The following is a 1,145,006-nucleotide window of genomic DNA, read 5'->3' as shown; positions in this document are numbered from 1 at the left end:
GCCTTCTGATGATTGTGGTATTCGGTTAAATACACAACCACCACACGGGTATAAAAAATGAACCAAACTATTCACTCTCTTCACAATCAGGAAGAGACCGGTACTCTTTAGCTGCGTTATTGTAATGCCATCAAGATGAAAATCAGTGCGTTTCTACTCTCACCTGGTGTTGATCACCATAAAAGTCTCCATTTTCAATTGTAGTTTATATACTACAATTATCATAGAAATAGACAACAGACTGCTAAGAAAGCTCCCAAAATATAAGAAAATCTCCCTAAATCTATCAAGTTGAATTAATGTTTCACCTACGAAATTACCAAACATGATGACCTGATTTTGAAAATTTAACAGTTCTTAATTGAGCTCACGCCCATGAATGACATCCAGTCCTAGTGGGCAAAATACGTCTCAGGTGGTGACATTCAGTAGGAAACAATACTAATTTGTTTCATCCATTCAACCCTATTGACTCTTGCCGATTGAGTACCTTCCTTCAAAGTTGTATTCATTCTTAAAAGGAGTTTCTGGCAGATGTATGCTTCTGTTATTCTCTCTGCTCAATATTTCATTACAACAGATTGAGGTTCCTGTAGATTTGAAGAAAGCTATTGACATGCTTATACCCACTGCTCACAAACTGTAAGCAAATATCACCCATGCATGTAAGAGATAACATTTTTGAGGAGGCTGTTAATCAACAGTTGATCAAATTTATAGAAGACTCTGAGAATCTAGATCCACCCCGTTCTGGTTTTAGACTGGCTCATGGAACAGAATGAGTACTTGTGGGTGGTGATGAATGATCCTAACACACAACGGGATGAGGCTGATCTTAGTGGACCTCTCAGCAGCTTCATATACGATTGACTATACAGTGATGGCCATGATGCTACAGAAAGCTTAATATTTATGTTACTTCTGAGACATCAGTATGGTGCAATACATGCTGACAATATATTTTTCTTTTATGTTCTGCTTCCTCTCCATCGGCACAGCCTGTGATGACAGGAGCCTGCGAGTTATTCCAAGAGTGTATAGATATGAGTTGCTTTGCATTGAGTAGGTTTGCGCCTTCATTATTTGTCTGATTTGCTCATTTGTGGGTGTGGTCTTTGGTTTGGATTGTCTTCACGTGGCCACTTCTTTGCAAAATCCCTTAAAACTCCAATTTTTCCGATGTGATTTTTCTTGCTGGCAAACTCACTGGAAACTCCCACTTTTTCATTCACGGTATACATTTTAGATAAAAGAAAATGTGCAGTCTTTGCAGAGAGTTACAACGTTGTTAGGAAATCCGTGATGTTTGTTTCCTTGTGAATGAAGATATTCTTTCAGTATGTACAGGCTACACATATGCATTGCAACAGCCTCTCCAGGCATCTTTATTTTTTTGTGTGAATCGGGTCGAATGTTGATCATCATTAGTAAATAGCAATATTCTGACAAAGTTCTAAAACATTGGTCCGCTCTGTGGGAGCACGTACAGTAAATGCTATAACACTTTGAGGTTATGAAGTAATGAGTGGATAAGCAAAAAAATTTTTATTTACTTAATTGAAAGAGTGACTCGTGTGTTTGTTTTAGTGATACACGTTTATCTGAATGTCGAAACCGCAGGCAAAAACCTCCCTTTTTGATCTAAACACATTGAGGGGGTGAGTGGTGTCCATTAGATAGTAGTAACCCTTAGCCGAAGCAGGAGAGATCTATAAATGTATATATGGGTAGTTAGAACATTGGAATATTGGGAGGTTCTTTGAAGGCATTGGGGTGGCTGAGGGCCAATCATAATTAGTACAGAACGTGTTCCCCTGCATTTCAGTGTTTTTACCCTGCTTAATTCAGAACAATATACCATCAGTTGGCGGAATGTTCTAATACCATTATACCTGTTTTGCCTGGGTCTATACTGTTTGTTAAAGGCCTTCTCCCTCGTTATAGGCCCTCCTCTGCGGCTCGCGAGGGCCTTTATCGGCTGCTAGAGCCCTTAGCAACAGACTATAATGCCACGGTAGCAACAAAGAATGGCATCACAGCAGTTGAGAGCAGAAGCCCTGTTGTCAAATGCATGTTTGATTATCTCGAGGAAAATGGCAGTTGGCTCCAGAAGATTCCCACTACTGTTAAAAAGGCGCCATTTTTACGTCTGTGGCTATTAACACGTTTTTCAAAACCACAAGCGTTTCCAATCAGTTGTGTAATGTCACGAACGTGTGTCGCTCGGCACAAGCAGTCAAGTCAATTAAGGTAGTTATATAGCGACAGAAAGCGAAAAAGACAGGTAAGCGCAACCGATCCAGGTATACGAGCACATTTTGCCCGACTGACGAACACTTAATTCCTATTCATGAGCACATTTGCAACATTGTAAAGTTTTAGATTTTGCAGTTTGTGAAGACATTCTTTACCATCTGTGCTTTTTGAAGACGCGCACGTGCTGGCATTTTGTTATACAAATAATCTTACATCTTGGCACAACTACTTACTCAAGGATCTGGCAGCTTTGTTAGTGTGTGAATCATTCAAGCGTGCTAGGAATTCAACACACTGGCAATAAATACTCGTGAAGGTACCAGCAGCAGAGATCGACTGGTGCTAAAGACAGACTGTACGGTATGAATTTTTTTCGAGCTGGGATGGGGAGGCATATGTATTCAGTGCCATGTCCTCATCACGAAGATATTCTAGCAGATGGAGGCTTTAACTGCACTGGGAGCCTCTGCATTTTGAGTTAATCCGCATTTCCAGTGCTATAAATGGAAACATCTCTCCCGTCGGCAATGTTTAAAATTGTTGTTACTAGGAAATAGGGCAGTATGGAAACATCTTTCGTGTCAACTGTGTTAAGAATCCTTTCTAGTAAATAGGGCAGTAAGTTGACTATTAAAACCTAAAACACCACCCACGTTAAAAATAAATAGTTTGTATTGCAAAAGCAGTTGCAGGTCTTGGACTTCTTTATTAATAGGGAGACGTACTGAAAAAGGTGTGTACATCGTTGTCTGCTTGTGACATATGATATAAGCAATAAGTACCATATTGCACAGACAAGTGGAAAAGTAAAATATTGAAGGCTTAAGGTCTATATCACACAGCCTCCCTGCTTAACCCAATCAACAATAGATATGATAGTCCAGGTTGATGCCATTTAAACTGCTAGAGCATCTCAACTAATGGCCTAGTGGTGAAAGTGACAAGGACATACCCAGTGCTTTAAATGAAAAAATAGAAGTGCAGGTACTCTGTAATAGAGTACCTGCTTGTTTCTGAGAAGTGCCTGTACTCTCCAATTAAAAGTATTACGTTTTTTCTGAGATATGCCGGTACTCTCCCTCTCAAAATAAAAAAGTGCCGGTACTCAGTACCGGAGAGTACCGGCCCATTTAAAGCACTGGACATACCTTATTCTATATTAGGACGTGAGACCCTCGCCCACTTGGGTGGCATGCTTCATCATAGGCTGCTCCTCATCCTGACATGTATGTGTTTCCTCATGGTGGACCCAGGGGCGTAGCTTGTTCAGTAAGATTGAGGGAGTGTGAGCTCCAGAATTCCCAACAAAAACAACAAGCAGGGTACATGAGAGAGACTAAAAGGGCAGTGGAAAGGGAGACGAATGTGGATTGGCAGGGGTAGTAAGAGGGAGAAAACACAATATTTTGTCAAATAACCAACATTGTTGAAGACTTTCAAAGCAGAAAGGGAGAGAGTGTGTGCATTTTTGTCTGTTTATGTAAAAAGTCCTGGAGACACCCCACCATATGTGACTGAAAGCACCTGTACACAACTATTTGCCAGAAAATACATTTATTAGTGGGGTGTAACACCCCAAACAGCCCCTACCCCCATGGAGCTGAGCCCCTCGGCGGGCTCCTGATTGGGAGTGCTTACAGGCAGAGACTTAGAAATCTGTTGATATCATGACCTATACTTGTTTCCCCAAGCTGAAGGAGAAGGAGAGTCCGCAACAGAATTTATCGCAATGATTTAGTGGTAGACCTTGGATTATTTATTCACATCTCCCTATGGTAAGATTAAAAAACCTATGTCAGAAAGCCCATGCCAGCATATTTCAGATGGTGGAAATTCAAGAGGACTTAGGTCCCAATTTAAAGTCGGGCAGGATTTATTTTCTCATCCTGTTGGCTCAGTCACATACACCTCACCTCTGTGGCTTGGTTGAAATTGCTTTTACCAGCTAGGGTACTGCAAACAAATTGCACCACTAAAGTGAGCGTTATATTTTCTAGAACCTCCTTTGGCAGTGGCCCTGACATTTCTCCCAACACATAGAGGATGCTTGGGTTCATTTATGTAACAAACTGCCATTGTTCGTATGAAGTCCATAAGGTAATAGCCTGATTAATTACCAGTAATTTTAATCACAGTTCTTACCTCATTTGGTTAAGCTCACAACATGCAGACAAGCAAACCATATGGTCACCAAAAATCTCACATATTTTCTAGTTTTTTTTTAGATCAATGGGACTCATCTTCAAACGCTCCTAGTGACTTGGTTACTAAACAGTCGGTCAACAATTTTTACAGTGAGAGACAATAATCCAAGGACTATTTGAAGGGCATTGTGGGTACAAAAAATCCTAGATTCCAGGGTGAATATTTTTCACAAATGTCTGCGTTTAGTAGGTTTTCCTGGGTGGTGGCTGAGACAAGGTCCAAAATCCACAGCTGCCTGCATTACAAAAAAAAGAGTTGGGTTTGAGTAGAAAAATGTAATCTATCTACACACAAGTGGGGAACTGTTTTTATCAGAACAAGTGTGGCTTGTGGATCCCAGCAGATTCCGGAACTTTCTCCCACAGAAGTGTGAGGAAAATGCGTGTTTTATGCCAATGTGAGGTTTAAATAGCATTGTGGGTAAGAAAGGTTAGGGGGATCCATGGAAACCAGACCATTGTGCACTCCTCTGTGTGTCTGGGCCCGAATATCGCAGCTACCCTTTTGCCAAAACAGGTAATTTTTTTACTCAAAATGTTTATGTCACCATGTTGTGTTTTGGGGCCTTTCATGTCGTGGTCACTATGCTGACCACACAAATGGGGGTAGTGTTTTTATCTGGGGACGTGTGGGAACACAGAAAGATTTTACATTTCTTATTATGAATACAGTTTCTCTCCATAATGGACTTCCAGATGTAAGCCAGTGAGCTAGAAAGATCATATTTTACAAATTGCACACAAGTCACAATATTATGGACAAGCCCAAATTCAGAGGTGTGCAAATACCCACTCTTCCTAAACTCTGTATTTTGTGCACATTTAAAAAATGCAAAGGTTTCCTTCATACTCCATTTTCATTCAGTCGGTTTTACCATATGAACTGCTGTATGAAAAATCATTACATGCTCAGTTGTCTGCTATGGGTAGCAAATTTATTTGAACAAACACTATTAATACCAGTGACTAGAAGAGTCTGATGTACATAACGGTATGGTATGTTTGTAAATCTGGTCTTCAGCTAAAAAATTACAGATGAAAATTTTGAGACCAATTGCTATTTTTCTACTCATTTCATTTGTTTCATTTCAACAGTTTCTTTTGAAAGAGTGAGAAATCAACACAAATGACCCCTTACTGACTTTAGAATTTTGCTAAGTTCCCTCCAGTAGAATCCACAAACCATGGGCACCTTTAGAATCTTCTAGATGTGGGGAACAGAGGACGCAAATTTAACAGGGGTACCTCTTGTGGAAATTATGAAATGCTTAAGCCCAAGATGCCTCAAACACTCAAAAAGGGCTTACTAACAGGGTGAAATGCCCTAGCAGTCAAGTATTTAAAGTAATTACCCTTCCACTAAATGATTTAAATAGATGGCCAGGGCAAGGCAACAAGAACTGCACCTATCACTGTCCCCTTTTATCATGACACAGCAAAGAAATCTAGAAGACAACATGAGAAAGGTGTACGAGTATGAGGGAACAGCCACCACAAACCCTCTGTCAAGGAGTCAATCCCTGATCCTGAACTGAGTACTTACTAGTATTTATTTACCATTACACTGTATTACCTCTTACATAGAGGTCTAATGAAGCATGTCTCTGCTTAAGTTATGCTGCTTTAGTTTTTCCATATTAAGCTTTTAGTGGCATACCAAAAAAGAAATATCAGCAAATTAAATGATATGCAAGTCCAGCATAAATCCATAGTAAGACTCAAATGCTGTTAGCAATATATGTACCAATACCAAATATTATTAAATATCAGAAAGGAAGAAAAGGGTAGGAGTGAGAAAATAAGCTATAGACGAAGAGAACAGAAGAAAAAGTAAAAAGGATGGGAGGGAAAAGAAGGGAGGGAAGATGACACTACAAAGCAGGACAGAGGGCAGCGAGTTATAGGGTTTTAAAAGTTCTCTCTCCATTTGTGCACGTCACTACATAGTTCTCTCTCCACTTCCCTACATATGCAGAGTACTCTGTGTAGTTCTGCTGACACATCTCAGTGTCGGCATTTCTCCACTAAAATGATCTACCATTGTAAAATATCTGTTTATGTTTTGGACGAATGTAGCATTTACAATTTACAGCAATCTACAGTTATACTACGAGCCCTTAATAAATTCCACATTATTGTTTAACAAGTAAGAGATTATACAACTGAGCACATTTTTTGTCCAATAGAGATGCTCGCTTTGTATTTAGTAATTGACCTAGTTCACTGATACTCAAAGCACGGCCTGGGGGGTGCATGCGGCCCTTGTGATCTTTACATGTGGCCCCCTGGTCAACAGCAACATTGGGCTGCTGTTTACTCCACTCGTCAATAACAGGAAAAAGGTGCTAAATAAATAAGAACATTTTGTTAGAAAGATTAAATGGTGCCTTTGGTCAGGAGATCGCTCCCCCACGTCCGCAGCACCACCTAGCTGTGCCCGTGTCCTTGACCCCCACCCACGTGGCTGTTCGCGTGTTCGAGGCCCTCCTCCACCCGCAGGCATCCGCCTGCGCCTCATCCCTGGTGTCTAGTGGGCTTGGTAAGCGTCGCTAGACTTGTGCATTTTGCCGTTCGTTATTGTGACTTGTTTTTCTGTGCCTTCATTTATTGTGCCATTTTCATCCGTTTTCCTTTTGTGCCTTTTTCCTGTTTTTTCTGCCTGCTTTTGCCCCTTGTGTGCTCCCCTTGCCGGCTCTCTCTGAGCCGCTTCCCCGCCGCTGCCTCCCTGCGACCGCGCCAGAGGCAAGCCCGTCTGCGCCCGTCCGCACCTGAACCTCCCCCAGCACCACCCCCCCTGGTCCGCGTGACCCCCACACCTCCAGACCCCGCTACACGGCCGACCAGCTCAACGCCCTCAATCCCGGCCACATCACAGCATGCTTCCAGTCCTCACCGAGGAACACCAACGGACCCTTCTCCTGCCGCGCCTGCAAATTCACCTGCGACAGAACAAGGAAACATACAAAGACCGGAACAAACCACCTCCACTGCATACTCCTCAACACCCGCTCTGCACGCAAGCACGCCATCGAGCTCTGGGACTTGCTCGACTCCTGCGCCCCAGTCATAGCCTTCCTGACCGAAACCTGGTGGAACGACTCCTCGGCGCCCGACATCGCAAAAGCCATCCCGGACGGCTACAAGATTATCCGAAGGGATCGCACCAACGGAATCTGAGGGGGAATAGCCATCGCCCACAAATCCACCCTCAAAGTCTACACCCACACGGACGACACCCTCAAGACCGCCGAACACCTACACTTCCGTATCCACACCGACCCCAACACCACTCTCAGAGGAACACTCATCTACAGACCACCCGGACCACGAGCACCATTCAGCTAATCCATCGCCGACCTCACCAGCACCCACGCACTCACCTCAACTGACTACATCCTCCTTGGGGACCTAAATTTCCACCTGGAGAACGACACCAACTCCACAACTCTGATCGCCAACGTCACCAACCACGGCCTCAGACAACTCGTCAACACACCCACCCACATCGCCGGCCACACGCTTGATCCCATCTTCTGCTCAAGCGCCCACGTCACCTTCAACCATACCACTGAACTCCACTGGACCGACCACCACTGCATCCACTTCACTTACAAGAAACATACCGAGCACCACCGCACCCAACAACCACACCGCCGATGCTGGAGCAAAGTTACCGAAGACCAGCTTACCAACACCCTCGCCCAGAACCCACCCTCTGACCCCCACTGACCCAGACACCGCCGCCCACAACCTCACACTGTGGAACAACGATTGCGCCAACAACCTCGCGCCACTCAAGAAACCCACTGACAACCAAGCCAGAAGAAAAGCCACCCGGTTCACCGACGAGCTCCAAAACTCCAAGCACGACTGCCGGAAACAAAAAAAGGAATGACTCCTCGAATGCACACCTGACAGCCTCACAGCCCACAAGGACGCCACCCGCAGGCATCACCAACTCATCAGAACAGCCAAATGATCCCACTTCAAAGACCGCCTGGACAACAACGCACACGACAGCAAAGAGCTCTTCAGCATCGTGAAAGAACTCTCCAACCCCAGCGCCAACGTCAACGACTTCCCACTATCCCAAGAACTGTCCACCTTTTTTCACCGGAAGATCACCGACATCCACGACAGCTTCAACGCCACACCCATGCCAGACCCCACCCCCGAAAGCTCCACCTGTGCAAACCGCCTGACCTCCTGGACCAACGTCAACGACACAGAGACATGCAAGATCATGAACTCCATCCACTCAGCATCCCCGTCAGACCCCTGTCCCCACCACGTATACAACAAAGCTGACTCTACCATCGCCCCCCAACTATGAATGATCATCAACATCTCCTTCGAAACAGCGACATTCCCGGAAAGTTGGAAGCACGCCGAAATCCGCGCCCTCCTCAAGAAGCCCAAAGCAGACCCCAACGACCTCAAGAACTTCCGACCGATCTCCCTACTCCCCTTCCCAGCGAAGGTCATTAAAAAAATCGTCAACACACAACTAACCAGCCACCTCCAAGACAACAACATCCTGGACCCCTCCCAGTCCGGCTTCAGACAACACCACAGCACTGAGACCGCCCTTCTCGCCGCCACAGACGACATCAGGCGCCAAATGGACAACAGCGAAACATCAGCCCTCATCCTCCTGGACCTATCTGCCGCCTTCGACACAGTCTGCAACCGCACCCTGAAAACACGCCTCCACGAAATCGGATTTCAAGGAAAAGCCCTCGACTGGATCATCTCATTCCTCTCCAACAGAACCCAGAGAGTCCGCCTCCCCCCCTTCCACTCCAAAGCCACCGACATCATCTGCAGCGTTCCCCAAGGCTCATCCCTCAGCCCGACGCTGTTCAACATCTACATCTACACATCTACATGGCCCCCCTCGCACAAGTGGCCGGACAACAAAACCTCAACATTCTCTCCTACGCCGACGACACCCAGCTCACCCTCTCCCTCACCAAGGACCCGCGCACCGCCAAAACTAACCTCCACGAGGGAATGAAATCCATCACTGAATGGATGAGAAGCAGCCGTCTGAAACTGAATTCGGACAAGACGGAGGTCCTCATCCTCAGACCCACCCCCTCCGCCTGGAACGACTCCTGGTGGCCTACCTCACTAGGAACCCCACCGACACCAACCGACCACGTACGCAACCTGAGCTTCATCCTCGACTCCTCCCTCACCATGTCTAAACAGGTCAACCCAGTTTCCTCATCCTACTACAACACACTCCGCATGCTCCATAGGATCTACAAGTGGATCCCAACAGAAACAAGAAGAACGGTGACACAGGCCCTCGTCAGCAGCAGGCTAGACTACGGCAACGCACTCTACACAGGCATCCCAGCAAAAGACCTACGATGCCTCCAACGCATCCAAAACCCCTCCGCCCGGCTGATCCTCGACGTACCCCGCCGCAGCCACATCTCCCACCACCTGAGAAACGTTCACTGGCTCCCCATGGACAAGAGGATCACTTTCAAGCTTCTTACCCACGCTCAAAAAGCACTCCACGACACCGGACCAGCCTACCTGAACAACAGACTCAGCTTCTACACCCCACCTGTCAGCTCCGCAAACCTCGCCCTCGCCGTCATTCCCCACATCCAACGAAAGACCTCTGGCTGCAGATCCTTCTCATACCTCACTGCCAAGACCTGGAACACCCTCCCTACCAACCTGCGACAGACCAAAGACCTACTCACCTTCAGAAGACTCCTCAAGTCTTAGCTCTTTGATCAGTAACAGCAGCCCCCTCCCCCCCCCCCACCCCAGCGCCTTGAAACCCTCACGGGTACGTAGAGCGCTTTATAAATTCAATGATTGATTGATTGATTGTTAATGAAAGAAACTAGGGTTTTCTGCATCACTTAACTTTAAGAACACCTTAATTTTAAAGACATCTTGTAGCGAAAGTGTAAAAAGATGACAAAGCCTCCTCAAAATTCAAATAGTGTAGTTAAATAACACGCAGAACTTTTTCATCTTAGTACATCAGATTATATCAGTGCATTGACAAGTATTATTTGAAAAGTGTTAGTTTTGAAACATGAATTTAGAAGCATTAATTCAACTTCCCCATCCCACAACAATGCCAATAGGGAACTAACGAGTTAAGGCAGTTGTTATGTGCACTCTTTGAGTGGCCTGAGCTCCTATTATACTAAACAACTGTATAGTTTATTAAATCAAATGCAGAAGAAGGTTTTGTACAATGCACATCCTGAAGTCGTGTATTTTGTGGTCCTCTTATATGTGATAATGAAGAAAAAAGAGGGAAAGTGAAATAAAACAATTGCCTAGGTTTACACAATTTGGTAAAGTGGGTAAGCTGGTTTTCTGGATTCACATTGTTCAATTGGATCATGCATAGTCTCATAAATATCTTATAGCAATTCAGCCACACTCCTCCCAACACCCACCTTACCCCCTAATCCCCCATTCCCCTCTGCCCGACCACCACCCCACTGGCAACAATGCAGCCCTCAGTCACATCACAGACCAAACTTTTTGTCCCTTCGGACGATGTTTGCGAGTAAACCATGACCTAGTTCGTATTTGAACGACCGAGAACATTTCAGTTTTCGTTTTGTAGGCCAACGGTGCCCCTGTGTGGACGGTCGTGTGTCTTTCAATTGAAAATAAGCTATAAAATTCTAGCCTACATGCCCTGATGATCTACTATTACTCCTCAAACAATATTTAAGTAGAATGTCTACTTAAAGTAGGAAATCTGAAATGTAACCTGTACAGATAGTTATGGCTGATAATGCCTGAGGTACGCAATAATATTATTATTATACATCACAGTTGTATCCCAATCAGAATACATTATTAGGGGACATTGTCAGACCCCTTACATGAAGTGCCAAATTCATGCCACCAAACCTTAAATGTAAACGGTTAATGACACCAGCCTCACCCAATTGTAGAGTTGTTGCACCATAGCAAGCACCGTGAAGGGTTTTGGTAGATAACAGCAACTTCCTGTCAAGAACTGGCTTGCCCATGGTAGGATTGACCTATGGCAGTAGTTCCTAACCTTTTGACTTCTGTAGAGCCCCACGTTATCATTACCGGATCCTAGGGACCCCCACTGAATCATTATTGGAATCAGGGTACGACCCCCTCCCCCACTGAGTCATTACGTAAAGCTGGGGGCCTAATAGGTTCATAGTATTTAATTTTGTTAAGCAGTTGCGGACCCCCCGAGGAGGTTTTGTGGCGCCTCAGCAGCCCCCAGATCACAGGTTGGGAACCACTGACCTAGGGAGAGCCGGACACTGCCAAGATGGTTTCTTGATCTTTATGGGTGAAACAAGTTGTCTCATGGATTGTTTGAATGTTTAGGCATAGTAAGAGGAAACAGTGAGGGCACTGTTGACCTTTAATAGGGTTATCTTGGCACATAAAAAGATGCCTCACCAAATGTTCTGAGTTACTTATTTTAATTTCAAGAATTTACTTCAGTTTTATTACTGCAGTGAAAATGGTCTGAATGTCAATGAATTAAGCAAAAATACATTTTATTTTCCGTTTTATCTAAAATACAAAAAACGTAAGTTCCATGCATGTTCTTCAGCAAATTTCACAAAGGGCCATTTAATTATGTAACTATAAACCTGCAAAACCTAAAAAAAAATACAGTAGGCTGTGTATGACTATAAGTATTTATTTACCTGTGTTTAGTATTGTACGGTCATTTATACTCTTAAAAAATGCTCGTGTTTCAATGTCAAGCGATACAAAGTTAAGCTTGCTCTAGGGCAGTGGTCTCCAAACTTTTTAATTCCGTGCCCCCTCAGTTGAAAAATAAAAATCATTGGGCCCCCCCTCAGAATTGTTCACAAATTTTTATAAAGATGACAATGTTTAAATATGTCTAGACGTATTTAAACATTGCAGTTAAGAACTGTTACCTTTTTTAAAATACAATAACATGTTTCTGCGTAAAACAAAACACTGTTATCTGTGTAATGCTTATTTGGCCAGAGCCTGGCGCCCCACTTGGGATCACTTGAGGCCCCCCTAGGGGGGCCCGCCCCCGAGTTTGAAGACCCTTGCTCTAGGGCGACAATATCAAGAGTGTCAAAATGATTCTCCTCTGGAATTTCTATTTTGCCCATGGAGAAAAATAATGAAAGTAAAGTGCGCTAATGCACGGACATATTGCTTTTTGAACGGGACCATAAATATTTCATGAATCCTAATTTAAAAAGAGAATGTAAGAAAAATGCTTTGATCTAGTTTTTGCAACCTACACTTCCATTGCGTGATCCTTGGTCAACAGAAGACCTGTGGATTCACGGCCGCAGGAAATGTATTGATTAGTTACTTGTAATCTTAATTACACCAGGTCCTTGCATTTTGGTCAGCTTTTAACAATTGAGTTAGCAGGCAACAGAGTTGCTTCCCTGAAAGAAAATGCTCCCTTCCTTTTTTAAGCCCCACCTTCCTGGAGGTAACTTGCTATCTAACCCCTCATGACAACCTGTAATACCAAGTAGACAGGTATGTGCAAATCCAGGGACTGTGGGATTTGAGAACTGGAATGAGGACGTCCAGGCTCAATGTAATGAAGATTATTGGTTACTAGTTGCAACTTTACCATCTTTTTACTGGTTATTGATTCGAACTTTACCATCTTATCTGCCTTCCTCGCCCCAGTCTTCGCGATGGAGGATTTTCCAAGCTAATGGAATAAATAACTCATATTAGACAACTGATAATCATTTGCAACTCTGCAAATTGTATTGACAAGAAAAATATTGTGAATTGCATTGAAAACAGAACCACCAAATTCAACAGCTCGATGCCTTCCAAAAATTGATCTAAGATGATGTACACATTTATTTTGGCCAGCCCAAATTGCCGCACTAGAAATGCTGTGCAAAGAAACTATTTGAACTACGCTCACGAAGTAGAAACCACAAGATCACCAGGAATAGGAACCGCTTCCATTAACTGTGCTTTTGTAATAGCCCTCAAGTTCAACTGCAGAAAGTAATTGTAGACGGTTTTTTCTCCTCTTTGTAACAGACCCAATTTCACAAAAAGTATGTCAGTTTTACAAAAAAAGCGTCCCTTCAAAATAGATGTTTATTGTTCTATAGACATCCAAAAAATGTAATAAAGACTCTTTCTCAGAAACCAAATCGGAATAAAGAATTAGAAGTACAGCTCTTTTTGACGAATGGAAATAGAAATAACTGTGGAGCAAAAACAAAATGATTGGTATAAAGATAGTTTTGTCCGGGAAAAAGTAAATAAGGCTTTTGACTTTCGAGCTACCAGTTGTCCCATCCTGCTTCATGGGGTAATCTCAAGGAATTGATTAAAAAAAGAAGCTCCAACGATTAAGTTGGTAAAATGTGCAACACTAAAGCAAGAAACCAAGTGGGAATGATAGAGTGAATTACATGTTCGTGGTTGGAAAAACTATGCAGGAGTATGGTTGCTAAAGTCACAATAGTAGATTTGATACTTAAGATCTAAAAGCTTGAATGCATGTCTTCTTCACCCTAAATTTAAACACATATAGGTCTAGCAACAAAAAAAAAAATCACCTATAAAATCGAGAGTGAAAAAAGTATCACAATCCACATGATGCAAACCATTTGGAGCAGAACTGGAAGACAAATATTGCCAGTGCCTTTCATAAGATTTCAACGTTGATGGTTCGTTAACTTTCTGCACCTCTGTGGCAACCTCCTTTGAACGGCCTAGTTGGTGCAAGCCACAAGAACCCCCACCCTACTCATCCCCCAAACAACTAGATGAAATGTATGGAAGGTCCCTAGTGAATTAGTCAGTGAGCAAAGAGAAGGGTTTCCTGAAAGCTGCCAGTGAGGTTCCACTTCCACGGCCAGAAGAAGCAGAAACCAAACTGTCCTGGGCCAAATTAGGGCCATTGGATTTAGATCTCTCTCTCTCTCGTTCACCCCTCTCTCACTCTCTCTCCTTCGCTATCTCTCTTTCACTTGCGCTCTCTGAAGCTCAATTAGAGCTCGCACGAACATCGCAATTGGAGGGAAATAAATAGCAGAACTTGATGCCATGGGGTAGAAAGAACATCCAACCCCCAAGTCTGAGGTGATGGGGCTACTGAACCAAACAGAAAGAGGAGAATGCTTTCTGGATCTTGAGAAGCAAATAGATCCATTGACAGAGTTCTCAACCTCTTGCAAATCTGAAGACAAATCTTTGATGAAGATAAGTAGACAGACATTGGAACTGGTGAAATGAGTAGGTCGGCAGGCCCATTCTCTTTCCCCCCGAAATTGAATTGCTGACAAAGACAGGCGATTAACCTCAACCCATCTGAAAATGTCCTTTGCCTCAGATTTAGTGAATGTAACCTTGTTCCTATTGATGATTTCAATACGCCCTAGCTACCTAGTTATCTCTACGAACTAGGAGCAGAAACTTCCCCAGTGTCTCTTCCTCATCCCGCTGAACTGGCAGCTATTGTTAATAGGAGTGCTCTTTGTGGGCATTGGGACAATACCTTCTGTAGGTTACTTTCGTTCAACTACAAAGCTAGAGATTTTCAGAGAGATATTGTTACTATGAGGTGAACATTGTAATTCAGTAAAACAGTGCTTCCAAGAGCCAGATTAAAGGTTACCAGGAATTCAAGGGAGCCGAGTAAATGGTTCTACAAAAATCGTGAATAATATTAGATTCTAAAGTCTCAACCAGTCTCTTACATGTGCTGTTCTCATCTTCAATAACAATTATTCAAAGAATATATATTCAACATTGCCTTTTCTGAGATGAAAATGCCTTTTCTAAGTTGGTCTGAAAACGTGCTCTGATAAATATCAAAGCCAGTATAGGATGGATCTGAGACCTCTTTATGTTGTGTAAAAAGCCGAGATCCTAAAGAATTCTCCAAAACAGACTAGTATCTTCCAGAGCCTTTTAAAAAGAAGAATCAACAATCAGACAATATTCTAAATGTGGATAGACTCTGACCAACTTAGATTGCAAGGAAGGATCCAAAGAGCCTGGATTTTGTAAAGAACAACACCAGATGTTAAACCACATGTAGGTACCCAAAGTTGATAAGGCACATTTTTCTATGTAAATCTCAGGATCTTTTATGATTTTAACATATTGGTACATGGAAGTATACATCTTTCATATGCAGTGATATCCAAAATTACCCTTGATAAATTCAAGGTCATATAGATTACAAAGTTGTCATCTTGAAAGGGCGATTTGCAGTATATTTATTCTGGGTCTTCAGAACATGTTCCTAGATAAGACACCATCTTTAGGGCCTTCTTCTATCATCCCTCATTGCATTGCATCTCTCCTTACCTGGGCACTAAGCAATGGGATGTGTTGAAGACGTCTTGTGGTGGTCAGTCTTTGAACTCCAGAGAATCACATCATTCTACTACCTGAAGGACCATCTGTCTGACACTGTCCTTTTCCAGTTATTTAAAAGGTGGGAAATTGTGCCTCCTACTGGCACTAATGGGTTAGCTGAAGACCAGGATTTGTTAATGAAGAAGGTCTTCAGTCCATGGACCTATCCCTAAAATGATCGCCATGCTTGCTAAAAATGTTTTTGACCACTGCCAAAAAAAGTATTAAGATTATGGAGCAACGTCAATTTGAAGCCTAATGAAATAACATCTAAGTGTCTTTCTTTTCTATGAATTTAGCAGATGTTCAAATTGATGCTCAAATAGTAGAGCACATATAACAGAAAGGCTAAGTGATGCACACTGAGCTACATCTAACTGCCAGGAATATAACCATACGTGAGGATCTCATGAAATAGCTGCTCCTGATGCAGCTGCTGCAGCAGATATTTTAGTGAATTTCATACCCGATAAAAAAATACTTGCTATACCATCTGAGCCAAAATCATCTCCTTTCTGCATAATGTCGAAAATACTATAAAAATCTTTGAACAATGATTATTTATGTGGTATGAGCTCAAGCGCCTATGCGAAGTTAGACGCTGGATAGTCCCCTTTTAATGACATTTCATTGTTTGATATAATCAGTTGGCGTTGAATCTTCGAATGCTAAGGCTGACTGTGAGGAATCTCTAACCAACAGAGTCCCCCAAAGTCACATCTGTAACTTCATTTTCAAGTGTATTCAAATATTTCTGTGCTAAGAATATAGATAAGTCGGTCTTGCAATCTAGCTCCACTCTTTTTCAAAATATTCTCCACTGCTGTATATACTGGCATAGAATATTTTTATAGTGAACAAAATCTTCCAAAAATCGTCTAGCTGACTCGACTATCTGGAAACCCCAGATTTGCTCTTAAATGGTTAAGAAAGGTTTCTGTGTAACAGCGCCCTGTTCACATCCACCTCGTTCCCCTCCTTTTCTTATCTGGGTCAGAAACAGCTTGCACAGCATCATTTTTAAATGCATTTATCACACACCATGAATTTTAGGTTGCAACTCCCCAGGAGACAAAAATATAGATTAGAAAACTCCTGCTGCTCTTGAGGATTCTCTGCGTGTTTACACTTACGGCATTTCCCCTACACCTCCATGTCTGGAACCCTTGAAGACCCCACAAGCAGAGAGAAGCTAAATAAATACTACTCCCTAATTCTGGCTACACCCATTGCCATGACAACAAAATGACATCTCGAAGGGGGTATGGCTAGTACTACATTCTTTATCTCACAAACTAGAAGGATGAGACGTGTGGTAGTCCTCCTTAAAACCGGCATAGGAGAACTCTGGTAAGATTCACACGATTCCCTTGCGATAGCTCAGGCGAAGACTTGTTACAACGTAGAACTAGACATAATGAGGCGCCATTCCACCACAGTTCCACATAGTGGAGTATGCTACCTGCATCGCCCATTGTTGGCTAGAGCTCGACATCGAGGGGAAACTCCAAAACATGCCACTTTCAACTACAAACATTTAACTTTAATACTCTACCTGATGTTGTAGCATAGGAGAGCGGTTGTAGCCATGGCCCTGAAGAAGACAGACATAAACCAGGATGTAACGAGAAGTTAGATGGGAAACTAAAACCAGGGGATGGGGATTAAAAATAATAGAGTAGAGCAAAACATTTGGGGGAAGCAAGTTTGTAGCCTATGTCTGAATGAGGACTCTCGCTCAATTGATAGGACAGGGGCAATTAATTCCTTCATTTAAAGTGCTTTTTGCTTCTTCGTCTGGCAAAAAAATCCATAACAATCTGGATAGTTAAGTTGCTGGTAGATTCTTCTTACATTTACTTTTTTAGAAGCGCAGAATTGAGTTGTACTTTAAGTCTCTCAGCAACAGAGCTGAGGAGAGAAACTAAGGCTGTAGTGTCCCCATCTGTAACTTAACAATGGTCTCCTTTAGAGCTGTGAAACAAGCTTTACAGGGACAGAGGATGCAGTGTCCCTATCAAAAACTAGATGACTAGAGACTCTTTTATAACTGTGAAAATAGCCTTTAATGGACCCAGAAGGCTCAGTTTCTAGACTGCAGGATTCATAATTTTAAAACAAGGAGAGATGGGCCTGAGCAGGACGTGTTCCGTTGCAGGGTACAGTACCATTGTTAACCAGCTTCAGTTCAAAACAAGCAGCGGTACCCTCCAAACTGTTTTTAGTGCAAGAACTACTGTGCTGTTACTTCTCTAATTCCTGCCACTGGCGTCCCAGAAACATTTTTTGAAGTTTGATTTATATTACCGTTGTAGTATTGTCAGGTAATGTCTTCATTTTAGAAGAAGAATGAAAGGCTCAAAGAGTTTACCTTGTACTTCAGGTAACACTATCAGTGCAACAGCTTTATTTTTCAATGATTTATAAATTATGCAATATCATGTGTCTTGTGGGTACTCTAACTGGTGTCACAGATGCTTTGAAAGACTGGAAGATCTAGAGAACACACGAGTAAAGGCGAAAGAACCACTGCAGAATATTTGCATACCCATAATCCTTTGGACATCACTAGATTTTTTCAACTCTTTCAAATCTGTAGCGCAGCACTTTGTGTGTCACAGCAGAACAAATTAACCCACATAATTCTTTGCAAGATGAAACCATAAGTGAGACCACTCACCCTAATGTTGGACTCAAATCGACATCCAGGTTCTATTAAAGCTTGAGGTGTTTTATTGGTTTGTGACAAGTGTCAGGTTTCTAAATACCCTTAAAATGTGGAATTCACGTTCTTTAAAATGTAAACCAATTGAAGAAAAAATGCTGTGTTATCAAGTTGTAGGCATTACTCAGTACAGATCTAGACTGTTGTGTCCCTCATCTGACAGATTTATGTTGCACTGAAAGGGAAGGTTGGTGGGTGTGCAGCTTGGAGGGAATGCTGTTTAAAACTTAAACGTGGTCCTAGGTAGGGAGCTTTGCTCTTCTTTTGTGTCCAGTATTTCCATTGTATTCATTAATTTTTTTTCATTCAGTTACTATACACATAAATACTGTTTGACTTATGTCAGTACATGTTAGAAGTGGGGTCTTTGGTTGGCAGCCAGGTTACCCCCTGTCCAAGCAAAGACCCTATTTCTAACATTGGTGGCAGCGGTGGGATAGCTGAGGGTGATTCTCTTTTACCCTGACTAGAGTGAGGGTCCTTGCTTGGACAGGGGGTAACCTGACTGCCAACCAAAGACCCAATTTCTAACAGTACAAATGAGCAACACTTATGTGTAGTTTACCAGTGCCCAGCAGAGGTCCAGAATAAATGTGACTAACGTTTTGTTTGAGGTTCAAGCACCATTTCCTAATACATCAACCAATATATTTACATCATGGCCATGTTAAGTTGTGTGAGTTAATGTAGAAAAGGCCATATTATAGCAATAGTAAGTAAAAGTGCACGTTTAAGGATGCCTTTTGTCTATTGCAAAATAAACCACAGTCATGATAGGCCTTTGGTGGGTAGTCTTCATATTGTGCAGGTCATGGAAATTCTTCACATGCAAAGTTTAGGTCAAGCTTGTTAGACCAGACTACAGCATCCCTTTCCCAGCGGCATCATGTTGAGACACAGATCTTTGTTGTTTCTCAGAATATTAAATCCATTAACCCCTTCACTCCCAGGCATTTTCCCCTCATGTGCCGAGCCTTTTTTTTTGGCTATTTGTGGCAGTTCGCACTTAGGCCCTCATAACTTTTTGTCCACATAAGCGATCCACCCCAAATTTGCATCCTTTTTTTCCAACATCCTAGGGATTTTAGGGGTACCTGGAGTTTGTGGGTTCCCCTGGAGGAAACCCAAGAAATTAGCCAAAATACAGCAAACATTTTGTTTTGTTTTTTTTATTAATGGGAAAAAAGGGCTGTTGAAGAAGGCTTGTGGTTTTTTCCCTGATGGGATGACTTGTGGGGCTCTCACCAGGTTCTGTTACCTAGAATCCATTGCAAACCTCAAAATTTGGCCCAAAAACATTTTCCTCACATTTCGGTGACAAAGTTCTGGAATCTGAGAGGAGCCACAAAGTTCCCTCCACCCAGCGTATCCCCAAGTCTCCCAATAAAAATGGTACCTCACTTGTGTGGGTAGGCCTACTGCCCGCGAAAGGAAATGCCCCTATATGGTCACATCAAAATGATCAAATACTAAACTACTTGTTTTTGCTGGGGGTGGAGACCTGCGTTTTTGGTCCAGGGCTCAGCAGGCATATAGGGAAACCTACCAAACCCAAACATTTCTGAAAACTAGACACCTGAGGGAATCCATGGAGGTGTGACTTGCATGGGTCCCCCAATGTTTTCTTACCCAGAATCTTCAGCAAACCTCAAATGTAGCTTAACAAAATCACATTTTTCCAACATTTCTGTGTGGGATCTCGGCACCGGGACCAATTTCCTACCACCCAAGGTGGGCAGATATGGCCAACAGTAATGTGCCCTCACGGGGAGCGACCCTTGCCAAAGAGGCTGCCCCCCAAACAAAACACACACATACACACACACACCAATCCCTGGTGCCTAAGGGGTTTCTGCCCCCCGGGGGCAGATTGGCATAATAGAATTAGGCCGATCTGCTCCCAAGAGGAGCAGAAGTGGCCTAAAATAAATTTTGCCCCCCTAGGCGAGCGACCCTTACGTGAAATTGTTGCCAAAAAAAAAATAATCACCGGGACCTATTGCTTTCTGCCCCCAAGGGGGTCAAAAATGGCCTAAAATAAATTTGCCCCCAGGGTAACGACCCTTGCCTATGGGGTCGCTCCCCTTGCGTGAAATTGATGCAAAAAAAAATCCCTGGTGTCTAGTGGTTTCTGCCTCCCTTGGGGGCTGATTGGCATAATAAAAATAGGCTGATCTTCCTCCAAGGGGGCAGAAATGGCCTAAAGACAATTTGCCCCCCAGGGCAACGACCCTTGCCTAAGGGGTCGCACCTCTCATCTGAAAAACAGACAAAAAAAAAAGATCCCTGGCGCCTAGAGGTTTCTGCCCCCGGGGGCAAATCAGCCTAATAACAATAGGCTGATCTGCCCCCATGGTGGCAGAAAAAGCCTTGAAAATAATTGCCCCTGGGGAGCGACCCTTGCCCAAGGGGTCGCTCCCCTTATGCCACTTTTACAATGAAAAATTATCCCTGGTGTCTAGTGGGCAGTTCAGCAGCCAGATCGCTTCACAATCTGGCTGCTGAAATGCTCTGAGAGACTTCAAAGGGAAGGAAATTCCTTTCCTTCCTTTTGAAGCCTCTCAGGCCCTCATCACATGATCGGAAGAGAAATTCAAATGCACTTCTCTTCCGATCGCGCTGGAAACTCAGCTTCCAGCGTGATGGGAGGCGGCCTCTGATGAGGTCAGTGCGCAATCGTGCGCTGATGTCATCAGACACCACTGGTGGAGTTTTGAGGGGGGGTTTGGACGTCCGCGGCACAGAACCAGTTAAATTACTTGCAGTATACATTGGCTATGGACCGTGTGAGTATATAAAAATCGGTGAAGTAGGAAACTGTGCTTTCTGAGGAGTACTGAATGACACTCCCCAGAGATGGAGGAACACAGGATGGTGCAGTTTAAGCCTTGGTAGAAGGCATGCCATATTGTGTAAGTTTGTTCCAAGTGAATGAAAGGTATTGTATGAAATGATTTGTGAACCAACATTGCTACATGTGTTGAAGAACATACCTATTTTAATAAATTACGGACACAGATGTTAGCGGCCCCCAAGTAATGCTGAGGAGAGTCTGCGGGCAGTCAGTCTTGAATGGATTCCGAGCACAGCTGTTTGAGAGGGGGATCATTCAGTGTACATCTCTTGAGCTGGAGGGCTGGAGCCTCCATAGGAGTAGAGTGACGGCTGGGAGCAAAAAGAAAGAATTCCAGAAGTATAGCTGGTTCCTGATTTCACAAGAGGGAGCTCTTATCCTAAGCCCTCCCAGAAACCTGGAGCCATCCCTACAATGGCTGCCATGCTTTCTAAATATGTGTAACCACCCAACCCTGTGCCACACACGGCCCTCGGCCAACCCCCTATAACCACCCAACCCTGTGGCACACATGGCTTTTGGCCGCATGCAGCAGGGGTAGGCCATTGGCCCCTATAAGTACACAACCTCGTGCCATGCACAGCCTTTGGCCGTGCGTGGCTTGGGTTGGCCACAGGGCCTGGCCTGGGGTTGGGTGGTTGTAGAGGTTGGCCTCAACACAAACATTTTGCTGGGAAAAAGACTTCAATGTTCCATCCTGAGGAATGTTTAGAATTCAGAACACTAGTAAATAAACAGACACATCACCATGAGATAGGAGGATCTGAACCCTTAACCAACTAAGTGTTAGTCCAAGAGCTTTACCAGTAGGCCACAAGTGACTCTACTGTATTGTGCATCAAAACATAGCTATAACATTTGAACTAACCATCTTGCTAGTGTGACACTTTGAAGTCATTGTATATAGAGACAATTGCGATACCACTCTATCGCTTCCATCCCATTATGGGATGGAAGAGAGAGCGAGCGAGAAAGTGAGACATTGAGAGCGAGAGAGAGACAGACATTTAGATGAAGAATTTGACAGGGAGAAATTGAGATAGAGAGTGTTTCTAGACTTTGATGAATGATATACTTACAGTGAGATATTGTAGGACAAATTGAAAAGTAATATGTATTTGTGAAGAAAAAAAGAGTCTGATCACATTTCGGGATATATCTTAAATATTTGAATTTCAAAAGTAATTAAAGCAGCAGTGTGACTACTAACAAGCCTAGACTGGAACCCTTAACCTTCAGGGTGAGGGCCAGAGACCTTCACTTCTAGGCCACAGGTTACTCTTTACAATGCAGTTTCCAGACATATATATGACATTCAACCCATATAACTTGATAGTAAAAAGATACAAATGTTCAATCACTAGGAATGCTTAACAGTCAAAACATGAGTAAACAAAAAGACACACTGCCATGAGATAGCAGCTCCCTGCTTGATGGAGCAATATTTTCATTTTGTTTCCCTGCACGCATATTTGTGTGCAGGGAAAGAGATGAAAACTCTACTTTCAGCAAGCTGGAGCTGTTTGACAGCTCCCGCTTACTGAAAGTGGAGTTAAGTTTGCTTTTGCTTTCCTATCAAGCAAAAGCAAACAGCTCCCTCTGAGGGTGGGCACCTTGGGATGTAACAGGAGCCAGCCCTCAGGGTGGTATTCCCCAGGGCTATGCACGGCTTCACGAGGGGGGGCACGTGCCCCCCATCCTTCTATTTCACCCTGGGGAGGTGGTGGCCCTGAGGGGTGTGGGGGTCTGCGAAGGACCCCCTGCTTTAATTTCATCTAAGCCCTAAGGAAGTGGTGGTCTCTGAAATGAACCAAAAGATGAATACTCAGCAACAATGATAAATGAATATATAAATATACAGTGGATGTTAAAATGTAAGCAATGAAAGAACATTATTCTGCACGGAGCAATATGAAATTAGTACATCTAATCAATGCGTGTTTCAGAAAACGTTAAAAAGATCTTGTGACTTTAAGGCCACAGGATATAAGGGTGGCTTAGTTTCACCACGTGGTTGTTTTTTAAAATCTGACCAATGAAGCACCTATGATTAAGGCTTACAGGGAAGCCGAAACGCATCAGGAGAGAACGCTTGATTCTAGGAGAGAACACTTGACTTTGATGCTGGAAATTGATGAATAAAGTGCCTCTTAATGCTACAAATTTGGCTAAACAGCGCACCACTTATATTGGAGTATGTTCGGTGTATATATATATATATATATATATATAGATATATATACATTCACTTAAGAAACCAAAAGAAACCAAAGGTTACAGGCACATTATAGTTAGGCTCAGATTTTAACCTTGCCAAACCATAGAAATTCACCAGTTCTAGTTAGTTACCTTAAGTAACTTTAACTCGTCCCCTAAGGTAACTATAACTCATGGGCAGTTTTCTCGTCAGAAATATTACTGGAAACATTACATTGATACTATCAATGACGTTATGAAAGATGGCTTGACTGCCGTTGGCAGTGCATGGTGAGGGCACGAGTTATAGTTACCTTTAAAAAAAAATGTAACCCCTTTATGGGCTTTCTGGGACCGCGAGGGAGCCTTCAAGGGCTCCCGTGATCCCTTTTTATTTTATTTATTGAGATATATATATATATATATATATATATATATGTACACACAGGTCTTATTTTTTTATCTAAAAATAATTGTAATTAAAAGCCCTTATGGGCTATCTGGCACTGCGAGGGAGCCCTCAAGGGCTCCCCCATGGTACCAACATATTACTTTATTATTATTATTTTTTAATAAATGCCCTTTACGGACTACCTGGTACTGAGGGGGTAGCCTTAAGGCTTCCCCCGCAGTGCCATTGCTTCAGCGGTTCCCTGCTTGCTGAAGCAATTCATGTCTGAGCTGCAGCCAAGCTACAGCAAACAGCTATGTCCCGGGGGTGGGAAGCCCACGACATAGCAGGAGCGGGCCCTGGAGGGTGGCAGTTCCCAGGGCCATCAGAGGGTCCTCAAGCATACAAAAGAATAAGCCCCAGGGAGGTGGCAGTCCCTGGGGCATTGGGAGGGAGTCGTGAGGCCCCTCGCTTTTTTACAAAACAAGCTCCAGGGACTGTGAGAGACCGTGCTTAATTTTTTATTTTTGTATTTTACAAGCAGAGTCACTGATCCACCGCATCTTAGCTCGTAACATTTTTAAAAAAATGCTTTTTAGCCCGGGTGGGAGGGTGTCCTTTTGGCACCCCATCACCAGAGCTAAAGGGTCAGGGTGTTTGTACCCTGACCCCTTTAGTTTTTTTTTAAACTTTTTTTTGGGGGGGACTCTGCTTAAGCCAAGTACCAAGATGGCTGCCAACACTTCAACGATTTCTGTTTAAGTGTTGTCAACTAATTAGATCTCTCCATGAGATCGAGTGGGGTCATGAATCCTTCGCATCCCTAGCTTTACTAATTTATTTTCCCCTTAACTTCTCAAAAACTACTGAACGGAATTACACCAAAACAAAAAAAACACTCTTTCTGGTCCAGGACCTACCTTCCTGCCAAATTTTGTGTAATTCCGTGTAGTAGTTTTTGAGCTATTGCTGTTCAAAATCTCTATGAAAAAATGAATGTGGAAAACGTTCTTTTGGGACACTCCTTTTTTTCTTGTCCCACCCTGGACGGATCACCCCGAAACTTTCCAAGCAGCAGCTGATAGGACTGGCAACTTTTTTTTTTAGAAAGTTTTCTGAAGATGCGTCAAGTGGCATCAAAGATACAGACAAGTAAAAAAATGCTTTTTATATAGAAACTAGGTACTAAATTTAACTACCTAGTGGCAACCGGGGCACTAGGTAATATATATATATATATATATATATATATATATATATGTAAAAAATAGAACCTACTGTGGATAGCCAGTAGGGAATATAGTTAAGAGCAACTTTTCCCATAGATGAAGCTTTTTTTGTTTTGATAATAACTTTGGTGCCATTTGACGAATATTCAAGAACTTTTCAAAAGTAGTGTACTAGATACTTTAGCTGCTATTTGGAAATTGTCATGGTGATTCATCAAGCGGGGGCCAAGAAAAAGGGGGTGCCAAAAATGCTCCTTATCCCCATGTAATGTCTATGGGCATTTTGCAGCTTTTATACACAACTACCGCTCGAATCGCTGAATGGAATTACACCAAATTTTGCAGGAAGGTAGATCTTGGTGTAGAATTAGCCCTTTTTGTCATTTTGTGTAAATCTGTTCAGTAGTTTAAGAGTTGTTAAATAAAGAAAAATATAGATATCTAGTCACACACATCCTTGGCAGATCTAGCTGCAGGGGATTAGCGGATCAGGCGGAAAAGCAAGCTCTGATTGGCTGGCCGCAACCTAAAAGGAAAGTTGCAGTTGCCATTTTGTTTTTTGGTCAGTCCAGGTGGGAAAAATAAAAGTAAAATATAACGTCCGGGGTCAAGTTTCCTGACCAATAGGACACATGGAGGGGCCTTTAAGGGACCCTTAATGTGTAAAAAAAAATCCCCAACTTTTTATTTTTTTTTAACTAAACCATGGATCCACCACGGGGCTCAGTGTGACGCCCAATGTAAATCCGTCATAGCTCTGCAGACCAAAACCCAAGGAAAAATAAAATACACCCACTGATACATCAAACCCCCAGTGTGCACATCCAAAGGCCGTGTGCAAAGGTAGTTGTATTAACGTACAGTAATTATATAATACTTTCTTAAAAATTCACTGAAAAAAAACACAGGTTCCATGAACGTTATAATTAGGATGATGTTTTACCCATACAAAACCACAGAAATTTAGCAGTTATAGTTATACTTACAGGTATAATTCATGCCACAAAGTAACTTTAGGCCACAAGTTTTAGTTTCTTAACATTAAGTATAACTATAAGTATAATTGTAACTGCTGAATTTCTGTGGTTTTGTGTGGGTAAAACATAATCCTAATTATAACGTCCATGCAACCTGTGTTTTTTTTCAGTGAATTTTTAACAAAGTAATATGTGTACCTGTGATGGATGGATGGGTGTGGGTGAATGTGGAAGCTAGCCCATACAGAGTGGCTGGTGGAAACACTGGAATGTGTCCAGCAGGAAACGACATCCCTCTCAAACTTTATTAAAAAAACAGACAAATCCACCCTGTATAGAATAAACAACACAATAAAACACCAGTGAGTCTCCATCTCATCAGCACAGTCTGCAGGAGAGTACAGGATCACTGAACAGGTGCAGCTGGGAGCACCTGGGAATCACGGCTCGCATTCGTAATTTAACCAGATGACTCTGGGCATGAACAAGGTTTGGATGGAGTTTGGATCCTTCGACAGCATGTCAGATGAGTTACACTTCACACATGTGCAGTTGGTCAGTCTTGCCTACTCTCATGGTGTTGGAGTTGGTGTCAACTGTTTAGAGGTGCATCAGGAGCTTTGATGGAGTCTGTTGCAGAGGTTTTTTTGGAGGTGCCCTGGTTCCATGGACCTGAAACCAGCAGAGACTTGGATGACAGTGCAATATTTGGATGTCTTTCTCTGAGGCCTCTGTGCCTCATAGTACTTGTCGGTATAGCAGCTTTAGACTCATCTCTCATACCAGGATTCCCTCGCACAGGAATTTCCTTGAGGCCCTTTTTGCTGGGTTGCCATGGGACCATGTGGGCTGTGTGGGGCCTCCCTTAAGCCATGCGAAGGGGTCACTTCAGAACCCCCAACAGGGCTAAGGTAAAGTCGCTTGTGCAACCACAAAGGGTGGGTGTCTCATGGTCTGTTGCTCTTGCCAGCATGACTCGGATGCACGTGGAGCCTAACAGATGGTCTCTGGATGATTGGTCTCCCATCGCACTAGGAATGCTTAGTCGGTCCCCTGGTGTTGATGTTTCGTAGGCATAAAGTTCCAATCTGGTGGTAAGATGCTCCTTAGGTGATTTTGGTGAAGTATGTGATGATGATTTTCTGACTATTTGACAACTTGTGCTATAGGTGGGGAGGTCTTGCTTGGAGTGAAGATGACAGGAGAGACTTTGTAGCCAGGTGCGGTTCTTTGGTATGTGCAGTCGCTAGTAGGGATGCCATTTATCTCAAGCAGCCGGTGATAGGTGGCTGGGCGATTGCATTGTGAAGTGTGGGGCAGATACACGGTTCGCATGTGCAGATGGCTTACATTCAGTACTCCCGCTGGGCTGTCTCCAGTAACATCACTGGTGGATGCACTCTCTGGTGAGGGTACGAGTCCTCAATCATGAACACATTTCTTCACTCCTCTTGAGCACCTGTGGTTGTCTTGATCTTCCATGTGACAGGTCTGTCACACCTTTCTCTCCTCTTCTCTTTTGCGATGTGGCATCATGCCATGCCCTTTCCACTTCTTCTTCTTCATGATGTGGCATCTCTCCACGCTCTTTTCTCTTCTGATCAGGTCTCTCCTTGTGATGTGGCATCCTGCCATGTGTCACATGTTCACTGCACATGGACTTCTTGCTGGTCGCATCCTGTTCTTAGTACTGTGTACCTTCCTATTCAGGCATGTGGGAGCCTCTGCCTTGTCTCGCCGGAGGCCTGCCTTGACACACTGGTGGCATCATCAGGCTGTTCTATGCTGTAGGGTCCCGTCACAAACTGCTCACATTCACAGCAATCTTCCGGGCCATGGTGCGGTGCGGCAAGCAGCCGCTAGATGTCGTAGCAGCCACTCATTTTCATGTTGAGGCAGCTTACCAGTATTGAGACAGCCATTGGACCGTGGATCCCTGTACCCTGGTGGATTCACAGCACTCACTTCTCTCTGCGCGTAAAATTGTTGTCTTCCTTATATATGGGGTTTGCTCTACTATGCAAGGGCTCAACGGAGTTCTAGCCTGTCACACCCAGTTCTTGCTGGGTATCCTGCAACTATTAGCTCTTCAGAATGGCTGGAGGCAACAGCTGGGTACTACAACAGCCACTTCACTGGGGCCATGGCAGTCTTACTGACGCTGCGGGCTGTACTCTTCTGGGAGGTGCTGCAGAGACAGGTGCAGAAGGGATGGCACTTAGAGCAGGTGCAGCCACTGGCCGGCATGGTCCTGCTCTTCTCACCTGCAGGCGGGACAGGGTTGCATGTGCTAGTCCCTCTGCCTTGCTTCAGGGTGGCAGGGCTGCTGCAGGGAGAAGCGATTCCTATCTCTTCTGCGGAGGCGGCAGACAGCCACTAGGGGTGTGCAGAGCTCTGTGTGCCTATATTGGACTTCTCTTTCACTGTCACCAAAGCTTGGCTCTAATTTTCTCTTTGCGGGACAGGCCAGTGCTCATAGCCCCTTGAGTTTTTTTCCTAGGAGCCTCTTCTTGAGCGATGTACACTAAGAGCATTCACCGGTCAGGGGTGCAGTGTGGCAAGTGACCTGTAGGTGGCGCTGCAATTACTCATTTGCTGCATTGGAAGTCCCACTGGGGCTCACCGGGTTTCTCCTCTCACCTGCGGGCGGGACGCTGTATCTATCAGCTTTCCTCTGGTGCACACAGAGGCACGCCCCTCTTCACCGGCCACGGCAGTCTTTTACTGTCTGTGGACCCTCACAGTCCTGACGATACCTGTGCGGGCTATGTGCAGCTGGGGGCTTGTACTTGTGGCACAGTGCACATTTAAACGGGACTTCTTTCATACGGTTCACTTACATGTCTCCCCTAGGGTCAGGATAGGCCAAAGTCTGAGGATGGCAGTGGCCACTGATAGTGAGTTAGGTTTATATTTCATTACATCCACCCAGCCGTGGCTCTCGAGAAGCAGTGGGGGGTGGGGGTTGGGAGTGGGGGACGGGAATTAGATTAAATTAAAAACAATACAAATATATTTTGTAAAACACTTAACTTACCGCCGCGCGCCGCTCTCCTCATGCAGGCAGGCACAGGCTCCCCTGCCTGCCCTGCGCCAATCCTGACACTGCTTAGAGCAGCATTAGGATTGACTGGGAGCTCTCAGGTAGACTGGGAGCCTGTGTTTGGCCGACCCTCTGGAGGAGTGCTGAACACTCTCCCTTGTTGCTCATTGCCCCACCCCTTTCCCTAAAAAATACGATAATAAACACAGTTTATTATCGTTTTTTGGGGAAAAGGTTTGTAGCTGCAGCTGCTGGCATGGGGGTGAGCTCCTGCTTCCACCCCCGATCTCCTTAACTCTTCGCAGTCCTGCGGTCGCAGACAAACCATACATCACCACATTAGCAAAATAGATTTAAAGTAAGAAAAGCGCCAGTCAGACCCTTGACACTGCGGTGGATTTGCCAACTGTGTGTGCCAACATTTGGGTAACATGTCAGAGGAAAATTACAAAAAAAGAAAATAGTTAAAACTGAATTTTCTTGTTAATTTACAATTAAGGTAAGATAGATCTAGTTTTTGCATTGAGAAACTCTGACTCTGACGTATCCTTTTCAACTAATCATTCTAAAAGCTGAAATCATAAGAGGCATTTTTATACTTCTGCTGTTTGTCTGCCATCTAGTGGTGCAAAAATGTTTTAGCAGTGAACTTGCTGTTGCTGTCATAGGAGCACTAAAATGCCTAGGAACCAGTAAATGGACATCTTGTTGCTAAATGATATTTCAAAGGGACGTAATTGAAAGGGGCGGTAATTGACACAGCATCTAATGACAATAAACCACTCATCTACTTTCCGTTTGCTAAATTCTGGTTGCAAGGTGAAGGGAAAAACGGTGAAATAAATCGACATTTACAGCGAGTTATTTTGCATCTTTTCCGCCCGATATCTGCTTACAGTGGTAGTGCCTTATGGCAATTTTATTGAGGCTGCGGAGCACTAGTACAATGTTCACGAATACATTCTAAATGGTGGCTAGAGGCTTATTTCGAACGCCTTACTAACAGCTTCAATTATAGTTTGGATACTTCTCTGGTAATGGAAGTTCCGCAATGCTGTGGCGGCATGGTGGAAGTTCCGAGGCTTAAGTGATTCCTGGACCTGCACAGAAAGGGTCCATCTTCATTATTCACATAACTGATGTCCTTCAAAATATCCTTTGAGCTGGAAAAGAAGTACCCTTGCCCGAGTTTGCTAAGTGTTATGCCCAATTACCCCAGAGAAAACTCTGCTAAATACAGCTCCCGATTTTTCCCTGTGCAAGTGTAGTGTATTTAGCATGGTGGCCGGTGTGAATTATGGCATGCATTATGTGTTGTACACCATAAGTGGCGAATTACGGGACTTTTCTGGGTTCTATGTGCACTGCCACAACGAAGAACCAAAGGCAGCTCTTACAAAATGTTCAAAACCAGCCTAGCTCCCATTCTCTCCTTATGCGATTGCTCTCTTTCCATCCATTCTTTCTCTAGCCTTCTGTACTCTTTGTCTCCCCAGCACCCCATCCTCCCCCCCAACACACACACTCATTAAGCCTTCCTGTGCCTGTTGCAATTAACCTCAGGGAGCTAGGGAAAGAGACAGATTTACTGGGAGCTACCCATGCCTTTCAAAATTGACCTTCAAAGTACTCCAGCCCACTGGGGAAATGTCCGGTGGAATAAAAGGCCTGACAAAGCCTGTATATTTGCTGAAGCACAACTAACTGTTAACTGTGTCAATTTCAGGGAATTTCTATGGTTTGTTTTGTGAAGTACTGCAGTCACCTGCCATGTACCCAGGCTAAGTTTAACACAGGCTTTTGCCATGCATTTGGCGCCCTCATCCCATGGACAGACAACCCTTGCTATGAGCCGTGGACAGCGGGGGATGGCTGTAAGCTCCGTGCCCAAGCCCCATTGGTAGACAACCTCTGCTACACAAGGACTTCGGCTCTACACAGTGGGTTTTGCCAACAGAGCCTGATGATTCGACCCTACCCTTTAACTTTGCTCCGTCAAATCTGCATGCTGTGTTGATAACTGTGGCAAGGGCGTTTTTTTATCGGCAACCTCTTCCTGGGCACCCGAAGATCTGTTTAAGGAAGTTTGGGGAGCCCCTGAAGTAAGTTCAGTTTTTAGCCTCAGCAACAGTCGAGTTTTGCTGAGAGTGGCCCTTTCCCTTGTCGAAGTTTACAGCCCCAGTGTTTTTCGTATTTGGATGTGAAAACCTCAGTGAAGAAACTTGTCTTGAAATTGTCTTATAGACTGCAACTTGTGGGATGTTTCTAAGTTTTGGGCACAAGAAGATTTAGAGTTCAGTACACAGTGCTCCAATTGTTCTTCTACACAAATTCTGGCTTGAGCAATTAGTTTTTCCTTGTTGCGAATGGTGTGTAAATTAGAAATAAGCCCAGTAATTAATTGGTGGCTGGTGTAATGTGAGCTGTTTTTGTGAGGTGGAGGTAGAGTCTAGCCACTTGGTGTTGCAATCTCGGTAACTTCAAGATATTTTCTTTGTGACGTCGGCAGAAATAAATGTTACGGTAGCCGAGCACTGTGCCACGGTCACCTCAATACCATGAGATAAGTGAAAAAGCGTAATTAACCTACATAGCAACATGAAGGAGAAGTTTGAATTATTGAGGGCAAACGTTAGTTTCTCTACAAACCACACTATGTGATTCCTTATTACAAATAGAAGTCAGCGTAGCTCATAGATCCTTGGACCACATGAACGGCAGGCTAACAGTTAGGGGAGTTATGGCTTTGAAGAGCTTGGTGTTGCTGCAGTTCAGGTACGGAAAGTTCTCTTTGATAAAAAAAACAACAACACAAATTTCAAGCAAGCAGAGAATATTATGTTGTCGACTGATCCCTGTGATTATTCAGCTATTCAGCTGTGTATGGGTTGTATTCAATAAGCATGTATTTGAAGCTGTAAGTGGTATTGGTATATAACTGGTGCCAGTGGTCCCATCTAAATAGTGAAAAGTAGGGTCAAAGATAAGAATCCATTTCTGATTTGCTGACTGCAATTTGATAAGAATGACTGGAGCCATGTTTCCTGTCAATCAACTAGGATTAATATTTTTATAGCTAGCATCATGCCATGCTCAGTTTTTCATATCCCCATATAAGGGATTTGTTGAGTCTAGATTCTGGAAGAAATGCAGTAACAAATGATCATACTCACTTACCAATTAAAAAGCAGTACTCTATTATGCCTGGACTAGCAGCACAGGCACACCAACAGCAAACACATGTTTGCCCAGAGGTTTTGTCAAGGTTCCTTTACTTTTAGGTAGGACAATTTATTCAAAGGATTTTTCACAGTTCTCTAAAGTCAACTCATTAGGAGTAAATTCAGCAATCTGAGCTAATCCCATTTTTTATAAAGAAGGCAAACATACTACATAATAAACATAAGAACAGGAGTTTTACAAAATCCAAAGTACATGAATTCACAAAAAATATACTAGTAATAATGATCCTTACACTCAGTTTGGGATCATTGTGTTCAGACAATTTTTTTTGGGCCTGTTTTAGAACTAGGCGGAGGGGTTACTCTGTCACAACAGCGAGGGATATCCTGTCCGCCAATAATCTAAATCCCATAGAATATAACAGGGTTTAGATTTCGGTGGAAGGTATATCCTTCACCGATGTGACGGAGTAACCCGTCTGTGAAGTTCTAAATTGGGCCCTTAGAATTTAGCTGATTGTCCACCGTATAACGACCCTCATAGGCTATAAGGGAGTGACCCCCTCCGCCAAACTCTAAATCAGTCCCTTTGTGTTTAACCAAGTGAAAGCATGCACCAACCACCGTAAGGTGATAAAAAAACACAAATTACCAGTGTTACAAAATTAAGGTTGGCGATATATACTGTGCAAAATCACAAATCGGATATGAACGTTAGCTGGAATTATTTTTATCGACCAAAAAGATAATTGCTGATGATTTTTAATGTGCTATAATTGTATTGTCTTAAGATAACATTACATTTTACATTTGAAGAACCTGGTTGTCATGTAAAGACTGAGTACACAAAATAAAAATATTTAAATGAGATTACAGCTATTGATTAGAAATGAGCTTATATTATCACAATTCCGAAGTTGTAATACATTTTGTTTTATTATAATTTGGAAATAACAAGTATTTTCCCCTAGCCAAGTTCTCCAGCAATTAGGACATGTATATACTTTGTCAGCAATGAATTTGCACCCAGACATAAAAACCAAAATTATAGTGTTTGTTGTGAAAGGCTCAGAGGAATCTTTCGAGAAGGCGGGGGGAGGAGGGGTAGACTTAAATATATAACCACTTCATTCAAAACAGGCATTTGTAATGCAGTGAGTCTCACATTTACTTGAGCTAGACCTATAAGCTTTGTCTATCAATCAATCAATTAATCACGGATTTGAAAAGCATGGCTACTCACCCGTGAGGGTCTCAAGGCGCTGGGGGAGATGGGGATGCTGAGGATCAGTCGAAGTGCCAGGTCTGGAGGTACTTCCTCAACTGTGTCAGGGTGGGGGATTTCCTGAGGTGGATGGGGAGGATGTTCCAGACTTTGGCGGCGATGTGGGAGAAGGATCTTCCTCCGGCTGTGGTTTTCCAGATGCGGGGGATGTTGACGAGGGCCTGGTCGGCGGAGCGGAGTTGTCTGGTGGGAGTGCAGAAGGGGAGTCTGTGGTCGAGGTAGGCTGGTCCGGCGTCGTGTAGGGCCTTGTAGGCATGTTTCAGGAGCTTGAAGGTGATTCTCTTGTCGATAGGCAGCCAGTGTAGGTCTCTTAGAAGGGCGGAGGTGTGGCTGTGTCGTGGGGCGTTCTTGCTGCAGTGGGCGGAGGCGTTCTGGATGTGTTGTAGTCTTTTCTGGGTCTTGGCGGTGGTTCCGGCGTAGAGTGCATTGCCGTAGTCGAGGAGGCTGCTGACAAGGGCCTGAGTGACTGTCCTTCTGGCTTCAGTGGGGATCCACTTGTACATTTTTCGAAGCATTCACTGGGTGTGGAAGCAACCAGAAGAGACTGCATTCACCTGTCGGTCCATTGAGAGTGATGAGTCTAAGATGACGCCGAGGTTGCAGGCGTGGTCGGTGGGGGAGGGGGGGTTTCTGAGGGCAGTGGGCCACCAGGACTTGTTCCAGGCAGAGGGTGTGGAGCCGCGGATTAGGACTTCTGTTTTGTCCGAGTTCAGTTTGAGGCAACTATCTTTCATCCAGGGGGTGACTGCTTTCATTCCTTCGTGGAAATTGTTCTTGGAGGTGGTCGGGGTTGTTGGTGAGGGAGACTATAAGTTGGGTGTTGTCGGCATAGGAGACGATGTTGAGTGCGTGGTTTCTGATGATGGCGGCCAGTGGGGTCATGTAGAGGTTGAAGAGGGTGGGACTCAGCGAGGATCCTTGGGGGACACCGCAGCTGATCTTGGTGGCTTCTGAGAGAAAGGGGGGAGTCGTACCTTTTCTGTTCAGCCGGTGGTGAGCGAGGAGAGCCTTTGCAGTGCTGAGTCTTGGATACCGACGTCATGGAGACAGGTGCGTAGCGTGTCTTGTGAGACGGTGTCGAAGGTGGCAGAAAGATCCAGAAGAATGAGGGTGACTGTTATGTCTTACCTTGCAATAAGCTGACAGAGTCCTTGGTGTTCCACTAAGAACTCTGCCAATTGTAAGGTTCTTTGGCATGTGATGGGAACTCTGCCAGCTAAGGTTCTGTGTCAGTTGGTGGAGATCTGGGGGACTTGTGGCCTGTTTCGGTTGGTGGTTCCTTATTAAACTTCTTCCCATCAAACTTGTATGTGTAGCTGTCTTTATAACACTGGCAACTAGTTGCCTGGGAGGAGACAGGCAGTACCACCAACCTCTCCTTGGACCCACGGAGGATTCAGCACTCTTACCGTTTTATTCACGAGACTCCGTCGAGTGTCTTCTTGGAGCCGGCTGCCGAGCGGTGATTTCTGCAGGCCAATCTTCCTCTCCTTTGCACTCTACGATATGCGACAACGCTGCCGTAAGTCCTACTGTTTAGGGCTGATTGATTTGCCCCATGCAGCTTGTTGTGTTTTGTTTCGGCATGTGGAGCAGTATTACCGGCCAGTGGATCTTGCCGGTGAAGTGGTTCTGACGACACTCGGGTGTTTGGCACAACACCCGAGCGGATTTGGTCAAGGTGCTTTGTTGCTTAAATATAGGCGCACGTGCATGCAAGTCACCCGAGGTTGTACGGTGTTCTATTTCTTCGACAGACGCGCGTGAGTGCAGCGCGTCTATAAGCAACTAGACTGCATCGTCTGGCGGCCATCTTGGGAGTACATTGGATTCACCGGTTTGAAGGATTTGATTGTACTTCCTCCACGGATTTTCTTTTCTTTATTCATTTCCACTATGGCAACTACCACAATGTCATGCATTTTTGTCGGATAAAGGTGACCCAATCTTGCGATGGAAAAATGTATTTGATTCATATTTGATAGCCATTGGGGGTGAAAAGTTTTCCCCTGCAAGAAAACAAGGTGTACTTTTACATAATTTGGGAGTGGAAGGCAGGAACATCTATGACAGTTTGGAGACCTTGCCTATTGGTGGAGCGGAAGGTGAACTAAGAGATGTCTATGAAATGTCAGTCAGGATGTTGGCAGAACATTTTGAATCCAAACTTAATGTAGCTCTAGAAAGGCATACGTTTTTTGCAAGAGTTCAAGGGAAGGCAGAAAGTGTAGGTAATTTTGTTGCTTCCCTGCGAACGTTAGCATGCACTTGTGATTTTGGTGACATCACTGATTCTCTAATCAGAGATCAACTTGTATGCTGTACCAACAGCAGGCGTGTCCAAGAAAAATTATTAACAAAAAATCCTGATTTGAAGGAAGCAATTGCTATAGTGGAGGGAATAGAGAGTACTAGTAACTGGATTAAAGAGATGAATGTTCCTGAAACACACTGTACCTCTGAAACTGACATTATAAACGTGACCCATGAACGGGATGAAGTGTTGAAAGTGAGCTTTGACAGTAAATCATCTGCCTCTGCAAGAGAAAGAGGGAAGGAAAACAGAGACACTGGGGCACAGTGTTACCATTGTGGTAACCCAGGACATACTGCTAATAGTCCAAACTGTTATGCTAAAAACTCTGTATGTAGGAGGTGTGGAAAAAGGGGTCATTATGCCAGGGTTTGCAAGGGCAACAAGCAATGGAGTGTTGATTCTGTTACAGAGAGTGTAAACAAAATGGTGTTCTGTGTGAGGTCAGATGATAACCACGTTGTGGGCAATGTTGAGGCTGTGGATGAGGGACCGATCATTATGCCTGAGTGTGCAGTTAAATTAGACAACAAGGTTGTCAAGGTGTTAGCGGATTTGGGGTCTCCTTACACCATGATGGGCGATAAAAACTGGGAAATGATATTTGGTGATCAGTATGGTCATTTAGTAGAGCCTGACATTAACCCAGTGAGTTATGGGGGGACTAAACTTGATGTAGTGGGCTATAAGGTCATGAAGATTAAATTTTGAGACAGGACAACTGTAGGCAAGGTTTATGTGGCGAAGCGAGGGGATAATCTTTTGGCTTGGCGCCATCAGCGGGACATGGGTATCAAATTGGATCCCAACTCCACATGTCAGGCCATGGTTGTGAGCAATCGAGATGCAAATCTGGATATTCTTGAGGAATTTCCCACAGTTTTTAGTGATGAACTGGGGTGTTTGAATGACTTTGAGCACACAATTATTCTCAAGAGCAATGCTATTCCTTCTGTACACAAAGTAAGAAAAGTTCCTAGACTAATGTTGAAACTGTCAGGTGTTAGCCGCGGCGCCTACCTTGCCGATCGGGATAATGTAGTCCTTTTGGACTACATATCCCATGACGCCTAGAGGGGAAGAGGTCGCTTAAAATCAAGCACATACAGGAAGTATCGTGCGTTATTCGTTTCCTAGAACCCCGTCGGATGGACAACGAGGGCTCTTGTTGACGGCTTTTCCGAGGTTGAGTTGTTTGCTTATGAGGTATAATTCCTCATCTGGTTTTCCTCGGAGCCTGGGACCTTCCCGATATCAGCGGGAGTTTCGAGTTATTTCCCTGGGGAACCTGACACGAAGGAGAGGTGGTAAGCAGTGAGACGATTTGGTGCCGGAATCCCTCGCCTTTCTTTTTCCCATTATTACAGTTCAACAAGGACACTGGTAACTTCTGAAGCACGGCTGTCCTTTATTTGAGTTACCAATAAAGCATGAACGATTATCTTTAGAGCCAGAGAACATTATATATATGGCTACGACAGAAGGTTAATGTTTATTTTTGCGGGAATTGAACTGCCGGGACGATTTTTTTCTTTTCAATACGTAATGAAGTAACACAGGGTTATTCCTACAAATTGCGTGACTATGACATGGGGCTCAGTGTATTAACTGAGTCATAGAAAGGACTACGAGATAGGTTCTTATCGTCATTAATTTTATTCCCTTTCTTTTCGTTTCTGTTTCCTCATTATTTCGTGACTATCTTGTATAAGAGTGGGTGTTGAGCAACCCATAAGAGATCATCGGTGTTAGTTGTTGGCTTGTGGCGTCCATCTATGATTCAGATGGAGCACAGACAGGCGTTGGACTAGTTCTGCCCTCATGAGTTATGGGCAGGTACGGTCGTTGGTACTTTAGCGAGACATTGCGAGAGTAGACAGGCAATGTGATATTAACACTGTGTATTCCTCTCTTTACAGATATCCCGTCCCTGCTGTTCCTTCCCCTTCCTTCCCTCACCTGATTACTCCAATGCACCGTGGTTTATATAGGTGACTTGGTGGTGTCAGGAGGTGGACCTTTATTTGCATCGCACCGAGTCTGAGGAGCATCTACAGCGTGACAGAAACCCCTTCGAAAAGAACTCAATGTACTACTGGATTTGAAGGTAATTGAAGAAATTGAATCTTCTGAGTGGTTGGCTCCAATTGTTTTGGCACCCAAGGAGGGTGGAAAACAAATTTGTATGTGTGTAGACCTTAGAGACCTCAACAGACATATATGGGTGGATCGCCAACCCTTATCAAATATTTCAGAAGAGCGATCTGGGTTAGGAGGTTCAAGATTTTTTAGCGTTTTAGATCTATCGTCAGCTTACCACCAGGTTGTTCTTCATCCTGATTCCAGGCATCTAATTTCTTTTGTGATGCCGTTGGGAGCGTATCAGTTTTTAAGAATGCCGTCTGAGCTAGCCTCAGCAGCCGCTTGTTTCCAACACATAATGAAGAGGGTTTTGGGAGGAATTTCTGGTTTTTTTATTTTTCCAGGATGATATCTTGGCACATGGGAAGACGTTGATTGATCATGACAGGATTTTAAGGGAAGTGTTGAATAAATTGGCTTCATCAGGGTTGACTGTGAAGAAGGAAAAGTGCAAATTGCAGGTTACTGCTGTGACCTATTTAGGCCATACTATTTCAGGTGAAGGTATTAAACCCAAATTAGATCTGGTTGATTCCATTATCCAGGCACCTGAACCAAGAGACAAAGGCGGTGTCAGATCTTTTTCAGGCCTGGCTGAGTATTACTCAAAATTTATTGCTAATTTTTCAAGCATGGTTCAACCCCTGAGATCTTTCTTAAAAAAAGGAACTGAATTCAATTGGACGAGTGAGTGTAGGTCTGCTTTCGTCTTTACTAAGGACAGTATTGGCAAAATGCCCACTTTGGGACATTTCAATGTATTTGCTAGGACCATATTGTATACGGATGCTGTTTTGACCCAGAAGGTGAAGGGTGAAGAGAAGGTAATTGCTTTTGCTTCCCGTTCTCTTAAGGGTGCAGAACAGAACTATTCTGTTATTGAAAGGGAGGCCCTTGCGTGCTCTTGGGCAATCAGGCATTTCAAGTTTTACTTGTGGGGTTTATCTTTTGTAGTGAGAACAGATCATAGGCCCCTCATTCAGATTTTTTCTTTGAGGAAAAGTGAAGAATTAATGCCCAGAATGAAAAGGTGGGTAGAAGGTTTGATGGAATATAATTTCCAGGTGGAATATGTACCTGGTACGAGAAATAGTGTAGCAGATTTCTTATCACGTCCTTCTATTGATTGTGAGGATGAAGGGGAAGATATTGTTAATGTGATCAGTTGGGTGAAAGAGTTGGCCATTTCTGAGGAGGAGTGGAGGTGCGCGAAAAAGCAGGATGTTGATAGGAAGATACTTGTGGAATTTATTGTAAAGGGGTGGCTGGATTTTAAAGATGTCCCTGATTCTTTGAAGGGGTTCTGGAATGTGCGAGATGGACTTTGTTGTAGCAAGGATGAGTCATTCAGAGGAACCAAGACTATTCCCCCAATAGGTGTGAGGGAAAAGACAGTCAATGTGGCTCACAAAGGCCACATGGGCAGGAATTTAACCAAGTCAAGGTTGAGAGAGGTGTGCTGATGGCCGGGCCTAGATCGTGATGTGAAGGCTGTGGTGAAGGACTGTGTGTCCTGTGCGTGCAGTGATAAGTGCAAATCTGTGATTAAGGCTCCAATTTCCCCTGCCGAGGTACCAGAATAACCTTGGATGAAGTTGGGGCTTGATTTTATGGGCCCGTTTCACTTGTTACCTGCCAATGAACATTATTTCATACTTCTAGTTGATTATGCCTCAAAATGGGTAGTGACAAAATGTGTGGGCTCACTGGACACCAAGACTGTAATTGAATTTCTTAAAGAGGAGTTTTCTCGTCAGGGTATACCTAGTCATTTGGTGACTGACAATGGAGTGCAGTTGACATCTCAAGAGATGCTGGACTTTCTGAAGTCGTCAGCTGTGGTGCATTTGAGAACGGCCATGTACTTGCCCCAGGCTAATGGTCTTGCTGAAAGAATGAATAGGATGGTGACATTTTGTGTTCAGGCGGCTGTTGAAACTAGGACACCATTGTCTGACCTGCTTAGAGAGATGTGGTGGGCACATCGCAATACTCCTAATGCTGTCACTGCAATTTCCCCTTTTGAGTATATGAGAGGCAGGGTTGGTTGTACCAAAATGAATCCAGCATGGATGAGAGGGATGTTGTTGCAGTCGGAGCAATTGAGTGAGAAGCTGAACAAGGGGTATGAACTTAAAAGAACTTATCAGCAAAAATTTAAATCTAGGTATGATTCCAAACATAGGGGGTTATTACAACTTTGGAGGAGGTGTTAATCCGGCCCAAAAGTGACTGTAAAGTGACGGATATACCACCAGCCGTATTACGAGTCCATTATATCCTATGGAACTCGTAATACGGCTGGTGGTATATCCGTCACATTTGGGACGAATTAACACCTCCTCCAAAGTTGTAATAACCCCCATAGTGTCTCTGAAGTTGAATGGGTTGTGGTTGATATGGTGTTGGTGAAGAAACCTGGATTTGGGAGGAAAGGGAGATCAGGATTCATGGGCCCTTTCCGCATCAAAGAAGTGAGAAGGAATGTGGTGGTTTTTGACAATAATGATGCATGGAGCATGTCCCGGATTGTAAAATGGAAGAATCCAGTTGGCAGTCTGGATTCACCTCATTTGCCTAATTGACTCAATGGGGCAATGCATCACTCTGACATTCCGACTTCTGATGGATCTAATGTGTCGATGCATCGGTCCGACAAGTTGTCTGACAAGTCCAAGGTTTCAACTAGGTAGGAGAGAAAATCTAGCGCTCGTTGTAAACCACGATGGTTGAAGGACTATGGCCCTCATTACAACCCTTGCGGTCGCTGTTAAAGCAGTGGTAATACCGCCAACAGGCCGGTGGAAAAAAAATGGAATCATGACCATGGCGGAAACCGCCAACATAGACAGCCACTTTAACACTTTCTCCGCGGTAGAAACAAACACTGCGGCGGTAACCGCCAACAGACAGGTGGAACACAAGGTTCTGCCCACTGTATTACAACACGCCTATCCACCACCTTTTCCGGGGCGGTACCAACAACATCAAAAGCACGGCGGAAACAGGACTTGGAACGGAAACCACTCACCTTTCGACACTAAACAAAAAACCAGGACGCCATGGAGCCTGAACTACATGTCCTGCCCATGCTGGTCTACCTCCTCTTGTATCAGGAGCGGCTAAGACGCCGGCGACGACCACGGTGAGTACTGCACCCAGCACACAGGGGAGGGGGAGAGGGAAAAGAGAGTGACACACATAGACGCAAGAGGCAACACCCCCACCCCCCACCCTCACCTACAACACCATACACACAAATACATGCAGCAACATTACATATACACCCCGTCACCCCCTGGAAGAATGCAAGGACAAAATGAACTGATTGTAACAAGTGTAATCATTGAAAAATCAGATAGGCCAAATTCAAATATCAGTATATACAAATATGTACACCAACTACACAAGTCCGGATATGAATGAAATCATTGTCAGTGTCCCAAAATGCATGGGCGAAGCCCGCACAAGATACCTGACTCGAAACGGAGAGAACACTGCAGGGGCATCAGATGGAAAATAAACAGGCACCTCAGGGGGGGGGGGGGCACCTCAGCCGGATGAACGGACAACGCCACTGCTCCACGAGGGGGCTCCATGCCCACTGATTGATCCTGGGGAGTGCAAAGCCACAGTTTCTCAAGTCTCTCCAGTGGGTGGTTTGCCCACTGCTTTATCCTGGGGAGTGCAAAGCCACAGTCTCTCAAGTCTCTCCAGTAGGTGGTTTGCCCACTGCTTTATCCTGGAGAGTGCAAAGCCACAGTCTCTCAAGTGGATAACAGTCTCCACTGGTTCTGGAGGGGGCTTTGTGGCCAGAGTGCTTCATCCTTCCAAGGACTGAGGTAGTGGATGGGAATCTCCACTGGTTCTGGAGGGAGCTTTGTGCCCAGAGTGCTTCATCCTGCCAAGGACTGAGGTAGTGGATGTGAATCTCCACTGGTTCTGGCGGGGGCTTTGTGCCCAGAGTGCTTCATCCTACCAAGGACTGAGGTAGTGGATGTGAATCTCCACTGGTTCTGGAGGGGGCTTGGTGCCAAGAGTGCTTCATCCTGCCAAGGACTGAGCTGGTGGATGTGAATCTCCACTGGTTCTGGAGGGGGCTTGGTGCCCAGAGTGCTTCACATGCATTGTGGCAGGTCTCATTCCCTCACCTGGGAGTGTGTGCCACGAGATAGCCTGGGAACAGGTAGCATGATACTCCATGGAGGCAGAGACACACTCCACCCTGCTGCTACTTCACCTGGCACCTGCTGGTACAAACAGTGCTGGGAGTCATGCCTCATGTACGCTGGGCAGGGTCCAGGACGTCTCCTGCAGCCTCGGACGGCTGGCCACTGGGGATAATGTCAGCGCTTCGATGCCCACGGGTTGGAATGCGCTTTATAAATACGCAATACATACATACATACATACATACATACATAATTGCCATGTCAGCTGTGGTGGCACTGTCTGAGCACGTCGCGGGGCTGGTGGCGGTGGTTGTGGTGGTGTCTGTGGCAGAGGTTCTGGCGGTGGTGCATGTGTCTGCACCTGTTGAGGGACACAGCAAGACATCTCCTGCAGCCTCGGACAGCTGCCCACTGGGAATGATGCTGGGGGCTGTTGCTGAGGCAGCAGACGTGCAGGTGGCGGTGCTGGTGGCGGTGCTGGTGGCGGTGCAGGTGGCGGTGTCCACCGCCGTACTGGTTGATGTTGTGGTTGACAGAAGGGGTGACTCTGGTCCCTCAGCCGGAGCCTCCGTGCCCTGTCCTGACCTGCTCTTCAGCTTGTGTCCCTTCCCCACCTTTGATGTCGCTGCTGGTGCCTTGCCACTGTCCCCTTTTGGCGTGGAAGAGCCCTTGCTTGCTGGTAGGTGCGGCTTCTCCCTCAGGCATGTGGGCACATTCTTCACCTTGGCAGGTGGCAGAATGGCCTGTTCCTTGGCCTCACTAGGTGGCACACTGGCAGCCCTGATGGGTGGCGCCCGCAATGTGACCGGACTTGCTGAGACCACTGTGCTGGAGGATTTGGTGGCTGAGGTGCTGGGATGGGACCTGGACAGCCTGGCCCTAGGGGAAGGACAGAGGGGGGGAGGTGTAGGGAAGACGTCAAAGTTTGTGAGGAAGAGTTTCTTAGACACACTGGGACGGGAAGATGAAGGGGGTTTGGGAGTGGAGGAAGAGGTAGTGGTTGTAGGAGGTGAACGTTTGCTGAATTTAGGTGAAGGTGCATGGGCTGGAGGCTGTTGTGAGGTGGATGGCTTTTGGGTGGGTGTTTACCTGCATTTGTGTAGTTTGGGAGAAGGGCTCACAGACACACTGGGAGAGGACACAGGAGATGTGTGAATGGTAGTGGGGGTGGTGATTGCACATGAGCAGTGTGTGGTGATGGGCGTGCTGGTGATGGAGGTAGTGGATGAAGTTGTAGTGCATGCAGGTGTGATTGGAGACGAGACAGGGAGGGAGGAGGAGAACGTGGAGGAAGGGGACACAGTGGAGGCAGTGGATGTTGGTGTGTCTGCATGGGGATGGTGCTTGTGTGAATGCTGGTGGGATGTTTGAGGCTTATGTTTGCCATGTCCACTCTTGTGTGTTGATGAGTGTGCATGCTGGTCTGATGGTGTGCTGGGGATAGGCTGAGGTACAGGGGATTGGATCTGGGTGGAGGAAGTTGGAGGGGGGAGGCTGGACACAGGGACAATGGCTGCCATCAGTGCTGAGGCCAGAGCCTGAAATGCTCTCTGTTGGGCTGCCTGGCCAGAATGAATGCCCTCCAGGTATGAATTTGTTTGCTGCAAATGCCTCTCAACACCCTGGATGGCATTCAAAATGGTAGATTGCCCAACAGTGAGGGATCTCAGGAGGTCAATAGCCTCCTCACTGAGGGCAGCAGGGCTGACTGGGGCAGGAGCTGAGGTGCCTGGGGTGAAGGAGATGCCCACTCTCCTGGGTGAGCGGGCACAGGAAACTCGATGAGGGGCTGCTGGGAGGGCGGTGCTGGTGGGGGGGTGGTGGCTGTACCTGTTGATGCAGCAAGAACAGAGGTGCCCGCCACCACAAGGCAGCTCCCATCAGAGTAGGAGTCGCTGGTGTCTGCTCCTTTCCCCGTCGTGGAACTCCCCTCGCCCTCCGTCCCACTGGTGCCTTCGGACTCCGTTACTTCACCTACCAGGGCCATGTGGGATGCAGCTCCCTCCTGCTCCGGTGCCACTGCTCCTCCGCCAGATGATGCTAATGCACACAAGGACAGGGTGACAAAACAAAAAGTGGGGGAAAGACTGAAGAGACACATGGAGGGTTATTACAACTTTGGAGGAGGTGTTAATCTGTCCCAAAAGTGACAGTAAAGTGACGGATATACCACCAGCCGTATTACGAGTTCCATAGGATATAATGGACTCGTAATACGGCTGGTGGTATATCCGTCACTTTACCGTCACTTTTGGGACGGATTAACACCTCCTCCAAAGTTGTAATAACCCCCATGGTCAGTGCATGCAACACCACTACCGTTGGCGGACACAACACACAGGGAGCAGCCCTATGCACTAAGCCATGCACTGACAGGGCAGGGGAAAAGCACATGCCCATAGGGGACTCTTTCGAGAACCATATTATGCACAACTGGAAGCCATTGGAGCCTGACTAGGTGTAGGGGGCAAATACCACCTTTGGGGTTGGACAGGGAATGAGGCTGCAAATCAACGGATCTACCTTTGCGCGTCTGCCCTGGCCTGGGGGAACCCACAGCCCACCTCCCCCACCCAGACACCTCGTAATGCGCACAGAGCCAGCTGAATGAGAGTGTACTCACCCCTTGTGGCTGCTGTGATGCCCTCAAGCACCCATCCAACTCCAAATATGCCACCGGCAGGATCTGGTACATCAGGGGGGTCATGGTGCAATGGGCACCCCTTCCGCATTGGGAGGCCATCCCCAGCTGGGCCTCCGCCGTCTTTTTGGTCCAGAGGCGCATGTCCTCCCATCTTTTCTGGCAGTGGGTGCTCCATCTATGGTAGACCCCCAGGGTCCACACTGCCTTGGTGATGGCACGCCAAATCCCCTTCTTCTGGTGGGCGCTGACCTAGAGGAAAAGTGAAGTTATAATGGATGTTACTCTCCCATACAGTTCTTCTCACACATTGGCCACAAACCTCCCACCCTGGCCCAGACATACATACACACACCAACCTCACATGCTGGCCTGTCCCCCGCCCGTCTCTTCCATCCACGACACTCCATATGATCATGTGCCATCCACCATGCACACAGTTTACTCACCTGTTTGTCTGGAGGACCGTACAGTTGCGTGTACTGGGGGAGGACCCCATCCACCAGTTTCTCCAACTCCTCCGCAGTGAAGGCAGGGGCCCTTTCCCCAGACACTGTAGCCATTGTCGCTTCCAGACACAGGTCACAGCAGCACTTGCAGTGTAGGTCCTCTCCTATTGAAGGTCAGGTATCAAGTGAGGGAACTGATAGAAAATGGCGGTCACGTCCACAGCGGTGCGTACCTTCACCGCCGGTGTACATCGTCATTGGCTCCTGGAACCCATAGGGCCCAATGATAACCAATGCTGAATTGCGCCGCGGTCTTCGACCGCCTACCGCGACGGTGTACAACGCCAGCGCAGTTACCACATTTCCCCTTGTCCCACCTTACAGGTCAGGCAGCTGCCATTTCAGGGGACCACATGGCAGACCAAATAACTCCATCACACCTATTTAGGACATGAATACGGACAGACAAAGGCACACAAAGAATAGTTCACTATTCGCACATCCGCTGGGGCAGGTGATGAGATGGCGACATCCTCCGGTGTACAGACCCCTGGTGGACCTGTCGACAATGGAAGACAGACACATAATTATCACATACAGACTTGATCGTGCAACAATCCAGGAACTGTGTGCCCAGTTGGAGCCTGACCTGATGTCAGCTAGCCGCCATCCCACAAGAAAACCCCCTCAAGTGCAGGTCCTGTCAGTACTCCATTTCCTGGCCAGTGGGTCTTTTAAAACAACAGTAGCCATGGCATCAGGGATGTCCCAGCCAATGTTCTCTAACGTGTTGTCCAGAGTGTTACCTGCCCTGCTGAAACACATGCGCAGCTACATCGTTTTCCCTCAGGTGGAGGATTTGCCCACTGTGAAAGGTGACTTTTATGCCCTGGGACATATCCCCAACATAATTGGTGCCATTGATGGTACACATGTGGCATTTGTCCCCCCCCCGCAGGAATGAACAGGTGTACAGAAACCGGAAAAGCTACCATTCTATGAATGTGCAGATGGTGTGTTTGGCAGACCAGTACATCTCCCATGTGAATGCCAAGTATCCTGGCTCAGTGCATGATGCCTACAGTTTGAGGAATAGCAGCATCCCTTATGTGATGGGGCAACTCCAGAGGCACCGTGTGTGGCTAATAGGTGAGCCTAAAGTCCCCACACAGTTTCATTTGCTGTCTGGGTATGGGAGATTTCCTAATGTTTGGAGGATGTCTAACAGTTGTCCCTCGATATTTGCAGGTGACTCTGGTTACCCCAACCTGTCATGGCTACTGACCCCAGTGAGGAATCCCAGGACAAGGGCAGAGGAATGCTACAATGAGGCACATGGGCAAACTAGGAGGATAATAGAGCGCACCTTCGGCCTCCTGAAGGCCAGATTCCGGTGCCTCCATCTGACAGGTCGATCCCTATACTACTCACCGAAGAAGGTGTGCCAGATCATTGTGGCCTGCTGTATGTTGCACAACCTGGCTTTGCGACGCCAGGTGCCTTTTCTGCAGGAGGATGGGCCTGATGGTGGTCTTGTGGCACTTGTGGAGCCTGTGGACAGTGAAGAAGAGGATGCAGAAGAAGAAGATGTAGACAATCGAAACAACATCATCATGCAATGCTTCCAGTTTGACACAGGTAAGAGGATGGAACTGCTTCCCACATCTCATACTATTGTAGGACCTAGCATAAATCTGCCTCTTTACTTCTGTGTATAGACCCTGACTTGTCACTTTGGCTTTCCATTTCACAGATCTGGGTCCCAATTTGTGCCCTCTGCTATGTTTACTGCTGGCCTACAGCTGTGTAACATTGGTATGTGAACAAGTACATTGACATTGCTATATTTCAGAGATGTTGCAATTACACATTTGTGAAAGCACAGACTGACTCCAGATTGTTTTATGATTCAAGGGTGTTTATTTCTGTGCTAATAAGTGGAGGGGGGTGTGCAATGGGCTGGGATGATGGTGGAGTAATGTCCATGGCAGAGTCTAGTCTCTTGGTCTCACAGGTGCATTGTCCAATGGAGCATAGGAAGGGGAGCAATGGCAGTTTAAGGTGGACAGGGTGACAGAAGGGTGACATTCAGGAGGGTCTTATTTCCTGGCAGGGGTCTTGGCAATGTTCTCTGTCTTGTTCCTGGATCTCAGGGACCGTTTGCAGGGTGGTTCTCCTTCTGCAGGGGGAAGGGTGCTGGTGGCCTGTTGGTCCTGTGGCGGTGTCTCCTGTCCACTAGCGCCGGCAGAGGTGGAGGGCTGTTCATCGTCCAGGCTAGTGTCAGGGGCCCGTTTGTGTGCCACTGTGTCCCTCATGGTGTTGACAAGGTCTGCCAGCACCCCTGCAATGGTGACCAGGGTGGTGTTAATGGACTTCCAGTCCTCCCTGATCCCCAGGTAGTGTTCCTCCTGCAGCCGCTGGGTCTCCTGAAACTTGGCCAGTACTGTGCCCATGGTCTCCTGGGAATGGTGGTATGCTCCCATGATGTTGGAGAGTGCCTCTTGGAGTGTTGGTTCCCTGGGCCTGTCCTCCCTCTGTCGCACAGCAGTCCTCTCAGCTTCCCTGTTATCCTGTCCCTCTGTCAACTGTGTGCCCATTGCCACTGACCCCAGGTCCCTGATTTTCTTAGGTTGGTGGGTTTGCCTGGTTTCCCTGTAGTGGTGGACACACTGCTGATTGACGTGTCCTGGGGACAGAGGGATGGGCCCGCTGGGTGGGTGCTGTGCTGGTGTTTCCTGAGGGGGAAGGGTCTGTGGTGGCTTGTGACAGTGGCAGGGTAACCGACTGTCCAGAGGTACCTGATGGGCCGGGCTGGTCATCTTGATCCAGGCGTGCAGAGCTGCTGTCATCACTGTGGGCCTCTTCTGTGGGGGGACTGGATATGTCTGGCACCTCCTGTCCGGTGACGTTGGGTATGGGTCCTGTTGGGGTGTAAATGCATAGTTTTAGTATCTGTGTGTGCCATCTTGTGCATTGGGTGAGGTACCCTCTACACCTGTGCTTGCATCATTGTGTTTGCCCTTTTGTGATAGTTGGTTTGGGGTCTGTGTGGGTATCTGTACTAGACATGCTTTGGTGACTGTGGTCCATGCATAGGTGTTGCATGCAGGGCCTTGGTATTTAGATGTGTGGGTTGTGATAGTGGGGTATCTGTGAGGTGTTGGGGTGATGGGTGTGAGGGTAGGGTTAGAAGTTTGTGATGGCATGCAGGTAGGGTAGGGGATACAGTAGTAAAGATTTGACTTACCAGAGTCCAGTCCTCCTGCTACTCCTGCCAGGCCCTCAGGATGCAGTATTGCCAAGACTTGCTCCTCCCATGTTGTTAGTTGTTGGGGAGGAGGTGGGGGTCCACCGCCATTCCTCTGTACAGCAATCTGGTGTCTTGATACCACGGAATGCACCTTCCCCCGTAGGTCGTTCCACCTCTTCCTGATGTCATCCCGTGTTCTTTGATGCTGTCCCACTGCGTTGACCCTGTCGACCATTCTCCGCCATAGCTCCATCTTCCTTGCAATGGAGGTGTGCTGCACCTGTGATCCAAATAGCTGTGGCTCTAACCGGATGATTACCTCCACCATGACCCTGAGCTCCTCCTCTGAAAACCTGGGGTGTCTTTGAGGTGCCATGATGTGGTGTAGGTGATGTGTGAGGTGCTGTCTGTTGTGATGTGTGGGGGGATGTGTTGGTGTGTGTTGTTTGAGGTGCATGGATGTTGTATGGGTGATGGTGTTGTGTGTCTGTGGATGCTGGTGTTGTGTTTGCTAATCTCTCTCTCTGGGCTTCTTCCATATTTCTTTGTTGTAAGGGTTTGTGGGTAATGTGGGTGTGTGTTTTATAGTGCTGTGGGTGTGTGGTGTGTGTGTATGTGTATCAGGTGTGTGTGTATTTTGAATTGTCCAATGTGGTTGTGTTTTGTTAACGTGTGTGTATTTTGAGCGCGGCGGTGTGTACCACCAATTGATTACCGTGGTTGAAAGACCGCCGCGTTGATTCATGGGTCGTGATAATGTGGGCGTATTCTTGTTAGCGTGACGGTGTAGGTTTTGGTATCGCCAGTTTATCACTGACCTTTGGTGTGGCAGACTTGTGAGGGTGTCTGTATTGTGGCGGATTCTGAGATGTGGGTCGTAATACCTGTAGCGGAATTCCGCCGCCGCAACGGTATGGTGGCGGTCTTCAGCACGGCGGAAAGCTGGATTTACCACTAGCGTTGTAATGAGGGCCAATGTGTCTTGAGCTTTGCCATGTCTTCGGTAATACCTAGTTTGAAATTTTAGTATTTTCTTTTCTTGTCTTCTTTTGTTTTGTTCTAAGTTCTTTTTGGTGTAATAGAGTTGGTAAGGGAGATGTGTTATGTCTTACCTTGCAATAAGCTGACAGAGTCCTTGGTGTTCCACTAAGAACTCTGCCAATTGTAAGGTTCTTTGGAAAGTGATGGGAACTCTGCCAGCTAAGGTTCTGTGTCAGTTGGTGGAGATCTGGGGGACTTGTGGCCTGTTTTGGTTGGTGGTTCCTTATTAAACTTCTTCCCATCAAGCTTGTATGTGTAGCTGTCATTATAACAGACGGTCTCGCCTCAGTCGAGGAGGGTGCAGATGTCGTCTGTGGCGAGGAGGAGGGCGGTCTCAGTGCTATGGTGGCTTCTGCATCCTGACTGAGAGGAGTCCAGAATGTTGTTGGCTTCCAGGAAGGTGGTGTGCAATCTTTGTGGATGATCTTGTAACCGTCTGGGATGGCAATGGTGATGTCTGCAGCCGAGGAGCGGTTAAGCATGTTTCTGTGAGGAAGCCGACATCCAGGGATGCGATGTCGATGAGGTTCGATGGCGTGCCTGTAGATGGAGCGAGTATTGATCAGGATACATCTAAGGCTGTGTTCTGCTTTTTGGGTCCTCGGGGTGGGCTTGAGTGATGGAGGTTGGTGAGTTTGCAGTGGCGACAGGTGAAAGGTCCCTTGGTGTTTCTTGGAGATGCCTGCTTACAGTAGTTTTCGTGTAATGGGTTGAGTGCAATGAGCGCTGCTGGTGTGTAGCATTGGTGGGTGAGAGGTCCAGGGGTCCTGGTGCTGGTCGCGGTCGGGTCACGGACGGGCGCAGACAGGCTTGCATGAGGCACGCCAGTGGCACGGCTGCACAGTGGCCACCATTAAGTTGGAAGGTGGGAGGAGAGGACAGCTGGGAGGCGGGAGCGGTGCGAAAAGGGGGCGGGCCGCGGGGCAGCAGCGGCAGGGGGAATGCAAGAGAGGAGGGGCGGGCTGCAGGGGCAGCAGCGGGGGGAGAATGCAAGAGAGGAGAGGGCGAGAGAATGAGAAGAGTGAGGAGAAAAACGAGGAAAATAGAGGGAAGCGCAGAAAGCGAAAAGGCACAGAGACAGCACACTAAAAGAAAAAGAAGGAGAAAAGGGAAAGAGGCAAAGAAAGAGGAAAGCACCGAAGTGAAAGGCACAAAAACAGCACACTAAAGAAAAAAGAGGAGAAAAGAGAAAAGTGGTAGAGGGCAGCCCAGCAGAAGAGCAGAGCTCTCCCACTAGACACCAGGGATGAGGCGCAGGCATAACCTTTGTAAATTCCTAACTGGACTTTTCTTGCCACATAAATTGAAAATGAAAAGTAAGACAATTGACATAAGCGAGCCGACTCAAAGAGCCATGGCCGCCATGAGCATGAGCACGAAGGAGAGACACAAAAAGAAAAAGAAGTTCCCTCACAATCAAAAATACTGGCAATCATGCAATTATCTTTGTAACAGGGGCAGTCTGCAAGGCGGTATCAAAACCGCCCCAAGGAGGGACAAATTTAATGCATTTACCAATGATGATGAAGGATTTTTGAAAGGCAAGCTCACGAACGAGTGAATGTGATGAGCGTGTGGTGGGCGTGGTTAAAAGCCCACAATACTTACAACAGGTCAAAGTGCTTGCGCAATCGCCCTCAAAACTTAAAACTGCATTTCTTCAGAACCGCAGAATACAGATGAATTATCCGTGGGGCATTGCTGAGCAGGTCAATTGAGGAGTTTGTAGTTGTAAACTTCTGGTTTTCAATGCCATCTTGATTTCCTTTTTTAACAACTTTATTTAAAGTTTTAGTTCCACAACACGCGAGACAGAAAACAGAAAATAAGTCCAACCGCAATATGATCGTTTTTATCTTAAGTTGACTTTGAGCCACTATCATCTCTAACCTATAGGATGGAGTTTGGCAGAGAGATACGTGCTCCAGAAAACACCATTTAGCAGTATGAATGAATGCCATGAGGAAGGCAACTATCAAGACCTTTAACAGGGCCACATTAAGCTGGGCAAGGAAATCATCAGTTAAGTGTGTCATGTGGACGGTCCCTCCCCAGCCACAATAATCAGTTATGGAGGTGGGTGCCAGTGCATAACAGATAATTGTCAAAAGGAGGGAGCCCAGACCACTTCGTATTAGGTCAGTCAGTGTTGTATAGTCTCTGGTGGTTTCTCCATGGTAAATGGCCAGCCTTCAGCTCACTAAGGGGCATATTTACAAGGAACTGGCGCATCGGCTCCGATGGAGCAGTTTCCTTGGGTCGCCCTGTGCCCCCCCTAACGACACCATGGCACATGTTAGCACAGTAGCGGCACATTTTTTTATGCTATTGTGCCGCTTTGCTGGATTAGCGCCAAACATTTTGATGCCAGTCCAGCAAAGTTTGGCCAGGCCCATAGGAAATAGCAAATTTCACTGCGCTATATTTTGGGCCTCTCTGCTGGAGACTGCCCCCCCTTGCATACATTATACCTGGCGCAGGTATAATATGGTGCAAGGGTTTACAAAGTGGTGCAAAGCATGCATTGCACCACTTTGTGAATATGGCACAGGGTGAGGGCCTGTTTAGCGCCGTCATAGCATAAAGAGAAATGATGCTACAGTGGCGCTAAGGGGCGCAAAGGGAGATTTACAAGGAACTGGCACATCGCGGCACTGCGCCAGTTCTGAAACGCAGGGATGCAACGTATTTACAGAAATACAGCACACCCCTGTGTTTCCCCTAGCGCTGACACTAAATTTAGCTGCCATCCCCAACACAGGCATCCTTGCACCAGAGTGCAAGGGTGCCTGCATTGAAGGGAATGATTGTTTCATGTGCAGGAAGGTGTCCCTTCCTGCATATAAACAATCTACAATGGTGATTTGACACTTCTATGTGTGCTGCAGAATGCAGCACACATAGAAGTAGCAAATCGTCATTATTGAATGATTGTTTATGTGCAGGAATGTGTCCCTTCCTGCACAGAAAAAAACAATCATTCATGGCATTTCGCTTTTTCTATGTGTGCTGCCGAATGCCCACCAATATTTATCTGAAACCCTTCAATGCTGACCCTATGCAAACGTGTTACTAGGGATAAAATAGGCTCCTGCTCCATTGGGCCTTTCATGCACACTAACCTGTATTGCTGTGCCAAGGTTGTCTGGGGTTGGGGGAACGATCTTGATATGACCAGCCTCCCCCATCAGACACACCCAGCAACCAAAAGCTGTTGGTGTGGGTATCAGGAAGGGGGAAGGAAGGATATGGTGGTACCAGCAGTTCTTGATTGTGAAGCACACTTTTGGGATTCCCAGAATTAGGTTGGTTTACTCTGCCTATGTCTCCCCCAGTAGACGCTTTCATCAGTTCCCTAGACAACAATGTAACAATTAAACATCATACTTTACAATATAAATAGAAATTTCAGTTCTTATGGAGTTTTTTGTAATTCCCAGTTGATTTCGCACTCACGTCATTAACTATCCGACGGGGTTAAAAAGAAACTGTTCAGTGCTAAGGCTCAATAGCTTATTTCTTCACTAGATCAAGTTCCTTCCTAAATTATTAACCAGGTAGCTGATTGGCAGAAAAGAGAGAGTGACACCAAATAAACTACTTTGTTTGCGCAATTATGTTTTTGCGAAGCAGCTGGGTTTGTTGTTGCTTTTTAAACTGGAGCTCGACAACCGACTTCAAACGAACAATTGTTCCGGAAGGGTTTGTTTCTTTGCCTTCTCGAAGAGAAGTCCTTTCAGACTTTGTCCTCTGAAACTCTTGGAATGTTTTAGAATACTGTTCATGTTTTTTGTATAGTAAAAACAAATGTGGCTAACCGTTCTTTGCTTTGATGCAGGTTCTGACTACCTGATGGGTTGACAGGATTTTCAGGAAGTGGATTCCAGAAGCATGCATGATGCAAGGGTGGCTGCGATGCAGGCAGGATTGTTTTTGTGAGGGAAGAGCACAAAAACAATCCTTAGAGGCGTTTTCCTCTTTCTAAATATGCTGCTGAATGCAGCACACTTAGAAAGAGGAAACAAGGAGGAGAAATAAAGATAGTTCTCCTAGATGTCCTCCCCCCCCACACCGGAAGACATAACCTTTTGACACATTCTCAGGTTTATCAATTTTTCTATATCTGAGTGCCCAAAAAACATGGTTGAATGCAGGGGGACACCGAAACGTCACCCATGAAACGCCTTCCTAGCGCATAGTAATGCAAGGCAGCGACTTGTTAAAATTAAATATTGTTATTAGGCATTAGCCATGTGGAGTGCACTGATTTCTTAGCATGGGAGGGCTATGAGTTGACAAGTTACAATCGTATAAGTATATATTTCAGAAAAAAGATCAGTGTATAGTTAGCAATTTCAGTAATGAAACTATGTTACAGATGAAATCATGTTTCAAGTACATTTTCCAAAAGTTTCTATAAACAAAGTTGCTAGAAGACGGGGTTGACTGGTTGCTATGTTGCATGTATTAACTTTAAATCACTGGTGCGACAAAGATGTCAGCTTGTGGGGGCAATCATAATTTATCAATTAAGGAGCTAAGAATCCAGGCTTATTCAAGATAGAGGAATATGCATTTGTTATGACTAGTTGTTACTGCCATGTGACTTTGTTACTTTTAATTCAACAATAGTGTGCCCGTATCCAAATTTCTTACAAAGTATCCACGTATAATCAATCCATTAAGTAGGATGTGGATAGCACAACAGTGTGTTACCGGGCAGTACACATGCTGGTGGCTATGTTAGGTGTATTTTATGATAATATATCTTTTAACAAGAATACACACTTTAATACATCTAGTTGTTATCATGGACTTGTCACTTTATTCTTTTCATTTTAACAATAGCCTAACCACATCTAAAGTCTTGATGCACAGTCAAAAATCAAAGTAGGGCATGAATAACGTTGAACTGCTGGGCAATACGGATGTCAGTGACCATCTGAAGTGTTTTTGTGAGAATATATTGGTTAGCGATTACGTGCAATTGCAACAGAATTATGTTTTATTCCTAAAATATTGGTTAACTGAACAATGTGTTGTTGACAGTGCTGCAATATAGATACAGGATCATTTAGTTCTTATTATGTGTTTTTAATCTATTAGAAATAAGTTGGCATACCTTTGTTATTTGCAGCCTTGAGAAAGTCTATATTGGGATGAAATGCGTCAGCTGTCAAAAACTGGTTGTGATGGGTGATTTTACCCTTATATATTTTCGATAACAACAATAAAGATTGAAAACTGCACAGAAATCAAGACTCTCTAAAATACTTACACTCATGGGCTCATTGTCTACCTGAAAAGAAATTTAATGTTATGAGATTGCTTAGTGTACACACATTTGTTTGAAGTTATAGTAATCCTAAATGCCACAACACAGCTATTAGAGTGCCTGGGGAAATAAGATCAAATCAATCCCCACCCCTCCCTTTGGTAGCCAACACCATCTTCAAAACCAGCTGCATCTTTGAAAGAGTCATCACAACCAGCACCACTGCTTACCTTTCTGGCAAGCTCACCGTCTCCGGAGGTTCTCGGCACACCAGCAGCCAGGACATCATCAGAATGCACACTAAGAAGTGTAAATAAATGAAAAACAAGGAAGGAGACCTTTTTCATCTATGCACATAAGTTCTGGAACAACATCCCTGTATCTATCAGTTCTGCCAAAAAGATGCTCCAATTTAGAAGAGTTGAAGACTCACTTCTTTAGAGAACACTACACCACAATGCATTAACTGTTCCTAACACTGATTTCTCTCTCATCAGGCATTGACTTGCTGCTAGGTTTTTGACAATCAAAGTGCTCTGCTGCTTTGTGGACAAGTTTTCACTATAGCAATACTATATACATACATAAAGACATAGTACTTATATTATCACTATTTTGGACCACAATATTGCCTTTATCAGTATTTGGTACTCTACATCATAAATATGTAAATTTGATATTTTTGATGTCAGTATTTTGACATAAATATTTTTCTACCACAATATTTTTATGGTAGATATTTTCATGTACATCCATTTGCATTTGGACTAAACCATCTAGAATGTGGTGAGGTCACCTAGAATGAGTAGGCTGTAGTGCACTGGAAGGTGCCCGGGAGCATTTGGAGAAAACAGCCTTACAGCGCAGCCAATCCACTGATAGTAGCTCTATGAGCAAATAAACAAACTGTGATGGGAAAAACAGAAGAATGTGTGTTGATTTTTCTAACCTCATTAAAAAAATTGGCTTTACAGACAATCATCACTGAACATCTCCAATGAGTTGGTAACCTCTGGGGAAGCATAGGTCTTCAGCGTGGTTATTCTATTGTCTATGTATCATCAGATGTTGCAGGATGTGTTCAAGCCATTGAAATAATTTCTAAAACCTCTGCAGTGTATTTCTTGGACTGGATGCTTTTTGGATTAACGTCTGGCGAAACATATTTCCTGATGGGTCAGAAAGAGAATGTTGGAGGGTTTTAAAGAAATTGGAGAATAGTGGTCTTGTGGTAAGAAGAGAGAAATTTCAGCTTTTGGTTGGCACAGTGTTATACTTAAGGTATGTTGAAGGGATCAGTCATAAATTAGATCTTGTTGAATCAATAGGTAAAGCACTGGTTCATGAGGATAAAGATCAAATATGCTAATTTGTGGGACTAGATAAATTTGAAGATCTTTGGGAATTCCGCAAGAATTTGTTAAATTCTGTTATAGTCCTGAAATAGAAATCTGAGAGGTATCTTTTCACTCTAAAATGTCAGAAAGCTTCTGTCACATTCATAGAGGAGATGGATGAATGTCTGCATTGGGCCATTTTGACACTATTAAGAAAATTGTAAGGACAGTAGATGCTAGTCTGCAAGAATTTGGTGCAGTGCTATCCCAGATCAAAAACTGGGGGTGAGAGGGTGGTGGTGTTTGCCTGTCATTCTCTCAAAGGGGCTTAAGGCAACTACTCCATACCTGAGAGGGAGGCACTGGCCTGTACATGAACTACTCATCAATTCAAATTTATTTTTTCTGTAGGGTTTACCATTTCGGGTGAGAAGTTGCAATTGCCTGCTTATCAATGTGTTTTCTTGAAAATAAAGAAACAGAGCCACACTTGAGAACAGCAGGTAGATAGGAGCAATGACAGAGCTGAATTGTACTATGGATTATCTTGCAAGGTCAATGAACAAGACTTCTGGTTCTGTTTCCCGATTGCCCATAGCTGGTAATAGTTTTGTCAATGAATTGAGGCCAGTTTTGTGAGTTTGTGAATGAGCTGTGGCAAAAGCAGAGAAGAGTGAGGCAGTGAGGGGAGACAGTATATTAAACTAGGTGAAGCAGTTAACAGTTGATGGGTGGCCTAATGCAGTAGTTTTACTGATGCAGAGCTTCGAGAGATAAACTTTGTGCTCTGTAAGCAGAGTTGTGTGGGAAAGACAGGTGATTGTTATCTGTAAGTATAAGAGAAAAAGTGGTTTATTTGGCTCAGGAGGGTCATCCTGGAAGGACACTGACCACCAAGCACATTTGAGAAGTATATTGGTGGCTCAAAATTAATCAGATGGTGGAAGGTGTAAAAAGAGTGCCTTCTCTATGCACAAAATGACAAAAGTAAGGTGGTTAGACAAACTCCGTTGCCAATGGAAGTTCCAGACCAGTGGTCTGTGTTAGGGATAGATATTGTGGGCCCATATACTCTCTTTAGAGAGGTTTGCCAGTTTGCTAAAGGGCTATACTATGAGATGAGTAGTTGTGTGGGATCTCTGTCATCACCAACACTGTTGTAGAGTTTATGAGAGGCAATTGCCCAGCTGCGTAACTGGTGTTCCTCCTTTGATTACAATGAAGGGGTTGTCGTGCACCAAGGAAAGTACATTCTGGTCGAATTTTGTTTGAAGGAAAAAAGTGACAGAAAACGAACATCAGAAGTTTTGGTGTTGATTTGCTAAGAGTGACAAAATTAAGCAAGTTAATTTGTGAGTGAGTGATGAAGATTTGGGAGAAAGGGTGGCACATGTTCCCTTGGGTTTTCCACAATTATTAATATCACAAGGAATGTTATGGTGGTGATGAGCACAGGATACATGAGGAGCATATCCATATTACTCAAATCCAGTCTTGGGAATGGTCCGAATGAAGAGATTATTTCACAGGAGCAAAACTGGAAGATCTTAGCTGTATGGCGTTTGTAACCAAGCGCAGTCAGAACGGTCCTACTTGGATTATGTGGAATCTTAACATTTCTTCATTTGATGTCACTTTGGACTTACAAAGCAAAGGTGCACTATGTTTTGTGTGTAATGTGCATCTGGTTTATTTATTCTTACTGGTCTCTATTTTATTCTTATGGGCTCTAAATCTCCCTTGCCTTTCTACTTTAAAAAAAAATACTTTTCTTATTACATCCACTAATGGCATGTATGTTTTGTTGAATATATGTTCTACATTGATTAATATGTGAGGGATATGTTATGGTTTGCACCTTGAGCAGAGCATCTAGAAAATGAGGATGTCACTGAGACCTCATTGGGAGTATACTGCCCAGAACTTTAGTAGTTGTTCACACACGCTTTTGTGGATGCCCTGAGAGCTGCCCATCTAACAATGATGAGGATACAGCGGGGAGGCCATTCATTTTACTTCTGTGCTTCTGACAGTGCTTGTGTGAAGAGTTGAGGCGGAGGAGAAGTCTTTGCACCCTCTGCGCACGGTGACTGACCTACAGAGGATAACTGGCATGCTCCCCCTCTGAGACCTTGCCACTGGAGAGTGTGAAACACACCCAGGGGGAGGTGGCGCAGGGGAACAACAGGACCCCCCTTTTTTTTTATTGAAACCTACTGAGCAGGAGAAGAGCTGGGGAGGGTCTTTAGCAGGAGAGATAGCTGCCGTGGCAGAGACTCATATAGTGGCCCCCACCCTGCCTCCAGCCTGCGCTGATGGCACGCCTGTAGCCATTAGAACCCCAAAGGTTCCACACGGAGAGAGTCCCATTGATTAAGTGGGGCCTATGCGGATGCCCAGAAAACCGAGACGGTGATACTTGCCCCCTGATGAGCATCCATGCCTGTCCAGAGCATCGCAGGGCTACCGGAGTCCACCCCCAGACCTGCTCCATACTGCTGGTAGAGAGCTGGTAGAGAGCTGTGTAACTGCAGGAACGTGGAGGGACACATGTGGAGGACTCCAGACGATGGCTTCCACTTGGAGCACACTGATGCCTAATTGCCTCCCAGATCCACTGTGGGAGAGTCCCCTGAAGTGGATGACCAGCATGCTGGAGCGGACCTGACATACACACAGACCAGCTAGCGAAGACAATTTCTAAGGTCATGGGCCCCAGCTCTGAGACAAAGGGTAAGGCAACCCACAAGCGTGAATTGGACACTGGAGGATCAACCAGACCTGATGATCCATCAAACAGCCTGCCGCTGTCCCAGGGGGAGTATCTGGGAGGACCCACTCTAGAGGACACTCTGCAGGCAATAACAGCCTTCGGTGCGGAGGAGTAGAGGGAACAGAGGAGGGTGGTAGAAGTGGTAGCAACCATGAGCAGAAGACGTCCTGACTTTCCAGCCTCACAGGTAGAGAGTAGAGGCTCAGGACTTAGACTCAGACAGTTGCCCTGTCTCCACAGTGGCCTCGAATAACGAACTGCCAGCGGTCACCCTCCATGATGACCTCTTCTGAGACTGAGGGTTGTAAACTGTAAGACTATTGCTGACTGACAAGGAGGGTTGTGAGTCCCCTGGCATAGTTTCTAAAAAAGATACCTAATTGATGATTGCACATTTGGGGACTAGATGATATCCCTCTGCAGTGCTGGATGGGGGGAGTCAGGGAGGCCCAGTTGATTGGTCATTACCCCCAATAGCTAGCTCTTTCAGTGGGTACCTCCATGAAGGATTGTTACATGGTTATATGTTTGGATGGGTAGTGTTTGGCTGCTTGTCCTGGGGAGGGGGAATTTGGATGTTACAGTTGGTTGTTTAAGGGACATTTTATGCTGAGTGCCCCACACAGTTTTAGTATTCTCTATCGTAGGGAAAGATTCCTAGATCAAAGCCATTCCTGAGAGTGCTCCAGGGTAGCCACCTCTAGGTGTAATGTGAAGGCGACCGCTGAGTCCTAAAAAAATCTAACTTGGAACATTAGGGGGATGCCTGCAATGGCCTAGAGACACAAGTTTTTTTCATTTTTTAACAGGTGGGGTGTGCAAATTGTGCTTCTGCAGGAGGTGCACCTGGTGGGCAAGAAGGTGGTTGCTTTGCAGCGCCGATGGAGAGGCCAAGCCTATTACACAATCTTCTCAGCCTACACCAGAGGGGTGCTGCTATGGATTTGCCCCAGAGTCCCCTTTCAACATACTGGGTGCTTCATATACCCGGATAGCCACTTCATGGTGGTCACTGGGTGTTTCGATTGTAGCCATATTACCATCGGACTGAATATGAATCACACAGTGTTCCTTGCAGATCTCTCCCAGACATTGGCCCACCTATATGGTGGGCTCTATTATAATAGGAGGGGATTACAATTGTGTAGTCAACCCAGATCTTGATCACTCATACCGTACACTTCCAGACTCTCCCACTGTTAGGGTGGCCGGGGCACTTCTCTGCGTGACTGGGGTGGTGGGGGATCCTGGACTCGTGGCATCTTCACCACCCAAGGGAACAGGATTACTCATTCTTTTCTGCTCTGTACCAACTGTATGTCACTTGGACGCAGTGCTCTGTTCACCAGATGTTCACAAGTGAATCCACACCACAGAATATTTATCACATACTATATCTGACCACAATTCCCTCTTGGTGGGTCTTGAGTGGGGGAGAAGGCGCCTCCTTGTACCCTCCTGGCGCCTGTGCCCAGAAACATTGGAGGACCTGATCTTCCAGGATGCCATAGGGATGGCTCTCTGACAATATCTTGAAGAGAACACTGGAACCACTGCATCACCTCAGCTAGAATGGTTTGCACTTAAGGTGGTCCTTAGGGGCCAGTGTATCTCGGAATCAGTGGGAGTCTTTAGGACTCTCCTATAGGAGGTATTGTCCTCTGAGGCAACACTGCACGCCTGGGAACAGCACCAACCTGGACACCCAGAATTGTGTGCTGAACTGCTAGCTGCCAAAGAAATAGTGGCCACGAATGTAGTGCGATTGTGTGGCTTTGATTATTGAACTACATGGTGTTTGTGCACGCAGAAAGAGACTGCACCAGAACCTTCCTGCCATGGCTGGCAGATCTGGCCAAACGAGGTTCAGTGTTTGTAGAACTAGATGACAACAGGGGATCCAGAGCGCATGGCCAGGAAGATATTAATCGTCTACTCTGTTAGTATTCACTACCCTCTACCGCAGTGGATTGAAAGATGCTGGAGTGGATATTGAAACTTTCCTGGCTCCTCTGACTCTTCCTACGCTTTCTCCCGATGAGGCTACTCTGCTGGGTGGGGACATCACACTGCAGGAGATCTGAGCTGCTATTAAAACTATGTCTCAGAACGAGGCTCATGGCATGGATGGCCTGCCGGTCGAGTTCTGTTCTACCTATTTGGATACCTTGGCCCCTACCTTGGTAGACCTTTTCAAAGTAGCCAAGGACACTGGATGGCTCCCACAGTCAACACAAGAAGCACTCATTGTGCCCCTACGTAAACCAGGGAAAGCAGCACACAACAAGAAGTCCTATCGACCACTGTTGATGCTGAACACTGTCTATAAAATCTTAGGCAGGATCCTGGCAACTCGCCTCCGTCTCCATATGCCCACTCTAATACAGAATGAGACCAAGCAGGTGTCATCCTAGGCTGAAATACAGCACTCAATATTCCAAGGTTTTTTCGATTCTGAGAGCCACTACATATGATAAGGCAGAGGCGGATGGTAGACATAGAAAAGGCTTTTATATGGGGTGATGATGCACTTGGGTCTTGGGCATGATTTTGTAGCTTGGACCTGATTACTGTATACCAACCTCTCCGCCAGAGTTGCTATATAATAGAACAAGGCACGAGACGGGGTTGCCCGCTGTCCCTCCCCCCCCCATTATTGACCCTGGCCATGGAGCTGCTGGCTTGCTGTGCTAGAACGGGAATTATCTAGCAGGGCATAGCAACAGGTGATCAGGTCCACTATATCATACTCTATGCAGACAACTTATTGCTCTTCCTGCAGCACGCGGGATTGGTGCTGGCGAAGGCTCGAGAGCACTTGGAGCAGTTTGGTTCTTTGTCGGGTGTGCAAGTTAATTGACCGAAATCCTGTTTGTTCCTGAGCATCCTCTTAGGGCTCTACCAGAGGGCCCGATGTCACTGCAGTGGGAACCTAGATATCTTCCATAGTTGGGGGTTTGTGTTTACCACAGCCCTACTGATATCTTGGAGGGTAATAAGGGAAATGCCATGTGAGCCCTCTGGACCAGTGTCAATTTCTGTCATACTCTGCCGCTATCTGTAGCAGGGAGAGCAGTGTTACTGAAAATGTCACCCTCCCTCGCCTCTTGTATCTCTTTGGGGCGCTCTCGATCTGGATCCCCAATTCCTTTTTCTGGGACATAGATGAAATCATTATGGAATTCCTTTGGGGCTCAGGCCATAGAACAGTGGCACTGGCAGCACTCGGCGGGCGATGACTGAGGGTGGCCTGGCTGTACCTGACTATGAGGGTTACTACTCAGTAGTGTATCTGCAATGGCTAATGCAGTGGGTGGCCTGTTGACTCACTGGGGAAGAATGAAATCCCAGCACATACCACACTAACGCACACTGGCTAGAGTACTCCTCCAGCTACCAGCCCTCAGAGCAGATGATGCCGTGGAACTCCAGGTCTTGCGCTGTTGATAGAATAGGTGCCTGCAGAAGACATGAATACCATATTCCCCATACATCCCAATGACATTTTTGTTAGTGCTCCCACATGAGGGTGACTGGCAGGGACTGATAGAGTGTGTAGCAGCGGAGCCATCAACGATGGGCACACTCTTCAAAGCCGATGTGTTCCTCCTGTTTGAAAAATTCTGTCTGCAATTTGATGTACCTCAGGGTCATTTTCTTCTAAATAGGGCAGTAAGGGATGTAATTTTCAGACATTGGAGGGCAGGCGTGAAGGAGCTGCCACACATGGCGTGCTGTCAGTATCTAGTTACCTCAGCTGTATTCTTTAAAGAAATCACCTGCTTATATAGACTGCTGCGAGGAGACATGATGCTCCCTTTGACTTCACTGAGAGCCAGATAGGAGGAAATCCTGGGTATTGATCTTCCTGACAGGGATTGGGAAAAATTCCTTGAACACGCCCCCAAGGCCACAAGGAATGCTAGGTTCCAACAAATTAACTTTTATGCATTGCACAGGGCGTATCTTGCACCAGGCAGGATCAACAGATACTTTACGCAGACTGATGCAAAAAGCCCCCATTGCAGTGAGGAAGGGGCCAAATTTCTCCATGTGTTCTGGCACTGTCCGGATCTGACTAGCTAATGGGAGGGCCTAGTGGGGACACTGGTGGAGGTGACTCAGAGAGGGTTCACATGCAACCCAGCCCACTGCCTCCTGAGTTGGTTCCCATAGACGGCAAAGACTAAGGTCACAAGCAAATTTCAAGATCTGGCCTTTGTCTTAGCCAAACGAGAGACAGCCAGGAACTGGAAGGTCCCTAGGGGGCCCCAATTGGACACATGGAGGAGAGAGATGATTAAGTGGGCTGGATATGAGAGTGAGGTGAGACTATGGAAGACGAAGAGGGGTCAAGGCGCCCTTGAGGCAGCCCTGGCGTGGGAGGCCTTGGTGAACGGACTGCAACACCCAGACCCCCGTCCCCTGAAGAGCCATAATTCAGCCCCCTTGCTTTCTCTGACACGTTTTCAGGGTAGCCTCCACGCTGGGTGACATATAGTGACACTCCTGGATACGGCATGACCCATTCACCTGCACACTCCAAATACAGCAGTTAGACTTCCCTTTTTTAAGTGATCTTTCTCTCTCTCCAACGCGTGAGGGCACGCTCGGGGCATGCACCAGGGGTGAGGGAGAGACTCGGGTGGGCACAATTACTCTTCACAGGAAGGTGGAGAGGATGGTCATGTTGGGGGCGGGGCACATCGAACACTACTAGCTAAGAATCTCTTGTTATTCTTGAGCATGATGAGCGGAGACCTATTGCCTTATGATTGGAAGCTAATACACAACGTGATGGCGATGACTTGTAATAGAACTATACAATGTAGTAATGGAGTAATGGATGTGCCCTGTGGGGTTGTTGTTTCACTGTTGCAAATTCCAATAATATCTGTTTAAAATCAAACTACACACATGTACACACGCAACAAACACTTTAAAAAAAAAAAATTTGCAGGGCCTGCAGCAGTGATATCGGGTGGCAGAGGGGAGCTTCTGAGTCAGCCAAGGAGGGGAGGTAGCAGACCCTTACTCATCACAGAGTGGGATGGTGTCCGTGAGATTTGGTGACCCCACCACACTCTGTGACGAGGCGTCACTGATGAACAATTGGCCCAGGGCAGTTCAGGACTTAAAACTGAAGCATCCAAGCCCATGTCTATCTGTGATGCGCCCCCCTCGGGACAGTGGACCTTGAGACACTTTGCTGAGCAGAGGAGGTCATAATCACATGGCTGTGAAATCCTCAGTCCGGAAAAAGTCCAGCTCAGGCAGCCAGGTGCCTGTTGCATTTAATGCATGTACAAAGCCTGGTTGGCTGACCTGAACATAATGATTGTCAGGCTCAAGTTTGTTCAGCCTGACAGACACTCTTCATGTGTGCAAAAAGGTGGGTGGAGGGGGGGCGGAGGAGGGGTGGGCCCCTCCACACTTATAGACGGGCTGCATCTGCTACCTGATGTAATGTAACGCAAGGCAGCACTATGCACTGCCGTGCATAATAATTTTTTTCCACAAAGCCATGCAAATAGGGATTTGCACAGCTGTGTAAATTCCAAAACAGGTTTTGCTTCTGGACTGTGCCAAAAAGTGATAAATCCTGATGCAAAATCTAAGTAAATCTGGGCCAAGTTGTGTGCCTATATCCAGAAGTTTCGTACATGCTTCATATGACACTTCATATAATTCATATCGTAAAGACAGCAGAGCTGAAATGTGGTATTGGGTTAGCTTTATCATGGGATTTGGATGAACACCATTGGTACATAGACCATGGAAGACCCAAACTCTGTCTATGAGGGAGAATCGCAGTAGTGAAGAGATGGATTGTGCAGATGAGAGAAATATAATAGATTTCTTTGCAATGAAAGAAAAACTTGCCCAGCCTTTACATATACCCAGTTCATTCAGTGATCAAGGAGAATCAAAGCAGAGCAACGATTATTCAGTGCACAATGATGATCTTTGTGGAAATGATTTAAACTAACATCCTCCTGGGGAATAATTCAGTCCACATCGTTCAGCTGCCATGATGCTTTCTTGAATACTGGAGCGAATGATCTCTGTCTTTATTTCATTTAAATTGTAGCGCCCAATGATGGGCAGGAAGCAGGAGAGCATTACGGTGATGATGGCCATCATGAAGCCCCAGCCCAGCTTGCATTGGCCACTGTTGTACGCCCAGGTAGAGCCGCATGCCTCCATTGCGAACGGTGAGTCCAAGCTGAAGGGGAATATCAGGAGCCCTAGGACTGTGACAACCACTGATAAACACAAGACCAAAAACAATGAGTCAGCAATGTTTTGCAAGGTATACACACCAAATTCTCTAATAAAACTGGTAATTTTGAAATAATCAATTACAATTTTAAAAGAACAACAGATTTAGGCACTCGGAATTAAGGTATTGATTTCTGCTTTAGATATGACTACTTTAAATATTCATAACTTTTGGCAGGCTATTCTTAGACGCTAATCCTGCTGATTAGATTTCAGTTCTTAAGCTGAACTTGGCAGCAGCATCGTCTACGTTAGTGTAGTCTGTTTGTTGTGAAAGAGTGATCTCTTTCTGGGTAAGTACCATTGTCACATTTGAGAAGATTTTCTCCTTGCTCAAGAATCTTGAAACTGTCTTATGCTGGCAAAAGCCCTTGTTTATGAAGCTGAGTTGAATGTGTATATTTTCTAACTTCTTTGTTCTGCTTCTGATGCTGCACTACGCCTCTGAGGATCTGTTACTGCAGCGACTCCGTTGGATGTCGGTCAGGTTCTTAGGCCTCCACAAACCTGGTGCTCCACAAAATGGCTGGTCAGCAGCAGGGCCTTTTGCAGTGTCCCAAGAGGTGTGTTTGTTTCTCCCTGTCACTATTATGAGACATTTCTCATCTTAAAACGTGCCCCGTGGAGGAAATAGCCATTTGGAATGGAGAATAAGGTGCTACAGCTCAAATCCACAGAGGATAGGCAGAGGTGTCCTGGTACACATAGCTGCACCTCAACTCTCAGTTGTGCTAAGCGGAAGGAAATTCAAATGGATGAACTACATATCATTAGTGGTAGAGCGGAGACTTCGTCAACGATTTCTAAGGTTTTTGTGTAGGACACAGAAGGAATGTAAAGCCCAAGGCTTTTGGACCTGCCTAACTTCCGATTCATGCAAAAACAAATAATTTTGCACAAATGTAATTTAAGAGTCGGTTTGTATTTATTTTCAGAGGGATAGTCTGTGGGAGCATCTTACCAATTTTACCAGGGCCTGTCAAAAGCTGTCACTATTTGAATCGGTATGGTTCCTGGGATGACAAAGAACACTCAATACAACTTTTTCATAATAAATGGGAACTAGGGGAATTCGTTTTGGATTTACTCTACAAAAGCATAGCGCAAGAGGGAGACTGGGTACCTGCCTCAGATTAGCAAAGTGTATTGTTGACATTTCTGACGTTTTACAGTGATCCCTACATAAATGTAGCAGTGGTCTTTCAGCGGAGGCTTGCTTGAATGTGTAGAGGTGGTAGTATCAATATCCCACTATCAATTCAATCAACTTCTCCAAATAGTTGCAGAATTTCTCACTGGTTAAAGAAATGACCCTCTGAAGAGTCAGAAAGAAACTCCTGAGATCTAGCTGGTATTCCTGACAGCCAGTCTCATAGGGATAAGGGAATCTACCAGGCATGGCTGAGAGACGGGAGCAGAGGGTACAACTGCAAGAGAAAGTCTGCAGGGGTAACTCAACTTTAGTGATCTGTGAGGAGGGAACTGTCTAGGAGAGTGGGCTGGCTGGAGAAAAGTTGCAGAAGCCAGCCCAAGTGCTGGTGTGGGTCTCCATGAGTCCCCTCCTTAGTGTCTGGCATGCTACGCCAAAGATCTCAAGCTTGACTGCTGCTTGTGGTCACCTTGACTATGGGCGCATGACAGGAATGGACTTGCAAGTTGGAATGTTCCATCCTGAATCCCTCTGTGAACCTTTCATGCTGTACCAGTGAAGAAAATTATCACCTCTTCTTGCGGTCTTCGCTGAGCTGTGCCCCCAAGAACTTTGACAGGTGCTTGCATCAGCCATATCTATGTCCCGACTGGGACCCTAATGAATTTGCCTTTATTTTAGGTGGTCTCTCATCACCATTTGGGGGTTTGGGAATTGTGATTCAGCCATTTCCCGCGGTGTACTTGAAGAAGGAGTGAATATCAAGAACGTCCATCTGCCTGCTCTGGTGCAGTAGCACATGGGCACAACTAATATTGCATGAGAAGAGGAACAGAACATGTAAGAGAGCATGTAGGACTGAATCTGAGAGTTTAACTAGCCAGGAAAAGCACCAAGTGCCATGTGCACCGTACAAAAAGCAGATCTGTTGACTGATTAGTAACCTCTAGTGGAACTGGGACTGGGAATCAACAGAGGCCTGCTGAGGAAAATTAATAAAAAAATGTGCCACCTCCATTATGCACAATCTGAAGGTGACAGATAAGATATTTATCCTTATTGACAGATTAGATTTAAAAAGTCCAAACAACCAAATGGGGAAACTGAATTATATATAAAATTACAAGCTAATAAGCAATGGGAAGATTACCTGCCTCAGTGTTTTAGATGTTATTCGCCATCCTGTATGTACATTCTTAGAAACACCATACGCTACATACAAACTAGTATGTGTTTTGCATATGATCAGGGCATTTACACTATTGCTTACCCCCAAAGATTGACACAAAGAGGTAACCCATCTGGCTCTATGTTTTGAGAAAGCTGGACAAAAAACACAGAAAATGCTCATCCGAGCCCTCTGAGCAGCACCAGGCAGGACACACCTTGGACTTAGTGGCAGAGGGTGACAAGGCTAATGGAAGGAAGGGATCACTGACAGAATACAAGAAACAAAAATATTGTGTGGCCATAATATGTCAAAAATATCGAGGACCAAAATATTGAGAAGGTGAGGGCAAATAGGTAAATATAGATTTACAATTCTTAACTCCACATCTATGTACCTAAAATATATAAATATATGCATAGAGAGAGAAAGAGAGAGAGAGAGAGTGAGTGAGTTATGTAGTAAAACCTTGCTTGCCTATAGATACTTACCTTCACAATATCTGTGTCCTCAATATTCTTAACACAATATTTTGGTCCACAATATTTCTGTTTCCAATATTATGTCTAAATACTGTAAGGATGCCATATCTGAACGTCAAATACAGAGATCTTGAGAACAAAGGTTTAATGTAATCCAGAAATTCCTCAAGCTTGAATCCACACACTAGAAGCAAAAATGTGAAGGGACTGGCTACCCAGAGAAACAGAGGATTCTCTTTTTTCCATTAATTTTCTTCAGTGCCTATCCTTCACAGTGGTGGCTGAGGCTAGCAAACAGATGAAGGATTCTACCAGATATCACTCAGTTCTAGGTCTATCAAGGATGTTTCAACATAGTTCAACCAAACAATCCTAAAAGCATAGGGTTCACTAATGATATCACTAAGCACTTCATCTCTTCAGTCCACCATCTACGAAGCAGATACATGTATTTAGGTAAACCAAGCAAGACTGCATACCGATAATGCAAATTGTATGAGATACCTCCCCGGTTCACCAACCTATTCCATTTAACTAATTTTCCCTAACCTCTTCAAAAGGGAGTAACAAGTACCAGAGATCTTGTCGACATGAGTGCAGAAGGTAAGATCAGCAATGATAGTAACACAGACTTTTTGGCCATAATAGCAATAGCTGGGAGAGGACTAGGGGCCGTATTTATACTCTGGTTGCGCCGAATTTGCGTCGTTTTTTTCGACGCAAATTCGACGCTAAACTAACGCCAACTAACGCCATATTTATACTATGGCGTTAGACGCTTCGGGCGCCAAAGTGCCCGGAGTGTGCGTCATTTTTTAGCGTGAACCCCTTCCTTGCGTTAATGATATGCAAGGGAGGCGTTCCCGTCTTAAAAAATGACTCCCAGGCCTTTACGTGGTATTTATACTCCCGGGCAAAAATGACGCCCGGGAGTGGGCGTGGCCAAAAACGGCGCATTTGCGCCGCTTTTTAACGCCTGGGTCAGGCATGGCGTTAAGGGACAAGTGGGCTCAAAATGAGCCCAGAGTGCCCTCCCCTGCCCCCAGGGACCCCCCCTGCCACCCTTGCCCACCCCAGGAGGACACCCAAGGACGGAGGGACCCATCCCATGGACATTAAGGTAAGTTCAGGTAAGTATATATTTTTTTTTTTTTGTGGCATAGGGGGGCCTGATTTGTGCCCCCCTACATGCCACTATGCCCAATGACCATGCCCAGGGGACAGAAGTCCCCTGGGCATGGCCATTGGGCAAGGGGGCATGACTCCTATCTTTACAATGATAGGAGTCATGTTGATGGGGGATGGGTGTCGTTAAAAAATGGCGCAAGTCGGGTTAAGACGATTTTTTCGACGCAACCTGACTTGCCCCATTTTAAGACGCCCATACGCCATTTTCCCCCTACGCCGGCGCTGTCTGGTGTACGTGGTTTTTTTCCACGCACACCAGGCAGCGCCGGTCTGGTAGCGCCGGCTAACGCCATTCAATAAATACGGCGCCCGCATGGCGCTTCAGAATGGCGTTAGACGGCGCTAAATTTTTTGACGCTAAACTGCGTTAGCGCAGTTTTGCGTCAAAAAGTATAAATATGGCCCTAGGAGCCAGTGACTACCAAAGGGATGTTCATGTCTAAGGATGATTCCCTAGAACTATCACCTCTCTTTTAACAGCATTCAACATCAAAAGCTTATTGGTCATCAAAGTGTGACTGAAGCAAGGCACCCCTGAAGTTGGTAATCAAACGTGTGACTGAAGCAAGACATTCCTGAAGTTTAAGTGGGAAGTCAGTGTTACTACCACTTAGTTGTGTCAGGAATTTAATTGAACATCAAGGGCATAGTTAAAAAAATCAAAGTAAAAAAACAAATTAAAACAACTAAAGGGGTTAAATAAATGTTAGAGAGGGGTGTGGCCAAGATGCCGGCGCGCTAGGACATGCCTGTCCGAGCTCTGCCGCTCTGGCCTCCGTTGGGAGAGGAGCGGCTGGCCCCAAAAAGCGATCGAGGCCGCGGAGCGGCGTGGACGGCGGCCTGGGCCTTGAGGCGGGCCTTCCTCCGGCGGCTTCCTGGACCCGGCGACGGAGGGGCCGAGGGCCTTGAGGACTCGTTTTTGGGCCCCGCGAGCAGCGGGACCGCAGTGGGGGCTTCGGCCCCAGGACCTACGAGCTCTTTAGACGCGGAGGGCACCCCTGCAGGCATGATCGGGTCGGGGGCTAGAGACCGGCACCCCCCACCCTAGCGTGCATCTGTGGGACGGAGGAGAGGCCCGGGGTACCGGGCAAAAACATGGGAGGCCGTCGCTTTGCCCCAAAATTGCTATACTCACCCACTAGGAGCACAAGTAAGTGCGGGCTCCTGCATAAGGTGACAGGGGCTATAAAAGCGAAGCTTCGCAAGAGGTGGCCACCAAGTGCTGGGTCCAGGCGGAATATCTTACACAGTGACACCTTGCGTGCTCCCTTCCTTCTTGCATTCGGCCCTCATTTTAGGACATGATTATTAAATGTACAAGCTTGAATGTCCGTGGGCTCAATAACCCTACCAAGAGGCTAGCCATCCTGTCCGCCTTAGAGAGATCAGGGAGTCACATATGCCTGCTGCAGGAGACACACCTAATCCCAAAAGATACTTATCGTATGCACTCTAAGTGGTTACCCAGGCAGTTCTGGTCCTCGGCATCATCAAAGCATGCAGGGGTGGCGATACTACTAGCGCGCTCATTTCCTGGGGAAGTGGTATCAAAACTGCATGAGTTGCAAGGGAGGCTTCTGGCTATGCGAATGAGGCTGTTTTTTTTTTCCTTCACTGTTGCTTCCCTATACGCGCCTAATTCCCAGCAGGAAATCTTCCTAAAACAGGCTTTGACCCCGTTGTTGCAATCCCCTGATGCTGCCATTCTGGTGGGGGGCGATTTTAACCAGGTGATGGATGGTGATCTGGATCGTTCAGGTCACCGGTATGGGCAGACAGGGTCTATGACGGTGGCTGGTCGTCAGTGGTTGAGTGAGTGCGGCTTGGAGGATGTGTGGAGGAGGGCGCACCCCATGTTACGAAACTATTCCTTTTTCTCGGCAGCGACCAAGACATATGCAAACTGAACCTTTTCCTGGCCTTGCAGGAGTTTCTTCCCCAGGTCAGGGAGTCAGTGATTGAGCCTCATGCCCTGTCGGATCACGCCCCGGTTTCAGTTGAGGTTCACATGAATATGGAGCGCGTGGGCGCATCGGCGTGGCGATTTAGGGACTCAATGCTTCAGAATGGGGCAACAATAGAGGCGATTCGTAGGGCAATAATAGATTACCTTAGCCTTAATGACGATGGGACTACTTGCATGGCGACGCTGTGGGAGGCACTGAAAGCTGTATTGAGGTGTGAGGTGATGTCGCTGTCCTCTAGGGATAATAAAGCAAGGAGACTACTCAGAGAGGATTTAGAACAGCGAGTGAGGGGTTTGGAGCGTTCACATAAGCACACCGGTGCACCGAGAGTATGGCGAGAGCTTGAGAAAGTAAGGAAGCAGTTGAGGAGGTTGGACTGGGACAGGGCAGAGTACGCTGTAGTTCGCCTTAAGCATAAGTACTATATAGGAAGTAACAAATGTGGGAAGCTACTGGCACATCGGTTGCGAGCGCAGTGTGTGGTGTCAATGATAAAAATGGTTTGCTCTCCCTCGGGGGCGGAAGTGCGCACGAGCTACCAAATTGCGGAGGCTTTTGCGGAGTTCTATCGGGAACTCTATTGGGCTGAGGAGTCCCGTAATTCAACTCCGGAGGCCTTTCTAGAGGGTATAGCAATTACTTCCTTGACCGAGGGGAAGGCGACTTCGTTAGATCAACCTATAACGGCGGAAGAGGTCATATCAGCAATTGCGCGCTTGCAGGCCGGGAAGTCACCTGGTCCCGATGGTTTCTCCGCACTTTTTTATAAGACCTTCTGTATGGAACTGGTACCCGTTTTGGTGCGACTCTTTAATTCCTTTCGACATACGGGAGCACTTACGTCTAGCATGTTGGATGCCACTATCGTGGTTATTCTGAAGCCGGGGAAGGACCCCGAGGAATGCGCCTCATACAGGCCGATCTCCCTCTTGAATATTGATGCCAAACTGTTCACTGGCATACTGGCACACCGCCTCAATTATTACATGCCAGGCCTTGTGGATCCTGACCAAGCGGGATTTATACCGCATAGGCAGTGTAGTGACAATACTAAGCGATTGCTTCATCTATTGGATAAAACTGATCGCTCTCACAGGGAAGCGCTCTTCCTTTCTATCGACACCGAAAAAGCGTTCGATAGGGTTCATTGGCCATACCTGTTCAAGGTGCTAGAGCGCTTTGGGCTGGGCCTGGGTTTTATGGCATGGATCCGCTGTATCTATCAAGCGCCTCGGGTGGCGGTCCGAGTTAATGGGACGCTCTCGTTCCCATTCTCAGTTCAAAGAGGGACCCGGCAGGGGTGCCCACTTTTGCCCCTCTTGTTCGCGCTTCATATGGAGCCCATGGCGCAGCGGCTTCGGGATGACCCTCGGATCACGGGCGTGAAGTTTGGGGGAGATAAGCATATCATAATCATTATACACGGATGACGTGATTCTTACTTTGGCGGAACCTGCGACCTCACTGCCTGCACTAATGTGTGTACTAGAGGAATTTGGACGGGTCTCAGGATTCCGAATAAATATGCTAAAGTCGCAGGCCATGAGCAGGTTTATCAGTGCCGAGCATGAAAGAGATTTGAAGGCCCGATTCCACTTTATATGGTCTTCCTCAAAGCTTCCATACTTGGGTGTTGAGTTAGGGCCCACGGTCGCACGTACGGCGACATTGAATTACATGAAATTGATCCGGGAGGTGCAGCGAGACTTAGAGACCTGGGGGAGACTTAACTGTCTTGGTTGGGTAGGGTGGCGGCAGTGAAGATGACCATCCTACCACGCGTACTGTATGTGTTTTAGGCACTTCCGGTAGAACCCCCGCCACGAACAATAGCAGCCCTTCAAACAGCGGTTCTAAGATTTATCTGGGAGGAAAAAGCAACGCGGCTACCACGACGGGTGATGTATCGCCCTAAGCAGGAGGGAGGATTGGCGGTCCCCTGCCTTCTACGATACTTTCAGGCAGCACAATTGCGTTTCCTATTAGAATGGAATCGCCCGTCTTCCGAGAAACATTGGTGCTTCATGGATCAGGCGGTGGTTGGCTCACATATATGGAAGGAGCCGTGGCTTAGGAGTCGTCACAGAGCGCGGGGGTTGTATGTATCCACGGTCACGGAAGTGTCGATGAGGGTGTGGGACCGGGTGGCCAGCAGAATGGGCTTGACGACTTTCCCGTCCCCAATTACCCCTCTTGGTGCGAACCCTGATTTAGGTCCGGGCCTTCAATCGGAGGCACTGCGTTGGTGGCATGAAGGGGGCTGTAAAAGGGTAGGATATCTTTTTGATGAGCAGGGAGTGATCCCCTTTGACCAGATGAGGGAGACGTATGGCTTAACTGAGGCTGACAGGATGATATATTATCAAATACGACACTGGGCCCTGCTACCAGCTAACAGAGCATTAATAGACAGGCCGTTAACACCGTTTGAAAAATGGATTCTAATGAAAAAGGACGATAAGCGGGTGATCTCGGAGCTTTATGCTCTCCTGCGGGGGAGGCCTGTCCGCCTAAGACTAAGGGTCAGCTTAGGTGGGAGAGGGAACTGGAGAGAGAGCTGTCTGATGAGGAGTGGGAGAGCATCTTTTACAGGACACACCACACAGCTTACAATGCAGCAGGTACAGAGACAGCCTATGAACTGGCCTCCTGTTGGTACTACACCCCAGCAAGGATTCATGCTTGGGATCCTGCTAGGTCGAGCCTTTGTTGGATGGGGGTGGAGGGTCGATTGTCCATCTACTATGGCATTGCCCTAAGCTTCATCGGTACTGGGAGAATATAATAGACATTATTGACACGGCGTTTGATACTCAGATCCCCAGATTTCCTGCGTACACTTTGCTCGGCCTGCCCAACCCGCTCACTTTCCCCCTGAGATCATTGAAAGGACGGCAGATGGCCTTGGCTTTAAATGCGGCACCACAGCTGCTATTAACCGTGTGGGGGACTGACCAGATCCCGACAGTAACATCATGGCTTCATAAGCTTTGGTTTATTCTCACTATGGAAAAGCTCACTTTGACTTCACAGCAGCGTAGTAGGGACTTTAAGGAACTTTGGCACCCATTCTTACAAATACTGTCTGTGGAGTTCACAGAATTGACATGTCCGGCCTATTTGAGGGTTCTGGAATTGAATTGAGTGAATGGGAGCGAGTGTGCAGTAGAGATGTATACATAGGGCAAAGATTACGGTGGAATGAGGCCTGGAATTGCTTGATTGTTGTACGGTGTGCCAGCTGCGGGGAAACAAAGTTGAAGTTGTATTCAGGTTTTCTATCACTGCGCATGGAGCACGCTGTATATCAACGCAATTGTATTATTCTGATGCTTTGCATATGTGATGTTTTATAATTGAAAATACCAATAAACAGATTTGATCCATAAATAAATGTTAGAGAGCTCCACGTACTCCACAATACTTTTTAATTACTGTGATGTAAAGTCCAATATTTGTATTTAAAAAGAAATAGTACTTTGATTCCCACACAGCTAAGCATAAAATGACAAATGTACACAATGAAATCAAGAACTCTGTAGCACCACCAGGTTTAGTGATATGTGTCATTTTAAACTAATTTTAAGGTAAGGTTTTCTTTTTGGTTTTTACGGTTTATCAGTTGTTTAGAATATATATTAGTTGTTCAGGCAATTGTTATTCAGGCACAATTGTTGTTTAGACAGTAGTTGTTCAGTACTTAGTTGTAGAGACTTTTTAGTTGTTTAGCAGTAGTGATTTAGGCTATAGTTGTTTAGGAACACAAAAGGATGATGGACGGAGTACTGACAATGCAAACACTCACCCCCAGTCACAGATCTGGGTTGAATCCATCGTTCTTTTGCTCACTATGCCACCCCAGTTTGGACCCGGCCATATGCAAATCAGTCTTGACCCTGTTCCTCATGGGAACAGTCCAGCCCGTACTGCCATGCCAGGTCCTCCCTGGACCAGAAACAAGCATCCTGGGACCGGTTTCAGGGTATCACCTTTCTTCAGCCAGGCTAGCTTGATTCCAGTGGCACAGTGAGCAAGGGACCCACGTCTGGGCATACCCTTCCCACTTGGGGCAACTTTAGCAACACAAAAGGATGATGGACGGAGTACTGACAATCCAAACACTCACCCCAGTCACAGATCTGGGTTTAATCCATCGTTCTTTTGCTCACTGTGCCACCCCAGTTTGGACCCAGCCATATGCAAATCAGTCTTGACCCTGTTCCTCATGGGAACAGTCCAGCCCGAGCTGCTAGGCCAGGTCCTCCCTGGACCGGAAACAAGCATCCTTGGACCGGTTTCAGGGTATCACCCTTCTTCAGCCAGGCTAGCTTGATTCCAGTGGCACAGTGAGCAAGGGACCCACGTCTGGGCATACCCTTCCCACTTGGGGCAACTTTAGCAACACAAAAGGATGATGGACGGAGTACTGACAATGCAAACACTCACCCCCAGTCACAGATCTGGGTTTAATCCATCGTTCTTTTGCTCACTATGCCACCCCAGTTTGGACACAGCCATATGCAAATCAGTCTTGACCCTGTTCCTCATGGGAACAGTCCAGCCCGAGCTGCCAGGCCAGGTCCTCCATGGACCGGAAACAAGCATCCTGGGACCGATTTCAGGGTATCACCCTTCTTCAGCCAGGCTAGCTTGATTCCAGTGGCACAGTGAGCAAGGGACCCACGTCTGGGCATACCCTTCCCACTTGGGGCAACTTTAGCAACACAAAAGGATGATGGACGGAGTACTGACAATGCAAACACTCACCCCCAGTCACAGATCTGGGTTTAATCCATCGTTGTTTTGCTCACTATGGCACCCCAGTTTGGACCCAGCCATATGCAAATCAGTCTTGACCCTGTTCCTCATGGGAACAGTCCACCCCGAACTGCCAGGTCGGGTCCTCCCTGGACTGGAAACAAGCATCCTGGGACCGGTTTCATGGTATCACCCTTCTTCAGCCAGGCTAGCTTGATTCTAGTGGCACAGTGAGCAAGGGACCCACGTCTGGGCATACCCTTCCCACTTGGGGCAACTTTAGCAACACAAAAGGATGATGGACGGAATACTGACAATTAAAACACTCACACCCAGTCACAGATCTGGGTTTAATCCATTGTTCTTTTGCTCACTATGCCACCCCAGTTTGGACCCAGCCATATGCAAATCAGTCTTGACCCTGTTCCTCATGGGAACAGTCCAGCCCGAACTGCCAGGCCAGGTCCTCCCTGGACCGGAAACAAGCATCCTGGGACCGGTTTCAGGGTATCCCCTTTCTTCAGACAGGCTAGCTTGATTCCAGTGGCACAGTGAGCAAGGGACCCATGTCTGGGCATACCCTTCCCACTTGGGGCAACTTTAGCAACACAAAAGGATGATGGACGGAGTACTGACAATGCAAACGCTCACCCCCAGTCACTGATCTGGGTTTAATCCATCGTTCTTTGCTCACTATGCCACCCCAGTTTGGACCCAGCCATATGCAAATCAGTCTTGACACTGTTCCTAATGGGAACAGTCCAGCCCGAGCTGCTAGGCCAGGTCCTCCCTGGACCGGAAACAAGCATCCTGGGACCGGTTCCGGGGTATCACCCTTCTTCAGCCAGGCTAGCTTGATTCCAGTGGCACAGTGAGCAAGGGACCCACGTCTGGGCATACCCTTCCCACTTGGGGCAACTTTAGCAACACAAAAGGATGATGGACGGAGTACTGACAATGTAAACACTCACCCCCAGTCACAGATCTGGGTTTAATCCATCGTTGTTTTGCTCACTATGGCACCCCAGTTTGGACCCAGCCATATGCAAATCAGTCTTGACCCTGTTCCTCATTTGAACAGTCCACCCCGAACTGCCAGGTCGGGTCCTCCCTGGACTGGAAACAAGCATCCTGGGACCGGTTTCATGGTATCACCCTTCTTCAGCCAGGCTTGCTCGATTCCAGTGGCACAGTGAGCAAGGGACCCAACAGTCGTTTAGGACCTAGTTGTTCTGTCACATATTCCAAATGACATCACTGATGACATTGTCCAAGCTTCATTTGTACACATTGCTCTATAAACGGGTAGAGCATTAGCGCAATGAAATTAAGTGCACAATTGCTCAGAATAACATTAAGCATCATTATTGCTATCATACAATCAGCCCCCATAGGTAAAGAAAGATTGTGTTATGTGCAACATTTACCCTATACCACACACTTTATGGGTAACCTATCTTGCTTACAGTGTTCAATTTGTATACAACCGTTCAGAGAAAAACAAATTTCTCCAGATACTGAAGGCCTATTACATAACTAATGCCGTACTATAAGTTGGACCCTAAAGAACGCCTTAGAAATGAGTAGTTACCTGGGGAATCAGTAATCCAGGTTCCAATTGTTTCAAGTATTTCACCCTTATGCTCCACCTGCTTTCAGCAAGCAGAATCTCTGAGAGTGCTAATGGGTTATAAGGAGTTTGTAGGGTTTAGGAAATGGTAGCATTAAGGAGTAGTAAAGATTTTCAGGGTTTAAGGATGGGTAGCGTTAAGAGGTAGTAAAGGGTATTTAGGGTTCAATGGAGGGTAGCACTAAAGGGCAGTAAGAGTTTTTAAGATACAGGGAAGGCTAGTGTTAAACAGTAGTAAAATGCTTTTAGGGCAATAGGATGTGTAGCTTTAATGATTACTACGTTTTTTAAGATTATAGGAAAGGTTATTGTTAATAGGAAGTAGGACGTTTTAGGGTTCTGCCAAGGATAGTGTTGTGGTGTAGTATGGAGTTTGTAGGATTCAGGAAAGGGTGGCATTAAGACGTTAGGGTTCAAGGAAGAGAACATAAAGATCAATATAGTACATAAATTAATTAGTTTAATATATAAACGCATATTTGAAGTAAATGAAATATAATAGTATTATAATTTTTAAAAGTTAAATACTAAATTAAAAAGAATTATTGAATCACCTTTTGGAATTTAAATATTTAAAGCTAGAAATAATACTTACCTGTGAATTCAAGCCAATACATCTTTAAACTAGAAACTCAAAAACACCAGTCTCTGCAGGTGTGCCATGTTAAGGTAAATTATAATAGCGAGGCTGCGATTTTGAATTAGGCAAAGTAATTGGCCCAGGTATCCTCTCTAGGGAATTCTGGGAGTCAAAGGAAACTCAGGAAATGGAGACACTGAAGGCATCTCTCAGCAGGAGCCGCCCCCCCTCCCCAGTGCAGGAGATTGTACTGGTATGCTAGTCACTGTGAGATAAGTTAAGGGAGGGAGCACGTTGGCCTGCCGGCTTTTCCAGGGCCTGACTCGAACCAGAAAAGCTGTGTGTCCCACCTGCCTGAGACTATGTGGGGATGCTTACCAGGCAAGACGCTAGAAAGGCAACACAGTTGCACCTTCTCTTGTTAAGTCTTCCAGAAGTAAAGGCAATTACTTTCTATGGCCACTCTGTTACTTAAAACTTTTGAATATCATGTGAAAGCAGGAGGTATCGCCCTATGGAGCCATATAATACACAAATAAGCAAAGCTGCATGAAAATCCTCTAGCAGGCCATAGATTCCAAGATAGACAAAAGTAGTGCAACCTGGTGCTCACAAACCATGGATCGGAGTAGAGCGGGCCATGACTCAGCTGGAGCAGGATTCCAGGAGATGTAGTGACGGCCATTCCCTTAAGAATATCAGAGTCCTCAGTAAAGGAAAAATGGTGCTGAAAATAACCAGGAGGGAAAAACCTGCCACCACAGTTATGGAGCGTTGCTGGCACATGGTCCCGGTGATTTTAGCTCAAAATATATAGGGGAAAACAGGAAGTAAAAGAAAAAGCAAGTGACATACAGGAATTTAATCAGCCATAATGGATTAGAAAAAGGATGGTAAAAACATTGCTGTGGAAGCCATGAAGGTTCTGGCAAAACAAATTATGTCATTTCCTGTTCCTGAAAGATGGAGAACTGGGAAATAAGCCATCCTGTGCTGAGGTCTGGATCAGTAGTTGTGTCAGAAATGGTGTTAGAAAGAGTGGATTGTGGTCCTCACTGTTACCAAGTCCAAGGAACTCCTGTGGACCCTGCCAAGGGTGCAGCAGCATAATATGACTGAAGTGGAGCATTTGACAGTCCTGTTTCCTGTATCTTTCACACTGGAGACATTTCTTGCTGAACATGGCATACTTATCCCTGGACATGTGGGAAGGCACATGTTTCCATTCTATGCTGAGTAACTTCTTAGGTGGTAGTGTTTGCACATTCTTTCCTGCTGTGCTGTAATTCTTCTATGGTAGTAGTGTTGACACACTTTTCCCCCCTGCTCTGGCTGTTTTCTTTGGTAGTAAAGTTGGTGCAATCTTCCCTGAAACGATTGGACCTAATGGTGTCTTATCTGTAAGTTAAAGCACATTTCTCACCATCAACACCCTCTCGAAGGGAGCAATCTCCCACATAATCAATCCAACCATCATTTTCAGACCATATAGACATTTTTCAGGAAAAGACCTGCATTGCGTTGAATTGATGAATGTGCCTATGATGTATGTTCTTGGCAAGTTGTGAGTGCATCTCATAATCTGATACACCTTCCTTCTCTGGTGGAAGTGAGACATGTAGACCTGTATTTTAAAAGATCTTTAGATAGGTGACGGTTGAATATCTAATCATTTACAAGAACCTTTTGCTCTGTAATTTTGTACATTGCATTTGACATATTTCCTTCTAGGTCAATGTTGTTGCACTAATTTGTGTTACATATTTAATTCCTGGCACACATCTTGAATACCCCTCTCCCAGCCATAAGGGAAACGGGGTTATGGCCCTTAGGGAACTAATTTGTCTAATATAGCAGGCTAATACCTGTTGTTAAAAAAGTTAAAATAGTCTACTTGTTATAGGGGAATCGTCATTATGGAACTGACCATGTTGGGAAGGTACTGCCTGCCACAACGATTTGTTATATTCTATTAATTATATTAGGAAAAACATTGCATGCACTATGTACAACTTTACAACACATTGATTATTAAATTGCTATGATCTACCCCATCCACAACTGAAATTGGGCTTTGGCTGCCTGCGATGTGACAAGCATTTTAATTGGTGTATCTGAAATATTTGTTTTTTTGCCACTGAGCCCTTACCTGTTTTTTTTCTCCAAACTCTTTGTCCTGTAAGCCTTCAGGCATTCCAGTGATTCCTGATATGTCCAGGGTCGTAAGTACTTTCTCCAGCCAGGGTTTTAAATGCATTAACATGGGGTGTTGCTGAGGCCTCCCATGCCATTATGTCCCTTATCCACCTCTTCAGGAGATTATAGCGATTTTTAGTTCCTCCACATCTTGTGCATATGGCCTATTTGGACACAGCATTCACTTGCTCTGTGACTGTATGACTTCTTTTGAACGGCAAGTTTTTGGTGGCGTTCTGAGCATCAGGTGGCCCAACATATAGTTGTGGTGCTTAAAGACACCATGTTCCAGTGACTGGGGTCAGTATATTTATATTTTGGCAGTCTGGTGGGTTCAATACTGCTGATATGTCGTCTTTATTGCAACAAGAGATGGATGGTGTGGATGAATGGATGTGGATCCTGTTACTAGAGTTTGAATAGAGATCCGGGACACAAAATGCCCACTTCCTTCCTTCAGCTGACTTATATTCCTCTAATAACTATGTTTGCTGATTGTTGGCTCTTAATCTGCTTTCACAGGCCAAATGTTGTCCCTTCTGAGACATATATGATGGTTGCTAATGCACTGGGGGCTTTATGGCACTAGAAGTGGGCAATTACTGTTTTTTGCGCAATATTTATTGCCTGTAGTCAATATCATACCTTGAAGAAGTTGCTCATGCAATTTTTCCAGAGTGCGATATTTACTGCATGCTCGGGCATATTTAAGAAAAGTGACGCCGCACACAGTGCGGCGCCACTTTTCTTGTGCCCCTTGGCGCTCCCCTAACGCCACCATGTGTACGCTGTATTTCCATTACGGCACACCATGACAGTTGTTAGGGGACTAGCATCAGAATATTTTATGCTAGTCCGGAGCTTTGCAGGATTAACGCCAAAAATGTTGATGCTAATCCTGCAAAGCTCATTGAGGCCCATTGTAATCAATGGTGTGCCGAGAGCAGGTGATAAAAGTGCTGAAAAAATGATGCAAAGAAATCTGTTAGATTTCTTTGCACCATTTTTTTTGCCCCCCAATGGGGGAACGCCCCCTTTGCATACATTATGCCTGGCGCAGGCATAATGGAACACATCAGGTTACAAAGTGGCGCAATGCATGCATTGCGCCACTTTGTAAAAGTGGCACGTGGATTTGGCCTTGTTGGGCCACAGTAGCGTAAAAAAATGTTGTTAATGTGGCACAAAAAGGCGCTAGAGGCTCTTAAATATGCCCCTCTGTCCTTTACTGCACCTTTTATATACCGATTTCGCACAGCGCAGGATGCTAAATGGCATCAGTATTTATTAAGTCTGTTATTTCTTGCTGTTTTACCAGGGCCTAAATGCATCCCTACTTCTACCCAATAAAGAATTTAAATGCAAGGAGGAGTGTAATTTACTTTTGTCCTGCTACTAGAAATGCAACCTCACCAGTAATTATGGAAACACAGCAGAAGTAAAAATTAGAAATAAGTTGCAAGTTAGTCATACTTAGTCATAATGGAGCCAAACATTACTTTTACAACCACAGTATTGATGACGCAGAACACTTCCCCCAAACAAATCTGTAACATTCTGGCACTACCAGTAAAACCCCAAAAGTGGATGTGACTTTTGATGGCGTAATGAGGTACATTGTTTATTGAGAAAATTAAGAAACAGCAAGAACATCTCCTCTTCCCCTGCTGCTAATAATCCACGCCTACATTCCTGCACCTCATGCTTGAGCAATAGGATTGATAAACCAGGCAATGTATTACTAAAGGAGAAATTGTTTCATTTTAAGGAAGCCACTCAGTAGAAGTTAGCTAAATTGTTTGCTCCATTATTAAATTAATGAACCCCACTCATTATACAGATGTCCTTTGTCACTCCATTCCGAGTGATGAGGGCTTCAATTAATTAATACTCTATCACCTATTTTAGCAACTGTTCTTTCCAGACAGGGTGTTGGTCAGATATTTTAAAGCACTCCTGGGTAATCCTCTTCTAAAACGTCTCCCCTCAATCCCACCACTGCACAATTTCTTACATGCCCCTTCTACAGAACACTCTAGAGGAGATAACCACATGCCAACATCAGTCAAAACTCTGATTCAGATAACCACAGGCCAACATCAGTCAAAACTCTGATTCAGATAATACTCTTGCAAAATGGCAACTAAGTTTCAGATACAAGCGTGCTCTGCAACTTGGACATTCTAAAAGAAGAATCTGCATCTGTGTTGATTATATTTATATATATATATATATATATATATATATATATATATATATATATACATTTTCATATATATAAATAAATAAATACCCAACCTACTGACTTTTCCCATAGATGAATCATTTTTTGTTTTGTTAATAACTTTGGTGCTAATTAACGAATTTTCACACAATTTTTGTCAAGCAGGGCCAAGAAAAAGGTTGGGGGGGGGCAAAACACTTTTTCCACAATGCTACAGACCAAACCGATGAATGTAATTACACCAAATTAGCAGGAAGATAGATCTTGGTGCGCAGATCCTGCTTTTTGTGATTTGGTGCAAACTTATTCAGTAGTTTTGGAGTTATTAACGAAATAAAAAATTGCATATCTAGGGATGTGGATTCTTCGTATGCCTGCTGGTTCCTGTGGGGGTCTGCAAGTACCCACAGACCCAAAGCCCAATGGGAAAGAAAAAGAATTATCCACTCAAACATCATATCCCAGAGGCCATGCGCATCATGAGGTTGGGTGCATGTGGGGGGATTGTATTATCGGCTGATATTTATATATTACTTTACGTTAAAAAACAATAGAAATTCACTAAAAATTACAAAGGTTACAGGGACGTAATAGTTAGGTTCATGTTTTACTCACACAAAACTATATAAATTCAGCAGTTACACTTATAGTTATACTTATCTGAAGAAATTATGGGCCTCATTACGACTTTGGCTGACTTTTAGCAAGACCGCTGAGGTGGCAGCCGCCAAAAGACCGCCATGTTGGCTGCAATCCGACCGCCATATTAAGAGTCACACTGTGAAATCCTCCCATCATATTACAATCCACAAATCACGACAGCGGTTCTTCCATGGAGAAAAACCATTGGTGGTGCAAACCGCAGCAGTCTCAACTCACTTCTGTCAGAACACCACACCATATTGGATAGTTTGAATACCCTACACCTGATACACATCCACACACCTGACACACCTACTCACTTCACTATATACCACACACCTACACAACCCACAATCCTTTGCAACCAAAACGCCACACACAGCCACAGACAACTAACATCCCAGAGAGTTAAAATTAGCAGGAATAGACTCCCATTTACACTTCACTACGTACACATCACACACCTGCACAACATACAACACACATATTAGTACCACACACACTCCACAATACCCATCACTCACTCACATCACAGCACCTACACCTCACCATTTACCTCTGCACCCTTTTACTTTGAACACAACCACACTGTCTACACAACTGCTACCATGTCCCCACAAAAACACCTACATTTCACTGACGAGGAGTTGTGGGTCATGGTGGATGAAATTGTCAGGGTAGAGCCATACCTGTTCAGGGCACAGGTACAACAAACATCTATTGCCAGGAAAAGGGAGTTGTGAAGCAAAGGATAGTCGACAGAGTTAATTCTGTAGGCAGTTATCCACGCACAAGGGGGAGGTCATCTGGAAGAGGTGGAACGACTTCAGAGGGAAGATCAACTCCATGGCATTCAGGCACCAGCTCGAGGTACTGAAGACTGTCAGTGGGCCCTCACCTCCTCCCCCCAACTTTCACATCTTGGGAGGAGAAGGCCTTGGACATCCTGCATCCTAAGGGCCTGACAGGAATACCTGGGGGAGTGGAGTCTGGTAAGTACCAACAACATTCATGTCACACAATTGTCTTGTCCTGCATGCTCCCTCACCACCTATACCCACCATAAAGTACATTCCATCCACTATAACTCTCTCCTAAGCACCTAATACCCCTCCCTGGCATGCCACTTGTCCACTAAACACATCTAGTCCACATCCCTGGAAATGGCACGTGAAGCACTGGCTAGTCATAGCACTACAAATATTACTTGTCATGCATGTCAAATCAATATCCAGTCTAACCCATCTTGATTGTGCTAGTGTGGAACAGTTCATGGCAATGACAGCAATGCAGTGGCTCACTCACACTAACAGCCCAAGACAAAACACAGTTATAGCTGAGTGCCCATATATAATGGCCACAGATCAAAGATCCCAAGGTACAAACATACTCACCTGGTTTGGAATGTCAGACGGCTGAGTGGATGCACATGCAGTACATCCAGATACATATGTCAATGTCCATTGTAAAGTCATATACTGTGCTCCAACAAGGACACAAATGTGCATTCAACAGCTCTTATTTGTGCCAGCTATCATGCCAGACAGTTCACTAGGTAACAGAGGTGAACAGCCATGTCAATTATCTGACAATATTAGATGCCATCAGCAGTACAATCACTACCAGCATAAACATGGTGTAGGGAATAGAAGTTACAGAGTTTCATGTTGTATCCAAGTTACATAGTGTATCAGCTGTCAATGACATTGATGGGGATCATGCCAAGGCACTGTCTGCAACTCACACAACTGCTTCAATACCCCATTGTAACCTGAACTCAGTGTTCCACTCCCTCCACAGGTGACCTTCCCATTGTCACCATGGAGAGGATACCAGAGACTGCCACTACCCCTCTGGATGTTGGGCCCCAGTGAGGACAACACCCCTGGATGTCTGGACACTGACAAAGAACCTGGCCCATCTCGGTCACCTGGTCAGTCAACAACTGTCAGCCTCACCCAGCCTACATCCACTCCTCCTAGCCCTGTTGCATCAACATCACAGGCAACCATTCACCCCCTAACCTGTGTCCCAAGGAATGTGTCATCCATTGTGTGCCCCACAATACAGGTACCTGAGACTCACCTTGCCACCCCTGACAATGATGGACCTGCCACCACTGGGAGTGGGCACACTGTGCCGGGGCACAGGCACGTGGGGGCCGAGTGTGTGGGAGGGATGCAGTGGGCCATAGGATGGGGTCTCAAAGGGACAGTACTGACCAGGAAACCATCTCCAGAGCCCCCCCCACAAATGTGGGCGTCCACCCAGACATCCAACAGGAGCAGATGCCAAGACCAAACCCACTGCCAGGAAGTAAACCTCTCCTGAACTGTTCCCCTTGTGTGCCACAGATACACCCTGTTGACTGTTCTGTAACCAATCTCCATTTTTCTATGGTACAAGTACACAGGACCTGTGTTCCCAAATGGTGTAGCAGCTACCCTGATGATGTCATCCATCATTAGTAAACCTATCACCATTTCATTTTTTGTGTGAGTTTAATGTTCATAGTCATATATGTGTTTTGTTTCTCCACAATAAATCACACTTAAACACAGGTCCTGTGTATGTCTCATTTATCAACCATGTACAAATTGTATGCATGCCAACTCTAGTCTAATCATGTCCCTCTGTATTGTACACCCATTGTTATGGACCCCATACGTGGACTCCACCAGCAGGAAACTCATTACAATAGGATTCTAACTGGGCAGATACCAAATAGGTTGTAAAATGCAACTACACACAATCAGTGAAAGATATACTAACAGCAAAAGAGCATGACTGAGAGTAGCATCAGGGTATCTGCTAAGGTGTAACACAATGCTAAACTACACAATACAGAAGTTAAGGTCATGCCACTCTACCAACAAGGCAGGTGGCACACAAACTGGTACTTTGTATCACCTGGCAAAGCCTTATCACATACCCATACCATAGCTTCCAAATATACATATCCCATGATACAGACAGAGCTTAGTACTGCTCTACCCATACCTGTAAACTTTCACTTACATTGGCCACATACCTGTATGCTTGTCACTCGCCTATGTCAGTCCACAGTGACATGCACATTGGTCAGCAAAGTAGGAACACACTGACAGCTAGATTCAAAGTAGAATACATAAAACTGTTAGCATTGTGCAGGGAGATGCTCTGGTCCCACATTTACACATGAGGCAGAAACATATTCAGACACATATGATAGCATTAGACAACATCATGTACCCTACTGGTGACCTTGACGGGAAAACACTTTTCCTCCCCAGTGTCCTGAGAGTCTAACAATGTCAGTCACACTCCACATAATCAAGACTCATAGTACCTGGTATCAGTCATGTCCACCTTTCATGTCTGTTTGCAATTCCCATCTGCTTCTGACACCTCTGTAATTTGACAAGGTTGATCAGCCAAACAGGATCTAGGGATATCTGTGTTTGTAAGAGAAGAGGGATGGGACATAGCAAAATACATTCCTCAGTTCAGGGAAGTCATGTCCAGAAGGGTAACGTTGCATCTGCTATTACAATACATGAAAATGAAGATCACTCTGTTCTGTACACAATACAATTTACAGTTTGCAAGCACAACTCACCCATAGGCATTGGAGCTCTCTACAACCCCACAGATGATGAAGGAGGTGACATGCTACCCATCTACTTAAGGTTGCAAATTTTAACCACAACATTACGTCTACTTCACATACCTTTTAGTCAGTTGAAATACTGATTGATGAGATCTGCCCCAGAGTCTCCTGCTTCATCTTCCTCTCATAATTTGGCAAATCTGCATTACCACCCAATCTTCATCACTTGGCACATCTTCATTACCACCAACAGGTTCTGCTGGCTCCCTCTCATCTGGTATAAATGGTATGTGTTGTCTCAGGGCAAGATTGTGGAACATACAGGAGGCAACTATTATTGGACATACCTTGTTGGGTGAGTAGAGGAGGGCTCTTCCTGATCTGTCCAAGCACCTAAATCTTGCTTTCAGGAGCCTAAAAGGCCTCTCAAGGACACGTCTTGTCCTGCCCTGGACCTCATTGTAGAGGGCTTCCCCTGGAATGGTTGGGCACCTCACTGGTGTCAACAACCAAGGAGGGTTTGGATAGCCAGAGTCACCTGTGAACAAATTGGTAGAACAGCTCACACACATATGTGGGACATGCTACAATGTGATGGCAGGAGACATACATTGCCAAAACACAATTCAGTTGTAACTTACCAACCATCCAGGCCCTCTCTGTGTGGAGTTGTGTCATCAGCAGTGGGACATTAATGTTCCGCACAATGAAGGAATCATGGGCTGATCCAGGATACTTGGCACTGACTTGTGAAATATACTGGTCTGCTAGACACACCACCTGAACGTTGATTGAGTGGTAGTTTTTCCTGTTCCTATACACCTGTTCATTGGCACTGGGGTGAAGCAAAGCTACATGGGTGCCATCTATGGCTCCAACCACATGTGGAATGTGTCCCATAGCACAAAACCCTGACTTCACATAGGCCAAATCTGCATGTTGTGGAAACCTGATGTAGCTGCACAGGTGTTTTAACAATGCACACAGTACATCACTCAAAACCAGACTGAACATGGGCTGAGACATTCCTGCCATTAGGGTATTCTGAAAGGACCCAGTGGGCAGGAAGTGTAGCACTGATGAGACTTGAATGATGGGAGGTATGCCATAGTGATTAAGCATTGGCAGGCATCCGATCTGGCTCCAATTGCTCCCAATGATCCATGATAGTAAGACGATTCAGCCAATGGGTCTGGATGCAATGTCTCTCCTCCATGGTGTGCAGGTCTACTAGTGGACGGCACACCAGTGGTTGTTGTCCTCTACTCAAGGCAGGAAAACTATGTGAAGAAATGTCAAAATAGTATGTGACATGAGGCATGCAACCATCTTGTAAAGTCAGATACACAACTAACAGATATCTGCTGTTGAGGTCGGTTACAAACCCAGATATCTACATTACAGCACGTAGGTGTAAACTGATGACACCCTCATTGGGGCACATTACCCCACTTAACTACTGAAGTACACATACAGATTAATCAGTTACTGTACATGGTTGTCGCTCCAACCGATTTGACATGTCTTACCCATATTGTTGTACCTTATCTATGTTTCTAGAAACCATGGGAACATCTGAGTAGGTGTACATTGCTAAAACAATGTCCCCCTGTCACACAGCATTTATTGCACAGATGCACATATTGACAACTAAACAAAAAGGCAGTACTTACAGCTGTACTGCATGATATGGAGCATAGTGAATGACACAGATGATAAAACTCTTCCATATGTGTAATGTACTTAAAATGCCAGCCGCCTTACCTACTGTACTGAACAAAAGGAAGTGACCTAAGTCTGCTGGTGGAAGTTGACATGGTGGTAGGCGGTCACAAACATGGTGCAAATTGCCATTGGAAGATATTGCTGCCTTTGGCGGACTTGGCCAATGACGATGTCTGCCGGCGGTGGCGGTCCTGTATGTGGCGGACGTGACTGCCGTCTTATTCAAGATTGCTCACCTGACTCCTGACACTGCTGCCAGCAAGACCTCCACTACCTGATCTGCTGTGAACTGCCTCTGGGAGCTATCATGCCATGTCCTGCAGTTGATAGGTCCTGCAGCCTTCACCCCTGAGGAACTGAAGAAGCTTGTGAAGGAGGTCCTACCCCTTTATGAACAGCTATATGGTGCACCAGAGGAGCAGGTGAGTCCAGTGCAATACCAATGTGTGATAGGTGTGGTGAATGATGGTGTATCTGAATTTTTATGTAGTGAAGGTGTTGATGCATGCAGAAGATAATCTGTAAATGAGTGTGAATTGAGATGATGGGAATATTTGCCTACTTGCTGTCACTGATGTGTACTGTCCACTCCTATTGGTATGGTGCATGTGGACATGAGTTTTTCCTTATGTTTGTGTCATCCATGCAGGTCAACACCCATCAGAAGAAGGGAATTAGCGTGCCATTTCCAAGCATGTGGGGACCCTAAGGGTCCACAGCTGGCGGAGCACCCACTGTAGGAAGCAGTGGGAGGACTTGAGACTCTGGGCCAGGAAGACCACAGAGGCCCAGCTGAGGATGTCCTCCCAAAGAGGGTGGGGTGCCCGTCAGACCTTGACCCCCCAAATGGCCTGCATTTTGGCGGTGGCCTAACCTGATGTGGATGGGCATTTGAGGACAGCACAGCAGCCACTAGTGGGTATCTACTGACAGAACCCATGTACTTTCCTCTGACAGTTTAGTGTATGATGTCTAAGTATTGCAGCTGTGACAGATGTGGCCATTGTATTGTGCATGGGGACATGTTAATCAGCTCTGTCTACCAGATAGTATGACTGCATGTGGATTTGCACAAGTGACTGAGTCATATGTGTGACTCTACTCAGCCGTCAATATTTGTAACCTGCTCTGTCACCCTTCCCACCTAGTGTGGTGAGTTGTATAGCTCTTTGGTCTCTGACCACTCCTATTCCACTGGCTCTGCTCTATGTGCAACATTGGGTCTGACAGATGAGCAATAGGGCCAAGTAATCCTGTGTCCTGAAATAGCTGCACACTTCATGTGAGGCTGTCATCCAAATCAGGCTTTTGGCCAGCTTACTACATTCACTATGAGGTCTGAGGAGGTGTCCACATTGTCATGTTAGATTCATATATTAGGAAATGTGAAGTTTGATACAGGTGGACATCCTACAATGAGCAACTAATGGTTACAATTAGACATTGAAATTTCATGGTATTATATTGACATGTGTACAAATACCTTTTATCCTAATGTATTTGGTGTAGAGAAGGTAAGTGGCTAGGCACTGAACCCTTAGCCTCTGTGAATTGTCCATGCTACATAGGCCAATAATATACCTATATGAGTGCAAAGTATGCTATTTGCTGCCTCCATCATGTCTCAATTGATACTTCATGTCTGATTTGATATTGTAGTCTCTTTTTTCCCAGACTTACCTTTGCTAATCTTAGGCTGTTTGGATAGTTTTGGTTATGGCTCTGTTTACTTCTGCCTAACGTAATGGTGCAGCAGGTGTTCCATTTCACATACACCTGTTGGTGTTGTGGGATATGTTGTCATTCAATTACCTTGACTCTATGTGTATGTGTCATTAATGGGTACATTAATAATCAGTTGTGTAAGTATTAGTTCTGGAATTAGGTAGTGGGAAGCACATGTCTGGACAGTTGTTAGTGATGTGGGTGTTCATATGTTGTCATGTAGAGGTTTCTATTCAGCATGCATGATGGAATGGTATGAGCCCTTCATGCACATTGTTTAGTGTCCATTGTTTTGTTTGTGTAACTATGTTCCCTGTGGTTGTCTGTGGATGTATTCTGTGTGCTAGGTAGGTCCCTATTGCAGTATATAGAATTTTCGTCTATGTGACAATGTATCAGATTAGTGGCTCAGAAACTCCTAATGAATCTTTTCCTAGTATTTAGTTAGGTGTTCCAATGACATGCTATGTCATTTTGTGATAGACACTGTATGGGAATGCCACATGTAGTGTATTCATCTGAAGTTTTTGCCATTGTGTATGTTGTGTACAGAATGATCAGTTAGGCATGTGATTGGAAAGCAACATGCTGTGTTGTATGTGAAGTGAGATGAGTTTACTTTCATGGAACATGAGTTTTGGTGATGGACTGGGCAGGTGTGAAGTAGGAGTAGGCATGATATTGTGTTATCACTCAAATGTTTTTCTTAGACTGATTTGATGATGGACAATGATGATCTGTATGGGGATAGAATTTTGATGTAGCTAATCCATCTTGTGCATCATGCTTCTGAGTTACAGCGGATTTGATGGGATGTTGAAGTAGTGGCCAGATGGTTAGCTTATGTGTGGGTGAGACTGTTGTCATATGGGAAAGTTAGACGTATCTTGTTGTCACATGATGTAGATTCAGAATGGTTTCCAACTGGGGCTTTATTAGCAAGAGATGTTTTTTAACTGTAGTACATGTTGTAATGTATGTATGTGTGAAGATTGTGATGACCCTCTCTCTCTCTCTCTCTTTCTGTGCATCAGCATCAGCAGGCGAAGGAGATGAGGCACAGCCGAGTGGGGAAGCTGCCGGCCACGGGATCCAGAGTGCTGAGACCACCGAGACACTCAGTGGCCCGGAGGGTGAGGGGAGTGCCACGGGGAGACAGGATCCACATCTTCATCATCGGAATCCTCCTCCAATGGACACTCCCTGACAGTAGCGGGCCCATCTGGGATCACCCCAGCACCATCTCTGTCCGCCACCCCCCTTACTGCCACTGCCCTCCCTGTAGCTACTCCCCACCAAGTTGGCCGTGCCTGCTCACCCAAGAGGGTGGGCATCTCCTTTGCTGCAGGCACCTCTTACCCTGCCCCTGTCACCCCTGCTGTCCTCAGTGAGGAGGCTATTGACCTCATGAGGCCAATCTCTGTGGGTCAGTCGACCATCGTGAATGCCATCCAGGGACTGGCAACTCAAGTGCAACAGAGTAATGCGTTCTTGGAGGGCATTCACAGTGCACAGGCTGGCCTACAGAGATCATTTCAGGCTCTGGCCTCAACATTGATGGCAGCCAGTCACCCTTTGTCTTCTGTCCCCCCTCCATCTTCTTCTTCCCAATCCCAAATCCCTCTTCCCCGACCCAGCTAAAGCACACAGACAGGCAAGCATGCATCCACGTCAACATCCAAGGGTAGCTCAGACAAACACAAGCACCACAAGACACACCACTGACATGCACATAAGCAACATACACCTGCACACACATCAATATTCACTACCTGCCCTGACACCCCCACCACCCCCAGCATCAGAGGCACACCTGCAGACACCACACCAACATTCACAGATCCAGCCACTACACCTATCTTACCCATAGACAGCACCACAGCAGACCCTCAGTCATCCACCCCAATCACCAGATCCGCAGACATCACAACCACTGACACTCCTACATGTAGCACATCCACCATACCTGCAGTCACCACCCCAAAAGCCAGTCACCCACCCACCATGGCATCCCCCAGCATCTCCACTCCCCTCAGTTCCGTACACATAAACGCCCTCACTCACCCACCCAACAGACAGCCACCACCCACAGGCATACCTCCCACACACACACACGCACCCACGACAACCACATCGACACATCAGACAAGCACTCCCTCACCTTCCACTCCCAAATCCCCTTCTGATGACCGTCCACGTGTGTCTAAAAAAGTGTTCCTTTCATATTTTGCCCTTTTCCCTTTCTTTTCCCCCGTGAGACCCCTAAATGCTCCGTTCCCTCCCCAGGCCTGTCCCTTCCACCTCCAAGGCCTCCCTACTCCCCCTGCAAGTACCCATGTCCTTCCCCTGCCAAGAAGTCTACCCCTGTCAAGAGAACCCAACACTCCCCAAAGCCTAGACGTAAACCCCCCTCCCAAACCCAGTCCCAAAGGACCCCAACCCAAGCCTAAGCCCAAACACCCATCCCTGCCCCCCCAATCCCTGAGGTGCCTGCCTGCCCCCTTGATGCCCCTATCTGTAGAGGTTACAGGAGTCAAGTTCCGAGCACCAAGATGTCCATCATGTGCATGTTGCACGATTTATATTTGGACTGGCCTATGGCCTTGAACATTTTAATATTTATTCTTATTGCTAATACATTATTGGACTAACCAGTTGTTGGTTTTGACATTACAGATTTGTCCTGGATTTCTTTTCTTGGGGCATTTTTTAAAATGGCTGACATTGTTTGTGTGTGACTATTTGTGTTTAAGTGGTGCTTGTGCTGCCTGTTTTGTCTGGGCAGCATGTGAGGTTGTGTGCAGTGCATTTGTCCCCCAGTGATGGGTGTGTGTTGTGTGATGGCCATGTGTATGTTGGGGACATGTTGTTGTCATGATATTGAGTGGTGTTTGTGTTGACATGTGTTTGTTGCAGTGTTGTGTGCCTTTGTGTGGTTTGACTGTGTTCGTGTGTGGTAAATGATATGTCAGATCCGCTGTGATGTATATTTGCTAGGTATATTGAATGCTGCGTTGTATGGCTGTGTGATAGTGTGTGTTCATTCCCTGTTGGTGGTACGTTGTGTTGTGTATGTGATTTGTCAAAGTCTATTGTAGGTGCTTGCCAATGATTTGATTGTTTTGCAGTTGTGGTGTTGTAGTGTCATTTGGTGGTGTTGTGTGTTGTTGTGTGTGACTGTGCCAGTGCTCTGTTTCTGGGAGTAGGTATGTGTTTTTGACGTGTGTATGATGGCCGTAGTGTGTGTACTGTGCGGGTGTGTATGTGGCTGTCTATGAGTGTACATTTCTGTGTCAGGTTACGTGTGTGTGTGTCGCCCTCGCTACCTGTTCCCAATTGGTATATTGTGTGTGTGTACGCACTTTGACAATTTACAACAGTGACAAGTAATTATGTTTACTCACGGTTGCTATTGTCGTCTTTGGCGTTGATTCCAGTCTCTCTGGGCGAGCAGGAGCAGCAGGAAGACGTGTAGTTCTGGTTCCAATGGCGGCTCTGGGCGAGTATGGCTTCTTTCCATGCAGTTGGTTTCCATGGTGGTGCGACCGCGGCAAAAACCTTGGCGCTGTGCAATTTCGTAATCCGTTCGGTGGAAACATGGTCTCTCCCGGCCTGCATGTGGCTACCATCGTCCATGGCGGCTGGACCGCACTGGCCGTGCCGGCGGTGCTTTGGCTGTGTTCTATTGGGAAAGCCGACATGGTCATAATATGGCAGTCTTCACCGCCAGCCTGTTGTCGGTGCGACCGCTAACATGGCAGTCCTGGGACCACCAAACTCGTAATGAGGCCCAATAGCTCATGCTGGAAGTAAATTTAGGTTATGAGTTCCAGTTTCTTCAGATAAGTATAACATAACTGCTGAATTTCTATGGGTTTTTTGGTGGTAAAATGTGAACCTAACTGTAACATCCCTGTAACCTTTGGACCTTTGTTTTTTTATATATATATATATATATCTACCAAAGACATCAGAGCACTTTACCTGAAAACCAGATTACATTACACACAGTCAGATCTTTTTTGTGAGCACAAGGAGATTAAGGGCCTGATTTAGAACTCGGTGGATGGGTTACTCCTGTGCTCTGGCGATAGATATCATGTCCACCAGAATCAAAATCCTATTATCTTCTATGGGATTTAGATTTCGGCAGACGGGATATTTGTCACCCTTGTGACGGAGTAATCTGTCTGCCAAGTTTTAAATCAGGCCCTAAGTGATTTTCCCAGAATCAACAGTATGCTGTGCCTTTGTAGGAGCTCAAACCTGCTTCCCCAGTTCCACAGTTGGCAACTCTAGCTCTTAGGCCACATCTCCCTAAATATGCTGTAGTCTTTGCAAATTTTTAGACAGGAGGCGTAAAAAGACAGCCTTGCAGTAATCAGTGCTCCTTTGATAAAAGGCATCATAGTACGGTGATCTTGTGGAAAATGCTCAAAAAGGTAATGTTCTGCAGGGCAGGCAGAGACAGAAAATAAAACTATTGGAAACATACATAGTATTGGCCCCATAAGAAAGCTCCACATCAGTCACTACTTGTACTTGTATGAACCCATAGGTCATGACCAGAATCTATTTTCCCAGCAAATGGGATAGTTTTGGGTGAGCAGGATATTTGTTTTAGATGGATTTATCCTGAGCCAGTTTGCACTCATGTGCCACTGGCTGCCCCCAGTACGTGGGCTAATATCTCAGCCTTTGCAATTTCCCCTTCTTGCTGTTTTTCAAGTGAATTTGAGTATTGTTTGGATGGAAGAAAAATGAAAAACCATCCCATGCAGCAGGCAAGGCAACCTACGAAAATGTAATTTGAACAGCAGTGTGTGAGATGGATGAAACTTGAGGCACACCTCAAGGCACTGATCTTGGGCTGGACATAAAACGCCCTAACTGTACTACATCCGAACCATGCCTAAGAGTCAGGATCCCATACACTTCTGAACAGTGCCCTCAATGTGACGTGGGAAGACATCATGGAAGGATCTGGTGGTCAACAGTGTTGAATGCAGCCAGCAGACATGATAACATCAGGGCACTAACATCATTGCATGCACAATTATCCTTAATTTATCAGACACCAAGATCTCTGGAATGGTCATTAGCTCCAGACTGAATCCGGGCATCAAGCTCAAGACTGGATTCCACAAGACTCTAAATCATCCTCAAGGACGTCATAGACCTTGGTAAGAGCAAGAAAAATGATCTGTTTGATTGCTGTTGGGGTAGTAAAATGCAGCAATTATCAGGGTTCAATGGGTCCCTTAGGGCTGTGTGCCTGGGTGCCACTGCACCAGCTGCACCAGTGGTAGGGACACCTCTAAACGCCACTATGAGTGAGCACACCTTAGCAGCGGTCCTGGAACAAGGAACTGTTTAGAATTTTCTGCATTTTAAGAATTATTGCTTATCATGTTTTAGCCTAAAAGCTGCCCTCCACTGAGAAATTGATCTAATGCACACTGGAAAGGAGCATTATAGTGCTCCCTACCACTTATTCAGTGTACATTTTCCATCATATAAGATTAGATGAACAGAAACTGGTTCCAGTGCCATGAGCCAAACAGAGCTGTTCCTTATTGGCTCAGCAATAAAAATCTAAGAACTAAGCCCCAGATTTACTAAGCCTTTATGTTGTCTTTGCGTTGTGAAAGGCTATGCAAGGACAACAAAAAGGCCTCAGTAATATTTACAAAGTCACGCAAGGGACGATTTACATCGCCTTGTGTGGCTTTGTAAAGAAATGTAGCACATGGGCTACATTACATTTCAAGCTAGGAGGTTTTCTGTGGGTGGAGCATGGGTGTTCCCACAGATCCTCCATGGACTTTGGCCCATTCCCAGATTTACTAAAGCTAGTAAACCTGGGAATGGGTCAAAATGCTACGCCTTTCCCACTGTGGTGTAACAAGGAAAATATCTTTATTTTACCTTGTTATTACCTCTTCCCACTTTCCACTGTGCACCACACATAGAAAGAGGAAAATGTTCTAAGGATTGTTTTTGTGCAGAAACGTGTCAAGCACTCCTGCCTGTAATGGAGGCACCCTTGAACTACGGTGCGAGTGTGCCTGCATTGACACTAGGCTGCTTAGAATGTGCCAGTGCAAGAAGAGAGCAGAAATGCTCCATATCTTTGTAAGAAATACAGCACAACAACTTTGCTTGCTGCCTTGGGTTACGACATGCACCTCTTGTGCACTGGTTTTCGAATTGTGAGGCAAAATTACCGTTTTCCGTTTGGGTGCTCCCTTTTTCCTAGCAACAGAGTCTTTTGGTGCAGTTATTTTCAATCACTGACCCTGCATGCATAGCAAATGGTATGCACCTTAACAATTTGCTATGCTGTCTTAATGCTATCATTTGAGCTTCTATCCAGATCACCTTCTTACCTTCAACCATGAAAGAACTGCTTCCTTGATCATTGTAACAAGCACAGAATTATATACTGCAGTTTAATAGTATTCAGTTATTGAAAAGAAAGTACAATTACCTGCTGCAGTTTGTGCATATCTTGCTGGTGTACAAACTCTTCTCTGGCAGAGACCCTCTGGTATAAATGTCCAGGACAAAATAAGGACGGCTCCAAATATCAGTAGCAACCACCCTCCAAAAAGAAGAACAGCTGAAATCTGAAACAAGAAACATATGAATGCATCAATCAATGTTGCAAATGTTTCTGCGTATTTACTTCGTGTGCAGCAAAACAGACTCCTGGGACTTCACAAGCTCAGTCTCCTCTGTATCACATCACGGTAGTGAAAAGGGATACAACCTAGCAATCCCTTAGGAAAAAAACAAAAGTGATGATGGTATTCAAGCTGAGTATAATATCTGCTTTATGATTCACTGGCTGTCACTCTTCTTCTGAGTCCTCTTTCAAACATGCGATGCTATGATGTTCTAAGACCTTTAAAAGGCTGGGTGAAACATGATACCAGGCTTTTATGAGACGAAGCCTACCAGATTTACTGAAGACATCTAGGGGACATTCAGAATGCTTCCCTGGGAATGCATCCCGCCCATTTCTTACCATTGGCTTTGTGTATTTACTGGCTTTATGTTGTTTTAGGCTGTCCAGGTTGAGTTAGTCCATCCCGTAGCACAGCCTGTTTGCTAGGGCTCCTTGTATTATTCCACGAGTACTAGCTTCCTGTAAACAGGGTTTCAAATTTTGCCATTACCTTGTCACATTTGCTGTGCATTCAAAGACAGGCAGAGGTGTGAGAAGAAAGGCTATAGGATATTATTTTTTCTAGCACACAATAGATTAAATGTCTGTTAATGAACTGTGCAGAATTAACAAAGCACAAATGAAGCAGATTTTTTTGTAATACTGAAGTGTGGCTGAAACAAATATTTTAATACAATCAAAACAAATCAATACACTTGGTGATACTATTTTCACCCATTATCATTTGTGTGTTGTATAGTTGTATCAGAAAAATGGAACGTCTGTGTAAACGTAAAGGCCATTTCGATTGAAAATGGGTTGTCTGTAATGGTAGTGTGCTATTACTCCATGCATACTTCACTAAGCACAACTCTACTCTATGACACTCTTCTCTCCTATACACAAGTCCAATTTACAAGACTCCACAACAGACTATAACACTCAACTCCACTCTACGATACTCTATGCCACTCTACACCGCTCCACGCCTTTCAACTCAATGACACTGTACTCTGCTCCACTCCACTCTCCTGTACACCACTCTATCTCACTTCTCTCTGCACCACTCCACTCTGCTCTACAATACTCTATTCCATTTCACTATACGCCACCCCACTCTGCGAAACTGTATACCACTCCACTCTATGACACTCTATGCCACTCCACTGTACAACACTCCACTCCACAACACAACACTCCACTGACACTCTGTCACATTACTCCACTCTATGAGACTTTACTCCACTCTATGCTACGCCACTCCACTCTACTCCACTCTATGTCACTCTATTCCACTCTGTGCCACAACACTCTACACCCATCCAATCTAAGCCCCTCCACTGTACGACACAACACTCCATATCACTTCACTCACCGACCCTCCACTCTTTGACCTACCCTACTCCACTCTATGATGCTCTACTCTAAGACACTCCACTCTACAACACACTACTCTACTCTATGCAGTCTCCTCTAAGACACTCTTCTCTACTCCACTCTACTGTAAGACACTCAACTCTAGGGTACTTCATGATACGCTAAGCCACTCTATTCTTCTACACTACATGCCAATGTACTGTATTACAATCTATGACACTTTATGCCACTTTACTCCACTCTACGCCACTCCATTCAAAGGCACTCCACTCCGCTCTGACACTTTACTCCACTCTACAACACTTTACTCCACTCTACAACATTTTACTCCACTCCATGCTACAGCACTCAATGCCCCTCCATGACACTCTACTCTAGGCAAGACTTATTGGCTTTGCCAATGCTTGTTACATCTCATCTACTTCACTCTACTCTAAGACACTCAACTCTAGGACACTCCACTATACTCTAAGCCACTCTACTCTATGGCACTATATGACAATCTATGCCCCTCCAATCTATGACACAGTATGCCACTTCACTCCATGCTAGGACACTCCTGACACTTTACTCCACTCTCCACCACTTCACTCAATGCCACTTCACGCCACTCCACTCCACTCTATGACACTTTACTCCACTCTATGGCACTTTACTCTACTCTACAAAACTTTACACTACTCCACGCTAAGAAACTCTATGCCCCTCTATGACACTCCACTCTACAACACTGTACTCACTCTGTGCCAGGACACTCTATGCCTGTCAATTCCACTCTACACCCCTCCACTCTATGCTCCTCCAATCTATGCCCCTCCAATCTTTGCCCCTCCACTTTACACCACTCCACACAGCTCTACTCTGACACCCCGCTCTAATCCACTGCACTCCACCCTAATCTACTGCACTCCACTCTAATCCACAACACTCCACTCCGTGCCACTCTACTCTGTGCTCCTCTGCTCTACGTCATTTTGAGTGACTCTAAAACACTCTACTACACTCAATTATGTGCCACTCTACTCTACACCACTCTACTCCAGTCTACTACACTCTTCACCACTGCACTCTATGCCACTCCAATCGCCACTCTCCTCTACACCACAAACATTTAGCCATGCTGAACGGCAGCCACTGTGGTGTACAAAGTGGCTAAAATACATCAATAGCTTTTCAATAGGGGAGACCTATTGGCTTTGACAGTGCTTGTTAAAGCTCATCTAAGGACACCTTTAGCTGAGTGCGAGACCTTGTGCCATCACACACACACACAGGCGCTTACATACATACAAGGGTGCTTTTGGATAGCTCTGGAAGCCTTGGCTACTGTGATTCCGCTGGTTTTAAGCACTGGCTTACAGGATTGTCCATTATCCTCAGCATCAGCCCATGGCATTTTGTGAATACAAACTACTTAGGAAGTACTTTACATCTGCAATACACTTTTTATTTTTAGGGGGAAGCTGTGTGGGAGATGTGTTGATTATTCTGTTATTAGTGATAGTGCTCTCTATTCCAGGACATGTATATTTTCCATACCTATAATTGAAGGAAAAAAAAAACTACAAATCACTTCAAGGGCTCACGGAGACCGAGTTTCCTCTCCTTGGTTCTTCATAATAAATCCATCTGAATCAGGTGTATGATCTAATGAGTGCACAAAGACTACAACATGCAGCATCTACCTGGTTGTCCCACAAATGTCCAGGACAGAAAACGTGCTTCTCCATGATGCGGGTGATTTTGGTAATCAGACTGTAGAAGTTGGTTCAGGTGACAACTACTTTGGCAACCATCTATCAGATAATAAAGGAAACTGACTATTATGATCCCATTCTGATCCTATCAAAGCTGCCATTTTTGGGGTTAGAGATGTCACACTGTTGTTTTGCCCCTTAAAGACAGAAGCAGCTCACAGGGAGAAAATACACTGTAGTGTATTAAATATTTTCAATTTATGTACAGAGATCAAGCTTACCCATGCTGCTGTGCTACTTATCATGGGAAAGCATTATCTTGATAGGCAGATGCAGATATTTTCATTTTCTGCTAATCATAGAAGTAGTTCACCTCTGCCACTTTTGTGGGTATCATTGGAGTAGGCATGTCCGCTGCATTGTAAACAGGAGTGTACCCCTATCCCTAGAGTGCCTGACTATGTGAAACTGGTCTCCTGACTTTTATTGTGGCACTGGTGTCACACTAACCTGGCATATATGCAGAGGCCTAGGACTGCTCTTAACAATGTAAGGTCAAGAACCTGTACTGTGGGGCTGGAGGGGCACAACAATCATGCCCTCATAGTAGGAGGTAGACTATTATTCATGTCCCAGGTGTATCACATAAAGCGATTGTGGCAGCGTATTGTGTTTTGTGAATTCGTAGTATGATCAGACCTTTTCTTCCATGTCAGTGGGAGCACAGTATACTGATCCCTCTTGTGTAAAGTTCCACTAGTAAGTGAAACTTAGAAACTTTTTATGGCATTCTGCATATATGTTGACGGTGTTTGTGTGTATGTATCACGAGTGGTAGTAGGAATGTGTGTGTGTGTGAGTCTGAGTTCTGGGATGAGTGGGATCCATTTTGGATGCCTGTGATTCAGCATGTCACAAGATGAAGGATGAAGACAGCTTTGCTCAGACAGTGGAAGTGGATTGCTTGCATTCCTGTGCCTGGAAATTGGAGATCCAGACACAGTAATGAGGAGGATGAAGGCAGAGCAACCTTAAGATATTAAATGAGGACCTTGTTAGCAAAGGGCTGCTGATACGTTCTTTCTGAACTCTGCCATTAGGTAAATGGTAGGGGTGAGGGGTGAAACTCTAGTTCCTTGTAAAAGGTAAGGCGATTTCTATGTGGGGCCTGTCCTTTTGATGCTTCGTAGCCAGGTGCAGTGAATTCACACTTCATTGTGTCATCGTTTTAAATGGAGTCCCTTATTGGTCGGGCTATGCACCCAGTTCAAGTAGGGGCTACCACTCTAGTCAGGGTAAGTAGATACCCTCTGGTAGCTTGGCACAGAGTAGTCAGGCTTCTCGCAAGAGGCCATGTGTAAAGTATTGGTGAAAAACACACACAATGCAAACACCACAAGAAGACTCCACAAGGGGTTCAGGAAAATGGACAATAGTTGTATGAACAATTTGACACCAAAATGGCAAAAATTCAATCAGTAGCACTCGAGTTATGCATTTTAAAGAATAAAAGAGTTCTAGTGCTTAGAAACAAATAGTGTGTTAGGGGTTACTTGAGGTCATGCTAGACCGTGACAAATTCAAGATTTCGGGCCACCCATGATGGAGCTCAGGCCTGCTACAGGTCCAATGCAGGGTCCGCTGAGCAAAGTACCTTAATCTTAGTTACAGTCACAAGATACATTGATTATCCTCATACAATCACAAATTGCATTGGTCTGAAGGCATAGTGTCTGTGCTGCGATAAATCAGTTCTGAAGCCGATGCACAGGGCTTCTCCACACAGTGAAGGGATGCATTGATCTTCCTTCAAGAGTGGCGGGTATACAGTGGTTCTGATAGAAAGCCAATGCGATGCTTCCAAAAGCTGATGCACTGGGTTTTTCCATGCAGTGAAGGGATATGCCCATCTTCCTTCAGCACTGGCGATGATGCCGTGGCACCGATTCAGCGACAATGAAATAGCAAAACACTAGTTCCAGATGTGATGCGCCAGCTCTACTCCCACAACAGGGTTGATGCGTCGGTTGCCGCTTCCAGCAGACAGGAGATGCGTCAATTTTGCTGGTATAAATAACTGGGTCCACTTCCAGAGAACCAAGCACAGGAGCAGGGGTAGAGACTTTGAAATCCCTGAGTGTCTAGCAACAGGAGGCAAGCCAACAAGCCTTTGGGGACCACTTGGGGAGCAAGGTAGAGTCCAGCTCTCCCTCAGCAGGGCAACACAGTAGAAAAAGAAGTTCTTCCAGGTCAGCAGTCCAGAAGAGTGACAGTCCTTGATGAAGCACAGCAGTTCTTCTGACAGAGTCCAGTTGTAGGTCCGGAAGTGTGATTTGGTAGGGTCAAAGACCTAGGCCCATATTTATACTTTTTTAGCGCTGCATTTGCATCATTTTTTGATGCAAAAGCGATGCAAACTTACAAAATACAATTGTATTTTGTAAGTTTGCGTCGCTTTTGCGTCAAAAAGTGGTGCAAATGCTGCGCTAAAAAAGTAGAAATATGGGCCCTAGTATGTATACTCAAATGTGCCTTTGAAGTGGGTAAGACTTCAAAGAATGGTCTTTGAAGTGCACAATTATCCTTTGGTCCTTAGCCCTGGCTCCAGACTATCTGTAAGGGGTAATCAGCCCTTTGTCTGGGACAGGCACTGCCTATTCAGGTGTAAGTGTCATCCCCTCCTACCCTTCCTACCCAGGAAGAGCCATCAGAATTTAGATGAATACAGATGAGCACTCGGACACACCCAACCTTCCTGTGTTTGTGGCTATCTAAAGGGAATGCACAAAGGCTAGCTGTCACCAACCCCAGACATTTATTGGAGACAGGCTGCAGGCACACAGAGCTGTGAGAGTAGAGAAGTGCCCACTTATGAAATAGTAATGTTAAATCCAACTTTACCAGTAAAGAAGATTTATCATTTCCCTTCCAAAGATATGAAACATGACACAGTTACTCCTTTCTCATCAGGAATTGAAACTTAAAAGTATATCAAGAATTTCCTGTTGTTGACCTAAGAGAGGAGTAGGTCTCACAGTAGTGAAAAATGACTTTGGGAGTTTTTCACTACCAGGACATGTAAAACATAAATGTCCATGTCCTTTCTTTTAGTTACATAGCATCCTGTCCTTTGGGCTACCTAGAGCCTACCTTAGGTGTGAGTTATATGTAATAAAAGGGGAGTTTCAAGTGTGTCAAGAAGTTTTAAATGCCGAGTCGAAGTGGCAGTCAAACTGCACACAGGATCTGCAGTGGCAGGGCTCAGATATGTTTAAAGGGCTACTTCAGAGGGTGGCACAATCAGGCTGCTGGCCCACTAGTAGCATTTAGTTTACAGGCCCTGGATATATAGTATACCACTTTACAAGGGACTTACAAGTAAATTAAATATGCCAATTGTGTATACACCAAAGTTACCATGTTTAGGGGAAACTGGTCAGAAGTGGTAAAGTGCTCAGAGTCCTAAGGCCAATAAAATGAATCAGCAAACGTATGAGACAAGCAGGCACAAATGTTCAGGGGAAGACCACCCTGAGGATGACATGTCTAACAGCCATGTTTTGTGTAGCCAACCTCATAGCTACCGGCTGTGGGAACCATCACTTTGCACAAAGGGCGTGTCTGGAAAGAAGCCTGAAAATGGGCATTCAAAAGCAACTAAACCAAACTGGTTCTGAAACCTTAGACATATGTGGCTGAAACATGTGTGTAAAGTGGAGTCCAAACCTCCCCTCTTTGTACCACTTTCAAGTTCTTCATGACTAAGAAAGGCAGCGTTCTGCAGAGTAGCCAAACAACTGTTGTGTGATTATTGCTGCTATCTGCTGTCTCCCAGAGTTAAGGTAACATCATGTGAAGTCCTCACTTTCTGCTGGAGGAGCTGGGGCTTTGTCTAGTGCTTAGAACCCTGCATGTATGCTAAGAGAGAGGAGAGTGCCTCATCCTGTGAGAAAAATGACTGCAAACACCCAGTGAAAGCAAAGTTCTTAAAGATAAAAGTCAGGAGCAATGTATGTCAGGATTAGGCCTCCTTGTCTCTCTATGCAGTTTCTCTTGTGAAATGTGCTAAAACATTACGAGCACATGTGCACTGTCAGCCAGCAGCCACTGTGGGTCAACAAACTTGCTGGAGAAGAGGAGTTGCGTTTCTGCTAAAGTGGAGCCAGATCTGCCTAGGAGTTGCGATTGCTAAAGACACGACTGATGAATCAGCCCGGAGGCTGCAGCTGACTTGTCTGGGCCCAGGTTTGCACTTAGGGCAGCAACTGCTGAAGATGTTGTGCTGCTAGGCTTAAGACGTTGGGCAGCTATGCAAGACCTGCTGTGCTGATGTCGTCCATTGATTCTTAGTCTGACAGTAATTCGCCACTGTGTTCACACAGTGAATAGCAGAAGAGCGGAGAAGTGGGCTGAAACTTGTCTTGAGTTATTACCTTGGGTGAGGACTATTAGACTGAATTGGTCATCTTCCTGCCTCCATCAGGAGCATACCCAGACTGAACCATTAGAATTGTCAGAGCAAGGAAAGAGTATTGAAGGAGTGTGTAACGCTTCCTGGAGAGTATAATCCTGTTCTTGCTATTTCAGTTGGTCTCTGCTGTGTGATTAAAGTACTTTCTTTTGACATAAAAGATTGGGCGGCAGGACATTCAGTTATTGTGTCTCTTGGTTGAACATCACTGTTGAGATGGATCTCCACGCCTCCTCCCTAAGGAGCCTGTAAATGATGGCAAGAGCTCCACTGTTTGGCAGCACAATAGAAAAAGATCTATCCCTGTAGGGAACTGTGGGAACTATCATTACCTTGCTAAATTCCTTAATACCTCAACGTACTCCTTTGCCAGTTTCCTATGTACATTGGTACTCTCATCGCCTTACAACTAGGAAGCTCTGGGCCGAAGCATCACCAGCACCAGGAGTAAGACAATCCAAACCCACTGACTGATACACACTCCAGTTCTCTCCAATTCCAGGCAACTGTCTCCCATCTGCATGATCAGGAAGCTGGCTGCTGCAGGAGGAGTGGATGAGAAGGAGTGGTGGGTGAGAGTGGAGGTGGAGGTGGAGGATGGAGCCTCAGAGGACAGATATCTACATTGGGCCAGGCTTTGCACCTGGCCATTAACATCCAGCTACTGGTGGAGAGTAGGGGCTGTGAGGAAGGTAGCTCCGGTGCAGCTTGGGGTGGCTAGTAATTGTAAACAGAGAGTCAACGAGTCATGGACCTGCAACCAACCTGTGCTGTAAACTATCTGCCTTTCAGGCAGGGAACATCTGTGCTACAGAAAGAGAACAAACTGAAAAGACCAATCGAATCAACACAGAGAGAACATGCTCACCACAAAAGGCATCACAACCTGCTCCAATCTACCACAGTACCCCACACAAAAACATGCGCGGGAAACAGTTCCACCAACCACCAACTATAAAGCGAGCAGACCGAGACTGCCTTCAGCTTCAAAGACACAAAAGCTGGGAGGTAAAATCTGCCCCAGAGGTAAAAGGGCTAATAAAGGAGTTAGGGTAGGCTGCTAGAGCAAGGCACTTTGTCAGTCTGCACTAAGCACTTTTTTTTCACGATTCTAATAATGCCCTGAAAAGGACATTAAGGCCCATATTTATACTTTTTGACGCAAAACTGCGCAGTGCAGTTTTGCGTCAAAAATATTACCGCCGGCTAACGCCATTTTGGTGCTCCGTGCGGGCGTCAGATTTATACTTTGACGCACGGTGGCGCAAACAACAGGTGGGAGTCATTATTTTTGACGCACACCGCGGCGTCAAGTCGTAAAGGAAAACGACGTTAACGCGGTGGAAATGACTGTGGGTCGATTTACGACACCGCAAACCGGATATGCGCCGTTTTTTTTGACGCAATAGTGTAAAAAAAAACTGCGAACACAGCCATTTCACCAGAGGAGAGCCAAAATGGATCCCAGGTGCCACTACAGACCCCAGGAAGATGACAGCAGACCAGGAACCAGCCAGGAGGAGCCACACAAGAACCAGGACACTTTTAAGAAGAAAAGAAAGTGTTGCTTCAGTGCAGAGGAGCAGGAAATCCTGGTTAAAGAGGTGACGGAACACCAGCACCAACTGTTTGTCACATCAAAGTTGCCAATCAGTAGGAGAGAGGCTATATGGCAACAAATTGTCGACAAGATTAACAGTGTGGCTGAAGTACGCAGAACAGTCATCGAGTGCAAGAAACGCTGGCATGACTGCAAACGCAGGACCAAGGAAAAGATGGCCAGGAACAGGAAGGCAGCACTGCAGACTGGAGGGGGGAGTCCAGCACACCAGGAGGCCCTGGACCACATGGAGGAGATGGTCGCAGCCGTCATCCCCGAGAAGATCGTCACAGGGATTCAAGGACAGGACAGCGCAGACTACCACGAGACAACGCACATGGAGGGTAAGTCGCATGGGGAATTATAATGCAATAATGTCAACTGTGAGCATGGGGGGGCATACCGACCACTAAATGCATGGAAGTCATCTAATACATGGAGTGGCATGGGTAAAGGGGCACGGCATGGGAGTATGGCCCGTTCTGAGAAGACCTGGGGCACACCATTACACAACACCAACAACAGTCCCATGGAGGCATGCTGTCATGCCAAAGATGGAGCAAAGGGAAAGGCACGACAGGAGGGAAGGCCGCTACGTCAAACTTACATCCTGGCACTCGTCAGCCAACATACCTCCTACATTAACTAGGGCCCTATTAGCAATCCTCTAGCCAAACCGACAACTGCAATGTAACTGTGACAACAGTTGCCACTACCACCTCTGATCTGTGTGCAGCTCAAGTAGCCAATGGCAGTAACCTCCCCATGGAACATACACATCTAAATTAGGGGGTGAGGATGACATCTGCAACAATCCCCTGAAACAAGACAAAGGCCCCAGTATACTCAAAGTATACTCAAATGTCAATGCCCATAGTTGTCACAAACATCAGCCAAAGTAAACAACAATAGGAGCGACACAGCACTAAGAACACACCCATGCTGCATATGTCAGGGTCCATCCTGTGCCTGGGTAACAAGGCAACATCCCAAATGTCATACTGCTCAGACAACAGCATTGAGGAGGGGACGCATGTAACTGGTCACTGAAATACACCTGCACAGTCAGAGGACGAAATAGGACACTGATACGACTATCAGGGCAATCCAATGTAACACACATTACCCAACATCAGCAGGACCCATTAACAATGTCAACATCCATATCAGATCATAACATTGCCATGCATAGGATATGCAACATGTCAATTACATTTAAGTCGATGTGAACGATCAGGGATTGGGGCAGGTCCAGATTGTTAAGTGTGCTGTCAGGGCCATCAGAACACCCACAGCCAGTGAAAGGTCTCACCATGAGAATGGATATACACGGAGGGTCGAGTAGGAAAAGAAGGTGGCAATTCTCTATTTGGCATAAACCAACACCTAGAGGCGATGAGGCTGACAGGTCTGATAACTCAATAACTTACATGTGACACACAGGTGGGCCATAGGCCTGAAACAATGCCCATCTGAAGGACTGCAGATATTAATACAAAACAAGATCACAAAGTGAATTCATCAAAAGGCAGGCACGTCACGTCAAAATTATCACAACACAGACACACTAATTGTACCCTGTTTCATTGCAGAGGAAGATGGATCTCCTGCCTATATGCCTGTCCCAGATTTCCCTGATGACATGGATGACGAGCCGATAAACATTCCCCAGGAGACTATACAAAAGGTCCTTGAAACCCTCCAGACCCCACCTTCAGTCACAAGGAGGAGCACAGAACAAGCAGCTATCGCAGAGGAACCACCCACCACCCCAATTGTAAGACCTGCCAGCTCCAATAAAGCTGAGGACTCAGACGACACTGGCACCAGCTTTGAGAGAACTGTAGTTGGTGTACAGCGGGAGGTGGCCAAGGAGGTGCGGGTGGGGATACAAAATATGGCAGCCAGCCTTGAGGGGATGCGTTCGTGCATGATGTCATCTGCAGATCAGGCAGCAGCTATGCAAGCCCTAACATCTATCTTGCAGGAACTGCTGAAATCCCAGAAGGAAATCAACACAGCTGTAATACAGTTGACCCAACACCTACAACAGCAATCCTGTCAACGCGTGCACGAATGCAACATTGAACCCCTCAGGGCCGACCTGGCTGCCTACCATCGTGATGTGGCTGCTATTCTCAAGAACCAGCAGGCCCTCCGTGCAGCAGTACTGCCCTTAAGACCTTCACAGGGAGCAGAGACTGGAATGTCTGACTCCACGTCTTCTAACACTGAGGTGTGTGTTGCCCCTTCACAACCAACAACAACAAGGACAAAGCAGGCAACACACACATCAGAAGAAGAAGACATGGAACAGATTACATTCGCACGGAAAAGTACCCGGAAGCACTAGTCCCTGCCACATGGCCAACTATTACCACAGTCCTGCGTTTTGAAACATGACAGTCTTACAACAACTGTACTCAAGCACTGTTCTGCTAACCCCTGTATATCTTGTCACCCAGCCCAGTGATTGTCTCTCTCCTACTCATTGGCTAAGTCTGTCCCTCTGCACTGTCTGAAACAGCAACCCCAGCATTACAAACGCATTTTGGTAAACCCTTGTGTTGGATCACACTCGAAGATATCACTATAATGGACTCACAATCATGGACAATGTACATATAGCACTACAACACTTTTCAATAAATAGCACTTACACAACAAATCTGTCTCTGGGTAATGTGACATATCAACTGTGCAGTAGATAACTGAAATGTGCCTACTGTCTGCTATTGGCCTTCAAAGGAGATATGTACATGATATATGTAATTAAGAGTGTGTGTGTATGTGACCATTGTATGTTAGGCATCACATAAGCTCTGGGATGTTCCGTGTCCTATTCAGTATCTCAGCAATGCTCCATGAAGCAACACTCTTATTCTGATAAGTAGAGATGAAGGTGTGTAAAAAGGAATAGCCAGACCATGATATGGTGATTAAAATAAATGTTTATTTAAATTAGTTAACTAAAGTGGTGAAGGTGATCATATTCAGAAGAAATTATTTACAATCTGTTGCCGCCTGCGTATACCAGCAGCTGTGTTCTGTAGTTCCCCCTCCTGTTGCAGGCCAGCATCCTCCTCTTCCTCCTCTTCAGGCATGTGTGGCTCTGGTTCCAGGAGGGGAATGTTTCTTCTGATGCAAATGTTGTGCAATATTGCACATGTGAGGATGATCCTACAGACCATCTCGGGGGAATATAGGAGGCTACCACCAGTGATGTCGAGGCAGCGGAACCTTGACTTGAGGATGCCGAAGGTCCGCTCGACAATGCTGCGTGTCCTCCTATGGGCCTCGTTGTATGCACGCTCTGCAGCTGTACTCGGGTTGCCAAATGGTGTCATAATCCATGGCTGGATGCCATACCCCTCATCAGCTGCAAGAGAAAATGAATGGGATCCTATTGATGTAGATGGCACTATTGAAAAGACCTTTCATGGCAGTAGTTGTCTTGTGTTGTCTGTGACTCTTTTGTGTACTAATGTGACATCCTATGCTTGTAGGCTATACCATCTGCATTGTTTTGTTTCCTTGGCTAAACACGTGTTTGTCTGCTAACCGTTTGTCAGCAGTATGTTTTGGGATTTGCAGTACAGTGTGCCATCCCTAGCATTGTGACATGTGATACAGGTGTCCGTGTGTCTTCACTGGGGGTGAGATGATAGTTCCATGCACAGTTAAAATTGAAAGTGTTGTTAACACGTTCATATCAAAGTACCTTGGACATCCCATACCTTTAGACTTAGGCAATGTATTAATGTAAAGGTCATTGGGACACTTACAATTTGCAAGGTGACATTTCGGCAACCACACTCATTGACGTCTTCACATTAGGCTGTACAGTAAATTCCAATGTGTGACAGGTTCAATGGTGACTTAAGAAACATGGCTAGCGATGTTACGACCTCAGTGTGTTCCTGTTCACATGTTGCTGTTGTGGTTGTGTGTCCTAGAGGGTTGCTGTGCAGTGTGTATATATATGTAGGTTTTTGTACTTACCAACATGTAGTCTATTGCCATACCGTCCATCCTGGAAGTGTTCATTGATGGTGCAGTGACGGAAGATGTATGAGTCATGTACACTCCCAGGATATTTAGCCACGATGTTGGTGATCAATCCCCGGTGATCGACAATGGCCTGCACGTTGATGGAATGTGTGTGCTTCCTGTTGCGGTAGAGGTGTTCAGTTGCAGCAGGTGGCACAAGGCGTACATATGTGCAGTCGATTGCACCAAGGACATGTGGGAAGCCACTGATTGCGTAGAACCCCTGTTTAGTTTCCTGCTGCTTCTGCAGTGTGTTAGGGAAGCAGATGTGGCGGGGTGTCAGTCGAATGATGGCGTCCAGTACTTTGGGCAAAAAGGCGGAGAATGATGGTTGTGATATTCCACCAACCAGGGCACCAGTTATTTGAAAAGAGCCACTTGCCAGCATATGAAGTACGGCAAGCAGCTTTGTTTCTGTTGGGATGGTGCGGGGTGTCACCAAAGTGGGGGCCAACTGCTGTTCAATGTTTCGCAGCAGCTGCTGAATGGCCTTCCAGTTCAACTGGTACCTCTGTATGATGTCGTGTTCCCTGAGGCCCTGAAGGGTTGTTCTTGGGCGGAATATCCTCTCCTGCCTTCTGTGCTGCCTTTGGGGTCCCTGCTGGTGTTGTTGTAGCTGCTGTTGTTGCTGCTGGGCTCTGCGTCTGCGTGCACGCTAGATTAGTATCACCTCCATGTCTCCCTGTTGCTGCTCTGCTGCTCTGCTGTTTGTTCTGTGTGTTCTGATTAAATACAGGTGTGTTTGCCCCATTTTAACGCCTGCCCTGACCCAGGCGTTACTTTTTTACGCAAATCGGGCTTTGCGTCATTTTCTGGCTCCGCCTCCCGGCCGTGCCTCATTTTTGCCCGAAAGCATAAATACGACGCACGGCCGTTTAAGCCATTTTTTTGACGGGAACGCCTATCTTGCATATAATTAACGCAAGGCGGGTTACCGCATCCAAAAAATGACGCACACAGCGGAATTTAGTCGTCTGCGGGCTCGGGTGTCAAAGTTTAAATACGGGGCAACGTTTGCGCTGATTGTGCGTCAAAATGTTTGACGCACAATCGGCGCAGACGGAGTATAAATATGCCCCTACTTTATCCTAATATAGAAGACCAACCCAACAAAAAACAAAATAATATCCTAAATCAGTAATCAGGCTATAAGGTGACTAACACAGCTTAAATCATATTCTATTGTAGGTTACTTGCCCAAGGCCACCTAGTTCGCCAACAAAGGAAGACTAAAAAACAATGAAATCTAGAACGATCTAAAATTGAAAAACGACCACAAAAAACAAATGATGGAGCTCCACGGAAGCAGGAGCTATAAATCAATTCTACTACAGCAGAAATCACAAAAGCGATATAAGAGAAAAGGAGGCATTGTGACTCAAGGTAGCTTGGCATCGTTATGTGAAATGCAGCTACAAAGTCAAACATAAATAAACGCAATCCAGTTTTACCTTAATTCCAAAACTATTGAATAACCAGCAAACCAAATTAAAACACTAACGGAGAAAGCAAAACAAAATAGAACAACCAAGAAATCCATAAACAAAGCTTATAAAGATGACACGTCTACAAACCAGAGAGCTAATGCCTTCCTCTCACTTCTAACAATTGTTTAAAAGGTATAATGTGATCCAATCCAGGATAGAAAATCTAAAAAGAACAGCTTTCCGACTGCGTCCCCAAAGGCCTCTGTTCTTTCTCTTTTCATAACTGGGAAGGATTATGGTGTCAACAAAATAAGCAGAAGTATAATACATGATTTCAATACAAAGAATGAAATGCATGAATAACAAATATTTACTTAGCCACTATGACATTCCTGATGAGGAGTTACTAGCATCCACTGATAACAAGCGGCTAAATTCCGGCCTCTTTCATGCGGCACAACTCAGCAGGGTAGTGAGCCCTTATAAATCCAATATTACAAGTCGGCTGAAAATGCGTCATCTTCTCTGCATTAAGCACCACAACATACTGATACGTATTAAGCACCAGCGTATTTATTAAGAAAAAACCTTATGCGTTTCGGAACTGTCACTCTTTGATCACAGGTTGTTACAAGTACACGATTCCATTGCTTATTTAAAGACCACCACCATATTTTTTCAACTCTAGTTACAAAACAAACAAAGGACGAACAGAACACTACTTTTCCAGGAAACATTTCATCCATCTTTGATTGTACTTGTTATTTCTTCGAATATATTGTACTACATATTATATATTATACTCTATTTCCATCCACAAAAAATATGATTCCCCTTATAAAAATATCCACATAATAGAATAATCCAAAATAATTAGAAAAATAATTTAAAAAATACATTTTTCAAACTAATAATATAAATTTGACTTACTTCTACAATATCACACCCTCATACATAAATCTTAAACCTGCATTTAGCATATCTCTTATCGGCATGCACTGCAAATCCACAAAATAATAATGACATTTACATAACACTATTAAAAGAAAAACTTAATTATACATCACAGTTAAGGTCTTCTCCTGTTCTCCTTCTGACCTTGATATAATAGCTCTTTTGCATCAGTTGTATCTAAATATTTCAACAAAAACAAAAATATAAACATCGTTGTTATATACATGCACCTACTTGAAACAACTTCCCTATTATCAAAGAACGATATTATTGTATGTCAATATATACACCATATGTATTCTCCTGTGTATCCTTTACACTACACACAGTATGGCAGCTGAAATCATCCTAAATGTACCAATAATTCCTCATCAAGGTTGAAGTCTTCAGGGGACATTGTTCTGTATTTAATTATATATTTAGACTCCAATCTTCGTAATTCTTGTTCTCTAATTCCTCCCCTTATATTTAGAGGAACTTTATCAAAATTAACAAAATTGCAGAAGGCTACTATTTTTTCCATGACATTGTGCAAAGTGTCTAGTTATGGGATATGTTTTATCCTCCTTGGATATAGCCCTCATCTGTTCTAATATTAGTTTCTTCGCTTTTTGGATGGTACTCCCAATGTAACATTTAGCACATGGGCATCGTAATGCATAAATGCAAAATTCAATATTACAATTAAGATGTTTCTTTATCACAAAAGGTTGAGTAGATTGGGATAATCGTATTTGTTTACAATTTTTACTACCTTTACATGCCTTACAGGAGCCACAGATAAAAAAGCCCTGTATCGATAACTGTTTCTGACTCCTAATGGATTAAAAAAGACTGGAGCATAATTTGTCTTTAAGAGATGCACATCTTCTAAAGGTAATCTGAGGTCTTTCCCCAATTACCTTTACCAACTTTTCATCCAACTTTAATATATCCCAATATTTATTCAAGATACACCTTACTTTTCTAGCTTGGTCATTATAGGTTGTAATAAACCTGATAGGTTGAATACCTTGCACACTGTCCTTCAGCTTTGGAACTAATAGTTTGTTACGATCCATCAACATCACTTTCCTCAGCGTATTATCAATAAGGTTCCTAGGATAACCTCTCTCTTGGAACCTTATACTGATTGCCTCTGCTTCATGATAACAATCTTCATTATCAGTGCAATTCCTTCTAGCTCCCAATAATTCTCCATAGACAAATGTATCTTGGATCAAATAATGATTTTTTGAAAAAATTACAAAATTGTATGATAAAAAAATCATTACAAAAAATGAATATTTATACTTAAAATGTGATTTTCCTAAACTCCCACTACTTAATCTACTTTCAAAACTACACAAGGACCCAACAAACCCACCGGGTAGACCAACTGTTTAATTTAGAGGAAGTCTATTAGAGAATACATCTAAATATGTAGATTTTTTTCTTCGCCCGTTTGTTGAAGCCTTACCTTCTTATATTAGGGACACTGGTGATTTTTTTAGATGGATTGAAGGTATTGTCTGGAATGAACAATTCCTGATGCTCAGTTTAGATGTCAAATGTTTATACACCTGCATCCCGCATGAACTGGGTATCACAGAAATTAGAAATTTTTTAAGAGCAAGATCCATCTCCTTTTTACAACATACTGACATGTTAGTGCACATGATTAGAATATTTTTAATGAATAATTTTTTCATCTTTAATAACCAGATCTATCGTCAAACCCAAGGGACAGCGATGGGAACATGCTTTGCTCCTAGTTATGCAGGCCTTTTTTTAGGTTGGTGGGAGGAACAGGTAGTGTATAATATGGATTTATTTGAAGAGCATGCACTTTTGTGGACCCGATACATAGATGATATTTTTTCTATTTAGAACGGCAGTGAAAAAGAGGCATTGAATTTTGTAAAATCCTTGAATGAAAACCAGTTAAATTTTAAATTCACAGTTCATATACACCGTTCCAAAACAGAATTTTTGGATTTCAAGTTGCAGGTTAGAAATATGAGATTAACAAGCTGCTTGCATCGCAAAAAGACAGCAGGAAATAGTTTACTCCATGCCAATAGTTGTCATCCAAAGAATCTCATATGGAGTATTCCATATGGAGAATTATTGAGAGCTAGAATGAATTGCACTGATAATGAAGATTTTTATCATGAAGCACAGGTAATGAGTATAAGGTTCCAAGAGAGAGGTTATCCTAGGAACCTTATTGATAATAAGTTGGGAAAAGTGATGACGATGGAGCGTGACACACTATTAGTTCCAAAGGTGAAGGACAGTGTGGAAGGTATTCAACCTATCAGGTTTATTACAACCTATAATGACCAAGCTAGAGAAGTAAGGTGTATATTGAATAAATATTGGGATAAATTAAAGTTGGATGAAAAGTTGGTAAAGGTAATTGGGGAAAGACCTCAGATTACCTTTAGAAGATGTGCATCTCTTTAAGACAAATTATGCTCCAGTCTTTTTGAATCCATTAAGAGTCAGAAACAGTTATCAATACAGGGCTTTTTTATCTGTGGCTCTTGTAAGGCATGTAAAGGTAGTAAAAATTGTAAACAAATATGATTATCCCAATCTACTCAACCTTTTGTGATAAAGAAACATCTTAATTGTAATATTGAATTTTGCGTTTATGCATTACGATGCCCATGTGCTAAATGTTACATTGGTAGTACCATCCATAAAGCAAAGAAACGAATATTAGAACAAATGAGGGCTATATACAAGGAGGATAACAGAAATCCCATAGCCAGACACTTTGCACAATGTCATGGAACAAATAGTAGCCTTCTGCAATTTTGTGTACTTGATAATGTTCCTCTAAATATAAGGGGAGGAATTAGAGAACAAGAATTACGAAGATTGGAGTTTAAATATATAATTAAATACAGAACAATGTCCCCTGAAGGCTTTAACCTTGATTAGGAATTATCGGTACATTTAGGATGATTTTAGCTGTCATACTGCGTATAGTGTAAAGGATACACAGGAGAATACATATTGTGTATGTATAAATATACAATAATATCGTTTTTTGATAATAGGGAAGTTGTTTCAAGTTGGTGCATGTATATAACAACATTGTTTGTATTTTTGTTTTTGTTGAAATATTTAGATACAACTGATGCAAAAGAGATATTATATCAAGGCCAGAAGGAGAACAGGAGACCTTAACTGTGATGTATAATTAACTTTTTCTTTTAATAGTGTTATATAAATTTCATTAATATTTTGTGGATTTGCAGTGCAAGAGATATGCTAAATGGAGGTTTAAGATTTATTTATGAGGGTGTGATATTGTAGAATTAAGTCAAATTTATATTGGTAGCTTGATAAATGTATTTTATTAATTATTTTTCTAATTATTTTTGATTATTCTGTTATGTTTATATTTTTATAAGGGGAAACATATTTTTTTGTGGATGGAAATAGAGTAGAAAATACAATATATAGTACAATATATTAGAAGAAATAGCAAGTACATTCAAAGATGGCTTACATTTTTTCTAGAAAAGTAGTGTTCTGTTAGTCCTTTGTTTATTTTGTAACTAGATTTGAAAAAATATGGCGGTGGTCTTTAAATAAGCAATGGAATCAGGTACTTGTAACAACCTGTGATCAAGGAGCGCCAGCTCCGAAACGCATAAGGTTTTTTCTTAAAAAATACGCTGGTGCTTAATACGTCTCAGTATGTTGTGGTGCAGAGAAGATGTCGCGTTTTCAGCCGACGTGTGTTATTGGAGTTACTAGCATCTCTAACAATGACTCAACTACTAGACATTTGGGAGACAAATGCCTCATAATCACTGTTTTGTTAACCCATTTATGTTGATTTTTTTGGGACTCACCACACTTTACCACTGCTAACCAGTGCTAAAGTGTTTATGCTCTCTCCTTTAAATATGGTGAAATTGGCTTGCACCCAATTGGCACATTTAATTTACTTGTAAGTCACTAGTAATGTGGTACGACATGTACCCAGGGACTGTAAATTAAATTCTACTAGTGAGCCTTCAGAACTTATTGAGGCATCCATGTATGTACCCCTTTAAACATCTCAGGTTTTCCATTGTAGCCTGTGGGTGCAGTTTTAAACTGCCATTTTGACCTGGCAAATTAAACCATTTGCCTTCCCTTTTAAAATGTATAGTTCACCACCAGGGTAAGCCCTAAACAACCCATAGGGCAGGGTCCAGTGTATTTAAAAATAAAAAGTTGGATATGTACTTTTAACTTTTACATGTCCTGGTAGTGAAAGCCCAAAATGTATTTGTCACTACTGCAAATCCTACCTCTCCCATAGGATAACATGGGGTCACCTTATTATCTTCCCTTGTCTTATCTTATGCAGATTTTTAGAGCGCCTGGCTTCTGTGAGGCTTCCCCGTGCTGTTACCTTATTGTAGCTAATAAGTGATAACTTTCAATTGGGAGCAGATAGGAATGTCAAGTTTAGCTTCTAAGTAATTGTAATTTAAAACCTTAATTAATGGTAATGTTGGATTTTGAGTCACAGTTCTGAAAATTACATTTTTAGAAAGTTGGTATTTTCTTGAACCAAATATTTGGAGGCTGTAGCCTGTATCCTGGTACACATGACTAGGTTTAGCCGGCAGTTGGTCTCAAAGTATTGCTCTCAGACAGTGAAACGAAGAGGCAATGGCAGGGGGACAGGGGCGTTGGCAGGATGGTCCACATATTACTTGATGGGAGGCAGAGCTGTCATCTACCACACTTGTACATCACAAAGCCTCTGCCTCAGTACACTTACAAAGGGTTTCCCACTAGTCTTTTGTGCCCCCAGGCACGCTAGGGCCAGGGCAAACTTCCCCTGTTTCAAAGCTGGCACTAAGTATACATATTGGACCCTGATATCCAACTCGTTAGTACATTCCTGGACCTGTGGAAGACTCAAAAGGACTGCTGTGCTGCTCTGCTGCAAGAAGGACTGCTACTCTATTGCCCTGCTGCCTGATTTAAAAGCACGGTACCTGCATCCCGAATCGAGGACCACCAGGGTAAATTCAATGACTAGTTGGCTGGCCTCCTGATCAGAGCCTCAGGGACAGAAAAAGCTCCAACCATCTTGAATCTAGCACCTGGCCTCTGTCTGTTGTGAGCCTTGCCCCCATTTGGTGCCACCCAGTCCTGGACTCTTGGAAGGAGGCCAGTAGGTGTTGTGCCAGCCCAGTTGTGGGCCAAGCACAACCAATGCGGCACAACACATTGCCGTGCAGTCTTGCATTGGAATTGCCTCTAGATGGCACATCCTTGACACAGGACCTCACAGCTCCTCAGAATTGCTGCTGCGTGATGTATCCTCAACACAAGACCTCACATTGCAGCCCCACAGCTCCTCAGAACTGCTGCTGCGTGACGTATCCTTGACAAAGGACCTCACATAGCCCCGAATCACCACTGCACATGCATCCTTGACAAAGGACATCGCAACACTCCACAACCAGGATTTAAGGTAGTTTGTTCAGCAGGCCTAACGCAGTCCCTATATCCAGCCCGCGCTCAGTCGTGGTCGACCTGAGCTTGTGTCTTTCTACCGGTTTGGCTTGACCACATAGTCACAGTTGGCGCTTTGTGCTTTTAAACACTACTTTTACCTAAATCATTAAAATTGTATATCTCCATTTCTAATGATTGGATTTTTGTCATTTTGGTCTCAAATAATTTATTACATTTTACTCTAAGTTTCTGTATATTGGCATGGGATTTTTCTTGTGTTGTGTTTTCACTTTATTACTTTTTATGTGCTGCAGAAATACTTTACACATTGCCTCTAAGCTAAGCCTGACTGCTTTTGTGCCAAGCTACCAGAGGGCCAGACCCAGGTTAATTTGGGGTTGCTTGTGACTTCACCCTGACAGGAATTGCAGTTGCTGCTTGAGTAAGATTTCACCTCAATCAACCCTGAGCCCAATGTCCTACAATCATTCAAACTCTGACCATGACAGAGGTCTTCAATTTTGCAGACTTGATGAAAAGGCAAATTGGTACCAGATGACTGCAGCAGTGAAAGGAATAATAACATCTATGTAAAACCCGTTATTAATGCAAGAAAGACAGGTAAACCTATTGGATAAAATGCGTAATGGAAAAGCTGCAACTGACAGCAAAATGAATAAATTATGGTAAAATGGACCCAAGACAAGGTCAATCAAAGGAAAGGATCATGGACTTGTGCTCCCTTTCTCAACAGCCTGCCAATTATACCATTTTTTCAAAACTGTTGTTAGAAGAGCTAAAAAAAAATGATATCAAAATACTACTACAGGGGAACCAGATTTTGCAAACAAAATCAGTTCAAACCATGGAGATCATTATACCAGCAGACATCCACACATAGTGCTCTAGACAGCAAGACCTAGTTGATCAATTAATAGCAGCAAAGTGCAGACTTTCTTTCACCAACATACCAAAAGATAATGAACACAAAATCTTTCAGAACACAGATGCAAGTCCTACAGTAATTCAGACATTGGCATCTACTGATGTGGAAAACCCTGATGACTAAACAAATTTCATAAAATTTACTTCAGAAAAAAAACAAAAAAAACTGCAGAAGCCCAACAAAAGTTTAAGCACTTAAGCACAGAAGAAAGGTCGCAATGGCAATAAAGCACTCCATGCCCCTAACTTTTTTTTCTAAAAGCAATACATAAATTGCAAACCTGTGGATATAGTGGCCAAGGTTTTACCTTTCTAAACAAAAGGTTACACCTTCCAAAAGGCATGCTGTCTTTACCAACAAAATTACAGCAGGTCCAAAGCCTACAAGAACCACCCAGACACTCCGCGGTGCTTATTCATTTAGTTTATCCATTTAGCTGGCCCCGAAGACCAGGTTCTAGAGACACTGAGGCAGATTTATCATTCTTTCAAGCAGTATGATACAGCAAACCACCTTGCTGCTCTGCATAAAAGGGCAATTATGCTCTGTTATTACCATTATACGGTGCGTTCCTGTCCTTTTCTAGCACTGGTGCACTTTTGGCTGCCTAGCGCCAATGCAGACACTCTTGTGGCAAGTTGCAAGGATGCCTGCATTGTAGGTTTATTGCAGGAAGGGCCATCCTATTGCCCAAAAACAATCCTGAGAGGCATTTTCATTAATGTATCATCCCCAGATCTCCCGGACCCTGGGTGTGTTCAAGAAACAAATGTACAAAATATAGCCTTTCCTGTCCCTCCGTGAAACTCCTGGAACTACCCCACCGCCGCCTTTCCAGACACAGGGTCTTGGCCAGTAAACACTGAGGAAAACTGTAGCACAGTAATCAGGAAGCAGGTGACTTGAGCATTTGATATTCCCGTTCATCATCTATTATTATTAGGCATAGAGTTACCCAATAACCTCTCGTCCATCCTCAACAGTGTTACGAAGTGGTCGCTGCCACAAGGCAGGGTTTTATAAAACACTAAGGGCCTCATTATGACTTTGGTGGTCTTAAAAGTGGACTGCCAAAGCCATGGGGAGGACTCCACTGTCATACCGGTGGCACCCCCGCCCCCAAGTGGTTTACAATGTTCCTGCTGGTTAGCCAGGCTGGCCGGTGGGGACAGTGCTACGATATTAATGGAGCCAAGGCAAATATTGTAGCACTCCAGCACCATCAAAATGCAAAGTAGACAGCGCGCGTTCCGATGGTGCTGGGCAGGGAAGCCCCCACAATGTGGCTCCCAGCACACCCTTTCTGCCACTCTTTCCATGGTGGGGGCCCTGCCATGAAATGGCTGGCAGAAAGCTGAGTTGTAATCAGCCAGGCAGCGCTGAGTTTAGCTCCTCTCTGACTGAGTACAACTCAGACCACAGTCACCACGTTGGGTACCATGTTCCTGATGGGGATGGCAGTCTTTAGGGCGGTCTACCTGCCAGGGTGATAATGAGGCGTTCGGACCACCATAGTTGCGGCAGTCCAACCAGTGCCACAAGGACTGCCAGCCTCGCAATCAGGCCCTTTGACAAATAAACAAACAATGACAACACATTGGGAGTTATGACATGTTCTTTCTCGTATAAGATTGTGTGCATGACTTTACTGCTGTGGTTTTAAATTTCTATTTCTATAAACTCATAATGTGGTGAGATGCAAGCCAATTTTTCCCCAAAAAGATTATTAATGTAGTTTTGAAGATTTTCATAGATTTAATATACTTTACATACCTGCCAAGCAACATCTGGAATGTCATCCAATCGTCTGTACACTGTGCATGTCTGGTTACAGGGAAACTTGGTTGGTCCATTACAATGGATAAAAATCCCAAACGATACAGTTTTGTTGATGAACCATGCAGCTGATGTCAGACTTAGTGCAGAAACGCAAGCTAGGCCAAGAGATAGAATTAGCCAAACTAGGCCCATAAACGACACCATTCGGAGTCCAAGATTCTAGATTCCTAAAACAAAGGAAATGAAAAAGCACTGATAATAAAAAGAAATGATATGAAAGTCCAGAAATAACATACCTACCAACAGAAATCTAAGAAAGAGAATGTCTCTTTTAAATACTTTTCCAGCCACATTTCTCACATGGCTCCAGGAAGGGAAAACACCAGTGTTATTTTACATAATATGGCTATACGGAGTGCTCTTTTGAACTAATTCAAGGTCATTTGGTTAAGGATGAGTTTTGTGGCTTTAAATTCACAGGATTAACAAAAGTCCATTGCATTCTACAGACACAGATGCCTGAGGTGATGTATAATAATGTTGTTATAATACTGTTAAAATGTACTTTCCATGGCTCATCTAACAAAGATATTGGTCTGTAGTTACTCGGTAACATTTGGTTGCCTATTTAAAATATCAAAGCAATTATTGGTGTCTGAGATGGGGGGAACCAAACCCACTCAAAGGGTCTGATTAAAGATTAGAAGCAACAAGCCAAAGTGTAAGTCATGTGCAAATACTCCATATCTAGACTCGCCCTTACTTCTGACACTCCCTTGCTCTCACCTCTTCTCAGTTATGGATATTGGACCCTTTCAAGCAAGTGGACTATAGGTTTGTGCCTCAATTAGGAGCTTTAAGATGGAAGACCTGCCAGCCTATGGAAGAATCTTGAGTGAAACTTCAAGGAAAAAGCAACCCTGGCAAAAATACTCAAATCAGCATTGCACCCTACCACTTCTCGATCTGTTTCTCTCTTTCGATCCATCCATCTCTTCGTCCCTCCTATTTCTCTTCTCCCACTTCCCTCTCTTTCTTTCCACCTCCCTCCAATCCTTTCATTCTCACCAAAGACCCCTTGTGTCTTCTACAATAAATGGCAGGAACTGCTGAAAATGCAGAGACACCTGCAGCAGTTATGACCTTAACAGATTCAGCCAACAAAATGTTCCTGCCCCTCCGGTGAAATGCCTGATGGAATAAAGGGTCAGACTGGCCCCGCTGGCTGTTAGCCATGTCCTCTCAGAGCCTGAGAGGACCTGTGATAGACATCGGTTACGACCACACCAAGAATAAATTCAACTCCAATCAGCAGTTTAGGAGTCATCTACCTCTACAAGACAACACTGATGACTACGGGAAAAGCAATTAAGGGCCAGATGTAGCAAAGGTTTTTCCTCATTCTGTGTCTATGGGAAAAAGTGTTTGTACATATGGCCCTAAGTTCTTCCATCAAAGGTGATCTTGTTTCCTCAGGTGAGCTTGTGCGTACTTTCCTCTTGCTGCCAGAGGTCTTGTGGTATCCTTAACTTCATTCCTTGGTCTGGGTTTTATGGGGTACCTGAAGGAGGGCACTCCAATTCTGTGGCCATTGGAATGTTGATTCTAGCTCAAGCAGTTCTGGAACTATCGCCATTTCAACCTCTGTTGCTAGCCCAGGACTTGGATTGTCTCAAGCCTGGTCCTTGATTACATTGTGCCCAATGGTTGATGCCACTGTCTGTTTCAGCATGCAGGACCCAAAACTTTTGTGCTATTTCTATGAGTAACGAGGTGTTACCTGCATCTTGACAAACTAATAACCCTTACAATTTGCCTAGTCATACCAGACAAACAGTGAGGTGTGCCCCAGCCAGTGGACACTGAGCAAGTCAGTCACCAAACACTTTGCAGACACCCCTGAGAGACAATGCTTTGTTTGCTAGGATCAGGTGGACTCTTCCTTCTGTGAGCAAGGGTCAGTGTGCACCCAAAGGAGCTGGTAAGGGTTTGTTGGTTGTGCATCGAAAGTTGCTTTATATTCCTCAACCTTTACCTGTAATTCAGGCAGTGAAAAGCGTGACAGGCTGTCCATGGGGTCCCCTACACTGCCCATGCCAAGTGCATGGGCAGTGAGGGGGTCCCCATGGGGCTCCAAGCACCCCGTGTCAGCCAGCCTTTGCATAGCGGTGGAACCGCCATGCAAAAGCCGGTGGAGAGGGGACTCACAATCCCCAGGGTAGCCCTGCCCTGGCAGATTAAGGCTGCCGGCACTGCCAGGCTGTTGATCGGCGGCAACCTGGTGGTGCCGAGGGTTGGACCGTGGGGGCTTTGCCACAGCCATAATGTGGAGGCTGCACCGCTGCTTTGGCAATGGTGCGACCGCCACCACGAATCTGACGGTCCCATGACTGCCTGACTCGTAATAAGGGCCTGAATGAGATAACTGCAAATGTATAACAATCTAACAAGTTAGCTTGTTGAACATACACTCTAACAAGTTAGCTTGTTGAACATACACTCACTACATTTTCTCCTTATTTGGATTCACATCAGCTTACCATGATTGTTCTGATTGGCTAACTGAAAATCAGTCCATTTTGTCGCTGACAAGATCAATGAAATGAAGCGTAAGTAATTTACATATTTATTGACTCCATCAATTTATGAATTGTTCGTTTCCTACATCAAACCAGTTGTGCTTTTCTGAGTTAGTTACCTATTAAGTGACTCCCTCTAATGACTGAATTTATCAGGACATTTTACCCAATCATTAGCTTTGGCATTTTTCACAATCACCATTATGTCCTATAATGTTAATGCTTCATGCTAGTATGCCAATTTAATTATTCTCATATTTACAATTATTCTGAGATACTTAGAATATATTTGAAATATTTCACATGAAAAACACCGACCTCTATGATTGCTATGATTGACTTTTTATGGCATTCTAGAAAGCGTGTTTTTAAATGACTGGCTATGAAAGACACTATGATGATGGACAATACTCTTTGTAGTTGTGGAATGTAGATTGGTCAGATGCTATTTATTATGATAAAATTGTTTAGTATTTTGTTAAAAATCCCAGGAGTGATTGTAATGGAAGATTATGACTGCTTGCTTTACAAAATACTTCTGTTCTGAATGGAAGAAGTGAATGGCTCATAAGAAGAGCATAAAGAAAACAGCAGCAACATTGAGAATCGTGGTTGATCTTTAATTGGGAGGCCAATTTTTCAAGAACACCCTTTGACTGTATCTTTACCTTTTGACCCTCCACTGTTTTTTGGATAGATTAGCAATGTACAATACCACATACATACATTCACAGATCACATTCACAACAGGGTGTCAACATCCGTGAATGTCCCGCTTTGTTTAGTACACCTGGTGTTTTTGGCATTTTTTAAGCATGTGGTCCTTCTTTGCTCCTTAACTACATCTTTGAGTGATTGTTTGTTTTTAATCCTAGAGTGTTTATCACATAGTGATATTTCTTTACTTCTTCAATATATGTTGTATATTTCTCAAATTATTCCTCTTTTATATAAGTATTCAGAACTAGTTATTTCATTGTGCAGCAGTATAAGTTGCCTATTCATTTTGCTGTTGGTTCTTTTTGTTGGTGCCTTCGGCTAGTCCATTAAATACCACAAGAGCTTGTTGTACTACCTTATAATAGCTAATGATGTAATTGAGAGGTAAAACAAAAAAAGACAGCCCAAGAGGGCACTGCATATCTGTTGTTTAGATGTTCAGCATGAATAGACAGCACCTTAGTAGACCAATCATTTTCTGGGTGAATTGGCTCAAAATCATGCACATTAAATATAAAAAATTACATAGCCAACTCGACATACTCACGAAAATCATCACTCTCAGGATGCAAAAGTGTGTGAAGCTTAAACTCACCAACACAGAATTATTATTTGCCAAGACAAGAAGCAACAACTATTTCAACCCTGGCTCAATGACATGGATCTGAATGGATTCATACCTCAACTTTCAGTCAACAGGAAGTCACTTAGATTCACCTTAAACACAAACCTCACCATCAAGGAATATAGGGGGTTATTCTAACTTTGGAGGAGTGTTAATCCGTCCCAAAAGTGAGGGTAAAGTGACGGATATACCACCAGCCGTATTACGAGTTCCATAGGATATAATGGACTCGTAATACGGCTGGTGGTAAATCCGTCACTTTTCCGTCACTTTTGGGACGGATTAACACCTCCTCCAAAGTTAGAATAACCCCCATAGTGCCAAGAAAAGAAATACCAGCTCTCTACCAAAGAAAGTAAAACCATTCCTCCGAGGAAACAATTTCAGAAGTGCTGTTCAGTGTCTTGCACTCTTGAAACTTCATGGTGCCAATGCTCCATGCCTGCCCAGACTTCACACTGCCCCCTTTCCCAAGGTCATCCTACATGGTACAGTATTTCTGATCCAAGGCAGGAAGAAATATGCCCACATCACCCCTCATCCTGATGGAACTCTACTGGCTTCCCTTTGTGGCTCACACCATCTTGTAAACCAGCTGCATCATGTACAAAGCCATCATGACCAGTACTCCCACACATCTGGTTGATAAGTTCATGTGCCTGCCAAAATTAATATGAGGGAATTGGGGAAAGTGACAGAGGGATCAGGAGAGGCCTTGGGGTTTGAAGACAGACCTCCACATGGCTTCAGCCCACTGAGGAAAAGCCCGGTGGAATGAAAGGCCTGTTCAGCACCTGTCTCACAATCCTGCTCCAACTTAGGAAAGAAGGAAGATGGACCTCTTTAAAGAACACTACATCATGATTCAGTAACAGCATACATCTGCTTCTAGAGCCCACCTACTGCTTCAATTTCTTATTGACAGTATCTTTGCATTTGACACTGTGCGACACTTCGATGCTTTTTAGCTAGGTCCACTCTATAAAAATACCACAAACAAAAATAAATACATACCTCACATCTATGAAACCATGAAAATACATTTATGTAAATTAAATGCATTTATTATACTCTTCAAACAAGATCGTAATTCATGATTAAAGGGTGGAAATGTAATGATAATGTTGATTGAGCAAGAATATATTTGTTAGTTCATCTGCTCAACAGCCTAAATTTCCTATGCATCACGTAAATCCATTCTCAAAAAGGAAAAGCAGAAGGGACATTATAATAATATTACACAGTTGATGCTATCACTCATCTAGTGAGTCTTTGACTTGACCATCATTCTGGAATTGAAAGCACCAGATATTATTATAAACTCATTCGGAAAATTGAGTTGAGCATAATCTAATTGAGATTCAAGCAGCACAACATAATTACTTGCATGTCCACCTCAGGCAGAAATATACACTGATAATCAAAGGTTCACTGTTTTTACAATCATAATGAGATAAAGAAAACAAGACATTAGGGATCTTGTTAGTTTTTAACTTTAACTTACCATCATTATACTGACATTTTGGGAGACTCCGATAAGCAGTCCAGCACTTGATTGTTCAAAAGTGGGTGGATACATCCTAATCTGATAGAGCAAGGAAAGGTAACTGCCAGGCCTCTTAAAGTATTAGCATGTGGATTGTCACCAGAAAAGGCACCAAATCAAAATTCTTTCAATACTCTGTCAATATCAGCTAGAGTCATGACTCTACAGGGATATTTCTAGACCTAATACTAGGAAACGTGTTTTGAATGTGTGGCTGCAGATGCGGTAGTACCCAAAGGTGTTTGTTATTATAAAGGTCCTTCATGCCTTACTCTTCCCTAAAAACAGATGCAAGTACATCGTCCCCATAACAATCCATCAATACTCTTTTGGAGAAAGATTTGTCACAATGTAGTGACCATCAAACCGCAGTCGAGTAGAGGGTCCAGCACATGCTCTTGACAAACTACCTTTCGGTTTGGATTGAAATCCAAATACCTTGTTGAATATGGATATCTTCCAGCTATGACTGGAACAGGAAACACTGCAACATGAAACCATTCTGCAAAGTTCAGTGTAAGGCCAATGGCCTTAGATTAAAAAACATATCTTGGCCTTTTCTTTATACTGCTTTGATCAGATGCAACAAACATGAATACTGTCCACTGACCACTCCTGTAGCCCCACAATACTTCTATTAAGACTGACTATGCATTTTCTCCAACTATGAGAAAGCTTTCTCATCTGACACTAATAAACATCACGTAGGCTTCTGTACTGATTGAGCCTCTAATATATTTGTACGTCGCATATAATTAACACAGCCATTTACAGGACCTGGTCTATTTACCTGAGGCCATTAGGAGCCACTTTTTCCTGAAAAGTAACTGGGCCTGCCGCCTCAGTATTATGAGCCTTCACTTTACACATACTACAGCCTGATCCTAAGAATACATTTAGTGATACATACTTTTAAATCATTTTTAGTTCAACGTTTGCAGCATACACATTTTATAAGGCACGGTGTGTTTCAACGTGAGTTCCTCATATCTTGTTCTCTATACCCTTAAGTTCATCTTGGGTAATCAAGTGTTCTGCTTTTGGGGAAAGCCTAAAGACAGGGAAAGTTGCCGTAAGCCAGTATTATGACTAGAACTTGACTAGATGCAATAGCAGCATTACTATTATGCACACAGATACTTCATCAAAGTTTGAGAATTTTTTTTATCAAGTTTTATAGTTAATTCAATACAATTCCGTGGACATCTGTTGCAATTAGTAAGTGTACAAAGTTAAACCGATCATTTAATTTCAATGGTGGGAAAAACTGATTATCTATTGACCACTTTGATTATACTGTTCGAGCTTCTCACATCCTGCTCACGGTATTGTGGGACAAGCCCAAATAGAGTTCTCTGATGTATTAGCCAAACGTTTTGCAGTGAAGTGAGGGTGTCAGTACCCAACTGATAGATGAATACTTTGTAGGGTTCATATAGACAGCTGCATCAAATTTTTTGACTAGTGGATCCATGTTATTTTCAGCTAAATCAATAATTACACAATTGGATACAACCTCCACATTTGTATCCAAAAAGCTATACAGTATGGCATACCTACAGCAAACACCTAGGAAAGATGACCTCAAAAGTCCCTACTCCCCTCCGGTGTTTCTTACGCGGAGCTGCTATACTCCATCCCAATGCCTCGGCAACTTGTTATCGCAACTATACAGGTTTGTGCTCCCTATACTAGGCCACGTGCCACGGCACAAAGGGAACATGATCTTAACATGTCCCTGTCTGATGACGTCTGGAAATACTGCTGTGCACGTATGCGTGCCTTTCCCCTAATTATTGGCTGCGATTGATACATTTCAAGTTTATTAATCGATTATATTATACTCTGCAGAGGCTCTGTCGCATTGGTTTGCAATCAGACTCAGGTTGTCCTAGGTGCGAGGTGACTGATGCAGACTTTTTGCACTCTGCTTGGAGCTGCAGAATGATTCAGGCCTTATAGCAAGAGGTGTTTAATTTGACTGACCAGATGGTTGGCCCTGTGCTCCCACGCACCCCCCTGCTTGCACTTCTAGGATATGTCAAGGACATACAGCCTAATTTTAGAAAGTTGGTGGGAATGCTACTTATTTTGGCGAATCAGAGATTTGCCATGTGTGGGAACCTGATTGTAGCCCGCGTAGGGCCGATTGGCTGAAAAATGTGGCGTATTACGAGGAACAACTAAATCTTTACTAGGACTTATTGCTGATGAATTCCCGACCCAGTGACATATGGGCCCCTTTTTAGGCATTTATTTGTGTACAGACAGCACCACTCAGGACGTAGTTGGAGCTGAGCTCTGGCACAGTGCTGGAACCAGTTGGATTGTTGATTAGTCCACACCTGGAGGTTGCCCATGACACATACTGTAAAGTTCTAGTTGGTGATTACTGGAGTGCTTGCTTAACCCCCTCCTTTACTCTGTTTAACTGTTCTTCACTTTCAGGAAGATTACCACCATTGCCTAAGTCATAAACTGTGATGTGTTACTTGGTCGGAATATTGTCTCTGCTAAGACGTCCTATTTCTTGTGCATTTTGGTGACGGTCGATACAGCATGAATGATTAGACACTTGTGGACAGTGACCTTCTTCTTGTTCTTGTTGCTTGTTGTAACCTATATGAGAAACTCAATAAAAAATATATATATAAGAAAATCTTACCTCAAATGTCCTGTCTGTAAATGCTCCAATTTCGGGATTTAGGGCCATATGTACAAACACATTTTCCCATAAGGACAGAATGGGTAAAACCCTTTGCTACATCTGGCCCTAAGAAACTTGCAAACCAAAAAGTCTCAGTCAAAGATATTTTGGGCTGCTGGTCCCATCAATCAACAGCCATCTGCCATTATCTGACATACCAACAACAGACTTTGGGGGTCATTACGACCCAGGCGGTCAGAGACCGCCAGGGGTAATGTGGCGTCTGTACCGCCAACAGGCTGGCGGTACGGAGACCCATATTACGACCGCGGCGGTAGCGCCGCGGTCGCACCGCCGAGGCCGGCGGTTTCCCACCGTTTTAGCCCCGGCAGTGATAATCCGCCAGGGCAGCGCTGCAAGCAGCGCTGCCCTGGGGATTATGACCCCCCTACCGCCAGCCTGTTTCTGGCGGTTTGCACCGCCAGGAAGAGGCTGGTGGTAAGGGGTGTCCTGGGGCCCCCTAACAGGGCCCCGGGCAGCTTTCACTGTCTGCATAGCAGACAGTGAAAAGCGCGACGGGTGCTACTGCACCCGTCGCATGCCGCAACACCGCCGGCTCCATTAGGAGCCGGCTCCTATGTTGCGGCCTCATCCCCACTGGGCCGGCGGGCATAAACTTGGTTTGCGCCCACCGGCCCAGCGGGGATGTTGTAATGGGGTCCGCGGGAGTGCGGCCGCATTGGCGGCGGGCACGCGGTTACCGCTTGGCGGGCGGCAGTAGCCGCCCGCCAAGCTTGTAATGACCCCCTTTATGCTTTTCACTTATGCCACAGTCTTGCCGCTCATGTTCCCTGTCCGCTCCACAGATCCTTTTTATAATAGCATATATGTATGTGTTACTCCTTCCCTCCTATTACTAACTCAGCAGGTACCAATGTCCAATTAAATTCACCTTATTAATCTCAGCTCAGCTTTCTTTCCTCTAATCCATTAACTCACTTGCCTGAACATTGTACCTTGGCTAAATAGGTATTAGCATTCACATCTGGGCACTCACAGTACTGATATGGCATTTACATGGTTGCAAGGATTAGTCTAGACAGTTTTCCAGCCCATAGTAATCTGGACATTGGGAGATTATGGAGTACATATGGTAACCTTGCTCACTGGCATGGTAATTTCAAAGCAATTAAATCATGTAATCTATCCATTAAAATAATTATTGACCTGCTTCATTTGGGATTCATGATTCGCTGTTTATTTAACAGCATGTTTTTAGTGTGTAATATTTAAACTTTTGTTTATGAATGGTATGTTTTAATCATTCTATTTTTTCCAACAAAACAAATTAAAATATTTGTACTGGTATCCTTGGCCAGAACATTAATCTGCGTAGACTGACTCCTGATACCTTTCGTTTTTAGGTCTTAGCTTTAGTTGTCCATTGGCAAACGTACTGTTTCTAATACATACAGTTAGAGTGGCCTTTCTGTCTGTCTTTTGCTTATTATTGAATGAATCTGTTTTCTCGGTCAGTTGTCTGCTCTTGATTCAATGGCTTTCCTCCCTATTCTTGTGCTTGCCCTGCTAAGGAACGTTTTAAGAGCACAAGGTTGTGAATGCATGAATTGTATCCTTCAAGGCATAAGTGGGAGGACTATTTGCAATATTTTCCTCCAAAACACTTTAAAAGGCAGGAGAAAGAAAGGTTTTTAGATATGGCTTTTGAAACAGCTCTATCTCTCCTGCTAGACTATTGTTTTTCCAAAATATTCGTACATAATATACTTACAGAGAGGAACGTTTGGTATCAGGTTTCATCCATTGATCTTTTAAATTGACATTCACAAGGGTGTATGCATGGTGCTAGCAGCCTGTTTTTGCACCAGCAGAAGAGAGCAGCAGCCAGCCATCTTTAGTAAATATGGCACTGCGATGCTTTCTCACTGTTGCGCAACGCAGAGCAGCAACTTTGGCTGCTTTGCTGCATTGCACATAAGTTTAGTAAATCTTCCCGCAGTGAGTATTAATCAAGAGCCAGCATGCACAAATGGAGGACCAGTAGTGTTAAATGAAAGTTGATTGCCCAGCCCTGGTCCGCATCAATGGGACATATTGGCTATGAAAGCTGCTGCCTAGGTATAAGGCACACATGATGCTCCCCGGATGCCTCCTACGTCATCCGTATGTCACCAGGAAGAGTGGCTCTATAAATGGAGAGCTGACAGCATTTCTGTGCTGGTAATTTCTGCTGTTTCTGGGCTTGGCTGGTAACGCACAATGCACAGCACTTTTCCACAAAAACGCTGAAACTGAGGGGATGGTTTGCTTATTGGTAAAGGCTCATATAGACTGGATCCAGACCAACTGTGTTTTTAGGTGAGTGTTTTGGTGTAAATAAGGCAACTCCCGCTCGAGGGAAAGCCACAACTTACATTTTCTTGTCACAAAATCTGGAGCAAATTTACTACTTTTTTACGCAGAAGCAGAAGTTGCTGGCCAGCGTAGGATGAAAGTTAGAGAGCAGGACAGCACTATATCTACGAAGAAATGGCACTGATTTTTTCTTCCCAAGTGCTGGCACACTTTCTGATTGCATTGAGCCACGCACAGTCATTTCTATCATAGTGCGAGGTGTCTAAGTCTACAATGGGTCTTGTACTGGAATACTGTGTATGCAAAATGATAGGCGGAGGCTAAAATAAAAGCTTTCAACACTTTGGATTTGTGCTGTAAAGTACAGCACTTATGCAAAGTTGGAAAAGTATGAAGAAAATAAAAAGTTTCTCCTTCCTTGTGCCTGCCACAAAGAGGTGTACATTTTGGCATATAGCTCTGTCTTCAAATATTAGTAGAATGGGCTTTGTGTCAAAAACCATGGTGGTTGGTTGCATGGGAATGCCCATTTTCCAACAATGGGGCGCCTGTTGACACTCAGCAGTGCAAAGCACTCATTTGCATTACTTCAGGGATACTCTCCAGCACAAAATAAACTGTTGCCATGGAAAGTAAATCGCAAATAAAGACTTGGTGCTGGTTTGCATCACGTTTGATGGCTGTACCAGCTCAACATTTTAATAAATAGGGCTTCCAATGTCGAGATGCTCACAACTTTGCTTTTTCCTGCCCTCCCGCGATACAATTCTTCAAAGGTTAAAGATGTGATGGATTCAATATATGACACAGAAAGCTGTTTAATGAATTTTAAAAAGCTTTGATCGCACAGTATGAAGCAAAATCAGAAATGGCCCTCTTAATTATTTATTAAAGGGCCGGGAAACACACACATGTGTATTGTACTATGGTTGAAATGTCAATTCCACAGGAAAAGTAACTACATTTTAGAATGCTTAGAAATTTCCCAAAATGTGTTGTGCAACTTTGGTGCAGATTTAATGGGGAGGAAAGGCACATTTGTATTGGAAAGTATGCTTTTCTCAGTAAAATCACATTGGGATTTCTCTCAGAAAATAAATACTCAAAAACTGCCAAATGAAATTAATTCATAAACTCAACTATTCAGTTGGGAGAACTGTGTGATGCCTTGTTGCTATAAATATAGAGTATAAGTCATGTGGGTGCTGGGTACCCCCCAAAATGTTAGACACCCTCAAATTCATGACAATCAGAATGCCCACTTTTCCTGGATCAGAGACAGTGTTAAACTTCAATTTCATGAGACAATGTGTCCTCACATAACAGCGCCTCCTAATGTATCAAACCACAAATGAAACAATTAGTTAAGTAAATCAATAACTGAGTTCTAGATCACGGAAATAGTTAAAGGGTTTTATTACAATATTAAAATGTAAAGTGGTACAGAATAAAAATATAAATGTATGCAAAATCAAAAATTATTCTAAACTCCAAGTGGGCAGCAAAATTAAGAAAGAAATGGACAGCATCTCTAATAGAATAAGGGAAGTCTGCTGGTTCACCCCCAAATACAAGGGTTTTTATACATTATTTTCACATAGGAAATGAACAGAACTAAAGAATCGGTGTGGCATGAGCAAATGTATAATTTCTTCAACAAATCAGAGCAAGGTAAAATTAAACTTCATATTGCCCTAACACCTAAAAGTATCCTACTATATAAATAGTTATTCTGCCTCAAATATGCTAATATCATTCGGAGATGTTAGAACAAACTAGATACATGAACAACAGTATGTTATATGAATGAATAGGGCACAATGATTTGGCAAAAAGACCTTGAAGAAACAGTTGTTTCCTAACTCAGCAGTGGAAGATCATCGAAGTCAGCAGGAACAACGACAATGGGAAAAAACAAAGAATAATAATCTGACTGATGACATGCTGCAGAAAAAAACAACAGCGAGATGTGCAGGTGAAAGACATGAGTTTCAAAGGTGACTTCTGTTTTCGACAAGTTGGTGTTTATACCTAAATTGAGGCCTAGTTAACAAGGATAAGAAAAACACATTTTTACACATCATGGAATATTTGTTTGAAATGAAACAGTACTATAATAAGGCATACATGTGTAATCAAGTGTGAAAATACATTCTGCTCGTTATTATTGATGAACTACAATATAAACGCATAAAACATTTTAACAATCTAATCACATATTTTGGTTTTTCTGCCAACCCTATCTCATATTGGTTCAGTGTGCCACTTAACCTGGGAATCCAGGACAAGCACCTTTTGGACTGGGTCACAGCTCTGGTCCCCTAAGAAATTCTAAATCATTATCCTAAAACAAAATTCCAAGGAAAGGTGACATAACCCAGAATTCGACCTGCTGCCCATGAAATGTACCCATTTTAATGTGGCCCATTGGTTATTCTGCTACAAGCATTGCTATGCTGTCTTTAAATCTTGCTCTTGTGCCATCATTTTATGTGAACACATTAAAATAGCAGCCATGTGGATTGCAGTAAATATATCTGAATCTAGTAAATAAATGGCATTCAAAAGTTAGCTAAATATTTCTAAAGCATTACATTAATGAAAAAGTATCACCTTATATTAAATATGACTAGCTATTGCTTTAAATGCCTTCCTCAATGTATAACCTCCAAGATTCTAACTGTGATTTAGGCTCCTCGTAAACCCACTTAGTTGCTTCTTTTGCCCAATTGAATAAACGTCCCATCAACGGTAATTAAAAATGATCTCAGGTAGCATATCCTCATACATGTGTAAACTAAGCTCGAAGAAATGTCAGAATTATTTTTATTTACAAACAAGTGAGGTGCTCCATCTTCAGAAGAAGATTGAACAAGAACCCCTCCCAATACCTTTCTCAATAACGTTTGCTCAGCTCCTTTATGTAATGTCTCTACTTTACTATACACTATAGCCTGGTTTCAAATTCACAGCACAATCCTTTGGGCACGTTGGTGATGACTGTCCTTTCAGCTAAACAACTTAGTAAATGCTATCCCACTCACAACTTGACTGCGTGTGAAGTATTTCCATTTACTCCAGACTCCACACACACACTCGTCCATTTTCGAAATACTCTTGATGACAAAACACTTCTATGAGCTCCAAATGAATCAAAGCATCCAGCTTAGAAAGTCACTGTTTTTGTGGTGGTGGGCCAGCTTTATGGTCGAATGGGGCTGCTGTTGTAAGCATCTTTATATAATGTGTAGGATGGAGTACTCGACAGCACTGTACAGGTGTCGGTAGGTTGCACTGGGCACAAAAATGTAGCACAAGATGGAGGTCTAACACAGTATGGAAGGAGCTGCATCATTTTACATTGGGTGTGTTGTGGCAGGTGGTGCAGTTCTAATGTGAAAATTAATTAACTGCCATCTGACCTATGACAGCTGTTGCACACATGCCTGTGCCAAGTTACCTACTCTCCAGCTACATCATTCTGCTAGTCAAATGAGCACTAAATGTACTTTCAATTAATGTCCATTGCCAAATTCCCCTTGAAATGGCAGCAGTGGCTAATTGGCGGGATAGGGTGCTCATGACTTTCGTGTGGGAGTCCCATAGACATGGGAAACATACTGGAAAAGCGTGTTTTCTGTAAATGTGGGCCATTTCTTTACCACCTAATTTGCGAATGGCAAGGCCATTTTCATGTTGGTGCCTGGGCCTATTTTCTGTCCCAGTCTGACCTTGGATTTCAACTCTGCCACATCAATCCCTCTCTCCAATTCAGGTTATTTTAAAAAGGCATTGGGTGTTGTGGGATTTTCTTCAAAATGTGTACGACTGAGTGTATCTGTTGATCCAGAATTCCACAGAGCAAATAAATGTTTCTTTATTTACCCAATTGCAAATGAATATCCAGAAATAAATGACTCCACTTTCCTATAGGCTGCATTGCTGGGACAATGGGCTACCTGGTCTTATCATAGCTGGCAGTAAATCTGATGCTGCTGAATTCTCTATAACTGGAGTTCTGATAATCAATGTCACATGAATGTTTATGGCCCTTTTATCTCCTGGAACAGGATTTACAATTGACGTTAATGTTCCTAGGTAATGTATGAGACCTTGAACTTGAGGATTGTTTAATAAAATACTATCTTCATGTTTGAACTACCTCCAAGCTGCATGTCGTGGGGGAATATTTTCCTGTTACCCTTACACCTGCCCTTCCTCTTCCCACCCCAATAGAATTGGTGGACCCATGTGATTCAGTTGATTGTATACTGCCATGTAGAGGTTGTTCTTGAACATATTTTCATGACTGATTTTCCCACTCTAGCCTATTACTTTTGTTATGCAGTGAATTAATTCTTTGCTGTCACACTTCCCACAACTATGGGGAAGAAATACCAATCTGTCATGCTATCAATAGAGAAAATTGAGTCAATTTTCGTAGTAATATGTTCCTTTGGCAGCATCTCGTGTATTTTTTACATTCATTACAGTGGTAACAGAGGTGGCATTGAACTAGAGCATCCCAAAACATGGATTTGGTAGTAGCCATGAGGCTAAAATAATATTTTCAGAATTGAGTTGTGTATTTCATGCTGCACCAGCAATCAGTAGGACAGGAAATGAGTACGAAGGCAAACAATTCAGTTCCAGAAGAGATTAGACTCCTTCTGCTGCCTAAAACTACTGTACCTCACCTTCCCATCCTAACTCAAGTAAATATCCAGTGGGAGCAATGTGGTGGGAAAAACAGATATGTTTTATCTCACGAACCCACTCACTAAAACCCACTCGAGACCTTTTGCCTCTCCTCTGCATCCTTGCAAATAAATCAGATCACAAATACTTTTTTTACTGGATAACATTTATAAATTTCAGATTATATTATTTAAAGGAGGCTTCATTATTTTAGATTATCATCAAAATTATATTTATAACAATAGCTATATTTATATAGATAATATACAATGGGTCACCGTGAAATTTCGTCCAGAGTTAGTATAGAGGGCATCTGGTGACATCATAAAAGATAAGGAAGAAGCCAAATAATTTGTAAATGTCTCCAAATTTATCCGGATGTGTCAAAAGTATAGATAAGTATTTAATGAAACTGACAAATTGAAATTATGTCATGAAAATCGAGTTTATTTTTTCCAAATTGGAAAGCTTGTACTTGATTGGAAAGGTATTTCATAAACTGACAATGACGTTTGAGTACAAAGTTGGGGATTTTACTCTGTAAGCTTAAAGTCTCTCCTGTTCGAACCCTTAATCTACGGGTATTTGCTGCATGAGCCTATAAAAGTTATCTCCTGAAGATATGCAGTTAATATTTTACTTCCTGTACCCTCCACGAAGTTTGCAATAAGACAGAGAAGCTAATTTGAAGTGGCAGGATGGAAAAATTAAAACTAGATTCTGAATGAATAAAAGGTCAATTTGAAATTGCTTTTTTAACTGCATATCTCACTTGTGTCGTTATAGAAATGTTTATGATAAAGTGTGCTTGTAAATGCAGTATACAGGCACCCTTCTCTCAAACTTTTCTTGGCCAGGTGAACCTCTAACACTCCAGGAAAGGGCCATACTTATCACTGTACTGAGATATCTTATGAGTGATATTTCAGAGTTTAAGACTTGCTTAACAGGATTGGTGAATATTACAGCACCAACTAGGGAGTTGGGAAAGATTCTCTGTGAAAAGATCTCACAAGTGAGCAGCGAGGCGACCAGGACGACTATTGCCCTCCTAAAGGAAATACCCTCTGGCCCAAATGCTCTTCGACTTGAAAGAGCAGGTATGCCCATAAGGGAGCGTCATTGACAATTTAAATATTGCTACTTGCCACTGCAAACAAGGCTATTCTGATTGGCTGTTGTCCCTCTTGCTTCTGATTTCTTACCTGTCTAGTTACAAAACACTATGGCACTTTCTTTAAGTTCATCTTCAGTTCGTGCAGATTAGTTTGAACCAGTGCTTACTTTGAGCCAGTGGTTTCTGGTCCGGGGCACTGGCACTTATTTTTGAGGGCTGGCACTTATTTTTCTGCATCAGGCATTTACTGCGAGAAAAAGACACAGATGGGAAAGATGAAGAAAGAGAAAAAGCGTCAAAAAAGGAGAAAGCAGAAAGCTGCTAGCGTGAGCTGAAAGGGCAGGGAGTGGCTGTAAATGTATTAAAGACGCCCAAAATGGCTTTAGGATTACGCTGCCTCAGTACTCTGTGCTCGCACATTTAAATGCAGCAGCCATGTGTTTCAAAGGAGATATCTGGGCACCAGCACGGGCAACAGCACGTTTTTAATTACAAATTAAGCACTGGTTTGAACCCAGCCTAACATACCATTTCGAATAGACCAAGACTCTTTCTTTAGAGGTGTTCACTCATTAGAAACTACAGGAGAGGCCAAGAACCCACTAGTTGAATATAAAATGATTCGACTGATCTTGATAAGGAATACAGAAATAAATGAAACATGAATCCAGCTAGGCATGCTTCAAGTTCAGTATTATGAAATAGTTTTATAAATTTGAGCTAAATCTCGTGGATGAGCAGACTCAACAGCTGGAAAATGAATTTTATGCCTAGACTGTTATATGTTTTCCAAAAACTCTCCCACTTGCCTCTCCCCTTACGTAAGCACATCCAGGCGAAAATGCTGGCTTTTGTACTGGGTGGTATGTCACAGAGAGTGGTGGGCACAATACTGAGCAAGTCGGTTTCAGATAGTGGCTTGGGGTTCCCTGATGTTTCGGCTTATGTTCTGGAAGCACAACTCCACCCCTCCTTGGGCTAGAATCATGACCCTGATAAGAATCCTTGGATCCGGGTGGAGCAGGCCTTTCCGCTTTTCCTTTCATGGGGCTATTGTGGTTACCAATCTCTTTATTAGCACAATCCCCACCTCTTGTTACCTTTGACATTGTTCCTTTTGTCCTAATGGAAAAGATACGCCACCCTAGGACATCCCTGACATACCTCTTTTGCCTGACCCCTCTGGCACACAATTCCAACTTCATCCCGGGTGCGACCTATCCTAGTTCCTTTGGCTGAAATCAGGGGTGCTCCCCCACTCTGGGAGATTTCTTTGACGAAAGTGAGTTATGGTGGAGATGACCTGACCATCAGATTTGCCCTTACTGACCGATATGGTTTCAACCTGACTTGGGAACTTCACTGGGCAGGCAGACCCCACGCACGCTTGGCATAACATGCTGCAAAGGCATCTCGGCATCTTGTGGCTCTATCAATATCTTTTACAGTCAACCCCACAAACCCCATTCCCAGAAACATGTCTATGGCCTGATTACAACTTTGACAGAGGGTGTTAATCCGTCCCAAATGTGACAGATATTCCGCCCACCGTATAACGAGTTCCATAGGATATAATGGACTCGTAATACAGCAGGCGGTATATCCGTCACATTTGGGACGGATTAACACCCTCTGCCAAAGTTGTAATCAGGCCCTATGTGTTTCAGTGGGAAGGAGAATTAGCCACAGAAATCTCTGATGACACTAGGGTCAGGCCATTTGGCAGAGAGCTGCTTGCTCGTCGATCTGTATCCATTATAAAGAAAATTCCTACAAAACACTAACTCGTTAGTATCTAACACCTGTTCACTTGGCCAAGATGTTTGGGGGTTCTGATTTATGCTGGAAGGGATGCGGTGAGAGGGGAACCTTTTTACATACATGGTGGTCATGTCCCGTGATTCAGCCTTTTTGGGTGATGACACAGAACACAGTGTGGCCCATCACTAATGCCTATCTTCCACTCGAACACCAAAAGTTTTTGTTGGCCAATCCATGGGCTGATAGAATTTTCCCTTTGAGGACTCCCCAGGAACGGCTTATTTCCTAATTACTCCTAGCAGCACAACTCTGTGTGGCGCAATTTTGGAAATAGCAACCCCTTCTATAAACATGTGGTGGGGGAAGGTTTTGTCTTTTTATACCCTGGTAAAACTGACTGCTCTCTTCCATGACATGATGGACAAATTCGATGATACTTGGCTCCCTTTCCCCACTTATGTCAAGCGATTGCAGAGTGCAGGAGGTCCCCGTATGTCAATGTCGGAAACACTGCGCGCCTCTGACTTCCATATCATGTCTTCCTCTGAACGGGATGATGGTTCTGTCACTATGTGAGGACTTGGGGTGGTGGTTGTCTTAGCTAATGATTTTTCTTGTATAGAGGTGTATGCGATATGTTCTCCCCTCCTGTGAGTCTGATCTATTATCTCTAGCGACTCTGTACCATGTGTCATGTTTATTTGTTTTCATCTGAAAACGCAAAATAAAAGTGTTTAAAAAAAAGTCAGGCTAAGCTTTTCAAACTTTTTAAGCGAGCTTTTCACACAATGCTTGCTGACCCGTGGTGACATTTTTGACAACCATGTTTTATACTAGGTGATGTTTAGATCAGTTGGAGCATAGGGGACCAAAGCACAGAATCCTTGGAATTCCATTGATTCCAAACAGATATGAGTGACCTTGTTTTGATGTTGAGTAGACTGATTCTTTCGAGATTTTACCTCTGCATAACATTTTAGTCAAACATATATGTTCCTGGAACAGAGGGCTTAAACCCTTGGGCCCGTATTTAAACTTTTTTTGCGCCGCATTTGCGGCGCAAACTTGCAATATACCATTGTATTTTGTAGGTTTGCGCCGTTTTGCGTCAAAAAGCGGCACAAATGCGGCGCTAAAAAAAAGTATAAATACGGGCCATTGTATTTTGTAGGTTTGCGCCGTTTTGCGTCAAAAAGCGGCGCAAATGCGGCGCTAAAAAAAGTATAAATACGGGCCTGACTTTTCCTACTTATTTTTTTACTCGTAGTTTTCTCTTTGATTGTACACTGCCACCTCAAAATTTCTACACGAGTGCCTTTTCATTGTTTTCGGTTTATTAATTCGGTTTAATTCTGTATATTATGCCCTATATGTAAAGCACTACAGATTTACATTGACATGTTGTGGTAAAAAGTTGACTATCCATCAAAAGTAATACAGTGTACAATACGTTTCAAGGTTCAATAAATTTTCTGCCACAAAATATTTCAATTCACCATAAATCCTACAGAGCGGCGAAGCAATACAGTAAATCACATTTCCATGCATGAACAGTTTCTCCTACGTTCTACTTACAACATTAAAGCATTTCCGAAACATACAATGATAAGGTCATGCTTTGCTGATCTTTACTTGTAATGTCTAAGTAAATGCTTCCAATTTCATGAACTTCCACGCAATTTTGTGAACAAATATACATTTCTGAGATGAACTCTGTTGCACATACAACGCTATAGATTTCTGTAACTTACCTGGGAGTGAAATTTACCTGCAGCCTCTTCACCTCATTGCCTTTTGCCTTCCTGCACCAACTCTGAATTTGTGGGATCCCAAAGGAGTCATACCCTGCGCCGACTACTTTCCAGAAGCCCCTTTGCTGCGAGGGGATTACTCTGCGAGAGTGTATAACACCTGCGTGTGATTCAGATTTTATCCTTGAATACCTTTGCTTCGCATTAAATCAACATGCCTTCTGTTTGCTCTGGTGACTCGTGAGTGCTGAAAGTCCTTCAAGAGGTACTGTTGTTCTTTATCAAGGACTCCGTTGTATTTGCATGAAATATGCAAATTGGAAATGTGAAGAAATTACCTCTGAGGAATTGGTTGTGTCTGCTGGGTGCCTTAACGCCCCAGAACAAATTGTCTAGGCACTAAACAGAAGCAGCCTCTGCAATTGAAGGTTGGGAGCAGGACATTCACTTAGAATGCTTTCTGGGCAGGCTACAGCTACCCAAATAGGCCCGCTCAGGAAAGATTGTGTGACTTATTTTCGATGTACATGTTCTCACCTTCACACTGCCCCACCACTCTTTCTGTAGTTCCACTTCCACGTGAGCCAAAGAGAATACACTCACCAGACCAGTGTGTGTTGGCTTCTCCCCTTGATTTGCTGAAAGGGGAATGTATGCCCTAATGCTGCTGAATGTTTTTAAAAAATAAACAAGCGAAAAGGTTCATTTATTTCTTTTATTTTTCATCTGTATTGCGGTGAAGCAAGGGGAGAGCAGCAAGCATATCGATTCACTAGAGTGGTGAAGGCGTTGGATGGAGTTTGCGTGGCATGCTACATTCTCTCTTGCATGCGGGGAATTCGAGTTTTAAGAGGGCCTAGCACCTCCTAGCGCCACATTAGTGTCATTTTTTTACGCTAATGTGGCCCAACAAGGCCAAAACCACTGCACCAGATTTACAAAGTGGCGCAATGCATGCATTGTGCCACTTTGTAACCCCTTGTGCCACATTATGCCTGCACCAGGCATAATGTATGCAAGGGGGGAGTTCCCTCGTTAGGGGGGCACTTCTTAAAATATCCTCTGATATGTTCCAAAGTATCTGGATCCATGATTTGATCACCAACCTACAATTAATATACTTCTTCTAAGTGAAGACCTAGTTGATGAAAGCCTCCAACTCTGCACTCAAACACTTTATTTAGAGCTTGGCGGATGGTGTTACTCCATCACACATGTTACGGATATCCCGTCCACCATATTGCAATTCAATAATATCCTATGGAAAACATAATACAGCAGATGGGATTTCTGTCATGTTTGTGATGGAGTAACCCATCCGCCAAACTCTAAATCAGGCCCTCTGTCCTGAAATACTGAAGCAACAACATGCAGACAAGCCTCAAAAGTTGGCATTCCTCAAACAGAAGACCTATATCAATCAATCAGCATACCAAGTAATTCTGTGCATCTCCAACACTGAAATTCAAACATACACATTTAGCAAGAAATTAGTTGGCCTTAACTGTATAAATGGTCAACCAACAGGCTTTGTTAATTGAAATATTTGTAGATATACTGTGGATTGGTTGTTTAATCCTACATTCTCTATTCCTTAACTGTATAAATGGTCAACCACATTTTATTGATTGTTCTGGGTAACAACAAAAATAGCAAGTACGACTTATATTATCCATAAACATTGCATCTGGGATGTAGCACCTCTTCCCTATTACATACCATCTTCCATCACCGTGCATCTTCCCTCTCATATCATAACAAGCACATTACTTATTCCTAAATATATGCATTTCAGTATCTAGATTTCAACCTTGTTGTGGGTAGGTGTCCAATACAATTCCTCGGTAATCATATCATTCAATCCAGATTTTGCGTGTTTTTGATGGCATACCCTAGCTATATAGACTGATTTGTATATAATCATAAAAAAATCAAGACCCCTCTTACAGCGCTCCAAGGAGTGGGGGGTTAACATTCTTCCAGCACTGAGCAATATCCCTCTTGGCAACCAAAAGACCAATCCAAAACAAGGCAATTTTGGAACAGTTGCTATCTAAATTAATAGTGATATTTAGTAGGGTCATCTTGGGGTCCCTGGAAAGCGGCCAGCCCAGGACTTCTCCAAGTGTCAATGTAGCAACTTCATCATAACTCCAGACTATATGAAGAAAGTCCACTTTGTGCTACTGGAATATAAGGCAGTGTGGGCAGACCACAGCCCCATTTTCCACAGACTCGGTCAAATGAGGTATGTACAGTGGAGGTAGTTTAGTTGGATGATTCTAAGGTTTGATAATAACAGCAATTTTCGGAGGGAAGCGCGTGTCTCCCTCCAGACCTCCTCTGACAGCAAACCCTGATCCCTTTCCCACCCACTCACAGAAGTGCAATAAAGAATCAGAGGAATTGTTTACCAATGTTTTATACATTTGTGAAATAGTATGTGTCTGCAGCTCTTCTGTCAGAATTTTTACCTCTAAAAGGCTAAAGTCAGCAACATTCTTGAGGCCCTTAATGTAAAGCTCCAGGACATGGCACAACTGTAAATCTTTGAAAAGTTGGGAGTGATGTACTTCAAATTCTTCTTATGGTGCTGTGAAGGACTTTATCACTGTCCGACCATGACATCTCCCTGACTTGACATCCCTATGGTGTCCTAATGTTGGAAATCCTGAGGTTATGTCACCTATCGAAGTCAATATCTCACCATAAAGGTGCTTTTTTAGTAAGTTTAAATTTCCATCTAAGGGTTCTGTTTGTGTTACGCAACGTCCGAAGCACAACTCTATTAGCAGGAGGGAGGGAAGAAGGGAAGTCCCCTCACAGAGGAGGTGTGGCCCATTTCTCTTATGCTTACGCTGGGTCTCCAGTGTCACACCACTCATTATTATCTCCAGATGTGCAATTCTAAAATACGTCGTGAAACCGGGTGCTGCAATGCCCTCATAGTAAATGGATTTAAAACCGTTCTGGAGACTAATGCGCTGTCTTTTATGGTCCCAAAGGAATCCTTCAAGTATCAAGTTATTTTTTATGAACATGGAATGAGGGCTTGTATAGGGGTAATTTTGTAATTGGTATAATATGCTGGGCAGAGCCACCACCTTAAAAATTGCTGATTACCCCAATAACGACAGAGGGAGGATGTCCAAGAACCTTATCTCATTGATCAGCCTGCCAGTTTGTGACTGAATAATTCTCGTCCACGCTTCTTGGGGGTTCGGTGACACATGCATGTCCAAATATTTGAAAGCTTTTGTTACTACCTGTTACTCCCTTGCCAATCCCAGGTCCTGAGGATTTTTTTCCAACCAGGAACACTAAGGAGTTTGCCCAGTTAGCATAATGCTCCGAGAACCTACATTACACTTGTAGGATCTGCAGTATCTTTGGATCTGACACTGCCATGTCCCCCAGGAACACCAATCAGTCATTGGCAGTGTTAGCCACTGCCAGAGCCCATTTCAATAACTAACTTGGGCATCGATCCTAATGCTCTGACAAGTATCTTTAGATCTATATAGAGTAGTTGTACATAAGTTCTTACGACCAAAACTAAGCCTTTGTAGGAGTTCAATCTGGTAAGTCGCCCCTACGGAGTCAAAAGCTTTTTTGGAATCTACAAGTAAAATTGCCCCAGATCCTTTCACCTGGTCTGCCAGACCCAGCGCATTATGGACTTTTCTGATATTGTGACAGGTGGCCTGTTTAGGCGTAAACCAGACTGGTCATCTTTTACTAAGGATTTAATGATCTTAAGGACTCAGTTATGTACTGCATCTTGTCCTTCTGATTCCAGGCGGTCTCTAGTAAACCTTTCATACTACCGTGTCTACAGTTTAAAGCATGAATGCAATATATTTAATACTTGCATACACAGTTACTACTGGAAACTGGATTCTTAAGTTATTTGAGAGAGAGACTCAAGTCTTGATATGAGCTGTGAACGAGCTCCCTAAGGGCCAAAGAATCTGACCTCTAAACAGTACCCTGGCTGAACCCTATGTAACATGGCAAAAGCATCAATGTTTTCTGCAGAGAAATTGCATATGGCTTATGTGAAATTTTTTAATAAAACAACAATACAAGTAAAAGGTAAAGAACTTAAAATTTCCTGTCCACGCTATTTGAAAAGATGCTAAATGTAATGACTAAAAGGACACAGAAATTAAGAAATCTAAATAAGGGGATCATATATTATAGCAAAAACACAAATAGTTCCACTAAAACAATAGGAAACCAAAATTTCATTTGAGCTAGTATGAAGCAACAAGCTGTTTCTCCTTTTTGGGTTGTATTGGCACAATGCATTGGCCCTCCAAAGAGGAATATTACAAAATTTCAAAAAATGGAATAGCTTTGCTTTCTTCATAGGAAGTCTTTCAATGTGCACGACTGGTCCTGAGGTGCAGTCCGCAGCTTCCAGTTGCAGCGGTTTCCTAGATATACAGTTTAGGTCCACAGTAAAATGTATAATTCTAAATAATCATCTGGATTTCTCAGCAGCAGCAACGGCTATCTCTGCCTAAAGAGCCTTCTGCGTCATCCAACCACAAGATTGAAGATTAACAAGGGCAAACAGGAAACATGTGCCATCGTAACTGCTTTACTGGCTTTGCTCACAAAGGGCAGCAGCTTCCTCTGCCACTAGGGCCATCCACACTCACCATTCAAAGAAGAGATGTTTCACAAGAATAAACAGGCTTCAATGGCAAAATGTGAGCCCCTATATTTTTCTTGAGTATAAGCCAGATCCAGTTTTTCCATTCAGGCAAAAGACTATCTCACAGCCCCCTGCAACTTGAAAATCAAAATGTGGATTCTTTGTTCCATTGAGCATAGCTCTCCTTGCCTGTTAACTCCACCAAGGCTGGCACTGTCATTCCCGAGGAAATATATACCCCTAAGAACTCATGGGTTAAAGGTCTCATGTAGGCTTTAGCCCTGAATGTGAGTATGTAGCCTTTAAGCTGAAAGGGTGTTCCTGAAGGTATTCACCAGTCACTGTGACCTAGAAGGCCTGCAGACTAGTCTTTCCTCCCATTGTGGCTGATGTGTGGGCATTCTTTGTAGTAGGACCATCTGGCTGATCTCCACATATGCAGCAAAGTCAAAAACACTAGGGACCTCATTATGACATTGGCGGTAAATCCCACTTACCACCATGCTGACTGCCGCCAACATACCGTGGCGGCGGCAGATATCCGTTCACCATATCATGACACACACACACCAATCCGTCACTATTCAGACACAATTCCGCCACACCAAAGGTCAGTGATAAACTGGCGGTATCAAAACTCACACCATTATGCCAACAGAACAACGCCCATCACATTATGACCCACGAATCACCACGGCGGACATTCAACGGCGGTAAACCATTGGCGGTACATACCTACGCGCTCAAATTACACACACACATACAAAACAACAGCACGTTGAACAATTCAAACTACACACACCTGACACCCATACACATGCCACACACACCCACTCACACCACTATAAAACACACACCCACATTACCCACAACCCTTTACCATTACAAACAATTGCCACCAGTGAGAGACAGCAAGACCACAGACACAACCAGAGCCACACACCACTCACACCTATACAGCACTCCCGCACCCCACATGCACACACCCCAACACTTTACCCTACACACCCTCACCTACATACCTCACACAACACCCCCGATTCTCAGAGGAGGAGCTAAGGGTCATGGTGGAGGAAATCATCAGGGTAAAGCCACAGCTATTTGGAGCACATGTGCAATAGATATCGATAGCTAGGAAGATGTAGCTACGGTGGAGGATTGTGGACAGGGTCAACGCCGTGGGACAGCATCCAAGAACAAGGGATGATATCAGGAAGAGGTGGAATGACCCAAGGGGGAAGGTGCATTCCATTGCAGTAAGACACCAACTTGCTGTACAGAGGACTGGCTGTGGCCCCCACCTCCTCACCCACAACTAACAACATGGGAGGAGCAAAACTTGGCAATCATGCATTTTGAGGGCCTGGCCGGAGAAGGAGGAGGACTGGACTCTGGTAAGTCACCTCTATACTACTATCACCCCCCCTACCTGCCTGCCATCACATACCCCCACCCTCACTCCCATCACTCCACCACCTCCCACACACCCCACCATCACATCCCACTCATTCCAATGCCAAGCCCTGCATGCACTACCAATGCATCAACATCACTCACAGCCCTGCATGGACACCTATCACCAAAGCATGCACACTAGAGAGACTCAGCTAGCCCTCCATATACCAACTTACACAAGTGAAGGCTGCCAGGGCAAATACAACCAAATAGGGCAACCCACCAATGCACAATATGACACACACAGAAACAATAACATATCATTTACATCCTGCAGGTATCCCAGCCAATGTCAGCGGAGAGGAGGTGCCAGCAATATCAAGTCCCCCAACTGAAGAGGCCCACAGTGATGACAGCAACTCTGGTCGCCTGCATCTGGATGACCAACCAGGCCCATCAGGGACCTCTGGACAGTCAGTTACCCAAGCCCAGTCACAGAGCACCACAGAGCCTCCCCAACCTGGAAACACCACCACAGCACCCACCCAGCGTACCCGTACCTATGTCCCCAGGACACATCAATCCGCAGTGTGTCCAACACTACACGGACCCCAGGGCACACCTCATACCCAAAACAATCAGTGGCAACGGGCACACGGTTCAGGGGACAGAGGCACAGGACAACAGGGACACTGGGAGGACAGCCGTGCACCAGGGGGAGGACAGGCCCAGGGAACTGACTCTCCAGGAGGCACTCACCGAGATCCTGGGAGCCTACCAACATTCCCAGGCCACGATGGGCCAGATCCTGGACAATGTGCAGGAGAACAGGCGGCTGCAGGAGGGACAGTACCAGGGGATCAGGGAGGTCTTGCAGGCCATCAACACCACCCTGGTCTCCATAGCAGGGTTGCTGGCAGACATAGCCAACATTATGAGGGAGGCAGTCTCACACAAGCGGGCCCCTGCCACTAGCCAGACATCTGAACTGCCTTCCACCTCCGCTGCCGCTAGTGGACAGGAGGCCCCGCCACACGACTCACGCCTGTGGCCTCACCAGCACCCTTCCCCCTGCAGAAGGAGAACCACCACGCAAATGTTCCCTGCGATCCAGGTAGAAGCCAGAGACTATTGCCAAGACCCCACCAGGAAATGAGACTCTCCTGATTGTCGCCCATGTGTCCCACCCTGTCACCCTGTCCATTGCTCACCTTCCTATGTCCCCTTGGACAATGCATCTTTGCTATAAATAGACTGGAACAATTCCCCAGACTTTCCTCCAACATCACCCCATCCCAATGCACTTGCCCCTCTTCTTCTTAGCACTTCAATGAACACCCTTTGAAAAAATACAAGTATGAAGTATGTCACATTTTTCAAGTATGTATATGTTTAACCAGGTACAAACATTGTAATTCAACTGTACAGTAAACGTGCACATAGGAAAGACTGCAGTGATCACACCAGGAGCTATAGTGGGGCACCAACATCTGTAAAGTGAATTGCTAAAGGGTACAGTAAGTTGGCATAGAAGTGGGAAATAACAGCATGCCAGTCACAAAGAATTTCAAAATAATGACAACGAAATGTGAAGTAACACTGTCTTACCTGTGTGTCATTGGAAGTATTGTCATATCGCTGCTGTTCTGTTGTCCTCATCCTCATCCTCTTCCTCACTGTCACAGGGTACTCTGCTGCCACACGGGCACCTCCAGCCTCCTCCTCCTGCAGAAAAGGCACAAGGTGTCTCAGGGCAAGGTTGTGCAACATGCAGCATGCCACTATTATCTGGCAGACCTTCTTTGGTGAGTAGAACAGGGATCCACCAAAACCTGGCCATCAGGAGGCCAATGGTTCTTTCTAATATCCTTCTGGTTCGCCCATGTGCCTCAATGTAACGTTCTTCTGCCCTTGTCCTGGCATTCCTCACAGGGGTCATTAGCCATGATAGGTTGGGGTAACCAGAGTCACCTGCAAATATCGAGGGACAACATTTAGCCACACACTATCCCATATGGCCCACACCATACCCATACACCAACATATATTGGGTGGAGACCAGGGCACACCTATTAGCCACACCCTGTGCCTCTGTAGTTGGCCCATCACATTTGGGATGCTGCTATTCCTCAGGATAAAGGCATCATGCACCGACCCAGGATACTTAGCATTGACATGGGAGATGTACTGATCCGCCAAGCACACCTCTGTACATTCATTGAGTTAAAACTCTTACGATTTCTGTACACCTGTTCATTTTGACGGGGGGACAAATGCAATATGTTGTCCATCATTTGCCCCAATTATGTTGGTGATATGTCCCATTGCATAGAAGCCAGCCTTCACTGTGGCCATATCCTCCACCTGGGGGAAAACAATGTAGCTGCACATGTGTTTAATCAGGGCAGACAACACTCTGATCAGAACTATTGAGAACATTGGCTGTGACATTCCTGCTGCCAAGCCCACTGACACTTGCAAAGAACCAGTTGCCAGGAAATGGAGCACTGATAGAACTTGCACAAGGCGGGGGATCCCAGTCGAGTGACGGATAGCAGATATCAGGTCAGGCTCCAATTGGGCACACAGCTCAGTGATTGTGGCCCTGTCAAGTCAATAGGTGAGGATGATGTGCCTGTCCTCCATTGTTGCCAAGTCCACCATGGGTCTGTACATGGGGGTATGTCTCCATCTCCTATTCATCTGCAGCAGTAGCAATCCAAGGGACAAAAGAGTGAGGAGCCGTGACAAACTGAACAATGGGGCTATAACAGTACATTGCATGCTGTCAATTTGTAATGAGTCAGTGAGATTTGTTCTGTATGTCCAAATTTTAACAGTGACTCAGTTATTATCCAGGGCCTGCCCCCCCACTGAAATGGCATCTGCCAGTCCTGTGTGGAGGGACAGGTGAAAGTGAGGTAATTCTGCTGACGTTGTGCGCCGTTGCTGGAGGCGGTCGGGAACCGCCGTGCAACTCCTCATTGGTTAACATTGGGCCCTATAGGGTACAGTGGCCAATGGTGAGGTACGCCGGCGGTGACGGTATGCACAGCCGCGGACGTGACCGGCATTTTCCATCTGATCACTCACTTGCTACCTGACCTTCAACATGAGAGGACCTACACTGCATGTGCTGCTGTGACCTGCGTCTGGAACCTACCATGGCGCGTATGACTGGGGAAAGGGTCCCTGCCTTCACCTCAGCGGAGTTGGAGAGACTGGTGGATGAGGTCCTCCCCCAGTACGGACTGCTGTATGGGCCTCCAGACCAACAGGTGAGTACACTGTGGGCACAATGCATGTGGCATGAATGCATGGAGTGGTGTATGTGAAGGCCTCATGTACGGGTGTGGGTGGATGTCCTCTGGGCGGTGTATTGGTTGTGTGCTGGGCCATGTGTGTGTAAATGGTGATGTGAAGGGGAATGGTGGGCCATAAGTGTAACAGGCAGGACTGTCTGACTGATACTATTTTCCTATGTGTATTTCCTCTTCAGGCAGCGTCCATCAAAAGAAGGGTATATGGCGTGCCATCGCCAAGGACGTGCGGACCCGGGGGGTCTACGGCAGGCAGAGCACCCACTGTCAAAAACAGTGGGAGGACCTGAGACGCTGGGCACGGAAGACGGCAGAGGCCCAGCTAGGGATGGCCTCCCAACGAGGAAGGGGTGCCCGTCGAACCCTGACCCCCTGATGGCCCGCATGCTGGCGGTGGCCTATCCTGAGCTGGATGGGAGCATGAGGGCACCACAGCAGCCACAAGTGGGTGAGTTCAGTTCCCATCATTACAACTTATGCATGATAGGGTGGTATCCAGGTGGGGGATGTGTGTCAGTGGGTGCCCCTAGGCCAGGCCTGACATTGCAGAGTGGGTCCCCTGGTGGCAAGGGTCCTGAAGGGAGAATCCTGCTACCTAGCTTGTAGGCATCCACAAATGGTCAGGGCTGCGTGGGTCCCAGGTGTGCTGCATTTGGTGGTGTGTGCCCCTCCCATGCCTTGGTGGTTAGCAATATAACTAGAAGTGCAATGCATAACGCGTAGGGCTGTTCCCTGTGTGTGAGAGTGGTGTGTACGCCAATGGTGGTGTTGGTGCAGCCATTGACCAAGTGTATCATTTGTTTCTTCCCCCCCTTTTTGTTTTGTCACCCTGTCCTTATGTGCATTAGCATCATCTGGCGGAGGAGCAGAGGCACCAGTGACAGAGGGAGCTGCATCCCACAGGACCCTGGAGGCAGAGTCCACCGACTGTGAGGGCACCAGTGGGACGGAGGGCGAGGGGAGCACCATGACAGAGACTGGAGGGGACAGTTCAGACACAGATACCTCCTTCCATGGAAGCTCTCTGGTGGTGGTGGACACCTCTGTGAACCCCCCCAGCTACAGGTACAGCCGCCACCCCCGTACCAGCACCACCCTCCCAGCAACCCCTCAGCGAGTCACCTGTGCCCGCTCACCCAGGAGAGTGGGCATCTCCTTCACCCAGGCACCTCAGGCCCTGCCCCTGTGAGCCCTGCTGCCCTGAGTGAGGAGGCTATTGACATCCTGAGATCCATCTCTGTAGGGCAGTCAACCATTGTGAATGCCATCCAGGGGCTGGCAACCCAGATACAACAGACAAATGCATTTGGGCATTCACACTGGCTTGACGGCCCAACAGAAATCGATCCAGGCTCTGGCCTCCTCTCTGATGGCAGCCAGTGTCCCTGTTTCCACCCTCCCCCCTCCAACTTCCTCTTCCCAATCCCATTCTTCTCAACCCCAACCTATCCCAAACACACAGAAAGACGAGCATGCACACAAGACAACACACAAGAGTGGCACAGGCAAACACAAGCACCACACATCATCCCACAGGCACTCGCACAAACACCATCCAGATGAAGACATGCCAACATCCACAATTTCCACTGTCTCCCTGTCCTCCTCCTCCTCCACCTCCCTCCCAGTTCAGTCTACACTCACACCTGCATGCACTACATCCTCATCCACTACCAGCATCACCACTAACCTAGCAGAACACACACCTCACTTGCAGACATCTCTACAACAGCCATGCACACATCCCCTGTGTCCTCTCCCACTGTGTGCGTCCCCCCTCCTAAAGTACACAAATGCAAGCACTCAGATACCCAACAGCCATCCACCTCAAAACAGCATCCAGCCCATGCACCTGCAGCAAAAATCAGCAGACACCTCCTACAACTACTCCCTCTTCCTCCACTCCCAAATCTTCTCCCTCTTCACGCACCAATGTCTTTAAAAAGCTCTTCCTATCCACCATTGACCTCCTCCCTATCCCTCCCCCCATCTTTCACGTCTGGCCAGGGTGGCAAAAACCCAGGCAAGCACCTCAGTCACCAAGTCCACGGGCCCAGTAGTAACCACACCCACTCATGGTGGGAAATGATCCAGGGCACATGTCCTGAGGGTGAAGGAGCCTGCACCAGGCAGCCTCAAGGAAAAGGTGCCTGCCCCAGCTGCTGCCTGGGAGAGCAAAGAGCCTGCCCCAGCTGCTGCCAGGAAGGGCATGGAGCCAGCCCCAGCTGCTGCAGGAAGGGCAAGGAGCCAGCACCAGCTGCTGGCAGGAAGAGCAAGAAGCCAGCACCAGCTGCTGCCAGGAAGGGCAAGGAGCCTTCCCCAGCTGCTGCCCAGAAGAGCAAGGAGCCACACCAGCAGACAGGAAGGACAAGGGGTCTGGGGCAGGGACTCTGATGGAGCCCCCACCACCAACCATGGTTGTACAGCTATCCGAGGCTGCAGGGGATGGGCTGGAGCCTACCCCCTCCAGCAGCAGCACCACCACCAGTGGGCAGCTGTCCGAGGTTGCAGGGGATGGGCTGGAGCCTCCCCCCACCAGCAGCAGCACCACCACCACCATTGAGCAGCCATCACTGCCGGCAGACAGTATGTAGTCCTGCCTCCATGGGCTGCTGTGCGGCCTGCCCCCTGCAAATCCAATGGGTGTGACACCCACCTGAGAGACTGTGACCTTGCACTCCCCAGGATCAAGAGCACAGTGCACAATGCCCCCTCCAGAACCACTGGGTAATACACCCACCAACTCCAGCCTCCCCAGGATCAAGAGCACAGGGCATGAGGCCCCCTCCAGAACCAGTGGGCAAGTCACCCACTTGAGAGACTGTGGCCTTGCACTCCCCAGGACAGATCAATGGGCATGTTGCCCCCTCCAGAGCATGTGGGCAAGTCACCCACTCAAGAGACTGTGGCCCTGTACTCCCCAGGACCAAACACAGGGCATGTTGCCCCCTCCAGAGCATGTAGGCAAGTCTCCAACTTGAGAGACTGTGGCCTTGCACTCCCAAGGACCAAGCACAGGGATGTTGCCCCCTCCAGAGCATGTGGACAAGTCACCCACTTGAGAGACTGTGCCTTGCACTCCCCAGGACACCAAGCACAGGGCATGTTGCCCCCTCCAGAACCAGTGGTCTTGTTCCATCTCCCGGCAGTGGTGCCCCCTGTCTCCCTGAGGTGCCTGCCTATTTTCCAAATTATGCCCCTGCAGTGTTCTCTCTGTGTTGATGCAGGTGACAAGTGGGGCCTTGGACTTTGGCCTGTGGCCCTTTGGCCCACGCACACTGAGGACTGGGTATTGTCTCTTGAACTGTACAATTCTATATATCTGTTACATTGCATATTTCTTATTCATACTGTGTTGATCTTATGACACTCACTTTAGTAAATTCCTCTTGTCCTTGCATTATTCATCCGAGGTATGGGGAAAATATGTTTTATTACTGCAGCTGATTGTGTGTATGGTGTTGGGGGGGGGTTGTTGTGCATGTGTGTGTCACTCTCTTTTGCCTCCTTCCTCCCCTGTGTGCTAGGCGGCTGAACTCACCGTCGTCATCCTCTGCGTCGTTGGAGTTCGTGGTGGAGCAGCACGTAGAAGAGCATGGGGAAGACAAGCAGCTCGGGCTCCATAGCGGCGTGGTTGTTCCCTGTGTCTCCAAATGGTGAGTCCTTTCCCTTCTGAGCTCATTTTTCACCAGGCTTTTGATGTCGTTGGTACCACCCCGGAAAAGGTGGTGGATTGGCATGTCTACCGCCGTGGTGGCTGGTGTTTCCACCCTGGCAGTCGGTGTGGTAAAGTTGTAACGCCACGCTCTGACGCGGCGTCTCTTTCTGTCCTCGCGGGTGGAACGCGCTACTGATATTCGCGCCCGTCTCTATCCATGTTGTTTCCATCTTGTCTTCGTCGTGTTTTTGTCCCAGCATGCTCTGGTTTTCTTTTATACTACTTCCTTATACTACTTCCTTTTTCCTATACTGGTCTATGGGCTTTTCCCAATCCAAGATGGTGTTACTTCCCTTTCCTGTGATGTCATTCCCTTTTTCTCAGTATATAAGTCAGTCAGTCTTGTTCCTCCTTGCGTTGCAAACACTTCCTTCTGGTTGTGCTGTTCGCTCCTGTTCTTTGTTCCTGCTTTTTTGCCTTGGGAGATTTTTGCCTGTTCCTTGTTCCTGCTTTTGCCTTGGGAGATTTTTGCCTGTTCTTTGTTCCTGCTTTTGCCTTGGGAGATTTTTACCTGTTCCTTTTTTCCTGCCTTTTTCCCTGGATACTGCCTATTTTTGTTTCCTGTTGTCAAGTCCTGTTTTTTCTTGTTTTCTTTCAGGAGTTCCTGTTAGAGGTTTTTTCCCCAGTGTTGGTTTTTTTTCCCTCTGGGACTCCTTCTGGAGGGTACGGTCTGCTTTGGCGTAGCCTGTCAAGCGGCACCGTGGCTACTAGAAGGGGTCACCCTTATCTGGGAGTATCCAGGACCTGTAGAAGACTTGGTGTATTCGCCAATCCGAAATCCAGAGGTGAGAAGTCCAGCGCAGTACGTGACAGATTGCAACGCCAAAAGATTCTGCGTTGCGACAGCACCATGGAAGATCCACAGGGAGAGGTGTCAGAAAATACTCAAGCCATGTTACAGACTGTCTAACAACAAGCCCAAGAGTTACAACAGTTACGGGCAGAGAACACTGCGCTACGACAGGTCTTGTCTTCCCAATCAATGGACATACCACCCGTATTTGCTACTATTCCTCGATATTCCGGAGATCCTTTAAAGATGAAGGAATTTTTGGACGCCCTGATGGTTTTCTTTGCTTTTCGTCCACTCCAGTTTTCTTCGGATAAGGCTAAGGTGGGCTACTTGATCAGTGCCTTGTCTGGTCCAGCGCTTGCTTGGACGACTCCTCTGGTTTCTGCAGATGACCCAGTCCTGGCTAACTATTCCGCTTTCCTGACTGTTTTCAAACAAATGTTTGAGAGACCTGGGTTAGAAGCAGCAGCTGAAGAAGCCTTATGTGACATTCAGCAGGGTAATCAGGATGTACTGCAGTATATAACCCGCTTCAAACAGCTGGCAGCTGAAACCTCCTGGGTAGAACGCACCTTCGTAACCCTTTACCGCCGAGGCCTGCGTGAAGAAATTAAAGATGAGCTTGTACACTCTTCTCCAGCTTGTTCTTTGAAAGAATTAATGGATCAATCTATGAACATCGAGTATAGACTTCGAGAGCGCGAGATGGAAAGACGTAGAACTAGAGCTCCATACCAGTCCGGTACATTCCGTGCTAGCAGTCGGCGAACGGAAGATAGTCCATCTGAAGCCTCTCCACCTCCCCATGAAGAGCCCATGCAGATAGATCTGGTTCGTGGGCCATTGACGGAGTCAGAAAGGGAGGAACAACGACAAAGGGGACTTTGCCTATACTGTGGTAAGGCTGGCCACCAGATCTGTAGTTGTCCGGTACGTCCCTCAAGGCCTGCGGGAAGTACCATCAATATGTTCCTCCATAGAAAGCATGTCCACCCTGTTTATCCTCTTGGTCAAGTTACAAAGTTCACAAGATCAAGAAGAACATCTTCTGGTTCTCCTTGACTGTGGAGCCAGTGGACTCTATCTGGATGAGACCTGGGCTACGAGTAAAGGAATTCCCCGCATTCCTAAAGAAACTCCTGAGCAGGTTCACACAGTGGATGGCTCTCCGTTAACCTCAGGACCTGTGGTGGCCTCAACTCCTACTCTTTGTTTGACATTTGGGGGGCATCAAGAACACGTTGCCTTTGATCTCATAGCCTCACCAAATCACATCATGATTTTGGGAATTCCCTGGTTAGCTCGAAACAACCCCTATATCAATTGGGAAACACGAACTATATCCCTAACGTCTTCATTTTGCCAACAGAATTTTTATTCTACTACTTCTTATTGGACTCCAAAAAGGTCCTGTCAGTCAACTAAGGATAACACTAACTCTATCACTAGTATCCAGGGGGTTCTAGATTGTTATCAGGAATATATCAGGATTTTTCAGAAACCTAATAATCCTATTTTGCCACCTCATCGCAGTTATGACTGTGCTATTCCTTTGATTCCTGATGAAGTCGTCCCCTTCGGTCGAATGTATTCTCTGACAGACCAAGAAAAGAAGGTGCTAAGGGAATATTTAGACGACAACTTACACAATGGTTTGATTGCTCGTTCCACATCCCCCGCTGGGGCTCCTCTCTTCTTCGTCCCAAAGAAGACTAAGGATCTGCGTCCTTGTGTGGACTTTTGTGAACTCAACAGAATAACAATTAAGGATTGATATCCACTGCCTTTAATCAGAGATATATTGGATGCCATTCAAGGAGCCAAGATATTTACTAAATTAGACTTACGGGGTGCCTATCATCTCCTTCGGATGAAGGAAGGAGATGAATGGAAGACTGCGTTCCGTACCCCTTTTGGGCACTATGAGTATCGTGTTATGCCCTTTGGACTGACCAATGCCCCTTCTGTTTTTCAACGATTTATGGATTCAGTGTTCTCTGATGTACTCAATCAATATGTAGTCATTTATTTGGATGATATCTTGATATATTCCCGTGATCCTGAGCACCATGTAGATCATGTCCTGCAAGTCCTGGAAAGACTCAAGAAGAACCAATTGTTTTGTAAACCTGAGAAGTGTGAGTTCCATAAATCTGAAGTAAGGTATCTCGGGTTTTGTATTAATCAACACGGAATATCCATGGATCCTGACAAGGTCAGTGCCATATTAGATTGGCCTTCTCCAACGTCCATTAAAGAAACACAATGTTTTCTTGGTTTATCAAACTTTTATCGTCAGTTTATTCATAACTTTGCCCACCTACAAAGTTTCATAACACAAACAATTAAGAAAGAGAACCTGAAGAAGGGTTTCATTTGGACCAAGGAGGCCGAACGCTTGTTTCAAGAATTAAAGACAGCCTTTACCCAAGCACCCGTGTTGCGTCATCCTGACAATACCAAGAAATTTATCGTCGAGACTGATGCCTCAGACAGAGCTATTGGAGCAGTTCTGCTGCAGAAGCAAGACAATGATGGATTGGAACATCCTATATTTTATCTGTCTCATATTCTATAAGAGGCTGAACGAAATTATTCTGTACTGGAACGTGAACTACTCGCTCCAAAGTAGCTTGTAAGGAATGGAGGCATTTCCTGATGGGTTCCAGAGAGCCTTTTGAAGCTAGGACTGATCACCGTAATCTCCATTGTCTTCGGAGCTTTCAGTGTCGCAACAGTCGTCAGGCTCGATGGGCTTTCTTCTTTAGCCAGTACGATTTCGTGATCACGTACATACCTGGTTCCCAGAATTTAGTGGCAGATGCCTTATCCCGCAGATATCCTGACATAGCCCAGAACTCCTCTCCACATCTTATTGAGGCTAGCAGGATCATCGGAGCTACTCAGTCTTTTCAAGAACGCATTCAATCTGAGTACCAGTTTCTGTCTGCTTCAGAATGGGATAAAGTGACTCATTTTTTGCAGAAGAAGGACAATTACTTCTATCATCAACATGCTCTTTTCCTACCTACCAAGAAAGTGCAGACAGAAGCCTGAAAATGTGCCATGATTCTCCTATAGCCGGTCATCGGGTATCAGGAAGACCCAGGAGCTGCTTCAGCAATCTTTTTGGTGGCCTTCGCTAAAGACAGACACTGAAACCTATGTGTCAGCATGCCCAGTCTGTGCCCAGACTAAGACACCCCGAACTAAGGTGGCAGGTTTATTAAGACCTTTACCGGTTCCTACCGCTACTTGGTGTACTCTATCCACGGATTTCATATGCTCTCTACCTACCTCCTCTGGTAACCAAGTAATCATGGTGACCGTAGATTCATTCACCAAGATGGCCCATTTTTCAGCCTTGAAAAACTACCAACGGCCCCAGAAATTAGTTGCATTTTTCTACGGGATATTTTTCGCCTCCAAGGTCTTCCTCAAGAGGTCATTTCGGACAGAGGGCCTCAATATGTATCACGTTTCTGGAGAGCCTTCTGTGCCTTCTTTAACATTGAGATTTCTTTATCCTCGAGTTTCCATTCACAAACGAATGGGCAAACTGAACGAGTGAATCAAGAACTTCAGCAGTATTTGAGATGTTACTGTAATGCCACACAAAGCAATTGGTCGGAATATCTTGCTCTTGCCGAGTTCTCCTATAGCAACACAATACATAGTGCGACCAAGACCACACCCTTTTATTGTACTTATGGATTTCATCCGAGGACTTTCACTGCTGTTTCTCGAACATCCTCTTCTGTGCCTGCAGTCACTTCTTTTTCACAACAGATCTGTCGAATCCAGGGCCTACTTCACACAACTCTCCTAGCTTCGAAACAAGCTATGAATCGAAAGGCGGATCGTTATCGGCAAGCCGCACCTTTGTATCAAGTGGGCCACAAGGTATGGCTTTCTTCCAGATTTCTACCATCCCAGTTTTCCACCAATAAGTTCAAACCACGTTTTTATGGACCCTTTCGAATTTCGCACATCCTGAATCCTGTAGTTGTGCGTCTCCGCTTACCTCATACCTGGAGGGTTCATCCTGTTTTCCATGTGTCCCAGTTAAAACCCTTTGTTCCTGATCCTTACCATTGTCAGTTCCAACGTCCACCTCCTCTGTCTATCAACGGACAGCGTGAGTATGAAGTCCAGGAGATCTGTGATTCCAGAATTTTTTGACGCAAGCTACAGTTTTTGGTCCATTGGAAAGGATACCCCCTAAGTGACTGTTCTTGGGAGGATGCTTCCTCCGTCCATGCTCCCCATTTGATTCGCCTTTTTTTTGACAATCATCCTGACAAACCTGGTGCCTCGGGGAGGGGACCTACTGTAACGCCGTGCTCTGACGCAGCGTCTCTTTCTGTCCTCGCGGGTGGAACGCGCTACCGATATTCGGAACGCCGTTCCCCACGTTTTTTGACTATGCTTTCTGGGAAGCATATATTTTGCTTCCGGACGCGCTACACTTACTTGTAGCCTTTTTTCTTCTTTTGTTGTTGGTGGTGGGTTTTTTGTTGGTCCTTTGCCTGTCTCTATCCATGTTGTGTCCATCTTGTCTTCTTCGTGTTTTTGTCCCAGCATGCTCTGTTTTTCTTTTATACTACTTCCTTTTTCCTATACTGGTCTATGGGCTTTTCCCAATCCAAGATGGTGTTACTTCCCTTTCCTGTGATGTCACTTCCCTTTTTCTCATTTTATAAGTCAGTCAGTCTTGTTCCTCCTTGCGTTGCAAACACTTCCTCCTGGTTGTGCTGTTCGCTCCTGTTCTTTGTTCCTGCTTTTTTGCCTTGGGAGATTTTTGCCTGTTCCTTGTTTCTGCTTTTGCCTTGGGAGATTTTTGCCTGTTCTTTGTTCCTGCTTTTGCCTTGGGAGATTTTTACCTGTTCCTTTTTTCCTGCCTTTTACCCTGGATACTGCCTATTTTTGTTTCCTGTTGTCAAGTCCTGTTTTTTCTTGTTTTCCTTCAGGAGTTCCTGTTAGAGGTTTTTTCCACAGTGTTGGGGTTTTTTCCCTCTGGGACTCCTTCTGGAGGGTACGGTCTGCTTTGGCGTAGCCTGTCAAGCGGCACCATGGCTACTAGAAGGGGTCGCCCTTATCTGGGAGTATCTAGGACCTGTAGAAGACTTGGTGTATTCGCCAATCCGAAATCCAGAGGTGACAAGTCCAGCGCAGTACGTGACAAAAGTGGCTGTCTATCTGAGTTCCCCCCACCAGCGTCATAATTTAGCAGTAATTACTGTCAGCCAGTTGGCGGTATTACTGCCACTTTTACACCAACTGCCAGGGTTGTAATGAGGGCCTAGATGTCCAGAGTAAAGAAATTAGGAAAACATATCAAAAGTTGGAATTCCATACATATGCCTCAAGGCATAGGCCATATGGAAGACACTCAACTATTTGGGTTTCTGCATCTCCCAAGTGACAGAACATTGACAGTCTATGGATCCACTAGTTGTCGCTAGCACAACCAATAAACCTATCCACTGTGAACACTATCTTCTATCTAATAACACTACGTATAAATATGAACATTAATTAGGTAGGTTGTTTTGCAAACCTGACTCCCTATTTTGTGAACCTACTTATTGGTACAAGTGGTGATTCAGCCAATCAGAATGAAATTACAAAAAGTCAGTGCACAATCTGCAACAGTTTTTTCTAATCCAATCTTAGTACATTTGACCCTAGTGTTTAATATCATAGAGGTAGAGTCTCAATTTCATCCTGGACTCCATAAGGCAGTTCAGATGGAACACCAGCGGTGTAACATCTGCATGGATGCAAACTTACTGGTCACAGGTTCAAATGTTAGAGTTTCAGCTTAGCCTGTCATGTTTTTGAGGGTGATAAGCGTTGTACCAAATTAAGTAGTAATAGACATCCCTTATCTGTAAATGGCCTAGACATACTCCATGGGGTGAGCTACAAATACAACTTTTGTGATATTATACTGCACCCTGAAATTGACAGCCTTTAGATCTGTACCACTGTCTATATAGGGCACTATTAAAAAGTCCAATTTCTTTTCAAGTATTACACATGACCAAACATGCAAAAGCTTTTCTGAATAACAATCCCGGCCTATACAATGTGTCTGGTACAGCTGAGATTTGGCTGTTACCACTGACGTCACAATGTTGATCTACATGTGACCATATTGACATTATAACGTCTGAATTTGTAACAAGCTAATTGTAAAGTGGTGTACTAAAAGTTTATATTAATGTGACTTCACTGTAGTGTAGTGATGAAATGTGTGTGGTATAACCATATTAATTTAAATGCACCCACTGATTATGATTTTATACTAATCCTAATATTAACAGAGTGTTTACCCTTGAAACGATAATAAATGTAATAATTTGATCGGCTCCACATCCGTCATCAGCATCACCCACACCGGAAATTACGTTGCGGGCCACCCCGGCGCACTGGCATGAGTTCTTTTCTTTCTGTGCCAGCCAGCGCTAATCTGAAAAAAGCTACCCCTCAATCACTTTTTGACTGACCTTTTTTTTACTTTTTATCGAAGATTTTTTGAGTTTTCAACTCCTGGTGTGTCAAGGATGTCATTGAGGAAGGCCAGGTTTAAGCCCTGTGGTTCCTGTCATCGGGCACTGTCTGTGACGGATCCGCACCTTGTGTATTTTTGGTGCCTGGAGCGAGACATGGACACAAAGTCATGCTCCGAGTGTCAGGCCATGCATCCGAAGGCCTTGAGGGAGTGGTCCCTAAAGCTGAGAGCGGCCCAATGCTCAACTCCACGCAAGTTGAGGTCCCGGTTGAGAGGAAGGTCCTGGGAGGAGTCACAGAGTCCTCTATCGTCGTCGTCCCACTCCAAGTCCTTGGGATGATCAGGTAATTCTAGACACAAGAAGAAAAGCAAGAAGTAGAAGATATTGACTTCTCCAAGTCAGTTGGCTGATGAGACGAGGAAGAGTTGAGGCTCTAGGCCTCATTTTGAGGAACCTACACCTGGGCCGACTCTGCCTCTCCCTGGGTTTCCAGGAGCCGAAGTAACGCCTGCCCAACTCCAAGAGTTTTACAAGGCTATGCGCCTTATATTTGGGCAGGGTGACACCGTTGGAGAACTTTCAGGCACTGCGGAGATGGAAGGGGCCCTTCAGGTTCTGCACCAGCAACTTTGGCCGCTGTGCCACAGGGAACCCATGGATCCAGTCCTGGATTCCGCCCAGCATCGGTCATACCACCCGAACTTCCCTGATGCTAACGCTTCCGGTGCCACCCACCCGCACCCACATGCGGCACCATCCCCATTCTCATTGCTGACTCTGGACAGAGGCAGATGGGTGTCATACAACGCCGACTCTGACGTCAGCAGGAGCCTTGCCTCCAATGTCGGATCCTGAGCCCCTTTGTTATGGGCTAGGTTAAGGTGAGGAATGGGAGGGGTTACTGGACCCTTTAGAATGCCAGCTCCAAGACCCTATGGACTGGCGTACAGACTTGGATGAGGCAAGCGGACTGCATACTTCTCCAGATACTGGCATGCTTTCTCCTCCGATCATGGCTACGGAAGAGGGAGTTTCTTATTCAATGGTGGTGAGAAAAGCAGCTAAGGTCTTGGACCTTGAAATGCCTTTTGTGGCACTCAGGACTTATTTCCTGACAGAGGTGCTTCAGCCTGGGGTTTCCTCCTCAGAACCCATGCTCCCCTTTAATGAAGCCCTTATGGATGTCCAACTGGGTATCTGGTCCAAACCCAGCACAGGGACTCCTGTTAACAGGACAATTGCCCACCACCATCATCCAGCTCCAGGGGACCCAAGCTTTCTGATGCAACACCCCACCCCTGAGAGCTTGGTCATCCAAGCCTCCACTTCCCAGGGCGCATTCCCTTCTGCACTCCCAGATAGGGAATCCAAAAGGTTGGATGCACTTTCGAAGAAGATTTTTTTCTTCCACCAGCCTAGCATTGTGGTCAATGAAAACCTCATGCATTTTGGGCCATTATTCCCACACGCTGTGGGATACGGTTGAGCAAGTGCTGCTACAGGCCCCGGAGGAGGCCCAGGCTGTACTCTCTCAGGCAGTTGCTGATGGGAGAGAAACAGCAAAGTTTACCACCCATTGTGGACTGGACACAACCGATTTACTAGGCAGAGTGGTTTCATCGACAGTGGCCCTGAGGTGCCACGCCTGGTGGAGAATGTCTGCCTTTTCAGGGGGGTCCAGGCTGCTTTGATGGAGATGCCCTATGATGGTACCTGTCTCTTTGGAGAAAAGGCAGACTCGGCACTTGAGCGCTTCAAGAATTCTCATGCTACAGCCAGGTCCTTGGGCCTTGTAGTGGCTCCTCGTCCCCCTCAGTCTGCCTTTCATGGTTACGGAAGGGGCCTCCGACTGCATCCATTCCCGGCCAGCCACCGTATAGTGCATGCTGCCCAGCCTCTGCATGGTTGAGGGCATGGGATCCACCAACCTTGTATATCAGGAAGCCAGTGGTCTGGCCAGTCCACCCCACCGGCAGCAGCCTCTAAGCCTTACTAGTCTGACTCCCCATGAATGGACAGTCGGATGCAGGATTTGCCATCACCTGCTCTGCTGGCAATCCATAACATCAGACAGTTGGGTTTTGCAGATAGTCCAAAGGGGCTACTCCCTCCCCTTTGAGACTACCCATCCATCTATGCCATCATCATATGATCGGATGACAGAGGATCACTTGTCCCTTCTCTGCGAGGAAGTTACGGCTCTCTTGGCCAAGGGAGCCATAGAGAGGGTTCCTGTGCCAGATGAAGGTTGTGGTTGCTATTCCTGCTACTTTCTGGTGCCCAAAAAGGACAACGGCCTCCTCCCTCTCCTAGACCTTCAATCACTCAATCTCTTCCTCAAGAACGAGAAGTTCAAAATACTCACTCTCTGTCACGTTTTATTTGCCCTGGACCCAAGAGACTGGATGGTAGCGTTGGACTTACAGGACGCCTATTTTCATATTCCCTTCCTGCCTGCCCACAGACATTTCTTATGGTTCACGGTAGGCCACGAGCACTTTCGGTTCACTGTGCTCTCCTTTGGCCTTACCAGCACCCCTTGGGAGTTCACCAAGATGATGGCCAAAGCTCATCTGCACAGATCAGGGGTTTCAATCTTCCCCTATCTTGACCACTGGCTGTTGAAGGCGGTCTCGTCACAGGCTTTTGTCTCCCACTTCCAGACTACGGCACACTTCCTGCATTCACTGGAGTTCACTATAAATGTGCTGAAGTCAGACCTGGCTCTCTCTCAGATGTTACTTTTCATCAAAGCTGTTCTGAACACAATGCAGTTTCAGGCTCATCCTCCCGAGCGGCGAGCCCAGGATATTCAGGCTATGATACCGATTTCTCAGCCTCTATCCTGGATTTCACTGAGAATGACTCTGAGGCTGCTGGGCACATGGCCTCCTGTATCCTGCTAATGAAACATGCCAGATGGCATATGCGAGCTCCACAGTGGGACCTGAAGTTCCAGTGGGACCAGCACCAGGGGAATCTCTCTGACAAAGTCCAGATCTCAGAGGAAACTGCGCAAGATCTGCAGTGGTTGTTAAGGAAACGTAACTGGGTCAGAAGCAGGTCCCTCTCCTTTCCCCAACCAGATCTGACAGTAGTGACAGACGTGTCACTCCTAGGATGGGGCAGCCATCTGGACGCGGTGGAGATCAAAGGCATTTGGTCTCTGGTGGAGTCCAGACTCCACATCAACCTGTTAGAGCTCTGTGCGATCCGGCTAGCATTTCTTCTGTTTGTCAAGGGAAAGATGGTGCAGGTGTTCATGGACAATACCACTAAAATGTGGTACTGCAACAAGCAGGGTGGGGTGCGGTTGTGGACCCTTTTTCAAGAGGCTCTGCGCATCTGGACGTGGCTGGAGCAGCAGGGCATATCCCTCGTGGTTCAACATCTGGCGGGCTCTCTCAACACCAGAGCAGACAAACTCAGAGGAAAATGTCTACCGGATCACGAATGGCGTCTCCATCAGGAGGTGGCACAAGGTCTATTTCAGCAGTGGGGAGAGCCCTGCTTAGATCTGTTTGCCTCCGCAGATAATACGCATTGTCAGAAGTTATGCTCAATGGAGTTTCCAAGATGGCAATTGCTTGGTTGCGCTTTTTGTCTAGAGTGTAACTAAGGCTTCCTGTATGCCTTTCCGCCCATACCACTTCTGCCCAGAGTTCTCAAGAAGATCAAGAATGACTTGGCCCAAGTAATCCTTGTGGCTCTGAACTGGGCACGGAGAGTCTGGTATCCCGAGCTGTTGAGCATGTTCATCAATCCTCCAGTCAGAGTGCCCTTTCGGTAGAATCTTTTGTTGCAGCAGCAGGGGAGGGTTCTGCACCCGAACCTCTCTGACCTCTATCAAAACTGTATACGCCTGTCATTGGAAGACATTTGTGGCATGGTTCACAGACAAATTTGTTGGACCCCTTTCTGCCTCTCTCTCTGAGGTCCTGTTGTTTATCCTTTCTCTGGTCCACCAGGGCTCTGCTATGGGCACACTCAAAGTTTATTTGCCTACTATTTCTGCATTTTTTGGCTGATCAACCTTTTTTTTGCTTTAAGTCTTTTATTGTACATAGGTTCCTTACAGGTCTTACACATATGTTTCCTCCATTCCCGTTCATTATGCGCCAATGGAATTTGAATTTGTTTTTGACATTTTTGATGTGCGCTCCTTTTGAGCCTCTCCACAATTGTCCTCTCAGGCTTCTCACTTTGGAAACAGCCTTACTTGTGGCTATTACATTTGCCAGCAGGGTGGGTGAGCTGCAGGCAGTGTCATCTAAGCTGCCTTACTATTCCATCTATCCTGACAAAATGGTGCTTCGCACTAGGGCTTCTGTTCTACAAAAAGTGGTTACGCCCTTTCATGTAGGCCAATCCATCACCTTGCCTACCTTTTACGCAGCCCCACATCCCTCTGAGGAAGTGGAGAGACTCCACCACCTGGACCCAAAAAGAGCGTTGGTGTTCTATCTTGATCGTACAAGAGTGCCGGGTAGATGATCTTCTCGTTGGAGTTTATGTGGATGCAAATAAAGGTTGGGCAGTGCAGAAGCAGACGATCCCCAGATGAGTTGTACTCTGCATTAAGGTCTGCTATGGACTGGCCAAAAAATCAACCCCCTGAGGGCTTGCGTGCTCATCCTACTCAAGCTACAGCTGTGACCACTGCATTAGGGCATGCAGTTCCAGTTTTTGATGTCTGTCAGGCAGCAACGTGGGCATCCTCGCACACGTTTACCAAACACTACTACCAGGACAGTAAGATCTGTAGGGTTGGGTACTTTGTCCGTTTTGTTCTGCAGGACTTTCTAGTATGATCGTGGGTCGCAGACCCACCTCCGGGGATGGTATTGCTTGGGTATCTATTCAAAGGTAAGTAATTTGCAATTAGAAGTCTCTAACACATGAACAGGTTACTTACCTTCGGTAACGCCTTATCTAGTAGAGACATTTTCTTGTTGCAGATTCCGTGCCGACCCACCCATCCACCCAGCTCAGCGAACTGATTTCTAGTGACCAGGACTCCCCTTAAGGAAATTCGTTTTGATGCACCAGTAGTCAGTGTTCTTCATGGCTGTGCACCTCTGGCGTGGAAAGTCATGAAAAGAAACTGGCATCAGAGCATCGGGGTGGCACCTATACAGGACCTGCAACATCATATCTGGCACAGACGATGCTGATGATGGATGCGGAGCCAATCAATGCGACCTAACGGTGCTCAGGAGTGCAGCTCAGAAAGTTCTCTGGATCCAGTCTGACGCCTGGGGTAAATTAAAAGGTAAGGAATCTGCAACTAGAATATGTCTGTACCACATAAGGAATTATCGAAGGTAAGTAACAAATTCTTTGGAAATGGATGTACTATTGTTTTACTCACAGACAGTCTGATAAATTAGCCTTGAGGACAGTACACGGAGGGACTGAGAATGTGAAGACAAACCCTGTTCATATTGTTACAAAGTTGTACTGGACACCAAGACCGGATATCTTCCCAGGACAATATTGGGAAATCTTGACCTTTTTGCAGATGTGTGTTGTATGATGCAAGAGGATTGGACAATTCATTCTTCCACTCCATAGGTGTTACCAACGGACAAATCATTGTTCACTTTGAACTTTAGTTAATCGATTTTAGTTAGCTGGAGAGAGGAGATTCTCTTGGACTTTGCACACAATTTCCCAAATGCTAGCTGAGAGAACATGGTGGCATATTTAGAAGAAACTGGCGCATCATAGGTGATGCGCCACTTTTCTTGTGTCCCCCTACCAGCTCCTAAAGACACCATGGTTGCACCATATTTACAATACGGCACACCATGGCGGACATTAGCATAATAGCGTCAAACTTTTTTATGCTATTGTGGTGCCTGCCTACACTAGCATCAAAAATGTTGACACTAGTGCAGCAAAGCACAGGGAGGCCCATTGAACATAACGGGTGCATAATTGTAATACCTGCTCTGAGCTGGCATTAAAAATGATGCAAAAAATGGCGCAGTGAAATTTTCTAAATTTCACTGCACCATTTTTTCAGGCCTCCCAGCATCGGAACACCCCCCTTGCATATATTATGCCTGGCGCAGGCATAGCATGGCGCAAAGGGTTACAAAGTGGCACAATGCAAGCGACGGTGCTACTTTGTAAATATGGTGCACCGAAAATGCCTACCTAATGCCACATTAGCTAAAAAAAATGACGGTAATGTGGTCCAAGGGGTTTGTAAGTATGCCCCTTAGACTTTTTCTTTGACCCATGAGAAGGCTCTTGACCGAGCCTCTGTATTTCTGAAACGGGCGCATGATATGGAGTTTAAAAGCAGTGGTTATTTGCACATCCCTTAATTTGTGGGTACTTATACTAGCATGTGAATTAGAGGGCATTTCTCAAAATGACTTCTTTCTTACACACTGTCTTACATTTGGATGGCACAAATGCAGAGAAAGACAATTGGAAGGAACACTTGTTCTGCTATTCTGCATTACCCCAAGTCTCCCGATAAATATGGTACCTCACTTGTCTGGGTAGTATATTGCCCGCGACAGGAACCCCCCAAAAATGCAATGTGGACACATCACATTTTTCCACTGATAACGGATGTGTTTTTGCAAAGTGCCTAGCTGTGGATTTTGGGCTCTAGCTCAGTCGGCACCTAAGGAAACCTAGCAAACCTTTACATTTTTTAAACCTAGTCCAGGATGGGGTAACTTCTGGGGCTCCCACCAGCTTCTGTCACCCAAAATCTTTTGCAAACCTCAAAATTTGTCAAAAAAACACATTTTCCTCACATTTCAGTGATGCAAAGTTCTCCAATCTAAAGAGAGCCACAAACCTCCTTCCACCCAGCTTTCCCCAAGTCTCCTGATAAAAATGGTACCTCACTTGTGTGGGTATGCCAAGTGGCCTTGACAGGAAATGCCCCAAGATCCAACAGGTTCACATCACATTTTTCCACTGAAATCTGACAAATCTTTTCCAAAGTGCCTAGCTGTGGATTTTGGGCTCTAAGTCAGCCGGCACCCAAGGAACTGTGCCAACCTGTATATTTTTGAAAACTAGACACATAGTGGTATCTGGATGGGGTGACTTGTGTGGCTCTCACCAAATTTTCCTACCCAGAATCCCTTGCAAACCTCAAAATAAGTCTAAGAAACACATTTTCCTCACATTTGTGTAATGAAAAAGGCCTCGAATCTGTGGGGAGCAACAAACTTCCTTCCACCCAGCACTTCCCGAAGTCTCCAGATAAAAATGATACCTCACTTGTGTGGGTTGGCCTAGTGCCCGCGACAGGACCCACCTTAAAACGCAATGTGGGCACATCACATTGTTCAACAGAAAACTGATTCATTTTTTGTAATGTGCCCTAGCTGTGGATTGTGGCCTCTAGCTCAGCCGGCACCAAAGCTGACCTAGCCAACCTGTACATTTTTTAAAACTAGACACGTAGGAGTATCCATGGTGTGATGACTTGCATGGCTCTCCACACATTTTTTTACCCAGAATGCCTTGCAAACCTCAAACGGTGAGAAGAAAATACACATTTTCCTCACATTTCCATCATATAAGTTCTGGAAACTGTTGGGAGCCACAAACGTCCTCCTATCTGGCATTTCCCCGGGTCTCCCGATAAAAATGGTACCTCACTTGTTTGGGTAGAGCTAGTGCACGTGACAGGAAGAGGCTCAAAACACAACATGTATGCAGCACATTTTTCCACCGAAAGCTGACCCTTTTTTTCTGATGTGGGGAGCTCTAGATTTTGTACCTTAACTCAGCCATCACCTAGGTAAACCTAGCCAATCTGTACATTTTTTTAAAACTAGACATCTAGGGGAATCCAGGACGGTATGACTTCCATGGATCCATTAGGTTTTCTTACCCTCAATGCCCTGCAAACCTCAAACTTTTCCTGAAATCACCCATTTTCCTTACATTTCTGTGATGGAAACTTCTGGAATCTTAAGGAATCCACAAAATTCCTACCACCGAGCATTGCCCCACCTGTGCCAATAAAAATGCTGCCCTACCAGTGTGGCTGAGCCTAGTGCCACAACAGGAACCAAACTAAGGCCAATGGGAGCGCTTGTGTGGAGACACCTATTGACCTTGGTTGGATCTGTTTCTGTCGCTGGCACTAGGTCCAGTCACACAAGTGGGGCAGAGTTTTTATCGGCACAGGTGGGGCAATGCTGGGTGGTAGGAATTTTGTGGATTCCTCCAGATTCCAGATGATTTCATCACAGAAATGTAGGGGAAAATTTGTGACTTCAGGCAGAGTTGGAGTTTAGTTTTGCAGGGCATTGTTGGTCATAAAATGGTGTGGGGTGCATTTGAAGCACACCCCTCTTGACTTCCCAGATGTCTTATTTTCAGAAGTGACTGGGCCTGGTCAGTTTATCCAGGTAGCAGCCTACCGAAGCCCAAAAACAGCAGCCGCTCACCATTGCAACTGGGACAATATTGAGAGTTAGCCAAGCTCTGCTGACCCATATGTGAAATCAACACCCAAATGAGTTAAGTCTCCTTTTCCTTGACATTGGGATAAGATGCTTTAGTCAGTGGGGAGGCAGAAAGACTGTGCCATTTTGGAGGGTTGGGACATTGCCCATGCCCATTCTAGGCAGCCCCCACCCCTAATCGTACCTGGTGCCTAATAGGCTTTCTGCCCCCCGGGGGCAGATCAGGAGCTTTTGCCCCCATCTGTCCCACAAGGGGGGCAGAAAGAATGTGTACTTTTTTTTTAGGGTGGGGGCATTACTGGGTAGCCCCCACCCCGGAGTCCTAGTGGGTTGGGGGGGCAGAAGGACTGTACCCATGTTTTTGGGGTGGGACATTGATGAGGACAGCATGGCCCACCCCCATACTAACTACATAAAAAATCCCTGTTCCCCTAGTGGCCTTTCTGTCCCCCAGGGGGCAGAAAGACTGTGATCATATTTTGGGGGGAGTGAGCATTGATAGCACCAGCATGGCCCGCCCCTACTATTACACTAACTAAATAAAAAGTCCCTGGTCTCCTAGTGGGCTTTCTGCCCCGCCCCCGGGGGGCAGATTGGTAGCTATTGCCACCATCTGCCCCCTAGGGGGGGGGCAGAAAGACTGAATTGTGCCCTAATTATAATAGAGGAGCAAAGCCCTTGCCCAAGGGTCTGCTCCACCTACATGGGATCTAATGGGTGGATCCCTGCTTGGGGATCGCCCTCCTTGGCCAAGCCCCAAGCATGGATCCACTTTGGAAAAGTACCTTTGGAAAGGCAAGAGTCTCCCCTTCTCAACGATACCTTTCCCATCTGGATCGGTGCTCAGGGGTTGAGAGCCCCACGGGCACCAGTGCAGAGAAAGTGAAAAGAGCTGATGGATTAATTTCTCGTTCGTTTTCAGGGAAATGACATCAGTGCGCTGCACGCTGTCATTTCCCTGAAAACAAAGAAACAGCACTAAGAGGCAGGGAAGCTTTCTCCCACCTCCTGAGACTGTTTCATTTTAGAGGAAATCCCTCTGATACCCACACCAAAGGGATTTCCAGTGCGGCATATGTCGGACAGCCAGGAGCCGTATGACGCACATGAGCATGGCAGCATTGGAAGGCTCCCAGCTGTCCTACGCACCGAACGTGTTAAAGTTGATTAGATTGCATTTCTTTCAGAGGTTCGGATACTCAGAGGTGTTACTGTAGCTCTACAGTCTGTTTTTGAAAATTGTTTACAATAACCTGAGTATTAATTTGTAACTAAACCCTTAAACTTTACTTCCGCTTTGAGTTTTCATTGTGGTCATACTATAAATTAAATGTTGATTTATGTAATGCTTAATTGCTCTTACTCCCCTGCTAGGACCATCTTGTCAATGCACCTTTTTAGGTCGAGCGTAAGTGATCAACCTTGTGTATACTTTTAGTATACTCCTGATGGTTTAAAGTGATTTCATTTGTTGGTTGCAGTGTCCTTTATAAATTCCTGCTCACTAGTGGTCAGTGCTGCCTTCTTCTCCCTACTTCTTCTGTTTCAGAGCAGTGACCAACTACTGTATTGTTCCACTTTGGCATTTCTTTGGTGCTCCCTTTTCACCGTGGGTGTTTTAGGCTGGTAGCTGCCTGCGTTTTATTGCAGCATTCCGTTCCTCCCACCTACTCTGATTCCACTGACATTTGTCATGGTTTTATTCCAGTGCCATTCTCAACTCTTGCTACTAAAATAAGCTTATTTTACAAAAGAAACACCTGTTTAGCTCACTGCCCATGAAAGCCACAATATGCCCTTTCTGTTATAATGTAGCTAAACCTAGAAGCATTGATGTGAAACTTGCTTGGCCTGGCATCTGGAGTCTCTCCTCCAGGGCCCCTCCCTGTCAGCACTCAGGACATTGGGCACAGGGCATTGCTTATGGCCTTTATTCTGGTCATAAATCTTCTCATTCTGCTTTGTATTGTTAACTTCCTTAGAGCTTTGTTGAAATATGAGGCAAGAATGCTTGCAAGACTTTATTCTTTTAAAATAAAAACAAAATACTTTTCCAGCCATATTTTCCATCGTCTTTCCTCAAGGGCTTGTGATTTCTGTCAGTAGCCGCCAGTGAACACCAATATATGTAAGGAAAAGACAAAATTATGAGACAGGGTTGACCAAATTATATGGCAAGAAAAGTCCAATTATGCATTTTCAATGCCAATGGCTCTAACTCAAGAAAATGCGAGACCTATTGCATTGCAAATGCTTGTTTTCCTTCTGGCGGTGGTAGATTCAGCTATTGGGTCGATAGGTCTTCTCTGTATATTGATTTAACTGTAATGTGTTGCTAGCCACGCTGATGATTCATTGCCCTCTGCAGGCAGTGAACTAAATAAGTTCATCACAAGGTCGAAGGTTCACCAGCGACTCCATAAAATCAGGGAGGCAAAGGAGCTGGATCTGGACAACAGGAGGGTAATAAATAAAATGTATTGCTTGTTAAAAGTCAGCCTGTCTGATTTTGTCACTAATCACGGTTGGCTGCTTGCGAGGAGTTGAAACCTCCAGGTTTTCCCCGTTTGCATTCTGTAGCCTGTAGTGGTGTACCATTTTTTTTAAATACAAGTGCCAAGGTGCAAATAAAGAACCCGTGTAGGTCGAGCTACACCCATACGCTGCATACTCGGACAATTAGAAGTCCGCGTTTTCTTTGCGGGCGTGTCTGTTCAATAAACACACTTTTCACATTATGTAGACGCTCAGCGCCATCTTGGGGTGATTTTTTCCCCTTGTATAAATATCATTTTCAACCTCAAAACCAGCGGACAAGTATAAACAATACACACTCAATATTTCACATGTGAAATTGTTTAATCTGACGGTCTCTCTTCTTTGCTACCTGTTTAAAACTGTACGCCAATACGTAATATTATGAAATGTAAATCCTTTCCAATTTAAAATAAGTATCCATGTCGCATTCTGAAGCAACAACGTTATATTCAGATTGGTGTTTCAATTCAATGGGGTTAGTAGTCCTTCCAGTGTCTGTTTTTTCTTTGTTGTGTGGCGCAGCAGTTTCGCTTGTGGTATTATTCCGTCGGACTCCAAGTAACAGAATGCACGGTAACAAGAGAGCTCATGCTCACAGCTGACCTGGGACAGCCAGAGATCACTCAGTCTTTAAAGAGCGCCTCAAAATCTGCATGTGGACTCACCTTTGGCCAAGGCCCCGCCCCTGACACACCTCCGGGGTTGCTCTTACTCCTCCCCCTGCAGGTGCATGTTGTGTGCTGGGTCCAGCACGCAGAATGCTCCCACAAGAATGAAGCCAGGAAGGGGTTGGTGCCGCTTATGACGGAAGCAGCAGCTGGACAGGGTAAGTGACCACAAACTTGAAATGTTTACCATCGCTCCACGCCAGCAGGGAGACTGTTGTGGGACATGTTGGGAGTCGCTTGTTAAAATGTTTTGGTTCTGTTTAACTTGAATTCGGGCTGCGTGGATAGTTGAGTTCGTCGGAGTGCCGTGAACCACCGGCTCCTGTCCGTCGTTTTGTTTTGCTGGTCCTGCCTGTGGCTTTCCTGGCACTGACTGAAATGCAAATGAGGGAGCTGGCCTGCTGCCTGCCTGTCATGGTTTCCATAGAGAACTGGTCACTGGAAACGGCCTTTTCTTGCACACTTTCTAAAGAGACTTGTTTTTTTGTGGCATTCTTTCTTAGCGCCGTTTGTTTGAAGCACGCTATCACTTAGCGTGTACATGCTCGTGATTAAAGTGTACTTGTGCCGCCCCCGCCCCGTTCCCCTTTTGTTGCCCTTTACTCTCCCGCCATGAAAACTTTTCGCTGACATTGTTTTACGTATTTAATGATTATAAAATATTACGTGTTGCAGAAAATACTTTACGTTTTGTATTACATTTTACGCTCTGATTTAGATGTGAATGGACATGGTGCGCAATTTGACAAGTGAACTAAAATGTTTCTTTTTTTGTTGTTGCTGGTTCTGCCCTGTGCCGCCCCGATCTTTCAATTTCAGGCCGTCTCTTTGAAGTGATTGTGCAGTGATCCCTAGAGGGTCAGGGGGATAAGAAAAACTACCGTCACAGGCTTGTAGCCCTTCCCCGTGTATGTATTGCGTGCTAGGACAAAGACCTTCGGCTGCCAATAGCAGACCCTGGGGCTTTGCGTTACTTCCTGTAGCGCACATTTCACATCTCATTGGCCACGTTTGGTGAAAGGCTTCACTTCGTTCTTTTCAGGTGTGTGTATGTTAATGTTGCTGGTTTTCCGGCAGCCTCGTAATTTTAGACCCATTATTGCCTTACAGAATATTTTTTCATACAGCGCTTTACCTCACACACATGCTATTTCTAAGCACTAGAAATAAGATGTTAATGCTATTACCCTGTCTAGGGCTGTTTCTCAACCTGGGAAGGGTGGAAGGCTTGAGGCTGCCTTGTCAGACTTCAAACTCTTGACCCTCAGAGGACCCTTTGTGAAAAAGAAGAACGTTCAGCCACAGCGCCATCTTTCCAGCTTCACACAGAGCTGTCAAGTTTTCTCCAAATATGGGGTGTCACTGGGTTAAACGCCCACAAATGTAGGCTTTTACCCGCTGAGGCCTTCATTTCAGTATGGTTTGCAGAGGGGCTACTCTACTCCCCTCATGTAGGGGGTAGGCAGTATGTGTAACGTCATGTCAGAATCACTGTGGTTTGCAACCTCACCCGTCCCACACACAGATTAACAGGAACGGCAGTAACACCTGTTCTATGGACAAGGGACAGGTATTCGTACTTGCACAGAAAACTTTCCCCGGAGCCGAGACTCTGCCCTAGTGACCCTGCCCCAACACAAACTTGAAATAGTACAGTACCACAATTGCTGTCATCAAGCAGACTTGGATATGAAATGGAACAACGCACTTTTTTTTTTCTTTCCTTTTTTTTCTTAGAAGGAACACCTAATCGTTTTTGTAACTTCTCTTCCCAACCAGACAAGAGCACACGTGATTGCATTTTCAGCATTAGTTTCTATTACAAACCATGCATTAGCGAGTCCTATGCATTCCTTCTTGAGCATGCTTTTTCAGCTTCATGTGTGTTGTGTATTCAATAAATATTATTATTTTGCACACAACAAATAATACTACTTCTAGGTACCAAAAATTTATGACATCTAAAATATAGTGAGATTTGCCAAGGATGGCACATTTAGGTCAAATGAAGACACGCTGATAGCCACTAAGCTAAAACTTTGCTTCTCATTTTCCTTACTTTGATTAAACTTGCCAAGGGGGTATAGGATGAAGAAAGTGTACGTGATAGTAGAAGTGGCCAGTCGATATGGGGAATCCATTTGCAAAGGACTCCCTGGAGAAAATGTCTTTATCTAGTAACAAATGTTATTAATTGATAGAGACAAAATTGCCACCCTGTGAACCACCTAGAGTACCTTATGCCAGTCCAGAGGGTTTGTAGCACTGCACAAATATCACCCTCATTATCTCTTGAATAGTTGACAGGCATGTTTTCAGTGACGTTAAGTTGTACTGTGTGAGCTGGGTCCTCAAGTTCAAACAATTTTGAGTTCCACTTTTTAGGTCGAGCGTGCAAGCGCTCTGGCATGTTATCTATCTGTGGGCTTTAACCACGCCCAAAGCACGCCCATCACTATCACTCTTGTGTGTGATTGCCATTCAAAAATCCTTTGTTATCGTTGGTAAATGCTTTACGTTTATCCCTCCTTGGGGCAGATTTGTTAACGCCTTGGCCATCGACCCTGTTACATGGATAATTGCACGTTTGTTGATACATTTGGCTGCGCGCGCACTTCTTTTTCCTTTTGTGTCTCGCTTTTGCACTCATGGCGGCCATCGTGCTTTGAATCAGCTTGCTTATGTCAACTGTTTCACTTTTCATTTTCAATTTCTGTGGCAAGAATAGTCCAGTTAGGAAATTTACAACGCTAATAGCTCTAACACGAGCAAACGTGAGACCCTTTGAATTGCAAATGCTTGTTTTAGTTTTGTTATTACTCAAACAGGCAACGCCTGAGCTCAGTAGCCAAATAAACATTTTCTGCAAAAATACTACCAGTTGCATCCTGGCAACAAAAAAACATATATTATAATAGCTCAACTTTTACACCCCATACTTCTCTACCAGCAATTCCCAAACTCATAAGTGCTCCTCCTGTTGGACCTGGAGCTGGATATAAAACCCTCTCAACAACCAGGAAGGTGCTGGGAAGGTTTCGCTAAGGAGCTACCATATTTCCAAAAATACAAGCGCAACAGCGTTAGATCACATAGTGAGACTGGGAATAGCAATAGGTATTTGATAATGCCTGGACTGTTGGAAATTACACCCTGTGTCTAGGAAGCACAAACACACTGAAACCTTTGGATAGGAGGTGCTTTGGGGAACGTGTCATTCTGTGTACACTCAGAATATTGTCTTGGCATTCATGACATGTTTATTAGGGCGTGTGGCAGATAGGAATGGTTCATTGCTATGTACATTCATGATGGTGTCTGGGCATCTCTGATAATGTGTTTATTACGCTATGTGCATTTCTGGTAATACTGATGACCTGACTACTGCATGTATTGCAGAATAGTAATAACTTATATGTCCACCTGACAACTGCTAGCTTTATCTGAATACTAGTAACCTATGTGAGGTTCTGAAAACTGCTTGTGTAGCAGCGTATTACTGAAACATGTTGTGTTTGGTCTAATGATGTTTTATGTAATACAGTTCATTTTTATATAACTTGTTGTGTTTTTCTTTTTGGTGTATTTCTTGTCTCACATGTGTTGTGCAAATGTTTTAGACATTGCCCCTGGGGTAAGCCTAACTGCTCGTGCCAATTTACCAAGGGGGTGAGCAGGGGGTTATCTTGGATGTGTAACTCCGTCACCCTGAGTAGAGTAGTGAGTTCTGCCTGGCTTAGGAATATACCCTAGCCACCCAGAAACCCCATTTCTAACATTGGTGATCAGCTGTGAGGATAGGACTTGCACTTGCACAATAGTATTGTGACTCATTATTGCACTACAATCTGCCCTTATACCATTACATGTTTTATTTTTCCTGATTTTCTAATTTTAGTTGTTGCTGTGTCAGCTCTTGCATCTGGGACTCTTGTTGATTTACACTTGTGTTTTGTTGCACTCACCTGGCCACAAAGAAGTCAACCTTTAGTCTTGAAGGACTGGCCAATTACACATTGGAAGAGTTAAAGTGCTTTAGCAGGAAAATAGGGTTAGTGGTGAGTAAGGAAGCCACACAGCTTGGCATCTGAGCGTGAGGGGACAATAGCAAGATTGAACCAGGGAGGTGGTGGTCCTGAGGAGGACCCCGAGATTTGTGAGGACTCTGAGTGGGAGGATTCACAATTTACATCCCAGCGGATCAGTGACCCCAGAAGAGCTTGAACCAGAGGGAGAACATGACTGGGCAGGGACACCAGTAGAGTGATAGAACCCCTTAGACAGGGAATCCCTTGCTGGGTCCTGTCCTAGGAGCAGTGTCACCTCTTTCCCTGTCGCCTGAGGAGCTCAGAGATAGGCAGGAAGAGAGGGACCTGAAGTTGCAGCTAGTGCGGCTGAGGTAGAGAAGGCCTTAGTCCAGGAAAGGATGAGAGGGGCTGAAAGGGCCTTTGCCAAGGAAATACTCACCCTTGAGTGCAGTCTGACCAGTCTGGAGTCACCAGCACTGCAGATGGAGTCCAGTGGTGGGACCAATTGTAAATGTAGTGTCAGGGACGATGCCCACAGACTTGTTGCATGGGCTACAAAAGGGGGAAGACATACATCGGAGGCTGAGGGAGTATGAAGAGGCTCTGGTAATGATCAGGATTCCTGAAAAGGATTGGGGGACTGGCCTGGGGAACTATATTCCTGAGGACGGGAGGGATGCCCTACTGGCCCTGGAAGGGATTGACAGGCAGTTGTATTCCACTCATGAAGGAGGCACTGATACACCTGTTGGAGTGTAAGTTCTCTGACCCCAGGGAACTTGCAAATGAGGCAGACCTAGGTTGGGGAACCAGGTCCAGGGAATCCCCCTTGACCTGGAAGTAGAGACAGACGTCACCAGTGTCCCTACAGTGTTGTCTTCTAGGGATACCACTCCTGGTGGAGGGTATGGGACTCTAGAGGGAAGGATTTGAGGGAGAACTCTCACCTAACCCCAGTGCAGCTCAAGGGTGCAGACCCTGGGTTGGGAGACCAGTTACAGGGTAGCTCCCCTGGGCTGGTAGGAGAGCTGCGCAGGATGACTGACACCAGCACCTTGCCAGTTGTAGATTTGGGGGTACCACTCCCAAAAGGAGGGTACGGAACCCCAGAAGGAGGGGCACAGGGAGGAAAATATCACCCCTGGCTCCTGTCCAGTCTGAGTGCAGACCTTAGACTGGGAGACCAGTGGCATGGTAGAACCCCATACCTGGTGGGGAGTGGAGAGAGGATGCTTTGCACCTGGGGCTACCGCTCCCCACTCATTTCAGAGGCCCCTGGATGGCCTGGGGTCTGCCTCTGGCCACAGACAACTAGGGAGTCCCCCTGGGTTAGCTTAGATTGTCTGGGAAGCATAGACCGAGTGATCAAACTGGGTTCAGATTGGCGTAGAACTGGGACTTGCAGTTGAGGGCTAGGGCCCATGTTCTGTCACCCCATGCAGGAAATCCCACCAAGGTATTAATTGGTCTCATCTGGCTTTAGGCCGGTGGGTGGCTGGCTTTTTTGGCGGGGTGAACGGGGCAGGGGGGTGTTGTGTTGGACTTGGCTGTTTTCACAGGGCCATCCCCAAACTTTTTGCCTTCCACTCTTTCTCTTGACATTAGGACTCCCGGCACTTTACCACTGCTGATCAGTGCTAAAGTGCATGTGCTCTCCCTTCTAAACGTGGTATGATTGGCTTACACCTAATTGTCACAATTAATTTACCTGTAAGTCCCTTGTACAGTGGTATCCCTATACCCTGGGACTGTAAATTAAATGCTACTAGTAGGCCTGCAGCTCAGCTTGCGCCACCCACAGAAGTAGCTTTTCAAACCTGTTTCAGGCCTGCCACTGCAGAACATGCGTGCGCAGTGTACTGCCCCAGGGACCTGGCATCTAAATTCATTTGATAGTCCTGGAGCTCCCCTTTTACTACATTTAAGTCACCCCTATGGTAGGCCCTAGCTAGCCCTATAGGCAGGGTGCTTTGTATGTAAAAGGTAGGACAAATGTCTTTATGTTCTACATGTCCTAGTAGTGGCAAACAGCCTATTAGGTTTCTCTCTACTGTGAGTGCTGCCTCTCTCTCTCATAGGACTGCATTGGAAATATCCTAACCTATGTCTAAGTGGTATTGTCTGATCTATTGGGGTGGTGTAGGGATGGTTGGAATGGTAGTGGGAAATGTTGCTTACTGATGTAGGTGGATTCTTTATTACCATTATTGAAATACCACTTTTAGAAAGTAAGCCTTTCTCTGTGCGTACGACTGGTGTTTTGCATCTTGTTTGGGGGCAGAGTAATAGCTGGGCTTTGTGCATACTTTTCATATAGCCTGTACAGAGGGAGGGTGGAGGTGTCACAAGAGTGCATCTGCATATTTAATGGTCTTCCTTTGGCTAGGAGAGGTAGAGGAGGGGCACACCTGTGTTCGTAAAGGCTGTGCCCTGGCCTAACACAAAGGGCTTGTTTACCCCCTTCTGATGTCTGGAGCCAGTGCTGGAGGAAAAATGGGACATTCCTGGAACCGGTTCGTGCTGGTTAGACCCCGCTTTTCCCCCTTTGTGGAAGCTGCTCAAAATGAGTATCAGAACACTTTTGGAACTGGGACAGAACCTCTGTCAGAAGGACTACTGGACACCTTGAATGACTGATCTGGACTGCCCTTCTGTTTGTTTCCCTGGTGTCTGCTGGGTAGCCCAAAGGACTCATAAGGATCACTTTTCTGCTTGTTGCCCTACTGCTAGTGCTCCCTGACTCTGCTGGACTGCCAGAAGGAACAGCCACTCCACCCCTCCCGTTGCCTGTGTGTGCTGGCCTGCCTGCTACAATTGTGCCCCCAAGCACTCTCCTGGGATGGGCAGCCCCAGAACGGGCCATAGGCCTTTGAGTCTAGCCTGGCAGCCGGCTTAACAGCACATGAAGAGTGCTCTGTGCACATTGGGATAACAATAGGTATTTGGTGATGCCTGTAATACTGGAGATTTCATCCTCCTACGAAGTGCAAGCACGCTGAGACCTTTGTATAAGAGGTGCTTTGCGGAACGTGTCGGTCTGTGTGCATTCAGAATGTTATTTTGGCCTTTATGACAACGTGTTTATTAGGACGCTTACCAAATGGGAATGGTTTATTGCTATGTACAATCATAATGGTGTCTGGGCATCTCTAATAATGTGTATATTACACCATGTGCATTTCTGGTAGTACTGATGAACTAACTACTGCTTGTGTTGCTGAATAGTAGTAAGCTATATGTCTACCTGACTACTGCTGGCTATAGCAGAGTACTAGTAACCTATGTGATCTTCTGACAACTACTTGTGTATGATACATGTCATGTTTGGTCTAATGATGTTTTATGCAATACAGTTTATTTTTATATAACTTCGTGATGTGTTTCCTTTGTGGTGTACTTCTTGTGTTGGGTGTGTTGTGCAAACGCTTTACGCATTGTCTCTCGGATAGGCATGACTGTTCGTGCCAAGCTACCAAGGGGGTGAGCAGGTGTTCCCATGCCACTGGATTCAAGCTAGCCTGGCTGATGAGGGGTGAATCCCCGAAACCGGTCCCAGGATGCTTGTTTCCGGTCCAGTGAGGACCTGGCTTGGCAGTTCGGTCTGGACTGTTCCCATGAGGAACAGGGTCAAGACTGATTTGCATATGGCTGGGTCCAAACTGGGGTGGCATGGTGAGCAAAAGAACGATGGATTAAACCCAGATCTATGACTGGGGGTGAGTGTTTGACAATGTTCAGCATTCCGTCCATCACTTGTTGTTTTTGCGGTGAGCAGGTGTTACCATGGGTGTGTAACTCCCTCGCCTTGACTAGCTTGGTGGGTTCTGCCTTGCTTAGGTATATACCCTGGCCAGCCAGAAACCACATTTCTAGCACCTCCCAGTGAAGGGACTAAAACAGTAGCAAAATATGCCACAGACAACAGTCTCTATGGTGAATGTTTTTAAGGTAGGAGTTTTACTTAGTCTTTATTGTTTATAGAATGTCTCGCCCTGTTTGACTCGTGGGTATTTGAGTTGGCTGGCTGAAAGATTTATGTGGCAATAAATATTCCCACATTCAGATAAAAAAAATTTTTTTTTATATTGCATGCTTATTTTGGGATAGCTTGCTTGAAAAGGCTGTTTTATCGCATTGCAACTAACAATGGGCACACATTAAAATTCAAATGTGTATTTTACGTACACCTTTAATAAATTGATAGAAAAATGAAGAGTGGTCAGGGCCAGAGAGCTTAGTAGTTGTGCAGCAATTACAGCATAGCTATGGATTAATGCATCTGCCACTTAATTTGCAGATTACACAAAACTGTTATTCCTATCTGAAATGGAAAAAGTAATACTGTCAGAGAATACATTGCATACTTTGCTTTTCCATGCTGCATAATCCCGACAGTCCAAGAAGTGTTAACGCTCTGCAGAGTGGTTTGCTGAGTTTCTACACTATTGTGTTCTATGCAATAAAAACACTCAAACATTTGATATAAAAGCATAAATAACTACCCACAGTATGTATTTGACTCTTTACAGTTATCAGAGTGGAATAGAATTCTTCCAGCACTGTGGAATCCTTTGACATTACTGAAGATACCACAAGTATCGGTGTGATACATAGCAACATTTCTGTGGCATCCTCTCAATGCAAACGTTGTGTCAGGTTGTATTGCTGATACAATTGTTTCCTCGTTATCACTGTTTTCCCCGACATCTTTGGGCAAACACAAATTATCTCCATGATTATAACCCCTAGAATATTTGTTGATGCTATTGGAACTTACCCACTGGCAGTAGCAGAGGCTGAGAAACTCGTTCTGGAGTTTTACCTACATCTTTTTGCTTAATTCACTTGCAAAGAAATGTGGATTGGCGTGCTTTGTTGTAAGCCATCATTGAAGAGAACTACACAGTGGCTGCATATAAGGCTATGAGAACCATATTCTGATTGTCGGATGAAGCATTATTGAAATACAAAATGTAGCTGAAAGGACAACAAGCTTTTATTTTTTTGGAAGTTTGTGTGTTCTTTGTAAGCAACATATTCTGAAGTATATTAAGCAAATCCTCTGGAGGTGTGGAGTGTGGTAGGGCGACAGTGGTTGCCGGAGAGTTAGGTCAGCGAAGTGAGTGGAAGCCAAAATGTTAATGTAAATGTCTTTTATTTCCTGTTAATTCAGGGGATTGCCTGGCCCATCTACAAAAGCATAGATAGGAATTTCTTGGCTGTGTCTGTGCCACAGCCATGTCAGTCCTTGGTTTATTGGAGCTGGTCACTTGAATGGCTTTGTCTCTTTTACAGAAAGAATCAAAACACAGTGGGTTATTGAACTTGGATCTTTCTGAGAAGGCTTAAAGTTATTTCATCTTTTGATTTACCACGATCTCCCATAAAGATAAGGAGTGCTGCCAGTTCAGAATGCACTTATTACTTCGTGAACCAATCAAAAAGAAAGATGGAATCGAGCAAGTGCTTCAGGAGTGTGTATTCCACCATGGTTCCCTGGTGTGAAAAGTTGATGTGCTAAGGGATTTTCTCGCAGCCAGAAATTGGTACTCAACCCACTCTATTGGCCCCAACAAACCCCCACCTGGATTTGATCACTTGCCGTTCTCTCCCTTCCTTGCTGTTGTGGTTTTTCAGTGGTGTTTTTGATCCAATGGACTTTGTCCCCTAGTGCAAGTATTCTTGCGACTTGCAAGTTCCTCTGCTCTCTGATCTGCTGGGTCCCACCTGTCGTCCCTCCTTACCTTTCAATTAGGTTGCTGTAAACCATCTTGTCACGTGCTATGAGTGTGCCCTGCAGCAGCAAGCTTGTCCTCATGTTGAGGTAATCGGAAAATGATATTGGATGACAATACACCCTGTCATCACAGGAGTAACTGGAGTGGGAGCAAGGGTAATTCTCTGAAAGCCAGCTAGTTGTGTCTAGATCTGTCAGAGGTCTTCTAGGGCCTGATAGGGGTGCTTGTTGATAAACTGATGGTCTCCTAGGGCAGATAGGGCATGTCTGACGGGCTTGTGGGCTCATGTGGCACACTGGAGGAAGCTGAGGGCAAGCCTGTGGTCTCTGTAGGTTGATTGGAAGAGTTTAAGAACAAACTATGAGTTTCTGAGAGTAAGATAAATTCTATGGGCATTTTGGAATGGTCTGTGGGGAACAGCAAGCATCTTGTAGAGCACACATGGGATTGTTTAAATTCCAGATGTCTGAAGGCAGGTTGCGGGACAGCTGAGTGTGGATAAACACCACACAGCAGTGCTATGGGGGCAGGCTGACAACCTCCTCAGAGCCTTGGGGTACTGGCAGTGGGTCTCTGGGAGTGCTCTGGGGTTTCTTAAGGGAGATTGAGGGCATTTAGTAGCTGACCGATGACCGCGAAGGCCTGACAGGAATTTCTTAAGGAAGATCTAGAGTCTCTGAGAGACATCTAGCAGGATCCAACAACCATCTCAGGGTGTTTGTAAATGAACCAAATACTCTAAGCCTGGGCTTATGCTGTCAATAAATGTGTTATGAAAGGACAAATGTTGCTTAAAATACATCTTTGAGCGAGGTTCATCGGAAACCTAGACACGCTTAGTTTCACTTATAACCCCCCTGTGGCTGTGGAAGTCCTGCTGCCTTGGAATTTGAACTGTTGCTTGTCTTGAGGTATGTTGGTGATTTTTCCATCAAGCCCAAAAATCCTTAGTTTGCTTGAGAATATGTAATTTCGTTTTAAATATAGAGCTATTCAATGAGGTCACAAGTCATGCATCTATTAAATAGTTTTGCATTTTTAGTGTGCAATTTATCCCGATAAACTGATGGAATTGAAACTGAGCTACAGAATCCTGCTGTTTTAGTATGCAATGCCAATTACTTATTTTAAATCTGTATATTTACTATTTATCTAAAGACTCCAAAACGAACCGTAAGGCCCATTTGAGAGACACCCATCTCATTCAAGCGAACCCTATATTGTTATGTAGCTCGCCCCTGCCTATGCTGTATTCTGGTATGCTGTCATAAAATTCTTTAGACCACATGGTAGATTGTATTTTTATCCAATTAACCAAATACAGTTAGAAATGCATGAACCTCTACCAGTTGTCCATTGTCGCCTAAACCGGCAGCATGATAGGACTGACTGTGCCGAGTAGCCAAATGTTGACAATGTTTCTGTTTTGGGACATCTTAAATTTATCAATTATTCATCACTATTTGATACTGAGACAAACTGAAATCAGTCTTCCGTGAACGAAAGAAACACAAAGCAGTAAATTAATGAAAAGCTTTTACAAAATGGTAGAAATATAAATCGTCAATGTTGAACCCTCACTAAAATATATTATTTTGAAGCACTTACAGAAAGTTGAATGGTTGACATCTAGTTATGTTGACGCTGTTTATTTCCAACAACATATGTGAGTACCCGACCGACACAACGATAGTGTAATGGCGCAGATGGAATTTACTTTTTTTTTTTTCTCTCCAGAAGTTAGAACAGAATATGGCTGATTAAGTTAGTTATGTGCACGAGTCGTGCCTTAAATCGGAAAAGTTGCAGGACTCCAAGCAGCTAATTGGCCCCGGGGCGTAACGCAGGACCCTGCAGCTTCCGCGACGCAGGCGGGGCCCAACTATTCCCCGGAGCCCCCATGATCAAAAGGCCAATAAATATCAGTGACATATGGGAGAGTCGGGGCCACCTCTTCACGTTCTGTTGGGGGCTCAATGATTTTCTAATACGCCATTGCTTAGGTCTGCACGTGGAGTAGTCTGGCGCTACCTAAATAGGCGGCTGCCTAGAATCCCATCCGCTTGGAATGTCGGATGGCTCATAGAGGCATCAGTGTTACCTTTGTCACGGGAAGCGGTTGCAAAATGTTTACTCTGTCGTGGTGCCAGATATTCGTAAATCGTTGCGGGGGGTGGGCGATCACGGTTGTTATTTCACAGGGTGATCAGAGATCATGTCTGGGAGGGGTGTGATTTTTGTAGAACTGAGAAACGACGACAAAGCCATAGTCCGTTGTTTAACTCCCAGGGCTCAATTTTCGTAGACAAACCCGTGTCACGGTATATAATACCCTGCCTAAAAATACCCACTCCTATTTAGAACCATAATAATGGAGCAGGGCACAACTTTCAAAGAACATTTGCAGAAAAACAGGTTTTTCAAGTGAACCGGTTTGAAATGAGCCTGCCCTCCATGAAAGGGACATACGATATGGAAAACAGGGTGGTATGTCAGTGGCTCGTCACACACCCCGTTTGGTTTTTCAGCTCTATATTTTATGAAACAAAATAACTTCGTCTTGCAGTTCGTACTCTCATGGTAGCAAAGCATTAACAGGTCGGGGATGGGACTGCATCCGCGTAAAATATATTTATTCATGAAGAGGATGTTAACTAGGTACTAACTCAGTAATAATACGGGCCACTTTTTCACCCATTCTAATCGTTTCTTATCCCATAGACTCTTACTTAATGTACCTGTTGTAGTATTGTCAGATGGGTTCCCGATCAGCGCCCAATGGGTTAAATACACACAAATCAACTTTTGTTCATAATGTAAATGACAGTGGAGACATCTTTTATATGTACTATGTATGTTGTGTTTTCAGGTATTAACATATTTGAGGGTGGATTGTTGTGACATAATGAAAAAATACATACAGCTAGGTGACTCGTGGTTGTTAAAGGTCACCAGACTCTTTGTAGTTTTGGACAGTGCACCATGTTTTCAATTTTATATTTTTATATTGTCTAGTTTTCTTGAAAAAGCTTCAGTCAGCTGCAGTTCCGAGAAAGAAATCGGGAAACCTCTAAAAGGCACCCTTCGACACATGCCTCTTGTGAGGTAATGCAGTCCAACAACAAAAAGTGGCACAGAAAGCCACAGAGGGGTCAAAGCCCGTTAGTATGGCAGACTCCTAATTTGACTGTTTTACATGACATGGGTAATCATGGGGGACAAATAAAGTTCTCTGGAGACTATTGCTCATGATGCAGGCTGGTTCTGTTGTGGTACATTTCTTGGTACCACAATCAGTACATACTGTCCTTTTTAGGTCGAAGCCTACCAGACAGCACAGACTTCTTGGGGACATTATGAAATCTTCCACAGGAATGCATTCTGCCTATTGCTTGCCATTGGCTTTATGGTTTATAACTCACATTTGCTTGCTTTGTATTTGCTGGCTTTATTTGTTTTAGGCTGTCCAGCTTGAGATCGTCTCTCCTGTGGCGGATAACTTATTTACTGTTTTCTTCCACAAGTGCTCACTTTCTGTAAACAGGGTTTTAAGTCTTATTGTTATCTTGTCACATTTGCTGTGCATTCAAAGACAAAGGCCAAATGTTGGGCTCTGTCTTCAGAAGGAGCTTGGCGACTTTTCGTACTCAGACGAGGATTTATGTTACAATTCTGCTGGTTAATGATGTGACAGGAAAGGCCATAGCATGTTATTTTGTTTTCTAGCACACAACAAAATTTAAATGTCTGTAAATAAACTGCAAATATTTCAGAATTAGGAAAGCACAAATGCACTTTTTTTGTAATTCTTAAGTGTGAAGGAACCAAATATTTTAAAGCAATCAAAACGAATCAATACGTTTCCACACATGATCCTTTGTGCATTGTATAGTTTTATCAGTAAAACTGAAATGTAATGGTCATTCCAATTGAAAGTATGTTGTCTGTAGTGGCAGTGCTCTACCATACCATGTATATTTCCCTCTGCATAACTCCCCTCCTACGACACCCTATACCACTGCACTCTATGCCCACATCTTCTACACCACAAACTTTAAGCCATGCTGAATAGCAGCCACACTGGTGTAAAACATGGATAAAACACGTTGTGAAAGCCAGTAGCTCTTGACTAGGCAAGACTAATTGGCTTTGCTGGCGCTTCTTGTGCCTAGTGTTTTCCAATACTTTTTGATCTCACCAAAATTATACTTATATCTATAAATGTGTATGTGTATGTATATATATATATATATATATATATATATATATATATTTTTTTTCACTCAAAGCAAAGATTATAGTTACGTGAATTTGTCAGTAATAAAATTAACATTTTGAACTTAAAAACAAAAAACATCAAAATTCACTAGTTATAGTTAGTAGAGCTTACTGTAACTTGTACCCCTACCATGCATGTCTTCGGACCTCACATATAACATCAGTCATGACATGCTCTGACCTCATATATGACATAATTGATGGCATCTCAAATTACCTCATTGACAACATCATCCAAGCTTCTTTTGTACACATTGCTTTATAAATAGGTATACCATTAGAGCTATGAAATTAAGTTCAAATTCGCTCAGAAGAATAGAGGCTCAGGGTTGGGGGCTGTGTGACTAAGTCACAGAGTCCTGTATTGGCTGCCAACAACATTATTCTCATGTTGCTGGCAGCCAGTCAGAGCGCTCGCATGAGCCTGACTTCTGCGGAAGCAAGATGGCCCAAAGGAAATAAAGCTCACTGGCTTGATTAGAACACCCTATTTTTAAATTGGTGCTCCCAAGAGATTCTAGTGAGCCCAATCTTCCGGACACACAATTATTTTTGACCCTTAATTTCTCAAAAACTACTGAACAGAGTTACATGAAATCACAAAAAGCACAATCTGTGGGCCAAGATCCATCTTCCTGCGGAAACTGGTGTAATTCTGTTCAGCATTTTTTGCTGCTGTAGCCCATCTTAAGCCTGAGAAAAATGCATGAGGATTTTGCATTTTGGGACCCCCCACCCTTTTTTCTCTGGCCCCACTTGACTGATCACACTGAAACATTCCAGGAAGGAGCTGAGGTGCAAGACCTTTTTTGGGATAGTTTTAAGATTCATCAAATGGGGCCAACGTTGTTAGCAAACCAAAAAAAATGCTCTTTCTATGCAAAAGCAGGCCTAAATATAACTACCTATGGGTAACTGCCACTAGGTTATATATGATTCTGTCATCCATGTATAAACGCCAGTCTTTAATTTCTTTATGATACATGGGGCTGTGCAATCCGTGTATAAATGCACATTTCTAATTTCTTTATACTGTACACCTAGTGAAGCACTCAGTTGCTGATTTTAGAGAAAATACATCAGAATTCAACTGTAATATGTTATTGCAATAGAGTTCTGATGTTGCAGTGCCTGCCACCAAAGTGTGCAGTCGAGGTAAAAGGCAGGTCAGGTCAAAGAGTAGCTGTTTGAAGCACCGAAAATGAAATGTTGTTTTTCTTTCTTATGTTCTACTTTTTTCTAGCTTACAGTGGTTAGCAGAAAAAATGAATATTTTTTGCGTTCCTTTTTTAATTACAGAAAAGTTAGAATCTTTCTACATGTTTCCACACATACTGAGTTACTGCATTTTTTTTTTAAAACTGAATTATACTGAACTGTTTCTAATATCTGTTTACAACAAATATCTATCAGGTTTGCAAACATGCTCTCTTTCTGGAAGACCTACACTCCAAAGTTTTAATTTGTTTGTGGGAAAGGTGATGGTGTGACCATGTATTAATATGTGGGATAAAGTAACTCCTGCCATACATGATGAGGATATTGCAAGTCACTGAGGACTTCTATAACCTTATCAAGTAAGGCCATCAGCCTTGTTTCTCTATATGGTTATGAAACTCCTCTGTGACTTGCAACAACCTTCTAATGTGTGACAAGAGGTACGTTATCTCTTAAGAAATTGTGACTTCTGAGGCACCCAGTCGGCGCTTATAAAGAAAAGAAGTCAGAACTCGACTATTATAAGTTATTGCAGTTGAGTTCATAATGCCTGCTTCTAGAGCCGGTAGCTGAATTGAAAGACCGGTCACGGAGCATAATTGAAGCAGCTGTTTAAAGCAACTAAAACAGAATGTTGCTTTTCTTTTTGATGCTCTATTTTAATAGCTTAGAATGTCAAGCAGAAGAATTATTTTATATTTTTGCACTCCTTCAAGGGAAAAACTTGAATCTTTCTGCATGTTTTTACATAATCTGAGCTACTGCAGTGTGTGTGTGCGGTGTGTTTTTTTTATTTTTTATTTTTTTTTATATAAACGAACTCTCATTGAACCGTTCCTAATATTTGTTTACAACAAATATATAACCAGATTTAGGTGTTTTTAATTTTGCACTAAATGTTTTAATTTTTATTATTCATGTTTGCACGCAAGCCCACTCTTTGATATGGAAAAGCTGCGCACCAACATTTTAAGTGGTTTGTGGGAAAGGTGATGGTATGATTATGGATTATATGGCATAAAATACCCCCTGGCATACATGATGAGGATATTGCAAGTCCCTTCGTAGTTCAATAACTTTATAAAAGAACTCCTCAGTGAGTTGCAGTATCCTAATTATGTACAGCAGGGGATACTTTATCCCTTATTTAATATACAGTATACTCTTAGAGCAGGGGTTTCCAACCTACTGAGTAATAAGAGCAACCGTTGACATCACTCCAATTTGCAGACGATATAGTCCTCATGAATCTAACCCCTTTAGCAGGTCAATACTTGCTGAACACACTCGCTGTCTACTGCGGAACAAATCGGATGGCAGTTCATTTAGATATAACTAAAATAGTCATCTTTGGAAATGGCCTTAAAAAGAAGGGAAAATGGTATCTGGGAGGCAATCCAGTATAAAAAAGTTCCAGCTACAAATATCTTGGGATCTGGCACCAAGAGTGTCTCTCTCTCCCAGGCTCCGTGTAAATACCGTAAAGCCTCACCTTCCTTCACTCATTGCCTCCTTTCAGCAGCTGCATAGGACATTCCCCATGCCAACTTGGAAACCAATCCTGGCAGGAATTAAAGCAAAACTGATCCCAATTCTTTCCTACAGAAAAGTAGCCTCACCGGGAAAGCCGAGACTATTTCTGAACAATGCCCAGAGCAGTGTCTTTTGCCTCATATTCCACCTCCCACAGAATACTTCACCTGCACAAATTTGCTTAGAATTCATGCTAGAAGAACAAGGTCTACTACAGCAAAGCGCAGGTCTCAAGTACCTTGCATTCTTTAAGAATGGCCCCCTCGAATTACTAAAAGCACTAACTTGGAAAGAGATTCAGGATAGCAGTCAAACGAACTGTTGGGCCCACACGAGAAGTGAGGCCTTAGAAGCGCTGGACTCGCAACATCTTTGAGACGTACACTTGTCCCATAATACTTTTAAACTCGCAATCAACAGACAAAGCTATTATCGTGGGTGCAGCGTAAGGAACGCTTTCAAAATGCATAAACACTCATGGCAATGCATCAACAAATCGCCAACTCCACAGAGCTATCTTTTTGGAACTATCAAAGGTTATTACAAATTATTAAGGACAATTACTGAAGAGACCTCCTGCCTCTGGGGTACTTTTGTATATTTTATTTATTTTGACTTGTAACATTGTTTTTATCATTTAAAGGTTTTCATTAATTGCATCATGATTAATAAAAAACAGATGTTCGTTAATAAAAACAACTTATGTTCAATGTAAATCATCTGTTATTAGTGTTGTAATAATAACCACATCAGTTAAGATGACATTAGGGGCCACCGTTTGCAAGATTGCCACAATGATCATCTCAGTGTCTCATTGGCAGCAGATATGTAAAAATGGGTTGTCAATTTGGAATGCATCTACATGAGTAATATGTTTTGGAACTAGAGAGATGAAAATACACACAGTTCCATCCCAAATACACTTTTCTACTTTGGTATACTTTTATTAATTCAACCAAGCGAAGGCTTCTAATTTAATAGGCTGGACTTAGCACATGAGAACTACTTACAGTTAACTGGAGAGCTAGACATTGCAGAAGCCTGTTTTTAAAGTTTTTCTTCAGCTTTCTTCATCTATTAGTTTTTTGTAGTATTATTCACATTTTTTCTTCTATCTACCACAGCATACAGGATGGGAAATGGGTCAGTCCACTTCCGCCATCGGCTAACTCCACTGTGGGGGATGGCATTCCGTTGTTGAACTTTTTCTAAATCTGTTTTCTGTGTTTTATACAGTGAGTAAACATTGTATTATAATATCCTGAAAAAGTGTATGATTTGTTTTTTTCACAGTGCTATTTGTATGATATCAGCAAATGGATAGCATTATTATAATTTCCCTATACACACATGATCACGTTACCCTTTCTCTGCTGTCATGTTTTTAGTGGGACTGGTAAAATAGCCGTGACCGATTTTTCGATACAACTGTACTTGACTTTTGAACGACAAGCTTTCCATAACCTCCATAATAACCGATGATGCTCATTGTGCCCACTCTTCTTCGTTTCCTTCGGCCTGCCTGTGATCCGTCACACTTGGCGGTACCCCACATATGTTCCCCATCTGGCGTTACCCTAAGGGATTAGAGAGGGTAACACGGATTGTTACAGATATTTAAAAGCCACTAACAATTTGCTCAATCTTCCCATCATTTGGTGTGTCCTGGCACCCTTGCTTCCCTCCCTTTTCAGTACTACGTTTTCACTTTTGGCCCATTTACATTCATCTAGTTTCTAGTACTCCAACACTGTCACCTCTTTCGCCCTTCAGTCCATAGTAATGCCTCCTTTAACTGAGGTAAAAGCCAAGTCCACAAAACCATTACTAGCTCTTTTTCCCCTGTGTTTGTGTGAAGAATCCCCAAAGGCATACCTCTGGTTAATAGGAAACACCCACATTTAACATGATGTTCAATGTTTCTATCGCCTTCCTCCAAAATTCACTAGTGCCTCACAGTCCATACTAAATGTATGAAATTGGCACTTTTATGTTCACACCTTTGACACTTATGAGTGTCTACACCCGGCATTAACCTCTGTCAACTGGGTGTTCAGTAAGTGCTATAGATGCAATTAAATTAGTTTTTTTGTTTTACTTGCATTCTGGGAAACACGCTCAGTATATTCCAAAGTCGTGCCCCACTCCTTGTTGGGAAGTTCTCTATTAATGTTGTTTTCCCATTTCTGCTTGCTTTGTGGGTTTGTTTGAATCAGTGGTTTGTAGAACCTTGAGATTAACCTGCTGCTGTTCCCTATGGTATAATTGATCTGTAGCAATTTGTGTGTTTGAGTTCCACTCTCCTCTCTGCCCCCCACGGGCATCTTTCAAAACGCCCTTTAGATGGACATATGTTAGAAACTGTGAGGGCCGGGGGGCAACATTGGCACTGCCCCAGTCTCCTTTATAGTTAGCAGTGTCCCCTCTGTACAACAGTCCTCTACTGTCAGTAAGCCATGCTCATCCTACCTTCATAGATGGTCCATATGTGCTGTGGTCCACATCTGTATCAATCCATGCAGTGGAATAATAGGGGCATAGAGTGGCTTAGGTTTGGTTCTATATACTAATCTATGTAAGCATTCTACCACTACTCATTAATTTAGGCAATTGTGAGTGGGCGGTCTTTCATTTTAGTAAAAGGATGAGGAGGTCTCTGCTGTAATTAGAACTTGCCACTGAAGTATTGTGCTGGAGGCTTAACTCGTATAACTACTGAGACAGCCACTGTATCTGGGCAGCTAAATAGTCAGATTCATGCTATGGGAGTCTTCAAGATAGGGCAAATATGACTGTCACCCTGCTCCCTGTATGAAATCCTGTAATATTGATTCTAAATCTTCGAACCAATGGGGATTAATCTACATTGGCAAATTGTTGAAGTAACATGAAAGCCGAAGGAGCATTATCATTCTGGATATCGATGTCCTGCCTGTTACAGATATCAGCACGGTCCTCCAGAATTCAGTGTTGCCTTTCAGAGTTGTTAGTGTTGCACCTCAATTGCTGTCCATTAAGTCAGCATCTATGTGGTATATACTCACTCCCAGGTATATAAAGGTTATAATTGGCTATGCTATACACCAGTTTTCCAATTCAGCTGGTTCCGTCTTTGCTTCTGAATCCCCTGGTATGTCTTCTCCCAATTAGCGCAGAAGCCCGAGAACGACCCAAATTCTTCCACTAGGCATAGTGTCGTTCTGAGATCTATACACCCATCCTCAAAGAAAATCCATGTTTTATCGGTGTACAACAAGATGTAGTGTATCCCATCCCTCGGCAGTGTGCCACTGTCTCAAAGTTGAACTCTAATTATCTGCAAAGGGGTCCACTGCCGGCGCAAACAACATTGGAGAGAATGGGCATGACCGTTCTCACTCTCGCTGTTGGCTTCATATACAATAATAGGATCCATTTTATTCAATGGTCACCCATATTCATACTATTTTGAAAGCTTCTCACTCAACTAATGGATCTTGGGCAGTACCTTGATTTTCTTAAAAATAATTGCTAATGACCTGGCACATCCCTTCCCTAAAAAAGTTTTCTCTAACATTATTTCTTGTATCCTCCAGGTGGGTATTTCGAGGCAAAGCAGTCTCCACTTAATGTGCAGTAGCAGTGGATTATTGTCTGAAATTGTTCATCCTAAGTACTCGGAGTATATTTGCTGTGAGACTTCCATCCCTGGATACTGTAAAGCTGTTGAGGCAAACATGCAGAGCATGCGCTACAGAAAAAACTAAGTTCTTTCTGTCCGTAGGTGGCCCTGCTGCCATTTATCAGTGATATGGCACTCTTGTAGCCACTTAGTATATGATTGTGCTTTTTTATTAGTTGGTGCGCATACCAGTTGTGGTAGTGAGTGATCTAATATTACATCAAGTACACAGTTGGTATCTTCCCCCAAATAGTGTTAGTGTGTTAGACCTCATTGCCAGCTTTTGTGACTGATGTGAAGAACCCTACCTGATCTACACTGGGTGCATATATATAATGTACTGTTATGTCTCCTTCATCATGCTTCATCATGCTTGCCTTAGACTAAAGCATATCTACTTTACTTGTCTGTCTCCATATAGATGCCCCCCCCTGGCATAGGAAAAGAACCGTGGCATACACTTGCCTTCTAGACCTACATTTTAATTTACCAACCTCTCTGCTTACCACATGGGTCTCCTCTAAAATGCCATCCAAATACTTCTTCTCCACAAATAAGCTTGCACTTTGTACCTATTAATAGCTAACCCAATTCCTTTGACATTCCACTTGAGCACTGCATACCTATTGGGTTGAGTCATGTCTTGTTTCACATGAAGCTCACTGTGTCTTTGAAATGCCAGGGAGGGAGCTTTGTCAGACCATCCAAAGTGAGTGGGCTACTGCTGCCTGTATCACAATGGAGGCGTCATTTCAAACTTGAACCACAGTTTGCAGCTTGTAAAAATAATACCATTTACCAACTCCCTGTCCCCAGGGCCTGTGCCAAACAGATACTCACCCAAATAAACAAAAAAACGTAGAATTTGTAGTATTTCACTTCTCTTCATCTCTTAGGATGAAGAGTTGGGATTTGAGCACAGGTCCGTCTTTCTCATGTGTCCCAACTCCTGGCCAGTCTGCCCTTGTTACAGTGTCTCATAATTGTGACATTAGCCTACATTTGTCCATCCACTGAGGCATATTTGAGAGAGTCATCTCTTACCTCCAGTTATTCACCTCTTGCCCCCCACCTACCCTATGCCTTACATGCCTATGTTCTGCTGACTCGTCGGCCTTTAGTGTTCTTACTATGAATGGTGTTGGAACAAATTGATAACCAACAATCTTTAGAAATCTTCCATTCTGAGAGTTACCACAGAAAGGCCATTTTCCTGTTGTGCCAGTAAGTCTAGATCAGAATCCCCTTCAAAGGCTCCTGGTGTTATGTCCTATCCATCCAAAATGTTACTGTGGTCTCTAAGAGCCATAGCTGTGGCCAGCGCAGTCACTCTGGCTTCTTGGGCCTATGCCTTCGTAGGAGTTTTCTCTCATTTACAACATGGTATGCATTTCCTTTTTTGTATAATGTCAGTCTGTTGCTGTTCATCACCTCTGCCTGTCTTGTTAGTGTCTAGGCCAGTGGTCTTCAAAATTCAATTTTTTTTAATACCAGGCCTTCCTACCCCCCCCCCCCCCCCCCTTTGTGGGAACAAAATCATTTTGCACCCCCCCCCCCCCCCCTGCATTTTGTACAATTATTCTATTAAATTGGCAGTGTTTAAATATATCTGGTCTTATTTAAACTTTGCAGTTCTGTTCTGTTACTGTTTTAAAAATGCAATCAAATACATGATTGCCGAACACTTTTCTGGTCAGGCAGGCCTTACTAACATGTAAACGTATCCACAGTGTGATTAGTAGAAGTGGGGGGGTAGGTTGGGGGTTTCCAAGAATATTTAAAGTCCCTTCCCTTTTGACACATTGTCGCTGCTAGGGTATAAATGACAAAACATGTTAGTGATGGCCCATAACAGAACATCTTAATGCTGCTCATTTTTTTTCAGTCTAAAACAAAGCACGGTTATCAGAGCCAGAACAATGCGCCCCTCCCTAGAATCACTTGGTGGTGGGGTGGGGGACAGAGGTGGGCACTCCCTTTGTACGAAGATCCATCGTCTAAGCAGTCCCAAGCTTCTGCAGCCTTTGTGGAAAATATGGATTTGCCATCTAACACAATCTTAAGTTCTGGTGGAATAATAACAAATTGTGTTTCAGATTCCCCAAGGACTTTCTTCACTTCACTTCAATAACAAGCATTTACAATGCAACGAGTCTCACGTTTGCTCATGTTAGAGCTGATCGTGTTGTAAACTCCTATCCCGACTTTTCACCTATCGGGCAAAAGTGCATTTATGTACATAACCCGAAAAAGTGAAATCAAGTATGTAAAGCGCTCGACTTCTGCCAAGCGAGATCGGGCTCGTAAATTAGAGAAAAAAAAAAAGTCCACGAGCCCGATGGAAAACAGCGAGCCTCACATTTTTTCTGTACTAGGTCGCTGCGCTGGAGGAGGGCTAGCCACCGGAAAAGGCATGACATATGCGTGCCTTCGACTAATGAAAGCAAGCAGATTTTATTAGGGAAGCCCACGAACCAATAAAAAACACTGACGTGAAGTTGACAGGGCTCCGAGCCCTTTTCTAAATACAAAGGAGTCTTGCTGCGAAACGCATGCGCGAGCGCATGCAACGCAGGCTCGACCCTAAAAAAGGCAGCCTTGTGCTGTACAGCCATCAAGTAGTCTGAGAAAATAGCTACCTTATGATTCCCAATTATGAAGTTACCAGCTGCTCTTACCTTTGGTGGAACTATGTCTCAGTCTTTGTAATGAAGGAGTATTGACACTGCTGGTCGAAGGGGTACAACTTGGTCAGTATTTGTAGAGCCACCTCTCTATTGTTTTGTTATTTTATAACCTTTTCTACTAACTTATTTTAATATTCACGGAGAAGGCCCAGAGCATATTGCATAGCCTCTACCTTCGTTTCCAGGGCCTCATGGGAGGCGATGATAGGCTTTCATATCATGTCCAGCTTATCTGTGTCGCTACCCTGCAAATACTTCCCTGACTCCTCCACCAAACCCAACCCGCTTCCGGCTATGGGCATGTATTTGTTCATCATAATAACATCTTTAGATGTTTGGTTGCAACCCCCAGTGCCCATTTTGGTGTGATAGTGCTGTCTTCTATGTTGGTTCTGTGTATATTCAGGGGACTTTCTTATGTCATCCCTTGTTTTTTACATGTAGGGGGAAGGTTAAGGGAGAAGGTTATGCTCCTGTGGTCACTGCATGCACCGTTTCGGGATCGTTGGTGGTATCTCCTAAGAAGTGCCTCTCCAGATTGCCATGTCTGAACACTACTTTCACTTGGATCAGCGTCACATGCAACCTTTATAATTTGGGACCAATGAAAGCAAAGTTCAATTTTTACCTATAGTTTTGAATCCCTCCCTCTTCTTCAAGTGTACCCTCTTCCATGTACAGTTTGAGATCTTGGGGAGGATCATGTGTTTCTATTCAGTGCAGGCCTCATAGCTCATCTGTCAGTGATATGCATGTACCTGTCTGTGCACTCCCAGGTAGTAATGCTTCTTGGGGGTGGGCGCGCGGGGGGTGTCTCGCTTTCACTTGTTCTAAGGGCATGGTCCAATGCTTGGTGGTTAATTCCATGCCGAAGCAGTTATCCGATTTGGGTTTGCTCCGAGTTCGAGATAAACCATCCCCCTCCTACAATGCTGCATACAATATAAAGATCGTCAATGGCCTAGCCTGTGTTAGTAAGCACTGCAGACCCTTATGTAGTGGTGTTTTAGCTGGACCGGACTCCCATATTTCCCCAGTTGCCACCTCAATTAAAGTGTTCATAAAATTCTTGTAGTCCCTGGAAGGATATGAGGGTACCGTCACTTACAGATCACCCATTTGGGTGAGCCCAGTGTTTCTCCATGGAGTGGAATCGTGAACCTTCAGTAGATTGTTCATAAGAGCCACACTCCATAGAGGCAGGTGTGGTGCATAAGGGGTCGGTGCATGTCTGGGTTGAATATACTGAGTCCAAATGAGCATTGCCATTCATGTGAGTTTGCCAAGGGGCTTGGGCAGTTTTCCCGGTGAGAGAAGCTGCTCAATGCATCCTTGTCCCTTACATCTGCTCGGAACAGGTCACCCTCAGTTGTCCTATTCCTGCAAGCAAGCTCATTGTCCATTGCAATTGGGCCGCTGCAGGTCGCTCCTCGAGCATGGGCACTGGAGTGTAGAGATCTCAACCCACTTTCGAGTGGGTCACCAAACAAGTTCAGCTTCCAGGCTCCTTAAGTTGTTGACAAAGGATCTAGTGGGTATTACTGGCTAAGCTGCAAAAAGTATGAGAGCGTTTGAAGAACCAACATTTTAGCCACTGATGCTCTGCCTGTAGATGAGAGGGGTAGTTGTGTCCAAAAGTGCATGGATTGGCGCATTGAGATTAAGGCTTTGCCGTAATTGCCATTCAGTAAATCCACATCTGTATGGTTAATATTTATACCAAGATAACAAAAGGTCTCAAAGAATCAGGGGAGCCTTTCTTCCTTTGGTACCATTTTGGTGTTCCGGTTCAATCTTGCGTAATGGAAAGATACAATTTACCCCAATTCATCTTGAGACTGGCTATTTCCCCCAAACTAGTCAAGTAGGTCATATAGGGCTGGCAGTGTGGTCATATGGACTCGCAGATAGACAAATACATTGTCTGCATATGGCGATATTGTATGCCAGTCTGGTCTTATCCTAATGCCCCAGTCAGGACCCCTGATGCGCAGTATGGCTGCTAGAGGCTTCATGGCTAAGGCCAAGAGCACTGGCAATAGGGAGCACCCTTGGCGGGTCCCTCACCGGATGGGGGAAGAATGTGAGAGGTGATAGCCAGTGCGGACCCTGGCTTGTGATGGTAATGGTGGGGGTGGGGTGATATACAAGAGCATAACCCAACCTAAGAAATTATGACCTGTAGTAGGTAGGACCATCTCAGCATATCAAGTGTTTTCTCGAAATCGAGGGAGACTGCTACCAGGAGGTCAGCTCATCTGGACATCGCCTCTATTATGTTGCACAGGTGTCGGATGTTACAGTGCATCGCTCTCTGGGGCACAAACCCACATTGGTCCGAGTGAACAAGTGAGCCAAGTATTGGGGGGAGTCTGTTTGCGAGGACCTTACTAAAAATTTTGTAGTCAATGTTTAGCATTGACAGTGGCCAGTAGGAGCTCACTTGAAGAGGAACTCTACCCGGTTTCGGGAGCACCACTATGACAGAAAGCACGGCAAAACACCTTGGTGATGTGCTTTTTAATAAACCTCTAGTAGGTGAGGAGCAATGGTAGCTTTAAAGGTGGCATCGTACTCTACGGACAACCCATCCGTACCTGGGATCTTGCTGCAAGCCATCTGACATATTTCAAGTTTGATCTCCTCTATTTGGAGAGGTTGTTCCAGGTCCAACAGGTGCTATGGTGTAAGTTGGGGGAGTGTCACGGCTTGCAGGTAATCCCGCATTGGTGACAAGGAGGGCTCTTGCGGGGAAGAGTACAATTGCTCATAATAACAAGCGAACACTTCATTATTGTCTGCCCGAGTATTTCTCATATAGCCTGCACTGTCATGTATTGCACCCACCAAGATCTTGAGGTTTTCTGTTTGCTATAAGCATGCCAGTGCATGCCCAGGTTTGTCGCCATCTGCATGTTGGTGGGCTAGAAAGGACTTATAGTCCAGATACCAGAGTCGCTTCATCTCCTTCCATTATTGGCGCCGCAGGTTCGTCCGACGAGGGCACACCTCAGGAGTTGACACTGCCTTTAGTTCCATGGTTCATATATGTGTCTTACACTACGTGAAAGAGAATTTGACTCCCCACGTCATGGCACTGCAGTGTCTTATAACTACTTTCCTGCCATCCCATTCCACCCCATAGGGCTCCACTGATCCCATATTTTCACCTAAATATGTGGAGATGTGTCTCTCTATAAGCTGTCTTGGAGGGCCTTCGTACGAAGCTGCCAGGTTGGGATGCGGGCCTCTTGTCCTTCCACACCCCAATTTCAATGTGACTTTGAGCAGGTTATGATCTAATGGGGTTTTGCCCAAATACTCAGAGCCGTGAATAAGGGGCCAGAAATCTGTGGTGCAAAAGAGAGAATCTAATAGTGTATGAACTTGATGTCCCAGTGCATAATAGGCGTATTTCCTCTCCTCAGGGTTCCCTTGGTGCCAGACATTATGTAAATTAGACGACCTGGACCATAGCTGAAAGTGGTTAGTTGCAGGTAACATATAGGGGTATAAATTAGGCATTCTACCCAGTATAACCGTTCGCAATACCTTTATGGTGTTATTTTTTTAATCATATCGAGGATACCACCTTAATAAAAAAAGATACTTGTTGTGGTTGATCCTAAGACATTTTTTAATTTTATCTGGACCAGCGTTCCTTGTCCAGTCAGTTAATATCTAAGAACTCCTTCAAGATGGCCCCACCTGAGGTTGAGTTGGCCCTGGTAGTATCATCTTACCAGGGTGGGACGAGGTGGTCGATGATGAAGCATATCAGATTAAGTGAGTGAGCTCACCTTGTCCAAATCAGGTTAGTTTATTAGTAGTACCATGAACTACGTGTGTTGATGATATGAAGTGAGGCCGGTGTGGCACTCCATTAAGCCTTTCTCCCTCTGTGTGTAAGATATTCAGATCTTGTGACATCACCAGTAGCATGTAATAAGAAAACCACTTACTTGCCTAACTTTAAGCTATTCGTTATTTTTGTGACAAACCAGTGTGTCTGCCATATCCAGCAGCCAGTTTGAAATGCAGATGCAAGAGCAAAATTACAACCATTGTTCAAACGGTGAACTGTTTTCTTGGCATTATGTCATTAACTGAAAATAACCAATTATGGCAACACTTTTTTTGCACAGTTCTACTTGGTTACTCGCCAACAAGCTAGAAAGTGCTTGGAGCATGGTCCAGTGATAACTAGAGAATACATTCTCACACTCCATTCCGGCTCTGTTCCTTCTGCTAGCCTGGACCCTGGAGCTAGAACGGATTATCACGCCCTCAGGCTGTCCTGGTTCCACATGACTTTATAAGAGTGCTTTGGGGAAGAGGGGAAGAGGCACAGACCACTGATACGAGGATTGTGTGAAAAAGTGTACACTGCCCACTTACCTTTCCTGGACCACCCATCCAGTATCCTCTTTGAGTTCCCCTGCTGATGAGGCATAACCGCACCACAGTTTCCCAATGAATGCAACTGGCCTGCCCTTTTTCAATCAATGCCAATATAAATTGCACTACGTCCTCCACCATAGCCCACACATCTGTCCTCCATTGCGCCCCCCTTGCCAAGAATTCAGCCCAGGCCTGTGAATATGCAGCTCTTTTTGACATTGCTAAAGAACCCTCTACCAGCTGAAGCATCCTCTATATCCTTGAGGCATTCTGGCTCTGACTCTGCCCACCAGAGTGGCCAGTCCATCAACTTTTTCCTACTATGAACGAGACAAAGCATCCACAATGTCATTGTTCACACCTGGCACGTGCCTTGCTCTGAATACAACGTCAGGTTGTAGGCATTTCCACACAAAGACCCTTAACTTCAGTAGATATGCATCCCTCTCTGACTGTCCGTTAACAACCTGTACCACTGACATATTGTCTATCCTAAACAGGACCTTCTTATGTACTAACTGTTCTCCCCATAGTGTCACTGCTACTAGCAAGGGAAAGAATTCCAAGAATGCTATGCTCAGTCTGCCATGGTTCCATGACTGTGTCCACCCCTCCGCACACCAGTGGCCCTGCCGGTTTATGCCAAATCCCCAGCCCCCTGAAGCATCTGAAAATATCTGTGCATCCCAATCTATTTCTGGCAATGATGCTAGGAGAATCCCGTTAACAGTGGAGGAAAACCTGCCACATCACTAAAAGCAATAACAGTAATAGGAAAAAAAAAAATACAAGTTCACTTCAAATGAGGTCAAGAAAAGTATTTAAACACAATACATCTCTGTTTAGGTCTCATTTATAATCACTTGGTTTGTATTTTAATTTAGTGGTTTTTATCTTTTTTTGCACACAAATAAAAAAAATAATAATAATAATAATTCTTGAAAAATTAGACCAGTCAAATATCGTATAGTATTTACATAGAAGTGAGCGAGCCAACAAGATAACGTGGAGAGTTGAACCAGGGGTCTGGCTTGGCTCTAATAGCCCATGCACGAGCCGGGCACATAAAACATTTAGGCCCTCATTACAACTTTGACGGGCGGCGGAGGCCGCCCGCCAAAGTTGCGCCGCAGGAATACCGCACCGCGGTCTGAAGACCGCGGCCGGCATTCCAAGTTTTCCCCTGGGCTGGCGGGCGGCCGCCGAAAGGCCGCCCGCCAGCCCAGGGGAAAACGACCTTCCCACCATGAAGCCGGCTCGTAATCGAGCCGGCGGAGTGGGAAGGTGCGACGGGTGCTACTGCACCCGTCGCGTATTTCACTGTCTGCTATGCAGACAGTGAAATACAAGCGGGCCCTCTTACGGGGGCCCCCGCGACTCCCCCTCCCGCCATCCGGTTCCCGGCGGGAGAACCGCCAGGAACTGGATGGCGGGAGGGGGAGTCGGAATCCCCAAGCCGGCGCAGCAAGCTGCGCCGGCTTGGAGGATTCCTTGGGGGCAGCGGGAAACCGGCGGGAGACCGCCGGTTTCCCTTCTCTGACCGCGGCTAAGCCGCCACGGTCAGAATGCCCCGCGGGGCACCGCCGGCCTGTCGGCGGTGCCACCGCGTCCCGCGGCCCTGGCGGTTACAAACCGCCAGGGTCGTAATGAGGGCCTTAGTATGTAAGTCATATACAATTATTATGATAAATTGTCTTTTTTTTAACTTGCAGAACTCTTTCACCCTAGGCCATGATAGGTTATTGTATTTAGAGGCTTTTATTAAAATTCATAGTAATAGTTTTAGACATAAAATTAGAAACATCCAATCCCCATGGTGATAGTACCATTGGTGAAGAAAGAGGCAAATCATTTGTCACCTGTACTGAATATTTGGGCTAGATTCTTACTATACATTGAGCTGTATTATAGTCTATTTAATCAAACACAAGATTTGGTTTTTATAGCACACTTCTTGACATCATAACTTTAAAGATGTACTCATATGGGATGATAATGAAGGAAAAGGAGGCTTCATGAAATGACTATCTTACCGAGATCACAAAGTTTCGTAAGGCTGAGAAGCCGGGATTGATCCCAGGTTTTCAGGTTTATCATTGTGTAATTCAGCCATCAATCGATCTCTTTATCTATACTTTTTAGATCAAAGGTCAGTGCTCTGCCTTTAATTCTTATTGCATGAGGTTTGAGCATGTGTGCTAGTGCAGGAAGAAGACATATGAAAGCTTGTCTTTTTTTTTGTTTTTTTTTTTTTGGGGGTGGAGTTCCTATGGGCCAAAGGCATCTTAAGCTGAGCCAGATCCAGGCATCTGGCCTGAAATTACTGTGGTTTGCCCACCTCTGCAATTACATACTTATAAAAATCATTTTTCATCTAAGCTTTAGGTTAACACACTCCGAGCGATGCTTCTTCTTTTGTAGCTGAATGGGCTAATGCGAAGGAATGCCATATACGGAAAACACGTAGGGACAGTAAACTGGCAGACAACCTACAGCCCTGGGCAGCGATGCTCACTGACCTGTTGGATCCTCCGGATGCCTGACCTCCCTGAGCTACAACATGGAAGGGGTGGGAGATTTCTGAGGGACTGTTAAAGGGAGTTTGGGAGTCACCTAGCGGTAGCGGTAGAGGTAGAGCTAGAATGCAGCACCTATAACTTATCCCGCAGACACGCTATATACAGGGAGTGCAGAATTATTAGGCAAGTTGTATTTTTGAGGATTAATTTTATTATTGAACAACAACCATGTTCTCAATGAACCCAAAAAACTCATTAATATCAAAGTTGAATATTTTTGGAAGTAGTTTTTAGTTTGTTTTTAGTTTTAGCTATGTTAGGGGGATATCTGTGTGTGCAGGTTACTATTACTGTGCATAATTATTAGGCAACTTAACAAAAAAAATATATATACCCATTTCAATTATTTATTATTACCAGTGAAACCAATATAACATCTCAACATTCACAAATATACATTTCTGACATTCAAAAACAAAACAAAAACAAATCAGTGACCAATATAGCCACCTTTCTTTGCAAGGACACTCAAAAGCCTGCCATCCTTGGATTCTGTCAGTGTTTTGATCTGTTCACCATCAACATTGCGTGCAGCAGCAACCACAGCCTCCCAGACACTGTTCAGAGAGGTGTACTGTTTTCCCTCCTTGTAAATCTCACATTTGATGATGGACCACAGGTTCTCAATGGGGTTCAGATCAGGTGAACAAGGAGGCCATGTCATTAGATTTCCTTCTTTTATATCCTTTCTTGCCAGCCACGCTGTGGAGTACTTGGACGCGTGTGATGGAGCATTGTCCTGCATGAAAATCATGTTTTTCTTGAAGGATGCAGACTTCTTCCTGTACCACTGCTTGAAGAAGGTGTCTTCCAGGAACTGGCAGTAGGACTGGGAGTTGAGCTTGACTCCATCCTCAACCCGAAAAGGCCCCACAAGCTCATCTTTGATGATACCAGCCCAAACCAGTACTCCACCTCCACCTTGCTGGCATCTGAGTCGGACTGGAGCTCTCTGCCCTTTACCAATCCAGCCACGGGCCCATCCATCTGGCCCATCAAGACTCACTCTCATTTCATCAGTCCATAAAACCTTAGAAAAATCAGTCTTGAGATATTTATTGGCCCAGTCTTGACGTTTCAGCTTGTGTGTCTTGTTCAGTGGTGGTCGTCTTTCAGCCTTTCTTACCTTGGCCATGTCTCTGAGTATTGCACACCTTGTGCTTTTGGGCACTCCAGTGATGTTGCAGCTCTGAAATATGGCCAAACTGGTGGCAAGTGGCATCGTGGCAGCTGCACGCTTGACTTTTCTCAGTTCATGGGCAGTTATTTTGCGCCTTGGTTTTTCCACACGCTTCTTGCGACCCTGTTGACTATTTTGAATGAAACGCTTGATTGTTCGATGATCACGCTTCAGAAGCTTTGCAATTTTAAGAGTGCTGCATCCCTCTGCAAGATATCTCACTATTTTTGACTTTTCTGAGCCTGTCAAGTCCTTCTTTTGACCCATTTTGCCAAAGGAAAGGAAGTTGCCTAATAATTATACACACCTGATATAGGGTGTTGATGTCATTAGACCACACCCCTTCTCATTACAGAGATGCACATCACCTAATATGCTTAATTGGTAGTAGGCTTTCGAGCCTATACAGCTTGGAGTAAGACAACATGCATAAAGAGGATGATGTGGTCAAAATACTCATTTGCCTAATAATTCTGCACTCCCTGTATATATTCTACTTAATATTGGAAGATGCCAGAAGGCACGAGAATGGGATACTGAGGGAGGGAGATTTCTAGTTGGTATTGTCATCCGGCATGATGTCCAAATAATGTCAGGTTGATATGTCATTATTGTATCTGGATATTGTACAAATGCCAATAGAAACTGTTAGAAATGGGGTTTCTGGTTGGATAGAGTATGCACCTAAGCCAGGCAGAATCCACCCACTCTAGTCAGGGCAAGGGAGTTACACGTCCAAGATAACCCCTGCTCACCCCCTCGGTAGCTTGGCATGAGCAGCCAGGCCTAACCCGGAGGCAATGTGTAAAGCGTTTGCACAACACACGTGACGCACAATGTACACCACAAAGTAAACACAACACTGAGCTATGTAAAAATAAACTGTATTGCACAAAACATAATTAGACCAACATTAAACGTAAGTAATACCCTGCTACCTTAGCAGTTGTCAGAACGTTACACAAGTTACTAATACTCTGCAAGAATACGCAGTTGTCACATTAGAACACGTAAGTACTCAGGATTCTGTAACATAAGCAGTAGTCCGGAATTACAGTAAGAATTCTATGCACTTGTCATGAATACCTCGTAAATACCGATAAAAGGAACATTAGAGAACATATCACAAGTCATAAAATTACATATCAACATGTCATGTCCATAAAAGGAACATTAGCACATGTATGCAATGGCAGGAAAATGAGGTAAAACTTATAAATTACCCTAGGTCCATACTTGGCTCACTGAGCCACTATATCCCTAAAAAGTTCCTGGTTTCCTGATGAAGAGGCACTCACATTGCCTATAAGAGCATGTGGGGGCCCCCGGTGCTCCTGCGCGCACAACAGGGGCCACGCAGTGCTCCTGGAGGAGAGGGGCGGTCGGCACCCTCTCCTTGTAGAATACTGCCACCTCCGGGGGTCCGCAATTTTGATTGGGGGGCCTGCCTCGGCCTCCTTACACCCTGTCCTTGGGGTGAGGGCCAGACGAGGCCCAACAATAATTTTTGGGGCAAGGGGTAAGGGACCTCCGTCAAGGTCTCCCTTCCAAGTTTTTCAACAATGCACGTTTCTTTTTAGAAAAGAGAAAAAGGAGTGTTTTGCTCCGAATGCAGAGGCTGGGAACTCCCTTTCCGCCCACGGGCCGTGCAATGCTGGAGGCAACCGCCCTCGTCACCGGTGCGGCTGCCTGTGGGAAGCAGGGCGAGGCCGCACCTCTTCCCCATGTGCTGGGCTCCTCTCCGGAGCCGATCCTGTGCCTCCCGAGTTGCGGTGGTGATCCCCCTTTACAACAGGGGAGCGGGCGTGTACCCTGGGGGCACTGCTCAAGTTGCCGGTTCCCCGGGGGCACTGAGAGGAGCGCGGCGCCTCCTCTCTATCTTCTGGAGTGCGCTGGGGATCAGAGCACAGCGCGCTCCGACGCGCTTGACTAATTAAAGAGGCCCGGCCTGCGGCGGTGATTTTTCTTGGCAAAACGAGGTGAGCTCTAAAAAGCGTTATACTTCGGCCCAGTTGCGGCGATGATTTTCTTCTGGCAGAAAAGCACGCTTTTAAAAAAAGTACTTTTATCGGCACCAAAGAGCACTCCCAATGCACTACTCAGCCGAGGCAGCACTCCTCGTGCTGAAGAGAGTTTTCAGAGTTCAGGGGCCACAGCACCCTACCTCTGGAGACAACAGGTGAAGAAGGAGGGTGCTGGGCTGGAGAACCCAGCAGCAGGTCAGCACAACAAGTGGGTGCAAGCAGTGCCAGTTCCTCCTGGTGACCAGGCAGGTCACAGGCCAGCTCAGCAGCAGCAGTCCAAGGTGGTCCTGGTGAGTCATTTCAACAGTTTCCTGTCTAGCCCCAGGTAAGGTTCCTGGAGTTCCCAGAAGGTCCAAAGTGATGTCAAATGATGTCTAAATTGTGGGGGAAATTCCCCTGTGCTTATACTAGGTTTTCAGTGTGTTTTACAATGGGGAGGAGAGGGGGTTCCAACCAGTTACAACTGGTTCTGGGAGTGCCCTTTCTCTCCTCCAGCACAGGCTCCAAACATCAGTGGGGGGTAAACAACCCTATTGTGCAAGGCCAGGGCACAGCCTTTACAAATGCCGGTGTGCCCCGCCTCTCCCTTCTCCCAGCCCAGGAAGGCTTTACAATATGTAGATGTACTTCTGTGACCCCTCCACCCTCCCTGTGTACAGGCTGTCTGAAAAGTATGGACAAAGCCCCAACTGTCACTCTGCCCAGACGTGGATTGGAGGCAAGCTGCAAAACACCAAAGTCATAAGCACAGATAAATGCGCACTTTCTAGAAGTGGCATTTCTGTGATAGTAATAAAACATACACCAACACCAGTAAGCAGCATTTCTCATCACTATCACAACCATACCAAACATGCCTACGCTACCCCTCATAAATCAGACAATACCCCTTACACATAAGGCAGGGCATTTCCAATGCAATCCTATGAGAAGGCAGCACTCACAGCAGTGAGACACCAAGTTAGGCTGTTTGTCACTACCAGGACAGGCCACGCAACCTGGCACATGCCCTGCCGTCTACATACATGGCACCCTGCCCATAGGGCTAGCTAGCGCGTGCCTTAGGGGTGACTTACATGTAGTAAAAGGGGAGTTCTGGGCCTGGCAAGTAAATTTAGATGCCAGGTCCCTGTGGCAGGAAACTGCGCACACAGGCTCTGCGCTAGCAGGCCTGAGACAGGTTTGAAAGGCTACTTCAGTGGGTGGCTCAAGCAGCGCTGCAGGCCCACGAGTAGCATTTCATTTGCAGGCCATGGGTATAGGGATACCACTTTACGAGGGACTTATAGGTAAAATAAATATGCCAATTAGGTATAAGCCAATCATACCAATTTTGTAAGGGAGAGCACATGCACTTTAGCACTGGTTAGCAGTGAAAAAGTGCTGAGAGTCAAAACTTCAGCCAACAAAGGTCAGAAAAATAAGGAGGCAAAAAATCTGGGGAATGACCCTGTAAAAGGGCCAGGTCCAAAAAAAAAAAACCTATAAAAAAGAGTAACAAGAGGTGAACAAAAATGGGTCAACTACACAATATGGAACTGAAATAATAGGGCCGCTTCAGGCTCAACGTGTGCAGCTCGCTAAGTCCCACACCGAAAGCTGAGCATGAACTCTACAGAGGAAACAAGGTAGCTGAGAGCACATAGGGAGCCTATTAACAGACACCTTAACAATGGAAGTACTAAAAACAAATGGACAGTTTAAAGAGTGCACAGCTCTGCTACATTATGAGATTGCTTTCTAAGAGTGACCAAAGAGTGTCCCAGACGCTGGAAGTCCTCCGGGATTATCTAGCAAGCAGAGAAAGAGTGTGCAGCGTAAGACAGTAGGCATAGGTGAACGAGGTGGTATGAGTATAAATGCGAGTCACCCACATTGGTGTCCGCTATTGGCAACCGAGGGAACCTTATATGATACATCTGTGATAAAGGCGAACCTGCCAGCCTGTAACATGTACCAATGCTCACACTAAGGTTACCGTGCATCTATGCAAACACATTTTCTTCAAACAACATGTTTTACTAAGCACTATCCTGTTTCAATAACTTGGATCTGAAAAGCAAGAAAACATATTATGAACAATGATAAAGTATAAGTATGACATTCTAGCCGTGCAAATTTTCTTCTTGGGCGACAAGGTTACCCTGCAACAACTGAGGCCAAGAAAACTTGGATAAAAGCCGGTAGCCATTGACTTCAGCCGTAGACATGAAGCACCAGTGCAGGCAATAGGCATAGCTGAACGAGGTGGTATGAGTGTAAATGTGAGCTGCCTCACTAGTGTCAACTATTGGCAACACAGACACACCCCAGGGGATTGGAGACTGCTTTGTGTGAGGACAGGCACAGCCCTATTCAGGTACATGTGTCAGCTCCTCCCGCCACTCTAGCTCAGGAAGTCACACCAGCCTGGAGATGGGCCATCTGGAAATGTAGGCCACACCTCGGTTCCCTTTGTGTGACTGTCTATAGTGAATATGCAAACAGCCCAACTGTCATCCTGACACAGATATGTATTCAACAGACGGGTAGAGGCACAGAATGGTTAACCAAGAAAATGTCCACTGTCTAAAGGAGGCATTTTCAAATTTCCAATTCAAAAACAAACTTGGCCAAAATATGTATTCTTAAATTGTGAGTTTAGAGACCCCAAACTCCAGATCTGTATTTACTCCCAATGGAAATTACACTAAAAATATATTTAAAGGCAAATCCCCATGTTACCCTGTGGGACAGTTAGGTTTTGCAATAGTTCAAACCTAATTTAGAAGTATTACACTATGAGGAAAGGTAAAACACGCCAGTACATCTCCTATCTTTTAAAATGCACTGCACCCTGCCCATGGGGCTGCTTTTGGCCTACTTTAGGGGTGCCCACATGTAGTAAATGGGAGGGTTTGGGCCTGACCAGTGGGTGCACTTGCCAGGTCGACATAGAAGTGTAAAACCGCACACATGGGCACTGCAATGGCAGATCTGAGACATGTTTGCAGGGCTACTCGCATGGGTGGCGCAATTAGTGCTGCAGGCCCACTAATAGCAGTATATTTACAGGGCCTGGGCACACCTGGTGTGCTATTCTAGGAACTTACTAGTAAATCAAATATGCCAATCATGGATAAACCAATCACTAATACATTTTAGACAGAGAGCGTATGCACTTTGGCACTTGTTAGCAGTGGTAAAGGGCCCGGAGACCTATAGCTAACCAAAACAAGTGAGAAAAAATAGACGGAAGAAGGCAAAAAGTTTGGGGATAACCATGCAAAAAGGACCAGGTCCAACAGAAACCATGTCAGGAGATATAAACTGTACCCCCTTGTCTGTTATGATTTCACCTGGGATACCTTCTGTTTTGAACACCTTCTCAAGACAGTTAATTACGTTTTTTGTTGTAGGTTCTCTAACAGGTTCAGCCTTCACTCATCTGAGACCTGATCAACTAGAACAATTAAATATTTCATATTATTAGGCAAAATATATGACCCCAAAAGAAATCCATCCCCACACAATCTCAAGGCGTACTCTGACCTGTACTAGTGACTCAACTGTACCTTCATTCACAAGAACCTTATTACTCAATCTACATTTTACCCAATTCTTCGCAAAATGACCAATTTTCCCATCCATCTTCGCCCACCGAAAATCGACTTACCTTCTTTTTCTGTCAATGTAGACCCTAAGTGTTCAGAATGTGCAGTTCAATTATCTCCCTTGCGAAAACACTGAGGAGGTACCAAGTTGTCACTGCGCACCGGTTTGTCTCTTTTTCAGTCACATAATATTTTCATTCTGGTTGTCTTAACATTCTGGATGCAAAACCAACTGTACTCTCACACCTGCCATCTTACTGAGGCAGAATTGCTTCCAAGCCATACTGTCATGCACTTCCTATCTTCGGCAATGTGGGCGATGGGGACCCTCTGCCTTTAAGGACGTGTTGCCGCTGATGAGTATTACTTATTAGTTCATTCAAATGTAGCTGGACAGATTATAGTAGAATAATGCACACGTTTCACAGCACATACAGCTCTATGCCACCCAACACACTTTGTGCACTAAAGATTCCCTGGCTGTGGTGGCCTCCTACCTACAGGCAAGGTCACAAGATAAGATAGTCACAAGATAAGGCATTACAAGGAAGTGAAAATCCCCCCCAACCCAAAAGAATTACCACATTTAAGGTTTGGCACTATAGTCTGCCTATTCAGAGAGCAGCAGCCAGAACACCACGGGTTTTCGTCATTCCTCGTCAAACCAGTCCTGCTGTTGCCGGCACACATTACTTGTTAAACTGTGCTGCTACTTGGCATGGGAGAAGCGGTGTTGGTTTCTTCTGGAGTGGGGAATTGGGAATATATTAAAACAATGAGCCTCTATTGCTATGGATCAACATTTTACCATCTATGCACTTCGATGGAAGCACGTCTTGGGCAGACGTACACAGGTGCTGGTCAGTCGAACGCTAAGGCATCATAAAGAGGCTTATCAACGAAGAGGGTGGGGCAAGCCCTTCTAGGTATACTCCTTTTGTCCAATTCTTTTTTTTTATTGCATGAACTATGGCAGAAAGCTTATGGTGCTCTGTCTCCAGCCAGACATACAAATTCCAAATATGCTAATTGTGGTACACTTACACTGTCTTTCAACAAGGTTTGCACTGACACAAAGTGAAGCAGGGCCTAAATCGGGTCATAAAAGGTGGTAAATTATATAAATTGTGCAAAGCACTATACGTGTCTATTCCTCTTTTGCATCACAGTTTTTCTCCAGTTCATCTACTGCGCGCCCCCTCTTAGTTATTTGTATTTTTATGACATGTAGCTGAAGCCATGATAGGGATAGAGGCTTAATATTAGTATAACTGAGCCAAAGACCCATATTTAACTGATATACTTACCATAGAGTACTTAATTGCTGTCATGTATGGCTTGATTCTATTTACCAGTTGTCACTGTAGGTCACCAAAGCAGAGGAATTGTGGTCAGAGGTGGTGAAGTGAAGGCACAGGCCACGCTTCTCGTCAGTAGACTACAAAGAACAGTCAAGGCAATCTCGCTATGGTCCCTAGAAGGTGATGTAGTAGCCCTATTACCAGCCATAATGTTATTAACTGGGGAGCCGCAAGTGCTGTCTTAACAGTGAGAAAACTTTCATGAACCCTTAAAATTCTTCAACAGCACAGTTTTGTGTGTGTGTGTGTGTGTGTGTGTATATATATATATATCCACCGTACAATGGAGGTAACTAGCTGTATTGCTGCTATTAAAGCGATGAACTTGAAGTATTAAAAAAAAAGTTCTCATTAGAGACCATAAAGCGTCCATCAGTTCCTGAAAAACATGAAGGATGGAACAGTGGGGGATGCACCAGGGGGGCGTATGCAGCTGAGCGAGAGTAATGGCTGGTACTGCTTTAATGCAGCATTGGTGTAAGAGTTTTAAAGAAGTCCTACCACAACTTGGCATCAGTTCTCACACAATGCCGAGGATGATGTAAGCATATATTTAAACATGAATACGAAACAAACCTAAAACCTAACTCGTACTTGCAAGTAAGCTATATGTTGCAGTTCTAAATACAGCAGAGGCTATTATATGGAAACAATGAACGTTTAGTTGAAGCCGTCAAACGTGCAGAATTGTTTATTCTATGCATCTCCCTTTAGATGCAGATTTATTTCCCAAGTAGGCTGAAGTTGTCGAAGTTTTACAGTTAAAACATTGCCAGTGCCATATTAATCCCAGGAGGTTAAATGCCCCTATCGTCTGTTTCGGGTGGTCAGATGTGTAGTGTTGCCTCCTCGTTCTGCGTCCTGCAGATCAGAATAGAGGATAATGTGGTAATTACACGTTTCCCTTCGTCCTGAGCGGCAAAACCCAAAATATTTTGGTTTTCCCTTGTACAAACGTCTCAGGATTGGTTCTATGTGTGAACTGCGTGAACCGCTTGTAATCTACATGTAATCCTGATATGAGCCTGTATCAGGATTACTTCCTCAATTGTAATCGGGGACAATATATTTTTGAATGTTTGAGAAGAAGTGCTAGTAGAACCCCCCATTAAAAACATTAGGGTGCACTTTGAAATACAGTCAGCGTTTAGCGTTTTGTACATTACTTAGAAGTGCTGGTACAGAATCTCCCATATATTGCAATGCAGCCCTGCCAGGATGCACTTTGGTGCCCTGTTTTAGCTGCTCACGAGTTGCGATTCTAAACCAATAAAATACTTACGCTTTTGTCAACACGTGCCAGCACTCCGGACACATCTGCAGTATTACAAAGCTATAAAGTCAAGATAAGTGGCTACCTTTGTGCTGGTTAGTGAACCCGATGACATTAATGCCCTGTGATGTTTTGCAGCCATTAATGTTGCCCCAGCAACCTGCCTGGAATCACTTATTTTAGAACACCCCAGTGCTTAATTTGTGGTTGTTCTTTCCGGTGCTGAGCACCGGCACTTATTTTTGAGGGCCGGGACTTACTCGTATGCCTCAACCATTTGCTGCGAACAAAAGACACACATGGGAAAGACGGATGAAGGGGAAAAACGAAAAAGCGTCACAAAAGGAGACAGTAAAAAGCTGCAAGAGTGAGCTGAGGGGGCAGAGAGTGGTTGTAAATGGATTAAAGAGGCCCGAGATGGCTTCAGGAATTACGCCGCCTTAGTATCCCATGTTCACACATTTAATTACAGCAGCCGCATGTTTAAGAGGAGGGATTTGGGCACCAGCACCTCTGTATTTACAAATTAAGCTCTGGAACACCCTTATCCATAAACTGCTGGTCAGAACCCAAGCACAGGCGTTTCAGGAGACTGAACTAGCTAGTGCTGGCTTCGACTGAGCCACACACTGATTTAGAGGCTGCTATTGAAGAATATTCGACACTGGATCCCGCCCACCTGTTGGAACTTTGCACCCCCCCCCCCCCCACCCATTTTGTTACCATCTTTTTTGCCCTTTATTCATACTCCGCGCCCTGAAGTAAACACACGTTACACACACCACATTGCTTTACAAAACTGTCAAACAAATAATCAAAACACCTATGAAATACATAGTCCACATATTTCATTCGGTATTTTCTCAGCGCGTCTGGTAGAGCTGGTTTGTTTTCTGCTAATGAAACCTGTTTCTGCAGCTTTGATCATTAGTCTACATGAGTCATTAAAAGTGTGACGATAATACCTGACTGACTCAGACAAGTAGAATCTCCGAGGGTGTTTCCTAGACAAACCTCTTCTGGTCAAAAGTTCAAGCTTTATCAACAAAGTGAAGAAACATGCAACTCTGAGGCAGACGTGGATTCTAACTCTCTCTGCAAATGTACTACTCTACACCCATACTCGCCAATTCCTTCCTGTGATGATCGCCCATGGCTCTGGCCCCTTCTGTTGCTTTCTGTCTTGTAGGCCCAAAGCCTTAGACCCCTGCCCGGGAGCTCCCTCAGCTGTAGGACACCAGACACTTGAAGTGGGTTGCTGTGCGATGCCCCCGAGCGGCGCAGACACCTTTATTTATTCCCTCGGTCTGTGCCCAGCCCTCGGGATGTGCGCTGGTTACATTGTGTTGTAGTGGCTCGCTGCACCTTCCAACCCCGGAATCCCATAACTGTAGCAATAAACACCCGCTCAACCATTTATTACTACAGTGCAAAGGTGAAATTCCAGTTTGTTACCACAGCATAGCAACATTAAGATGAGAAAGAACACTTTTTGTCCAAGTGAGCGGAAGGTACAACTAATTTACAGATTTGAGCAACTCTCCCAATATTTTTTTGTTTTATCTTACTGCACCAAATTAACGACTTGCCTCTTGTCTTTGGTTAAATACCTTCTTCTTCTTTTTTTTTTTTTTTTTTTTTTTTTTTTTTTAGTCATGGCATAAATCATGTATGAACATGTACAATTTATAATATCCTGTTTTTTTACTATAGTTGAGGGAGGGGCATCCTGAGCCCCTAGAACCTTCACCTCTCATTTTCTTGGCCTTTCCACACACTCAAAAAGGGTAATAAATAGCTTATGACACTATGCACATATCCATTTTTTAATATTTATTCACTAAAAAAACACACACACATGGCAAGGTGGTGTTTTAAATGGTGTATTAAGCATGGTGGGTGATGTGAGTTATTGCATACATTGAATCTTTTAAACACTGAATTTGAAGGGATTTCTAAGTTTCCATTCACCGAACTATAGCTAACCATCAACTATGGTTTTTCAGTAAATTTCTTCTTTTTTGATGTACTTCACATGCCCTGTACTCATTCTGTCTAGTGTATGGCTTTTGACCATGTGCAGAAGGGGTTTTCTACTAGTTATGGTCTTTTGATCTCATCCTGTGTCCAACCTGATGCAGGCAGCCATCCCCTGCTGCACACGCCCTTTGGTTGCAGAGATTTGCTGCATGGCCTGGCGCTCCGCAAGAATTGCAGCACCTACCTGTGCATCCAGGCCTTTTCTCCTTCATAGCTTTTTTGTGTATACATTGACATTTTTATGAAAGTCATGATTTTATGACATAACGATGCCTTTTTAACAGAAAAATGACAGTTGTGTGATCGCAATTTTAGTTAGCAAAATCACGTTTTTTCAGTGTGTGTGTGTGTGTGTGTGTGTGTGTGGTGTGTTTTTTTTTTTTTTTTTTTTTTGTTTGTTTTTTTTGGAGTCCCCATTTGCCAGGCAACTAAGTGGCCTCTGCACTCTACTTGACAAACACAATTTTGCACAAAATCACGATTTTCAATATGGTAGAAAAGCATTAAAAACACTTTAATCAACAAAATCGTATTTTTCAAAAAATTAAAATGATTGGCCGAAATTGTGATTTTATGCTAAGATATGCGAAGTGTTAACTCCTTCCAGCCAGCTTGGCAACTTTTCAAAGCAGTAATATCTCAAAAACTACTGAATTTACATTAAACGACAAAAAGCAAGCTTTCTGGGCAAAATACTTCTTTAATGCCAAGTTTTGAGAAAAATCTATTCAGAGGTTTTTTCTGTAGCTGTGAACAAAGATTCCTATGGGAGCCAAAATGGGCAAACTTGTCTTTTTTGCCCTCTCCCCTTATCCCCCCCGTATGAAAATGCATGGAGTTTAACATTCCCGATCCAAGTTGTCTATTCTAAGCAAATGCCAGAGTTCGTCATATCTGTCCAGCGAGTCCAATGTTATAGACCAATCAGTGAAGGCTTTTTCCAGTGGATGTGCAACTGAACCATACCTCCACAAGGGCTACTTCCAATGTGTAACATATATTTATTCCCACTGGAAAAGTCTTAAGATAAGGTAGATACCATACCATCTTTATAACCTCACATACACTTACAGTACCACAGACACATGCCTTAATCTAAAATGTAATGACTAATCTTTATAAATGAATGAATGACGCTTGGCCATGGATGAATGCTCCTACATAAGCATACTGTGTCCAAGCCATAATCATCCGCTGCCACATAAGGGGTAATTAAAGTGTAGGATGACATGTCATCGGCATGAGAAGAAACCTATGTATTATCTTGTTACTATCAGACTCCTATAAATAAACAGCATTGTGCACCATGCATAAAAATCATATTGTGGAATTGCTAATTACATTCATCACTATATCAACTTAATAACGGAATCCTTGGAGGTGTCATTCACTGAAGAAATGTGATTGCGACATTTCACACCTGAGTTTAGTTAACTGTTGCATTTCTTGTCTTTAGTCTATATTGTTTAATAGGCACTATTTAACCTCTTGTTAACTTTAACTATTTTTTTCAGTGATTTTCATTGGGTTTTGTGATTTTAAACTAGATACCCTACCTTTAATGGATTTTGGATTAAACAAGGCTCAATGCTTCTTTCTAGGAATGAGCCTTCCTGTCCCTGTGCTTTAATAAACATTAATGGCCCACGCCTTCATTGGCAGACTGGACTGTTTTGATTGGAGTAGGACTTGGTATGATTTCCTTGTGCTGGCTTCATCTGCATTGGCGTAGTAGGCACAAAAATGATAACCGGGAATGTGTCCATGGTATTTACCTGTGGTTGAGGTTAATTCAGGCATTCTACCCATCCCTTTTTTTTCTAATTGAAGTGCAGTTACTACAACGTCGTCCTATATTTAGGTAGGAGTGACACCCTTACATATTGAGTATCATTGCCTTAAGGTCCTGATCTATTGTGACTTCTGTTACTCCTGAAAAGTGGCATCCCACACTAAGCCAGATTTCCTTGATCAGCAGGCATTCCCATCTTATGTGTAAAAAGATACCCTTATCCACAAAACCCATAAGGCATAAATCCGACTGGGTGAAGCCAAAAGATTTGATGTCCATACTATAAAATGTTTTACATTATACTTATGATAGGGTGAGGTTCCATTGACATATTGAGAAACTCAAATACAGTTTAATTGCAAACTTTCATTAGCCATAGGAAGATGATGAACATGTATTTGAAACAATCAGATTATAGGAAAGCTGAGGCCAAATTAACCACTGTTTAATGTTAAAGGCGAGAATCTGTATTTAACTAGTAAAAAAGCAACAGAATACCATTGTGCTGAAGTATACAAAAATGTGCTGACTGGACTCCTTGAATTAATCTCAGCCACTGGTAATTAATTGGGCTGCATCCCTCACCATCATTATTTTGTACACAGTGCCACCTTAGTTTAGACCCAACCATATGAAAATCAGTCCATAGGGACCAGTCTGCTGCAGTTTCCTTCAGTGAGGTCAGTCAAGTATGAACTGTTGGACCAGGTCCTCCCTGAACGCGAACACAAGCAACCCAGACTGGTTTCACCATAGTTGGTGCTCATCAGCCTTGATTCCAGTGACAGTGTGCACGAGAGCCACGTCCCATTGCAGTGCTCATAAAAAGAAGTGATTGTTAGCAGATTCGCTTGTGACATTATTGCCATTGGGGATAATCATTTTATGCATTTGCAGAAACATCCAGAATGACCTCAGTCTGATATCCGTATTGCAAGAATCCCTTCAGAGTGGTTCATCCTTTCTAGAGCAGTATTTGATGTCATATTGACCAAGAAAAATCTACAATAAGTAATCTATTATCTATCAATTTTTGTGTAAAATAAAGGAACACAGGGTTAGTTTTGTGTTAGTGAAAGTGACATCTTACACATTTTGATCTCTGATGAAATCACAGGGAAGACTCCTTGTCCCACACTTGGCCCCTCAGTAGCTTCTGATGGCTAGTGTGCATCTGCTGTAAGGGCTTGGAATGGAAATTACAGAAAGTGATAGGTCTGTTAAAACTATGCTTCTTTCTTTTCCTTCACCTACCTCACGAGTCTGGCGTTCAGTGATTTCTAGAGCAATTAAAGTGTTACTAAACGATTAGGTGGGGTGTCAGCCTATTAACGTCTGTGCCTCTTCCTTTATTAGATTCTGCTCATACACTTTCTCTGTAAGGCAGGATACTCTCCCCCACCTGATTTAGAAATAAAGTTGATTATGGTTTTCTGATATGCTGTGCCCAGGAGGAGACTGATGAATCTTTGACTGAATTATTGGCTCATCCATTCTATGGAAGGGATCAGGAACAGATTGGAAATACAAGAAATTCCTGCACTCTGGAATTGGACTTGGTAGAGGCTGTGTACTAGTTATGGTCGATGTCATCTTGTGTTTATTAATATTAAAGAAGTTAAATTTGGATTGTAGTTAAATGAATTGATCATGATGCTGTATTTATCATTTATCATATTTATATTTTGCGCAGCAACTAAAGGGTTACATCAGGGGTCTCCAACCAGTCGGTCAAGCGCTACTGGTAGCACACTGATACCCTTTGAGTAACTTACGGTCCGACATCTCCTTTTAGCCCTATTTTAGTTCATCCTAATTCTTTTGCTTAATTAAAGATCTCTTTCCAGTGCTTTCCTGCCTTCACCCAAACCAACTGCCCAGATTGACTGAACTGACTGGCTGAGGCAAGGAGGGCTGAAGCGAGTGATGTCATTGACAAAAGCCGTATTAGAGTGCCAACCGGAAACCACAATGCCTGCCTTCTGCAGCTTGGCACAAAACTTCCATCCTGCATGACCTGTGTGGCTGGAGCACCACGGAGGTGGAGCGGCAGCTTTGACACTGAAGTCTCATAAGTCCCAAGACTATGATTTGCATACCATGCAGGTGATGCAGTGCTCGGCACAAGAGCACAACCAATGTAAGCCTAGCAACGCTATGGCTTCTAACATTTGAGAGGTATTTCATTTTAAAATAAGAATTTGTAATGCAATGTGTCTTGCATTTGCTCCAGTTAGATCTATTAGTGTTGTAAATTCATAACTAGACTTTTCCTGCCACTTAAATTGAAAATGAAAAGTAAAACAGTTGACCTAAGCGAGCCGATTCAGAGCATCACCACCGCCATGAGCATGAGTGCAAAGGAGACACACAAAAGGAAAAAAGTTTGCTCGCAGTCAGCCGTATCGGCAAAAGTGCAAATTATCCATGGAACAGGGTCGATGGCTAAGGCGGTAACAAAACTGTCCCAAGGAGGGACAAACGTAAAGGATTTACCAATGATAACAAAGGATTTTTGAAAGGCAAGCCCAGGAACAAGTGATAGTGATGGACGTGTGGTGGACGTGGTTAAAAGCCCACAGATGGATTACAACAGGCCAGAGCGCTTGCACGCTCAACCTAAAAAAGATCCATGTGAAATTTCAAATAGGTGAAGAGTTATATTTATGAAAAAAAGTGAAACACTGCTTTACTTTATTCATTGTGACTACTAGGACCTAGTCACAATGATTATGAAAGCAGCATGAATGGGCCCTTAGATTGCTGTCTTGCTTAAGTCTTTAGTCCTCGACAATTATTGAGTTGCCTTTGTTTTATTACATTCAGAATGAACCCCCCAGTTCGACCCCACAGTTTGGTTGTACCAGCTGTATGGGCATATCAAGCATTGAACAGCCTGACATTTATTTGTTTATTCAACTTTTTTCGCAGTGGCAGTGTTAACTGATTTAAGCTTATTTCCGTTGTATGTGTTAATTATTGCCCTTTAACTAGAGAGAGAGAGGAGTGAGCTTGAAAACCAGATGTGGCCTTACGTTCAGAGCTGCTGAATTTGAAACTGGGGAATTGCCAGGTTTCAGTTTCAATGTTGGCCCAAATCTTGTGATTTTCATGCCTTAAAAAATATGAATGCTACCTTGTCTAATGTAACTGGTACTCATGTAGAGCATCTCAATACCTTCGGGTGGAGGTCATGTTATTAAAAAAAAAAAAGTTTCAAATGCTTCAGTTTTAAAATCACTTTAAGATACAGAGATGGAAACTTTTTTATTTACTATCTTCAAAGTCTACTTGAAGCTCCTTTCTTCACTATACATGTTCCAGACTGGATTCCCCTTCTTACTAGTTTAGAGACTGAGCTTGTCTGAAGCTCCTCTGCTGGACACCCGTGAACCTCAGAATTCATCATTTGAAGAGACTTTATACGCAAACTCTGTACTTTCTTTGAGGAGCATGTGCACATTCTTGTTTTCTCTTTGGGCATTTGCATGGTGCACAGCTCACTTCGAAGGTTCTTCTTTCAGGCTTACTGTGACTGCAGTATGTCCCAGAACAAGAAATGGTGCCATAGTTAGGTCTTTCAGAAACATTCCCAAATGCCTCTGAAGAGTCCTACTAAGCCTGGTGATATTTTCAGAGGGATGCATTGTAATGAACTGTACATATATGTAAATTAAGCTTAAAGTCAATGAAGCCGACTATGCGGGTTCTCTGGGAGCAATGCGTAATTTGCTCGGCCATTCGTAGCTCACGATAATTTTCACCGACCAGAAGTTGCTCTCAATACAGAAAAGGTTGGAGACCCCTGGGTTACATAAACAATTGTTTAATAAAGAAGAAAATTAAAAGCTGATCCATCACGTCTTCCTACTTCCACAAACGGACAGGGTTGCTGTGAGATGCAAAGCCTTCTGTTACACAATGTTACTCCCAATCACTATCCTAGTAATGATGACTTTTCAAACTGTGCCATCAGTCACCTGGATTTTAGAATGATGGAGAAGACCTAGCTCTTTTCTACATAACCTTACTGGAGACAACAGACTAGTATCTCTCTGCGACTCCCACCAGAAAGATACGAACTACTGAAATGTTTGTAGAGCTAACATTTGCATTAAAAAAAACTAGCATTTGCAATGCAATGGGTTTCACGTTTGCATGAGTTATAACTATTAGCGTTGTAAGCTCCTAACTTTACTTTTCTTGCCACATAAACTGAAAATGAAAAGTAAAACAGTTAAACATAAGCAAGCCAATGGCCGCCATGAGCGTGAAGCAGGCACACAAAGAGAAACAGAAGTTTGCTTGCAGTGAAAAATATTGGCAAGAGTGCAATTATCCATGTAACAGGGTCGATGTAATGCAAAGGGCTCGACTACTGCCCAGCGAGATCGCGCTGCCTACGAAATAAAGGAAAAAGTAGTCCAGAAACCATACGGAAAACATGGAGCCTTGTATGTGTTTAGAAGTTGGCTGGTACGCTAGAGACTGGCTGAATGCCAGAAAAGGCATGACATATCGATGCAAAACTAAACACAAATCGCAAAAAAGAGATTGGCTTCCTGTGCTGGAGCGTGTCCTAAATACAATCCTCCAACCGTGCAATTGTGAATCTTTATTGTGCAATTTACATTTTGCATGACCTTGTCATGTGAGAGATTGTTAGACCTGACAGACTTAGGGTGGTCACCCCTAACTTTTTTGCCTGCCTCCTTCCACTTTTTGGACTCTATTTTTGCTGGTATTTAGACTCTGCTCACTTTACCACTGCTAATCAGTGCTAAAGTGCATATGCTCTCTCCCTTTAAACATAGTAACATTGGATCATACCCAATTGGACTATTTAATTTACTTATAAGTCCCTAGTAGTGTGAACTATATGTACCCTGGGCCTGTAGATTAAATGCTACTAGTGGGCCTGCAGCACTGATTGTGCCACCCACTTAAGTAGCCCCTTAACCTTGTCTCAGGCCTGCCATTGCAATGCCTGGGTGTGCAGTTTCACTGCCAATTCGTCTTGGCATTTAAAAGTACTTGACAAGCCTAAAACTCCCCCTTTTCTACATATAAGACACTCCTAAGATATGCCCTAGGTAACCCATAGGGCAGGGTGCTGTGTAGGCAAAAGGCAGGGCATGTACCTATGTAGTTTACATGTACTGGTGGTGTAAAACTCCTTAATTCGTTTTTACACTACTGTGAGGCCTGCTCCCCTCATAGGCTAACATTATGACTGCCCTCATACATTGTTTGAGTGGTAGCTGCTGATCTGAAAGGAGTAGGAAGGTCATATTTAGTATGGCCAGAATGGTGATATAAAATCCAGCTGAATGGTGAAGTTGGATTTAATATTACTATTTTAAGAAATGCCACTTTTAGAAAGTGAGCATTTCTCTGCACTTAAATCTTTCTGTGCCTTACAATCCACGTCTGGCTGGGTTTAGTTGACAGCTCCTTGTGCATTCATTCAGACACACCCCAAACACAGGATACTCAGCCTCACTTGCATACATCTGCATTTTGAATGGGTCTTCCTGGGCTGGGAGGGTGGAGGTCCTGCTCTCACACAAAGGACTGCCACACCCTCTACTGGGGCCCTGGCAGGCAGGATTGAACTGAAAGGGGACCTGGTGCACTTCTAGCCACTCTTTGAAGTCTCCCCCACTTCAAAGGCACATTTGGGTATATAAACAGGGACTCTGCCCCTTCCAACTCAGACACTTCCTGGATAAAAAACTTGTAACCAGAACCTGCATCCTGCCAAGAACAACTGCCTAGCTGCCCAAAGGACTCATCTGACTGCTTTCGGTGAAGGACTGCTGCCTTGCTGTTGCCCTGCTGCTCTCTGGCTGGGGTGAGGAAGTGCTCTCCAAGGGCTTAAATAGAGCTTGACTGCTGGTCCCTGAAGTCTCGGGACCAAAAAGACTTCATCTCTTCAAGAAGGACTCCTTGTGTGGCAAAATTTGACGCACAGTCTGCACCGCAGTAAAAAGTTCACCACACGCCGAACCAGAATTATGCAGCCTGACTTTGCAATGAGAAGATCGACGCAGCGCCAGGTAGTGACCGGAAATTTGAAGCACAGCACACTGGATTGATGCATAGTCGAGCTGGAACGATGCAGCCCTACTTCCAGTGAGGAATCGACGCAGCACATGACGTGTGGTAGAAAATTCAACACAACGCCCACCGGATCAGTGCAGCTCCTGTGACTTCATCCTGCCAGCACAGGAAATCCACACACCAACCCCAGGGTGTCTGAAAACCCCGCAACCCGAAGAGGATCCACGACCGAGTGCCAGAAATTTACGCACAGCCGTCCCTGCGTGGAAACTAAATGACGCATCGCCGTGTGTGGCCCGAGAAATCAACGCACACTCCTTTGTTTCCACGCTTCTCTTCCTCTGCGGCCCTTTGTGGGGATTTTTCACACAAACCAGGTACTTTGTCCTTGAAAGAGACTTTGTTTGCTTTTAAAAGACTTAAGACACTTTATATCACTTTTCAGTGATATCTCTACATTTACTTAATGCATCTTTGATCGTTTTGACCTGCATTTATCCAGATAAATATTATATATTTTTCTAAACACTGTGTGTTGTATTTCTGTGGTGCTGTATTATTATTGTATGATTTATTGCACAAATACTTTACACTTTGCCTTCTAAGTTAAGCCTGACTGCTCAGTGCCAAGCTACCAGAGGGTGGGCACAGGATAATTTGGATTGTGTGTGACTTACCCTGACTAGAGAGAGAGGGTACTTGCTTGGACAAGGTGGTAACCTGACTGCCAACCAAAGACCCCATTTCTAACAGAGATCAATTGTCTTGCTAGCACGTTAGTCGAAATGTGCACTAAAACTAATTAAATGCAATAATGATTCTCCTAACTCCTAGGAGTATATCTGTCGGGTTGAATGAAGATATATATCCTAACAAATTACTAGAGTCCTAGAAATAAGCAACACTTTATAGAGTTCCTGTGTTAATATTTTTGTGCATTTTATAGTTTTGTGAATTATTAACAACATGCAGAGCATTGATTAACTTTTGAATTCAAAATGCCCATTCTGACATGGTGCTATTACATTAAAAAAAGATTTACTAGGTCTTGTTAGTGTTTTTCTGGCTTAGATTAAGCAGTCCTCAATTAGGCCTTGAAGCCACCTGGTTCAAAATGGATGTCTACTCCTACTTGAGTCACTGTTCACTATTTTACAGTTAAGCAGAGATATGTTATTTATTTCCATTGATGTTCTTGTTGTTCTCGAGTCAAACTTGTCAACAGGGATATTGTACTGTAGCCTTTTCAAGGTCCTTACGCTAGTTTACTCTACTGCTTTTATTCACAATCGTTTGCTGCTGTTCTTGTAAGTAGTTTGCCCTGTCGTCTCCAGATTACATTGGCACAGAGTGGGCAGGAACAATATTAAAGGTGGATATTGCTTGGATGGTAAGGCAGTGTGGTGTTTTATAGTATTGTGTTCCGATCTGCTGAGACTATACTTCTTCTGCTTGCACCATGATTTTGCAGAATCCATTAATTTCCTATGCAAGAAAACTGTATATAAACTGCAGATTTTGGGGAGTGAGCAAGAATATTTTCCGATGCTACCAGTTTTCTTATAGATCTTGCTGCTCACTTGGGTTTAGAATTTTTCTGATTTGCATGTTGTTCCATATTGTCCTATTTACTGAGAGTCTTCTTGCCATTGATTAGTTGTTCATCCTCCCCATACAATTTCTATACTGCATGGGAACATGGCAAGTAGTCAAGTAGATCAAAAACAGCATGAAAACTACTCTCCGTGTGTTATGGCAATGCTACTACTAAAGAGAGGAATCCCATTAACTTGAATACCTTAATTAGCATCCTCACTTTGAAATGGCACATAACTTCCAGAATTTGCACGAGAGCAATTACTACTAATTGCATTACGCTGAATAGAAACGTCCAGCTATATCTATTGTTTGACCAAGTCACTAATAATGGGTTCTCTTGGAGTGGCTTGCTACACGTGTGCTATTGGCGCTCTATGATGCCATACTATGTTTGGAATTTGAGAGCCGCATGCGTCTCTTTTTAAATCACTGAATGTGTAAACATGTAACAAGAATGGCATCAAAGGTCTGAGACTAAAGTAGATTGAAAATGTGAGAAAACAAACCACTTGATCCAGTATAATACCCTTATAACCCCATACAAACTCCAATAATGAAGCTTATACAGATGTAAGTGATGGCTCAGTGATGTTAGGCTGTCACATCACCTGTGTGTGAGCAGCCAGTCACAAGTTTGAACTCTAGCAGATCAGGCTTAGTTTTCATCCACCGTCAGATAGCTCTAGTTTGGTGATAGTAACACCTGCTGTTTACAGTGTTGTGAAATGGCACAACTGAAGTTGCTAGCACTATATTAAAAAACAAGGTACCACGTGGCGGAACGTCTTTGTCTAATGAGGCATAGGAATGGAGCATATCTAGTAACCTCACTATTGTGATATGGTGTTCAGTGACTGTCATTTGTTATGTTTTGCTGCCCGTGACGTTGATATACAAATGCCAACCTTGCAAAACTGTGATTAGGATACTTTTTCACAGGATTGTGAACCAATGGTTAATTATTCATTGTTAAAGCCAAAAAAGAATGCAGATGCCAACAGTGTAGTATCTTAATTTAAGGTTCCTTGCTACACCTTCTCAAATCTCTTGGAGGGATGAACAAATCTTGCTTTTTCGGAGGGCATTTGGGATTTTCTTCTGCTTCTTCTGCAGCCTCGTCGAAAGAAATACACTCGAAGAGGAAGCGGTGATTACCACAGTCAACAACAAATATTTGTTTTGGCCAACTTACTGGATACAGAAGGCACCAATAAAAACAACTTGTGATTGGAAGGGAGAAACTAAATAAAGTGAGAGCAAAGCATTGCCTGGATTGCTTTTCAATGATGTTTAATTCTAAAGTAAACACGGCACTTGTTTGCACATGTTTCATACATGGTGCACATGGAAACGTGCTGTCCTTAGGCTTTTACATTTATTTTAAAGTTAGCCTATTACCTTGCATAGAAAAGTGCACATGACCTCCGAGGGAAACTTCAGTTCAAAGTCGGGCAGGCAGAAAAGATTTGTCAGAGCATGTTCTAAGAAACCCTAACCCACTTTGACCAGCAAATTCCTTTAGATTGATTTGTGAACATGGATAGTAATTGTTCCAACCAAAACCAGTCTTTACGTTGGCCGCAGGGCAGGCTGGGAGCCTGTCCCTGCAGCCTGCGACTGCGCGAGAGAAGAGGCGCGGCCCCCTCCACACGCCGCCCTGCCCCTTCTGCACTCCTTGACCCGCTACTGCTCCTGTATTGTCAAAAACCTATTCGGTTTCGTCTATTGAAAACCTATTGTGGGCAATACCAATACTTAGTGTGTATTGCGCCAGCCCACTGGGTATCATTGGTTGGATTTTGTGTCAGTCTTATTTCTTTGCTTCTTATTCAGTGGTGTTTCTTTCTCCTCTGGTTTTTGTCCTGCCCATGAATCCTAGATTCATTGCTGTCAGTTTCACTGTATGGTTTGTGTCCTTCCACTGCTCACATTCAGTAAACTACTGTTATCTTTTTCTTTCAGCACTCTTTGGATGAGCATGTGTTTTTTTTTCCTCTCTCCCTTGTGTGCTGCTTCCCCTCCTCAAATACCAACTCCCTTCCTTTTGCGCACTTTGTTGTTTTCTCCCACCCTCACCATCTTGCCTGTCGCTTCCCATACAGTTCCTAATTTGTAAAAAATCAACTATCCGTGCTCAAGATATTTCTCAGAAGGCCACTGCAGCTTTCACCACCCCACCTGCTGCGCTGCCAGATGCCAATATCAACGATGGCATGGCCTTTCTTAAGGGATTTCCCTAAAACTGTTTGCTTTTTCCTCTCGACTTTTTGCTGACTCTCTTTGCATGACCTTAGAACTCTGGGCACTTTCCCACTGTACTGCAGTAGGAAAGTGCACGTGCTCTTCCTACACATGCCAGGAAGGGGCGCTTACGTGATTGGATCAGGTGCTGCCCCCAATAAAAAGGTACACCACATACCCGGGGTGGGTACAGCCTTGGCTACTAGCAGAACATTGCCCTAAGTGTGCCACCCACTAGAATAACCTGTCAAGAATGTATCTGGCCTGGCCATGCAGGCCTGTGGAGGCACAGTTGCGCTGGTGCTCAGGTTGGCACTTCTAACTCTGTAGCCAAACCTGCATGATCCCTCCGCTAACCCGGGAGCATCCCCTGAAGGGCGGAGCAGGTGGTGGGAGGAAGGCTGGGCAGGTACACATACGTGTCCAATGCCCCGGTAGTAAAAATCCCCATGTGGGTTTTTCCTTCCTGGTGGATCATAAGTACAGTGTGAAAGTGCATGTTCGCCTCCCTACATATGTAGGAAGTGGCGCTCGCCAGTGTGTGTGCACGCATGTCCAGTGGTGCTCCAACCATGTGTCCAGCCTGCCAATGCCAGATTGTGTGTGCGCTTGCACCCATGGTATTCTTAAACATGTATCCAGCCTGTCTTGGAAGGCCTGTGTGTGTGTGCACTTGCACCTGCAGCGTTCTTAAACATGTGTCTAGCCTGCCAATACATGGTTGTACGCATGCAAGGGCACGTATGCCCAGGGAGTGAAGAATACCCTTGTGTGTTTTCACTACAGATGAGAGTTGTTCTGCCCATAGGTTAACATGGGGGAAGTTTATAGTTACTCCTAGCTGCAATAGTGGGGTGCAGTAGAGCAGCCTCTTAATGTTTACTATCATAGGATTCGACCTGACAAACACCTTCCCAAGTTGAAGGTGGTTTTGTCAATAAAAACGTAGAAATGCCCCCTTCTAGAGAGTGGCCATTTCTATACTCTAAAACATTTTGGGGGTCATTCCGACCATGGCGGTCCAAGACCGCCAGGGCCGGGGACCACGGAAGCACCGCCAACAGGCTGGCGGTGCTTCCCAGCCCATTCTGACCGCGGCGGTAAAGCCGCGGTCAGAAAAGGGAATCCGGCGGTTTCCCGCCGTATTTCCCCTGCATGGTCTGAATCTCCATGGCGGCGCTGCAAGCAGCGCCGCCATGGAGATTCCGACCCCCTTCCCGCCATCCTGTTTCTGGCGGTTTTTACCGCCAGGAACAGGATGGCGGGAACGGGTGTCGTGGGGCCCCTGGGGGCCCCTGCACTGCCCATGCCACTGGCATGGGCAGTGCAGGGGCCCCCTAACAGGGCCCCACCATGATTTTCACTGTCTGCTTAGCAGACAGTGAAAATCGCGACGGGTGCAACTGCACCCGTCGCACACCTGCAACTCCGCCGGCTCCATTCGGAGCCGGCTTCATTGTTGCAGGGTCTTTCCTGCTGGGCCGGCGGGTGCTCTTTTGGCGGTCGCCCGCCGGCCCAGCGGAAAAGCCAGAATGGCCTCCGCGGTCTTCTGACCGCGGAGCGGCCATTTGGCGGTTCCCGCCGCCCGCCAGGGTCAGAATGACCCTCACTGTGTCTTTTAAATGCGATTTTAGTCCACACTGGGCGTTGAGGGAGCACATCTGTGCATTCCCCAGTGACAGATATAAACCTTGGGCGCACAACTGGAACAACAGACTTCAGCCATTTGAGGGCCTGGCTGGATAGATTAGGAGGAGAGGTTTTGACACTTGACCTCTCGGGCCAGATCATGGCCCCACTAAAGACTAAGATCTGCATTCCACAGCCCCGTGGCAGACAAGACTGAAATTTAGGGGAGACACCTGTGGTTCAAAGGGGAGCTCACTCAACCTCCCCGAGCTTCAGAGGCACACTACAGTATAAATTCTGGTGCCACGCTGTAGCAAACTAGAGATACGCTCATGGGGATGCAGGACTGGAGATACTGGGCTATGTGTGCGCAGTGCCAGAGGACTCTGTTCTGGTTCACCGGTTGCGGGACCCAGCGTGGCTGCTTCGTCGATCGTGCCACGTTTCCCTCATGCGACACGCCGACTGCATGCTCATTGCATGTGGTGTCCGATTTACAGGCTGTGACCCTCCGGCGTGGGGGCATATCCATAGCAGTGCTGCGTTCTACCTCCTGTAGCATCGCTGAACTTGCACTTCTGTGTCTGACCGGAATTGTCTGCTGTGACTCAAGTCATCGTGTACCACATGTTGTACCTCATTCCAAGGAGGTACGGAATTAGTAGCTTCTCATGTGTGATTGGAATTGTCTGCTTTTGTGTGTGCAGAAGGCACCCTAAGAGGAAGAGAGTGTGCGTTTGAGGGTCAGAAACATTCAAAAGGCACAGGAAAGAAACAGTGCATGAGGATCTGAAGCTAGCTACGTTTAGTGAGGCGGGGATATGACGCGAGAGCGTGATAGATGGGTATGGCATTGATAAATGCAATATGTTTTGCCTTTGTGATTAATAATAAGCTGTTTTTTGTTGTAAATTGCAGCTTGATGAGAAGTTGTGCAATTGAAGCAAAAACGCTTAAAAAAGCATTGGCAAAGCCAGTTGGTCCTGCCTATGCAAGATTTATTGGATTTGCTAATGTTTTTTAGCGATGTTGCAAATGTCTGAAAGTAATTTTATAAAGCTGTATGACACAGCCAGCATTGTCCGCATTATAGGACTTATTTTCAGTTATGCTGCACTGCAGCTAGAGCTGCTTTATTAAATGGCTAACAAAACATTGACTACGCTGATGTGTCTTGGATCGGTGAAACCTATTGGCTTTGCCAATGCTTGTATGGGATGTCATATGGTAAGTATTTATACAGTGTTTACAATGGCTGAAATGTTAATGTTAGAATGGAGAATGCCCTTGCCAAGGTGTTAGTGTGTCCAGATTCCGAAGCATTTTAGGACCATACAAAAACTGTGAAAATGTGCAAAATAAATGCACTGAATGTGAAATGAGATGTAGATAAACAGCAAACTCCAAGAGGTGTTACAGCTTCTATTACAATATTTCAGGCTATGTATTACTTTGGGTGCAATAGTTACAAAAGAAGCAAAAACGTGCTTCTAACTGCTTGCTAGTAGTACAATATAACAATAATCTGTGTTCAATTTGTTTTATAGAGCATTTGGCCCCTGTGGCACTGCACCTGCTGCACCCTTCAAATCATGGCCCTGGTACCGGCAAGGTAACGGTGCTTATGACTGCTTCTTTAGTAGCAACATATAGCAATAATCATTGTTCAGTGGCTTTCGTGGAGCAATTGACACCCTGTGCCACTGCACCTGCTGCACTATTCATATCTTGGCCCTATGTCTGACTGTACCTCCTCTGAGAAGAACGAGACCTGATGAGCTTTAATATTTATTTATGTATATATTAAAAAAAAAATCTGTGGCACTCAAACAAAAATTAAGGTATAAGAGCTTGAGACTGCAGAATAAGATACATTAAGGTTTATCTGTAACAACAGCAGCGGATGCAAGGGGAGGGGGGGCAGTCAGAACATGACCCATAGACTGAGATAGGGGCCGTGTTGAGGGTGGTTTGTGAGGAGTGGCGGTGAAGTGACCCAGACGCGATTGCTAAACCAAAGTACAGAAAATGGAAGAGGGGGTCAGGACAGAGGAAATGGCGTAATGGCCAGAACTGCCGACTTTTGAGCTGGGGTTGCAGGTTCCAAACTCTGTATGGTAAAGGTATGGCCTTTTGGAACAAAATGCAGTGCAAGGCTGTTCGTCAAACAAAGTCCATAACGCTACCACTAATCATTTCGGTATGCCAAATAAAACAACAAACAAAAGCAGTGCAGGGCTGTTAGTCAGACGGAGTACCAAACACAACCAGTAAAGAAGCAGACAACTAACCTACGAAAAAAATAGTGCATGAAAACAACAGATAAGAACGACAGTGGAACAATACAAGTAGTTGGTCCCTGCTCCAGGGGAGGAAACAAATGAGCTCATTGCGAGACTAAAAATATATATTACCCAATGTACCTGAAAAGTGGGGAAAGCACACTGCTTATGTAAGGTACAGGATTTGTGGGTGATTCATAAACTTTAATTATTACAAGAAAGCCTTGCACGGATGGTTGTGTTCTTAAAAAATAGCTCTCTACCAGTTGAAGTTGTAAAAAGGGGCTTGTGATATCGAAATGCTGGTCCAGTGTAAACTTTGTTTTGGAATACATTGAACTGTACAGTAATACTTAACATTAGAGTTGGAAACAGTTTATTTTTGCCTAAAAGTGAAGATGAAATATGCTTTGTATTCTGGAAATGAAAGCTTTTTTTATTTAGAGCTATACTTGTAGACTAAATCCAACTTCAAATCTATGAACCAGGAAGGAGCGTAGTCCTATGTTAAATGACGTTTTCTGGATATACAAAGTGGCTGCTGAACCATGTAATAAGATAGATGTAAATAGTACGTTAATGTATAGAGTTTTACACCTTGTGATTAAACAAGGTAATTGGCATTAGAGTAATCTGAAAGTAGATGCAGTCACGCAGTTGGACGTACAGCAAGAAACAAAAGAATTAAAGATTATTTTGATGACCAGCAAGCGTCATTTTTCAATATTTATTCTAGCACGAGTTTGTGTTCTGGCACACTCTGTTTTTATCCATTTTAGTTTTCCTTTGCAGTAGCTCAAAAACATAAAATAATGCCTGTTGTAACCATGCAGAATTATCTTTCCCCCTTCGTCTCTCGGATGTGGAGACTTTGGAATCAAACAGTTTTTTTGTTGGGTACAGGGGAGTTTTTCTAGGGGTGCGGGCTGTGTCACCTCCCAGAAAGCCCAAAGAACTGCATTCTCTAGCAGCTTAGTTGCGAACACCTCGTCCACCTCCCCCAAAGCAAAATTAAAAGCTAGTGATTAACATACATTAACACCTTCCAGGGGGCTCGTTAGGAGTTATTGCCAAGAAACAATTCAAGGTCAGCAAATAGATGCACCATGACTCATGTTATTTACACAATATTCGACTCATAAACTGTGTCGCTAGTCAGGATAGAAGTGAAAGATAACCTTATGATGTTCTTTGTACTGGCACATCAGTGCCTGGTGTAAGTCAGAGATGTGGTACATTGCCAGACCTTTGTGCTGCATACTAATAATAAAGGACAGACCACCTGACATAAGGTATAGCCATATAAGATACCACAGAGAGGCATTTCTCTTTTATAAGTGCGCACCTGTGACGTCTGTGGGCCATCCCTGCATCTACAGCCAATTTCTGGCATTTGATGAACATCCCTTGGATGTGGTGACCATCTGTTTCATATCCTGGATCTTCATTAAATCCGCTGATCATTAGCTTCAAAATATTACAAACAAATCTGGTGGGCACCCGTGGAATTTTGTAGGCATCATTGGCTTCTAATAGCCACCTTGAAATCTGGTGGCCAGCTCAAGAATCTAGTGTGTGACTTTGGCATGTGGATGTATCATAACATCTTTTTTCATATGGGAAGCATAACCCCCACAATATCTGAGGCCTACATTATACTTATTAGACCTGACAGCCGTATGGTGGTCACCTTCAACTTTTTGCCTACCTCTCTCCACTTTTTGACACTGTTTTTGCTGGTTTTAGGACTCTGTACACTTTACCACTGCTATGTCCCAGTGCTAAAGTGCATATGCTTTCTCCCTTAAAACATTAATTTACTTATAAGTCCCTAGTAAAAGTTCACTATGTGCCCAGGCCCTGTAGATTAAATGCTACTAGTGGGCCTGCAGCATTGATTGTTCCACCCACATAAGTAGCCCCTAACTATACCTCAGGCTAGCCGTTGCAAGGCCTGTGTGTGCGGTTTCACTGCCAATTCGTCTTGGCAATTAAAAGTACTTGCCAAGCCTTACAATGCCCTTTTTCTACATACACGTCACCCCTAAGGTTAGCCTTCGGTAACCAATAGGGCAAGGTGCTATGTAGGGAAAAGGCAGGACATGTACCTGTGTAGTTTATATGTCCTGGTTGTGTAAAATTTAGTTTTATACTGCTGAGGCCTGCTGCTCCTTTCTTAGGCTAACATTAGGGCTACCCTCATTTACTGTTGAGTGGTAGATTCTGATCTGAAAGGAGTAACAAGGTCCTATTTAGTATGGCCAGAATGGTAATACAAAAGCCTGCTGACTGGTGAAGTTGGATTTAATATTACTATTTTAGAAATTCCACTTTTAGAAAAGTGAGCATTTCTCTGCGCTTAAATCCTTCTGTGCCTTACAATCCACGTCTGTCTGGGTCACTTGACAGCTCCCTTGTGCATTTCATTCATACAACCCCAAACTTCGGATGCTCAGTCACACCTGAACACATCTGCATACTGAATGAGTCTTCCTGGGCTGGGAGAGTGGCGGGCCTAACACTTACATGTCAAAGGGCAGTGGCCTGCCCTCACACAATGGACTGCCAAACCCCCTACTGGGACCCTGGCAAACAGGATGGAATTGAAAGTGGACCTTGTGCACTTTTAAGCCACTCTTTTGAAGTCTCTCCCACTTCAAAGGCACATTTGGGTATTTAAACAGGGCCTCTGACCCTACCAACTAAGACACTTTTGGACAAAATACCGCTGGGGAAGAAACTCTGAACCAGAATCTGCAACCTGCCAAGAGAAACTGCCTGGCTGCGCTAAGGACTCACCTGACTGCTTTGCTGAGAAGGACTGCTGCCTTGCTGTTGCTCTGGTGCCTTGCTGCCCTCTGGCTCTGCTAAGAAGTGCTCTCCAAGGGCTTGGATTGAGCTTACCTCCTGTTTTCTGAAGTCTCAGGGCCAAAAAAGACTTAATCTCTGCAAAGAACTCCTTGTGTGGCAAGAAATTGAAGCACAGCCTGCCGGAATCGGCGCACGGCATGCATTGTGGTGAGAAAATCACTGCACACCGAAATGACGCAGCCCGGCTACCTGAGTGGAGATCGATGCAGTGCCAGCGTTGCGACCGGAACTTCGAAACACGGCTCACTGGATCGACTCGTAGTGTAGTCAGAAAGATGCAGCCCAACTTCCGGTGAGAAGAGTCGACGAAGTGCCTGCCGTGCAACAAATTTCCCCGCATCACCCACTGGATCGAAGCAACTCCTGGTACTTCGTTCTGCACACCCAGGATTTCTCTGCATCGTCCCCAGGGCATCCAAATACCCCGCAACCTGAAGAAGATACAAGTCTGCATACCAGAAATCAACACAAAGCCCTTGTGTGAAAAAGCATTAACGCATCGTCTGTGTGCGCCTGGAGAAACTGATGCACACCTCCCCGTTTTCCACGCATCTTCTCCTCTGCGGTCCCTTGCAGATAACTTAGACACAAATCAGGTACTTTGTGCTTGCAAGAGAAACGTATTGCTTTTAAGAACTTAAGACTCCTTTCATCATTTTCTAAAGTGATATTTCAACGTGTACTTATCAAATCTTGAACGTTTTGACCTTATTTTATCCAAATAAATATTTCATATTTTTCTAAACACTGTGTGGTGTACTTTTGTGGTGTTTATACTGTTATTGCATGATGTATTGCACAAATACTTTACACATTGTCTTCTAAGTTAAGCCTGACTGCTCAGTGCCAAGCTACCAGAGGGTGGGCACAGGATAATTTGGTTTGTGTGTGACTTACCCTGACTAGAGTCAGGGTCCTTGCTTGGACAGGGGGTAACCTGACTGCCAACCAAAGACCCCATTTCTAACCATACTCATTCACAAAACGGGTAAATCATAAGACGATACAGATCAATTACATTGCTTGCAAACAATTTATCTATTCTGCTATCTAATAGACTCGTACCCCACCGCCCATATCATATTTATCCGGCTCAGTCAGGGTTCATTCTGTGCTGCCAAGCAGCTGATCATGTCAGACTGAGTGCTACACCTTATACAGAAGACTACATACAGGAAAATTCTGATGCGATACTGTCCCTCAGCGCAGAAAAGGTGTTTGATCGACTCAGCTGGCAGTTTTGGCAGCAAGTGGTAGAGGCGGTGGGAACAGGTCCAAGTAGGTTGTCTTGGATTGAAGCCAATTACCAGTGCCCTAAAGGCAAGATTGTGGTCAGTGGCTTTAAAGCAGACTGTACTTCTACATAGGGGCATGCATAGAAAGATGCCCACTATCGCCCCTTCTTTTTGTACATGTGGTTGAGCCCTTGGCCATCTACATTTGCCAACATTGAGGGAATGTCCATTGGTGGTGACCAAAACAAAATGCACCTATTTGCTGATGACATTCTATTGACGTTATTGAAGCCTATAACCTCTATTCACAAAGCTCTACAAATTGATTTATACAGCTGTTGTTTGACCTCAAGTTTAACCTTGGCAAATCACAACTAGTAGGTGCTGACCTTCAACACTCCGAGAAGGACCAAATTTCTAGGGTATAACCGTTCCAATGGGCCATGTAGAAAATGAAATATCTGGGTATTTATATCACTTGTATAATATGCACACTCTTCCAGGAGAATTACTCTAGACTCTTCCACAGCCTTACCCAGCACTTACATGGGTGGTTTAACCACTACATTTCACCTGGGCAAAGTGGCAGTGATCAAATTGAACATCTTAACTAAACTTTTGTATGTTTTTCACATTCAGCCATTCAAAATCCCAGAAAAAAATACCTGAAAAGTTTCCTGATGACTGGTGACATTTTCATTTTGACAGGTACTAGTGTCAAGGAAAGTACTGAATGTGAAAAAAAAGTCGGGTGGACTCTGTCTGCCGGATCTAAAAAAAAGAACAAAAAATGTTTTCACGCAGCCCAACTTACAATACTGTTTCAGTTTGAGAGAGTGAAAGACTCTGAATCCACATAGTAGGACGGTTATGGACCAAGCCCCATCGGCTGTCCAAGGATGCCGAAACATGCAAGGCCCACAGTAGGCTATGCTTTGGAGTTAATGCAACCTACTTTTGGAAATCTGGGATGTGGTCACAAAGAGGTAGACTATATACCCCTTTTTGGTAACCCAGACTTTACCTCTGGGTGGAAGAGTCGAGAATTTAAGAGATGGTCAGCAGGGGCCTGTAGAATGCTCGAAGATTTTTGGGGGTGTGGTGATTAAATCTTTTATCTGAGTAAAAAATAATTTTAAGATTTCAAGTGCAGGAGGGGGGATTGCCTTAAATACTTTCAACTAAGGCATTGAACTGTGCACTCAAGAAACCGAGGCAGTATCCTCACTCATTGGGTAAAGTTATTTACCAAATATGCTTCCCAGAAAGGGCTGATAACAAATATTTGCCCTGTCTGGTAGATGAGAGTGCGAACGTTAGCTCCCCTTATATGAAACAGTGGCAATGACTGTTAAAAGTTGAGCTTACCTCTGGTCAATGGAAGATTTTCTAGGAGGACATATCTCCATTATGCGTCGAAAAGAGAAACTCTTTGTATAAACATATGCTGTTATGGCATATTGCCTCCTCGAAATTGAAGAGGTTTATGCAGATGCTTCTAGCCTGGTATGGAGAAATTGTGGAATGGAAGGAAATGTGGTAAACATGTTGTGGGCTTGCCCCCGGTGGTGCTTTGGGAAGAGGTCTTGAGTAATATAAAAGGGGTATTGAGGTACCCGATCCGTGAAGACCCCGCCATTATCAAGCTGGGCTTTTGCCTTTTGAGTGAAAAGCTTTATCGCTAACTGATTGGAGGATAGCTATGAACATGCTACTTGCCAAACAGTTCCTGCTCCTTGGGGGGAAGACAACAGACAATACTGTCAGCGCACGACTGGGATAGTAAATTATGAACACTCCTGGCGATTTAGAAATTAACCTGGTACTTGAACAATTTGAGTATGAAGTACAACACACTGTGCATCCACTGGAGACTATTCGATGGCTGGTGGATTATTGTTATGATACCTATAATACTGCGTTCCTTGAAACTAACGCAATAAGGTTGCCTGGGCAAGCTCAGCTGAGAGCCCGTACCTACCACTTGTAGATTCTTCTTTGCTCTATAAGTACAAGACATTTCATTCTAATGTTTGTGCTTTGACTGCTGCTCATACCCTCTTTAGAAGGTAGGGGATAATGGGGGTGGGGTGTTGCTCGAGAGCTTTTGAAATGGGGTAATTTTCAAAAATAATACCGAAAATTCAATAAGATCCAGTTGGGAGAAAAAGTTTAGCTCTTTGGAGGCTCCGAGCTTCTTTACTAACCCTGTGTAATTCGCGACTGCAGTTTATGGCCGCCCACTTTGAAAGTTCATGAACTGCCATTTACATTGTTCACAACATTGTATAGCCTTGTGGAATGTATATTGAACCAGAACTATTTCTGGTTGTTCATCAAGGGTGTTCATGCAAAATGTTTGCAAATTATTTTGCAATCGCCTATAAAGTTGGGTGTACAATATGAATGCATGATTATTTACTATTGCATGGTTTGTTCAAACGTATATTATGCCAGTTAGGTGAAATCCAGTAGTTAATATCTTTGGAGAAACTTTGTGAAGATTGTAGTCTGTAAAATCCAATTTGTGATCTGCAACGCAGCATTAAAAGACTACTAAATACCCTAAGTTATTGTGTGCCTTTTAAATCGGAGCTTAAATGTCAGTAAAAACAAGGTAAAAATATCCAAGAACACATTAACATGTGACATAGCTGATTTTCGTATTTACTTTATTTCACTTTGTTTAGTATTTACCTGATGTGCAGAAAGTATTTTTATGTTTTTTTCACATTGGACTTCGACATAGTTTGTCTTCCAAACTGTCTCTTGTGTGTCACTTTCTGTCTGTTTTTCATAGTCCTAAAATAATCCCACATCCGTAATATTGCATGCTATAATTCACGTTTCCTTAAAATATATCTGTCCATAATTTAGTTTGCGAGTTCGGTAAGTGGGTAGGAACTCTTAAGCAACCGTCTACAAATTCTGGAATCCCTATTCTTGCCATTTCAGATTGGACATGCTACTACTGAATCAGAATAAGTCAACTATTTTTGAGTTCTACGTCATCCCAGTGACTTGGAACTTTTAGAACCTTAAATTTACAGAATACTTAAGTTAAATAAAAATGAACACCACAAAAGAACAGTGGGGGCAAAATAAAAGAAATATATCCTGAATGTACCAAAATAACAAAAGTTCAGCCACAGAAGAAAACCCCAGGGCTGTTTCAGTATTAGCCTCTTGTGTGAAGATCCCTTTAGTTTACCTAAACCAAAGACCAGTAGTCAACTTCTTCTGTGCTATACAATGGAATTGGATAGGATGGTCTGCTGGAGAATCTGGAAAGAGGGAAGACATTTCAGCAATATACATAATCAAACATTTGTTTGCCTCTCCTCTAACCTAAGGTGTGCTACCCTAAGAATTGTATATAGATGTTCCCTAAGTGTGTTTGAAGCTATGATAGATAGAGACCGTGCAAAGAAGGCAGTTCTGTCGTTATTCTGAGCATTTCCCTGTAGGTTCGTGGTTTCCCTCCTTGTCTGGCATTTGTGAATAAAGGCTGATTTATACATGATCTCACACCAGCTGAGAAAAGCCTGGCTTGTAAAGAGCAATGGCACTCTGGCTTGACTGGTTTCAACTACTTTTGGCTCAGTCAATTTTTGCTTTCCCTTAATCATCTCTTCCATTTAGTAAGAGAAGAGGCTTGTTAGAACGTTTTGATGAAGCTGAATCGCCAGATTTAGTCAGAGAATACTGATTACAAAACCTAGCTTTTGCTTAGATAGTCTTTTACTCAATCATCTTTTTATTTTGCAGTATTGTCACATATGGGATGTTCCAGTTCCAGCACAAAGAAAGATCATTTTATTGCGAATCCAAGCATGCAGGTGCCAGTGGGTCCCCCGCATGGAATGAGAAAGTGTGCAAATCCCTTGAGCATCAGTGGCATGTTCAGTTGAAAACTAGCTCCCTCGTTGGCAGTGTAAATATTCTTCTGGCCAAGTTCTTCATAGGACTGGGAGAAGAAAGTGGCACAGCTGATTCAGTAGGCAATGAAGGTGCGCATGGAGCTGGGGCCCATTGAAAACTATTTTCAGCCAAACTTGTATTTTGTGTACTTATGCCATGGATCCAAGAATAATTACCAAATTTATCCTCAAACAGAAAAAAAGCCAGATACTTCTGTTTTGCTGCTGTTTTTTTTCTGGAACCAATACTACCATCGTGTGTATCAGACTATTGTGAATGATCTTGTGCTTTCTCTGTCTCCAAGTATGTGTCCATTTCTTTTTTTCAAATACCATCCTTCGCATGGTTTCCACTCAAACCGTGCTTTGTCTGCTTCGTTTCTCTCTCATACTTTAACTTCAGTGTGTTTGCACATCTTTCCATGTAAAATCTGCACAACTAACCACGCTAACTATAATCTGCTTGCGCTCTATTCTCATCATACTACGTTTTACTCTGACTTTGTAGACTTTCATGCTGGCATCTGAAGCATAATAAAGGAACCTAATCGTTCATCTCCCATTAAGTCAAAAGACCTGCACATATTGCAGAGTAGAATGATAGATTAGTAGTTTCTCGAGCAGCACTTCCAACTAACTTCTTGCAGTGTAAATTGTGTGCTTTCTTTTAAATATATTTTTTTTAATTTTCTCTTGTTTATTCTTTTTCGTTCTATTGTTTGATTCAATTTACCTTAATTATTGACACACATTAATTGCACCAATTTGCTGGCAAATGTTCTCCAGAAAATCCGCCCCTCAAAGCACATACATTTGAAACATGTAAATATTTTTGTAGTTTGTCATTATGACCACAGGTCTCTTTTGTGGAAACCCCAACTGTTAATGCTTCGTCGAATTTACCTTTGTATGGAATACACAAATATGACCTGCACAATGCAGACTGCATGATAGTGATTTGCACAATATTGCACAAGTAAGAATACACAGGGAATTGTAGATTTAATGCTCTAAAATAAATATCTTCATACCTTGAAGATATTGTGTAAGCCGTTATCTCGCAGTAGATAATTTTGCAAACCGATTTGTAAAAGTCGATACTATGGTGCCTTTGTTAGGCCTATCAATGTCAATAGCAGTTTTCCACCAAGGCCATCTTTGGCCACTCTTTTTTTTTTTTGTTTGTTTTATGGACCCTCACTAGCACAGAACCAAGTGCTGAATTGGTAGTACTTGGCTCTGTTACTCAAGACCCATTATATGTCAGACCCTGTGACATCAGGAATAAAAGGTTACAAAACCCACTGTTGGGCCAATAAACTCCTTCTTTCCCCGTGGCCCTCTGAAAGAGGTTTTGACAATGATGCTGAAGAGGAAGAGGAAGAGGAAGAGGTGAGGTATTCGATGTGCAGGTGTATGATTTCAGAAAGGTAAAAGGAAATAAGTGTTTAACAGATTGAGAGTCATGCAGTGGAAAGTGGTGTGAGGTGGAGACCACAAGTGCAAGAGACACTCTTAACGTCACTGCCTGCTCCACAACCCTTAGCACATATGCCAACCTTCCCGATTCAGGTGGGGGACCACCGATTTCAAGGCTAGTCCCCATCCTCCTGATTCCTTCATGTAAAAACCTAATTCATCTGCGGGCTTCAGATGACAGGGCCTGGTCTTTTGTAATGTGGAGTATGCACCAGTTGCAATGCACGGGGTGGGAATAAACATTCAATTAATAAAAATAAAAAAATTCCCCTCGATAGCTCAATCAACAAATCAATCAGTATTTGGAAAGTACGGTTACTCACCGGCGAGTGTCTCAAGGAGCTAGGGTTGGGGGGGTTCTCATCTGAAGAGCCACCGCTTGAAGTTCTTCCTGAAGATGGTGAGCGACTGGCTTTGTCTGAGGTGCAAGGGGAGGTTGTTCCAGCTCTTCACTGCAGTGTAGCTAAAAGATCATCCTCTGGTGGGGGTTTTGTAGATGCGAGGGACGGTGGCCAGAGCCATCTGGGTGGAGCAGAGAGATCTGGCGGGGTGTGGAAGGAGACACAGTGGTTCAGCTAGTCTGGTCCTGCATTCTGCATGACCTTGTACGTGTAGGTGAGAAGCTTGAAGGTGATTCGCTTCTCGACCGGTAGCCAGTGGAGGGTCCTCAGGTGTTGGGAGATGTGTTTTCGGTGAGGGAGGCCCAGAATGGGTCTGGTGGTGGCACTCTGGATGAGTTGAAGTTTTTTGATGTTCCTAGTTGAGGTGCCGGCATAGAGGGTGTTGCCATAGTCAAGCTTTTTCGTAACTAAGGCGTGGGTGACTATCCTGTGGCAGTCTGCTGAGATCCATCTGAAGAGTTTCTGGAGTTTTCAGAGTATGTGCCAGCAGCAGCAGGAGGAGAAGGAGGAGACAGAGTTTACCTGGTGGGTCATGGATAGGGAGGAGTTGAGGATGATTCCTAAGTTGTGGGCATGCTTAGTCGGTGAAGGGGGGAGTGCTGATGGATGTGGGCCATCAGGAGTCGCCCCAAGCTGAGGTGGCATTTCTGAAGATGATGAGCTCCATCTTGTCAGAGTTTAGCTTGAGGCAGCTTTCTCTCATCCAGGTGGCAACTGCTTCCATTCCTGCGTGAAAGATCCTTTTGCCCGTGTCCGGGTCTTTGGTGAGGGAAATTAGTTGTTTCATCAGCATATTACATGATGTTCATACTGTGGCTTCTGACGATGGCAGCAAGAGGGGCCGTGTATACGTTGAACAGTGTGGGACTCAGTGAGGATCCTTGGGGGACTCCGCAGTTGAGCTGCTGCTGACACCACACACCGCTCCTCTCCTGCAGGTACAGGCTCACAGCCTGCGCTGCGGCCAATCCTGATGCTGCTCAGAGCAGCATCAGGATTGGCTGGGAGCACCCAATCAGGGCGCTCCCAGGCAGACTGGGAGCCTGTGCATGCTCTTTCCAGCTCGGCAACACAGTGCCGGGCTGGAAAGAGCCTGCTGCGCCAATGTGTTTGGCCAGGCCAAGATGGACGGCGAAACATGCATGCACACTGAGAGGGGGAGTGCTGTGATGTGCCCCTCACTGCTCGTCACCCCATATGGCCCTGCCATTTTACAAATAAATGATAATAAACACAGTTTATTATTCTTTTCTTGTAAAGGTTTTTCAGCTGGTGGGGAGGGGGGGGTGACGCTCCTCCGCCCTAATAAAGGAGCCGCCCCTGGTATGCGCTGCCAGTAACCTGCACACTGCAGGCTAGTGCACAGCACATGAATCACTCTTTCTCTCTCTGCCTGCCGTAGCGCTTTCTCCGTGCTCCTAACAAGTAAGGGAAAAAAAAAATGTACATTTGTGTATCTAATATCCGATACTGCAGATTTGCTAATCTCATACATAAACAGTACCCTGATTCAGGCACCAATAGAAGTCAATAGGGGAAATACCTTCTCCCAGTTCTTTTTTTTTTTTCTTTCCAGAAATCTCCCACTTTTCTCTTAAATGTTGCCATGTATTCCTTAGTAATGTTTAATTCGTAATCTCCTATTTTCAGAATGAAAACATTTTAAATTCTAATTATTTGCAACAAAATTATTGATTTTGTTCATTTATCTGATCCAGCGAACAAGCGTTGGCAAAGTCAATAGTTCAGGTTTATTTTATGCGTTGCTTGTTTTGTGATCTGTCTGAATGCAAAAAAGGCACCATAATACTGTTCAGTTGGCACCCTGTGAGAAACAGTGTTGTAGCCACATTTTTTAAGCTAGGCCCTTAATTATATATTCCATTACTAATAGAAAGGACTCTGTTATACCGTTTTGTTCCTGCCCCTTGTAGAGACGACCCCTTCCCCGCCACCTTACATCTCACTTACAGAAGTCACGGTGCACCTCCTGCTACCATTTGTATTGCTGGAAAAAACATCCACACCCCCACTGTAAAAAGTGTGCGTGCTCCATGGCCCCCACAAAATAAATAAATACAAGAATGGATAAGTAAAGCCGGACTTATTAGCTTCGCTGTTCCGCTTACAAAACATAATATTAACCTTTTAAGACTGCGTCTTAGTACTAGAGCCAACACCTAGTGTCATCACTTAAATCGTGCTCCATGCCAAAGTATTTCCGACTACGAGTTGTCATGGCAACGCATTTTGTTTTCAAGTGCGACGATCCAAGAAATCATCCCTGTTTGGGGATGCCACAATACGTCAGACGCACATTCATAGTCCTGCGCTTGTGTAATCTCCAAGGCCTGTCACGTCGAACGGACGCATGCGCGCATCGGTTTCATGGTTAACGCCGGCCATCTTAAACAACTATGAGGTACTTAGTGTGGTTTATTGGTGGGTTTCTTTCTGTCACCACAAATGCGAGTGATTGTCACAGCGTTGCGGGACAGTCTGGTAAATTCACCGATTACTAACAACCTACCCGCTGTGCCTATTGGTAATTGCCTTTACATAGAGATTACAGTTCCGGTGAAAGTTTTTACTTTCCCGTCGAGGGCGTTTACAGTTTGTTTATGTGGAAACAGGTGTTATTGTTCTAAACATGTAATGAAAATACTATAACTGAGTCTATTAACAATGTAGGTATTTTTCATACTTTAATTTTAGTTTCCTAACTCAGCTTTTCTTTTGTTGGTTTACACTTAAAAGATGCACCTATAAATCCTTGCGATAAATCTGCTTTGCGGTTCGTTTGACTAAGATTTGAATACGTTCCGTGGTTGGCATTTATCGCTTTCACTTGACGTGATATATGGGCTGTTTTGTTACAGGGGGGTTGTTAAACATGAATGCACAAAAGAATCACACTGTTGTAAAAGGTGCAAGACTTTGCCCTTAGTATTGTACCTGCCCTAGCCGATAGGATTTTTTAGATCGCACTTTTGCAGCCTCTCTCCAGTGTTTCTGCCGTAGTTCTCGATGGTGGGTTTTTGTTACGTTTTCCTGTTTTTTATTATAATTCTGGTGTTCGAAATACTGTAAATAAAAGAAAGAGGTCTTAAACTTAAAATGTTAATATATTTAATTTTAATTTGAAAATCTTTATGTATCGAGTGTTTTACTAGTGTCGAAAGAAGAACGATTTTAAACGTGTGTATATCATTCTATTAACTTTTGAGAAAGTAATCATTGAATTTAGTTTTTTTTTTTTTTTGCGGGTTTCCCGTTCCAGACTGTCAATTTAGGGATCCATTGTTATGTAAAGGTTCAAACCCGCCACACTGCTACTTTGAATCCTTTGCATCCTTTAGCTATGTCGGCTAGGCCATTAGCTCATTAAATTTGAGATCTGTTAAAACGTTACAGTTTAGAATCCATCGGATTCTTCTATTTTGTGGAGTTTGTTGCAAGAGGTGTTGTTGAATTGTGTATAGTAGCATCTTTTGTATCACAACAGCTGAAACTTCAGTGGTAAAGTATTATTTTGGTCATCACAGTTATTTAGCACATCTGCTCATATCTCTTATGCATATGCTATTTATTTTTGTGGGAAAAAGGAAATACATTTGTGGAGGCATTTTCACCGTTATGGCTGATGTAGCCTAGCTCAGCTCTTGCGGGTTCATTAGCCACGAGTGTACAATCAAAAACCTACCACATGGGACTTGCCAATGCATTATTTTACATGTGAATTGCGTCTTTTGGTATATCAGTTATGCAGCTGCAACCTCAGCAGTGCTTGCAAAAACGTTAAATCATGATCAGTCATTCATAAAAGGAGTATTCATTTTGTTCCAGCATCTAACATGTTAGTATTAACTTAGTCTTTCATACGTTTTTAGTGGATCACTGATCTCTAAAGTCAACTAATGGTGTGTTAAGATAGGCTCTCCTGTTTCTAATAATAAACAGGTGTTACCATAATGATAAGAGTGTATGTAGCAATGCTACTTTGAAGTTTAAACCATGAGGAAATTTTCAAAACTAGAAATTGTTTTTACTCTGTTTTCTAACATCAGTCTTAATTAAAGTTGTATTGACAAGATCAGTGTGCCCCTCCTGGATGAAAATTTGCAAGACAATTGTACACCACCTAACCTTGTTGGGCAGAAGTGACATTGTTTGTGGTCACTAGACGTATACTCCACTGTGCTAATTCTCTTTCCCTTGTTATCTGTTAATCGAAAAATCAGGCAGCCAGGTTGGCTACAGGGGTCTCCTAAATCCAATCATACCTACTCTGTGTTTTAAAAAAAAAAAAAAACACATTCACTAGTTCTTGGTTTCAGTTGGCTATCTTGAAGACTATCATCCTCAGTGTATTATTTGGAAAATCACCTGGATGGACTGCCACTTTTCCCTTCACCACCTTCAATAAGAGACTAGAGTCGTGGGCACAGTATGAAACAGTTCAGAGTTTTCTCGTGCTAATGAAAGGCAAGGGTAGGTGATCTCACCTAGCCCATGCAATGTTTTCCTCTCCATGTCATCCAGTATTTTAGCTTTTAGAACGACCAGGGTGTTGACGTCTGCCATTCAGTGAGGTCGGTGCTTATATGCTGCGTAAAATGCAATTGGTCATGAGACAGGGACAGTAAGTGTAAAATAAGAATAAAGAGTCTAATATAAGTAGAATATAGGCCACTCCTCTGGGCCATTTTTGTATGTGGGATATATGACGAAAGCACAGTATTTTTAGGTCAAGCATAGCAGCATGCCAGCGCTGCTTTTCTGACGTGTTGGTATGTATCTGGGCTTTTAACAACACCCATCTTACGCCCTTCACTAACACTTGTTGGTGGGCTTGCCCTTCAAAAATCCTTTGACATTGGTAAATGGTTTACGTTTGTCCCTCCTTGGCCAAGACAGTAACAAAACCTCCCCCATTGCCCCTGTTACGTGGATAATTGCCGATGCTTTAAATGGGCTGGTACTGTTGGGTACAGAGTACCAGCAATTTTTTATTTGGAAAGGGAGAGTACCTGCACTTTCTTGAGAAAAACGTAATACTTTCAATTGGAGAGTACTGGCACTTTGCAGAAATAAGCAGGTACTCTGGTACAAAATACCTGCTCTTCTGTTTTTCCATTTCAAGCACTGACATTTGCCAATAAGTTTGACTGCAAGCGAACTTATTTTTCCTTTTCTGTTCTCTCTTCACGCTGATGCTCATGGCGGCCGTGGCACTATGAATCAGGTCTCTTATGTGAAACTGTTTTAATTTTAATTTCCAGTTTATGTGGCAAGAAAAGTCTGGTTAGGAGTTTACAACGCTAATAGCTCTAACTTGAGCAAACACGAAACCCTTTGCATTGCAAATGCTTGTTCCCCTTGCAGCCAAATATGCCTCATGAATCCTTTGGGGTCATCGGCTGCTGAACTTTCCTGCCTACGGTATCTAATTTGTAATTCGACCTATATTAATTTCTCATCCTTATATGAGCCATTGAGAGGAAAGGTGAAAGCTTTTTCATTCTGTCAAAAACTTCCAAATCTCAAAACCGGTTGTATTTAATTGTTTAACAGTTACACTTTAGGAAGACCTGGGTAGTTTAGTGATAAGTTGCACCTTTGCCTGAAAGCAGATTATTATTTTTAAAAAACAACAGAGGGACCATCTGTCCTACCACATCTTTTAGAGCATTAAAATAATTTATTTAAGGAAAGTAGATTTTCTTGGATTTTCCTGGAACAGTCAAACACAAAGAAATATAGATCCCTTGTTACTTTTTCTGGGAACTGCTCTTATCCAGACATAGTATTATTATATCCAAGACGTACTCTTACATGTTTCTTTGTGTGTGATGATTTTTTGTGTTTTGCAAGATAGTGGATTAGTAAACTGGAAGTGGATATGCTGCTGTGTAATCATGACCCATCTAGCAGGGCATTTGTCATCTTGGATTTTTGAGGTGATAGATGTGATTTCCACAATAAGAAAAGCGGGGACATCATGCTGTAGGGTATTTCTTTTACACTGAAGACTAATAGGGATGACATGAGTGTAAGGTGGGCTAAACAGACTGAATACTAGCTACAAGACACAGCTGTATGTAATGATGTTGCCAAGGCACAAACAACATTACTGCAAACAACAGCCAGACCTACAGATATGTGGGCCCCAGTGCGTCATACATTAATATTAAGCTCAACACTACAGTATGAAGACCTAATAACTTTCATAATACCGCACAGGCAAGGTACTAGAACCCCTGCAATTGCGGACTGACAACTGTGAAACCAAAAGTACATGATAAATGAGCGGTGTTAAAAATGGACATCTGAAGGAAATGACAACTGATGATTGATGGTTTGTGGTGCTAAATTGTATTACCTTGTGTCTGCTAGTCCTAGAGATCTTTTTTGCCTGGTTGCAGTAGAGATACCGACAGTTTGTAGCTAGAACTTTCCAGAGGCTTTTATGGCCAATATTTAGCAGTCCAGCTCACATTAAGATGGTGTAGGAGGCTGGCCTGGGTTGTAGTGGGTACCAGAGGTACTTACACCTTGTGCCAGGTCCAGTTATCCCTTATTAGTGTAGAAGAGGTGTTTCTAGCAGCTTAGACTGATAGAAGGTAGCTATGGCAAAGCAGCTTAGGCTGAACTAGGAGACATGTAAAGCTCCTACTATACCACTGGTGTCATGTGCACAATATCCTAAGAAAACACAATACAGACTTACTAAAAATAAAGGTACGGGGCGTGGCCAAGATGGCGGCGTGAGCGAACGCGTTGGTCCGAGCTACACCGCCCGAGCCCTGAAGTGCTTTGCGGCCATGGCAATAGCTGCCCTGTGGAGTCCCGCCGTAACACCTGGTGCGGTGGGGCATTGGGGGCCCGATAGAGCCGGATCGGCAACGTATGTGGAGCCAGGCGCCCTTGCTTGGAGCCTGCTGTTGGCGGGAGCGGTCGGCCGCGGTTTGTGCCGCGTGGCGGCCCTCGGGCCTGGTGGACGGCTGGCTGGTCGCGGTGGCGCCTTGGAGAGGGCTGCGCCTTCGCGGTAAGGCGGGGCCCGAGATGAGGGCCCAATGTTGAACCGGGTGCTGAGGCCATAGGGACGACTACGCCTGCCATGCTTGGCCCTTTGGAGAGGAGCCCCAGTGAGGACGACGAGTGGAAGGGAGCGCTCTGGGGTCGCCTGGCGCTAATACGGAGGACCCTGTGGTTGCGCAGTGGATCTGGGCCACCGATCAGTGGTGCAGGTGGCCCGTGGTGGCCTTCCTTGAAGCGGAGGTGAGCGATATCGCGGAGGAGGCTCCTGGTCTGCCCGGCAGTGGAAGGCTGGTAGCTGCTGGTGGGTGTGCCCGGGAGACGCAGCCTACGGTGACGATGCGACGAGGTCCCATTGAACTACTTGAACACCTGCAGTGAGAGAGCAGAGGGGATGGCGGCCTCCAAGCCGAAGCGAGACCGGACGGTAAGAGATATGCTGACCGGGGGGCGCGCCAGGCTCTGGGAGGGGCCCCTGAGGACCTGCCGACCCCGAGGTCTCCGGAGGCCCAGCGAGAGATGGCAGAGGACGAAGCTGCCCCAGTCACTAAGGGCTTTCTTACCTCCTTGTTCGAATCGCTCCAGAGTGATTTACAGGAACTCCGCAAAGACATCTCCCAAGAGGTGAAGGAGTTGCGGGTTGAGCTTACATCCCTGGGCGAGCATATGGCACAGATTGAGGACGGTGAAATTGCCCGCAGCGAGGAGGTGGCGGATCTGCAACAGGAGGTTATACGCTTGCGGGAGCAGCAGAATCTCCTTCAGATGACGGTGGAAGACCCGGAGAACTGGTCGCACAGGCATAACATTCGCATTAGAGGAGTGCCGATCGGAGTTGAGAAGGAGGAAATTGGAGACTTTGTAGTGGCGCTGTTCCGCTCGGTCCTTGATCTAGAGGAGTCTCGGGAGATTATCCTGGATAGAGTTCATCGAGTGGGCTGCTCTGGCGGTGTTGGGGATCGCCCGCCGGATATCTTGGCATGCGTCCACAATTTTGGGCTGAAAGAAAGCATACTGCAAAATGCACGCAATCTTCCACAGGTCCAGTTTAGGGGACATCACCTCCAGCTATATCAGGACCTTTCGGTTCGGACTTTGCAAAGGCGGCGCAAGTTTAAATCGATCACAGAGCATCTGCGTGCGCATGCTGTTTCCTACTCATGGGGACACCCGTTCCGCTGGGAGGATCAGCTTCACCAGGTGAAGTCTATAACTGAGGCAAACCGGATCTTGGGATTGAAGGAGGATATCCAGGATCCGGGTTTGAAGCTGGGGCCTAGCGGGCAGAGATCGTCCACGGTGGCGGAGGAAGGAGAGAAGAGGGAAACAGCAGCGCCCTACTGCGCTAGAGCAGTTCTCGGAGCACCAATCGGCTGTGAGCAGTGTGGCAGCTGTGACAAGTGCCTAAATGAGGAGTGGCGGAGAGTCGCTGGTCGGCTGGGACTCGCTTGTCGTGGTCCTGCGGCCCCTAGAGTGGGGCCTGGGCGCCGGAGCCGGTGGACTTGGTGGACGTACTTGTGTGGTTCTACTGCCCTGTTGGGACTTTTACCTCTTAGGGATGTGTGTGAGAGGACCTTACTGTTATGAGCACCTGTTGTGCATTATGGTTACATGTTGGAATGCTTCCCTCCGAGTCTGGTCTCTAGAGGCCATGCCGGTTTGACCATGTGAGGTGGAGAGACTGGGATGCTGTTCTGGATCCTGGTCCCTCCGCGGATCTGGAGAAATCTGGGAGTCATATCTGTTTATTACAAGAGACACACTTGTTGCATAAAGACACATTTCGCATGCGTTCAGGATGGTTTCCTAGGCAATTTTGGTCTTCAGCAGCTACGAAGCATGCGGGGGTGGCAATAACGCTTTCGAGGACCTTTACTGGGAAGATAGTGGGGAAGATTCACAAAGTGCAAGGCAGGTTTCTGGCTATTAGAATAAAACTAGGGGCTTTCTCCTTCACTGTTGCTTCCCTTTATGCTCCGAATTCCCAGCAGGAAGCCTTCCTGAGGCAGGCGGTTTCCCCAATACTTAGCTCACCAGATAGTGCCATGTTGGTAGGAGGAGATTTTGATTTAGTGATGGATAATGAGCTTGACCGCTCGGGTCAACGCTTCGGGCAGGCGGGGGCATTGTCGGAGGTGGGGCGTCAGTGGCTGGTTGAATGTGGGTTGGAGGATGTGTGGAGAAAGTTGCACCCCATGCTCTGGGATTACTCCTTTTTCTCGGCGGTAACCAAGACTTATGCACGCCTGGATTTATTTTCTGCCCTCGCAGGAATTCATGTCCCGGGTCAAGGAGGCCACGATTGAGCCCAGGGCCTTGACTGATCATGCTCCTATTACTGTAGAGGTTGCCGTGGGGGTGGGCCGGGTGGGTACTCCGAGCTGGCGCTTTAGGGATTCTTTGCTTCAGTCGGTGGTGAAGTCGCTCCGGTGCGCGATCACGGACTACCTTAGCTTTAACGACGATGGCAATACCCCTTTGGAGACGGTGTGGGAGGCTCTGAAGGCGGTAGTGCAGGGCGAGGTGATGGCACTGTCCGCGAGAGATAATAAAGCAAGGAGGGAGGTGAGGGAGGAGCTGGAGCAGAGGGTTGCTTTGCTGGAGCGTTCCCATAAACCTACTGGCGCGCCTAGAATCTGGTGGGAATTAGAGAAGGTGAGGCAACAGCTGAAACGACTAGACTGGGATAGAGCAGAGTATGCGGTTCTGCGACTTAAGCATAAATTCTATGTTGGGAGCAATAAGTGTGGAAAGATCTTGGCGCACCGGTTGCGAGGGCAGTGCCGGCGATAAAATTTATACGTACCCCTTCTGGAACCGAAGCGTGTGCGAGTGATCAGATTGCAGAGGCATTTGCGGAGTTCTACCGGGGGTTGTACACGGCCGATGAGCGGGACGACTCGGCCCTGGATTCATTTTTAGAGGGCATAGCAATCACGCCTCTAGGCGAGAGGGAGGCGTCCTTGCTGGACCAACCGATCAGGTCGGAAGAGGTTATATCGGCAATTTCTCGACTAAAGGTTGGGAAGTCTCCGGGCCCTGATGGGTTTACGGCTCTATTCTATAAGACTGTGTGGAGCTCGCCCCGCTTTGGTGCGGCTTTTCAATTCCTTTCGGACGTCGGGAGTCCTGACGCCTAGTATGCTGGACGCTACCATTACAGTTATTCATAAGCCGGGTAAGGACCCGGAGGAGTGTGCTTCATATAGGCCGATCTCGCTCCTGAATATAGATGCCAAGCTGTTCACTGGCATTCTTGCTTACCGCTTCAGTCTTTATATGCCGGGTCTTATTGATCCGGATCAATCGGGTTTTATACCCAACCGACAATGTAGCGAAAACACAAAACGACTCCTGCACTTGTCCGATCCCGTAGGGAGGCGCTCTTCCTCTCTGTTGATGCTGAAAAAGCATTCAGTAGGGTTCATTGGCCATATCTTTTTAGGGTACTGGAGCGATTAGGACTGGGCCCCGGATTTAGTTCTTGGGTCCGATGCGCCTATCAGTCTCCCAGGGCGGCGGTTTGAGTTAATGGTGTGCTTTCCCTGCCGTTCCTGGTTAGGCGTGGAACTAGACAGGGATGCCCCCTTTCGCCCCTCTTGTTTGCGCTATATATGGAACCCCTCGCACAGAGGCTGTGGCATAGCCCCTCTGTTACCGGTGTGAAATTTGGCAGAGACCATCATCTCATCACCCTGTATGCAGATGATGTTATATTTACCCTTGCGGAGCCCGCGAGTTCGGACAGGTCTCGGGATTTGGGGGTCAACATGCAAAAGTCTCAGGTTCTTAGCTTGTCGATAAGCCCGGATCATGAGGCAGACTTGAGAGCTAGATACCCCTTTCTTTGGTCATCCTCGCGCCTCTCCTATCTAGGGGTTGAGCTAGCGACCCCTATTAAAACAATGGCAGGGTTGAATTATACAAAATTAGTCCGTGAAGTACAGCGGGACTCAGTCGTGGGGAAGACATAAGCTGTCTTGGCTGGGCAGGGTAGCGGCGGTCAAGATGACAATCCTGCTGCGTATACTCTGTGTTTCAAGCACTTCCGCTGACCCCACGTCCGCGTAAGATAGCCACTCTTCAGTCAGCGATTCTGAGATTTGTATGGGAGGGTCGGCCGGCGCGTCTCCCGCAACAGGTTTTATATCTCTCTAAGAGTGAGGGAGGGCTGGCGATCCCATGTATTCTGTGATATTTTCAGGCGGCGCAGCTGCGTTTTGTTTTAGAGTGGAATCGTCCACTTACTGAGAAACATTGGTGCTTTATGGATCAGGCGGTGGCGGGCTCTCCTATATGGAAGGAGCCTTGGCTTCGACGTCGACATAGGGCAGGTGGACTTTATTCTTCTCCAATCACAGGAGCAACGTTACGCATATGGGACACGGTGGCCTGCCGACTGGGTCTGACGTCCTTCCCGTCTCCGATGACCCCCATAGGCGTGAATCCTGACTTCGAGCCCGGGCTCCGTCTGGAAAGTCTGAGACGCTGGTACGAGGTGGGTTGCAAGAGGGTGGGAAGGCCTCTTTGATGAACAAGGGGTGTTGTCTTTTGATCAGATGAGGGAGGCGTACAGCTTGTCAGAGGCGGATAGGCTGATGTACTACCAGGTACGGCACTGGGCTTTGCTGCCGGCTAACAGGGACTTAATGGATAGGCCTCTTACGTCATTCGAGAAATAGCTGTTGCTAAAGAAAGATGATAAGAGTCATTTCAGAACTTTATCGGCTCCTGCATGGGGAGAAGCGCCCTCCTAAGTCTAGGGGACAGTTGAGATGGGAGAGGGAGTTGGAGAGGGAATTTTCGGATGAGGAGTGGGACAGTATATTTTACAGAATACATCACACAGCCTATAATGCAGCAGGGACGGAGACATCTTATAAGGTGGCGTCCTACTGGTATTACACTCTGGCGCGAATACACGCATGGGTCCCTGTTAAATCTGGCCTTTGCTGGAGGGGGTGTGGGAATTCGGGCATGCTTGTGCATCTACTCTGGCATTGTCCCAAGCCCCATCGTTATTGGGAGAGCATTTTAGATGAGGTTGACAAAGCATTCCATACTGAGATCCCCAGATTCCCGTCGTGCATCTTGCTAGGGCTGCCCAATCCCCTTAATTTTCCCCTGAGATCGTTAAGGGGGAGACAGATGGCCCTGGCACTTAACGTAGCGGTGCAGATCATTCTAGCAGTGTGGGGTACAGATAGGGTTCCGATGCGTACCGTGTGGCTTCAGAAGCTTTGGTTTATTCTCGCCATGGAGAAACTCACCCTGGCCGCTCAGCAGCGGATGGGAGAATTGGGGGTTTTATGGAAGCCATTCCTCCGGATCCTCTGTCGAATTTACTGAGCTGACATGTCCGGCTTATTTGAGGATTTTGAGGTTGACCTGAACCTTGATCAGCGTGTTGTGTGGAGTGATATTCGGGGTGGCGGAGGCTGGGCGGGGGAGAGGTAGAGGAGTGGAGAGACAGACGGTTGATATGATCTCGGGAGGGGGAACATTGTTGGTATGTGTTTACTTTTATGTTCGCTTGGTTTCTTCTATACGGGACACGCAGTTTGAAAGACTATTGAGCGTTTCCCACCTGGTCATTGGATCGAAAAGAAGAGGTTATTGGTGTGGTTCCTTGTAGCAAGGTTTAGAGATTGACTAGAGGGGCATATGTCTGTAGATCTGGAGCTGTTTTGCGGGATACATATTTTCTGCTGTACTGCGATGTGCTGTGTATTGTATAGTGTATATTGTATGTTTATATGTTCAAAACAATAAACAGATTTGATCCATAAAAATAAAGGTACTTTATTTTTATGACAATATGCCAAAAGTATCTCAGTGAGTACCCTCAGTATGAGGATAAGTTATATACACAAGATATATGTACACAAACCAAAATTAGGTAAGTAATAGCAAGAAAAGTAATGCGAACAGTGTAGAATTACAATAGATTGCAGTAGGAGCACATAGGTATAGGGGCAACACAAACCATATACTCCAAAAGTGGAATGTGAACCACGAATGGACCCCAAACCTATGTGAGCTTGTAGAGGGTCGCTGGGACTGTAAGAAAACAGTGAGGGTTAGAAAAATAGCCCACCCCAACACCCTGAAAGGTAGGTGTAAAGTGCACCTACTACCCCCAGAGAGCACAGAAGTCGTGATGGGGGATTCTGTAGAAAGAACAAACACCAGCAATGCAACAACAGTGGATTTCTGGACCTGAGTACCTGTAAGACAAGGGGACCAAGTCCAATAGTCGTGACCGTTTCGAGGGTGGGAAGGAGCCCAGGAAATGCCAGCTGAGGGTGGAAGGAAGCTGCCACCGGTTGGAAGAAGCTTGGAGTTCTGCAAGAAAGAAGAGGACTAGAAACTTCTCCTTTAGAGGATGGATGTCCCACGTCGCGATGAAGCTTGAAGAGGTGTTCCCACGCAGAAAGACCGCAAACAAGCCTTGCTAGCTGCAAGGGTCGCAGTAGAGGTTTTTGGGTGTTGCTGTGGCCCAGGAGGGACCAGGATGTCGCCACTTGGAGGAGGAGACAGAGAGGGCGCCCAGCAACTCAGGCAGCCCTCACAGAAGCAGGCAGCACCCGCAAAAGTACCTGAACAGGCACTTGGAAGGAAAGTGAACCGGAGTCCACGCAAAGTCACAAAAGGGAGTCCCACGACGCCGGAGAAAAACTCAGAAGGTTGTGCACTGCAGGATAGAGTGTCGGGGACCCAGGCTTGGCTGTGCAAGAAGGAAAACCTGGAAGAGTGCACAGGAGCTGGAGCAGCTGCAAATCATGCGGTACCCAGCAATGCAGTCTAGCATGGGGAGGCAAGGACTTACCTTCACCAAACTTGGACTGAAGAGTCACTGGACTGTGGGAGTCACTTGGACAGAGTTGCTGGGTTCCAGGGACCACGCTCGTCAGGATGAGAGGGGACTCAGAGGACCATTGATAGTCTTTTGATGCCTGCGTTAGCAGGGGGAAGATTCCATCGACCCACTGGAGATTTCTTTGGAGCTTCTGGTGCATGGTGAAGGCAGGCTACCCCCAGAGCATGCACCACCTAGAAACAGTCGAGAAAGCCGGCAGGATTAGGCGCTACAATGTTGCTGGTAGTCGTCTTGCTACTTTGTTGCGGTTTTGCAGGCGTCCTGACCAGTCAGCGGTCGATCCTTTGGTAGAAGGTGAAGAGGGAGATGCAGAGGAACTCTGGTGAGCTCTTGCATTCGTTATCTAAAGAATTCCCCAAAGCAAAGACCCTAAGTCGCCAGAAAAGGAGGTTTGGCTACCAACAAAGGAGGATTGGCTACAAAGACAGGTAAGAGCCTATCAGAAGGAGTCTCTGACGTCACCTGCTGGCACTGGCCACTCAGAGCATTCCAGTGTGCCCCCAGCACCTCTAAATCCAAGATGGCAGAGGTCTGGGACACACTGGAGGAGCTCTGGGCACCTCCCCTGGGAGGTGCAGGACAGAGGAGTGGTCACTCCCCTTTCCTTTGTCCAGTTTCGCGCCAGAGCAGGGCTGGGGGATCCCTGAACCGGTGTAGACTGGCTTATGCAGAGATGGGCACCATCTGTGCCCATCAAAGCATTTCCAGAGGCTGGGGGAGGCTACTCCTCCCCAGCCTTCACACCTATTTCCAAAGGGAGAGGGTGTAACACCCTCTCTCAGAGGGAATCCTTTGTTCTGCCTTCCTGGGCCAGGGCTGCCTGGACCCCAGGATGGCAGAAACCTGTCTGAGGGGTTGGCAGCAGCTACAGTGGAGACCCCGGAAAGGCAGTTTGGCAGTACCCGGGTACTATGCTAGAGACCCGGGGGATCATGGAATTGTCCCCCCAATGCCAGAATGGCATTGGGGGGACAATTCCATGATCTTAGACATGTTACATGGCCATGTTTGGGGTTACCATTGTGACGCTATACATAGGTAGTGACCTATGTATAGTGCACATGTGTAATGGTGTCCCCGCACTCACAAAAGTCTGGGGAATTTGCCCTGAACGATGTGGGGGCACCTTGGCTAGTGCCAGGGTGCCCACACACTAAGTAACTTTGCACCCAACATTCACCAGGTGCAGGTTAGACATATAGGTGACTTATAAGTTACTTAAGTGCAGTGGTAAATGGCTGTGAAATAACGTGGACGTTATTTCACTCAGGCTGCACTGGCAGGCCTGTGTAAGAATTGTCAGAGCTCCCTATGGGTGGCAAAAGAAATGCTGCAGCCCATAGGGATCTCCTGGAACCCCAATACCCTCGGTACCTCAGTACCATATACTAGGGAATTATATGGGTATACCAGTATGCCAATGTGAATTGGTAAATTTAGTCACTAGCCTGTTAGTGACAAATTTGGAAAGCAGAGAGAGCATAACCACTGAGGTTCTGGTTAGCAGAGCCTCAGTGAGACAGTTAGGCATCACACAGGGAACACATACAGGGCACATACTTATGAGCACTGGGGCCCTGCATGGCAGGGTCCCAGTGACACATAGACTAAAACAACATATATACAGTGAAATATGGGGGTAACATGCCAGGCAAGATGGTACTTTCCTACAGATGGTCTGTACTCTCTTCTCAAATGTCAGTGGGAGGATAGGGTTGTTTTAAAGAGGAAAATGCTGGTTTGAATGGCTTATCATATTCTCCTTTATTTGCTATTCTGTGCCATACCTGGTTGTTGTTCATTACAGTGACCACCTTGGCAGCCTATTTAGAGCAGTTGTTCATAGTCCTCAATCAATCTGGTCTTTTTTGACTACCTGGTGGAGGAATTGCTGGGAGGGTCTGTATCAGTATACAGAAAAGTGTGCTTGTGCAAAGTAATACTATACCTCTAGATCTCGTACCATAAAGCTGTTCTGAATGGCTAAGGCATAACTGCATATTCTTGCCAATCGCACAGCCTCTGCAAATTTTAGTATTGGCGGCCTTAACTTGGAGAAGAACGTCTTCTGCACATTTAGTGATATATTGGTGCTTTAGTAGTACAGTCATTTTAACAGGAGCGGTTCCTCCTGCTGTGGAGAGAGGAAGTTTAATCCATCTATCCACCTGCATCCTTGTCTGTTCAAATCCCTTTTAATTGTTTTCTACTACTGCCGTGTCAAGGCTTAGGCTTATTTTGTCTTTGAGATACTTTACAGAATCTGCACAACATCTCATTGGTTATTCATGATCTAATTGCCTGGTTTCTGTTATAATCGAAAAGAGTTCTGATTTTTCACAATTGATATTTACACCTGCATGGTGTCTATTTTCAATAATAATTACTGGCAGTACAGGACAAAAGTTAGTCTCTGACTGCTTGACAAAGAGTCCTCCTGTCTTCAGTAGCTTGCCATGAGTCTTGTCTTATCCGGCCTTTACTCTTCCTTGGTTTGGTCCCCAGGGTTGTTCCACTACTCTTCACATATATTGAAGAGTCTTATCCCCATTTCTTGTTGACTGCATCTACAGCTAGCTCAGACTAATCATCCACATCTGCCAGGAGCTGGAACCTGTGTTTGATTTATAACACAAAAACCTTGTTCGTCTTTTGGTCCTATAATTTTGACGCATCAAAGTGCTGTAATCCTGATGTTTTGTGTTATGTTTTTTCTGAGCTTTATTTTCACAAGACTAGTCACTGTTGTCATCTGCACCCCTCCTCTCACCAGTGTCTTGCAGGGAGTGACTCTAGCTGCCACTTATCAGATGATCAATCTGAGTTCCTTCTCTGCAATTGGGTGAGAACAAGGTTAGTCTGTGATTATCACCATGGGCAGAGTCCCTCCTCTGACCAGATCCTTTGTGGCACAAAATTCCAGCAGTGTTTGTCCATTGTTTCACAACCTTCCTTTCCTAAAGCTCTCATGGTTTGTGTTGTCATTTCCTACTCAAGGTTTCCATTGCAGTCTTCAGGTCGTGATTCAACACGGCTTCAAGCTCAGGTTGTATCTGTTGGTAGCATGTCTGACTGTTTCCTCTGCATCGTTTGTTGGAACATAACACCGAATAAAGGTGGTATTGATGGTACTGCCTTTTACTCTGGCTGTCATCAGTCAGCTATTGACTGACTCTAAAGGGACACGAAAATGCCTAATTGAGTTGAAATCAAAAGATGATAGCTGCTCCCTCATAATGTGGGTCATTGTCCCTTGCAGAGTGCAGCACTGTTTCTCATGTGGTAGTTGTTATTCTGCCATATCCAGTCCACCTACTGTTGCTAACTCCCCAGGATGCGAAGGATGTAGTCCCTCACCTCAAATGCTACTTGGTTCAGCTTTGCTGTATTATACATAGTCTGTACATTCCAGAATCAGATTGTGGTCTTGCACTAGAACTTCTGTAATCCAGTCAGTACTTTCCTTGCAGTCTGGACTACTGTTAATTATGCATGTTTCGTACAGAGACTTAAGCAGTTCCTTGTGTCCAGGAAGTTGTGTGGTCCTTGTGTAACAAATGTGTGTTTTTAAATGAGACAAGATTGTTAGTCTTGTGCCCCAAACCCAACCTGGAGGACCAGTGTATCGTGCTTTGTTTAGTTTCTTCCCTTTCACTGGTCCAGCTTGGGTGGCCCTACCAGTAGACTAAGCTCCCACCAGCAAAGATTTCCGGGTCACTGAGACACGAACGCCCCTGAGCCACCTCAAGGTGGCAGTCCTCCAAAGAAGGACTATCTTGAAGATGCTTCATAAGGGTTTGCAAGCTGCTGGATGACACATACCTCTTTAACATTTTGAGTCCTCAGAGTGGGTGAAGTTGTATTGTTTTGTGGGTGACCACACAACAATCAATTCAGATGAAACTTTGAGGAAGGTTTTCAGGGCAAGTGATCCCATTCAAGTCAACAGGAGACATTTCGTGGAGAGGTATGTCAACATGCATTCTTTGTTTAGCATACAAGGGTCTTGATCCTCCCCAGCATGGTTTTGTTTAATTCTAATAGCGAGTACACTATTTAAGAGCATCCAGGCTGAAAGGCCTTTTCTTCCTGGCCAGCCAAAAATAGTTTTCTGTAGCGGGAGTGGCCATTTAAATCGTAGCTCACAATGAATTTCCACCACATTGATTTAAAGCTGCTTGCCTCACCCTGTTACAGTGTCATCATCATTTACCGTCAGTGAGATTATACAATACAGCAGGGTAGGACACGTTAGAGTGACTAATTAACCAGTCTGGTTTGTTTGTTTTGCTGATATTTCCTGAAAAGAAGATAGGAGGTGGACCACGTTATGAATATTAAACACGAAAAAAAACTTTTCAGAACCAGTGAGATTCCTTCAGCCAGCTTTTTTTTGGATATTGTTTTTTCAGCATTCGTATTGCTAAATAAAGAAGGGTGTGTTTTTGTTTTTGTACACAAATGTAATATACTTGAGATCTGTAAAAAAAAAAAAAAAAATCAGGTTGCTGCATTTACACACAAGTTATCCTTGATATACGTTTGTATCCTCTCAAACATATGTTCATATGTTTGCATCAGGAAGTAGTTATTTTGGGGAAGACCTGATATTATACGTGTTACCGCTGGGCCCATTCCTGCGGTCCACCCTCGACATCTGTTAACCAATTAGCAACATTCCAGTAGACGGTACTGAGAGAGATGTAATTCGGGGGTGCCGGTAAAAGATTGACGCTTATCTCCTGTCCTCGCTATTCGTGTTAACAGAAACACAATTGCTCATTACTACATTCATACCATCGAGAAATAGTCATGTGCATGCCCATACTTACTTAAGCACACATACACACAAGTGACATGAATCACGGCAAAAAAACAGAGGACAAATAAAATCTAATCACATCATCTGATCTATCTATATATTATGATACAGTGTCAAACGTCCTTCGGATTACCCCCTCTCTCTTCTTAAGTGTGGCCTGACAGTACAGCTATCTGTATAACCTGTTGTTACTAGTTCTTTGAAATACACATAGAGTGGTCTGTGGCTGCACTCTATCACCTCATGCTATTAGCTATTTTATGTATCGTTTGGCCTCTTATACTGTGCTTGCATTAGTACACGAGGGGCTATTTTACACTTCATAAAATGCTTTGAATCGTCGCTCAATAAATTCTTTGTATCGTCCATGCATTGAATGCAGAAAAACAGCATTTTTTTACTGAATCATACTTTTTAATGTATTATGACTCGTGTGTGAGTAACCCATTGTGTACACAAGCACACACACACCTGTCTGCACAGTCCTGCCGATTAATACATAACAAGCATGAAAGTCCGAAGTTCTAGTTACAGGCATGCACCAATGCATTTTTCCATGCATTATCACATTAAAGCCAGACATATTGGCTTTGTCTTTTTTTTTTTTTTTTTACTCAGACCTACATCCCTTGCCCATCAATTTCCTCACTAGGTTATTGCTCACTCAACTAAGACTTAGCTTGACCCTCAGATAAACGCTTCTGACTAATGTGTGGCATGCTTGTTCCAACATTCCAGTGTTCCACCTCAGAGCTCCTGCTCCATGGTTACCAGCTGCTGCAGGTAATTAACAGATTGTTGGGAGTTTGTCCTTTTTGATAACCCTTTTGCCACTTTGAGGCAAATTCCGAGTTTGTTTTCTTACAGTTGGGGTAATAGCAAATAGTATGAAACAGAATGAAGGCCTTTATTTTATTTTATTTTTATTTGTGTCAGACATGAAGGTGGTTTGGTGCGACAACTTTTACTGTCCTATTTATATGGACACATCATGAAAATAATTGATGGCAGAGTATAAAGGCAGTACTCAGCATGTATTAAAATAAGTGCCAGGGCCCCCATCGGGAGGACATTGCAGGTTGAACCAGCCATTACCTCTACCAGCGACAGTACCTACACAACTACTAACCACAGCACTCCTGCAAGTGTGACAGTTCAGCCTTTTCCAGGCCCCCGCAGCGATAAGAATGGCTTGGGCGGCAGGTATTCACATTTTTTTTAATGTATATTGAATTAATAAACAACATTTCTGTTCATGCCCAAATTGCACAGACCGCGCCACCATGTGGCAGACTGTCATAAGTGCCGATGTTACTGTGAATCACAATTAAGTGCAGGTGCCAAGCACCTGAAACTACCAGCTCGAAATAAGCGCTGGTTAAAGGAATACAAGTGAAGGTACAAAAGTGCAGCGACCGATGAAGAAGGGCAACCCAGTAACACACAGTAACCCCTAGTGAGCTTTGGTACTCATATAAACTAAGGTAAATTGCATCAAAGGAGGTCCTAAAAAAAAGCCTAAAGTAAATTAGTAAGTATTTATGCCTCTCAATAGTCTTGGTCACTGCCAGTTTCATTTTGCGATTCCATGATCGTGTATTTTCATCAAGGCTGATTTGTTGTAGCAGAAGCGTCAGATACATTCAGGATATTTTCTGTCATTTATTCACACGTACACAAGTAACCATTGCCATTCCTTGTTTCGCTCAATAGGATTTTTTTCTGTTTCAAACCTTATGAGGGGACCTACACAGGAGACCGAAGCTTCAATACATACTCCACTATTTACACACACAACCACCATCACTGGAACATATACATCGCAAGAATGCGTTCTTCAGGAATGTTCCATGGTTTGAGAGTGGAGATATCACACCTGTCTCGGTTAATTACCATGTTGAATTGTATGCAACTACTATATGGGATAGATGTGTTTTGAGCTATTCTACGAGCCCCTTGAGACTTACTTGTATCTTGTGCATCTAGTGTTTAAAAACAGATTAATTGCTTGTAGTATCACTTTTAGTAGCCTGTTACTTGTTTGCTCCCTTTTTATGTTCTGCAAAGTTTATTTGATTAATTCTCTTTAAGGTTTGTTCAGTACGTCCAAGGTTACTAAGACACATAAATACTTGCAAATTTACTATAGTTTTTTGTAAGAGATATCCTTGTAAGCTATTTACCTTGGTTTAGAAGAGTGCAGCAGCAACAAAGGCTGAAAGAAATAAACCCTCATTTTGACTCCAACAACTCCAGATTGATCAAGAACTACTTTGCCTCAGTATGCTGCATGACTGAGAATTGAGCGAAATGACAGCGATATGAGCTCCGATTCTGGTTGCCTGAAGTTCACCCATTTTTCATAGGCAGAGTCCCTGACCCTTGGACTCAGAACAGTCATCACTTTTTTTAAAGATTACTAAACCTTTAATCACAAAAAGTCCTAAAGATATGACAAGAATAAGAATGCGCATGTAGTTTACTTATAGTTTAACTTATGTCTGATGTATCAGATGCTGCGTCTTATTTGTGTTGTAGCTGCATGAAGATAGACCTGAATGTCTCGCTTTTGTGTTTTGCCATAACAAGACTCTTAGTGGCTGAAAGAACACTATATGTGTAAGTCAATTTTCCACCCCAGATTGCTTTAAGAGTGGTGTGCGATCACGAAACAGGATCCTTTGTGTAATAATTTCTATGGTATTTGGTCAACTTGCATCTAAAATCAGGCTATATAAGGTATTTCTTCTAAAACTCTGTTTGCTGTACATTGACCAACTATTGTGTGACTTGGTGATCCTAGATGGGCATCATCTCGAGGACTTTCTAATAGTTAAAAGTCGCATGGGCATCACATTTGGTAAGACATTGTAAAACATAGTTACAATGTTAACCAGTATTTTGCAATTTCTTGAACTAATAAGATACATTATCAGTGAGCACAATATATGTTGTCATTGTATTTTCGTGTCACTTTAAGGTATTTTGTTCATTCTGCTGTGAGTGTCGTACATTATCTGAATTAGTTGAGTATAAAATTATGTGGTTGTGGAGAACGTGACATTTTTTAGCTGAGAATGAATATAGCTACTTTTAGAGAAGCAGGTTTAGTAGGCATTGCTATCACCATAGTAGAACCACTTGTATCAAATTGGTGACCAATTACTGGTGTACCTCGGTGGGACCATGCATATGCTGCCTGAGTGAGCATCCGCCTTATGTAGCATGGGATTACTTGCTTGCAGTGTAATTGGAGAGCTTATTGGGGTTCAGTCAGTCAAATATCTTTATTCAGTCTATTTTAGACCATAAAAGTGCATCATAAAACAGTATTACAATTGACACTCATTAAGAATAATAAAACTTAGGTTATAAAATGTAGATTACCTTAAAATACTAAAAAGACAATACAGACAGGGTTGTGCAAAATTAACGTAAATTATTTCACTTTTTCCCTTAAACCAATTATACCGATATCAAGGTGGAGGAGGACCCCTATCAATATATACCAGGTATCTTAAAAAAGAATCCCATATATTTTAACACCCTCAACTCTATTTAAACATATCCTATAAATTACATTATGCATTTAACTAGACAATAATACAACATATATAGCATAATGCCGCACCTTCTTTGTAATATAATTAATTTGCCTAAAAAGCGACATACCTAACTTTAAACTTTATATACTGTCTTCTTGCCCGTAAGTCCTACATAAGTCCAGCTAAGGCATCTCTTGTTGCAACTAGAAAACGGCCTAGCACACAAGTTGCATTCAAAGAGCTCATATCTGTTAATAATGTCAGCGCTTGGTCCCGATTATTACTATATTCCTTATATTTACGCACTTCTAACAACCATAAGCAATCCACTAAGATATGTTGAGCGCTACCCTTTTGTTGTAGTCCACATGTACATAAACCATGGTCATCTCTAAATACCATTTACTTTAGGGTCCATATAACCAAGGTTTAACCCAATTCTAAATTTTAACTCTGCGTGTCTTAATTTCCAATTGGGTAATGCCTCTATATAAGCAACATTTTCGACCTTCCTACACCATATGCTGGGTGGAAGTTTTCTTTTCCAAGTACTGTAAATCTAATTCTCTTGCACTGTTATTTGTCATATCACGCAGCATATCCCTCGGCATTGGTTCCCCACTCCATTGGTTAACACTAAAATCTAGAAGGGTACAAATCTTTCCTAGCCATCCTCTCACTTGTGCTGCCCAATTTAGCTCTCTCGTCTTTATTTCTGTTTTACACAGTTTTGCAAACTTGGGAATTCCCTCATCTGTCAGATTCAGCAGAATTTCAACGTTGCTTGCAACCTTGATAACTCCATGCCGTCATTTGGCACTCTACCCTTATGGCTTGTATCATACTTGAGGGTGGTAAGGATAACAAACGTTTTACACATTTGCTTTCTTCAGTTTCCCAGCTTAGCTTCCCAGAAAGTGCTAAGACTTCTACTCCATATTGGAATTGGGGGTGTACCTTTGCAGTAAACGCCGAAATTACTGGTCTGATGGCCGGCCCACCGTATTTTCTACTAAACTGTTTTAATCCCCACACTGATGTTAGGTCTCTTGCTTTTAGAGCTTCTATGTGATCATTCCATCTTAAATTTGAATCAAACCACATACCTAAAAATTTGTATTTTTTAACTTTTTCCTCCCAGGAACCAAGAGAACTCTCTTCTTTTCCCTAATACCATTACTTTTGTTTTTTCCATATTTACTATAAGTTTTTCCTATTGCAGTAGGACTCAAAGGCATCTAGTTTTCTTTGTGACCCCATCTATGTCTTATCGACTATCTCTAAGTCATCTGCGTATAGAAGACAAGCAATGTGAACCCCATCCATTTTTTGGCTCAGGCCTTTAATAGCCTTTAGTAAACCTGGTAGATCGGAGAGAAATATAGCAAAAAGTAATCGGGCCAATACACAACCTTAGTGTAAACCATTCCTTATTGGTATCTTCTTTGAGAGTGAACCATTAGTATCTAAAATTACTTGAGCCCAATTTTGTGTATGCAGGCCCTGGAGGAGGAAGAGCAGATTCAAGTCCATCCCCAGCTGCTTTAACATATTCCATAACAAATTTCGATCCTCTAGGTCAAATGCCGCACGGAAATCGACAAGACAGCAGAAAAGACTCCCTCCATTTCAAATGACTTTTTTGCTAATGACCAGAGACTATAGCAATGGTTAATTGTCGAGTGCCTTTCTTTAAGACCGCCCTGCTCAATTGGAATCAGGTCGTTTAACTCTGCCCAGGATTTTATTTGATCCAACAACATCTTTGAGAATACTTTTCTGCCAACGTCCAATAAACTAATTAGGCGATAATTTTTTGGTTGAGTTGGATCATCTTTTTTATATATCGGCCTAATTATAGCGTTATTCCAATTCTCGGGAAAACTACCTGTGCCAAAGATTTTTTTGCTAAGTAGCATAAAAGAGATCAGTCCACCAGTCTACATTACTTTTTATTAATGTCACTGGAAGGTTATCTGGGCTCTCTGCTTTATTAGTTAAAGCCCTGCTATCGTATCTTTGATCTTTTGCAGAGCGAAAGTTGATCCTACACACCTATCCACCTTTATTTTTCTGCATTCTCCTTCCATATCCTTACCTCCATATATGTTGCCTATGTGTTTGCTCCAGTCGCCTTCACCGACGAAACACCGCATATTTCCTTTAGCTTTTTCCTCCTTTACCAACTGCCAAAACCCCCTTATATTTCGTTTACTTATAACCTCTACCATTGCCTCACAATTCTTGTTTACATACTCCTGTTTCCGCAGTCTTAAGATTATTTGATAGTCTTGCTTTTCGAAGCAGAGCTTTGGTCTACCTCGAGGGTGTGTTTTTTTCTTAAATTCCCTTTCCAATCTCCACACCGTCAGCTTTTTGCTCCTACACGCTTGATCGTACCAAATGTTTTTATTTGACTTGTTTGCTTATCCCCTCATCTTGCGCTCCAAGGCTGTTTTTTTATTTTACTTTCAGGCAGCCTACTATTAACTCTATTGTTCTATCATATCCCCTGAAAATATTGTTTGGGTCTTCCTCTATCCTTAGATCTCTATAGTTTAATAAAAATTAATTAAGAGTTTTTAGGCTACTTTTGTCACGTAGGCTCTCATTATTCTATTGAGACTACTGGATTTTGAGCAGCAAGATCGTCCACAGTGTGGGAGACTGAGGGGGTCATTCCAAGTCTGGCGGGCGGCGGAGGCCGCCCGCCAGACTTCCCCCCCTCCGAAATACCGCTACCGGTATTCTAAGTTTTTCCCTGGGCTGGCGGGCGGTCGCCAAAAGACCGCCCGCCAGCCCAGGGAAAAACTCCCTTCCCACGAGGATGCCGGCTCGTAATCGAGCCGGCGGAGTGGGAAGGTGCGACGGGTGCTGTTGCACCGGTCGCGTATTTCACTGTCTGCCAAGCAGACAGTGAAATACTTGTAGGGGCCCTCTTACGGGGGCCCCTGCAGTGCCCATGCCAGTGGCATGGGCACTGCAGGGGCCCCTAGGGGCCCGCGACCCCCGCCTACCGCCATCCGGTTCCCGGCGGGCGGACCGCCGGGAACTGGATGGCGGTAGGGGGGGTCGGAATCCCCTCGGCGGCGCAGCTAGCTGCGCCGCCTTGGAGGATTCCAAAGGGCGGCGGTACACTGGCGGGAGACCGCCAGTGTTGCCAGTCCGACCGCGGCTTTACCGCCGCGGTCGGAATGCCCTTGGGAGCACCGCCGGCCTGTCGGCGGTGCTCCCGCGGTCCTCCAACCCGGCGGTCATTGACCGCCAGGGTTGGAATGACCCCCTGAGTCTGACCCACTGTGGGTGACACCTGTCGTTCTAAATCTGGGTTTTGCTTCGGCTAACTAGCAGTGACTCATCTCTGCCTGAAGATAGGGATGATTGGAAAGCCGAACGCATGACATATTAGGCTTCTCAGGGAAGTCGTGGTCACTCAGGCCACATCCGGTTCTCTCATTCACAATACTGTCTCATATACAAATGATAGACAGAAGCAGTATATGTTTCAATAATAGGTTTAATAAAACGACTGCATCTTAAATAGCAAAGCGTGAGCTGCAATAACCAGAACGACAAAACATGACAATATTAAAATGGTGACTAGAAGAGTGAAGCATAAGAATAACACTATCATATTGTCAATAGGATTGATGGACTATTTCCTATCTAAATCATAATCTGAGCACAGCATGTTAAACTCTAATTCTGCCTTTCAGGTTCCCCCGTGAGGACATTAACCCTCATACCTGAGCAAAGGCTTGTAATCTGCATTAGCATCTGTAGCGGTCGTGGTTCCCTGGCTGGAATCTCCCTCTTAACGTGTAATGGGACTAGGAAGTGTTTTTATAATAACACAGCTGATGTTCTAAGAAAATGTCCCTACCTAAGGATGTGTGTTTTCTACGAATGTTGGAGACTAAACTTCTACCACGTTCACTGGCAATGTACCAAACTGTAGCCTTGAATAAAGCACAGAGTGAACAAGAATGTGTTGTTCGAGAACACATTGCTGAACTAAGCAAAATCAGTTAGATAGATGAAAATAAAACAAGACCGTAAAACTGGTTATTGTAAAAATAACAATGCGAAGCCGAATAAAATATATCTAGGTTAAAGTGCACAGCGGCCTAATGTGTCAAACTAATGTGCATGGATCTATTTCTAAAATGGCTACACAACACTTTCAGTAATACGGGTCATTATCCTACGTGGGTACTCTACCTGTAGTGTCAGCACTTTTTCTTTTTTTAATTAAGCATTAATTTCTGAACCAATTATTAATTGTAGGGACCAGTGATCACTGCCCTCGAACTGCACAATCCTAAGATGTTGCACCTCTCTAAAGTGGCAGGTGTTAATAAAGGCATAATCAATGGGGCATATTTGATTGCCTATTCGAAAGGTTTGCTTTGCCGGACAATCTGCCTTAAGGTGACCATTAATGCAAAATAAACCTAAAGATCCTAAGGTTCTTACTAGGCACTTATCACATGCAGTACAGACTGTGCTGGGGAAAATGCTTTTTGGGATCTGTGCTGATGTCAACAATTCCTTATACAGTTTATCACTACTAGTGGGATCAAGTTTATGGTTAAAATCCCCCAATATTAATCTAGGGAGTTCTGCTTTACTGTTACACATCACAGGGATGTGGAATTCCTATCGCCCGACACATCTTGTTTGGGGTCAAGGGCAACAAGTTTTTATGTTTACTTTGTCCTTGGGACAAGTAGGCCCAACCCTCTGCAGCACAAACCCTTTGGCTGCCTGTTTACAAAGAGTGGAACTCTCTGCAGTTGAGGTAATGTGTTTCCAAAAGATAATGCTGTTCGAACTTGTATTTATGGTTCATTATTTGAAAGTCTTCATTATTAGGGTGAGTGCTGTAAATAAATGTTTTAAGGTCACACTTCACTACTGACGTTGGTTCCAGTAAAAAAAAAAAAAGTGTATACACATATTTGAAAAGTTTAGGCTATGAGGCTAAATATAATGCTCCCAGAATGCTCTCTGATTAGATGCAAATGAAGTGTCATTTAGTAAAATGTGTTGATGCATGCTAGTATTTCCCAAAAATATTTCTAATGGAAAATCAGTGTAACCATTTTCAACACGATTATGGGAAGCATAAAAATAAACAAACACTGACAAAGCCAACTGATCAGACTTATTTTTATAAGTCTTTTAGTTTCATCAATGCGTGTCTTGTTTTGACATGGCTTTTGTAACACTTTATTGTTGTGGGAGCTACCAGGCCCTCAACATTGTAACAAACACTGGCAAAAACCACCCAAAAAGTTTTTGAACTCTAAAAGCACACGTTGCCACCAGTGGCATAACAAAGGCCCCGCAGCCGCCCTCCAGGGGGCCCCTTCAGCACAGCACCTGCCCTGAGTGAGTCTGGAGAGGGGTCTCCTCCATGTTCTTTGCAAAGGGGCACACTCCAGTTTCGTTACGTCACTGATTGCCACTGTAGTTCCTGACACTGAACAAAACTACTTTGTGTGCCAATATGCTCCTTGTGGAAGAGCAGAATGCGATCACTCACAGTAAAGCCAGCCGAAAGAGAGAGAAATAGAAGTTTAATAAAAACAAAATGTCTTTGTTAACACCAGACCTAATTAGGGACCAAGACCCACATGTAGGTAGCTTTTTGCATGTCGCAAACAGCGACTTTTGCTGTTTGCGATGTGCAAAAAGCACATTGAGATGCACAAACCCAGTTTTGCGATTCGGTAACCTGGTTACCGAATCGCAAAACGGGTTTGCGACTCGCAATCGGGTGTTCCCTTCCTAGTTGCGACTCGCAGTGCAATGTAGGATTGTTTTGTGACCACGAACGAGGGCGCAAACCAATCGCAGTTTGCACCCATTTCAAATGGGTGCTAACACTTTCGCAAAAGGGAAGGGGTCCCCATGGGACCCCTTCCCCATTGTGAATGTCACTGTAAAAAAAAATTCAGAGCAGGCAGTGGTCCTGTGGACCACTGCCTGCTCTGAAAAAATGAAACTAAAACGTTTCATTTTTCGTTTTTGTAATGCATCTTGTTTTCCTTTAAGGAAAACGGGCTGCATTACAAAAAAAATAAAAAACTGCTTTATTGAAAAGCAGTCACAGACATGGTGGTCTGCTGTCTCCAGCAGGCCACCATCCCTGTGAGGGCCGCCATTCGCAAGGGGGGGGTCGCAAATTGCGACCCACCTCATGATTATTCATGAGGTGGGCATTTGCGAAGCCCTTGCGAATCATAGATGGTGTCAGGGACACCATCCTACATTCGGATTTGCGAAATTGCAAGTCGCTCTGACTCGCAATTTGCGGGTCGCAAATCTGAACCTACCTACATGTGGCCACAAAAGTGCACCCATGGTATATGTCGTACCCCTATAAAATATTTGTGAACTGTATTTTAGCATGGGTAAATACGATGTGTAGATTTGCTCATGTGAAAATCTATTGAGCATTTGCAAGTTCATTTTCCCTCCAGCCACTTTCTTCCCGACCCTGGAAGAAGTTCTAATTCTGCCATTGTCAGGAGTAAATGTCCAACCTTTCTTATTATGGGAAAATATTAGAGAGAAGCTGGTGAAAATCTTTAACACATGCAGGTTAGTAGGTTTGCAGACTCAAAGGCATTCCAGCCCTGGAACTATTGCTTACTGCATACTCCAGCCCCAGTATGCAGATCTGCAGAAAGGTGGCAAAATAAGGAAATTGCTACAGTAGGGATTGAAACTGCAAGTATTCAAGTCCTACTATGGTAGTAGCTCTGGCATAATCAGAGAGGCTATTATCAGAGCTCTTCCATAATGAGATTGCTGCCATAATTTGTCGCCACACTACATGGCACCAAAGGGACAAGTAGATCTTTTTACAGGACAAGTAGATTTGAGAAGCAACTTGTCCCCTGGACAAGTAGATATTTTAATAAATTCCACACCCCTGACATCACTTCCAGATCTTCCTCCAATAGCCCCTGTTGGACATCATAATCTAGTGTTATCCCTGGCTGAATATATACATTGATTATCAGACGTTGCATAAACGCGCCGATGGTGTTGTATAGGTCAATGCGTCCCGCCAGAATCCAGATACATTTTATTTTACTTCTATAAATCTATTGGCTATTCTAGTTGAGGCCAGGGTAATTAGGCCCCCTGAGGGGCGGCCTTGGCTCTGGCGGGTAACTCCCTTGAAGTCTCATATAACCATCTACTGGTTCGGGTTCTTTGCCACGGCCACGTTTCTTGGAGGCATACTAGATCATAATTTTCCAGCCTTCCCTTAAATTAACCCAACTTTTATGCTGTACTCTAGCATACAGCTAGAACACGAGCATAAAGGCCCTTGTTACATTAAAGAGAAATCAGACTGGAGATAGGTAAAAATGGTAGAAGAGAATTCTGTATGCCCCCTCTGTATGGGAATAATCCAGACACGTTGATTTGACCTTTGCTTCTTCTGAATAAACTTACTTTGATAGAAGCCATCTTGTAACAAGCATTGGCATAGCCAATAGGTCTCGCCTTTGTGATAAATTACTGTCAATTCCCCCTAACATTCACCAACCCCTTACCACCGTAATAAGAACAAATGGAAGCTTGAGGCTAATCAGCAGTGTTAGAACTATTGTGCAGATGCAAATCAATTTATAAGCCATAATTAAGCAAATGATTGGGCTCTTAAGCACCTTCACTTTCTGGCAGGCATGTTAAACGAACTCCAGGGGCATATCAGTAATTCGCCCCAGATTGCAAAATGTAGTTATGTGAGATCTAGGATTAGCTTCAGATTCAGTGGTTAGTTACCTGTTTAACTGTGTTGTATTTGATCCTTTGCACAATGCTACTCAAAACAACCATTATTAAAGGCTGCCAGGAAGCTTATCTTGTTGACTCTAATAAGGGATAATGTGTAACCCAAAACTCATTTTATCGACCCTGGCCGGTTGAAAAACTGAACTTGCCCTGAAAGATTCAAATCTTTTTCAAGCAGATTACATAAAATAATCACATATAGGCTCACAGCAGTGGCACTAAAAACCCACCAAGCTACCTCAGCACCACAAACATCACATGTTCTAAACGCCACTTTTTTTTTGCACCAGATTCCTATCTCGCTGGTTTCAGTACCCTCTTTTCATCTCTTCGTTGATGTGAAGAAATACAAATAAACGCATGTTTTTTAAGAATTCTTACACCACTCCAGAAAAACATTTATTTGGAAACTGGCGGGGGTAACATCCTGAGTTCCAATGCTGGGAAACATCACAACTTAGTATTTACCCTCGTCAACAACATAACAAAGCCCCCGTTTGTGAGGAGAAATAAGGAAGAAGATCAGACAGTTCTGAGTAAAATGCTGCCCAGCCGCAAAGTGCTTCAGCGCCTTGCGAAGCATAGTAAGCACTATACAAATGTTCATAGCATACAATGAAAGCTTGTCCCTTTCACTCTGGAATACTTCACACCCATACCTACACTCCAGAGGCCGCCCACAGGCACGTCATAGACCTGCTGTTCAAATCACATCTCACTGCATCAGTCCGTGCTGATAACCGTAGTCTACGGATGAAGCCCTACTGCATTGCAAGACACATTTAATGCAATTTTATGGGAGGGAAGGCAATTTGTTGCATTAGATTTCACATTAATCCTTTGCCTGCATTTTAAAGGCCACTTTGTAGTGCATGAAGTTGTGTTGAAGCAAAAATAACACAGGCGAAATGAAACACAAGCTCCTGCCAATGTTGGAAGAATTTTCTTAATTGGAAAACTTATTCAGAGGAATCCTACTTAAATATAAAAAATACATATGTCTTCGTCAAAGGATACCTGCAAGAGCGTCACACAGAGTGCAACACAACTGAGAAAGATATATACATGCACATTGTTGTATAACAACTATATTGCATGAAAAGCTACTTCGTGGCAATTAACAGCTGGCACAGCATTTGTAATTTTCAATTTCACACTATATTAATAAACTAAAAAGTGTAGCACTAGGATGTGGCTGAAAAGCTGGATTGACGCTATATAAAAACTCCAACTTCAATAATAACAAGGAAAGGGCACAAGTTGATGGGGAGAGAAGCAGACATCAGGGCAGGTAGAACAGGGACACAGTGGGAGATGAAACAGGAACTGGGGATGGAAGTAGTAGGGGGAGTGAAGGCAGCTTCACAGAGATGGTGATGGATAGGAAACAAAGCTTTTTCAACACGCTTCACAAACACGCTCATGTTAGGAGGTAACAAAACCAAAAATACAAAGGAGATTCAGATGCCTTTAGACTGTCACGAGGAACTAGGAACAATGGCAACCCCCCAATAAAAAAAAGCCTATTGATTTGGAGGGAGAATGTAGTGTAACACCCAGAGCTGCTGACTTTGGAACTGGGGTACCGGTTTCGATTATCTGTATCAGCTCTCCCCTGCCTACACAAAAAAATAGTGCACCACAAGAAACATAAATGCTGAGAAGAGGACAATGACGTGATAGGGCCAGGCCTCATGGGAGGGAACAAAGCATCACAAGGAAGGAACAAATAAAACAGATTCACCAAAGAAAAGACCAAATTTACGAAGGGCATCCAAAAGAACGAATGGAAGCAATGGGTGTGTTTCAAGCCCACAGAGTAGTTACAGCATGTCTCAAAGAGTCCACGGATGTGCTGCCTAACAAGACCTAAAATTAATTTTGAGGCTTTGGCTTATTGATATTGTATCCTGTGCATCATTGAGTGTTCTAGCTACTGAATTCAGTGATCCACCTTTACTGAATTCAGTGATCCACCTGATAGCTGGTACTGATAGATCTTCAAAGCCCTGCTCATGAAATGATTGGCACAATCCTCTTCAAACAGGGCAGTGATGACTTCCCTGCTGAAGTATCCAGCCTTTAGCCCTGAGGGTATTGTGTTTTTTGCTCTTGTCTGCTTGTTGTTAAACTTCTGGAGAAGGTTGTTGCCAGCCACCTTCTGAAACATTTCTGTAGTAATTAGTTATATAACCATTGACAGACAAGTTTCTACTTTTGGCCTGAAATGAATGTTTTGTTGCTCTTTATTGTGGAGGCCCTGCTCGATTCGATAGATAGGACCCAGTGGCTCTTTAAGTCTTACTCCGTCTGTCTGTGGTCTTTGATATGGTGATCTGCCAGAATGTTTGCAGTGGGACTGGTATGATGGCTGTTCTTTTTTGCAAACGCTGATTTTGTGTTAATGTTTTGGCTTGGCCTAGAAATCAGTAAAGCCAATGTCTTGTCTTTTAAGGCAACCCCAATCCCACCAGTAAAGTTTGTTGCAGCAGTTGCTCCATTAGACCGGACTTCAGCTTTCCTGAACAGCGTTGACTTGTCCACCGTCCCAATGTTATGTGAGAAGACAAAAGAAGACCTAGCAACCTAGGTCTTCTATGCTCTTGCGCGACTGCCTTTATCAGCTGTTGCTCTAAAACAATAATTGCTGGCTGACATTTATAACTTGAGGTTAGCTAGGCACATGGAAATCCTTATTTATTTATTTATTTATTGGATTTATGTAGCGCACAGCTACCCGGAGGTTTCCCGGCGCCAAGACAAAGGCAGGATCAAGAGATCAACTTGGGCGATTACTGGTTAAAAAACCTTGTCTTAAGCTCCTTACGAAATCTAATGAACACCCTTTCATGCCGTAAGTAAGAAGGAAGAGAATTCCAAAGAGAGGGAGCTTGGAAGGCAAAAGAACGTCCCCCCATTTTGACACGTCTGATTCTGGGCACCTGGAATTTGTGTTGATTGGAGGATCTAAGTGACCGAGAAGGCCGATAGTGTTGAACCAAGATTTTAAGATAGTTGGCAGCTAGGCCCATATTAATTCTATGCATATAGCATAGGGCTTTGAACTTGGTGCGATTCTCAATTCTCAGCCAATGTAGTTCACGAAGTGCACCAGAAGTAGGAGCAATTCTGGGAAGTTGGCAAAGAAGCCTGGCCGCAGAGTTCTGAACAATTTGAAGTTTGTGTAGTACTTCTTTATTCGCACCCAAATAAAGCACGTTTCCGTAGTCCAGTCTAGAAATAACCAGCGCTTGGACCACGGTTTTTTGAGCAGCCACAGGAAGCATCCAGAGAATTTTACGAAGCCACTTCAGGATGGCAAAGCAGGTCGAAGCTACTTTGGTCACCTGTTGTTTCATAGTCAACTGGTCATCAATAATGATGCCCAGGTTACGTGCAGAAAGAGAGGGGATTGGGGGGACACCCATCTCAGAGGGCCAATGTTGGGGGCCCCAGAGTGATTTTTTGTTTCCAAAAATGAGGAGTTCTGTCTTTCCTCCATTAAGTTTGAGTTTATTAAAATGCATCCAGTTGGCTATCTTAGACCATCCTATTTGCAAAGAGGGAGAGTTGGAGGTTTCTTTGGGGGAGAGTGAAAAAATAAGTTGAGTGTCATCGGCATAAGAATAGATAGTTAGGCCAGCTTGTTCTGCTATGCTCGCCAAAGGACTGACATATATATTGAAAAGTAGTGGACTAAGAATGGAGCCCTGAGGGACTCCATAAGGGGATGCGTGAATCAGGGAGGAAGCTGTGTGAGAGAGAACCTGAAAAGTCCTATTGGATAAAAAGCTGGACAACCACGAGAGGGCTTTGCCGCCAATGCCCTTGATGTTAAGAGTTTTTAGGAGAGAGGAGTGAGATACAGTATCAAAAGCTGCGCTTAAGTCCAGTAGGATAAGAGCTACTGTTTCTCCTTTATCAATTTGTTGGCGGATATTTTCAGTCACACCCAGTAAAGTCACCTCAGTTGAATAGCCGGCATGAAAACCAGATTGAGAAGGATGGAGGATGTTGCTGGTTTCTACAAACTGGGTCAATTGAAAATTAATGTGTTTTTCCAAAATTTTGGAAAAGAAAGGAAGAAGAGAAATTGGGCGAAAGCTAGAGAAAATTTCAGGATCAGAGTTAATTTTCTTTAATAAAGGAAGGACCATTGCGTACTTCCACCAAGCAGGAACATAAGCTTCCGTAAGTGACATGTTAAGGAACTGCATGATGGAGAGAAATATGGAGGGGTCTAGCTTTTGAAATACCGTAATGGGGATAGGGTCTTGCGGGGAACCAGACTTAATACTTGTGAGGATATTAAAGAAAGAGGCAGTATCCATGGGGAGCCATTCATTAAGTAGGTTAGTATTATTAGCTTGGGTCGTTTCTTGAGTAATAGGAGAAGGTAAAAGGTGGATGGATTGGGGTTTAATACTGGTGCTGGGATTATTAGAGTAGTTGTGGAATTCGGAATAAATTTTGTCAATTTTATCCACAAAGAAATTTGCCAGATCATTGCATTTTTTTAAAATCGAGATCAGGGGGCTTAGATAAGCGGGAGTCACCAGAGAGTTCCTTTTCTACTTCAAACAGCACTTTGGGGCAATTCTGAGATTGTAAAATAATCTCAGTGGCATATTCGGCACGCGTGGTGTTACACAGTCGGTGATAGTTAAGAAGGGCTAGTTTGTAAGTAGATTTCCTGTCAGGATCATAGTTTTTTCGCCATTTCCTTTCCAAGTTCTTGCATTTAGTTTTTTCTGTTTTAAGTATTTCTGAGAACCAGGGGGCGGGGGGATGCTGGTAGCCCTGTTTATTCTTTTTATTTGATAGAGGAAGACATTCATCAATGGCAGAGGTAAGCCAATCAAGGATAACCCCGTCATCTCTTATACTCGTAATCGATGGTAGGGTTTTTTTCAGCGTTAAGTTCAGAGTATTAATATCTAAATTTGTCCAGTTTCTAGAAGTACTGGATTTGGCGAGGGATACGGAGGGAGTAGGACCCCGTGTTTGTACAATCATAAATTCCACCAAAAAATGATCCGACCATGGAATAGGAGTGGCTTGTTTACATGAAATGGTAGCAAGATTGGAAAAAATAGGGTCTAATAAATATCCTGCCTTATGCGTGGGGCCTGAATTATGTAGAAGAACATTTAATGCCGCTAAATTAGCTAGAAGGGTAGCGCTCGTAGTGCAAGATGTATCATTAAAATGTAAGTTCAGGTCACCTAAGATCAAGAAGTTGGTGGTTTCTAATAGAAGAGGAGCAATCCGGTCAGGAAGGGTCGATGCCCAAAGACCCGCGGGGCCAGGAGGACGGTACATAAGGGCCCCGGAAAGAGTAAAATTAGGTGATAATTGAAGTTTGAAAAACCCGGCTTCACAATTTTTAAAATCCAGGTCTACCCATTTACATGTATAGTCAGTTTTAAAAATTAAAGCTAAACCCCCGCCAGTTCGATCAGTACGATTTCTTCCATGATAGGTATAGTTGGGAGGAAGCGCATACGCCATATCGGGTCCGGAACTCTCATTAAGCCACGTTTCAGTTAGAAAGAGGGCATCAGGTTGTAGCTCCATAAGAATATTCAGAATATCGCCCTTATGTTTAGGTAGTGAGCGGCAATTAAGACTAAAAAAAAGTGAAGGAAGTGAGAGATACGTTAGTCTTATTGGTCAAAGAAGAAGTTCGGCTAGACTCATAACAAATGGAGCTCCAATGAAGGGGTGGAGGGAGGGTAAAGCTACAGCAAGAGCAGCTGTATGGGGCTGTATCAGGAATAAGGAGTGAGCAGAAAGGGTTAGGAACAGGTCGTAGGGTCAGAAGATTATTACGAGTGTAGGCAACAGAATTTTGGGCAGGGGTTTTGGCCCCAGGCCCCGGATGGCCACGGACGGGCGCAGACGGGCTTGCCTTAGGCGCGCCTTTGGCGCGCCCGCTGCGCGTCGCGGGAGGCATCTGGATTTAAGCTGAATCTTCAGCTGTGGAGCTACTGATTGGTGGGCGACCCGGAAGTGGTAAATCACTTCCTGTTGCACTAATCGTCCCTCCACACAATCCAAACAATTGGCGGTGGATCGGGGACACAGTGCAGATAAGGGCAACGACTGAGAGACTAATAATAAGCTCACCAAAAGTACGTAAAAATAATGCAGAACAAAGTAAGATTTTAATTTTAAAAAGGCACGGCGCGAGAAATACGTAGGTAAAAGAAACCGGAGCCCTTTACCAGGCGCTCCTTAACAACAAGTGCAGGTGCAGTTTTAAAAAAAAAAAAAAAAAAAAAAAAGGTAACATTCAATTCAGGAATTAAAAGCAGCGAAAGACAGAGCCCTTTGCCAGGCACTTGTCAATTACCAAAAGCTAGGAGAGCTGCCACTCGTCAAGCGCGTCCGCTAAGACAATAGCATTGATATAACAGTGTGCCTGCTAGTCCTCCATGCAATTGGATGCTGAAATGTTGCCACAGGTGAAGTATGTATCAAAAACAAGTCTGCGAAGCAAAAACGGAGGGATCCCTTTACACACCTTTTCCATACCTACACATTCTTGGCAAAACATTCCGTAGTTGTTTTTCACAGTTTTACCAGTAGGCTTGGCTGTGGATTCTGTCTTTGAGGTTGTGCACTTGAATTAGAAAATGGCTGATTTAACCCCAGAAAAGAAGCTAGAAACTTTTGTAGGGTCTGCTTGGAACTTTTTACAACATATTGTTCTTTTGGGTGGTTTTCCCACAAAGATCACTTCTAACCAAAGAAAGCACTTTGTCTACAAATTCTGAATTAGCCTTTTGTAGGAGTCTTTGTGTAATGATAGCATTTTCTGATTCCTGTAATCCATAGCTAGGCATACTAAGCATAAGAACCAAGAGTTAAAAAAATACTTGCACTATTTTGTAACAAAATAAGACAACTGGGTATGTCAACTGTGTATAGCAGAATTCTGCTGCAGTGATGCGCTTCACAGTGCTGCCGGGCTATTTCATTTTTTGTATTCAAAAGTACTACTCCGTGTCTTCCTAACATGGTGGCCAAAAGTGCAGCATGTCCCACAATAGAGTGTCTGGAGGAAATACATAGGCCACGTAGCATAGCTACAGAAAGCAAAGGAGCAATTTAAGACCTAACCAGCTTGATAAAGACAATATCTGTGCCTGTCTGGAAACTGTTTCTCAAGCCGATACTCCTCTTGCAGATCACCCATTGGGAATCATCCAGAAGAAGTGGTATGTTGGTTATATAGATGGAGCCCTGCCAAAATGGCTTCCCCCATCCCACTGGACTCCAAACTCACAGTAACTGCGACTTGAAGTTTCATGACTCCAGTGCGGAGCAGTAGTGGTAGAGAAAACATTAATCCTGTGCACCATGAGCCTCCCACTCTCTGATTGAGGGGCTTAACACTGGAGCTGCTGAGTGCTCCACCAGGTTAAAATTTTGAATTCAGAGTTACGCTAAAGCTTGAGTTTTGACACCAAAATCTCCAAGACGCACAAATTAAAATAATTTAGTCAACACAGCCCTTTCCATTGTGATCATTGTACAGACTCTTCCAGCTTCAAGGTTCTGTGGTTGGACTTTTTTGGAGATTGAAATCCTCCAGTGGGTAAGGCTGGAGGTTGTGGCCTGGCATGGGTCCGCAAAGTCAAATACGTTTTAAAAAGCTTTTTATTTATTTGCACTTTTGAATACACAGGTACATTGAAACAAGGAGAGAAGGGCACAAAAAAAGAAGAAAAAAAAAAAACATAGAAAGAGGGGGCCACACATCGCAGCAAATGCTTGTTTGGTTACAGTTAGAAATATGATACTGTCTGAATATTAGACTGTGAAGTTTTGCAACATATACATTTACAATGAGTCCTGAAGCGAGAGGTGGATAATGTAGGCTAATGGGAAATAGGTCTGAGGGAGGCATGGGGTGATCACAGGAGCAGACTGCCCGGTCCCATGCCCTATGTTATCAATCCAGTATAGTGTCTCTGAGCTCCCCTGGAACAGCAGCCCCCACCCCTTGAATTTAGTGATCGGCATCAGCTATGCTGTTAGCATTAGGCGAGGTTGAGTCCCTGCTGCCTACAAAGGATATAACGGGTTCCCATTTGTCTCCGGGACGGGCTCTTGGAGGCATTAGTTCCCAAACAGCGGAGAGTTGTTCCTGGCAGTACGCTACGTCGCACAGTCATGCCTTAGTGGAAGGGATGGGTTTCCTACCCCAGAATATGGCCACCATTCATTTATCTAATAAAAGTTACATGGCGGTAAGGCGCCGGCTGTCATCGGGCACCTCCTTCACATAATCCAAAAGGCGCACCAGCGGAGCCAAGGGAGACGAGTGGCCGCTGATGGCATGAATAGTTTCATAGACCTCTTCCCAAAAGGACATGATCTGCAGGCAATACCATGCAGGATGGATAAAGGAAGCCTGCGCATGATTGCAGCACACACAATGTGCGTCTAGGGCCAGTGCAGTTTTAAACAACTGTAGGGGGTGGCGGTAGAGACAGTGGAGGTATTTAAAATGGATAGGGTGAAGCCTATAATTGGGCGAGAGAAGCTCTAATTGTCTGCAGCAGTAAATCCATTGTCCGTGAGGGCGGGGGAAAGGTCCTCATCCCAATGTGCTCGTACTAGAGGGGTAATGATTGGTGTAGAGGTCTGTGTGGTGCTATAGAGAGGAGCAATGGGGTTATCAGCCAGGGGATGGATGTGGCATAAAGCACTGACAGTTCTGCCCTCCTCCTCAGCGTAAAGTCAAATACTTGACTTAATTGAAGCTTTGTTTTCTGTGGCAAAAATTCTGAGTGGGACAGCCAAGATATCTTGTTAGTCTAGGTTGTGCCTTTTTCTGATAGCCTCAGCAGCTTGTCATAGCTTCAGTACCTTGTCTTTCAAAGTCAGAAAATTCACCACCTTGTCAGAAGTTGCAGAAATTCTTCCTCGATTTTTTTTTTATTTATTTTAAAAAAAAAAATTTCGATGCCCAACTCTTCCTAGATATTCAAGGGCTCTTCTTCTGGTAGACACAGCCATCAGACCTAAAAGGGTGACAAACTTCTCAAAACCAGCTTCCTTAATTGACACAGTCAAATATGCAAACCCACTGGGCTTGCAGATACTTTCTTCCAGGGTGTCCTCTTGCGCAGGATCTAACCGTCTGGGACAGCTGGACAGCTCCCCATACAGGCTCTTTATTCTGCAGGCAGTCCGTAATGTTGTTTTCATATATAACAAGTCAGCTGTGGAGGGAGGAGCCCAGCAAAACCAGTTTAATTGGGCTGCCATGGCTTGAACAAAGATTAACATCTTTTTCTAAAAACCTTTAGTGACATTCGTACTAGACGTTACTGTTCACCTTGTGTCTTATCATAGAAATTAAATAAGCCATTTGTTTTGATGGTACACAAATGTCAGACATTGGGTTGTTGGTTGAACGGGGCTAACTGCTGTTCAAGCAACAGCCACAATTCCTGTCATGGTGAACCACAAAGTTTGAAACCTTGGCACAAAACCAGTCAGGGTCAACTTAGAGGCAATGTATAAAGTATTTATGCATTACAGAAACTACAATAAAGTGGAAACAAAACACAAGAGAAATCCCACACCAATGTAGAAAAAATAAGTACATTTTAATAAATTATTTCACACCAAAACAATTAAAATCCAACTGGAACCGGATTTATGAATTTTTAATGTTTGACGCATTGGTTCCAAACCTGTGGTCTGGGGACCCCTAGGGGTCAGTGAAGCCTACTCAGGGGACCGTGATTGCTTCGAAAATTAACTAATATTAACAGATTAATAAAGTGTATATACATAAAGTGGCTAAATGTGCAATTTAAAAAGGTAAAACCTACTGTAAATTTCAAGGAATTTGAAATTGAAGGCTAAAAATTAAATTAGTATCCTCAAATTGATTTGTTGGAGAGTGCAAGTGCATCAGATAGAATATAGTATAAATGATGTGTAACTCCAATTGAATTTAGAAAAGCTCCAACCTTCCTATTAATTTTTTTTTATTTTGTTTGCAAATTAAATAAAATGCGTTATTTGTGTATATATTTGATGGAATGCTTGTTTCTGTATTTTTTGTGTATTGTTTTGAGATTCAAATCTTCAACAATGTTTAGACAAGGAGCCCTAGTTTCAGTAATGACTCAGTGGGGGAACCCTGGATTCAAATAATGATTCACTGGGGGGGATCCCCAGGTTTCAGTAATGATAAAATGGGGTTCCACAGAAGTCAAAAGAGTTGGAAACCACTGGTTTAAGGTGCAAACTAGCACCTAAAAGATCAAAGTGCCAATTACAGACATTTAGTCGCTTGAGGCAGGGTCGCAGTAGAAAAACATGGCTGACTGCGAAGGAGCGCAAGTTGAATACAAGAAGTGGATTGGGCCCGGTCGGCGCTTACCTTCGGTTTCTGAAGATTTATTTATTTATTTTCTTTTTTTTTAACTTGAACATCTCCAGCGGGTTCTTCTTCTGGTTCTCTGAGCAGATTTTAGCTATACATTTTCTAAGTTTCAAGCTTTGACTTTTGGCTGTCTGAGTGCCTTTAGCACCAAGGACTGGACTGGAGGAGCACTACTGAGGGTAGTGGGTGGCTAGGTCTAAGGCTGGGTCCATGTAGGGGTTCAAGATGGTGGGAACCTGTTATGTCCTTGTGACTCTTATCAGGAGGTCAGCTAATTAGCTGTTAGGGTCACTCCTGTAGTCCTGGGTTCAAGTGAAGAAACTGGGCTCAAGCAGCAGGGCAGGCCTAAGAGAGTTCAAGGCAGCCCCCAGGCAGCAAAACAGTCCTTCCAGATGCAGCAAAGCAGTCTTGTAGAGTACACATAAGGCCACATCAACAGGGGGTCCTGTGAGAGTCCTTCTGCAGGTCCAGAAAGTGAAGTGAAGAGTAGGGCTAAGAGTCCTATTTTTATACCTGGTACCTTCATTAAGTAAGAGAAGGTTCTGGAGAATTCCCTTTGAAATGCTTGACGTTTCCTGTCTTGACTTCAAGCTAGCTGCTTGAATAATGCAGGGATGGCAAGTCCTTTCAGTGAAGGCAGAGCTTAGCATATTTAGTTTCAAGTGGGACTATATCCATCTCCACCTCCCCACCCCCTGTTTTGCTTTACTGCTGCCCATGCCAAAAGTACACACAATGAAAGGAGTCCGAAAGAATCTCTGGAATGCATTTCTTAGTCTAAAGTAGACATTTATTATATCACTTCGCAAGGCTTGTGAAGAAAGGTCAGTATAATGGAAAGTGTACTTTCAAAATGTGCAGCGATAAAGTGAGAACATGTACAAATCTTCAGTCTATGAACAGCAAATATATACATGCAAAGATACAAATACCTATATTAATATATATATTCGTACACAATGCAAAGCAAATAATTGGTAAAAATTCATCACTGTAGGGCCTATCTGGTGCTTCACCTTTCTCCAGGCCAGCAAGTCGTGGACCCTGGTTCGACTGCAAAGAGAAAGAGATCTACCCTCACGGGAAATATATCAGGCATTCGATGCCTCAATCCTGATTGAGGTCTCTGAATCCCCCACTGTCGACCTGGGTCTCTTATATACCTTAAACAAGCCAGGAAGGAGATTTCTAGAAACTCCCTCCTGCTCCATGTAAAGTACTCAAAAATGCTGGCTACTTTAAGTCAGATGTGAAAGAAACGTGTTATAACTGGCCAGTTTTCCAAGGTGTCTCTCCCAAAACTAAACCGTTCCCTGCTGTACCATAAACATCACTCTAGAACATCCTTATCTTGCTGACGGACTCCTCCACGTTACAGGGAGTGCAGAATTATTAGGCAAGTTGTATTTTTGAGGATTAATTTTATTATTGAACAACAACCATGTTCTCAATGAACCCAAAAAACTCATTAATATCAAAGCTGAATATTTTTGGAAGTAGTTTTTAGTTTGTTTTTAGTTTTAGCTATGTTAGGGGGATATCTGTGTGTGCAGGTGACTATTACTGTGCATAATTATTAGGCAACTTAACAAAAAAAAATATATACCCATTTCAATTATTTATTATTACCAGTGAAACCAATATAACATCTCAACATTCACAAATATACATTTCTGACATTCAAAAACAAAACAAAAACAAATCAGTGACAAATATAGCCACCTTTCTTTGCAAGGACACTCAAAAGCCTGCCATCCATGGATTCTGTCAGTGTTTTGATCTGTTCACCATCAACATTGCGTGCAGCAGCAACCACAGCCTCCCAGACACTGTTCAGAGAGGTGTACTGTTTTCCCTCCTTGTAAATCTCACATTTGATGATGGACCACAGGTTCTCAATGGGGTTCAGATCAGGTGAACAAGGAGGCCATGTCATTAGATTTCCTTCTTTTATACCCTTTCTTGCCAGCCACGCTGTGGAGTACTTGGACGCGTGTGATGGAGCATTGTCCTGCATGAAAATCATGTTTTTCTTGAAGGATGCAGACTTCTTCCTGTACCACTGCTTGAAGAAGGTGTCTTCCAGGAACTGGCAGTAGGACTGGGAGTTGAGCTTGACTCCATCCTCAACCCGAAAAGGCCCCACAAGCTCATCTTTGATGATACCAGCCCAAACCAGTACTCCACCTCCACCTTGCTGGCGTCTGAGTCGGACTGGAGCTCTCTGCCCTTTACCAATCCAGCCACGGGCCCATCCATCTGGCCCATCAAGACTCACTCTCATTTCATCAGTCCATAAAACCTTAGAAAAATCAGTCTTGAGATATTTCTTGGCCCAGTCTTGACGTTTCAGCTTGTGTGTCTTGTTCAGTGGTGGTCGTCTTTCAGCCTTTCTTAGCTTGGCCATGTCTCTGAGTATTGCACACCTTGTGCTTTTGGGCACTCCAGTGATGTTGCAGCTCTGAAATATGGCCAAACTGGTGGCAAGTGGCATTGTGGCAGCTGCACGCTTGACTTTTCTCAGTTCATGGGCAGTTATTTTGCGCCTTGGTTTTTCCACACGCTTCTTGCGACCCTGTTGACTATTTTGAATGAAACGCTTGATTGTTCGATGATCACGCTTCAGAAGCTTTGCAATTTTAAGAGTGCTGCATCCCTCTGCAAGATATCTCACTATTTTTGACTTTTCTGAGCCTGTCAAGTCCTTCTTTTGACCCATTTTGCCAAAGGAAAGGAAGTTGCCTAATAATTATGCACACCTGTTATAGGGTGTTGATGTCATTAGACCACACCCCTTCTCATTACAGAGATGCACATCACCTAATATGCTTAATTGGTAGTAGGCTTTCGAGCCTGTACAGCTTGGAGTAAGACAACATGCATAAAGAGGATGATGTGGTCAAAATACTCATTTGCCTATTAATTCTGCACTCCCTGTATGTCCTAGCCCTTTGGTGCGAAAGAACACGTAGACACGCAGAATAGAAAACATGTTGCATAACATGTTTTGTATGGAAAAATACTGGCACCTTTAACGTTGCGGTGAAACTAAGGCTAAGCTGAATAAGAAATGGAGTCTAACTTGTGACCGCTAATGTGATGGTGGACCGTTAAGCCAAGTGCAAAATAGTGCGACATGGAGTCAGTGGTCAAAACCCAAATATAACTACACCCCCCAAATACGGCGTGTTGATGGCCCATCCAGGCACACATAATCCCTGCTATTTTATGGCTGCCTGGGAGGAACAAACAAAGTCCAACTATACCCAGTCATGTGACCCAGGAACAGGGTGCAGGCACCCAATATTTAGAGCAGGAAAATGCAACTTTCTAAAAGTGGTATTTTCAAAATTGTAACCTAAAATCAACTTTAACACTCAATTACAATTTCTCACATACCAAACATGAAATGCTTACCTGTTCCCGATCAAAAGTCAGCATTTATTAAATGTAATAAGGCAACCCAATGTTATCCTGTGGGAGAGGTAGGTCTCACAGTAGTGAAAAATAAATTTAGGAGTTTTTTAATGCCAGGACATATAGAACTTAAAAGTACATCTCCAGCCTTTTAATTACAGCGCACTTCCCCTTTGTGCTACCTAGGGTGTACCTCAGGGGTGACTTATATGCATTAAAAGTGGAGTTTAAGACTTGGAGAGAGGGTTATATTGCCAAGTCGAATTGGCAGTTTACTGCATTCAGGCTGCAGTGGGAGGTCTAGGGCACATTTTAAGGGGCTACTTAAGTGGGTGGGGCAAGAAGAGAGCTGCAGGCCCACTGGTAGCATTTAATTTACTGGCCCTGGGAATATGGCATACCACTCTACAAGGGGCATATAATTAAATGAAATATGCCCATAAGGTGTAAGCTCCATTTTACCATGTTTAAAGGAGAGACCAGAAGCATGTGAGCACTGATTAGCGTTTGTAAAGTACACAGAGTCCTAAGGCCTACAAAAGCAAATAAAGCAAAAGTGGAGAGTAAAGACAAAACGTCTGGATGTGACCCTGCAGAGAAGGCCAAATCCAACAGTAAATGTCTAAGCAACATCGTTAAACAGTTCATTGATATGAGAAAGTGAGAACATTTCAGCCAACGATAATTAGTCTGAAATATGAATGGTTGTTTTATTAAATACTTTATACTATCATGATACTGGATTGCGTTTCATTTAAAAACCAAAAATGTCATAATTAAATTATTCCAGCAGTATTTGTGTTCACTGGCAAAATATTGTTATGCTTAATTATTAGAGTGGGTGGTCATTGTTTAACACTGTAGCAATTTTATCAGTGATTTTCTTTATTAGATACAATTCATGTATGTGTTTATTATGAAATGGAGGTTAACAATTTGTCTAGTTGATTTAAATAGTGTACCAAAAGTTATTGTTTTTTGTGTAGAAGTGGTGATTTTGAAAGCCGTCAGTATGTTATGTTATAGTATCTCTAAGTTGCAGTGTTAACCTGAAATCATATCTATATTTCTGTTTGGTGACACAGCGCATGTTTGATTTGTTGGCAGGACGCAGGATGGCTGATCATGGAAGAGAGATGAAAAGTGAGTGTGTTGCAGTGCTTCAGCACTAGGTGTAAAAAGGAGCAGCCTTCCAGATGACTGCAATAGAAATAGGTTAATAGTTTAAGAGTAAAACTTTGTTGCCGGGAATATATGGGAAAAGATGTTCCTCTATGAAAAATGTTCCGACTCTGTTCAAGGAACGGTGACAGATGCAGAAATCCTAGAAAAGGATCTGCTCACTGATGGGTAAACAGTGGATGGAACTAACATGATGCCAAATAGGCGAAAAAGTGGAGAGACATAGAATGATGAGCAGAAAAGTGTTCTGGACAAGTTGTAAACAAACTAGGAGATGATCAGGTAGACCAAGATATAAGCGTAACAGTGGTCAAGGCGAGAAAGAATCATAGCCATTTTGAGGGAAATAATGGACATAGTTGTGAAAGATCTTAAGAATGAAAAAGCAAGCAAAAGTGATTTTGTTAATATACATTTTAAAAGGAAGACCCAGGTCTGAAATGGTGCCCAGTTTATAAACAAAGATACAGGGTAGAGTCCAGCTTGGAAGGCCACCAGGAGAGATTCTAAATATTGTGTGAAATTATCCGTTCAGTCTTGCCACATTGAGTTTCAAGGAGGTTTTATTCGTGCAGCTGTGTAGGGAATCGTACGGTCACAGAACTTAGCTTGGCCAGCATGTTGTCGTTGGTGTTATTTGGGTGTCATATGCATAGGCTATAAAGGAAATGGAGAATTTTTAGAGGGAGCACATATAGATTAAAGAGGGTAAGACTTAGCCCAGAGCCCTGAGGGTCTCTGCAAGACACTTGACAGAAGGATCGGAAAAGGATGTGGTCAACTGCTTGCTGACCGTCATTGACTAATTTAGAGAACGTAGGGAAGTAGGGACGCAGTGGAGGGGGAGCTCACCAATAGCTTGGTTTGTCGCTTGCTTGTTCATTGCAACTTACTGTGGCTTACTGCGGCTCACCGTGGCTTGAGCAACCCATCCCGACTCCCTCAACTGCCTAGACTCCCCTTCTTGGTGGCTGGGGGTAAGGGCCGCCCACCGCTGCTGTCGCTGTTCAATGACTTTTCCGACCTGCCTGATATCCTCCTGCACCCTCTTTGCCTCACCTTGTCTAGTGCCTGGCTCCTGAGCATCGAGCAGACAGGCGGGTGGGTAGCTTAAGCCTGAGGTTGAGATTGAGGCTGAGGCTCAGGCTCGAGGGGACTGAGGTATGAGGGAGCAGAGAAAGGAGGTGGAGTGGAACTAGCAGGAATCCAGCAGAATCTAGTAGGATCAGGAGGATAAATGCAGTAATTTGTGGAAGTGGTGAGTGCATGTAAAGGGCACAAGGGGGTACATTGAGACATGCTTAGTCTGTCTACCCTGGTTGGACTTGCAGGGCGGCTTGCAGGAGTTGGCATCCTCAGTAATCTAGCATCATAGGTAATTTGCTAAGCACCCCCCAAAGCGCACTTTAAGACTATTTTACCCTAAATTTTAAAATCTGACATATAAACTGCTTGCTCGTGCCCCTCACATCCCGTTTAAAAAGGGGTCAACCAGGTAGGAGAGGCGGCGCTGCAAAGTTCCAGAAGAGTCTCAGAAGAGGTGGTTAATCAAGCACCTGCGCTTTATACTTGGCACTGCATTGAGGCGGTGCAGGAGAATCTCCGGTGTGTCTCAGAAGAGGTGGCAAATCAAGCATCTGTGCTCTTTTCTGCACCTTACTTGGCACTGAATAGAGCTAATGAACAGTAAGGTTGCAGCTGAGGTGGCTTCAGTAGCATACAGGTCGCCGGTAAGCAAGTTGAGCTCGTACCACGGAAGCATCCAAGCTAGGTTCTGGTGTAGCTTGTGATAGGGTGAAGCTTAGCCCCCCACCGCCTTACAGTTTCTCACCTCCCTGCTTGAGGAAACCTGCTTCCCTTGCCAGCAGAAAGGGGAGTTCTCAATTGTGAAATATAATCTAAAAATTGAACGGGTGTATGTAGTAGCCTCCAATAACTCAGTAGCAGCATTCTAGTAGAGCTCAAAAGAAAGAATATGAGATCTGGCAAAACTCGGCAGCCAATACTAAACAAAACATGTAAGAAGTCCGCCTTGAAGCAATCGACCTGTAGACAGTAATCGAATAAGAACAAATAACATCATCCGGATGGAGTCCCCCCTTCATCAAGGACTGCCTCACTGAAACCGGTAAAGCCATTGCTCCCCTTTTTGAAAGATCCAATGGCTGTAATATATGCAATCTCAGACAACGCTTCAGCCATTCCCAGTCCCATTATTCCACTTACGAGTAACGTCACAGCGGAAGTAAGCGGTATAATTTGTACATATCAAATACCACAGTCAACTTCGAAACTTAGAAATTCCCCAGCATCTAAACTAGACGTCACACTACACAATCTTGGCATTTCTGGCTTGATAAAAACATTAGAAATGGTAGCACAAGGTCATCGGTCATTCTCAACAGCAAATGAAGACACTCATATTTTGTCTTCAACCCATGGTACTGCTCAGGATCCTACAGCGGCCTGTCACTTGCCAGCTACTCCAGTTAAGTATGGCTCGCATATTGATGAATCATGGTCTTTGTAGGAGGCTGGCCTGGCTTATAGTGGGTACCTTTATGATGGTACTTACACCTTGTGCCAGGTCCAGTTATCCCTTATTAGTAGATTAGTAGTGTTCTAGCAGCTTAGGCTGATAGAGGTAGCTACAGCAGAGCAGCTTAGGCTGAACTAGGAGACATGCAAAGCTCCTACTATACCACTTATAGAACTATATCATAAGAATCACAATACACAGATTTACTGAAAATAAAGGTACTTTATTTTAGTGACAATGTGCCAAAAATATCTCCGAGGATATACTCCCTTAGGAGATAAGTAAAATACACAAAATATACACACAAACCAAAATCAGGTAAGTAAACAGTTAGAAAAGTAGTGCAAACACTGTAGAACAGAGGTCTCCAAACTTTTTAATGCCACGCCACCCCAGTTGAAAAATAAAAATCACTGGGCCCCCCTTCAGAATGTTTCACAAATATTTTATAAAGATGGCAATGTTTAAATATGTCTAGATGTATTTAAACATTGCAGGTAAGTACTGTTGCCATTTTAAAAATGCAATGACATGTTTCTGCTTAAAACAAAACACTGTTATCTGTGAAATGCTTCTTTTGGCCAGAGCCTGGCACCCCTCCTCCCCCCAGGGATCACTTGAGGACCACTTAGGGGGGCTCGCCCGCCCAGTTTGAAGACCCCTGCTGTAGAATACAATAGGATGCAATAGGCCTAGGGGCAACACAAACCATATACTCCAAAAGAGGAATGCGAACCATGAATGGACCCCAGGCCTAGTGTAGTGTGTAGAGGGTTGCTGGGAGTGTAAGAAAACACTAAGGGTGTCCAAGATACCCCACCCAAAGACCCTTAAAAGTACCCAGAAACACACTATAGTTGTGATAGGAGATTCTGCAAAGACAACAACTGACTGCAAAGCACTGAAGACTGATTCCTGGACCAGAGGACCTGTAAAGGAAAGGCACCAAGACCAAGAGTCACAAAAGTGTCCAGGAGGGGCAGGAGCCCACTAAACCCCGGATGAAGGTGCAAAAGGGCTGCCTCCGGGTGGAAGAAGCTGAAGATTCTGCAACAACGGAAGATGGCAGGAACTTCTCCTTTGCATTGAAGATGTCCCACGGCGTGCTGGAGGATGCAAAGTTGCTTCCACGCAGAAAGACCACAAACAAGCCTTGCTAGCTGCAAAGGTCGCGATTGAAGAAAATGGGTGCTGCCCGGGCCCAGGAAGGACCAGGAGGTCAACCCTTGGAGAAGGAGACAGAGGTCCACAGAGGAATCGACGCCGTGCCTGCTGTTCGGGAGAAATTCCCATTCATCGCTGGAATCGACGCAGCGCTTGTGACTTCGACGCAAGCCCAGGATTTTCCACGCATCGACCCCGGGGCGTCCGAAAACCCCGCAACCCAAAGAGGATCTGAGTCCACGCGCCAAAAATCGACGCACGGCTTCCCCACGTGGAAAATATCGACGCAAGTTCGTGTGCGACGGGGTGAAACCAACACACACACCTATCTGTTTTCCATGCATCTCCTCCTCTGCGGCCCTTTGCGAGGATTTTTCAACGCAAACCAGGTACTTTGCCCTGCAAGAGACACTTGTTGTTTCTAGAAAACTTTAAGACACTTTATATTGCTTTTGCAGTAAAATTACAATTCTAAAGACATTGTATATTACTTTTCCAGTAATATTTCAACGTATACTTATTGCATTCTAATCGTTTTTGACCTACAATTATTCTGATAAAGATTCTATATTTTTACAAACACTGTGTGGGTATGATTTATTGCACAGATACTTTACACATTGCCTTCTAAGTTAAGCCTGATTGCCCAGTGCCAAGCTACCAGAGGGTGGGCACAGGATAATTTGGATTGTGTGTGACTTACCCTGATGAGAGTGAGGGTCCTTGCTTGGACAGGGGGTAACCAGACTACCAACCAAAGACCCCATTTCTAACAGCCCAGTCTCAAACCATCTGCCCGGAATTACATGGAACAAATATAAACAAACACAGGTTTGGTGATCAAGACAATGTGGCAATCAACTTGTCTCTGCTGAAAAGAAGGGCAACATCCTTCCCCAAGGTTATCCATGATACATCCATTTTGCATAATGAAACCACTTTTAGACCACAGCCGGGACAACAACCGTTACAGACCCAGACCTCTCCTCCAGTCTCTTGGCTGGAGTAAAAATATTTAGTTACAACTAAACAACTTAGGCACCTCTTTTGGACATGCCCTCCAACCAACAAGTTAAAATAAGAGCAACCATCGCAAAACCACTGGTTTCTGACCTTACACCAGGTCGAAGGCCCCAATCCATCAACGTGGATGTTTCAAGAGCTAATATTGTGAAACAAGAATATGGCCTCTTCTAAACACCCTGCTAATAGTGAACACAGGAACTCACGTTCGTTCAGTTGTGGGAAGGCCAGCCATAGCGCCAAAACACAAGATTCAACTTGTGCAAAGCCTATCCTTCCCAGTTAAATCAAAGTCCCTGAGTCCAAGCTGCAGGTAAAACCTGTAGGGGATTAAATATAGATGCCCCCTGCCCTAGCTCTTCTTCATGTTCTAAAATATTAAGAAAGTCTCTGGCTCAAAACACAATGTTGCGGCAATCGGCGTCTTCCAGTCATGAGGTATTCTATCTTCAATTACGCCTCCAGCAACACTATCCCTCACAGGGGAACCACAACATTCTCCAGAGAGGGAATATAGTGAGGCTCCTAAAAGAAATTCCGGAGTTTATCACCTTGTCTTCAACGGAATTAATCGTCAGTGTGTTTCAGCCAGCTAAGGATAACAATCAACCAAAAGCTACTCTAACAACTTGAGAATTGGCAGAAATAGTAGACCATATCTTGTCTTTTTCGCCACGCTTAGAGACCTGGGGGATAACTATAAACAGATTAGAGTCGGTTAGATATCCATTTCCACTCCTAAGCTCTAATGCTTCTTTGGTAGTGGATACACAGCTCATAACGGGGCACATTAGGCCCCTCCCCTACACATCCAGGTCCAATTCAAACATTTTCTGCTGACTCCGGATGGGAGTGGCTTCCACAGCCCCTGAACGTTCCACATTTAGCATGAGTAACACCTTTATTAAAGGCAAGTCCAGATCAGAAATGCTTAAGGCTTCTATCCTGGAACATAGCAGGTGCTCAGTCACTGTTGGAAAATGGCCTCCCACCTGAAGCTTGGGACCACATGTACATAATTGCTCTACAGGAAACCTGGTCACAACAGGAACTTCCGCTGTCGGGCTTTACGTCCAATTAAACAAATGCAGTGAAATTCAAGCAGCATGGCAGGACAAACGGGGGTCTAGCAGTTTATTGCTCACTAAATTTAAAAATGGATATAGAAGACCTTCCAGAAGAAGACTCCGACTTCTGAGTGGTAAAACTAAGCAACTGGACTACAAATGATAGACCACCGTTGTTGCTGGTCAATTCATACATCCATCCTGTTTTTTCCGTTAAGCGGGCTGCAATAAAAAGGTTACTGGCAATTGTCTTGAATTATTGTCACTCATCCAGACTGGGATATTTTCTTGACTGGAGATTTCAGTTCACATTTAATCAAGGCCTAAGAGGATGATGAAATACTAAGGGTTGATAACTCCTGCTGGAACGTGCCGATATAGGTGTCATTGAATATAAAACGTTGCGACCAGCGGGGAGTGCAACTGGTGACTTTGTTGGAATATCTCAAATTACGGGTCCTAAATGGGAGATTCTCCACCAAGCTATACTTATCATGTCCCTAAATCACAGTCTATTTTAGATTATACTCTAGTTACATTACATTTGATCCCTCTGTTACGGCAATTTAAAATAAAATGTAGCACATCCAGTGACCACTACTATCAAATACTCACCCTAAGGTCCTTTCTACCTGTTCACCCCAAACTCCGGTACAGATGGGCTCGATAGAGTCAACAAGCTTGAAGAGATTACGCTGGTCATCTGACACAATAGCAGCTTTCTCCAGCATCAGCAGCTCAGCAGATAAAGATAGTCTAAAAAATCACGGTTATATACTAGATGCCTGGGAAGACTTTGGAAGGAAAATACTTGACCAGCATTCCCCCCTTACCCTACCACGGCCCACTTGACGAGCCACCCAAACTACTCTGTCTTTAAAAATCAAGCTACCTTCTTAAAAAACCTCAAAGGAAGTTGGCACGACATCTAAAGGCGCGACCAGGCAATCCGCACCTCAGAGAACACCTGAAGAACACAAAAAAAAGAGTACAAAAGGCAAACACAGAAGGACCAAGCTGAAGGCAAAAGTTCCTTTAGGTTAAAACTATTACATGCCACAAAAGAAGAAAAAAAACACGAAAAAGTCTGGAAGATCATTAATCATTTAAATACCTGAGGGAACTTTGTTGATAACTCAAACATCACTGAAAATGACTGGATGAGCTAACAAGACAACTTTCTCAATACAATGCCAACCCTGTGAAATTAGCCCCTCAATACTGTCATGGATACTAGGGGATATAATTTCCCAGTGAAAGATGGAGAGACAGTCAATTTTACTCTATCCACTGACAGAACATATAGAACACTCCTTAAGGCCCGCCGGGAAGGGACCTCTGGGCCTAATGGCCTTACACAAACTATCTTCAGGGAAGAAGCTGTTTTCTGGGCAGGAGAACTGGCCTCCTTATACCTGGAAGCAAGCCTAGGAGGAACAATCCCAGAGAACTGATGAGGTTCTATAATTAATCCAGTCTTTAAGGGAGGTAACAGACAATCCGGCTGATTACAGGTTAATTTCCCTTATTGATGTTGAGGCAACAAATTACGCCTCCCTGTTCCTCGCTAATGCATGGTCAGAAAAATTCAATATTATTCCACTCAATCAAACGAGTTTCAGAAAAGGGATGGGGCACCACAGCGAGCATTCTAATAACTTCCTTTCTTGTAGAACAGAGCAGATGGTGGCATAGATAGTTACATCTCAGCTTTATTGATTTAAAGGCCGCCTTTAACCGAGTGAACAGACAGCTGCTTTGGAGCAAACTAAAGCAATGGATCCTTCCGGCTCACCTCTTGAACTCAATAATCTCTTTCTTTATACTGTGACACATGGGTACAACTAAAGATCTGAGATGGTTTGAGGCATTCGAGGAAAATCTTCACAACCCTTGGTTTTGAAACAAGGCTGTGTGCTTGCCCCGCACCTGTTTAATGTGTTCATGGCAGACCTGACCCCAGCTTTGGACACTGGAAATGTTCACCCTCCCCGGTTGGGAGGGATCTTGTTGACACATCTGCTATATGCAGATGATCTGGTATTGTTTAGCTGTACCAAGGTCAGTCTACAAAGATCATTAAATATTCTGGCCAACTACGTTCAATCCAGCCAGCAGGAAATTAATGTGTCAACATCCAAAATAATGTGAGTAGGATGCAGGCAAATATCCAGACGAAGGATGGCTTTAAACAACGTTTTGTTGGAAGCAGTGCCATACTACAAATACTTAGGAGTGATTCTAGATGCACAAGGCACCCTTAGCCAACAGAGGAAATACATTGCACAAAGAGGTTTGGCATTTACCTATGCTTTTTCTCTCCTGGCTAAACTGCTAAAGCGCCCATCATTCTGTCCACTGTTAACTGTCATTTCCTCCAGATTGCTTACTACACTAACTTACGCTGGAGTGGCTATGCATGCCCTGGAAGAGCCCCTGATAGATAAAATCCAGCTCAATGTATTGAGGCAAATTTTCAAATTACCAAAGTCCGCCTCACCAGCGTAGCTTCGCCTAGAATTTGGGCTAGTACAGCAAGATCTGGCAGCAAAAGCAGAGGCGGCAAAAACATGGTACAAAATTAGCCACTCAGCCGATAAATTAAATGGTGCTCTTTGGCGGGCTATGAACAATGACCAGCAGTCAGCTCATAATAAGTATTTACAGTCATTTGTTAGTCAACTATGGCTCCAAGACCTGTGGGAGGCATCACCGATATACAAATAACTTAGAAGAGGTGCCAACAAGGCCAGTAAATTACTCTTGTTCACTCAAGCTAAAGCCAAATTTAGTGCTCGCTCACATGTGTGGATGATCATAAGACTCTATGCCAAACTAGAACCAGCGGGTTATCTTTCTATGCCTTGTGCTCCACAAACGAAACATCAGTTAATGACAATGCGACTAGGAAACCTGCCAACCCAAGCTAATGCTCCATCATAGAGGATGTTAGACCTGACAGCCTTAGGGTGGTCACCCCTAACATTTTGCCTGCCTTCCTCCACTTTTGGACACTGTTTTTGCTGGTTTTTGGACTCTGCACAATTTACCACTGCTACCCAGTGCTAAAGTGCATATGCTCTCTCCCTTCATACATGGTAACATTGGTTCACACCCAGTTGGCTTATTTAATCTACTTATAAGTCCCCAGTAAAGTGCACTACATGGGCCAAGGCCTGTACATTAAATGCTACTAGTGGGCCTTCAGCACTAATTGTGCCACCCACATAAGTAGCCCCTTAACCATGCCTCAGGCCTGCCATTGCAAGGCCTGTGTGTGCAGTTTCACCGCACTTGACTTGGCATTTGAAAGTACTTGCCAAGCCTTAAACTCCCCTTATAAGTCACCCTCTAAGGTATGCCCTAGGCAACCCATAGGGCAGGGTGCTGTGTAGACAAAAGGCAGGACCTGTACCTGTGTAGTTTACATGTCCTGGTAGTATAGAACTCCTAAATTCTTTTTTACGCTGCTGTGAGGCCTGCTCCCTTCATAGGCTAACATTGGGGCTGCCCTTATTGTAGGAAGTTGGCTCTATATGTACTATTTCAAAGTGAGAAATAGCATGCACAGAGTCCAAGGGTTCCCCTTAGAGGTAAGATAGTGGCAAAAAGAGAATTCTAATGCTCTATTTTGTGGTAGTGTGGTCGAGCACTAGACTTATCAGAGGGTAGTGTTAGGCATTTGTTGTACACATACAGGCAATAAATGAGGAACACACACTCAAAGACAATTCCAGGCCAATAGGTTTTTATATAGAAAAATATATTTTCTTTGTTTATTTTAAGAACCACAGGTTCAAGATTTACAAACAATACTTTAAATGGAAGGTACTTCACTTAGGAACTTTAGGAACTTTGAATTAGCAAAATAGCATATATACAGTTTTCACACAAATGGCAAATAGCTATTTTAAAACTAGATAGTGCAATTTTCAACAGTTCCTGGGGGAGGTAAGTGTTTGTTAGATTTGCAGGTAAGTAAACCACCTACAGGGTTAAAAGTTGGGTCCAAGGTGGCCCACCGTTGGGTGTTCAGGGCAACCCCAAAGTTACCACACCAGCATCTCAGGGCCGGTCAGGTGCAGAGGTCAAAGTGGTGCCCAAAACGCATAGGCTTCAATGGAGAAGGGGGTGCCCCGGTTCCAGTCTGACAGCAGGTAAGTACCCGCGTCTTCGGAGGGCTTTTGTAGGGCACCGGGGGGGACACAAGTCAGCACAAAAAGTACACCCTCAGCGGCACGGGGGCAGCCAGGTGCAGTGTGCAAACAGGCGTCTGGTTCGCAATAGGTTTCAATGGGAGACCAAGGGGTCTCTTCAGCGATGCAGGGAAGGGGGGGGGGGGGGCTCCTCGGGGTAGCCACCACCTGGGTAAGGGAGAGGGCCACCTGGGGGTCGCTCCTGCACTGGAGGTCGGATCCTTCAGGTCCTGGGGGCTGCGGGTGCAGTGTCTTCACCAGGCGTCGGGTCTTTGAAGCAGGCAGTCGCAGTCGGGGGAGCCTCGGGATTCCCTCTGCAGGCATCGCTGTGGGGGTTCAGGGGGGTCAACTCTGGCTACTCACGGTCTCATAGTCGCCGGGGAGTCCTCCCTGTGGTGTTTGTTCTCCACAAGTCGAGCCGGGGGCGTCGGGTGCAAAGTCTCACGCTTCCGGCGGGAAACGAGTGTTGTTTCAAAGTTGCTTCTTTGTTGCAAAGTTGCAGTCTTTGTGGAACAGAGCTGCTGTCCTCGGGAGTTCTTGGTCCTTCTAGATGCAGGGTAGTCCTCTGAGGCTTCAGAGGTCTCTGGACCCTGTGGAACGCGTCGCTGGAGCAGTGTCTTTAGAAGTGGGGAGACAGGCCGGTAGAGCTGGGGCCAAAGCAGATGGTGTCTCCGTCTTCTCTGCAGGTTTTTCAGCTCAGCAGTCCTTCTTCTTCTTAGGTTGCAGGAATCTATCTTGCTTGGTTCTGGGGGTCCCTAAATACTCCATTTAGGGGTGTGTTTAGGTCTGGGGGGTTAGTAGCCAATGGCTACTAGCCCTGAGGGTGGCTACACCCTCTTTGTGCCTCCTCCCTGAGGGGAGGGGGGCACATTCCTATCCCTATTGGGGGAATCCTCCATCTGCAAGATGGAGGATTTCTAAAAGTCAGTCATCTCAGCTCAGGACACCTTAGGGGCTGTCCTGACTGGCCAGTGACTCCTCCTTGTTTTTCTCATTATCTCCTCCGGCCTTGCCGCCAAAAGTGGGGCCGTGGCCGGAGGGGGCGGGCAACTCCACTAGCTGGAGTGCCCTGGGGTGCTGTAATAAAGGGGATGAGCCTTTGAGGCTCACCGCCAGGTGTTACAGTTCCTGCAGGGGGAGGTGAGACGCACCTCCACCCAGTACAGGTTTGTTACTAGCCACAGAGTGACAAAGGCACTCTCCCCATGTGGCCAGCAACATGTCTGGTGTGTGGCAGGCTGCTAAAACTAGTCAGCCCACACTGGTAGTCGGTTAAGTTTTCAGGGAGCACCTCTAAGGTGCCCTCTGGGGTGTATGTTACAATAAAATGTACACTGGCATCAGTGTGCATTTATTGTGCTGAGAAGTTTGATACCAAACTTCACAGTTTTCAGTGTAGCTATTATGGTGCTGTGGAGTTCGTGCATGACAGACTCCCAGACCATATACTCTTATGGCTACCCTGCACTTAAAATGTCTAAGGTTTTGCTTAGACACTGTAGGGGCATAGTGCTCATGCACATATGCCCTCACCTATGGTATAGTGCACCCTGCCTTAGGGCTGTAAGGCCTGCTAGAGGGGTGACTTATCTATACCTGTAGACAGTGTGAGGTTGGCATGGCACCCTGAGGGGAGTGCCATGTCGACTTAGTCTTTTTATCCCCACTAGTACACACAAGCTGGCCCTTGGTACCAGTTACAAGGGAGTTACCTGGATGCCAGGGTGTGCCAATTGTGGAAACAAAAGTACAGGTTAGGGAAAGAACACTGGTGCTAGGGCCTGATTAGCAGGCCTCAGCACACTTTCAAATCATAACTTGGCATCAGCAAAGGCAAAAAGTCAGGGGGTAAGCATGCCAAGGAGGCATTTCCTTACACTCATACATTGTTTGAGTGGTAGCTGCTGATCTGAAAGGAATAGGAAGGTCATATTTAGTATGCCCAGAATGGTGATACAAAATCCTGCTGATTGTTGAAGTAGTATTTAATATTACTATTTTAGAAATGCCACTTTTAGAAAGTGAGCATTTCTCTGCACTTAAATCCTTCTGTGCCTTACAATCCAAGTCTGTCTGGGTTTAGTTGACAGTTCCCTTGTGCATGCACTCAAACACACCAAACACAGGATACTCAGCCTCATTTGCATACATCTGCATTTTGAATGGGTCTTCCTGGGCTGGGAGGGTGGAGGGCCTGACACTTGCATGTCAAAGGACAGTAGCCTGCCCTCACACAACGGACTGCCACACCCCCTACTGGGACCCTGGCAGACAGGGTTGAACTGAAAGGTGACCCTGTGCACTTCTAAGCCACTCTTTGAAGTCTCCCCCACTTCAAAGGCACATTTGGGTATTTAAACAGGGCCCCTGCCCCTACCAACTCGGACACTTCCTGGAGAAGAGAACCTGCATCTTGCCAAGAAGACCTGCCTGTCTGCTCACCTGTCTGCGTTCTGTGAAGGACTGCTGCCTTGCTGTTGCCCTGCTGTCTTGGTGTTCTCTGGCTGTGGTGAAGAAGTGCTCTTCAAGGGCTTGGATAGAGCTTGCCTCCTGTTCCCTGAAGTCTCAGGACCAAAAAGAATTCATCTCTACAAGAAGGACTTCTTTAGCGGCGAAATTCGACGCACAGCCTGCCAGAAACAACGCACAGCCTGCACCGTGGTGAAAATTTCACTGCATGCCGAACCAGAATGACGCAGCCAGACTTCGCAACAAGATTGACGCAGCATCAGCGTAGCGCCCGGAAATTCGACACACGGCTTCACTGGATCGACACACAGCCGAGCTGGAACAACGCAGCCCGACTTCCAGAGAGTAATCGACGCAGCGCCTGCCGTGCAGTAGAAAATTCGATGCAGAGCCCACCGGATCGACGCAGCTCCTGTGACGTTGCCCTGCCAGCGCCGGAAATCCATGCATCGTCCCCAGGGCATCTGAAAACCCCGCAACCTGAAGAGGATCAACGACTGAGCACCTGAAATCGACGCACAGCCGTTCCTGCGTGAAAACTAAACAACGCATTGCCGTGTGCGGCCCAAGAAATCGAAGCACACTCCTTTGTTTTCACACTTCTCCTCCTCTGTGGTTTTTTGCGGAGATTTTTCACATGAACCAGGTACTTTGTGCTTGAAAGAGACTTTGTTTGCTTTTAAAAGACTTAAGACACTTTATATCACTTTTCAGTGATATCTCAACATATACTAATTGTATTTTAATCGTTTTGACCTGCATTTAGCCAGATAAATATTATATATTTTTCTAAACACTGTGTGGTGTATTTTTGTGGTGCTCTATGGTTGTATTGTATGGTTTATTGCACAAATACTTTACACATTGCCTTCTATGTTAAGCCTGACTGCTCAGTGCCAAGCTACCAGAGGGTGTGCACAGGATAATTTGGATTGTGTGTGACTTACCCTGACTAGAGTGAGGGTCCTTGCTTGGACAGGGGTTAAACTGACTGCCAACCAAAGACTTCATTTCTAACATTGGTGCTCAGCGGTGAGAATAGGACTTAAATTTGTGCAGTGACATACAGTAGCTAAGTATTCACTACCTACCCACAGTTGAAGGTCAACTTGATTTTTTTTCCTTTTTCTGCAATTTCGTTTTCCTGCCTGAGTTTTAACTAAATCCTCACTCAACATGTCTCTGGTGGGGTCTCAAGCAGGAGCTGAAGATTTTGACCTAGCCAAGCTGGAGACATATACCGTCAAACAGCTGAAGGGGTCCTGCAAGGAGATGGGTGTACCCACTCAGGGCGCCTCCAGAAAGGAAGAATTTCAAAAGGCGCGGAGGGCCTCGGCAGAAGCCCATTCAGAGGAGGATGTTGACATAGAGGGTCCAGAGGATGGCCCTTCAGAGGATTTCCTACCAATAGTGGGGGAAGTTACCATTGTAATTGTGTCCCCTTCCAAACCATGGAGCAGGGTCTTTAGCCATGGCCTGACCGCAGAGGAAAGGAGGGAGGAGAGAGAATTCCAATTGCAAATGGCAAAGTTAAACCTGGAGGCAGAGGAAAGGAAAGCTCAAAGTGGCAGAGGAGAGCTGAGGCTGCAGCTGAGAGAGCCTTCTTTGGCTCATGGAGCTGGATCTTTAGGCGAAGCAGTCGGAGTCCAGCAGTAATGGTGGCAGCATACATGCAGGACCTGCTGGAGAAAAGAAGGTTTGTATACCCAAAAATGTGGTGCTCAGTTTTGTGGTGGGAGGTGGCATTTTATAAATGGCTAGCTGCTTATGGAGTTGCACTAAGGGCTCATGGGGTTCCTGAAGAGCAGTGGGGTACAGCTATGTGGGGATATGTGCCAGCAATTAGGAGGGACACACTCCTCACATTGGACCCAAAGGATCAAAACACATCCTCACTCATGAAAGCCATTTTACTTGCCAAGTTTGGGCTGACCCCCTGAGAAATATCGTCCGAGGTTCAGGGACAGCACCAAACAGCCCACACAAACATGGGTAGATTTATTTGACGTTTCCAGTAAGGCACTGAATGGATGGATGCAGGGCTGCAAAGTAGATGATTACACAGGATTGTATAATTTGATTCTGAGAGAGCATTTGCTCAGTATTTGTTTTACAGAGTTGCGTCAGCACCTAGTAGACAGTAAGCTGACTGATCCCAGGAAGCTTGCTGATGAGGCGGACCTCTGGACTAGCACCAGAGTGTCCAGAAAGGTTTCTGGGGGGGGACACCCACAAAGGGAGGGGGGGGGACACCCACAAAGGGAGTCAGGATTCCCATCAGAAGAAAGATGGAGGAGAAAAGCTTAAAAACAAGAAGTTCTCAAAAGGTCCCCAAAACAGTTCTCAAGGGAATAGTGGTAACCAGTCCCGGTCTGATTCCAAAAGGAAAGGGTTAATTGATCATAAGACAGGGAGGTTTCTACCCCAATGCGCAGAGTACAATAAGTATGGGCACTCTGAGGGTGACTCAAAGTGTCCCAAGAGGGCACAGCCCGCCAAAGGAGGGCAGACACCTGGGTTAGCTAGTGTATCACTCGGGAAGGAGGTGGTCCTAGATAGTTTTGGGGAGCAGATAGAGGTAACCCTAGTGTCCCTGGGGAATGCAGAGATGGTGTGAAAAGCCCCCATGCCTGCCAGTACTTCCAAGTATAGGCAGTGAGTCACCATCAATGGGCAAAGGGTGGAGGCTCTGCGTGACACAGGAGCCAGCATGACCACTGTCAGGGGTCAGCTGGTGTCAGCCGTGCAGGTCCTCCCAAATACATTCCACCAAGTCATAGTCGCTGACAATCGTGAGAGCCACCTACCGGTACTTCTGGTTCCCTTTGAGTGTGTGGGGGGGAGGGGGTCTCAGGTACTCTAAAAGTTGCTGTGAGTCCTGCCATGCCTGTAGATTGTCTGTTAGGCTATGGCCTTTAGCACAGTACCTTGAAGGAGGTAGAGCTAAGGTCTCTCTTGGAGATGTTGGGATTGCTTGAATGGGTCTGTATGACCACTCGGTCCATGGGTGCCCGAGAGGGGAGTCGGGGGCATCTGGAGCCTGGAACAATGGCCCAGACAGCTGCCAAGAGGTGCGGGAAACCGGTCCCAGAAGTTCACGTGGTGGTTGATAGGGTTCCCGAGGAGGAGGCCCCTAAGCCAACTGGGGAAGACATTGTCGCCCTAGGTGACCTACCTGAGCTTGCTGGCTGGCAAGTTGAGGGTGGGCCCACTAGGGAGGAATTCTGCAAGGCACAGAAAGAGTGTCCCACTCTTGAGGCAACAGGGCTCAGCCCAGGCAGCAGGTGAAGCCTTTGGCGATCACCATATATATTGGGAGAATTATCTCCTTTACAGTGAGCCTAAGGTTCCTGCCATTGGGGCAACGCGTGCGCTGGTGGTCCCCCAGTATTAACGGACTTCCCTACTGGGTCTGGCTCACAACATTCCCCTGGCAGGACATTTGGGGCAAGACCAGACCTTTGCCGGGCTTGTCACCCACTTCCATTGGCCTCGAATGAGGACAAACTCAGATGCGTTCTGTAGGTCCTGTCCTATATGCCAGGCTAGTGGAAAAACAGGGAAAAAGCTAAAAGCCACCGTGACCCCACTCCCTGTCGTTGGCACCCCCTTTGAAAGGGTGGGCATCGACGTTGTTGGTCCATTGGACCCCAAAACTGCCCTAGGCAACAGGTTCATCCTGGTTTTGGTGGGCCATGCCACCAGTTACCCAGAGGCAATCCCTCTGAGGACCGTTACTGTACCGGTGGTGACCAGAACTCTAATGGGGATATTTACCCGTGTGGGATTCCCAAAGGAGATTGTGTCTGACAGAGGCACTAACTTCATGTCTGCATACATGAAGTCCATGTGGGATGCATGTGGTGTAACCTACAAGTTCACCACACCATATCACCCCCAATCTATTGGTCTTGTGGAGAGATTCAACAAGACCTTGAAAGGCATGATCACAAGCCTCCCTGAGGCCGTGAGACGTAAGTGGCACGTCCTCTTACCATGCTTTCTCAGTGCTTACAGAGAAGTACCCCAGAAGGGGGTGGGGTTCAGTCCCTTTGTGCTTCTCTATGGGTCCCCAGTCAAGGGACCCTTAAGCATTGTCAAGTAGGGGTGGGAGAAAGCTCCCAAGGCACCCCCTCAGGATGTGGTCAGCTACATGCTGGCCCTCTGCAACCAGATGCACCGCTTCTGGAAAACAGCCAAAAGTAACCTAGAGGCCAGTCAAGAGGTAATGAAACGCTGGTCTGATCAGAAGGCCACCCTGGTGGAGTTTTAACCTGGAGACAAAGTGTGGGTAATGGAGCCAGTGGAGCCTAGAGCTCTCCAGGACCGCTGGTCTGGCCCATTTGAAGTGAAGGAGCGGAAAGGGAAGGCCCCGTACCTAGTGGACCTCCAATCCCCTAGTAACCCCCTAAGGGTGCTCCATGTCAATCGACTGAAGACTCACTTTGAGAGGACGGAGGTCAACATGCTTCTGGTGACAGATGAGGGTGTGGAGGAAGAGAGTGAACCTCTCCCTGACCTCCTCTCTGCCAAGGAAGGTGATGGGTCAGTGGAGGGTGTCATTCTTTCTGACTCCCTGACCCTAGACCAGAGAGGGGACTGCTACCAGTGACTGGAACAGTACTCCTCCCTGTTTTCCCTCACCCCTGGACTCGCACACCTGTGTGTCCATGATATTGACAAGGGAGACAGTCCAACCCGGTCAAGACCATAATTTACAGGTTGTCAGATAAGGTGAAGGCCAGCATCAAGGAAGAAGTGTCCAAGATGCTGGCTCTAGGGGTTATTGAGAAATCTAGTAGTCCCTGGGCCAGCCCTGTGGTGCTGGTACGCAAGGCTGCTGCACCCGGTGCCAAGCCAGAACTCTAGTTCTGCGTGGACTACCGGGGTCTCACCCCATCCCCGAGCTCATGAGCTCGTAGACAGACTAGGTGCTGCCGAATTCCTCAGTACTTTTGATCTCGCATCAGGGTACTGGCAGAGCGCCTTGACTAAGGGGGCTAAAGAGAGATCTGCATTTTCCACACCTGAAGGCCATTACTAATTCCGGGTGATGCCCTTTGGGTTGACAAATGCCCCCGCTACCTTTCAGCGGTTGGTCAACGGGGTCCTAGCTGGTAAGGATGCCTTCTGCGCAGCCTACCTGGACGACATTGCCGTCTACAGTGACAGCTGGGAGGAACACCTGCTCCAACTCAGAGGTGCTTCAGGCCCTGCAACAGGCAGGCCTGACCATCAAGGCCAGTAAGGGCCAGATTGGGCAGGGTTCCGTGGTGTACTTGGGACACCTAGTAGGTGGTGGCAAGGTGCAGCCCCTCCAGGCCAAGATTGAAACTATCAAGGCCTGGCAACCACCTAGAACACAAACCGAGGTGAGGGCCTTCTTGGGCCTCCCTGGTTATTACCGCAGATTTGGCAAGGGCTATGGAACCATGGTGACACCCTTGACAGAACTTACATTCAAAAAGCAACCTAGGTTGGTGAATTGGACAGAGGCTTGTCAGAAAGCCTTTGACCCCCTGAAGGAAGCCATGTGCACGGACCCCGTGCTCCAGGCTCCTGACTACTCCAAGGAATTTATCTTGCAGACAGACACTTCAGAGCATGGCATAGGGGTGGTCCTAGCACAGCTAAATGAGGAGGGCCTAGACCAACCAGTAGTCTTTATTAGCAGAAGACTATTACCACAGGATCAGAGTTGGAGTGCTATTGAAAGAGAAGCATTTGCTGTGGTCTGGGGACTGAAGAAGCTGAGACCATACCTGTTTGGGACTCACTTCCGGGTTCAGACAGACCACAGGCCCATCAGATGGCTCATGCAGATGAGGGGGGAAAATCCTAAACTCTTGAGGTGGTCCATTTCCCTACAGGGGATGGACTTTATGGTGGAGCATCGCCTGGGGATTGACCACGCCAACGTTGATGGTCTCTCCAGATATTTCCTCCTTAGCGATGAGAGCTTCCAGGAGGTTGGGTAGCCCTCCCCATTTTCAGCTGAGGGGGGACACGTGTTAGACCTGACAGCCTTAGGGTGGTCACCCTTAACGTTTTGCCTTCCTCCCACCATTTTTTGGAGACTGTTTTTGCTGGTTTTTGGACTCTAACACAGGGTAGCAGTGGTAAAGTGCGCAAAGTGCATATGCTCTCTCCCTTCAAACATGGTAACATTGGTTCTCACCCACTTGGCATATTTAACTTACTTATAAGTCCCTAGCGAAGTGCACTACATGGGCCTGTACATTAAATGCTACTAGTGGGCCTGCAGCACTGATTGTGCCACCCACATAAGTAGCCCCTTAACCATGCCTCAGGCATGCCATTGCAAGGCTTGTGTGTGCAGTTTCACTGCCACTTAGACTTGGCATTTGAAAGTACTTGCAGAGCCTTAAACTCCCCTTTTTCTACATATGTCACCCATATGGTATGCCATAGGTAACCCATAGGGCAGAGTGCTGTGTAGACAAAAGGCAGGACCTGTACTTGTGTAGTTTACATGTCCTGGTAGTGTAGAGCTCCTAAATTCATTTTTACACGGCTGTGAGGCCTGCTCCCTTCATAGGCTAACATTGGGGCTGACCTCATACATTGTTTGAGTGGTAGCCCTGATCTGAAAGGAGTAGGATGGTCATACTTAGTATGGCACGAATGGTGACACAAATCCTGCTGATTGTTGAAGTTTTATTTAATATTACTATTTTAGAAATGCCACTTTTAGAAAGTGAGCATTTCTGATGGATACAACTACCTGTGGATTCCTCACCTAATGAATACTCCCATGGCACCAGCATTCGACGGAAATCTTCTTACTAGTCTCTGCACGTCGACGAGGACGTCACTCTAGCCCACGCGACGCCGTCTGACATCATACAGGCAATAAGAGGTCCTCGACGACGTGCCGACGTCAGTTCCCTTTTTTCCGTGCATTCGAAACGGTCATCTTCGAGGGAGCAACTGTTACTTTTGTGGTTACAGTGTATTTATGCTGCGTAGTCTTTCGCTGTGGTAATAATGTCGCAGAGAAGAACGAGTTACTTACCTTCGGTAACGACTTTTCTGGTGGATACATTAGCTACCTGTGGATTCCTCACCTAATGAATACTCCCATTGCGCCAGCATTCGACGGAAATCTTCTTACTAGTCTCTGCACGTCGACGAGGACGTCACTCTAGCCCACGCGACGCCGTCTGACGTCATACAGGCAATAAGAGGTCCTCGACGACGTGCCGACGTCAGTACCAATCATTTTTTACGTGCATGAGAACAACCAGGCAATGCAATGAAAGAGCAAGGCAACATCCCATTACATTGTAAAAATACACAACATTGCATGAATAACTGTAAATCTTTTATATATATATATATATATATATATAACTCTCTCTTTTTAAAATATATATATACACATCAAGTATATACACAAAGATATATACATATATACATATATATAAATATAATATATACAACATCTATTGCACCTTCAAAGACCAAGAGGAGCGTACTCAAGGATTACTTGGTAAGACCAGAAAGGCAACGGGGAGGCGGGTGGGACTGTGAGGAATCCACAGGTAGCTAATGTATCCACCAGAAAAGTCGTTACCGAAGGTAAGTAACTCGTTCTTCTGATGGATACAACTACCTGTGGATTCCTCACCTAATGAATAGAGTCCCAAAGCAGTACCACGCCCGGCGGTGGGTGCCTAAATGGTCAAACCAAGAAATTCTGCAGCACTGACCGTGCAAAATGGCCGTCCCTTCTAACCTCGGAATCCAAACAGTAATGTTTTGCAAAAGTGTGAAGGGACGACCAAGTTGCGGCCTTGCAGATGTCGACCACAGGAACACCTCTGGCCAAGGCCGAAGTGGCCGACTTAGCTCTGGTGGAATGAGCTCTAATGCCCTCAGGAGGATCCTTCTTTGCCAAAGAGTAACAGATTTTAATGCAAAGAACAACCCACCTGGATAGTGTTCTCTTGTGGACTGCCTTTCCTCTCCTCTTGCCCACGTATCCAATAAACAGCTGATCCTCCAGCCTGAAATCCTTTGTTCTATCAATAAAGAAGCTCAACGCCCTCTTTGGGTCTAGACGGTGCAGTCTTTCTTCCTCTTTGGAAGGATGAGGCGGAGGATAGAACGTGGACAAAGTAATTGCCTGAGCCAAATGGAAAGGTGAAACAACCTTCGGGAGGAAAGCCGCCTTGGTCCTCAACACCACCTTATCCCCATAAAAAGTTGTATAAGGGGGCTTTACTGATAAGGCCTGCAACTCACTCACTCTCCTTGCTGATGTTATAGCTATCAGGAAGACTGTTTTTAAAACCAAATACCTTAAGGGGCAAGAATGCATAGGTTCAAAAGGGGACCCCATAAGGAAAGTCAGGACCAAGGACAAATCCCATTGCGGCATAACGAATGGCTTTGGAGGATATTTATTTAGAAGACCTTTCAAGAATCTGATAACAATAGGGGATTTAAATAAAGATGGTTGGTCTGGAAGACATATGAAGGCTGACAAGGCCGATAAATAACCCTTAATGGTAGCCACTGCACAACCTTTCTGCGCTAGAGACAGAGCAAAAGACAAAACGTCCGATAGATGAGCATGCAAAGGATCAATCTGCCTCTCTCCACACCACGCAACAAATTTAGACCATCTATTAGCGTAGATAGATTTAGTGGAGTGTCGCCTGGCCGCTAATATAACATCCACTACTTCAGGCGGGAGAGAAAAGGAACTCAGGTTGCCCCGTTCAATCTCCAGGCATGTAGGTGCAGACTCTGGAGGTTGGGGTGTAGAACCGCCCCTGCGACTGCGAGAGGAGGTCTGCCCTGAAAGGGAGACGGAGCGGAGGGCACATTGAGAGTTGGAGAAGGTCGGAGTACCATACCCTCCTTGGCCAATCCGGAGCTATTAGGATGACTAGAGCCCGGTCCTGGCGAATCTTCCTCAATACTCGAGGAATCAAGGGTATGGGAGGAAACGCGTAAAGCAACTGGCCGCACCAGGTTATTTGAAACACGTCCCCCAACGCTCCCTGCATCGGATACTGGAGGCTGCAGAATAACGGACAATGCGCGTTCTCTCGAGTGGCAAACAGATCTACCCGAGGAAACCCCCACCTCTGGAAGATTAAACTGACTTGATCTGGATGGAGATGCCACTCGTGGTCTGCCGAGAATTGGCGACTGAGACTGTCCGCACGCACGTTCAAGACTCCGGCCAGATGGTTTGCTATCAAGCAAATCTGATGGTCCTTTGCCCAGGACCATAGTCGAAGAGCTTCTCTGCAGAGAAGGTACGACCCCACTCCTCCCTGCTTGTTTATGTACCACATCGTGGTAGTATTGTCCGTTAGGACCTGTACCGACTGACCAGGAAGGGAGGAAGGCATTGAGAGCCAGACGTACAGTCCGTAACTCTAACAGATTGATGTGAAACATCTGTTCCTCTGGAGACCAAAGACCTTTGATCTCCAGATCCCCCAGATGAGCTCCCCACCCTAGAGCGGAAGCATCAGTTATGACTGTGGCCACTGATGGCGACTGCTGGAACGGCTTTCCTTGTGAAAGATTGTTGCTTGCAATCCACCACTTCAAATCCACAGCAGCATCTCTGGAGATCTTGACAGTACTCTCTAGATCCCCTTTGTGTTGAGACCACTGCCTTCGGAGGCACCACTGAAGAGCCCTCATGTGCCAGCGAGCATGCGTGACCAACAGAATGCAGGAGGCAAACAGACCGAGCAGACGAAGGACCTTGAGGACTGGAACTACCGCTCCATTTCGAAACATTGGAACCAAATCCTGAATATCTTGAATCCGCTGAGGCGGAGGAAAGGCCCGACCCTATGTTGTATCCAGTACTGCCCCTATGAACAGGAGGCGCTGAGAGGGCTCTAGGTGAGATTTGGGCTCGTTCACCGAAAAACCCAGGTCGAACAACAACTGGGTTGTTGACTGCAGATGATGCGACACAAGGTCCGGGGACTTGGCTTTGATCAACCAATCGTCCAAGTAAGGGAATACTGCTATCCCCTTCCTTCTGAGTTCTGCCGCAACCACCGACATCACCTTCGTGAAGACTCGAGGTGCTGAAGTAAGACCAAACGGAAGGACCGCAAACTGAAGTGCTGCGATCCCACCACAAACCGGAGATACTTCCTGTGTGACTTGAGTATCGGGATATGAAAGTAAGCATCCTGCAAGTCGACAGACACAATCCAGTCTTCCTTGTTCAACGCCAAAAGCACCTGTGCTAGGGTCAGCATCTTGAACTTTTCCTGCTTGAGGAACCAATTCAAGATCCTCAGGTCCAGGATTGGTCTCAAACGACCATCCTTCTTGGGAATCAGGAAATACCTTGAGTAACATCCTCGACCCCTTTCCTGCTCTGGGACCAACTCCACCGCGCCCTTTGAAAGGAGGGCTTGTACCTCCTGTTCTAGCAACAGGAGGTGTTCTTCTGAACAATAAGAAGGGCGGGGCGGGATGAGGGGCGGGAACTCCCGAAAGGGAAGGGTGTAGCCTTTTCCCACAATACTGAGAACCCAAGTGTCCGTTGTAACAGTCTTCCATTTGGTGAGAAAATGCTGTAATCTTCCCCCTACAGGAGAGGAGTGAGTGGGAAATGGTGGAAGCTTAAGGCTGCTTCCCCTGTTGCACCCCGCCAGAGGATGAGGATGAGGAAGAGGCAGAGTGCTGCTGAGAGGCTCCTCTGGTGCGGACCCGACCTCTCCCTCTAAAAGATCTATAGGGATGGGAAGAGGCAGGTTGCTGATATCTTCCCCGAAAGGAAGAGGAGGAAGAGCCACGCCCAAATCCACGAAACCTCCTGAAAAATCTGGAAGAGGCCGTGGAAGAAGGAGCTTGGAGCCCTAACGACTTAGCCGTGGCCCTGCTCTCCTTAAAACGTTCCAAGGCCGAATCAGCCTTGGCTCCAAACAGTTTGTCCCCATCAAACGGGAGATCCAACAATGTGGACTGTACATCCGCAGAAAAGCCCGAGTTACGGAGCCAGGCCTGCCTCCTTGCCACCACAGTTGTGCCCATTGCTCTGGCTACCGAGTCGGTCGTATCCAGTCCCGTCTGGATAATCTGGGTCGCAGCAGCCTGGGCATTTGAAACAACATCCAAAAGACCCTGGGGAAGCTCTGTAAATGATGACGAAATGTCATCCATCAGAGCATGAATATACCTCCCCAGGATACAGGTTGCGTTGGTGGCCTTCAACGCCAGACTGCAGGACGAAAAAATCTTCTTGGACTGCGCCGCTAGTTTCTTTGAATCTCTGTCCCCAGGCACCGTCGGGAAAGAACCAGGCGCTGACTTGGATGAACAGGAGGCCTGCACCACCAAGCTCTCCGGCGTAGGGTGCCTAGACAGAAAACCAGGGTCAGTCGGAGCCGCCCGATACCTCCTGGCCACGGCTCTGTGAACTGCTGGGGAAGATGCCGGCCTCTTCCACACCTCTAACACCGGATCCAGCAGAGCGTCATTAAATGGCAAAAGAGGCTCCGCCGCAGCTGAGGCCGAATGTAGCACCTCTGTTAGAAGGTTTTGTTTAGCCTCCACCACCGGCAAAGGCAGGTCCAAAAAACTAGCTGCCTTCCGTACCTCTGCGTGAAAGGAAGCAGCCTCCTCAGTATATTCTCCCGGGGACGAAAGATCCCACTCAGGGGAAGTGTCCAGCCCACTGGCCGACTCCAGACCACGCAGGCCATCACCCGAGTCCTCTAGCTCTCCTTCCTCCAGGGCTCGTTGGTACTCCTGCTCCTCTAATACACGGAGAGCACGTCTCCTCGAATGAAGCCGTTGTTCAATACGCGGAGTCGACAATGCCTCCGCCGAAGTCGAAGATCGGCGCCGATCTTCAGAAGCCACCGACGCCGCGTCCGGCGCCCCAGGTAACTTTGGCGCCGACAAAAGAGCAGTCGAAGCAGATGGACCCACCGGAGTCACAGGCCGAAATCCCGACGTCGACGGGATGGAAATCCCCGGGGCCAATCCCTCTGAAGCCACCGGAGCGGCCACCGGCGCCGACACTGGCGCCGAGCCCACGTTCCCAAAAGGGAGAAAGGGCATAAAGGGTGCCGGCCGAAGAGGCGCAGGATCACCCAATGAAAAGGCCAAAGGCCCAGCCGGAGCACCCCCTGGAGCCATCTGTTGGAAGATGGCATACATCGCATTCAAGAATGCTGAACTATCGGCTCCAGGGGTGGGAAAAGCCGGATACTGGGGTGCCTGTCTCGGAGGCGACGCCGGCCTCGACGTCTGCAACGCTGGAGAAAACACCTGAGGCTCCAATACCTCAATCACCGACGCCGGTCCAGGTGAAGTTGGAGACGCCGGAGAGGGCAACGGCGTCGAAGGATGCGGCGTAACCGTGGGACTGATCTCCCATGTCCTTCGGCGCCGATCCGAAGACCTGGAACGAGTCTCCTTCGAATGACGCCGAGATTCTCTACGGCGCCGGGAGTCTCGATGACGCCGATGTCTTGGTGAAGAAGACTTCTTGTGATGCTTCTCCTTCGATTTCGCCATAAACAGCTTCGCCTCACGTTCCTTGAGGGCCTTTGGATTCATGTGCTGGCATGAATCACAAGTCGAGACGTCGTGGTCGGAGCTCAAACACCAAAGGCAATCGGAATGAGGATCCGTCACCGACATCTTGCCTCCACACTCACGACAAGGCTTGTGTCTGGACAAAGCTATACTCCTCTGAAGAGCTCTAATGAGAGCGAAACACGTGTCGGGGGTTGCTTTACTCATTCCAGGTTGGCTTGGATGGTATTTGACCAGTCCAAAGCTGTAATACTGTGCCTGGAGTGGTAAATGGCTTTTGTCATTTTACAGCTCGGCAAGGATGACACTATGTCAATCCTATGCTTAAAGATTTTGCTGTACAAATGGCAAAAGACTTTGTCACTATCTAGCTCGGCGAGGATAGCACTGTGCTAATCCTATGCTTAAAGACTTTGCTAGATAAGCAGACATTTGAGGTGAGCAAATCTAGAGTGTCGCTGGTGTTGCAGGGTGCTCCTTACTAGAGCAGCTCTCCACCTAAAATTGGGAACTTCCCAGAGTTCTCTTTGTTTTTTGCATATATGTATATATGTATATATCTTTGTGTATATACTTGATGTGTATATATATATTTTAAAAAGAGAGAGTTATATATATATATATATATATATATAAAAGATTTACAGTTATTCATGCAATGTTGTGTATTTTTACAATGTAATGGGATGTTGCCTTGCTCTTTCATTGCATTGCCTGGTTGTTCTCATGCACGTAAAAAATGATTGGTACTGACGTCGTCACGTCGTCGAGGACCTCTTATTGCCTGTATGACGTCAGACGGCATCGCGTGGGCTAGAGTGACGTCCTCGTCGACGTGCAGAGACTAGTAAGAAGATTTCCGTCGAATGCTGGCGCCATGGGAGTATTCATTAGGTGAGGAATCCACAGGTAGCTAATGTATCCACCAGAAAAGTTGTTACCGAAGGTAAGTAACTCGTTCTTCTCTGCACTTAAATCCTTCTGTGCCTTACAATCCATGTCTGGCTGCGTTTAGTTTACAGCTCCCTTGTGCATTCAATCAGACACACTCCAAACACAGGATACTCAGCCTCACTTGCATCCGCATTTTTAATGGGTCTGCCTGGGCTGGGAGGGTGGAGGGCATGACACTTGCATGTCAAAGGACAGTAGCCTGCCCTCACACTAAGGACTGCAACACCCCCTACTGGGACCCTGGCAGGCAGGGTTGAACTGAAAGGGGACCTTGTGCACTTCTAAGCCACTCTTTGAAGTCTCCCCCACTTCAGGCACATTTGGGTATTTAAACAGGGCCTCTGCCCCTACCAAGTCAGACACTTCCTGGGGAAGAGAACCAGAACCAGAACCTGCATCCTGCATCCTGCCAAGAAGACCTGCTTGGCTGCTCAAAGGACTCACCTGTCTGCTTTCTGTGAGGGACTGCTGCCTTGCTGCCTTGCTGCCTTGCTGCTCTCTGGCTGTGGTGAAGAAGTGTTCTCCAAGGACTTGGATAGAGCTTGCCTCCTGTTCCCTGAAATCTCAGGACCAAAAAGACTTAATCTCTACAAGAAGGACTTCTTGAGTGGCGAAATTCGATACACAGCCTGCCAGAAACAACGCACAGCCTGCACTGCGGTGAAAATTTCACTGCAGGCCAAACCGGAACGACACAGACGGACTTCACAATATTGGCTATGTTTCTAAAACTGGTGTGGTGTCTTGTAGTGTTTTCACTGTGTGTTATGTGCATATGCTTGACTGCTCGTGCCAGGCTACCAGCGGGGTGAGCATGGGTTAACTGAGCTGGGTATCTCCCTTATTCTGACTAGAGTGAGGGTCCCTACTTGTACACGGTACACACTGACTGCCAACTAGAGACTCCATTTCTAACAGAGGGCATCCCTTACTTCCATAAGTCACTGTCCTTGCCATGTATGTCTTTTCCATCATTCCACTCTCTTATCGTGAGAGACTCAGAGACACCACAATATCTAGCCACATCATGTTTAACCACTAACAGGTCTAAGTTATGAATTAGGAGCTTTGCCCTTGGGAGATCAATGTCAGTGGGTATACCTTGGGTTTAGTGGAATATCCACTGCTAGGATATGCAGGAGTTCCCTGAGGGCCTAGTATGCCTGAATGATGCTGCAGCTCCACAGTGTGTGAAGGAAGTCTCACCTGGCATCCCTACATTGCAGGCATTCCAGTGTTGCTGCTCTCTCCATCCTATGCAGTCTGGCTAGGTCATATTATACTCGGTGGAGCACCTTAAATTGTACCAAATGTAGCCTGGACTTAATTTCTACTGCCCGGGGATGCATTAGGGTGGCCACTCAGTGAGTATCATCCATTTCCTCAGTTCACACTACCACCCCCCCTTCCTTCAACCCCTCTCCACCGCCCCCTTCAGTGCACCCACGTTATCAGGGAAAATTTTATTAATGGTTTTATTAGTGTAGTGCTTTAGTGGTAAGTTTGTCCATGAGTAGCCATCCCTCAAGCGGGCGTACTCTGCTATATCCTCCTATTTCAAACCCTTTGCTAGCCAGGTGTGTCGCATTTGGTATACTTCAAAAATTGATTAGGGTGAAGACCATACTCTCTCTGCAGTGTATCAGAAGACATCAGGGCCCTGTTCTCCAAAACATCTTCCACTTTTGAAACGCTCAAAAGATCCCAAGGATCGAAGCCTCCTTCATTATACCCCCTTCCAGTAGGGGCATTTCCCTGGTGACATGCAAGTCTCAACCTAGCAACTTCAACACCTTTCGCCAAATCTCTAGTGTAGGAAGCTGACACTGTATATACTATATCAAAATTAGATATAGTGTGCACAGCATCCAGGTGTTCCCCAGAGGCTTAACAGAGGCTAAAGTAGATAATACTAATGCTCTCTTTTGTGGTAGTGTGGTTGAGCAGTTAGGCTTATCCGAGGGTAGTCCAAAGCTTTAGTTGTACACACAGAGGCAATAAAGTGAAGCACACACACACTGCCAAACTTCAGGCCAATGGTTTATATATAGTAAAATATGTTTTGTTACTTTATTCCTAGAACCACAAGATTCAAGTAGCAGGTAAATACATTTGCAAGTAAGTATCCAACATATGTATCAATACCACCTTGTTTCAATTTGGCAAGTTATACAGTTTTTGAATAAATAGCAATAATCTGTTTGAAAAGTTGAAAGTGCAATTTTCAGAAACAATTTTGGGGGGAAGAAAAGTTAGTATGGTTTTGAGGTAAGTACAAGACTTACAGTTCCAGTCTCCCGGGTTAGGCTGTCCACAGGTTGAGGTTCTAGTTAACCCCAAACACCCACCACCAGCAACATGGGGCCGGCCGGGTGCAGAGGTCAAAGTTGAGGTCGGTTTAACATGGGCTCCTATGGAGACTGGGGGTGCTCGAAATCAGGCCTGCTTGCAGGTAAGTACCCGCGTCTTCAGAGGGCAGACCTGGGGAGTTTAGAGGCCCACCAGGGGTGGAGGGGGAGCCACAGGTCAGCACCAAACACACACACCCTCAGTGGCGCGGGGGTGGCCGAGTGCAGGGTGAAAACACAGTCTCTGGCTCCCAATGCTTTCCTACAGCGGGGGATCCCGGAAGCCACAAAGATGCTGCAGGTGAAGTCCAGGAGGTTGGTTCCAGGAAACCAAAGGCTGGACAAGGAGAAGGGCCGCCTGCTGGACGTTGCTGCACCGAAGGTCAGATTCCCCAAGGCCAGGGGGGCTGCGGGTGCAGGGGTACCTTTTGACGTTTGGAATCTTCATCCGGTTCTGTCATGGTCAGGGGGGCCTCCGGAATAAGGCTGCAGGCGTTGTCGTGGTGGACAGGAGGGGTCAGCCCAGGGTGGGCACTTGCTCAGAATCACTTGGGGACCAGCTCTAGTTGGTTCGGCCACCTGGAAACGGGCTCTGGGCGTCTGGTGCAGAGTGGATAGGACTCGCAGATCCAGGGAGACTCTTGAGTTCTTGGATTGAATTTCTTCTTGGACAGGTTCACTGTCCACAGGAGTTCTTGGTCCTCTGGAGTGCAGCCAGTCCTCTGGAGGCTTTTCAGAGGTCGCTGGTCCTGCAGGATGAGTCACCTTCTTTTTGAAGGACTTTTGAAGCTGGAGACATGCCAGTAGGGCTAGGGGCAACGTTAGTTTGCATCTTCAGTTCTCTCTGCAGGGGGGCAGCTTAGCAGTCCTTCTTCTTTTCTTTTTTTCTTCTTGTGAGGTCACCAGGAATTTGACTAATGTCAGGGGAGCCCTTAAATCCTGGATTTATTGGTGTTACAGAGGGCAGTAGCCAATGGCTACTGTCCCTTCTTTTTGCAGGACTTTTGAAGCTGGAGACAGGCCGGTACGGCTAGGGGCCAAGTCAGTTTGTGTCTTTAGTCTTCTCTGCTGGGGGTCAGCTTAGCAGTCTTTCTTTTCTTCTTTCTTCTTGTGAGGTTGCCGGGAATCTGACAACCAGTATCAGGAGAGCCCTTAAATCCTAGATTTAGGGGTGTTACAGAGGTCAGTAGCCAATGGCTACTGTCTTGAGGTTGGCTGCACCCTTTCTGTGTCCACTTCCTTAGGGGAGGGGGGACAGAGACCTAACCCCATTGGTCCCTTCCTCCGAACTAATATGGAGGGGGTCACCACGGTCTGGTGGTCCTAGCTGAGGTGGTCACTCCTCCTTGTTTTTCCTAACTTTCCAGTCGGACTTGCTGCCAAAGGTTGGGACTTTGTCCTGGGGGTGGGCATCTTCACTAGCTGGAGTGCCCTGGGGCCCTGTAACGAGAGGCCTGAGCCTTTGAAGCCCACCACCAACCACCAGGTGTCACAGTTCCTGCAGGGGGAAGTGTGAAGCACCTCCACCCAGTGCAGGCTTTGTTTCTGGTCACAGAAAGCACAAAGGCTGCCACCTTGTGTGGTCAGAAACTTGTCTAGAAGTGGCAGGCTGGCATGGACCGGTCAGTCCTGCACTAGCAGTTTGGCCAACATGCAGGGGGCATCCCTAATATGTCCTCGGGCCATTTTTCAATAAATCCAACGCTGGCATCAGTGTGGGTTTTTTGTGCTGAGAAGTTTGATACCAAACTTCCCAGTATTCCGTGAAGCCAATATGGAGCTGTGGAGTTTGTAATGACAAACTCCTAGCCCATATACTCAATATGGCCACACTGCACTTACAATATCTAAGAGCACACTTAGACACACTGTAGGGGCATATAGCTCTTGTTGCTATGACCTCAACTGTGGTATACTGCACCCTGCCTTAGGGCTGTAAGGCCTGCTAGAGTGGTGACTTACCTATGCCACAGACAGTGGTTTGTGGGCATGGCACCCTGGGAGGGGTGCCATGTCGACTTTGTCTTTGTCTCCCCACCAGCACACACAAGCTGCAATGGCAGTGTGCATGTGCTTGGTGAGGGGTCGCCCAAGATGACCTAATACATGATGCAGCCCTTGGGGACCTTCCCTGGCCATAGGGCCCTTGGTACGCTGGGTACTTTTTACAAGGGACTTAACTGTGTGCCAGGGATGTGCCAATTGTGGGAACAATGAAACCTCTTTTGGGAAAGAACACTGGTGATGGGGCCTGGTTAGCAGGATCACAGCACACTCTGTCAAGTTGGCATCAATATCAGGCAAAACGTGTGTGGGGGGTGTAAACATGCCAGCAAGGGCACTTTCCAACACCTAGCGATACTTGCTTTGCTGGCAGCAGCCCACTCCATCCAGTGCCCTATATATGTCTACCAAATGACACGGCACACACAGGAATCCTTGTGTTTTAAATTTATTCTTACAGCAGAAACGAGTAACCCAAACACCACCAACGCATTTCAACGGTGGTGTGTGTGTGTGTGTGTGTGTGTGTGTATATATATATATATATATATATATATATATATATATATATATATATATATATGTTGGACCTGGCTTTTTGACAGGGTCATCTCCAAACTTTTTGCCTCCTTCCTCCTATTTTTTCTGAACTGTTGTTGTTGGCTGTTGAACTCTGGGCACTTTACCACTGCTAACCAGTGCTAAAGTGCATATGCTCTCTGTGTAAATTGTACTATTGATTTGTTTATCCATGATTGGCTATTTAATTTACTTGTAAATCCCTGGTAGAGTGCACTACATGTGCCTAGGGCCAGTAGATTAAATGCTACTCGTGGGTCTGCAGCGCTGGTTGTGCCACCCATTTCAGTAGCCCCTTAACCTTGTCTCAGGCCTGCCATTGCAAGGCCTGTGTGTGCAGTTTCACTGCCACTTCGACTTGGCATTTAAAAGTACTTGCCAAGCCTAGAACTCCCCTTTTTCTACATATACGCCACCCCTAATGTGTGCCCTAGGTAACCCCTAGAGCAGGATGCTGTGTGGGTAAAAGGCAGGACATGTACCTGTGTAGTTTACATGTCCTGGTAGTGTAAAACTCCTAAATTCGTTTTTACAGTACTGTGAGGCCTGCTCCCTTCATAGGCTAACATTGGGGCTGCCACTTATACATTGTTGAAGTGGCAGCTGCTGATCTGAAAGGAGCAGGAAGGTCATATTTAGTATGGCCAGAATGGTAATACAAAATCCTGCTGACTGGTGAAGTCGGATTTAATATTACTATTCTAGAAATGCCACTTTTAGAAAGTGAGCATTTCTTTGCACTTAAATCTTTCTGTGCCTTTCAATCCACGTCTGGCTAGGTTTAGTTGACAGCTCCTTGTGCATTCACTCAGACACACCCCAAGCACAGGGTACTCCGCCTCACTTGCATACATCTGCATTTTGAATGGGTCTTCCTGGGCTGGGAGGGTGGAGGGCCTGCCTTCACACAAAGGACTGACACACCCCCTATTGGGACCCTGGCAGACAGGATTGAACTGAAAGGGGACCTGGTGCATTTCTTAGCCACTCTTTGAAGTCACCCCCACTTCAAAGGCACAATTTAGTATAAAACAGGGCCTCTGCCCTACCTCATCAGACACTTGCTGGAGAAGAAACCTGAACCAGAAACTACATCCCGCCAAGAAGAACTACCTGGCTGCTCAAAGGACTCCCCTGTCTGCTTTCTACAAAGGACTGCTGCCTTGCTGTTGGCCTGCTGCCTTGAGGAATTCTTGTCTGGCTTTAAAAGTGCTCTCCAAGGGCTTGGATAGAGCTTGCCTCCTGTTCCCTGAAGTCTCAGGACCAAAAAGACTTCTCTTTTTCATTTGGACTCTTCGTGCGCCGAATATTTCGACGCACAGCTTGCTCCGCGGTGAGAAAATCGCAGCACGCTGATGCTACTCGACGCAACGCCTACGGGGCGACCAGAATTTCGACGCACGGCCTCGCATGGACAACGCCACCCGACTTCCAGAGGGGAAATCACTGCGACGCCTGCCATGAGAAAGAAAATTCCACGCACAGCCTCCCGGAACGACACGCAGCAGGAAAACAAGCAGAAGAATCCACGCACAGACCCTGGGACATCTGGTAATCCCGCGATCCATAGATGAAGGCGGTCCGTGTGCCGGAAATCGACGCACGTCTTCCCCGAGTGAAAAATAATGACGCAAGTCCGTGTGTGAAGGGACGCAACCGACGCACACACCATTTTTCCACGCATCTCCTCTTCTGCGGCCCTCTGCAGAGATTTTCCACTCTAAAGCAGGTACTTTGTGTTCGAAAGAGACTTTGTTTACTTTTTAAAGACCTAAGACACTTCATATAACTTTTTAGTGATATCTTTACAAATTCATATTGCATCTTTGATCGTTTTGACCTGCAAATAAATATTATATATTTTTCTAAACACTCTGCGGTGTATTTTTATGGTGCTCTATTGTGTTATTGTATGATTTATTGCACAAACGCTTTACACATTGCCTTCTAAGTTAAGCCTGACTGCTCGTGCCAAGCTCCCAGAAGGAGGACACAGGATAATGTGGATTGTGTGTGACTTACCCTGACTAGAGTGAGGGTTCTTGCTTGGACAGAGGGTAACCTGACTGCCAACCAAAAACCCCATTTCTAACAATATATATATATATATAATATATCCTTTCAAGCATATATGTCGGGTGGTTTTGTGCCGTATAAAGTCAGCCCAGTAGTAGGCATAAATATCTTGCAGTGATATTTCCCATTTGTTGGAGTTATGCTGGAACGTTGGTAACACCACCCTGTTATGGTCCCCATCCCAGAGGGTCAACTGTACTTCTCTGTCTATTTTAATAAATACCCTCTCTGGGAACATGTAATACGTATTTGGCAGACAGTAAAACATTTTGGAAAGTGTAGCAGCTTCCTGAAATGCTCTAAAGACCCTCCCAAGGTTAGCTGCCAGACAGAGGTCTCTATCTATTGTGATTTGAATGCCTAGATAATTAAAGCTCACTACTTCCACACTCAAGCTGTCCAGGAGAGACATGTTATACAGGCGTCAATAGGGGGCATATAATAATTACTTACCCAAGTTTATTTTGTAGCCAAAGTAGCCACCAAACCGGTATATACCCTCAGATGTCACCGATAGTGTACCTTGTGGTTCTGTGACATAGAGAAGGATGTCATCGGCATAGAGGGATATCTTTTTCCTCATGGTGGGTCAAATCTGAAATGCGGAAACCCCTAATATCTAATTGGGCACAGATCAAGCACGCCAAGGTTACCAGCATGAGTGCAAAGAGTAGGAGGAATAACAGACAACCCTTGTGTGTCCCTTTTGCGATTGGAAATAGATCAGAGAGGACCCCATTTACACACACAGCAGCCATTGTAGCCATTGTATTTGAACTTTGCCAGCGTTTGTTGCAATTAAGGCCAGTGGACTGTCGAAGGCTTTCTCAGAATCCAGAGAGAGAAAGAGGTGTGGCACCAGTCTGTCAGGGTTTTCTGCCAACCAGTTATGGATCCATCTTAGGTTGAGCTGGGTGGATCTACCAGGCATGAAGTCTGAGTGGTCCCTGTGAATCAGCGTTATGACCTTAGTCAGTTTAGCTGCCAGAACCGTGGCCAATGCCTTCGCCTCTACAGTAAGAATTGAAATTGGGTGATACAACTCGCACAGAGTCTTTGGTTTACCCTCCTTGTGAATTACTGTAATGGTTGCACACTGAAGATCTGATGGCAGCTCCCTCTCATTCCTCTCCTCTGAGACCATGGAAAGGAGTTGTGGCTCCAAGATGCCTGCATATGTTTTAAAGAATTCCACAGGGAGACAATTTGGCCTGGGCTTTTTTCCGTGTTTAAATTTGAAGACTGCTGCCAAAACCTCCATGAGAGCCACATCCCTCTCGAGGTCCAGGCAGTCCTCACGGGTTAGAGTTAGGGTGGTAATTGGGTCAAGAAACTCTTGGATTTGCTTGACGTCCAACAGGGAACGCAGTGCATAAAACTGCTTATAGTAGCTGGCAAAATCTTCTGATGTTTGGATGTTAGTCAAACCTGTTTTACCTGCATTTCTTTCAGTAGACTCAATCCAATGCGCCTTTGTCTCCTTCCTACTTAAACGTGCCAGGAGTTTACCCGCCTTATCTCCAACATCATATAAATAATGCTGGGTTGTCAGTTGTGACCTCCAATTCTCTCCTGGGGCAATTTCCTGTATTTCAGTTTTAGAGCTGCTAATATTCCAATCTTATGCAGGATTGTAGTATCTTGGTGGGGCACCTCAAGTGTACAAGTACTGGCCTCTAGTTTCCCAATACTTTCTGTTTCCCTTTTTTTTTTTTTTTTTAACATGCAATTATATGATGCGCGCAGTCTTGTGTGACTCCTTTATACGAATCCCAGATCGTTTGAGCCGATTCTGCTGTGCCCACATTGTCTGCAAAATAAAGTTCAGTGTCAATTTATATTTCCTTTCCAACATCCATGTCTCTCAGGTCCCAGGCATTTAGCTTCCATCTCAGGGAACCTGTTGGTTTGGTCCGCCCTGTGGTTACCCAAAGTGGGGAATGGTCTGATAGGTTTTTCCCTAGGTATTCTGTCCTCGTTACCTCACCGACATCTCCTGCTGTGGCAAAGATATAGTCAAGCCGGGGGAAAAAAACTCATAGACCCTGGAAAAGTACGAATATCCTTCCTCATGCAGATAGTTTTGCCACCTTAGGTCGGTCAGTCTCATCACGGTGGCAAAACTTGCCAGTGGGCTATCACGGACTGGCTGCCATTTGTCCTGAGCAGTAGATAGTCTGAAGTAGGACATCGTCAAAGTCCCACCTAGTATATGTATTGAGGAAATGGATTCAGGGAGAATGGCTGCTACTTTGTCTACTGCGGGGGCTTGTAGTTGTGGGGGTGCATATACACTCACTTTAGTGATAGCAGTCCTTCCGCATATGCTCTGAATCCCAGCGTACGTGCATGAGGATCTATCCACTTGTGGGTAACTTGAAAAGGTGGGGGTCTTGCGTATTATGCTAACTACCTCTCTAAAGTCCGCTGTGAAGCCACAAGGGCCAAGGTGGTATTGTCCCCATTACCCAGATAGGAGCATTGGGACCCCTTCAGATGTTTCTTGTAGCAGCACCACATCAGGGCGGAGTCTGCGGATGTATTGGGTCACTGAACCTCTCTATCTTGGTACCTAACCCATTTACATTCCAGTACATAACTGAAAAATGTGTGTCTCCGGAGGTCTTCCCTGTGTCATAGTTACATTTGCATCTATTTCCTGGTCTATGCCAGCTCCATTCTTCTGGGTGTTGTGGGGGGGAGGGGCGTATGCATATAAATGTTTCAATGTGCTGTCCATCCGTTAACCCCCCAGGGCTGCCCTTTCCAGCAAGGCCTTATTGTCCAGGGACCCCTGCACCTCCACGACTCACCAGAGCGCTTGGGTTATGTCTTTGTGCGGGCCCAGGCTGCCTCTCACTGTTATGGGGCTGTTTATGTATCTCCAGGGACTGATAGGGCCATTTTCAGCTTCACCCAGGTCAGCACTCTGACCGGCGTCGCAACTAGCTGGGCGCTGCTTCCCCACGCCATTCCACCTCTGGGATCAACCTGCAGTGCGTCGCGTCAGGACAGAAAAATCCCCTGGGTCCCAGCTGGTAGCAGTTACCTTACGAGCGGTCCGGCGTCCAGGGAGTCCAGGCACGACAATGCCAGGCATACGGTGTGCAGGCCGCGCTGCCTTCGGCTCAGCGCCGTCCCGATGCCTGCCATTTTAGGGAGCCCAGCGTAGCCTCCTTTGCAGTGCAACTCCTAATGTTAGTTGTTTTCCCCTGCAGTTGGCGATTCATTTCTCCCCTGGCGTGTTGCTCTACCGGTGCCAGGCATCGTCACAGAAAGTATATGGCTGGATGGTTCCTTGGGGCGCAGGATTAATGCAGGATTCTCTGGGCTAAGTAGGCGCTCCGTGAAACAGTCTGACTCGCTATCTTGTTGGCCATGCCCCCAGAGCCTAGATTTTTATTGCAAACATTTGGCATTGAAAATCATGCCAGCTTCCTCACAGTTTCTCCTGCAAGGTTCTGACAAACTGCACTACATTCTCTTGTATTTTGGTGGGAAGTCATCAATCACACACCATTACTATTTTAGTTTCCTTGTGTTAGAAACGCATCTGTCTGTCATTTAAGTCTAACCACTCATGTAACTACTGACTGACTGACTTGTGCTTACTTGCAATTACTGCTTTAATGTTCTTTCTGGCTTGGCTCACTTTAGAGCTCCTTGAATTGATTGTAAGTGATTAAAACATATGTGGCACTACTAGCAAGAGGTGCACACAAATTTGGCTTTACAGCTCCTCTTTTGTACCCTATTCGTTAATAATTGCTCATATGGTCTTACTGTAACACACATCACTCCTTCTGTAAGCAGTCGCCTCACGTTCTTTAAAGATAACCTGTCCTATTACATTCATAGGATTGTCTTATTTTACAGGATCTCGTCATTTTGATGAACCCAGAGATACTATATGCTCTGTAAAGGATGAATATCCTTCTTAGTCTTCTCTTCTGCCAACTCTCATTCAGGTTGTGTTTTAAGAAACAATTCATGTTACCTCGAATAACCCCCTGGTCAAACTATGCTCCAAAAACACTCAAAATATAGTTCTTGAAATTCCTTTCCAAGTTCACATGAAAACATAACATTTAGACATTCCACAGAGTTGTGTTTCCTCACACTACTTAAAGTAAGGATTAGTAGCAGCATTTGATGGGTAGGGGGCACTGAGCTGCTGCAACCTGAGCCCCCTGACAAGTTGGGCATCTAATAGAAATAGTGCACCAGGGAGTACTTAGTCAATTGCTTACATTCAAAGTGTTTAGAAATAACTGTGACAATAGATCCTCAACCATAAGGATAACTCCCCAGGTCCATAATGTTTTGGTTATACTTGTGCCCCAGCAACAATAACCTAACCAAACATCAGACAGGCAAGCGTGAGTTGAATGCACTGCTGTTGCCAGTGAGTATTAGACATAGTGGGCCAGGAGACGTCAGTACTAATGTTGTGGGGGAGGTGGGGAAGGGGGCGTTGGAAAGGGGTTTCATCTGTCCGCATTCCTATTCCACAATGAGGCTCTTATAGTGCATGGTTTTAATTTCCTACTTATGCTAAGCTTCTTCACTCTTCTTCGGTCCAGCCATCATGCTAGCCACTGCTGGGTAATAATATTAAAATTGTGTTACACTCTACCTTCTGCAACTGGCAAACTGAGTTTGCACATGGCAACACTCCTCCTGCTCCCACTCTATATCAAATCCACAAGTCATGTCTTTAATGTACTGAACATACTTCCAGGTGGGACTAGCATCAGATTTCCAAAACAACGTAGCAAGCAGGGAAGCATTGCAGTCTTAGACAGTGTGATGTGACCTGTCATGTAAAGCAGAAGTTTCTTCGAATGGCCACACAGCCCCTCAGTTCAGCATTCACTTTCAACAGATCAGTCTCGTAAATGTCTGTATCAGTGAACTGAGAATGATTTACCTGCATTTTCTGTTGTTTACAACAGCTTGAACAGGCTTTATGTACGATTTGTGGATGATTTAACGTTTGAATTCGTTTTCCTAATAGATTGTGGTGATGGGTCTTAGACATAGCCCATTTGCAAAACTAGAGCCAGTGTGTTGACCCTTTTTTTTTTTTTTTTTTATAATTAAATTTGTATTCACTTTCACTGTCTTATACAACAAGTGACAAGCATTAGACTGGCAATGGTAAATATTGCAACATTTTGGCACAAGCTATTTACAATACTGCTCAGTCTAGGCCATTGTGATGGAGCCATTCTCCCAGGCCCTTTTGTGTTTTCTTGAACACTTTTGGGATTCGTAGATTGCCCCTTCAGATGAAGCACAGCAATTCATTGCAACCCGCCAGCTCACCAGCATTTGAGGTTGGGGGGAGGTGGACGCCAGCATCTAGCAATTTAGCACTGTCCCAATGCCCTGGAGTGTGTGGCCTCCTTTAAGTCCACAATACCTAGTAGGGCTGTTTTTGGGAAGAGTTCAATATCCTCCCCCAGCATTGTTGATGTCTGCAAACACTCTTTTCCACTGGCTCATAATAATGGAGATTCCCATGTGATATGATAGGAGTGGGCCCTGTGCCTTTTAACAGAGACTGCATAAAAGGGTGCAGACAATTTTTGACCCACCACAAATGCAGGGATGTAAGGTAGGTCATGTGCATAAAGATAAGTTGGAGTCTGAATGGTATCTCCAGTACTTTCGGGGAAGTGCAAGCATTCCTCCAATCCTGTTCATTGAGGGAACGCACCCACTGCTCCCATATATCTTTCATGTCATTCAGGAAATTGGGGGAGTTACTAACTAGAGATTTGTCTATCTGGGAGATTCCCCCTTACCTGTGAGGGCCATAAGAACTTGTGCCTCGAGGGGCTGTACTCTGGTTTGGATTGCAGTAGTATGTACCGGGCTGGAGGCCGTGTTTTATTGGTAGAGTTGGGATTTGCTCTGAATCCTTAAAAGACTGGTAGTGTGGTTTAACTATGTGTATGCCCATTGAGGGGTCGGGGGAGAAGGTTTCAAAGGTGAGCTTCCAGTCCCAGCCTGCCTATTTGAGAGCTGAACACCATGATCCGAGAACCACTGTGGTTTTGTCTGCCGTTGTCCGGGAGAGTTGGCCTCCATTGACAATGTGAAGTATTTGATCCTGCCCCATTTTGGCCACTTCTAGGCGAAATGTTGGATCCTGCCATCCACCACTCAGCCAGTCATTTACCGTCAGGAGGTGTGATGATGCTCAGTAGTTTAAGTGGATGGCTGTCATGATCATTCCCCCTCATATGTGGACTGTACACAAGTGCCAAATGCCACTTGGGGCGGCTTGTCCTGACAGAGGAAGGAGCAGATTTGAGCTGTTATCTGAAACCAGGCCTGGGGAACTGGTTAGGGGAAGTTGTAGAGTGTGTACAGAGTGTGTGGGAGCATAACCATTTTAAATATTACCAGCCTGCCAAGTATGCTCAGTGAAATATTGGACCATTTCAAGAGGCGCACCAACAGTTTGGGTTCAATGGGGGTCAAGTTCACGCCCCATGCGAGGTTTGTTTCTGGGGCGATATGGGTGTCCAAGTATTGGAAGCTGCCCCTACCAGTCCACTATACTCAAATTGCCTTTTAGGGGCACCAGGAGAGACTTAATCCAATTAACTTGTAACTCAAAAGCCATTTGATATAGGGAGAGCATCTGGAGCCAAGAGTGACTTCTGCGACAGAAACAGGAGGACTTTTTCCAGACCCCCTCATGGGCATTTCATCTGACCAATGTTGCCAGCAGCTCTATAATTTGGGCAAATAACAGGGGGTCCCTGTCTGGTACCCTGCTTAATCAGGTAGGGATCCGAGAGGGTGCAGTTGACACGAACTTGGGCCCTTTGGTTTGAGTTATAGTATTTTGACAGTGGAATTGAACCGCGACCCAAAGCTAAGAGGCTGGAGGACAGCTTCCATTAAGGGCTAGTAGACATAATAGTGACAGCAGGGCCCAAGTTGTTTGACAGGTAGGCTAAATCCACCTGAACCCTGCACAGGGTGCTGAGCACAGCATGAAACCTCATTGGTCGTGGTGGACCAGATGAAACAACAAAGGGAGAAGTTTATTGCCCTATGCCTTGATAAACTTTGAATTCCTAATTAATGAGGGTTATCAGCTGGTGGAATCTGCCCCGGTCAGCAGGGTGACCAGGGTTGTACAACACAGCAGTGGTGGTCAGATTTAGGCTCGGAGGGAATCAACCTTTATCAGTTGCATCCCATTACATGTCTAGGAGTGGAGGCAGGAGAAATGAGTCAGTGGTAGCATTCCACTGGGTAGCTGTCCAGTTGTGGTGTTTTCCCTGTATTCATTTCCTGGAGGGCCTGCCAAAACTCAACATTGTGTAGTGGTTGCTGGAGTACCAGTCTGTCACATGATCTCGGGCATGAGTGGGGCAAATCTGCAGTAAGCAGCTGAGTGATTTCTCTGTATGACCTAGGTCGGCCAGCATAGAGCTCACGGTAGTACACTGCGAATGTTGCAGATATAAAGACAGTCTTTGTGGAATTCTTTTTGTGAGCATTAATCACCCAGGTAACCATGTAGGGTGAAGTATCTTTCACCTCTAGCGGGTACAAAGTTTACTCGATTTGTCACCCCTTTCATAGACAATCCTGGTTGAGGCCATCCAACACTTGTGTGGACTCGTCTAGAGTTGGTTGCCGGAGAGATGTCCTGGCAGCAACTAAGCAATGTTATGCCTGCTCTGATGGCCGTTTCGGATTATGGTGTTCTAGCTGATTCACTTCTTTCCCTAGCTCTGCAATCTACTAGCTCACCTCCCGTTCCTTACCCCTCAGGCAGGCCCTCGCTATGCCTCTGATAGTAGTCTGCCCGGTGACATTTACGGTGCAAGGGGAGGAGACAGAAATTGTTTGATTTCCTGTGTGCGGTATTTCGTAAAGGGTGTGTTCATGAGGTGCCATGCGGTAAGGCACCAGATGAGGAGAGTGGCACCCTGCCAGGAGCCAAAATGTAGGTTCATAGGAGAGTGATCAGAGATACCACAGGGCAGAATGCGGGACCCAGTTGTGTGAGGCAGATCCAGTGCTGGGAGGAATATAAGATTGATCCGCAATAAAGTTTTATGAGCAGCTGGTGTATGTGTGTATGACCGTTCATGCTAGTTCCACTCCCTCCAGGCATTGCAGAGCCCCTTGACCTCCATCCAGTCCCACAGATGCCCCTGAGGTCTGCTCCCAGAATCTTGGGTTCCTGTGGAGTTTTTTAGTGGGTCCACTACTGCATTGAAGTGATCCCTGGGGGTAGTCCAAGTATCAAGTACTGGAGGGTAGACTGAGTATCCATACTCAAGAGTGGTAGGACACATACACTCAGGAAAGAGATAGGGCGCCCTTCCAATGCTCTCCCCAGCACTCTGTATATTTCTTTGGGATCATAGGATAAAATGGAGACTCTATACAGGAATGTTTTTTTATAAGAGGATTGCTGATCCCTCCCCTGAGGCCCTTCGGTATCCCAAGTGAAATACTCTTATTGTACCCATATTGGGCCAGGACATGGCAACCGTTTCCCAGTAGGTGGGTGTCTTACAGTAGCAGAGTCGCTGGGGAGTGCCCTCTGATGAACTTCAGGTCTGCTCTCTGCTTAATACAGTTGTTAAGGCCATTGACCTTCCAGGTCACAACTGTAAACTACTTTATTTGGAGGGGGAACGTAGGCCTGTCTGGGTGGGGTTCCAGCTACCCCTGTTCACCCATAGTGTATTGGAGTGATACTGCGTGGTGCTCTAGTCTTCGGGGACTGGTCTGAGTATGCCTTTTGCAAACAAAATAGAAACATAACAATAAGTGGGCTGATATGGATAATGCCCCTACCTCAACTCTCCTATATTTCACCTCCCCCACCCACACAGAGCCATCTGTCACCTCATAAACACAAAACTAGGAGAATTGTCTTAAACCAGTCTCCTCATACAGATACGGGGTAAGGTTCTCCACAAATGATACATTACTGCTAACAGATAATTGCTGGAGTCAACAGTCTAGTCCCTTCAGTCCCACAGAGTTGTCTGAATCATAAAGGCTGGGGACCGTGAGCCCCTCCCTCCACCGGCAGCACCACCCTTGCCCGCAGTAATGTTTGCTCTAATTTGGTGTCTTCCGAGTCCAAAGAGTGCTGCATCTGGGGTGAGGAGGCTTTACTTGCCTCTGGCCTCTGTGATATCAGGTTAGGGGCTGCATGTTCATTCGAGGCACACCAGGGGATCGTCTGATTGCTTAAAAGGTGCCTCTCTTCAGTCGCCCATGCCGTCTCTGAACTGTCACAAAAAATGGGATTTAGAGGCATGGCTCACTTTGAGCATTGCAGGGTATTGCGAGCATGTATTGCAGTTTCAGAGCATGGAGCTTCTGTTTAACCTTATCAAAGGATTTGCTTTGTTACTGTATTTGGTGTGTGTAGTCAGGGGAAAGTTATATGCTGAAACTGAGAGACATGGTCCCCCCATTTGTCATGCCTCTTGCATAATCATGTCCCAGTCTTTCTAGCTAAGGGTTTCCGCTATGAGGGGCTGTGGCGGAGCCCTGGGAAGGGGTCCTCTAGGTTAGGGACCGGTGGGCCCACTCAGTAATGAATAAGTACCAACGATCCATGGGTATCCAAGGCACAATACACTACTCCAGGTAAATCTTCCGCTCGGTCCCCTCTGAGCCTTCAGGATACCCCATAAAGCGCATGTTTGCATGTTTTGACATCTTCTACTCTGGTCTCTAGTGTCCTTGATATGTTAGGGAGGTGAGACATCGTAGTTGTGAGTTCCATTACTTTGTCCATCAGTTCTGGAACGTGGCCTTCTGCATCAGTGAGCTGCTCAGGCATCACTTACAAGTCCTTACAAAGCAGACACACCTCAACTCCGACCTCTCCAATTTTCGTTTCCAGGGCCACTCAGGAGGTGTAAATGGCTTGTAGGATGGTGGTGGTGTTGCCTGCTTCTGGGCCTTGAGCCATGTACCAAGACTGCCCAGAGGCCCTACTCATTTCCACCATTGAGGCACTGAATTTGTCAATTTTACTCTGCATGTGCGGTGCCCCTGGCTTATCCTGCGCTATCTCTAGAGGCTCCAAGGTTCAGCACACATCTTTAGCGTTGGCTAGTCCACCAGAATTATAGAGGGTCTGCCTTGCCCAATGTCAGGATGGCCACTGCCTTTGCGAATGATTGGCATGCATGGCTGTATCTAGTCTCTAGGTGTAACCAAATGTAGATACACACTCAAAAGGTATGTATTAAGTAATTTAAATGTTACAGACGTCCGTATCTAGGAAAACACAAGTCTTTATTACATTTAAGAGGCACAGTTGATGTGTGCAGTTACTTCTGAGCAGTATATTTTTGGCGGCAAGTATTCCAGGTTAAGATTTAGTTATCGATTTTGTTGTTTTTATAGGTTACATAATAATTTTTTTAATACAGTTCACAAACACTAGAGTATGGTCTCTTCGGGCCAAGATATTTGCCCTAGAGGTTTGTCTACCCGTTAGTCTATGTGCTGCACAAAGAAGTTGCCTGAATCTTTGAGAACTTCAGGGGTCTGAAATGTATTTAGAAATAATGCCATTCATATTCTAAGGGTCTGGTGTTTGGATGGAAACATTGTTTCCAGCCGAGCAATTTTATGGTATGTTTTTTTTTTTCCTGTAGTATGTCTTCAGCTATACAGTATGAAGGTTGAGGAACATTTGCAGACTCAGGACCTCTTAGACTGTCAGTTCACTTTAGTGGCTTCCCACTTGGCCTTGAGTGGCTCATTTCTCCAGGCTACCGTTGAGGGTTCTTCAAGAAAAGTGACCCATACCTGTGGAGAGTTCATCAGTGTCTTTGGTACTGCATTTTTAGTACTTTATGCTTCTTCACTTGATACTATAATTGTTCCCTTACAGTTAATTTGCATGACCAACCATTGTCCGTATCGTGGCAGTCATTATCTGTTTCCATTGTAAATATGCAAGTAAGTGAAATATCAATTAAAAGGCCATAAGTGAGAAAAACATGTTGTACAAACTGGGCTTTTGGATAGTCTAGAAATAACTCGCACCCCTTATTAAAAAATGTTGTCAATCATTGGGAAAGAAATGCATGTATTCACATCTTTATTAAATGTAATGCTACTTTGCATGCTTTCTATCTCTATGTAGCAATGATAGTTTTTTTCTTCTTCAGAAAATCAGTAAGGCATCACCTGCATGTAGTCCTCTGAAAAAATGTTATCTAACTGAATGTCTTAGTTTAATAAAATTAATCTCTGATTTATTATTCTTTGATTTTCTATATTTAAAAAAAACCATCCAGTTGTCGTGTACAATGAAGAATTAAAGACACAATAGGTATATCTAGAGTGGCGCATTTTATGTGCCAATTATGAACAAACTAAGGGCCAGATTTTGAGTTTGGTGGACAGGTACTCCGTCAGTTATAGCCTAACGCTCTTTGAATAAAGCGGGTAGGATAGCTGTCACATTTGTATCGAAGTACCTGTCCATAAACTCTAAATCTAGCCCATAGTTTCTTTGAAAAGGCAGTGGTCCTGAGTATTGAATTTGATAGCTTTCAAGCCTGATTAGAGTTGAATATTTTGTGCATGTCATATTGACTTTGTGCATGATGCTATTTTTATCAAATAAAATCTATCAACTTTTATTTAACAGGCAGTATCATGCAGACCATCCTGCAGTGCAAGTATCTTGGAGCCCTTCTATTGCTTGCTTTGAAACATTACAGCCTTAAGAATGAAGAGTAATTTACTAAATTCAGCTTGCCAGTCATTGGTCTTTAAAAAGGCACTCAAGACTAGGGTAAGTTGTGTTGAAGTGCTTGTTTTCGGAGTGTGATGTTTTCCATAGTTCAGTTTATTTTACTTCTCCCTAAAAATATGTATACGATTCTGATTTCTATCTATTTTTGAAAAACGGAAGAGGAAGGAATTTAATTATTGTCTGCTGTGAGATCGTGGAAGAAATTGACATCACTGGTAACATGCATAATTGACTCCTCATTCCCTGCAAAGGAATTGCTTAGGGCTGTCAAAGTTTGCTCTAGTACAAGAAAACTATAATGTCTAAAATTTCACCATTTATATTGTTCCTTGCCATTTGACAAACTCATGCTTGCTAAATTAGAAATATTCTCACATTGATCTCATATCTCTTGGAGCTCTTGGTGAATCCCTGGATTGGAAGGTCTTCTCTTACTGTTAACATTATCTAAGTGTATTGTTTCCATTTTCCTCCTCCTCACACACTCAGGTCTGTATCTTGTTTTCATTTAATATTTACAGGGAACTAATCTGAGACAGTAAAAATACGAAACATAACAATGACACTATTAGTTAGTGCTAGTTTGATTTTTACATTTACAAGTAGCAATCCATCTATTCTTAATAGGGGTTACGGGGAACCTTTCAACTAGTAGGTAGCTTAAGTTGGTGAAAATATCAAGAGAAAACATAACAAAAACCCGATATTTTCAGCTACATTCATTATACAAAGTGTGAAGCACAGTACTTAAGGGGAAGGCAGACTACCCTTGTAAAGCATTTCAATTTCAGAACACATTCTTTATGTAGACTTTGACTACTTCCAGTTTTTAGAAGTTGCTTCAAGGGTTGGTTTTCGTTAAATTGTGTTATTTCCACTAAATGTGTTTGGAAATCACTGGGAAATGTACCCTTTAGTTTGGTATTAATGTTTTGAGAGGAAGTCAACGCATGTTGATCAAACTAGCTGTGAAGGGGGTCACACCTTCTGACACCAGTCACCAATGGTAATACTGCACAATAGATACCTTTTATGTGCTGCTATCATTGCCTTTGTTAATCCTGTAGGGACTGCGTTGCCCTCATCTCGGTGTGATAAATACAAAGAATGAACTGCTTGGTAAGAATATTTTGGCTGTATATTTTGTTTTCTTGATAAATGTAGTTGGTACAATGCGTTTCTCGAGGGCTTAGCAGGATGCAATTGTAAATTTGCATCACCATTTATGGTTAATCCTGAGGATTTTGCAGAGGAAACAAACCAGGTGTATGAGAGCTTCTTAGTAATATTAAAAGATCAACATTGAGTGTGTTTTCTGTGTTTGGTTACAGTGGCAGGCTTTCTGTTTTGGCTGGGTTTAGTTTCAATGAGACTCCTGACTTGCAAACTGTTTCTTAGGAACAAACTTAAATTGTGAATGTCATTGAGGAAGACTACCTGAAGGTCAGTTTGCGTGGGTGAATGTTTATGTTGCAGGGATATGTTTGTAAACATCCCAGTGTCACCATATACAGGCGATGGTTCTAGTTTGAAAGCACATGACCTAATATGGTGGTACGCCATAAGACAGTGTTCCATTTGAGTACTTTTTCCGTTAGACTGATGCTGATCAAGAATGTGTGCAGTATAGTGTCAGTCATGTCAAGTGTGGCTAATAGATCCAGTGTTGGTCCAAACTATTCAGTGCCTCTTCTTAGACCATGTGCACACATGTAATATGCCTAAGGGACACTGTCTGAGAATGGAGAAACCATGGGTAGCTATGTCAACACACCATAAAGTTCCACTTTGAATATATTTAACACTTAAGATCATTCAGACGCCCTCCTGTTTTAAATCATTTTGCTTGGGGTTCACTGGTGATAAATGGTTAGCCCTGCCCACTTGCATCTACTCCATGCCTTGATAGAACTACATTAAGAGCCTTAACAATAAATTATATATTCCTTGTTTGTTGAGTTTAGTTGTTAATGAACCAACTCTTAAGTGTTGTATAGAACATATCGTGCTTAAAGTTTGGGTTCAGAAACATGCGTTTTATGACCACAGCAATACTGTAAAAAACATTTTCATCATCCATCCTGGAATTGGTTTCTAAATTAGGGGAGGTAATGTCTTATCTTCAACTCAGGCTGTCAAAACTTCCAACAGATGCTTGGCCAACATCTTGCCTTAAGTTTCCAATATAGCAATAAATCTGTAATTGGTGGGCTGTGAATTACTTTTTTTTATTAGGAAATTATTTGGAGCTAGCTGCCATACTACAGTGGTGGGAATGTTCCAAAGGCTGCTATTTGTTTAACAAGAATCAGACTTTAAAATAGCTATAGAGACACAATTGTGGATTTGGACCTCAGAAAAACGTACAACCATTATGATTGACTGATCTTGTAAACTAAATTTAATTTTCATTGATTTATATGAAGGTGTCCTCAGCAGGCATTGTGCCATAACATAAAGTTAGATGTCAGTGTGTTTTATAAGTACTCCACTTCCCACAAACGTTTTGTAAAATTAACTGAGATGGAAAAGTTAACCCCCCCTTTCAGGCATGGTAAAGTAGCATTTGAAGTAATCTGCTGTCTCACCTGTGGCACTTGCCAAGTATTTTAAAATGCACCATGTATCAAAACGTTTCCTTAATTCTTATTGGAAACTCCCAATTCCCTTTCCATCCGCCCCACCACCATCAAAAGGTCTTTAAATCATATCTAATTCTGACCAATGTCTCCCGCCCACTATGCATGGAAATGCTCCATTTATCATAACATGTCCTAGTGTGTCATTGTGAAAGAGATTCCAACTGCCTCCGTTTTCAGAAAATAGGTGTAAAACCTTATGAGGCATGTTCATAAAGTGCAAATTTTTCTACAGAACTTTAAAATGAATCATTGAAGTATATCTTACCAACGTTTGACATGCTCCTGGTTGAAAATCAGTTGAAAAACTTCTACCATGGGAATACCTGCAACCCTGCCCTTCCTCCACCCTCCTGACCCACTAAGGATGTTTAGTCTATAACATAAGTATCTCCCTCAAATTAGTTTTGTCAACTTTGTAGGGGTCCTTTTGGGTTGCCCTTTGGTGCCCTGTTATGGCATGGGAGAGGATTAAAAACATATTCTCTCAATTCCATCTATGATTAACTCATCCAGTCTGGGTTTAGTAGATGCATTCTAGCAGTTGTTGTATTACTTGATTAAAAGCTGTTAAAAAGGTGCATAAGTAGCATTGCATAGTGGATAAAGATAAATTGGACCTCTGTGCTTTAAAATGGACAACTAGAGATGCTGGGGGCTCTATATTTTCATTGTTTTAACCCAGGTTCCTTTATGACAGTTGTTCTTCCAATGTTAAAAACATAATTTGATTTCACTATGGAACCTGTTGAAAGAAACCAGCTGTTGTGATAGAATAGCATCCACAGTGATACTTCTTCAGGTGCGATATTTTGCATTGTATTATATATTTTATCGCATTCATATGAATATTGTGGCTCAGAGCACTTCCCAGTGTGGGTTACATCATAAGATAAATAAACTTCCTTTCCTTGTTTTCTTTCTTGGCAAACTTATCTATGCATTTGCACAACAGATCATAATAAGACATCAGCAGACCACAGTAGTGCAGAAACTAGAAACAATTCATATATTTGCATTTAATAAGTTTTAAAAGTCAAAGTCCTGCCGTGATGTGATTGAAAGCAAACTTTTAAGCATATATGTATTTTACATGCAGATGCAAGCTATGTTGCTTAATGCAATATTATGCGTGAGAGTGGTCAACAAAACATTTTTTTAAATTAATGTACAAAACACTTAGCTACAATTTCTTTCACTCATACTTGTTCAGTAGTGTTAGAAATGGGGTCTCTAGTTGGCAGATGGTTTGCACCTTGTCCAAGTCGGGACCCTCAGTCTAGTCAGGATAAGGGAGATACCCAGCTCAGATAACCCCCTGCTCACCCCCTTGGTAGCTTGGTACTGGCAGTCAGGCTTATCTCAGAATCAATGTGTAAAACATTTGCACATAACACACAGTAATACAGTGAAAACACTACAAAACAACACCACACCGGTTTTAGAATAATAGCCAATATTTATCTTTGTAAAAGAAGATCAAAACGAGAAGAATCCAACATACAGTAATAAAGATATGAATTTTGCAAGAATGGACTAAGAGATATAGTTTCTTGAAGTCGATAGCTCTGTCTGAGGCTATTATGGCATCGTGAACAACAAATTGAACAGGCCAGGCTGGCCGCGGCGTCGTAGGCTTAGCGACGGTGTCGGGAAGACCCACAAAGAGTACCTTGGAAATATAGGGTGTTGTGATTCTCACGATGAGATCTGGAGTGTGATGTCGCAGACGTCTGTTCCTGAGGTCAGTGCGGGGGTTGTTGGGCCCTTGAAGTCACACCTGTTGCAAAGTGAATTCCGGGCTGATGAGGAAATTGGGAGCACTGGCATGGATGGCGTCAGGGCTGCAGTGCAAATGCGACATGCAGTGCCCACAGGCCACAGTGTAGGCAGCGGCTCGGTGATGACACCCTGCGGTGTTGGTGAGACCAGGTCTGCTGTGTGAAGTTTGGCGGTATGATGTGTGGTGTCTCGAGGTCACAGTGCAGGCAGAGTTGCTGAAGTGCTGTCGCCAGTAGGCCCAAGTACGATGCGGGTGGGCTCTGTGTGGCATCCATGGGTCCTGGTGCAGACCGGAGCGTCTGTTGATGATGCTGGAGTTTATGGCATTGATGGACCGGGGCTGCGGTGTGGGACATTACGGTGCTCCGTGTACCTCACGAGTTGTGTCCACAGACCACGGTGCAGGCAGCTGCATCAGTGTCAGTGTGGAGCTTCTTTGGAATGCCAAGGCTGTGGTGTGAGCATGGCGATGGGGAGTGTGGGCCCACAGGTCAGGGTACAAACAACAGCTCGGTGACGGTATCAGGTGGCAGTGTCTGTGAGACCAGGGTTGCGGTGCGATGTGAGGCCTGGCTCCGTGTGACTTAACCAGGTCATGGTGCAGTCAGTAGCGTCATTGACGACGTTGCTTGGGTTTTCTTTTGTTGCAGCACAAAACACACAGTTCCCAGTGCTGTAGGCAGATGAAGCCGAAGTCTTTGATATCCCTGAGACTTCCAACAGGAGGCAAGCTCTGCTTCAAGCCATTGGAGAAACTTCACAAGCAGGATACACAGCAAAGTTCAGTCTTTGTCCCCATTAAGGCAGAAGCCGCAACTGCAGACCAGCCCAGCAAAGCACACACAGCCAAGGGGCAGTATTCCTCCTCCAACTCTTCAGCTGTTCTCCTTGGCAGAGGTTCCTCTTGATCCAGAAGTGTTCTAAAAGTCTGGGGTTTTGGGTCCACTACGTATACCCCTTTCTGCCTTTGAAGTAGGCAAACTTCAAAGGAAAATCTCTGGGGTTCACAAGATCCTGCCTTGCCCAGGCCTGAATACACACACACACCATGGGATCGGAGACTGCATTGTGTGAGGACAGGAATAGCTCTTTCAGGTGTAACTGTCAGCTCCTCCCTCCCCAATCTAGGCCAGGAGAATGCAGGCTACACCCCAGCTCCCTTTGTGTCACTTTTTAGAGGGAATTCACAGCAGCCCAACTGTCGGTCTAACCCAGACGTGGAACACACAAGCAGGCAGAGGCACAGAATGCTTTAGGAAAGAAAAAGCACACTTTCTAAAAGTGGCATTTTTTTTACTGACAATCTAAACACCAACTTAACCAAAATGTGTATTTTTAAATTGTGAGTTCAGAGACCCCAAACTCCATATCTCCATTCACTCCCAATGGGAAGCTGCACTTAAGATAATTAAAGGCAGTCCCCATGTTAACCTTTAAGAGAGAGAGGCCTTGCAACAGTGAAAACCGAATTTGGCAGTATTTCACTGTCGGGACTTGTAAAACACATCAGTACATGTCCCACCTTTAACATACATTGCACCCTGCCCAGGGGTTCTACCTAGGGCCTACCTTGGGGTGACTTTCATGTAGTAAAAAGGAGGGTTTGGACCTGGCAAGCGGGTACACTTGCCAGGTTGTTTTGGCAGTGCAAGACTGCACTCACAGACACTGCAGTGATAGGTCTGAGACATGTTTACAGGACTACTTATGTGGGGGTAACAATCGGTGCTACAGGCCCACTAGTAGCATTTGATTTCCAGGCTCTGGGCTTTAATAGGGACTTAGCAGTAAGTCAAATATGCTAATTATGGGTAAACCAATCACCAATACACCTTACATCTGGAGCACTTGCACTTTAGCACTGATCTGCAGCGGATAAAGTGCACAGAGACAATAAACCAGCAAAAATAAATCAGAAAAAATAGGAGGAAGAATGCAAATAGTGTGGGGATAACTCTGCAAAAAGTGCCATTTCCTACAAGTAGTAATGCTTGACACTGTAGTCCACATGCTTTTTCTGTGAGCAATATTTTCACTTATGTTTATTTACAGTACTAATTGTATTATTAGTGACTAAGTACAACTGCAGGATGGTTGCCAAAATGACATACATCAAGAAGTAGCTTGGACATTCAGTCATTCTGTTTTTTTCCCCTCAATATTTACTATTTTACAGGAGGGTGTGGAGGCTGAAGTTTTAAATTATCTTATTCATAGGTCTGTCTGAGACAGAGCTTCTTCCTTTCCATAATGTACTGCTATATACTATTTCTTCACTTTCCCGTTGTTTTTTTTTCACTGTGTCTGTTGCATGAGTGTACTTATGGCTTCCTACATCACATCAGCGCCCTTGTGCTTGCCTGCTTCCATTTTCATTTCTTCTTGTTTGCTCTTCCACATGACTGTCATCCATAGCATTCCATCACGCTGCAACAGCCACCTCCATTTCACCAGTCTCTCTATAGAACACCTACCCCTACAGAGTTGAAGAATGTCTCTGCTAGGAATCATTGTGCTGTGTCTGAATTACATATGAATGGATGAATACCTAGTAAAGTTAAGACAGTCTTTTTTTTGTGCATGCCCTCTATACAGGTTTCGGATTTGAAGTGTAGTTCATTCCTCTTAATTTTAATTTCATCATGAATTTACCTTAGTTGTGTTACTAGTATTTGTTGTGTAAAATAGTGCATAGAGAACTGCAAAACATTGAGATTGTAAACTAAAAGTATTTTTCTGTTGTGGACCTTTACAGAGGATTAACAATACTTGTGTATACTTGAATTATCTTGCACAGTGAGTGCTCTGAAGCTTTTTGCAATAAAAACTGTTTCTGTTTGCATTGAGTAACGTAACGTCTCAGGTATCACCCACGCTTTAAAAAAAGCTTAGTTATTAATTTTACTTGATTTTACATAACCACAGTCTCTCATTTATTTTGAATGTATATTTTTCCAGGTCGAATGTTGGCCTACTGGATTTCTGAAGGATGATTAAGTATGATGATGGCTACAAAGTTAGAAATCCAGTCTGGTCATATGACCATCGCAAATCTAGCTGAAAGAGATCACCTTGCAAATGAAGGAGAATCATTAAGAACCTGCTTAAGTCCTCTGTCAGATTCAAGTAATGAGGCAAGTGACTTGTCAAGTTCACCAAATTCGGTGATTGTAAGAGAAAACCGTACATTTGGGAAGAATTTTACATCATCGAAGTCTGCATCTGAAATAAAACCAATACTTTCACCAAAACCATTTTGTAAGAAGGAGCCTTCTGAATTTGCTGGAGTTAAAAAACCAATTGTAACTTCAAAACTGTATCCCCTGCTGAAATCATGGCGGCCTGCGAAGCCTGCAGAACAGAAACAAGCCAATGATGAATTGCAGGGATCTGACCGCACTATTGGAAAGGATACCACCTTGGAAGATGAGGGCAAAAACACATATGGGCTATCTACCACAAAACATTCATCTTATTTCATGGCAGAACCAAATAAGAATCTTACTGGAATTTCCCGTTCCAAATCATTACATCTGACTCAAGAACTTAAAGATGAACGAAAAGCCACATATCCTTTGCACAAAAAACAATGGCAACCACACCATGCATTTGAGGACGTTTCAAAGCATTTACTGAGTTCTGAAAATGAGAGCTCTCTTCAGAAGGATTTTACTAGCTTTTTAAATGCAGGACAATATAGCTCAGAAGGTCTGGTGATTAATAAAGTTGCGTTTTCCTCAGATGAAAAATCAAAAGGTTTTTCAAAACATTTTGCCACTGAAATAGAGCCATCTTCTCGAGTCACGCCAATACGTCGACAAAGACCAGTATCTTTAAATCAAAAACTGAATAAGGTACAACACAAAGGTGCAGAAACTTGTGAGGGTAGCTCAGCTAAAGTATTAATTCAAAAGTCCAGACCTTCATCCATTGACACATCTTCAAAATGGGAAAGTATGTCTGTGGGGCAGTTGGTTTCTGTATCAAATGAAAGCAAAGAAAATGAAACATCTTTGAACGCTTCCGAAACATGCGTATTTGATAATGAAAATGAAATTTTGCCTAAAAAGGAAGATGGAGGACACAGTTCTGTCAAAGATTCTGTACAGGTTGAATTTTATAAACCTGATTCCCCCACTGAGGATCAGGGTGACAATATTCAATCATCTGAGCAAAGCTTTGACATGAATAACATCTCACCTTTAATGAACACTATTCATAAATTCAAGGTGTGCAACATAACTGACACCAATATTAAAAACAATAATGAAACAGATACGCCATTTTTATATCGAACCTCTGACAAAACTAAGATTATTAAAAGCAACAAACAAGAAGGGGTATTGGTGGATCAAAGAGAAAATGGTCCTTTAATGCTTACTACACAATCCACTGAAAGCTTGAAGAAAGAAGAAAATCTCACTCCAGGTGGCACAATCAAAAATCGCATCAGTCAGCTTTATTCGGTTAGTGGCACGTCTCCAGCTTTCCCAGAAGTACAAAACGAGAAAGAAAAAGGTAACATAAGCATTCAACAGCGAATTCAAGAGTTAACTGCAGAAAATGCAGTTCAGAAACCTGGGAGTACACGGCGTTCATTTCAGTCACGACCGCTTTCTGCAGATTTGACTAAACTGTAAGTACCGAAGGAGGACTGTTTTGCAGTTTTGGTTTTAATTCGTAGGTGCTAACTTGCTTACTATTCTTTGAGAACGGACTTCATTAATCAATAGGTCAATCGTAGGTAATACAGCTGAATATCTAAGTAATGAGAATTTTAATGAAATCTGTGTGTTCTTAGGATAGCAAAGGAATCAATCTTTGTATTTGTAGCTTCAGATTAGGACTCTACCGCACTGCCAGTAGAAGCCGAAGGATTAGCACCTATTGTAGAAAGTTAGCTGGAGAGGCTAGTATGCTCAGGTGTTGGTTGGATTTCCCCATTGATGCAGCATACAGTCGTATTCACAGCCTGCAAGTAGAGTTTCATTTGCAAGAGGACTGGCCCCGTGCAAACTAGTTGCATGCAATACAAATGAAGCTGACCCCTACCTTTGTCAGATGTGTAATCTATTTCAGGCATACAAATCTAGTAGAGTCAGAACAAACATCGTTCAAAACAAGACTAACTTTTCTTGGTGTTCCCATTGGGTGTTGTGAATGAGGCAGTACATCGGCGTCATGTATTGGGTCTTGTGGACAGTGCCACCATCTGTTGAGGACCTCTGAGAATTCTCCTTCTTGCAGGAGTAGGGATAGTGGAAGTTTATTCTGTTAAGTAGAGTGACCTCCATCACTGCAGTGGAGTGTTGGCATAACGCACTCTGCCTGATGAAAACATGAGCTCAAGGGTACATTTTGCTACGTGGGCAGAAAAATGGTTCTTTGTGCGTAATATCCCGCTACGCCTTGCAGAACTGCCACACATAAGTGTGCGTCACTCATCTTTCTTTGACACAGAGGAAAAGAAAGAAACGGAGTAAAGAAGGGGGAAGAGTGGCAGAGAGAGAACGCAGGGATGGAAACAAACTCATAAGAGTGAGAAATAAATAAAATTTAGGGTGGAGGAAGAAAGCAGCATCAAGTGCAATCAAGACTAGACAGCTTTGCTACTCTGCATCAGTGTTTTGCAGCAGGGCGGCAGGCTCCTAAGAAAAAATATGTGCCTTTGTGCTTTTGTTTTCAGATTGAGCCCTGCTGCGTTACTGAGCATGATTGAACTGGGCCATATGTTCAGCAATCCACAGTGCTAAAATAATTTCTTTTTAAAAAATTGACAAAGGTTTTGAATTTTTTTAAATAAATGTTTACATTTAATATTCTTAAATTTGGAAATGTTTTCTCTTTTTTTCTGGCGTTATATATGTTGTAAATTCCAATGTTTGAGCTGCATTGAAGCGTTTCTGAGGACATTGTTGAAAGGAATAGTTTTTAAGATTTGCATTGGTGTCCTACTGTATTTGTAATGTGCAGTTCGGTTTGTGACCATAGATATCCGTACCCCTGCACCAGCTTGCTGCTAAGGTCCTTATGTGAACCATGTGTAGGGATTTCGCTGGAAAGATAATTCATTGTATCTTACTTGATTTGATTACGGTAGTCGCACACAACTGTTAGATTTATTTATAGACTAATTAACTGCTTATTTTTTAAATCCTCACAATTAATGCACTTGTTTATTTTGCATCAGTTTTATTGTGTAATATAATTATTTTCCTAATTTCTCTTAAATGAGAATAGTTTTCATAAAACATGTTTCTGATGGATACAACTACCTGTGGATTCCTCACTCATTGAATTTTCCCCCTGCGTCAGCTTTCGACGGACATTTTCTTCCTAGCTTCTGCACATCGACGAGGACGTCACAATTGCACACGCGACGCCATCTGACGTCATACAGGCAGTAAGAGGTCTTCGCCGACGTCGGTTCCCTTTTTTCCGTGCCTTCTAACGATGGTTATTCTTTGAGGGAGCTACTGTGTCTACTCTGCGTAGTTACAGTTACTGTTGCTGTTTCTTTCTTTGAAAAGAAAGCATGTCTCAACGAAAGTCGGGTTTTAAACCCTGCACCATCTGTTTTTGAGGTTCCTCAACGTCAGGAGTTCTCACCGGCTTCTCAGATGCCGGGGCCAGCGCCGATGTCACCTCGAGCCCAGGCTCCGCAGTATCCGGCTTTCCCGGCCCCAGGAGCTGACAGTTCCGCATTTTTAAATGCGATGTTTGCCATTTTTCAGCAAATGGCTCCAGTTGGTGGACCGGCTGGTCCTTCGGGGCCATTGGCCTTCAATATGGGTGCTCCAGCTCCTTTACGACCGGCACCTTTCATGCCCTTCCTTCCAATGGGAGGTGCTGGCTCGGCGCCGGTTCCTTTGGTGTCGACTTCACAGCCTGTGACGCCGATTAGATCTGCTGGTCCGGCGCTGGAGAGTTCTCCTGTTCATCCTTTGCCTCATACGGCGCCGAAGAAGTCCACGGCGCTGATGGATCCGGCGTCAGACGGATCCGAGGATCGCGTCCGGCATCGACGTCGGCTGACGCCCTGTCGACACCAAGAATTGAAGCCAGGCTACATTCAAGAAGGCTTGCTCTTCGCCTCCTTGAGGAGCAGGAGTATCAGAAGCAGGCCCTGGAGGAAAGGGAGATTGAAGAACCTCTGGGAGATCTCCAGGGTTTGGATACGGCAAGTGGCTTGGACACCTCTCCGGAATGGGACTTAACATCTCCTGGAGAATATACAGAGGAGGCTGCTTCATTCCACTCTGTAATAAGGAAAGCAGCTGACTTTTTGGACCTTCCCTTGCCGGTGTCTGAATCTATACCCAATATATTGACTGAGGTGTTACATCCTGCTTCAACGGTTGCGGAGCCACTTCTGCCATTTAATGAGGCTCTGTTAGAGCCAATTTTAGAGATCTGGAAGAAGCCGGTGTCATCTTCGGCTGTTAATAGATCAGTGGCACGCAGGTATCGTGTAGCTCCTGCGGATCCAGGCTTTTTGTCTAGGCACCCGACCCCAGAGAGCCTGGTGGTTCAGGCTTCATGTTCATCTCGGACTGCCCCAGGCTCTTTTCCGGGGGTGCCTTCGGACAGAGACTCAAAGTAAATGGACCAATATTCCAAGAAAGCTTTCTCATCATGCAGTATGGCTCTCAAGTCTACTAATGCCACATGCATTTTGGGCAGATACATCTACACCCTAATGGAAGAGATAAAGTCGTCCCATACGGAGGTGCCGCAGGAGGTGTTGAGTCTGGTTTCAGATGCTCAAGCTGCGGCAACCCAAGTAATCCAGTCGGTTCAGTCGGGTTTGGACACTACTGATTCTGTGGCCAGGGCTATGGGCACTGCTGTTGCTACGAGGAGACAGGCCTGGCTTCGTTCCTCTGGATTTTCATCTGACGTCCAGTCAGCCCTGCTGGATCTTCCCTTTGATGGGGATAAACTTTTTGGATCCAAGGCGTACTCTGCCCTTGAGAGATTTAAGGAGAGTAGGGCCACGGCGAAGTCATTAGGCTTGCAGGCCTCCTCTTCTGCTTCTTCAAGACTGTTCAGAAGATTTAGGGGGTTTGGTTGTGGCTCATCCTTCTCCTTTTAGGGCAGATTTCAACAGCAACCTGCCACTGCTCTCCCCTATAGATCATACAGTGGGAGGGGTAGGGTCCGAACCAGAGGAGCTGCCCAGCAGCACTCTGCCTCTTCCTCTGGAGGGGTGCAGCATGGGAAGCAGCCTTAGTCTTCCACCAATTCCTTCACATACCACTCCTGTAGGGGGGAGGTTATTAAACTTTCTCCACAAGTGGGAGGATATAACATCAGACTCCTGGGTCACCAGCATTGTGCTGAACGGCTATGCCCTTCCCTTTCGAGAGTTTCCTCTCCCCATCCCGCCCCGCCCATCCTACTGTTCAGAAGAGCATCTCCTGTTACTAGACAGGAGGTTCTAGTCCTCCTTTCAAAGGGTGCAGTGGAGTTGGTTCCAGAGCAGGAGAGGGGTCAGGGTTGTTACTCAAGATACTTCCTGATCCCCAAGAAGGATGGTTGGTTGAGGCCAATCCTGGACCTGAGGATTTTGAATTGGTTCCTCAAACAGGAAAAGTTCAAGATGCTGACCTTGGCTCAGGTGCTTTTGGCGTTGAACGAAGGAGATTGGATGGTATCTGTCGACTTGCAGGATGCTTACTTTCATATCCCGATACTTAAGTCGCACTGGAAGTATCTCCAGTTTGTGGTGGGATCGCAGCACTATCAGTTTGCGGTCCTTCCATTTGGTCTTACTTCAGCACCTCGAGTCTTCACAAAGGTGATGGCGGTGGTTGCAGCAGAGCTCAGAAGGAAGGGGATAGCAATATTTCCTTACCTGGGCGATTGGTTGATCAAAGCCAAGTCTCCGGAGCTTGTGCTACGTCACCTGCAGTCGACAACCCAGTTGTTGTTCGACCTGGGTTTTTCGGTGAACGTGCCCAAATCTCACCTGGAGCCCTCTCCGCGCCTCCTGTTCATAGTGGCAGTCGTGGATACAACATTGAATCGCGCCTTTCCTCCGCCTCAGCGTATTCAGGACATTCAGGCGTTGGTTCCAATGTTTCAAAGTGGAGCGGTCATTCCAGTCCTCAAGGTCCTACGTCTGCTCGGTCTGTTTGCTTCTTGCATTCTGTTGGTCACTCACGCTCGCTGGCACATGAGGGCTCTTCAGTGGTGCCTCAGAAAGCAGTGGTCTCAGCACAAAGGAGATCTCTAGGGATCGGTAAAGATCTCCAGGGACGCTGCAGTGGATCTAAGATGGTGGGTTGGTGGGACGGCAATCTTTCCCAAGGAAGGCCGTTCTCACAGCCTCCGACGGTGACCACAGTAATAACGGATGCTTCCACTCTAGGGTGGGGAGCTCATCTGGGAGACCTGGAGACCTGGAGGTCAAAGGTCATTGGTCTCCAGTGGAACAGATGTTTCATATAAATCTGTTAGAGTTGCGGGCAATACGTCTGGCTCTCAAGGCCTTCCTCCCTTCCCTTCGCGGTCAGTCGGTTCAGGTCCTGATGGACAATACTACCGCGATGTGGTATATAAACAAACAGGGAGGAGTAGGGTCGTACCTTCTCTGCAGAGAAGCTCCGCGACTATGGTCCTGGGCAAGGGACCATCTGATTTGCTTGGTAGCAAACCATCTGGCCGGAGTCGTGAACGTGCGTGCGGACAGACTCAGTCGGCACTTCTCGACAATCACGAGTGGCGTCTTCATCCAGATCTAGTCCGGCAAATCTTCCAGATGTGGGGAATCCCTCGGGTAGATCTTTTTGCCACTCGGGAGAACACGCACTGCCCGTTGTTCTGCAGCCTCCAGTATCCGGTGCAAGGAACGTTGGGGGACGCGTTTCAGATGTCCTGGTGCAACCAGTTGCTCTACGCGTTTCCCCCCCATACCTTTGATTCCTCAGGTTCTGAGGAAAATTTGCCAAGATCGAGCCCAAGTCATATTAATAGCTCCGGATTGGCCAAGGAGGGTATGGTATTCAGATCTTCTCCAACTCTCTCTGTGCCCCCCGCTCCATCTCCCTCACAGGGCAGACCTCCTCTCGCAATCGCAGAGCAGGTTTTACACCCCCACCTCCAGAGCCTGCACCTTCATGCCTGGAGATTGAACGGGGCAACCTGAGTTCCTTTTCTCTCCCACCTGAGGTAGCGGATGTTATTTTATCGGCCAGGTGACACTCCACTAAATCTATCTACGCTAGCAGGTGGGCTAAATTTGTGGGTTGGTGTGGAGAGAGGCAAATTGATCCCTTACGTGCCCACTTATCAGATGCCTTGTCTTTTGCGTTGTCCCTGGCACAGAGGGGTTGTGCAGTGGCTACAATCAAGGGCTATTTGTCGGCTCTGTCAGCCTTTCTGTGTCTTCCAGACCAACCTTATTTAAATCTCCTTTAGTATTAAGATTTTTAAAAGGCCTCATTAATAAGTTTCCTCCCACTCCTTTCATTATGCCTCAGTGGGATTAAAATGTAGTCTTAACGTTTCTTATCGGCTCACCGTTTGAGCCAATGCATTCTTGCCCCATAAGGTTATTTGTTTTGAAGACTGTTTTCCTTGTTGCAATTACTTCAGCTAGTGAGTGAGTGAGCTGCAGGCTCTTTCTGTTAAACCCCCGTATACATCCTTCTATGTAGACAAGTTGGTGTTGAGGACCAAGGCTGCTTTCTTGCCGAAGGTTGTTTGACCCTTCCATTTGGGTCAGACTCTCCTCTTTTTATCCTCCGCCTCATCCTTCGAAAGAGGAAGAAAGGTTGCATCGTTTAGACCCGAGAAGAGCGCTAAGCTTCTTCGTGGACAGAACAAAAGAGTTTAGATTGGAGAATCAACTCTTCATCGGGTACGTGGGAAAGAGGAGAGGAAGGACAGTCCACAAGAGAACACTCTCCAGGTGGGTCATTTTTTGCATTAAGCTGTGTTATTCTCTGGCAAAGAAAAAAAACCCTGATGGAATAAGAGCTCATTCCACCAGAGCGAAGTCGACTTCTTCGGCCTCGGCTAGGGGTGTTTCTGTGGTTGACATCTGCAAAGCCACAACTTGGTCATCCCTCCACACTTTTGCAAAGCATTACTGCTTGGATTCGGAGGTTAGGAGGGATGGCCATTTTGCACGGTCGGTGCTGCAGGATTTCTTGGTTTGACCATTCAGGCACCCTCCACTGAGTGCTGTACTGCTTTGGGACTCTATTCAATGAGTGAGGAATCCAGAAGTAGTTGCATCCATCAGAAGAACGAGTTACTTACCTTCGGTAGCGCCTTTTCTGGTGGATACACTAGCTACCTGTGGATTCCTCAAGGTCCCTCCCGCCTCCCCGTTGCCTGTCTGGTCTTACCAAATTATCCTTGGGTGAGCTCCTCTTGGTAGTTTATGGCTTTCATATATAGTGTATATATTTATGTATATAATTTTGCGTATTGACATTTTTGAGCTGATGTTTTTATCTATTTGTTATATTATTGTTGTATAAATATTTGTTTCAATTGCCTATTCGTCTCAGAGGCACGTAACAAATGTTGGTAATGACGTTGGCACGTCGGCGAGGACCTCTTATTGCCTGTATGACGTCGGACGCCGTCGCGTGGGCAATTGTGACGTCCTGAGACGTGCAGAAGCTAGGAAGAAAATTTCCGTCAAAAGCTGGCGTAGGGGGAAAATTCAGTGAGGGAGGAATCCACAAATAGCTAGTGTATCCACCAGAAAAGGCGCTACCGAAGGTAAGTAACTCGTTCATCCTGCATAGGTTATGCAGCAGACACTAATTTGATTCTAAAATTAGATGGGAACCCAGAGTTCGCTCATCATAACTTTTTCTCCTGCCTTTTTGAAGTTTCAGCATTGGTAAGCAACAATTGTCTGAAGCTTAATGTAGTCAAAATGAAGGTAGTAGTTATGCAAGCTCCTCCAAAATCTGCTCTGCTGCCTTGTCTCCAGAATTTCAGGGCCGTTGTCCTTATCCCTCTACTTGAGAAAAACATCCTAAGAATTTATTTCAATAACAAACTTTCTTTCAACTCCAGTTTGCTAAGGTGTTACCCACCTGCTTCTTTCATCTAAAACATCATTCAGTTGATTGTCTACACTTTATGTTCTAAACTCAGGGTCTCCTGTAGTTGCTATCCATTCCTTATAATAGGTTCTGAATGCTGAAGCAAGGCTTCTGCTTAATCTTTGCTGTCCGACCCCCATATCTAGGCATTTAAAATTTTGACACTGGTTTTGAATCTACAAATATGCTAAGTTTAATAAATTGTGTATATGTTTCAAAGTGGGGAACAGTAATGGTCCCTGGCTGTTAAACATTTGTTTACTTGCTACATCCCTACTTGTCCCATTGAATCTGCTTAGGCCTCTTTGCTATGCATACTCAAAATTAAAGAATTTACCATGCAACTGGTTTTTTGTGTGTAACTAAAGTATACAAAAAAGTGATGGATATAATACTTGAATTAATCACGGCCACTGGTAATTACTCGGGCTGCATCCCAGTCCATCGTCACTTTGGACACCAGTGCAACTAGTTGCAGACCAGTCTGGACCCAGTCATATTCAAATCAATCTTGACCCTACTCAAGTTGGAACAGTCCAGCCCGATCTGGCTAGCCAGGTTCTCACAGAATGGGTATGCAGGCAACCGAGGACTGGTTTCTCCTTAGTTATGAACTCATCAGCCAGATATAGCTGGGTTCCAGTAAAACCGATGGCATGGGACCCACATGGCATGGTTTGCTAAATAATGATGGATTATGGTGTGACCCGAGTAATTACCAGTATGCATTTTTCTAAATTGTTGTTTCCAATAATACAGAAGCTGTCCCAACCTCACATCCATTGTTGTAATATGTGGCTAAGGATTGTGCACATCTTCATCTTTAAACACCACATTTGGATCTACTTTACATCATAATCCTTGTGAAGCAAATGTGCCCGACTATTTTCAGGAAACTAAGCAACTATGCTAGTGGACCATGTAATTTTCTATGTATTATGTGCCCAGTGCTGCTTTCTGAAACTTCCACCTTTTTAAAAGGGGAAATTCCTGTGTAAAGTATTTCTCATATTTATTCTGGTAACAGACAATTACCACAAATGTTGTAACCACAGCTCAATTTCTAATCCTTAATACCCTGCCTAACCCCTAAGCCCACAGTGGTACATTCTGACCACAAAACAGCATTTCCTCCAGTTAAAGGCTTTCATGTAGTGAAGACACAGCTCTATATTTCCATCTTTTCTGTATTGATACGAAACAACAATGTTGCTTAATTTAATTGTTGTCCTATTGCTTGCCATTGAATTATGCACTTGATTGTTTAGTGGTTACATCAGTTAGGGAAAACAGTGTAGCTCAAAAAATGTGTATTGGGCATTGTGAATAGGTGATTAGCTTTATCAGCTACCCTATGATTTCCATTTGCGTCTCCTTGCAATATAATGCTGCAAAAATATTTTCTAAATGTATTTTGTTTTTATGCTTAATTATTGTTAGTTTTAGAGGATATGTGCTTACATACAGAAGTAGATACATTACTTTCATGTTTGTTGTTAAATTCAGTTGATTTGTTTGTTACCATTTTATCTGAGGGTGTATGATCTACAGACAACTATTTCAAATCCTCCTTTAACTAGTTATGACAACAGTGCCATCTCAAAGTTATAGTAACATTACTGAGTTTAACCTCTCATTCTGTTGTTGCACTAAAACTATATTTCCATTATTAACAGTAAAAGAGGAACTGCAACAACCAACATCTCTTTTTTCATCATCTATCAAGTTCCTTCTCGATTTAGAAAACTGATTCTATGGGAAATCCACCCCACACCAGCAGACTTACCACTTGTTACTAAGGATGATGTTCACTAACCCATTTTCTTACATATCTGTATTTCCCAATAACATATGTTGTAACAACAAATTTGTAAAGCAATCCTGCATTTCGGTACATTCTTGTAAATTAAGTTCCTTGTTTTTTGCTATGTTGTTCTCCTTTTCAGCAATACATTTTAGATTAACCATTAAGACTTTATTATGAAATCAGTGCTTACTACTCCCTTTACTCCCAAATTCTTAAAACCACCAGGTGGCGGTCTGAGAATCATAAGGCCAGATGACACATTAGCAATCCCTCCGCAAGGACTTTGATGAAAGTAGAAAATTAAATCAATTTGTGAATACCTCTGATGCTTCTGGAAATATAAAAAAAATAGTATTCCCTTGCTTGTTTGTGTTACTTCCAGCAAGGAAATAAACTGTCACTAAGCAAGTGCAATACCCAGAGTAGCAACTTGACAAGTGAGTAACTGATTAGGAAGTGTATTGAATCAATAAAAAACTCAGTAGAAATCAGTGTTGGGTTCCAGCATTTGGAGAATTGCCTTCATTAATCAATCCAAGTGATTTGAAGTCTGTCACTTTGCCTCATAGCAGTGGGCCATCAGGGGTCACTCAGTTGAGCAGGCTGACCTGCCACAGCCTTGACTCCTATCTGGTTTACCTTTTTTCCCTGCCACCCTTCAGCAGACCCGCTGTAGCCTACCATGAGTCATGACCTGACCAGGTTCCTGTCTTTTTCACCTTTCTATTAGCCATCAGTAGATCTCTTCCAGGACAGTGTAGGTTGTCTGTGCCATGGAAGACCACCAGTCTGACACAAGCAAGGTCAGTCTTCCCATCTACCATGCAGATTTTGAGATTATTTTATGAAGACAAGAGCATTAATGGTAAGTCAATAGACATGCTCTTACAGATATGACACTGACTGCTGGCCAGTCACCCACTACATTATGATGGGCCTTGGCCTAACTTTACTCAGCTTTTTTTTAAATATAAACCAGGTTAAACAACAATGGGTTACCAGGTTGGCAGTGTTGGAAGCCTGAGGCAGAAACGGCTTCTCCTGCCTTTCAGTACACTTTCATTTTCTTTTTATGTTTAAGAATATGGAGAATCGTGAAGTGAAGAGAATAAAAGGTCCAGTGATTCAAAAACAGATAAGGAGCAGCTAAAGCTCATCACCTCGATGTCCAAGTATTTTTATAAACAAACTATAAACAATTTTACAATATACAACAAACTACTTGGTCGGAACAAAACCGTGCTCCAAATTAAGATTTCCTTTAGGGTGAGAGAAGGGTTTGAAATGGCCGATGGGCGTTATGATCCTGGTCTAAAACCAAACCATGCATTTTAATCGACCATAAAGCCTGCCCCTAATTTATACTCATTAAGCACGATACTACTTAAGGTTCTCATTTCCCATGTCGTTTTTCTTGGTTGATCATTTACCAATCTGTTTGAAGGCAATACGTCTCTGAACTAACTGAGGAAATGTACATGTCTTAATACTCAACACCAACGAGTTATCTACAACTTGAACCCCAAGGCTAGTAGGAAAAAAAAACAGTCACAATTATTCAGGGGATTGAATAATAGTGACCTCCATGATTCTAATAAAATATTTTGTGACTTAAGATTCCTTGAATCCTATGAGAGATGGCACATCCCTTAGTAGTCCTTCACCTTAAAATTCCACAGACCAGTTCTTCAGTTTCTACTATGCTGGCATAACCTGTGATTTTCAATAGGAAGGGTAGCTAAATACATAACTAATGAACCTTTACATTGATACAACAATATTGACAATCCCTCTAATTCTAATTACAAAGAGAGAGGAGAGAAATAAAAAACATATATAGCTTTTGAAGACTGTGTGTTGGAGTTGAAGGCGGAAGTTCACAGCGCAGACTAGGAGGAGCTTTTCACTGGGTGGAAAAACTGACTTTCGACTAACTGGAGTACTATTGCGAATTTAGCAGTGTTTGCATCTGGCAGTTTTGGTTATTCCTTTAAATTTGTAATTCATCTTTTTTTTTTTTTTTTTTAAACAAAATGTTGTCGTTAAATGATGCGCACACTTAATACCAGCACAGTAATGGTGTTCTTTACTGTAGGTTTTTAAAATCAGGACCGGCCACTGAAATAAAGTCTGAGAAATCACTAGAAAAAGACGGTGAAAATTTTGAAGCAGCCCAACCAGACAAAGGTCACAAAGATGTAGAAAATCAAAAGGTAAATTGTTGTTGACCTTTTTTTTTTTTTTAATATCACATTTAATATTATCGATCCTTATTGATGATTATATGACATGGTATTTTTTTTAAAGTCACGTATGGCACTGCAGTTGTATTGATCATTACTATACAACTTATGGTATTTAAAAAAAAAAAAAAACACGTATGACACTCCTAATGTAAAATGTTCTGTGGTATAAACAAATTAATGTTTCAACATTTCTAAGTTTTCATAAACTCTAATTCAAAATAGTCAGAATTCATGAAAGAAACCTCCCCTGATTATGTGATTTCATATGGAATTTGAGAAAGTATTTTGTGAGAAAGTATTTCGACCCTGCAGGGATTCGATGTTGATATGAAATTAAGGCTTATTGCAGGTGAGGTCTTCGCTTTTGCATTTGAGTCAACTTAGTTATTGCATGTCATCAGTGCTGTTTTACTGTATGCAACAATTGCTTCTGAAGCATGGAATAGTGCCCTGTCGCAGCTTTCAGCATGGGCTTGTTCTCATGATAGTTTGTAGAATCTGTGACATAACGACAGGCCATGCATCTGTGATTCGACACAGGAACATGGGCAGTGATATATTACAGAACTACAGACTGTGTGGCCTGCATGTGGGGAAGAATAGAGCTATTGTAGGATTTATAGGACTCTGGACAAAGACAAAATACCATGCAGTCTGGAATTGGAGGACTGCCCAAAGACCTAGTATGACATAACTAAAGGACAAGCTGTCTTTGAGGAGGACACAGGAACATCATAAAGACTTATAGGACTCTTGTCAAAGATATACTATAACATATCTGTAAACTATGAACTATTTGAGGAGAGGGAATAGATCCAACATAAGTACTTAAAGGATATTACTTGACACAGTTTGTGAGTGTCAGGATTTAGAACACAGTGCTCCTGTATAAAATGTGTATGTAATTGGCTTTCCATAATTTACATATTTGATTTGATTTAGAAAACTGGCTAAAGACACATTTATGGGCCCCAGCATGAAACATTTAGAACGGATACGTGTCAGCCATGACATGACATTTCTGATGTGGGGCCAATTTCAACTTTGTGTTAATTATGTATTTTACATAGATACAAAATACTGTACATCTTTTTCAGCTAGTGTTGTTTGTTTATTTGTAAAAGCATGCACCTCAGAACATAATTGCTTCTTGGCATTACAGAAACAGAGAGGCATTTTAGCATTGATGTGCTGAAGCTCTGTGTAGTTGCATTAGTTCACCTTTCTGTTTGTTAGTAAGCATAAAAATACATTCACTATTTTGACTCTGTTGCAAGTTGTTCAGTGAGATTAATGTTCTATAACAGTGGAGGTTGCAGTAGTGACCTCTGTATTGCCGGTCTCCTGTTTCCACCTTTGAGCGGGACATTTTAATTTGCTTTGAGTTGCGATATATATCATACAGTCTCCTCAGTGCTTAATTTGTTTAATAAAAAAATAAATTTTAAAAAAAGCACCAGAGCTCAAAATATTTCTTAGGCAGGCACTGCCTCCTCCTACTTACAATGAAGCCATTGCTGTTGTGGCACTAGCCACAGTCTTTAGTGTCAAGTGCTGTGAGTCCAGAAGGATGGTTAAGCCGAACAGACCTACAGGTGCTGGTGGCGGCATACACAGGTTTTAATACTAAAGAGGAGGGACTGTAATTGCTGAGCATTTTGCTGTAGAAGAGGTTTTACTTGTACCTTCTCCTCTGTCACTTCCACCCCTCTATGCAACTGGTATCTGCAAATCAAACACATCAATCATTCTGTGCTGTAAGAAAGCTGTATATTAATGACTTTGGAAAATATGGAAGGTAAAACCAGACAACCAGACCAAGAATGTAGCATCGCACATAGATGATCCACATCCATTTTTGATGCATTTTAATGGAAACTGTTGCATCTAAAAACTTTCCTCCAATGTCAAATGGTTTTTAATGTATACCTCTTAGTAGTTGGAATGTGCAGATATAGTGAAGGTAGGCAGAAAGTAGCAGAGGAGAACTGAACTGTTCAGAATGTGAATAGTACCTGTGTAGGGTGTGCAGACCTTACTGGTGCATGCTATATGCACTCTTAGCTAGGTGTCTTCCTGAGTAAGCCACTTTACTGTTTCACTACAGGAGTCAGTAGGAACTGGGCTTTTCCATCTGACTGCTACTGGTGTGCCCCCTCTTTGGTGATGGGCATGTGGGATAGATAAAGTTGGGTGTTGCTTAGGCGTGCTTGTGGCACGCCTCTTGCTGCTTGAACTTGGCACATGGCATTCACACTCTGGACTGGGGGCCTGATTTAGCGTTTGACATATGGAGTTACTTTGTCACAAACGTGACGGATAGCCCATCTGCCGTATTATGATCCTATAATAGCCTGTGGAGATCATAATACAGGGGACGGGATATCAGTCACATTTGTGACGGAGTAACCGGTCTGCTAAACTCTAAATCAGCTCCTAAGTCTGGGCTTTAGGAAGCCTGCGGGTGGTCAAGAATTTATGAAAGCTCTGCAACTCTACTCAGCTGGTTAGGGGGACCACATGGGTAAAGTTGAAAGTTTTCATGCTCAGACTGTACAAGCTGAAACTGGCGCTTTCATAGCTGAATTCATCATCTATAAATGGGAGGCAGCGCTTGTATCAGTTAAGTCATGCCATAGTAAGACCTGCTGCATTGTAAAGTTACATCTTGATACTATGCTGAGGTACTGCCAAAAAAACATTTACAATGATTAAAAGTGGCTTGCCTCCCTTGCAACTCATAAAGTCGTTGTTCTCAATATTAAGGGCCAGTGCTGAGTTCGGACAAGCATGGATTCAAATTAAATAATGATTTTACAGCCACTCCCAGCCATGTCCTCGATTTCCTGTATTCCTTTTGTTGTCTCCCCTCTTACAAACTAACCCCACTATGCACAGTTAATCAGTCAAAAAAGCTTATTTCAATAAGGCACAATTCTGCATGTCAAGGTCCTGGGTCACCAAGTAATATCCCTATTCCTTGGTTTTATTCTGTTCTTGTATCACGCTTGGGACTGGTCCTCAATTAAAGATTTTTTAGTAGTTCTGAACTGCCTTTTGTTCTTCCTGTGCTTTATTTCATTTCTGCTTCCAGCTTGCAGAGTCTTTCTCCAACTATTTTTATAGTCCAGCTTTCTGGGACTCCGGTGTGTTACATTTGTGCAGATCCTGTGGTGGTTTACTTTCTTTTCTGTCCTTATTCCTTGATTTTTGCTGTAGCCAGAATTCCAATGTCACTTGTCCTAACTGAACATGGGTTCAGTGAGTCTGTGGGTTGTCTGAGCTAGACCAAATGTTACTTTCCATTGTGACAGGAGCCAGGCTAGAATATAAACCCAGCTGCCAATCAATGGGATAAAAAGGCTATTGGTGCTAAGTGGCTGGTATGCTTGACAGCCAACTGCAAAGTAGGATGACTACTCTACCATCCAAGATCCAGCCTTGGTCTTTTACCATTCGCACTAAGGGATGCATCTAGTTGTAGTGCCCCACCTGTTAGTTTGTCCACCAGCCTTTCTGTGGCACTACATAAGGAAAATACTCTGGTGGCTTGTCCTTAGCAGTTTTAATCTGATTTATCCAAGGGTTTCTATGTAGCATCCTTTCTCATAAAGAATGCCCTTGCTTGGGTAATTGTTAAATATTAATTCAAGAGGTGTGTTTACATGCAAAAGATAAATTAAATTTTTACACATTTTAAACTAATCTTTAAGGAGTGGCAAACAATGCAGGAAGCACCTATGGGATTTCTGACCCTGAGGCTGGGCTCCCAAGGCTGGGGGCAGGGTCCCAGCCGACCCTTGCTCCCCTAGGGTGCTACAGTGGGTCAGTGACTCAGTATTAAAACTGTTGGAGAAGCTGTATGCAGAAGTTCTTGAACTGGGTGTGTATCCATCTGAATGTAAAGAAACAATAATTGTTCCTGTTAGACTTTTCATCCTTGGCATGGTCTCCCCTAACTTTTTGCCTCTGTTTCCCAGGTTGTTGATGTGTGCTGGACTCTGTTTTTTGCGTTTTTTGTTACTCTGGGCACTTTACCACTGCTATCCAGTGCCAAAGTGCAAGTGCTCCTGTATAAAATGTGTATGTAATTGACTTTCCATGACTGGCATATTTGATTTACTGGTAAGTCCCTAGTACAGTGCACTAGAGGTGCCCAGGGCCTGTAAATCAAATGCTACTGTGGGCCTGCAGCACTGGTTGTGCCACCCACATTAGTAACCCTGTAAACATGGCTCAGACCTGCCGCTGCAGTGTCTGTGCAGTCTTAAACTGCCAATTTGACTTGGCAAGTGTACCTACTTGCCAGGCCTAAAACTTCCTTTTTCTTACATGTAAGATACCCCTAAGGTAGGCCCTAGGTAGCCCCATGGGCTGGGTGCAATGTATGGTTAAGGTAAGACGTATAGTAATGTGTTTTATATGTCCTGACAGTGAAATACTGCTAAATTTGTTTTTCAGTGTTGCAAGGCCTATCTCCCTCATAGGTTAACATGGGGGATACCTTTAAATATGATTAAAGTGTTGATTCCCTTTGGGAGCAGATAGACATGTGGAGTTTGGGGTCTCAGAGCTCACAATTTAAAAATACATCTTTTAGTAAAGTTGATTTTAAGATTGTGTGTTTGAAAATGCCACTTTTAGAAAGTGAGCATTTTCTTGCTTAAACCATTCTGTGACTCTGCCTGTTTGTGGATTCCCTGTCTCGGTCAGTTTGACAGTTGGGCTGTTTGCGCCTCTCTCTAGATAGTGACACAAAGGGAGCTGGAGTGTAGCCTGCATATCCTGATGAGCCATCTGTGCTAGGAGGGAGGGGATGAGTGATCACTCGCACCTAAAAGGGCTGTGTCTGCCCTTATACAATGCAGTCTCCAACCCCCTGGTGTGTATCTGGGGCCTGGCCTGGGCAAGGCAGGATTTCACAAACAAGAGAGACTTTCCTTTGAAGTACGCCTACTTCAAAGGCCAAAATGGGTATAACAAGGGCAACCAAAGTCACAGACTTTAGATCACTTCTGGACGTTGAGAGGAACCTCTCCCTGGAGAAAAGCTGAGAAGTGCTGCCCTGCCTGAGACTGTGCTTTGTGGAGCTATCGTGCAGTTGCGGCTTCTGCCTGTGCCAGGGGACAAAGACTGGGCTTTGTGTGCCTTCCTGCTTGTGAAGAAATCTCCAAGGGCTTGTTCTGAGCTTGGCTCCTGTTGCTGAAGTCTCAGGGCCTTCAAAGACTTCTCCTGCCAGCACCTGGACTCTCCACTGAGACTCTTGCCCTGCCAATTGTTGCCCTAACCAGTTCCTGGGGCCTTGACAGGTGAAGCTGGCAGACCAAGCCTGAAAATCCGCACACAGACCGCCGTGCGGAGAAGATATCGACACACCTTCCGAGACGCGGCTGAAAAACGACGCACCACCGACATCGTGGCTGGGAAATCAACGCATGTAGTTGGAAGAACGACGCGCAACACCCGCTGACGGAGGCTGATAACGTCGCAACCCACATAGCGCAGTTTTGCTGATATCGTGTGGCACGATTTTCAACACAAACCTTGCTGAGCGTGGAAAAACAACGCAATGCCTGCCCAGACCGAGTGCTGCCTGGATCAATGCATCGCTCCCCTGCAGGGAGGAAAAATGACGCACGCCAACCAGAGAAGGAGAAACGACGCACGTTCTCGCTTGTGGGTGAGAAATTGACGTGCCGCTTACCTTTTTCGACGCACACTCGCCCATGCGTGTTATTTTGACGCTAGCCAGGTACTTTTCAACGCTAAGTGTTTTTTTACTGTTTACTAAATGATTTAAGACTCTTTTGCTTTTAAAATTAATAACTTGACCTGTGTATGTTGGATTTTTGTCATTCTGGTCTTGTTTTGTTTGGATAAATATTTTCTAATATTCTAAACCTGTGCTGTGTCATTTTGTAGTGTTTTCACGGAGTTACTGTGTGTGTTGGTACAAATACTTTACACCTAGACTCTGAAGTTAAGCCTGCTTGATTGTGCCAAACTACCAAGGGTGTGAGCGAGGTCAACTGAGGGTGATTCTCCTTTACCCTGACTAGAGTGAGAGTCCTTGCTTGGACGGGAGTAACCTGACTGGCAACCAAAGACCCCATTTCTAACAGGTCCCATAAAAAAAATCGGGGGTGACACAGAAGACCTTAAGAATCTGCGCCCAATCATTCTTTTACCCACACTAGCAAAACTTTTAGAGAAACACTTAAATCAAGAGCTTACTTCGTACTTGACAGATCGACTGCCTAGACAGATCCCAGCACGGGTTGCGGGAACATCATAGTACGGAAACTGCCCTGCTGGCAACTACTGACTCAATCAGAAAACAAGTGGAGGCAGTTGGGGGTGCGATCCTAATCCTGCTGGATCTCTTGGCTGCATCTTGCCCCTTAGATTAACTGAGCGTCTCTCCCAGGTTGGCCTGGGAGGACCAGCCTTAAATATACTTACATCTTTCTTCCAGGATAAATCACCATTAGTAAAATGTGGTGATTATAGTTAGGCTTCATTTCAGCTCCCCTGTGGAGTTCCATAAGGATCCTCTCCAAGCCTAACTTTGTTTAATTTGCATGTCGCACTTTTGGCAGACCTGGTGCGCTCTTTTCGATTTCAGGTGTCCTCCTAAGGAGATGACACACAAATTATATATATTTTTTTTTCAAGTCACGACACGGGACATAGCTAAACAATTTCAGTCATGTATAATAGAAGTAAAAAAACTGGATACTGAAACTGTCTTAAGATGAATGGGGACAAAACCGAGGTCATTATCTTTGGGGCCAATTCATCTATTTGGGATTCAAACTGGTGGCCTGAGTCATGTGGGACATTATCAGTCCCTTTTGCCGCAGTTAAAAATCTTGGAATTGTCTGCGACTCTGCCTTAACCTTCGATACCCAGGTTAATAAAATCACCAATTCATGCATTTGGATTATTAAGATGCTTAAGAAGATGCTTAAGAAGATCCTCTCTTTCATACCTCGGGACCTTAGAGTAACGGTAGTTCTAGCCTTGATTGGATCGAGGCTGGACTACTGTACTGCTCTGTATCTTAACATCAATCAAGCATCACTAAATAAGTTACAACTTATTCAGAATCAAAGAGGGCGTCTGGTACTGGGTTTAGACATATCTGCATCTGCCAAAGAGAGTTTGAATGTACTCAGTTGGCTACCAATTAGGAAGCGCATTACTTTCAAAACATTGTGCTTGGCTCATAAGGCCCTTTATTTACATGGGCCTTACTCACCTCTTCCATCTATTAAGTGGTACCTGCCTGGGTGGACCCTCAGATCAGCCGATCTTAGGTTAGCTTACTCTCCTAGGTCTAAGAAAGTGAAATGGGGGGGGACAGAGCTTTCTCAGCAGCTGCTGCCAAACTATGGAATTCCCACCCCTTTAAAATTAGGAATACTCTCTTTTGCCTTTTCGCAAACAAGTCAAAATTTGGCTATTCCAGTCTTAAAAACTTTCCAGAAGCTATGACTGACTAAGAAACTGATGCTGCTATCGGCAGGATCTCTATAAGGAACACATACTGTTTTGTTGGTTATTAACTGCCCTACAACATATTAGCCAATGCTGATCTGACTGCAAATCAACCTATGGACAGGAATAAAGAATGCCAGTATGAGGGTTGTAAGTTTAGCTACATTTCTCATTTCACAGTAGAAGTCTCCTCACTACCTTCCTCAGGAAGGGACCCAATGCAAGTCAAGAGTGCTTGAAATAAAAAAATAATAGCTATCTCTGAACAAGAATGACCTAAGACTTGTCTGGGAATTTTGTTTGATAATGTCTGAAGTTTCTGGAAACCTCGACCACTCTGTCATTGTAGGTAGGAACCAAGGGCCAGATGTAGGTAGGAAAAAAATTGTGAGACTATGCGAATTGCTATTTCCGACTCTCAAAACGAAATTCCAGAAAGAATTGCTATTCCAAATAGCGAGTTGCAGAGGAGTCGCACCGCATTTTGTGACCTCGTTTTGAGCGACCTTGCATCTATGCTGATGACACATTAATGATGCATTCATATATTTCCAGGTTGATACCAACAGAGTCCCACAATTGATAGTTACTCACTTAATCTGCCAACTTTCACAACTCAAAATAAACTGGGGCAAGTCTTGCCTCTTTCCCTTGGTCAGACTAACTGAGGAGTGAACTCTGGAACTAGCCCTCACTACACTCCCATCAAAAGTAAGTGTTATAAAATATTTGGGAGTTAACATTTACCATACAGAGAACAATTTCCTTGAGGTTGGCCTGGAAAAGGTTATCTCATCTACCCAGCAAACATTTCATTTTTGGTATCTGCTTCTTTTGTCACCTTTGGGCAGAGTGGCAATTTCAAAGTTGTTGATCTTGCCTGGGTTATTGTATTTTTCTGTGACCCTACCAATAATTTGAAATAAATCTTTCTTTCAGAAACTGTAGACACTATTGTCATCCTTGATATGGGAAACTGGCATACCTAGTTGTGTTGACTGAATTATATGCCCCTCAGGGGGTGAGGGTGAGGGGTACCTAACTATGTACTCTGTTATGCTGTAGCACAATTGCAACGGTCGATGAGATGTCTGGGAGTTGGGAATAAGTCTGAGTGAGAGAACATGATGGCAGATTCAGGGGGACATCATCTATTGGATTGGCTTTTGGACTTTCTGTTGCCCAGAAAGCCAAACAGTATGCTCTTGATAGTGGCTAAATGGCGCTGGAGATTATACATGCACAAATGACTGTTCGCTACGCACATGAATTAGCCATATGGTCGCTACCTAAATTTATAAAACTGAGGTCCCTATATTTCTTTTGGTCATAGGCGGGATTGGAAATGTGGGGAGATTTGGCAGGTGACGGTCAACTGTGGTCTTTTAAGAACTTGACTGAAACGTGCGGTCTGGATCTGTGGCAGTTCTTACACACCGTTAACTATCCTGATGCTCCAGTTGTGGACAACAGTATGTAATATGCCTACTTCTGTGCCAGTTTGGACAGTAATGGTGACTCTTCAACAGAAAAGCACTAAGATGTAATAAAATGGTCATATGCAGAAATAGCTGCAAGATCAAGTACCAGATATGGTGCCTCCAGTGGGAGAGACACACTTAACTAGAGCCCAAATTAGATGAATGCCCCACATGAAATGGGAACCAAGAATGTACTAAACAAGTTTGTCGCTACAGTTTGGAACAGTGTGTGTGTGTTGGGGGGCATAGACAATCTAGTGCAGGGGCCTCCAACCTTTTATGTAATAGGAGCTACTTATACTCATTAAAAATCATCCGAAGCTACCAATAATATTTGAGTTGTAATGTTGACCACATCAATCATAATTACATTAGTGGCCACTATATGCAAGATTACCAGCAGTGGTCATCTTGGTGCATCATGGATAATACATACCAGCAATAGCTGCGATGCCCCAGACACAAAAACAATATTCGTGATACATTTCCCTGGGGCTGCATGATTTATCTCTTAAATATCAGCTTTAAATCATTTTTTAAAATTTTAACAATTTTTCCCAACATCAACTAAAGAGTTCTGAAAATACACACATTTTTATCTCACAGGCACACTTTTCAGTTTTAAATACACACACATGCAGATGCTTTTAATTTAGTATCCTAGACTCCACACATGAGAGCTATTTTCAGGCAGCTGAAGCACTACTAATAGCTCACAAGCTACTCGTTAGAGAAGCCTAATCTAGTGGTTTAGATGTTAACCCAAGGGTCAAAATCCCATGAGACACAATGGTTATTAGTTTGTGACTCATGGTGGAATAGTCGCTGGCAGTTTGCTCTTTCATACACCAGAGTACAAGGTGACTTGTGCAAAGCTACTGGTCAAAGTTAAGTTTGGTTTCAACAGTTTGGAGGAAAGTCCTCCCTTTTGCCCTGGTCACCCTCAAATGTTTTAGATTGATAATAGTGGTAGCTGACTCTTGGCTGTGCCCTGGGTGCTGTTGACCAGTCCCAGGGCCAGTGCTCTGTGTAAAATGGATTTTGGAAATTAGGCTTATTATAATTGGCTGTATCAACCTACCTATAAGTCCATAGTATATGGTAGTGCATGTAGGTTAAGGGACCCCAGTATAGGTACAGAGGTGTTTGGGGGGGGGGGGGTATCCCGGTGACAGGAACACAAGTTCCGGTCATAGGGATACCTTTCTGCCAGCATTTTCGTGGCATGGAGACCGCCAGGAAAATGCTGGTGGTGTCCTGAGTCGAAATAACCTTGGCGGTTATTTGACTCCCACCGGGCTAAAGGTGGGAAACTCCAGCCCGGCTGGACGGGTGGAGAAGCGGCGGTTTGGCAGTGGCCAAACCGCCACGGTCATAATATGGCCGTCTTCTCTGCTGGTCCTGCAGCGGTGAGACCTCCACCGCAGGACCGCCAGGGTAGTAATCAGGGCATAAGTCCAAAGATAAAACTTTGACTGAGGCCTCCTGCTACTGTAGCCGAGCAGGGCACCGTCGCGGTCATCCTCAGATTTTTACTTTGACCCGGTCGAGTGCGACCAGATGTCCAGATTGGCGCTTTAAATTTTTATGCACTAAAAAACCTTTAACCTAAAAAATTTATATCTCCAGTTCCCTTTATTGGATTTTTGTCGTTTTAGTCTCCTTTTAAAGATAACAAATATAATCTATTTGTATAAATTGGTGTTAGATTTTTATTGTTTTGTGTTTTACTTATTTGTTGTTTTGTGATTTTTAAATGCTTTACACACCTGTCACCTAAGTTAAGCCTAACTGCTCATTGCCAAGCTACCAAGGGTTGAGCTGGGATTAATTTGAGACCTGACTGGAACTAGTGGGGGTTATTGACCTATTGCTAATTGTAGGTACTTACCTGCCCTTACCAATAATCCACTTTCCAACACAGTTAAAATGTTTCATGTTTATTCTAATGGACCCTTACGGTACCGTTAAGTATTGATCTAAAGAAATTTAGTCTGTATGCCGGAGTGAACACACATACGTATATGAGCCTAATAATTGTTGTAAAACAATGTTTTTCTGCATCTAAAAAAAATGCCAATGCTGTTTTTAGAAACACATGGAAATCTGTTACTTGTCAAGCAAAGTCCCACGGGTGGTTCTTGATACTTCACTAACTTCCAGTCACATAACACAAGCCAAATCGTTTGTTTTAACAAGCCTTACGAGACATTTAGAAACATTAGCATTCATTATTTTTGTTAAGCCTGCTATTTCAGTAATGCTGGGGATTTCTTGGTTATGAATACATAAGCGTATTATTGACCGGGTAGAGACAGCCTTCCTTTATCTCTGAGATATTTGCTTGCCTGCTAAATCATTGATACCAGCCTCTGCTGTGGCATACTGATTCAGTGATGCCCACTCCCCTACAGTGAATTTTGAAGGATACATTTTTCTTCAGATTCTCCACCCTATGAATATCCTGCAAGGGACCAGACTTGCCTCCAGGTTGTGCCGTACGACTTCAGCCAGCAGTCCACCCTCCGGGTGTGCAACCATTGTAATACAGTTTGCAACTTTGGGCACGCTGTCATTAGTCCCTGTTTTACTGTTCTTCCTCTGTACTGATTCAGAGCTCCTTAATGCTTCATCAATGACATTCCTTAGCATTTGGATAATGTCTAGATGCCATAGATTTAAATCCATGTCTGACCCACATGAAAATTCCATGTGATGTTCTGTCTCTGAACACAGAGCTGAGGCTAGTGAGTGCTGCAAATTGATGCACTGAAAACAACTCTCCCATTGAAAAAGATTAAACCATTGTTCCTGGCTGTATTGGATAACCCTGAAGAGGTTGTGACTGTCTGGCTAGTGATGTTGGATTTGTTCAGGAATGCCCCTGTATCCTGTGGACCACTCCCCAATGGTGAGCCTAATTCTGCTGCTTGCAGACTTTGGAGGTTCTGACCCGACACTTCCCACCTCTGCTTTTGCAAGGGGCACAGCCTCATTGCACATCTTCTTCAGTTACGTCCGTTTAATGATTTTCTTCTGGAACTTATCTCGGCTGCTCAGGAATATCCCTTCTTAGGCTCAGTAGTCACCAGACAAATAGCCAGATGGCATAAACTTACAATGGATGACCCACAATTTATTTTGTCATGTCATCCAGCAGAAAGTCTTGTGATCCTAGCTTCTTCCTCAAAACTGAACAAAAATGTCTTTCCCAAGCCACCTTCAGATGGAGAGTTGAATAAACCTGGACTCTCTAGGTCATAATGTCATTGCCTTTGGTAACCTTGCTGTTTGGGTGACAGACTACTTCCCTTCAGATCCGCTTTATTTGTGCCCTGTGGAAACTGACAAAACGTAGTTATTAACCTACTAAACTCTTGAATTTGCGATTTTTATAATCTGGTCAGTGATATTTTAACACCTAAATAGATCCTTATGTTAGGCCATGAGTCCGCAGACACTGTTGTTTGGTCCAGTGGGGATGACCATCTGCACCACCACTACTGTTAGCTGTGATCCACAGGCTTCTCTGGAGGTATTAGGACCACTCTCCTGGACATACCCATACTAGTCCTTCATAGAGAAGGCTGACTCCTTATTGGACTATTTCACAAATAGCAGGGCTGTGGCTTGCTCACTGGGCCTGTCCTCACCCGTGATGCATTCCACTACCTATATAGAAAATTTCAACGGTAGTCCGGAGCACAACCGCCACAGCAGCACTAATATTCACAGTCACGCCAAACACCTCAACAGATGTAATGCTCCTTCTAAGACAAGCTGGATGGATGTAAGGGAAGCTATCATCAACCACAGTAGCATTTCCAGGCCCCACCATCCTGGGTCAGTTCTTTGCCGCAAATCCTCAATGAACACCCACCCACCATCATTCAGTGGTGGGGTGAAAGCCTTCCACTTTTCCACCAACTGGGAGACAAACTTGGTGGATCCAACTAATCCAAGAGTGCTATACTGCAATCCTTCTGGTGTTCCTCCCTCCCCCCCACAGACGGTCCTATGGACCTTCCTTCCCTAGGTTGTTTTCTCTAGCATATGCCTTGATTCTGAGGTGGAAGTCCTCACTGTACTGAACAAAGGTGCAATAGAGGTTGTGAATCTGGAAGAAAGGGGCACAAGTATTTATTCCCTTTACTTCCTGGTTCCCAAGAAGGTTGGCAGGTTGGTGATGCCCATCATCTGTTTTCTTCTTGAATTTATTAATGTAACAGCACAAGTTGAAAATGCTGCAGATGGGCCAAGTTCTGCTGGCCCTCACTTCGGGGAATTTATTGGTGTCCCTGTACCTCCACTTGCCTACATCCACCAATTCTCCCCACCTACAGATGTTTCCAGAGATTTACTTTGCATGTCCCAGCGCTAATAGGTCTTTGTTTTACCATACAGACTGATGAATGTATCACGCTTCTAACAAAAGTGGTGTTTGTTGTGGCAGCGTCATTTTGACTGTCTCGAGCCCATGTATTTCCATACTTCGATGACTGTGTGGCGAAAGCAGAGTACTCAGTGCCAGAAGACTTTCCTCCTTAACTTGGGCTTCACTGGCAATGCCTAAAAGTCTCGCCTCAGTCTGCCTCAGAAGCTAACCTTAATAGGTGTGGTTCAGGAATAAACCCCATGAAGGCTTTTCGCCTCCTTCCGAAGATTGTGGCTAGTCAGTAGACAATTTCAGTGTTTCTGACTTTAATACGTATCATAGTGCATATTTTACCTCAGCTTAGCCTCATTCCTCATATTGGTGCTACACCAAAGATGGCCCATAGCTTTCTGTGGTGCCTGGGAAAATAGTGTTTCCTGCATAAAGGAAGTCTTTTGGCTTAAGTGCAGATCTTCTAGGCTGTCCATCCATATTTGCACTGGTGGCTGGACCCCTCCAAAGTTTTAGTAGGTCATCTCTTCAACTCTACGCATGCAGAGGCTACCGTTGTCATTTTTATGCCATCTTCACCACCCTGCCTCCTCTTATGGCTTAGTACTGTTAAAAGATCGACAGTGCAGAAACATAAAGTCTTTGTGCACTTCTCATTAACAAGACTTGTATGCAGGTGGAAACATGTAATCAGTTGACCTACTTGAAAACAGGAGAGAAATGTTGATATTTGCCTTCTGAAATCAATGTTGCTGCATTGGTCTAAATGCATGGTAAACAGGGTAGCATACTGTTATGCAGACGTTTGCTATACTCTGATATCAATAAATAATGTTGACTTGAAACCATCAAGAAGAAGGTCAGAGTTGCTGTTTCAAAAGATGTTGGGATGCGAATACATTGTGCCCAGCTTTCCTGTTAAAAAATACAACCAACAAATAATTTTCTGTTGGGAGATTAAAGGTTCTTACCAATTGAGTCAATAGAGGGATGCTGTGCAATGCTAATAGGCCAGACGATCCTCAGTTAACAACGAATACTACTGTCCAATTAACTTTTAGTTCAAGATAGAATGTATCATAAACTGTGCTAAAAACAAGCATTGATGCATGTGACTCAGGATCATTCATTTCGTAACATTTTAAATTAAATGTATTTTCGTTGGCACTAATAGCTTCAATAAATACCAGCTCAGCAGTTATGCATATTTGTACCATTACCTGGTGATTAACGTCTTTGTGACAATTGTTACGGAAGTGAGCCGATGAGTTTACTAGTTTCATTTTATGCACATTTCTCTGGATCTTTCGACACCAGACAAAACAGTTCAGAGATGAGAGAAATTGTTGATGGTTCAAGGCAATCATGTTTCCACTAATGTTGTGTTAAAAGGGTGTATCAACTTGCACTTAAAGCTACTCAAGGTAAGACGAGGTGGAGTTAAGCATAATTATTCTATATCCTCTTTTATTCTTACATTGATCGTGTGTTAGTGAATTTTTGGAGTCTCTCTCACACGAACGTTTTGCTTGGTTTATCTGGTAAAGGGCTGGAAAGGTTTTCTTCCAGACGGATACCCGAGTCTGTCTTTTTTACCATGTTATGTCAAATGACGGAAAACAATCTACACATCCACACACATATAATATTTTACCATGTTATGTCAAATGACGGAAAACAATCTACACACACATATAATATTTTACCATGTTATGTCAAATGACGGAAAACAATCTACACACACACATATTATTATATATGTAGATTGTTTTCCGTCTATATATATTATATGTGTGTGTGTAGATTGCTTTCCGTCATTTGACATAACATGGTAAAATATGTGTGTGTGTAGATTGTTTTCCGTCATTTGACATAACATGGTAAAAAAGACAGTCTCGGGTATCCGTCTGGAAGAAAACCTTCCAGCCCTTTACCAGATACACCAAGCAAAACGTTCGTGTGATAGGCCGTTTTGGTGTTGAGTTTTTTTCTTAACATGAATTTGTATACACCTTTTGTAGTTGGTAACATTTATTACTAGAAGAAAGCACTTAATGGATTTGGTGACTTTCAGCCTCCTTGCTCTCTTTTTTTATTTCCATTCAGTTGTCATTCAGGAAAGATGAGCTTAAGGAAGCACAATTAATTCAACAACAAAAAATATGTGAAAGAGCTATTCCTTCCAAGAGATTGCAGACTTAGGTAGAGGCTTTGCTGTGGTGTCTGAAACGAAGATATCATTAATGTATTGTCTTGTTAGACAATACAAAAGGTTTAACTTATGAACATTATATAAGGAAGGATTCCCCCGTTCATAGTGTCAATGTTGTTGCACTGCCTGCTTTCGGATTGGGAAGCCAGGCTGTCAGGAATCGGGTGATGGGCTGGTGCCTACGAGTCCTCTATGGGCCGATCTTTGTTAGGAGCCCTGTCAACCGGCCCACAGAGCCTTATTGTCTTTCCTGCCAGGCCACTATTGTGTGGGGCCAACATTATAGGCAGGCAGGCTCTGAGGCGGTAGCTAGCTACAGTGTCAGTAGGCCAGTATTGTTCTGACCGCTGTAGACTTTAGCTTGGCCCCTCTGTGGCACGCACAGACTCCCAGAAGCAGTGTCCCACTCCCCTGCTATGCTGTTAAACTGAGGCGGGTGTTGAAAGTGCAGAGGCCTGGCTAGGGGACAGGTCATCACCTCAGCCCTCCTGGAGCAGCAGCAGCAGCCCTGTGCTTTTCCTTAACCCTCCCCTGCCAGGAAATTGCCCTGAGGCTATAGTTGGCCGGAGAAGTGGAGAAAGTAATGGAAGCTTTCTCCCTAAGGGCCTGTTGTTGGGACCTCTGCTAAAGAGTCTTTCAGCCTTTCATGGAGGGGGGGTGCATGTTTGTAGATACTTTGCTGTGAGGCACTGTTCCCAGAGAGGAAAACTGAAAGGATGTGATGTTAGGATTAGAGCTACCAAATTTGGAACTATAGAAATAGGTTCCAGGCTCAGGCCAGCACCCTGTGATTCTAAAATAAAAATAAATTTGATCTTCTGTAATGTAACTGGTGCTCATATAATCGCTCTGCTGCCCTTGGACCGAGTTTGCGCTATATAAAACTACAATTAAAAATATGACCTTTTGTTTGCACATGTTTTAAGAGTCTGAAAAGGCTTGAAAATAATAATGAAATAGGATTATTTATATAATAATAAACTTATGTACACCTTTTCAACCTGTCTTTTCCACCTTTTTAGTTTAACTATCAGTCACAGATCATTAAAGCAGCTTTAGACCACATTTGATACTACTTTCACTTCAAATAGTAAAAGTAAAGTACATGTTTATCAGTTGAGAAAATACCAGCTTTAGGTGATTTTCATTATTGTCTTATCGACCAGGACAATAAAATACCAGTAAGGCAGGTTTTTAAAAATGGCCAGGTGGGAAACATAGCCAGATCAGGAGTTATGGCCTTTTGACCATTTCATTCTACCGTGTCCACCCAAAATGTAGTGGTTCTAGTTTTCATCAATGTTTCTGGAAACAGGAAAGAAATTTACGAAAAAAAATGTTGTGCAGTGTTTTAGATGTGGATCCAAGAATCTTATTGCTAACAATCCTATTTGTCCAGCGCTAACGAAGCGTTGTATGTAATGGAAACAAGTTGGCCATTTTCAAGTAGTGTGTAAAAAAGACTGATGTTAAAGTGAATAGTGTAGAATTGAATAATAGTTTTGAAATCAGGGAAAATGTACTTCTAACAGTGGAATACAAGTCAGTTACTGAAACTGACAGTATTAAAGGACCAGTGGTGGATGCAAAAATTCATAATGCTACAATAGAAGTTATTGCTGATTCAGGGTCTCCTATAACCATTTTACGAGATTCTACATTTTTAGAGATGTACGAAAATAAAACTCAATTATTGCCTACTGACATAAATCCAAAGGCATTTGGTGAGAAAGAAATGGAGAATGATGTAGAATGTTTGGGACAAAGTACAAATTCTAAAGTCTATGTTGCCATTAAAGGGAAAAACATTGTTGGATAGAAGGACCGAGCCAAGATGGGTTTATATTTAATTCCTGGTTCTGAACACCCAATCAGAGCAGGCAATTATGACATAAGTATTGATCATATTAAAGAACAAATAGTAAGCGTGAACTCAATTTCTAAAGATGTAGAGGTTATTTGTAAGAAATTTGAAAATGTTTTCCAGGAAAAAATTGGTCTCGTTAAAGGATTCGAACATCACATTAGACTTTAATCTGATGCGCACCCAGTTATTCAAAAAGTATGGAATGTACCTCTTAGTATAAGAGAGTATTTGAAGAAAATGTTAAAAGATTTGTGTTTTCAAAATATTATTAAACCAACTGAATCCTCTTAATGGGTTTCTCCAATTGTTGTAGCTAAGAAAAAGTCAGGCGAACTCAGATTGTATGCTGATTTCTGCATACTAAATGAGAACATTGTTGTGAATTGCCATCCCATACCTAAATTTCAGGAGTTGTTGGCAAACTTAGGTGGGGCGGAAATCTTTTCATTGTTAGATCTGCGTTCTGCATATCACCAAATTGCTTTAACATCTACTTCTAGGGAACTCACAATGTTTAACACCTTTTGGAGCTATTTAGTATTGCAGACTTCTGTCTGATGTGGCATCAGCTGCTAGCACTTTTCAGAAATTAATGGACAAATTATTTGGTGACATGCAGGGTGTGCAGGCATATCAAGATGAAATTCTGATTTGTGCAAAAATTGTTCATGAACACATCCAAATTTTGGAGAAAGTACTAAAAACATTGTCTGAGGTTGGAATGACGGTAAGATGAATTAAATGTAGGTTTGGTTTAAGAGATCTAGAATACTTAGGTCAAGCGATTTCAACACATGGCATAACACCTACATTTTCCTTGTTAACAGCCATACAGGAAACAAAAGCACCAAAGGACAGAGAGGGTCTTAAATCATTTTTAGGCCTTGCTGAGTATTATGCAAGGTTTGTACAAGGGTACTCAAGTAAAGTAGAACCATTGAGGATATTGTTAAGAAAAGGAGTGAAGTTTGAATGGACGGAACAATTGGAAGAGACATTTAAAGATGTGAAGACATTGATAATTGAAGCTCCTGCATTGCATCCTTATAAATCTGAGTGTAAATATATAATCACTGTTGATGCCAGTTTAACAGGTTTGGGTGCAGTTTTGAGTCAATGTGTCAATAATAATGAACAAATGGTTGGGTTTACCTCCTGGACACTTAAACCATCAGAAAAACTGTATAGTACCATTGAAAGAGAAGCATTGGTGGCTGTTATTTTCAATTAAAAACTTTAGGGTATACATATGGGGATGTGTATTTGATCTGTATACATATCACAAACCCTTGGTGTATATGCTTTGTGGTAAAACTTGTAGGAATGTATCTTCTAGATTGATGAGGTTATTATCCAAGCTTCAGGATTACAATTTTGATATAAACATTTATCTGGCAGTACACATTTTCAAGCTGATTGTTTATCTAGGATGTCAGGAGAAAAAAATGATACAGAAGTATTAGATGATACAGAATGTGTAATTGTGATTTTAGATGCAATTGAAGAAAGTGGTGCACAGAGGAAATGGGTAGAAGCATGTCGCTCTGATGCAAATTTATCAAAAGTAAAACATTATATTTCACAAGGATGGCCTGAAGTTAAATATTTACCTAATGTCTTGAAGTATTTTAAAATAGCTGATGAGTTATCAGTAGTTAATGGCATAGTGATGCGTGGAGAAGTGTTTATTCCACCAGAAGTTATAAGACATGAATTGATTGTGATAGCGCACCAAGGACATCCAGGAATGTCTAAAACATGTAAAAGAATTAAACAATTTTATTGGTGGCCATCCTTGGAAAATAATGTAAAATCAGTGATTGAGACTAAACAATCAGGACAATTGTCAGATAAACATTGGAAGACGAATGAACATCCTCTGCAACCTGTTCCTTTTCCTGTAAGTGCTTGGGAAAAGGTAGGTTTGGATTTCTCGGGACCATTTGTGTTGTTGCCTTCTGACATGAGATATCACATAGTTTTAATTGACTATCACTCTAAATGGATTTATCTTTCGTTTGTCGAGGCTCCTAGTACAAATTCTGCCATCACATTTTTGGAAAGTGTATTTAAAATAGAAGGTTCACTTAAAGTGATTGTAACTGATAACGGGACTCATTTTGTTTCAGAACGGATGAAAAACTTTTTTTTAAAAGTCATGACATCCCACATTATCAAGTTGCTTTGTATTCACCTAGCTCTAATGGATTAGTGGAGAGAGCTAATAGGATTATGAAGGAAGGAATACAAACGGCGCTTGTGTCAAGATGTGATGTGAGTGAGTTCTTAAAAGAGAAAGTGTGGAATTATAATATCACTCTACATTGTACAACCGAAGAGACACCTTTTATGTTGTTAAGAGGACGCAGAGTACACACAAGCTTAAATCCCACTTGGTTAAGAAATAAAACTGGTGTTGAGCAAGAAATGCGAAATATTGATGAGGTTTCACGCACAAGTCAAGATGAAAGAACATTTTGACAAGAAACATTGCTGGTATAGTAAAGATTACTAGGATGGAGATTGGGTTTTGATAAAAAATCGTACAATAAAGTTAAAAACGGAGTCTCACAATTTTCTGTTCCTGTGTGAGTGTTGAAAGCTTAAAAAAAAAATTGTTCTACTGGACAGGAAAGGCTGGTGGAACAAAAGACAAGTAGTTAAGATTTAAGCAACGCAAGCAGGCATTAAGTAAAAGGCAGATGGAAGGTGGTTGTGATTGGCAAACTTGGTATCAACCACAAGCAAAAATTGCCAGTCAGAATAGTGTGGATGTAAATGTTCAAAAATAATTGAATTCACAGCAGACTGGCCATTCTAGCATTGTGTTAACTCACTAAGAGAAACTAGAGCACTAATAAAGTTTCAAGACTTTGTTATGTATTAGAGGGAAGTTATTTCCTTTTATTGTTGTAAGGGGGAAGAAGATGTAATGGGTGGAACTAAAGGAATATAGAACATGAGCGGTAGAATGGTCTGATGCTCGTAGTGTTCTGGCAGTGACTGGTGTGTCAGTTGCGGCCAGGACGCTTGGAGAGGAGGACGCTACATGAACTGTGGGCATGTATTTAAAATAAAGAACATTAAGGAACCTACAGCTTATCGTATTACGCAAATACTTCTGGTGCCCAGGCCGAATTGTGATCCCAATCTGACCCTGTCATCAAGCATAATGAAACCTAATACCAATTGTTGTATAACTCTTGTAGGTTAATATTTAATATTTTTCTGGTTATGCTTTTTCAGAGTAAAGAAGATCAAAATATTGATCAAACGAGTTTCGGTGACTGCTGTGCTGAGGGGATTCAGTGGATGAGACCGCAGACTGCTGCAACAACAGATAAAGAGGGACGACTGATGACCAGGCAAAATGGTTCTGAAAACTGGAGAAGCCTTTCTTTTCGGAGCAAACCCTCAGTGTCTGCACCAAACCTCAATGAGAAAATGCAAATACAGATGGTTTCCTCAGAGAGAGAAAGCTCAAAAACGGTTAGAGCTACTCTTTTCGATCACAAAGTTGAATGGCACAATACTTCAGATGAACATTTTAAAAAAGACTCCGTATTTATGACGAATAGGACTGCAGTAAGAAAATCTGATGCTTTTGATTTATTTAAGCAGGAAAAAGAAATAATGGAAAAAAATGAGCCAGAGGCCAAAGTGTATTCAAGAGAAGGGGATTACAGACACATAATTGTTTCAGAAGAAAAACCCCATTACGAAGAAAACACAAATAATTGCCAAAGAGTTGAACCAAGATATGAAATCATTCAAACTGTTGGTGAAAGGGCACTGAGTGAGTCAATTTTGGTGATGCCAGAGGATAAAGCTGTAACGCTGAGGTCTCGAAAATCATCTTTTCATAATAAGCATACATCCAGAACAGATGTGAACATGTTGGCTGCAGATCTACCTTTACGTTCTTCAGATAATAAAACAAATATGTTTGAAGAGTATCTCTCTACTTCCAATGCTAAAGATGTAGCACAAAGTATGGTAAAGAAGCCTATTGTTACTGAAAAGACTGATACAAACTTTGAGCCGAAGTATAAGATGGTGCAGTCACTCTCTGGTGCGCAGAAGTCTGAGAAAGCATATCTCAAAGAAGGATATAAAACACATAGGTCAGCAAGAAAGGAGGAAATTAAAGCATCAGCATCTGAAAATAAAAAAAATAGTAAAGTCCATGAAACTGGTCAGTATACTGGTAATAGCAACAACCCTGAGAGATTCCAAGCTTGTGAGTGTTTATTTTCAAATAATGTTGAAGTGCAAGTCGAAACTGTAGAAAATCTGGACTTGAAAGATAAGTCAGAAAATCAGTCACCTGGAGATTCTTCCCGAAAGTCTTGGATTTCAGGGTCTGAAAGTAGTAATACTATTGATATCTTCAACAATAATCATTCCAGAACAGAGCTTATAGCTGTTGATAATGGGGAATCCAGAGTATTTGGCTTGAAGCAATATCATCAGATTGGCAGTGACAACAAAGATGTGAATGTCAACACGAATGATGCCGCAGAGGACAAATCAAAAGCACTGAAAATGGGAAGTAAAAACAGAAAACTTGATGGTACTGTTTCAAACCTGAAAATGTCCGAGAGATGGAGAAGAAGGTCTGCACCCGAAGATGATATATCAGAGTTTACTACGCTCAGCCCAACAAGTCGGGTGGCTGATACACTCATTGCTGCAGAACATGAAATAGTAAAATGGAAAGAAAGTAGAGAGTTTGTTGATGGAAATGTGCTACATCAAAGTAAACCTAACAGTCATAGAGATTTTAGGGATTCTACTGTTGAACAAAAGGCAAGATATTTTGCTGTGACTGGTAACGTGGCAGATTTTAAAAAAGAATCTGATTATGCGATCTTGAAAAGTGAATTCAGTAAAATAGGTTTTGGTCACGATACATCATTTACAGAAACTTATTCTATAAAGTCCAACTCTAATCTTCCCCATTCCTCTGCAAATTTGGCATTGCCTTATAATAATGTTTCATCTGAAACCTATTCAGTTAGGAAGTCTGCTAGGGAAGAAAAAGAAGAGGTTCTAGGTCTTTCCAAACATGGTTTGTCAAATATAAACTCAAATCTTGATGATGATGATCGTAGGAAAAGAAATCGTAATAAAAGTACAGGTAGGATGAAAGAAAATGCAATCGATGTTGACTGTTCATTAGTAGCAAGGCAAGAAAAAATGACCATTAATGTGGTAGAAAAAATAACTAAACATCAAGAACCAGACACCCTCTCTATACAAAAACATGATGAGAAAGTGGTGCAGAAAAACCCTGATGAGACACGAAGTTATAGATCCGGTGTCTTGGATATTGATGCATTAATGGCTGAGTATGCATCGAATAATTCTAAAGTGAACAGTACTAAGGGACGACTGTCTCATTTATGCAAAAACAAAAAGGCATTTGTGAGAGAAAAGTCAAAATCTCTGCGTGTTAGAAATGAGAATCCCAGCCACAAATGGAAAGATGAGATAGAATCACCAGGACCTGGCCCTAATCTGAAATACCTTGCTGAAGAAAACAGACACACAGTGGTTGACTATCATTCTCTTGAAAAAAACACACTAGCAGGTTCTTCTGAAGAAGACTGTCGTGCTAAAGTAAAAGAAAGAGGTACACTAGTTGATCCATATGATCGAATGCAGCAAGTTTGCCCGTTTACAGGTAAATATGCAGGTTTGGGTAATGAATGCAGTAATAAGGAAATTACAGTATTGAGTAATGTACAATCCAAAACCTCCAGAGATGTGAGGTGTAACAGTGCCAACCTTGTACCTAAGCCCACAAATCCAGTTGATGTGGATATCAAAACACATTTCAGTGAGGATTTTAGAGCATCCCCTAACATACGATTACGGGAGGCACTGTCAATGAGGCATAAAGAGGTTGAAAAGTCACAGGAACACAAGCACAAACCGTTTGAACAGGCAAAAGCAAACAATGATGATTCACTTATGGCAATTAAAGCTGACCTGCTGAAATTTAAAGACAATTTGACTGAATATTCTTCAAATTTGAAACTATCAGCTACAGAAAAATGTTTGAATAGACCTACTAAGCAGAGAGATGAAGGAACAGCCAACTTGAGGAAAAGGGAACAGGCAACAAGACTATTGGATGTTAAACATTATAGCACACCTAATATGGGCAGTCTTGCAAATCCAGTTAATGTGGATAGTCAAGCGGCTTCTGATGAGGACTGCAGTGCATCCAGAGTGACCACTGACCTTCATGTGCAGAGGGATTCATCAAAACAGTCTATGTTTGTTGAGAATTCAGATGGTCTGAAAACAAAACCTGTTGATCGAGCTTCATTGGTGAAAGCAAATAATGGTGATACACTTATGGCACTTAAAGCTGACTTAATCAAGTTTAAAAGCACTTTAAATGAATATTCTGCAGACCTGAAACCATCGTCTTTAGGATATGAGCGCCAAGCTATGAAAAGTGAATCTGTAGAAAAAAAACTGAAAGAAAGAAGGAACGAGCAGAGAAAAGATAGGTATAGCCTACAGCTGGAATATGCAGAAAGTAGCATGGAAAAAAGACTATCCTTTCCACATACCCGGGATTCCAGTTACCTTCTGCAGGTAAGGGGAAAGCGATTGAATTCAGCCTGTTTTAGTTACTTAGAAATTATTTGTAGTTGACAATAGATGACAAATGTTATCAAAATGAATGGTGCAAGCTTGGGTCCATTTTACTTTTTATTTTTTAGGTATAGCATACAATGGGTTTGAGTGCTAACATGCTGCCTTGCATAAAGGACATATGTTTTCATGTCCTTGATGGTCCCAAATGGTGTAGCCTGTAGAAAATATAAAACTGTACAATTGCATACTGGATTACAAAAATGAATACTGTCTATACAACAGAAGTAGCACTAAGAGATTAGTGGAAATACTTGAATTAACTGACTACTGATAATAACAATGGATGCATTCCATTAAATTGATAGTAGTTTTCTACCTTTTACAGATGGTAAACACGCATTCGAAATTCAGACTAAACAAAGTCTAACCTGAAATACTAGAGTACACCATTCTACACAGCATATATTTAATCTCTAAAACTTTTGGAGGCTAAAATGTTACCTCATAAAAAAAATGGCAGGTGTGATTACGCTTAGAAAGAGTCACACAATGAGTTACAGTGATGTTTTTCTTTGATATGATGTTATTTTGTCTTTCCACAATAGCAGTTACATAATCACTCACATTCCTTCCGATTTCACTATTTTCATCCTTCTCTTGTTTTTTTCATCTTTGTGTATTTTACAGCTGTCTAGTCCTTTGGCCCAGCAGTTACTAAAAGAAATTCCATACAGGCAAAAAAAAAGTTTATAATTTAGGAGACTTAGGTGGACAGTTATCTAGATTGAAGGTCCAGTATGGCAAAGTTAGTTGGCAAAATCCAATCTGGTGAAGCCTCAAAATTAACTGAACTATTGGGTCTTATTTTCTTTGTCATAGGACGTTTGAATAAAATAAGATGTATGATGTATATTTGTGGTTAGCTCAGTGCTATAAAAAGATATATTCAAAGTATTTGCCTCATATTTGTATTGTGCTTTTTTTTTTACTATGTTTTCTTGAGTGATCATTCTTCTCTAGGCTTTGTAGCATTATGGGGTAAACCTCAAAATGTGATGAAGCATTCTAATGTAGGTAAAACCTCAATCCCTTTCTATAAAAGTCTAAAGGTTGCACCAGGTGCAATGGACCTGGAAATGTTGGAGCAAAGAATGTGAACTGAGGTATGTAAATTGCCTTCGAAATGGGTGTGTACAATTTGTTCCTTAGAAGGCAGCCTCTTCAAGGCTTGCAGAACTGGTCTGGTGTGCCCTCTTTTTCCAAGACTAAACATAATGCGAGGTGTCTTGTAATTTAGCTGGTCTGACAAAAGCAGATATATAGGAGGCCCAGGTAAGCCTCCATTACAGTATTCTAGCTAGTTAAAAATAAGTATTCATGCTTGGGGTTTGAGGAAAAGAAAAATGGAAGAGATATTCAACATACAAAGATATGATACCCAGTTTTAGGTACTGTTTTAATATTGTTCCCCTCGTTCAAATACTCCAAGGAAGGACTGGTTTTGGTCAAGGCCCAGCTGGTCTGGGAAAAAGTGCTGGACTAGAGAGGGGTGTAATGAAATGGAAAATTACTTTGTCATGCTGTTGGTTACTTTTAGCTAGTCCATGCATCATGAAAAACGTGGCATGCTTAGAAGTTGTTTATCTTGCTCCCTCATCAGCTACGCGTTGTGGAATTTGGTTATTGTCTGCATACAGAAGCAAGGAGACCACTAAATTAACAAGGAAGTTATGAGAAAAGACACTTGAATATTTAAAAAAAAAAAAAAAAAGTGAGGGAGAGGAACTGTTAACCTGAGGAAGTCTGCAAGTAAATGCTCTTGGAGTATTTATAGGTGGTCAGGCATCCAGTTGGGTTCACTATGCTAGAATGAAGCAGCCCAGCTTCGAGCCATCTCATACATTCCTACATAGTGTAACCAAAAGATTGGTATACCTTGTGGTCAACTCTCTGCTTTGGGCAAATTACATTAGAACCAAATCAGTGAGAGTTCATCCCTCATCATGCAGTAATGGGTCATTTACTCCCACAACTACTGCAGGCTAAATTTCTACCAAAGTCGAAAGCCAGATCGAAAATTGGGAAGTCTGTTGTTGTGTTCAATAAAAGCCCTTAGTGATTTAGATGGATAGGACACTTGCTATGCGGGACAGCAGTTTGCTGGAATATTGCTATACCCGGAAGGTTTCTTCAATAATTAGATTACCACTGTCTCCCTAGGCGCAGGTGGAATTAGAAAAGCTCTACATAAATGCTACATGCCCCTGTCTATCTGTGGGAGCATTCCCTTTTCCGTTTTAATCTCATACGTTACAAGACAACAGTTAACAGTTCTAAGGAAATATTTATTCCTGTACAGTGTGACTGGTTTAACAAACAGAAGAAAGTTTTTGATGTACCCTCATAAAGCCTATATTTTTGTGTGAAAGAACACGACCTAAGATCCCCAAATTCTAGATGGTATCATCATTCCTAGCTTAGGGGTGCGGTAGCCACATCCCCTGCTGAGGTTTACTGCCCTCCCAGTGTAAAATAAGAACACGGGCTCCGGATAGATGGGTCTTCTTTGTGTTTTATTTTTCTGTGCTTGCACGTATTTACAAACATTGTGTATTGTTTTTGCAACACAGAATTGGAAACCTAGAACGAGTATGCATCTGAAACAGTTTACTATCACCAGTGGTACACCTGTTGTTAAGGGTACAGTTAGCTCATCATGAACATTTCTTTATACTGGCATTTGCAAGTTAGATTATGAATGATTACCATGCAGGACAATGAGGATGACCAAATCCACCACCCCTTCCTCTGCATTATTATGTTTCTTTGACAAGGCTCTGTGAAGTGCCCCAAGTTGTTCACGAGCAAACCCTTGGAGGTTGCACCTGGCCAGCTTCACATCAGCAGTGACCACCACAGATATTACTTGAAGATGGCAGGGGTACCGTTCCCACATACCAGCCTGACAATAGAAACTCTGCCCCAACCAGGTTTATTGTATTTTTGAGCATTGAGGAATGCACAAACTGTTTGGCAGTGGGCATATGCCCATTTGTCATACCTTGGAAATGCAAGCTGATGTTTCCCTTAAACTTATGAAAAACCTTTTTGGACGTAGACCTGTGTAGACTCTCTTACTGTGCATGTATAACATGCAGCTGAGTGCTGCCAATTATCTTGTATCTGGAAGCAAACTTGAAGGCCCTGCTGACCCTCCCTTCTGACTCTGATCTTCCCTGTGTGGAGACACCCTGACAGTCTAAAGAGCAAAGAAGCAGATATAGGGCCTGATTACAACTTTGGCGGAGGGGGTTAATCCGTCCCAAATGTGACGGACATCCCACCCGCCATGTTACGAGTCCATTATATCCTATGGATCTCGTAATACGGCGGGCGGGATATCCGTCACATTTGGGACGGATTTACTCCCTCCGCCAAAGTTGTAATCAGGCCCATAGTGTCTTGAAGCCCAGTCTACTCAACGCTAGATATGGCATGCTATTTACTCAAGAAACTACTTACACAGCATAAATGAGCTTACTGTCCACTCTGCCTGTGGGAAACACTCTCAAAGATCTGTAGTATTTGTTTTTGTTGACTCTTCTCTTTGCTTGGATGCCAAGCATCTGGCTGGAATGGATGGTTGCTGGATTAAGAATTTGTTTGGTCCACTGAAAGCTCTTTGTGTTTGCCCACAATTGATTGTGTGTCAGACTGTAATCTGTCCTTCCCTGTACCCATGATTGGTCCCCAGAATAATGAGCCAGTAACCACGAGCCTTTAGGGCACCTAGATCAAGCGACAGCTCCATTTAACAATAGACCATGTAATTGACTTATCATCCAAAAATTAGTTAATCCGTTTCTTCTACTGTGAGTCACTTTACACTCCACAGGAATGTATCTTGTTGCACTGTATTTAGATTGCCACTGTGTTTTTATTTGTTGTGCTTCTTTTTTATGATGCATAATATAAACATTTGTGAACTGTAACAAAAATGTCTGTTTGTGCAGTAGTTGCACAGTCGTGGTGTTTTTTCAGGCATTCTCTAGTATTTGCAATCATTTAGCCATTGTGAATATTATATCAGGTTAGTAGCTACTGGACCACCAGTTTTCACTGTAGTATGTTGCTTTAAGGAATCGTTTGGGAGCTAGCTTTATTTTGGGTTAATATATATTTTTTTTCACTGAAAAAAACAAAGGTTACAGGGACATTATAGTTAGGTTCATGCTTTATCCACACAAAACCATAGTAATCCAGCAGTTATAGTTATACTTATGTTAAGAAACTTTGGGCCATATGTACGAACACATTTTCCCATAGACACAGAATGGGCAAAACTGCTTGCTACTTCTGATGGATACAACTACCTGTGGATTCCTCACCTAATGAATACTCCCATGGCGCCAGCATTCGACGGAAATCTTCTTACTAGTCTCTGCACGTCGACGAGGACGTCACTCTAGCCCACACGACACCGTCTGACGTCATACAGGCAATAAGAGGTCCTCGACGACGTGCGGACGTCAGTTCCCTTTTTTCCGTGCATTCGAAACGGTTATCTTCGAGGGAGCAACTGTTACTTTTGTGGTTACAGTGTATTTTTGCTGCATAGTCTTTCGCTGTGGTAATAATGTCGCAGAGAAAGTCTGGATTTAAGCCTTGTCGTGAGTGTGGAGGCAAGATGTCGGTGACGGATCCTCATTCCGATTGCCTTTGGTGTTTGAGCTCCGACCACGACGTCTCGACTTGTGATTCATGCCAGCACATGAATCCAAAGGCCCTCAAGGAACGTGAGGCGAAGCTGTTTATGGCAAAATCGAAGGAGAAGCATCACAAGAAGTCTTCTTCTCCAAGACATCGGCGTCATCGAGACTCCCGGCGCCGTAGAGAATCTCGGTGTCATTCGAAGGAGACTCGTTCCAGGTCTTCGGATCGGCGCCGAAGGACATGGGAGATCAGTCCCACGGTTACGCCGCATCCTTCGACGCCGTTGCCCTCTCCGGCGTCTCCAACTTCACCTGGACAGGCGTCGGTGATTGAGGTATTGGAGCCTCAGGTGTTTTCTCCGGCGCAGACGTCGAGGCCGGCGTCGGGGTCGCCTCCGAGACAGGCACCTCAGTATCCGGCTTTTCCCACCCCTGGAGCCGATAGTTCCGCATTCTTGAATGCGATGTATGCCATCTTCCAACAGATGGCTCCAGGGGGTGCTCCGGCTGGGCCTTTGGCCTTTTCTTTGGGTGATCCTGCGCCTCTTCGGCCGGCACCCTTTATGCCCTTTCTCCCTTTTGGGAACGTGGGCTCGGCGCCAGTGTCGGCGCCGGTGGCTGCTCCGGTGGCTTCAGAAGGATTGGCCCCGGGGATTTCTATCCCGTCGACGTCGGGATTTCGGCCTGTGACTCCGGTGGGTCCATCTGCTTCAGCTGCTCTTTCGTCGGTGCCGAAGTTACCTGTGGCGCCGAACGCGGCGTCGGTGGCTTCTGAAGATCGGCGCCGATCTTCGACTTCGGCGGAGGCATTGTCGACTCCGCGTATTGAACAACGACTTCATTCGAGGAGACGTGCTCTCCGTGTGTTAGAGGAGCAGGAGTACCAACGAGCCCTGGAGGAAGGAGAGCTAGAGGACTCGGGTGATGGGCTGCGTGGTCTGGAGTCGGCCAGTGGGCTGGACACTTCCCCTGAGTGGGATCTTTCGTCCCCGGGAGAATATACTGAGGAGGCTGCTTCCTTTTAATGCAGTGGTACGGAAGGCAGCTAGTTTTTTGGATCTGCCTTTGCCGGTGGTGGAGGCTAAACAAAACCTTTTAACAGAGGTGCTACATCCGGCCTCAGCTGCGGCGGAGCCTCTTTTGCCATTTAATGACGCTCTGCTGGATCCGGTGTTAGAGGTGTGGAAGAGGCCGGCATCTTCCCCAGCAGTTCACAGAGCCGTGGCCAGGAGGTATCGGGCGGCTCCGACAGACCCTGGATTTCTATCTAGGCACCCTACGCCGGAGAGCTTGGTGGTGCAGGCCTCCTGTTCATCCAAGTCAGCGCCTGGTTCTTTCCCGACGGTGCCTGGAGACAGAGATTCAAAGAAACTAGAGGCGCAGTCCAAGAAGATTTTTTCGTCCTGCAGTCTGGCGTTAAAAGCCACCAATGCAACCTGTATCCTGGGGAGGTATATTCATCCTCTGATGGATGACATTTCCTCATCGTTTACAGAGCTTCCCCAGGGTCTTTTGGATCTTGTTTCAAATGCCCAGGCTGCTGCGACCCAGATTATCCAGACGGGACTGGATACCACCGACTCGGTAGCCAGAGCAATGGGCACAACTGTGGTGGCAAGGAGACAGGCCTGGCTCCGTAACTCGGGCTTTTCTGCGGATGTACAGTCCACATTGTTAGATCTCCCGTTTGATGGGGACAAACTGTTTGGAGCCAAGGCTGACTCGGCCTTGGAACGTTTTAAGGAAAGCAGGGCCACGGCTAAGTCGTTAGGGCTCCAAGCTCCTCCTTCCACGGCCTCTTCCAGATTTTTCAGGAGTTTTCGTGGATTTGGGCGTGGCTCTTCCTCCTCTTCCTTTCGGGGAAGATTTCAGCAACCTGCCTCTTCCCATCCCTATAGATCTTTTAGGGGGAGAGGTAGGGTCCGCACCAGAGGAGCCTCTCAGCAGCACTCTGCCTCTTCCTCATCCTCTGGCGGGGTGCAGCAGGGGAAGCAGCCTTAGGCTTCCACCATTTCCCACTCACTCCTCTCCTGTAGGGGGAAGATTACAGCATTTTCTCACCAAATGGAAGACTGTTACAATGGACACTTGGGTTCTCAGTATTGTGGGAAAAGGCTACACCCTTCCCTTTCGGGAGTTCCCGCCCCTCATCCCGCCCCGCCCTTCTTATTGTTCAGAAGAACACCTCCTGTTGCTAGAACAGGAGGTACAAGCCCTCCTTTCAAAGGGCGCGGTGGAGTTGGTCCCAGAGCAGGAAAGGGGTCGAGGATGTTACTCAAGGTATTTCCTGATTCCCAAGAAGGATGGTCGTTTGAGACCAATCCTGGACCTGAGGATCTTGAATTGGTTCCTCAAGCAGGAAAAGTTCAAGATGCTGACCCTAGCACAGGTGCTTTTGGCGTTGAACAAGGAAGACTGGATGGTGTCTGTCGACTTGCAGGATGCTTACTTTCATATCCCGATACTCAAGTCACACAGGAAGTATCTCCGGTTTGTGGTGGGATCGCAGCACTATCAGTTTGCGGTCCTTCCGTTTGGTCTTACTTCAGCACCTCAAGTCTTCACGAAGGTGATGTCGGTGGTTGCGGCAGATCTCAGAAGGAAGGGGATAGCAGTATTCCCTTACTTGGACGACTGGTTGATCAAAGCCAAGTCCCCGGACCTTGTGTCGCATCATCTGCAGTCAACAACCCAGTTGTTGTTCGACCTGGGTTTTTCGGTGAACGAGCCCAAATCTCACCTAGAGACCTCTCAGCGCCTCCTGTTCATAGGGGCAGTACTGGATACAACATTGGGTCGGGCCTTTCCTCCGCCCCAGCGGATTCAAGATATTCAGGATTTGGTTCCAATGTTTCGAAATGGAGCGGTAGTTCCAGTCCTCAAGGTCCTTCGTCTGCTCGGTCTGTTTGCCTCCTGCATTCTGTTGGTCACGCATGCTCGCTGGCACATGAGGGCTCTTCAGTGGTGCCTCCGAAGGCAGTGGTCTCAACACAAAGGGGATCTAGAAAGTACTGTCAAGATCTCCAGAGATGCTGCTGTGGATTTGAAGTGGTGGATTGCAAGCAACAATCTTTCACAAGGAAAGCCGTTCCAGCAGTCGCCACCAGTGGCCACAGTCATAACGGATGCTTCCACTCTAGGGTGGGGAGCTCATCTGGGGGATCTGGAGATCAAAGGTCTTTGGTCTCCAGAGGAACAGATGTTTCACATCAATCTGTTAGAGTTACGGGCTGTACGTCTGGCTCTCAAGGCCTTCCTCCCTTCCCTTCGTGGTCAGTCGGTACAGGTCCTAACGGACAATACTACCACGATGTGGTACATAAACAAGCAGGGAGGAGTGGGGTCGTACCTTCTCTGCAGAGAAGCTCTTCGACTATGGTCCTGGGCAAAGGACCATCAGATTTGCTTGATAGCAAACCATCTGGCCGGAGTCTTGAACGTGCGTGCGGACAGTCGCCATTTCTCGGCAGACCACGAGTGGCGTCTCCATCCAGATCAAGTCCGTTTAATCTTCCAGAGGTGGGGGTTTCCTCGGGTAGATCTGTTTGCCACTCGAGAGAACGCGCATTGTCCGTTATTCTGCAGCCTCCAGTATCCGATGCAGGGAGCGTTGGGGGACGCGTTTCAAATAACCTGGTGCGGCCAGTTGCTTTACGCGTTTCCTCCCATACCCTTGATTCCTCGAGTATTGAGGAAGATTCGCCAGGACCGGGCTCTAGCCATCCTAATAGCTCCGGATTGGCCAAGGAGGGTATGGTACTCCGACCTTCTCCAACTCTCAATGTGCCCTCCGCTCCGTCTCCCTTTCAGGGCAGACCTCCTCTCACAGTCGCAGGGGCAGGTTCTACACCCCAACCTCCAGAGTCTGCACCTACATGCCTGGAGATTGAACGGGGCAACCTGAGTTCCTTCTCTCTCCCACCTGAGGTAGTGGATGTTATATTAGCGGCCAGGCGACACTCCACTAAATCTATCTACGCTAATAGATGGTCTAAATTTGTTGCGTGGTGTGGAGAGAGGCAGATTGATCCTTTGCATGCTCATCTATCGGACGTTATGTCTTTTGCTCTGTCTCTAGCGCAGAAAGGTTGTGCAGTGGCTAACATTAAGGGTTATTTATCGGCCTTGTCAGCCTTCATATGTCTTCCAGACCAACCATCTTTATTTAAATCCCCTATTGTTATCAGATTCTTGAAAGGTCTTCTAAATAAATATCCTCCAAAGCCATTCGTTATGCCGCAATGGGATTTGTCCTTGGTCCTGACTTTCCTTATGGGGTCCCCTTTTGAACCTATGCATTCTTGCCCCTTGAGGTATTTGGTTTTAAAAACAGTCTTCCTGATAGCTATAACATCAGCAAGGAGAGTGAGTGAGTTGCAGGCCTTATCAGTAAAGCCCCCTTATACAACTTTTTATGGGGATAAGGTGGTGTTGAGGACCAAGGCTGCTTTCCTCCCGAAGGTTGTTTCACCCTTCCATTTGGCTCAGGCAATTACTTTGTCCACGTTCTATCCTCCGCCTCATCCTTCCAAAGAGGAAGAAAGACTGCACCGTCTGGACCCAAAGAGAGCGTTGAGCTTCTTTATTGATAGAACAAAGGACTTCAGGCTGGAGGATCAGCTGTTTATTGGATACGTGGGCAAGAGGAGAGGAAAGGCAGTCCACAAGAGAACACTATCCAGGTGGGTTGTTCTTTGCATTAAAATCTGTTACTCTTTGGCAAAGAAGGATCCTCCTGAGGGCATTAGAGCTCATTCCACCAGAGCTAAGTCGGCCACTTCGGCCTTGGCCAGAGGTGTTCCTGTGGTCGACATCTGCAAGGCCGCAACTTGGTCATCCCTTCACACTTTTGCAAAACATTACTGTTTGGATTCTGAGGTTAGAAGGGACGGCCATTTTGCACGGTCAGTGCTGCAGGATTTCTTGGTTTGACCATTTAGGCACCCACCGCCAGGCGTGGTACTGCTTTGGGACTCTATTCATTAGGTGAGGAATCCACAGGTAGTTGTATCCATCAGAAGAACGAGTTACTTACCTTCGGTAACGACTTTTCTGGTGGATACATTAGCTACCTGTGGATTCCTCACGGTCCCACCCGCCTCCCCGTTGCCTTTCTGGTCTTACCAAGTAATCCTTGAGTACGCTCCTCTTGGTCTTTGAGGGTGCAATAGATGTTGTATATATTATATTTATATATATGTATATATCGTTGTGTATATACTTGATGTGTATATATATTTTAAAAAGAGAGAGTTATATATATATATATATATAAAAGATTTACAGTTATTCATGCAATGTTGTGTATTTTTACAATGTAATGGGATGTTGCCTTGCTCTTTCATTGCATTGCCTGGTTGTTCTCATGCACGTAAAAAATGATTGGTACTGACGTCCGCACGTCGTCGAGGACCTCTTATTGCCTGTATGACGTCAGACGGCGTCGCGTGGGCTAGAGTGACGTCCTCGTCGACGTGCAGAGACTAGTAAGAAGATTTCCGTCGAATGCTGGCGCCATGGGAGTATTCATTAGGTGAGGAATCCACAGGTAGCTAATGTATCCACCAGAAAAGTCGTTACCGAAGGTAAGTAACTCGTTCATCTGGCCCTTTAACTCGTGGCCTAAAGTTACTTTCCGGCTTGAGTTATAGGTTCTTCAGATAAGTATAACTACAACTGCTGTATTTCTGTGGTTTCGTGTGGGTAAAATGTGACCTAACTATAACGGCCCTGTAACGTGTGTGTGTGTGTGTGTGTGTGTGTGTGTGTGTGTGTGTGTGTGTGTGTGTTTTTAAATAAAGTAATATGTAAATACTGTATGTTATACAACCACTGCTGCGCACAGCTAAAGCGCCCAAGCCATGCCTCCAAATTATCCCTCCCCTCACGCACCCTCCCACCGCCACGCACAGCTGAAGCAGCCAAGCCCTGCATGCACCCAACCCCACGAGGCCTGGTGTGCCTTTATTTATTTTCTTCCTGGGGCCCAGCCAAGAGACAAAATAGCCATCAAATCTTTCCTTTCAGGTTGCGGCCTGCCAATCAGGGCTTTGCTTTCTGCTTGGATCCTTGGGTACCCTCAGGTCTGGTAAACAGATTCAACCCAAATCACAAAAAGCACGATCTGTGAACCAAGGTCTAGCTTTGTGACAAATTTGGTGTAATTCCATTCAACGGTTTGAGCTGTAGCTGTGTCTAAATATTGAAAAATCCTCATAGACCTTGAATGGGGAAAAATGTTTTGTGACCTGCCCACTTCCATTTTAATCGCCCCCTTGTGACAAATCACCATGAAAAATTCCAGACAGCTGCTAAAGTAACTTGTACACAACTTTTGAAAATTTTATGAAGATTCGTCAAACGACGCCAAAGTTATTAGCAAAACAAAAAATGCTTGTCTATGGAAACAATTAGTCCTAACTAGAACTACCTATCACCAGTAGGTTATCTATCTGTCTATAGCGCCACTTTGTAGATTAGGATTCTCAGGAGTTCCCGTGATTTTTGACTGATAATAACTTTGCGCCTCTTTGACAAATCTCCTGGAAGGTCTTCAGACCTATTTCTTTTTCTACATTGATGAATGATGCGAAGTTTCGCAGTGATTGGTCAAGTGGATGCCAGGAAAACAAGCAGTGGCAGAGCAAATAGATCTCGTCTTTGTGACTTACTGCCTTTGGCAGTGGTTTTAGTCCTGCTGTAGAGCAACCCCTATGCTGTACAGCATGGTTTAAAAAAAAAACAAAAAAAACAAAAAACTAGACACTGACACGAGTACCTTCTTTCTGTTATCCAATCCAACTCACAAAGACAGCACACATGTGAAGTATACGACAGACACTATCACAAAGCCTAGCTGTAACTCTGCTAAGTCTACACACATTATTTCATGAATCAACTAATAAAATCCTGTTTAAGCTTGAAAAAGTTAGTGAAAAGATTGTTTAACACCAGTAGTATAGTATTCAGTAGAATGGGAAAATGTTGTCTTGTTTCATTATATGCATATATTTTGTGTGAAAATGGTTTTATAGCCTTTTTATTTTTTTAAGCGTGTTTTGCCCTGTAAAATTGTGAATCTGTAAACAGTGGTGGTATTTAATGTTGTTCATTCACATGGCTTAATCTCAAAATAATGCTTTTTCTGCAGCCCATTGTTAATGAACCGCTATAGAAGCGGAAGGCTATTGTAAAAAAAAAAAAAAAAAAAAGTGTTGTTACCCCCTCTTTCCCTCACTCATACATACATATTCATTGACATTCCAAGACTGATGACGTGTGGCCTTCCCTGGGTTCAAACGTGTGGCTGCTGCTGACATTGATCTTTAAAGCGTGCATAGCGAGCACCTTTGGTGCTTTTGTGTCAACCTATGTATTTTATTCATGTTGCTGGCGACATTTGCAAAGATGTTCGCTGTTAAGTTATGCTCTAATTCATATCCTGAGTGGAGACTGACAGAATGATCTTTGGCTGGCTGCTACTGTATAGGAAAAGAGTGAGGGGAAGAATTAGACCGAGATGGCGGGCAAGCAATCAGAGCGGGTAGGTGAAGCACATCAGGAGGAAAAGCCAAGGGGAAGAAGCAAAAGGGTGTTGTGTGTGGGAAGAAGGAACATAAAGGTGACGCGGGGTTAAACGGAGAGAGAGAGAGCGCAAGAGAGAAATAGAGAGAGAAAGGGTGGATGGTCACCAAGTCCAAATTTCTCATTAAGGAGGCTTAGTTAAGTACTGCAAGCAAGTGTAGAAATAAATTATTGCACAATTGCTTATTAATTCCTTGCCCCACGCATCTGCACATGTAGCAATATAGAAGAAAAATATGATGTATCCCGAAGAAGGCGCCGGCACTAAACTTCCTTTGTTATTTGCAAAAGCATGTGCCCAAGAAGAAAAACAACACTAATGGGACATGAAAGCAAAGGTGTATGCTCTCCAGTAATGGCACATATGTCAGCGGAAGAGCCCACAGGAGGACAGCAAAGTGGTTGCACTTTGGAATAGTGGCATCTTATTGCATGCAGCTCCTTGTGTTGTATTGTATTGTAATAGTATTTATATAGCGCTTACTACCCCTGACGAGGCATCTAAGTGCTTTTCGGCGAGTAGCATGCTACTCCGGAACCCAAAAGGAATTAGTGGTGGATTAGTATAGGGAAATATGAGTACAGTTTTAGTATTATTATGAGTTAATTTGAGCCGCAGATATGTGAGTTTGTTAGTTGGATTGATTGGAGTAATAGAGGGGTAGAGGAGGGAAGAATCCAGAAGTGTTAATTGGGAGTTTATGGTAATAGGATTTAGGCTTGGGATGAGCAAAGTGTAGAGCCTCTCAAGTTTGGTTTAGACCGTATCTGGTTATTTTAAGAGGCATTACCATTTGAATAGCTCCTTGAGCCCCTGGGCTGAGTGTAGAGTGAAAAATTGAAAAGTGAACACGCACTGAAGAGAGAAGATGAGCACACAAGGGAGTCAGCTGGAGGACACACACACACACTCATGGAGTGCTTTAAAAAATAAACAGCTTAGCTGCCTATAGAAGCAGCAATTTGTTTGGGGGAGGGGCGAAATCAGTGACACAGGAGGGGGTAGTAACACTGAAAAGATGGAGTAACATGGGAGGTAAAGAAATAGTATCTCAGTTACAGCATGAGCAGCGGATGACCGTTAATCGACTGAAAGCAATCTGTACTTGCGCTGGATTGGAAACTGGAAGTGACGCATGGCCATGCACTGGCCAATCGGAAGCCACAAAAAAAAAGCGACAATGCAGCCAATGAATGGGAAGGAAAGGCGGGCTGCTAACCCTTTACTGTAAACAATACCTCTCACACAGACATGGCATGCTCTGTGTAGACAAGACCTAAAATGAGGGGTCACAAAACTTGTATTCTCATCAATGCATTTTCCATAGAATTTGTACTGACGCGTTTCGGCCATGCAGTAGTTGGATTTTCAAGACATTTGGCAGATTATAGTTTATGGTGTGCATTTGATCCTTTTTTTGTAGTGCAGGTAAGTAAGGTAAGTGTTTTTAAAGTTATAATGCATTTAAACATATTGATTTGTGAGACTGCGAAAACCTCAACATTTTGCAAAATACTGTGAAATTTTGTGGTGCTTGTAGATGACTGTATGTCATTTGACTCTATGCCACTCCACTTTACGCCACTCCACTGTATGTTACACCACGCCGTGCTACTCCACTGTACACCACTGTACTGTGCGCCACTCAACCTTAAACCTCTCCACTCTAAGCTATTCCATTCTAGGCCACTCAGCTACATGACACTCTAAGCCACTTAACTCTGTTATTCCACTCTACTTTACTCCACACCACTGAATCCCACTGTACAGTATGCACTCCACTGTATGTTACTCCACATTATTCCACTCTGTGCCCCTCCAGTCTACGCTATTCTGCTGTATGCCACTCCACTCTACACTGTACACCACTCACTATGCCACTCAACTCTACGCCACTATTCTCTGTTATGCCACTCTATGCCACTCCACTGTATCCCACGGTACAGTACTCGCTCCACTGTACTGCACACTATTCCATTGTATTCCCCTGCACTCTGTGCCCCTCCTCACTGCCCCGCTCCAATCAACACTATTCTACTGTACTCCACTCCACTCTATTCTATTGTATGCCACTCAAGTTTATGCCACTCAACTGTATGCTGTCCCGCTCTGCCACTCCACTGAACTCTGTGCCACTCCACTGTACATTATTCCACTCTACGGCACTCAGCTCTACATTATTCTACACTCCTCCAGGCTACACAATTCCACTCAGCGCTAATGCAGTTTACACCATTCTTGGGCCCTCCACTGTACGACATTGTATTCAAGTGTACTCCATAACACTGTAATTAACCACACTACAGACGATTTGCAACACTTCATTTAAAAAAAATAAAAAATAAAAACTTTGAAGTTCAATTAAAAAACAGACATTAGAAATTCTTAAGTTATGGTCATTCCTTAAGTTTATAATTGACTCACTGCCTCCAATTACTATAGCTTGTACACCTCCATACCAAGTGTTGGCAACTCGTGAACCACACTATGTCCTACTCACAAATTATGTTGTTTGAGATGTCATAAACGTTATGAAGGCTACGATTTCACAAGTTATAAGTGATGTAATATAAAAGGGTATAAGCAGTGCATGGAGAAGGCCCGAGTTATAGTTCATGTAGTGTGGCTAACAAGTTTAAGTTTAGTTTGTCTAGAAACAATAACGTTTTCCTAACTATAAGTTTTTTTCACCTTTTTCTTTTTCTATATATATATATATTTTTTTAGGAGAGGGAGGCCACAAATCACAGCTCTCCCTTTATCGTGCCAGAGTGTTTGCTATGACTTGGCGGCAGTTGTAAATCCACAACTTAAATGTGATAATTCCAGGAAAGTACAGGCGTCTTCTAAAAAAAAAAAAAAAAAAAAATGCTAGGGCAAACAAAAATTAAATGAAGATTTTTAAAATCAAGTGGAGAATCTCTGCACTAGGAGAGCTCTGAAAAACGTCACAACCTCCATAACCGTGATAATTTGAAATACCTTGACAGGTATCAGTATACTGATACATGCTCTTCTCGTTCCTTTCAGTACTCCTGACAAACGGTCTGAGAGAGCTTGGCAGTCAAAAAGCAGAACAGAGAAGTACGTGAAACCAAAGAAGGACTCACAATGCTTATCTGAAGTCATTGGAAAAAAGGAAGAGAAACTTCCTCAACAAAAACCCCAGTTCAAAAAGAAAAAGGTTGTGGGAATTTCAGCAAAATATGCCACACATATTGCGAAGGTTACTACGGAACAGGACGTGGGCAATGACACTACTGGACAGCGTGGCCGCGGTCACAGTAGTTTGCCAAAATCTTCAAGAGTTTCTGGATGTGAGAGCAACTATATAGAAGTCAAAAAACACCAAACAGGCAAGTCGCACCCTCAGATCGAGTATATGAATTAAACATACAAATTTAGGGTGGACATAATGTGCACAATTAAAGTAATTTTCTGGGAAAGATTAACACTGATCTGTGAGATTCTCTTGGCTGAAAACGATTGGCCATCTAAATTTGTTACAAAACTACCAAAAGGGGAAAATGTGATTTTACCATCTTTCTCAGTACTCATTCTAGAGCAAGTAAAACAAGCATACGCCGCAGGTTGCGGTCTTACACAAGCCCCAATGCTGTACTGTAACCATGTGGAGTTGGATAGAGAATCCCCTTATGTAATACCCATAAGGTCCAGCCTGCAAGTACAATCACAAAAACATGAAGCAAAAGCCCCTGTGAGGGAGATTTACTCAGAGCTCTATGACCAGGGAGTAATTGAACTCACCTTAAAAATCTCTTGTTCCTAGTAGCCGGATTATTCATATAGAATAGTTTCAGATTAAAGACATTAGTCTCTCTCACACACACACACACACACACACACACACACACACACACACACATTTTGTTATGCAAAACTCACACAGTACATCACAAATTAACATTTTTGCAACAAAAAAAAAAAACTTTGGATAGTTCTAGTGTTTTTTTTCTGCCAAAATATAATGACTGAAAGTAGGGTTATAACCGCTTTTCTGCATTCAGATCTGTGCCCATTTCGTTGACTTCCCCAAGGGTATAAGAACAGTCCAGGACTGTTCTCTGCCCAGGTAACATCTATATTGCATGATGTTGATCCTGAAGCATTGTCCTATGTTGATAATATGCATCTGACGGATATTGGCTTAAATACACCTTTTGCCAGAGTAGATTGCATTGTATTGGGATTTGCTGAATATGGCTATAAATTGAATTATTAAGAAACAAATATTGCTTTAATCAATGTCAGATTTTTTTGGATATGAGCTTTCAAATGAAGAGAAGAGTTTGGCGGCTCCCTTCCTAGAAAAGTGTGCACAGTTCCAACCACCAAATATCATTAAAAAAACTGCACTTCTTGTTAGGATTCTTTAATTTTGGCAGAACATACAATCCTGACTATGCACAACACATAAAAACCCTATATGATTTAATTTATCTAAATTTTTTAAACACACATTGGACACCAGAACACACACACAGTCAGATCACTACAGACTGATATGCTTGAAGCAAAACATCCACACACATGTGAAAACAAAACAAATGTGGTCATCCGAATAATTTTGGGTGCTATTGGCTTTACCTATGTAACCTGTAATGAGGGTGGCACAGTGCCGATTGTAATATAAATCGCATTTATACTCTAATGCTGAAATGCGTTTTGCATCCACTGAAAAAATATTGACTGCAGTTCAGATGGCTGTCATTAAAGAAAGAGCACTGGCTCAGGGAAAACGCATCATTGTCGTAACCCTAGTCCCAGCCATAGAGGCTGTCACAGAAGCTAGCGTTCCAAATGCAAAAGCCTTATATCCACAGTGGATACAATCGGCCACTTGCTAGACTGCCACTGATGTAGATTGTGTTTGACCCTAAATTGCAAGCTCAGAAATTACTCCAATATGAACTGAAGTACCCCATACCCACCAACATTATGCCTCTTGATCAGTATAAATATATTATTTACACTGATGATTCAGCTCAAACTGCTGTAGGCAATAAACATCAATACTTTGTGGCTTGCGCAGCCGTTTATGGAGTAATGAGGGATGCCAACTTTCACCCTCAACAAACATTTACACAGTCCCTAGGGGATTGTACTACACAACTACTCAAACAGAAAGCACTAATTCCTGCATTGGAACATACAAATTCAGAATTCCTGACACTGATAGTGAGATTTGTACTATTGTGTCCAGTCTGTCATTGAAAATCTGCATTACTCGCGCTTTAATGGATTCAGAGACTCATAACGAAACACAATGAAATATAAAGTGCTCTGGAGAAAGGTAGCAGAACTCAAAGACAAACAGCCGCAGGTTCATGTAATGTATACATTGGTCCAGCAACGTGTTGGAATACACGTTGTAGGGAATTCACTGGCTGATGGAGCAGCCAAATCTGCAGTTGTTACTGCAACTGTAGCTGCGATTACTCGTTCCCATATGCTGTACAAGCAGACAAAGCAGTATGTCCTTAGTTATGACACCTGCCAGCAAGTTACAGGCTTCACCATGAAATGTACTCCGTCAGACACCCTTCTTAGTGTCCAACAAGCCTATGCAGTGTGTGTACCTCGACTTTTGTGGTCCCTTAAATTCTGATGGTGCATACAGATGCATTCTACTTGCAGTAGATTCTTGCTCCAAATTCCTTTGGGTGTGGCCACAAAGTTTGGCTGATGCTCTGCGTATTATTAAAGATTTGCAAGTCTTTGTTGGGACAGTAGCTGCATTCCACTCTGACTAGGGCCCTGCTTTTGCCTCCAAAGCATACAGGGATACCATGGGAACCCTGGGTGTAGCTGTGCATTTCTTCTTGCCCCTACCATCCTGAGGGAAATTCAATAGTGGAAAAAAAGAACCAAGATTTAAAGCAATCCTTAACAGCTAGAGTATTAGGGTCAAGTGGTAGTTGAATCTGTCACCTTTATGGGTCCCAGAGAGCATTACATCTGCAAAGAAGATATTTAGTTGGCCCTACCCCATGTGAAGTCCTGTTTGGCATTCTGATGTATGTCCCAGATCTTGATGGTCCTGGCTCAGTGGCGGCAGAAACTCCTTTTGTCATAAATGAATCTTCCGACTTCCGAAATGAGTGTTCTACTACAAAAACCGCTGCTGTGGGAATGAGTCATACACCAACATCTACAGGGTGGATTCCAAAAGTTGGGGATCTAGTTTGAGTAAACAATTACAGTGAGAAATCTGCCCATCGTACCGTGCACCGGTGCCGATCTTTGGAGTTCAAGGCACCAGAACTGTCTTTTTGCCACCACAGGCTGGTTGTAAAGAATACCGTTTTGTCTCTGTTGAGCACGTAAATTTGCATCATGTGGCCAATCCTAAACAGTAGGCCTCAAGGATTCCTGGGTAGTTCCCTATCCCCTCTCACTACCAGACAGGAAATACCTCTTCAAGCATTAAAGAATGCTGTAATTATTTCCCGTAGCTTGGGGAGGGTGGAGAATGTACATTGGTTGAGTCCTATTGTTGCTAAAGCACCAGAAATTCACCAGACGTATGTTTACAGTCTTCAACTACTTCTCAAAGCAATGGAGTTGTTTATGATGAACCACCTTTAGAGGTGTCTTATCAGCTCTCTCTCGCCTGCAGAAGTGCCTGTCTTCACGCAGATTTTTCTGGGTACTTCATCGATATTGATAACTTCTCTTCAGATGTACCCCCACGTTTGTTTATGGAGTATGTAAGCGTTTTAACCGACTTAAACACACTTACCTGTTTCGCCCGTGATCCTATTTGTCGATAATACTCACCATGCTGGCTGACTTTTTGTGGATTGGATTTTTGATTGTTTTCTTCTTTTTTATTTTTAAACATTTTTTTTTTGGGGCATTTGTCAAGAAAACAGACAATACATTCATAAATGTGGGTCAATCGCATACACACAATTTCAGAGATGCTGTGGTTTGTTAGGCACGGTCATCATACCCGTTCAAACAGAATTACAAAATAGATCATCTCTCTCAAAAAGGTGCCCAGTGGTTTGTTATTGCATGTGATCACCCATCCAAAATCACTAACCAATAACATTACCCTCCCCTCCCGTGTTTCCCCTCTGTATCTGCTCTATATGTGAGATGATGGTGTAGGGTCTCTGGCTGTGCCATTCCGTGCTGTAGGCCACACACTCGTGCCAGGTCCTAAATGTTCCTGTGTCCTTCATTGTCACTGTATTGGGATAGTGTCATGGAGGTGTCTGAGGAATCTGATGTTGGTTCTTTTAGTCCACTAGGTGGTCCCAGGCCCTAGCTTTATCTGGGCCCCTCGCTGCTTCCTGAAGTAGAACCTGTTCCTCCACCTCTACCCAGATCACTAACATGTCACTCCATATCTCCAGAAGAGGGCCCTGGGGGATTTCCAGTGTAAGGTGATTTCTCTTCTTTCCAGGGCGAAAGCGATGTCTGAGTTTTGAAGCAACCTTGCATGATCTGTGACTTGGGAATCCCCCCAAAAGAGTTGACAGGGGAGAGGCAGGGATTCTTCTACCAGTTACGTCAAATAGGTTCTGAAATACCGCCTCCCAGAACTCTGTCAGATGTGGGCAGGACCATAGCATATGGATGAAGTCCGCTATCTAGAGGGAGTATTGTGTCTGCTCTTAGTGTCCTACATGGGGATGTAATCGCCTTCTCCTTCTCGGTGATGGTGCATAGGCTGCGGCAGCCCAGGTGTGTAGGCAGTTCTATTGATCCTTGTTAAAAGCATCATCTGATTGTGGTGATCAATGCTCTATGTAGCAGAAACTGCCCTGTATAAATCCCTGAGTTTAGTGGTGATGTCATCCGACCAACCTGCCACTCCCCGGGGGGCCCAGTTCCCGTGAAGGGCAGACATCCTGCCTAGTGGGAGCTCAGGGGTGTAGGACAGGGTGGTCTTGGTACGCTGCAAGCTTAGTGTCCTACATTGCCTCACCACTTGCAAATCCGATGAGGTCAGCAGGTGTGGACCCCTAAGATTCATTAGGAAACTAAGCAAGACAGGAAAAGGTAGGGTGTTCTTTGGGGCATGTCCCTGTCAGGTTAGGATCTCTCATACAACCATTGGAGCGGACTCACCAGGTAGTATAACTCTACAAACTTTTTCAGCGCTATCCTACGCCACCCTTTCCCCAGTTGAGCCCTATCAATATAGAGTTAATTTCCCGGAAGAGGGATCTTTAGAGGTATATCGGCAAGGTGACAAAAAAGTAGAGTAGGCGGGGCAAGGCCACCATTTTGGTAATTGCAATGCGGCTGGCTAAAGAGAGGGGGAGTGTCCCCCAAATGGCTGCGTCTACTCAGTTTCCTAATTGCATAGCTCACATTACCTTCCAGGAGGGCACTAGATTTGTGGTGGATCTATATGCCCAGGTATTTAAACGTGGGTGTTATTCAAGAAAGGCCCTGCAGTTGGGGGGTGAAGATCTATGACGTTGCAGTGGGGATATACGGGATTTCTGCCAGTTAATATGGAAGCACGACAGATCCCCAAAGTGTTCAAGCAAGGCAACCGCCTCCTTCAGCTCTCGATTTGCATTGTGGAGGAAGAGCACCATGTCATCTGCGTAGAGTGCCATTTTGTGTAGATGTCCATGTGTCTCCAAAGCCCCCACCCCCCATAGTGATCTCCCGTTCTTGCTGCTTGTGCTATTGGCTCCACTGCTACCGTAAATAGCAGGGGTGAGGGTGAACGTCCCTCTTCCCACAGCGTAGGACTCAGATTGTGTGACCCGTTCTGACTAGGGCCGTGGGGGCGGTATAGAGCAGGTTTGTCCATTTGTTAAACCCCTGACCTAGTCCCATCTTTTCCATTGGATGGTAGAGATAGTCCCAGCGAAGGCTGTCAAAGGATTTTCTTTTAATAGCAATTGCTGCAATCACCACGTCCTCAGCCTCTGGGATCTGCTCTTGAAGGAGGGAAGTGAGATGTCGGATATTGATGGCTGTATTGCGGCGACGTATAAAGCCGGTATGATACGGGTGGATCAGTTTAGCTCTAAGTGGGAGGAGACACATGACAAGAATTCTGCTCCCAGTACTTTGCACCTAGCCATTGCTTTATGGCTGCCCTGATTTCTGGGAGGGTAATGGGACCTCCCAAAGTCTGACCCTCCTCTTCCCGCAGATGCTCGCGTTCTAGTCCTGTGGGAGTCTCAGCTGAGTGGGAGAGTGGTGTCTGCTCAGTGGAATGTCTAAAGAGGTGTAAAATTCTACAGACCTTGCATTTATGTTGCCCTGACGATATAAATGCTCTACGTTTGCATCCTTGATTTCCAGTACCAGTGAGCATTTGTGGGTGGGGTTCAACAGCCATGCGGGCAGAGTGCCTGATTTCTCCCCTTCCGCATGTGCCTGTGTCATGTAGGCGCAATGGTCAAAACACTGCAGCTTTTCAAAGGAAACCCCAACTTTCTCCTTGACTTTCAGTAGTAACAGACTCAGACCTGGGTTCCTTGGCCTTTCTTGTTCCAGGGTCCGGAGTGCCTCTTCATGTCTCTCATTCGCTTTCTCCAAGGTGCACCTAGCCCTGTCCGCTTCTGCTGTGCATCTACCCCTGAGCACTGATGTGAAACCGCCGGGAAGTTGCAGTGGTCACATTGTCCACAAAGTAGGTTTGGATGGCTTCTCCGATAGAGTGGCGAAAGGCAGCGTCATCCAGTGCTTCCACCCTTAGCCGTCAGACCGGTATGCGATGGCGCTCCCTAAGTCATGCCACGGAAAGCAGTAAAGGATTGTGGTCTGACACCGTGTGGCATAAGTATTCCGCAGCACGGACAGCGCTATGGACTTTAGGGGACTCCAAAAAAGCATTGAACCTGATGTGTAGATCATGGAGTCCGGAGTAAAATGAGTAATCCCATTCTTTAGGGTGCAGGTACTGCAGGAAAGTGCCAGTGCCGACGGTCCGACTGTGGTGGTAACGCCACGGTTGTAATGTTGCAGTCGAACTGCTGCTTTGGTTGTGGTCCGACCGTGAGGCTGGTGGTCTGAAGACCGCCAGCTTCGTAATGAGGGCCTAAGTGTTGGTTGGATGGGATGAGCAGTGCTGTTTTGGCCCATCTTACATTAAAAGGGGCTGCCTCCAGCACACTCTCAAAGAATTTGACACTAGTCCTTTGCCACTCTACCCCTTTTGGAGTCTCGATAGGGGAGGTCAGGAAATTCCAGAACCAAGTGTGGGAGCAGGTCTATAAGTTTCACCCACTTTAAAGGTTGGCATAGAGTATAAAATTGAACCCTCAGAGCAGCTCTTCAGTTCACGCCTGCTGAGGACCCTCATAAGGACTGCCTTGTACTTCAGAGTACTGTCCTGCAGTTTGAAGTCTGCTTTGTGTTTTGGAGGGCTTTGCTGCTGCTACCAGAGAACAAACGCCTGCCTTGTACCTGAGTGGACTGCCACGCTGCTGGAGTCCTGCCTTGCTGCCTGATCGTATGAGTAACAGAGGGACTTCAAGGGCTAGTTGGCTGGCCTCCTGTTATGAATGACAGGCGACAAAGGGCTCCAGCTTCCTTGCACAGGCACCTCGACCTTGCCTGAAGTGAGTAGTCCCCTCCAAGTGGTTCCCAGCCAGTCTTGGGCCCTTAGAAATGTTGTTGAAGGTGACCAAACAGACAAAAAATTAAACTTGGTATTTAAATAATTTTCTTCCCAAAAATAGCCTGCGTAACCGGGACCTACCTGCTTGCTGATCCTCCCAATGTGCATCGATGGTCGACTTGACTTAGGTGTAGCTCCTGCCTCGTTCTTCTCTGAGACAGCCAATCCTGTTCAGCGGCTCCTCTCAGGAAGGTTATCCAGCCTCGTGGACGCCTTTTGGCCATAATGGTTGTCTTTGCTCTGTTCTTGTGTGACTGTTGGCACTTTAAACTTTTTAGATTCTAGTTTTTACTAAAAACTTTAGAAGTCCATAATTTGTTCTACTGATAGGATTTTCATCATTCTGGTGTCAAATTATTTATTTTATGTGGCTATTTTCTGATTTGGTGTTGGATTTTTCTTGTGTGTTGTTTTCATTTCATTACTGTTTGTGATGCTTGAATACTTTACACATTGCCTTTAAGGTAAGCCTGGCTGCTTTTTGTGCCACTCTACCAGAGGATTAAGCAAAGGTTAATTTAGTGATGTTTTGTGGTTCACCCTCACAGGGACTGTGATTTTTGCTTGAGAAGGATCTTCATCCGCTCAGTCAAAAACCGAATTTTCTACAGCAACCAGATTATTATGCAATCAACTACTAGCTGCATATGCAGTTTAAAAGTTAAACCCTCACTTCTGGTATCTCAACTTCTGTGCAATCCATCAAGTTATTAACAAATAAAAGCTTTTTTAAACCACTCATTTAACTTAGCCTCCCTTGTGTGATCAGTTGGAAAACTGGGATCCCTGCACTAGGCTTAACTTGAAAAACCCACAGAAGACTATTGTTTTAGACCTGACGGCCTTAGGGTGGTCACCACTAACTTTTTGCCTGCCTCCCACTTTCTAGACACTGTTTTTGCTGGTTTTTAGAGACTGCACACTTTACCACTGCTAACCAGTGCTGAAGTGCATATGCTCTCTCCCTTCAAACATGGTAACATGGGATCATACCCAATTGGACTATTTAATTTACTCATAAGTCCATAGTTAAGTGCATTATAGGTGCCCAGGGCCTGTAGATTAAATGCTACTAGTGGGCTGCAGCACTGATTGTGCAACCCACTGACGTAGCCCCTTAACCTTGTCTCCGGCCTGCCATTGCAAGGCCTGTGTGTGCAGTTTCACTGCCAATTCGACTTGGCATTTAAAAGTACTTGCCAAGTCTAAAACTCCCCTTTTTCTACATATAAGACACCCCTAAGGTATGCCCTAGGTAACCCAAAGGCAGGGTGCTGTGTAGGCAAAAGGCAGGACATGTACCTGTGTAGTTTACATATCCTGGTAGTGTAAAACTCCTAAATTCGTTTTTACACTGCTGTGAGGCCTGCAATCATAGGCTAACATTGGGGCTGCCCTCATACAGTGTTTGAGTGGTAGCTGCTGATTTGAAAGGGGTAGAAAGGTCATATTTAGTATGGCCAGAATGGTAATAGGAAATCCTGCTGACTGGTGAAGTTGGATTTAATATTACTATTTTAGAAATGCAATTTTTAGAAAATGAGCATTTCTCTGCACTTAAATCTTTCTGTGCCTTACAATCCAGGTCTATCTGGGTTTAGTTGACAGCTCCTTGTGCATTCACTCAGACACGCCCCAAACACAGAATACTCAGCCTCACATACATCTGCATTTTGAATGGGTCTTTCTGGGCTGGGAGGGTGGAGGGCCTGACACTTACATGACAATGGACAATAGCCTGCCCTCACACAAAGGACTGCCACACACCCTTCTGGGACCCTGGCAGACAGGATTGAACTGAAAGGGGAACTTTTGCACTTCTGAGCCACTTTTTGTAGTCTCCCCCACTTCAAAGGCACTTTGGGGTATACAAACAGGGCCCCTGCCCTACCAAGACACACTCCCTGGAGAAGAAACCTGAACCAGAACCTGCATTCTGCCAAGAAGAACTGCCTAGCTGCCCAAAGGACTCACCAGACTGCTTTCTGTGAAGGACTGCTGCCTTGCTGTTGCCCTGCTGCCTTGCTGCTCTCTTGCTGTGCTGCAGAAGTGCTCTCCCAGGTACTTGGATTGAGCTTGCCTCCTGCTCCCTGAAGTCTCAGGACCAGAAAAGACTTCATCTCTGCAAGAAATTCCTTGTGCGCCAAGAATGACGCCCAGCCTGCGAAAAACGACTCACAGCCTGCACCGCAGGGAAAAATCACAGCACGCCGAACCCGGAACAACGCTGCCCAACTCTGCAACAGGAAGATCGACGCAGCGCCTGCGACGCGACCAGAACTTTGACGCACAGCCAACCCGGAATGATGCAGCCCTACTTCCAGTGAGGAAACTACGCCACGCCTGCCGTGTGGGAGAAACTTCCACGCATTGCCTACTGGAATCGACGCAGCGCTTGTGGCTTCGACCCAAGCCCAGGATTTTCCACGTATGGACCCCGGGGCGTTCGAAAACCCCGCACCCTGAAGAGGATCCGAGTCCGCGCACCAGAAATCGATGCATGTCTTCCCTGCGTGGAAAATATTGACACAAGTCTGTGTGCGGAGGGGCGAAACCGACGCACACCTACCTGTTTTCCATGCATTTCCTCCTCTGCGGCCCCTTGCAAGGATTTTTCAACACAAACCAGGTACTTTGCCCTGCAAGAGACACTTGTTGTTTCTAGAAGACTTTAAGACACTTTATATTGCTTTTGCCGTAATATTACAATTCTAAAGACGTTTTATATTACTTTCCCAGTAATATTTCAACATACACTTATTGCATTCTAATCGTTTTGACCTGCAATTATTCAGATAGAGATTCTATATTTTTACAAACACTGTGTGGTGTGTTTTTGTGGTACTATATGGTGTTATTGTATGATTTATTGCACAAATACTTTACACATCGCTTTCTGAGTTAAGCCAGACTGCTCAGTGCCAAGCTACCAGAGGGTGAGCACAGGATAATTTGGATTGTGTGTGACTTACCCTGACTAGAGTGAGGGTCTTTGCTTGGACAGGGGGGTAACCGGACTGCCATCCAAAGACCCCATTTCTAACAACTATCCTGTAAATTCCAAATTCTTTGCAGATTTTCAAAGGGTGCCCAGGTTATAGCAAATAAAAACTTTTACCTGTCCCCTACTCCTTCCCAATCTAATCATGTCTCCCATGACGGATCTACGTTAAAATCAACAAATCATCAGAAACTTCCCATGCCAAGAGGCTGTCTTGTTACATGCAAATTTATGAAATGGCTAAAGTATTAGTAAATGAAAGGTTTTTGACCTCTCCCTCCTTTTAACTTTGTCACCGATCTTCTTGAAACCAGAATTCCCTGCACTTGGCTTAACTTGCCGACACCCCACAGCATTGCATACAGACCAGAAAGCTGCACCTAAGTTAAACTGTTATAAAAAAAATAGGGTAACCCAACAAGTCGAAGGGCCTGGGTATGTTGCGGTACATGCAACAAAACGGTCCCCTTAATAGAGTACACAGTATGCACAAATCAGTCTGCACACTTAAATCCTGAAACGTGGATAATGAATTAATGAGACCGCAAGAGGAGAGGGACAAAAAATAAAACTAGGGTGAAACAAATCCACAACACTTTCAAAATTTATGACATCAGCAATCCATAAATAATATGTAGAATACAAATGGTTGCGCCTTAGTGCTAGAACAGAGTGCTAGAAAGGGTGCTCTTGAAAAGATAGAAAGTTTTTTTTTTATATATAAAAAAAAATCATTAAATTAACTGCTTCAATTTAATTGACAATAATCAAAACACATTATGTAAAGCCTGTCCATAATCAAAATAATCAGTAGCTCATCCGTAAAGTAAGGATGGCCACTTGTGTCATTGTTTCATTTCTGAGGATTATAAGTTCAGTACAGGCCAGGAAAGAGATGGTGTTATTGACGTTTAAACCCCAACATAGGAAGCCAGTTGAAATCTTAATAGCGGGTCTTAATCAGGACAAAAGGTAAGTAAAAGGGTTAATCTTTAAAAGAAGAAAAAAAAGTCATACTGAATAAGAACAACTAACGCTAAAAGTTAACAAACATTTGCAATGCAATAGATCTCGCATTTGTTTTAGATAAAGCTATTTACGTTGTAAATGCATAACTGGACTTTTCTTGTCGCATAAATTGGTCAATTCTGCTGCATAATTTGGTCCTCTCTGCAACATAATTCCTGTGGCCCAGCATCATAAATGGCAATAAGGCGGATAACAGTGAAGCATCTCTCTACAGCGCTTTGAAACTGGAATGAAACACTACATGAAAATATAATAATAATTGTAATCGTTACTTTTTACTAGTAGTAGTGTGAGTGTTCGTATTATGAACTTTTTTTTTTTATCTGCTCTGTTGTCCACGTCGCATTTGAGAGAATAAACAGATCCCATGTCATAAGATTGCTTTCAATTGTATACTAATTAAATTAGCATTTTTAATCCACAGAAAAACTAGATAAAATTATCACACAATTGGAGAAATCATACTGTTGCGTTTCGCCTTCAAATTGTTCCTGAGTGGCACCTGTCTGTTGCACATAGACATGTGAACATGCGTGGGTCACCCTACGACAGTTGAATGTGTGTTCTCTTATGTTTGGCATAGAGTGTGCGGTTGGTTGTGCGCCCAAGATCACCCACCGTGGCAAGGAGCGGAGCCGAGACGGGGCTGAGCAGTCACCCGTCATAATTTGAAACAAAAAAAAAAAATACAGGGGCCACCTCCAGTCAAGGACAAAATGGAGCTGGCACCCTTCTAATGTAAATTTCGGGCCATTTGGGACACGTGGCAAATGTAAATGAGCCGCTAAAGACAGAACACACAAGCGTATTTTGTTTAATCAAACTTCACAATAATTATAACTTTCTCCCAAAAAAGTAGAAACTGCCCATCAAATGTCGAGAGAGGTGAAAACAACCCAACACGTGCTCTGCGAGAAAAAAGTATCAATAGCTATTCAGGGAAGGCACAGGCCTGAATTAAAAGCCAAACTCCCAACAAAACGGACCAAAGCATGCAGCAAAAATATAAAGAATACATGAAAGTGAGCTCCGTTAAAATGGTGAAATATATTGCACAGAGTTGCACTTGAAAGCATAGTGGGTCTCACCCGAGTCGAGATTAATCAGCAGTGACTTTATATTAAGTGGGGTCTCTGCACCTTTTGGGGCCCGTGTAAGTATGTGGTGGTGTCATTGATGGTTTAGAGCAGTGATACTCAAAGTACGGCCCGGGGGCCGCATGTGGCCCTTTTGACCTTTACATGCGGCCCCCAGGGCAGCAGTAGCACTAGGCTGCTGATTACTCGATTTAACAGGGGACACATTATTTAAACATGACTGAAGATAAAGGAAGGAAGTAAGGAATTTGTCCTGCACCGCTTTAACTGCAGGAACACTTTCATTCTTTAAGAAATCTTGCAGCAAATGTCTACAACTAAGTGTTCCTAAAAATCCAAAAAGTGTATTTCATTTACACACAGAACCATTTAATCTAAGTACATAAGATTATATCAGTGCATGGAGAAGTATTTTTTTAAACAAGAGATTTCAAACATAAATTCTGAAACTTTCATTTTTTCCTCCACCCCCAACATTCATTCTTACCCCCACCTTGATAACACTGCCAATAGTGAACTAAGAGGCAAGTCAGTTGTTATCTGCACTCTTTGATTGGCCTGATTTGCTATTATACATGAACAACTTTATTAAATCAAACACAGGAGAAAAGTTTGCACAGCGCACATACCAAAGTCATGCATTGTGAGGTCCTCCTGCATACAATAATGAAGAAAAAGAAGGGAACATGAAATAAAACAATTGCCTCGGATCACACAGTTTGGTAAAGTGCGGAAGCTGAGATTAATGCCAGGTTTTCTGGTTTCACATTGTGCGATTCAGCCACTAGATCTATATGCTTTGCTGCCCCCTATCGCCACCCTAACGCTACAAACCCTCCCCACCCAGAGCCCCCTCCTCCCTTTGATCGGCATGCTGCTAGCATCAATGCGGCCCTTGGTCACACCACAGACCAAACTTTGTAGCCCCTGGGAAAATGTTTGCGAGTACCCATGGTTTAGAGCTTCAAATAAATAAATGACAAGCCATAACCATTATGGTGAACTGTAAAATAGAGAGAATTAACAATGCTGAAATTGGTTTCCAAAAAAAATAATGAGATCTCTTCAATTAAGACTGAGAAACAAAGAAAATGGCAGCAAATAGGAAATGTTATGGCATCCTGTTTGACAACATTTAAGTGGTGCACTTCAAACGACTGCACCAAAAATGCATATCGTGATTGTGTAAGAATATTGTTAGGAGTACGTAATTGTGTGTGACTTGATGACTGAAGGGTGAGTTTTACAACCCAGGTATGACCGGCCTGGCCTCCGAGGAGCGTGTATCTAATGAACCGTAAACTTTAAAATAGAGGCGACAGGTGAAATTCTTTCTGTGACAGAACCGTGATGCAAAGGGAAAAGTAAAGAACCGCGCTTACAACGAAAACCAACCCAAAATCTCTTTCCCACTCCAGTACTCGAAACGGGAGATGTTCTGTCTTCCTGTTTGACATAATGTGAGTGAACATAAGCAGAATGCTGCAAGTGTATTTGTGCCTCTGATTATAAGGACACGGGAGAGCAGCTCTTCAAGGTTTCAAAGATGCATTCTTACATGTAATGGAGGTGGCAGCTAGTAAATGTTTACTCTTGCTGCACTTCTGACTGGCCGCATGCAGTACCCCCTGCAATTCGGTTACAGACATTTCTCTTGGAAGGAGTCCAGCAGCGCCCAGTCTTGGTTCATTAAACCAGGCCCCTGTACATGGTATTCTTACATGCATGCGGGTATTCGCTCACTCTATTGGCGCTTTAACCTCGACTTTAAGCCCATTAGGTAACCTACAGGAGCCCAGCGGCTGCCCAAGTAATGTGCATCCTTAAATAATGACATTGGAGATAATCCTTCTTACCGCCGCGCTGACGGCCGCCAACTTACCGCCACCATGGCGGATATCCTTTCACCATATTATGACCCACACACACCAGTCCGTCCGTTTCAAAACCCGAAACCTGAGACAGACAATAGAAACCTCCTTCAGAAAGGAAATGCAATATTTGGAATTTTCTAACAGCACGCGAGTGCAAGTTACACAAGCCAGGTTTGTGAGTACTCCTGCATTATGCAACCTTCTGCAGCTGTTGGAGTCAGTCTCTTCACATGCCATCACCTTTGCTATGCAACTGTTGCTCATGCAAAGCGCAGTAATATCTCCGATGGAGTCTGCGTTTGAAACTGCAATGGCCACGCAATGCGAATGGGAGAGACGAAAGACAAAAGTAGTTTGCCCAAGCTGTAGTATTTGGGTGATCGTGCAATATTCCATGTAACAGGGTCAGTCTGCAAGGCAATAACAAACCAGCCTCAAGGTGGGACAAAAATAAGGCATTTACCAACATGATCAAGGGGATTTCAAAAGACAAGCCCATGAACGAATGAATGATTGGGAGTGAGGTGGGTGTGGGTAAAAGTCCACAGATAGATAACAACATGTCAAAAAGCAGTGCTTGCGAGCTGCTGCGCACAACCTAAAAAATGAATTAACGTGTTCTGTCCTGTAAGCACAGCCTCTCACCTGGAAACTCTATACAAAAACCTCCTCAGTCTCGAGTTTCTGATTATTAAAGGGAGTGAAGGTAGTATGCCTCCTTAACTCCAAGAAATATATTTAGCCAGACTTATAAAAAAAAAAAAAGAGGGGGGTTCCCATACATGCTACATCTCACACAGGGCAAATCTATGAAGAAAAACCAGGACACAGTCCACTGAGAAGCTCACCTGAAAATTACATATAGAATCGTGGGAGCGCTATTCAAAAATCAAATAAATCTTAAATCCAAAACCAGTACACAAACGCCTCCTGACTTGAATGTCGTATCTTCCACAATGAGAGAGCTCAAACAGTGACCCAACTGTGAAGAAACATGTATCTGTTACTTTGTTACTTTCCAAAGGCTTCCACTAATGTCATGATCAAACTTCTGACACTCACCGTAAGGGCAACATTGTATCCTTCCCATCAACTGCCGAAACACACCGCGCAGTCCAGAACAAAAAGCTGAGCTGCGTCCGCATGCGCCCCCTAAGTACGTATGGTCTCCGATTACCACAAAGAGATCACATAGGGTGCAGCCAAATTTACCAACATCAGTAAAAAATCTTAAAGGCACAATCTATGGTTCTGCGTAGGCAAAGATTCACAGGTCTACAAGAAAGAATCTGCAAATTGGCCCATTTGAGACTAGACAAATGCTTTGTGCATGTGGCCCTAAGTCTCTATAATCATAGTACATGCTTTACAGTTGCCACACTTAAAATGTCCTCTAATCTGTGGCAGACTCCACTTTGTAAGTAGATTAGATTTAGGGATGCCTCCTAAAAAAAGGAGCTTACCACATAGTCTCTCACACTTTTGCCCCTTTTGAACGCATGCATGGGTAATTCCCTAGTGTCTAGCTCATCAGCCTCCAAAGTCCAATTTTGGTTTATTATCTGCCTGATGTCTTAACTATACGTACCAAAAGTAGTTAACACAATCATCCTGTCCCTTCTGTTGTTGATCAGCTGCCTAGGCTCAAGTAAAACTTCAATAGGGCCATACAATGCCCTTTTCTGTGCTCTTCTGAGGAGGTTCTTGGGATAGTCTTAGCTACCAGTCGTATCATCAGCTCATTCCGCAGCCTGAGGAATTGTCCGTCAGGCAAGTTATCTCTTAGATTGCGGGCATGGTGACTGGAATAACGTAAAAGAGTATTCCTTTCACTCTCTTTTCTGTACAAAGCAGTGTAAAGATGTCCCTCCTCTACTCTTGCAGTAATATCAAGAAAATTGATTGATTGTATGAATATACTCCAATGTAAATTTGTTAACTTCAGATTTCTCATTCAGCTAACTGTGAAACCCAAGGAGATCAGCCTCACTTTCTGTCCATATAAGCAGGACATCATCATTATAAAGCCTCCACAAGGTGATGTTATTCGAGTTAGGGTTATCAACGAAGGCAGTACTACAGACGGTGACTCCAGCTACCTCTGGCTGGTTTGTGAACCTAACTATGAATTGACAGTGGAAGAACTGCAGGTACTATGTAAGGGTCTCATATGTGCCCACCTCTTTACCCAGTACTTTTAATATAAGGATGGAGCATCATCAATTTTGCAGGTTTTCTAGTTCAGAAACTGTAGGGGGATCCATGGTGGTCACGCCACCCTGAACAACCATGGGTAACTAGTTTTTAGAAATGTCCCGGTTTAGAAGGTTGCCCTGGGAGGGAGCCAGGCCCATGCCCAAATAAAGCAGCTTCTCACACCAAAATGTGTCACTTTTCATTTTGAAAACTTGGTCTCCATGTTGCATTTTGGCCTTTCCTGTCGTGGGCAAGAGCCTAGCCATGCAATTGGTATACCATTCCTCTGAACCACAATCACAATAGCATGAGTAACCCCAGATTCTTAGTTGTACAGATAACCATATTCCTAAATTCAGTTTCATGGGCACATGCATAGGTTTCTTTAAAACCCATTTTCATACAGTAGATTTTACCATATGAATTGATGCATGGTCGGTACACAATGAAATATCATTATAAGCTGTCAGGTCTATGTATTGCATGTTTTTGGACAACCAACAAACATTTATTAATGCAGTCAGAAAGGCTTGACTGGTGTAATGGTATAGTAGTTTTTTTTAATTGTCCATAGGGGCAAACATATTACACATGAAAACGTCACCACTCATTTCTGTTTTTTTAAACTATTTTTTAAATATAAATTTTTAATTCAACTATTCGTTTTCTTTGGGAAAACCATAAGCAATCTTTGCATGTTCCCCCTTACTAATTTTGCAACTGTCTGCTTTTCAGAGATGCATAGATTTCTAGGTTCACTCATGGGTTTCACACCTTTTTCTGCAACAAACTGCAAGAGATAGAAATCACAAATATAGGAAAAGTCAACTACCACTTAGAAAAATGCAAACACTTTGGTTTAAAAAGAAAAAAAAAAGATTTTTGCTTTCTTTTTTTTTTCCAACGCTGCTTATTCCTGATTGAAAGCTAGTAAGATTGCGATCTTAGTATAGCAAACCTTTTGTTGTCATTTCTTTTTTGAAAAGTGCAAAGAATGCTTCCTTGCATTGCACTATTACCCATTTTTCCAACCACTGCAAATTTTGCAATATTTTGGATATTTTCTCAGTTGCTTGGCTATCTTTCGATTCTCCAACATATGGAACCAGCATTGGCAAAGCCAATAGGTTTACCTACACTTTGGCCGTGTTTTTTTAGATTGGCACATAGCCAATGAATGCAGCCATTGTTGCTTTAAAAATGTGTGTGTCTGTTTAGGGAAGAAGGGGTGGGTTTGACTGACCATGCCATAGATAGAGAGAGCCGCAGGTCAGTCTTTCTCTTGAAAGTAGATAGTGCTTGTTAGAAATGAGGTCTTTGGTTGGCAGTCAGGTTAACCCCCGTCCAAACAAGGACCCTTACTCTAGTCAGGGTAAAAGAGAATCACCCTCAGCTAACCCCTACTTTACCCCCTTGGTAGCTTGGCACGAGCAGTAGGCTTAACTTCAGAGTGCTAGGTGTAAAGTATTTGTACTAACACACACAGTAACTTAATGAAAACACTACAAAATGACACAACACAGGTTTAGAAAAAATAGAAAATATTTATCTAAACAAAACAAGACCAAAACGACAAAATATCCAGAATACACAAGTCAGGTTATCACTAAAAATGCAAAAAGAGTCTTCATGTAATTTTAAACACACACTAACGCTGTTAGCATGAAAATGTACCTTAGGTGTGTCAAAAATAACCCAGCACAGGCTAGTGTGCGTCAAAAAGGGCTTGCGATACGTCAAAATCACTCATGAGCGCAACCTTGCATCGTTTCTCCTTTAGTCGGGTCGGCATGCATCGTTTCTTCTCTCCGCAGGAGAGCGATGTGTCGGTCTGGTCAGCACTCTCGGGTCCAGGCAGGCCTTGTCATTTTTACACGCCCAGTGGTGTTTGCGTTTGGAAGTCCAGCTGCACGATGATCCGAAAACCACACAGCGTGGGTTGCGATCTCACCAGCTTCCGTCAGCGATGCTGTGCGTTGTTTCTCCAGCCACGGGCCTCGAGCTTCGGGTCGCGTTGCAGGCGAGTGTTGATTTTCAGCTGCAAAGCCGGCGGTGCGTTGATTTTTTCAGCTGCAGATCGGAGTCGCAGCAATCTTTTCCCTGCACGGCGTTCTGTGCGTGGATTTCTTAATCTTTGGCTGCCAGCTTCTCCTTTCAGGGTCACAGGAACTGGATGGGCACCTTTTGGCAGAGTAGAAGTCTCTCTAGAGACTCCAGGTGCTGGCAGAGAGAAGTCTTTGTTGTCCCTGAGACTTCAAATAACAGGAGGCAGGTTCTAAATCAAGCCCCTGGAGATCTTCACAAGAAGGAAGGCAACACAAAGTCCAGTCTTTGCTCTCTTACTCTGGCAGAAGCAGCATCTGCAGGATAGCTCCACAAAGCACAGTCACAGGCAGGGCAGCTGTTCTTCTTCAGCTCTTCTCCAGGCAGAGGTTCCTCTTGGTTTCCAGAAGTGTTCTAAAGTCTGTGGTTTGCTAGTACTTATTTTTGTGCCCTATTGCTGCTTTGCAAGTTCATGTAATATAAATCTACCAGATGCAGGAAGACTACAAAGACGTACTCGTACGGCGTGCTTGATCCAAAATGATAAAAAACAAAGTACCTGCAGAGTGAGTAGCCATGGAAGGCCCTGACCAGTAGTCAGTGGCCATTGACCAGAAGGTGTTCTTGGTCCAAGTGCCACGCCATGGCATGGATGTCAAAAGCAGAGCAGGAAGTGAAAGCTGACAAAGTGCAGACAACGTGCTGGCGAATGAGAAGCAAGTAAATTAGAGCAGCGTTGGAATCAACAGGTGGTAAATTCAGGTAAATACGGGGGAGTTCTAAGCCCTGTGTTTTTTTTGTTAAATACAAACGACTTTGCAAATATATATCAAGCGCTGTGCAGGCTAAACATAAGAATGATGTACATTTGCCCTAGATGTCTTTTTCTGGAACAAAAGTTATGAAAGTTTAAATGTGAGGTACCATAAACATCAAAAGAAGGGCTCAGCACACGTGGGTGGTTGGGGGTGAAAGGGGTTAATGGCCTAATGTACTGACTTTGTTGATTGTTTTAAAAAGTATTTCGGGGGAGAAGGAAGCGAGAAACATCCTATGCCATTATAAAACGGTCTTTACAACCTGTCAATTTGGATCCGTTTTTAGAGATCTTCAGTAGTTTCTAAAATCGTGTTAATGCATCCCTCACCAAAGCACAATTTATTTGTTGGGAAAGCTACCTAAACACTAAATTGTGAGTTTAAGTTTATTTTCATGGGATTTATTGGGCAGCGTTTACAGGGTGACCTGATTATTAGAGGGCATTTACCACACAGAAACTTCAAGTGCTCTCTTCTCATATCTTGCAGGTGGCCCCATCATTATGAATAAGGCATATTGTAAAATTATGATTGGAACCGTTGTTATGTTTTCTCTATTGTTTCTTGAAAACCGTTGATTTGCTTTCGCCTTTGGTGGAGTAACATGTTTTTTTTTTTCAAATGCGGCCTCTAGTGGCTTTTTGACCCATATCATAACCTTTCACTAGCAGTGAATTCGCAGCAGCAACTTTTAAAGAGTAGCAGCAAGAATCTGAATAATAACTTTTAACAGCGAGCAAAATTCTACCAGTGCATTCTCTGATTTCATTCAAGTATTTTCTTTATGTGAGGTTTATTAATTTTCATAAAACATCTATTAAACGGAAAAAGAGAAAAATATGGCAAAGGCAAATCTTTCATCATTCTATTTGTACATAGAAAAGTGACTACATTTCTACAGAAATTCCCAATTGAGGGTCGAAATTGATGACCCATAAAGCGCACTTTTTTCCGAAGTCCTTTCATGTGAGTCACTTATTAGCGACTGTCTTTACTTATAAGCAAACCGACATCAGTGACCTTCAGGTCAGTGAAGTCTTCAGTCCTATATTTAACATGCCACCTTTCATGTTATACTGTAGAAGGCTAACTTTACTGAAAAGGGTATTCAACAAAACAAGTGTGGCTAGATCAAAGGACTGATGTCAAACATGCCACTGCAGAGGACTTTTTTTTATTTTTCTAGGTTCAATGTGAGCTTTTACACCTGCTAGTTTTGAAATTTAAGTCTATTCAGTCTATTTTGTTTGTGTTTTACAATTTTTTGCTTGAAACTGATAGTCCAAGTATTCCCTTTTAAAATATTTTCACAAATCTGCGTAAGATCATGTGTACTGATGAACAATTCAGGTCTTACATTCCCTAGACACTTAAAGGTATTTGGGGAAAAATACACAGATATAATCTATTCTCAAGATGCAAAATATAATTTTTATTTTGGAAATGCAGATGATCTAATGCTGATGTAGAGGTCTGTCACTAAGTGTATGCTCAAACACAGTTGTGAGCTTCATAGATGTTTAATTACCTTTACGGTGTGTTAGAATGGAAAAGAGAGATCACAACTAAAAAAACGATCTATAGATAGACATTGAGTTTGCCGGGTAACAACGGTCAATCAATCAATTAATCAAAAACATTTATAAAGCGCGCTACTCACCCGTGAGGTCCTCAAGGCACTAGGGGAGGGGGGTTACTGCTGCTCGAAGAGCCAGGTTTTGAGCTGCCTCTGGAATGCGAGGTGGTCCTGAGGTTGGCGGGAAGGGAGTTCCATGTCTTGGCCGCCAGGTAGGAGAAGGATTTTCCACCTGCCGTAGTGCGGCGGATGCGAGGGACGGCGGCGAGTGCGAGGCTGGCGGAGCGAAGTTGACGAGTGGGTGTGTAGAAACTGAGGCGACGGTTGAGGTATTCGGGTCCCTTGTTGTGGAGGGCTTTGTGTGCGTGGGTGAGGAGCCGGAAGGTGATCCTTTTGTTGACGGGAAGCCAGTGCAGGTGTCTCAGGTCCACCATTAAATTCATAATATCCTGTGAACAACAATTGTAAATACAAACCAAAGAAAATAAAAACATCACTTGCTGCCTCAAACACATTTACTTATAGAAGAAGGAAAGTTACTTCTGTCTGAACTCCCTGAAGACTGAAATACTTAGAAATACTTAGAGCTGGAGATTTGACAGCAAGCAAATTACTGTTTACCTGGCCGATGCAGCTTGAACGTGTCCTTCACCAGAACAAATAGTAAGAACCTTGGAAAATGGATCGATGTAAACTTATCGTTAATTTAGCACATGGTTGTTATTCCTGCTACTTACTGGTCCCCAAAAAGGACAAATGGCCTCCACCCTATCCTCATCCTCCGGTCCCTCAATCTCTTCCTCGGGAAGAAGTTCAAAATGCTCAGTCTGGCTCAGGTCTTAACTGCATTGGACCCAGGAGACTGGATGGTAGCATTGGACTTGAAGGACGCTTATTTCCATATTCCCGTCCTGCCTGCCCAAAGATGTTACTTGAGGTTCGTGGTAGGTCACGAGCACTTTGAATTCACTGTGCTCCCCTTTGGCTTTGCCAGCGCCCCTCAGGTTTTCACCAAAATGGAGAGAGGAGAGGGTGTGGCGTAACGGCCTCAAATGCCATTGTGGGAGCTGGAGGAACCAGGTTCAAATCTCTGCGTCGGCTCAAAATTCTGTGATTCAGGGCAAATCACTTAATTTCCAAGGTGCCTGCATTTCAGCACCTTTCGACCCTTATGGGTAATTTGCTGCGCTTTACAAATCCTGGATTATTATTATTATAAAGTGATGGCGATGGTCGCAGCTCATCTGTGCAGGGTAGAGGTTTCAGTCTTCCCCCTATCTCGATGACTGGCTGTTGAAGGCGGACTCGTCCCAAGCTGTCATCTCTGACCTTCAGAAAATGGCAGACCTCCTGCATTTGCTGGGGTTCACTAAAAACGTGCCACAGTCACACCTGACACCCTCTCATATGCTCCCTTTCATCATGGCTGCTCTGGACACAGTGCAGTTTCGGGCCTATCCTTCTGAGTGGCGAGTCCAGGATATTCAGGCTGTGATACCAATGTTTCAGCCTCTAGCCTGGATTTGGTTGAGAATGACTTTGAGGCTGCTGGTCCTCATGGCCTCCTGCATTCTGCTGGTGACACATGCCAGATAGCATATGCGGGCTCTGCAGTGGGACCTGAAGTACCAGTGGGTGCAGCGTCGGGGGGGATCTCTTAGACATGGTACAAATGTCAGAGGGAACTGTGCAAGATCTGCAGTGGTGGCTTCAGAACCGCGATTCGGTCACATGCTGATCCCTTTCCCTTCCCCAACCAGATACAACTGTTTTGATAGGTGTCACCCCTGATTTAGGTGGCTTCATGGGAGAGGCGGAGATCAGAGGAGTCTGGTCTCTGGTAGAGTCCGTGCTCCATATCACTCTTTTGGAGCTCAGGGTGATCAGATTGGCATTGAAGGCATTCCTTCCCTCTCTCAAAGGGAAAGTGGTGCAGTTGTTCACAGAGAACACCACTGCCATGTGTTACTGCAACAGACAAGGCAGGGTGGGGTTGTGGACCTTTTGTCGGGAGGCTCTCTGCCTCTGGACATGGCTGGAACATCAGGGCATATCCCTGGTGGTTTAACATCTGGCGGGCTCTCTGAACCTCAGAGCGAACAAAGTCAGCCATCAATGCTTGGTCGCTCATGAATGGCATCTTCACCTGGAGGTGGCGCAAGGTCTCTTTTAGCAGAGGGGAGAGCCTCGGTTAGATCTGTTTGCCTCTGCATAGAATGCACAATAGCAGCTGTTTTGCATGTTGGAGTTTCCTAGGCAGCACTCGCTCGGCAACACTTTTTGTCATGATTGGAAGTCGGGCCTCATTTACACCTTTCTGATATACCACTTCTGCCCAGAGTTCTGAAGAAGATCAAGAACAACAAGAAGATCAAGAACAACCGGGCCCAAGTCATACTTGTAGCTCTAGACTGGGTGTGAAGAGTGTGGTATCCAGAGCTATCGAGCTTGGCTCTTGGTCCTCTGATCAGACTGCCCCTTTGGGAGGATCTACTGTTGCAGTATCAGGGGACGTTCTCCACCTCAACCTGTCCACTCTCCGCCTTCTTGCATCGAGATTGAGCGACAGCAGTTTACAGCTTTTGACCTTCTACCAGAAGTCTGCAATGTTATCTTGGCAGCCAGGAGTCCCTTCCCCAAAACGGCGTACACCTGTCATTGGAATAAATTTGTGGCATGGTGTACAGACAAGTCTGTTGATCCCCCCCCCTACCTGCCCCTCTTTCTGAGGTTCTTTTGTTTATTCTTTCTTTGGCCCAAGCAGTGCTGTGCTCTGGGCACCCTAAAGGGTTATTTGTCTGTCATTTCAGTTTTCCTCCGATTGCCTGACCGACCCTGCTTGTTTAAATCTCTCATTGTTGGACGATTTTTTTTAAGGGCCTTACCCATCTCTTTCCTTCTTTCCCGTTCATAATGTCCCAATGGGATGTTGAACTTAGTTCTTACCTATTTAATGTGTGCTCCCTTTGAGCCACTTCACACTGTCCACTTCACCTGACTCTGAAAACAGTCTCCCTCGTAGCAATCACCTCTGTCCGCAGAGTAAGTGAGCTGCAGGCTCTTTCGTCGAAGACACCTTTCTTCTCCATCCATCCTGACAATGTGGTGCTTCGTACTAGGGCTTCTTTTCTCCCTAAAGTGGTCACGCCCTTATATTTAGGCCAATCTATCACCTTGCCTACTTTTTAAGCACCCAACATCCTTCTAAGGAAGAGGAGAGACTCCTCCGTCTGGACCCAAAAAGAGAATTGGGGTCTGTCTTGATGGTACAAATTAATTCTGAGTGGATGATCAACTCTTTGTGGGTTATGTGGGTGCAAAGAAAGGTCAGGCAGTGCAGAAGAGAACCATCTCTAGATGGGTAGTCCTCTGCATTAAAATGTGCTACCCATTGGCTAAGAAGCAACCCCCAGAGGGCTTGCACGCTCATTCTACCAGAGCAACAGCTGCAACCGCTGCATTAGTACGTGGAGTTCCAGTCCTGCACATCTGCCAGGCAGCAGCGTGGATGTCCTTGCACACTTTACTAGACACTATTGACTGGACAGTCGGGTCCGAAGGGACTGGTATTTTGCCCGTTCGGTCCCACGGGACTTCCTAGTATGATTTTAGTACATAGACCCTCTTCCGGGAATGGTATTGCTTGGGTATCTATTCTAAGGTAAGGAATCTGCAACTAGAAGTTTCCATCAGATGAACAAGTTACTTACCTTCGGTAACTAATGATCTGGTAGAGACATATTCTAGTTGCAGATTCCTTACTGACCCACCCATCCTCCCTGCTCTGTTAACTGATTCCTATGGTCAGGGGCTTACCTTTCAGGGCCCTAGTTCTGGGGAACCAGAGTCAGTGTTCTTCATGGCTCTGCGCTTCTGCCATAGAATATCGTGAAAAGAAACTGACCTCAGTGCTCGGGGTGGTACCTATATACCACACGTGACGACATATCCGGCATCCATGACGCCAACGACTGACGCGGAGTCGACCGACGCAACCAAACGGCGTGAAAGAGTACTGCTTGAAGAAAAATCCCTGGATCCAAACTGACACCTGGTGGAAATTCAAAGGTAAGGAATCTGCAACTAGAATATGTCGCTACCAAATAATTCTTTACCAAAGGTAAGTAACTTGTTCTTTAGAGCTCCTAAGGAGGAGAAACTACAGAGACTGCAAGGTCTAGCAGCTAGGCTTTGTTTTAATTAAAAACAATCTGATAACATCAATTCAGTTTTTAAAGAACCTACCTCCCTGGAGAACAGGATTAAACTACAGTTCATTTTTACCACGTTCAAGACTCGGGAGCCAGAAAGATTTTCAGAGTCTCTTTTCCTCCAGCCCACTGAATCACAGTTTAAGATCCAGTCAGGCAAATCTGATCACCTAATCCAGATTTAACTGCACTAAACAGGAAGTAGCTCTATACTGTTGCTGGGAGCACAACTATAGAACTAGTCATCAATGTTTACAAGTCTGACATTGTTCAAGAAAAATCTAAAAATCTGACTGTTAAAGCAGGCTTTCCCGTCCCGGACCAAAATCAACGCATTTATGCTTGCCCCATCTACACCCCAACTCATCCCCCAATAAGATCTTCATTTGTACAATTTGGCAGATTTCCATATGTACTTCAAGCATTATTTTTTAATCTCCACAAGGTCAGAAATCTGTAAATGAATAAGGAAATCTATTGAAGTACATTCTGTATGTTTGCCGACAGAGCTTTGTGAATTGTGCCATAATGATTATTGGACTGTTTAGACCTTCACAGTTTTTCCCTAGCCTGCCTTGGTACATCACTTGAAATGAAGACCTTCAGGTTTTGTCTTCAACTAGAGAAATCCAAATTTACTGGGCCTAGCCATTCTGATGTATGGCATAGCAAGTGAATCTCTTGAATAGGCGCTGTCAGTCATGACAATTTCTGTACAACAGCTGTTCTAGAAGAGCTTTGTCACTGGTCTGTCTGCTAATATACCAGCTCTGCACCCTCTAGGTATTACTTAGAAACATATTAATGTATATCTAGCATCCCATTTACTATGTACATGCGCATTGTAATATTGGATCAGGTATTGTCACAGTGAAACCAAACCCTTTCTTCGTATCGTGTGAAGATTACTCATATGACCAATGTTGAGAATTGGAGCCATCACAGCGTCGGCAATACCCACAACGGATAATTTTAGATTCCTTCTTAAATAGTTGTTGGTGTTTTTTGTTTTTATATTGAAAAATATTCTTGTGTGATACTATGCCTCCCTCTTGTGGGCAGTCGTAGAATTTCTTGCAGTATTTTCTATCACCAGAAAATGTTGTAAAAAACTACTACTTTTTGAATTTCCTTTTGTTTCGCTATTGGGTTAAATAATCTCATTACGAATCAGAATGTCATATGTATGTTAAGAAAAAAGAAACAAGTGCATTGGTTTACTAAAAATAACTGAAATTCGTACAAACTCGTATTCAGGTGGCAAGTATAGTACAGCAGGCTGACGGCATCAAATTGGAGAATGAAAATGCTTTAGTGTATTGCCCTTTTCCTTCGTTATTAACATTGTGGATACATGCTTGGCCACTTTACCTGAAAGACTTTTCTGGAATTTTAGCTATGCAGGTAGTTGGTTTCACGTAGCCTGTGGAATCTAACATTGGATAGAATGCGAAGAAATCTAGGTAACATTAGGGAGAGATGGGATGCATGCCTTTGAGAATATTTTTAAGACGTTCGTAGCTCTTTTTTTGTGCTTGATGTATTTTCTGGAATTGGGAACCTGTATGCAAAGGATGGAGTATCTGGTTCTCCTTAAACATGTTGGAGAGCAGCACATTGCTGACTGGTTGGCCTTTGGACGCTGTATTAGCTCCTTGTAAGTGTGTTGATACTTCAGTTATGTTCTGTTGTTTTTTATGAAGTTGCCTATTTCAGTGTAGGATTTGTGGGCTCAGGTGCGTTAATTACTAATTAGCATTTGGGTGGTATTCATTTTGCCTTTAGTTTGGTAGTGTGCAATTACGTTAACCAAAGAATGCGTGTCACTCATCACTGCACATAACACCGTGATAAGGTGCTAGTTTGGGTGTGAGTTTTGCGCATTGCTGTTGGAATATCTCACATTGCCATATGTGTTTTGTTTGATTCTTTGTTTGATTCTTTGTTTGATTCTTTGTTTGATTCTTTGTTTGATTCTTTGTTTGATTCTTTGTTTGATTCTTTGTTTGATTCTTTGTTCGATTCTTTGTTCGATTCTTTGTTCGATTCTTTGTTCGATTCTTTGTTCGATTCTTTGTTTGGTAGTTCAGTGTGGTTTTGGTGTGTCTAGGGTGTTTTCATGTGTTTACACCATATTGTGCCTGGCAGCAATTGCACTGGTGAATTGTGTGTCCTCTAGTTCCACGGTGAGTGTTCCAACATTCCTGATGTTACTGATGTTAATAAATGACCTGCCTTACAAATGGCCCTCTGTGAGGCATCTGTTTCATGAAAATATAGTGCAGATGTATGTAGGGTGTTCTGTTGTATTTGCCGTGGCTATGTGGGACAATAATAGAATCATCATGACTGTTTCATCAAAAGCACATATGGTTTGAAGTAATTTCGGAAGGCTTGCTGCTTGGTGAAGTTTAGCAGTGACCTAAACAATTATATTCTAACTGAGCATACTGTTTCAATAACAAACTATTACCTCATTATTACAGCATGTTTCAGATACGAAAGAAAATCCAGTGAACTTTCTCTGGAATGTACATCTACTCCTTCCATGGTTGGTGCTGACTTCAATTTACATATGTATTTGGAGATCTCTTTCTGGGTGACGTCTCCTCTGTTCCAGACACCAGCTACCACTGACCTGTGTGGGCCTTATTGGGCAGAAACTCTTTGCATAATTCGTACTATCTACCCAAAAATATTAGCAAAACGTGAAATCTTTCACGAAGAGCAGCATGTAAATTATTCTTTGAGCACCTCCCTAAAAAAGAGAGCATATACTACTTTTATGGTTGCTGTCGTCTTAAGAAGGCTTAATACTGTGCATCCAACTTTTAAAATCTTTAAAAGCAAAAAGTAAAATCTCTCCTTTTAACACGTTCCGAGTTTTGGTTGAAAGTAGTTAAACAGTTACACCTCCTCAAATTATATTAGTGCCATGTAAAACCATTTACATCTTTCCCCTCTGCTACAATAAAGAAAAAAAAATCAAGCAACGACTCCCATGATGGACAGTTTGTGACCATTAGAATTGTTAACTTATGTGGATTTAACTTGGATATGTTCATCAGACCCAGGCTGTGAATGGATATACGTGGCATACTTATGTCCACTGACGTTCTGTCCGTTGGACACCCCTCAGCCAGTCTAGCAATCGCCCACTAGTTGCAAACAATTATTTTACTCCACTCAAATGCTCCACATGCCGATGGCTGTATCCTTTTCTTCATGATAATACTTAAAGCTCTTAATAAGAGCTCTTGCTAGCACAAGGAGTGTATCTGGCACAAAACTGCACCAGAACACCATTTTCAGACAGCCTACAGTACCTACTGCCAGCATGGTACTTTCTCTTCATATAAAACAAAGAAAGTGATCTTGTCCATCATAAATGAAATACATGAACCAGATTGTAGTACATCTGCCTTTCTTCCTTCGCAAAGTCTATATTGATCTGTTCTTGTTCTTTTACACCAAGATTGAAAGTATTCATCAGACTTTCAGCTTTACTGTAACTCCAAGCTTCCTTCTACAGAATTATGGTTTACCGGTAAATGAGCAGTGTTGGCTACATTATACTTTTAGCAGAAGCTGTGACGAAGAGTTTTAAGAGTGTGGAACCTGCCTCCTAGCTTGACTGCCCAAGGCTGTTCAATACATCTGTAATAGTTTGTTAGACATTACGGTGACTTTCCAGATGCAGTGGTGCATGAAATTAGAATGAACCTGGATTAAGGAGGTACGATTATTTTTGTATCTTGATCTCTCCACAACTTTTGAGACTGGGGACTATCCTGTGTTGGTCAAAATGCTTCTGCATTTAGGCAGTGGATCTCTGGGCCTTAATGGCTCAATTTCTTTCTTATTATTATCAGTAAGGTCAATAAGAGAGAGAGAAGGGGAGACAATAGAAAACCCCAGATCAGTGGTAAGACCTACATATAAAGAGGCACAGTAGGTTGTTAAGAAAACAAAACAAACAAAACAGGAGATTGGAAAAGGGGAAAATAGACGTAGTAACCAGCAAGACAGAGAGCTACAGCTCCAGAACTCCTACAAAGAGAGGGAAAGGACAGCCAAATCAGGAGAAGAGGTAAACAAGGAAAAGAAAGAGGAGAACGGAAAGGAAGAGGATGAAAAGTACCAGTAAGAGTAGGAGAACAAAAAGAAGATAAAAGAGAGAGAGAAGAGTGAGACAGAACAGGGAAAGAGTAAATAATGCCACTTACCAGTCCACCAACGATCTTCTTCTTTTCTCCCACATGCCTCCTGAGTTACCATCTGGGAAGACCCTACTCAGACCATTGTAGGCAGCCAGGGAGACCTTTAAAACTAAGATATAGGACAGCATGTAAATTACATTGCTGGCCTTGAAATATAGAAGTTATGACGCTGGAGATGAGTCGAGCATGCTGATTTATTGGCTTCCTGGTAGAGAGGCTGAGCTCCGGTTTGTGCCGAATGTGCTTGACCCCGGAGCTTGGACTGATATTTGAACCTCGGGGAATCACGACAACATTTGCTAAGTACTACTCTTAAGTTATATGAGAAGTGAGAAATTCCACCCCTTGCAAATGAATAACTTATTCTATGACATCTCCCACTGCCCAAACTCCCACGTTTAGATGGAGAGGCCTTACATCTCCCAATAACAAAGGTAAAAAAAGCAGGTGTGACAGACCCACAGGCAAGGCACCGAGCCACAATCTGATTCCCTCTGGAAATCTTTAAATGATTTGCCTCCAAATTGATCCCACATTTGCAGTTTATGTTCAAGGAGGCACTTCAGGCAGGAACTTTACCCCAGGACCTGGAAGTCATCCATAAACCATGGAAATCTGCTTTGGACGTGCTTATTGCAGGCTCATTTTGTTAGTAAACACAGAGGCCAAGTTATTGGCTAAGGTCCTGGTGAACCAGCTTGCGATAGTGATCAGATCTCTTTTACTGTGGTATCAGAAAGTGTTTATAACTGGCCAGGGTACAGGGCACCATACTAGATGCTTGCACGGGACATTGGCCTATGCAGACTACTCAAGCGAGTCAAAGGTGATGCTCTTGATAGATTTTGTGAAGATGTCTGATTCTGTTGAATAGTCCTATCTGTATGGGGTGCTTGACCGGTTGAACTTTGTTATTTACAACATATGTCAACATTTTATATAACTTTCTGTGGGCCAAGGGAAGAGTGAACGGGGCCACATCGACACCCTTTCATATAAGGTGAGGTATGAGGCATGGTTGCCGCTTACGCCCCCTCCAACGTTCTAGTGATGGAACCTTTGGCGGGATGGGTACGGACTGCTGGCCAGATTTAGGGTATACCTGGGTCCTTGGACGCCCTACTTTATGTGCAGAGCCTGGAACTCTCAGTCCCCAGTTTATGTATATTTTTTGTTTTTATTAGTGAATTAGATCAGTACAGTGACAAAATGCTGGAGCAATTGTACATAGCATTAACCTGTAATATTGCATTCATGTGGGTATATACAATACATAGAAAATCTTGACAGCATAGCATGTTTATAAGGAGTATATGTTGGAGCATCCCAATTCTCCCTGCGTTATGGCTGTGAAAATAGGGATCATCTCAATCTGTTGTGTTGATGCAGCAGCAGTGGTTTCTGCATCCGCATTACACCAGAAGAGGGCTCCAAATAGTTTTGGGTCGGGATGACGGGGGCAGGAATTCAGCATGCAATTCCAACTGTTCATTGTAGTAAATTAGATCAGACAGCCACTGTTTGAATTTGGGAGCCAGGCCCCTTCCACAGTGGCATGCCACCTGTCTCTTGGCTAGCAGGAGGGCGAGTGCAAAAATAATTCCTATTCAGAGTATCAATGGTCTTTATCAATATTAGTTGTGTAATGACTACATCCACCTGTATCTCGCACTTGCTCGGCCATGGCTGGCAAGACCACCAGGACCTCTGTCCGATACAGGTGAACTCTTTGGCACTTCCAGGCCAAATGCACAAACCCAGCTTCTGGTGCACCTCACCTAATGCAGTCTGAGTCTTCCCTAAGGTCAAGATTATACAATGTGATGGGGATGTAATAGGCCCTGAGTAGGTATTTTTAACAAATAATACAGAGCCTAATTGAGGGCAGCCCAGTTGCATACAGCTGAATTTCCATTGTTCGCCTGTTGTAGCTAAAAAGGCACTTCTTCTTGAGTGGTGTTATGTTAGAGGTAGCCTCAAGCATGGTCAATAACATTCGGCGCATATTTGACTTCATCAGGAACTCTGGGAGTGCTCCACCACCGCTGCTGCTCAATCTGTAGTATGTGAATAGTTCATCCCTCTATTTTATAACTGTGCCATCATGGAAGATTCATGCGTGAGTTGGAGTAAGGGTTGAAGGGTGGTATGTAAGAGGAAGGGCAGGAGTGTAGGTTTATTTTGGCCCTGCTTTCACACTCAGCCTATCCAGAGCGCTAATCGTGTATTCATCCGTGGATACATCCCTTGTGCAGTGAGAAAGCCATTTCCCAGTAAGAGAGAACAGAGGGGTGGGGGGGTGGGGGCATGCTATCTGTTTCAACCTGCCAAGTTCTGGAGATAGGGTGTCATTCAATGCCATTATAAACCAAATTGAGCTTTGGCACACACACTGCAACTCCGGAATTGAGAGCTTCTAACCCCCCCCCCCCATCCCCCCCCCTGGGGTGCAAGGGGAGTGTAAGGGTCTCCCAGCTGATTCGGGGTTGTATGTCAGCCTCACCGTGAGAGTCGTAGAAGTGTTAAAAAAGGCCTTAGTCAGGTCAGAGGTAGTGGAATGTTCATCAGTATAGGGGTGTCTGATAGAGACTCCTAGTTGTAGATTCCTTACCTTAGAATTTCCCCAGGTGTCCGTATGGATCTAGAGACTTTTCATCAAGCAGTACCCCTGTGCGCCATTAGGTGGTGTCAGTCGCCTCAGAGTCCTTTGTTGGCATCGTGATCACTGAATGTATGTAGGCTCCTCCCCGGCGCATTAACGCCTCCTCTTTTCTCTCCGCGCCAGCCTACTCGCAGATCCAAAGAAGAGCTACTTACTGTCATTTTTTGACTGGCCTTTTCGACTTTTGTCAAAGATTTTTTGACTTACTGGTGCGTCAGTGTCATCATGGAAGACCACGCTCCTGATGCCGGGTTGGCCCGTGGTCTGCGTCGATCCCATACTTATCGCGCACAGAGCTGGACCGACGTCGCTTGGTGCCAATTTTGACTCCGGGTGGAACTTGCTTCCTCAGTCTGATCCTGACCCTGAGTATGGTGTAAGCATGGAGGGGTCGCTTAACCCTTTAGAATACCAGCTTGATGACCCCATGGACTTGGCTCACGACCTGGGTTAAGCCAGTGGTCTAGGCACTTCCACTGACGCTGGCATGCTTTCTCCTCCCACCGTGGCTACGGAGGAGGGAGCGTTGTATTCAGTGGTGGTGAGGAGAGCGGCTGAGGTCCTGGGCCTCGAGCTGCCTTCTGTGGCAGTCAGGACCAACCTGACTGAGGTGCTTCTGTCAGAACCCCTCTTGCCCTTTAATGAGGCCCTCACTTATGTCCTGCTGGGGACTTGGTCCTAACCCGGCACAGGGGCTCCTGTTAACAGGACAAATGCCCGCCACTATAGGCCTAATGACCCAGTTTTCCTGACCCAACATCCCACCCCTGAGAGCTTGGTTATCCAGGCCTCTACCTCCAGAGGCTCATTTTCTTCTGCAGCCACACATAGGGAATCCAAAAGGCTGCATCAGATTGGGAAAAAAAAAAAAAATTCCTCCTGTCTGGCATTGTGGTCCGCCAACACCGCATGCCGTTTGAGATGTTACACCCATACTTTATGGGACACGGTTGCGCAGACTCACTGGATAGATCGGTTGCATTGACTGTGACCTTGGGACTCCACACTTGGTTGAGGACATCTGGCGTTTTGAGGGATGTCAACGTTGTTCTTATGGACATGCCCTTCGATGGCACCCGTCTCTTCGGAGACAAAGCAGACTCAACGTACAAGCGCTTTAAGGAGTACCGGGTTACTGCTTGGTTTTTGGGCCTCGCAGCTGCTCCCCCCCTTACCCCCACCGACAGTCTGCGATTCACCCCTTGCGAGGCTACAGAAGGGGCACCCAACCACGTCCCTTTCCCTCCAGCCACCATGCCTCTCATGCTGCCCAGCTTCTGGGTGGCCGGGGACGTGGGATTCAACATCCTCGTGGATGAGGGGGTAAGCGGTCGGCCTAGTCCACCACCCCTTCCACTGCAACCTCCAAACCTTCCTAGTCTGATGCTTCCCTATCGGGGGCCAGTTGGAGACCGGATTCACCATTACCTGCCCTGCTGGGAAGCCATCACATCAGACAGGTGAGTTTTGCAAAGAGCCCAAAGGGGCTACTCCCTTCAAGAGTACCCCTCCATCCATGCCACCATCCTACGATCGGCACCTGGTACTTCTCCACAAGGAGGTTATGGCTCTCTTGGCGAAGAAAGCCATTGAGAGGGTCCCTGTGCCAGAAGTAGGTTGTGGTTGTTATTCCCGCTACCTTCTGGTGCCAGAGACGACAAGGACCTATGCCATATCCTAGACCTGCAGCCCCTCAATCTCTTCCTCAAAAAGGAGCAGTTCAGAATGCTCACTTTAGCTCAGGTACTATCAGCCCTGGACCTAAGAGACTGGATTGTAGCGTTGTACTTCCAGGACACATATTTCCATATTCCTGTCCTGCCTGCCCACAGACTTTACTTGCGCTTCATGGTAGACTACAGAAGGGGCACCCAACCACGTCCCTTTCCCTCCAGCCACCATGCCTCTCATGCTGCCCAGCTTCTGGGTGGCCGGGGACGTGGGATTCAACATCCTCGTGGATGAGGGGGTAAGCGGTCGGCCTAGTCCACCACCCCTTCCACTGCAACCTCCAAACCTTCCTAGTCTGAAGCTTCCCTATCAGGGGCCAGTTGGAGACCGGATTCACCATCACCTGCCCTGCTGGGAAGCCATCACATCAGACAGGTGAGTTTTGCAAAGAGCCCAAAGGGGCTACTCCCTTCAAGAGTACCCCTCCATCCATGCCACCATCCTACGATCGGCACCTGGTACTTCTCCACAAGGAGGTTATGGCTCTCTTGGCGAAGGAAGCCATTGAGAGGGTCCCTGTGGTTGTTATTCCCGCTACTTTCTGGTGCCAAAGAAGACAAGGACCTATGCCATATCCTAGACCTGCAGCCCCTCAATCTCTTCCTCAAAAAGGAGCAGTTCAGAATGCTCACTTTAGCTTAGGTCCTATCAGCCCTGGACCTAAGAGACTGGATTGTAGCGTTGTACTTCCAGGACACATATTTCCATATTCCTGTCCTGCCTGCCCACAGACTTTACTTGCGCTTCATGGTAGGCCACAAGTATTTTCAGTTTAATGTGCTCCCTTCTGGCCTTACCAGAACTCCTCGGGTGTGCACCAAGGTGATGACTGTTGAAGGTGGGTTCCCCCCAGGCTGTCATCTCCCACCTCCATGTTGCGGTGGACCTCTTGCATTTGCTGCGGTTCACTTTAAACGTGCCAAAGTCATACCTGATTCCCTCTCAGATGCTCCCTTTCATCATAGCTGTTCTGGAGACAGTGCAATTTTGGGCCTATCCTCCCGAGTGGCGAGGCCAGGATATTTAGGCTATGATACCAATGTTTCAGACTCTATCCTAGTTTTGGGGTGAGAATGACTCTGAGGCACCTGGTGACACGTGCCAGATGGCATATGCAGTCTCTGCAGTGGGACCTGAAGTTCCAGTGAGCGCAGTATCAGGGAAATCTCTCTGACCTGGTCCAGAGGGAACTGCACAAGATCTGCAGTGGTGGCTTTTGAACCGTGATTGGATTAGAGGCAGATCCCTTTCCCTTCCGCAGCCAGATCTGACAGTAGTGACAGATACGCCACTCCTGGGATGGGACGGCCACATGGCAGAGGCGTCTGGTCTCCGTCGAAGTCTGGGCTCATTATCAATCTTTTGGAGCTCAGCGTAATCAGGCTAGCATTGAAAGCATTCCTTTACTCTCTCAAAGGGAAAGTAGTACAGGTGTTCAGACAACACCAGCGCCATGTGATACTGCCAACAAGGGGGTCGGGGACCCTTTGTCAGGAGGCTCTGTGCCTCTGGGCATGACTGGAACATCAGGGCATATCCCTGGTGGTTCAACATCTAGGGGGCTCTCTGAATGCCAGAGCAGACTAACTTAGCAGTCAGTGGTGTCTCCATCGGGAGGTGGCTCAAGGCCTCTTTCAGTAGAGGGGAGAGCCTTGGTTAGATCCGTTTGCCTCTGCAGAGAACATGCAATGTCAACTGTTTTGCCCGTTAGAGTTACCAAGGTGGCACTCGCTCAGCGACTTTTTTTTTTGGTCTTGATTGGAACTCAGGCCTCCTTTCCATCCGAAGTCTGAATGTTATCTTGGCAGCCAGGCGTCCCTCCACCAAAACGATATACGCCTGTCGTTGCTACAAATTGTGGCATGATGTACAGACAAGTCTGTTGACCCCCTTTCTGCCCCTCTTTCTAAGGTTCTGTGGTTTGTTCTTTATCTGGCCCAGAAGGGCTCTGCTCTGGGCACCCTCAAGGGTTATTTGTCTGCTATCTTGTCTTTCCTCAGATTACCTGACCAACCCTCCTTATTTAAATCTCCCATTGTTGGTAGGTTTCTAAAGGATCTTACCTGTATGTTTCCTCCTTCTCCTTACTTAATGCCCCAACGGAATTTGAATGGTTCTTACCTTCTTGATGTGTTCGCCTTCTGAGCCACTTCATAACTGTCAGCTTCAGCTTCTTACTTTAAAGAATGCCTTTCTGGCTGCCGTCACCTCTCCTCTCACGGTGAGTGAGCTGCAAGTCCTTCCCTCGAAGCCACCTTTCATTTCCATCCATCCTGATAAGGTGGTGCTTTGTACCAGGGCTTCCTTTTCCCAAAGTATTCACACACTTTCATGAAGCCCAATCCATCACCTTGCCTACTTTTTACACGCCCCCACATCCTTCTAAATTAGAGGACAGACTCCACTGCCTGGACCCTAAAAGAGTGTGGGCATTCTACTTTAATCGTACTGAAGAGCTCCGGGTGGGTTATGTGGGTTTGAAGGAAGGTCAGGCAATGCAGAAGAGAACCATCTGTAGATGTGTCGTTCTCTTCATAAAATGTGCTATGTATTGGCTAGGAAGCAACCCCCGGAGGGTTTGCATGCTCACTCCACCAGGACAACAGCTACACCCAGTGCATTAGGATACGGAGTTCCAGTCCTGGACATCTGCCAGGCAGCAATGTAGGCGTCTTTGCGCATGTTCAGAAAACACTACTGCCTGGACAGTCAGATCTGAAGGGACAGGTACTTTGCCCTTTCGGTCATGCAGGAATTCCTTGTATTATCTTGGTTCGCAGACCCACTTCTGGGGATGGTATTACTTGGGTATCTATTCTAACATAAGAAATCCTCAACTAGAAGTCTCTATCAGATGAATAAGTTACTTACCTTCGGTAACGAATTATCTGGTAGACATATATCCTAGTTGAAGATTCCATACAGACCCACCCATCCTCCCCGTTCTATGAACTGATTTCTAGGGACAGAGACTTCCCTTTCAGGACCCTACTTCTAGTGCACCAGAGTCCGTGTTCTTCATGGAAAGTCGTGAAAAGAAACTGACTTCAGAGCGCTGGGTTGATGCCTAAATACGACTTGTGATGCCACATCTGGCGACCACGACACCAGCAATGGACAAGGAATCAACTGATGCCAGCAATAGGGTAAGGGAGATACAGCAGTGTATTTAGTCTGATATCTTAGAAATGGTTACACCATTATTTTCCCTCACCTCCACTTCCCTCTTTCTGTGTACCTATGTACCCAGATACCTGAGGGATGTTGTGCACCATGTAGTAGAAACTCCGGTGTGTAGCAAATCACATTATCCCTAAGTGGAGATATCTGTGACTTTCTCCAATTAATGAACATCCCAGAGAGGTCCCCAAAGCGAAGATCGCCCTTCATAATTGCATCAAGACAGCAATTCGGGTCACATTCATACAGAGCCATATCATCTGCATATAGCAAAATGAGAATGGGGCGACTGGTATATCTCAGTTGAAGCTCCGACTAGTAGTTAGGGGCTCCATTTCCAGTGCAAAAAAGGTTGGGTGACCATGGACATCCCTGCCTCATACTTCGGAATACATCAGAGGGTTCAAATAGAGTGCTATTCTGTGTTATTTGGCTGTAGGCCATTTATAAACTAGGCAATTAATAAATGGCCTTGGCAGCCCCATCCGAGCTAGAATGGCAAAGAGAGCCTTCCATTTGAGGAAGTCCAATGCTTTAGAGGCATTTTTAATATGGATGCAGAATCCAGGTCTGGGTCCATATCCTGCAAAGTTGCAATTAGTGTGCTCAAGTTATGTGCTGGCGAGTGCCCAGGTAGCAAGCCTGACTGGTCCGGCTGCACCAGGTTTGGAATTATTAATGTAAACCTATTTGCAATCAATTTGGCCAGAACCTTGACATTGCAATTCAAAAGAGAGAGCAGATGATATGAATCACACCTGTGGGCTGGCTGTCGGGTTTAAAAAGCGGTATTATCACAGCTTCATGCCTAGTTGGGGGGGGGGGGAGCATAACACTACGCTGCTGCGCCTCCTCGATCACTGCTAGGAAACATAAGGCCAAATCCTCAGCATATCGTTTTCAGTTCGGTTGGTAGGCCATCTGAACTGGGAGCCTTGCCTATGGGCAGTTCCCTGAAAACATCCAATCTTTCATCAGCTGTGTAGGGCTGCTCTAGGAACAAGCGAAGGGAATCCCTGAACCAACCCAATGGTGTGTTCTCCATGTATGATTGGAAGCCTGACTTCTCCCCAGTGGTGCCGTATAAATCTCAAATCTAGGTGGTAAAAACCATCAGAATCTGGTCCGCCGCCCAACACAGCTGGCTGTGAGTCTTCAATTTCTACAACTAAGTTTTCAGCCCAGTGTTTCCTCTGCATTGCCGCAAGTGAACTTGTGGGTCACCCCTATGCTGTTGCCATTGTGTATTTACCTAGCTATTTATGCTCTCTTGCTGCAACTTTGGTGTGCTCTACGAGTTTCTTTAATTTGTGCTAGTGCATGTAGACTTGCCTCATGTGCCTCTGCCTGCTCCAGAGTTATAATGGCTGCTTCTAATCGGGGAAGGTGATCTAAGACACCTCAGAACCCCATTACATTTAGCTACACAGTGGCCACATATAGTTACGTTTTAAGGCCTTCCATACAGTTGGCATGGAGTCTACAATGCCCATGTTGGATTAAAAATAATTAGGTGTTTCTGGCCGAATTTCTTCCACAAAGGCAGAGTCAATTTGAATGTCTGGGTATAGCCTCCAGAGAGAGACTGATTGGAGTTGTCTGGGTAAGGTCAGGGATATTAGAACAGTTGCCTGATCTGACCAAGTATGGGACAAATGCACACCCTCCCTGACCCATGGACTGTATCTTTGAATATCAGCCCATTGTCAGGGTGGAACCAACTACCATGGATGTATGACTAGTGCGTTCCCTGTGCAGTGGCAAGGTCTCTAGCCCTCTAAATGTGCAGTAGATCATGATCGGTCATATCCTTAGTATGAGTGGCTGCTACTGACTTATGGTGAGGGCCCTGGGGACATCAGTCCATGTCATCCTGCAGAGTATAATTAGACACCCCCATATGAGATACTGTGGATCAGTGAAGAGTATTTATTGCCATAACTGATCAAAACATTCTGGATCATCTACATTCGGCCTGTAGGAGTTGACTACGGTCAGTGTAATGTTAGCAAGCAGACCCCACAAGATTGCATATCATCCTAGCCCATCTGTGTAAAAGGAGTGCCTTTGTTTGATGAGAATTGCTACCCCCATGAGTGTACAAGGAGTAAAAGGAGGTAAAGAAGTGTGAGGCCTAGTTCCTTGCCAACAGTCTGTTTGCTGTGTAAGGTGGGTCTCTTATAGCAGGGCCACACGCACTTGGCTAGACTCCCTCCCTTGAGTGCAGCACAGATATTTCATATAACCTTATATATTGACCCCTGAAGTCAAGTGCAGAGCAAGCACACAGCCCTGCAATTTCTGTATCATAGGGAAAGCCCCTGGCAGTTACAACAGTTAATCTGAATCTTCTTGGTAGGAGAGTGTGATCAGCTGCTGGGGGAGTCTCTGCGACTCTCTCTCCCGGGTAGGATTTTCGTAAAGTACTCTGCTTAGTTTGGTGTCTGGAATACAGGCTCCTTGCCTGGGTGGGTAATCTGGAGGCTCGCTAGATATAACATGGCATATGGTCTGTTGGCTTGTGTACGTTTTTGCTTTACTGGATGATATTTTTTTCAGTCTTCTGCACAGCAGCAGTGAAACAGAGAAACTTGGTTACCTTCTAATTGGAGGTCACGTTTCTTATGTGCCAGCCGGAACCTTTGTCTTAATCTTTGTAGTTGAGTAGACATGCTATAATGGGACCAGCTGGGGCTCCAGGTAGGTGGCAGAGATCTATGTGCTCTTTCAACTACTAGCAGTCTGAAGAACGTATTCTCCCTAAAAAGTGTTTGCAGTATGTGCTCGACATACTCCTCAATCCTCCCAGTGTTGGCAGATTTATGGACTCAGAGTATTCTAACATCATTACATCTGGAGCGTGCCTTAAAATATTTGTTTCTCGCTTATATAAAGCAGAATAAGTTGTCCATATTTTGTACAGTCTCCCCCGAGGCGGCCAGGCCGTCCTCAGCAATGGATTTATGTTGTTCAGCCTCAGTCAGTCTGTGATCATGGCACACAAGCCTCCCTGCCATGTTGTCTTTGCATGCGTCCAGGGAGTCCATTTTGGTGTCAGTAGAGACCAAGCCCTCCTGCATATATCAGAGAAGTGCCTTAATTTCATCATTTGTGTCTCCGGAGTTCTGTGTGGGGTCCAGAGTGTTCAGATCACCACCTCCTCCCCAAAATGCCCTGGGCCCCCTGCAGGATTCGAATTGCAGTTTGGACTATCTTCCATGAGCTTTCAGCAGGGGAGCACCTGCAGAATGAGACTATGAAGCCCAGGCCTCTGAATGCGCTTATTCTCTCTCCGAGGGCCCCATATGCTTAGTCCCGCCTCCCCTCTTGCCTCCACAACCACTGGAATGCACAAGCAGATCTGAGCACACTGCTGACTGCAGACTGCTGCGCAGGGCATCCCTACGTGTAGGAGCTCATCACTGCTGGGCTGGCTCACACAGAATAAGACAGCAATGGCCCAAACGTTTGGGCCTACCCAGTTTCTGCCAGTGGGAAGCAGGATGAATGCATGCAGACCAACCAAACCATGGCTTAAGAGGTGGCCACCGCACTCAGTCTCCAAGGTAGGTGCCGGACGGCTACGTCCAGCTTCACTGGCTGCTCCCAAGTACACACTGGACTACCTCCTCCCCTCTGCTATCGGCAGCATTCCCCGGGCACTGCATCCCAAGATTAGCATAGCTCTCGTCCACAGACACCAGCCCTCTGCAGGCAAGTGCATTCCTGACACTGCCACTCTGTATCTCTGGCTGTCTTCACGCCATTGTGCCACAGACCGTACCCGCTGTAGCCCCAAAGGCTCAGAGTCCGCCCTTCAGCATCGACTTTGGTTGAGAGGGGTTTGGCTGCACCTGCCCCAAATCAGTGATTCCAAGTCAGCATGAAGATGGATGTAGTCTGGTAATGCCTATGAATCTGGAGCCTCATGAAAGAGCTGCTATCTTGCTCGACTCAACAGTGCCCACCCCCAAACTTTTTGCATTTTTAAGGATCTGTGGAGAGGAGTCTGGGTTTGGGGTCAACTGGGAGAAATTCGTGCTGATGCCAGTCCAGGTTGCCTCCAAGTATCTGGGGATTCAGGTCTCAATAGACCCAAAGAGATGCATGGAGCTAAATATTGAACCCCTAATCGGTCTTCGGAAATTGCAGCTGGAACAATTGAGTAAATTGCTGCTCTCGTTGTTGGCCAGAGGTGACTATTTAAAATGATTGCGTTACCCAATCTTCTGTATGGTTTTAGGATTATCCTAACAAACTAATTTAAGGTATTTTTGTAATTCTGCAGAAGATGATTGTTACCTCTGAGCAATTAGGTCCCAGAAGGTGGACTTTAATAAATGCAAACAATCGCCTTATTACAGTGGGTTGGGATTCAGACATTAGACAGTCCTACAAAGCAGCACAACTACTGAGTAATGTCTGGCTATTTGTGGACAAAACAGACTGAGTGGTTATATTAGAGATAGATGTTAAGGGGTTTCTGTGCCTACTGTCCCAGCTGTACATAAATAGGACCTTCAGAGACCTGCCTGCAATTACCAGTATACTCATTGAATGCTGGCATCAAGGCTTGAGAGAAATTAAATGGTCTGGTAAGGTAACTGGGGAGACCTCAGGGTGGCATGGAAAGGGGCTCGTGGTAGTGCCTTGATGTTCTGGCTTCTCTGGGTTGACACCATTGGGATATCCAGGGTGGGAGATGTCTGGGAAACCCCCGTATGAAAACATTCAGCCAATTACAGAAGGAATTTGAATGACACTAATCTCAATTCTTTTGGAATTTAGAGATCAGACACTCACTGGAACTCTCAAAATCACTGCTTACAAAATTCACGTAATTTAATCCGCTAGAGCCCCAATCTGTTCTCAAAAGAACAGGGAAAAAGCCCTGTTTATTATGTATAGCTCGTGTGGGAAATTTGCCTACCCCCCTGTAATCCCCTAGGAAAAAATGGGAAATCGAGTTGCACTCCCTCGCGGAAGAGGAATGGGTGGATGCAAAGATGGCCGTCAGGGAACTAATAATGTCTAAACTTCATCTCATACAATTGAAATATGTTCACAGAATTAGTTTCACACGGAACGTCTCTGCAAAATGGACAGAAGCCAGTCACCATTGTCTGTCTGATATGGAAGGGAGAGGTATATTCCTACATGTGTCGTGGGAATGCCCAGTGCTCAACACATATTGGCTGAGAATCCACAAAACCCTTGTCCAAGTGACTGTGGCCAGAGCGAACCAAAGCAGGCACTCTTGGGGATAATGTCGGGGGAAGATGGGGAAAGGGTGAAACAGAAACTTGTGGTAGTGGGCTGAATGATTGCCACAAGAGAAATAGCCTGAATGTGGCTAGAGTCTTCCACTCCCACTGTAAGAGACTAGTACAGAGCCGTGGATTTTAGTGCAGCAGCAGAAGACAGAATTTATAAAGCTAGAAGGTGCCCCAGAGGATAAACTAAAATAGGGGGCCCATGATGGAACAAATTTAAGCAGAAGTAGATCCCGTTACAGAATGGAGGAGAGCGCGACTGTTGCAAAGGTGGGCCATCAACACTGTTGTGTGCAACTGTCTAATGTGTATACATGATAGCTTTTGGGTGCGGCTTTACCTTTCTCAGTTGTTCTAGTGTATTCCTTTTTTCTTGTTAATTGGAAAACTGTAATTAAAAGATTGAAAAGAAAAATGCCAGCCATATGCAAATCAGTCTGTCCTGCTCCAGTAGGATCAATCTAGCCCGAAATGCCAAGCCAGATCCTCTCTGAACCAGAATACAAGCGACCCAAGACTGATTTCACCTTGATTGGAGCCCTTCACTCCAGTGTAGCTTGGTTCTAGAGGTACAGTGAGTAAGGGACCCATGTCTAGGTATTCTCTTGGTCACTTGGGGTGTTACATCAAAAGCACAAAAGGTAAATGGAGGAATGCTTGCAACAAGTCTAACCTCTGGCAGTCGCTCACGATAGCATTCCAAACCATTGTGCTTTTGCCCACCATGCCACCTCAGATTCGTCCCAACCATATACAAATCTGTTTTAGTCCTGATCTAGTAGGTACTGTTCAACCCGAACTACCAAGACAGGTCATCTCTGAACCAGAACACAAGCAAACCAGAGGCCGGTTTTCTGCTGATTGGGCCACTTCATTGGGGTGCATCTTGGTTCCACTGGCAGATTGAGCACGGTACCAGTGTCTAGGCATACCTTAGACATGGTTATGGTTATGTATGGCTTCCTGTCTTAAGCCCCATCCAGCTGGAAAAACATTGATCAGGTGATGACCTTTTCTGGAAATTAACCTTGTATTTTCGTAGTTTGATTCTTTTTGAGGTTCTCAGACCCATTATAAGACTTAGAGGAAGTTGTGGAATAATACTGGCAACCTGTGTACTCTAGTCGTAACCTGGCCAAGATAACCCCTAGAATGCTACTCTCTCATACAAGGGCAGAGTAGTCTAGACATCTTCAGTTACTACTTAGATTACCAGTTTGGTCCCATTTCATGTTTGTACCAGATTGAGGTAAGCGAGTTATTGTTTGCAGTTATCTGTGACAAGATCCTAGTATAGAAATATACATGTGTCATGCGTGAGCCCTTTATGTTCCAATATTTAGCAAGGAGAACAGTTTGTACTTTTTCGATCTAATGTTAAAGGTAAAACACGGTATTCGCAGAGGACAATTCCGCCTGACCCGTGAGATTAGTTTTATAATTAGTATAAATCTAGAGCTAGCTGTTTGGTCTGCATACTGCTGTTCCAAACGTTAGAAAGGAAACGTCTACTACTGGGTCATACCTTTTTTTTTGGCACCCTTAAGTGAAGGTTCGGAGAGCATCCGATTTCGATCCTATGAAAAGTAAAATAGAGGATTTGGAGACGTATGATTGTATGTCAAATAGTGTCTTGTAAGGCATTCAGGGACTGCTTTCGAATAGTACAGTGTAGATATATTATTTAGGTAATCCCAAATTTACTATGAACTTTTAATTTAGTATATCGTATGCACATGTGATCATAACTGATACTTCCAGTACTGTTAGTTTGTTTGTCTAATAGAAATCTAGTTATCTCTGTGTGAGTGCATGTATCTTTATCTATCACTGACAAGGATTCTCTGTAGTTATGGGTTAGACCCTTAGGATTAAGAAAATGACATTTTTGGTTTGCTAAACATTTTTAACCTGAATCGGCTCGAAATTTAGCAGCAACGTTTTCCCCTCCGCTTCTTTCGTATCTACATACTTATTGCAGATTGGCAGTGGGACACTTGAGTGCAATTAATTTTTGAGGGTGTGTAAGAAATCCCCTTACTTTTATGCTCTTCGATCTTGCTGTCTCTGCTCGGTAGTTCTTACCTTTTGGAAAGCTAAATTTATACTAATTAAATTACGTTCCTTCAACGCTAATGGAGGTCAGTGAACCCAAATAAATTTGATAGGCTGAGCGGAACGGTTGAGATTTTCTGATGTAGCTGCCATGACATGGTTCTTGGTCTGTCTGTAAACTGTGCTCTAAAAAACACAGATGTGGACGGTGTCCTGTGGAGCCGTCCTGACAGTCTTTGATCTCCGGGGTTTGGGTGTCATTACAGAGGACTGGAAAGTGCCCTCAATTACACCAGACCTCCTTTAATGCTACTTAGTCCACGAACCATAATAGTGACTCGAAAGACAATGAATATAAAACAAAATTAAAGACTGCAGTGTTTTGAGAATCGCAAAATAAACTTCGTTGATCAAGAGGTAACATTGTAGTGAACACACTCACTTGCACGTTCATAACGGTAAATCACAGTTTGCAATCTTAAAATGTGTAATGACAAAGCAAAACATTGAAAAACGTACATTAAAAGACAGAGACAAATAAAACCATTAAAATTGCGTAGTTGTGGCAACCGCAGAAAATATAATGCTAAGGAGCAGAAAAGCCCAGTGCGCATGAAATGTGATGAGGAAATAAATAGTACTATTTTTAGTAGTTTTAACCAAAGAAACGATTTAATAAATTCATTTTAATCAGTTAATTGTTTTACTTTGCGAAAAAAAGGAGGGGGGTAAGGATTGATTTCACTTTGCTACGCGGCTGAACTAAAAATCTATCAGATTTTCTTTAAACTTCCCTTTCACAAGTGACCTGGCGGTGTTAGGCTACATTGTATGGTTCCAAACCTGTGTGGCTATGCAACTCCCATTGCTGTAGTTTTCCACGCACGCCAAACCAATGGCGTCATATCCATATTGAAGCACAGACGAGCAGCAATTGTATTCCAGAAAATAATTTAGTTTGAGTCGTGTTTGCCAGTAGATGTCACCAGATACCAAGAACAGAATGTAAGCAGGGGTAAAGGCGTAACATAGCTCAACCATTTCACGATAGAGATACCAGACTTTAGTCTGAATAAGACTCTAGTTAGTGTTTAAAACAGTGCTTTAGGTGGGCAGGTACTGTCCCGTACTGAGTACTTGCACTTCTTTAAATTGAAAGGGTTAGTATCTGCACTTCTGATAACTGCTCCGTAGATTTAATGGGAGATTACCAGCACTTCTCAGGAGCAAATAGGAACTCTAATTAATGGGTACCTGTTCTAAAACAAATCTGAATAAATACATGAAAAAACACTTGTTAAGCGCCCTGGCAAACCACATTGAAGCAAGTGCCAACCACACCAAGGAACTATTCAGCATAGCCAGAGACTTCTCCTGCCCCACAGCCACCTAGAACACAGTAGCACCCTCACAGGAACTCTGCAACACTCTAGCAGACTATTTCCGCAATAAGATATCCACCATCTGCGAGAAACTTCGAGCCTCAATCCACTGACCTCCCCATCCTCCTCACTCCAATGGAAGACTCCCCTTGATCAGCGCTCACCTCATGGGAACAACTCACCACACAGAACACCACTGCCATCATGAACTCCATCCACTCCGGAGCACCCATAGACCCCTGCCCCCACCACCTCTTCATCCCCAGAGGCAAGGATATCAGCTGCTAACTCACCACCATCCTTAGCGCATCCATCACCACAGCATCCTTGCCCGATGCATGAAAAAACATTGAAGTCAGACCTTTCCTCAAGAAACCCTCTGCCAACCCCAGCGATCTCCAGAACTACCACCCTATCTTGCTGCTCCCTTTCCCTAACCAAGTCCTTGAGAAGGCCATCAACCCGCAGCTCACCTAACACCTGGAGAGAAACAACCTGCTTGATGCCTCCCAATCAGGTTTCCGTGCCAACCACAGGACTAAGACTGCCCTGATTGCCACTACTGACAACATCCGCACCCTCATTGACAGGAGAATTGGCAGCCCTGATCCTCCTCAACCTCTCTGCAGTATTCAACACTGTTTCGCACCACACACTCATCAAAAGACTGCACCACCAGGGATCTAGGGAGATGCCCTCAGATGAATCACATTGTTCCACATCAATCCATACGGGATGAACCCAGAGAATCCACCTATCTCCCTTCAACTCAGTACCCAAGAGCACCATCTGCAGCGTCCCTCCAGGTTCATCCCTTAACCCCACCCTCTTCAACACCTACATGACGCCTCTAACAGACATCAGAACTCACAGCCTCAACATCATATCCTTCTCCAACAACACCCAGCTTATCCTCTTGTTCTCAGCAGACCCCACCACCACAGAGCCCAACTTCCACAAACGCATGAAGAACGTGGCCAACTGGATGAAGATCAACTGAAGCTCAGCACTGACAAGACCGAAGTACTGATCTTCAGCAACAGCAACTCTCCTTGGACAGACCACGTCATCATCCTGGACAGTGAACTCACCATGAAGCGACAGATCAGTGCAGTCTCCGCCGCCTGTTTCCACACTCCACATGCTCTGAAGAATCTTCAAATGGCTCCGTATGGACAGGAGGAACACTGTCACTCAAGCTCGAGTCGCCAGCTGGTGGGACAACGTCAACACACTGTGTATGCAAGAACAACCACCTAGCTCATGAAGAGACTACAGACAGTACAGAACACAGTGGCCAGACACTTCCTTAACCTGCCCAAATGGACCTACATAAGCCTACCCTTAGGAACTCCAATGGCTCCCCATCCAGTAAAGATGCCAATTCAAGATAGTGACACACCCCTACAAAGCCCTCCACGACCTAGGACCAGCAAACATCAGCCACTGCAGCTTCCACTAAGCATCCAGAGACCTTCGCTACGCCAAAGCTGCAGCGGAGGCCGATCCTTCTCCTACCTCGCAGCCAAGTCCTGGAATGGCCTTCCCCTACACATTGGACACCACCCTTGTTGGTGGAATTCAGGAAGAGTGTCAAGACCTGGATTTTTGACTGAGCCCTGATTTCTAGCACCTGGATCACCCTCACGGGTGACTTAGTAGTACTATACAAATTCTGTTTGATTGAGCGCAGCAGCTGCTTCCAGGGAAGCATCCCAGGACTGAGCTAGCCAGACAGCTAAGTTGAATTTGAATTATTTCTCTCTAAAAAAAAAATGTATGTTTTCAGATTGTCCTGAAACACCCCTTCAGCATCAGTCTCACTTATGCTCCTGGTTAAAGCGTTCCACAAATTAGCCTCACAGACGGAAAAATATCTTCCTCTAGCTTTTTGAACAGCAACAGACCGAAGGGACCTGTGGGGTTCGCAAGCCCCAACTCTTTCCTGTAAATAACAAGAGCCTTTTTTATGCATGGTTCTGAGTTATTGTTAGTGGTTTAAATTTGATTCTTTATGGAATCGAAGACGAAGCAGTTCCTTCAGCCCCTCCCTTACGGATTACCTAATTGGAATGTTCACTTTGAGATGTGCTGTTGCATTCTGTACCAGTTGCAGCTTATTTACCAGTCCCTTAGTCGCCCCAAGATATAAAACACTGGCATAGTCTAACCTAGCTGTAATCAATGCATGGACATTATCCTTTCTTGTGTGAGCTGGGAGAAATGTAAAGATCTTGCTCAGTGATTTCCGAAGCAGAAAACAGGTAGCCGTCACCGACCGTACTTACAGCAGAAAAGCTATATCCTTATCAAACTTGATAATTGCATTTTTTTGCCACATCAGCACTTACAGGGGACACCCCCAACCCTGCTAGCCATAGTCTTCTGACATCTAAAGGCTCTGAATTGTCAAAGATTAAGATCTCCTACTTGTCTGAATGTAACTTCGTAGAGCTTTTGAGAATCCAATCTACAAGGGCTGAGAGGCAGCCCTGAAAGTTAATAACTACTGACTGACTCGTTCAATTGATGGACAGCAGCCACCGATTGTACACATTATCTGCATATGATCAGCCCCATGGCTCTACTGCTGTGCCCAAAGGGGCATTATACATACTGAATAATGTTAAAGCTCAGAGCCGAGACCTCTCAATTTCCCATAGTTTGAGGTTTCAGGAGGTAAGTGGACAACGTGTTCTCTGCTTGACAAGAATGATTTAAGCCAGAGCCACACCTTTAACCACAAGTTCCCCCCTGCTCGAGTCTTTCCAAGTCTTTCCAAGAGGGCATCAAGGTGAAACGCGGCCGATAAAAAAGGCAAAATAAGAATTGCTGTATGCTACAAAAATACCTTCAAATAGGTGGGGTTTTGTTCCGACGGGCTCAAGATCGCTGAAACCCCAACCATAATGTAACACACTGAGGCCAGTTCATAAAAGAAATTAATTTTGATATGAACATGGACATCTTAAACATGTTGGGGGCCCCGGGCCAACCATATTTTGGCGGCCCCCGTTTAGAGCAGCTTTAAAATTATGATCGAAATTCAGCACTTTAATGACCTTAGGCGATGCCACTAACAGAGCACCAAAACACTGGTTCAAATTCTAAATGTGCTTACATCTTATATTCAGAGATAGTGATGTGTGTTTTCAATATTGTAACACGGCAGCAGCCCACTAATATTATTGCAAATAACATCTTCCTATTTCTCAATTTTGAGGTCCTATTTTGATCTAAAAGAAACTTTTTAATGGATGTTGCATGAAACATAAACACAATGTATCTGCAAAATGTTTGTAATAGACGCTCACACATCAAATAAATTAAAGAAAAAGTGTTTGAAAGAATCTTTTTAATAATTATTCAAGGTCATTAGGGTAAGACTCTGCAGAACAGAGCTGGTTCTGTCAGGGCCCCCCTGAAAGGCTTGGGTTCTGGGCAAGAGACCACTTTGCCTATGTTTTAAAACATCTCTGGATATGCGTAGTGTACGCCTGCACCTGATTGAAATGTACCTCTCCTTGGCTAATTCACTTTTCAAGCTACAAAAAAGCTACATGTCACAGTGTACAGGAACAAACAAACACGCCCCCAGCAAAAGTTGATTATCTCTACCGCCGACGAGCGTACGTTTACTTAGCCACTTTTTCTCCCAGATGTACATTGACCGAGTGGTTCCCCCTTGTTTCTACCCTGTGCAACACAGTGCCCTATTTTACACTCCTGTCGCTGACTCAGGGAGATTGTATGGAACTATATTTAATGGATCGCAGAACCTCCTATATTGCATGGCCTACACGTTCTGAAACCAGCAGTGTTTTATTGACACAAGGCCCCGAGTTTCACAAGTACTGTCTGTAATTGTTTAAAATACATCAGAAGACGACAAAGGAAGTAAGGAGCAGTTTCACCATCATTACCATGTCCTGAAGTATGCATGGCCTTTTTTTACGCTGAATATAAGATGAATGTCGATTCTTTCATATGTAAATACCCGTGCTCAATAAAGCTGTTCATTTGGCCTTGCTATTTAAATTGTTGAATATTAATTCCTGTATTTGCACCTTTAAAGAGGAAGTGGTCACATCGACTGCACTGAGCAGCTCCTCTAAATTATACATGCTTGCCTTTAGTGTTTCCTGGTTTACAATTGATATGCCTCGAAGGAAGAGAAGCATTTCATTGAAAGCCAGTTACTGAACTACGGTGTTTCAGCTACACGTTTTACATCCTTCAATGGATTTCTATTACTGCTCGCCCTTTTTAAAGTGTTCTCGGTGTCTTTGGGTAAGTGAACTGTTTTAAAGCGAACTGTGCATTTGTGCACTCCTGTCGCTTCTTCGGGCTCCTGTGCCTGACTTTTTCAGCCGCCTTTTCGGCTGTATCCTTTGGGGTTGCAGTTCTCTCTTTAGCAGTCTTCTTTGAACAGACGTTTGCGTAAAGAGCGCCGTTTTCGAATCCGTCGTTTATTAAGTGTCTTTTAACAGATTATTTGTATTCGTTCTGTTATAGCTCTCAGCTGTTGGGAGCTACCCTGCAACCAAGTCGTTGTTATGAACACAAACAAAATGCAGTCAAGTGGGCTCTTTTTTTTTTTTTTAATATATATATTTTTATAATTTTATGCAGTATCGCACCACAAACAAACAGCGTTGCAGATAATTATTACACTTGGATTCTGTAAAGGTTTAGGCAACAATCATTATTGTAATCACAAACAAATGAAACAATAAAAAAAAAAAACTTCCCTCCCACCCCCTACTGCTTCTCGAATCTTTCATTTTCTAACATATTTGTACACCAAATATCTAATTTTCGTTTCGATGTACATTTCTAGACCCCATGGCTAATTCGCTGTATTTAGTCCTTACAGGTTCACAAACATTAATGTTTCTTCGTCAAATGGCCTCTTGTCTTGCATCTTGTGTATAGGCGGTGTTATCCTATTTTTGATACTTTGCAAAAGCTGTAATTTAATTAAATGCCTTTTTATTGGGATGTTAAAAAAAGCGATATTAAGCACCCTGTTTTGCGATTCATAGTGCGTTTTTCTGTGAGTTAGGAGGGGATAAAGCAACAGGGACAGAAAGGGGAATAAGAAATTGGGATTAGAGAGTTGAGGGAAGAATAAACAGGGTCAGGACGGCAGGTGAGAGGGAAGAAGAAACTGGGATAGGAAGGTGGGTAGGAGGGGGAGAAGAATATATTAATAGATGTTAGGTTAGTTCAATCCTTACTTAAGCTTACACTGCCAAGACAGGGTTGTAGTAAAGCACCCTAAGTCCTGCATAGAGCCTCCATTTGTAAATTCACATTTTTAATTTAGCATTTCTTTTCTGAAGGTAACCTTTTACATGGTTTTTCGTTTGTGTGATAATGTATTGTGAAATCATTGTACATGTTGCTTGTTCCTAGTAAGCACTGATGCTATTTCGGTGGTACACTCAGTCCAAGGCTGAGCACACAGAACACAATGCCTAAACATTCTGATTGTCTGTGGACACAGCTCTGCGTTTGTAGATGTATCACACTGCTCGACTTGCACCTCTGAGACAGTGTGACATGGATGGTGCTTTTATTATAAAAACGGACTCTGTGCCATATGCAACAGAGGAGCACTTCCACTGGGTTTATCCTGGAATGTGCAATGCAGTGCCCGAGATGCAGCTTGGCTTTTCTGATGCTGACCCTGAATCCGTCCTCTGTCCTTTTCTGGACCAGTAGCCTGCACCACAGCCGGACCAGCTTTTTTGCATCCTGGTACATCCTACTTGGGTATACAGGTTTGAGTTTTCCCAATAGGTCTGGCGGAGGATGCTTCCACTTTGCTCTCAGCAGTTGAGGTAGTTACAGACGGGAGTACATCAACACAATCACAAATCCATGGTTGAACTGTTTGTTTTTCACCATCTTTGTTATGCTGGTTACCATGCTCTGTCTCGTTTGCCTAATAATCGCAGCTCATGTTTTTTATGCAAGAATAAGACTTGCAATAAATGTCCTACACAACATTTTCACCTTCTTTCTTCTATCTAATCTTGGGTACCCAAAGTGATAGCAAAAGGGTATATCTCTTTCCATGATTTCCTTGGGAATCACAAGTAGTCCTGTTCGATCGAAGTGCAGAACCCACCTGCTGTGTTTATGGGTTCAGATGGGGCACTGTGAGCTAGCTAGGAATCGTGTCAACATTTCCAGATGGTATATACGGACTGAGTCCCTATACCCTGATGTTTATGTTGATCAAATACACAATCCTACTTTATTCGTAGGAACCATATAACAGATGAAACCCAGATACTTAGTACTGTCAATAGACTTCGGTTTTCAATCAATACTATTAAGGAAGAGAGACAGTTTTTTATTACGAATGTTAAAGATGGTGTGAGGGCATGAGTAGAAACTTAGTTTTGAGACTGTAAAACAGTTTTTTTTGGTCAACATCTGTAAGCAAGAAAAAAAAGTTAAATGCACGTATTGGGTATTCCATCCATCATGTGTAAGTACTTGCAGTTCCTCTGTTCATATCTACTAGCACAGTAACATTACAGATTGCATCCTGATATGTTATCAGTTCCAAGTCGTGGATTGGATTCCCAGCTTTGCTTGTTCTTACCTTTTACCTCCAGCAAGAGGCATCTAATGGTCTAAGATTGCAAGTCCCTGGTGCGGTTCTGCTTTCTTCCCAGAGACCCCATATCGTCTCATATTTCCTAGTACCTCTTTTCCCTTTGTATACTAATTTCTCTGCCACACTGCACCTGTCCATGTTGGCGTGCCAATACCACCATGATCTTGTGTGTACATCCGTACTACCCAATGATCGGCCTACTTCTGTGTGCTGCCATGAGGCCCAGGTTGTTTAACATTTTACTGTATTTAGGTAAGGTGTCTTCTGACCACATTCCTGCCAGTGCAAGCCATGCATTCTTAGTTATCATGCACCCCAGAATCAAATTCAGATTGCCACAAACTCTGTCCCAAAACACCCACATTCTGATGGATACTGCAGATTCCTCAACTGGATCTGTAGAGGTTTCTCAGCATTGAGTCCGCTTGTCAGTAGGAAGTACTGTGTAGCCCCATATTGACTCTGTCCTGCCCCGGAAGTGAAGCCAGTCTCTCATATGTGCCACCCCTTTGCGCTGATGTCCCATTCTACTGTGTTCTGTCCACGCCGTTAGACACGGATCTAAAAAAGTAATCAGGTGTGGTAGCGTGCATATCTTTAAATTGGGACCTTTTAATAGATGACTAATGGGGTCCATGCCATAGAAAAGGGCGGGGTGGAAGGGCAGTACGGAATCTGTGGCTATATAGAGTATCTACCAGAAAGAGGGCTACTGAAGGCAAGTAACAAGTTCTGATGGATTCTTCACTTGTGAATAGATGCTAAAGCAGTACCCTCAACATGATGGGTCTATGGAATGGCTGAAACCGAGAAGTCCTGCAGAACAGAATAAGCATCTCTCCATTCCTGCCAGGCCAGACTGTCAACAGGCACTCTGCATGCCAACGCTGTGTTAGCAACCTTGACTCTGGTCAAATGAGCCCTCAGACCCTTCACGATCCTCCTTTATGGCCTATGCGTAGCCCCTCTCACTAAGACTCAGGACCAATGCTGCATCATTGTCCTATCTGTGCTGGACTCGCTGAACCAGATGGAAGACTCAAAACTGCACCATATTCAGGATGGCTCAGATGAACAGGCACTCCTAAGAAGGAGCGAGTTGTGACTTTGGCACATTGATCAAGATGTTAGAAGGTTTGCTGTCATCTTGAGGTAGTCAATTCCTGACTCCAGTGAGCCCACTTTCAACAGCTAGTCGTTGAGCTAACGGAAGACTGGTATCACTAACCTCTGAAGATGTGCTGTGACCACCGCCATCACTTTCATGAGTACCCAAAGGGTACTGGAAAGGCCAAAGGGGAGCACAGAGAACTGAAAACGCTCCTGGCTCACCTGGAGCCACAGGTGACACCTGTGAGACTGCAGGCAGATCCGAAACCCGGCGTCCTGCAGGTTCAGCGCTACCACCCCATCTTCTTGATCAAGTGCAGATCGACTTTGGGGCAATGTGTGCATCTTGAATTTGTCCTTTTTCAGGAAAAAAAAATAAGAGGGCAAAGATCTAAAATTGGATGAAGGTCTTTGTTCTCCTTCGGCACCAGGAAATAATAGAAGTAACAAGAAGTCCCTATGTGCAATGCTGGGACCCTCTCTATTGCTCCTTTGACTAAAAGAGCCTGGACCTCCTACTGCAAAATGGACAACTGCTCTGATGTAGCTAAAATGTGTGGCAGATCTAAAAGGAATATCCTTAGGAGACTTTCTGCAGCACCCATCTGTCAGGTGTAAAGGTTTGTCAACCATGGAGGTAATAACGTATCCCGCATCCAACAGGTGGCTATGTGCCACCGTAGGTGAGCTAGTGCATTTAGGTAACATGAGGGACGGGGGACTGAGCAGTGCCTTGGTGGACCTTGTCATTGTGTTTGAGCCAAACCACTTCTAAAACCCTCAAAAGGAGTGAAACTCATGGTGATACTGCTGCACGGGTATAGAAAGACGGAGGGAGTGCACTGTGGCTCTAATTTCTTTGAAATGCTCCAGAACTGAATGTGATGCCGCCAACGAGACAGGTGCAGTCACATGACATGTTGATTAGGGGCACCTGATTGTCAAAAATCATGTGGCTCTCATCCAAGCATGATGCGAAAGCACTACGCTGTACCGACTGCCCTGCCCAAACGGTAATTGGTGTACTCCGTAGAACGGATGACATTCTTTGTTGCGTCCTGACCATTTTGAATGTCTGGACAAATTAGCCCTGAACTCTTCTTGGATTGCCAGAAAAGTTTCAGCTACAGAGTCTCATAATGCATAGGAGTAGCATCCTATTAAACAGCTGGGATTGACAGATCTAAAGGTCGAAGAAAATATCCTTTTTCCAGACGCCTCTGTCCTCTTCAACTCCCTGTCCAGTGCCCTATCTGTTGCTATCATTTCATATATTAGCCATGGTTTGAACTTCCTAGCTTTATTTTCTACCATGTAGAGCTACTTTTGTGTGGCATGATATTGGTTATGTGCTTTATCAGCCACATGCATTTCCAGTTTCACCTTCAGCAGTCGTTTCCCCTCTATAGTCTAGGTATTGACTTTTCCAAAGGACTTTCTCCCATTTAAGCAGTTCCTCCTCAATCCTCTTCTCCCACCTCCTATGCCTTCCCAGAATCCAAGATGCAGCTGTACTCTTCAGAACTGACTTATACACTCCTCAAAGGGTCACAGCTAAGCTCACAAAACTAATTCTGTCTGCATCATAGTGTTCTGTAGTGTCAAGCAGCTTGTCTACCAGTTTGCGGTCTTTCGATTCACAGCCATTCAGTGGCATCGTGATGCATCCCCACGTCTTCCTGTAAATGTCAGGTCATAGTGGTGAATTGCCAGGTATACCACAAGCCCGTAATTAACCTCACTTAATCTGTACAGAGAAACACTTGTGGGTATGAGAGAGTCTATTCTTAAGGTGTTATGTGCCCTCCAGTAATATGAAAATTGCCTCTCCCGTGGATGCCTCTTTCCAGACATCATCAAAGTTCAGAGCATTGACCAAATGCTGCAGATGCATAGGCATGTGGCTCCCACTGTGCCCTTTACCTGACCTCTCCATTTGTTTTGATTTGAAATGATTTAGAATAACTTGGGCCACGATCATCCTTGAAGAATTCCTGCAAACTAGTGCCCTGTTTGATACTTGTTGCTGCCTGCATACCTCTGTGATTAGTCCTTTTTCCAATCCACCCTTCACCATCGCCAGGAATCCAGATGTATGATACCAAACTGCCTCCACGATGCAAAGTGATGACTTCTGGAGCAGCACTCCTCTCTCTCCTTTTAGACCTAGAGGTTAATCCTTTTGAATCAGTAGACTGTATGTACTTTCCTTTCATAATGCTTTGACTTTTGTTGGTACTTAGGTGCATTTATTGTAAAAAAAAAAAAAAAAAAAAAAAAAAAAAAACACACCCCGTGGAGAACGTTTTACATCACTTTCTTTAAGTGGTGTTCTCCATCCTGTTAACACTCTAAGTGATGAATTAAAGTTAGATCCTCCGTTTACTTCCAGAAACGTCTTCAGTTCCTTTCCCGCTGCAAGATGGTTCTGCTTAATGAAAGATATCCACAATATTCCCCTTAGGCAGTAAAACAGAAGTTGCAATTAATTCATTGTAACATCATAGGCGCTGTTTCATTTCAATTCCATTATGTGAAAACTGCGTCTGATGGGCACTGAGGCCAAATATCAACTGCATCATAACAGTTCTGTCACCCCAAACTGAGCTCCTGAGCACCTCACTGTGCTACACTCTGCTGTGGTTTCTAAGCTACCTACATCCTCAATTAACAATACACCTGCTGCCCCTTCTGTTACCTCCCAAAACCCCACTGAGTGGGTGCTCTGTACAGTAGGAATAGAACACCTGATTACCTCCAGACTTCAGCAGCAGCACTGAAAAGAAAAAGACCACTATTAAATCAAAACTGTAGAAGATCCCTAACAACTGCAAGATGCATATCAACCACAAAAATGTGAATACCATTAGGTAAACTATTGCATCATATACATTGAAAACAGCTTGCATTTGGTGGAGTCATTTATGGGGAAGACCCGGAGACTCATCAGTGCCACCTCCCCCACAGACAGTGACTTGTTTTCTCTGACAGAGTCCCAGGTCTTCGAGCCCCTTGAAGAGTTTCATTCTTAATACTGTAGTGCCTTTGGGAGTTTCTCTGAATCATTGCCCCTAGTTCTGCTGGCCATTTCCTAATCCTCCAACCAGTCCCAAACATGATTTGGGGATTTTAAGTGTCAGATGTTTCCTACTGCCAACACCCACAGCCTTGAAGGGAACAGCACCTTATGTCAGGCCTCAGCTGCGTCTGTGTAGCCCTCTTAAAGATGAAAGACAAGGACCTTGGTGTTGTCATAATGCTGGAGCCCTTTTAATCTTGCTGCCTGCAGCATCCCACCTCGGAAATTCAGGATACAGATGGTTAGTGCCTGGGGTTGTTCACCAGGCTGGTTTGAAGGCAGAGTGGTAATTGTGAGGTACTGACAAAATGGTCTCTTGTCGTCAAGAAGAGCATCCGCAGTCACCTGTGCCTTACCACATCCAGGATTATTAACTTAATGAACAGTTCTAGATATGATACCTCAGCTCATGCAGGTGGCCCCACATGTGGACATTGTTCCTGCACGAGCGAGCTGATGCATCTTTGGCTCTTGGAGAAAATGTCAGGGGGGTTATCCTTTATGGCCTTGATAATGTGGTAAGTACTCAGATTGGTGTCTTCTGCAGTGATCTGCCCCTTTCAGAGATTTTAATCAGATCCACGCTCAAGAAGGTCATTGCTGTGGTGTCAGATTCTTTTGTTCAGTTGTAGATTCTTTTGCTGCTTTTCACACCTCCTGCAAGGAGGGTTCTGGGTACTTCATTGACTCCATTTCGGCCTGACCTCCAGCCTTAGGAGGATCTTGTTTTTTTCCACATGGCTTCCTTCAGGAATGCATATTTGTCCAATGTATTTTCTTGTACCGAGCACTCTGGCCTATCACCCTCTCTCCACTTACCCTTCTTGCACTCAGTCCTGTATCACTCTTGATTGTTTGTTGCTTTACATTCTCTCCCAATCCACTGCTGCCTTTCAGAGGACCCTGGGTCCTGTCATGTGCCACCTCTTTGGATGGACCTGGGCGCCTCCGACATGTCAGTAGCTGATACACACACCCCTGCACTAGAATAGCATCAAGGTCTCCCCCTGACCCACAGGACCTTAGGAGTCCAGTCAACCCCCCTAGTATCTGCCGTGGCTGACTATGCTCACCATCTTTTCCTCAAAGGAGACTGTTTACCTGCCTGTCATAACCAGCTTGTGACTGTAACTTCCAGGCTGCCACTCCTCTGTCCCTTGCTCACTCTTGTCGTGAGGGAACAGAAGCACTTCAGTGTGGATCCAGATTCACCTGGCAGGCTTTCGGGTCTTCCTCCACAAAGCACCCTTATTAACACCGCCTGGCCCAAAGCAATGGCAGGTCCATTGGAGGAAAGGCGGGTGAGGGATTGCAGCTCCACAGATAGCAGATAATAGCTTGCCGCTGTCAAGAGGAAAGAAAGATTCTCTGTTGACTCATGCCATCAGTGACTCCCATGCTCCCGAATTCAGGCTACTTGTTGAGATCCATCAGGGTATTATTCTGGATGTGCGATCTTGGTTTCAAAGCTCAAGATTTGGTAGCCATCTTGCACCATAGCTAGCTCTGCCTTCTCCAAGACAGCAGATTTTACGGTAAATCTGAGAGTCATCTGCATATTGGTGGTATGAGATGCCAGAATTTTGGTGTGGGACACAGAGGTTTGAGCTAAAACAGAGAGGGGCCAGAGTGCAATCTTTGGGAACTCCTATGAAAAGGAAGTCATGTTAGTGAGCTATCTGGCTGGTTTTATCTGTTGAACTATTGGGTAAGTAGGAACCAACCCATTTGAGAATTTTTTATTAATTTGATCTTTTAAGATTTCAAAAAGGTTGTTTGGGTCGCTTGTGTCGAAGGCTGCTGACAATTCAGTGAGAAATAAGGCCCATGAATCACAGTCATCAAGAATCCATAGGATGTTGTCAGTAACTCGGAGCACAAGTCTCTCTGTTCTGCAACCAGGTTGGAATCCTGAGTGGGAGGTATCCATCAGATTTGTCTTGCAAGCACAATTGTTGAGTTTGTTATTGGTACAGCTCCCAAACACATTAGCTAGGAAGAGCAAACTTGAAACACAGCTGAAATTGTTCAAGTATTCTATATCATCCGAAGAGTTTTGTTTTTAAGGATGGATGCGGTTGGACCCATCTTGAGACCAGAAACCTACAAGGACAGGTTTGAATGAGTGCAGAATGGAGCTTGATTACTCCATAGATACATTGCCAAAGTGGTAGGAATGGGATCAGAAAAATGATTTCTGGTTAGGAACAGAATGTATCACTCAGGAATGGATATTGTTTAAATGTTTTCCACTAATGCTGAGGTTTTTTATACTATTGGTTGGAACTTCTACTTGTTTAGAATGTATGTCATGGGACAGAGGGGGCGGAGGGGATTTTTGCTTATTTTACAGTGATATATTTAAATGTTTTTAGCTGAATCTATTTGTGCTTTTAAGCAGGAAAACCATAATTTCAAAAATGTGCTCCCTGTAGAGCTCTTCCTGGGTTGGCTGCTTTTATAGTTGAACTGTACAGATCTCTTTGGCGGTATTTTGATCTAAAAAGTGTCTGCCAGTGCTTGTTTCAAAGGTGCCTGCCTACTTACATTAGTTCAGGAAGCCAAGTGTATACCTGCATGTAGTGATCAATAGTGCTCCAAGATTTCCTCACAGTAGATCCCAGAAGAAAGTTACTAAGTGATGAAAACTGAACAAAGTGGCAAAGTAGTTGAATATATGTAACCAGTTTTGTGATCTTTAAACTACAGCATATCATCCATATGTTTTTGTTACTTTATTGACAAGCAAATCAGTATACTTAAATTGATACAATAGTTGAAGAATTCAGTATGCTACTGCTTTAAGGGAGTTTATTAGCCGTGCCAAGAGCCTTTATTGTTGCTGCAGAAGTCTAGGTTTCTCTCTTGTGTTGAGACTTACTTGCTGCCTTCCCGATGTAAGTGGAAAGACACATTGGTAGTTTCTTTAGGTCGAGCCTAGTCAGCCCATGCGCTGTCTATTCATGATATGCTGTAATCAATTCATGGACTTTCATCCCTCCCAGAAGCTTCTTATTTGTTATTTGGTGTGTCCTTGAAAAAGCCTTCTTTGCTATTGGGTATTTTATCTTCTTAGTCCTGTCTTGTGCTCATTTGTTTCCTACCCTGGCGCACGGACTAACTACTTGTATTGTTCCACTGTCATTCTTATCTGTTGTTTCGTGCACTATTTTTTCATTGGTTACTTGTCTGCTTCTTACTGGTTGTGTTTGGGACTACGTCTGACAGACAGTCCTGCACTACTTTTGTTTGTTGTTTTATTTGCCATCTAGAAATGGCTATGCTGCTTAGTGGTAGTGTTATGAACTTCATTTGACGAACAACCTTGCACTGTATTTTGTTTCAAAATGCAGTACCTTTACTCTACTGTTACGACGCATCCTCTGTCCTGCCCCTTCTCTTTAATTTTTGGTACTCTTGTTAAGTAATCACAGCAGGTTCTGACTGCCCCCTCGCATCCACTGCTGTTACAGATAAACCCTATTGTATCTTTTGTGTCAGTCGAAAGCTTTCGCATACCTTAATTTTTGTTTGAGTGCCACACAACCACACAAAATTGTTAAATATATACATAAATATTAAAGCTCATCATGTCTCGTTCTCCTCGGAGGAAGTATATCCAGCCGCACTGTAGAAACCTCCCTCAGTATGCCCCATTCCTTCAGCATTCAGGGCTGGGTCACTTCACCGCTGCTTCCCACAAACCCCCATACTGTGCCTCCCCCCCACCCACCAAATCCCCTTAGGCTAAGGCTGCTGGAGGTGTCTCGTTCTCCTCATCAGGGGTATAGCCAGCAAGAGGAGCAGGATCCGGGACCCGTTCTGCAGGTCACCGGTCATTGGAAGTGGTTTAACTTTGCTTTTATCACCATGGAAAGTCGCCAAGGAAGCCCCCTGCACAACCCTGTTTCATGGTACAGCAGGTGCAGTGGCACAGGGGCCTAAAGCTCTAGGAAACCTACTGAACATAGATTACAGCTGTACGTTGCCACTAAACAAACAGTCACATGTGCAGTTATCTTGCAGACACTAGAGCCATGATTTGAATTGTGCAGCAGGTGCAGTGGCACAGGGCCCAAAGCTCCAGGGAACCCACTGAACACCGATTATTGCTAATAAACAAGTAGTCATAAGAGCAGTTACCTTGCAGGCACCCGGGCCACAATCTGAATGGTGCAGCAGGTGCAGAAGAACAGGGGCCAAAAGTTCCACGAAAGCCACTGAAAACCGATTATTGCTATATTTTACTACTAGCAAGCAGTCAGGAGTGCTTTTTTTGTTTAATTTTTAACTATTACATCGAAAGTAACCCATAGTCCAAAGTATCACTGTAATAAAAGCTGTATTTGACTTTTCTATTTACCTACGTCTTAAGTTCCATTCAGTGCGTTTATATGGCACATTTTCACAGTTTCTGTATGGTCCTAAAATGCTTCTGAATATGGATACATTAACACCTTGGCAAGGGCATTTCAGCCATTGTAAACACTTTATAAATACTTATAACTTACCATATGGCATTCCATACTAAGTATTGGCAAAGCCAATAGGTCTTGCCTGTGTAATATCTGTCAGCCTTGTCAATGTTTTGTTAGCCATTTAATACAGGAGCGCTAGCTTCAGTGGAGTATAACTGAAAATAAAAAAAAGCGCCAGAACGTGTACAACTCTGGCTGTGTCATACAGCTTTTTTACATTACTTTCAGCCATTTGCAATACATCTAAACACATTAGGAAAGCCAATAAATCTCACATAAGCAAGACCTATTGGCTTTGCCAATGCTTTTTGAAGCTTTTTTTCTTAAATTGCACAACTGCTCACCAAGCTACAACAAAAACAGCGTAATATTATTGACATAGTGAAACCTATTGTGTTTACCACTGTAATACCCATCTATATTGCTCTCACACATTATCCCGCCTCACTAATATAGTTAACTTCAGATCTTCACGCAGTTTCTTTCCTTTACCTTTTCAAAGTTTCCATTCCACAACCACATGCTTTCCTCCTCTTCTTAGGGTGTCTTCTGCATACATAAAAGCTCCCTCTTTAGGCATCTGTCCTGCTCTCCCTTTCTTTCTCTTTCTCACATACTATCACTGCTCCTCTGTTTCGGTGTCAGTAACCACTACTTGCACAAACTACCTATCGCTCTCATTCTTCCTTTCCATCTATTCTCTACAGCTCTCACCACTATTCATCATGCCACACAATTCTACTACATAAGTACACTGCATAAAACACAATTCCATAGCACACAAATAAACAACTAACAATTCCCATACAAAACATATAATTCCACTACACACCATATACATCCACTACCCTATACAAAGGTAAAAAGAAAAATTATCATTTACAATGCCAATAGCTTTAACTCTCACAAATGCGAGACCTATTACATTACAAATGCTTGTTTTTAAATGCCTCTTCTGCTTTCCACACTCCTCTCCACATTATAGGTTACCTTCACACCTAGTTTGCTTAACCCGTTCAGCTTGAGCTACAGCGATGCATGATGTTTTTCCTGTAACACTGAAACTGCCACACAAACACAAAATTGGTGCACCACCTCTAGTGCTCTGACTTACTCCAGTGATAGCACTGGTTACGTCATAGAAGGGCTTGCGTACTTAGCTGATTGGCGCATCTGCCAGTTACGAGACCTTGCGAGTGTGTTAACTTAAGGAACTCGCGCTTATGCATGCTTCACGTCACGAAATACATGCTAGCTTGGTTGATAACCACGTAGACCATTTTATCAGTTTAAAAAAAGGAATGATCTTTAAGCATTTTAGACTGTGGTAAGCAAGTTAATTTTAATGTCTGACACTGCAACAGGTGGACGTGTCTTAGAAAAGCATGCCTACTCAGAATAAACGTCTAATGTGCCAGTTTTTGACTGAAAATGCTATCCACCGCATGTGACAGTTGGAAACTGAGTTAACATGAATGCAGAGTCGTACGCATGCTGCAGGTATCTGTATGATTCAAATATGTTTATATTTGAAGTATTCTCTTCACCCGTTACCAGCATAACTGTTGTGACTGTATTGTTCCAGGCGCCGCACGGAAAGTTTGAGGATTCCTTAGGTACAGGCAGTTAACTGCTTTGATCCGAACTGACCAGACGCGTTGCTTCTTGGTTGCCGATATCTGATAAACTTCAATTGTCATTTTATCTACAATCTTGCTCAAATCAATCATTCAGGGATTTGTAAAGCGCACTACTTACCCGTGAGGGTCTCAAGGCGCTGAGGAGGGGAGGAGAACAAGGTGGGGGGGCAGGTGCTGCTACTGCTTGAACAGCTAGGTCTCGAGAAGCTTCCTGAACGTAAGGATGTCTTTGGTCTGGCGCAGGTGGGTGGGAAGAGTGTTCCACGTTTTGGTGGCGAGATGTGAAAATGATCTACCGCCGGTTGTATTTCAGGTCAGCGGAGCGGCGATGCCGGGTCGGGGTGTAAAAGAAGGGTCGTTTGTTGAGGTATTCTGGTCCGGTCTTGTGCAGTCTTTGTGAGCGTGGGTGAGGAGTTTGAAGTTGATTCTCTTGTTGACTGAGATCCAGTGCAGGTTTTTCAGGTGGTCAGTGATGTGGCAGTGGCAGGGGATGTCCAGGATGAGGCGTGTGGAGGCGTTCTGGATGCGTTGCAGCCTCTTCTGGAGTTTGGCTGTGGTTCCTGCCTCGAGGGCATTGCCGTAGTCCAGCTTGCTGCTTACGAGGGCTTGGGTGACTATTCTTGTGGTTTTGGTGGGTATCCATTTGTAGATCTTTAGGAGCATGCAGAGGATTTTGAAGCAGGAGGAGGAGAAGGCGTTGACTTGCTGGGTCATGGATAGTGAGGGGTCCAAGATGAATCCTAGGTTGCGTGCATGGTGGGTGGGAGTCGGAGTGGTTCCGAGAGTGGCAGCCCACCAGGAGTCATCTATGTGAAGGGGTGGAGCCCAAGATGAGGACTTCTGTCTTGTCCGAATTGAGTTTGAGGCAGCTGCTCTTCATCCACTCAGCGATGGCCTTCATTCCTTCGTGGAGGTAGGTCTTGGTGGAGTCCTTGGTGAGGGAGAGGATCAGCTGGGTTTCATCAGTGTATGGGATGATGTTAAGGTTGTGGGATTGGGCGATGTTAGCGAGCGGGGCCATATAGATGTCGAAGAGGTTCGGGCTGAGGGACAAACCCCGTGGTACGCCGCAGATGGTTTTGGTGGCCTCCGAGCGGAATGGGGGGGAGGCGGACTTTCTGGGTTCTGCCGGTGAGAAAGGAGATGACCCAGTCCAGGGCTCTGTCACAGATTCCAGCATTGCTGAGGCATGAGCGTAGGGTGTGGTGGCAGATGGTGTTGAACGCACCGGAGAGGTCCAGGAGGATGAGAGCCATGGTTTCGCGCTGTCCAGTATAGTTCTGATGTTGTCGGTGGTGTTAGTGAGGGCAGTTTCGGTGCTGTGGTTGCTGCGGAATCCGGATTGGGAAGGGTCCAGGGTGCGGTTCTCCTCTAGGAAGCAGATTAGTTGTCTGTTGACGGCCTTCTTGATGACTTTTGCCGGGAAGGGGAGCAGGGAGATAGGCCGGAAGTTCTTGAGGTCCTTTGGGTCCGCCTTGTGTTTTTTGAGGAGGGCGTTGATCTTGGCGTGGTTCCAGCTCTCCGGGAAGGTGGCGGACTCGAAGGAGCTGTTGATGATCTTCCGTAGTTGGGGTGCGATGACGGTACTTGCTTTGTTGAGGATGTGGGGAGGGCAGGGGTCAGATGAAGAGCCGGAGTGGATGGTGTTCATGATTTCGATGTTGTCGTTGACGGGGGTCCAAGAGAGCAGGAGGTTGGTTGGAGGTGAATCTGTGGTGTTGGTGGTTGCCCAGGGGGGGTCTGGGTGCTGAAGCTGTGGATGTCTGCACTCTTGCGGTGGAAGTAGGATGCTAGGGAGTTGCAGAGGTCTAGGGATGGCGTTGATGTTGGAGCTGGGGTTGGAGAGTTCCTTCACAACGTTGAAGAGCTCCTTGTGGCTGTGTGTGTTGTTGTGGATTCGGTCTTTGAAGGCGGTTCTTTTGGCGGTTCAGATGAGTTAGTGGTGTCTGCGGATGACGTTTTTGAAGTCTGTGTGGTTGTCCAGAGTCTGGCGCCACTTTCTTTCAAGTCTTCGGCAACTTTCTAAGATTCGTGGAGGTCGGCGGTAAACCTGAAGGCCTTTCTGTCGGTGGGTCTATTGGAGGGATTCTTGAATGGGGCAAGAGTATTGGCACAGGTGTTGAATCTTGGTAAAAATCTCACATCACTGTCCATGATTTTTCTAGTCCTATGATTTTGTAAGGGCGGCCACTGAACTGTTTCGGAGATTTTAATATTTTTCAGGGGCCCTACACTTGACACTGTTCCTAGAATATCAATGTGTTTATTGTCATTTGACAATAATTTAATCCTTGAGAAACCTCCTTTCTAGGTCGAGCGCGCAAGCGACCTGTTGTAAGTATTATGGGCTATAAACCTCGCCCACCTCACGCCCATCACTTTCACTCTTTTGTGGGCTTGCTTTTTTAAAATCCTTTATCATTGGTAAATGCTTTACATTTGTACCGCCTTGATGCTGCTTTACCGCCTTCGGTACTGACCCTGTTACATGGATAATTACACGATTGCCGATATGCTTTACTTTGAGCAAACTACTTTTTCATTTTGTCTCTCTCCATGGTGCTTTCAAGTCTTAGACACCGTGAACTTGACCAGTTGTAGTAAAGCACTTTGCATAACTGCCAGTTTACTTCACATTATTTCTTTTGTTTATTTAGAACTGTTGCAGTGCGGCACGCTGCGCTTTATCCTTAAGTATGGCGGACGCACCACACGCTTTACTTCCTCCAGGCGTTCATCCCACTGGAGTCGTTTGCAGGCATTTTGGATTTGTCATTTTGTTTCGTTTAACAATTGCAATGCATTTAATGAAATTGGTTTTTTTAGGCAAGGTTGAGCCCACGTCGAGACTCAAACCTGGCTCCCCAGTTCCAAAGTCGGAAGCTCTAGCCGTTATGCCACATCCTCTCTATGTTTATATGTGATTACAAACAGTTTCATGATCTGCATTTGATTCCTAAGGGCTCATTGTCGTATCTTTAGCCATGCCCCGTTGTTCCCTTCCGGTCTGTCCTGGGATATCCGAGAATATTGTTTGAAACCCTTAACATGGAAACACTTTACTGCAATATTTTCACCTACCTTGTTTGTTTGTGTACTGATATGAGCTAGGGTATACAGGCGAGATAAATATATGAAATGCCGTCTGTCAAGAGCGAGGAAATAAATTACTCACTTGAAGACATTTGTCTCGTTTATTTTCAATGCTTTTAGTCTGTTTTTTAGTGGCTTTTCCCCTCAGCAATCTTACTATTATAAATAAGTTTGAACAACAATTTGTGAAAAAGCTTCTTAAAAATAGTGGTCCATATTGGTGTTATGGAACCGTGCTACACATATATCACACAATAATTCTTACATGTCATTAAATATACACAAACAAATGAATGTAACAAACAAAACTGAAAAAGAATATATGAAGGAAACCGTTCTTTTGCACTGGAGTCTTTCTTTTTAAATGCTGCCGCTCTTTTGAGCTAGCAGTCCGTTGTGCCGGAAGGAATGTCTTATGGTATCACTTGATAGGGGCTTATTCGTCCTGTGTATTTATGGTACCACATGTTCTCTCTTTAAACCATAGTTTTTAAATTCCAAGGGCATTCCTCCGAAATCTGTATTGTCGACGCGTTTTGGCCTTTGTAGTTTGTTTGGCCTCTTCAGGACATGACACTGAGTGCCTGTATTACAAAATTAATAGTTATATCATCTTTCTATGAACATCACATAGATTTTTGAAGGACCACCAGTGCTCAAAAGATGCACTGTTCACCTTTCTGTTTGCACCGAACCGTGTATTCTCTTAAGTGGTTTTAAGATTTAAAACTAATCGTAAATCAATTATCATAGCACCCATCAGTGAAAACAACATGCACCCATGTATGTGCACTGTAAGTGCACAGGTGAAAACACACCTTCTGTTATGATTGTTGATTTCAAAACATGATTACAGATACAGACATATAACGTTAATACATAGTGACTTGTTTTTTATAGGTCGTTGAGCCCTATTAGTGTTATAGGTGCTTACTACTTTATTTATTAATATGGAAAAGCAACTAACCGTGTCATTCAGATTGTGAATGTTTCCTCACTCGATTTCCATCCCTGTGATTGGAAACGGGGGGAAAAATTATTAAAGGACATGCCTGCATATGTGTGCACTCTGTTGTGTGTCTGCACTTTGTCCTACTTACATGAAGTGTGCACTGTTTTAGGAATAGCCGAGGAACACTGCAAATTGTCTGTTGGAGATCTACTGTGGATTATATAAACTATATTAAAGCTACAACAAAATAAGCATGGCTATAAATTAGAATCAGCTAATCTATAATGGACTATCTTACTTTGCAAGCAGGTGGCGTAGCCGACCCGTGATCCGTTTTCCATTTGTTACGGGACTGTGAAAAAAAGGGACAAAGAGGGCATTTTTAGGGTCGCCAATATTATGGTTTTATTAGCCTTACTAAGCGTTGTAGTGTGCTAACAGGTGCGCTCATGCCTCATAAAAACCTAACTCGGTAGGGTAGCTCTGAGTTGTTTGTCTGACGCCCTCACGCCGATGTCGCGTCTAACATATGTGCGGCGCTGGCGTGTAGATAGATTTGAATGTTTTTCAGCTTTCGTCCTCCCGAGAATGAGGAATGGAAAAAGAAGAAGGACTTTGAGTAACGTGCCTACGTTTTCAATGTGAAAAGTGGTGGCCATTTTGAAATGTGCATACTATGTGTTCGTCCTGCTGAATATTGTACTGTTGAATTATGTTGCAACGTGAAAAAGGTCTACTAGATATTGTAGACAGGCGTGCTGTGAATGAATGCGGTCCTCTACATTATTTCATGGACAGGTGTGTTCGTGACCGCTTTTTGTCGATGTGGAATGTGCTGAGGCTTACTGAGGTTATAAGGGTATTGCAAGCAGGGGCTAGGCTCACGCGCTATGCAATGTAAATAAATAGGATTCTTGTATTGTAACCTCTAGTAGGTGTTTAGAAGTGTTCTAAGCAGGGCACGTCTTCCACCTGGGTCATACAGCCTATTTGCAAATATAGTATTCTATAGCCCTTTTATCAAGGACCATAGTTCATCTAGGTCGTTTAAGCCGCCCCTCGCAGTGTTGTATTTTTCTATCAATCTAGCCTCCATTCTGCGCAAAATGGTGGAATGTTCTTTACCAGTTTGTAATTTCTCTGCCACGTATAGTACTGACCACCTTGGTTCGTCATCTCTGTGGGTTTTCTCTATGTAGTGTTCAACAACCGGGGCTGTAGTTATTTTGCATCTGATTCTGGACATATGTTGTAGCATACGTGTTTTTACTGGCTGTATGGTTTGTCCAATGTAGTCAGTTTGCATGGGCAGGTAATGCAATATATCACATTTTTTATGTTGCAATTGGAAAACCTGCGCTGAAAGTGATCCTTGCCATTTATTTCTACACTTTTTGTATTTTCTGTATATTTGCAGTTAAGGGAGGAAGACTTAACATGCCTCTCAGGTCTTTCTTTTGTTTCTCGGTGGTGAAAGCAGCGTGTACTAGGGTGTCGCGGATGTTTTTAACCTCTTTTAAAAGAAGAAAGAGGTTTCTGGAGGCCTAGTGGATATATTATCTTCCAATTTTTTTCTATAATTGATCTGACTCTGTTGGCCTTTGGATTGTAGGTCAGAAAGCATGTGAGGGGAATTGTTTTATCTTTTTCTTTCTCTTTTGGGGTAAGGAGATATTCTCTGGGAGTGTACCAGGCTCTCTTGCACAATTGTTTTACTAACCTTCTGGGGTAGCCTCTTTGTAACAATCTTAATGTTAAATCGTCTGCATTTGCGAAGTAATCTTCTTTATTTGTGCAATTTCTGCGTATTCTCAAGAATTTGCCATAGGGAAGATTCTCTTTTAAGTTACGGGGATGGTTGCTGGTAAAATGCAATAAGGTGTTTCTGTCTGTCTCCTTTTTGCATAGGTTCACATTGATTGTTCTTTCTTCGGAACTCATCAATAAATCAAAAAAATTGATCTTTGTGGGATTTGAAGAAATCGTGAACCTCAAATCAGGGGTGCGATGGTTAATCCATCTGTGGAATGCCATAAGTGTTTCTGCTGTGCCTTCCCATATCATAAATATGTCATCTATATATCGTAGCCATTTCTTTATATGTTCCCTGACTGGATTATTATCAGGATAAATCCACTGGTTTTCAAAAAAATCCATTGTTAGATTAGCAATCTCTGGAGCAAAACTGCATCCCAACTCCCTTTGTCTGTAGATAAATTTTTCCATTGAATGTGAAAAAATTGTTTTTCAGACACAACGAGGCGAGAGTAGTGATGAAATTAGTAGAGACTTTGTGTGGTAGGGATCTTTTTTCTAAATAAATCTTCATGATTTCTAATGCTTCTTGGGGGATGTTGGTGTACAATGACTCGATGTCCAGCGTGACTAATAACTGTGTTGTTGTATTGTAGTCACTACCTTCTAAAATATTTATCATATGCATCGAGTCTCTTACATAAGATTTTGTAACCCACACCAGGGGTTTCAAAAATGTGTCTATATATTGTGCTGGGGGCTCGAGCACAGACCCACATGCTGAGATAATGTGTCTACCCGCGGGATTGGTTGCGTTTTTGTGGATTTTAGGTAGGACGTATGAGTGGAGTGCGAAAAGTTTCCTGGTTTAAGAACTTGTGTTTTTTTACATATCCATCCTTCTCTAAGTGCCTCCTCTGTGGCTGTTTTTATTACATTTTTAATGTGAATAGTCGGGTCATTGTCAATTGTGCGGTAATGTTCTGTAGTACCAAGTTGTCTTTTTAGTTCTGCCTCATATTTCATTCTGTCCCAAATCACTATGCCACCTCCTTTGTCTGCTGGCTTTATGACCATATTCTCATTTTGGGATAATGCTATAAGTGCTGCTTTCTCTTCTTTAGAAAAATTGCTTTTATAAGAGATTATTTTTGTATTAAGTATATCAAGTTCTCTTCCGGAGACTACTCAAGACCTGGCTTTTCGAGCAGCAGTAAGCCCTTCCCCCTAGCGCCTTGAGACCCGCACGGGTGAGTAGCGCGCTTTATAAATGTTTGATTTGATTTGATTTAGGGCTACATCTTCAAAAATTGAGATTTCTGGGGGCATGGTGTTTGTGTCAGGGCAAAATGTGGACTTTAAATGCATGCCGCTAGCATTTTCTTCTCTTATTTCTGGGCTATCTCCTATTGTCTTATCTGAGAAGAAAGCTTTTAATCTTACCTTACCTAAGAATTGTAAAGTTTCAGTCTTGATGTCTACAGGATCTTGGATTTTGGTTGGCACGAAAGTTCAGCCTTTGTTTAAGATGCCATTCTCTAGGTCGGACAGATTGTGATTGGATAAATTGTTAACAGGTGTTTTATCACAAGTTACTATCTGTGATAGATTCTCCTCCTGGTTCTGAATTCTCCTTGTTCTACATATTGGCCTCTGCCTTGTGTTTGGTATCGTGGTCTCCCTCTCGGACCCCCACCTCTTCCTCTGCGGCCACCTCTGTTGAAAAAAGGTTAGGCCGTTTGATACTGTTGTGTAGAGTACGTATCAGTGTTTAGTTCATGTTCTGAGTCTGAGGATGTGTCTGAAAAGGTGATAAATCTTTTGCGTGACCTTGTTTGGAATTGCAAGTTGAGATTGCTTGGGTTGTTGAATTTGTAGAATTCTTCTTTTAAGAAGGGATATACTTCCTCTATTTTAAAATTGTTTATATCCCTGGCCACTTTTGTTGTTTTTTGATTAACTGTTCTGAGTTTGAAATCAGATTTGGTCTTATTGGCTGATTCCAATAGCTGTTTCACATCTTGTATTGTAGTGTCTTGTAGAATTTCTGCCTCTAATAGTTCAGTCTCTTTTAATTCCGTTGCACTAATGCGAAGTGCTGTCTCTATGGATAAAGCGAGCCAGTCACGTGAGCACTTAGGGGGTCATTCTGACCCTGGCGGCCGGTGGCCGCCAGGGCCACCGACCACGGGAGCACCGCCAACAGGCTGGCGGTGCTCCAACGAGCATTCTGACCGCGGCGGTTCAGCCGCGGTCAGAAGCGGAAAGTCAGCGGTCTCCCGCTGACTTTCCGCTGCTCGTTTGAATCCTCCATGGCTGCGGAGCGCGCTCCGCAGCCATGAGGATTCTGACCCCCCCTACCGCCATCCTGTTAATGGCGGGAAAGCCGCCATGAACAGGATGGCGGTAGGGGGGGTCGCGGGGCCCCTGGGGGCCCCTGCCGTGCCCATGCCAATGGCATGGGCACGGCAGGGGCCCCCGTAAGAGGGCCCCGCAAAGTATTTCAGTGTCTGCCTTGCAGACACTGAAATACGCGACGGGTGCCACTGCACCCGTCGCACCTTCCCACTCCGCCGGCTCGATTACGAGCCGGCATCCTCGTGGGAAGGGAGTTTTTCCCTGGGCTGGCGGGCGGTCTTTTGGAGACAGCCCGCCAGCCCAGGGAAAAACTCATAATACCCTCCGCGGTCTTCTGACCGCGGAGTGGTATAATGGGGGCGGAATTCTGGCGGGCGGCCTCCGCCGCCCACCAGAATCAGAATCACCCCCTTAGTGCCCACGCCATTAAAATGTAATAGATTTGTCTTATCAAAGACCAAAATCACTGGAATAGTTTTTACCTGTAAGCCTACAGGAACTGTATTGTTTTTAAGATGTTCTAGTGGAGAAGTGTGGCACAATGGTTAGAGAGGCAGACCCTGATGCAGAGATCTGGCCCGGGACCAGAGTTCCATTACCGCCTCGGCGGTTCTTGGGCTCAATTTCCCTGGACAGGATATTTCTCGCCTCTGCCTAATCTAATTTATGGGTCTCACTCTGCAACTCTGGGCAATAGCTTGCTTAATCTCCACAACGGCCCCAACAGCGCTGGGATGCCTGGCTTCAACTTTGGGGTTGCCCAGAAGTGGGCACCTCACAGGGAAAAGCCAGGAGGGGTTCCACAGCAGTATGCGTTCAGCGCCTCGATACCTTAGGGTCGGAGTGCGCTTTACAAGTACGAATTTATATTTACATTACATTCTAGAAGGACTTGCGCGTGGAGTTGAGTTCTAATTTTCTTCTTCTTTAGTTGTTTAAGTTTCTCAATTTTATCTATATTTGTGGGTGCTGGTGTCAACTGGTCCCCACTCAACAGTGAGGGATTACCTAATAGGGTGTTAATTTGAGCCTCTGTGTAGCTAATGATATAAGGTTCAGACATGTTTGGATTATAAATATGAATGACTCTCTTGAAGAATCTTTAGAGACTGTGATCGTCTCATAGAACTGCTGATTTGTGATGATAAAAGTACCTTTCTTAAGATTGCTTCACGGAAAAGCACCAAAGAACAGATTGTCTATTCTCAAGAACAGTCTTGTAAGGCTTATTACTTGCCTATTGTGCCCCTGCATAAAAATGCAAAAGACTGGTAGTAACGAAGCAGTAACTAAACTTGTGTACAGCAGCATAGTAGATGTCACTCTGACAATTTTTGTTTCACTGCTTCTCATTAAAAGTTCCCTTTTGTCAAACAACGCTTGGTCTTGCAGAGCTGCTTGATTTTAGAGTTTCTCGCAGCAAGCAATTACTGGGAGGGAAGAAATTCTTGCTATAAGTTATAGTTACATCCAGCTGAAACGCCTGGTGCCTCCAGCGACAAGCTATCTTTCTAGATTTGTATTAGTCTGCTGTTTTTCTGGTTTGTGTACTCGCTGTCTGGCACCCATGCCCAGTCTTGGCCCTGTATCTAGCTGCGCTTTCCAAACTGGAACTTTTTGCCCCAACTTGGTAATTTGATAACTTAACTATAAGTCCAAATGTCAAGTGGGGTGGTGAAAGTAGTATTCTATTGGAATAAGCATGGCAGATTTAAATTAGGTTGCTAAATGTCAATATTTCCATTTTTTGCTGAAGATAGAGGAAGAAGGTAAATGGAAGTGCTTTAGTTATATGCAGGGCCACTAGGATTATGTGGCAGGAAAATACCAAATTATGAGGCAGGGTTTCCAATTTTTGTGGCAAGAAAGGTCCAATTGTGAATTTACAACACCAATAAAACTAACTCAAGCAAATGCGAGACCTATTGCAGTGCAAATTCTTGTTAATTTCCCTCGCCTGTGGTTGAAGTAGACTTCCCACCAACAGCCGAGTTATGGAAGGTCGTAGTAAACGAGATAAATGCGGTCGTGCGCCCAGAAGACCCTCATCCACTCTTATGCAGTGACATGGAGGTGGCAACCATTATATTTTCAATTGTTCCAGGAGAACAATGATTTATTAAGAATTGCATTTATGGTGATGTGGACAAGTCGTGGTTCCATACATTTATTAGATATAATTTGTTTTAAGTGTGTTCATGCTAGTTTTCAGATGAAATATGTAATACATATATGTATTTTATTGAAAACATTTGAAGAACAAAAATGTTTAATAAAATCTAGATTACATGTGCTTGGTGACATTGATACCATTTGCAGTTCACCAACGTAAACGAGTGATTGTTACATTTACTGATTCATTCCACAGTGCAAAGAACCCTGAAGGAACTATAAGTAAAAAGGATTTCTTATTCCTATACTTTGTCTCAGTGAGTTTAACACCACCGTTTCAAATGTCTGTTCGGGTGTTACATAAATCCTATCTGGGATGCGCGTTCAGTTTCGGTGTAAACCAAGATTTTTCATAAAAAGAACTAAACCGTATATAGCCATCTGTTGTGACTGTATAATATATAGTCACTGCGATTCAGCTAATCCATTCAATACGTGGGTCATAGTTGGGAGTAACATCGAACCTAGAGGTCCACAGGTTGTAATTACTGTGATTCTTCAGAGATCACGGTTTCTTCAGGCTGTTCTTGACTGTGTATAGTTGTTTGTGACACGTTTGACGTGCCAACCTGTCAAATATCAATTGGGTGCATTGTTTTGGTTGGAAAGAAACCTGAAGGGTGGCTTTTTCTGTATTTTTTTTTATTTTTAATAAGTGTTAATGTTTTATAGATCAGGTTGCAAAAAATGTTTTGCAAAAGCATTTACGCATCATGGTGTTTGAACGGTCGAAACACAATCTTAAAAAAAGAAGTGTTCCTTTCTCATTTTATGTTAACTATCTAGTTAGCTCCTTTGGCAAATATTTTTCTTACAAATGCCGTCTCTTATTTTGTGATTTGTTTTTAATCCCCGAAAGAAAATGATAACACAGGAGCAGAATTTTAGTTTGCGCATGTGAAAAAAAAGGTTGCAATTCCACCCAATATGTTTATCTGATAACCCTATTCCCCGTTCTCCATGGCTCTTTATTGTGTTTTCTGACGATGGGTTTACATAACATGCCATTGTCCCCCATAAATGCTAGGTAAATTCGTCCCCTTCCTATAAACCTATTATCTTGACAACCAGCAATCATTCCTCTGCACCCCTGCCATTAATAGTAGTGGTATTACAATGATGCGTCTTTCTCATTACTGATTTTCTTCCTAGTAGTGATTCAGGTATAGAACATATGATAGGACTGCAGGATGCTGGCAGTGATGTGTTATTTATTCAGTGTCCATCATCAAAGGTCACTATGATCTGGAGGAGCTCAGCAGACACCTAGTGTATTCTATTGTAATAGTATTTATATAGCGCTTCCTACCCCTGACGAGGTGTCAAAGCGATTTCATGATCTTCTTTGGATCAAGGAGTTCCTATTCACAGATTAATCTATCGCAGCATTTGAGCATAACGTACCTGTGACGGTATGAACAGGATGATGCAGGACAAAAACCTTCCCACATCCTCTGTTTGAGCGCCTGTGCGAGACAAGAGTACAACAGTGAAAACTACCCCCCAAAACCAAGTATCCCATGTCAGTTTTTTTCTTTTTAAATGATGTGCAGAATACACTTTGAGTCTGTTGGTGGAACTCTGCATAGTAGTAATCAATATCATGTATTATATAACAGATGTGGTTCAACGGTACACAGCTACGTTTTCAGTTTTTTTTCCTAAAAATTATAATTAGTAATATCTGACGTGTGATAAATGGAGTTATTGTCAGTGCCAAATTTGTCATGGAATGAGTGCAGGGGCCCAAAGCTCTGCTCTGAAACCCGCGGCTGCAGCAATTAAATGTTGGCACACCAAATAACAAGGCTGCTTATGTCTTGAATACACCTCATGTCTCTTCAGTCCACTACCAGACACCTCCTGTATTTTTATCTTACTTGTGTAGGCTCCTACTTTCTCCCTTTATGACTCTTTTTCCGTCCTTTCTCTTCCTCAGTCTAGCTACTTTGTTTTTCTGTCTCTTGTATAAGTGCTGGTGCGCCTCACCAGCAACCACCAGTTCAAATTAAGCACAGGTTCTGTTCTGCAGCCCCACCACTTGCATCTTAAAAAATCCAACTCCACGTCTGTTTTGATTCTCTTTTATGGAAGAGTCAACAGGGATGGGGCTTGAGGGCCGAGGGAGGCTTTAGACATATTTTCTAAATGTTTTTCCCATGAATGTAAGACCATTAATTGGAAAGATCCTGTAGGTTTTACACACCCTTTGAACATAATTTGTTTTTGAACTGGTAGCTGGTGTAATTAATTCAAATAGAAGGGGACACTGTCCAGTTTCTTGATTAAATATAAGCCTTATTTGTGGCCTCTTGAATGGACTGTTACTGTGATAAAAGTTCCGGGCACAGGTAAGTTATCAAAAAGGCCTTATTCAGTAAATCCATATGCACCCATGATGTGAAGCGCCTGGCCGGCTCGGATCCTCACTGCAACTGCACTTGCTTTCAGAATCCTCGTTCCGCGCGCCATACACATTCGCGGGTGACAATTAAAGCTATATAGCATGCTATAACTACCACATTACCTTCCCCTCTTTAAAAACAAACAGAAGCACAATTTGTAAATACAAAAAACAATATTCATTCATGAATACTCAATGAATTTACGTTAATACTGTAATAAAAATGTATACATTAAATAATCCTTAAACTTGACATGTTTTGTTTAAACATTAATACATTAAATAATCATTACATTTCCTTGGCACTTCTGTTGTGCAAGATCCCACACATCTTTTGCAACTTGCAGCTATTCCAAATTTGAAGCAGCAAGTGCCAAACCAGAATTATTCCCCTGTGGTTGTGCCTGAAGCTCCTCCTCCGGCTGTAACCAGCATGATCAATCAAAGTCAGCATTAAGACGAATTCTGTTGCCAATGATACTAGCCTGTTGCTGAGAGAGTTTCACCAAATGCCTCTTATTCCACCACCTTTTACCCTCAAGCTAAACTGCATCTTTTCAAACTTGACATACCCTTACAGGTAACGAAAATGTTGACTCACCTTTTCTGACTGACATGACTTTTGATTAGCACCCAGTCAGCAGCATCTAAATGTTTGTCACATACATGATGCTTCATATCAATGTCACACCTCATTTTGGCTTGACTACGAGATACTTTAGAAGCAACTTCTTCAATCATTTTGTGTGTGCCAGCACCATCTTTCTGCATTTGTGCTTTCAGCCATTTGGAAAATAACCCAGTGTGAACTTCCCTTCCCCTAAGAAGGTAAAAACGAATCGTACCTGTAGCACAGTATGCTGACGTACTGTAACTCAATATTTTAAGTTTAATGAACTTACGCGCATCATGGCCCAATGCAATGGCAGTTTGTATTCCATCTTTTATAAACTTGTTTCCTCTTTCTAACAAACCATTTAACAACTGTGAATATAGAGTAACCTTCAAATGTTTGATATCATGAAGTGATAATTATGCATACATTCTGAAATGAAATGTGTACCATTATCTGTGACTATTGTCTTTGGCGAGCTTTCTAATATAAATACCTGCTCAAGGAAGTTTATGCCAGAGCAGTACTTACTGAGCTCACAAATGAAAAATGCATCTACATTGAAAAGTATTTGAGTAAAATAATAAAATGCCTACTATAGATTTCAATAGTTGAGTACGGACCAGAGAAATACAAACCTAGTTTATCCAAAGCTCCATCAGGGAAAGGCACATGTTGTAAGACTGTCTAAAAGGTCTTCCAGAGTTATCGGAAAGTAAACATTTAGAAGATTTGTTGGTGACAAATATGACACGCTTGTCCAGAGAAGGCCACCGATAGTGTTGTTTTATTTTCATGAATGTTTGTACAAACAATTTTAAAACCACTGATTACTACAAAATTGGGAAACTCTGTTTCTGCCATTAAAGTGCATAATTGAAGCTCTGATTTAGCGGCTGAAAAATTGTAGTGCGGAAGGCAATGATGGCCTCCCTGCCAAATATTATAAGACATATTGTGAAGAACGTGCACCCTTACTTTAAAGACATATGAGGAGGCTTATGAGGCAGGTACACTTCCAATCACAATGTGTGATGCGCTTACCACCCTCCTTAAGCAAGGTTAGCTCCCAAAAAGCTGTGATTCCTATTGCCCCTTATCACTTACAAATGTGGATAGTACGATTTTAGCTAAAATACTGCAAACAGACTATTACATCTTATGCCCCTCCTAATATGATCAGATCAATCTGATTTTCTTCCAGGAAGCTCCACTGCTGAAAAACTCTGCTTCCTGTTTGGTCCCTGTTTGCTCTTACACATCAACTAGACCCTAGCCTGAAAGCTGCAGCAATGTTTTTAGATGCAGCTAAGACTTTCAACACTGAATGGTCTTTTTTCAATGGCGGTGCTGACTAGAATGGTGTTGGGAGGAGCTGTGACCAGGTTGATTCGACTGTACAGACCCCCTCGCTTGTGTTAGGGTCAATGCAAGAATGTTCTAAGCTTTTTTTATCAGCATGGGCATGAGGCAAGGCTGTTCCCCCATCCCCCTCCTTACTTTTCACACTTAAGGTGGATCCCCTTGCATTTACAGTTTGATAATTTCACTACCAATGCAGGATTACTTTGGGTTATTGCTGCACCTTACTCCTGATGCATGCAGTCGATGCTCTTCTGGTTGTGCAGATGCAAGTTAATCTGTGTTCCATTATGGATGAGATTACCCAATTTGACCGCTGGGCTGGTTTCCAAATTAACTGGTCGAAATCCATTCTAGTTCTGCTTACGGATGCCACTACTCAGCCCTCCATGTAGCTTCTACTACAGTGACAAACAAATCCGATGCGCTACTTAAGCATCACTGTAAAAGGTTGATACTCCGACGTTCCTGTTGAAGAACTGTGGGACATATATTGAAGGACTTGGGGATAGGGTAGAAGCTGAATCACCCTGCTGTTGTCTTTGCATGGCAGGGTGGCTCTGATTATAATGATAATCCTGCCAAAGATACTCTATATATTTCAAAACATACCTGTACCTTTGAACAAGTCCTTCTTTATGCAACTCAACTCGTTTATGATCTGCTTGGCTTGGGCAGGTAAAGAGCCTCATCTTAGTTGGAACTGGCTATGCCTCCCTTATGACAGAGGAGAGTTTTCAGCACCTCAATTCGAGATATACCATTTTGTGGCACAGGTTCAATTCATTTATCATTGAATTCATAATAGCCGACATGCCCCACACCTTGTTTTAGAACAAGGCCAAACACATCCACTGCTTATACAGGAGTCACCTTACTCTCACTTTACTAGGCCGATGGCAGAAATTCACATGGTACGGTGTATGGCCTCGGCCTTATCTAGATTGGTTAGTCTATGTGGAGTGGCAGTGCCTTACTCACCTTTTTTCTTATTAAGCACTACAGCCCCTTTGCTTAGATCGCTCCTCAGTCATGATGACTAATCTCCATAGCAAACGTATTATCACTGTAGGTGACTTGTTCAAAAAGCACGATTTTAAACAGTATGGGGAATATCTGGGGTGCCGCAGAACCCACGCTCCTTGACACCATTACATATGGCACTCATTACAATGCTTCTCTGCACCTGTATCTAACGTTTGCTAGGGAATCCTCTATTGGCCTGTGCTGTCGCTGTTATTATCATCTCCAAAGCCCCTTAAACTCGTTCTGCGTCTGTATTTGGTGGTCATGGCCCTGCTGGAAGTGGAACCACCCTGCACTCAATTGAATTGGGTGGAGGACTTCGACATAGATATTACGGATGGGATGTAGCACTATTGCTGTCAACAGACTGGGGAGGTGTCTCCTAATGGGAGACTTTGCTTCATACATTATAAGTTCCGCTTATGAATGTACCTTACCCCAAAGACTCTAGCTAAGTATAATCAAACTGGAGCCATTTGCTGTAAACGGTGTGGTGTTAGGGATGCAGACTTTTTACATCTTGAATGGAACTGCTCAGATATAGCTGAGTTCTGGGCCAAACTACTGCAGGCTGTAGAATCCATGACTAGAAGCGGACTTCAGTTTTCAGCGAGCGCTGTGTGGCTGAGATATGTTAAAAACCTACCGAAGCTTTTTGCAAGGTCATTTCAATTGCGATTCTTTTAGGTAAACGCCGAGATGCCATAGCGTTGGGGGGGGGGGGGGGGTCCTCACTCTCCTCAAATTAAAGACTGACTTAAATATATGACATTGTGCGAGGAATGGATGGAAACGTACTCTGACCCTTCTTAGTGCTTCCAGACCCAAGGACTTCTGGGAGACATTTTGTGCTCACCTCCGGTCTATTAATGATCACTGAGGACTAAATAACATGGCCAATGTTTTCAACTGTCTGATGTGGGATATCTCTTGTCTGTTGTTGTAACTGTCCTTTCATTTGAATCCATTGTTACGAGTTGTAATTATGCATGTTTATTTTACATTATTTTTGGCTGCTCTCCCATACACTCAACTCTTCTGTGTTATGACATGTTTGAGTACCAGTCATGTATGTTACCATGTCTCGAATGCTAAACTGGTAATTACCTATTGTCTTATATGTATTCATCTGCCTCGATAATAAATAAAAAAAACTGCATAATTAAGATTCATATAAATATAACTTTAGGGGGTGGTATTCCCCCACCCTCGTATTCTTGCCCCTCTGAAATTTTAAAGCGGAATTAAGAAAGTGCAAATTGGACAACATAATATGGGGAAGGTGGGCTTGAAGAACTCCTCTGTATTGCTTGAATACAGTTTTTAAAAATAAGAATTACCATAGTGCCTAGTTTTTTAAAATAAAATGAAAGCTTAAGGAATTACCCAAATATCTAGCAGAGCTATATTTTTGTGATACAATTTGTTTCTAATGTTTTTTAATCACTGCATTAGGAATACTTTTTCATTATCACTGTAGTTGTTTTCAGATGAATTTATTTAGGTTATGTTTTATGCAAGCCATCATTCTTTGTGTGATATTACCAAATAATGCTGTATAATAAGCAAATAGCAGGAAGGGCGAAAAGACGTGAGAATTTGACTTGAAGGACGGAAATGGCGCAAGTGCTGAATTCCGTGCCGTCTCAGGTAAGGCTGCCATTTCTTAAATTACATTCGTATCCTTTAGACAGCAGTTCATTCATGTCAATGTCCCAGGAGTGTTTACACGCTCTTGGTGCTTATACTGGTATACTGGCCAAATGTTATGATTTAGTTTCACGTTCTGACAAGCTACCTTCCAACTAGCCTACTTATCCACCTAAGTACTCTCGCTTTCTTTGTCTCTTTGAAACATTTGGGTTAGTCCAGGCCCCAGTTGAGCTATTCTGCGATATACATTGAACATGAAATTAATTTCTGTACATTCTGTTGTAAAATGCTGTACGAGTATTCACATTCTAGTCTATGGATGTCTAACTGATGTTTCTTGGAATTGAGTGATTTATTTATATTTTCCGTAATAGAGAAGCATCTGTACAAAAGTTTAACATTTCTATGCAACAGAGACTGCTTTGCAACTCTGAGAGCTGTAAACCGATTTTAGTGAATACCGCAGCTTCAATTGTTCCGTCATTATAAATCTGAGCAGTGAATCATTCGTGATTAGGAATATAATTACTTTCTCATTTTGTTTATGAAGTTAAAGGTAAAATGGTAGGCATAAATATAATGTCAAGCTTAATGCCGCCCCAGGTTATTACATGATAAAACTTGAAATGAGATGTCTTTGCAAGACATTCTGATTGCTTATAAATGTGTAAAAGATTGTTGATGCCGAGACGAAGTTCTAGGAGTGGCTTTACACCACTGTTGGCTACGTGGTGCCTTATAGCACGGCGTATAGTGTGGCCAGTGTTTAATTGTATCATGGTGGATGTAGGAATGTGTGGTTGTCTGATTATAATTGTCTAGCCCAGTGGTGGCTGGTAGATTTTGGAAGTGATGGGACCTGGAGTACAGCAACAAATGCCTCGAAGCCCAAAAACACTCTCCAGCACCCAGCCTCGGGCTTTGCTAATCTCTGGGCCGAATACCTTCACGGGCTTTCAAATCTCACACACCACATACACTAAAACACACACTCAGGCATACGAGCAAACTCACATACACTCAGACGCAGGAATGTCACACAGACATACACATGCATTCCCCAGCACACATACAAAAACACATGAGGCTGCTCCACACAAACATTTACCTAGGCCAGTCTTCGTCATGAGTGTACATGCTCTTTGTCTTCAGGGCTGGCTGAAGATTTCAAACTCTCCCTCCATCTGCAGCATCCCAGAAACAGGTCCACGAGCTTCCATGCAATCAGAAGCTGGAATACTGTTGGAGGTAACGAGGTAGACCTTTTTTCTCTATCCCGGAGCAAGAGGGCATGTGGTTGACGAGGCCCTGAAGCTTCATTGTTTGACATGTTGCACTGCCTGATTTGTGCAGAATGTCATATATGCAGAGCTGACCCTTGCTTAATTAGCGCCCTGGGCAGAAAGACATTTGATGCCTTTGGGTGCTGCTGCAAATAAAATGGTGCAGCGGGGGGGCCCGTTTGTGTTCCCAGTCTAGTCTTTGGCTGATCACATCAGTGACTACTGGCCTCTGAAAACAAACATATCCCCCACCCACATTTCATCAAAATCACTCACTGCTGAACTCCATCTCGCTGCTGCCAAGTTTTCTGTTTGGGAAATGAAGGGTGCTGATGTGTTGTGGCAGGGGGTGAGGGTGATGAAAGGGCAAAAAAAGGGGCTGATGAAGTGTCTAAAACACCACTCCATCATGTCAAACAGCAAAAAAGTTTGCACTGGATTAATGGAGCCAACTGTACCTCTGAAGATTGGCGCCCTGGGCCTAGGCCCAGCTCGTCCATGCCGAAAGCCAGCCCTGCAGCAGATATGTATTGTCTGTGTGAGACTGGGTTTTAAGAGCCCCGGCGTAACCCATGCATGCAAACAAACAATCCGTTAAATTGTTTGTTTTCATGTAAAAGCGGTAACATGCCGAGGAATAATGGCAGAGCGAGGCAATGGGTCAACGCCATGGCGCCCTGTATGGGCAGCTGCCGCTGGTCTGGGCATGCACTGATGGTTGTACAGATGTATAAATGTGAAAGAGTGATCAGTATGAACATGGGCTGGGTGTATTGGCATGTAATGGTGGTTTTGTTGGCATAAGATATTAAGTGGGGTGGATATACAATGGTAGGTGTTGGAAAATGGCCCTAAGCAATCTCCAGAGTTAAAGGATGAATCATATCATATTCGGGAGAAGTGTCCAAACCACTGGCATCTCTTCATTTCTGAAAAACTTCACAGTCAGATGAATGGTAATGAGGAGAACCTTTTTCCCCCATCAGAGAGAGGATCCTATATCAGATATGAATCCATCCTAAATAAATCGTGGGGAGTTTCTGCTCTCCTATACTGACTTGCCTCTACAACTCTTTGAGCCTCTCTCCTATACCAAAATAAAGTGCTAAAATGAACCCACAACACACTCACCATTGTCTGTAAAAGAGTGCAGGGTCCAAGAGCTAAAATAACCTATGCTAAATTTACTATTTCAAAGCAAGCAAAGAATATACATAAAAGAGATAAAATTTCCAAGTTGACATGCAGGAAAAGCCGAAGACTAGCCAAATGAGAAGGGCAATTTAGAATTTTGTCAATTTTAACAGTAATCGAATCCGGGAAAGATCCCACTCCGGCAGGCGATAAGTTGACCAGCATACCAGACATGTTCCATTGCCTCACCCCACAGATCCAGCCGGGGAGGCAGTGCTTCGCACAGTGCCAGATATTGAAGCACCAGGATCTAGCAAATTCATGAAGGGCCCCTCATAGATGGCAACCCACAACAACCATATTCTCATTGGACAAGTTCGGCAATTAACTCTCATCAAGAACATCATCAGATTTATGTCCCGGGATGGTACATCTTGTAAGGCAAGAGTGCAGTTTCGAAGGGGTCACCATAAGCAGCGAAAGACAGGCTGCACACAATGAATAACTTGTCAAAATGATAGTGACCAGTTGCTGTCTAGTTCTTCCAAGTGTGATGCTCCAAAGTACAGCAACAGGTTGGCTGGTGAAAGCTCCATCATTCCTTGTTGTTGGGATGGGGCAGCTATTGTAAGTCAAAAATAGCAACAGCAGGATACCACCAATTAATGCCAAAGTTATTTGGAATCCCTCAAAAACACTTGAAATAAGTCAGTGGATGGCTGTTGGTATAGCTCTGAAAACTCTGTAAGGTGCTGACAAACCCAGAAGCAACAGCCTTAAAAAAAAAGTGTACAATCCCAGCGGAGTTAGACGTATTAAAAATGATCTGATCAATTAACTGAAATGTTTAGGGAAGTTGGTATTTATTAGGGACTGCATCTCTGCAGCGACTTTGCCACTTGGAGGTCATATGTTTCATTGGCAGCTTTGAGAGCCATGTGTTTTTGAAACAAAAGAGCCTTCAGTCTGCACAACTTGTAAAAGTTTACAATATTAGTAACAGTTTAAGGCCACATATTCACTGCATTTAGCTCATGAGTGGGGGAAGAAGTATGTTTCCGCAACAAGTCACAATTTTAGAGACCAAAATTACATAGGGAACACCTAGCCTCATTCCAAGCAGCCTTGATTGCTCAGCATTAAGTAATTTCCATTCAAGAGCAACTGAAACACTGGGTGAATCAAAGGCACAGGAATACCCTTTAGATAGCAAGCCAAATTTGCGATGGAAGTATTGCATGCGCCGTGCAATAACACCTGTTTACAAATCATAGAATGGCCTACAGAAGACTCACATTCACTACTGCTGAGTAAGACCTCTTTTTCGCCATTGAAACATTTGTAATCAAAGGGTAACTCCCACACCTCATGGGTGTAATTGTCTCCTAGTTCTTCAAATACGCCTACAGGAAAATATTTTAAACACAAAGTGAATTGGAAAGTTGAAATGAGCAGATTAATCTCTCCACGTAACCAGACTGACGATGAAATTGCTGCCATAGTAAAAGGCAACGTTTTTAACTTTTAAATGTTAAACATTACGTAACTAGCTTCTTTCCTAGCCTTTGTCTGTTGTTTCTGAGTCATATTAAATGCAGCAAATAACTCTTTAGAGTTAATGTGCTTCCAAGGCACACAGCCATTTTTAAGAACTTGCAACTTCCAACTCAACTTGCATTACCTAAGTTGACTTAACCCATGATGTAAAAATGACATGTCATTTTGAATGATGTCAACTGCAGAAGACACAATGTTTTTTAATGTGTAAGTGATGTTGGACAGTGTGTTCATACCATTATCGACAATGGCTAGAGCTTTCTATAAATTCTCCTTAACTAGTTGCCTTAACCGGGCAGCAGCTTCCATTTGTGAAAGCTTCCAAATTTTATTATATATTGCATATAAAGAACTTTTTGAGCGTGATTTTGTAGGACCTAAGAAGAACTCTTGTAAGTCTACATGCTCTGAAAGAAAACTGAGATGTTTTTACAGCTGTTAATGTGGAAGATTTTAATCCTTGTTGACAAAGTTTGCCCATGCTGTATGTTGTCACAATATCAGAGTGATTGTGGTGACGTAACGAGGGTCAGGTCTGCTCGCTCTAAAGCCCAGTGTGGAGTTAGCAAAATGCGCATGACAACAATTTTTGTGCACTGGCCACAGTAACCAACAGTCGGGACATGAGTGTTCAATTAAAGGTTTGTTCTGAACCCAACAATTGAGCTGTTCTTTAGTGACATTTAAAATCTTTTGCCAGTTATCAAATTTAGCTGGTGAGGGAATAATGCTGGGTGCATTCATTTCTTTTATTTTTGCCAAACCTAAACAAGTTATTTATTGTATGGTGTCATTGAGAATGATAGTTTGTAACAAAATAAGGCATGCTCTAAATAAAGCCTCCATTTCCTGTATTTGCCAAGCTCACTGGTTAAGTCAATCAACTTCAACCAATACTCATAGCCTTCTATAGCCAACTGTGAAACAACGGAATCTGAATAAGTCTGTTTTGGTTTCTGTTAGCACATTTTTTCTTTCTTTTGAAGGTAGTAATTTAAAATAAGACTCTGCATCTTTAACATCATGCCTAAATAAGACAAACTTTCTTTCTACATATGTTTTTGACCTCCCCACTGGTGGAGTTGGACAATGTTCCCATTGTGTGTAATTATAAACTACTCTTGTGGTACTACTTCTGTGTAGGAAATGAGGTCAGTAATAGTGATAATAAAATATTTTCCCATAATTTGCCACTGTCATACAAATACAGTATAATATTCAAGCTCAGAAAGCATAGAATCAACTGTTTTTAAACCCTATTCATCAGAAGCAACCCCCAGTGTAACATCATCATTCATTAATACTTTAAAACCATATGGAATTTTAATCATTTCTTGACGACCAAAGATACAAACAGTACTTTATCACAAGCAATCCCATTGGAAACTGGAACAGCTGAAATGTTCTCAGGGGACAAGTCTCTTCAGACTTTGTGTGAGGATAGGTATGGTAAGGATAGGTATGGTTTTAAAACCTCATCCACTATTTTAACAGCAGAGCATTCAGGAAGATAATGACCATGTAGCAGTAGAAAAAAAAACAATGATGAAACTAATCCAAAGCAGAAAGCAAGGAAAGTCAGCAGTATCCACAGATAATACCATGGATGAACCAGAAATATACATCTACGCCACATGTAGAGAAGACATGCTTTTGATACAGGTAATGTAGATGATGTTGAAAAATTTGAAGAAAATACATTAAACTAGCCAGAAGAAGAATGTGCAACAACTGGAGCCAGTGCAAGTGATAGGGAAATGGTAGATATATCTATTGGTGGTTCATAATAAATGATTTACTCTGTGTTGTATTTGAAGAGTGCAACTCTAAATTCTGAACATTTCTTGTCAATGAAGTGATGACCGGAATCACCAAAAGGTCATTCTCGCCCTTCCTGTGCGCGGGGAAATAATTTCTGCATTGTTGAGTGATTGAAGAGGTAACACTTGGATGGTAGTGAGAGGGGTAGGGGAACTACTCAGGCATTCTCGTGGACTACTGTGTAGGATCACATGGTGCAATTTGATGTTGTTAATTGAAACAAAGCGGTTTTCTGTATAACCAGGAAGCGGTGTTAGAATAACAGTTCACTCCCAGGACTGAAACTGGTGCTCTGTAGGATGGGCCAAACTCCTTCACAGATATCTTTTCAAAAACTAGTTGCCCAACTGAGGAAATCCAGCCGGTAGGTGTTGCTGGCAAATCCCTAATTCCCAAGGTGGTGGCATGTGCAGATGAATTTCTATCACTGAATTGTTGTAATTCCTGCAAAATAGTGACATGTTCATTTATGTCAAAAGGTATTTTTGCAGCCACCGTGCCAGGGTCATCAAGTTCTGGGTCACATAGATATCCCAAACAGGACTTCATAAGGGATACGTCCTTCCAAAGACCTTCTGGGCAAATTATTTAGTGCTCTCTGGACTCCATACATGTGATGAAGCCAACTGCGACCTGAACCTTATACTCTAGCTGGATTGCTTTAAGGCTCTTTTTTCCGCTTCACAATCGCATTTTCCTGGGGATGCTACGGAGAAAAGAAATGCATTTGAACACCCATCATTGACATGGTGTACCTAAATGCCCTGGAGGCAAAGGCAGGGCCCTGGACCGAGTGGAATGCTGCAACTGCATATGTCCCAATGAAGACGTGCAAATCTTTAATAACCGTTCAAGCGTCAGCTGATCGTTATGGCCACATCCATAGAAATCTGGAGAATGAATCAACAACACACTGCTATGGTTTGTTTGAAACCAAGAGGGGTGTCTGCGGTGGGCATATCATAGTGAACCCTTTAATTTGTTGGCAAATGTCACAACTATGAACATATTGCTTGGTCTGTTTGTATAAAACAGGCCACCAATTGAGTTTTTGCAATAGGGAGATAGTAGCCGTCACACCAGAATAGGCAGAAGGAACCCTTTCATGCGCTCCTTTGATAATATCTAATCTTTGGTCTTGGTTGGGAATCACGCAATCACCCACCTGTGCCTAGTATTGCAAATGCAATATTTTGGGCGCTTAAGTGGTAGGAATATTTTGCAGGGTATGCTTTTGGTACAGGCTTGCTATCAGCTGAAGCTTTCATGGCAGCCAGTGTTTCATCATCTAGTCACCTATAAGAATGAGTAATCACAGCAACAATAGCCATAGCTACTGCAGATTTGGATGCTTTGTCAGCCAAAGTGTTTCCTACAACATGTTTGCCAACATGCTGAAGACCCAATGTATGTACTACATGAGCCCCTGGCAGCTTGTCTCTGAGATCTGCTATCTTCCCCCCACCAGAATTTGAGTTTTATGGTGTTTCCTTTGGAGTCTCTGAGCCCTTTTAGGTGCCAGTAGTGTATGTTTTGAGTTAAGAACTCAACACAATAGTACGAATCACACACTATCAAAGTTGAACGTTCAGAATCCGTGTGTTTCAGTGCCAAAATTGGATCCTTAGACTGCAGGTTGTGCTGTGCAGTCCCCATAAGTTCTGCGTGTACGTCTGTTGAGAGAGGAAAATAGCATCCTTCATTACCCCGCAGGCATCTGCCCAAGTGGCAGTGTATTGGTGTTTTAGTACCTACGGCTGGTTGAGCTGAACCATTGGTATAAATGATGATTCGATATTGTTCAAGAGGCAAAATGTTGGTGGACATCGGGCATTCAAGTTCATAATGAAGGAATTCTTGTGTCTGAAGTTTTAGATAAATAACGTAATCAACATCAATGGCAATCAGAGAGGTAGCTTATTGAATTCAATGTGGATGTAATGCTTTTGCATTTTGAACGCTTTCTTTAGCGACAGCCTCAGGGGTTGGTATTGAGGTAACAGCAATAATGCGTTTCTTTGTACTAGTGGTCTCTCCTTTGACAGCCATCTGGACAGCAGGCAGTATTTTATCTTGTGGGTGCAAAACGGTATTCAGCATTGCAGTACAAATAAGACTTGTATGCCATGGGTACAGTGTCACCATCATTGAATGGAACATTGGTGAACGCAATAGCACCAGGAATTACCCAATTTATCAAGTTTGTTTTATTGTCCCATGTGTGCAAGTGTTTTGCTTCAAGCACGTCTTACTGTAATGGTTTGAAAATGCATTTGTATGTCCAGTCTGTGCTTGAAAAATCTGAACAAATTAAATCAGAGTGGTTTATGCATTGTGTATTTTCTAGAATGTAGGTTCTGCCAAAATAGAAGAAATCCGGCAATGACTGTACTTTCTTGATGATATGTGGTGGTTGTAATTGCACACACTTCTCTAGGAATTGTGGTGCCAGGCGCTCTTTCCCTCACTTGATAGTTTGTATTTTTAAGAATAGGACACTTAAAGCAATTTTTGTTTACTCGAAATCAAATTTGTAGCCCTGTGTACCGAATCCCAAAAGGATGCGATCCACCCTGGCTAAATGTGTGTAAGATTGCTGTCGTTCAGATAAATGTCATCAATATGGGACAACACATCAGGATCAATATTGTGCAGTTTTGATGTTACACAAGGTGAGAACAATCCAGGACTGTTCTTATACCCTTTAGAGAGTCTAAAAATGTTTCTTTGAGAGCTGAACGCATTAAAGGCGCTTAAATCCCTGTGTTAAGGTGCTAGATTTTGGCAGAAAGTTATTAGAAATATCCAAGGTTGTTATGTATTTTTGCTCACTGTGTTGTTGAAAAGTGCTGTGCTATGTGAATTTTGTTTGGCAAATGGACATGTATGACAGTAAGTCTATAATCTAGGATGATTCTGTATAAATAGTCTGGTTTAGCTACGAGAAACAAAGGGTTATACATTTTAGATACACAGGGTTCATTTACTCCCTCCCTGTTGCTTTAGCCTCATGTTTAATGAGATATCGAGGTTGTTTTTGTGGAGTGGACCTTATTGGTATAACATGGTAAGGGGAATCCCTATCCCTATCCCTCCCAACATGGTTGGGGTACAGTGCTGTTGCCTGCGCCATTGCCCTTTCTACCACGTAAACATATTTTACTTCATCTAGAACGAGAACTAAGAACAAAGACAAAATGACATCTTCCCCCTGTAGGAGCGTACGGACAAATTCAGGTGGCCAATCTTTTTCTGCCAATAGTATGTTGTAATTTAGTGTTAATCTTCCACAGAAGATCACATTGATGGTGCACTCTGTCTCCCACAATTTGAATTTCTTAGTTTGTAAACCCTATTGGGTGGGGAGACGCGCTTGTCTGCAGTTTCAGCTTCAAGGAAGTTGTTAGTTGGTGTCACATCCAGAAGTTCCAGAAGAGTCTGACGAACTATTGTGACCTCTGCTGCGCTGTCTAGCAAGTCCCTGCCCACATCCTGTTCTTCAGTAATGTTCTCAATTTAGCCGAAATTACTGCAACCTTTTTAATTTTTAATTGTTTTTTTTGTTGTTGTGGACGTTTCTCTTCATTTTTAACTGAAATTTCCAATGAGCGTTGTGACTCCTTTCTCGGTTTCACGTACTCATTTTGGGGATCTAACTGCCCTCCTCTCTCACTGCGTTTATCGGGTCAGTCCTGAAAGGAATGAGATTGGTGAGTGTCAGCATATTGGTATCTGTCAGGCTTGTATTTTTATTTTTTTTATTTTTTTAAGTTTCACTATTTCTAAGGCTGAATTGCTTTTCTGAGTTCTCTGAACGCAGACATTCTCCTCCTTGCTTTTATTTTTTTTAGGTTTTTGTTTATCCCAGCATTTTTTAGAACGCTTGTGCTCGTTTGGTAGTATCCTTATTGGATTTACCTTGTAATTGTGGTTTTACCTGGTCTGGCTCACAGAATATCCCGACCTATACCAGTATAATCTCAGCGATAATCTTAGGCAGCTCGTGTTTCTGTTACTGTTGAGGAACGTCACGGAGCTGCCTGTGTACTGTGAATGCTACTGCTTCCCCTTTAAGATTACTTAATATAATCGAGGGCACTGTGACAAAATTGCTTATTACTTGCATCCCCAAATCTGGGGTTGGGGCTGCCCATGTTCATCTTGAAATTGTTTTAACACTTCCGGAAGATTTGCAAGTGTTGTTGTACTATGTGTGGTTCTGTAAATTGCAGCAAATACTGCACCCCATGTGGCACAGTTACCTACTGAGGGAACCATCCCAAAGGGCAAGTACATTGTGAAAATTCTATATTTGTCTTGGGGCCCCATATGGGGAACCACTGATTTCAGTGCATTTATTTTTTTGTGCTAACCAAAACGAAATTTCTTCATATTTGGTGGCTCTGTTACCCATTATTGAATGCACAGTTGCTGGATTTATCCCAGTTGTAGCCTCATTTGGTGCTGGGGCAGTGTTTAAAGTTTGCCTACTACATTTGCATTGAACCTCTATATACATCTGCTCACTTATTGTGTAAGCAGTGTAGATCTGCTACTCAAAAAAAGAATTCCGAGCCAACAGCGTGGCAAGGACCCAATGTGCACAGCGAGGATTCATTAATGTATACAGTTTTAACAAATTTAAAAACACGACATCACAACGTAATACCAAATGAAAATGTATTCATCTCATTACAATGTATCTGTGTAATCACAATACAGGGAGTGCAGAATTATTAGGCAAATGAGTATTTTGACCACATCATCCTCTTTATGCATGTTGTCTTACTCCAAGCTGTATAGGCTCGAAAGCCTACTACCAATTAAGCATATTAGGTGATGTGCATCTCTGTAATGAGAAGGGGTGTGGTCTAATGACATCAACACCCTATATCAGGTGTGCATAATTATTAGGCAACTTCCTTTCCTTTGGCAAAATGGGTCAAAAGAAGGACTTGACAGGCTCCGAAAAGTCAAAAATAGTGAGATATCTTGCAGAGGGATGCAGCACTCTTAAAATTGCAAAGCTTCTGAAGCGTGATCATCGAACAATCAAGCGTTTCATTCAAAATAGTCAACAGGGTCGCAAGAAGCGTGTGGAAAAACCAAGGCGCAAAATAACTGCCCATGAACTGAGAAAAGTCAAGCGTGCAGCTGCCACGATGCCACTTGCCACCAGTTTGGCCATATTTCAGAGCTGCAACATCACTGGAGTGCCCAAAAGCACAAGGTGTGCAATACTCAGAGACATGGCCAAGGTAAGAAAGGCTGAAAGACGACCACCACTGAACAAGACACACAAGCTGAAACGTCAAGACTGGGCCAAGAAATATCTCAAGACTGATTTTTCTAAGGTTTTATGGACTGATGAAATGAGAGTGAGTCTTGATGGGCCAGATGGATGGGCCCGTGGCTGGATTGGTAAAGGGCAGAGAGCTCCAGTCCGACTCAGACGCCAGCAAGGTGGAGGTGGAGTACTGGTTTGGGCTGGTATCATCAAAGATGAGCTTGTGGGGCCTTTTCGGGTTGAGGATGGAGTCAAGCTCAACTCCCAGTCCTACTGCCAGTTCCTGGAAGACACCTTCTTCAAGCAGTGGTACAGGAAGAAGTCTGCATCCTTCAAGAAAAACATGATTTTCATGCAGGACAATGCTCCATCACACGCGTCCAAGTACTCCACAGCGTGGCTGGCAAGAAAGGGTATAAAAGAAGGAAATCTAATGACATGGCCTCCTTGTTCACCTGATCTGAACCCCATTGAGAACCTGTGGTCCATCATCAAATGTGAGATTTACAAGGAGGGAAAACAGTACACCTCTCTGAACAGTGTCTGGGAGGCTGTGGTTGCTGCTGCACGCAATGTTGATGGTGAACAGATCAAAACACTGACAGAATCCATGGATGGCAGGCTTTTGAGTGTCCTTGCAAAGAAAGGTGGCTATATTGGTCACTGATTTGTTTTAGTTTTGTTTTTGAATGTCAGAAATGTATATTTGTGAATGTTGAGATGTTATATTGGTTTCACTGGTAATAATAAATAATTGAAATGGGTATATATTTTTTTTTTGTTAAGTTGCCTAATAATTATGCACAGTAATAGTCACCTGCACACACAGATATCCCCCTAACATAGCTAAAACTAAAAACAAACTAAAAACTACTTCCAAAAATATTCAGCTTTGATATTAATGAGTTTTTTGGGTTCATTGAGAACATGGTTGTTGTTCAATAATAAAATTAATCCTCAAAAATACAACTTGCCTAATAATTCTGCACTCCCTGTACATTCTTGTGTACATAGCAATACAAGTACTATTTCATGAACACCAAACCAACAAATTCATGAATATCCAACAATGGATGTTGCAGAAATTTCTTCAAATCATGGTTCAGAGTGTGGGATAATCCCCGATGACCCTCGGTGCATTTTGGGACCAAATGTCCCTTCTTCAGGGGTAATTCTGTGTAGAAACACAGCATGTGAGTTAGCTGATAGAGACTTCTAACTGCTGATTCCTTACTGTTCTATTTCCCAGGCGTTAGACTGGATCCAGAAACTTTTGCATGAGTGGTACCTCTGCGTGCTGTTTGGTGGCTTCATTCAGTTCCGCGCTGCATCGTTGGTGCCAGAAGTAAGGTCACATTCACCTATATAGATGCCACCCAGGCACGCAGACATCAGTTCCTTTCTTTCTCCGCCATCTAGCACTGCTCCGGAGTAGAGCTGCCCCTCTCTCTCTTTTTGATGTTTTTTTTCAACTTCTTATTGGCATTTTTCAAAGTGTTCAGGGAGGTCTTCTAGGAAGGCAGGTTTCAAGCCATGTAGCGTCCGTTACACCACTATGTCAGTAACTGACCCGCACTTGGTGTGCTTATAGTATCTGGAGCGCAACCACGACTCAGTCATGCTCGAACTGCCAGCCTATGGTGTTGAACGTTTTGGGGGAGTGGTCCCTAAAGATGCTTGCGGCCCAGCAATTGATGCCAGTTGGCTTGACTCTTTGGAAGTCTTTGTCCCGATCGATCGATAACTAGGTCGTGGGACTGTTCCAGGAGCCCCAAGTCCTTTTCCTCACACTCGAGGTCCTTGGGACACTCTGGGAAGAGTCAAAGCTCCATAGCCTCTCACGTTCCTCCAGGAGCTGTGCCTGACTCTCCGAGTGTCCCGGGTGGTGCTTTTTCAGCAGCCTGATGGATTCCTCCACTCCCAAGGTCTCCCTAAACAGCGTGCACTGGACTATGACTGTTTCGGAGATGCAGCTTCCCCGAGTACCACTTTGAAGGCGTCCCACTCTGATAAGGGTGACCCTGTTGTTCCTGTGTTCTCCTCAAATTATTGCTTTATGCTTGTCCTAATTTGGTCTCTGAAAGCCTGATTATCCAGGGCAGGGGTCCCCAAACTTTTCTGTAGAGAGAGCTACTTCTGATTAGTAAATATCATCATGAGCTACCGAAGGCTAAAAAACTTGTGCATTATTACCATACACCGCCACGCCCAGCTTCCTTGACTTTAAGCCTAATGTCCATAAAGCCAGATACTGGTTTGAACAAAATTCTTTGACTAGAGGAACTATGACAGGGCTGCCCTGTGTGTGTGTCAGTGAGAGCATGGTCTTTGGGGACGTATAGACGTGTGCATATAAATGGGCTATATGTGTATGGGTAACAGAGCATATGTCATATGTACTTGTGGCACAGGACATTCCTTTTGCCATACTTGGCACTGTTACATGTATAACACAAACATACAACCTTTTTTTAATGGGAGAAATTTAAAGTGCAAAATTGTTCATAATGTTGAAACGTTTTTCTGCGTTTTAAATTTCTCCCATTGAAAAAATGACTATTTTTCAGTTATTCTCCTCCCAGTGTTCTACTGGGAGCAAGAGGCCTGCTGTTTGTAAATGCAACACATTAAAAAACAATGAGAACATTAAAATGAAAAGTCAACTTCTCCCATTTAAGAGTATTGAGAAACATTTTGTTCTCCTGCTCAAATACTGAGTTGACAAGGACTTGTATTTAAGATTTAAATGCTTCAGTTCTTCACTTCTGTGCCCTGGGTCATAACTCTGACTCCAGCACTGCTTCTTATCAGGCCCTGCTATCTGTAGTCTTATGATAATAATATAAAATAAACACAGCCTTCCCTTAACTTTAAAAGGAAAAATGTGACTCTGTGTTCATTTAAAAATGAACTCCAGGCTGTGAGCTACTCTTAAAGGGTCTGTGAGCTACTGGTAGCTCGCGAACCACTGGTTGGAGACACCTGATCTAGGGAGCCCGAACGCAGCCTCCACGTGGGTATGTCTGGTCAGTTTCATTCCCACTCTAACCTCATCAGCAGGGGCTTATGATCAGAGATTGTGCCGGACAAGTACTCTGTGTTCGTCACCAGCATGTGCACGTTTGGAGTGCAAAGGAGGACGTTCAGGCGAACATGGAGGTCGTGGAAGCCTGTGAAGGAGTAGTTGTGCCCCTGTGGGTGCTGCTGTCTCCAGGAGTCGAGCAGTTCCCACTCTTGATGCCATCGTGCATAACCCTGAGGTATGCGCCCAGCTGGTGCCTCCCTCAGAGGGGTATGGGAGCGGTCCATCTCCAGATCCGTTAGGTAAAGGGTTAGTTTACGTGACAGTTCCTTGAGAAACTCCTGTTGTCCCACATTAGGACCGTAAATGCTGCCCAGCGCTGTGGCATATTGTCCGTCAGGATCCATGATCTGTCCAGTGTGCTGATAGGGAACGCCTGCCTTGATCCATATGAGGACACCCTGTGCAAATGCAGAATAGGTTGTGTAAATGAGCCATCCCCTCCGTCCTGCACTGTAATGCTAAGCCTTCTGTGGTCGTCAGATGTTTCCTGGAGGAGGGCTATGTGCACTCCTCTGCATTGCAAGTATGAGTGTACCTTGTACCGTTTGGTCATAGAGCACATCCCCCGAATATTCCAGGTAAGGATTTTATATGTTCCAGGTATCGTCATGGTGTCATGATGTGATTTTTTTTTTTTTTTTCATGATATGATTAATCTTACTAGGGGGCGTCCTGCGCCGTTCGTGTTCGGCTGCCTGCCCCCTAAGCCCCTTTCTGGAACATCTACATTCTAAAGATTCCACACCCCAGATCTTCCCTGATAACAACTACCTAAAACCCCTTGACCCCCCTCCCCCCCCCCCACAAGACAAGTAGGGTTCGCCCCCATCCAAACAAGTAATAAACATGCAATTGAACAACAATAGGAGTGTTGGTGCCGCACCCGACCCGAGCAATCCACTAATCCAATATGACGCCCCCCCATGTCCATTATGAATTATATTGTCCATCCCTAGGGTAGGAAAATACCATCTTTTTGGCATGGTTACCCTCACTTTTTGCCTGCTGTCAGTGTGTTTTGACTGTGTTCACTGGGATCCTGCTAACCAGGACCCCAGTGACTGTGCTCTCTCCCTCTAAATTTGGTTGCTTAGGACTTAGCACACACCACAGTTGGCATACTGGTGCCCCCATATAAGGCCATAGTACTTGGTTGCCATGGCATTGGGGCGCCAGAGGTTCCCTATGGGCTGTAGCATGTATTATGCCACCCATTGGAGCCCATGCAAAAAGTCTCTGCAGGCCTGACACTGCAGCCTGTATGAAAAGGTGCATGCACCCATTCACCACAGGTCACTGCACCAGCTCACTCTAAGTCACCCCTGTGGCAGGCACTCCTATCCCAGAGGGCAGGGTGCAAGTACCTGAGTTTGAGGGCACTGCTGCATGAGCCATGAAGCCATTTTACCTGTGTCCAGCTACATAATTTTATCTTCGAACCAGGCATGTTTGGTATCAAACATGTCGGAATTGTACCCCAATACTATTGTCAGTATTGGTTGTATGATTCCATGCACTCTTGGGGCTCCTATGAGCCACCAGTATGCTTTGAAGGGCACATTTGGTGTTCTCCTTGCATTAACCGGTTTGCACCAGTCCAGAGTTCTGCCTAGAGTTCTCAAGATTAGGAGCGGCCAAGCCCAAGTTATCCTTGTGGCTCCAGCCTGGGTACAGAGTCTAATATCCCGAGTGTCTGAAAATTAGCATTGATCCTCCGATCAGGCTGCCTCTTCGGGAGGATCTTCTATCGCAACAGCAGATTTGGGTTCTCCACCCAAACCTGTCAACTCTCTACCTCCTTGCGTGGAGATTGAGCAGCGACATCTGATAGCTTTCCTTCCGAAGTCTGTAACATTAGCTTGACAGCCAGGCAATCTTCCAGTAAAGCGGCTTACACGTGCCGATGCCAACAATTTGTAGAATATTGTACAGAAAGGTTTATCAACACTTTCTGCCCCTCTCTCTGATATTCTACTCTTCATTCTTACACTTGCTCAGCAGGGCTCTGCTTTGGGTACTCTTAAGGGTTATCTCTCTTCTCTGCCCACCTTCCTGTGGCTGCTTGACCAGCCCTCTTTATTTAAGTCCCCTATTGTAAATAGGTTTCTTAAAGGGTTTCTACATATGTTTCCCCCTACGCCCTTTAGCATGCCTCAGTGGAATCTTAATTTAGATCTCACATACCTCATTTGTGTTCTCTTCGAGCCGTTGTCTCCTCTTGTTGCTTTACCATCAAGCAAGACTTTATAGTGTCAGTAACATCTGCCCGGAGGGTGAGTGAGCTGTAGGCTTTATCATCCAAGTCTCCATATCTTACTGTGTTTCAAAATGGTGCTTTGCACCCAGGCCTTTTTCCTCCCGAAAGCGGTGACTCTATTCTTTCTGATGGATACAACTACCTGTGGATTCCTCACCTCATGAATACTCCAATGGCGCCAGCATTCGACGGAAATCTTCTTACTAGTCTCTGCACGTCGACGAGGACGTCACTCTAGCCCACGCGACGCAGTCTGACGTCATACAGGCAATAAGAGGTCCTCGACGACGTGCGGACGTCAGTTCCCTTTTTTCCGTGCATTCGAAACGGTTATCTTCGAGGGAGCAACTGTTACTCTTGCGGTTACAGTGTATATCTTGCTGCGTAGTCTTTCGCTGTGGAAATAATGTCGCAGAGGAAGTCTGGATTTAAGCCTTGTCGTGAGTGTGGAGGCAAGATGTCGGTGACGGATCCTCATTCCGATTGCCTTTGGTGTTTGAGCTCCGACCACGACGTCTCGACTTGTGATTCATGTCAGCACATGAATCCAAAGGCCCTCAAGGAACGTGAGGCGAAGCTGTTTATGGCCAAGTCAAAGGGGAAACATCACAAGAAGTCTTTTTCCCCAAGACATCGGCGTCATCGAGACTCCCGGCGCCGTAGAGAATCTCGGCGTCATTCAAAGGAGACTCGCTCCAGGTCTCCGGATCGGCGCCGAAAGACATGGGAGGTCAGTCCCACGGTTACGCCGCATCCTTCGACGCCGTTGCCATCTCCGGCGTCTCCAACTTCACCTGGACAGGCGTCGGTGATTGAGGTATTGGAGCCTCAAGTGTTTTCTCCGGCGCAGACGCTGAGGTCGGGGTCGCCTCCGAGACAGGCACCCCAGTATCCGGCTTTTCCCACCCCTGGAGCCGATAGTGCCGCATTCTTGAATGCGATGTATGCCATCTTCCAACAGATGGCTCCAGGGGGTGATCCGGCTGGGCCTTTGGCCTTTTCTTTGGGTGATCCTGCGCCTCTTCGGCCGGCACCCTTTATGCCCTTTCTCCAGTTTGGGAACGTGGGCTCGGCGCCACTGTCGGCGCCGGTGGCCGCTCCGGTGGCTTCAGAAGGATTGGCCCCGGGGATTTCCATCCCGTCGACGTCGGGATTTCGGCCTGTGACTCCGGTGGGTCCATCTGCGGCAGTTGCTCTTCCGTCGGCGCCGAAGTTACCTGTGGCGCCGGATGCGGCGTCGGTGGCTTCTGAAGATCGGCGCCGATCTTCGACTTCGGCGGAGGCATTGTCGACTCCGCGTATTGAGCAACGACTTCATTCAAGGAGACGTGCTCTCCGTGTATTGGAAGAGCAGGAGTACCAACGAGCCCTAGAGGAAGGAGAGCTAGAGGACTCGGTGATGGGCTGCGTGGACTGGAGTCGGCCAGTGGGCTGGACACTTCCCCTGAGTGGGACCTTTCGTCCCCGGGGGAATATACTGAGGAGGCTGCTTCCTTTCATGCAGTGGTACGGAAGGCAGCTAGTTTTTTGGACCTGCCTTTGCCGGTGGTGGAGGCAAAACAAAACCTTTTGACAGAGGTGTTACATCCGGCCTCAGCCGCGGCGGAGCCTCTGTTACCATTTAATGACGCTCTGCTGGATCCGGTGTTAGAGGTGTGGAAGAGGCCGGCATCTTCCACAGCAGCTCACAGAGCCGTGGCCAGGAGGTATCGGACGGCTCCAACTGACCCTGGTTTCCTATCTAGGCACCCTACGCCGGAGAGCTTGGTGGTGCAGGCCTCCTGTTCGTCCAAGTCAGCGCCTGGTTCTTTTCCGACGGTGCCTGGGGACAGAGATTCAAAGAAGCTAGAGGCGCAGTCGAAGAAGATTTTTTCATCCTGCAGTCTGGCGTTAAAAGCCACCAATGCAACCTGTATCCTGGGGAGGTATATTCATGCTCTGATGGAAGACATTTCCTCTTCGTTTACAGAGCTTCCCCAGGGTCTTTTGGATCTTGTCTCAAATGCCCAGGCTGCTGCGACCCAAATTATCCAGACGGGACTGGATACCACCGACTCGGTAGCCAGGGCAATGGGCACAACTGTGGTGGCAAGGAGACAGGCCTGGCTCCGTAACTCGGGCTTTTCGGCAGATGTACAGTCCACATTGTTGGATCTCCCGTTTGATGGGGACAAACTGTTTGGGGCTAAGGCTGATTCGGCCTTGGAACGTTTTAAAGAAAGCAGGGCCACGGCTAAGTCGTTAGGGCTCCAAGCTCCTTCTTCCACGGCCTCTTCCAGATTCTTCAGGAGGTTTCGTGGATTTGGGCGTGGCTCTTCCTCCTCTTCCTTTCGGGGGAGATATCAGCAACCTGCTTCTTCCCATCCCTATAGATCTTTCAGGGGGAGAGGTAGTGTCCGCACCAGTGGAGCCTCTCAGCAGCACTCTGCCTCTTCCTCATCCTCTGGCGGGGTGCAGCAGGGGAAGCAGCCTTAGGCTTCCACCATTTCCCACTCACTCCTCTCCTGTAGGGGGAAGATTACAGCATTTTCTCACCAAATGGAAGACTGTTACATCGGACACTTGGGTTCTCAGTGTTGTGGGAAAAGGCTACACCCTTCCCTTTCGGGAGTTCCCGCCCCTCATCCCGCCCCGCCCTTCGTATTGTTCAGAAGAACACCTCCTGTTGCTAGAACAGGAGGTGCAAGTCCTCCTTTCAAAGGGCGCGGTGGAGTTGGTCCCGGAGCAGGAAAGGGGTCGAGGAGTTTACTCAAGGTATTTCCTGATTCCCAAGAAGGATGGTCGTTTGAGACCAATTCTGGACCTGAGGATCTTGAATTGGTTCCTCAAGCAGGAAAAGTTCAAGATGCTGACCCTAGCACAGGTGCTTTTGGCGTTGAACATGGAAGACTGGATGGTGTCTGTCGACTTGCAGGATGCTTACTTTCATATCCCGATACTCAAGTCACACAGGAAGTATCTCCGGTTTGTGGTGGGATCGCAACACTATCAGTTTGCGTTCCTTCCGTTTGGTCTTACTTCAGCACCTCGAGTCTTCACGAAGGTGATGTCGGTGGTTGCGGCAGAACTCAGAAGGAAGGGGATAGCAGTATTCCCTTACTTGGACGACTGGTTGATCAAAGCCAAGTCCCCGGAGCTTGTGTCGCATCATCTGCAGTCAACAACCCAGTTGTTGTTCGACCTGGGTTTTTCGGTGAACGAGCCCAAATCTCACCTAGAGCCCTCTCAGCGCCACCTGTTCATAGGGGCAGTACTGGATACAACATTGGGTCGGGCCTTTCCTCCGCCTCAGCGGATTCAAGATATTCAGGATTTGGTTCCAATGTTTCGAAATGGAGCGGTAGTTCCAGTCCTCAAGGTCCTTCGTCTGCTCAGTATTTTTGCCTCCTGCATTCTGTTGGTCACGCATGCTCGCTGGCACATGAGGGCTCTTCAGTGGTGCCTCCGAAGGCAGTGGTCTCAACACAGGGGATCTAGAGGGTACTGTCAAGAACTCCAGAGATGCTGCTGTGGATTTGAAGTGGTGGATTGCAAGCAACAATCTTTCACAAGGAAAGCCGTTCCAGCAGTCGCCACCAGTGACCACAGTCATAACGGATGCTTCCACTCTAGGGTGGGGAGCTCATCTGGGGGATCTGGAGATCAAAGGTCTTTGGTCTCCAGAGGAACAGATGTTTCACATCAATCTGTTAGAGTTACGGGCTGTACGTCTGGCTCTCAAGGCCTTCCTCCCTTCCCTTCGTGGTCAGTCGGTACAGGTCCTAACGGACAATACTACCACGATGTGGTACATAAACAAGCAGGGAGGAGTGGGGTCGTACCTTCTCTGCAGAGAAGCTCTTCGACTATGGTCCTGGGCAAAGGACCATCGGATTTGCTTGATAGCAAACCATCTGGCCGGAGTTTTGAACGTGCGTGCGGACAGTCTCAGTCGCCACTTCTCGGCAGACCACGAGTGGCGTCTCCATCCAGATCAAGTCCGTTTAATCTTCCAGAGGTGGGGGTTTCCTCGGGTAGATCTGTTCGCCACTCGAGAGAACGCGCATTGTCCGTTGTTCTGCAGCCTTCAGTATCCGATGCAGGGAGCGTTGGGGGACGCGTTTCAAATAACCTGGTGCGGCCAGTTGCTTTACGCGTTTCCTCCCATACCCTTGATTCCTCGAGTATTGAGGAAGAAACGCCAAGACCGGGCTCTAGTAATCTTAATAGCTCCGGATTGGCCAAGGAGGGTGTGGTACTCCGACCTTCTCCAACTCTCAATGTGCCCGCCGCTCCGTCTCCCTTTCAGGGCAGACCTCCTCTCGCAGTCGCAGGGGCAGGTTCTACACCCCAACCTCCAGAGTCTGCACCTACATGCCTGGAGATTGAACGGGGCAACCTGAGTTCCTTCTCTCTCCCGCCTGAGGTAGTGGATGTTATATTAGCGGCCAGGCGACACTCCACTAAATCTATCTACGCTAATAGGTGGTCTAAATTTGTTGCGTGGTGTGGAGAGAGGCAGATTGATCCTTTGCATGCTCATCTATCGGACGTTTTGTCTTTTGCTCTATCTCTGGCGCAGAAAGGTTGTGCAGTGGCTAACATTAAGGGTTATTTATCGGCCTTGTCAGCCTTCATATGTCTTCCAGACCAACCATCTTTATTTAAATCCCCTATTGTTATCAGATTCTTGAAAGGTCTTCTAAATCAATATCCTCCAAAGCCATTCGTTATGCCGCAATGGGATTTGTCCTTGGTCCTGACTTTCCTTATGGGGTCCCCTTTTGAACCTATGCATTCTTGCCCCTTGAGGTATTTGGTTTTAAAAACAGTCTTCCTGATAGCTATAACATCAGCAAGGAGAGTGAGTGAGTTGCAGGCCTTATCAGTAAAGCCCCCTTATACAACTTTTTATGGGGATAAGGTGGTGTTGAGGACCAAGGCTGCTTTCCTCCCGAAGGTTGTTTCACCCTTCCATTTGGCTCAGGCAATTACTTTGTCCACGTTCTATCCTCCGCCTCATCCTTCCAAAGAGGAAGAAAGACTGCACCGTCTGGACCCAAAGAGAGCGTTGAGCTTCTTTATTGATAGAACAAAGGATTTCAGGCTGGAGGATCAGCTGTTTATTGGATACGTGGGCAAGAGGAGAGGAAAGGCAGTCCACAAGAGAACACTATCCAGGTGGGTTGTTCTTTGCATTAAAATATGTTACTCTTTGGCAAAGAAGGATCCTCCTGAGGGCATTAGAGCTCATTCCACCAGAGCTAAGTCGGCCACTTCGGCCTTGGCCAGGGGTGTTCCTGTGGTCGACATCTGCAAGGCCGCAACTTGGTCGTCCCTTCACACTTTTGCAAAACATTACTGTTTGGATTCTGAGGTTAGAAGGGACGGCCATTTTGCACGGTCAGTGCTGCAGGATTTCTTGGTTTGACCATTTAGACACCCACCGCCGGGCGTGGTACTGCTTTGGGACTCTATTCATGAGGTGAGGAATCCACAGGTAGTTGTATCCATCAGAAGAACGAGTTACTTACCTTCGGTAACGACTTTTCTGGTGGATACATTAGCTACCTGTGGATTCCTCACGGTCCCACCCGCCTCCCCGTTGCCTTTCTGGTCTTGCCAAGTAATCCTTGAGTGCGCTCCTCTTGGTCTTTGAGGGTGCAATAGATGTGTATATAATATATATTTATATATATATATATCTTTGTGTATATACTTGGTGTGTGTATATATTTTTAAAAGAGAAAGTTTTATATATATATTTATATAAAAAGATTTACAGTTATTCATACAATGTTGTGTGTTTTTGCAATATAATGGGATGTTGCCTTGCTCTTTCATTGCATTGCCTGGTTGTTCTCATGCACGTAAAAAATGATTGGTACTGACGTCCGCACGTCGTCGAGGACCTCTTATTGCCTGTATGACGTCAGACGGCGTCGCGTGGGCTAGAGTGACGTCCTCGTCGACGTGCAGAGACTAGTAAGAAGATTTCCGTCGAATGCTGGCGCCATGGGAGTATTCATGAGGTGAGGAATCCACAGGTAGCTAATGTATCCACCAGAAAAGTCGTTACCGAAGGTAAGTAACTCGTTCGTTTGGGACAATCTGTCACTCTGCCCACCTTTTACGCTCCTCCACATCCCTCTAAATAAGAGAGGTAATTCCACCGTCTTTACCCAAAAAGAGCATTATCATTTTACCTTGGCTGCACAAAAGATTTCCGGGTGGACGACCAACTCCTCTGGGTATGTAGGATCTACAAAAGGTCAGACAGTATTCAAATGAAACACTTTGTGCTGGGTTGTTCTTTGTATGAGAATCTGCTATGCCCTGGCTAAAAAGCCGCCTCCTGAGGGCTTTGGGCCCATTTCACCAGAGGAAAAGCTGCAACCACGGTGTTAGTTCAGTCCTGGACATCTGACAGGCAGCATCGTGGGTGACACATTGTCGAACACTGCTGCCTGGACAGTCAGGTCTGCAAGGACAGGCATTTTGCCTGTTTGATCCTGCCAGACTTTCTAGTTTAGAAAATGTGTACGCAGCCCACCGCCAGGAGGATATGAATTGGGTATTTGTTCAAAGGTAAGGAATCTTCTGCTTGAAGTCTCTATCAGATTAAAACGTTACTTACCTTCAATAACACATTGTCTGGTGGAGACTATATCTAGCTGCATATTCCTTATACCCCCCCCCATGTCTTTCCGCTCTGTGGACAGATTTATAGGGTTAGGGTTGATCACTTTCAGGGCCATAGTTTGGACACACTTTCATCAGTTAACATCATGGCTCTGTGCTCCTGTTGTGGAAAGTTGTGCAAAGTAACTATCGTCTGCGAGCCTGGGTAGCAACATATAGGTGACTTTGATGTCACTTCCGGTGCCAACGATGAGCGAAACCAAACTAAGCCACCCGATGGCACGCAGGGGTACTACTCACACAAATGTTTTTGGATCCAGTCTGACGCCCGGGAAATTCAAATGTAAGGAATCTGCAGCTAGATGTAATCTCTAAGAGAGAATGTGTTACCAAAGGTAAGTAACTTATTCACTAAGTAAGTCCCACACCAACTGGAAGCTGTCGGCCTGACCTTCTCAGCTAGCTAGCAGCACCTCACCCAAAACTAGAAAGTAATGGTGATTTGTTGCAGCCTAAAATCATGACACTCTGACTCCTCACGGAAGTCGTAGTGGAACAGATCTGACCACTCTGTCTCATTGCACAAAGTCTCACACATGCTAAGGCAGACAGAGAAATGCAGGATAAGTTTCAATAAATTTATTGAAGAAATTGCATTCTTTGATAAGGCATGAGCTGCAATTATTAGGAAGATGAAACATAACACAGTAATAATTGTGACCATTAGAGAGCAACAAATAAATAGTCCCAACATCCTGGCCTAATCATAAGTCTAGGAATTCCTACATACACGTCTAGTATCTAACATGAGAGCATAACTGTGTTAACGCTTCTGCCCGTACTAGTCTATTGAAGGAGCCCCTGACCCCATACCTGGAAAAGCAGAGGTCTGTCTGTTGGTCTGCTGGCAGTCCTCCCAGTTGTCTGGAGAGACTAGGCCAAGATCAGCAGACCTGCAATGAAATGACACACAACTTAAGGTGGCTGGCTGAAATGTCCCCTCTACCCTATTTTGGACTAGGTGGTGTTTAGATAACACACATGTGGTGTTCTAAGACCAGACATGACGTGCAACTTTGCCTAGAGTTTGAGATTTGCCTCCAGAAATTTTGGAGTAGCGAATGAGAGTACATTATTGTGTACAACCTTGAGCAAAGCACAGAATGAAATACATGCAAAGGTCTGATAAGTGTAGAGCACAAACTGCGATGCCTTCTCAGAAAACAGCTGATTATGAATATAAAAACATGCAAGCTAAAACAGTCATGCAAAAATGTAATAAAATGGATAAATGAATAAATGCATATGTAGGTAAAAGGGCACAGGCTGCAGGCCTGGGGCTAAAATATGTACCCAAATAAGGCGCTAAAATGAACCAATGACATCCCTGGGTTGTGTACTGCAGATGACACTTCCGGGTTAGGCTGTTCGTTCACAACCGGAAGTAGAGGGGAAATCAGACTACTGGCTTACCTGGGGTGCAGCATATGATTTCTGTTTTATCTCCATTAAACTTTAAGTAGTTGCTGCTTGGGTTTTGTCAAAGGCATACTCCTCAGCAACAACAAATCCAGAATCCCCTATGTAGACAAAACAGGGATCGGGATAGGTCGAGAGGCCATTCAAAATAGCAGCCTATCTCTTTCTCCACTCCCCAACTCACTCAAACCCAGCCAGGAAAGCAGTTTCTAGTCTGGTCTTGTCGGATCACAAAAGACCAGTATGGGTAGAGTATTATTTTTTTTCATCAGACCCAGGGGGCTATAACTTCAGACCGTTGAGTCCTGCAAAGAATAGAAAAAGATTATACCCTGCCTTCATTCAGTCCTACCATCACATTCTTCATCCTGGGCTTGTCAGATGGAACAACAGCTTCACATTTTGATACAGGAAGTTGCTTTACTGTTAAAGAAAGGAGCAGTGGAATCGATGCCATAGAAGGAAATTGGGCAGGAGTGCTATTCACTATACTTTTTGATTCCCAAAAAGGCTGGCGATCACCATCAAATTCTAGATCTCAGAATCCTGGAATTGTTTTGCCAGAAGGAGAAGTTTGGGAATGCTGTTCTTGGCTCTGGTACTTACGATGCTGGAAGATCGAGTGGGCATAAGGCAGAGTTTGTCTTATCCCCAACCAATTTTCCTCCATCAAATGGGAGATGTATTACAGTGTTCTGAACATCTGTTGAAAAACCTGAGGTCCTCAGACAAGTATTGGACTTGCAGGACACATATTTCCACGGTATTGCAGTCACACAGGAAGTACCTGCAGTTAGTAGTGGGTGCTATTCACTACCAATGCATGCTTCTTTCCTTTGTTTTAACTACCATACTTCGAGTCTATACATTTGGGATGGGGGTGGTATCGGCCCATCTCAGAAGTAAGTTCAGAAGTCCCAGGTGTTTTCTGTATTTAGACAACCAGCTGCTAAAAACTCAGTCTTCAAAGATGGTATTTCACCACTTGCAGTTTATAGCATTTCTGTTATTCGACCTGAGTTTTTCTATAAACTGGCCCACATCTCAGCTAGAGTGTCTTCTTTTTCATCGGGCCAATACTGGCTTTGTCTCCGAGAGTTTTTGCACCATTTCAGAGGATTCCATGTATTCACTTTATGATTCTGTTCTTTCGAGGCAGAGTCCAAATTCCAGTTCTGATGGTCTGACACCTGTTGGATCTGCTAGCCTCTTGTATACTACTGGTATAACATGCAATTTGGCATATAAGGGCTCTCCAGTAGTGGCTTCACAAGCATGGTTCCAACAAAAGGGAAACCTCTTGGATACCCTAGACTTCTTTTTAGATGTTGTGGCTTATCTTACTTGGTGGGAAGGGGAAATCAATTTAACAGCCAGATTATTGTTCTGTCCACTCAAGTGATGGATTCCTCCGCTCTGGGGTGGACTTTTCATCTAGAGGATCTGGAGATCAGAGGCTTCTAGTTTCCAAAAGAGCAGGTTCTTCACATAAAAATAATAGAAATCAAGGCAGTATGGCTAGACTTCACAGCCTTTCTCTCCACCATTTTGCAGTCAGTCTGTTGAGATTTTGTCAGACAGTACAACCACGTGTTTTATGTCAACAAACAAGGAAGAGTGGGGCCGTATGGTGTGTCAACATACAAGGAAGAGTGGGGTCTCACTTTCTCTGTCTAGAAGTGTTAAGACTTTGATCTTGGGCTCATCAGTGTGTGTTATGTTTGGTAGCAAACCATCTCACATGTTCTGTAAGTATTGGAGTCGACCGTCAGGCGCATGGAGCCATCCATGAAAATAGCCCCTCCATCCAAAGGTGGTTTGGTACATCTCCGCCCAGTGTGGCTATCCCCAGAAAGACTTGTATGACGCTCACACCTTAATTTCTGTGCTCTCCATTATACATTGCAAGGGCCATTGGGAGATGTATTCAAGATAAAATGGAGTTTCCACTTTATTATGCATTCCCTCCCATACCCTTAATTTTCCCCAGGCCTGAGGAAGATGAGCAAAGATTAGACCTAAGTAATCTTAATCGTCATGGATTGGCCAAGACTGGTATAATATGCAGACCTCCTGAACCTTTCTGTATGGCCCCTTCTTTAGCTTTCACTCCTGGTGGATCTTCTGTACCAGTCTAAAGGCCAGGTTCTACATCCTAGTTTCCAGAGCCTACACCTCCATGCCTGCAGATTGAGCGGGGACACAAACTTTATTTCACTTATCTGAAGTTGTAAATGTTATTGTTTCTGCTTGCTCTGATTCTACTAAAAGTGTATTCCGGAAGGTGTTGCTTGGTGTTCTTATACCGTAGTGTGGATCTTTCAGAGCCCATCTCTTAGCAGTTCTATGATTTATCTTCTCTTCAGCACAACAAAGTTGTGCTGTTGGTCCGGTCATAAGTTACATGCCTTATTGCCATTTCTCTGCCTTCCAGACCAACTGCCTTGATTTAAGTCAGCAATTTTGTATGCCTCTTAAAGGGGCTCATGAACAAATTTCCCTCTATTCCATTTATTATCCCTCAGTGGGACCTCAATTTAGTTTTAATATACTTGATGGCTGTCCATTTGAACCTTTACAACATTTGCGTATAAGTTGCTAATTTTCAAAACTCGTTTTTTATTTTCTATTACTTTGGCTAGGTGCACCAGTGAGCTGCATACACTGGGTGTCCCTTTAAGTTTGTCTTTCCCAACAAGTTGGTACGAAGGACCAGAAATAATTTTCTACCTAAGGTTGTAACCACATTTCACCTAGGTCAATCAATTACTCTTCCCTCTTTTACCCCCTATTTATCTTTCTAAGGAGGAAGAGATTCCATGTGCTAGATACAAAAAAGAGTAGTTCGTCTTTACATAGATAGAACAAATGATTTGATTTTGGACGACCAGCTTTTTGTGAGCTATGTTGGTGAAAGAAGAGGAAATTAAAAAAATGTATTAATCAGCACATAGACAGCCAACTTAGAGCATACATGCTCATTCTACTGTAGAAAAATTTACTACATCTGCTTTACCAGGGGGAGTTTCATCAGAACAGATGTATAATGCAACTGCCTGGGCTTCTCTACAAACGTTTGCCAAACACTACTGTTTGGATTCAGTGCTTCATATAAATGGTAATTTTTCCAACCTGTCCTGCTGACCTTTTTAGTTTAACCATTCTTCACGTCCCTCTTCCATGTACATTTATGGCTTGGGAATATGTTCACAAGGTGAGGAATGTGCAGGTAAAAGCATCCATCATAAGAAAAAGTTACTTGATTAGCTGACTATTTTTCTGGTGGATACTCTATTTACCTGCAGATTCTACACTTACCCTATCCACCTCCCCGACTTGTTCTCAAAGAAGAATATTTTTTTTTTTTAGTTTTCAATATTGTTTAGGTATTGTCTTCTTTTTTCTAGAAGTGCAGCTGACTCCACTCTTCGGCTGTTTGGGCACCTCATACCTTCACTTATGTCAATAGGTGTTCAGATTCTGGCATCATAATGCAGTTTGTACCATCTACCAATGCAGAGGAGCTGTTGCAGAAGAGTTCCTGATCCAGACTCACTGGTGTCAGGGGATGTTTACTAGGTGAAGAATCTGCGAGTAGACTGAGTATCCACCAGAAATATAGTTGCTGAAGTAACTTTTTCATTTGGGAGTTTAAAATGAAAGTCAAAACTGTGAGGTCTGTTGCAGCATGATTTCCATGAATTAAGCATTCAGTATCTGTTTATATCAGCCATGTCAACGATTGTTTGATTCTCGAATGAGAGAACCAATTGAGTGAGTAACAGACTGGACCTGTTCACGTGACTGATTGTCAATCTTAAAGTATTCAATTTACAACACAAATCTCTAAAAGGGAGTACTGGCTTCTACGTGATGGCATTCTAGAGAACAAAAAGAGAGAAATGAGGTAAGAACCCCCGTGTTCAAATGGAGTAGTTATTCTAAATCCAGTTCTGAAGAAGTCTGAATAACAAATCAATGCTTTTTATAGTACTGTTTCAAAGGTTAAGGAGGGTTTGAAAGGATTAAGGAGGGTGTAAAAGAGCAGATCCATAGGGACTAGCAGTGGTAAATATCAGCAATACTGGATGTAAAAATTGGTTGAAAATTGATAAGCCAGAGATTAAGATGTAAGAATTGGTTATGGTGCTGCTGGTGTTGGATATGGCACTTCAGTTGTGTTGTGATTCTGATATCGTGTATTATGGTGATAAAGAGGTGCCTTACAGGTGTATGGAGGTGGACCATGGTTATCTCTGTTAAAGCCTTCTGAAGTGACGATCTTGACATTAGGAAAATCATGTCGAACCTTTTGAGGGCGAAACATCCACTGGCAAGAAAAGAATAATTGGATCCTATGGTTTTCAGTTCTACTTGGGAAGAGCCAGAGCCAGGTGATACTGACACCTGCTAGTGTGTATTATACCTTTACTGAGGAAGTATTTATGGGGTTGAACTATTGGCACTCCAGTCATTCTAGACTAAAAAGATGCAAGTGTTTTGGGCACTTGTGTAGAAAATGGGATAGTGTCTCCTGCTCTTGGATATTATTTTTATGCAGTGTTGCTTAAAATAACATCAACTACCTTGGGATTGTTAGTTCTGAAGAAAGAGAGAGTAAACTTCCAGTAAAACGTGATGGCTATTTCAAATACAGGCTCTCAACATTCGCACCCTTTAACCATTGCAGAGGTTTTCAAGAACCTCATAGTAGCACTGTATTCATGCCGTCTCTTACAGGATCTTAAGACATCGCATTTTCCAGATCTGCTTTTTAAACAAGAACTTAAGGTATGGGACTCTTGCTACTTACTGAATGAACGGGTAGCAGGCACATTTAGAAAGAAAGTGGTAAAGGGTGGGGCAGATTTTTTCCTTCATCTGATTCCTGGGCTTCCTGGCAAAGTATATTTATGCTTCAGTTTTGCTGGTGTTTGGAAGAGTAGGTAACCTGGACTGGCAACAGCCACGTTTACATCAGTTGGTAGAAAAGGCTGTGAAGTAGCCATCTGGGGATAAATTTGGAAGCATTGTGGCAAGTGGTTGGGGAAGATACTATCTGTGGATCTGGTGGTCAGCTGTCACAAAGTAGGCATTGTTGAGGTTGATGACTTTTCGCTTGATATTTAGGCCAAATTACTTCATGTGCCATTAGTGAGTAAAGTTTTAAGTTTACAAAGGGAGGCTCACGTAACATTATGTGCATAGGTGATAAGATCATGTAGTGAAATTATTCTCGCTTAGGACTCAATATCTGAAAGCTTCTATCAAGAGCTAGCACTAATTGTATATGCTTCCATGTGGTCACAAAAAGTACTTAGTACCTCTCGGTTCACCATTACTTGGACAACTGGACATCACAAAAGAGAATCTATGGATGGTGTAATAACATAATCACATTTATTATTAATAGCAAAATTAATACAAAACGTTGCACAGAAAAAAGCAATGTTACGTTAAACATGTGTTGCGCCGTCTTGTAGACTCCATTACTTGTAGGCACACCTTAGAAGTGTTACAACTGTTTTAATGTAATTGAAAAAGGGGACATATGTAACGAAGATAGAATAAATTGCAGCTTTCACATACATCCGCAATATTTAGTCCCATAATAGAGGTATGCTACGGCTCTGTGGGATGGATTCTAGCCCATTTTACAGTTTCTTCTCATGTTGCCCTCCTGAAATATTTTCAGTGAGCATCATTCTGCATTAGTTAGCTTTACGTTTCTTAGAGCACGCCATGAAAACGTGTCTGTGCTCGCACCTGAACATGATCCCTGTGAATAGGTAGGTGTGTGTGTGGGTGGGTGTGTTTTAAAATATAACACTCCAGGGTGAAGCGCTCCTTCTCGCAGGTGCAGAGAAGCGATGACCTGCCTCACCCCGGCAAGGGTTAAAGGGACGCCCCCACGTGACCTATGCAAACTATGAATCATTCCAATAGATCCGTTCAGCTCCTGCCTGCTGAGGCATAAGGCAGATGCTGTTCCCTGGTTGCCATGGCGATGCTGCTTGTACTGTAATAAAGCCCAACCCGAGCCTTCCTTGGGCAGAGCTCTGCGGCGATTTCACCTACGGCTCATTGTTTTCCCTCCATAGCAGGAAGTGGGAAGGAAGGGGCTGCGAGGAGGGACATCTGACACCAGATGAGGCACAGCTTATTGCAGGCTTTCCACGCAGATGCCATCCTGTCCGAGAAAACGACGTAATCGAACGCGTTGTACGCGCTATTTTGGATCTCGAGTGTAGGGTAGGTTGGCTCGTCTGCTATGCAGCGCCGTCTCAGAGCTCTCGCGAATGGTTTACAAGCACCACGGAAATGGAAGGGAAGGGGAGTGTTCGGCCGGCTCCTTGTCTAGCAGCTTATCATCCGCTGGTGCATTCCTCCTTTCTGATGGAGCCCCAAGCTAAGCAGAGGGTCTGATGTCACCCTGCAGACCTCTTGGCAGGCTGCGAAAGACCACACGCCCGCTCTGGAATCAGGCAGCTGGCTGCAAGCGCTCCCCGTGGCTCCGACCTGGCAGCGCTCCTCGGGCTTCATCATCGGCCAGCAGGGATGAAGGCGCCTGTGAGGTGGGAGGCTTTAAAAAGACACCCCAGAACGGGTCCCTCTAAACTAGGGCCTAAGCTGCGCTAAGCAGGGGACCAGTAGTGTTTTGGACGTCCCAGGTTTCATGCGAATCGACTGCTTGGAAACATCAGAACTTTTCTAAGGTGTTTCACGAAACCCCCTCCAAAGCAAGCAAAACAAGCCTTTAAAACCAGCGACTTGAAAAAAATGGAGCAGCGGCTTTCTCCTGTTAATTAGCCACTACGTTCAGGTTAAAAGTGTTTTGATATAAATGTTTATAGTGAAGATATTTTTTGAATTTCAAATTACCGAAGACTTGGAGAATATATATTTTTATTTTTATTACCAAACAGCCTTTTGTGTGTGCAGATTGACGAATGTGTGCCCATTTTACCCTGGAATAAGATTCGGTGCAATGAATGAATGTTCTTCATTGTAAAAGAGTGAACTTATATTCAGGGAGACAGACAGTTGTCGGGAAAATTTCCTTTTCCACCTAACACAATGGATTACCTTGGAGACAAACTTACCGTAGCCCAGACTCACGTGAACCATTGGATGGGGACGGTTCGAAGATCCTTGCACGAGGCGCTGAACTTGGTGACCACTGCCGTGACCCATGAGAGGACTAGCGCAGAGGGTGCGAGCAGAGCACCCTTCAAGCGGACCTCCTCTTTCAGGCACTTCGCATCTCGGAGCCGTGAATCATTCCGGAGGTTTTCTGTTCGGAGTCAGCAGAGGTTCTCCTCACTGAGGAAAAGACATGCCAGTTCGGATCCAGCAGACCCTGTAAGCATCGGTGCTGTGGGAAGTGGTTGTGTGAGGGTGAGGTTTGATTTTAAGACTTTGCATTCAGTAAGATTCCTTGCTTTAGGCCAGTGGTTCCCAACCTGTGGGCCGGGGACCCCTGGGGGTCCGCGACTGCTTAGAAAATTTTATATTATTAGGTTTCAACTATCAGTAATGACTTAGTGGGAGTCCCCGGATTCCAATAATGAGTCAGTGGGGGTCCCCGGGCTCCAGTATTGATAAGATGGTGGTCCACAGAAGTCAAAAGTTTGGGAACCACTGCTCTAGGCCATCCTAGGTCCATCAAGGCTGGATCCCATCCCGAATTTCGGGAAAAACACTATGTAAATGAGTTCAATTTAGCAATTGTCAGATTTATTTTGTGATAGATATTTGGAAAATCTGTCAGTAATTCAGCCCTGCTGAACATATGCTGGACAACTCCTGCTGTCCACAAATGTTACCCCAGATGACAAGTTATTGGGACACGGTTTTCAGTCCTGGGCCTTCGTTTGACAGTTGGAGTTGCACTAAGATTTGAATAAACTGTAAACATCCAATTGCAGTTATTTTATGATAGGAATGCCCAGGACCGACTGCGTTATACAGATTTCAGTTATGTTTCTGACAGCTATCAAAGGAAAGATTGCATGTTTTATTTAAAAAAAAAAATGCGTGTGTGATGTGAACTGAACTGGTTGATGTCTACTGATGTGTCAGCGTTTAAAATGCAACACGATTTTAATTAAACTACTCAGTCACTTTTTAGAGATCTCTCCGTTAGGCATCGTCTGCACTGCCTTATAATCGTAGCATTCTATTGTAGCATAAACATATATATATTTTTTTTTAAGATTGAGAGAAGCTGCATGTTCTTCGGATTCACATGCTAGAGATTCCAGATGTGCACCTTGTCTTGCCATAATTGCTAGCATTCCTGGCAGCTAATATTACACAATCTGGGAAGCTGCTGATTCGCAAATGCAACTGTGTATTTGTGATGTGTCCTAGCCTTGAAAATTCTGCACATATTTGTGTACCATATCAGAAAGCTGTGTAGCATGCCTATATTTTCCATGTTGTCTACACTTGGACTGTAACAGATATCTATTTTAAAATTGTATTGGCTTTATCTAGAAAACATAAAACACATCTTGTGTTTTTGTGGTTAATTTCGCTGCCTACTTACAAGAAGTAGTTTTCAGTGTGCTTTTACAGGCATAGCTTTGTCAGAGGCCTTTATTTGATGCACATTTCTAGTGAGTTGTGTTTCTATAAATACCTAATTCACAAATTCTACAATATATTTTTCGATGTTATTAATCATAATGAATTGATTTACAGTGGTAAGTGGACAACCAGTGGAATCTAAGAGCTTGTAAAAGTGTCTGTGAATTAGTATGTTCAAATATTACATTTTCTTATAGGCACAATTACGACTATATCACGGAACAGGTTATTTTCACTGCTGCCTTGAACTCTGAGTGGGCCTACATTGATGACCAGTGAGTGAGGACGAAGCCTTGTCTTTTCCTATTAGATCAGCTTTTCCCTGAAGTGTAGCTGTGCTTTTGGCACGCGTTTTAGCATATAAATAATTAACTTTTGTAACTGGGCCTTATCATCACAGTACAAACATACTATCACCAAAATTTAAACATTTTTTACAGGTAGTTCAAAGGTCTGTGCCTTTGACATGATTCCAGTCCAAAGAATGACTCGGAATGAAGTCTGTTTTTCATTTTGGCTGTACGACTCCTATACGACACAGATCTCTTTACAGAGCTGTTCGTTTGTGTAGACATTGTGCCATGACCACGTTCTTTTCCTGCCTCTAATCATTGCTTTAGCAATGTTTCACTCTACAGTGACTGAGTGTTTTGCTTTGTTCCCTATGTCTGCGTTTTTAAATCAAACATTACAATTTATTCTAATAATAAGTTAGCTTTCCATACCCAAGCTTTTTATTCAATCCATACAAAATTATTTTAATCTTTAGGGAAATAAATTGTTTTTAAAGTAAATATTGTGTTCCTTCATTGGTGATTGTATGTCTTAACAAAATAAGAACCCAACAAACTGAGCCTTGTGTATTCTGTTTCCAGCAGCAAATCATTGGGCACAGTGGCAGGCACTTGGCTGACACTTCCTTTGGAAGATACTAGTGAAAACGCGGTAAACCATATTTCCATGAATACTGCAAAGAATTTCAGGACCAGAGAGACTTCTGGATGTGTACAAATGGCTAATGGGGTGCTGGGCCTCGGTTATTCAGACTCCAAGCCGATGCTGTACATTTTCTTCCAGGGATGTAGACACTAGCACTACTTTCAGTTTTGATCCTATACTCCCATAAAAATATTCGTAATCGTTGTCAGTACACTGAATTTCCTCGGAGAAGTTTGAAAGACATGTGATGCAATGAAGTGGGTAAATTGACATACATGAGAATGCCACGTTTGTTGGGATGATTTGAAGAGAGCTAGTACAATCTTTTGACTGTAGGGAAGGATGTAGTTTAAAAATAGGAGTGCCTTGATGTCACCTTGATAATCCATCCGCCTGCGGAAAAGGTACATTCTAAAACACTTGCTGTGTTTTGAGGGTTCAGCAGATGCAGGGGAAAAAAAATATAAAGCACACAGGCATGTTGTTTGAATGTTGGTAATCCACCTGTTTTCAAAATGCATAGATCCTGACTGTAGCTTGCACAGCTATGTGCATTGTTTACATTAAGGTCCCAAGTCTAAATTATTCAATTGAACATCTAGCCTACACAGGCAAATTGTCAAACATTTCTTTTGGCATCAACTCGAAGTATGGCATGCTCGATGGTAGATTTAGTGTAGGAATATACTATTGTTTTGATAAAGAGAACCCACGTTTATGAGTAAAGTATAGTAAAGACAATTTATTGACGTTACTTTGAACATTAAAATAGATATCGATTAATGGATTAGGAAAATGTATTACTCTCACCATGGCCTTTATTTCATATTGTTTTTATTGAAACTGTTCACTAGAGAAAAATATAATAAAACTAACTTTTTAAAATATATTTTGTAACTTTATATTTTTAACAAATAAATTGTATTGGAATTGGAAATCATTTCTATGAATACTGATACAGATAATTGCAGTACCTTTAATTCTTTCCATTCTTAATGATGACACCAATAACATTCTCAGGATTTTGAGACTTTGGTGCAAACACTATTTATGCTTCTCGCCGCTAAATGATTGCTCCTCATGGACCCCCCCCCCATCACTCCTTTAGTTTTCTTCGTGTGATTCCTGCACACCATGCGGTTAAGTTTAATGAAGCCTCAATATCTGCACCCAGGGTGAGATTGATTCGTCAAATGACATTTATACAATCTGGTATTTAAATGTGCATTTTGCATTGAAAGCTCTAAAGTTTCATCCATCTTTCTACTTAAATAAGGTTTGAGCAATGTCCCCACTCTAACTACTCCAAATATTAAACCACAAATGCCAATTTTATTCGATGGATATTATAATAAAATAGCAGGCAATGTTCAGCTCCAGTGGTTAGAACATTCCTAAAGGTTTTGATCATGAGTATGCAATTGGGAACTGCAGAAGGTGTACCATGAGAAGCATGAGGAGCAGAGGAGCTGTCTTGAAAATGCAATGCAAATTTCGTGACCACCCCAGCATTTGAAAAGCGTGTGAAATAATGCTGGGAGAGCTTTGGGAACAGTTTACTTTAACCTAAAGAACCTGTTGTTTCGTTAAAAATTGAGTACAGTGTATCATTTCAAAATATACTAGATTTGAATACGATTTGGCATGCATGAAACACTTGTTAGAGAGACAAAAAATGAAATAAAAAGCTTTTGTTTACATTTACTAAGCCTTTGGTTAAGTAACTTATTTATAAGTAGCGTAATAGAAAATGGTGTAAGTGAGCATTTGTTTTTAAAACTCCATTCTGTCCTCATTGTGTAGAGCTGGCCTTGAGTTTAGGAGGAGAGGTGTAGGAAGCTGTATTTCTGCCTCCCTTATCAAATAATCAACCTTGCTGACCACATAGTGAGATCTATGAACCAGCTCTGAGCAGTGCAGTAGTCCACCTTCAGCCACCCTCCTGATTACACAGGCCCCCAACTGCTGAGCCTGCTCCCGTTTTGTAAATTTAAAACTTTTCTTTTCGATATTAAGTTGTTTTTAGTCCATGTATTTACTGTACTGCATTGCTCCGTTCTAGAACTGCCTTTATGTATATTTGGTCAGACAAATGCTTGTATTTTACTTGTAATATCTGTTTTGTCTGTACCACTGATGGTCTTTCATGATTCTGCTCGGAATTACTTCAAATAACTATTATTGGTATAAGGACAGTGATGGTAACCTTTGACTGTTGTATTGTTTCTGCTCATTGAAAGAAATCCATTGCAAGACAACACTTTTAAGTCTAATACTCATTATGTTATTGTCAAGATTGACTGAATACCAACATATAGCTTGTGGATTGCGAATAATTCATTACCATTGGCCTCTTCTTGAAGATGATCATTCTTCTGCCAGGTTAAGACCACCTCTTGTAACTTCTGCACGTGTAAAATGTGCAGTCATACAATACCTCTTTGTCTTCATGCTTAGTAGTTATCAGCTGAAACAAGGTTAACAACTGTGTCCAATTCTGAATGTAGGCTTTATCTCTGGCATAACAACTATGTAGAGATCAAGCGACAAACTAAAGTCTCTTTAGCTGTACAACTAAGCGCTGTGTTTTTTTTTTTTTTTTTCACTCGGGTTTTTTAATTTGTCTCCATAGGTTGAAAGTTTGAATCTGTCTTATTGGATTTCTATCGAGTGAACTGCTGTTCTTTTGGTCTGTGTACTGTTTGATCTACGATTTATTTGCTGAACGTAAATGTAAACTTCGCACTTGTATAGCGCACTACTCACCCGTTAGGGTCTCAAGGCACTGTACCATACCGCTGTGGAACCCCTCCTGGCTTTTCCCTGTGAGGCGCCGACTCCTGGGCAACCCCCAGGGTGAAGCCAGGCATCCAAGCGCTGTCAGGGCCGTTGTGGAGATTAAGCAAGCTATTGCCCAGAGTTACAGAGTGGGACCCATTAATTAGATTAGAAACCGAAGCGCAAATTATCAGGTCCAAGGGAATTGAGCCCAAAATCCGCCAAGGTGGGAATTGAACCCTGGTCCTGGGCCAGATCTCTGCATCACTGCCGCTCTAACCATTGTGCCACACTTCTCCTCCTCTCCATCATGCTGAAGATGATAATTTTTTTTTTTTAAAGTTCCTCTGCATCTTAAAAATGACAATCAGTTTAGATAAAATGAAAATTGATGAGATTTTTCGTGTAGCCATTTTAATGATTAACAAGTAGAGGTGAGTTTAAGATGTTGTTTTTTTTTTTTCTCCAGGCTAGTGTCATAAGGGTTAGGCTGTGTACTTTCCGTGTGTGTGTTCCTACCCATCGGTGTTGTGGTATTTTCTTTCGTGTCACGTGCATGTGATATTTCCTTCAATTTTAGTTTCAGAATGTGAGCTCATTGCCAAAGGCCTTGCAAACTGTGGAATTACAAATAATGACTGATCCTGCGGTTAAAGCAAATGATCAATCTAGCAAGCCTCTGCCAATCCACACCACTGTATAGGGCTGCTCACCAATTCCTTGTATGTCTCAGCACAAATGCTTTTTTTTTTTTGTTTTTTTAATTTCAGACCATACCTATTTGGTACGATTTCCTTGGAGCTTTATGCATGAACTGTTTTTCTTCCACTGTTTATTTTGTTCGCTCCTATAGACACATACCACATTTGTAAAAGACTAGTACTTTATGATGTATGTTTTTACTGCATCTTATTAATGCTTATTTCTCGGTGTACAGGGATAGAAAATTTCCCACGGTTAGGACAGTTCAGTTGCATATCCCAATAAAAATTTAAAACGAAGCTGGTTACCTTTGTAGTAGAATTGTTAGCATTCGCTGCAGCCTAAAACAACCTAAGAGCGCTCACACATAAATGAGGTTCAAGCATTCTTGTACTTTGCACACTGAAGGCGTTAGAGTGTAGCCTTTTTTTGTTTTTTAACTGAAGTGTTCCCATAGTTAAAAAGGTTGAGAACAGACAGCTTGTGTATTGTGTTGATAGAATAAGGAGATGTGATGCCAGATCAAATATGGCTGATGGTATACTGGTTTATTACTTTATATGGCAAACAATTCGACAGATCTTAGAACGAGGGGGTTGTAGTGTTCTTTCTCCTTTAAACTGAGAAAGGGAGAGGTAACTGAGCCGAAGTAGGAGGGCGCCCCAAAGGAGAGGACCAAGAAACCTAAATGATTTGAATCTACAAGAGTGTGGATGGGGGGCAGTTTCACTATGTAAGAAGGTGGAGATTGGCGGAATGTAGAGAGGCTGATGGAGTGTTGCATATTGCCAGTTGTCAGGGGTAGGTTGGGGTACTATAGGGTGTCCTTGTGTAAAAATTACTATCTTATCAAAGATAGAATTAGCATCTTGGAGAATACCCACAAGCAGGCTGCTGAAATTGCATGGTCTACTGAAAGATATCGGGAGAAAACACTAGAAAAGGAAGTATGGTGGGGAGCTGATGGTGGTGAGGAAAGTGGGTGGTTTCACTTGAGCTAGGAAATGAAGTCCGAACCAGTGTTATATGTTTGTTTGTTTTATTCATTTTCAAACACAAGCCATTTAGCAATGTTACCTAATTCCACGCCCAACCACCCACCCAATTGATCCTCACACCTAGATACTACTTTCTCTTAATGAATAAAACTTTTCGGAGTCTTGTAGTTTCAATCTAAGAACACCTTGACAGATTGTTTGATATTCAGGACAGCTTGGATTCAGGCCCCTGTGGCGATCTGCAACACTGTGTTCTGAACTAGGTCAAAGGTCTGGGTTCTTGAGTAAGAAATTATAGTACTGACCCCCATTTGATGGCAAAAAGCAAGAATCTCACCATTCAGTTTGTTGCTATCTTTTCTGTTCCTTATGTGGTACCAGTTTGCACTTACTGGGAGCACTGAAAGTCTCCACTTGCATAGCCGTTGTTGCCAAACCATTCTTTTGATGTCCTTCCTAGTACTCCACTGAAATCCAGACGAGTGACCCAATAATGTCACTTAGGTTGCAGGGCTAAACATTAGCCTTATAACCTTAGAAATATCCTTCCAGTAATTACTATTCTTGGTGACATTGCACCACAGTGTTAGCTGTAGCACCTTCCCTGCCACAATCCCTCCAGCATTTATTTGAGCATATATTGTTGAAGTAGTATAGCCTAACTGGTCTGAAGTGGCATCTGTACAATATTTTAATGTTAGCTTCCTGCTGCTGGCCTTTCAGCCATCCCATATCAGCTACACGTAAGCCTCTTTCATCCTTCATACGAGGGACTTACAGCAATATCTCTCTATCATACGTCTCCAGAAGTCTACCTACACCCTCTTCTGGCTCTGTTATTACTTGATGTATTTTAGAAGTCAACTGTCTGTGTCAGATTTCTGCTACTTTTTTTTAACTTGATGAGGTTTTTTCTGGCTCCTGGTTGAACTTTATTATACAGTGCCCATTATCACTCTACCTCCTTCAATCCAGCATCCTTTGAGATCTGATGAAATGGCTAAATCTTTCATTGATAAAACAGGTTGTCCATTTTAATACACGTAGGTTTTTCCCATTTGCAGAATGGTTGTCTGTCTAAGCCTGGCTGAAAATTAGAATTTCTGTGTAGCGTTGAAAAGTGTAAGGGTAGCTTGTTGGGTTTTTCTTGATCCCTACCACATCTTAGACATCAAGAGTTGTCCTTAATGCCAGTGATCTTGTGGCCGTGATCACTCTGCTTTCTTTATAATCCATGGTAGTTCCCAGAGCAATTGTATGGTCAACATATGGTTTAGGAACCTTCCGACCACTCACACATGTATATCATCTAGATCCCTCTACAGTATGTAAGGAAATACATTCCCCCCAGCAGTACTCTTGATGTCTTCCTTCTCCCAAAACTATTCCTCTGTCCTGGTAAAGCAAACAACAATTTAGGAACCATAGTCTGTTGCAGAGTGACCCCTTATTGGGTGGTATCCAATCAATCAATCAATCAATCGCATTTATAAAGCGCGCTACTCACCCATCAAGGGTCTCAAGGCGCTGGGGGGGGTGTCAGTGCTCGAAGAGCCAGGTCTTGAGCTGCCTTCTGAAGGAGAGGTGGTCAGGTATGGCGCGAAGGTGGCTGAGCAGAGAGTTCCAGGTCTTCGCTGCCAGGAAAGAGAAGGATCTTCCTCCGGCGGTGGCTTTGCGGATGCGGGGTACGGCTGCCAGGGCCTGTCCGGTGGAGCGCAGAGTGCGCGGAGGGGTGTAGAAGGAGACGCGGTTGTTGATGAGTTTGGGTCCAAGGTTGTGAAGGGCTTTGTGTGCGTGGGTGAGTAGTCGGAAGGTGATCCGCTTGTTGACGGGTAGCCAATGGAGTTTTTTCAGGTGTCCGGAGATGTGGTGGTGGCGAGGGATGTCCAGGATGAGTCTTGCGGCAGCGTTCTGGATCCGTTGGAGTTTCCTCTGCAGCTTGGTGGCGATGCCGGCGTACAGGGTGTTCCTGTAGTCCAAGCGGCTGGTGACGAGGGCGTGGGTGACGGTTTTCCTGGTGTCGGTGGGGATCCAGCGGAAGATCTTGCGGAGCATGCGGAGGGTGTTGAAGCATGCCGAGGTCACCTGTCTGGTCATGGTGAGGGAAGAGTCCAGGATGAAGCCGAGGTTGCGCGCGTGGTCGGTGGGTTGGGGAGTGCTGCCTAGGGCGGGGGGCCACCAGGAGTCGTCCCATGCGGTGGGAGTGGGGCCAAGGATGAGGACCTCCGTCTTGTCTGTGTTCAGTTTCAGACGGCTGTCTGTCATCCAGTTCGCCACTTCCTTCATTCCTTTATGTAGTTTGGTCCTGGCTGATGTGGGGTTGTTAGTGAGGGATAAGATGAGCTGGGTGTCGTCGGCGTATGATATAAGGTCGAGTCCGTGTTTGCGTGCGATGTTCGCCAGTGGGGTCATGTAGACGTTGAAGAGAGTGGGGCTGAGGGAGGATCCTTGAGGTACGCCGCAGATGATCTCTGTGGCTGTGGATCTGAAGGGGGGCAGGCGGACTCTGAGTCCTTCCGGAGAGGAAGGAGACGATCCATTCAAGGGCCTTGCCTCTGATGCCGGCGTTGCTGAGGCGGCGTATCAGGGTGCGGTGGCAGACCGTGTCGAAGGCTGCAGAGAGGTCCAGGAGTATGAGGGCCACGGTCTCTCCCTTGTCGGTCAGGGCTCTGATGTCGTCCGTGGCTGCGATGAGGGCGGTTTTGGTGCTGTGGTTGGCCCTGAAACCGAACTGTGTGGGGTCGAGGGAGTCGTTGGTTTCCAGGGCGTTGGTGAGTTGTGCGTTGACGATTTTCTCAATCACTTTGGCGGGGAACGGCAGGAGAGAGATGGGCCGGAAGTTCTTGAGTTCGGTGGGGTCTGCTGTAGGTTTCTTTAAGAGAGCGTTGAGCTCTGCGTGTTTCCAGCTTTCCGGGAAGGTGGCGGCGGTGAGGGAGGCGTTGATGACGTCTCGGAGGTGCGGTGCGATGATGTCGTCGGCCTTGTTGTAGATGTGGTGCGGGCAGGGGTCCGATGGGGATCCGGAGTGGATCGAGTTCATTACACGGGTGGTCTCCTCGGTGGTGGTAGGGTTCCAGGTGAGGATGGTGGTGGTGTTGGTTTAGGGTTCCGGGGGGGGGGGGGCTCGTGTCGGCGGTCGGGAAGCTGTTGTATATGTCGGTGATCTTGTGGTGGAAGAAGGTTGCGAGGGAGTCGCAGAGGTCCTGTGAGGGAGGGATGGAGTTGTTTTCTGCTTCCGGGTTGGAGAGCTCTTTGACGACGCCAAATAGTTCCTTGCTGTTGTGGGCGTTGTTGTCAAGTCTGCTCCGGTAGGCTGTTTTTCGTGCGGCGCGGAGGTGTTGGTGGTGTTGGCGGGTGGCGTCCTTGAGAGCTGACATGTTCTCTTCGGTCTGGTTAAGGCGCCACGTCTTCTCGCGGGGCGGCATTCATTCTTGGAGTTCTTGAGGTCGGGGGTGAACCAGGAGTTTTTCTTGTGGTTGTTGGTGTTGGCTTGAGTCTTCAGGGGGGCCAGGAGGTTGGCGCAGTCGGAGATCCAGTTTGTGAGGTTGTTGGCGGCTACGTTGGGGTCGGTGGTGCTGGTGGGTTGGTTCTGGGAGAGGGTTGATGCGAGCTGTTCCGTGGTGATACGATTCCACTGTCTTCTTGGTGGTTGCTGGGTGTGGTGGAGCACGGTGGTCTTCTTGAAGATGAAGTGGACGCAGCTGTGGTCCGACCAGGTGAGTTCGGTGGTGTGGCTGAAGGTGATGTGTTTGCTGGAGGAGAAGATGGGGTCGAGCGTGTGTCCGGCGTAGTGGGTGGGGGTGTTGACTAGCTGATTCAGTCCCAGGTTGGCGAGGTTGTCCAGTAAGGCGGTGGTGTTGTTGTCGGTGAGGTTCTCCAGGTGAAAGTTGAGGTCTCCTAGGAGGATGTAGTCGGTGGATGAGAGTGCGTGAGGGTTGACCAAGTCTGCGATGTCTTCGCTGAACTTGGTGCGAGGTCCTGGTGGTCTGTACATGAGGGTGCCTCTGAGGGTGGTTTTGGGGTCGCTGTGGATCGTGAAGTGGAGGTGTTCGGCGTCGGGGAGTGAGTTGTCGGTGTCGGTCGAGATGCGGATGGAGTTTTTGTGTGCGATGGCGATGCCTCCTCCGATGCGGTTGGTGCGGTCTTTCCGGATGATTTTGTAGCCGTCGGGGATGGCTATGGCGATGTCGGGTGCCGAGGTGGGGTTTATCCAGGTCTCGGTGAGGAAGGCGATGTCCGGGTTCGTAGAGTTGATGAGGTTCCACAGTTCGATGGCGTGCCTGTGGATGGATCGGGTGTTGACCAGGATGCAGTGGAGGTTGTTTCCGGGGGAGTAGTTCTTGGCGGTAGCGGAGTGGGTCCGGAGGCAGGTGAGGCGGCAGTTGCTGCAGGTGAAGGGTCCGAGGGTACGTTTCGGGGTGGCGCGGTTGCAGCCCGGCGTGCGGCCGGGGTTGAGGTTGGCGAGGAAGGCGGAGTCGTAGGTCAGGCGGGGGCCAGGGGTTCGGGCGCTGGGTGCGGTCCAGGCGCGGAGGGCGCAGACGGGCTTGCCTTAGGCGCGCCTTCGGCGCGTCAGCGGCGCGTCCGCTGCGCGGCCTCGCAGCAGCCGCCATATAAGGGGTAGCCGGGAAGGCGGGGACAGCAGGGAGGCGGGAGGAGGGCGGGTAGGGGGGAAAAAGAGCGTGAAAAGCGGCGAAGGGCCTCGGGGAGCCGAGGAGGCCCAAAAAAGCGGAAAAGTACCTAGAAGGGGTACAAAAAAACGGAAAAGCGAGAGAAGAACGACAAAAAGCGGCGGAAGGACGGAGGGGGACGGCGGGGGCACGAGGGGCAGCAGGCAGACAGGGATACAAAAAGCAAGGGGAGCGCGATCACAACGGGGAAAGCAGGCACTCAGGGATACAGAAGGCAAGGGGAGCGCGGTCACACGGGGAAAGCAGGCACTCTGGGATACAAAAAAGCAAAAGGGGACGCGATCACACACAGGGGAAAAGGCAGACACTCTGGGGGACAGTCAGCACAACAACAGAGCAGAGGGCAGGCACAGAGGATCTGGTGGCGCCGCGAGGGCAGGGGAGCGACCTACCCTGGGGTCAAGGGTCGCTACCACTGCCTCGCAGCGGCCGCCATATAAGGGGTAGCCGGGGAGGCGGGGACAGCTGGGAGGCGGGAGGAGGGCGGGTAGGGGGGAAAAAGAGCGGGAAAAGCGGCGAAGGGCCTCGGGGAGGCGAGGAGGCCCAAAAAAGCGGAAAAGTACCTAGAAGGGGTACAAAAAAACTGAAAATCCCACATTTTTTAATTCTTTGGGGGCTCCCTTGCTGATAAACTTTAACTCCACCACTGGGACAATGCTATCTGGTGCTCCGTGTGTATGCTTAGACCCCTAAAATATGTTAAAATTAGCTTTAAACCTTATCAGCACATTTAACTTTCCTATAAGGCCATAGTAAACGGCACAGAAATATAGCCATGGTTTGGAAAGTACTTAATTGGCCAACCTCTGAAAGATTGACAGCTTAATTAGCCTGGTGGGGATATAGACTTTTGAATCACGGATTGCAAATCATATATCCTGTAACACTATATACAACTTTGTATAGATATTCATGGTATACAAACGTACACAACCAATTGAAGATCTGTGTCAAACTTTATTTAACGAGACATCCCTGTCTCAGGATATGAAAAATGCCTAAACTCTTAACAAAAGCCATAAATCATCGACCTTTGAAAACAGATTGTACTTGGGTACCATACAGGAACCTCTTAACAGCACATATATCGCTTAGCCTCATCAGAAGTCTTCTTGATTTCATCAGCATATTTTTTTCAAAATTCCATGATGCCAGCATGCCCGGGAACTGTGGCTCATGAACTTAACATTGAGATGTTTTTTTTTTTAATTTTAGTAAGGAGTAACTGATAACATTGAGTGCATTTAGTTATGTTTTGAGTTGCACCGTAGTGAGTGGGTAAGGCGTTTTGTGCAGTTTACATGCGGCGATTCAACTGACAATAGGACATAGCCTTTTTCGATATGTAGGTCATTACAAAGATTCAGCTCTCACTGCCTTCTCAGGAAACTCTAGCGTATTTAAGGTTGACTTCTAGTCCACAATCTGCCAGCACACCAACCTGATAACAAGAAGATATTTTAGTGTAGGAAACATGTTGTACAAGATGACAGGACGCTGGTTTCCAGGGGCAATTGTGATGCCACTATATGATGTCCTGGTTGCCAATGATGTCACAGCGGACTGAGCCTTGGCAACAAGTGTCGCATCGAAGTAGGCAGAGTTAAGGCATCCTGGAAGCAGAAAGGATCTGTAGCAAAGGTGGGTGCCATAAGCTCTACAGTTAACTCATTTGCGTACCTTTAATTTGTAAAATGCCTGCTATTCACAACAGATGTTTATTAGGACCATGTAGGATTTTAACATTTTGAATTTTTCTTTGCTCTTCATCGAGAAATAACCAACTCATTAGCCCAGGTGCTGCGATTTGACAATGTGCCACAGCTATGCATACTGTGCACGAGTTGCAGAAACCTTGGGATGTGAACTTTCTCATTTAGAGTAATGAATCTTATGGTTACAAATTTCTAGAAATTTCTATTAGAATTCTAATGGTTCTTAAAATAATTACAGCTCTTCTTGGTAGGTAGAATCGTTGTTTTCTTGTTATACTAATTACCATGAAACATTTTAGATGTATTATTATTATTATTTTTTTTAACAAGTTCTCCCACCTCACCTCATGGCCACTTGAAAGCACTGTACGGAACAAGTGAGGGACCACACAGAGACCGGTCATATCTCAACCATGCAAACATTATACATCTACACATCCATGACTAATTCTGCAAGGACACAATACAAGATGCCATTATTGCTTTAGAGAATAAAACATTCTCCGGACGTATTTATTACATCCCATAAACACAACAAATGTTCTTTTCTCATGTTAAGGTACATTATGTATAGAATAGCATCATAATTATCTCATGTACATAACTAATACATGAAATTCCTAACAAATATTCAATACTAATATATGAACAATTTTAGCAAATACCAAATATATGAGGAATCATGGTTGACCACTCCCCAGGCCCCTTGTGGCATTGACTGATTGCATTGACTTGGACCCGGGATGAAACCCTGCTGGTCCCTCAATAAGCTGTCCTTTACAAGGCGAACTCACTTGTCCCCTCAAGACAGAGGGAGCTTGGGCCAGCATGACAGCTGGTCCCCCAAACAACCATGCCAGAGCAACCCAATAAATGGGACTCCCCCTGGCACCCATTGGGAGATGGGCCTTGTCAACCAGGCTATACCTCGGTCCCCTGGCGCAGCCTTTCATCCCCCAGTATCCCTAGGGCCGTGTAATGGAGTACCCTGGCCAGCTATGGACAATCGCGGTAGCGGACGTCCTCAGCCTTTCAATAAAGACCACAGTACCCCTGCCCCGGCTTCAGTTAAAGGCTTAAAAACTGATTCCATCCTGAATTCGCCTGCACTTATCTCCTTGATGCCAAGGTTGTCTACCTGTTTTTGTGGCCAAACATGAACAAAGGCCACCGTTAACTTACTGCCCCTGACCGGCCCGATCCGGCCCACACCTGCCTCCGGGGCCTACGAGCTACTGCCTTGTCCCCTTGCCCATATACTACATAGTGAGTGGTTATTCCGAATGTGGGGCAAACTAGCAATTTATTAGGTGAAAGTTTGTAGCAATTTTTAGGTTGTGCATATCTATCTGGGCTTTCATACACGCCCACCGCACACCCATCACTATCACTCGTTCATGGGCTTGCCTTTCAGAAATCCTTCCTTTTTGTTGATAACTGCTTTAAGTTTTTCCCTCGTTAGGGCGGTTTTGTTACCACTGTGGGGACCGACCCTGTTACATGGACAATTGCACGTTTGCCGATAACTTATCCTGGGAGCGAACCTCTTTTTATGTCTCTGTCAAGCGCACAGTGGCACTTTGAATCGGCTTGCTTATGTGAAACTGTTTTACTTTTTATTTTCAGTTTGTGTGGCAAGAAAAGTCCAGTTAGTAATTTACAACGCTAATAGCTCTAACTCGAGCAAACGCGAGACCCAGTGCATTGCAAAGACTTGTTTAGCATGTTAACATACATCTGTGGACAGCCCCTACCATTTAAGGTTATTTGTTAACAGTTTCTGTGTCTTAGTTCAGTCATATCTCCATCCTGCTATATTTTCTTGCTGTAGTGATGTACTTCACCGGGGCTATGGTTTTGCTTTACAATAGATGAGGTGAGCATAGTTATGAGCTGCAATAGAGGCAACAATTAATCTACCTCATAGGTGACACAAAGTGGTCCATATCAATTAGTCTTTCACATAGCAACTACATAGTTTATGTAGGAAACGTGTTGAATGTGCCTTTGCTTTGTGCAGAGTGTACTGGTTCACACAAATTTTATTGGTTTGCATGCACTTTTCTGGTTGGTATATTGCAACATTGGTTTAACAAGTCAATATGCCAGTTAATGCCTAGGTAAAGTATTAGAGTACCCTAGCCAAGCATATTAGTGTATGTGAACACACGTTTAAAGTGTGTGTGTTTTTAAAATACAGTCTATAGATTGTTTATTCCTAGTATCCTGGTTTATATCAACAGCAAACTACTGTGTGTGTTTAGAGCACTGGTACGTGCTTAGTGAAAACAAGTGTGTGTGTATAACTAAGTAATGTATTTCTACAGTATATTGTTTTATAGGCATACACTATTGGGTTGCCCTTATAATGTATGCGTTCATAAGCCTAACACCCTAACCCTAGTTAGCATGCATACTGTACTGCTGTGCATGCATAACACACTAGTCCAGACTTGTAACATATTGGTTGAGGATGCATAATTTTATTGGTTTGCCCTCATATGTATAGGTTGTATGCAAAACACAGTTACGAACACACATATAATAGTGTTATACTACTAAGACCAGTTTGACTCCTGATGCACAGGTCTTAAAAGATTTGTCACTGGGGGTATAGAAGGAAGTAGTGTTGTGATGGTTTGCTTAAAACTGTTATCGTGAGAGAAATGTGAATACTTCATATGGTGGCTCTGGTTAACGCACCCTTGTGATTTTGTGAACGCATAAACAACCAGTTTTGTTGACGCAGACTTATTCAGTGAATGTCCTGTTATGGAAGGGGAATTGAGAGCCTAGACTAACAGGGAAAATCCACTTCACTAAGATGATATATCCTGCAACTGTGTGACTGCAGTGTATACCGAAACTCATAAACTTTATTGGGATGGGCTGCTAAAGAATGTCACGAAAAGGTCGGTGGCTGCTGTGGTGCTAAAGGCCACAATATATGTAAGCCTGTATTGACCTATAGGGTGTGGTGCAGTAACTGCATGTTCCACTTCACCCACCCCTGGTTCATCATGTGATCATTTTTTGTTTGTTTATTGTTTGAAGACAAATGTTAAATGAATTGCGAGGAGCGTCAGCGTAAATCCAAGTTCACTCGCTAAAAGTGGATGAAACAATTAGTGTTAGCTGCCAGGGCTACCCCGCAAACAAAAGTACAAGGGTTCCCCTGCCATGACTCAAACAATAAAGGCAAAATACAGCATGACTTGTAGGTTGTCTGCTACCTCGTTTTGTGCTGAAAATGCTTTTTTATTAGAATGCAAGTTTTGTAAAATGGACCCAGTCATCAAGTTAGGGAGGTAATGTGATTATGTTCTATGAATTGGGGCAACTTGATCTCTTCATTACTAATGCATTTTAATCATGTGACCTTTCTGTATAGTTGGGTGTTATTCATTTACTGGTGCAACAGACATCCTTGTGCCTTTGTGCTATTTCCCAGTGGCTTAGATGATGCCTTTTTAGATCTCGTCTAAGACAGCGCTCTTGTGTGACCTTCTATTACCTTAGAGGGGATTTACAGACCTCACATTGCTTAACATTGCTTAGCCTCACTAACTCATTTGCTTGCTGCTTCAGCGGGAACAGCCTTCACCATGCAGCCATTGCCACGCAGTGCCATTACCACGCAGTGCCATTACCACACACTTTTTTTTTTTAATCACACATATGCATTACCATGCATGCCTTTATGAAATGGGTATCTATAAGGTAAATGTGTCTGTGTGTGTGTATATGTGTGTGTGTGTATATATATATATATATATATATATATATATGTGTGTGTGTATTACCTATTGGAAGTCGCCACTAGGTAGTTACAGTTAGGACCTACTTTGTATAGAAAAAGTGCTTTTTTACGTGCCAATCTCTCTGGTGCTGGTTGACAAATCTTCACAAAAGTTTCCCCAAAATTTGCCAGCCACATCAGCTGCTGTCTGGAAAATTTCAGGTTATCTGTCAAGCAGGGGCCGAGAAAAAAAAAACGGGGTGGAGGGGGGGGGCAGTGTCCCAAATCGCTTTCTCTACATTTGTTATTCCTTAGGGATTTTGAACAGCAATAGTGCCAAAACCACTGGACGGAATTAGACCAGATTTGGCAGAAAGGTAGGCTCTGGTGCAGAAAGCAACCTTTTTGTGATTTGGTGTGAATCTGTTTCATGGTTTTCTAGTAAGTAACTGGAAAACAAATTTTTATCTATAGGGACGTGGATCCTCCGCGGATTCATAGGAAAAGCAAGGCCCTGATTGGGTGGCTGTAACTTGGCAGAAAAGTTGCGGCTGCTATTTTGTTTCTTGCATTACTTGGGGTGGGTGGGAAAAAAAGTGTTAAAACATATAAGGGGTCAGGATACAGATACCCTGACCCCATAGGACACATGGAGGGTGCCCCTTAGGAACCCCTCATTGTCAAAAATTGTCTTTATTTTTTTTTGTTTGGCCGGTCTTCGGGTTTGCGGATCCTTCTTGGATTCTCCATGGATCCTCCTCAAATCCTTGGGAAAAGCAAGGCCCTGATTGGCTTGCCACAATCTGATACACATATTAAGGTGTGCGTTATAAAAACATAGACATTCACTGAAAAAAACAAAGGTTACAGGGACATTATAGTTAGGTTCTGAATTTACTCGTACAAAAGCATAGAAATTCTCAGGTATAGTTAGAGTTCTTTCAAGTAACTATAACTCATGCCCTAAGGCAACTCTAACTTGCACCCTCTCCATGCACTACTAATAATCACAAATTACTCTAAATTATTGAAGAAAAGATTGTGCATGTATGGTGTGGGTTGATATTTAGACATGTGGCAGGTTACTAAAATATAAACTTGGCTGGAAAGTTCTGCTGTATTTGAATTTTTGCTGCTCGATAATGAGAATATCATTGTCTGTGAAAATAATGTATATTTTTTTCAGTCACAAGGTGTAAGTATACCCGGACTTGTAGGCATAAACTAGTTATAGGAAATGTGAAACTGCAAGACTTGCGATGCTGAGTTGCTGCTGGCTGAAAACCAGTACTGTATCAACATGATTCTCATGACATGGGTCTGGTTGATAGCGGTGTCAGACATTGCCTGCACTTCAAGGCCGGTACAGTTTTCAGGCTGGAAGGACAAATGGCTTGGGTGACCTCCTCACTTCATGTAATTATGGGTCCTGTTTCCAGTCTTGGACCTTTGTGCCTTATTCTACTGCATTCTAGATTTTTGTTATCCTTGCTTAGCTTCCATTGAACTGATTAGATTAAGACAATTGAAAGCAGTGATTTTTCAGTGGAACGTTAATGACAGGACACACTGTACGCATGACTTGGATTGAGATGGGTCACCTTAGAAATGTACGAGATGCCAGATTCCCTTGTGTATGCTTCCTACCAAATCTAAAGCTGCAAGTCACTGAGCAGCTGTTGCTCCTTTGGATCTCATTTTTCCTTGTTTGGCAAATTGCTTTTACTGGAATAGGAATTAAACAGGTGAACAATAAGTATTTGAAAGAACAGTGGACATTCAAAAGATTTTAGTTCTTGCACGTCCGTCTCTTCACATAAACCTTCTTCTCTATCTCCATCCGTCGAACTCTCCTTCTTCCCTTAAAAAAAATAGTTCGACCTTCCCTGGAGCAGTTGAAAGAATACTGGGTTAACATAGCACAGCTGATACCCCTTTAAACAGGGAATGTACTAGTATGTTGCCATCTCAGAAGTTGCGACTTCTGATTGAGACGCAAAGTTTTTCGGTTCTCAAAGGGACATTTTTTTGTAGTTGTTAGATTCTCCTTTAAGATTGGAGTTGCTTGGTTAGTATGTTAGTTAGCAGCCCTTTAGTGTTACAGACTGGTCAAATGACAATTTTTTTTTTAGGGCATATGAATTGAACGGTCAGTGTCAAGTGAATGGTGTTGGATCACATTGTCGCATAAGTGCATGTAGTCGGATGGTATCATCATAGCACAGTGAAATCTGAAGTGTCAATACGATCATCCAAACAGCATTCTGGCTTTATTTTTTATTGGGCAAATGGTTCGTTTTTCAACTTTATAGCACACGTTCAACCCTCACCCCCCCCCCCCCCCCCCCCAACCAAAATTAATAAATTAATTTTCTGGTACTTTACAGTACATTTATTTAACGAGAAACTAAAAATTCCTTGCTATTGCTGTACATTACCACACAAATAAAAATACAGTATCCACAGCTACACCCTCAGTACCGCTATTCATGTTAGTGAGGCACAAGGGTCCAATCCTGTTGGGTAAACCTTGCAGTTAAATAGGTGTTACTTTATAGGGAAAAAAAAATCAAAGTTTCAAAACCTATCTTCCCCCCTATCTCCAATTTTCTTGTAAATAAGTGGCTTGACCTGGCAATCTTTATTTTAGTTTGAAAGTTACATCTTTAAAGTGTTTTTTCTGTGCAGTCGTTTCCTGTCGACCTGTGTCATAATCCTGTTAATTAGAACGGTTAAAGAGAAGGATGCATGAGTGCAGTGGCCTAGTTTGGATTGCCAATTAGGTCAGCCTCCTGCTGTGGGTTACGTTTTGATCTGACTAAGTGAAAAACAGTGGTTTGAAACTGTGTTTTTGTTGTTGGGGCGCATTGCATAGGAGACAGGCGCATTAGCAGTTAAACCACTTCGGGCCGTATTACAGATTGTGTCCCATGGGCACAAATGGTATGAGTGCCTGTGTTATGAGCCCCCACGGCACTATAGTATTACAGAATGGGCCACTGACTCTTTTGTGGCCCCTTCTGTGATATTGATAGCTCTGGTGCACACGTTGCACCAGCTCTATTTGGGGTCACATGCAAATGAGGGAATCCCTTTGCCTCTGTTCTCGTGCTGTATTACTAACGAGGGTGCAGAGGCAAACATGCCCTTTGGAGGCACACTGACAATGCACCACAGGAAGGTGGCGTGCTGTCAGAACACCTGCTAAAGCCAGCCCCCTCAAGTTGTGAAAGAGGGTACCATGGACCCCCCAGACACCCCTCTGCAGGCAGGTGCAGTTACTCACTGCATCCTCCTACAAGGGACTCTCTAGCCCTTCTGTAAAAAAAAACGTTAAGCATCCGCTCTATATTCAGTAATGCGCTGCTCCCCAGGGCAGTGCAAGTTGGAGGCTGCCCTGGAGGTAGTGCATGCTTTGTAACCTGTTTGTGCCTAGCGCACTTGTTTAAAAGTGCACCATGGAGTAAACAGTAAAAGTGCACTCGATCAATAATATGGGCCATGGATGAAGTTTGACTGCATAGTATTTGTTTCTTCATATAAACCTGGCACTGGAACTGAAGAGTTTGACCTGTAGTATTAACTGAATAGTTCTTCCATTCCGCTATCTTTTTGGTACTCCTTAACATCAGTTACATTAAGAGATATGTTCTCAACAGTCTGATATGTGGTTCCTAGAGTAGTAGTACTGTTTGGGATGCACTTCCTGGGAGGAGGTACTGTGGATGTAGTTAATACTTTTTGCCAGAGAACAGCATGCCAAGCTCCGTTTGCCACACTGTGCAGTGCTGAACTGGGTGCAAGAGTGGAGGCCACTGAATCTAGCTTCTGTGGTACTGTGCCTGTGGAGTTCCATGGGCCTCAGACATGGAAGAAGGGGAAGGAGCTTGGGAGGGGTGTGACTAGAAAAGTGAGAAAGATGCAGGGTTGCGTCTGTCCATTTGCAACATTGAATATATACATATATGTGTATATGTGTGTGTGTGTGTGTGTGTGTGTGTGTGTGTGTGTATATATATATATATATATATATATAATAATTTCCAGCTCTTTGCGTGAAGTTTATTGTTCCTCTTTCTTTGCTCCCTGTCCTTTTTTGACCTGTAGAGAACCGCTTGACAGGTTTTCAAACGTTACTGCTATTAGAATAGTGACTTCTGTTTGTTTGAACTCTATTATCTCATATTCCTAAGGTGGCTCTTTGAAGGGCACAACCCAAGATTGTGCTATATTTATTGTGTTTGTCCCACTTATGTATTCACCTGAGTGTGATGCCAATTCCCACTCCCGAATGCAATAAAGCACTTATTGACTAGTTATTGGTTACTATTGTACTGGTTTATAATTTACCCAGTTGCAGCGCCACACTAAGATCATACAGTGTCCTTCTAAACATACTAAAAACATACAATGTCCTTCTAAATTCATACGATGTCCTAAACAGAAAATTGTTTTTCTGCTATTACAAGTTATTGATATTGAACATCTTTTGCATATGCCCAGTGGCCAAATATAAATGGACGTCTTTGAGTAAACTGTCAATTGTAATAATAAACATAATCCTTAAAGAACTGGCTGTTTCCTGTCCCCGCTAATTTTCAGTAGTTACAAATAGAAACTTGAAAGTTCTGTTGTGTTTTTTCAATCAGTCAACATTATTGTTTTTCAGCCGGTGTGTCATTGTGAATTTATGAAGTAAGTACAGACAAATCCTACTATGGCTCATTTCCTAAACAGTGCTTTCATTGTTTTATGCTATACAACTCTTTCTAGTCCGTACTTAGCTATTCTGAATTTTGTTAGTTTGAAACTGCAGCCAGCCACCCGCTTTCTGAAAATTAGTGGTATGGGGTTGTAGAATTACTCAGTCGTGTTGATTGGGCCAAGTACAGCAACACCAATATAGTCTACTTCCTCTTCCCACTGTCCCTGATTGAGAGTGACATCAAACATTTGTCTAAATTTTGGGAGTGTCCCTGTGTCCTTAAGACACCAGTGAGTGAGTTTTTGCTGATGCCCATCATATCGAGAGTGTGAGGCATCTTCTTGGTAAAGAGCTTCCCGATATTAATTTCAGGAGGCTACTTATGCAGGTGGGTGAAGCTTCTGCCTTTCTCACATTTGTGTTTCCTCATTTTGAATTGAGGAATTCATAGGCTGCATCATAGTCAGCTTCACCACCATCGCACATGCAAGCAGGTCTGAAAGAACTTGTCCTCTATTGCTCTGTACCCCATTGGCCTGGCAGCAAAGAAGGTAAGAGCTTCTTTGTGGCTAGGGTCCGGAAAGAAGGATTGGCATATAGGGCTAAGTCTTTTGTGTACTGACAGTATACCATGACATAAGTCATTATGCTTGGAATAATGAGAACAGACATCGGCTAATATTTGAGATCATGGAAGCTAGGCATATGGATAGTTCCATATGTTTACAACTTTTCAGATCAACATATTTTAATATAGTGTTCCCGTACCACCACCACCACTGTTACTTTACTATCTCTAGTTCTCAAGTTACTTTTTTCCTGTGTACTGTTTGTTGCTTGCTTTATATTACCTCTGTTGCTATATTCCAATTCCGCTACATCAGATTTCTTATTTTGTCTGCCCTTTCTCTGATTCTACCAGTAAGTGCTCAGTTTTCTACACTACTTTACATTTCTCTTTCTTAGCCCCCACCATGGCTTCAACTCATCAATCCCCTTGCACTGGAGTCTCCATTGGTGTGCAGAGTGGAAGACATAGCAGTGTCCAAACAAATTTCCTTCATGGCTTCAGATATAAACTACTAGCTTCAACCAACCCACCTCAGGTTCTGCTGTACCAACCACTGCATTTTGTGCTCCAAAATTAAATCACTTTTCTTCTGAAATAGTGATCTATTTAACTCTACCTCATTTGAATGGAACCGGAACCGCAATAGTGTTCTATAGGATTGACATGCCCAGGATGTGATCCAATAGCATCCAGGATTTGTCCTTGTGTACTCTGGTTCACGCCAACTAAAGTCTCTAGAGACCAAAGGAATAGGTGTTGTATGTCCTGAGTAGTAGGTCCAGAGTGGTGTAGTCCCTGGATGTCACTGCTTGTACATCTACGTCTGCCACTTGAGGGCAGACAAATCTTATGCTTGTGTCTCACTGTCAGCGCCTATTTAAGACCCCCAACAACTGGACCTCTCACATTCTGCATCTCTTAAATCGTTTCCTGGCCCTTTCATTTCCTGTTTGAACACTGATTTCAGAAATACAAACCTCTTCTACAGAGAAGTTCAGCACATATATATGCACCAGCAAATTACTTTTCTAACACGTTGGAGAGCTGTAACTCACTGTCCATCACTTTAGACCATATTGTTTAGCTGTCCCACTTTTCAAGAGTATAATATTTGTTTTCTATGTGCCGTAGTAATTATCCACCAATACCTATTTATTGGTATTATAATTGTGTATGTATTTGCATCCAGACTCTTTTATTTACCAAGAGTATATTCAGTCTTGCAGTGTCTGTCATTTGTATTTTGTTAATTTTAATTATCCTGTTGATGCGCATAGTATGCTGCTTTCGTTAATTTGTAAGCTGCAGATTGTTTTTCAATTAAATTGTAGTATCCTATCAAAACTGTGTCACAGCCACAGGCAGGTGCAGTGATATCTTGTGACTTTGGTCATACAGTATAGATTCCAAATTGTTTCAGCCATTTTTGTTTAAGTTAATGAAGCTGGACTCTGTCTTCATTCTACTTTTCTACTTCAAGCTAGGTTTTATGGATGGCAGAGGTAATAACCGTATTTGTAGTTATTACATAATTACGTGTATTATTTATTTTTACCAGAGTCATTTTTCATTCTCATAAAATAGAAATATACACAGTGGGCAAATATATGTTAGTGAAAAATATACAAAACTTGCTGGAGATGTTAAAAAATCACGAATATGAAAACATTGAACATTTAGGACGTTTGTGAATATAGATACGTATATGTGTGTGTGTATTCTTTGTAAAGTGCTTGGTTTGCCACGAGAGAGCATAATGGAAGCAGAGAGAGGAAGAGGATAGAATGGCAAACGTGTGAGACTGCAAAAGTTTAAAGTTTACGATCTGTATGTGGAGTAGAAGTGAATGTCTTAAACTCTCAAGTGGTCAACTTTGAGATTTATCAGCAGTGGTCGAAAGTGCAAAAAGAGGAGACTTCACGTGTAGGAATCAGGCCCAAACCGAGCATAATTTTAGTGGTGGAAGGTCAGCAGGTTTTGGGAAGCTGGTGTTCGGCGTCTGGTGAGCTGGTAGCTGTTAGAAGCACTCTAGTGAAGTAGCCAAGCAACCAAACGTGGAATGCTCTCCGGGTCAGCAACATAATCATTAAGTCAGCACCATATTTTGTTAACAAAGTAGTGATGGCCTAGAGGATGTGATTAGATCTCTTTAGTAGGCCTGGACATGGACAGAACTTGTGGAGTTTAACTATGCAGAGTTCCGCGAAGTTACAAAAAAACTCAGCAAGATTCCATAGAATTTCACGAACAGGTGGAAATAAGCACATCATGCTGCTCACGTTGTGACTTAGCAGTGGGAGCTTGTTCTGCACTGAAGAATCGGCGTGAAGAGCACCACGTGGCAATCCAGAGTGCACAGTTTCTCGAGTTGATTTTGCTGCCACTCGCGAACATTTTCTACTCAAGCAGAAGCTTTCTGACCCCGTAAGGTTGTGACCACCCGTGTTAGAGAAATCTTGCTGGGGACTCTCCTAGTGACTGAAAATAGTGCTAGAGGGCATTAAATCTTGCTTACCAATTTCCTGTTTTTGGGCTGCGTGAGAGAAAAAAAAAAACACTGTCTCATGGCGGTTGGTGGAATTTGGGCAGAATTCTGCCTTACAAGCATAACTCAGTTTGGCCAAAATTCCACCAGTTCCGCTGGCGAAGCAGAATATATCGCCCACCCCTACTCTCTAGTCTGAAGATGGTGTTATGTTTGATTGTCATTCTTCCAAACCCTACAGACCTCTTTATCGCTAAGCAAGTTTTGGGTAGCTTGGATTTCTAGAAGTCCTCATGCTTCCAGGGAGAAGAACTCTATTCTGTCTCTTCCTTCCTGCTGTAGGATTTGGAACACTAGAGGTGTAAATGATGTTTGTGTTGTGAAATCCAGTATACGTGTGTGGCATACAAGTTACACTAAAGTGCCAAAATTAATTCTGATGTACAATATGCAAAGGAACTGAAAGCTGGTATTGCATTTTTGGGGCCATTTGCTCACTCGAATATTTGGTAAACTCCTTGTCCTATCTAGGATACGTTTAAGACTGTTAAATGGTGTCTGAGTTAAGGAACATTGTCCACAGTATGTCAAATGTAATACATTATGGATAACGGAGTGAATAGTGAATGATAGGCTCTTTAGTTACAAAATTTGGCATCAAATTTTACAATTAAAAAGCATATGTCGCGTTTTAAGACACTTGGCAACTTCAGTAACAGTAAGTATTGCTGTTTGCATTCAGTGTAAAAGCTATATGCATATCATCAGTGAGTGGGATGATGTGATCGTTCAAAACTACAATGTGCCCCCACAACACATACCAAGGTGATTCAACGTTGTAGTGCGATCACATGCAAGGTTTATCCCACTTGGCAGTTTTATAGTTGAAATAGAGAGAGAGAGTGGGCGTAAAAGAGCTGTGACAGCTGATAAATTATTGAAATGAACATTTCTCAAAAGATGCTGTTGTATGAGTGGATTCACATGCCAGAAGATTGTGTTGATGTCCTTATGTGTTTGTATTTTCTCCACTCGTAGAACCTGTTGCTAGCATTTGGACTCGTGTTTTTAACCCCTTCGCTGCCAGGCCTTTTCCCCCTCCTGTGCCGAGCCTTTTTTTGGCTATTTGGAGCAGTTCGCGCTTAGGCCCTCATAACTTTTTGTTCACATAAGCTACCCATGCCAAATTTGCGTCCTTTTTTTCCATCATCCTAGGGATTCTAGAGGTACCCAGACTTTGTGGGTTCCCCAGAAGGAGGCCAAGAAATTAGCCAAAAAACAGTGAAAATTTCATTTTTTTTTAAAAATTTGGAAAAATGGGCTGCAGAAGAAGGCTTGTGGTTTTTTTCCCTGAAAAGGGCATCAACAAAGGGTTTGCGGTGATAAAATCACCAGCTTCCCAGCTTTCAGGAACAGCCAGACTTGAATCAGAAAACCCAATTTTTCAACCCAATTTTGGCATTTTACTGGGACATACCCCATTTTTACGATTTTTTGTGCTTTCAGCCTCCTTCCAGTCAGTGACAGAAATGGGCATGAAACCAACGCTGGATCCCATAAACCGCAACATTTCTGAAAAGTAGACAACATTCTGAATTCAGCAAGGGGTAATTTGTGTAGATCCTACAAGGGTTTCCTACAGAAAATAGCAACTGAAAAAGAAAAATATTGAAATTGAGGTGAAAAAAACATCAATTTTTCTCTAAGTTTTACTCTGTAACTTTTTCCTGCAATGTCAGATTTTCGAAAGCAATATACCGTTACGTCTGCTGGACTCTTCTGGTTGCGGGGATATATAGGGCTTGTAGGTTCATCAAGAACTCTAGGTACCCAGAGCCAATAAATGACCTGCACCCTGCAGTGGGTTTTCATTCTATGCCGGGTATACAGCAATTCATTTGCTGAAATATAAAGAGTAAAAAATAGCTATCAAGAAAACCTTTGTATTTCCAAAATGGGCACAAGATAAGGTGTTGAGAAGCAGTGGTTATTTGCACATCTCTGAATTCCGGGCTGCCCATACTAGCATGTGAATTACCGGGCATTTCTCAAATAGACGTCTTTTTTACACACTGTCTTACATTTGGAAGGGAAAAATGTAGAGAAAGACAAGGGGCAATAACACTTGTTTTGCTATTCTATGTTCCCCCAAGTCTCCCGATAAAAATGATACCTCACTTGTGTGGGTAGGCCTAGCGCCCGGGACAGGAAACGCACCAAAGCGCAACGTGGACACATCACAGAAAACAGACCTGTTTTTAGCAAAGTGCCTACCTGTAGATTTTGGCCTCTAGCTCAGCCGCCACCTAGGGAAACCTACCAAACCTGTGCATTTCTGAAAACTAGAGACCTAGGGGAATCCAAGATGGGGTGATTTGTGTGGCTCGGACCAGGTTCTGTTACCCAGAATCCTTTGCAAACCTCAAAATTTGGCTAAAAAAACACATGTTCCTCACATTTCTGTGGCAGAAAGTTCTGGAATCTGAGAGGAGCCACAAATTTCCTTCCACCCAGCGTTCCCCCACGTCTCCCGATAAAAAAGATACCTCACTTGTGTGGGTAGGCCTAGCGCCCGCGACAGGAAACACCCCAAAGCGCAATGTGGACACATCACAGAAAACAGACCTGTTTTTAGCAAAGTGCCTACCTGTAGATTTTGGCCTCTAGCTCAGCCGCCACCTAGGGAAACCTACCAAACCTGTGCATTTCTGAAAACTAGAGACCTAGGGGAATCCAAGATGGGGTGATTTGTGTGGCTCGGACCAGGTTCTGTTACCCAGAATCCTTTGCAAAGCTCAAAAATTGGCTAAAAAAACACATGTTCCTCACATTTCTGTGGCAGAAAGTGCTGGAATCTGAGAGGAGCCACAAATGTCCTTCCACCCAGCGTTCCCCCACGTCTCCCGATAAAAATGATACCTCACATGTGTGGGTAGGCCTAGCGCCCGCGACAGGAAACGCCCCAAAGCGCAACGTGGACACATCACAGAAAACAGACCTGTTTTTAGCAAAGTGCCTACCTGTAGATTTTGGCCTGTAGCTCAGCCGCCACCTAGGGAAACCTACCAAACCTGTGCATTTCTGAAAACTAGAGACCTAGGGGAATCCAAGATGGGGTGATTTGTGTGGCTCGGACCAGGTTCTGTTACCCAGAATCCTTTGCAAAGCTCAAAAATTGGCTAAAAAAACACATGTTCCTCACATTTCTGTGGCAGAAAGTTCTGGAATCTGAGAGGAGCCACAAATTTCCTTCCACCCAGCGTTCCCCCACGTCTCCCGATAAAAATGATACCTCACTTGTGTGGGTAGGCCTAGCGCCCGCGACAGGAAACGCCCCAAAGCGCAACGTGGACACATCACAGAAAACAGACCTGTTTTTAGCAAAGTACATACCTGTAGATTTTGGCCTGTAGCTCAGCCGCCACCTAGGGAAACCTACCAAACCTGTGCATTTCTGAAAACTAGAGACCTAGGGGAATCCAAGGAGGGGTGACTGGCGGGGCTCGGACCAGGTTCTGTTACCCAGAATCCTTTGCAAAGCTCAAAAATTGGCTAAAAAAACACATGTTCCTCACATTTCTGTGGCAGAAAGTTCTGGAATCTGGGAGGAGCCACAAATTTCCTTCCACCCAGCGTTCCCCCAAGTCTCCCGATAAAAATGATACCTCACTTGCGTGGGTAGGCCTAGCGCCCGCGACAGGAAACGCCCCAAAGCGCAACGTGGACACCACCAAAATTTTGGAAGAAAACAGACCTGTTTTTAGCGAAGTGCCTACCTGTAGATTTTGGCCTGTAGCTCAGCCGCCACCTAGGGAAACCTACCAAACCTGTGCATTTCTGAAAACTAGAGACCTAGGGGAATCCAAGGAGGGGTGACTGGCGGGGCTCGGACCAGGTTCTGTTACCCAGAATCCTTTGCAAAGCTCAAAAATTGGCTAAAAAAACACATGTTCCTCACATTTCTGTGGCAGAAAGTTCTGGAATCTGGGAGGAGCCACAAATTTCCTTCCACCCAGCGTTCCCCCAAGTCTCCCGATAAAAATGATACCTCACTTGCGTGGGTAGGCCTAGCGCCCGCGACAGGAAACGCCCCAAAGCGCAACGTGGACACATCACAGAAAACAGACCTGTTTTTAGCAAAGTGCCTACCTGTAGATTTTGGCCTGTAGCTCAGCCGCCACCTAGGGAAACCTACCAAACCTGTGCATTTCTGAAAACTAGAGACCTAGGGGAATCCAAGGAGGGGTGACTGGCGGGGCTCGGACCAGGTTCTGTTACCCAGAATCCTTTGCAAAGCTCAAAAATTGGCTAAAAAAACACATGTTCCTCACATTTCTGTGGCAGAAAGTTCTGGAATCTGGGAGGAGCCACAAATTTCCTTCCACCCAGCGTTCCCCCAAGTCTCCCGATAAAAATGATACCTCACTTGCGTGGGTAGGCTTAGCGCCCGCGACAGGAAACGCCCCAAAGCGCAACGTGGACACCACCAAAATTTTGGAAGAAAACAGACCTGTTTTTAGCGAAGTGCCTACCTGTAGATTTTGGCCTGTAGCTCAGCCGCCACCTAGGGAAACCTACCAAACCTGTGCATTTCTGAAAACTAGAGACCTAGGGGAATCCAAGGAGGGGTGACTGGCGGGGCTCGGACCAGGTTCTGTTACCCAGAATCCTTTGCAAAGCTCAAAAATTGGCTAAAAAAACACATGTTCCTCACATTTCTGTGGCAGAAAGTTCTGGAATCTGAGAGGAGCCACAAATTTCCTTCCACCCAGCGTTCCCCCACGTCTCCCGATAAAAATGATACCTCACTTGTGTGGGTAGGCCTAGCGCCTGCGACAGGAAACGCCCCAAAGCGCAACGTGGACACATCACAGAAAACAGACCTGTTTTTAGCAAAGTGCCTACCTGTAGATTTTGGCCTGTAGCTCAGCCGCCACCTAGGGAAACCTACCAAACCTGTGCATTTCTGAAAACTAGAGACCTAGGGGAATCCAAGGAGGGGTGACTGGCGGGGCTCGGACCAGGTTCTGTTACCCAGAATCCTTTGCAAAGCTCAAAAATTGGCTAAAAAAACACATGTTCCTCACATTTCTGTGGCAGAAAGTTCTGGAATCTGGGAGGAGCCACAAATTTCCTTCCACCCAGCGTTCCCCCAAGTCTCCCGATAAAAATGATACCTCACTTGCGTGGGTAGGCCTAGCGCCCGCGACAGGAAACGCCCCAAAGCGCAACGTGGACACCACCAAAATTTTGGAAGAAAACAGACCTGTTTTTAGCGAAGTGCCTACCTGTAGATTTTGGCCTGTAGCTCAGCCGCCACCTAGGGAAACCTACCAAACCTGTGCATTTCTGAAAACTAGAGACCTAGGGGAATCCAAGGGGGGTGACTGGCGGGGCTCGGACCAGGTTCTGTTACCCAGAATCCTTTGCAAAGCTCAAAAATTGGCTAAAAAAACACATGTTCCTCACATTTCTGTGGCAGAAAGTTCTGGAATCTGAGAGGAGCCACAAATTTCCTTCCACCCAGCGTTCCCCCACGTCTCCCGATAAAAATGATACCTCACTTGTGTGGGTAGGCCTAGCGCCCGCGACAGGAAACGCCCCAAAGCGCAACGTGGACACATCACAGAAAACAGACCTGTTTTTAGCAAAGTGCCTACCTGTAGATTTTGGCCTGTAGCTCAGCCGCCACCTAGGGAAACCTACCAAACCTGTGCATTTCTGAAAACTAGAGACCTAGGGGAATCCAAGGAGGGGTGACTGGCGGGGCTCGGACCAGGTTCTGTTACCCAGAATCCTTTGCAAAGCTCAAAAATTGGCTAAAAAAACACATGTTCCTCACATTTCTGTGGCAGAAAGTTCTGGAATCTGGGAGGAGCCACAAATTTCCTTCCACCCAGCGTTCCCCCAAGTCTCCCGATAAAAATGATACCTCACTTGCGTGGGTAGGCCTAGCGCCCGCGACAGGAAACGCCCCAAAGCGCAACGTGGACACCACCAAAATTTTGGAAGAAAACAGACCTGTTTTTAGCGAAGTGCCTACCTGTAGATTTTGGCCTGTAGCTCAGCCGCCACCTAGGGAAACCTACCAAACCTGTGCATTTCTGAAAACTAGAGACCTAGGGGAATCCAAGGAGGGGTGACTGGCGGGGCTCGGACCAGGTTCTGTTACCCAGAATCCTTTGCAAAGCTCAAAAATTGGCTAAAAAAACACATGTTCCTCACATTTCTGTGGCAGAAAGTTCTGGAATCTGAGAGGAGCCACAAATTTCCTTCCACCCAGCGTTCCCCCACGTCTCCCGATAAAAATGATACCTCACTTGTGTGGGTAGGCCTAGCGCCCGCGACAGGAAACGCCCCAAAGCGCAACGTGGACACATCACAGAAAACAGACCTGTTTTTAGCAAAGTGCCTACCTGTAGATTTTGGCCTGTAGCTCAGCCGCCACCTAGGGAAACCTACCAAACCTGTGCATTTCTGAAAACTAGAGACCTAGGGGAATCCAAGGAGGGGTGACTGGCGGGGCTCGGACCAGGTTCTGTTACCCAGAATCCTTTGCAAAGCTCAAAAATTGGCTAAAAAAACACATGTTCCTCACATTTCTGTGGCAGAAAGTTCTGGAATCTGGGAGGAGCCACAAATTTCCTTCCACCCAGCGTTCCCCCAAGTCTCCCGATAAAAATGATACCTCACTTGCGTGGGTAGGCCTAGCGCCCGCGACAGGAAACGCCCCAAAGCGCAACGTGGACACCACCAAAATTTTGGAAGAAAACAGACCTGTTTTTAGCGAAGTGCCTACCTGTAGATTTTGGCCTGTAGCTCAGCCGCCACCTAGGGAAACCTACCAAACCTGTGCATTTCTGAAAACTAGAGACCTAGGGGAATCCAAGGAGGGGTGACTGGCGGGGCTCGGACCAGGTTCTGTTACCCAGAATCCTTTGCAAAGCTCAAAAATTGGCTAAAAAAACACATGTTCCTCACATTTCTGTGGCAGAAAGTTCTGGAATCTGAGAGGAGCCACAAATTTGATTCCACCCAGCGTTCCCCCACGTCTCCCGATAAAAATGATACCTCACTTGTGTGGGTAGGCCTAGCGCCCGCGACAGGAAACGCCCCAAAGCGCAACGTGGACACATCACATTTTTTCATTGAAAACAGTGCCTACCTGTAGTTTTTGGCCTGTAGCTCAGCCAGCACCTAGGGAAACCTACCAAACCTGTGCATTTCTGAAAACTAGAGACCTAGGGGAATCCAAGATGGGGTGACTTGAGGGGCTCTGACCAGGTTCTGTTACCCAGAATCCTTTCCAAACCTCAAATATTGGCTAAAAAAACGCATTTTTCACACATTTCGGTGACAGAAAGTTCTGGAATCTGAGTGGAGCCACAAATTTCCTTCCACCCAGCGTTCCCCCAAGTCTCCCGATAAAAATGATACCTCAGTTGTGTGGGTGGGCCAGGTGCCTCCAACAGAATAAGGCCCAAAACTTGTAGAGATACAGGGGATAGTACTGCGAGTTTATAAGGACATATTCTTTTATACATCTTTAGACTGACTCTGCTTTGGGGACCCACATACGTGAGGTGTCATTTTATTTGGGAGACTGAGGGGAACACTGGGGAGTAGGAATTTTGTGCTGGAGTGGTGATCGTACGAAGAAAAGTCAGGAAAATATGCTTTTTTTAAGCACATTTTGAGGTTTACAGAGGAGTCTGGGTAAGAAAATGTTGGGGGATCCACGCAAGCCACTCCTCCCTAGACTCCTTGGGGTGTCTAGTTTTAAAAAATGTCTGGGTTTGGTAGGTTTCCCTAGATGAAGGCCGCACACAGGACCAAAAACATAGGTGCCCTCTCCCCCCCCAAACACAGGTAGTTTTGTAATATATCGTTTTGATGTGCCCACATACGTCCGTGATGTGCCAAACACTAAAATTTTGAAAAGAAACACACTTAGGTTATGTGAAAAAGACCCCTCACCCACCAACCAAGTTGGTGGGATGCTTCATCATCGGGGTCCCACCTGAGGCACCTAGCGTGTCATAGGTGTGCTGCGACGCCTGATTACAGCGGAGCAGGTTTGGTCATTTTTACCACACATACTGGTTGGATTTGGCACGAGGGTGAGTGATGGTTCAGTGGATCAAATTTTACTAACAAGAGCTTTCACAAAAATGAAAAGCACTGTTAGTAACTGAAAGGCAAAAAACTGAACCAATGACTCACAGCTCGTGAGCTGTAAAGCCGCGACAAGGCACCAACCGCTTTACAGTCCATTCACACAACTTTCATACATGACACACACAAGGCCATTCACACCGCCAGCCACGGGCCCAGCACATTACAACACTCACATCGACAGACAGCGCCACTCAAGGGCCCATCACTTACATACGCCCACATGCCTGATACAACAATCACACCAGCTGATGGGAGTGTGTGGACTGGTGTTTGGCTTGCAGTGTGTTGCAGTAGCCAACATCAAGTCAATATGTACAGTCTCAGCCAAGCCCCACTCCACACACAATGGCATCATATTTTTTTTTTTTTAACAGAGGAACCCCTAACTAAGTAGAAAGAATTACAAAACAACAAACACAAAAGCTCTAACTAACAACATGACAGAAATGCTAACCATGAAACTAAACACATGAAAATACAAAACAGACATGAGTTTACACTCATGGTTGTTCCCAGAAATTCTTCTGGGTGTGGTAATTCTTAAAACAAGCACCGACACACAGCCCAGGCTTTGAAGGACAATCTGGGCAGTACATTCGAGACTCCCTCCGGATACCTCTTCGAAAACACACTCTACATTTCTTAGCTGGAAAGTCTTTTTTGGGTGTGGGAGGAATGTGCTCAGCAAAGTGGCGATCTTTCAATCTAGCCACATCCTCCACCACTGCTTCTCTAGGAACTCTGGCCTGTTCCACCACAATAAGGCTCTCTATCACTGACTCCTGAAATGTCACAAATGTCATCTTTGAGTCTGGAGACCTATCCCTAAACACAATAAAAGCATTGAAGGTTGCTAAGTGGAAGAGGTGAAGTGCTAACTTCTTATACCAAACATAAGACTTACGAATAGCAGTATAAGGTTCCAACCTCTGGTCAACTCTATCTACACCTCCCATGTGCTTATTATAATCTAAAATGCACACAGGTTTGCGCACTTCAGCAACCTGGCCCCAAACAGTCACAGGGGAAGTACTCTCATCATGGATGGTACTTAGCATGTAGACATCCCTCTTGTCTGAAAATTTCAAAGCTAGCAGCTCCTCGTTCCGCAAGGCACAGCACTGTCCCCTCTCAAGTTTTTTACAGACAAGCTCCCTTGGATAGCCTTTCCGGTTAGAACGGATTGTGCCACAAGCAACTGTGTCCACTCTAAACAATTCCTTGAACAACTGCACACCAGTGTAGAAGTTATCTACATACAAATGGTGACCTTTGTTGAACAGTCGTCTACCAAGATCCCACACTATTTTCTCAGTAACTCCAAAAGTGGGAGGACAACCAGGGGGGTCAATATTGGAATCCCTACCAGTGTACACACGGAAACTATACACATATCCTGTCCTACTTTCAGACAGCATATACAATTTAATTCCATATCGTGCCCTTTTGCTAGGAATGTACTGCCTAAAAACCAAACGACCCTTGAAGAGGACCAAAGACTCGTCCACACTTATCTCTTTGCCTGGAACATAGACCTCCGAAAACCGATCTACAAAATGATCAAGGACAGGCCTAATCTTAAAAAGACGGTCAGAATCTGGGTGATCTCGTGGCAAGGCTAATGCATTGTCAACAAAATGCAGCATCCTAAGAAGAAGCAAATACCGATTACGACTCATGGTAGCTGGAAATATAGCTGTTGCCATCAAGGGACTAGTAGACCAATAAGAAGCCAGTGACGGCTTCCTTATCAACCCCATCAAAAAAGTCAAACCCAAAAACTTTTTTAGCTCCTCCAAATTTGTGGGAATCCACTGGGCAGCTCTAGAGTGTGGCCTAAGTCTAAGTGGCCCCCAGGTTGCTGCACTATTGGCACATCAATGTCCTCCTCTAAAACAGAACCTTCATCTGCACTGAGTGTGGCTTCATCATCAGAAGATTCCCCTCCAACAGAAACATCACTGCCAGAATCTCTGACTTCCTCCTCTGCCTCAGATGCAGAGTCCGTCTCATAGTCATGATCAGACTGTGACTCAAAAAGCATACCAACCACCTGCTGAGCGGTCATCCTGCGGCTAGCCATGATCTCTCCTGCTAAAATTAACTGGACAAATTCACCACCAACAACCAGCACTGTGTAAGACAAGTAACAAAGTGTAGCTTTGTTAGTAAGAGTTACAAACTCAAAAACTATACCGCTCACTTGCCTGAAAAAGCTTGATTCACCAGCAACTACACAGCAATCACCAATGATATCCCACTAAAAAGAAAGAAAGAAAGGCAAATTAGAAATAAGACACAACAAATATCATTGTGCACAAACCTAAGGACAATTTCACACACAATCCTGCATTTAGTACACCCCCTACAAACATGTCATTCATGCATGGCAACAATACTCCTTTGGAGTAAATTGTTTTTACTTACCTAAAACATGCAACTGTGCAAACTGCAGGTCAACCACCGCCAAAACCGCAAGGAGCCACAGCAAATAAAGCAAAAGCTTTGAACTAGAACAAAAAGGAGGAATTTTTTTTTTATCACAAATGCAAAGACTTCTTCAGTTGACAAACACCCCACCATCAAACATTTTAGAAATTGGTGCCTAAGTGGATTCTGTCATAGGGGCAGATGGGCCTACTAAAAAAATAGGCCTGTCTGCCCCAAGGAAGCCAGAAAATACCTTTAGTACTGTGTCCCCATGGAGAGCGACCCTTGCCAAAGGGGACAGCCCTCAAACAAAAAAAAACAAAAAAAACACACACAACACTATCCCTGGTGCCTAAGTGGCTTCTGCCCCCTTGGGGGCAGGTGGGCCTAAGAAAATAGGCCCATCTGCCCCCAGGGGGTGTAGAAATGGCCAACAGGTCAATGCCCCCCTTGGGGGGGCGCCCCGTGACCAAGGGGACGCCCCCCCACAAAAATAAACACATAAAAAAAAATCCCTGGCGTTCTAGTGGTTTCTGCCCCCCTTGGGGGCAGATCAGCCTAAAAATAATAGGCTGATCTGTCTCCAAGGGGTGCAGAAATGGCCTGGGTACATGTGCCCCCAAAGTGGGGGGCGACCCTTGCCCAAGCCCCCCCCCATCCACTAACACACACACACACACACACACTATCCCTGGTGTCTACGTGGCTTCTGCCCCCCTTGGGGGCAGGTGGGTCTAGAAAAATAGGCCCATCTGCCCCCAGGGGGGGCAGAAATGGCCAACAGGTCAATGCCCCCCTTGGGGGGGCGCCCCGTGCCCGAGGGGACGCCCCCCCACAAAAATAAACACATAAAAAAAAATCCCTGGCGTTCTAGTGGTTTCTGCCCCCCTTGGGGGCAGATCAGCCTAAAAATAATAGGCTGATCTGTCTCCAAGGGGTGCAGAAATGGCCTGGGTACATGTGCCCCCAAAGTGGGGGGCGACCCTTGCCCAACCCCCCCCCCCATCCACTAACACACACACACACACACACACACACTATCCCTGGTGTCTACGTGGCTTCTGCCCCCCTTGGGGGCAGGTGGGTCTAGAAAAATAGGCCCATCTGCCCCCAGGGGGGGCAGAAATGGCCAACAGGTCAATGCCGCCCTTGGGGGGGCGCCCCGTGCCCGAGGGGACGCCCCCCCACAAAAATAAACACATAAAAAAAAATCCCTGGCGTTCTAGTGGTTTCTGCCCCCTTGGGGGCAGATCAGCCTAAAAATAATAGGCTGATCTGTCTCCAAGGGGTGCAGAAATGGCCTGGGTACATGTGCCCCCAAAGTGGGGGGCGACCCTTGCCCAAGCCCCCCCCCATCCACTAACACACACACACACTATCCCTGGTGTCTACGTGGCTTCTGCCCCCCTTGGGGGCAGGTGGGTCTAGAAAAATAGGCCCATCTGCCCCCAGGGGGGGGAGAAATGGCCAACAGGTCAATGCCCCCCTTGGGGGGGCGCCTCGTGCCCAAGGGGACGCCCCCCCACAAAAATAAACACATAAAAAAAAAACCCTGGCGTTCTAGTGGTTTCTGCCCCCCTTGGGGGCAGATCAGCCTAAAAATAATAGGCTGATCTGTCTCCAAGGGGTGCAGAAATGGCCTGGGTACATGTGCCCCCAAAGTGGGGGGCGACCCTTGCCCAAGCCCCCCCCATCCACTAACACACACACACACACTATCCCTGGTGTCTACGTGGCTTCTGCCCCCCTTGGGGGCAGGTGGGTCTAGAAAAATAGGCCCATCTGCCCCCAGGGGGGGCAGAAATGGCCAACAGGTCAATGCCCCCCTTGGGGGGGCGCCCCGTGCCCGAGCGGACGCCCCCCCACAAAAATAAACACATAAAAAAAAATCCCTGGCGTTCTAGTGGTTTCTGCCCCCCTTGGGGGCAGATCAGCCTAAAAATAATAGGCTGATCTGTCTCCAAGGGGTGCAGAAATGGCCTGGGTACATGTGCCCCCAAAGTGGGGGGCGACCCTTGCCCAAGCCCCCCCCCATCCACTAACACACACACACACACACACACTATCCCTGGTGTCTACGTGGCTTCTGCCCCCCTTGGGGGCAGGTGGGTCTAGAAAAATAGGCCCATCTGCCCCCAGGGGGGGCAGAAATGGCCAACAGGTCAATGCCCCCCTTGGGGGGGCGCCCCGTGCCCAAGGGGACGCCCCCCCACAAAAATAAACACATAAAAAAAAAACCCTGGCGTTCTAGTGGTTTCTGCCCCCCTTGGGGGCAGATCAGCCTAAAAATAATAGGCTGATCTGTCTCCAAGGGGTGCAGAAATGGCCTGGGTACATGTGCCCCCAAAGTGGGGGGCGACCCTTGCCCAAGCCCCCCCCCCATCCACTAACACACACACACACACACACTATCCCTGGTGTCTACGTGGCTTCTGCCCCCCTTGGGGGCAGGTGGGTCTAGAAAAATAGGCCCATCTGCCCCCAGGGGGGGCAGAAATGGCCAACAGGTCAATGCCCCCCTTGGGGGGGTGCCCCGTGCCCAAGGGGACACCCCCCCACAAAAATAAACACATAAAAAAAAATCCCTGGCGTTCTAGTGGTTTCTGCCCCCCTTGGGGGCAGATCAGCCTAAAAATAATAGGCTGATCTGTCTCCAAGGGGTGCAGAAATGGCCTGGGTACATGTGCCCCCAAAGTGGGGGGCGACCCTTGCCCAAGCCCCCCCCCATCCACTAACACACACACACACACACACACTATCCCTGGTGTCTACGTGGCTTCTGCCCCCCTTGGGGGCAGGTGGGTCTAGAAAAATAGGCCCATCTGCCCCCAGGGGGGGCAGAAATGGCCAACAGGTCAATGCCCCCCTTGGGGGGGCGCCCCGTGCCCATGGGGACGCCCCCCCACAAAAATAAACACATAAAAAAACATCCCTGGCGTTCTAGTGGTTTCTGCCCCCCTTGGGGCAGATCAACCTAAAAATAATAGGCTGATCTGCCCTCAAGGGGGGCAGAAATGGCCCTAAAAGACATGCCCCCCAAAGGGGAGCGACCCTTGCCCAAGGGGGCGCCCCCCCATCCACTACACACACAATCCCTGGTGCCTAAGTGGCTTCTGCCCCCCTTGGGGGCAGATGGACCTAAAAAAAATAGGCCGATCTGCCCCCAAGGGGGGCAGAAATGGCCAACAGTTCTCTGCCCCCTTGGGGGGGGCGCCCCTTGCCCAAGGGGGCACCCCCTCCCAACATACCTGCACAGAAAATATAATTCCCTGGTGATCCAGTGGTTTCTGCCCCCCTTGGGGGCAGATCCGCCTAAAAAGTAGGCCAATCTGCCCCCAAGGGGGGCAGAAATGGCCGTAACTAATTGCCCCCACAAGGGGAGCGACCCTTGCCCAAGGGGCCGCTCCCCGCCAGCAAGAAACACGAGCAAACAACAACAAAAAAAAATCCCTGGTGTCTAGTGGGCATTCCTGCTGCCCGATCGCAATGCGATCGGGCAGCAGGAATGCTCAAAGAGACACCGGGGGAAAGGAAAAGCCTTTCCTTTCCCCTGGTGCCTCTTTAGCCCAAACCCCCCACCCACCGGGAAGAGGAACTCACCTCTTTCCTCGTCGCCGCACAGGAAGCAAATGGCTTCCTGTGCGGCAAAATCCCCATAATGAAGTCAGCGCGCGATCGCGCGCTGACGTCATTATGGGGGGGTGGGGGGGTCGGGGTGGAAGGGGAAGGGCTTCCCCTTCCATCCCTGACTTTGGGGGGGTGGGGGGAAGCACACAGAGGGAGAGAGAGCGCTCCCTCTGGGCTGTGTGCCGAGGACGTAGTGGTTACGTCCTCGGCACAGCAGCACTGTGCCGCGGGACGTAACCACTACGTCCGCGGCACAGAAGGGGTTAATGGACTCCCCGGTTGCATCTATTGCCTCTGCCACTAGAAGAGAAACCCATGGGGTCTGTACGAATTTTATTGCAAACTGGCGTATTTCCACTGGAATAACATCATATTTCTGATGGATACAACTACCTGTGGATTCCTCACCTAATGAATACTCCCATGGCTCCAGCATTCGACGGAAATCTTCTTACTAGTCTCTGCAAGTCGACGAGGACGTCACTCTAGCCCACGCGACGCCGTCTGACGTCATACAGGCAATAAGAGGTCCTCGACGATGTGCCAACGTCAGTTCCCTTTTTTCCGTGCATTCGAAACGGTTATCTTCGAGGGAGCAACTGTTACTTTTGTGGTTACAGTGTATTTTTGCTGCGTAGTCTTTCGCTGTGGTAATAATGTCGCAGAGAAAGTCTGGATTCAAGCCTTGTCGTGAGTGTGGAGGCAAGATGTCAGTGACGGATCCTCATTCCGACTGCCTTTGGTGTTTGAGCTCCGACCACGACGTCTCGACTTGTGATTCATGCCAGCACATGAATCCAAAGGCCCTCAAGGAACGTGAGGCGAAGCTGTTTATGGCGAAATCGAAGGAGAAGCATCACAAGAAGTCTTCTTCGCCAAGACATCGGCGTCATCGAGACTCCCGGCGCCGTAGAGAATCTCGGCGTCATTCAAAGGAGACTCGTTCCAGGTCTTCGGATCGGCGCCGAAGGACATGGGAGATCAGTCCCACGGTTACGCCGCATCCTTCGACGCCGTTGCCCTCTCCGGCGTCTCCGACTTCACCTGGACAGGCGTCGGTGATTGAGGTATTGGAGCCTCAGGTGTTATCTCCGGCGTCGCAGACGTCGAGGCCGGCGTCGGGGTCGCCTCCGAGACAGGCACCCCAGTATCCGGCTTTTCCCACCCCTGGAGCCGATAGTTCCGCATTCTTGAATGCGATGTATGCCATCTTCCAACAGATGGCTCCAGGGGGTGCTCCGGCTGGGCCTTTGGCCTTTTCATTGGGTGATCCTGCGCCTCTTCGGCCGGCACCCTTTATGCCCTTTCTCCCTTTTGGGAACGTGGGCTCGGCGCCGGTGTCAGCGCCGGTGGCTGCTCCGGTGGCTTCAGAGGGATTGGCCCCGGGGATTTCCATCCCGTCGACGTCGGGATTTCGGCCTGTGACTCCGGTGGGTCCATCTGCTTCGACTGCTCTTTCGTCGGCGCCGAAGTTACCTGTGGCGCCGGACGCGGCGTCGGTGGCTTCTGAAGATCGGCGCCGATCTTCGACTTCGGCGGAGGCATTGTCGACTCCGCGTATTGAACAACGGCTTCATTCGAGGAGACGTGCTCTCCGTGTATTAGAGGAGCAGGAGTACCAACGAGCCCTGGAGGAAGGAGAGCTAGAGGACTCGGGTGATGGGCTGCGTGGTCTGGAGTCGGCCAGTGGGCTGGACACTTCCCCTGAGTGGGATCTTTCGTCCCCGGGAGAATATACTGAGGAGGCTGCTTCCTTTCACGCAGTGGTACGGAAGGCAGCTAGTTTTTTGGACCTGCCTTTGCCGGTGGTGGAGGCTAAACAAAACCTTCTAACAGAGGTGCTACATCCGGCCTCAGCTGCGGCGGAGCCTCTTTTGCCATTTAATGACGCTCTGCTGGATCCGGTGTTAGAGGTGTGGAAGAGGCCGGCATCTTCCCCAGCAGTTCACAGAGCCGTGGCCAGGAGGTATCGGGCGGCTCCAACTGACCCTGGTTTTCTGTCTAGGCACCCTACGCCGGAGAGCTTGGTGGTGCAGGCCTCCTGTTCATTCAAGTCAGCGCCTGGTTCTTTCCCGACGGTGCCTGGGGACAGAGATTCAAAGAAACTGGAGGCGCAGTCCAAGAAGATTTTTTCGTCCTGCAGTCTGGCGTTGAAGGCCACCAACGCAACCTGTATCCTGGGGAGGTATATTCATGCTCTGATTGATGACATTTCCTCATCATTTACAGAGCTTCCCCAGGGTCTTTTGGATGTTGTTTCAAATGCCCAGGCTGCTGCGACCCAGATTATCCAGACTGGACTGGATACGACCGACTCGGTAGCCAGAGCAATGGGCACAACTGTGGTGGCAAGGAGGCAGGCCTGGCTCCGTAACTCGGGCTTTTCTGCGGATGTACAGTCCACATTGTTGGATCTCCCGTTTGATGGGGACAAACTGTTTGGAGCCAAGGCTGATTCGGCCTTGGAACGTTTTAAGGAGAGCAGGGCCACGGCTAAGTCGTTAGGGCTCCAAGCTCCTTCTTCCACGGCCTCTTCCAGATTTTTCAGGAGGTTTCGTGGATTTGGGCGTGGCTCTTCCTCCTCTTCCTTTCGGGGAAGATATCAGCAACCTGCCTCTTCCCATCCCTATAGATCTTTTAGAGGGAGAGGTAGGGTCCGCACCAGAGGAGCCTCTCAGCAGCACTCTGCCTCTTCCTCATCCTCTGGCGGGGTGCAGCAGGGGAAGCAGCCTTAGGCTTCCACCATTTCCCACTCACTCCTCTCCTGTAGGGGGAAGATTACAGCATTTTCTCACCAAATGGAAGACTGTTACAACGGACACTTGGGTTCTCAGTATTGTGGGAAAAGGCTACACCCTTCCCTTTTGGGAGTTCCCGCCCCTCATCCCGCCCCGCCCTTCTTATTGTTCAGAAGAACACCTCCTGTTGCTAGAACAGGAGGTACAAGCCCTCCTTTCAAAGGGCGCGGTGGAGTTGGTCCCAGAGCAGGAAAGGGGTCGAGGATGTTACTCAAGGTATTTCCTGATTCCCAAGAAGGATGGTCGTTTGAGACCAATCCTGGACCTGAGGATCTTGAATTGGTTCCTCAAGCAGGAAAAGTTCAAGATGCTGACCCTAGCACAGGTGCTTTTGGCGTTGAACAAGGAAGACTGGATGGTGTCTGTCGACTTGCAGGATGCTTACTTTCATATCCCGATACTCAAGTCACACAGGAAGTATCTCCGGTTTGTGGTGGGATCGCAGCACTATCAGTTTGCGGTCCTTCCGTTTGGTCTTACTTCAGCACCTCGAGTCTTCACGAAGGTGATGTCGGTGGTTGCGGCAGAACTCAGAAGGAAGGGGATAGCAGTATTCCCTTACTTGGACGACTGGTTGATCAAAGCCAAGTCCCCGGAGCTTGTGTCGCATCATCTGCAGTCAACAACCCAGTTGTTGTTCGACCTGGGTTTTTCGGTGAACGAGCCCAAATCTCACCTAGAGCCCTCTCAGCGCCTCCTGTTCATAGGGGCAGTACTGGATACAACATTGGGTTGGGCCTTTCCTCCGCCTCAGCGGATTCAAGATATTCAGGATTTGGTTCCAATGTTTCGAAATGGAGCGGTAGTTCCAGTCCTCAAGGTCCTTCGTCTGCTCGGTCTGTTTGCCTCCTGCATTCTGTTGGTCACGCATGCTCGCTGGCACATGAGGGCTCTTCAATGGTGCCTCCGAAGGCAGTGGTCTCAACACAAAGGGGATCTAGAGAGTACTGTCAAGATCTCCAGAGATGCTGCTGTGGATTTGAAGTGGTGGATTGCAAGCAACAATCTTTCACAAGGAAAGCCGTTCCAGCAGTCGCCACCAGTGGCCACAGTCATAACGGATGCTTCCACTCTAGGGTGGGGAGCTCATCTGGGGGATCTGGAGATCAAAGGCCTTTGGTCTCCAGAGGAACAGATGTTTCACATCAATCTGTTAGAGTTACGGGCTGTACGTCTGGCTCTCAAGGCCTTCCTCCCTTCCCTTCGTGGTCAGTCGGTACAGGTCCTAACGGACAATACTACCACGATGTGGTACATAAACAAGCAGGGAGGAGTGGGGTCGTACATTCTCTGCAGAGAAGCTCTTCGACTATGGTCCTGGGCAAAGGACCATCAGATTTGCTTGATAGCAAACCATCTGGCCGGAGTCTTGAACGTGCTTGCGGACAGTCTCAGTCGCCAATTCTCGGCAGACCACGAGTGGCGTCTCCATCCAGATCAAGTCCGTTTAATCTTCCAGAGGTGGGGGTTTCCTCAGGTAGATCTGTTTGCCACTCAAGAGAATGCGCATTGTCCGTTATTCTGCAGCCTCCAGTATCCGATGCAGGGAGCGTTGGGGGACGCGTTTCAAATAACCTGGTGCGGCCAGTTGCTTTACGCGTTTCCTCCCATACCCTTGATTCCTCGAGTATTGAGGAAGATTCGCCAGGACCGGACTCTAGTCATCCTAATAGCTCCGGATTGGCCAAGGAGGGTATGGTACTCCGACCTTCTCCAACTCCCAATGTGCCCTCCGCTCCGTCTCCCTTTCAGGGCAGACCTCCTCTCGCAGTTGCAGGGGCAGGTTTTACACCCCAACCTCCAGAGTCTGCACCTACATGCCTGGAGATTGAACGGGGCAACCTGAGTTCCTTCTCTCTCCCGCCTGAGGTAGTGGATGTTATATTAGCGGCCAGGCGACACTCCACTAAATCTATCTACGCTAATAGATGGTCTAAATTTGTTGCGTGGTGTGGAGAGAGGCAGATTGATCCTTTGCATGCTCATCTATCGGACGTTTTGTCTTTTGCTCTGTCTCTAGCGCAGAAAGGTTGTGCAGTGGCTACCATTAAGGGTTATTTATCGGCTTTGTCAGCCTTCATATGTCTTCCAGACCAACCATCTTTATTTAAATCCCCTATTGTTATCAGATTCTTGAAAGGTCTTCTAAATAAATATCCTCCAAAGCCATTCGTTATGCCGCAATGGGATTTGTCCTTGGTCTCGACTTTCCTTATGGGGTCCCCTTTTGAACCTAAGCATTCTTGCCCCTTAAGGTATTTGGTTTTAAAAACAGTCTTCCTGATAGCTATAACATCAGCAAGGAGAGTGAGTGAGTTGCAGGCCTTATCAGTAAAGCCCCCTTATACAACTTTTTATGGGGATAAGGTGGTGTTGAGGACCAAGGCTGCTTTCCTCCCGAAGGTTGTTTCACCTTTCCATTTGGCTCAGGCAATTACTTTGTCCACGTTCTATCCTCCGCCTCATCCTTCCAAAGAGGAAGAAAGACTGCACCGTCTGGACCCAAAGAGGGCGTTGAGCTTCTTTATTGATAGAACAAAGGATTTCAGGCTGGAGGATCAGCTGTTTATTGGATACGTGGGCAAGAGGAGAGGAAAGGCAGTCCACAAGAGAACACTATCCAGGTGGGTTGTTCTTTGCATTAAAATCTGTTACTCTTTGGCAAAGAAGGATCCTCCTGAGGGCATTAGAGCTCATTCCACCAGAGCTAAGTCGGCCACTTCGGCCTTGGCCAGAGGTGTTCCTGTGGTCGACATCTGCAAGGCCGCAACTTGGTCGTCCCTTCACACTTTTGCAAAACATTACTGTTTGGATTCTGAGGTTAGAAGGGACGGCCATTTTGCACGGTCAGTGCTGCAGGATTTCTTGGTTTGACCATTTAGGCACCCACCGCCGGGCGTGGTACTGCTTTGGGACTCTATTCATTAGGTGAGGAATCCACAGGTAGTTGTATCCATCAGAAGAACGAGTTACTTACCTTCGGTAACGACTTTTCTGGTGGATACATTAGCTACCTGTGGATTCCTCACGGTCCCACCCGCCTCCCCGTTGCCTTTCTGGTCTTACCAAGTAATCCTTGAGTACGCTCCTCTTGGTCTTCGAGGGTGCAATAGATGTTGTATATAATATATTTATATATGTATATATCTTTGTGTATATACTTGATGTGTATATATATTTTAAAAAGAGAGAGATATATATATATATAAAAGATTTACAGTTATTCATGCAATGTTGTGTATTTTTACAATGTTATGGGATGTTGCCTTGCTCTTTCATTGCATTGCCTGGTTGTTCTCATGCACGTAAAAAATGATTGGTACTGACGTCGGCACGTCGTCGAGGACCTCTTATTGCCTGTATGACGTCAGACGGCGTTGCGTGGGCTAGAGTGACGTCCTCGTCGACGTGCAGAGACTAGTAAGAAGATTTCCGTCGAATGCTGGCGCCATGGGAGTATTCATTAGGTGAGGAATCCACAGGTAGCTAATGTATCCACCAGAAAAGTCGTTACCGAAGGTAAGTAACTCGTTCGTCTTTTCCAGAGCTTCTTCTGCCCATGTTTGATGTTTTTGCTCCTTCTTGGAATGGGGCGAGGCAAGCAACAACAGTATTTCAGCCTCATCCATAGACTGCAGCCAAAGAAACATTGTTCATCACAATCAAGCACTCGGTGTGAGCTTTTCACGTGCAGCAAGTCTGCTTTGACAGTTTTGGTCACGAAAACCCTAGTACTGTAAATTTTTTGCGGAGTGGGTTCTTGGCCGGACTTGTTATGACAGGGACTTGGAATGGTTCTGTCACTTGCCTTGCATCTGTGGGTTTCTAAAAGTTATGTCATTAGCTGCTGGCTTTAACTCTAGGAAGTATCATCTTGATATTGAAGTTGCCATTTTCAAAAAGACTATGGGTTTTTGCAACCAAGATGAAAAAGCCAACTGCTATGTAGTTGAGCTGATCAGTGATAAGCCGTTTCTATTTTTAGAAACCTGGGTTATTTTCTGAGCGCACTTTGATTGGAACTTAAATATCTAGACTTTTGAAATATTAAATGCCGGTTTTTGTCATTAACGCAATGTTGAGCACCTTCAGTAAATTGAATGTGTGGCTCCTGGCCCATGGTTTTTATTTTTGATAATAAGTCAATGCACTGCAATCTAACGCGGCAGAAAGGATTTCAAAATGAAGTAATTTACTGAAAAAGTGTGTAGCATCATGTGTGGTACACATTAATAAGGGTCAGAGTGTGCACAGCTGTGATGGACCTTTTATTGATTTTGGAATCGTATAATTAGTATCCATTTTTCTAACACCAGGTAGCGTTTTGAACGGCTTTCTTTTAAAATATCGTCTGACCAGTATAAAACCTAACAAATGTATCAAATTTTTCTAAAACCTATATGGTATATTTAATGGTGAGCTTGATTCGTGTCACCTGTTGCCCTACGACATTAATCATTTAATCTTGAAACAGTTAGCAACCTACCTAATAACCCCAAAATTCTTAAGCCAAACTTGAGTTTACTGTTGTTTGGCGCACAGTTCTACATAGAAGCTATATTACACAAATAACATTATGCAGGCATAAAAGTAAGTAAATAGCAGGGTATATGGAAAGTATATTGTAGCGAGGTCCAGACAAAATTCAAATCATACTGGCATCATTTTGCGTTACACTTGTTATGCCAAATTTCTAAAACTTCACCATTACTCCACACCACATAACTATGTGCCATTTGCGGCAGCATTTTACTGTGACCACCCAGGAACAACATGTTACTCGTACCATTTGTGTTTTTTTGCGCTATATTTTTACTGAAAAATGCAACATTGGGTCAGAAATTGACTTGAGGGCACCTTTTGTGCTAAAATGAAGCCCTAAGTGACAGTTTTGCATTCCATGTAAATATGGGCAGTTGCACTTAATTCTCCCAGAATTTGATTAATTACACAAAGCTGTTATGTGAATTTCGCACATCGTTAATTTTAGCTCAGCATATCAGTCTGGAAGCTAATTGGATCGTATTCAGAACGGAGGTGAAGAAGAGGAACGCATACAATATCAGTTTGAAATGCACACTATTACAGTAGAGATGAGGGGGCTTAGACTTGTTTCAGCTTGCACATAGCGTTTTTGTTTTTTTAATTTATTAGCCATCTTTCTTTCTGTGGGCGAGGTTAAACCTCATTTTGAGGGTTAAAGCTACTTTACTGTGTTTAAGTGGTGAAAGACGCTTTGGTAGTTATTGTCATTAGGGAAGAGTTTGTTTTTAAGTTACATTTTTTTGAATGATAAACCGAAAGTGGGCTTCAGAGGAATGTCCATGGCTTAAATTCCTTCGCAGGTTAGAGAGATTACTTTGATCAGAACAGATGATGATGTTGATCATGCTTTGATTTGGATGGGTTCCGTTATTTTGTAACACAAACTTTTTGTAGTGTTTTTTGTTTAAATTATGACTCTTTGGGTGCAGACTACTCCAAACTCCAAATGCTGGTGTCCTGTCACTTTGTGGACAATAATTGTAATACATCTTTTTGGTCTTGAATCAGACTGATTTTTTTTTTCTTTTACAAGCATCATGTATACTTTTGATTTCTCAATCTCTCTGACCTCGGGTGGAGATTGGGACAGAATACAGGGCATTCACATTTAGTGGGTGTTGGTTTGCATGGTTCTCTTAAGAAATGACCTATACTGTGATGATTGTTCACCGGAGGTGCACTGAGACATAGCAGCACTAAGGGTTGGCGGTGCATTGAGTTGATCTTCTGCTGGGAGTTTGATTGTGAAAGCTAATTTGAGTAGCATGGCTCTCTGTGGTTTTTAGCATTTCGTTTAGTGATCACTGACAATCCCGTAGTGTATCTAGATAGCTTACTGGGTAAGAGAGCAGTGATAATTGATGGGTGCAGCTTGGTAGCAGGGGTCCGATGGATTTCCAGTGTAGAATTTAAAATGATGCCTTATGCACCTGACCATGCAGTCAGGTCCAGGGATCTTAGAAGGTAACAACTCAGCAGTAAGCCAGTAGGGGACCGAGGCAAGCTTCAGGCTTGTGGTCTTTGTGCTTACTCTGACCCACTCCTTGGTAATGCATCAATCCATAGTCTTTTGATGCTGGCGTCAGCGGAAGTTTCTGGACTGGTGCACCTACGGATGTGAGGTAAGGTAACCAGCAGCACATGTGAGGCCCCTATCCAGAGCTGCTGACACTACAGCAAACTGTTAAGTGTGAGCCATGTAGTACCCAACATAACCGCTGGATAATATAAAAAGCATCAGGGCTTGTGCACTTGGGTGGCTGGACCACTCTGCCGTCTGAACAGCACTAGTGTATTTTTCAATTACTTTGTTGTAGATTTGTAACTGGTAAACTAGCAAATATGTTGGTGTGCTACATCATAGAATGATTGAAAGTCCATTTATAGTAATATTGTGTTGTCAAGATTTAAAGACTATTTCACAAATGGGTCTGTTGAGAAGAAAATATCTATATTTAACTTGTGGTAGAGGAACAACTTTTCTAATCCCCCTGCAAACATCTTAGTGTATTTGATCACACAATGCGCTTTCCTTTTCTAAGGTACTTAAAGAATATGATCTTTATGCTATTTCAGATCTTAACGAACCCTTTCTGCATGGTACCACTACATTAATTTCCATTCAGAGAGTTATCATCCGGTTTCACACACGAGTCTATATTTTCCAAAAGGTTAAATACATTATACCATTATGGCCTGATTACAACAAAAGCCTGCCTTGATAACCAGACCTCCAACCCATGCTCCTGCCCCACCCCCCACACCGTTTCCACTGACACTCAGGCAGAAATTCTCAACTGTTATCCCTCTAGAATCGGGGAAAACTACCTGGAAAAGGACTGGTATCTCTGGGATGGTGCTATTATTTCCCATTCCAGTAAGAAACCGTAATAACTGCTGGGTTTTGATGCAGGGATATCAGCCGGAAATGGGTAACCAGTTTACTATTATCACCACACCAAATACAAGATTTCTTGTTATTGGAGTCTAAGTGAGAAATGTTTTCTTGTTGAGAGCCTACCAGAGAGCTAATAGAGAACTTGGGACAGGGCAAAACATAATATGGCTGTCTTAGTGTTCTGGGATTGTATCGAATTGACACTTTTATTTACCTTCCTTAAGGCAATAAGTTTGGGGCCCACACTATCTGCAAAGACCACCTACTTTTGCCATGCTGTATAACTGCTTATGCCATGCTGCTTACCAAATGTCAAAAGGGTGCAGCATTTTGGATAGTCTTTAATAATCTTTGACTGGACGTCAGGTGGGTACACCTAGTGTACGTTTTTTTGGTTGGGTAGAAGAAGTTCTTTATTAATGGGTCATTTAAGTCCTAAAGTATTTTCCTGTGTTTCAGATGTAGTTTTTATTGCCCTCTATTTAGTCTGGAATCAGCAATGTTTATTTGAGACTGCCAGAAGTTACCACAGGAGCGCAATGAAATGTAAATATCAAAAATAAAATCCAGATGGACTTAAGTTGTCCTCATTTTCTCCTTTGTAAATGTAGAATGAAGGGGAAGGATATGAATAGAAGCATTGTGTACAGTAAGTTACATGTTTTACCCCTGAGCAAGGTGATGTGAGCAGCTTACGGCACCGATTTATGGCTGTCTTTTACTACGCAACAAAGAGTCCACTTCCATTTTTTCTTTCCAAGCACATTGCATCCTTGCTATACCACTGATTGTTGCCTGTGCATGCCTACGACTGACTGGTTTAACAGACAAGCGAATTCAACAGTTTTGCAATAAAGCTTTTGTCATGCAGCACGACAATGTGTACATTTTAAGCAGTCCATTAGTTACATATACAGATCTGTTAGGTAGTGTTGGGGCATAGGCCAAGATGAAGGGTAGATACAGCTTTCCCCAGACACTGGAGGGTGGATTGCTTGCACTCCTGTGAATGGAAGATGGAGATCTACACTCTGAAGCAAGGGAGTTTGGAGACGGGGCTACCTTTATAAATTCAATAAGGACTTTTCTTAACAACTGGCTGCTGATTAGTTCTTCATGAGCACTGCCATTTAATAAATAGGGGTGTGGGCTGCTTGAGCAACAGAAACTACAGTCCCACAGACGTGGAGGTTTCTAGGCATGTCCTTCCATTTGGTTTGTCCCTAATTACTGTCCGGAAGGCTCAAGCCGGCTATATGCAGAAACCTTTCATTCTTCTTTGTGGGTGCTGCAGCTTGGATGGCTCAATGCTACCTGCAGTGGTAAGCATCTCATTAAACCTAGGCTGTGCCTAGGGAGCAGCCTGAGGACACTTACAAATGAACCACCCCAGACTGCTTCTGAAGTTTAAGTTAGTAGATCCACAGCCCCCATCTAGAAAATGAGTTTAGAAGTGTGACCCAAATACACCCACTTTGTTCTTGTTCCGGGATCTTCCTGACCAAGGATGGGTGTGCTCCACTTCATACTTGAAGCATCTCTGTGTAACCAAGGCTGGTGTCTGCGTGACAGCAGGTCTCCCAGAGGTGAGGGAAACATCACCTTAAGTCTGCCACTTGGTGGAGATGCTGATAGTCCACCTGCAGCCAAGAATCCTGCCTAACTGCCCAGAGAGCAAAGAAGAGTGCCTCTTCTTGGAGGGGGGTGACTGTTCAGGAAGAAAATCCCAGCACACAGAAGTAGCTGTCTATCTTCAGGGAGCAAAGCCGGTGCTAACCAGTGACAAAGGGGTGCCATAGTGAGTTGTTAGTTCTTGGCCTCACTAAAGAACCTTCATTCCTATGGGTTAGAAAGCGTTTGAAGGTACACTGCAAGTACATAGCAGCGTGCACGCTGTCAAGGCTCAATGGCTCCTCTTTATTTTTCCATCCCAAATAGGGTTTCGTAAGCCGTCCTGTGGAGGTTGTGGGCTCATTTCTTCCTAAGTAGTTTCCCTGTTTAGTCACTGCTTGAAGAGGACAGATATCCCTTCCGCCCCCCAAGCTATCATTCCGATGATTATTATTGAATATTATACTGTTTGTCAAGGGGTGTACATTGGTGTCTGTGTTAAGATGAATAGGAGACCAGTGAGCGCCCACTCTCTTCATTGTGCTACTAAGTTTTAAAACTTTAGGGTGTACAAGTTTTTAATACTTTTGGGCCAGTGAGAATGGTAATCAGATTCTTCAGTAGAAAAGTGTAGAATTTTTTGACCGTTTGAGACCTAGATGCGGTGTATGGCCACATAACCTCTAGAGTGCAGACATTTCTCCATGCAAGAATCATTTTACGTTTTGTTGTGTTTTTTTTGTGTAGGTTTTTATTGGCATTTCTACAATAAACGAAAACAATAAGGACATAGTGACAGAACATTGCAGGATATTGTGCCGAATTACAAGAACAGTCGAAATTCCTTCTCCCTACCCCAAATCCTCATCCCTTTTATTCATGTATTATCAAATATCATACATTCTAAGAGCAGAATAAAGGTACTTTCGCCATACCATTTATAACATTTTAAGCTTTCACTGGTTCCCCCCTGCAGTTGATTTTGTGTTCCCTTAACCTATTTCTCAGTTTGGCCCGGGGGGTAGGGTTTTTGGGGACATTTTGTTGTAGTTTATGCAGATGTTTGTCTTAGCTCCAGCCTTTAGTGCTGCTTTCTGTATGTCTGGGGCATCTGGATGTCCGTTAAGTTGTTACCATAAGTTATTGTAAAGCGGGGATAAATTAAGGAGGTAGCCCTCAATTTACTTTGAACGTTTCTCAGCTGGAACAGTAAATTTAATTTAAAAGTCTATGCACTGAGGATTCTGCCTTCCTCGCAGGTGCAGACTGCGTTATCTGTGTTTTAGAAACCTGCAGCTGTCGGAGCTTCTTAAAATAGAAAACTAAAAAAAGAGCTGCTCACATGGCAGCATCCCGAACACAAATGAACTTTAACTATGGTCTGAGCAGAGCTTGCTAGCTGCAGGCAGTTGTAACAAATTCATGCTTAAAAAGGTCTGATTATAAAGCAGCAAATAGTGCTGAACTGCAGTCTCTCTGTAACAGCTATGTTGATTACAGACACGTCAAAGGACAATAACTCATCTAGTAACATTAAGTACGTCTGAACTCGGAATAAAAAGTTGATATGTCAAAATTAAGTGGGAGTAGGCATAGTTAAGCATTGCTATCACATTGTTTAATCATTATTTAAATGTAACTGTATTTTCTTTAAATGGGTGTTGTGTTTTGTGGTAGAACTCTTTGAGCAGACAGGGTCATTTGAGTACTTTTAATATGACTATTTTTCAGAGCCCAAAAATAAGGTTAGTGCTCCCTTGCCCTTGTGGACACTTACTTAATATTTTCCATACTGATATTGGATACATACTGGCTATGCAGTTCACAGAATATTGAGAAGGCATTCTGTTTGACTTCTAGAAAAAAAATAGACTTTGTTTTTGGCGCTCTACCTTCATCCTTTCATTCTTATAACTGCTTAGCAGGAAGCATCTCCATAGACCCCTGCCTATGATTTGCCTAAGACATAGATCAATTTATAAGCATGTTGTTAATGGATATTGAGAATGCAGGGCTATTTTCTGTGCTTTTCAGTGTTGGTCCGCGCTGTTAAGTGCCCCAGATGTTTTGGAATCTCTGGTATTATTGCACTCTAGCTGGATAACCAAGTTCACCCTTTGTACTCCAAGCACTCTTGGACACCAGAGGGGTTTTGAGACTCATTGTTTATGAACCAAGTGATTACACAAAATTAGTTGAATGCATAAATAGAACTCTTGACTTTAAAAAGAATGTCTTTTATTTGCTCACTGAAAAGGAAAGGTAGTTAATTTTACATGTGAAACAAACAATTAAAGGAATTAACGGTTTTGGGGCCTGAGACCCAATTGCAGCTCTAGACCAGCACTTGTTTAATCCAGCATCTGGTGGTGAACTGGTTTTACATCCCTCAGGAAATCAATTTATTAGTGCATCTTAAGGACTAGAGCACAGTCAGAGATTTAATGTCTGGTTAGAGGGCTACAAAGTTCAACCCCCCACCTAGATATATATATGGGGACAGTTGAATGTAGGTTTTCATATTTACAGAGAAAACAGAGTTGCATTATTTTGTGGACAAATAACTGTGTCCTTTATGAGGACACTAGTCACAAAGCACAAGGATAACCTGAATATATGTATAATTAAACACTAAACAAAAAGCATACACCACCCATATGAGAGGGAAATAAAGGCCTCATTTAAGAAGGATTGACAGATTTTACCTGCGAGGGCTAGTAGATTGCCTCATCACCATGCGTTGAAATTGAAAAGGCTGCACCTCGGTCGTTAGACTCAGCTGGAACCAGATATCAGTCTGACCATTTGCTTGAGACAGTTGGCTTTCTTGCGCAATGTATGCAGACTTTGCGCTCCACCGTTTCTGCCAACTTGTGTTTTGCCACCTGCGTGCCCCTAATTCAACAGCGCTGCAGTTGTAGGTGGGGAAATGCCTGTCAGCAGGTTGGGAAGGGGAACAGGGGTGCAGGGTCACCACCTAAAAAACTTAAGCAGCAATCACTGCAGGGCAAACTCCACCATCAAGATTGAGTTGGTGTTTGTCAGTAGTGAAATGTCCTCAAATCCTTCTGGAGGAGTATTGTTCTCAGATTGGATTCCTCGCTGGAAATTTTACCTTCCTTACACTTGATCACTGCCAACAAGATCTTGAACCCTTTGCCTGCCACTTTGTCCCACCAACCGGTAGAATTCAGGGTAACTTGTACTTACTGTTCGGCTGTTTTCTTCACTCAGTGGCTGGAGGAGGTAATCATTTGTTTTCTAGGATGGGTAGTGTGTTGCATAGTTATTTCTACCTTAGGAAGAGTTCTGTGCTAGCATTGATTATTGACTTAATGGAAATACACAAACCCAGTAAATGTTGACATTCTTCAGAAATTCCTCTTGCTTTAATATTGTTTCTAATTTATTTATTTTGGTTTTTCTGACTGAACTGACTTGAAACGATTCTCTGACAAGCCTGTATTTGTATAAAATAATTTTCAATCGCTATAAACATAAGACTCCTGACGTTTTTAGCACTGCCTTTATAAAAAATAAATCTCATTATCTAATTCGCTGTAAGTTTCCACTATTGTCACTTGGAAACCTTTATTATTCTCTCCTAGCCTCTCTACAATGATGTTAAATGTTAATATTTGGTTTATTTCTCATCCAAAAGTATCACAGAGGGGCCCGTTCTTGGGTTTCGCTTTCTCACAATAGAGATTCTAATATTTCTTCTTTCCTAGCTTAAGTGGCAGAAGTTGTCATCTTTTCGTTAAGCTTTGAATACTGGTCCTTTCATCTTGATTTCACACGGAAGCGCTGTTTTCTCCTTTTATTTAACCAAGCACTGCTTAGGTAACCGGAGCAAACAGTTCAGATTACAGTTTGCTCTTTCTCCAATGTTAAGAACCTGTGATGATGTCGTGTCTGTGACAAAAGTACACCTTGCATAGGTTTTCGTGTAAAAGGTCTATTGCATTCTTAACGCAGGTGATTGTAGTCACACAAAACACCTTTTATAAATTTTTCCTTTGTAGTGGATTATTGGAAAATTAACTGTTTCCTTATGCAGCCTCTGTTCTCTCTTCTCAACATTACATAAGTTGCGCTTATTTTTTATCAAAAGTGTGCTACTATGCATACGTTAAAACTTGAAAAGTTTGAATAAACCGCCTTAAGGGCAAATACATACTTGTTTTGCATAAATAGACATGGCATTACCTGCTGAATTGATGAAATTGGGCAGAAATTAAATGGTTGACTACGAACTAAGTTTATACTGCTTACATCAACCTGCTCTCAAACGCTCCTCTTGGTTAAAGAGAGATCCAAATATTATACTTTTTGAATTGTTCGCAAGTCTGCTGCACTGACATCCCTGACTCCTTAACTAAGGCCTTCTTTCTAGCTAAAGCAGCCGCATGCTCACGAGTGGCCTCTCCGAATGTACTTGCCATCTATCTGCTCTGCTTGCTCTACCCATTAGGTGCAGAACTCTCGCTCCCTTTGACAGAAACTGTCCCGAGTCATGAAGCCGCTGGTGTCATGAACATTCCATGTCTCAGACCACCCTGCATTTTGTTGTCTACAACTAAGTAGTGTTGAGGAAATTGTGTTTCGAGAGAGGGATATCTGCTGTAGTAAGATCACACTGCTACAATTTTTTGCCTACAGTGTTGAGCAGAGCACAAGTCGGGGGTACACGGCGTCCACTCACTATTTTAACGTGGTGGGCGACGTACAACCTACAGGAAGTGGCCTCCCCTGAAATATGCTGAATTTGTATAAGTGTAATTTTCAGATACCGGAACACATTCAGCGGCGACTGCACATTGTCTGCTTTCGCTTTGAGCAGCAGCGTGCTGGTGAGGAGGAGGCTTTCACATTATAGACTCCAGCTGGGCCCAAAACAAAGGGCGAATTTAAGGGACCATTAGGCCTCCTTTTGTTTCACTATCCTGACTGGTAGCTATCTGAGCCTCCCACCTAGATGCAAGGGAAGGGAAACAAAGGCACACAGCTTGTTGTTATCACTTCACAAGTACTTGAGGGACATGCTTTTTAGGTTGTTCAATCCCCTTATATGAGATATGCGTGATCTGTGTGAACATCAGAGGTGTTGGTCTGTTCCAGTCTTTACACAATTAACAATTTAAGTACCACTATTTTGTTTTATATCTTTTACAGCACTACTCATCCCGAGTGTCAAAACGCTTTACATCACACACACATAAAATACACTGACTGTCCTTTATAGCTCACTGTGCTATGGAAGCATTACAATTTATGAACTGCGAGTAGAAAATGATCTCTGTGTTAAAAGCAGTAACTCACCTAGCTATATAAAATAAGAATCTATTATCTGCATGATGTGCTTTGTAGGAGACTCATAATCCTCTCTGCTAGTTTGAGTCAGAACTGCGACAATAGAACAAAACATGTCTCTCCAGCTAATGGGTTACCCTCCAAGGTTTTCTTACTATTAAAATTGTTATCCAGGATTTACTGGGCACACAAAGATCAGTGCAGCAGGTGTCTTAACCCAATGAGATATTTGAAAATGTAGACTTTGCAACCAATTTTGCAGAATAGAATTAGTGCTGTATTTTTTGTTGCCAACTTATATGTGCAGAGTTTAAAAAAAATATATATATAAATTGAGACCCACATTTTGTCTCGGGTTGCATCACTTTTTTGACCCAACTGAGACGCAAAATCTCATTTGTTAAATCTCGTAATTCGCTCAAATATACCCATGATAGACTTGCAAAACGTGTGAAGTGTTAAGCTGTGATGTCACTTCTTGTGATGTCAGTTCCCTTGAGATAATGAGTTGTGATGTCATTTCCTGTGATGCCGTGATATCACGCTGTGATGACAGGCACCATGATGTCACTGGTATGCTGCTTATCTTGGTTAGTCCCCCAACTTCTTTTGACAGAGCGCCTCCCCAGTTGGGGTGGCGCAGCTCAGTGTTTAGGACCAGGGGCCACCACAGCCCCAAGTGCTGACCCAGCATTGCTGAACAGGTGACTTCCGCCTGTCTCGCGAGGTGGGCCAGGCAACAAGATTTAAAGCCCAGGTGCATTTTCTGTAGGTCTAGGATACTCTAGACTGTATTGTGTTCGGGTTAAAAAGTAATCTGAGTGAGAGATTTGTTTTTCCACAGGAACTTTCAGACACTTTATAATAAGCCTGTATTTAACTTCCTTATTACAGGAAACGTGTGATGCACACAATCGCCTGTAATGAAAGACTGACAGTCGCTTAACTGTAATAACTTATTAATGTTGAATTCTTATGTCACAGTTCCTGCTGCCTGAACCAGCAGCAGTCGAGGCGAAGGTGCATCACAGAGCATAAGCTTCAGTTTCGAAAACAAAACCTGGCTGTTCCTCTTTTTTTAAATAAACAGTGCTAAGCAGGAAGGAGCTATTAATGGCAACATGTTAATTTTTTTCACTTTTTAGGTAATTGGAGGGAAAAAAGTCAACTTATTTCTACACATTCTAAGCTATACCGTTTTTCTAAAATAAATAAAAAAAAAAAAAAAATATCTGTCTTAAATTGATGCAGTTATCATTTGGCAACAAATATCTCCCTGGTCTTTTAATGCGTTTAATTGTGCACTAGAGTCTCATTTGTTTTCTTCATATTTACAATCATGCTATCTCTTTCATGTGAAAGAGCAACATGCCAAGCTTTTTGTGGGAAGGGTGATGGCGTGGCCATCTATATTAGGAATAAAGTACCCCTGCGATATAAGGATATTGCTTATCCCTTAGGAGTTTCCTGCCTTAGGACCTTATTCCTCTATATGGTGCTGGAGCTCTCCTACTTTATTATAAATATAGGATATTTCAGCCAATCTCCCGTTGATTTTTGTTGTGCTGTTTACAGTTTACTTCCACCCACTAAAGAATGGGGGGCAGTGGGTCGGCCCACTTTAACCACTGGCTAAATTCACTGACTGCATGCTACCCTTTCACAAGAAAGGGTGACCTGATCCTCAGAACCAAAAACCGGGCCATTTTACTAAAGTAGAAGGAGTACATTACATCAACGTGAAGTTGCTGAATGACAGCTCTCATCAACATGGGTACACAGAAGAGGCACTATGAAAAGAAATAAAATGTCATTTTTAAAACTATCATCATACCTGTTAAATAATTGGTTACTTATAACAGCTGCTTACTAGCACAGTTTTAGAACACCTAAAGAAGTGCCTTTCACTGTTTTCAGTCGACCTCTTCTAAAACCGAGGACAAGAGCCAAATTTACAGAAATCTGCCGGAACAGCTGGTGAAAAACTGGGACTGTCCCAGAACATTCAGGACGCATGGTCACCCCATCACAAGGCGCTCATCAGGCACAAAGTAGTTCTGTTCAGTGCGATAGATCACTAGGACAATCCTAATTTTGATGGTATGCAATTTTTAGGTTGAGTTTAGCAGCGTGCAAGCGCTAGCTTTCTCAACATGTTGAAATCTATTGTGTGGGTTTTAACCACACCCATCTCGCACCCATCACTTTCATTAATTCCTGGGCCTGTTATAAAAAATCCATTGATGTTGTTGGTAAATGCTTTATGTTTGTCCCGCCTTGAGACTAATTTGTTACCGTCTTGGAGACTCACCATGTTACATGGATTATTGCACGATCGAGGCATGTACCTTAGTGTGGCACACTAGTTTCTCTTTTGCCTCGCCACTTTGGGCATGGCGGTATGTTGTTTCTTTGTCTCACTTGGTTTTGGGCATCTTTTCTTTGCGATGTCTGTGGGAGCTTTATTTATTTATTTAGCTTTTTGCAGTTTTATGTAGCATTAACTCGACACAAAGGTATTGGAGTGTTTTTTTTTTTTTGCAGTTTTATATAGCGCCACCTTGATAGAAAGGTATTACAGAGCTTCACATGAGCACCGGTTACATTGCACAAGAACACATTCATTTTTGTTTGCAAGGGGAGATTAAGTGATTTGCCCAGAATCACAGGATTTTAAGCCAGCTTCAAAGTCGGCAGCTCTGGGCCTTAGGCCACATCCCTAGGGTTCTTTGTCTGGTGCATGTTGGGGCAGTCTGGGAATAACACTTTTTTTTAATATAGCTCTTGGTAATACAGGTTCTGCCATTTCATAGTGCTGCAAAGCAGGTGGCATTCTTAACAAAATTGTTTTAAATCATTTTCGTCGACCTTGCCGAGACGGAGCGGTGAAAAAGCTGTGTCAGGATTGTAATCTGTGACATTCTCGTTCTGTCAAGATCTCAGCAGTGGGTGCATTAACTAACTGACTTGAGTAGAGCTTACCACTAGGCGATAGCACGTGCTCTTGATTAACCTCTGGAGGGTCACCAACCAAGTAAATAAGTTAATTCTAGGCAAGATGATGACGAAAGTTGTTGTCTCCAAAATGGTGGAAAGGGAGTTGTGACTCCAGACCCAAGCACTTCACGGCCTCAAGCTTGATAGCAAAAAACATCTAGCCTTTGGATGTAAATTGGAGCCTCTTCAAATAGAGTTCAGTTAGCGTGAACTCGATACAAAGGTATTACAGCGCTTTACATGAGCACCTGTTACATTATACATTCATTTTTGGTAGCAAGGGAAGATTAAGTGATTTTCCCAGAATCACAGGGTGTTGAGCTGGCTCAGAGACTCGAACCGTGTTTCCCCAGCTCCAAGGTCTCATACCTGCCAAGGTTTCAGATTTCCATGTGTGACATTTCCATAATTTCAGTATTTTTGAGTGACATTTTAACGGCTATGAGTGACACTTTCTCGCAAGCAAGACAAGCAGTGAAGAGGAGGCAAACATATAGATACGAGAAATTACACACACTTCAGCTACAGTTCACTCTAAGAACTTAAAATGGCTGCAAAGCACCAGAAATGGAAGGGCACTAATGTGAGTCTGTCCAGGATCTCCACGTGGGACCCAAGTGCATACCGGCATTGCGCATATCATGAGGCTCTCAGTTTGTCACCTACAGTGCACACAGGCAGTCACAATTGTTCTTTACATTTTCATACAAATGTTTAACAGGAATCATGGCGACACTGTAAGCAGCTCCCACTCACTGTGATGATCATATAAATCTGTGGAAGTGAACTCTCTAATCTCGTGTGTCAATCATGTAGGATCTTGGCAGGCAGTGCCCAGGCTGTGGTGCCATAGGCCTGGTGGGCTTGGCCCGTTGTGGTGTTGCATCATGATCTGCCTGCCAGTCAGTGATTCTGACTGTTAGTGGCCAGTCTCAGCCGGCCGCTGCGGGGTTGGGAGACGGATTTTGCAGGGAGTGGGCTCTGGCGGGAATCGGGGCAGATTCCATTTCGCTTGATGCAGTGGGTGCGTTAAGTTTGGAGCAGCTAACTCAGTGGCCACGGCCATTAGCTTGGCTGGCCGACCACCCAGCACAGACCACAGAGACTGCCATGGACGGCGGGTCACAGGATTAATTTCCCACTGCAGAAATGAGTCCGACTGGTGGTTCCAACCATTTACCCCACCCCCGCCGCCTGCCACCACCTCAGGGCCTACGGCGAGCAAGGGGGTCAGAGGACGATTCAGCCTCTGCATGAAGTGCATAACTTCTTGCTGCCAAACGAAATGCAACCAAATGTCGCATAAGCACAGTAACAACTAGTCTGGTCTTGAACGCTCACTGACTGTGACATCAGTTTTAGCATGTGTGTCAGCCAGACAGCCCAGCTAGGAGGTGGGTGTGTCGCTGTTCACTTTTAAATATATTGTAACACAGAGTACTCGACTTCGAGTGCAGCTAGAGCCAGCAGCCCCTTAGCCTTACCGGAACAGGCAGCACACAGCGTACTCACCCCAGAACTGCAGCTCATTCGATCTGCGCATTATAGCGTGCTCCCCTTAACATCTGAGGAGGCGCTATAATGCGTAATTTTCCATTTCAGTGTGGTGATGCGGAGCCCCACACTGAAATGTGTTAGACTCACACCTGATGCGTGATACTTGGCAGGGCTGAGGTCAAAAGCTCTGGCCCTTACGCCACAATCTCTCCCCTAGGGTTCTTTGTCTGGTGCGTGTTGGGGCAGTCTGGCAATAACTTTTTTTTTTTTTTTAATAGAACACTTGGTAATACAGGTTCTTCCATTTCATAGTGCTGCAAAGCAGGTGCCATTCTTAACAAAATCGCTATAATTCGTTTGCATTGACCTTGCAGAGAAGAAGAGGTAAAAAAGCTAAGTCAGCATTGTAATCTGTGACATTCTCGTTCTGTTAAGACCTCTGTAGTCGGTGCATTAACCATCTAACTTGAGTAGAGCTTAACAATAGGTGATAGTACGTGCTCTTAATAACCTGCAGAGAATCACCAACCAAGCACTTAGGTTAGTTCCAGCAAGAAGATGGCAAAAGGTGTTGTCTCCAAAATGGTGGAAAAGGAGTTGAGACTCCAGACCCAAGCACTTCACGGCCTCAAGCTTAATAGCAAAAATCATCTAGCCTTTGGATGTAAATTGGGCCTCTTCAGTTAATAGAGGCAGCCATTTTCCTAACCCTGTAGCACAAAGAAGCTAACTCAAGGGTGCTGCAGTGAGAGGAGAAACGTATCGGGGCACAAAAGTGGAGCAAATTCCATCACTTCAGCCTCTCAGAATTCACTGGTGTCATGGCTTTGACAGTCTCCTCACAGCTACTGTGACCTTGCAGATGCCACTTCCGGAAGAGCTGTCTAAAAAAGTGCTCGAATACCACTGCTTCCTGTTTGAAGGGGCCCCACCTCAAATTCCCCCTCACAGTTTCTGTCACATGCACAGAGCGCTTCCCTATCACCCTCCTTACTCCTGTGTATAATGATCCATGCATCATCCCTCATAGTCCAGTAATGTTTAACCTGCTCTCATCTCTTCCAACCCCAGGCTTCATGTAACCACTCCACTAAGTTTCCATGCATCATTTGATGTAAACTCTAGGCATTATTTCTGATTGCTGTGGTTACCGACTACAGAGCTTATCTTTCTGACCCTGTCCCTCCTGCTTCTACTGGTGTTCCTCTCAGTGCTTCAGCACACCTCCCCATGTCCATAGGGCGATACGTGTGTTTGTTTATATGGGTACACACCCCAAGGACTACATCTCAGTCAATCCTGGACAGTAACAGTAAAGACTCCATGGGCAGGAGATGTTTTAAACAGGAGAACTGTTGTTTCACAAACTGTGGCCACCACGACCAGCCAGTGCTTGTACTTATGTAACCCAAATGTGTCATTGTGAGTTAAGTCTTTTTTTGTATTTGACAACAAAGAAAGACTACAAATAGATGCTGTGACGAAACCAGATTTGTTGCTGGCACAAAATTGATAGGTTATTATAATATGGCTCGTACAGGGCCACAGTGGAAAGACCATAAGACAATTTACATAGTGTAAATTAATTGGGGTTTTTACATAATTGTATCAAACATTTTGTTCATATTATAAATGTTTGAAATTTGAGGTCCTGGCATTTAAGTGAAGGTAGCCTGAATATGGGTTAAGGTAGCCCACAGGCCTAATGTGTCCTCAGCAAAGATCTGTGTGGCAGCAGGGATTACACATATGATTCCCAGAGGGGCTAGCTTGACCTTTCATCAGCCAGGGTGATTCCACCTGAGCACTGTATGGAAGAGACCACCTGTCACTGAACTGACACACTGAGCCCAGATCACCACTATCCCATTTAGTGAGAACTTTCAGAACCCAGTGGAATGGGTGCCACGACTTGAGATGACGCCATATAGAACACAAAAGTGTGCAAAACAAGCAGTGGGAAGATAATATATATTTTTATATTGTATCTGTCTCTTGATCCTTTCCTTGTCCTGAAGTCATGTCTTGTCATGGTTTTGTTTGTGATGCCATACGTTGCCTCAGAATTTTGTTTGTCAGCTGAAAACAGGAGAAGCTACTCGGGAAGGAGGTGATAACATCACGCTGCTGGTAGGACAATGCCACATACATGACTGATCACCTACCTTCTGTACTGATTTACATGGTGAATGCTTCAACACATGTATTTGCCTGCCTCGTGCTGTGCACCTGTCTCTTCTCTTCAGATAACCTATTATCGGGGCCACTGGAATTCTGCAGCAAATGGTGGGCAAACGTATGTGGCAGAGGTGCCTGAATTATGTGGCTAGAAAGTACAAATTATGCTGCTTAATGCTTCAGTGACAACATTATTTTGCTGTTTTGTCCTTTAACACACATAAATACGGCCCCAGCAAAGATTTCTCTTTATTAATACCAGTTTACCGCATGACCACAAGTCAGCAACTAAAAAGTGACCAGATGACCTCTGCAAAGGATCTGCCTCTCTGCAGATTATGCCAGAGTCACAGAACTGCATGATCCCAGCTGCCCTTCTTTTTACTAACAGACACCAAGAGGAGTCACTGCATGTCTAATGTGGGCTACATAAATGATTGTTATAATTTTATTATTATGGTTATTGCATTAGTTGAGTGATGGGGTTATGAAGAGGAATGGATCTTTACGACTGCACTCCATATACAAGATGCAGTCTAGGTTCCCAACACCGGAGTGAAGACTTTCTCTAAAGTAATACATGATTCCTATTTATGACATGAGACACTGAGAATTTGTGGCTGGCGCAAAGTCTATTTATGCTTCAAAAACTTAGACTCATCCACCCTCAGCATCACCACAACATTGATCTGTTTCAGAGCAGCGGTTCACAGCATCTTCAATACACACAAATGTCATGGGACCACACTATTTCTGGACATCTTCTTTGACTTTGAAAGGTTCGGAGCTGAGCCACTGCCTAAGAGGGACATGACTATCTTAGCTTATTCTCATTGTGTGTTCTACGTCCACACACCAGAAGTACACTAATGCTATATGCTCTATATAATTGTTGATTTTGGGGCTGCACAAGCTCGCCTTCAGAGAATGTATGGTCTAACCAAGCCCTGTAGTGTAAGGAAGGTACCTTATGGAGTCACCTAGTGGTTAGGGGAAATTATTGCCAATTTACTTTAAAAACCTATATGGAGACTGCACCATTGGCACAGTTCTCTTTTGTCTGAGAACTGAAATGTAATATGAATTTGAGCTTACAACTCAAATTACATACACATAATACAACACTTGTATTATGTAGCATTAGGTTGGAATAAATCTGTTCTCATGGGTCTGGTGTGTGCATTCCACGGTGGGGGATGCCTTAGAGAGTTTGTGCACACTGACAAATGTATGAATTGACAACTATTCACAAACATTCTCATCTTGGAAAAGTTTTGAGAGTTACTGTTGCTACAGACAGGAGTAAATCATTTCTCAGTAAGAGAATGAGGGAAAGCATCCCTAAAATTTGTGGAGTTGTAGGAAATGTAGCTTCTCCATTGGGAAAAACATTTTCCCGGTGAAAAATGGGGGAAAAAAGTTAGAAAAGGTAAATGTTTTAGTAATCATTTTTTTTCTCATTTGAAATTGCTTTAATTGAGCAGCTATGTATGTGTAGCTGCTTACAATTGTGAGTTCTTCCGAAAAAATGTGACTGTTGCAGGCTTCCAGGATTATTTTTGGAATTCTTCGAGAATTCCAAAATGGGGATCGAAAAATCTCCTGCTTAATGAAGGAGTAAACTTAAGACTGTAGGTTTTCTTAGTGAATGTGGCCCATTGTGTCTGGAAAACAAAACCCACACAAGCGTAGAAAATAACTGGAGAAGCCATGACTCCAGGCCGGGTGGAAGCCCAATGGCCCCTCCTCCCTGTAAATATTTGTTACTGTTTCGCTTCTGTAATTCTAACTTGCCATTTAGAATGAAGCTGGTGATTTGTGGTCAGACAGTCTTTGTTTGCTTCTGTATGCAGAATTTTGGCTTAATTTGCTAGTTTCATGTCTTTGCATTCTGAAACAGTCATCTCTGGCTGCAAAGCCATGGCTGCTTCATAGCATCTTTGGACTGGGTAACTTTTCACTACATAATTCGAATGGGCCTTAAGTACTTTCTTTTCAAATATTTTGAACACTTGATTTTTCTACTTGCTGGAAATGCTTGCTTTGGGCCTCTGTCGTCATTCCCCTCGCTCAGAGAGGAGAGACATCAGTGACCTCACAAGCAGATAGAGTGGTGGATATTTACAGGGCTAGAGTTTTATCTATGGTAACGTATGGAACAGGGGTGTGGTGGTATGCAAAAAGTACCCTTTTGCAAATAGAGGAAAATTGCTTCTTAAAACGCCTGTTATGTCTACCCACCTGCGCATCTAACTGGATTGTACATCTTGTTTAAGATATCCATAAATTCAGAACCAGAGCAGGTGTTGACACTTCAAAAGAAATTTATTAAGGGTACCTTCCTGCAATATAGGTTGGATGGTAGGAAAAGCACTGAAATTACAAAATCCTCTGTTGGTGTGTGTGTGTATATATATTTATATATATATGTCCTTTTCTCTGGGGGCAAGTAGAGAAGGATATCTATCAGGCGCCACTAATATGCAGCATCGGTTTACTTTGACAAGACTAAGATTGGGAATAGTGTATCATTTGGTAGCATTCCCTAGAATGAGATCTTGCCTTCATGAGCTGAACAGCTGCCCCTGTGATGGGGCTAGCAAACAGAGCACTCAGCACTTTGTTATTCTGTAACACATTAGGTTTTCTTATCTCGACCCCCTCTTTTTTAATATAAGAAGATATTTAGTGGCATTGGAATTTTTACTAAATTTAAATAATCCTCATGTGTGCTACAGGGTGGCACAATATATCCTAAATGCCAAACAGGTTAGGAAAAGCCTTAGTTTATAGCTTTGTGAAACCTGGATATGTAGAATTGTTTGCGCTGTCCTGCCCGTTTTATTTGTTTTAGTCACTTTATGATAATTGTCGTTATGAACTTGGCTGGGTCTGTGTTGAATGTTAATATTTTGAATTAGGATGAGATGGTGTAGAAAGTTTTGAATATTCATTGCTATGTACTTTTATGGCTATTTTGTATTTGCAGAATAACGTTTTCAAACCGAACCGAGTGGACTATTTATCGAACACGAAGTTGGCACAGGAAGCAGTGCACGGCACAGCAGCTTTTATATTTCATTTTTATGTTGCGGTTCTTATGTGCTATATACATGTTATAGGTATATGTTGAGGTTATTAGAACACTTTATTGCATGTCATTATAGAACACGCATGTCCATTGAAGAAATGGGAAGACAGAATCCATGCCAGACTTGCATGGTAACCACTGTGTAAATAGGTTCCATATAAATTATTTTTACTTAATTTATCTTATGTGGGTATCAAGAAACTCTGACATGGGTCTGGACCTACCTACGATTCCCAAGAAAAACATACATATGAATCCTTTTCATAGCCTGAAAACATGCCAGTGAACCAGCCCTGTAAGAGCCTCACTGGGCACCACTGGTCAAGGCGAAAAAATATATCGTCCAAACCTGGGCTTCCCGTTCTACTCTGAGTGGTCTAGATGGCAAGGCCAAAACTTCAAATTTGGAGTAGCCACCCCAACTGAGATAGTTATCACTTTAAAACCATCAGCTAGTGCACAAATGTATGCACCAAAAAGACACTGTCAAAACTCAGGAGATTCAGGTACCTGTACCTGTTCTACAGAGTGCGGTCCTGAGCCGAGGGCTGTCATGAGACTGTCAACCCAAGGCAGTGCTTTAAATACAGAGTACCAGCCCTCTGTATTTCCATTTAAAACACTGGCCCAAGGTCACAGATTTTGCACCTCTGGAACCTACCCGGTCGGCTTATCTACCACAGAAGCTCTATTTCACCAGTCTGCACACATTTGAAGCCTCCAGTTAAGCTGCCTCTTCTGTTATTCTCTTTGTATACGGTCAATGTTTTAAAAAGTGAGGCTGGTATTGCTAATGTAGAGAAATAAACCCTTTAAATGTTTAACACACAGAAATATATGGCTTCCCCCTTTTCTTTTTTTGCTCTTAACTCTTTTGGCCCCCTCATTCTCTGGATTAAATGCCACAAAGGTGCCTCTTTGTGGCTTGTTTGTTAAACACACTAGAAAGGGTTGCATCTCTAGGGTATCACAGCCAGTCTGTAGAAATGAGGGAAAAACACTCCCAAGATGGCGGCTTTGTTGTGTCCTGTCTCTTGCAACTACAGGCCTTGGAGGGTTGCTGTGGCACTGGGCATACATCCACTATACTCTAAACAAAAAAAAAAAAGGGGGGGGCATTGTAATTTACAACGCCAATAGCTCTAGCTCACAAATGCGAGACCTATTGCATTGTAAATGCTTGTTAATATATTAGTGAGCCCTGATAGCTCCCCCAGCAGTACCATATTACAATATCCATGACAAAAGAAGCATTGACAAAGGCAAGCTGCCAAATCCAGCCAGATAAGCTTTTCCAGTGCTTGTAAATTTGAGCACCCAGCTGAAACCTCTTGGCTATAGGACATTTTCAACCATTATGGATTGTATAGAAGAGTTAGATGCTTGATTTCACTTACCAGTTACAAATGTGGGAAATTCAAGTTATTTTTTTAGGGCAAGCCATACAAAGTATAGTAATTTGTTCAGTGTCTACTCAAAGCAAGTGATGGTCATCTAGGTTAGTCAAAAGATATTTATGATATATACTGTTTTTTCAAATCTCATGCAACTTTGATATTAAAGATTTTAGAACCCTTCTGTCACCTCTTCCTCCAATCAAAAATGCTTCTGGAGGTAGGGATAGGGTCAGTCAGTGGGCTGCGTTCACACCTTTGCCATGGAGTACCAAACATTTACCATGTACTGCAAGGCCGATTTTCAATTTGTGTGGCAGTGAGGAAGGATCACAATAAGAGTGGTCAGGCCCACCACCTATAGACTCATCATTACAGAAAGCTTTTCTCAGCACATTAAATGTTTTAGTAGTAGTTTGTACAGCTCTTTGTGTTTTAAAAGAGGTAGAGGTCAGATAAGGATTAGGGATTTTGTTTCTTAAATCAAAAATAAGCCTGGTATTGGCTCCAAACTGATATTTTTTACTAATGTAATTAAAAGGCTTTGTTAACTACAAAAATTTGACTACATTCCACACCTTATTTCTTTTTACATTAACATGTGACTGATGTATTTATTTGCTGCAGGTCAACCAAGCTGGTTGTTAATAATAAAGTGACATGGTAAGTTTCTTTTTTTACCATGTGATAGTTTGTTTTTGCCCAAGGCGCCACATGACATTTCCTGCTGTGCCATGAAATATTATTTAATTGAGTTTTACGTACAAAAAATTTCAAAACTCCCCCCCTACCCCGACCTGTGACCCCAGTGCCTTTTTTGAAAACGTGCTTCCATGTTGGAAAAATTTGCTTTTGATGTTAGCAGCCATCTTCTCATCACAGCCCTCAATGAGGCCCTCACCCCCCCCCCACAAAAAAAACCCCATTCCTTCTGGATTCGTAGGACAGGACCTCCATGGCATTGGGGCTGCATCTTACATCACACACCGACACAAAGACATGACAGATGTAGAGCGAGTCACTGATCTTGTCTTGCCACTCTTACATACATTTAATATGAGGGACAGACCACTTAATCATTGAGTTGCACTGCGCCCTGTGAAACCCTTACAGTGGCAGATACAGATGTTACTGGGGTGGTGAGGCCTAGATCTCTGTGGATTTTAAACAGGTCACTGCCATCCTGAATGGTAAAAGTCCCCTTCGTGATACAAGTTTTTTAGGACCCAGTGAGTTCTGGTCTGGTGGGCCACTCCTATGATAGAGTTGTACCTAGAGTAGAGTCTCAAATTATCTTTAATTTGATTGGCCCCAGCTCAGTTTGTAGTGCTACAAAACCTGAGTAAATTTAATATCTGATAGAGACTTCTAGTTGCATATTCCTTACCTTAGAATTTTCCCCCTGGCATCAGACTGGATCCGGAGATTTTTCTTCGAGCAATACCCTTGCGCATCGGTAGGTGGCGTCGGTCGACTCCGCAGGCGGCGGCGGCGCCGTGATGACGTCGGGATTAGTACATAGATGCCACCCTCTCGCAGTGACGTCAGTTCTTTTTTTTCCGCGCCACACGATGATCCGGAGAGAGCTACCCTGGCTATTTTTTTTGCTGAATTCGACCGTTTTGTCGAAGTTTTTGTGTATGACTTTGGTGCGTTGAGATGTCCCTGAAGACCGGGTTCAAGCCTTGTGAGGATTGCCATCGGACGATGTCAGTGATGGATCCTCACAGCATTTGTCTGTGGTGCCTCGAGCACGACCACAACCCGAAGTCGTGCCGGGCCATGCACCTGAAGGCTTTGAGGGAGCAGTCCCTAAAGCTAATGGTGGCCCGGCACTTCACTCCGCTTAGGTCCCGGTCTCGCTCGAGAGGAAGGTCTCGAGATCGGTTGCGGAGTTGTCACCACTCGTCTTCTTCGAAATCTTCGGGTCAAGGTAAGAAGATGAAGAAGTTGAAGAAGTCCCATCTCTCTCCGACTTCACCCCGTTGCTCGGCCGACGTGACACAGGACGAGCGTCCACGCACTAGGCCTCCATCCTGGGAGCCTGCGTCTGGGTTGACTCCGCGCTTCCCTGAGTTTCCCGGAGCCGGAGCGACCCCCGCCCAACTGAAAGAGTTTTACGAGGCCATGCGCCTCATCTTTGGGCGGGCCGACCCTGATACGGCGTCTTGGGCCCAAGGGGTTTGGCTGAGGGGCCACAGGTTTCGCACCGGCGGCTTTGGCCCCGTCCAGAGGTAACCTCCGGATCCGTGCGCGGATCCACACCGGCGCCGGTCGCACCTTCAAAACCTTCCCCGGCGCTGGGTTGATTATTGACGCTCCCGACGTCGTTAGTGCCCACTATCGGCGTCAACCCTATTCTTATTCCCGATGACTTGGAGTTGGAGCAGCGGCAGCCACCTTCGGCTTCGGTGGGGCATATTCGCCCAAGGTCAGATTCAGACCCTTTTTCCTATGGGTATGAATATAGGGAGGAATTGGAGGGGTACCTGGATCCTTATGAATACCAGGATGACCCTGCTATGGACTGGACACAGGATTTTGGCGAAGCCAGTGGTCTGGATACCTTTCCTGACGCCGGCATGCTATCTCCTCCTACCATGGCTACGGCGGAGGGAGCGACGTATGCCCTCGTGGTCTGTAGGGCGGCTGAGGTCCTCAGCCTTCAGCTACCAACTGTGGAAGTCAGGTCTAATCTCCTGGGGCTTCTACTTCAGAACTCCTTTTACCATTCAATGAGGCCCTCACCGATGTCCTTTTGGGTACATGGTCCAAACCCAACACAGGGGCTCCTGTGAACAGGACTATCGCTCGCCGCCATCGGCCCGCACCGAACGACCCCAAATTCCTGTCCCAACACCACACGCCTGAGAGTCTTGTTATCCAGGCTTCATCTTCTTCCGGCGCATTCCCTTCCGCACCCCCGGATGGGGAATCCAAAAGGCTGGAACAGTTTGGCAAGAAGTTGTTTTCTTCCTCCAGTCCAGCGCTGCGGTCTGTGAACACCGCATGCCTTTTGGGCCGATATACCCACTCCCTGTGGGATACGGTTGCGCAAGTCCTGCCGCAGATACCAGAGGGGGCTCGTGCTGTCGTCTCCCAAGCCGTGAACAATGGGAGAGACGCTGAGAAGTTCACAATCAGTTGTGGGCTGGATACGACCGACTCTCTGGGCAGATCGGTTGCAACGACAGTGGCCTTACGGTGCCACGCCTGGTTGTGCACTTCTGGTTTCTCTGGGGATGTCCAACAGTCACTCATGGACATGCCGTTTGATGGCACCCATCTCTTCGAAGACAAAGCAGACTCTGCCTTGGAGAGATTCAAGGATTCCCAGGCTACGGGCCGGTCCCTCGGTCTTTCCTCTGCCACTCATCCACCACAGTCCGCTTTTAATCCCTTTCGTGGACATGGAAGGGGCACCCTGTCAAGTCCTCTACCCAGCCACCATGCCATGCACGCCAACCAGCCTATGCGTGGCCGAGGACGCGTAATCCCACGTGGCCGTGGGACAGGGAAGCAGAGGTCTGTCCAGTCCACCTCTGCCCCCGCTGCAGCCTCCAAACCTTCCTAGTCTGTCCCCTCACGCCCACCCAGTTGGCAGGATCTGCCATCACCTGCCCCACTGGGAACATATCACCACGGACGGGTAGGTTTTGCAAATCATTCGGAATCCCACTTTGGAATCTGCACCACCACACATGCCACCATCCTTCCATCATCTTCTGGAGGATCATTTGGCACTTCTCTGCCAGGAAGTCGCGGCTCTCTTGGCCAAGGGAGCTATAGAAAGGGTCCCTGTACCATAAGTAGGTCATGGTTGTTATTCCTGCTACTTTCTGATACCAAAGAAGGACAATGGCTTACGTCCTGTCCTAGACCTTCGGGACCTGAACTACTTCCTCAAGAAGGAGAAGTTCAAAATGCTCACCTTGGTTCAGGTTCTGTCTGCCTTAGACCCAGGAGACTGGATGGTAGCGCTGGATGCTTATTTCCACACCCCCATCCTGCCTGCCCACAGACCTTATCTACGATTCGTGGTAGGTCACGAGCACTTTCAGTTTACCGTGCTCCCCTTCGGCCTCACCAGCGCCCCTCGGGTGTTCACGAAAGTGATGACGGTGGTTGCAGCTCATCCGCGCAGGTTAGGGGTCTCAGTCTTCCCCTACCTCGACGACGAGCTGTTGAAGGCGCCCTCGCCCCAGACAGTCTCCCACCTTCAGACTACGGAGAACCTCCTGCACACGCTGGGGTTCACTATAAATGTGCCGAAGTCACACCTGACTCCCTCTCAGACGCTCCCCTTCATTGGAACTGTTCTAGATACAGTGCAGTTTCGTGCTTATCCTCCCGACAAGCGAGTCCAAGACATTCAGGCTATGATTCCGATCTTTCAGCCTTGGTCTTGGGTTTCGGTGAGACTGACTCTGAGGCTGCTGGGCCTCATGGCCTCCTGCATCCTGCTAGTAACACATGCCAGATGGCATATGCAGGTTCTGCAGTGGGACCTGAAATTCCAGTGGGCGCAGCATCAGGGGAATCTCTCCGACATGGTCCAGATCTCGGAGGGGGCTACGAAAGACCTGCAGTGGTGGCTTTCGAATCCAAATTGGGTCAACGACAGATCCCTCTCCCTTCCCCCAACCAAATCCCTCTATAGTGACAGATGCATCACTTCTAGGTTGGGGCGGCCACATGGGAGAGGCAGAGATCAGAGGCCTCTGGTCTCCGGTGGAGTCGGGGCTCCCCATAAATCTGCTGGAGCTCCGGGCGATCAGGCTGGCGTTGAAAGCATTCCTTCCTTCTCTCAAAGGGAAAGGGGTGCAGGTGTTCACGGACAATACTACTGCCATGTGGTACTCCAACAAACAGGGTGGGGTAGGGTCCTGGACCCTTTGTCAGGAGGCACTACGCCTCTGGACATGGCTGGAACATCAGGGTATTACCCTGATGGTTCAACATCTGGCGGGCTCCCTCAACGCCAGAGCAGACAAATTCATCCGCCGACGCACCGTCGATCACGAATGGAGTCTCCATCCGGAGGTGGCGCAAGGTCTCTTTCACAAGTGGAGAGAGCCTTGGTTAGATCTTTTCGCCTCCGCAGAGAATGTGCAATGTCAGCTGTTTTGCGCGTTGGAGTTTCCTAGGCGGCACTCGCTCGGAGAAGCTTTTAGTCTCGAGAGGAGCTCCGGCCTCCCTTACGCCTTCCCGCCTATCCCTCTTCTGCCCAGAGTTCTCAATTAAATCAGGAACGACCGGGCCCAAGTCATCTTGGTGGCTCCGGACTGGGCTCGAAGAGTGTGGTATCCAGAGCTATTGAGCGTGTCCATCGATCCTCCACTCAGACTGCCTCTTAGGGCGGATCTTCTGTTGCAGCAACAGGGAATGTTCTCCACCCGAACCTGTCCAACCTCTGCCTCCATGCGTGGAGGTTGAGCGGCAACAGTTGGCGGCTTTTGCCCTTCCACCCGAAGTCTGCAATGTTATCTTGGCAGCCAGGCGTCCATCGACTAAAACTGTATACACTTGTCGTTGGAATACATTTGTGGCATGGTGTACCAACAATTCTGTTGATCTCCTCTGTCAGAGGTTCTTCTGTTCATTCTTTCTTTAGCCCAGCAGGGCTCTGCTTTGGGCACCATTGAAGGGTATTTAGCTGCCATTTCCACCTTGCTTAGGCTACCTGATCAGCCCTCACTCTTCCAATCTCCTATTTTGAGTAGATTCCTAAAAGGGCTCACCCACTTATTTTCTACCACTCCATTTAACATGCCTCATTAGAATCTTAATCTTGTACTTATTTGATGTGTACCCCCTTTGAGCCAATGCTTAATTGTCCCTTGCGGCTCCTCGCCTTCAAAACTGTCTTTCTGGTCGCTATCACCTCTGCTCACAGGGTGAGTGAGCTTCAGGCCCTTTCTTTAAAGCCTCCACACTTGTCTGTACACCCTGACAAAGTTGTGTTACGCACTAGAGCTTCCTTCCTTCCAAAGGTGGTTACACCATTTCATGTAGGCCAGTCCATCACTTTGCCTACCTTCTATGCACCCCCACATCCTTCCCATAAGGAGGAGAGACTCCACCGTCTGGACCCAAAAAGAGCATTGGCGTTCTACCTCAATCGTACTAAAGATTTTCAATTGGATGATCAACTCTTCGTTGGCTATGTGGGTGCGAAAAAAGGGAAGGCTGTGCAAAAGCATACCATCTCTGATGGGTGCTTCTTTGAATCAAATTGTGTTCTGCTTTGGCTAAGAAGCAACCTCCTGAAGGCTTGCATGCTCATTCCACCAGAGCAACTGCTGCTTCCACTGCGTTAGCATGCGGAGTTCCTGTCCTGGATATCTGTCAGGCAACTACATGGGCATCCCTGCACACGTTTGCTCAGCATTACTGCCTGGATAGTTAGGTCCGTCGAGACGGCTACTTTGGTCATTCGGTCCTGCAGGACTTTCTAGTATGATCTTGGTTCGCAGCCCACCACAGAGGATGGCATTGCTTGGGTATCTATACTAAGGTAAGGAATCTGCAACTAAAAGTCTCTATCAGATGTACAAGTTACTTACCTTCGGTAATTAAATATCTGGTAGAGACATATTCTAGTTGCAGATTCCTTACCGCCCACCCATCCTCCCCGCTTGCTAACTGATTTCTAGGGACAGGGATTCTGCCTTTCAGGTCCGTAGCTCTGGCGCACCAATCTCAGTGTTCTTGGTGTGGAAAGTCGTTAAAAGAAACTGATGTCACCGCGCGAGGGTGGCGTCTATGTACTACTCCTGACGTCATCACAGGGACTACGACACCTGGGGAGTCGCCCGACGCCACCTACCGACGTGCAAGGGTATTGCTCGAAGAAAAATCTCCGAATCCTGTCTAACGCCTGTGGGAAAATTCTAAGGTCAGGAATCTGCAATTAGAATATGTCTCTACCAGATATTTCATTACCGAAGGTAAGTAACTTGTACATTTAGTACTTTCTGCTGAATTAATGAGTCGCTGGGTGAGCTGCCATAAAAATAGTACATACTCTTTTTAGCCACTTCTAGACAGGGTCCCGATTGAATTGTACCCTCCAGCACAGGGGCGGTAAGTGCCATTAAACAATTACTTTAATGTTACCCGTCTTATTCTGTCTTCAGTTGATTGGTCTTCTGAATAGGCTGTTTAGATTTTTCTCTGAGCAATGGAACAGTTTGTGTGACTGGAATGCTACTTAAAGGCAAAGTAATTTTCTAAAAGGATAAGTTATCATGCCCTACGCTATTCCATGAGGGGCTTCAGCTATACCACATTTTCAAAATAACCAGCACTATGTAGATGTTTATCGTTTATTGTCACTAAGATGCATTTCATAAGGATTTAACATTTCCTAGCTATCGTAACAAAGTTTCAAATCTAATAGGGATGCAGAGGCGAGGAATATGCTTATCTTTCTTCACTTTATTTACATAGCAGCCTTAATAAACAAACTACCTTTCCAAATGAGCCATTAGGGAAATAGGCAAAAACATCACAACCAGTCAGTAAACAGTTCATTCTATATAGTCCTTGATCGCTGTTTTTGCCCCTTCTTACTTCGTGTGAAAGCTGCATTCCACTGTAGAGATTCCCAACTTTGGCTCACTCTTGCTTAGCGACTTAATTTCCTATAACATAAAAAAAATCTCATACACTGTCAAGATATAAATCATCCCTAACTTAATCACTTGAATCATTTGCTATCAGAAATTGAAGCATACTTATCCTTACTATAAATCCAGAATTGCATATCTCGACCAACAGCCTCAGGGAGGGAAAAATCAGCCCTGATTGGCCTGGAATAATCCTTGCCTCCATGTTCTCGATAGAGTTGAAACTTTCCTTTATGATATCTAGGAATCTTTATAGTCTATGTGATGATTATGCTTGTTCAAAGTTTATTCAGCACAAAGGTGTAGCCAAATGCACTACTGGTTTGAAGGTGGATTTTGATGACAAGTCGGTGGCATTCACTATGTCTCTGAGGTGAGCTCTCAGCAAAAAGGCTTTGGAGGCAATAGCACCTCTTGCCGAATGTGCTCCAAACACTAACGTACCTAAACTTGCCTCTTGCATGACATATTTAACTCAACTGAATATGGTGGTAGAAGAGACCATCTTTAACGGTTTGTTTAAAGCTATCAAGAGCTGTTTCTGCCGCTGGGTGGGACTCCTCTGTCAAAAATTCATATGCTTTCAGACATTTATCCGCACACAATTTTAGGACATCCACAAACATCGGGTATGAAACCACCCTTTAATTACATTTCATTCATCTCATAATATGGAAAGTAACCTATTCAGGGGTGAAAATCCTACCTGTATTATCCAGAGCCCATCTGACACCCTGTTGCAGGGGACTAAACTCAGCAGCATGGCCAACTTAGCTGATAACCGCTTCCTACACAGATAATTATTACTCAGCCATGACAGAAACAAACTAACAACTGAATTAATATTCCTCAGGGTGGAATACCTGGGATAAGTGGGTACCGACAATCTTACTCACCTCATCAGTTCCTTACCAATGGGTGCTCTCCCACTGGAACACTCTCTATGGGCAGATGACCTGCTGATATAGCCGAACGGAAAGTATTTACTGACCTGTAAACCATAGTTTCACTCACCAGAGAAGACAATAATTCCTCTATTGAAATGACTCCTGATGCCACGGGATCACCATCCCTCTGCGCACACACCAACTCACCGTCTCCCTTGTTTGTGCCATCTGCCCAGGCTTTAGACAAAAGGTTCTGAGCTTCCTCTGAAACTCTTCTGACTTTCCATCTAGACCTGCAATACTCCACATGAGGGGTCGACTCCTCTCTAGCACCAGACATTGAGGTTGTCCCAGCGGATCCCTCAGAACGTCTTTCTCCAGGTTAGATGGATTGGAAAATCCCATGAAAGTACCATTGTCACTGGTAAAAAAGACTTTCAATTTCCAAATTGCCGTGATCACCACCAGGTTGACCTGCTGCCCTGTGACTTGTATGGCTACTGGCATCAATATGGTGATGGGGGAAACTCATATCCCTCTTCCCTACTCCAGTCTTGGAGGAGAGTATCCGTCACCTTCGCTAGCGGATCCGGCCTCCATCTGAAGAACCAATCCAGCTCATGGTCAAGACGAGAAGCAAAGAACTCCACTGAGAACGGCCCCCAAAGGCTAAGGAGAGCTTGGAACACTTCTGGATGCAGCTTGCCAGGCACTGAGGTCCTGAAGGTGGCGGGCATGCTAATCAGTGATTTCATCACATTTTCCTGAAAGATACTGCTGCCACCGATATGTTGCGTTTCCAGCAGTAGTTCCAAAAACCCTTCACTAGATCTGCAAGCATCTTCGATCTTGGACCCCTCCCTTTAGCGATTGGTATACTAAACTGCTGAAACATTGTCCATCTTCAGTAACACCGAGTAACTCACCCTGTCCTGCATCCAACACCAGACCGTAAGGGAGCCTGACAGGACCTCTAGGCAATTGATACGTAGAAATTTCTCTTCGGATGACCGCTTTCCTCTTATGGACAAACCACTGCAGCTGGGGCATCAGCTGTACTTATGGGCATTGAACTCAATCACAATTTCCAGACTGGAACCAAAAATTGGTCTCCCGTTCAAGCCTCCATGTGTTTCAGCCAACACTGCATTTCCTCTTTGACCTCCGATATCAGAACCATTGTCGAATACAATGCGCCTTTCTGAAGGTGCTACCCTTCAACCTTTGCAGTGCTGTGTAGTGAAGAGGGTTTGGGAAGATTGTCTGAATGGAGGATCCTAACAGCACCACCAGACGAGCTAGCTGCCTGAGTGATGAGTGTGACCAGGCCATTGGTTTCCTGATCTCGTAATGAATCTTCGGCATCTTCTTGACAGGAAAACTGAGAGTCGACTCCTGGGAAGTGATTACAAAACCCAACAAAAGTTGTTTGTTGAGCCAGAAGCAACAGGGATTTCTCTTTGGTGATCACAAATCCCAGATGCTCCAACAAGTCTACCGTCATTTAGAGGTGTGTGGGCAGCCTAAGTGGACATTGATCCATCAACAGAAGGTCATTGAGGAATACTATTAAGTGGATGCTCCGGGCGTCATGGGACTTCACCACCAAAATGAGCACCTTGGTGAAACACAAAGGGACAGAAGACAGGCCGAAGGGCAGTGTCTGGAGCTCTGCAGAAAATGTTGCTGACAAACCCAGATTGATGAAAAGCCAAAGGCACGATCGCCCTTCTCAACAGTTTTTACTTCCTGATCTATGAGGACCGCCTGTCTTTCGGTAAAGAATCAAGGACGGGGAAGAAAACCTTGAACAGGACTCCTCATGAATTCCAGTCCAAAACCTTAGATCGTGTGAAGGACCCATGCATCGGACGTTCTCTCCCACCAATTCTCTGCAGACAGTCAGTCTTCCCCCTACCTTAAGTTGTTGGGAAGAACAGAAAGTCCTTACCTTGCACAGATCCTTGGGCACGTCCACTACCACCGCCTCTGCCATCACTGAAGCTTGGAATCTTCTGGAGGAGTAAAAGTTTCTGGATCGTGCACGTTTTTGATACTGCCCCTGCTGGGAGCCTAAGCCTTTTTGGGAAATATTGGAAATAAAGCGGGCAGACGAGCGCCCCCTGCCAGGTCCGGCCCCAGCAAAAACATTGGATAAAAAAATCTTTTTTATGGATGCCTGCACCTTATCCAAGGAATTGAAAGTTCCAGCGAACTTGCCTTATTCCTTTATAAAGGGGTCCCCAAACAATCCCCCCTGCGCAGAAGGGCCCGCTTCTGAGACCGCAAGGTCTCCAAGCTTTGGATCCAAAAGAGAACACTGTTTCTCTGCCGAGAGCGCACTATTCCCATTGCCTAACAATATGGCCTCTCTCTGGGCCCAACCTGACAGAACCTCAGGAGATATGAGCTCGTCTGACTGCTTGACCTCCTCAGCCATATGCAAGATCTTTGTAAATGGGCCCTGTCAGATCCAATAACTTATCTTGAAAAGACCTCCATGAGCAATCTATGCCCTTCTTAGGGTCCTTAATGTATTTTGTCAAGAAAGTGACCATGCGTTCCTTTATTCTCGAAGGAAGGGACACTTTGTCCTCCAAGAACAGACGTGGACGTTCTCCTCGCATGCGGGCTCTGACCTCCTTGTCTAGTGGCTTGCACAGCCTGCCTGCCACATAGGCCACCAGTTTCACATTGGGAGACCAAAAAGAAGACCTAGGATGAAAGAGTTCATCTTTATCCAGCATTTCTGCTACTAGGGAGTCCGAGCAGCCAAAGGGACAATCGGAGTAGAAGCTGCATCTGCTGAAGGATATCAACGCCTGGAAGGGCCTGGGTCCGGATCGTACTGATACTCATCATCTCCAGGGAAGAGGAAGGAGGCGGAACCAAGTGCTCCAGTGCTTGGCCCCTGAGGTTTGCTTGCAAGAAAGCCTTTTTTACACATGAGAAAGCATCCTTATTGATGCCCTGATCTGCAGGACACTTGGGTGCTTGCCTCTGGACTTTGTTATTGTTACGCTGCTCCTCAGCCAGCTTCCCAATTTTCTTTTCTAGGCCGGTCCAGGCCAGAGATATAGCCTGCTGTATGGAGGCATCCATAGCCTCACAAAACTGATCATCAAATGGCAGGAAGGAAACCTTCTTCCTCCACATAGTCACCAACTGCATCCTGCATGATTAAGGCGCTTGGAAAGCTAGCTAATGGGAGAGCCAGAGACTCACAAAATGGGGCCACACCCTACCCCATTCAGAGTAGTGGACTGCCTAGACTGGTCCCAGCATTGCCGTGGGCTTAGCAAAAGTTTAAGAGTTAGAGCCCCTGTAACACTCAAGCAGGCTGCAAAGCCCTAATATTGATAAGTGATCACCCCCTGCAACTGGAGTTTCACCCTTCTGACTCAGCAAGCCCCCAAACAGTGAACTGGCAAGTTCTCAACACCTACATACCCTTGCATCCAAAATGCTATGTACAGGGTCAGTGTCTACTTATCTGATCCCCTAAATGTGGCAGTCACCACCTTGAAAAAAGTGAGCATCTACTGTGGTAGCACTCCAATTTTAGACCCCATATAGGGTGTAGAAGCTTTCCTGGATGCTGGGAATAACTCATTGCTGGCCAAGGCTCTGGGATGCAAAGCATTGTCCCTGTGCACCACAGGAATCCGTGTGCGGTGCTTGCAGAGTTTCAGAAGCATCTCACTTATCTCTATGCGTCCTCTAGAGGCTGGCGGGCAGAACGGCACACATGCGGCCCCCGACAATGAAATTAAGCCAAGTGAGGAGTGCTGAGACATGCTCCCGCTGTTGTTGGAAAGAGAAAACGTTAGTAAGCACTCAGGTTACAAGAGCATTACTATACAACCACATTAAAAACTCTATACTGTACAACACATTGAGGAAGCAATGAAAGGCGCTTAACTCTTTGCTGTCGAGCAGCAAAGAAAGAGAATGGCATAAACAGTGATGATGGACTATATAGAATGAACTGTTTACTGATTGGTTGTGGTGTTTCTGTCTCTTTCCCTATTGGTTTCTTGGGAAAGATAGTTTATTTATTAAGGCTGCTATATAAATAAAGTGACGAAAGATGAGCATAATCCTCTCCTCCAGCTCTGACATAGAATATGCTGAAAATTTGACATGGCTCATACCCACATGGACACCACTGTTCTAGTGCAGCGCTCAAACTAGTTGTCCCATTTTATGTGTGAGGTGCTCATACAGTCTTGGTTATTAGCAAACTTCAAGCACAAGAATTAAAAGAGAAAAAATACATGAATTAGTTAATTAAATATGACACAGGGAAACTGCGGATCTCTGCTTGGCAGTGTTTTTATTGGTTTTTGCATACTTAGTACTTCTAATGGGTTTTTCCTTTTCAGTGTTAAAAATATATAAGAGAACGGCAGGCAGACAGATGCTGTGAGTCCATATACAATGACACTATTATATGGATTGAGAAAAACTCAATATGTTTTCACTCCCCTCAATACACACAGTGTACCACAGTGCTCTGCCAAAGGGACAAAAGTATTTTGATGTTTTTTCCTAAGCACAAAAAACAAAATGTACTCCGCACAAAAAAATATAACTATGCCAGTTGTGCATCACTACTACCAAACTTTCTTTATTTCATTGAAATGTAAATGTTTGGTCTGCTTGTATGTAGTGCTTGTTATTTATAATGTTTTAAATAGGATTATTGGTATTGCAGTGTTACCCCCAGCATTAAATAATGACATTGAAATGTAGGGTCTTGGATGGGGAGCTTTCAAATGTTGCATGTCATGCTCTCATGGCCAATTAGCAGAACAATTTTTTTATGCTGCTCTAGCAAAGGTCCCCTATTTTTGCTGTCACCTAAACGGATCCCCATTCAAAAGGGCTGGCCACCGATAGATTATTTTACTCCAGTTGACTTGCAGAAAACCTTTATCAGAAGGCCTCCAGAACAAAAATGCAGCAGTAAATGAAATATATATATATATTGAAATAAGGCACGATTGGGTGCGCTGGGCTGAGACTTCAAATTTGTTTTTTTTATGCAGCGCTTCATACCATTGTTTGCTGGCTTAAAGCACGATCAATAATTGGTGCTATTATTATCCAATGTAATTGTACTTAATTTACCAGCTTCAGAAGGATGGAAGGATGACTTGAACTTGCAACAAATGAAGAATTGAAACTTGTAACTTCAAGTCAAAGTAGATGTTATGTTATCAGTATTTGTTTAGCGCATCTTTACAATTTGTATGGTTTCATATCGCTTTTGTGAACTGAATGCCCATTCCATATGGTTGTGTAGCTTATCAATCTCTGTATTCTTGGTGGTCTTGAATCATTGGGTTTGCCAATGAAGAGGAGTTAGCATTGCTAACTGTATTGTTTAGTGATGGTGAGCTATGTCGATGGATGCATGTGTGTGGTGTAGGACTTTGGATTTGATTCATACAGTTGTTAACTTCATGATATGAGAATTGGATTATTGGTTGATATGGGTGGAAGTCCCTCTCATGTAACAACCACATCCTTGTCAGGGTGAACCACAAAATTAACTCAATTAATTGTTGCGTAACCCTATTTTATCTTGGCACAAAGCAACCTGGCTTAACCTAGCGGCACTGTGTAAACTAAATATGCAGCGCACAGGCAGTAATAAAATGTAAACATAACAAAAGAAAAACCCCAAACCAATTTAGGAACCCAGAGTACATTTTAATAAATAAAATGATATCAGAACAAGAAAACTCCAGTCAGTAAAACCGGAGATATTCAATTTTAAAGCGTTTAGTGAAATAGCACCTAAAAGCAAAATGCACCACTCAGTCATCTGGTTGTGCTATACCAATGGCAAGTCACAAGTTCAGCCCGGCTGTGATGGATTGTGGGTTTGTGATGGGGACCAGGTTAGTCCTGCTGAAGAGTTACCTTCTCAAGTCTGATCCAAAAAGTTCCATTCGCATGGGAGGAGGACGCAAGGACCAGGTTGAATATCATAGATGGTCGTAGCTGTAGTGTGAAGATAGCTGTAATGTGAAGAGCAGGCCTGACAGCCATCACTCGTAGCATGATAGCAGACTGGACGTTGCAGTTGATTGTTGCAGGACAGCGAAGAGCCAGTTGGTTGTCTTGGATGCTCGTTGCTGTAGCTTCGTATTGGTGGTCGCGGTCATTACTGCAGCACAATGTATAGATCTTGCATTGCTGGTCGTCAATGGCGGTCACTGTCAGCACAAATAGCATGTCTCACCTGAGCTTCGTGTTGGTTAAGACCAGCAGAGTTTTAGTGTGAACGGATCCGTTAACAGTCATGAGGAGCTCAAATTTCACAATTTTAATGTTTTCTTCTTTGAGGGAGCTTCCACTAATGCCTGCCACGGGTCCAGGACCTGGGGTGTACCTCCTGGGGATCAGGACTCACTCCAGCAATGGCCAGCAGCAGGGCTTATGTGAGTCCAGTTGCAGTAGTTTAGCTGGACAGTTGTAGGGAGACTTCTGAAGCTTGTTGTGTTCCCGTAGCTCCCACAGGAAGTCAGCCAACAGACCATTGGGTAGCCTGGGATCAAGACGAGGAGGTCTGCTCTTTTTTCTCAGATATCAAGGCAATCCTTCAAGAAGCTGGGCAGTGCTCTGGCAGCAAGGCAGTCCTTCTACATCTTCCACTGATCCAAGAGTGTTCTGAAGAGTGGCTGTAGAGGTCCAATATTTTTACCTGGTGCCAGCCTATCTTGTGGGGGACTTCCTGTCCTTCACCCACAACTGATTCTGGAAAGTTATTCCCATTGCCTGGTTATGGCTGCAAACTCTCTGGGGTGACAAAAGGCAGGGCGGACATGGTGTCAAGTGTGTGTGGAGTAGGAACAGCCTTTTGAATTGTAAGTGAGGCTGGGTACAGCTCTTCCCAGCCATCCTACCATGATGGCCCTTCATGTCCACACCCAAGCCACCTTTGTGTAACTGTCTGGAAGCAATCCACAGCGGCAGAGCCATTTACAAGAATGTGTCCTAGGACGCTGACAGAAAGTCATAGTTGGTTGGGATGAGAAAAAGCCAAGTTTCTAGTAGTGGCATTTTCTGAATTGTAACTTAAAATCCCATTTCACCATTACAAAGGATTTTAAATTCAAACTCATTTGAGTTTAAACAGCATATCTCTGTCTGCTTCCAATTTAAAGTTAACGCTTATTAAATGTAAAAAGGCAATCCAGTGTTAGTCAATTGGAGAGATAGACTTCACAACAGTGAAAAGCGACTTTAGGAGTTTTTCATTGTCAGGGCATGTCAAATGTTAAGTACATTTTCCCTCATTTTTAACTGCAATGCACCATTCCCTATGCGCCTTTACGGCCTACCTTGGGGGTGACTTACAAGTACTAAAAAAAAAGGTTGGGCCTGGCAAAGGGTTCATTATGCCAGGTCCAAAATGGCAGTTCAGGGCTGCACTACAGGTTTCAATGACAAGCCTGAGACATGTTTTGGAAAGCTACTTTAGTGACTGGCACAAGGAGTGCTGCTGCCCACTAGTACCATTTAATTTACAGGCCCTTGTTACATGTAGTATCATTTACTACGGATGTGCAAGTAAATTCAATGTACCAGTCAGGTAGATGCTAATTGTACCATGTTTTAGGGAGAGACCACACACATTTTACCACTGGTTAGATTAGAAAAAGCGTGCAGTCATAATGCCAACAAAAACAGGGTCCAGCAACATAAGGCAACATTTTTAGGTGACCCTGCAAAACGGGACCTAGTCCAATGCCCTGCTTGAAGTGTTATTGCTGTTGAATACCATTTTCTAAATATCTAGCTACATAACTGTCTTTTGATTTGCTTGTTGTATGTACACTATAACATTTGGAATGGGATACTTTGGGGATTTCAGTGCTTTAATAAGGATAGGACGTTGAAGCTAGGGACAGTTGGGAGAGTAAAGGATGACCTTGTGAGGAGGCATCACTTCGCCAACTTTCTTTTCATTGGTGTTATCTATAAAAGGAGGTGACAACGCTGCCGGATTTGACGAAGGATGAAATGGTAACTTCGGTTGTTAATGTGATGCCCGGCCACCTGTGGGTTATTAGTATGAAGCCCGGCCCTTCTGTGGGCTAAGTGTGTATGTTGAAGAAATGTGCAGTGTGTACTTTCTAAATCATTGGAGAGCAATACTTTCATGCAGTGTTGCCTATGTCAGAGTAGTGTCTGTGCATCATGATCATAATGCTGTGCATTTTGAGAGATTTGTTAACATCTACGCAGTAGCATTAAATACTTGGTGGTAAATGTTAGGATTCCTTGCTGCCTTACAGGAGCAGAGAAGCTGTCTCTGGTAAATGAACAACTTGATGACATTAGGCCATGTCGCGCTTATGTTGACGTGAACAGAATCCAAACAACCTTTTAAAGTCAGGAAAATGAAAATACTACTGCTGCACATTTGCAGTGGACATGAGCAGAACATATGCTGCCTTTATATGGCTAAGTTTTCTCTTGCGCCACTGTACTGAAAGAGGCCAGTTTTGAGCAAGTGTACTAATCCAAGTCCCTTTCATACTCGTTTAGTCTTCCAGAGATGACCCATCTTGAAATAGTGCCTGCAGCCCTAGCAGTTGTGGCACACTGTCTGGATGAGACACAAAATGGCGGTAGAATATTGCTGGGACAGAACAAGCCTAACCTGGCCTGCCCCGTGTTGTCATAGTGTCTGCACCACACAGTACAAGCCCAGAACATTCTTTTAGATCCTGTTAGCTCTCATATACTAGCCCTTTAACTCTTTCTCCAGCTCAATAAGAACAGTCTTTAATTTTAAGACTTAACTAGCACTGCTGCACTTTCCGAAAACTTTGGTGCTGATAGCTCATAGTCAGTTGTCCTTATCCCCAACCTGCACCACATTCAGTGCTGGACTTTGGGCACTTTAAGAACCGTTCTGAGCTTTTCATGATTCCTTCAACCTAAGATAGCTGACTTATTTTCTTTGATATGCAACCGTTCATCCTTAACGCACCCTATCAGCTGTGAGCATTATAATCCTGGAACCATCTTGTTAAAATAGTCTGGCGATTTCTTTACTTGCACCACTGTGTTCCAGAAGGGAAGCTATACATTTTTGTAGATCATTAATCAAAAGTTAGAAAAGACGCATGAAGCGCCATAAGCGTTCTTCTGTTAAGAACATTGGCTAAGGAAAGATGCTTACATAGTCGGTTTCCCACAAGCGACGACTGCTGAAATGGTTATTCGTCGACAGTTCTCAACACTTTCAGTTGCATAGCAACAGTATAAATATGGCACTTAATGTTATAAGTTGTCAGAACATGTCGCCTTTTGGGATCTGGTTTACATTGGGTTATGTAAAATAAAAATCCCCCTGAAAGTTATTTCTTTATTGAGGTCTCATGTAATACCTGGATAGTTTAAATAATTTTCTGTGCTGTTTAAATATAGAAAATAATTTCCTGTAGTTACAAGCTATTAGCTTAGAGGTTCAAAAATTCTGAAGACGTGCAGAGCACTTTGCCCTACAAAATATTTCTTCAAGAAAGAATGCACATGAGTTCTCTGTCACACCCACCCTCCTGTGTTTTTTACTGTATAGAGGGAATGCACAAAGAGCAGCTGCCACCTAGCCCAGACCTGTATTAGAGACGGGCTGTATGTTAAATCCAACTTTACCATTAAAGAGGATTTATCATTACCATTACAATTATATGAAGCATGATGTAGCTGCTCCTTTCTGATCACGGATTACAGTTTGAAGGTATATTAAGGAATTCCCAATCCTGGCCTATAAGAGGTGTAGGCCTCACAGTAATGAAGCTTGACTTTTGTTGTTTTTCATTACCAAGACATGCAAAACTTAAAAGTACATGCCTTGCCCTTTACTTACATAGCACCCTGCCCGGTGGGCTACCCAGGGCCTAACGTAGGGGTGACTTACATTAATAAAAGGGGAGTTTAAGGTTTGGCAAAAGATTTAAAATGGCAAGTCGAAGTGGCAGTGAAACTGCACACACAGGCCCTGCTGTACCAAGCCTGAGACATGTTTTCAGGGCTACTTAAGTGGGTGGCACAGTCAGTGCTGCAGGCCCACTAGTAGCATTTAATTTAAAGGCCTTTGGTATATGGTATACCACTTTACAAGGGACTTACAAGTAAATTAAATATGCCTATCATGGTTACACCAATATCACTGTTTAGGGGAGAAGCACATGCACTTTAGCACTGATTGGCAGTGGTAAAGAGCTCGGAGTCCTAAGACCAACTAAAATATACAGTGCAAAACAGAAGGTGAAAGGCAAAAGGTCTGGGGTAAGACCACCCTAAGGCTGCCCGATCTAACATTGTGTAACCTTTTCTGGGCTTTCTATTTGCTTACTTCATTTGCTTTAGGCTCTCCAGGTTCAGATTGTCCCTCCTGTTGCCTAAACCGTGTATACTGTATTCGTCAATTAACCCCTTTTCTGCAAACAGGCCTTTAAATCTTGTTCTTATCTTGTCACATTTGCTGTGCATTCAAACCAACATCAAGTGTCAGGCGCTGTCTTTCAAGGGCGCTTGTTTACTTTTCTTTCTCTGACTGCAAAGTGAGTTGATTTATGTGACAGTCTTGCTGGATACTGGGGATAATAACGAGTTTTTGTCTAGCACACAGCAACATTTTATTGAACTGTGTAAGTATTTCAGAACATGCCAGAATTAGGAACACAAATGAAGCACATTTTTTATTTCTGAAGTTTGTTGAAAACAAATACTTTAATATGATCAAAACAAATAATTACACTAGGTGATGCAACTTCCACACATTTTCATTTGTGCACTGTATAGTTTTATTGGTAAAACTTGTATGTCTGTGTAGATGTAATGGTCATTTCAACTGAAAATGTGTTGTCTATAACGGCAGTGTGCTACCATACTATTCATACTCTGCTCTATGCCACTCCTCTCTGCTCTCCGCCAAACCACTGCACTCAATCTTGCACTACTCCACTTTACCCCACCCCACTGCACTGCACTCTGTACCACTCCACTCTGCCCTACATCACTGCACTCTGTACCACTTTAAGCTACGTCTCCCCACCCTACCCTGTACCACTCTACTATATGCAAGTGCACTCTTTGCAACTGCATTCTATACCACTCCAGTCTAGGCCACACCAATTTACTCTGCACAACTTCACTCTGTTGCACTGTACTCTGTGCCACTCTACAGCACTGCACTCTTCACCCTTACAGTCTAAACCACACCAGTCTACTCTGCAGAACTCGTTCGATGCCACTGTACTCTACGCCACTCTGCAACACTGCACTCTACGTCACAGTGCTCTATGCCACTACACTCAATGCCAATGCACTTTACTTTAACTCTCAACTCTATGCCTCTGTATTCTACGCCGCTTCACTGTGCACCACTCTAATCTACCCTGCACCGTTGCACTCTACACCACTTTATGCCATTACACTCTGCCACTCTACCCAACAGCACTCCACTCTGCACTCTATCCATTACTTATGTTCCTCGCAGACTGAACTGGTGGAGCCCAAAATGTTTCACTTATGCCTAACACAGTGGTACTTATTTTATCATGTTAATGAGAATGAAAGGCAGACCGAATCACCAGGTCTTTAGCAGGCGCCATAACGCATCGAGCTACAATTCTGCCCCTGATGTAGATCCCATTGTGCTACTTTAATAAATGCAGTGAGAAGTGGCGTCTCTTTAGTGAACATAACTAGATGAACTTGTTTTCCAGCTTGCAAGACTTTGTACCCTGTCAGGGTTGGATTGGGGCCACAATTAGGCCCGGGCAGTAAACAAATAAGTGGCCCATATTCACAGATCACAAAACTGTTTAATTAGGAGCATGAACCTAATGTTGGTAAACACTTGCAGTGCTAAAAGTATTTTAAACCTTATAGGGCCAATAACTTTTGTCAAGACTAGAAACAAAATGATTCCACATTATTCTCTTGAGTGCTCTTGGAATATGTCTCACCCTAAGATCCCCTCAGAGCCCTCTTTATCCATAGGCCTTTTACACTCACCCATGGCTTTTTAGTTATGCACAGTACTTTTACTCTACTTAAGAGAAGTCCTGTAGTATTCAGAGATTGGCGAAAGGCGCATCGTTATTTTTGTTTTACTTGCAGGTAGCATCATGTGTAAGTTTCAGCAAGTGGAATGATACTAGTGTGTAAATGCAAAACTACATATACATAGTGTCACTTTCCTCACATACATGCAGTTTTATATAGCATAAACTTGACACAGTAGTGTTGGAGTGCTTTACAAGAGCACCAGATGACATTACAGAAGGTCAGATTAATTTCTTTGGAGGCTCAGGAGAATGATGTGATTTGCCCCGGATCACAGGATGCTGAGCTCATGCTGGGACTTAAACCTGGTTTCCCAGTTTCAAAGTCTGCTAAGGCCACAACCTCTCCCTGTTAACTGCAAGAATGGATATGGGGCAAGCAAAGAAGAACAGCAGAGACTAATTTATCCCACCCTGTTCTATGGGGGGAAGGGGACAAACATCAACAGCGGAGTTCCCTCCGACTCTCACCAACCCCAACACCCCAACTCTCTGGACCTCTCCCCTGCCCCAGTCCTCTGCAAAGCAGGTGGTAACTGCTTTGCATCGGGAGCTCTGTCACACCTGGATAGAGTCCGAGGGGACATGCTGTGACAGCTGGAGGAGCCCCATTGTCATTCTGCCTCTGACAATTAGCTGGCTGCCCTGACTTCATCTGCATGGAGACAGGTTCAGTGTGTGTATATATAGATATATACATATATATATATGTGTGTGTGTGTGTATGTATGTATATATATATGTATATATATATATATATATATATATATATATATATATATATATATATATATATATATGTATATAAGCATTTGACGTTGTGCACTTGGTGGCGCCCGAGAGTGCCAAAGCAGGTTGCACTGCTTAATAGACCAAAAAAACGGCCCATTAACTGGCCTCAGGCACAGGCCCATTGGCCGATGCCCGATTGCCCGCCTTGCCAATCAGAGGCTGTACCCCGTGACTGGTTAGAAAGGACAGGGATTAGGAACATAGGAACAACCCCTTGGATTACAAACCTGTTAGACCTCCTGGGGCAGAAAGGATATGCCTTTAATTAACTATCACTTAGTAACATTCTGGACAGCGAGGGTGTTTCTCAGGTAGCTTCTGTATTCTCTCTTTCGGTGGTAACAGTGGACACCTATAGGTTTGGACACACACCCTTTAGGGGGTTTTACGTTTAAGATAGTCTGCGCCCCATTGTACCCTGTTTACCCTGATTTATAGCTGTATTGCATTTTGTCAATCTTTACTTTAAACAAATCGCACTGCGGCAACTTATTTTATGATGCACCGTACACCACTCTGATCGCCCCTTGCTGGAGCAACACTTACATAACAAAAATAAATGAAAATACTTCTGTGTCGCGGGCTCCACGTGACAGAAATGTAAAGTGATGTCCCCTGGACTGGACAAGGGGTCCTCCACAACGATGTCCTCTAAAAGGAGCTGCTCATAATGTATTCTCTTGTACTGCAACTTGCTGAGGGTAGAAAAACAACGGACACGGCCGTGCTCACTGTGTAAAGTCATTTGCAACAAGGTAGCTTGTTAGTATGGCTTTAACCCTAAAGTAATAAACCCGTATATTATTCACTTAAAAAAAAAGATTTAACTCATTCACTATGTCTAATACACCATTGATAAGAACACTTTGCACCACCTGAATTACATGTATTGTGCGGACGCACTGTGTTTACAAATGGTCTTCGGTTCAGGATTGTAGCTATCTTTAGTGCAGCAGGTGCACTGGCTCTATGGGTCAGGGGTGTAATGAGTCCAGTACAACCTCTGTGGAGCTCGGCATTTTTAATAACCATCTCAGCCCCGTCTTCAGTAAAGAAGCAGTTTAGCTTTGTTACACATTTACATTTCCTTGTCATCGTAAAATGCTACAAAATACCAACCATTGGTATCGTTATGCTTTAGGATATGGTATATCAGAACCACATGGTTATCATCTAAGGTACCTGGTCGGATAGTTAGTTGGGTTATTGCACCTACTGCAGAGAAATTGGTGCAGCCTTCATCTTGGAGGCATTCAGGAAGCACTGGAGCTAACGCAGCCTAGACCTTCGGATGTCAATAAACTACGACGAGTCAGTGCTATACAAAAAAGCAGTTGAGTATTAACCACTGTTGTTTCAAGAAAAATAATGTATTTGAAAGGTATACAAAGGAAAGCAACCAATCCAAATCTTCCTAAAGTCACAAAAATGATGTTCTTTGGTTAAATCTACTTATGTTGATTGTGATTTTTAAATTTCACAGAAAATTAAACGATGACGTGACATTAAAAAAAAATAATACTTAAATGATGCCCAAAATTGCTATAGTAATTAAACGTTTGGCAAACTATGAGGGGAATCTTGGCAAATGGTTAAATTGATAAATGTGTATCCGGTAAAACTTGGTGTGTTTAGAGTTTCCACACTTGTTCATCTTGTGTGATCCTTGCCAAACCACTAATATTACCACTTTATAAATACATGTACGTGCAAATGGAAATGTTTAATATGAAGTTCTGTTCTCGGTGGTCGCTTTGCTGCCTACTTCTTACACGTAATCGCCATTATCTTCTGTGGTTTTAGTCCCAGAGCAGAACATGTGTCTCTGAATTTGCTGTTGGCCAGACTGCCTGCAGTAAATGATAAACATAGCTTGGAAAGTGTCAAAGATTTGTAAGGGCTTTGCGAATTAGAAACCATTCATGTCTTGTCTGAAGAACTGAAGAACATAGCAAACAAGGTTTAACAGCTCTTCACAGTAGCCGCTCTTTGGTCATGCCTAGAACTAGGTGTCAGTGCTAAAATGGAACCGTTTATTTTAATCGGGGTACAGCTCCAGTTTTCCAGACTGTTGTCAGTTTCAGGATGATAATCAGTTATGCCAAAGGACCCCAAGTTTATGTAATTGCAGTTTTCACTAGTGATTGTGGTATTGCTTTCTTGAGAACTAAGACTTCTCAATCAGTTATGCTGCGGGCTACTGGGGAGTTAAGCCAGGGACACCTGAGTGGTGCAGTCTTCACAGGCAGTAGCACTGGTTCTTCTAGAAATGTAATTTCTGACAGCTATTTAGGGCTACCGAGATAATAATAGTAGAAATGCTAGCGGAGCTCGGACTGAACAGGTTAGATTTAGGTCTGTGAGCATTCAGGTTCCCCACAGAAGGTGGGATTGTTTGTCTAGGAAAAGGGTGGAGATAGTAGTAGTCTAAAAATAAGATGTGTAGCTCAAAAATCGGAGGGTTCTAATCTTTCCCTGCTTTCAAATGAAGACTATGGAGAAGAAAAAAGTCCTTGAAGGAGATGACACCAAGAGCTGCATAAAGCATTGGGTCGCATCATTTCAAATCTATTATGTTTTCATAAAATCAAGGCCAGTGTAATGTTTTAATTGGTATAGAGCTGGCCAAACCACCCTTCTCAAACTAAGAGCTGGAGAGGATTGCACATATATGGTGCAGCAAGAAAGAGTGACTACATGCAGAACTTTTTTCAACTATGGACCTTGTTGGTCCTTTGTTTCAACTGTTTGATCACACTTCATTTTAGAGTCGACTTCAGATCTGAAAGATATGTAACCTTAAAGAGCTGTAATGAAGGAGCCACAGCCGTTTGTAGTGCAGCACTACCCCTCACACCGAGCATTTTAACTTTGCTGTACACACAATTTCTTCATTATACCCGTACTGTAACTGTTGTCCTCGCTGCAGGTACTCGTACTAGCTGATGTCCCATTTGCACCGTATGCCTACCCCGCCATTAGTCTCCTAAAGTCAATCGGACGTCAGCTTTGTTAGAGATGGATTTTTCTCCACACTGTTGCCATTTCCTCGAAACTGTTGAGCAGGATCGTGCAAGCCCCCAATGGAACAGTCCCCCTGTGTCCATTAATAGGTCAAATTAATTATTTGTGTGTTGCCGTTGTGGCTCTGCAGATCAAGCATTTTGAGGTAGAAGAGTAAAGTAAATGTTATCTCTTTTGAAGTCTTGCAAAACACTGGTCTAGTCGCTGTACAGTTTGGGCCATTCTATGGTATATTCTGAGCATACGTATTAATAGCCTCGTAACGCGTTGAGTAATCTACTAAAAGCAACTGAAGGAGAAACGCATGTAGCTTCGAGAGTGGAAAACTTACCGAGTAAACGGAACAACGCCTGAAGATAATTCTAGATGCAAGCTTCCCACAGCTAGCTACCTTTCATGAGGCGAATGACGTGAAGAATGGCCGCCCCCGCAGAGAGGAATGTGGGTGTTTATTCCGACACCGCTGAGCGCGCGCAGAGAGGTGGCTGACAGTGAGTGCGTGTCTGTACTTGCTTCAGTCAGCTTGAATGGCTGACTGCGGCTCACTGGAGGCTGGGTGCGCTGCCCTGCAGTTATTCGGAGAAGCCATTTATATCGGAAAACATCCATTAACTTGTTACATCAACCACCGGCTGCTGAGCCGGGACATGGAAAGTGGCGCTTGTGCGGCAGGCTGTTCTTTAAGTAGCGCTGTGACAGTGCACTTCTTTCTCCCTTCCTTCTTTCTTTGTTTTAGTGTGCAAGAAGCTGCTGGCCGCTTGGTGTGATTGGTTACAGGCTCGAGCTCGACGCTTCGGAGGTGTACAGAAACGCACATTTGGTACACTTTGCGTGTTCTCTGTATTACTTACAACTTGAGGCGTGAATGGTACCTCTGTATAAGACGAGGAAAGCAGAGGGTGATGTCCACTCTTTACCTTGCCACTTATTACTTTCCTCCATCTCTCATCTTCACTTTGTTCTCTTTTTTCCCCACGCTGAAACTATTCCCGTTTCTGCCCTATTCACCTGTCTGTAGGCAGTCTTTTCCTGGCATTTCTGATCCGATTTATGAAGTTGTGACAGATGTTATTGGTGTCACGTATGATGTCATCTTTAAAAATAAAAAGTGTCTTGCTGATTATTTGCAATGCCTTTTGCTTTCTGCTCTAGTTTTTTTTTTAAAACTGACCTTCTTAGTTTTCCAGAACGTTAATCTGACGGAGTAAGCTATTTCATGTGATTTAGCAAACATAAAGTCCTCCAAGAAATGTGCCTCAAGTTTGTCATTTACAAAAAGTTATCAAATACTTTCATTAAAGGTTATGGATTCTTGTTTTTCATTGAAAATGAACGACTTTGTTATCTTCACCGGGCATCCACCTCCCTATTCCCTTACCAGGCTCACCACTAATTTGCCATGTAGGTTTAGTTCCATGTATCTTTTGTATATGCGAGTGCTTCTTCTTGCCTCCCAATCTCTGTCAACACTGACAGCTGTCCCTTATTTATACATGTTGCTTTCCAAATTGTAGCTATTTTTCCTGTGATCTTCTTTAAGTAATTAGTATTTGGTGAGCTCCTTTCGGTGAGCTGATCTTGTACTTAAATACAGGCAGAAAAGTGACCGATGTAAAACCCCCCAAAAAATAGATGACTTCCAACTCCGCAAAATTATCACTGGAATGCAACGTTAAGAAGTCTATCTAGAAGAACTATTTGTAGTGTGCAATATGATTGGCTTATAACCTGTTGTTAATGTGTTTGAAACAAGGTGACATTAGTTGTAAAATGAAACGTGCTGAATCCCAAAATACAGTGTCTGACTCTGCATGTTAACGCATATCCTTTTTAATTTCATTTAGTTTTCCAAGGTTTTACTTTTGGATGATTACTTCTCTACATTGAGCAGGGACCACTGTAAGGAGCACGTCTACTGAGTTGTAGTAGAAGCAATTAAATGTCTAGTTAAGGAGACTCCCTTAATGACTGTAAATATGCTGAATCTGCTAGGAAATAGAACCAGCTTGTGTTGCTTACCCCTTCAGATGGCGGTAATAAGCAGAACAAGGCTGTAATAATAATAATAATTCTCAAAGTAATTTCATTCTGGAAGAGGAAGGCACTGTTTAAAAGTACATTTTGAATTAGGAGCTCCGATGATAGAGTGAAATAGTTTACCAATGGATTCAACATTGAATTTGTGATTTAACTTTAACTATTGGGAGACCACATTGTCTACAAGAAAGCCAGCGGTGGCTGCAGCAGATCTCAAGGGGGAGGGAGTGGGCAGGGGGAAGAACGGGGAGGGGGCAATAAAAAATATTTAACATTTAACATTCATTAAAAAAAAAAAAGTACCTCTTGCCGCCACTTGCTGCCTCAATTCTCTTCTGGTGTCCCAGCATTCACTAGGACACCAGCACAGGCTCTCCAGCAATCCTGGTGCTGCTTTCATGCTAAACCTAGCATGAAAGCAGCGTTAGGACAGGCCTGAGCGGCTTGGATTGCCTTTCAGACAAAACTCTGGGGTATGTTCAGTTTCTCCAGCCCGGCTGTTTAGCACAGCTGGAGAAACCTGGGTGTGCATGTGTTTTTTGCTAACCAGAGAGGGCGGCCAAACACACTTCCGCACTTAGGCTCACTCTCTCCTCTTCCCACCTCCCATGGCCTAGTCCCACCCCTCCCTGAGCATACTGCTGGTTGAGCAAGCAGCTGAAAGATAAAACGATAATGAAATGTCGTTTTATCTTTCAGCTTCTGGCTTAGCCAGGGAGAGAAGCTCCTTAGCCATTGCAAAGGAGCCGCCCCTAAAGAAAGCATTGGCCAACTGCTAAATACAAGAATCATTGGTCAAATACACCTGTATTTATCGGAACATGCATTGTTCAAATGTTGTGTATACAACATGCATAAGAGGTTGAGCACTTACTGTCTGCAGTATGTTCATAATGTCCTACGGTTCCTGTCTGCTATTCAATTAGACTCTGTGACTGAAAAGGCAGCAGCACTCCCACTTCAATATTTCTTGAGGGCCTTGATTGCTGGTTTGCAATGAGGTTTAAAATCAGGTTTTTATCACTCTGAGAGACTTCCATAATCTCCGGTGCTATCCTGAGAGGCACTCCAAATGACGGCATCAAGTTTCAATTTCCCGCAATCTGTTATTGGAATTTCCATCTCGAACTATAACACAAAGCTTTTGCAGCTTTTTCATAAAACAAGTTTCCATTCACTTTGTATGTGTCCTCATTATCTGTTCTATAATTTTGGGGCAGTAAAAAAGGCCAGTAGGCGGAGAAGGCTGAGCAATTGCAAATTTATATACTGAAGCATTTTTAGTTGTAAGTGATTGTAATAAGCGCATATTGTAGCTTCATTTTATTTAACATTAAGGGTATTTGTTATGTGCATTTTTTCAGGACCAGTTGAAGCAGTGTTTTTCCAGACCAGCATCTAAGGACACAGAAACTCTAGTACCAGAGGCAGACAGCCAGTATGGTACTTGGAGTGCCGGACATCAAAGTCAGGACAGGTAAGAATTTCAAGATTGACAATTTCTTTTTAGATGTGTCCTGCCCAATAAGTCATACCTTCGATGCCTATTTTCTGAAACTGTCATTTAGGAGAATCTTCTTCCTCAACTTAGTATCAACAAATGAATGATACGCTGCTGTTTGCTCAGTGTTGTGGTTAGTTTTGTGGTTGAATAGGTTAGTTTGCTGGCTAGGCAGATTCTTCGGTTCTCATCCAAGCACATCCCTTCACTATGAGGCCAAGGAACAAGATGCTCCGAGGCAGGTTACTCCATCCAGAACATACAAAAGTGTAATATTTCAGATCGGATTTTTTTTTTTTAAATGCAAAATTTTGTGTATTTTAAAATGTCATAAAATATTGTATATGGAACTGGAAAGTGCACCAGTTTATTTCCTCTGGGACTTGGACTCACGTTCAAAAAAGGTTTGCCAAAATAAGCCCTTTTAAACTGTAATGTATTCAATATTGGGTTCTTTTTTCCCTCTGGGACTTAGGTTCACATTTAAAAAAGGTTTACTGATATCAAGTCCTTTAAAACTATACTTTAATCAACATTTGTTTCTTTTTCATTTTAGATCTTGTCTTGACAGAGCATATGCAGTTTCTTCAAGACCTTTTATTTTCTATCAGTGGGCTTGGAGACCACCCATTGCCTAACGTCGTTTGGCTTCGTTTTCACTCTCTTGCTTGCTGCTCATTAGTCAGCTGCCGTAGGCTTCCTTCCTCTTCTGTAGTTTGTCCCTTCCCTGGGGGATGCATTACTTGTGTCCTTCCAGTTCTCATTTTTGTAGGCACTCATTTTTTCTTTGTGTTTTGGCAGTGTGCCATAGTGGGTCTTTTTCAGCTTCTCCCTTGTATAATTCTTCCTTCTCCTTTCTGTTTTCTTGCCCCATCCACATTCACTCCTTTCATTGCCCATGTTGCTTGCCCAGGTTGCTTTCCCAACCTCCCCTCTGTTTTCCTTTTTGGCTTTGTTACTTGCCACCACCTACCCCCCTCTTCCTCCTGTTGTTGCCAGGATTGCTTGTCCCCCCCCCCCCCCACTTGTCCGCCCTCCCTCTTTTGTCTATTTTGCCTCATCCTGCAGCCGTAACAAAAACAGTGCTATTAGGCAGACATTGCTGGCCAGGTCATAGTGCTATTTCCCTCCACCGGTGATTTGTGTTGCATCCTCCCAATCCTCCCTCCAGCAAAAAAATAAAAAAAAGCACTATGACGCAGCACTGGCCACGTCATAGCACTTTTTTCCTGTAAGTTTCAGCCATGCAGCTTAGTAGCTATTCTGCTCTACAACATAGCTAAAACATTGACAAAGCCAAAATCTCAAGTAGGCAATACCTACTGACTTTGTCACTGCTTGTTTGTAAAGTGTTGACACCTGTGGATTGAGTTTGCACTGTATAGAACTCTATAATAGAAAAAGAAGTATGTTAACATTTTGTGCATAGTCATTTCAGAAACATGAGGGCCTACTTCCCCTTTACCAACAACCTTTAAGGCAGATTATACTCTTTTGGTGGTGTTTACTAGCGAGAAAACATTTGAATATTAAGTCTGAACTACGCAGTTATCCTCCAGAGAAAGTTTGAGGCATATTGACAGGCTTTGTTAGGACTCTTGACCTGCTGTAGAGGAGTTCTGCGTTTTCAGCTTCTTCACATAAGAACCTGTATAGAAAGACCTTTCTAACTTTTCATACTCTGACTGATGCTGATGATGTCTTAAGAGAATGAAGCATGTCCCTCTGTTCGAGGTAGTAGAGCAGCCGCGGCCCGTCCTTTAGGGCGGAGGGGCCACATCCTCCTCACCTTTTTCCCCTCATGAAGAGTGCCTGTCAGGCTGGGCAAAGGTCAGCCTGACAGACACTCTTCATGTTCAGCTCAGGCAACCAGGAGCAAGACATGCGCGATTTGCGCAGACTCCTGGCTGCCTGAGGTGAACTTTGCTAGGCTGAAGAGGTCACAGCTACCATTTGCGTGACCTCCTCGGCTCAGCAAAGGTGCCTCGAGGCCCTTCCCCTTGGTGACGAGGGGAAGCGTCACCCATTGACTTCGACCTGGGCGCTTCAAGTTTAAGCCCTGAAGCGCCCAGGGTGAGTGTCAATCAGTGACACCTCGTCACAGAGTGGGGTGGGGTCAGAAGTCTCACTGACCCCCATCCCACTCTGAGACAAAGTTGGGACTGCTGCCTTCCCTTATTGGCTGACCTAAAGTCAGCCAGTGAGGGAAGGCAGCAGTCCCAACCCTCCTGGGACCTCAGAGCTCAAGGAAAGAGTGTGTGTGTTTTTTTTTTTTTTAAATGAATGTTTGGTGCGTGCGTGTATGTTTGAATGTTGATGGGTGTAGTGAATGGATGTGAGTGCGTGTGTGAATGAATGAGTGTGCTTCCCAAACGCCCCACTCCCTCCTAAAATTACCGTCCGCCACTGTAGGAGAGTGCTTCTGTCTTGTTTCTTTCTTTAAAAATTGATTTATTGCAGTAGTGATGAGGCACTCAGAGCATCTCCTGTTTGTTTTGCAGCTGGTAACTTGTGCACGTGTAACATTTGTACCCGTTTTTCAAGCCTGGTGAAGGATCTTTCATGCATAAATATAGATTGGTCTGTTTTTAGAGTTATGCAGGATGTTGGATCATGCAAAATATCTAGTTTATCCACCTAATGGGTGTATCTTAACTTGATCAACAGCTACACCAACCAACTTGGAATTCCCTAATTGACATTAGATTTTACCTGTTTGAAATTGTGTTTGGGTCGAGTAAAATTGTAGGCATTGAAACAAGATTTGGTGTAAACCACTCCCCTACATAATAGGGCGGACACAACTCTGATGCTTGTCATTTTAGTATGTCCAACATACTGGTTGTTAGAAATTGGGTTTTTGGTTGACAGTCAGGTTACACCCTGTTCAAGCAAGGACCCTCACTCTAGTCAGGGTAAAAGAGAATGACCCTCAGCTAACCCCTGCTTACCCCCTTGGTAGCATGGCGGAGCAGTAGGCTTAACTTCAGAGTGCTAGGTGTAAAGTATTTCTACCAACACACACAGTAACTCAATCAAAACACTACAAAATGACACAACGCCAGTTTAGAAAAATAGGAAATATTTATCTAAACAAAACAAGACCAAAACGACAAACATCCGACATACACAAGTCAAGTTATGAATTTTTAAAGATTAAACTCACAAATAGCGCTTAGAAACACAAAATGCTTCAATGAGGTGTTAACACGGTGTCGTGACGGAGTCGTTCCCAACAAGCCGACACCAGCAGCGCCGGACACGGAGTCGCTTAGACCCCCAAGTACAGTAACTTTGGTGAAGAGTGAAAACAAGTCGATGCGCGAAGTCGGGGATCGCGGCGTCTGTGCGAAACATTGAATCCGCGCACTTCGAGCGGCGTCGGTCACGATGTGGTGCGACGACTTCCACAGAGTCGCGGACTTCAGCGGGGCTGCAGTGGCGTTGGGCCTGCGAAGGTCATCGTGTTCCAGCGAAGATCACGGAGTCAGCTGCAGGGGGCGTCACCGGATTCAGCAGCACCATCTGTCCGAAGTCTATTTCCTTGGATTTCCACCAGCTTTCCTTTCAAGGGCCCAGGGACTGGATAGGGCACCACTTGTCAGAGCAGGAGTCTCTCCTGAGACTCCAGGTGCTGGCAGAGAGAAGTCTTTGCTGTCCCTGAGAGTTCAAACAACTGGAGGCAAGCTCTAAATCAAGCCCTTGAAGATTTCTTCACAAGATAGAAGGCACACAAAGTCCATACTTTGCCCTCTTACTCTGGCAGAAGCAGCAACTAAAGGATAGCTCCACAAAGCACAGTCACAGGCAGGGCAGCACTTCTCTTCAGCTCTTTTCCAGGCAGAGGTTCCTCTTGTTTCCAGAAGTGTTCTAAAGTCTGTGGTTTTGGGTGCCCTTTTCATACCCAATTTCTCCTTTGAAGTAGGCATACTTCAAAGTAAAGTCTCCGTTGAATGTGAAATCCTGCCTTGCCCAGGCCAGGCACCAGACACTCACCAGGGGGTCGGAGACTGCATTGTGTGAGGACAGACACAGCCCTTTCAGGTGTGAGTGACCACTCTTCCCCTCCCTTCTAGCACAGGTGGCTCATCAGGAAATGCAGACTACACCCCAGCTCCTTTTGTGTCACTGTCTAGTGTGAGGTGCGACCAGCCCAACTGTCAAACTGACCCAGACAGGGAATCCACAAACAGGCAGAGTCACAGAAATGGTATAAGCAAGAAAATGCTCCCTTTCTAAAAGTGGCATTTTCAAACTCACAATCTTAAAGTCAGCTTTACTAAAAGATGTATTTTTAAATTGTGAGCTCAGAGACCCCAAACTCCACATGTCCATCAGCTCCCAAAGGGAATCTACACTTTAATCAGATTTAAAGGTAGCCCCCATGTTTACCTATGAGAGGGACAGGCCTCTCAACAGTGAAAAACAAATTTAGCAATATTTCACTGTCAGGACATATAAAACACTTTACTATATGTCCTACCTTAACCATACACTGCACCCTGCCCTTGGGGCTACCTAGGGCCTACTTTAGGGGTGCATTACATGTAAGAAAAGGGAAGGTTTGGTTGCCAAGTCGAATTTACAGGTAAAACTGCACACACAGACACTGCAGTGGCAGGTCTGAGACATGATTACAGTGCGACTCATGTGGATGGCATAACCAGTGCTGCAGGCCCACTAGTAGCATTGGATTTACAGGCCCTGGCACCTCTAGTGCACTTTACTATGGACTTACTAGTAAACCAAATATGCCAATCATGGATAAGCCAATTACATACACATTTTGTAAAGGAGCACTTGCACTTTAGCACTGGTTAACAGCGGTAAAGTGCCCAGAGTAACAAAAACAGAAAAATCAGAGTCCATCACACATCAACAACCTGGGTAACAGAGGCAAAAAGTTAAGGGAGACCACGCCAAGGATGAAAAAGTCTAACACTGGTGGAAACACAAACGGAGTTTAAAGAAAACATCTGAACTGTCCTGAACTATCAATATTTGAGGAAAGTACCTGGTTGACTCGATGCCTAAGTGATCGCTATTGCTACCTTGTAAATAGATTATTGTACATGATTTTAAAGAAGCACTCTATTTGGGTAATCATATGGGGAATGTTAGTGATATATTTTATCATGTATTTTGATTATTTTCAGATTGCACAGGCGTTGAGTTATTGAGTAAACACTTGCAAACAAATACATGAGCAACATATAAAGTGGATGGAAGGAGACTATGGAAACATGACTGACCTGAGTTGTGTTGCTGCAGGCACTGAACACATTGCTTCTCCGAATGATTAGTGCAACCACCAGCCTGGTTCTTCTTGTTTCTCCTTACTGTCTACCTGGAAAGGAGTGCAGAAACTTGCTAAATGTGAGTCTGGTGTGAGGTACTGAGGAGGCCTGATGTGATGGATAGAGTAAGGCGGGAGTGCAGTATTGTGGAATGCAGGTGTAATGGGTAGGAGTGGTGTAGTGTGGTGGACAGGAGAGCTGAACTGGATCTGTTGTCTCCTTAGAGCTGTTCACATGTAGTGGTAACACAGTCTACTTCCCTTTGTCTACCTAATTTTCTACCACCTTGTCACATGGATGCTGTTCATTTACAATTTTTCTACTCTAACCTAATGAAATAACGCTTTAAAAAGAAGCGCCGTGCCGTGGATTGATACGTAATATGGCTCCATTTGTATCTGTGAGTAACTCCCATACATTTTTTTAAGGTGTTAACTTACATACACATTGAGCATCTCCTTTCAATACGGGCTGTGTCTCAGTCAAACGATGCACGTGATTTACTGTACACGCTCCTTTATTACCTTGGCAACTGTTTTCCCAGGAGTAATGAACTGCATTCTGCTGTAGGAATCCGACGGCCGGAAATAAATGTATGTTTTATTGATTCATCTCGTGCTATGCTGCTAACGCCGATATTGTTTTTCTAACCCTTTTTTCTCAATTATTTTAACTAGTTTTATTTTATAAAGTAATTTATTACATTTGTTTGGTCTCAGTGTGGGATCTAGCTTTAGAATGCATTTATATGCATTCCCTCCCTTTTACGTCTTTGTTCAAGTAATGCCCCATTCCAACTGCACATCTTTCTAGGGCTTTGTTGAGGATGTGTGCAAAGAGCTCAAGCATTTTCTTAATCACTTCCTAAACCCAAACCACTAATGTTCACCTCAGTAAAGTAAAGTATAGGCTTAAATAAAACCATTATAGTCTAAAAGCTTAGACTGTTTTATTGACAGAAGCAGCCTCGCTGATGCAAGATATGTAACCTGTTGTGAGGCTACTGTGACACACATACATTTACTGTGAAAACTAAAGACGGTCTGTGTAAAAATACAATGTGAGGCACTGGATATAAAGGATTATGTCTAGGATAGTACGAAGACTGTGAAGACATTCGTGTTGAGCCCTTTGCTGAATTGCACCAACCGAGGAGCAATTCTGAGATGCACATGGTAGGCTGTTCCAGTGTCTCGGACTGTATACAGAGGAAAAAGCCTGTTGGTGTGTTCTTAGATAGTGTTTTGAAATTGTAATTACACAGGGAATGTGCTCCTGTAATTTTGCCTGACATAAAAAATGTAGACTTTAGAGACCAGGTAATCTGATTTTCTAAATTGGAATACATTATAGATCAGAGTTTAAAGTGGATTCTGTCAGGGAAGAGATCTTTGAAGGTAGTGGGTGATGTACTCCAGCTTTAATTAGTTGGTGTTTAGTTAAAACTCTGTGTGAAGAACAGCTTTGATTAGTGTCAGTGTGGACACTTGAGGTTCATCTGAGTGGTGGGTTACTTCAGCAGTACATGATAAAACGAGTGTGTGTACTGTGAACTGGAATTTCATAGAATGAAGGACTTTATTTGCTCTGAAATGCGATCAATGGAACTTTACTGTCTGCTTTTTTTCCTTATATTTTCCTTGATGGACAAAGAGGGATCAGTAAGAAAACTAAAGAATTTAACAAATGATCATAGATGGGTGAAGTACATAAATTCCTAGTGTTGACCCAACTCTTGCCGGAGGGGCTTAAGAGGGCTGAGGGCTTCCTTTTAGAAGGACAAGGACTGTCTTTTCTCTGCTAAATTAAAGATATTCAAACCTGGATGCCAGTAGTTTGACATTCAGACAGGATATTGGTTTATGGATTTTGTTAGCTAACATGGCTTTAAGGTACTCTTACAGGAGGGTTAAATGTTTTGTGGATAGTAATGACTTGTTAACTGTGCTCCCAGATACTCCATGTACAGATTACACATCATGGAAGTGAGTATTTAACCATGTTAATCCAGCATGGCACAGGTGGAATTCTGGAAGAGTTGATCTTTGCAAATTGTTTTCAACCAGAGAGTTAATGAGGGGATGAATTTAAGATGGTGTTGGTGGTGCGGAAGTGGATACTTTCAAGCAAGGCTTGGTGGAGTACTCGATATAACCCCATGTACTATCTTGCTCTTGAAGCAAGTTATCTACTCTACTTAATAAGGAAAGGCATATCATGGCACCAAATTGCAGAGCTAATTTGGAAGGCTGGGTACGAGTGTTATGGCTTCGAGGATTAGAGACTGATGATAAATGACGAAATGTCATCTCAAGAGGTTGCTTATAGAGAGTGTAGGATGATTGAGAATTCGACTGTCAGAGGTTAAATGCGTCTCAGGATGCAGTATGTGAGGTTTGTGCAGTGACGTTTGTAGACCAGTCTGTTTTGAATATGATTTGTAAATATCTGAAATAAAATACTGATGATATGAACTGATTTTTTGACAGATTAAAAAAAAGGTGTTAGCAATGTTTGACCACTCTGAATAGTTTCCTCACTTAATTAAATTGCTACCTGAAGAACAGTTACAAAACATTAGTTAGTCTTGGCAGTATTAAGGTTTTGTTTGCATGTGATGTAAGAGAGTAGGTTATTATGGATAAACAGATCAGCAGTGTCCAGTGCAAGAACACTTATTGACTGAATGTAATTCTGAATGCGCTGAAGATGAGGAGAGGTAGGTGGAGAGGTGAGTCTATGTGTGTAATGTATATTAAAATGTAAAAGACTCATATAAGTGCTAAAGGGCAATGGGTGTGCTTGATGGGGCAGAAGGACTGTGTGATATGTTGAGGATGAGATAAGAATGACAAGTAGAGGTTGGCTGCACACAATGGCTTTCCTGCTGTGAACAGTAGAGGGTATTAGTCTGTGAGCTTCAATCAACCAAGGCCCAACGAGTACCATGCCTAAAGGAATTACGCTTTGCAACTTTTAAATTGTCTTTTGCAGCACTGGCTGGGTAGGGTTATTGAAGAGGGCAATGGTAGGGTGTGTTAACTGATGAACCAATCAGGTAGCTGAATGTGCTAAGGGCTGCCTCATAGTCACTAAAAGATAACCTGGGAGTTGTCTCTGGAGCCAGGTGGAGCAGTTGCTATGAAAATTGCAAGAATGGAAAACATTATGTTTTCATGTTATAATGTGAAATTTCTACTGGCCATCATAATAAATCCAGTTGGGTTCACCATGGTTTCTGATGATTAACCCCTTGGGTGCCGTGGACGAGGTGGTTTCCTCCGGTGGCGCTCAGGCGGCACAAACGTAACCACCTTGTCCTGGACCCAGCCCACGGGGAGGGGAGCGCTAGCATTCGCTCCGTGGGCCTCCCTCCCACCCCCCCCCCCAGTCTGGGATGGAAGGGGAATTGCTTCCCCTTCCACCCCAGAACCCCCCCCCCGTGATATCTGATGACATCACCTTCCATCGTGCTGGAAGCATGCTGTTCTCGGGAGGAGGGAGCCGGCATTGGCATGAAAGGAAAGGAAAGGCCTTTCCTTTCATGTCACTGCAAGTATTTCTGCTGCCCGATCGCAATGCGATCGGGCAGCAGAAATGCCCACTAGCACTAGGGATTTTTTTTTTATATTTGCGCATAAGGGGAGCGGCCCCTTAGGCAAGGGCTGCTCCCCAGGGGGGCAAAATATTCTTAGGCCTTTTCTTCCCCCTCCCCCCCCGGTGGCAGATCGGCCTATTATAATTAGGCCAATCTGCCCCCGGGAGGACAGAAACCCCAAGGCAACAGGGATGTATTTTTATGTATGGGGAGCGAGCCCTTAGGCAAGGGTCACTTCCCTGGGGGGCGAATTCTATTTAGGCCATTTCTGCCCTCCTTTGGGGCAGATCGGCCTATTTCTGTTAGGCCGATCTGCCCCCAGGGGTGGGTGGGGGGGGGTGCAGAAACCACTTTAAGCACCAGGGATTGGTGTGTGTGTATTTGTGTGTTTTGTTTGGGGGGGCAGCCCCATGGGAAAGGGTCGATCCCCTTGGGGACGCATTACTGTTGGCCGTATCTGCCCCCACTTGGGCGCAGATTGGACTATTTTTTAAAGGAAATCCCACCAGAGAAGATTTTTTTTCAAAATAAGAGGGTGGGGTATGGCCATACCCCCATCCCAAATAAATGGGGCCAAAGTTGTTCTACCCACCAGTGGGCAGATGGGGCAATTACCCCCGATCCACACCCCGGCAGACAGAAAGTCTAATAGATGCCAGGGAATTAAAAAAAAAAAAAAGTGCGGTGCTGGCTACCAACCAGTATGGTCATGGTTTTGCCCTCATCCGACAGAGGGGGTAACAGTCTTTCAGCTCACCCCCCACACACTAAAACATCTTATCCCACGGCAAGCAAGAGGACATTTGATTATTTTGGGTTTTGGTTTTACATTTGGGTCATGAGAGCTTGGCTAGCTCTCAAAATCGTCCCACTTGGAATGGGTAGGGTTGCACTTCTAGGACTTTGGGACGCTGCCATGTAAAATTTTTTACAAGACCTAGACACATCTGAAAACTAAACATGTGGGTGAGTCCAGGGTGGTGTGCTTCACATGCCCCCGCACCATTTTCTTACCCACAATGCCCTGCAATCCTCCAACTTTGCTGGAAATCACACATTTGACGAAACCTTCCGGAATCTGCAGGAATCCACAACATTCCTACCACCCAGCATTGTCTCATCTACACCAATACAAATTCTGCCACACTTGTCAGCCTAAAAATGTTTTTTTTCAAACTGCCCTTTGTGACCCGCTTTGGTTCCCCCTCAGTTTTGACATGTTTTTGGCTCTTCCCTTTTACAGGCACTTGGCCCACCTACACAAGTGAGGTATCATGCTTACTGGGAGGCTGAGGGGAACGTTGGCTGGTAGGAAATTTGTCCCAGTGTGCTGATCCACACAGAAATGTGGGGAAAATTGGATTTTTATTTTTTTTACTCTAAATTTGAGGTTTGCTGAGGATTTGGAGTCAGAAAACATTGGGTTATTCACTCAAGTCACACCTCCCTAGATTCCCTCGGGTGTCTAGTTTTCAGAAATGTTTGGGTTTGGTAGGTTTCCCTATATGGCTGCAGAGCCCAGGACCAAAAACGTAGGTCACCGAAATGTGAGGAAAAAGTGTGTTTTTGGCCAAATTGTTGAGGTTTGCAAAGGAATCTGGGTAACAGAACCTGGTGAGAGCCCCATAAGTCACCCCATTTTGGATTCCCCTAGGTGTCTAGTTTTAAAAAATGCGCAGGTTTGGTAGGTTTCCCTAGGTGCCGGCTGAGCTAGAGGCCAAAATTCACAGCTAGGCACTTTGCAAAAAACACGTCAGATTTCAATGTAAAAATGTGATGTGTCCATGTTGCGTTTCCTGTCGCGAACATTAGGCCTACCCACGCAAGTGAGGTACCATTTTTATCAGTAGACTTGGGGGTGGGGGGGGACACAGAATAACAAAACAAGTGTTACTGCCCCTTGTCTTTCTCTACAATTTTTCCTTCCAAATGTAAGACAGTGTGTAAAAAAAAGACTTCTATTTGAGAAATGCCCTTTAATTCACATGCTAGTATGGGCACCCCTGAATTCAGAGATGTGCAAATAACCACTGCTTCTCAACACCTTATCTTGTGCCCATTTTGGAAATACAAAGGTTTTCTTGATACTTATTTTTCACTCTTTATATTTCAGCAAATGAATTGCTGTATTCCCGGTATAGAATGAAAACCCATTGCAAGGTGCAGCTCATTTGTTGTCTCTGGGTACCTAGGGTTCTTGATGAACCTACATGTCCTATATATCTACGCAACCTGAAGAGTCCAGCAGACGTAACGGTATATGTCTTTAAAGAATCTGACAACGCAGGAAAAAGTTAGAGTAAAATGTTGAGAAAAATGGCTGTTTTTTGTCACATCAATTTCAATATTTTTTTATGTCAGCTGTTATTTTCTGCAGGAAAACCTTGTAGGATCTACACAAATGAGCCCTTACTGAATTAGAAGTTTGTCTGCTTTTCAGAAATGTTTAGCTTTCTGGGATCCAGCATTGGTTTCATACCCTTATCTTTCACTAACTGGAAGGAGGCTGAAAGCACAGAAAATTATAAAAATGGGGTCTGTCCCAGTAAAATGCCAAAATTGTGTTGAAAAATGTGGTTTTCTTTTTCACGTCTGCCTGTTCCTGAAAGCATGGAAGATGGTTATTGTAGCACCGCAAACCCTTTGTTAATGCCGCTTTCAGGGGGAAAAACCACAAGCTGCCTTCTGCAGCCCTTTTTTCCCATTTAAAAAAAAAAAAAGGAAAATCGCTGTATTTTGGCTAATTTCTTGGTCTCCTTCAGGGGAACCCACAAACTCTGTTTACCTCTAGAATCCCTAGGATGTTGGAAAAAAAAAAGACGCAAATTTGGCGTGGGTAGCTTTTGTGGACAAAAAGTTATGAGGGCCTAATCGCGAACTGCCCCAAATAGCCAAAAAAAGGCCTGGCACCTGAGGGGGAAAAGGCCTGGCAGCGAAGGGGTTAAATAGCAGCAGACTTGCTTTTTGCACCTTATAAATTAAATGAAAATCTGTATAGAAATGGTAGTCATTTAATCTGTATCAATGAATATCAGTTCAGGTAATTAGAAAATTAACGTTCTGGGTGGTAATCATAATATATGTTTATAATTAATGCTAAAAAGGTAGATGCATCAAAAACGTAATGTTATGCTTTGAAATATTTTGAGGGGTGTGTGCGTAAATAGAAACTGTTCTAAATGTATTTCGCTGTCTGCGTTCAACAAATTAAATTACATTCAGAAGGTCGTGTTTTTTTTTTTTTTTTTTTTTTTTTTTGGACATGCAGCACGAATATGTTTTTATTACATTGTGACTCCCCAGACACTATAGCAGGCATTTTTCAAATGATGCATTACTGGTGGAAGTAGGAATATTGCTCCTAGGCAGTAAAGGTTGAGTTGTTGCGTGATTTAATGTAAGTCTTTAGAGACATCCTAAAGGAAAAATGGTGGTTGCGTCCATGGAAAGGGCTCTTTTAAATTAAGAACTATTATTGTATACGTGATTTGCCATGTACTTAAATTTTCTCCATTTCTGTGTGCATTACTACTTTCGCTTACAGGAGTAAAATGAAGACATTTTCATACATCTTGTGTAGGGTGCATAAAATATGCGTTTGACGGCGTCCTTTCCAATTCACTCCCAAGTATATACTTGAGTTTAATGCTGGTCGCATCGAATTGGTGTACAATTGGTCATTCACTGATGCCATTTACCTGCCTCTGTTCTTTCTAGTCGATAGTGTATGTTTTGTCTTTGTACCTTAACCCCTTTGCTGCCAGGCCTTTTCCCCCCTCCAGTGCCGAGCCTTTTTTTGGCTATTTGGGTCAGTTTGCGCTTAGGCCCTCATAACTTTTTGTTCACATAAGCTACCCAAACCAAATTTGCATCCTTTTTTTCCAACATCCTAGGGATTCTAGAGGTACCCAGACTTTGTGGGTTCCCCAGAAGGAGGCCAAGAAATTTGCCAAAATACAGTGAAAATTTCGTTTTTTTCAAAAAAATTGGAAAAAGGGGCTGCAGAAGAAGGCTTGTGGTTTTTTCCCTGAAAATGGCATCAACAAAGGGTGTGTGGTGCTAAAATCACCAGCAGGCAGACTTGAATCAGAAAACCCAATTTTTCAACACAATTTTGGCATTTTACTGGGACATACCCCATTTTTACGTTTTTTTGTGCTTTCAGCCTCCTTCCAGTCAGTGACAGAAATGGGCATGAAACCAATGCTGGATCCCAGAAACCGCAACATTTTTGAAAAGTAGACACAATTCTGAATTCAGCAAGGGGTAATTTGTGTAGATCCTACAAGGGTTTCCTACAGAAAATAACAACTGAAAAAACAAATATTGAAATTGAGGTGAAAAATCTGCACTTTTTCTCTACGTTTTACTCTGTAACTTTTTCCTGCAATGTCAGATTTTTGAAAGCAATAATATGTTACGTTCGATGGACTCTTCTGGGTGCGGGGATATATAGGGCTTGTAGGTTCATCAAGAACTCTAGGTACCCAGACCCAATAAATGACCTGCACCCTGCAGTGGGTTTTCATTCTATACCGGGTATACAGTAAATAATTTGCTGAAATATAAAGAGTAAAAAATAGCTATCAAGAAAACCTTTGTATTTCCAAAATGGGCACAAGATACGGTGTTGAGGAGCAGTGGTTATTTGCACATCTCTGAATTCTGGGGTGCCCATACTAGCATGTGAATTACAGGGCATTTCTCAAATAGACGTCTTTTTTACACACTCTTATATTTGGAAGGAAAAAATGTAGAGAAAGACAAGGGGTAATAACACTTGTTTTGCTATTCTATGTTCCCCCAAGTCTCCCGATAAAAATGATACCTCACTTGTGTGGGTAAGCCTAGCGCCCGCGACAGGAAATGCCCCAAAACACAACGTGGACACATCCCATTTTTTCACAGAAAACAGAAGTGTTTTTTGCAAAGTGCCTACCTGTAGGTTTTGGCCTTTAGCTCAGCCGGCACTTAGGGAAACCTACCAAACCTGTGCATTCTTGAAAACTAGAGACCTAGGGGAATCCAAGATGGGGTGACTTGTGGGGCTCTGACCAGGTTCTGTTACCCAGAATCCTTTGCAAACCTCAAAATGTGGCTAAAAAAACACATTTTCCTCACATTTCGGTGACAGAAAGTTCTGGAATCTGAGAGGAGCCACAAATTTCCTTCCACCCAGCATTCCTCCAAGTCTCCCGATAAAAATGGTACCTCATTTGTGTGGGTAGGCCTAGCGCCCACGAAAGGAAATGGCCCAAAACACAACATGGACACATCACATTTATTCACAGAAAACAGTGCCTACCTGTGGATTTTGGCCTCTAGCTCAGCCGGCACCTGGGGAAACCTAGCAAACCAGCACACTTCTGAAAACTAGACACCTAGGGGAATCCAAGATGGGGTGACTTGTGGGGCTCTGACCAGGTTCTGTTACCCAGAATACTTTGCAAACCTCAAAATTTGGCCATAAAAACACTTTTTCCTCTCATTTCGGTGACAGAAAGTTCTGGAATGTGAGAGGAGCCACAAATGTCCTTCTACCCAGCATTCCCCCCAAGTCTCCCGATAAAAATGGTACCTCACTTGTGTGGGTGGGCCTAGCGCCCACGAAAGGAAATGGCCCAAAACACAAGGTGGACACATCACATTTTTTCACAGAAAACAGAGGTGTTTTTTGCAAAGTGCCTACCTGTGGATTTTGGCCTCTAGCTCAGCCGGCCCCAGGGGGGGCAGAAATGGCCTAAAATAAATTTGCCCCCCCCTACCCACCTCCCGGGGAGCGACCCTTGCCTACGGGGTCGCTCCCCTTGCGTGACGGTGCAAAAACAAAGATCCCTGGTGCCTAGTGGTTTCGGCCCCCCTTGGGGGCAGATTGACCTAAAATTGGCCAATCTGCCCCCAAAGCGGGCAGAAATGGTCTAAATACAATTTGCCCGTCCAGGGGAGCGACCCTTGTCTAAGGGGTTGCTCCCCATCTCTAAAAAAAAAAACAAACAAAAAAAAATCACACAAAAAAATTAGCCCTGGCGCCTAGAGGTTTCTGCCCCCCTGGGGGGCAGAAATGGCCTAAAATAAATTTGCCCCCCAGGGGAACAACCCTTGCCTAAGGGGTCGCCCCCCTTACGTGAAATTCACGAACAAAAAAAAAAACCTCTCGGGTGTCTAGTGGTTTCTGGCCCCCTTGGGGGCAGATTGGCCTCATAAAAATAGGCCAATCTGCCCCCAAAGGGGGCAGAAATGGCCTAAATATAATTTCCCCCCTATGGGAGCGACCCTTGCCTAAGGGGTCGCTCCCCACACCTAAAACAAAAAAATAAACAAAAACAAAAAAAATGTATCCCTGGTGCATAGAGATTTCTGCCCCTCCCCCCCCCCCCCCCCCCCCCCCCCAGGGGGGCAGATCGGCCTACTAATAGGCCGATCTGCCCCCGGGGGGGCAGAAAAGGCCTTAAAAAAAATGCCCCCCCGGGAGTGACCCTTGCCCAAGGGGTTGCTCCCTTATGACAATTTCCATTTTGAAAAAGACATCCCTGGTGTCTAGTGGGCGTATTGACAGCCGGATTGCTTTCAATCCGGCAGCCAAAACGCAGAGAGAGACTTCAAAGGGAAGGAAATTAATTTCCTTCCCTTTGAAACCTCTCTGCCTCCTCCACGTGATCGGAAGGGAAATGCTTTGCATTTCTCTTCCGATCATCGGGCTGGAAGCTGAGCTTCCAGCGCGAAGGAGGAGGCATTGTGACAATCAGCTCGCGCGCTGATGTCACGGGGGGAGGGTGGGTGGGGGGTGGAAGGGGAAGGGCTTCCCCTTCCATCCTGGACTTGGGGGGGCTGGGTGCCCAGGACGTAATGGTTACGTCCTGGGCACAGCAGCACTGTGCCGCAGGACTTACCCATTACGTCCTCGGCACAGAACCGGTTAAATAATAGGGGGAACGTGTTGAAGAAAGTAAACCCGTAAACAAGAAACCCTTGTTTGATGAAGATGCCATCACGTATATCATACAATCCACATGAAGGAAAAAATGAATTTTTACCGACATTTCAGTTCTGCATTTATACTTGATGTGTATCCTGTTCATTTCTCCAAAACATGCTTCCTTTCTTAAAATATGCCATTTTGAAACAGAAGTAAACGACCTGGCACAATAGCCCTATTTGCAAAATTGTCCTAAACAGACTTCACTGGGAAGTAATAAACATACATGTAAGCGAATTGCAAGTTCTCAGAAGTCTAACATTACTATAAAATGCTATGTCTGACCACATTTTGAGGCAAGGATAAGGAAGCCCCTCATTTGCTTAAATCGGTGACAAGCCTGGTAGTACAGATTTTCACGGTGTTCAAAACTGTTAAGTAAACGTTCCTCAGTGTACGTTTTCCAGATACTCATTTTGTCATAGTTTCTTTGGTTTAACACTTTCTCAAGTCAGCGCATCATTGGCAGTTGTCTCATTTCCCCGAAGAGGTGGGTCAGTGTGGTCCATTGGACTCAGATTTCCCGATTGAACCCAAGTGGAAGAAATGTGCCAATGGCCAGGAAGGCCACAACCATTATGGATGCAAGCAGAGTGGGGAAACATGAACTGGAAACCTGGGATGGGGCACCCAGCGATAGTGGCTCATTTTTTCCAAAGCCCTCTGGCTGAACCCATTTAAAGGAAAAAAGATACCTTTTTTTGTAGCACGGTGTAAACCAGGCTTCTCTATTTCATTTACTACTAAAAATGGTAGTTGTGCTGTACTGACTGCTTATCCTTGGACCCATTACTCCAATGGGTTGAGGATAGATGGTGCCCCTTTACTTCCCCAATAGCAAACCAATCAAGTACTCCACAAGACCTGACACATCTACCAAATCTGCTAGATGAACAGGTTATTTGTTGGTTCTTTGAGCTTGTTAGCAGTGCCTTGTTGGCCTCTAACCACAAGAAAAACATTCAGAGAAGGGCACAGTGATGTGTCTAGATACTGTGGCAGGTCTTATTTATTTGTATTGTTTCATTAGCTCTGCTTGAGAATGCCTTCCAAAAATATATTAGTTTTATCCAATATTAACATTAAAAAAACGTACTACCAATTTAGAAGTGGTAGCTTGTATATATTCTGGCTTACCTCACCACTCTATCCACAGATCCAAGGGAAGTGTGTGATTGCATTCTTTTAGTTTGAATAGAGAGAAATACATAAGTGGAAAGATTAGTAGAAGCGATCATCTGGTGCCATATATTAAAAAATATATATATTATCATGTTTCAATTTCTGGCTTAATGTTTCATTTTTTGTTTCTCTTACAGTATTGTGCCTCAGTCTCCTTCAGCGGATAATGCTATTTCAACCAGAAAGCAAACACCAAATAGCAGAGTATCCTCTTCCTCTTCTCAGCTGGAGCTGGACCACCATGATGCCAAAAAAGACCAAAGGACTGGGAGCCTAGACCGCTCCAGTGTTGACTTGGATTCCATTGATGGCACTGTACTACCGCCATCTGTCAGATCGTGTCCCGAAGAGGATGAAATTGATTTCTCATTTATGGATGTAAGTTAACATGACGGCTAATGCATAGCTTTCAAATTTAATTCAATGCACTTTTCATGAATTATTCAGTACTGTTTTTAAAACGTGTTAAGGAAAAACGGTTGTTTAACATTTGCCTTTCATTGTCGTACATTCTAGGCTGCACTTTAGTATTAAACTGCCTGAAGTTTTCAATATTGGTCTCTTGGTGCCTTTAAGATGGTTCCTCTAAATTGTATACAGGTCTTTTTATTTTAAATAGGCCAATGGGGCTGTATATGTGGCATACATCTGTTTGTTAGCTTGAAGAATAACTATTGATCGTTGATGAGTCCTTGATGCGATTCTCCTCCTCCTTCAGAGGAGCCTACAGATCTTAGTATAGATACATATATGTCCTAAATATATGTTGCATTTTACATGCCATAAGCAATTTGTATTCAGAAGTTTTTTTCCAATCAATTTGTCCTTGAATCACTGGCAATGAAATAGTGATTTATGGAAAGAATTTTCAAAACCTAACTCTCCTTTATGGATGATAAGGTGCTCATTATCATAAAGGGATTAGGAGTTCATTGCCCAGTAATTAAAGAACAAGTATTCCCGCTGACTGAGATTCACTTATCTGCAGCATAGTATGTTTTTGCAAATAGACATTCTCGGTTTTAGCCAAGTTAAGAATGTTAATTAACATATAGGCCAATTTTTATAATTGGAATGAAATGGAGTATGTATCTCTTAGGCTGAAAGATTTGAAGGCAGATGGGAAGGAATAATGAGAGAAGTTTTACAAAACAACGTTTCTAATCCTGCACTGCTTGAAGTCATCTACAGTACTTTGATTAAAGTCCTTTTGGACAAACATCATTTGACTAGGGTAAATTATCCCTTCACTGGCACAGGTTCAGGGACTTTCTTATCCTTCTCATGTGTCAATCAAGCTCAAATCACAGGTAACAAAAGCGCTTTGCCGTCTGTTGGGCTTGTAATTTATTCGGCATGCAAATTAGGCCCTTTAAACGTTTTATCCCTCTTTGTGGATAATGACACTTACCAGAATGGGTGAAAAGGTGGGTGGGTTAAGGGTATTAAATGCTTGTTTTTTAATTATTTCAAGAGCTAATACCACGTACATAAGTTCCTTTACTTACAGGGCTGTCCAAACAAATGAGTTTGTTTAAAAAAATAAAAAAAATATGTATATATATATAATTTCCAAGCAAGAATTCTGTGTGGCTTTGGCCTGAGCCCCAAAAAGTTCTATGCCTCTTTTTTGAGTTTCACAATTTTGTTACTTAAATAAAGGCTTATAGAGGAAGGTGGGAACAAGTTGTTGGCTACTTTATAAATCTCAAGGGCCTTAGGGGGTCATTCTGACCCCGGCGGTCTCTGACCGCCGGGGCCAGGGTCGGCGGGAGCACTGCCGACAGACCGGCGGTGCCCCGCAGGGCATTCTGACCGCAGCGGTTCGGCCGCGGTCAGATGCGGGAAACCGGCGGTCTCCCGCCGGTTTCCCGCTGCCCTGCAGAATCCTCCATGGGGATTCTGACACCCCCTACCGCCATCCTGTTCCTGGCGGGTCTGCCGCCAGGAACAAGATGGCAGTAGGGGGTGCCGCGGGGCCCCTGGGGGCCCCTGCAGTGCCAATGGCATGGGCACTGCAGGGGCCCCCGTAAGAGGGCCCCACAAAGTATTTTAGTGTCTGCTATGCAGACACTGAAATACGCGACGGGTGCCACTGCACCCGTCGCACCCCTGCAACTCCACCTGCACTGCCATTCGGAGCCGGCATCCTTGTTGCAGGGGCATTTCCGCTGGGCCGGCGGGCGCTCTTTTGGAGAGCGCCCGCCGGCCCAGCGGAAATGTATGAATGGCCGCCGCGGTCTTTTGACCGCGGTGTGGTCATTTGTCGGCGGGACCTTGGCGGCCAGCCTCGGCCGCCCACCAAGGTCTGAATCAGGCCCTTAGTGTTTGTCACATCCACAGAGACGTGACACTGTTTACATACCAGGCAGCAAAATGCTGCTCTCTCCATAAAAGCTTTATTGTATGGTGAAATTATCAAAGAGGTGGTCCAAGCAGAGTGTGGATTGGCTCCAGGTACGTATTTGCTCAACTTTTTTGTTAGGGTGAACAAATCTCATTGATCTCAATGGTAAAGAAGTCAACAGTGGTTCTTATTGTATGATTCAAAAAATTTTTTCATCAGAGGAGAGATCACACCATGTAGTAAATGCAATAGCAAAAGAGAAAATAGCGGTCAACACACTTTATTGTATAACACACATTTATCCACAATTGGCAACTATCAAGACTTGACATAGACTTCTAACAGTAGTTCAATGTGTCCCATGTGAAAAAAACACAAAGCAAACATAAAAGACAACTCTTCATTGAAACAGAAAAGTGTTTGTGTGTTTTTAACAAGCAACTTTTAATTTTCCAGATAGTCCATTACCCATATTAGCCGAGTCGCTTGCTAATATTGTCAGCGGTGTTTCAACACTTAGGCAGGGTAAAAGGATCTCATCAAGACTTAAAATATTGAAGGGGCGTCTTTATGGCCTGTGCACTATGTATTGTATTTACTCAGAGTAGTCGTAATACCCCTGGGTATATGTCTAAATATGTTAATATATCTTCAGCACTCAACTTTTGTACATATATTCAGTGAGCATCATTTTTGCTCAAGGAATAAACTTCCAGGCAAAGAATAAAGTGCAGTGTACGCAATTGGTGAGAAAAGGTGAAGTGCACAGCAGAAGGCATTATAAATTAAAAACATTTTGGCTGTAAGATTGAGCAATAAACCAAGCAAAGACTTCATCTAATATCTCAATTACATTTGCATAGAATTAATGAAAGTCCAAAACATTGTAATTGTCAGAGTTTGACTCCTGAACAAATAACTGAAAGAGGGGTATTCTTCTAAACAGGATACTTTTGCAGTCTACAAGACTGAAAGAATGGTTTAAGTCCAAGATAAATTAAAGCAGTAGGTTTTAGATCCGAGGGTAAGAACACGTCTTGCCTGTATGGCTATGGCACTCAATTTACATAGACTCCCCTGAAAAAGCAACCCAAAAAATATTTTGGTTCTCATGTTCATACAACTGTGGTGATATCTACTATGGGGGGAGGAGGGGTAGTTAGCAACCTTACCTTGGTGTGGCAACTTAACAAAGTGTTTGGTACCACAAAGTGACTTTTTTCTGAAAATGAAACAAAACTTAGAAAGGAATCAGGTATGGAAAGAAAGGCGACTGCAATAAAAAGGGTATTTTGAAGGAATCACCAGAAACCAAGGTTGATAAATCACAGACAGTAAGCTCTCAGTTTCAGAGCTCTGTGTAAGCAAAAAAATATAAAAAGTCAAATGTCAAGTTTGTATCCATTTGGTAAGTAGATAGAAGGAGCCTTACCACTTATTCCACAGAGACCAAGGTACCTGCTCAGTGCCATGCCTACGTCTTGGAGGACTGTGGAGCTAATCTCACGCATGTGTGCTATATCATTGTGGGAGCTCAGCGGCTGCAGAATTGCATGCACACTGCCCTATTGCCAACGTGAATACTGAAAGAACCAAAAATAAAAAATAAAGCCCTGGGCATGGAGTTGCATGCCTTGAGAACATGTGGAATTTATGAATGTTATGCCGTCAGTCACAGTCAGTCTTTGCTAGAAAAGTGGAAATAGCCTATAGAACTAGAAATGAAGATTTGTAATGGGGAGGCAGTAAAAACAAATAACTGAAAGTGAGGTCCTCTTCCAAATAGGAAGAGCAATTGCAATATTTGTAAACATTGAGTAGAAAATCATCAACGTGCGAAAATAAATACTTCATTTGAAAGAATACAAATCAGTTCTATATGGATAAGCGCAACAAGACGCTGCACTGTGAGTATAAATAAGCTATTTGGATGTAACTCACAAAGCTATCTGCATGCAAACCACTGGACTTCAGAGAAGACTTCTGGATGTACTGTTTAAAATCATTGTATCCAGATGGACTGGACATCACTGACAGTACCACCTGATTACTGCATATCTCAAGACATCTCAGAGCTGCATTTCATATGGAGTCTTCACTCGTGCTGCCTTTTGAAAATTCAGCAGTGTCTGCTGTGTAACCACTGAGCAAACCACCTGGTACTACCTGAGGATGGTGGAAGCCGAAACGCTGTAGTGGAAATATGTTTGTTTTTTGAGTCCATCTGCTAGAGTCACTTGTTTCTTGGATATTTTATTTTCTTGTGACTCATTGTATTGTATACTTTGATATCTGGATTTTTGCCCTGGCTGGCTGTTGTTTTCTTGTGATCGTGTGTGTATGTGTGTGTGGTTGCGTAGCTGCCAGTAGAAATTATAGTTAGAACCTAGTTTCCATAGACAGAGCATTTTAGTTTTGCTAATAACTTTGGCTCCCTTTGATGAATTGTGATGACATTTTCAAAACTAGTACACCAGTCAGTTCAGTTGCTATCTGGAAAGTTTCGTGGTAATTCGTCACACAGTGACTGAGGAAAAGGGAGGGTCCTAGAACATGTCTTCCCCATGCAATTTCCCACAGGGATTTTGAACATGACTACAGCCCGAACCGCTGAAAAGAATTACACCAGATTTGGCAGAAAGGTAGGTTCGGTGGCATGTGTAGCTGCAGATACACATGCTGTGCATAGTCCGCCGTCTGGTGTTGGGTCGGAGTGGTACAAGTTGTTTTTCTTCGAAGAAGTCTTTTCGAGTCACGAGACCGAGGGACTCCTCCTCCTTTGTTTCCATTGCACATGGGCGTCGACTCCATTTTAGATTGTTTTTTTTCCGCCATCGGGTTCGGACGTGTTCCTTTTCGCTCCGGGTTTCGGGACGGAAAGATAGTCAAAACTTCGGAAAACTGCGTCGGTATTGTTTCGTTCGGTATCGGGTTAGATAGAATCGACACCGAATCGTGAAGAGCTCCGGTAGCCCTTCGGGGTAACTTCGACCCCCCGTCGGGGCCTGGTCGGCCCGACCGTGTGTAACATCGACACCGATGGAACGGACCCCGTTCCGATTCTGTCCTAAATGCCACAGCAAATACCCATATACAGACCAACATTTGGTCTGTAACTTGTGCCTGTCGCCCGAGCACAAGGAAGAAACGTGTGAGGCCTGTCGTGCGTTTCGGTCCCGAAAGACGCTCCGTGACCGAAGAGCCAGAAGGTTGCAAATGGCGTCCACGCCGACAGGACAACGAGGGTTCGAGGAACAAGGAGAAGAAGAGGAAGCCTTCTCCATCCATGAATCAGACTCTGAGGAATTCGACGTCGAAGAAACCGTGAGTAAGACGTCGAAACAAGCACCACACGGGAAAACAGACAAGGCCCAGGGGACGCCACTGCCAACAGGCCATGGCTCAACCCATAAAATAGGTGACCGTCCATCGGCACCGAAAAAGGGCGAACCGGTGCCGAGATCGTCCGACTCGGGTCGAGACACAGGCACGCAGCAATCTCCGGACCGAGAAAGTGCTGCCGAAAAGGGTCGACGCCGAGACAGCGTAACCGAAGCTGCTCGACGCAGAGACAGCAGCACCGAGGATGATCGACGCCGAGAAGGCTCGACTACAAAAAAGAGAAAATTCTCCTCGGAGCCGAAAACAAGCAAAGACACAGTTTCGGTGCCAAAACGCCCAGCAACCGAACCGACGGCCAGCTCGTATTCAGAGGAACAATCACTGTCCTCTCAAATGCGCAAACACAGATTTGAAGAAGAGTTACAAACCACTGACGTAGACCACACCCAGAAGCGGATCTTCATACAGAGTGGGACAGGGAAGATCAGCACTCTTCCCCCAATCAGGAGGAAAAGGAGACTCGAGTTCCAAACACAAGAACAAACACCACAAGCAAAAGTGGTGAAGAAAGTAACTCCACCACCCTCTCCTCCACCTGTGACTCATACATCACCGGCACAAACTCCGTCACATTCACCAGCTCATACCACCATGAGCCAAGATGACCAGGACGCTTGGGACCTATACGACGCCCCAGTATCAGACAATAGTCCTGAGTCGTACCCTACCAAGCCCTCACCACCTGAGGACAGCACAGCGTATGCACAGGTGGTAGCTAGGGCAGCAGAGTTCCATAACGTGTCGTTACACTCAGAACCTGTCGAGGATGACTTCCTTTTCAACACCCTCTCCTCCACCCATAGCACCTATCAAAGCCTGCCTACGCTCCCGGGAATGCTAAGGCACGCAAAACAGATCTTTAAAGAACCTGTCAAAAGCAGAGCGATAACTCCACGGGTGGAGAAAAAATATAAAGCACCGCCCACGGACCCTGCTTTTATCACATCACAACTGCCACCAGATTCAGTTGTAGTAGGGGCAGCTCGCAAGAGAGCCAACTCGCACACATCAGGCGACGCCCCACCTCCGGACAAAGAGAGCCGCAAGTTCGACGCAGCAGGAAAAAGGGTTGCTGTACAAGCTGCAAACCAGTGGCGCATCGCGAACTCTCAGGCGCTCCTAGCGCGATATGACAGAGCCCATTGGGATGAGATGCAGCATCTCATCGAGCATCTGCCCAAAGAATTACAGAAACGGGCAAAACAAGTAGTTGAGGAGGGACAAAATATCTCTAATAACCAAATACGCTCCTCTATGGATGCAGCGGATACAGCTGCAAGAACAATAAATACCGCAGTAACCATAAGAAGGCACGCATGGTTGCGCACATCCGGGTTTAAACCCGAGATCCAACAGGCAGTGCTCAATATGCCTTTCAACGAACAACAATTGTTTGGACCCGATGTGGACACGGCAATTGAGAAATTGAAAAAGGACACTGACACAGCCAAGGCCATGGGGGCACTCTATTCCCCGCAGGGCAGAGGCACTTTTGGCACATTTCGCAGAACACCCTTCAGAGGGGGGTTTCGGGGTCAAGCCACACAAGCCAGCACCTCACAATCAACACCGTCTACCTACCAGGGACAGTACCAAAGGGGAGGCTTTCGGGCCAGTACAGAGGGGGACAATTCCCTAGAAACCGGGGAAAATTTCAAGGTCCCAAAACCCCTACAACCAAACAGTGACTCACAAGTCACTCAACCCCTTCACACAACACCAGTGGGGGGAAGACTAAGCCAATTTTACAAAGCTTGGGAGGAGATAACAACAGACACTTGGGTCTTAGCAATTATCCAACACGGTTATTGCATAGAATTTCTCCAAATCCCTCCAAATGTCCCACCAAAAACACAAAACATGTCAAAACAGCATTTAGACCTTCTGGAATTAGAAGTTCAGGTATTACTGCAAAAGGACGCAATAGAAGTTGTACCACGTACACAAAGGAACACAGGAGTTTACTCACTGTACTTTCTAATACCAAAAAAAGACAAAACACTGAGACCAATCTTAGATCTCAGAACACTAAACATCTACATCAAATCGGAACACTTTCACATGGTCACGCTACAAGACGTATTACCACTGCTAAAACAACAAGACTATATGACAACCTTAGATCTAAAGGACGCGTATTTCCACATACCGATACATCCCTCGCACAGGAAATACCTAAGGTTCGTATTCAAGGGAATACATTACCAATTCAAAGTGTTGCCGTTCGGTATAACAACCGCACCAAGAGTATTTACAAAATGCCTAGCAGTAGTAGCTGCACATATCAGAAGGCAGCAAATACACGTGTTCCCCTACCTAGACGATTGGCTAATCAAAACCAACTCCCTAACAAAGTGTTCACACCACACAGAGTATGTCATACAAACCCTCTACAAACTCGGTTTCTCCATCAACTATGCAAAATCACACATTCTGCCGTGCAAAACACAGCAATACTTAGGAGCGACAATCAACACAACAAAGGGGATAGCCACTCCAAGTCCACAAAGGGTTCAACATTTTTACAAGGTTATACAAGCCATGTATCCGACACAAAAAATACATGCAAAGATGGTATTAAAACTCCTAGGCATGATGTCTTCATGCATAGCCATTGTCCCAAACGCAAGACTGCACATGAGGCCCTTACAACAGTGCCTAGCATCGCAATGGTCACAGGCACAGGGTCACCTTCTAGATCTGGTGTTGATAGACCGCCAAACATACATCTCGCTTCTATGGTGGAACAGTATAAATTTAAACAAAGGGCGGCCTTTCCAAGACCCAGTGCCACAATACGTGATAACAACAGATGCTTCCATGACAGGGTGGGGAGCACACCTCAATCAACACAGCATCCAAGGACAATGGGGCGTACATCAAACAAAGTTGCATATAAATCACCTCGAATTGCTAGCAGTATTCCTAGCGTTGAAAGCATTTCAACCCATCATAACCCACAAATACATTCTTGTCAAAACAGACAACATGACAACAATGTATTATCTAAACAAACAGGGGGGAACACACTCGACACAGCTGTGCCTCCTGGCACAAAAGATATGGCAATGGGCGATTCACAACCACATTCGCCTAATAGCACAGTTTATTCCAGGGATCCAGAATCAACTAGCAGACAACCTCTCTCGAGATCACCAACAAGTCCACGAATGGGAGATTCACCCCCAAATTCTAAACACTTACTTCCACATTTGGGGAACACCTCAAATAGACCTATTTGCAACAAAGGAGAACGCAAAATGCCAAAACTTCGCATCCAGGTACCCACACAGGCAGTCTCAAGGCAATGCTCTATGGATGAATTGGTCAGGGATATTTGCATACGCTTTTCCCCCTCTCCCTCTCCTTCCATATCTGGTAAACAAATTGAGTCAAAACAAACTCAAACTCATACTAATAGCACCAACATGGGCAAGACAACCCTGGTACACAACACTACTAGACATGTCAGTAGTACCCCATGTCAAGCTACCCAACAGGCCAGATCTGCTAACACAACACAAACAACAGATCAGGCATCCAAACCCAGCATCGCTGAATCTAGCAATCTGGCTCCTGAAATCCTTGAATTCGGACATTTAAACCTCACCCAAGAATGTATGGAGGTCATAAAACAGGCTAGAAGGCCATCCACTAGACACTGCTATGCAAGTAAATGGAAAAGGTTTGTTTGCTACTGCCATAGTAATCAAGTTCAACCATTACATGCATCTCCAAAGGATGTAGTAGGATACTTACTACATTTGCAGAAATCAAATCTAGCCTTCTCTTCCATAAAGATACACCTCGCGGCAATTTCTGCATACCTGCAGATTACCCATTCAACTTCACTATTTAGGATACCTGTCATTAAAGCGTTTATGGAAGGCCTAAAAAGAATTATACCACCAAGAACACCACCTGTTCCTTCATGGAACCTCAACATCGTCTTAACAAGACTCATGGGTCCACCTTTCGAACCCATGCATTCTTGCGAAATGCAATTCTTAACGTGGAAGGTTGCATTTCTCGTTGCCATTACATCTCTAAGAAGAGTAAGCGAAATTCAAGCGTTTACTATACAGGAACCTTTTATCCAAATACACAAAAATAAGGTAGTTCTAAGAACTAATCCTAAATTTTTACCAAAAGTTATTTCACTGTTCCACTTTAATCAAACAGTAGAACTACCAGTGTTCTTTCCACAGCCAGACTCAGTAGCTGAAAGGGCACTACATACATTAGACATCAGAAGAGCACTAATGTACTACATTGACAGAACAAAACTAATTAGGAAAACAAAACAACTGTTTATTGCATTTCAAAAACCTCATACAGGAAACCCAATATCAAAACTGGGTATAGCCAGATGGATAGTTAAGTGTATCCAAACCTGCTACCTTAAAGCAAAGAGAGAGCTGCCCATTACACCAAAGGCACACTCAACCAGAAAGAAAGGCGCTACCATGGCCTTCCTAGGAAATATCCCAATGAACGAAATATGTAAGGCAGCCACATGGTCTACGCCTCACACATTTACTAAGCACTACTGTGTAGACGTGCTATCCGCACAACAAGCCACAGTAGGTCAAGCCGTACTAAGAACTTTATTTCAAACTACTTCCACTCCTACAGGCTGAGCCACCGCTTTTGGGGAGATAACTGCTTACTAGTCTATGCACAGCATGTGTATCTGCAGCTACACATGCCACCGAACTGAAAATGTCACTTACCCAGTGTACATCTGTTCGTGGCATTAGTCGCTGCAGATTCACATGCGCCCACCCGCCTCCCTGGGAGCCTGTAGCCGTTTGGAAGTAATCTTCAACATACATTTGTAAATATATTACTTAAACTTTATTTTGTACATACTTATTCATTCCATTGCATGGGCACTATTACTAACATACACAACTCCTACCTCACCCTCTGCGGGGAAAACAATCTAAGATGGAGTTCGCGCCCATGCGCAATGGAAACAAAGGAGGAGGAGTCCCTCGGTCTCGTGACTCGAAAAGACTTCTTCGAAGAAAAACAACTTGTAACACTCCGACCCAACACCAGACGGCGGACTATGCACAGCATGTGAATCTGCAGCGACTAATGCCATGAACAGATGTACACTGGGTAAGTGACATTTTCATTCTTAGTCAAGAAAGAGCCCTTTTTGTAATTTGGTGTAAATCCATTCAGTAGTTTTTGGAGTTCTTTTAAAAAAATAAAAAAATAAAAAAGATTTATGTTTCTGTAGTGATGCGAATTCTCTGCAGATCTGACAAATCTCAAAATGAGATATGATTGGCTGTCACCACTTAAACCAGGAAGTGGTGGCAGCCATCTTGGAACTCTTACTCAGCTGAATCTCAAGAAAAAAGGGGGGGAAAAGACAAGTGGGCAAGGTAGGAATACCCTGGCCCCCAAGGCCTGGTAGAGGGGTCCACTAGGGACATTGCCAGGGGGACAAAAAATATATATATTTTTTTTTGCAGTGAGTCCATGGAGGATCCATGGAACCGCAGCAACAATAAAAAAAAAAAGAAAAAAAAAAAAGACAAGCGCGGTCTTAGGCTGGCCCGGAACCTGCGGGGGTGAATTTTGAATTATTGGGAGGGGGTGCCTGCGGACCCACTCCCTGGGTCCCTTTTGGTCCAAGGGATCACCTTCCGCCCCCCCCCCTTCCCGGAGCCATTAATGGCCCTGGGGACTCCATCCTCTAGGGCCGGCTCAGCTATGCCCCCGGTGTGCCCACCCCTGGGATATAGCGTTTTCCCTGCCCGTTCTAGCCTTTTGGGATCACACACACACTGTACTCCCAGCAGACAGGAGCACGAAAAGTGCTGCCGCTCACTGGTGGTAGACTTCATCTGCTTCCCTCCCACAGTGAAGCAGACAGGAAAACATATGAAAAAATTGCTTGCACCTGCAGGGAGGAGCAATTCTTGCTGCTCCCTACGGGGGGTGAGCAGTGGCGGCTCAAAATGAAGGTGGGGAGCCAGGTGGCGACGCGGGGTCATCAGGGCTCCCCTTGCGGACCCCAACAAAGATGAAGTTGGTGCCCTGGGTGGGCTCCAGGGCACCCACCCTTTAGTGGCAGGGCCCATAGGGATGGTCTCCCTGGGGCCAATATTGGCCCAGGGTTGGGGGCTGCGTCCCCCCACTCCCCAATGATAATGTGGCTGTGAGATGGCGCCCCTGGGCAAAAATTGGCCCGGAGGATAGGGGCCAATATTGGCCCAGGGAGGCGGTTTGTCTGCCCTCCTCTCCCTTGTTATTATGGCTGGGCCCCGGGAGATGGAGCCCCCAGGGCCGAAATCAGTCCAGGGAGGGGACCCCCATTAATTAAGCAATTGGCCCTGGGAGATGGGGTCCCCAGTGCCAAATATGGCCCGGGGACATTGGCTACACACCCTCCTCACCTAAATAAAAAAAAAAAAGAGAATACAATGTGGCCCGCGTTGAGGAGACTGTGTGCCCCCCACCCCCCAAAAAAAAATCCCCATTCCAGGTTGGTGCCTTTTTGGTGGGGGTGTGTGTATCGTGTGCGGCATGTGGTTGGCTGGTTGGCTGCATGTGGGGAACATGGCCTCCCTCCGCCTCCCAAAGGTTTTAAAAAATCGAGCGTGCTGAATCTACTACGCACCCTCTACATTCACCTTCTCTTCCCCTCCAATCCCCCACAAATTGGAATAAAAATCTGGCCTTCTGCCAGTGATCCACCCACAACACATTTATCACCTACTCTTTAAAATTTGAGAAAAGTACCCAACGCAACCTCCTTCCACCCAGTCCGACCGCCCTCTCTGCCTCGCATCCGCTCTGCTGTAGCTGAGCTTTCCATTTTTACATGAGCACGGTGCCACGCTACACAGCTTTTTGTCTTTGCCAGCAGGGCCTATGGAGACCCACGTCATTCTAGCACACTACCCAGGTCTCTATAGACCTGGTTAGGCAGGGCAACATGGAAAGCAAGTGCTTCTCCTGGTGACTTTGGGTTACAACAGATCTGGTTATTTGTATTAGTTAGTGTCTTCCATTGGAAGCTATACATAACTCTGATATACTGTGTATCAGTATAAAAAAATAAGTTGTCATCCAAAATATTTGGCTAAAGTTATATTTGAAAAAAATCTACACATTGGTTGTGTATGTTACAAACTTTCAAAGGTTGCATAAAATAAATAGCTGCTGAAATATTTCAGATCCTGAAGAAATCAAAATATTATATTGAGAATACATGCTTTCATCTATTTAGGAAGGAAGCTATAAATGCAAGGGCAATTTGGGAGATAGTTTTGTCAGATGTTTTAGAAGGAGAGTATGAGCTTAAATATCAAATGTTGCTGAAAAGTGTGACACCATAAAGATACACCTTTATTCTCATATTGAAAGGACTTCTGTCTCTATCGATATCCATGACTTAAAACTGTCCTTTAAGGTTCTTAGTAGATTTTGGGTTCTTTTTAGAATTGGAGTTGGAAGATAACTATTTTGCCAACAATTTAACTGGAAAATAGTTGGAAGATGGGAGTAAATTTCGTGAAGTTTCTGGGATTCACTGAGCACCTCTTTAGAAGAATAGAATATATTGCTCTTCTTAGTACAGAAAATAAAATCCATATGGAGAGGGAGCAGTTAATAAGCTTCTCTAGATCAGCTGCTATAATTAGTAATTTGATGGGAGTAGTGACCACATAGTTTATTTGCTGTACAACAAGGGTTTAGATGTTTTAGAGTGTTGAAATATCAATAGTCATTGAAAGTCTGCTATAACAGCGCGTGATGGACACGTGGCTAAGATGGCGGCCGGAGCGGACGCCTGATCCAGAGGCTCCGCTCACAGCCCACCAAATGCAGCAGATATCCTGTTCCCTGCGGCATTTCTCCACCACACCAGCGACCTACGGAGACCCCCAATCGTGATGGGGGTGCTCCGGTGACCGGAAGAACTCGAGCGCTGCCCGGCAGGTCGCGGCTTCCCCGAACCCGGGGAGGCACCGCGGCCGTCGATTGGGCCTGTGGGGCCTCTCTGCGCTTGGTGCAGGGGAGGCGGGAGACGCTTGCTGCCGGGCGCGGCCTCCCTGGGTCCCGGATCGGACCTTCCCTTGCGCGTTGCCAGGGCGAATCGGGCCCTCCCTGTCGCAGGCACCCGAGCCGGGTCCCTGGAGGCGGGGGGTCCGCGGAGACCGCGGCTGAATCCACACATGCCCGTGAGAGGGGAGCCGGGCTGTGTGCATCAATACGCAAGAGCGCTCCGACCAAGATGGAGCAACCATCCTTTGGACCTCTGCCTGGGCGGCCCCAATTTTCGTGGTAAGGAGGCGCCGCGGGCGACGATTGGGACTGTGGGGCCTCTCTGCGCTCGGCGTGGGGGAGGCAGGAGCCGGTTGCTGCCGGACGTGGCCTCTCTGGGTCCCGGATCGGACCTTCCCTTGCCGTGTTGCCGGGGTGAATCAGGCCTTCCCTGTCGCGGGCACCCGGGCCGGGCCCCCTGAGGCGGGGGGTCCGCGGAGACCGCGGCTGAACCCACACGCGCCCGTGAGAGTGAAGTCGGGCCGTGTGCACCCACACGCAGGAGCGCTCCGACCAAGACGGAGCAACCATCCTTCGGGCCTCTGCCTGGACGGCCCCAACTAACGCGATGAGTCACGCCGGACTTCCTCGCTGCGGGCGCCTGGACCCGGGCCCTTGGGATTGGGCCGGGTGGGCCAGTGCCGGGCCCGAGTGTGCGAACCCGGGGACGGCGGCCTGCCTCCGCTTCTCTTTGATCCTGGCCCCCATGACGGGGCCTTAAAACATACTTACCCAGGAGGGCGTTAGCCCGTACAGCATAGTGCATAATCGGTGCACACGATTGATTTAGGGCCATTGGCACAGTGGCGAAAGGGGAAAAAATAAATAAAAATATAGAAAGGACAAGAAAAAGGAAAAAAAAAAGGGGGAAAAAAAAAATGGGACAAATTGAGAAAAAGGAACAGACAAAGAAGCAATAACAGGGAAGTAAGGAAAGCAAAATTAACAGTGAGACCACAAACAAGGTCTGTCACAGGGAACCTGCTTGCACATTTACCAGCAACCAGGAACGTGGAACATATGCAAAGCTGGCAACAAAAAGAACACAATTAACACACCAGCATGTTACGTTCATCAACACAAGATTACAAGTAAGCAAGGCACCTGCAATCCTCCAGTGGCACCACGAACAGAGTCATAGCCTGAACTCTCAAACTGACAGTGCCCCCTCATTAAATGCTTTCCCCCTGTTAACGCATTACGCCGGACCACAAAGGCCAACCTGAAAACTCCTCATGCGCCTACAGGAAGTTACAGACAGCACGGTGAACTGGCATGAAGGCGAATCAACCGACAAGAAGCCCAGCAGGATCCCACAAAGTATCCCCAAACATTGAAATTGGTCAAATCACCCACCCAACAGCCACAAACGATTAAAAGGCAGTACTTCACGGCGTTGACTCCCAAAATTCCGATGAAGTTGGCTGAGAATCATTCCATTCTCCTGACAGTAAACTAGCGCACCCCGGAACACTGCGGCAGACTGGGTCTCCCTTCGGGAACCTCGCCAAGTGAAATATCCGAAACAATAATAATCTAGAACTCGGAGGTTCCCCCGTGGAGACATAATCACAGAGGCTCACGCGGATCTCCGGGTAACCTGCGCCCTCGTGTCGCTCAGTCGTGAGCAACCTTAAACGACTATCCTGCACCCCTTGGCAACTCTATCTGAAACCAGCCTCAGCGAGCAGCCCAGCGGTGATTATCGCCTCGTGACACAATGGTTAAGCCAAAACACCCCAAACCGGGGACCCACATGGACGGTGGCAACCCCCTCCAGCAAGTCATTCCGACACGCAAATCACAACACTTCTTCAGGTGAGTGAAATGCTGTGCACACACTCCCTGCAATTCGACAAACTCTTGCAAGCAATAATGGACACCAAGGTATCACTAGAAGACAAAATCGATGCTGCGGTATTAGAAGTCTCATTGCTTCGTGCAGATCATCGCAAGCTTACTGATAGGCTTAACGATACAGAATCAGCACTAAAAACTGTTCAACCAGAGGTCGCAAGCATGAGAACCAAAATTCAACAAATGGAACTGGAACTAACGCAACTGCAGCGCAGGGCTGGGGACGAGGAGGGCCGCTCCAGACGTAATAACATCAGATTCCTGGGCGTCCCGGAACGCTCAGAGACTCCCAAAGCAGAGGAATTTATAGAGAACTGATTGAAAAACATAATGAAAATACAGGACAACACCAATTTCCCGATAATAGAAAGAGCACACAGAATTCCAGGAAGACCCCCCCCGGCCTGGCGCCCCACCCCGACCTCTGATAGTGCGGTTCCTAAATTACAGAGACCGAGATCTAGTTCTCCAACATTTCAGAACCACAGGCACAAATAGCTTGGAAAACAGCAACGTATCAGCCTACCCAGATTACACAATGGAAGTACAACGTAAAAGATCATCATATTTCAAAATTAAACAAATACTGCGTGAACACAAAATTACTTATTCACTCCTGTTCCCAGCTCTCCTCCGAATCATAATTGACTAAAAGACTCTTATGTTCTCCACACCGGAGGACGCTTGGACATGGATACACGCCAAGGGCCTGGCCGTTCCATCAGCAGACGACGCAGCAAAAGAGGCAGGATCACTCCCAGCGCTAGGAGAAAGAAAAAGAAAAACAACGGTGTGCCCAACAAAGTCACAGATGGCTGCCGACCAAGCGCAAATTTTAAAAGAAGCTAGCACGTTTGCACGATCGCTATCAGCCACCACGAGCGAAGTGGATATCAGCGATAGCGGCTCACCAGGTAGCAGGTCCAGTTCATCCTTATCCCAATTGTTGGTCGGACCTGACCTCACCCGCGCCTGGCAGACGAAATTTGAGAACCCACAGGATGTGCCTCGATCGGGTCATTTGGTCCTGAAGCAGCCGGAGGCGGTTCCCCCCCCCCCCCTCCCCAAGCGTCAACACTGATAAATATGGTCACCCTAAGGTAACTGCTGAACCGACGATGATCCTATAAGCCGCGGTGTAACCAACACCTGAAAACATAATTGCACTCTGATCTACGCAGGTAAAGAAGAAGCATATTGGAGGAGGGCCAAGAGGGTGCCCACATCAACCAATTCACGTCCCCCACCACCTGAACGGTACCCGAATGGAACTGAACTGTCCAGACTCTAGTTTAGGCATCGGTTGTGCCATTTCGTTTCAAATAGGGCTTTGCCCAAAATATCCTTTTTTGTTGGTTTTCCTATCTTTTCTCCCGGGTCGATTTTGCATAGCGCGGGGGCTCGGGCTGCAGACTGCTGGGGCGCGCACGCGGGGGGGCTGGGTCGCAGATCGGAGAGTGGGACTGTGACCCGCTGTGTTTTTCCCTATGGATTTAAACAATACCACACAATATAACGCACAAGGAACCTATTTACAACATACTAACATGGAATGTGAAAGGCATGGCGGGAATATCTAAAGGCAATAGAATATATTCACATTTAAAACGCCATCACATACACATAGCCATTCTTCAAGAAACTCATGTCACACCAGAAGATATTACGCAGATTGAGAGAAGATGGGCGGGACAAATATATGGCTCTGGAACATCGACTTTTGCCAGAGGAGTACTGATTTGGATAGCACCAAGGGTCCCCTACACAGTAAAACGCAGCACTACGGATAAAGAAGGCAGGTACATACAATTAGTAGGCTCACTAGATGGTGAAACGCTAGCGATAAACAGGGTATATGTCCCAAATGTTAAACAGGGCGAATTCCTACAAAAAACGATCTCTCACTTATCACACGATTTAACAATACCAAGTATTTGGGGCAAATAGATATGGATAGATCACACTGGTAGCTGCCCCAGTAGCGAAAAACTCACAGATGTTACGAACATGGATAACAGACCGCAGCCTGATAGATGTATGGAGACACCTACACCCTCAAAAAAGGGAATACTCCTACCACTCCCCTGTACATTTACTACATACCCGCATAGATCTTATCCTCGCCTCGCAGGATTTAACACACAGATTCACAGCAGCAGAACACACCGCTAAGGTAATCTCGGATCATTGCCCACTTATCGTCCACATTAAGTGGGGTAGAACACGTGCTTGCATCCCAACCTGGCGTCTCCAACCCCGATTACTACAAGACTTCAGAAAAGAAATAGCCACACACATTTCCTCGTATTTTACCTTAAATACCGGGACTTCGAGCTCCAGGGCAAATGAATGGGATTCACACAAGGCAGTTATGAGGCGCACATGCATATCCATGACAGTGGGAGTACGGCATACACTGTCGCAAGAGCTCCGCAAATTAGAACAGGACATCCGCATTGCAGAATGCAAACAAATAGAGGGCACTGTCACTGCCGCGGAGCTCAACAGATTACGCACACAATGGAGCGAGGCGGATAGGCGCCTAAGCACTATGATTATCGCCACTACATGGCCCGCACACATGTGGAAGGGGATAGATCGGGAAAACTACTGGCGTGGCTATTAAGAAATGAACATCGGAACTCCCCTATTGTGGCCATTCGCCTGGATACAGGTATAATTGTGAATACTCAAGTGGAAATGAACAGCACCTTTAGAGAGTATTATAGTGCATAATACAAGGCCCCCCTCTCCCTCAGCAGAACAGTTAAGAGTTCTTCTGTGGCATCAAATTAAACCGCCTAACTGCTACTCAGTTGGTGGACATGGAGAAACCGATTGATATAGCAGAGATACAACAAGCCCTACAACAATTAACTCATGGCAAAGCACCAGGCAGCGATGGCATTCCCATAGAGTATTATAGTACGTTCCCGAAACAAACGTTAACACCTTACCTAGCAATGCTAACTGAGGCTCTAAAATACGGTCAACTACCAGACACCTTACGCGAGGCGTTGATAGCAGTACTGCCTAAAACAGGCCGGGATCCACTGGATGTTCGCTCATACAGGCCGCTATCGCTGTTAAACACAGACTGCAAACTGCTCTGTAAAATTCTAGCAAATCGCCTGCTCCCATGGATGCCAGACCTGGTTCACCATGACCAGTCTGGTTTCATACCGGGCCGCAACACTTTCATAAACATCTACTACGCCTTATGGCAAACTCCCCCGTGGGCGAACATAATTGGGTAGCAGTATCACTAGATATTGAAAAAGCGTTCGACACGCTGGGATGGCCCTTTCTGATAGAAACTCTCAACCGAATGGGCTTCGGCAGGACATACGTTAACTGGGTGACGGTACTATTGTAGTGTGGTTAGTTTTACGTATATTTTGCGCATTAGCTTCAGGCTTTAGGCCTTTGTGCACTTTGCCCTGAATGTATTTTATTCATTTGCTGACAGCTTAGAGCCTCTGTGCACTTTGCTCTACATGCTTTTTATTAGGCTTCGTACTGTTATTTTTCAAATAGCCAGTTCTACAGTGTTGTTTTTTATTCATATCACACTATTTTGCCGTTCTTCAGCACTGGAGTTCTTCATAACATATTCACTCTGTTCTTCAGTCAAGGATACAGTCTGGTACATTGCCGATAGACGTGGTAGGAGTTTAGATTTGGCATTCCTGCGTAGGGACATTTTGTTATCACGATGACATGTTAGTTATAAAATCACTTCCTTGTCCCAATACATGCAAGAGGGAGATTCCGACCAGAGACCCACAGCTAGACGCTGACTGCCTCGTTGCAGATGCTGAACCGAACCAGATCCCAGGCCTTTGCTCAGGTATGAGGGCGTATGTCTCCCCGGTGATTCGGAAAGGCAAGCTAGAAGCTTAACATGCTGTGCTCTAAATAGAACAAGCAGAGGGAGAGTAGAAACTGTTAGGAAATATGATAGCTTTATTCTTATGTTTTACTCTCCTGGTGACTATATCAATCCTACTATGTTGTATTGTTCTGGTTATTGCGGCTCACGCCTTATTATCTAAAATACAGCCGTTTTATTAAAACATTATATAAAACTTATACTGTCTTTGTCATTTGTATATGAGATCATATTGTAAATGAGAGAGTTGGTTCGGATCTGAGTGACCACGACTTACCTGAGAAGTTCCAAAGATGTCATGCGCTCGGCTGCCTAATCATTTCTTCCCCGTGGGAGAAATGAGGCACTGCTAGTTAGCCGGAGCAAAAACCGGATTTAGGGTGACAGAGTTCCTTACACGTGGGTCAGACTCCGTCCCCCACACAGTTATCGATCCTGCTGCCTAGAAATCCAGTAGTCTCATTTAGGATAATGAGAGCCCACGCGACATGGCGCCGCCAACGATTGGTCTGGCTCTAATGTTTAGGTCCGACTGACTCTCTCGGTCTCATATATATTTTGACTCCTCGGTTCCGTACGCGGAGACGTCCGTGGGACTGAGGGTTTCCGCCACCACGGGATAGGTACGTCCTATTGCTTAGTGGTTGGTTGTTCAAGCTTGAACTTTGAAAGGAAAAACCCCGATATTGGTGTGCCTTCTCTGACCTAGAGCTATTTTTTGCAAATGGCGAATCCTAATGTAGTGAATATAGCAATCAATATGCGTCACCCGCTCACTGGACATCTGATAGCACATGGACTAACAGTCCAGGGAGGTCCAGTCACTTTTGTGGTGGATGCCCATGCAGCCTATAGGACAGAACTTTTTTATTCTTGGGTCGCATTTCCAGCAGTTGATGGGGGTACAAATACTTTTCACGAATACACTGTTTCGAATTCCCCTGTACAATACAGGGCTTACGCTTATTTAGAGATACCTCTATCTTATCAAGAACACCATAATTGGCTTGATGGCGCCCTCCCACATACAGTAGCACAAGTGAGGTTAGGTCCGTTGAGTAATGATGGTCCGACCTGGCCTTTATTGGCTACTTACACACCATATCCTGCGGTTGCAAATTTGGCAGTGGCTGATGTGCGTCGTTTATATATAGACTTAGCTACAACATATAGAAGACTGGTTCAGTTTGTGATGCAGACATTAAATACTAATGCAGCGCGTGCTGCTCTGGCGCACCCTCAAGCAGTGGTTCCGGGAATCAATCCGGCCACTGTACACTCAGTTATGGGCAAGGTACCGGCTAAACGTGAGGAAACTCCATTTTGGCTGGCGCCAAAAATCAATACGCTGGAAGCAGTATTTCCCCATACGGGACCTCAGGATAAACATAGAATTTTGACGATGTGTTTGCCGTATGGGATGGTTCCTCCGGTGGACCTTTGTAATACCTGGGGCACGGTGTTTGCCGCGCTCTATACTACAGCACACGGTACACCGACTTTAGCTAATTTACCGGAAGTGCTTAAACAAATTCAAGATGAATATGGGGCTGTCCCTGCCTTAGATTTGGGCATGCAGTTAATGGGCAATTTTGCCGCAGTTTCTTCTATTATTTTGAGTAATCTCAAGAGAGAGGCAGTAGCTCTAGCCGTGCGAATGCGTCTTTGGGATGTTCCGCAGATTGATCAAGAGCGGGAACTTCCGCGAATAATAGCTGAGACATATTCAAGTATTGGTCGCGATAGCCTAGGGGCTAGACCGCAGAAACCCCAATTGCAGGGTAAAAATAATAAAGATAATGCTAAGCAACAGCAACCTGAGGGTACAAAAAAGCACTGAGAAAAGATACAGCAAACACCTAAAAAAGATGGGTGACAGTCTCCACAACCGGAGACCCCGCAGAATAGGTATAATCTCAGGAATAGGGATAATTTGAAGACGCCCGATAGATATCAATATACTGATACACGTCAATCTCGTTCCTTTCAGGACTCCGAAGAGAAGTGAGAGAGGTGGGCGGTCAGAGCGGAGGTCGGAGTACGTGAAACCGAGACAGGATTCACAACGCTCAGCGGAGGTTTCTGTTAAACAAGAAGAGAAACCGCTGCAACAAAAACAGCAATTTAAAAAGAAAAAAGTGGCAGCTGTCTCAGTTAGACATGCCGCTCAAGAAGAGAGTTCTCTTGACGAACAAGACATGGGCGTTAGCACTGTTAGACAATGCGGCAGAGGTCACAATAGTTCGCCGGAGTCTTCTAGAGCATCTGGAGGTGAAAGCAACTGATGACTTCATAGAAGTCGAAACGGCGGGCATGCGAGTCTCTGATCCTGATAGAGTATATCAAGTGACTCTACGATTAGAAGGGGACATTGACCGCATTGTACACGCCATCTTTTGGGACCATGTGGTAAAATCATATGATGTTCTGTTGGCCGAACAGGATTGGCCACCTGACTTTGTTCGCGACTGTCCGGTTGGGGAGGTTGTTATTGTACCTTCCTTCTCACCACTTGTTCCGAGAGAGCTAGCGGAGTCCTATGGTAAAACATGGGCTGTAGCACAGGCTCCCGCCCTATATAGAAATAATGTGGGGTGGGATAGACAATCACCTTATCATGTAATTCCAATAAAGGGCACACCTCAGCCACAGCCGCAGTATCCTAATAAATTTGAGGCAAGGGCATCGGTTCGGAAAATTCTTACACAATTGGAGTACCAGGGTGTAATTGAGCCCTGTGTCTCGCCGATGAATAATCCCTTATTTCTGATGGATACAACTACCTGTGGATTCCTCACCTCATGAATACTCCCATGGCGCCAGCATTCTACGGAAATCTTCTTACTAGTCTCTGCACGTCGACGAGGACGTCACTGTCTCGCACGCGACGCCGTCTGACGTCATACAGGCAATAAGAGGTCCTCGACGACGTGCGGACGTCAGTTCCCTTTTTTCCGTGCATTCGAAACGGTTATCTTCGAGGGAGCAACTGTTACTCTTGCGGTTACAGTGTATATCTTGCTGCGTACTCTTTCTCCGTGGAAATAATGTCGCAGAGAAAGTCTGGATTTAAGCCTTGTCGTGAGTGTGGAGGCAAGATGTCGGTGACGGATCCTCATTCCGATTGCCTTTGGTGTTTGAGCTCCGACCACGACGTCTCGACTTGTGATTCATGTCAGCACATGAATCCGAAGGCCCTTAAAGAACGTGAGGCGAAGCTGTTTATGGCCAAGTCAAAGGAGAAGCATCACAAGAAGTCTTCTCCAAAACATCGGCGTCATCGAGACTCCCGGCGCCGTAGAGAATCTCGGCGTCATTCAAGGGAGGCTCGTTCCAGGTCTCCGGATCGGCGCCGAAAGACATGGGAGGTCAGCCCCACGGTGACGCCGCATCCTTCGACGCCGTTGCCCTCTCCGGCGTCACCAACTTCGCCTGGACAGGCGTCGGTGATTGAGGTATTGGAGCCTCAAGTGTTTTCTCCGGCGCAGACGCCGAGGCCGGAGTCGGGGTCGCCTCCGAGACAGGCACCCCAGTATCCGGCTTTTCCCACCCCTGGAGCCGATAGTTCCGCATTCTTGAATGCGATGTATGCCATCTTCCAACAGATGGCTCCAGGGGGTGCTCCGGCTGGGCCTTTGGCCTTTTCTTTGGGTGATCCTGCGCCTCTTCGGCCGGCACCCTTTATGCCCTTTCTCCCGTTTGGGAACGTGGGCTCGGCGCCAGTGTCGGCGCCGGTGGCCGCTCCGGTGGCTTCAGAAGGATTGGCCCCGGGGATTTCCATCCCGTCGACGTCGGGATTTCGGCCTGTGACTCCGGTGGGTCCATCTGCTTCAGCTGCTCTTTCGTCGGCGCCGAAGTTACATGTGGCGCCGGACGCGGCGTCGGTGGCTTCTGAAGATCGGCGCCGATCTTCGACTTCGGCGGAGGCATTGTCGACTCCGCGTATTGAACAACGACTTCATTCGAGGAGACGTGCTCTCCGGGTACTAGAAGAGCAGGAGTACCAACGAGCCCTAGAGGAAGGAGAGCTAGAGGACTCGGGTGATGGGCTGCGTGGACTGGAGTCGGCCAGTGGGCTGGACACTTCCCCTGAGTGGGACCTTTCGTCCCCGGGGGAATATACTGAGGAAGCTGCTTCCTTTCATACAGTGGTACGGAAGGCAGCTAGTTTTTTGGACCTGCCTTTGCCGGTGGTGGAGGCAAAACAAAACCTTTTGACGGAGGTGTTGCATCCGGCCTCAGCCGCGGCGGAGCCTCTGTTACCTTTTAATGACGCTCTGCTGGATCCGGTTTTAGAGGTGTGGAAGAGGCCGGCATCTTCCCCAGCAGTTCACAGAGCCGTGGCCAGGAGGTATCGGACGGCTCCAACTGATCCTGGTTTCCTATCTAGGCACCCTACGCCGGAGAGCTTGGTAGTGCAGGCCTCCTGTTCGTCCAAGTCAGCGCCTGGTTCTTTCCCGACGGTGCCTGGGGACAGAGACTCAAAAAAGCTAGAGGCGCAGTCGAAGAAGATTTTTTCGTCCTGCAGTCTGGCGTTAAAGGCCACTAATGCGACCTGTATCCTGGGGAGGTATATTCATGCTCTGATGGATGACATCTCCTCTTCGTTTACAGAGCTTCCCCAGGGTCTTTTGGATCTTGTCTCTGATGCCCAGGCTGCTGCGACCCAAATTATCCAGACGGGACTGGATACCACCGACTCGGTAGCCAGAGCAATGGGCACAACTGTGGTGGAAAGGAGACAGGCCTGGCTCCGTAACTCGGGCTTTTCGGCAGATGTACAGTCCACATTGTTGGATCTCCCGTTTGATGGGGACAAACTGTTTGGGGCTAAGGCTGATTCGGCCTTGGAACGTTTTAAGGAGAGCAGGGCCACGGCTAAGTCGTTGGGACTCCAAGCTCCTTCTTCCACGGCCTCTTCCAGATTCTTCAGGAGGTTTCGTGGATTTGGGCGTGGCTCTTCCTCCTCTTCCTTTCGGGGAAGATATCAGCAACCTGCCTCTTCCCACCCCTATAGATCTTTTAGGGGGAGGGGTAGGGTCCGCACCAGGGGAGCCTCTCAGCAGCACTCTGCCTCTTCCTCATCCTCTGGCGGGGTGCAGCAGGGGAAGCAGCCTTAGGCTTCCACCATTTCCCACTCACTCCTCTCCTGTAGGGGGAAGATTACAGCATTTTCTCACCAAATGGGAGACTGTTACGTCGGACACTTGGGTTCTCAGTGTTGTGGGAAAAGGCTACACCCTTCCCTTTCGGGAGTTTCCGCCCCTCATCCCGCCCCGCCCTTCGTATTGTTCACAAGAACACCTCCTGTTGCTAGAACAGGAGGTAGAAGTCCTCCTTTTAAAGGGCGCGGTGGAGTTGGTCCCGGAGCAGGAAAGGGGTCAAGGAGTTTACTCAAGGTATTTCCTGATTCCCAAGAAGGATGGTCGTTTGAGACCAATTCTGGACCTGAGGATCTTGAATTGGTTCCTCAAGCAGGAAAAGTTCAAGATGCTGACCCTAGCACAGGTGCTTTTGGCGTTGAACATGGAAGACTGGATGGTGTCTGTCGACTTGCAGGATGCTTACTTTCATATCCCGATACTCAAGTCACACAGGAAGTATCTCCGGTTTGTGGTGGGATCGCAACACTACCAGTTTGCGGTCCTTCCGTTTGGTCTTACTTCAGCACCTCGAGTCTTCACGAAGGTGATGTCGGTGGTTGCGGCAGAGCTCAGAAGGAAGGGGATAGCAGTATTCCCTTACTTGGACGATTGGTTGATCAAAGCCAAGTCCCCGGAGCTTGTGTTGCGTCATCTGCAGTCAACAACCCAGTTGTTGTTCGACCTGGGCTTTTCGGTGAACGAGCCCAAATCTCACCTGGAGCCCTCTCAGCGCCTCCTGTTCATAGGGGCAGTACTGGATACAACATTGGGTCGGGCCTTTCCTCCGCCTCAGCGGATTCAAGATATTCAGGATTTGGTTCCAATGTTTCGAAATGGAGCGGTAGTTCCAGTCCTCAAGGTCCTTCGTCTGCTCGGTCTTTTTGCCTCCTGCATTCTGTTGGTCATGCATGCTCGCTGGCACATGAGGGCTCTTCAGTGGTGCCTCCGAAGGCAGTGGTCTCAACACAGAGGGGATCTAGAGGGTACTGTCAAGATCTCCAGAGATGCTGCTGTGGATTTGAAGTGGTGGATTGCAAGCAACAATCTTTCACAAGGAAAGCCGTTCCAGCAGTCGCCACCAGTGGCCACAGTCATAACGGATGCTTCCACTCTAGGGTGGGGAGCTCATCTGGGGGATCTGGAGATCAAAGGTCTTTGGTCTCCAGAGGAACAGATTTTTCACATCAATCTGTTAGAGTTACGGGCTGTACGTCTGGCTCTCAAGGCCTTCCTCCCTTCCCTTCGTGGTCAGTCGGTACAGGTCCTAACGGACAATACTACCACGATGTGGTACATAAACAAGCAGGGAGGAGTGGGGTCGTACCTTCTCTGCAGAGAAGCTCTTCGACTATGGTCCTGGGCAAAGGACCATCGGATTTGCTTGATAGCAAACCATCTGGCCGGAGTCTTGAACGTGCGTGCGGACAGTCTCAGTCGCCACTTCTCGGCAGACCACGAGTGGCGTCTCCATCCAGATCAAGTCCGTTTAATCTTCCACAAGTGGGGGTTTCCTCGGGTAGATCTGTTCGCCACTCGAGAGAACGCGCATTGTCCGTTGTTCTGCAGCCTTCAGTATCCGATGCAGGAAGCGTTGGGGGACGCGTTTCAAATGACCTGGTGCGGCCAGTTGCTTTACGCGTTTCCTCCCATACCCTTGATTCCTCGAGTATTGAGGAAGATTCGCCAAGACCGGGCTCTAGTAATCTTAATAGCTCCGGATTGGCCAAGGAGGGTGTGGTACTCCGACCTTCTCCAACTCTCAACGTGCCCGCCGCTCCGTCTCCCTTTCAGGGCAGACCTCCTCTCACAGTCGCAGGGGCAGGTTCTACACCCCAACCTCCAGAGTCTGCACCTACATGCCTGGAGATTGAACGGGGCAACCTGAGTTCCTTCTCTCTCCCGCCTGAGGTAGTGGATGTTATATTAGCGGCCAGGCGACACTCCACTAAATCTATCTACGCTAATAGGTGGTCTAAATTTGTTGCGTGGTGTGGAGAGAGGCAGATTGATCCTTTACATGCTCATCTATCGGACGTTTTGTCTTTTGCTCTATCTCTGGCGCAGAAAGGCTGTGCAGTGGCTACCATTAAAGGTTATTTATCGGCCTTGTCAGCCTTCATATGTCTTCCAGACCAACCATCTTTATTTAAATCCCCTATTGTTATCAGATTCTTGAAAGGTCTTCTAAATCAATATCCTCCAAAGCCATTCGTTATGCCGCAATGGGATTTGTCCTTAGTCCTGACTTTCCTTATGGGGTCCCCTTTTGAACCTATGCATTCTTGCCCCTTGAGGTATTTGGTTTTAAAAACAGTCTTCCTGATAGCTATAACATCAGCAAGGAGAGTGAGTGAGTTGCAGGCCTTATCAGTAAAACCCCCTTATACAACTTTTTATGGGGATAAGGTGGTGTTGAGGACCAAGGCTGCTTTCCTCCCGAAGGTTGTTTCACCCTTCCATTTGGCTCAGGCAATTACTTTGTCCACGTTCTATCCTCCGCCTCATCCTTCCAAAGAGGAAGAAAGACTGCACCGTCTGGACCCAAAGAGAGCGTTGAGCTTCTTTATCGATAGAACAAAGGATTTCAGGCTGGAGGATCAGCTGTTTATTGGATACGTGGGCAAGAGGAGAGGAAAGGCAGTCCACAAGAGAACACTATCCAGGTGGGTTGTTCTTTGCATTAAAATATGTTACTCTTTGGCAAAGAAGGATCCTCCTGAGGGCATTAGAGCTCATTCCACCAGAGCTAAGTCGGCCACTTCGGCCTTAGCCAGAGGTGTTCCTGTGGTCGACATCTGCAAGGCCGCAACTTGGTCGTCCCTTCACACTTTTGCAAAACATTACTGTTTAGATTCTGAGGTTAGAAGGGACGGCCATTTTGCACGGTCAGTGCTGCAGGATTTCTTGGTTTGACCATTTAGGCACCCACCGCCGGGCGTGGTACTGCTTTGGGACTCTATTCATGAGGTGAGGAATCCACAGGTAGTTGTATCCATCAGAAGAACGAGTTACTTACCTTCGGTAACGACTTTTCTGGTGGATACATTAGCTACCTGTGGATTCCTCACGGTCCCACCCGCCTCCCCGTTGCCTTTATGGTCTTGCCAAGTAATCCTTGAGTGTGCTCCTCTTGGTCTTTGAGGGTGCAATAGATGTATATATATAATATATTTATATATATGTAGGTATATGTCTATATATCTTTATGTATATACTTGGTGTGTGTATATATTTTAAAAGAGAGAGTTTTATATATATATATATATATATATGTACATAAAAAGATTTACAGTTATTCATACAATGTGGTGTATTTTTACATTATAATGGATGTTGCTTTGTTCTTTCATTGCATTGCCTGGTTGTTCTCATGCACGTAAAAAATGATTGGTACTGACGTCCGCACGTCGTCGAGGACCTCTTATTGCCTGTATGACGTCAGACGGCGTCGCGTGCGAGACAGTGACGTCCTCGTCGACGTGCAGAGACTAGTAAGAAGATTTCCGTAGAATGCTGGCGCCATGGGAGTATTCATGAGGTGAGGAATCCACAGGTAGCTAATGTATCCACCAGAAAAGTCGTTACCGAAGGTAAGTAACTCGTTCTTCCGGTTGCTAAACCGGACCATTCATATAGGATAGTGGTGGATTACAGACATTTGAATAGTCACACACGCACATATGCAATACAGAATTCACATAGCGCAGCGCTTATGAACAATATAGTGCGTAAGAAATACAAAACAACGTTGGATATCTCGAATGGATTTTTCTGCCAAAATATAGCGCCCGAAAGTCGGGACTATACCAGGTTCAGTGCGTTTGGCTCTCAGAATTTTTTTTGTCGTTTGCCTCAGGGGTATAAGAATAGCCCAGGACTGTTTTCGGCTCGTGTGACTGAACTGCTGCACGAGTTGGACCCTGAAGCGTTATCATATGTTGATGACATATATTTGACAGACGATGAGATTCTGCAACATCTAAGGTGTGTATCGCGCATTGTTGTGGGATTTGCTGATATTGGCTATAAGTTTAATTTTAAGAAATCAAAGATTGCCTTCCTCAGCGTCATTTTCCTGGGATATGAGTTATCGAGTGAGGGCAAGAGCCTAGCACCAAATTTTTTGGAGAAATGTGCTTTATTGCAGCCTCCTAATACGGTTCGGAAGCTCCAGTCATTGTTGGTGTTTCTGAATTTTGGCAGAACTTACATTCCTGACTATGCTACGCGTATAAAACCCTTATACGAACTGATTCGCCCGAATTTTTCTAGTAGATTTTGGACGATTGAGCATACACACATACTGCGAGAGTTACAGACTGATCTCTTAGCAGTTAAACACTTACACACACGGGACAATAAGACACATTTAGTCATCAGGGTAATACCTGGGGCTGTTGGGTTTACGTATGTCACCTTTAATGAGGGTGAGACAGTCCCGATTGCATACAAGTCCCACTTGTATTCTGCTGCAGAACAACGATTTGCACAGACTGAGAAAATACTCACTGCAGTACAGATGGCTGTAATTAAAGAACGACCGCTTGCCCAGGGCCAACGCATCATTGTCGTTACCCCGATTCCGGCCTTAGAGGCTGTTACAAAAGCGAGTGTTTCTAATTCGAAAGCTTTACACCCGCGATGGATACAATGGGCTACGTCTTTGACATCCACTGATGTGGATTACATATTTGATCCTAAACTGCAGACTCAAGAATTTCTTCAATATGAAATGGAGTACCCAGTTCCTGCTGGCACATTGCCTATTGACCAATATCAAGTGGTCATGTATACCGATGGCTCTGCGCAACCAACGGTTGGGATTAAACAACAGTAATCTGCTGCATGTGCTGTGGTGAGGGGCACTATGGAGGGGGAAGTGTTCTGCCCCCGACATACTTATACTAAAACCTTGGGAGATTGCACGGCACAGCTGGCTGAGCTCAAAGCTCTATTGTTAGCGTTGGAGCACGCGGATCCGGCGATTTTGACCTTGCTGGTCTGTGACTCCTACTACTGTGTTCAGTCTTTCAATGAATATCTGCACTATTGGAAGTTGAATGGGTTCAGAGATTCTAAAGGCAACACCATTAAACATAAATTGTTGTGGGGTAAGGTTGCGGATCTGAAAGAAACTCTTCCTAAGGTCCATGTTGTGCATACACTTGGACACCAGCGCGTTGGAATACACGTTGCTGGGAATACTTTGGCTGATGAAGCCGCAAAGTCGGCAGTGGCTGTCGCCACTGTGGCCGCAGTGACTCGTTCGAGTTCCAAACCAGACACAGAGATTTCGGCTGCCATAAAAGCTACGGCTGATGGCACACCGTTTTCTAAAGGATTTCCTTTTAAATATAGTTACTGCTTGAGTAGTGCGCTAAATGCTGTTGTTAATATTCCAGGCATTGGTGTACGTGAAATTCACAATTGAATTGAGAGACCTCGATTAATTTCTGCAGCGCATGAAGGGGTGGCATCTGCACATGCTGGTGTGGCTGCCACGATTTCACTTTTACAGGCTCGTTACTGGTGGCCTGGTCTCTATAAAGAGACGAAGCAGTATGTCCTTTGTTGTGACGTCTGTCAACAAATTAAAGCATTGTCGGCTAGACGCCCGCAGCAGACGCCCCTTCTGATTTCAAACAAACCGTTACAGTGTGTGTACTTGGACCATTGTGGTCCGCTGACACCAGATAGTGCATACAAATATATATTGGTTGCTGTAGATTCGTGCTCCAGATTTGTGTGGGTATGGCCTCAACGCTCGGCTGACGCTCGGACTGTTATTAAAGATTTGCGCATCTTTGTCGATACATTTGCAGTTGCGGCTTTTCATTCAGACCAGGGCTCTGCTTTCGCCTCTAAGGCATTCAGGGACACCATGGCTTCGTTGGGGGTCCAACTCCAATTCTCATCTCCGTTTCATCCCGAGGGAAATTCTGTCTTGGAGCGTTTAAATCGTGATTTTAAGCAATCCTTAACGGCCAGGGTTATAGGTTCGGTCGTAGTTGGCTAGCCCACCTATATGGAGTACAAAGAGCACTTAATAACTTGCCTAGACGGTCACTGGGGGGTCGTACTTCAAATGAGTGCCTATTTGGAACACGAATGTATGTTCCTGATCTAGATGGTCCTGGTGTGGAGACGGCAGTTACGCCCTTTGACATAAATGATTGTGTCACTGTTTTGCAGGATTTACAACAATTCCGTGAAGATAACTCTTCTGCGAGTGCTGCCTCCTCAGGAATTAAGGATGAGCCAGTAACACCTACTGGTTGGATACCCAGGATTGGGGATCTAGTGCGTGAAAAGGTCGCAGTAAAGAAAGAATTTGGTCCTTCTTATCGAGCACCTGTCCCTGTGTTAGGGGTGAGCGGCACGAGAACTGCGATTTTACCGCCGCTGCAAGGGGCCAAAGGAAATCGCTTTGTTTCTATTGATAATGTCAAGTTACAACATGTGGCCGATTCTGCACAGCAGACCAAGAGGGACACCCAGTAGTTCCGGCATCCCTCTCACTACTGGGGAAGAAGTCCAGCTGCAGGTGATTTACACCGACGCTGTTTCCTCTCCGAGCTTGGGGAGGGTGGAAGATGATCTTGCGATTGTTCCACAGACAACGATTAATATGGAATCTTTTGATCAAGTTGCTGTACGTTCTACTGATGTTTCTGAACATGTGGTTTATAGCGTGCCTAGGAGAGAGCCTCCATCTGCTTCTTTGTTCACAATTGCACCTTTTGCAAGAACTGCCTCTGGCTGCTTCAACGACGTTGATGAAGCAGTGTCCAGCTCCTCATCCTCGATGTCTTCTGTCCGAGGTCCACGTAAGCTGCTGAGTTGGCTTAAAGGCACATATTTTGTTTTTCCTTGGAACTATTTGTGGCTTTTTATGACTGTAATGACTCTTTTGTTATGGTTGGGATTTGTGGTTACTTTTTTTCTAGTAATACATGGTCATTTTCTTCCTGATCGATCTGACATTGAGCACGTGGAGACTGTGTTGAGACCACATTTTTCGTCTCATATGGTTCGAAGAGACTTGTCCAATGTGAACATTTCTGCAATACCGATTCCGGATGGGATTGTGTGGGATAAAGTAATGTTTGATATATATGGTCCCACTGAATTGATTCAAATACCGTATGTCCTCAAGTTATCAATGAATGATATTGTTATACCAGGCATTGTTTCTGATGATTGGGATGTGAAGACAGTAGATTCTATGCTAATGGATTTGCAATATTATACTGTCTATGACGATGAAGATGCTTACCAAATTAGAGATAATCATGGTGACATGTTTTGCTACAACTATTATGGACACCACTTTATTCATAAAGCTAGTAGCCCTAAGTCCATATTTAATTATGTGCAATGGGAACATTGCTCGACTCCTCCACAAGGGAGTTTGAAAACGTATTATGATAAATTTGCATATTTTTCTGGGCATGATCAGCGGAATGCCCATTCTTACTATTTTAAAGTTGCACCGTATTCTAATAAGCAAATTTTATTGACCAATACTAAATTACTATATTCAAATTTGTTTGTATCTAAACTTTCGGTCGAGGGATATGAATACTGGTTAAAGACTGTTGACTTGAAAAGTGTTTGGGGTGCGAAAAATTGGCAGATGCAAGGCAGGGATACATTATTTAGAGCATGTCTTATCCCTGTGCAGATGATTTTCCTCAATGACACGGTACAACAGACTAGCTGTTTGGGCTTGGTGACGATTAGAGAGTTGACTTTGCCTAGTATACCTGTCCCTTCCAAATTAAACAACTGGCAGCACTATGTGAATGCTACTTTTAGTGAATTTACGCATTGGGTCCAGAATGGTACGCTTAACACTTCATCGTTACATCCGGGCGGGTGGTTATTATGGCCTGTAGACACTAATCAGTGTCATCAACGTTTTGTCACCTCTTCAGGGGGGTTCAGGACTAGTAGGGCAGACCCTCGTTACATTTCACCAGAACATGCTGATATTATAACTACGTACAGCGTGGGGAAGCTTTGTCAACAATGGTTGAAGTCATCCACGCTGGATGCAGTTAAGTCACATCTCAAGTTACTGTCTAATGGTACTGATTTACAAGATTTTTTGTCAGGTCCCAAGGTACCACGGAAGAAAAGGTTTTTATATGAAGTTTATAATGAGATTTGGAAACTTTCACAACAGGAGGCTGCAGCCCGGTTGAGGCAGATTGATCAAGAAAATCTGCTGCAGACTTTGTCTGTTGTTGATAATGGCATGCATACCCTTTCTGACCGTGTTTAAACGATTGACAGCATTGTTTCCTCTGCTATTGACATTATTAAATCAGACATGTCTTCTTTATATCATGGGCAGAGTCAGACGCAGTCCATCATGCAGCTGGGTTGGACTCTTCAGACCTTGAAGGCGGGTCGCGTTCCATGGCAGCACATTCGTGCCAGAGAGATCTTTATCTCCTTTAATTTGACTCGTCAACAACTGTTGATGGCTAAAAAGGAAGCGATGATGTTATGTTGAATATTGAGAAATTGGAGAAACTGCCTTTCACGGTGGGTGAGATTCAGTCAGCTGAGTGGTTGATTCATGGGATTATTAATTTGCCTATCTCCACTCTGCAATTTACTTCTTGTTTGAAGCACATTCCGGTGGGTAGATATGAACTATTGGGAGACAGTTACATAAACGAGGTGTGGGAGCTTCCCTTTCAATACAGATGTGTTAATGGTTTGATGGAGGTTTTTCTTAGCGGTAGCGAATGCAAAGCTTCTGTCAGCCATTCCATGGTTTGTAAACAGCTGTCCTTGCACGGAGCGTGTAACGCTTCGATTGCTAACTTAGCTTGTTATTTAAAGGGTGTTCCAGTCCCGGTTATTAAAAACACTTTCCAGGTACTTTCTAACGGCAGTTACGTTGTTCTTAACAGCGAACGCTGCTGTGGCATGCGTGCCGGCATAGTTTACGTTGTCGTTGTCAACAAGGCCGTTACGTGCTGCGGGAATGTGTTCTTTCCCCCCACTCAAATTAGGGAGGTAGCAGACATCTGGCCTCATATTGCTACTTCCAGGGTTGATTTCGACAAGTTGAGTCGGCAGAAAGCTTTATTGTTTCAAAAGCATGTGGCCCTTACATCTGCTAGCGAGACCTACGCACTTCAGGTGGCAAGGTCATCGGCGGAGATACAGTCCCTTTTGAATACTAACTTTCCAAGTCACTTCAGTGAACTTGTGGGACGTATATTTAATGCATCCAGCACTGCTGGTATTGCTCATTTTTTCAAAGCCGTTGGTGTTGGTTTCGCTCACACCTTCTCTTCCATATTCGGTTTGATACCTTCGGCTATACACTCTATTTTCGGAAGCATTTTTGGGGGTTTCCTGATTACTTTGGCTTTGTTGGCTGGAGTCTTGCTATTGTTGCTATTTTTTCGCAATGGCTGTCCCGCCACGACGAGATCCTATATTGCTGCTCCCGTCAGCGCAGCTGTGTCGTGAACGCATGATGCAGCATTTTGGAGCTACACTCCTGGGCCATTTGGGGTGTGACTGGTCTCTGTCTTTCAGACCGGTTTTGGATTGTGTGCAACCCGTGTTTCGGTGCCTTTGGTGCTCATTTGAACATGCACTGGCTTTCTGTCTCTCACTGCAGCGCCCTCCAGTGGTCGATCCTGATCTGTTGATGTTCCCGATTAGGGCTCATTCCCAGACTTGTGCACTACGGTTGCGTTTGCTTCGTGAGGCGGTTTATGAGATTCCCTTCCTGGAGGAAGATGGTATTGTCTCTTTCATTGGCCCTGCACGGGGTGCCGCCCTGAATGGTTTTGGGGCTTTGGAACACACCTGCTCCATGGTACTTTGTGGCATGGATCTTCCGATATTAACATATATCGAAGTGGAGGAGCTCCTACGTCCTATTGCTTCTGTCTGACAATTGGATTTTTCTCTTCTGCAAAATTGACACTATATTGAATTTGGCCTTATCGTCACATGTTTCCTAAATTTATGACTTTGTTGTCTTCTTACCTTGTTGAAATATATTGTTTATGTTTGGGGCATGTTTTTATGTTCTTTGGAACCACTTGCTACCGACAAGGGGAGGGTGTAGTGTGGTTAGTTTTACGTATATTTTGCGCATTAGCTTCAGGCTTTAGGCCTTTGTGCACTTTGCCCTGAATGTATTTTATTCATTTGCTGACCTCTTAGAGCTTCTGTGCACTTTGCTCTACATGCTTTTTATTAGGCTTCGTACTGTTGTTTTTCAAATAGCCAGTTCTACGGTGTTGTTTTTTATTCATATCACGCAGTTTTGCCCACTTCAGCACTGGAGTTCTTCATAACATATTCACTCTGTTCTTCAGTCAAGGATACAGTCTGGTACATTGCCGATAGACATGGTAGGAGTTTAGATTTGGCATTCCTGCGTAGGGACATTTTGTGATCACGATGACATGTTAGTTATAAAATCACTTCCTTGTCCCAATACATGCAAGAGGGAGATTCCGACCAGAGACCCACAGCTAGACGCTGACTGCCTCATTGCAGATGCTGAACCAGATCACAGGCCTTTGCTCAGGTATGAGGGCGTATGTCTCCCCGGTGATTCGGAAAGGCAAGCTAGAAGCTTAACATGCTGTGTTCTAAATAGAACAAGCAGAGGGAGAGTAGAAACTGTTAGGAAATATGATAGCTTTATTCTTATGTTTTACTCTCCTGGTGACTATATCAATCCTACTATGTTGTATTGTTCTGGTTATTGCGGCTCACGCCTTATTATCTATCTTTAACATTATATAAAACTTATACTGTCTTTGTCATTTGTATATGAGATCAAATTGTAAATGAGAGAGTTGGTTCGGATCTGAGTGACCACGACTTCCCTGAGAAGTTCCAAAGATGTCATGCGCTCGGCTGCCTAATCATTTCTTCCCCGTGGGAGAAATGAGGCACTGCTAGTTAGCCGGAGCAAAAAACGGATTTAGGGTGACAGACTCGTGGGTCAGACTCAGTCCCCCACACCGTTATCGATCCTGCTGCCTAGAAATCCAGTAGTCTCATTTAGGATAATGAGAGCCCACGCGACACTATATTCTAACCCAACAGCGAGAGTCAAAACAGGAGACATGATATCCGAGAAGTTCAGCATCGAAAGAGGCACCAGACAGGGTTGCCCACTGTCCCCACTGTTATTTGCTCTAGCTATAGAACCTTTAGCTGCCCGGCTTCGCACACTAGCCTCGGCTTGGGGCATCCCGGACGGACACACACACCGTATAGTGTCACTATACGCGGATGACGCACTAATATTCCTACGAAATCACACGGAATCTCTACCAGACTTATTGAAACTACTGCACCAATTTGGCTTGGTATCTGGATTAAAAGTTAACTGGTCTAAATCATGCCTATTCCCTATGCAACCGGTTCCGGAAATATATCATTTAACCTCCAATCCGGGTGGCCTGAAATGGTGTTACACCACTTTTAAATATTTAGGAATAAATGTGTATCATGATTCCCAGGACCTCAAAGACGGCAACATGGGAAAAGTGATTTGATCCCTTTGGGGCTCTCTGCCTTTCTGGTGCTCGCTTCTGCTTTCGCCCATGGGTAGAGTGGCCATAGCAAAGATGTTAATACTACCACGTCTACTATACTTCTTTATGGCCCTCCCACTGGCATTACCCTCCTCCTTTTTCAGACCACTGAATAGCATATTAATAGACTTAATTTGGGGCAGTGGCCGGCGGCGTGTGGCATTATCCAAAATATATCAACCACTTACTTTAGGAGGGCTGGGGACACCAAGATTTGAATTATATTATGCATCCGCCCAGTTGCAATGGATATCTAAATGGCTCGGAAACCCTACGGGTGTAGAAACACAGATAATACACTCGGACCTAGGGCATACTGATATTTTGCAACACCTGATGAGTTGTGATGGATTTAAACACTCACAGAACATCTTATTGAATATTGCTCACTGGGCATGGGGACGCTACGCTCTAACGGGAGAAAAAAAAAACGCAGTACTCCCCCAAGATCCCACTATTGGCCATCCCAAAAATTGCTAAGATTGCACCCACGGTAGGCCTGAGTACATTGTCCGAGAAGGGCATACTTACCGTAGGTGATATCTACAGTGAAGGGCAATTTCTAACATATGAGGCACTGGCGGACACATATACCCTGGGACAAGGTAGTTTTATTGCTTTCAGCGCAATACAACACTTGGTACGTTCAATCTGGAATTGTGGAAACGGGGAACCAAACACAGCCCCTATATTACACGATCTGATTGACAACATAGCTACCCCAATGAATGTATCGAGGACCTACAGAATTCTGACCACACATATTGAACATGGACAGGAGCAAGCAAAAAACAGATGGGATCAGGTACTACCAGAATCACTCACAGAACTCATGGAACCAGGCTATGAAAATGATTTATGAAGTATCACGTAACCCCCGTTTCCGTTATACCCAGTATAATTATGCACATCAAACATATTTATCACCCCATCGTCTAGCGCATGTGTCCCCCAGACACCACAGAAGTGCCCCAGATGCGGCAATACAGAGGCCACTTTTTTCATATGACATGGGACTGTCCTCCAATTCTGCGCGCATGGAACGACATATTAACTATGCTAACCGAATGGACTGACCTTCCGCTGTCTCTCAAGCCTGAACTATGCCTACTTGGAATAGGGGTAAGATCCAAAAGGCAGAAACAGACTCATAGATACATAGCACTAGCGATGTACAGACGTCTAGTAGCCATGCATTGGAAAGCGCCTAGTGCGCCAAGTATCAATCAGTGGCAATCCGAGCTGTTGCGCAGGGCCAAGGCGGAAGCACAGACACTACAATCACTCCAAGAAAAAGGGATCCGGATCAAAGGAGTGGACACGTGGAACTCCTTTGTGATAACCATGGAAAGCAAGGACGATAACCGACCCCCCCCCCTAAATAAATAAATAACCAAATGTCAATGATAGGCAATACCTAGCAGTTGACAGGTCAAGTTTGAAATATGGACACAATAGGTTAACCCAGTAAATACAATAAAATTGCATACCAGAAGAAATAATTGAATCTGTGGAGTCTGGGGAAATATGTACCACAAATACAATGAGTAACAGGCGCTCGCTGGTAATAAATCAGACCATGGGAGAGAACGCACCTGGACATGTAGATTACCCTGGATGGCCCTGCTACCGTGGCTTCTTCCCGCCTGGGCGGTGATCCTTCCTTGCCCCCTCCTGGAGTGTGGACAACTGCTGGGTCCCCCTGGCCTGCCCCGACTCTTGATCATAATAAGTGCACATGCTGCGTAGCTCCAGCTGCCTCCGGGGGCTCTGTTGATGGGGGGCCTGGAGGCGCCCTTCTCTCCCTCCCCCTCCACTGCGCGCAATGGCCCCAATCACGACCTCACTCTATCCCTCTCTCACTCAATCCTCATTTGTTTTTTCTTTTTTTCTTTTCTTGGTTAGCACTTTTTAAGGTATGTTTCTTTTCCTCGTCTTGCACTCTTTGTGAACATAATGTTTCCAAGAATCTTCTTCCAATCACATAATCGTATCCACACCGCTAAGAATGCATGGACAATGGAAGAATTAGCATTGGAACACGTAAATCAAATGTCGTTTGATTTCTGTATCTCATTGTTGAAATAATAATAGAAATATATTTAAAAAAAAAAAAAACAGCGCGTGATAAAACAGGGCAGATCTAAGTCCATTAAGAGATCCTCCTGCTATTTGATCTCCTTGTGCAACTGAGCTTGGATCTCAGTCACATTGGCTATGTAGTGCCCTTGAATGATCAGCCTCAAAGCTTCCCACTCCACAAGGGGAGAGGAGGTTGTGCCCTGGCTTTCCATGAAGTAATCATGTTTCGCACCACCCAGACCTGTCCGGAAAGTGAGGTTGTCCAGGGGTAGGGAGTTTAGTCTTCAGGACAAGATTGGGGGTTTTGCAGGGCCCCGGGTGTAATGCCCAGGTCAGGAGTAATGGTTTGTAATCAGAGTGGGGTTTAGCAAGTTGTTCAGCTCGGGTATCCCAGCTATGTAGTGAGGCAGAGCACAGGAACATGTCCAGGAGAACAGATAGGTAATGTGAACTGGAATAATAGGAGTAGGATGTTCCCTGGGGAGTTTGTATTTTTCGCTATTGATGGGCCCCAATCCACTATCTAAGTGTGAATGAGCTGAGCCATTTTGTAAATTCAGGAGGTGGGGAGAAGGGTGTGTGATCTGTCAAGGGTGGTTACAGCTATACAATTAAAGCCGCCTCCCACCAGAGTGGGAACTGCAATAACTTGGAGATATGTTGTGCTATAGAGGACAGGAATGTGGTTTGGTCCAAGTTTGGGTCCTATACATTTATGGTAGCGATATCGGTCCCATCATGTTTACCCCCAACCCAACAAAGCAACCCTCTGGGCCACTGATTTCTACCTAGGAGAGGAAAGGGGTTCCGGTTAGTATCCATTCAGTACTCCCCTAGCAAAGAAGAAGTGGGAAGTGGCATAGATCTTTCCCCTCCAGCATTTCTGCATAGCAAGGCTTCTGTCTTTGTAAGGTGAGTCTCTTGGATGAATGCCACCTGGATCCTCCGCCTCTTGAGGTACATTCAAACCCTGTAACACTTAGAGGGGGATTGGAGACCTTGAACATTCCAAGTGGGAACTTTGAAGTTAGAAATTACTCCAACCATGAGGAAAGGACACAAAGCTTTGGCCAGGAAGAACTGGTTATCCCCACCCAGTCGTCCCCATGTGGCATGAAAGCATCAAGCATCCCAGTAGTAGTGAGAACAAACAACCCCCAGAAGGAAGAAAACTGTGAATAAAACCTCCCTAGAATAGTCACTCTGTGGCACTTAATCCAGACTGTGGACTCACAAGGAGTTCTCACTGCTGGTGGGGTTGGCATAGGCCAAGCATACCAGGGCAATGAGCTGGGGCGAGAGCATTCAGTAGCAGAAACTAGTCCCTCCACCACGGGGACACTTATTAGGTCTGTATGTGTTAAAAAAAAATGCATTCAGTAGTGTGGGCCATCAGTACTAATAGGAAAGTAGCAAGTCTAGTAAACATTTTGCTCCTCAGTGTCGCTGAAGAGAGCGAGGCAAGCCTGAGATATTGTCATCAGCAGTGCCAAGGATGACTTGAGGAAGGACAATGCTGGATTCGGATCTGGGGCCACTCTCTGATCTGGACCTGTAATCTTCTGCAGAGGGGATTCCCATGCCTCCCCAGCCCACTGGTAGTGCGCCTCACCCCGTCCGTAGCAGTGAGAGCCTGGTCCCTGTCGTAACATGCATGATGTGATGTGGGACATGACTGTCCGTGCCTCGGAAAATGAGAACTTGTGCCTGTCCGTCTTGTGAGGGGCTGCTTGGGGCACGGGGTGAGGCTGTCTATCATAGGTGTCGAGCCAGTTCCAGGCATCCCTGGTGATATCAATAAAAGTAGCTTAGCCTTCTAAGTGGATCATCAGCCTTACAGGGAACAGCAGGGCTAAAGGGATAGAGAGTTTTCGTAGTTGTATCTCAGCAACGAGGAAATAGGCCCTTTGTCATGGGACAGCTACTGTGTAGTACGGGAAGATAGAGACTTTTGTGTTCTCCACCTAAAAAGGGTCCACGTTGCAGGCCTGCTGGATCAAAAAGTCCCAATCACGAAAATGGAATAAGTGGTCACCACGGGTCGCGGTGGGGCACCTGGGAGTAGAGGGCGGGTAGGAACTGTTTGTCCTCTTTCAAGTGCACAGAATTTCGAATGCTGTCTGGGGCAACAAACCCCGGAGCCAGTCCTCTAGGGAAATGATCATGGATGCGCCATTGATGTTCTCCGGAAGCGCAGTCACTCTATGATTATGCCTAGCCCTGCTCTCTTGGATCCTTAATCCTGGCTTCAAGCATTTGCACATGGCCCATGTTGATAAGTTGTGATGTTTGGCCCTTCATGGTAAGCGGTGGCTTATCTACGACCGTTTCAAGTGTGTGGACTTGGTTTGTCATTTTGAGATGATTGTTTCTTAAGACTAATATATACCACCAGTGAGTTGATTTTGGATTTCAGAGCTTCTATCATGGAGCTGATGGCTTCCAGGATAACATCTAGCTTGTCTTCAGTGTCTGGTTTTGTTCTGCTAGTAGTGCCAGAGGTTTATGGTTGAGAGAGACAGCTCTGTGATGTTGCCGTTGGTGGAAAGCCCTCTTGCGTCCTGAGCAGGAATCTCATGGTGTAATATAGGCAGTAGGCGGTCGCACCATGAGAAAAGAGCTGGTCAGGTCCTTTGTGGGGTTAATGAAGTTCATTGTGGAGACTATTAGGAGTGTAACAGCCAGGGGAAGGCAGGTTTCCCAGTTAGAGAGGAGGGTTGCAATCAAAGTTCTTAATATACCCCATGCTGCGGGCTGGAGCTGATGTAACCAGTGTCTCCCTTCAGGTGGTGTAGCAGTGACTGAGTTGTGGGGACAGTGGGGTGATCCTTCAGTACCCTAAGAGTCTTGCTCTGCTCAGTACCTCCGCTGGGTTGCTGCCTGTTGGTTAGTAGGGAAGGAGGTTACGGAGGGCAAAGTGTACAGTTCGCTAGGTGCAGTTCACTAAGTTTTGGGCTGTGTGGCAAAAAAAGGGGGCGAGGTGAGTGTAATGAGGTCCAGTGAACAAGGATGAAAAAGGAGCAGGAAGCTTCTGCTGTGCCTCTAATTGCGCCTCCAAGTTGGTACCTTGTTACAGGTGAATGATGTTTCACTGTTGCACCAATATCTCCATTTACGGGGTGTAGTGCTAGTCTTCGGGGGTCTTGCCTCTGGTAGTTGCCCTGACCTGTGAGGGAGCCTTACCATGAAGTCCCCCTAAGACATGATGCAGGAGTCCCTGTAGGCCAGGGTGGACGAGGTTAAGCGGACCGGCAGTGTGCAGCACAGCTAAGGATTGTAGGTAGGGGCAGAGGACAAAGTCTGAGGCACCCCATGAGCGGGACAGGGCCTCTGCACCAAGTCCCAAGGGCGCTGCAGCCTGGAGGGCCTTTAAGCTGGCCCCTGTTCCTTGTGGGGGCTGCGTCGTGGTCTGCCATCCCCAGCAATTAAAAGGGGGTGATTCTCCCACCCCCCAACCTGTGTCTTTGTGGTCTGTCAGCCTGCAACCAAGTGTTTACTCAGGTGGGTCCCAGTCCGTCAGCAAGGCTGTGTGTGGAGGCCCTCTTTACCCTTTGTGCGGTTGCATATTCCGCTCCTAGGGTTGGTGTGTGTAGTGTGCTCAGGGGTGTCCCCGGGCAGGGGAGGATCCCCAGAGAGACGCTCCTTACAGCATGGTGGCTGACTCTGCCCCCCCCTGAGTCTTGAATTACATTTAGATGTGAAACCACTGTTACAGAACTCGTTTCATTTATAGCTTTGTATCGCCTGTCTAAACAGTACTTTGTAAGTAAAGCTGACAGTATTTAAGGGCATTGTTACTTTATTGCTTTACAAATCATCAAACCTATTACTTTTCTCTCAAGCAACCTTCTGTGCTGGATTCCAGTGCACTGAAAAACCGTGTTCAGCTCAGCAGGAAGAGCCACCGAAGAGCACCAACTCTCCAGACTCAAAGGAGAAGCAAGGCACGTTTGTCAGAAAGCCAGTTTGCAGTGATAGAAGAAACTGACAGCAATTGGATGTTCAAAGACACTACAGGTACTTGGAAGTGGCTTTCCCTCACCTAACAGTATGAGTTTGATCGAATTGAAGGGTTTATTGTTGAGAATAGCACTACATATTTACAGGATGGAGAATTACATTTAACTGAAATGTCTTATCATGGGCCTTGCCAGTTAGGTTTTCACGAGAAGTATGACAACATTGTCCTATCGCAGCTTCTTCACCCCATTCTTCTCTGCTGCCAAAAGGGGTATATTCCCTATTTCGAGAAGTGCCTGACCCACGCTGGCTTCTCAGTGGCAGTGTATTCACAATCTCCTGAGCTATTCGTAGGCCTCACATCAGCTAAAGTATTCAGTGAAGGGTTATAACCTACCTGCTCACTTTCCAGGAGTGGTACTGCACATCATCTGCTGGCCTTGTTAGCTCTCACCTGAGACGATACATGCTCTGTCACTTACAAGGCATTTTGTTTACATATGGGGGCTTGGAACACGCTGATGGCTTGCCATTCGTTGGCTTCACTGTCGTCTTATTTGATGGCTCCAGTTTGGTCAGTGTGTACAGGTTTCTCATTGGCTCCACTTACTGTTTTTGTATTTCCCTTCCATCCCTGGAGCATGGACCAAGTGCTCCTTCTGTTTTTTTTTTGGAGTCTGCTTCCTCTTCCTGTTTCTGCCTATTTTTTTCTTTTACTTGCAGCACTTTGTAAGTATGTATGTGGTTTTACGTTGTCTTGCTCTTGGTTTTTCTCCACACTGTTTCTTTCACTGCTCGTTCCCATGTTTGTTCAATTGTACTTTTCATCCTCCCCCTTCTACTCTTTGGTGCAGCATAACAACTCCAGCAGGCCACAAATTGTCACTTTTAACACAAATTTAAAAATACATAAATAGCTTCACAATATCACTATTAACTAATTGCTCGTTTAGTGTGTAACAGAGTGCTTTTTAGTACTTGTTTCATGATTTATAGTACATTTTGGTAATGATTCAAATGTTTTATGAAAAAAAAGTGTGTATTAAGTTTTCAGTTTCAGGTTGGATAGAATGTTCTGGTGTGAAAATTTACGTCATATTGTAAAGCCCTTATTTCTTCTTTGGTTCGTGCTAGTCCACTTCCTACAAATACTCACATATATACCTGATAGATTATAACAAAAATTACCATACTTTGCAGACAGGCCATACTACAGGCCACACTATACAATGAACAGACATACTATACAATGACAGGTTTTACCATGCCATACTATACAGTGAAATACCATTTTATATATACAGGGAGTGCAGAATTATTAGGCAAATGAGTATTTTGACCACATCATCCTCTTTATGCATGTTGTCTTACTCCAAGCTGTATAGGCTCGAATGCCTACTACCAATTAAGCATATTAGGTGATGTGCATCTCTGTAATGAGAAGGGGTGTGGTCTAATGACATCAACACCCTATATCAGGTGTGCATAATTATTAGGCAACTTCCTTTCCTTTGGCAAAATGGGTCAAAAGAAGGACTTGACAGGCTCAGAAAAGTGAAAAATAGTGAGATATCTTGCAGAGGGATGCAGCACTCTTAAAATTGCAAAGCTTCTGAAGCGTGATCATCGAACAATCAAGCGTTTCATTCAAAATAGTGAACCGGGTCGCAAGAAGCGTGTGGAAAAACCAAGGCGCAAAATAACTGCCCATGAACTGAGAAAAGTCAAGCGTGCAGCTGCCACGATGCCACTTGCCACCAGTTTGGCCATATTTCAGAGCTGCAACATCACTGGAGTGCCCAAAAGCACAAGGTGTGCAATACTCAGAGACATGGCCAAGGTAAGAAAGGCTGAAAGACGACCACCACTGAACAAGACACACAAGCTGAAACGTCAAGACTGGGCCAAGAAATATCTCAAGACTGATTTTTCTAAGGTTTTATGGACTGATGAAATGAGAGTGAGTCTTGATGGGCCAGATGGATGGGCCTGTGGCTGGATTGGTAAAGGGCAGAGAGCTCCAGTCCGACTCAGACGCCAGCAAGGTGGAGGTGGAGTACTGGTTTGGGCTGGTATCATCAAAGATGAGCTTGTGGGGCCTTTTCGGGTTGAGGATGGAGTCAAGCTCAACTCCCAGTCCTACTGCCAGTTCCTGGAAGACACCTTCTTCAAGCAGTGGTACAGGAAGAAGTCTGCATCCTTCAAGAAAAACATGATTTTCATGCAGGACAATGCTCCATCACACGCGTCCAAGTACTCCACAGCGTGGCTGGCAAGAAAGGGTATAAAAGAAGGAAATCTAATGACATGGCCTCCTTGTTCACCTAATCTGAACCCCATTGAGAACCTGTGGTCCATCATCAAATGTGAGATTTACAAGGAGGGAAAACAGTACACCTCTCTGAACAGTGTCTGGGAGGCTGTGGTTGCTGCTGCACGCAATGTTGATGGTGAACAGATCAAAACACTGACAGAATCCATGGATGGCAGGCTTTTGAGTGTCCTTGCAAAGAAAGGTGGCTATATTGGTCACTGATTTGTTTTTGTTTTGTTTTTGAATGTCAGAAATGTATATTTGTGAATGTTGAGATGTTATATTGGTTTCACTGGTAATGAAAAATAATTGAAATGGGTATATATATTTTTTTGTTAAGTTGCCTAATAATTATGCACAGTGATAGTCACCTGCACACACAGATATCCCCCTAACATAGCTAAAACTAAAAACAAACTAAAAACTACTTCCAAAAATATTCAGTTTTGATATTAATGAGTTTTTTGGGTTCATTGAGAACATGGTTGTTGTTCAATAATAAAATTAATCCTCAAAAATACAACTTGCCTAATAATTCTGCACTCCCTGTATATATATAAACATATATATATATATATATATATATATATATATATATATATATATATATATATATATATATATATATATACACACACACAATGACAAGCTGTACTACACAATGGCAAGCCATAGCATACAATACGTACTGTTACAAATGGGGTCTCTGGTTGGCAGTCAGTTTGCACTCTGTCCAAGCAGGAACCCGCACTCTAGTCAGGGTAAGGGAGATACACACCTAGGATAACCCCTGCTCACCTCCTTGGTAGCTTGGCACAAGCAGTCAGACTTATCTCAAAGGCAATGTGTAAAGTATTGGTACCAACACACACAGGAACACAGTGAAAACACCACAAAAGTGACACAACGCCAGTTTAGAAAAATAGCCAACATTTATCTGTATCAAACAAGACCAAAGCGACAAAAATCCAACATACACAAGTAAAGTTACGAACAAAATCTTTTCTTTTAACGCCTTGACAGTTGTTTGGAGTTATTACTAATAACTGAGGCTTTTGAAGATGACCGTTTGGTTGAAACGCGTCAAGCCGCTAAAAGAAAGTTTTTTTCTGTTGACCAATTGCTGAAGAGCATGAATTAAAGACGACAGTTGTCTGGAGTGCCGTCTGGATTTTGTTTTCATTAATAATATGATTTACGGGTCCTGTGCCTGTAGCAGAACACCGACCCCGCTTGGCGGAACCAGGAAGAACAGCAGGGAGTGTTTGGATGAGCATATATATATATATATATATATATGTTCGATGGCATATGTAGCTGCAGATACACATGCTGTTCATTATCCTGCCATCTAGTGTTGGGCTCGGAGTGTTACAAGTTGTTTTTCTTCGAAGAAGTGTTTTCGAGTCACGGGATCGAGTGACTCCTTCTGGTCCATTGCACACGGGCATCGACTCCATCGTTAGATAGTTTTCTTTCCGCCGTCGGGTTCGGACGTGTTTCCTCTCGCTCCGAGATTTCGATTCGGAAAACTTTGTAAAACTCTCTTCGTCAGTATTGTATCGATCGCGTTTATAATCTCCTATCAACACAGCACTACTGTAAGGAAAACAACTTTGTTTGCCCTTCGTGGCACTCGTGAGCCCAACTCGGGCCGACCGCGTGGAAGCCTCATGAATCGGACTCAATTCCAATTCTGTCCTCTGTGGCACGCGAAGTACCCGTACACAGACCAGCATCTGGTTTGCAACCTCTGCCTTTCCCCAGACCATCAGAAAGAGAACTGCAAGGAATGTCAATCCTTCTGATCGAAAAAGACTCCTAGAGACCGTAAAGCAAGAAGACTCGAAATGGCGTTGAGGAGCGGTGAACATCTTGACGTAGAAGAGGAAGAATCGATGCAGACCGCAGTCTCAGTTTGAGAGTCCGAGCAGGAATCAGACGAAGACAGACCAGTCACAGCAGGACAATATGTGAGTATGTCTGCCCCTGCACCCTCACAAAAGAAAAGGCACAAGGCCTTGGGTATGCCACTGCCGGAAGGCCATGGCTCTACCCGAAAAAAGACTGTTGGTGACCATCTTCACAGTTCGGCATCGAAAAAGGCCACTCCTCTGAAAACAGCAGACAACAAAGAGCTCCGTTTCTGACTCCACTAAACACCACTTTTCGGAGTCGAAAATTAGAAGGCCAGGTTTGGAGCCGATACCTTCTTCCTCGTCATCTTTTTCGATCCCGAAAAAGCACGCTTCGGAGCCGAAAAGGCCAACTTACACAGAGGAGCAAGGACTTTCAAAGAGACTTAAAGAAAGCCACAAAACCTCTGAAGAGGAGTTAGAGGTACAACCAATTCTAGAAATTATGGATGAAAGGCAATCCAGGATCCACATCCATAAGGAAACAGGGAGAATTCTGACAGCACCTCCCTTAAAAACAAAGAGGAAGCTAGCTTTTCAGGAGGAATTGGACACTATGCAGCCTCCAGCTAAAGTGCCAAAGCAGAAGGAGAAACCACCACCTCCTCAATCTTCTCCTCCTCACTCTCCTCCTCATTCTCCACACCTCTCCTCCTACCAGTCCTACACCTGTGCAATCACCCACTCATTCTTATGATTCACAACAGGACAATGTGGATCCATGGGATCTTTATGACCCAGATCCCATTCCAAGTAATGATCCAGGCAGCTATCCCTCTAAACTATCCCCACCTCAGGATAGTACTGTCTATAACCAAGTCATAGCTAGGGCTGCAGCATATCATGGTGTTACCATGCATACAGAGCCACTGAAGAGGATTTCTTATTTAACACTCTATCCTCAACACATTCTGGGTATCAATGCCGCCTGATGCTCCCAGGCATGGTAAAACATGCGTATCAGATCTTCAGTGAACCTGTTAAAGCATGCATCATAACACCTAGGATAGAGAAGAAATATAAACCTGCACCCTCTGACCCTGATTATATCATCCATCAGGTACCTCCTGATTCTGTGGTAGTTAGCGCTGCCAGGAAGACAGCAAATAGTCAGTCATCAGGAGATGCACTCCCTCCTGATAAAGAGAGCAGTAATTTCGATGTTGCAGTGAAAAGAGTTGCGTCCCAGACAGTTAATCAGTGGAAAATAGCTCACAAGCACTATTAGCTCGCTATGACAGAGCCCATTGGGACGAGATGCAAGACCATAATACAGCATCTTCCGAAAGAACACCAGAAAAGGGCACAACAAGTAGTGGAGGAAGGCCAAGCCATTACAAACAATCAAATAAGATCTACCCTAGATGCAGCAGATACCGCTGCTAGGAGTGTCAACACTGCAGTCACTATACGCAGACATGCATGGCTCCGATATTCTGGATTCAAGCCAGAAATACAGCAGGCTGTGTTGAACATGCCGCTTGACAAAAAACATCTGTTTGGCCCAGAAGTAGACACAGCCATAGAAAAATTGCGAAAGGACTCTGACACAGTAAAGGCAATGGGTGCACTCTACTCTGCGCCATACAGGGGGTCCTTTCGTAAACCTCAGTTTCGAGGTGGTTTCAGAACGCAGCCCTCAGAGGCATCCACCTCACAGACAAAGCCAACCTACCAACCACAATATCAACGTGGTAGTTTTAGGGGCACATATAGAGGACAATACTCCAGAAATAGAGGGAAATTTCTGGCCTCTAAGCAGCCTCCACAGCACCCAAAACAGTGACTTCCTACATTCACTTCCACTCCACACCTCTTCTATGGAGGGGGGAAGACTACAACAGTTCCACACAAATTGGCAAAATATTACCACAGACAACTGGGTGCTGTCAATTATCCGCGATGGCTATTGCCTAGAATTGATAAACACTCCTCCAAATATTCCACCAAGGTCACACAAATTATCCACAGAACACACGATTCTGTTACAAGAAGAGGTCCAATCTCTACTACTCAAACAAGCAATAGAATTGTTTCCACAGTCTCAAATAGGAACAGGAGTTTACTCACTATATTTTCTAATTCCCAAAAGAAATGGCACCCTCTGGCCAATATTAGACCTCGGGCCCCTCAATCTTTACATCCTGTCAGAACATTTTCACATGGTAACTTTACCGGATGTCATTCCACTACTACAAAAACAAGATTTCATGTCTTAGACCTCAGAGATGCGTATTTTCACATACCCATCCATCCTGCACACAGAAAATATCTCAGGCTTGTCATTCAGGGAAAACACTACCATTTCAAAGTGTTGCCCTTTGTAATAACAACAGCGCGAAGGGTACTCTCAAAGTGCTTGGCAGTAGTGGCAGCCTACCTAAGAAGACAACATCTACATGTCTTTCCATATCTAGACGATTGGCTAATAAAATCAAGCAGTCATACACAATGCCAAAATCATACGCATTATGTAATACAAACCTTACACACACACTATGCTTCTCAGTAATCTACCAAAAATCACACCTTCAACCAGCACAAATACAACAGTATTTGGGTGCAATACTAAACACTCAGCAAGCTCTAGTATATCCAAATACACAAATGATACAAGCTTTCCAAAATATAATCACACAAATACAAACAAATCAACAATACACTGTCAGATTTGTCATGAAAAGTTTAGGAATGATGGCATCATGTATTGCAATTGTACCACACGCAACACTAAACATGCAGCCCTTACAACAGTGCCTTGCACAACAATGGTCAGAGGTACACGGTCAACTTCAAGATCTAGTGTTGATAGGCAGCCAAACATACATGTCCCTTCAGTGGTGGAATTCCACAAATCTAAGCAAAGGGCGGCTATTTCAAGACCCTGTGCCTCAGACCATATTCACCCCCAACTGTCCCTTCTAGCCTAGGAAATTTGGAAATGGGCAATCCACAATCAAATTCATCTATTGGCTCAATACATTCAAGGAATAGACAATCAGTTGGCAGGTATCCTCAGAAATAAATCACCAACAAACTCACGAATGGGAACTTCATCCTCAAGTACTTCAAAAATACTTTCAAAAGTGGGGAACTACAAACATAGACCTGTTCGCAATCAAACTTGACATTTTCTTCAGTAAAAATTAATCTTACTGCAATTTCAGCATATTTACAAAATATACAACATAGCTCTATTATTTAGAGTTCCTGTCATTAAAGCTTTCATGGAAGGTTTAAAACACATCATTCCACCCAGAACACCACCAGTTCCTTCTTGGAATCTAAATATAGTGCTTACACGACTTATGGGATCACAATTTGAGCCTATGCACTCGTGCCAAATTCAATTTCTAACATGGAAAGTTGCCTTCCTAGTGGCAATTACTTCTTTAAGAGGAGTAAGTGAAATCTAAGCCTTTACTCTTGAAGAACCTTTCTTCCAAGTACGCAAGCATAAAGTTGTACTAAGAACAAACCCAAAATTTCTACCAAAAGTTGTATCACCTTTCATATAAATCAAACAGTGGAACTGTCAGTCTTCTTCCCACAGCCAGATTCTGTGGCAGAAAGAGCTCTACATACATAAGAAATCAAAAGAGCTTTAATGTACTATATAGACAAAACTAAACCCTTTAGAAAGACTAAACAACTATTTGTCGCTTTCCAAAAACGACATACAGGCAATCCCATTTCAAAACAAGGTTTAGCACGATGGATTGTAAGATGCATTCAAACATGCTATATTAAAGCAAAAAGACAGTTTTTAGTTACTCCTAAAGCACATTCTACAAGGAAAAATGTGCAACAATGGCTTTTTTAGGGAATATATCAATGGCTGAAATGTGTAAAGCAGCCACATGGTCAACACCACATACATTCACCAAACACTACTGTGTAGAAGTATTATCACGACAACAAGCCACAGTAGGTCAAGCTGTTCTAAGAACATTATTTCAAACAACATCAACTCCTACAGGCTAACCATCGCTAATTTATGGGAGGACAAACTGCTTTGTAGTCTATGCACAGCATGTGTATCTGCAGCTACACATGTCATCGAACGAAAAATGTCACTTACCCAGTGCACATCTGTTCGTGGCATGTTCTGCTGCAGATTCACATGCACCCTCCCTCCTCCCCGGAAGCCTGTAGTCGTTTGTTACAAACATTTGTACATATGTGTATACATTTACATTAGCATGGACATCTCTTACTTTGAACCTATATACTCTATCACTCCTTCCTTTACCCTCTGCGGGAAAACAATCTAACAACGGAGTCGATGCCCATACGCAATGGAACCGAAGAGGAGGAGTCACTCGATCCCATGACTCGAAAACACTTCTTCGAAGAAAAACAACTTGTAACACTCCGAACCCAACACTAGATGGCAGGATAATGCACAGCTTGTGAATCTGCAGCGGAACATGCCACGAACAGATGTACACTGGGTAAGTGACATTTTCCATATATATTAATCCTTAGAAATCAATGGATGTGCTCTTTTTTTACACAAAGTACCTGGTTTGCATAAAAAATACAGCTGCATGGGCGAGTGAGCGTCAGAAAAGTCTGCAATGCATTGATTCCTTACTTGCAAATGAGGCCAAGTGTAATTTCTTCTCCGGCCGTGTAGGCAATGTGTTGTTTTTCTCTCCCCCAGAAGAGGATGTGTCAATTTCCAGATGCATGCTGGTGAAGAGGCGTGCTGCACGGGTGATACGTCGATTTTGGCAGCCACACACAAGTGTAGCGTAGATTTCCCAGCCGTGATGCAGGTGGTGCATCGATTTTTCAGCCGAGAAGCAGGTGCTGTGTCAATTTTTCTCCCTCATGGCTCCGTGCATGGATTTCAGTCTTTGTTTCCACCAGCTTCTCCTTTCAAGGGCCCAGGGACTGGATTAGGCACTTGGAACAGTAGGAGTCTCAGCAAGAGCATTCAGGCACTGGCAGAGAGGAAGTCTTTGATGGCCCTGAGACTTCAGAACAGGGGGCAAGTTCAGTCCAAGCCCTTGGAGACACCTCACAAGCAGGAAAACAAAGCAAAGTCCAGTCTATGTCCTCTCAAAGGCATAAGCAGCGGCTGCAGGCCAACCCAGCAAAGCACACTCACAGGCAATGGGGCAATACTCCCCCTCCAGCTCTTCAGCTGTTCTCCTTGGCAGAAGTTCCTCTTGATCTAGAAGTAACCTAAAAATCTGGGGTTTTAGGTCCACTACTTATACCCCTTTCTGCCTTTGAAGTAGGCAGACTTCAAAGGAAAGCCTCTGTTGTTCACAAGATCCTTCCTTGCCCAGGCCTGGCCCCAGACACACACCAGGTGGTTGGAGACTGCATTGTGGGAGGGCAGGCACAGCCCTTTCAGGTGTCAGCTCTTCCCTCACCACTCTAGCCCAGGAGACTAATCAGGACATGCAGGCTATACCCATGCTCCCTTTGTGTCGCTGTCTAGAGGGAATTCACAACAGCTCCACTGTCAGTCTGACCCAGACGTAGAATACACCAGCAGGCAGACACAGATTGGTTAAGCAAGAAAATGTCCACTTTCTAAAAGTGGCATTTTCAAACTGACAATCTAAAGACCAACTTTACCAAAAGATGTATTTTTAATTTGTGTGTTCAGAGACCCCAAATTCCATACCTCTATCAGCCCCCAATGAGAAACTGCACTTAAAAGATATTTAAAGGCAGTCCCCATGTTAACCTATGAGAGAGAGAGGCCACACAATAGTAAAGACCGAATTTGGCAGCATTTCACTAACAGGACATGTAAAACACATTGGTACATGTCCTACCTTTAACATACACTGCACCCTGCCCATGGGGCTACCTAGGGCCTACCTTAAGGGTGCCTTAGAATGTACAAAATGGGAAGGTTTGGGCCTGGTAAGTGGGTACAGTTGCCAGGTCAAATTGGCAGTTCAGAACTGCACTCGCAGTCACTGCAGTGGCAGGTCTGAGCCATGTTTACAGGGCTCCTTGTGTGGGTGGCACACAACAAAGGAAGCAGAGGCAAAAAGACAGGAGAGACTGCACCAAGGATGCCAGGTCTAACGCATACAATGACAAGCCATATCATACCTTTAAACAAAATAGCTATCCCCTTTGTGCACCAACTACTGTTTGTACCTGCTCTTGCATCTTCCTATCCCCCCCTCAATCCCTCTTTTTCCCTCGATGGATTCCTACTACTCTCCAAATCCCCCTCTCCTCCTACCCTATTTTCAGCATTACTCATGGCTTTCATTTTAAAATAAGAACTTAGCCAGGACGTTATCCTGGGGACCTACCAGCAGTGTCACTCAGCTTATCTCTAATAGGGAGGACCTTTCTTGGTGATAATCTGTTGTGGGATTTTTTACAACTACAAGGTATAACCCCCAGTACCTGCTTAGCCTGGGCCCATCCCCTACCACCACCACCAGCAGTAGGTTTTTTGGTAAACTCTGCCTGCAGAAGAGTCTGGGACCATAACCTATACCTATGTATTAATGGTTCACCTCCTGGAGCCTGCCTCCTCTGGTCCAGGCAGTTCTCCCCTAGTTTTCTTGGAACTGCCCGTGGCTTACCCTCAAACTGTCGTCCCTCCCCATTCAAGGGAGGTGGGGCGTAATAACTGTCAGAGCTCGCAGTCCGTCTTCCAAGATCCAAAACACATTCCTGAACACCTCGCACTCTTGGCACAGGCTCCCTCACAATCTCCCAGCTCCCTGCCTGGTTCCTCGTACCCGTACTGACTCTGCCAGCACAGCCCACGCCAGGACTGCTTCCGTGTAACTGAAGAACATGTTGGCCCCCCATAATGCTATGCAGTACGTCTGCTACCACTGCCCAATGCATCTCCAAGCTTCCACACATCGGGCCCCGGGAAAATAAAAAAAGGGAGAGGAGAGCTTGCAAATGGTGTCAATGTGGAGGCAAAAAAGAAAGGTGTGCTGCTATTGCATCGTCATACTGCAGCTCCCGGGGGCTAGGCTCGTGCCATGTTCCTCCCCGCGCAAACTTTGTTCCCTGCAAACTTTGTTCCCTCTCAAACATACAATGCTATGCTTTGACAGGTCATGCAACACCCTGTCATATACAATGACAGGCAATACCATACCACAATATACAATGACAGACCATACCATACCATACTACACCACACCATACCATACAATTGCAGACTAGACCATGGCATACTATAAATGGCAGGCCGCGCCACACCACACCATACCATAGCATATATCGTACATGAACAGACATACCATACTATACAGCGACTGGCCATATGGTATCATGATAGACTATACTGTACTATACATTGACAAGCTGTACCATACTATCCAGTGACAGGCTGTAATGTATCATAAAATGAACAGGCCATGCCATTTTATACAGTGACCGACCATTCCATTCAATACCATGCCATACTATACAATGAGAGGCCATTTTATACCACACTATAAAATGACAAGCTGTATCATACCACCTCATGCTATACAGTGACAGACCATATCATACTGTACAATCACATGCCATTCTGTGACATACTATAAAATGACATGCCATACCACACTGTACTGTGCCATGGGATACTATACAATGACAGGCCATTCTATACCACCATACAATGCTATTCAATGACCGGTCATACCATACCATAGTATACTGTACTATGACACACCATACTATACAGTGACTGACCATTCCATACAGGCTGTACCACACTATATGGTACTGTACAATGGCAGATCATACCATAGTCATATGGTCTGTTCTATTCAGTTACAGACCATACGTAATATATGAGCGGCAGAACCATACCATACCTTACCATACTATACGACAGGCCATATCCTATCATATACCATACAATGACTGGCCATACTGTACTGTACAATGACAGACCATACAATACCATAATATACAATGAAAGGGCATAACATACCATACTGTACAGTGACAGGAGAAACTGTACACTACCATACAATGGCAGGCCATACTATAGAATGACAGGCCATACCAAAGTCATGTCATATTCTCCAGTATCGGATCTTTCATAAATTCATGTGGTTGAATTGTTCCCTATTCTCAAGGTGGGAGTCCCACGGTACCTACTAAAGCAGTGGAAGCAGTATTCATAGCTTACAATGGTGAAAGACTTTGACTTTAATAGCTTATCTACATCACTTATGAAGAACCAAACTCCAGTCAATCAGGCGATAGCACCTTCTAGAGCACTCCCTGCAGAGGCATCTTCCCTCAGATTTTGTACGGCATGTCCCATGAAAGGGAACTCCTTGAGCTTTGCTCAGTGATTTAGCTAATATTAGATTTTGGTCATCCAGAGTCACTTCTGCTGATTCATTTATCAGAGTCTGACATTACCATGTCAGAACCATTCAAGAAGGGACTTTTCAGACCCGTGGAAAAAAGAGGCTGCACTCTGAAGGTCCTCACAAGGAGTGTATCTACTGCCTTCATCCTGTCCACAAGGGTAAAGAACTGTAAACTCTGTCAAACTGTTTCATCTAAGACTCTCAAAGATAGAGAAGGGAGGCTTTTATTTTGGCTACAAAAGGTGAAATCAAGAACAAATGTTGTTTATGATGAGGAGGACAGTGAGGATTCCATTCCCTCACAAGAAAGTTCAAATAAAACAGGGAGGTTGTGCCAGGGATCAACAGAGCCACGTAGAAAAAACATGAAAAAGACTAACCGTGAGTCTTCAAAAAGCACTTATCACAGAAAGTAAAAGGGAAAACCCTCCTCACAGGTCACTATATCAGAGCCTACCACCCCCTCACCACCCATGGTGAAATCTAAGCTGGTGATGAAGGTCTCAACGACAACACCGCTGTCAAAAACAGCATCAACTGCCATATTGACATCAGTGACACCAACCACATTGACTACCACAGCACCGTCGACAACGACAACCTCGTCGACGGTCACATTGGCAACACGGTCAGAAACTATACCGTTGGCGAAAACACCATAGTTAATGACAAAACCATCTAAGAAACCACCAATGTTAAACCCGACGCCTCACCATCGACTATGCACAGACCAATTCAAGGATACATACTCCCAGAACATACTTCACCTAGCAAGATGTTCCCCTTGCCGCCAAGTCATCTATTGGATGTAAAGGACTCAGATGAGGATGTTGGACCATTTGGTACAGCTCATAGCTCCTCAGAGCTTAATGTTAAGTACCACGAAGATGATGAAGGGGACTATTATGAACATCTCTATGACAGATAGCATATATAGAGAAACCTAGACAATATGCAGAACGTTTCAAGCATAATGTTCAACCTCCACCTCAAGAGGGCATGGTTCAGGTTCCTGTGGCTCTAGTGCAAGACCTTTGGGGCATGCTACAGGACTATTACAAACAATTCTCTGAACCCGCAAAGTCAACCCCTCCAAAGAGTCCCTGGCCCCAATGCCAAGATCATCTGATCCTATGCCACCACTAACAAACCAAGAATGACCCCAGTATCTAATATCACTGTGCCACCCTCCTTGGATGAAGATGGAGAGGAAGGGGGCATTCCAGATAATCAATTTGTGCCCAGTGAATGGGATAATTATCTCATTCCAACACTTTCACCTCCTGGACCAGAAGCGGTAGACTTCCCACCGGATGATATGCGGTTTCCATACTGTAAAGTCTGGGACAGATAGCACAAGACAACAAAGTATAGGGTAGTTGCGTCTTCTATATGTTGGAACTTGGGGTGCTTAATTCTAGGGCCCTTGCATAAAGAGTCTCAATTGTCCAACCAACAAATGTCCCATGGGTGGATGTCTCCAGTTTATTCACTGGACCTCCTAGTTCTCGGTTACTCTACCTCTCTTCCACAAGCATTACCGACGAGCCATCAGGAAGATAAAGGCAAACCTGAGAGGATTATTCCATATCAGGAAAAAGAAGGCCTATCACCAACATCGTTGGGATTCACTCCATGGTTCAGTTTAGGGATTTGTGCTTAGAATTGTGCTCCACCTTTAGTGTTTACCAATTAAAGTATTTGATACAGAGAAGTGGGACCCTTTTCTCCTTAATCCTCCCCCCGGCTACCCATCCCGCCTCCTAAAAAGTCCCTTAGGAATGCAAAAATAGGGAAGTACAGCATTTTCCTTAAGCCGTGGCCTGAGGGTCGAACCACGGCTGTCAGGTCCCCAGGGCTTCTCTCCCGATGCATTCTCTGGTGTCCACTGCGTCTTTGCCCTCTTGAGAAGTTAGCCTTCTCATTTGGTTGGCTTTTGCTGGTTGGGATTCCTCTTTTCTGATGGCCCTTGGTTGCAGCTCCTCTCTTTCCGTCTTCCGCGTCTCCGATTCCAAATGCTTTCCATTCCTCGGATCCCTTCATGGTCTCAGCAAGTGGCATGTTCCTCCCTCTGACTGCGGGTTTGTGAAACAGATGTGTGCCACTTCTATCATCTAGTCTGCTGCCTGCTTGTGCAGTTGGTCTTTCCTTTTCGGCTATATTGGAATTCTTGGCGGTAATGTAGGGAACCCTGTCACACATACCATTAGGGAGAGTGCGGCCACATGTTTCTAGCTTCCTATAACAATCAATCAGATTGCTTTCTATACGACTTTAAAGAACAAACAGACTGTAAGAATAATTTGAATTGTTGACTAGATCTGGGAGGAAGGAATAAAAATAATGAAAAATCCTGCCATGGTATCTGTGGTCCTGCCAAAGATCGATTTTTAAAAATTAAAAAAAATAAAATTAAAAAAATTAAACAAACTCCAGAATATTCACATTCCATATCTGGTTGTATACCCGAAACCAGACTGTCGTAGCTCAGGCAGCCCGTCGACCGACAAAAAAAATCCTTCCACACTGATCTCAACCCTACCGGACAAAGAAGGCAGACTCTTCTATAATATTGGGAAGAGATTCTAAACTAAGTCAGCAAAAACAGTCTGAGCGCCCAACTCTCTGGCAATACCGGGCAGATACGACTGCCAGATGTGGTCAGACATCGCCACATATATTGATCTTCTGTTGGAGGATAAAAGAACTGAAGCAAAAAAGATCCTGCAGAAGGGAGAGAGATCCTCATCGGAGATTATAGATTGCGCTGTGGACATAGCCTCAGGATTTCGTCAGCTTGCAAGATCAGTAGTCCTTAGACACCAAGACAGGCTAAAGCCCACAACATTTAGACCTGAGGTACAAACCAAAATATTAGGCATGCCATAGGATCAGGACCCTCTGTATTGCAAACACGTGAACATCGCCTTACAAACCATAAAGGCTGACACTGATATCACAGGGTCTTTAGGCACCTTATAGTTTTTAGGAATACCTTTTAGAGGAGCACAAGGAAGTCATGTTTATTCATATTGCGGAAAATACTAGACGTATCAGAGTTATCAGCCCTTTCTGCCACCTTTTAAACCATCTTACCAACAACAGCAACCACATAAAACTTCACCAGCCGCATACTTCAAACAACAACCAAGGATAAAGCAAGCATCTCAGGTGAGAGACACTGCCATAAAACTGACAACTTTGTACCGGTTATGCCCCTTAAAGAACACCATCCTGTGGGAGCCAAAATGTCATTTTTTTTCTAATCAATTGCAGAAAATATCTTCAGACGAATGGGTATTGGATCTCATAACATATGGCCGTACATTGGAGTTCACCCAGATTCCGTCCACCACTGCACCAAAACAAGCACAGCCACCTCATCTCCATTTTCTTCTAAAGGAAGCGCTAGCCTTGCATTGTAAAGGTGCCATAGAGAAAGTGCCACATTCTTAAAGAGGAATGTGCGTAAATACGAAATTTTTCCTCATATGGAAGAAATCAGAGGAATGGCGATCTAATCTGACTACCACAAAATTGAACATATACCTAAAAAAGTAATCTTGGTGTATGATAACCCTCCAAGATATCCCGCACCTCCTCAATGATGGAGATTATATAACAAGCCTAGATCTGCGGGATGCCTAGTTCCATATCCCTATTCATCCAAAGCATTCAAATTTTGCATATTCACAGCAGCCGACACTCACAATGAATTCAGAGTCCTTCCTTTTGGTCTCAGATCAGCCCCAATGATTTTTATAGTGTCTACCTCCAGTAGCAACCCACATAGGACAAACAGACTTCCAGGTATTTCCTTAGCTTGACAGTTGGTTCATAAAAGCACCAGTGGCCCACCAAGCGATGCCCCCAAGGATTGGAACCTGTATACTGATGTTCCAATCCTTGGATTTAACAGTCAGTTATCAAACATCTCTGCTACGCCCCTACCCGATGATATTTCTGGGAGCAGTTCTAGATACAATACAAGACAAGGTATTCTTGACAGAAGACAGGCAGGAAACTCATAACAATAGCACAAAGTTTATTGAAAAGGTCAGTTTCTGTTTGCCTTCTCAAATCCCTCCTTGGCATGATATAATTGCCCATCATACTAATACCTTTTCCCCGGCTAAGAATTAGACCTTTACAGGAAGCATTAGATGAACAATGGGTTTAAACAGAGGGCTAATTTGACGATAATTAGGCCAACTATGATAAAAACCCTTCTTTGGTGGACAGACTCGGGTAATCTCATTGGGGGCTAACATTTTTATCCCAAATCCCAGAAGATATCTCACATACAACCGGATGGAGCCTTGAGGTCTTTCCTGGTAGCAACAGCCCCCCTTGCAATGCCCGTCGTACCTCAATGGGGTCTTGAGAGAATGGGCGAGCAGTCTGTCCGCGTCACTTATTCCCTCACTCGCCATTGATAAACGTCCATCAGCAGAGACCTCCATGGTCAACGCACCCTCCTCATAGCCTTCCCTTCACATAAAGGAAGGGTCCACGTTCCCACCATTGTGGAAACCTCTGCACTTGCCCCTCCTCTGAAAAACCACTTGCATGCAGTCAGTTGCATCAGCCTCTTTCCTAGGGATTGAGAGACTCCCCCTTCCATAGGGCCTTCAGATGGATATCTCGCCCTCACCCTGTTCATACCTCCACACAAAGGGGCGCTTCTAGGTGAGGGGTTCCTTTCGCAGCAGATGGACCACCTTCCCACAGACCTGGCGAACAGGTCTTTCTGCAACCTATATTTATGGCCTGCTGGAGAGTTCTCATGAGATTTACTACCTCATACAAGAGAGTACACCAATACCTATTCTGAGCCACTATTTTATGCCGAATGGTTATTGATCTACAACTGCTATGCTATTGAGACCTGCTACCCCATGCGGTCCCTCTGTCTTTTAATCCTCATCTTATGCTCAGTCTTGCTGCCCCTTCAAGCTGAAGTCCGAACCCCCTCTGAGAGTTACTGTTTACACATGCTGCAAGTTCTTACTGAGGTTTACTGTCATCTCATATTCTGAGCTCTCTTCGACATTCGCACCAACTTGTTTTCACTTTCTCTTGTCTCATATCACACTGCTTCCCTTACTGTCTTTACATGTAGGACAGACTGCACCCACCCGTATACCCTCACTTTGCGACTACTCCTAATTATGTAGAGTAGCAGGTAAGGTTAGTCACTGACACTGCTTCATATTTGGAGTTGATCAACCGTGTGCATCTGAAATTTTATTACCCAGGTGTGGGAGAGGGCAATGTAGTTCTGAAAAATTCTGTTGTGAAGCCAGAATCACTAATTTCACTGAGGAACAACTTTCGTCCAGTTCTAGAAATCCTATGATCAAATTTTCCAGAGAGTCTGTGATGTTAATTGTAGATTAACTGTAGCTGCACTAAAGCTATTTTCTGGGATTCCTAGGAGAAAGGCCTGTAAGTCTGTTATTCTTACTATACTTGGATTGTGTTAGATACAGATGCATCAATGGCTTATTCTCTACACAATTCCTAAGGAGATTTATTTGGGTGATCCTGCTAGTTGACCCAGCTCAAACACCTGTTTGCACAGGGGTTTTAATTAAAATTAAATTTGTTGACGTTTAGGATCACCATGTGTGATAAAGTCTGACCACTGGAGTTAAATTGAAGTTAGGTTGCATAAATGTAACAGGTAAAAAAAAATGCCAGTAGACGCTGTGGTGTGCAAATTAACCTCATTTATGTCCAGTAGGTAGACCTGTCAGTGGACCTTTATCCTTAAAATTTATATATACAGGTTGCATGGCTACCGATGTACAAATATTGCTTCTAATTAAAGCCCACTCCTCCTGATAGTAGTTGAACTAATTCCATTTTCCTGACAGCACAGCTAAGGGTGCCAGATTTGTACTATCCCCTTTTCTCAATACTTATGACTGAACTTGGAAGTGATGGTCTGCGTCCCAAACCCGTCATTGAAGTACTTTGTTGAGTAAGAATGAAGTAGCCTAACCAATTATCATGAAAAAAATCTAGTATATAGTTATTGGACATGGAGAATGGAGAGACAGGAGTGTTCAGTCTTGGGGGGGCTATCTGAACTTGCCCTACCTCTAGCTACAATGACACAGGTATGTATAACAATACCTTCAGCCCTTGGAAACATATGAGTCTTCCAGATATTCTTTATCTCTGTTGTCATGTGAGCAGTTTTAGATGGTCTCGCCCATCCTTCTGATTTTTGCGTGGTCAAACCTGTTCTATCATTCTGTTTTTCGCTTTTGCAAACACATAAATTATCAGAAAGTTGGTACCCTACTAATAGTTGAACAGAATATGTCCTGTAGGTCCTAGGGACAAGTCAGAAATCTCCATCAGATAATGGAATGTGTATTCCACATATCTCTAACACCAAGAGCATCAAAAGCAGAAAAATAACATAATGAAAGTACCAAGCAAAATCTTTGTAAGCATTACTGATCTGCTACATATTAACCTCTAATCTTGGGCTATGAAGTAGCGTGCCACACGCTGCAAATCGCTTCAAGGCCTCGTCCGGTGTAGTAAGCGTTATATAAATACAATTTGCAATTACCATACCACACAATGACCAGACTTACCATACCATACCATAATCTGCTTTACCACGCATACCATACCAAACTAAACTATACAATGCCAGGCCATACCATACCATACTATACAATGAAAGACCGTACTATATAATGGCAGTTTATTCCATCCAGTGAATGGCCATATCATATCATACCATACTATACAATGAAATGCCATACTTTACCATGCTAATCAATAACAGACCACATCATATAATGTCATACCATACAATGGCAGGCCATAGCATTCCGTTCTGTAGTATACAGTGACAGACCATACCATACTATGGGATACCATTCAATGACCGGTCATACTATACTATACATTGACAGAACATACCACACCATGACGTGCCATACTACACCTTACCAGACCTTACTATTCAATGGCAGGCCATAGCATACCATACTATACAATAACAGACCATACCATACTATACAATGAAAGGCCATATGATTTCAAATACTATACAATGAAAGGCCATACCTTACAATCACATGCCATATTATACCATACAATGAAATTCCATACCATGCAATGACCGACCATACTATACAATGAAAGACCGTATTAATCCATACTATTCAATGACAGTTCATAACATTTTGTATGACAGGCAGTAGCATACCATACATACTATATAATGGCAAACCATACCATACTATACTGTGACAGGCCAAACCGTACTATACATTGACAAGCCATACGATACCATACCATACGATAGTATCCAATGAAATTCCATAATATAATAAGCGATATCATACTGTACACTGACAAGCTATACTATACAGTGACATGTCATACCATACTATAAAATGGCAGGCCGTATTATACCATACCAGGCCAAACTGTACTGCACTGTACAATGCCAGGCCATATATACTATACAATGACAAGCTGTACCGTGCCATAATATGCAATAACAGGCCATATCATCATATAAGTTTCAATGGCAGTTCTTACCATACCATACAGTGATATACCATAGTATACAATGACAGTCCATACCATATTATGCTATATAATGACAGGCCATACCATGCAATAGCGTACCATACAATTATAGGTCATAAGGTACTATATGTGACAGGCCATCCCATACCATATTGTAACATACAGCCACAGGCCATACCATACATATCATACTAAACTATACAATTAAGGCCATATTTTACCGAACTATACAATGACAGGCTATAGCATACAATTATATACTATAGTATGCTAGGCCATACTATACTGATACTGTACAGTGATAGTCCACTATTCCATAAAATACAGTGCCATATCATACCATACTATATTAGTTGCAGTGATCCTGTGGCACTCTCTTTCTGCATCTGGATACCTGTCTAAGCTCAATTCGTGGTACCCTGATCTAACCAGACATTTGAAATCTTGTACTCAATACAACATATGGGCCTTCATAGTTCAATTTGCAGTCTTCATATATTTTTTTCCAAACATTACTTAGGTGACAGACATATTTATCATAAAAAGTCATATGGTGCAGATGACACAGTGAAAGGGAAGTGCACAAATGATCATATGCAATTAAAAACTAAATACACCATAAAGTGATGATCTCCAATACACTCTAGATAGAGGAATAGGATCCTGTTCTAAATCACATTGCTTAATGAATATCAGTTCAAACACTCAATAATCAGGGGCTCTACCATTGACGTTTCAACCCTTTGGTTATTCACAGGCTCTCACCAGGACTAGTTGTGTGAAACAAGTTCACCAATGGGAGAAAACATGAGGCCCAATTACCATAACGTGAGCTCTGTTCGGTGAGAATTAATCAAGGAACCCATATTCAACTTACCCTGTGATGGATCTTAGTTTGAACATATCAAATGAATTCCATATTCAACTAGATGGCAATCTATAAAAGACATACTAAGACTATGATCCAGGAGATAAACAATGAGTCTCCATGTGAACAGATCAAGCAGGCTAAACTCATCCCCTCCAGAGTGAATGCTTCTCATGACCAACGTAGTGTTTGTTCAAGGGAAGGACCATAGTCTGGTTCACGCTATCTCAATGTCCTTTACTACTCACTCACAGGCATTACCTGTGTATCTCGCCCAAAATCACCATTGCAGTTCTCTTTGCATGCTGTGTTATGTTAGCACAAGTTTCCCGGAATAAATTTATCTCCTGTGCAGAATGCTACATGCCCGAATCCATGTCAAGGGTCACCGCCGCATATACCACCCCCGTGCTCAGTATTGCGTGACTTGTATAGCAACCGTAGTGCTCAAATGTATTCAGTTTCACCTTCGGGTATGCTCCACCCAAATGAAGTATATCAGTAGACTAGTTCTCAAAACTGTGTCTGAGACACTAAGCAAAATACCTCATGGAATAACCATAGAAATCAAGACAAGACTACCATTTTGAGAAGGGTAATCTTTCCCATCCTATAGAGCAACAGCTTATTCCAGGATTGCTTGGAATTCCTGGTTACCACAAATCGCTTTTCCCAGGTTCAGACTAATGTAACCACCCATCTCCTGGGACAGATTGATGCCCAGATTTGTCAGTGTTCTTATCTGCCATTGTAGGCCAAGTTGTGGCATAGGTACATCAACAACTTGCGCCCACCAGCCCATGGAGAGCAACCTCTCTTTTTGAGTTTGGTAGGAGCCCTGACTATCTGCCAAGCTCATTCCAAATATCTATAAGGAACGGTGCAGATTGAGACAGGTTCCTCAGGTATACCAATGTGTCACTAGTGTTCTGGAACTTTGTGATGGAACCCCTTTTTCTCTTCACTTCCCATTGTTTTCTCCTTGAGTTGAAACACATGCCAGAGGTCCAAATAAGATCAGGGACATGGGCATTCCTTCAAAATGCCACTGCCTGGCATCCAACTCTTGTAGTCTATCCTCCCAGTATGCGCTTGGTTGTTAGGTTCCATATACATCTATATTCATCTGATAATATAGGGGTCACAATTGTACCATTCTTGGTACCATAGACTGTAGCCTATAAGATCTGCAAACCTCCACTTTTGCCTTTGGATTCAGATTCTACGATACTTAATGCCTCACTCATAGAGTTCGGGACCCTGAACTGCCTCAACCACTTTCCTGCATACACCTAGAGGTTTATCTCTGGAGGTGCCAGAGTAGGCAAGTTTTTATTGTTTTTTAACTGTTTTACAATTCTTTCTTGGTCAGTGGACTTTTTATGGGCTCCTTCTGACCCTCCTCTTCAGGACTGGTAGACACACTACAACCAGCTATTTCCTCACAACCTGTGAGTCAGGTGACATTGTTATTCATACACAGTGCTTGCAGATATGTTTGAAATACAACGTGAAAGACTATTTGCGTGGTCTGCATCACACTGCTCTCATCAGCTATACAGAGAATAGTTTTTCTCTCTCTCTCTCTCTCTCTCTCTCTCTCATATATATATATATATATATATATATATATATATATATATATATATATATATATATATATATATATATATATATATATATATATACTGACATCCTGCCTGGGTTGTCTCCATCCCACCAAGACCTCTCCCAGGTCGGCTTCCTTGCCCTCTAGCTCTGTAATAAATTTTCTACTTTCCTTATGTCTGCCCTCAGTTGTTGGGTCACCCTATAAACCTTTCCCAAATATGTGCCCCTCAAAACAGCCCTAATTCATCCCACACTGGTGCCCTGCTGGACGCCATACCGCAGTTTTCTTCAAAATAGTCTTAAATGTTACCCTATGTGGAATTTGAACGTAGGGTCATAGAGGGCTTCCGCTGTCTGCTTCCACACAGGCCCGAAACCCTATACCTTTGTCATGTGTATTACATGCAGTGAGAAGAGCAGTCAGATATGTCTGCCCAGGTAGTAGGCCTGAGCACTTTTTTGAGAAACATTAGCAAAAATGTAGTTGATCCTGCTGTTAGAGGTGATTGAGGGAGATTAGTATAAGTAGATCAAATCACTGAGATAGATTACTTTCCATACGTTCACTATATCCAACCCGTTCAAAGTTTCTATCTGCTGAGCCACCCATCCAAGGGTCTTCCCTGTATAAGGGGGGTGTGTGTATGGCATGTCCAGTAACACAAAGGAGCACAATTTATGTGCCATGCCCATATTATGGGCACATTCAACTATTGGAGGTGACCTCCAGGGGCTTGGGGGGGTCCACAATATTGAGGCCTACCTTCTGGCCATCAAGGTTGGTGTTCACCCTGATAAAATGACCCACTGGGACCTCTAGTATATATTAAATATCAGATCACGCACACACACCCACCCACCAGGTACAAAGATAGGCAGAATAGAAAAGGTTACCCTTGAATCTTCAAACTAGCTTAGAGTTTTGAGGTCATGGTGTGCCTCCTGAAGAAACTCTATTCCCAAACACTGGTTTATCCAAAAGATTTGTGCATTCCAGGTAATCATCGAAACCGTGACCTGACTGGCACAAATTCATCACTAGGGCATCTGGTTTTATTGTAATGGTTTCTTAGACATTTCTGTACGTATTTATCCATATTTGCTTTTTTGCTAAATTTATGTGAATCAATCCATTTTTATTTTTTTGTGTTATGTGAAAACAATGATGCAGCAAATATTAGATTGCCGGATAAGTATTTGCAATTTAAAAAGCCACTGTAGGCATGGTTACCCCCTAACTTTTTGCCTTTTGTTGATGCCAGCTTTGATTGAAAGTGTGCTTGGACTCTGCTTTTCAGGCCCCAGCACCAGTGTTCTTTCCCTAAAACTGTACCTTTGTCTCCACAATTGGCACAGCCCTGGCACACAGATACGTCACTTGAAAAAGGTACCCCTGGTACCAAGGGACCTGTGGCCAGGGAAGGTCTCTAAGGGCAGCAGTATGTATTATGCCACCCTGGGGACCCCTCACTCAGCACATGCTGACTGCCTCACAGCTTGTGTGTGCTGGTGGGGAAAAAAATAACTAAGTTGACATGGCACTCCCCTCAGAGTGTCATGCCCACAACCCACTGCCTGTAACATAGGTAAGCCACCCCTCTAGCAGGCCTTACAACCCCAAGGCAGGGTGCACTATACTGTGCCTAAGCCAATTCTTAGACATTGTAAGTGCAGGGTAGTCATAAAGAGTATATGGTCTGGGAGTTTGTCAAACACGAACTCCACGGTTCCATAATGGCTACACTGAATACTGGGAAGTTTGGTATCAAACTTCTCAGCACAATAAATCCACACTGAAGCCAGTGTGGGATTTATTGTAAAATGCACACAGAGGGCATCTTAGAGATGCCCCCTGCATGCCAGCTCAGCTGCTGGTGCTAGGCTGACGGGTCTCTGCCAGCCTGCCACTTCCAGACTAGTTTCTGGCCACATGGGGTGAGTGCCTTTGTGCACTCTGTGACCAGGAACAAAGCCTGTCCTGGGAGGAGGTGGTTCACACCGCCCCATGCAGGAACTGTAACACCTGGCGGTGAGCCTCAAAGGCTCAAGCCTGGTGTTACAATGCCCCAGGGCACTCCAGCTAGTGGAGATGCCTGCCCCCCAGACACAGCACCCACCTTTGGTGGCTAGTCCAGGGAGATAATTAGAAAAACAAGAAGGAGTCACCCCCTCAGCCAGGTCCACCCCTTAGGTGACCAGAGCTGATGTGACCCCCTCCTTAGAAAATCCTCCATCTTGCTTTGGAGGATTTAGCCCAATAGGAATAGGGATGTGCCCCCCTCCCCAAAGGGAAGCACAAGGAGGGTATAGCCGCACTCAGGGACAGTAGCCATTGGCTACTTCCCTCCAGCCCTAAATACACCCCTAAATTTAGTATTTAGAGGCGACTCTGAACCCAGGAAATTAGATTCCTGACGACCTACAAAGAAGGCCTGCTGACCTGAAAACCCCGCAGAAAAGAAGGAAGACAACTCCTTTGGCCCCAGCCCTAAAGGCCTGTCTCCTGATTCAAAGAACCTGCACCAGCGATGCTTCCTACGGGCCCAGTAACCTCTGCCGACTCAAAGGACTGCCCTGCAACTATAAAGGACCAAGAAACTCCAGTGGACAGCAGCGGCCTTGTCTAAATAACCAAGAAGAAACCATCTTTAAATGGGCTCCCACCTTACTATGTTATTTAAGCCCCTCTTTGACATCTGCACCTGACCAACCCTGTGTTGCTGGTGCTGGGTGTTTGGGGTTGACTTGAACCCCCAATGGTGGGCTGCCTATGCCCCGGAGACTGAACTTGTAAGTGCTTTGCTTACCTCAAAAACTAACCTGTACTTACCTCCCCCAGGAACTGTTGAATTTTGGACTCTCCACTTTTAAAATAGCTTATTGCCATTCAATGCCAAACTGTGTACATTACTGTTTTGATTCAAAGTTCTATCTATACATATGCAAAGTACCTTACGTCTAATGTACTTTCCTGCACTTTGACTCTTGTGGTTCTAAAATAAATTAAGAAAATAATATTTTTCTATATAAGAACCTATTAGCCTGGAGTTAAGTCATTGAGTGTGTGTTTCCATTTATTGCCTGCGTGTGTTCAACAAATGCTTAACACTACCCTCTGATAAGCCTAACTGCTCGACCACATTACCACAAATAGAGCATTAGTATTATCTATTATTGCCTCTGTCAAGCCTCTTGGGGAACCCCTGGACTCTGTGCAAACTATCTCTCACTTTGAGATAATATATACAGAGCCAGCTTCCTACATTGGTGGCAGCGGTGGGATCTAAGACTTTGCTTTTGCTGGACTACTCAGCCAATACCTGATCACACAACTAAATTCCAAAGTTGTCATTAGAGAATTGATTTTGGAATTTGTACTATTTTTCCAAATTTTTAAAAGTTCTGCTAGGGCCTTGTGTAAGTCCCTGTTAGCATTTCTTTTTAAGTTTAAAAGTTTTGTAAAAGTTAGGATTTAAGTACTAGAAGTAGTTTTTAGTGTCTTAAAAAGTAATCCCAACTTTTAGAGACATAATGACTAGCACAGATGAGATGGTGATGGAACTCAACCTCACCCCTAACTGCTCGACCACACTACCACAAATAGAGCATTACTGTTATCTATTATTGCCTCTGTCAAGCCTCTTGGGGAACCCCTGGACTCAGTGCACACTATCTCCCACTTTGAGATAGCATATATAGAGCCAGCTTCCTACAGCCACATATTAACACATCATATGCAAGACATATTAAAACATTATTACTGTATTACAAATATATGCACATCTGCAGCTGTTTAAAGCTTCAATAGGAAACTGTGTCACCTTTTTCATGACTCCTACCTGTCAGTCTGTACAGCAATTGGCCTGTCCACATGCTCATTGCCACATCACATCATCTCCGCATCCAGCGATGCCCTTCTAAATTACACTTCAAACAGGTTATGACTAGAACACGGACTTTCCCATACCCCCATCCATGGAACCAGGGAAATCACATACTTCTCAATATTATTTATAAACAGTCAGCCATATGAGCCCCCTCAAACCTAATCCCACCAACAACTCAGTAGAACACATTAATATGTTCCGGGTGAGGTGAGAGGCATCCACAGATCACTGATGACGGGGGTGCCTTAGCACCCTGCACCAAGCCCAACAAGCTCCAGATGCACTCAAGAGGAGGAGGGCAATTCACTGGTGAATCAGCTGCAGCTCCAGGCCCTTCCACATGGGTGTGGAATTTAATAAAATGTATACTTGTCCATGGGACAGGTTGCTTTACATATCTAGTTGTCCTGTAGAAACATCCACGTAGTGCAGTGATAAATGAAGGCAGCAATCTCATTATATAGGAGCTATGATAATAGCCTCTCTGATAATGCCAGAATGCTGGTTATGCTAGAATTCAAACCCTACTATGGTAGAGTTTGAATTCTAACAATTCCTGTATTTTGCCATCATTCCACAGATCTGCATGCTGGGGCTGGAGATAGTGTTAAGCAGTAGTTCCAGGGTTGGAATGCTCTTTGAAATCTGATAGAGACTTCTAGTTGCAGATTCCTTACCTTTGAATTCCCCCAGGCGTCAGACTGGATCTGGAGATTTTTCTTCGAGCAGTACCTCTCCACGCCGTCAGGTGTCGTCCGTCGACTCTGTGGGCGTCGTAGGTGTCATGTTCGCTGTGATGACGTCGCAGTCGTATATAGGCACCACCCCAGTGCGCGGACGTCAGTTCTTTTCTTTCCGTGCCAGCCTACGTGCAGATCCAGAGAAGAGATACCTCAGTAATTTTTTGACTATATCAATACTTTTGTTGCCGTTTTTTACGAGTTCGTGGATGCATCAAGGGATATCCCGCAAGACCGGATTCAAGCCCTGCGACTCCTGTGACTGAACTATGTTGGTGACGGATCCGGCCCTCGTGTCTCTTTGGTGCCTGGAGCGCGATCACGACCCGAAGTCGTGCTCCAAGTGTCAAGCCATGAACCCGAAAGCTTTGAGGGAGGGGTCACTAAAGCTCATAGCAGCCCGACACTCTACTCTGCGGTGCTTACGGTCTCGTTCGAGAGGAAGGTCTCGAGATCGGCCACCGAGTCACCACCACTCCTTGTCCTCCAAGTCATCGGGACATTCGGGTCACAAAAAGAAGACGAAAAAGGACAAGCATTCTTCGACTTCACCCCATCGCTCGGACGACGCAATGCGGGAAGAGCATTGACGCTCTAGGCCTCCGTCATCAGAGCCTTCATCTGGGTAGGCTCCTCACTTCCCCAACTTCCCGGGTGCTGGAGCCACCCCTGCCCAACTTAAAGAATTTTATGAGGCAATGCACCTCATTTTTGGGCAGTCCGACTCACCTTCGGCACCGTTGGGCACAGGTGAGTTGGTGGGACTTCCCTTGGGTTCAAAGTTGTAGGCTTCGGCCACGGCTCCAGAGGGTCCCTCCATATCCAATCGCGAATCCGTCCCGACACTGATTCCCAGCCTCATACCAGACGTCCTGGAGCCGGAACGACATTGATCGACGCCGATTCCGTTCTCTATGGGATCTCTTGGCCCCAGGGTTGATCCAGCCTATTATTCTTGTGGGTATGGATACGGGGAGAGTATGGAGGGGACACTGGACCCTTTAGAATACCAGCTTGACCCCCAAATGGACTGGGTGCAGGATTTGGGTGATGCCAGTGGCCTAGACACCTCCCCTGACATTGGCATGCTCTCTCCTCCTACCATGGCTACGGAGGAGGGTGCTTCTTATTCCATGGAGGTGAGAAGGGCAGCTGAGGTCCGGGACCTCAAGCTACCGTCTGTTGAGGTTAGGCCTAATATCCTAACCGGCATGCTCCAGCCGGGGTCTTCCTCTTCCAATCCCCTTCTTCCCTTTAATGAAGCACTGACCGAAGTCCTTTTGGGTACTTGGTTTAGACCCAGCACAGGGGCTCCTGTGAATAGGACGATTGCCCGCCGCCATCGGCCTGTGCCATCAGACCCAAAATTCTGCACCCAACACCCCACGCCCGAGAGCCTGGTCATCCAGGCTTCTTCTTCATCTTGCACATTCCCTGCCGCACCCCAGGATAGGGAATCAAACAGACTGGACAACTTGAGGAAGAAGTTGTTTTCTTCCAACAGTCTAACGCGGTCTGTGAACACCGCATACCTTTCGGCTGTTATTCCCATACTCTCTGGGATACGGTCGCACAAGTGCTGCCTAGAGTTTCGGAGGAGGCCCGGACTATCCTTTCCCAAGCCGTAACAGATGGTAGGGATGCAGCGCAGTTCAGGATTCGTTGTGAACTGGATATGACCGACTCTGAGCAGGTCGGTTGCGTAGACGGTGGCATTGAGATGCAACGCCTGGCTGAGAACATCTGGCTTTTCAGGGTATGTCCAGCAATCCTTGATGGACAAGCCCTTTGATGGTACACGTCTCTTCGGAGACAAGGCGAACTTGGCGCTCGAGCGCTTTAAGGATTCCCGAGCCTCGGACCGGTCCCTTGGCCTTGCGCCCGCTCCTAGAGCCCAGCAGTCCGCCTAGCGCCCCTTTTGTGGCTACGGAAGGGGCACCCAAATGCGTCCTTTACCCCCCGGCCATTGATCCGTGCTTGCTGTATAGCCCCTGCGCGGCCGCGGGATTCCACGCCCCCAGGGATCAGGGTCGCCCAGTCCCCCCACCCCCTCCTCAGCCTCCAAACCTTCGTAGTACGCAGGTACACCAGGAGCCAGTTGGCTGCAGGATTCGCCATCACCTGCCCCAATGGAAATCCATTACCTCGAACAGGTGGGTCCTCCAAATTGTCTGAGGCGGCTACTCCCTCCCCTTTGAGACACCTCCTCCAGCCATGCCACCTTCAAACAATCGGATATCTGAGGATCATTTGGCGCTTCTCCATGAGGAAGTCCAAGCCCTTTTGGCCAAAGGAGCTATAGAGAGGGTTCTGTTGCCAGAAGTAGGTTGTGGTTGCTATTCCCGCTACTTTCTGGTGCCGAAAAAGAACAAAGGTCTTCGGCCTATATTAGATCTTCGGTCCCTCAACTTCTTCCTCAAAAAGGAGAAGATCAAAATGTTGACATTGGCTCAGGTCCTATCTGCCCTGGATCCCGGAGACTAGATGGTAGCGTTGGACTTGCAAGACGCATACTTCCACATTCCCGTTTTGCCGGCTCACAGATGTTACCTACGATTCGAGGTAGGTCACAAGCACTTTGTTTACTGTGCTCCCCTTTGGCCTTACAAGTGCCCCTCGGGTCTTCACGAAAGTGATGGTAGTGGTGGCAGCTCATCTCTGCAGGTTAGGGGTCCCAGTCTTCCCCTACCTCGACGATTGGCTGTTGAAGGCGAACTCGCCCCACACAGTTGTTTCCCACCTCCAGACTACGGCAAATCTTTTGCATTCGCTGGGGTTCACTATCAATGTGCCGAAGTCACACCTGACTCCTTCTCAGACGCTCTCTTTCATCAGAGCTGTTCTGGATACAGTGCAGTTTCGGGCATATCCTCCCGAAAAGCGAGTCCAGGATATTCGGGGTATGGTACAGATGTTTCAGCCTCTGTCCTGGATTTCGGTGAGAATGACTCTGAGACTGCTAGGCCTCATGGCCTTCTGCTGGTTCAAAATGTCAGATGGCATATGCAGGCTCTGCAGTAGGATCTGAAGTTCTAGTGGACGCAGCATCAGGGAAATCTCTCCGACATGGTCCAGATCTCAGAGGGAACTGCGAAAGACCTGCACTGGTGGACTACGATTGGGTCAAAGGCAGACTCCTCTCCCTTCCCCAACCAGACCACAGAGTAGTGACAGATGCATCACTTCTAGCATGGGATGGCCATCTGAGAGAGTTGGAGATCAGAGGATTCTGGTTTCTGGCGGAATCCAGGCTCAACATCAACCTGTTGAAGTTCCGGGCGATCCAACTAGCTTTGAACGCATTTCTTCCCTCTGTCAAGGGGAAGTTAGTGCGGGTGTTCTGAGAAAACACCACTGCCATGTGGTCCTGCAACAAACAGGGCAGGGTGGGGTGGTGGACCCTTTGTCAAGAGGCTTTGTGTCACTGGACATGGCTAAAACAGCAGGGCACAACCTTGGTGGTTCAACACCTCGCAGGTTCTCTGAACGCCAGGGTGGACACTCTCAGCTGGCAATGCCTAGAGGATCACAAGTAGTGTCTCCATTCAGAGGTAGCGCAAGGACTCTTTCAGCAGTGGGGAGAGTCTTGATTAGATCTGTTTGCCTCCGAAGAGAACGCATAATGTCAGCAATATTGCATGTTGGAGTTTCCAAGGCGGCAATCACTTTGCAACGCTTTTCATTGCGAGTGGAGCTCAGGCCTGCTATACGCCTTTCAGCCCATACCCTCCTGTCCATAGTTCTCAAGAAGATCAAGAACGACCAGGCCCAAGTAATCCTTGTGGCTCCGGATTAGGCAAAGAAAGTCTGGTATCCCGAGCTTCCAAAGATGAGCACTGATCCTTTGATCAGGCTGCCCCTTCGGTAGGATCTTCTGTTGCAGCAGCAGGAGATAGTTGTCCACCCGAACCTGTCTGCTCTGTGCCTTCATTTGTGGAGATTGAACGGTGACAGTTGACAGTCTTCGACTTTCCTCCCGTAGTCTGTAATATTATTTTAGCAGCCAGGCGTTCCTCCACAAAAACACCAAAGATTTGTAAAATACCGTACAGAGAAGTTTTTAGATTCTTTTTCTGCTTCTCTCTGTAATGTTCTTCTTTTTTACTCTGTTTCAAGCCCAGCAGAGCTCTGCTCTGGGCACTCTTAAGGGCTATCTGTCTGCTTTATCTCTTTTTTTTAATAAGTCCCCTATTGTAAATAGGTTTCTAAAAGGGCTTTTTCCCCCCTTTCACCCTTTATTATGCCTCAGTGGTACCTGTCAAGACAGCCCTCCTAGTGGCAGTAACTTCTGCCCGGAGGGTGAGTGAGCTGCAGGCCATGTCATCCAAGCCTCCATATATCACAGTGTTTCCTGACAAAGTGATACTTCGCACCTGTGCCTCTTACATCCCAAAGGTGCTGACCTCATTTCCGTCTGCCCCCCTTTCCACCGTCTTTCCTCTAGGGAAGAGGAGCGACTCTACCAAATGGACCCAAAAATGTGTTGTCAGTCTACCTTGACTGCATAAAAGAATTCTAGGTGGAATACCAACTCTTTGTGGGAGCAAAGGACGGTCAGGCAGTACAGAAACAAACCATTTCTCAATGGGGCATTCTCTGTATAAAAATATGCTTCGCTCTGGCTAAAAAGCAGCCTCCTGAGAGCTAATGAGCCCATTCCACCAGAGGAAAAGCTGTGACCACAACGTTTACTTATGATGTTCCAGTCCTGAACATCTGCCAGGCAGCAACTTGGGCCTCCCTGCACATGTTTGCCAAACACTACAGCCTGGACAGTCAGATCCAGAGGGATGGGCATTTTGCCCCTTCGATCCTGCAGGACTATCTAGTTTTGAACATTTGTCCGCAGCGCACCGCCAGAGGAAATGGCTTGGGTATCTATTCAAAGGTAAGGAATCTGCAGCTATCAGTATCTTTCAGATGAACAAGTTACTTGCCTTCGGTAACGCATTATCTGGTAGAGACTATATTTGCTGCAGATTCCTTTCACCCACTCATGTCTCCCTACTCTGTGGATAGATTTCTAGGGTCAGGGTGGTCCCTTTTCAGGGCCCTAGATTTGACACACAATTGCCAGTTTGCTTCATGTCTCTGCTCTCCTGGCAAGAAAAGTCATGAAGAAAGTAACTGAGGTCCACGTCCCTGGATGGTGCCTATGTAGGTGACTGCGACGTCACAACCAGTGCCTACGACAGCGCGCAGAAACAAACTGAGCCACCTGAGGCCGCGCAGAAGGCTATTGCTTTAGCAAAAGTTTACGGATTCAACCGGACGCCTGGGAAATTTAAAGGTAAGGAATCTGCATCTAGATGTAGTCTGTACCAGATAATGTGTTTCCGAAGGTAAGTAACTTGTTCAATAAGAAGCAAAACATGATGCAATATCAGCATCCCTGAAAAGCTTTGCGCTGTTTTTGTCAATAACAGATTTTATAGCTGTTTTTTCTCTTCTGCATGTTAAAAATATCGAGGTGAGAGAACCAGCTCTTTTGTTACCACAATAGTATTTGGCGTTAACTTTTAGAAGGGTACCACAACCTTCTTGGTTGTCTGCTTGTCGAATTCTAACCTAGCTGTAATCAGGAGTAGCTTACTAGTTTTATGAATAAAATAGTTATGTTCAAGGAACTTTATACGTGCGAGAATAGAAGCGGGTTTTTGTTGCACAGACTTCTTTTTGGAATAAACATAACCTTTGATGAATCCCAGTGAGGCAGCTTTTAAGGCATCCAAAACAGAGTGACATGGTAATTGGTCATTGTCATTATTTTGGAAGTATTCCTCAGTGAAAGCAGTATAGGAAGCAAGGAAAGAGGCATCTGAAAGTAAAGAATTGTTGAACTTCAAGGAGGACTTTTTAGGGTTACTAGCAAGGATGTGTAAGTCAGTGATCACTGGTGCCTGGTCTGATATCAAGATAGAACCATTCTCGGAATTAACAATGTGTTGCAATAGGTCTTTCCTAAGGAAGATGTTATCAAGTCTAGATTGAGAATGGTGAGTGGGAAAATCAGAAAGAGTATTCCAAGAGGTCAGGATTGTATAGTCTCCAGGAATCTGAGAGAGAGTTTTGAAAAATGAAATTTTTGAAAGGCTTGTGGGAGGCATGGGGAACAAATTGTGAGGTGAAATGTGTGTCCAAAAAAGGGTCAACGACTTGATTGAAGTCACCTCCTAGTAATAAATTGTCCAAGGCGTGCTCAGAGATAGTGTGTGAAAGGTTCTGCCAAAAATCTGGATGAGTTTGGCCATAGAGATTTAGGATAGTAAGAGTACTGTTATCAATTGTAAGTGTGACAAGTATCCATGACACTCTGTATCTTGATGTTGTGAATGTGTGGTGAGTTTGAGAGATTTATGGTAGAGAATAATAACTCCGTTTTTGTTTGTAGTAGAGGGAGAGAAAAAGATTTCTCCAACCCAATGTTTTTTAAGCTTAGCAACCTCTAATTTGCTAAGATGCATCTCTTGTAACAGAGCAAAGTGGCATTTCGATTGCACTAAGTGAGATTAAACAAGCTGATGTTTAATGAGGTTTATGAGCGCCTTAACATTCCACATAACTATTCTAAATTGCATCCAGGGATCCAGGTCCACGAATGCTGAGAAGAAAAAAATATACTAAGGAAAAACCCTGAAAGGTGGTGAGACTGTGGAACACCTGAGACAGGGGAGAGCAACTTCAGTGCAGAGTAGTAAAATTATAGTGTTAAAATATATAGAAGCAAGATCGTATGATGAAAAAAACAATAAGTGCATAACATAACTGCATGAGTCATTAGGATTGAAAAAGGAAAACAAACTTATCAGTGGGAGCATGGAGGAAGCCATTTGGGGTGATATGGAAAGAACATAAGGGAGGAAATACACAAGGGATCAACAGGTTTTTTTTTTTATCTAAAGAAAAAAAGGATAAAAATGGAGTATGTGAAAACAGTCCGTATATGATAATTGAATAACAATAGAGGTGAAGCTGAGATTAGATAAATTGGCTGTAGAACCACATTTTAATAAACCTTCAAGTGATTGAAGAAGACCCTCTATCCATAGCTTCTGTTTTGTGTGGATTTATGAAGATTTTTAAGTCTGCGGGTTTTTGCGAAAAAGTAAGATTTATCATTGAAAGTGATTTTAAAGAGGCATGGTTGAAGTTGTCTGTATCTAATGTTTAATGATTTGAGTTGAGGACTTAGATTCCAGGAATTGCTTCCGACGAGTTGTTGTGGTAGGAGAAATCTTTTTTTTTTTTTTTCCTTTTCAAATAACACCCTATGACCTGACCATTGAAGAGAAGCCACCCTTTTGGCCTCAGATAATATCTTCATTAAATTAGTAAAATGAAGAAAAAGAACGATTTCTCTGGCCGGAGAATGAGAGCCTGTTGAAGTCCATGGACTTGGGTGGTTGCGCAGGCTGAATAGACAAAGGAGAAGCAGAAGGCAAACCTAGAATGGAAGGTATCACAATTTGCTACTGAACCTCTGGAATCCCAAAAAGAATAAGGTTATTCCTCCTGTTCCTGTTTTCTACATTTTCGGTAAGTCTTTTAGGTTGAGCAATGTCTGTAGAGGTTTGAGCACTAGGGAAGGAAAGTTTCCTTTACGGACTAGGTGGTCTCACACACTATATAGTGTCATGCTTCATCATATGACCACCTAGCCCCACCCAGGTAGGACCGTGCCACCTGGGCGGACTCAACCTCACTGTTAAAAGAACAGGAGGGAGTGCGTAAATTAATCTTGTTCCTGGAGATAGGGATCCAGCTATACTAGGGAAATAAAAACACCTACTCAGGTACCCGAGTAACTTTAATGGGGGTCCTGTGTGGTGTGGTTAAAAAGGATGGGGAGCCAGTGTGAGAGCAATGACTCACAAGGTCACCTGTCTAAAATGGGGTAGCCGACATGTTTCTGCCCTTATGGTGGAGCTATGGAAAGTCTCTGGGCATTCATCAGGGCATTGGATCCCTGTAGTGATTCCTACTTAAACACTGCGAAAATAATCACAAATGGAAGGGAGGGCCTACCTTAACCAAGAAAATATCTGGGGAGGACCTAAAGAAGAAGGGGAGAAAACAGACCAAAACATAGTGAATAATAAAACACAGCACACCAATCCACACGTGTCAAAATTCATGCACGCCGCAGAAGTGCTGGTTGCAAAATTTTTAAATCGCAAAAGCATCGAGGTAGGTAATGCACGGTACGTGTGAGGATGGGAAGACAATTTCTTACCCTCACAGTTGAGGCTACTAGCCTCTGGTATCCTGGAGAGGGAGCGTCCCCTTATAGTAAGACTCTAAGGTTCCAGGAGAGAAAACCGATAATCATAAAGGTAATTAAAGGAATGCAGGGGAGGGGAAGAGAAGAAGAGAATGAGGAGAAAGGAAAACAAGGGAGAAGAAGAGGGTGACGGAGTAAAAAGAGAGGGGATCCAAGGCCAGAGGGAAAGAGGGAAAAAAGGAAATTAGAGGCAAAGATTATAGATCAAGATGGAGAGGAGGAGATAAAAAGGAAAAAGAACAAGAAGAAAAAAGAAGAAAGAAGAAAAAAGAAAGAAGAACGAAGAAAAAGAAGAAAAGGAAAAAAGGAAGATAGGAAAAAGGCGGAGAGGAAAAAGGGAAGGGAAAGGGAAGTAGGAAGATCAAATAAGAAACTAAAATTAAAAAAATTAAATAAATCCAAGGGAACAGAGATGTCTTATCTGTGTCTCCCACGCTGTCTGACTCACTGCATCAAAGGTGGGCGCTCTCTGTGCGCCTATACCGACCTCTCATTCAGGACCGCTTGGATACAATGGTCTGGTGGAGAGGGGTAGATATAGTGGCCTTAATTAGGACAAGAGGCAGCTGATGTGAATCACCGTCGCGGCCCAGGGGGGCGGGGCCGGAAGTCCGGAGTTATACCTCCAAATATGGTCAAGCCCGAAGTGGCCCTTAATGGCTATTAGAGTGCCGGGGGCCGGAACCCATGAAAATCCCCTCGGACGTGCGCCGGGGGGAGAAAAACAGCCTTGTCTCCGTGAGAGGAAAGGCCGGGATGAGGGCGCGTCAGCCTGAACTCCGCCGTCGGCGACGACGCTCGCCCCGCGAGTGCTGTAGGGAAATGTAGTTTCCCAACAGCACACGCGGAACGCCAACTGAGCAGGCCGCCGGAAAACAGAGCTCTCGGGCGGCCTAGTGCGCTCAGGGAGCGCAAACTGAAAACGGGGGGGAAAGGGGGGAAAAAAAAGGGGGGGAAAAGGGAACAAAAAAGCGGAAAGGGGTGGGTGGGGGGGGAAAAAGGGGGGGAAGGGAAAAAGACAGACATGAAAGAAAGGGGAAGTGGAGAGAGGAAGGGGAGGGGGAACGAGGAGAGACCAAGGGCAGGGGGGGAAAGGAGGATGGAGCTGAAAAAAGGAAAGATTAAAGATGAAGATAAAAATAAAAATAAAAATAAAAGTGAAAATAAAGGGATAAAAGGCAAATATATATATAAAAAAATGTTTTTCTATACATATAATAAAATAACATAACAAAGATGTAACTGAAAATAAGAAGGGGAGGGGGGTGGGGAACAGAAGAAGAAAGGATGGGGGAGGGAACAGAAAAAGGGGAGGAGAAAGGAACAACCAAGAGATGAGAAAGATAAAGAGAGAAAGAAGAGAGAAGAGAAGAGAGAGTCCATGGGCAGAAAATTCTGGGCAGAAAAAGTTCTTCAAGTGGGTTCTAGGGTTGCAGAGAGAACCACGGTATCTCATCATTTAATCCAACCGTGTCTGTGTGCAACCTCCAAATCCAACGTTGCTCAGCCCTAAAAAGTTTTTCAGACATGTTGGTGGTCGAGGGGGAAAATTGTTCCAGGACTGTCCATGACATGTCGTCTGGGGAATGATTTTTTTGTAAGAAATGGCTGGTAAGTTTAGTAGCATCTCGTTTGCACCTGATCGTGCTCCTGTGCTCACAGATTCTGATGCTGACTTTTCTTGTGGTCATCCCCACGTACTGAAGTGGGCAAGGGCATTTGATTAAGTAGATTACGTTTTTACTGTTACAATTGGTAAATGATTTTTGCACCCAAGGGGTTCTAAGGTTGAGGTTGATGGTGGTGGATTTTTGGGTAAAGGGGCAAACACTGCAATTGCCGCATGGGTGGTGACCAGCAGGGGGGGCCAATTGCCAGAGTGTGGTCTGTGCGGGTCGCCGTTTCTCCTTTGGTCTGGTATGGACCACCATATCACGTATATTACTTGCTCTCTTATACGCGTGTAATGGTGGATCAAAGGGTAAGCCACCTGAAGTCAGGATTTTCCAATTGTCTTTTATGATCTTTTGAATTTCATTAGATAAAGGATTAAATGTGGTCACACAAACGATCTTGTCCAAACTTGACTTTGGTGCGTGGGGCTGTAGCAGCTGGTCTCTATTGTTATTGCGTGCTCTTTTTAAAGCCCTGCTCACTAGGTGTGGGGGATAGTCTTTGGTGTGTAACTTCACAGTTAATTTGTCTGCATGTTTGCGATAGTCAATCACTGAAGAGCAGTTTCGTCTTAACCGTAGGAACTGCCCAACTGGAAGGTTATCTCTTAGAGCTCGAGGGTGGAAGCTCTGATATTGTAACAGATTATTACAGTCCGTTGGTTTGTAGTATACCTCAGTGGCTAACCCTCCATCATTCTCATAGATAAGTAAATCCAGGAAAGGTAACTTGTTGTCGCCTATGTTCATTGTGAACGTGAGGAAAGGGTTTGCTCCGTTAAGCCAAACTGCAAACGCCTGGGCTTCTGCCCTACTTCCCGTCCATATTAGAAGTACATCGTCGATGTATCGTTTCCAGAGTTTTATCTGGTCACGGTAGGGGTTCTCCTCATTCAAAACAATTTGTCTTTCAAAATGGTCAACGTATAGACATGCTAGACTAGGGGCGAATGTGCTGCCCATTGATGTACCCTGTGTCTGTAAAAAGAAACTATCCTCAAATTTAAAGTAGTTTCTGGTGAGAGCGAGATGTGCTAAGTCCAGGATAAAACCCGGAGGGGTTTGGGATTCATTCATGTGAGTTTCCAGCAGGTCACTTATCACTTCCAAGGTAGCCTCTTGCGGAATATTGGTGTATAGTGACTCCACGTCAAGGGTAATCAGGAGCTCCTTGGTTTTGTCAAAGGTTATAGAATCCAGTAAAAGGAGGACATGGGTGGTGTCCTTCAAATAGGTCGGGATTCTTTTAACTAGTGGTTGTAGAAAGAAATCCACGAATTTTGACAAAGGCTCTAGTGCTGAGCCTAGACCGGAAACTATGGGTCGTCCGGGGGGGGGGAATCTTTTCTTTGTGTACTTTTGGTAAAATATAAAAGTACGGGATTTTCGGATTGGTCTGTATCAGGAAAGATGCCTCATGATCTGTAATCCAGTTGTTTTCTTTCCCTTTAGATACTAGGAAAGTGATTTCTTCTTGAACATCGGTAGTAGGATCGCGTGCCAAACGTTTATAGTGTCTGGTGTTCCCTAGTAGTCGCTCACACTCGTCTTTGTACATTTGTTGTGGGAGGATCACTGTAGCCCCACCCTTATCTGCTGGTTTTATAATGATGGTGGGGTCAGCTGTGAGGCCCTTCAGTGACTCTATTTCGATTTGGCTCATATTGTGGAATATTTTGTTGGGAGCTTTTGTGAGACCATTGATTCTTAGGGATACTGATTTTTCGAAGGCCAGTACCTCCGGGGGCATTTGCCCTGCCGGGGGACAGAAAGTAGATTTGGGACGTAGTCCCGTGTTCTGTGTGGGAGTTTCATATTCCTTCCCAAGTTTGTGGAACAGAGCTCTCGGGCGGCCTAGTGCGCTCAGGGAGCGCAAACTGAAAACGGGGGGGAAAGGGGGGAAAAAAAAGGGAAAAAAAGGGGGGGAAAAGGGAACAAAAAAGCGGAAAGGGGTGGGTGGGGGGGGGAAAAAAGGGGGGGAAAATCAATATGGCCCTCCTCAACAATATCAAGCACCCTACCTGCAACATCCAGCCCAATGGTCCTTTCCCGAACCCCCGCCGCCTTTTTTAGACAGAGGTCACGGGAGGGACAGGGGGAGGAGAAAAGAGGTACAGTGGCGCCCAAAAGAGGATGCCTTGGAAAATCCACTACACAGGGATCCCGTCCCAGGGACCAGCAAGACAAAGTGAAACTGGCCCCTGAAAAGACAAACAACATCATCAATCTAAGCAACCGGAGTTTGAGCCAAACCGAAATTCTAGCATTAAACAAAGGTTTGAACTTTGTACCTACCCCGAAGGTTGATTTATTCAGAACTAGAACAGAACTAGCGGGCCTGTTCCGTAAGATCCGCCTAAAGACCTTCTTCCTTGGGAAGGAATATGAAACTCCCACACAGAACACGGGACTACGTCCCAAATCTACTTTCTGTCCCCCGGCAGGGCAAATGCCCCCGGAGGTACTGGCCTTCGAAAAATCAGTATCCCTAAGAATCAATGGTCTCACAAAAGCTCCCAACAAAATATTCCACAATATGAGCCAAATCGAAATAGAGTCACTGAAGGGCCTCACAGCTGACCCCACCATCATTATAAAACCAGCAGATAAGGGTGGGGCTACAGTGATCCTCCCACAACAAATGTACAAAGACGAGTGTGAGCGACTACTAGGGAACACCAGACACTATAAACGTTTGGCACGCGATCCTACTACCGATGTTCAAGAAGAAATCACTTTCCTAGTATCTAAAGGGAAAGAAAACAACTGGATTACAGATCATGAGGCATCTTTCCTGATACAGACCAATCCGAAAATCCCGTACTTTTATATTTTACCAAAAGTACACAAAGAAAAGATTCCCCCCCCCGGACGACCCATAGTTTCCGGTCTAGGCTCAGCACTAGAGCCTTTGTCAAAATTCGTGGATTTCTTTCTACAACCACTAGTTAAAAGAATCCCGACCTATTTGAAGGACACCACCCATGTCCTCCTTTTACTGGATTCTATAACCTTTGACAAAACCAAGGAGCTCCTGATTACCCTTGACGTGGAGTCACTATACACCAATATTCCGCAAGAGGCTACCTTGGAAGTGATAAGTGACCTGCTGGAAACTCACATGAATGAATCCCAAACCCCTCCGGGTTTTATCCTGGACTTAGCACATCTCGCTCTCACCAGAAACTACTTTAAATTTGAGGATAGTTTCTTTTTACAGACACAGGGTACATCAATGGGCAGCACATTCGCCCCTAGTCTAGCATGTCTATACGTTGACCATTTTGAAAGACAAATTGTTTTGAATGAGGAGAACCCCTACCGTGACCAGATAAAACTCTGGAAACGATACATCGACGATGTACTTCTAATATGGACGGGAAGTAGGGCAGAAGCCCAGGCGTTTGCAGTTTGGCTTAACGGAGCAAACCCTTTCCTCACGTTCACAATGAACATAGGCGACAACAAGTTACCTTTCCTGGATTTACTTATCTATGAGAATGATGGAGGGTTAGCCACTGAGGTATACTACAAACCAACGGACTGTAATAATCTGTTACAATATCAGAGCTTCCACCCTCGAGCTCTAAGAGATAACCTTCCGGTTGGGCAGTTCCTACGGTTAAGACGAAACTGCTCTTCAGTGATTGACTATCGCAAACATGCAGACAAATTAACTGTGAAGTTACACACCAAAGACTATCCCCCACACCTAGTGAGCAGGGCTTTAAAAAGAGCACGCAATAACAATAGAGACCAGCTGCTACAGCCCCACGCACCAAAGTCAAGTTTGGACAAGATCGTTTGTGTGACCACATTTAATCCTTTATCTAATGAAATTCAAAAGATCATAAAAGACAATTGGAAAATCCTGACTTCAGGTGGCTTACCCTTTGATCCACCATTACACGCGTATAAGAGAGCAAGTAATATACGTGATATGGTGGTCCATACCAGACCAAAGGAGAAACGGCGACCCGCACAGACCACACTCTGGCAATTGGCCCCCCCTGCTGGTCACCACCCATGCGGCAATTGCAGTGTTTGCCCCTTTACCCAAAAATCCACCACCATCAACCTCAACCTTAGAACCCCTTGGGTGCAAAAATCATTTACCAATTGTAACAGTAAAAACGTAATCTACTTAATCAAATGCCCTTGCCCACTTCAGTACGTGGGGATGACCACAAGAAAAGTCAGCATCAGAATCTGTGAGCACAGGAGCACGATCAGGTGCAAACGAGATGCTACTAAACTTACCAGCCATTTCTTACAAAAAAATCATTCCCCAGACGACATGTCATGGACAGTCCTGGAACAATTTTCCCCCTCGACCACCAACATGTCTGAAAAACTTTTTAGGGCTGAGCAACGTTGGATTTGGAGGTTGCACACAGACACGGTTGGATTAAATGATGAGATACCGTGGTTCTCTCTGCAACCCTAGAACCCACTTGAAGAACTTTTTCTGCCCAGAATTTTCTGCCCATGGACTCTCTCTTCTCTTCTCTCTTCTTTCTCTCTTTATCTTTCTCATCTCTTGGTTGTTCCTTTCTCCTCCCCTTTTTCTGTTCCCTCCCCCATCCTTTCTTCTTCTGTTCCCCACCCCCCTCCCCTTCTTATTTTCAGTTACATCTTTGTTATGTTATTTTATTATATGTATAGAAAAACATTTTTTTATATATATATTTGCCTTTTATCCCTTTATTTTCACTTTTATTTTTATTTTTATCTTCATCTTTAATCTTTCCTTTTTTCAGCTCCATCCTCCTTTCCCCCCCTGCCCTTGGTCTCTCCTCGTTCCCCCTCCCCTTCCTCTCTCCACTTCCCCTTTCTTTCATGTCTGTCTTTTTCCCTTCCCCCCCTTTTTCCCCCCCCCCACCCACCCCTTTCCGCTTTTTTGTTCCCTTTTCCCCCCCTTTTTTTCCCTTTTTTTTCCCCCCTTTCCCCCCCGTTTTCAGTTTGCGCTCCCTGAGCGCACTAGGCCGCCCGAGAGCTCTGTTTTCCGGCGGCCTGCTCAGTTGGCGTTCTGCGTGTGCTGTTGGGAAACTACATTTCCCTACAGCACTCGCGGGGCGAGCGTCGTCGCCGACGGCGGAGTTCAGGCTGACGCGCCCTCATCCCGGCCTTTCCTCTCACGGAGACAAGGCTGTTTTTTCCCCCCGGCGCACGTCCGAGGGGATTTTCATGGGTTCCGGCCCCCGGCACTCTAATAGCCATTAAGGGCCACTTCGGGCTTGACCATATTTGGAGGTATAACTCCGGACTTCCGGCCCCGCCCCCCTGGGCCGCGACGGTGATTCACATCAGCTGCCTCTTGTCCTAATTAAGGCCACTATATCTACCCCTCTCCACCAGACCATTGTATCCAAGCGGTCCTGAATGAGAGGTCGGTATAGGCGCACAGAGAGCGCCCACCTTTGATGCAGTGAGTCAGACAGCGTGGGAGACACAGATAAGACATCTCTGTTCCCTTGGATTTATTTAATTTTTTTAATTTTAGTTTCTTATTTGATCTTCCTACTTCCCTTTCCCTTCCCTTTTTCCTCTCCGCCTTTTTCCTATCTTCCTTTTTTCCTTGTCTTCTTTTTCTTCGTTCTTCTTTCTTTTTTCTTCTTTCTTCTTTTTTCTTCTTGTTCTTTTTCCTTTTTATCTCCTCCTCTCCATCTTGATCTATAATCTTTGCCTCTAATTTCCTTTTTTCCCTCTTTCCCTCTGGCCTTGGATCCCCTCTCTTTTTACTCCGTCACCCTCTTCTTCTCCCTTGTTTTCCTTTCTCCTCATTCTCTTCTTCTCTTCCCCTCCCCTGCATTCCTTTAATTACCTTTATGATTATCGGTTTTCTCTCCTGTTCCTTTCCCCGTTTTTCCCCTGGAACCTTAGAGTCTTACTATAAGGGGACGCTCCCTCTCCAGGATACCAGAGGCTAGTAGCCTCAACTGTGAGGGTAAGAAATTGTCTTCCCATCCTCACACGTACCGTGCATTACCTACCTCGATGCTTTTGCGATTTAAAAATTTTGCAACCAGCACTTCTGCGGCGTGCATGAATTTTGACACGTGTGGATTGGTGTGCTGTGTTTTATTATTCACTATGTTTTGGTCTGTTTTCTCCCCTTCTTCTTTAGGTCCTCCCCAGATATTTTCTTGGTTAAGGTAGGCCCTCCCTTCCATTTGTGATTATTTTCGCAGTGTTTAAGTAGGAATCACTACAGGGATCCAATGCCCTGATGAATGCCCAGAGACTTTCCATAGCTCCACCATAAGGGCAGAAACATGTCGGCTACCCCATTTTAGACAGGTGACCTTGTGAGTCATTGCTCTCACACTGGCTCCCCATCCTTTTTAACCACACCACACAGGACCCCCATTAAAGTTACTCGGGTACCTGAGTAGGTGTTTTTATTTCCCTAGTATAGCTGGATCCCTATCTCCAGGAACAAGATTAATTTACGCACTCCCTCCTGTTCTTTTAACAGTGAGGTTGAGTCCGCCCAGGTGGCACGGTCCTACCTGGGTGGGGCTAGGTGGTCATATGATGAAGCATGACACTATATAGTGTGTGAGACCACCTAGTCCGTAAAGGAAACTTTCCTTTCCGTGTTTTTTTCCCCAGCTCCTCTCCTTCCCCCCAGACCTAACATAACTACACAGTCCACCCATTTTTCACCTCTAGTTGAGGACTACGAGTGGTCTAGCGTCACAACTAGTACACTATTGACCCCCCCACTTTATATACAACCCCGCACTCCCCTTTTTTGTGATGAGGTTTGAGCACTGTCAGGAGTGGGGTCCTCAAGATTGCTAACTTTGGTCCATAGTTGAGATACTTTGGTTGTGCAAGGGCCATTTCTCCTCAGTACTTTGTAATGATACACTGGTATCGTTCATAAAAGGTTTTAAGGCTTATAATTCCCCCATGACGTTGTCTAGGGTCAGATGGGTGGGTGATTTAGAGGGGTAGTCAAGGTCTTTTTTTGGCCCTGAAACTGAAGTGGTGTTAGAAGCTTTGTTTGCAATAGGTGCCATAAACACAGGAGGTGGAGCAACTGCCTCTTAAAAATTCAGAGGCATTTTCTATTGTGACAGGTGGTGGCAAAAAGGATTTTATTTGATGAGTGGACAAAATTCGAAGGGAAGTTGCAGACTTGGAAGATGATGACGATGACTGGCTACCACGCTTGAGTTTTATGAGTTCTCCCTATATAAGACCAAAGAGGCAGAGTGGTGAAAGAAAGGAACCACTGGTAAGTCAGTTAGTTGTAGACTGAAATCAGGAGGCAGGAAATAGAGATGAGATGAATATAAAAACATTGGCTGCCTCACTCTGAAAGGTACATTGCAAGGAGAAAACCTCAAGCTAGGAATGTCAAGTAGAGAAAAATTGGAATAAACACATACAGTACTATTGAGCTGTAAATATTGCCCTTCAGATTTAGAAATGAAGTGTGTACCCTGCGAAGCTGACAGCCAATAACCCAAGGGCATTGGAGCATGTGAAAGATGTGACGCATGGTACAAACAATTTGTCAGGCGCGTTGCTCGGCAAAGAAATGGCGGCCTAGTAGTTTGCGTAAGGTCCTTGTGAAAAATGTAGAGTCACTGCTGCATCAAAAAGCAGGCATATATAGGAAGCGGCTGCCTTCCAACGTGCAGAACCATTACCAGGAATGAAGAATTCAGGTCCGTACTTCACTTCACGGTCACGAGGCCCCAAAGTCACACAAAGCTTGATGGAGCTGTGGCCATCTTGTGCTGCGACCAGCCACCCCTTCAGCCATCTTGAATTTTGATGTCAGAAGATCCCCCCACTTCCAACATCCGCTCACAGATGTACAACAGTTTTTTCTATCGCCTTTTGACACTGTGGCTCTTTTCCATGGAATGCCATAGTGCTAATAGATTGATTTAAAAAAAAATACATATAAAGATATTGATTCACAGTATTTTCTAGAAAATACATCAGCAGGGCGAAGGTAGGCAAGGAGGAACCACCAGTAGAATTCAAATTTCCTTATTCCTGTCTTGACCTTGCATGTGCTGCTTTTATCAAGGCAATAGACAAGGTCCCAGCATCCTTGCACCTATAAAGGATCCTTCTAAACCTTCCTTGGATGGTTGAATAATATTCACTTCAAAACATAACAACATACCCAGCCTCCAGTTAGTGTGCCTTTCTTGCCAGGGACTGATTTTCTAACAATTTATCGGTCTAAATTCAGTCTGATCATACTGGACATGTTGTTCTCGCCCGAGACTGTATCCTTCTGAGACCAGTGTTCATTTTACTTAGCACTCAGGACCTCTGGTTAGTGGTTTAAATTGCTTGCTGCACTGAGGAGATGAAACATATTTAGTTATCCATGCCAGGCAGGGTCAAACATGAAATCTACTGACTAGGGCAGAACATTCCAAAGCTCTTTTGAGCCCTCTTTGTGGACTTCAAGGTTTTATCTCTTTCTCACTACCCGCTTATCCTAGTATAGTTGGGTAGTTCACTACTATTAGTAGTATTGCAGAATTAGTCTTCCTGACAGGCTTCAGGTTGGTTTCTCCAGAGCTCAGGCAGCCTGAGTAGCTCTATTGAGACATGAACGTGCTTACCTTTATTTCTTGCAGATATTGACCCATTGCTGCTGCTTTATGGCCTGAAAGTCTCATGCAAATCGTGTAGTTGATTCATGATCACCCTGCATTTACTTACCCTTTTCCGCACATCTGTGTGCTTAGGTCCGTTGACACTCTTGCATGCTTCTGCCCCTCTTTTGGGAAAACTGCTGTACACTCCCTCTCCCATTCAGTAGCCAAAAATCCTCTCCCTTACTTCTCCAGATTATTTTCCTCAGATGATGACTTGAAGGTGAATTGGTGTATGCTTTAAAACTCAGTGACTATATGGAATGGAAAGAACAAGTTACTCGACTTCCACCCTTGCATTACAGTTTGCCGTATGAATTATGTTGAAATTCTTTTTGTTGTCTAGATGAGAAATCCAAAAAAGAAGAGGAGTCCGAAGAGGAGGAAGAAAAGACACCAAAATCTGTTGTGCAGAGGCTTCCTGTGTTTCCAGGAATGGACCCTTCTATTCTGAAGGTGAACATCTGTTGTACTTTTTCTTTCAAGGTGACAGGTACAGGTTGACCTCAGGATCGCACAATAAGTATCCTGCAAGCAGGAAAACCTATGGTAGGCGTTAAATGTGTTGGCACTAGGAAAATCATGCCAGGAGAGAAAGAGCCAGAAAGGTATCATAGCGAGCTAAGTCCACATCTGCTATTTATAGTATTTCAAAATGACAAATGTATTATTATGCAATGTATTATATTATTAATTTGTTTCAAACTTTTCCCACTAACAATATGCTGCCCATTACATCCATGATGTTTACAAGTCACAGTTGAACCTGAAATAACCTTTTTATGCTTGTGGCCTAGTACTAAGCACTAAAATAGATTTGTTTAGGTGTAAAATTGACAGAAAAGTAATATGCTGGAAAATAAGCGTGGGTTTCCAATTCAGTCTTACTTGTTTACACAGGTTAAAATGTTACCTCATTTGCAGCAGTGATCCATATTTCCCCTGTTCCACTTTTTTAGGTAAAAATTGCAGGCAGTGTGGATGCGCTGTCACTATTGCGAGAATCTTTTGTATCTTTAAAAAAAAAACTCGCTAAAAAACGGCTTTTTGTCCACCAATAACTTACCATTCATTGCCATCATTATCACTCTTCTTTAGGTTGCAGCCTACCGGACAGCACAGCTGTCTGGTTTGCTAAACACATCTTTGGGGGCATTCAGAAAGATGACCTAGGAATGCATTCTGGCCATTTCTTGCCTTTGGCTTTGTAGTTTGTTACTCACATTTTGTTGCTTTCCATTTGCTGGTTTTATGTTTTTTTAGGCTGCCCAGCTTGAGTTTGTACCTTCCCTTGCCCAAACCTTATTTATAGTATCCTTTCGAGTACTCCCTTTCTATAAACAGGTCTATAAATCTTGTTCTTATCTCGTCACATTTGCTGTGCATTCAAAGACGGAAGTCAAATGTCAGACGTTGTCTTCCAAGGGCACTTGTTTACTTTTCTATCTCTAACTTCAAGGTGAGAGGATTTATGTGTCAATCTTGCTGGATACTGGGGGTAGGAAATACTTATTTAGCACACAACATTTAAATGTACTGTGTGAGTATTTCAGAATATATATGAATTAGGAACATAAATGAAGGCCATTTTTTTTTATTTCTGAAGTGTGTTGGAAACAAATACTCTAATATGCCAAAAAAGATATTTACACTAGGTGATGCAATTTCTACACGTTCATCTGTGCACTGTATAGTTTTATTAGTAAAACTGTATGTCTTTGCAAATGTAATGGTCATTTCATTTGAAAATGTGTTGTTTCTAATGGCAGTGTGCTACCATACCATGAACTCTACGCCACTCAACTCTACACTACCCTCTACCCCACTCTGCGGCTTTCTAAGCCAGTGCACTCTACGGCATTATACGCTACTCTGCACCACTCTACTCCACTACACTCTCTGCCACTCAACTCTATTTTGCACTCTTTGCCACTCAACTCTACACTACCCTCTGCCCCACTCTACGTCACTGCACTCTACTATGCACCACTCTAATCTATGCCACTGGATTCTACAATGCTGCATTGTGTGCCACTGCGCTTAGTGCCTCTTCACTTAATGCTGTTGCACTTTACACCACTGTACTCTGCAACACTCTATGCCAGTGCACTCTATACCAGTACACTCTACTCTGTGCCATTCTGGTGTTTGCGCTTTTGCGTTTAAATTGTTTGTTTTTTATTTACCGCTCCGAAATTATCCTCCACCACATTTAAATGGGATTTAAAAATAAAACAGCTGTGTTATGCCACGTGTTGTCATTGGCATGACCAACGGAGCAAATCAGCATCGAAAGTCTTAAAAGTATTCTACTAGATCATATACAGGTATACGGACTCAGTCACTGCAGCAGGAGAGTACCACCACGGAGCAGTTTTCGGGGGCCTTGCTAACGGGAGGCGGAACCTCTTCACTCCGTTCATCGGCCTATCTGTGAACTGTTTACCTTCACTACAAGTTAATTAATAATCTTTGGAAAATAACTGCAGCCAGCACAGCAGTGTATCAAGTCAGAAAAGGTGGCGCAACATCGGGTGACCATGTATAAACAGATCATTGCGTTATGCTACAGGGCACCACGTAACCGCGTATAAACAAATAAATCCAGTGTGCTACCGGGCGTGTTTGGAAGGAACCGTGCTGTTTAACTTCTAGCTCGAGGCAGCTGACAGCTACTTCTGACAGTCTTGAGAATGTAGAAGGGAAGACACCCTGATCTGTTGCTAGATAGTTGCTACAAATTGTATTGTGCACTTTGCCGTTTACTTAACCCCTTCGCTGCCAGGCCTTTTCCCCCCTCCTGTGACTGGCCTTTTTTTGCCTATTTGGAATAGTTCTCGCTTAGGCCCTCATAACTTTTTGTCCACATAAGCTACCCACGCCAAATTTGCATCCTTTTTTTCCAACATCCTAGGGATTATACAGGTACCCAGACTTTGTGGGTTCCCCTGAAGGAGGCCAAGAAATTAGCCAAAATACAGTGAAAATTTCGTTTTTTTTCAAAAATATGGGAATAAGGGGCTGCAGAAGAAGGCTTGTGTTTTTTCCCCTGAAAATGGCATCAACAAAGGGTTTTCGGTTCTAAAATCACCAGCTTCCCAGCTTTCAGGAACAGGCAGACTTGAATCAGAAAACCCAATTTTTCATCACAATTTTGGCATTTTACTTGGACATACCCCATTTTTACGATTTTTTGGTACTTTCAGCCTCTTTCCAGTCAGTGACAGAAATGGGCGTGAAACCAATGCTGGATCCCAGAAACCTAAACATTTCTGAAAAGTAGACAAAATTCTGAATTCAGCAAGGGGTAATTTGTGTAGATCCTACCAGGGTTTCCTACAGAAAATAACAACTGAAAAAAAGAAATATTGAAATTGAGGTGAAAAAAACAGCAATATTTCTCTACGTTTTACTCTGTAACTTTTTCCTGCAATGTCAGATTTTTGAAGGCAATATACTGTTACATCTGCTGGACTCTTCTGGTTGCGGGGATATATAGGGCTCGTAGGTTCATAAAGAACCCTAGGTACCCAGAGCCAATAAATGAGCTGCACCCTGCAGTGGGTTTTCATTCTGTACTGGGTATACAGCAATTCATTTGCTGAAATATAAAGAGTGAAAAATAGCTATCAAGAAAACCTTTGTATTTCCAAAATGGGCACAAGATAAGGTGTTGAGGAGCAGTGGTTATTTGCATATCTCTGAATTCTGGGGTGCCCATACCAGTATGTGAATTACAGGGCATTTCTCAAATAGACGTCTTTTTTACACACTCTCTTATATTTGGAAGGAAGAAATGTAGAGAAAGACAATGGGCAATAACACTTGTTTTGCTATTCTATGTTCCCCCAAGTCTCTCGATAAAAATGATACCTCACTTGTGTGGGTAGGCCTAGCGCCCGCGACAGGAAATGCCCCAAAACACAACGTGGACACATCCCAGTTTTTGACAGAAAATGAGGTGTTTTTTGCAAAGTGCCTACCTGTAGATTTTGGCCTCTAGCTCAGCCGGCACCTAGAGAAACCTACCAAACCTGTGCATTTGTGAAAACTAGACACCTAGGGGAATCCAAGATGGGATGACTTGTGGGGCTCTGCCCAGGTTCTGTTCCCCAGAATCCTTTGCAAACCTCAAAATTTGGCTAAAAAAACACATTTTCCTCAAATTTCGGTGACAGAAAGTTCTGGAATCAGAGAGGAGCCACAAATTTCCTTCCACCCAGCGTTCCCCCAAGTCTCTATAAAAATGATACCTCACTTGTGTGGGTAGGCCTAGCGCCTGCGACAGGAAATGCCCCAAAACACAACGTGGACACATCCCATTTTTTGACAGAACACAGAGGTGTTTTTTGCAAAGTGCCTACCTGTAGATTTTGGCCTCTAGCTCACCTAGGGAAACCTACCAAACCTGTGCATTTTTTAAAACTAGAGACCTAGGGGAATCCAAGATGGGGTGACTTGTGGGGCTCTGACCAGGTTCTGTTCCCCAGAATCCTTTGCAAACCTCAAAATTTGGCTAAAAAAACAAATTTTCCTCAAATTTCGGTGACAGAAAGTTCTGGAATCAGAGAGGAGCCACAAATTTCCTTCCACCCAGCGTTCCCCCAAGTCTCTATAAAAATGATACCTCACTTGTGTGGGTAGGCCTAGCGCCCACGAAAGGAAATGGCCCAAAACACAACGTGGACACATCCCATTTTTTTACAGAAAACAGAGGTGTTTTTTACAAAGTGCCTACCTGTGGATTTTGGCCTCTAGCTCAGCCAGGACCTGGGGAAACCTAGCAAACCAGCACATTTTTGAAAACTAGACACCTAGGGGAATCCAAGATGGGGTGACTTGTGGGGCTCTGACCAGGTTCTGTTACCCAGAATCCTTTACAAACCTCAAAATGTGGCCAAAAAAAACACATTTTCCTCTCATTTCGGTTTCATAAAGTTCTGGAATCAGAGAGGAGCCACAAATTTCCTTCCACCCAGCGTTCCCCCAGGTCTCCTGATAAAAATGGTACCTCACTTGTGTGGGTAGGCCTAGCGCCCACGAAAGGAAATGGCTCAAAACACAACTTGGACACATCAAAATTATCAAATACAAAACTACCTGTTTTTGCGGGGAGCGCCTGTGTTTTTGGTCCTGGGCTCAGCAGCCTTCTAGGGAAACATACCAAACCCAGACATTTCTGAAAACTAGACACCTGAGGGAGTCCAGTGATGTGTGACTTGCGTGGATCCCCCAATGTTTTCTTACCCAGAATCCTCAGCAAACCTCAAATTTAGCAAAAAAAATCTAAATTTTCCCACATTTCTGTGTGGGATCACCGCACTGGGACACATTTCATACCACCCAATGTTCCCCTCAGTCTCCCGGTAAAAATGATACCTCATTTGTGTAGGTGGGCCAAGTGCTTGTGAAAGGGAAGAGCCAAAAACATGTCGATATTGAGGGGGAACAAAGAGGGGCAAAAAAAACATTTTTAGGCTGACAAGTGCAGCAGAATTTTTATCGGTATAGATGAGACAATGCTGGGTGGTAGGAATTTTGTGGATTTCTGCAGATTCCGGAAAGTTCCATCACAAAAACGTGGGAAAAATGTGTGATTTCCAGCAAAGTTGGAGGTTTGCAGGGGATTGTGGGTACAAAAATGGTGCGGGGTGCATGTGAAACACACCAGTCTGGAATCACCCAGAAGTTTAGTTTTCAGATGTTTTCTAGGTCTTGTGGATTTTTCTACATGGCAGCGTCCCAAAGTCCATAAAGTGCAGCCCTCGCCATTCCAAGTAGGACGATTTTGAGAGTAAGCCAAGTTCTCATGGCCCAAATGTAAAACTAAAACCCAAAATAATCAAATGCCTTCTTGCTTGCTGTGGGATAAGATGTTTTAGAGTGTGGGGGAGAGCTCAAATACTGTTACCTCCTTCAGTTGAGGTGGGGGCGTAACCAGGCCCATACTGGTTGGTAGCCACCACCCCAATATTTATTTATTTTTGTTTTTTAATTCCCTGGCATCTAGTAGACTTTCTGCCCCCCCCCCGGGTGTGGATCAGGGGTAATTGCCCCATCTCCCCACTATTGGGCAGAACAACTTTGGCCCCATTTATTTGGGGTTGAGGTATGGCCATACCCCCACCCTCTTATTTTTGGAAAAAAAACTTCCCTGCCCTCTGGTGGGCTTTCTGCCTTCCAAAAAAAAGCCCATCTGCTCCCAATGGGGGGCAGATATGGCTAACAGTAATGTGTCCTTGGTGCCTAAGTGGTTTCTGCCCCCATGGGGGCAGATTGGCCTAACAAAAATTGGTCGATATGCAGAAATGGTCTAAATACAATTTGCCCCCCCCAGGGGAGCGACCCTTGCCTAATGGGTCACTCCCCATCAAAAAAAAAAAAAAAAAAAAAAAACACAAATTTTTTTTTTTAGCCCTGGCGCCTAGATCGGCCTAAAATAAATTTGCCCCCTCCCCCCCACAGGAGCTCCCCTTGCGTGACATTGGCACAAAAAAAAATATATACCCGGTGCCTAGTTGTTTCTGATGAATACAACTACCTGTGGATTCCTCACCTTATGAATTCGTCCTTGCACCAGCATCCGACGGAAAGTCTTCTTCCTAGCTGTCCACGTCGACGTGATAATGGCACGGCTCCACGTGACTCCATCTAACGTCACCGTGCCAATAAGAGGTCCTCGTCGGCGGGCTGACGTTAGTTTTCCTTTTTTCCGTGCCTTCGACGCCAACGGTTTTTCTTCCTGGCTCGTTGATTACTGTTGCGTTTTTGGTGGTTACAATGTCTCCTCCAAAGAAGTCCGGTTTTAAGCCATGTAGGGAATGGGGAGGTCGGATGTCAGTGACTGATCCACATTTGGATTGTATCTGGTGCCTTAGCTCTGAGCACGACGTTAAAGGGTGTAGGTCGTGCCAGAGTATGAACCCTAGGGCTCTAAAAGAGCAAGACGCGAAGCTTTTTATGGCGAAACCAAGAAGAAGGGCCATAAGAGAGATTCCTCCCATGCTTCACCAGAGAAGCATAAGAAGCGGCGTCACCATGATTCACGGCGCCAGTCTGAGCGGAGCCGGTCGAGGTCTCCGTCTTCTCGATGCCAAAAGACATGGGAGATGAGCCCTACTGTGACGCCTCAGCCCAGGAGTCCGGAGTTATCTCCGGCGCCGTCGGTCTTTGAGGTTACTCATCATAGTCCTCAGTTTTCGCCGGGGTCGCAGGAGCCTGATGTACAGCAGGTTCAAGGACAGTCCTCTACTCTGCAATATCCTGCTTTCCCGGGTCGGATCCGGCTGCATTTTTTAATGCAATGTATGCCGTTTTTCAGTCTATGGCTCCTGCTGGTGCACCAGTGGGTCCCATGGGGCCAATGGCATTTGATTTGGGCCTTCCGGCGCCGTATAAGGTGGCTCCATTTATGCCTTTTTGCCCTGCTGAGGGTGTCGGATCGGCGCCGAGGATGTCTCCTCGTGGGAGATCTTCACCAGCTGTGTCTGTGGCTCCACCATCGCGTCAGCCGATGCCATCGCCGCGCCATTCGACGTCTATGATGTCTCCTTCCTGGCCGGCCCCATCGCCTTCCTGGCAGCCGACTCCACGGAGGACGTCATTGGAGTCCATGTCGGCGCCGACGCCGGGTGATGCTAAGAGTCAGCCATCTCTTCCTGTGCCCTACCGGGATTCGAAGTCTTCGGCGTCGATGGATTCGTTATCGACGCCGACTTTGGAAACACGCTTTCGGTCTCGAAGAAAGGCTTTACGACTTCAGGAAGAGTACAGGCAGTTGGAGGAGGGTGAAATTAATCCTTGTGATGAGTACCAAGGTCTGGCGTCTGCAAGCGGCCTGGATACTTCCCCGGAGTGGGACATTGCATCTCCGGGGGAGTTTACAGAGGAGGCAGCATCCTTCCATACGGTGATCAGGAAAGCAGCAGAGTTTCTAGACTTGCCCTTGTCTGTGGCGGAGGTGAAAGCCAACCTGCTGACTGAGGTGTTGCACCCTTCTGCGTCCATTGCTGATCCTTTGCTGCCCTTCAATGAGGCGTTGACTGAGCCTATTTTGGATTTGTGGAGGAAGCCGGTTACGACTCCTGCAGTGAACAGGGCAGTAGCGAGGAGGCATAGAGGCGCACCCGGAGATCCGGTTTTCCTGTGACGTCATCCGACTCCTGAAAGTTTAGTAGTCCAGGCGTTTTGTTCTGCGAAGTCTGCTCCTGGAACATTCCCTGTGGTTCCAACTGATAGGGAGTCCAAGAGGATGGAGCAGTCTTCTAAGAAGATCTTTTCATCCTGTAGCATGGCGCTCAAGGCTGCAAATTCTACCTGTGTGATGGGCAGGTATGTCCACGCCCTTATGGACTCTGCTAAGGAGATGGTCAGAGATCTACCACATGAGGTACAGAGGTCCTTTGGGTCTCTTTTTTTTGGATGCGCAGGCGGCTGCACAACAGATTATACAGTCTGGCCTGGACACGTCTGATTCGGTAGCTAGGGCCATGGGAACATCTGTGGCTACTAGGAGGCACGCCTGGTAGAGGTCCTCTGGGTTTTCCTCGGACGTTCAAACCACCTTGTTAGATCTGCCATTCAATGGTGAAAAGCTGTTTGGAGAGAAGGCGGATTCTGCCCTTGAAAGGTTTAAGGACAGTCAGGCAATAGCTAAGTCTTTGGGCTTACAGACTACCACTGCTACATCTTAAAGACCTTTTTGCAGATTCAGGGGGTTTGCACGTGGTTCTGCCTTTTGGAGGTCCCAATACTTGGCCCAGCAACCTGCCAATCCGCCCTATCGTGCCTTTAGAGGGTGGGGTAAGTTAGAGCTAGAGGGGCATTCCAGCAGCCTTCATCTTCATCCTCCGGTGGACAACAGCAGAAGCAGCCCTAGTTTTCCCCACTTTATCGTTCATACCTCTCCTGTAGGGGGAAGGTTGAGTCTTTTTCTCCACAAGTGGGAGTCGATAACAGCGGACTCTTGGGTGTTAAGGATTGTGGAAAAAGGATATGCTCTCCCTTTCAGGAGTCCCCTCCTGTCTTTCCCCCCAGTCCCTCATTTTGTTCAGAAGACCATCTTCTGTTGTTACAACAGGATGTTCTGGCCATGTTATCAAAGGGCGCAATAGAGTTGGTGCCGGTGCAGGAAAGGGGTCAGGGGTGTTATTCAAGATATTTCCTGATTACCAAAGCGGACGGTCGTATAAGACCGATCCTGGACTTGAGGATTTTGAATTTGTTCCTCAAACAGGAGAAATTCAAAATGCTGACCCTAGCGCAGGTGCTATTGGCGTTGAACGAAGGAGACTGGATGGTGTCTCTCGACTTGCAGGATGCGTACTTTCATATTCCGATAATCAAGTCGCACAGAAAGTATCTAAGGTTTGTGGTGGGGTCGCAACACTACCAGTTTGCGGTCCTTCCGTTTGGACTTACTTCAGCACCTCGAGTTTTTACGAAGGTGATGGCAGTGGTTGCAGCACATCTCAGAAGGAAGGGAGTAGCGGTATTTCCCTACCTGGACGATTGGTTGATCAAAGCCAATTCTCCAGAGCTTGTGTTGTCTCACCTGCGGATGACAACCCAGTAGTTGTTCGATCTGGGTTTTTCAGTAAATGTACCCAAATCTCACCTGGAGCCCTCTCAACGCCTCCTGTTCATAGGGGCAGTATTGGACACAACATTGTTTCGGGCCTACCCCCCGCCTCAGCGGGTTCGGGACGTTCAGGCGCTGATTCCAATGTTTCAGAATGGAGCGGCAGTTCCAGTCCTCAAAGTCTTACGCCTGCTAGGTCTGTTTGCTTCTTGCATTCTGTTGGTCACTCACGCACGCTGGCATATGAGGGCTCTTCAGTGGTGCCTCCGCAGGCCGTGGTTCCAGCACAAAGTAGATCTCGGGGATTCGATAAGGATCTCCAGGGACACTGCGGCGGATCTTCGTTGGTGGATAGTGAAAGGCAACCTTTCCCAAGGAAAACCGTTGTCGCTACCACCTCCTGTGGCCACAGTGGTATCGGATGCTTCCACTCTAGAGTGGGGAGCTCATCTGAGGGACCTGGAGATCAAGGGTTATTGGTCTCCAGCGGAACAGATGTTGCACATCAATCTGTTGGAGTTGCGGGCAATACGTTTGGTGCTCAAGGCCTTCCTCCCTTCCCTTCGTGGTCAGTCGGTTCAGGTCCTGACGGACAACACTACAGCGATGTGGTACATAAACAAGCAGGGAGGAGTAGGGTCGTACCTTCTCTGCAGAGAGGCTCTGCGACTCTGGTCCTGGGTTCAGGACCATCAGATTTTCTTAATAGCAAATCATTTGGCCGGAGCTCTGAATGTACGTGCGGGCGGTCTCAGTCGTCACTTCTCTGTAGATCACGAGTGGAGTCTCCATCCGGACCTGGTCCTCTACATCTTCGGTATGTGGGGTACACCTCAGGTGGATCTATGCGCCACTCGGGAGAACGCGCACTGTCCGTTGTTCTGCAGCCTCCAGTATCCGTTGCAAGAAGCATTGGGGGGACGCGTTTCAGATGTCCTGGAGCGGCCAGTTGCTTTATGCGTTTCCCCCCATACCCTTGATTCCTCGGGTTCTGAGGAAGGTTCGTCAAGACCAGGCCCAAGTCATCTTGGTGGCACCGGATTGGCCGAGAAGGGTGTGGTACACAGACCTACTTCAACTCTCTCAGTGCCCTCCGCTCCGTCTCCCACTCAGGGCAGACCTCCTCTCACAGTCGCAGGGGCAGGTTCTACACCCCCACCTCCAGAGCCTGCACCTTCATGCCTGGATATTGAACGGGGCAACCAGAGTTCCTTTTCTCTCCCACCGGATGTAGTGGATGTTATTCTATCATCCAGGCGACACTCCACTAAATCCATTTATGCCAGTAGGTGGGCAAAATTTGTGGTTTGGTGCGGAGAGAATCAAAAAGATCCCTTAAAGGCCCACCTTTCAGATGTTATTTTGTTTGCTCTAGATTTAGCAAAGAAAGGCTGTGCGGTAGCTATAGTTAAAGGCTATTTGGCGGCTCTATCGGCTTTTCTTTGCCTTCCGGACCAGCCTTCTTTATTCAAATCTCCGATTGTAAATAGGTTCATTAAGGGATTAGTTAATACATTTCCTCCCATGCCCTTTCACATGCCTCAGTGGGACCTGAATTTCGTATTGACATTTCTGATGGGTTTGCCTTTCAAGCCTATGCATTCATGCCCGTTAAGATACTTAGTCCTAAAGACTGTTTTCTTGATTGCAATTACTTCTGCTAGAAGTGTTGGGGAGCTTCAAGCCCTTTCTGTTAAACCCCCATTTACCATGTTTTTCCCTGATAAAGTGGTGCTGAAAACCAGGGCAGCTTTTCTGCCAAAAGTTGTCACTCCTTTTCATATGGGACAGACTATTACCCTTCCCTCGTTCTACCCTCCTCCCCACCCCTCTAAGGATGAAGAGAGACTCCATTGATTGGAACCTAAGAGGGCTCTTAGCTTCTACAGAGAACAAAAGACTTTTGTCTGGATGATCAGCTGTTCGTAGGGTATGTTGGACAGCGGAAGGGCAGAGCGGTCCAGAAACAAACAATCTCCAGGTGGGTCATCCTGTGTATAAAAGTTTGTTACTCACTGGCGAAGAAAGTTCCCCCTGAGGGTATCAGGGCCCATTCCACTAGGGCTAAGTCGGCCACTTCGGCCCTAGCAAGAGGAGTTCCATTTGTGGACATTTGTAGGGCGGCAACTTGGGCGTCCCTCCATACCTTCGCAAAACATTACTGTTTGGACTCTGAGGTGAGGAGGGACGCCCACTTTGCACGCTCGGTATTGCAGGATTTCTTGGTGTAATCAGGCGGGCACCCACCACCTAGTGCGGTACTGCTTTGGGACCCTATTCATAAGGTGAGGAATCCACAGGTAGTTGTATCCATCAGAAGAACAAGTTACTTACCTTCGGTAACGCTTTTTCTGGTGGATACACTAGCTACCTGTGAATTCCTCACGGTCCCTCCCGCCTCCCCGTTGCCTGCCTGATTGCACAGATGTCTTGCAAAAGTTTATATTCATTTATGTATATATATGTATTTATGAGTGGAATCTGATACTTATATTTCATGTGAATATATGCAATTATGGGAAGTGTTCTTGTGTATGTGTATTTTTCTTTGTTTTTTATGGGTCGGTTCTCACCTGTTCGCCTCAAAGGCACGAAACAAATGAGGTGAAACTGACGTCAGCACGCCGACGAGGACCTCTTATTGGCACGGGGGTAGAAAAGGCCTTAAAAAAAAAAAAGCCCCCCCTGGGAGCGACCCTTGCCCAAGGGGTCGCTCCCTTATGCCAATTTCCACTTTGAAAATAAATCCCTGGTGTCTAGTGGGCGTTTCAAAAGCCAGATTGCTTTACAATCCGGCTTTTGAAACGCTGAGAGAGACTTCAAAGGGAAGGAAATTAATTTCCTTCCCTTTGAAGACTCTCCGGCCTCCTCCACGTGATCGGAAGAGAAATGCTTTGCATTTCTCTTCCGATCGCGCTGGAAGCTGAGCTGCCAGCGCGATGGAGGAGGCCTCTCACGGGGGGAGGTCGGGTGGAAGGGGAAGGGATTCCCCTTCCATCCACGACCGAGGGTGTGGCTGGGGGGGCCCATGGGGGGAGCGCTAGCGCTCCCCCCAGTTCACCGGTGCAGGACGAGGTGATCTCGTCCAAGGCACCCGGGAACCGTCCAAGGCACCGTAGCGGTTAATGGTCACTTCGCCCCATATTCCCAGTTTTTTCAGTCTGCGGTAGTGTGCGTGATGGGAATTGTGTTTCTTATGGAGGTATCAAACTACATGAACATCATTCTTGCCCCTTCATGTCTAATACTTTTGAATGAAACTCACCCCCCGACAGGGAGTCAGTTAAGAGTTATGTGGTTATTTGATTTTCTTTTTCTGTGCAGCATCACCATTATAATAGTGTGGAATTAAGTCACATCACTTTTTTATTTAAAATGTCGTTTTTTTTAAAGTTGTCAATTTAAAACATTTCATGGCCAGGTTCTGAGACTAGTTTAGGAGACCCCACAGTACTTCTTTTTATTACGCATTTTTCCTAAATTAATATTCCAATTTAATCAAGACCTGCACAGTACTGTTGCTTATACATTATGGCCACACAGTGTTTGTCCTCAATTATACTCCATTTGTTTGCACTCCTATTACGTGACCCTTAATCACTGCCCCACAATGCTGCTTTTTATTGATCATCAGTGATGTTATTAGTTATTAGGCCCACAGAGTGCTGCTTCTTATTAATCATAGCCCTACACTTTCTTAAGTCTGTCCTGCAAACTCCAATTGTGTACATTTCCAATAGTTACAGTAACAGTGTGCTTTTGGTCAACTCATAGTTATGTCGCTGAAGGACCGTCCCATGCTTTGCCGAAGCACGGTGGTGTTTCGCTAAGGAACTCTGCGCTGAGGAGGGGAATGGAGCTGGCTGAAAAAGATAATAAAGAATTTCGCGCCGGTTTTGGCACGAGTTAGAAAGTAACGCAGTACTAACTGGTGTGCCGCCTATTCTTTCAATACCTAAGGGAGGCCAACATAACTGGTGCAGAGGGGGAGCAGCCCCACCAGCTTGCCGCTCGTCTCGCCAACACGGTCGCTGCTGCTAGCGCATTTTTGACTAGTGCAGATGCACGTCGCATGGGCCAGTAATTCCTGCCAGCTGTTTACTTCGCAAAGGAGAGCGCCTGGTGGTGGACCTGCCCTAATGCCACAATTCTGTGCTGCCTTGAGTCAAGTAAGGAACTGTCAACTGCTTTATGAGTGGGAACATTCTGCTGCTGATAATACCCTGGCTGTCTTTTCTCCCCTGCTGGCAGTTTTTGTCATCTCACACCACTGAATCACTTCATTTTGGTGGGGACCCCAAGGTCTGTTAAGCTACGTCTACGGACTGACAGCTGTGGGCACCGACTTCTCTGTCTTCACTCATGATGCAAGGCAGTGCAGTACGATTGTACCCTGTTAAGCCTGTGCCTGTCTGGTTACTGGTTTGCCTCAACATGACGTCTATTCCAGCGCTTGAACCTTTCGTTATGGATGGCCCTCCTGGCTGCTAAATGGAAAGACTGGGTGGAGCGTTTGGAGACCTATTTTGCGGCGATAGCTCTTGATGATGAAAGGCGACGTCCCATGCGTCTACACTTGGGAGGTGCGGCAATAAATAAGCTAGAAAAGTCTGTGGTTGACCTACACGTACACCGATATGTTATTGAATCAAGCATTGTTGGCACATTTTGTGTTAATAGCGAATCCAGACTATGAAAGATTCACCAGATGAGTCTGTGGACAGTTTTTACACCGTTTGCGTGACTTAGCCAGCACCTGCACCTTTCCAGACGCTGCTGATGAGATTCGAGCACAGTTTATCCATGGGTGCCTATCAGTCAAACTTCGAGAGAATATACTACAGGTCTCAGGAATGCCTATGGCTGACATTCTGACGATAGGTCGATCCAATGAACTCTCGAAATCGCGGGATGCACACATGGAAGCGGCTCTTCAAAGACAGGTGAAGACTGAACCGGTCAACGCTGTGATTGCTGCCAATACAGACAAGAGAAAGACGTGCACAAACCTCAACCCCAGGACGTGGTATAACTGTGCAGAGCCATTTCCCCATCGTGAACCATGCCCTGCCTAAGGAAAGAGGTGCTACGCATGTAACAAACTCAGACATTTTGCAAAGGTCTGCAAATCATTGGCTCAAAAGAGGGGACAGAAACAAAAGACAATACATAGGATGCGGACACCCAAGACCCCAGAGGATGAAGAGGACATGGACGACGATGACACAGAGGGCATGATTCATGTCATTCATGCCCTACAGCCGAGTGTTTATCCAAAAAAGAAAAGAGGACCGCGATGCAACATCATCATTGCGGGCCATCAACTTCCTGCACTAATCGACACAAGGCATCTATCAACATCATGACTCAAAAGGTCACGAAGATGTTGCCTATTCAACCAGTTTTGCACCTCACGTCCACTCAAGTTTTCACATATGGCCCTTCGACCCCACTTCCTCTGGCTAGCGTATTTACGACAGAAATTCAACGTGAATCCCAGTCCACCCCCGCTAAAGTATACGTGACCAAAGATGGATCTGGAATGTTGTTAAACTGCTAGACGGCTGAACGCTTACAGTTGGTTGCTTTTGCCTTTAGTGTCCATCGAGGAACTGGTGGAAAAATTTGCACCACTGTTCGAGGGCATTGGCTGCCTCAAGGATCGCCTTATACGTCTTAACATAGACAAGTCCATCCAGCCAGTGGCCCTAAAGCATTAGAGGGTAGTGGTCAATCCATGGCCCAAGTGTGAAACCGAACTGATAAAGCTGGAGCTATACAACATTATTGAAAAGGTGGAGGGCCCCACCCCATGGGTGTCACCGATCATGGTGGCACGTAAGCCAAAGCTGCCAGGAGAGGTCAGAATCTGTGTCAACATGTGCCTGCCATACCTTGCCATTTGCACAGAGCGACACAGGACACCCACCGTTGAAAACATCATGGCCGAAGTTGGTGGGTCGAAGTGGTTTTCCAAAATGGATCTTCGGGCAGGCTATCACCAACTCATGCTTGTACTTGAGTCCAGAGCAATCATCACCTTTCTCCACCCCTGTGGGTCTATATCAATACAAACGACTCAGTTTCGGAATTTCCAGTGCTGAGGAAGTCTTTCAAGACACAATTCTAGGGGTCCTCGCTGGCCTAGAAGGAGTCAACATCAGTGACCATATTTTGGTTCATGTGCCCATGCTGGAAGAACAACTAGGACGCCTGAGAGCCACCTTCCAAAATCTCAAGGATAATGGCCTAACGCTCTACAAAGAAAAGTGTGTTTTATGCAGAGAGAGATTGCATTCTTTGGATACTGGTTCTCTGAAGGGGTGGGGGTCATGCCGGACCCAGCAAAGATGTGCGATATCCAGGCAACCCCTGCCCCCACCAATGTCACCGGGGTACGCAGTTTTTTTGGGGATGGTTACATACTGCGGTGATTAATCCCTGACCTCACCACTCTTACAACCCCGCTATGAGAACTGACGAAAGCCACCAGCCCATGGAGTTGGGGGCAGGCACAAGAGGAGGTGTTCCAGGCGAATTAGAAGGCACTGTCTGCCGACACCACCCTAGCCTATTTTAACCCCAGTTGTGAAACAGAGTTATCAGTCGATGCCAGTCTCATTGGCCTCGGGCAGTGCTATCCCAGAGACAGGAAAATGGAAAGTGGGCTCCGGTGACCTATGCGAGCATGGCTCTGACAGAGACTGAACAATGATATTCTTACATTAAAAAGGAAGCAATTGCAGTGCACTGGGGTTGCCATCATTTTCACCTGTACCTATATGGCCAGCTATTCACCGTATACACGGATCACAAAACCCCACATTCCCTTTTTCACAGGACCCTCATCCAAACTACCTCCAAGGATTGAAAAGTGGATCCTTCAACTGCAAGACTACCATTTTTCAGTGGTTTGTCGGCCGGGTACACACAATCCGGCGGACTACCTTTGCGGACACACCCAACCTGCCACTCATGAAGAACCTTCAGATGCCGAAATGAAGGAGGAGTAAGTTTGTTTGGTGGTGGAACGTTCTTGACCGCTTCCTATCTCCCTAAACGACATTACATAAGCCACGGCCAAGGATGACTGCCTTCAGCTGACCATCTCAGCAGTCACCTCAGGAAACTGGAGCTCATTAAACAAGAACATGGTCAATCACGTGGAAGATGCCAGACAGACACTCACCTCTCTATACAATGTCTGCCGTGTCCTAGCCGTATTCCCCTAAGGCTGCCTAATGAGAGGTCCTCGACTAGTCATCCTAAAGAAGCTACAGCAGCGGGTGGTTGATCTTGCACACATTGTTCACCAAGAAGTTGTCAGGACCAAGTCCAGGCTGCGATCCAAGGTGTGGTTTCCCCACCTAGACGAACTCGTAGAACACATCGTGTGACACTGTTCAATGTGCCAAGCAGCTGCTTCCTCTGAGCATTCCGCATCAATCATAAAGGAAGTGATTCCCCATATCTGATAGAGACTTCTCACTGCAGATTCCTTACCTTAGAATTCCCTAGTGTCAGCTTCGAATCCGGAATTTTTCTGCTGAGCAGTACCCTGCGTGCGCTGTCAAGTGGCGTCGTTCGGATCCGCGTGCGTCATCTGGCTCCGCGTGGCGTCGTAAGCGTTGTTGGAGTCGTCTATGACGTCACGGTTGTCTATATAGATGCCACCTCGGCGCGTATACGTCCGTTCTTTTCCTTCCGCGCCGGTTAAGTGCAGATCCAGATTAGAGCTACCCTTTCTTCAACGTTCGTCGAGGCCTTTTCATCTTTTTGACTGTTTGAAGTCATGTCTTCTAGAAAGACTGGGTTCAAGCCGTGTGGCGCATGTCATGGCACCATGTCTGTGACGGACCCGCACCGAGTTTGCCTTTGGTGCCTTGAGAAGGATTACAATTCCACCTCGTGCTCAGACTGTCAGGTCATGGCTCCAAAGGCCTTGAGGGAGAAATCCCTTAAGCTTCTTGCGGCCCGACAGCCATCTTCGGTCGGCTCAACTCCGAGGAGGTCGCGATCCCGCAGTAGGAGGAGGTCGCGGCACCACTCCCGGAGCCCCAAGTCCTCTTCCTCGCATTCGAGGTCATCTGATCATTCAGGTAAGAGGCACAGGAAGAAGAAGTCCAAGCGGACTTCGACTTCGCCACGCCTGTCAGCCGACGAAGCATCTAGGGAACGTTGACGTTCTGAGCGTGGTTTCGCAAAGCAGTCGCCATGGTCAACTCCACGTCTTCCCCCTTTTCCGGGGACCGGAGCGACCCCCGCTCAAATGAAATAATTTTACGAGCCCATGCGTCTCGTTTTGAGTGGGCTGCACCCTTGGGTGAGTCTTTGGGCCCCGTGGGGTCTTCAGGGGCCCCTTCGGGTTCGACGTTGGTGGCTTTGCCCTCTGCGCCATTTGGGACCCCAGGATCTGATACCGGATCTGGACCAGCACAGGTCCCTCACAGTCGACCTCCTCCAGCGCCAGGTCCGACGTCGATGCCTCCTCTACCACCAGCGCCCACCGGTGGTAGCCCCATCCTCATTCCGGATGAGCCGGAGCGACGTCGTACGACGCCGACTGAGACTTCGACAGCACTGATTCAGCCCAGATCATTGTCTGAGCATTATTTAGAACAGCCAGGCACAGGAGAGGAATGGGAGGGGTCTGAGGACCCTTTGGAATATGACCTGAAACAGGACTGGTATGAGGATATAGGGGAGGCCAGTGGACTGGACACATCTCCAGATACTGGCATGCTCTCTCCTTCTAATGTGGCTACGGAGGAGGGAGCTTCTTATGCTATGGTGGTGCGTAGGGCAGCTGAGGTCCTGGACCTAGACTTGCCTACAGTGCCATGAGGACGAATCTCCTGACAGAGAGGTCCTTCAACCGGGGGTGACAACATCAGAGCTGATGTGCGCCCTTCAATGAGGCCCTAACAGATTTCCTTCTGGGTACATGGTCCAAACCCAGCACAGGGGCTCCTGTGAATAGGACAGTTGGCAGCCGCCATAGACCCGCTCCGAATGACCCTAGTTTCCTGAGCCAACACCCCACCCCTGAGAGCTTGTTAGTCCAAGCCTCTACTTCCCGTGGTGCCTTCGCTTCCGCTCCCCCAGATAGGGATTCCAAGAGGCTGGACCAGCTTGGAAAGAAAATGTGTTCTTCCACCAGCCTGGCATTGAGGTCTGTAAACACCTCTTGCCTATTGGGCCGTTTTTCTCATACTTTATGGGATACTGTGGCACAGGTGCTGCCCCAGGTCCCGGAGGGCGTACTCTCACCCAGGCTGTCAAGGATGGGAGAGATGGAGCCAAGTTCACAATCAGGTGTGGATTGGACACGACCGGCTCGCTGGGCAGAGCGATTTCAGTGGGCCTACGTCGCCACGCCTGGCTACGTTCACCTGTTTTTTTGGGGGATGTCCAGTCAAGTTTGATGGACATGCCTTTTGATGGCTCTCACCTATTTGGTGAGAAGGCAGACTCCGCGCTTGAGAGGTTCATGGATTCTTGAGCTACAGCCAGATCCTTGGGCCTTTCAGCGCCTGCACAACAGCAGTCTTTCTTTCGCACCTTTCGAGGCTTCGGAAGGGGTGTGCTACCACGGCTGCCACAGTTTAGCCACCGTCCTCAGGCTTCACAACATCCCGGGAGAGGACGTGGTTGTGGTACCATCAGACCCAGAGGGTCTGACCACAGCCCCTCTCCACTGCGCCCAAGCCCTCCTAGTGTGGTTCTGCAGGACCACGTCCGTCCAGTTGGAGGGAGGATTCAATTTCATCTCCTTTACTGGCTTTCCATCACAACTGACAAGTGGGTTCTGCAGATCATACGGAAGGGTTACTCCTTCCCCTTCCAGTCTTTCCTGCTCCTCTATCCCGCTGACAAAAGAACGGCTGCTGGAGGACCATTTGGTTTTGCTCCGTGAGGAAGTTACTGCTCTCTTGGCCAAGAGAGCCATAGAAAGGGCCCCGATGTCCGAAGTAGGCAGTGGTTGTTATTCCTGCTACTTTCTGATTCCCAAAAAGAACAAGGGCCTTCGCCCTATCCTGGATTTAAGGGACGTCAATCTCTTCCTCAAGAAGGAGAAATTGAAGATGCTCACTCTTGCTCAGGTCTTGTCTGCCCTAGATCACGGAGACTGGATGGTAGTGTTGGACTTGCAGGGCGCGTATTTTCAAATCCCCATCCTGCCAGCCCACAGGCGTTACCTGCTGTAGGAAGTTGGCTCTGTATATACTATTTCAAAGTAAGAAATAGTGTGCACAGAGTCTAAGGGTTCCCCTTAGAGGTAAGATAGTGGCAAAAGTAGATAATTCTAATGCTCTATTTTGTGATAGTGTGGTCGAGCAGTAGGCTTATCAGAGGGTAGTGTTAAGCATTTGTTGTACACACACAGTCAATAAATGAGGAACACACACTCAGACTTACTCCAGGCCAATAGGTTTTTATATTGAAAAATACCTTTTCTTAGTTTATTTTAAGAACCACAGGTTCAAGATTTACAGTTAATACTTTCAATGTAAGGTACTTCACTTAGATACTTTAGGAACTTTGAATGAAAACAATATCATGTACAGTCTTTGTAAAAATGGCAATAAGCTATTTTCAAAGTAGACTGCAAAAATCAACAGTTCCTGGGGCAGGTAAGTAAAGGTTAGGTTTGAAGGTAAGTAAAACACTTACAAGTCTCAAAGTTGGGGCATAGGTAGCCCACTGTTGGGGGTTCAAGGCAACCCTAAAGTTACCACACCAGCAGCTCAGGGCCGCTCAGGTGCAGAGGTCAAGGAGGTGCCCAAAACACATAGGCTTCAATGGAGAACAGGGGTGCCCTGGTTCCAGTCTGCCAGCAGGTAAGTACCTGTGTCCTCGGGGGGCAGACCAGGGTTTTTTTTTAGGGCACCGGTGGGGGACACAAGAAGGCACAGAAAGTACACACTCAGCGGCACAGGGGCGGCCGGGTGCAGTGTGCAAACAGGTGTTGGGTTTTAGATAGGAAGTAATGGAGGGACCCGGGGGTCACGTCAACGATACAGGTAGGTACAGGGGAGGCTCCTCGGGGTAGCCACCACCTGGGCTAGGCAGAGGGTCGCCTGGGGGTCGCTCCTGCACTGGAGTTCAGTTCCTTCAGGTCCTGGGGGCTGTGGGTGCAGTGTTGGTTCCAGGCGTCAGGTCTCTTGTTACAGGCAGTTGCGGTCAGGGGGAGCCTCTGGATTCTCGCTGCAGGCGTCGCTGTGGGGTCTCAGGAGGGTCGTCTCTGGTTACTCACGGGATCGCAGACGCCGGGGAGTCCTCCCTGAGGTGTTGGTTTTCTGCAGGTCGAGCCGGGGGAGTCGGGTGCAGAGTGGGAAGTCTCACGCTTCCAGCGGGAAACGTGAAGTCTTTAAAGTTGCTTCTTTGTTGCAAAGAAGTTGCAGGTTTTTGAACATAGCCGCCACTGTTCACAGGAGTTTCATGGTCCTTGGGTGAAGGGCAGTCCTCTGAGGCTTCAGAGGTTGTGCTGGTCCCTGTTGGATGCGTTGCTGTTGCAGTTTTCTTCGAAGTTGGGAGACAGGCCGGTAGGGCTGAGGCCAAAGCAGTTGTCGTCTCCGTCTTCTCTGCAGGGCTTCAGGTCCGCAGTCCTTCTTGTTAAGGTTGCAGGAATCTACCTTCCTAGGTTCTGGGGTGCCCCTAAATACTGAATTTAGGGGTGTGTTTAGGTCTGGGAGGGCAGTAGCCAATGGCTACTGTCCTTGAGGATGGCTACACCCTCTTTGTGCCTCCTCCTTGTGGGGAGGGGGGGGGGGCACATCCCTAATCCTATTGGGGGAATCCTCCAAACTCAAGATGGAGGGTTTCTCAAGGCAGGGGTCACCTCAGCTCAGGACACCTTAGGGGCTGTCCTGACTGATGGGTGACTCCTCCTTGTTTTTCTCATTATCTCCTCCAGCCTTGCCGCCAAAAGTGGGGGAAGTGGCCGGAGGGGCGGGCATCTCCACTAGCTGGGATGCCCTCGGGCGCTGTAACAAAAGGGGTGAGCCTTTGAGGCTCACCGCCAGGTGTTACTGTTCCTGCAGGGGGAGGTGAGAAGCACCTCCTCCCAGTACAGGCTTTGTTCCTGGCCATAGAGTGACAAAGGCACTCTCCCCATGTGGCCAGCAACATGTCTGGTGTGTGGCAGGCTGGCAGAAACTGGTCAGCCTACACTGGAAGTCGGTATGTTTTCAGGGGGCATCTCTAAGATGCCCTCTGGGTGTATTTTACAACAAATTGTACACTGACATCAGTGTGCATTTATTGTGCTGAGAAGCTTGATACCAAACTTCCCAGTTTTCAGTGTAGCCATTATGGAACTGTGGAGTTCGTGTTTGACAGACTCCCAGACCATATACTCTTATGGCTACCCTGCACTTACAATGTCTAAGGTTTTGCTTAGACACTGTAGGGGCATAGTGTTCATGCACATATGCCCTCACCTGTGGTATAGTGCACCCTGCCTTAGGGCTGTAAGGCCTGCTAGAGGGGTGACTTACCTATGCCACAGGCAGTGTGAGGTTGGCATGGCAATCTGAGGGGAATGCCATGTCGACTTAGTCTTTTTCTCCCCACCAGCACACACAAGCTGAGAGGCAGTGTGGCCTGTGCTGAGTGAGGGGACCCCAGGGTGGCATAAGACATGCTGCAGCCCTTAGAGACCTTCCCTGGCATCAGGGCCCTTGGTACCAGGGGTACCAGTTACAAGGGACTTACCTAGGTGCCAGGGTTGTGCCGATTGTGGAGACAAAAGTACAGTTTAGGGAAAGAACACTGGTGCTGGGGCCTGATTAGCAGGGTCCCAGCACACTTTCAAATCATAACTTAGCATCAGCAAAGGCAAAAAGTCAGGGGGTAACCATGCCAAGGAGGCATTTCCTTACACCTGCGGTTCAAGGTAGGCCACGAGCACTTACAGTTTACCTTGCTCCCCTTTGTCTCACCAGTGCTCTTTGGGTGTTCAGGTCATGGATTTCAGTCTTCCCCTACCTCGATGATTGGCTGTTGATGGCTCCCACGCCTCAGGCGCTCGTCACCCACCTCCAGACGACGGCGAACCTCGTGCATACGCTGGGGTTCACTATCAATGTGCCGAAGTCACACCTGACTCCTTCTCAGAAGCGCACTTTTATTGGAGCTGTCCTGGACACAGTGCAGTATCTGGCTTATCCTCCCGATCAGCGAGTTCAGGATATTCAGGTTATGCTACCGATGTTTCGGCCTCTATCCTGGATTTCGGTGAGACAGACTCTGAGGCTGCTGGGACTTATATCTTCCTGCATCCTATTGGTCAAGCAGGCCAGATGGCATATGAGGGCTCTGCAGTGGGACCTCAAGTTCCAATGGGCACAGGATCAGGAGAATCTTACCGATGTGGTTCAGATCTCGGAGGGGACTGCAAAGGATCTGCAGTGGTGGTTAGTGAACTGTGATTGGGTCAAAGGCAGACTCCTCGCCCTTCCTCAAACAGCTCTCAGTATTGACAGATGCATCACTTCTGGGATGGGGCTGCCACCTGGGAGAGTAAGAGATCAGAGGTCACTGGTCTCCGGCGGAATCCGTGCTTCATATCAACTTGTTGGAGCTTCGGGTGATCCGACTAGCATTAAAAGCATTTCTTCCTATTGTGAAAGGGAAGGTTGTGGAGGTGTTCACGGACAACACCACCGCAAGGTGGTACTGCAACAAGCAGGGTGGTGTGGGGTCGTGGACCCTTTGTCAAGAGGCTCTGCGTCTCTGGACATGGCTGGAACAGCAGGGCATAACCCTGGTGGTTCAACACCTGGCAGGTTCTCTGTACGCCAGGGCGGACGAACTGAGCCGAAAATGCTTAGCGGATCACAAATGGTATCTCCATCCGGAGGTGGCGCAAGGACTCTTTCAGCAGTGGGGAGAGCCTTGTTTAGATCTGTTCGTCTCCGTAGAGAACGCACAATGTCAGCAGTTTTGCGCGTTGGAGTTTCCAAGGGGGTTATCGCTAGGCGATGCTTTTCATCGCGAATGGAGTTCAGGCCTCCTGTTCACCTTTCCGCCCATACCACTTCTGCCCAGAGTTCTCAACAAAATCAAGACCGACCGGGCCCAACTAATCCTAGTGGCTCCAGATTGGGCACGGAGAGTCTGGTATCCAGAGCTTCTCAAAATGAGCATCAGTCCTCCCATCAGGCTGCCTCTTTGGGAGGATCTTCGGTGGTAGCAGCATGGGAAGTGTCTCCACCCGAACCTTTCGACTTTGCGGCTTCATGCGTGGAGGTTGAGCAGTGATAGTTGATGGTTTATGACCTCCCTTCCAAAGTCTGTGATGTCATTCTGGCAGCCAGGCGTGCCTCTACTAAGTTGATTCACGCCTGCCGATGGAAACATTTTGTTTCATATTATACAGAGGGGTCTACTGATCCGCTCTCTTCTTCCCTTATTAATATCCTTTTTTTTATTCTATCTCTCGCCCGACAGGGTTCCTCCCTAGGGACCCTTAAGGGCTATCTTGCTGCCTTATCGGCTTTTCTACGCTTGCCCGATCAACCATCTTTGTTTAAGTTTTCTATAGTACAAAGATTTTTGGAAGGGCATGTGCCTTTGTTCCCACCTGTGCCTTTCATCATGCCCCAGTGGGATGTTAATCTTGTTCTTACCTTCCTAAAGTGTGCTCCTTTCCAGCCCTTGCATAACTGTCCTCTCCGGCTGCTCACTATCAAACCAGCCTTTTTGGGGGCAATTACATCTGCCAGGAGAGTGAGTGAGCTGCAGACTTTATCTTCAAAACCGCCATATCTCATGGTATGTCCTGACAAGGTAGTGTTAAGAACTTGTGCCTCTTTCCTCCCCAAGGGGGTGACCCCTTTCCATCTGTGTCAAAATATCACCCGGCCCACCTTCTTTGCACCACTGCATCCCTCTAAGGAAGAGGAGCATATCCATTGGCTGGACCCAAAAAGAATGTTATTGTTCTACCTTGACTGCACAAAAGAGTTCGGGGTGGACGACCAACTCTTTGTGGGCTATGTTGGTGCAAAGAAGGGTCGGGGAGTACAGAAACGGTCAATTTCGCGCTGGGTAATTCTCTGTATAAAGATTTGCTATGCTTTGGCCAAGAAGCCGCCTCCAGAGGGTTTGAGGGCTCACCCTACCAGAGGGAAAGCTGCATGTCGACTTAGTCTTTTTCTCCCTACCAGCACACACAAGCTGTGAGGCACAGTGTGCATGTGCTGAGTGAGGGGTCTCCAGGGTGGCATAATACATGCTGCAGTCCTTAGAGACCTTCCCTGGCCACAGGGCCCTTGGTACCAGGGGTACCAGTTACAAGGGACTTATCTGTGTGCCACGGCTGTGCCAATTTTTGGCACAAAGGTACAGTTTAGGGAAAGAACACTGGTGCTGGGGCCTGGTTAGCAAGGTCCCAGTACACTTTCAATCATAACTGGCATCAACAAAAGGCAAAAAGTTAGTGGGTAACCATGTCAAGGGAGGCACTTCCCTACAAAGACACAACTTCCTGGATAGCCAGGTGAGAAGGGAGGGGCATTTTGCCCGCTCAGTCTTGCAGGACTTCTCAGTATAAAATATATCCTTCAGACCCACCACCATGGGTTATAGCTTGGGTATCTATTCTAAGGTAAGGAATTGGCAGCTAGAAGCCTTTATCAGATGAACAAATACTTACCTTCGGTAACAAATTATCTGGTAGAGACTCTATCTAGCTGCAGATTCTTTACACCCGCCCAAGCCTCCCCGCTCTGCGGATATATTTATACATATATATAATTATGTATATATGTTTTTGGCATTTTTGCCTTTCTTAAAGGCATGTAATTTTTTAAAACTTCAAACAGTCAAGTGAAAAAGCTAAAATACATAACTGTTAGTTCTTCCATGACTCTGCGCTTCTGGTGTGGAAAGTTGTGGGAAAAGAACTGACGTACACGCACCGAGGTTGTGTCTGTATAGACAACTGTGACGTCGTAGACCGCTCCAATGACGCTGACGACGCCACGTGGAGCCGGACGACGCATGCGTATCCAAACGACGCCACCCAATGACACGCGCAGGGTACTGCTCAGCAGAAGAATTACGGATTCGAAGCTGGCGCCAGGGAATTCTAAGGTAAGGAATCTGCAGCTGGATAGAGTCTCTACCAGATAATTTGTTACCGAAGGTAAGTAACTTGTTCATCCGTGGCACAGAGTCAGTGCCGATTTCGGAAGCGTACCGGATGGCTGACATGCATTGGTTGTCATTGATGACGTCACAAAGTCTCCGAAAGCTGAGATCATGAAATCCACCATGGCAAGCCACACTATCCCTCGCCTTGTAAAGGTGATGGACACTCATGGCCTCATCCGAGAACTTCGAACTGACAACGGGCCTCCTTTCTCCAGCCAAGAGATGTCAGAGTATCAGCGTTCGAGGGGGACCCGCCATTTGAAAGTCACTCCCCAGTGGCTCCAGGTCGGTGGTGAAGCAGAATGCTTCATGCGTACTCTGAACATGGTTCTCCGAATTGCTCTTACGAATAACCAGAACATGGTATGTGCATTATAGCTGTTCCTGAGAGAATACAGATTAACACTTCATGCCACAACTAAAATGATCCCCTCTGCTCTTTGCATGCAACGCCTCGTGAGGGATTCCATTCTTCTTAGGGAGTTTGCCTCGCCGCAGTGGCATCAGGCTGAAGAGGCCCTATGTCAGCGTCATGCCAAGAATAATGTTTCAAGAGCAAGGAGAGCCAAAAAAGTGGCTCCTACAAGTGGGGGATAGTGTTGGTGCGCAATGGGCACCCAAGAGGAAAGTTTTAATTACCGTTTGAAGTTCACCCCTGGACAATGACTGCGATAAAGGGAACTATAATCACCACCCAGCGACAGGGCAATACTGTTACAAGGAACGTATAGTTTTTCAAGCTATATCGTGCCCCAAAGAGGGCTCACAAGCAGATGCAACATAATCTATAGCTGAAGGAGAGGATGGAGGAAATGCCATGAAGCAGCAAGATAATTTGCTTCACCAAGAGGTATCCCATGGGAGGTTGCCTGCTCCCCAACCACAAGTACCATCTCTGGCGACCGTGCCCTTCGGCGTTGAGGCCAGCAAGGGAGCTGACCTGCAATAGAATGAGAGGTACATGGATGTTTAAGCCTCCAGAGAAAGTCCAAAGGTGTCAGGAGATGCCCCAGAACGGAGCGGGACAAGAAGATACCACCTAAGACCATGTCAGGTGAAGTCCTCTTGTCTACGGATACATACGTACATACAGATATATTTATTTATTTATATATATATATTATATATATATATATATATATATATATATATGCCTAATCTTGCAAAATTTTATGATGTCACTTTTGTTTTGTTCAAGACCGATGTAAAGGAGGGATGTTATGTCGTTGAAGGACCGCCCCATGCTCTGCTGAAGCACGGGGGTGTTTCGTTAAAGAACCCCGCACTGAGGAGGAGTTTGGAGCGGTCCAAATAAATAATAAAGAGCTGCGCGCTGGTTTTGGCACGTTAGAAAGTAACGCAATACTAACTGGTGTGCCGCCTATTCTATCAATACCCGGGGGAGGCCAGCATATCACTCATTACATATTCCCAATCTCATTTGCTCACTTCACAACTGATAGCTTTGCTTTTGACTTCCTTACCTACTGACCCCTGTAGCTTCATTGCACCTCCTGTTTCTTTTTTGTAACTTTTTAGGAGGGTCTGGCAGTTGCAATTTGCTACCAAGTAGCTCCTTTCTCTAGATGTGCATAACAGCATTTGTATGTATTTTAATCTACCTCTTCATGATTTGGGGGTAGAGGGGTGGAGGGGGATCCACCATCTTGAAATGGTAAATTTAAAAAAATATATGTGTGCATATGTGATATATATACGTGTGTGTATGTATATTCACTAAAAAGCAAATGTTAAAGTAACATAATTAGGTTAATTTCTCAGTGACAACATTAACATTTTCTACTAAAAAACAAAAATTCTGCAATTGTCGTTGTTAGCACCGACCATAACTTGTGCCCCCCCCCCCCATGCACTGCTTATGACCTCTAATTTGACATCACTGATGACATCTCAGATGACATCACCCGATAAGTGTGCATGTTTTACAGTTTACATACTGGGGAAGATAATGCCCAGGACCCCATGTTTGGGGTCAAGGATAGCAAGTTTTCATGTTTATCTTGTCCTTGGGACAAGTAGGCCCAACCCCCTGCAGCACAAACACTTTGGCTGCCAGTTTACAGGGAAGGGAACTACCTGCACTTGTGTCCATGTTAATTCTGTTACAACTTGTATTTATGGTTCATTAATGCAAAGACTTTATTTTTAGGGTGAGCACTCTAAATAAATGTTGTAAGCTCACACTGCATTCCAGTAAAAAAATGCGTAACAATGTTTAAGAATATGAGGCTACGTATAATGGTCCCAGAAATCTCTCTGATTAGATGCTGATTTTTGCAGAGGCGAGTAAGCAAGGTTGTGTTTTCTTCTCAACATTTTCTTATGAAAACAATTAGAAAAAAAAAAGCTTCTTGCTAAATTAATGTGAAACTTTAGGTACTTTTTCTTTGAAGCATCATTTGGTAAAATGTGTTGATGCATGCTAGTATTTCCCCCCCCAAAAAAATCATAATGGAAAAAGTTTAACCAGTTTCAACATGATTATGGGAAACATGAAAATAAACAAGCATTGGCAAAGCCAACTGATCCGACATTAGTGGTCAGTCTTTGACATGGCTTTGGTGAAACTTTGTTGTTGTGGGAGCTGCCAGGCCCTCACCATTGTAACAAACAGCAGAAAGCTAAAATAAAAATTGGTCTTAAAAAAAGCACATGCTGCCACAGTAGTTCCTGGCACTGAACAAAACTGCTTTTGTGCCAATATTCATTTTGGGAAAAAGAATGCTACCACTCACAGTAAAGCCAGCTGATACATGGATCAAAAGAATATTTTATAGAATTTTAATAAAAACAAAAGTTAACGCCAGACCTAATTAGGGGCCCAATTCGTAGAGAGATTAACAAAATGGCTCCCATGGTATGTCTCTGCATTAGTGCAGAATTATAACTTTCATAAATTCACAAGACTTAACAAAAGTAGACCAGGAAATCATACTTGTAGAAAATAGTTAATTGTATTTTAGCACAAGCAAATATGCATGTGTGGATTTGCTAATGCAGAAATCTATTGAATGTTTACAAATTCACTTTCCCTCTAACCATTGTTTACCAATCCTGGACGAACTTCCACTTCTGCGCTTCTCAGGATTAAGTTTCCAACCTTTCTCAGTGTGGGAAAATGTTAAAGATGAGCTGGTGAGGATCTTTAAAACATGCAAATTAGTAGGTTTGCACAGACTCAAAGGCATTCCATCCCTGGAATTATTGCTTACTGTTTTCTCCAGCCCCAGTATGTAGATCTACAGAAAGGTGACAAAATAAGGAAATTGCTAGTATTCGAGGCCTACTGTAGTATTAGCCCTGGCATATTATCAGAACTCCTAACTTTAATGAGATTGCTGTCATAATTTGTTGCTGCACTACATGGTACCAAAGGAACAAGTAGATTTTTTTTTGACAGGAAAAGTAGATTTATGATGCAACCTGTCCCATGGACAAGCAGGTATTTTGTTAAATTCCACTCCCCTGTAATGTGTGTAAGGGTTCACAAAATGCGTGTGCTCTTAAATCACCATAGCTCTGTAGAGGTATTGAACGTTATAAACATTCACATTCAAGAGTAACCCTGTGTACAAGTGACAGTTGACTGGTGTCTTTTTGTTCCACACAACTTTTTAGTTCAGCAGAAAAAGTTCCCAACATGCGAAAGATTCTGCGTAGTACATACTACGTTTTGTAAGCAGCCTTGAGTTATTAGAGGGAATCGTGTCTGCATGATAATTTATACTTAACATGTAAAAGTGGATGCACTGGATGCTAACCTATGTACGCAAGCTTCTTCTGCTTCATAAGATGAGCTAATTATAAGTGAAGGGAGCAGGTAGTATGATCTTAACCAACTTCAGATCTTGGTTATTTTGAGCAAATAGTTTCTTTTTTGACAACTGTTGCATAAATTGTACACTGTTCTTAGTAGATTCTTTGAATACTTTGTGTTGTATTTTTCATGAGAGTTGTACTATTTACAAATAGTGTGGTATTGAATGAACCCCCCACAGAGTAAACCCTGTTTGCAGTACTCACTTATCTACTGATATCAACTTCTTTTCCTAATGTAGGTTTGGTGTGTGATTGGGTTGATACAGATAAAAGCTGCCCTAGTAGGGCATTTGTTCTGGAACTGGTTTTTCCTTTTTCAACTTTTTCTGAAAAGTTGTATACAGGTTGAGCATCATACTTAGTGAGGGTTTCCAATATATCTGTGGTTGATAGTAAATGTGAACTATGCTACGTAGAAAGCCATAGCATTTTATACAGCAAAATGCAGGAAAACGAAGGTTGGATGATGTCAGCAGTGATGTCATTTGAAATGTTATTTGAGATGACATAAATGATGTCATTCAACATGTCATGAGTAATGTCACATGCAAGGTCATAAGCAGTGCATGACGGGACGCGAGTTATCGTTAGTGCTGCTAGTTATAACTGCTGAATTTGTTGGGGTGGAGGGGTTTGAATTTTTTTTTTTTTTATTTTATTTTTTTTCAAAACGTTAACACTGTCAGTGAGAAATTCACCTAACTATAATATTAATTTAACTTTTTGGGTTTTTTTTCAGTGAATTTCTACTTTTTTTTTTTTACTGAAAACAGATACCTTTATTACACCTAATGTTACTTTCATCTTTGATTTTTTTCGGCCAATTTCTAGAGGTTTTATTTTTTTAATAAGTGAATGTGTTACTTATTGCTAATCTATAAAAGAGTAGTGAATAAAACATGATTGGATATTATTAGTATTTAAAAAAAAAAAAAAGAAGTAATGACTCTTGCAAGACGCTTGCAAGAGCCAAATGGACAGTCTTCTATGTGGAACCTGGGGGTTCTGCATTTTGTTTGGCTCTTGTAAACCACTTGCGAGATTGTACTTCTAGAATTAAGTTAATTGTGGTGTTTTACTGTAATTTTGAACAAAATAAAACATTATATATGTTTAAGGTACAAAAATGAATTGTCTACTATTTCATAGAAGATTTGAAGTTTTTTTAAATTTTATTTTACTGTCCCGCGAGACACCAGAGAGGTCCGGGAGAGGAAAAACACACTAAGGAAGGATTCTGATTGGTTCATATGGATGTCTTTATTTAAAATAAGTAGATTCCATCCTTTTTAGGTCTTCTTCGAGACATGTTGCTTACAGTTGGTGGACTACAGTCCGCCCCTAGCTTACCATTTGTTTTCTTCCACGTCACTCTCATATCCTTTGTTCCCATTCGTCATGGCATGCATAGGTCATGGCTCTCCTTGTGTTTGGCTCACCCCTATAGCATGGACCAAGTACTTGTGCCCATCCACTGCTCCTGTTGGAGCTACTTTTTTTATTGTGTTTAAGCACTCCATACGAGTGCTTGTGTTTTCACCTGTTCGTTTCCCCTCCACCCTACCCCTATCCCTGTTGCTTCTTTTCCCCTCCCACCCTACTCCATCCCTGTTGCTTTTCCCCTCCCAACCCCCAGGCCCAGTCTGTTTTTTTCATTACCCGCCCCACCCCGCTGCCCTTTAAATGTTTTTAAGCACTGCAAACATGCTTGCTCCTTAGATTCTGTTCCTATTTCCTTTAAGTAACAAGCAAATGCCCCTACCTCTGTATTCTATGTTGCTTCCCTCAACTCCTCACACCCTCCTTTTCAATCAATGTTGTTGTTTTTGTTGTTTTCCTTCGCACTTGGGAGATTAACATGCAAGAGGTGCTGCAGTGTTTTCCAGGTAGAACTTGAAGGACAACAAATTCAAACAGAACAGTATCTCAAGCTCTAATCTGAAAAGATTTTAAAGTGAGAGTGATTTTGAAAACTTGAGCCTACTACTAATGCACTCTGCCCGGTCTACTGGCCACTTTCAAACATATCGCTGGTGTGTCTAAAAGACAATTAAAAAAGAGGAAGCAGCTAGAAATGGCAGTTAGTCTGTGGCATTATGGTCATGCAAAAGAACCCTGGAACGCCTTTCTCAACATTGCAGTTACGGATCAGTAAGAAATAAAGTTGATTTGCAGTGAAGCTGAATTTTTCACTATCGCAATTGTTCACCTAAAGCAATACACATTTTATACTGAGAAAAAAATTACACAAAATGAATGCTTTTATTAAGAAAATCCCTACATTTAAAATAGCTGCCAAAAATCCGAATCTGGATATTTGGTGTTTTCTGTGTACCTGCAATATGAAGAATGTGTCCTGTACCAAAAATGTTTTTTTTTTTTTTCACCTTTCAAAACAAGTTGGCTACACAGCTACTGATATTAGAGAGGAACACGCACTTCATCGTAGTAAATCTTCCACTAACTCATGGCACTGTTACTCCTCTCTCTTAATCACACTCTGCTCCTCCATCTTCATGGCACTGCTTCTCCCCTTTTCTCCATGTGCTACTGCCCCCCCCCCTTTTCATCGCATCACACTCCACCCACTCTAATTTACCCCACTTCAATCTGCCCCAATCTTTCCCATTTGCTTTAGTCCAATCCATACTCTAGTCTACTTCATCTACCCACTCCAATCCACCATTCTCATCACTTCAATCTACCCTACTCCACCCCACTTTAATCTGCCCCATCATACCCCCAATTTACCATACTCCAATCTACTCCTGTTAACCCCACTCCAATCTACCTCACGTAGTCCACCTAATCGACCCCACTCCTATCTACAACAGTCTGCCCCACTCCACTCCACCCCACTCTACTCCACCTCATTTCAGTCTGCCCCAATCTACCCTACTCCGATCTGCCCCACTCCAATCTGCCCCACCCAGGCAACCCCACTCCAGTCTACCCAAACTACCCTGCTCTAATCTACAGCAATCTACCCCACTCCAATCTCTCAATATACCCCACTCCAATCTACCCCACACCAATCTACGCCCTTCTACACCACTCCAGTCTACCTCAATCTACCTCACTCCAATTTACCCTAATCTACCCCCTCCCATCTACCCTCCTCCAATATACCCCGCTCAAATCTGCCAAACTCTGTGCTATACTAACTTCTAAAGCCACCAGAAGGCTTTCCATCACTGTATGACGCAGAGCGTGTCACCTATGCTTGTATGGCTGCATATAAAAAATGTTATAGGCGGCAACGTGGGCTTCCTTGCACATATTTGCAAGACTGTAGGAAGTTGGCTCTGTATATACTATCTCAAAGTAAGAGATAGTGTGCACAGAGTCCAAGGGTTCCCCTTAGAGGTAAGATAATGGCAAAATTAGATAATTCTAATGGTCTATTTTTTGGTAGGGTGACCGAGCAGTAGGCTTATCAGAGAGTAGTGTTAAGCATTTGTTGTACACACACAGGCAATAAATGAGGAACACACACTCAAATACTTTACTCCAGGCCAGTAGTTTTTATATAGAAAAATATATTTTCTAATTTTATTTTTAGAACCACAAGTTTGTAGTAAATACATAAAATGCAAGGTACTCCACACAGGTGAGTTAGGAACTTTGAATTAGAGTAATAACATATACAGTTTTTGTTAAAATGGCAATAAGCTATTTTAAAAGTGGACACAGTGCAAAAATCAACAGTTCGTGCAAAAATCAACAGTTCCTGGGGGAGGTAAGTATTGGTTAGATTGTGAGGTAAGTAAGACACAAGTCTCAGTTCCTGGGCATAGGCAGCCCACCGTTGGGGGTTCAAGGCAACACCAAAGTTACCACACCAGCAGCTCTGGGCCGGTCAGGTGCAGAAGTCAAAGAGGTGCCCAAAACACATAGGCTCCTATGGAGAGCTCCGGTTCCAGGTTGCCAGCAGGTAAGTGCCCGCGTCCTCGGGGGCAGACCAGGGAGGTTTAGTAGAGCACTGGGGAGCACACAAGTAGGCACACAAAACACACCCTCAGTGGCACAGGGGCGGCCGGGTGCAGTGTGCAAAGCAGACGGCGGGTTTTGTATTGGTTTCAATGGATGGACCCGGGGGTAACTCTAGCGGTGCAGGCAGGGCACAGGGGGGCTTCTCGGGGCAGTCACCACCTGGGCTAGGCAGAGGGTCGCCTGGGGTCACTCCAGCAATGAAGTTCGGTTCCTTCTGGTCCTGGGGGCTGCGGATGCAGTGCTTGGTCCAGGCGTCAGGTCCCTTGTTACAGGCAGTTGCGGTCAGGGGGAGCCTCTGGATTCTCTCTGCAGGCATCGCTGTGGGGGCCCAGGGGTTGTGTCGGGCTACTCACGGGGTCGCAGTCGCCGGGGAGTCCTCCCTGTGGTATTGGTTCTCTGGATCTCGAGCCGGGGGCGTCTGGTGCAGAGTGTGAAGACTCACGCTTCCGGCAGGGGGGAGTGTTTACGTCTGGGAGGGCAGTAGCCAATGGCTACTGTCCTGGAGAGTGGCTACACCCTCTTTGTGCCTCCTCCCTGTGGGGAGGGGGGCAGATCCCTAATCCTATTGGGGGATCCTCCAAAACTAAGATGGAGGATTTCTAAAGGCAGGGGTCACCTCAGCTCAGGGCACCTTAGGCGCTGTCCTGACTGATGGGTTACTCCTCCTTGTTTTCCTAATTATCTCCTCCAGCCTTGCCGCCCAAAGTGGGGGCAGTGGCCGGAGAGGCGGGCATCTCCACTAGCTGGGATGCCCTGTGGTGCTGTAACAAAGGCTCACCACCAGGTTTTACAGTTCCTGCAGGGGGAGGTGAGAAGCACCTCCATCCAGTACAGGCTTTGTTCCTGGCCACAGAGTGACAAAGGCACTCCCCCCATGTGGCCAGAAACTCGTCTGGTTGTGGCAGGCTGGCAAAAACTGGTCAGCCCCACACTAGAAGTCGGATTGGTATTCAGGGGGCATCTCTAAGATGCCGTCTGGGTGCATTTTACAATAAATTTCACACTGCCATCAGTGTGCATTTATTGTGCTGAGAACTTTGATACCAAACTTCTCAGATGTCAGTGTAGCCATTATGGAACTGTGGAGTTCGTGTTTGACAAACTCATCGACTATATACTCTTATCGCTACTCTGCACTTACAATGTCTACGGTTTTGCTTAGACACTGTAGGGGCATAGTGCTCATGCACATATGTTCTCACCTGTGGTATAGTGCACCCTGCCTGAGGGCTGTAAGGCCTGCTAGAGGGGTGACTTACCTATGCCACAGGCAGTGTGAGGTTGGCATGGCATTCTGAGGGGAGTGCCATGTCGACTTAGTCTTTTTCTCCCCACCAGCACACACAAGCTGTGAGGCAGTGTGCATGTGCTGAGTGAGGGGTCCCCAGGGTGGCATAAGGCATGCTGCAGCCCTTAAGAGACCTTCCCTGGCATCCGGGCCCTAGGTACAAGGGGTACCAGTTACAAGGGACTTATCTGAGTGCCAGGGCTGTGCCAATTGTGGAAGCAAAGGTACAGTTTAGGGAAATAACACTGGTGCTGGGGCTTGATTAGCAGGGTCTCGGCACACTTTCAATCATAACTTAGCATCAGCAAAGGCAAAAAGTCAGGTTGTAACCATGCCAAAGAGGCATTTCCTTACAGTTATGATTAGTGGGACTTTGAGCTGTCTCCTAAACCGTGACTCATTGCCGTGATTTCTTAATTCTACAGGCATTGTGTTCCACAGCTTAGGCATAAGATGTGAGAAGGATCTTTCACCCCATCTGGTCCTTTGGATATGAGGCACTTTCAGGAGTCGGGCATTGGAGGATCTTGATGTTCTGTCGGGGTGTAAGGTGGCAAAAGTGCTCTAATCAAAGAGGGATCTTTGGAGTTAAGCCCTGTATATGCTAGACAGAGTATTTTGAATTTTAGTCTTTCCTTGACAGGGAGACAGTGGAGGGAGGCCAAGGCATTTTTAGCTGGGGTATATTTTAGGACCTTCAGTAGAGTCCTTGCTTCAGCATTTTTGACTACCTGAAGTCTAATGATGACGTATTTAGATGAGCACATGTGTAGGGAGTTCCCGTAGTCCAGTCGGGAGAGAACTAGTGAATGGACCACAATTATTCTGGACGGAATGGGTAAAAGATCAAGGATTTTGAGAAGAGTTGTGAGGATGCCAAAGCAGGTAGCCAGAAGTGTTTTTTGCTTGTGCATCCATTGAAAGGTAACTATCTAGCCACATCTCTAGGCTTTTTATGGGGGATGAAGGGGTTGGCCGATTGCTCAAGTACTCCAACCATTCTGAAGTAGGTTGGGAGTCTGGTCAACTCTGTATTTTCCCTGTTCATTTTAAGGCAGCAGTTTGCCATCCAACTAGCAACTTTTTTGAAGCAGGGGGCAACTGTTGGTATTGTGATCCTTTCCCTGGTGTAAGACAGACCACTAGTTGTGTGTCGTCGGCATATGAGATGATAGACAACCTGAATTCTAGAACAATGTCATCTGCCCCACCCAACCTACCCCAATCTACTCCACTCCAATCTACCCCACACAATCTAATCACTCCAGTTTGCCCCATCTACCCCATTCAAATTTACCGTACGCTACCCTACTCCAATCTAACCTACTCCAGATCTACCCCACATCAATGTACCCCACTCCAATCTACTCGTCTCTACCCCACTCCAATCTGCCCCTCTCCAAGCTATCCCAATCTACCCCCCTCCAATGTACCTCAACCTACCCCACTCCAATGCACCTCAGTCTGCTCCAACCTGCCCCACTCCAATTTACCCCACCAAAATTTACCCCAACCTATCATCCCCAATCTACCTCACACCAGTCTACCCCACCCAAATCTACTGCAGATTTCCCCAATCTACATCACCCCAGTCTACCATCCCAAACTACCTTAATCTGCTCATCTCAAACTACCCAACCCCAAACTAGCCACCCTAACCTACCCCAACCTACCCCATTCCAATCTACCCCACTTCAATTTACCCCAAACTTCCTCCTCCAGTCTTCCCCAGTCTACCCCACTCTAATCTGCTCCAGCCTAGCATACTTCAACTACTCCAGTCCACCCAATCTACCCCACTCCAGTCTACCTCAACCTACCCCACTCCAGTCTACCCCACTCCATTTTACCGCAGCTTACCCCACTGCAGTCTACCCCAACCTACCCAACTCCAATCCACCGCACTCCAATCTACAACACTCTACTCTACTCCAGTCTACTCCACAGCAGTCTATCCCACTCCAATCTACGCCACTCCAATTTGCCCCAATCTATCCCATTCCAGTCTACTCTTATCTACCCACCCCAGACTACCTCAGTCTGCTCGCACCAAACTGCCCATCCCAATAGACCCCACCCCAACCTACCCAACTCCTTTATACCCCCTCCAGTCTTCCCCAGTCTACTCACTCTAATCTTCTCCAATCAAGCCACCTCTCTCCAGTCTACCCAAACTACCCCACTGAAAACTATCCACTACAATTTACCCCAGTCTACTTCACTACAGTGTACCCCAATATACCTCCACCCCAGTCTACCCCATTCCAATCTACCTCACCCAGTCTACTCCTCACTAGGCTACCCCCTCCAATTTACCCAAATCTACCCAACTTCAATCCACGCACTCCAACGAACCACAATCTACCACACTTTACCCTATTCCATGACAATCTACCCCACTCCAGTCTACCCCAATCTACTCCATTCTAATTTACTCCAGTCTACCCCACTCCAATCTACCTCAGCCTACCCCACACCAATATACCTCAGTCTACCCCACTTTACCCCAGCCTATCCCACTCCAATCTACCACACTTCAATTTACCCCACTTCTATCTACCCTACCCAGTCTACCCCACCCCATCCTACTCTACCCACCCCAATGTACCCTGCCCCATTCTCCCCCAACCTGTAACAATCTTCCCCACCCTTATATACCCCAATCACCTCCAGTGTACCCCACCTAAATCTACAATACCGTAATCTGACCTAACTCACCCCACCTCAATGTATGTATCCCACCACAGTCTACCCCAGTCTACCCATCCCATTCTACAATCCTCCAATAAACCCTATACCAGTCTACCCAACCCCACTCACCTTTAGCCTTGTTGAACTGCAGCCACATTGTTGTACAACATGGCTAAAACGCATTGCCTAAACCAATAGCTTTTGCACAGGCAAGACCTACTGACTTTGCCAGTGCTTGTTAGTTTATTTCACTATTGGACTGATGTGAGAGTAGACATTTGGCTTCCTTTCCTTTCCTGTTCGGCTTTGAAGAGAAAGATGTCTTCAGAGTCAGATGAACAGCAAGGGACTTCTGCACCAGCTCAGTTTCCTCAGACACCCAATGAATCCTTTGTTTGCCTTTTTAAATTTTTTTTTAAATGAGGCCAGGTGCCAATAAGGTTTGTGCAAAATAGGTCACCTGTAAACTTTGCAGGTACGAGTTTAGCAAAGGGAGCAGGAATAAACAATATAGCATGAGTACCACAGGCATGTGGAGCCACCCAAAGTTTGTGCATCTGCAAAGGTTTGCACAGGCAGAGTTGGCTCGAGCTGCAGACGGGGGTGGCTCCTTCGCAGTGGCAATGGAGCGTCTCCACCCCCCCCCTCCAAGCCAGGAGATAAAATGATAATTAAATATAGTTTCATCTTTATCTTTTATCTGCTGGGGTGGGGTGGGGCATGGTTGGGCAATGGGAGGGGGGGAGGAGTGCCATGTGTGTTTGGCCGGCCGTCTCAGGCCGACTAAACACACGTGTGCACTTAGGTTTCTTCAGCCTGGCTGTGTACAAAATGGAAAAAATGGTCCTAACTACACCTATGTAGTGGCGACCACCACAAGGTGATGTATAATAAACATTTTGCTGATGCCACTAGTTTTGGCTTTTTCAGCAAAAAAAAAAAAAAAATATATATATATATATATATATATATATATGTTCGATGGCATGTGTAGCTGCAGATACACATGCTGTGCATTATCCTGCCATCTAGTGTTGGGCTCGGAGTGTTACAAGTTGTTTTTCTTCGAAGAAGTCTTTTCGAGTCACAAGATCGAGGGACTCCTCCCTTTCGGCTCCATTGCGCATGGGCGTCGACTCCATCTTAGATTGTTTTCTTTCCGCCATCGGGTTCTGACGTGTTCCTCTTCGCTCCGTATTTCGGTTCAGAAAAGTTAGTTTAATATCGGAAAATTCAACGGTATTGTTTGCGCTCGGTACCGGGTTAGTGCTAGCACATCGACACCGAAGAAAGAAGCGTTCTGGCGGCCCTTCGGGGCTTCCACTCCTCGGCGGGGCCAGGTCGGCCCGACCGTGTCCATCTTCAAACCTCATGGACCGGACCCCCTTCTGTTTCTGCCCCAAATGCCACGCAAAGTATCCTTATACAGACCAACACTTGGTCTGTAATCTGTGTTTGTCTCCCGAACACAAAGAGGATACTTGTGAGGCTTGCCGGGCATTTCGATCCAAGAAAACACTGCGGGATCGAAGAGCTAGAAGGCTCCAGATGGCGTCGACACCGGCCGGACACATCGACGTTGAAGAAGAGGAGAGGTTCTCCATTCGAGATTCGGACTCGGACGAGTCCGAGAGTGAGCAGCCAAAAACGCAACAAACCGTGAGTAAACCAGCCCCGGGAAAAACTCACACCAAAATAATGAAGGCCAAGGGGACGCCACCGCCAATAGGCCATGGCTTAACCCGAAAACACGGTGACCAAACATCGGCACCGAAGAAGGCCTCGCAACAGCCGAAGACATCCGACTCCGGTCGAGATCTCGGCACCGAGAGTTCGGCACCCCAAAACCCAAAAAGGTTTCCTCAGAGCCAAAAAAGACTGCTGAAAAGATTTTGGTGCCGAAACATGCAGCCTCGGAGCCGAAACACAGCTCCTATACAGAGGAACAAGGCCTTTCCACACAATTACAAGGCCACAGATTTGAACAAGAACTGGGCATGGGAGAGCCTGACCATACCCAGAGGAGGCTCCATATACAAAAAGACACGGGGAAAATCAGAACTCTTCCTCCAATAAAGATGAAACGGAAGCTCGCATTCCAAGAAACGAAAAAGCAGCCAAAAGCAAAAGTGGCTAAAGAAAAAACACCACCACAGTTTTTGCCACAACAATCGCCAGCACACTCGCCACATCTGTCCCCAGTAGCAACACCCCCAGTGATGCAGTCACCAACGCACACAGGGATGACCCGGATGCATGGGATTTGTATGATGCACCGGTCTCAGACAATAGTCCTGATTGCTACCCGGCAAGGCCATCACCACCTGAGGACAGTACTGCTTACATGCAGGTGGTTTCCAGGGCAGCTACATTTCATAATGTAGCATTGCATGCAGAGCCCATAGAAGATGACTTCTTGTTCAACACCCTGTCATCTACACACAGCCAATACCAAAGTTTGCCAATGCTGCCAGGCATGTTAAAACACGCCAAACAGGTGTTTCAGGACCCAGTCAAAGGCAGAGCCATCACACCTAGGGTGGAGAAGAAATATAAACCTCCCCCTACGGACCCTGTATACATCACACAACAGTTAACTCCTGATTCGGTGGTAGTAGGAGCAGCCCGGAAAAGAGCAAACTCACAAACTTCTGGAGACGCACCACCGTCCGACAAGGAAAGTCGGAAATTCGATGCAGCAGGCAAGAGGGCGGCAGCACAAGCAGCCAATCAATGGCGAATTACCAATTCGCAAGCGCTACTGGCAAGATACGACAGGGCACATTGGGATGAAATCCAACATCTCATTAAACACTTTCCCAAAGAGTTCCACAAACGTTCCCAACAGGTTGTCGAGGAGGGCCAAACTATCTCCAACAACCAAATAAGGTCGGCTATGGACTCAGCAGATACGGCGGCCAGGACAGTGAACACGGCAGTAACCATCCGTAGACACGCATGGTTACGAACCTCCAGATTTAAGCCAGAAATCCAGCAAGCTGTGCTGAATATGCCGTTCAATGAACAACAATTGTTTGTGCTGGAGGTGGATACTGCGATAGAAAAACTGAAGAAAGACACAGACACAGCCAAAGCCATGGGCACGCTCTACTCCTCACAGAGCAGAGGCACTTTTAGGAAGCCGCACTTCAGAGGGGGGTTTCGGGCCCAAACCACAGACCCTTCCACCTCACAAGTCAGACCCACATATCAGGGCCAATATCAGAGAGGAGGTTTTCGAGGGCAATATAGGGGTGGACAGTTCCCTAAAACAAGAGGGAAATTCCAGAGCCCAAAAACCCCACAAACCAAACAGTGACTTCAATGTCACAAACCCCCACCACACAACACCAGTGGGGGGGAGACTTACAAATTACCACAACTGGGAACACATAACTACAGACGCATGGGTCCTAGCCATTGTCCAACATGGTTATTGCATAGAATTCCTACATTTGCCACCAGATGTGCCTCCGAGAGCACACAACATGTCCAAACAACACTTAGAACTGTTACAACTAGAAGTCCAAGCATTGTTACAAAAAGAAGCAATAGAACTAGTACCCAACCAGCAAAAAGGAACAGGTGTTTACTCCCTGTATTTCCTAAATCCAAAAAAGGACAAAACACTGAGACCCATATTAGACCTCCGAACACTGAATCTTTACATCAAATCAGATCACTTTCACATGGTGACACTTCAAGATGTGATTCCATTGCTCAAACAACAGGACTACATGTCAACATTAGACTTCAAAGATGCATATTTCCACATACCCATACATCCTTCCCACATAAAATACTTGAGGTTTGTAATACAAGGCGTGCATTACCAATTCAAAGTGTTACCATTCGGCATAACAACAGCCCCAAGGGTATTAACAAAATGCCTTGCAGTAGTAGCCGCTCACATCAGAAGGCAGCACATGAACGTATTCCCTTATTTAGACGATTGGTTAATAAAAACCAGCACTCAGCAACAGTGTACTCTACACACAAAATACGTCATAGAAACCCTTCACAAACTAGGGTTCTCTCTAAACTACCAAAAATCACATCTACAACCATGTCAAATACAACAATACTTAGGAGCAACAATCAACACACAAAAGGGGATTGCCACTCCAAGTCCACAAAGGGTACAAGCCTTCCAAAATGTGATATCAAGCATGTACCCAAACCAACACTATCAAGTGAGGTTTATAATGAAACTCCTAGGCATGATGTCTTCATGCATGGCCATTGTCCCAAACGCAAGACTACACATGCGGCCCTTACAACAGTGCCTAGCAACACATTGGACTCAAGCACAGGGTCAACTTCAGGATCTAGTGTTGATACACCGCCAAACACACCTCTCGCTACAATGGTGGAATCCTATAAATTTAAATCAAGGGCGGCCATTCCAAGACCCAGTGCCTCAATACGTAATCACAACAGATGCTTCCATGATAGGGTGGGAACACACCTCAAACAGCACAGTATACAGGGACAATGGGACGTTCAACAAAAGCAACTGCATATCAATCATTTAGAACTGTTAGCAGTGTTTCTAGCATTGAAAGCATTTCAACCGCTGATAGCCCACAAACACATTCTTGTCAAAACAGACAACATGACAACAATGTATTACCTAAACAAACAAGGAGGAACACACTCATCACAACTGTGTCTCTTAGCACAAAAGATTTGGCATTGGGCGATTCACAATCACATTCGCCTAATAGCACAATACATCCCAGGGATTCAAAACCAGTTAGCCGACAATCTCAGTCGAGATCACCAACAAACACATGAATGGGAAATTCATCCCCAGATACTACAAACTTACTTTCAACGCTGGGGAACACCACAAATAGACCTATTCACAACAAAAGAGAACGCAAAATGCCAAAACTTTGCGTCCAGGTATCCGCACCCTCAGTCCAAGGGTAATGCGTTATGGATGAGTTGGTCAGGGATATTTGCTTACGCTTTTCCCCCTCTCCCACTCCTTCCTTATCTAATAAACAAATTGAGTCAAAACAAACTCAAACTAATACTAATAGCACCAACCTGGGCACGTCAGCCATGGTATACAACACTACTAGACCTGTCGGTAGTACTTCATATCAAACTACCAAACAGACCAGACCTGTTAACTCAACACAAACAACAGATCAGACACCCAAATCCAGCATCGCTCAATCTAGCAATCTGGCTCCTGAAGTCTTAGAATTTGGACATTTAAACCTTACACAAGAATGTATGGAGGTCATTGAACAAGCTAGAAAACCTACTACAAGACATTGTTACGCAAACAAATGGAAAATATTTGTTTATTACTGCCAAAATAATCAAATTCAACCACTACATGCTTCCGCCAAAGACATTGTAAGTTACTTATTACACTTACAAAAATCTAAACTAGCATTTTCTTCTATTAAAATACATCTCACAGCAATATCTGCCTACCTGCAAATTACACATTCAACATCACTATTTAGAATCCCAGTCATAAAAGCATTTATGGAGGGTTTAAAAAGAATCATACCCCCGAGAACACCACCAGTTCCCTCGTGGAACCTCAATATTGTATTAACACGACCATTTGAACCCATGCACTCTTGTGAGATAAAATACTTAACCTGGAAAGTAGCTTTCCTAATAGCTATCACATCTCTTAGAAGGGTAAGTGAAATACAAGCATTTACTATACAAGAACCCTTTATACAAATACATAAACATAACGTGGTTCTCCGTACAAATCCAAAATTCTCTTACCAAAAGTTATATCACCGTTCCACCTAAACCAAACAGTGGAACTCCCAGTCTTTTTTCCACAACCAGACTCAGTAGCCGAAAGAGCCTTACATACGTTAGACATCAAAAGAGCACTAATGTATTACATTGATGGAACAAAACAATTTTGCAAGACAAAACAATTGTTTGTAGCCTTCCAAAAACCTCATGCAGGAAGTCCAATATCCAAACAAGGCATTGCCAGATGGATAGTGAAATGTATTCAGACCTGCTATATTAAAGCAAAAAGAGATCTACCTATTACGCCAAAGGCGCACTCCACTAGGAAGAAAGGCGCCACAATGGCCTTTCTAGGAAATATACCTATGACAGAAATCTGTAAGGCAGCCACATGGTCTACGCCTCACACATTTACAAAACATTACTGTGTAGATGTGTTAACAACACAACAAGCCACAGTAGGACAGGCTGTATTACGAACGTTATTTCAGACAATTTCAACTCCTACAGGCTAAGCCACCGCTTTTGGGGAGATAACTGCTTACTAGTCTATGCACAGCATGTGTATCTGCAGCTACACATGCCATCGAACGGAAAATGTCACTTACCCAGTGTACATCTGTTCGTGGCATGAGACGCTGCAGATTCACATGCGCCCTCCCGCCTCCCCGGCAGCCTGTAGAAGGTTATAAGTTGATGAAACTTGTACATTTCTAAATTTGTAAATATATACTATTCTTATACACATACATACTCACTCCATTGCATGGGCATTTTTTTTTTAACTATATAAACAACTCCTACCTCACCCTCTGCGGGGAAAGCAATCTAAGATGGAGTCGACGCCCATGGGCAATGGAGCCGAAAGGGAGGAGTCCCTCGATCTCGTGACTCGAAAAGACTTCTTCGAAGAAAAACAACTTGTAACACTCAGAGCCCAACACTAGATGGCAGGATAACGCACAGCATGTGAATCTGCAGCGTCTCATGCCACGAACAGATGTACACTGGGTAAGTGACATTTTCTCTCTCTCTCTCTCTAGATAGATATATATATATATATATTGTGTGCAGATTCTGTTCAGTACCTGCAAAAAGCACTGGCAAAACCAACACCTCAGCTAATACTTTTCAAAGGCGAGACATATTGGCTTTGGCAAATGCTTGTTTTTTTGTTGCTTTTTTTTTTTTACAGTGTTACATCATGCAGTGTGCATACTGATTGACCTGTATTTGAACATCAGATTTGCATGATAACTATTCTGATCAATTGAGATCAACCTTATGTTGAGGGATGATGATAAATTTAATTTAAAACACCTGTTCATAGAACTTGGGTTGCATTGTAAAAGTTAATATTTTTTTGCTGTCAGGCTTCTTTAGGGTCTGATTCAAGAAGCTATTTGCTTCCCAAATTAGGTGACCAAATAGCTTAATTTTCGGTGTAAAGTCATGTTTGCAATGTGAAAGAAATGATGGTATTCAAGCATGTTCTGCTACAGAGCTGCATGTATTTTGAGATCCTGAGTTTTATTTTGGTCTTTGTTGGAAAATGGGTTATTGGTAAGGGCGGGTAGGTACCTACACTTAGCAATAGGCCACTAACCTACACTTAGGTCCAGTTAGGTCTCAGTAAATTAAACCCAGCTCAACCCTTGGTAGCTTGGCAACGAGCGACAAGGATAGGAGACAGAGTGTAAAGCATGCAAATATCACAAATCAGTAATTAAATAAAACACAGGAAACAGTTTAAAAATTCAAAACCAATTAATAATAATAGGTTATATGTTTATCTTTAAAATGACACAAAAATGAATAAAATCGAATAAGGGGAACCGAAGATATGAATTTTAAAAGAATTATTGTTTTTTAGTGCCTAGAAACAAAAAGCGCCAATCGGGTCATCTGGTTGCACCTCGACCGGGGCAAAGTCAAAGTTTAAGGCCGACTGCAATGGAGCCCGGCTCAGCTACAGCCTGCAGGAGGCCTCGGTCAAAAGTTTACCTTTGCACTTGGTCGTTTTTCTGAAGATTTTCTTCAGTGGGACGAACCTGCCAGTCCAATCCGACCTCCTGGAACTCTTCTCCAGATACGCGTCTTGGGAGCCCTCGGTGGAGATTTTTACCTTCGGACTTAGTCGTTTTTTTTAGGTGAAAATCCTTCGACCGGACCGGGGTGAACCTGGATCTTAATCCAACGTCCTTGGAGCCCTCCTTGGATACGCTGGCTGGGAAGTCCCGGTCAACTTTGTACGTTCGGACTTAGGGCCATATGTACAAACACATTTTCCCATAGACACAGAATGGGTAAAACCCTTTGCTACATCTGGCCCTTAGTATCTTTTTTAGAGATTTTCTTCACCGGGACGAACCCGCAAATCAGGCCGGGTCGCGGTTGAGGCAAGCCAGCTAGAGTTGTAGCTGCGGGTCGGTCCCTCTATGGAGCTTTTTTCAAAAGTTCTCCAAACTTCTGGGTCTTCTCCCAGATGTTCTTTTCAGGTTTGTTTGGGGTCCACAGCTCACCCCAAGGGTCCAGAAGCTCTGAGAAGATCCTTGGGGGTGTGGATTACAACTCCCAGAATGCACCTTGCGCAAACTCCTTTTTGGCCCCTGGGCAGTGGTCAGCTGGTTGATTTCTTCAGGAGTTGATGCAGGGGACTCTGGTTAGCAATTTGTCACCTGTAGCAAACAGGGAGTCCCTCCTTGAACCAGTTGAAGCCAGGCAAAGTCCTTCTTGTGGTGAAGCCTGTGTGTGCAGCTGGTGCAGTTCTTCTGAGTGCAGGTTCCAGCTGCAGGCCAGGGGTCCAGTAGGGCAGTCCTTCTTCTCCTTTGGTTCTTCCTTGTTGGAATCTGATGGGGATCTGAGGTGTGGGTGCAGGTCTGCCAGTTTTATCCTTGCTCCTGGGTGAAAAACAGGGGGGTCCTGATTCTCCAATCAGGTGCAGGGTCCTTCCCCCTGTGATGACCACTTCCTAGGAAGTGTGGCAAAAATCAATCCCAGGAGGCAACATTCTTCAAAAATCCATCATGGCTGAAAATGATTTTTGGAGGTTACATCTGGCTGAGCCCCCCCACTGGTGTGGCTAAAAATCATAAACACACCCCTCTCCTGCCCTCTCCTAATCTAATCAAGGGGACACCTAGATGTCTGGGGTTGCAGGATTTGGGGGTGTTGCTGGGTTGCTCCAGATGTCCTTCTCTGCCTTTGAAGACCAGTTTGGCATTCCTCCCCCTTCCTGCCTCACCATCTGTTGACGGGAGATTCCCACCCACAGGCACATCTCTTTGGGTGAAGCCAGGCCACTTTACACCTCATCGAGTCAGCCTGGCCAGGCTGCCAGAGGCTGGCCAATCAGAGCACAGCAGCAAAAACAATGCAGGGCTGAAATTGGCAATTTTTCAGCTAAAGTTTAAAACTCTTTACCTGAACAAGTTATATTAAATCCCACAACTGGAAGTTGTGGGATTTATTATAACAATTAATTTGATACCAAACTCTTAGTATCTGTCATTTAAGGGGACTTTTAAAATTAAAATAAAGTCTCCCCATTCTAGCCTATGAAGGCCATTCACTACAATGAGGGAAAAACGAATTTGGCTGTTTTTACCTCACCAGGGCTTATAAAACTATTTTGATAGGGTCCCTGCTTATATTTACATGGCACCCAGCCCTAGGGGCACATAGGGCACACATTAGGGGTGACTTATATGTAATAATAAGGTCATTTAAGACTTTGGAGCTACTTTTAATTCCAAAGTCGAATTTGCATATAACTTTAATAATGTAAAAGCAGCCAGCAAGGCAGGTCTGCCTTTACAATGACACAGGGCACCTCAGCAGTGCACCTATGGGTGCACTACCTATGCTGGGGTCCCTAAACCTACATGCCCTACCATATACTAGGGACTTATAGGTAGGTTGACTTAGCCAATTATAATTAGCCTAATTTGCGTACTGATTTTACACAGAGCACAGGCCCTGGGACTGGTTAGCAGTACCCAGGGCACCATCAGAGTTAGGAAAACACCAGCAAAAAGTGGAAAATGGTGGCAAAAAGTTAGGGGGCCTCTGCGATCAGCCCTGTTCTCACAGTCTTGTTGTCTAACTGATCTAACTGTGTGCTTAGAGGCCTAGACCTGTCACGGAATGAGGTTTGTTCTGTCCTCTGACTTAGAGGGGCACACCAGGCATGCCCTCATTGTCAGTAGGCTACTGTTCCAGTCTTGGGTATATAGTGCATAGAGCAGTTGTGGCACCATATAGATATAAAGTAGTGTGACCGGTGCTTTATTTGTGTCACTGGGTTTGAAATCTACTGACCTACCTGTTTAAGTTGATCTTTTATGTGTATTCTCATATCATTGTGCTGATATCCCGTGTGTGTTTCAAGTGTATGTAGTGAATGTAACATATGCATTGTTTGTGAGTGAGCCACAGTAATGGAGGCCAAAGGGATCCATTTTGGATACACCTTGCCTGGTTTTGCATAAGATGGAGGATGGAGAATGTATACCCGGTCAGTGGAAGTGTATTGTCTGCACTTCCAGACAGTGAAAATGCATAGCCTGCATTCCTGTAGGTGGAGTGAGGAGACCCAGACACTATTGTGAGGTGGATGACACTTAAAATCGTATTTTGACTTTTGGTTAGCAAGGCACTGCAGATGAGTCTTCGTGAACACTGCCATTTGGTAGATGGGAGGGTTGATGGATGGGTACTGCAGGCTCGGTTTCGAAAGGTGAAGATGTTTTAAGTCTCTCTGTTGTGGGTGCTCCAGGTTGAAGACCGCCCCAGTGATGACAACTTTGAGAAGCGTCACTACACAAAGGCTTTGTCTCAAGACCAATTAGATGAGAACACTTCAAAGAAGAATCACCACAAACTGCTTGCATAGTTTGAGACAGTGGATCTAGATCTCTGGATTAAACTTTGTATAAAACAGTGGGACCAAGCCACACCACACGTGGTTTCAAGTCCTTTATGGCTAAGAAAAGGGAGTGCTCCACAGAGTACTCAAAGGAGTGCTGTGCATCTAGGTCCGGTTTCTGCCTGACAGGGCACCTCACCTGCAGTCTTAACTTTCTACTGTACAAGCGGTGGATGTGCTCAAAGCACCTAGAAGTCTGCCTGCCTTCTGAGAGAGGGACAGAGTTTACCTAGGCCAGCAGGTGGAGAGACTGCCTAGGAGGAACAAGGCCTGTGTGTCCTGATGGCTATGGGATTTTTAAGATAGTGTTCGAGAGTAAACTAGGGAGGACCCTTGTGTCTGTGGGCACAACAGATCTCTCATGCCAGTGCCTGGTGGGTACTGTGGTACTGTGCTCCTCATCTGCCTATTTGGGGGAATCAGCTGCGTCGTTGTCATCTGTCAGGATGAGGGCTGCAACAGCATGATTTCTGTTGGCCAGGATGAGGGCTGCAGCTATGTAATTACCATCAGCTTGGACAAGGGCTCCAACTGCCTGTCTGCCATAGGCATAGGCATGAGCAAGGGCAAAAAATGCCGGACTCCTTTAGGCCTAGTCAGGCTGCACTTACTGTGTGTCCAATCATGGCCTCGAAGTCCAAGCCTGCCACTGCCCGACTCTCAGGTTGTACCTGCTTCTGCCCACACACAGCTGCAGCTCCACACCGGACAAAACCGCTCTGGTCAGACCTGCATCTGCACAAGCCCTGCCGCTGCAGCTTTCGTGACCAGTGGTGGGGTATTTGGGGTTGTGGGGTGGGGATGAGTGCATCGCTGGATGGGGCCTGTGCACATTCTAACTTGCCAGCTAACTGCATCCCGTGATGGGTACGCAGGAGGGCTGCCGCTCATACAAGGCAGCAAACCAAGACTCCTAAGATGACAACCATGGAGAGGTGGGGTAAGCCCAGACATAAACTGAGTTTGAGTGTGGGCCCATACAAACTGCACCTGAGCTTGATTCACACTAACTCTGAGGGGTTGGAACCTAGAGTTAGAGGGAGAGTACTAGAGGGAGTGGGGAGGGCTCAGCTCCTACGGGGGGCTCATACAGAGGAACACTGACTTTTGTAATCATTGATTTGTGTACTATTTAGTGTTACTGTGTGAGCAAAATACTGGCTTGTAAAGGCAAGCACTAGACTGGACATTAGGATTATTGTGTTTGAGTGCTGAGCTTGAGCGCCTTCATAGTACCTTCCTGAGAAACATGTGACTGTTCACCCTTGCTACCTTGAGAATCACGTGTGGAAGTGGCTTTTACTTAACTGAGTTTGCATAAGTGTAGTAGGAGGCATATTAAGCATCAGTGGCAAACAATCTCAACCACTAACTGTTGACGCCATGTAGCACCTTTCACTTCTGTGCCCCACCCCCAAAAATGTTTGTTCTTTATTTTTTATTTTATTTTTTAAATGAGGCAACATTAGTGTAACACACTACAAACAATGGATACGTAAGTTCATCCTGTAGTAGGAGAAACCAAGAGACCTGTCACAATCTGAGCAGTATAACAAAGCTCAATAGATCATACAAATTGATCTTGAACGCAGACAGTGTCCATAGAGCAAAAACATTAACCATGCCTAGCAAATATTGTATTGAAGTAATGTCCATCTATGAACAAGAGATGCCAAGTGTCACTATGCCTGAAGTTAGCAAGCGATCGTCTGAGCTGTCAGCCTTTTCTTAAGTGAGGTGGAGTGCTGTGGTTCCAATATATCTCTGGGTCTGGATTTGGAGGTAGCATGGTGTAAAGTTCTGCATTGGAACTGCAGGTCACTTCATAGTGGAGCCATCCTTCCATCATTGGGAGGATCTCCTCATCCATTGAAGGGCCTTTTTTTTTTCGAGCAGGTAATAGGAGCAGCGCCACCAGTGACTGGATAGGCTTCTGTAGCTTTGCCACATACTCCATCGCCACATCAGGAGTGGAAGGGACTTGATAGCCAACAATTTGGGAGATCTCAGCCAGGACTGCAGACCGATTAGCCACATTACCATGCCAGGTGGTGAAAGGCAACATTGGGTATTTAAACTATGTAATTTCACAGGGGTGTAATACAGTCTTTGCAGGAAACTTGAGTGTTTGAGTTTATAGTTTACTGAAATAGTTTCCAGTTTGGCACAACAGTACGCTCACTTGCGAGTGTCCTACAGGTCCTCCAAATTCCCCCTCTCCCACCCCGATTGTATCAGAGCTGGAACTTGGCCCAGTGGGTGTGCACTTATTGTGAGTTTAGAGATACGTGAAACCCACACATGCGCTAGGTCTATGTCATGAGTAAGGGGAGGTTACTTCTTAAACTTATGCTGGAACTCTGGAATATATGAAAATGTCTAGGGTACTCGTGGGTGCTCTGCCTCGATATTGTTCAGCCATTAAGAAGGTTGCACTGTGGAACAGTTGTCTCAGTTTGCTGATATTGTATTCACAAAGTGATGATTTAACCAACACTTTATTCGTTAGAGGTATTGCATGTTTATCAATGGCTGCGTCCTAGGAAAATATAGCAGAGGGCAGCCCACCACAGTACATAACTTGTGACGTGTGACTGCAGTCGCCACAACTGTGTCTACGGTCTCCGCCGGGTATAACGGCTTTTGGAAGAGACATGCACATCATACTGCCAGGGCTGAGTTTTCAGATTCTACAATGATACGGGGTATAGGAGGCTGAGGAAGGTACCATTAAATCGCAAGGAAGGCCTGAGTGGCTAGGTAATGTAGCTCGGGCTCTGCCCACACTGCACCAGCGGCAGTGTGAGTAGTTCCCGTTGTATTCTGGGTTGTCCCTCTGTCCAGATGAGTCTACTGAGCTCAGATATTGGTGTGGTGAGAAACCTGTGGGTTGGAGGTATTGGTATGTGCAAGAATAAATAAAGAAACCGGGACATCACAACCATTTTGCTAAATGCCACTTGTCTGGCAATTGCTAAAAGCAGTTCAATACAGCAGTCTATCTGCATGCACTGCTGGGACACCTCTGGACCATAATTACCCAACATAACAATCTCTCTGCCCCTGTCAATCTAAACACCTAGATAATGAACAGAAGTCTTGCTCCTATGAAGCAACTACGCAGTAACAATATGTTCTGCAGAAGGAGTGAGGGGGTAAGTTTCAGATTTACCCCAATTTATTTGCATTCCGGAATAATCACCAAATCGTGTAATGGCACAAAGAACCATGGACAAGTTGTCCTCTGGATGTTTTTTTTATCGTCCACATATAGTGAGATTATTAGGCATTGATCTGTAAATGTCATCTCCCTATGTGCATGGTGTTGCTGCAGCTTAAAGGCCAAAGATTCCATTGCTATAGCAGAGAGGAGCGTGAACAGTGGGAAGCCCTTCTTAGTTCCTCCGATAAGCAAAAGAGGGTGCACAGGTGCCCTGTTGACTAGGACTCTGGCCTTTGGGGAAGAGTACAACAGAGAGATCATGCAGAAGATGTTGGTGCCCAGTCCCATCCTGCACAACACGGTTTGTAAAAAGGCCCATTCCACTTAATCAAAGTCCTTTATGGCGTCCAAAAAGAGGCCAATGACTGGGAGGTTTGGGTTGACCTGGTTCCTCATGGCAAAATGCAAGCAGTTGTGAGAAGTAGAGCGGGACAAGATGAACCGTGTCTGGTCCGATTGAACCAAGCCTTTCATGACCAGTGTCGATTGGATATAACCATGACCAGAATTTTACTGTCTACATTGAGGAGCCCTGTAGTAGGCGGTAAGAACCGACGAAAGGGAGGGTTCCTTGATAGGTTTCAGTAAGATAATTAGAATAGCTTCCTGATGTTTTGGGGGATAAGCTCCCTTTATCAGGGTCTTTTCTAAAGACCATCAGGAGGTGTGGACCAAGGGTGTAAATGCCTTTTAAAACTCAACGGTGTAGCCATTGGAGCCAAAGGTCTTGCTAGAGGCTTTTGGTGGCCTAATTAATTACTTCTAAGGACAGTGGCTTGTTCAGTGGCAGTCCGTCATCAGCGCTTAGCCAGGCAATGGCGCTAAGATACTTAGCTGTTTGAGCGTCGTCAAAATGTACTATAAAGGTTTGTATAATAATTAGCGAAGACCTGTGGTGTGATATTACGGAGGTCTCAAACATTGTTATGTATGCTGGGAATAATATTTTTGTCATGGAATCTCTGTGCAGCCATGCTAAGGGTTTACCCAGTCACTCCCCCTCGCCATATATTCGACCCTGCGAGTTGCCTGCAAAAGTATTAGACTTGTTCTTGGCCATCTCTCTCAAGGCCATTGGGGTCTCATGCAGGTCATGGTCAAACTTGTTGTATATATTCTGCAGCCAGTGGGGCTGCTAGCTGGTCTTGAATCAATTTCAGTATTGTCTGCCTGCTTTGAGAAGCAGCCCCCCTCATGACTGGTTTAAAGGATTCTCATAACGCTGCATGGGAATCCTTGGTTGGGGGTTCAAGCAAAAATGGTCTTGAATGGCCGCAGACTATTAATAAGAGTTCTGTCCCATATATAGTGTGCTAGAGGTCACAAATATTTAGAAGTTCCAGTTTGCATTGAAACGTCCGACGCCACCCTGGTGGGCGAGTTCACATGTCGAGATCTGTCTCTGGGTTCATCAAGGACAAGGTTGAAGTCTGTCTTTTTTGGGGATATTTAGGCAGTGAATGTTTCAAGTCATCGGAGTGAGCAGGGATGTCAGAACTGCAAGATGTGGTGTATCTGCCCTTCGTGGCCTAATCGTAGAAAGGATGACATGACACTGATCAGTGCAGTGTGATCACCCTGGACTGTATGATGTGTGATATGGAATGAATGAATGATATGCTGGACTAACATTAACATACTTAAACCATTTGCCAAAACTACTTAAAACATAGACCACACTCACCCCTGCACCAAGCAGAAAAAGGTTGGTGCCTTTCCCACACTGCCCACCCAGACTGTCAGCAAATGTACCCTTACAATCTAACAGAAAACCCATTGAAAAAAAAGGGATGTTTCAAATGAGGGCAGTGGTCGCTGGCAGGCAGGAAATTAGTACAGCATTGTTCTGTGGAGAAACTGAGAGAAGGACTTCCACCCCGCCCCGCCGTATGGCAATAAATAGTGAACAGATGCTCATAACACCATCCAGTTCTACATCCAAAATCTTTTGGCTGGAGTGTCACTTTAGTCATTGTCCCTCAGGAACTCATGCAGTGGATTCAGAATCGGACCCTCGGGGCGAACCACTTGCCCTAACATCACGGTTTTGCTTGACAAATGTCCAGGCTGCTTGAGGGTGAGTGAAGTATTGCATTTTGTCCCAGAGATGAACACAGAGCTTCTCTGGGTAGAGCGTGGCATACTTAGCACCCCTATTTCTTGGCTTTGAAGAATTTCCATCCAGCATCCTGCACCATAATTGTGAAGTCTGGAAATATGATGATGCTTGTGCTCAAGTAGTGCACTGGGCCTCATTCCCAGGCAAGGTGCAAAACTCCAGCCTAGTGCTGATAATTCAGTAGACGTGCAATGATGGGATGCAGAGACATGCCTGGAATAGGTCTTCGGGCAAGCGAGTGGTGGGCATGCTTGACTATGAATATGTTAGTGAAGTTGTCACAGCCACACAACTCTAGCAGGTGAGTTTCCAAAAACAGTTCCGCCTTGGCTGTGCTGGCGGATTCGGCCATGCCCACAATTCTGATGATGTGGTGCGACTGGGCCTTCAGGTCTTCATTCTTGCTTGCTACCACTAGCAGTTTCTGTTACACTGCCTGCAGTCTAGTTGAATAGTCCTCGTTCAGATCTTTCCAGCTATGGCATGCAGTGCTCCACTCCGTCCAGGTTTGAAGCATGTCTGCCTGGGCATTAGGTGAGGCCTTCTAGGCTCATGGTTACAGCATCCATCCTCCCATTATTGACTACGAGGCCCGCTTTCAGTTCGAGCAGGAGCCTCTTGGTGTCTTTCCCAGTTTCCCACTAGTCTCATCCTGTGCAGTTGGCACCTCTTGGCTGTCCTCTGAGGATTTGTGTTGATCAAAGGTGAGCTTACTTAGGCGCTGATCGAAGTTGCCCACTATGGGGCTGCAACCCCAGAGTCAGTCAGCAAAGTCAGTGGCAGTCCATAGAGTGAAGTTGGTAGAGAGACGGTTTGCACAGGGCCTTCACAGTAGTACCTGCCCCAGGGCTCAGTAGGAACAGAGTGATGGGCAGTGTTAGCAGGCCAAGGCTGAAGATCAGACAAGCAGAGGGGACGTCTGACCTGCAGGGACCAATAGGAGCAGCAGCAGGATGAGGGATTGAAGCTTCCGGGTCTCCACTGCCTCCCCAGGTTCAAATCTCTTAGCACATCGGGCCTCTTAACGCCCACACCAACAGTTGCCACAAAGACAGGAGCCAAGGGGGGCACCCAGGAGGTGGCACCCAGTGGCACAAAAACACTGTCTTCACTCCACTGTCCATTTGGGGTCATGACCATGAAGATCCAGGGGGAGCACGGGCCAAACAGAGGAAGTGCGGGGCTCACTGTAATGTCCTTGGAATGATGGGCTTTGCAAAGCTGAACAGGCCACTCCGCCCGTGACACATTAGGGGCGGGCGATCACACTACCCTGTTGGCAGCACTCACCCGAGGCCCCAGATGTTCCTCCATATCCATAGGATGTTCTTCGCACGTCCAACAATGGCTCAGCCAGCCTCTTGGGTTACAAGTGAGGCCGCAGCCATGTGCAGATCCTGCAGACGGCACCTGGCAACTCCAGCCAGATTAGCGAGATCTCCACGTCCTAAGGAGGGTGACAGACCATATGGTGGCTGTTTGAGGGGGAGTGGGATGTGGTCCCTAAATCACTGGAGTGCTGCATCTAAGCAGCCACCTTGGATCGCAGAAGGCCACGCCGCCTGACACAGTATTCTTGATTTTAAGTTTAAGGTTACCTCTTCACAGTGGTTTGTTGGCTTTTCTGAGTGGGAGACCAGCTAAAGGTGATGACCAGTCACAGGTGATGACCAGTCACATACTGTCCAGTTTGTGGGTATCCACTAATCTTTTGAAGGTAGATTCCCACATTGCTAATGATCAGATTTGCTCCTGTCAACGACAGGAATAAATCTTTTCTCAGGGTGGGAAAGGTAGCGAATGCCCTCAAAACATTTTCTTCTAAGGAGTTAAAATTAGAAAATTAATTGATGACTCATACTTATGTGTTGGGAGGTATGCAGATCCCTCATGTTTGAACAGTCAAATGTTTACATAGCTTTCTGGTAATCATCATGGAACTGAGTTCCAGAAAAGCCAGAATGTACTCTAAATATACGAGTTACCCAATGGGAGCAAGTTGCTAGCTTTCTCTGGCATTCATGGATTAAATCATATGGTAATTTTGAGTTGTGGCAATTAGGTTATGGTCTGGTATTACAACATTATTTATGGTCTCAGTATAAATTAGCGATAACAAAGCTTGTAGTTCTAGTTTTAACCCCTTCTGCCACAATGCTTATGTGCATCATGCGGCTCCCAGCAGTCCACGCACACGGCACAGGAAATCCCTCTTGTGCGGGCCCCAGAGGGATTCCCTTCTAGAAGAAACAGCCTTGGAAGATGAGGACTAGCTTCCGCATTTCCCGAGGCTGTTTATTTTGTTTCAGTGAAATGATTATCACAGCGCATTGTCCTCCCCCCTTGGGAGTAGCCGAGGGGGAGGGCAGAAAGCCCACTAAGAACCAGGGATGTATTGGGTAAATTTAGGGGTGAGGGCTGCCCTGGATGGGCATTGTAATGTCTGCACCCCTCCCAGAGCTAGGCACAGTCTACCTCTTCCCCCCCCTCCCCATCCTCAGTGGCAGATGGGGGCTATAGCTCCTATTCGCTCCCCCAGGAGTTGGGGGGGGGGGGCAGAAAGTCCACTAGGCACCAGGAATTTTTTATTTGGTAGTGTAGAGGTAGGGACTGCTTAGAATGGGCATGGGCATGCCCCAACCCGCCCAAAATAAATGGGCACAGTTTTTTTGCCCCTCCTGGGGGGCAGATGACAATTATTACCCCCTGATCTGGCCCCTAGGGCGGGCAGAAAGCCCACTAGATACCAGGGAAGTGTTTTAAAAAAAATACAGGGGTGGTGGGCTGCCCACCACCATGGGCATGGTTATGCCCTCATCCCAACTGAAGGGGGCAACAATCTTAAGTCCCCCTCCCAGCGGACTAACGCATCTCATCCCAATGGCAAGCAAGAAGGACATTTGACTTTTTTAGGTTTTGATTTTACATATGGGCCGAGAGAGCTTGAGTGACTCCCAATATTGTCCTACTTGCAGTGGTGGGCGGCTACAGTTTTTGGACTTGAGTAAGCTGTGATCTGGAAAAGCCTACCAGACACAGGCACTTCTGAAAAAGAATATATCTGGGGGAGTCCAGGGTGGCGTGCTTCACATGCACCCCACACCATTTTCCTAACTACAATGCCCTGCAAACCTTGAACTTTGCTTGAAATCACACATTTTCCCTACATTTCCGTGATAGAAACTTCCAGAATCTGCAGAAATCCACAAAATTCCTACCACCCAGCATTGCCCCATCAGTACAGATAAAAGCTTTGCCCCATTTGTGTTGGTGCTCAAAATGGAGTCCGCCTAAAACATATGGAACAAAGATGGCCCTTTTGGACCCCCCTCAGTTTTTACACATTTTTGGCCCTTCCCTGTTGCAGGCATTTTGCCCACCTACACAAGAGAGGTATCAATTTTAACGGGAGACTAAGGGAAATGCAGGGTGGTAGGAAATGTGTGGCTCCCGTCAGATTCCAGAACTTTCCAATACAGAAATGTGAGGTAAATGTGTTTTCTACACAAATTTTGAGATTTGCACAGGATTCTGGGTAACAGAACGTGGTGAGAACCACACAAGTCACCCCATCCTGGTTCCTCTAGGTGTCTAGTTTTCAGAAATGTACAGGTTTGCTAGGTTTCCTTAGGTGCCAGCTGAGTTGGGGCCCACAAACTACAGCTACCTACTTTGCAAAAAAACAGCTCAGTGTTGCTTGGAAAAATGTGATGTATCCATGTTGCGTTTTGGGCCGTTCCATGTCGAAGGCAATAGGCCTACCAACACAGGTGAGGTACCATTTTTATCAGGAGACTTAGGGGAAGAAATAGTAAAATAAGTGTTATTACCAATTGTCTTTCTCTGCATTTGTGCCTTCCAATTGTAAGACAGTGTGTAAGAAAAATTCATTTTGGGAAATGCCCTCTAATTCACATGCTAGTATGGGTAGCCCAGAATTCAGAGATGTGCAAATAATCACTGCTTCTAAACTCCATATCTTGTTCCCATTTCGGAAATACATAGGTTTCCCGACAGCTATTTTTCACTCTTTATATTTTACCAAATTAATTACTGTATACCTGGTGCACAATGAAAACACATTGCAAGGTGCAGCTCAGTTATTGGCTCTGGGTACCTAGGGTTCTTGGTGAACCTACATATCCCCGCAACTAGAAGGGTCCAGGGGACGTAACAGTATATTGCTTATGAAAATCTGCATTGTTAGAAGAAGTTCGAGATGAAAACGTAGACACAAATGGCTGTTCCTTTCAACTCAATTTCAATATTTATTTTATTTTAATTAATACTTTCTTTGGCCCCTTGCTGAATTCAGAATTTTGTCTACTTTTCAGAAATATATAGCTTTCTGGGATCCCCATTGGTTTCATACCCATTTCTACCACTAAATGGAAGAAGGTTTAAAGCACAAAAATAGGAAAAACGGGCTTTGTCCCAGTTAAATGCCAAAATTGTGTTGAAAATGAGGTTTTCTGATTCATGTCTGCCTGATCCTGAAGGCTGAGGAGATGTTGATTTTAGCACCGCAAATCCTTTGTTGATGCCATTTGCAGGGACCAACAGACACTTTCTTGTACAGCACTTTTTCCTATTTTTCCCCCAAAAACTTTAGATTTAGCTGTATTTTGGCTAATTTCTCGGTCCCCTCTCTCGGAGAATACACAAACCCAGGGTAGTTTTACAATCCCCAGGATGTTTGAAAAAAAGGACGCACATTTGCCATGGATAGCTTATGTGTACAAAAACTTAATGGGGTCTAAATGCTAACTATCCCAAATAGCCAAAACCAGGCTTAGCACAGTGAGGAAAAGGCTTTGCAGCAAAGGGGGTTAATGCTTCAGTGCATGTAAACAGACATTACCAAATGCAGTTTACATGTATTACTTGCAAAAATGCTAATAATCACATAGGCTTTACCAGTGCTTGGGAAAAGTATTCAGTTAATTTAAAATCTAAATAATTGAATGCAACAAACATGTGGATTGAGTGTACTGATCAGGTGTTATATAGTCCTTCATGTAGTCTAATGGATGTACTTACTGAAAGGCATAATGATGCACCAGATAGCCAACAGCATGAGGGAGAAAGTAATACTCTGCTGAATGGAACCAAAGCCCTTTCTATATAGATTTTGAAGAATTGGTAATATGTAAGCTGTGAGCAGTCAAGGTACCCAACTAAGACGAAAGAAAGATAGCGGAGCACACAAATTATTAAAATTAAAATATTATCACTGAATGTTCACGTGGTACATGATTCTCCACTATGGTGACGGTCTCTTTGGGATAATCTTGACTTCTTTTCTAGGTCTGCCCTTTTACTCATTCCATATCTATTTCTATGAGATTGATCTATCGGTCATGCAGGTCAAGATACAATTTGTTCATACATATCTACAGGTTAAATACATTGGGTACAGTTCAGGGTAATTTTCTTCTTTAAAAAGTTGTTTTTGCATTACATTCCGACATCTGGTGTTGGTTCTCTTTTCACAATTTCTTATTACTATTATACACCTTCTGAAGACTTAATGTGTCTTTTTATCTATTTATAATGTGCAGTAATCATTGTAATTTTTTGTGGTGTTATGATTTGTATCTTCTGTGTTTTTGTTAATAAAAAACATTTTATATGTGTGAAGGAATTTATATCTATATATCAATAAGAGAACTTACACCATTGTTGCTAATGTAAGAATATTATTGTAGGGACATTTTGGAACTCCTATCATTCTTCAGTAGCCGTAATTAGCCCTTTATATTTGTACATCAAGAATAATTTGTGTGCTCCGCTATCTTTCTTTCTTTTGTCTATGTTACTGGTCTTCTGTTGGGAATTCCGGGAGGCACATCATGGCAACGATGTGTTTTAGTGTATGAGCACCTTTACTCATTATTAGATTTAGGAATACTATGGGAATGTGCATTGATTTTCTTCTTAGTGTTGCCAAAAATTCTTTTGTAAGGTACCTAACTAACTTTTCGGAAATGTTATTCTCTTCTTCAATAACATAATCTAACAGTTCATTGTCTTCTTTGTTCACAGTAGCAGGTTACGCATTGTCCTCGTTTTTAAGAAAGTTAATGCCAACGTGCTTTCTCAAGGCTGCAAAATTTGCATAAGAAAAATAAATACAAATTACTGTTCGTCCAATGGTGCTTCAACATGTAATTGTATCCCATATGTAAGATCAGTACTAGATAATGTTAAGAACTTCTCACATTAAAGAAAAATCCAAAATCTTTTCTATACCATTTTAAAATAGAATTGTAAAACAAAAATGTCCTCATTTGATTACAGCCTTAGTAGGTCATTAATATGTAATACACACTTGAGATGGTGTCCAGCAAATTAGTTTGTCTCACATTCTAATCATGTTGATATTGGATGTTTTTACTTTTTGCTAGGTGATCTGCCACGATAGATGTTAGACACCCTTTTTAGCAACACCTTATACCTAGAAAATGAGAAAAGATCTTTAGAGGGTTTTTTAGATCCCTTAATTTTGAGATCCTTATTATCAACTACTTAATATCCACTAAAGTTCTCACAGTGTTAGTTCATGTAAAATCAATAATAACAAATAAGAGCATCAAAACCTTTTACATAAGGTGGGCCTAGCTTGCCACACAACAAGATGTCTGCAAGCTGATCAATCTCTGTGAACTGCCTCCAAATTCTGATTTGTACGGGAGTCTTACGCTGCCCCACAAGCTCCTACCCCACAGATCCTGAGTGGGGAAAGCCGGTCAGGACAACGGAGGGGTGAGGTGAGGACTGAAGAACTTAAAATGCCAACAGTGGGGACGAGCCCCTGGTTGAGGCTCGACCCTACCTATAAGATGGGGGCTGGTGGCCTGGAGCACTGAAATCGGCTGTGCTGCCCTATCTGACGGTAGGAGCTGAAGCACATCACTCGTCATCGGTGCAGCTTCCCTGAGCCTGACACTGAAATGACAGAGTACCTGGCAGCACTAGTGTGGAACAGAGAAGGCAAGGTAGACGAGACAGTCTTACCAGAGTGCACCTGACAAGGGGCAGACAAAAAGGGAGAGGGCTGAGGCACTGAAAGCAGCATCCTCACTAAAGGTGTCCCGGGAATGCTCCCCTGATCAGCTTCGGTCCTCTTCATCGTCTGAAAGCCTACATTCTGTCAGTCTGACAAAGAACGTTGCAGTTGGGCACCAGATAAGCCCTGATGGTCTGTGACGCTCTTGAAGGGACGTGTACCATTTATCCCTTCATCTCTCATTAGACAGGTGGGTGAATGGTCTCTACTAAACACCTGCTTGGGGCGGCCGGAGTCAACAGCTGATCACAAATTACCCTGGTGCTACACGATACCCATGCGGGGACAGTGCAGTAAACTTAACTGTAATCCTGTGAAATGGAGAGACAGAGAGACTTCTAAGGTGATCGAAGTTGCAGCAACCCCTCATGACAAAAAAACCTCTGTACACAAGGATGGGATTAAGGGTCTGGGTTTTTAAACTAAGCTTCGTTCTCTGTTTTGGTCAGAGAACTGTTGCTACTGTGACCTGGGGTGTGGAAATGGGGGATAGTTTTGGGTATGCTTGTCCTGTTTAAGTGAACAATTGCCTGGATGTGCATTTCTTGGGGAATGGAGTAGAGGAGGGAGACGGAAACACTGAAACACTGTCAGCTTTGCAAAATTGAAACAATACTCACTCCTCTCTTAGAACGAGAGCTGGCTGGGGACGGTTGATAAGTGCTACAAAATCCTTTCCTTCTTAAAGAGCAGTAGGGTAGACCTGGCCCTACTCCAGGAGACACACTTAACTGGGTATGAAATACCAAAATTGCAGAGGCCCTGGAGGGGACACATTTATGTGACTAGCTACTCCGCTTTCTCTAAAGGTGTACTGGTCTGGGTTTGGCCCAGGATCCCTTTTAGAAATCACCTAGAAGTATAAGGACTATGAAGGCAGATATGTTTTTAGAGTGGGGCGACTAAACGGTCTCAACAAATACATAGGTAGCATATACACCCCGAATGTGGGCCAGATGCACCTTGAGAGTTCTCTCCAGAGTTCTCTCATATGTCCCTGACCTGCTGCACCTACTGGAGCGGATTTTAAGTGTGTCCCTGAGGTAGAGCTTTATCAATGGGTTCCCCCTGTACTCGATTGGCCTGTGGTGAAGCTCATGCAAGACTGCAGGGGGAGGCCTGAACCTTAGACCCTTTGGGACATTAGGCGCTTGAGAAATTTGGGGCGGAAGGAGTATTCCTTCTATTCGCCTGTGCATGACTTGCATGTACAAGTCATAGTCACAGAATACCCGGGCGGATGTTATCAGATCATAACCCTTTTCTGCTGAAGTTTACGGATGTAGGGGTGGGGTGCACAGTGCCTTGATTCCCACCTACTGGCTAATTACAAACTACTTACACAAATCTACTGTTAGAGACCCTCTAGGAGCCAAAATCTCCCTATACTTTGACACAAACACACGGATTGCTACTCATGCAAATATAGAATGGTATGCCTTTAAAGTTGTGATTATACTGCCTCAGACAGTCTGTAGGGGTAGAACGCTCTCTTTGGATGGAGCGAACACAACTGGAGAGTGCTATTCGGCACCTAGGAACAGCAGACTCAGGCCACCCTCTGATAGTGCCGTTCTAGCACAGGGAGCGAGCAAAACATGTCAAGGTAGTAAGAGGGCTTCATTTCTTACGGAGGCAGCAATACAAGACCACTGCACATCTAGGGGGGTGTAGGGTGTGCAGGAAGGCTACTGGCATGGTTGAACTGTGCTAAGGATAGTGGGAAACCCATTGCCCAGATAGCTGGGCCAACAGGGGAAATTATATACTCCCAGGCTGGCATTCATTAACTATTTACAATGTACTCCAGGGAGTTATACCGAGCTGCTAACTCTGCAGAGAGGGTAGACTTTTGGACGCCTTCTTGGACAAGGCAACCTGGCACAGTTACTGGGGAGGAATGTGAAATCCTTGGGGCCCCAGTTACAGAACCTGAGTTCAAAGCAACAATCAAAGTACTGGCTCGGGCAAGAAACCCGGGACAGATGTCCTTGCTGTTGAATTTTAACAGATCTTTGTCACGCAACTGCCCAAAATCTGGCTGAGATGTATGCTAGAGCCTTAAATTGCACACATCTGCCGGAGACCACCAGATACACCCTGATTTATTTATCTATAAGCCACAAGGTGGCACTACTGATATAGCAGAGTACCACCCACTTTCTATGCTGACTGCAAAATCTTAAGTAAGGTACTAGCGAACAGACAGCAAACAGTACCTCTCTGAATTGGTGCAAATGGACCAAAATGGCTTCATTCCAAAACAACACACATCACACAACATCTGGCGCCTATACTGCATCTTAGATGAAGCAGATGCAACCTGGTTTCCTGAGGCACTAGTCCTTTCTGTGGATATACGAAAGCCCTTTGGTACCCTCCGGTCATGGCTTGAATGTCATTGGGGGAGGTCTAGAACAAATGGGTTGTGCTGCTATATGCAAATTCAAGAGCACATGTACATACGGGCAAGTGCATCTCTGACCATATTGAGATTGGCCAAGGGACACAGCACGGTTCTCCCCTCTCTCAAAAGCTATTTGCACTAGCGGTAGAACCATCTTCTCATGTGCTGCGCTTGGAGGGCGGAGGCAAAGGGATCCTACTGCACGATGGTGTTCACATTTATTCACTGTATGCGGATGACATGTCTGTGTTTTTGCAGACTACCCACATGGGCATCCCATGGAGCTTTCAACTACTGGTTAAGTTTGGACGAGTGTCTGGCCTCCACACAAATTGGAAAAAACATAATGTGCCTCTCCTGTCTCAGCCAGCTGTATGAAACCTGAAGAACTGGTGCAGACCCTCAGAATCTAGTGGGTACTCAGGTCCCTAAAGTACTTGGGGATCAGAATATGCCACACAGATGCTGACATCCCAGAGGGCGACCTCAGGTGAGTACTGGGGGCTTTAGGGGCAGTCTGGCCTTTTGGTGCATGCTGCAGCTGCCCATAAAGGCCCGCTTATCACTGACCAAAATGGTGATGCTCCCTAGGGTACTTTATTATTTAATGAACCTCCCAGTTTGGATTCCAGGAGTGTTTTTTCTCCTTGAACACTCTGAAACCGGTAAATGTTAAGAAATGGGCAGTGAAACAGGGTGGCACTGGGTAAGCCACAATGACCAGGGGCAGCCTGGATGTCCAAGACTATGAACTGTCTCACCTGGTGGTGCAGTTGCAATGGGTCGCTCATTGGCTGGCGGGCCATAATTTGACTGGGGTGGGTGAATATGGTGACCATCACAGCGAAGGCAGGCCGCTGGCTACGATTCTGGTAATCAAGGTCATGTCGCTGCAAAAATCAAAGCTCCTCTAGATAGCCTTTCGATGCTAGGAGGGGATGTACCGCCAACAGGGGACTGCCACGTTGTATTTCCCCACAATCCCGTTGATAGGCCTGCCAACCACTGTTAGGAGAGTACTTCACTATGGCCCTGGATAGAGGTGGACAAGGAAACGCTGTGGAACTGTTTCTCGGAGGGATTGCTTTGAGTACCTAATGATAGAGGCCAATCTGCCCAGGGCTCAATTTTTAACTTATGTGCCATTAACTGGAGCTGTACCGCAACTTCTGGGTGCTCTAGAACCTGAATCCCAAAATCACAGACACTTGTTGTCTTGGTTGTAGAAAGCCGCATTGGACATGTGCGTAGACAACCTGCTGACCTTGAAGTTCACATGGGAGGAATTTATTGGTAGACTTCTTATTGGTAAGGAGTGGGATGAGACTGGAGCAATACTAGATTCAGGTGTATGCAACTTGTCTATATTGCATGTATCTTAATCCCCACAGACTCAATGTCATGCTCAACATGACAGACCATAGCTGCCTCAGAGGTGCTGTGACTGTGCTGCCCTGCCATAAACTGGTTTTGGCTCTGCGTTTCATAGGACTTGGAACACACACTGGGAAGACACCAATTGCATATAGTAGAAATATGCCTGCTGGGACTTTATGCATCGAAACCTGAAAAAAAAATTGGCAACAGATTCCTGGACTTACCATTGGGGACAGCTCCCAGGGATGTTGCCCGAAACTTGAAGTCGCTACACGGTGTCCTGCAGTGGAGGTGTTGAATAGAGGTGGAGACCAGGGCAGAGGGGAAGGGTGCAGCATTGCTTGCAGATGAATTAGAGAGCAGCATAAAAAACCCATTGTGGGGCCTGTGTGTGTGGGGGTGGGGGGAGTGGGGGGTGTGGGGGGAGGGTGTTCAATAGCTTGAGGACTAAGGAACCATTCTGCTGAAGTGGGCTACTTTAGCGCCCTGTGCTACTGCCACTGGACTGGGGAAGAGGATCTGGGAGGAACATAGTTGGGTTGGAGGTGCTGCAGCCCTGCACAGCAGGGATGCATTGGCGTGCACATGGGGTGGACCTGCATAACCCCTGAGTTTTGGAGAACTGGGACTCTCTTGTCTGTATCAGTATCCCTACAGGAGCACGCTAGTATATATATATATATATATATATATATATATATATATATATATATATATATATATATATATATATATATATATAGTGTTGGGCTCGGAGTGTTACAAGTTGTTTTTCTTCGAAGAAGTCTTTTCGAGTCACGAGATCGAGGGACTCCTCCCATTTCGGCTCCATTGCGCATGGGCGTCGACTCCATCTTAGATTGTTTTCTTTCCGCCATCGGGTTCGGATGTGTTCCACTTTGCTCCGTGTTTCGGTTTGGAAAGTTAGTTCAATCTCGGAAAACTCGACGGTATTGTTTGAGTTCGGTATCGGGTTAGTTATAGCAGATCGACACCGAATAAAAGAAGAGCTCCGGTAGCCCTTCGGGGCTTCCATTCGCCGGCGGGGCCTGGTCGGCCCGACCGCGTGCGTCTTCAAGGCTAATGGAACGGACCCCATTCCGCTTCTGCCCCGAATGCCACAATAAGTATCCTTACACAGACCAGCATTTGGTCTGTAATTTGTGTTTGTCCCCCGAACACAAAGAGGATACCTGCGAGGCCTGCTGGGCATTTCGGTCAAAAAAGACACTACGGGACCGGAGAGCTCGAAGGCTTCAAATGGCGTCGACGCCGTCAGGACAACACGACGTCGAAGAGGAGGAGACTTACTCCATTCCAGATTCGGACTCGGACGAGGCCGAAAGTGAGCAGTCAGCGAAAACCGTGAGTAAAACTGCCCCGGCTAAAACTCACACCAAGATAATGAAAGCCCAGGGGACGCCACCTTCCATATATAGAATAATAAGCCTGCTTACTCCAGTATTGGAACTTTCATAGATTCACATGCTTGAATACTTCCCCGTCGTCGAGATGGGAGTCCCCGGGGAATATACAACCTAGGCCTGAAAATGTACATATACAATACATGGTCTAGGCCTCAATAGAATAACCTATCATAGTCGTTTTGTAATAGACCCAAACTGAAATTTGAACCAATCAGATTGCCTCACCCCTTAGAACCTCCTGTGAGGAGCTGCCGTCCCACAGATTTTCCACCGCACTTTGTGCTGAGGAGACTCCTTTGAGCTCTGCTCAATATTTTCTCTCAGAAGATCTACTACTTCAGTTCTAGGACATTTCTTTTCTTCTCCGGTGCTTCAAACTGGCTGCCACAGGCAGACACACCAAAGAAAGGCCTTTTTAGATCCTGTGCCTCTTGTTTGAAGAAAAGATCATATGTGGATGATCCACATGAGGAATGCATTTACTGCTTATATCCCAGTCACAAAACGAAGGACTGCAAAATATGTAGAAAATTCTCTACAAAGACTTTGAAAGACAGAGAGCGTCGCCTGCTGTTGTGGCTTCAGAGAGGTAAGACCGGCCACTCAGCCTCTGATGAGGACAGGGCCTCCCCCTCTATTTCTGCTCCTAAAACACCTGTGAAGAGAAAGCAGGAGGGCTCGGATATTCAAGAGCCACCTAAAAAAAAATGGCACCGAAACCAGCAGGGACATCTGCTAAAAGTCATAGCTCTCCACAGAGGAAGAAAACAGGCACAGAAACCCTAAAAAAATCATCAAAAAAGACTGCTTCTGAACCGGCTACTCCGCCTCCTAAGGTTCTCCACAAATTCAAGGAGCCAAGTTCAGCACCATCGACGGTACTCTTGTCGGCGACTACTTCATCACTGACGCCGGTTGTAGTCACTCTTTTAGTGTCTACAGCAGCTGTTGCAAGATTCTTGTTGACAACGCTATCGTCCTCATCAACGGGATGCCCCATTTCGTCAACGCTACTTTCGTTGACGACACTCCCGTCGACAATTGATCTCACAACGACGCTCCCGTCGATGGTGCCTCCGTCGATGACGCTTCCGGCGACACCTTCGTTGACTGTACTATCATCGTCGACCATACTGTCGACGATGTTTCCAGTGATGACGATATCGTTGACGCCCCCGTCCATGACAACAGGTTTTTTCTCATCGACTATCAAAACGTTTCCAGCAAAGCGGCACAGACCATCAACATTGCCATTATATCAATCTGCGGAGCGTACTCCTTTCAAGAGGCTTTCCAAGACTCATTTGACACCATCTGTCACATCACCAAGCAAGGTGTCAAGGCCTTTGCCATCTCGGTTTTTAGATGGTGACGATGATGATGAATCAGATCAGGACTCATTGTTTGGAGTAGCTAGGAGTCCTTCCCTGTTGCCTGTTAAATGTCAGGAGTACTCTGATGATGACTCCTATTATGATCAGCATTATTATGATCCAGCCCCACAGCAACAACAAGGAATAGTGTGCTTGCCTTCTGGTCTTGTTTCCGACCTACAGGCCATGCTGGCAGATTATAGGGAGGGCTTCCATCCTCACTCTGCAAAAGATCCTACACCAGTGGTGACTGCACCATGTACTCCAGTACCTCTACCAGTTATTCCTGCCGCGCCGCAAATTTGTCCTCAAGCTCCACAGAGTCCTCAAGTCCAAGCCTCGTCGGACGAAGCGGCTGAAGGAGAAGTTCTTTCAGACCAGGCTGAATGGGATGATTATGTACTTCCAGCACCCCCTTCACCGGAGCCAACAGCAGTTGAATCACCTCCAGAGGATATTGGCTCTTTTCACTATCTGTTAGAAAAAGCGGCTGTGCATTTTGAGCTCCAAATGCCATACACACAGCAGGATTGCTTTTTATATGACTTTATGGAGCCGCATAGGAAAGTAGTCCGAGCAATCCCTATAATAGATCATGTATGGAAACCGGGATTAAAAATTATGCGGAACCCAGCGACGGTGCCAGCGGTATTGCCAAAAATGGACAAGAAATATAAAGCGATAGAGGACGCCCCTGCTTGCCTGGTGGGTCATCCAAAACCAGATTCAGTTGTTTCTCAGGCTGCCCAGCGACACTCCAGAATCCCTTCAGCACCTCTATCTTCACCTCCAGACAAAGATGGTAGGCGCCTCAACAACATTGGTAAAAGATTTTCTTCTATGTCTGCCATTGTGGTCCGTGCCGCAAACTCCCTGGCGCTTCTGGACAGATATGACAGGCAGCTATGGCCGGACATATCTGATAGAGACTTCTAGTTGCAGATTCCTTACCTTAGAATTTTCATCAGACCGGATCCGGAGATTTTTCTTCAAGCAATACCCTGCGTGTCAGTAGGTGGCGTCGGTCAACTCCACAGGTGTAGTGTTCACCGTCATGATGTCGGGAATAGACGCCGCCCTCGCGCAGTGACCTCAGTTCTTGCCTTTCCGTGCCACGCGCTGATCTGGAGAACAGCTACCCTAGGCTATTTTTTGGGCCGAATTCGACTGTTTTGTCGAAGATTTTTTGTGTACAACTTTGGTGCGTTGAGATGTCCCCGAAGACCGGGTTCAAGCCTTGTGAGGACTGCCATCGGAGATGTCGGTGACGGATCCTCATCACGTTTGTCTGTCGTGCTCCAAGTGCACCCGAAGGCTTTGAGGGAGCGGTCCCTAAAGCTAATGGCAGCCCAGCATTTGACTCCGCGTAGGTCACGGTCTCGCTCGAGAGGAAGGTCTCGCGATCGGTTGCGGAGTCATCACCACTCGTCTTCTTCGAAATCCTCAGGTCAAGGTACGAAGAAGAAAAAGTTGAAGAAATCCCATCGCTCTCCGACTTCGCCTTGTCGCTCGGTCCACACATTAGGACTCGGTCCTCGAAGCCTGCGTCTGGGTCGACTCTGCGCTTCCCTGAGTTTCCCGGATCGATCTTTGGGCGGGCCAACTCCGATATGGAGCCTTCGGGCCAAGGGGTTCGGGTGAGGGGCCTTCGGGTTCCGCGCCGGTGGCTTCGGCCCCGGCCCCCGAGGTCACCTCCGGATCTGTGCACAGATCCGCACTGGCCCCGGTCGCACCTTATAGACCTTCCCCGGCGCCGGGTCGATTATCGACGCTCCTGACGTCAGTAGTGCCCAATATCGACGTTGACCCAATTCTTATCCCCGACGACTCAGAGTTGGAGCAGCATCGGCCGATGCTGCCTTCAGCTTCGGTGGGGCCTATTCGCCCCAGGTCAGATTCTGACCCTTTCTCCTATGGGTACGAATATGGGGAGGAATTGGAGGGGTCCCTGGACCCTTATGAATACCAGGATGACCCTGCTATGGACTGGGCACAGGATTTGGGTGAAGCCAGTGGTCGTGATACTTCTCCTGACGCTGGCATGCTGTCTCCTCCTACTGTGACTATGGTGGAGGGCGCAACTTATGGTATGGTGGTCAGTAGGGCAGCTGAGGTCCTCAGCCTTGAGCTACCTACTGTCGATGTCAGGTCTAATCCCCTGACTGAGGTGCTTCAGCCTGGGGCTTCTACTTCAGAACCCCTTTTACCATTCAATGAGGCCCTCACCGATGTCCTTTTGGGTACATGGTCCAAACCCAACACAGGGGCTCATCGGCCTGCTCTGAACGACCCAAAATTCCTGTCCCAACACCCCACGCCTGAGAGTCTTGTTATCCAGGCTTTCTCTTCTTCAGGTGTGTTCCCTTCTGCACCCCTGGATAGGGAATCCAAAAAGCTGGAACAGTTTGGCAAGAAGTTTTTTTCTTCCTTCAGTCTAGCGCTGCGGTCTGTGAATACCGCATGCCTTTTGGGCCGTTCTACTCACTCCCTGTGGCATACAGTTGCGCAAGTCCTGCCGCAGATACCGTAGGAGGCCTGTGCTATCGTCTCCCAAGCAGTGAACGATGGGAGAGATGTGGCGAAGTTCACAATCTGTTGTGGGCTGGATACGACCGACTCTCTGGGCAGATCGGTTGCAACGACAGTGGCGTTACGCACTTCTGGTTTCTCAGGGGATGTCCAGCAGTCATTCATGGACATTCCCTTTGATGGCACCTGTCTCTTCGGAGACAAAGCAGACTCTGCCTTGGAGAGATTCAAGGATTTCCAGGCTACAGCTCGGTCCCTCAGTCTGTCCTCAGCCACTCGCCCACCACGGTCTGCTTTTTGTCCCTTTCGTAGACACGGAAGGGGCACCCTGTTGTGTCCTCCACCCAGCCACCGTGCCATGCATGCTGGCCAGCCTATGCGTGGCCGAGGATGCAGAATCCCACGTGGCTGTGGGACAGGGAACCAGAGGTCTGTCCAGTCCACCTCTGCCCACCCTGCAGCCTCCAAACCCTCCTAGTCCGTCCCCTCACTCCCACCTAGTTGGTGGCAGGATCTGCCATCACCTGTCCCACTGGGAATATATCACCACGGACAGGTAGGTTTTGCAGATCATTCGGAGGGGCTACTCCCTCCCTTTCAAATCTGCTCCACCACACATGCCACCATCCTTCCATCATCTTCCGGAGGATCATTTGGTGCTTCTCCGCCAGGAAGTCGCGGCTCTCTTGGCCAAGGGAGCTATAGAAAAGATCCCTGTGACAGAAGTAGTAGGTCGTGGTTGCTATTCCCACTACTTTCTGATACCAAAGAAGGACAAGGGCGTACATCCTATCATCGACCTTTGGACCTGAACTACTTCCTCAAGAAGGAGAAATTCAAAATGCTCACCCTGGCTTAGGTTCTGTCTGCCTTACAACCAGGTGACTAGATGGTAGCGTTGGACTTGCAGGACGCTTATTTCCACATCCCCATCCTGCCTGCCCACAGACGTTACCTACGATTCGTTTTGGGCTTATCTTCCCGAAAAGCGAGTCCAAGACATTCAAGCTATGATTCCGATCTTTTAGCCTCGGTCTTGGGTTTCGGTGAGACTGACTCTGAGGCTGCTGGGCCTCATGGCCTCCTGCATCTTGCTAGTGACACATGCCAGATGTTATATGGGGGCTCTGTAGTGGGACCTGAAGTTCCAGTGGGTGCAGCATCAGGGAATCTCTCCGACATGGTTCAGATCTCGGAGGGGACTGCGAAAGACCTGCAGTGGTGGCTTTCGAATCCGAATTGGGTCCACGGCAGATCCCTCTCCCTTCCCCAACCAGATGTCTCTATAGTGACAGATGCGTCACTTCTGGGTTGGGGCGGCCGCATGGGAGAGACAAAGATCAGAGGCCTCTGGTCTCTGGCGGAATCGGGCCTCCATATAAATCTGCTGGAGCTCCAGGCAGTCAGGCTTACGTTGAAAGCATTCCTTCCCTCTCTCAAAGGGAAAGTGGTGCAGGTGTTCACGGGCAATACTACCGCCATGTGGTACTCCAACAAACAGGGCGGAGTAGGGTCCTGGACCCTTTGTCAGGAGGCACTACGCCTCTGGACATGACTGGAACATCAGGACATTACCCTGATGGTTCAACATCTGGCGGGTTCCCTCAACGCCAGAGTAGACTAACTCATCCATCGACACACAGTCGATCATGAATGACGTCTCCATCCGGAGGTGGCACAAGGTCTCTTTCACGAGTGGGGAGAGCCTTGGTTAGATCTGTTAGCTCTTTGCAGAGAACTCGCAATGTCAACTGTTTTGCGCATTGGAGTTTCCAAGGCGGCACTCGCTCGGAGACGCTTTTCATCTTGAGTGGAATTCAGGCCTCCTTTATGCCTTCCCGCCTATTCCTCTTCTTCCCAGAGTTCTCAAGAAAATCAAGAGCAACCGGGCCCAAGTCATCTTGGTGGCTTCGGACTTGGCTTGAAGAGTGTGGTATCCATAGCTATTGAGCATGTCCATCGATTCTCCACTCAGAAGATCCGCCCTAAGAGGCAGTCTGTCACAGCTACAGGGGATGGTTCTGCACCCCAACCTGTCCAACCTCTGCCTTCATGCGTGGAGATTGAGCGGCAACAGTTGATGGCTTTTACCCTTCCACCCGAAGTCTGCAGTTATTTTGGCAGCCAGGCATCCATCGACTAAATCTATACTCCTGTCGTTGGAATAAATTTGTGGCATGGTGTACCAATAAATCTGTTGATCCCCTTTCTGCCCCTCTGTCAGAGGTTCTTCTGTTCATTCTTTCGTTAGCCCAGCAGGGCTCTACTTTGGGCACCCTTAAGGGGTATTTATCTGCCATTTCCGCCTTTCTTAGGCTACCTGATCATCCCTCACTCTTTAAATCTCCTATTGTGAGTAGGTTCTTAATAGGACTCACCCACTTATTTCCTCCCACTCCATTTATCATGCCTTAGTGGGACCTTAATCTTGTACTTACTTATTTGTTGTGTACCCCCTTTGAGCCAAAGCATAATTGTCCCTTGCGGCTCCTCACATTAAAAACTGTCCTCCTGGTCGCTATCACCTCTGCTCGCAGAGTGAGTGAGCTTCAAGCCCTTTCCTCAAAACCTCCATACTTGTCTGTACATCCTGACAAAGTAGTGTTACGCACTAGAGCTTCCTTCCTTCCTAAGGTGGTTACACCATTTCATGTAGGCCAGTCTATCACTTTGCCTACCTTCTGCGCATCCCCACATCCTTCACATGAGGAGGAGAGACTCCACTGTCTGGACCCAAAAAGAGCGTTGGTGTTCTACCTCAATCGTACTAAAGATTTTCAGGTGGACGATCAACTCTTCGTTGGCTATGTGAGTGCGAAAAAAGGGAAGGCGGTGCATCAAAATGTGCCTCAAAATAACTTATGATCATCTGCTAGAGTTGACTTGCATGCCCCCCGAGACTCCACCTTCCTGGGAACGTCAAACACATCTGCATCTTCTCCTGCTGGAAATAGATGTCATGTTATCCAAAGGGGCGATAGAGGTAGTCCCTTATTCTCTAAAAGGAAGCCGGTTCTATTCTCACTTCCTCCTCATCAGGAAGAAGTCTTGTTTGTGAAGACCCATCCTAGATCTGAGGCAGCTCAACAAATATCTAAAGAAGCAATCCTTCCGCATGGTGACATTGAAGGATGTTTTGCAACTTCTCAACAGAGGTGATTTTATGGCTTCCCTAGATCTGCAGGATGCCTACTTCCACATACCCATTCACCCTAAACACAGAAAATTCTCAAGATTCATGGTAGCCGGCAGGCACTTTCAATTCAAAGTGCTAACTTTCGGACTCAAATCCGCTCCTCGGATTTTCACAAAATGCTTAGCCCCTGTTGCAGCATATCTGAGGCGTTTCAAATGCCAGATATTCCCATATCTGGACGACTGGTTACTAAAGGCTCCAGACATTTACTCTCTATGCCACCCTCTCAAGACCATGTTACACCTATTCCATCAACTAGGTCTCACTCTCAACAGAGACAAGTCCCGTCTTCAGCCTACCAGAAGAATAGTTTTCCTGGGAGCTATACTGGGCACAACTCAAGTAAAGGCATTCCCAGCGCCGGAACGACAACTCAAACTCGTTACCCTAGCAGATACAATTCGGAAAAGAAAGTTTTTCAGTTCAAAAGTTCCGATTGTTACTGGGGATGATGTCCTCCTGTATCAATCTAGTTCCCCACTGTCTCCTTCGGATGTGCCCCTTCAAGAAGAGCTCGACAAACAGTGGAAACAGACGCAAGGTGCCTTCGGGGACATCATGCAGATAACAGCAAGGATCGTCGACTCCCTCGATTAGTGGTCAACACTGACAAACATCTCAAAGGGTTTAGGATTCTTAGTTCAGGTCCCTCTGTTTATGATGACAACGGATGGTTCGAGGTAGGGATGGGGTGCATGCCTTCAGAATCTTCAAGTGAGCAGCAGGTGGCCCCCTTCTCATGCTACTCTTCACATCAACCTCCTGGAGCTCAGAGCTGTGTACCTGGCATTGCAGGCTTTTCTGCCAAGAATCCGAGGCTCATCAGTGCTTGTCCGAACGGACAATACGACCACCATTCACTACATCAACAAACAAGGAGGAACTCGGGCTCATCTGCTGTCCAGAGAAGCTCAAACCATTTGGACCTGGTGCATTCAACATTCAGTGCACATACGAGCAGAACATCTTCCGGGAGTGAGGAACACCACAGCAGACTCACGAAGCAGGCTTGACACATCTTCCCACGAGTGGGGGCTGAATCAGAGGACCCTGGATGCAATATTTCTCAGGTGGGGAAAACCAAACCTGGACCTCTTTGTGACATCCCGAAATGCGGGTTTTATGCAAGCCGGAATCCCCAACCAGGGTTGTGGGGAAATGCCCTTTTGATAGCATGGTCAGGGATTTATGCTTACGCTTTTCCTCTGATACCTCTTCTTCCGCGGGTAATCAGCAAGATCAAATCAGAACCCTGCCAGATAATCCTAATTGCTCTGGCCTGGCCAAGTCAACCGTGGTACACAGAACTTCTGTTGCTGTCCTCGTGTCCTCCCATGAGGTTAGCACCTATACTGGAGCTACTAACCATCAGCCAGGGCCAAGTGAGGCATCCGGATCCCAAGTCTCTCAAATTATGTGCATCGCTCCTGAGTTCAATGAGTTCGGCCATTTGAATATCCCTAATGACTGCCAAACTATTTTAGCTAGTAGCACTAGTAAAATGTACAAACTAAAAAGGAAACGGTTTTGTTTATGGTGTGTCCCCAATGGCATTCATCCGCTTACATCTGCTCCAGAGCAGGTTTTACTGTATCTTCTTTACCTGGCACGCTCTGGTCTCGTGCATGCATCTATTCAAGTTCACCTGGCTGCTATCTCCAGATATAGACAGCTTTCTAAAGGACCATCCCTCTGGTCTCATCGGGTTATCAAGCAATTCATAAAAGGGCTGTTCTGATCTTCTCCTCCAGTCAAAGCACCATCTCCAGCTTGGCAGCTAAATACAGTCCTTGGTCAACTAATGAAGGACCTATTCGAGCCCATTCATAAGTCAGACTGTAAGTATCTCACCTGGAAGATAGCGCTCCTCTTGGCTTTAACATCTGCTCGTCAAGTAAGCGAGATCCAAGCATTTACCATCCAGGAACCCTTCATGAGATTTGCAGACGATTAAGTCATCCTGTGGACAAACCCTAAGTTTATCCCCAAAGTGCCGTCAGACTTCCATATTAATGAGCCAGTGGTGCTAAAGACTTTCTTTCCACAGCCTCAGACTGGGGCAGAAAGATCGCTACATTCCCTGGATGTCAAACGATGCCTTAAATTTTATCTCCAGCGAAAATCCTCGATCTGGAAATCAAATCAACTATTTGTGGCATTTAGTGCGCCCAGAAGAGGGCATCCTGTTACTAAACAGACTTTCTAGATGGCTCTCAAGTGCAACCGCCTTTTGCCATAAAAGGGCTGGTCGACCCCTGCATGCCAGAGTACGTGCGCATTCTACCCGGGCAGTCTCTACATACTGTGCTCTTCTCTGGGGTGTCACTGCTGGACATCTGTCGAGCAGCGACGTGGAGAATGACACACGCCTTCACGAAGCATTACTGTCTGGATGCTGAGGCGCTCCAAGATGCAGCGGTGGGTCAAGCAGTCCTTAGACATTTGTACCGATAAGGTGAGCTGTTTGTTTTCCCACCATCCGCTTCTGATATAATATCACATTTTCTGTTCAGTATTAACGTATCTCTCATGCATATTCATTTATGTTTCCGAAGGTTAACTTTTGTTGCTTTGCATTTACCTGTTTAATGCGAACAATATTTTATGATGAGATGAACAGTGTTTGTCAGTACAGAAAATGTGTTGGTTACTGCTTCAAGCATGTGAATCTATGAAGGTTCCAATACTGGAGTAAGGAATAAGTAACTTACCTGTAACTGTAGTTCTCCGGTATTAGAAGCTTTCATAGTCACATGCGACCCACCTGCCTTCCCAGGTGAGCTCACCTTCTCTCTTTTCTCAGTGTTCTTCATTATTACAGCACTTATGCTCGGAAGATCTGAGGGAAGGCAGCTCCTCACATGAGGTTCTAAGGGGTGAGGCAATCTGATGGGTACAAATTTCAGTTTGGGTCTATTTTACAAAATGACTATTATAGGTTATTCTATTGAGGCCTAGACCATGTATTGTATATGTACATTTTCAGGCCTAGGTTGTATATTCCACCGGGGACTCCCATCTTGACAACGGGGAAGTATTCAAGCAAGTGAATCTATGAAAGCTTCAAATACTGGAGAACTACATTTACAGGTAAGTAACTTATTTCTTATCAGGCTGGGGTGCCTACTCTACCCAAACTTTGCCTCCAAAATTGTAATCTTAAGCAAGGAGGCCATTCCGTTCCCTTGGAAACACCACTTTAGAATACTTTTTGAGATCCCCTTACATCAATCAGGTAGTTCCTCAGCCATATGAATCACGGACCATCTCGTAACTGGCATCTTTTTCATCATGATACTATAACCATTGTCATAATGGGAAATATTTCCCAATCAGACATGAAACCTGCATAGCTAGATTCTGACGCTCTTTGACAGCTAAAACAAAACACTCATATCTGTTAGGCCAATGAGTAACCTTCCAGGCATCCAATCAGTATCCAGTACCCAAAAGAAAACCCTTGGTCTTCCAACAGACTTAAATATTTCAAGCTGGAAGTGCAAATGGCTGAAAGACCACGGCATTGAGAATATGACTGTAATAAAGAAATCCTAATGTATGCACGTATGTATATGTCTATAGAGTGAACCCAGCCAAAAGGCATTCGAGCTCTGTACAGGGTCAAAGACCGGCATAAAGTCAGTGAGTGATAGGAGATATGGCTGCATTGGTGACTGTTAAAGCGTTGTGATCAGTGCTTAATTTGTGCTGGTTTCCGGTGCAGAGCACAGGCACTTAATTTTGAGGGCCGGCACTTATTTTTCTTCCTCAAGCATTTACTGCGAGCAAAAGACACATATGGGAAAGACGGAGGAAGAGAAAAACTAAAAAGCGTCACAAAGGGGAAAAACAGAAAGCTGCGAGGGTGTGCTGAAGGGACAGGGAGTGGTTTTAAATAGACTGAAGAGGCCCGAAATGGCTTCAGGATGCTGCCTCAGTCTTCCATGTTCGCACATTTTATTGCATCAGCCGCATGTTTAAGAGGAGGGCTTTGGGCACTTTTTTTTTTTTACAAATTAAGCAGTAGTTGTGGTGTCGTATTCTTTAAAGAGGTCAGCATTCAACCTGGATACATAGTTGTGGAAGGTCTGTTGTCTTGTTTTTTTTTTTACATTTCTTAGTCTGCAGTTTGATGTTGTCCTGGTTGCAAGATATGCAGAGAACCACCTGCGATGGTGTGCTTGTCTCCAAGAAAAGCAAAGGTGCAGGTAGTGATGGCTATATAAATGATGCAGCTGAAGGTGCAGATGAGGATGAAGCGGGTCAGCAGTGGTCTTAACTAATGTTTCTTCAGGACGAAGGTGATGTCATCCTACTTATTTAGGCCATGTGTAATATGTGCTCTGCTTGTTGGAGTCCATTGGGGGTGCCAATGTGGAGTCTGGGAAGCCGTGGAGCAGGTTGTTGCCACCATTCAGATTGGGAGACTATGAGGGCTTGAACAACAGTTCTGGCGTTGGTTTAGGAAAGAAACAGTTTCACTTTCTTTACAAGACTGAGCTGGTACCAGTTTGTCTTCGTATTTTGTGGTAACATATCACCATAGTCACCACCTGGATGCTTAAAATCAGGGTAGCCATTTTTCCACTTTTAATTCAGCGGCCCGAACCTTCTGAAAAGATTTCATATTGTATTAGAATTACGATCACACCCTCAGCCACCTTAAGCATTCCCACCAATTATTTGGTAGTCTTACTTATTCAATAAGATTAAACAAAAAAGCAAAACCATACAGGCAGAGCAAATCCCTATGCCTGGCAATTGCCACTCAACAACCGCCACTTAACTTATCTATAATCGAGACCTTGGTTCAGTCTAAATTAGTTTACGCCAATGCCTTTCATTTAGCAGCCTCTTTAAACTCTCAATTAGTAAAAAGTGCTGACTCCTAACCGTAGATGTGACTGGATCACAGCCATGCTGAGATGCCACCACTGTCTGCCTATTCCACCCAAAGAATTATTTAAAGCTCTACTTCAACACATTACTGTTGTCCCAGCTACTAGATTTTTTATTCACCAGCCATACCCAACCCATCGTTCCTTCAGTCAGTTTTGATTGACGGGTCTTTGAGCCAAAACTGTAACATAAGGCCTTGGTGTTGTGACTGTAAATTATGGAACTGTTTCGCAGTAAGTGCGCTTTACAGCTAGCTATAGCACAGCATATATGACTGACATCTCGTGGTTCACTCATGAAAAAGTCATCAGGCCATATGGGTATTCTTGATTGTTTCGAGGATCAAGTTTAAAAACTGTTGTTTTTAATGCACGTCAGATAATGTACTGCTCTAATTTAGTGTACTAAATCGAAGCACTGACAACTTAATGAAAAAAATAGTCTAATCAGTAATTTTAGAGAGGCTTTTATCATTTTTGTGCCTGGTTTATGTGCTACGTCATTCGAAGGCTTTGCCTCCTAGATTCAAGCCAGACCTCCGACTCGGCTCTCTGTGAATGTGCTGGCTTGCCCTCTTCTATTTTTAGGTCTCGCATCTCTTTGAGACATTTTGTATACAGTTTACTGGGCTACAGCCCTCGCTTAGCTTATCATTGGATAGCTGCAGCTTTGCTCTCATTTAATTCTTTTCTATTTGTTACGGCATGTGTGCATCACGCCGTCTCCTGAGTTTGTCCCTCGGGAACAATGACCCAGTACTTGTGTCCTTGTGCTGCTCCCCTTTTTTGAGGCTACTGTTTTTTGTTTTCAAGTACTCAATACTAGTGCTGTGTGAACATAATGGACAGTGCTGAAATAAACTACATTTTAATGCAGATCCAGCGCACCCTAGGTATGACTGAAAAAAAGTATAATGTGTGTAAAAAAAAAAAGACTTATGGCCTATAAAGCGAATAATATAAAATAGAATTTATATGTTGTTATTTTAATAAGTTATTCATGTTTACATCACGTACTTTTTTATCTGCACCATTTTCCCAGTTTAGGAATGTTGATATAAGTAAGAAGGTTAATGCATTTCATTATGTTCTTTCTACCCTGCTTGGGGATGACAGCGAAGGACTCCTGTAAATATTCGCCCATGCCCGTTGTATCTGTACAGTGTGGAATAAGAAATTATAGTCCTAGTATTGTGTTCACAAATCGTTGACGGTTCGCTCTCGCAAGTGGGCCAGACTAGCCTAGTCCCAGGTTCCTACCACACTGATTTAAGAGGTAATCATAAAGTGCGGTCCATTTTGAAAGTCAAGATGTAACAAAATAAACGTACTAGTAAAATCTCTGACTACTGTTATTCTGATCCGTTCGTTAGGTTTATAAATACATTTTATTTAAGTGTTTCAAAATATACTTTCCATACTGGCTAAAAGACGTTGGAAAAAACTAATGGCTCTCCCATAGGCGATGCTTCTTGATTTAGGTGTTTGATTGTCGTGCTTATGGACTGGAGAATGTGCTGTAGACTTTGTTGCGTGAACAGTAGAGACTTGCTTACATTGTATCACTTCGGTTGTGTAGCTGCACTTTTACATGCAGTGCGGCAAAGGAACTGAGCTATTGTTGCGCATTTGGTTGTGTCTATTCCATATAAGAGAGATTGGTTCTGCTGAGTGTGAATGATCCTCCATTGCCAATTTGTAAAGAGACAGGTCTTGATTGCCGTCTTGAATTTCAAACGCTCTTGGATGTTTTAGATCTGTACTGGGAGTGAGTTCCGTAGTTTTGGTCTGATTGGTGAAGAATCTTCCACTACATTTTGTAGGGCAGGATTGTCAGCATGAATCCCAGTATTTTTAGGTCGAACGTGCAAGTATTGTGGGCTGTTAACCACGCCCACGGCACACCCATCAGTTTCATTGTTCGTGGGCTTTCCTTTCAAAATTCTTTATCAGTGGTAAATGCTTTACGTTTGTCCCTCCTTGGAGAAGGTTTTGTACCGCCTTGCAGAATGCCCCTGTTACATGGATAATTGCATGATTGCCGATATGTTTGACTGCAAGCGAACTTCCTTTTTTCTGTGTCTCTCCTTCACGCTTGTGGCGGCCATGGCTCTTTGAATCGGCTTGCTTATGTCAACTGTTTTTCGTTTCATTTTCAATTTATGTGGCAAGAAAGCCCAGCCAGTAATTTACAAAGCTAATAGCTTTAACTGGAGCAAATGCGAGGCCCATTACATTGCAAAAGCCTATATAAGTTTTCCTTGCGTGAAGCATGGACAAGTGCCGTACATTGTCAAGAGCCCGGTTGGCATTGCAGTGTTTTGAAGAACGGGCTTCTAGCCTTTACTATGCCACCGTTGCGCCTGGAGAGCTGGACGGATCTTGTAGTGGATGGTTGCTGCATTGTGTATTTTTGAAGCCTACGGAATAGAAAGAGCGGTACAGTCTGCTTGCTTAATTTACACAGAATGTCAGCAATGATGATCCAGTAGGCACAAAATAATATATGTATTAGTCACGTTTGTTTTCAAAGCAGTTTAAATTTGTCGACGTTACTCTTCTCTTTCTTGACATTCAATGTATATTTGGTTCTTTAAATGGAGTGTCTACTGTGTGATTTTTTTTTTCATGCACTTGCAGGCTTTGCATTCTTCTGCCACCCTGTGGTTAGATGGATAAATTGTCTTTTAGAAGAAAAAAATCTTCCTGAACTTGCTGCCGGTTTTAGACTTCAAAGACGTAGTCGGTTGTCTTTTGGAATGAAAAACATGTTTGCCTCATAGTCTCCACAATTGCGTTGCTGTTCCGTGGTGCTGCAGTTGAATTTAGTGTCTTGTTTTGGCATTGTGGTTACCAAAAGCATATCGAATTTCGTTTTTGTTGATTTGTTTTAGATAGACGTCTGGTGTCTTCTTCGTGGTCTAAAGCTTTGCTTTGCATCATTTCTCCTAGGAAGATGAGAGCTCTCACAATCATGACTAGTCCCTGAATTTTGCTACAGTATTGCCAGGAGAAAGACGATACAAGACTAGGAGAATGTTACGGGGACTGATGGGCTGGCAGAGAAAATGAAATAGTCTTTACGGCGAGAAAGTGGTGGGGAAAAAGACTGCATTTTCAGGTCATCTTTTTTGTGAAAAAATTGGTGCACATGCTGTAAAAAAGCAAGTTCGTCTCATAATACTAACTCTCATGGACACCGATAGTCTTAGCCCTTTGGTACCAATTGTTTTTCCGTACGGAGCAATATGTAGTCTTGACAGCAAAAAGGAGAGACCGAGTCAGCATCGGGATAGTCTCAAACTTCAAGGAAATGGTTGCCACCAGAGTATGAGCCAGAATATCTGTATGTGGCCAATAGTGTGGAGGATGTAAGGAAAGCCCTCAGCCTACAAATAGCTGTGCTTGAGATCACTCATCCCTGCCTTTGTTCGCAAGTTTGTTTGGCACTTGCTCTAATAAAGTATGTCCTCCAGACTTTACCACATGCTCTCCAACCAGTGTGCTGAAGACTTCACTAGCGAAAAAGATAGAGGGGAATGGTGTCCCCATTGAGTCATTAGATCAGCCATGTTGTTTTTGACTTCTATAATTCCACTGATTGGACGCTTTACTGTGCTAGGAAGGGTAATCTGTCTTTCTTTGGCAACTATACAAGTGGTGGCCCAGAGGCAACTGAGGAAATAGTCTAACACTGGAAAACCATCCGCAGGTTCAATGTGATCTAAGATCAGATTCTAAAGTGTTTATTTTTTGGGCCACAAATTGTGTGGCTTTTTGGTAGTGAAAACCTATTTACTGTTGAAGAGATACAGCTTTCAGTAGGGCAACAGGCCTGAAGTTGACCTAACCACGTTGGGAATTCTAGTGTCCAGCATGGAACTCCTTCATGGCGAGAGACAACAAGTGAGGTATGCTTCATAGTATACGAGTGAGAGGCGGAGATGTGGCATAACGTGAGCTGTCGACTTTGGACCTGGGGTACCACGTCGAGTTGCAGCATCGGCTCAACATTCTGTGATGGTCGGCAAATCACTTATTCTCCTTCTGCCAAAAAAAAAAAAATAACACATTTTAACAAATCTGACTTTGTGTAATGTAGTTTGCTGCTCATGTGAAGAGCACGGATGCCTTTGAACCAAGTCGCACTCTAAAAAACTGCAAAAAAAAAACTTTAGTAAAGATAAGCACTGGAATGAATTTTGCACAATGTACCGTGATTCAGTTTTATGATATTGGCCAGTGGTAGCCAGAAGAGGAGAACTGAACTACTGCAAATATTGGTTAGATGCAGTAGGGTATGTACTGCTATAATTGATAGGCTTCGGAAGCCCCCTCATCTCATGGGTGATAGATGTGATTACCTTGATCAAGTTTCAAAGATACAACAGATGTGTGTCTCTAGTGCAGCAAGGTAATTGGTAATATGTGATTGATCAATATGTTTTTTCTGTTCTTTTGCTTTAACTGTATTGGCTGGCAGTAGAACGGTTAATGACGAGTTAAGCTAAGAAGAAATTGGGGTGGGTCCTAGTTTAATTATCCTTGGGCCCCAAGAAAAAAAGTGCTGCTAATATGGAACAAAAATGTTATTCTTTTATCTAATATTGTTTGCAAAGTATTTGTAAATATTCGAAGAAAAGAGTGTCAACAGTGCAAGAGTGCTTAGTGCAGCTTCTAAGGATGACATGTTGAAAACATAACTGGGAAATAACAAGGGTCTGTAGCAATGATGTTACAGCTGAGCTAAAATACACTGTTCTGTGAGGTATATTGGTTAAGTGCCATCAACATACTTTAGTGAGTTTGTTGGGCTCTGGTGCTTTCTGCATACAATCCGGCAGACGTCGAAATAGAGGCTGGTCTCCCCCACTTTACTGAGAGTCAAGAGATTGTCACTGGTGTATCTGAGGGCAGAAGAATGAAAAAGACAGCTACAAGGAAGAAAGGTTTAAAATTAGCCTACTTGCATATTACGCTTTTAAATGGCATCAGAAATGTATTTTTCATTTTGTTTTTCCCTACCACTTTGCTTGGTGCAAACGTAGGGTGCTTCATTCATGCACGCCCTGAAAAAGTGGACGAATCTGCGAAATACATGTTGTCTTTGATTGTAATCATGAGTAACTTGAGTAAAATAACCTGAACAAAGATAATTAGGGTCGGTGACAACTGAGTGTAGCTAAAATTGTGCATCACGTATGAAGATAACTATTTAGATGCAGTTATAATGTTACATTTCAATCAGGTTGAAGTATGAAATGAAAATAAACCAGTTTGAATTACAGAAGATTTTTGGATGACGTCATATTCTTGTGAAGATTGCTGTTTGGAAATGTGATCTAGTTTAATCATATACAATCACGGGGTAGGAAATTTGGATTTTAATTAATTTTGAATGACATTTTTGATTTAAAAAAAAAAAAAAAAAAACCTCTCTTCTATTACATTAATAAAGTAAATATAGTTTTGATATATAAAGACTGTTGTATTTTAGTAATTATTGTTTCTCTCCAAAGAAAACATTTGTTTGTTTTGATTTACTCCTGACAATGTCAAGGGTAAATCCCTTGCCAGGGCAGAATAGGGGCAGTCATGTTTGAAGTGGCTTGCAGCCTAATTTACAAGGGTACTTAACGTGCTTTGGTGCTGCTGCCCTACGCCTTATGACTGTACTCTTCCGCTAGCTGAAATTGTGTGCAAGAGGAACTACTCAGTGGGCCTCTATGCTTCTGACCTATACCAGGTGTCTGAACATTATGTCTGGGTGCTTTCCTCTTGTATCAAGCAGACACACAATGTCCCACTGTGCTGCTCAGTGAACCACCATAAAGATGCTCAATGTATGGTCACAAGGTTGCCCAATTAGTCATTAGTTTCTGCCATTATGATAGATTTAGAGGCTGAGGACCTCTGCATTAAGTGCATTAGATGTTCTGTTGGGGCTGCCAAGTTGGGGTAAGGGAGGTAGAGATATGTATATTTCTCTCTCTCACCTTTTTCCTTGCTTTTTCAATCGCATTCCTCCCTGGTATGAATCAGTAGGAACAGTGCTTCCTCTGTGCAGTCCTTTAAGCACTCTACAGAATGTAGTTGAAGGGAAAGTGGAAGGACATGGTAGTTGTCTGTAATTGACGTTTGATGTTTCTGCTGCTCAAGTCATGTGATTGTAATGTGTTTTTTCTTTAATAAAAATGAATAAATGCATGTTCGCTTAATCCTGTTGGTAACTGTAAACAGTTCTCCTCCAACAGGTGCCCCTCTTCAAAGGTCAATGCATATCTTTAATGACATTATCTTTATTGAATTCAGAATGTTTCTTCCTTTCTGTGTGTTGCCATACCTAGTTGCATTCCAGTATGTTTCCTTTATTTGATTTATTTTATAGATGTAAGCCTAATCACCTTTATGCTCAGTTACATTTCACATTGTGCTTTTTCTGAATATTGCAACGCTAAGCACGTTATGTTGTACACTATGCCCTTTTGTTGCATCTCCTTGGGTGCCTAAATGAGGGGGGAAAATAGGAAAAAAGTGCTCTGGATAACATCGTCTGTTTTTTAGCTCCTAAGAATGGCATCACCGTTTGCCGTGGTATAGTCACCATCTTCCCAGCTTTCAAGAGCATGAAGATTTGAATATAAAAAAAAAAAACCACATCTCTGTTCCCTAGCTATAGGAATTTTTTCAAAGAGGTATCCTATTTTTCCTATTTTTTTGAGCTCTCAACCTACTTTCAGTTTGTTATGGAAACCAGTGTGAAAAACCTATGGGTGATCCAGAAACGCTACAGCTTTCTGAAGAGGAGACAAAATTCAGAATTCAGCAAGGGGTCTTATGTGTAGATCCCGCAAGGTCTTTCCAAAGAAACCAACTGTTGAAGAAAAGAAATACTGTGAATACGTAGGAAAAACGGCCATTTATAACATTTTCATCTGTAACTTTGTCTCAATGGTCGATTTACAAAAGCAGTACACCATTACGTTCGCTAGGCCCTTCTGGTTGCGGGGATAAATAGGGTTTGTAGGTTTCCCAAGAACCCAAGGTAGTCAGAGGCAACAACTGAGGTACAATGGTTATTCATTGAGACCTGAGCATAGAACAATTCATATAGTTAAATAGGCAGAGTGAAAAATTGGTATCAAGGAAATCAATGTACTTCTGAAATGAGCACAGGATATGGAGTTAAGGAGCAGTGGTTATTTGTATATATCTTAATTTGTGGGTACCTGTATTAACATATGATTTAGAGAATATTTTTCAAAATGTCTTTCTTACACACTGGCTAACATTTGGAAGGCACAAGCGCAGCAAAATTCAATTGATAATAACAATTATCCTACTATTATTCTCTCCCACATGTCTTCTGATAAAAATGGTTCCTCATTTGTGCAGGTGGGTCTTGTGCCTGTGAAAGGAAATGGCCCAAAATGCAACGTGGATATATCACGTTTTTCCACTCAAAACTGACCTGCTTTTTGCAAAGTGGGTAGCTGTGGATTCTGGGTCCTAGTTCAGCTGGCACCTGGGAAAACCTAGCAAACCTGTACATTTTTGAAAGCTAGACACCCAGGGGAATAAAGGATGGTCTGACCTATGTCACTGTTACCAGGTTAATTTACCCAGAATTGGCTTGCAATCCTCAAACTTTTGAGAACTAGGATGGAGGACTTGCGTGGCTTTAACCTGGTTGTTTTACCCAGTATCCCCTGCAAACCTCAAAATTTGACCCAAAAAAAACACATTCCCCTCCATCTGTGATGGAAAGTTCTGGAATCTGCGGGGAGCCCCAAATTCCCTTCTGCCTAGCATTCCCCTATGTCTTCGACCCAAATGGTACATCACTTGTGTGGGTAGGCCTTGTGTCAATGACCGGAGCGGATCAAACCAAAGTCAGTGAGTCCTAGCTTGGGGACTCCTATTGACCTCGGTTTGATCCATTTCTGTCACAGGCACTAGGCCCAACCACACAAGTGGCGCAGCATTTTTATCGGTAAGTTTGTGGATTCTTGACGATTCTGGAAGTTTCCATCACATAAATTAAAAGGAAAATGCATGCTTTCAGGCAGAGTTTGAGGTTTGCAGAGAATTGTGGGAAAGAAAACCTTGTGGGATTCTAACCGGGCACACCACCCAGAGGATTCCCTGTTTGTCTAGTTCTCAAACATGTCTGTGGTTGGTATGTTTCTATCAGTGGCGGCTGAGCATGGCCCCAAATCCCCTAGCTACACCTGTTGCTGATCTCCCCATGTAGCACTTTACGGCCTTTTTTGTCATGGTTTCTTGGCACCCTCACACAAATGAGGTGCAATCTTTATTGTGAGACGGGGGGGATGCTGTGTGGCAGGACATTTGTGTCTTCCTGCAGATTTCAGAAGTTTTCCTCTGAGAAATGGGAGGACATTTTTTTTTTTAGTCCGCATTTGAGGTTTGCAGGGCATTGTGGGTAAGAAAATGTTTTGGGATGCAGGCAAAACACACCACCCTGAACTCCAGCAGATGTCTAGTTTTCAGAACTGTCTGGCTCTGATAGACTTTTTCAAATGGCAGACAACCCAAGCCTAAAAAGTGCAACTGTTCACCATTGCAAGTGGGGGCAATATTGGGAGTTAGAAACACTCTCCTGGCCTATATGTAGAAACACCCAAAATAATCCAGTGTCTCTTGCATGCCATTGGGGTTGGATACTTTAAGTCTACAGGAAAGCAGAAAGACTGTTGAGGTTTTAGGGGGAGGGTGGGGTCCGGATGTTAGGAAAGAGCCACCCATTATTTTATTAAAAATATATGTTGCAGCCATATAGTGGGCTTTCTGCCCCGCAGATCGGCGGAGGTAACTCCCCCCCCCCCCCCCCCCCATCTGCCCCGCCAAGGGCAGAAAGACTGTTGGCCACTTTATTTCGGGTGGGGGCAAGCCTCCACCTCCATATTAAAAAAATAAAACCTTTCCCTTCAATCTAGTGGGCTTTCTGCCCCACCAGGGGCGGATCAGGGTTAATTACCCCCATGCCCCCCTCGCCCCCCCCTCCCCACCCCCAGAGGAGGCAGAAAATCTTTTGCTGCAGTTACTTGGGATAGGGGTGTCGTAAAGTCCATGCTGGGCAGCCACTACTCCTATATTTAAAATAAAATCCATGGCACTTAGTGGGTTTTCTGCACCCCTCCCCTCCTTGGGCAGCCCCCACTTCCTTTAATTATTCTGCCCACCTCCTCCCCCTGGGGGGTTATGGGTGGAGATCTGGGGTAAATAACCTCATCTGCCTCCTTTGAGAGGGGAAAGAGGAGGGGTGTGAGAAGGTCAGGAAGACTGATTTGCTGTGAGGATGGGGGAGCACAAGCCTTCGCCCAAGAGGCCGCTCCCCGAAAATCCCTAGTGTTAGTGGGTGGAACCCAGCTTGGTGATCGTTTTCCTTTGGCGATCGACAAACAGGAATCCACTGGGGAGAGAGATCACTGGAAAGGGGAAATTCTCCCCTTTCCAACGATACCTCTCCCGCACCAATCAGTGCTCAGGTACTGAGATTAACACCCCCTCTTTTCCCCCCCCTCCCCTCTCCTGACCACTGATGCAGTGAAGGTAAAATAAGCCCATCGGCTCGTTTTACTTTCACTTTAATGTAATGATTTCAGCATGCCCTGCGAGCTGATCGTCATTGTACTAAAAAAAAAAACTGACTGAATGCTCGTGAGCAGCCAGAGTTGAATGAATATTAGAATACTCCTTCTGGTGCTCTGTACCAGGGTGGCCTTTAGATGTCTCCCAACACCCGCACTGGGGAGGTAATGAGGTTGTCAGGGTTAAGTTTGAAACGTTGGCTATATAACAATCAGACCTATGTTCTTGCTCTAATTAAGAGACTGTGCTGAGTATCCACATTTGTTGCCCCACAGTTCCTATTCCAACTGAAGGATGTACATATATGCAGTAGCACTGTTTATTGTTAGCTGTGATCACTGAACACGTCATTTGCCATTGTCTGGAATATATTTATTATTTAGAGTAAATACCCTCGGGTTGGATAGCTTTGCTTTGAGGCATTCATTAGTATGGAAATTAATTAACAGAATTGGTTCAAAATATGCATTGAAGTAAATGAAGACTTTGTGCAGTGTGGACAGTAAGTGTGTTTTGATGATCTGAGTTATGGTCCAGGAAAAGTAGCCCGTGAGTAGTTGGAAGATGCTTAGCTTGGTGTTTGTTGACTGATGCGGGCCTCCTGTGTGGTTTCGTCTGTCAATCATTGTATGTTGTAGACTTGGTGCTAGAAAGTGCCTGGAATCTCTTAACGAACATGGCATCCACGTTATTGACTTTAACGAGGCTGTTGCTTCTGCTGCTTGAGTGACTACTAAAAGTGCTGTAATGAGCAGAAGTCAGGTGCTTTATATGTTTGCTTTGGGTCTTGAACTACAATGCTTTCTAGGGCTCTCTGAAATTTGGACGCATAATTTATGTTGTATTAAAAAAAAAATAACAGCGATTTAAAAAAAAAAAAAAAAAGTTGATTTAGTTGCTAGTTCAGTGTTGTGGAGGAGGTGAGCTGTGCATGCATGTGGGGTTGATTACGTTGAGTGGTTGGTGTATAGAAATCTTTTAACTGCTCCCCCTTCCTCTGGAGTCAACTGTTGGGGTGCTTTGATTAGGGCTAGATTTCAATGTCCTCATTGCACTGTTGTTGAACAAATTAAGATTGGTTTACCAAGCAAAAATAAAAGAAAATTGATTTGGGCTACCTTTGGCCTCACCTATTCTTTATGTCGAAGGATTGAACACAGATATGCACTTTGTCGTGTGTTTGGTTTGTTTCCTATTTCCTTTTGATAGTGAGTCACTGATTAACATTTCTCTGGCATTACAAAGTGTAGGAGCTTGGTATTCAAGGTTGTCAATTTATGTTATAGTGTTGGGCCATTTTCTATATTTTTCTGCTCCTTCAAAAGTGTGAAGTTCTATTTCATGCTGTCTGTGGCATTCAAATTGCAAACTTGTATTTTATGTTTTATAAATAAAATATTTATACTTCAAAAATTGACTCTCTAGCTTCACATTTTACTCTTATTTCTTTCTGTAGCTTTGAGGGGCACCTCATAGAATCGTGGCCTTAAATCTTGCTGGGTGAATCCAGGATTTCTATAAACCTAATATTTGATCTGATTTCATCAGGATATTATGAAGCCTTCCCATGTATGCATTTATGACTGAAAGAGTTCCTTAAACGTGATTCTGAAGGAGACAGGAAGCCTGTGTAGTGATACCAGGATTGCAAAAATTGCCGCAGGCTGTCCTTGACCCTGATGCAGTTTTCTGGACAACTTGAAAATGTGAAACTTGCTTGTTTGATAAGCTTAGTAAAATCATCTTACTGTAGTCAGAATTGAGAAGGTGATGGTGAGTCCTACTACTGTAAGGCAGATTTGGGGCAAGGAAGTATGAAAGGTAGGATTATTCGGAGAAGGTGGAAGCAGTTTTGCTTCCCACAACACCCCAGAGGTTCCTTGCTGTCCATTTTATGTTGCGGACAAATCTTTCCAGGGCCATGGATTCGTTCTGCCTATAGAGAATGAATGGGGTTAGAGTTGTGTTCTTAATGTAGGCCTTTTACGGCGGAAGTCACCACCTTTTAAGTGTAGTTGTTGGCCAAAGTTGGTGTTGATGAGTATTGGCAGTAGCACAGATCCTTCTGCCACTTCACCCAAAACCCTGGAAAGAGATGAGGATGTAATGGTCCAATCTGAATTGTTGGGATTGACCAGAGAAGAATGTTAGCCAAGGGAGGTGTGTTTAAGATTCTCCTGCTTTGCTTATTTAAGTAACAAGTGGCAGCAAGTACCATTCTGATCATAAAGGGCAAAATACATAGGACAGTAGATGGATTGAGATGAATTACAGATGTCAATGTGTTTATAAAGGGTATATGTTAAATGAGATGTCGTTAGAGATTAAGAACAGCAAAAGCAAGAGCCATTTGACATTTGAGTAATGTAGAGCATGTGCAGTAGGCCAGCATAGCTGGCAAATGTCTTCCAGCTTAAGGTATACATATTTTACAATATGTGTCTCACTGTGGGAACACTTACTTCACGTAGTTTCAAGAAGTGTAGTTTTAGTGCTGCTTTTGTTTCTTTTACTGTTAAGTAGTTTCTGATACTTAGTAGGAGGGTGTTCCAGTGTGCGGGTCCAAGAGACACAAGTGACCAGAAATTGGGCTCTTCACAGTGCGATTTTGCTTGTTGTAAGGAAGTGCTGATTGGTTTCAAATAAAGTTGTATGACGGGATGGATGGGTGATAAAGTAGCTAAACACTAACCTGGGCAAACCCTTGAATGGCTTTGGAGTGGAGGCAAGTGGTAAAACTTTGTCAAAACCCCAATGTTTTGTGAAACGAATTGGCCTGATGGCAGCCGTGGTTGTTTCTATAGAGACTGTGCAGTACTGTAGTGGGGAAGCTTAAGACTTTGTCAATGGGAGCAAAGACGTGATGAGAAGGCCATTAAAAGACTATTCCAATAGTGCAGCTTGCTGATAACCAATGAGCTAGCAAATGATTTTAGCTGCGTAAAAAGGAATACGATGACAGATTTTGTGTATATGTTGGATTTGAAATCTTGCTGCAATACCAGTGGTGAGAGTCCAACTTATTGAAGTGACTGAAAGAACACCAAGGTTTTCTGCAAATGTGGCACTGACCAGTCTATTCAGATGGAAGTTAATAGAGCTAGGATTAGAGGTTGTAGTAGAGGAGAGTGGGAATGGTACACCTTTTGTCCTGTAAGAGCTGAACATGAGGAAAGATGTGGGCAATCAGTGGCGAATGGCAGTAAGGTAATCTTTTATATTTGATTTTAGAAGAGGTGAGAAATTTCTGTGTTAAGGACTCAAGTTTTCTAATTTATGGTTCAGCTGGATGAGTCTGCTTTTCTGCACAACATTTTGTAATCAGTCCAGGGGCGGCTCCTCTATTAGGGCAGAGGAGCGTCACCCCTCACCAGCAGCAGCAGCAGCAGCTGCAAAACCTGTACAAGGAAACAATAATAAACAGTGTTTATTATTGTTTCCTTGTAAAGGGGCGGGGGTGACGAGCAGTGAGAGGGAGTGCACAGCCGTCCTCAGGGTACATATGTGTTTGGCCGGCCATCTCGGGCCAGCCAAACACACATGCACAGTAGGTTCTCTCCAGCCCAGCAACACAGTTGCATGCTGGAGAGAGCCTGCACAGACTGCCACTTGGCCTGGGAGCGCTCTGGCTGGTCGCTCCCAGCCAATCCCGATGCTGCTCTGAGCAGCATCAAGATTGGCCGCAGGGCAGGCTGGGAGCCTGTGCCTGCAGCATGCTAAGGAGACGGAATAGCGGCACCCCCCTAACATCGCACCCCCACGCACTGCCCCACCCCCTGTAACACCCGCAAGTAGTGACTGAATCAATCACAGATATCAAAGTCTTTAAGGAAATCGTGATTTAAATCCAAAACCTAATAATGGTTGTTATTGCCTTTTTGTCAATAGTACATTCCGAATATTTAGAAATATCTGTCTTTGGAGGAACAGTAACCAAGCGAGATGGCAGTGCATTAATAAACTTGTTTTGTTTGTCATAGGCTCAGCTTCGAAAAAGACAGGAATCTGACAGTCCCTCGGAAATATCAGGCGCTGGACATGTATACAAGTCCCCAAAATCTTCACTCCAGCAGGGAGCTATTGGTGGCAGACCCCTGCCTTCTTCAGCAGAAAAGGATGACAGGTCAGCAAACACTGTCACTTGATGTCCTCATTAGACATATTGAAAAATGCCTCATTATGCAGATTCAATTACTGTTTTTATAGACCGAATTGCATATTCATTGTTTGTATTTCAACTTCATACACCGTACACGAGGCAAAATAATTATTTATTTATATCGTGGTGCCAATCTGATAGTATTTTATTACTAATATGCCTTTTTGTAATTGAAACGTGTATACAGGGAGTGCAGAATTATTAGGCAAGTTGTATTTTTGAGGATTAATTTTATTATTGAACAACAACCATGTTCTCAATGAACCCAAAAAACTCATTAATATCAAAGCTGAATATTTTTGGAAGTAGTTTTTAGTTTGTTTTTAGTTTTAGCTATGTTAGGGGGATATCTGTGTGTGCAGGTGACTATTACTGTGCATAATTGTTAGGCAACTTAACAAAAAAATATATATACCCATTTCAATTATATATTATTACCAGTGAAACCAATATAACATCTCAACATTCACAAAAATACATTTCTGACATTCAAAAACAAAACAAAAACAAATCAGTGACCAATATAGCCACCTTTCTTTGCAAGGACACTCAAAAGCCTGCCATCCATGGATTCTGTCAGTGTTTTGATCTGTTCACCATCAACATTGCGTGCAGCAGCAACCACAGCCTCCCAGACACTGTTCAGAGAGGTGTACTGTTTTCCCTCCTTGTAAATCTCACATTTGATGATGGACCACAGGTTCTCAATGGGGTTCAGATCAGGTGAACAAGGAGGCCATGTCATTAGATTTCCTTCTTTTATACCCTTTCTTGCCAGCCATGCTGTGGAGTACTTGGACGCGTGTGATGGAGCATTGTCCTGCATGAAAACCATGTTTTTCTTGAAGGATGCAGACTTCTTCCTGTACCACTGCTTGAAGAAGGTGTCTTCCAGGAACTGGCAGTAGGACTGGGAGTTGAGCTTGACTCCATCCTCAACCCGAAAAGGCCCCACAAGCTCATCTTTGATGATACCAGCCCAAACCAGTACTCCACCTCCACCTTGCTGGCGTCTGAGTCGGACTGGAGCTCTCTGCCCTTTACCAATCCAGCCACGGGCCCATCCATCTGGCCCATCAAGACTCACTCTCATTTCATCAGTCCATAAAACCTTAGAAAAATCAGTCTTGAGATATTTCTTGGCCCAGTCTTGACGTTTCAGCTTGTGTGTCTTGTTCAGTGGTGGTCGTCTTTCACCCTTTCTTACCTTGGCCATGTCTCTGAGTATTGCACACCTTGTGCTTTTGGGCACTCCAGTGATGTTGCAGCTCTGAAATATGGCCAAACTGGTGGCAAGTGGCATCGTGGCAGCTGCACGCTTGACTTTTCTCAGTTCATGGGCAGATTTTTTGCGCCTTGGTTTTTCCACACGCTTCTTGCGACCCTGTTGACTATTTTGAATGAAACGCTTGATTGTTCGATGATCACGCTTCAGAAGCTTTGCAATTTTAAGAGTGCTGCATCCCTCTGCAAGATATCTCACTATTTTTGACTTTTCTGAGCCTGTCAAGTCCTTCTTTTGACCCATTTTGCCAAAGGAAAGGAAGTTGCCTAATAATTATGCACACCTGATATAGGGTGTTGATGTCATTAGACCACACCCCTTCTCATTACAGAGATGCACATCACCTAATATGCTTAATTGGTAGTAGGCTTTCGAGCCTATACAGCTTGGAGTAAGACAACATGCATAAAGAGGATGATGTGGTCAAAATACTCATTTGCCTAATAATTCTGCACTCCCTGTATGGTATGCTACCTGGCACTACAGAATGTATTTTTGGCAGTGCTTTAAAAATGCAGGTAAAGTTATCACGCCAGTACTCAGTCAGGAAGCTCTTCTGTTGTCATCCATTACATTGTATATGACGGCACGCATTAGATGGAATGACAATTGAACAAAATTAATTTCACCAGCAGTGGTGCTGTATGTCTTGGTGGAGAAACGGGCGACTGACAAGAGGCCCTTCTACTTCATTAAGTAGGGATTCTTGTAAGAGGAAATGGTTAAGGGGACCGAATCAGGGAGTAGGAAGGATTGTTGTACCAGTAAGTGCTTGCAGCGGAGATTGTGCAGGTTTCCCGACAGTGTTGTTGAATCTGAGGCTCGACTATTTCTCACCACAGGGTTCAGGGCCTCTGCTAAGGAATGTGACACGGTGTGGACATGCAATAGAGGAACAGCAGATGAGCTTATGTGAATACACTACACCACACACAATACACTTAACCAATGATACACATACACTGCCAAACCATGAGCTATAATCACTTATTTTCCAGGGTAAATAACCTGTCCCACTGTGTTTGAGAAGTTTTGGGGTTCCCCGGGGCCTTCCCTAATGAAATAAAGACAACCAGAAAAATAACTTTTTGAAGATTTTCCATAATCTGAACATTGACGATACTAAGATCTTTGTATTATTAGGAGAAAGGAAAATATCAGGTGCATGTTAATTTACAAAGATTGGAAAATGAGTACAAGGTATGCTGTGGTGTCTCCTTTGGCGTATGCTTTATGCTGAATTGTTGCAGCAACCCCCATTAAACTAAACATTGTCACAATGTTTTGACTGTATAAAAATAATAAAAAAAAGAGCTTGTGGAAATCCTTTTTTCATAGGTCCCAATTGTACACAAATGGATAGATGAACTAGATACTAGTGAGATTTCTGTCCTTACCTTAGCAGATATAAGAATGATGTCATACTTGCAATTACTAATTTAAGTCATCCAGACAAATGACAACCTAGTATTCCGTATGAAAATAATATGAGAGGCTAGTCTGTTTCACAGGACCATCATGTGCCTGATCGCAGAGCTCCAGTGTCCTTTCAGGGAGACTTTACACCGGATTCAGGTGCAGACTGGTCCAAGAAGTAATTCAAATTCCCAGGCGGAGGTGAAACCGCTTAATAGCAACCTAGGCTGTTGTTAGATCATGCAGAACATTTCTCAAGTTCGGTGCAAAAATGCCAGGTGTGAAAGTCACATTTTATATGTCGCCATGCATTCTATGTATCACTATGGACAAGGTAGATCTAATTTGAGATTTTGTGCAATATTTAAAAGCTTTTATTTAATGTGAAGCTGTTTCTATCAGTACTTCCAAAAGGGAAGGATTAGTTCGCTCATACCAAAGTCATACCTCCCTGCTGCAAATGCCGTTCATTTTTTTAGGATGTTTGAGAAAGAGACCCATCTTACTCCTGAACTGCCACTGCCTCTCTTCTTTTGGGAGCAGTCAAGCTTCTCTTGTGTACCCGCAGTTGAATGTGCAAATAATCACTATTCCTCATATATGTACTTGAAATAGAAACTCAGTGAGTATTATTATTTACCCTCCATGATACCAACCCTTTATTAAACCAACAGGTAATCTACAGCCATATTTTCCCTTGCATCATAGAGGCAAACCTTTGCAGTCTGCACTGAATTATCACACGTGAGGTGTGTCCCCTACACTGGATTCCTGTGCAAGTACCCTCCTTAGAGTCAGTTTTGGAATTGTATTAGCTGTCTACTTGTCCAAGGGACAGCAAATACTTAAGGAATCTACTTATCCTATACAAAAAAAACAACTTGTCTCTTTTGGTGCCATATATTGACAGGACACATTATGACATCGTTCCTGTTTTAAGAGAGCCCTGATGATTCTCTGTGTGTGTTAGAACTTTATGTTTTAGCAGTTAGAACTTACGATATAGCAGGGTTTGGATTCTAGTAGGCTTGGAATTTGCCACCTTTTTGCAAATCTACTTTAACTGTCTTGGAAGTATGATAGCTCGTGGGCTGGAATGCCCTAAGAGTCGGTGCACATCTACTAATTAACATGTTTAAGGTTATTGCCCAACATCTCTCCAATCTTTTCTCATACTACAAATAGTTGGGAAATCAACTTCTGGCAAGGGTAGAGGGACTTTTTTCGTTGTGAGGGAAAATGGGGTATACGGAAAGTGAATTTGTAATCAGCAGATTTTCGTATGAGCAAATATATATATATATTTTTTTACTTTGTTTTATTTTCAAATTAACAAGGCAGTCATCACATACACAATTGGGCATTGGTAGTCAAATACATCCATGGGTCATCAGTCCATAATTAATTGTGGAGATGCCCCATTTCTCAAACATCTAGAATAATGAGTTGCCCCCTGAGAATTTATTCACACCTGCTTTTTGCTGGAGGTAGGTGGTTCACCCCCTGACGGCCTCCCCATGCCCAAATCTCCCGAATCGTCTGAGACATCGCTACAATCTGAATCTGTTGTCGTCTCCTGCTCAGGGTCCAACAATTTATGACAAATAGCTCTCCAAGTGATAAGAGCCTCCAGAAGTCTATCGTCCCGCTACTGAGTCGAATATGCGTTTCTTCGGCCAGGGACCACTCTGCTACATCCCTGCGCCATCTCTCTAGTGTTGGGGCGAGCTGTGACATCCATGTATTGGCGACTCTATGTCGTGCTAGCACGATAGTTAGCTATCCTATTTTATAGGTCATTATACAGCCCTTGGGCATTTGAAGTTACCCAAAAGGCAGCACTGAGGTCTAAGAGTTATAGGTAGGTGTGTAGCACACACTATTTCATCCACTATCAGTTCCCAGTATTTGTGTACTACTCTTCATTTCCATGCCATATGTAAGAAATCTGCGCCCTATGTGTTACATCGGGGGCAGGCATTATGTCTCGTCCATGTCATGCAGTTTAAAACCCTTGGAGTCATGTATGTCCTATGCAGGAAATTGTAATATACGAGTCAAAAATGGGTGTCGCTAGAAACTTGCCAGATGCATAGCCAGTCAGTGTTCTTAAACCCTTTGCTGCCAGGCCTTTTCCCCTCCTGTGCCGAGCCTTTTTTTGGCTATTTGGGGCAGTTCATGCTTAGGCCCTCATAAGATTTTGTCCACATAAGCCATCCACGCCAAATTTGCATCCCTTTTTTCCAGCATCCTAAGGATTCTAGAGGTACCCATAGTTTGTGGTTTCCCCTGGAGGAGACCAAGAAATTAGCTTAAATACAGGAAAAAAGGGCTGCAGAAGAAGGCTTGTGTTTTTTCCCTGAAAATGGCATCAACAAAGAGTTTGCGGTGCTAAAATAACCATCTTCCCAGCTTTCAGAAACAGGCAGACTTGAATCAGAAAACCACAGTTTTCAACACAAGTTTGGCATTTTACTGGGACATACCCCATTTTTACTTTTTTGTGTGCTTTCAGCCTCCTTCCAGTTAGTGACAGAAATGGGTGTGAAACCAATGTTCGAAAGCTAAACATTTTTGAAAAATAAACAAAATTCTGAATTAAGCAAGGGGTCAGTTGTGTAGATCCTACAAGATTTTCCTACAGAAAATAACAGCTGAAATAAAGAAATATTGAAATTGAGGTGAAAAAAACAGCCATTTTTCTCCACGTTTTACTCTGTAACTTTTTCCTGCGATGTCAGATGTTTGAAAGCAATATACCGTTATGTCTGCTGGACTCTTCTGGTTGTGGGGATATATAGGGCTTGTAGGTTTATCAAGAACCCTAGGTACAAAGAGCCAATAAAGGAGCTGTACCTTGAAATGGGTTTTCATTCTATACCGTGTATACAGCAAATCGTTTGCTGAAATATAAAGTGTGAAAAATAGGTATCAAGAAAACCTTTGTATTTCCAAAATGGGCACAAGATAAGGTGCTGAGAAGCAGTGGTTATTTGCACATCTCCGAATTCTGGGGTGCCCATACTACCATGTGAATTACAGGGCATTTCTCAAATAGACGTCTTCTTTACACACTGTCTTACATTTGGAAGGAAACAATTTAGAGACAAGGGGCAATAACACTTATTTTGCTATTCCGATAAAAATGATACCTCACTTGCATGGGTAGGCCTAATGCTCGCGACAGGTAATGCAACATGGACACTTGGGAGCAGATCGGCCTAATAAAAATAGGCCCATCTGCCCCCAAGGGGGTCAGAAATGGCCTAAATACAATTCCCCCCTACCTCCCCCCCAGGGGACCGACCCTTGCCTAAGGGGTCGCTCCCCATACATAAAAACATAAAGTAAATTAAAAATAATATATATCCCTGGTGTCTCTAGAGTCACAATCCCTCGGGTCACAGGCTCGTGTGGGTCCCATGTTTGTGTCTGCCTGCATGGCTCTATAAAGGAGCATGATCATGTCTGCTACATCCTGCCGTTAGTAATACACCCATTGTGCATGACGACCGGGGGGACTGCTAGGTAGCTTGGCCATATCTGGTGCGCCATAATGTACTTTATAAAATTCATCAGGGAACCCATCCCCTCGCAGGGCCTCCGGGAAGCAGTTTCACAACTGACCTTTGTTCCTGGACTTCTAAAGCAGCTTCCATTTCCTCAACTGCCACTGAGGGCAATCTGGGGATGTCCAAGTTCTCTAAGAATGGAGTATAGTGAGCACGGGTGACATTAGGATCTGCCATGTAGACAAGATGCAAATGTGCCTTGAATGTGTCCACTACGCCCATCCTGGTAGTTACCTGGGTACCGTTCAGGACTATACGGTGTGTGAAAATGGATGGTGGATTTTCACTGCATATAATCCACGGCAGAAGTTTTCCTGACTTGTCTCCCTCCCTATGTAGTAATTGTATTGTTTAAGTGTTAACTTGTCCATTCAATCCTAGATAACTCCTATCCGTCTGCATACAGATGTTTCGTCTGTCTGTCTGTCTGTTTGTGCACTGCAGGACCCCCATCTGCAATTCAGCCAAGTGCATCTCCTCCCTGCGAAATTCTGCACATTAATCCATGCATGCTCTCCTTATAACCACCTTCGTAGCTTCCCACTCCATAGCCTTGTGACACGTGGATCCCCAGTTGGTCCTCAGGTAGTCAGTCACCACGCAGGCCAGGGTTTCCCTACCCTCCGGATCTGTCAGGACCTCTGAGGGCATCCTCCAGTACCTGGGCCCGAAGGGGAACCAACACTTAACATTTCACAACACACTGGTGAGTGGTCCGAGAGAAAGCATCCCAGATGTGATATTTCCAGGTCTTCCAGCCTTTCAATACCAGCTCCTAGTATCCTATCTAGTCTGCTAAATGTGTTCTGTGTAGGCGAGTGGCAGGTGTAAGCCCTTACTGTTGGGTTCCGCTCCCTTCAGATATCAATCAGGCCAATATTGTGCATGACATCCGCAAGGGATGCAGACATTAGGGGCGTTTATGTTTGCCCTTGAGGGTGGAGGGGTGTCCATGTCCCCGTCCAGCATGCAATTAAAATCACCCAGCCAAAGCAAAGGGGATCCCACCTCCTGCACCGTCAGTTCCTGCATGAACAAAAAGAATGTGCAGTCGTCTGTTAGGACGTAACTATTAAGTACTGTGATTGAATGACCATCCAGGGACCCTTGCACCAGGAGGTATCGTCTGGTTGAATCAGCTTCCATGTAGGTCAGGGAGAAGGGCAGGCCAGGCCAGGTGCCATCCATATTAGGTTGCCCGTAACATAAGTAGAGTCTGAGGAATTATATAACTGCCCTCTCCACTTCTTAGCTAATCTAGCTGACCCCAAGTCATCTAAGTGTGTGTCTGCAAGCACACAATACTGATTATATGTTGCTTTAGATAGGAGAGAATTCTATGTAATTTCTGAAAGGAGCCCATCCCCCTAACATTCCAAGTGATAGGTCTGTAACTGTTCCCCATCGTTGTTTATGTACTTTTTTGTAAGCCCCCCCCCCCCCTCTCATGTGTATGAACTGTGTAGCAGATGACCTTAAGAGTGACTTCAGAACCAAGAAATAGTAAAACAAAGAACAAACATATCCCCACCCCCCTTCGGGCACAGTCACCTCAACCTGCGGTCTAACAATGCCCACCCACATTTTATGCCAGGAGACACACAGTAACGCCATTTGCCCAACTGGAATGAAAGTTGTTACTCAAAACAACCCCACTTCCCTCCCAGTGACCAGCTTATCCATTGATTCTCCTTGATCTCTGTAATCTACCAAGCCTGATCGTGTTCCCCTTCTTGAGAGTTTGTCTGTATGAGCAAATATAAGTGTGTATATTTGCTCAGGCTAAAATGGAGCTTCGAAAAGTTAGCCAGGAGTATGGTATGCTGTGAATTCCTACTATGAATTCCTGATGTCATAAATCTGCATAGGCAACATCAGAAAGTGGGGGTGTTTGAAAAGTTTCCACAATCCGTCCATCATCCTTTTGTGTTGCTAAAGTTGCCCTAAGTGGGAAGGGTATTCCCAGATGTTGGTCCCGTGCTCACTGTGCTTCTGGATTCCAGTTAGCCTGGCTGTTGAAGGGTGATACCCTAAAACCGATCGCAGGATGCTGGTTTCTGGTCCAGGGAGGACCTGGCCTGGCAGTTCGGGCTGGATTGTTCCTTGGGGAAGAGGGTCAAGACTGATTTGCATATGGCTGGGTCCAAACTGGGGTGGCATGGTGAGCAAAAGAACAATCGATTAAACCCAGATATGTGAATGGGTGTTTTTGAAAAGTTTCAGCACTCCATCCATCATCTTTTTGTGTTCATAAATCTGCAACAGTCTGAGGGCATATACTGGTGGGTGAACTTTGTGATTTTAGCCATCGTGGCACTAATGTATTTCTGTATAGCCAATAGTGGGTTTGCACTGAATCTCTGTTTAGTATCACTGTTTTTAATACAGGAATGCAAAACGTTGTACTAAATGATGATTTAGTAGTAGTGAAGCAAACGTCCGTTCCACCCCCCCCCCCTCCAAGTTGAATTTTTTTCTACCTTTTAGTTTGTTGAACGCAAACAGACACCGATCTTGCTTTGATTCTTAAACATGTATTTCCATATAATAAGTAAGAATTCTTAGTTCCATTGTAAATAGTCTAAAATTATTATGTTTTGCAAACAAATGCAGGTTATACTGGAACCATTGAGAGTAATGCTCACTGCAATTCATTAGAGCACCCTCCCTAATAGTGAAGCCTTTGCATTATTTTATTGTATACTTGTTTGAACAGCTTTCAGATGCAAATCTTGTCCTGGACCTTCAGCTGACCTCGGTGGCAGTCGAGACTAACATCTTGACAGAGGTGTTACAACTGGTAGTTTTCTCGTCCGAACCCCTACTCCCATTCAAGTGATGCCCTCACTAATGTCCTTTTGGGTACCTGGTCCAAAACCAAACACTGGGGCTCCTGTTAACAGGATGATCACCCGCCACCACCACCACCTTGCCCCAGGGGACCCAAACTTTCTCACCCAACACCCTACCCCAGAGTGTTTGGTGGTCTAATCATTGACATCCCATGGCCTGTTCCCTACGACCCCCCCACACCCCCACTAGGGAATCCAAGAGGTTGGACACCTAGAGTAAGAAGTTATTTTCTTCTGCCAGCTTTGCATTGCTGACCATGAACACCGCATGCACTTTGGACTGTTACTCCCACACTTTGTGGGACACAGTTGCACAAGTGCTGCCACAGGTTCCAGTGGAGGCCTGGGCTGTGATCTCTCAGGCTGTTGCAGATGAGAGAGACACAGCAAACTTCACAATACGCTGTGTACTCGACACAACCAACTCTCTAGCCAGAGCGTTTTCATCAACAGTGGCCCTGAGGCGCTAAACCTGGTTGAGGATGACTGGCTTTTCAGGAGATGTCCAAGCTTCCCTTATGGACCTGCCCTTTAATGGCACACGTCTCTTCGGAGTCAAAGCTGATTTAGCGCTAAAGCACTTCAAGGACTCTTGTGCTACTTCCAGGTCCTTGGGCCGCTGCTGCCCTGCGTCACCTTCAATCTGCCTTTCGCTCCTTTTGTGGCTACGGAAGGGACTTCCATCCATGCTAATTCCCTCCCCAGCCGCACATGCTCCCCAGCCTCTGTGGGGCCAATGGCGCAGTGCCCACAGGCCTTGTGGGTCAGGCAGGTAGCAAGTGGTCTAGTCAGCAGAACTCAAACTCACACTCACTCACACACCCACACACACGCTCCCTCAAACGCACACTCCCACAAACACACACTCCCTCACACTCCCACACTCCCACAAACACACACACCCTGCCCCCCACCTCCTCATCTGCCTCTTTACCTTCATGGGCATCCAGTTGGTGGCAGGTTTCATCATCACCTGCTCCGCTGCCAGTCCATAACAACGGACAGGTGGGTCTTGCAGATTTTCCAGTGGGGCTACTCCCTCTCCTTCGAAACTATCCCTCCACCCATGCTACCATCTCAAAGTTGGCTGACGGAGGATCATCTGTCCCTTCTCTATGAGGAAGTTGCGTCTCTCTTGGCCAAGGGATCCATAGAGAAGGTTCCAGTGCCAGACATAGGCTGGCGTTACTATTCCTGTTACTTTCTGGTCCCCAAAAAGGACAAGGGCCTTCGTCCTATTCTAGATCCGTGAACTCTCAACTACTTCCTCAAGAAGGAGAAATTACGATCTCACGTCTTGTCTGCCCTGGATCCAGGAGACTGGAAGGTAGCTTAGGACTTGCAGGATGGCTGTTTCCACATTCCCATCCTGCCTGCTTACCTGCGCTATCTGTGGCTTATGGCAGGTCACAAGTACTGTCAGTTCACCATGTTCCCCTATGGCCTTACCAGCGACCCTCGGGTGTTAACCAAGGAAATGGCGGTGGTTGCAGCTCATCTGCGGCGATCAGTGGTGCAAGTCTACCCCTATCTCGACGAATGGTTGTTGAAGGCAAATTCGCCCAGGCTGGTGTCTGCCACCTTTAGACTATGGTGGAGCTTCTGCATTCACTAGGGTTCACTATCAACGTGCCAAAGTCACACCTGACTCTCTTAGATGCTCCCTTTCATCTGAGCTGTTCTGGACACAGTGAAGTTTCGGGCATATCCTCCCAAATGGTCCAGTCCAGGATATTCAGGCTATGATACTGATGTTTCAGCCTCTATCCTGAGTTGCTGTGAGACTGACTCTGAGTCTGCTGTGCCTCACGGCCACCTATATCCTGCTAGTGAACATGCCCCCTGGCTTATGCGGGTTCTGCAGTGGGACCGGAGGTTCCAGTGAGTACAGCATCAGGGGAATCTCTCCAATATTGTCCAGATCTCGGGAGGAACTGCGAAAGATCTGCAGTTGTGGATAACGAATCATAATTGGGTCAGAGGCAGACCCCTCTACCTTCTTCAACCAGATCTGACAGTAGTGACAGGCATGTCACTCCTGGGATGGAGTTGCCATCTCAGATAGTTGGAGATCAGAGGACTCTAGTCTCCGGCGGAATCCGGACTCCACATCAACATGCTGGATCTCCATGCAATCGGACTGGCATTTCTACTCTCCATCAAGGCAAGACAAGTGCAGGTGTTCACGGACAACACCACTGCCATGTGGGGTTGTGAACTCTTTGTCAAGAAGCCCTATGCCTCTTGACCTGGCTGGGGAAGCAGGGCATATCCCTGGTGGTTCTACACCTGGCAGGCTGTCTGAACACCGGGCGGACAAACTCAGCCGTCGATACCTAGCGGATCACAAATGCCATCTCCACCAGGAGGTGGCGCAAGGGCTCTTTTAGCAGCAGGGAGAACCTTGGTCAGATCTATTCACCTCCGCTGAAAAAGCACAGTGTCAGCAGTTTAGCGTGCTGGAGTTTCCAAGGCGGCTCCAGCTCAGAGAAGATTTTCATCTGGAGTGGAGCTGAAGGCTCCTGTATGCCTTACCGTCCATACCACTCCTGTACAGAGTTCTTAAGATCAGGAACAACTGGACCCAAGTTGTTCTTGTGGGCCCCGCAATAGGCACAGAGAGTCTGATGTAACGGCCAACTGAGCATGGGTATCGAGCTGCTGATCAGGCTGCCCCTTAGGGAGGTTTGTCTGTTGCAGCAGCAGGGGAGGGTTTTTCACCCATACCTGTCCACTTTCACCCATCTTGGGTGGAGATTGAATGACAGTAGTTGGCCACTTTCGACCTTCCTCCTAAAGTCTGTAATGTTATCTTGGCGGGCAGGTAGCCCTTCACCAAGATGGGTTTAAGCCTGCTATTGGAGGTAATATGTGGTGTGGTGTACATAGAAGCATGTTGATCCCCCTTCTGCTCCCATTTCAGAAGTCATACTCTTTATTCTTTCTTTTGCTCAGCAAGGTTCTGCTTTAGGCAACCTTAATGTCTATCTCTCTGCTCTTTCCACCTTCTTACGGCTGCCTGACCAAATCCTTGGTCAAATCCCCTATTGTACATACGTTTTTGAATGTTCTTGTTAATCTATACCCTCCCTCGTGCTTTATCATGCCTTATTCGGATCTGAGTATGGTTTTGACATTCTTAATGTGTGTTCCTTTCTAGCCTCATACTTGACGTCACAGGCTTCTAACAGTGAAAACGGACTTCCTTGTGGCAATTACATTTGCCCACAGAGTTGGTGAGCTGCAGGCATTATCTAAGTTGCCTTATCTCTCTGTCTATCCTGACAGGCTGGTGCTTTGCACAAGGGTCTCCTTATTCTTGAAAGTTGTTACCCTGTTTCATGTTGGCCAATCAATCACTCTGCCTACCCTTTGCACTCCGCTACATCCCTCTAAAGAAGAGGAGTGACTCCACCGTCTGGACCCAAAATGTTCTAACTTGACTGCAGATGAGAGTTCCAGGTGAGCGACTAACTCTTCAAGGGGAATGTTGGTGTGAAGAAAGGTCGGTTGGTACAGAACCGCATCAACCCTAGATTGGTTTTGCTCTGCATAAAAATTAGCTCCGCTTTGGCCAAGAAGCAGCCTCCTGAAGGCTTAGCTTTGGGATTATTTTTCACACATTTTGATGCTAGTTTGGTAGCATAGTGTCTCCACCTGTTGAGCAGACTGTTCACATCAGCTTAAACATTTCTCCCTTATGGGAAGTGCGGCATATGCTATACCACTGCTACCTCCTTATTTTGTTTTAGTGTTGAATGTTGTGGTTTACCTGCACTCCCTTGTTTAAACACTTTTGATTATGACTATGTTCAGTGATAGAGAGAAACGTTTAGAAGATCTTTTCAGGGAACAGAATGTTACCCACACCAAGACAGATTCAGTAAATAAAAGTGAAGGTTTGAAACAAAAGTTTGTTAAATTGGAAAGACTTAAACAGGAACTCTCACGATGGTGGGATTCCACCATACTCAAAAAAATATATTGAGATAAAACAAATACCCAGATGGTTAAGAATCATTATCTTCCAACCTTTGATGACCTTGGGAAGGATCTGTTACTAGAATGGGAACAGTTGCTTACACAAACACTGTATGGCCTGATGTCCATCCTTATGAGGCATGCTGAAAGGAAAAGGGAGTCCACTCTACTAGAGATTTCTAAACTAGAGGAAGAAATTTGAAGTCTTAATCTGGTTGAAGCCACACAGAAAAACTACAAAATACTGGAAGAGGTTTTCACTAAACAGTAATTTCAATTTAAAGGTAACATTTTGGAGTCACTTACTTTGACTTACCAGATTCAGCAACGGTATAGGAATGTTTACAGACGTTCTACTAGATGTTGAAGACAGATCCTGATTACCGGTGCTTTTACATGACTTCCATAATGTTAAATCTTGGCAATTAGCAATACCCATTTTTTCCTTACCTGCCAGACTCTGTGCTTACTTGATCAGCATTCAAATGGGCAATTTCATTGGCTTCAGACTCTCTTCTTACTTTGCCTTTTTTATACTGCTTTGTCCTCGTTGACTTTTGCCACCAGAATGACCTCTTGTAGCCTTGAAAAAGTCGTCAAAGACAAAACACTTGGCGCCTGCTCTTTGTGGAGTAAACGCTTCCACTTTGTTAATGAACTGTGACGGTCTTGTATATTAACTGGACTTACTACAGGGTCTTACATTTGTTTTGAGAATCCTGGCTTCTTCTCTGGGTCTTGTATATGTTCATGTAGCTGTGGGAATTTCTCTCACACTTTTTGACACTAGTTTGGTAGCATAGTGTTTCCACCTGTTGAGCAGACTGTTCAAATTAGCTTAAACATTTCTAACTTACGGAAAGTGCAGTATATGCTATATCACTGCCACCTCCTTTTTGTATTTGATAATGTTCTTGCACTTTATATTAAAATTACATGACTAATTCTTAAAGCCAAGCCAAGGGTATTCGCCAGGTCAGCAGGCTCACTTTATGCAACTGGAAAACTATCTTCAAAGAACACTTATTCACAACATTATTGATGTTAATAAATGAATATTGGTTCCATTTCTAAACTCTCCCCCTCAAACCCCCCCAACAACAGGTCCAGCCAGTGGATTGAGTTTGAAGCACTCCTAGGCGGTACCTTTAATAAGGTTGAAGAGAGCAGTGAACCTCTCCATTATATGCTGTGTGTCACTAAAAAAGATTGCTTAGTGTAGGCAATTCAGTTGTCTCCCAACGTGTTAACCAAACAACAGGGTGTGTAATTCCTAAATATGGCAGATCTCGGAGTTATTTTCATTTGCTCCTGCTTATAGCCTTCAGTATGTCCCCAACATTGACATTTTTCAGGCAAACCCAAGACATACAAGATGGTCTGTAAATGTATGAAAAAAAGTATCTAAGATACTGGACGCAGTAGTCTGGGGATGACCCTGCTGGTCCTGCAACTCCCCAGCGCTACATCTGCAATGCTTATGCCGAAGAAGAGGTTGATGTACTCACCAGAAAATAATGCTTACCCAGTCCCTTGCAAACTCTCTGAGAAGTTAGATGCTGCTTATTTTGTAAGTATGTTTGACTTGACTACCAGGATTAATGGAGGACTTTAACCCACAGTGCAAATGAGAAAACAGTTCTCCACAACAAAAAGCCTGTTCCATTTTAGGGCAATAGCTTTTGGTCTAAAGAACCCACTAGCCACATGTATAGTTTATAATCAAATAGTTATTGGGAGTGATAATATGTTTCATGAATGTATTGGAACAGTATTGGATTGTAACAAAGATATATTTGGTTACTTTGATTAATTTTTAGTATGTCTTTCTTTAAATGTAGAAGTATTGCTTTCATGTTAAATCTATCATTTGTACATCCATTTTAGAAGGACACATGAAATGAATTCAATAAAATGGGTTACACCAGTAATCCACTACATTGAATGGAGGCATTATTATAAACTACTAGATTATAAAGGTGTTAAATCTCATTGAACTGCTGGAGCATTAAGCGAGCACAGATATTTACTCCAGTACTGGAACTTTCATAGATTCACATGCTTGAATACTTCCCCGTCGTCCAGATGGGAGTCCCTGATGGAATATAAAATCAGGCCTGAAGATTTATGCATACAATACATGGACTAAGCCTCAATATATTAACCCATCATAGTTGTTTTGTAAAATAGACCCAAATTCAAACTTGAACCAATCAGATTGCCTCACATCTTTAGAACCTCCTGTGAGGAGCTGCCTTCCCTCAGATTTTCCACTGCATGTTGTGCTGAGGAGTCTCCTTTGAGTTCTGCTCAAGATTTTCTCTCAGAACATCTGTTTCTACAGCTTTTGGACACTTCTTTTCTACTCTGGTGATTCAAACTGGCTGCCATGTCAGAGACACCAAAGAAAGGCCTTTTCAGATCCTGTGCCTCATGTTTGAAGAAAAGTTTATATGTGGAGGATCCACATGAGGAGTGTATTTATTGCCTGTACCCCAGCCACAAGACTAAGGACTGCAAAATCTGCAGAACATTTTCTACAAAGACCCTGAAGAACAGGGAGGGTCGCCTTCTGTTATGGCTTCAAAAGAGGTAAGACTGGGCACTCTGCCTCTGATGAGGACAGTGCCTCTTCTTCTATTTCTGCCCCTAAAACACCTGTGAAGAGAAAACAGGAAAGGTCTAAGGTTCAAGAGCCACCTAGAAAAATGGCACAAAAGACAACATAGGCCTCTGCTAGGAGTCATGGTTCTCCGCAGAAAAAGAAATCTGGCACAGAATCCCTTAAGAAAGCAAAGAAAACTGCTTCTGAACCGGCTCCTCCTCCTAAAGTGCTTCACAAGTTTAAGAAGCCTACTTCAGCACTGGCGATGGCGCCATCGTGGTTGGTACCCTCGTCGACGACTGTCTCATCAGTGACGCCGGTGGTAGTAACTATCTCCATGACGACGGCAGCGGCTGCAGGATCTTCGTCGACGACGTTATCATCCTCGTTGATGGGCGCCCCATCTCGTCAACACTGTTCTCGCCGACGACACTCCCGGCGACGATTGATCTTACCACACTCCCATCGGCGCCCCCGTCGACTATGCCCTCGACACCTCCTTCGACGATGATCCCGACGACGCCTCCGTCAACGACGCTCTCGTCAGTGGTTCAACCGTCGCCGGCTACAATGTTTACAGCGACGACGATATCGTTGAGGCCCCCGTCAATAACAGCCGATTTCTTGTCTTCAACCGCAAAAATGTTTCCAACAAAGAGGCAAAGAACATCTACATTCCCTTTGAGTCAATCTGCGCAGCATACTCCTCTCAAAAGGCTATCAATGGCGCATTTGACACCTTCTATCACTTCACCAAGCAAGGTGTCAAGGCTCTTGCCATCTAGGTTTTTGGATGGCGATGATGATGATGACTCCGATCAGGATGCACTGTTTGGAGTGGCTAGGAGTCCTTCGCAGTTGCACGTCAAATGCTAGGAGTACTCGGATGAAGGTTCATATTATGGTCAGCAGTATTATGACCCAGTACCACAAAAACAGGGAACAGTATCTTTGCCTTCCGGTCTTGTGTCCGATCTCCAGGCTATGCTGGCAGATTACAGAGAGCGCTTCTACCCTCAGCCGGGGAAGGACCCCACGCCAACAGTGTCTGCACCAGCTGCTCCGGCACCTCTGCCAGTTTGTCCTGCGACACCACAAATTCCTCTCCAGGCTCCACAGAGTCCCCAGGTCCAGGCCTCTTCGGATGAGGCAGCAGAGGAAGCGGAGGTTCTCTCAGACCAGGACGAATGGGATGAGTATGTACTAACAGCACCCCCTTCACCGGAGCCATTTGCAGTTGAGTCTCCTCCTGAGGATTTTGGCTCTTTTCATAACCTCTTAGAAAAAGCTGCGGCGAGGTTTGAGTTGCAGATGCCATCTACGCAACAGGACTGCTTTCTATATCATTTCAAGGAGCCGCACAGAAAATCGGTCAGGGCTGTACTGATTATTGACCATGTCTGGAATCAAGGGCTTAAGATAATGAAGAACCCAGGGACAGTGCCAGCGGTGTTACCAAAGCTGAACAACAAACATAAGGCGACAGAGGACGCTCCTGCGTGTCCTCCGTCTTGGCAGCTCAATACAGTCATTTGATGAAGGAGCCATTCGAGCCTATTCATAAGTCAGACATTACGGGCCTGATTACAACTTTGGCGGAGGGGGTTAAACCGTCCCAAATGTGACGGATATCCCTCCGCCGTATTATGAGTCCATTATATCCTATGGAACTCGTAATACAGCAGGCGGGATATCTGTCACATTTGGGACGGATTAACCCCCTCCGCCAAAGTTGTAATCAGGCCATAAGTATCTTACCTGGAAGGTAGCGCTCCTCTTAGAGTTAACATCTGCTCGTAGACTAAGTGAGATCCAAGCCTTTACCATCCTGGAGCCTTTCATGAAGTTTACAGATGATATATTCATCCTACGGACAAACCCAAAATGTATTCCCAAAGTGCCATCTGACTTCCACATCAACGAGCAAGTAGTGCTAAAGACTTTCTTTCTACAGCCTCAAACTGGGGCACAAAGATCGCTGCATTCCTTGGACGTCAAACAATGCCTTAAATTTTATTAGCAGCGAACATCCTCGATCAGAAAGTCCAATCAACTGTTTGTAGCATTTAGTGCGCCCAGAAGAGGGCTTCCTGTTTCTAAACAAACCATCTCTAGATGGATTACAAGTGCCATAGCCTTTTGCCACAAGACGGCTGGTCGACCCCTGGACACTAAGGTTCATGCACATTCTACCCAAGCAGTGTCCACTTCTTGTGCACTCTTCTCTGGGGTATCCCTTCCAGACATCTGTTGAGCAGCCATCTGGAGGACAGCGCACGGTTTCACAAAGCATTACTGCCTGGATGCTGAGACGCTCAATGATGCTGCGGTGGGTCAAGTAGTTATTAGACATTTGTTCAGATAAGGTGAGCTGTTTTCCCACCATCCGCTTCTGATATAATATTGCATTTTCTGTTAATTATTAACGTACCTTTCTTGCATATTCATGTATGTTTTAAAGGTTTAATTTTTATTCCTTTGCATGTAACTGTCTAATGACAATGTTCTCTGATGATTGGGATAGGCAGTATTTGTTGATACAGAAAATGTGCTAGTTACTGCTTGCTACTCTTATGCATGTGAATCTATGAAAGTTCCAATACTGGAGTAAGAAATAAGTTACTTACCTGTAACTGTAGTTCTCCAGTATTGGAAGCTTTCATAAATTCACATGCGGCCCGCCCACCTCCCCGGGGAAGCTCACCTTCTCTCTTTCTCATTGTTCTTTATTATTACAGCCGTTATGCTCGGGAAATCTGAGGGAAGGCAGCTCCTCACAGGAGTTTCTAAAGGGGTGAGGCAATCTGATTGGATCAAGTTTGAGTCTGGGTCTATTTTACAAAACAACTATGATGGGTTATTATATTGAGGCCTAGTCCATGTAGTGTATGCATACATCTTCAGGCCTGAGTTTATATTCCATCAGGGACTCCCTTCTCGACGACGGGGAAGTATTCAAGCATGTGAATCTATGAAAGCTTCCAATACTGGAGAACTACAGTTACAGTTAAGTAACTTATTTCTCCTAAGGTATCTTATTTGAAGGTAAATTCCAGGAAAGGCCTAAATTATTTGTCATCAGTAAGAAAGGTATTTTTCTATAACATCTGAATAGTGTGTGTTGTACAATAGTGTTTTCAGATCTTCTTTTTGGAGCCAGTGCTCGTACTCAAGCACTTTATTTTTCTCATTTTAGGCCAATAGAGATGTCCCCTCAGTGGCTACAGGAGCTCAAATCAAGGAAACGATTGAGCCAGTATGAAAACAGTTCCTAGAAGGTAAACTTAATTTGTCGTATGCAAGTGTAAACGTGTTAATTTTTAGATTTGACATGGAATGGCGCATGGGTAACATACTGTATTCTATATGCACTGTAAGGGTCTTTGGTTCAGCTTCCTTCACCCACTGGCTTCTTTGGCTCAGGAACCTTAAGGCATTGACATGATATATTGTTAAACACATCTCCAATCAGCTGACTGGAGTTTTTTAGGGTCACCTAATTTCTTTTGACTGTTTGGGTGTATTCTACACAGGGTCTATTTTGTATCTAAAAAATACACCTCCATCACACATTTATTCTTCATATCATCTATGCATTGTGTACAGATGGCATTTCTTATTGCTTTTCATCAGTGCGTGAGTCGGAGTGTCATAACAATTGGCTTTGCTAATGCTTATGTACTCTTGAAATGAAACACCTGCAAAGGCATTTTTATAGATCAATATTTTATTTAATTTCACTATCATTTGGGTCACTAGCTTTCATTATCTTTTCACTTTCTTCAGCTACGCTGTTTGCATGAAGGCAGTTTTCCAGAAAGTCCACGTAATACTATTGACATCAATAAGTTGATATCAGAAATCTAAAAAGGTAGAAGCAATATTGTTCTCTCATCCTAATACTTAAAAGAAGATCATAACCCTAAATGGTTCTCAAATGTTTACAAGGGAGGCGTTTGTTCGGAAGAGCTGCTGTCCAAGTAGTGGTTTTACGTGCCAAGAGGTTGCTTTGTGACATGGAAATGTCAAGGGAAGATATTTCATACGACATTTTGAGAAAATGTCAACACTGGTAGCTTAATAAAAGTTGTGTTTGATGTTATATGTTAAGTCCTCCTTCCTTCTTGACGTGCATTGGATCAAGTGGACTGATTAATCTATCCTGCATAATACTGGAAGATTTATCATTTAAGGTTTTATTTCAGGGCCATGAACATTTAGGTAATTTTTAAAGTCTGACCGGGGGGTGAAGTTAAGAACCTGCTGCCAAAGTAATGCACGTACAACAAAGAAGGCTCCGCAAATCTTCATGCATAAGGGTGCAAGTATTAGTTGTTCTGAGGTTCGCATTGATTTTTAATTCTTACTTGCAAACATCATGGGTGACACAGGTGTTAGTTTGCACTACAGAGAGTTTTAGCTCTTTGTCCTCATAGTGCACAACAGTACACAATAGTATAGGCTCATACAGTACACTACTTAAGAAAGCAACATTGTATCCCTAGGTGAATTAAATCAGATCACTTCATTGCATTGTAGGGACACAGTCCCACAACATACTACTGCCTTATGTATGGAAATAATTATTCCAGGTATGTGAGTCTGACGGTTGCTTAGCAGTATCCTTGTTTCTATAAATGGGATATGGTTGACCAAAATATCAATGGATGTTATAACGCTATTAAAGCAGAGATGGTCTTTCTAGGTCAGGATAAAGAGTCATCTCTCACTGCCAGTGTTAGACGTACAATTTAGAGGCTCTATGCTGATTGGAATGCTATATAGGTTTGTTTTGAGGTTCTGATTGGTGTTAGTTCTTCACTATTCAGTTTGGTTAAGAGGGGAAGCAGGTGCAAGGGACTGCACATGGGTCTGCTTGTGCCTAGTGGGCCCACCTTAAAAAACATTGGGGTCATAGTAAACCCATTTCCAAAATATATATAATGAAATTATTTGTATTTTACAGATAAATATAATCAAATGCATTTTCACAGTGCTAGAGAATTGTTCAAATGCTATTTGCCATTCCTAGATGACCAAATCCGTTGTTGCATGAGGCAATTGTCACACAGGGCCATGCTTGCACAAGCAAGCCATTGGTCGAGAAACCATTTAGAAAGTCAACGCTTCCCAGTAAGCAAAAAAAAGAGAAACTGTGTAAATGTGTAACTATCTTTAAACAAGAATATAAATGCACAACCGCAATTTTCAAAAATAGTTTGCTTTCTATGTTTTTTATAATCTTTTTCGTTATAAAAAATATTTTACTCAAACATAACACCTATTGTGGTGCATTCACATACTTGCATTTTACCTCAAATAAGCATTTATATATCGTACAGGACATGTTGCTTTTAGTATGGGAAGGAATATTTTCAAGATAGTTTCTCCAGTCATCATGTAGCCCATACCAGCTGCTGCTCTTGAACAAATGCATTTTTGGAAATTAAAATGGAATTCGTGCCCTGCCATAGAAGAGGTGGAATAATACACCTGATTGCAAATAGCACGATGAAGAGAAAGAATTAAATCTCTCAACAACTTTGTATTTTTGAAAAATGACAAAAAGCTGTGACCGGCATGAAAACTGTCTGTAGCTGGACTTAAAAAGAGCTGTACTTGCTGTGTTGGTGCGTGCAGGATATACACAGCAATGCACGCATAAATATCAAAAACATAACCTGTTACACTCTGTATTATAAAACATTCAGTAATATTCCCTGACATGCACAACTATAATTTGCTTCATTAGTCGACTAGCAGCTTCCAACAAGCCTTCTCTGCCTGTGTGGCAAAGTCCTTGCTGGCCCTAAGGTGCATTTCAGAGTTTTTCTTATCCTACTTATACAACTTCTGATATAAATATCTGGTCTCTAGCATGTGTTGAAAATATTCCCACACTTTACCTTACAACCCCTACTTTAAGAAGTATATGGACCTGTTCATAAAAATAATCAACACAAAAGGATTTATTCCATCTCCTTTCACACTATTCCAACCTTTTATATAAGTGAGGCTTTTTGATTTTGGCAATTTTTTTTTTCTAGTGGCAAGAACTGCCCTTCAGTAAAACCATTCTTTGATGCACATTACAGTTGTGGCTATACCTTTAGGGCTTCAGGGCTACATCCTCCTTTTTTCTGGCCGGTTAATAGATTATAAGCTAAACTAATAGAATAGAATCTATTAGTCACTTTTGTTATGATAAGAAATGCTATCCATCAACTGCCTAAGACAGCTTGTGGTAAGATTGTCTGATGGCTAATGAAGGTGCCTGCACCAGCCATCAGAGAAATTGTCCATGTCTGATGAGAACCCCAGGCTTGGCCCCAAGTCCCTGGTAAGCCTCAGTGCCTCCTCCATCTGTGACATCTAAAGCGCCACAGTTAAAGTTAGCCATTGGTGCTGCATGCCTAAGCTCTGAAGTGCCCGTGGCTACACCCCAATCAGTCAGTCACCCCACTCTTTGCTACATTGTTTCAGTTCAGAAAGGGTGAGGTGAAAGCGCAGACAGAAACTCAAGCCCCAAATCTGTGACTCCACAGGGTCGAGATTTCAGTTTCATCATGCTCCAGCCCTGGAAGCAGACAGGAGCAGTGGTCCTAACAGGACCTGTACAGGAACCAAGGTAAGTAGAAAAGCTTTTAAATGCTGTGTGTGTATGTGTGAGAGTGTATGTGTGAGTGTGTGTGTGTGTGTGTGTGTGTGTGTGTGTGTGTGTGTGTGTGTGCGCGCGTGTGTGTGCGCGAGAAAGTGGGATAGGATCAGGGAAGGAGTGGGTGGTTATCAGTGATAAGATTGAATGCAAGTGAGAATGAATGAATGAGTGAGGGAGAATGACAGTGAGTGTTACTGTATGTGAGACAGTCTGAGACTAAGGGCCTGATTTAGAGTTTGACAGAGAGGTTACTCCGTCATATTGTTGACGGATATCCTGTCTGTCGAAATATAAATCCCATAGGATATAATGGCATTTATATTACAGCGGACGGGATATCTGTCACCTTTGCAACGGAGTAACCTCTTCAGCATACTCTAAATCAGGCTCTGTTGAGTCAGTGAGAATGAGTGAAACTGATTGACCCCTACTGAGAGAAGAGACTGGGCGAGTCAGAGTGAGATTGACTGAGAGTGAGCCACAGTGATATTGAGTGAATCAGAATAAGTGTGACTGAGTGAATCACTGGGTGAATGACTGAGTGAGAATGACTGAGACTGACTGAATGAGGGAGACCAAGTGAGTTAGACTGAGTCAGAATGAGTGAGATAAGTGAGTCAGAGTATGAGTGAGTCAGAAAGAGATTGAATGAATCAGAATGAGTGAGACTGAGTGCATTAGGGAGAACAAATAAGTCAGAGGGGGACTGAGTCAGAATGAGTGAGTCACAAAATTGAGTCAGAATGAGTGACTCGTCCATGAGATTGATTGAATAACAGTGAATGAAGCTGAGTGAGAGTAAGTGAGAAGGTGAGAGATTGGGTCATGGAAATGAGTAATACTGAGTGGGTCAGAGTAAGAAGAAGTGAGGCTGAGTGCGTCAGAGTGAAAATGAGTGAGACTGACTGAGCCAGTAGGTAAACATGAGTGCAAGTGTGAATGAGTGAGAGATTAAGGCTGTGAGTGCAGGGGAGTCTGAGCAAATCTCCCACTCCCCGCGAGTAGAAGTCAGGCTTGCTCAGTGGTCTTCAAGCCAATAATTAGACTCCAACACTTTTAAAGGTCACCAGCCGTTATTGCATTGAAAGAACAATATGTAAATATGATGCCAGACCTACGGTCTGCCTTTGATTTGGTCCTAAGAGAAAAGCTGTGGGAAGTGTTGCATAGGCTGGGAACCCTAGCCAACATAATTCAATTGTTAAAGCAATTGCACGAAAATACATATGCGCAAGTGTGATGAGTTAACCAAGGTGAGCTGACTGAAAAAATCCCTATCCAAAAGGGAGTTCGTCAAGGCTGTGAGATGGCTCTGTTATTATTTACCTTATTTATCAATGAGGTGGTGCATGCCCTGATTTCCTGTCAGAACGATGCCCCTTCTTTGAATGCACAGAAAATTCCCATTCATCTTTTTGCTGACGATTCTCTTCTTATCTCAGACACCAATGGGTCTACAAACTCTTGTTGATAGATTTAATTTATTTTGCAGGGATTATGGGTTAGAGGTGAATATCAGTAAAACCAAATTGATGGTGTTTAGTTCGGGACCTTGTAAGAGATGCATTATTAAATTGGATGGAGTCCCAAAGAGGGAGGTTAGCTCAATAGATTATTTAGACGTGAGGTTAACAAGTAAATTACATTGGGAGGACCAGATTAGTAAAAGTGCGGGGCAGTTACAGCACAGAGCAGCATCTATCCTGCGCTTTTATAAAAGTTTTATAACAAAAGCTGTATCTCCAGCTATCAAGATTTACATGGCTAAGGCGCAGGGAGCTGCTGTCTATGGTGCTGAGGTATGGGGATCATCCAATAGTAATAAGTTAACTGTGGGCGAAAACAATTTTGCGAGGGCTTTGATTGTGTGCCCTCGCAGTACACCACTGATTCCAATGTTTCTCGACCTGAGGTTAAATCGAGTAGCTGATTTAACTGGTTTAAGACCTTTATTATATTGGATAAGGATCTGGACTGTCCCTGAACTTGATATATATAAGGTCTCATTGCTCGACTTATTAAAGAGACCAAATGCTGCTAATATTCCTTGGATCAGACATGTGTCTATTTAGTTTCATACTTTGGGGTTGGGAGATTATTGGGAGAATCCTCATAATTTAGTGAAATCCCATAAAACTGTTCTGAAATCAGTTTATTGGTCCCATGTAAGGAATGATTATATTTGTCGCAAATCTCATGGTCGATTAACTAACCTTTTCATCGATTTTAAGTGGTACCCACAGTATGAACCTTATGTAGATACTATACCCAACTTTCTGGGCAAAGGTTTATATGCTAGATTACGTTTTGGGACCTTACCGCTGTTGTCCTTAACTAGCAGTTGGAGGTCAACTGCTATTTCTGACATATGCCCGGTATGTGGTGGTGCCCCGGAAACAGTTGAACATTTTATGCTCTTCTGCCCTGCCTATTTTACTCTGCGGTCCCAATGGATTAGTAAAATCTGTCGAGAAATGGGGCTGAAAAATTGTAGTATAGCAATAAGGGTTTTAAAAAGCCAAAGTTCAAATGAGTTAATTCTTGCAGTGAGTACGTTTTTAGTGGCAGCATGGCATATACGTAACTGCTTTTTAAATAAGGACTCATGAAGATTGACCAGGCGGGATTTTAGATGAGTAGTTTGATATTATATGTATATATTTATTAATCTGTTTTTATTAATTTATTTAATGATTGTATAGGTTATAAAATGAGATCTTCCTTTTTAATGCTTGTTTGTTTGTTACTAAATGTGATGCCTGATCAGAAGCAAATGTATTGCTTTGTCTAAATGTATGATTTTGTGCTCAAATGAGCCTTAGGTTTACAGCTAGGCTGAATTGTGTTTTGTCCTTCTTCCATTTCAGAATCGTAATTGGACAGCGAGAGAGAGAGAGAGAGAAACCTTTAACACAAGCCTTAACTCACCTGAATCAATGTCCTGCTGCTGCTGTCTCCCTCGATTGCTATGTGCATGGTGCCTTCCCATTTTTGTGGAAAAGCTGCTTATTATTCATATTCAAATACAAAGTTGTATTTTATCCGATATAGGAGAATCGTCACTTTAAAACTATAAAACTCATACTTGAAGTCGGGACTAAGGCTGTGTGTGTCACCCCGGATGTCCTCACTTGTGTGTATGTGTTTTTTACTTGGTGGAAAGACTTTGGCTTGTGTTTTCCCAATTGACAAGTAAAGAAGACATTCTGTGCATGTTCACAGAATTCAGAGCTTTCCAGCTATTTGAAAATGTGTCAGTCGGAGGGAATGTCAAGTTTAAATCTGATCTTGGATTTGTTTATGATGAACATGTATTTAAAAATGAAATTATCACACTTTTCCATATACAGAACTGTGTTTCACTATGTAGAGTTCCCCCTCCAACCACCCGTTTGAGAGTGAATGAACAAAATATTCACTGCCATGATAAAACAAGACACACTTTTTATAGAATATATTTTGGCTGGTATTGAACACACTGATCATTGGGATCAGCAGACACGAATGATTTCAAATGAACAAAATGTGCATTTTTCATTTTAAAAGAGCGTTTGTTTATGCGCGGTAACATGCGGTTGCTTCAATAGAATGTCTTTAAATATTTTATTAGGCGGGAATCAGAGCAATAATTTTAATCATATTAAAATAGATGTACATATTTTTCTTTTTTTATTAAGTGAGGGAGTGAATGAATTGGGTGTATACTTCTTCACACTTTCTAATTTTTTTGATTTATTTTGGGTGAAACCTATTTTAGAAAGAAATACTCAGGTTGTCCTACACAATTTAGGGATTTTGTTGTCTGTACATATTTAGTCTCATTTTATGTATAAGTAATGTGTGTATAGTGGGATAACCTATAACACACACTGTCGTATTTCACATAGTCCTTGAGAATTATATATATAGATAAGATATTGAGGATATGGAAGATTGACATCATGTATGACATTCACTACCATCATGTGATGTACAGAGGAAATCTATTCAACCCTTCCTTTGTCCTTGGCTTAGAATGTGTCTATGAGTTGGGCACGTCTTTGAGGAAAATTGGCAGGGTGGCCAATAAATGCTTTATCCTATATTCTGGTACCATGGTTATAGCGGGATGTTCAGCCTCACATTCAGTAAAGTGCTGCATTACGCGAATGAGGCTATTCCGATGGGATGCAATAATGCATCAGAATGCTTAGGAAGCACATATGTAACAAGACTAGGTTTGTTTAGTGGGTGGGATCAAAATTATAACTATGGACAATTTATAAACTCCAGGCCTTGTGCTGGTAAACTCCCAAAGTATCCGTGCATTTATGGTGAATGTGTCCTCTATGGCCATCACTCTTCCCTTATTGCTAAGCAAAATCACAGTGAAGTGCTAAGTACTTCTAGGAATGTCAATAAAAGAATTAACCTCCTGACAAACCGTAATAGTCTGACCACATTACCATTTATTGCTTTATCTTATGGGCCCTGCTGTCGGACATTACCATTTGTGCATTTGCCTCCTAGAATTTCTTCCTGCACCTTGGGTTTAAAATAAGCATCAATTGACACGCTGTGAACTAATTTGAGTACTGATGACACAAAAGCCTTGATGTCCCAATGTGGTTGCTAGGATGCATAGGCTTTACATTCAAGGTTGTTGAAGATAGCTAGGTACCTATGCTTTAGTCGTGTGTTTTGCAGATTACACTGCAGTGGCATACATTAAGGCCGCAATTCAGTGAGCAGAGCATCATGTCTAATCTCTTGGCTGGAGTTGACATCTTTAGCAGATCTGAGAATTGAAAGCCTAAAATTGTTCGGAGAAATGATATTGGTGTCGAGCACATCCCACACTAGAAAATGCAAAAACAAATGTGAATGGAGCAGATAGTAAGTATTGTTCAGATCTCTTAGCACACAGTTTTTAGACTTGAATCTCAAGCACAAGGTCATTGTCACCCTAAATAGAAAATATAGGCACAGTATACACTTCTGCAAAAATCACATAATATTATAACCATGGTATTGCAAAGAGATTGCTTTGGATCTCCCACACAGTACGCATTTCGCAGTGATCGTGACTGAGAAGCTATTTTAAAGATATGAATACACCAGCACATGTATGTATGCTTTTTTATGATACATTTTATGAAAGTTTAAATAATATATAATTGCTAACCAAAGGGTAGTATCCCAGTGAGATTCTGACATGTGCCAATTCTTATAGTAACCTGCCGAATTCATAAGAAGGAAGATGTTGCGACCCACCTTCAGTAACTTAACAGGCCACTTCTAGTGTGAAACACGTTGCTTGAATGGAAGCCCTTTTTTCCATGTAATGTGATTTCAATGAATGTGCAGCAAACATTAGCTAATTTGGCCTTTTCACTCAATATGTGATATTTCAGGATTTAAGGTTGCGTTAGAGAGATTTTACAATTTTCCTTTTTGATTCCATTAGGTCACCTATTAATCAAGTGTTGTGTATTACTTGTTTCCAAAATTGTTTCTATATTCTAAAAGAGAAATCTATGCCTAGCACAATATCATTACTGTTATACACTGCCATTTAAAATTTAGACACTGACAGGGTTGCCATGCCTGTAGTTCTGTTGCTTCGAATTCAGTAACATCCTGATGCGCTGTCCATCTCCTCAGGTGAGTATTTCCTACCAACATGACTCATTATTTCCTTTGTGCTGTTAAACATACTCATGAAGAGCTACCCATTGGTTGTAGACAAAAAAATATATATATATATAGGGAATCCAGAGTGTAAATTAATACACTTTCGAGAGGCAGCCCTCTAGGCTATAAAAGGAGAGCATCGTAGCATCCTGTAAGTCTTTATTTCCAACCTATAAAACGTTTTTGACAAGTTCTACCTAGTACTACAAACTCTTTGGTGTGACATTTTACCAGCCATTAAGGTCTAACCTTCCAAAGTTGTAGCAAGTCTGAAAAAGGTGTGTCTGCTATGCAGACTTTCACCAATAGTTTCATTTGTCCATAGGCTTGTGGTGGCTGATGCAAATCCACTATTGGTCACAGAATCAGTTTGCATGCTGTGGAGTAAGCAGTAGTAAATTTCCCTTTCCGACGTTGTTCAGATTTGTACAATATCTTAAAACCATAAGTGGTTGCTTGTAGATGGTCATTTTGAGCCAAGTGCTCCTCTGAACCACCTTTGAAAATAACTTTTGTGTTTTTCCTGCTTTTTAGAGCCTTATGACGAGTACCATGGTAATTCTGATTCAAATGCAAACAAGAATGTGCTCTCAAATCTGGATTACGAGTAGTGCAGATTACAACACTCTTGAGTATTGCCACATTTGTGCAAAATCATGCAAAATATGTAGGGCAAAAGTGGTCGTAAAGAGACAAAGCACACATTAAACAGGTGACCAATTCGGATGCCATATGTTATGCCCCATTCCCCAACTTGGCTGCAACCAGTAATACTGACCCGGGGAAGTACAGCACCTGGTGTTATCAGTATTCTTTAGAGAGATACTTGGATGCCAAAATAACCCAGGCACATATAATGTAGCCCTAAGTATTTTATGTACTTGGTGCAAAAACAGTCAATGTTGTTTTTTGTGTGCTCTTTGTACTGACATGAACGTTTAATGGATGATCAAATTAAAGCAATGGCTCCGGTATTCTAAAAGAAAACCAGAAACCATATTTTTATGTCTGATGCTGTCCTCTAATATAGTTTAAAGGAATGTTAACAGCACATTAAGAATACTTTATTTGAGGAACATCCACCGAGATATATATTTGAACTTCCAGGCCTGCCCATCGTCACAGTGATATATACGTATATATCATTACAGTCTTCAAATTAGATACTGTGTTACTACTCTTTAATGCAGTAGAGGGCATCTACATCCTTGGTCCTCTCTTTACTCCGGCCATCTGTGGTCTGTAAGGTGGAGGTTGTTAGCTCCCATAGTCACCAAAGCAGATTGAAATATTTCACAGGTTACTACAAGCTTTGACCATTAGTGAATGCTGTATTTTCTCTGTAACCCTAAGGAGACTTGGTCAGTGCCTTGTTTTGACCTTGGATTCCTCTGACCTAACCCTGTAAACTCCAAATGCTGGCATCCTCACTGATCCCGTTTCTGTCAGACATTGATGATGATCAGGATGTGGAAGAAGTTAAGTAAAGTCCTTTATCTGCTGTAAATGTGTTGCACTGTTTACATTCCAAGAAAGGGAATTGAGACTTGTTTTTAAAAGAACTTGTATAGTAGTAACGTGGACCTTTCATATCTCCTTTCTAGAATCAAGAAGTGAATATTGTAGGCACAGCCATTTTAAAATTACAGTTCATTTTCTAGTCCTATGTGAAACCCTGTGGTTAACTGAGAAATTCAACCCTTATTAGGAGCTACAGAATGTCAGAGGGTACATCTCTATATTTGTATGTGTTGACATGCTCATCAGTAAGAGCACGTATGGGCACATCAGTATTTGTGAGATGTGTGTGCCATCATGTGTAAATTACATGATATCTGCTTGGACAATACAATGATGAAAATTGTGTAGCAACTTATTTAACACTGAGCCTGTCTTATAAACCACTGAACAAATCATTTCACAATGCAGTCGAAGTAAAACATGTTTAATATCCTGATTTTTAAACTGCTTTGCCAGATTGTAAAATGTAACATGGGCCAATGAATGCAGTTAGAATAAAGTGATAATTATTGTTTACATGACAGATGTAGTTATTTGACCATTTCAGATGAAAGTTTCTAATGTATAAATGCCTGATTGCCGAAGGGAAGAAATCATTCCATTTATATTTTATCCAGAATAAAATATTACAGTTTACTTTTAACATTTCACATGTATGTTACTGCAAGCCAGGAAGCTCTTTTAACTGCACGCTATATGAATAAAATGTTTTTAGAATTTGAACATCCTGTATAAGCATTTTTTTTCATTTAGCTGTTTTAATAACTTTTTATTTAGTGGGTGTTTTTGCGACCATAAGACTTGTAAGCTGTTTATACCATGTGCAACAGAATACAACATTGCTATAATAACTACGTTTTTGTTTTGTTATGAATATATTTCGGTTTGAAATAACTTAAAATGGTACACTAGCCGTAACCACTGGGGTTGTTTAACTAAAATGCAGAAGCAGACATCGTCTTGAAGCTGATCTGATTCCACGTGAAATAAGAGAAAAATAACTTATCGAAACTAGTTTTGTGCCATAAACATTTTTAAAATGTGGTTTGTGTATGTTTGAGCTGGTGAGCACTCATTTCCATTCTTGTAATGTCAAAGAATTAGCAGTTTTACAAGTGAAACGGGGCAAAGTTATTTTTGACTGCAAAGTTTGCACAACATTGTGAAACTACTACTATGTAAAGACGTCAATGCAGTCAAAAACAGAGATATGCATGAGCCAATTTGTGTGTCATTACAAAAAGGTTACAGACTATTGCATCTAAATGGTTTGGTCAAATTTAGATCAAACTGCACGAGTGAAAGTTTTAAGACACAAGGTGACTGAGCTCCAGATCAACCTGTTGGAGCTCCAGCAATTCGCTTGGCACTGACAGCCTTTCTTTATTCGATCAGAGGAAGACTGGTGCAGGTGTTCGTGGACAACACTACCGCCATGTGGTATTGCATGGCTGGAACATCAGGGCATTTCCCTTGTGGTGTATCACATGGCGGGCTCTCTGAGCGCCAGAGCAGATGAAGTCAGCCACAGATGCCTAGTGGATCACAAGTGGCATCTCTTTCTGGAGGTGGTGCAAGGTCTTTCTCAGCATTTGTGAGAGCCTTAGTTAGATCTGTTTGCCAATGCCGAGAACGCATAATGTTAGCAGTTTTGCATCCTGGTATTTCCAAGGTGACTCTCGCTCAGAGACTCTTCATCTTGAGTTGAGCTCCAGCCTCCTGTATGCCTTACTGCCAATACCACTTCTGCCCAGAGTTCTCATAAAGATCAGGAACGATGGGGCCCAGGTCATTCTTGCGGATCTGGATTGGGCATGGAAAGTCGAGTATCCCAAGCTTGAGAGCATGACCATTGATCCTCCAGTCAGACTACCTCTTCGAAAGAATCTCCTGTTGCATTCATAGAGCAGAGTTCTGCACACAAACCTGAAAATGCTTTGCCTTTATGCATGGAGATTGAGCGGTGACAGTTGACAGCTTTCAACCTTCTGCCCGGAGTCTGCAATGTTATCTTGGCAGCCAAGTGGCCCTCCACCAATAAGGTATATGCCTGCCGTTGGAGCACATTTGTGGCATGGTGTACACATAAACAAGTTGCCCCTCTATTTGCACTCTTTTCCCAGGTTTTTTCTTTTTGTTTATTTGTGCCCTAGCCCAGCAGGGCTGCTTTGGGCACATTGAAAGGTTATCTGTCTGTCATTTTTGCATTTCTGCGGTTGCCAGCTCAGCCATCCCTTTTCAAGTTCCCTATTGTAAATAGTTTTTTCATAGGTCTTAAACATATGGTCCCGCCAGCAACCTACATTATCCCACAGTGGGACCTCCACTTAGTACTCTTACTTTTGATGCACACCTCCTTCGAGCAGCTACACAACTGCCACAGAGACTACTTACCATAAAGAGCACCTTCCTAGTGCCAATAACATCTGCCTAGAGGGTCAGTGAGCTACAGCCTCCATACCTTGCCATATGCCCAGACAAACTGGTCCTTTGCACTAGAGCATCCTTCCTACCGAAAGTGCTGACTACCTTTCATTTATGCCAGTCCATCACTATGCCTACCTTTTACTCTATGCCTCACCCCTCTACAGAAGAGGAGAGACTTCATTGACTGGATCCAGAAAGAGCGTTACTTTACACCTTGACCGCACAAACGAGTTATGGGTGGTTGATCAACTCTTTGTTTGGTGCGTTGGAGCCAAAAAAAGGAAAGGTGGTGTAGAAATGGACCATCTCACAATGGATAGTTCTCTGAATCAAAATCTGGTTGGCCAAAAAGTAACCTCCTTAAGTTGTGTTAGCTTATTGTACCAGAGCCAAGGCTGCAACCACTGCTTTAGCTTGCGGAGTACCAGTCATGGATATCTCTCAGGCAGCAACGTGGGCCTTCCCTGCACACGTTTACAAAGCACTACTCTCTGGACAGTCAGGCCAGGCGGGATGGCATTTTGCCTGTTTGGCCCTACAGGATTTTCTAGTCTAATCTGTGTTGAAGCAGCCCCACCTCTGGGGAGGTACTACTCGGGTATCTATTCTATGGTAACTAATCTGTGGCTAAAAGTCTTTATCAGATGAACAAGCTACATGCCTGCGGGAATGCCTTATCTGGTGGAGACACTATCTAGCCACAGATTCTGATTCACCCATCCTCCCTGCTCTGGGAACGGATTTCAGAGTAATGCACCAATGGATAATGTTCTTCGTGGCTCCACACTTCTGGCATGGGAACTTGAGAAAAGAAACTGACATCAGTGCACTGGGGTGGCTCCTATATAAGCAATGCACACATCACTTCGAGCAGAGATTATGCTGACCACGCCACGTGGAGCCAAACAACCCCACCTGTTGGCGCTCAGGGGGTACTGCTTACAAAAAACTTTCCATATCCAGTCTGACACCTGGGGATTATTCTAAGGTAAGATAGTCTCTACCAGATAAGGCATTACCAAAGGTAAGTAACTTATCCTATTGCACTTGTGCAGAATACATTTGTGGTAAGCATGGACTCTCAGCATTTTTATGCGCAGTTCATGCAGCTTAACCAGTAACCAGTTGTTTGTCAGACAGGAACCATCACCATTGTTGGGACAGAAAAGTCCTCCACATGGTAATGGATGTGCACCCCTGTTCTGAGTGCCCCAACACTACTGATGTTGTGATCCCTAATGCTGAATGTTGTTGTCATCGGTAAATGCAGATTGTGTGTGCTCAATGACACAGGCCTGTCTCGTGGATTGTGGTCCTGTTGGACCAGAAGGGGCTCCCAAAGCACTTCCGTCATAATGGCGAATAGCTACTACCTTTACCAGGAGTTAAGCAGCACAGGTACTGTGGAGGCAGCATACAGTATAGTGATTAGGAGTGAACAGGTCCTTTTTACCTGTCACTGGAGTAACACAACAGGCTCACTCATTTAACCTTTGCTACTTTGCACATAGCTCACCCTTGCCCTACATCGGTTTGGTTTGTAGTGCTGCAGAGTGCATTGTGGTGTACACATGCTGAATGCATGTGCCTGTCCCCAGTACAATATAGGGCTAATGCAGTCCTCTGCAGTGCTTTTATGTTCTTTGCATGTGCTTGGGTGTATGTGTGCCTGTGACTGGTACAATACATGAAGGATGTAGTGCAATGCATGTGTGTTGAATACATGTGCTGGGTGTTTGCATGTCTGTGAATGGTACTGATTCTGGGTTCCATTTTGGGAGACCCAGGGCTGCATGGTGAGACGTTGAAGTAGAGGAATCCCACTGCCCCAACAGATGTGTATTGCTGCATTCCTGTAACTTGAGTGGGACATACTGGAGGGAGTGAGAGCCAGGCTCCTCCACTACAAGTGTGCTCTATGATTCAGTGAGGTCACAGGTTAGGTTCCTGGGTATATCTCAGGAAGGAGCTATGGTGGGTAAGAAAAGAATCCTAAAGAGTGGGGCTGTGGCCCTGGGTGTGGCTGATATCCAGGTGTGAACGCCTAGTTACTCCCATGGCCTGTGTTGTAGAAATAGACTATAAAAAGGGAAGCTTGAGACCCCAAAAATTATAAGCAGCCTGTCGGTCTGTGCAAGGAGGAGAAGCTCTGTAAGACTTCTGACTGTGTTCAGGACTGGGGACCAAGGCTTGCTAGTCTCCCAGCTAGGGGAGGGAGAATCATCCAGGGAATCCAAGACCTTCTGTCCTGGAGCACCAGTATCTGCTTACCAAGACCAGTGTAATTCCCTTCGCTGTTGTGAGGAGAGAACTGCTGTACTGATTGAGGAGTCGTCGGGATGCAGGGAATGTCACCGATCATATGCCAGAGGAGTGCCGCTGTGAAATGAGTCAAGATTACCTCTGTGCCAAATGGGATATTTCCCGTATGCATTGAGGAACTGGTGACCTCGTATGCCAGGAGGGGCCATTGTGAAGAGATTACTGTGCTGAGAGGACCGTACCCACTGCGCGGTGGTGAGCCCATGACCTCATATGCCAGAAGGGGGCACAGTGAGGAATTCTGCTGTGCCAATCTGGTTGGAGCCCATATGCCTGAGGGTTCCACCGGGATAGTCACAGGAGGAGAGATGCCATCATAGGGGCCCCTACAGACTTGCTCCATGACTCCGGGTCAGTGTCAGAACCTTTGCACTACTTCCACCCCTCACGCCTTGGGGAAAACCAAAGAAACTTACCCAGCTTGAAGGAGCCACAAAGAACCACCAGTCGCTGTGGCTGCATGATCTCGTATGAGGAACATAAGGGGCCTCCGTACACAGCCTTCCTGAACCGCATGCAGAGAACTGTCCAGTGACCACCACTGCAGCTCCTGCACGCACGAAGGGGACCCGCTCAGAGACTACATCACTCTGATCCTGAAGATGGGGTAAGACTGGTTTCAGGCCAGTTGGACCCGGCAGAACTTTTGACTTTAAATACAGAATCGGAGTGGGCCTCTTGAGACTCAGTCTATTAATGAGGCTTCACCTGGCATCTATAGTGAATGAAGAATAACTCCTATGGCTACAGCGAAGACGGGTGGGACTCAGGGAGCTGCATAGAGGAACACAGCTCTGACCTCAGGGGACTGTGGAATGTGTTTGCAAATCTTGTATTTGGTAGCGGTAAAATAAAATACAACTTTTTTCGTAAAAGCAGGTATTTGGCTGGACAGTCATTCATTGGTCTTTAATGTTACTTGAGTTTTGAGCCTGTGTTCACTCCCTATAGCCTCTTCCCCCTGAGAAGCCTTTTACTGCTCGACCCATGCTGTTACCGAGACTTGGCCTAGTCATGATTCATAGTAGGTCAAACCTCCGGACATCAGGAGTAAAAAGCCTCCGCTCCCACGACTGGCCACAGCAACACCTCCTTGCTCTGTGAATGGAGTTCTGACAAAACTAAATATATACTGGATCACAATTAAGCAAAGGAGCATCAGTGAGCTCAACACTTGTCGAGTATTTGTAAGTGTACACTCAAGATAAGTGGAAAACAGTGACTTGATACTTCTAACTGTATACTCCTCACCTTTGGAATCCCTCGGAGCCAGATTGATCTGGAAATATTCTCAAACGAGCTCTAGTGTGGTACTAGGTGGTGCAGTGTTGCTTTGTTCCGCACTGGAAGTGACAGAGGGGGAGGGGAAACAAGATGGCAGCTGGCTGATATAGCCGTAATGCAGATCTCTGCCCAGGTTCCTACCAGGTGTAACATGCCGGGTGAATCATAGTAGCGTGGCAGCCCAGCGCACTATACTCCCTGATGTGGTGATTATGCTCACACAGGTGCTACAGTAGAGATGCTTTGGAAGGGTCTGCTCCCACTCCACCTTCAATCACTGCAAGTAGCTCCTGTGTACCTGGGAGCGACACACGGTGAGGTCCTTCAAACTCCTGGGACTCAGCCACAGTTTTATCGGACCCTGTCAGACTGCACGGATGGGTCCCAAGGCAGCTAAAAGAGGGCTGACACATACGCAGATGCTGCTTCCACGTGGGCTGTGGGCATCAAAGTAGTGGCACCAGGTGCAGCACACCAGTGTAGACGGCCCCCTCCCCCTGAGAGCAAAATTGAAGCTATGAAAATCTACCACCTCCTCCACGCCTGTGCCTAGAGTCACCATCATGGACCTACTCCCCCCGCCCCCACCACCACCACCGCCTGGCTGGAGAGACATCGATCTCTGTCAGGCCGCCAGAGGGAAGCATCAGCTCCACCATTCTCAAGGCCTCTTGCTGGCAGGATGTTATGCAGTCAGTGGCAGACCTGGAAGCGCAGCATTCAAGACATCTATGACACAGGGGACTGTCGGTAAGGAGTTATTCTCCGGACAGCAGCAGGGTGACTCGCTGGTAAGCCATTTCCACACTGTTTTGGAAGGGCAGGAGTCCGTCTATAAGGGGCCCCAGTATGGTGAAGCCTTTACAAATGGAGTCAGAGGGTAATGTTGCGGTTGATAATCTGGCGCAAACTTCGGGGAGAGTAAGTTATGGATATTATTGGTGGTGCAACGAACCCAGTCCTCCACCTGGGCCCCGTAAGCATACTAGCACCAATAAGAGGCCCCTTATTAGCAAGGGGAGGAAGGCTTAGTCTGATTTGGACGGCAGTGAGCATTTCTTTTCCTTATCAGACAGTACTGATTGGTCTGAGGGGGACTGCGGCAACTTCTGACTCTAGTGATCAGGCCTTAGGAGAGGAGGGTCCGGATGAAACAATATCCCCTCATAAGTCGGGCAAAAACAGCAAACGGATGCCTGTCAATGCAAAGATTTAAAATGGGACTATTCCGCAACAGACCACTTCGTAGGAGATTTACCAGGACCCTCCTGTGAGCATCATAGCTCCAACCCCCTTACTTTGGAGGCAATTTACGCATGCATCATGTCCCACAGAGCAGAAACAAGGCTCAATAACTGCAGGGCACAGGCGGCCACTCAAAACTGCAAGGGACAGTACTCAAAATTGCAAAGTCTTGGGCCGCCGTTGGAGACTCGGACAACAGCACTAGACGCAGACTTGGTGGGGGCTCAAGGTCAGGTGGAGGCACACGAGGCCCAGCTTTTAGACATACAATGACAACTGGAGGATCAGGAAAATCGACAGCGCCACAATAACCTCCGGATCCTAGATGTAAAAAAGGTTCCAATCCCAGACTCATCATTGTGCGAATACTTCAAAAGGCCTTTCCCAAATGAACTGGTCCCGAGAGATTCAATGAGCCCCCTGGCACTGAAACACTCTAAAGTCAAGCTCAGGAAAACCTTGGGCTATGCCATTGTATAATGGCAACATCTTGTTGTGACAAGCAGCCTATGAGAAAGCAAGACCAGATGCCAAGCAAACAGTCAGGGATATCACTTCTTTTTCCCCAAACCAGATTGCTGCCATTTTACAGTCAAATGTCGGTGGCACCTCTCTGAACTTAATAAACCATTTCAGGACAAAGGGGCACAGGCCTTTCTTTTGAATCTAGCATGTTGGAAAGGGGTTTGGAATAATATTAATCATTTATTTACATCTGAAGTCAAGGCAAAGGAATTTCTAGATGACTCAATGGCATAGATGCATGTGGTTTAGTCATGTTGCATTTGTTTTCTGTTGTAGGGTAGTGTCACACTAGGGTTCATTTGGTGTGCACTCTGGGTCTGTGCAGAGAGGCTGCACACATCTCATCAGACCTATGGTTGTTCTGTTCGCTTCTCATGGGAGGTATGGGGGATAGAGTCGGGGGATGGATTGGGCATGGGACGTTTTGGGAGTTAAGGGAATTAGGAGCAGGGGAAGTTTGGGGGTAAAGGCAGGTGGGGAGGGTGTAGGTAGGGAGAGGGGTGGGTTGAAGTGGAGGAGGTTGTTGAGAAAATGTATATCCACTTTGAAATGTTGATGTCTGACACAACGATTCCAAGTATTATTCTGGAAATGTTACTGTTAAAAGAACCGGAATAGTCATGCAGAGCTTGCTCCTATTTGGTTTTATTGGGAATCAGGAGATAATTGTGCCTTCTGGCTTGCAGGTCTATGCCCCGTCATCTAGTAACTTTTAACCTACTTAGCCTGCTCTGTTTTAGCCCATTTGTTAGAAATGGGGTTTCTGGTTGGCTAGGGTATGCACCTAAGCCAGGCAGAACCCACCAACTCTAGTCAGGGCAAGGAAGTTACACGTCCAAGATAACTCCTGCTCACCCCCTTGGTAGTTTGGCACCAGCAGTCAGGTCCAACCGGGAGGCAATGTGTAAAGCATTTGCACAACACACACACAACATGTGACGCACTATCCCCACCACAAAGGAAACAACACCACCAAGTTATATGAAAATATACTGTATTGTACACAACGCAATTATTAGACCAAACATCACATATCAGTAGGATTCTGCTACCTTTGCAGTTGTCAGAACGTTACAAATTAGATACTCTGCAAACTAGCAGTAGTCACATATAACACACAGGTTACTCAGTATTCTACAACATAAGCAGTAGTCAGGAAACACGTTATTACACCAAAGCGATTGCCATAAGAATATCATAAACGCCCATATTGGGAACATTAGAAAACGTATGGCAAGTTCTAAAAACACATTAGCATGGTATGCCCAGAATAGGAACATTTGCATAAACCATAAACCTAGGTAGTCAACATATACATCAACAAAGCCTCTAAAAAGAACCTATGATACATATTGTCCCTTTCAAAGTACCTGGTCTGATGATGAAGGCACCTCCAGTGCCAGGAAAATGAAAACAAGGGGCCCCCGGCGCTCCTCTGCACGAAACAGGGGCCTCTGCTACTCTGAGGCAGAGGGGGGGTGGCACGCACGGGCCCCTCCAAGGGCCTGCAATCACTGGGGACCCCCCAGGTCTCGACCGGCCCTCAAGAGGGAGGGGGGGGGAGCAAAATCTTCAAAATAGTGTAGGGGGCGCCACGCACCCCCTCCGATAGGTGACAGGCTCACGATCTCTAGGGGTCCCCCGGGCCTGCACTGGCCCTCCAAGGCAGGGGGGAACCACAGAACTGGCACTGGCCCACAAGGGGCCAACAAGGGACCTTCGGCGGGGACGAGCCTCCGGCAAGGCTGCTGCCCCACCCGCAGTCCGACAAAGAGTCCTCCTGGGCTCGGCAGGCCAAGGAGAGGCGTCCTCCTCCTTCCTGCCTCCGGCGAGGTTCAGGCCCGAATCGGGGCCTTCTGGTGCCCCTGGTGCACTCTACAGAGCAGACCTTGCCCCGGGGGCACCAATAGCAGCACGCTTGCTCCGGTCTTCCACAAAAAGATTTCCTTCGTGCTCCGGGGGCACTGTAAAGCGTGCTTCACTCGCGCTTTGGTCGAACAGCCTCCCCGGGCTGTGGCAGTGATTACAGGCACAGCGACGCGCTCCTCAAAGCGCTTGGGCATTAAATTAAGCCCGGGTCAAAGTCTGAAAGAGCGATTTTCAAGAGCTAACAACGCTCCAGAGGTAGTGCTTTCCACAGCGCTAGTCAGACAGACACCTGGGGAGGCACTCTTTGTGCCTGAAGATCGTCACAGGGGTCAGGGGCCACAGCACCCTGCCCCTGTGGTGCAAGAGTCATAGAAAAAGGCCCACAAGGGGAGGGGCCCAGCAACAGGCCAGCACAGGGGATGCAAGCAGGTGGCAAGTCCTTTACAGTGACCAAGCAGGTCACAGGTCAGCACAGCAGCAGCAGTCCATGGCGGTTCCTGGTGAGTCCTTCCAGTCCTTTGTGTCCAGTTCCAAGATGATTCCAAGAGCCTCCAAATTGTGCGGGAAATTCCCCTGTACTTATACTCAGTCCTTAAAGTGTTTTATTATGGTAGGGAGGGGAGGTTCCAACCAGTTACAACTGGTTCTGGGAGTGCACCCTCTCCTCCAGCACAGGCTCCAAACATCAGTGGGGGGTAATCAACCCTATTGTGTGAGGCCAGGGCACAGCCTTTACAAATGTAGGTGTGCCCCACCTCTCCCTTCTCTCAGCCCAGGAAGACTATTCAGTATGCAGATGTACCTCTGTGACACCTCCACCTTTCCTGTGTACGGGCTGTCTGAAAAGTATGCACAAAGTCCCAACTGTCGCTCTGCCCAGACGTGGATTGGAGTCAAGCTACAAAGCACCAGAGTCATAAGCACAAAGAAATGTGAACTTTCTAGAAGTGGCATTTCTGTCATAGTAATAAAAAATACACCTACAGCAGTAAGCAGCATTTATTATCACCATCACAACCATACCAAACATGCCTACGCTACCCCTCATAAATCAGACAATACCCCTACACATAAGGCAGGGCATTTCTAATGCAATCCTATGAGAAGGCAGCACTCACAGCAGTGAGACAACAAGTTAGGCTGTTTGTCACTACCAGGACAGGCCACGCAACCTGGCACATGTCATGCCTTCTACATACATGGCACCTTGCCCATAGGGCTAGCTAGGGTATACCTTAGGGGTGACTTATATGTAGTAAAAGGGGAGTTCTGGGCCTGGCAAGTAAATTTAGATGTCAGGTCCATGTGGCAGAAAACCGTGCACACAGGCCCTGCGCTAGCAGGCCTGAGACAGATTTGAAAGTTTGAAAGTCTGCTTCAGTGGGTGGCGCAAGCAGCGCTGCAGGCCCACTAGTAGTATTTAACTTACAGGCCCTGGGTATAGAGATACCACTGTACAAGGGACTTACAGGTAAATTAAATATGCCAATTAGGTATAAGCCAATCATACCAACTTTAGATGGGAGAGCACCTGCTCTTTAGCACTGATCATCAGTGATAAAGTGCTCAGAGTCCTAGAGCCAACAGCGACATGTAAGAAAAAATAGGAGGAAGGAGGCAAAAAGACTGGGGATGACCCTGCATAAGGAAAAAAAAAGTCCAACACCATTTATTTAATTATCTCTTCCAAAATGGCTGCTATGTTTATAATTAGGAAGGTGTTTTAATTTCACCTCATCAGTGCCACTCTGTGAAGGTGTCACTATCAGCTTCAAAGATAAGTGATATACGTAGGTGTTCACATTATTTACTTTCCCACTTGATGTGACAGTAACACAATGTACCTTTTCAGGGAGTTGTTTATACAATTGCAGCCCCAAACATGCCTTCTTATCTATTGTTTGGGAACATACCCACGCCCGGGGTCCTACAAGATCTGTATAAATACATCTCACGCAGACAAGGTTATCAGAGGGATTCCTACCAGATGCTATCAACACTATCTATGCTACACATCGCCTTGATGCAGACCCAGTCTTCATGGTCCCACGGAGTCTGATCTAGAGACCTCACTCTAAGGTAACGAGGGTTGGGGGCTCTTCTCATGGACATAGTACTGGCAGATTAGGTTTTCTACACACCTAGCTCTCTTTAGGTTAGAGATTAGGTTCACCAAGATAGGGTATTGGGGCCTAATTCACATCTCATGTTATTGCAAGATGTTGGGGGGTCTTTATATTCATGACTCTCGTTTTTACAATTCTGTATCGTGCATTGTTCATTATCCTAATCATTGCAGCCCATGCAATTTACCGTAGATTGCAGTCTTGTTAATAAAACCTATTGAAAACTTTAATGCGTTTCCTTCATTGCTTGTGTGTGACTGAGACTTGTTGCTCATGTGAGAAAAGGGTAATCTCCGTTTAACCATGACTCCCCTGAAATGTCGCACTCTTGAGTCCATGCGTAAAGGCTGCCAGAAATCACCTTTTGCTGTTTTGGTTTTTCGTGAGGTACTGCTTGTGAGCCAGGAGGGTTGGGCCAACAGTTGTGACTTGTTGTAGGATTGGCCTAGTCACCTACAAAATAAAAGTGCTGTCATCCCTAAACCAGCAGTCTTGCCTAGAGCAAGAGTCCAACTACGACACAAGGGGTTGACTAAAGATATGACATATGCTGTCTGTCAAGACATTGGTACTATCTGTTGTTGGGTTATCACTGTTTGAATGAGTAAAGTGTCTTTGTTCGGCTTAACTGGTAGATCAAAATGACAGAGTGCTAGAAATACTTAGATGAGTAGCTGCAGATTTCATCTGTCTGCAAGAAACACATATCCCCTGGGCTAAGCAAGACCTCATTACCGGACTATTTTTTGCTGGCAATTCTGATGCAGACCCCCATGATAAGGAGGTGGCTATATTGGAAAAAAATATATTGGGTCTGTGAAACACAAGTTAGCTGACTAATGTGGGGGGAGTTGTGGCAGAGTGCTCTATTCTTGGTGCTAACTTTATCGTTTGCTGTATTTATGGATCTAATCAGGATGACCCTGGCCCTTCACAGAGCTCGAGGTTGAACTGACGTCATGGCCCTCTCCATTGATTATATGTAGGGATTTGAACCTGCATCTGTATGTGGGCTGGAAAATGACAGCTAAGTGTCATTGGAAAAACACTGGTGTACCGGGCTTTGACTTCTCTTGTGGTTACTCATGGGCTGATGGATGTATTGGGTGATAGGAAACCTAAGGACCCAGGCTATACTTATTTCTCATGTCCTCATAAGAAATATGTCAGGTTAAATTATTTTTTAGTTTCAGCTAACCTTCGGACTGCAACTGATATCCATAAGCTTCCAATACAATCCCTTAGTTTTTAGAGACATTAGGATTAGGTGGCTTTTAAACAGCAGGTTAAATTAACATTTGATAGAAAGCTGCTGGTTAACCCTCAATACATTGAATTTCTGAGGAAATGGGTAAAGGAATTATTCGAACTAAATAGGTAGAGCTCCTCACATGAGATGGTCTGGGGCACTTTTAAAGCTGGAATAAGGAGGCAAGTCTTTCAGTTATGTGGCGCAGGCAAGGAAGCACCAGGAGGCAAGAACTAGAACAGTTTATGAACAGCTAGCTATATTGGAAAAGAGGTACACTAAGGGAATCATGCAATGTCTTGATACGGTGCAAGTTCGACAGGAAGTGGCGGAAGCTAAAGCCCAGATTAACAGCTACTATACTAAAGTTATCACCGAAAGATATCAAACATGTAAAAGGGACTGTCCTGAATATGGTGAAGCTAGTGGGCAGGCTATTAGCCCTGAGCACCAGGCAAAAAGAGGCTCTGAAAAATATTGGCACTATAAAAAGAGATGATAGATCAGTTGCTACAGAATTAATAGATATAAACATTTTCGCGGAATACTATCAGAAATTATACCATGAAGACTCGCAATGGCTATCAGATGGGACCCAATCACAGGAGAGGGGGCAGTTTTAGTGCCAAGATCTCTAGAGATCTTGGAGCTGATATCACTTCTGAAGAAATCGTCAATGCATTAAAATCCCTGGCCTCAGGGAAAGCAGCAGGCCCTGATAGAATTCCTCTCAGATTTTACAAGGTATTTTATGCAGAGATAGCCCTGTCTGTTCTGGATTTGTTGCTAGGGATTCAAAGAACAGGGGTTCCTCCCCCTTCTTTGCATGGTACAGATATCGTGATTTTTCTTAAAAACAAGAAAACAAACCCCAGGATAACCCCACCACTCATTGCCCGATATCTTTGATCAATTCCAACTCTAAACTATATGCCAAACTGTTCGCAGCCTGGTTGGGGAGGGTCATAGCCCATCTGGTTTCCCTGTGGCAACACAGGTTTATTCCGGGCCGCGGAACATCGGATCATGTCAGACGTGCCATTGCTTTGTTTGATATTGCTGAAGTTACTGGGGACCGGATGACCATGATCCTCCCTAACGATGAAAAGGCATTTGATTGAGTATCATAGAGGTTTTTATGGTCAGCATTGGAATCAAAGGTATTTGGTCCACGACTTATTAGGGCAGTTTGGGCACTATATTATATCCCATTTGCCAAGCTTCAAATCATGGGCCCTGAATTGGGAGCTATTACAATCTGGGCACAAGGCAAGGTTGCCCATGCTCTCCTATTCTTTTTGAACTCTACATTGATATATTTATACAACGTATTATTCAAAGCCAGGTTATTAAACCAGTTTATGTAAGAGAATTTGATACAAAGATGTTGTATTACGCAGACGATATTGCAGTAATAACTTCATATCCTCAGGGTGCACGTTCTGGGATTGACAAGCTGGCTACTGAATTCGGGGAAAACTCCAGGTACCTATTTAATCCCAAAAAAACCAAGGTAATATGAACAGACAATTTCGACCTGGTCAATTCTCGCAGAGTAGATGTCACTGCGTACCTGGGTGTAAAGATATCACCTAAAGTCCAAAATATATACCAGAATAATCTCGACCCACTACTTTGGAAGATCAGCTTGTACCTGTGGTGTATTCACGCCTTATATTTAACCCTGATTGGGAGGTGCATTGTCATTAAAATGACAATCTTACCTAAGGTGCTCTCTTTATTTCGTACAGTACCTCTGGAGTTAGATCATATCTGGCTTAGGAAGCTTGACTCTGCATACATTTTATCTGGCAATATAAGAAAACTAGACAGGCTCTTAAATCCCTCTGTCTTCCCTATGAACGCGGGGGATGGGCAGCTCAAAATGTTCTATTTTATTATTGGGCAGGCCTTCTTCAGCATATGGATTTTTTTTCTCAGCCGAACAGGATTACCGTACGGGGCTAGATGAAAATTCAGTCTCTTCTACTATTTATGAAGTAGCGCTGGGTTCCCAGGTGCATGGCTGTTTCCCACGTCAGACTGAGCCCAGTTACTATTGAAAAGTTAAATTTAAGCTTGTGACTTTGACCGGGAATATGTGGCATAAAGTCAGTAAACTGCTAGATGCAGTGGCGTAGCGTGGGGGGTGCAGTGGGGGCCGGCCGCACCGGGCGCAACATCTTGGAAGAGACTAAATCCACGGGTTAGGGGGCGCAAATTACTTGCCTTGCCCCGGGTTAGGGGGCGCAAATTACTTGCCTTGCCCCGGGTGCTGACAACCCACGCTACGCCACTGGCTAGATGTTAAACGATATAATGCATATACCTCTGTGCTGTCGCCGCTATTCCCAATAATGTATGATTCCATTGGTAGGCAATGGAGCAATCTTGTTTGAACAGATTGTGGGATCTCTCCTCAAAAGATCATCTTTTTTCTTTTATTGACCTTCAACAGGACATCAAACCTTTTATAAGTATCTAAAAGGAAGTTATTTTTTGCAGGATTAATCAGTTTATAATTTCACTGGAGAGGGTTCCTCGGTTGGATGCTATTCTGCAGGTGGGATGTAAAATTGATTTAGAGCATCAGGAAGTCAGCTGGGCACGGAAACTGGGGGAAGAAGATATAGATGTACAAACGGCAATGGTGATAGGAAGGAAAGTGCTTCTCTCGTCCAGTCTGCGAGCTCAGCACTATAAAACAGTCTTCAGACTCTATTTTACGCTGGCTAAGCTCTTCCAGTGGGGTAAGAGAAAGGATGATAAATGTCCTAGATGTGGGGAAGGCCCAGCTGAAATGCTGCATACGTTTTATAGCTGTGATAAAACTGCAGCCTCTACAGAAAGGAATTGAGTCATACTGGCAGCACATATTTGGGAAAGAGGTCCGAATTACTCCCACTATATTGCTCCTTGGGTTTGACCAGTCTTTTAAGGGGGGAGATAGATACCCTTTTTTAAAAATCTTTATTTCACTGGCTATAGCTCGTCTTGTTATCACAACGTGTAAAAAAACGCTGACCCCTCTACAGTTCATCTGTGGTTTGAGCTCTTACTGGGTGTTTACGATCTGGAAAGATCTTTATACAACTGTAAGGGAAAACAAGCCAGGAGCTGTGGGAAATTTTTTGGCGTGCTCTGACTAGTTGGCTTTCTTTTAAACCCGGGTATGAAGACTGGTTTGTAGATTAACCAGAATTAGATCTGAGGGTTGGTGATTAGGTTTTTAATGAACAATGTATTTTTTAAGAGTCATCTTCAGCCATATTTACATATCAAATATTGTATTGACATGAATTTTTCTTTTTATTGTTGTTGTATCTCGCTTGTAGCTGTACTGTCATTGTGGGATATACCAATAAAATAAGGCGGTAACAGAGGAGCCACATATAAGTGGCACCCCTGGGCGTTGATTTCTGCTCCTTTCTTTCCATGCTTTCGAATGTGGATCTAGAGTGCTACTCCCTTTTTTTGTTGGTTTTTGACAATTTTCCTTTATCAATCAATCAATCAATCAAGCAATTTATAAAGCGCGCTACTCACCCATTAGGGTCTCAAGGCGCTGGGGAGGGTGGGGGAGCTAATGGTCGAAAAGCCATGTCTTGAGGTGTTTTCTGAAGGCCAGGAGGTCTTGGGTCTAGCGTAGTTGGAGTGGTAGGGAGTTCCAGGTCTTGGCGGCGAGGTAAGAGAAGGATCTTCCTCCGGTGGTGGAGTGGTGAATGCGGGGGACGGAGGCAAGGGCGAGGCTGGCAGAGCTGGCGGGCGGGAGTGTGGAAGGTGAGTCTGTCATTGAGATAGGAAGAACCTGTGTTGTGGAGGGCTTTGTGTGCGTGGGTGAGTAGTTTGAAGGTGATCCTCTTTGATACGGGTAGCCAGTGTAGTTCTCGGAGATGGGCTGAGATGTGGTTGCGGCGTTGGACGTCAAGGATGAGTCGGGCGGAGGCGTTTTGGATACATTGCATTTTCTTTTGTAGTTTGGCCGTGGTTCCTGCATAGAATGCGTTGCCGAAATCCAGTCGGCTGCTGACTAGGGCGTGGGTGACTGTTTTTCTGGTTTCAACGGGAATCCACTTGAAAATCTTGTGGAGCATGCGGAGGGTGTTGTAGCAGGAAGAGGAGACTGCGTTGAGCTGTTGAGTCATGCTGAGTGCTGAGTCAAGGATGATGCCTAGGTTCCGTACTTGGGTGGTGGGGGCGGCTCCGAGGGATGTAGGCCACCAGGAGTCGTTCCAGGCGGAGAGGGTGCGGCTGAGGATGAGAACCTCTGTTCTGTCTGTGTTAAGCTTGAGGCGGCTTGATTCCATCCAGTCGGCGATAGCGTGAAGTCCCTTGTGGAGGTTGTTTCTTGCTGTTGTGGGGTCTTTCGTGAGGGAGATGATCAGCTGGGTGTCGTCTGCGTAGGATAATATGTTGATGTGGTGGGATCGTGCGATGTTGGCGAGGGGAGCCGTGTAAACGTTGAAAAGTGTTGGGCTGAGGGATGATCCTTGAGGGATGCCACAGACGGTTTTGGAGGATTCGGACAGGTAGGGCGGAAGGCGGACTCTTTGGGTTCTGCCGGAGAGGAAAGAGGAGATCCAGTCGAGGGCCTTGCCATGGATCCCGGTGTTGTGGAGGCCTGTACGAATGGTGTGGTGACAGACGGTGTCGAAAGCTGCGGAAAGTTCCAAGAGGATTAGAGCTGCGGTATCGCCTTTGTCGAGCATGGTTCTGATGTCATCTGTGGCAGCAATGAGTTCGGTCTCCGTGCTGTGGTTCTTGCGAAATCCGGATTGGGAAGCATCGAGCGCTTTGCTGTCTTCCAGGTAGGCGGAAAGTTGTCTGTTCATGATTTTTTCAATGACCTTCGCTGGGAAGGGGAGGAGGGAGATAGGTCAGTAGTTAATGGGGTTATCTGTATCTGCTTTGGGTTTCTTCAACAGGGCGTTGACGTCGGCGTGTTTCCATCTCTCCGGGAAGGTGGCTGTCTCGAAGGAGCTGTTGATGATTGCACAGAGGTGCGGTGCGATGATGTTGCTGGCTTTGTTGAAGATCTGGTGCGGGCAGGGGTCCGAGGGGGAGCCAGAGTGGATGGAGGCCATGGTGTTGATGGTGTCTTCATTGTTGACGTGGGTCCAGGAGCATAGAGGGTTGGTGTTTGATGCGTCGGGTTCTTTGTTGTCTGTGGTTGGCTGATGGGTCTGGGGTTTGAAGCTGTTGTGGATGTCTTCGATCTTTCAACGGAAGTGAGTGGCGAGGGAGTTGCAGAGTTCCTGTGATGGCGAGGGTTCGTGGGAGCAGGTCCTGGGGTTGGAGAGTTCTTTGATGATGCCCGAAGAGCTCTTTGTTGTTGTGGGCATTGGTGTCTATTCGGCTTTTGTAGTTTGTTCTTTTAGTCATGCGGATCCGCTGGTGATGTTTGCGGATGGCAGTCTTGAGGGCGGTGTGGTTGGATTCAGTGGGTGCACGTTTGCAATGAAACGATGCCCCCGCCTACAACTACATGGTTCAAACCTTAAATTGTCATAAGGAGGTCTGACAAACTCAATCCCACTCATAATGCCTGAATAAAATGGTACCTGTAATAAGGCCACTCTCATTCGAGGATATGGCCAACTACTCCTCAAATTATTTAAGCTTGGTTAGGAGGGAGTGTTTTGGATAATCTATTCATTAACAACTCAGATGTTTAGTTTCACTTTTAATACCTATCCAATAAACACCTGTTCAATAAACAACTCAAATGTTATTCTTTGGTTTAAGAAAACTATTCGGTATAGACCCCCTGTTATAATCTTAACCTCATCCATAATATGTAACCACTTGATTCCCATTCTAAGCATAACTCCCAGCAAATAATTTACAAAATGTTCAACTTCTTGCTCGCAAGTAGGTTTCCCGAGGTAATTTATTGAAGGCAGCAGACTTGCAATTCGATACAGACTTCGGAAACTGCTCTCTGGCATAGATGTTCAGTCTGTTTACATATGTGTAGACCTTTAGATGTACAACTGTTTATTGACATGCAGCCAATCGATGTACAGTCTTTTAACAGATTTTAGCCAACATTTACTTCGCCCGACGGCTGACACACCTGGGCTTTTTTCAGGGCTTTTCTTTGATTTCACTACTTTTGAGAATTGTCTAACCATGAGTCTAACGGCCCGGATCTCTTGAATATGTATCTGTGTCGTACCGTAACCTAGTTGAGTGTTTACCCTGGTAGGCGGGGTCTCCGTTGTACTCTGTGCATCGGTGTGGCCTCTGCGGACCTTGGTAAGTCAGAGTTCGGTGTCTGTCTTTGTCACCTACCAAGATAAACACCCGACCAAGTCCAGACCACAGCCAAAGGCACTGATTAATTTCTCCAGGGTCTGTACTCGCAGAACGTATGACTGGAGAACATGGCAGACATGCGATGAGATGAATGACATTCCATCTTTCAGTTCATGTTGAAAGCTGAGAAGGAGCAAGGTGAGGCACTGACTGGTTGGAGAGCAGCAGGCAGAAGTGACGTACTCGGTTTACCTGTCAGCAAGTGAGACAGCAGGGATCCTCCTACTGGTACGCAGAAACTCTAAATCATTATTCAATCACCCATACCTAACAACATTGAAAGCGAAACTGCAAATCTATGGGCCTGAAGAGCACTCCCATTTTGTGGTCACTAGCGTACTATCAGCAAAATCAGAGGGTTTAAAACTGCAGATTAGCTTTTTAGTATGTATGGAACTCATACCGAATTGCAGTTGGGAAGGCGCATGAAAGAGTCGTTCCTTCTTTGATGTGTTCGAGAATTGTATGTATCAATGCAAAGGTGTTGGCAGACGCAGAGGAAGTATGCATTGAACCAGAGGATCTGCCCTCTTCAAATCTTTTCACAAATTGGAAACTTGTTTTAACCCCCTTTGCTGCCAGGCCTTTTCCCCTCAGGTGCCAGGCCTTTTTTGGCTACTTGGGGCAGGTCGAGCTTAGGCCCTCATAGCTTTTTGCCCACATAAGCTACCCATGCCAAATTTGTGTCCTTTTTGGCAACATGCTAGGAATTCTAGAGGTACCCAGAGTTTGTGGATCCCCCTGGAGTAGACCAAGAAATTAGCCAAAATATAGTGAAAACTTGTTTTTTGTTTTTTAAAAGAAAAATGGGAAAAAAGGGCTGCAGAAGAAAGCTTGTGGTGTTTTCCCCCCTGAAAATGGCATCAACAAATTGTTTGCAGTGCTAAAATCACAATTTTCCCAGCTTTCAGGAACAGGCAGACTTGAATCAGAAAACCACATTTTGCAACACAATTTTGGCATTTTACTGAGACATACCCCATTTTTACTATTTTTTGTGCTTTCAGCTTCCTTCCAGTTAGTGCCAGAAATGGGTGTGAAACCAATGCTAGATCCCAGACAGATAAACATTTCCGAAAAGTAGACAAAATTCTGAATTCAGCAAGGGGTCATTTGTGTAGATCCTTCAAGGTGTTCCTACAGAAAGTAACAGCTAAAATAAAAGAAATATTGATATTGAGGTGAAAAAAAGAGCCATTTCTGTCCACGTTTTCTTCTGTAACATTTTCCACCTATGGCAGATGTTTGAAAACAATATACCATTATGTCTGCTGGACTCTTCTGTTTGTGAGGATATATAGGGCTTGTAGGTTCATCAAGGACCCTAGGTACCCTGGGCCAATAAATGAGCTTTACCTTGCAATGGATTTTCATTGTATACCGGGTATACAGCAATATATTTGGTGAAATATAAAGAGTGAAAATAGGTATCAAGGAAACTTCTGTATTTCCAGAATGGGCACAGGATAAGGTGTTGAGAAGCAGTGGTTATTTGCACATCTCTGAATTCCGGGGTCCCCATATTAGCATGTGAATTACAGGGCATTTCTCAAATAGACGTCATTTTTACACAACGTCTTACTCTTTTTACATTGAAATCTGATGTGTTTTTTGGAAAGTGTCTAGCTGTGGATCCTAGCTGTGGATTTTGACCTCTAGCTCGGCCGGCACATAGAGAAACCTATCAACCTGTGCATTTTTTAAAACTAGATACCTACAGGTATCCAGGATGGGGTGACTTGTGGGGCTCTCATCAGGTTCTGTTACCCAGAATCCTTTGCAAACATAAAAATGTGGCAAAAAAACACTTTTTCCTAACATTTCGGTGACAGAAAGTTCTGGAATCTGAAAGGAGCCACAAATTACCCCCCACTCAGCATTCCACCAAGTCGCCCAATAAAAATGGTACCTCACTTGTGTTGGTAGACCTAGTGCCCGTGACAGGAAACGCCCCAAAACACAACATGGACACATCAAATTTTTACGTTTACAACTGACGTGTTTTTTGGAAAGTGCCTGGCTGTGGATTTTGGTCTCAAGCTCAGCTGGCACCTAGGAAAATCTACCAAAGCTGTGCATTTTTGAAAACTAGGCACCTAGGGGAACCCAGGAGGGGGTAACTTGTGGCGCTCTCACCAGTTTCTGTTACCCAGAATCCTTTGCAAACCTCAATATTTGGCCAAAAAAACACTTTTTCCTCACATTTCGGTGATAGAAAGTTCTGGAACCTGAGAGGAGCCACAAATTCTCTTCCACCCAGCATTTCCCCAAGTTTCCCGATAAAAATAGTACCTCACTTGTGTTGGTAGGGCTAGTGCCCTTGACAGGAAATGCCCCAAAACACAACATGGAAACCACATTTTCCTAAAAGAAAACTGACCTTTTTTTTCTTTTTTTACAAAGTGTCTAGCTGTGGATTTTGGCCTCTAGCTCTTCCGGCACCTAGGAAAAACCTAGCAAACCTGGACATTTCTGAAAACAAGACACCTAGGGGAACCCAGGATGGGGTAACTTGTGGCACTCTCACCAGGTTCTGTTACCCAGATTCCTTTGCAAACCTCAAAATTTGACAAAAAAAAACTTTTTCCTCAAATTTCGGTGCTGCAAAGTTCTGGAATCTGAGGGGAGCACAAACTTCCTTCCACCCAGCATTCCCCCAGGTCTCCCGATTAAAAATAGTACCTCACTTGTGTGGGTAGGCCTAGTGCCCGTGACAGGAAATGCACCAAAACACTACCTGGACACATCAAAATTAACCGATGCAAAACTACCTGTTTTTGCCGGGGAGCACCTGCGTTTTTGGTCCTGGGCTCAGCAGCCATCTAGGGAAGCCTAGCAACCCCAGACATTTCTGAAAACTAGACACAGAGAGAGTTCAGGGAGGTGTGACTTGTGTGGATCCCCCAGTGTTTTCTTACCCAGAATACTCAGCAAACCTCAAATTTAGCTAAAAATAAAAACATTTTCCCACATTTCGGCGTTGGTTCACTGCACAGGCACAAATATCCTACCACCCAACATTCCCCTCAGTCTCCCAATAAAAATGATACCTCACTTGTGAAGGTGGGCCAAGTTCCTGTGACAAGGAAGAGCCTTGTCAAAATTGAGGGGGCACCAAAGCGGGTCCAAAAAGGCAGTTTGAAAAAAAAAAAAAAACATTTTTAGGCTGACAAGTGGGGCAGAATTGTTATCGGTATAGATGTAACAATGCTGGGTGGTAGGGATTTTGTGTATTCCTGCAGATTCCAGAAGGTTCTATCACAAAAATGTGGGACAAATGTGAGATTTCAAGCAATTTTGGAGGTTTGCAGGGCATTGTGGGCAAGAAAATGGTGCGGGTTGCATGTGAAGTACACCACCCTGGATTCACCCAGATGTTTAGCTTTCAGATGTGTCTAGGTCTCGTAGATTTTTCTACATGGCAGCGTCCCAAAGTCCAAAAAAGTGCAGCCCTCACCATTCCAAGTGGGACGATTTTTAGAGTTAGCCAAGCTCTTGTGGCCCAAACATAAAACCAAAATAATCAAATGTTCTCTTGCTTGCCATTGGGATAAGACTTTGTGTGTGGGGGGGAAAGCTGAAAGAATGTTACCCCCTTCAGTTGGGGTGGGGGCATAACCATGGCCATACTGGTAGGTAGTAACCACCCCACTATTTTTTTAATTTTAATTCCCTGGCATCTAGTAGGCTTTCTGTTCCTCCCAGAGAGTGGATATGGGGTAATTGCCCCATCTGCCCACTGGTGGGCAGAACAACTTTGTCCCCATTTATTTGGGGTGGGGGTATGGCCATAACACCACCCTACCTATTTATTTATTTTTTAAAACCTTCTGTGGTGTCTGGTGGGCTTTCTGCCCCCCTTGGGGGCAAATGGGCCTTACAAAAATAGGGCGATCTGTTCCCAAGGGGGGCAGAAATGGCCAACAGTAATGTGCCCCCATGGGTAGCGACCCTTTTCAAAGGGGCTGCCCCCCCAAACAAAACACACATACCAATCCCATGTGCTTTCTGCCCTCTGGGGGCAGATCGGCCTAATAGAAATAGGCCAATCTGCCCCCAAGGGGGGGGGGCGCTAAAATGGCCTAAAATAAAATACATTTGCTCCACAGGGGAGCCACCCTTGTCTAAGGAGTCGCTCCCCATCTGTTAAAGAAAAAAAAAAAATCTCTAGTGCCTAGTGTTTTCTGCCCCCCTTGGGGGCAGATAGGCCTAATAGAAATAGGCCTATCTGCCCCCAAGGGGGTGCAAAAATGGCCTAAAAACATTTGCTCCCCAGGGGAGCCACCCTTGTCTAAGGGGTCTCTCCCCATCTGTAAAAAAATAAAAAAAAATCCCTAGTGCCTGGTGTTTTCCGTCCCCCTTCGGGGCAGATTGGCCTAATTAAAATAGACCTATCTGCCCTCGAGGGGGGCAGAAATGGCCTAAAATAAATTTGCCCCCCAGGGGAGTGACCCTTGCCTAAGGGGTCCAAAAAAAATAAATACCTGGTGCCTAGTGGTTTCTGTCCCCCCTTGGGGGCAGATCGGCCTAATTAAAATAGACCGATCTGCCCTCAAGAGGGGCAGAAATAGCCTAAAATAAATTTTCCCTCCAGGGTAGCGACCCTTGCCTAAGGGGTCACTCCCCTTGTGTGAAACTGACCTGAAAAAAAGAATCCCTGGTGCCTATTGATTTCTGCCCCCCTTGGGGGCAGATTGGCCTAAGAAAGATAGGCCCATCTGCCCCCTAGAGGGGCAGAAATAGCCTATAAACAGTTTGCCCCCCCAGGAGAGTGACGCTTGGCAAAGGGGTTCTCCACACCAAAACAAAATCCCTGGTGTCCTGTGGGCATTTCTGCAGCCCGACTGCCTCACAATCGAGGCTCAGAAATGCTCAGAGACATGAAAGGTAAGGCCTTTCCTTTCATTTGATGCCTCTCTCCCATCCTCCACCCCCAATCGGAAGATAAATTAAAGCATTTCTCTTCCAGCGCCTTGAGGGCGGCCTCCGATTAGGTGATCGCGCACTGACGTCATCGAATGTCACTGGGGGTGGGTCGAGGGTGGAAGGGGAAGCGATTCCCTTTCCATCTGTCCTACACCCTTGGGGGGAGCGCTAGTGCTCCCCTCCATGGCCTAGTGCAGGATGTAACAGTTACGTCTTCGCCACCTGAGCGATGCTGCCGAGGACGTAACCGTTACGTCCCCAGCACCGAAGGGGTTAAAGCAGCACCAGTTCCCCTAAGAATTAAAAAATTAATTCCCAATTTTGAATGCAGACACAGGGAGATTGGTCTGCTGTTCCTTGCAGGCCACCATCCATTTGTTTGTTGTCAATTGCAGGAGACCTCAAATTGTGACTTGCTTAATTAAATTCATTAGACAAGTTATTCCTCTATCCCCTAGTATAGGACATTTCGTAAGAGGACCAACTAGTACATATGTGCAATTGCAAAATCAGATACAGGTCGCAAACAGTTGGTTACGATTTGCAACTGCTATTTGCAACCTATCTGTTTCATCCTTGGGCTCTACAAGTGGAGCAAGCTAAGAAAACACATTTGTCTGAAGGTGTCACACAGGATACTTGGTAGGTGTAGGTATGAGCCCAACTTTTTGACACATTTGTAAATCTGTGCCCTCAGGTCAATAACCTTGCATGGCTGAATGTTACTAACATCCGTGTTTTCAAAAGGTTTCCTGAACTTGCAACAATTGCAGGCTGATTCCTGCAAATTCTTTGTGAATTCAATTTTTGCAAGGACAAATATAAATATGTATTTTATTTGCTCATACAAAAATCAGTTGAGCCAATGGAGTACAAGTACTCTTCACAGCTTTTGTACTTATTTTCTTCATTCGGACTTCCTCAAATTTTCAAGCGTTACAGCCCTCTTACTTCCTTGGAAAGGAATTTACTCCAGAACTTAGCAAGAGTAAATGCATGTATTTTTCCCAGCGTATTGAGGGATAGTAGAGAAGTTTACTTGAGAAAAGTGTGAATGCTTTCAACTTACAAAATGCAGCCATTGTCATGTTGATATCTTGCATTTCTTTTATTTCTATTTTCTTAAAATTCCACTATTTCATCCAACTTCCCTTGAACACATTTGAATACAAATGTACAGTAAGTAGAAATCCATGTACACTGCCATCAGAGGCATCAGGCACCTTGCTTTCTTTGGGACCAAGGTACCACATTCCATTGCCAAAGCCTGAGCACCACAAACCACATCATTCCTTACACCATGAGATTCCCTCCCTCTCCCTAGCACAGTCCAATTTTCTGATCGACCTATAGCCTCTGATTCCTCCGCTTTTGAATATTCCCCCTACATCAGAGTGCATCTGGAAACTTTTCTTGTAGTACTTATACGAACTGGAAGGTTTCGTCATGCGGACCCAAACTGATGTTCCGGAAATGAAGTGCAAGTCCTATAAAGGTACCACTCCCTTGTGCTGACATAGGTTCCTTTGTTTTTGTGCCTCTACATGTGGAACCAGAGCTTCTCTTGTGTCTCAAAGACCACATTTTACTAAATGTTCCTCACATAATTTCAACAGTGAGCATGATATGTCACCTCCTAAGATGACAGGTTTTAAGTCCTGTAAGGACAGATGTCGGACACATCCCCACTAGGCTTGCCTGTGGTGTGTGGGGTAGAACCATGACTCCAGAGTGTAGAGACTGTGGGGGTCATTCTGACCCTGGCGGTCAGTGTTAAAGCGGCGGCCAACCCCCCAACAGGCTGGCGGTCCAAAAAATGGAATTCTGACCCTGGCGGGAACCGCCAACACAGGCCGCCGCTTTGTCACTCCGACCGCCACGGCGGCACAAACAAACAGCGCAGCGGTCACCGCCAACAGCCAGGCGGCAGACAATGTACCGCCCGCCCTATCACGACTCACCAATCCGCCACCTTTTCTGGGGCGGGAGCCCCGCCGATAAAAACACGGCGGAAACAGACATTTCCAATGGAAAACGCTCACCTCGACACACTCCACGCGGAATCGGGACAGCATGGAACCGGAACTCCACATCCTCCCAGCCATTGCCTTCCTGCTCTTCTTCCAGGATCACGAACGTCGCCGCAGACGACAACGGTGAGTACTGCACCTACGACACAGGGGAGGGGGGAGGAGGAAAGGTTACGGGCACACACATACGCCACACACCCACCCCCACCCTCACCCCCACCGAAATACCTACACACCAATGCAGATTAAAAAGTCAGAGTGACACCCCCAAACCCCCAAAACAAAAATGCAAAGACAAAAGGCAATGATTGTAAAAATAGAACTATATTATAGCAATAATTAAGTATAGCGAACTTAGCAATATATAAAGAATTATTACACATCTAGAACAATATATATACAAGTAGCAAAAGTCCGGCACAGTTTTGCAAAGGTCAAATGTCCGTGGGCCAATGTGCAGCAACACATGGGCAAAGCCCACACACGAGAACGAGTCCATTGGAGAGAACACTGCTGGGGCATCACAAAAATAAAATACTGGCACCTCAGGGGGAAGGGAAGGGGGGGGCACCTCAGCCACATGAGTCCACGACGCCAGATCCACGAAGGGCCTCCATGCCCACTGTGCCATCCTGGGGAGTGCAAAGCCACAGTCTCAAGTCTCACAAGTGGGTGGATTGCCCACTGTGCCATCCTGGGGGGTGCAAAGCCACAGTCCATCAGGTGGATTACAGAACCGGGCCTGCCAATGGGCCAGCGGTGCTTGACAGGAGGGCCCAGCGGAGCGGTGCTTGAGATGAGGGCCCAGCGGAGCGGTGCTTGAGATGAGGGCCCAGCGGAGTGGTGCTTGACAGGAGGGCCCAGCGGAGCGGTGCTTGACAGTAGGGCCCAGCGGAGCGGTGCTTGAGATGAGGGCCCAGCGGAGCGGTGCTTGAGATGAGGGCCCAGCGGAGCGGTGCTTGACAGGAGGGCCCAGCGGAGCGGTGCTTGACAGGAGGGCCCAGCGGAGCGGTGCTTGACAGGAGGGCCCAGCGGAGCGGTGCTTGACAGGAGGGCCCAGCGGAGCGGTGCTTGACAGGAGGGCCCAGCGGAGCGGTGCTTGACAGGAGGGCCCAGCGGAGCGGTGCTTGACAGGAGGGCCCAGCGGAGCGGTGCGTGACAGGAGGGCCCAGCGGAGCGGTGCGTGACAGGAGGGCCCAGCGGAGCGGTGCGTGACAGGAGGGCCCAGCGGAGCGGTGCTTGAGATGAGGGCCCAGCGGAGCGGTGCTTGAGATGAGGGCCCAGCGGAGCGGTGCTTGAGATGAGGGCCCAGCGGAGCGGTGCTTGACAGGAGGGCCCAGCGGAGCGGTGCATGAGATGAGGGCCCAGCGGAGCGGTGCTTGAGATGAGGGCCCAGCGGAGCGGTGCTTGAGATGAGGGCCCAGCGGAGCGGTGCTTGAGATGAGGGCCCAGCGGAGCGGTGCTTGAGATGAGGGCCCAGCGGAGCGGTGCTTGAGATGAGGGCCCAGCGGAGCGGTGCTTGAGATGAGGGCCCAGCGGAGCGGTGCTTGAGATGAGGGCCCAGCGGAGCGGTGCTTGACAGGAGGGCCCAGCGGAGCGGTGCTTGACAGGAGGGCCCAGCGGAGCGGTGCTTGAGATGAGGGCCCAGCGGAGCGGTGCTTGAGATGAGGGCCCAGCGGAGCGGTGCTTGAGATGAGGGCCCAGCGGTGCGTGACAGGAGGGCCCAGCGGAGCGGTGTGTGACAGGAGGGCCCAGCGGAGCGGTGCGTGACAGGAGGGCCCAGCGGAGCGGTGCGTGACAGGAGGGCCCAGCGGAGCGGTGCTTGAGATGAGGGCCCAGCGGAGCGGTGCTTGACAGGAGGGCCCTGTTCGGCGATGCTTCTCACGGCGGGGCCCTGTTCGGCGATGCTTCTCACGGCGGGGCCCTGTTCGGCGATGCTTCTCACGGCGGGGCCCTGTTCGGCGGTGCTTCTCACGGCGGGGCCCTGTTCGGCGGTGCTTCTCACGGCTGGGCCCGGGGCCCTGTTCGGCGGTGCTCCTCACGGCGGGGCCCTGTTCAGCGGTGCTCCTCACGGCGGGGCCCTGTTCAGCGGTGCTCCTCACGGCGGGGCCCTGTTCAGCGGTGCCTGTCTTGTGTTTCGAGTGAACCACACCTGGCCAATACTTCCCGCTCAGTCAGCATCGGACCTTTCCGTTGCGGGGCCCTCCTGTGATGGAGTCCTGGGGCCCTGGGTCTCCTCCGATACCCCCGGAATGGGGCTGGTGGGGCCCTCATGGCCAGGTCGGCTGCTCCCTGCCTTTTGCGCTTTGCTGCCCTTGCCCTCCTTGGCAGACTCTCCGTGGCCCTTGGCTCCCTTACCCGATGTGGCAGGTGACGGTGCAAGGCTACCCTCCTTGGGGGCAGGCGTATCAGGCCTGTCGCGCCTGCCCTTCAGTTTTTTGCTCCTCTTCCCGGGGGGTGCTGGCTGTGCCTTTGCTGCTGGCCGATGTCCCTGCCCAAGGAAAGGGCGGACTCCAAAAACGAGGCACGACGTTCTTGGGAGTTGCTGGGCTGGTGGTGGCTGAGGTGTTATTGGAACTCTTACGAGATGGAGGGGGTGGGTCAGGTGAGGAAAAGAGGTCCACTTTAGAGAGGAATAGTTTTTTAGGAGCAATGGGAAGGGTAGCTGGAGTGGGTATGGGAGTGGAGGAAGAGGATGTGGTTGTAGGAGAGTCAAGTCTGGTGTCTTTGGGTGCAGGTGCTTGGGCTGGAGGCTGACGTGAGGTGGATGGCTGTTGGTTGGGTGCCTGCCTGCGTTTGTGTGGGTTGGAAGCGGGGGTGACAGACACACTGGGAGAGGACACAGGGGACGTGTACATGGCAGTGGGGGTGGTGACTGCACGTGTGCGGACTGGTCTGGAGGGTGTGCTGGTGATGGGTGTACTGGCTGATGGTGGTGTGCATGCAGGTGTGAGTGTAGACGTCACAGGGAGGGAGGAGGGAGACGAGGAGGTGGGGGACACAGAGGAGGTAGTGGCTGTTGGCATGTCTGCATCTGTATGTTGCTTGTGTGAATGCTTGTGTGTTCTGTGGTGCTTATGTCTGGATGAGCTTCCCTTGGGTGTTGAGGTGTGTGCAGGCTGGTCTGTAGGTGTGGATGGGATAGGCAGAGGAACAGGGGAGTGGGACTGGGTGGAGGGAGTTAGAAGAGGGAGGCTGGAGACAGGGACAATGGCTGCCGTCAGTGCTAAGGCCAGAGCGTTGAACGATCACTGATGGGCAGCCTGACCCGAATGAAGGCCCTCCAGGTATGCATTGCTTTGATGCACCTCCCTCTCCACACCCTGGATGGCATTCAAAAGGGTAGACTGCCCAACAATGATGGTCCTCAGGAGGTCAATGACCTCCTCACTGAGGGCAGCAGGGGTGACTGGGGCAGGGCCTGAGGTGCCTGGGGCGAAGGAGATGCCCACCTTCCTGGGTGAGCGGGCACGGGGCAAACGCTGAGGGGCTGCTGGGAGGGCGGAGCTGGTGCGCTGGGTGGCGGCTGTACCTGTAGTATCGGTGGGCACGGATGTTGCCGCCACCGCAAGGGAGCTCCCATCCGAGGACGTGTCGGTGTCACTGACGTCTGCACGGGTCCCCGTGGTGGAGCCCCCTTCGCCCTCCGTCTCACTGGTCATGTCGGAGTCCGTTGCATGGCCCTCCGGGGCCATGTGAGATGCAGCTCCCTCTTGCCCCGATGCCACTTCTCCTCCGCCTGATGATGCTAATGCACACATTCACAGAAAAACAAAGAAAATGGGGGGGGTGGAGAAAAAAGACAAGTTGAGTGCATGCATTGGGGACACCGTTGGCGGAGAGGACAGACACAGAAGCCCCCTGCACTACGCTGCGCACTTGGGGTACACTACTCATTCACTGGGACATGCCCTACAAGCCTATGGGCGACAACTGCCCACACAGAATACACAGGTCCATGAATAGCGTTACTAGGCACCCTACAGAGGTGGGGGGGCGGGGGCACAGGACCATACCTCACGGAGGGGCCTAGCCTACAGAAATCGCCCTGGCCTAGGGATACCCACAGCCCTCCTCCCCCACCCAGGCACCTCCACTGCGCGCAAATATAGCTGAATGTGCTGGTACTCACCCCCTTGTGTCTGCTGTGATGTCCTCAAGCGCCCATCTAAATCGGGGTAGGCCACCGCCAGGATCCGGGACATCAGGGGGGTCAAGGTACGACTGGCACCCCTCCTAGGTTGGGAGGCCATCCCCAGCAGAGCCTCGGCGGTCTTCCTGCTCCCGCGGCGGATGTCCTCCCACCTCTTGCGGCAGTCGGTGCCCAGTCTGTTGTGGACCCCCAGGGCCCGGACGTCCTTGGCGATGGCACGCCAAATATCGATCTTCTGATGGGCGCTGACCTATGTGACATGTACAGGGGGGGGAAAGAAACATCATCACTTTCCTGCATGCTCGATGTGAGTGGCCCCCCCTCCCCAAACTTGCCATGTGGCACATGCTCTCATCTGTCGTGCCATGCATTCGTAATTCGCTCCCCTCCCCTCCATCGTACATCCACCCCACTCATCACAGGCATTGCCCACTATGCATTGGCCCCCGTGTACTCACCTGTTGGTCTGGAGGACCGTAGAGTAGCGCATACTGGGGGAGGACCCCGTCCACGAGCTTCTCCAACTCTTCGGAACTGAAGGCGGGGGCCCTTTCCCCAGTCGCAGCAGCCATTGTCACTTCCAGACCGAGGTCACAGCAGCACTTGCAGTATAGGTCCTCTCCTGTGGATGCTCAGGTCTCGTGTGATTAAGCAGAGAGAAAATGGCGGTCACGCCCGCGGCGGTGCGTACCGCAACCGCCGGCGCACATCGTCATTGGCTCCTGAAACCCATAGGGTTCAATGTTAACCAATGCTGCTTTGCGCCGCGGTCTTCGACCGCCTACCGCCACGGCGTGCCACACCAGCGCAATGACCTCACTTCACATTGTCACACTTCACAGGTCAGGCAGCCGCCATTTCAAGGGCCCACATGGCTTAATTCCTTCTGCGTCACACATGGCTAGGCCTTGCATCGACACTCATACAAGCCATTCAATCCAGAGAGATTTGTGTACTGTGCAGGCTGTGGGAACTTACCTGTGGGTTGATTGACTCTGTGCTCCATGTTGTCCTTCCTAGGCACCGTCCGCTGGGACTTGCGAGGAGACGGAGGAATGTTCCCGTGTACAGACCGCTGGTGGACCTGTCGACAATGGAAGAACGACATGTCATACTCACCTACAGACTCAACAGTGCCACTATACAGGAACTGTGTGCCCAGCTGGAGCCAGACCTGTTGTCACCCATCCGCCAACCCACAGGGATTCTACCTCTAGTGCAGGTGCTGTCAGTGCTCCATTTTTTGGCTAGTGGATCATTTCAAACTACAGTGGCCATTTCATCTGGGATGTCTCAGCCTATGTTTTCAAGGGTATTGTCCAGAGTGTTGTCTGCCCTGATGAAATACATGCGGAGCTACATCATTTTCCCTGAGGTGGGTGACTTGCCTACAGTGAAGGGTGATTTCTATGCCCTTGGACACATTCCCAATATCATTGGTGCCATTGATGGTACCCATGTGGCTTTGGTCCCCCCAAAAGACAATGAACAGGTGTACAGGAACCGAAAAAGTTATCATTCGATGAATGTCCAGGTGGTCTGTTTGGCTGACCAGTACATCTCCCATTTAAATGCCAAGTTCCCAGGGTCAGTGCATGACGTGTACGTCATGCGAAATAGCAGCATCCCTTATGTGATGGAACAGCTACATAGACAGCGTGTGTGGCTAATTGGTGACTCTGGTTACCCCAACCTGCCTTGGCTATTGACCCCAGTGAGGAATCCCAGGACAAGGGCAGAGGAACGGTACAATGAGGCCCATGGGCGTACTAGGAGGGTGATCGAGCGGACCTTCGGCCTCCTGAAGGCCAGGTTTAGGTGCCTGCATTTGACAGGTGGATCCCTAATGTACTCACCAAAGAAGGTGTGTCATATCATCGTGGCCTGCTGCATGCTTCACAACCTGGCTTTGCGACGCCAGGTGCCTTTCCTGCAGGAGGATGGTCCAGATGGTGGTGGTGTGGCTGCTGTGGAGCCTGCGGAGAGTGAAGAGGAGGAAGACGAAGAGGACGACACAGACAACAGGGACAGAGTGATACTGCAGTATTTCCAGTAACACACAGGTAAGAATCTACTCCTGCATTTTATTCTATCTGTAACAGTACTGGGTCTCTACTGTCTGACCTTTCACCCCAATGTATGGTAACTTAGTTGTGAATTTGCCTTCCTATTTCAGTGATCTGGTCCCCACGGAGTGCCCTCTGGTTTATTTCCCCATGGACTACCGCTGTGTGACACTGGTATGTTGTCATCACAATGTAATAGGACATTTTTGGTTGGTTATATCGAATACATTTGGTTAAAAAATATAAATAGCAGACTCCAGATGGTTTTTGTGCAATAATTGTGTTTATTGAAGTGCAAAAATTGGTGTATAGTTCAAAAAGGGTGATGGGTGATGGTGGAGGCATGTCCATGGCAGAGTCCAGACTCTCGTTCGCACAGGTGCATTGTCCATATGCCTGTGGAAGGTGAAGCAGGGGCAGTTCAAGGGGGACAGGGTGAACAAGTGGGACAGTGGGATGACATCCGGGGGGATCCGTGCATGGCGGGGGTCTTGACATCCTACTCTGTCTTCTTCCTAGGTCTCAGGCCTTTCTTGTGGGGTGGTTCATGTTCTGCAGGGGGTGGGGTCCGGGTGGCCCGTTGCTGTTGTGTCGGGGCCTCCTGACCACTAGCGCCGGCGGAGGTGGTGGGCTGTTCTTCCTCCATGCTAGTGGCAGGGGCCCTTTGGGGGGCCACATGGTCCCGCAATGTGGTGACAATCTGGTTGAGTGCCACCACGATTGTACCCATTGCGGAACTGATGCTGCGCAGTTCTTCCCGGAACTACATGTACTGGCCCTCCTGCATGGCCTGGATCTCCTGGAACCTGGCCAGGACCGTCGCCATCGTCTCTTGGGAGTGGTGGTACGCTCCCATGATGGTGGTGAGGGCCTCTTGGACAGTGGGTTCCCTAGGCCTGTCCTCCCTCTGTCGCACAGCAGACCTCCCAGTTCCCCTTTGTTCCTGGGCCTCTGTCCCCTGGACGGTGTGCCCACTACCACTGCCCCCAGGTCCCTGTTGTTGTTGGGGTGGTGGGTTGCCCTGGGTGCCCTGTAGTGGTAGACACACCGCTGCTTGTCCTGGAGACAGAGGCATGGGCCTACTGGGTGGGTGCTGTGCTGGGGTTTCCAGAGGGGGGTAGGTCTGCTGTGGCCTGTGGCTGCCTGAGGGGAACCGACTGTCTAGAGGTCCCCGATGGTCCGGGCTGGCCATCAGGTTCTAGGTCGACAGAGCTGCTGTCATCACTGGGGGCCTGTTCTGGGGGTGGGATGGACATTTCTGGACCCTCCGGGCCGGTGTGTTGGCGTTCGGGCCCTGCAGGGGTAAAAGAGTATGGTTATTGCTTCTGTGTGTGCCATGGCGTGCGATTTGTGGGTGCCCTTGTCCCCCAGTGCTGGCATTCCCTTGTGGGAGGAGTTGTGAGGGTGGTTTTGGGGGGGGGATGGGTATGTGCAGTGGTCATGCTTAGGTGATGGGTGTCCATGGTTTGTGTTGGCATTCAGGGGTTGGTGTTGGTTTGGGTGGGTTGTGCTGGTGAGACATTAGCAGGGAGGATATGTGCTGGGGGGTTGGGGGTGAGGGTGGGGGTGTGGGTTGGCATGCTGGTGGTTGGGGGGGTGAAGTAGTTGAGATTAGACTTACCAGAGTCCATTCCTCCGCCTACTCCAGCGAGGCCCTCAGGATGCAGGATGTTCAAGACCTCTTGCTCCCATGCTGTGAATTCGGGTGGAGTGGGTGGGGGGTCCGCCGCCAGTCTTCTGCACAGCGATGTTGTGTCTTGACACCATCGTCCGCACCTTCCCCCGTAGGTCGTTCCAGCGCTTTCGGATGTCTTCCCAATTTCTGGGATGCTGTCCCACAGCGTTGACCCTGTCGACGATCCTTTGCCATAGCTCCGCCTTCCTGGCTATTGTGGTGTGCTGCACCTGTGTGCCGAAGAGCTGGGGCTCTACCCTAATTATTTCCTCCACCATGACCCTGAGTTCTTGGTCCGAGAACCTGGGGTGCCATGGGGTGGTGTGGATGAGGTGTGGGGTGGTGTTTGTGGTGATGAGTGTAGTGGTGTGTGGTGTTTTGTGCGTAGATGTAGTGTGGGGGATGATGTTGGGTTCCTGTGTGTGTTGTGGTTTGCGTTCCCTGTGCTCTCTCTCTGTGTATTGCGCCTTGTCTCTGAATTTCGATTTGTGGGGGTTTGTGGGTGATGTGGGTGTGTGTTTTATATCGTATTGATTGTGTGGGAGTGGTGTTTGTATGTGTATCAGGTGTGTGTATTTGTAATTGTCCAATGTGGCAGTGTTTTGTAGATGTGTGTGTATTTTGAGTGCAGCGGTGTGTACCGCCAATGGGATACCGCGGTTGAAAGACCGCCGCGTGGATTCGTGGGTCGTAATGGCATGGGCGTATTTCTGTTGACGTGACGGTGGAGGTTTGGTCATCTCGGGTTTTTGGCGGTTTGGCAGTTGTGGGTCAGAATTACCCTGGCGGGTTACCGCGGCCGCGGCGGTGTTCTGGCGGTCTTCTGACCGGCGGTAACTGCCTTTTACCGCCAGGGTCGTAATGACCCCCTGTGTGTCGATGAACTCAAAGGTATCTGGAAACCTGATGTGAAACTCTGTCGCCAAGCACAAGAAGACACAGTGCCAGGACTACTCCAAGTCCTGCTTTAACGGAGCTGCTCTGGAGGCTGGTTTTTGTCGTACTCCAAACATTCAGATGGGCAGAAGAAACATAAAAAGTGGAGGCAGACCTGCTCCTAAACACCATTCCCACTGCCATGTTGAAGAGTGTAGGCCACACATACAATCCAGTTCCCAAAGTCTGATCACATTGGAGCCCATCCTCAGCTGGTGCACAACCCACGTTTCCAGGGACTTCAGCCACACTGTGCCAGACCAAAGAGTTTAGCTCAGCTAAGCTCCAGTTCTTCGGGTCTTTACTGACTCCAACAGGCCTACCACCTAGAATAACACCAGTGAGTTTGCCCTCGGTTCTTGCTGGACCCTCTGAGCATCTTCTGCACTCGACTGTAGTACTGATGCGACTCCGGCACCCATGCCTTCTCTGGACCCAAAGTGTCGACCGCCAGAAGAGGTGGCCCTGATCTTTGCATTACAGATTCGACACTGGTCCGAATTCGACTAAAGTCATGGTGGAATCTCTACAGTCTCCTTACCACAAGGCAGGCAACACTCGTTACATTCTCTTTTTGTAGTGGACTCTGATAAAAATTATGGGCAGGTTGATGAGTTCGCTCAGCCATATGCCAATAACAATTGGTATGAAGGCTTGCAAGACCCTTGTAGGTTGGACATTTCCTCTGAGTCAGGCCCTATTCTCCACTACTGGTCCGTTCACCAAAGGATCTGCGTCCTACACCATGGTTATGCTAAGGGTGTTTGAATTCCTTGATATTCACCACCTCACCAAGGAGGTAAAAACAAACGTCCTGAGGCAAGCTCTGCAGCTTAGCCAGACTGCTTCACCTACTATTTAATGAGGCTTTGACAGACACCCTGCTAGGTGCTTGAGTTAAGCCTTGTACCGGCTCTCCTGTTAACCAGCAAACTGCCAGGCAGCCATAGACCTACTCCAGGCGATCCAGCATTTTTATTACAGCACACTTCTTCTGAGAGCCTTGTAGTGCAGGCCTCCAACCCAAGCCCAATGGTTTTCCTACCACTGTCCTTAACAGAGAATCGAAGTGAGTGGAGAAATTAGAAAAATGCCTCTTCTTATCGGCCAGTTTGGCCCTGCTGTCAATTAACACCTCCTGTTTGCTGGGCTGCTGTACTTATGCTTCTCTGACTCAGTAGTGCAAGCTCTTCCAGATGTTCATGAAGGACCTTAGCGAGTTTCTGTCACAGGACTTTCAGGATGGTTGTGATGCGACTAAGTTCACATTTTGTTGTGGCTGACACACCACTGACTCCATTGTATGGCTATTTGCATCAGATTTGCCATTCATCACCATGCCTGGCTATGATCAACTGAGTCCTCCCTGAGGGACATGCCCTTCAATGGGACTCGCCTGTTCAGTGACGAGGCTGATTCTGCATCTGAAAGTTTCAAGGAGAGTAGAGCTATAGCTTGCTCTCTGGGCCTTCCTACCTAGCCTCGCCAGCAATAATTTCAACGTTACTTTCATGGCTTTGGAAGAGGCATTCCCTTCATCAGCCTGTCACAACTCACTCAACCCTTGCCCCACCTTCACCCCCTCCAGCAGGGAACACAGCAGTATTATGGGAGAGGCCATGGTGCCCACTGCCCCTGCTGCCAAGGTCAGCATGCCGCTCAGTCCACCACTACCCCTGTAACCTTACCTGCCACGCTTCTGTAGTGTACCCTTACAGGGTCACAACCACCCAGTGGGAGGCAGAATCCACAGATTTTTATCCAGGTTGGCAGGAGATCGCATCCAACAGGTGAGTACTGCTTATGCGTTACCTTTCCTTTCATCCCCGACATGCCTCCCACCCCGGCAACTGACGTAGGAGCAACTCTTTGTTTTGCGGCAGGAAGTGCAAGACATTTTGGCCAAAGGAGATGTCGAGAGGGTGGTGGTGCCAGTAATAGGGTTTGGTTGCTATTCCCTCTATTTTCTGGCCCTGAAGGAGGACAGGTGTCTTTGGCCTTTTCTAGATCTGTGCCATCTCAATGCCTCCGCTGGAAGAAGTTCATAATCTTCACCCTGGCCTATGTCTTGTCTGCTCTTAACCCCTGGGACTGAATGGAGCAGATGCCTATATTCCTTTCCTGATGACTCATCAGTGCTATCTGTTCATGGTGGGGGATGAGCATTTTCAGTTTAATCTACTCCCCTTTGGTCTCACCAGTGGCCCTTGGGTGTTCACAAAAGAGATGGCAGTGGTGGCATCACATCTTTGGAGGTCAGGTGTGCCAGTCTACCTCAACCTTGAAAACTGGCTGTTGAAGGAAGGTTCACCCAAGGCAGTTGTCAACCACCTCCATACTGTGGTGAACCTCGTGTCATCCATGGGGTTCACTGTCAGTGTACTTGTCACACCTGACTCCTTGGATGCTTCCCTTCATCGGAGCCACTCTGGACACAGTTCTGTTTCGTGCCTTGAGAGTGTCCACAACATTAAGGCTATGATTCTTCTCTTTCAGATTCAGTCTAGGATTTCAGGGAGGCTGACTCTGAGGCTTCTAAGACTGGTGGTCCCCTGCATGCTGCTTTTTGAGCACACCAGGTGGCATATATGAGCTCTGACCTCCCAGTGGGTCCAACATCAAGGGGATTGTTCTGACCATGTTCAGATTTTGCTTGAGACTGCAACAGATCTGCAGTGGTGGTTGCTGAATCATGCCTGGATCAGGTGCAGACTCCTGTCCCCACCCAGAGCTGACAGTGGTGACCGATGTATTACTTCTGCGATGGGGCAGCCATCTGGGAGGGGGGGGAGAACTGAGGTCTCTGGCCTCCAGCGGAGACCCAGCTCCAGATCAACCTTCTGGACCCGAGGGCCATCCACTTGGCGCCGAAAGCCTTCTTACAGTGTATCAAAGGGAAGCTGGTGCAGATCCTCACAAACAAAACCACTGCCATGTGGTACTGCAATAAAGAAGGTGGGGTGCCCTGTGCCTGGAGGCTTTGCACCCCTAAACAATGACTGGAGTACGAAGGATTCTTTCTGGTAGTGAACCACCTGGAAGGATCTTTAAATGCCAGGGCATAAGAGCTTAGCTGTTGGTACATGGATTATGAGTGGCAATTAAACCCAGAGATGGTACAAGGTCTCTTCCACAGATGAGGAAAATCTTGGCTGAATTTGTTTGCCACAGTCCAAAATGTGCAGTGTCAGCAATTATATGCATTGGAGTTTTCAAGACTTCTCTTCCTCTGAGAGAAGTGTTCTGCCTTGAGTGGAACTTGGGACTCCTGTATGTCTTTCTGCTGATACCACTCCTGCCCAGAGTTCTCAAGAAGATCAGGACAGACCGGGCCCAAGTCATCCTAGTGGCTCCTGATTGGCCACAGAGAAGTTGGTATCCAGAACTCGTGTGTTTGAGCCTATGTCCTCTAAACAGGCGGCCCCTTCCGGAGGACCTGCTGTCACATCAACAGGGCAACGTTCTGCACTCGACCCTTTGCAACCTCCACCTTCATGCATAGAAATTGAGTTTATGACTGATATAATCTTGGCAGCCAGGCGTCCCTAGATGAAAACTATATACACCGGTCATTGGGACAAACTTGTGGTTTGATGCGGCACTCAGCATGTTGAACCCCTCCAGGCCAAACAATCTGATGTTTCTTTTATTTTTTCTGACTCTCGCCCTGCAGAACTGTGCTCTAGTAACAAGGAAGGGTTATCTTTTAACCTTCTCAGCCTTCTTATGGTTGCCTCATCAGTGCTCCTTGTTTAAATCACCAGTTTTAATGCGATTTCTGAAAGGGTTACAACACATGTTTCCCCCTTCTCTGTTTGTGATGCACCAATGGGGGACCTTGATCTTGTCCCTAATTATGTAATGTGTACTCCATCAGAGTCACTTCACAGCTGTCCTTTCAGGTTTCTCACTATTAAAACGGTGTTCCTGATTTCCATCACTTCTGCATGGCGCATGAGTGCATTTCAGGTTTTGCGTCTTCATCCTCCATACACCCCTTTATTCCCTGATAAGCTGGTTCTGAAAACTAGAACCTCATTTCTTCTGAACGTTGTGACGCCATTCCACAGTGGTCAAATCATCACCCTGCTGGTGTTCTGTGCTCCACCTACCCCTCTAAAGAGGAGGCAAGATTGCTTGGACCCCAAGACAGCTCTGCATTAATTGCACCAAACACCACTGGGTGGATGATCAGATCCTTGTGGGGTTTGCACCAATAAAAGAAAGGCAAGGCTGTGGAGAAGCGTACAATCTTGCGCTTATTCGTGCTCTGCATTAAGATCTGGTATGCACTGGCAGAGAAGCAGCCTCTGGAAGGCTTGCAAGCCCAATCCATCATGGTCTAAGCTGCTACCCCTATATTAGCATGCAGAGTCCCTGTCCTAGATATCTGCTAGGCAGCTACATGGGAGTCCATCCATACTTTTATGAAGTATTATTTTCTGGACAATCAGGTTTACTGAGGGATATGTTTTAAATGCTCGGTCCTGCAGGTCATTTTGATTTGAGTCCATTCGCAGACCGACCTCCAAATAGGTACTGCTTTTGTATCTATTCAAAAGGTGTAGAGTTTGTGGCTATAAGTCTCCATTAGAAGAACAAGTTACTTACCTTCAGCAACACTCTTTTATGGAGACTCTGACTAGCTGCAGATTCCTCACCGAGCCTTCTATCCTCTCTGTTCTGTGATTGGATTCTATCTCTCAGTAAGATCCCAAGTCTAGGAATCTGCACACTGATGCACCAGTTTTGCTTGTGGGTCTTCACATCTGTTTTGTGTATAGTCTCCAAAGCAACTCACAGCACACTGGTGTGGCACCTTTATAGACCCTGTGCATGACTTCCAGAGCGGAACAGCGTCTCTGCGAATCTATATGGTACCACCTTCCGGCGCTCAGAGGTACTATGAAAAGAGTTTCTGGATCCAGTCTGAAGCCTGGAGAATATTCAAAAGGTGAGGTATCTGCTGCAAGACAGAGTCTCTATTAGAAAGAGTGCTAGCAAAGGAAAGTAACTTGTTTGTTTTGTTCTACAGTTCTGTAGGAAGTTGACTCTGTATGCACTATTTCAAAGTAAGGAATAGTATGCACAGAGTCCAAGGGTTCCCCTTAGAGGTAAGATAGTGGCAAAAAGAGATAATTCCAATGCTCTATTTTGTGGTAGTGTGGTCGAGCAGTAGGCTTATCAGAGGGTAGTGTTAAGTATTTGTTGTACACACACAGGCAATAAATGAGGAACACACACTCAGAGACAATTCCAGGCCAATAGGTTTTTGTATAGAAAAATATATTTTCTTAGTTTATTTTAAGAACCATAGGTTCAAGATTTACAAGTAATGCTTTAAATGAAAGGTACTTCATTTAGGAACTTTAGGAACTTTGAATTAGCAAAATAGCATATACAGTTTTCACATAAATGACATATAGCTATTTTAAAACTAAACAGTGCATTTTTCAACAGTTCCTGGGGGAGGTAAGTGTTTGTTAGTTTTTGCAGGTAAGTATACCACCTACGGGGTTCAAAATTGGGTCCAAGGTAGCCCACCGTTGGGGGTTCAGGGCAACCCCAAAGTTACCACACCAGCAGCTCAGGGCCGGTCAGGTGCAGAGGTCAAAGTGGTGCCCAAAACGCATAGGCTTCAATGGAGAAGGGGGTGCCCCGGTTCCAGTCTGCCAGCAGGTAAGTACCCGCGTCTTTGGAGGGCAGACCAGGGGGGTTTTGTAGGGCACCGGGGGGGACACAAGTCAGCACAAAAAGTACACCCTCAGCGGCACAGGGGCAGCCGGGTGCAGTGTGCAAACAAGCGTCGGGTTCGCAATAGGTTTCAATGGGAGACCAAGGGGTCTCTTCAGCGATGCAGGCAAGGGGGGGGCTCTTCGGGGTAGCCATCACCTGGGCAAGGGAGAGGGCCACCTGGGGGTCGCTCCTGCACTGGAGGTCGGATCCTTCAGGTCCTGGGGGCTGCGGATGCAGTGCCTTTACCAGGTTTCGGGTCTTTGAAGCAGGCAGTCGCGGTCAGGAGGAGCCTCGGGATTCCCTCTGCAGGCGTCGCTGTGGGGGATCAGGGGGGCCAACTCTGGCTACTCACGGTCTCGTAGTCGTCGGGGAGTCCTCCCTGTGGTGTTTGTTCTCCACAAGTCGAGCCGGGGGCGTCGGGTGCAGAGTGCACAGTCTCACTCTTCAGGCGGGAAACGTGTGTTGTTTCAAAGTTGCTTCTTTGTTGCAAAGTTGCAGTCTTTGTTGGAACAGAGCCGCTGTCCTCGGGAGTTCTTGATCCTTTTAGATGCAGGGCAGTCCTCCGAGGCTTCAGAGGTCGCTGGTCCCTGTGGAACCCGTCGCTGGAGCAGTGTCTTTAGAAGTGGGGAGACAGGCCGGTAGAGCTGGGGCCAAAGCAGTTTGTGTGTCTGTCTTCTCTGCAGGTTTTCAGTTCAGCAGTCCTCTTCTTCTTAGGTTGCAGGAATATATCTTGCTGTGTTCTGGGAGCCCCTAAATACTCCAAGAATTTGGGGGGGTGTTTAGGTCTGGGAGGGCAGTAGCCAATGGCTACTGTCCTTGAGGGTGGCTACACCCTCTTTGTGCCTCCTCCCTGAGGGGAGGGGGGCACATTCCTATCCCTATTGGGGGAATCCTCCATCTGCAAGATGGAGGATTTCTAAAAGTCAGAGTCACCTCAGCTCAGGACACCTTAGGGGCTGTCCTGACTGGCCAGTGACTCCTCCTTGTTTTTCTCATGATCTCCTCCGGCCTTGCTGCCAAAAGTGGGGCCGTGGCCGGAGGGGGCGGGCAACTCCACTAGCTGGAGTGCCCTGCAGTGCTGTAACAAAGGGGGTGAGCCTTTGAGGCTTACCGCCAGGTGTTATAGTTCCTGCAGGGGGAGGTGAGAAGCATCTCCACCCAGTACAGGCTTTGTTACTAGCCACAGAGTGACAAAGGCACTCTCCCCATGTGGCCAGCAACATGTCTGGTGTGTGGCAGGCTGCTAAAACCAGTCAGCCTACACGGGTAGTCGGTTAAGGTTTCAGGGGGCACCTCTAAGGTGCCCTCTGGGGTGTATGTTACAATAAAATGTACACTGGCATCAGTGTGCATTTATTGTGTGAGAAGTTTGATACCAAACTTCACAGTTTTCAGTGTAGCCATTATGGTGCTGTGGAGTTCGTGCATGACAGATTCCCAGACCATATACTCTTATGGCTACCCTGCACTTACAATGTCTAAGGTTTTGCTTAGACACTGTGGGGGCATAGTGCTCATGCACTTATGCCCTCACCTATGGTATAGTGCACCCTGCCTTAGGGCTGTAAGGCCTGCTAGAGGGGTGACTTATCTATACTGCATAGGCAGTGTGAGGTTGGCATGGCACCCTGAGGGGAGTGCCATGTAGACTTAGTCGTTTTATCTCCACTAGCACACACAAGCTGGCAAGCAGTGTGTCTGTGCTGAGTGAGGGGTCCCCAGGGTGGCATAAGATATGCTGCAGCCCTTAGAGACCTTCCTTGGCATCAGGGCCCTTGGTACCAGGGGTACCAGTTACAAGGGACTTACCTGGATGCCAGGGTGTGCCAATTGTGGAAACAAAAGTACAGGTTAGGGAAAGAACACTGGTGCTGGGGCCTGATTAGCAGGCCTCAGCACTGTGAGAAAGTAGCCTCTTTCTAGCCTTGTTACCCCCACTTTAGGCCTGTTTGTGAGTGTATGTCAGGGTGTTTTCACTGTCTCACTGGGATCCTGCCAGCCATGGCCCAGTGCTCATAGTGAAAACCCTATGTTTTCAGTATGTTTGTTATGTGTCACTGGGACCTTGCTAGTCAGGACCCCAGTGCTCATAAGTTTGTGACCTATAAGTATGTGTTCCCTGTGTGATGCCTAACTGTCTCACTGAGGCTCTGCTAACCAGAACCTCAGTGGTTATGCTCTCTCATTTCTTTCAAATTGTCACTAACAGGCTAGTGACCAATTTTACCAATTTACATTGGCTTACTGGAACACCCTTATAATTCCCTAGTATATGGTACTGAGGTACCCAGGTTATTGGGGTTCCAGGAGATCCCTATGGGCTGCAGCATTTATTTTGCCACCCATAGGGAGCTCTGACAATTCTTACACCGGCCTGCCACTGCAGCCTGAGTGAAATAACGTCCACGTTATTTCACAGCCATTTTACACTGCACTTAAGTAACTTATAAGTCACCTATATGTCTAACCTTTACCTGGTAAAGGTTAGGTGCAAAGTTACTTAGTGTGAGGGCACCCTGGCACTAGCCAAGGTGCCCCCACATTGTTCAGGGCCAATTCCCCGGACTTTGTGAGTGCGGGGACACCATTACACGCGTGCACTACATATAGGTCACTACCTATATGTAGCTTCACAATGGTAACTCCGAATATGGCCATGTAACATGTCTATGATCATGGAATTGCCCCCTCTATGCCATCCTGGCATAGTTGGCACAATCCCATGATCCCAGTGGTCTGTAGCACAGACCCTGGTACTGCCAAACTGCCTTTCCTGGGATTTCACTGCAGCTGCTGCTGCTGCCAACCCCTCAGACAGGCATCTGCCCTCCTGGGGTCCAGCCAGGCCTGGCCCAGGATGGCAGAACAAAGAACTTCCTCTGAGAGAGGGTGTTACACCCTCTCCCTTTGGAAAATGGTGTGAAGGCAGGGGAGGAGTAGCCTCCCCCAGCCTCTGGAAATGCTTTCTTGGGCACAGATGTGCCCAATTCTGCATAAGCCAGTCTACACCGGTTCAGGGGACCCCTTAGCCCTGCTCTGGCGCGAAACTGGACAAAGGAAAGGGGAGTGACCACTCCCCTGACCTGCACCTCCCCTGGGAGGTGTCCAGAGCTCCTCCAGTGTGCTCCAGACCTCTGCCATCTTGGAAACAGAGGTGCTGCTGGCACACTGGACTGCTCTCAGTGGCCAGTGCCACCAGGTGACGTCAGAGATTCCTTCTGATAGGCTCCTTCAGGTGTTGCTAGCCTATCCTCTCTCCTAGGTAGCCAAACCCTCTTTTCTGGCTATTTAGGGTCTCTGTCTCTGGGGAAACTTTAGATAACGAATGCAAGAGCTCATCCGAGTTCCTCTGCATTTCTCTCTTCACCTTCTGCCAAGGAATCGACTGCTGACCGCGCTGGAAGCCTGCAAAACTGCAACATAGTAGCAAAGACGACTACTGCAACTCTGTAACGCTGATCCTGCCGCCTTCTCGACTGTTTTCCTGGTGGTGCATGCTGTGGGGGTAGTCTGCCTCCTCTCTGCACTAGAAGCTCCGAAGAAATCTCCCGTGGGTCGACGGAATCTTCCCCCTGCAACCGCAGGCACCAAAAAGCTGCATTACCGGTCCCTTGGGTCTCCTCTCAGCATGACGAGCGAGGTCCCTCGAATCCAGCAACTCTGTCCAAGTGACTCCCACAGTCCAGTGACTCTTCAGTCCAAGTTTGGTGGAGGTAAGTCCTTGCCTCCCCACGCCAGACTGCATTGCTGGGAACCGCGACTTTTGCAGCTACTCCGGCCTCCGTGCACTTCCGGCGGAAATCCTTTGTGCACAGTCCAGCCTGGGTCCACAGCACTCTAACCTGCATTGCACGACCTCCTAAGTTGTTCTCCGGCGACGTGGGACTTCTTTGTGCGACTTCGGGTGAGCACCGTTTCACACATCCTTGTAGTGCCTGTTTCTGGCACTTCTCCATGTGCTACCTGCTGCTAAGAGGGCTCCCTGTCTTGCTCGACGTCCCCTCTCTCTCCTGACGCAATTTGCGACATCCTGATCCCTCCTGGGCCACAGCAGCATCCAAAAACGCTTACCGCACGATTTGCAGCTAGCAAGGCTTGTTGGCATTCTTTCGGTGGGAAAACACTTCTGCACGACTCTCCACGGCGTGAGGGATCCGTCCTCCAAAGGGAAAGTCTCTAGCCCTTGTCGTTCCTGCAGAAACCTAAGCTTTTTCTGTCCAGTGGAAGCTTCTTTGCACCCACAGCTGGCATTTCCTGGGCATCTGCCCATCTCCGACTTGCTTGTGACTTTTGGACTTGGTCCCCTTGTTCCACAGGTACCCTCGACTGGAAATCCATCGTTGTTGCATTGCTGGTTTGTGTCTTTCCTGCAGTATTCCTCTATCACGACTTCTTTGTCCTTGGGGGAACTTTAGTGCACTTTGCACTCACTTTTCAGGGTCTTGGGGTGGGCTATTTTTCTAACCCTCACTATTTTCTAATAGTCCCAGCGACCCTCTACAAGGTCACATAGGTTTGGGGTCCATTTGTGGTTCGCATTCCACTTTTGGAGTATATGGTTTGTGTTGCCCCTATCCCTATGTGTCCCCATTGCATCCTATTGTAACTATACATTGTTTGCACTGTTTTCTAAGACTATTACTGCATATTTTGGTATTGTGTATATATATCTTGTGTATATTTCCTATCCTCTCACTGAGGGTACACTCTGAGATACTTTGGCATATTGTCATAAAAAATAAAGTACCTTTATTTTTAGTATAACTGTGTATTGTGTTTTCTTATGATATTGTGCATATGACACTAAGTGGTACTGTAGGAGCTTCACTCGTCTCCTAGTTCAGCCTAAGCTGCTCTGCTAAGCTACCATTATCTATCAGCCTATACTGCTATACACTAATAAGGGATAACTGGGCCTGGTGCAAGGTGCAAGTACCCCTTGGTACTCACTACAAGCCAGTCCAGCCTCCTACAAGCACACTTTCAAATCATAACTTGGCATCAGCAAAGGCAAAAAGTCAGGGGTTAACCATGCCAAGGCGGCATTTCCTTACAAGTTCCTACGAATTAAGTAGGACTGTCTATCTGGTCATCATGAACATCCACGTATACCATCAGGAAATGTTGACTCAATTCCTAGCTAGCTCACAGTGCCCTATCTGAACCTCCAAACACACCAGGGTACCAGATGAGGTTTGCAACCTTGAACATAACTGCTCAGTTGCTGATGGAAATTGTGCAAACAGATGTACTCTTTCATTGTCACTCTGTGTGCTCAAGATGTGACACAAAAAAGATGTGAAAATGTCTTTTAGAACATGTATTGCAATTGTCTTATTCTTGCGTATAAAAACATGACCTGCAGTTATTAGGCAAATGAAACAGAATATTACCATCATAACAAAAATGGTGAAAAATATCAACACTTTAATCATGGTAATGTTATTGTGTTGGTACACTCCTATCTGGTACTACCTACACTACAGAGAGCATAGTGGGGGGGTACCCTCTGACAGATCAATTGCGATAACCCGACCCCCCCATACATGGTAAGATGTGTGCTGGGAAGCCAGGAAACTGGTCTGGTGTAGTGCAGGCTGTTGTCCTTGCAGGTAGAGACCAGGATGAGCATCAGTGTCAGCCAAGGTGCATCTCCGGCACTGTGTGCCGCTTTCCAGGATAATCCCAATGGAAGTGCTCCTCTACTGAATATGGCACATAGGAAGTATTTATAATACAAGCACTGTTCATGTCACACTGTGTCAGAGGTGCAGCTTCAATGTTATGATGTCTGCAAACATTGTGCTGACTCCACGGACAATGAGAATACTTAGGGCATTGCATTCTGTGTGCTCAGCCTTTGATGTAGCACACAAATTAGATAGCACAACGCTTACAAGAAACTAGCAACATGTACAGTGATTTCTCAGTACATTATTTCATGAATGAAAAGCCATGTAAAACGTTACCATCAGTAAAGAAATGCTAAGTTACAATGTGCATTTTAGAATGGAGGCACTAAGCGGGCCCTAATGTGCTTTACCACACACCCCTCTTGGCTGTGAGAGACAAGATATAAGATGTAAAACTAGCCTAAAATGTATATTTGAAACCATAAATGTGTAAGATATAGAATGCACTTCAATAATAAAAGCAAACAAAAGCCATATGCATTAAAATATGCCAGTTATAAGCCAATACAACTAATAAAAAACAATTTGAATAAAAACAAAAGGCCAAATCAAAATCTAGGAGTTTCCCAACCTATTTACATGTCCAAGGCCAATGGGATCCAGGAAGGACCCCACAACGGCAGACTACTGATCCACCATGGCCTGAGAAGCAAATTTCAAGGAAAAGCTACAATCAGATCCAGCCAACTCTGCTGATGCTGGAGGCAACACAGCCAAACGTGTAAGAGCTAGGTTAGAGCTGGATTCCAGGAATCCAGGAGCGGGAGTGTCCATATCAACCAGAAGAGATGGCTCATAGTATGCAACCAGCAGCAATGGCAGTCTCATGGGACAACACAGAAGGTGGGTCCCCAATGAACTTCATAAATTGAACCAACTGCGTAGCCAGACACAGCTCCAGTGCACTATCGAAAGGACACAGCAGAACACAGGCTGCACACATTTTAACCACACAGGTCTAAACAACAAAGAGCAGTTCATGTTCAATTCCTGGAGCAAAGACGCTCTGAAATACTGTATCATACATTCAGGACATGTGGCATAGTGGTGAAACATCCATTGCAGAGCAGAAAAAACAAAATAGTAATGAGAAACAGTTGGCAGCACACTGCCTCACACTTCACATTAGTGGGTGCCGCGACCTATTTATTAAGAAGCAACCAAGAAGCCTGTCATGGGAAAGGACAAACGGCACGACAAGTGGCTGCGCAGACGTGCATTGACCAATTCACCACAGGTGCGAGTGGTACTCCGGCCGGGGATCGCGCGGAAGGGGGTGGAGGAGATATCTCTGAGAAATCCAGTGACCTGGTGAAGATTCTCCAGGCCATTCAGGTGTCCCAAATAGCAGTGGAGACCAAGATCGGAGAGGTCAGGGTGGATGTGGCCCTGGTCCATCAAGATCTCCGCAAGGCAACGGCCCGGCTAACAGAGGTGGAGTCAAGGTTGTCGAAGGTGGAAGACGATGTGACAGCTCTTTAGGCGCAGGTCTCCATGCTAACATCTCATACGGCTGAGCTTTATCGAACAGCAGAGGATGCCGAAAATAGGTCTTGACGCAACAATCTCCGACTGGTGGGTCTCCCGGAGACAACGGCCGTCTCGTCATTGGTAACCTTTTTGGAGGACTGGATCCGCTCGTGGATGCCGGCGGGCCGACTCACGCCATGGTTCGCAATTGAGCGGGCCCACAGGGCTCTGCAGTTGAAGCCGCCACCGGGGTCCCCTCCGAGGCCGGTCATACTTAGTCTCTTCAATTATAAGGACAGGGATGCGGTTCTTCAGGAGGCGCGTTCCAAAGGGGAACTCGTATGTAACGGGATGAAGATTCTCCTCTTCCCGGACTACACCAGGGACGTGCAGAAAGTACGCTGTTCCTTTCCGGAGGTAAAGCAGAAGCTGAGAGCAATGTACATCTCGTATCGGCTTCTGTTCCCAGCGAAACTCCGCGTGGTGTATGGCAACAAAACATATTTCTTCGAGCAGCCGGCGGCGGCGTGGACTTGGTTGACAGAGGAGGTCACCCTCAGTCCTGGAGGCGGGGGTGCAAGATCAGGGAAGCACGCAACACAGCTGAGCCAACAGCAGAGCTAGTTGTCTGGCCACCGGCGGCGCACGTGCTCGAGGCAGCGAAGGGAGCGCCGGGGCTCTGGCTCGGGTCCCCCCGGGGGGCCTCACAGATACCAGCAGAGGCACAGCGTTTGCGGCTGGATTCGGAGGGGACACCGGAGGGCCAGGGGCCATCCGGTGTCGCTCGGGCCAAAGCTGAGTCCATGAGCGGGTCGGACTTGTCCCGTAGTCCGGTGCTGTAACTCTTTTGATAGACAACTGAACCTGAGAGGGTGCTCAATGTTTGCAATCAGATAATCTTGCTTATGAACAAGTGTTAGTTAATTGTATATTTCTTTGATCCAAAGAAATGGAGGGGTCCACCACTGCTCAAATAGGTTATGGCATATCTCACTATGTTCGAGGGGGCGGTGTTTCATGCCGGCTTCTGTGGGGAAATATGGGGTGGGTGGGGTGTTGGGTGGGAGGGAAGGTTGAGGTTCTGTTCCAGGTTGTGTGTTGATGCATTTTACAATGTCAGTATGTTTGTACGTGTTAGCATATGTGCAGGACGAGAGTGACTATGATCTGCTTGATGGAACAACATTGCTCAGGCTGCGGAGCAGAGAGAGATAGAGGGAAAGGGCTCCAGACCATGAATTAGCGAGTTCTGGTCCTATAGCATCTAACAACAACAACTTCAATGGGGCCTACACAGGTTATGTCGTGGAACGTTAACGGTGTTTAGACAAGATTAAGCGCACATTGGTGTTTGCCTTCGTGCACCGCTACCACCCAGATGTTCTCCTGCTGCAGGAGACGCACCTCGTAGGTGATCACTGCCCCTTTTTGGCCCGCAAGGGATTTGATAGAGTGTATCACGCAGGTCGCGTGGATCAAGGGGAGTGGCAATCATATTGCACCGCTCATTCCCCATGGCAAACATTCAGGTGTTGAAGGACCGACAGGGACATTACGTGGCCATCACGGGAAAGGTGGAGGGGGTCACAGTTAACATGGTCAGTGCATACGTTCCCCAGGCAATGGGGCGGGGGACCCTTAGGGACTTGACTGAATTGCTTCTGGAACTGCCCTCGGGGCTCACCATACTGGGAGAGGATTTCAATGCAGCCCCGAATCCGGCCATGGATGTGGAGGGTCCGCTCTCTGCCTATAGCAACACGGCTGTGGCGGGGCTCGTGGGATGGCATCCACAACGGCAGCAGTATACGCATACCTCGGCCGCGCACGGCTCGCACTCTAGAATTGACCTGGTGCTCCTACCGAGTACTGACTGTTCTTCCCTTTCTCATATTGAAATCCTAGCCCGTGGGATCTCTGACCATGCCCCCATCTGGTTTATCGTGGGCCGGGACTGGTTGGTGACTCACCCGACGTGGCGGCTGAACGCATGGTATCTCCAGGGGAGGGAATACGCTGAGCAGCTGAAGAAGGCTCAACTGGAATACTTCGCACTGAATGAAGGGTCTGTGGCCTCGGCTGGAACTTTGTGGGCGGCGGGTAAGGCGGTGATGCGGGGTGCAGCTAAGAGCCTGGTGCGAGAAGGGGAGCGGTCGAGGGCACGTAGTATTGAGCAGCTGGAACTGTGGGTGCTGCACCTTGAACAAGAGTATAACATGAGCCCCACTGAGGGAGTGGCTCGTCAGCTTCTGTTGGCGCGCAAGGAGATCAGGTCTCAGTCTCTGGAGGCCGCAAAACACCTATGGAGGGTGACTACGACAAGGATCTACGGTTGGGGGAAAAAGAAGGGGAAGCTGCTGTATTGGTTGGTTTCTTAGCATCAAACCTCCAGGGTCATCCCCGAAATAGATGATGGACGGGGAGGCTGGGTAGCGAATTGTGTTGACATTGCAGAAGCCTTCGCTCCGTATTATCAGGTGCTGTATCGAGCGTCGGCGCTGCTGGGGACAGATTAAGTTGACCGATTGCAAGAGGATGTTCCTCTTCCACGGTTGCCGAGAGGGGAGGCACAGGCACTGGACGAACCAATTGGTGCTGAGGAAATTGGAGTGGCTATTTCTGCACTGCGGACGGGAAAAACGCCGGGTCCTGACGGGTTCCCTGCAGAATACTATAAAGCGTTTAAAGAGGACTTGGTGCAGCACCTACTAGCACTTTTCACGGAGGTGGTCCTTTCCGGAGGAACTGGATGTGGCCACAATTGTGGTGCTCCCAAAAACCCAACCTCCCTCGCTTCACTGTGTGGATTACAGGCAGATATCGCTAATTAATAGTGAGGTTAAGATTTTTGCTATGCTTATTGCGGCCCGCCTTAAGACCTTCTTGCCGCAGCTGGTGCACTCCGTCATCGATTACCCCGGGACCTCGCTCTTCTATTTATTGACTTCGAAAAAGCGTTTGACTCAGTGGATTGGGGGTTTATGTTTTCGGTGCTTCGGAGGGCTGGTTTTGGGCTGGGTTTCTGCCGTATGGTGCGAGTGCTGTATGCTAACCCCTCCGCATGAGTTTTGGTAAATGGGGCTTTATCCTCAAAGTTTGAGGTTCGAAGGGGCACGCGGAAAGGTTGCCCCGTGTCACCCCTCTTATTTACCTTAGCAATTGAGCCGCTGGCCCAGATGATCCGGATGGATCCGATTTATCGCGGATGGCGCTGGGGGCCCTCCCGGGAAGACAGGATAGCTTTGTATGCTGACGATGTGCTGCTCTATATGGCAGAGCCTAGCATATCTTGCCCAAGAAGTCTCTACGTGTTACGCTGCTATCGGCAGATGTCGGGCCTCACGATGAACCCAATCAAGTCGATGTTGGTTCCTCTAGCTATCTCACGCGACTGCTTTGATTGGAAAGATATGATACCTCTACGTAGGCTCAGCTTTAAATATCTGAGGTTTTCGGTGACCCTTCTGCCGGAGTTGGCTTGGGCTAAAAATATAGACCCGCTCTTGGTTCGTGTAAAGACGGATCTTCAGAGGTGGCAGGCACTACCCCTGAACTTGATTGGCTGGGTGGCCCTGTACAAGATGTTGGTTTTGCCTAGGCTCCTATATGTTTTTCAGAACTTCCCCTTTCTGATCCCGCGCTCTTGGTTTGGGGCACTAGAGAGTGCCACCACACTGTTTTTGTGGAAGGGCACCAGGCACCGAGTAGCAGCACAACATTGCAGTAGAGGAGTGTATGATGGTGGCCTGGGTGCCTCCGATCCCTACCTATACTATCTGGCGCCCCAGCTGCTGGTGATCCATGACTGGTTTCAAGGGGGATGGGCGGACCAGGTATATCGGGTGGAACTGGAAATATTGGGATTCCCACGTATTCAGGATATGTTATATGGTGTTCCCCTCCCCCAAGACATGGCAGCGGTAACCCGGGCGGTCTTCCTGGCTTGGTGCGCTGCTCTGCGGCTCACCCGATGGAATGGGGTAATCACCCATCAAACCCCATTGTGGAATGGGAAGTGGCTGAGAGAGATAGCGGCGTTAGAGGGGTTTGCTGGGTGGGATTTGTTGGGTATATCGTTGGTGGGGGAAGTGTGGGGGGGTGATGCGCTGAAATCCTTTCAGGAGCTGCAGACAGACTTCCAGTTGACCCAGGCGCAGTTCTTTAAATACCTTCAATTGTGGCATGCCCTGAGAGAGCAATTGCCGATTGTGGGCACTCTGCTGGGATTTAGCCCGCTCAAAGCTAAGCTGCTCATGGGGAACTTGGGGGGGGGGGGGGGGCAGGTGTTTCCCAGGTTTACAAAATGTTAGTTAACAACACTCCAGGGGACCTGAGTTCATTGAGAAGCAGATGGGAATCGGAGGTGGGGGCCCTGGATGAAGTGGAATGGCTGGAGGCCCTGATGGCGCCTAGGGACTTGACGATGTCAGTAAGATTTTGTACAGTGCAATTCTACTACCTACATAGAGCCTATTTGACGCCTTTTCGGTTGCACCAGGCTGGAATGCGCCCCACGGCTCAGTGTCCACGATGCGCTGGGGAGCCGGCGGACTTTTTTCATATGGTCTGGGCCTGCCCAGTGCTTCAGGTGTATTGGGGTAGGGTTGTTGGGGAATTGAGCCAAGGGCTTGAGAGGGAGGTGCAGATGTCCGCAAAGCTGGTTCTGCTGGGTGTGATGGAAGAGCTGGGAGGTGCGCGAGTGAAGCGTGTGCTTGCCGGTACCGCACTGTTAGTTGCAAAAAGAGATATTGCAGCGGCTTGGAGTGCCTCTGTGGGTCCGTCGTTCCAACAATGGAGGAAGGGAGTGGACTGGTGTGCGGGGCAAGAAAAGCTGGTGTATGAAGCGAGGGGATATCCATGGAAACATAAGAAGATCTGGGGGCGGTGGCTGAGAATGTTGGGATAGGTGGATGAGATGTCCCTTGCTCCAGTACAAAGGTCTGCAAAGATGTCTAATTATCATGATATCTCCCTGATGATGATCAAGAGACTACGGTTGCAGAATTCGTTGTCTATGTTGTATCAAATGTCCTGCATTTACTCTGTTAAAACAATAAAGCTGTTTATCAAAAAAAAAAAAAGGATGGGGAGAACTAGCCCTGTGTAAATAGTGATGAGCAAAATGAAAACAGGACAAGTCACCATAATTAGCAGAATTCAAATACAAATCATCAGTTTCAAATACAGGGTAGCTTTCCAATTCGGAGCGCATACTTCCGACAGTGATCGCATCCCATTCATCGGAAATTGCACATGGAACAATATTGTTGTCCATAGAAATCTTGAAAAAATATGGGCCCATATTTATACTTTTTGATGCAAAACTGCGCAAAATTAGCGCCGGCTAACGCCATTCTGAAGCGCCATGCGGGCGCCGTATTTATTGAATGGCGTTAGCCGGCGTTAGCCGACCGGCGCTGCCAGGTGTGCGTGAAAAAAAACAACGTACACCAGGCAGCGCCGGCGTAGGGAAAAATGGCGTTTGGGCGTTCCAAAATGGGGCAAGTCAGGCTGAGGCAAAAAAAATCGTCTTAACCCGATTTGCGCCATTTCTTTTGGGCGCCCAGACGCCATTAACATGACTCCTGTCTTAGCAAAGACAGGAGTCATGCCCCCTTGCCCAATGGCCATGCCCAGGTGACTTCTGTCCCCTGGGCATGGTCATTGGGCATAGTGGCATGTAGGGGGGCACAAATCAGGCCCCCCTATGCCACAAAAAAAAAAAAAAAAAATTACTTACCACAACTTACCTTTTCTTCCCTGGGATGGGTCCCTCCATCCTTGGGTGTCCTCCTGGGGTGGGCAAGGGTGGCAGGGGGTGTCCCTGGGGGCAGGGGAGGGCACCTCTGGGCTCATTCTGAGCCCACAGGTCCCTTAACGCCTGCCCTGACCCAGGCGTTAAAAAGAGGCGCAAATGCGGGTTTTTTTTGCCCCGCCCACTCCCGGGCGTGATTTTTGCCCGGGAGTATAAATACCATGCACATGCCTGGGAGTCATTTTTTAAGACGGGAACGCCTACCTTGCATCTCATTAACGCAAGGAAGGTGTTCACGCAAAAAAATGACGCTAACTCCATGAACTTTGGCGCTAGACGCGTCTAACGCCAAAGTATAAATATGGAGTTAGTTTTGCGTCGAATTTGCGTCGAAAAAACGACGCAAATTCGGCGCAAACGGAGTATAAATATGCCCCCAGGTATCTGTAAAGTTTCTGTAAGACCAAAAATCCCACTCAATTCCATCAGAGAAATGAAAAAAGGTCACAATGGACAGGTCTCCTTGCACCCTAAGTGAGGAAGAATGAGGCTTCAACACCTCAGCTACCAGTTCAGGAGCAGTGCGTTCTGGAAGGTAATGTCTATTTAAAATCAAGAAGAAAACAAATCCAATCGAAATGAAGAGGAAAACCATGAAATGGCAATCCAAATGTAGGACCATGGATGAATGAGGTAAGCCTCTATTAGCCAAGCAAGAAAAGCACATACTCCATGCAAAGAAGTGTGTAAATAATTTCAAGGAAAATCATTAATGTTGATGAAGTAACCAGAGACTGTGTGTGTGTGAAAACAGAGACCTCACGTCATGAAGAAAAACTAGTAGTCTTTTCCAAAGGTTGTTGGTAGTACACAGTTTTATTGTTGGAAGCAGCAGTTGAAGACTGTAAGCTCACATCTGGCGCATGTCCTGAACGGATAGAATTTCAGGATCTGTATTCCCTAGTCAGGGAGAATCAATTACTTATGTTACTTAGTTCTCGTTGCGGGATCTCATGCAGAGTAGTGAGAGGAGACAGGTGACTACTCGGGAGCTCTCGTGGCCTACTGTGTAGGACTGGCCACATAGTGTAGCTTTAGCAGATCAATTGAAACAAAGGGTTTGCTTTTACAACCAAAAAGTGGAGGGAAAAACATAGTTCTTGTACCTTGAATGCCTAGGACTGACACCCGTGATTGGTATGATGAGTCAAACCCCTTTTTATTGATAATCTTCCCTCGTACTAGATCCCCAAACTTTGGAATCCAGCCAGAAGATGCTGGCTGCTCCTTCACTTCATCAGTGGCAGAACAGTTGGTAATTTCATTTGAATGCTTGTCACAGAAGTCTTTTAATTCCTGTAAGACAGTGAAATGTGTATTTCAAAAAGCATATCTCTCGCCACTGTGCCAGGATTATCGAGATCTGGAATGTACATCTAAATGCCAAAATGGACCTCATAGTGGGGCAAGCCTCCCAAAGATGATCTAAGCAGATTATTTAAAGCTCTCTGAACTCCATTCAACTGATGGATCTAACTATGACCTGAAGCTAACACTCTAGCTGTTGACGGCTTTAAGTCACTGTTCTTCCTTTCCACTATTGAATTTCCCTCAGTATTATAGGGAGAGGAGAAATTAACAGCAACACCCAGGGTTCCCATGGTATCCCTGTGGTCCAACTGGAATGTTGCTACTGCAAATGCCCCCACAGAGTTGCAGATCTTTCAACCCTTCAGTGCAGGTGTCACCAAATGGCTGACACGTGCACACCCTCTCCGGGCTTAATGTAGAAGGCAACGTGTAAAGTATTTGTGCAATAAATCATACAATAACACCATATAGTACCACAAAAACACACCACACAGTGTTTGTAAAAATATAGAATCTTTATCTGAATAATTGCAGGCCAAAACGATTAGAATGCAATAAGTATACGTTGAAATATTACTGGAAAGGTAATATAAAATGTCTTTAGAATTGTAATATTACTGCAAAAGCAATATAAAGTGTCAAAGTGTTCTAGAAACAACAAGTGTCTCTTGCAGGGCAAAGTTCCTGGTTTGCGTTGAAAAATCCTCGCAAGGGGCCGCAGAGGAGGAGATGCGTGGAAAACAAGTAGGTGTGCGTCGGTTTTGCCCCTCCGCACACGGACTTCCGTCAATATTTTCAAAGCAGGGAAGCCGTGCGTTGATTTCCGGCGCGCGGACTCTGATCTTCTTCAGGGTGCGGGGTTTTCGGACACCCTGGAGTCGATGCGTGGAAAATCCTGGGCTTGCGTTGAAGTCACAAGCGCTGTGTCGATTCCAGTGGGCGATGCGTGGAAATTTCTCCCGTACGGCAGGCGCAGTGTAATTTCCTCGCTGGAAGTCGGGCTGCATCGTTCCGGGTCGGCTGTGCGTCGATCCAGTGGGCCGTGTGTTGAAGTTCCAGTTGCGCCGCAGGCGCTGCGTCGATCTTCCTGTTGCGGAGTCGGGCAGCGTCGTTCTGAGTTCGGCGTGCTGTGATTTTTCACCACGGTGCAGGCTGTGCGTCGTTTTTCACAGGCTGTGCGTCGTTTTTCGGCACACAAGGAATTTCTTGCAGAGATGAAGTCTTTTCTGGTCCAGAGACTTCAGGGAACAGGAGGCAAGCTCAATCCAAGCCCTTGGAGAGCACTTCTGCAGCACAGCAAGAGAGCAGCAAGACAGCATGACAACAGAAAGGCAGCAGTCCTTCACAGACAGCAGTCCGTGTAGTCCTTTGGGCAGCCAGGCAGTTCTTCTTGGCAGGATGCAGGTTCTGGTTCAGGTGTCTTCTCCAGGGAGTGTCTGTCTTGGTAGGGCAGGGGCCCTATTTTTATACCCAAAAGTGCATTTGAAGTGGGGGAGACTACAAAGAGTGGCTCAGAAGTGCACAAGTTCCCCTTCCGGTTCAATCCTGTCTGCCAGGGTCCCAGTAGAGGGTGTGGCAGTCCTTTGTGTGAGGGCAGGCTACTGTCCATTGTCATGTAAGTGTCAGGCCCTTCACCCTCCCAGCCCAGGAAGACCCATTCATAATGCAGATGTATGCAAGTGAGGCTGAGTATCCTGTGTTTGGGGCATGTCTGAGTGAATGCACAATGAGCTGTCAACTAAACCCAGCCAGACGTGGATTGTAAGGCACAGAAAGATTTAAGTGCAGAAAAATGCTCACTTTCTAAAAGTGGGTTCTCTAAAATAGTAATATTAAATCCAACTTCACCAGTCAGCAGGATTTTCTATTACCATTCTGGCCATACTAAATATGACCTTCCTACCCCTTTCAGATCAGCAGCTACCACTCAAACACTGTAGGAGGGCAGCCCCAATGTTAGCCTATGAAGGGAGCAGGCCTCACAGCAGTGTAAAAACGAATTTAGGAGTTTTACACTACCAGGACATGTAAACTACACAGGTACATGTCCTGCCTTTTGCCTACACAGCACCCTGCCCTATGGGTTAACTAGGGCATACCTTAGGGGTGTCTTATATGTAGAAAAGGGGAAGTTTTAGACTTGGCAAGTACTTTTAAATGCCAAGTCGAATTGGCAGTGAAACTGCACACACAGGCCTTGCAATGGCAGGCGGGAGACAAGGTTAAGGGGCTACTTAAGTGGGTGGCACAATCAGTGCGGCAGCCCACTAGTAGCATTTAATCTACAGGCCCTGGGCACCTATAGTGCACTTAACTAGGGACTTATATGTAAATTAAATAGTCCAATTGAGTATGATCCCATGTTACCATGTTTAAAGGGAGAGAGCATATGCACTTCTGCACTGGTTAGCAGTGGTAAAGTGCGCAGAGTCTAAAAACCAGCAAAAACAGTGTCTAGAAAGTGGAGGGAGGCAGGCAATAAGTTAGCGGTGACCACCCTAAGGCTGTCATTTCTAACATATGTCCCCCCCAGCTGAAAGTGGGGAGAGCTACCTAACCTCCTGGGAGCTCTTGTTGCTAAGGCGGAAGTATCTGGAGAGACCATCAGCGTTGGCGTGGTCATCCCCAGGTGATGCTCTACCGTAAAGTCCATCCCCTGTAGGGAAATGGACCACCTCAAGAGTTTAGGATTTTCACCCCTCATCTGCGTGAGCCATCTGAGGGGCCTGTGGTCTGTCTGAACCCGGAAGTGAGTCCCAAACAGGTATGGTCTCAGCTTCTTCAGTGCCCAGACCACAGCAAATGCTTCTCTCTCAATAGCACTCCACCTCTGTTCCCGTGGTAATAGTCTTCTGCTAATAAAGACTACTGGTTGGTCTGAGCCCTCCTCATTTAGCTGTGCTAGAACAGCCCCTATGCCATGTTCTGAAGGGTCTGTCTGCACAATAAATTCCTGGAAGTAGTCAGGGGCCTTGAGCACGGGGGCCGTGCACATGGCTTCTTTAAGAGAATCAAAGGCTTTCTGGCAAGCCTCTGTCCACCTTACTAACCTAGGTTGCTTTTTGGAGGTAAGTTCTGTCAAGGGTGACACAATGGTACCATAGCCCTTGACAAACCTACGGCAGTATCCAGTGAGGCCTAAAAAGGCTCTTACTTCAGTTTGTGTTCCAGGTGGTTCCCAGGCCTTGATAGTTTCAATCTTGTCCTGGAGTGGCTGCACCTTGCTACCACCTACTAGGTGTCCCAAGTACACCACGGAACCCTGCCCAATCTGACACTTACTGGCCTTGATGGTCAAGCCTGCCTGTTGCAGGGCCTGAAGCACCTCCTTGAGGTGGAGCAGGTGTTCCTCCCAGCTGGAACTATAGACAGCTACGCCATCTAGGTAGGCTGCGCAGTAGGCCTCCTTACCAGCTAGGACCCTGTTTACCAACCGTTGGAAGGTAGCGGGGGAATTTTTCAACCCAAACGGCATCACCCGGAACTGGTAATGGCCATCAGGTGTGCAGATCTCTCTTTAGCCCCCTCTGTCAGGGCGATCTGCCAGTATCCTGATGTAAGATCAAACGTACTCAGGAACTTGGCATCGCCTAGTCTGTCAACGAGCTCATCAGCTTGGGGGATGGGGTGAGCGTCAGTCCGTGTAACTGAGTTGAGACCCCGGTAGTCCACGCAGAACCGGAGTTCTGGCTTGGCACCGGGGGCAGCAGCCTTAGGGACCAGCACCACAGGGCTGGCCCTGGGACTACTCGATTTCTCAATAACCCCTAAGGTCAACATCTTGGAGACCTCCTCCTTGATGCTGGCCTTGACCTTATCCGATAACCTGTAAATTTTGTTCTTAACAGGGGGACTGTCTCCTGTGTCAGTATCATGTACACATAAATGGGTAAGTCCAGGAGTAAGGGAGAACAGGGACGAGAACTGTTCTAACCGCTCATAGCAGTCTCCTTTCTGGTTTAGAGTTAGGAAGTCAGATAGAATGACACCCCCTACTGACCCATCACCTTCTATTGCAGAGGGGAGGTCAGGGAGAGGTTCACTCTCCTCTTCCATGCCATCATCTGTGACCAGGAGCATACTGACCTCAGACCTCTCAAAGTGAGGTTTGAGTCAGTTGTGATGGAGAACCCTTAGGGGGTGTCTAGGGGTCTTGTGGTCCACTAGGTAAGTGGCCTCCCGCTTCTGCTCCTTAATTTCAAAGGGGCCAGTCCAGTGGTCCTGGAGAGCCTTAGGCTCTACTGGCTCCATCACCCAAACCTTGTCTCCAGGTGAGAACTCAACCAGAGTGGCCTTCCGGTCATACCACTCCTTCATCACCTCTTGACTGGCCTCAAGGTTATCTTTGGCCTGCTTCCAGAGGTGTTGGGTTTGGTTGCGGAGGGCCAGCATGTAGCTGACTACATCCTGGGGAGGGGCCTTGGTAGCTTTCTCCCAGCCCTCTTTCACTATGCTGAGAGGTCCCCTGACAGGGTGACCATAGAGAAGTTCAAAGGAGCTGAACCCCACCCCTTCTGGGGCACCTCTCTGTAAGCACATAACAGGCATGGTAAGAGGACGTCCCACTTACGCCTCATGGCTACAGTCAGGCCACTGATCATGCCTTTAAGGGTCTTGTTGAATCTCTCAACAAGCCCATTGGGTCGAGGATGACAAGGGGTGGTAAACCGGTAGGTCACCACACACTCATCCCACACGTACTTCATGTATGCAGACATGAAGTTTGTGCCTCTCAAACACAACTTCCTTAGGGAATCCCACACGGGTAAATATTCCCAGCAGGGCTCTGGTCACCACCGGTGCAGTCACTGTCCTCAGAGGGATGGCTTCTGGATAGCGGGTGGCATGGTCCACCAAAACCAGGATAAACCTATTGCCCAAGGCAGTTTTGGGGTCCAAGGGACCAACAATGTTGACGCCCACCCTTTCAAAGGGGGTGCCAACGACGGGCAGTGGGACCAGGGGAGCTTTAAGCTTTGTCCCTGTTTTCCCACTAGCCTGCAGGTGGTGCAAGCTCTGCAGAAATGATCTGAGGCTACCCTCATTGTGGGCCAATGGAAGTGGGTAACAAGCCTGTTAAAGGTCTTGTCTTGGCCCAGATGTCCTGCCAGGGGAATGTCGTGAGCCAGACCCAGTAGGAAGGCCCGGTAACAATGGGGGACCACCAGCACACGTGCTGCCCCAGAGGCCAGAACCTTAGGCTCACTGTAAAGGAGATCATTCTCCCAGTAAATATAGTGAGTGCCAGGGGCGTCACCTGCTGCTTAGGCTGTGGCCTGTTGCCTCAGACCCTCCAGTGTGAGGCATTCGTTCTGCGCTGTGCAGAATTCTGCCCTGGTTGGCCCACCCTCTACTTGCCAGCCAGCAAGTTCAGGCAGGTTGCCCAGGTCAGCTAGTCCTCCCCAGTTGGCTCAGGGGCCTCCTCTTCCTCAGGGGCCCCGTCCACCACCGCGGGAACATTTGAAGCGGGTTTCCCGTGCTTCTTGCCCTTTCTTTTTGCAGCTGTCTGGCCAATTGTTCCAGGCTCCAGACGCCCTTGACTCCCTTCCCGGGCAGCCATGGACCGCGTGGTCATGCAGACCCACTCAGGCAAACCTAACATCTCAAGGTGGGATCTGAGCTCTACCTTTTTCCAGGCAGTATGCTCAAGATCATTGCCTAACAGACAATCTACAGGCATGGCAGGACTCACAGCTACTTTCAGAGTACCAGAGACCCCCCCCCCCCCCACTCAAAGGGAACCAAAGCCACGGGTAGGTGACTCTCGCGATTGTCAGCTACTATGACCTGGTGGAATGTATTAGGGACTATCTGCTCTGTTGACACCAGCTGACTCTTCACAGTAGTCATACTGGCTCCTGTGTCACGCAGAGCCTCCGCCCTTTGCCCATCAATGGTGACCCACTGCCTATACTTGGAAGTATTGGGTGGCATGTGAGCTTTAGGCACCATTTCTCTTTCTCCCAGGGACACTAGGAAAACCTCTGCCTGCTCCCCAAAGCTATCTGGGTCTGTCTTCCCCCCCCCGAGCGCTACACTAGTCAACCCAGATGTCTGTCCGGTGGTGGACTGTGCTCTCTTGGAACACTGGGAGTTGCCCTTAGAGTGACCATGCTGGTAGCACTCTAAACATTTGGGGATGAATTTCCCTAATGATTTATCAAAATACCCTGCCTTTTTCCCAAATCTGGAAGAGGAATGGTTGCCACTCCCTTCCTGGGTTTTCTTTTGGGGGCCTTTTGAGAGTTCCTTATCTGTAAGTTTATCTCCCCCTTCTTTCTTCTGTTGGGAACCCTGACCATCTTTGTGGGTGTCTCCCCCCAGATACCCTTCTGGACACTCTGGTGCTAACCCAGAGGTCCGCCTCCTCAACAAGCTTCCTGGGATCATTCAGCTACTATCTACCAAGTGTTGGCACAACTCTGTAAAAGAAATACTGAGCATCTGCTCTCTCAGAATCAAGTCATATAACCCTTTGTAATCATCTACTTTACTCCCCCGCACCCAACCATTCAGTGCCTTTTTTGAAAAATCAAAACAGTCAACCCAGGTCTGTGTGGAAAGTTTGGTACTGTCCCTAAACCTCTGACGGTATATTTCAGGTGTCAGTCCAAACTTGGCCAGTAAAGCGGCTTTCATGAGAGGATAAGTATAGTGATCACATGGGTCTAGTGTAAGGAGTGTGTCCCTCCCCTCTGGGGGTACATAAAACCACAAGGCCTCCCCCTATTGCCCTTCAGGGACCCCATGAGCCCTCAATGCAACTTCATAGGCAGCCAGCCACTTGTCAATATCATCTCCCACCACAAAACTGGGCACTGCACTCTTGGGTATACAAATCTCTTTCTCTCTAACAGGTCCTGTATGTATGCTGCCACCATCACTGCTGGACTCAGACTGTCTCACCTTGATCTCCAGCTCCTTGAGACTCAGTTCATGAACTAACAAAAGTTTTTTCTCAGCCAAGGCTCTCTCAGCTGCAGCTTCAGCTCTCTTAGCTTCCATCTGCTGGGCTGCTCTTTCAGCCTCAGCTTGTTTGGCTTCCCCTTCTGTCCTCCTTTCCTCCTGTTGAGCTTCAATTTTTAATTTTGCCATTTGCAATTGAAACTCTCTCTCCTCTCTCCTTTCCTCTGCGGTCAGGCTTTGATCAGAGACACAGCTCCTTGGTTTTGCAGGGGGCACAATTGCAGTGGTAACATTATCCATTAATGGAAATAAATCCTCTGAGGGGCCATCCTCTGGACCCTCCTCCTCAGGATCCTCCTTTGAATGGGCTTCTGCCCAGGCCCTCAGAGCCATTTGAAATTCCTCCTTTCTGGAGGCACCTTGGGTGGGTACTCCCATATCCCTGCAGAACCCTTTCAGCTGTTTGACAGTATATGTCTCCAACAGGGCTAGGTCAAAATCTCTTGCTTGAGACCGAGCCTGAGACATGTTGAGTGAGGATTTCGGTCAAAAATTGACAGGAAAAATGAAGTTGCAAAAAGAGATAAAAAAATCAAGTTGACCTTCAACTGTGGGTAGGTAGTGGAATACTTAGCTACTGTATGTCAATGCACAAATACAAGTCCTATCCTCACTGCTGATCACCAATGTTAGAAATGGGGTCTTTGGTTGGCAGTCAGGTTACCTTCTGTCCAAGCAAGGAACCTCACTCTAGTCAGGGTAAGTCACACACAATCCAAATTATCCTGTGCCCACCCTCTGGTAGCTTGGCACCGAGCAGTCAGGCTTAACTTAGAAGGCAATGTGTAAAGTATTTGTGCAATAAATCATATAATAACACCATATAGTACCACAAAAACACACCACACAATGTTTGTAAAAATATAGAATTTTTATCTGAATTATTGCAGGTCAAAACGTTTAGAATGCAATAAGTATACGTTGAAATATTACTGGAAAAGTAATATAAAATGTCTTTAGAATTGTAATATTACTGCAAAAGCAATATAAAGTGTCTTAAAGTGTTCTAGAAATAACAAGTGTCTCTTGCAGGGCAAAGTACCTGGTTTGCTTTGAAAAATCCTCGCAAGGGGCCGCAGAGGAGGAGATGCGTGAAAAACAGGTAGGTGTGCGTCGGTTTTGTCCCTCCGCACACAGACTTCCGTCAATATTTTCAAAGCAGGGAAGCCGTGCATTGATTTCCGGCGCACGGACTTGGATCCTCTTCAGGGTGCAGGGTTTTTGGACACCCGGGGATGATGCGTGGAAAATCCTGGGCTTGCGTCGAAGTCACAAGCGCTGCGTCGATTCCAGTGGGCAATGCGTGGAAATTTCTCCCGCACAGCAGGCGCATCGTCGTTTTCTCACTGTAAGTCGGGCTGCGTCGTTCCGGGTCGGCTGTGCGTCGATCCAGTGGGCCGTGCGTCGAAGTTCAGGTTGCGTCGCAGGCGCTGAGTCGATCTTCCTGGTGCGGAGTCGGGCATTGTCGTTCCGGGTTCGGCGTGCAGTGATTTTTCACTGCGGTGCAAGCTGTGTGTCGTTTTTTGCAGGCTGTGCGTCGTTTTTCAGTGCACAAGGAATTTCTTCCAGAGATTAAGTCTTTTCTGGTCCTGAGACTTCAGGGAACAGGAGGCAAGCTCAATCTAAGCCCTTGGAGAGCACTTCTGCAGCACAGCAAGAGAGCAGCAACAGCAAGGCAGCAGGGCAACAGCAAGGCAGCAGTCCTTCACAGAAAGCAGTCAGGTGAGTCCTTTGGGCAGACAGGCAGTTCTTCTTGGCCGGATACAGGTTCTGGTTCAGGTTTCTTCTCCAGGGAGTGTCTGTCTTGGTAGGGCAGGGGCCCTGTTTTTATACCCAAAAGTGCCTTTGAAGTGGTGGAGACTACAAAGAGTGGCTCAGAAGTGCACAAGTTCCCCTTCCGGTTCAATCTTGTCTGCCAGGGTCCCAGTAGGGGGTGTGGCAGTCCTTTGTTTGAGGGCAGGCAACTGTCCATTGTCATGTAAGTGTCAGGCCCTCCACCCTCCCAGCCCAGGAAGACCCATTCAAAATGCAGATGTATGCAAGTGAGGCTGAGTATCCTGTGTTTGGGGCGTGTCTGTGTGAATGCACAATGAGCTGTCAACTAAACCCAGCCAGACGTGGATTGTAAGGCACAGAAGGATTTAAGTGCAGAGAAATGCTCACTTTCTAAAAGTGCCATTTCTAAAATAGTAATATTAAATCCAACTTCACCAGTTAGCAGGATTTTCTATTACCATTCTGGCCATACTAAATATGACCTTCCTACCCCTTTCAGATCAGCAGCTACCACTCAAACACTGTATAAGGGCAGCCCCAATGTTAGCCTATGGATGGAGCAGGCTTCACAGCAGTGTAAAAACGAATTTAGGAGTTTTACACTACCAGGACATGTAAACTACACAGGTACATGTCCTGCCTTTTGCCTACACAACACCCTGCCCTATGGGTTACCTAGGGCATACCTTAGGGGTGTCTTATATGTAGAAAAAGGGGAGTTTTAGACTTGGCAAGTACTTTTAAATGCCAAGTCGAATTGGCAGTGAAACTGCACACACAGGCCTTGCAATGGCAGGCCGGAGACAAGGTTAAGGGGCTACTTAAGTGAGTGGCACAATCAGTGCTGCAGCCCACTAGTAGCATTTAATCTACAGGCCCTGGACACCTATAGTGCAATTAACTAGGGACTTATAAGTAAATTAAATAGTCCAATTGGGTATGATCCCATGTTACCATGTTTAAAGGGAGAGAGCATATGCACTTCAGCAGTGGGTAGCAGTGGTAAAGTGCGCAGAGTCTAAAAACTAGCAAAAACGGTGGCTAAAAAGTGAAAGGAGGCTGGCAAAAAGTTAGCGGTGACCACCCTAAGGCTATCAGGTCTAACAGCCCTCATAACATTTTGTCATAAGCTACTCATGCCAAATTTGCATCCTTTTTTTCGAACATCCTAGGGATTCTAGAGGTACCCAGAGTTTGTGGGTTCCCCTGAAGGAGACCAAGAAATTAGCCAAAATGCACTGAAAATTTCTATTTGTTTTTCAAAAAATGGGGGAAAAGGGCTGCAGAAGAAGGCTTGTTGGTTTTGCCCTGAAAATGGCATCAACAAAGGGTTTGCGGTACTAAAATCACCAATTTTGGAATTTTACTGGTACATATGCCATTTTTACTATTTTTCGTGCTTTCAGCCTCTTTCCAGTTAGTGACAGGAATGGGTATGAAACCAATGCTGGATCCCAGAAAGCTAAACCTTTCTGAAAAGTAGACAAGATTCTGAATTCACCAAGGGGTCATTTGTGTAGATCCTACAAGGTTTTCCTACAGAAAATAACAGCTGAAATAAAACAAAATATTGAAATTGAGGTGAAAAAACTAGCAATTTTTCCTCTACGTTTTACTCTGTAACTTTATCCTGCGATGTCAGATTTTTTAAAGCAATATACCGTTACATCTGCTGGACCCCTCTGATTGTGGGGATATAGGGCGTGTAGGTTCATCGTGAGCTCTAGGTACCCAGAGCCAATCAATGAGCTGCACCTTGCAATGGGTTTTTATTCTATACTTGGAATACAGCAATTCATTAGGTGAAATATAAAGAGTGAACAATGGGTATTAAGAAAACCTTTGTATTTCCAAAATGGGCACAAGATAATTTGTTGATAAGCAGTGGTTATTTGCACACCTCTGAATTCCAGGGTCCCAATATCAGCATGTGAATTACAGTGCATTTCTCAAATAGACTTTTCTACACACTCTTACATTTGGAAGGAAAAATGTTGAGAAAGACAACGGGCAATAACACTTGTTCTTCTATTCTGTTTTTCCCCAAGTCTCCTGATACAAATGGTACCTCACTTGTGTGGGTAAGCCTAGTGCCTGCGACAGGAAACGCAACATGGACACATCACATTTTTACATTGAAATCAGATATGTTTTTTGCAAAGTGCTTAGCTGTGGATTTTGGCCTCTAACTCAGCCGGCACCTAGGGAAACCTACCAAACCTGTGTGTTTTTGAAAACCTGACACCTAGGGGAATCCAGGAAGCAGCGACTTGTGGGGCTTTCATCAGATTCTGTTACCCAGAATCCTTTGCAAACGTCAAAATTTGACCAAAAAAAACACTTTTTCCTCACATTTTGGTGACAGAAAGTTGTGGAATCTGAGAGGAACCACAAATGTCCTTCTACCCAGCATTCCCCCAAGTCTCCCGACAGGAAATGCCCCAAAACACTATGTGGACACATCAAAATGATCAAATCCAAAACTATCTGTTTTTGCAGGGGGCACCTACGTTTTTGGTCCTGGGCTCAGCAGCCATCTAGGGAAACCTACCAAACCCAGACATTTCTGAAAACTAGACACCCGAGGGAATCTAGCGAGGTGTGATTTGCATGGATCCCCTAGTGTTTTCTTTCTGAATCCTCAGCAAACCTCAAATTGAAATTTTTCCCACATTTCTGTGTGGGATCACCTGACCCGCCCAACGTTCCCCTCAGTCTCCCGGTAAAAATACCTCACTTGTGTAGGTAGGTCAAATGCCTATGACAGGGAAGAGCCAAAAACATGTCAAAAATGGGGTAGGGGCCAAAGCGGGTCCAAAAGGGCAATTTGACAAAAATGTTTTTAGGCTGACAATTGGGGCAGATTGTTTATCCGTATAGATGCAACAATTTTGGGTGGTAGGAATTTTTTGGTTTCTTGCAGATTCCAGAAGGTTCCATCACAAAAATGTGTGATTTCCAGCAAAGTTGGAGGTTTGCAGGGCATTGTGGGAAAGAAAATTGTGCGAGGTGCATGTGAAGCACACCACTCTGGACTCACCCAGATGTTTAGTTTTCAGATGTGTCTAGGCCTCTTAAATTTTTCTACATGGCAGCATCCCAAAGTCCAAAAAAGTGCAGCCCTCACCATTCCTAGTGGGACGATTTTGAGAGTTAGACAAGCTCTCATGGCCCAAATGTAAAACCAAAACACAAAATAATCCAATGTCCTCTTGCTTGCTGGGGGATAAGATGTTTTAGTGTACGGGGAAGAGCTGAAAGACTGTTACCCCATTCAGTTGGGGTGGGGACATAACCATGCCCATACTGGTTGGTAGCCACCACCCAACTATTTTCTATTTTTTTAAATTCCCTGGCATCTAGTAGTCTTTCTGCCCTGCCGGAGAGTGGATCAGGGGTAATTGCCCCATCTACCCACCGGTGGGCAGAACAACTTTAGCCCCATTTATTTGGGGTGGAGGCATGACCATACCCCCACCCACCTAAAAAAAAAAAAAAAAAATCCCTGGTGGGCTTTCTGCCCCCTTGGGGCCAGATGGGCCTTCCAAAAATAGGCCAAATGGCCAACAGCAATGTGCCCCATGGGGAGCGACCCTTGCCCAATGGGCTGTCCCCCGAACAAAATATACACACACCAATCGCTGGAGCCTAAGTGATTTCTGCCTCCCCCCTCTCGGGGTAGATCAGCCTAATAGAAATAGGCCGATCGGCCCCCAAATGGGGCAGAAATGGTCTAAAATAAATTTGCCCCGCAGAGGACCGACCCTTGCCTAGGGGGTCGCTCCCCTTGCGTAAAATTGATGCAAACAAATAAAAAACCCTGCTGTCTAGTGGTTTCTGCCCCCATAGGGGGCAGATTGGCCTAATAAAAGTAGGCCGATCTGCCCCCAAGGGGGGCAGAAATGGCCTAAAAACAATTCCCCCTCCCAGAGGAGTAGCGCTCCCCTAAGGGGTCATTTCCCACATGCAAACAATAAAAAAACAAAAAAAATAATCTGTGGTGTCTAGCGTTTTCTGCCCCCTTGGGGCAGATCGGCCTAATTCGAATATTCTGATCTGCCCCCAAGGGGGGCCGGAATGGCCTTAGAATAAATTGCCCCCTTGGGGAGCACCCCTCGCCCAAGGGGCCGCTCCACTTATGTGTAAGTACATTTTTTTTAAAAACTCCCTGGTGTATAGTGGGCATTTTTGCTGCCCGATCGCATCGCGATCGGGCAGCAGAAATGCTGAGAGAGGCATCAAAGGAAAGGAAATGCGTTTCCTTTCCTTTGATGCCTCTCTCGCCCCCTCCATGTATCCTTCGATCCGATCTACAGACATGTTTTAAAAATAGAGAACCAGGAGATTGCACGGTGGTGTGCCTTGTGTGAATCCCATGAGGTTTTCTACCACCCAGCATAGCCCCACTTGTGCCGATAAAAATGCTGCACCACTTGTGTGGTTGGACCTAGTGCCAACAACAGCCATGGATCCAACCTAGGTCAATAGGAGTCCTGACACAAAGGCTCCTATTGCCCTTGGTTAGATCCATTCCTGTTGCGGGTGGTAGGAATTTTTGTGGATTCCTGCAGATTCCAGAAGTTTCTATCACAGTAATGTAAGGAAAATGTGTGATGTCAGCCAACGTTGAGGTTTGCAGGACATTGTGGGTGAAATATCTAAAGGTATACATGCAAGTCACCCCATCCTGGATTTCCATAGGTGTCTAGTTTTTGAAAATATACAGGTGCCGGCGGCTGCTTTAGGACAGTAAAACACAGCTAGGCACATTTCAAAAGAATTGGTCAGTTTTGAGTGGAAAAATGTGATGTGTTCATGTTGCATTTTGGTCCGTTTCCTGCTGTGGTCACTTGGCCTACCAACAAAAGCGAAGTCACATTTTTATCAGAACTCTTAGGGGAATTCTGGTTGGAAGTAAGTCTGTGGCACCCCGCAGATTCCACAACTTTCCATCGCAGACATGTGAGGAAAATGTGTTTTTTAGTCAGTTTGAGGTTTGTGGGGAATTCCAAGTAATACAACCTCGGGAAGGCAGTGCAAGTCACCCCGTCCTGGATTTCCTTGGGTGTATAGGTTTAAAAAATGGACAGATTTGCTAGGTTTCTCTAGGTGCTGAATGAGCTAGGGCACAAACTCCACAGCTAGGCACATTGCAAAAAAGGGTCAGTTTTGAATGAAGAATATGTTGTGTTCATGTTGCGTTTTGGGCCATTTCCTCTCGCTGGCACTTGACTACCCACACAAGTGAGGTACCATTTTTATCAGGAGACTTAGGGGAACAAAGAATAGTAGAACATGTGTTATTACGTCTATTTCTCTTCTTTTGCACCTTCCAAATGTAGGACAGTTTGTATGAAAGAAATTGTTGTGAAAAATGCCCTCTAATTCATATGCTAGCATGGGCACCTACGTGTTCAGAGATGTGCAAATAACTCCTGCTTTATAAACTCCGTATATTGTGCCCATTTTGGAAACACATAGGATTCCTTGATACCTATTTTTCACTTTTTATATTTTACCATATGAAGTGCTCTATACCAGTGAGAAGCCATTGCAAGGGGCAACTCATTTATTGGCTCTGGATGACTAGAAACCCACACACCCTATATGTCCCCCAACCAGAAGGGTCTAGCAGATGTAGTGGTATATCGCTTTTGTAAATTGGCCATTGTGCTGAGAAGTTATAAGTGAAGACATTGTCACAAATGCCATATTTTCCCTAATAATTTTCAATATTTTTTCATTTCAACCCTTAGTTCACTTGACGGAGCTACACAAATGACCCCTTGCTGAATTCAGAACTTTGTCTAGTTTTCAGAAATGTATAGCTTTCTGATATTCACCATGGGTTTCACACCTGTTTCCACCACCAACTGGAAGGAGATTAAAAGCACAAAAATAGGAAAAATTAGCTCTCGCATTAAAATGCCTAAACTGTGGTAAAAATGTGTTTTTCTGAACGAAGACTACCTGTTCCTGATAGTTGGGATGATGGAGATTTTACCACCCCAAACCTTTGGTTGATGTAATTTGCAGGAAAAAAACACACACTTTCTTCTGCAGCACTTTTTTCCCCAAACAATCCCAAAACATAGCTATATTTTGGCTAATTTCTCAGTCCCCTCTAGGGCAATCCACAAACCTAGTGTAGTTTTAGAAGACACAGGATGTTGGAAAAAAGGATGCAAACTTGGCTTTAACAGCTTATGTGGACATAAAAGTTAAGAAGGCCTAAACACAAACTATCCCAAGTAGCCAAAAAAGGGCTCCGCACTGGGGTGGAAAAGGCCAAGCTGCTAAGGGGTTAAGAACAGTGTGAGCAATGGCCAATCACTGTGGTGACACCATTAGGTATCTTGAACATGAATGTACAGCAAGTAGAATGCTTTTAAATGCACCATCAGAATTTAAAAGTCCACAATGATCTAAATATACGCATTGGAGGGTTTGTTTGACTGTAAGAGAGGTGTCTGTGGTGGAAATACAGTGGTGAAACATTTAATTTGTTGGCAAATGTCACAGATGAGCACATACCCTTTTGTCTGCTTGTACAGACCATACCACCAATATGGTTTCTAAAGTAGAGAAACAGCTGCTGCCAGACCAGCACGTGCAGATGCCAATCCCTCATGTACAGGTATGTTTAGCTTTAGCCTGCGGTCCTGGTTGGATATCACTCGATCACCCACACCAGGAATGTGGAAAAATAAATATTTTGGGCACTCAACAGATAGGAATATGTTGCTGGATATTTTGGGGTAAATGAGTGCCACTGCATGAAGCAGTCGCAGTAGCCATGATGTCATCATCCTCTCTCATTTTGAATGACTAATCACAGCTACTTCATCGGTCTGAGCTGCTGCTGTTGCAGCTTCATCAGCCAGTAAATTCCCTAAACCAGTATTCAAAACCATTGGCGACTCAATGTATTAATTACATGAGCCCCTGGCAAACAATCTTTAAGATGTGCCACTTTTCCCCAGAGCAGTTAATGCTTGATACTATTCCCTTTTAAGTCCCTGAATCCATTCAGGCACTAATAATGCAGGTTTTATAAGACAGGACATAATAATATGAATCACACACAATTAATGTGGGGAATTCAGGATCTGTATTGTCTAATGCTGGAACCACTGCTTTTAATTGTGCAATCCCCTGGGGACTGTGTAAATGTTTTTATTGGCTGACATTTGCCATTTTCTGTGATATCACATACTGCTAGGCAAGCAGCTAAGTATTGTTTTTTGGTGCCAATCGCAGGTTGCACTGAACCATCGGCATAGATTATAAAATCATACTGTTCAAAAGGCAAAATGTCATTCGGCACAGGGTATTTTTGTTCATACTGAAGGAATTCTTGAGTCTGCAAAGTTGGGTCAAAGACAATAGGACGTGATTTAGATATTGGTGGAGGGGTTACTCCATCACAACGGTGACGAATATCCTGTCCACCAAAATATTTATCCCATTGGATAAAATGAGATTCAGATTTCAGCGGATGTGATATCCATCACCGTTGTGACGGAGTAACCCCTCCGCCAACACCTAAATCAGGCCCTTAGTCTACATCAGTAGCTGTCAGGGACGTTGCACACTTTATCCATCTAGGATGTAAGGCTTTTTATATATGGAACACTCGCCTTGGTGACAGCCTCTAAGGCTGCAACAGGGATTAAAACAATGATGCTTTTGTCCTGAGCCAATGGTCTTTCCTTGATAACAACTGTTCGAACTGTAAAATCAAAATGTTTTCAGTAGATGTGAAGTGCATTGAATATAAATGCGATTTATATGCAATAGGCTCTGTCTCCCCTTTGTTGAAGGTGACATATGTATAAGCAGTGGATCCTTCAATGTGACGTGAATCACTAGGTTTGTTGTGCTGACACAAGTGTGTAAGTGTCTGGATACAAGCATGTCAGTTTGCATTGACATGATTATTTGTGTATGTTCTGATGTCCAATGTGTATTTGAAAAATCTGAACAAATTAAATCATACAACGGTGTAATCCACTGCGCATGGTCTGGTATGTATTTTCTACTAAAATTTGAAAAGCCTAACAATGACTGTAGTTTCTTTATGGTGTTTGGCGGTTGTAAAAGAGCACACTTCTCTAAGAAGTGCTGGGCAAAGCTTTTGCCTCCATTAAACAGATTGTATGCCGGAAACAGGACACTCATAAATTAATTTTTTGATTTATGGAAATTGTATTTGTAGCCATATTCGGCAAATCCCAACATTAAGTAATCTACTCACTTTAAGAGTGTTTGGTTAAGTCATTGTCCATTAGATAAATGTCATCAACATAGGTCAATGTTTCTGACTCAATTTCATGCAAAATTAACATTACTCTGGATGTACCAAATCTAGGACTGTTCTTTTACCCCTGAGGAAGTTGACAAAACCATCGGTATAAGCCTAGGACTCTAAAGGCAGTCAGATCTCTGCTCTCAGACACTAATGTCCTCATTTTGAAACTGACGGTCCATGGTCCGCCCTCCCTATTTTGACCGTGGTGGAAATGCCAAGGTGGAAACGCCGCTGCCAGGCAGCCTGCCGGTGGCAGCGTTTCAAATCCGACAGGGCAGCACCGCAAGCCGCGCTGCCATGGGGATTATGAGTCCCATTACCCCAGCTTTTCCATGGTGGTGAACACCGCTATGGGAAGGCTGGCAGAATGGGTGACTCAGGGCCCCCATGCACAGCCCTGTCGTATATTTCACTGCCCGAATTACGGGCAGTGAAAGGTGCGACTGGTGCTGCTGCACCTGCCGCACTGCAACATCAGCGCCAGCTCCATTTGGAGCCGGCATCAATGTAAAGGCCCTGTTTCCCGCTGGGCCAGTGGGCAGAAACACTGTTTCCGCCTGCCGGCCCAGCAGGAACTTGATTATAGGGCCGGCGGGGCCTTCGCCGTGCTGGCGGTCTTCCGTCGACCATCAGCGCGGTTGATGGTGGGGGTATCCCGCTGTCATCAAAATGAGGGCCTAAATTTTAACAGAAAAAAACATCGGAAATATCTAATGTCATTTGTATTTTTCACAGACTATTTTGTTCATTAGAACCATACTCTGAGTTTTAAATTGCAAAGGTGCATGTGTGACTGTTTAATTGTCTATAGTTGAAGACTATAGGATAGGAATGATCTGGTTTCATGACAGGAAAAGGGATTATTCAACGGAGACACACAGGATTCAATTACTCTGTGGTATTCAAGTTGTGAGAGAATTTCCCTCACTGGAACATTTGCTTTATGTTTGATAGGAAATGGTGGTTGCACTCGTAGACTTGAGCGTGTGGGTATTATATGGTATGGGGAACCCCTTCTCCCAACCTATAATTATGGTATAGTGCCTGGGCTTGTGCAAGAGCCCAGTCTTCGGCATACACCAGTTTAACTACTTTAGGAAGAACAACTGAGAATGACAGCATTATTACATCTCCTTGTGGGATTTTCCTAACAAACTTGGGTGGCCAGTCTACCTCAGCCAGGAGAATGTCATGTGTATGTCAATTTATTCCAGAAAATCACTTTATAGTGAGAAGTATGACACCCTCCATATGTTCTTTTTGAATTGGGGTTTTTGTTGTGGAAGTTTCTCAAGCCTGCAAGAGAGTGCCCTAGTTAATAATAAGGGATTGGAGGCCATGCGTTTTTTACTATTTGTTGGCTTGCCTGGCACTCTTCTTTACAGCCTCATAATTTGTCACTGCAGACCTAGCATCATTTTGTTCCTCTCTGTGGAGCAGGGACCAAGCAGTGGTTGATTCAACTTAATTAGTGCCCGTCCACTGCTCCCTTCTTGACTGAGGTACTGTTTTGTTCTTTTTAACGTTAGGTGCCATGCAAACAGAAGGCGTGTGACTGGCAAAAATGTGCCCAGCAGGAAAGACAACATTGCAAAGATGTCATAGTTAACTTGTATTTCACCAAGCCTTCTTTTCTTTGCACTCATGTTTGGTTTGTTTTTGCTTGTGGGCGCAGTTTTCAGAAGATGAGGATTATTTTGTTCTAAATATTACAAAGTGACATTGTTTCTTATGTGTAATTTCTGAATTCATGCTTTAACAAAAAAATTGTTCAGTAAACCCAAATCCACCTCCCTCTAACCCGCTCCACTCCAATCCATGCCAAGCCACCGCACCTCACCCTACACCAATCCACTCAATCCAGTCCACCTCAGACCATTCCAATCTACCACACTCCAATTCAAACCACTCAACCCAATTTAGTTCAATCCACCACACTCCAATCCTCCCAACCCCCCACAGTCTACCCCACTCCAATCCGCCTCACTCCAATGCAAAACAATCTTCCCCACTCCAATCTTCCACACTCCAGTCTACACCGCTCTAATACAAAACAATCTTCCCCACTGCAAAACAATCTGCCTCACCCCAAAACAATCTGGCCCTGTCCAATCCAAACCAACCTGCCCCACTGGAATACAATTTGCCCCACTCCAATCTAAAACAACCTGTCCCACTCCAATCCAAAACAATCTGCCCGCTCAAATTTGCCTCACTCCAATCCAAAACAATCTGCCCACTCCAATCCAAACATTCTGCCCCACTCCAGTCCAAAGCAATCTGCCCCACTCCAGTCCAAAGCAATCTGCCCCACTCCAATCCAAACCAATCTGCCCCACTCCAATCCAAAATGATCTGCCCCTCACCAATCCAAGACAATCTGCCCCACTCTAATCCAAAACAATTGTCCCTAATCCAATTTGCTCCACTCTAATTAGCTCCTCCAATTTGCTCTACTCCAATCTGCCCCACTCCAATCTAAAACAATCTGCCCCACTCCAATCCAAACAATCTACCCCACTCTAAACCTCCCCACTCCAATCCAAAACAATCTGTCCCACTTCAATCAACCCCGCTCCAATCCAAACCAATCTGCTCCACCCCAATCCCATCTACCTCACTCCATTCCACCCACTCCATCCCAATTCACCCCACTCCAAATTACCACAATCCGTCCCACTCAAATCTAATCCACCCCATTCCAATCCACCCAACCCCAATCCAATCTATCTCACCCTATTCCAATCCACCTCACTCCCTCCCCAATCCACCCCACTCCAATCGCCACAGTTCACCCCACCCCAAAACAGTCTGTCCCACACCAATCTGCCCCACTCCAATCCAAAATAATCTGTCCCACTCCAATCTTCCCTAATCCAATCAATCTGCCCCACTTCAATCCAAAACAATGTGCCCCACTCCAGTCTGTCCCACTCCAATCCTCCCCACCCCAATCCCATCTACCTCACTCCAATCCACCCACTTCATCTCAATTCATCCCACTCCAAACCAATCCACCCCACACCAATCCAATCCAAACCCAATCCAATCTATCTCACCCCAATCCAATCCACCTCACTCCTTCCCCGATCTACCTCACTCCATATCGCCACAGTCCACTCCACTCCACCCCACTCCAATCCAAAAGAGTCTGTCCCACACCAATCTGCCCTTCTCCAATCCAAACAATCTGACCCACTCCAGGCCAAAACAATCTTTCCCACTCTAGTCTAAAACAATCTATCCCAATCCAAAACAATCTGCCCTACTCCAATCAGTCCCATTCCAATACAAAACAATCTGCCTGCTCCAATCTAAAACAGTCTGCCCCACTCCAGTCCATCCCACTTCATTCCAATCCATTCCACCTCATCCCAATCCAATCCACCTCACTGGAATCCAATCCACCGCACACCAATCCAGCCCACCCGAATCCAGCCAAATCCAATCTACCCAACTCCAGTCCACCAACCCCACCCCAATCTAATCCACCTCAATTCAGTCCACCCTACCCCACCTATATCCAGTTTAACCCACCCCATTTCACCCCACCTCAGTCTAATCTACCTCAATCCAATCCACTCAAATCCAATCCACCCCACTCAATACAATCCACTTCACTTCAGTCAAATATACCCCACTGTAATCCAATCTACTCCACTTCAATCCACCACATGCCAATCCAATCCATCCAGCTCCTGTCCCTCCATCCAGCGTATACCACTCCATCCCACCCTACTCCAGCCCCCCACTCTAGTCCACCCTAATCCTCCAGTCTACCCTACTCCTCCAGTCCAATCCACCCCACTCAATCAATTTCACCCCACTCCAATCCACCCCACCGCAATCAATCTCACTCCACCTCTGTCAAAGCCCAGCTCACCTGAGTTCTTGTTCAGTTCTGATGGAGGTTGAAGACAATCCGACTCCACCCTGAAACTGCTTGTTCCAGCACACTAGTTTTTAAAACAGTGCACTAAGAACAGAAGCTCAAGGGAAGGGGGGAAGTGGATAAAATAAAAAAAAGAGAGACAACACCGTTCTTGCGTTTCCACTGTTGAAGTGCTGCACAAATCTGCGGCCCTTTCTGACTTCTGTAGAAACTGGTGCCTAATGAAACATAAACAAAGAACAGATAAGTGCAACCTATTCCTAAATGGGTTCCTGACTATCCCTTTATTTATTGGAAATTCTCTTCTAAAAGTACCTCTTGGATCCTGGTCTCTAGTTTCCAGGTTTGGAATGTGTTACTGCTCTGGGATGTGTTTTCTATTACTGTTAAGCTTCTAAAAAATTAAACAAATACCGTTATCAGAATTACCAATATCAAACATTCATCATAATATAACTAAAGCCTAAATTCCCAATAGCAGACTCACTTTTCGCATATTTCCAGAATCTTTTATAAAACAAATACTGTACTTTTACATCAAAATACAGCATGTAATTTGTGCAAGTCCTTGATTTACTGTTTTCCTTGCTGTCAATGGTTTCCACTGTTCGATTCCCAAAAGTTCCATGAAAAAAAAAACAATGTCCGCTTCACAAAGTCCTGCAAAATAATCCTGCAACAAAGAGCCTTAATCACAATGCTCGTGGAAGGCACTTCGCCTCAAACTGTCTATACACGAATCCAGAAATTGCCGTCAAAGCTCCCTCAGGTAATAAAAAGTTTTGCACTTACTTGTTGCTGGCAAGAGATACTGATCAGTCTAACCTTGTCTTCTTTCTCTTTTGCAGGTTACTCGTAGGAGAGAGGCTGAGGCAAGGAGGAACCGGAAACCGGAAGAAGGAAGAGCCAGCAGCTGCCCCAATTGAAGTCAAAGAAAGTCTGTAAAGAGCAGGAGTGCCAGCGCCGAGGGATCTGTTCTCAGGTAAGCGGGAGGTAGACGAGCACAAGCACTGGGTGAGGCTCGGGGGATGCCTTTTATAGACAGGGCTGGGTGTGGTTCGAAGAGCTGGGTGTGGTTTGAAGGGCTGGGTGTGGTCCTCACATGCTGCACATGTTCTTGGAAGGTGTGCAGAGCTGGGTCTGGTTTGAAGAGCTGGGTGTGGTCCTCACATGCTGCACATGTTCTTGAAAGGTGTGCAGAGTTTCAGTTATTATGCAAATGAGTTGGATTAACACATGGCCTAGGGAGGAGTGTTTTAAAGAAGCCTTGGTAAAAGCAAGGCCCAATGTGTAAACAAAACAGCACATTAAACAACATACACAGAAGCCTAGGGGGGGGGAGGTGAGATAACAAGAAAGGTTTTGAATAGTAAGTTTAAAAGGGAGCTATTACAGAACCCACTAGTGCAGTGAGAGGGGACATGCTCTTTGCTGTGTACAAACCCTAACAACCTCACCCCAGTCCTATTACTCCAATCCTTCCACCCGAGCCAACCTAACCCAACACACTCTAATACACCCTAATCCAATCCACCTCACCCCATTTCAATCCACCTCATTCCAATCCACTCTCTCCCGTCCACCCCACTCAATCCAACCCACTCTACCTCAATCCACTCCCCCCTATTTGACCCCATTTCAGGCTGCTCCACTCTGCCACGCTCCGCTCTGCAACACTCTCTGCCACAGAAATCTACTTCCCTCTACTCCGCTCTGACACTCTACTCCACTCTACTCCAACAAATTCAGTCTACAACACTGGTATACACAATGGCAAAAACACATTGCCAAAGCCAATAGCTCTTATATAGGCAAAATCTATTGGCTTTGCCAAAGTTTATTTATGATGATGTCAGATGAGTGTTGTGAGTACATTTTCAGTTTCACATATTTTGTAGCCTGCGCGCATACCGTCCTCCTTTTTCAGAACATTTATCTGGTGAGTTCTGAAAGGAACGAGAAGGACGTGTATCAGGCTGTTAGTTTATCAGGGTTACACAAGTTGTAACACTTTTCAATGGACTCCGGTTGCGTAGATCAAACTTGGGTTTTTGTTTTATCTTTAATTTTTGGTTTGTCTCAGCATTTGTTTTTGGAGGACTCTGATATCTGTTTAGAATTAACTTGGACAGATTTGCCTTTAAGCTGTGGCTCATTAGGCCTGGCTCCTAAATTATCTCGACCTATAGATGCACAGGTGTTCCCAATAATTTTAGGTAACTCATGCTCCTGATCTTGTACAGGTAATTGTAAGAATCATTTGTGTACTGCCAGCACTGCTGCCCCCTTTTAATATTACTTAATATAATTGAGGAAACTTTGATAAAATTGGCAGTTACTTTCATCCCCAAGTCTACAGTAGGCACAGCCCAGATTTATTTTGAATCTGTTTTAGCACCTCCGGCAAATCAGATATTGATGTGTGCCATGTGTTATGGTATATACCGCAGCAAAGACGGTGCCCCAGATGGCTCAATCTTCAGTAGAGAGGGAAACATACCAGGTGGTAGGTGCATAGTAAGAATCATATGTTTATCATGGGGTCCCATGTGGGGAAACAATGCTTCAAGCTGATTTGTTTTTTTGAGCAATCCAGAATGGATTCTCCTCCAGTCTGGTGGGAACCTTAACCATAATTGCATTAATAGTGACAGCAATAATTGCAGGCACAGCTAACTGTGGGTGGACAGCCTGAACAGCCCTAGCTGGGATAGTTGTTTTCGTATGCATAACAAACTGACTTAGGCTTCCATATAGTTGAACCAATCCATTATATAGGGTACGGAGTTCACCTGCATTTAATGCTGCAAAATTAGGAAATGGTGTGGACCCGGCTAAGACAGGCCTGGCCGCCCCATCTGAGGAGGCTCAGTTTCAAGTTTAACAGTGAATGTGTAAAAGCACCTTGGGGTCAATTGTGATCTTCCTGATATGTTAATGGTATTTCTAAATGGTGACATGAGTGGTCATTACAACCCTGGCGGTCTGTGTTAAAGCGGCGGTAAGACCGCCAAGAGGTCGGCAGTAAAAAGAATGGAATCATGACTGTGGCGGAAACCGCCAACATAGACAGCCACTTTAACACTCCGACCGCCACGGCGGTACATACAAACAGCGCAGCGGTCACCGCCAACAGACAGGCGGAAGACAATGTACCGCCCACAGTATCACAACCTACCAATCCGCCACCTTTTCCGGGGCGGATTCACCGTGAACAAAAACACGGCGGAAACAAGACTTCGAAGGGAAAACGCTCACCTCTACACACCCCAAGAGGAACCAGGACGCCATGGAACCCGAGCTTCACATTTTCCCAGCTTTCATCTTCTTGCTCCTCTACCAAAAGCACGAACGCCGCGGCGAAGACCACGGTGAGTACTGCACCTACGACACAGGGGAGGGGGGGAGGGAAAAAACAGGGATACACACATGCAACACCCCCCCACCCTCAACAACGACAACACACACACTAATACATATTGATACATCACAGTTACACCCCCCAACCCCCACCAGAAGAATGCAAAGACAAAAGGAAATGAGTGTAACCATTGTAATCTATTAAAATCCAGTGCGCAAAAATATATATACACTATTAACAAATATATACACCAAGAATAGAAGTCCAGGTATTGCGCCATTTAAGTCCGTGGAACACTGGGCCCACACTGCATGGGCGAGGCCCACACAAGGTACCCAAACATGACGGAGAGAACACTGCAGGGGCATCAAATAGAAATAAAACTGGCACCTCAGCCAGATGAGCGCACAACGCCAAACAACGCCAAATCCACGAGGTGGCCACATGCCCACTATTCAATCCTGGGGAGTGCAAAGCCACAGTCTCTCAAGTCTCTACAGTGGGTGGGTTGCCCACTGTTCAGTCTTGGGGAGTGCAAAGCCACAGTCTCTCAAGTGGATAACAGTCTCCACTGGTTCTGGAGAGGCTTTGTGCCCAGAGTGCTTCATCCTCCCAAGGACTGGGGTAGTGGATGCCTGTCTCCACTGGTTCTGGAGGGGGCCTAATGCCCAGAGTGCTTCATCCTGCCAAGGACAGAGGTAGTGGATGTAAATCTCCACTGGTTCTGGTGGGGGCTTTGTGCCCGGAGTGCTTCATCCTGCCAAGGACTGAGGTGGTGGATGTAAATCTCCACTGGTTCTGTAGGGGGCTTTGTACCCAGAGTGCTTCATCCTGCTCGTGGCGAACTCAGTAGCGCCAGTGCTCTTGGCGCTCATGGGCCAGCGGTGCTTGTGGCGGCGGTGTCCATTGCAGCGGTGCTTGTGGCGGTGGTGTCCTTGGCAGCGGTGCTTGTGGCGGTGGTGTCCATTGCATCAGTGCTTGTGGCGGCGGTGTCCATTGCATCGGTGCTTGTGGCGGCGGTGTCCACTTCAGCGGTGCTTGTGGCGGCGGTGTCCTTGGCAGCGACTCAGCTGCTGGAGGTCCTGTCTGGGCCTGCGGGGCTGGTGCTGGCGGTCCTGTCTGGGCCAGCGGGGCTGGTGCTGGCAGTCCCGTCTGGGCCTGTGGGCTGGTGCTGGCGTTCCTGTCTGGGCCAGTGGGGCTGGTGCTGGCGGTCCTGTCTGGGCCGGCGGGGCTGGTGCTGGCGGTCCTGTCTTAGCCTGCGGGGTGGGGCTGGCAGTCCCGTCTGGGCCTGTGGGCTGGTGCTGGCGTTCCTGTCTGGGCCAGCGGAGCTGGTGCTGGTGGTCCTGTCTGGGCCGGCGGGGCTGGTGCTGGCGGTCCTGTCTTGGCCTGCGGGGTGGGGCTGGCGGTCCTGTCTGGGCCAGCGGGGCTGGTGCTGGGGGTCGCATCCTGGCCAGCAGAGCTGGTGCTGGCAGTCCTGTCTGGGCCAGCAGGGCTGGTGCTGGTGGTCACCTCCTGGGCAGCGGGGCTGATGGCGGTCGCCTCCTGGGCAGCGGGGCTGATGGCGGTCGCCTCCTGGGCAGCGGGGCTGATGACGGTCGCCTCCTGGGCAGCGGGGCTGATGGCGGTCGCCTCCTGGGCAGCGGGGCTGATGGCGGTCTTCTCTGCCGTGCTGATCTTCCCAGACTTGCTGGGTTTCTTGTGCCCCTTCCCCACCTTGGAAGGTGTTGCAGCTGACTCCACACTCCCACCTGTACCCCTGGGAGCGGCTTTGGTGGCTGGTGTCTTCCCCCTCTCCCGCCGGGCACTGCCCAACTTTTGATGCTTGACAGGTGGGGGACTGTCCGTGCTGTGGCTCCTTGCCACACTGGCTGCCCGCTGCCTGGTGCACTCCAGAATCCGGTGACTACTGGCACCACTGATCCCGCCGATGTTGTGGCTAAGGTGCTAGGTTGGGACCTGGAGAGTCGGGCCCTAGGGGACTGATGGGGTGGGGGAGGTGAGGGAAAGAGGTCAAGGGTGAACAGGAAAAGTTTCTTAGGAACACTGGGACGGGTAGCTGGAGGGGGTTTGGGAGTGGAGGAAGAGGTTGTGGTTGTAGGAGGTGTACGTTTGGTGACTTTGGGTGAAGGTGCATGTGCTGGAGGCTGTCGTGAGGTGGATGGCTGTTGGGTGGGTGTGTGCCTGCGTTTGTGTACCTTGGGAGGTGGCGTCACAGACACACTGGGAGAGGACACAGGGGATGTGTGAATGGTAGTGGGGGTGGTGACTGCACGTGAGCAGGGTGCGGTGGTGTGTGTGCTGGTGATGGAAGTAGTGGCTGTAGATGTAGTGCATGCAGGTGTGAGTGGAGACGAGACAGGGAGGGAGGAGGGAGACGAGGAGGAGGGGGACACAGTGGAGGCAGTGGATGTTGCTATGTCTGCATGTGTGTGATGTTTGCGTGAGTGCCTGAGGGATGTGTGGTGCTTATGTTTGCCTGAGCTTCCTTTGTGTGTTGGGGTGTGTGCATGCTGGTCTGATGGTGTGCTTGGGGTAGGCTGTGGGTCTGGGTGGAGGAAGTTGGAGGGGGGAGGCCAGAGACAGGGACAATGGCTGCCATCAGTGCTGAGGTCAGAGTCTGAAAAGCTCGCTGAAGGGCTGCCTGACCAGAATGAATGCCCTTCAGGAATGCATTCGTCTGTTGCAGCTGCCTCTCTACACCCTGGATGGCATTCAAAATGGTAGACTGCCCAACAGTGAGGGAACTGAGGAGGTCAATGGCCTTCTAACTGAGGGCAGCAGGGGTGACTGGGGCAGGGGCTGAGGTGCCTGGGGCGAAGGTGATGCCCACCCTCCTGGGTGAGCGGGCACGGGGCAAAGGCTGAGGGGCTGCTGGGAGGGAAGTGCTGGAAGGGGGCGTGGCGGCTGTACCTGTAGATGGGGGGCACAGATGGGCCCGCCACCACAAGGGAGCTCCCATCAGAGGAGGAGTCCGTATCACTGGTCTCAGCTCCTGTCCCCGCCGTGGAGCTCCCCTCGCCCTCCGTCCCACTGGTGAAATCCAACTCCGTAGTGTCACCCTCCAGGGCCATGTGGGATGCAGCTCCCTTCTGCTCCGGTGCCACTGCTCCTCCGTCTGATGATGCTAATGCACACAAGAACATGGAGAACACAAAAAGGGGGGGGGGGCGACAGAAGATGGCCTGCCTGAAAAAGGAGACCTAACTAGCACACTCGCCCTGGCCTAGGGGAACCCACAGCCCACCTCCCCCACCCAGACACCTCCACTGCATGCTGAATCAGCAGAATGAGAGTGTGCTCACCCCCTTTTTGCTGCTGTGATGCCCTCAAGCGCCCATACAACTCTGGGCACGTCACCGCCAGAATCCTGAACATCAGGGGGTCATGGTGCGACGGGCACCCCTCCCACGTTGGGAGGCCATCCCCAGCTGGGCCTCTGCCGTCTTCTTGCTCCAGCGGCGAATGTCCTCCCATCTCTTACGGCAGTGGGTGCTCTGTCTGTGATAGACCCCCAGGGTCTGGACGTCCTTGGCGATGGCACACCAAATATCCTTCTTCTGGTGGGTGCTGACCTACAGGAATTGTACAGGGGAAAAAGAGAAGTTATTTCCAACTGCACCGTCACAGTCATTGGCCCTCATCCCTACCCTTGCCATGTGGCACATGCACTCACCGTCGTTTCATGCACGCCTCATTCTCCCCCCCCCTATCTTTCATTCACCCCACTCCCCACAGGCATAGCCCATACAGCATGCTCCCAGTGTACTTACCTGTTTGTCTGGAGGACCGTAGAGTAGCGTGTACTGGGGGAGGACCCCATCCACGAGTTTCTCCAACTCCTCCGATGTGAAGGCAGGGGCCCTTTCCCCAGATGCACGATTGTGATGTGATTGAACAGATAGAAATTGGCTCCTGGGACCCATAGGGTCCAATGTTAACCAAAGCAGAATTGCGCTGCGGTCTTCGACCGCCTACCGCAACGGTGTACAACGCCAGCGCAGTTACCTCATATCCCATTGTCCCACTTTACAGGTCAGGCAGCCGCCATTTCAGGGGCCCACATGGCTCTATTTTTAACTGCCTGACACATAACTAGGCCTTGCCTCAACACTCACACATGCTTATTTCGGATTATGAATCATGTTCTGTGTAAGCTGTGTGTACGTACCTCTGAGTTGGTTGACTCTGTGCTCGCTGTTGTCCTTCATAGGCACCGTCCGCTGGGACATGTGAGGAGATGGCGGCATCCTTCGGTGTACAGACCACTGGTGGACCTGTCGACAATGGAGGAAAGACATGTAATCATCACATACAGGCTAGATCGTGCCACAATCCCGGAACTGTGTGCCCAGTTGGAGCCAGACCTGATGTCAGCTATCCACCATCCCACAGGAATCCCCCCTCAAGTGCAGGTGCTGTCAGTACTCTATTTCCTTGCAAGTGGGTCATTTCAAACAACAGTGGCCATAGCATCAGGGATGTCCCAGCCTATGTTTTCGAACGTGTTGTCCAGAGTGTTGTCTGCCCTGCTGAAATACATGCGGAGCTACATCGTTTTCCCTCAGGTGGAGGATTTGCCTACAGTGAAAGGTGACTTCTATGCCCTGGGACATATCCCCAATATCATAGGTGCCATTGATGGGACACATGTGGTCTTGGTCCCCCTGCAGGAGTGAACAGGTGTACAGAAACCGGAAGAGTTATCATTCGATGAATGTGCAGATGGTGTGTTTGGTCGACCAGTACATCTCCCATGTGAATGCCAAATTCCCTGGCTCAGTGCATGACGCTTACATCCTGCGGAATAGCAGCATCCCTTATGTGATGGGGCAACTCCAGAGGCATCGGGTGAGGCTATTAGGTGAGCACATGGAACCTAATCAGTGGGAATAGTTGTCTGGGTCTGGGGATATCCCTACAGGTTAGTGTGTGTCTAACAGTTGTCCCTCGCCATTTGCAGGTGACTCTGGTTACCTCAACCTGTCATGGCTACTGACCCTAGTGAGGAATCCCAGGACAAGGGCAGAGGAACGCTACAATGAGGCCCATGGGCGAACTAGGAGGATTATAGAGCGGACCTTCAGCCTCCTGAAGGCCAGGTTCAGGTGCCTCCATATGACAGGTGGTTCCCTATTCTACTCACCAAAGAAGGTGTTCCAGATCATCGTGGCCTGCTGTATGCTTCACAACTTAGTTTTGCGACGACAGGTGCCTTTTCTGCAGGAGGATGGTCCAGATGGAGGTGTTGTGGCAGCTGTGGAGCTTGTGGACAGTGAAGACGAGGAAGCAGAAGAAAAGGACATCGACAACAGGAACTCGGTTATCCTGCAATACTTCCAGTGAGACACAGGTAAGAAGACAAACCTGCCTACTACATGTAATGCAACACTACTACCTCTCTACTGTATGTCCTTTTCACCCAGTGTATGGTCACTGAGTTTTCACTTGCCCTTACGATTTCACAGATGTGGGTCCCACTGTGTGACATCTGCTTTGTTTCCTCATGGACTAGAGCTGTGTGACATAGGTATGTTAACATTACAATTGTAAGAGCATTTTGTCACTGTAATTGCTAATACACTATTTCGAAATCACAGACAGACTCCAAATTGTTTTGTGCCTTAAGGGTGTTTATTTAAGTGCTCAATATTGGAGGGTGCTGTAAAATGGGGAGGGGTGATGGCGGTCTCATTTCTTGGCAGGGGTCTTGGCATCATTCTCTGGCTTTGTCCTGGATCTCAGGGACCGTTTGTGGGGTGGTTCTCCATCTGCAGGGGGTGGGGTGCTGGTGCGGTGGTCCTGTGGCGGGGCCTCCTGTCCACTAGCGCTGGTGGAGGTGGTGGGCAGTTCATCGTCCAGGCTAGTGTCAAGGGGCCCCTTGTTGTGCCACAGTGTCCTTTCTGGTGTTGGGACTTCCTTCAGCACCCCTACGATGGTGCCCAGGGTGGAGTTGATGGATCTGAGTTCCTCCCTGAAGCCCCAAATACTGTTCCTCCTGCAGCCGCTGGGACCCCTGAACCTTGGCCAGTACCGTTGTCATCGTCTCCTGGGAATGATGGTACGCTCCCATGATGTTGGAGAGGGCCTCGTGGAGAGTGGGTTCCCTGGGCCTGTCCTCTCCCTGTCGCACATCAGCCCTCCCAATTCCCCTGTTTCCCTGGGCCCTGTCCCCTGAACGGTGTGCCCACTGCCCCCAGGTCCCTGTTGTTGTTGGGGTGGTGGGTTAGCCTGGGTTCCCTGTAGTGGTGGACACACTGCTGATTGACGTGTCCTGGGGACAGAGGTATGGGCCCGCTGGGTGGGTGCTGTGCTGGTGTTTCCAGAGGGGGGAAGCTCTGTGGTGGCCTGTGACTGTGTGAGGGGAACCGACTGTCCCGAGGTCCCAGATGGGCGGGGCTGGTCATCTAGATCCAGCTGGACAGAGCTGCTGTCATCACTGTGGGCTTCTTCTGTTGGTGGTGTGGACATGTCTGGACCCTCCTGTGTGGTGACGTTGGGTAGGGGTCCTGCAGGGGTGTAAAAGCATGATTATTGCATCTGTGTGTACCATGGTGTGCACTGGGTGGGTGACCGTGTACCCCAGTGCTTGCATTCCTGTGTGGGACCTTGTGTGATGATGGTTTAGGGGAGTGTATGGGTATGTGCAGTGGCCATGCATTGGTGATGGGTGTCCATGCTTTGGTGTTATTTGCAGGGCTTGGTGTTGGGATGTATGGTCTGTGATAGTGGGACATGTGTGAGGAGTTGGAGTGATGGGGTGAGGGCGAGGGTGGGAGTATGTGATGGCATGCAGGTAGGGTGGGGGTTGTAATAGTTAAGGTTTGACTTACCAGAGTCCATTCCTCCAGCTACTCCTTCGAGGGCCTCAGGAGGCAGAATCGTCAATACTTGCTCCTCCCATGTTGTTAGTTGTGGGGGAGGAGGTGGGGGTCCACCACCCGTCCTCTGTACCGCAAGGTGGTGTCTGGATACCACGGAACGCACCTTCCCCCGTAGGTCGTTCCACCTCTTCCTGATGTCATCCCTATTTCTTGGGTGCTGTCCCACTGCGTTGACCCTATCCACTATTCTGCGCCATAGCTCCATCTTCCTAGCTATGGAGGTGTGCTGCACCTGTGATCCGAATTGCTGTGGCTCTACCGGGATGATTTCCTCCACCATGACCCTGAGCTCCTCCTCAGAGAACCTGGGGTGTCTTTGCCGTGCCATGGGGTTGTGTGGGTGATGTGTGGTGTGGTGTGTGTTATGATATGTGGGGTGATATTTAGTGGTGTGTTGTGTGGGGTGCGTGGATGTTATGTGGGTGATGGTGTTGTGTGCCTGTGGATGCCTGGTTATAGATTGTGGTGTCTCTCTCTGGCCTTCTATAGCAATTGTGGTCGTAAGGGTTTGTGGGTGATGTGGGTGTGTGTTTTATATTGTATTGGGTGTGTGGGAGTGGTGTGTGTATGTGTATCAGGTGTGTGTATTTGGAATTGTCCAATGTGGCTGTGTTTTGTATATGTGTGTGTATTTTGAGCGCGGCGGTGTGTACCGCCAATGGAATACCGTGGTTGAAAGACCGCCGCGTGGATTCGTGGGTCGTGATAGTGTGGGCGTATTTCTGTTGGCGTGACAGTGGAGGTTTTGATTTCGCCAGTTTATCGACTTGTGTGGGTGTCTGAATTTTGGCGGATTCCGAGCTGTGGGTCATAATAGCTGTGGCGGATTTCTGCGGCGGTGCGTTGGCGGTCTTCTGCACGGTGGTAAGCGGCTTTTACCACCAATGTTGTAATGACCTGCATGGTCTTTATTGATTAGGTGCTGCCACCTCAGTGTATGTTTGAAATGTTTGCGTGTTTCAGGAAAATCAACACATGAATAGAAAACTACAAGCTTCATGGGCTCCTACCACAAAGGTGAACCTCCCCACCCACTGTGTTAGGGAGACCCTGTTGTGCCAAATACTTTGTGACAAACTGTCTGAACCAGAATGTTAACTACATTCACCATTTTAAAGTATAGATTTCAAAGAGGGAACACTATAGTAGGGTGATCCTTTTAAAGGTTCAAGCTGGAACATTTTGCCGACTAAAATAAGAGGCTCCTATTAAGCTGAGGAGAATCAGTTTCTAATATCATGGATGTCTTGTATACTGGTGAAAATGGAGCACTTGGGTATTCAACATCTACGCAGGAGATCCATTAAATAAGCACCTGACATAGAAAGTTTGTGGTGCTATATTATACAGTTCCTACAAATCAAATAGGACTGTATATCTAGGCAACATGAACATCCGATTATATGGACCCAGTCCATGTATACCATCAGGAAATGCTAACACGATTCCTAGCTAGCTCACAGTGCCCCATCGGAACCTCTAAAAACACTAGGGTACCAGATGTGTTTTGCAACCTCGAACATGACTACTCCGATTTCCAAGGAAATTGTGGAAACAGATCTGCTCTTTCATTGTCGCTCAGCGTACTCAAGGTGAGACACAAGAAAGATGTGAAAATGTCTTTTAGACCATTTATAGCCGCAGTTCTATTCTTGCATAAAAAACATGAGCTGCAATTATTAGGCAAATGAGAAAAGCACGGTAGCCAGCATTACAAAATTAGTGAAAAATATAAACAGTTCAATCATGGTAATGTTTTTGTGTTGATACACTCCTGTCTTCTACTGCCTAGACTATCACAAGCATAGTGTGAGTACCCTCTGCCAGATCAATTGGGCTAGCTGGAACCCCCATACCTGGGTAAGGTGTACTTTGAAGCCAGGGAGCCAGTCTGGTGTTGTGCAAGCAATTGCCCTGTGAGGGTAGAGGTCAGATTCAGCATCAGAGTCAGCCAAGCTGCATCTCAGGCACTGTGTGCCGCTTTCCAAGATAATCCCACTTGTAGTGCTCCTCTGCTGAATATGATGCAGACGAAGGTTTTATAATACATACACATTTTGTGTCACACTGTGTGAGAGGTGCAGACTCGATGTTATTATATGTCTTCCATCGGGGAGCTGTCTCAACGGGCAATCAGAATACTTAGGGCATTGTGATCTGTGTGCTCAGCCTTAGACGGAGTGTACAGACTAGATGGCATCAACAATTACAAGAAACAAGTGACATGTACAGGGATTTCTCAGTACATTATTGCATGAATGGAAAGCCATGTAAAAGGTTACCATTGAAAATAAATTTGAAGTTAAAATGTGTGTTATAAAATGGAGGCACTAAGCGGGCCCTAACTTGCTTTACTACAGTTTAACACTTCACCCACCCCTGTTATCCATAGAGCTCAACTACCTTTGCTGTGGCTCACTGCACCACACCTGCTGTAATTTAACTGGCCACTGTTCTTAGAGAATGACAAACCATTCATAACCTAGATGTCCTGAAGCTAGAAATGCAGTGTGCAGGACGCAGTGGGTAAACCTTCACCTCAATGAAGTCAGGAAACTTTGCCCATCTTCACAAAGGATAAGGTTTCCTGACTTTGCAGACAGAAATTATCCGTTTGCTTTCCTTTGTTCTAATTCCAAATAAACTGCACTTCTCAGCTGTACAGTTTAATCCAGACAAAATAGCACAAGGTGTGCAGGACATTTGTATGTAACCTGTAGGTCACAAGGTTTAATCCTGATAGGGCCAGTTTACTGTTTCCAGCATGTTGCTTCCAGACAGTTAGTACATGGTCTGTTAATAATTTGAAACTGTGTAAGGTGAACAGGATGAAAAAAAAATATTGTTATATACTTTTCCTATACCTAAAGTAACTATTTCCAAAATTGTAGGTATCAAAGTATTTTGTCCACTCAAAAGTTGGTACAACTTTTAGTGTTATAGGCATGCCAGTGTATGATGTCCTCTCTGTAAGAAAATATGGTATTAGTAGAGACGGGGGAGATCCCCACTCAAGTAATAAACACAGTTCTTGTCAGGGTGAACTACAAATACAAAATTCACTAAATTAACCTGTGTCTACTCCTCTAGTAGCTTGGCACAAAAGCAGTCAGGCTTAACTTAGAGTCAATGTGCAAAGTTTTTCTGCAGCAGTCAAGCTGCAATAAAGTGAAAATGCAAGTGGTAGACCTGATATCCTTGGCATTGCTTCCCCTGTCCTTTTGCCTCAGATTCCTGTATTTTTGAGTGTGTGTTGGACTTCATTTTTGCTGGTGTTGGTACTCTGGGCACCTTACCACTGCTGACCAGTGCTAAAGTGCAAAAGTCTCTCTGTACATGTTAACTCCACGATTGGCATATTTGATTTACTAGTAAGTCCCTAGCAGAGTGCACTAGAGGTGTCCAGGGCCTGTAAATCAAATGCCACTAGTGGGCCAGTAGCAGTAATTGTGCCACTTACGAGTAGCCCTGTAAACATGGCTCAGACCTGCCACTGCAGTGTTTGTGTGTGCTGTTTTGTGCTGCCAGTTTGACCTGACAATTGTACCCACTTGCCAGGCCCAAACCTTCCCTTTTTGTATATGTAAGTCACACCTATGTTAGGCTCTAGGCAGCCACATCAGCAGGGTGCAGTGTATGTTAAAGGTAGGATATGCCCTGATGTGTTTTACATGTCCTGATAGTGAAATACTGTGAAATCCAGTTTCACTATTGCAAGGCCTATCTCTCCCATAGGTTAACATGGGCACTGCCTTTAAATATTTTTTAAGTGCAGTCTGTCATTGGGAGCAGATACAGATTTGGAGTTTGGGGTCTCTGAACGAACTCATAATTTAAAATTACAAGCTTTTCTAAAGTTGTTTTTAGATTGTCAGTTTGAAAATGCCTCTTTTAGAAAGTGGGCATTTTCTTGCTTAACCATTGTGTCCCTCTGCCTGCTTGTGGAATCCAGGTCTGGGTCAGAGTGACAGTTGGGCTGTTTGTGAATTTCCTCTAGACAGTGACACAAAGGGAGCTGAGGAGTGTCCTCATATCCTGATAAGTCTCCTAGGCTAGAATGAGGAGTGAAGAGCTGACACTTACATCTGAAAGGGTTGTGCCTGTCCTCACACAATGGTGAGTGTCTGGGGTTAGGCCTGGGGCGAAGGAGGATATTGTCAACAACAGATACTTTCCTTTGAAGTTTGCCTACTCCAAAGGCAGAAATGGGTATAAGTAGTGGACCCAAAACCCCAGACTTTTCGAACAGTTCTGGATCAAGAGGAACCCCTGACAAGGAGAAGAGCTGGAGAAGGAGTACTGCCGCTTTTCTGGGTTGGCCTGCAGTTAATGCTTCTGCCTTGAAGATGACAAAGACTGGCCTTAGCTGTGTGTCCTGCTTGTGAAGTTTCTCCAAGGGCTTGGACTGAGCTTTCCTCCTATTAGGAAGTTTTAGGGACAGCAAAGACTTCACCTACTAGCCTCTGGGTTCACATGCTGAAGACCCTAACTCACCAGGTGGTGTCTATTCCAGTTTTTGGGCCCTTGGGAGTGAAAGCTGGTTAAACCCAAGAAAATCGTAACACAGGTGGAGAGTAAGGGAGAGATAAAAATTACATATATCCAAAGGGAACAACACCGTACTGATCTCCCTAAATACAAAACCAAAATCACACAAGAAAGTACGGGGTTCAAAGGGAGCTCTAAGCTGTGGAAAGTTTCCTAGTAGCTCTTAGACCATATTAGGTAAGTTGATGCTGGTGGATACTGTGGAGAGTCAAGGTGGAAGAGGGGGAGGGAAAGTTTCCTTTACAGACTAGGTGGTCTCACACACTATATAGTGTCATGCTTCATCATATGACCACCTAGCCCCACCCAGGTAGGACAATGCCACCTGGGCGGACTCAACCTCACTGTTAAAGGAACAGGAGGGAGTGCGTAAATTATCACTGTTCTGGAAAAGTGTGGGATCCAGCTAACCTAGGGGTATACTTAAAAACACCTAAGCAGTCACCTTTGTGAAAGTACACTTTAATGGTGGAGACTGTTGGTGTGGTTAAAAACAAAAATGGGGACACCTCTGTGAGAGCAAGGACTCACAGGGTTGCCTATCTAAGAGTCAATGGCCAACATGTTCCTGCCCTCTCTGTTGAGCCAGGGAAGGTCTTGAGGCATTCGTCAGGTCCTAGGATCCCTATGTCTCATATAATATGAGGGAACAAAAATGTATAATACTCCATGCAATGAGAAAATAGGTGGAAAAGGTGCAATGAACGTAAGAGGCCTACCTTAAGCAAGGAATTACCTTATGTAGGCCTGGGGGGAATAAAGCACACATAAGAATTGTGAAACAACACTCCACAGCAAAGCAAACACACATGTGACATAGAAAGCAGAATACGTGCACTGCACTTGTGTGTGGAACAAAACTAAAAACGGGGAGAAACATATTCTTACCCTAAACCTGAAGGCAACTAGCCCCAGGTGTCCATGAGTGGGAGAGTCCCCTTATTGTCACACACTATATGGATAGAGTAACAAAATATGGTAAAAAGGAATGGCAATATATCAACTACATAGCGTTCTATCTGATGAAGGCAAGTAGGAAAAATAGTAATGAGTCCCAACATGGGGTAAGTATTGTCTCAGGAAGACCAGGCAACTTAAGTAATGTACTTAAATATGATGTAAATCAGCCTAATAAGAATGAAATAAACAACATAAGAAAATATAAACTAAGAAATAAACAGGAGAGATCTTATCTGTGCCACGGGGGCCGAAGACTCACAACTCCAAAGGGGGGCGCTCACTGTGCTCCTATATCATCCCCTCGCTGGACCGCTTGTGTGAGATGTCCAGGGGGAAGGCGATATTTGTGGGAAGAGTTAATTGGCCCCAGCGTGACAATTCGTGCAATCACTGCTACTAGCCCAGGTGTTTAAGATATGGTTAATAGGGGCCAGCGCAACCACAAGCATGTCTCAATCTAGTGACGCATCACCTGTTGCTACAAAAGTTGTGTTTTGAAATTGAAGGAGCGTACAGTGGCTCAGCTTAAACAATTTGGCAAAGAGCTTTCCTGCCCAATCGAAAGCTCCACTCGTAAGGAATAGCTTCGAAAGGCGCTGAGGGCCTGGTTGGCAGCTAAGGAGGCTGGTGGAACACAGAGGAGGAGAATGTGGATGAGGAGGTGCAGAGCATACATGATGTTGTGTTGAGTAACCCTAACCTGCCAGGGGGGCAGGGCCTCCAGGAGAGGCAGTAGTGTTTCTTCCAATGGTCTGACCCCCAGAGGTGCTGCAGGACAGACAATTCCAGTTAGAGAAGTGTAAAATGGAAATGGAAGAGAAAGTATTAGCCATGGAAGAGAAAAATATGCTTTTGGCTCATGAGTTAAGCTTGGGAGAGCTGGACTAAAGGAGCTAGTCCAGCAGAGACGGTGGCAGCAATACCACCCTCCAGCCTGAAAGGAGGGTACACATCCCAAAGAATTTAGTGAAGGATTCCAAAAGGGATGATGACCTATACTTGGGGTTTAAGGGGTACGAGTCAGCTCTCTACATGAACATGGTCCCTGAGGTACACGGGGGTGGGTCTGTGGAAGCACTTTGAGGGAGAGAGGAGGGACACCCTGACATCCTTAGGGGATCATCAGGGACTCGCCCATTCTATCATGAAGGATGCTCTACTCAGTAGATAGGGTCTCACCCCTAAGCAGTACAAAGAAAAGTTTAGATCCTATAAGAAAAAGGAATGCCAAACTTGGTTGGAATGTGTAGATTCATTCTGCAAGTCACAGGATGGTTGGGTGAAGAACAGTAAGGTAACAACTTTTGAGGGGCTGTACAATTTGATTGCATGGGAGCACTTTTATAGTCTTTGTTTTCCCGAGCTGTGCCAGCACCTAATTGACAGCAAGCTGACTGACCCTAGGAAGATTGCCCAGGAATCGGACCAGTAGGAGAGCACCAGGGTCCAAAAGTGGTATGGTGGAGAGACTGCCAAAGGTGGGCAGGGTCCCCATCAGAAGAAATGGGGGGGATAAGGGTAGACAGGGGGAGTTCTCTAAAGGGCCTGACCCTAGTTCCCAGGGTAAAGATTCCGGCCCCCCAGGTGAGATGAAACCATGGGTCTCTACAGGGTAACCTGCAGAGAAGGGTCCCCACACGTGTTTTACAAGTGATCAGTTGGGTCACATGAGGGTGGACTCCAAATGTCCCAAGTGGACATTGGCACCTCCTGGTGCTCAGTCACAGGGTCTGGCCAGTGTAGTACTTGGGGAGGAGTTGGTTCCTGGAGAAGTGTGGAAGCCAGCCGAGATGACCCTTGTCTCACTAGGGGACAGTGAGATGGTCCTTGGTGCCTGAGAACACTAAGAAGTACAGGCAGTGGGTTACCATCAATGGACAAAGGGTGGAGGCTATCAGAGACACAGGAGCCAGTGTGACTACTGTGAGGTATCACCTGGTGTCTGAAGAGCAAGTAGTTACTCATGTACTTAACCAACTAGTTGTGGTAGACATCTCAAAGTGCATGCGTAAGTTGGTGAAGGTTCCCTCTGTGTGGTGGGGAGTTTCAGGTTCCTTGAGGGTAGCTTTGAGTCCCACCATTCCTGTTGATTGTCTGCTAGGCAAGACCCGGAGGATTCCCCTAATAGAGAGGTGGAACACTGGACACACTTGGAGATGTTGGGTGGGTGTGTGTGACCACCCTTTCTATGGCAGCCAGGCAGGGTGATCAGAAGGCCCTGGAGCCTGAAAGAGTGGCCCAGGTGCCTGTCAGGAAGAGGAAGGACAAGGGGAGCGGGAAACCCAACCCAGATGTTCCCACAGTCTAGAAGGAGGCTGAACCTGAGGGGGATGCCCCGGAACCTACAGGGGAACAAGTGACTGAACTGGGGGAGGTGCCTGAGCTGACCCACCTGCAGCAGGAAAGGGGTCCCACCAGGGAAGAATTCTATGAGGCACATAAGTCATGCCCTACTTTTGAGGGTCTGAGGTGACAGGCTGCAGACCAGGCATTTGGCAAGGAGTCTGGATCACACTGGATCTATTGGGAGGATTACTTCCTGTATAGTGAGCCTAGGGCTACTGAGCCTGGGGCAGAATAGCGCTGGTGGTACCCAGTGCCTCAGAGCCTTCCTACTAGTTCTGGCTCATGATGTGCCTTTAGCAGGGCATTTGGAGAAGGGCAAGTCCTTTGAGAGGCTTGTCATCCACTTTTACTGGCCCCAAATGCATAGGCACTCTGACGCACATTGCAGGTCTTGCCAAACTTGTCAGGCAAGTGGCAGGAGTGGGGTGTACAGCAAGCCTCCCCCAACCTTTTTTTGGTTGTGAGCACCCCTTTCAAGCGGGTGGGCATTGACATTGTGTGGCCTCGGTATCCCAAGATAGCCATGGGCAACAGTTTAATCCTGGTCTTGGTGAACCATGCCACCCAGTATCCCTCTGAGGTCAATGACAGCCCCTGTGGTGGGCCGGGCATTGATAGGGTTTTTTACCCACATGGGTTTCCTAAGGAGGTGGTATCTGACCGGGGTTCCAACTTCATATCTACCTATATGAAATCTCTGTGGAAGGAGTGTGGGGTTAACTAAAAGTTCGATACTCCTTACCACCCCCAAAAGAAATGGGTTGGTTGAGAGGTTCAACCACACCCTAAAGGGCATGATCACAGGTCTATCAGAACCCCTGAGGCGTAAGTGGAACATCCTCTTGCCATGCCTTCTCTTTGCTTACAGGGAGGTACTGCAGAAGGGACTTGGGTTTAGCCCCTTTGAGCTGCTGTATGGCCACCCCGTGAGGGGACCTCTGAGTCTGGTAAAGGAGGGCTTGGAGAAAACCTTCAGTAAGCCCCCTGCCCCAAGGACGTGTTTACCTATGTAGAGGCCTTTAGAAACTAGACTTCGCACTTCAGAAAACTTGCTCAGGCGAACCTAGAAGCCAGCCAGGAGAACATGAAATGGTGGTACGAACAGAATGCCCCTCTGAACAAGTTTCAGCCTGGTCAGAAAGTGTGGATAATGGCCCCAGTGGAGCATTGTGCTCTCCAGGACAAGTGGACTTGGCTTTTGAGGTGGTGAGGTGCAAGAGTGATGTCACCTATCTGGTGAACTTGCAGACTCCCAGGAACCCTTTGAGGATCCTACATGTGAAACGCTTTAATCCTCACTTTGAAAGGTCTAAATTTACTGTGCTCTTGGCAACAGATTATGGGGTGGAGGAGGAGAGTGAGCCTCTTCCTGACCTCCTGACTGCCCAGTAGAAAGATGGGTCTGAACCTCTCTCCAACACTGATCCCAGAGCAACAGAGGGACTGTTGCCAGTTGCTTGAACAGTTTGCCTCTTTTTTAACCTTGACCCCAGGGGTCACTCATCTATGTATCCTTGATGTGGACACTGGGGAAGTCCACCTGTGAAACACAAGATTTACAGGGTGACTGACAAGGTCAGAGCCAGCATCAAGGATGAGGTATCTAAAATGCTAGTGTTATGGGTTATTGAGTTCTCCAGCAGTCCTTGGGCCAGCCCAGTGGTCTTGGTCTCAAAGGCTACTACTACCCCCGGTGCCACACCAGAACTGAGGTTGTGTGTGGACTACCGTGGACTCAACGCCGTCACTAAGACTGACATGCACACCGTCCCCAGAGCTGATGGGCTCATAGATTTGCTAGGAGCTGCCCAGTTCCTCAGTACATTTGACTTAGCATCTGGGTACTGGCTGATTGCCTTAACTGAGGGGGTAAAGGAGAGGTCAGCATTTTCCAGCCAAGAGGGGCACTACCAGTCCCGGGTTATGCCCTTTGGGATGAAAAATGCCCCTGCCACCTTTCAGAGGTTAGTCAGTCAGGTGTTGGCTGGGTTGGAGGATTTTAGCGCAGCCTACCTGGATGACATTACAGTGTTCAGCTCCAGCTGAAACACCTGCAACACCTCTGTGAAGTGTTGAATGCCCTGCAGAAGGCAGGCCTCTCTATTAAGACCAGTAAGTACCAAATAAGGCAGGATTGGATAAGTTACTTACCTGTGTAAGGAAATGACTACTTGGCATGGTTACCCCCTGAAAATTTGCCTTTTGCTGAAGCCAAGTTATGATTGAAAGTGTGCTGGGACCCCTCTAACCAGGCCCCAGCACCAGTGTTCTTTCCCTAAACTGTACCTTTGCTTCCACAATTGGCACAGCCCTGGCACTCAGATAAGTCCCTTATAAATGGTACCCCTGGTGCCTAGGGCCCTGATGCCAGGGAAGGTCTTTAGGGGTTGCAGCATATCTTATGCCACCCTGGGGACCCCTCACTCAGCACATGCACATGCACACTACCTCACAGCTTGTGTGCTGGTGGGGAGAAAATGACTAAGTCGACATGGCACTCCCCTCAGAATGCCATGCCAACCTCACACTGCCTGTGGCATAGGTAAGTCACCCCTCTAGCAGGCCTTACAGCCCTAAGGCAGGGTACACTATACCACAGGTGAGGACATATGTGCATGAGCACTATGTCCCTAAAGTGTCTAAGCAAAACAATAGACGTTGTAAGTGCAGGGTAGCCATAAGAGTATATGGTCTGGGAATTTGTCAAACACGAACTCCACAGTTACATAATGGCTACACTGAAATCTGGGAAGTTTGGTATCAAAGTTCTCAGCACAATAAATGCACACTGATGCCAGTGTGGAATTTATTGTAAATTGCACCCAGAGGGCATCTTAGAGATGCTCCCTGAATACCAATCCGACTTCTAGTGTTGGGCTGACCGGTTTCTGCCAGCCTTCCGCAACCAGACGAGTTGCTGGGCACATGGGGAGAGTGCCTTTGTCACTCTGTGGCCAGAAACAAAGCCTGTACTGGGTGGAGGTGCTTCTCACCTCCCCCTGCAGGAACAGTAACGCCTGACGGTGAGCCTTAAAGGCTCACCCCTTTTGTTATAGCGCCACAGGGCATCCCAGCTAGTGGAGATGCCCGCCCCTCCGGCCACTGCCCCTACTTTTGCTGGCAAGGCTGGAGGAGATAATGAGAAAAACAAGGAGGAATCACCCACCAGTCAGGACAGCCCCTAAGGTATCATGAGCTGAGGTGACCCCTGCCTTTAGAAATCCTCCATCTTAAGTTTGGAGGATTCCCCCAATAGGATTAGGGATGTGCCCCCCTCCCCTCAGGGAGGAGGCACAAAGAGGGTGTAGCCACCCTCCAGGACAGTAGCCATTGGCTACTGCCCTCTAAGACCTAAACACACCCCTACATTTAGTATTTAGGGGCACCCAAGAACCAAGGAAATCAGATTCCTGCAACCTGAAACAAGAAGGACGACTGCTGACCTGAAAGCCCTCCTGAGACGACGGAAGACGACAACTGCTTTAGCCCCAGCCCTACTGGCCTGTCTCCTGACTCAAAAACCTGCAACAGCCACGCATCCAACAGGGACCAGCGACCTCTGAAGCCTCAGAGGACTGCCCTGAGCCAAAGAACCAAGAAACTCCAGTGAGCAGTGGCTCTGCTCAACAACAGCAACAACTTTGCAACTTTCTTGCAACTTTTAAAGGACTTCACTCTTCCCGCCGAAAGCGTGAGACTTCACCTTCTACACACGACGCCCCCGGCTCGTGCTCCAGAGAACCAACACCACAGGGAGGACTCCCAGGCAACTGCGACCTCGTGAGTAGCCCAAGATGACGCCCCTGGACCCCCACAGCGACGCATGCAGAGCGAATCCAGAGGCTCCCCCTGACTGCGACTGCCTGTAACAGGGAACCCGATGCCTGGACCAAGCACTGCACCCGCAGCCCCCAGGACCAGAAGGAACCGAACCTCAGTGCAGAAGTGACCCCCAGGTGACCCTCTGTCTTGCCCAGGTGGTGGCTGACCCGAGTAGCCCCCCCCTGTGCCCTGCCTGCACCGCCAGGGTGACCCCCGGGTCCCTCCATTGAATCCAACCTGACGCCTGCTTTGCACACTGCACCCAGCTGCCCCTGTGCTGCTGAGGGTGTGTTTTGTGTGCCTACTTGTGTCCCCCCCCCAGTGCTCTACAAAACCCCCCTGGTCTGCCCTCCGAGTACGCGGGTACTTACCTGCTGGCAGACTAGAACCGGAGCACCCCTGTTCTCCATAGGCGCCTATGGGTTTTGGCCACCTCTTTGACCTCTGCACCTGACCGGCCCTGAGCTGCTGGTGTGGTAACTTTGGGGTTGCCTTGAACCCCCAATGGTGGGCTGCCTATGTCCAGGAACTGAGACTTGTAAGTGTCTTACTTACCTCACAAACTAACCAATACTTACCTCCCCCAGGAACTGTTGATTTTTTTGCAGTGTCTACTTTTAAAATAGCTGATTGCCATTTTAACAACCACTGTATATGTTATTGCTCTAATTCAAAGTTCCTAACTTACCTGTGTGGAGTACCTTGCATTTTATGTATTTACTTCAAATCTTGAAATTGTGGTTCTAAAAATAAATTAAGAAAATATATTTTTCTATATAAAAACTATTGACCTGGAGTTAAGTCTTTGAGTGTGTGTTCCACATTTATTACCTGTGTGTGCGCACAATAAATGCTTAACAATACCCTCTGATAAGCCTACTGCTCAACCACACTACCACAAAATAGAGCATTAGAATTATCTAATTTGCCACCATCTTACCTCTAAGGGGAAACCTTGGACTCTGTGCTCACTATCTCTTACTTTGAGTTAGTATATACGGAACCAACGTCCTACAACCTGTAATCCTAGTTCTCTTCCAGGGGAATCCTCATCAAAGTCATAAGCACTGAATTATTCCTGCCCGTGTGTGGGGACCCCTGAATGAATATACATATACATGCATCCTATGTTAAAGAGGTAAAAAGATGTCTAATTTGTGTTAGATTTTACTTCAATAAATATGAAAAAGAACTCCAGAATTTCTGAAACTCAGAAAGAAAGGAGACATAGATAACAATACTATGTTTTATTGAAGATAAAACTGTAATGAAAAGCACAAACTTTTTCAGCCAATAGGCTACATTCAGAGTAACATAGTAAAGCAAATAAATGGCATCCTGCCTTTAAGGAATTGCTGTATGCGAAGATTCGTTTGGGGAGGTGGGAGGGTTGCTTATGACTTTGATGAGGATTCCCCTGGAAGCGAACTAGGATTACAGGTAAGTAATTTATCCTTCTCTTCCAGGGGATCCCCATTAATCATCATAAGCACTGAATAGAGTACCAAGCCCAATCCCATACCCCTGCGGATGAAGCTACATTAAGCTACAGCAGGTGATCAGTTAAGTTAAACAGGTTTTGCAACAAGGCCTGTCCCAATTGGGTGTCCGCTGTGGTATCTGAATCGGGACAGTAATGTCTTGTGAAAGTATTTACTGATCTCCACGTCGCTGCTTTGCAGGTTTCGGAGATGCGGACATTTTTCAGAAGAGCTACTGTTGCTGCTTTGTCCCTGACAGAATGGGCTTTGGGCCTGGCATTCATTTGCTTATTGGCTAACTGATAGGTAAATACAATGCAAGAAACTATCCATATAAAGATAGTTTGTTTGGAAGCAGCCATACCTGTTCTCATTAGTCCATAGTTCACAAATAAATGATCAGATTGTCTAATGTCTTTCGTTTTATCCAAATCGAACTTTAGAACTCTTTTTAGATCAAAAGAGTATAGAGCTCTTTCTGCTGGCATGGAAGGCTTGGGGGAAAATGTAGGGAGCGAAATAGTCTGGTTAATATGGAAATCAGAAACCACCTCTGGCAGGAAACTAGGATAGGTTCTCATAACTACCCTATTGTCGTGGAACACTGTGTAAGGCTCTTTTGCACAGAGAGCCTGAATTTTGCTTACTCTGCGCGCTGAGGTAATAGGTACAAGAAATGCGGTTTTCCATGTGATATGCTGTAGGGAAGACTTATGTATGGGCTCAAAAGATGGACCTTTCAGTTTTGAAAGTACCACATTTAGTTCCTAGGGAGTAGAGGGTGAATGAACTGGGGGGGAAACATTTCTTAAACCCTCTAAAAATCCATAACAACAGGCATTTGAAAAAAGGATGTCTGAGAAGGCGATTTTCTATAAGCAAGATGTACCTTCATTGATGAAAACCGCAAACCTGATTTTGCTAGATGGAGGAGGTAAGGTAAAATGACATCCATCTGCCCCAGAATTGGATGGAAATTATTCTGGATGCACCAAATATAAAATCTTTTCCATTTAAATGCATAAGTGCGTCTCATCGATGGTCTTTTGGACTCCTTCAGAATGTCCATGCATTCCTGCGAAAGACCTAAATGGCCATATTGGAGGAATTCCAGAGCCATGATGTCAAGCTAAAGGAAGGAAGGTTGGGATGGAGTATTCTTGCCTCAAGTTTGTAAAGAAGACCCGGTCTGCATGGCAATCTCAAGTGTGGTTCCTCTGAGAGATGAAGTAGGTCAGTGTACCACCACTGGCAAGGCCACACAGGGGCTATTAGGATCATCCTGGTCCTGGCTCTGTAGAGCTTTTTGATGACCTTCAGAATTAAAGGAATGGGAGGAAACACATACAGAAATCTTTCTGACCAATTGATCAAAAGGGCATTGCCCTTTGTCCCTGGATGGTAAAACCTGGATGCAAAGCTTGGGCTTTTTTTGGTTTGCTTCATCTGCGAACAAGTCTATTTGCGGTTGCCCCATTCCTGAAAAATAGTTTGAAAGGAGTCGCTGTTTAGAACCCAGTCGTGATCTTCTGCATACGTGCGGCTCAGAAAGTCTGCTTGGGTGTTCAAGGATCCTGGTAGGTAAACCGCTGATATCATCAAGTTTCTGGCAAGTAGCCACTTCCATCCAGATTGCTTGCACTTCCAACGATTGGGTCCGTGAGTGGGACCCTCCTTGCTTGTTCCGATAATACATTGTGGTGGTGGTGTCCATTTGAACAAGCAGAGAGTTCGTCTGAATGGAAGGATAGAGGGGTTTTGGTGCTAGATAGACTGCTCTGAGTTCCAACATGTTTATATGATAAAGTTGTTCCTTGTCGGACCACAGTCCCTAAACTTGTAAGGGACCCACGTGGCCCCCCCAACCCTGAGAGGAAGCATCTGTGATCAAAGTTTGTGTCAGACGTTCTTGGTGAAAAATAACTAATTTCTGTAAATGCTGTTTCTGAATCCACCATCGGAGGGATTGTTTGACTTCCCTTGAGAGAAGTATCTTGTCATCCCATTGGTTGGAATATTGAGACCACTGATCTTCCAGAACTTGGTGTAGAGGTCTCATGTGCAGCCTGGCATTGTGAAGATGCAGGAGGTCATTAAACCAGTAGCGATGCCACTTGTCTGGCTGATGGGCAAGGAGTGCAGAGGAGAATTTGACATTTTATATTGATTTAGTATAACCTTTCCTCCGAAGGATACACTCTTGCGGGGTTTGTATCCAGTGTCGCTTCTAGGTAATGGATGCTTTAAGTTGGTATCTCTGTGGATTTTTTGATGTTGATCTGTAAGCTCAGAGTTTGGAGGCAAAGCTGATAATGCTGTTTTGCTAGTTCTGGGGAGGCATGTTTGATCAGCCAATCGTCTTGGTATGGATAGACAAAAATTCACTTCCTTCTCAGATGTGCAGTAACTACTGCCATTCATTTCGAGAATATTCGAGGGGCTGATTTTAGGCCGAATGGTAAGAATTTGTACTGGTAGTGCTTGGATGCTACCCTGAAGTGCAGATATCTCCGATGTTGTCTTGCGATTGGAATATAGAAGAAGGCATACTGAAGGTCTATGGAGCACATCCAATCCCCCGATGGAGCTGGGGTTAAACCTGATGAAGAGCAAGCATTCTGAATTTTTCTTTTTGGATGAACTTTTTCAGGAGTCGCAGGTCTAAGATCAGTCTGTATTCTTGAGACAAGCCATTCTTCTAGACGAGGAAATAATGTGAGTAGACTCCTGTGCCCCATTGCGAGAGTGGAACCTCTTTTGCTTCTTTTTGTAGTAACATGTCTACTTCCTTTTGCAACAAGCTCTGTTGATGGTGGAATGTTGCGTCTGGTGATACTTCTGGTGGAGGGGATTTGAAGTTGAATGCGTAACCATTCTGAACAATGTTCAAAACCCATTTGTCGTTTGCTATTTTAATCCACTCTTTTAAATGCTTGGTAAGGCTTTCCCCCACCGGAGCAGGAGACTGAGAAGAGGGAAGCTGGGAATCATTGTATTGCTTGTCCTTTGGAGGAGGATGTGGAAGGATGGGGAGTATTTTTTTCCTCTTCCTGGTCATCGAGGATAGTGATACGACTGACCGTATTCTTCTTGTTGTGGCACCCAGTGAGGGGTTTCACCCCTCATTTGTTGTACATGATGTCGGTCAAAGGGCCTGTATCTTCTTTTGAATTCTTTTCGTTTTTCAACCCCACTGCCTTGAGAGTGTCTGCTTCTGTTTCATTCTGGCCATTTCCTCATTGGTGTGTACCGAAAAGAGACCATCTGTAAAGGGAAGATTTGATATTCTCTGCTGAGCTTCAGGTTTCAATCCTGCAAGTCTTTGCCATGATAAACGTCTCATAGTAATGCTGTGAGAATAACCATGGGCAGAGAGATCGGAGGCATCAGCTGCTGCACTAATGATCTGGTTTGACACTAGACCACCCTCTTCTAAGATTTCCTGAAAATTCTGCCTGTCTTCTTTTGGCAGTTTCTGTGAAAACCTAGGGCCATATTTATACTTTTTGACTCAAAACTGCGCTAACGCAGTTTTGCGCCAAAAAAATTAGCGCCGGCTAACGCCATTCTGAAGCACCATGCGGGCGCCGTATTTATTGAATGGCGTTAGCCGGCGTTAGTCGACCGGCGCTGCCTGGTGTGCGTGAAAAAAAAACACGTACACCAGGCAGCGCCGGCGTAGGGAAAAATGGCGTTTCGGCGTCCAAAAATGGGGCAAGTCAGGCTGAGGCAAAAAAATCGTCTTAACCCGATTTGCGCCATTTTTTTTTGGCGCCCAGACGCCATGAACATGACTCCTGTCTTAGCATAGACAGGAGTCATGCCCCCTTGCCCAATGGCCATGCCCAGGGGACTTATGTCCCCTGGGCATGGTCATTGGGCATAGTGGCATGTAGGGGGGCACAAATCAGGCCCCCCTATGCCACAAAAAATAATTTTAAAAAAAACTTACCACAACTTACCTTTTCTTCCCTGGGATGGGTCCCTCCAGCCTTGGGTGTCCTCCTGGGGTGGGCAAGGGTGGCAGGGGGTGTCCCTGGGGGCTTGGGAGGGCACCTCTGGGCTCATTCTGAGCCCACAGGTCCCTTAACGCCTGCCCTGACCCAGGCGCTAAAATCTGGCGCAAATGCAGGTTTTTTAGTCCCGCCCACTCCCGGGCGTCATTTTTGCCCGGGAGTATAAATCCGACGCAATAGCATCGGAGTCATTTTTTAAGACGGGAACGCCTACCTTGCATATCATTAACGCAAGGAAGGTGTTCACGCAAAAAAATGACGCTAACTCCATGAACTTTGGCGCTAGACGCGTCTAACGCCAAAGTATAAATATGGAGTTAGTTTTGCGTCGAATTTGCGTCGAAAAAAACGACGCAAATTCAGCGCAAACGGAGTATAAATATGCCCCCTAGTCCAATAAAGACCTGTTGTACCTGCCAAGCAACACCGTTGCACTGGATACCTTCATGTATGATGCTGAGGTACTACACATTTTCTTCCCCATCGAGTCAAATTGTTTACTATCTTAATTCCATCGTGCCGTTGAGGATCAAGCAGTGGCATGAGTCTTTTTTACAGCTGCCATAATCACCGAATCTGTGGGAGGATCTGATCGGAGGAACAAAGGTTCTTGATCAGGTGCCTTGTATTTTTTTGGGGAGTCTTGAGGGCACAGTTCAAACAGACATTGGAGAAAAGTCTGCATGGCAGGTTCAAGAAAGCCAGGTACTAAAGGTAGCAGTGGTCTGGAAGAAGACCTGTGATGGAGAGCTTAAAAGATGATCGCCGAAGTAGGCACAGGTGTTGCAATGTCAATGCTTAGCTTAGTCGTCCTCTGATGAGGACATCATTGAATGTAACCAGGTGGTCCACAGGGGAAACTCTAGGTGGAGGGAAGTCCAACAGCGGTGCTCAATAGTCCCTTATGGAGGAATGCAAAGTCGAAGACCAATGTATGCCTTCTTCGAGACTTAGTAGTGGTTACGTGACCTGGACTAACGTAACCTGGACCGAGACCTGGTTATTGTAGATCTAGATGGATATATATGAGATGGTGGGTGTTTAATTGTTTTTTCCCTCTGAGTGGACTCCTAGACCTGTGTGGTGTCCTTGATGGTGTATGCGCAGGCATAGGTGTTCTGGATGGGGAATAGGTTCTTGAATAATCCATGCCTGGTGTCCAATGTTTTCGAGGGCGATGCAAAGATTGTAATGGTGATTTATCTGCCCCTGGTGCCGTCTCTTCATGAACAGATCTGATCTCTGAGGAAAGAGATCTGCTTCTCGATGTTGAGAATCTTGGTTGCGACGTTGACCTGGGCCTCTCTCTCTGTCGACTCTAACTCGACGTCGTCAGTATTTGATGTCAACCTTCTCCCAACATCGATATTGGAACCTCAGCAGGTGGAGTCGATGTCGGTTGCCTTGGCGTCGAAACCTGTGCTGTTGACATATCTTGTGGCGTCTAGACGTTGAGTGACAATGTTTTGACAGAGACTTATGCGACGTCAGCTGTGTCAATGTTGACTGCATTGGAACTCTTGACATCAATTGACAATACCTCGCCGGTGACTTCTCCGACGTCAGTCTTGTTGACGTCGATGGTTGTCAGACTAGCCCTTTTGACATCGAACCCGACACCGACAGGGAAAGGATAGGTACTTCTTTTCTCCTATCTATTGAGTGAGGCGTCATTTTTCTTTTAATCTTCCTCAATGTTCCAAAGAGGAGGGCTCTGCAAAGGAGGTTTTTGACCCCTCCAGGCCACTTGAAGGTTTTACCTTTCCTCTCTCTTGAAGCGCATGAAGTCTGCGCTTCTCTCTGTCCCTGAGAGTTCTTCTTGACAGGGTTTTACAATGATGACATGTCTCAGGATTATGAGAAGCTGGTAAACAAGAAATGCAGACTGAATGAGGGTCAGAGATTGCCATTTTCTTCCCACAGGAAGGGCAGTTGTTAAAGAGAGGTAGCATGTTGACTGATAAAAACTTTAGTTGTCAGTCAGAAAATAGTTTAAAAGTACAAAATGTACATAAAAACATCGAGTGGAGTCAAATTCTTTTGAATTTGGTGAGAATAAAAATCACTTTTATTCACAAGAAGATGAGGAGCAAGTGCTCAGGGATCCTTTCCGAAGGAGCTGGATAAAAAGAACTGATTTAACTGCCACCTAACTGTCACCTTTCTCTGACCTCTGAGGCATGGTGGGATACTGGAGTCTCTGAGCACGGGCCATTTATTTGCTTTACCATGTTAATCTGAATGCAGCCTATTGGCTAAAAATGTCTGTGCTTTTTATTACAGTTTTCTCATCAATAGAACATAGTACTGTTATCTATGTCTCCTTTCTTTCTGAGTTTCAGAAATCCTGACGTTCTTTTTCATATTTATTAAAGGAAAACGTAAAAAAAATTAAACATCATTTTACCTCTTTAACATAGGCTGAATGTATATCTATCTATCTATCTATATATATCTATATATATATGTACAGATATATATATATATATATATATATTTTTATATATATATACTGCCCCTTTGCTGTGTGTGCTTTGCTGGGTTGCCCTGCAGTTGCTGATTCTGCATTGAAGAGGACAAAGACAGGACTTTGCTGTGTATCCTGCTTGTGAAGTTTCTCCAAGGGTTTGGACTGACCTTGCCGCCTGTTAAGATGTCCCAGTGACAGCAAAGCCTTCACCTACCAGCCTCTGAGTTCCCTTGCTGTGCATCCAACTCGCCAGGTGGTGCCTATTCCAGTTTGTGGGCCCTTGGGAGTGAAAGCTGGTTAAAAACCAAGAAAGACCAGGTGCACCGACAAGTGTCGTTGCCCGAACTGACATCGTTGCCTGACCCCGCGCCACCATCTCCAACTGAAGCCATGGTCCCCACTGAAGTGCGACGACCCCAACTGACATCGCAGCCTTGCTGGCGTCCCGTGACTTTGTGAGTCCTGAGTGCAGTGTCACAGATGTCCGTGACACCCAACTCCACTGCTGTGTCTGCAGCCCTGTGGCGTGACCACGACCCCGACCCTGTGAGGTCGCCCCACCATGTCTTGACCCACCGTACATCGACCCCACCAGACTGTAAGGACTTGACACTTCGCACGGACGCCGACTCATCTCTCCTGCTCGCAGCAAGGACATGACGCTTTGCACCGATGCCTCCGCTCTGCAACACAAGGACTGAAGCTGCACCTAATCCAGCGACGCCTCGATTCCCCAACTCCATGCACCGGCTTGTTTCCTCACTTTCACAAGGTACTGTACATGCTGGGAATGACTCTGTCACGATGCCGTGATAACACCAAATTGAAGCATTTATGTTTCTAAGTGCTATCTTTGAAAATGGTGTTAAGTGCTTTTGTGGTGTTTTCACTGTGTTGCTCTGTGTGTTGAGACAAATACTTTGCACATTACCTCTGAGATAAGCCTGACTGTTTGTGCCAAGCTACCAAGGGAGTAAGCAGGGGTTATCCTAGGTGTGTATCTCCCTTATCCTGACTAGAGTGAGGGTCCCTGCTTGGACAGAGTGCAAACTGACTGCCAACCAGATACCCCATTCCTAACTGTAACACAAGTAAAATCCCAAACCAACTTAGGAAAAAGTACCACTTAAAACATAAAACAACACCAAATTGACAAAAAAAATCCAATAAGTTTTCAAAATTTTAAGTAAGAATAATGCCAAGGAGCACAAAGCACCAATCACATTTATCTGGTTATGCTAAACAAGGTCAAAGTTAAAATTTCAGGTTAAACGCAATGGTACATGGGTAGGAAACAGGTACCAGGTTTGTCCAAGTGGAAAGTTTACCTTCTACTTAGTATAGTTCCAGACAAGAAGCCTCAGTTGCAGCTTTGTGCTGGCAAGGGACTGAAAGGAGATGATTGTTGGGGTGAAGAGCTGGCCGCTGGTTGGATCTTTGCATTGGTGGGAGAAACAGGGTGGTTCTTGTTGTTGTGAAGAGCACTGCATAGGTGAAGTCTCCTTTGAAGTCTGTTTAAGGAGACCAGGGACAGTTCTTTTTAGACACAAAGAACCCAGAACCCCTGGGTTATCATCTGGAGCCCGATAATTGCAGTTCTTCAGTAGGAGTGCACTCTTACAACAGCCAAGTGGCCAAGACCTGAGGAGGCACTTCTTTGGGGTCAGGACTCACTCCAGAAGATGCCAGCAGCAGGGTTCAGACAGGTCCAGTTGGTACTGGTCAGCTGTGCAGTTGCAGCGGGAAGCCTTTTGAAGCTCTTAACAGCAGGTCAGCAACCTGCCGCTTGGAGACACTTCTTGGATCCTGGGTTCAAGGCATGCAGGTCCAGTCTTCCTTCATTAGTATAAATAAAATCATATATATATATATATATATATGTATATATATATATATATCGTTCACCTATTGCCAGTTGATGTTGACAGAAGGCAGTTATAGTTAGGACCTAGTTTCCATAGGAATCGCTTTTTTTGATTTGCAAATAATTTTGGCGCTGTTTGACGAATCTTCCCAAAATGTTCAAAACTATTGTGCCAGTCTCTTCAGCTGCTGTCTGAAAAGTTTTGGGATGATTCATACAATGGGGACATGAGTGGGGCTCCCAAACGCCCTTTCCCCATGCAACTTCCCATGGGGATTTTAGATACAAATATAGCTTGAACTGCTGAAAGGAATCACACCAAATTTGGCAGAAAGATAGATCTTGGCCCAGAAAGATCACTTTTTGTAATTTGTTTTAAATCTGTTCAGTAGTTTTGGAGTTATTAAAGAAAAAATATTTACATATATCTATTGTTACACATTTTATCAGTATAACTCGCACCCCCGCCATGCACAGTTTTCTTATCAATAATTTTATTGAAAATGTTGCAGTGATAATATCAATGATGCCATAGAATATGTCATCAATGGTGTAATATGTGGGGTAATTAGCTGTGCATGGCGAGGGCACGAGTTATAGTTACCTGAAGGCACAAATTATATTTACTTGAAATAACTCTAACCTTTGTTTTTTTCAGTGAATTCCTATGTTTTTTAAATGCTAATTCCCAACTATAATGTCCCTATAACCTTTGTTTTTTCAAGTAAATTTCTATGGTTTTTGTACTCAGCGGGCGGTTGCAGCCTTCTAACCCCACACATGGCTAACCCCCATAGGCATCCAACAGTGCGCGGTGGGGGTTGGCCGCAAGGCCTTGCCTGCGTCCAACCCCCCACATGCATCTAACCCTGTGCGGTGCACAGACTTCAGCCGTGCAAAGCGGGGTTAAGCCGCGGGGCCTGGCCTGCAGCCAGTCCCTATGGTCAAACTCTCCTAGGCACCCGGGGGAGGTTGAAGTATAATTTCTATGAAATGAGCATCAAACCAGAATGTATCCTGACCTGCTGATTTATTCAAGAAGAGGCCACAGTTTTGCACAAAATGTCTACCCAACTGGAGTACTTTCTGCTGGTTAATTAGTAAGTGCTACTTCGTTGGGTAAATGTATAGTGCATATTTCATACTATAGCTGCATAAAGAAGCTCCAAGTAATGTGTCCACTGACCTTGTGTGTCCGGAATTTTGGCAATGTGATTGTTCCTTCTGTGTCTTCATACACTTAACATGAATCCTGGTGTGGAGAAGGCAGCAAGACTATAAAGAGTTGCATCTCCACCAAACAAGAGTAATTCCTCCTAATTAAGTGTAGTATGTGTTTCTTTGCTTGGTGTAGATGTGCTCATATTCCTCTGCTTCAAGAATGCATCTCCAAAATTGGTGGGAAATGCATTCAGTGGCTTTTTAGTAAGCTGTCCATCATCCTGGTAACAAGCGGGAAGAAGTTGCATCTCACTAACTTGTCAGTGGCGGGCCAAGGTTCTTCCGCTATTGCTCCAGCATACAAGAAGAGGCTAAAAATGATACTCCCTGCGTGCGGAAGCAATCCCTGCACCTATTTTTCTGCCCGCTTGACAGCAGGCATGAAAACAGATGAAATGTCCGCTCCCAGTGAGCAGTAGTACTTTTCATGCTCCCGCCCGCTAGAAGCGGACTTAAAGATTTCTCTTGTTTAATGGGAGCTGTCAAAGCTCCCGCCAAGCGAAAGCAAATTGCTATCTCCCAAAGTTGGGCATCTCAGGAGATAGGTAGCTGGCCTTGCGGGGGTGGTGGTCCCCAGGGCCATTAATGGTTCCAGGAGGGGTCCATATGCCCACCCTCTTTTAGTTTGCACTGGCCGACCTCAGGGAGGTGGTGGTCCCTGGAGCAGTACATGGCCCTGGAGGGGGCTGCGCTCACCCCTCCCACTTCTATTTTCATTCCAAGCTTGGGGATGTGGTGGTCCCCTTGACAAAAGTGTGCTAAGGTGGGGGGGGTCAGCGCACCACACCCGCCAATATGTTAAAAAAAAAGCCCCTGGGAGGTGGTGGTCCTTAGGGCTCAAAGGAGCATTAGGAGGGGGCCGCATGTGCCTGCTCCTTAAAAAAAAAAAAATCCTGCAGGCCCTGGCCCACTTGGGGGCTAAACAGTAAACAGGCACAGGAGACTGTGATTGCTTTTTTTTCAATTTTGCTGTGATACCCGTAGGGTGCCAGGGGGACCTCAGCTTCAGGGATAGGGGTGGTCAGGGGATTCCTACCCTGACCCCTCTTCTTTTTTTTTTTTACTTTTTATATATATTAAATAGCTACCAACACTTCCTGGATGAAGTGTTGACAACCATTCAGATTTAAGCACAGGGACTGTCTGATCCATGGAGGCTCTGCGTCCCTAGATATATACATTTGTTCTTCCCTTAATAACTCCAAAACAACTGAACAGATTTACAGCAAATAAAAAAAGCACGTTTTCTGGACTAAGAGCTAGCTTTTTGCCAAATTTTGTGTAATTCCGTCCAGCGGTTCGGGCTGTAGTTGTGCCTAAAATCTCTAGGGGATGTAGCATGGGGAGACTGCGTTTTGGGACCCCCACTTTTCTCAGCCCCCGCTTGAGGAATCTCCTTGAAACTTTCAGCTGCAGTGAGTGTCAAAAAACAACACCAATGTTATTGACAAAACAAAAAACGAGTTTCCTATGGAAACTATAACTACCTACTGGCACACTGCAGTTAGGCTCAGACTTTATACGCAGAAAACCATAGAAATTCAGCTGTTATAGTTACCTGGGCTAACTAGAACGTATTTTCCCCCCCCCCCCCCCAGCAATGCACTTCTTATGACCTCACATATTACATCACTCATGGCATGGTCAGTGACATCACTGATGTCATCCATTCGCATGCACTAGGGTTCCCAGACAGATTGTGGCCCACATTCAAGTGCGCACTCAGGTGCACACACCTGTTTACTTTCCCCATGTGCGGACACAAACGTGCACAGATCCATACGCTGAGCTAAAAAGGAAACAAACACACAAAAGACACATCTGACGGCGTGTCCTAACTAGAACACATTTCAATTATTTTTGTTTCTCTGTAAAACCTAATAATGGATTTTCAACATTTTATTGACACAGACGACAGTTTTTCCCTCTCTCTTTTAAGCTCTCTGAACAGAAACACTAGTATCAATAGCACACTGAGTGAGCGATCTGTGCCTATCAGGGCGTGGTGGGTTTCTCTTTCAGTTTTACATAACCCTGATACCCTCTCTTCCCCGACCAAGGCTTCAGACCTGTAGTCTGACAAGTGCTAGCGCACCTTGTCCTTAGTAAGTAAACTTACAAGGGGACACGTATAGGTCGATGAATCTTTTGGATCGCATGGGGTATCCTAGCCAAGTGGTGACCAGTGAAGACATCAACAATAATTCTAACCAACACAAAACACCATCTCTTTTTCTAATAACAAAGCACCATCACTCTCAACTTGAGTTAGTTTGTTTTATTCCCTATTTGTTACAAATCTAATCAAAAACCTTTATTTCTAGAATTCATGGTTAATCAAACGTTATTAGCATCATAGGCAAAAAATCTTCAAGATTTTATTAATAGGCAAAACAACATTAATCTAAGCAGCAATCTTAATAATTTAACAATTCAGCAATGCAAGTCAGTCAGTCAAAATCACCATAGAGTCGCATTTTGTCAGCCTACCTATCTCAGATTAGCATTAGCATGTGGGTTTTCATGCAAAAAATAATTTATTCAAAGGTCTCAATTTGGAAAAATATCTAACTAAGGGAAAAACAGTTTTGAGCAGCGCAGTTGGTACCTAGAAGGAAAAAGCACACATTAGTCGGTCAATGATTTATAGCTACCTATCCAAGATAGATCAGCAACAAGTCAGTCTTCGTCTCCAGGTCATCAGACATCAGCAAGGCTCAGGCTCACAGGGAGCAAGCCCAAATATCAGCACTTCAGACAGCGTCTCCTGACGTCATCAACTTTCGCCTCTCCACTCTGATTTCTCTTCTTGTGTCATGGCTTTTTATTAGGGTCTCTCAGTCCGTTCCCCAAATTGCTAATTGGTCAACCTTATCAGGGGTTATGACTCTAACCTATAGTTTTTGTTTACCACTCGTCTTCGTTGGTACAAGCATCAAGTTCCATTAATATGATTGGTCTCTCCATCGATGAGAACATCATCCGGCCCCTCAGGTAACAAAATTGTCACCCATATCTTTTAGTCAGTGGTTCCATTGTTCGAGTCCTGGGAAAGTACATTTAGCCTACTCTACACATAATTGTATCAAATTGTTCTGATCGTCTACTGTCCACTGGTGAATTTGCAGAAAATTCTAGCAGAGTGCATCTCTGAACTCTGTACAGTTCAAGGTCCTTTTCTCCGGTTTCATTCCTCTGCGGCTCATCGCGTCTCCACGTTTAAGCAAGCAAGGCTCAGTGCCGACCAGGCCTCTAATTCAGCTAAGTTAAGGATACGAAGCATCATAAAACATAGGTTATATCATCAGTTATGGCATATTATTGCATATTTCATACAAATTTTGCATTATTTTAGTATTGTTAACATAGATGATGACCACTCCCCGTGGGCACATTTTGCACATTACACATTATTTTCATTTATTAGTTTTCAAATGTAATTTTTCTCATTAGTATGTATACGCAAATCATTAGAATATTCTCACATTAACATATCTGCTGCAACAGTCCCTCCTCTGATGACTAAATATGTCATCACACCTTCCTTTTGTCAATCATTACAAATTACTCTCAGACACATTTTGATCTCTTTTGTTTACATTTTCCCTATAAATTCTTCTCCTGGGTAGTTCTTCCCTCCTCTGACTATTTTTAAACCTTTTCAATTGAATTTTGTGCCATAATTTACATGCCCCCCATAATCCTAATATAGCAATGATCACAATCAATATTCCTTGGACAATTTTCCACAATATCCTACCCCAAATTTGACTAAACCAATTACCTATTGTGACAAATTCATTCCCAACTTTTTCCCAAATTCTTGGTTCTTTCAGCTCCTTCAAATCTTTACTTGCATTAGTTAAATTAGTAAGCAGATCTTTTATCTCTTTCTCATTTTCAGGTATATAAGAGAAACAGTGACTCTCATTAATCATTTTGCAGACTCCTGCGTCTTTCGCCAATATTATATCTAAAGCAAGCCTGTTTTGAAGCGTCATAGCTCTCTCCGCGGCTACTTCAGTGTTTAGTAAAAGTATAGCCCCTGTAAAGTTAGTTAACATATTACCTACTATAGTTGACAGCTTTCGAATCTTGTTTGCGTTTAATATAACTCCTACAGAAGGAATTACTGACCAAAAATATCCCCCACTATTGCAGAGGCAGTTTCTCTCCTTTGTCTCTTTTGGTGTAACTCAGTTATTTTCAGTATCTCTTTCAAATCATCAATCTGATAAATCTTAGGAAAAACTATTCCCAAGTAACATGTCCCATACCATCCGTTAGGGAGTCGGTAATAAGCAGTAAGTCCACAAATATAGTAAATTCCAGGAATCCCAGGGTCTGCACCATTCAACACGAATGTCCACTTACTCTGAAACAAAAACACATGCTTCCATTCACTCGTTCCCACAAATAAAGTGTCAGTGCGTGATTTTGGCCTATATATACAACGCTTCCCTACATGTAATGCATCTAAGGCTAATTTCCCTTGTGTTTTAATAGCAGTATAAGCATAATCATTCTGGTAAGTTCTCTTCTCTAACCCTTTTTCTAATTTTTCTTTTAGTGCTTTTCTCCTATCGTCTGTATGGCCAATAAAGCTCTTTTCCATAGATGTTAATAAGCAAGTTAAATTGTTACGATGCACATAAGCTGTGTCAAAAGTCAATGTGGGTTCAAAGAATCCTCTAACCAAAACTATATCATGATCTTTAGCTATCTTACTAAAATATCTAATTATAGGAAGAAAAGGAAAACGCTAGATCATAATTTGAATAGAAATACTGTATGTACTCTTGATTATAGAAGCGAGTTAGTAGCAAACTACAAGTTATTCCGTAAGTCAGAGGTAGACTATGATAAGTAACCCCTTCTTCCACAGAGGAAGGTATTTGTGTACACACAAGACAATCCTTTGCATCCATCGTTTCCACATACTCACTCAATAAACGATAAAAGACGTTAGAAGACAACTCTCCTCTTGCATTAGTATAATCATGCAAATATTGCTCATCTAGCTTAAACTTCTCTATAGTTGTTAGTGTAGTAGTTTCAAGAACAGGTGTAGCCTTTGCTTCTCTCACCTCATGAATTGACATTCCCACAATTATTATTATAAACAATATTCCACACACAATCACCATTCCTACACTCAAATATCTACAGTATCTAATATGCCTAATGTTATTATCTAATCTAGCCATGATCTGTAAAGAATCAGAAAGCAGAATGTTAACTCTTAACTAATATGCAACACAAAAATCAAAAATATACTTCTTTCTTCCACACTTCAACTTCACATGGTAGGACCCCTTTACTTCCTTTGTCGAATTCGGTTAGCAGCTGGTCATCTCCAGATTTTAAATGTTATATCAGGGTTTTAATGTCTTTTCCGGTAAATCAATAATCTCGATTTCTTTGGTTTTATCTCATCAATTCATTCTATTTGATTTTCTCCTTCAGGTTGCATCAAAATACTGATGCGGAACCTCTCTATCAAAACAAAAGGACAAACTCGTTTTGCCAATCACTTGTTGCTGTGTATGACCACTCTGGTCCCGCATATTTTCAACTTGCCACTCTCTTTCTTTTCAACCTCCTTTCTCCTGTTATTTCTCCATCACTCAATCCATCTTTCTTTGTGGTATCTAATTCTTCCTCTATTGTCTCATTTATTACCAGGTCCTTTTTCTTGCCTATTTGAGATTCTGGCCAATGATCTCCTTTTCTCACTCCTTCTGTCAACAATCTCTTCAAGATCGGACTTTTCTCTTTCACTTTATCTGAAGTGCCTTCTCTTGATGGACCTGCAACAGGTTCAAGAGGAGTCAGTTCACCTTTGTTTTGACATGTCTCAACTCTTTCTCCCTCATGTTCTGGCACTTGATCTCCTTGTGTTTCAGCACTCTTTGTTTTTGTGAGAATGTCTCCTGTGCATGGATCTCTTGTTACTTCTGTTGCATCAGTTTCTCGATTTGCCTCTGGATTTTCCACACCCCCGTCTCTTACTGGGGTTATTGATCCTTCTTCCGCCAACTCTGGATCCACTTCTGGCTCAACCTGCTCCGGCTCTGGTTCGGGTAGGGTTATTAATTTTGCGGCTGCTGGAGTTCTCAGCAACACTTCCTCATGATCCTGAGGACTCCCCACTTTCTTTGTATGGCTCGCATGTATCCAGTCAGGCAATCCTGCACACTTCACAGCTGTTGTAGTTGTCAGCACCACTTGGTATGGACCTCTCCAACATGGCTCTAGGCAAGTCTTGCGCATATGCTTTTTGATCACGACCCAATCTTCCACTCTTAGATTGTGTCCTGGGTCATGGATAGGTGGCAGGGTAACGGCTTGTACCTGCTGAGAAAAAGATCGAACCACATCATCTAGACCTTTGCAGTAGTCCAACACCATTTCATTTGTAATATTGACAAGAGCATTGGCTGGTATTGCTGGCAATCTCATTGCTCTCCCCATAAGAATCTCATGTGGGGATAATCCTGTCTTCCTGTCAGGTATAATTCTCATTGACACCAGCACTAGAGGCAATGCATCCGGCCATTTCAGATTTGTAGCTGCGCGCATTTTGGCAATTTTTGACTTCAGAGTACCATTCATTTGTTCTACAAGTCCTGATGCTTCTGGACGATAACTGCAGTGAAACTTCTGATCAATGTTTAATGCTGCGCATAAGAGCTTGATCACTACGTTGTTGAAGTGTGTTCCCCTATCTGATTCTAAAGAGATCAGAAATCCGAACCTTGGTATCAGTTCTCTAAGGAGTAGCTTTGCAACTGTGAGACTATCATTTCTACGTGTGGGCTATGCTTCAATCCAATTACTAAACACACACACAATCACCAACACGTACTTCAGTCCACCACATGCATGCATCTCAATGAAATCCAACTGCATTCTGCTGAATGGTCCTCCTGCTCTTCCAATGTGGCTCAAATTTACCACTGTCCCTTTTCCCACATTTAGTTGCTGACAGATTACGCATCGGTGAAACACTGCTTCAGCTGCTTGTCTAAATTTCAGATTAAACTAATCAACTTTAAACAACCTAATCATGGCATCCCTTCCAATATGTGCCTGACCATGGTAATACCAAGCCATCTGAGACATCAGACAATTCAGCAATACCATCTGACCCTCCTCAGATACCCAGATCTCATCTTGTCTCTGTACACACTTCAGCTTTGCGCACAGCTTTTTCTCTTCCTTGTCTGCGTTTTCTTGCAATGTTTTCAACTCCTCTAGGGTGTCAATTACTTTTAATGCAAAATTTGCACATCTTGTCTCTTCTTCGTGCATTAGTTCCCACTTATCCTTAAATGATATACAGTTCAGGGCGCAAAACCTTGCTACCTGATTCGCATATCCATTTCCCAAGGAGATGTAATCTGGTGTTTTCTGGTGTGCACTGCATTTCACTATGGCAATCTCTTCTGGCAATTGTATTGCATACAGTAAGTCTTTTATCCTGTCGCCATTTCTCACTGGAGTTCCACTTGAGGTCATAAACCCTCTTTGCGACCACAATTGACCAAAATCATGAACATTTCCGAATCCATATTGACTATCCGTGTATATTGTCACTCGCAGCCTGGTAGAAACATAGCATGCTCTAGTAAGAGCTACCAATTCCGCCACTTGTGCTGAATATACACCGGGAAGCCAAGATGCTTCTAGGGTTCCTGTAATTGTATCCTGCCCTCAATGTACCTGTCCCATGTCTGAGGCATGGACCATCAACAAAAACAATTTGGTCATTTTCTTCCAATTGAGTATCTCTGACATCAGGTCTAGGTTTGGTACATAACTCAGTCACCTCAGGACAATCATGTTCTATATCCTCCTCTTTTTCAATTTCAGCCGTATTACTTGGCAATACCGTTGCTGGATTCAACACTGTACATCTTTTCAAAGTTACATTTGGAGCTCCCAATATGCTCGTCTCATACCTTGTCAGTCTGGCCCCCGTCAAATGTTGTGTTTTCGTTCTCGTCAGTAAGATTTCAACAGAATGTGGTACCATTACCGTCACTGGGTATCCCATGACTACCCCTTCACATTGGGAAAGGCTTTGACCAACTGCGGCTACTGCTCGCAGACAACCTGGTAAAGCTGCTGCAACCGGGTCCAAGGTAGCTGAAAAATAAGCTACTGGGCGATAAGCACCTCCATGGACCTGTGTCAAAACAGACAGAGAACAAGCATCACGTTCATGACAAAACAATGTGAAAGGCTTTGTGTAATCAGGCATTCCCAACGCTGGAGCTTTGCACAAACTCACTCTCAATTCAGTAAAAGCTCTCATCTGATCCTCATATAAATTAATGGGATCTGTAACTCCTTTGTGTGTCAACTGCTGTAAGGGTTTTGCTATCTCAGCAAAATTCGGAATCCATTGTGTACAATATCCTACCATTCCCAAAAACATGCGCACATCCTTCTGGGAAGTCGGAGAATTTCTCTGCAGAATCATTGTAATTCTTTCCCGGGAGATTCTTCTCAGCCCTTTCTCGATTTGGTGACACAAATATTTAACAGACTTCTGACAGTACTGCAACTTTGCTGGTAAAACCTTGTGTCCAAACTCTCCTAAATGATTCAACAGGGCAATCGAGTCGTGCTTACACTCGTCCCTTTTTTTCGGATGCAATCAATAAGTCATCAATGTACTGCACTAGAGTCGATTAACAAGGTAATTCTAACGACTCCAAATTCTTTTTCAAAATATGATTGAACAAGGATGGTGACTCCTTATACCCTTGTGGAAGCCTGCACCAGCTGTAGACTTTATCTAGGAATTTGAAACTGAAAAGAAAGTGACTAAACTCATGAAGTGGCACTGAAAAGAAAGCTAGTGACAGATCGACTAAAGTGAACCACTCTGCCTCGCATGGAATCTGAAACAGTATCACTGCTGGATTGAGCACAATCGGACAACACTTAACCACCATGTCATTCACCTTTCGCAAATCCTGCACAATTCACACTTTCCCACAAGGCTTTTTCAAACCCATTATCTGTGAATTACATGGGCTGCTCAATACTTCTTTTAGAACACCCTGCTTCAGGAAATCTCCAATTATCTGCGCCACTTTCATCATCACATCCTGTGCCATGTCATACTGTGGAAGTTTCGGGAACTCAACATTCGGCTTCAAAGTGATTTTAATTGGTTCCATTCCTTTGATCAATCCCACTTCTTTCCCTGTCAAATCCCAGACTTTTTCTTTCACTGTTCCCTGCAAGTCTGCATGCAACTCCTTCAGTGTGAACATTGGGAAAATCTCAATCAATGGGTACTCTTCAAATGTGTCTTTAAGAACCATAGCTGACGCCTTCTCCTCCTCATCATCACTGTTTGTCTGAACTTCTATCCCAACATCTGTACAATTTATGGAGCATTTGGTCTTTCACAGTAAGTCTCTGCCTAACAAAGATACGGGACTCGAATCGCATACCACAAATCTGTGCAGTCCCAAATAATTTCCAATTTCAATTTGCACTGGTTCTGTAATGGGATTCGTTAACTGCCTATTCTCCACTCCCACAACCTGAACTGTCCTTCCGGAAAGAGGTAAGTCTGGTACTTCCACACTCCTAACTGTAGAGCGCGTAGCTCCAGTATCAAACAAGAACGAGACCTTATATCCCATCACCTTTCCCTTCACAAAAGGCCCTCTCTGATCTACCTCTAGGGATGCGACAGGAATGCAAGCTCCTTCATCCGAACTGTCACTCATCCATTCATCGTTTATGGCATCCTCACTGTGAAATGGGAACTGGTGTATTGTATTGTTACTGTTATCTGGTCTCTGACCTGTGACCTGTTGAGTAAGCATAACCTGTTGCTGCTCCTTCGGGGCTAGGGGTATGTGCATTTGCTGTCTAGGCACCATAGAAATCTGCTGCTGTACTAGCGTCAATTACGTAATTTGTGCTCGAGGCACCTGCAGCTGTTGTACAGGAAAGAAATTCTGACCTCGATTTTGAACATTTGGGACTGGGCCTCTCATTCTGGGGACTCTCATGGTTTGAACTGTACCAACATCGCTTTGCTGAACCATTCCTTCCTGCACCATCAAGGGGCACTCCTGCTTCCAGTGTCCCACGTTTCCGCACAAATGACATGGCAACATCCTTTTCACGCCCTGCATGTCATTCTGAACAACCACGGTACTTAGGTCTGGACCTCCCATCACATCCATACCACGTCCTTTACCCCTTACTTGACGTTGAAACATGACAGCTTTCTGCTGCTGCGGCATCAGCGGCGCCAAAGCTCCTTGCGCTCCTGATTGTGCTGCCTTAATCTGCATAACCATTGTCTTTTCCTTCAACTTCTTTTGCTTCAATTCAATCTCATTGCTGTAATATTTAGCGTACTGCAACACCTCATGAATCGGCTTCGCCTGCCAGCAAATCAAATTATTCTTAATCATGTGCCCTACTTAAGGCCTCTAGTCTTCAACAAATCTGAACACAAAATGCAGCATGTCTTTTGGTTTGACCGCTTCCTTGCCACTGTACTCCTTAAAAGCCTTTAGCAATCTCTCGTAATAAGTGTGTATTGACTCTTTAGTTTCCTGGACTGTCCTGTCAATCCTTTGCCAAGCCATGTTTTTTGGAGAAATTCGAGTTTTCAGAAACTCAATTACCTTATAATAGTTTTTCATTACCTCAGGTGACGGTGCACCTGTAACCTTGTTCCTTTCAGGCTCACTTGTTGGCCAGTCTACTGCCCTCTTACACTCGACCCACAAATCAGATGGCACAACTATCTCGAATAAGGTATTCAAGTCTTCTCACAAACATTTAGAGAGTTTCACAAACCTCTCAGTCTGCTGATACCATTTAACTGGTTTCTCTCTCAATTTGGGATAATCATTTGTAAAAGACAAAATGTCACTTCGGTGCCATGGGACATGAACAAACTGCCCCCCTGGAATCTCTCTCATTGGTAGCATTTTAACTGCTTCCCCTTTCTCTGTTCCCTCCATTTCATCTTGAGAATCTCTTTTTCGTTTCTCTTTTTTCCTTACCCATCTGCCTTCCCACTTCTCTAATGCTCCTCAAATCTGCGCACTTTGCAGCAAGTCCCTCAACTGTGCTTTCATTCCCACTGATCTCATGTGTTCAAAATCCTTTGCCTCAAAATCTAGTCTGTAACTTCATCTCAAATGCTTTGTCGTCTTGAGGTCAATGTCATGCTTCTCTGCTACTTCCGCTAACTTCTGGTGTATTTTCCCTACTTTTTTTGTAATCCATGGGCACAAGTACCTCAACTGTTCTTCGGTGTAGAACTCTAACCTATACAATCCCATCGTTCCCTCAACCAACTCATTTGCTTCGATGTTCAGCCCCACTCGATTAAACTGATCTTCCCCTTTGGACACTCCTTGTGATGAATTTAGACTATCCAGCCAACTAGTTAACTGATGAGCTGTTAACCCTTGTAATGAGATGTTACTGGCATTAGTCGCTGGCAGCTGCTGTGCCCCCGTTCCCAAGGCTTGTGGTGTCAAAAGTCTCAAACTCTGATTTGCATTAGAGACATTTGATGCATCTGGCAATGTCATAAGAGGACTAAATCCCACAGGAGATTTGAGCTCACCCGAACAAGTTCCTGAGGATGATGTCGAATGCACAGAGTCTCCCACTCCTCTTCTCACCAAACTCTGTGACATCTCTACCTGTCCTCCTACTTCTGCCTTCTTCTGAGCATATAAAGGTACTGTTGGACCAACAGTGAACGGTTGTGATATTGCATCTGGGGCTGCTCCAGCACCTGCACCCTGTGTGAGGGGTAATTCCATTGCCTGATTCATAACTGGTGCGAGATCTACTGAAGTCCCTGTCAACTGGTTAAAGTTCGGCATACTCTGTGTTTGTGCTGGTGGCAATAACATTGGAGTCAGATCTTTCTGGACCAACATTGGCTGCGGGAGCACCTGCTCCCTCGGCACTATGACATTTGAGACACTCAAGAACAGGCACATCTGGGTAAATCCCTGTTACAGATGGTGTATGTACCTGCGCCTGAGCTACTGCACTCATTCCTGCAACTGGTGTACTCTGTACTGCCCCTGGTAACTGTCCTCCTTCTGCTTGTACAGCACCTGCGTCTCCCTGAGATGTCCCAGGAGTAGCAGGAGGGGCTGTAGCACTAGTCCCTGGACCTCCTGCATAAGTCGTCATAGGTGGAGGTCTATCTCTCTATAACTGCGTAATCAGATCGTCATTGTCCACATAGGACTTCTTTCTTTTCTTCTTTCCCTCATTTTCTACTTCTTTGTCATTTTCCCCCTTATCTGACCCATCACTCTCTGTGATTGCGGGAAACAATTAAATCTCCTTCATAGTTGCCATTCTCCATCCCTTTTGCTCCCAATCCCACCTAGCTTCAGCTAGTGACTTTTCTATCTTTTGTATTCTTCTGTTGAACTTCAGCTCTTGCTGCTGTCTGGCCACTAACTCCCTAACTGCTAAAGCCTCAAATTGTGGCAGTCTCGGTAGTGGTCTCATGTCATACAGTGATAATTGTACTGGTACAAAACTCTCAAATTGAACGTTCCATGCTCTGGAAAAGCTAATATCCCTTGGTTCTTAGTCAGTTTACTCCATTGCTTTAACCACAGACATGAAGCTAAGCCTTTTTCCGTCATCACAAGATGCGCCGGAGAATCCTCCGGGGGGGGGTTAGCTCCCCCATTGAGGCTTTAATGTAAGAATCACCTCTCACCACACTCGTCAATGCCTTGAAAAACTTCAGCTTGCCTGTTTTCTGTGTACTAGAAATTCAATAAATGAAATAACTCTTACTCCCAAGATTCCCTTCACTCACTTACTCAACAAATTGCCTCTCGCGGACGGCTGCCAATCCGGTCGCGGCTCTTCTCACCAACCAACCTATCCCAGCGCAGCACACACTGATGTCACACTGACTCACAGCGGTTGATAAAGTCTTGCGGCTCGTCCTCCTCAGCTCAATTTCTCTCAACTAATGCAATTATTGCAAGCATCTTCAACAAATAATAACTAAAACAAACCTGCTGGTTTACCACAGGAAGGGACACAATCGCTTCAGGGACCTTACGGATTTTCACTAATGGCACTTTCTAGCTCCTTAGCTATTCCTCTTTCTCAGTCCCCAACTTTCGCAAGTAAAATTTGGCCCGCAAACTTTACTCTCAACTGGTCTCTGGGTCTGTCCTGGTGCACATAGAATTCACCAGATCTCAGTCGAAGCTTCTTTTATTCATCTAACATTCACTCTGACTTGTTTACCACACCCGATCAACCTACTAAACCAGACAGATTACAACATGTCTCCTACACTTGTCAATATACTCCGGAGTCTTTGACCACGCAGGGTCCGTACATCACCAACAACCACATGGACAATTTTTTAGCACAAAGCGCCACACACATGTGAAGTTCAACGACTTCCCTACTCGCACACTTTTTGGAGTATGCACACTCCTAACTCTAACTGGAGTACGCAGACCCCCTACTTTAACTCCCATATATCACAATTCACCTGCGGTCTGCTTAAGCCTATGCAAGCGCAATCTACTACTCTCATACTATTTAAGAGCACGCCGAGAACATACTCAATCTTACCCACGGGATCACGGATCTGGGAAAGTCATTTCTGGGCTTAAGGGAACATCATCTTTGCTACCATTGCCATGTTAGAGAAACAAAATCCAAACCTCATAAAATTTGAACAACTATACTCAACTTTAAACTACTACCATAACCACTACTCACCACTAGATCCCCAAGGAAACTAACCATCAAGCTGCTACCAAAAACTGCTAGCGTGCCTGGTCCTTAGTAAGTAAACTTACAAGGGGACACATATAGGTCGATTAATCTTTTGGATCGCATGGAGTATCCTAGCCAAGTGGTGACCAGTGAAAACATCAACAATAATTCTAACCAACACATAACACCATCTCTTTTTCTAATTACAAAACACCATCACTCTCAACTTGAGTTAGTTTGCTTTATTCCCTATTTGTTACAAATCTAATCAAAAACCTTTATTTTGAGAATTCATGGTTAATCTTTATTAGCATCATAAGCAAAAATTCTTCAAGATTTTATTAATAGGCAATACAACATTAATCTAAGTAGCAAAAAAAAAAAAATTTAGTCAAAGGTCTCAATTTGGAAAAATATCTAACTAAGAGAAAAACAATTTTAAGCAGCGCAGTTGGTACCTAGAAGGAAAAAGCACACATTACTCGGTCAATCATTTATAGCTACCTAGCCAAGATAGATCAGCAACGAGTCAGTCTTCGTCTCCAGGTCATCAGACATCAGCAAGGCTCAGGCTCACAGGGAGCAAGCCCAAATATCAGCACTTCAGACAGCGTCTCCTGACGTCATCAACTTTCGCCTCTCCACTCTGATTTCTCTTCTTGTGTCATGACTTTTTATTAGGGTCTCTCAGTCCGTTCCCCAAATTGCTAATTGGTCAACCTTACCAGGGGTTATGACTTTAACCTAAAGTTTTTGTTTACCACTTGTCTGCGTTGGTACCAGCATCAAGTTCCATTAACATGATTGGTCTCTCCATTGATGAGAACATCATCCGGCTCCTCCGGTAACAAAATTGTTGCCCATAGCTTTTAGTCAGCGGTTCCATTGTTCGAGTCCTGGGAAAGTACATTTTGGCTACTGTACACATAATTGTATCAAATTGTTCTGATCGTCTACTGTCCACTGGTGAATTTGCAGAAAATTCTAGCAGAGCGCATCTCTGAACTCTGTACAGTTCAAGGTCCTTTTCTCCGGTTTCAGTCCTTTGCGGCTCATCGCGTCTCCACGTTTAAGCAAGCAAGGCCCAGCGCCGACCAGGCCTCTAAGTCGCCTAAGTTAAGGATACAAAGTATCATAAAACATAGGTTATATCATCAGTTATGGCATATTGTTACATATTTCATACAAATTTTGCATTATTTTAGTATTGTTAACATAGATAATGACCACTCCCCATGGGCACATTTTGCACATTACACATTATTTTCATTTATTAATTTTCAAATGTCATTTTTCTCATTAGTATGTATACACAAATCATTAGAATATTCTCATATTAACATATCTGCTGCAACACAAAGCTGGGGAAAATATTCAGAATAATTCTGACCCGTCCTCGTAAACATATATATTTTTCTAACAGTCCTGGTAGCTATTTGTAGAAGTGATCTTTTCAGGCAGAATGCATAGATGTTGGGCGCTACTGCTCAGTGGGTACAGGGACTATTGCAGAGATCTTTGCAGGCCCTTTCAAGTTGCAAGGATCTAGGTAGGGCTGATCTGCCTTTCATCTTTCAGAGTATTGGAACAACCTTATGTGGTATTAGTATATGTCATTTTGGCAGCAAGAGACATTTCATTTTTTTTGGCCCATATTATGTAAATCCCCATTGGTCTCTAAAGGATCATTGTTATATAGTTTTTAAATATCTCATCTTATCTCAAATTCTCATTATATCTTGTAGCAATCAGTCAAAAGCCTCTGTCAAAGAATCACTTGTATCTGTTGTGCATCTGTTCGATTTTCAGGATTTCCGCGCCGGCTTTCTGCACATGCACACATGTTTTGTGTCGTAATTTGTGTTCATGCAGCACCTGGCTCAAGGTCACTGTCTCACCAATCCTTTGAATGGCCTGGCCAACAATACTCCAGCTCTCTTCTATAAAAACGCTAATCCTGCCCTAGATGAATTAATAGAAAATGTGTCTGAATTTAACATTCATTATTCACAAAGTCTTCACTTAATGAGTGTTAACTGTTCTTGTGTGCTTATCTAATTGTCAATAGCAACTGTTTATTCGAAATCTATGCAATTTAAAGTGTAGTTTTCCAAATCGTACCTGATGTTGCCAATAAAAATATCTATTTAAAAGTGTATATTGTTTGTTGATACTGCAACAAATACGTGTTCATTCACACCCCTCGAAACACCTCTTTCCCCCCACCCTTTCCGATGTAACCAGGCAAATTCTGTCCACTTAGTTGTTAATGCCAAAGGAAACAAATAAATGTTTTTTCTTTGTTCTGTGGAATTGATGATTTAAAACAAATAAAACAAATAATGGTTGTAGTTATGAAATGTTTGGTTGACGTAGAACTAAAAACCAGCATTGGCTCCTTCGCAATGGCATCATGGCTAAGAGCCAGCAGCTGAAAAATAAAACAATATTTTATTATCATTTTATTTTTCTGCTGCTGGCTCAGCCAGAGTGTGCAGGGAGGAGTGGGGCTGGGCCATGGGAGGGGGGAGGATGTGTGGAGTACACTTAAGTGCGCATGTCAGTTTGACCGGCCGTCTTAGGCTAGCCAAACTGACATGCACACTTAGATTTCTCAACTCAGCTCTGTTGCACAGCCAGGTTGGAGAAACAGCACATATGCCAATGCACTGTCTGAGAGGCAGACCAAGCCACTCAGACCAATCCTGGCGCAGCACCAAGATTGCCTCGGGAGACTGTGCTGGTGTCCCACAGACTGCTGGGACACCATCAGGAGTGAGAAGAGGAGCATGGCGGTGGCCAGCAACAGGATAGGTACTTTTTTTTTTTTTTTATATTTCCCCCGTCCCTGCCGCCCCTCCCTCGAGATTTGCAGCGGCTGCCACTGCTAAAAAAAAAACAATTAGAAAAGCAACACAAAGGTTAGATTGATATTTTCTTGCCACCTGCAGTTAGTACCTCAAGGAGTTAAGTCCCCCGATCTACCCCCGGTCCTTAAAGCAGTATGGTTTGTAACTGGCAGCATGGGCGTCCGAGGGAAGGCTCTGGCAAGTAGAAAGGTAGAAGTAGAAGGCAAACAAGGCTTGTTTCATGCATTTTATTGGGCTAACAAAAACATGATGGTAAAAAAGCCCAGCCTTTCATAGTCTGACGAACCTGTGTCTCTTTTGGGTGCCAGGGAGCCCGAACTGCGTGTGCAGAGATGGTTTGTGAGCGGGGTTGAAGCAGGGCCTTGAGATACTGACTTAAAAGGTATTGGGTGGGTTGTTTGTGTTATGAATCGACTCCCCACGGGACACGGCCCACCCAGGGAGCATATGCAAAACAAGTGTGGAAGTCTGCACTTGTTTTTTTTTTTATATTTTACTGCAGATTTGCTGATCCTCTTTGAAACTGGGGTAATGTTAAAAAACTTTTTTGGCTCCCAATCCCACCACCAGACCTAGGGATTCAGGATATTCGTACCATAACCCCCTTTCTTTCTCTATTTTCTTGGGACTCAGACAAGTCAGAGTCCCAAAATGGCGGCCAAAACTTTCTGGTTGAAGTGCTTGCAGCCAATTTGATCTCACCATGAGATCTGTGGGGTCCACGGACCCTTTGCATAACTAGATATCTATAAATATTTTTTCTTTAATAACTCAACAACTTCTAAACTATTTTACACCAAATTACAAAAAAGGCTCTTTCTGGACCAAGATCTAGCTTTCTGCCAAATGTGGTGTAATTCTGTCCAGCGATTCGAGCTGTAGTCGTGTTCAAAATCGCCATGAGAATTTGCATGGGGAAAACTTATTTTGGGACCCCCCTTTTTTTCGGCACCTGTTTCACAGATCACCCCAAAACTCTCCATGCAGAACTAGGCAAAGTAGGGCCCTTTTTCAGTTTTTTTTTGAAAATATAGTGAAGATTCGTCAAACAAGCCAAAGTTATTAGCAAACCAAAAAACGCTTTGTCTATGGAAACTACAGGCCATATTTAGAACTTGGCGAACGGGTTACTCTGTCACAACTGTGACAGATAACCCATCTGCCGAAATCTAAATCCAATAGAATATAATGGAATTTAGATTTCGGCAGACAGGATATCCCTCACAACTGTGACGGAGAAACCCAACCGTCGAGTTCTAAATCAGGACCTAGGTCCTAACTATAACTACCAGCTGGCGACTGCCTGCCAGAAGGACAGACAGACACACACACACACACACTCTCTCTCTCTCTCTCACACACTTTCTCTCTCTCTCGCACACTCTCATACACTCTCTCTCACTTTCACATTTTGACGGAGTAACCCAACCGTCGATTTCTAAATCAGGACCTAGGTCCGAACTATAACTACCAACTGGAAACTGCCTGCCAGACAGACAGACAGACACACACACACACTCACTCACTCTCATTCTCTTCCTCTCCCTTGGAGATCAGCTCCAGTATACAGCACCAGTGACAATCTAAATTTGCTCACCTCAAATGTCTGTTTTTAAGCATACGATTCTTTGCTAGAAAAACAGACATTTAAGGTGAGCATATTTAGAGTGTCGCTGGTGTTGTAGAGTGCTCTATACTGGAACAGCTCTCCACCTAAACTTGGGAATTACCCAGAGCTCTTGCTTGTTTTTTGCATTATTCATGCATCACCGTAAGCCTGAAAGGGTATTATATATGTGTGTGTGTATGTAGTATCTATGTATGTATATATATGATATACACGTGTCTGAATATGTAATATATGCACTGAAAGGAAACAAAGGTTAAAGTAATGTTATAGTTAGGTACAATGTTCAGTAAAAATGTAAAGTTTTAAACTCTAAAAAATGTGTCTCCACGATGCACAGATTTCTCATCAATAATTTCATTGCAAATGTTGCAATGATATTATCAGTGATGTCACAAAAGATGTCATGAATGATGTAATATGTAGTTAGCAGTGCATGGCGAAGGTGGGAGGTATACTTATCTTAGGCCATGAGTTATAGTTACTTGATATAAATATAACATAAATCAAACCCTGCCATCCATGCATAGCAGGAGGTTGGCTGCAGGGCCTGGCCTTACAATCAATCCCCACATGCAACCCTACCCATGCTACTCACAGCCTTGTGGCCAACCCTTCCAAAAGCAGCCGCCCCATGCTGTGCAGGGCCTTTGGTCGTGTGTGGTGGGGGTGTGGGGGTGGCCACAGGGCCAGGCCTGCAGCCAACTACCAGCATGCAGCCAACCCCATGCTGTGTATGGCCGCTGGCGATTCACCACAAGCTTGTCCCGCAGCCCAGGCCCTGTGGCCAACACCCCCAAAGGCAGCCAATTCCATGCTACAGAGGGCCTTCAGCCGTGTAAGGCAGGTGGTTGTCCACAAGGCCTGGCTGCATGACCCCCCTCCCAAGGCCTTATTTGGCCCCGGGACCCCATCCCCCATCCCCCGAGCCAAGTAATTATTAAAGGGTGGGGGTGCATGCGCCCCTACCCGACCTTTTATAGGCCCCGTGTACCGTATCCCTCAAGGCTGTATCTTTTTTTAAAAGGGGAGTGTACCGTGTTCCCCCTATCCAAGCATATTTTGGCCATGGGGAACCCATTCCCCAGTGCTGTGTTTTTTTAAAGGGGAGGGGGCTTCATCAGGCCCTGGGGACCCATGCCTCCAGGCTATTTTTACTTAAAAGGGGAGGAGAGTTGCCTGCCCTCCCTCCCAGAGCTTTATTAGGCCCTGGGGACGCCATCCCCCAGGGCATTTCTTAGTTTTTTAAGAAGAGGAGGGCCATATTGACCCCCTCCCAGAGCCTTGTTAGGCCCTGCGGACTCCATTCCCAAAGGGCTTACTGTTTTAAAGCGGAGGGTGCTGTGTGCCCTCTCCCCCCCCCACCCATGAGCCTTGTTAGGGCTTGCGGAACCCATCCTCCTTTTTTTAAGTTAAAGGGGAGGTGGGCCTGAGGCGTGGTCCACCTCCCTGAGCCTTATTAGGCCCTCCAAAACAGCAGCCATCACGACCCGCATTTACTCACCATCCAACCACACAAAATAATTTTTCAAAATAGTCAAATAATACTCCAACCCAGAAGCCACAGAAGCCCCCATCCACCCCTCCCAAAAACTTTGCAACACCCTCTCAGGCTACTTCCACAGCAGGATCACCACCATCTAAAACAACTTTGAACCCTCAACCCTCAATCTCCAACCTCAGCTCTCTCGGCCCCCCAGACCACACCAACAACACGATCTCCACATGGGCACCGCTCACCACTCAATCCGTCTCAGCCATCACGTCATCCATTCACTCCGAGGCACCCACCGACACAGCCCCCCCCCCCCCCACCTGTTCACCCTCAGAACCAATCCCATCAGCACAAAACTCACCAGCATCCTCAACACCTCCATCACCTCTGCGGTTTTCCAGATGAATGGAAACATGCAGAATTCAAACCCCTCCTGAAAAAAAACCTCTGCCGACCCCACCAAACTAAAGAATTACAGACCCATCTCTCTACTCCCCTACCCAGCAAAAAGTACTCGAGAAGGCCATCAATCAGTAGCTCGCCAGCTACCTGGAAGAAAACAACCTACTGGACACCTCCCAATCAGGTTTTCGTTCCAACAACAGCACTGAGACTGCAATCATCCCCACCACTGATTACATCAGAGCACTCCTCAACCACAGGGAAACCACCATCCTGATCCTCCTCTACTTATTAGCTGCGTTTGACACTGCTTCCCACCATACCCTTATAAACAGACTCCAAAGCATTGAAATACAAAATGACGCTTCAAATGGATCACCTCCTTCCTGACAGGATGCACTCAGAGCTTCCGACTACCCCTTTCACCTCTACACCCAAGAGCATCATTTGTGGCCTACCCCAAAGTTCATCCCTCAGCCCCACTTTGTTCAATACCTACATGACCCCACTGGTTGACATTGTTCAATCCCACGGACTCAACATAATCTTCAACGCAGACGATGCTCAACCAATCCTCTCCCTTACTTAAGACCCCTCCACCATCAGAAACAACTTCTACAGCGCCATGACCACCGTAGCCGACTGGACGAAAACTAACTGCCTGAAGCTCAACTCTGATGAGATGGAAGTCCTGATCTTCGGGAAAAACACCTCCATTTGGGACCCAAGCTGGGGGCCAGTTGAACTTGGACCCACTCCCATGCCTACAGACCATGCTCGCATCATCTTCGACAGTGACCTGACCATGAAGCTGCAGATCAACGCAGTGGCCTCCTCCTACTCCCACATGCTATGCATGCTCCACAGAATCTTCAGATGGATCCCAGCCAACACCAGGAAAATAATCACCAGCATTGACTATGGTAGCACTCTGTACACCGGCAAATCCACCCAGCTCCTAAAGAGGCTCCAGACAATACAGAACACCACCATCAGACTCGTACTGAATATTCCCAGGTGCACCTACATCACCCCCACCTCAGAAACAACCACTGGCTCCCTGGTCAGAAGAGATGTCATTTCAAGCTCCTCACACATGCCTACAAAGCCCTACATGATCAAGAACTGGCCTACATTAACCACAGTCTATACTTCCACCAACCCACCAGACACCTACGCTCCTCCTCTCTGGCCCTCACACACACACACACAGAACCCAGCACAACTGCATCAGTGGCTGCTCTTTTTCCTACATTGCTGCCAAGGCCTGGAATGACCTAACCCTCCTCCTCTGAACTGCACCCTCTCTGGCAGACTTCAGAAAGAGACTTGAGACCTGGCTCTTTGGCAGAGACATCGCACCCCAGCGCTCAGATACCCCTAGGGGTGACAGCAACACGCTCTGCAAATGGCTGATTGAGATATATATATATAAATATATATATATATATATATATCTGAGAGAGAGAAAGAGAGGAGGTCTCTTAAGAATTCTAAACGGCATGCATCTACTAGAAACCAGTCTGTTATTCATTATGTCTAAATTCAGTGGCCTCCAACAACTACACCATTTCCCATATTCTGTGTCCTAGATAAATATGTTCAGCTTCTAGTTGTTTTTCACTCTGTGCAATGTTTTCCAACCCTATTGTATACTCATGTGTCACACTCTTTGTTGCTTTCTTTATTCTTTAAAAAAAATCTGAGGCCGAGTCAGCCCAAGAAAAGGAATGAGTCTTCCACAATTTCGTGTTTTAATTTAAAATGTCAATGGTAGCATTAGTTTACGCAGCTTAGGCTGTTCCTTAAAGATGAGGTGGACGACTTGAGAGAACGTGAACCCTGCATATTAGAAAAGGTTACCATGATGGAACAAGAGTTGGTCTTCTAGTAGGATGTTTCCTGGTCCAGTTCACTCTTTCATTTGCATGTACACATGCATGTAAGGATGCCATCCGTACTCTGAGGGAATTAAAGATGTGGCTATTCTACTGTATGGTGATTTCAGTTTGCTTGTGCGTGTCGGCATATTACTTGCTACGGAATGAAATGGTTATGGCTCAAATTTCTTGTCTTGTTCAATCATCATGGCTTTGATGGCATGTGCTTTGGTTAGTTTGGGGCTAGATTTCATTATTGTGTCTGCGGTCTACCCTTAGGTAACTTCAGATGACTCGGTAGCTGCGAGCTCGTTAATATTTAGCATTACTTGAGTATCCGGAATAGAGGACCCTAACTTTATAACACACACAATGCTGTGCAGACTGACATTTTAGAGGCCGTAAATTCAAATGTGTTAGTTCGCCAAGCCTTATTTCAGATCAGTTTGCTCCACGTTGACCATTCTCTGAGACCACAGTTTATACTGTAATACTTTCTTTCTATCCGTATAACTGATTACATTTTCTAGGTTATTTTTCAGTTTCAAATATTCGTACTGCATTTTATTGCTAGATTTCCCCCTTGTGATATCTCAGTTGGTGAGGACCAGTAGGCACAGATGACAGATGTGTAGAAAAAAATAGTGGAATTTTAACTTTACTTAGATGTAGGACGATGCTTGGGGGTAGACAGTCTGGTCGAATGAGATTATAGTTCTGATGTCTGCCAGCTCATACAAAGCATGACTGAAGCAATTAGCTTCAACAGTGCCAAGTAGATTTGTAAAAAAAAATAAGAGCCATGCTTTATTTTGGCAAAGAAATTGCACCAGAACTGAAAAAAAATGACTGCCTTGTCATTTTATGACTATAAAAATAACTAGGTGAACTCCAACTAAGTAGTTGAATTTCGTTCCACTTAGTGCCAGACTGCCAGTTCACTTCGATGGGTGAACAGAACAGGTATCTTTCTACACTTACATGACAAAATCAAATTCCTATTGAGAACTGACATTGTAAGAAATTACTTCCACAGTCAAGTATGGACATGATGGTCAAGTAATACCATAACTTCACATCTTAATATTTCTAAATCGTGTCTATTATCTTTTGTAAACTGTAGTTAGCAAAAACAACCTCATTCTTTTCACCCTCACTATTGAAACAGAACACTGAGCTTTTCACACCCTGTCAAACCACTATCGGGCAACGTTTGCAGATGCAGAATCGTCCTGATACGAGCCTGCAAATCCAATATTCATTAACATTTATTTGCACCACAAATTACTGAAGGAGAATACAACAATCCTCCAATAAACACATGCACGAATAATTAAATGAATAAGGCTCAACATGTACCCCCTGGTACAATAATACTTGATTAACCGAAATACTCAAAAATATGGGCAGGATTTTCAGTCGGGTGGGGGTGAATCAAATCCAACCTCCAGTTTTAAGACTTTATTATTATTATTATTATTTAATCTGTGGATAATTCATTGGGGGACTTTCTCAGTCATATTCTATCTCGAGGACGTTCCCATGGTGAATTAACTTCCAGATTTGACGTTTCCATCACAAATCTAAGGATATTCCCCAACCATTAGCTCTAAAACCGGCCCCTGATGACGAAGTTATAAAATTAACAAAACATGGAACATATAACATCCGAAAACCATTAAAATTGAAATTATGGGGGCATGGCTTAACCACTGAATATGGCGGTCGTACTTTAAGTGAACTTTCGGAGGCCAATCAGTAATCTGCCACAATCCTTTCCACTCTACCCAAATAACGCTCCCCGAGACACCCACCAACGACGGGCGGTCTGCTTTGCGGAGACCATCGCCCAGGAGCCGTGAGATTGACTCACCCCCAAGATGGAGGCACCATTCAAGATCATCGGGCATGGTGCTGTGCTGCAGCCTCTGTCCTTCGCCTACTTGGCTGGCTTGCTGGGGTGACGGAGGACACAGCCATTCTGCCCCAGTTGAGCGCATACTCGGGCTGCACATAGAGGGTCTCGTGCTGCGCCGGGGAGCTGTGGTGATTCCAGACATCTGTGACCCACGGCGTTTTCCCATACAAGGACCACCCCACCGACTAGAACCTTAGATCGCGAGTCAGGTGTTTCACTGTGGGTTTATAAGAAGGTCCAGAGGCACAAGCATTTGATGCAGAAAAGTGTCCCCTTTCAACCAATTAAGACATGGTTGGATCGCTTGGGCAGATACACAGTGGTTACAGGCACCCTTTTTGGTGAATCACACTGTTGTGTGTATGCCCCTCCTCCTCTGGGACAGACTTTTTTTTTTTTTTTTAGCTCAGGTAGTACATATATGGGGCAAACTCCCAGTGGATTGTCAGTGATCAGGGGGGACTGGAATGATGTCATGGACCCACGGATAGATAGGTGGCACATGCACAGTGGTGTAGCCGACCTGAGCAAATATAGGCTTGCCACCATGGCCTCTGCCTTGGGGCTGGTGGACGTATGGAGAGCCCTCCATCCAAGTGAATACAGCTATACATACTTTTCTGCAATTCACAGGTCCCTGTCCCGAATAGGCTACATACGAGTCCCAAGTGCATTCTCACCCAGAGTATAAAATGTTAGCATCCTGGCTAGAGGTCTAGCCGACCACTCCCGCTGGCTCTGCGGCTTCCACTGGGGCCCCACAGACCAGCTTTCCACTGGCGTTTGTAACCATAATATTTGCAATTCCATGCCCATAGATGCTCCTTATGCAATTCATTGCGGAATACTTTGCCCTTAATGAGGGGCAGCTCTTCCGCTGTAACGCTCTGGTAATCCTTTAAACCAGCTCTCTGCGGGATTGAGATTAGCTACTACATAGGGGAGCGTTGTCACAGAAAGCAAGGCATAACATATCTTGAGGCGCAGATTCAGGACTTGAAGAGCGCTGTCATGGGACAGACCGATGGGTGGCACAGAGGCAGTTGGGAATTACACACCAACAGTACCAACAGTTACTGTTAGAGGAGGCCAAACATACCTGGAGGGCAGCACAGAGCCGTATTAATCAATGGGGCGAGTAGTCAAGCAGACTGCTTCGTAGTCTGTGCAAGACTGCGTAGCTCTGCCGCCCCCCAGCATTCCATGGTCAACAGGGGGTGTTGGTGGATCCGCAAGGGACCACTCATAGCTTTGCAACATACTTTGGAACCGTGTATGCCCGGCGGGAGACACTCCCCCTCCACCAGGTGACTGAATTTGTTGAGGCTCTGCCCCTGAGGGCGTTCTCCAATACTGCACATGCTCAACTGGATGAGATGATGTTGGAGGCAGAGCTCTCGGCTACTCTATTGAGGCTTCCACCAGGTAAAGCCTCAGGCCCAAATGGGCTCTCATGTGAATTTTGTAGAGCCTTGATGCCCAAACTTGGAAGGTATCTTTTGGAAGAAGTTCACACAACACAGCAAGAGATCTTGAAATCCTTCCACAGAGGTGGTATTATGCTGAAATTGTGGTCTTCCCCAAACTTGGCTGCCCTCTGTATGAACAGTTCTCCTCTCGCCCAATATCCCTCCTGAATCTCGAGGCCAAACGTCTTGCTAAGGCTTCAGCAAAATAATATCATACTTTCCAGAATTGATCCAAATGGACCAAGTGGACTTTAGGCGTGGCCGAGGCACATGACATAATATACATCAGGTCTCAAATGCTCTTGCTCTTGCTGAACGCCTGGGGCGATGAACTGCAGTGCTACTGGCAGATGTCGACAAAGCATCAGCGTCAGCTGGGATTACTTGTTTGTTTTGCTTCGGAGGTTGAATTTCGGTCCTAGGTTCTTTTCTTATGTTCGGCTCCTGTATACTGACAGCGGCAGTTGGAATTGAGGGCCACATATCAAAATCATTCCTAATCCAGCAGGGGACATGCCTGGGGTGCCCTTTATTACTGCTGTTATTTGCATTGGTTGTAGAACCTCTGGCTGTATGGGTCAGGATGGATGCCCAGGTACAAGGTTTCAAGTGGAGCCTGGAGTGTTTGGATAGGATAGCCTAATACGCAGATGATATTCTGTATTTTATTACAGATCCAGAGGTTACAAGCCCAAGATTAATGTAAATTCTGGACATCTTTGGCGAAACATCCGGTCTTATGAAATTCTTTGTGTTTTCCTTAAATGGATATGGGGGACATACAGCCTCGGCGCCGGGCTCGCTGTCAGAAGAGTGCGACTTTAAATATTTGGGGATCTATACATCGCCAGATGCAAAGCTGTCATGGTTGAGAAATCTAGAACTGCTTATAGCTCGGGCGAGAGAGGAAGTGAGAACTCTGTCCCTTCTTCCACTGTCATTAATAAGACGGTCAGCTATCTTAAAGATAGTTTCTTTGCCCCGTCTGCTTTACCAGTTGCAGAATTATCCATACCTCATCCCCCAGTCCTGGTTTAGTCAAATTAATGCTATCCTTGATGGGTTCCTGTGGGATTGGGGAATCCCTCACATTGTACTCACTTAATGCTTCCAATCTACATATGGTGGGGGCAACGCAACGGCAGATGTGTACTCCTATTACACCGCCTCCCAGTTAACAATTATAAATGACTGGTGGTATGACCTCCATGGTGATCTGGCTTTTGTGGTCAAGAAATGGGTGACGGGTGCGACCCCCTTCTTGATTATCTATATGGAGGAGGGAGGGTTGCGTCTCTTCCCCTCGCAACACGAGTGGTCCTAAGTATATGATTGTCTTCCTGTGACGCATGGGGTGGTGAGGACGCCTTACCAAATGGACACCGCTGTTGCATGGTACTGCACTACAGGAGGTGGCTCAGTTGGAGGCTTTTATGAAATGGGATGCTATAGGTGTCTCCACTTTAGGAGATGTTATGAATGGCATAGTTTTGAAATCGTTTCAAGAGTTACAGCATGACTGTTACCTGCATTGTAGTCAATTCCATCACTATCTGCAGCTCCGCCACACCATTACCCCTACATTAGACATCTAGAAGCACTCCCTGAATTTAACCCATTGGAGGGCAAACTCCCCCTGGGAGACTTAGGTGATCATAAAATCAACAAAATATACAGTTTAGTAGTTTTACATAATTCACACACATTGGTAGCCCTTAGAGCAGTGTAGGAGACTGATGTTAACACTTTAGACAACAATGACTGGTCCAAGGCTTTGAGGGTGCTTCGAGAGATGGCCATATTGGTATGTCTCAGACTTATACAACTTAACTACCTTCACTGAGGGTATTATCCGATAGATCGCCTATGGCGCATGGGAATGTTGAGCTTGCCTTTCTGCCTGTGTTGCCAGATTGTTAATGGCACATTTATTCACACAGTATGGGACTGCATTTAATCAATTTTTACAGGAGTGACTTCCTGTCACGGTGAGGTCCTTGGACATGGAGGACTGTGTTGAAGTCTTGTCCACTGGGAAATATGAAACCTGCCACTGTATGGTGGGGATGGGTAGGGGGGTTATTTGTGTGCATTTTATGTTAATGTTAATAGGTATTTTGGCTATTTTATCCTCTGTGTATATGCGGGCCCTAGTGGCCATACTATCTTAATAAAACTCAATAAAAGTTGTTGTGAAAAAAATTGAAATCATATTTAGGATTCTAATTTGTTATAGCAGCTGCCAAACGGACTACCAGGAGGCATTTATGAGGGCAGTTTTATGATAGCTTAATCTCTTAATAACACTCTGGGCTCGATTCACGGAGAAAGTAAAAAAATCTGTGGCTACATGGTGTATCCCTTCACTCATAAAAAATTAACTGCTATGGAGTTCCTGTGTTTACCGTCATGCACCAAACTTCCCTCACACTCTGCTACATAAGTTTCTTGATAAACTAGAGGTTACATTTAGTTTTGGATTTATGTTCTTTCCCAAACTTCACTCAGAGTTCCATTGGAAATTGTCTGTGGTTTTGTGCTATTGGAAAATGGGGCCTGTGGGCTAAATATCTGGCAACTCTGGCAAAGTTGATATTTTTGGAATGTTAGAAATGGGGTCTTTAGTTGGCAGTCAGGTTACCCCCTGTCCAAGCAAGGACCCTCACTCTAGTCGGGGTAAAATAGAATCACCCTCAGTTAACCCCCTTGGTAGCTTGGCATGAGCAGGCAGGCTTAACTTCAGAAGCAAGGTGTAAAGTATTTGTACTGACACACACAGTAACCCAGTGAACCCACCACAAAATGACACAACACAGGTTTAGAAAAATAGGTAATATTTATCTAAACAAAACAAGACCAAAACTATAAAAATCCGACATACGCAAGTCAAGTTATGAATTTAAAAAGAAAAAGAGTATGAAATCCTTTAAAAAACATTGAGAACGATGTTATTGCACAAAATACCAGGGTAGCGTCAAAATAAAGCCGTACAGGCGATTGTGCATCCGAAAGGCCAGTGATGTGTCAAGTTCTCACTTGCATCCGAGACCATGCGTCGTTCATTCTCTGGTTGGGTCAGCGTGTGTCGTTTCTTCTCTACCGCAAGAGAGCGATGCGTCGATTCCGGACGGGAACCTTGGGTCTGGGCAGGCTTTGCATTGATTTTCTGCCTGATGTTGCGTTGAAATCCGGTCACACGGTGTCAAGAAACCGTGTTGCATGGGGGCTTGCATCATTAACAGCAGCAGCTGCAGGTGTTATGCGTCGTTTCTCCAGCTGCTTCACGTCGATCTCCCAGCTGCGATGCAGGCTGAGTGTCGATTTTAGCCATGAGGCCGGTGGTGCGTTGTTTAGCAGCCGCGAGGTGGGTGTTGCATCAAAGGTTTCCCCGCACGGCGGTCTTTGCATGGATTTCTGTCCTTATCCACCAGCTGCACCTTTCAAGGGCCCAGAGACAGGTTAGGGCACCACTTGGCAGGCAGAACTCTCAGCAGGAAGCCGAGGTGCTGGCAGAGAGAAGTCTTTGTTGTCCCTGAGACTACAACAACAGAAGGCAAGCTAATTTCAAGCCCTTGGAGATTCTTCACCAGTAGGAAGTCACACATAAGTCAGTCTTTGTCTTCTCTCAGGGAGACGTAGCTACTCCAGGCCAACCCAGCAAAGCACAGTCACAGGCAAAGGGGCAGTACTCCTCCTCTAGCTTCCCCAGCTCTTCTCCTGGGCAGAGGTTCCTCTTGGTTCCACAAGTAATTTGATTTTCAGGGTTTTTTGGTGTTCCTTTTATACTCCTTTCTGCCTTTGAATTAGGCCTACTTCAAAGAGAAGTCTCTGTTGTTTTCAAGATCCTGCCTGGCCCAGGCCAGGCCCCAGCACACACCAGGGGGTTGGAGACTGCATGGTGTGAGGGCGGACACAGCCCTTTCAGGTGTAAGTGACCACTCCTCCCCTCCCCTCAGCCCAGATGGCTCATCAAGATATGCAGGGCACACCCCAGCTCCCTCTGTGTCACTGTCTAGAGGAGAGGTGCAAACAGACCAACTGTCAAACTGACCCAGACAGGGAATCCACAAACAGGCAGAGCCACAGAATGGTTTAAGCGAAAAAATGCCTACTTTCGAAATGTGGCATTTTCAAACACACAATCTAAAAACCAACTTCGCTAAAAGATGTATTTTTAAATTGTGAGCTAAGAGACCCTAAACTCCATATTTCTATCTGCTCCAAAAGGGAATCTGCAAATAATCACATTTAAAGGCAGCCCCCATGTTAACCTATGAGAGAGATAGGCCTTGCAAAAGTGAAAACCAAATTTGTCAGTATTTCACAGTCAGGACATGTAAAACACGTAAGTACATGTCCCACCTTATGCATACACTGTACCCTGCTCATGGGGCTACGTAGGGCCTACCTTAGGGGTAGCTTACATATATAAAAAGGGACGGTTTAGGCCTGTACACTTGCCAAGTCAAATTGGCAGTTTAAAACTCCACTCACAGACCCTGCAGTGGCAGGTCTGGGCCATGTTTACAGGGCTACTAATGTGGGTGGCACAACCAGTGCTGCAGGCCCACTAGTAGCATTTGATTTACAGGTCCTGGGCACTTCTAGTGCACTTTATTAGGAACTTACTTGTAAATCAAATATGCCAATCATGGATAAGCCAATGTACACATGTAATTTTTACAGGGAACACTTACACTTTAGCACTGGTCAGCAGTGCTAAAGTGTCCAGAGCAAACAAAACAGCAAAAACAGAGTCCAGCACACAGACGCAACCTGGGAAATAGAGGCAAAAAGTTAGGGGAGACCATGCCAATGATGCCAAGTCTTACATGGAATAATTACTGGAATTCTTCTTTGTGTTCCAGAAAGTGAGCAGCCACATCTTCACTGCATTCCAAGATGACCCCCAGTGCTGCACATGGCTGTCTCATCCTCCCGGGCCCGGTATCATGCACAGGAAGACACCACACAGGCAACTTGTAGTTAGCAGCTTTACATAAGCGTACAACATTCAACTGAATTCCCAATAACTGTTAAAGAACACACATTGACACCTCCCAGATCGATTATGTAATTTCCTACACAAGTCTGCCCTTTAGTCACAGGGTCCTAACACACACAGTTCTAAAGTACTACACCTCCCCCATGTTAAATAAAAAGACATAAATAAAAAATATGAACAAAAAGCAGCATTACATTTCTTTGATCAGCTGTCTAGGTGGTCATACAGTTTGGCCAGACCGCATGGTATGATGTCGTTGAGCTGACCGCAGGGTGAACCCGAGGGATACAGGGTCTGATGTCTGATCAGAGTCTTCAGGTAGAGCAGTTCCCTCTGAACCTGTAGGACTGGTAATTGATGAGACAGATGTTTGAAGTGGGATGAGTCCCTTGTGATTTATTTGCCGGGACGATGTACCATTATCATGTGTCCCTTTCTCAATACAACTTTTAAAGATTCAACATCAAATGGAAGATCTGTCTTTAGCTTTTGCTTTTGTTTGACAAGAACCAAATCTCCCTCATTGAACACAATCACTCAAGTCTGACGATGTTGAACAGCATATGTCTTCATTTGAGCAGGTTCAGTAGCACAAACTATATCATCATCATGTAAGGTTCGCTCAGGTTTTAAGGTGAACTGTGTGACCTGCTGCTTAGAGTGTAAAATAAAGGGATACAGGGTGTCAGGTTTTTCCTAACACACAACATTAAAATGACTAAGTCAACTGTGCAAACATTTCAAAATATATTTCAGTAGTTGTGAAAGCTCTTTTTTATATTTCTGTGTGATGAAAAAATATTTTAACATGATGAAAACAAATCAGAATACTTTACATGTTGATGTGCAAAATATATGTTTTCTGAAACCCAATTTTCACAGATTGTTAATACACTATATAGTTTTATCATCAAAAGCTGCAAGTTAGTGGAGAGATTTTTGGAAATTTCTTAGAAAGTTACTATGTATAGATGACAATATTTTACCACATTATGATTTAGTAATATATTTATTAAAATTCAGTGTTCAAACAAACTGAGAAACACTCTTGGGAGACAGGCAGTTGCATAAATGACACCCCTTTATTTCCCTCTCTACTTTCTTATCCAAGCAAAGGAACCAAATGCAATCCCCCAATGCCCTCTTGGTGGCCACAATGCTATGATGGCCTTCAAGGGCGAGTTCAATAACTTGCTGTCTCAAACTCGCAGGTATGACTTTCCAGGATCCTGTTAGGACAATCTCTTGTCTAGTGACAGACAGTTCATCTTGAACATTGCAATATTTTTTAAATTCGACATTATCACTTAAGTGTTGAACACTTTCTCCAGGACTGGGCTGCAATAATGTCTTTAAGGACACATATATTCTTATCAGTATTGGAAGCACCAATGATCTGCTCAATGAACAGAACTGCAGGTGTGTTGGACTTTACAATGAAGTTGATGTACTCCTTGGCAGTTTTCTACATTGAACTGAACTGTGCCACTGTAGGGGTCGTTGTGAGAAATAATCTGTAAGGTTTTGATTCATGCCTTGCTTGTACACAACTGTGTACACAACTGTGTAGTCATACTCTTGTTGATGCAACTCCTACCTCTCGATGCGAGGGTCATCTTGACTTTCAGATTGCCGAAAATGGTGAAAAACACCAGGTGGTCTGTTCAATCGTGAAATGTTTTCCATACAGAATCACATGAAAATGTTCACAGGCCCATACCATCTAGAGACTCTCCTTTTCTGGCTGGGAATATACAAACCTCGACTTGGGTACACCACAAGGTGTCTCCAAGCATTCGGATCTCTACTGTGCTGAGCCCCACTGCAGTCACATTCAGCGGACCATTGGAACTGGATATTTTGCTTTGTCAGGTACCTCAAAGGGGCACTCACTATGGCAAAGTCAAGAATGTACCTCAAACAATAGGTGACTATGTCCAAGAAAAACCGTATCATGTTGACATCTTATGGAGGACTGTGGTTGATAGTTTGTCAGGATCAGGAGTCATGCCTCCATCAGAAAATACATGTCCAAAGAACTTGAGCTTTGTTTTGTGAAATTCACACTTTTCGGGATTTAAGATGAGGCCTGCACCTGTAAGTAATTGACACACTTTTTGAGGGCTTTGTCATGCTCCTTCTGTGTTGCACCAAGTACCTGTAATATATCATCACTGTAATTTCAGGCATGTGTCACAGGCTGAATGTCATATTTCTGCAGCAAAGGACTCTCCAAAGCTTAATCTTTTGTATCAAATAAACCAACATGAGTCAAATAAGTGGTGATGTACCTGCAGTTTATTTTCCAGTTCAAGCTGATGGTAGCCCTTGTTCAGGACAGGAAAAAACTTTGTCTCCATTCAAGTACATGATCATATTCACATTGTGCAGACCAGGATGCCTCTCTCTCTCGATTGCTTTGTTGGCGCTTATCCACGCAGATATGCACTGCATTTCCACTGACCCTTTTCGGTACTCTCACAATGGCGATACCCATGGTGTGGGATCAGTAGAACGCTCAATAATGTCATGTTACAGCAAAGCTTCTTGCTCTTTCTTAACCACTTCTTGTAGATGAAATGCTATCCTGCAGTGCTGCTGTGCAACAGGCTTGGCGTCTTCATTGAAGTGAAGTTGCACCTTCATGGTTTTGAGCCTTCCTAGACCATGAAACAGTGATGGAAAGTGACTCACAATTTCAAGTTATATATTTAAGTTGCAATTGATGGATATCTGCCCCATGTCAATAGCAGTTGCAAAGCTATACAGGCATGCACTAGATGGAGTACCTTGAAGAACGTGATTTGGGGCCTGCACAGATGTCTTCTTATGCTGCAGGGTCAATATGAATGATCCTTGACTCCGCAAAAGTTTAGAAGTAGCCCATGTGTACATCTTCATACTTGATGCTTTGAGTTGTGGTATAGACGATAAACTGTGAAATTGTTCAACTGGCATGATGTCGACGAATGCACTGCTATTGATTACAAGAGTTACCGGGCTACTGTTGACTTTCAGCTTGATTTTGGGGCACTGACCTTGTGAGTTTTTTTTACTTTCCCCTTCTTCTATTTCTGCTCTTCTTTTATCTTCCATGCAAGCAGCAAGGCCCACAAGTCCATGTTGTTCCCTTTTATCTTTGATCATCATACATTCACCTTCTTCACTGTCGCTCGATGGTGACATCAAGGAACTCTTTCAGGATGATCTTGATGTTGATCAGCTTCATGCAGTTTCCACCTGTCGCAGTTGAGGATGTTTTTTGTCTTTGTGGATGTGGCGAGATTGCAACCATATTCTCCTCCTGCAGTGAAGCATTTGGTTTTTCCTTTGCTTTGCAAACCACTCAGAAGTGGTTCTCATTTCCACAACCTGCACATGTCTGCCTAATGGCTATATATTTGCTTTCACGTGGAAATGAAAACCAACATCGGAAACATAGTCTTTCTTTCTTTGAAGATGTCTGTTTTTTCTCTCCATGACTTGTGCCGATTCACTTTATGCTGTTCTTGCTTCTATGGCGACAGCTTGCCGATCTGCTTGTTCCTCTACTCTAGGAGCCATTAATACCATTTCTAGACTGAGTGTCTCTCGCAACATGTGTCTTCTAAAAGACCCCAATAAACAACCATCAATTACTATGAGGTGCTTGACTTCATCATTAAATTCACTACATTTGCAATGTTTGATGAGCACATTGTCTTTCAACAAACTCATCCATCATTTCACCAACTTGTTGTTTCACTATATGGAAAATGTACCTTTCATAGTCAACATTTGGCATTGGATTGAACTTAGCTCTCAACGCTTCTTTAATTTGACAGCAAAACATTGTCTCAGTCTATGAGTTTCTTTATCACTTCTTTCTCTCCATCACCATCTAGATTCTTTAAGTATTTAATCATTTTCTCATCACTTTCTTCTTCCAGAGCATCTATGAAATCATCGAAATTCTTGATCCCAGTGGTCCATCTGGTGCCAATATTCAGTTTTTTGGTGGTGTTGAATGGTGGTGGAGGTCTTAGGAAGTGGCAGCACCATACTCCCTGCTTCTGTGGCAGCCAACTGAAAAAAATCACAATGTCGAAGGCAGCTTCAGTGGTTCCTACAGGGACCAACTGCTTTGCAAGTACAACCCCTGTGTTTGCTCTCAACTCACCTCGCCTGATTTTAAGGACATACAGCCGGTGAGTAAGTGTGCTGCTTTTATCTGGTTGTCACTGCCTTCTAGCATTACATCTTGCTGTTGCTGCCCTTGACGTTGTACCTGGTTATCACTGCCTTCTAGTGTTATCCCAGATTGTCTCTGCCTTTTATGTTGTACCTGGTTGATTGTTAGCTCATACTTTTGGCGCAGCACCTTCTTTTCCCTTAGCCTGGCCGGCAAGTCTTGGTGGGCTTTTCCAATGGTGTTCCTTGTAGGGTTTTCAACTTCTCTACGAGGCCTCATATGGGCTTGAGTGACACTTGCACTCCACATATGCCAACTGCAGGTTTCTTCATTTCAGGTTGGACACACGTGGTATGCACATGCAGTTTGATATTTTTTGCAAATTTTCACAGAGAGCACTTCTGCTTCTTCGGGTCATGTATCCCATCCTTGTCGCCAGTTGTCACGTCTTCCCCAGCACGATAGCATACACAAGAACACACCACACAAGGAGCTCGTAGTTAACGTCTTCACTCATCAGCACATAACATTCAACTGAACTCCCAATAATCATTAAAAACCACACCTTGCACATCCAAGATCGATTAAGTAATTTCCTTCATAAGTCCGCCCCTAGTCCCGGGGTCCTAGCACGTAGAATTCTAAGACACTACAATGACAATTTCACTTTTCTGTGATGGCATATCAGTGGAACTTCTTATTTTCTAACATGTCTTAATATGAGTGCATTAGAAGTCATTTGCTAAAAAATAGAGTTGTGACACTTCTATTTGCTGCTGCGTCAATTGGCCCCTTGCTTGTATTATGCCCATTTACATTTCCCCCCCTCATGCCTTCCTGTACCATTCCTGTTGTACTCCCGTTTCTCTCCGGCCTGTTCTGGTCAGAGCATTTTAAACTGCGCAGGTGCAAAGTTTTTGTTTATTCTGGATTGGAAAGTGTCTCGTCATTCGACCGTGCTCAAACTTCTTCAATTGAGCAGTCATACATTTGTGGCTTTTTCCTCGAGTTTGAGCAAGTTGGTGCAGTCAATTGTCTGTCTGTGAACGAATGCTCTTGCTTTCTAGAAATGGTTACCAGTTCTTTGGTGCCACAAATAAAATCCGTTGGAAATACCAGTGCCTTTAGCGCTTCAGACTTAACTATGGAAATGGCGTTTATGTACGTTTTTGGCACATGCCTGTGTTCACTGAAAGTACATGTGTGAAGTCTCCATATTATGGGAATTTCACAACAGCTAGGGCTAGGAACGTTTTAAAAGCCTGTTTCATTTCCCTTTATGAGAAGGCTTTTCTACGAATAGTCTTTCCTTCCTCATCCATTGTGAAAATGAGAGTTACTCCTGCACGTTCCCGCACATATTGCATCTCTCAAAGTTGAATCATTTAGGTTAAGTTTAAAAGTGCAAATTACTGTGACAAATACATCATGCTGTTGTACGTTTTCATCTCTTTTGGATTTGCTTTAATACACAATTACTCCTTCCCCTGGAAACATCCATAAATGTGTCTGTGGCGGCTGTGGAAGTTCTTCAAAGTGTACTTTCTATCTGAGCGCATAACTTCTTTGCATGAATAATATGTCTCGTGTGAACGTGTGTTTTGCTTGCGCAAGTAACAACTTTCCTGGAGATGCACTCCTGCATAATCAAGCTTCTGCAAAGCCCACAGGTCTGGCCTTAACTGTATCTTTTACATTGCAATATTGAATACATTATAAATGTAGTTCAATAATGAGAATGTGTGTATGTTTCTATGTTTCATAAATAATGGTGCTGCCACCCGTTTTAGGTTTGGTATATAATGGTGCTTGCATCCTTTTGGCTTGGGACATTGTTAAAAACGTTTTGGATCATTCCACAGTAGCATCCTAGTCTCACATCTTTCTATTAGATTGGATATGTCCTTTAAGTTTTTTGTGAAATTCATGAGAAACAATTTTATATCTGAAATGCAGACTCTGTCATCACATATTAAATTATTTATCTCATTCATGGATTGCATATTCAAAGCATTCTCTTGCACAGCAGCATCAGCAGACTAGGAGACAGGAGTGCCCGCACAACCCAAAAAATATGCCACTGACAAGCAAGCCAGGACCTGGAAAGGTACACCTTTACTATACAGCCGACAGATGTCCTACAAGGAGAATACAGTTGTGTGAAAGCTGTAGTTGCAGTATCGAGCCAAAAGATGCCCTTATGGAAAAATACAATGAAGATGGAAACTACAGTTGTCTATATACTATACTACTGACACATTTCATTGCAGACAATGGAGGACTGCAGTTGTACTAAAAGGAAGACGGGTGTGCATTAAATTATAATGTAGTGGGGAGAGAGAACTGGAGCTGCACTAAACCGTCTCTTATAAAAGATTAATGCTGAAGGAGGGCAGAAGTGGCATAAAATTCAGAGGATGGCAGCACTTTCTCTCTGTCACTTTCTTCATGGGTGAACACTTAATGATTCATCCTGTTCAACTTTTTCCCTGTATTCTGTTATTTGCACCGTGTTGTTAGTAATTATACACAGGAACTGCAGTACCAGACCAAAAAGAAAATATATATGGACCTGTTGCACTATTCATACATTGTTTTTGGAACAGTGAGTTATGCAATCTCATATTTATTCTGTGTAAATGGAATCTCATACTTGCACCATACAAACCAAAGACATGAATGTGCACTGACAAAGTAGACATCTTGGGAAATAGCATAAAGTGCTGCCCTGCAGCTAGGTCCAAGGTTTCCATAGACTCAGACAAGAGCTGGAAAGCTAAAGTGTCACCATGCAGCCTAAAGATGGTCTCACAGAAGAGTGCAACAGAGATGGAAAGCTTGTTGCATTGTACTGCAAACAGGTATCCTCAGAGGAGAGTGCAAGGGTGCTTGAAAGCTGACGTTGAATTATAATACCAACAGAGGTCCCCCAAAAAGAGTGCAGTGGAGGTGAAAAGCTGCAGTTGCTCTATACCACCAACAAAGGTATTCATGGACGAGTACAATGTGTATGGAAAGCTGCAGTTGTGCTATCCTCCATAAGTGGTCTTCACAGAAGAGTGCAATGAAGATGCAAAGTTTGTTGGTCTGTGCTACCAATAAAGGACTTCATAGACGAGTACAATTGCATCTTTGCTCTTCCTCAGTGTATACTTTAACTTTATAAGAGCAAATTGTGCAAAACGCACACAACAACACTTTGAGACAGTACATATAGCACTGCTTTGCACGTAGGCCCAAGTTTTCCTCAAACAAGTGCAATAAACAAACATATTAATTCTACAAGTTCACATTTGCCATGGACTGATTTCCACCATTAAATGTTTCCTATCTAAAGTGATTGTGCCCTCTACTTTGAATATGGTAGAATTGGTTTGCACCCAAAGAGCACATTTAATTTACTTGAAAGTCACTAGAACAGCGGTAGGGGTCAGAGCAGGTCAGCAGGAATTTCCAGATACCTCTGTAGGGGAAGAACTCTAGAAGCTTTTCCTATTTAAAAGTGGGTACCAGGCATAAATACTAGTCCCTCAGACATAACTCTTTAATACACACCTGTGTCTATTGATACTGCAAAACAAGGCCCCCTGCTGCTCTGTTGCTTGACGCCTGGCTGCTTACAAATAAGAAAGACTGGATCTGCTCCCTTCATCCTAGCCTGAGTGAATTCAAGGGTCAGCTGACTGACCTGCTGTGTGAGCTAAAGGGACATAACAAGCTCCAGAGGACTCCCTGCAACTGCCCAGCTGATCTGCTGCATTGGACCTGTTTGGACCTGCAACTTGACCTGTCTGAGCCCTGCTGGTCTCTGGTGGAGTGAGTTCATGACCCTTCATGGGTGCCTCCCCATGTCCTGGGCCCTTGGCTGGCATCAGAGAAAGCTCCTCCTGGCCTAACTGAAGGTCCCACCAAATCCGATGCGATGCAACATGAAGCCCCGCAAAGCTTTGTCGCACAGATGCAAGCTTCATCAAAACCAACTTGAAGCCATGCAAAGCCCCGGAGAGCCTCGCCACACAGCTATCAGCTCATGGGAACCGAAGTCGAGCAACACAAGCCCAACAAAGCCTTGCCGCACAAGTCATTAGAATTGATGCAGACTGATGCAAAGCCTCGCAGCTCCACAGGAACCACCTCTGGATGATGAGAAGCCTTATAAAGCAATGCTGCATGGAACACACACTAAGGACATAAGGTACAAACCTTAGAGGGTCAAACTTGGTCCTGTGCCTGGCCTGCACTCCATCACAGTCAACCTGAACTGAACTTGTGACTTTGTTCCGGTCCAGTGTGAAATGCATATCTCTGGCTCTACTGAATGTTGTTTTGTTCTCATAGAATTTATTAGATTTTGCTCTGTTTTTCTAAATCGGTGTGAGATTTCTCTTGTGTTGTATTTTAACTTCATAACTGTTTGTGTGCTGCTTAAATAATGTACACATTGCCTCTAAGTTAAGCCTAATTGTTTTTGTGCCACACTACTAGAGGGTTGAGCATGGGTTAATTTGTGGTTTACTTGTCTTTCACAATGACAAGAATTGTGGTTGCTGCTTATGTAGGGTTTTACTTCCTCAACCAGTAACCCAATTTCCTAAAGAAGTCAATATCCCAGCAGCCCCCGGGACCATTATTTCTGTGACATTTGAATAGACTAACGGCAAAGTAGTGTTGATTGAGATCCTCTACACAGCCACGTAATTTGTATGATTTTTTTTAAGTACAAGACCTGCCAGGTAGCTAGAGTCATCTTTAGGCCAGACTTTAGTGTTTTGTGAAGCAGGCCCGCTTTGTTTTACTTTCAACACTTGTTGCTGTATCTTGCTGAAATAAATGAAATTCCCATCATGTAATAAACACCGTAGGTTTTGATGTAAAATTAATGGAATCTGATCAGCCTTCTCATTGGCAACTATTCCTGAGAATCATTGTGAACTCTCACTCTAAGACCCATGTCTACACAAGAAGGCTATGTTTCCACAATGTAGGCCCCCCCTATAGGCACCCCTTTACGTTTTCTTGAACCTGAGTTAAGCAAGACATGTGAGATTATGTTCATGCTTGCCAAATATGGGTAGCATTCAGTGGAGAATCATTACTCTCCAAATTATTTCTTTTGAACCACAAGTCAGCAACTTCATAAACTTACAATATATTTATGAAGAAAGAAAGGATATGTGGTCTGGTGCCTAACTGCTAAGCTTGAAACCTGATGTCCAGGGATTTAATCACAGCTTCAGCATTTAACCAAAAGTCTTATTATTCTGGGCAAATCACTTTTTATCTGTGTACCTAAAAGTATAACTGATAGGAACTAGGGTCCATATGTATCATGCATTTTTGCGTTCACAGTTGGAATTGCGAATACATACCGATTCGGTATTAGGAAGGGGTGTGTCAAGAGTGTCCCTTCCTAATACTGAATCGCAGCGGTATGCAGGAATGTTTTGAGACATGAAACAGTGATGGAAAGTGACTCACAATTTCAAGTTATATATTTAAGTTGCAATTGATGGATATCTGTCCCATGTCAACAGCAGTTGCAAAGCTATGCAGGCATGCACTAGAAGGAGTACCTTGAAGAACGTGAATTGGGGCCTGCACAGATGTCTTCTTATGCTGCAGGGTCAATATGAATGATCCTTGACTCCGCAAAAGTTTAGAAGTAGCCCATGTGTACATCTTCATACTTGATGCTTTGAGTTGTGGTATAGACGATAAACTGTGAAATTGTTCAACTGGCATGATGTCGACGAATGCACTGCTATTGATTACAAGAGTTACCGGGCTACTGTTGACTTTCAGCTTGATTTTGGGGCACTGACCTTGTGAGTTTTTTTTACTTTCCCCTTCTTCTATTTCTGCTCTTCTTTTATCTTCCATGCAAGCAGCAAGGCCCACAAGTCCATGCTGTTCCCTTTTATCTATGATCATCATACATTCACCTTCTTCACTGTCGCTCGATGGTGACATCAAGGAACTCTTTCAGGATGATCTTGATGTTGATCAGCTTCATGCAGTTTCCACCTGTCGCAGTTGAGGATGTTTTTTGTCATTGTGGATGTGGCGAGATTGCAACCATATTCTCCTCCTGCAGTGAAGCATTTGGTTTTTCCTTTGCTTTGCAAACCACTCAGAAGTGGTTCTCATTTCCACAACCTGCACATGTCTGCCTAATGGCTATATATTTGCTTTCACGTGGAAATGAAAACCCACATCGGAAACATAGTCTTTCTTTCTTTGAAGATGTCTGTTTTTTTTCTCCATGACTTGTGCCGAACCACTTTATGCTGTTCTTGCTTCTATGGCGACAGCTTGCCGATCTGCTTGTTCCTCTACTCTAGGAGCCATTAATACCATTTCTAGCCTGAGTGTCTCTCGCAACATGTGTCTTCTGAAAGACCCCAATAAACAACCATCAATTACTATGAGGTGCTTGACTTCATCATTAAATTCACTAAATTTGCAATGTTTGATGAGCACATTGTCTTTCAACAAACTCATCCATCATTTCACCAACTTGTTGTTTCACTATATGGAAAATGTACCTTTCATAGTCAACATTTGGCATTGGATTGAACTTAGCTCTCAACGCTTCTTTGATTTGACAGCAAGACATTGTCTCAGTCTATGAGTTTCTTTATCACTTCTTTCTCTCCATCACCATCTAGATTCTTTAAGTATTTAATCATTTTCTCATCACTTTCTTCTTCCAGAGCATCTATGAAATCATCGAAATTCTTGATCCCAGTGGTCCATCTGGTGCCAATATTCAGTTTTTTGGTGGTGTTTAATGGTGGTGCAGGTCTTAGGAAGTGGCAGCACCATACTCCCTGCTTCTGTGGCAGCCAACTGAAAAAAATCACAATGTCGAAGGCAGCTTCAGTGGTTCCTACAGGGACCAACTGCTTTGCAAGTACAACCCCTGTGTTTGCTCTCAACTCACCTCGCCTGATTTTAAGGACATACAGCCGGTGAGTAAGTGTGCTGCTTTTATCTGGTTGTCACTGCCTTCTAGCATTACATCTTGCTGTTGCTGCCTTTGACGTTGTACCTGGTTATCACTGCCTTCTAGTGTTATCCCAGATTGTCTCTGCCTTTTATGTTGTACCTGGTTGATTGTTAGCTCATACTTTTGGCGCAGCACCTTCTTTTCCCTTAGCCTGGCCGGCAAGTCTTGGTGGGCTTTTCCAATGGTGTTCCTTGTAGGGTTTTCAACTTCTCTACGAGGCCTCATATGGGCTTGAGTGACACTTGCACTCCACATATGCCAACTGCAGGTTTCTTCATTTCAGGTTGGACACACGTGGTATGCACATGCAGTTTGATATTTTTTGCAAATTCTCACAGAGAGCACTTCTGCTTCTTCGGGTCATGTATCCCATCCTTGTCGCCAGTTGTCACGTCTTCCCCAGCACGATAGCATACACAAGAACACACCACACAAGGAGCTCGTAGTTAACGTCTTCACTCATCAGCACATAACATTCAACTGAACTCCCAATAATCATTAAAAACCACACCTTGCACATCCAAGATCGATTAAGTAGTTTCCTTCATAAGTCCGCCCCTAGTCCCGGGGTCCTAGCACGTAGAATTCTAAGACACTACAATGACAATTTCACTTTTCTGTGATGGCATATCAGTGGAACTTCTTATTTTCTAACATGTCTTAATATGAGTGCATTAGAAGTCATTTGCTAAAAAATAGAGTTGTGACACTTCTATTTGCTGCTGCGTCAATTGGCCCCTTGCTTGTATTATGCCCATTTACATTTCCCCCCCTCATGCCTTCCTGTACCATTCCTGTTGTACTCCCGTTTCTCTCCGGCCTGTTCTGGTCAGAGCATTTTAAACTGCGCAGCTGCAAAGTTTTTGTTTATTCTGGATTGGAAAGTGTCTCGTCATTCGACCGTGCTCAAACTTCTTCAATTGAGCAGTCATACATTTGAGGCTTTTTCCTCGAGTTTGAGCAAGTTGGTGCAGTCAATTGTCTGTCTGTGAACGAATGCTCTTGCTTTCTAGAAATGGTTACCAGTTCTTTGGTGCCACAAATAAAATCCGTTGGAAATACCAGTGCCTTTAGCGCTTCAGACTTAACTATGGAAATGGCGTTTATTTACGTTTTTGGCACATGCCTGTGTTCACTGAAAGTACATGTGTGAAGTCTCCATATTATGGGAATTTCACAACAGCTAGGGCTAGGAACGTTTTAAAAGCCTGTTTCATTTCCCTTTATGAGAAGGCTTTTCTACGAATAGTCTTTCCTTCCTCATCCATTGTGAAAATGAGAGTTACTCCTGCACGTTCCCGCACATATTGCATCACTCAAAGTTGAATCATTTAGGTTAAGTTTAAAAGTGCAAATTACTGTGACAAATACATCATGCTGTTGTACGTTTTCATCTCTTTTGGATTTGCTTTAATACACAATTACTCCTTCCCCTGGAAACATCCATAAATGTGTCTGTGGCGACTGTGGAAGTTCTTCAAAGTGTACTTTCTATCTGAGCGCATAACTTCTTTGCATGAATAATATGTCTCGTGTGAACGTGTGTTTTGCTTGCACAAGTTACAACTTTCCTGGAGATGCACTCCTGCATAATCAAGCTTCTGCAAAGCCTACAGGTCTGGCCTTAACTGTATCTTTTACATTGCAATATTGAATACATTATAAATGTAGTTCAATAATGAGAATGTGTGTATGTTTTTATGTTTCATAAATAATGGTGCTTCCACCCGTTTTAGGTTTGGTATATAATGGTGCTTGCATCCTTTTGGTTTGGGACATTGTTAAAAACGTTTTGGATCATTCCACAGTAGCATCCTAGTCTCACATCTTTCTATTAGATTGGATATGTTCTTTAAGTTTTTTGTGGAATTCATGAGAAACAATTTTATATCTGAAATGCAGACTCTGTCATCACATATTAAATTATTTATCTCATTCATGGATTGCATATTCAAAGCATTCTCTTGCACAGCAGCATCAGCAGACTAGGAGACAGGAGTGCCCGCACAACCCAAAAAATATGCCACTGACAAGCAAGCCATGACCTGGAAAGGTGCACCTTTACTATACAGCCGACAGATGTCCTACAAGGAGAATACAGTTGTGTGAAAGCTGTAGTTGCACTATCGAGCCAAAAGATGCCCTTATGGAAAAATACAATGAAGATGGAAACTACAGTTGTCTATATACTATACTACTGACACATTTCATTGCAGACAATGGAGGACTGCAGTTGTACTAAAAGGAAGACAGGTGTGCATTAAATTATAATGTAGTTGGGAGATAGAACTGGAGCTGCACTAAACCGTCTCTTATAAAAGATTAATGCTGAAGGAGGGCAGAAGTGGCATAAAATTCAGAGGATGGCAGCACTTTCTCTCTGTCACTTTCTTCATTGGTGAACACTTAATGATTCATCCTGTTCAACTTTTTCCCTGTATTCTGTTATTTGCAGCGTGTTGTTAGTAATTATACACAGGAACTGCAGTACCAGACCAAAAAGAAAATATATGGACCTGTTGCACTATTCATACATTGTTTTTGGAAGAGTGAGTTATGCAATCTCATATTTATTCTGTGTAAATGGAATCTCATACTTGCACCATACAAACCAAAGACATGAATGTGCACTGACAAAGTAGACATCTTGGGAAATAGCATAAAGTGCTGCCCTGCAGCTAGGTCCAAGGCTTCCATAGACTCAGACAAGAGCTGGAAAGCTAAAGTGTCACCATGCAGCCTAAAGATGGTCTCACAGAAGAGTGCAACAGGGATGGAAAGCTTGTTGCATTGTACTGTAAACAGGTATCCTCAGAGGAGAGTGCAAGGGTGCTTGAAAGCTGACGTTGAATTATAATACCAACAGAGGTCCCCCAAAAAGAGTGCAGTGGAGGTGAAAAGCTGCAGTTGCTCTATACCACCAACAAAGGTATTCATGGACGAGTACAACGTGTATGGAAAGCTGCAGTTGTGCTATCCTCCATAAGTGGTCTTCACAGAAGAGTGCAATGAAGATGCAAAGTTTGTTGGTCTGTGCTACCAATAAAGGACTTCATAGACGAGTACAATTGCATCTTTGCCCTTCCTCAGTGTATACTTTAACTTTATAAGAGCAAATTGTGCAAAACGCACACAACAACACTGTGAGACAGTACATATAGCACTGCTTTGCACGTAGGCCCAAGTTTTCCTCAAACAAGTGCAATAAACAAACATATTAATTCTACAAGTTCACATTTGCCATGGACTGATTTCCACCATTAAATGTTTCCTATTTTTGTGAATTAGGATACCCATACCAATGGAGAATGACAACTGTGCAACTATTCTGTGATGAATGTAACAGCCTGGGTTTTGTGCACGCAATCAATACATGTAACTGCAACACTGGTGTATCAGAAAGAAGTGCAGAAAGTGGTGGTATATTGAATAGCAAATGAGTTGGTCAAAACACTGGGAATCTTTTCTAGAAGTTGTTGGACTTGGCCTTCACGGCAGGGTCATCCCCAACCTTTTTGCCTTTCCTCTCCTGTGTTCTGAATACGTTTTTGTTGGCTTTCAGGACTTTGTGCAGTTTACCACTGCTATCCATTGCTAAAGTGATTGTGCCCTCTACTTTGAATATTGTAGAATTGGTTTGAACCCAAAGAGCACATTTAATTTACTTGAAAGTCACTAGAACAGTGGTAGGGGTCAGAGCAGGTCAGCAGGAATTTCCAGATACCTCTGTAGGGGAAGAACTCTAGAAGCTTTTCCTATTTAAAAGTGGGCACCAGGCATAAATACTAGACCCTCAGACATAACTCTTTAATACACACCTGTGTCTATTGATACTACAAAACAAGGCCCCCTGCTGCTCTGTTGCTTGACGCCTGGCTGCTTACAAATAAGAAAGACTGGATCTGCTCCCTTCATCCTAGCCTGAGTGAATTCAAGGGTCAGCTGACTGACCTGCTGTGTGAGCTAAAGGTACATAACAAGCTCCAGAGGACTCCCTGCAACTGCCCAGCTGATCTGCTGCATTGGACCTGTTTGGACCTGCAACTTGACCTGTCTGAGCCCTGCTGGTCTCTGGTGGAGTGAGTTCATGACCCTTCATGGGTGCCTCCCCATGTCCTGGGCCCTTGGCTGACATCAGAGAAAGCTCCTCCTTGCCTAACTGAAGGTCCCACCAAATCCGATGCGATGCAACATGAAGCCCCGCAAAGCTTTGTCGCACAGATGCAAGCTTCATCAAAACCAACTTGAAGCCATGCAAAGCCCCGGAGAGCCTCGCCACACAGCTATCAGCTTCATGGGAACCGAAGTCGAGCAACACAAGCCCAACAAAGCCTTGCCGCACAAGTCATTAGAATTGATGCAGACTGATGCAAAGCCTCGCAGCTCCACAGGAACCACCTCTGGATGATGAGAAGCCTTATAAAGCAATGCTGCATGGAACACACACTAAGGACATAAGGTACAAACCTTAGAGGGTCAAACTTGGTCCTGTGCCTGGCCTGCACTCCATCACAGTCAACCTGAACTGAACTTGTGAATTTGTTCAGGTCCAGTGTGAAATGCATATCTCTGGCTCTACTGAATGTTGTTTTGTTCTCATAGAATTTATTAGATTTTGCTCTGTTTTTCTAAATCGGTGTGAGATTTCTCTTGTGTTGTATTTTAACTTCATAACTGTTTGTGTGCTGCTTAAATAATGTACACATTACCTCTAAGTTAAGCCTAATTGTTTTTGTGCCACACTACTAGAGGGTTGAGCACGGGTTAATTTGTGGTTTACTTGTCTTTCACAATGACAAGAATTGTGGTTGCTGCTTATGTAGGGTTTCACTTCCTCAACCAGTAACCCAATTTCCTAAAGAAGTCAATATCCCAGCAGCCCCCGGGACCATTATTTCTGTGACATTTGAATAGACTAACGGCAAAGTAGTGTTGATTGAGATCCTCTACACAGCCACGTAATTTGTATGATTTGTTTTAAGTACAAGACCTGCCAGGTAGCTAAAGTCATCTTTAGGCCAGACTTTAGTGTATTGTGAAGCAGGCTCGCTTTGTTTTACTTTCAACACTTGTTGCTGTATCTTGCTGAAATAAATGAAATTCCCATCATGTAATAAACACCGTAGGTTTTGATGTAAAATTAATGGAATCTGATCAGCCTTCTCATTGGCAACTATTCCTGAGAATCATTGTGAACTCTCACTCTAAGACCCATGTCTGCACAAGAAGGCTATGTTTCCACAATGTAGGCCCCCCTATAGGCACCCCTTTACGTTTTCTTGCACCTGAGTTAAGCAAGACATGTGAGATTATGTTCATGCTTGCCAAGTATGGGTAGCATTCAGTGGAGAATCATTAATCTCCAAATTATTTCTTTTGAACCACAAGTCAGCAACTTCATAAACTTACCATATATTTATGAAGAAAGAAAGGATATGTGGTCTGGTGCCTAACTGCTAAGCTTGAAACCTGATGTCCAGGGATTTCATCACAGCTTCAGCATTTAACCAAAAGTCTTATTATTCTGGGCAAATCACTTTTTATTTGTGTACCTAAAAGTATAACTGATAGGAACTAGGGTCCATATGTATCATGCATTTTTGCGTTCACAGTTGGAATTGCGAATACATACCGATTCAGTATTAGGAAGGGGTGTGTCAAGAGTGTCCCTTCCTAATACTGAATCGCAGCGGTATGCAGGAATGTTTTGAGACCGAGATGTGGTTGCAAAACATTTGCATTTTACTGTCTACTTCAAATAGGTGGTAACCCATTCACAAGGGGACCCCTTTTCCTGTGTGAATGCATGCAATAACATATTTTAAGAGCTGGAAGTGGTCCCATGGACTACTGCCTACTTTCCAAAAATTAAAAGAAAGCGTTTCATATTTCTTTTTTAAACGCATCACGTTTTTCTTTAAGGAAAATGGTCTGCATTTAAAAAAAAAAGAGATTGCTTTATTTAAGGCCACCACCCCTGTGATTTTAGCGTTTCCTAATGGGTCACAAATTGTGACCTACCTCATGAATATTAATGAGGTAGGTCGATTTGTGAGCCATTAGGAAACGCTAAATGAAACTCCTGGAGTTTCATACATTCAAATTGCGATTATCCAATCTTGATTTGCAGAAAATCGCAATTAGGTAATCGCTATTCAAAATAATGTTACAGCTAGCCCTGGGTCTCTACTTGGCAGAGGTATACACCCTGTCTATGTAGGGACCACAATCCTAGTTATGGTAAGTCCAATACAGACCCTAAATTAACCTGTGCTCACCCTGTGGTATTTTGGCACGGAGCAGTCAGGCTTAACTTAAGAGGCAATGTGTAAAGTATTTGTGCAACACTTAAATTACAGTAACACAGTGAAAACAACACAAAAAGGCTCAACACCAGTTCACAAAAATAGTGACTTCTGTTATGAGTAAAATAAGACCAAAAGGACAAAATCCAATAAGTATAACTTGAGTTATGATTTTTTTTAAATAAACTACAATATAGTGCATAAAAGTAAGAGCGCTTAAAAGTTACTTGAGGTCGCAGTGGACCGGGATAAATCAAACTTTAGGCTGACTGCTATGGAGGGCAGGTCGGCCATAGGACCCACTCAGGGCCCACTGAAAAGTACATTGAATGGAGGGTTGCATTGACGTTGAGGCGGTCATGCGACGGGGACGTGTCGGTACCAATTTGTGCAGCCTGGGGATGCGTAATTATTGAGATGCGCAGTCTTTGATTCGATGTACTCGAGGTGGGGCATTGAACCCCTTGCGATGAAGGCAATGTGACATTGTTGAGCTGTGAAACTGATGATGCGACTGCGATACGCCAGGGCTGGTGGTGATACCTGGGGGCTGAGCAGTCAGTGATGCGAAGTCCTCAGCGGCAGCGGTGATGCATTGACAAGAAGGAGGGATGCAGCGGTTCCAATCGTTGCAACAACAGCGGTGTTGCTTTGATTTTTGTAGAGAAACAGTTGTAAAGCCCACATTCAAGGTCCAGAACTGGATTGCCACCTCTTGGCTGGATAGAACTCGCAGTTGGCAGAGTCCAGCAGCTGACGCAGGGTTGGAGGAAGGTTTTGATGTCCCTGAGACTTCAAAACAGGAGGCAAACCAGCAAGCCCTTGGAGTCATGTAGGTTCTTGGAGGATGCAGAGAGCCATGTCCAGTCCTTCTCGCTCTCAGGCAAGAGGCAGCAGGCCATCACAGAAAAGCAGTTCAGCAGAGTGACAGTTCCTCCTGGAAGCACAGCAGTCCTTCTTCCTGGGAAAATGTCCTCAGATCCAGAAGTATACTTAGTTGGTGGGGTTTGAAGCCCAGTACCTATACCAAGTTGTACCTTTGAAGTGGGGGAACTTTAAAGAGGGCTTTGAATTGCACATGGACCCTGTCCTTCCTTCCCTTGCTACAAATACTCTACAGGGTTATGCAGCTTTTTGTGTGAGAATAGGCATAGCCCTTTTCAGGTTCAAGTGTCAGCTCCTCCTTCCCATCTGCTCAGGAAGGCCCATCAGCCTGGTGATGGGCCATCAGGATGTGAATGTTACACCCCAGCTTCCTTTGTGTTGACTGTCTAGGGCAGTGTTCTCCAAACTTTTTATTTCCGCACCCCCCAGTTGAAAAATAAAAATCATTGGGCCCCCATCAGAAATTGTCATAAATATTAAAATAAAGATTGCAAGGTTTAAATGTGTCTAGACCTATTTAAACATTGCAGTTAAGTACTGTTACCTTTTAAAAAACAGAATAACATCCTTCTGCTTAAAACAAAGCACTGATATCTGTATAATGTTTCTTTTGGCTAGAGCCTGGGCCCCCTCTGGGATCACTTGAGGCACCCCTAGGGGCGGTAGCCCCCCAGTTTGAAGAAATCTGGTCTAGGGGAAATGCACAAAGCCCAGCTGTCATTCACCTCAGAAGTGAGGTCAGAGACTGCAGAGGCAGTGGTAAATGCAAGAGAATGCAAATTTTCTAAAAGTAGCATTTTGAGACTTACAATTAAAAATTCTACTTCACCATAAGTTGTGATTTTGATTTGTGAGTCCATAGACACCAAACTCCAACACTCTATCTTTTGCCAATTGAAAATTACTATTAAAAAACGTTTCAAGATAATCGGAATTTTAACCTATGGAAGAGATAGGACTTGCAGTATTGAAAATTAAATCTAACAGTTTTTCACTACTAGGACATGTTAAACTTAAAAGTGTGTGTCCAACATTTTAAATACACTGCACCCTGCCCTTGGGGCTAGCTAGGGCCTACCTTAAGAGTAACTTGTATGTACTAAAAAGAAAGATTTGAGCCTGGCAAATTGGCATGTGAAAAAGGGCGCCCACAGGGTCTGCAGTGGCAGCGTGAGATGTATTTAAAGTACTACTGTAGTGGATGACACAATCAGTGCTACAGGCCCACTAGTAGCATTTAATTTACAGGCCTATATAGTGCACTTTACTGGGGACTTACAAGTAAATTAATTAGTCCAATTGTGGCTAAGCCAGTGTCACCATGTTTAGAGTACAGAGCACCTACACTTTAGCACTGGTTAGCAGTGGTAAATGGCACAGAATCCTAGAGCCAGCAAAAAATGAAGTCAGCAAAACCAGACGGTCAGACAGCACAAAACTCAATGGTAACCACACCAAGGATGCCAGGTCTAACAATAAGTATGGATAGATAATGTTAAAAATAAGTTTTCCCTTTATCTCCTGACTTCTGGTTACAGGGCCTCATGTAGGTGAAGCGTATATTAGTATGGAACATGCTTCTCCAACGAGTGGCTTGTGAGCGGTCGGTAGCTCTCCAACTCATTGTAAGTAGCTCTCCTAAATGCAGCTCAGCCTACTAATTTAGAAGCTGTTGCTTTGTTGAATTGTTGTCTGAATATCAACATTGAAAATCCTTTGTTCAAAATCAAATTGTGTTTATTTTAATGGTTGAATTTCCAAAATATATTTAACGCACATATTTGAGGTAAAAATCGTGTGGGACAGGGGAGATATATTACTGATATTATTGCCATGATGCAAGGTTCATTGCAGCTATGGCTTTTTTGTAGCACCCATGTACATTTCAAAGCTTTTTACGCTACTGCGCGCAGCACTACCTGATGTACTGAGGTGATAACTGTTGGTAATCTTGCCTCTAATATCATCTTGCCTAATGTGGTCACGATTACAACTCTAATAATATCAATAGCTCCTGGTGATTTTCATTGAACATAAGTAGCTCATATTGTATAGCCGATCTTTGAAAGTTCTCTTTCAAGTACTTAAAAACAAGAGTTTTCCTTTAGGACCAGCAGGCTCGTTCAAGGTCTCATTTGGCTGTGTTGCTTGCTGCCCTCCTCACATTAGATTTCCATTCATATAAAATGGTCTAGCAAGAAGCGATGCTTGTAAAGGTCCAACTGCCTTTTGCCCTCTAGGCACTGCTGATACAGATGCGGAAGTTATTCAATTCACTTTTACAGTATTGGTGGAAGGATGAAATGCTACGTCAGCCAAGGTATGATTCGAATCTGTAACTCCCATATTATGCGGCGATCGCTAAATATGTGGAGAAATCATAGAGATGAGAAAATGAACTGCAATTGAAGGAGCAACCCAGGAAGGGAAGGCACTCCCAGCAGTCCTATCCTTGGACAAGTCTACCCTCATTGTGTGTGAATTAGAGAAGCTCCAGGACTCTGAGTCCAGTCGCCTCTCTACAACAAACAGAAAAGGCAAGAAAATAAAGTGTGGAAGTGACCGTTCTCCCTGCTGCTACTGTCTTTGGGTCGGAGTTAAATCTAATGCATCCCAAAATGCTGATATGGGGGTTTGACAGTAAATCTGGCACGGGACAATGGCTGGCAGCATTGTGAACTTGCTGATCCAAAGTCAAAAGCTAATCTGCATTGAATCGGCTGGCAGGTTGTAAGGCACGGCGGAGAAGCACTGCCATAGGATGTGCCCAGCCTGAGCTATTGATGTGAAATCTGATGGACGCAATTCAATAGACAGAGCTGCTGCCTCAGCACCCGAATAATCTGCTGCTCTTTTCAGAGTCCTCCCATAAATACCGGCGGCCTGTGTTGTGGCCACTGGCACTCCTGAAACAGTCATTGAATGAGGTAATATGGCGGCCTCGCTGCTGTGCTGGAGGTTTTTGGGTTTGTTTTTATCATAGGTTGTGTTGAGGTGGTGGGTGTGGCAGGTGGTGGAAGGCTGCTGCCTTGGTGGGTTTTATTTGATACGTTGCTTGTGGTGATCTCCCTTCACATGGCATGTGGTTTCTCAGTTCTTCGTGCACAGGTCCTGTAAGGTGTGATTGCACTGCAGTATTTTTATATTGTTGTTTTCTTATTTTCTTTTGGATATACTGTTCAGGGCAATGTGGTTTTCTCACTTCATATATAGTCCACAGACAAAGGGCTTGGGGGTTCATTTCAAAACATCCTACTAGTGTTTTAGTTGTATTTATTGTCTTTCCTTAGTTAATTTGGGCATGTTGTTAACTTTGTAATGTATCAAGATTTGAAACGTTGTGTTCAAAGCTGACTTCAGTGATGTTTAAAGCAAGAATAGCGTGTAGTAAAGCACATATAGTAAGATGCACATAAACAGTATTTGAAAAAATGTATTGATTTGTGGCTGCCAAATTAGAACCACAAGCAGCCCACAGCTTATATTCACTTCTTTGTACAATGGATCTTATAATGCAGCACTACAGTCTGACTCGTATGGGAGATGAGGCGTATGTGACTTGCATACTGAGGCTTCGAGATGGCTGCCCAATGTTGAGGAAGCAGATAGGTTTTACCTAAATTGGGCTCTAAGAAACCGCTGACACGCGGTTAAGCGCTTAACAGGTGTCCAGTGAGTGCAAAGAGAGAACTGCAGCGCTATATCCAGTATTCACTAGTGGAGACCCTGTGAATGAAACACAACCACACCATGAGCAGAAGGGTAGTGGGTCGCTGTTTTCATAGGTTTTGATTCTCTGAGCTGTTTTCACCTGAGCTATTGACAGTGTCAGCTCATGGAAAAGGTACAGCAGATTCGGTAGTTGCAGTTACTTTTGTAATCTACTAATCGATGGCAATCGTCAGTTTATGGAAGAGGTACCACAGATTCAGTTATTGGAGTTACTTTTGTAATGAACTATTCGATTGCAGGTGTCACTTTATGTGAAACAATTAATTGCTAATGTCTGTTTATGTGAGAAAAGTAGTGTAGATTCAGGCATTCAAGTTACTTTTGTAATCAAACAATTGTTTGCTAATGTCAGTTTATGTGGGAGAAGTACTGTAGATTCAGGCATTTGAATTACCTTTGTAATCAACTAATCGATTGCCAATGTCAGCATATACGGAAGAGTACTCCAGATTCCTACATTGGAGCTACTAATCGATTGGCAATAATATTTCATGAAACAGGTAACAGAGTCTGACATTGGAATTACTTGTATAATCAAATCTTCGATTGAAAATGACAGTTGATGGAGAACGTTAAAGTTGTTGGGAATACCTCGACCTTGGAATATAATTTTAGCAACCCTTGTTGGGTGTGTTTTGTTAATCTTATGTAATGGTTCATGTGGTAGGAAACTTGCGAGCTTTTTTTTCTAAAACCCACTTATCGCATAACAATATGTGCACACTGAGCTTACGCTGGAACCAGAGAAGTGTCTAAAGTCTCAGGTTGGGCTCTTCATGGACACTCTCTTTCATAGGTGCACTGTGGACATTTAGAGAGATTAAAGGCATGATTTCAAAAGAGCTGGAAACGGAGATTCCTTTGTATTCTGGAGGAAATATCAATTTTAGAAGAAATTAGCCTCCACCCCAGGGGTGATATGGTGGCCGAATTTCCACCAGTGGGTTCTCCACCAAGCTTAGCACTTCCACAGAGGCTAGACGGTTTGTATTCACCGCCCTTCTTTAGAGCAGCCCAAAGATTTGAACTCATATAGCTTTTGGTGCCATGCATTTTAAGGTCAGCTTCTGAGTTCATGCGTTAGAGAATTTGCATTGAGAAGAACATAAATATATTTGTTTACGTATTAAATAAATGGTGAGTCACAAAAGTATAATGTGTAGGCATACAGAGAATAGATCAATATGTTGACGAGCTGCTTACATATTGGTATTTCCTTATAGGTAGGCAAAAGAAAAGCTAAACAATGAGTTTACAAAATTAGGTTTCTTCTTAGTTTCACTCTATTGTGTAGCGTTCGTCATTGGTTAACTAGCAGGCTGCATAGCTTCTTTTCCAACCGAGACCGGTGTTAGAAAACATTGAAGCCCATATTTATACTTTTTAGCACCGAAGCGCAAACTTACAAAATATAATTGTATTTTGTAAGTTTACGCCGCTTTTGCGTCAAAACATGACGCAAATGCAGCGCTAAAAAAGTATAAATATGGGCGTGAGTATTTTTTTGCTCTTGGCTCTTAAGCTTCAGTTGTTCTGCAGAGGAGAGGTGCATAAAGAAACTTGAGTAGACCCCTTGAAATACATGTGTTTACCCAGGCACACATTCATAAAATAACAGGATCAGGCAGAGAATGCTCTTTTTTTTGTAAATACAGCCAGTGCAGGACAAATATAGCAGATGGCTGAGGGGTCATCCACTAGATGGAAGCCCAGAAAGTCACTCGTGCTTGAGAACTCCACCCCGCCCCCCACGGACCAGGGACATTTTAAGGATTTTAGGGGGGCCGTGGCCAGACATACTTTGGGAGGGAGGGGATATTCGGATCAGCTTTGGATTTATGATACAGTTTCAGCCTTTTCGTCCCCTCTTTGTCACTAACACTGCACAGGCAGAATAGCCCACATTCTAAATGTGTTCCCATTTAATATTTGGGGATAGTGTGTGTTTTCAATATTGAAACACAGCAGCAGACTAACTGCCACTCCTCATCTGTGAGGTCCTGTTTTGATCTAAAAGGAATTATTTATGGATGTTGCATGGTGGAGGAAAACATAAACACAATATTTCTCTGCAAAATGTCTGCACTAGTCTCCCACACATTACCTGTATTAAAAATAAAGGTCAGTGGTATTTAAAATAATCTATGTTTAAAAAATCTTTCAAGTTTCTTTTTTGTGGTGTGATGTAATCCAGTTTAGTCTGAGAGGAAGAGTTTATCCACCCTGGCAGCGACTGAGCCGAGGCGCTCATAGAACTGCAGTTAATGATATCCAGGATTCACAGCTAATTCGACTATTAAATGAGTATCCTCTAAGTGAATGGGCAGACAGAGTATATGTATCCTGTTTCCACTGAATTACAGGTCACTGTGACTGGGTCCCCAAAGCTCCCTTTATCTGCACCTGCCTCCAGCATTGACGGCCCCCACAGGCTGTCTGCAAAATCAGAAGCATGCACTTCGAAGGGGTGAGGGACTTTCATGAAAAATGTATATAAGAAAAAATACATTGAAATAATCACCTTGTTCAGTTTTCTGAACTGATGTGATGCTTATAGCCCTACAAACAGAGAAAATGAAAATCGTCTTTCTGTATTTTTGATTCCTTTAAATTCAATGCTTAATTTGTAAATAAAAAGGTGCCGGTGCCCAAAGCCATCCTCTTAAACATGCGGCAGCTGCAATTAAATGTTTGAACACGGAATACTGAGGCGGCGTAATCCTGAAGCCATTTCGGGCCTCTTCAATCCATATAAAGCCACTCCCTGCGCTTCAGCCCACTCTTGCAGGTTTCTTCTTTCTCCCTTTGTGACGCTTGTGACGCTTTTTCGTTTTTCCGTCATCGGTCTTTCCCATATGTGTTTTTTGCTCGCAGCAAATGCCTGAGGAAGAAGAATAAGCCCCGGCCCTCAAAAATGAGTGCCGGTGCTCAGCACCGGAAACAACAAGCACAAATTAAGCACTGTTTATATTTGATCTGGTATTTTTATACGCCCTGATGAAAATTCAATGACGTACGGCACCGCGGGCCTGTTAGATTATAATGTACTGAGAGTATTGTACAGACGCTAACGTCATCAAGGCGGACCGAGCGCTCGGAGAAAGAATGGTACCTGGTGTTCTAACATTCTTCCATTTTGGATTATTTTTTTTAGGTAAGATGACCGAACCACACACCGCCCCCGAGCAGATGGCAGCAGGAAAAAGCCACGGAGGAATAGGAGGAAATTACAAGGTACTATGCACACAACACGCAGTGGCAAAGTCACTGTTTGAACTATGGGGTCTGTGTGATTATTACATAAACGCCTTCAATCCCATTCGATATTTCGTACTCCCATCTGCTATCAGTAATGCGGACAGCCTAAGACATGCGTTTATATGCTTGCGGGCCTTTTTGTGCTCTACGGAGCGCATCATCTGAAAATGACGACCAAAGGGGGAAAAGTGCACATTGCCATATGCTCCCTTCAGAGTTCACTTGACATTGTATCTCCAGCAAACGCAGAGATGACAACAAGGCATACCGTGACCGGGCAAATGTGCAGTCAAAACAAAGCAAACCCTTGGCTATCACGGCGGCGCACTGAGCAATCCTGATCTGCCTCTGCCCATAAAGGCCTGGATGGGTTTGTGCACTGCTGCATTATATTATGTGCGGGCATTTTAAAAATTGTGGTTAATGTGCAGGCCAAGGTTTGCGTAAGCAGAGTGGGTGGGTATTGTCCTTCCATGTTTTTATCTGGTGAGTTGCGTAGGTTTCCCAAGGTCATCAGCAAATGCATACATTTTTGCAGCATTCCAGCCGCTGCTCCACTTTCATACGTCCCACAGAAGGGAAGCCTGATAGCTTGCCTGCACTTTAAGTGCATTTATCCATTGGCGTGTTTCTTTAAAGCACAAATGCCATCCACACAGGGTGTGCGGTGTTAGGACAACACGTGTAAATGTTGTGATGACAAGCTCAGCTAAGATCTAGTTCATGATAAAGGACAGAAAAACGTTCTCGTTTTTTCATTAATCAAGCTGATGTTCAGTGAGTCTAAGATGAAGGTAAAGGTTGTCCGTGATATTGAAGAGAACTGCGAGGTGCAATCGGGGTCTAGATATTAAAAAGCAGGCATGCAATTGAGGCCCTTATTGTCGTGGATGGACCGCGATCCAGGCCAAGCTTTGCACGAAAGATGGCTCACCTTTATAATACGCAAGATGGGCCATGCATAAAACCTTGACTCTGATCAGCTTTCTGACCAGAAGACAAGGTGAGGTCAGAGGTTGGGATGTGATGCGAGTCCTTTCGCTTTGGCCAAGAAGGAGACTGGCGGCTGTGTTTTGAATAATCTGAACTCTCTGAAGAATTTGTTGGGGCATTTCCCATAACAGAGAGTTACAGTAGTCCTGCTTAGCCCTGGTGGTCGACTGGGTCATTGTTTTCTAGACGAAGAAGGTAAGATTGGAAGAACATTTCTCAGCACTTTTAATAAACACAACACGAAGAGGCAATTTCATTTACAAGCTCCTGGAATCAAAAAGTCAGTGTCCAATAGGACTCCAAGACTACAAGCCCTACTAATAGGGTTTTGTGGAACTCTAAGATCACACAGTTACCACGTCTCTGGAAAGAAGGCTGGATTGCTGCACTCAAAATACGTTCTGTCTTTTATTGGAGTTTATCCATCCAAGGAGACTGATCTGAGGCACTCTTAGAACTGCGGCAGATGATGTGCTGCACTCTCTCTTAATTCAACTGTTAACCGGGTATCGGCCAGGTTCCTCACCATGAGCTTGGCCGGTAAAATTGTGTGGTAACACCTGGGTCGACATTATCGTTGCTGGGCCATTACCACCCCATTTACACGTTTGAGGTCGGAATGGAGAATAACAAGCAGATTCTAGAATTACCAGTCTATTTACCCCAGTTTCCCAAAAAACATGCCCTTATCCACACACATTTTCCACCTCCTTTTGGCAGGTAGAAATGTGAGTGAACACAAAGGCGAGGCTACTGGGTGGAATCCACACTCGGTAAAATTTGGGATTTTGAGGTTTGACAATTCCACATAAAAGCTGCAGAATTACAATTTCGCATACCTCGCAGTGAGGGCCTAAGTGTTTGCCTGGCTCTACTCCCATACAATGGTTGGTAAACAAAGGTTACAGAACAAAGGTCTGGAGGCTTGCCACGCAGACCAGTGCCCATGGAATGCGCGCGCAGACCTCAGAAACAAAGCCTTGGCAGCCAAGAACCGTGAGTCAGTGGGATCGGCAGGAAGTCACAAGTGGGAGCTCCATTCCTAGGGTTTATTTAACATCAGAGCGGCCAGCAGGCATTGTTTAGAGCGGAAGTTTGATTACATCTCTGTTGTTGCCAGGTTTCCTTAATATGTCGAGAGTTTATGTGGAACTAGAGTTTATGTTGAGCGCGCCGTGCTGTGAATGAGACTCTCTATTTCAGCTCTACAGCATGCAACAAGGAAAGTGATAATTAGCCCATGGAGTGGGGCAGTGAGACAGCAGTAGCTTGCATGCATTGGGACCTGGATCAAGCATGGAAAATACCCCCTTTGACTGCTATTCTGGTGATAAAATACACCTATTATCATGGTTCAGTGGGCCCCTCTGGGCCCAGGTGCCACTGCACCTGCTGCACCAATGTTAGCTATTCCAGGACAATGAGCTGGTGTCAAACATTTAGTCTGACGTCCTAAGTTTGAAACAAGGCTAGGATGCAAGCATCTGTTCATCTTCATGAGGACGATAAATTGGTTAATGGTAGCACATGTTATTTATAGTACTTTGAAACAGCGGGCCTGATTCACAAAGGTACATTTACACTTTTTTGAAAGTTTACTACTTTTTGGGTTTCACAAGGTGTGCGGAGTTTACGACTCTGCAGTCCCTACAGGGAGTGCAGAATTATTAGGCAAATGAGTATTTTGACCACATCATCCTCTTTATGCATGTTGTCTTACTCCAAGCTGCATAGGCTCGAAAGCCTACTACCAATTAAGCATATTAGGTGATGTGCATCTCTGTAATGAGAAGGGGTGTGGTCTAATGACATCAACACCCTATATCAGGTGTGCATAATTATTAGGCAACTTCCTTTCCTTTGGCAAAATGGGTCAAAAGAAGGACTTGACAGGCTCAGAAAAGTCAAAAATAGTGAGATATCTTGCAGAGGGATGCAGCACTCTTAAAATTGCAAAGCTTCTGAAGCGTGATCATCGAACAATCAAGCGTTTCATTCAAAATAGTCAACAGGGTCGCAAGAAGCGTGTGGAAAAACCAAGGCGCAAAATAACTGCCCATGAACTGAGAAAAGTCAAGCGTGCAGCTGCCACGATGCCACTTGCCACCAGTTTGGCCATATTTCAGAGCTGCAACATCACTGGAGTGCCCAAAAGCACAAGGTGTGCAATACTCAGAGACATGGCCAAGGTAAGAAAGGCTGAAAGACGACCACCACTGAACAAGACACACAAGCTGAAACGTCAAGACTGGGTCAAGAAATATCTCAAGACTGATTTTTCTAAGGTTTTATGGACTGATGAAATGAGAGTGAGTCTTGATGGGCCAGATGGATGGGCCCGTGGCTGGATTGCTAAAGGGCAGAGAGCTCCAGTCCGACTCAGACGCCAGCAAGGTGGAGGTGGAGTACTGGTTTGGGCTGGTATCATCAAAGATGAGCTTGTGGGGCCTTTTCGGGTTGAGGATGGAGTCAAGCTCAACTCCCAGTCCTACTGCCAGTTCCTGGAAGACACCTTCTTCAAGCAGTGGTACAGGAAGAAGTCTGCATCCTTCAAGAAAAACATGATTTTCATGCAGGGCAATGCTCCATCACACGCGTCCAAGTACTCCACAGCGTGGCTGGCAAGAAAGGGTATAAAAGAAGGAAATCTAATGAAATGGCCTCCTTGTTCACCTGATCTGATCCCCATTGAGAACCTGTGGTCCATCATCAAATGTGAGATTTACAAGGAGGGAAAACAGTACACCTCTCTGAACAGTGTCTGGGAGGCTGTGGTTGCTGCTGCACGCATTGTTGATGGTGAACAGATCAAAACACTGACAGAATCCATGGATGGCAGGCTTTTGAGTGTCCTTGCAAAGAAAGGTGGCTATATTGGTCACTGATTTGTTTTTGTTTTGTTTTTGAATGTCAGAAATGTATATTTGTGAATGTTGAGATGTTATATTGGTTTCACTGGTAATAATAAATAATTGAAATGGGTATATACTTTTTTTTTGTTAAGTTGCCTAATAATTATGCACAGTAATAGTCACCTGCACACACAGATATCCCCCTAACATAGCTAAAACTAAAAACAAACTAAAAACTACTTCCAAAAATATTCAGCTTTGATATTAATGAGTATTTTGGGTTCATTGAGAACATGGTTGTTGTTCAATAATAAAATTAATCCTCAAAAATACAACTTGCCTAATAATTCTGCACTCCCTGTATACTTAAGCATGTGGAGAACTCCCTAAACCTATGTGTTGGGGCTGAGAACTTCACACACATAAATAAGTAAAGGGAGTTGTAAAACTCCGCACGTAGTTTGAGAATTGCATTTTGTAGTACATTTTTAGAACTAAAAAGTATACTACAAAGTACCGTTTTTGTGAATCGGGCCCACAGATACTAAACACTACATAAAACAACTTATTATCACTTTGTTATGGATGGCTTTCAAAGAGAGCCTCTATTGTTTACATCAATTTCCGACTCTAACTCACTGTTATAGTAACAGTTGATAACAACATTCGTAACCCACTGTTCCAACGTCATAAGGGCCTTCCAGGTCAATGTGACAGGACTTTCCGAGAGCCTGTCAGTGCAGCACTGCTTGTCTGCTTTGACTGAAAACAAAACAGCACAGCTGCAGGAGCTGGGAAGGAAGGCAGGGAGGGTGGTGGGGGTTGGTTAAGGATAGCAGGTAAGATATTTATTTTTCACATTTGGGGCAGGGAAGAGAGGGCATGTTATGTTTACCCCCAATTAATCAATTGCTCCTGTGCATCATTTGAAAGCAGGGGAAGATGATTTGATCTTGGGGGCCATACATACCATAACATTGTAGATGGTTATAAAATAAATCACAGTGATGTTTTCCACCTAGTAGTGACATCATAGACAACATGATATTTGAACTTCTTGTGTATTTGATGTTGCTCATAACCCCCTGGTGGCAAATATTGCCATAAATCATTGTTACACACAATTCTCCATATAATTCATAGTATTATATTAGACAGCACACTTTATTTAGGTGCATTCCTGTTCCTATACTTCCAGCAATACAACAGATATACTGCTAGAGGCAGGACTTTTTCAAAGAGAAAGATCCTTTTCTTAGACTGGATAGCACTCTATCCACGATGGTCAGCAGTGAAATATCTAGGAAGTCAGCCATGGGTGTGCATGGTCCTGCTGGATTTTCAATTCCTTGATAATATAATCCTTGCCAATGCCAAAACTTTTTTTTTTTTTTTTGTAGCAATTCTTGACTGCTTTTTCTATGCCAATCAGCAATCACAGAATCAGTACAATACGTCAAAGAAACAAGGAAATTAATGTACAAAAAGGTCAAGACGAACACATACCATTGTTTCAATATAAAATGAAGAGAAATAGATAGGAGAGAGAGTATAATAGATGGAGAAAATAACAGATGAGGTTTAGAAAGAAGGATTAAGGTGGTTAAGGTTGGGTGTGGAGACGGAACAGGGTAGGGGTTCGATCAAATAAGGGAAGAGGAGCAACAGCATTTGGAGTCCCACAAACTGGTCAAGTATAGGTATGGAGATGGATGAGAGGACTCATACATCTAGGATAACCTCTAACTTATCCCACCCTTTCCACCTGTCCACTGGTTGTCAGGCACATAATGGCATAGTGGCAAACACAGTGGGTGTTTACAATTTGAATGTTTAAGCAGAGAGAAAAGTACAGTTATTTGTGCAGGGTGTATTGGGACATATTATGCCAAAGGTAGAAAAGCAGAGAACTATAGAGAGATATGAAGGAATGGGTAGTGAGCAAACAACTCTGCTACTTCAGCAATAGTTAGTGAGCACAGGAAAGGTCCTAACATTTCTCAAACTAGACCACCTGGCCATCGATCCTTTATATAAGTAATTCATGTCCTGCCATGATCAGCATTTCTCTCATCCAGTCTTTGTAAGATGTTAAATCCATGGATTTCCACTTTTATAAAGTGTGATGTTTCGCTACAAGAGATGTTGTGAATCCTTGCCTCAAGTGGTTTGTCACAATAACTGCTGACTTTTCTGCTTCTTTTTTCCCTGATCCAGAGTTTTTAGTGCAGGGTCTACAGTTCTGACCCCTGTCTGGCATATGGACTAATTGGTCCACCTGGGCCTTCACTGCTTCCAGTTGGTTTTCTCTCCAACTGATCTGGAACGCAGCAGTATCAAAGAGTATGAATTTTATTTCCAATGCAGTGTTTACTGTACTGTCTTGTACTGACATTGTCAATGAGTTATTAGAGTTGAGGTTCATCAGGAGTATCCTCATGAGAGTTACAGTCATCATCCTAGAAGGCGCATGTAATGACTAGAACAGGTCTTCTCCATCTATGTTCTCAAGATCTGAAACAATATGCCCATCAGCACTAACACAAACCCGGCTCCATTTTAGACAAGAGCTGAAGAACACTACATCATAAGCTTGAAACAATCTACTTTCATTCTATGAAACCAGCTACTCCTCCAGTAATATATTTACTGAATCTTTGCCTGAGATAGTGTTGGCTTTCGGCTAGTTTCCCACAATACAGATGATGCATACATAGTTATAATATGGCCACCAAGCGAAAAGTGCTCAATGCGGTTCCTCTCATCTCTATTGAGGGTAGGATGCACCAATGTTTTCCCCTCAGAGGATGCCCCCACGTTGTGTCCAGTATGGCAGCCTGAAGATTCCCCCCAAAAAAGTCTGCTGCAGATGAAGGTAAGGCAAAGCAGTGAGGAGACCTTAAACTCCCAAGCTAAGCAGAACCAGAGGGCAACCAGAACTACATGAACCTCTAGTATCACAGACCAGCAACCCTCAGCTTTTAGCAAACACCATCTCTGTGTGGCAGTTCAGAGTGTTCTTCATCACTGACAGACTTCAGGTCCCACAAGGTGGACAGGCATATATACAGTTCCATTCAATCTCATTGAGATCTGACCACTGTACATTCAATAAAATGTATGAGGATAAAAATGAGCAGGTGGCATTAGCAAGTGTTGGCCATCTCCAGGATAGCTAAGGCACCCACCTCCCTACTTGCGGAATATCATTTGATAGGATCAACATGGGGTATGGTTTTGCTTAAGTTAATATGATGTGGTTGGAAAATGGGTTATTGGTAAGGGTAGGTAAGTATCTACACTTAGCAATAGGCCACTAACCGCCGCTTAGGTCCAGTTAGTTCTCAATAAATTAAACCCAGCTCAACACTTGGTAGCTTGGCAATGAGAGACAAGGCTTAACTTAGGAGTCATTTGTGTAAAGCATTTAAAAATCACAAAACAGTAAATAAGTAAAACGCAAAACACAGTAAAAATCCAACACCAATTTATAAAAATAGATTATATGTTTATCTTTACAATGACACCAAAACAAATAAAATTGGATGCGGGGAACCAGGAGATATGATTTTAAAAAAAAAGAATGCTTTTTAGCGTTTAGAAACTAATAGCGGCAAGCTGATCATCTGGTTGCACCTCTACCAGGGCAAAGTCAAAGTTTGAGGCTGACCGCAATGGAGCCCTGCTCGGCTACCGCTTGTGGGAGGCTTCGGTTAAAAGTTTACCTTCTGACTTAGTGGTTTTCTTGAAGATTTTCTTCAGCGGGACCAAGTCTCCAGTCCAATCTGACCTCCTGGAACTCTTCCTCGGATACGTGTCGCGATAGCCCTCGTGGAGATTTTTACTTTAGGATTTAGTCGTTTTTTCGAGATGAAAATCCTTTGACCAGTGCAAACCTGAATCTTGATCCGACGTCCCTGGAGCCCTCTTCGGATACACTGCCTGGGAGGCCCTGTCAACTTTTTACGTTCGGACTTAGTCACTTTTTCTGAGATTTTCTTCACCAGGACGAACCTGCAAGTCAGGCCAGGTTGCGGTTAAGGCGAGCCGGCTAGAGTTGGGCGGCGGGTCAGTCCCTTTATGGAGCTTTTTTCCAGAAGTTCTCCAAACTTCTCCAAACCTCTGGATATTCTTCCAGATGTTCCTGTGAGGTTCTTTTGAGGTCCACAGCTCACCCCAAGGTTCCAGAAGCTCTGAGATGCTCCTTGAGGGTGCGGACTACAACTCCCAGAATGTACCTGGCGCAAACTCCTTTTTGGCCACTGGACAGTGGTCAGCTGGTCAGTTTCTTCAGGAGTTGGTGCAGTGGACTCTGGTTAGCAAGTTTTCACCTGTAGCAAACAGGGAGTCCATTCTTGAACCAGTTGATGCCAGGCAAAGTCCTTCTTGTGGTGAAGCCCAAGTGTGCAGCTGGTGCAGTCCTCCAGAGTGCAGTGTCCAGGTACAGGTGAGGGGTCCAACAGGGCAGTCTTTCTTCTTCTGTAGTTCTTCCTTGTTGGAATCTGGTAGGGATCTGAGGTATGGGTGCAGGTCTGCCAGTTTTATCCTTGCTCCTGGGTGAAAAACAGGGGGTTCTGGTTCTCCAATTAGGTGCAGGGTCATTCCCCTTGTGATGACCACTTCATGGGAAGTGTGGAAAAAATCAACCCCAGGGAGCAACATTCCTCAAACATCCATCATGGCTGAGAGTGATTTTTTGGAGGTTTCATCTGGCTGAGCCCACCCAATGGTGAGGCTAAAAACCTTAAACACACCCTTCTCCTGCCCCCCCTAATCTAATCAGGGGGGCACCTAATTGTCTGGGTTTGCAGGATGTGAGGGAGGTGCTGGGTTGCTCCAAATGTCCTTCCCTACTGTTGAAGACCAGTTTGGCAGCCCTCCCCCTTCCTGCTTCCCCATCTGCTGTGGGAAGTTCTCCTCCCCCAGGCACACCTCTTTGTGTTGAGCCAGGCCACTTCACACCTCATCAAGGTAGCCTGGCCAGGCTATCAGAGGGTGGCCAATCAGAGCAAAACAACAAAAACACTGCAATGCTGAAGTTGGCAACTTTTCAGGTAAAGTTTAAAACTCTTTACCTGAACAAGTTATATTAAATCCCACAACTGGAAGTTGTGGGATTTATTATAACAATTAATTTGTACCAAACTCTTTGTATCTGTCATTTAAGGAGACTTTTACAATTAAAATAAGGTCTCCCCATTCTAGCCTATTGAGGCCATTCACTACAATGAGGGAAAAACAAATTTGGCTGTTTTACCTCACCAGGGCTTATAAAACTATTTTTATAAGGTTCCTGCTTGTAGTTACATGGCACCCAACCCTAGGGGCACATAGGGCACACCTTAGTGGTGACATATATGTAAAAATAAGGTAGTTTAACACTTTGGAACTACTTTTAATTCCAAAGTTGAATTTGCATGTTACTTTAATTTAAAGGCAGCCATCAAGGCAGGCCTGTCTTTAAAATGACATGGGCACTTCAGTAATGCACCTATGGGGCACCACCTATGCTGGGGCCCCTAAATCTACATTCCCTACCATATACTAGGGACTTATAGGTAGGTTTACTTAGCCAATTATAATTAGCCTAAGTTGCATCCTCATTTTATACAGAGCACAGGCCCTGGAACTGGTTAGCAGTACCCAGGGCACCATCAGAGTCAGGAAAACACCAGCAAAAAGTGGAAAATGGGGCAAAAAGTCAGGGGGGCTCTGCAATCAGCCCTGATTTCTCACAGATGTAAGGTCCTTCCACACCAAAAAAGCTAAACATGACCATAAGTATTATGCATGTGTACCCACCTTACCTGCCAATGGGAACTGAATAGTTTGTTATGTTTTTTTGTTGTTAGACAGTCAAGCTTGTTTGCCGATTTTTGGAATACTCTAGGAAAAAAACCTGATTTCACTAGGTTTATCTTTTTTTATTACTATTGAGGACAATACCTTCCATTAATATTTAATTATGGAAATCATATATTTGAAGAATTCCCTCTCCACTCAAATCCTACTCCAAAGGGATGCCTGTCAGGGCATAATAAGCAAGTTGAATTTTCTTTTTTTTGTCAGATGTAAATACATGTTACAGTATAGAAAGCCATTGTTTACACATCCTTCACGTTTTATAATCTTGACTGTACTAGGTATTCCTTTATAGATGAAGCTTTGACTTACAACTTCAAAATGTATTCATGCAGTACTAGGCACCCAGTAGTTTGTCCTGTACTGTAGGAAGCCTGCTAATTCTGAGGCAAATGATAAACCATTGGTCCAGCACTGATACCAACCTTGGAGGGGAGAATTTCTGCAATGGTTGAGTCAGTTGGTTGCCTAAAGTGAGTATCTCTGAATTGCCTGCTAGAGCTTGGATGCTGTTGGGAATATGAATTAGAAATGGGCACTGTAGGCTCTCTAATGCACCTTTTGTGGTCCTGACCTAATGAAGACCTGTGTTGACCATTAGCTTCTCTGTTTCCCTTTTCATCCATCATTGTCTGACAATCCTTGCCTGACTCATCCCTTCTAACTAACCATAAACCAGAAGCTGTAGCTCCTAAAAAGGAACAAGAGGAGGACCGTTCAGTGATGATTGCGAAAATTTTACATGCCTTCAGATCCTCCTAAGAGTGGTAATTAGGAAAATCTAATTTTGCAGTGGTGACTCTTGACAACTTTTGAAAATGTATTCCCCATATTACTTTCTACTTTGAATTCTGTTTCAGGCTTCTATAGAGTGAGGGACCTCAAGTGGCCCAGTCATAGATCTGAACAGCAACCTTCACCCAGGCACCTGGGCAGCCTGGGTAAGAGATTATTGGGTGGTAGGAGAAAAAAAAAGGTTCTGGCAAAGTCACTTTGAAGTTCAGCACAAGTGATGACCAGTCTAGTGCCAGTGACACAGAATGGGTATGACCCTAACCAAATGCAAGAGCTCAGGGGGTCTTCATACAACCGCAAAGTAGGATAGACAGCCTGGAGTGGAAATCCCCATCCGTGGGCAAATCTGTTGTAAGCAGACAGGAGCAGGGAAGGGAGAGAAGCAATGGGGAAACTTCCTGCTTGGAGGCAGAGTAGACGACACAGCTGGCCCTCTACAGGGCTTCGTCTATTGAGAGGCAAAATCCAAAATAATGGTAATGCGCAATAAAGGTTTTGTATGAAAAGTATAGAACCTTTAAAGCAACACAAAGAGACGATATTCCTGTATATGGCACCAATTCATTTTTAAAAACACTCAATTTAAATTCAAAAACCTCTCTGAGACACGACATTTTCCCAGCCTGATTTGTCAGAAGTTAACAACAAAGAAAGATGCTAACCTCGGAAAATGGAACATATTTGTTCTCTGTCGTAGTCACATGACATATACGAGTTTTATTGAGATTTCTAGTTTTGTTTAGGGATACGATGTTAAAAGCTGTTATTTGCTGCTGAGGTTGACAGATTATTAAAGATCAAGCAAGAAAAAAAATTGAAAAATCCCATGCCGTGTTAGAAATGGATTTCATGTGATCTAGATGGTAGCACTGAGTTTCTTATAAATATAACACTGATATAGCGAGAATTCGTAGATCTAATTTTTGAAGATTAAAGGTGTCTACTGTTTTAGTTCACATTTATATTTACTAATCGGTTTTTTGCATTTCTGATGGAATGTACATTGTTTTTGCTAAACAAGATTAGATTGTTGTTTTCATAACTGTTAGAACTTTAAAATTCACGCGCACATTTGAGTGCAGATTTGCACATGGTTTTTGTTATACAGCCACATTTGTGAATTCAAGCTAGCCCAGCGAATTCCCCCCTTTTGCCCAAGATTTTGCCATATTTGCGGGGGCAGCCCTTCACCTCTTAAATGCGTTCCTCCATTTTGCCAAACTAAACCATCGCTCTACACCAGACCTCGATATCTGGAGGGGTGGCAGAATTCCAGTTCTGTGCAATGTCTCTCCTCATTAAAAGGGTACCCACACCTATCAATGCCCACACCATCTGTTCCCCCCAACACCCTCTAGGATTTCCAAGAGAACAACTCGGCCAAGGTTCGACATTCTCATCTCAATGTCAGCAATCCACATGGCACATCCAGATTCAATAGATGCTGGTTAGTTGTAATTTACATTAGCAGTCACTTTTCTGTAATGATTTTTTACTTCCAGTCTTTCATCATCAAACTGAGCAATGGTGAATGAAAATACTTCATTGTTAATACTTAAAGATATTTTTGGTGCTTTTGTTAGCATACAATAAACGTATTGCGGTGAAGCATGGTGTAATCATGAGTTGTTGGTTTGTTTGCATGTTAATGCCTCTTTAGCTTGTTTTAAGAATACTATTTAGTGGGTTGTGTGAACGGGCGATGCCAAAATGTTTCTGAAGTCATTACAATTGATCACTGAAAGACTGAGCGATAGATATTCCTTACCACATAAGCAGGTCCCACCTCAACAGGCTGGGAAACGTGTGCTGAAACCTAAGGGTCATGAGCTAGACTTCTTCCCCCGATGAAAGCAAACATGTCTGGGGCCATTGTCTAGGAGTGCCACCTTTGTGTTTTGAAAGAAAAACAACTGGACTTATTGCAGTAATGTCATACATTGGTAATGGGCAATGCCACCTCTGTATCCAGCCTCCTAAACGTTAGGTTCCCCACAGATTGCTGCCAATTGTCAGAACCCCTTTCAGAGGTCTGTGGTGGATGCATGTGTTACTGGGCCCAACAGTGGTGGTTGAGGCCTTTTACACCTTATGTTCCAGGACACAGCCTACTAAGAATACTGCACACCTGACCCCTGCTACACTTGACTCTCTGTAGTAGCTGTGGACAAGCAGTCAAAGGCTACCTTGGCGGGTAGTTTAGATACAGGTTAGTGAACAAGACTCCTAACTCAAAGAGCGCACAGCTAAATACTTATTTTCATATTAAAAAGAAGTATTTTATTTCTAACTCTATGCATTCCAAAAAGTATTACGAGATTCATAAGCAATAACACAATTCCCTCAAGGTCTGGACTCTACTGTTTCACAGGCAAACTCCTGTTCCAACCACTCCTCATAATATGGTCAGGCTTATTCTCCGTTCACTAGCGGCCACTTCCAGGTAATGGTCAATAGTAGGCCTTACTCAAGAGTCCACTCTTACTCTTAGAAAGTAGTCAAAAGTGTCTTTGGTACTGCAGTGCCTTTAGAAGCGAGTTCTCTGGAGCCCGTTATGCTTGTCACACGTGTTAACCACTCCAGCAACGTGAACAAAATCAGTGTCTTAGCGAGTGCCGCAACCGCAGGCACTGGTGATGCTGCAGTCCGGCTCAGTTGAGTCAGTCTGCATGCCGGGGGCATGGCAGCACCCAACAGGTGCAGGCTCCCTGTGAGCTTACGTGATAGCTGCAGCAACAATTGGCGATGCTCCAATGCTTCCCCCTGCACAATGTGCTTAGAGCTCCCCAACGGAAGAGAGTGACTGCTCTTGGCAACCCCAATCTGGTCCCAGCGATGTAGGGGTGTGCTGACAGCATCCTTATAAATCCATGGAGCAGGTCGGAGGCAATCCTTGATACTTTGTTCGACCCACAGGTCACATCATTCAGTTCTCGGACAGCGGCTTGAACTTCACAGCTCACTTGATACCTCAAGCCCCTCCTTGCATAAGGGGTTGCCACAGCACCTTCAAACAAGGCACTAGTCTTCACTGCATGGCAGTCTATACCACAGTGGCCCTTCCTGACATAAAGAGTCTCAACTAAGGCTCCACACAGGCCATGGCACATGTCTGCAGCAATAACTTCCACAGGGGCCCCTGCTGGCATACAGGGTCACCGCAATTATGCAGAACAGGCATCACTCTCCATGCGTGTCACTCAGCTCACGGCTATCTTCACTTCGGCCCTGTCCGGATAAAGAGAGGTTGCCTACCTGAATCTGCACATGGGTAATGACCTTTTTGCAGAAGCAGCCTTCTTCTTGCATCTCACACTGGGAGTCTTCTCAACAGGGCTCCACACTGGACCTCACCCCCTCCAATGCTCTCCTTTTCATCACAGGGCACATTGGTCTTGGCAAGTAGGTAGGTGCTTGTGCTCCAGGCTTCAGAGCAGGTGGTCTTGGTTTCCCTAGGTGATGTCCCCCCACCCAGCAGGAAGACCTGCAGACCTTGGCCCTCAGATCTGGCCACAAGCAGAAGTCTTGCAGAGCCTCCCCTCCTCACGCAGCCTGTGTGGTTGCTTAGCAGATGACCGCTTTTTGAGGTATCAATCTGGTCTTATTATAGTGCACTTCCAGACACCAAATGTGATTTAGGGTCTGAGTCTCTGAAGTTTTATGTTGGGATTCTGTTTTTTTTTTAAGTCTCTCTCTTCCTCTTGAAAGGCTTTCGTCACAGCAGGAGAGACTCCGAAGCTGCCTGTCCCACAACACAGGACAATCGGAGTGACTAAAGTTCACACCAGGATGTCAGCCACAGTCATATATGCACCCAAAAGTTAATCTGGGGCTCCCACCCCTACTCTTAATGATTCCAAGCTCACAAGAATGCAGCAATACACAAATCTGCCTGAGGGGATTCCTCTACTCCTCATTTCTTTACCATGCAGGCCTGGGTTTCCCAAAATGGAACCCAGTGTCTTCCATATAATGTCCTATTGCAGGCACACTAAAACTCAACACATACACTATCTAGTAGTTACCCCCATTATTGTGTCATCCCAGGTGCACATACATTTCGCACACACATACACTCTGCATGCACTGCTCAGTATTGTAGCCTTTCTGTACTGTGCCATGGTGTGCTGCATGCAAACACACACATTGCTAGCACACACATTCACCATGGCTGCACTGCATAACACTTCACCCTTCATGTATTGTTCTTTTTGATAGCACACATACACTCTATGTATACTTTCACTGTGCAAACACTGCACAACACTTCATCTCCCCAGTGGTGTAACAACGGCCCCTACAGCCCCATGGTGCAGGGGGCCCTTAGTTCCAAGGGCCCTCCTCAGCACAGTACCCTGGCCAGAGAGCTCCTGAGTTATTTCAGAGGGAGACTCCTGCATGTACTTTTTGGGGGGGCCTCAAGTTTCATAATGCCACTGCATCTCTCATGCAATGTATTCCTCTCCTGTATACACACACCCGGTACACACAATCACCATGCATGCACTGCACAGCACTGCTCTATCCCTGTACTGTACCCTTCCTAGATACACATACATCCAGCGCAGAGTCACCACTCCAAAGTTGCACAGGACTTTACATATTATTGATGTAGGCCAAGGCTGAGTTAAACACACAGCAGCTTAATTTTTTAAAAAGTTGAGTGAGTCCATAGGCCTTACTCCTATGGCTCAAGGTAAAAAGGACCTGTCCACATCTACTGATCTTTACATGGTATTCTGCCACCACCGCAGTTGTGCTGCTTAACTCCTGGTAAAGCCAGTAGCCTTCCACCACTATGAGGGTAGTGCTTTGGTTGCCATCCCAGTCCAACAAAACCACAATCCGTGAGATAGGCCCATGCCATGGCGCACAAGTACGATCGTGTTTGCCTATGACCACAAAATCCAGACAAAGGTACAGATGGGCACTCAGGGCAGGGTACACGCCCAGAGGACTTTTCCATCCCAATCGTGACATAACAGGGAAGAGATGTATATCCTGCTTTTGCACCCTTATGTATGATTGTTGTTGACTGAAGAACACATGGATGTGTGGAAGGTGTATACATTTCATGTAATCTGTAATTTTAGAAACTGCATATGTTTGAATAGATTTCAGGAGAACAACATTCTGCTTGCAGCGAGTGGACATTGCTATTTGTAGCTAAGAAAAACAAATTTAGCAAGAAAGCACAGGTACGCCATGCTTTTTTAGGTCTGGGATTAACAGTGCGAATGGGGACAAGCATATAGTTAAAAATTCTAAAAAATATACCTAAAGTGAACTTTGGCTCCACCCAGAGGAGTTCCCTCACACTTCATGCAGTTGGTTGTTTTTAGGGATATCAGTACACCTTCCAGGAGGTCTTTCTACTGAAATGTATGACAGACTATTTCACATCGGGAAATTACAACAGGAAATTACACTCAGTTCAGGTCATTGTCACTTTCAATTCTCTATCTTCTATATGCTTTGTAAACAGAAAGTAATTATTTTTGATACCTTTTCACCAGCATTTGTAAAACCACTTTTTACACTTTAAAGTCATTAGCTGTATTAGTACATGCATTGTCTGTAAACAGTATTTGTTAATCCCTTTCTTTACATGCATTGGCACATTAAAACCAGACCCATCGGCTTTGTCATTGCTTGTTCATTTCTTTTCTAAGCAGAGTGAAGGAATGCAAGTTTTGTTGTGCTACTTTGCATTGGCACAGATAAGTTAGTTTCTTAAGAAGCATTGGGCTTTAGAGTGTAGGAGAGGGATGACGAAGCTGTGGGATAGATGGTTTCCATGAGGAACAGGGTCAGTGTGGATTTGCAGTATCTACTACTGCCAATACTTGAAATTCCAGAAAGTAGTAAATTTGCACCCATTCATGGAGTACTTATAGGTGCATATTTACTACTTTTTTGGTAAAATGGTCACAATGCATATGCATGATCTTGAGCCCAAAGAAAGAACAAGATAAAATCTTAGTGTAGGGAGAAAACAAAACAAACTGAGACAGTAATAGCAGAGCAGACTCAGGGCCCCTAAAGCCTAGCTGCCAAACCAAGAATGCATTTGAAGAGTGTCACACCCCAAACACCCCCAATGAAACTAGGTCCCTGCCTATCCCATCTGGCATCTTATCCTAGGGACCCATGCAGACCTGCCAACTTCAACAAAAATCTCACAGTGTGAGGAGGGAGAGGGACCTTTAATTGGGCATGACCTTATGCCAAGAGCCACAAGAGAAGCATTTTTGCTCCCACCCTGGCCCCAACTCCCTCCTCTGAAAAAACAACAAAAAGCTCGCTGAAGCTGTTGCTGATGTCCTGGGGTGTTTTCACATCCATTAATAGACATTAGCAGTTAAAAGCCTCCGTGTGATATTGGCTGCCCACTGTGTGTCCGTGTGATGGGAACCGATATTGTGTGTGTCACGGTGGTACTGTGTGAGTTGACAGGTCTGCTCATAACTACAGCACAACTATTTGGAGTCCCTGCCATGGGCTCACTTATTTTAAATGTAATTTTATTGCACACACTCTTTCTCGTTTCTGCTACAAGAAGCCCTAGTTGGTAGAGGTTGTCAGATCGGTGCATGGTGGCAGGACTCCATGTTTTCCATCCGTCCGCTATTATAGATCATTTTACAAAGTGATTCATAACCCATACACGAAGTCAGAGTCGCAAATGGAGGCGGTGGAGGCAAATTAATGGCATGGGCAGAACCAAGCTACGGGTATAGCTTGGCTTCAAGAGTCCATCCAAAAGTTGAGCCATGAAAACCTTTGTCTTGTATATCGTGCAGCAAACATAATGTAAAATTATGATACAATCTCCTCAAAATGAATAAAGTGCATTTCTTTAACACACAGAAGAGTTTAACCTTAGTACATTAAATTACTGCATTTGATTTATGCTTTGTGCAGAATGGCTAGTGCACGGGAAAGAGATTGAAAGAGCTATAATCTCAAAAAAGCAGAATGGAAGGGTGAGAAAAACCGAACTGGGTGAGAACAAAAGTGCAGAGCAAATTAGCTTTAGTACAAATCCAGGTTTTAAGATTGTTTAAAAACTGTATGCGATCAGCTGGCTGCCAAATTCTGTATCAGCTGTAGGTTGTTTATGAGTGTCTTGAGAAAGCCTAGGCAGAGAGTTCGAGTAATCCAGTTCAGAAGTTTTAAGAGCGTATATCACAGTTCTCCTAGCCCTAGAAAGGAGAAAATCCTTTCCCTTGTGTACATGTTTTCATTATCTGAAGCAGGTAGATATGACAGTGAGAATCTGATGTTTAATTTAAAGGAGAACTGACTGTCGAGAGCTATATAGCTGCATAAACAGACAGTTATAAAAAGTGATCACCCCAATGACAGCCATTGGTGAAGTAAGAGGCAGGTTAGTTGTGATGTAAACTGTAAACATGGCCTATGTTCTAATTATAGATGGAGCAATGTTATAGCCTAATAAATCAAATATAAGCTGTGCTTATATAGCATACATCCAGTACTCAGATATTTAAAAGTGTGCTCACATAAAGTAATAAACAAAAAGTATGCTCTAGGAAATAAAATACTCGCCTAGTCTCACACAGTTTAGACAAGCAGGAAAGCTGGTATTGATTCCAGGTTACTTAATTTCACATTTTAAAAGCCAGCCACCAGCTGGGTATCTCTCTTTTGCTCTCCCTCCCGTTTACATAGAAGATAACTGTTTTGTCCTTCATTCGCACAGAGATAGCAGACCCCACTCAGGGCCCCCAGACTCAACTACCAAGCAAATAATGCATTTACGTTGTGGGTGTCACACCCCAAATTCCCACCCTCCGACCCAAGCTACGCCACCTGACTTGGGCGGGTAATAACAAATAGCTAATATTTTGTGCAATTACCCCCAATACGGTTAATGTCTGCTTTACAAATGAAATGTATGTATGCAAACAAAATTTACGGTCAAGGACTATTCAACCCTTCAGTGAAACTATTTGTCTGGAATGTTCGGGAGTGCTGGTCTGATCCACACCTTGAAATTATCCAGAGGAGGCCAGGCCTGTTTTCCTCAAGGCATAACTCAGTGAACTCCTATTTTGAGGGCATGCCAGTTTCCAGGAGGATATCTCTCATCAAACAATGTAATTCTTGGAACTAGCCAAGCAAGCATTCTTTCAGGCACCAGTGACGTATTGCCAGAAACAAACTTTTGTTTCCAGTGAGCAGAGAGGAAGTCAGCTTAACTACCTTTCATATTTCACTTCCTTTAATCGACGTCTTCTTCCCACCAGAAAGTTTGAAATCGAGACTCTTGTGGGAATTTACATACTTTTTATAAGCTAAAGAGACATATTTTCTCTTCTGCAAGAAAAATAGAACATCCTTTAATGCACACTCGTGGCTGGGAAGATGCACAGAGCAAAAAAGGACTTCACAACATAGTAACAAACCGAGAACCACTTAATTTAAAAAATCTTTGTAGTAGGAAACCACCTTTATAAAAAGGGAGTTTTTATTTGATATAGGTCACCACTAAAGACTGAAAAGTGGGTCTTTCTGTTTTCTGACTAGATGCCAGGCCAAGACAGTGTACATTTTGTACCTCATCATTTGAGCATTTGTAGTTATCGGTCTCCTGGAATCACAATCAAATATTGTCCGATATCTATTGTTATAACACACGTCTTGCATGAGGCTGTGAAGAGCCTATCGGTTTAATTCACTAAGCTGCAGTGAGAAACCAGAAGAAGAGCACTAAGCAGCCTTGAATCCTTGCCTCTAAGCACTATACTAGAAATGCAGAGGGAGCAACAAATTGGCAAGGGAGTTTGAATACGAGTTGTGTGTGATTGTGTCACTATTTTCAAGAAGAAACCTAAGATCCATTGAGACCTTTTATTCCATCTCGTGATTGCCTTGGAAAAAGACTTGAATCGATAAATCTGATTTCCCAAGTGCTTCAAAGGAGGATCTCACTGAGGGGGATTCAAAAACATTGAGCCTTTCTTAAATCTATCTTCAGCCAGCAACTCATCAACATAAATTCACCTGGAAAAGGCCATTGTAAGAAATTGGAGTATTAGTTGATTAGGGTGAGAACCAACCTTAAATAATAGTCACACTATTTGTTGGGACGAACCACTAAAGCCACTAAATAAACCTATGTTTAACCCTGGGGTAGCTTTGCACAAAGCAGTCATGCTTAACTTAGAAGCACTGGGTAAAGTCATCTATGCAGAACTCAAACAGTAACAAAATGAATTTCACAACAAAAGTAAAAAAAAAAATAATAATTTAGACAAATAGGGAATATTTTAATAAATAAAATGACACCCAAAAGACAAAAATCAGTAGGACCTGCAATATGAATTTGTAAAGTTTAAATTAGAAATAGTGCAAAAAAGCACAAAAGTGCCAACTGTGGTTATCTGGCCGAGTTAGACTGGGTCAAAATCAAAGGTTAAGGCTGATCATGATGAAGCGCGGGCTGGATACAGGTACCAGGTTTGCCCTGGTGGAAAGATTATTTTCTGATTTAGAAACTTTTATGAAGAAACTTTGGTTGTAGACGAGTGACAGCAGCAAGGTCCAGGGCAGGTTTATTTGGAATTGGGCAGCTGGGCAGTTGAAGAGGGAGTGGCCTCGGAAGCTTGTTGTGTCCCTTTTTCTCAAACGAAAGGCCAGCCACTTGACCTCGTCTCCCCTCCATCTGGGCTTTGAGCTAGTCCGACTGGAGAGGCAAAAGGGAGACAGGCCTAGGTGGGAGCTTCATCTGAGAGTGGCAAGGTAGGAATTTTATGAAGCTCAGGAAGGGGCTGGGTACAGACCCAGCACCATTCTTTCAAGGGAAGAGTCCTCCTCCCTAAACCTAGAGCCTTTTATCCACTGTCTGGGAGCAATACACATCTCACCACAGGGGAACCTTAGGGAGACACTGGCAAGAAAGTGTCTTGATTTTAGGCAGGCAAATGACAATCTTTTGAAAGTGTAATTTCCAAAATATGAATATAAACTTCTACTTGACCATTAAGTTGGATTTTAAATGACTAATAAAATGAGTCCTTGAACCATTTGTCTAGTTACTCTAAAATTGGAGTAAGCACTTACTAAATGTAACAGTCTAAACATGTGTTAACCTATGGGAGTGCTAGCCTTGCCAAAAAGAAAAACGACTTTGGAGGTATTTCACTGCCAGGACATATAGAATATTAAATGTTCATGCTCTACTTTCTAAGTAACATGCACACTGCCTCACTGGCATCTAGGACCTACCTTATGGACGATTTATGAGTGCTAAAAAGGAAAGTTTATTTTTGCCAGGTCGAAAATTGAGGTTTAAAACTAAACGCCAAGGCTGCAGTAGCAAGCCTATAGACATACTTTACAGTGCTACATTAGTGGGTGGCACAATGAAGACCGTAGTCCACTTGTAGCATTTAACTTACCAGCCCCGGGTACAGGTAGTACTATATGCTAGGGACTTTTAAGTAAATTAAAAGTGCCAATTTAGGTGCATACTAATGTTACCATGTTTGCAAAGGAGAGCTCAAACACTTTATCATAGGTTAGCAGGGGTAAAGTGTGGAGAGTTCTACAGCCAACAAAAACATAGTTCAGTGAAAGGGCAAAAAATCCAGGGTGACCCAGCAGGAATCACACATTGCCAAAAGGCATGATCAAGCAAGCCAAACAGGAAAGAAGACGGAGTCAGGTCGAAGACATCGAATTCTGGTTTATCCTATGCCAAAGAGTTCTCCCACCACTTGCCTATCTTAGACCTAAGACACCTTCATTGTATACACCTGCTTAGCTACTCTGAGATCATGAAATTCTTTTTACACATCACCACCAATTCCAGAAATCCATGTAAGTGTGAAAGCAATCTTTATTAACAAGCACAACCGCTACCACGAGCTGGACTCGTCCAGTCATTTCGCAGCCTGGTACTAGATTCCAGTTCAACTAAAATATAATGCTTCTAAAAAAATGTCTGCAAGCGCTGACCCTCATTCATCCCTAAAGTAAACCTTTAATTTAGTTTCCTAACACTAAACCATTCATAATCTCAATTGCTAACCATATTTTCACTTCTAAAATTTGAGTATTTTCTGCTTAATACATTTCTGGTATTTTTAAATCTACCTTTTTTTGGCCTTGCTTTCTTTAATCTTTTGAATGCTTGCAATGTGCTTGGATTTTTATTGGATAATCCATATTTGTAAGTCCTGTTGTGCCCAGGAGAGTGCCTCATATAGTTCAGTAGACCTCTAGTTTAAGGGCTACTGTCCAGATTTAGAAAGCTGCCACGCAATGCAGTGCAGCATCGAAAGTTGCAGCTCTGCGTTGAGTGACGGGGAGAGAGCATGAAAGTTCCATATCTACAAAGATTTGGCACTATTCTGCTCTCTTCCTAGTGCCGCACAGAATTATGCTCCCAAGCAAAATGTACAGAACTATGCTTCCGGGACTCATTAAACACATAGTTGCACTATAGTGCAAAGGTGTCTGTGTGAGTCTAGCATAGGTTTACCCTCAAAGGGTACCGTTCCAGTACAAAATACTGTGCCCAGACTAACTTCAAAAGCTTTACTACTTTGTTTGAGTGCTATATAATGTAGCACACATGCAAAGTTGGGACAATTAGAAGAAATAAAAGGATTTCTTTAAAGCCTTTGTTCAAGTGGTGTTAAGTTTTGGTGCCAAGCCCTGTCAATTATTGTTAGTTGTTAGGGTTTTGTGTCAAAACCCACCTATGCAAATACCAGTTTAGATTGGTTTGTAAATCCCAAAAAGGATTTTGCATTGGTTCTGCGTTAAAAAGGTAACGCAAACTGAATGCACAACCTTAGCAAATTTGGGCCTACGTTCTTTCTCCCAGGCTTCACACTAGATAGAAAATGATAACGTGCAGCTCCTCTGATACAGATCTTGCATGCACTCAATCTTCACAAATGCCACAGTCATGGTGACCGGCTTACTAACAGTAGCACAACAGAAGAGGAAGAACCTACATGAACACTCACCGAAAGGTCAGTCAAAGAAGGTAGCAGAGACAAATGGTGTTGATAAGCAAAAAAAGATGTAAATAAAGGTAATTTCATATCACATATTTCTGATTCACAGGTGAAACCTAGGTGTGACCTTCATCTGCCACTGACAAGGTAGGCATTCTCAAGTTCAGGAAGAAGCTTGGCATAACCCCTAACGCCATCCTGTCAAACATCACAAGGGTAAAGCTACAGAGATTCAAATGCATGCCGTGGGACGTCTACATAAGAGAATGCACTATGGCTCTCCCCAATTGAAAGGGTAACCTCCAACAAAATAACACTGTTAAATTAAAACTCTCTGCATTCACAAGCTTTAGCTGATTCACTCAGCAGATTTACTGTCTCATGGAGATGCTCTCACAAGGAAAGAAGAATGCAAATTAAGAGTCATCAAATTTCTTTAACACTCGATTTCTTCTTGAAGTCATTCTCACTTCTCTAAAAATCCCTAAATAACATTAACTCAATTGCTGAGTCCCGGCACACAAACCCTGGAGAAATCCTGTGGGATGGAACCAAGAAGTTATTTGCTTCTGGAGTGGCAGGTGTGCGGTAGTGGGACACAACAAATTAACTTGCATTGCGTTATTGGGCGAAGCGGGAACACAGAGTACTAATGCCTGTCCTTAGGCTTTGTGTGTAGCCTGCCTGCCAGGCCTGCGCTTTGCTGCTGTTCTTTCTTCTCCCTTTCAGCTGAGTCTTAGTGCCGACACTCTCAAAGTCAAAATGTCAGCACAGACAAGTCCCTGGTATGTCGTTGACTTATTCTGTGTTTTCTATCACATCAGCAGTACTTTATTTGCCTGTTTTATTGTGGCACAGCAAAGAGTGTGTAAAGTGAGTTCTGACATCTTCTTCCCGTAGAATAACTTTTTATCAGGTTATTTTATTGCGGTTTTGCACAGCATTTTGAACTAAACATCATTTTCATTGCATGCACTGTTCATTCGTGCATCTTTATTGGCCTTATTCTGTGCCGGAGCAATACTTTTATTTGATCCAATCCAGATCTTATTTTACATCTTCTACCTTTGGTACCTTCCTTTGCTTCTGTGTTGGGCGGATCCGACCAGTTTAGGTCATCCCACCTGTGTTGTTTCCTAATTTATTCTTCCTCCCCACTCTCACTGACTAATTTGATTAATAGCGGCTTGTGCTGTTTTTGACAGCCTTCCCATATCTTCTCAAATTTTGTAAGGCAGCCCCTCCATGAATATCCCTTGCAATACACTGGTTCATATCAGGTATTCAATCTTCAAGTGCTGGCAGTGATGGGCTTCTCCTGTATTGTGCTACGTCCCGTTTTGTGACTGTCATGCGTAGTGTTTGAAATGTTCCCTTCCTGCAAGGTCACCTGGAACTTCTGCCTTTCTTTTGAACCCTATTATGTTGGCTGTAGACCACTGTTCACTTTACCCTGCTAAACTGTGGTAAAGTGCTTGGGTTCTCCGTTTTAAAACTGGTATACTCGTAATTGTCACATTTAATTTGCTTGTAATTCCCTAGTCTATGGTGCCACCTGTACCCATGCTCTGTACATTAAATGTGACTATTAGGGATTCAGAACTCATTGGGCCACCCACTAAAGTAGCACTGTGAAACATCTCTCCAGGTCTGCATTGTGGCATGGGTGTGGTGTTATAAACTGCCATTTCAACCTTGCAAAACAAACCTTTTGTGAGGCCTAAACCTTTGTTTGTAATACTTATATATCACCCATAATGTAGACCATTAATGGCTATAAAGAAGGGTGCGTGGTATTTAAAAAGTAGGACATTTCATTTTATTTAGGGGCATATTTACATGCGCCGACATAGTGTAATTTATTTACGCTAAGGCATTATTAGGGTGGCCCCCATCAGATTTTCATTGTGGTGCAATGCATGCATTGCGCCACTTTGCAACTTCTTGCGCCACATTATACCTATGCCAGACAGAATGTATGCATGGAGGGTGTTCCGACGCAGGGAGGCCCGAAAAAAATGTCACAGTGAAATTTACTAGATTTAATTCCGCCTTTTATTACATCATTTTTGACGTCTGTTCAAGGCAGGCATTAAAATGAGGCTCTCATAAAAATCAATGGGCCTCTATGTGCTTTGTTGCACTAGCATCCACATTTTTTACGCTAGTGCAGCAAAGCACCACAACAGCGTCAAAAATGTGGACGCTGTTGTGGTAACGACCGCCATGGTGTGCTGTATTGAAAATACAGTGCAACAATGGTGTCATTAGGTGGGTCATGGACGATGCGCCACCTTCTCATAAATATGCCTCTTAGTGTTTGTCCTGGCGGTAAAAAACCTTCAAAGTCGTTGTTTACTGTGGCAAGGCTTGCTCTCCTGCAGGAAAACACTAGGTTACATTACAACAATTTACAGTGCTTAGTTTCAGTTGGTTGAGGGAGAGCTTGAATAGGGCTCATTTAAATAGTAATTCGAAATCCAACTTTATGGTCAAGTCAGATTTGATATTGCTATTTTGGAAATTACACTGTTAGAACGCTCTCATTTTTCTGACTAAAGAAACAAAAGGCTTTCCTGCCAGTGTCGTCACTTGACCCCAGATAGCTCCTCTATGGTGAGATGTGTCTTGCTCCCAGACACTGGACAAAAGGCTGTGGAGGTGGGATGGGACACCTCACTTGACAGGATGGCTTCAGGTGTTATGTCCAGCTCCTTCCTGAACTTCAAAGGATGCTTACCTTGTCAGTGACAGATGAAGGTCACACCTAGGCTTGCATAGCCTTTGTCCCTCTAGTCAGGTATGGCACCAAACCCAGTAGAAGTAGAGTAACAGACCAGATCTGGTTTAGGGGGTGGACAAATGCTTGCCCTATGCCAACAGACTGGGTCTAAAAATAGATCCCACAGACCACTCTTCAGAACACTCATGAACCTGTGAGGGATCAGGAGGACTGCCCTGCTGACTGAAGAACGAAAAGCAAGACAGGACCTGCATGCCTTGACCCCAGTTTTGTAATTTACTCTGCTGAAATATTCTCTATTTTTCTAAATTGGTTAGGGATGTTTTTTGTGTTGTGTTTTCACTTTATCACTGTTTGTGTGCTGCATAAGCACTTTATATGTTGCCTGTAACATAAGCCCTACTGCTTTGTGCCAAGCTACCAGAGGGTTAAGCACAGGTTTATATAGTGATGTTAGTCATTAACACTAACAAGGTTTGTAATCGTTATTTGAGATGATTTTTCACACTCTAATTTCTCACACCTAGGCTGGCAAATATTTTCTAATATTGATTTACTGTATGTTTCCTTCACATTGTAAACATTATTCTGGTTGTGTTGAGTGTCAGAGGTGCTTGTATTGCTCTCTTAATTCATTGTAACACATTTCCGGTAAAAACCCTGTCACGGGCAGCCCCATAGTATGTGTATAAATGTCCTTTTCTAACTGCAGCCTCTTATGTATATGTCCCATGGCATGCATTTGAATCTCTGTAGTTTCACCCTCGTTATGTTTGACAGGATGGCTTCAGGGGTTATGCCCAGCTCCTTCCTGAACTTCAAAGGATGCCTACCTTGTCAGTGGCAGATGAAGGTCACACCTAGTCTTGCATACCCTTTGTCTCTCTAGTCAGGGTGGCACCAAACCCAGAAGGGGTAGAATAACTGACCAGATCTGGTTTAGGGGGTGGGCAAAATCTTGCCCTCCACCCACAGGCTGGCACTGGGTCTAAAAATGGACCCCACTGACCTCGCCTCAGAATTCTCCAGGACCTGTGAGGAATCAGGAGGACTGCCCTGCTGTCTGAAGGACCTGCTTATCTTGAACCCAGTTTTGTGTCATTCACTCTGCTTAAATATTCTATATTTTTCTAAACTTGTTAGGTCATCAGCTTTTGGGACACAACATGACCTCTGCATAAAGGGACCGGGTGATGCTGCAGTCCCAGTTAGGAACTAACATTTTGCTGCAGACAGGAAATATTTTAAATAAGAAACTGCAGTTACAGAAGGCTACAACATTTTGGGCTACCTGGAGTGAACCACATGTTCCTCATAGAAATTGATTTACTTTGCAGGAGTCCGATTGTTTGAGTATGTAAGAACTCATTCATTGCTCACACCTCGTTCTTTATAACTTAGGAATCCAATTGCCTGGAGGTGTTGTCATAAGATTAATGAGTTGTAAAACAGTTGTATATGATGTTTGAGCTGTCATGATGTGTTAATGTTCTGTGAATCCAAATTAGATTAAAAGTGGTGTTCAGATTAGAATCAATGATAAGATAAGTCAATGGCCTGAGAATGACAGATCGAGGAGAAGAAGTGAAAAATCAGTCACATCAAGTAGGTGGCTCTCTATCCAGACATAAAAAAACACTTCAATTCATTTACAGTAGTCAACACCTCCCCCTAACATACATAACCCAGATATCAAGAAGCATATGTGATGATAGTTGCAGATGGTCCTCTCAAAATACGTTTGCTACTATGAGAAGATTTTCCCTTGAAACAACTCTTATCTTGTGGCACCTGCATCCCCCACAGTTCACTTGCGTAACAAAACTTGAGGGGGCTCCCTGCAAAACACATGGAGAGGCCCCCCTTTGAACTCACTCAGGATCTCTCAAGTCAGATTGTTTTTGTGTAGAAAGGGACACCTTCCTGCACAAAAATAAACCTTAGAGGTGTTTACCTCTTTTTAAGTGTGGCGCATAATGCAGCACATTTAGAAAGAGGAAACAACGAGGAGCAATAAATATATTTGTCCTCTATCAGAAAGGCACACATTTTTGACGCAATCCCAGGCTTACTTGCCTGGGTAAATCTTGGAATGCACCAACATACATGAGTGGATGTGTGGAAACACTCCTGCTCCACCCATGTAACACCTTCCTGGTGCAGAATAATGCAAGACAGTGACTTGCACTGCTGTGCATTATTTCAGATTTACAAAGCCACACAAGGTGGCTTTGCGTAGCTTGGTAAAACTGATATAAGGATTATGTTGCTCTCCCATCCATTTGGTATCCTTTGATAAATCTGTCCCTGATGACTGCACCTTTGCAAAATAATTGGCTGCTTTGTAGTAATGTATGCTTGAAATTTAATTATGTGTGTTATTAGACCTCCTGGCACTCGTGATTCATGCACTGGGGATTGTGATCAGCAGTGCCCAGTGCCTACCCGCCACCATCTACACAAGCAGAGTGGGAACAACAACCGAGTTTTGTGGGTAATGGCTCCTTCAGCTCTCCTTAGCTCGTCCACTACCATAGTCACCATGAAAAGTTTCTTTGTTATGGACAGCGGCACAGCAGAAAAATAACTCAATACTTCTGCCTCACGCTATTCGTTCAAACCGCTCACTCAGCATCCAGGGGTTAGAGCTGCGCTGCGCATGCACACATTTTATGTAGGACACCTGTGTGCCATCTATAACTATTTTTAAGTGCATTCACAGAACGTTGTATAATTTTTTATGTCAACTTAAAATTGGTTGTACATAATTTAGCCTAATTTATATATTTTTTTGTTTCATTTGCCTATTTATTTTATCCTTGAAAATACACTTTGGGCCTAATTGCGATTATCTGCGAATCGCAATTAAGTAAACGCTATTTGAATGTATGAAACTCCAGGAGTTTCAATTAGCGATTCCCAATGCTTCGCAAATCGACCTACCTCATTAATATTCATGAGGTAGGTCACAATTTGCGGCCCATTGTGAATGTCTATATTCACAGCGATAATGGTCTACTGGGCTCAGCAGACCACCAAGTCTGTGATTGCTTTTAAATAAAGCAATTTTTTTTAAAAATGCAACCCACTTTCCTTAAAGGAAAACAGGATGCTTTTAAAAAAGAAAAATGAAAGGTTTTCTTTTCATGTTTTTTAAAGTAGGCAATGGTCCGTGGGACCACTGCCTACTCTTAAAAAACGCTTTCGCCTGCATTCACAAAGGGGAATGGGTCCCCTGGGGATCCCTTCCTGTTTGTGAATGGGTTACCACCTACTTGATGTAGGTGGTAAAATACAAATGTTTTGTGACCGCATTTGGTCACAAAACATTTCTACATACCACTGTGATTCGGTATTAGGAAGGTACGCCCTTGACACACGCCCCTTCCTAATACCGAATCGGTAAGTAGTCGCAATTCCAATTTACTGAATCGCCAATTGGGCCGTTTGCGATAGCAAAATGCATGATACATCTGGCCCTTTGTTTCTACTGCGATTTATTACTAATAAATGTCTGTTGTTTACCTCGGATGGTGGTACTACACCTGGCTCTGGGAATGTAGGCTGTAACATTGGTTGGCACAAATGTAGCAGAGAACCGACTACCAACACATCTCGATACTTCTGGTTCCATTTCCCATAGTTTTGTGCACCCAGGTGTTGGAAGTGAATCTGTATGCTCCAGCTACGAAAAGGTTCACCAGATAAGCATAATTCTATTCCAAGAAGCCACATGTTTTTCATCAGTGAAATGAATGTGCTGAATAATGGAAACTATGCCTAACGAACGAGTCACTTCACAGCTCAGTGACTGAGGTCCGATCTTAAAGGATGGAATATCTTTTCTATTGCGGAGATATCTGGAAAGTTTTGAAAGATAGCAGGTTTGGCAAATGGGGTTCGTGTGGAGAGCTTCTGGACCCATGGATTACAATATACAGCCCTGTGGTGATCTCTGCTGGCTTGTGCTACATAGATATCTGTGCATTCGTCAATAGTTCATTCAGTGTGGTCAACTGCTCTCTTGTTTCAGGTCACCCTCTATGAACTAGAGAACTTTCAGGGTAAGAAGTGCGAGCTAACTGGAGAATGTCAGAACCTGAGTGAAAAAGGACTTGAGAAAGTGGGATCAATCAAGGTCGAATCGGGGCCGTAAGTATTGAAAACAAACAACTAAGATTGGAGAGATATGATGTACCTTCATAACGGATTCAATGAAATGCAATATTATACAAAGGGGTGGGGAAAATCATCGATTTGCAGGAGACTTAGGGCCAGATATATCAAAAAAGCCTTTTGCGTTTCGGTAATAGCTATTTTTAAGAAATCGCTATTCTGAATCGCAAAATGCTATGTATCATATTTGCGATTCGGTAATAGCGATTTCTTAAAAATCGCAAATGCTATTACCGAATCGCAAATTGCGATACCGGCACCATTCGCACCTATGTGCCTGTAGGCCCATATTTGCGAATGTTTTGCATTTCCCAAATTGCGAAGTCCTAACTGGAATTCACAAATTTTGGAAATGCAAAACCCAGGGTGTTGGGGGCCTAAGGCCCCCTCTGCTGCACCCCAAGAATTTTTTTAAGGACTTGTAAGGCGCACACATGCCAAAGGGGCATGTGTGTGTTACGTGACAATTTTTAATGCATTTTTTAAATTTGCACATGGTTACCACCAAGTTAAACTTGTTGGTAAAAACGATTCCTTAATGCCCAATTTGCATTAAGGAATTGCTTGTTACATGTGGTTTAGAAATCGCAAATAAGGCTTCCTTATTTGCGATTTCTTATTTAGAGAATCGCAATTTGCGAGTCTCTAAATGGGCTCGCAATTTTAAGGAATCGCTATTTTAGCGATTCCTTAAATTTACGTTGCGAATGCTTTTCATAAATACTGAAAGGCATTTTTGCATTCACAACGGCCATTCGCACCATTTGTGAATGCTAAAATGGATGATACATCTTGGCCTTAGAGCCTATTTAGGAGTTAGGCAGCAAGGCCTAGTGAAGCTGGTGTGGCACAGACAGTGTCTCATCCACGCCTTATTTAAAGTTATCAACATTGCTGTAAAAGAACCCCCCCCAGCCTCTAACTTTAAAGGCAGTTCAGAAATGGAACTAAAACAATAGTCCGATGCTTCCTGGTCTGCCTCAGTGTTTATCCGAATTTTCCAATAGTTGCAAATCATGTAAAGACATATAAGAGGACAGTGTGCAAGCTAAAACATTAAATAGTAAAATGGCAAATGTTTATGCCACAAGTTAAAAGCAGTGCCTCTCGGAGATGCCATGCCCTTTATATGCCATAAGAAAAACAGCAGTTTTAAATCCTTGGTCGGGACGCACTGCACAGCACAACCTGATACCTAAGACAGAAGGTATCTATCATTTTACAGACACTGCTTTAATTCTTTATTTGCGCATTGTCACCGTGTGTAAAGCATGCATGGCCCGGCCAATTTAATGTATTATTTCCTTGTTTAAAACACACAGCCACAATCCCCAGTATGTAAAGTATAATTGACTTACCAGACTCCATATTGTCCCCGCTATCAAAAACACTAGTTTTCATTTCTTCAGTATGTAAAACACATTGACGTTCTTGAAAAGGACATTCCTTAACCTCGAGTGTGCAAACATCATGACAACACTGTGTTCACATCCCCTACCAGAATGTAAAGCACCATTGCTATTTAAAAAAACACTCCACACATGGGCTACGGCCTGATCGGCATGGCAGCAATCTACATGGTGTCTCCAAATGCCATACAGGTCACCGTCTTTACCCCACACAGGGCATTGTCTCAATCGGCATAGTAGCAATGTGGATGTAGTCCTTTTGAAAGGTCAGAATGGCATCACTCATGGTGAAGTAAGCCAATGCCTGAAGTGGGCTGTCTCACTGTCTGTTGGTTTATGCTCTAATGGGCAAAAGGAAAATGGGAATGACTCACTGGTTGATAGCCATTAAAAGTGAGTATACTATACATTTACATTTAGTAAAATCAGAAGTCTTTGCTAATGCTAGACCTAATAATGGGCATGATGCTTGTGCTTTAAAGCTCTCCTCTATTAGCTACACATCTCACTTTCTCTGTAGCAGCATGTTTTGTGGCTGGCGGGTCTCTATCAGGCCATAGTGAAGTCCTAATTTACTAACTGGTATAAATACCAGAAAACAATAGCGAGAACTCACACTTTGTATGCTCTGATTACAAGCACAAAAGAAGAGGAATATGTGGAAAGGGAGAAAGGAACACTTCCAACTGGTCATCGTGTACCAATACGATGCACGTCATCACTAATAGATGAAAAATATAATTATGAATAGATGTGGCTTGAATTCTGGGGCCAGAATAAACACTGTTAAGGGTAAAGAACAAGAACACATGGAAGTGAAATGTTGGGGAGTTGATAAACATCATGGAATACTTTATTCTATAAACAGTCTCACTAAGTTGGTATGTCATCAGTCTGAAACACCTTTTATGTGCATTGAGTACTACAAAGGCACTGATTACGAGTCGGTTGGAGAGGAATTACCATGTGGAATTCCTCATTGTTTGTTCATGACTGGCCCAGGTTTCCTACACCCGGTTCTTCTGGGTGCAAGGAACCCCAGACCTAATTTTAGTGGCCAATTATCAGTTCTAGTAAAATCACAGCAGCCAAGCCTAGTGCTCTGATCCCTGACAAAGGTTTTCTTTGGCAAGGGAGTAGCTATGCTCTTCCCTGTCAAAGTTATTCTTCACCTTCCCTCTTATACCATACTATCCCTTTCTCATCCTGCAGGTAAGCCATTGCTCCTGTTTACCACCCATCTCTAGCAAGTGTTAAGTGGGAGCACTATAATGGGAGAGTTAAACCCCTCAGAATAGGGAATCTAGTGCATAATAACTTGCAGTAATTCCACGTCTGTGCAGCTGTTCCCCTTTCTGAGCGATCTCACTTGTAAAAAGTGAATTCCCATGCGGAGATACCCACTGGTAACTTTAATCCTGACCACTGGGAACCTTGGCATAGAAGTTAGCCAAAATTGTTATCAGGGCCTGAAGAAATTAGTTATTGATAAGGCAATTTTAACAGTGGTTGTGGTCTCTGCAATTTGTTTTTGTGTAGACGTATTGCACCTAAACAGTATTTTTGGGTTAGGAAGCTTAAACCTCAACTATGTGTAATTTCATGAATGAAACAGTTTTTAAAAGTTTAAAACGTCTGTTTTTTCAAGATTAAGTATTGTAAGATTAGGGTTAATTTGAAACACATTACTGTACCCCAAGTTGTTTCGCTTTGTATCACCGATTCAGGATATATGGGTTTTAGCATGGTTTGCATTGTAGTAACTTTCATTTCTTTGTATGTAGTTCATTTGTTTTACAATGAATAATAGCTTGTATTGATAGCAGAAGTCGGCTGGGAGAAAGGTAGTGAGGTATTGGAGGAAGATGTACAAGAATTAGACACATTATCACAGTAACTGGTAGTCAGAATAGGCTGAGCTCCATTTTGATAGACACATAAATAAAACAAACCAAAATAATACATTTGGGGCCAGATGTATCAAACATCTTTACGATCGCAAAAGTGCATTTTGGTATGTAACAAGTCCAATTTGGGATTCCGTAACTTGTTACCGAATTGCAAATTGGATTTGCGACTATACGCCGATTCGGTATTAAGAAGGGGGCGAGTCAAGGGCGTCCCTTCCCAATACCGAATCGCAGAGGTATGTATGATTAGTTTGTGACAGTGAATGCGGTTGCAAAACAATCGCCGTTACCACCAATTTCAAATTGGTGGAAACCCATACGCAAAGGGGAAGGGGTCCCCCAGGGGCCCCTTCTCCTTTGTGAATGCATGCAAAAACATTTTTTAGGAGCAGGCAGTGGTCCCACAGTCCACTGCCTACTCTTAAAAAATGAAAAGAAAACTTTTCATTTTTCTTTTTTAAATGCATCCTGTTTTCCTTTAAAGAAAACAGGATGCATTTAAAAAAAATGCTTTATTGAAAAGCAATCACAGACATAGTGGTCTGCTGTGCCCAGCAGGCCACCATCCCTGTGATTGTAGCCATTTGCAATGGGTCACAAATTGCGACCTACCTCATGAATATTAATGAGGTAGGTCCATTTGCAAGCCCTTGCGAATCGCTATATGAAACTCCTAGAGTTTCTTACATTCCAATAGCGATTACTTAACTGCAATTTGCAAAAAAACGCTATTGTAAAGAATGATACATCTGGCCCTTTGAGTTTCAGGGCAAATTCCTATTACAGGTTTGCATTGCATCCGGGGCACTGGTCAGTGAAAAAAATGTGGTTCTTAGATCTTTGGTTTAACAGTGCAGCTGTCAAACTGAACAGTTGATAAAATTTGCTTGTGTTGGCTCTGAACACGCCCATTACAACCACTGGCTTTCATCGACCCAGCCTCTTTTAACCATTTGTAATGTTAATTTTCAATCATGTCTTCTACCAGCCCAGTGGAGTATTGATCTTACCTAATGTTTGGGTGTCTTTCACCTAATGCTGCTGAGTGGGTGTATCCTTCCACCTTTGTTAAAGTGCTTTCATTGAACTCCACAAGGTTTATAACTATAGCCCTCCCTGACCTCTGCTGCTGGCTGCCTCCCAAGTGCCTCGGTCTAATCTGCTAATGCTGTATGCATTAGCACATGAAACCCATGCCTGCTGGCTTTGTCAATGATTGTTATCATTTCTCAATATGTTTAGTAACACCTTTGCTGTCTACCTGGAATATTCTAAATCAGATTTAAGAGAAAAACATAGTTGGAAAATATTCAACTTCCTGTTTATTCAAACAATCTACATTAACATTTGCTGCCGATCATCCCTTATTGTATATTAAAATTGATGGCCACTTTTTAAATTACATGCGCGGCACGTGCGACAATTCTCCTATGAGAAGCCGCTTACATTCTCCAATTCTAAACTACGGCCAGGTGCCATTTCAGTTCCTTATAGTGTCGCGTGGGCTCTCATTATTCTAAATGAGACTACTGGATTTCTAGGTAGCAGGATCGATAACGGTGTGGGGGACTGAGTCTGACCCACGTGTAAAGAACTCTGTCACCCTAAATCCGGTTTTTGCTCCGGCTAACTAGCAGTGCCTCATTTCTCCCATGTGGAAGGAATGATTTGGCAGCCGAGCGCATGACATCTTTGGAACTTCTCAGGGAAGTCGTGGTTACTCAGATCCAAACCAACTCTCTTATTTCCAATATGATCTCATATACAAATGACAAAGACAGTATAAGTTTTATATAATGTTTTAATAAAACGACTGTATTTTAGATATTAAGGCGTGAGCCGCAATAACCAGAACGATACAACACAGTAGGATTGTAATAGTTACCAGGAGAGTAAAACATGAAAACAAAGCTATCATATTGTCAAACAGTTTCTACTCTCCCTCTGCTTGTTCTATCTAGAGCACAGCATGTTAAGCTTCTAGCTTGCCTATTAGAATCACTGTGGAGATATCAGCCCTCATACCTGAGCAAAGACCTGTGATCTTGGTTCAGCATCTGCAACGAGGCAGTCAGCATCAAGTTGTGGTTCCCTGGTCGGAATCTCCCTCTGGCGTGTATTGGGACAAGGAAGTGATTTTATAACTAACATGTCACCGTGATCACAAAATGTCCCTACGCAGGAATGCCGAGTCTAAACTCTTACCACGTCTATCGGCAATGTACCAGACTGTATCCTTGACTGAAGCACAGAGTAAATATGTTATAGAGAACTCCAGTGCTGAAGTAGGCAAAACAGTGTGATATGAATAAAAAACAACACCGTAGAACTGGCTATTTGAAAAATAACAGTACGAAGCCTAATAAAAAGCATGTAGAGCAAAGGCTCTAAGCTGTCAGCAAATGAATAAAACATATTCAGGGCAAAGTGCACAAAGGCCTAAAGCCTGAAGCTAAAGCGCAATGAATACGTAAAACTAACCACACTACACCCTCCCCTTGTCGGTAGCATGTGGTTCCGATAATATAAAAGGATGCCCTAAATATAAACAATACCTAAAAAAACTTATTTCGACAAGGTAAGAAGACAACAAAGTCATAAATTTAGGTAACATGCGACCATAAAGCCAAATTCAATATAGTGTCAATTTCGTAAAAAATCCAATTGTTAGATAGAAGCAATAGAACGCAGGAGTTCCTCCACTTCGATATATGTCAATATCGGAAGATCCACGCCACAAAGTACCATGGAGCAGGTGTGATCCAAAGCCCCAAAACCATTCAGGGCGGCACCCCGTGCAGGGCCTATGAAAGAGACAATACCATCTTCCTCCAGGAAGGGAATCTCGTAAACTGCCTCACGAAGCAAACGCATCCGTAGTGCACAAGTCTGGGAATGAGCCCTAATCGGGAACATCAACAGATCAGTATCGACCATTGGAGGGCGCTGCAATGAGAGACAGAGAGCCAGTGCATGTTCAAACGAGCACCAAAGGCATCGAAACACGGGTTGCACACAATCCAAAACCGGTCTGAATGACAGAGACCAGTCGCACTCCAAATGTCCCAGGAGTGTCGCTCCAAAATGCTGCATCATGCGTTCACAACACAGCTGCGCTGATGGGAGCAGCAATACAGGATCTCGTCGTGACGGGACAGCCATTGCGAAAAAATAGCAACAACAGCAAGACTCCAGCCAATAAAGCCAAAGTAATCGGGAAACCCCCAAAAATGCTTCCGAAAATAGAATGTATAGCCGAAGGTATCAAACCGAATATGGAAGAGAAGGTATGAGCAAAACCAATACCAACGACTTTGAAAAAATTTGCAATACCAGCAGTGCTGGATGCATTAAATATACGTCCCACAAATTCACCGAAGTGATTTGGAAAGTTTGTAGTCAAAAGGGACTGTATCTCCGCCGATGACCTCGCCACCTGAAGTGCGTAGGTTTCGCTAGCAGATGTAAGGGCCACATGCTTCTGAAACAATAAAGCTTTTAGCCGACTCAACTTGTCGAAATCAACCTTGGAAGTAGCAATATGAGGCCAGATGTCCGCTACCTCCCTAAATTGAGTGGGGGGAAACAACACATTCCCGCAGCACGTAACGGCCTTGTTGACAACGACGATGTAAACTGTTCTGGCACGCATACCACAGCAGCGTTCGCTGTTAAGAACAATGTAACTGCCATTAGAAAGCACCTGGAAAGTGTTTTTAATAACCGGGACTGGAACTCCCTTCAGATAACAAGCTAAGTTAGCAATCGAAGCGTTACACGCCCCGTGCAAGGACAGCTGTTTACAAACCATTGAATGGCTGACAGAAGCTTTGCATTCGCTGCCGCTAAGAAAAACCTCCTTTCAACCATTAACACATCTGTACTGAAAGGGAAGGTCCCACACCTCGTGTATGTAACTGTCTCCCAATAGTTCATATCTACCCACCGGAATGTGCTTCAAACACAAAGTAAATTGCAAAGTAGAGATAGGCAAATTAATAACCCCATGGATCAACCATTCAGCTGACGGAATCTCAGCTACCGTGAAAGGCAGTTTCTCTAATTTCTCAATATTTAACATAACATATGTCGCTTCCTTTTTAGCCATCAGTTGTTGTTGACGAGTCAAATTAAAAGAGATAAAGATCTCTCTGGCACGACGAGCTGCCATGGAACGCGACCCGCCTTCAAGGTCTGAAGAGTCCAACCCAGCTGCATGATGGACCGCGTCTGACTCTGCCCATGATATAAAGAAGACATGTCCGATTTAATAATGTCAATGGCAGAGGAAACAATACTGTCAATCGTGTAAACACGTTCAGAAAGGGTATGCATGCCATTATCAACAACAGACAAAGGGGGTCATTCTGACCCTGGCGGTAATTACCGCCATGGCGGAGGTTGGCGGTAGCACCGCCAACAGGCTGGCGGTGCACCGCCGGGCATTCTGACCGCGGCGGTACAGCCGCGGCCAGAAGCGGAAAGCCGGCGGGGTACCGCCGACTTTCCGCTGCCCATGGGAATCCGCCATGGCGGCGCAGCTTGCTGCGCCGCCATGGGGATTCTGACACCGCTTACCGCCATCCTGTTCCTGGCGGTTCGCCCGCCATGAACAGGATGGCGGTATGGGGTGCCGTGGGGCCCCTGGGGGCCCCTGCAGTGCCCATGCCAATGGCATGGGCACTGCAGGGGCCCCCGTAAGAGGGCCCCACAAAGAATTTCAGTGTCTGCTTTGCAGACGCTGAAATTCGCGACGGGTGCAACTGCACCCGTCGCACCTTCCCACTCCGCCGGCTCCATTCTGAGCCGGCTTCCTCGTGGGAAGGGTGTTTCCCGCTGGGCTGGCGGGCGGACTTTCGGCGGTCGCCCGCCGGCCCAGTGGGAAAGCCAGAATGACCGCCGCGGTCTTTTGACCGCGGAGCGGTCTTTCGGCGGGAACCGCTTGGCGGGCGGCGACCGCCGTCCGCCGCGGTCAGAATCACCCCCAAAGTCTGCATCAGATTTTCTTGATCAATCTGCCGCAACCGGGCTGCAGCCTCTTGTTGTGAAAGCTTCCAAATCTCATTATAAACCTTGTGTAAGAACCTTTTCTTCCGTGGTACTTTGGGACCTGACAAAAAATCTTGTAAATCAGTATTATTAGACAGCAACATGAGATGTGACTTAACTGCATCCAGCGTGGATGACTTCAACCATTGCTGACAAAGCTTCCCCACACTGTATGTAGTTATAATATCAGCATGTTCTGGTGAAACGTAACGAGGGTCTGCCCTACTAGTCCTGAACCCCCCTGAAGAGGTGACAAAACATTGATGACACATATTAGTGTCTACAGGCCACAATAACCACCCGCCTGAATGTAACGATGAAGTGTTAAGCGTACCATTCTGGACCCAATGTGTAAAGTCACTGCATATCCCTCGACCGACAGTTTAGATACAAACAAATTGGAATACAGTAATTTAGTATCGGTCCTTAGGGCTACTAGCTTTATGAATAAAGTGGTGTCCATAATAGTTGTAACAAAACATGTCACCATGATTATCTCTAAACTGGTAAGCATCTTCATCGTCATAGACAGTATAATATTGCAAATCCGTTAGCATAGAATCTACTGTCTTCACATCCCAATCATCAGAAACAATGCCAGGTATAACAATATCATTCATTGATAATTTGAGGACATACGGTATTTGAATCAATTCAGTGGGACCATATATATCAAACATTACTTTATCCCACACAATTCCATCCGGAACTGGTGTAGCAGAAATGTTCACTGTGGACAAGTCTCTTCGAACCATATGAGACGAAAAATGTGGTTTTAACACAGTCTCCACATGTTCAATGTCAGATCGATCAGGAAGAAAATGACCATGTATTATCAGAAAAAAAGTAACCACAAATCCCAACCATAATAAAATAGTCATCACGGCCAAAACCAGCCAAAAATAGTTCCAAGGAAAAACAAAATATGTTTGTTTAAGCCATCCCAGCAGCCGTCGTGGACCGTGGACAGAAGACATCGAGGACGAGGAGCCGGACCCATCATTATCAGCGTCGTTGAAGCAGCCAGAAGCAGTTCTAGCAAAAGGTGCAACTGTGAACGAAGAAGCAGATGGAGGCTCACGCCGTGGCACGCTATAAACCACACGTTCAGAAACGTCTGTAGAACGTACAGCAATTTGATCACAAGATTCCATATTAATCGTCGTCGGTGGAACAATCGCAAGATCATCATCCACCCTCCCCAAGCTCGGAGAGGAAACAGTGTCGGTGAAAATCACCTGCAGCGGGACTTCTTCCCCAGTAGTGAGAGGGATTCCGGAACTACTGGGTGTCCCTCTTGGTCTGCTGTGCAGAATCGGCCACATGTTGTAACTTGACATTATCAATGGAAACAAAGCGATTTCCTTTGGCCCCTCGCAGCGGCGGTAAAATCACAGTTCTCGTGCCGCTCACCCCTAACACAGGGACAGGTTCTCGATAAGAAGGACCAAATTCTTTTTTAACGCACTAGATCCCCAATCCTGGGTATCCAACCAGTAGGTGTTACTGACTCATCCTTAATTCCTGAGGAGGCAGCACTGGCAGAAGAGTTATCTTCACGGAATTGTTGTAAATCCTGCAAAACAGTGACATGATCATTTATGTCAAAGGGCGTATCTGCCGCCTCCACACCAGGACCATCTAGATCAGGAACATACATTCGTGTTCCAAACAGGCACTCATATGAAGTACGACCCCCCAGTGACCTTCTAGGCAAGTTATTAAGTGCTCTCTGTACTCCATATAGGTGGGCTAGCCAACCACGACCCGTACCTATAACTCTGGCCGTTAAGGACTGCTTTAAATCACAATTTAAACGCTCCACGACAGAATTTCCCTCGGGATGAAATGGAGACGAGAATTGGAGCTGGACCCCCAACGAAGCCATGGTGTCCCTGAATGCCTTAGAGGCAAAAGCAGGGCCCTGGTCCGAATGAAAAGCCGCAATTGCAAATATATCGACAAAGATGCGGAAATCTTTAATAACAGTTTGAGCGTCAGCCGAGCGTTGTGGCCATACCCATACAAATCTGGAGCACGAATCTACAGCAACCAATATATATTTGTATGCACTATCTGGTGTCAGCGGACCACAATGATCCAAGTACACACACTGTAATGGTTTGTTTGAAATCAGAAGGGGCGTCTGCTGCGGGCGTCTAGCCGATGATGCCTTAATTTGTTGACAAACGTCACAACAAAGGACATACTGCTTCGTCTCTTTATAGAGACCAGGCCACCAGTAACGAGCCTGTAAAAGTGAAATTGTGGCAGCCACCCCAGCATGTGCAGAAGCCACCCCCTCATGTGCTGCAGAAATCAATCGAGGTCTCTCAATTTTATTGGGAATTTCACGTACACCAATGCCTGGAATTGTAACAGTAGCATTTAGCGCACTATTCAAGCAGTAACCATATTTTGAAGGAAATCCTTTAGGAAAAGGCGTGCCATCAGCCGTAGCCTTTATGGCAGCTGAAATTTCTGTGTCTGGTTTGAAACTCGAACGAGTCACTGCGGCCACAGTGGCGACAGCCACTGCCGATTTCGCGGCTTCATCAGCCAAAGTATTCCCAGCAACGTGTATTCCAACGCGCTGGTATCCAAGTGTACGCACAACATGGACTTTAGGAAGCGTTTCCTTCAGATCCGCAACTTTACCCCCCAACATTTTATGCTTAATGGTGTTGCCTTTAGAATCTCTGAACCCATTCATCTTCCAATAGTGTAAATATTCGTTGAAAGACTGCACACAGTAGTAGGAGTCACAGACCAGCAAGGTTAAAAGTGCCGGATTCGCGTGCTCCAACGCTAACAATAGAGCTTTGAGCTCAGCCAGCTGTGCCGTGCAATCTCCCATGGTTTTAGTATAAGTATGTCGGGGGCAGAACACTTCCCCCTCCATCGTGCCGCTCACCACCGCACATGCAGCAGAATACTGTTGTTTGGTCCCAACCGCTGGTTGCGCAGAGCCATCAGTATACATGACCACTTCATATTGGTCAATAGGCAATGTACCAGCAGGAACAGGGTATTCTATTTCGTATTGAAGAAACTCTTGAGTCTGTAGTTTAGGATCAAATACATAATCTACATCAGTGGCTGTCAAAGACGTAGCCCATTGTATCCATCGCGGGTGTAAAGCTTTCGAATTAGGAACACTCGCTTTTGTACCAGCCTCTAAGGCCGGAACCGGGGAAACGACAACTATGCGTTGACCCTGGGCCAGCGGTCTTTCTTTAATAACAGCCATCTGTACTGCAGTGAGAATTTTCTCAGTTTGTGCAAAACGTTGCTCTGCAGCAGAATACAAGTGAGACTTGTATGCAATCGGGACAGTCTCCCCTTCATTAAAGGTGACATAAGTAAACCCAACAGCCCCAGGTATCACCCTGATCACTAAATGTGTCTTATTGTCCCGTGTGTGTAAGTGTTTAACTGCTAAGAGATCACTCTGTAATTCTCGCAGTATGTGTGTATGTTCAATCGTCCAAAATGTACTTGAAAAATTCGGGCGAATCAACTCGTATAAGGGTTTTATACGCGTTGCATAATCAGGAATGTAAGTTCTGCCAAAATTCAGAAACCCCAACAATGACTGGAGCTTCCGAACCGTATTAGGAGGCTGCAATAAAGCACATTTCTCCAAAAAATGTGGCGCTAGGCTCTTGCCCTCACTCGATAACTCATATCCCAGGAAAATGACGCTGAGGAAGGCAATCTTTGATTTTTTAAAATTAAACTTATAGCCAATATCAGCAAACCCCACAACAATGCGCGATACGCGCCTTCGATGTTGCAGAATCTCATCATCTGTCAGATATATGTCATCAACATATGATAATGCTTCAGGGTCGAACTCATGCAGCATTTCAGTTACACGAGCCGAAAACAGTCCTGGGCTATTCTTATACCCCTGAGGCAAACGACAAAAAAATTTCTGAGAGCCAAACGCACTGAAACAGGTATAGTCCCGACTCTCGGGCGCTATATTCTGGCAGAAAAATCCATTCGAGATATCTAATGTCGTCTTATATTTTTTACGCACTATATTATTCATAAGCGCTGCGCTGTGTGAATTCTGTATTGCATATGTGCGTGTATGACTATTCAAATGTCGGTAATCCACCACTATCCTATAGGAATGGTCCGGTTTAGCAACTGGAAACAAGGGATTATTCATCGGTGAGACATAGGGCTCAATTACACCCTGATACTCCAATTGTGTAAGAATTTTCCTAACCGATGCCCTAGCTGTGCTAGAGCCCATGATTTACTATAGGACTCTGCGAGTTCTCTCGGAACAAGTGGTGAGAAGGAAGGTGTAATAACCTCCTCCCCAACTGGACAGTCGCGAACAAAGTCAGGTGGCCAATCTTGTTCGGCCAACAGAACATCATATGATTTTACCACATGGTCCCAAAAAATGGCGTTTATAATACGGTCAATGTCCCCTTCCAATCGCAGAGTCACTTCATATACTCTATCAGGATCAGAGACACGCATATCCGCCGTCTCGACTTGTATGAAGTCATCAGTTGCTTTCACCTCCAGATGCTCTTGAAGACTCCAGCGAACTATCGTGACCTCTGCCGCGCTGTCTAACAGTGCTAACGCCCATGTCTTGTTCGTCAAGAGAACTCTCTTCTTGAGCGGCATGTCTAACTGAGACAGCTGCCACTTTCTTCTTTTTAAATTGCTGTTTCTGTTGCAGCGGTTTTTCTTATTGTTTAATAGAAACCTCCGCTGAGCGTTGTGAATCCTGTCTCGGTTTCACGTACTCTGTCCTCCGCTCTGACCGCCCACCTCTCTCACTTCTCTTTTCCGAGGAGTCCTGAAAGGAACGAGATTGACGTGTATCAGTATATTGATATCTATCAGGCGTCTTCAAAGTATCCCTATTCCTGAGATTATACTTATTCTGTGGGGTCTCCGGTTGCGGAGACTGCCCACCATCTTTCTTCGGTGTTTGCTGTTTCTTTTCCCAGCGCTTTTTCGAACCCTCAGGTTGTTGCTGTTTAGCATTTTCTTTATTATTTTTACCCTGTAACTGGGGTTTTTGTGGTCTAGCCCCTAGGCTATCACGACCAATACTAGAATATGTTTCCGCTATTATTCTCGGAAGCTCCCGCTCCTGATTAAGCAGCGGTACATCCCGAAGACGCATACGCACTGCTAGTGCTACTGCCTCTCCTTTGAGATTACTCAAAATAATAGAAGAAACTGTGGCAAAATTGCCCAGCAACTGCATGCCCAAATCCAAGGCAGGGGCAGCCCCATATTCATCCTGAATCTGTTTAAGTACGTCCGGTAAATTAGCTAATGTCGGTGTACCGTGTGCCGTAGTGTAGAGCGCGGCAAACACCGTGCCCCAGGTATTACAAAGGTCCACCGGAGGAACCATCCCGTACGGCAAACACATCGTCAAAATTCTATGTTTATCCTGAGGTCCCATATGGGGAAATACTGCTTCCAGCGTATTAATTTTTTTCGCCAGCCAAAACGGAGTCCCCTCTCGTTTAGCCGGTACTTTACCCATAACTGAGTGTACAGTGGCCGGATTAAGACCCGGAACCACAGCCTGTGGGTGCGCTGGAGCAGCACGCGCTGCATTCGTATTTAATGTCTGCATCACAAACTGAACTAATCGTCTATATGTAGCCGTTAATTCTGTATATAAACGACGAACTTCAACCACTGCCAATTGAGCAACCGCAGGATGTGGTGTATATGTAGCCAATAAAGGCCAGGTAGGACCATCATTACTCAGTGGACCTAACCTAACTTGTGCTATTGAGTGTGGGAGGGCGCCATCAAGCCAATTATGGTGTTCTTGATAAGATAGAGGTATTTCTAAATAAGCGTAAGCCCTGTATTGTCCAGGGACATTCGCAACTGTGTATTCGTGAAAAGTATTTGTTCCCCCATCCACCGCTGGAAATGCGACCCAAGAATAAAAAAGTTCCGTTCTATAGGCTGCATGGGCGTCCACCACTAAAGTGACTGGACCCCCCTGGACTGTCAGTCCATGTGTCAATAGATGTCCCGTGAGCGGATGTCGCATATTAATTGCTATGTTCACTACATTAGGATTCGCCATTTTATAAAAACGGCTTCAGGTCAGAGAAGGCACACCAATATCGGGGTTTTTCCCATTCAAAGTTCAAGCTTGAACAACCAACCACTAAGCAATAGGAAGCACCTATGCCGTGGCGGCGGAAACCCTCAGCCCCACGGACGTCTCCGTATACGGAACCGAGGAGTCAAAATATATATGAGACCAAGAGAGTCAGTCGGACCTAATCATTAGAGCCAGACCAAACGTTGGCGGCGCCATGTCGCGTGGGCTCTCATTATTCTAAATGAGACTACTGGATTTCTAGGTAGCAGGATCGATAACAGTGTGGGGGACTGAGTCTGACCCACGTGTAAAGAACTCTGTCACCCTAAATCCGGTTTTTGCTCCGGCTAACTAGCAGTGCCTCATTTCTCCCATGTGGAAGGAATGATTTGGCAGCCGAGCGCATGACATCTTTGGAACTTCTCAGGGAAGTCGTGGTTACTCAGATCCAAACCAACTCTCTTATTTCCAATATGATCTCATATACAAATGACAAAGACAGTATAAGTTTTATATAATGTTTTAATAAAACGACTGTATTTTAGATATTAAGGCGTGAGCCGCAATAACCAGAACGATACAACACAGTAGGATTGTAATAGTTACCAGGAGAGTAAAACATAAAAACAAAGCTATCATATTGTCAAACAGTTTCTACTCTCCCTCTGCTTGTTCTATCTAGAGCACAGCATGTTAAGCTTCTAGCTTGCCTATTAGAATCACTGTGGAGATATCAGCCCTCATACCTGAGCAAAGACCTGTGATCTTGGTTCAGCATCTGCAACGAGGCAGTCAGCATCAAGTTGTGGTTCCCTGGTCGGAATCTCCCTCTTGCGTGTATTGGGACAAGGAAGTGATTTTATAACTAACATGTCATCGTGATTACAAAATGTCCCTACGCAGGAATGCCGAGTCTAAACTCTTACCACGTCTATCGGCAATGTACCAGACTGTATCCTTGACTGAAGCACAGAGTAAATATGTTATAGAGAACTCCAGTGCTGAAGTAGGCAAAACAGTGTGATATGAATAAAAAACAACACCGTAGAACTGGCTATTTGAAAAATAACAGTACGAAGCCTAATAAAAAGCATGTAGAGCAAAGGCTCTAAGCTGTCAGCAAATGAATAAAACATATTCAGGGCAAAGTGCACAAAGGCCTAAAGCCTGAAGCTAAAGCGCAATTAATACGTAAAACTAACCACACTACAATAGAAAGCATTTACTAACCCGCAGCATCTCATAGAACTTCTTAGCGAGACCTGCTTTTCACTGAGAAAATCACGATGTTCTGTTTTGAAGCTGGACAAAGGCTTTCTAATCCACCATTTACTTTTTGAGGTCTGCTTGATGTTTTTTTGTTTGCTATTATGGATGACACTCAGATTACAGCACAACTTTCAGAATTTTACCTCGTTTTTTTTCTATATTTGAAGTGTTATTGGCGGATGGGATTAATAGTCTTCCAATGGACATGGAGGCATTCCCCTACAAGACATAGTTTATTTTGGTTGAGCTATTTTCCCAATTATCAATAAATTATTTGCATTCACATTGCATGTGCGCCAAATTACCATTTTATGATTTTCAACTGCAGCATTCACATGTGTGGCGAAGACCTGCTTTGTATATTTTGTGTGGTACCTACAGTGCTTTGTGACTGGTTAAAAAAAAGGTTGAGTCTTTGTTAGACTTTTCATCCTTAGCGTGGTCTCCCTTAACTTTTTGCCTCTGTTTCCCAGGTTGTTGATGTGTGCTGGACTCTGATTTTGCTGTTTTTGTTACTTTGGGCACTTTACCACTGCTAACCAGTGCTAAAGTGCACCTGCTCCTTTACAAAATTGTGTATGTAATTGGCTTATCCATGATTGGCATATTTGATTTATTAGTAAGTCCCTAGTACAGTGCACTAGAGGTGCCCAGGGCCTGTAAATCAAATGCTACTAGTGGGCCTGCAGCACTGGTTGTCCTACCCACATAAGTAGCTCTGTAATCATGTCTCAGACCTGCCATTGCAGTGTCTGTGTGTGGAGTTTTAACTTCAAATTAGACTTTGCAAGTGCACCCACTTGCCAGGCCTAAACCTTCCCTTTTCTTAAATGTCAGACACCCCTAAGGTAAGCTATAGGTAGCCCCCAGGGCAGAGTGCAGTGTACGGTTAACATAGGACATATAGTAATGTGTTTTATATGTCCTGAAAGTGAAATATTGCTAAATTAGTTTTTCACTGTTGCCAGGCCTGTCCCTCTCATAGGTTAAAATGGGGGCTACCTTTAAATCTGAATAAAGTGTGGATTCCCCTGGGGAGCGGATGGATATGTGGAGTTTGGGATCTCTGAGCTCACAATTTAAAAATACATCTTTTAGTAAAGTTGATTTTAAGATTGTGTGTTTGAAAATGCCACTTTTAGTAAGTGAGCATTTTCTTGCTTATACCATTTCTGTGACTCTGCCTGTGTGTGCATTCCCTGTCTGGGTCAGTTTGACAGTTGTGCTGGTTGCACCTCACACTAGACAGTGACACAAAGGGAGCTGGGGTGTATCCTGCATATCCTGATGAGCCATCTGTGCTAGGAGGGAGGGGAGGAGTGGTCACTCACACCTGAAAGGGCTGTGCCTGCCCTCACACAATGCAGTCTCCAACCCCCTGGTGAGTGTCTGGGGCCTGGCCTGGGCAAGGCAGGATTTCACATTCAAGAGAGACTTTGCTTTGAAGTAGGCCTACTTCAAAGGAAAAATTGGGTATAAGAATTGCACCCAAAACCACAGACTTTAGAACACTTTTAAAAACCAAGAGGAACCTCTGCCTGGAGAAGAGCTGTAGAGCTGAGGAAGAAGAGCTGCCCTGCCTGTGACTGTGCTTCCTGGAGCTATCCTGCAGTTGCTGCTTCTGCCAGAGTAAGAGGGCAAAGACTGGACTTTGTGTGCCTTCCTGCTTGTGAAGATCTCCAAAGACTTGATTTAGAGCTTGCCTCCTGTTGTTTGAAGTCTCGGGGACAGCAAAGACTTCTCTCTGCCAGCACCTGGAGTCTCTGGGGAGACTCCTACTCTGCCCTTTGGTGCCCATCCAGTTCCTGGCACCTGAAAGGAGAAGCTGGCAGCCTAAGAGGAAGAAATCCACACACAGAACGCCATGCGGGGAAGAGATCAATGCCACTCTGATCTGCGGGTGAAAAATCGACGTGCCGCTGGCTTTGCGATTCAAAATCGGTGCTTGCCTGCAATGTGACCGAAGAATCGACACACGGAGCTGGAGAAACGACGTGCAGCATCGCTGACGGAGGCTAGTGAGATCGCAACTTGCACTGCATGGTTTTTGGATCATCGTGCGGCTGGATTTCCGACGCAAATACTGCTGGGCTTGTAAAAACAACGCAAGGCCTGCCTGGACCCGAGAGTGCTGACCGGATCGATGCATCGCTCTCCTGCGCAGAGAAGAAACGACGCGCCCCGACCTGACGAAAGGAGAAACAACGCAAGGTCTTGACCGTGAGTGAAATCAACGCTTCGCAAGCCCTTTTTGACGCACACTCGCCCGTGCAGGGTTATTTTTGACGCACCCAAGGTACATTTTCACGTCAACAGTGTTAGTAGGTGTTTAAAACTACATGCTTTTTAATTGATAACTTGACTTGTGTATTGTGAGTTTTTGTAGATTTGGTCTTGTTTTGTTTAGATAAATGTTTCCTATTTTTCTAAACCTGTGTTGTGCTATTTTGTAGTGTTTTCATTAAGTTACTGTGTGTGTTGGTACAAATACTTTGGTGGTCATTCCGACCTAGGCGGGCGGCGGTTGCCGCCCGCCCGTCGGAAGCCGCCTGAATACCGCCCCGCGGTCAATAGACCGCGAGGGGTATTCTGACTTTCCCGCTGGGCCGGCGGGCGATCTGATTCAGATCGCCCGCCGGCCCAGCGGGAAAGCGCCTTCCACAAGGAAGCCGGCTCGGAATCGAGCCGGCGGAGTGGAAGGCGTGCGACGGGTGCAGCAGCACCCGTCGCGCTTTTCAGTGTCTGCATCGCAGACACTGAAAAGCCTAGTTGGGCCCTGTTAGGGGGCCCCTGCAGTGCCCATGCCATGGGCATGGGCACTGCAGGGGCCCCCAGGGGCCCCAAGACGCCCGTTCCCGCCGGCCAGGTTCTGGCGGTAAGAACCTCCAGAGCCAGGCCGGCGGGAAGGGGGTCGGAATCCCCATGGCGGCGCAGCATGCTGCGCCGCCATGGAGGATTCCCCAGGGCAGCGGGAAACTGGCGGGAGACCGCCAGTTTTCCCTGTCTGACCGCGCCGTTAGCGCCGCGGTCAGAATGCCCTTAGGGGCACCGCCGGCCTGTCGGCGGTGCTCCCGCGCCCGTTGGCCCTGGCGGATTGTATCCGCCAGGGTCAGAATGAGGGCCTTTATACCTAGCACTCTGAAGTTAAGCCTACTGCTCGTGGCAAGCTACCAAGGGGGGTAAGCAGGGGTTAGCTGAGGGTCATTCTCTTTTACCCTGACTAGAGAGAGGGTCCTTGCTTGGACAGGGGGTAACCTGACTGCCAACCAAAGATCCCATTTCTAACACTGGTTATCAGCGGTTGGGATTGGACTTGTATTTGTACTAGACATACAGTAATTAAGTGTACACTACTGTTTTGAGTGCAGACCACTACGTGACCACATACTGCTTGTCTTGTGATCTTTGATTTTTCTCTTTTGCTTGGATTTTTCCCTACATCCATTTTTGTGGTAATCTTTGATTGACTTCTGAACTTTATTTCGGAACTTGTTTTCTGCTATTTGGAACTTTGCACCTTTGTTGACTTTTCATCATGTCCCATTCTGGAGATGCATCAGTTGGAGCTGCTTTTGACCTGGAGAAATTGGATAGCTATACCAAGGCTCAGTTAAAGCAGTTCTGTAAAAGTTTTGACTGTCCCATTAAGAGCTCATCCAAGAAGGAGGAGCTGCAAAAGGTGCTAAAGGCCCGGGTGACAGCCAAGAGCACTGAAGGGCACACAGAGGATGAGGAGGATGAGGCGGATGAGGCGGAGGAAGGGCAGTCCATACACAATGGTATTGTGGGTGGGCCTGTTATGTCCAGGGAGAGGGTCTCCAGGGCAGGTAGCAGTGTCTCATCTAAGGGTCTGACCCCTGAAGAATTGCAGGACAGACAGGCAGAGAGGGAGCACCAGAGGGAGTTGGAGAAAATGAGAATGGCCATTGAAGAGAAAAAGTTGTTGTTGGCTCATGAGCTCAGCTTGAGGGAGCTAGATCAGAGGAGCTAGTCCAGTAGGGATGGTTGCAGCCACATCACAGTGCAGCCTGAAAGGAGGGAGCACATTCCTGAAGATCTTGTGAAGGATTATAAAAGGGAGGAAGACATATACTTGTGGTTAAAGGGGTATGAGTTTGCTCTCCCTATGAATCTGTTCCCTGAAGCTCATTGGGGGGCGGGTCTGTGGAAGCACTTTGAGGTAGAGGGGAGGGATACACTGACAGCCCTAGGGGATGCTCAGAATCTCACCTACTGTATCATGAAGGATGCCCTATTCACAAGGTATGGTCTCACCCCTTAGCAGTACAAGGATAATTTTAGATCCTACAAGAAAAAGGAATCCCAAACATGGTTTAAATGTGTTGATTCTTATTGAAGGTCACTGGATGGTTGGGTGAAGGGCAGTAAGGTAACTACGTATCAGGGGCTTTACAATCTGATTGCTTGGGAGCACTTGTACAGTTTATGTTTTCCAGAGCTGCACCAGCACCAGATTGACAGCAAGCTGACTGACCCCAGGAAGCTTGCGCAGGAAGCGGAGCGCTGGAAGAGCACCAGGGTCCAAAAGAGGTATGGGGGAGACCATGCCAAGGGTGGGCAGGGTCCCTCTCAGAAGAAGGGGGGGTAAGGGTATACTGGGGGACTTCTCGAAAGGGACCCAAACTGATTCCCAGGGTAAGGATTCTCAACCCCCAGGTGAGAAGAAGCCATGGTTCTCCAAAGGGAAGCCAGTGGCAGGTGGTCCCCCACGTAAGTGCTATGTATGTGACCAGGTGGGTCATGTGAGGGGGGACCCCACATGCCCCAAAAGTACACCAGCACCCACTGGTGCACTGTCCCAGGGTTTGGCCAGTGTAGCACTTGGGGAGGAGTTGATTCCAGGTGGGTGGGAGCCAGCTGAGATGACCCTTGTCTCACTAGGGGACAGTGAGATGGTCCAGAGAACCCTCGTGCCTGAGAACACTAAGAAGTACAGGCAGTGGGTGACCATTAATGGACATAGGATGGAGGCTCCGAGAGACAAATGAGACAGTGTGACTAAAGTGTGGAGTCACCTGGTGTCTGAAGAACAGATTGATCCCTGGGTACTTCACCAAGTAGTTGCAGTGGACAGCTCAGAGCACCTGTGCAGAGTGGCGCAGGTTCCCTTTCAATGGGGAGGGGGGTCTTAGGTTTGAACCATGCCTGTTGATTGTTTGCTAGGCAATGACCTGGAGGATTCCCCTTGAAAGGAGGTGGAACACAGGTCTCACTTGAAGATGTTGGATCTGCCTGGGTGGGTATGCTTATCCACCTGGTCAATTGCAGCCCATCAGGGTAATCAAGAGCCCCTGGAGCCTGAAACAGTGGCCCAGGGGACCTCCAAGAAGAGGAAGGGCAGGGGGTGCAGGAAATCGGCCCCAGAAGTTCCTATGGTCCGGTAGGAGGCATCTGTGCTAGGAGGGAGGGGAGGAGTGGTCACTCACACCTGAAAGTGCTGTGACTGCCCTCACACAATGCAGTCTCCAACCCCCTGGTTAGTGTCTGGGGCCTGGCCTGGGCAAAGCAGGATTTCACATTCAAGAGAGACTTTGCTTTGAACTAGGCCTACTGCAAAGGAGAAATTGGGTATAAGAACGACACTCAAAAACACAGACTTTAGAACACCTCTGGAAACCAAGAGGAACCTCTGCCTGGAGAAGAGCTGGAGAGCTGAGGAAGAAGAGCTGCCTTGCCTGTTACTGTGCTTTGTGGAGCTATCCTGCAGTTGCTGCTTCTGCCAGAGTAAGAGGGCAAAGACTGGACTTTCTGTGCCTTCCTGCTTGTGAAGATCTCCAAGGGCTTGATTTAGAGCTTGCCTCCTGTTGTTTGAAGTCTCAGGGACAGCAAAGACTTCTCTCTGCCAGCACCTGGAGTCTCTGGAGAGATTCCTACTCTGCCCTGTGGTGCCTGGGACCCTGAAAGGAGAAGCTGGCAATCTAAGAGGAAGAAATCCACGCACAGAACCCTGTGCAGGGAAAAGATCGACGCAACTCTGATCAGTGGCAGAAAAAATGCTGCGCCGCTGGCTTCGCAGTTGAAAATCGACGCTCGCCTGCAATGCGACCGAAGAATCGACGCACTGAACTGGAGAAATGATGCGCAGCATTGCTGATGGAGGCTGGTGAGATCGCAACCCACGCTGCATGGTTTTCGGATCATCGTGCCGCTGGATATCCGACGCAAACACTGCTGGGCATGTAAAAACAACGCAAGGCCTGCCCGGACCCGAGAGTGCTGACCGGATTGATGCATTGCTCTCCTGCGGAGAGAAGAAATGATGCGCCCGACCCAAAGGAAGGAGAAACGACGCAAGGTCTTGCTCATGAGTGAAATCAACACATCGCAAGCCCTTTTTGATGCACACTCGCCCATGCGGGGTTATTTTTGATGCACCCAAGGTACATTTTCACGCTAACAGTGTTAGTGTGTGTTTAAAACTACATGAAGACTCTTTTTTCTTTTTAATTGATAACTTGACCTGTGTATTGTGGATTTTTGTTGTTTTGGTCTTGTTTTGTTTAGATAAATATTTCCTATTTTTCTAAACCTGTGTTGTGTCATTTTGTAGTGTTTTCATTAAGTTACTGTGTGTGTTGGTACAAATTCTTTACACCTAGCACTCTGAAGTTAAGCCTACTGCTCGTGCCAAGCTACCAAGGGGGGTAAGCAGGGGTTAGCTGAGGGTGTTTCTCTTTTACCCTGACTAGAGTGAGGGTCCTTGCTTGGACAGGGGGTAACCTGACTACCAACCAAAGACCCCATTACTAACAGTCTTGTTTGATGAAACGGAGGCTCCAAATAGCTCATACCCCTAGTATGGGATTGGGACAGAAAATTGGCCATATATTACGAAAACAAAATTGCCCATTAACGAACCAGATAGCTAAAAAAATGGCCCATATTTGCCAATCATGGCAGTTTTGAATTTGTACAGACACGCCGTATAGGCGTTTTGCAAGCCGTGGAAGACTTCATGCTTTTGTTCTTGCTGCAGGTAATGTTTGCAGTAATAGCAAGGAAATCAATCATAAAACCGTCCCACCAGATCATAAAACAGGCCCACAAACAGCCAAAAAATCAACCCATTCATTAATCTGTCAGACCAGTCCTCCTAACACCACCGGGTTGCCCTATAGGTCAATCCAACCCTGATATTACGCAATTGTTTGCCCTCATATTTGCAACCAGTAAATCTCTCAATTTCACCCCTGTTACCATTTTCACTTTTATATTAAACTCTCCCCTGATATAGCAATTGTAAAGAGTCATTGTAAGGTAGCCTAAATTGGTCTTTGGTGGTTGATAGTGTGTTAACTTCACTGCAATTAAGCAATTTGTTAATTGTGAAGATGCCAGAGCAAAAACATTCTTTCCGAATTACATCGTCTTAATTTTGAAAGTTCCTACTGTCCTAAGGAGACCTGATCTACCTTGTCAAAGATGACACTAATGACCTTAGGATCTAATCAGTTTCAGTGTCTGTGATGCCCCAGAATCTCTCCAGTTCAGCCAGCAAGTTTCTGTATGCCAAGAAATAACCCACTGGAAACTCATGTTCCTTCTGTAATTCATCATGGAGCTAATGCGTGACCTCCTGAAACAGAGCACCCAGTGCACTTGCACCTGCCTCTCTCCAGGTACCCAGTTCAATCCCACCTAACATATCACTAAATGAAGTTATGGAGCTCACTGGAATTTCAGGTGAGTATTAAGGGATTTGCGGTATGAGTCACAAACTGGGATTAAAACTCTCAAATGCAATCTGCAATAGCCTGTTTGTATTGTGTGGGAGCCGAGCATGTGGGAGGAAGGTCTGCTGGACCATATTTTGTGCTTGGGCTGCTGTGGGGAGTCCTAATTTCTCTGTGAGGCATCCTGCCAGTCAGCATGCAGGCCACTGCAGCTGCGCCGCCAAATACTAATGCTCAAAGTTTGGAGCCCCCAGGCCTCCTTTGTGAATAAGCAACTGCAGCTTACAGAGTGCAACTCAGAGCCTACCCTTATTCCAAATGAAACTCCCCAGTGCTGAATGTAGGGTGAGGAATGTGGAAAGACATTCTACCTTCCACTGTGAGCGACAGAGTGCTCCAAAATGCCATTTGGGGACGCAGCAATGCTCATAAGATTGCCATCTACAAAGTCCTTTGCCTCATGATAGATATTTATACCAAGGTAGCGGGACGTGTGGGTTTTCCATCTTAAAGGATGAGTATCCACAAGGAAATCCTGCTGGGGACAATCAGGGTACAGTGGAAACAAACATGAGTTAGTCCAGTTTACTTCCTGGCTAGAAGTGGCATGGAACACGTGCAGTATAGCCCAGGCTCTCGTTATGCCATCCCCAATGTCTCAGATATAGATTAACACTCTTGTCTGCTTATAGTGAGACAACATGAGTTTCTCCAGACTATGGGATACCCCAGGCCTGCCTCTGTTGTCGAAGCCTCTGAGCTAAAGGCTCTATAGCTAGAGCAAGTAGCAATGGGGACAGTGGACAGCCTTGCCGCATCCCCCTGCTCACCTAAAAAGGAGGAAACATACATTGGCCAATTTTAATTTGTGCTGTGGGTTTAACATACAGGAGACAAATCAGCTCCTGCAGCCTTCCAACAATATTAAAAGCAGTCAGGGTCAAGAACAGGGAATCCCAATCCATCGTATCAAGAGCTTTCCCAAGTCCAGCACCAAGCACGCAGAAAATGGCCACTAGACCAAAGAGAGCTCCATTACACTGTGCAGACGATGTATGTTTAAAGCAGTACACCTCCTGGGCACAAATCCGTTCTGGACTGGATGTACCAGGCGTGGCATGTGCTCGGTCAGCCAGCCTGCTATAATCTTACTCAGAATCTTATAATCAGACCCCACCATGGGCAGTGGGTGATAAGAGGCAAGCTCCATAGGTCCTTCCCCAGCTTAGGAAATGACACTACTAGAGACTTGCAGAGGGCTGGTGGGAGTCCACCCTCTGTGTGGGCTTCTTAGTATAGTTCAAGTAATTTTGGGGCTAAGTGGTGCTCGCATGCTTTGTAGAATTAAATAGGGAATCCATCTATCACTGGAGTCTTATTTGTCATTGCACCCCGTATGGCCCTCCAAATTTCCTGCAATGTAAGGGGTGCATTAAGCTCTTCCCTATCCAATGCCACAATTACTGGTAGGTCCACGGAGGCAAGGAAGTGGTGTATGGTATCCTGTTGGTCCACAGAAGGAGGGTCATACAGAGTTTGGTGATGCATGGTAAATGCTTTATTTATCTCTACCTCGTGTGTGGCAACAGATGCTGGGGAAACTCTGACCATTGTGATCGGTGTGAGTGAGTTTGCACTACGCAGAAGCCAAGCTAATAAGTGTCCTCATTTGTCCACCTCTGCATGCATTTTTGCTTGGTAGACACAAAAGTCTACGGAGCAAAATTGTTCAATCAGCTGAGCATGCCTACTCAGCGCTGCTGTCAGCACACCTTGTGTCTCATTATCAGCTCGGGCTGTGGCTTCCAGTGCACCCTGGGATGCCTCGATGTGGGACATGTCCCTTTGCAGGTTCACCCACACCCTGCAGTCCACAGATACAGTGCCCCCTTAGGACAACTTTCATTGCCTCCCAGTCAAATAGCTTCACCGTGGATTCACCCCAGTTGTCGTACAGGCAATGGGATAGTGTTTCATCCGTCGTGTCACAGAAAACCTGATCTTCCAGCATGGCAGACTGTAACTGTCAGGTGGAAACTGGTGGTCGCAGCACTCTAACTGTACGTGCAGAGGGTTGTGGTTTGGGAAGGTCTTTCCTGAATATTTTGCCTCTGTTGTTAGTAGTCTAGTAGCTGGGTCACAGAGAATCTGATCTAGCTGGACATGCAAAATATCCGGGGGAGAATAATAGGAGAACTCACTAGAGTCTGGTTGCAGCGATCTCCAGCAGTCCAGCAAAGACCAGTGGTGAAGACACTGAGAAGGTGAGCTGCAGCTGACACCACTGGGGAGATGGAAAGCGGCGGGTGTGAGCGATCCACTTGCGGATCAATCACACAGTTAATCATGGGATGTTGGCCCATTTAGTGAGTACAGAGATGGGCGCAAGAAAAAGGCCAGCTGTGCTGTATTGGAAGCATAAGTGCTTTCCAACAAGACTGTCTTTCCCGGCCAGTTTACCCTCTACCAGTACGTATTGGACCTCTGGGTCAATTTCAGTTCCTATAAGCCGGAACGAAACTCCTCACCTGATCTAGATCAGGGCCCCTCAGGCAAAGCCAGAATAGGTAGTACAAAAACATTGCCCCCTCCAGCGCTTTTGCAGATGAGTATCTTTCCCTCCCATGACATGAATCTCTTGTAAAAGTGCTATCTGCGCACCCCTCCTTCTAAGATATTGTTGAACTGCATGTCACGACTGTGTGGTGCCCATACCAAGGACATTCCTTGGGATTATGCTTACTTTGGTCATCCCGTGCCTTAATGGGGGGTAGGCCCTACATAGAGTCTCAAACCACATTGTCACAATTGTACACCTGAAGACAGATGCTACACTTCCTGGAAAGGAATATGTTGGTGCACCACATGACTCAATAAACTATAAAAACAGAACCCCTCAAGTCCTATCCAAGGGCAACCCTCGAACATATGGTTACTCAAACCACTGAAAAGGTGTTCCATGGATGGGATGCTCCTGCATGTGCAACAGTGTGCACCATTATTGCCTAGGAGCTAGATGAGTGTGTTAGCCTGCTTGGCTTCAGTTCCCCCAGCATGTGAACAGTCTGCAGTTTCCTCTTGCCCTAAGTTAGTCGGTAGGACCCATTACTACCCAGTCAGGGATTGGACCGAAAGTAATGTTACGTCCATAGAGAAGACCTCCAGTGCACACCATGTCAGCATTTCCATGTCCCTATCATAGGATCTCATCTGCCATTTGTGGCGTCACCTCTGGTAGAGTGTCTGAAATTGTGCTACTGACAGAGTGGGTGGAGTCAATGTTGGACATGCCATCTTCTGAAGAGTGGGCAGGTGGCGAGCACTGATCCACTCACAATGTCACGACCTGGGCCTGCTCCTCCCTTGCCTGTTCCGTTGGACCTCACGCTGTCGTCACGCTGGCAAATATGAAGCAGAGATCTCATAGCAGCACTGCTCCACCCAGCCCAAAGCATCCACTGGCTCTGTAAAGCATTAACTCTTTGACCCCGATCATAACTTAGATCTTTGCTGGAAAAAGAAGTGGCATGCCTGTTTAATTTTGTGCTTCACCACCAGGAAAGAGGCTCTACTGTTCTGCACCATTATGGTGTAATCTGAGAAAATATATACTCTTGTATTTTCATGATGAAGCAGTGTGGCCATCCTGGCTGCCTATAACAGAGCTTTTTGGTCTCTGTAGTTCATTATGCGGGCCACTACAGGCCTAGGTGGGGCTCACACTGGTGGTTGTCATGCTGGGGCATGATGAGTACATTCTATGAGAAAGTGTGCAAATGGCTGTCTTGGTGCCAACTTCTGTGACAGTCAGGTTTTGAAGATTTTTACAGGGTCAGTTCCCTCCACCCCCTCCGGGAAGCCCATAATGCAGAGATTATTTTGGTGCGATCACCCTTCCCAGTCCTCTGCTCTAGCTTCTAGTTCCTGTATGTTGGTGGTAAGAGAGCAAACCTGCCCTTCCAGATTTTGCACAGTCAGGCGGATCTCCGCGATCCCATGTTCAGTGTGCGTAATGCGGTTCGTCATGCAGCAAGCCCAATTCTATCGCTACTGCTTAGACTTTGGTGCTTAGATTCTGCCTAGAATTTGAAATGGATGCAAGTATTTTGTCTAATTTCAGATCCATGTTTGCCACTAACATTTGCATCTGCCCGTAAGTCCTGCTCCGAGTGGCCCATAATACTGCCACTTTGCTGCCTCAGCTGTTGAGGTCCTGCTTTGCCTTGGCACCCCATTGTCAAATTGTCTTCACAATTCAACTGAAAGCCCACACACAGGTCTCTCTACTTCAGAAAATTCAATGAAGATGGTGAATAGTTGCACCAGACCCGCCAGGCTCCCACCTTTCCTACAGTCTGTTCACTGGGGCGGCATGAGTAGTCCTGCGAAGGAGGGAGGCCAAGGCCTCAGTGGGAGCCCGTCTTCAGTGCAGATTGCAGGCCCAACGCTTACTGTTTCAGGGATCCTTCCCAGTGGTTGGTGTACCAAGGCAATCTACAGCAAAGACTGCAGTGATCATCTCTCTCTGCTGTTCCTCCAGTCTAGCAATGTTGTAGGACCCACTTTGCCCCTACTTCCTTGTAGCAGGGGGCCATGAGCAGTCCCAGTATCGCTCCAGCGAGGATTTAGGGTTCACATCCAAGTCTCACATGCTCGTCTCCGCTCCCCAGGCTGACCTGCGTTGGGCTGCCAACTGTAGCCGAGGCTCAGGCCTCTACTTCTTCTGGGCCCTAACCAGTGATCACCAGTGCTGGTTGGTCCCCCAAATTCTGTTTACTCCACGGTTGTCCACTCCCCCAGTTGAGCTATGGATTGTCGCCCAAGTCTCTTCACTCCACTGGTACCAGCACAAGTACAAGTCAATGAGGAAGGTATGCAGGAGAGAGATCGCAGGTTGCAATATTTCAATGGCGTTTAGGGGCTCATACAACCTCCCAGATCCTCTCAGGTGGCATCAGGGCACACTCCCCACCCCTCCTTAGGGTGCCCCACTCACCTGTATTACTTTTGTTTTTCCCAGGAACCTACACAAGTCTGTACGTGGCACACACTTCTGTGTAAAATAAGAGGGGGGGGAATGTAAAGTTGGGAAGGCAAATAGACAATCTCCAATAGCTGCCAGCTCCTTCCTGAGAGGAGCATGGGCAATCTGGCAGCACGATTATGCCAGCCAGACGGTCTGGAGGTCTGCACCAACCACCTCGTGGTGCGTCTCTCTCTTTGCGCTGGAGGCTTCTCCCATAGGCCCAAGGCCCCACGACAGGCAACACAGGAACAGAGCTGCCTGACACCTAAGGAAGCTTATACATGCTCGGAAGGGCACAAAAACAGGTCCAAGAAGTACTGCATCAGCTCCTCTCTTCAGGCAAGCCCTCACAGGGGCTCCCCAAACAAGGATGATGGCGCGTGACTACGGATCTTGGGTCTCTCGGCAGAGCAATCCTAAAACCCGATGGCCATCTTGCCCTGGCTGACCACGCTCCACTTGCTTGCTACAGAAACGTCATGCATAACATTTACACTCCACCACTTTTAAATGCCATTACCAGTCATGTGCCCCTTGTGCTTTTCCTTTCCTTTTTTAGGGCCAAGATCTTCGAGAAAACTATGCAATATTCATTGATTATTGAAACTACCATATTATTTTGTTCAAGATGAAGGGTGGTTCTATAAATGTGAGATAGGCCAGTTGTTTAGGGCACCTCTAAACGTGAGGACAAATTAGATGAAAAGACCAGAAAATCCACATTTTTCTCAGAGGGTGGGTACCACGCCAATTGCAACATTATGTTTTTCCTGGAGAAATAAACTCCCTTATTTTGGCAAATGTGAGTCCTTATCTTAGTTTTTTAGCTACACTGAACAGTGCCATATGTTGATCCTCAAAAATTAATGTCAGACTTTTGCTACAGGTGGCTGAGCTTTGAGCGTCAGGCGTTTGGTGGAGAGCAATTTGTACTAGAAAAAGGAGATTATCCACGATGGGATACCTGGTCCAACAGCCATAAGAGTGAATATGTGATGTCCATCCGTCCCCTAAACATTGTGAGTGCAAAGCGGTAATAATGTGCTGTGTCTCCTGCCTGGTGTTACAACGTTTGGTAATTGTAAAGATGTTCTTATCTGTGCACCCCATACGGGATTATCTAACAAACACAGATCCTAAATGGTGTTATATTTTAAACTGGAAGGATCTTCATTTGAATGTTTTATGCCCAAGTTTGCTTCTACTCTCTCCGTGATTTGTTTATTTGTTTTTTTTTTATTTCCCCAGTGCCCTACCCTACTTTTACCCCTGTACCTTTACATATATCACAGTACATTTACCGCTGCCTACACACTAGTAACTGAGTTTATCGTAGCTAGTACCTGGCACCCACTAGAGCCTCCAACCATACCTATACCCCAGTCAATATCATATCTCTATTGGTGCCTATTTCTTAATACCTGTCTATACGTTAGTACCTCAATGCCTACCTGTTAGAAATGGGGTCTCTGGTTGACAGTCAGGTTACCCCCTGTTCAAGCAAGGACCCTCACTCTAGTTAGGATAAAAGAGAATCACCCTCAGCTAACCCCTGCTTACCCCCTTGGTAGCTTGGCAGAGCAGTAGGCTTAACCTCAGAGTGCTGGGCGTAAAGTATTTGTACCAACACACACAGTAACTTAATGAAAACACTACAAAATGACACAACACCAGTTTAGAAAAATAGGAAATATTTATCTAGACAAAACAAGACCAAAACGACAAAAATCCAACATACACTAGTCAAGTTATGATTTTTTAAAGGTTTAAAATAAAAAGAGTCTTTAGGTAGTTGTAACACCACACTAGCGCTGCTAGCGTGAAAATGTACCTGGTTTGCGTCAAAAATAACCCCGCACGGGCGGTGTGCGTCGAAAGTAACCCTGCACGGCTGTGTGCGTCGAAAACAACTCGGCACGGCGGTGCGCGTTGAAAAAGTCAGCCACACGACGATCCGAAAGTCCCGCGGCGCAGGGTGCGATCTCTCAGCCTCCGTCAGCGATGCTGCGCGTCGTTTCTCCTGCTCCGGGCGTCGGTTTTTTCAGTCGCGTTTCCTGCGGCGTCGTTTCTCAGCTGCGGAACCGGCGTCGCGTCGTTTTCTCAGCCGCGATCGGATTCGCGTCGATCTTTTCTCCGCACGGTGCTCGGTGCGTGTATTTTTGTCCTTAGGCTGCCAGCCTCTCCTTTCAGGGTCCCAGGAACTGGAAGGGCACCACAGAGCAGAGTAGGGGTCTCTCCAGAGACTCCAGGTGCTGGCAGGAAGAAGTCTTTGCTATCCCTGAGACTTCAACAACAGGAGGCAAGCTCTACATCAAGCCCTTGGAGATTTCTTCTTCAAGATGGAAGGCACACAAAGTCCAGTCTTTGCCCTCTTACTCAGGCAGAAGCAGCACTGCAGGAAAGCTCCACAAAGCACAGTCACAGGCAGGGCAGCACTTGTTCCTCAGCGATCAGCTCTTCTCCAGGCAGAGGTTCCTCTTGATTCCAGAAGTGTTTCTGAAGTTTGTAAGTTTGGGTGCCCTTCTTATACCCATTTTAGTCTTTGAAGTCACCTTTCTTCAAAGGGGACTCACACCTTCTTGTGAAATCCTGCCTTGCCCAGGCAAGGCCTCAGACACACACCAGGGGGCTGGAAACAGCATTGTCAGAGGCAGGCACAGTCCTTTCAGATGAGAGTGACCACTCCACCCCTCCCTCCTAGCAGAGATGGCTAATCAGGAAATGCAGATCACACCCCAGCTCCCTTTGTGTCACTGTCTGGTGTGAGGTGAAAAACAACCCAACTGTCAAACTGACCCAGACAGGGAATCCACAAACCAGGCAGAGTCACCGAATGGTTTAAGCAAGAAAATGCTCACTTTCTAAAAGTGGCATTTCCAAACGCACAATCTTAAAATCAACTTTACTAAAAGATGTATTTTTAAATTGTGAGTTCAGGGATCCCAAACTCCACATGTCCATCTACTCTCTAGGGGAATCTACACTTTAATCATATTTAAAGGTAGCCCCCATATTATCCTATGAGAGAGAGACAGACCTTGCAACAGTGAAAACGAAATTGGCAGTATTTCACTGTTAGGACATATAAACCACATTACTATGGCCCTCATTCTGACCTTGGCGGGCGGCGGAGGCCGCCCGCCAAAGTCCCGCCGTCAGGTTACCGTTCCGCGGTCGAAAGACCGCGGCGGTAATTCTGACTTTCCCGCTGGGCTGGCGGGCGGTCTCGTTCAGACCGCCAGCCAGCCCAGCGGGAAAGACGCTTCCACGATGAAGCCGGCTCGGAATCGAGCCGGCGGAGTGGAAGCTGTGCGACGGGTGCAGTTGCACCCGTCGCGTATTTCACTGTCTGCGCAGCAGACAGTGAAATACATGTAGGGGCCCTCTTACGGGGGCCCCTGCAATGCCCATGCCAGTGGCATGGGCACTGCAGGGGCCCCCAGGGGCCCCGCGACCCCCCCTACCGCCATCCGGATCTCGGCGGTCCGACCGCCGGGATCTGGATGGCGGTAGGGGGGGTCAGAATCCCCGCGGCGGTGCAGCAAGCTGCGCCGCCGCGGAGGATTCAATGGGGCCGCGGTACACTGGCGGGACCCCATTGAAGCACCGCCGGCTTGTCGGCGGTGCTCCCGCGGTCCTCCGCCCTGGCGGTCAAAGACCGCCAGGGTCAGAATGAGGGCCTATATGTCCTACCTTATCCATACACTGCACCCTGCCCTTGGGGCTACCTAGGGCCTACCTTAGGGGTGCCTTACATGTAAGGAAAGGGAAGGTTTAGGCCTGGCAAGTGGGTACACTTGCCAAGTCGAATTTACAGTGTAAAAATACACATACAGACACTGCAGGGGCAGGTCTGAGACATGATTACAGAGCTACTTATGTGGGTGGCACAACCAGTGCTGCAGGCCCACTAGTAGCATTTGATTTACAGGCCCTGGCACCTCTAGTGCACATTACTAGGGACTTACTAGTAATTCAAATATGCCAATCATGGATGAACCACTTACATACAATTTAAACAGGAGCACTTGCACCTTAGCACTGGTTAGCAGTGGTAAAGTGCCCAGAGTAACAAAAACAGCAAAATCAGAGTCCAGCACACATCAACAACCTGGGGAACAGAGGCAAAAAGTTAAGGGAGACCACGCCAAGGATGAAAAGTCTAACACGTGTCCCCCCCAGCTAAAAGTGGGGAGCAACTACCCAACCTCATGGGAGTTCTCATCACTAAGGCGGAAGAACCTGGACAGACCATCAGCATTGGCGTGCTCTGTACCGGGTCGATGTTCCACCGTAAAGTCCATCCCCTGTAGGGAAATGGACCACCTCAACAGTTTTGGGTTCTCACCCCTCATCTGCATTAACCATCTGAGGGGTCTGTGGTCGGTCTGAACTCGGAAGTGAGTCCCAAACAAGTAGGGTCTTAGCTTCTTCAGTGCCCAGACCACAGCAAACGCTTCACGTTCTATGGCACTCCACCTACGTTCCCTGGGTAGTAACCTCCTGCTAATGAAGGCTACGGGTTGATCTAGGCCCTCTTCATTCAGCTGTGAGAGTACTGCTCCAATACCATGCTCTGAGGCGTCTGTCTGTACAACAAACTCCGTGGAGTAGTCAGGTGCCTTCAGCACAGGTGCTGTGCACATGGCAGCCTTCAGGGCATCAAAAGCGTTCTGGCAAGCCTCTGTCCAGATCACTTTCTTGGGTTGCTTCTTAGAAGTCAACTCAGTTAAGGGGGTAACAATGGTACCATATCCCTTAACGAACCTCCGATAGTATCCTGTGAGACCTAAAAAGGCTCTCACTTCAGTCTGGGTCTTGGGAGGCTCCCAAGCCAGAATCGTGTCAATCTTAGGCTGTAGGGGTGCCACCTGGCCACTCCCCACCTGGTGTCCTAAGTACACAACAGAACCCTGCCCTATTTGGCACTTGCTCGCCTTAATAGTGAGGCCTGCCTTCTGCAGGGCCTCTAACACTCTCCAGAGGTGTTGCAGGTGTTCCTCCCATGTGGAACTAAACACAGCAATGTCATCCAGGTAGGCGGCACTGAACTCATCCAGTCCTGCCAACACCTGGTTGACCAACCTCTGAAAGGTGGCAGGGGCATTCTTCATCCCAAAGGGCATCACATTGAAGTGGAAGTGCCCATCGGGGGTAGAGAATGCTGACCTCTCCTTTGCCCCTTCAGTTAAGGCAATCTGCCAGTACCCAGATGTTAAATCAAACGTACTGAGGTACTTGGCAGCTCCTAACCGATCAATGAGCTCATCAGCTCGGGGGATGGGGTGGGCGTCAGTCTTGCTGACCGCATTGAGACCCCGGTAGTCCACACAGAACCTAAGTTCTGGAGTGGCACCAGGAGCAGTAGCCTTTGGGACCAAGACCACTGGGCTGGCCCAAGGACTGCTGGAGTGCTCAATAACCCTTAGGGCTAACATTTTGGAGACTTCCTCCTTAATGCAAGCCCTCACCCTGTCAGTCACCCTGTAAACCTTATGTTTAACAGGTGTACTGTCCCCAGTGTCCACATCATGTGTGCACAGGTGTGTGACTCCTGGGATCAGGGAAAACAGTGAGGCGAACTGTCCCAGCACGTGGCGACAGTCCCTCTGCTGTTCCTCAGTCAGGGAGGGGGAGAGGATCACTCCCTCCACAGACCCATCTTTCTCTCCTGCAGACAGGAGGTCAGGAAGAGGCTCACTCTCTTCCTCCACCCCGTCATCTGTCGCTAGGAGCATGGATAGCTCAGTTCGCTCAAAGTGTGGTTTGAGGCGGTTGACATGTAGGACCCTCAAGGGGTTCCTGGGGGATTGCAAGTCTACCAGATAGGTGACCTCGCTCTTTCTTTCCACCACCTCAAAAGGCCCAGTCCACTTATCTTGGAGAGCCCTAGGCTCCACTGGTGCCATGACCCACACTTTTTGTCCAGGCTGAAACTCAACCAGAGTGGCATTCTGGTCGTACCACCGTTTCATGTCCTCCTGGCTTGCTTCCAGGTTCTCCTGAGCGAGACTCCTGAAGCGGGCAGTCTGGTTTCTTAGTGCCAGCATGTAGCTAAATACATCCTGGGGTGGTTTACTAGGAGCTTTCTCCAAAGCCTCCTTCACCAGACTGAGCGGTCCCCTCACAGGGTGGCCATAGATGAGCTCAAAGGGGCTAAAGCCAAGTCCCTTTTGAGGCACCTCCCTGTAAGCGAACAGAAGGCATGGCAAGAGGACGTCCCACTTACGCCTCAAGGGCTCTGACAGGCCCTGAATCATGCCTTTCAAGGTGCGGTTGAATCTCTCAACCAGACCATTACTTTGGGGGTGGTAAGGGGTGGTGAACTTGTAGGTTACCCCACACACCTTCCACAGAGACTTCATATAAGTGGATATGAAGTTTGTACCCCTATCAGATACTACCTCCTTGGGGAACCCCATGCGGGTAAAAACCCCCATCAAGGCACGTCCCACCACGGGGGCGGTGACCGTCCTTAGAGGAATAGCTTCTGGGTACCGTGTGGCATGGTCCACCAAGACCAGGATGAACCTGTTGCCCATGGCTGTCTTGGGATCCAGAGGCCCCACAATGTCAATTCCTACCCTTTCAAAGGGAGTACTGACTACCGGTAAAGGTTGGAGGGGAGCTTTGCATTTCCCCCCACTCTTGCCACTTGCCTGACAAGTCTGACAAGATCTACAATAAGCAGCTGACTGCTTGTTCATCAAGGGCCAGTAAAAGTGGGAGACAAGCCTCTTATAGGTCTTGTCCTGCCCTAGATGTCCTGCCAAAGGCACATCATGAGCCAAACCCAGTAGGAAGGTCCTGAAGCCCTGGGGTACCACCAGCATACGAGCTGACCCCGGCTCAGGAACCTTAGGCTCACTATACAGGAGGCCATCCTCCCAATAAATCAGGTGAGTACCTGGCGCCCCGCCAGCCGCCTGGGCTGCAGCCTGCTGCCGCAGTCCCTCAAGAGTAGGGCACTCCTTCTGCGCTGTGCAGAATACTTCCCTGGTGGGTCCCCCTTCCTGCTGCCACTGCGACAGCTCGGGGACCTCCCCCAGTTCAGCCACCTGTTCCCCTGTAGGTTCCGGGGCATCACCCTCAGGCTCTGCCTCCTCCCGGACCGTGGGAACTTCTGGGGCGGGTTTCCCGCGCCTCCTGCCTTTCCTCTTCTTGGCGGTCCCCTGGGCCACTGTTTCAGGCTCCAGGGGCTCTTGACTACCCTGATTGGCTGCCATAGACCGGGTGGATACGCATACCCACCCAGGCAGACCCAACATCTCCAAGTGAGACCTGTGTTCCACCTCCTTCCAAGGGGAATCTTCCAGGTCGTTGCCTAGCAAACAATCAACAGGCATGGTTGGACTCACAGCTACTTTCCAGGAACCTGAGACCCCCCCCCATTCAAAGGGAACCTGCGCCACTCTGCAGAGGCGCTCAGAGTTGTCTACTGCAACTACTTGGTGAAGTACCCGGGGATCAATCTGCTCTTCAGACACCAGGTGACTCCTCACTGTAGTCACACTGGCTCCTGTGTCTCTCAGAGCCTCCACCCTCTGTCCATTGATGGTCACCCATTGCCTGTACTTCTTAGTGTTATCAGGCACTAGGTTTCTCTGGACCATCTCACTGTCCCCTAGTGAGACAAGGGTCATTTCTGCTGGTTCCCACCCACCTGAAACCAACTCCTCCCCAAGCGCTACACTGGCCAAACCCTGGGACGGTGCACCAGTGGGTGCCGGTGTACTTTTGGGGCATTTGGGGTCCCCCCTCACATGACCCACCTGGTCACATGAATAGCACTTACGTAGGGGACCACCTGCCATTGGCTTCCCTTTGGAGAACCATGGCTTCTTTTCACTGGGGGGTTGGGAATCCTTACCCTGGGAATCAGTTTGGGGCCCTTTAGAGAACTCATCCTGTTTGCCCTTACCCCCCCCTTTCTTCTGAGAGGGACCCTGCCCACCCTTGGCGTGGTCTCCCCCATACCTCTTTTGGACCCTGGTGCTCTCCCAGCGGTCCGCTTCCTGTGCAAGCTTCCTGGGGTCAGTCAGCTTGCTGTCAATGAGGTGCTGGCGCAGCTCTGGAAAACATAAACTGTACAAGTGCTCCCAAGCAATTAAATTGTAAAGCCCCTCATACGTGTTTACCTTACTGCCCTTCACCAAACCATGCAGTGACCTGCAACAAGAATCAACACATTCCAACCATGTTTGGGATTCCTTTCTCTTGTAGGATCTAAACTTCTCCTTGTACTGCTCAGGGGTGAGACCATACCTGGTAAGTAAGGCCTCCTTCATGGCAGGGTAGGTGAGACTCTGAGCATCCCCTAAGGCCGTCAGTGTGTCCCTCCCCTCTGCCTCAAAATGCTTCCACAGGGCTGCCCCCCAATGAGCTTCAGGGACCAGGTTCATGTGGAGAGCTGACTCATAACCCTTGAACCACAAGTAGATATCATCCTCCCTCTTATAATCCCTCACAAGGTCTTTTGGGATGTGTACCCTTCTCTCAGGCTGCACTGTAGAATTGCTGCCACCATCCCTACTGGACTGACTCCTCTGATCCATCTCTTTTAAACTGAGCTCATGAGCCATGTTTATCTTCCTTTCCTCAAGGGCCAGCTTTCTCTGTTCCACCTCAAGGGCCAGCTTTCTCTGTTCCACCTCAAGGGCCAGCTTTCTCTGTTCCACCTCTAGACTGAGCCTTTTCAGCTCCAACTGGTACTCCCTCTCTGCCTGTCTGTCCTGTAACTCTCCAGGTGTCAGACTCTTGGAGGACACACTGCTACCTGCCCTGGAGATTCTCCCCTGAGACATAGCAGGCCCACCCACTACATCAGTGTGAGTGACTTGCAACTCCTCTTCCCCCTCTGGCTCCTCATCTGTGTGCCCCTCAGCTGCTTTGGCTGTCACCCAGGCCCTCAGCGCCTTTTGCAGCTCATCCTTCTTGGATGAGCTCTTAATGGGACAGCCAACATTACTACAAAACTGCTTCAACTGAGCCACTTTGTAGCTCTCCAATTTCTCCAAGTCAAAAGCAGCTTCAGCTAGGGCATCTCCAGACTGAGACATGATGAGAGGTTAAAAAAAAATATGCACAGTTCCAAAAACAGAAAAGCAAGTTCTCAAATGAAGTTTCAGAAAAGTCAATCATGGGATCAGCGAAAAAAAAGAAACTGAATGCAGAGAAAAACAGTCCAAGTAAAAAACAAAAATCACAAGACTAGTAGTATGTGGTCACGTAGTGGTCTGAGATCAAAACAGTAGTGTACACTTAATTACTGTATGTCAAGTACAAATACAAGTCCAAATCCCGACCGCTGGTCACCAATGTTAGAAATGGGGTCTCTGGTTGACAGTCAGGTTACCCCCTGTTCAAGCAAGGACCCTCACTCTAGTTAGGATAAAAGAGAATCACCCTCAGCTAACCCCTGCTTACCCCCTTGGTAGCTTGGCAGAGCAGTAGGCTTAACCTCAGAGTGCTGGGCGTAAAGTATTTGTACCAACACACACAGTAACTTAATGAAAACACTACAAAATGACACAACACCAGTTTAGAAAAATAGGAAATATTTATCTAGACAAAACAAGACCAAAACGACAAAAATCCAACATACACTAGTCAAGTTATGATTTTTTAAAGGTTTAAAATAAAAAGAGTCTTTAGGTAGTTGTAACACCACACTAGCGCTGCTAGCGTGAAAATGTACCTGGTTTGCGTCAAAAATAACCCCGCACGGGCGGTGTGCGTCGAAAGTAACCCTGCACGGCTGTGTGCGTCGAAAACAACTCGGCACGGCGGTGCGCGTTGAAAAAGTCAGCCACACGACGATCCGAAAGTCCCGCGGCGCAGGGTGCGATCTCTCAGCCTCCGTCAGCGATGCTGCGCGTCGTTTCTCCTGCTCCGGGCGTCGGTTTTTTCAGTCGCGTTTCCTGCGGCGTCGTTTCTCAGCTGCGGAACCGGCGTCGCGTCGTTTTCTCAGCCGCGATCGGATTCGCGTCGATCTTTTCTCCGCACGGTGCTCGGTGCGTGTATTTTTGTCCTTAGGCTGCCAGCCTCTCCTTTCAGGGTCCCAGGAACTGGAAGGGCACCACAGAGCAGAGTAGGGGTCTCTCCAGAGACTCCAGGTGCTGGCAGGAAGAAGTCTTTGCTATCCCTGAGACTTCAACAACAGGAGGCAAGCTCTACATCAAGCCCTTGGAGATTTCTTCTTCAAGATGGAAGGCACACAAAGTCCAGTCTTTGCCCTCTTACTCAGGCAGAAGCAGCACTGCAGGAAAGCTCCACAAAGCACAGTCACAGGCAGGGCAGCACTTGTTCCTCAGCGATCAGCTCTTCTCCAGGCAGAGGTTCCTCTTGATTCCAGAAGTGTTTCTGAAGTTTGTAAGTTTGGGTGCCCTTCTTATACCCATTTTAGTCTTTGAAGTCACCTTTCTTCAAAGGGGACTCACACCTTCTTGTGAAATCCTGCCTTGCCCAGGCAAGGCCTCAGACACACACCAGGGGGCTGGAGACAGCATTGTCAGAGGCAGGCACAGTCCTTTCAGATGAGAGTGACCACTCCACCCCTCCCTCCTAGCAGAGATGGCTAATCAGGAAATGCAGATCACACCCCAGCTCCCTTTGTGTCACTGTCTGGTGTGAGGTGAAAAACAACCCAACTGTCAAACTGACCCAGACAGGGAATCCACAAACCAGGCAGAGTCACCGAATGGTTTAAGCAAGAAAATGCTCACTTTCTAAAAGTGGCATTTCCAAACGCACAATCTTAAAATCAACTTTACTAAAAGATGTATTTTTAAATTGTGAGTTCAGGGATCCCAAACTCCACATGTCCATCTACTCTCTAGGGGAATCTACACTTTAATCATATTTAAAGGTAGCCCCCATATTATCCTATGAGAGAGAGACAGACCTTGCAACAGTGAAAACGAAATTGGCAGTATTTCACTGTTAGGACATATAAACCACATTACTATATGTCCTACCTTATCCATACACTGCACCCTGCCCTTGGGGCTACCTAGGGCCTACCTTAGGGGTGCCTTACATGTAAGGAAAGGGAAGGTTTAGGCCTGGCAAGTGGGTACACTTGCCAAGTCGAATTTACAGTGTAAAAATACACATACAGACACTGCAGGGGCAGGTCTGAGACATGATTACAGAGCTACTTATGTGGGTGGCACAACCAGTGCTGCAGGCCCACTAGTAGCATTTGATTTACAGGCCCTGGCACCTCTAGTGCACATTACTAGGGACTTACTAGTAATTCAAATATGCCAATCATGGATGAACCACTTACATACAATTTAAACAGGAGCACTTGCACCTTAGCACTGGTTAGCAGTGGTAAAGTGCCCAGAGTAACAAAAACAGCAAAATCAGAGTCCAGCACACATCAACAACCTGGGGAACAGAGGCAAAAAGTTAAGGGAGACCACGCCAAGGATGAAAAGTCTAACACTACCTATTTCCTATCACCTCCAACCTTACTAGGAACATAGTACATCTGCTCTTAGCTGTAGGCTGTAGGCTAGCCCTGCTTACATCCTAATACACCTATATACACTCTGGAGTCTTTTCCTTAGAGTTGCTACTGCTACCTCCACCCTAGTATCTGTATCCTATCTGGGTCATATCAAGATAGCTGTCTGAACTCTAGTACCATAACTACACTCTCACACCTTTATACCTGCCCAATCCCTAGTGCTACTACTCCTGGCTGTACTGTGGTGTCTCACCACTGCCTGTTCCTTTTATCTCTAGTCCTCTCTTTCTCATAGTACTTACACTCATACCTATATCTTCTATGTAACCTAATACCTCTACCTAGCGACCCTCTATCTCTGCTCATGCTCAAACCTGCCTAATACCTCTACCTACATCCTAGTACCTTTGTCCCTACCTATACCCTAGTACCTATATCCTACCCTGTACCCTAATCTGTCCACCACTGCATATGCCTTAGTACATTTAACCACACCTATAATACATTTTACTCATATATATTTCTGTACCCTAGTAACTTTTCCCCTGCCTATGCCACAGTACCTCTTCCCCTACCTTTATCATTGCTCTACTGCTTCTACGCATATGATTTTACATCTACCTCTGTACCTTAAGTATTTTACCCAACTTATACATTAGTACCTCAACCACTACCTGTACCCTAGTGCATCTCCCACCCCCCTCTCTGTTACACCTGAACCTTTTCCTCCTTGTCTGGTGTTTCTTTGACACATTTCGTAATTTTTTGGGGGAAAAAGAAAAGGGTACATTTAATAAATTTATCAAAGTGGACTTTCAACCACCTCGGTTGTTAGGCACGTGTTATCTTAGTTGAAATTTTCTCCTGAGAAAAACTCTCTCTCGCTCTCTTTTTTATTCGACCAGTAACACATTCACGCAACACTCACTCCCACTCAGTGAATACATACTTTTACTCATAACATTGTAAAGCCAGAACTACTGTTTTTTGCGAAGCTTATATATAATGCACCTAAATTAGTTATCCTCAATTTCAGTCTTTAAAATTACCTTAACATACCTTTGAATGTTGCATCATTTACCCATTTCTGTTAATAATACATAAATCATGGACACACGCATTTTCAGCTCAATAAAATTGTAGTGACATTTCAGCCTAAGCACAATTTAAATGTTGATTTTACTGGAAAATGTTGTTTTCTTGAAGAAAGCTAACAGAACGATAGGTCCTTGACTGCAGCACATTAATCAGGTTGTTAGTAATATAAACTCGGGTAGGCTACATTATTGATAATTTGTTAAACATTTATGTGCTCACACTATTACTACAATAAAATCAAGACTCGGATTCTTAGCTCACATTACACTTTAACTTAACCACTTCGTGCTCTGAAGACTTTCATTGACTGCATATTCTCACTGCGTGACGCGCAATAACTGTCGGTGTTTGTTTTTGAACTCACATCTGTGACAAACTAGCAACCTGACTTCGCACGGTGGGTTCAATCAGGGCCGAACTTGGAAACCAAAATTAACCCTGGCAAACATGTTCAAGCCAACCTCACGCTGCAGGTGGCCACAGATAGAGCCAGGCAGGCTTCATAATAGGTTCATACTAGCCCAGCTCTGAAAGCAGCCCCCAAGCCTGCGGCCTATCGAGGAAATACCAGATTAGACAAATTTCCCCACCTGCCCAGTACTCAATTAGACCAACGCCATAGTCCCACAACTGACATAAACCTATTTGCACCCTAAGTGTATTTTCACCCATTTTGACATTATCACTAAATTAGAACTGAGTACAAATTGCCCTCACACTTCCTTGCATTAGCTACTCATGTGGAAAATACATTTTCTCACACTTTGTTCTCCATTTTTTGTCCTGGTGTGCAAATTTGTCACAAAATGTTGGAAGAGACCCAGGGACAGATTCATCAATACGTGATGCAGCACCATGCAACAAGACAACCTGCTGCACGGTGTCAAATAGAGAGACCTGGAACTCCCCATATTTACTAACATATGGCGCATGTCTGCTCGTTACCTGCGCTGGTGCACTGAGTGCTGCCTAGAGCCAATGCAGGTACCCTTGTGCCATGGTAAAAGTGAGCCTGCTTTGCAGGCAGGATTGTTTTTGTGCAGGAAGGGACACATTCATGCACCAAAATAATCCTTAGAGGTGTTTTCCTCTTTCTAAATGCACTGCAGAATGCAGCACTCTTACAATGAGGAAAAAAAGAGGCGAAATAAAGATATTTCGCCGTGTCACACCTCTGTCTGGAATGTGTACAATTGTGACGCACTCCCAGTCTTACTTGCCTTGGTAAATCTGGGAATGTGCCGAAAAGCATGGATGGATGTGTGGTTGCATCCACGCTCCTCCCAAGTATTGCCTTCCTGTTGCAGAGTAACGCAATGCAGTGACTTGTGTTGCCTTGTGTTCCTTTGGACTTACCAAACCACAAAGGGCCACACAAGGTGGCTTTGCGTGGCATGGTAAATTTAACTTAAGGACTTCCATTCCCTTGCGACATCTTGTGTGGCGCAAGGACAACACAATGCTTTGGTAAATCCGCCCCCCAGTGCAAATTTACTTGTGGAGTTTTATGGATCAAATCTGTTTATTATTATTTCAAGTTATAAACATCACAAGGGCAGCTCATCTACGTAATACAATCACAAAGCAATTTTATTTGTCTGGAGATGTGGAATTAGGCCGCCAAAGTCTTCTTCTAACCATCTTACCCCAGGAGGCCACCCTACAACCTCCTCCATTTTCTCACACCCCGGACGAGAACGCCCCCAATCATGTGCTGCAATATGAAACATGCTTCATGTGTAGTGATACAAAACATGAATAAAACATGAACAAAACATCAACTTTGTTTCCCCGCGACTGGCACGTCATACAGCAATCACTCAAACCCAGGCCTTATTCCAATGTGATCCTGGTCCTCCATAAAGTCTCCACTGCTCACCCACTCCCATTCGCTCAATTTAACGCCAGCACCCTAAGATAGGCCGGACATGTCAGTTCTGTGAACTCTGTGGATAATATTTGTAAAAATGGTTGCCAGAGTTCCTTAAAGTCACCACTGCGCTGCTGTGAGGTCAAAGTAAGCTTTTCCATAGCGAGAATGAACCACAGCTTATGAAGCCATGATGTTAATGTCAGGATCTTGTCAGTACCCCACATAGCTAATATCAGCTGCAGTGCCGCGTTTAGGGCAAAGGCCATCTGCCGTCCTTTCAGTGATCTCAAGGGGAAAGTAAGCGGGTTAGGCAGGCCCAGCAGAGTGTACGCAGGGAATCTGAGTATCAAACGCCGCGTCAATAGTGTCTATAATATTCTCCCAATACCGGTGAAGCTTAGGGCAATGACATAATAGGTGCACAAGCGACCCCACACCCCCTCCAACAAAGGCTGGACTTAGTGGGATCCCAAGCCTGAATCCTTGCTGGGGTGTAGTACCAATAGGAGACCACCTTATATGCTGTCTCTGTGCCTGCCGCATTGTAAGCCGTGTGATGTGTCCTATAAAAGATGCCCTCCCACTCCTCATCAGACAGTTCCCTTTCCAGTTCCCTCTGCCACTGCAGCTGACCCTTAGTCTTAGGTGAACGGGCCTCCCCGTAAGAGACCGTAAAGCTCTGAGATCACCCGCTTATCATCCTTTTTCACTAGAATCCATTTTTCAAACGGTGTTAACGACCTATCTATTAATGCTCTATTAGCTGGCAACGTGGCCCAGTGTCGTATTTGATGGTACATCATCCTGTCCGCCTCTGTTAAGCCATATGTCTCCCTCATCTGGTCAAAGGAGATCATCCCCTGCTCGTCGAAAAAGTATCATGCCAACGGCGCAGTGCCTCCCGCTGCAGGCCCGGTCCAAAATCAGGGTTCGCACCAGGGGGGTCATTGGGGATGGAAACGTTGTCAGGCCTAATCTGCTAGCCACCAGATCCCACACCCTCATTGACACTTCCGTGACCGGGGATGCATACAACCCGCGCGCTCTGTGGCTGCGCCGGAGCCAGGGCTCCTTCCATATATGAGAGCCGGCCACCGTTTGGTCCTTAAAGCACCAATGTTTCTCGGAAGATGGGCGACTCCATTCTAATAGAAAACACAATTGTGCTGCCTGAAAATATCGTAGAAGGCAGGGGACCGCCAATCCTCCCTCCCGTTTGGGGCGATATAGCACCCGACGTGGCAACCGTGCCGCCCCTCCCTCCCAAATGATTCTCAGAACCGCCGTTTGAAGAGTTGCAATCGTTTGTGGCGGGGTGCCACCGGAAGTGCCTGAAACACATACAAAACACGTGGTAGGATGGTCATCTTCACCGCCACCACCCTGCCCAACCAGGACAGTTTAAGTCTCCCCCAGGTCTCTAGATCACGCTGCACCTCACGGGTCAGTTTCGTGTAATTCGGTGTCGCAGTATGAGCAACAGAGGACGCTAAATCAATCCCCAAATACGGGAGTTTTGAGGAAGACCATATAAAATGGAATCGGGCCTTCAGATTTTCATGCTCGGCACTAATAAACCTGGTCATAGCCTGCGACTTTATCATGTTCATTCGAAATCCCGAGACCCGGCCAAATTCCTCTAGTATCCCCATTAGTGTGGGCAATGAGGTCGCGGGTTCCGCCAGAGTAAGAATCACGTCATCCGCATACAATGAGATGATGTGCTTATCTGCCCCAAACTTCACGCCCATGATCTGAGGGTTATCCCGTAGCCGCTGCGCCAAGGGCTCCATATAGAGTGCAAAAAGGAGGGGCGAGAGTGGGCACCCCTGCCGGGTCCCTCGTTGAATTGGGAACGGCAACGAGAGCGCCCCGTTGACCCGGACCACTGCCCGAGGCGCCTGGTAGATACAACGGATCCATGTCATAAAACCCGGGCCCAACCCAAAACGCTCAAGCACCCTGAACAGGTATTGCCAATGGACTCTATCGAACGCCTTTTCGCCATCAATAGAAAGGAAGAGCGCCTCCCTGCGTGAGCGATCGGTTTCATCAAGTAGATCGCTTAGTATTATCACTACACTGCCTGTGCGGTATAAATCCTGCCTGATCGGGGTCCACAAGGCTCAGCATGTAATAATTGAGACGGTGTGCCAGTATTCCAGTGAACAATTTGGCATCGATATTCAAGAGGGAAATCGGCCTGTAGGAGGTGCATTCCTCAGAATCCTTCCCCGGCTTAGGAATAACCACAATAGTGGCATCCAGCATGCTGGCCGTGAGAGCACCCGTCTGTCGAAAGGAATTAAAAAGCCGCACTAATATCGGTACCAGTTCCATACAGAAGGTCTTATAGAAAAGCGCCGAGAATCCATCAGGGCCAGGTGACTTCCCGACCTGCAAACGTGCAATTGCTGATATAACCTCTTCCGCCCTTATAGGTAGATCTAATGAAGTTGCCTCACTCTCGGCCAAAGAAGTAATTGCTATACTCGCTAGGAAGGCCTCCGGAGTTACGTTACCAGGATCCTCAGCCCCATATAATCCCTGATAGAATTCCGCAAACGCCTCCGCGATTTGATCGCTCGTGTGCGCTTCCTCTCCAGAGGGAGAGCGAACCATTTTTATCATTGACGCCGAGCACTGCACTCGAAGCCGATGTGACAGTAGTTTCCCACATCTATTACTTCCTATATAATACTTATGCTTAAGGCGCGCTACCGCATACTCTGCCCTGTCCCAGTCCAACCTCCTCAACTGCTTCCTTACTTTCTCAAGCTCTTGCCAAACTCTTGGAGCACCGGTATGCTTATGTGAATGCTCCAGTACCATCACTCTCTGTTCTAGATCCTCTCTCAATAGTCTCCTTGCTTTATTATCCCTGGCGGACTTGTGGAGTTTTAGCACCAACTGATGCACACAAATGTAAACACTCCTAACCCTCCTCTGTCTCTGATTGCACATCTCCCAGTTTTATGGTATTTATGTTTTTTACATCTCTGTCTGTATTTATCCACATTTATTATTTGTTCATTTTATCTGTATTTATCCATATTTATATTGGACTTAGGCCCATATTTATACTTTTTTAGCGACGCATTTGCGCCACTTTTTGACGTAAAAATGGCGCAACGTTACAAAATACAATTGTATTTTGCAAGTTTGTGCCATTTTTGCTTCAAAAAATGACGCAAATGCGGCGCTATAAAAGTATAAATATGGGCCTTAGTGTCAAAAATAAAGCTGCAATGGGTATATTTCCATTATTTAACTGACAAATGCATACTCATATTTGAAATTCCAATTGGTGTTTTCTCTTTACAGTACAATACAGCCATCTGAAATCATTTGCATTGTAGAACAGCTAAACAACAGTTATTTCAGTATCATTGGGAATTTTCTTTGTTTCACCTCGCCTATCTGTCAATCTGAACATCTATTGACCTAGTATGCATGCTTAACAGTAATGGGAATTGTCTAGAGGCAAACCTATTTTCTGTATTTTTCCATATTTAACAGTAAATTCAGACAGGAAAATAGATAGTTTTCTGTGTACATGTATCTGTAAAAAGCAGTAAAAACTGAAAACAGGGGGCCTTATTAATAATCAAAGATGGTGCCTCCCCTATATTTATATCCTAAACATCATCAGATATAAGAAGAGTTCATCCAGTGCAAATACTCACTTGACAAAAGTAGGTACATAAATCTCTCAGAGTCTTAAGAACTTCAAAGCGCCACAAGATGGCAGCATTTGCTCAACAATCACACTGGTGCAACCATGATGCCATAGCCTCAAGCAAGATAACTCTCATATCAGTGCACTGCTCTTTAAATGCATATGCTATGCTCTTTTCGTGCAGCACTTTTCAAACAATAATCTTTCTAAAAGCGAATGTATTTTTGTTTCCAGTGCAGCGCTGCCTACTTGCACTCTCTTTAAAACGCACACACATTTGAGACATTGCCTTTTGATCTCTCGCACCGCTAGTGAATTCCTGAACCCATCTCTTGAGAATTTCTCTCCAAGGTGGTGATTAAAGGATTAGCGCTCCACGAGGGGGATCAGCTGACGGTTTTCTAGCGTGAGAGAGGCCTCTTAGTATGTGGTGATAGCACGCCCAGCAGTCCTAAGAGCTTAGTGTAAACGAGCAACATGTAATCATGAACCGTAATGGAAACACAACTTTAGCAGTGCGGAAATGTTGCAGAGAATATCAGTGGGGCACAAGTATATCAGCTTTTACAGATGTGCTGCTTCCGCTGGTGACCTATTTGCTTCCAAAATTAGCAGCGCTTCAATTCTAAAAATTAAGGGCCTTGTTTAAAGTTTGGTAGCCCAAATGCAGTGCCACAAACGTGGTGGATGTTCAGTCCACTGCCTTACCAGTGCACTAAGGCCAGTGACATCCAAGAGCGGCTTGTGGTGCTAAATAGGTGCGGGCGGTGCGAGGGTGGGAGGAATTAATAATAATAAAATAAACGTACCTGTATTGTCGCTGCAGTCACCACCGCTCCGCTCCTCTCTTGCAGGCAGGCACAGGCTCCCAGCTTAGGGTGACCAAAAACCGGGACATGTCAGACATAAAGGAAGGACTAAAGACACTACTCTCACTTTTATATCTGGCCTGTCCCGTTTTTTTGCATAGATTTGTGAATGTCTTCATATACACGCACATATATACACACACATTTACAAGACTACATAAATAAAATTAGCTATGGCTTGTCCCCCAACCCTGCACCCCCAACCCGCCCCCACCCACCTCTCTCTGCTCCCCACTCCATCTCTCTACTGGGAGCAGACAGGGGACTGTGTTGCCTGACAGTAACAGATAAATTACTTTAATTATTTCATATTTTGTAGGCGTCTGTTAAAGGAGAGCATACCTTTAACTTATGCTTCCCTAGATGATCTGACTTTTGTCCCAAAAACCGTGACATTTATTTAATAATCTGACCTTTGTCCCAAAAACCGGGAAATTTATTTAAAATTAAGCGAAGCGTCGGGACACCGGGACAGTCCTCTAAAAACAGGGACTGTCCGGGGAAATCCGGGACGTCTGGTCACCCTATCCCAGCCAGCCCTGCAGCCAATCCTGATGCTGCTCAGAGAAGCGTTAGGATTGGCTCAGAGCGCCCAGCCAGAGAGCTCCCAGGCAGACTGGGAACCTGTGCTTGCTCTCTCCAGCCCAGGAATACAGTGCCGGGCTGGAGAAATCCTACTGTGCATGTGTTTTTGGCCAGCCTGAGACAGCTGGCCAAACATACAAGCGCAGTGAGGGGGAGTGCTGTGAACTTCCCCTCAGTGCTAATCACAGGCTGTGGCCCACCCCTTTTACTAAAAAACAATAATAAACATAGTTTATTATCGCTTTTTAGTAAATGGTTTGCAGCTGCTGCTGCTGGCAAGCGGGTGGATGACGCTCTTCCGCCCTAGCGGAAGAGCTGCACCTGGTGGCACCTGTAATATTGCAGATGGAATATCCGCTACATTCTGGCGGAGGAGCCCGTCTGAAAAACTCCCCAAAAAAAGGACTTAGGTTTAGTGGATATGCTGCCACTGCAAAATACTGAGATTTCAAGAATGCATAGGCTTGCTACCACTACATGACTCTTTCTTCCACCACAAAACACTAAAAAGCAAAGTATAGCCACTTTTTCAAATTCCAGCTATGGCCGAGAACCTCTGGCTTTCACTTTTGCCTCATTGAACACATGCAGCTCTTCGACCCTGATTGTTTTGCAAAATCGTATAATTGCTTTCATTGAAGTGTTGAACCTCTCCTGAAGTCTTTACTAAGTCTATTTAAGCCTATGGATATCTGCATGGAAATGGAGTGTCCTGCCTTCCATTCACATTGTACCTTTTATCTACAAAAACCTCCTGTGTCAGCTATATTTAAGGTGGGGTACTTGTATTTATTTAACACAATGTATTGATTTAACTTCTCGAAAGTAACACAGAGCACTGTGGATTAACAGGGAAAGGAGGTGGTATCCGTCTAGTGGCTGAATACCACAATTCATAATCATGACAACTGAGTTCAAGCTCCCTGCTTGACTAAATTGCGTGATCCTAAGCAATTACGTTATTTCACTGTGCCTCGTTTTCCTTGCTAATCCCATCTGAGAGCACCTAAAAATAATTCAAGATGTGTGCTATACACAAACCCTCTTGTGTAGTTTTTATTATAGACTGTATATATTTCACCATCTATGATAACATACCCTCTTGTGTAGTTTTTTATAGACTGTATATGTTGCACCATCTATGAAAACATATATAGGAATAGTGGGGCACATGAAAAATAACTTGCCTGTTGTGCGATTCAGGACACCTTTGTCAGGATGATCTGGGGTGGCAGAGGGCGGTTCATGAATGTTTCTAAGTTCATGTTTAGAAATGATCACTTCTAATCAGTGGCGCTCTATGCAGTGATATTATCTAAAATACTAAAGTGAAACACTTCCTCGAGTTAAAAGAATATGCATCGTGAATTTTGAACAATCTGCATAGTATGGTAAAGGACATTTGTTGTACAATTTACTTGCCATATATTTTGATGGCTAGCACGGCTCTCGCTAAGCTCTCCCTTGTAATTTGGGGCCAGATGTAGCAAAGGGTTTTTCCCATTCTGTGTCAATGGGAATATGTGTTCGTACATATGGCCCTTGCTGTCTTGTCCACTTCTAGTGCTAATAGCATTATTGTTCTAAGCTGCAGGGCATTCATGCCTGTAAATTACCCATTCCTTTTTTTATGTGCACTCATCTGTAGCTTTGACCCACAATTCCATGAGCGTTAACAGCTGACATTGACTGATGCTGTGACCACTCGCCCTTAACTATTAAGTAGAGAGAAACGTAAATGTTGGTGTAGAAGCAAATTATATCAATTGTCTTTGAGGTTGCTCACAACATTCCTATTACTTTGTTGAAACATTTGGCTTTATAGTGCTCACACGATCTTTAATTTTGCAATACAGGACAGTCCTGATCACAAGATCCACCTGTTTGAAAATTCCATCTACAATGGACGGAAAATGGAAATTGTGGATGACGATGTTCCCAGTCTTTGGGTTCATGGATTCCAGGACCGCGTGGCTAGTATCAAAGCTATCAATGGAACGTAAGAAATTATACTGAATTTGCTGCAATGCTAGTCTCAAAAATTACTTTACAGTGACAAAAATGGTACCTCTGACATTGCGGACACATTAGTGAAACAGCTTTTTGTATCATAATTTGTAGTACATTTAAGCTACCATTACATGTCACAAGGTTTCTGAATACATCAGACATATGGATGACACAATATTTAGCAAATTTCAGGAGTGGGAGGCTGATGTAGTAAGTATGATCCTTTTGAAAGAAATTCGTAGTTATAGTAGTTTAGTAAACTAAATGTACTCGAAATGTCGCACTCACAGCCCGATAGACAAGTGGATGACAATGTTGACTTTGTGAGTGTCCATTATATGTGCCACTGGCACTTTGTTAGATCACGGTTTTGTTTTTCTCCATCACAAAGCCTGTCACTTTGCACAACATATGGTTCACAATGGTGCACAACTGTGAATACATCTGAATCATTAATCTCAAGGACCTATTGTATTCCATCAAACTGAAAGTATTTCAGTGTAATAATACATGCTAAAATAGAAACTTGGACAAGTAGGGGTTCAAATTATCACGATTTTTGTCAATGAAGAGATTATATTGATTTAGCTTCACGTTAGCAGTTTAGTCTTTGGGCCTGATCGCAGTGCACTTTATGGGGTGCGATAATTATCTATTCTGCCTGCCTTTCACACAAAATCTGTGTGTGCAAGTAAATACTTGGGCCCTCATTATGAGGCGGCGGTCTCGCCGTGGCTATCCTACCACCGAGGAGCTGGCGGTAAGGACCGCCACATTACGAGTTGTGAGGCTTGGCAGCCACCAAGCCTCCACAGCTCTGCCTGGCCTGCCGGTGCACTCCTCCAGTCCGGCGGCAGGCTTCAGCCTGTCGTCTGGATTATGAGACTGCAAACTGCCATGCTTTCTGTGGCAGTCTCCCTGCCATGAAAACCCTGGCAGTCATGCACCCGGTGACAGGAATCTTCATTTCTGTTGCTGGCACACACATATACACATGTCTGCACACATGCACACATCCCCCCACCCATCCACACACTCACACACACTCCCCCAAACCCCTGAACGCACGCATACACACCCATTCAGCATACTCATACATGTACTCAGACACACCCACTCACTCATATTCATCAACACAGACAGCCCCATTCACGCTACATAGACGCACCCATTCAGCACCCTCCTCCGCAAACATGTACACATGCACCCAAACACACAGACCCTCTCCACCCTCCCTTCTGACGCTCACTTACCTCCTCAGTCGAGGGGGACGTCCGGGAGGCGGTGGGTCCTGGCGGTCTACCCTCGCCATCACGGCAGCAGGACTCCGCCAAGCAGTTTTATGGCTTGTAATATGGCGTGCCGAGACCTGCTGGCACCGGTGAGGTACCCGCCTCTGCAGCGCCAATCCCCAGCACAACTGCTGGCTGCTTTCTGCCACAATGATGGCGGAAAGCAGCCAGCACTCGTAATATAGTGGTCCAGTCGTCTGGTGGGTTGGGCTTTGGTGGTCAGGGAAATTGACAGCCAAAGTGCAAATTAAGGTCTTGATCTTTTATCCCTCTTATACTACAGATGTTTAGAGAGGGATTGCAATTTAACAGGACCCTTCTAGTCAGGCATTTATGAATGTGCTCTAGGAAGCCCAGCATGCAAAGAATTAGACACATCCTTAGAGTTCTGGCTCCTAAAATTGCATGAAAGGCAGAACCACAATTTCTGCTTTTGTATATTTTCCAGCTGGAAGACTATGTGTGATTATCGTCCAAAAAACATGAACCTAACAGCTCTTAGGCTTGACTTTAACAACCTATTGCCTCAAAGATTGAAACTTCTCATCTTCAGTTAAAATGGATATGATGCTTTAATTTTCAGGTACATTAAAAAATGTTCAAGTAAAGGTTTCTAGTTATTCCAAAAGGCATCCATTTTCAGAAGTAACTAAGCCGATATCCACCTTAAGATGTTTTAGTGAATCTTGCTTACACAATTAACACGTTTCTAAGATCTTCCATTTTCTTTGAATTTCATGTGAGTACATAATTTAGAGTGCAGACCTTTAGCTTCACACACCCTACTTTTCTACATATATTTTTTAATAACTACTTCATGCCACGAACTTCGTTGTGAAAAAACGATTGATTTTTCACCCAGCAATTTACAATCTTTCATAGCTTTATATTTATTTGTTTATGACATTCTCCAAACTTTTCCAAGTAATATCTAAAACCTTGTGCAACTCGCACTTATCCAGAAGTAACACTGGAAAGTTTTTGTGATTTCACTTGTGAGAATATTCATGTTTGTATGCTCGCATACAAACAAACGAAACTCAGACAAATGCACTTGCCTTTATTTTTATCCATGGAGAAATGTTTCGTACACCACACCAATACTTAAGATGGGTTTCCTTCCCTTTGACACTCTGTAAAGAACTGAACGCTCACTCCCCGCCCACGTTAAAGAGAGTATAGTCCACTGAAGGCTGTATGGCCTTACTTGTGCACTTAAAGCCAATGCATTGAATATAAAGTAAATGTACAATCTCCTGGAGTTAGTGTGACATCCAGTTTTGTGCAAAATACAAGAGAGCGATGAGCCACTTATACGTATTTAATTCTACCCGCAAACATCTGTAACAAGTCAGAAATCTCTTTGTTTCAATAAGATATCTATGTTTTTGAGGGTTTACATTTACTTTTAAGTCTTTGATTTCTAAAATAGATCCTGCTTCCCTACACTTGGGAGCTCTCTTTGGGGTCAATTCACATGATCTAGTGTGAGGATAGGGAGTGATTGCACATTTAACTTTTTCCTACCAGAAATTATTTATCAATTTGTGTGTTTTTGATAGAAAATGTGACAACTTAATATTTTTTTTTTTACACTAATGTTAAGAAGTGCTCAAATTAGTTGCGAGAACATTTGGTAAACTTTGTGTCCATAATCACAAGGTTGTTTTATCGTTGGCATTGACTCATAGTTTTGTTGCAGCCAAGATTGTTAAAATTCTGTTCAGCAGTTGTTACTGTGGCCTTGAGCACACCTTCTTATGAGAGGTTAAATGGAAATACAACTTATGTTTCACTTTTCATAACTTCCCTGTCAGTTGGATAGGGACAACTCTGAATATGCCAAAATATTGCCTGAGTGTGAGATTTCCTCTAGCTCAATCATACACAAATTATAAACAAAGCAAAAACATATTTTTGTGGTTTATAAGCTGCTATTCCACATAATATCCTACTAACCAGAAAGGCAAATAGGTGCAAACACAAAGTGGCATGCATACAAAACATATAAAACGTATCATTAAGATAAAAATGACATTTTTCACATTGACACAAATGTGAAACAACTTGCTTATCCGTACAGCAAAGAACCCGAATGGCGTGTTTGTCATCTGATACAGCAAAACTCATATTTAACTGAAGCTCTAGAGGGATTCCGGGAATGGGACCTGGTGGGCATCTCACTGGTTGGTGACGTTTGGGCAGGGGACTCAATGAAATCTTTTCAACGCTTAAGGAGGGATTTTCAATTAGCCCCAACACAATTCTTCCGATATCTCCAACTCAGGCATGCTTTAAAAACCCACATACCGACAGCAGGTTCTCTACCAGAATCTAACCCGCTAGAAACCAAACTACTTATGGGAAACCTGGGAGGGAAAGGGGTTTCCCAAATTTATAAAATGCTAGTTAACAATGCCCCTGGAGGCGTGAACCTCATTAGATCCAGATGGGAGGCATGGGTGGGAGCCCTAGAATACAAGAATGGAGGGAAGCACTGATGGCACTCAGGCCCTTAGTAGTGTCTGCCAAGCTCCGCACAGTGCAATTCTATTACTTGCACAGTGCGTACTTATCTCCTGCTAGACTATACCGCGCAGGTCTACGACCCTCGGCCCAATGCCCAAGATGCTTGCTCGAACCTGCAGATTTTTTCCACATGGTCTGGTCATGTCAAGTGATTCAGTCCTATTGGGAATCAGTGTTTCGAGTGCTGGAGAAAGTCTTAAATGGTGAAATACAAAGAACTGCCAAACTAGTCCTACTGGGCGTGTTGGAGGGCATGAGAGGAACACGGGCTCACCGAGCACTGGTAGCCACAGCCCTGTTAATAGCTAAAAGGGATATAGCAGCAACATGGATCTCCCCCGAGGGCCCAAAACCCCATAAATGGAAGAAAGGGGTAGACTGGTGTGCGGCCCAAGAAAAGGTGGCCTACGATTCTAGAGGGTGTCCCCGGAAATTTGAAAAGATATGGGGAAGATGGGTAGACTTTCTATTATAATAGAAGATGGGAACCTGGCCAAGACGGCAGCACTGGAAGCAAGGCAATGGTCAAATCCCACAGTTCAAAACTCTGACTTCCCATATGGTATCTATCTGTTTGAAAATCACTAATGTCCTTAACCTCGTTTACAATGTTATATGGAACTGTAATTGTGCTCTGCTTGACCTATCACCGTTTTTGTTCCTTGTTGCTGGTTTATTATTTTCTCAAAAACAAACAATAAAACTTGTTTATCAAAAAAAAGAAGGCATAACATATTTTCTGTCATGTAGTATTTGATGATTTCCAAGTATTACGGGCAAAAAAACGTATCTGTCAGAGCACTTACGTTACAGATCAGAAAGGTATTTTGAGGCATTTTGCAGTTAATTTACACCACCGCAAGATGACGCTAGATGCTGCTGCATTACTTTGTTTTTTGAGAGTACCCAGCTGCATATCACACTCCCAAAGGCTTATTGTTTCCAGTGGCACTGCAGCCTCTGTCTTCTTTTATCACCAGTCTCCAATGCTGTTAGACAGGTCGGAAAACTAGCCAAAAGCTAGTAGATGACGTATTTGCTGTCCCTGAGACTTCAGAACAGGAGGTAAGCTCAATCCAAGCCCTTGGAGAGCACTTTTGGGTAAGGCAGAGTCCTTGCAGCAAAGTCAGAAGGGCAACAAGCACGGCAGCAGTCCTTCAAAGCAAAGCAGTCCAGATGAGTCATTTGGGCAGTCAGGCAGTTCCTCTGACAGAGTGCAGGTGTAGATCTGGAAGTGTCTGATTTGGTGGGGTCAGAGACCCAGTTTATATACCCAAACATGCCTTTGAAGTAGGGGAAACTTCAAGGAGTGGTTTTTGAAGTACACAAGTTCCCCTTTCAGCCCAGTCCCTCTGCCAGGATCCCTGTGGGGGGTTATCAGTCTTTTGTGTCAGGGCAGGCCACTGACCTTTGAAGTGTAAGAGAGGGACCCTCCACCCTCCTGCCCAGGGAGACCCATTCACTATGCATATGAATGAAGATATGGCTGAGTGTGCTGTATTTATGGTTGTCTGGGTGGAATGCAGAAGGGGAGCTGTCAACCAGCATAGACCAGACGTGGATTGGAGACAGGGCTGTAAGGCACAGCTGGCAGCAAGTGCAGAGGAATGCCCACTTACTAAAACGTGGTATTCCTAAAATAGTAACATTAAATCTAACTTAACCAGTAAGTGGGATTTTCTGTTACAATTCTGGTAATACCAATCATGACATGGCTACTCAATCCAGATGAGAATCTACCACTTAAAAGTATGTAAGGGCAGTTCTAATGCTGGTCTATGAGAGGAACAGGCCTCCCAGTAGCTGAAAAGTTATGAGTTTTTCATTACCAGGACATGTAAAACACATAGGTACATGTCCTGCCTTTTACTTACATAGCACGCTAACCTGTGGGTTTAGTAAGGGCCTACCTTAAGGGTGACAGATGTAGAAAAAGGGGAATTTAAGGCTTGGCAAGTGGTTTTAAATGCCAAGTCGAAGTGGCAGTGAAACTGCACACACAGGCCTTGCAATGGCTGTTCTGAGAAATGGTTAAAGGGCTACTTATGTGGGTGGCACAATCGCTGCTGCTGACCCGATAGAAACATTTAGTTTACAGGCCCTGGGCATCTCTAGTGCACTTTACTACGGTCTTACAAGTAAATTAAATATGCCAGTTGGGTAGGAACCAATGTTACCATGTTTAGGGGAGATAGCATATGCACTTTAGCACTGGTCAGCAGTGATAAAGTACACTGAGTCCTAAAACTAGTAAAAACGGGGTCAGAAAAAAGGTGGGATGCAGGCAAAAAGTTGGGGGATGACCACTCTAAGGCTATCAGGTCTAACAGAGGGCATAATTTGTATTATTGCACATATTTCCTAGAAACCTGATGTTTTCTATTGGTTAGTCTGCTGGAGTACGATGCAAAATCGGAGCTTTTTGAAAATTTGCAATTTTTTAAATAGATTTCTGCAGTCACTTCTTTGGATACTGTAAACTGAGAAAAAAAGTAAACCTACGTGAGAGCTAGGAATAAAGTCTGTGATACATAAATGTACTACTTTTTGTTAAGAATCGGGACTTGAGTGTTTGTATTGATAAGGTACACACGTTACTTGCACTGTATGTCAATATCGAGCAATGCTGGCGTCTGGCCAGAGCAGTAATTATGCATGACACTTGAATTCGTTGACATAAATATTTTCCATGATTTGGCTTAATAGAATACCACACCACAAAACTAACACAGTGATGTAACGGCTGACTGGGAGCAGGGTGGGTGAAACGTCATATCCTGGCTAAAAGGTTTCACAAACGTTGCTTGGTGAGATATACTTCGGATTTGTGCGGGGGATCCAAAATGTTTGGTTTGCTCTGAAAAGTTTACTTTTTTGGCATTATCAGGCTAATACGTCGGTATTAGCTCCCCATACCACACCATGATATTTTATTTGTGTAACAGTCAGCACCACGTTTTCCAACTTGAATGCATTTTCATCGTAATGCATTTGTAGGAGTTTCCTCATGGTAAGTTTCCTTTACTTCACAAAGGCCGCAGAATAACCCCAGAGCGGCACTTCGTAAAGTGCAGGAATGTCAAGCCTTGGTTCAAAATAGTTGCCTTTGGGAATAATAAGCCTCGAGGCCTATGGGTCAGATGGCAGCTAAAGGAGAGATACTTCAGCACACAGTGTTCTGTGAGGACTTGATTCACAAACCTATTTGAGCACCTACTTGTAACCAAGGTGCGCAAAAAAGACATTTGTGAGGCTAAATTCCACACCTTAATTCACACAGTTAGGATAAGTGAAATCAGAGTGCACCTACAATGTTGGGAACGCTGCTAGTATGGCATCTTTTCTACTTCCCTAAGTCCAGGACTATGGCCTGGGAATCAAAAGGTACTGGGTAGAGAATGGTCATGCAAAATGGATGGAAAACTCACTCCCTGTTAAGTTTATAGCTATTCACTGGATGTCGAGTGGTCATCCACACCACTGAAACTGAAATGTAATTGGTCCTATAAATTTGGAGTAACTGTGTTTCCAGGCTGAAAATTGCTTAGAGAGCGACCTTACTCTGCCAATATTTCATAGGGCTGAGGGAGAAGGGGTTTTCTCCGGAGGTTCACATTTTCTCCCTGGAGAAAAAGTTAGAAAATAGCTAAATGTGCATGTACGAGTTTTCTTCCAGAATGAATCATGCAGAAATTTGCATGAGTAAATATTGTCCAGTGTGAATACTTCTAAATCCATGACTGAATGAAAACCAAAACAAGCATTTCCTCCACATGTGTTTTATGAAAGAATGAGTGCAATTGTTGCTATCAACACTTAGGCCCTGATTTAAATCTCAGCAAAAGGGTTACTCCGTCGCATTAGTGACGATATCCCATCCACCGAAATCTAAACACCATAGAAAACAATGATATTTAAATTTAGGTGAACGGGATATCCATCACCGTTGTGACAGAGTAACCCACCCGCAAATATCTAAATAAGGCCCTTAGTGACCAGTGCAGTAGATGTTATGTTGATGTTGTCAGTTAAGTGTCACTTCGTAACTGAAGTCTCCACTTATTTGTGGTTTTTCAACTTAAAACTTTGATCTACAAACTACAGTGCTTAATTAAACTAGAGGCCACATATTTTTGTGGACCAGCAGCTATTTTTTCTCCTAAGACTTTGATCCAGAGAAAGATACAAAAGAATCACAAACGATGCAAGAGGGAGGAAGAGAAAGATGGAAAACTGTGACAAAGAGAATAAGCAGGGAAGAAAAAGAACCTGCAAATGCAAGATAAAGAGGCAGGGAGTGTCTGGTGGTGGATGAAAGAGGCATAACTTGGAATAAAGACTATGGGGGTCATTCCGACCCCGGCGGGCGGCGGGCGCTGCCCGCCGGGCGGAGACCGCCAAAAGACCGCACCGCGGTCAAATGACCGCGGCGGTCATTCTAACTTTCCCGCTGGGCCGGCGGGCGATCTCCAAAAGATCGCCCGCCGGCCCAGCGGGAAAGACCCTGCAAAGAGGAAGCTGGCTCCGAATGGAGCCGGCGGATTTGCAGGAGTGCGACGGGTGCAGTGGCACCCGTCGCGATTTTCAGTGTCTGCAAAGCAGACACTGAAAATCTTTGTGGGGCCCTGTTAGGGGGCCCCTGCACTGCCCATGCCAGTGGCATGGGCAGTGCAGGGCCCCCCAGGGGCCCCACGACACCCGTTCCCGCCATCCTGTTCCTGGCGGAAAAAAACGCCAGGAACAGGATGGCGGGAAGGGGGTCGGAATCCACATGATGGAGGATTCCCTGGGCCAGGGGTAAACCGGCGGGAAACCGCCGGTTCCCCTTTTCTGACCGCGGCTTTACCGCCGCGGTCAGAATGGCCCAGGAAGCACCGCCAGCATGTTGGCGGTGCTTCCGCGGTCGTTGGCCCTGGCGGTCGGTGACCACCAGGGTCAGAATGACCCCCTATGTATCCATGGCATCTGGTACCTCTGACATTGGGCAGTGCCAACCGCAAGCCTCTGACAATCTTTATGCACTGGCACTTATCATTTTACACATAAAGTCTTGATAAGCTGTTACGGGTACACCCATATGTAGATGGGGATAAGCAAAAAACATTTAACATGCCTGTTTCACAAGGCTTTTCCCTTGAGCAAGTGTACCCTGATCCTGGAAATTAAAATTAAGGTCCTCATTTATATATTGGTGGGCAGTATGTACCCCGGGTCCCCTGCTAGAGGTCCTGTCCAACAAATTAACAAATGACTGCCAAGTTGGCGGTCATTTATAAAGCATTGGCAGGAACCGCAGTTATGGTGGTTCCTGTCAGTTCCGTCCACTGTTTGGTGCAGAACTGCACCAATGTCAGCAAAACAGGATCGTCTTTTTGAAAGTAAAAAAAAATGATGTTCTCATAGCTATGGAGAGTATTAATTGTTTTTTACTGTTTCTCTGGCAGTGACGGATAGTAATAAACAAAAGGCTAGATTTCTGCCCATCCTGATTGGACGAGCAGTCATGTAGCCCTTTCTCCGATGGCCCCTTACTCTGTCGGCCATTGCAGAGGTTTGGCAATGCAGCGACAGAGTTGTCATCACCGTAGTGAAACCAAAAGTCCACCTACATTAAAATTGGGCAGGCGGACCTTCATATTGGTGGTATGTATACTCCATTGCCAACACGACAGATTATACAAAGCACCATCATATACATAGAGCTCTAAGTAATACCTAAGGTCAACAGCAGGAAATAACTCCAACAGACAAAAAACTCTATACTAGTTCACAGTATAGCCACTGCATTTTTGCTGTCATTTCCTGTATTAATTGTGAAATATCTTCAGTAACGGGTGAAAATGATAACAAATTATTAGATATTTACTATGTACTGCACTTATAAATGCTTTAGAGGGCATGGCCATGTGCCATGTCAGCTGCTCAGTAAATTTTTCTTTCTTAATATCACTTCTTTCCTTTTTTTTTTAGCTGGGTAGGTTATGAATATCCTGGATACAGGGGTCGGCAGTACGTATTTGAAAAAGGTGAATACCGTCACTGGAACGAGTGGGGTGCCAACCAGCCCCAGATTCAGTCTTTGCGGCGCATCCGGGATATGCAGTGGCATAAGCGTGGCTGTTTTTCTGCTGCTTCTTCTCGCCCTGACCCAGACCCTGCCCCCGTCCCGGCTCCAGCTCCTGCTCCCGCCCCGGACCCAATCAGTGCCAGCAGCTGAAGGAAAGCCAAACATGGTGGGCCAGGGCCGCCATTTCTTATTAGAAAAAACACGAAGAAGAGAAAGAGAACATAATTTTGCAACAGAAAAATTAAGTTTTTGTGTTTCAGTCACAGACCTCATAAATAAATCTCTGAACTAGAAAATCAGTTGTCTTTAATCATTTGTTGTCAAGGCAAAAATCATACACAAGTCTGGGTTACATTGAATTGATCAGATTTCCCCCATCTAATAATAGCAGATGAATTGTCTGGTAATCATTTCTTTCTACATTTGGTGCTATTACGTGCATCTTGTTACTTTGAATTTAAGGAAACTAGGTTAGGGCATTTATGTTAAATTGTCATTGTAGTTTTTGATGGTGTACTACGAACTAAACACATACTTGTGGATCACAACTTCAAAATATATTTTAGTTGTTTTGTACAAAAAACCATGCCTGTAACATATCTCATTACTGTGAAACTCTAATAAATATGTATAACGAGACAAAGTGATTAAATACATAATAATTCAAAAATTCCATAGCCAATAAGTGAATGTAGTGAGTAAATTGTAACTTGAAAGGTCTTAGGTTCTAAAAGAGCTACAGATAAAATCAGTGTTACTAGAGTGTTATTAGACTCTATAGTCACTGATTTTTTTTTATAATACAATTGTAGTCCAAATTACATGCAGTGCATAGCATCATGCCATAGGTAGTCATGTTTTTAGAAAGAAAAAAACAAGGACCACGTGTATGTACGTTCGGAATTGCGATTTCCTAATTGCGATTTCACTGGAATGTTGTTTGCAATTCCCAGTGGGTCGCAAATAGACCTACCTCATTAATATTCATGAGGTCACAAAAAACACAGGGATGGTGGTCTGCTGGGGACAGCAGACCTCCATGTTTGTGTTTGCTTTTAAAACCAGCAACTTTTTTTTCTTTAAATGCAGCCCGTTTTTCCTAAAAGAAAACTGGATGGATTTCAAAATGAAAAATGAAACATTTCAGTTTCATTTTTTTAGACTAGGCAGTGGGAACACTGCCTGCCCTTTAAACATTTACACATGCATTCACAAAGTGGAAGAGGTCCCTTGGGACCCCTTCCTGTTTGCAAATGGGTTACCACGAAGTTGAGTTTGGTGGAAAAAGTGGATATTTTGAGACCACATTTTGTTTGCAAAACATTTATACATACCACTGCGAGTCGCAATTAGGAAGGGACACCATTGACACGCCCCTTCCTAATACCACATTGCTAACCCAATCGCAAAATAGGGTTCGGTACATCCAAAAATCTGAAAAAAGCTCTATACATGTGGCCCCAAGAGAATTCAGCAATGGAAGTTATGTAATTAGTGCCATTTGTGATATCACCTATGATGTCATGCATGTGGTATTAAGCAATATGCTGGTGTGGTTTCTGTTTGTGCAGGTAAACATAACTGGAAAATGTCAGTGTTTTTTAGGTTTTTGGATTGTAGTTTCATAAATTGAGTGTTTTTAAGGTGATTTTATGTTGCTTTTCTAGGGGTAGATATTAATTTTACAAACAATCATAATGTCTTTAAATAGAAGTCATTGCATGGAATCTTTTGGATTTCATAATAATGTACTGTAACAACTGCCCCCAAAATATGTGTGTATAACAGCCCTGGGCTGTGCTCAGTAAATACTTGCAAAGGTTATGGTAGAAAATACCTACCCCAAATATCATCTGGGGGCTGACTGAGAGTTTAGGTGCAGGTCCTGGGCTTTAGGCACAACTTCTTCTTCTGTTTGAATGACTGATGGCTAACACAAGTTGGATTTGGTCACAGGCTACACTATGATCGCAGCTCCCTTGACACTAGATCTCACACTGCATAGTGTCAGCCTGTGCCCAGGATGCTCTTTTATTAGTGTGTGGCAATCCACTAGGCCCTCAGTCTACATCAAGCGAGATTCTGTGCATGGAACTTTGGCCCATATTTATACTTTTTAAGTGCCGCATTTGCATTATTTTTGGACGCAAAAGCGGCGCAAACTTACAAAATACAAATGTATTTTGTAAGTTTGCACTGCTTTTGTGTCAAAATGTGGCGCAAATGCGGCGCTAAAAAAGTATAAATATGGGCCTTTGTCTTTAACTATGGCCTGCATCGATTAAGGGCATTTGTTTTGGCAATGCCATACACCAAGCACCCCTGTACCCAAAGCCAAGCAGTCTATATTCATAGGAACAGTTAATACAGAAAAATAGAGTTTAAATAAGTAAATGCGAAAAGGAGTAGCTTTTATACATGAATGTGAAATATACAAAAATGTAAAGGTTAAAATAACAAAACGTTCCCATTACATTTGTGAATTGTTAAGAAGAGTATATTAACCCTTAACCTAACCCCTAACCTTTAGTCAGCCTTTAACCTTAATCTTTTTTCATTTACATCATGTTGTCTATACCATTTTACACGTGGCATAGTGCCCATACCCTGTCCAGTTTCACTGTTATCCTGCACATCTCTTACAACAGCACTTAAACCTTCCATTACTCTAAACCTAAGCGAACCTAACCCTTACACCAACCTTTACCCATACCTAACACTAACTCTTACTCGAGACCTAACATTACATCTTCCCTAAGGCCGTCCATTTTGCCATCCTTTATTCCGACATTAAAATTACATTTAGTGCGACCTCTGAAGTTGACCTAACACTGACCCCATACCTTACCACGTCCCTAAACACGTAGCCCAACCCTAAGCAAATACACCTTGTCACATTATCTCTCATATCATCTCTTACTCCAATACTAACTCCTCACTAAACATAATCAAATAGTAAAGCTCACCTTAACCCCGTCTTTTACCCCAACCCTAACCTTTGCATGTTATACTACTTTTTTCCTTTTTAAAAATATTCTAATATTTTAGGGTTCATCCGCTACAGTCAGTTACTCTTCCTCCTAAATTAAACGTTTGCTGCAAATGGTTTATAGGCCACAGCTACATAGCACTTGTATGATTTGACCACGCTTAGTGGGCTCTGGTCACAGGACGTTGGATTTGACCATGTCCAGCAGCCAACCCCAGCCATACCCAGAAACCTGTCTTCAGACGTGTTTGTTGGGCTTTGGGACAGGCCATGCCCTGCATCCAGGCCCTGGCCCTCTAAGGTTCCCCTCATGGTCGCCAGCTGGGCCCTTGTCACCAAAGCCAACTGGGCATTAAGAGATTGAACATCAGGAATCTTTTGCCAGAGGGACTTGCAAAATCTACCCCAAGAGAAGTCTGAAAAATTGAAACCCACAGGGTATTACACAATACAATGCCCCATACATATTTGGTAAAAAAGTGGGGATGGGAGGAACACGTGGAGTTTCAATCTGCGGAAATACGCAGAGTTACATAAAAACTCTGTGGAGTTCCGCTAACGGGTGGAAATTATGCATTTTGCACTGCTCGTGGTGTAGTTTAGTGTCAGTAGCATGAGCAGTGCCGAAAAATCACTGTGAATGGCAAGAGCTCACAGCCATTCAAGTTGATTTTGCTGCCACTCAAGTAGAAAATCCACTTGAGTGGCTGCAAATCTACTAAAAAAGCAGCCCTCTGTCCGCATCCACCTGCTTCAGAAAATAGCACTAGGGGGCGCCAATTCTTTATTGCATTTCTGGAGCCTCACTGGAAATAATTCTGCCACATGGCAATTAGTGGAATTTGGCTGGAACTCCTTGTTAAGAGTAACATGGAGTCGCCAAATTCTGCCAGTTCTGGGGGCGGAATGAAACATTCCTCCCATCCGCACGGCAAAGACACCGTTCAAAAAATGGATATCCTCAGATGCTCACAATAATGAAAATGTACAAAGCAGCCTACCTAATAACTGCCACAAAGGATCAAGATCGTAAGACCCACCTTCTTAGGAAACTCAAGTGGATTCCCCTGGAGTCTTGGATCTACTTTTGAATGCACTGATTAACATAGAAAAGTTTATATTTGGATGGTCACAGCATGAAGAGTCTCCTCACTGACTACATTTTTCAGGTGATTGTTCGCTGCTCCGGGCATCGTGGCTGTTGCTCATGGCAATAGGATGTAAGTAGGGTAATTATTACATTCAGCTGATCATTCTTACAGGCTCAAGCCTTTAACTACTCCACCCAATACAGACAAACTGTGCTAGATTATTTAGCCAATCAGAAATAAGGAAATCGGCTGTGAGGAGCCTAAGGATAACAAATACCCCGCACACACAAATTGTAATTACAAGGCAAACGATTTGATTATCACCAGTGTGTCTGTCATGATACTGTTCACTTAGACTCTTGACGTTAACCCTGCATTACGTTAGGACTCCATTGTTGCATTCTTTCCATGTCTGCATGCCTGCTAAAACTCATTTGTAAATAACTGCATTGAAAGACGTGGCAATAAAGTCCAATAATTTAGGCAACTATTTTATCCTTCTTGTATTAACTGTTGTCGCTGCACCAGTTGCAGTGGCGGTTTCTCTACATGGGCGTCGGGGCTCCGCCCCCTCAATAAAGCAATCAAAAAGAGCAATCATTTTAAAATTAAAAAATAATTAAAAGAAACTCTTGTAACTTTATAAAATGTTTCAAAACAGCCACTCACAAACACCAGTCCAGCATGACAAGTGAAGTGACGTGACTGACGTCACGTACTCACTTCAACTGCAGGCCCAAAGTGAGTCTATTTGCCGGGCTGATAATCTCACAGCCCTGAGGCCTGTGAGGTCATCAGCTCAGCAAAGACCCATCATCAAGGCCTAGTCTCCACCCCCTGATGACACAGAGGCCAAGTAAGCCCCAGGCGTTTTTATTCAAGCCCTGAAGGGGTTAGCCTCAATGTCAATCAGGGAGTGGAGAGCATTGTCACCCCACCCTTTCCCAACTTCCCAGAGGCAGAGTGCGTGGGTGGGACCTCTCACCCTGTGACGAGCTGGGAATTGGGATAGGGTGTGGCTGTGGCAGGCGGCAATTTTCCAGTGACTTTTGGTTACTGTGCCCCGAAGGCGCTGATGTGAGAGGGTGAGGAACAAAAACCTTTAGAGGAATGTATTATACGCAGTCAAAATGTATATTCATATATCTACACCAATTGTCCATTAATTAGCTTATTTTCGAAATGCTGTATTTAAGTATAATTCTTCCTCACTTTGAAACGCTACCACGGTTCTTTCCAGGTGGCAGCAAAGGTATGTAACATCTCCCCCCTGTGTACACCTTTTCACTAACTCTGTGTAGCAGATGTGCCATTTTCACAGTTATTGTCTGTGTTTTTTTTTTGTCTACGGCTACGTTTTATTCGTTCTCTTCCCTGAAACCCTTTCCTGCAGTTGAGCGTTCCAGGCTGTGGCTTCTCTCTAATTTCCAGAGCACAATGGGATGTGCGCCAAGAGTCTATTTCTATCTGGCGATGAGAGCTCTGCTATCTGTGCGTGACCTAACCCCGGGCCTCGCTCCTCTAAAAGCACTATAAAAAATAGTTATGGGTGAAAATCATTTAAAGTTAGACATGTAGTAGTCAGGTGTCAGTATTACTGTACTGCTAGAGCCTTTCCTAATCCTTCATGGGACAGATGGACAAGCTCAAATTGGTTCGGTTCCTCACTCAGTGAAATTCCTGGTGAACCTTGTTGCCCCACCACTCAAATATGTCACCAGCCGCCACTGACCAGTTGAAACAACTGTTTAAATGATCAGTCCCATCAAAATCAGGCAGCCTACGTAGACTATAAATTCGACTTGGCAAGTGTACCCACTTGCCAGGCCTAAACCTTCCCTTTTCTTACATGTAAGGCACCCCTAAGGTAGGCCCTAGGTAGCCCCAAGGGCAGGGTGCAGTGTATGGATAAGGTAGGACATATAGTAATGTGGTTTATATGTCCTGACAGTGAAATACTGCCAACTTCGTTTTTCACTGTTGCAAGGCCTGTCTCTCTCATAGGATAACATGGGGGCTACCTTTAAATATGATTAAAGTGTAGATTCCCCTAGAGAGTAGATGGACATGTGGAGTCTGGGGTCCCTGAACTCACAATTTAAAAATACATCTTTTAGTAAAGTTGATTTTGAGATTGTGCGTTTGAAAATGGCACTTTTAGAAAGTGAGCATTTTCTTGCTTAAACCATTCTGTGACTCTGCCTTGTTTGTGGATTCCCTGTATGGGTCGGTTTGACAGTTGGGTTGTTTTTCACCTCACACTAGACAGTGACACAAAGGGAGCTGGGGTGTAACCTGCATTTCCTGATTAGCCATCTCTGCTAGGAAGGAGGGGTGGAGTGGTCACTCTCATCTGAAAGGACTGTGCCTGCCTCTGACAATGCAGACTCCAACCCCCTGGTATGTGTCTGAGGCCTTGCCTGGGCAAGGCAGGATTTCACAAGTAGGTGTGAGTCCCCTTTGAAGAAAGGTGACTTCAAAGACTAAAATGGGTATAAGAAGGGCACCCAAATCTACAGACTTGAGAAACACTTCTGGAACCAAGAGGAACCTCTGCCTGGAGAAGAGCTGATAGCTGAGGAAGAAGTGCTGCCCTGCCTGTGACTGTGCTTTGTGGAGCTTTCCTGCAGTGCTGCTTCTGCCAGATTAAGAGGGTAAAGACTGGACTTTGTGTGCCTTCCATCTTGTGAAGAAATCTCCAAGGGCTTGAGTTAGAGCTTGCCTCCTGTTGTTTGAAGTCTCAGGGACAGCAAAGACTTCTCTCTGCCAGCACCTGGAGTCTCTGGAGAGACTCCTGCTCCGACAAGTGGTGCCCGATCCAGTCCCTGGGCCCTTGAAAGAAAAGCTGGTGGAAATCCAAGAAAATCGACTTCGGACGACTCCGGACCGACGCCGCTGCTGAATCCGGTAACGCCGCCTGCACCTGACGCCGTGACCTTCGCTGGAACGCGACGCTCTTCGCAGGCCCGACGCCGTTGCAGCCCCGCTGAAGTCCGCGGCTCCGTGGAAGTCGCCGCACCCCGTCGTGAACGACGCCGCTTGAAGCGCGTTGATTCAACATTTCGCACAGACGCTGCGATCCCCGACTTCGCGTCTCAGCTTGTTTTCACTCTTCACCAAAGGTACTGTACTTGGGGGTCTACATGACTCCGTGTCCGGCGCCGCTGGTGTCGGCTTGTTGGGAACGACTCCGTCATGACGCCATGTTAACATCTCATCGAAGCATTTTTGTTTCTAAGCGCTATTTTTGAGTTTAATCTTTAAAAATTCATAACTTGACTTGTGTATGTCGGATGTTTGTCGTTTTGGTCTTGTTTTGTTTAGATAAATATTTCCTATTTTTCTAAACTGGTGTTGTGTCATTTTGTAGTGTTTTCATTAATTTGCTGTGTGTGTTGGTACAAATACTTTACACCTAGCGCTCTGTAGTTAAGCCTACTGCTCTGCCAAGCTACCAAGGGGGTAAGCAGGGGTTAGCTGAGGGTGATTCTCTTTTACCCTGACTAGAGTGAGGGTCCTTGCTTGAACAGGGGGTAACCTGACTGTCAACCAAAGACCCCATTTCTAACAACATATTTGGATCAATGTCACTATAGAAAACGAAAGAGCCTAAACCACTTGGGGAAATTGACCTTGGTGATATACATGAGGACTAATAGCATGATGTCACAGGAGGCAACTGGCAGTGACAAAGTCAACCAAAAAAACAATTCCAATGGAACAATAACAGTTATGATAGCAGTGAAGTTTTTTACATTGTTGTCACTCACAAAAACCGACAACAGTAATGTAACACATGTTATGGGGCATGAAAATGTGGACAAGGAAACCGAGATCAATTTTGAAGCATGAGTTAACTGCCAGCAGTGCTGTCACACTGGAGAACTAACAAATCTAAACTGAAGTCACACAGCAAAGTGACAGCAATACTGTCTTTCTAGGAACAGTACTGGGTGACATCATGCACAAAAACTGAGAGAAGGGAGGTTACAGCTATGATATTGCATGACCAGACAATACTGAGTGGAGAAGTTTGAATGGGAGTGCATTCTTTTTCTAGAAATCAGGTGTCTTGTGTTTTTAAGGACAATGTTTGTTAGAAAGACAATATGCTAGCAATCAACTCACAACAATCAATTCACAGCTCCTCTATATATGCTGAGACCTGCCATGCATCACCCGTAGTAAGGACAATAGTAAAATAAGCTGCAAATATACCACGAATACTGACTGTGTCTTGTGTTAGATGGGATGTGCAGCACCAAAAATGGTCCCATGCATTTCTCTAATGTGGTTGGACTGGTACTTTCAGACATTGGCTGGCACATTCTTTTCACGCCAGCCAAGATATCTGCAGAAGCTCGACTAGACAGGAGGAGGTAGCAACAGACCAACAATTAGTTGCTTACAAGTCCTGTGCATTACTGACCCACACACACATGCAGTGAATTCAAGAGGCACTGGTCTGAACAGCTGCCATCAGCAAGCAATAGACATCAGCGTCTAGGAACTTCAGCACTCTGTCTTGCACCAGTTACACTGTCTACTGTTTGGAACTCTGCCTGTTACTTGTATTTAGTTAACTTGAGTACACTGTGGGCGAGTTACTGAACTGCCATTTTAACAAGTGTGTGCTGCTAAAGTGCAGCAAGGCTGTAATTTAAGTAGAGAAAAATTGGCAAAGACAGTCTGGTGAGGTGGCTAGCAGGGGAGAAGGAGGTCTGGGTTTGGAGGCTAGCAGGGGTGTAGGGGTGTCTTTGGGAGTGGTTGAAGGGATAAAAACAGTGCTATAAAGAGGCCAGCACTGGCCACTTCATAGCCCTTTTATGTGGAAGAGCCAAATGTAAATGGTGCCCATGTAAAGTTGTCTAAAACCTTTGTATTGTAGTGGCGCTATGTTAGGGGAAGGATGTGGTGTAATGGCAAGGGCTGCCGACTTTGGAGTTGTGGACACAGGTCTGAGTCTTGGTGTTGGCTCAACATCCTGTGATTCTAAGCAAATCACTTAATCTCCCTGTGCCTACCAAAAATGACTGTGACCTTGTGTAATGGTGCTCATGTAAAGCACTCCAATATCTTTGGGCCAAGTTCACTCCAAAGTTAAGTACAAACATTTTAGGCAACAATAAAATCGAGAAAAAATGATAAGGTTGGAGGATGCCGCGTAGGAGCTCCTGTCATGCTCCGCGGCTAGCCACAGACACAGGGAGAGAGCGTGCATTGGAGCGAGATGCGTTGTGGAGATGCTCTAGGGATACAGCACTTTATTACCCGGATATTGAGACAACAATCTCCCAGTTTTTCATGATAGCTCGGTGTCAGGCGGATTTGCCCTAGAAACTCCCACTGGACTCAGCAAAGAGAGAGACCGGCACAATACACGTAGGTAAGGCAGGGGCCATTTTATAAAAAACAAAAAAACAACAAGCTCAAGCTTAAGAGGGTAGCTTCCATCTGTGGTGGTTCTTTAAACTTTATGCTGCTTTCAGGCTGGGGTGTGCCACTTAGCTCCTTATATGCTGGGGGACTTGTTACAGCACTTTTCAGTACTCTTCAGGTTTGTTCGGTGTGCAAGGGTGCTACTCAGTAAGGAAACCACCCACTAAAAGACACTGGCATTTGACTCTGCTCGCTGGTGGATTTTCTGGTTTTTGTCCGCATTCAGCTAAACTCAGATTCAGTCGCACTTGGAGGAGTAAAGACGGGTGCTGCCTTTTCAGGGTGCAAAGGCGCTATTTAGTACGGAAATCACTTGCTCAAAATCACTGGCCCTTGACTCTGCCTTTGGTGTGACTTGCTGACTCTTGCTAGTGCTCAGCCTAAAAAAAAAAAAAGAACGTAGACTCAGGCGCACTGGGAAGGGGAATAAGACGGGTGTCTCCTGTCAGGACACAGCCATACTGTGACTTCGGATGATGCGACAAACTCCACATCACTCTCTGGGCACAGGACGCTCCTCTGCCAGGGCACCCAGAACAGCACGTTCTCTTAAAGTAAAGCGCCCTGCTCCCTCGGTTAAGCGCATCAACAAGGGTTTCCGTTTAGACTCTGCCCCACCATCAGCTACAAATTTATCTCTCAGCTCTACTCCGCCCCTGCCTCATAACTCGCCTTCTTCCACGATTAACATGGCAGGCCTTAGCCTGAGTTCTGACTTTGCAGCGGGGGAACCAAGAATCCCGGTACCCGATCCAGACCCAAACCTGGGCTTGCTTGGCAAAGGCTCTTCACTGCTCATTCAATCGATCCCCGGCTCGAACTTCAATGCCTCCTGCTGTCAAGTTACGGATATGGACTCAGCACCCAAGCTGCTATATCTCTTGTTTGGTAATGGCTCGGGGAAAGGCCAGAAAGATGCCACTCTATCAATGATTAACGACTCTACTTCTGCCCCTGAGGCAGATAGCTCCTTCCCCCACCCACTGCACGAGTCAGTCAGTAGTATTGGGGGTAACATAGCAGCTGGATCTCCTCCCTATGCTGCTACTCTTATTGGAATCTCTGAGTCAAACGTTCAAGCTGGGTCTCAATCTCAGGAGCCAAAAGATAAGGCAGGTACTGGCACCCCCCTCAGAAAGTCTGCTTCTTCAGATTCTGAGGGAACTCAAAACTTTGAAAGTCTCGCAAGATAATGCAAACCAGAAAACAGAATCGCAATTGAACTTAATTTGTAACTATATGCAGCAACTTAACTCACAAATTAAGGATGTCGAGTAGCGAGTATCGGACCTTGAGGACGTGCGTGTGACTGTAGAACCGTTCCTGGCAAAATGTCAGGCAGATCTGCTAGATCTACAGATCCGGCTCGCTGATGCTGAAAACCGATCACGCAGATCTAATCTGAGATTCACGGGGATTCCCGAAGGACGTGAAAATGGACAGACGGTTACAGACTTAATTACTGGTCTTATTCAATGTCATGTTCTATCAGAACCAACGGACAAGCACTTAGATCTTACCATCATGCGGGCCCATCGGGTCCCTGCAGTACAGCCATCTAACGCCAAATACCCTTGCACTATTCTCGTGAATTTTGGTGATTTTCGTATCAAGTAACGCATTTTTCAGCAAGCAATTAAGAGTAAAACTCACCAGATTCCCGGAGGCTATGCCTTTAAAATTTTATCAGATATGTCATGGCAGCTGCGCACCGGAGGAGAGAACTGAAGGGGATGATCCCGGCATTTAAAAAAGCTGGGGCCCAGGCTGGACTTGTGCAGCAATCCAAACTCAAAGTGTTTTTTCAGGGTCATTCTAATTTCATTCATACAGTCGATGCTGCTAAATCTTTGCTGCATTTAATTCAAAATCCTGAGCAGTCAGGATGAATGAGGGGGGGTGGAGCCGGGGGAGGAAAAAGTATAATAAGAGAATGGGAGGGTTAGACACATTTAGCACTAAGAGCACTAAGAGGGAGGCTGTTGCTGCGTTAGAATGGGAGATCACACTGAGAGCGAACACAACGCACTACCAGGGTACTTACACTTTAGTCCCTCTCTAGTATTTGGCTTAGGGCGCTTTGTGAAGGCACCAGGTTAGGAAAGGAGGGGGCCAGGTGGTGGGGGGTGGTCTTGGGCTGCCCAGATGGGAGGGCTCCAGGTGTTGGCCACCCAGACTGTGGGGGGATAGGGGAGGGCATGGGAGGGCATGGGAGGGCATGGGAGGGGGGGATAAGGATGTCAGGATCTGTTTTTGCCATTCTAGAGTGCCGCTATGTTTGTTATAGAATATTTAAGCCCATAGTGTGGGTGATATCATTCAAAGCAGGTCAAGGTTTCAATCAATGGCAGGGGAATATTTTCCATTAAGAATACTCTCCTGGAACATCAATGGGTTAAATAACCATAGGAAAAGGTCTGTAATTGAGTAAAGGGTAGCTGCTCTAAATCCTTAAGTTATTCTTTTACAGGAGACTCATATTCCGGTAAATAAAGTTTTGGGTTTCCATATGTTTAAAAAATTGGCCGATTTTAAGGTGGTTGCTGCAGCCTCAGCTGCACACAGAGGCATTGCGGTCTTTCTAGCTAGAGGCCTTAATGCACAATCACTTGATTTCTTTGCCGATCCCGGAGGACGATGGTGCTGGGTGCAGTGTTTAATTAATAAAGAAAGATTTGTATTTGTTAGTTTTTATGCTCCCCTGCTAGACGACCCAGCTCCTTATGAAGGGCTGTTTCAATCCCTTTTGCAATTAACAGGCAAAGTTATTGGATACCACTGTTCGGGGTAAGAAAAAACACAAAGCTAGAGTTGCAAAAATGTTTGAAGATTATGTTAAGATATTGATGCTCTGTGATCCTTGGAGAACGAAAGTTCCTAATGCGAGGGAATATACTTGTATCTCAACTCGGTTTAAAAGCTCCTCACATATTGATTTTTCTTTTATATCAGAAACTTAGGGGGTCATTTTGATCTCGGCGGTCTTTTTTAAAGACCGCCGAGGGACCGCCGTGCGGAAGACCGCCATGCGGAAGACCGCCAGTGCAGGCGGTTTGCCGCTCGGCCTATTATGACCGTTGGCAGCTCTCCGTCCCTTTACGGATGGAGAGCCGCCAACAGCCATACTGGCGGGCGGCGGGGAAGTGGAGGTTGCTCCACCTCCACCGCCACGCCAACAGAACACCGCCCAGCTAATCACGCCCTGTGATTCGCCGTGGTGGTGTTCTGTTGGCGGTGTGGTGTTGGCGGAGCTGCCCCCATGGCTCCCGTCCCCTCCCGGAGGATCGTCGGACCAGGTAAGTCGATCGTCCGTGAGGGGAGGTGGGTGGGGGGGTGTTGTGTGTTGTGTGGGAGCATGGGGGTGTGCGTCTGTGTATGTAGAGGGGGTGTGTGAGTGCGTGTTTGCTTGCGGGGGTGTTGTGTGTATGGGAATGAGTGCTTGTATGTCTGTGGGTGTGTCTGTATGGATGTGTGCGTGTATGTTTGAATGTGGGTGTGCGTGTCTGACTTTGTGTGTGGATGTTGGCATGTATGTCGGTGTGTGTGCGTGTAAGTATGTAGGTGGTGTCTGCATGCGTGTCGTGTGGGTATGGGTGAAGTGATGTTGGGGGTCGGGGTGGGGAGGGGGGTTCTGCCACCTTTGGGGGGTGGCGGGGTGGTGGGGGGGTAGGCGACGGATTTGGGATGGGGGAGACCCCTATCAGTGCCAGGGAAGGAATTCCCTGGCACTGATAGTGCTTACCGCCATGGATGTCATGGCGGTTGAAACCGCTGGAAATCCACGGCGGTAAGGTCTAGACAAACTGATCCTAGAGCCGTGGATGAAATTATATTGGAGCATTACAGACAAATTTATAGCCAGGCGCCAGACATTGATCTTAGGTCCATTAAAGAATTTTTAGGGAAACTGGATATCCTCAGTCTTACAGAAAAAGACAGTGATGCTCTGATACAGCCATTCACGAAGTTAGAACTTCTTGAGGTTGTTAAGAACCTCCCCACGGGGAAGGCTTGTGGACCAGATGGCTTCCCGGCCTAATTTTATAAGGCTTTCCTTAAAATATTTGCCGATGATTTTTTGGCTTTAATCAATGGTCTATTGATGGGCGGGCAGATTCCCAAGACCTGGCATTCAGGAAATGTGGTTAGCCTTCTTAAGAACAACAAAGACAGGGAGGACCCTAGTGCATATCGTCTAATTTCATTGTTAAATACAGATTATAAAATTGTTACAAAACTTCTGGCTAATAGGCGTAGTTAACAAATTGGTGCACCCTGACCAAAATAGGTTTATAGCCGGTCGGCAACTTGCAACTAATACACACTTTTTAGCTGAGGTTCTTGACTATTTCGCTTCTAATAAAGTTCCTGCCATCATTCTTTTATTAGACACGGAAAAAGCATTTGATTTGGTTGTGTGGGATACACTTTTTTCAGTATTGTCTAGCTATAAGGTCCCCTCCCAGTTTATTACATTTATTCAAAGGCTGTATGTACTTAAACTCAGAAGCAAATATTATTATAAACTCAAAGTGCGTTGGTCAACTTCAAGTGCAATGGGGGACTCGGCAGGGTTACCCTTTGTCCCCTATACTCTTTGCACTTTTTATTGAGCCGCTAGCCATTAAAATTCGACAACATAATCAGATTCAACCTCCTTTAAAGTCTATGGGGAAGATTAAACTTTACGCGGACGACATTATTATGTTTCTAGATGAAGAACGTATCTCTCAGGAAGCAGTTTTTAATGTATTCACTGAGTTTGAGCAAATTGGTGGCTATAGGATTAATATGAGTAAGACCGATATTATTTTGTGTGCCACCCCTTCTATTACTGCTTCCTGAACTAAGACGCTGTGTGAATGCCAGGCCAAAGAGATACCTTGGGATTTATTTCTCAGCTGATATAGGAGACCTGTATGATCTTAATTATGCCCCATTGTTTGCAAAAACTCAGGCTTTGCTGGGGGTCTCCCCCCCTTTCTATATTAGGTCGAATTGCATTAATTAAAATGTCAGTTTTGCCATTGTTTAATTATCTGTTTTCAGCCATTCCGTGTGTTTTAACACAAAACTTTTTCAAAAAATTGGAGTCCATACTACGCCCATTTACCTGGCAAAATCAGAAGGCTCGAGCCGCACTAAGTATATTATATGCGGATGAAGAAAAGGGGGGGGGGGGGGGGTTAGCTTTGCCTAATTTCAAAGAGTATTATTTTGCTTCTTTTGCGCATTATTTCATTAGTTTTAAAATAGATCAATCAGCAGGTTGTGGGTTCTTCAATGACTTTCGTGAATTAAAATGCAGGGAGCATAATATTCGGAATCCAGCACTCTTGGCGAAATCTCCTAAAAAAGTTTGCTATAAGATTCTCAAATGGCTCTTTAAGAGAAAATCTGATTTTTTTCAGAAAATATTCAATCCCATTTGTGCATTTTGACAGCCCCCTTACACAGATCATGTTACACTCTGGTGTTCAGCTTAATGCAGACTTAATAAGGAGATGGGAACACGCAGGATTCAGTAAAATAGGGGATTATCGTGTTAATGATAACTGGGAAACTCTCTTACATATCCTAACTACTGTCAAAAATGAATTTCTTTTGGTGGGATCCTATAATTTTTTGCTACACAGTTTAAGGGATTTGGATGTCAATTCTATTATTAACGCCCATATGTTGATTTCAGAACTGTTGGGTCCTCCAGGGATAAGGACTGTGGGGTCATGGAGAAGGCTATTGACAGACAGGGATAAGGCCTATCTTGGGATAAAAGTGCAAAGGAAATGGGCTCGTCCGGAGGGCCTAGATCTCTCAAGTGAATGCTGGCAGAGAATTAATCATCAGAATTTATCAGTTTTCAGAGGGGCAAACTGGCATCGAATGATATTTTTCAGTAAATGGTTGTTATTCCGAGCCCCGCAGGCCCTATCCCCCATGGGGCCCAGCTCTCCTGATTTGTGTTTTCGTTGTAAGGAAGTAGGGGTGGCGGGCTGGACACGTGATTGCAACATGTTGATGTACACAGGAATACTGGGCCGGAATATTCAAGATGCTAACAACTATGGTGCATGTTTCCTGAACTCCCAGCATTTGGCTGATGTGCTTAGGCTTCGATCCTAAGGCAAGACTCCCTTCCAGGTGGGAGAAACTCGTATTTATCGCCACTGTGGTCGCTAGATCTCTTTTGTTAAGAAACTGGCGATCTGAGCTGTCTCCCACTTCTCAAGAATGGCGGAACAAAATGACACAAGTCAGGAATCAGGAAATGAGATATGCTAATAGAGTAGGAAGCGGTAAAAAGTTTTCACTGATTTGGGGTGAATGTTTTTTAGATAAGCCTGGGTGAATCTGTCTATGGTTAAATTTACTATTTACTACTGAAAGAGCATGCATAGTTATTTATTTTCATTGAAAGTGGCAATGTGTTACTTTTGTTACTAACTTGATCGATCCTGAAAAGAAAACAATAAAAAAAAAAAAAATTAAAAAAGCAAGAATTAGAGCACAAGGTCTACGCAGGACCTTGGTTATCTTTCTACCAAGATCTGGGAAAAGCCTTGTATCCTTCCAGCCCTGCGGAATTTGAATTAAAAAAAGAACTTATGAAGCTGAGATGTGGGCTAGTACCTTTAAAAACATACATATTTCGGAGCATAAACGACTCTTCTGATCAGAACTGCTGACTGTGCAACTTTAAGCAGGAATCACTGATGCATGTCTTCTGTTTCTGCCCCTTTAAAAAAATCTAAGGTGTTACTGGTTAAAGCCAATATTCCTGGGTGGAGCAGGCGTACAGCTTTCACGTAGGTGTGTGAAATCCCTCAGAGAATCTCTTAAGCTATTCAGTTTAACCCCTGTGGACACCTAATGTGGCAGCCTGTCTGTCTCCACCCACCTCAGTCCTAGAACAGCCTTTGTTATGTCCTTTCGCTGCTGACTCTAATGGCACAGAGCACCTTACCATCGAGCTTCTCAAACTCGGTGAGATATAATTATGCACTCTTATCTATGGCCATAACCTTGATGTTACCTTTGTCAAGTGGGGACCAGGTAAGGTAGGCCTTCCGCTAGCATTTAAGAACATTTTGATTCGGATGGGTATCCTCCTGGCTACCAAAGCATAGCGAACTTGCTTTGCACTCATCATTTATCAGTCTACAAATGTTCTTTTAGTCTGGCCAGGATTAGCATGTGCAAGATTAACCCGGCCCTCTGACATTGCAAAGTGCATTTTAGAAACTTGGCTTGCTTTACTAGTTCATTGATATTGCCCTGTGGACATTATTCTCTTGGTCGTCATCACTGGACCCTCTAATGCCGATGCACTGCACTTTACTCGCCTGCCGTAGACCGATTGCTGGTTCCTGGTTATGGTTGGTGGGGCCTAGGTGTGGTAGGCCCTCTTTGACTGGAAAGCATTTTAAGTTCCCCCCCCCCTGCAATTGTAAAATGCGCTCAAAGGACATGGTGGGAAGCCTAACTTAGGCTTCTGTAGCCCAGGGCGCTTGGGACCACAGCGAGGTAGACCTGTTAGACCTTTTGGATTGCTAAACTGCAGTTCTCAAACTCAGATGGAGCCAACGTGGCCTTCTGACATTGAGCCAAACATTTTAGTAGTGGCCCATCCTTTCTCTCTCGAGGCTCGTTGGTCACAACTATATAGCCTCAAGCCTTTTCCCCTGGCTCTTGGAGTAGTGCGCAGCATGCTGTGTCAAGGTAACAACTGGGCAGAACAGTGCTTTATTTTATTGAAAGTTATTTCTTGTCTCATTATTTTACCACTGATTGGAAAAGATGCAATGTTCAAGCCTTCCTTCTTCTCTCATCGAATTGTTAGATGTATGTATTGATTGACTGTGAAATTACTGACTTCATTTTATGCTGCTGTGACTGTGGCATGATTGATTTTAATTTGTTAATCTATTTTTATTGTCTCTGTAAAATTGTTACGGTTTTAAATAACTATAAACAATGAAATCTACTTATTTACTACCTACATGGCAGGTACGTTCTCAAACGAAAACACATGATCGTCTACTTCCTAGCTGGAGCTGGTACATATACATGGTAGGGTGAGCTTAGAGTCTAGAGGCAGGCCACCTAAACTGGAATGAAAACCTTAGCTCAGTGTGCACGATATCATCTCCCCCACTTGAAAGTTCTGAGAGTTGTCGTACATTTATATCAATTTCATTAAGTCATTTAGTGTGAGGTGCAGATTCTAGAGATTCTTTCAATATTCACGACAAAGGGGGTCATTCCTACCCTGGCGGTCATAGACCGCCAGGGTAGGTGACGGAGGAAGCACCGCCAACAGGCTGGCGGTGCTTCCGGGGGCATTCTGACCGCGGCGGTAAAGCCGTGGTCAGAAAAGGGAAGCCGGCAGTTTTCCGCCGGCTTCCCGCTGCCCCAGGGAATCCTCCACGGCGGCGCTGCAAGCAGCGCCGCCATGGGGATTCCGACCCCCTTCCCGCCAGCCTGGTTCTGGCAGTTTTCACCGCCAGAACCTGGCTGGCGGGAACGGGTGTCGTGGGGCCCCTGGGGGCCCCACATTGATTTTCAGTGTCTGCGTGGCAGACACTGAAAATCGTGACGGGTGCAACTGCACCCGTCGCACACCAGCAACTCCGCCGGCTCCATTCGGAGCCGGCTTCCTCGTTGCTGGTGCTTTCCCGATGGGCGGGCGGGCGGGCGGGCGGCCTTTTGGCGGTCGCCCGCCCGCCCAGCGGGAAAGTAAGAATCACCGCGGCGGTCATTTGACCGCGCTGCGGTGTTCTTGCGGGGGAACTTTGGCGGGTGGCCACCGCCGCCCGCCGAAGTTAGAATGACCCCCAAAATGTGTAACTTTTGGTTCTGTTGTATGGACAAATATTTATAAATGAAGTGGTACTAATGTGTGTTATTTTGTAGAGCTCCTTAAAGTTTAATGAATGTGATATGTGCTATGCTCCTGACATCTAAGTTATACCAACTCAGTATAAACAGACCTTTATTGGCGGTATGTCCAATGATGATGTAGTTCGTCAGTCAGCGAAGATAGCAGGGAGAGGGCTCCCAGCTAGTAGTTAAGTTATGGCTAATGGTATGGTAGTTCAATAGATTCATCTACCCTCAAGGACCCCGAAAATACTTCAATCTGAAACAAACACTGACAGCACAGAGGAGCCACTGCGCTTCGTGTGGGATGGTATGGCATCACATGACACAGGGCTCAAGTTAAAAATGGTAAATGAAACATATCATCTAATACTTGAGACCTCAGACGTCAGTCAATATTGCAAACAATCAAAACTTTGTAAAATATTCAGCTTTGTTGGTCTTCAATTGGATTCATTTTATTCAAACATGAACTCTTTAGAAGAGAGCATTATGAAATCAGAGTGGTTTTAATAAAATGATAGTGCCTTCGGTCAGAGTTTCTTCCCATCACATTGCAGAATTAAGAAGCTCGATGAGCCTCATTTGTAACAATTGCAAACTTAAAAATAGCGGCTAGGTGTTTTTACACTTCCTCATCCTTTCATCCACTTTAAGACCTTGCCACACACAACTTTAGAAAATGCCATCTTTGTGAACCATTTACCTATATGATAAGCGAATACAGTAGTTTAAAGTGTTTCTCTGGACAGGGTTACCTACAATTGACATTTCACTGTACTGAGCACATGGTTAATGATGTTTGAAACCTAAACAGTTTGAAAGGCATCTTTGTTTCCCACATTCTTTATGAAATCCATCCGAGCTTCGGGGTGATGCAGCCTTGCTCCCACCACACAGCGTCCTTGCCTCTATCATACAGTTCCACCACCCTGTCTGTAAGTGATAAGCATATTGTCAGGGAATATATGCCTCCCAGACACAGCCATATCAATCAGTAATGGAATTAGAAGCATTTCTAGAAATTGATATTTAAGATCAACTCCACCAAAGTATAAAGCAGATTCCATAACATAACTGCCATTAGACGAAACACCCATGTCAAATACTACCAATGTATATATATTTATATACACACACACACACACACACATATATATATATAGATATAGTTAATAAAACACATATAATACATACGAATGAATAACAACAAATATATCAAATCACATTAAATTATCGAGAGCAGATACGACCCATCCTGCGCTTTAAGGCTCACAAATATGTGAGGGTAGTCACGCACCAGAGTAGGAAACAATTTAACTCATATAATTAGATCCAGAATAAAATCACAGCCTTATAAACGACATCCAAGCAAAGGTGTACATATTAAGGAAAGAAGTTGATTTTTTTTTTTTAAATATGTTTATTAAGTTTTGAATGTTTACACAGATAGGATTACACAGTTACATTGTAGTGCTGCCTCTCCTTCGACTTCAGAGGAGAGGCAGTCACGACAGGATAAATAATAATAGAACAGACAGTACTTATACAACAACATGAACACACTGAAATCCCACCACCTTACTCATAACGAAACTTAGGTCAGATATTACTACAGTCTGTCCTGTTTTACTGCCGTGCATCTTTGGAGAAACATATTTATTGGCACCGATGGGTCTAACTCGGGGTACCTGGGCAATATTGCCCTCTGATATTGCTTGTTAGTTGTACTGAGAGGAGAGGAGCTGCGTTTTATTTCGGGGTATGTGTGTGGCTCGGTGGTGTGCGTTATTTGCTTGTTGTTAATGTGTGTGCGTGTTCCTCACCAGGCCCCTATTGTTACTTATGCCGGTCACTGAGGGGAGGGGGGTGAGTTCCAGCTCTACCATGTGTTGTGCTCCAGGTTTTGGTTGCGTGATGTGGCACTGGAAGGGTGACTGCTAATTCTATACTCTCTCATCATCTCCATCTTTGTCAAGGCGGCCTTTCATCGTTTTTGGCAACTAGTCGGGTAATCAGTGCTTCCCAAGTTTCCTTTCCCGTGTGGTGTTGTCCCACGCATGCAAGTTTGCTCAGCACCAGGGCCTCCGTCCTAGTCCAGCACAGTGTGAGGGAGCGCCAGGCTTTCAGATCGGGGGCCCTGGATGCCTTCCAGTTCATTGCGAGCAGCCTTTTGTATAGCACGAATGCTAGATCTACAAACCTGTGTAAGTGTCTCTGTTTCTTTTCTCTTACTCTCAGCCCTAGCAGGCAAGATTTGGGGTCTGCTGCGAGTGTCAGGACTGTTAATTCCGCTACTTCCTCTGTCAAGCTTCTCCATTCCCTGTGTATATGGGCGCATTCCAATACCATGTGGTAGAAATGCGCTTCTGAGGCGCCACACCGCTGGCAGGCGGGCGTCGACCCAGGGAACATGCGGCGTATCATGGCTGGGGATAGGTATGTGTGATGCGTGTAATTGAATTGTGTGTAGTGAAACCTGGAATTCCTGGACACCCCCCTTATGTGATAGAGGGCTTTCAGCCACTCCTCTTGCAGAATCGGGTCAGTGAGGACTGCATTCCACCTGCCCCTTGTTCTCTCTAGGTTGAGCTCGGAGGGTTTGTTCAGAATTTTGTACAGATTCGTCACTATTTTTGTTTAGTTGTCGAAATGCAACATGTGGTGTAGTGCGGGAAGCTCTCAAGTTCCGCGTCCCCCGTAGCCCACGTCTTTTGGATGAGGTGGGTTATTGCATAGTAAGACAGGAATTGCCCGGGGTTCACTGCTGTTAAGGCTTGGATGGCTTCGAATGTCATCAGTTTCCCGTCTTCAAAGCAGTCCCCGACCGTCGTTATCCCGGCCTCGGTCCAAGTCTTGAGTGTGTGTGAGCCCACTGCATTAGCATAGCCTGGGATCAATTCTAATGCTAGGAGTGTCCAGTATGGGAGTGTTTTATGGCCCTTTTGTATGTATCTTTGCCAGCATAGTTGCGCTACTTCTATAAGCGGGTTAACGGGGGTCCCCCTTGGTGTCTTATTCATTAACCATGTAATCAGCGGTGCCCCGTTCAGCCGCGCTAGAAGCCATTTGGACTCCGCCTGTGTTGGCCTGTGCAACCAGTTCAATATCCACTGTAGTTGTGCAGCTGCATAATACAGTTCGAAGTTAGGGGCTCCCAGTCCGCCAGCGTCAAGCGGGCGCTGCAGGGTGGCGAGTGCAACCCTTGTCCTGCCGCCTCCCCATATTAGTTGCAGTAATACTGTATACAGCCCTTTGAAAAAACTCCTGGGGACCCTGAGAGGCAGCGCCGCGAAGTAATATAATAACCTAGGCAGCAGCAACATGTTTGCCACCGCCACCCTGCCCAGGGGCGACAGTGGAAGTTTGGTCCAGAATCTTAGTGACCCCTTCATGGAGGTTAACGCTCTCCCTAGATTCCAGTCTCTGAGGTCTTCATTTTTGTGGTATATATGTACCCCCAAATATTTGAATGTGTCAAAGCACCATTTCAGACGGCCTGCAGTGGCGTTCTCTTGTCTTGCCGGGGACCATCTAGTTCACAGAAATATACATGATTTGTCCCAGTTCACCACCAACCCCGATAAGTCCCCGTGCTTAGTTAGCAGTGACATTACTAAAGGAATTGTCTCAGGCCCTTTTTGCACGTATATTAACGCATCATCTGCATACAGCGATATGCTGTGTTACAGACCACTCCTAACCACCCCATCTCCTCTGTGTAGCACGTATACGGGTGGCCAGCGGCTCCATTGCTGTGGCGAACAACAGGGGGGACAATGGACAGCCCTGTCTTGTGCCTCTTGTGATTGGAAATCTATCTGATATGACCCCGCCTGTTTTTACCCTGGCGTGTGGTTTGGTGTACAGTGTCTGCACCCACTGTATAAAATTAGGCCCTATTCCCATGCTCTGCATTGTAGCAAACAGGAAGTCCCACTCCAGGGTGTCAAATGCCTTTTCGATGTCTAACGATAATACCATCTCATCATGGGCCTCCGGGGGAGTATCCCCCAGTACTCCTAGGAGCCTGCGGATATTTAAGAAGGTGTTGCATTTTGGGATGAAGCCGTTTTGGTCTTCATGTATCACAGTGTGCATTAGAGGGGCAAGCCTGTTAGCCAAGATCTTGCCTAATATTTTACAGTCTAAATTCAGGAGTGATAATGGTCTGTAGGATTTAACATCGGTGGGGTCTCGCCCTTGCTTGGGGAGAACCACCACCATCACCTCTCTCAGTGTAGGAGGTAGGGTTTTATTGACCCATGCCTCCTCAAACACTTTCAGCAAGTGTGATTTCAGGTGTGTCGAGCATGTAGAGTAGTATTCTATTGGGAGTCCGTCCGTGCCTGGGGCTTTATTCCTGGGCATCTGCAGTACTGCTCTGTCGATTTCTTCCATTGTTAGTGGGGCGTCTAGTTGCTGCCTATCAGTTAGCGATATTTGTGCCATTGGGGAGCCCTCCAGAAAGGACCTCAGTTGCAGGGGGGTGCATGTTGTACGTTTGGTGTATAACTTAGTGTAGTACTCTCTGAAAGCCCCATTAATTTCATCCTGCGTGGTGAACATTTTACCTGCGTGCCCCTTTATGGACCCAATCGGGGAGTGTTGCCTGTTCTCGCGGAGAAGCCACGCCAGCATCCTACCAGACCTGTCTCCCTCTGCGTGCAGTCGCATTAAGAGGTATTTATGGTCATGTTTTCGGAGGCGATCATCTGCTTCATTATATTTCGTTCGTGCCTCTTTCAATGTTGAGTAGGGAACCGTTTTGTTTGCCACCGCTTTTTCCAGGTCTCCCAGTTCCTTCTCTAGTTTATTTATTTCCGTGTGCAACGTGCGCCTGACTCCCCAGCTGGATGAAATGCAATACCCTCTAACTACGACCTTGTGTGCCTCCCATTCCAATGCTCTGGAACTGGTTGATTCCTTATTTATTTCCCAATACTGCTTCACAGCTGCATTTAATCCCTCTCTAAACGCTTGGATCTGAAGGGCCTCCCCCTGCATCTGCGAGGTGGGGATCTGCGAGCGTCTCCTGCCCCAGTTCAGAGTTATTTTTAGTGGAGAATGATCTGATAATGTTTTAGCCAAGTTTTCTGCCTTGTTTATCAGTGCACAGATATCCTGGGTCCCCCACATAGTGTCTATTCTTGTGTGTACCTTATGACGTATTGAGTAGAATGAGTATTCCCTCCGTTGGGGGTATTTTGTGCGTCATAAATATACTCATATCCGCCGCCCAACCGAGCAGGGGGCTTCTAGCTGTTCTGTTTGGGTTTGCTTTTAGGGCACTGTTGGACCTGTCTAGTTCTGCGTTTGAGATGCTGTTAAAATCGCCTCCCCATATAGCTGGGGATTCGGGGTTCACCAATAATGCTGGGGTGAGTGTACCCAGGAATTCGGCTATAGCACTGTTAGGGGCGTAAACTCCGACTATTGACAACTGTCTTCCGTCTAGAACCCCCTCCATTGCCACATATCTGCCCCCTTTATCAATCGTCTGGTGAGTTATAACAAAGGGAACCCCCCCAGCTATCCAAATCAGCACTCCCCTGGCATATGCCGAGAACGTTGTGCCCACCAACTGACCACCCCATCTTCCGCGCAACTCACATAGGTCAGCTTCTAGGCAGTGTGTCTCCTGCAGGATAGCTATATGTGTGCCCTGTCGTTTAAGGCGATCATGTACCCTATTTATTTTGCTTGGAGCCCCCAACCCTCTTATGTTCCACGTAATTATATCATATTGGTGCGCAGAGAGGTTTGCACTTAGCGCCATTTCACATTATTATATGTATAGTTACCTCCCATCCCCTCAGATTATCAGCTGTATCTGCGGGGCGTCCCCTCCTGCTCAGTTAATTGTGCCCTCCTATGTGTCAGCGCTAGCAGTATTTCCTGTATTTTGTGTTGACCTTTTGAGTGCAACTTAACTGTTGTTCCCCCTACACACCCACTACTCACACTCAATATAAAGCTATTAACTAATAACAAACTACTAAGCCCGCTAACAAACAGCAAACTTGGTGTCCATTCGAATACCTGTGGGGCAGCCATATTAGCGACCAGATGTGGCCCGTATATAGGGCCCACACCTTTCCGCAGCCGTAGGCTGCCTATACTTCTGGGCCCCCCGGGACCACCCCAACACCCCCACCACCCCACCCAACCGGCCGCCAGAACCATACAATACCGTCCATGATACAGTCCAAGTTGCTCGAGGCCTGGGGCAGCATTCCCCAGCACGTGGGCAGGTGTGGATTCGCCACGGGCCCTTCAGCCAGGTTGTCGCCCCGCAGCCGGGGGGGGAGGGAGGGGGAGGAAGGGTAGAAGGGGGGGGAAGGGGGTCAACAAAGAAGAAAGGGGGGAAAGGAGAGCGGGAGGCCGTCTTCGTTTACAGTTGGTCCGCCGCTCGAGGAGTGAGTTTCGGCCCCGCAGGCGAGTCCGTGAGCCCGGATGCCGAGCTGATCGAATCGGAGTCTGGACTGTCCGCTGGGATCTCCCTCAGAGCCGCAAAGGTGTTCTGCGTGTGCAACGGAGAGGCCCTCAAGGCTTTGGCCCTTTCCTCTGCCACCTGCTCCTCTGTGGGCTAGCCTTTTGGCCTTCTCTTGGAACGCTTCCGCATTGGGGCAGTCAGCCATTCCTCTCTGTCCTCCGTTCCGGATTGGGATCGCGCCAGGCCCTTGGCATGCAACCATGTCCAGGCATCCTCGGGGGAAGTGAATACATGGACGCGTTCATCCGATGTGACTCTTAGCTTTGCAGGGAACAGCAGTGCATATTTGATATTGTGTTCACGGAGGCATTGTTTGACCCTTACAAATGAATTGTGCTGTTTTTGCACTTCCTGTGTGAAGTCTGGGTAAGCGTTGATTTCTGAGTCTTCGTGTCTGAATGGGCCTTTGCTGCCTTTGCTGCGGAATAGCTGCAAAATTAGATCTCGGTCCCTATAATTTAAGAATCTCGCTATCAGAGGTCTCGGTGGCTGGCCCGGGGCCGGGGGTCTCGCCGGTATCCTGTGTACTCTTTCCACCGAAAATAATTTTGACTGGGAACCGTTTAGCACTTCCTTGATCAGCCATTGTTCCAGGAATATTTCTGTGCTCTGTTCTGCTGATTTTTCAGGAAATCCTATAAAGCGCACGTTGTTTCTCCGGGATCTGCCTTCCGCCTCTTCGGTGCGGCGCCAGAGTGTTTTTACCTCTGCATCCAGCCGCTGTATTTGTTTTTGGTTAGCCAAGACCGAAGGGTTCATTTCTTTTATCTCCGCCTCCGCTGACTTTACCCTTTCCGCTAAGTTACGATGATCCACTCTTAGCAAATTTAGATCTTGTGATACTGAGTCGATCCTGTTCTCCAGGGAAGTTTAAGTGTCCATAATTGCTTGCAGTACTTTTTCGAACTGGGTTGAGTGGGTTTGCAGAGTGGTTTCCAATGCTTGTAGGGTTGGTGCTAACTGCTGGTCACTTGTTGACTGCCCCTGGGTGAGACGGTCCTGGTTTTTCGTGGATTTGTTTCTTGCAGCCTTGATGTGCATCAGGTGAGCAGCTCGCTGTGAGCGGGGCCATGTATTCGTGCAGCTGCTGTTTAGTACAGGACTCCGGTGTGGCCTTTGAGGACAGCCGGTCGACCTTCCCCTTGCGTCGCAGCCAGCCCAGTCCACCGCACATGGCGATCAGGGGGGGCAAGAGGTGGTCACTGCTCCAAGCAGCCTGCATCACCCCTCATTCACAGTACGCCCGAGAGGGGGGGGTTCCTGTCCAGTCCTCCAGGGCCGTGGACCCAATTTGGTCCCCCCTAGTGGGCGTTACAGCTTAACGTGTTGCACAATCCTTGTGCTGAGTGCTGTGTCCCTCCGCCGGACAGCCGCTACTATCTGCTCTCAGGGGACTCCGTACTCCGTGCTCTGTTAGGTTTTGGGTCTGGCAGCTGCCCCGGATCTGCCCCTCTCTCCACGCGTCACCACGCTCCACGCCCCCACCCCTGTTAGGCTCAGGAGGTGGGGGGAGATGCGGCAGTCCAGAACAATCGATGCCAGAGGTGGGGGGAGGGGGGTTTTCGATCGGGAGTGTCCCTCGACAGCCACCCTTCGGGGCTGCTAGCCTCGCCACTGTCCTCGCCTGGTCCCGGGCAGACGATCGCCACCCCCGTCGCTGCAGTTTTTTCTTCTGTGGGGGAGGGGCGGCCCACATGCAGGGGAGGGGGGGCACCCCCTCGTCTTCTCCCCCCGCTCCAGCCAGGATTATGCCGGGGGTCGTGCCGGCACGCGGCCTCCCGGCTCTGCAGCGCCACCTCGGCCGTCGGTCTGCCGCGGCCCGCTCCACCACTTGGCCGCGGCGCAGCACGGGCGGACGATCACAGGTCCCGGGGGTCGCCGGGTGTCTGAGCCGGTCCCCGCATCGCCCGCGCCCCTCTCAACGGCCAGGGGGGCGCCCACAGGATACTTTTTTTAAAGGCACGGGCCGGTGCTCCGATTCTAAGCTCCCGTCCCGGCTGCCATCTTGGCTCGTCCCCAAGGAAAGATGTTGATATCTTGACACACCCAAGAGGGAAAGGACATGAAGAATTTACCACAATATGTGAGAGGGCTAAATTACCCGATTTTTGATCAACTAGTCATGGTAAAACAATTTTAAACACACTTTGACATTATTAACCATCTAATATGTTCAAGGGACATAACTACCTTTGCTAGGAAAGATATTGTTGGACTTGTCAAACCAAGTGGGGCAAAATTGCCTTCATACTATGTCAATGATGGGGGTAGTTAAACAATCACTCATAAGTCATTATTTTATCCCACGCAATGAGGGAATAAATAATGAATAAAAGACAACTACAATGAGCCATGAAATTCGAGAATTAGAGAATTGGGGTATCTCACACCAGGCTCTGTGCCATTCTACAAATCCAAATACTTAATGTTGCTGGAACAGTAGTGGGGGGCTCCAGGCCCAAAGAGAAAAGTTCTGATTTACTATGATTTTGTTTTGGGGGTTGAATGCACATTTCTGACCCAAAATAATTTTTAGCATTTACTAAGCCATGCCATTACTAAGCCATTGGGTAGGTGTTACATTGGTGGAGCATGGGCGTTCCTATGCATCAGCCCATGTATTTTGATGTACACCTGGATTTGCAAAGACTTGTAAATTTGGGTTTGCGCCAAAAGGATGCACCTACCTGACTGAGCTGTATCAAGGGGAAATATGATCATGCTTCTTGTTAACTCCTCTTTCCATGTGGAATATGCCTCTAAGGATTGTTTTTGTGCAAGAAGGTGTCCCTTCGTGCATAACAATATTCCTGCCGCACAGTGCATCCATGCAAGGAGAAAACAGAAATGCTCTATATATTTGTAAACATGGAGCATTTCTGCTCTCTCCTTTTCATGCAATGCAGTACAGCAGGTTCCATTGCGGAGCTGCGTTGGATGAAAAAATATTAAATGTGCCCCATATTCAACCAACCTTCCTTCCCACTTTTAAGGCAAAACGTTAATTTGTTCTCCTTTAGAATCAGTAATCATTAAACATCATTTGAATGTGCATTGGAAAAACACCAAATAGCGCCCAGCCTACATAATCTTGAGCATGCCCCTTTAAACAAGCATTTGCAATGCAATGGGTCTCATGTTTGCTCAAGTTAGAGCTATTAGCGTTGTAAATTCCTAACTAGACTTTTCTTGCCACATACATTGAAAATGAAAAGAAAAACAGTTGACATAAGCGAGCCATTCGAAGCGCCACGGGCACCATGAGTGTGAGCGTAAAGGGGAGACACAAAAGGAAAAAGAGGTTCGCTCGCAATTAAACGTATCGACAAACATGCAATTTTCCATGTAACAGGATTGATGGCCAAGGCAGTAACAAAACGGCCCCAAGGAGGGACACACGTAAAGCATTCACCAATGATAACAAAGGATTTTTGAAAGGCAAGCCCAAGAACGTGTGATAGTGATGGGCATGCGGTGGGGGTGGTTAAAAGCCCACAGACATTACAACACTTCAGAGCGCTTGCGTGCTTGACCTAAAAAAAGGGCAGGCAATGTACTGAAGTTAGTGTGCCCTCACAGGAAATTAAAAGCCAAATGATATTTCACTGCATAAGCATTGCAGATTTTTCCTAAATACAAGTAGATGGGATTACAATTGTAATCCCCTATCTGTGGGAAGGAAAGGACTAGGTAAAATACTACAAAGTTATTTCATGCTTAGTTTTTAAAATCTGATTTACCAGTAAAACTAGATTTTTGATAACATAAGCAGAAAAGTTTATTTATAAAAATGTACTTCAGGCTGCCTGAAACAGAACTAGCTAAAACTCGTTTTGCCACTCCCCACATCTCCGAAGCTGTAATACACATTCTTTGTTCGGAGAGTCAACGACCCTAGGTCAGAGGATAGTGGCCTGCCTCCAAACCCAGTACAGATGAATAGATGTTAACTGCTGACCTCTTAGCAATGATTAGCTATCTGGGCATGGACAGGAACAGTTAGTGGAAAAAGGACAGATTTACCACTAGCTCTTTTGACTTGGAGATACCAAGGAGGGATTTCCCAATTCATTCCCAGGGCCCTCAAAGACAACCAGACTTCAGTCTCAGTATGATAGGAAAACAGTTTTCCTTCAGGTGAGGTGTCAGGTGAAAGGAGAGCTCATCTAAATAAGAGAGCAGCTATTGAGCAGAAGAAAAGTCTCCCTGATTGCAGCTGTGTTTTGTCATCTTGAAACAAGGCCTCATGAGTAATTTTACAGGAAGGCAAAGAGGAAGTGCTATATAAGGAGGTTGGTGGGGGGACTCTGAGAAATTCGATAGGATTAGGTGGTAGTTTCTCCAATCACTGACTAGTGCACAGGATACATCTGCCACCTCCACCTTATCAAAACATTCCTGGACTTGGGAGGATTCCATCTGAAGAGATTGCCCTGCTAGAAGAAGACTTCTCCTGCCAGCAGAAGGAAGCGGGCTCACACAAGGACTCCTCATGGCACCTAGGAACTGGACCTGCTATCCTGGGTCAAGTGGTGGCCTTTTGTTTTCCTGTTTTAGACACACTAAAAGCAAAAAGGCTTCTGATCCCAAGAGGGCTCAATTGACACTGAGGATTTGACCGTGCAGAAGACTTGGTGTGACACGGTAATGTTCCAAATATGTCATTCGAAACGGGTTCTGAACATGTCATAGAAACAGGGTGGAATGTTGGTGGAGTCAGTTGGAGAAGCTAAGGGCTGGATGGGGTGAATAAAGAAACCTCTTACTCGTATTTACACTGGAGTCTTCGTTTTATTTCGACATCACATTTGGTGACAGGAGATGGGATACGAAGGAGTCACCTCAACAGCTTTGGAGGAATATTGACAACCTTCTGGTCCCTACGTGGCAGCAGGTTGAAGCTGTTGAATTTTGGGACGGAGGAGAAGCACACCATTTTTTTTATTTGATGCAGGTGAATATACAATTGTGTGGTCTTGACGGCAGACGGCACTGTGGATTCTGAGGTCTTTCATTAATTTTGGAGGATCCAAAGGTTTGGTTGCCATTCTCCGGGAGCACAGACATGCGCGTGCAATCCCCTGATGGAACGAGAGTCAGAGCACAGGAGTGCACATACAGGCCATTGATGAATTAAGCGTTGCCAGAGAGACGCAAGATAAGTTACTAGTTGAAGTGGTGATGCACACTTCTGAGCGTGTGCGAAAAGGATGCAGGAGAGCAGGTTTTATTACTCGAAGATTCATTTGAATAGTATCAGCATGAAGATTTATTACAAAAGGAAAGTTTAGGAGCCATGTTGAAAGTAGAAACTTTATTTCTTGAAAAGGAAAGAAAAATAAATGGTTATTTAAATACGTAAAAAAAGATTCTGTGGAAAGCACAGGCGATTTTTGCTTGTCACCAAATGCAAATACTATCTTTAGCTGTAATCTCTTTAATTTGAATAATTCTTTAGGTGTTTGGGAATTTTTCTTTATTAAGGTTATTATTATTTTTTTGAGGTTTATTTTTGTTACTTACTTTTTAAAGAAGGAATTGGAAAATGCAAAATGTTACTTGCCATCCAATTTTCCTGGTTAGTCACTGGGAACCTCCAGTAAAGTGGCAGAAGTGGAAGTTTTTTTTGCAAACTATGCAAGAGTGTGTGGAACACATCTTAGTGCAGAAAAATGCTTTGTTACTTCATTGTCTGGGATGGGAAGGTCAAGAGGTCTTAGAGAGTTTATCCAGTTTAAGTGACAATGATCAGAGAAATCTAAATTAATATGAAATTAGTATTACAATATTAGATCAACATTACTTACCCAGAGTAAGCACTATAATCGAAAGATTCTATTTTGGGATAAGAGAACAAGGAAAAAATGAATCTGTAGAGGATTTCATAGCTATTCTTAGGAAGTTGGCTTCTAGTTGCAAATTTTGAGCTCTTACTGAAGAGAGAAATAGAGATCAATTTGTGATAAAAGTGTGTTAATGATAAAATAAGAGAAGAGTTATGGTTGAAGGATGAACCACCACTGGAGGAAGTATTAGACATTGCCAGGCGTGTTGAACATTTGATTAAGTGTGTTGGAAAATTGAGAAAAGAAAATAAGTTAAAAAACCCAGAGGAGAAAGTGAATGAGGTAGTTTGCATGGTACAACATAAACATAATATCTTAGAAAATTAAGGGAATGCAGTTGAATTTAAAATGATGGAAGTCTTTAATGGCAATTTAATGAGTAGGACACAAGGCAAATGCAAGTGTGTGTCCAGTGTTTTAGGCGGTGTGTAATCAGTGTGGTAAAAAGGGCACTTTGCTAAATGTTGTAAAGGAAGACATAAGAATGATCAGAGGCAAGAGATAAAAGAGATAGTTTTCCAAGTGAATAATGCTACTAATGAGCATCCTTCAGAGTGGGTAAAAGTGGAAAGTTGTAAAATAAAAATGAAGTTTGATTCATGTTCACAAATAACTATCATATTGAAAATGGTGTTTGATAACAATTTTGCTGGCAAAATACAGCTGCACAGATCAGATGTTAGACCAACAGCATATGCAGGTTCACCTACAAGGGTATTTGGTTATTTTTGTGGTTTGTTAGAGTACAACGGATGCTAAAATATATGTAGCAGATAAATGAGATAATTTATTGAGTTGGCCCCATCAAGGGAGTTTAGGAGTCATGCTGAATTCCCATGCAGATGCACCGGTACAAGTTCAGCAGGTTGTAGGTGTTGAGAACAAGTTTGTCGGAAGGTTTGCTGACTTGTGTAGTGACAAGTTAGGCTGTTTGCGTGGTTACAAACATCATATTAAACTGTGAACAGATGCTGAGTCCACTGTAGCTAAAGTGAGGAGAATACCTATTTACATGCAAGAGCGTGTTCAAGAGGAAATTACAAACCTTTCAGGAAAAGTCATTATAGAAACTGTAGAGGTTACAGAATGGTTGGCGCCCATTGTGATAGTGAAGAAACCTAATAACAAAATTTGGTTATGTGTTGATTTCAGAGCACTTAATCAGGAGATTATTGTGGACAGATTTCCTCTCCCTAACATTGATGAGATGATATCAACTTTAGGTGGAGCTGGATAGTTCACGAAATTGGATTTAGCTTCTGCCTATCATCAGGTGGCATTAGATGAGTAATCACAAGATCATACGGCTTTTATTACATCAATGGGTGGTTACAAATTTCTTTGTGTGCCTTTTGGGTTAGCCTCAACTGCCTCTGTATTTCAGAGGATAATGACAAATATCTTGAAAGGAGTGTTGGGAGTTAAGTGTTATCAGGATGATGTATTGATCTTTGGTAAAACTATAGAAGAACATGACACTAGAGTTATGTGTGTTTTGGAGAGATTACAAAAGGCAGGTTTGCCATTAAGAAAGGCCAAATGTAAGCTTTGCGTTACTGAAGTCAATTAGTTGGGACTTCAGATCTCTGGTCAAGGTACAAAACCAAAGGAGTTGGTTGAAACAATTTTGAATTTAAACAAACCTGAATCTAAAGAAGAATTGACATCTTTACATCTTGTTTAGGAATTGCTGAGTTCTATAATAAGTTTGTAAACATTTTTGCAGATAAGACTAATCATCTAAATGAAATTGTTGGGCAAGAAAAAAGAATTTGTATGGAGTAAGGTGTGTGGTGAAGAATTTATATAAGTAAAAGTGATCTTGCAAATGCACCCAGTCTACAAGCATTTAACCCAGGTGATGACACAGTGGTAATAACTGATGCTAGCAACAAAAGATTAGGGGCAGCATTCATTCAGATTAAAAATGGGAAAGAAAGTCTTAAAGCATGTGCATCAAGTTGTTTGAAAGGTGCAGAGCCCAATTATTCGGTCATTGAAAAAGAAGCGATGGCCATATTTTGGGCACTGAAGAAGTTTAGGAATTTGATCTGGGGTTCATCTTTCAGAGTGAGGTCGGACCATAAACCATTGATGGAGGTGTTTGAAAAAAAAGGGTTGAATTCTATATCTTAGAGAATAAGGAAATGGGTTGTTGCCCTTCAGGAATTTGACTTCACAATGGAGTACATGCCCGGTGTGAGAAATTTTACAGCAGATTGCTAATCGTGTCTAGTTGGGAGTATTTACTGTCAAGCTACACAGGAGGAAGAGGAGGAAGTAATTGAACACGTTCTTACAGTGTGTGACATAACGTTGGGAGCTATAGAAAAAAATGAGTGGAAAAGTGAGAAGGACACTCTCCTAATCAAGGTTATAGAGTTGAGAAGGACAGGAGATGTTGATAAACTAAATAAACCTTGGGCAAATCTCAAAGAAGAGTTGCACGTTAAGGAGGGCGTATTGATGCGTGGCACTAGATTAGTTCCACCAGAGTCGTTAAGCGAAAAGTTGATAAACAAAAGCTCATGAAGGACATCTGGGTACTGTTAAAACAAAAGAACACTTATGTTTAGATTTCTGGTGGCCTGGGTTAGATCTGATGGTGGAACAGGTTGTGAGTGATTATATTCCTTGTAGCAGAAGTGATAAACTACATAAAACTAGTAATGTACCCATGGTTTGTAGAGCATTAATTTATATATCCATGGTATGAAGTGGCAATTGATATTGTGGGACCATTTCATGGAGAGCATCATACTCCGTGTCTGTTTGTGGTCTCAGATCTGTACTCAAGGTGGTTGGAGGTAACTTGTTTATGTGCTATTTCAACATTTACTGTAAAGAAGTTTTTAGGGAAGTTTTTTAAAAGAGAGAGTTATCCATGTTATATTCTGTTGGATAATGGAATACAGTTTTGTTCACAGGAAATGGAACATTATTTGGATAGTTGTGTTATTGTATACAAAAAGAGCTCAGTGTATCAGCCATAAACCAATGGAGCCATTGAGGGACTCAACAAAACATTAAAAGAAAGTATCCAATTGGCAAGAATAAACAATTTAAATTGGAAAAATGAACTACAAAACACAATTAATGCTTATAGGCTGTTGCCCCATGCTGCAATTGGAAGAACTCCTTTTGAGTTATTTTTGAAGGAAGAGCAGCAAATTCAAAACGTTGTCTTGGATGGATTTCTTTTTAGAAAGGTACACAAAGTAATGAAATTGGTGAATGGAGGAAAAGAGAAATGTTTCATTAACAAAAAAGGAAAATTTATTATGATGCTCATAAACATGTTAAGAGTATTGTATTTAGAGTAGGAGATTGGGTGAAATTCAAAGCACCAGTAGGATGTCAACAATGGTTGAAATTCACTAAATCAAAATGGATAATAAAAGTATTTAAAAATGCAGTTAAAATGGATGATGGTAGGATTTGAAATTTGAATTGTGTGGTTTCCTCACAGGAAGATGTACATTCGAAAGACTCACAGGTACAGAATACTTCTGGTGCAACCAACGTAACTGTGGAAGGAAAACATGATGTTGTCAGTGGAAGGAGTTCGAGAACACACACCTTTCCAAAGTATTTAAATGATTACATTTAAAAGTTTAAAATGTTGATGGTTTAGTAGGGTGTATAACTAAAAGAATGTCTTCCCATAGGTTTAAAATCTGTATATCTTTAGATTCTGTAGTTGTTCATTTAAGTTATGTTTAGGTGATTGTGGCAATTATTAGCTGTTGATGTAAAGCAGTTCTATGTAAAGAGGGAGAAGTGTGACATGGTAATGTTCTAAATATGTCTTGGGAATGGATTCTGAATATGTCACGGAAATGGGGTGGAATGTTGGTGGAGACAGTTGAAGAAGCTAAGGGCTGGATGAGGTGAATAAAGAAACCTCTTACTCGTATTTACGCTGGAGTCATCCTTTTATTCTGACAACACACTTGGCTGCAGAGAAATATGGTTCCAAGAATCCTGACCTCAGGAGTTTGGGGCTGCTGGACTGACCAGGAAGACCTTTTCCATAACTTTGAAACATTTGGCATTTTCCATCTCCAGGAGACCTGGACAAAGTTTAGAAGTGTGCTCAATGAGGTCACACCCAAGGAGGGCAAGAAAATCATGTTTGCCCTACTCAGATTGATTCAGCGGGCCAAGAGCAAAGGCATCCAGCCTTGTGGAGCCCTGCTTGGCTACAGCTTCCTGCCTTGCCCTCCTGGAGGATTCTGGCTTCTAAAAAGTCATTAAATAAAAAGGTAAAAATCTAGGCCAGGGTGAGGCGACAAATGTGTCCAATATGCGAAGCAATCTCACCAGCTTAGAAATCCAAATTTATCCTGCTTTGAAATGTTAGTGCCATTTTCAGCATCTTCAGCTAGAGCTCGCTGTTGACTTACCCAACTTTGAGAGACCTTTGCCAATCACAGTATTGGACCCTGAACCATTGGACGTTTTTAACTTCCAACGGCTTGGTTTAACCAACTTTCTCTTCATTGTGGTCATCATGAGCCCTGTGAACTGTGACCTGACTGGCGCTTCACTTTTCTTGGCATTTTTTGCCATGAAACTTTAAAAATTCACATATTTGGTTCCTGGTAACCTATTTTGACAATGTTTGTGTCTTTTTACTTATTAACTTTTTCTATATGTTTCTAGATTGGTTTGCATAATTTATTGTGTTTGGTATTTCATTTAAAAAGTTTGGTAGTAGTTCAACTTAGCACACACTTTTTTGGGGATTGCTTGCTGTTTGTGTTATAGCTACCAGGGGTTGAGTGAGGTTCTCTCAGAACTGTTTGACCTAACCAGACTGGGTTAATTAACTTGGTAGGTGTACTCCCTTCCCAAGCTAATAACCCCTTTTCTGACAGGTACCCACACAAAACTACTGCCACCCAGGCAGAAACAGCTAATACCATGCCCCAGTCGCCCAGCCACAAGACAATAGTAAAGCCATGTAACTCTGAGAGTATTGCAAACCACCTAGCTTTATATAGGCCAGGAGAGACACTTTTTAACTTCCATCACCTCACATCTATCCATCACAAGGCCCACAAAGGCCACTTATGGGCCATATTTTCTGGATATCTACATGAGGTAAATATACATACAAAGATTCCTAAGAAGAATCAAATACAGAGAGGCTATCCTGAACTTTTACCCTGGTCCCAATCTGTCTGGAACTAATGTTGAACACTCCTAAATCCATTTGTAATTAAAATATTTCATTTTTAGCATACCCAGTGGTTTATAAAGAGTTAATTAATGTAAACGGCTTTCATTTTGATGGTTAAAAGGAAAGGGCAGGTTTTGGATTAGAAAAACAACTTTAAACTGCCTATGCCAAAGGGCAGATAGAAGTTCGATCTGTGGAACAGGTGTACAGCAAGATTTAAAAGTCCACCACAGCCACAGGCAACAAAATAAAAAGGTGATGAGGCAGTGTGGTGGTGTGAACCTCCCGCACCGCTCCCCCACACCGCTTCAACTTATGTGTGGATTCAAATTTGAAATCCCTATCTTGGCCTGTCATCCCTCCGAGATCCATAAAAGAAGTACTACTGAATAGAGTAATAACTTGTATTATTTAGGAGCCAACAGAGACTTCTAGGTAGAGACTCACCCCCCACCACAAAGTAGATGCAAACCTCTTGTATCTGCCAAAAATGCCTTCACAAATACACTCTGCATTCAATTAGTCTTAAATATGTAAAACTGCTTTTCAACTGAGAATATGTTTACAACAGTGAAAGTCCAAACATCTGCAGTCCTTTCGATAAAAGGCAATACACGCGATTGCGACACAGTGCAATTCAAAAATGTTCTCTCCTTTAAATTTCAACAGATGCTGTCTAGAAACATAGTATAGCGAGAAAGAGACTACACAAAAGGAAAAAGAAGTTTGCTCGCAGTCAAAAACATCAGCAAAAGTTCCATTATCCATGTAATAGGGTCGGTCCCCAAGGCAGTAATAAAACCGCCCCAAGGATGATCAAACGTAAAGCATTTACCAATGTCATCAAAGAATTTTTGAAAGGCAAGCCCACGAACCAGTGAAAGTGATGCGCCTGCTGTGGGCGTGGTTTAAAGCCCAAATTGATACCAACACATTGGAAATGCATTGCTTGCGCGCTGCTATGCTCGACCTAAAAACAGCCCAAAAATGTAATACCAGAGTCACAGAATCTTTTGTAGTATGATGTTTTCACATGAGTACAGAATGATGCATATCATATTTTCTGGAGAACAATATGAGTGGTGTGGCTTATGTTGCTTCGCTTTTGAAAACTCAAAGCATTTCCTTTCAACACTTTAGGCATGAAGGTAAGAACCCTGCTTTTATGGGCTGCTTACCTTTGGAAATTCCCAATCTTCTTTCAGGGGTCAACTTCCTGCCATTTTTGGTTTAGTAACATGCACCAAAATTTGAGGCAGATTCCATCGTTCTTCATATAGGTACCATTGCCAACATTTATAAGGCGCTAGCTACACTGAATAAGACTGACCACAGCCTGGCTCATTAGAAAACAGGTGGTGACAAAATAGAGTCTCTGTGGTTCACGGTCTTTATTCTTAAGAATGAGTCCCCTTTGTGGGTGCATGAATGCACCCATATAGGGCAAATGTTAGACCTGACAACCTTAGGGTAGTCTTCCCCCAACTATTTGCCTACCTCTCCCCATTTTTCTGATCCTGTTTTTGCTTGTTTTAGGACTCTGCACACCTTACCACTGCTGACGTATATAATTTACCTATAAATCCCTAGTAAAGTGCACTAAGGGCCAGATGTAGCAACGGTTTTTCACGTCGCAAACAGTTAATTTTGCTGTTTGCGACGTGCAAAACCCACATCGCGATGCCCTATTCACGTTTTGCGAGTTGGTAACCCGGTTACCGACTTGCAAAACGGAACTGCGAGTTGCAAATAGGAAGGGCTGCATTACAAAAAAAAAAAAAAAAAAAATGCTTTATTTAAAAGCAGTCACAGACATGGTGGTCTGCTGTCTCCAGCAGGCCACCATCCCTGTGAGTGCTGCGAGTCGCAAGGTGGTCACAAATTGCGACCCACCTCATTATTATTAATAAGGATGGCCTTTGCAACCCCCTTGCGAGTTGCATATGGTGTCAGGGACACCATCCTGAATTGCGACTCGCATATTGCGAGTCGCAATTCAGGACGTACGTGCATCTGGCCCAAAATGTGCCCAGGGCCTGTAGATTAAATGCAACTAGTGGGCTTGCAGCACAGATTGCGCCACACGCATAAGTTGCTCCTTAGCCATTTCTCAGGGCTACCTTTGCAAGGCCTGTGTGTGCAGTTTCATGGCCTCTTTGACTTGGCATTTAAAACTACTTGGCAAGCCTTAAACTCCTCTTTTTTACATTTACGTCACCCCTAAGGTAGGTCCTAGCTAACCCAGGGGGAAAGGGTGCATGTAAGTAAAAGACAGGACATGTACTTCTGTGTTTTACATGTCCTGGTAGTGAAAATCTCACAGATTTGTTTCTCACTACTGTGAGGCCTGCTCCTCTCATAGGCCACCATTAGAACTGCCCTTATCTACTTTTTAGTAGTAGATTCTGATCTGAAAGGAGTAGCCTTGTCATTCTTAGTTAGAATTAATATTACTTTTTTAGAAATGCCACTTTTAGAAAGTGGGCATTTCTCTTTTTTTCTGGCCAACAGCTCCCCTTCTGTATTCCATTCAGACAGCCATAAACACAGGACACTTAGCTGCATCTGCATTCATCTGCATACAGATGGGTTTCCCTGGCCAGGAAGGGTGGAGGAGCTCTCACTTACACTTCAAAGGCCAGTGACCTGCCCTCACATAAAGGACTGATAACTCCCCACAGGGCTCCTGGCAGACAGGGCTGGGCTGAAAGGGGAGCTTGTGCACTTCAAAACCACTCATTGAAGTTTCCTCCACTTCAAGGGCACTTTGGGGGTATATATACTGGGTCTCTGACCCCACAAAATTGGACAATTCTGGATCTACAACTGGACTCTGTCAGAGGGTCTTCCTGACAGCCCAAAGACTCATCTGGGCTGCTTTGCTGGAAGGACTGCTGCCCTGCTTGTTGCCCTGCTGCCTGCTAGCCCCTTACTCTGCTGGAAGGACTCTGCCTTCCCCACAAGTGCTCTCCAAGGGCTTTGATTGAGCTAGCCTCCTGTTCTGAAGTCTGAGGGCCACAAGGACTTCACCCAAAGAGAATAAAATCCCTTTGCATCGAAAAGTCTGCGCAATACCTGCAGAAATCGATGCAGTGCCTGCTTCGGGCTGAAAAATCGCCACATTGCCTATTGGATTGATGCAGTAACTGCTCCTTCTTACCAATGCATCAAGGATTTTCAACACATCGTCCCTGGGCGTCAAAGTATCCCCTCATCGCAGTGACAAACCAAGGCTGCGCTCCTGGAAATCGACGCTTCACATTGCAGCATGGAAAGAAACGAGGCCTGTGTCGCCCTGGAAAATCTGATGCAGCACCTTATTTTTCAATACATCTCCTCCTCTGGGGCCTCTGTGGTTTGTTAGATTTTATGTATCCCAGGTACTGTGTGTTAAAAGGATACAACCACAGATTCTTAAGGACTGAGACTCATTTCAACCTTTCAAAAGTGATATCTTGACTTGTGTGTAGTGGATTTTTGTCATTTTGGTCTTATTTTATTCAGATAAATATTATATATTTTCATAAAAAGGTGTGGAGTACTTTTTGTGGTGTTTTATCTGTGTCACTGTATGTGGTATTGCAGAAATACTTCACCCATTGCCTTCTAAGTTAAGCTTGCCTGCTCTGTGCCAAGCTACAGGAAGATCAGCACAGGATTATTTGGATTGTGTTGTGACTTACCTTGACTAGAACAGTGGTCCCTACTTGGACAGGGTGCATACGTCTGCCATCTAGAGACCCAATTTCTAACAGCGACCCTTTATCCCTTGCTCTACAGAAGAACAAAATTCCCTGTAATATTTGAAACAGAATATGAACTTGAGCGGATACTGCAGACAAGAACAATCTACCCTTTGGAATGATGGACTCAGTATTAAACACCACTTATGAGATGTGGAGAGTAACAGGAACACCACCAATCACAGTCCTTTACCTAGCTCAATAATTAAAAATGTCAACCAAATTGCAAAAAGGCAGGGGATACAAAATGAAAGCCATCAGTTAATAAATATATACTTTCAACCCAAACTTGGTAAACATTTCTGTGAAGTGATGCAGTGGATTTATGTGGAAGGCAATGTAACTACAAAAATTTGTAAACAAAATGTGTCAAAAAATATAAAGCAACTTTCTAAAACAGCTGTTCCGCATATATTTTCTAAGAATCTGTAACATAAATATTGAGGATTTAAATAGTCTATACATAATTGTTATCATTTCACTGTGATTTAGGACTGGCCAGGTTCCTTTTTATGGTATACTTCTTTTTGTCTTTTTGATTTTATAATATGTATTTTTCCTTTATGCAAGATGGATGTCTCTTGCCTGTATTACTGTGAGGGAGGTTTGTGCATTAATCAAGAACGTGCATTACTGATAATACACAGAATATTATTTTACATTTGCTTTCACACCTATTTGTAAATATTACAGTCATGCAGTTGAAACACTTTCCATATATGTTATGTTAAAGTGTGCTCACATTGGCTTATGTTAACTAGCCCTCAATCATGTTTCAAAACCATAAATTTGATTTCTCATCATGTTCATGCTTTGTTTATTGTCGTAGTTTCGACTCTTGCTCTGGGCAAGACTGCTGGTTCAAGGATGAGAGTACTTATGTTTGTATGCGACTATGCCTATCCTACAGCAAGTCACAACTGTAGTCCCAACCCTTCCGGCTCCCTAGCAGTACCTCACCAACAATCCAAACAGCTAAAGGTGATTTGTGGCAGCCTTTACGCATGGACTCAGAAGTATGACATCTCAGGGAGTGTCGTGATTCAACGGAGATTACACCTTTCTCACAGATACATCATGTCTCAACCAAACACAGGCGTTGACGAAGATGCAGAAATGTTTCAATAATTTGTATTTAATACAATCTGCAATCTGTGGTAAATTGCATGGGCTGCAATGATTAGGATAATGAACAGGGCAAGAGATAGAATTGTAAAGACAAGAGTCATGATTATGAAGACCCCCACCATCTTGCAATAACAAGGAAAGACATAGAGTGTGTGATATGTCCTAATACCCTACCATAATAGGCCTAACCTTCTACCAAGAGGAGAGCTGGGTATGCTAAACCTAATCTGCCAATGTCATGTTCCTGGAAGGAGCCCCCAACCCTTGTTACCTTGGAATGAGGTCTCGTGCTCAGACTCCGAAGGAACACGAAGTCCGGGTCAGTGTCAAGGCGACGTGCAGCATCGATAGCAGCGATGGTATCTGGTCAGAATCCCTCTGATTATCTGTCTAAAGTGTGATGCATTTATACAGATCTACTTGGACCCCTGACGCAGCTTGTTCTAAAACAATCGATAACACAGCATGCTTGGGACGGTAATTCCTAATGTGAGCACCTAAAGTTTGTTTGTCTTTGTTGCATGAGTTGCATGAGTTGCATGAGCCTTAGCGCTTGGCACTGAAAACATAAACCTAAACAAAATGGCCTAACTATAAACAAGGCAGCCATCTTAGAAGAATTAATTAGTTAAATGGTCTAAAACAGAGCAAGCTAAGGAGGTTAATAGGATTTACTACACCCTCCTCATTGCCCTAACAAGTATGACACCATTACACGGACACCACTGAAGGTGAGGGAATCCAAATGCTAAAAAACTGCACTGGACTAAAAGCTAAGAATTAAAACAAAGTTAAAAAACATAGTTAAAATTAAACATTAAAAAACATACAAAAGAGACTTAAAGTCAACCATGACAAGCACAGCAGGCCAAAGTAAGAATCATACATTGGAAGTTAGTTTGGTAAAAAAATTCCAATCACTGTGGCGTGGAATTATAGTTGTGATCTTGAAGACTAGCTCTGAAGTCCCAGACTAAAAAGTGATCAAAAAATGAGGCCAAATGGTCTGATGTAAGATCGATCACCTGGGCAGGTGGATTCACGGAGCAAACGTGCGCAGTAGTCTCTTGTGCGGGTCCACCTGCATTAGTGCCATTTTCCATAGAAGGAAGAGCCAACTTAGTCAACACAGAGAGTTCATAAGTGGCCTCGCGGATCAGTCTTAGTCTCATGGGGCACGACCGTGTATGAACCCTCTTTGGGGACATCATCAGTTCTTGGTCCACAGGAGGTACTGGCAAGACGGCAAGACACACTGTTGGCAAATGTTCGAAGAAGCACCATACGCAGCGAAACACAGGCTGCATGCACCAGAGGAGTGGTCAAAATGACAATGACCAATTCCACTCTAGTTCCTCCAGCAAGGAAGCATCGAAGATCTGAACCATGTGTTCACGGCACAGTTGTGCTGGTGGCAGTGGCTCCATTGCTCTGTATAGCTGAAAAGAAACAACCACAGCGAATCAGAACAAATAGCAGCAGGATGCTGCGAAATAAAGCAAAAATTATAGGAAAGCGACCAAACACACTTGAAAATAGTGAATGTATGGCCGACGGAATGACTCCGAAGATAGTCTGGAAGACTGACACAAATCCAGACCCGACAGCCTAATGAAATGGACAATCCCAGTAGTGCTCGAGGCGTTGAAAATTCTGGATACCAGGTCACCAAAGTGCTTCGGGAAGTTGCTATTGAATAGGGATTGTATCTCGACTGAAGATCTTTCAATCTGGAGAACATACGTCTCTCTAGCGGATGTCAACGTGACCTGTTTTTCAAACAGTAGCGCCTTTAGTCTGTTCAGCTTGTGTGGCCATATTTATGATACCTTTATCTCTTGTGTGGGGGGGAATAAAACATGTCCACAACACTTAATGACCTTGGAGACCGAAATTGTGTAGGCAATGCCCGGTCGCATACCACAACAGCTTTGATTGCTCAGCACCACATAACTGCCGTTGGAAAGTACATGAAATGCTGGTCGGATCAAAGAGACGGTAGAACCCTTCAGGAAACAGGCCAAGTTCGCGACCCCGCATTGCAGTGGCCGTGAAGGGACACCTGCTTGCAGATCATTGAATGACTAACAGTAGTCCTACATGTGCTTCCGCTAAGAAAGAGCTCAGTTTTGCCATCCAGACATTTGAAATCAAAGGGCAACTCCCACTCTTCCTTAATATAGCTATCGCCCAGATGCTCATACCTTCCCACTGCAAGATGTTTCAGGCATTTTGAAAAACGAAAGGTGGATATGGGCATATTAATAATGCCATGTAGGAGCAAGACAGTTGACGGACTCTCTGCTATTGTAAAAGGCAATTTTTCCAACTTTTCTATATGAAGCATGGTGAAACTCGCTTCCCTTTTAGCCATTGTCTGTTGTTTCTCAGATAAATTAAAAGCAGTGAACAATTCACTAACGTTAATGTATCTCCATGGAATACGGCCACTTTTCAATGTTTGTAACGTGCAACCAAGCTGCATAATAGAATGCAGCTGACTTTGTCCATGGTATAAACGGGACATATCTGACTAAATTATATCAATCGTACACAACACTATGGGGGTCATTCTGACCCTGGCGGTAAAATCCGCCTGGGCCAACGACCGCGGGAGCACCGCCAACAGGCTGGCGGTGCTCCCTTGGGCATTCTGACCGTGGCGGTACAGCCGCGGTCAGAAACGGAAAACCGGCGGTGTACCGCCGGTTTTCCGCTGCCCTGGGGAATCCAAGCTGCACCGCCATGGGGATTCCGACCCCCATACCGCCATCCTGTTCCTGGCGGTTTTGCCCGCCAGGAACAGGATGGCGGTATGGGGTGTTGTGGGGCCCCTGGGGGCCCCTGCAGTGCCCATGCCAATGGCATGGGCAGTGCAGGGGCCCCCGTAACAGGGCCCCACCAAGATTTTCAGTGTCTGCCATGCAGACACTGAAAATTGCGACGGGTGCAACTGCACCGGTCGCACCCCTTCCACTCCGCCGGCTCCATTCGGAGCCGGCATCCTCATGGAAGGGTGTTTCCCGCTGGGCTGGCGGGCGGCCTTCTGGCGGTCGCCCGCCAGCCCAGCGGGAAACCCAGAATACCCGCGGCGGTCTTTTGACCGTGCAGCGGTATTCTGGCGGTTTCAGCCAGGCCGGCGGCTTCCGCCGCCGGCCGGGGTCAGAATGACCCCCTATGTTTGTTAGTGAATAAATTCTGTTGGCAGGGTGTTCATGCCATTATCGACAACTGCCAAAGCCTTTTCTATGTTTTCCTTATCAATTTGCCTTAAACGAGCAGCAGCTTCTATCTAAGAAAGTTTCCATATCTCATTATATCTCATTATACATAGCATATATAAATCTTTTAGAGCGCTGTTTCCTAGGACCTAACAAGAAGTCCTGCAAGTCTACACCTTCAGAAAGTGTGTTAAGGTGTTCTTTAACTGAGGCTAACATGTTAGACTGTACCCATTGTTGACACAGTTTACCCACACTGTATGAAGTAACTACACCCATGTGTTGACCTGAGATAAAGCGAGGATCTGGCCTGCTAATCTTAAAACCCTCTGAGGAATTTAAAAAACGCACCTGACATCCATTGGTGTCTATTGGCCAAACCAACCACCCGCCGGGACTGGAATGTGAAGAATTTTAGGTACTAGCCTGAATCTTTGCATCTAGTTCTTCCTCGATATTCTTCAGGAAGAAATGGCAATCATTAAACTTAGCCAGTGTGGGGATACTCGGCATGTTCATTTCTTTTATTTTTGCTAACCGGAGGCAGGACATCTGTTGAACAGTGTCATTTAAAAAAAATAATTTGTACAAGAATCAGGCATGCTCTGAACAAGGCTTCCCTACCCTGTGTTTGCCAATCTTGTGTTCCTCATACACTCTTGAAGTCAATATTGTTCTTCCAGTGATCGTAACCTTCAATGGTAAGACGAGAAACAAAGGCACCTGAATATATCAGTTTTGTATCTGTTAGCAAAATGTTCCTAATGTTTGAAGGAGGCAATTTGAAATAATATGACTCGGAATTTCTTGCGATATGCCTAGAAAAATAAGTGAATTTTTCAAAATAACTTTTTGGGCTCCCCATTAGTGGCGTTGAAAAATGTTCCCACTGTGTGTAATTAAGTACCGGTCTACGTCTAGTTGCACGGTGCAGGTAGGAATGTCCCCAAATATTACAGACGAACATTTCCCCATAATTCATTGTATTTACATATACATCATCACTTTCAAATACTGAATAGTCCTTCAATTCAGTTAACATAGAATCAACTGTCTGGACATCCTAATCATCAGATACAACACTGGGTGTAGTAACATCTGTCATGGATATTTTGAATACATATGGAATTTGTATGACCTCAGTAGGCCCCTTACATTTCAAAAGGAACTTTGTCCCACACAAACCCATCAGAAACGGGTACAGCTGAAATGTTCACCGGGGACAAGTCTCTGCGGACCTTGTGGTAGGAATGATGTGGAGTTAAAACTTCATCTACTGGTGCTACAGTGGCACCCTCAGGAATGTAATGACCATTTATAAGTAATAAAAAAACAGTCATGAAACCAATCCATAAAAATAATGTCAAGAATGTTAGGCAGAACCATAAATAGTTCCAAGGATATATCAAGTAGTTCTTTTTCAGCCACAGATATAGCTTGCATGTCTTCGAATCATTTTCAATCACTTGAGTGGATGAGTCTGAAGAAAAGTCATCAATGTCGATGAAGTAACCAGAGCCAGTCTCTTTAAAAACAGGAGCAAGTTCAGTACTTGTAGCTGTGTTCACTTCATGTGGAGGCTCATAGTAAATAGTGCCATCAGTCTGTGTTGTACTGGGGTATAAAATGGCCAATTCTGGACTAGTTGTTGTCGTGGAAGTGGTGACTGGAATCAGCAAGAGCTCATTCTCCGCCCTCCCCATGGTCGAGGAGGAATTTATAGCATTGTTGGACATTGTAGCATAGTCCACAGTAGTGTTGGCCACTCTATTCTGAAGAGGAATGTCCTGTTGGGTAGGGAGAGGGGGTCGGGAAGTACCCAAAGGGCCTTTGGGTCTACTGTGCAGGATCGGCCACATGGTGTAGTTTGACATTGTCAATTGAAACAAATCTGTTTCCTCAGGAACCAGGCAATGGTGGCAAGATTACACTTCTGGTACCTTGTATTCCCAAGACTGAGACTGGTGCTCTGTAGGATGGACCGAATTCCTTCTTTACAGCAATCTTTTTTTACGAACCAGATCCCCAACTTCAGGAATCCAGCCAGTGGAAGTTGTTGGAATATCCCTTATTCCTAAGGTAGCAGCACTGGTAGATGATGTGTCATCTCAAAATTGTTGAAGCTCCTGTAAGACAGTGAGACGTTCATTTATGTCAAAAGGTGTTTTTGCTTCCACCATACCAGAACCATTAAGATCTGGGACATACATAGGTATCCCAAAGAGAACCACATAGGGAGTTCTTTCCCCCAAGCACCGTCTTGGCAGAGTATTCAGTGCTCTCTGGACTTCATATAGGTGATGAAGCCAGCTGCGGCCAGGACCTAATACTCTAGCTGTTAAGGACTGCTTTAGATCACGGTTCCGCCTCTCCACGACCGAATTTCCATCGGGATGGTATGGTGAGGAGTAATGGAGTTCAACACCCATCTTCCCCATGGTGTCCCTGAATGCTTTAGAGGCAGATGCAGGGCCCTGGTCCGAGTGGAATGCTGCAATCGCATATGTACCGATAAAGATCATTGAATCTTTTATAACAGTTTGAGCGTCAGCCGACCGCTGCGGCCATACCCACAGGAATCTAGAACAAGAATCTACAGCAACTAGGATGTATTTGTATGCACCATCCAATTGGATTGGACCGCAATGGTCCAGGTACACACATTGTAATGGCCTACTGGACACTACAAGGGATGTCTGTGGTGGGCGTTTGATATTAGAGCCCTTTATTTGCAGGCAGATGTCACAACGAAGGACATATTGCTTTGTCTGTTTGTATAGACCAGGCCACCAGAATCTTTTCTGTAACAGTGTTACCGTGGCTGAAATACCAGCATGAGCAGAAGTGACACCCTCATGCGCTGCTTTCACTAGATCTAATCTCTGGTCTTCGTTGGGGATTGCTCGATCTCCAACCCCAGGAAGTGTTGCATAAGCAACATTCTGTGCACTGATGTGATAAGAATATTTTGTAGGGTACCCTTTCGGGAGAGACTTGCCTTCAGCCGAAGCTTTAACAGCAGTTCCTATTTCATTATCCAATCTCGTATGGGAACGAGTCATTGCAGCCACAGAAGCTGTAGCTACTGAAGATTTGGCTGCTTCTTCAGCCAAAGTATTACCGATAATGTGTACTCCTACACATTGTGGCCCAATGTATGTACTACATGGACGCACAGTAGCTTATCCTTAAGATCAGCCAGTCTTCCCCACAATGTCTTGTGTTTTATGGTGTTCCCTTTAGATCTCTAAATCCGTTCAGTTTCCAATGATTAAGATAATAATTGTAAGACCGAACACAGTAATATGAATCACAGACTATCAAAGTCAGTCTTCCTGTCTCTGTTTTTTCTAGCGCTAAAATAAGGGCTTTGAGTTCGGCTAACTGAGCTGTGCAGTCCCCTAGGGTCTGCGTGTAGGTGTTATGAGGGTGGAAGACTCCATCCTTCATCACTCCACCCACGGCTGCGCAAGGAGCTGAGTATTGATGTTTGGTACCTACAGCTGGTTGGGCTGAACCATCAGTATAAATGACAGCATAATAGTTGTCTAAAGGTAAAAGATGTAGAGGAGTGGGGCACTCCTGTTCATATTGGAGAAATTCTTGTTTCTAAAGTTTCAGTCAAAAAATATAATCAACATCAGTAGCTGTCAGAGAAGTCGCCCACTGAATCCAGCGTGGATGTAATGCTTTAGCGTTAGGAACGCTTGCTTTGGTGACGGCCTCCAAACTGGCACCCGGGTAACGACAATGATGCGTTTTCCCTGGGCTAGTGGCCTCCCTTTTATGGCAGCTATCTGAACTGCAGATAGAATTTTTTCTTTGGGTGCAAAGCGTTGCTTTGCATTTGAGTATAAATGTGATTTATATGCTATGGGCACCGTGTCATCCTCATTGAAGGTGACATACGTAAGCCCAAGGGCACCAGCAATTATTCTGATGACCAAATTTGTTTTATTGTCACATGTGTGTAAGTGCTTAGCCTCCAGCATGTCCTGTTGCAACACCCTAAGGATGCGTGTGTGTTCAACTGTCCAGGGCCTGCTGGAAAAATCTGGACGTATTAAGTCTTACAGTGGCTTGATACGTTATGCATAGTCAGGAATGTATGTTCTGCCAAAATTAAAGAAACCAAGTAAAGACTGTAGTTTTTTTAGCGTATTTGGTGGGTGCAGTTGTGCACACTTCTCTGGGAAGTGCGGGGCCAGGCTCTTTCCTTTGTTTGATAGCTCTTATCCGAGGAACAATACACTGAGAAAAGCAATCTTGCTTTTCTTAAAGTTGAATTTATAACTGACTTCTGCAAACCCCAAAATGATTTGATCGACCTTTACAAGATGAATGTTCAGGTCGTTGTCTGTGAGATAAATGTCCTCCACATAGGATAACGCCTCAGGATCAATATCATGTAATATTGATTTTACTCGGGCTGAGAACAGCCCTGGACTATACTTATAGCCCTGGGGTAAACGGCAAAAGTGTTTTTGTGAGCCAAATGAGAATGCACTCAGGTCCCGACTTTCTTCTGCTAAATCCTGGCAGAAGAACCCGTGGTAAATATCCAACGTTGTTTTATATTTTTTGCGCACTATGTTGTTTACCAGTGCCGTGCTATGTGAATTTTGTATAGCATATGTTCGTGCCTTACTGTTTAAATGTCTGTAATCTAAGACTATTCTATAGGAAAGGTCTGGCTTTGCAACCGAGAATGATGGATTATTAATTGCAGAGGCACAGGGCTCAACCACCCCCTGATATTCTAGCTGAGTGAGGATCTTCCTCACTGGCGCTTTAGCTTCGTGTTTGACTGGATATTGTGTCTGAGGCTGGGCTGTAGACCTCATAGGTATTACATGACACGGAGAGATCTTGTCCCAACCTACATGATTGCGATATAATGCAGGTGCCTGCACTAGAGTCCAACTGACAGCGTAGGCTTCCTTTTTTGCCTCTGGAACAAGATTAGAGAAAGAAGGCAAAATTACATTTTCCCCACGTGGGAGCTTACAGACGTATTCGGGCCAATCTCTTTCGAACAATAGGATGCCACAATTAAGTTCGTCCCAAAAGATCACACCGATGGTGCATTCCACATCTCCCTCAATTTGGATCTTTAGATCATAAAGTCTATCCGGTGGGAGTACGTGCCCGTTGCTGTCACATCCAGATGATCTTTTTGACATATTGTGATATCTGCTGCGCTGTCTAGCAGTGTCACTGCTCACGTCTTGTTCTTCAGCAATGCTCTCAAGTGTACTGGAATTTTTGACCAATAGTGCTGCCACCTTTTTCCTTTAAAACTGTGGCTTGTTGTGAAGTCTTCTCTTCTTTTTTGACTGTAGACTGTGGTGATTCTTTCTTTTGTTTCACGTATTCAGGATGTCGGTCAGGATGGCCCCCTCTCTCGCTACACCTATTCGGAGCATTCTGAAAGGAACGAGAGGGACGTGAATCAGTATATCTATCAGGGTTCTAATATTCTCCCTATTTCTGAGAGTATATCTCCTTTCGGAGTTCTCCGGATGCGGAGAGTCTGCTCTCTGCTTCTGTCTGTCTTTAAATTGTTTTGGCTTCTCCCAGCGCTTTTTTGAACCCTTTTGTATCTGTTTCGTACCTTCCTTAGGGGTGGTACTTGGTACTTCTAATTTCTTTGGCTTGGCTCCCAGACTATCCCGTCCTATACTAGTATAGGGATCAGAAATAATTTTTGGTAGCTGTCTCTCTTGATCCAAATGTGAGTTTCTCTGAAATGCTGGAGTATAGCCAGTGCTACCACTTCACCTTTAATGTTACTGAGTATTATCGAGGATACTGCGCCAAAATTACGCATTAATTTCATCTCCAAATCTAGGGCGTGTGCTGCCCCATGCTCATTCTGTATTTGTTTTCACACCTCCGGTAAATTGGCAAGTGTCGGGGTACCATGTGTGATAGTATATATTGCGGTGAAGACTGTACCCTATGTGACACAGTCATCCACCAAGGGAACCATCCCAAAGGGCAAGAACAATGTTTCTCCTGTGGTCCCATATGGGGAAATACAGCTTCCAGCTGATTTGTTTTCTGAGCTTTCTAATGAGGTATTTTCTCCCACTCTGTGGGTACTTTACCCATAATAGTATGCACTGTTTGTGGATTAGTCCCAGTAGCCAATTGGTATCCAGCAGGTGCTGGTGGTGCTGGACGCACTGGTGTTGTGTTCAAAGTCTGCATTACGAACTGAATAAGCCGTATATATAATGTTACTATTTAACTATATAAGTTTCGCAGATCTGCTGCTTGCAAATTTTGTATACACGGGTGAGGTGTGTGTGTGGCAAACATAGGCCACGTAGGTCCATCATTACTTAAAGGACCTAATATCATTCATTGTATTACATGTGGTAGGGCGCTTTCAAACCAGTTCTGATGCTCTTGATAGTTGAGCGGTATTTCATGGTACTGGTATGCTTGATACCGTTGAGGTACATTAGCAATTCTATATGTGTAGAATGTGACTGACCTGGGGTCTTCCTCAGAAAAGGTGACCCAGGAGTAGAACGTTTCTGTTTGGTAAGCTTCATTAACTTCTACTATGAATGTAAAATCCCCGCCCGCATCTGTTAAGCCATGCCCTACTAGATGTAATGTTAATGCTTGTCTAGCATTCTCAGGAATATCTATGGAGTTAGCCATATTTGTGAAATGGGTGAAGAGATGGAACACCAAGTGGGGAGTAAAGTCCTTTTTCTGAGTTCGAGCTCGAACAACCTACAGCCTAATTAGGTGGATTTTCCCAAAGACCATGGACATCTCCGTATAATGGTACTTAGGGTACCTGTTTTCTGTGAGACAGTGATAGTCAGGGTACCCGTAAATTAGTGCCTAAACACCATCGTTGGTGGCGCCATGTCGTAGTTTGGACTCTTGCTCCGGGCAAGACTGCTGGTTCAAGGATGACAGTACTTATGTTTGTAGGTGACTATGCCTAACCTACAACAAGTTGCAACTGTAGTCCCAACCCTTCCGGCTCACTAGCAGTACCTCACCAACAACCCAAACAATTAAAGGTGATTTGTGGCAGCCTTTACGCATGGATTCAAAAGTATGATATGTCAGGGAGTGTTGTGGTTAAACGGAGATTGCCCCTTTCTCACAGATATATCATGTCTCAACCAAACACAGGCAATAACGAAGATGCAGTAATGTTTCAATAGTTTTTATTTAATACAATCTGCGGTAAATAGCATGGGCTGCAATGATTAGGATAATGAACAGGGTAAGAGATAGAATTGTAAAGACAAGAGTCATGATTATGAAGACCCCCACCATCTTGCAATAACATGGAAAGACATAGAGTGTGTGATATGTCCTAATGCCCTACCATAATCGGCCTAACCTTCTACCTAGACGAGAACTGTGTATGTGAAACCTAATCTGCCAATGCCATGTCCCTGGAAGAAGCCCCCAACCCATGTTACCTTGGAATGAGGTCTCGTGCTCAGACTCCGAAGTAACACGAAGTCCGGGTCAGTGTCAAGGCGATGTGCAGCATCGATAGCAGCGATGGTATCTGGTCGGAATCCCTCTGATTATCTGTCTGAAGTGTGATGTATTTATACAGATCTACTTGGACCCCTGACGTAGGTTGTTCCAAAACAATAGGTAACACAGCATGCTTGGGACGGTAATTCCTAATGTGAGCACCTACAGTTTGTTTGTCTTTGTTGCATGAGTTGACGCCTTAGCGCGGTGGCACTAATAACATAAATCTAAACAAAATGGCCTACCTATAAACAAGGCAGCCATCTTAGAAGTATTAATTAAATAAATGGTCTAAAACAGAGCAAGCTAAGAAGATCAATAGGATTCACTACATTATAATTATGCTGCAGATAGCTCAGTAAGCCATGTTTTTTTCATTTGTGAATGACATTGTTCTTGAAGAAGGCTCTCCAGCATGGACTCACTCACTATTGTAACATTTTTCAAGGTTCTTCCGCTTGCACAAAATATTACATGGATTTACAATGGTTCAGTAGTTTATGTAGCTATTTTGTTCTGACAACTCCACATGGCATTAGGTCAGAAGATCTCGATCAATATTCTTGCAGTGGGTTAGTGCTCAGATGGCAGTGCGGTATGACAATTTTAATATCTGCATTCTGATTTGTTGGAAATGTATTTCTTTGCTCATGTCACAATGATGTTGCAGTTTTCATATTCTTCTCTTGGTAAATTTCCTCTATAAACCCTCAAACTCGTATGTGACCTAGAGACATTTGCCATGCTACTATGGATGCAGTCAGATTTCGTGCTGTTTTTGCCTATCATTCTGTATTGTCCTATTATTGTGTTTAAGAAATTGATGTTAATGGTTGAGGGGGGGGTGAAAGTCCCACTCAGGCAACAACTTCATTCCTTGTCAGGATGAACTACAAAAGTCACTAAATTAACCTGTGCTTCCCCCTCTGGTAGTTTGGTACACAGCAGTCAGGGTTAACTTAGAGACACTTTGTAAATTATTTATCCAGCACACAAACAGCAATAAAGTGAAAACACAACACAAGAAAAATCCCAAACCAATTTAGATAAATAGAGTAAATTGTATTAAACACAATGATATGGGAATGACAAAAAAAACAATAATTAGAACTGGAGTTATGTCTCTTTAAAGTTTGAGTTAAAATAGCACAAAGTGCCACTTTTGGACATCTGGTCATGCTAAACCGGGGTCGACCGTGAGGGAGTATGGGTCAGATACTGGGACCAGGTTAGTCCCGCTGCGTTACCTTCTCAACATCTACTGAGAAGAGTTCTGTTCATGGTGGAGGAGGCCACAGGAAGCAGGGAACATGTCATGGATGGTCGTAGTAGTAATGCAAAGAGCAGGTAGGGCAGTGTGGGCTGTCTTCACTGTAGTAGGAAGAGCTGCTTGGGCATCATGGACAATCATTGCTGGAGCTTCACATTGGAGGTCACAGTTGGCTGTTGTTACTTTATGGCGAAGTGCAGATCTCATGTTACCTGTCATTACTGACGTTGTTGTAATGTGAAGAGCAGGCCTTCACCAAAGCGTCATATTGGCGGTGGTCACAAGTGGCAGAATTTCAGTACAAGGACCTGTTTACTGTTGTGAGGATCCCACACTTCAAGTTTTCACCTTTTCATTTTTAGGAGGATCTCAGACTAATGCCAGCCAAGGGTCCAGGACCTGGGGACACCTCTTGGGGATCAGGGAGTCAAGTCAGCGGAGGCCAGAAGGGCTCAGGAACGTCTAATTGCAGGTCCAATTGCAGAGAGGGCTCTGGAGCTTGTTATGACACTGTAACTCAAACAGGAGGCCAGCCAACTGACCCTTGGAGTCACTCAGGTTAGGCAGGGATGAAAGGTGGAGGGCCAGTCTTCCCTCTCAGACAGCAAGGAAGTCCACAAGCAGCTGAAAGTCTTCTGGCAGCATGGCAGTCCTTCTTCTGCAATTTCCACGGGTACAAGTATTTTCTGAAGAGTGGCTTTGGAGATCCATCATTTATACCTTGTGCCAGCCTTTGTGTGTGGTGGGGCACCCTGTCCTGCCCCCACATCTGGTTCTAGAAAGATCTTCCCTTCTCCTGTCAAGAATCCAAGAAGTCTGGGATGACAAAAGACGTGGGAAGCCAGATGTTAGATTCCTTTGGTTGTGAAGAAGGTAAAACTCTTTGAAATGTAAGTGAGGCTGGGTGCAGCCCTTCCCAGTCATCCAGCCAGGATGGCCCGTACTGTCCACACCTAAGCCCTTATTCCACTGTACACAACTCTATAGTACAACACTACACTTTACTCTATTACAATCTATGCCACTCCACGGTATGTCACTCCACTGTATGGTATTCCACTATACACCACTCCACTATACGTCACTCCACAACATTCCACGGTGTGCTATTACACTGTACACCACTCAATGCTAAGTAATTTCTATGTATGTCTTTCCACTTTATACAACTACACTTTGTGCTATTGCACTGAATGACACTCCACTCTAAGGGGCAAATTTATACTCCGTTTGCGCCGGAATTGTGTCGTTTTTTTTTACGCAATTTTGACGCAAAACTAACTCCATATTTATACTTTGGCGTTAGACGCGTCTAGCGCCAAAGTCCATGGAGTTTGCGTCATTTTTTAGCGTGGACACCTACTTTGCGTTAATGAGATGCAAGGTAGGCGTTCACGTCTAAAAAATCGACTCCGAGGCATGTGCGTCGGATTTATACTCCCGGGCAAAATTCATGCCCGGGAGTGGGCGGGTCAAAAAAAATGACGTAGGGCCGCTTTTGCGCCGTTTTTTAGCGCCTGCAAAAGGCAGGCGTTAAGGGACATGTGGGCTCTGAAGGAGCCCAGAGGTGCCCTCCCATGCCCCCAGGGACCCCCCCTGTCACCCTTGCCCACCCCAGGAGGACACCCAAGGCTGGAGGGACCCATCCCAGGGACATTAAGGTAAGTACAGGTAAGTGTTTTTTTTTTTTTTTTGTGGCATAGAGGGGCCTGATTTGTGCCCCCCTATATGCCACTATGCCCAATGACCATGCCCAGGGGACAGAAGTCCCCTGGGCATGGCCATTGGGCAAGGGGGCATGACTCCTGTCTTTGCTAAGACAGGAGTCATTTCTATGGGGGTTGGGAGTGAAAAACAATGGCGCAAATCGGGTTGAGGCAAAAAATTTGCCTCAACCTGACTTGCCCTATTTCTTGACGCCCAAGCCCCATATCCCCCTACGCCGGCGCTGCCTGGTGTACGTCGTTTTTTTCCACGCACACCAGGGAGCGCCGGCGGCTAACGCCGGCTAACGTCATTGAATAAATACGGCGCCCGCATGGTGCTTCAGAATGGCGTTAGCCGGCGCTAATTGTTTTGACGCAAAACTGCGTTAGCGCAGTTTTGCGTCAAAAAGTATAAATATGGGCCTAAGTCACTCCACTCTATGCTATTCCGCTGTATGACACTCTACGTCACTGCACTGTGTGCCACTACAGTCAATGTTATGCCACTTTACAACACTCCACTGTATGCTACTCCACTGTATGTAACTCCCCTCTAGAGCACTCCACTCTATGCCACAACACTTTATGCTATTCCACTCTACTCCACTGTACTCTACACCTCTCCACTCTGCACCCCTCTACTGTACATTATTAGACTGTACAAGAATACAGTCTACCCCACTACACTCTCCCCCCTCCACTCTACAACACTCCACTCTACCTCACTTCACTCAATGCCACTTCACTCAATGCCACTCCACTGAATACCACTCCATTGTTTGCTATTCCTTTCTTTGCCACTTTGCTCTACGTCACTTAACTCTACAGCACTCCAGTTTATGCTTTTCCACTTTACACTACTACATTGAACCTCACTCCACTATACCCCACTACACTTTATGCCACTTCACTCAATGCTATTCCACTGTTCGTCACTCCAATCTACACCACTCCACTCTACCCCACTCTACTGTAAACTATTCCACTGTACGCCACTCCACTGACCAGCATTCCACCCTTTGCTATTCCACTGTATGTCACTACACTGTACCTCCCTCCACTCTACGCCACTCCACTCTACATCACTCCAGTGTACATCATGCTACTGTACGCTACTCCACTCCACTCTACGACACTCCAATGTACACAACTCAGCTGTATATATTTTCCACCGTACACACTGTACCACACTCCATTGTATGCCACTGCCCTCTACACCACTCCACTGTTTGCTATTCCACTGTATGCTGTGCCACTCCACACTACTCCAGTGTATGTCACTTCACTCTACGCCACTCCGCTGTATGCTACACCACTGTATGCTACTCCACTCTACGCCATTCAACTCTATGCCACTCTAGTCTAGAGCAGTCCACTATATCCTACTCCACTCTATGCTATTCCACTGTATGCAATTCCACTCTATGCCACTCTACTGTGCGCCACTCCACTATACACTATTCCACTCTATGCCACTCCACACTATTCCACTACATGCCACCAAACTCTAACTCACTCCACAGTATGCCACTCCACGCTTCCCCAGTCCAAGCTACTTTACTGTATGTTACTACACTCTACCCCACTCCACTCTATGCCACACCACTCTTCATCCTTCCTCTGTATGCAAATCCACTCTACAACACTCTACTCTATCCTATTCCAGTCTATGCCTCTCCACTCTAAGGGCCAGATGTAGGTAGCTGTTTGCATGTCGCAAACTGCGAAAAATGCAGTTTGCGCCAGGTAAACAGCCTAACGCGATGCACATCCCCAAATTGCGAGTCGGTACCGACTCGCAATTTGGGGATGCGACTCGCAAATAGGAAGGGGTGTTCCCTTCCTATTTGCAACCGCATCGCCATGCTGAATTGCTTTGTGACCGCGAGTGCGGTCGCAAACCAACTCGCAGTTACCACCCACTTGAAGTGGGTGGTAACTCATTCGCAAAAGGGAAGGGGTCCCCATGGGACCCCTTCCCCTTTGTGAATGCCGAAAAAAATGTTTTTTCAGAGCAGGCAGTGGTCCTATGGACCACTGCCTACTCTGAAAAAAACGAAACCAGATGGTTTCGGAAGTTTTTCTTTTTGCAACTCGTTTTCCTATAAGGAAAACGGGCTGCAAAAAGAAAAAAAAAACCTGCTTTATTTAAAAAGCAGTCACAGACATGGAGGTCTGCTGTCTCCAGCAGGCCACCATCCCTGTGAGTGCATGGACTCGCTATGGGGTCGCAAACTGCAACCCACAACATTAATATTCATGAGGTGGGTCTTTGCGACCCCATTGCGAGTCGCAGAAGGTGTCTGAGACACCTTTCTGCATAAAATTTTACTTTGCTACATCTGGCCCTAAGACACTCCACTGTTTGCTACTCCACTATATGCTACTCCACTCTATGCCACTCCAGTCTACGGCACTGCACTCTACCCTACACCATTCCACTATACTCTATTTCACTGTAAGCAACTGTACTCTACACCACTCAACTCTATGATGTTTGACCCCATGCCACTTTACTTTACCCCACTCCACTGTACGCCACATCAGTAAACTCCACTCCACTCTACGTTACTCCACACTATGCTAGTTTAGTGTGTGCTACTCTTTTGTATGCTTTTCCACTATGTACTGGTCTACTGTATGCCACTCTCCTGTATACCTCTCCACTGTACGCTTTTCCAATGTATACCACTCCACTCTACCCCACTCCACTGTATTGCACCCCACTGTACACCACTCCACTGTACTCTATTCCACTGTATGCCACTCCACTATACTGTACGCTATTCCCTATGTATGCCACTCAACCCTACACCACTCCACTGTATGCTTTTACACTCAATTCAACTCCACTCTACACTATTCCAGTGTACGCCATGCCACTGTGCTCAACTCCACTCAACACCACTAAACTGTACTCCGCTCAACAACACTGTACTTCACTTAACAGCAGTCTATGTCCTTTAGTACACTGTACAATCTTCTACTCCACTTTCTGCTGCTACAACCACTGTACAACACTCTCCTCCACTGTGAGACTCTTCCAACACTCTACAACACACCATTTCACTGTACTATACAACACACTCCTCCAATTTATAAGACTTTACTTGACTCGAAGCCTCTCTAGTCTAGTGCACTCCACTCCACTGTACTATACAACATGTTACTGCACTCTAGCACACTTATGTCTACTGTGTGATGCACCATTGCGCTCTACTCCACTCTACGATACTACACTGTATAACATTACACTATACAATGCTCTCCTTCACTCTCCTGTAAGACACACCACTTAACGACACTCCATTTGGCGACACAGGACTCTAATATTCCAAACACATTTTTATTGCAAAAGAAATTCATATCCAACAAAATAACAAAGATTCATCTTTATTATAGTCAAGAAAATGTATTCTTTCAATCCAAATCAAACTTAAACAACACAAAATTAGAAATGCTAAAGTTATAGTTCTAGCTTACATTTTTAACTTACGGACCAACTTCAAATTACTGTAACTTTTTTTTTCTATGCAAACAAAAGTTAAACTACACAAATTTTGGAAATTCTGAACTTATACTGATACCTTATATTTATAATTAATGCAACAACTTCATATTGCTATGTCGTGCACAGTTTTGTTACCTCATTCACCAGACTACATTAACTATAACTCGCCGCTCTACCATGCAATGTGTTCTGACAAATAATGTGATTTGCAACGTCATACATGTTGCTATCAATGCTATGAATGGCGATGGAAATTAGATCCTAACCTGGCTGAGAAAGAAAAATTAAGAATGATTCTTAAAGTTTATAAAGAGGCAAGTACTAAAGCTAAATCTGATTTTTTTACCCAAAAGATTAAGGAGGCATCTAATGCCCTCAGAGAACTTTTTAAAGTGGTACACGCCTTGACGGCACCTACTTCCCCCCAGGATTGGAAAATTCTCAAGAGGTCTGTAACAAGGTGGCAAATTTCTTTGAAAATAAAGTATTACAAATTCATTCTAGTTTTAATCACTCAGAAGGGATAGATTGCTCACTTCATTCTGCTAATAGCACCTTAGATACAGATCGTAACTAACTTTCAGCCAGTACCCCCAGAAAGAATTAAAGAGCTAATGTTAGAAGATAAGTCAGGCTCCCCTAGTGATCCTTACCCCCCACATATTCTACAGCTGGTTCCTAATCTTGTCGCATCTGCTCTTATGCCGGTTTTTCTGAAAGTTCTAACCATGGGAGCTTTTCCTCCTTCATGGAGGGATGCAACAGTGGTTCCTTTAAATAAGAAGCCTTATGGAACAGGACACGACTTGAGTAACTTACGGCCTATTTCCCTACTCCCCTTTCAGGCCAAGATCTTTGAAAAACGTATTAATAGTGAATTAGCTAACTTCTTAATCACCTCAGGAGAGGATTAGATTCCTCCCAACATGATTTTAGGAAAGCACATAGTACTGAATCCACGTTTATCACCACTTCTGACACGATTCAGAGATTAGAATATGGCAAGGTGCCATATTAGTATTATTGGACCTATCAGCAGCATTTGATACCATCTTACCTCAGATTATGATATCTTGTCTTCATCAAGCAGGAATTAGCGACATTGCATTTAAGATTCTGGAATCTTTTTTGAGTGACAGATCTATCACTGTGAGTTGTGGAGATTTCAGGGCACCAGCATACTGTTTGCCATGCGGTGTCCCCCAGGGCTCTTCAATTAGCCCTACATTATTCAATGTGTATGTCGCACCTTTAGCCAGACTAATTTGCTCGTTTGGCTATATGCCCACCTCCTATGCTGACTTTAAGAACTGGGAGGAAGTGGCAGATCGTTTTAATAGCTGTATGCGTGAAGTCAATAAGTGGATGGGCTTAAATTGGCTAAAGTTGAATGGTGACAAAACTGAAATCTTATGCTTCAGATCCGGCAAGGTGTTATGGAACTCACGCTGGTGGCCGTTAGAGTGTGGAGAGTTTCCTGCCCCTGTTGCTACCACTAGAAACCTAGGCATCATTTTTGACAACTGTCTTTCTTTTAAATCTCTAGTAAACTCTATCGTCAAAACCAGTTTCTGGACTTTAAAAATGTTGAAGAAGATTTTTCCTTCTTTACAAAGAGAGTGGAGAATTACAGTAATTTTGGCACTGGTAATATCTAAATTGGATTATTGTAATGCTCTGCTCCTCAATGTGGATAATGTTTCACTTAAGAAGCTTCAGCTGATCCAAAATACAGCTGCTCGTTTCATATTGAATCTCCCTTGCTCGGCTTCGGCCAGTAATTGCCTGAAACAATTGCACTGGTTGACGATTGCAAAAAGCATTAGGTTTAAAACTTTATGTTTGACCTATAAGTCAGTGAACGGAAACGGCTCTGAATCTTTATCTTCAAGGCTACATTGGTATAGACCTAATCGGCAACTTAGATCTACTGGAACTTTCATGATACTGATCCCTCGTACTTATAAGATTCAATGGGGTGACAAGGCTTTTACGGTGGCTGCCCCAAGATGTTGGAATTCTCTCCCTCTGTCCATAAGGAAGGAACAACATTTTTTGGCCTTCAGGAGATTAGTTAAATCTTGGCTTTTCCCGCTTTATGTCTTGTCTCCGTTAGTTTTTTCTGGCTTTCAGTTACTCACCTCTCTCCTATTTTAGCGCTTCGATGCTTCGGCCGGAATGTGCTTTATAAATATCCAATACATACATACATACATACATACACGATTTCACATGGTGTAAGTGATGTAATGCAGCTCCTGATCCACACTTACAAAGCCCTCCATGACCTAGGATCTGCCTTTCTCAAACAACGCTTCACCTTCTACTCCCCCACCAGACCTCTCCGCTCAACAAGCACTAGCTACCGTACCCCGCATGCGGAAGACCTCAGCTAGTGGAAGATCGTTTGCCTACCTCGTGGCAAGGAGCTGGAACACCCTGCACCTCAGACAGTCACCATCACTACCTCAATTCAGGAAGGACCTTACAACCTGGCTCTTCAATTGAAGCTCTGAGGTTAACCCCGCTTAGCGCCTTGAGACCCTTATGGGTGAGTAGTTGCGGTTTTTAAACCCTGATTTGATTTGATTTTGAACAGCTATGCAGATACAACAGCTGAATGGAATTCCACTAAATGTAGCAGATAGCTGGGGGCATATTTACTAATATTTCACACAACTCAGGATAGCTAGCAAAGGTACTGCGCTGCGTTATGTGAAAGGGAGGCAGCAGAAAAGTTGCCATATCTACTAAGTAATAGTGCATTTCTTCTGTCTCCTAGAGTTGCCATTCTGTGTGCTGCCTAGCACCAACACAGGGAGAAACCATGGTGCAAGGGTGTCTGCATTACAGGCAGGATTATTTTTGTGCAGGAAGGCATACATTCCTGCATTAAAACAATTCTTAGAAGCACTTTCCTCTTGCTGTGTGTACCACAGAATGCAGCATGCATAGGCAGACAAAGTATTGAGGAGAAATAAAGATATTTATCCATGTTAGGCCAGCTGCAGAAGGGTGTAGCTTTTTTGGCACAATCCCAGGTTTACTCACCTTAGTACTTCTGGGTCTGCGTCAAAATCCATGTGTGGATCCATAGGAAAGCCTATGTTCCACCCATGGAACGTGTCACTGATGCAAAGTAATGTAAGGGAATGCTATGCTCTCCCTTGCCTTACTTGTATTTACAAAACCATGCAAAGCCAAGCAAAGAACTATGGGGCATATTTACAAGCCCCTAGTGCCACCTTGCGCTACCCTAGCGTTTTTTTTTTTATGCTAAGGCGGCGTGAAGGAGGCCTTTCTCCTGTGCCGTATTTACAAAGTGGCGCAATGCTTGCTTTGCACCACTTTGTCAACCCTCGCACCACATTATGTTTGTGCCAATCATAATGTATGCAAGGGGAGCGTTCTGACGCAGGGAGGCCCAAAAAAGTGGGGCAGTAAACTTTACAACATTTCACTGCGCCATTTTTTCCGTGATTTTGAATGCCTGCTCAGAGAAGAATAGCAGAATATGCCAATGTATTTTCAAACTTTTTTGAACTTCCATAAAAACATGTCTTAATGTGGGAATAAACCTCAGAATGGCATCAGGTTGGTTTATAGTTTTTAGAGGATGTATACAGTCTTTTCTATCACTCGACATAACTTTACTTTTGGATAGTTCAACGACCTCAGTAGGATAACCCGCTTCCCTAAACCTTTGAAGCAAGGCTTTCTGTTCGGCCTCAAATTTCTTTGTTGTGCTGCAATTCCATATTTTACATAATAGTTTCCCATAGGGGATACTTCATTTTAATCTACGAGGGTGACTGCTAGCAGGAAGAAGAACACTATTACCAGCTGTAGATTCTTTGAATAGAGACGTGGTTGTTTCATTTTGATCAATGCAGCCTTTCAAATCTAGAAACTCATTCACTTCACTACTAATAGTGCCGTTAAACATCAAGTTCTACTCCTTCTCTTTCAGAATATCACTAAATTCCTCGAGGGTTTTAACATCACCCTTCCACAGGAAAAAAAGATCATCAATGTATCTGATCAAGGAGACGATATGGGAACACACACATGCACTTGTGTCCACTGTGCCTGTCACAGCAGTTGTGAACCAGAGAAAAATTGTGGCAGAAGGCTCACAGCCAAAAATAAAAGTGTAAGAAGGCCCACTCACAATAAACGGGGTTCCTGCACTGTTCAGGATCATCTACCTTTCTGTCGAACAAGCTGCCAGCAGGTTGTTTCGATCAGAAAAGCCAGCTGAGGCCACTCCAAGAGTGTCATAAGGAACATGTGTTGCCATCAACTCTAAATGAAGGTAGGGACTCATGGATTTAGAGGGTTGAGTGTACCACTGTGTAAGGAAAGGCCTCCTTGGCATGATGACCCCCTGACTTTTTGCCTTTGCTGATGCTAAGTTTTGATTGAAAGTGTGCTCGGACCCTGCTAATCAGGCCCGAGCACCAGTGTTCTTTCTCTAAACTGTACCTTTGCTTCCACAATTGGCACAGCCCTGGCTCTCAGATAAGTCCCTTGTAACCCTGGTACCAAGGTCCCTGATGCCAGGGAAGGTCTCTAAGGGGTGCAGCATGTCTTATGCCATCCTGGGACCCCTCACTCAGCACATGCACACTGCCTCACAGCTTGTGTGTGCTGGTGGGGAGAACAAAAATAAGTCAACATGGCACTCCCCTCAGAGTGCCATGCCAACCTCACACTGCCTGTGGCATAGGTAAGTCACCCCTCTAGCTGGCCTCACAGCCCTAAGGCAGGGTACACTATATCACAAGTGAGGGCATATGTGCATGAGCACTATGCCCCTACAGTGTCTAAGCAAATCCTTAGACACTGTAAGTGCAGGGTAACCATAAGAGTATATGGTCTGGGAGTTTGTCAAACACGAACTCCACAGTTCCATAATGGCTACACTGACTTCTGGGAAGTTTGGTATCAAACTTCTCAGCACAATACATGCACACTGATAGCAGTGTGGAATTTATTGTAAAGTGCACCCAGAGGGAATCTTAGAGATGCCCCTTGAATACCAATCCGACTACTAGTGTTAGGCTGACCAGTTCCTGCCAGCCTGCCACAAACCAGACGAGTTGCTGGCCACATGGGAAGAGCCCCTTTGTCACTCTGTGGCCAGGAAAAAAGCCTGTACTGGGTGGAAGTGGTTCTCACCTCCCCCTGCAGGAACTGTAACACCTGGCGGTGAGCCTCAAAGGCTCACCCTTTTTGTTACAGCGCTCCAGGACATCCCAGCTAGTGGAGATGCCCGCCCCTCCGGCCACTGCCCTCACTTTGGTGGCAAGGGTGGAGGAGATAATGCGAAAAACAAGGAGGAGTCACCCCCCATTCAGGACAGCCCCTAAGGTGTCCTGAGCTGAGGTGACCCCTGCCTTTAGAAATCCTCCATATTAGTTTTTGAGGATTCCCCCAATAGGATTAGGGATGTGCCCCCCTTCCCACAGGGCGGAGGCACAGAGAGGGTGTAGCCACCCTCCAGGACAGTAGCCATAGGCTACTGCCCTCCCAGACCTAAACACACCCCTAGATTTAGTATTTAGGGGCACCCCAGAACCCAGGAAATCAGATTCCTGCAACCTGAACTAAAGAAGAAGGACTGCTGACCTAGAAGCCTGCAGAGACGACGGACGACGACAACTGCTTTGGCCCCAGCCCTATCGGCCTGTCTCCTGAGTCGAAAACCTGCAACTAGTGACACATCCAACAGGGACCAGCGATCTCTGAAGCCTCAGAGGACTGCCCTGACCCCCAGGATCAAGAAACTCATGTGAGCAGTGGCTCTGCTCAACAACAACTACATCTTTGCAACAAAGAAGCAACTTTTAAAGAACTCACTCTTTCCGCCGGAAGCGTGAGACTTCACACTCTGCACCCGACGCCCCCGGCTCAAGATCCAGAGAACCAACACCACAGGGAGGACTCCCCGGCAACTGCAACCCCGTGAGTAGCCCGAGACGACCCCCCTGGATCTCCACAGGGACGCCTGCAGAGAGAATCCAGAGGCTCTCCCTGACCGCGACGGCCTGTAGCAAGGGACCCGATGCCCGGACCAAGCACTGCATGCACAGCCCCCAGGACCTGAAGGAACCGAACCTCAGTGCAAGAGTGACCCGCAGGCGACGCTCTGCCTAGCCCAGGTGGTGGCTGGCCTGAGGAGCCCCCCTGTGCCTGCCTGTACCGCTAGAGCGACCCCCGGGTCCCTCCGTTGTTTCCTATCTAAAAACCGACGCCTGCTTTGCACACTGCACCCGGCCGCCCCTGTGCCGCTGAGGGTGTGATTTGTGTGCCTACTTTTGTCCCCCCCCAGTGCTCTACAAAACCCCCTTGTCTGCCCCCCGAGGACGCAGGTACTCACCTGCTGGCAGACTGGAACCGGAGCACCCCTGTTCTCCATAGGCGCCTATGTGTTTTGGGCACCTCTTTGACCTCTGCACCTGACCTGCCCTGAGCTGCTGGCGTGGTAACTTTGGGGTTGCCCTAAACCCCCAATGGTGGGCTGCCTATGCCCAGTGTAGTGTCTTAATTACCTCACAAACTAACCAATACTTACCTCCCCCAGGAACTGTTGATTTTTGCAATGTCTACTTTTAAAATAGCTTATTGCCATTTTTACAAATACTGTATATGTTAGTGCTCTAATTGAAAGTTCCTAACTTACCTGTGTGGAGTACCTTGCATTTTATGTATTTACTTCAAATCTTGAACCTGTGGTTCTTAAAATAAACTAAGAAAATGTATGTTTCTATATAAAAACCTATTGGCCTGGAGTAAGTCTTTGAGTGTGTGTTCCTCATTTATTGCCTGTGTGTACAACAAATGCTTAACACTGCCCTCTGATAAGCCTACTGCTCAACCACACTACACAAAATATAATTATCTAATTTTGCCACTATCTTACCTCTAAGGGAAACACTTGGACTCTGTGCACACTATTTCTTACTTTGAAATAGTACATACAGAGCCAGCTTCCTACACACTGGTATTCTGTGATCATCCAATTTCAGCAAATCCTAAATGATCATATTTTTGTACACTGATTGCCCACCCACACTCCATTGTTTCAGCCCAAGACCATCTGTTCACAGGAGCAAGGATCTGGACTGACATGGACAGGGTTTTTCTACCTTTACGTGAAATGGCAGCTCTGCAAGGTAACCTGGTAAACCTGCTGTCGAAGGACAATGTTTTTGCTGAAAAATATCCCAGGGTTTAGGGACTTATAAAAGCAGTGATAGCTGGTGTTCCATGGCTTGATTGAACCTGAAGCTGTTAATTCATCAGCTCCTGGTTACTGGGATTACTCAATTATAAATCTAAAAGTAAAGATGATGGTTTTGAACCAAATCAATTGAATTGGTAGTTAACAGACAAGACTCTTTTGAAGAAAGTGAATTTGTCTTCATCAACTCCAGAGAGATTGACCACGAACACCAGTGCTTCAGGGTGGGGGAGCAATACTGGAGGGTTACCTAGCTGAAGGGTATTAATGGAGAAAAAGCATAAGTCCAACTAGGAAGAACTCCAGGCAGTGTTTTGGGGTGCGAAACAATTTGCTTTTGTAGTTCATAGTCAAAAGTATTAGTAAAAAACGGTAACCAAGTTTGACGGTCTTAGGTGAATTACCAAAAGACACATGTTCTCAGAGTCTGGCTCAACTAGCTCAGGATAAAGGCCTGGTCTATGTGTTTCTCCTGGTTCTCAAAATTCAGAGAGTCCTCAAGAAAATCCAATAGAAGTAATAAAAAATTATTCATTCCCCTGTTCCAGCATGGGAACTTCCACTGGTTCTTAAGTCTTCAAGACGCTCCATTTGAGCCTTTGCAGGCAATTCCTGTTTTTTTACCTAATGTTTAACATTTTCTTTTTTAAAAAATATGGTTATTTAGACACCAGGTTCTTCTTTTAAGCAAGGGAATGTATAATGTACCATTTAGAGCAGGAAATAGTTCTTCCAGTGTTTTATCCGAATCCTTCTTTTAAGGAGAAAGTGAAAATACATGTGCTAGATATTGATAGGGTGGTTCTGGTTTACCTTCATACAACATAGGCCCTCATTACGACCCTGGTGGAGGATGATAAAGTGTTGGTAATACCGCCAACAGGCTGGCAGTAAATACCGCCAAATTAATACCACAGCGGTGATATCTCCCATAGACAGCCAATGTGCCACACCAACCGCCAGGGCGGAAACAACAGCCACTACGGCTGTAGCTGCCAACAGCAGGACGGAAGACAAAGTACCGCCCACTATATTTTGACAAAGGAAACTGCCACCTTTTCTGGGGCGGTACCAACGCCAACAAAACCCTGGCGGAAACAGAGCTCAGAAGTGAAAGGACTCACCACTGGGGACACAGGGAAGAACCACACCACGATGGAAGCCGAACTGCAAGTATTCTTGATGATCTTCTACATTATGCTTCACCTGGAACACGAACGCCAACGAAGATGACGATGGTGAGTACAGCCTCCTAGCACACAAGGGAGGGAGGGAGGAAAATAAGAGTGACACAAACACGCACAACACACACCCGACACACACACACACCATACACACAACCAGCTGCGCAAGAAAAACTATTTGTCCCCCAAAAATGGCAGAACAATGCAAGGACAACAGGAATGGACGAAAGTGATTGTAATCAGATCAACATCAAAATTAATCATTCGATTTGGAAATGAAACAGATATGTACACATGTACAAAAAAGGGCCCACAAGGCCACAGGGCACGGTCTAAGGTCCAACTCGAATCCTGAGCACATCCGGATAGAACACTGCCGGGGCATCAGTTTGCAAATAGGCAGGCACCTCGGGGGGCACCTCAGCCGGATGCGGGAACAATCCCACTGGTTCTGGAGAGGGCAACATCCCAATTGCTTTGTCCTGGGGAGTGCAAGGCCACAGTCTCTGGAGTGGGTGACTTGCCCACTGGTTCTGGAGGGGGCAACATGCCCATTGCTTTGTCCTAGGGAGTGCAAGGCCACAGTCTCTTGAGTGGGTGATTTGCCCACTGGTTCTGGAGGGGGCAACATGCCCATTGCTTTATCCTGGGGAGTGCAAGGCCACAGTCCCTCGAGTGGGTGACTGGGCAACTTGTTCTGGTGGGGGCAACATGCCTATTGCTTTGTCCTGGGAAGTACAAGGCCACAGTCCCTGGAGTGGGTAACTTGCTCACTGGTTCTGGAGGGAGCAACATGCCCATTGCTTTGTCCTGGGGAGTGCAAGGCCACAGTCCCTCGAGTGGGTGACTGGGCAACTTGTTCTGGTGGGGGCAACATGCCTATTGCTTTGTCCTGGGAAGTACAAGGCCACAGTCCCTGGAGTGGGTAACTTGCTCACTGGTTCTGGAGGGAGCAACATGCCCATTGCTTTATCCTGGGGAGTGCAAGGCCACAGTCCCTCGAGTGGGTGACTGGGCAACTTGTTCTGGTGGGGGCAACATGCCTATTGCTTTGTCCTGGGAAGTACAAGGCCACAGTCCCTGGAGTGGGTAACTTGCTCACTGGTTCTGGAGGGAGCAACATGCCCATTGCTTTGTCCTGGGGAGTGCAAGGCCACAGTCTCTCAAGTGGGTAACTTGCCCACTGGTTCTGGAGGGGGCAACATGCCCATTGCTTTGTCCTGGGGAGTGCAAGGCCACAGTCTCTCAGGTGGGTGATCTGCCCACTGGTTCTAGAGAGGGCAACATGCCCATTGCTCTATCCTGGGGAGTTCAAGGCCACAGTACCTCGAGAGGGTGACTGGGCAACTTGTTCTGGTGGGGGCAACATGCCCATTGCTTTGTCCTGGGGAGTGCAAGGCCACAGTCCTGGGAGTGGGTGATTTGCCCACTGGTATTGGAGAGGGCAACATGCCCATTGCTTTATCCTGGGGAGT

General features: G+C 45.0%; 3 protein-coding genes and 1 long non-coding RNA gene across 11 annotated transcripts; 2 read left to right on the top strand and 2 right to left on the bottom strand.

Annotated features, from left to right (window-relative positions):
- Positions 1-50,085: 50,085 nt before the first annotated feature.
- LHFPL7 (LHFPL tetraspan subfamily member 7) lies at positions 50,086-121,074 on the bottom strand. The gene is made up of 4 exons (XM_069212702.1): positions 120,865-121,074; positions 96,927-97,065; positions 65,121-65,396; positions 50,086-50,285 (listed from the first exon to the last, which is right to left on the bottom strand). The coding sequence occupies exons 1-4, from the start codon at positions 121,072-121,074 to the stop codon at positions 50,086-50,088; spliced, it is 825 nt and encodes a 274-aa protein (XP_069068803.1).
- A 51,560-nt stretch (positions 121,075-172,634) lies between these two features.
- KIAA1671 (KIAA1671 ortholog) lies at positions 172,635-823,526 on the top strand. Of its 8 annotated transcripts, none has more exons than XM_069214708.1 (13): positions 172,733-172,914; positions 284,904-284,939; positions 329,630-329,776; positions 337,117-338,794; positions 350,132-350,249; positions 370,977-374,342; positions 596,273-596,385; positions 613,600-613,840; positions 655,693-655,867; positions 701,973-702,082; positions 793,062-793,204; positions 812,148-812,229; positions 818,477-823,526. In XM_069214708.1, the coding sequence occupies exons 4-12, from the start codon at positions 337,158-337,160 to the stop codon at positions 812,224-812,226; spliced, it is 5,982 nt and encodes a 1,993-aa protein (XP_069070809.1). In that variant the 5' UTR covers positions 172,733-172,914; positions 284,904-284,939; positions 329,630-329,776; positions 337,117-337,157; the 3' UTR covers positions 812,227-812,229; positions 818,477-823,526. The 8 variants fall into 8 exon arrangements, with proteins under 8 accessions (XP_069070808.1, XP_069070809.1, XP_069070810.1 ...); XM_069214709.1 differs by lacking the exon at positions 284,904-284,939 and adding an exon at positions 229,222-229,286; XM_069214707.1 differs by lacking the exon at positions 284,904-284,939 and having other exon boundaries at positions 172,635-172,914.
- LOC138266210 (uncharacterized) lies at positions 575,857-593,272 on the bottom strand. The gene is made up of 2 exons (XR_011199482.1): positions 593,203-593,272; positions 575,857-576,082 (listed from the first exon to the last, which is right to left on the bottom strand). It is a non-coding gene; the product is annotated as an uncharacterized lncRNA (long non-coding RNA).
- A 160,051-nt stretch (positions 823,527-983,577) lies between the features above and the next one.
- On the top strand, positions 983,578-1,077,377 carry CRYBB3 (crystallin beta B3). Its single transcript, XM_069214705.1, has 6 exons — positions 983,578-983,639; positions 987,599-987,678; positions 1,016,977-1,017,095; positions 1,046,481-1,046,613; positions 1,067,031-1,067,173; positions 1,076,976-1,077,377. The coding sequence occupies exons 2-6, from the start codon at positions 987,604-987,606 to the stop codon at positions 1,077,220-1,077,222; spliced, it is 717 nt and encodes a 238-aa protein (XP_069070806.1). The 5' UTR covers positions 983,578-983,639; positions 987,599-987,603; the 3' UTR covers positions 1,077,223-1,077,377.
- Positions 1,077,378-1,145,006: the final 67,629 nt, after the last annotated feature.

This window comes from Pleurodeles waltl, chromosome 11 (assembly GCF_031143425.1).
Source record: "Pleurodeles waltl isolate 20211129_DDA chromosome 11, aPleWal1.hap1.20221129, whole genome shotgun sequence".
Lineage (NCBI taxonomy): Eukaryota > Metazoa > Chordata > Amphibia > Caudata > Salamandridae > Pleurodeles > Pleurodeles waltl.
The sequence above is the reverse complement of the archived record's forward strand: the minus strand, read 5'-3'. Positions and strand labels throughout refer to the sequence as shown.

Bases quoted from the DNA above. Each gene is read 5' to 3' on its own strand.
- LHFPL7 (XM_069212702.1), bottom strand. From the start codon at position 121,074: ATGGTGTCGTTTATGGGCCTAGTTTGGCTAATTCTATCTCTTGGCCTA. The intron at 65,397-96,926 runs GTAATTGTACTT...TGTGTTTATCAG, and splicing joins ATATGCACAAACTGCAGCAG to TGGTTGTCACAGTCCTAGGG. The intron at 50,286-65,120 runs GTTAGTTTAAAT...CTCCATCTACAG, and splicing joins GAATTATTCCCCAGGAGGAT to GCACGCCATCGAACCTCATC.
- KIAA1671 (XM_069214707.1), top strand. From the start codon at position 337,158: ATGATGATGGCTACAAAGTTAGAAATCCAGTCTGGTCATATGACCATC. The intron at 350,250-370,976 runs GTAAATTGTTGT...ATGCTTTTTCAG, and splicing joins AAGATGTAGAAAATCAAAAG to AGTAAAGAAGATCAAAATAT. The intron at 613,841-655,692 runs GTAAGTTAACAT...TTTTCTCTCAAG, and splicing joins TTGATTTCTCATTTATGGAT to CAACCTTCTGTGCTGGATTC.
- CRYBB3 (XM_069214705.1), top strand. From the start codon at position 987,604: ATGACCGAACCACACACCGCCCCCGAGCAGATGGCAGCAGGAAAAAGC. The intron at 987,679-1,016,976 runs GTACTATGCACA...CTCTTGTTTCAG, and splicing joins GAATAGGAGGAAATTACAAG to GTCACCCTCTATGAACTAGA. The intron at 1,067,174-1,076,975 runs GTAAGAAATTAT...TTTTTTTTTTAG, and splicing joins ATCAAAGCTATCAATGGAAC to CTGGGTAGGTTATGAATATC.